The sequence below is a fragment of the Zalophus californianus genome, chromosome 5 (assembly GCF_009762305.2).
Source record: "Zalophus californianus isolate mZalCal1 chromosome 5, mZalCal1.pri.v2, whole genome shotgun sequence".
Classification (NCBI taxonomy): domain Eukaryota; kingdom Metazoa; phylum Chordata; class Mammalia; order Carnivora; family Otariidae; genus Zalophus; species Zalophus californianus.
The window spans coordinates 50,306,412-51,459,844 of NC_045599.1; the positions used below are offsets into that span (position 1 = coordinate 50,306,412).

Sequence of the window (1,153,433 nt, forward strand, 5' to 3'; positions counted from 1 at the left end):
GTGCGTGTGTGTATACACACACCCCATCTTCAATATGTATTCATTTATCAATGGACACTTCGGTTGTTTCTATATCTTAGCTATTATAAACAGTGCTGGGGGCATGTATCTTTTCAAATGAGTGTCTTTTATTTTCTTCAGATGAACACCCAGAAGTGGAATTGCTGGATCATATGGTATTTCTATTTTTAATTTTTTGAGGAACCTCCATTCTGTTTTGCATATTTGCTATGCCAATTTACATTTCCACCAGCAGCGTGCGAGGGTTCTCCTATTTTGGCATCCTCCCCAACACTCGTTATGTCTCATCATTTTGATACTAGCCATTCTGACAGGTGTGAGGTGATACCTTTTTGCAGGTTTGAATCGCGTTTTCCTGATATTTAGTGACGGTGAGCATCTTTTCACATGTCTGTTGGCCATCTGTATGTCTTTGGAAAAATGTCTATTCACATCCTTTGCCCATTTGTTAGTCAGATTGTTTTTTGGTGTTGAGTTGTTTAAGTTCTTCATGTATTTTGGATATTAACCCCATATTGGATATATAATTTAGAAATATATTCTCCCATTCAGTAGATTGCCTTTTCATTTTCTTGATGATTTTCTTTGCTATGGAAAAGCTTTTCAGTTGGATTTACCTTTTATTTATTTTGCTTTTGTCGCCCTTGCCTGAGGAGGGAGATCCAAAGAGAGTTCTTTAAACTCTTAAATGTGACCAGTACTTATTACCTCTCTCCAATAACCAAAGACATCTTTTAAGTTCTATTTATTTAAAAATGTTCTTAAGAAAATATATCTAAAGTGGTATATAACACCTAACAACATCACAATTTCTACTCAAGTGGCCGAGAGTCCTATTTACTTATTACTTCATTTTTGCACCGTTTGCTTAGTCTAATGAGATAGGTTTTATTGTCTTTTATATACATAGTAGACCACAGTTATATCTTGGTGTAAGGCTTTTCCCAAGAACCAAGGTGCTTACAATTTAAGTCTTTCTAGAACTGTGTGCATCTCTGTCAGGAAAATCCATTTCCCAGAGTTCTCTGTAGTTGGTTCTTTGGACATCGAATGTACACTCTGTGCAAAGTAAGAATGCACCCGCTTCTCTCTGACCTAAGTAGGCTAACTAAAACTATGTCTTCTTGGCTTCATTTCCCCTGGTATATGGCTTTCTGCCATTGTTAAAGCCAAAGATGAGTGAAGCTGTGAGTCACATGAATAATCATTAATGTTTTCTTGACATATCACAAGGGAATTTGCAGATGCTCATATATTCCCATTCTTTCAGCTGATCCTTCTTACGTAGAACAAGAGATCAGAGAAGGATGTGAATCACTTGGAAATGATGAACAGTGGCCTCTGGCAAAGAAAGGGGTATGTCACGTGTGTGGTTTTCCAACCCCAAAATATTTGCTTCCAATGCACTTAGCAGGATGATAATTATAGGGTGTTAAACTCTGAGGAGTGTCATGCCTACTCAGCACTCCACTTGATGATAATAAGAAAAATAATAACAACTTAATTGAAATATAATTTACGTATTTACAAAGTGTGCTGTCATTATCACTCATTTACCCAGCAGCTATCACTTTCCATTCCTCCCTCCTCCAGCCCCTGGCAACCACTAATCTACTTTTTGTCTGTATGGATTTGCCTATTCTGTACATTGCATATCAATGGAATCATACAGTATGTGGTCTTTTGTAACTGGCTTCTTTCATTTAGCATAATATTTTCATGTTGTAGCATGTATCAGTACCACATTATTTTTTATGACTGAGTAACAGTCTATTGCATGGCTATACCACATTTTGTATGTCCATTCATTAATTGATAGACATCGAGTTGTTTCCACTTTTTAGCTATTATGAATAATGCTTCCAGGAATACTCATGTACAGTCTTTTGTGTGGAAATTCTCTAAGGTCTATACTTAGGAGTGGTGTTGTTGGGTAATATGGTAACTGTATGTTCAGCTATTTGAGAACCTGCTAAACTGTTTCCCAGAGTGGCTATACCATTTTACATTCCTACCAACAGTCTATAAGGGCTCCAGTATCTTTACATGCTCACCAGCCCTTGTTATTACTTGTCTTTTTAATTATGGCTGTTCACTGGTTGTGAAGTAGCACCTCTTCATGGTTATTAATTTTATCATGGTAAAATATACATAACATAAAATATACCAGTCTAACCATTTTTAAGTGTACATTTTTAAGTGTACTGGCATTAAGTACATTCACAATGTTGAGCAACCATCAGCATTTTTCATTTCCAGAACTTTTTCATCATTCCAAACTGAAACTATCCACCAAACAATAACTTATCACTTCCCTTTGTCCCTTATTGTAGTTTTAATTTTTGTCTTCTTTTTTTTTTATTAACATAATGTATTATTTATTTGAGAGGTACAGGTCTGTGACTCATCAGTCTTACACAATTCACAGCGCTCACCATAGCACATACCCTCCCCAGTGTCCATCACCCAGGCACCCCATCTCTCCCACCCCCCTCCACTCCAGCAACCCTCAGTTTGTTTCCTGAGATTAAGAGCTGTTGTTTTCCTAATGGTTGGACATCTTTTCGTATGCTTATTGGCCATTTGTATATCTTCTTTGGAGATATGTCTGTTCAAATCCTTTAATCATTTGTAAATTGGGTTATTCGTCTTTTTATTGTTGAGTTTTAGGAGCTCTTTACATATTCTGGGTACAAGTCTACAAGATATTTGATTTGCACAGATTTTCTCTGGGTTGTCTTTTGCTTTCTTGGTGAAGAAAGCACAAAAGTTTTAAATTTTGATGAAGTCTCATTTACCTATTTTTTCCTTTTGTTGTTTTGCTTTTGGTGTGGTAGGTAGCTCAGAAACCATTGCCTAATACAAGGTCATGAAAATTTACTATTATATTTTTTCTAATAGTTGTATAGTTTTAATTCTTACATATAGGCCTATGATCCCTTTTCAGTTAATTTTTGTATAGAATATGAAATAGAAATCTGACTTCATTGTTATATGTGAATATCCAGTTGTCCCAATATCATTTGTTGGAAAGATTATTCTTTCCCCCATTGAACTGTCTGACACCATTATATAAAATTAATTGACCATAGGGGTGCCTACTGGCTCAGTTGGTTAACTCTTGATTTTGGCTCAGGTCATGATCTCAGGGTCATGGGATCGAGCCCTGCATTGGGCTCAGTGGGGAGTCTGCTTGGGATTCTCTCTCTCCCTGTGCCCCTCTCTCCCTCAAATAAAGAAATATTTTTTAAAAATTTAATTGGCCATAAATGGACTTTCACATAGATTCCACTGATCTACATGTCTGTCCTGTCAAGACCATACTGTTTTGATTATGGCAGCTTTGTTGTAAATGTTGAAATTGGGAAATGTGAGTCTTCCAAACTTGTCTTTTTTTTTTCAAGATTGATTTGGCTTTTCTGGGTTTCTTGCATTTTCATGTGGATTCTATGATCAGTTTATTAATTTCTGCAAAAAAATCAGTTGGGATTTTGATAAGGATTGCATTGAATCTGTAAATCATTGCAGGTAGTATTGCCATCTAATAATATTATGTCTTTAGATTCATGAAGCTGGGATATGTTTTCATTTATTTAGGTCTTAGTTTTTTTCAACATTATTTTATAGTTTTCAGTCTATAAATCTTGCATTTCTTTTGTTAAGTTTATTCCTAAGTATTTTATTCTTTTTGATACTATTAGAATTGTAATTGCGATCTTTTTTTTTTTTTTTTTTTTTTTAAAGATTTTATTTATTTGAGAGAGAGAGAATGAGAGATAGAGAGCACGAGAGGGAAGAGGGTCAGAGGGAGAAGCAGACTCCCTGCTGAGCAGGGAGCCCGATGTGGGACTCGATCCTGGGACTCCAGGATCATGACCTGAGCCGAAGGCAGTCGCTTAACCAACTGAGCCACCCAGGCGCCCCTGTAATTGCGATCTTAATTTCATTTTTGGATTGTTCATTGCTAGTGTATAGAAATATAGTACTCTGCCACCCTTATCTGAAGTTTCATTTTCTGCAGTTAGCTGCAGTCCAGAGGCAGGTGATCCTCCTTCTTATCTATTGTTGGAAGGTCAGTAGTAACATAACACTACATCAAAATGCCTGTGCCATTCACCTCACTTCATGTAATCATGTAGGCATTTTATTATTTCACATCATCAAAAGAAGAAGAGCAAATATAGTAAAATGTTTTTAGAGAAGCCACATTCATATCATTTTTATTATAATATACTGTTATAATTGTTCTATTTTATTGCTAATACCTTGCTGTGCCTAATTTATAAATTAAATTTTATCATAGGTTTGTATGTATAGTGTATATAGGGTTTGGTATTATCTGCAGTTTCAGGCATCCACTGGGAGTCTTGGAATGTATCCCTCTCAGATAAGGGAGGACTACCATACAATTAATTTTTGATGAGACTTCATCAAAATTTAAAACTTTTGTGTTTTCTTCACCAAGAAAGCAAAAGACAACCCAGAGAAAATATTTGCAAATTATCTATCTTGTGAACTTGAACCCAGAATATACAAACATATCTATCTATATATCGCATATATAGATATATAATATATAATTTTTGAATATTGATATTGCATCCTGCAACCTTGCTGAACTTGTTTATTCTAATAATATTTTTGGCAGATTCTTGAGGATTTTTTATATGTAAGATCATGTCATGTGCCAATAGAAATAGTTCTCCTTTTCCAATCAGGATGTCTTTTATTTCTTTTTCTTGACTAATTGCACTGGCTCAATGAATGTTTTAAATCCAATTTAAGAAGAGTCAAAAGAATTTAGAACTTCTTTTGTCAGATAAAGAAAGGATCAGTAAGGGCAAGACCAAGAATATCTAGGAACCCACTGTCTTGCAAATAAATCTATTTGTTGGTGTTCCTATTTCCTCATTTCCCAGTTAAACGATCTCTTCTCTGACTTCCCCAGCAGGTGTATTTGAGGCAGGGTGCTTTTATCTTTTCTTTAAAAATCTGTGTTCTTAGATATTACCCATTGACCTGGTGACCAGCATTCATTCAGTTCTCTTTCATCCCCAATCTCTTGTCTTATCCTAAACCACCATACTATATACAAAGGACAGGAAAATGTAAACTTTAAACAGTAGAAACCAATGAACTTAGGTTGATTATTGTTTATAAGCCTGGACTGGAATCCCCAACTACTGGAATAATGAATATCAGTTTTTCATTTTTGGTCTTCTCATTCTGACTTGGGATACCTCATTTTTTATTTATTATATATTCCCATCTATGTCAAAGTTGGGAAACAAATGTCCCAACTTGGAGGCTATGTTTATGATTGGGCCCCTACTAGCACATATATTACTTAGCCTCCTTATTACCTGGCCAATGTAGAGAATTTAAAGCATCAACATAAATCTGATTTTAATTTTCTCCCAATAAGAACTGAAAAATACATCTAATTATAAGGATGCTATAGACTGCAGTGGGAGAATACTCATTTCCTTCTAATAACCCTGACAAGTCTGAAATACTGTGTGATTTTTTGGAATTGTTATATTGTGCTTTAAGCTGGTAGAGTTATTTTTCAGGGAAGCAGCTAAAAAATAATAGAAAGCATTGCCTGGTATGAGCGCAGGCCTGGGTTCTGTTTCTTCTGCAGCGAGCAAGCTGTGTCACTTGAGATCTCTAGGCATGAAATGAAGAAATAGGACTAAAGAATCCCTGCAAGCTCTGATATCCTGTGATCCTTTGACTGAGGTGTGCTGTACGCAAGCCAAGTACCATGTCATTTCAAGAGGTGCATGATTTTCAGAAAGTACTGTCCATGTGCGGGGCGCACGTGGAGGGCAGCGGAGCCTCTTGAAGGAGGGCGTGCATCGAGTTTGATTTTAAATCCCTACCCACAAGTCTTGTACAGTCTTCACCTTCAAAGATCACAGAGCAGTGAGTGACCACATGATAGGATGTCATATTGAATGAAGCTTATGTCCTGCCTGAGAACTGGTGTTTCCAGGTAATTCTTAAGAACAGAATTCATCTAAGCAGGAGGCAATATAAATTTAAAATCTGCTGAATATTGCTGGTACACAGCTTAGGGATTTTCTCATTGATGTTTGTTATTCCTCAGCCTAATGGCCATCCTGAAGTAGGGGCTGATGGGCCAGGTGAGGGTCCAGAGAAGGTCCCGTAGCTATGGGCTCACAGCCCTGCTTGCTAGGAAGTTACTGCACATTCCTGTTTGCCCGGGACAGTCTGTTTCTACCTGTTACCCCAGATAAATTGTTAATAAGACCCTTTCCTCTCTAAAGTCCCCTGGTTTAGATAATAAATTATCTATTATCTAATATCTATTATAAACCCCATAAGAGCATACGTATTCCTAGGTCCATTTGCTCAAGTGTGTTTTTTAGTAGTAAAATAATTAAAAATGTTATTCAATTAAGTTTCTCACTTGCTTCATTTTCTTGCCTTAATAGCAGTATGAGCTCCTGTTTATTCTGTAACCACAGGCAGCACACACTGGGCTGAGATTTTTATAGAGGAATTCTTATTCATAGAACCTTGGTAGAGTGAGAATTATTAACCTCCTTTACAGATGAAGGAACTGAGGTTCTGAGAGAAAAAGTAGCAGATCCAGAATTGGAACCCTGGCATCAGAAGTCTCTTGTCATCGTGCCTCTGTGTGTTCAAACCAAAGACTTTCAGGAAATGAAAATTGTCTCATTTGCAATTTGAGATTCAGAGGGATGATGATGAAATGAATGAAGCACTTCAAATCCTGGCGATGATAGCCATTGTGTATTCTTTGTGTTCCTCAGTCTTCTCTTCAGGAAAATGGGGCTATTCATAGTTCCTACCCCATAACGGTGTTGTCAGGATTAAGAGCTAATACATCTAAAGTGCTTAGAATAGAGCCCCCGGGCGCCTGGGTGGCTTAGCGAGTTAAGCGTCTGCCTTCAGCTCAGGTCATGATCTCAGGGTCCTGGGATCGAGCTCCGCATCAGGCTCCTTGCTCAGCAGGGAGTCTGCTTCTCCCTCTCCCTCTGCTTCTGCCTAAGACTCATGTTCTCTCTCTCTCTCAAATAAATAAATAAAATCTTTTAAAAAATTAAAGTTAAAAATAACTTTTTTCTTATTACCTCAAAGAATAACATGTTCATTGTTTTATGGATTCTTTCCGTGTGTGTATTTTTCATGTATAGATATACATATACATATAAACAGAAATGAGATTAAACGGAAGTGGTGTTGCAGTCTTTTTCCACTTTATAGGGTATTTTTTTTTACTATTTTCTATTTCAATAATACTCTGTTTATAGTGATTTTTGGCAGCAGAACAAATTTCCAAAAGAAACAGGTAAAATTGAAGCTTTTGAAGTTAAAGCAGGAATGTGAGATCCACAGCTCTCCCCACTCAGGCTCCCATTGGCTTTTTTCCTTCTCTACTCTTCACCCAATTGCCCCTGAGTCACCGCCAAGGGATGCTGTGGCTCCACGGATCATTACAGATGTGCCATAATATACTTAACCAATCTTGGGCGCCTGGGTGGCTCAGTCAGTTAAGCCACTGCCTTCGGCTCAGGTCATGGTCCTGGAGTCCCGGGATCGAGTCCCGCATCGGGCTCCCTGCTCGGCGGGGAGTCTGCTTCTCCCTCTGACCCTCTTCCCTCTCGTGCTCTCTATCTCTCATTCTCTCTCTCTAATAAATAAATAAAATCTTTTAAAAAAATATATACTTAACCAATCTTTCTTCATTTAGATTATTTCCAACTTTTTCCTGTTATAAAAAACACTACAGTGGACATCTTTATAGCTAATCTTGGCACATAATGCTTATTTGTATATTTATTTCCTTTGGACATTTTTTAGAAGTGGGAATTCTGGGTTAAAGATTTTATTTGTCAGAGAGAGAGAGGGAGAGAGAGAGAGCACAAGCAGGGGGAGCTGCAGAGGGAGAAGCAGGCTCCCCGCTAAGCAGGGAGCCCGATGTGGGGCTCAATCCCAGAACCCCAGGACCATGGCCTGAGCCGAAGGCAGGTGCTTAACCTACTGAGCCACCCAGTCGCCCTGGATATATGTATTTTAAATCGATTTTTTAAAGCAATATTGCAGAAATTGTGTTTTAGAAAATCTGTGCAAATTAACCTGGTAACTATGGGTATTTTCATAAAAAGTAACACCATGGCCAATGTATTGGTTAAGGGCAAAATAAGAAAATTTAGAACACACTCAGATATCTTAAAAGGGAAAGGCAGGGAGATAAAATCTCCCACAACCGAGAGGATTTTGTTCTTAAATGCTTGCCGAGAATTTAAAGGCAAAGACCCTACCCTCAAACAGCTTGTATTTTATGGTAAAATTAATAATAATAATAATAAATAAAAACATGGGGAAAATCTTATTCCTATGAACTGGATTTAGGACAGTTTTAACATAACAAACACTCTTATAGTAGGAATCCAAAAGAGCCAACTGGCCTGAACAATGTTGGCCGTTCTGTGGGCATTGCTGGTAAGACCAGGTATAACCTGACCATATAATGTAGCTTTACCTAGCATGGTGATCATACACTAGGCTTCTTGAGCTGTGGGCCCAGTAAATGGTCTCACTTCAGCGTTAAGGGAGAGTCCTTGAAAGAGCCATCTAGGACTCCCTTCATGAAATCACTTTCAGCTACTTGAAGGTGCTATCTTGCTTCTAGTCATCTGCCACATCAGCAGCCCTCTAACCTTGCAATACTCTGGTGTCAGTAAAGTCACTCTGGGTGGGGCCAGCAGACTAGGGTGATGTAGCAGTGAAGCATCATCTCATTCAAGTTGGGTAAAATTTTTCTTCCCTTTTGCCTTTGTAAAGAAGAGATTGACTTATATTCCTCAGGAGATTCTTATGTTTTTTTTGCACCGATTGACTATCCTTAACAGTCAACGAGGTCTCTATAGATCTCTCTGCAGAGAGAAACTATTTACTTGTTAAAAAAGTTGGTGTGGCGTACCTTGGATACATAGTAGTGCTATACTTTTATTTGATTCCTCCTGTTACAGTAGTTACTAAGAATCCCTATACTAGCACTGTACAAAAATTTCAAGGCTTTTTAGTTAAACCAAGTGAAAGTCTTGCCATAGATAATTTCCTAGATATAGATTACCCTTCAGTTTCTTTTATGCCATATGTTACAAGAGACTCCCATCTCTAGGCCCCATACTGCACCTGGGCAGGGGTCCTAAACTAACTGCCTTTTTGAAGACCCAAGGGGCAGCTCATCAAGCTGACTAAGCTCTCCTAGAGTCTCAGTCGTGGCTGCACACTGGAATCTCTTGGAGACCTTCACATACAGATACCTCAATCCAGCCCTGGATCTTCTGACATAATTGGTCTGGGGTCGGGGCTGGGCATGGGACTATTTTAGGAGCTCCCTGGATAATTCCAATGTGCAGCCAGGATTGAGAATCTAGACTTAACCCAGCACTTCTCTGATTTCATATTTTTGTCTAAGAACTGGTTTGAATGTAAGTCACTTGAGGGAAGCTGGGGAAAAGATGAAGAGATTGGAAGATAAATACTTTCTCTATTTTAAGAATGTCTGTTTCACTCTTTCAAAGAAATACTGGGGACAAGTTCTTTGTCATCATCATCTTATCTCCCCTGGAGGGAGGTTGAACATCAGGGCAAAGACATGGGCAGTGTGGGAGAAGATAATTTGAAATTAGTATCAGTTTAACATAAGTAACGCCTTCTTACAACATCATTGCTAAGTGGCCAGAGTGCATAGAACAATTGTTCCAAGCTAAATTCTTGGCAACTTGGAAGAAATTTTTCCTCTGAATCAAGCACTTAATTATTTAATTTGTCTGGGATCTCATTGTGGCGTTCATTACTAAATTCGTCAGGACCCAGAGGGTGTCAGAATGATTTAGCAGTCTTATAAATTTCTCTATATTCGCTAGTGATTCTCATCGTACGTTAAACACTGCAGAATAGCAGGAAGATGTAACTTATCAAAATGACTGGGGATGACTTTGAACACATTTTTTTTTTTAAGAGGAGAAAAGATCTGTGGAAAAAGTCTCTTAAATCCCCAAATTAATATTTAACTAAGTTAGCACTAACCCTGTTCTCATTCAAACCCTTGATTGCTTTATTAGGAGTAATTGCTTACCTAGGTTTCAAAAGCTTGGTTGAAGCAGGTTACTCCCTTTCATGTCTCATTCATGTAAACTCTTTACTAAGTATTTTATATGTGTTTTAACTCTTAAAATTTTGTGAATTAGACATGAACCTACAGAAGGAAGAGGTATGCTTTTTTTTTTTTTTTTACAACGATATATTACTCCTCTTAAAAATAACATTCCCACTAATGTCAAATGGTCTTTTGGTACCTAATGATCTTGACAAGAACAAATACAACCGTGCAGACTTGAAATTGGGAGAGAATATGGTCATTTATCTGTGGTGCTGTGGGAGAGACATTTTCCTTTTCAATTTTCTCCTTCAATTTTCTTATTACAATTACTGTTTGGGTTCATTATGACAACTCCCATCATTATGACTTTTCCAGCTCACAAGCCAGAGAAAGATTAATGGTAGAAGAAAATACAGTGTTTGGCATGAGAGCTACATCTAGCTGTTAATATAGCAGAAGTACATGAAATCCATTTATAAGATTTATGCTTGTGATAGAGAAAGTGGTATAAGGTATAAAATGTTAAGATGTAGAACTTGAAATCTTGGCAGACAGCATGTATATTTCATTCATTCATTCACTCATTCGTTCAACAGAACTTTAGTGTCAATTAATTGTGCATGTCACACACTGAGATAAAAGTAAACCTTAATAAGAGCCAATCTCAAAGGGATGTGGAATGAGGATGCATGGGGTGGGGGACAGGGGATGGGGGAGCTACTTACCTGGTTTTGCCCATTCTGAAGGTTAGAATTTTGATTCTCATTATCTGGCAGGAATCCTTGGGTCTAGGGTGTCTATAATAATGAAAACTAGAGGTTGTTTAACACAAAGCTCTGTTGAGAATAACTGAACCTATAAATGAGAACTGTATATTTACTAATTCATCCTACAGTACACAAACAATAAAGGCTCCACAGTGAGTCTGATATAAGCCTCTAATTTCTCCTCACCAAAGAAATTGGTAATCCTTTTTTTAAAGATTTTATATATTTATTTGAGAGGGAGAGAGATAGCAAGAGAAAGAGCGTGAGCAGGGGGAGGGGCAGAGGGAGAAGCAGGCTCTCTGCTGAGCAGGGAGCCCAGTGTAGGGCTCGATGTGGGGCTCGATCCCAGGACCCTGCGATCATGACCTGAGCAGAAGGCAGATGCCTAATCGACTGAACCACCCAGGTCCCTCTTGGTAATCCTTTTTTAACTTTGTGACAGAAGAGTTCTGGCCCAGACTGGGTTAATTACCTCTGATGTAGTTGTGTATCTATGTGGTGTCTTTTCATGCTGGGTTTGGGGATGCCCCCCTTGCTGCTCTTACTACTGGCCCCAGAGTGTTATTAGACTCTGTTTCTTTACCTTGGGAGGGATGGTTCCAGGTCTTTCTTACAAGGGCTCTCCTCATGTTCTCTCTGTGGCATTTTCTTTCTCAGACCTATGGCTTTGGGTGGGGCATTTTTTAAAAAGCTAGGAAGCCAAAGAGTCATATCCTACCTGCAGGTCTAACTGTAAATGCCTTTGTCATTGCTCAGCAATGGGGAGTCTGGGACAATTGTTGTGCAACACCATTTAACACCTTCCCAAGTGGAAATAGGTTAGGAGTTAGCTTAGGGAGGTTGCCCTTCAATCACTTCTTGCTCATTCTCAGGTAGGTTACAGTCAGCACTGTGCTAGGCACTGGAAATGCCTATCAACAGCAGTGTCCCTGTCCCCAAGGATTTCATAGTCCGCGGGACTCAGACAATGATAAAACTGTGTCTTCAGAGCTATGATAGGGGTATGCAGGTGGTGGTGGCGGCGTACTACGGGATCACAGAGAAAGGTTACTTAATCTGGAAAGGCTAAAAATGCTAAAAGTTATGTTAAATAGCACAATTTTTAGAAAGTTGATCTTCTAAAATAACCTGGAACCTTTCTCCACGATTTTATAGTTCTATTTAAAAATATAAATTGGTAAATCTTGTTCTATATTGGTCAAGGTAGTGTCTTGTTATCATTCAATTTCATTAACTCTTAAAAATGTGAGATGTATTTGGAGGTAGTCAGGGATGATTTCCTGCAAGAATCCTACTGGGGCAGGGCCTTAAGGAACAAATGACAGTAAACCAGAGAAAACCAAGAAGTGGAGAGGGAGTGTTCTTTGCAGAGGAAACAGCACTCACAAAGTGCGGGAGACACAGGGTGAAGGGTCAGGAAAGTTGGGTCAGTGCTTCCGGCGTGGCACTGGGGAGGGGAGCTTAGGGCAGGGAAGGAATGAGGCTGGAGAGGTAAGCAGGGGTGTGACAATGGAGAGCCTTAAGGGCTGAATAAGGAGTTCAACCTTTAATTTGGAGCCAATGGAGGAGTGGGAGATAATAAAAGCCTTTGAACAGGAATGGGACAAGATCAGATTTGTATATTAAATAGAGCATTCTGGCAATACCCTGGAGGATAACTTGAAGGGCCAGGGCTGGAGGCAGGAAGACTGAGGGGAGGCTGATGCTATAAAGCGGGGAAGGGAAGCTGGTGGCCCAAGCTTAGGCAAGCAGAGTGGAGGATAGAAAGAACTGATGGCTAGACAGATCGTTCCCCAAACTGGATTGGGTGACTGGTGAATAAAGGGATGAAGGAGAGGGCAACGTCCTACTCAGGCTTGGGCATTAGCCTGTAGGTCCTGAATGGGACAATTGCACAGTAAGCATTCACTGGAAAGAAAGAAACAGATACGCTCCCTCCCTTTATCATGAACACCACAGTTTTAATATTTCTACATTCTTCTCTTTGACAGTTTTATTATTTGTTTTGAACAAGTACTACCTTCGCTTGGTTCAGAATTCAAAAAACCTCAACAAGGTATACATCGAAAAACCTCCCTCCCTCCCTCCCATCCTCTTGTTTCTTGTGAATCTTTCCAGGGTCTTTATGTAGATGCCAGGAAGGACAAGCATGCACTATTTCTTCCAGAGAAGCCGGCAGCACACTTTACACGTGATCTTTACCTTGATCTTTTGTTTTGCTTTGCTCTATTTTGTTTTGTTTCTTACCTTATAGTATATCCTCTATAACTTTCTGTATCCAAATAAATAGAGAACAAATTTCTTATTTTCTGTTTACAGCTGTATAGTATTCATGGATATACAGTAGTTTATTAAACCAGCTCCCTTCTGTGGACCCTTGGATTGTTTCCAGTCTCTTGCTATTATGAAAAATGCTTCAGTAAGTATGCATTCATCGTTTTGTGTTTGGGTGTACTTATCTGTTGAAATGGGCTTGACGTATCGAAGGGAAAAAGCATTTACACATTTGGTACGTAACACTGTATTTTAAAAGTGGATCACTCCAATACAGTCAGGAAATTTTCTTCAAGATACTTTGTATTTATGTATTAAAATATAAACTGGCAAATCATGCATTATGTTTGGAATGGTAGCATCCTGTTAATGTTCAATTTTATTAACACTTTAAATGGCACATGTGATATATTAAGTTGATACATGTGAAAGTAATTTGGGATATCCACAGTGCTTCACAGCACGTGGTCTTGGAGTCACTGATATCCCATTTTTTGGTACCAATAAATGATAGATTTTTTTCATATTTTATATTTTTTTCCTCATATTCCTAAAAACACTAACATTCCTTATCTGCTCAGTATCTCAAGATATTCAGATAGCATACTGCCTGTGCTAGTATTTTTTAAGCCAGGAGTCGATCAAAACAAACAGAAACAAATATAAAAAAAAAAAAAAAAAAACCGTTCCTTGGATCTGGGATGTTTTATAGGTAAAAATGAGTTTTAGATAAATGTGTCTGATTATATACATTTTTTATAAATTTGCTGTAGAGACAAGACAGCTTTTCCATTCAGATCTCCGAGGCATGAAACCAACCTCTAGCTTAGATCTTAGAATGCAAATCCGATGAGGCTTCAACCTCCAAAAAGCTTATGTGCTCCTTCTACCAGTTGGCGTGGGATCTGGATGCTGGTTTCCTATGAAAGAGCGGCAGTCTCTCTGCCACCGGAGGCCACACAATACTTCCTTTCTGGCAACATCCAAGTCAAGGAGCCCTGCCTACCTTAACTCCAGATCTGGAGTTTGCACCTGTTGAGGCTGTGGTAGTGGTAGTTCTATTTGCTTTTGATATTTAGTCAGCAGGACAACTGAGAGGATACTGAATGTCCCTGGGTGTTACTTAGAAGAAGGAAAATGCCATGGCAAAAACTGGGGCTTGTCCTTTGGTTTTTCTCCATCTCTTGCTCATTGATAACTTAAGCCCACAGCACCCCTGCAGACCTACTCAGCACATGGTGTCTGTTGACCTTCACTGAGCGCCAGCTTGTCTTCTCCCTCCCTCTTCCCTAGAAGTTCATATATGTTGCCTCTCGGTATTGAATTGTACCTACCTCCCTTGCCCTCCCTGCCACTATTCTGCTATTGTGCTCTCTTCACAAGACAGGGACTCTGGGATGAATTATCCCAGCAATTCATAAACTTTATTATGCTTCAGAATCCCCGGGGGTACTTGTTAAATCCTTGGGCCAGGGCCTAGGAATCTGTATTTTCATCAGCAGGCACCACCTCGCACCTCCTGGCCACACTCGGAGCTGCCCTCCGCTCTGGTGCAGGAGAACAGCACTGTTCTCCCGTCAGGAGGCTTGGGTTTAGTTCCATCTCTGCCCCTGCCAGTTCTTTGGCTTTGGGTAAATCACGCCAACCTCCTGTGTTTCTCCTTCCTCCTCCGAAGCGCGGCGACCAAGGAGAGAAATTGCACTGGAAATCTTAAACTCCCTTGCCCTGTTGTCTTTCCTTTTCAGTTGCTCAGGAAACCCCAACTCTGAGAGGCCCTGTGATGTGCCTTCTCTTCCCAGCACCCTGGCTGTTGAATGAAACTAGAGAAAATCACGGACCTAGGCCCACTGGTACTGCTCAGCTGAGCTCTCCCCACAGTGCTCCAGCCACTCTCCCATTCTGCCCAAGCACGGTTCCAAATGTTCCTTTCTCTCCTCAGACTTCAGACCCAGCCACTTCTCCCGCATCTTAGCATGTGAACTCACCTTCCAGCTCACAGGGAAAATAGAATCCATGAGAAGGAAATTAAATTCCTTAACTTCCTGCCCCCAAACCTACAACTGCCCCTGCTTCCACCGCTGTCCTGTCCTGCTTCCTTCCACGACATTGTCTCTCCGCCTAGCTAAGCCAATGTCTTCTTGAATGCTCTGAATCTCATTCCTCAGTGCTTCCCCATCTCTCTTGTATCTTCAGCATTTTCCTGTGTGCAATTATATTCCTGCCATCCAGAGGTTAGCACTGTTAATGTATCAATGTACTTCCTTCCAGTCTTTTTATACATATGTATAAATCATTTGGATTTTTATCAGTTCGAGTTCAAACAGGAGAGTAGAGCCACTGTGCTACAGGATTTATTATAGGAATTGGACCTTACACGACTGTGGGAGAAGTGAAGGTTCACGATGGGGATGTGGGAGGAAGACAGGCATCATTAATCAGTCAACTCAGAAGCCAAGGACATTATTTTGGATTATCCAAGTGGGCCCTGTGTGCAAATAAGTGTCCTTGTTAGAGGGAAATGGAAGGAGATTTGACCATAATAGTAGCAAATGTGATGACAGTTGGAGCAAAGTGAGGAAGGGGTATGTTTATTTGAAGGCAAAGTGAGCCAAGGGATGCCGGAGGCCTGCAGAAGCTAGAAAAGGCCAGGAAACAGATTCTCCCCTAGAGCCCCCAGAAGGAACCAGTCCTGCAAACTTACTGGCTTTAGCTTAGTAGGATTTTGGACGTCTGGCCTCTGTACCTACAAGGGAATAAATCTGTGTTGTTTAAAAGCCCCTAAGTTTGTGGCAATTCATTACAGGAGCAAGAGGAAAGAAATGCCACACAGTGAGATCGCAGGGGAGTCTCCTGAAAGCTGTCGTCTCTGTGGTTCTGTCCTCTGTGGATCTGCAGGCAAGCCTCTAGGGCTGGGTCTGAGACCACTGTCGGGTGGTCAGCAAGACCAGGAGCAAGCAGTGCTGATGCTGAGTGGAGAAGAGCTGGAACCCACTTGACAACTCTCCATCTGCCCTTTGCTACACCTGACCGCAGACGTCTTCAGAAAGCAACGGCAGCTTTGTCACTTCTGCCTTCTAAATCTCACACAAGTTCTTGTTTTGGCCAGCTACATACATAGGGAACAGAAATTCTAGTTCTGGGGCCACAGTTCCCAGCTTAACCAAGCCGACACAACATATTCCGTCCTAAAATCGCATGGCTTTATAGGTTTTCATCTGGCCTTTTCCTCCCACTTAACATTATAGCAAGAGCATTTTCCTATGTCATTGAATATTCTCCCAAACTAATCTGGAGGAAATTCTGACAACCTATAATTTATTTAACTATCCCTCTATTGCTGGTGACTTAGGATGTTTTCTTTTATTCTGTGTTACTGATAGCACTCTAGTAACTCTGTGTGCATCCGCATCTTTGTCAGTATCTCTGATATTTCCTGGGAATGGATTCCTAGAAAGGGGACTACTGCCTTAAAGGAAGTGAATTGCTACAAATTGTGATGATTCCTGCCAAACTGCTTTCAAGAAATGATGTATCAGCTTTCATTCCTATTAGCACTGGGTCCTGGCCAGCATTGAAAACTGTGTTTTAAATCCATTCAAAGAGGCACTTTTTGACTATTTCTGATGCTAGTGATCATTATCACTTGAGAATTGGCAGTGAGATGAGTTGGCTGCCATACTCATCTCCAGCTGCCTGGAGAGACTGGTGATACCTTCCTTCCATTACCTTCACAGGCACCTGCATCTTCAGAAGCAAGACTCTTGGTGAAAGACAACCTGCTCTAATAGGGAGTGCAGCATTTTTCAGTCAACAACTTGGGGAAATATAGGGCTTAAAATTATATATGCCCTCAATAAACACTTGTGTACAAGGAAAACTGCTATTCCTATTTCACAAATAGAGAAACAGAAATTAAATGAGAGCAAGTTATTTCTCCAGCTCTAACTAGCAATCCCTAGCAGATTAATAATTAGCATTAACTTTCCTGAAGTTTTCAATCATTACTTAGGACATTTCAAAGCATCTACATTATACCAAAAACTAGATTCTGGATCAAATGGAGGGCAAGCATATTCTCTGGTTTACTGCTTAAACGCTAAAACACATTACCTGGCTAATTCCCATTGCAAATATTTGAATTAATAAGGATAGTTTTATGGCACACTGCTTTAAATAATCTTTTTGATTCTCAGCTTTATTGCAAAAGAAATGAGAAATAAAACGTGATGGTATAATGCTGAAGTGACCAAAGGAAAAAACCTCTCACATCAGAGAATTTTGTGCAGGGAGTGATTAAGCAGTTTGTCTACATGTTTTCCCAATTTTATATTTCAGCTAAAATGTAATGGTTAGATGGATAAGCAGTAATTGGTACATTGAGAAAAAAAAATTAATACTGACTTATCTTCTCTCCAAATTGCAAAGTTTATTTTTATACACAATCTCAGAATGCTAATAAAATAATCTAGTTTCCATTTTTTCAAAGTTAGAGATGCCTGAATTTCTGATGACAGTTTTGCTTTATGAAAGCCTATTTTAGAGTTATCAGACTTTCTGTGATCTTTAGAGTTTTTGTATTAAGTAAGCCAACCAGCAAATACCCACTTAACACATACAAAATCCTAGGAAGCTGAGCTACAAAGAACATGGCAGAGATGATGAGTCGTTCTCAGAGTGGTCCCTAAACTAACAATATCAGCACACCTTGGAATTGATCAGAAATGCACATTCTTGGGGGCCCAACTCAGACCTTTTGGATCCAAAACCCTGGGGGAAGGACTCAGCAGCTTGTGTTTTAACAAGCCCTCTCTACACGCTGAAGTTTATTTGAAAGCTACTGATCTAGGATGATGCCTTCATTGTGCTTGTAAGGAAGCCAAAGCCAAAGCCCACAGAGGTTGGATATTCATCCCTGAATCACATGAGAAGTTAATGTCATAGCAGGACCAGACTCCCTCATCTCTCACCAATTTCAGTAGTCTTTTATTTTTTTTTTTTTGTATTTGTATTTATTTATTAGAGAGAGAGAGAGTGTGTGCAAGTGAGCTTACGTGTGAGCTGGAGGGAGAGGGAGAGAGAATCTGAAGCAGACTCCGAGCTGAGTGCAGAGTCCGACATGGGAATCGATCTCACAACCCTGAGACTGTGACGAAACTGAGAGTTGGCTGCTTAACTGACTGAGCCACCTGGCACCCCAAGAATTTCAATAGCCTTTTACAACATGTGGTTTCTTTGAGCTACCCAGAGTATGTTAAATACTCTTCCAATGCAGCCAGGCAAGAAATGTGGAAACTTTTTCTAGAAAGGAAAACAATGCTACAAGAAACAACCTACACAAAGCTTTGCCATGAAGAAAATTTACTACTGTGGAATAGCCAATTCTTTAATGAACTAGATGAAGGGACTATTACTATAACTCTTGATGAGATATTTTAATCATAAACATTATTAGGGAAAGCTCTCTGTTGAGAGAAAATTTCCATAGACGTCTGTGTAAAATCTGACTAGTTATCCATCTTGTAAAACATGAAAAACTGTGTAGCTCTACCCCTTGAGGGAATTTCCCTGTTCAAATGACCTTATTCGTTGGAGGCAGATGAAAAAGTGGGGAAAGTTTGCCAAATTACATCTGCATAGTTTATCTCTGATTTCTAACCAAAAGGAAATTTCTATTTCTAAAAGGAAACTCGATATATTATTAATGGGAAGAGGATGTGATGTAACTGATTTTTGTGGTATGTTAAGAACTTCATAGATGATAAAGAAAAGGAAAAAAATCAAGTAATTTTAACTCATATTGTGACCTTATTAAATAATTAACTTTCTCGGGCGCCTGGGTGGCTCAGTTGGTTGAGCGACTGCCTTCGGCTCAGGTCATGATCCTGGAGTCCCGGGATCGAGTCCCACATCGGGCTCCCTGCTCAGCGGGGAGTCTGCTTCTCCCTCTGCCCCTCTTCCCTCTCGTGCTTTCTATCTGTCATTCTCTCTCTCTCAAATAAATAAAATCTTAAAAAAAAAAAAAAAAAATTAACTTTCTCTTTATTTAATCAAGTTGTATATCACCAGATGGAAGAAAGGATTTATTTGATTGAAATTCCTTCAGAGTCACCAAGGACATCTTAAGCCTCACAGATATCAAGGATATGGTACCTCCATTTTAACAGTTTCCCAGTTCAGCGAGGATCAAATGATCCATGTGGCATTGTCTTGGCTAAAATTTAGGTTTATCTGCACAACATAAACACATATCCAAGATATGCACCACATTAGCAGTTTTCTGTATGTTGTGGACATGACCTATGCCTTAAGAAATATTTGGAGTAAGTACCTATGAAATTCTCACATAAATTCAAGTGGAATAGGCCACAGTGATTTTTTTTCTGGAAAACCAGAGTAAGACTATGAGCAGAACATTCTAGACTACTAGCCCAATAGAAATAGAAAGTGAAAGAGAGAGAGAAAGAAAAGTGAAATGTGAGCTACATATGCAATTTTAAATTTTCTAGTAGCCACATAAGTGCGAAGAAACAAGTGAAATTTATTTTAATGACAGTTTTATTTAACCCAATATATCCAAAATATTATCATTTGAACATGTAATCAATGTAAGCATTACTAGTAAAATTTTAGGTTTTTTATATTCTTTGAAGTCCAGTGTGTACTTTATATATATATATACATCTCATTTCAATGAGTCATGTTTTAAGTGCTCGGCTAGCCATATGTGGCTAGTGACAACTGTAGTGGACAGCATGGATATAGAGTCAGTAGTCGACTGAACATATTTCTAGATGCTTCCCTCAGCCTACTTTCACCCCTGTCCTAACTTCCAATGTGTCAGCCTTACCCTCTGATCTCTACAAGTGACTCTTTTGAAATGCCTCTGCGTTTCATTCTTTGTTCCCTTTTTCTCCACAGTCTCTCCTTAGGTCCTAAGGCTTTAAATGCTAGCTATATGCTGATGACTCTCAAATTTATGTCTCCACCGTACACCTCTATCCTGAGCTCCAGCCCTCATATACAACTATACACTCAACATTTTCTTGTGGATATTTAGTAAACACCAAAAATGTAATGTAATTAAGTATTGATCATCAACCCCCAGCATAATCACCCTATTTGCTTCCCCATAATCCTCCTTCTTGATAATAAATGGCACTGCTACCTACACAGTTGTTCAGTTAAATAGCTCTCTTTCCCGCACACCCACACCCCACATCCAATCCACTAGCCAACTCTATTGGCTCTACCTCCGCAATGTATATGTATTCATACTCCTCTCTCCTTTCGCTATTATAACCCGAATCTGAGACACCATCATCTCTCTCTGGATTACTGCAATCATCTCCTAACTAGTTTTATGCCTATAGTCTAGTTACCATTTAGCAAACACATTGAGCATTAACACATACATCATATCATATCTTTCCCTTGCTTACAACTTCTCCATTGGCAATAAGGGCATGAACAGATGCTCAACATTGTTAGTCATTAAGGAAATGCAGGAGACTCCTACAATGAAAGACCATTTCACATCCAGTAGACTGTCTTTCATAAATGAGACACACAAAAACAAATGTTGTTGAGTTTGTGGAGAAATGGGAACCCTCATGCACTACTCTCGGGAATACAAAATGGTGCAGCCACTCTGGAAGAACAGGTTGGCAGTTTCTCAAAATGCTAAATGTGAAACTGACACATCACCCAGCAATTCCACTTCTAGGTATCTACCTGAAGGAATGAAAACAGATGTCCATGCAAAAACTTGCAGGCAACTGTTCATAGCACCATCATTCATAGTAGGTAAAAACTAGAACAACCTACCTATTCATCAATAGGTAAATACAATAAACAAATGGTGATACTTCCATACACTGGAAGTATCAATAAAAAGGAACAAACAATAAAAAGGAACAAACTACTGACATGGAGCCTCAAAAACGTTATGCCAAATGAAAGAAGCCAGACACAAGAGCCTAGATATTCTATGGTTCCATTTATATGAAATGTCCAGAAAAGACAAATTTAAATAGACTGGGAGTTGTCTGGGGCTAAAGGTGGGACTAGGGAATAACTGTAAGTGAGCATGAAGGATCCTATTGGGAAGATGAGAACGTTCTAAAATTGCTTTCTGGTGACGGTTGTGTTCTTCAGTTGAAGTTATTAGAAGTCATTGAACTGCACATTTGAAACTGGTGAGTTTTGTGATATGTAATATATACCTTAATAAAGGTGTTTAAGAAAAAACCAAAAACTTCCCATTACACGTAGAATAAAACCCAAACTCCTTACTGTGGTCTATAGAGTCCTACGTGATTGACCACTACCTACCTCTCAGATCTCATTTCCTCCAAGCCTCCATTTTGCTCACCATACCCCATGTACCTTGGTCCTTTATTTTACTCTCTAACATGCCAAGTTCACTGTGGTCTTTGGGTGTTTGTTCCTTGGCTAGGGTTGCTATTCCTCCAGTTCACATGCCTGCTTCCTCTCAACCCTCAGGACTCAATTCACAGAACTTCCTCAATCCCACCAGAGCTAAAGCAGCTGCCCCCCCCCTCCACAGCCCAAGTTCTGGGCGATGTAGCTTCTTGCTTGTCTCCATGGCAATTACCAGTACCTGATGCTATCTTATGTATGCTTGCCGCTGTGATATGAATGTTTGTGCCCCACCTCCAAATTCATATGTTGAAATTCTAACCCACAAAGATGATGGTGCTAGGGGGTGGGAATTTTGGGAGGTGCTTGAATCATGAGGGTGGAGACCCGATGGGTGGGATTAGTGCCTTTCCTAAAGAGGCTCCAGAGAGATCCCTTGCCCCTTCCACCATGTGAGGGCACACAGAGAAGTCTATGATCTGGAAGAGGACCCTCCCCTGAACACAATGGCACCCTGACTTTTTTACTTCCAGTCTCCAGAACTGTGAGAAGTAAATTTTAGTTGTTTATGAGCCACCCAGTCTATGGTATTTTGTTGTAGCAGCACCAACAGACTGACACATGCTTAGGACACGTGTTTACCATCTGTCTCCCTTTGCTAGCTCCCATATTCCCTACTGAAGGACCTAATCTGCCTTTCGGACCCTGTTCAAAACATTATGTGCTGATACATAGGAGGCACTCACTTAGTCAGACAGATTGACTGATTTGCTGAATATTCTTAGATGTTTCATTAAATGCTCTGAGCTTCAAATCATTCTTCTGTAAAATAAATAATAGTATGTGTCTCCCCCGCCTCCCACCACAGGGCTGTTTGGGAGGGTTAAATCAGAATTATGTGACATACTCTGGTCACAGAGCTAGCCGTTATCATTTTTACAAGACGATTATCTCCTGATTCCTTTGGACTGTCCTCCTGTTTAGATATTTTGGAGACAGGAAACTACTAGAAGTGAAAGATGGAGTTTAAACACTCTGTGTACTCAAGGATACGAGTGACACAGCACAGAAGCCACCATTCTATGTGGTTATCCAAGGAAACTGATGCTCTACTGCTGTGTAGGACAAACAATCCCTTTCCTGTCCCCTGATTCCATAAGTGAAATGGGACCTCATGCAGCCTCATAGGAAACCAGCTATTCTTCTGGTGACAATGAGGAATCTGTGGGGAAGTAGATCTGTTTGTTTGCCCTTTGCCCTCACCACGTAAAGGGGGACAAGATAGAGCACTTGCCATATTAGCGGAGAGTATAAAACCCAAAATTCCATATATAGGAAAGTGGACTTCAAAACTGGCTCTTTTCACATAAGTCACTAAAATGATATCAGAGGGTAATCATTTTTTGCTGCCTTTTAAGTAAGCTACTGAATACACAATTATCCTCAACTCACTTTCTCCCTTTTTTCTCTTTCATTCTTTTTCTTTCTTTTTTCTTTCCTTTTGTAATAAATATATATAATGTAGTCTATATACATTATGTATAATGTATATAATGTTATATATAGCATTATATATTATAAAATTGTATATATATGTTATGTATAGATTATATAAAGACTTCACTTAGAGCAATTTTATCTTCACAACAAAATTACAGGGACAGCTGGGTGGCTCAGTCAGGTAAGTGTCCGGCTCTTGATCTCAGCTCAGGTCTTGATCTCAGGGTCATGAGTTCAAGCCCTGCATTGAGCTCCACGCTGGACATGGACCCTACTAGATAGATATCTAGATAGATAGGTAGAGCATAGATTTCCCATATACCCCTGCCCCCACACATACATAGCTTCCCCCATTGTCAACATGTCCACCAGAGTGGTACATCTGTTAGAATTGGTGGGCCTACACTGACACATCATAATCACCCAAGTACACAGTTTGCATTAGGTTTTGCTCTTGGTGTTGTATATTCTGTGAGTTCAGACAAATGTGTAATGACCTGTATCCATCCTTGTATCATGCACAGTATTTTCACTGCCCTAAAAATCCTCTGTGCACTCCCTCTTCATCCCTCTGATATTTTTACTATCTCAAAAGTTTTGCTTTTTTCAGAATGTCATATTGTTTGAGTCATGTAGTATGTAACCTTTTCAGATTGGCTTCTTTTACTTAATAACATGCATTTAAGTTTCCTCCATATCTTTTCATGGCTTGATAGCTCCCTTCTTTTTAGCACTGAATAATATTCCATTGTCTGGATTACCAAAGTTTGCTTATACATTTACCTGGGTACTGAAGGACATCTTGGTAGCTTCCAAGATTTGGCAGTTATGAATAAAACTACAGCAAACATTCACACATAGGTCTTTGTGTGGATGTAAGTTTTCAACTCTTTTGTGTAAATATCAAGGGGGTGCAATTGCATAAGGAAGAATATGTTTAGTTTTGTAAGAAACCATCAAACTGTCTTCCAAAGTGTTCACCATTTTGCATTTTCACCAGCAGTGAATGAGAGTTCCTGTTGCTCCACAATCTCACCAGCATTTGATGTTGTTACTACTCTGGATTTTGGCCATCTAATAGGTATGTAATGGTATCTTGTTGTTTTTATTTGTATTTCCCTGATGGCATATGATGTGGAGCATCTTTTTTTTATTATTATATTATATTATATTAATCACCATACATTGCATCATTAGTTTTTGATGTAGTGTTCCATGATTCATTGTTTGCATATAACACTCAGTGCTCCCTGCAGAATATGCCCTCTTTAATACCCATCACTGGGCTAACCCATCCCCCCACCCCCCTCCCCTCTAGAACCCTCAATTTGTTTCTCAGAGTTCATAGTCTCTCATGGTTCGTCTCCCCCTTCAATTTCCCCCCTTCATTTTTCCCTTCCTGTTTTCTTCTTCTTCTTCTTTTTTAACATATAATGTATTATTTGTTTCAGGGGTACAGGTCTGTGATTCAGTAGTCTTACACAATTCACAGTGCTCACCATAGCACATACCCTCCCCAGTGTCTATCACCCAGCCACCCCATCCCTCCTACCCCCCACCACTCCAGCAACCCTCAGTTTGTTTCCTGAGATTAAAAATTCCTCATATCAGTGAGATCATATGATACATGTCTTTCTCTGATTGACTTATTTCGCTCAGCATAATACCCTCCAGTTCCATCCACATCATTGCAAATGGCAAGATTTCATTCCTTTTGATGGCTGCCTAATATTCCATTGTGTATATATATATATATATATATATATATATATATATATATATATATATATACCACATCTTTTTTATCCATTCATCTGTCAATGGATCTTGGCTCTTTCCACAGTTTGGCTATTGTGGACATTGCTGCTATAAACATTGGGGTGCACGTACCCCTTCGGATCCCTACATTTGTATCTTTGGGGTAAATACCCAGTACTGTAATTGCTGGGTTGTATGGTAGCTCAATCCTCAACTTTTTGAGGAACCTCCATACTGTTTTCCAGAGTGGCTGCACCAGCTTGCATTCCCACCAACAGTGTAGGAGGGTTCCCCTTTCTAATGTGGAGCATCTTTTAATATGCTTATTTTCCATCTGTATATCTTCTTTTTTAAAAATATTTTATTTATTTAAGAGAGAATGAGGTAGAGAGAGCATGAGAGGGGGGAGGGTCAGAGGGAGAAGCAGACTCCCTGCTCAGCAGGGAGCCCAATGTGGGACTTGATCCCGGGACTCCAGGATTATGACCTGAGCCGAAGGCAGTCGCCTAACCAACTGAGCCACCCAGGCACCCCCATCTGTATATCTTCTTTGGTGAGGTGTCTGTTCAGGTCTTTGGCTCATTTTTTAATCTGGTTGGGTTTTTTTGTTGTTGAGTTTGAAGTGTTTCTTGTACATTTTGGGTAACAGTCCTTTATCAGATGTGTCTTTTATAAATATTTTCTCCCAGTCTGTGGTTGTTTTCTCATCCTCCTGACATTGTCTTTTGCAGGGCAGAAGTTTTACATTTTAATGAAGTCCACCTTATCATTTGTTTCTTTCATGGATCATGCCGTTGGTGTTGTATCTAAAAAGTCATTGCCATAACCAAGTTCATCTAGGTTTTCTCCTTGTTCTAGGAGTTTTATACTTTTGCATTTTACATTTAGGTCTATGATCCATTTTGAGTTAATTTTCGTGTAAGGTATAAGGTCTGTATCAAGATCCATTTTTTTACATGTGAATGTCTAGTTCTAGCACCATTTGTTGAAAAGTCTATCTTTGCACCATTCTTTTCTTTTTTAAAATGTACATCTTTAGCAGTTTCGTTGAATGTTCTCTTGAGAAGTATTTCAAAAGCAATCAAATTCCTTCTTTCTCTCAGATTAAAATACAGTTTCCCAACTGCCTCAGCATTTTAAAACTTTAATCCCCTTATAAATTCTTTAATGCAACAAGAGCTACTTACACTACAAATTGTCATTTTCTTGTTGCCCTATAACTTGAATTTTCGTTTTTTAGGAACAAAATACTCCATTCAAAATACTTCCCCTTAAAATTGAGATTTCCTAGTGTCTTTTAGCATTCAGTTTTTTTCGTTTGTTTGGTTTTGTTTTGTTTTAGCATTCAGTGTTTCTAATGGCAGTATGATACACAATTGATTCTCATTCTAAGTTCTTTTTTTTTAAGATTTTATTTATTTATTTGTCAGAGAGAGAGAGCGAGAGAGCAAGAGAGAGCACAAGCAGGGGGAGCAGCAGGCAGAGGGAGAAGCAGGCTTCCTGCCAAGCAAGGAACCCAATGCAGGACTTGATCCCAGGACCCTGGGATCACGACCTGAGCCAAAGGCAGACACTTAAGTGACTGAGTCAGCCAGGAGTCCCCTCATTCTAAGTTCTAAGTCATCTCTCTCTCTCTGGAAAATTTCTCTTGATCCTCGGCATTCTATAATTTTATCAAGATATATCTATTTAATTCTACTTAGGTTCTGTCGGCTCTTTCAATCTGAAAACATGTGCCTTTATTCAGCTTTGGGAACTTTTCTTACATTATTTCTTTGATGTTTTGCCTCTGCCTCTTTATTATTTTTTCCATTTTGGAGTTCTTCTTAAACCATTCCCATTCCCTTAAGTTATATTTTGTCTACATGATTTGGGCTGTGATTTCCTCTACCAACACGGACACATCATCTTTGTTTTTTCAGGATTTCTTCAAAATTTCTGGAGTACTAATAACATGCTATTTCTACTTTTCCAGGGCCGGTTGTGTGTGTGTGTGTGTGTGTGTGTGTGTGTGTGTGTGTGTTAGTTTGTTTCTTGTGATTTGAGGCTGGGAGTTAGAAATATGTGACTAATCGGCCATATTGATCTAGGTTCCCAAGTGATTATTTCTATAAGGCTGGGACTTGTCTGTTTCACACGTGGAAGTTCCCTATTTAAGATTTCACAATGCCTTCCTCAGATAAAATTTTTGGAAGAAGTATGCTTTTTATGGATATAGAATACAAAAATTATTCCTTTATTCTGTGATTTCATGTAAGTCAACTGTTTCCTTTCTAGTCTGCCCCACTCCTTTCCAGGTTCTATTTTCTTTTAATAGTTGTGAGTTTTTTCCATATTCTATTATTTTACATGGAATGTAAATACAGTCACCAAGAGGAGGCAAGTTTTCTAATTTTTGTCCTATAATTCTTGAAGATCTTGAAAAGAGATGGTTCTTTTATGTGGTTTGGGGATGGAGGCTTTCTAAAACATGCTGCTTAGAGAATTAACTTTATGTGAGTGACACCTTTATAAGTTCTAAGCATTTTAAGGGGAAGAGAGATCATTAAATAAAGAAAGTGGTCATGCCTCTCAACTCCATAGTTCTGGGAACCGGTCAAAGGAATAATAATGCTCCAGCCAGAGTAATCAAAGCAGATATGGCCAATAGGTTTCAACTTGAATTGAAATAAATGATTCATAGGGGCTGCCTGGAGCACAGCTGTGTTGGAAAATATTTTGAGGCCACATCTGGGTTCACAGGACAGAGTGTGATTAATGATGTCTGCCATGGTTATGAGAGGAGGTAGTGGTGGTAGCCATGTCATGTATATTTAATCCTGAATAAGAGTCTTCTAATGAATAGAACTATTCATCCATGAGGTTGCCAGATTGCAGTTAGAAGATTATGGGCACGTTCTGACAGCATGGAGGTAAGATGCTAATGCTATTTGGACTGATTTTATTCAACTCTTAGAATGATTTCCTGTGTTGCCAGTGCCAGTAAGTTGTAAAGTAAACTGTGTCATATTTGTACATCTGCTTAGTTCAAACTTAAGCACTGGACCATAATGCATCTTGGTGCAGACACAAACAGTTTGTTACACAGAAAATTGGGATATTAGGCTCTTAGAGAGACTTTTATTAGAATGATAATCCAGTGTCCTAAAAGGCAGGGGTGGATTCTTTTTTTACTTGCTTTATTTTATACTTCATTCAATCTATATAGAAATACAAAGAAGAGAGTAGTATTTATCCATAATACTTCCAGACATAATATTGCTATTATTTTAGTGTAGAACCTTCGAGACTCTTTCCTATGTATATGTTTAAAATTAATGGGATCATACTATACATCCTGTTTTCAGCCTAAATTTCAGCCTCTAAGTTAATAATAAATATAACTGCATTATAGTATTTAATGGATCAATACTATTTTGTCTTATCTATATCCCATATTTATTTAATCAAGCTTCATAGGTTGTTTCTCATACTTTGGTATTACAAATAACACTTCGGTGAATATCCTTGTACATAAGTATTTGTGCGCTGATTATTTCCTTAGAGTAATTTTCTAGAAGAGCATTTCCTGGGTCAAATTAATAAATTCTTATTTACATTTTAAGAGTTTTGATACTGTTCTCCAAAAAGGTGCTAACAATATACTTAATCTTGAAGAGAGTGATATAGAAAGCACAATAAAGTTGTTAAGATCACTAGTGTGAGTGAAGAGCCTGAACTATTCCCCACCCACACAGTCTCTTTTCCTACTTCATGATGTTATATCTCTTGATCATACAGACTGTTATAGTTCGAACTACAGCACCCAGTTCTGAAGCAGGCATAAGCACTTGGGGCCTATAGAGTGGAGCCAGATATGATCACGGGGCTTATTTCATTCCACAGACCAAACAGCTGCACGGTTCCAGCTGTCCCAGGACTGCTGAGCTCCCAGGAAGGACTGAGCATTCTTCCCTGTACTTCCTAGAATATGCTGGGCTCATGCTGACACATTATGTAGGTCCCAGTTCCATTCTATTGGTTAATCTCTGAGGCTACCTGCAGACATGCAGAGTTTGGAAGGCTGGCAGATGGAGGGCTGGTGGATTCTGGAGGCAGACTCGGCTGTGGTTCCTTGGGTGTTGGGGGGTGGGGGCTGGAGTGCTGCCTCACACAGTGAATATGATAGGGAAGTTGGAGTTAGTGACTTCCTTCTGGAAAGACTCAAATTGTTAATGGGTCAGGATAGTGTTCTTTTACCTGCATGCCTTTTCTCTCTTCACCTTCAGACACAACTCTTTATCCCATTCCATCCTTTTATTTCTCTTGAAGTACTTTTTGACCTTCAAAAGTCCCCTTTGTCATTTGTGGCAGTTGAACAAGTGTTTGGTATTGTGTAGAAATACTGGAATAAAAAAATCATAGTTAAGGGCATCATAAATTAAAGTTCATACTATCTATAAAAAGTAGGAAATTAAACTTCATATCATCTTTATCTACATGTTTTGGGGGAAAGTTGTCTTTGTTCCATTTTCAAATAATAGCATGAATATTTAATTATCCCAGCTTCAAAGGTTTCATTCTCCCCATAAATTGTTGTGTTGGTGCCTTTTAAAACATGGAAACCAGAGCAACTGGGACAACTCTCACACACTGGAAAATACAGTGAGCTAGAATGTGCAGTGGATGACTGCTTGCTCACAGGATTTGTAGGTTGGGCTTCCAAACGCACCCAATTCTGAGGAGGTGGCATGTACAGTCATCATCAGTGATAACAGAGTTTAGTTTCAGACCTAGGAAATTCTAGTGGTGCACACATGCATACACACACACACATCTCCCAGGAGACTAGAAAAAAATCCAATGACTCACATTCCACTTGTTTTTTAAAAACATGGTAATAGGGGCGCCTGGGTGGCTCAGTTGGTTAAGCGACTGCCTTCGGCTCAGGTCATGATCCTGGAGTCCCTGGATCGAGTCCCGCATCGGGCTCTCTGCTCAGCAGGGAGTCTGCTTCTCCCTCTGACCCTTCCCCCCCTCATGTGCTTTCTCTCTCTCTCATTCTCTCTCTCTCAAATAAATAAATAAAATCTTTAAAAAAAATAAAAAAATAAAAACATGGTAATAGTAGAGACTTATTCTTTCTTTCAAAAAGAAAAAGTCAAGTATTTAAGGTAGGAAAAAACTAAAAACAACTGGGGAATTAGAAATATATTGAAATTTATTTCTGGAAATCTTTTGCTCTTTATTTTATATTGAGAATTATAAAAATTTTTGTTCATTTACAAAAGTAGCACATATGTGTGCATTGCAGAAAATTTGGAAAATATGGAAGTTTAAAATACAGAATTACTTATATTCTGCTACCCAGATATCACCCAAAGATAAGCAGTTGTGTTTTTCTTCTTTGTATCTATATATGGAAATAAAATTTCTCCTCCTTCTTTATCTTCTTCTAAGTTAGGATCAGATTTTTTATATAGTTTTGTATCCTATATTTTTCATTTAAAATTTTATCATGAGAATTTCCTTGAATTTTTTGGTATTTATTTAGCAGCTATTTATCAAGTACTTACAATGTGTCAGGTATTTTTCCAGGCACTGGTTACATAACGAAGAAGAAAATAAACATGGCCCTTGCCTTCTTGGCCTTTGTAGTCTAATGGGTAGACAGGCAATTAAAAAGCAACTGTAATGGAATAAGTTAAGTGTACAATGTGGGAATAGAAAATATGAGAATAGCACCTAACTGGGAAGACTTTCTTGAAGAACAGAGCAGATAACTAAAGGATGAGTAGAGGTTAGCCAGCAAATATGATTCCTTTTATGGCTACATAATATTCCATAATATAAACACGCCACAATTTAACTAATCTCTTATTATTGGACAACTAGACTGCATCTGATTCTTTGCCATTATGAATACTACTATGGTGAGAAAGCTTGCATTTAAATCTTTGTCAATATTGCTGATATTTTGTGGTATCAGATTCCTAGGATTTAGATTACTGGGTGAAAGAAAGCAAACCTTGCACAGTTTCTTGATACATACTACTGAATTGCTTTCTAGAAAGACTTTTCTATGCCCACACCCAGCACATGATATTACCCATGGTACTCCTCTCTTGCTGCAGTTGAATATTATCATTATTTTAAAATACCAAATTGAGGGCCCCTGGGTGGCTCAGTTGGTTAGGCACCAGCCTCTGGCTCAGGTCATGATCCCAGGGTCCTGGAATAGAGCCCCAAGTTGGGCTCCCTGCTCAGCAGGGAGTCTGCTTCTCCCTCTGCCTCTCCCCCGTCATTCTCTCTCTCTCTCTCTCTCTCAAAAATAAATAAATAAAATCTTTAAAAAAATAAAAATAAAATACCAAATTGATAGGCAAACAGTATATTTTACTGTGTTTTAATTTATCTTTCTTTAATTACCAGAAAGATAAAATATTCTTTTTTATACGTGTTAGCCTTTTGGGTTCTCATTTATTATCTCTTTATGCCTTGTAGTCAGTTTTCTATTGAAGGTTCATTTTTGTGTGAGTTGGTTTTTTAGGAACTATTTTTATATTACAAATTATTGTGTTGAGTGAGTGAGTGTGTGTGTGGAGGGTAATTTTAGGAATGGTTTACTTTCCAGATGTATCATATTACTCCAGATCATTTGTTTCCTGTCGCCAAACCTTGCTATGATCAAGAATGGAAGGTTATTTAGTGAGCACGTATGCAGAACAATGTTGGTAAAAGAGTAAGCAGTTGGGCTATAATCTTGCTTTAGATTCTCCTGTTCCAAGTGAAAGAGCATGGGAAGCTATCTAAACAAAATGTCAAAATTCCCATGCTGGACAAATATGAAGACAGGAAGGGATTTAAGATAAAAGTACCCTTTACTTACTGACCCACCCAGGTCCGTTGCCTAGATTACACACAGACAGAAAAAGGAAATGCCTACCTAAAAGTATCTCCCATTTTTTTTTCTTAGAGCAATATATTTTTATTGTTATGTTAATCACCGTACATTACATCATTAGTTTTTGATGTAGTGTTCCATGATTCATTGTTTGTGTATAACACCCAGTGCTCCACGCAGAACGTGCCCTCTTTAATACCCATCACCAAGCTAACCCATCCCCCCACCCGCCTCCCCTCTAGAACCCTCAGTTTGTTTTTCAGAGTCCATCGTCTCTCATGGTTCATCTCCCCCTCCGATTTACTCCCCTTCATTCTTCCCCTCCTGCTATCTTCTTCTTTTTTTTTCTGAACATATATTGCATTATTTGTTTCAGAGGTACCGATCTGTGATTCAACAGTTTTGCACAATTCACAGAGCTCACCATAGCATATACCCTCCCCCCAATGTCTATCACCCAGCCATCCCCCTCCACTCCAGCAACCCTCAGTTTGTTTCCTGAGATTAAGAATTCCTCACATCAGAGAGGTCATATGATACATGTCTTTCTCTGATTGACTTATTTCACTCAGCATAACACCCTCCAGTTCCAACCATGTCGTTGCAAATGGCAAGTTCTCATTCCTTTTGATGGCTGCATAATATTCCATTGTGTATATATACCACATCTTCTTTATCCATTCATCTGTCAATGGACATCTTGGCTCTTTCCACAGTTTGGCTATTGTGGACATTGCTGCTATAAACACTGGGGTGCACGTACCCCTTCGGATCCCTACATTTGTATCTTTGTGGTAAATACCCAGTAGTGCAATTGCTGGATCGTATGGTAGCTCTATTTTCAACTGTTTGAGGAACCTCCATACTGTTTTCCAGAGTGGTTGCACCAACTTGTATTCCCACCAACAGTGTAGGAGGGTTCCCCTTTCTCCACATCCCCGCCAACATCTGTCGTTTCCTGACCTGTTCATTTTAGCCATTCTGACTGGTGTGAGGTGGTATCTCATTGAGGTGTTGATTTGGATTTCCCTGATGCCGAGCGATGTTGAGCACTAAAAGTGTCTCCCATTTCTAAATAGAAGACAGGTCATGGGTGTTAAGCCCCAGGGCTAGGTCTCTGGTTCTGTTTTGACAATCCTGGAGACAAAGATTGGGAAGGTGCCTCACCTGGAAGTAGCAGCAGCTGTGAGGCTCAAGAAGGAATTGGACATTTAGAGTAGGTCATCAAAACATCATACATCATGAAGCTTCAGCCTGGGGCTGAGGACTAGGGACAGGGACCAAGAGAATAATACCGGGAATTCTTGATTCATCGCAGGAGAGATTCTGCTTTAAAAGCATGGATCGGAAAGCCTAATTTGATTGGCCTAGCATGATTTAGAAAAGAACTTAGAAGTCAGTAGGAGTGCTATAAATTTTTAATCTGTGACTTAATCCTAACCTAAGAATACCTGGCCCAGATAATTTCCTTCTGCTTCAACTGTTGGCCCTACACCTGAAATTTTTAAAACTTCTTATTACCAAGCCATGCATAGATTTGATTCGTTTTTCAATAAACATGGACACTATATAGAGTTTGGTAATGTGCTATTTAACTTGACATCAGTAAAAAACATTTTCCAATTCATTAAATATTCTCCAAACAATGTGAGTTTATAGTTTTTCACTAAATAGACATATCACTTTAAATTGATCAATTTTTATTTTATTTATTTTTTGTTTCTATTTATTTTTTTAAAGATTTATTTTATTTATTTTATTTTAGTGAGAGAGTGAGAGAGAGAAAGTGTGCATGAGTGGGGAGAGGAGCAGAGGGAGAGAATCTTCAAGCAGACTCTCCACTGAGCGGGGTGGCTGACTCGGGAGCTCGACCCCATGACCCATGAGATTGTGATCTGAGCTGAAACCAAGAGTCAGACACTCAACCGACTGAGCCACCCAGGTGTCCCTCAAGTTTCTATTTAAATTCTAGTTAGTTAACATTATAGGAAATTGACCAAATTTTAAACTATCTCCTGTTTTTTTAAATTATAATAAACTCTATAATGAATGTGTGCATAATTTTGTATGTGTTTCTGATTATTTTGTTAGGATAAATATTAGAATTGGGTCAGCCTGGTGAGTTTTACCCCAAGCATTTATATTAAAAAAATTGATATTATACTGTACGTATTCATTGTCACTCAGATTTTTCACTTAGCAAATTGTGAGCATTATTCCATGTCACTAAATATTCATTATAGACATTTTTCTTTAGTTGCCATATGATAGTTTACTTTGTGAATATGCTTTCATTTATCATTTTTTAGCCATTCTCTGTGATTAAATAATCCAGTTATTTCTACCTTCACCGGTGTTATAAATACTGTCACTGTGAACATATTTGTATGCACATTTTATCTAATTAAGAAAACAGAAGAGAATAATGAACTTTGTCATCCCATCACCCAGCTTCAAAAATTATCAATACATGGCCAATCCTGTTTTGCCAATAACCTTCAAATCCCCATTCCCCAGTGGAATATTTTAAAGCATGTAGCCCAGGACATTTTTGTTGCAGAAGGCACAATAGGAAAATAATTATTTGTAGCAGATAAGAACTTTCCACAGGTTTCTTTTTGGACATTTCTCAAATTTTTAACTCGGTAATTAATTAGAAAAAGCATCAAAAGATTGACAAGCAATCTGTAGAATACAACATCATTGAAAAATGCGGTTCTCAAGTAAACACGTTCTTAATTTGAGTTTAGTAAGTTTGAGATTATGCCTGAGGGCACAGGAGTCATCATTTGGATTCTCTGGCCAGAGATGATCTGAAGTAGAGGAAGTAAGTGTTGCTCTTCCCAGATAAACAAGTGTCACCTCTGACTCTCCATTAATGGGAATAAGAGGAAATGCTGAATCGAACTGGAAGATGTTTTTACTTTATAACGTGTAGAAAATTTTCTGTGACTTCCTGTTATGCTTTTAGTTCTGAAACTAGAAAGAGAAAAGAGTGAAAGGGTGGTTCGTATGAGGAGAAAAACTGTTCACAGTCGTCCTCCAGTCAGTGAGAGGCTCTTTAGAGTGCAGTACGCCACATACCCACCCACTTGGAGCCCCGTGAGGGAGACTAAAGCTGTAAACACATCCCTAAAATGTTTCAGCGCGTCATAGGTCAGCTGTCAGTAACAGCGCCCCCCTTTCTTGTCATCCAGCAGAATTATCTCTGCAAAGAAAATCATCCCCTCCTTCCTCATCCCCACACTCTGGCTTCCTCCAAGAACCTCCTTCCCCACCTTTGGTTATGCAACAAATATGTATTAATTACTCACAAGAGACCCAACAAAATACGAGGCACTGGCTGTTAAGTCATTTCACTCACTGTAAATATTACAACAAAATTATTTTTTCCAACCAGAGGACCGATATTTCCCTAGTTCTGTTTTTTAAATCATCCATATGCTTCCTTCTTTCTGTCCTCATTGACTTTTAAGTTTCTCTTGGAAGCAAACAAATGCAGCCTTCTTGTCTTCTCTTTTTTTCTTTAGTAGCTTTCTGTTTTCTTATTTCTTTCTCCCACCATTCATTCCTTTCTCAACTTTGCGGTATTTTCAGGCCCCCAACTAAGATTTGATTGGATCTTACTTTCTAATTAACCTTTTTACCTTCTCTTCCTTGTAAAAATAAAAACAAAAGTGCTGTCAAGGGCACGTATACACCCCTGAAATTATTGCTTTGCTTTTCTGGCAGTGGAAAGTTAGCCCAACTTAGGTGACATCATTTTATCTCTTTTTTAACAATCGTAAGCTCAAACTAGAAAAGGAAATTTTTGATGAGCTTTGCTTTGTAACCCTAGCCTGTTTTGGAAGGAGCTTTACAGATGAAATCATGATTCAGGATTGACTGGCTAGATGGGAGAGAGTCAGGCTTCCTCATAAGAGAGGGGGTTGGAAAGGTGGTAAGATGGAGAACTCTCTTCTGGTTTGGGGAAGAGATTGTCCCACAGCACCCATGGTGCAATTGCAGAGGTAGTACATGTCTCTCTCTATATTCTCTCTCTCTCTCTCTTTCTTTCAATTTCCACTAAGATTTCTAAAAAAGAACAGAACAGAAAAAGAACAAGGATATGCTTTAAAAAGAAGACAGTTAGAACTTGAGGAAAAATGCTTTAGCAGTAGCCTGGAAAAACAGGCAGTTACAGGAATATTCCTTAATCTGAAATAGCCAAAGGTGTGCCAGCTGGGGAAAGTTGTCCAGAAGTTTGAGGTTTGATTCTTGGGAAGGCAAAGAGTTAGTAAATTCTGTCTAAACTCAGGATAAACCCAGAATTAAATTGAGCAATGATTAACCACAAAGATTATGAGAAAGGAGGACATAATTGTATCAAGAATCTTACATTTCTTTAAATTGCATCTTAATTATATGTCCTATTTAAATAGAGTGACTAGTAATATTAGTAAATATTTGTGCTTGTATGTTTTAATAGGTTTACTTTCATGTAAAGATGCATAGTTACAGGGGAAAGGATACTAATCTTTATTTATCATTTCCTAATGCCTATGGGACATCATTTTGGGGGGCAGCAAAGTCATAACCACCGATAGGACTCTGACAGCTGACACTATTTATAGTTTCAGTATTTATAATTTAAGTCCTAGTAATGGAATAAAAAATCCTTTAAGGACTGACCTTGGAAACCCAAATTTACAAATGCTAGCAAATGTCAGGCCAACGAGGTTGTCTTTCTCATAACAAAAAGTCATCAGCAGTATTTTAAATTATACGACTTGATCACTTACTATGCATAACCAATATAACAGGATAATACTTTTGAAATATTATCTGATGTATTTTTTGTTCCCGGAAAATCTTAGTCTTGTTTTCTTCCCATGGTATCAATGGCATTTATTAGTAGAAAATGGCAAATGCAGTGTAGATTAAAGTAATTCTCACTTTCAAGAAAGTTATTAAAGTCCAGAGCAAAGAAAGTATCTGAAAGCCAAAACATTTTTGATTTTCAAGAGCTCTTAAAACTCTTAAGAGAGACTAGGTTTGGAAGAGATGCTGAAAATTTGGCTTTGTGTATGACATTCTATGCCCTGAATTATATTGTGACATAATAAGAAATATATAATGGTGTTTTTTCCTTTGGGTACAAATTTAGAGAATTTGTACCATGAACTCTAAAGAAGCTCCTTATCTACTATGGCCCCTGGGTGGTAGAGGAGGAATGACTGAAGGAGATGTCCAGTGTTCTTAGGATTCTGTCCACCAGAGTGGAGGATAAGTAAGCAGCTAGGTAGAGGGTAAAGAAGGAGCTGCTCGCACACTTGAGAAGGAACAAAGATGTCCAGGTTGCAGGGGTTAACAATCTAGACCATGATGGGCTTCAGATGTTAGCGATGGATACAATGAAGACAGAGCTTCACATGCAAGGTCAGAGGGATGGGCTACACTTGAGCAGAATCCACTGTGAGCAGCGGACCCAAGGGGAAGCACTTCCCCTGCTGGGACCATACATCAGCACCCCTGGAACCTGAACCATTTCCAAGGGAAGACAAAGGGGAATGAGTAGAATCCTGGATCTAAGCATGTACATACACACATGCAAAAAGGTGTTTTAAAATAGAAAAAAACTACATGTATGTGAAAGACAGCAGATAAAATCTGCCATCAGCAGAAATGGGGACTGATAGTTCATTTCAGTTAGCAAAAAGGATTTTTCGCTTTACACATCTGAGTCTTGTAACAATGTGAAATTGAAGTTTGTAACACAAATAATTCCCGTCCACAAAGAGCTTATAACTTTAGAGAGACTGATTCTCTATATGAATGTTATGTTTTTTCTTATTTGGCCCCTGCAGTATTTGGCTCACCTGACTCCTCCCTGCTCTTTGAAATAGTTGTTTACCTTGATTTGGGGGATCCATAGGCTTTGGTTTCCTTGCTTTTTCTCTGATCCTTCTCTTCCTTTGAAGGACACTCTTCCTTTGCGTTCCTGCGTGGGCTGACTTTTCTACCCCTGTCCCTGGGGAATCTCATCCATGCTCTTGGTTTTCACTGTCACTGACGTGCTCTTGACCCTCAAATCTAAATCTCCAGTCCACTTCTCTTTTCAGAACCCCAGACTTACATACTCAATTATCTCTAGAATAATTTTGTATCGATGTGCCTCAGCCTATAAAAATCAGCATTTCCAAACTTACCTCTCTGTGACACAGTGGCTGGCACAAAACAGATTCTCTCATATTTACTGTTGACATCATGTATTATAATTGCCTGTGTTCTTGTCCATCTCTACCAGACTATAAGTATCTTGAGAGCACAGATACTATCTTTCTCAAAACCTGTTGCTTCCCCAGCATCCAGCACAGTGTCTATCACTTAGTAGATGCCTCAATGCTTCCTGAATGAATGAGGTTAGAGAATAAATCCTTGGAATTTAAAGGAGTGAGACGTGATCCCAGGATAGAGGTCCAAGAAAGAATTTATGCGAGCATTCTAGTTACTATTGTTGTGTGACAATCCCAAAACATAGTGGCTTAAAACACCCATTTATTTTGCTTCTGACTTGGGGATCAGGAATTTAAGCAGGGCTTGGTGGGGCAATTCATTCCTAGGTTGTTGACTGGGGCAGTCATCTGAAGGTTGTGGGTGTGAATATCCAACATGTCTCTCTTGACCAGTAATTACACTAGAGCTCAGGTGGGCTGTCCAGAGTGTCTAGATGTCGTCTCTCCAGCATGGTAGGCTCAGGGTTTTTGGACTTCTGACTTGGTCCCTGGCTGCCCCTAGGGCAAGTATTCCAAGACAAGCAGGAGGTACGTGGCCATTTCTCATTAAGCCTTGGAAGATATGTGGCATTCCATTCCCTTTGTTATATTCCGTTAAAATTGCCATGAGGGAGACTGGATTTTAGTCACATTGGGCAGATATATAGAATTTGAGTAGTTGTCAGATTTGAATGCATGGAAAGAAGGCTCTAGGTGCATAGAAACATATGGGGGACAAGAATGGAGAAGAGTTTGAGTCTCACATGGTAAATAATCCAGTTTGGCATGAGCGTAAGGTCTGTGGAGGAAGATGAACCTGGGAAGAGACTGGGGCCTTGCATGCTAGGCTGAGAATTTTGGCTTTTATCTTATTGACATGCAGGAGAGTGGTATGATCATAGCAGTATTTCTGGAAGATGAATCTGGCATGGGGATATAAGATAAATTGGAAGGGCTGGACTATAAGCTAGGAAGTCATTTAGAGGGCTACTGAAGTAATCTTAGGGGTCATGAGGACCTGGGTTAGGGAAGCAGAATTTAACATGGGAAAGAAGGGATGAATGGGAGAGTTATGGGAAGGAAGAATCAACAAGACTTGATGAGCACCTGGCTATGGAAGGGTCATGAGAGCTGGAGCGTTGTGTTCTTCCAGTAGAGGCAACACAATGTTGCTTGGGTTTCCTGTGCCTATGGAAATCTGAAGAATTCTTTAACTCCTAGGAAGGTAGCTCCTGCTCCTACATTAGGCATCTAATTGAATAAGTACAATTAATTGTCATCCAAGCAATTTCATATGCAAGATTATATTTTGAAATTACAAGTTACAATAGTTGGAAGAAAACATCAAACAAACTTCTTTGTCTCTTCTCCCTACTACGTGCTTAATAAATATCCTATGTAGAACCTTGTGTTAGATACCACCATAATTGTGAATTCTTCATGTTTTTCTATATGAAGACGACTCAAACAAATAAACAAGCCAACAAAACACACAATACAACAATAACAGCAAGAACAACAACCAACAGTCGAACCTCATAGTATCTGGCCTTTTACCCTATTTGAAAAGATCTCTTGACTTCCCTTGTTGATAATCTATATTTCCATTAGTATGAACAAGCTGAGCTGTGGAAGTCACTCAATGTTTTTATTTATGGCCTATTCCCCAGCTTTCAAATTAAGGTTATATTTGGTACTAGTAGATATTCATTACCTTTCTAAGATGCCATTTAAAAAACTGATTGCTTGGGGACTAGATGGCAAACAAGGGAACATTTCACACTCAGATGCTTGACCCTATTCATAAAATGTTACATTTAGACCTTCTATATTTTGTATCCTGCTACTTCTACTAGGGGACCAGGCTAACTCTCTTCTTTGCATTTTTCTGTTTTAAAACAATTGTTACCTTGTTTCTAGAGTAAAGCTTTTGTATTCTGTAAAATAAAATGCATGTTGACAGCAAGACATTAATAATAAACCATCTAAAGCAACAGTCTAGCTAGCTAACACAATTTAAGAGACTTATTTCTATTGGATTTTTTTAATTAAAAAAAAAACCCGCAATAAATGGAAAGGGGGAAGAAGAAACACACTAGAAATGTAAAACTAAGAAGTGAACAAGTTGTTCCCCACAAAGAACATCTTGTATATGGATGCCTGTGAGTCTCAGAAATCACTCAGTCCTGGAAGCTGTAAGCCAAGTCTTCTCTGAGGTGATTTTCTTCCCCTCAAAGAAGTCATAACAGGTATATATATACAGATCTATAATGCTTTTCTGTTGGGGAAATGAAAGTACTTCCAAAACAATCTCATAACATTGTGATGGAGGAAATGATGGCAGGTTTTATATTACCCCCATCACACAGGTGATGGAGGCTCTGATAAATGGAGTCAGGGACAAAGTCACAAATAGATGCTAGGCCTTCTGATGTACAGCGAGGACTTCAGTAGTTAAGTGAAAAATATGTTCCTATTTTGCTCAGCCCTTTCTCATCTTGGAGAGAGAACCTATCTCATTGGTTTTAATCCCTGCTCCTTTCTACACAAACATGTATCCCCCCAAGGGATAGGGCTCCTGACTCAAATTTTAAACTTGATTCTTATATTGCAAAATGATATCACAATCAATAAATGCAAAGATAAAAAATCAACAAATAGTTGGAATGTTCCCTCTGCTCCTGTAACAACAGCTTTATGATCATAAACTGATCTACTACAACTTTGGGTAGTACTGCTTGGGGATCATATACCCCTTTGGAACTCTGATAAAAGCTCTAGGTGATCTCCCCAGAGCAATGCACATTCACAATTACAAGAGCTCCTGAAGCCAGTACTACCTTTGAAAGGCCCATGAATGCCCTGGTTAGGAACCCAGTATTAGTAGAAAGAGTGTAACTTGAGAAAGACCTTGGATTAAATCCTAGCCCCACCTTACTGTGTGACTTTGAGAAATACTATTTTATTTCTCAGCACTAATTTATCTGTAAAAATGGGAATTGGACCCTTAAATTGGGCTTATGGCGGAGATTTTAAAAATAATGCATCTGGAGCATTTGGTACAGTGTCTGGCATATTGAATGTGCTCGGTGCATGATAATTCTTTTCCTTCATGAGATAATTAGCAGGGAAATGACTGATGTGTGGAGCAGACATCCTGAAATGGATACTCACGCCCACTTTACCTGACAGCTGCAAACATGATGCCGGGGGCAGATCAGTACAATCAATCAAGAGCTGGAGACTTTTCAAGTCTAAATCATTCTAGTTTACCCTGTTAGCCAAATCTTTTGACACTCTTCCTACATCATGATGGTTCCTCATGGTGTGAATCCCATCTTCCTAAGATAGAAAGCACAGCTCCCACATTTCTCAGTTTCTCTTGCCTCCAGGGTACAGTCATGTGACTTAGGCTCTGCTAATCAAATGCACAGACCAAGACCTAGATACAGAAGTGATTTATGTGAGGAAGCAGGTTGGGGCCAGGGCATCCATTTCGCAGGCACAGATAGTGGGAAGGCCAGGTGGTTCGGAAATCATCAGGAGCAGCAACTCCCTTTCCAGCCAGTTGTGCAGTGAGGTCCTGGGGATTGTTCCTGCAAGCTCACCCCAGAGCCTGCTTCTTCAGTTCTCCCAAAGACTCTTTGGGCATTCTAAGATCTTTTAATAAGTCACTTCCTACCTTAACCAGATAGAATGGATTCTCTGGCTGGGTTCTAAAAACTCTTTCACATGCTGACATGTCCCATGATTTCTTGCCATCTTCCTTCCTGCCACAACAGTTCCTTTGCATGAATTTTGCAACATGGCTAAGTGTTATAAAGGGTTCTAATATTCTTAGACAGGAATGGGGTTTCCATTAGAATAGAGCTTTCTATAAACAAGGGCACCTGTTTATAGATTCTTCCTACCCTGACTAGTATCACGAGTGGTACCCTTGGGTTCTTGCGGCTCACAGTAGCCTTTCCTGTGTTGCCAACAGGCTGGACCTGTAAGAAATCACAAGGGCTTGTCAAATGTCCCTTCCGCCCTATTCATACCACATGCAGGTAGTTCTAATTAGTTTGGCTCTTTTCGGAAGACAGGTAGTTGGGAAGAAACTTCAGTGAGCATGACAGTAATAGTGGTTTGAGCTGAAGATTTTAATGCAATTATTATTTTATTAAAATGAGGCACTAGTCAGGAATGAAGTCACCTTATTACATACACAGATTTCCCCACCATCCTAAAATGTTGTGGGTTCTTTTAATCAAACTATGCACATCTTAGACTGAGCAAACTCTAAACATAGAATTTTAGTAAAAGTGGTTTAAACTCATGTGATAGCAGTAGTCCCATGCACTCCCTCAGTAAATATTTATCATGAACTCTTCTATTTCAGACAGGGTCCTAGGTGTTGGCAAATAACTTGCTAGATAAATAACATTCTTTAGCCCTCAAGACCCTCATAAACTATTAGGAAGACAGGTAGACAGACAATTCCAACATAGTGTGGTGTTAGGATCTATTTCTGCCATAGCTGGTAATATTTTTTTTCTGCCGGGTCACTATTTTTCTCAAGCATTTTAACCTCCAGTGAGAGAGATCCCTACTTATACCTGAAACATGAATGGTTTCCTAAGATCTGATGGAAGCAGCACCCTTATTGAGATCAGGAATACGTCTTTAAGTTTAATATCACTCCTAGCTTTCAGATGGCATTCAGATGCTTTCTTCCCACCTGGACTGGGTGACCAGTGGATTCAGGTCAGCACACCTGTAATTTTTACAGTTTCTTGGTGGCAAGCAATAGCTTATTTTAGTTAATTCACTCAGAAGGAAGTTTTATTGGTAGTTCAGACCTTTCCTTTTCAAAGGAAAAGCCAGAGAATAAAACTTGGAAAAGTGCTGGAACCACAGCAGCTCTGGATCTAGTTAATGGGAGACAACTGAGAGCTTTGTCTAGACACCACTGTCCTTACATTATTCTCAAGATTCAAAGTCCAAGGATATCCCACTCCAGCATTAAGACCATCAGAGCTGTTCAGAAGGAAATAAATAATTTCTTAAAAATAAATTGGGATGCTCTTCCCAATAGGAGTCAGAATGGATATAGGGCAGCCAGATACCAAGTATGTCTATCATTATTTTTATGCTCCAAGTGTATGGTCCGCATGGCACCAACCATGGACATTTTCCTGGGCATATATTGATGTCATTACTTACAGTGTTACCCCTTACCTCAACTACCTTAAACTAGTCCACTTGACGAGGTCAAGATAGGAAAAAATATTTTCTTTGACTAAGGAGAAAGGAAGGAGGAAGGAGTTTGGCCATTGAGGGCTGGCATAGTAGTTCTCAATTTTGACTGCCATTAGATTCACCTAGGGACTCTTGCTTTTTAACATTTTATTTTCAACTAATTTTAGATTTAAAGAAAAGTTGCAAAAATAGTACAAAGACTTCCTTAATATCCCTTACCCTGCTTACCCTAAAGATAAGCTTATATAACCATAGTAGAATCACTAAGAACAGGCATTAACATTGGTACAATATTATTAACTAAACTACAGGCATGATTCAGATTTCACCATTTTTTCCATGAATGTTCTTTTTTTTTAATTCTAGGATTTCTTCCAGGATCCCACATTGTACTCAGTTATTACTTCTTCATTTCTGCAACAGTTGCTCACACTTTCTTTATCTTTCATTACCTTATGTCTGTTGAAGAGTACTGATCAGTCATTCTGTACAATGTACTTCAATTTGGGTTTGTCATATTTTCTTATGATTTGAGTGAGGTTATGCATTTTTATCAAGAATACCACAAAAATGATGTGTATCATAGGGAGGAGTTCAAGATATTGATATGTTGTATTACGGTGGTATTTATATGGGTAAGTTGATGTCTGAGGGGTTTCTCCACTGCATGGTTATTATCTTTAACTTTGTATTGGTAAGTATTGGGGGGGGAGTACTTCAAACCTATGCAAATAATTTTTCTCCTCAAACTTCAGCTTGTTAATTTGAGCACACATCCTTTTTTTTTTTTTTTGATTATTTTAGAGAGAGAGCATGAGTGGGAGGGAGGGGCAGGAGGGAGAGAATCTCAAGCAGACTCCCCACTGAGCACAGAGCCCCATGTGGGGCTTGATCCCAGCACCTGTGAGATCATGAACTGAGCTGAAACACTTAACCAACTGGCGCCCCTTGAGCACACATCTTTAAGTCTTACCTGCAAAAGTTATTCCTTTGGTGTCTGCCTTTTGGTGATTCTCTATTTCCGTCTTCCTTTCCACATTTGTTAATTGGAGCTCTATTGTGAGGAAGCACTATCTCTGTTCCTCCATTTAAGTTTTTATTTCATTATTTATATGAATGTGGCTATTTATTTTATTCTATGGTTTAAAGTCCAAAACTATCATGATTTATTTTGTTGCTCAGATTGGCTTAGCTTTGGCCATTGGGAGCTCCATCATGGTGGCACCTATGTTCTTCTGACAAGGTCTTGTCTTTTTTTGAGCATTTCCTTAATTTGTGGTACCATGAGTTGTTGCAGGCTCATCTTGTATTTCCCTGCCCTGGCCCTAAAATGAGCCATTTCCTACCTAGGGAACTTGCTAAATCATAGTGTCTAAGCTCCAACCCAAACCACTTATCAGAAAATCTTGGGGATGGGACACCAGTATATTTTAAAGTTCCATGAGTAATTCCAATACACAGCCAAGTTTGAGAACCAAACTAGAAGAGAACTTTACTAACCTTAATGTGGCTACGAAGTCCTCACAAATCTGTTAAGATTCTGATAGTAGGCTTGGGGTTGGGGACTGAGATTCTGCATTTGTAATAAGCTCCTAGGTTGGCTTATTGACAAGCCACACTTTGAGGGGAAAAGACCTAGAAGACCCTATTTCCTCAAGTACAAAAAGCCTTAAAAATTACTCTTAGCATTGAAAACTGGCTCATGGCTGTGGAAGGAGTTGCTACTTCCTAGGTTACTATTCAGCATCATTTTATTTTCTAATTAGTTGGGGTTAGTGGTGGAAGGAACTACTTGCCATGCAGTGTAGACACAGTCAAGGAAATTGCTCTATGAATTGAAAATGGGAAACAGAACCGTTTGACTCTGAAAGCAAACCACTATAATGAATAAAAATGAATAAATGTGTTTGCTTGTTTTCTGTTTCCTAAACCGGCAAAGAGTACTGAATAAATTTCTTTGAAAATTGAAGAGTGATAATAAAAGAACATTTCATGCTGAAAGCATAACCAAAAAATCCCAGATGTGAATATCCATCTTGTCCATCTTAGAAAGACAAATGCAAAAGATTGGAGTCTTCTGTGGGAAATAGGTCCCCACTTTGAATTTTGTTGAAACAGAATCCTCGAGGGAACATTATCCTCAATTCTTTTTGTGTATTAGCTCAGTTTTTCCACCTGTTTTCAGCACATGCATATTCCTATCCATCTGCTAAGCTGTCTTGGTCTCTCAAAGGTAGATGTACTCCAAGAGAATAGGAGCAAAGTCATCCAAAGAGGCATCCTTGTGGTCAGTCAGGCTCATTCTAGTCACCTTCTACAGAGCCATGTACATTTGCCCCATAAAATGGCTCTTTGATTTCCAAATTAGGAACACTTTCAGTAATCCTTAAGCTTTAGTATACTTGACACTCCCTTGGAATGGTGCTTAAAAATGCTGATTCCCAGACCTTCGGTGGGGCCAGGGAATCGGCCTCATTTGTTCTTGTGTTTGCGTCCTGATCTGATGGGAGTGTTCCACGGACAAATCACTGAGGAACCTTGATCTGAGAGATCAGATCAGCAGCATCCTCCCCTTTGGTCTGTTGCAGGCTTATTTTAATTTGCTAACATAGCTTAGTTTCCCATCCTTCTCAACCTCTAGGTCAGAGACTCCAACAGCTGCAAGTCACGTGACCACCCTTCCTCCCTTGTCCTTTTCAACCATCATTTAAAAATTCTTCTACTTATCTTCTGGAACCTTGTCCTGTAACCCTTCCTTTCCTAGAGCCTTAGATACACACAAAAGCCTGAGAAACCGTGGGAGCTTTTCCTCCCAGCTGGGTGGTCAGAAACAGCCATGGGCTGTATTATGCTACACCTTCTGGTTTAAATCAGAAACCTCAGTCTAGGCCACTTCAATGACCACCTCTTCATTGACGTTTACTTTGTCCTGAAATTGCACTTCATTGGTCAAGGGGGTACAGGCAAATCTATCATTAATAATGATAATAAAAAAACCTGCCATAAATATAATATCATTATCTTCATAATCTAAAGATAATATGACAGTGTATTAAATAGGAACATACTTACTTGTAATTTTGCATAAAATGTGTGTTTGGAGTTGATGATGCCCTAATTTCATGTAGGTAAGATGGAAGGACAATTGATTTCAATTTTATTAAATCATAAACCTAATCTTTAAGAGGAAGGTCAAAACCATGGGAATGGACTAAGGATGTGATGTCTTTTCCTCCAGCATCCTCCATCTTGGAGAGACAAGAGCTTAACATTCACACTTGGCCTCACCCACAGAACAGAGAGTGGCAGAGACAACAGAGACTCCCAGCGGCAATATCTCCAGTTACTTAGGAGAACAACATAGAAAACTAAGGCAAGTGTTTAATCACTGAACACAATAAACACTTACTCAAGTGCCCAGGGGTTCTTGTCTTTGAACCAAGCCCTTGGGAGCATGTCTCGTACAATGTATGGACACCTTTTAACCTTGTCCTTCCTTGTCTGTAGGCTGGTCTGGTTCTGTCATACGAAGCTACACCAGTGGCTTCCTAAGAGCTCTAAATCATTTTTATTTTTCTGGCTCTTGCCTACAGTGACAATACAGGGAAAAAGCCATACTTTTATACCTAACATTAGGGACATTTATGAGAAGTCCTTTTGGTGGGGTACTTTCCTTGACACTGAGGAAGATGATTATAATTTATCAGATAAGAAAGGTGAACCACAGTGTTTTCATAAATCAAAACTTATTTTGTTCCAGTGGTTTGGCCATACCTCAGCATTTGTCCATAGGTCCAACTGTGATATTTTTAGGGAAGTAGGCTGACCTTCTGATCACCTTCTATTTATAGAGTCATCCTTTGAGTTTGCCTAGTTCTGTTCTGGAAACTCTCAGCCTGAACCATAGTCATAGTTCCCTCATGGGTCAGCTCTGGGGATGATTAGGTACACTGCTTTCGACTGCATGTGTCAGAGTGGAGTGTGAAATATATGTAGCTGATCACAAACTAGCATTTTTATTTTCAATAAAATACAATAAAATATCAGACTGCATTGCTTATAGAACTTAGGATAGGTATTATTTCATGGAATTTTATTTGTAGTTGTATTTATATATGTCATGAGTTGTAAAATATATTTCTTGTGCAGGGTTAAGGTTTAAAAAGTTAAGTATTGATCTAGTACTTGATTTTGATCAGTAGAGGCTAAGAGCATGAACACTGAGGCTAAACTGTTCAAATTTGCATCCTGACTCCATCACATGATAGCTGTGTGACTTTGGGCAAATTATGCAACTTTTCTGTGTCATAGTTTTCACACATTTCATGTATGTAATATAAGAGTAATAATAGTGGCTAACTCATAGGGTTGACATGAGGATTACAAAATTAACATTTGTAAAGTGTTTAAGAACATTCTAAGTGTCTGATAAATGTTTGTGAGAAAAACAATCTGTTCTCCAAGTATCCTTTCATATTCTTTTACATGCGGAATCAAGAAAACAGTGTTCCTGCTCTGTGGATGTTTGTAATGTAGCATGTAAATATGTGCTTGAAAAAGTGGTGTGTTCTGAATAGCATTATACTGGAATGTTTACCAGTGCCTTGAAGGCAGACCGGTGGGTTCAAACCACAGTTCTGTACCTCGCTTGCTGTGTGACATTTGGCAAGTTACTTGACTCTGCAGATCCTCAGTTTCTTTATAATAGTGGGGCTAATAGAGTCTGTCTTATAAGATTGTTGCCAGAGTTACATGAGACTACCTATAGACAATGCTTAGGGCTCAAGCGAGAATCGCTATCATCGTTTCTCCTGTTAGTAATTCAGATCATGTCATTGCCTCTTCTTTCCCCATGCACTGAAAAGCAACCTCTCCTTTTCTTTCATGTGAATGGTTTGCTTAAGTCCTGATTTCACTTTGGCTCTGGCGAATCAACCACATAGGGGTTCAGATAAAGACCTGTACTCCTGACTAGAAAAGCGATTGTGAGGCCGAGGGCTGGATTCTGACCGCCCCACTGTGCTCTCTCTTCAGCCTTGCTGTCACAACTGAGCCAAGTCACTAGAATTGTCCTTTGCCTCAGCAGGTATTCACATCCCCGCACTTCACATCCTGAAGTGTCACAATGCAAGCCTGACAGCCAGAGCCCGCTTTGCAGTATGGCTGCCTATGGCAATAGGTTCACGCCATATTTCCTTCCTCTCCATCCTGGGGGGAGGAAACTGATCAGGACCAAGCTTGCTGTCCAATATAATGAAGTACTTTGTGTGATGTATCACTTATAAATACCATGATAGCATAAAAGGGCTCATTAGCTGAAGGGGCTTTCAACTCTGGTCCTTCATTTCTTAAGGACCTTTGGCAAAACTGTTCTGATAAAGAGAAATCTAAGATTCTTGAGGACCTGTTAGCTGTTTTTCTGTAACTCTCCCCCCTTCTCCCATGACACATTGTTCTTGTAGCACTACCACAGCTTTAAAAAATTAATAGTGGAGCTATATTATGTAGCATCAATCTCCTGTATGACCATAAGCTCCTCGAGGGCGGGGGACCTGCCTTATTCATCTTTGTATCCCCTGCAAGCACCTGGCACACATCTCAATCAGTGTCTGTGGAATTTAATCAGGTTGAATTTATATCTCAGGTCACAGTGCCAGATCTCAGAATAGGGCTGGAGGTGAAGGCAAGTAAGGAGTCATTTATTTCCCACTCCTAAACCAAGTGCTGGCTTCCAAGAAATATGTCACCCAATGACCCTGAAGGATGCATTTTCCAGCCCAAGGGAGGGCCGGAAGGTGATTCTTTTGCCTTTGGTGAAAGTTTTTTCTCCTAGTTCTTGGGGGTTAGGAAAATGAAGCACCTGGTCTTGCTTCCTGCTGGTTTACAATCCGGAGCCAGGAGAAAGTAAACTGGAAATGCCAACTCTTTTCATGCTTTGCTTAGCTGATGTGGAGAGACAGGCAATTGTTAGGGACACAGAGCCCTTTCTAATTCAACTTTGTTTAGGGCTGGGCACAGTACTGGGCACATTGTTGTTCCCAATTAAATATAGGGGCATTATTTGTTATTTACTTCCCTTTCAGAGGTACAAGTAGTTGACTTAAACTCTTAGTTTACACACAGAAATAAAGAAAATAGTCTTTGGAAAACTATCCATGTTTCCAAGCCAGGCGCGCTGCTGAGGCACACACATATATATGTGTGTGTGTGTACATAATAACTATCTATCAGTTGATAGATATGTTCAGCTTATAGCCTGACAAGACAGGTATTGTCTCCATTTCCAGTTGAGGAAACTGAGGCCTAAGGAGTTTAAATGAAGAATTCCGGATTGGTTATCAGTCCCGTTTAGATCTACTCAGTCAGTATAGCACGAAGTTTCCTCCTTTCTCCTCCAGCAAGCGTGTGTGTATTCCTCCTAAAGTATTTACTCCTAAAGTCCTACTACTTTTCTTCTGGTCCGTTTTCTCGATTTTACTTTTTTGAAACAAAGTCCAGTTCTTCTTCAAGGTCTCACCGCCCCCTCAGCCGTCTCTTCACTGCGTTCCAAGGACGGCCAGCCGCTCCCCCGCCAAGTTCGGAATTCCAGCCTTTGGCTCCGACTCCGGGTTCCACTCCCACCCTCCAGGGTTCCCCCCCCCCCCCCCCGCCTCCCCCGAGTCCCTGGGGCCCCAAGCGCTCGGGCGCGATCCAGTAGTCCGAGCCTCGGCCCCGCCTTCCCTACCTGACGCCCGTGCGGCCGGGGGCGCCGCAGCCTCCGCCCACCGGCGCGCCTGCCCTGCCATTGGCTCTCTGGGCTGCCCGTCTCCTCCGCCGGCCCCGCTCCTGCCCGGAGGCAGGTTTTGCTGGCGAAGCCGCAGTCCCGGCCGCGCGGGCGCAGCGCACAAGGGTTGTGGAACGTAGAGCGCGGACTCGAGCTGGCCTGTATTCGCGCGCAGGAGCCCCCGTCGGCCGCCAAGTCTGGGCGGCTGATAACTTGGCGGCGGTCTCAGGCGGCCGTGCTGCGGCCATGTAGTCGCCGGCGGGGCTCCCCGCAGCCCGGGAGCGTCAGCAAGAGCGACCTGGAGCCGCGCAGCCCGCAGCTTTCCCTGGAGACGCTGAGTGCGCGCCGCGTCCCCGCCGCCCCTCGGGCCGCACTTTGGGCGCGAGAGGGAAATGGGGGAGAAAGTTTCGGAGGCGGCGGAGCCGGTACCTCGCGGCTGCAGCGGCCACGGCCCGGGAGCTCCCGCCCCTGCGGTGGCCGCCGCGTCCTCGCCCGGCGCTTCCTCGGCCGAGTCCTCCTCGGGCTCAGAAACTCTGTCGGAGGAAGGGGAGCCCGGCGGCTTCTCCGGCGAGCAGCAGCCGCGGTTGCCGCCGCCGCGGGGCGGCGCCCGGCAGCCCGTCGCTTGGGCTCCCGCGCGCGTGGTACTTGAGCTTGGAGTCTGTGCGCCGCCGCCGCAGCTCTCCGGAGGAACCGCGCCACCCGCGCCCCGGGGCAGCAGCGCGTCCCAGGAGGAGCAGGATGAGGAGGTGGGCCCCGCCTTCCCCCGCTCCCCCTCCGGGTCCCGGCTATCGGGAGACCTCAGCTCTCCGCCCCGCGCGCGGCTGGTGGCAGGGCACACCGGGGCATGAGGAGTGGGAGGGACCCAGGTGCCCTTCGAGGCCGGGGTGATGGCAGTTAGGAGCCTCCCGGTGGGTTATTGACTTCCCGTGGCTCTTACCTCTGTTGTGTGTGTGTCTTCAGGTGCTGGCTGATAGTGTGCTTTTCAAGGTGTCAAAGCAGCAAACTCCTTAATGTCTGTATCTGCTACGGTGGATCTGGGAATGCATGTGATCGAGACGCCTAGTTTGTCCCCACAACTAAGAGCTCGTTTTCCGAAGTGGGCGTTGCTTCCCGCCGAAGCTGTCGGGCCGAGGGGGAATGTGGTGAGGGGATGGGTGTGAGGGGAAGAGATGGTGTGTGGGTCCTGGCGGACTAGTGGGAGCAGTACCCGCGGAGTTGCGCGGAGGCGTGTCAGTGACGCGCCCCCCCCCCCCCCCCGGGATCCCCTGCGGGAGGTTTTGGCTGCTCCGCGCAGCGTCGGTCTTCTGAGAGAGGGGGACTCTCAGCTCTCCGTCCGCGGCGTTGACATGCCCGCCTGCAGCGCCCATTCGGATTGTTCCCGGGTGTCTAGATGCACACTGATCCTCAAACTGGATAGAGAACCTCTCATTTTCTTTGGGGGCGGGGGAGGGGGGCTGTGTCCATCCTAGTTTCTTGGAAGTACGTTCTTCCAAAACTTGTGGGTCGCGTCCCGACACGTTGAGCATATGACTTCGGTGTCCTCTCCACTGCTTTCCTTTTTTTTTTTTTTTTTTTTTTTTTTTTCGGCCTTTGGAGCACAGGAAGCGTAGGGTTCTTCATTATCTTTAAGATTGTTTGCTTTGGAGGGTGGTTGCGCGGAAGTCATCTTGGTCAGGCAGGGTTATAAATAAAACATCATTCTAACATAGACTCCTTGTGAAGTTAATTCTTCAGTGTCAGAATCCTATTTTTCTCCTCTCCGATGGGGTTAGCTTTAATAAGTAATTGTCTTTGTCTCGCAGAATAAGCAAGTTGAGGTCGGTGTCCTGACGTTGGCCCCCAGGGACCTCAGTCTGGACGCAAAGAATGGATCTGGCACGAGGTGGAGGAGTGAAGTTCTTGCTGTCAGGTCAATGGCCAGCCTTCTGACAGTAACCCCGACTGATTTCCCAATGCCCAGGAGGATTGTAAGGATCCTGGACAGGTGTCTGGAGACCTTTCTAGAACTGTCCCTGCTCCTGAGTTGTGAGGCCTTGGGTGAATTGTTGCATTCCTCGGACGTTCAGTTTTATCTGTAGAATGAGGGGTTTGAACCAGTTAACTTCAAGGTCAAGTTTATTTCCACATGAATACTTTTTTTTTTTTTTTTTTTTTTTTGCTGATCAGGAATTTAGGAGGGATGGATCATTCAGATTGATCCTAGGGACAGGGACAGGATGCCAGGAGTTAAGCTGAGTGCCACACCTACCACAGAGCTGTCAGGGTCTCTCAATGGTTGCCTCTCATTTTGAAGATGCCAGACATGTGCCAGGTGTTACCCTGTGATACCTGCCTCAACTTTCAGGAGGAGCACACTTGTCATTGGGCAGCTGGGGGTATGCCCTAACTCAGTGATTTACCACTGGATTCTCATTTAGTGTTGTCATTAGTAGAAAAGATGCCCACTGTTTTCTCTGTAGCTAGGAGAGGGTGGTTTGGTGTAAATGACATGGTCTTGCATATCTTGGGGAGGGGGGGAGTAGGGAACTTCTCACTTTGGATCCTGATTCTGTAGCTGATTTTTTGCCTGGCCTTAGAGTGACTGTGTTTGACTTTCTTGGAAGTGCATATAATGATAACTTATTTCACAGGCAATGCAGTGAGGACTGGTTGATGGAAACACATTTTGGAAAGTGGAATGACTCAATAACATTGGTCAGTATTGTGAAATCTCAGAATTGGATGTAAACTGATACAGTATTGCAATTTATTGTGTAAGTTACTCTGTGGCAGGGGTTACTGGAAATTATCCAGGAGTGGAAATCTTGACTTGCTCTGAGGATTTTAAAGTGCAACTGTAACTGTGGAGTTTTTACCTCTCCGGGAGTACAGAAGTTAAGAGTCTTGGTGAAAGGCCTTGAAGTCCAGTGCGCTTTTTCTGTTTTGTTTGTTTTTTTCCCCACACAGGTGATCATATGGTGCAGTGATATTTTTAACTTTTGTGGGGATTGTGGGCTTCTTTGAGAATCTAATGTAAGCTCTCCACCTGCTCTTGAGAAAATGCACGTAGCTATAAACACCGTTCGAGAGGGTTGAGTCAGGTTACAAACACTAAGTTTAGTGCGAAGACCTAGGTTTGTGTCCCAGCGCTGCCACATTAGCTAGATGTGGGATTGTGGACCATTCAGCTCATGTAAGCCCTGGTTTTTGCACCTTTAAATGGGAATAATAATGATAAGAGTTGGGCATTTTATACATGCCATTTAATTTAATCCTAGCATGGTATCTAACATATAACATTAAGTGCTAAGTAAATACTAATTTTTCAAGTTAATTTGTGATGGAAATTTTGTGAAATGGAAGTATGAGCTTGGGCTGGCTTATTTTTATTTATACGTAAATAACCTGCTGCTTTGAGAGAACCTGAGGCTGTGTCTGTTCAGGTTATTCTCATTTTATTAGCATAAGCTGGGAAACATTTTATTTGTATCAGGTTGTATTATGGCAGGGCAAAGTTAGTGTAATGTTAGTTATACTACAGCAAGGCCCTGAGTATAAAGCATTAAAAGGCTTAAGTGCAACCCATAAAATGGGAAGAGGTTCATTTAGATTTTGAAATTGTTATGTCTAGCTTGGGAGAGTCCTCGCTTTCCAAAGTGTGTTTTTTCTTTTTACAGTAACTTACTGCGTCACTTGTTAAAAATTAGCACCGTGTAATTGCGGTGCTAATTTTTTTGGCAACCTTGTTAAAGCTGATTTGAATATATCTAGTAGTGTCTTGTAGTATTTTATATTTTATCTTACTATCAGTATGTGTGTGAACTTACTAAGGATTATAGACTTAAATCAGCCCTTTACGCTTTTGGTGCTTAAAAGCAATGGTTTAAGAAGGTACGGACTGTAGTTCTTTTGTACTTAAAGTGAAACAGTGGAGAGTTAGAGATGGGGCATATCATTTGGTTTAATAAACTGCATCTGACTCCCTCTGCTGCTTTCTTAAGCATGTGCATTTGGAGTCTGTGGGTTTTGAGGGGTAGTGGGCTCTGTCAATCTACAGTGATCTAGATTGGAGGACTGTTCCTCTGATCACATTTCTCAGATAGACTTTTAGGCACTTTGCCCTGTCCTCTCCCTAAGCAACTGGTGACAGCACTAGTGAAGTACTCAGGTGCTATTTGCTGTTTTGCTGAACTCGAGGACAGGGATTTTGTTCTGTATGCCTAGCACAGTACCTCTAATACTGTAGGGACGCAGTGAATATGTGTTGAATGAATAAGGAAAAAAATGACATCTTTGAAAATAGTTGTGCATTTGATTGAAGGGTGACTGTATGTGTATTCATTTGTTTTTGTCTGTTGTGTGTTATGCTCAGACCTCTAGATCTCTTAATAAAAATACCTCATGGATCCAGGTTTTTTGTTTTTGGTTTTGTTTTTTGAGAAGGGGAGAATGGGGAGGACAGGGCAGAGGGACAAGGAGAGACTCTCAAGCAGGCCCCATGTCCAGCATGGAGTCTGATGCAGGGCTGGATCTCACAACCCTGAGATCATGACCTGAGCCGAAATCAAGAGTCCAATACTCAACCAACTGAGCCACCCAGATGCCCAAGATCCAGGTAAATTTTGAACAAAGCCAAATCACTGAGGTTCTATTCAAAATATCTTTGAAGGGACTTGTGTATTAAGTCTCCTTTTCACAGTGTGTATTAGAACTTGAAACTTTGAAGGATTCTTAGAATGGCCGAAAACAAGTCTTAGTGGTTGAAAGGATTTTCAACTTGATATAAAGTGGCTCATTTATACTCTGTGACACTAAAGGGTTTGTTTTGTTGACATATGTTGGGAAATAGTTTCCTGTGTTACAATAGGCATGGTTATGGGACGTCTTTGTGTTTGTGTAGTGTTTGAATTTGAGTACTGCTTTTAGCAAAGTTTGGGTGTGTGTGGGATTCCTGCACATGATAGTGGTGTAGCAGATGAATTTCTGGTGTTGATTGGTTGAGAAAAGAAATAGCAAAAAGCAACCATGGATTCAGTAAAACTTCTCTCTCTCTCTCTTTTTTTAAAAGATTTTGTTTATTTGAGAGAGCGTGCACGCACGCGGGAATGACCATGGGGAGGGGTAGAGTGGGGACAGAGGGAGAGGGAGGAGCAGACTCCCTGCTGAGCGCAGAGCCTGACTCAGGGCTTGATCCCAGGACCCCGAGCTCACGATCTGAGCCGAAGGTAGCCACTTAACCGACTGAGGCACCTAGGCGCCCCTCAGTAAAACTTTTCTTGAGTTTGTATTTTATTAATCACAGCAGCTACATAATTTGAACAAAAGTAGTGCATAAATCTTGGTGCATTTATTATTTAGTCTCCTTTTTTGGCTCACTATTTAAGAGAGCCATGAGTTCAGAGAATCAGTCAAGCAATATATATTGCATGAGACTCTTATGAGGCACCAGCCTCAGCGTTAAGGGGCTGAGAGTGGATGAGACAGAGATAGCTTGGATCTCACAAAGCTTCTAGTGTAGTTGGAGGAGATAGTCCCTAAACATACAATTATTAGTTGGTTTCAAAGGTGATAAATGGATACAGAGGAGCAGACTGTGAGGGAGTGTGTCCGTATCATGTAACTCATTTAATCTGGGAGGTGAGAAGTGCCTCACAGAAGAGGTGATATTTGAGCTGAGACCTAACAGATGAGTGGGAAATAGCTCGGAGGAGGGAAGGGTTCAGAGCGATGCAGAGAGCAGGAGGCTGTGAAGCAGGAGAGAGTATGGTGGGTCTGTAGGTTGTTTTGCATGGAGGAGGGAGCATAGCATCAGATGATGCTTGAGAGAGTTGCTGTAGGTCATCCAGAACCTTTTGGACTTCATTCCAAGGGTACTGGGAGCCATTGAAGGATTGAATCAAGGAAGTGGTATGATAAGATTTGTGTTTTGGGAAGGTGGGAAGCATGAAGCCCAGCTGTTGGGAACTGCTTGTGTAGCCCTAAAACGTTTCAGGGTTGGAGTTGCTGACCTAGAAGAGGGCATCTTAATAAATGGTGTGTACATGGGACAGGGGCTCATTCCTGGTAGTTTAGGTTCTCCAGATCAGCCCATCGGACATGTCGTAGAAGAAGAATTTAGCTCTTCAAGAGATTATGGTAGTGTGAGTATTAATGTTCCTTTTCACTGTCATGTTGCCTTGAGCCTATTATTTTCTTGGAGGAAAAACTTTATTAACGGGAATGGTGACTGAGAAGAGGGCCTTTCAGTCGTTCATTTCCACAGTAAATTGCAGGAAAACATTTACCCAAGGTGAATACAAGGTGAAATTGCCCTTAGATTGTATGAGCTTCCCTGTTGATGGGAAGTGTGGTGTTTGTGAGCTAATACACATTATGAGAGTCTAGCTTGTTTGCTTGTATTTTTCTAGAGGAGGAAGGGTCAGCATCAGAGAACTAAGGACTTTTGCCCTTTCCACCTCTGGTCTGAAGTGTTCTAGGGAAAAGTCAAGTATTTATATTTTGCCACTGTTTTACAGTCAGTGATAAAGCTGTGTATTCCCTCAGACTTAGTGGATACTACGTATGAGTGAATCCAGTTGTTTCTCAGTTTGTCCCTTTAAGGAGGGATATGGAAGAACTGTAATACGGAGTGCAAACATGATAAACTGTAGAAAGAACTTGTTAGAAAATTTCTCACAGGGACGCCTGGGTGGCTTGTCAGTTAAGCGTCTGCCTTCGGCTCGGGTTATGATCCCAGGGTCCTGCCTGCCACTCCCCCTGCTTGTACTTTCTCTCTCTGGCAAATAAATAAATAACATCTTAAAAAAAAAGAAAAGAAAATTTCTCACAGTGAGGAGGATCCATAACAAGGTGGCGTGGCATTGGAAAAAACCGAGTGCAGTGTATGCGTATGCATGCGTGCACATTTATATCTTAGAAAAGATGATTATGCTTTTTAAATGGAAGAAACCCCATGCCATTTATAATCCCATTATCACAATCTGTAGTGTTGTCTGGAAAGGGCTTGTCCTCCTCTCCTTTATCTCATCAGGGCTAGCAGCCAGTTTTTCTCTGCTCTAGGGGTCAGGGTCAGTAGTGCCTGAAGGTACAGACTAATGACATCAGTTCAGCCACTTACAGGTTGTGTGACTTTGGAAAGATTATTAATGCTGAGACTGCTTCCTCATCTGTAAAATGGGCATGACGGTGTTCATTGCAGAGGGTTGTCATGAGAATTAATGAGACGTTTTATAGAGTCCCCAGGATGATGGCTGTCACATAGTATGCATTCCGTAATAGCATTTGTTATTACTACTGAGTATGGAAGAGCTGGTTTATGCACGATGTCCACACCAAAGCCAAGAATAGTTAAAAGCCTAGAGGTCCTTTCCCTGATGGAGTATGCTACCAGCATGTTTTGTTGTTAGACCTCACAGGCCCTTTCATTCATGAGTAGGTAGATATGTGACATAGTTATCACTTTTAATTTCATAGAGCATTTCTTATAATGTACTAACAGGAAAGCTCTATGGTGTATGGTTCATTAACCCTTCTATTAAGATACTATCTCTCTTTTACTCATGGAACCTGCTCTTAGTGATCATTTATTAAATAATATCCTAAAAGACTCTGTGCACATGTAAATTACTAGCTGTGCCCAGGGATTTAGTCAGAAGGCAGCATGTCAACCATGTAGAGAGGCTGGTGAGATGACCATGAGCTTAAGCGTCGTAGGTAATGATTTGGAGGCTGAGAAGGCAGTAACAAGACACGTCAAATGATTTTTCTGGAAGCCAGCTTTGGTTCATATAAGCATTAGGGTCAGGTGGGACAAGGCAGGTGTTCGAGGGGCCACCCCAGTTTCGCAGAGAGGAGATCTGTTGGAAGTGTGATCATATTTTTAAAAAGTGCAAGAATTCATGTATGTAAATTGTGGCCTCCCCCTCCCCCCCCCCATTTGTTTTCTTCCTTTGGGGGCAGTGTAAACATGTCAACCTTTAAGGCAAAAATAAAAATAATCTCGGAGCACTTCATATAACTCAAGAGCTGGTGCAGGGACTGCAGTTTGTTTCCCTCTCACCAACTTGGTGCGCTGCCCTACGCACCTGTTCAGGTCGCTATTTATATAACTTTGCATTGTTCAGTTCAGAGATTCTTGTTCTCTTACGTTTCCAATATTTTGTCTGATTTTTTTTTTTTTTTTTAAATCTGGTACTGTTGTTTTGGGTTAAAGCATAAGATTCAGCAGAAGTCGTATCCTCAGCAGCTTCTGTGTACTTGTCTCTTTCCCTCTCTATGCCTGTCTCAGCACACTCTCTCACACACTCAGCACACTTGTTCATAATCCCTGGGAAGGATAGATAGGAGAGCAAATCCCTCCTCTGAAGGTAAAATGTTGGTTCAGGACCGTGGCCAGCGGCACACATGCAGTTAAGTCACACTTCAATGTATAGAACTTGTGTGCAGTTTCTGGTGGACCCCCCCACTTCTCTTAATGAAGAGCATTCATTGCTTATTTAATGATTTGAATTCATAACTGTCTCCCATGTGTCTGTGAGAGCCTATGAATTTGTACCCTAAGCTTGTACTCTTTTGCCAGCCCATCAATTCCTTTCTTGGACACAGTCGATATAATTTTGATTATGGTACTTACTTCCACTGAACCTTTCAGCCCAAGTGGTTTGTACTGATATTGGGGGCTGGGGAGAGGTAGAGATGTGGGAGAGAGAGATGTGGGAGGGAGAGTGGAAATACTGACAAATTGGCTTTCTTAACTAATTTCATAGGCTATCATGTGGAAAATGAAAATTTAATTTTATTATTCTTTGTAATTTGGTGGTATTTTCAGTGGCTGGCAAGCTCACAGGTGCACCTTATTTAGTTTGGGTAGTGGAATGTACATTAATAAACTCACATCAGATGTGGGTCTTTTGGCCTCTGTCTTAGAACTTAGTTCCTTTTTTTTAAATTTTTTTTAAAAGATTTTATTTATTTATTTGACAGAGACACAGCGAGAGAGGGAACACAAATGGGGGAGTGGGAGAGGGAGAAGCAGGCTTCCCGCCCAGCAGGGAGCCAGATGTGGGGCTTGATCCCAGGACTCTGGGATCATGACCTGAGCTGAAGGCAGATGCTTAATGACTGAGCCACCCAGCACCCCTGGTCAGTTTTGTTTTGTTTTTTTTTTTTTTTGATAAGCTGAGAAGGTAGGTATGTAGTTCACTCCTGGCTGATGATTTTGTGCCTTTCTATGCTTCTTTGGAAATAATACCATCATATCTCTGGCTTCTGGTGTTAACATTTGTTTTTTAGGCATTTCTTTAGGCAGAGATGAATATACCTTTTCACTGTAGGAAGAGCTCCAGTGCATCATCAGTGGAAGGAAAATAAAATTGGGTTAGAATTGGTTAAAATCTTATGTCACTGTACATGTCATTGGGACTTTGATTATAAGTTACAAATTTAAAATTGCTTCTTAGGGTAATCATTGCTACCTAAGCTGCATTAAAGTGTTGAAATGGGATGCAGTGGTGATGAAATCTATTTTGTGTATAAAGGTTAAGGGATTATTTTCACAAACAGCTTTTTTATGAATAAATCATATCTGTTAGGAGGGTGTCTAGCTCCTATACACGTAACATAAACTCAGAAAATCTGCTTTGTTACTCCCTTAGTTTTAGTTGGAGTGCTTAGTTGAAATCATCTGAAGCTTACTTGATATGGTTTGAGGCTTATTTGAAGTCATCATCACCTCAGGCTTGTTTTAAAAGGGCAGCTGTGGGGATTCTCCCTCAGGTGCAGCCAAGAGGAGGAGGGGAGAATTGCTCCAGACAGAAGGGCTGCCGGAGATGCTTGTTTGGAGAGAGGTCACTGTTGAAAAGTTTGATCAAAAGAGAACTTCACACTCTTACATGAGTAGAGTACCTATCAGGAAGACTCAAGAAAAGGCTGTCCTTTCATTTTTGTGGCTCTCTTGTGACTAGTGAGTAGAAGCATAGGGTTAAGTTGGTATGGCTTTCGTTTAAAGATTGATTATTGTGTGCATCAGAAAGCTACAGAGGAGGAGCTGCAAATGGCTTGTCAAATAAGGAAAGACTGCCTTCTCTTTGCTCTGTGTATTGGTCCTTTAATTTATGTATCTATTGTTTGAGATACTACTTTTGTGGATTTTATTTAATGAACCACTTAATGTCTTTGGAATTTCTTGGTGTTTTGTTCTACAGACATTGACTAAGTTACCCTCATTAGCTGTTGACTGCTGGCTAGTAAGAGAAATAGGGTCTGAGTGGTTCTAAGACCTTTTAGAACTAGTTTTAATCTGTGGTGATGGATGGCTTTTAGACAACGGTGCAAAATTGCTATTTGAAGAAGAGATAAAATGGAAATTACAAGTTGGAACTCTCTTAATTTTATTAAAGAGTCAACATTACTTTTAATTTTAGGAGTTGGACTGTTGAAATTAGAACATTTCCACCTGGGGCAAGCTGAGGGTAACAGTTTTAAAATTAGGGAGTAAGATCAGCTGGGAGGAGTTACACCTGTAGAGAAGCAACTTGATGTTTTGGCATTTTTTCTTTCTTCCCCTTCTGAAGCGTGGCTGTTGGAATTTTAAAAAGAACATGACAAACCATGTTAGTTGGAAGATTGTAGTAAACCTTCAGTTGAATAGAATGTTTGGGGGGAAAGCCTTTTTTGGTTGTGAAATTGTAGGCTTCACCAAAAACTTAAAAGCTCTTTTTGTTCTCACTTTGTTTTCCCTATAATGTCCTGGTGTGGTTTTCCTGCCTTACTATTCTGTGAACAAGGTCCTTTTTTTTTTTTTTTTTTTTATGATTTGACATCTTGTCATGCTTTAGGGCTCTCCCTTTGGGCATCAATCATCTTCGAAAACTATTGAAGGTGTGAAAGTGCGTCAGAGGAGGTAGAGGGTGAGGGTAAAAGTGCGTGCACTGTTAAAGGTTGAAGATAGCTCATTATGTTGTACACGTGAGACTAATGTAACATGTGCCTCAACTATACTTAAATTAAAAAAGTTGAAGATAGGAGAAGTTCTTTTTCTGAGGGTTGTGCTGCATCTCTTTGTTCCTGGGTTATTCCAGATCTTGTCTGTGCTGTTAATATTTGTACAGGACTTCAGAGTTTGCATAGCCTTTTCTGATACTTCATTTGTTTTCTCCTGCCCATTTAGTACAGTTGTTTTGTGGTATCGTTGATAATTAATCTCTCTCCCCCACTAGACTGTGAGTTCCTCTGAGGGGGAACAGTGTCCAATCAAGTCAAATCCCTGCACCAGGAACAGTGCATGGTGTATGGTGGACAGTAATATATGGCACAAAATTGCATTTGAGGCATATTGTGTGTCAAGACATCATTCTGAGGGTTTTACATGCATTTCTTCATTGAACTTTTACCACAGTCTTTTAAAGCTTAGTAATTCAGTTGGTCCACACTACCATGCTGTAGCTGTAGCTGAGTGACCTTCTCGGTGTTACACTCTGCAGTCCTTAAGGTCCCAGCCTCTTGATCTATCTACGAACGTAGCACAGAACCTTAGACGATGTGACAAGAATAAACGAATAATCATTAATGAAAAGACTACTTAGCAGATAGATCTCTATGCCTTTGGCATGAAGAGTTTGGCTGAAGAGTCTGTCTGTAGAACTTAAGGTCAGAGCTAAGATTTAAAGCTCTGATCCTGAGTTTTAGGTCATCAGTTAATGGGCTGAGTGAGTTTCTACAAATGAAGGTTTTAAACTATAAACTGATTTTTATTTTCTGGTTGGCTTTGGGAAAATGAATTCTAGGATAATTTTCAGTTATTACAATCGCACTTGTAGCAGTAAGCCATTGGCCACATGTTTAAAGGAATTATTTTAATTTCAGAGGAAATATTGATACTGAGCCTTAAAACATTAACAGTGATATTGGGCTGTACTCACTGGTGCTTAGGAAAATGCTGCTGTCAGTGGAAATGGGTTGCAGGAATTCTGGTAATTTTATGAATAGTGGCTGAGTATTGGTGGAGGGGTTGGGAGGCCTGAACTCTGTCTTGGCTTCTTACTAGGTGGATTATAGCCTCTGTGATTTTCACGTGTGTTGAAATAAGAGGTCCTTTTCAGCTCCAGTCTTGTCTTTCCCTCTTACTACAGAAACACTGGAATTTTAAAGTTGTCATCAGTATATAATTTGTTCTAGAACTCTTTATTCACATTTTTCTTTTGACAGACTTGGTCACTGTGTTTCTGATTTGTGGATAGGCACATATTCTTGAAACGAATTCTCACAAAGACACTCATAGATTCTTCCTTTCAGATTATGCTGATTTAAACACCGGAAAAAAATGTTTCATGTTCCATTTTTATTCATCTTTTAAAATTACTTGGTCTGTTTCTCTCTGTCATCAGAAGAAATGGAGGGTACTATTTCTTAACTCCCAATCCCTACAGAGGAGTTTAACTCTGGATAACAAGGTCAGTTTTGTATTTCGTTTGATGGTATAGCATACTCTTGTGTGCATCAGAAGTGATTGTTCTATGGGCATCTCAGTGGCTCAGTCAGTTAAGCGTCCAACTCTTGATTTTAGCTTGGTCATGGATCTCAGGATTGTGGGATTAAGCCCCATTTAGGGTCTGTGTTCAGCAGGGAGTCTGCCTGGGATTCTCTCTGTCTCCCTCTGTCCCTCCCTGTGCTAGGGTCCTCTCTTTCTCTCTCTCTTTTTCTGTCTCTCTCAAATATTAAAAAAAGAGAGAGAGAGAGAGAGAGAAATGATTGTTCTAGGTGAAATTATAAAAGGTGGTTTTTTGGTGTTAGCTCCTAGAGACTCTGACTGCAAAATTGGGTCTTTTCCTTTAGAGCCGTCTGCAAATCCTTCCATCAGTGGCAGAATCTGCTTTTTATTTTACCCTGGGCTCCAGACAGAAAAGACTTGGTTTTGAAATTTTCTTGCTGCCCAGAATTAATCTTTTTGGGCCACATGGCACGTCACAAGTCTATCATTCCATGTCCTAGACCAAAAATTTGTGATTAAAAAAATTCTTCAATTTGGAAGGTGTGTATGGTGTCCGCTCTACCAGGCGGCCAGGGCTCTCCTGCACTGTTCTAGCTCCTAACTGCCCAGCCTCTGGAGTAGACTAAAGTTTGTTTATGAAGTTCAATCAGAATAAAGAGAAATTTTTTTTAACCAACGTGCTAACTTGTATTTAATTTTTTTTTAAAGATTTTATTTATTTGACGGAGAGAGACAGCGGGAGAGGGAACACAAGCAGGGGAGTGGGAGAGGGAGAAGCAGACTTCCCACTGAGCAGGGAGCCCTATGCGGGACTCGATCCTAGGACTCTGGGATCATGACCTGAGCCAAAGGCAGCCGCTTGACGACTGAGCCACCCAGGTGCCCCGTATTTAATTTTTTTAAGAACAGAAGCTAGTATCTCTAGCCTAAATTGTTAGTCTTAGTGATCAGGGTTGTTTTATAAGTTTGTTTGAAAGTCCGTTGTTTGGAACTTGGCGTGTGAAGTCCCATACAGATGTAGTTTTAAAGGGTGATTGGGTTTCTAGATTAGCCTACAAAGCATAATTAACCTACAAACCATAATTAACCCCATAATGAATGGGCTACTGGGTGCGAGCCTCTTTTCTGTATAGTGTTGGGGGTAATATAGCAGCTTCTGGAGGTGGATGCTGGTGGCACAAGGAATTATTGGTGTTATTTCTCAACATCTGCATATGGGATGACCCGGGCCCTGCCCTGCCGGGCTTTCTCAGGGCCCAGGTGAGCCAGGGTAGAGGGAACTCTCACAGCTCAGCCTGTACTCTGGCCATGTGGCAGCTCTGGGGCTCCTCCTGGAGGTGTGACAGTCACCCTCCTTTGTCCTAAGGACACCTTCAGGGATGCCCAAGACTCCTTCACATGTGGGGGCAAATCATTTGAACCCCAAGCAAAATGTCCACTGGTAGCTTTCAGTTCATTTCTAATGGGGGACGCCTGTGAAGGCCAAGAATTTAAGGTGGAAGGTGGTTACCTCAGAAAACCCATCAGAATACCTTTTAAATAAACCAAATACTACTAATGGAAAAAATTAAAACTGGAAGGCATTTGTCCAAAACATGTTTTCTTTGTAAATAAAATTTCGGTGTAGAGCAAATGATGGTCAGTCTCTCCCTCAGCAGCGGACACTCTTGAATTTCCCCTTGCTTTTTCTTTTATGTTAATTCCCATAACCAGATTTATCATTCATATATACATGAGGGTTTAAATAATTGCCACACACCTCCCTTCTATTGGGGAACTTGCATGTAAAGAAGTGTTTTTAGGGGCCTCTTTGTTTTCTGAACTCTACTGTGCGGAGACTGAGGAAGGGTCTCTGGCTGCATCATTCCAAGGAGAGGATGTTTTTGTTCAGAATGTTTAGAGCTGTCTGCTTTCTCTCTCCCTCTGTCTACCCTCCTCTCGGGAGGGAGTTAAAGCTAAGTGGTGGAATTAGTGCAATTGGTTCTTGTAAAGAGATGGTGAAGGCCCCATCAGCGTCGCTCACAGCTAAGTTCCACCAGTGGAGACGGCTCCATCAGAGACTCTCCGTGTCCCTTGAGAGACTCTCAGTGGTAATTAAAGGGAAACGGAAACACAGATTTTTAAAAAACGATAAATACAGGTTTACCAAGTGATTTCATAATGATAGGTGTAAGCCCTGCTGAGAAATGTCAGGGGTTGCTCACTTTATACTCAGGAAAATCCTGTGATCACTTGGGCACTGTGTTGAATTGTTCAGATACTATTACCTGCAGTTCTTAGGAATTTATTTTGACACTTAAGGACATCTAAGGATGTAAATTTAATTATTGCTGCTGCTCTCTCTGTGGGCTTAGATGAAAAGTGGCAGATTATATAACAGAATTACCATTACATTTTTTTCAGTCTTCTGCAGTAAGACTGATCTGACTTTGGGGGGATAGCTTTCCGTTTGTGGGTAAAACAGTTGCTCATTTAGGATGTATTAGAAAACTAGGGCTGTTACAGTGGTGTTTTCTGGGGTGGCGGGTTCCTTTTAATGTAAACTTGTAGGCTGGAGCTAAGAATCTGGTATTATCCAAGTAAAGGGCTGGTGCCTCTTTCCATTGCCTTTTAGCCTGTACTTTCAGAGGACAGAAGGGGAGGAAATCCTAGAGGGTTGGATGGGTGGACACAGGATCCGGGGATGTCTCAGTGTTACCTTAGCATGTTGTTTCGATAATAAGTGCTGGCAAAGGTAGCCTTGCAGGTGAGGTGTAGGACTCCTGCCTGGTACCCAAGCTGCTGCTAACCCTTCTTCTGGTGGGTTGGAGCTGGTGTGCAGGTGCATGTTGTTTCTCTTTGTCAGGTCAATAGGTATTTATTGAATTCACTTCTTGGAAAGCTCTGTAGGAGTTGGCAGGTGAGAGGGAAGGGAAGGATATGCAAAAGAAATTTTTAAAAAATCTGGTCCTGCTTAAAGCAACACACAGTCGGTTTAGGAGATGGAGCATACGTGGAGTGAGTTGACTTGAATGTGCACAGTGCACTATGAACAAGTGAGGATGTGATTCAAACTGAAGGTGGGTCAGGGGAGGGAAGGAAGTACAGGATCTACCTGATGGGATTTTCCTGAAAGAGGGTTTTCCTGGTGCCTTGAAGGTGACAGTCTTGGAGAGGAGAGGAGCAAGTTGTACCAGATAAAGGGATTTGCTGTAACAGGTAAGTTCACTAAGTATAGTTGTGGTCTTAGAAAGTCTTTTATTTTTCTCTTCCAAAGTAATAATATTGAGAACGAAGAGGAATTGGTAGGTTGGTTTTTCCATATATTTATGGTTAATTCTTTGTGCTTGTGTAATTTAAAAATGCTAGTACAAAATACTACCAGGATTGTAGTAGTTTCCTTAATACCAGTTTATTTATAGCTTCATAACTTTCTGATCAAGATTACTTTTTTAAAGATAAATCTTTCCCTAAATAATTAAGCAATGTTTACGACAGATACTGTTTTAGTCACTATGGTAAGGAACTTTGTGTTTTTGTTGGTGAGGGCAGAGTTCAGGGAGAAAGTATGTTTGGTAAGAATTTACCAGGTAAGCCATTTTGGGTACTATCTCTTGAGGATGGCGCTTTCCTTGCTTTGGGATATCTTTTGATTACTCATTATCTGAAATCTGCCAAGTTTAGAGCAATGATGTTTTTGGCCCAGCTAGAATTTCAGACACACCCTTAATCTTTTTCTTTTTTTCCTTCTCAACATGCGCTTGGAAAACTTGAAGAAGTTCTTAACCTCTGGGTCTCTGGTAGGAATCATGCATGGCCTGTGTCAGAGTGGGGCTGCTGACATAACTGAGGATTTGACCTTTGGCCACGGTAACCCTGGATCTAGGAGCTTTTTGAGACCTCCGAGCCACGTGGGCTTGTTTTAAGGCCTCAGCAGCCCTAGGCTAGCTGGTTTTATGAAGCAGATCCTGTGATTTCATAAGGTAATTTCTCCCGTCCTGTCAGGTAGCTAGTTCCCAGTGTTGGAGGTAGGGAGGAAAGTGAACCTCCTGAGGTTAAAACCCACTTTCTGTAAAACTCCTGGGGCTTATTGTCTCTTTCAGGATTTTGCAAGCACAGGAGAAAATTCCTTCCCCAAAGAGTTAGGGATTCGGGTCTACTGGTGTGGGGATCATGTGTGATGTGGTGGTTGCTTGCAAAAGCCACACTAAATTAGAAAGTAAGGCAGCAGGGGTACTGGAGAAAGTGTGTATAGCGTGAGTGAGGAAGACTTCCTGGAGGTGGCGCTATAAAATGGGCAAACCAAGGTGGGATGATAAGGGCCGTTGTGCTTTAGTACGTAACATCGTGCTTCCACATGAACCTCCTTTTAGCTCTGTTCTCTCTTTGGCCCAGCGTGTCTTACCCTTCACTCTTCCCTCAGGAAAAATACCTAGGAAAGCAGTCTCCCCAGTGAGTGGCCAGTTGCGTGAGGCCTTCAAAGATTCTCTGTCCCAGTTATTTTTAGTTGAACCACAAGGTGTTTTCTGAATTTGTGAAATTTGCAATCACAGCAATGCTATTAATTTTAACTCCTAAAACTATTCCCTCTTTTTACATACTGCTTGCAGATACCTGGTTAATGCATGACATGATAGTGTAGAAGCTGTCCCTGTAAGACGGAGTTGCCTGGCCTGGTAAGTCAGGGAGCTTATTGGTCCATATTAAAATGATATTTGGGATCTCTGGAAGTCTTTGGCTTTTGAGGAGAGTGGTGATAGATCCCAGTCTTTGTTTCCAAGGTTAGTCTGTCTTACCGGAGGTTTTCCCTACTGGAGAACAGAAGCCCATTCAAAGAACCCTCAGTCTTTATTCTTCAGGGAGCAAGTTCCTCCTGTTCTTTGAGCTGGCAAATTTCTTTTGGGCCATAAAGGGGCGGGACTTTGTATAACTCCCATCATGAAGGTGCTGCTCAGACAGTGGTTTGGGAAGAGTAGGAACCTTGTTGTCCACACTGAGGGAGAGGTCTACAGATCCCTCCTGCTGGGACATGGTGGGGTGCTTCTACTGGGGATCTGTTAATCTGCAGCATCCTATGCTTTGTTTGGGGTGGGGGCACATGTTGATTAAACCTGTGTCTTGCTCTGCTTTTCTCTTCTTTGGCATTTGAAGCTGGAACTCAGGTAGTAGTAATTTCTTGCCTTGCAGATAGCTGCCTGGTGGAAAACCGAGGTAGTTTGAAGTAGATATTCTGCTCAGTCTCTTTATAAAATGTCTAACCCTATAGAATTGAGAATGTTGACAAGCCTCTTGTGGTAGAGGTGGTTTCCCTTAGGGAGCAGGGAGAGCAAAAGCAGATTTCCTTGGATGGGAAGGGAGCAAGCTTGGGATCCTTGGTGATCTTGTTGGCAGCATGAGGGCACGGAGGAGGTCACTGGCCACTGGGTGGGCCTGGGGAGGCTGGATTTTAGACATTGGGTTTCCTGCCTTGACAAGGATTCTGGTAACCCCTGACAGGCATGGAATCATAAATGTGCTGGATTTCAGGGCTCTCAGGGTCTGGTTGGCGACAAGGATTCAGTAGTGAGCATAATAGGCTTACCTTTGTGTGACTTCCCAGGAATGACTTTGAGAGATCAGTTTTTCACCATGGGCCTTGGACTCAGATAATTTGATTTCAAGAAGAGACTATTTTTTGTACATCTGACTTAGTGAGTTAAGGTTTTATACCTGCTGTACCCACAAGCAAAACTTGGGTTCCTGAAAGTGCTGTAGCCTCATAAACTTAAAATTGTGGCCCTGCCATTTGTATAATTTGACTAAACATTAAAGTAGGACCATCCAGACAAATCACCTAGAGGTTCGTTTCTTTCCCCTCAAAGGTCTTGTGTATCCTTCCTTCCTTCCTCTTTGCCCACCCCCAGTGAGTCGGCTTCTTATATTGCTCATCACCCATAGGTCTCTTAATGCGCTGAGCTTGCTGAGTTGTGGTGTCTTCACCTATCACCAGACAACTAGCTTCGTGGGAGTGGAGACTCTGTCTTGTTCATCTTTATACTCACAGCAGCTGCATCCCAGCATGCATGAAATCTTTGAGTAAATAAATGCATGGAGGGAAGTTGTGTAGCTGAAGAGAAGCTGAAGCTCTGTAATGAGGGACAGTGCTGAAAGACATGTACTTGGGGAACTCCAAGCTGGAGTCTCCTCACCTTGCCTTGAGGATCATGGGTGGTATGGGGTGTGAATTTCTCATTTATTCTGTGTCCCCATAGCAAGGTGAACACAATGGAATTCACAGAAGGGATGATTAAAAAAACAATTTTTTAAAAAAGTTTTAAGTGTTGTATGTTCAAGTTTTATGTCAGAATTAGTTTCTAGAAGTCTGGCACTGCTGGTTGGCCAGTTGTCACTAATTAGGCAGAACTGCCTGGAATAAGACCAGTTCAGCCTGGCTGAACATCTAAGTCCATTGATTTGGGGCCCCTGGTTTTCTCCCTGTGGAACTCCCAAGAGGGCTGGTCCAGGAGAGGGTGAAGCCCAAGGCCTCTTTGGAGGTGAAGCACTTCATTTCTGGATTGACAAGTTTTGTGAGGCCCTGGGGAAGCCAGGGTCTTGCTTTCTTAAGCTCCCAAGATTAGCAACTGGCAGGGACTTCTGTGTCTTTGGATATGGGCTTCCATCCTCTGAAAGGGCAAATGTTTAAAAATGTATGTAAAAAAAAAAAAAAAAAAAAAAAAAAGATAGTAGGAAGGGAAAAATGAAGAGGGGGAAATTGGAGGGGGAGATGAATCACGAGAGACTACGGACTCTGAGAAACAAACTGAGGGTTCTGGAGGGGAGGGGGTGGGGGGATGGGTTAGCCTGGTGATGGGTATTAAAGAGGGCACGTACTGCATGGAGCACTGGGTGTTATACGCAAACAATGAATCATGGAACACTACATCAAAAATAAATAAATATACCTTATATGTTAATTAACTGAATTTAAGTAAATAAATAAAATAAAAGTATGTAAAAGCAGATTCAGGAAAGAAGACCGAGACTTCCTTGTGTAAATAGATGGTAAGTACTGCTCCTTTCTTTCCTTTTACTAATTAATTTCCCTGACAGCTTTGCTGGCGGCTCTTATCCACAATTGGTTGCTGAATTGCAGTGCTCAATTATCTGTGTAATAACACGCTATAAAAACATACAAAGCCAGGAAAAAATGGCTTCCACCAGAGAGGCTGAGCCTTGAAAATAGACACCTTGCACATTCACATCTGGACTACCAAATCTGTCATTAATGATTTAATGGACTGAATTTCTTCCTAAAGGTAAAAGGAAACATTAAATTTGAGTATGAGGTATTTAAATTACCTTGAGACATAACCAGAAGCAGGAGCTCATTAAAATATCTGGGCTTTCTGATGCTGTTCATTTGAAGCGGTGTTCCATGGCGATCTTGATGTTGATAATGCAATTCAGCCTAGGCTTTATTGAAGACCTGCTGTGTGCTGGGCACTGCACTGGTGATTCACATACATTGCTTCTTAAAATTCTACCTCTAGCCTTACAAGGAAGGTAGGGATATCTCTGTCTCATGGCTATGGAAAGTTGAGCTCACAGAAATAACTTGTTCACGGTTTGTCTCATACCGAAACCTGTGTTCCTCCCCACCGGGAGTCAGTAAAAGCAGAGAGGAGATATTTTTTTTTTTTTAAGGTTGCGCATAAACAGATTGACCAATTTATTTTGACAGTTACTTAAGAAAATGTAAAAAATATGTAGAATGGAATTGTTGAGTCCTCCTTGAATTCTTGGCTCCTAATATTGTGAAGTAAAAGGATCCTTTGGTTCTTTTAAGCCACTAAAGTTTGTGGATAAAATGGAAAACACCATAGATCACCAGCTCAAATGCCATGGTTCTTTCTTTTCTCCTTGCTCAGGATGTTCATACTCTCACATAATATGCCCTCTCCCCACACAGTACCTGCAACCTTCAGGGGAGTGTACTATGTAAGCACAGATGTGGAAAGTCCATTTACCAATAACAAAAAATAAAACGCCAAACCTACAGAGGGAGAAAGGCAATGTTTGGGAAATCCAGGAGCACAATGAGCAAAATAGGGAGCCTGTCTTGCAGGCAGTTGTGGTTGAGTGGGTAAGTTGGTGCAATGGTGGTATTTTTGGTCTCTGCTTTGAGCCCATTTGATTCCCCTGTGGAGCTTTGACATGTTGGGTTCAACTAGGAGATCCTGATTCCGTGTGCCTGGGACTCTTAAAGGCTGCCGGGTGGTTCTGTGGGTGGCCAGTGGTGGGTGTAGAAGCATGGGCTTTGCTCCTGTTGGCTTGCGGAGAAAGGTGATGTTGACTGTCCAGTGGCATTTACTGAGGGCCCTTTATGAGCAGGAGCTGTGCTAGATGCTTTGCATGCATCATCCTTTTCATCCTCCCTGGAAGTCCACGAGGTCCAGGGCCGTAGCCTCCTCCTACAGCTGAGGAAACAGGGGTGACAGAGAACTCAAGTGGTTGCTACCTGGTCTTCTAGTTAGTGACTGGTATGATTTTAACTCCTGTGTTGCCATCCAACTGTCTAACTTGTGGTACTTGGATTTTTACCGACCTTCCCCTTTGACCCAAGAGTTTTGCATAAAGGGTACTGACTTGTGTCTTCAGAGTAAGAAAGGATTTTGATAGTTGCTCTCCTTTTTGCATTGTTCATGAATATTTCATAATTTGAAGGTTCCATGGTGTGTGTGTTTGAATGCATAATTCCTTGCAAATTCGTGTCTTCACTACAACTTAACTTTTGAATCAACGTGAATGTCTCTGTTTACAGAAATAAACACTTTTTCTCCGTTTTGAGAAACAACAGGAACACTGGTTTAAAAGACCTCCAGTTAACTGGACATGACTTGGGATGTTTACCCTGATGATTGTTGAGTGGATCCTCAGATAGCAAGGCAGCTATGAACATACGTAGTGCCCATTAGAATGATAGTGCTTTTCATTTCCTTTAGAAGTGTGTGAATTGCTGGTGAACATTTAACGAAAAGAGAAGGATTTTTATTTATTTTTTTTTTACTTTGCCGAACTGATGATGATTTTGGGAGTGTGAGGAGAAAGGAAATAGAGAAGGGGGGCTGCCTGTCTGCCTTTCTAGGACATCACTGCCCTTCTGTGGTCTCCTCAGCAAAAGGATGTTGTCCAATCGCAGTACCTTTTATGAATGCCACATTGCCTTCTTGTCAGCTCTCTGAATGCCGTCCTGTCCCCCGAGGCAGGCCTGTGACCCATGTGAGGGGTGGTGGAGGCAATGAAAAGAGTGGCAAGAAATTCACCGAGGAAGAGAGTTACACTTCATATTTTTGTTGTCATTTGTTAGTGATTTGATCTTTAAACATAGTGTGACTGTTAGGTGAGAGTATCTTCTATAGGAATAACTGTAGTAGAATAGAAGGTTTTACATGTGGACTTGATGGGGTTCCTACTTTGGAGCCTTGAGTCTCTCATGGTGACAGGGGCTCACTGCATTCTGAATTAATGCCGTGCTGCCTGCACAGCGGGGACTTGGTGAGCAGAGCCCCAGGGTGTATGTATGTCTCTTCCTTGAAACTGTCATGTCTTATCAACCTTTCATTAGCAATATTTTTCCTCCCCGAAAACTCATAAAAATTCATGTTATAATATCAATGCCTGCAGGATCCTGTAGAATTTTGTTGAGCTGCTTCTATGCTTTTCTCCTAATAGATATATTGTTCTGTTCATATACAGGGATACACATGTGTGCTTGTGAATCTATATAGGAGGCTCATATATATGCCCAAGTAGGTTTGCTGAGGGAAAAAAACTTATTTTCCCCCCACTGGTTCAATGTGAGTAAGATAAGTCTATGCATATTCTCAGAAGATTCCATTCTGGTGAATATTTTAAATTTCATTAACCTTTGTATATATTTTACCGGGTAACTTTCAGCATATCTGTTTATTACACAAGCAAGCAAAGCATCATTATGGTATCTGGAGAGAAATAAAATGAACGTATTTACTTTTTTAATGATAAATATCATCATTGAGGTCACTTTTTGTGTTAGAAAAGATTTGTAAATTCTTAACAATACAATATATGTGCCCTTAAGGAAAAAAAAAAAGGTGCCCTTGTGCCTTAAATTAAGAAAAAAAAAGGGGTGATGTTAGCCTAATGCTTAATACCAGAATTTCAATATTTTAAATATAGGTCTTAAATTGCAGGAAAGATTTAGGTTCTTACTGTTTTCTCCTTTTGGTAGAATGAGGAGAGGGGCAATATTTAAGAGTTCCCCTGTAATTTAGCATGCCATTACTAAATAGGGAAAATCTTATCCCATTATGCTTAACTATGTAAGATGAAATCTTGGTAGAGAATCAGGTGGATAGCTTGTCCTCCTCTCTAGTACTTTTATTATGAAGTGATTCTATTGGGTATATACATCTGTGAATGGGGGAAATAGGTGGAACTCTACAGTACTGATTGTCTTCCACCTTAAAGCCATATGGTATTATGCCTGTAACTACATCCTAAAAGCTCAGTACACTTTGTATAAAGTTTCATAGGACTTACCTCTTATTATGGATAATGAAGTTATGCTATGAAATTAGAAATAGATCAGTCTGTACTACTTGGTATTACAGCAGACAGCCTTAACTGATGACCCTTGGAAAAAACAAAACCGTATTATAGCATTTCTGGTAACACAGAAGAACTTAGCTCTGTGGGCAATAATTTCTTTTAGGAAATGTTAATTATCTGTAAAGTGTGACTTAACATTTCTATGGATTCGATGAGAAAATATTGTTGGTACTTTTTTCTCGAGTCCTTTCTTCCTGCCTCTTTGTCCATTCTTTTCTCCTACCCCCTAGGAGGACAATTCCATTGTTACGGTTTTTTTTTTTTTTTCTTATGTCTCAACAGAAGTGATAACTCATTTTGTTAGAATGGTAGTGATCTCAAAAGTAGAGGATTATGACTCAGCTTGGGGTTTAATCAGCCTGAGCAGGTGCATTCTAAGTAAGAGAGATACTGTTTTTAATGCAAATGTCCCCCCTTATTCAGAGGAAGGGAGACAAGGATAGGAATTGACACAGCAGTTAAGTTGGAATTGTTTCTAAATAGATTGGTTTTTTTTTTTTCTTTTTCTGTATTCTCTGGGCACCAGCAGCAGTCTTGTTGGTAAATGGAAGTGAAATATAAAGGAGGAGAAGTTGAAGGTGACTGTCTTAATTTTTTGCTCTGAGGGATCACAAATGCTTAAGAAAAATGAAGTCAGAGGCTTACATAAATAAAAGGATCCTAAGTGGTCTAGTATTCATTTTAGAATGGAATTGGATTTGGGACCCCAGATAAGAGGGGATGGTTATATTAAAGTGCCCAAAGACTTCCTGGAAGGCAGCTTAACTGAAAGGGCCTGAGCCTTCACAGTGAGGATCTGGAATTATTCCTTTTCTTCCTTTGTCCTGAAGTGTGCTACTGTATGAGAAGGGAGATAGTTTATTTGAATAGTGTTGAAGAACTGGAGCATGCAAATTAATCTGTGGCTCTCTGTTGGGTGAATATAATCTGTTATGTGTAATTCTACATTGCATTTTAGTTAACTTTGGATTTTAGATAGTATTTTTGACTGAAATGATATTAGCCGTATTCTACTTTTTAAGGTGGTGGTTACCTGAGTGTCTATAATTATTACACTGTACTTTTATGTTACAGATACATTTTTTTCTGTGCATTTCAAAAACGGTTTAAAGAGAAGTCACCAATGTGTCCTTCTAAAATGAACTATATCAATTCATTATTAATTCCTTCCTCCGTTTACTCAAAAAATATTTATTGAGGACCTGCTATGTACCAGGCACTGGTAGTGGCCCTGGAAATACAGAAATAAACAGATAAAAGTCCATGATTTCTTGTGTGGAGGGGAGACCAACAATATATTAAACTAGTGTTAGAGGGGGCATCTGCACACTTAGTAAGGGGCCAGATAGTAAATCATCTAGGCCTTGCAGACCAGGCGATTTCTGTCACAACTGCTTGACTTCCACTGTAGTGTGAAAGCTGCCATAGGTTATACATAGGTGAATGGATAGGCTGTGTTCCAACAAACTGTAATTTACAGAATCAGACAGTGGGCTAGATTAGGCCCACAGTCCATAGCTTGCAGACCCCTGTTAGAATGTAGGATGCCTTAAGGAGAAAGGAGAATGAAAGGGAATCTGGGGTATTGGGATATGGGGGCAAGCAGTGTTGGAGTTTCTGAGGGGTGGTCGAGGAAGACCTGGTTGAGAAGGTTATTTAAGTAAAACATAAGATGATGTATTCAGCCACGTGTGTATCTGGGGGTGACTATGTTGGGAAAAGGATAATCCATTCAGAGGAAACAACCGGGATGCAGGTTGGAGCATTCAAGGAATGGTAAGGGGCTCAGGGTGTTTGTAGTAGAGTGAGTACGTGAAAGAGACAATCAGAGATGAGATCAGAGGCAGAGGCTGGGGATGAGGGACAAGGCCCCATCATGATACCTGGTAAGGCCTTTACAGTTTAAAAAAATTGTGTTTGTCACTTGGGTAGTCACTGGGGGGTTTTGAGTAGAAGAATGAGTGATGCAATTTAATTTTTAAAGAATCTCTGGCTTCAGGGTGGGTGGTAGACTATTGGGGAACTGGAGTGGAAACCCACTGGACCAGTTAAGAGGTTATCGAGGTAATCCAGGTGAGAGAAGGTGGTGCTTGGACGAAGCTCCTTGTGGTGGAGGTGGTGAGAAGCAAGCAGGTCTTGGATGTGCATTGACCCATAGACTCGATGGGATTTCCTTACAGACCGGAAGTGCCATAGGAGAGCTGGAGGAGTTGAAGACGAGCCAGCCCACTGTTTTTGGCCAGGTAAAGTGGAAGGATGGGGTGCCATGTACTGAGTAGGAAAGGTGGTAGAAGGACAGCCAGCCTGACTGCCTGTATTCTCCCTGCACAGAGTCCCCGGCCTGATAGAACACAGAGCTTGAGATGGAAGGCTAAGCACAGTTCTGTCATCTCCTAGTTTGTGTGTGCCCCAGTGGCCAACGGTGTGTATTGGACAAGGGTGCATTCCATGCTGCTGTTTGTTCAGAGCTTCCAGTCTGGTGCTGAGGTGCGTGCTTTATGCTACTGTGGGTCCCTAAGAGCCCTCAACTCCTAAGGCGCAGGTCCCTAAGAGCCCACAACTCCTAAGGCGCAGAAATTCCTAGAGTGAATTTTTTTTTTTTTTTGATCCATAAAGTAATTAGAAGAAATCCTGCTATCCAGTGGATCATCATGCAAGCCCTCATATACAGGGAGATGTGTGGGCCGGCATCTGGTGTCTGGTATCTTGGTGGATTTTTGTAAGAGTCACGGATTCCACATAATATTGATGGTTCTCACTGTGCTGCTTGGATAAAGTGCAGTACTCGCCCGTTCCACTGTTAGTGTGCATATAAATAACGTAAAATTCAGTGCCAATAAGCAATTGAGGACAGTCATGCCTGCTTAGAATGTTCTGTAAATTGTCTGCTGAAACATCTGCAGATTGTTTCATGAGTGCATTGCTAAATTTGTAACAGTTAAAGGGCAATAATGATTTGAACACTGTAAGTGGTGGTTCTTGTTTCTAATAGGACAGATGCTTTGGTCTTTATCTTATTAGGGAAATAGATGTCATCAGTGCTTAAAATGCTCTGCTGTATAGGACTGAGGGTATTATGTCCTTTCTAGGGGTGGGGTTGAGGATTCTATTAACATGCAAGTGGCAATGTGAAGAGGTAGTTAGAGGATCTGGAGGTGAAGAAAGACAGCAGGCTAGGGAAGTACATTTGGGGAATCATTCATGATACATAAGGCTCTAGAACGAATAGGATTCCTTAGGGAGTTAGCATAGATGGAGGAGAACTAAATCCTGGGTGCTTCAGAACTATGAGGTCAAGGAGATGAGGAGCAAGTAGTAAAGGAGCCAAGAATGCTTTGCCAAAGAGGAGATTGAAGAAAAAAACCACTGGTGTCCTGAAGCCAAGTAAAGATGGTGTTTTGAGGGGACGGGGAACGGGGGAGGGGGAGGAGGCCTCAGCCACATCCTAGTGATGCTGAAAGGCTGAGGAAGGTTAAGACTGGGAGCCTTCACCAAGACGGAAGTCACTGATGACCTGCATTCAGAGCAGTATGGATAGAGTGGTATGTTCATCAGTTTTGAGATTGATGGCTGCAAATAATTAAACTCAGCATAAACAGTTTGGGCAGCTTGTGACCTATATTAATGATTGCCATTTTTCTTCTACTAACCATATATCATTATAATTTTAGTATTAGTTACGTAAAATAATTTTATAGAGTAAAACGCAATGTTGATTGACAAAAAAAAAGCTGAAGTAGGAAGATTTAAAGCTTCTTTTACAAAACTTTGGGTCTTTGCCCATTGAGCCATGTGACTTTGGGGTCCTATAGTCATTACAGTATCAGTGATGAATGCCATGCTCTTTGAGATTTGCTGGAAATTTGGACAGATTTATTAAATATTCTTCAGTTTCCCTTGGACACAATGCTATCTGTGTCTTTTTTTTTTAGTATAGAACACAGAGCTATGAAACAATTCTTGACAGTAGATCCAAGGTGGGGCAGTTGTTGTGTATCTGTTGAGTTAAAATCATATGTTAGTTATGTACAGTTACAATCAAAACATGGTCAGGTTGGATTTCTTCCTACAGCTCTTAGGGGGAATTTTTATATGTGCTTAGCTGCTTAAGTTAATAGATCAGGAAATTGGAGCAAAGGGGCAAATTAAAGGTAGAAGGGGGAAAATACTTAAAAGTGATGGAATGGGTTAGCATACAAGTATGTATGACAGCAGGTCTACATCGTTGCTGGAAGAGGGCTGAAATTGATTCTGGATTTCATAGTGTTCAGAAGCCTAGGCTAAGAAAGAAACATGATTGATCTACCATTCAGCATTGTAAAGGCAAAATCAAACCAGTTACTCAGGTAAAGTGGAGTTTTTCACGGTATTGAGGTCTGAAAAATGTTCTCATAACATGGGGAAACCTTGAATGATGAATGTATGATGTCCTCAACAATGTCCCTACAATATATTTTAACTATTACCTAGAATTGTATCTAACATAGAGGGAAATTGTGGAAAAGCAGGATCACATTAGGGCCCCAGGCAATGCTGCTGTAGATAGAGAAACCTGCATAGTGGTATTCAGTGTTGTTACTCTAAGTCATCTCTGTGTGTTTTGACAGTTGAGTGAGTGGAGTACAAGCTGAGGATTTCTTCTAGAGATTAAAAAGCCTACTGGGCTGTGTGCTTGCATGGCTAACCACCAACACGGGGTGGGGGGAGTGATGCTTTCTGGTCTGTGAGAGGTCTGTGCTTCTTACTGGAATCCCTTCAGATAAAAACATACTGGGGCATATAAACATAGGCTCTCCTTTCCCCAGATTCCTTCAGAAGGCTGGTCGAAATTCTGGTTTTGACAATGATGGTTTCAGTACAAAACTCAAAGGTGAAAGTGGGAAGAAAACACCTCTACAGCCGGGTTCTGCATTTGATAGCTGTGTGTTCAGCTCTGTGATAAGCCCGGCAGAGCTCAGATGCACACGCTTACTGTGGATCGGCCTTTCCCTCTGTAAGCCTTTTTCTTTCCAGTCCCAGCTGTCTTAATCCCTTCAAGTTTTAGCAAATTACTTAGAACATTTCATATTTAACATTATGAACCATTTCCACCTGGGCCCATTCATTTACCCGTTTATCTCAGGGAAAGAATTTCAAAGAAAGCGTCAGGGGCGTTTTACAGCAGTTGCGGCAGCTGCTCTCTGCCTGATTCGGTGCTCTGGGCGGAACTCGATCTCCGCGCAACACTAGGAGATGTTGCCAGGCCAATGAGAATTGTCTGTTCACTTTTGGGGGCGGGTGCGGGAATGACTGAGAATGTGTGGATTAACGTTAAAAACAATTTATTAAAAAGCTGGTGCTCACTTAGTTTCAATCAACCACAAGAATGCGTTTGAATCTTTAATACTTATATTTGAATAGGAGTACACTGGAATTAATTATGACTTACAAGTAACGTGGGTGAATGGTGAGCTTTATCAGAACAGGGTAGAGGATTGAACATCCATTTTTTTAACTCTTCAGGTATAATCTGTATTGATGAGAAAGGACAATTTTAAGATAGTAGTTCTCATCCTGGCTGTCATTTGAGGTTTTTTTTAAAATTAATTAATTAATTTATTGTGACAGAGACACAGTAAGAGAGGGAACATGAGCAGGGGGAGTGGGAGAGGGAGGAAGCAGTGTTTCCCGCCGAGTCAGGGAGCCCGATGCGGGGCTCTATCCCAGGGACCCTGGATCATGACCTGAGCTGAAGGCAGACGCTTAACCAACTGAGCCACCCTGGTGCCCCTGTCATTTGAGTTTTGAGGGGAAAAAAAAATTCCTCAGCCACACCCCAGACCAGTTAAATCCTTTCCTCTGGGATGGATCCTGGGTATGGCGAAGTCCCCTGCTGATTCTCAAGTGCAGCCAGTTTGAGGAAATGGCTCGAGGTTGTTGGAAACTTTGCTTCAGAATATAGTGATACTGAACTACAGCTGGTTGTAAAGAGTTGATGGACCCTCAGAATGGTCTTTTTGCCCCCCTCTCATTATCCTGCTAAATTTGCATTCCTGTTTTCCATGAATGCACTGAGGAACAAGAAACACTCTACATATTCAGTGAGTAACAGTAATTGGGATTTTGTTATTTTGGCAGTTTGGGGAGGACCTGGACTGATGTTTGTCCCTTTCCGCTTGAAAAAGAGACTTTGATACAACATACGCAGCATGAACAAGTTGTGAGGGGAGTTTAATATAGGTGATAAAACAAATTGTAAGCACTTAAGAGCATATATTGAAATTTAGACTACTGAGTTATGTGTCTGTTAAGTCATTTCCTCTAAAGACTCTTTGAAAATTGTACTTGGCAGACCTCATAAACTATTTATCTGTGTGTGTGTGGTGCGGTGTGTATATGTATGTATATATATATATATAAATTTGGGCTGTTGGGCTGTAGGATCTGTTTTCTCATATAGCTCAGTTGACCTCTGTAGAGAGAATCAGAACTTAAAGGAAAAAAACAAACAAACAAACAAAAACCAGTGGTTCCAGAGAGTAATCTCTAAATTTCTGCTTCTTTTTAGATTGCTGAGGCTGGTTAAATTATTGAGTCCCAACTCAGAGGTAGTGTTACAGATGTAGTAACATCCTGGGCTTTGAAGGTGCTGCATTCAAGAGCAAGTGAGGAAGTGTGCAGGGCCTTTGTCTTCTTAGTATGCAGACTGCTCTGCTTTGTTTTTCTATATTTCTATAGCATTTTACAATAGCCTCCTTCCCCCTCCCTTTTAATTTGTAGCTTTTAATCTACCACAGACCTGCAAACCAAGTGATCAAATTAGATTTGTGGGTCAGATCTAATAGGCTGTCAGTAAGGACCTATGGTCCTTTCCAAAGAATAAACTCTGGGAATCTGGGAGGGGGTAAGGAGTTACTATATGTAAAGCATTGAAGTGGGGCCTTAAATGAAAAACATTATGGAATTTGGAGTTTCCCTGTTTTATATACACTTGTATCTATAAATCTGAATCCCATGTCTCAGTATGCAGTCTTGCTGAGAAGATAATACACACATACACACATGGAGGAGAGAAGCCATAAGAGGACCAAGTATCACAGTGAGTGTGGGAGACTAGTAGGAGAATGAACATGAAGATTCATTTAATGACTTTTTCATGATAGGTAGTTCTCCGGCTTTCCATGTGTAGTAAACCTCCTCGCCCACCCCCCCAATCATGTGCTCTAAAATGTAACTCCAGATAGGAAGCTATTCGGTGATGGTTGGACGTTATGGAGCCAGACTAATGACAGAAGCTAGGAGAGAGGCCTGGAGCAGATCCTTCCCTGGAGCTTTGGGAGAGAGTGTGGCAGCTCTGCTGCCATCTTGGTCTCCGACTAACAGTCACCAGAACTGAGAGAGAATACATTTCTGTTGTTTAAGCCATTATTTTTGTAGTGCTCTGTTACACTGGCCCTAACATTTTCCTGTTTGTATGAGGAAACTAAGTGTAAAGTAGCTCTACCGGAGTGATAGAGATCTTGGAGTATTTTTACAAATACCAATCCAGTGATGCCACTGATATCATTAGTACAAATGATGTTAGTATTACTGGGGGGACAACATAGTGGTTGTCTCCTTACCAAAATGGTGGTAAGTGTACAATGAAGGGTATTTTACATATAGGTGTGTTTTACGTATATTTTTTAATTTATATAAATTTTAATGTGTATTTTATATGCTACATATAAAAACATTTTTATGAATAAATACTTGGGTTACAAATGAATTTGAATTCTTTTTATTAACCAATAATTAATACTAGTTTTCTTTGCATTCTCTTCAGATTTCCTGTATTAGTGATCATGAATGTTAATTCCTGGGGTTTGGCAGTAAACTTGAAAGCAGCAGAATTCTCTTTGACGAGGTCTTCTATTTTTACTTCCAGAACAAAATATATTTTGTATCCTGTCATATATATAATACTTGAAAAAATTGTTAAATGACTACTAACTAGTATAAAATGGATGTCTTTGATTTCCCATGTTCACGCTGAGGCTTACCTATGCACATCATCTGTCATGCACCGTTTGGGGTTCAAGTACCTTCTTTTCAGAAACCTGATTCTGGAATGTTGGATGTCTATTTCTCCTTGTGAGGGAAGAGATCCTCAAGTTACTTTTTGAGGGAAATCTGGCTCTGCCATTTCCACAGTTGCACTTTCTATAGTAGCTGCTTTTGTTGCTGACTATTCCACAAAGGTGAGAATCCCTTCTGTTCAGGGCTAGACCCCCCCCCCCCCGAACCAGCACCGCCCTAACACATCATATATTTGTGTTTGAAGGCAACTGAAGTGTTGGTTTTCTGTCAGGTACTGAGTGGGGAATATAAGTAGGAATTAATAGCTATTTGATGATGTAATGTTAGACTGGGAGCATGATAGTTACAGAGAATTACTTGAATATGTAGTCAATCCAATTTTTGTGGTTAAAAATATTTTATCCCTGTGCCTTATTTGCACACCATTTGCTTTACTTTATTGTATATCCAATTGTATATTGGGCCGAGTTAGAAGTTTCCAAAGATCTCTCTTACATCCAATTGGATTCTGATCATGAAAATGTTAGAATTTTAATAATTGTCATATACAATTTCATGGAATTTAAGTACTTAAGTGTTAATTGGAGGCTAGGTTGTTATGTTTGTTTTTCCAACCAAGGTATCTGCCTTATTAAAATTTGTTAATACATGCATCTCTAATTCTTTTTAAGATTTTATTTATTTGTTTGAGATAGAGAGTGAGAGAAAGAGAACACGAGTAGGGGGCAGAGGGAGGGCAAGGAGCCCAATGCGGGACTCGGTCCCAGGACCCTGGGATCATGACCATCCAGGCGCCCCTCTAATTCTTTCAGATAAACTAAAATTTGTTGCTGAATCACTTCAGCTTACCAGACTGTTCAGTTTCTGAAAACCAACTTTAGACCCTTGGAATTGTTGTTCTTAATGGTCCTTTGGTTGGAGGCTGTCAGCTTTCACCGAGGCACACTCCTGAGAAAAGTTCCTTGAAACGCTTATTGACAGTAGGGATCATGTTACACAGTGGCCTCATTATGAGGACACCAGGGGGAAATTTCTCCCTGGTCTGGGTGCTGAGAGTTGGTTTGCTTTAGAGTAACCAGTTTGTTTTTCTGAAGGTTGCTCTTCATGTAACTGATCCCATTGCTTCTTGTGTTGCCTAGGAACATTCTAAAAAAGCCTAATTTGTGGCCTTGCTATCTATAGTGCACAGAACCTCAAATCCTAGGGTGGTGTGTTTTGATTTTTTTTTTTTTTAAATTATACTCAGTCTTGGCCTCATTTTTTTAAAATGGAAAAAAAAATCCTTACTGCTTTTCTCTTTAGCTCTGATTTCTTGGGGGAAAAAATGTACACGTGTTGTGAATTGACATTGAAGTGCTCCCCACCCCCCACCCCCCCCCGCCAAAGTGCTTTTTAGGAATACACCAGGCACAAAATAATCCTAAGAAGTGCTCAGTGATGAGAAGCACGTTCCTTGTAGTTTTCTCAGCAGTGATGAACAGATGAACTGTGTTTAATGGAAGCTGTTTGTCCCTCTCTGGCAGCCACCTTGCCCTAGGTGAGAGCACACTGGGCTGGGCCCAGGGGAGGGCCTGAGTGATGGACCTTGTCTCCCACCAGGTGCCCAGTCAGCACAACCCAGCCCATGCTTCTGAAACCCACCCTGAGCCTGTCTGCTTCCCTATCCTAGCCCGTGCTCTTGAGTGTTCCCTGCCAGTAGGGCCTTGAGGGTCCTGCCCCAGCAGTGCTCCAGATAGCACCAGACCTGCTGAAGATCCCAGCCTGCCACCAGGATGCAATCTCTGCCATCCTAATGTTGTCTTTGAAAATCTTGGGGTCCAGGTTCACCAGTCAGAGGTCTATAGATTCTCTTGAACCTCAGTCCCTTTAGGCTGGCTTATGCTGTAGATAGAAACAGCACCCAGTCTCTCTAGCTTAGGCTTGTCCCTAACGGTGCCAAGAGGAAAAGAGATCAGGGGTTTCCCCAAGCAGTTAAGTCGGCTGATTTGTAAATGACACATGTCACTTCTGCTCCTGTCTCCTTTTCTAGAGCTTGTTTGGTGGCCTGTAACCAGAACGTGCAGTGCTGTTGAGTACCTGGAAAAGGGAGAAAACTAGAAATACATGGTCAATCACATTAGTGACTACCACACTAAGTTGTGTGATTAGCTTGATGTTTTGTTGTTTGTACTCTTACTACCTTTGTCTTCTGCTCCCACTGGAAAAAAAAACCCCACTTTTCTAGCATATGTGAACTTCAGCAAAACAATCAAGTGTGGGGTAGAAATGAGTATAGGGATGTGAACTACAGCGGGTATGCAGTATTGCCAATGTATACCAAGATGAACTGTGTACTGGGTGAAGGTGGGTATTGGAAATCAAACTTGTTAGCCCATGTGAACACAGAACTTGGGAGAAGGAAGCTTGGTCCATGACATGGGGGTTCTTAACCTGGAGTCTGGGGAGAGGTCTCTCAACTCCATGAAATTGTAACCAACGTGTAGTGTGTGCATATGGAGAAGGAGTCATGGCTTCCATCAGGTTTTTGGGGGTACATGTGACCTTACCTCCCACGGAAGGATAAAAACTACTGCTGGAAGGTATGTACAGCCCCTATGTCAGACGAAGCCCCGTGGACTTGGGATGCTAAGCCCGGGCAGGAACTGTTCCCAGGTCACGTATTCTTTCAGTTAGAGGAGACACGGGGGTGAATTGCATAGGCATGTTTATTATAACACTGCCCAATGTAGGCTGATGGAATTTGACAAGAGTGAATTCAGGGAAAGCAGGTGTCTAAGGGACTGGAGTGTAGGTTTGATACAGCCAGTGGTGGCACTTGGAACACTAAGTGATGAGGCCAAAACTGCTTCTCTGTGGATCTGGTCTAATCTAGATGCACAATAGAAAAGAAAAGGTGGATTCATATCCTTCAGGCTGTGATCCCTAAACCTCGTTTCTTCTCACCCAGCTTTTAAGTAAAATAAATAATTATATAAGTTGCATAAAATTATGTAAAATTATATAAAAATAAAATATTTTATATAATAATATAAAAATTTGGTAACAGTATTGAGATTGTAATTACTAATATTAAAATTGTCATATGTGTGTGGGCAATTTATTAGTTTTTTTTTCTTCTAACTTGCTTATTTGTTTATTTTAATAAGGTCTTTTTTTACTGATTTGTAGGAGTTCCATATAGGTTTACAGTACTGATCCTTTTCTGTCAGTTTTAGTAAGTGATACATTAATGGGGTATATTAACAATCTTATTGTATCTTGAAAATATTTATTTTAAAACTTTATTACATGTCTACACATTTTCTTTTGTTTCCTTAATTTTTTTAGTGATTTTTGTTTCCATATCAAAGACTTTAAAATTAGGTACCTAATGAGTTTTATTTATTTTTTAATTGGTTTTAGCTCCTACTCAGGAATTCTTGAACCTTCTGTGTTTCATGAACTCCATTGGCAGTCTGGTGAGATCAGTGGGGTTCCAAGGAAGTGGGTGGTGGAGTGATTGACCTAGGCAAATGGGGATATATGATCTGGAGAGAATTTAAAAAAAAATACTAGAACTGACAAAAAGTCTGTCTCTGTTTTATTGTCACCATATGCTGTCACTTTGAAGCAAGTCAGTGAATGAATGCTTTTCCCTCCCAGGGTGGATCTCTTCTACCTCTTACTCTTTCCTTTCATCCCTAGGATGTGGACCCATGCAAAACTTGAAGTGCATAAAGCAAAATAAGGATTACAAAGTAAACCAATTATATTGAAATACCGGTATCAAAACTGTTAACATGTGTAATATAGAGAAAAATTAGCTTTATTAAAGCATTGACAAGCTCTACGTGCGTTTAATAATTGTAATTGCAAGGTAGTAATGAGAGTAAGTGATATTTCAAGATACCAAAATTAGGAGATCTGAAGATTTCTACTGGTGAAAAAGGCACAGGTCTTGCAACTAGTACTGTAGTTTGTGCTGTGCCTTGATGATGAGTAGAAATGGTAAATTGCAGAGGATCTTCAGGATTCACTCAAATTATGGAAGAAGGCACTGGTGCATTTCACACTTCAGGGTGATGTGTTCAGATTGGTCTTGAAAAGGATCACTGTGGATGCTGGCTGGCGAATCGTGTGTGGGGGGGTCATGAAGCTAGGAGGTCCATGAGGAAGCCATTGAGGTGCCTGGGGGAAGGTGGGTGATACAGGAGATGGAGAAAGGGACTCAGTGGAAAAACAGGTCTTACATGATTGGGTTGAATGTGAGGCAGAGGCAAAAATCAGGGACGATACTTGAGTTTTCAGTTGGAGCTGTTGGGTGCCATTTATCAAGATGGTGAAGAGGAACAACACTTTTGGGGGAGCAGTGATGCTTTAAGGTTCTGCTTTTGTATGTATTTAGGGTGCTTCCTAAAAATCCAGGCACCAAAGTTGTTTTTTTTTTTTAAATTTTAATTGTTATGTTAATCACCATACATCATTAGTTTTTGATGTAGTGTTCCATGATTCATTGTTTGTGCATAACACCCAGTGTTCCACGCAGAACGTGCCCTCTTTAATACCCATCACCAGGCTAACCCATCCCCCCAACCCCCTCCCCTCTAGAAACCTCAGTTTGTTTTTCATAGTCCATCATCACTCATGGTTCGTCTCCCCCTCCGACTTACTCCCCTTCATTCTTCCCCTCCTGCTATCATCTTCTTTTTTTTTTCTTAACATATATTGCATTATTTGTTTCAGAAGTACTGATCTGTGATTCAACAGTCTTGCACAATTCACAGCACTCACCATAGCACATACCCTCCCCAATGTCTGTCACCCAGCCACCCCATCCCTCCCACGCCCCACCACTCCAGCAACCCTCAGTTTGTTTCCTGAGGCTAAAAATTCCTAATATCAGTGAGGTCATATGATACATGTCTTTCTCTGATTGACTTATTTCACTCAGCATAACACCCTCCAGTTCCATCCACGTCGTTGCAAATGGCAAGATCTCATTCCTTTTGATGGCTGCATAATATTCCATTGTGTATATATACCACTTCTTTTTTATCCATTCATCTGTCGATGGACATCTTGGCTCTTTCCACAGTTTGGCTATTGGGGACATTGCTCCTATAAACATTGGGGCGAACATACCCCTTTGGATCCCTATATTTGTATCTTTGTGGTAAATACCCAGTAGTGCAATTGCTGGATTGTATGGTAGCTCTATTTTCAACTGTTTGAGGAACCTCCCTACTGTTTTCCAGAGTGGTTGCACCAGCTTGCATTCCCACCAACAGTGTAGGAGGGTTCCCCTTTCTCCGCATCCTTGCCAACATCTGTCGTTTCCTGACTTGTTCATTTTAGGCATTCTGACTGGTGTGAAGTGGTATCTCATGGCGGTTTTGATTTGGATTTCCCTGATGCCGAGCGATGTTGAGCACTTTTTCATGTGTCTGTTTGCCATTTGGATGTCTTTTATGGAAAAATGTCTGTTCATGTCTTCTGCCCATTTCTTGATTGGATTATTTGTTCTTTGGGTGTTGAGTTTGATAAGTTCTTTATAGATTTTGGATACTAGCCCTTTATCTGATATGTTATTTCCAAATATTTTCTCCCATTCTGTCAGTTGTCTTCTGGTATTGTGGACTGTTTCTTTTGCTGTGCAAAAGCTTTTTATCTTGATGAAGTCCCAATAGTTCATTTTTGCTCTGGCTTCCCTTGCCTTTGGTGATGTTTCTAGGAAGAAGTTGCTGCGGCTGAGGTCGAAGAGGTTGCTACCTGTGTTCTCCTTTAAGATTTGGATGGACTCCTGTCTCACGTTTAGGTCTTTCAACCATTTGGAGTCTATTTTTGTGTGTGGTGTAAGGAAATGGTCCAGTTTCCTTCTTCTGCATGTGGCTGTCCAATTTCCCCAACACCATTTGTTGAAGAGACTGTCTTTTTTCCATTGGACATTCTTTCCTGTTTTGTCAAAGATAAGTTGACCCTAGAGTTGAGGGTCCATTTCTGGGCTCTCTATTCTGTTCCATGGATCTATGTGTCTGCTTTTGTGCCAGTACCATACTGTCTTGATGATGACAGCTTTGTAATAGAGCTGGAAGTCTGGAATTGTGATGCCGCCAGCTTTGCTTTGCTTTTTCAAGATTCCTCTGTCTATTCGGGGTCTCTTCTGGTTCCATACAGATTTTAGGATTCTTTGTTCCATTTCTTTGAAAAAAGTGGGTGGTATTTTGATGGGGATTGCATTGAATGTGTAGATTGCTCTAGGTAGCATTGACATCTTCACAATGTTTGTTCTTCCAATCCATGAGCATGGGACGTTTTTCCATTTCTTTGTGTCTTCTTCAATTTCTTTCATGAGTCTTTTATAGTTTTCTGAGTACAGATCCTTTGCCTCTTTGGTTAAATTTATTCCTAGGTATCTTATGGTTTTGGGTGCAGTTATAAATGGGATCGACTCCTTGATTTGTCTCTCTTCTGTCTTGTTGTTGGTCTATAGGAATGCCACTGATTTCTGTGCATTGATTTTATATCCTGCCACTTGGCTGAATTCCTGTATGAGTTCTAGCAGTTTTGGGGTGGAGTCTTTTGGGTTTTCCACATACAGTATCCTATCATCTGCAAAGAGTGAGAGTTTGACTTCTTCTTTTCTGATTTGGATGCCTTTGATTTCTTTTTGTTGTCTGATTGCTGTGGCTAGGACTTCTAATACTATGTTGAATAGCAGTGGTGAGAGTGGACATCCCTGCCACGTTCCCGACCTTAGGGGAAAAGCTCTCCGCTTTTCCCCATTGAGAATGATATTCGCTGTAGGTTTTTCATAGATGGCATTTATGATCTTAAGGTATGTACCCTCTATCCCTATACTCTGACAGAGTTTTGATCAAGAAAGGATGCTGTACTTTGTCAAATGCTTTTTTGCATCTATTGAGAGGATCATATGACTCTTGTTCTTCTTTTTTTAATGTATTGTATCACGTTGATTGATTTGCAGATGTTGAACCAACCTAGCAGCCCAGGGAGAAATCCCACTTGATCATGGTGAATCATCCTTTTAATGTACTGTTGGATCCTATTGGCTAGGATTTTGGTGAGAAGTTTTGCATCCATGTTCATCAAGGATATTGGTCTGTAATTCTCCTTTTTGATGGGGTCTTTGTCTGGTTTTGGGATCAAGGTAATGGTGGCCTCATAAAATGAGTTTGCAAGTTTTCCTTCCATTTCTATTTTTTGGAACGGTTTCAGGAGAATAGGTATTAATTCTTCTTTAAATGTCTGATAGAATTCCCCTGGGAAGCCGTCTGGCCCTGGGCTTTTGTTTGTCGGGAGATATTTGATGACTGCTTCAATTTCCTTAGTGGTTATAGGTCTGTTCAGGTTTTCTATTTCTTCCTTGTTCAATTTTGGTAGTTGATACATCTCTAGGAATGCACCCATTTCTTCCAGGTTATCTAATTTGCTGGCATAGAGTTGCTCATAATATGTTCTTATAATTGTTTGTATTTCTTTGGTGTTTGTTGTGATCTCTTCTCTTTCATTCATGATTTTGTTGATTTGGGTCCTTTCTCTTTTCTTTTGGATAAGTCTGGCCAGCGGTTTATCAATCTTGTTAATTCTTTCAAAGAACCAGCTCCTAGTTTCGTTGATCTGTTCTACTGTTCTTTTGGTTTCTATTTCATTGATTTCTGCTCTGATCTTTATGATTTCTCTTCTCCTGCTGGGTTTAGGCTTTATTTGCTGTTTTTTTCTCTAGCTCCTTTAGGTGTAGGGTTAGGTTGTGTATTCGAGACCTTCTTGTTTCTTGAGAAAGGGCTTGTATTGCTATATGCTTTCCTCTTAGGACTGCCTTGGCTGTATCCCAAAGATTTTGAACAGTTGTGTTTTCGTTTTCATTGGTTTCCATGAATTTTTTTAATTCTTCTTTAATTTCCTGGTTGACCCATTCATTCTCTAGTAGGATGCTCTTTAGCCTCCATGTATTTGAGTTCTTTCCGACTTTCCTCTTGTGATTGAGTTCTAGTTTCAAAGCATTGTGGTCTGAAAATATGCAGGGAATGATCCCAATCTTTTGGTACCGGTTGAGACCTGATTTGTGACCTAGGATGTGATCAATTCTGGAGAATGTTCCATGGGCACTAGAGAAGAGTGTGTATTCCATTGCTTTGGGATGGAATGTTCTGAATATATCTGTGAAGTCCATTTGGTCCAATGTGTCATTTAAAGTCTTTATTTCCTTGTTGATGTTTTGCTTAGATGATCTGTCCATTTCAGTGAGGGGGGGTGTTAAAGTCCCTCACTCTTATTCTATTGTTGTCAATGTGTTTCTTTGCTTTTGTTATTAATTGCCTTATAAAAGTGGCTGCTCCCACGTTAGGGGGCATAGATATTTACAATTGTTAGATCTTCTTGTTGGATAGACCCTTTAAGTAAGATATAGTGTCCTTTCTCATCTCTTATTACAGTCTTGTTTTAAAATCTAATTTGTCTGACATAAGAATTGCCACCCCAGCTTTCTTTTGGTGTCCATTAGCATGGTAAATGGTTTTCCACCCCCTCACTTTCAATCTGGGGGTGTCTTTGGGTCTAAAATGAGTCTCTTGCAGACAGCATATTGATGGGTCTTGCTTTTTAATCCAATCTGATAGCCTGTGTCTTTTGATTGGGGCATGTAGTCCATTTACATTCAGGGTAACTATTGAAAGATAGGAATTTAGTGCCACTGTATTGCCTGTAAGGTGACTGTGACTGTATATTGTCTGTGTTCCTTTCTGATCTATGCTGCTTTTAGGCTCTCTCTTTGCTTAGGGGACCCCTTTCAATATTTCTTTTAGGGCTGGTTTTGTCTTTGCAAATTCCTTTAGTTTTTGTTTGTCCTGGAAACTTTTTACCTCTCCTTCTATTTTCAATGACAGCCTTGCTGGATATAGTTCTTGGCTGCATATTTTTCTCGTTTAGTGCTCTGAAGATATCACGCCCGTCCTTTCTGGCCTGCCAGGTCTCTGTGGATAGGTCTGTTGCCAATCTAATGTTTCTACCATTGTAGGTTACATCTCTCTTCTCCTGAGCTGCTTTCAGGATTTTCTCTTTGTCTCTGAGACTCGTAAGTTTTACTATTAGATGTCGGGGTGTTCACCTAATTTTTATTGATTTTGAGACGGGTTCTCTGTGCCTCCTGGATTTTGATGCCTGTTTCCTTCCCCACATTAGGGAAGTTCTCTGCTATAATTTGCTCCAGTATACCTTCTGCCCCTCTCTCTCTTCTTCTTCTTCTGGGATTCCAATTATTCTAATGTTGTTTCGTCTTACTGTATTGCTTATCTCTCGAATTCTGCCCTCGTGATCCTGTAGTTGTTATCTCTCTTTTTCTCAGCCTCTTTATTTTCCATCATTTGGTCTTCTATATCGCTGATTCTCTCTTCTGCCTCTTTTATCCTAGCAGTTAGTGCCCCCATTTTTGATTGCACCTCATTAATAGCCTTTTTGATTTTGACTTGGTTAGATTTTAGTTCTTTTATTTCTCCAGAAAGGATTTCTCTGATAACTTCCATACTTTTTTCAAGCCCAGCTCGTATCTTTAAAGTCATGATTCTGAACTCTAGGTCCGACATTGTACTAATGTCCGTATTGATTAGGTCCCTGGCAGTTGGTACTACCTCTTGTTCTTTTTGCTGAGGTGATTTTTTTCGTCTTGTCATTTTGTCCAGAGGAGAACAGATAAATGAGAGAACAGAATGCTAACAGGTTAACAACGTCCCCAGCAAATATACTCTATACAAATCAGAAAAGACCTGAAACCAGGGGAAAAGAAAGGGAAAGAAAGAAAAAAGAAAGAGAAAAAAAAGAAAAAGATAAAGCAAACAAAAACAGAACAAAACAAAAAAAAACAGAATATGATCAAATATGATCAGGCTAGTGCGTAGATCAGTGCCACACACTAGATTTTGGGTGTATTTTGGTCTGTTAGAAGAAAGTGCCTCCTAAAATTTTAAAGGAAGAAAGACGTATATATGTACAAAATAAGGGTTGATACAATGAAGCGATGGAAGATGACTGTAAAGATGAAACTTATAAAAGGTTTTATAAACGGAATTGATAAGAAGTTGTTCGAAAGAAGAAAAGATTTAAAAAAAAGGAAAAAGAAAAAAAATGGGAGAGACTGTGATCAGGCAGGAGACTAGAACAAAGCCATACACTAGTGATTTGGGGTATATTTTGATCTGTTAGAAGAAACTGTATATCAAAATTTTAAAGAGAGAACAACTTACATATATATATATATGCCAAAAATAAGGGTAACTACTATGAAGGGATAAAATATGATTCTAAAAATGAAAAAAAAATTTTTTTTAAAAAAGGGCTTGATAAGATGTTGGTTGAAAAAGGGAAAAAGAAAAATTCAAAAAAAAACTAGTTAAAAAATTAACTTTGAAAAACTAATGAATTATGGTAAAAAAGCCATGAATTCTATGTGCAGTATTACCCTAGCGCTGGAGTTCTCCCGTTCTCCTTGATCGGTAAACTTGGTCTTGGCTTGCTGGCTGTTCCTGCTGATCTTCTGGGGGAGGGGCCTGTTGCCTTGGTTCCCAGATGTCTTTGCCGGAGGCGGAATTGCCCCGCCCTTGTGAGTCCGGGCTAAGCAAGCTGCTCGGGTTTGCTCTCAGGAGCTTTTGTTCTCTGCAAGCTCTCGGCACAGCTTTGGAGGACCAGGGTGAAAATGGTGGCCTCCCAATCTCCGCCTGGAGGAGCTGAGAACTCAGGGCCCCACTCCTCAGTGTGCCCCCAGAGAAAAGCAGTCAGTCTCGTCTCCCCGGTCTCCGGCCGCACTCCGTGCTCACCCGGCCTGTGACCGAGCGTTTCTATCTCTGGCACCCGACCCCGTGTGGAGTCTCCAAACCCAGCAGATTCCCGCGGTGCGCTCCCGCGCCGCTCCTCCTGGGGGAGGGAGGGAGTCTCCCCGGCTCTGCTGCTTGTTGGGTCCCTGCTGGAGGCGCAGTGGCCCAAGTGGGCCGCGGATCACAGTTTATGGCCACCCCGAGCTGCGAGCCTGCGCCTCGGCTCTGTCTCTGCAGCTGGCTTCCCCTCTCCGATTCCTGGGAGCTCTGCTGCACTCAGGCATCCCCGGTCTTTCTGTGACCCTGAGGGTCCTGAGTCCACACTGTCCCGCGAGGTTTCCACCTCCCGCTTAGCCACTGGAGCGATGTCCCTCAGAGGAGCCGACTTCTCAAAGTTCCGATTTTGTGCTCCGAGGCTCTATCACTTGCCAGAAGCGGCCGAGGGAGGCCCCCTCCCCCGCTGTCTGTCCTCCCAAATATCACCTCGGTTTCACTTCTCTGCACGTCCTACCTTCTAGTAATTGGTCCCTTCTCTGTTCAGAGAGTTGTTGCTACTCTCTTCTTTGATCTCCTATTGAGTTCGTAGGTTTTCAGAATGGTTTGATCCAGGCACCAAAATTTTGTAGGTAATTGGGTTTGTGAGCCTAGAGCTCAGAGGGGAGCCTCTGGTTTGAGATAGAAATTTGGAGTTCCTAGCATATAAATGTTGCTGAATGGCATAAGAATAGATATGTTGCTAAAGAGAAGGTATAGAGATGACAAGGGGTTCTGGCTTGAACCCCAAGGAGATCCATGAGGAAGAGGTTTGGGAGAAGGGAGGAGAGAGAAAAGGAAAAACTAGAGAGACAAGGAAAACCTGGCTGGAGAGGATGATGTCTTAGGAGCCAGGAGAGAGAGTGTTTCAAGGAGGGAGTGGTCCAAGGAGGGACTGCTAATGAGAGGCAGTTCCATGTTAAAAAAAAAAGAAAAATGGAAGTGAGGGGCTCTGGGGTGGCTCACTCAGTTAAGTGTCTGACTCCTGATTTTAGGTCAGGTTATGATATGAGGGCTGTGACCTCAAGCCCTGTGATGACTATAGGCCTGGGGTTAGCAGGAAGTCTGCTTGAGGATTCCCTCCCCCTGCTTCTCTCCCAATTGGTGCATGTATGTGTGATTTCGGTCTCAGTCTCTCTCTCCCTCTGAAATCTTCAAAAAATAAAAATAAATAGAAAATTCCAGACCTAGGCAAAAGTAGAGAGACCGTGATCCAGCTGCCATTATCTGTTGGTCATTCTTGTTTCCTCTGTCCCTGCCCACTTCCCACCTTCCCAAGCATCATTTCATTACACCCATGAAAACCTCTGTAACTCTCTAAAAGGTAACGGTTTTTCAACATAAGCACAGTATCATCACATCTAAAAAACTTAACAGTAACTGATTCATCACTACCTAGTGGTTGCTCAGTTTCCCCAGTTGTCACAAAATATTTACTTCACAGGAACAGAGCTTCGGATAACATCCATACATTGCAAATGATTGATACATTTTTAAAGTATTTTTTAAAATTTTTAATTTCCTACTTCATGTCTTTTTTAAAAAATTTAAATTCAATTAGCTGACTTATAGTACATTATTAGTTTCAGATGTAGAGATCAGGAATTCATCAGTTGTATATAACACCCAGTGCTCATCACATCACGTGCCCTCCTTAATAACCATCACTCAATTACCCCCCCCCCCCCACTTTCCCTCCAGCAACCCTCGGTTCGATTCCTAGAGTTCAACATCTCTCATGGGTTGTCTCCCTCTCTGATTTCTTCCCATTCAGTTTTTTCTCCCTCACCTATGATCCTCTTCACTGTTTCTTATATTCCACATATGAGTGAAACCATATGATAATTGTCTTTGACTTATTTCACTCAGCATAATATCCTCCAGTTCCATCCAGGTTGATGTAAATGGTAAGTATTCATCCTTTCTGATGGCTGAGTAATATTCCATTGTGTGTGTGTGTGTGTGTGTGTGTGTGTGTGTGTGTGTGTGTGTGTACCAAATCTTCTATATATATCAGATCTTCTTTATCCATTCATTTGTTGTTGGATATCTGGGCTTGTTCCATATTTTGGCTATTGTGGACATTGCTGCTATAAACATTGGGGTGCAGGTGTCCCTTCGGATCACTACATTTGTATCTTTGGGGTAAATACCGAGTAGTGCAATTGCTGCATCATAGGGTAGCTCTATTTTCAACTTTTTGAGGAACCTCCATACTGTTTTCCAGAGTGCCTCTACCAGCTTGCATTCCCACCAACAGTGTGAGAGGGTTCCCCTTTCTCCACATCCCTGCCAACATCTGTCGTTTCCTGACTTGTTAATTTTAGCCATTCTGACTCGTGTGAGGTATGTCATTGTGGTTTTGATTTGTATTTCCCTGATGCCAAGTGATGTGGAGCATTTTTTCATGTGTCTGTTGGCCATTTGGATGTCTTTGGAGAACTGTCTGTTCATGTCTTCTGCCTATTTCTTGACTGGATTATGTGTTTTTTGTCTGTTGAGTTTGATAAATTCTTTATGGATCTTGGATACTAGCCTTTTATCTGATGGGTTATTTGCAAATATCTTCTCCCATTCCGTAGGTTGCCTTTTAGTTTTGTTGACTGTTTCCTTTGCTGTGCAGATTTTTATCTTGATGAAGTCATACTAGTTCATTTTTGCTTTTGTTTCCCTTGCCTTTGGAGACGTGTCTAGCAAGAAGTTGCTGCAGATAAGGTACAAGAGATTGCCATCTGTGTTCTCTAGGATTTTGATGGATTCCGGGTGTCACATTTAGGTCTTTCATCCATTTTGAATTTGTCTTTGTATATGGTGTAGGAAAATGGTCCAGTTTCATTCTGCATATGACTGTCCAATTTCCCCAACACCATTTGTTGAAGAGACTGTCTTTTTGCCATTGGATCTTCTTTCCTGCTTTGTCAGAGATCAGTTGACCATAGCGTTGAGGGTCCATTTCTGGGCTCTCTGTTCCATTGACCTATGTGTCTGTTTTTGTGCCAGTACCATACTGTCTTGATGAGTATAGCTTTGTAATAGAGCTTCAATCTGGAATTGTGATGCCACCAGCTTCAGTTTTCTTTTGCAACATTCCTTTGGCTATTTGGGGTCTTTCTGGTTTCATACAAGTATTAGGATTATTTGTTCCAGCTCTATGAAAAATGTCGATGGTATTTTGATAGGGCTTCCATTGAATATGTAGATGGCTCTGAGTAGCATAGTTTAACAATATTTATTCTTCTAATCCATGAGCATGGACTGTTTTTGCATTTCTTCATGTCTTCCTCAATTTCTTGCATAAGTGTTCTGTAGTTTTTAGAGTATAGATCCTTTACCTCTTTGGTTAGGTTTATTCCTAGGTATCTTATGGTTTTGGGTGCAATTGTAAATGGGATCAACTCCTTAATTTCTCTTTCTTCTGTCTCGTTAGTGTACAGAAATGCAACTGATTTCTGTGCATTTATTGTCTATCCTGCCACATTGCTGAATTCCTGTATGAGTTCTAGCAATTTTGAGGTGGAGTCTTTTGGGTTTTCCACATAAAATAATGTGTCATCTGCGAAGAGTGAGAGTTTGACTTCTTCTTTGCCAGTTTGCATGCCTTTTATTTCTTTTTGTTGTCTGATTGCTGAGGCTAGGAATTCTAGTACTGTGTTGAACAACAGTGGTGAGAGTGGGCAGCCCTGTTGTGTTTCTGACCTTAGGGGAAAAGCTCTGTTTTTCCCCACGGAGAATGGTATTCCCAATGGGCTTTTCGTAGATGGCTTTTTTGATATTGAGGTATGTTCCCTCTATCCATACACTGTGGAGAGTTTTAACCAAGAAAGAATGCTGTATTTTGTCAAAAGCTTTTTCTGCATCAATTGAGAGGATCATATGGTTCTTATCCTTTCTTTTGTTAATATGATGTATCACGTTGATTGATTTGTGGATGTTGAACCACCCCTGCAGCCCAGGAATAAAGCCCACCTGGTTGTGGTGAATAATCCTCTTACTGTACTGTTGGATCCTGTTGGCTAGTGTCTTGGTGAGAATTTTTGCATCCATGTTCATCAGGGATATTGGTTTGTAATTCTCCTTTTTGGTGGGGTCTTTGTCTGGTTTTGTGATCAAGGTAATGCTGGCCTCATATGAGTTTGGAAGTTTTCCTTCCCTTTTTATTTTTTGAAACAGCTTCAGAAGAATAGGTATTAGTTCTTTTTAAAATGATTGGTAGAATTCCCCTGGGAATCCATCAGGCCCTGGATTCTTGTTCGGAGATTTTTTATTACTGCTTCAATTTCCTTGCTGGTGATGGGTCTCTTCAGGTTTTCTATTTCTTCCTGGTTCAGTTTTGGTAGTTTATAAGTTTCTATGAATGTATCCATTTCTTCCAGATTGCTTAATTTGTTGGCATGTAGTTGCTCATAATATGTTCTTAAAATTGTTTGTATTTCCTTGGTGTCGGTCATACTCTCTCCTCTTTGATTCATGATTTTATTAATTTGGGTCCTTTCTCTTTTCTTTTTGATAAGTCTGGCTAGGGGTTTATCGATCTTATTAATTCTGTCAAAGAACCAGCTCCTAGGTTTGTTGATCTGTTCTATTCCTTTGGTTTCTGTTTCATTGATTTCTGCTCTGATCTTAATTATTTCTCGTCTCCTGCTTGGTTTAGGCTCTATTTTCTGTTCTTTCTCCAGCTCCTTTAGGTGTAAGGTTAGCTTGTATTTTTGAACCTTTTCTAGTTTTTTGAGAAAGTCTTGTATTGCTATATATTTTTCTCTTGTGACTGCCTTTGCTCCATCCCAAAGGTTTTGAACAGTTGTGTTTTCATTTTCATTAGTTTCCATGAATTTTTTAAATTATTCTTTAACTTCCTGGTTGACCCATTTATTCTTTAGTAGAATGCTCTTTAGCCTCCAAGTATGTGAGTTCCTCCAAAATTTCCTCTTGTGATTGGGTTCCAGTTTCAAAGCATTGTGGTCTGAAAATATGCAGGGAATGATCCCAGTCTTTCGGTACTGATTGAGACCTGATTTGTGACCCAGTATGTGATCTGTTCTGGAGAATGTTCCATGTGCACTCAACAAGAATGTGTATTCTGTTGGCTTAGGATGGAATGTTCTGTGTATATCTGTGAAACTCATCTTGTCCAGTGTGTCATTCAAAGCCCTCATTTCCTTGTTTATCTTCAGCTTAGATGATCTGTCCATCGTTGTGAGTGGGGTGTTAACGTCCCTTAATACTATTGTCTTATTATCAATGTGTTTCTTTAATTTTGTTAATAATTGGTTTATATAATTGGCTGCTCCCACGTTAGGAGCATTTACAATTGTTAGATCTTCTTGTTGGATAGACCCTTTAAGTATCATATAGTGTCCCTTTTCTTCTCTTTACTACAGTCTTTGGTTTAAAATCTCATTTGTCTGATAGAAGGATTACTACCCCAGCTTCCTTTTGAAATCCATTAGCATGATCCATAGTTCTCCACCCACTCACTTTCAGTCTGGAGTTGACTTTGGGTCTAAAATGAGTCTCTTGTAGACAACATATGAATGAATCTTGCTTTTTTATCCAATCTGATACCCTGTGTCTTTTGACTGGAACATTTAGTCCATTTACATTCAGAGTAACTATTGAAAGATGGGAATTTAATGCCATTGTATTACCTGTACAGTCTCTTGTATTTGTACGCCTCTGTTTCGAGTCTGTTATTTTTGGGGTTTCTCTTTGCTTACAGGATCCCCTTTAATACTTCTTGCAGGGCTGGTTTAGTGATCTCAGGTTCTTTTGGTTTCTTTGTCCTGGAAGCTCTTTATCTCTCCTTCCAGTCTGAATGACAGCCTTGCTGGATAAAGTATTCTTGGCTGCATGTTTTGCTCATTTAGTACCCTGAATATTATCATGCCAGCCCTTTCTGACCTGCCAGGTCTCTCTGGATAGGTCTGCTGCCAGCTTAATGTTCCTACTGCTGTATGTTAAGGAGCTGCTCGAGCTGCTTTCAGGATTTTCTCCATCTGAAATTTGTGAGCTTCACTATTAGATGTTGGGGTGTTAATCTATTTTTACTGATTTTTTTTGAGGGGGATTCTCCCTACCTCCTTGACTTGAATGTCTGTTTCCTTCCCCAGATGAGGGAAGTTCTCAGCTGTGATTGGTTGAAACACACCTTCTGTTCCTTTCTATTTCTTCTTCCTCTGGGACCTCAGTAATTCTAATATTTTTTTCACTTTATGGTATTGCTGATTTCTCGAAGCCTCCCTTCCTGATCCATTAGTTGTTTTTTTCTCTTTTCCTCAGCTTCCTTCCTTTCCATCATCTTGTCTTCTTTGTCACTGACTCACTCTTCTGCCTCATTTACCCTAGCTGTTAGAACTTCCATTTTAGACTGCATCTCATTTAAAGTATTTTTAATTTCAGCCTGATTAGATTGTATTTCTGCACTAAGAGATTCTCTAGTGTCTTTTATACTTTTTTTCAAGCCCAGTTGGCAACTTTATAATTGTTATCCTGAATTCCAGTAATGACATTTTAGTTATATCTGTATAGATTAGGTCTGTGGCAGAGAGCATTACCTCTGGTTCTTTCTTTTGTTGTGAATTCCTCCTTCTGGTCCTTTTGCCCAGAGAAGAATGGATGAATGAGAGAAAAAAAAAATATCAACCACAACTCAAGTGAAATACACACTAGACAAATCTGAAGAGGTCAGAAACCATAAAAGAAAAGAAAGAAAAAAGGAAAAAAGAGAATCTCACAGGTGGACAAAACAGTGTGATCCACTTGGTCCTGGGTGTATTTTGGTCTGTTAGAATACACTAAATCCCCAAAATTTTAAAGAAAACAAGACTTATATATATACAAAAATAAAATTGAATACAGTGTAAGGAAGCCAAAAATGAAGAATATATCTGTAGAATATAAATGTAAAAATTAAAGTTAAAAACAAAAAGTTGTTTTTTGTTATTAAATGTAAATAAGATGTATTTGTTATTAAATGTAAATAAGAACTTAGTTAAAAGGGAAAAAAGAAAAAGGAAAATTTGAAACTGAAAGCTAAAAGAATTCTGAGAAAAAACCTGTTGTTCTATATACTCTTTTCCCCTGGCTCTGGAGTTGTGCAGTTCTGTGTGCTTGGTAAACTTGGTAGTCCCCTGATGATACAGCTGGTCTTCTGGGGCAGGGGTTTGCTGTGGTGATTCTCAGGTGTCTTTGCCCCAGTAGAGTTGCACCACCCCTTGCCAGGGCTCCTGGCTCAGTGTAAGCTGCTTTGAGTCACTCTGTGTGGCTTTTGTTCCCTGAAGGCTTTCTGTGCTGCTTTAGAGGATAAAAATAAAAATGGCCACACCCTGATCTCCAGCCCTGGAGCTGAAAGATCATGGCCCCTCTCTTCAGTAAGCCCTCAGGGAAAAGCAGTTTTCACTTTTGTGTGTGCTGAACTCTGCAGACTCCTGCGGTGTGCACCCCTGCTGATCCTCCCCGGGGAGGAAGGAGGGGGTTGTCAGTGGGCCTGCCACATGCAGGGCCTCTGCACCTGTACCACCCCTCCCAGGTGAAGGTGGAGGGTCACTGAGTTTCTGCCCTTTGCAGGGCCCCCACATGGAGAACAGTCACTCGATCGTGCTGCAGTTTGCGGTTTATTGCACGCCGAGCTAAGCGCCCTCTCACGGGCTCACTGACCACAGCTGGTTTCCCTACTCCAGTGTGGAGAACTCTGCTGGCTCGGGCACCCATGTTCCTTCTGTGACCCCAGGGATACTGAGGCCACACTGTTCCACCTAGGATTCTGCCCCACTTCGCCACCAGAGCACCTTTCAGGCAGGGACATCTCTCACTGGAGCAGATCTCTAAAGGTTCCGATTTTGCACTCTGGGGCTATATCACTTTCTGGTAGCCGGCTTACAGAGCCTCCCTACCCCCACTGTTTATATTCTCCTTACCTCCTACCTTGCATAAAGTGGTTTCTTTTCTATTTGTAGAATCCCAGGAATTCTTACATCTCCGGTTGAATTCACAGGTGTTCAGAATGATTTAGCTAAATTCAAGAGACCAGATGAAGTGAGGTTCCCTACTCTTTTGCCATCTTGCCTCCCTCCCCCCACTCCATGTCTTAATTTATTAGTTTGTTGAAGAAACAGTATCATTCATTTTTTAGGCAGTTTCCCATGGTTCATAATTTGCCAATTGTATCCCTATGGTGTCATTTAACAGCTTCCTCTTTCCCCTGTATTTGTTACAAATTGGCAGATCCAAAGACTTGAGCAGAATCAGGGTTTTATTTTTTTATTTTTCTTTGCAGTAGAATACGTTCTAGGTAGTGTCATCAGCTGCCATCAGGAGATACATAGTATTTGTCTCAGTGTGATGTTAGTAGCTATTAATGATGACTGAATCCATTATTAGAGTTTGCAAAATGGTCAAATTCTAAATCTGCAATTTTTCATTAGCTAAAATATTTCTGTTAAGTAAAATATCAATCATTTGGGTATCTTGTCCAATTCCAATTGGAAAGGCAGGATACATGATCATTTTTTTTCCTCTTTATTTTTAAGGATTTTTGTTATTGTGGTAAGAACACATGAGTTTTTACATACATACATTTATTTACTTTATTTATTTATTTATTTACAGAAGGGGAGAGAGAGTTGGGAGAGTGGCAGACAGAGAGAGAGAGAGAGAATCTTAAGCAAGCTCCATGTCCAGTGCTGAGCCTGATGTGGTGCTCGATCCCATAACCCTGAGATCATGACCCTGAGCTGAAATCATGAGTTGGTTGCTTAACCGACTAAGACACTCAGGTGCCCCTACTCTTATAATTTTTTAAAGGAACAATACATTATTAACTACAGGCACAGTAATTTTTAAATTTTAACTTAGGTTTGCATTTATGTAAAACATTTACTTTGTTCCCAAGTGACAGCTACAAAACAAGATGTATGTTTATTCTACCTTCCCTTCCCTCACGCCCCAAGCATTCTTTTATTTTTTCCTTGTAGTTTTCCATTTTTTTTTTCCCCCAAGAGAGGGAGGAGCTGAAGGAGAGAGAGAATCTTAAGCTCCATGCCCACCACCCAGGCGTCCCTCCATTTCTTTAAAAGAATAAAAAATCACCAGATAGAATTTTGGTGTTATTACCTGGAGTTACACATTCTGAGAATAGTCAATTCTTTTTTTTCTTAAATTTTTTATTGTTATGTTAATCACCATACATTACATCATTAGTTTTGGATGTAGTGTTCCATGATTCATTGTTTGTGCATAACACCCAGTGCTCCATGCGGAACGTGCCCTCTTTAATACCCATCACCAGGCTAACCCATCCCCCCACCCCCCTCCCCTCCAGAACCCTCAGTTTGTTTTTCAGTGTCCATCATCTCTCATGGTTCGTCTCCCCCTCCGATTTACCCCCCTCCATTCTTCCCCTCCAGCTATCTTCTTCTTCTTTTTTTTTTTCTTAACGTATATTGCCTTATTTGTTTCAGAGGTACAGATCTGTGATTCAACAGTCTTGCACAATTCACAGCACTCACCATAGCACATACCCTCCCCAATGTCTATCACCCAGTCACCCCATCCCTCCCACCCCACCCCCACTCTAGCAACCCTCAGTTTGTTTCCTGAGATTAAGAATTCCTCATATCAGTGAGGTCATATGATACATGTCTTTCTCCGATTGACTTATTTCACTCAGCATAATACCCTCCAGTTCTATCCATGTCGTTGCAAATGGCAAGATCTCATTCCTTTGATGGCTGCATAATATTCCATTGTGTATATATATCACATCTTCTTTATGCATTCATCTGTAGATGGACATCTTGGCTCTTTCCACAGTTTGGCTATTGTGGACATTGCTGCTATAAACATTGGGGTGCACGTACCCCTTCGGATCCCTACATTTGTATCTTTGTGGTAAATACCCAGTAGTGCAATTGCTGAATCGTATGGTAGCTCTATTTTCAACTTTTTGAGGAACCTCCATACTGTTTTCCAGAGTGGTTGCACCAGCTTGCATTCCCACCAACAGTGTAGGAGGGTTCCCCTTTCTCCACATCCCCGCCAACATCTGTCGTTTCCTGACTTGTTAATTTTAGCCATTCTGACGGGTGTGAGGTGGTATCTCATGGAGGTTTTGATTTGGATTTCCCTGATGCCTAGCGATGTTGAGCATGAGAATAGTCAATTCTGAGAATACCCAGACAAAATCAGTGGCAGAGCACTTAGTCAAATAGTTGTTGTGAACTGCATTGCAGTGTCTCTCAGAGTGTCTACTCCCCTCCCCCCTACTCCCTGGGAGTTTAGGATGGACATGGCATTAACAATACTTGGAGTATTCTGTTCTTTCTACATTGTTACTGCTTATGTAGCTAGAAACCTGGAAAGAAGTACCATATCCTTAGTTAAAAATTTGAACTATAGTTTTATATATAAACCATCATGTAAATATAGATTTCTGAGCAAGTACCATTTTCTCTTTCAGTGGACTGAATGATTATTTAAAAATACATATTTTATATATACACACACATGCATATGGCTGATATAGGCTTCTGTAGATATTTGTGTTCTAGGAGAAAAATGGTTTTTGCTTTGGCCACGTATCTGGTACTATAGAATTAAATATGAGAAGTACTTGCAGGGTAGACTCAGAAAAAAATCTACTTGATAGGATTTAGTCCTAATATGTCAGGGGAAGCACATGTCCTTGGCCGCCATACTATTTGGACTTCTAGGAGTGCTGACTTAGGAAGTCTTTGCAGAACTTCTTATTGAGGTACTATCTGTCAGAGCTATTGATGTGGCCTTTGTGCCATGGTGTGTTATGGTAGCCACATCTCCTATTAACAGAGTTTGTTTCTGAGCATTAGAGTCACATGTAAGGTTCAGGGTAGTAAAAGGAATCAAAAGGAGTGAGAATCTAAAAATTGAAATGAAACCAAATAGATATCTGTGGACTTTGAAGAATGTTCTTCAGTATTTAATTTGCTCTTGTGCAGAGGATGGGTACCCCATAGTCCATCGTCCTTGGGTCAGGCATCGGGCTGCTGTGTTTTGAGATTTCTCTTTGACTTTAGCTGGTTTTGTTTGTTTTAATCAGTTTTTCCCTTTTGACGTTTTTTGTTTTGTGAGTCAAAATAAGTTTTCCTTTCTTTTTTTTTTTTTTTTAAACCTATTCCTCTGGGCTCAATCTACCTCCAAAAAAAATTAAGCTGTATTCCTTCTGTTTAAGTCATCATTAAGTATAAATGCAAATGGAAAATCCATTTACATTCCTAAATTGTTGTTGATGTTTCTAAGGGATTTAATGGGAAAGCAAGAAGAACATGGCTTGATTTTTATCATATTCAAGAGACTTGAATAACTTTCAGAAGTATAAAATGAATTTCTACCAAGATTTGTAATACTCAATATTTTCCATGAGTTACTCTGTTCGGTATTCTAGAGGCCTTTATATAAATAAAAGTGTTCATTTACAAGCCTTTTTTTTTTTTTTAAGCTACGCACTTTGATTTTTAGTACTTACATTGTTTTGGTAGTTAATAAACTGTTGGAGAAAACTTCAGCTTGACTGTCTTTTCAGATTTGAAAGGAAATACTAAGATTCCATTAGATACATGTATGAACAACACCAATAGCTCTTATATTGTTGGTATAGTAGCAAACAGTGTTATATAAGAGGGATCTACTGATCAGACCTTCATTTCTCTAGGGAATATATTTGAGGGATATTTAGGAGATTATTGGCTTTTTGCCAGTTTGCATATAGGTAGAGGAAAGGATGGAAATGGTTATTTGTAAACACTGTGTCAATCAAAGTGTTTTCTGTGGGTGGTCTCTGTTCACACATACCCCTCCTCTTACTCTAGTTGACTCATTTCTTCACATTATTGAGTGAGAAATCTCATTAGTTCTCTTCAATTTATGGATTGAACTTCTCTGACAGAGGTAACTTTGTGGAATTATTACTGTTCCAGAATGGGGACATTTCATTGGGTAGGGTTGACTGTCAAGGGCTACAGGTGGGGTTAGTCAAGCCTATAGATGGTAGAATCCTAAGTGGCTGTACCTCACAGTGTAGGTCAGGAGTTGGGTAGGAACTCGCAGTTCTAATGAGTTAGTGTTTTTTGTTTTGGAAAGCTACAATTGAAGTAGTTGATTTCTTTTTAATTGAAATTGAGTAAGAGATCATGTATAGGACAATTCCTAGCTCTCTCAAATGTACTTGACCATGTTACAGCCAGGCTCTGACCTCTAGCAGTAGGTGGGGGTGGCCCAGTCTTTTCATTTTGGGAGGTGATTTGTCAGGGGGTAGTACACTGATGACTGTTTATGGGAACCTGGTGGAACCTTAGAAAACCTCCAGAATGGGAATTGGATGTGGGGTTGATGGGTGGTTTTCTGGGAGACAGGTGGTGACCCCCCTCCCCATGCTTAATTATTGAGTACTGAGCATGTGTCTGTTTTTTTTTTTTTTTTTTTTTTTATCGATATGGGGATATCCTGGGGATTTAATTAAAAATGTGACCAGGAAACATGAGAACCACTCTCCACTCAGTTCTTTCATGTTATAGCTGATGAAACTCAGGCCCAGAGAGATGAGAAGCCATACTTCAGATCATTTTTCTGAGTTATCAGAAAAATCTGGATTAGGGTTTCTCTTACTCCTTGTCCATCATATCTATAGGCACACTGACTTTATGGACCGTTACCTAAAATGTGGCTTCCTAAATTTAGTTCTTTTAGACTGTCAAGTGGAAGGGAGGACAGTTAGGCCAGTTAGATTCTCATGATGAGGAGGAGAGAGTGTGACTAGGCCAATGCTGCTTTAATATGATGAACACTGAGCTGGGAGTGGTGTTGGGCAGTTGAGAGTTGCAAATTTATTTATTTCAGTTTGATGATTTTCAACTCCATGTGTTCACTGTCCTAGCCAGTGGAACTTGGTTAGAGAAGCTGTTGTCTGCTTTAACTCACTCAGTAAATGTCTGCGTGTGAGAAGAGACTTGGATACAGTTTTTTCTTCCCCCAAATAGTTAAATGTCTTGAAAGCACTCTCATTGTACTTGCTTAGCTACCCCTTCATTGGTAAAAAAGTAAGGGCAATTTAGGACTAAAGTTATGGGATTTTGTAATAATAAACAATTTGGAACTGCTTGGAATTCTCTGGCAGCGTTTGTAATTCTCCTTTGAATTTTTCACTTTTCAAATGTTGGTAGTCTTTGTTTTGTTCTTCAGATTCTAGTCTGTTCCACCCTTCTTCCCCTTTCCTCCTCCTCTGGTAGGACATTGGTCACAGATTTGATATTTTCTCCAACTTGGGTTTTAAGATATTTTACAGAGAAATTTTTTTTTATTATTGTAAGGCTTAAGATAGTTGTATTTTTGTTCTATATGGTTAATGCTTTGATTTTACTCTAACAGATTAAAATGTTCTGGAAATGCGATTGATGGCATAGAGATTATAAGGCCTGTGCTAACAGTCGAAACAATGTATCTTTTTTTGTACCTCCTCCTGCTCCCCATTGTTTGGCATTCATTCCCTCCAGAACATGTGGTGGATATATCTTAAAAACCCTTCTTTCTGCCATTCAGTCAGATATCAGGATGTGCGATCTTTTTGGTCATTAATCATTGATAAAGGATATACTTTTAAAATGTTCTGTGATAAATCATTTTGACAGGTTTTAGAGCCGAACATTTATAGGGATGCCATTGGTTATAGGCAGACATCAGAAATTGAATTGTGACAGCAAGGTATTTTTAAAATCTCAATTATAGACTCTGATTATAATCCTTCTCTTCTTTCAAGGCAGAGGCCATGAACATCTCTTAAGTGCCAGAAATTCTCATTTGTCACCTTTAAACAGGTGACGTTCTATACCACTTGTCATTTTTACTTATGTAGAAATAGCAAAAACATAGTGATAAAGTGTAAATCCGGTAGAATTTTCCAGAAAGCTAGTATTACTACTTTAGAGAATATCGTGTTCATTATCTATGTTCATAGAGATAATATTAATTTCTTTGTTAATCTGTTTGAACACCGAGTATTAGAAAATCATTCTACCCTTTATTTTCCATTTAACTCCGTTTCATGTTTTGCTTATTCCTCAGCTTCATTGGATGATGTCAGCAGTGCCACGAAACCACAGATATGTGATAATGTGATGAAACCATTTATCACAACTATAAGAAGAGGCCAAATAACTCGATAATGCTCTAGCCCCAAGCAGCTGCCCTAGCTGGCAGAAGCAAATGTCAGACGTGAGATGGACGTCATATTTCTTCATGATGTCTCGGCTTAAAGCCTATAACATTTAAAAGCTTGTCATTATTAATGTGATTGAAAATTTAAATGACTTTTAATAGAACCTTTAAATAAGGTGTCCAATTTAGCTGTTTCTCTAAGTCATTCTTACTAATTTCAACCTTGGCTATTTGCCCTCTTGCAAATGTAATATTACATCAGTTCTTTTTTTTTTTTTTTCAGTATACTTAACTGCCATTGTAGGACTAAGGTTTGGGATTATGAATGTAAGCACTTCCTAAACACATTTCTAAATGATCTTCATGTACTCAATCCCTGGCCAAGTAAGCTGCCCCTTATAACCTGTGTCCCCATTCTCTTCTAAAAAGAAACTTGGATGTTTTTCAAAAGTTTGGTTCCAGGATCACTTACTGGGACGTTGTTTAAATATTTTGTACTTTTGTAACAAATCATAAAATCTTTAAAGAATTGGTGAGTTGGAAGAGCCTTCTCCAAAATGAGTTATTCAGACCTCTGATTGACCCTCTCCTCCCATTCCCAAGTGTCTTCCCTGTCCTTGAGTTCAGTATCTAATTTCCAAAATATCTAATAAAGCATTTTTACTGAATGACTTAGCCTTTGTTCCTATGGATTTTTTAAAAAATTGTTACCTAATTTTTTTTTTTACTTTTATATATATTGAAGTTCGAAAGTTTTTCATAAGCTAACCAATTTGTGAAAGAAACATTATCTAGAGCTATCTGCAGGGTTTTAAATAAGGAAAAAAAAAAAGTTAAAATGCCCAAATAATCTAACTGGCCTAAGTGGTTTATAGTTTGAATACTTAGTGTCGGTATAACCAAGCAAAATTCAAATGGCACAGGGGTGACAGATTTCAGGCTCCCTTGATGTAACACAGGAAGCGAAGGTCCAATATACTCACATGTGGCTAACTCCTGGGTCTAAGCCACTGGTGGGCTCTACTTGCTTCTTGAGAATTTACTGGACCATTCATTTTTCATGCCTCTGCCTTTGAAGCCTTAAACATGGAGGGAAAAGGCTAAATTTTTTAGTTGAACTTGAGAAATACACAGGTCAAGGTAGGAATTTGAGCTAAGCCTTATAACTTCATCTTAGTTACATTTGATAAGACATTTGCATATTGATCTGCACTTTGAGGGAAATGTCTGCCATTTAGTGGTTAATGTAGCTCGTGTGTGTGTGTGTGTGTGTGTGTGTGTGTGTGTGTGTGTGTGTGTGTGTGTGAGAGAGAGAGAGAGCATGAGAGGGAGAGAAGTACTTGTGCTTAGTGTATACATGCTGTTTCAGACTTGGTGGCAGTGTGTGACTTTGGCTATAATATTTCTGAAAATTTTAATTCTGAAGCTACTTTTTGTTATAGGTCCATAGCATTTTAAGGCATCTTTACTTAGTTATTTTTACTAGAGTTTGCTGTGCTATGATTAGAACGAGAAGATCTGGGAAAGTTGAACTTGGCGTGGCAGAGATTCAGCTGAGCAGAGAAAATATTTGGTGAAAAAAGAATCAAATATACAAGATGCTCAAGAGTAAAGTCCAGCAAAAGCAAGAAAATAAAGCAGTGGGCCTGTGTTAGATCTCTTCCACAGTTTATATTTTGGTTTTTATACCAGAAATGCCTTAGGTATATATTTAATGGGAGCAAAGGAAGGTAGTAATGATTTGGTGATGGAACTTCCTTTTCTTTTAAGCAATTAAATGATTATATCCTGTCTGTGGCATTCCTACTGAGTTTTTATACAAATCTCGGAAGAAAACGGTCTTATTAATTTTAATATTTCATTGCAGGCTAACAGTCTTCAGAAGAAGAAATTGGTGCTTGATTGAACTGTATCTTGAGATACTTTTAAATGAGAGCCTTGTCAAATATTTTCCTTCTGTGTTTCAGTATTTGAATTGTCATCTAGTGGGATGAATTTAGTGTGCTTGATTTATCAATGTGGCTAAAATGAAGTTGCTTTTTACATTATTTGCAGGGTAGTCATACTTGTAGAATTCTTAATGCAAAAATCTAGAGCAAGAGCCATATGAATTGGGACAGTCGAAATTAAAAGACTACGTTTTAGAATACCTTTTATTTCATTTTTTCCACTTATAATTGCTTTTCTTAGCTGGGTAATTTGGCCCTACTTTCCTAATTTTAAGTAATAGGTTTATACTTTTGATTTCAAAAAGAATATAAAGAATGTGGTGTTCTACATGTGTGCGCATTCTCACAGGGTGTTATTTGCTTTTGGGATGCAATGTTTCCTGGAGGCCCTGGCTCAAATACTGAATTAATCCACTTGGATGCCATACCAGTTATAGACAGTATTTGGGCATGAATGCTCTTAGGAAATGCTGACTGTACTTCAGCTGTTGAGTTTTGTTTCTGGGACACGTTCAGGGTTGTCTGGCAGGTAAATGGATAAAACATCAAAGAAGAGGTGGGAACAATGGCAGTCATCAGTGAGCGCAAATGTTGGACCAGATGCTGTGCTTATCCATAGGCTTGCATAGATGAATAGGACCTCTTCATCTGAGCAAGCCCTGCCTGATACAGGAGGAGCCGAAATGGGCTGTACTGTCATCCAGTTGATGTTTCAAGGCCAGCTGTGATGCATTTGGATCTACATACCTGGCAAATCCTCATTTTTTCCTGCATTACCTTTCTTTTTTCATTCTAGCAGCCTTCTTCATTATTTAGCAGAGAATTAGTTACCTCTAATTGAACTGTTGGAGTAAGCTCAGACCTCTGAGCTGAAAAGCCTTCTCTGATATCATGGACTGGCTTGGATGCCTTTTTGCTGTGCCCTTGTCCCTTCCCCAGCCCCTCAGCACCCTAGATTGTGCTCCCCTGTTTCTCCCTGTCCCTCCCACCTGTTCTCTCTTCTTCCCGCCAGTCACGAGCATGTTCAGTGCTGCTCTCATTTTCACTGCTGAATCCACAGTGCATAGTAGGGCCAAATAAATTCTTGCTGAACATGCCTTTCAGGTCATCCCCCTTACACGTCACAAGGTCAGTGCTACTGTGCACTATGCTGTTGGAACATGTCCTTTTTATCAGTCTCTCAGTGGTTGCCCATCAACATCTCACTTTCAGGGCCAATACCAATTTAATGGTTTGGTTTTGTTTTTAAATGCGAGTCTTTCCTTTTCTGAGAGACTAATTGAACTCCAGTTTACCACATGTTTCAGTCATTCATTGCCATAATGGCGTGGGATCACTAACTCTCATAAATAAGCTTATTGAGTCAGGGTTTGTGCTCAGACTCTGGTTTCTCCTGGGTGACTGTGGATTGGCTGGTCTAGGTGGGGCTCTACTGGTGGCCCTGCCTCCATCTGAGGTCTGGCTGGACTTGTCTCCTTGCTGTGAGTTGACCTCAGGTCTGCTGCGGAAGTGCTCGTTTTGGGGCCCCAGGCTGAAATGGTGCAGACCATGAGGAAGCATTTCTAAAGGCGAGAGAACACTGACCAGCTCTCAGGAAGAAAAGATAAGCCCGGATTTGTAGCATTTGCCCATTTCTATGGTGTACATTCTATCATGGCTGATTTTGAGCTACAAGTATGACATCACCAGGAAGCACACCACTAGATGGTATTTTTCATCACACAGAATAGAAAACCTCAAAAACACATGGAATAGTAATAAAATAACTAGGAAGTTAGGAAATTGAGCACCTTTGTTTTTTTTGAATTTTATTATGTAAATCACCATACATTACATCATTAGTTTTTGATGTAGTGTTCCATGATTCATTGTCTGTGCATAACACCCAGTGCTCCATGCAGTACGTGCCCTCCTTAATACCCATCACCAGGCTAATCCATCCCCCCACCCCCCTCCCCTCTAGAACCCTCAGTTTGTTTCTCAGAGTCCATAGTCTCTCATGGTTCGTCTCCCCCTCCAATTCCCCCCCTTCATTTTTCCCTTCCTACTATCTTCTTCTTTTTTTTTTTTTTTTTAACATATAATGTATTATTTGTTTCAGAGGTACAGGTCTGTGATTCAACAGTCTTACACAATTCACAGCACTCAGCATAGCACATACCGTCCCCAATGTCTATCACCCAGCCACCCCATTCCTCCCACCCCCCCACCACTCCAGCAACCCTCAGTTAGTTTTCCGAGATTAAGAATTCCTCATATCAGTGAGATCATATGATACATGTCTTTCTCTGATTGACTTATTTCACTCAGCATAATACCCTCTAGTTCCATCCACATCGTTGCAAATGGCAAGATCTCGTTCCTTTTGATGGCTGCATAATATTCCATTGTGTATATATGTGTGTGTATTTATATATGTATACACACACACACACACACACACACACACACACACACACACACACCACATTTTCTTTATCCATTCATCTGTCAATGGACGTCTGGGGTCTTTCCATAGTTTGGCTATTGTAGACATTGTTGCTATAAACATTGGGGTACACATACCCTTTCGGATCACTACATTTTTATCTTTGGGGTAAATACCCAGTAGTGCAATTGCTGGGTCATATGGTAGCTCTATGTTCAACTTTTTGAGGAAACTCTATACTGTTTTCCAGAGTGGCTGCATCAGCTGGCATTCCCACCAACAGTGTAGGAGTGTTCCCCTTTCTCTGCATCCTTGCCAACATTTGTCGTTTCCTGACTTGTTAATTTTAGCCATTCTGACAGGTGTGAGGTGGTATCTCATTGAGGTTTTGATTTGGATTTCCCTGATGCCGAGCGATGTTGAGCACTTTTTCATGTGTCTGTTGGCCATTTGGTTGTCTTCTTTGGAAAAATGTCTGTTCATGTCTTCTGCCCATTTCTTGATTGGATCATTTGTTCTTTGGGTGTTGAGTTTGGTAAGTTCTTTATAAATTTTGGATACTAGTCCTTTATCTGATATGTAATTTGCAAATATCTTCTCCCATTCTGTCGGTTGTCTTTTGGTTTTGTCGACTGTTTCCTTTGCTGTACAAAAGCTTTTTATCTTGATGAAGTCCCAATAGTTCATTTTTGCCCTTGCTTCCCTTGCCTTTGGCGATGTTTCTAGGAAGAAGTTGCTACAGCTGAGGTCGGAGAGGTTGCTGCCTGCATTCTCCTCTAGGATTTTGATGGACTCCTGTCTCACATTTAGGTCTTTCAACCATTTGGAGTCTATTTTTGTGTGTGGTGTAAGGAAGTGGTCCAGTTTCATTCTTCTGCATGTGACTGTCCAATTTTCCCAACACCATTTGTTGAAGAGACTGTCTTTTTTCCATTGGACGTTCTTTCCTGCTTTGTCAAAGATTAGTTGACCATAGAGTTGAGGGTCCATTTCTGGGCTCTCTATTCTGTTCCATTGATCTATGTGTCTGTTTTTAGCACCTTTGTTCTTCATATAATTTATTTTTAAGTTTATGTAACTTAATTTTTTTTTAAGATTTTATTCATTCTTTCATGAGAGACAGAGACAGAGAGAGAGAGCCAGAGGGAGAAGCAGGCTCCCAAGTAGCAGGGAGCCCAATGCGGTACTTGATCCCAGGACCCGGGATGACGACCTGAGCCGAAGGCAGACGCCCAACCATCTGAGCCACCCAGGTGCCCCTATGTAACTTAATTTTTATTAATAGATATGTTTATGTAACTTAATTTTTATTAATAGATATGTTTAACAACTGACCTGTACATTTCTGAACCCTTAACAATCCATTTTCCTGAGGTTAACACAAATACATGGGGTGCAAGAAAGATCAGAACTGCCACATTGTCACTTCTGTATACATTCCATTGGTGAAAGGGAGTCTTAGGACAGAGCTCAGAGTCTGTGGATGGGAAAACCTGCTGCCTCTGGAGCAGGTAACAGGGACGAGAAGAATCTGTTCCTGTGAGTCAGTCTATCTAACGTGTTGCCTACGGGCCATGTCACATATTGGAACGTTATCTGTATTATGTGTGAACTGCATTTAACCTTATCTCTGGAAAGCTTAACCCAACTTCCTTTGGGAGAACCTTGGATATAAATTCCATTAGCAGATTTACTTAAGATAATTTTAAGTGCCATACAGTGTAAAAGCTGTTATTCAGGAAAAATTTGGGGTTATAAAACGAAATCTGAGGGTACCTGGGTGGTTCAGTCGCTTAAGCGTCTTCCTTCGGCTCAGGTCATGATCTCAGGGTCCTGGGATCGAGCCCCACATCGGGCTCCCTGCTCAACGGGGAGTCTGCTTCTGCCACTGTTCCTCCCTGCTGCTAGTGCTCGTACATGCTCTTGCTCTCACTCTCTTAAGTAAATAAGTAAAATCTTAAAAAAATAAAATGAAATCTGATTTTCTTCTCTGTGTGTTATGAGGCCATGTCTGGCAGTTATAGATACAGAATTGATGTTTCCTAGTAGACTGGCTGCTCCTTTATCATTAAGTGTATTCTTCTATGTTTAATTTTTTCTAAAGACTTTGTCTGATATTACTGTTCAGTCTTCATCTCCCTTTATGTTCTGGCCCTGTGTGTCCTAAGTACCACTGATATCTTCATAATATTTGTTAAAAGTTTTTTTTTTTTTGATGGTTGATAGACTACTAGTTTGGGATACTAATATTGTTACTACTGATGAGCTAATTAGATAAATCAGATATATTAGATGATAGTGGATAAAAATAGATTACTTTTATTTAAAACAAGGATGGTCTTAAAGGGGTTTTTAAAAAACCCACTTTACTATGGGCCCAGATAGACTTTTTTTAAAACATTAAATAATATATTATTTTATCAATTGCATTTACATTATTGTCTTATCTGTTGTTCTGCAACCCATGATCCCCAAATCAGCAGCTTAAAATTTAAACATTTATTATCTTTCAGTTTCTGGTGATCAGGAATCTGAGTGTGGCTTAGCTGGGTGCCAGATTTTTTGTAAGTGTAGTACAATTGAGGTGTCAGCCATGTCTGCAGTCTCACCAGAATCCTCAGCTGGGAGGGCAGCCACTTCCCAGCTTGTCATGGACTTGCTGGCAGGCTTCAGTTCCTGGTGGTTGTTGGACTGAGAGCCTCGCTTCCGCATTGGCAGTTAGCCAGAGAACTCCCTCAGTTCCTTGGTACATGGAACTTCTCCAGTGGGGTTGAAAGTCACAGTCTTTTTCTGACATGATCTTGGAAGTGATGCCCATAGTGTTTGCCATATTCTGTTCATGAGCCAGTCACTAGGTCCAGCCCCCTTTCAAGGGGATGAATTACAGAAGGGCATGCATAAGAGGGGTCGGTGATTGTTGGTGGCTATTTTAGTGGTTTGCTTACCACAATTATATTGTTGTGTCTGGCACCCTATTTTTAAGATAATGAAGTAATGGATTGGAGAGGTTAAATTCTTTGTTTCAAGGCCAGGATGGCAGCATATACTGTAAATGTTCTTCAGCTTGGATTCTTTTCTATCCTGGAAGACAAAATGAAACAATGAGGTCTAAGTAGTGCTAGGATGTACACCGCAAGAAGGAGGTGTTCACTGTTCCATATCACCCTGTAAGGTGTCAGAAATAAAATCAGGATTGGGTAACTGTGTGTACTGATGATTGATGAAACAACAAACATTGTATCACTTTTGTAGCTCTCCTTGTTCTTCTAGTTTCCTTTGTGTGTATTTCCTCAGCTACAGAGATTTAGTACAATATAACAAACACATTTAGTTTTCAAGCTTGAAAATAAGCCATCAGCTTAGATTATTTCTCTTGATGCAAACTTTTAAAAAATGGTTGCTCTCTATTAGCTGAATCAAGGAGAGTAAAGTAATATAATCGATTTGTGACAAAGCAGTTACAGTTAATTTTGTCTTTATTTCTGACCAAGGTATACAGAAAAATAGGGTAAGTATCCACAGATATCCATTTATCTACCTAAATAGCCATGGTGCCTAAGAAATAGAATTCAATCTTGAATGCAAGCTGAGAGATAAGGACATAGGTCTCCTATTTTTTTGACAGATAGTTCTTTGGTCATACTAGGTCCTAAGATTCTAGTTCCCTGAGTGGTTTTTCTTTTTTTTTTTCTTTTAATACTATGTTTGGTTTTGGAGATTTGTGCATAAACTAGTATTACCTTTCACTTTATTTAGGTTCTTTTAAAAATTTGTTCAAGGAAAACTTTTATTTTAGGCAAGTGCTACTATTGCTTGCTTCTCTCTTCTGAGTACCAGTTTTGTCTTGTTAGGGGGCATCCTGATCCCTTTGAGAGGCCATGTGGCTCTGTTCTTTAGCACATCTTTAGGGAGCAGTTCGTGTAGAAATCTGTGGTTGTTCAAAGGGGCAGGCTGTGCTAGGTTCATCATAGATTTTCAGTAGTTCATGCTTAAGATCAACCTCACCGAACTAGTGTTACGCGTTAGCAGTTGGTATAAGGACTTAGTATGTGTCATTAACACCTCCTAGGCGTGTAGAATACATTGATCTGGGGCCAAGAATACATGTAATTGCAAATCCCACTAAAAACCAGTAATTTCTTCCTTTTTGCTTTTCTTCTCCTTTTCTAACATTGAGGTGGCCTTTGTGGGAACTTGAAGATTTCAGTGTGTTACTTCTCTGTTCTCAGTATTGTTACCCTTGGGACCAACAAATCTTTGTTGGTTTCTTGTCTCTCCTCCTTTGTTTGGTACCTAGTTAAGTGTCACTGATAGGCTTGTGTCCCAGGGCCAACAAAGCTGTGAAGGCTTTCTTGACCAAGGCATCAAATATAACAACTTCTTTATTGCAGTCAAGGCTCCTCCTAATCTGGCCCTTTGTCATCTGTTCCCCGGCTCCCCACCCACTCTCCTCAGCGGTGTAAGTCTGCATGTCCTTGCTGCACAGTCCAGGCTTATTCACGTCTCCTTCCTTGGCATGTGCTCTGCCAGCTTCGTCTCACTGTGGAATGCCGTCTGCTAGCTTTTCCAGCCCTGATTTAATCCTTCCACCAAACACCAGCATGAGTCCCACTTCATCCATGTGACTTTCTCTGATGGCTGTGGTGGTTCATTCATCTCTTCCCATCGTGGTTCCTGTCTTATTGGGTAGCTTATAGTCTATACCATGCCTTTTGTGTATTTTTCTCTGGTTAGTGTGTCTCGTTTCTCAAAAAAATTGTAAGTTTATGAAATTCTAACCTTCCCAAATAAAATTGGTCCTAAATTGTAAGTTCTGTTGTGGAGGGCCATATCTGTTGTGTTTTTTTTCCCCATAGGGCCTGACCCAAAGCACACAAGCATCTCAGATGCCGCTGACTGATTCAATACATACATAAGGAATACTGTGCGTTCTATGAGACGTTGTACTAGATCGTTGGCCTACATTGATGAATGAATGAATAAAGTCCCTGTCCTCATGGGGCTTGCAGGCTGGTCAAGGAGGCAAGCGTTACATAAATAATGTGGTAAATGCTAGGAAGGAAACGGTGTACTATGTACGGAAGAATAGGGGGATCTCTCTGGGAGATAAGGTTTAATAAAGTACTAATGTTAAAAAAACAAAACAAGTATAGGATACTTCTCTGTTAGGCATCCAGAAGGGAGAGTAGTATCCATTAAACATCTAATACCCTTACTCTTGTTAAAAAGGCAGCCAGAGGTGGTTTGATTCTAAGGGATTGCTTGCTGTGGGGTAATCTCTCAGGGAGCTTCATGAAGGGACGGAGGACCCAGGACACAGGAATGCTGATGGGGTGGTCAGAGGAGAGACGGGAAAAGGGGCCTTGAGGACATAAGCAGTGCTGTAGGAGGTGCTGCCTTGCGACTTTTGATCCAGAGAAGAGATGAAGGGGAGAGGGACAGGACAGATGGACAGACAGATAAGATAGGAAGAAAAATGAAAAGTTTAATTGTAGATTTTTTTTTCTTTTTAGTACAACTTAAGTAGAAAAGGTAGAAATGAGGTTAGAGGAAAGAATAACTTAATCATTGTATCAACATACCATTTTATTAGAACAAATAAACTTTCACTTTGCTGGTAGGTGGCTTTATTTGGAATTGTATTTTTTTTTTTTTTTTAAAGCAGGAAACAAGATTCTGCAGGGACATGAGCGAATCCTACAAAATTAGATATGTAAATTCTGGATTGCTAAGATGTACTTTCTCTTGATCATAAGATGTTTAGTGACTGAGTCAATACTTGACAATTTTCTTTCATTTATTTCCTTTTTGAAGGAATTTCTAAACATATTCAGGTCTGTCAACTTAATTACATTGATATTATAGGTTTTGATGAAAATCTATAGAGTTCTGATTCTATTTCTTTCAATAGCAATAATAATGGCTAGTACTTATTGAGTGCTTTAGTAAATGCTAGGCATTGAGCTAAATGCTTTATATTCGTTACTTGATTTAACCTTCACTACACATGGTAACATTGTGAGGTAGACATGCTTTCAGTCCTTTGAATTAGCTCAGACATATTGCACTGAAATTGAAGTCTTAGAACTTTGTTGTTAAATGCTTCAAAACTGTCTTCAGCGTTAGGGTATTAATGCTTTCGTCAGAAGATGGCTACACTTGAAAAACAGGTCTTAAATTTAGAAGTCCTGGAACTTTGATAGAAGAATAGGCTTCAGCGTTTCATAGCTGAGGGAGCTGAGGGACAGGGAAGTAAAGTGATTTATTCAAGTAGTGCAGCTGGGTGGTGGCCTAGCTGAACCTAGAACCCAGGAACTTTGTTCCCAGTCAGTAGCAAGGGAGAGAGACCATTTTAGGAACTGGAAGTTACTGCAAGGAGCAGTGAGCAGTAACCTGGATGTTAAGAGACTCCATTTCTAAGATAATTTGCCAAAACCCAATAATCTTCATGCCGGGGCCACTTTTGGTCCCAAGTTTATTTTTCAGGAAAGCAGTCTTGGATTGGGTCCAGCCTGCCCTGCAGGCTCAAATCAGGGTGCTCTGAGAGAACACAAAGAAAGCACTCTGAGTAGTTTCTCTCTCAAGGAGCTTATGCCCCAGTTTGAGAAACAGGATGATCGCTTTGTGACTATTCTACACTTCTGTGTCATAATGCATGCAGTATAAAGCCCCTGTGTGTTAACGTTCATGCTTTGGAATTGGCTTATTAACAAACAGGCCAGCGCACCTGAGTGTGCTAGTCCTTATGCTGAGTGCAAAGAGTGGCATGATTCAGAACTAACATTGTGTTTAAAAATATACACACACAAAAACCATTAGCAGTAAGTCCTTTTTTTTTTTTAATTTGGAAAATATTTGTTGATAATTTAAGCCCTTAGAAATGTAATGGCTAGGGAGCCCGATGTGGGGCTCCATCCCAGGACCCCGGGATCATGACCTGAGCTGAAGGCAGATGCCACCCAGATTATGAAGGAAAAGCAGGAATGGCTTCTATTATTTTAAAACCAAATAAGTCTTTGGACTTGGAGAAAGTTTACGAACAGGTGGTAACATTTCTACCAGCTTATGCCTGCCCCCAACTTTTAAGAATTCAGGAGAAGATGGAAACAACAGGGACATTCAAACTACAGAAGTTTCAGTTGGTGGAAGAAGGATTTAACCCATTGAAAATTTCTGACCCACTTTATTTCATGGATAACTTGAAAAAAATCTTACGTTCCACTGACCAAAGAACTTTATAATCAAATAATGTTAGGGGAGGTCAAACTTTTAAGATTTTGTACACGTGGGATTTTCATGTTTTCTCAGGAGAGGTGAGAGGAGAGTGTGTGATTCTTTAACATGATATGGGGGGAGGGAATGGACATGAACTAAAATATGCTGTGTTTTCTTAATATGCAACAGCTTTTCTCTAAGTAGGAGCTTTCATTTGTTTTAGTCCATAACAAACTCTAGTTGATTATTTGTTTTACCTATCTGGGGGTTCAGTGCATAACTAAATATTTGCTTCAATCGTAAAGATTTAAATAGTAAGTGGTTAACAATTTAGAAACTTACTACAAATGTACTTTTTCCTATTTAAAGTCTCTAGTTTTGAATAAATGGTTAAATTTTGAAAAAAAATGTAATGGCTTTAGTAATTCATTAGTGGCGTTTGAAAGTTGGGAACGGCATTTTTTAAAAAAAGATTTATTTATTTATATTAGAGAGAGGGACTGGCAGGGCTGGTGGGGCAGGGCAGAGGGAAAGAGTCCTAAGCAGACTCCCCGCTCAGCGGGGCAGGCTCAATCCCATGACTTTGAGATCATGACTTGAGCCAATACCAAGAGTCAGATGCTCAGCCTGGAAATGGCATTTTGTAGGATTTGAACCAAGAATGTGGTAAGGATGAAAGTGGTACCCGTGCCTTATCAGAGGCAAGAAGGGCAGGCTTGCTGGAGGTAGCCACTAATGGGCCAGTGCATGGGGGTGAGACCTCTGGAGAAGGGGCCATTTGAGGGTAGAGACCTTTCTGCTTTGTACTTAATAATGGGCTGCTGCATATCAAATATTGCTCAGGGGTTTTCCTTCATATTTTTGTTAACCCTGCAATATGAATGCTGTATGTATGTTACCTTTTGTAAGATTTGTCTTCTCTAGCATATTTTCCTCAGAAATTGCCTGTTTGCTTGCTGATGAGGTTGGGAATGTTGTTAAATCCTGTTTCATTATTTTCCGCATTTAACCCTTTTCCATTTATTTATTCAGTAATTGAAATAGCTTCCTGGGTATGTTAACTCTGTTTAACAGTGGAAAATCAGCTTGTGCATATCACCCATCAGTCACAGGGTTATCTGGTCTTTTATAATTGGGGAAGAGGAAGCCCTGAGGAATATTGATGAGAAGACAATGTGGGTGGGATTCTAGATTGAACTGAAGAAACTCTGATAACCTCCCTTGATTAGGTTCACTGGTTTTATCCAGTGTAATGGAGAGGTCGTTCTCAGATAGTCTGTTTTATTGGCTAAAAGAATTGCTTTTTGCATTGCAAGTGCATCTTCTTGCTTATGTGACTGGACTTTATGAAAAAAGAATTACCTCTCACTTTTAAAGTACTCTGAAGTCTTAGGCTCACATACATTTTATAAATTACCAAATGAAATGTTTTCCTTTTCCAGTGTTTTGGAAAGGAAAAATGCTTTTGTTTATACTTGTGAGACCTAATTCTTGGTCATATAATGCATGTAAGTTCAAATATTGGGTATATTGGTTTCATTTTTCCTAAGCAAAATTGTATTTTGAAAGCCCGCATACCTTATTTTGTAGAGTAGTGTCCAGTATCTCTTGATTTCATGTATTTTTGCAGTTGTAAATATTATCCACCATATTTCTAAGAAGATTCATTAAGGGAAGAAACTTAAAAGAGAAATGTTCCAAAAAAAATGTTTGTTCCAGAGGTTTTATAAATAATTTCTGCCTCACAGACCGATTGCTGATCACCCGCATGAAACTGATCTGTCTTTGCCTTTTATTAAGGACTGAATTTATTCACTCTTCATTATTGTTTTGGTATTTGGATGTCCAACCTAAATCAGTAGCCTATCTAGTTTACTGGGTGACAAGCATGGATAAAAATTATCATTGTCTTAACAGAGGACAGTGTCTTATCACCAAGGAGAATATCTTCAGCATCTCTAATAGGTTAGCAGTCTGCAGACTGATTGCAATTGGACAATGCCCAGATACTCCTTAATATTCTAATTGTATCCTCATAAAATAAATAATGCTACCCTAATATTGCCTGGAGAAGAAATTGCATATTCTGTGTTAATATGCTGATAATCTATTTCTCCCCGATTCAGTAGCAATATTTTTCTTCAGCATTTTATAACAAAGTTAAATCGGTATTTGTAGTGTAATTCCCCGTATACATTTCTAGTTAATCGAATTTTGCTTTTGTAAATGTATGGTCCTAAATGAAAGATGCATGTGTAAGTACTATCAGCAAGGGAAGTTTAATTTCCATTCAGCTGGAGTTCTGCTTATTTCTATATGCTCTTTCTTCCTTCTTTGCTGCCTGTCATTTTCCTTGTTAACCATGAAGATGATGGGAAAATGTGCCTTGCTTACTGATGGGTGTGTAGATTCTTTAGTTCTATCCCAAATGTGATAAAACATAGAAACAGTTAAACAATGGAAACCACCCCCACAGGAGAAAGCAAAACAGAAAATAAAAGAGGAAGGTTAAAAAGTTGAAGGATACTTTGTTAAAATTCTCTATTGTGCTCTTGTATGGGGGAATGAGTTTGTGTTAAACTATACAAAGAGTGATTGCATACCTATTTAGAACCTGCATATAAGCATTTATTTGATGGGCACTAGTAAGTTTTGGATTATCTATTTGCATTTTTCAGTGCAAGGTGCTGCTGCTGGGGCTGCCACTTCCAAACCAGTTCATCACATCTGAAGATCAGTATTAATTGGAATATGTACAGTGTATAGATAGAGCTGAGGGATAGGCATAGATGAATACCGGCTACATTATTCCACTTTTTAAATTTGCATTATGAAAATACATAGGTGAAATCTTTGGTTTTTAGTCATAACTGTGAATATACCCTTGATTTTGCGGCTAAACCTTTTACGTGGGCCTGTCTAGATTAAAAAGGAATGTAGTTTCATTCTGGAGAAAACAAAGGCTTACAAAGACTGGCCTATTTCCAACCAGATTTTATGTAAGTTTAACTGTTAATTGTAGAATGGTTATGGGTCCCCCCCCCCTTTTAAATCAATATCAAATTAAATCTAAGGTGGAATTATCAAGGCAACAACTAGCATACAGTCCCTTCAAGAAAACACTGTAGTGAAAGAAAACTAGTAACTGATATTTTTAAACTGAACTTGGAGAAAAGTGGTCTTTTGTGAAAAAGCATTATGAGCCTGCAGGGTGTGGTGGAAGAAAGCCTGGTCTTTGAGTCCAGACACTGTCTTCTCTGGGTCATTCATTCTCTGACAGTTGTGTACCCCTTTAACTTAAATTTTGATTGATTTTCCTATGACATTGGTAATAGTGAATGCAATCATGTAATCATTGAGTCATTTAGTCATTCAGCAAACTGTGATCAATTATATTTCCATGTTTTTCCTAGACCCGAAACATGCAAAGATAAAACATGGTCTTCATGAGCAGTATATAGCCCATAAGTAATAACACATGGTTATGCTGTATAGGGCATGCTCTAGTAAAGGTATAAATAAAACACCTTGGGACACTCTTCACAGAGAGGACGAGGCATTGGTTCTGGGTCTTATAGGGGCAACAGGAGTTGTCTGGGAACTGATGGAAGGATGGCCTTGGCATATGGCACTGTGCTTGTGAAGACGGAGATATGGTTCTTCATTGTGCATTGCCCAGGGCTTGGGAGTCACTGTGGTGTGTGATGTCCATGCACAGTACTCTCTTGATTCTCCCAAACCAGAGGGCTGTGGGATGGTAAAAGCCAAGCCTCAAATCCTCTCCTGCCTCACAGTGACCAGGATTTACTTTAAGAACATCTTTGAGTGTTTAGTGAAACATCATTACATTGTCTGCAGTAACTGGAAATTTGTGATAAATACAGTAACGCTGGCCAGACTTGCTGATGGTGGTGTAGGAAACATCGTTTTCGTGTTGCAAGTCAATGGTTTTTGCAAGCTTTGGGAAGAATTTTAATTTTTGAAACTCAGTGTTTTTGATGGCAGCAAATAGTTTGGGAACATTTTTTGTAAATAACTATTTGTGTTAATTACCAAGGTAAAAAAAGGATACCATTAAATTTTATATTTCAGACTTTTGATTAGTGGTACTTAGAGTTCCCAACCTCAGCATGAGTTTTTTTTAGTTAATTCAGTAAAAGACTATCTTTTTAACAGTTTAATTTCTCTTAGCATCACATGAGTCATGTCTCAGGACTGTTGCCTAGCTAAAATGTGAAAAATCAGATATTAGTATCTGGTTTGTTTTTATTTTTCTAAGTATACCAACTTTTTTTTTTTTAAAGATTTTATTTATTTATTTGAGAGAGAGAATGAGATAGAGAGCATGAGAGGGGAGAGGGTCAGAGGGAGAAGCAGACTCCCCGCCGAGCAGGGAGCCCGATGCGGGACCCGATCCCGGGACTCCAGGATCATGACCTGAGCCGAAGGCAGTCGCTTAACCAACTGAGCCACCCAGGCGCCCCTAAGTATACCAACTTAATAAGGTTAAGAAAAGCCCTACCAGAAGCTATTTCGTATGGTCTTTTAGTCCCCACTAATAACTGTATCAGTGAGGACTCAACTGAGCGTCAGGAGATAACAACCTGGAAACAGTGGCGTGAACTTAGAGGTTTTATTTTTCTCGCTGAATGATGAAGCAAGGTAGGCAGTATGCACCAGATACGGTGATTTCTGTGTTCCTTCAGAGATCCAGACCTTTCTCAACTTACAGTCAGCCATCCTGGATGTGGGCATGTCCCCTTAGGGACATAGGATGGCTGCTCTTCTCTCACTATTAACATTTACATTGCAGACAGGATGAAGGGGACAGGGGTAACACACACTCCTGCCATCTGCCTGACTAGAACCCTGCCTAACCACTTGTTTATTCATGTCACTGGGCAGAAAGGTTACATGGCCCTTCCTTGTCGCAAAGGAGTCCAGAGAGTATAGATTTCTTTTTTTCATTAGGTGGGCCTATTGCTATTCGGAAATAAATCTGGACTCAGCTTAGTGAAAAAGAAAGGAAAAAGGATACTTGGTGGGCAGCTCCAAAGTGTGTCACTCCTGTATCCAATCTAAGGATCTTCAAGTATGCCTATCCAGAGCCCTGATCTTATATGCACTTGCTCCTTCACACTGGAGATGGAATTAACATTCCCTCCAGCAAGAGGCTGGACTGAAAAAGAAAATTCACATAAAGCCAAAGTAGACCCCAGTATTTGTCCTTAATAAATTGGGAAATCAAATAGGCTACCCAAAGAATCTCTTAATATTTGTAACTGAAGGGTGTGTTCTCAAATATTCAGCCAAATGGAATGCCAAGAGCCTGTGTCAATTTTAGGTCTACCTAGTTTTTATTTGGAAACCAACAGCAGCAAGTAATAATACTCTTTTATAAGTTTCCTTCTCCTGCCCTTTCCCCCCACCGGCCAAAAATACACTTTTTGAGTGCTAACCGAATGGAAAGGGAGCCGTGCACTGTAGGTGATATTTTTTAAGTGCTGGTGGTAAGCAGAACAGGTAGGTTTGCCCTATACTGTGCGTGCTATTCAGGGTACTCTTTGACCTTCAAATTTTTTTTTTCTTTTTATGAGCACTTAAAATATATCAGGCACTATTCTAGGCCCCAGGGATCCAGCAGTGAAGAAAATCTTTGCCCTCATAGAAATCTGCTGCCCTCTGCCCAGCAAAAATCTCTACCATCGTAGAACTTGGAATTTAGAGTGTTAGGTGAGTTCTTCATAATCTAATCATAGTGTTTTTTTTTTTTTTTTAAATTCTTGAGACTATTATTGCCCTTGCATTTTGTTTTTCTGTCTTTGAAACTTTTGTTGGCTGTGTGTGAGACATAATGGTTAATAAATTAAGCTATAGTCTTCAATTTCAGAAAGGGAAAACACAGGCAATTAAAAGTTGTGAGCAAAAGACCTCTTTAGAGTCTGTCAAATCATTTCATTTTAAGCTCTTTATTTCACAGTGCTATCATGTAAGGTACCTTAATTACAGAATCCTTTTCTTTTCCTAATTAAATATTGTAATACAGTCAAGGATTTTAGTTCTTTAGGCATTTTTAATGTGTTCAAGAGCACTTAATATTTTGAACTTTGGGCATATAAAAAGTTTATTTTAAAATTAAAGGGGCAGTGGCTTTTGAAAAGAGCTGTAGTCAAGTAATTAGAGTGCTGAGCTTGCTGGATGCCTTTTATTGCTTCCACGTGTTTAAAGATAATGAAAAGAAATTGGGAAAAAATCTAGGAGATTGTAGATCATTAGCTGTAGAATGTGCGTTTTAAAAATATTTGATCTCTCAAAGATATTTAGTGATGGATTCTTTAATAATTTTGATCTTTCATTGATGAGCTCTCAGTATTATGTGCTTGTACTTGGGTTGTATGCTACTTTGGGTGTCGGTGGATTTTTTACGATTTAAGTCAAAAATCCTAACAGAGATGCACCCTTTTAGGAATGGTCTTCATCATTTATGTAAGTCAGGCAGGTACAAATCAGTCATTTAACTTGGTTCTTCATTATTCCTTCCTTCAAACAGTTATCTGAGTACCTACCCCCTGCCGGCTCTGATTTCTCAACAGTGAACAAAATAAATGTAATTCCTGCTTTCATGAAGCTTGAAATCTAGAAAAGGGAGACAGTTGAGTAATATAAACACATGATAATGCCAAATGGTGGTAACAGCTATGGAGAAAAATGAATCAGGGTAAGAGGGAGAAGTGATAGGAGGAGCTGCTCTTCTTATTCTTTGGTCACTGCTGTGAAGTCTCTGTTAGAAGGTGACATTGGAATAAATACCTAACAGAAGTGAGGGAGTGAGTCACATGGCTGTCAGGGGATAGGATATTTAAGATGGAGGGAACAGAAAATGCAAAATCCTGAAATGAGAGCATGTCTGACTTCTGGCTTGTTCAAGGAACGGCAAGGAGGCCCCTACAGCTACAGTGGTAGTGAGCACGAGACAGGGAGGTAGTAGATGAGCTCAGAGCGATAACCGGGAAGATCATATGGGGACTTAGGCACCATTTTAAGAACTTTGCTTTTTATATTGGTTGAGGAGAAAGCCTGATGGGAGTGATTGATATTTCTTAAGTCTTATGGCCAAGATCACGCTACTATGGTAATAGATTGTGGGAAGCCAAGGTAGAAGCAGGAAGAAACCAGCTGGGAAGGTACGTCAGTACTACAGGTGAGAGAGGATGGTGCTTGGACCAGGCTGGTGGCAGAAGCAAGGGTGGTGAGAGGTGGTGGCATCCTTGGTATCTTTTGCAGATAGATCCAAGGATTTGCTGAGGGATTTGGATATAGGGTGTAAGGAAGAAAGGAGGTAAGGATGCCTCCAAAGTTAATGATTTGAGTGATGAAAGTAGAATTGCCATTTACCCTGATGTGGAACATTGCTAGAAGAGAAGGTAATAAAATCGAATTTGATTTTGAACATAGTAACTTTGATGATAGGCTTATGAGACAGTCAAGTGTACATATATCTAGTAGGAAGTGAGAGACAGGAATTTGAAGTTAAGGTGAGAGGTTACAGCTGGGAATATTAATTTGGGGGTCATCCGCATATAGGAGGCATTTAAAGACATGGGACTGAATGATGTCATGAAGGAAGTGAGCATAGAAAGGGAAGAGAAGAAGAGAAAAACTAGTAAGACTTTTCTAAAAACCAAGGGGATGGGGGAAAGAGATAGGTAATGCAGAAAATGATTACAAACTTAAAAATAACTATCAGTATGTTCAAGGAACTAAAAGAGGAGATTGAGAATTATGTTAGAAAACTAGAAATTATAAGAACAAATGAAAGTGTTAGAGCCAGAAAATGAAATCTTCAAAATAAAGAATGTAATGGGTTTAATGGAAGATTAGACTTACTTGAAAAGTTAACCAGACATATTCTTAACATACGATCCAGCAATTGCATTCCTTTTTTTTTCAAAAAAAATTTTTTTTTAAGATTTTATTTATTTGTCAGCACACAAGCAGGGGGAGTGACAGGCAGAGGGAGAAGCAGGCTCCCCATTGAGGAAGGAGCCCAAAGTGGGACTCAGTGCCAGGAGTCTGGGATCGTGACCTAAGCTGAAGGCAGATGCTTAACCGACAGCCACCCAGGCATCCCTTTGCATTCCTTGGTATTTTTATACAAAGGAGTTAAACTTATGCCCACAGAAAACTCTGCACTTGGATGTTTATTGCAGTTTAATTCATAATTGCCAAAACTTGGAAACAACCAAGATACACTTAAGTAGATGATGGATAAAAAAAACCAAAACTGTGGTATGTCCAGGCAATGCAATATTACTCAGCACTGAAAAGAATCTGCTTACCAAATCACAAAAAGACATGGAGGAACCTTAAATGCATATTAGTAAGAAGCCAATCTGAAAATGTTACATGTTGTATGATTCTAAGTACATGACATCTGGGAAAGACAAAAAGATGGAAACAGTAAAAAAAAAAAAAAAGAAAAAAGAAAAATCAGTGATTGCCCGAGGTATTAGGGAGGGAGGGATGCATAGGTGGAGTGGAGCCCAGAGGACCTTTAGGGTGATGAGACTGCTCTCTGTGATACTGTAATAAATGTGTAATGACATGTTTCTATTGTCCAGACCCATAGAATGTATAATACTAAGAGTCAACCCTAATGTCCCTTGGAACACTCATAGAATTTGGATGACCTTGATGTGTCAGTGGAGGTTCATCGTTTGGGACAGTTGGACTACTCTGGTGGAGGATGTTGATAATGGGAAGGCTGTGCGTGTGTGGGATGGGTATATGGGATATCTCTCAATTTTGCTATCAACCTAAACTCTTAAAATGTCTTAAAAAAATAAAGGTAGGGCACAGTCAGGTTTAAAAAGATGACTGAAAGATGAATCATATGGATGTCTTTAGACTGGAGCAGAGAAAGAAGCTGAAGAGCTATATGGAATATGGCGGAAAGGTCTTAACGTGCAGGTAACTGGGGTTTAAAAATAGGGAAAAGGGAAAATAGAACAGAACAGCATTTGAAGAGCTACTGGCTGAGCATTTTTGAAAACTGATACAATAGGAATGGGAGAAGAATTGGATGCAATATCTATAGAACATTGTTTTTGCGGAGTTTCTTGTGAAAGGAGGCAGAGAACGAGGTGAGGACAAATGGGACAAGCAAGCAAGCAGTTTTCTTTTCTTGGTAGATATTAGAGCGTGCTTATACGCCGATAGGAATGTTCCAGGAGCGAGGCTGTTGGTACAGGAGAGGGGGAGGCAGTTGCCTGGGCTGTATCCTTTAGTAGGTGACATTGGCTGGGATCCAGTGGCAAGAATCATACCAACTTTGCTGCACAATTGCCCCCAAATTTCTATTTGGCTTTAAATTACATAATGAACAAGGAAAGTAATTGCTGTGGATTGTGTGGTTCTGACTATCCTTGATTTGCTCCAGTATTAATAGCATGTAGAAGCAAAATTCTTCTCGTGCCTCACTCTGGTGATCTACCCAACTCCCATGCCCCAAATCCTGTTAGATATTGAGACAAGTGCCTAAGACCCCTGGGCCTGTTCTTTGGTGCCGCTCTTTGAACAGTAGAGTCGTTAGCAGAGCTGATGTGGCAGACAGACTGCTGAGATTGGAATTACATTTTCTTGACATGTTACATGTAGAAAAGGGGACAAATTATTTACCCTCCTGGATCCTCTGTTTCCTCATTGGTAAATTGTGCTGAATAGCGTATTAGTATCTACTCTGTAGGGTTATTATGAGTATTGAATGAGTTAGTGCATATGTGTTCCTAGAATTGTGTCTCGCACACAGGAAATACCCAAAAATGTTTCTTACTACTGTCTCCGGTTCTGGGAAAACCTGTGGGAAGTGGAGGAATCCTTCTCACAGAGGCTGTGCATAACAGCCCCTTGGGGGCTCTTAAAAAATACCGATGTCTGGGTTTTACCATTCGAAGTTTTTTTTTTTTTTTTTAAAGATTTTATTTATTTGACAGAGAGAGAGACAACGAGAGAGGGAACACAAGCAGGGGGAGTGGGAGAGGGAGAAGCAGGCTTCCCGTGGAGCAGGGAGCCCGATGTGGGGCTCGATCCCAGAACCCTGGGATCATGACCCGAGCTGAAGGCAGACGCCTAACGACTGAGCCACCCAGGTGCCCCGAAGTTTTTTTTTTTAAATAAGTTTTATTTAAGTAATTCCTACATCCAACATGGGGCTTGAACTCAGAACCCTGAGATCAAGAGCTGCACGCTCTTCCAACTGAACCAGCCAGGAGCCCCTACCCTTTGAAGTTCTAATTTTTTATTGGTCCAGGGTCAGATCCCTAGGCCAATGGTAGGTTATTAAAAAGGAAAACACTTCAGTTATTCTAATTTGTAGCCAGGGCTGCACTAGCCCTGGAAGTCATTCAGCAGATTCCTGCCCTCAAGAAGCTTCTATTAAGCTTTAGTTTGCCAAGGCATTTACATAGGTTCTTTTGGCTGAGCTTTTAAAACTTGGCTCATATTTTTATTCTGGATGACTTTGAAATGTCTATAATAGTAATCACGTTTATCTCCACAGACCCCCAACCAGCTAGAAAAAGTATGTATCATTCTTGTTCCCCATGTCATATCTGGTAGTCTGTATTCTGCTGTATGATTGTTTCATATGGGACTTCGTAGCCTGGGAGAAATTGCAGAAATCACACCAAATGAATTGTGCAGCGTGTCAGAAATAAAATGGAATATTCATGCCTGCACATTTGCTTTTTATGTGACTTAAAATGTACAGCCTTTGGGACAATGTTATCACGTTGACTCCATTATGGCAAGGAAAGCTAATTTAGGAGAGAAATTGGCTGGAGTGTCTCCTCTAATAGAAATAAACACAAAACCACTTTAGTATCTCCTCTTTTCAAGGACTGCTGTTTTTTTCATAATATTTTTAAACCCACAGATTGATACAGAAGCCCCTGTAACTCATGTACCTGTGACTTGAAAATTTTTAAGACGATTTCTCCATGAATTAATAGTACCAATAAATATGGGGCCATTTTAAAATCATAACTTGCAAATGAAATCTAGTACTACATTTTTGGCATACCTAGTAAAGGGGCCAGTTGAGTAAACAGATGTTGATAATGCAGTGTGGCAAATGCTGGGGTAAGAATAAAAGCTGGTTTGCTTGGGGTAGTAGGTTAGTTCACCAGGGTCCTGCATGATGGCAAGGGGTAGCATAGGGGAAGAGGCACTGTGTAGATGGACAGCTGCAGGATGAGTGGGGGCAGCCAGATGCACAGGGAGGGGTGGGGGAAAGGGAGAGCACCATCTTTTGTGTTAAGGGGAGGAGTGTATGCTAGGGGTCATAAGGTGGTGTGGTACGTGTGAAGTTTGACCATACCTGCACATGCCTATTCTTTGTAATTATGAATGGCTTCACTTTTTACTAACAAAAAAAACTGATACGGATATTAAGTTGGGTGTCCAGTCCCCCTACCCATGGTGAAGACTTAAGATACAGGAGTGGTAGCAGGAAACGTTTAGGAGTTTCCATTCATTAGTTGCTTTTCGTTCAGGTGGTTTATCTTTCGTACCTGGCTAATTAGTCCATTTGGAAATAATGACTTATTCTGCATAGACAGCTGTAGTCCTACTGCCAATGTCTTTTTCTTCTGTGGGAGACATTCTTAGTTACATTTTTCTTTTTCTTTCCTTTTTTTTTTTTGTGGGGTTAAGGTTTTAGGATACATGATGGTCTTTGCTTCTTAGCACTTTGATGTTGGTCCTTGTGCTCTCTTCTTTTGTGACATCACGTGGCCTGCACCGGACCCCCCAGTGCAACTGGCAGCATCATGCAAAGCAGTGACCCTCTCTGTTCGTAGCCCCACATGAATGGTTATCTCAAATTCTCATCTAGTTATTCTCTGTCCTTGTTGATGTCGAGTTCCCACATCACCACCAGTCACTGTAGGTGGATTTTATTCTGTTCCTCATTTTACTGCCCAGCCTGAAATCTTGGGAACATTACCTGTTTGCCTCGGACTTTGGTCTGTGAAATGGGGTGGCTGCTACTAACAGCATTTCTAAAAAGTGGTGGTTGAGTTTCCTGCCCACATTCTCAAAATGCAATTCATTTTCACCTGTGCATTGTAGATTGAAAATGTTAAGGGTCAGTGCCACTGTTTATCAACAGAGGCTAGCATTTCAAAGAATTGAATTTTGAAGTTGGCTTTAACAGTCAGTGACTTAATTTTTTCCTCCTATATTGAACTTGAGATTGCTTAATTTACTGAATCACTTCCTATTCACTATGTATTAAGGAAAATCTTGCACTTGAATTCAGATGAGGAGGATGGGATTCAGTGAGATCATTGAGTTGGCCCATGCCTTTGCCCCAAATGCCAGACCATTCAGAGCAACATCAAAGTTGTGCTAGTTTGAAGCAATTTTATTTTGTAATCAACATAATTCAGGATTCAAGGAAAGAACTACAGTTACACTTTTTATTTTCAGCTTTATATTCTGTAATTAGACGTCAGGACCCATCGTCAGGAAGCTTATTGTCAATAACTTTAATGTTTGAATGGATTTTGTGTATCGTTTTTATCCTGAGAAAGTCTCCTTTACTGCTCTTCTGAGTATTAGTATTGCCTGCATTTAATTACTTGCTTTGTTATTTTAGTTCTCTTGACTGTGGCAAGTACACGAGATGTTGGAAATCCAAGGTCCAGGTGTTCCTCACCCTTGTTAACAAAGGTTTGAAGGATGGCTTTTCTGCTGAGGTTGGTAATTTGTACCTAGTTAAGAAAGGAGTCGAGTGGGTTGTGGGAGATCCTGAGGCTAGGAATCTTAGGGGGAACTTAGCAACTTGACCACTTGCCCTAGTTGGGTCCCCCAGTAGAGAGCTGTCTTCTGTAAAATGGGGTCAGTCCCACAGGATGGTGGTGAAAGTCTAAACGTTAATTCATGTAAAATGCTTGGCACAGTGCCTGAAACATAGGAAGCATGGAAATGTTAATGGTTATTGGTTTGGTATAATTTTGCTTGAGAGAATTGCCAGGACATCATACTTAATGTCTCAAGAAAACTGTCCATGCTTGTAAAATAGGGTTTGCTTAACATTCAAAAGTAGTAGAAATAAGAAGCCAAGGGTAGGAGGAAATCTAGTCTCGGCGCAGTAGATCTCCAGCTGCTGGTTGCTGAGCCAAGTAGGAACAGTGGTCCTTATCAGAGCTCTTGTGGCAGAGAGTGGAGGAATCCAGTGGGGGAGAAATCTGAAAGCTACCGTAGACTTGCTGAGGGAAAAAAAGAACAGGGCAAGTGTGCAAAGCTCTAAGAATCCAGGGTTTAGTGGATATACCAAGAACGCAGCATCCATAGTGTGAGATCCTGTGCCTGACTCTCAGTCTGGTTGCCTTCACAGTAATTCAGCTAGAGGAAAACTGTAGAAGCAGCATGAAAGAGCTTTCTTCTCATCCAGCATCATTCTCAGAGAAGCTAGTCTCAGAGACACATGGGTAGTGTTCTCAAATAATTTCTAGCGAAGTGTGCCCTGTCACTGGGATGCTACCAGCGTACTAGCAATTGAGAAATGTGTTCCGGCTTACTGGTACGGAGATGGGGCACAAATTCCTCGTGATTTAAAATGAGAGGCGATGAATAGGGATGGTGAAGGTTACCGGGTTTCAGGCGGTTCTTCGTGTCCTTTGAGACTGGGTGGCTAAAGCATGCCGGGGGCTGTTTGCGGTGAGGTCATGGTTGGGAAAGGGGCCAAGGGAGGGAGTTAGTGCAGATGGAACACGAAGGATGGCAGGCTGGTGCAGGGACTTGGAGATTCTCCCCCCTGGATTCAGTGGTGAGGGTGGGCGTGGGAACAAAGACCAGAAAAGCAGGAGAGAGCTGGCTGGTCACTGGGCTGGGAAACCCCACAGGTGAGGAGAGTATGGACTTGGGGCCCGTGGCTCAAGTGGGTGTTGGAAATGATTGTCCACAGGTCTCAGACTGGAGACAAGGAAATTGTTGAGGGTCTGGAGGACCCTGGGAGTGCCAAGGGGAACTGTTTCTGCAGTAAGTGAGCTAGGACAGTGGGGAGCCAGGAGGAAAGAATTACACTTCTGACCTGGGTCAGGGGGTGCAGGCATCTGAAAGAATGTGACATTTGAGTTGCCCCTTGAATGAAGAATAGAAGTTCGCCAGGAGGAAAGGAGGTAAAGGCAGAATTGGAGGACAAAGCTTATCTCTCAACTTGAACTTGAATGTTTGCCCAGCTTTTTGACGGTAGCCAAAAGTAATTAAGAGATGAGCTTGAGAAGCCAGGTTACTGCTGGGACGTGCAGGACTTGCTAATGCCTTGCTCAAGATGTGGTAGTTTACACTGCAGAATTGGGGTGATTCTCAGTGAAGGTGTGGCAATTAACCTTCTGCAGTACAGGGTTAAAATTTTTGTGAGGCTATTACAGAAGTTGACAGTTCTGTGTGTTCTGATCTTATTCAAAAAGGAAGCATAAGAACAAACACTCCAATGTCAAATACAAATGGCTCTTGGAGTTACTGTTACTTTGAATTAGTCATAGCCCTGTCGATTTTTCTCAATTGGTACAGATCACCACTGCTTGGTAATGTATACATCTTAGGTATAAGAAACCTAGAATGAAAATATTCTAATGTTCAGTACAGTGGTTGTAGTTTGTTAAAAACCTACCAACCCTTGATCTTTGTCTTAATTGTCTCTTGAGTGGATCAGTTCTTTCAGAGCTTGTGGTAAGTCAGGATTGTGGAAGCCACTTAGTGATGTTACCTTATGAATATGACCTGTATGATCCTATTTGAGATAGACTATGCTAGTTTAAAAGGAAGTTTTAGCTGAAGAAATTCTCATAAAAACTACTTTTTATTGAAGGTGTACAGAAAAAGGCTAAGCAAGGGATTTTCTTTTCACTGAAGATTCCAGGCAGTGTCTTACCAAAGCTGCCAACCTTTGTTGGCAATCCTGAAATGAGGATTGCCAACAAGCTATTGTTGACTTCCTTATAAGAACAAGCACAGAATCTGTTACAAAGATGATGAAGGGATACGGTTAGAGAAGGAAGAGCATGGTTAGAGAAGGAAGGGCTTGGTTAGGGAAGGAAGGGTTTGGTTAGAGAAGGAAGGGCATGGTTAGAGAAGGAAGGGCGTGGTTAGAGAAGAGCGTGGTTAGAGAAGGAAGAGCGTGGTTAGAGAAGGAAGAGCGTGGTTAGAGAAGGAAGGGCTTGGTTAGAGAAGGAAGGGCTTGGTTAGAGAAGGAAGGGCTTGGTTAGAGAAGGAAGGGCGTGGTTAGAGTAGGAAGGGCGTGGTTAGAGTAGGAAGGGCGTGGTTAGAGAAGGAAGCATGATTTTTTTGCTCTTTTGTAATAAAGAAGGCAAGATAAAGCTGTTACTTGAGAATTTTTGAACAAACCAGAAATCTGACTCAAGTCTTATAGCTTGCCAGGGCCAGTGTCCATTCACACTGGTATCAGCATAATTATTAATAGTGCCCCCTCTCGTTCTAAAGTGTCCCACTTTGGAAAGGGAAATTTAAAAAAAAATTTTTGTTAACATATAATGTATTATTTGTTTCAGGGGTACAGGTCTGTGATTCAACAGTCTTACACAATTCACAGCGCTCACCATAGTACCTACCCTCCCCAATGTCCGTCATCCAGCCACCCCATCCCTCCCACCCTCCTCTACTCCAGCAACCCTCAGTTTGTTTCCTGAGTTTGAGTCTCTTATGGTTTGTCTCCCTCTCTGGTTTCATCTTGTTTCATTTTCCCTCCCTTCCCCTATGATCCTCTGTCTTGTTTCTCAAATTCCTCATATCAGTGAGGATCATATGATACTTGTCTTTCTCTGATTGACCTATTTCGCTTAGCATAATACCCTCTAGTTCCATCCATGTTGTTGCAAATGGCAAGATTTCATTTTTTGATGGCTGCATAATATTCCATTGTGTGTGTGTGTGTGTGTGTGTGTGTGTGTGTGTGTGTGTGTATGTGTGTATCATCTTTATCCATTCATCTGTTGATGGACATCTAGGCTCTTTCCATAGTTTAGCTATTGTGGATATTGCTGCTATAAACATCGGGGTGCACATACCCCTTCGGATCACTACATTTGTATCTTTGGGGTAGATACCCAGTAGTGCAATTGCTGTGTCATAGGGTAGCTCAAACTTCAACTTTTTGAGGAACCTCTGTACTGTTTTCCAGAGTGGCTACACCAGCTTGCATTCCCACCAACAGTGTAGGAGGCTTCCCCTTGCTCTGCATCCTCACCGATGTCTGTTGTTTCCTGGCTTGTTAATTGTAGCCATTCTGACGGGTGTGAGCTGGTATCTCATTGAGGTTTTGATTTGGATTTCGGAGAGGGAAATTTTTGTCACTTGTCCCATATGTAGGCCTCCTTCCCTGACACAACTGTTAGAACACTGTATGTTACTGTTTAATCTTTCACCAAGCGCATTAGTTTTTTTTTTTTTTATATCATTGCTTTTATGGTGAGCATGCCATCTCATAGTCTTTTCCACTTAATATTCTCTTACATTTTTGTACATTCCTGCACAGTTTTGTTTTGTTTTGTTTTTCATTGCTGCTGTATCAGGAGTGCATTGAGCTAAAACTCAACTAGTAGTGGCTTACATGGTAAATAGTTTGTTGATTTCACTTAAGAAGAAACCTGGAAATAGATGGTCTGGGGCAGGTGTGACTGTTCAAGGATGCTCTCAAGGGTGGAGACCCAGTCTTCCAATGCCACCTTCCTTGGGGTATGGTTTTTATCGTCCTCTCGCACTTCAGGCATTGCCCCTGTACTCCGCTGGGAAGATGGGGGGAAGGCTAAGAGCAGAAGAGGTTCTGCCTGCTAAATTTGTCCCTTTGTAGGATTTTTTCTCTAAGACCTATCCAGTAAATTGTGTGATTGTCTTACTGGTTGGAAGTGGGTCCCATGCTTACTTCTAGCTGCAAGACTTTCTAGGAAATTTTCAAATGCTATATTGGAGGATGACAAGGAAGATGGGTCTCTGAATGACTTTTTGATACCCAGTCTACCAAACTTTGTCACAGCTGTGAAGAAGTACTTTGATGTAGGAGTGTGGTTGTTGGAATAATACTTTTCTTTCAGGAGTTAACCCCTGCCATACCACTACAAAACCATGTAGCACTCACGACTGAGCAAGGATTAGGAAAGGTTAAATTGAACTCTTTTAAAGAGTGAGGTACAGGGCATCTTACACAGTGTCCAACTTAATTTCTTAATTCAATTCTGAAAATAAAGCTGATTCACCAACTCTTTCCAGAGTGTGTATTTCATTAGCTTAGATTGTGTTAAGCATGACTGACTCTACAAGGTACTTAATGTCATTAAAAATTTGGAGAAAATGCTGTTCAATTTTTAGAAGCATCTTGTAATGTCAAATGTCTTACGTTGGCAAACCAATTTTAATTTCTCCCATTTTTAGCGGAGCTAGAGCCTCACCAGATATGTACGTGAACATTCTGATTCTTGCAGATCTTTGTTCAGTGTCTTGATTTTGTTTAATGTAAACATAGAGTATATTTTATGTAATATCTGGTGCTGCTATGGTTCCAAACCATATTTAGTTGATGTTGGATGCAAGCAATGAAATGTAATTGACTTCCCAGCTCCCTTTCCCATTCTCAAAGAAAAACTGTCCCTAAGCATTGTCCTTGGGATCCATGATATTTTGTAAGTTGAAAAATTTGTTGGGTGATTATCCTTCCTTTTGCCCTCCTTATCCTTTTCTCTGATATTCAGTTTTTACGTTTACCCGTCTCCTGTAGGCAGTCACTTTAATGTGCATTTTTTATTTGAATGAGCTATTGTAAGTATTTTATGTGAGTGTTTTTCTATATTCTATTTTGTATTGCTTGTATTTATATTATTTGCATTTTTATATATTACCTATTCCCAAAGATGATGGAAGAAAGTAAGAAAGATAAAGAATACATAATATCTTAAAATATATATAAAATAAATATTTCCTACTTTTTTCTCCACTCCACACAGTGTTTCTAAGACCATTTCCATGTGAAGTTATAAGTACATGGCGTCTTGGTCTCTTCAGTGTTCCATGGGCTGCACTTTACTTAAGCCCTGTCTCTTGATGGGTACTTGGGTTGCCTCTTGACCATGTCCAGCATTTCCCTCTTGCTGCTTGTTACCCCTAGATGGCATGGTGGTCTTTTCCTAGGGCTTTTTTCATGTGGAACACATCTTCATACCTTCTAAGGTCCTTGCTCATGCCACCTTGGGAGAAGTGCATTCATTAGCAAGGTAAGCAGTGGCACGGGCCAGTTTTATCAGAGTGTGGCCTCTCCTGGGCCCTGGGGTGGGGTATAGTCTTGCTCCCTTTCTCTGCTGCTGTAATCAAGGCTCCAGTGACCATTCCCATTCATGGTGCCTCAGAAACCTATGTGAGAATTTCCATGGGACTTGAACACAGGAGCAGAACTGTTGGGTCATGGGATAATTATATACATCATTGTACTTAAATAGTGCCCTAGTGCTCTTGTAGTGGTCACACTACGTGCACTTCTCTCACCAGTTGTGTGAGGTCTTCCCCTGTCCACATACCTGGCTGCACTTGGTATCTTTCAGCTTCCTGATATTTGCCAGTTCTGTTTGATGTGAAGTAGTAACTCCTGGTTTTAATGAGCTTTTCTCTGATTTCCTGTCTGAGCATGCCATCAAATGTGTGTTTCTCTTCGGTAAACTGCTGGTTCACATCTTCTCATTTTTCTGCTGTACTTATCTATTGTTGATTTGTGAAGCTTTCTTATATATTGTAGAAAAAAAATCCTTTGTCAGTTTTATGCATTTGAAATACCTGCTAACGTTTTCTCAGCTGTTAAATAACTTATTTTTGCTTGTTTTTGTAGATTGGTAAGCCAACAACCTGGCGCTCTCTCTCTCTCTCTCTTTTTTTTTTGGTGTTAGATTTTCAAAAGGCATTTATTGTACCTTAATTTTGAATAAACATTTCTACTTAACTTGCTAAGAAATCACTGAGCCTTGCTGAGACATAAATTGCTATATTTTTATCTGTTGCAACTATAATACTTGTGATTTTTTAAGATCTTAGAGTAGTTTAGAGCAAATTGAAATAGAAGTTGAAAGTTTAAGCTGCTTTTATAGCTTTCCAGCCTTTCTCGTCATTAGCATAGCAAAGTGATCATCTACATGAAACTATACCTTGCCTTTTTCTATTTAGTTAAAAAATTTAAAACCGCATTATATAGTATAAGGCACTCTAGGTTACGTGAAGTCTGACAAAGACACGAGATGCAAGTGTATTCAGCTTTGTTTCCCCAATAGAGAACTTGGATGTATAATGTGAAAGTTAAAACTTGACAAGAATGTGCTGATCATCAAGTCATAGAATCTGTGTTGCCTTAAACGCATGAATGAATATATTGTGTGGGAATTTTGAGAGTCTAAACTTGGAAATAAAATTTATTAACCTGTGCTGGAACAAAGTGGAATGAGTGATGTTTTTTGAGGAGGGGAGAGGTAATAGGTCTTAAGAGAGTAACTGACTTCCATTCAAATATAACCAGAAGCCAACTACCTGCTTAGTTTGTTGCAAGAGAGTTTTTGGACTCTTGGAGCAAAGGTAGAGATAGAAGACCATTTCTTGGCATGTCTGCATGGATTACAGTGAAGGCAAAATACTAAATTTCTCATTAGCTTTTGCTTCCTTATTAGAATGATACGATGATCTGGAAGGGTAGCAACAAACCTTAGTAAGAGCGATTAGAGACATAAGATGAGTGAAAAGATCAGACACAAGTGCCTTTTGATCATAATGAGTTCAGATTTTCTGTTGTGGATGAACTGCATACCAGCATCCTGGGGAAATCTTTAGATGGAATTGCTGAAAATAGAGTTCTCCTGTCTTTCAAAACTCCTGGTGAGTGAGAACCTTGCCAGAAGTGGATAGTGGTGTCTAGTTTCTGAAAGTCATAAGAAAGAGGTGGATTCTGCCATGTTGGTATGGTTTCCAGGCAGAATTCCAGACTGATGATGAATGGGTAGATGATGAAGCTTTGAACTGTCATGAGTCCTGGGTTGTGATCAACAGGATCCAATTCTGATTAACTGCAATACAAATGCGTCTTACTAAAGGATATTGGGTGTCTTGAAGGGAAGACTTAGAGGGCTGGTCTCAGAAAATGGCAGACCCCAGGGGAAGCCAGACGTGAAACTACAGCCAGCCTGTGGTGAGGGAAAGGAGCCATGAGAAAGCTGCCAACGGGGCTCCTGCTGTTAGAGGGTTACCCCTGCCTGCTGGACCCAAGACATGACCACCAGGATGCATTCTGAATTGCCTTTGCTTTCTGTGCTGTTTCCTGCAACTCAAGTCCACATTAGGTATAGCTACTGGCTGAGCTTTGGGATGTTGCCCGTGCTCTAGCTGCCTGGGTTTTGTGAGACTTTGCCTATATATATATATTTTTAATTTTATTATGTTATGTTAATCACCATACATTACATCATTAGTTTTTGATGTAGTGTTCCATGATTCATTGTTTGCGTATAACACCCAGTGCTCCATGCAGTACGTGCCCTCCTTAATACCCATCACCAGGCTAACCCATCCCCCCAACCCCCTCCCCTCTAGAACCCTCAGTTTGTTTCTCAGAGTCCATAGTCTCTCATGGTTCGTCTCCCCCTCCGATTTCCTCCCCTTCAGTTTTCCCTTCCTACAATCTTCTTCTTTTTTGTTTTTTAACATATAATGTATTATTTGTTTCAGAGGTACAGGTCTGTGATTCAACAGTCTTACACAATTCACAGTGCTCACCATAGCATGTACCCTCCCCAAGGTCTATCACCCACCACCCCATCCCTCCCACCCCCCACCACTCCAACAACCCTCAGTTTGTTTCTTGAGATTAAGAATTCCTCATATCAGTGAGATCATATATGTGTCTTTCTCTGATTGACTTACTTCGCTCAGTGAATAATACCCTCCAGTTCCATCCACATTGTTGCATATGGCAAGATTTCATTCCTTTTGATGGCTGCATAATATTTCATTGTATATATATGTACCAAATCTTCTTTATCCATTCATCTGTCGATGGACATCTTGGCTCTTACCATAGTTTGGTTATTATGAACATTGCTGCTATAAACATTGGGGTGCGTGTACCCCTTTGGGGCCCTACATTTGATCCTTGGGGTAAATACCCAGTAGTATAATTGCTGGGTCGTATGGTAGCTCTGTTTTCAACTTCTTGAGGAACCTCCATACTGTTTTCCAGAGTGGCTGCACCAGCTGGCATTCCCACCAACAGTGTAGGAGGGTTCCCCTTTCTCCACATCCCCACCAACATCTTTCGTTTCCTGACTTGTTAAATTTAGCCATTCTGATTAGTGTGAGGTGGTATCTCGTTGAGGTTTTGATTTGGATTTCCTTGATGCCGAGCGATGTTGAGCACTTTTTCGTGTGTCTGTTGGCCATTTGGTTGTCTTCTTTGGAAAAATGTCTGTTCATGTCTTCTGCCCATTTCTTGATTGGATCATTTGTTCTTTGGGTGTTGAGTTTGATAATATGTTCTTTATAGATTTTGGATACTAGCCCTTTATCTGATATGTTATTTGCAAATATCTTCTCCCATTCTGTCGGTTCTCTTTTGGTTTTGTTGACTGTTTCTTTTGCTGTGCAGAAGCTTTTTATCTTGATGAAGTCTCAATAGCTAATTTTTGCCCTTGCTTCCCTTGCCTTTGACGATGTTTCTAGGAAGAGGTTGCTGTGGCTGAGGTCGAAGAGGTTGCTACCTGTGTTCTCCTTTAGGATGTTGATGGACTCCTGTCTCACATTTATGTCTTTCAACCATTTGGAGTCTATTTTTGTGTGTGGTGTAAGGAAATGGTCCAGTTTCCTTCTTCTGCATGTGGCTGTCCAATTTCCCCAACACCATTTGTTGAAGAGACTGTCTTTTTTCCATTGGACATTCTTTCCTGTTTTGTCGAAGATTAGTTGACCGTAGAATTGAGTGTCCATTTCTGGGCTCTCTATTCTGTTCCATATCTATGTGTTTGTTTTTGTGCCAGTCCCATACTGTCTTGATGAGTACAGCTTGTAATAGAGCTTGAAGTCCGGAATTGTGATGCCACCGGCTTTGCTTTTCTTTCTCAACATTCCTTGGCTATTCGGGGTCTTTTCTGGTTCCATACAAATTTTAGGGTTATTTGTTCCATTTCTTTGAAAAAAGTGGATGGTATTTTGATAGGGATTGCATTAAATGTGTAGATTGCTCTAGGTGACATCTTCACAATATTTGTTCTTCCAATCCATGAGCATGGAACGTTTTTCCATTTCTTTGTGTCTTCCTCAATTTCTTTCATGAGTATTTTATAGTTTTCTGAGTACAGATCCTTTGCCTCTTTGGTTAAATTTATTCCTAGGTATCTTATGGTTTTGGTATAATTGTAAATGGAATCAACTCCTTAATTTCTCTTTCTTCTGTGTTGGTGGTGGTGTATAGGAATGCCACTGATTTCTGTGCATTGATTTTATATCCTACCACTTTACTGAATTCCTGTATGAGTTCTAGCAGTTTTGGGGTGGAGTCTTTTGGGTTTTCCATATAAAGTATCGTATCATCTGCAAAGAGTGAGAGTTTGACTTCTTCTTTGCCGATTCGGATGCCTTTGATTTCTTTTTGTGGTCTGATTGCTGTGGCTAGGACTTCTAATACTATGTTGAATAGCAGTGGTGATAGTGGACATCCCTGCCGTGTTCCTGACCTTAGGGAGAAAGCTCTCAGTTTCTCCCCATTGAGAATGATATGTGCTGTGGGTTTTTCATAGATGGCTTTTATGATATTGAGGTATGTACCCTCTATCCCTATACTCTGAAGAGTTTTGATCAGGAAAGGATGCTGTACTTTTTCAAATGCTTTTTCTGCATCTATTGAGAGGATCATATGGTTCTTGTTCTTTCTTTTATTAATGTATTGTATCACACTGATTGATTTGGGGATGTTGAACCAACCTTGCAGCCCAGGGATAAATCCCACTTGGTCATGGTGAATAATCCTTTTAATGTACTGTTGGATCCTATTGGCTAGTATTTTGGTGAGAATTTTTGCATCTGTGTTCATCAGGGATATTGGTCTGTAATTCTCCATTTTGATGGGGTCTCTGTCTGGTTTTGGGATCAAGGTAATGGTGGCCTCATAAAATGAGTTTGGAAGTTTTCCTTCCATTTCTATATTCCAGTTTCAGAAGAATAGCTATTAATTCTTCTTTAAATGTTAGGTAGAATTCCCCTGGCAAGCCATCTGGCCCTGGGCTTTTGTTTGTTGGGAGATTTTTGATGACTGCTTCAATTTCCTTAGTGGTGATAAGTCTGTTCAGGTTTTCTGTTTCTTCCTGGTTCAGTTTGGTGGTTGATACATCTCTAGGAATGCATCCATTTCTTCCAGATTATCTAATTTGCTGGCATAGAGTTGCTCATAATATGTTCTTATAATTGTTTGTATTTCTTTGGTATTGGTTGTGATCTCTCCTCTTTCATTCATGATTTTATTTATTTGGGTCCTTTCTCTTTTGATAAGTCTGGCCGGGGGTTTATCAATATTAATTCTTTTGAAGAACCAGGTCCTAGTTTCGTTGATCTGTTCTACTGTTCTTTTGGTTTCTATTTCATTGATTTCTGCTCTGATCTTTATTATTTCTCTTCTCCTGCTGGGTGTAGGCTTTATTTGCTGTCCTTTCTCCAGTTCCTTTAGGTGTAGGGTTAGGTTGTGTATTCGAGACCTTTCTTGTTTCTTGAGAAAGGCTTGTATTGCTATATACTTTCCTCTCAGGACTGCCTTGGCTGCATCCCAAAGATTTTGAACAGTTGTGTTTTCCTTTTCATTGGTTTCCATGAATTTTTTTAATTCTTCTTTAATTTCCTGGTTGGCCCATTCATTGTTTAGTAGGATGCTCTTTAGCCTCCATGTATTTGAGTTCTTTCCGACTTTCCTCTTGTGATTGAGTTCTAGTTTCAAAGCATTGTGGTCTGAAAATATGCAGGGAATGATCCCAATCTTTTGGTACCGGTTGAGACCTGATTTGTGACCTAGGATGTGATCTATTCTGGAGAATGTTCCATGGGCGCTAGAGAAGAGTGTGTATTCCATTGCTTTGGGATGGAATGTTCTGAATATATCTGTGAAGTCCATTTGGTCCAATGTGTCATTTAAAGTCTTTATTTCCTTGTTGATGATCTGTCCATTTCAGTGAGGGGGGTGTTAAAGTCCCCCACTATTATTGTATTGTTGTCGATGTGTTTCTTCGCTCTTGTTATTAGTTGGCTTATATAATTGGCTGCTCCCATGTTAGGGGCATAGATATTTACAGTTGTTAGATCTTCTTGTTGGATAGATCCTTTAAGTAGGATATAGTGTCCTTCCTCATCTCTTATTACAGTCTTTGTTTTAAAGTCTAATTTGTCTGATATAAGGATTGCCACCCCAGCTTTCTTTTGGTGTCCATTAGCATGGTAAATGGTTTTCCACCCCCTCGCTTTCAATCTGGAGGTGTCTTTGGGTCTGAAATGAGTCTCTTGCAGACAGCATATCAATGGGTCTTGTTTTTTTTTTTATCCAATCTGATACCCTGTGTGTTTTGATTGGGGCATTTAGCCCATTTACATTCAGGGTAACTATTGAAAGATATGAATTTAGTGCCATTGTATTGCCCGTAAGGTGACTGTTACCGTATATTGTCTGTGTTCCTTTCTGGTCTATGTTACTTTTAGGCTCTCTCTTTGTTTAGAGGACCCCTTTCATTATTTCTTGTAGGGCTGGTTTCATGTTTGCAGATTCCTTTACTTTTTGTTTGTCCTGGAAGCTTTTTATCTCTGCTTCTATTTTCAGTGACAGCCTTGCTGGATATAGTATCCTTGGCTGCATATTTTTCTCATTAAGTGCTCTGAATATGTCATGCCAGGCCTTTCTGGCCTGCCAGGTCTCTGTGGATAGGTCTGTTGCCAGTCTAATGTTTCTACCATTGTAGGTTACAGACCTCTTATCCCCAAGCTGCTCAGGATTTTCTCTTTGTCTCCAAGACTCGTAAGTTTTACTAGTAGATGTCGGGTGTTTACCTACTCTTAGTGATTTTGAGGGTGGTTCTCTGTGCCTCCTGGATTTTGATGCCCGTTTCTTTTCTCAAATTAGGGAAGTTCTCTGCTATAATTTGCTCCAATATACCTTCTGCCCCTCTCTCTCCTTCTGGGATCCCAAGTTTTCTACTATTGTTTCGTTTTTTTGGTATCACTTATTTCTCGAATTCTTCCTTGGGGATCCCGTAGTTGTTTATCTCTTTTTCTCCGCTTCTTTATTTTCCATCATTTGGTCTCCTATATCACTATTTCTCTCTTCTGCCTCATTTATCCTAGCATTTAGAGCCTCCATTTTTGTTTGCACCTCATTAATAGCCTTTTTGATTTCGACTTGGTTAGATATTAGTTCTTTTATTTCTCCAGAAAGGGTTTCTCTCATATCTTCCATGCTTTTTTCACACCCAGCTAGTAATCTTTAAAACCGTCATTCTGAACTCTAGTTCTGACATCTTACTAATGTCCATATTGATTAGGTCCCTGGCAGTCGATACTGCCTCTTGTTCTTTTTTTTGAGGTAATTTTTTTCCATCTTGTCATTTTGTTCTTCCAGAATGTGGTCGCTTTTCTATTCAGAGCGTTGCTGCTATTCTTTTCTTCGATCTGTTTAGTTCGTAAATGTTCAGAATGGTTTGATCCCTGTCTAGGTGATTTCCTTGGCCCAGACGAAATTTAGGTCTCCTACTCCTCTGCCATGTTGCTCCTTCCCTGAGACTTTGCCCATATTTAGCATTCTTTTTGCCTTTCTTAGAAGAAGGTGAGGTTTGCACATCTCCGCAAAGTTTCTCTCTCTTCTGAATCCTCCATTGTAGGAAAACTGCTCAGAAATGGGAGAGCCAACAGCAGGACAAATGTTTTCTACAGTAGTCATAGGGAAGGAAGAAGCTTGCCCCTGGCGACCAGCGTGTTAGCTTTGAGCCGGCCGTAGCAGATGATACCTACTTTTTGGAAGAAATTCCTCAGTTACGGTGTTACAAAAATTGTTGTTCTGAGCTTTAGACAGGCCTTTGCTGAATGCTCTCCAGAAAAGGCTCAGATACAAGTCCTAAGTGATTGCGTTTTTCCTCTCTGAGAGTGTTGGGTATTGGGAGTGATGCTTTGAGGCATCTCAAGAGGGGAGACTCTGGGCTGCTTCTTCATGACTTGGTCCAGAACGTCATGGGATGTTCAACACATCTGCTGTTGGAGGCAAGCAGGAAGGGATGGTGAGTGCTTTGGAACACAGAGCTGAATCTAACAGGGTGAAATTTAATAGGGAATAAATGTTACATCTTGTTCTGATGTTCAGAAAACCAGCTGCATAGGTATGTGACGAATAAAGTAGTCAGCACTTTACAACATCATATGTAAAAATGTCTTTAACATTTTAGCTGAATGGCGGCACTATATGACTCAATAGGTTGGATGTTTTTATTTATTTTTTATTTTTATTTTTTATTTTTTTTAAGAAAACTCCTAAGGCCATCTTAAAGTGTTTTTATGGAAATAAAGGTCTTTCACAAGGGAGAGATTTTTCCCTGTTCTTTGTGGATCCGATGCCATAGAAGTATTCATTGATTCTTGACACACACAAGAATGCTTTTATGGGTACAAAGTTATCAGAATAGAGGCAAGGGTTAAAGCGTGGCATGTGGGGGGCACTTAAAGGAATGAGTGGTTACCCTCCAAACCTGGGAGACGATGTTGCTCTTTCCAAATAGAGGCAGGTGTGTGGAAGGAGGAGTACCACACAGGACAGAGCTGAAACCAGTGCATGTCAGTTGCAAAGAGGGAGGTTTCTAACACCGAGAGCTGGCTACAGCTTGGATGTCACTTGTGACCACTAATTGTGACCAACTAGCCTCTTGGGGAAATGAAAGCGTTTCACCCATATATTTGCCCACCTTCTTCCCACAGGTCTTAGGGTTCTCTGACTGTTGAAGTTCCCTGAAGCTCTTTATTCCCAAGGCTGTGAAACAATTTTAATATCTAAATGAGGTTAGTGAAAGACTCAGAATTGCTTCAGACCTGGGAATAGTAATTTCATAAAGCTGGGAAGGGAAAGTCTTCATAAAGAGCAACATGAGACAATAAATATTTGATTTGAAAAGCTGGGATCATAAACCAATCACAGCACTTACTGAGAGGGACGTTTTTTTCTTAATTGGCACCAGGCTGCCATAAACCACGTGGCAGCTCCTCAAGAAGCTTGTGTTTTTCACATGTAAGGTGTTTTCCTTTCAACTTATCCTCACGGTGTTAGTATTTTAGAATTGCCTGGCTGATGAAGTAAATTCTAAAGGTAATTGCTAAGGGAATTTAACTTGCCAGACACCTAGAGAAGTCTCTTTCATACTTTAAAAAATATAAACAAGGAGCAAAATAATAGTTCTGTCAAGAAAATTACATACCAGTTCATCATCCAGTATTGGGAATTCAGCTAAAGAGTTTGTTCATAAAACATCTCCTTTTTGAAGGTCATTTAGTGGAGGAGCGGCTTTTTAGGGGTTTGTATACTTTGTAGGCAGCATTGATTGCCGTGTTCCTCAATGGGCGTGTGTTGAGTGCCTCCTCCAACCATTTTTGCAACTGAGGAGAGTTCTGGTACAGAATCTCAGAATGGAAATTAAAAGTTGAAGAAGCAGTATTTTCCAGGTTTTCGGCCTTTACAATGCCAACAAGTGCCTATGTCATCTTCCACAGTCATAGTTATTGAGAGAGATTAGCATAAAAGTAGTTAGCTTGCAGCATGATTTGAAAATTACAGCCTTGTAAAGGATCCCACCAGTTACAGTGGCTGGAAACATGCAATCACCAGAGGTTGCATTGTAAAGTCTGTACTGATCCCCGGGTGAATTTCCCTCCTTTGGCGCTCCTCCTCTCCATCTCTAACCTCTCTTTTCATGTATTGTTCTGGGATAATGAAAGAGCATCTGAGGGTAAACCCAGCCAGCTCCCCAGTTTGGATTTACTCAAAGCTTCTGCATTTGTTTGTTTATTCAAAATACGGTCAGCAACATTTATTAAGAGCCTACTATGTGTCAGAGCAGCAGTGGTGATTGAAAAAGAAGTGTTAGCTGCAGCCTTGAGGCCAGTAGAAGAGATGGGAAGGAAATGTGGTCTGTTACTTTAGCAAAGGGAGCTTGGGGTGCCCGGAGGAGCGGTGTGTGTGTCTAGGGAGATGTTCCTCCGGAAGGGATGCTTGATGCCATCTGGAAAGGTGAGTGGAAGTTAGGCGGGCACATTTGGGGGAAGTGGAGAGTTGAGAATACATCTGCACAGGTTTGAAGGGGGAGGGAGGGGCATGGTCCAGGGGATGTGAATGGAAAGGCTACAGTTTGAACTTCAGGTCAGGGTTCCTGTGGTGTCTTTCTGTCAGAGTCACCTGATGACCTAGTTGAAAATGGAGCTTCCTGGACTCATTTCCTCTGCCTTCCCCTCAAGTCAGCTTCTTTGGGGGGTAGGACCAGGCACATCTGATGATGAAGCCTGTCAGGGTTTGAGAACCATCTTCTGTGGGAATGGGGAGCGCTGAAAAATGTGAAGCTGCTAATTGGCAGGGTCAGATTAGGTTTTAGAAAGATGACGGTGGCAGTGGCGACAGAGGAAAAGGATGTGACATGAGGCAGACTGGAATCAATGATTGTTCAGGAGATTGAAGAGATTGAAGCTGCAGTGAGGGGGGTGCATGAGGAGGGGTCAGATGTAAATCCTATTTAGGAGATAGATGTGCCCAGACGTAGTGATGAACTGGATGTGTCCCAAGTTGGCACAGCTGCTTGGTTTCTGGTAGAAATTGAGAGCAACTTGCGTTTAGCAAGATACTTGAGGAACACTGTTCTGGAAGAGTTCATGGTGGCAGGTGTGGGCTCGGGGCAGCTTCTGTGTGAGCACTGGCCATCTCTGGGTTCCTACCTGAGCTTCTGACCAGCTTCTCTTCTTCATATGTAGACCACATCGAAGAGGAGGCTTGGGGAGACTTTCTCTTTCTGTCGCCATGACCTCTTACCTGTCTTTCTTCATCACTGCTTAAATTCGATGAACTTGATTGTCCTAAAGCAAACCTGCTGTTTGAAAACATCCATAGTTACACCATCCCAGCTGTTCCAAAGAGGTGGAAACTCTAGGCTTTTTGGTAACGTTCTAGGCTTTCCAAGGTTGGGGAGACAAATAATTCTGCACTGCCGAGCATATACGCCTTCCAGATAATCATGCAGCAGCTACTTGGGCCAGCTCTGTGCAGAACCATCACTTGCCTCTCCCGTTGACTAACATTATTGGGCTGATGGTGGAATTCATCATCCTCCAAAGTCTGGATTTGGAATCACGAAGCTCAATGCAGACTTTTTCCTTTATGTTACACGTGATATTAGTAATTATTTTTCTATGATGCTTAAGCTTATGAGCTGCATGGGTAAAAATTGGGTCCTCACTCCGCCTTTGGTGAAGACTGGTGATGTACACCTTGAGGAAGAAAGGATAACCTTACATCCTGAACAGGGAACCAGTTTTAATTGTTTGCATTGGGCCTCTGGTATATCTTGAAAATGGTACTGCTTGGAAGGGTGAGCTGGGGAAAGGCTGGGGTACACTTGTGAGCCTGGGTCACATTCCACTTACTGTTTCCTGACTTTTCTCATCCTGGAAAGCTACACGAAATTGAGGCAGAGTTCTGTTGACTTTATTTTTTTATTTATAGGATTCACGGGTTTGTAATTTAATTTATTTGGTTGTCTTGGAAGGAAATAAGGGAAGAGCCAGGCAGCGGTTGCTAAACCTGTCTTCCTTGCTGTCATTCATTGTCCTCCAGGGTACCTCCGAACCTCATTGACAGTCCCTCTGTGTCTGCTGCCAGCTCCCCCTCCCTTAGTAATTAAAGAGAGAAGGAGAATGTCATTTCAGCTTCTCACTGAGAGTTGGCGCTAACCATGGATTTGATTTTAGGGCAAGGCCTTTCCCCTCTAGCTTCTTTAAATCCCCTATTAATTCAGACGCTTTATTTACTGAACGAACAAGCTGTGATTTCACAGAGAGTAGTGAACAAGTGCTTTACTTCAAGGGGGGAAAAGCTCTTTGTGTTATTATGCTCATGCTGAAGCATAAGACATTTTCCTTCATTTTCTGTGATGTAATTCTACCCCTGCTCCCCGTCCCAAACCGATATCTGAAGTAGAAACAAATTAAGACTGCAGTCATGTCCTGGTGGTTTGGATGAAAGTTCTTTTCACTGGAAAGAACTTTCAGGAGCCTTTCCCGCAGAAGGGAGTCCCCTTGAGTTGGAGCAAGTGTGCATGAGAGCAAGCTGCTCGGAGGAGCCCAAGGACATGGACCTCCCTGCCATGTGAGGCACTTGCTGATACCCTTCTGTGTGGCAGCCAGGACCTCTGACCTACCACGCAAGGGGTGCTTGCTTCTGCCCACAAGGGGGGCCATGGCAGAGTATATATTTGGTTCCCGTGAAGTACTACCAACATGATACTTCCAATCCAGTTCTACCTTACTTCCCATACTCAGACCCATAAATAAGTATACCAAAGGTGCTAACTTTGAGAGTTCATGAAGCATGCATGTACTATACTACATCCTTTACTATCTAAAGCACTTCCCACAGTCAAAGTATTCCAGGATTAGAAGGGACCCTGAGAGATCATTTCCCATCTCCTCATTTATCGGAAAATGCAAAAGATCCAGAGAGGTGAAAGGACTTGCCCAAGGACTGATGGTTTTTGAGCAACACAGTAAGGACTTGAATCCTTTTCCAGCTCTTTGTCTAGAAGTGCTTCCCCAGCTGCTGGGCAGGGATGACTAAAGTTGGTGTGTGGCCAAGTGTGGCCAGAGTCACCTGCTCAGATCACCTGGGGCCCACTGAGGTGCAGACTCCTGGGTCCCAACTCAGAATGACTGGATCAGCATCCAGGAGGGGTGGGAGTCTGTGACCTGCCTTTAAAGCCAACTTGGCCCGTGACTGTCAGCGCACTGATGTTGGAGAAGTGCTTGAAGGAAGTCCTCAGGATTTCCTGAGGGCTCGGCCCTTCCCTTGTTCAACCACAGACTTAATCCTCAACGTGTTTCTTTGGCCCTAACTGCTTTATATTTGTGCTTCTCATGCTGAAGGGCACAGCTTGGTTGACAAGCGGGAATTGCAGGGAGGGTCTGGGTGTTCAAGGAATGGACTGTGGTGGTGCAGTTATTTAATGCTGACTGACCTGGACCTCTGTCATCTTTTCTCTTCTCCTAGACTGCTTCTTCATTAAGGGAAAACAACAGTTGTAACTGCTTTCCTGCATATCTCTCCTCTTATTGGCATTCTCCCTCTACCCCCCACCCTATAGCTTTACCGTCGTAAACTTTTCAACCAGCATCATTTGGGGGATGGGTGATGACAGCTGGACTATCAGTTAAGGTGACTGGTAACTCAGAATTAAGCAAGAGGATGGGACAACTGGACGTTCTAGTATGTGGGTGTGTGTTAACTGCTTTAATGTGTACACAGATGTTTAGGCCTTATTTGAGATCATAAATATACTTGTTCCATGACTATATGAAAATATCCAGGTTGGACGGGTCTCTTGCCAGTCCCTGTGGTGAAACTTCCACATGGACAGAATTATAAGACTGTCCCTTGGATCAGGGCCGAGAGGAGTCATGGATGGACCCACACCCCAGAAATGGGTTAGAATGTGTTGGGGCATGCCTGGCCTAATGTGCTTGGTGCCTAAACCATGGGAACACTGAGGTTAATTTCATCAACAGTTTCGTTAATCTAAAAAAATTTAAGTGCTTTCATATGCTTGTGAGTCCCCAAAAGACAGTGTGAGGAATCGCCGACAGTAAATGTCACACGTGAAAGATGTTATGTCAGTGCTGATGCTGATAGCAGTGAATTGCATCAAGAGATAAGCTAAAAATAAAGGTGGGCTCGGTTTACTTAGGGCTCTGGAGTCAGACCTTGTTCAAGTTCTAGACCTGTTTGGCTAGCCTTAGAACCGGAAAAAGAGGAAATGGTAAGACCTATCTCTTAGAATTGTTAAATCAGATAATACATTCACACATACCTAGGTGTATGTTCAGTAGACTGGCTGGCGTGGAGTAATGAGGGAATGGATGTTACGAATGACTGTTATTGCCTGAGACACAGAGTGCCATGTAGTAATAACCTACTTGATAATAATGATTGTGTGAAGAGGTGAAGGGGGGGGGACAAATACTGACATAAGTAGGCTGAAAGAAATCTGGATTTTACTTCCTCAAAGGCGGACCTTTGAAGAGGTTGTTTGTTGAATTTTGGATTATTCTTTGGCTGGTCTGTTCGCTGGTAGTCACAGGAAGCCCTGAAGGGAATGGAAGTTGATGGAGGAGGTGGTGGGTCGTTGGAGGAAAGGGGTGCTTGATACAGGAGACCCAGCACTTACTTCAGTCAGAAAACAAGATTCTGTGTGTTAGAAATGGATGTTCACTTCCTTCTAATGGACGAGCAGCTACCTCACTGTCCTAAAACACAAGCTCCTTTTTCTCTAGGGTTTTATCAGCATCATTTTTTGGGTGCTATTTAAAAAATTAAATTCCTTGACTTTCCCCATCTGTAGCTATGGAAGCTAGCCCTTTGGTATCATGTAGGTTGAAGCAAAACTACCATCAAGATAAGAACCAATATTTGAGTGCCTCTTAACCTTTCCTTTCCTTTAGCAGTTATTAGGGTATTTTGGATCCTTTGCTCCCTCTTAACCACTTGTATTGTGAAGGTACCTGTGACCATATTTCCCAGGTTAAGCTAGCATCTAGTCTCTTGACCTGATAGAGTAAACATCTGTCTTCAGACTGTTGTTCTCACATGGACTACCCACTTCTGTGTTACTTGACCATAGTTCAAGCCTTTCAGTAAGCATCCAGGCTGATGGGTCACCAATACGAAGGGAAGAAGAGTGTCCCAAAGATGACTAAGTTGATACACCAGCATTTCTGGAGCAGATTTCCATGGTCAGCTGTGCACCCCTAAAGGTTAGGTTCTAGATAAATGCAGATGGCCTGCCTTGGTATCATTAAGGTTGTGTATCCCCAGAGACTCACGTGAGATGGCCTTGCCTTGCCTCATGGTAAGCCAGACCCCTGTGACACATCTTCCAGCTCTTTTTCTAGCTCTGAGGTAACCAGTGGGTACAGGTTAAACCTCAGTTTTTCACTTGGTACTCTGGAGTGGGCCTGAGATAATGCAGAAACTGGTATTCACGTTGACCTGACACCCAAATGTGCTATTCACAATGAAAGAAAAATTGGAGTGGAGGGCACAGGTTTGATGCTGGGGAGGTAAGGGTTTTGCCTTGGGAATCGGGGCATTTGAGTCTTTGGTGTGGTTGACTCTCATCTTTTAGATTTTGGAGAAGAAGTTTCACTGCTTTAGGTAGTTACATGGCAGCCTGTTTTAAAAGGGCATAGTAGGGTGTGGATATTTAAGGAAGGTCAGCATGTTTTGTCCCATACTTCTGAGGGAAGCCCGGACAGTGCTTGCTCTGCAGAACCTGTTGGAGTATCTTTCCATCAAATTAGGGTCCTCCTCATGAATGGCCATCCAGGCCAGCCTGCCCATGGCACGTGAACGTGGACAATGAAACTGGAGGAAAGGAAAAAAAAATGGAGGAAAGGAGTCTATTGTACAGTTGTCACAGGAAAACTGTGATGGCTGCATAATATTCCATTGTATGTATGTACCATATTTTCTTTATCCGTTCATCTGTCGATGGACATGTTGGCTCTTTCCATAGCTTGGCTATTGTGGGCATTGCGGCTATAAACATTAGGGTGCACATTCCCCTTTGGATCCCTACATTTGTATCTTTGGGGTAAATAGTAGTGCAATTGCAGGTTGCTGCCTGTGTTCTCCTTTAGGATGTTGATGGACTCCTGTCTCACATTTATGTCTTTCAACCATTTGGAGTCTATTTTTGTGTGTGGGGTGAGGAAATGGTCCAGTTTCATTCTTCTGCATGTGGCTGTCCAATTTTCCCAACACCATTTGTTGAAGAGACTGTCTTTTTCCCACTGGATATTCTTTCCTGCTGTGTCGAAGATTGGTTGACCATAGAATTGAGGGTCCATTTCTGGGCTCTCTGTTCTGTTCCATTGATCTATGTGTTTGTTTTTGTGCCAGTACCATACTGTCTTGATGAGTATGGCTTTGTAATAGAGCTTGAAGTCCGGAATTGTGATGCCACCAGCTTTGCTTTTCTTTTTCAACATTCCTCTGGCTATTTGGGGTCTTTTCTGGTTCCATACAAATTTTAGGGTTATTCCATTTTTTTGAAAAAAGTGGATGGTATTTTGATAGGAATTGCATTAAATGTGTAGATTGCTCTAGGTAACATTGACATCTTCACAGTATTTGTTCTTCCAATCCATGAGCATGGAACGTTTTTCCATTTCTTTGTGTCTTCCTCAATTTCTTTCATGAGTATTTCATAGTTTTCTGAGTACAGATCCTTTGCCTCTTTGGTTAGATTTATTTCTAGGTATCTTACGGTTTTCGGTGCGATTGTAAATGGGATCAACTCCTTAATTTCTCTTTCTTCTGTCTTGTTGTTGATGTATAGGAATGCCACTGATTTCTGTGCATTGATTTTATATCCTACCACTTTACTGAATTCCTGTATGAGTTCTAGCAGTTTTGGGGTAGAGTCTTTGGGTTTTCCATATAAAGTATCGTATCATCTACAAAGAGTGAGAGTTTGACTTCTTCTTTGCCGATTTGGATGTCTTTTCTTTCTTTTTGTTGTCTGATTGCTGTGGCTAGGACTTCTAATACTATGTTGAATAGCAGTGGTGATAGTGGACATCCCTGCCGTGTTCCTGACCTTAGGGAGAAAGCTCTCAGTTTTTCCCCATTGAGAATGATATTCGCTGTGGGTTTTTCATAGATGGCTTTTATGATATTGAGGTATGTACCCTCTATCCCTATACTCTGAAGAGTTTTGATCAGGAAAGGATGCTGTACTTTTTCAAATGCTTTTTCTGCATCTATTGAGAGGATCATATGGTTCTTGTTCTTTCTTTTATTAATGTATTGTATCACACTGATTGATTTGGGGATGTTGAACCAACCTTGCATCCCAGGGATAAATCCCACTTGGTCATGGTGAATAATCCTTTTAATGTACTGTTGGATCCTATTGGCTAGTATTTTGGTGAGAATTTTTGCATCCATGTTCATCAAGGATATTGGTCTGTAATTCTCCTTTTTGTTGGGGTCTCTGTCTGGTTTTGGGATCAAGGTAATGGTGGCCTCATAAAATGAGTTTGGAAGTTTTCCTTCCATTTCTATATTCCAGTTTCAGAAGAATAGCTATTAATTCTTCTTTAAATGTTAGGTAGAATTCCCCTGGCAAGCCATCTGGCCCTGGGCTTTTGTTTGTTGGGAGATTTTTGATGACTGCTTCAATTTCCTTAGTGGTGATAAGTCTGTTCAGGTTTTCTGTTTCTTCCTGGTTCAGTGTTGGTAGTTGATACATCTCTAGGAATGCATCCATTTCTTCCAGATTATCTAATTTGCTGGCATAGAGTTGCTCATAATATGTTTTTATAATTGTTTGTATTTCTTTGGTGTTGGTTGTGATCTCTCCTCTTTCATTCATGATTTTATTTATTTGGGTCCTTTCTCTTTTCTTTTTGATAAGTCTGGCCGGGGGTTTATCAATATTAATTCTTTCGAAGAACCAGCTCCTAGTTTCGTTGATCTGTTCTACTGTTCTTTTGGTTTCTATTTCACTGATTTCTGCTCTGATCTTTATTATTTCTCTTCTCCTGCTGGGTTTAGGCTTTATTTGCCGTCCTTTCTCCAGCTCCTTTAGGTGTAGGGTTAGGTTGTGTATTCGAGACCTTTCTTGTTTCTTGAGAAAGGCTTGTATTGCTATATACTTTCCTCTTAGGACTGTCTTGGCTGCATCCCAAAGATTTTGAACAGTTGTGTTTTCCTTTTCATTGGTTTCCATGAATTTTTTTAATTCTTCTTTAATTTCCTGGTTGGCCCATTCATTGTTTAGTAGGATGCCCTTTAGCCTCCATGTATTTGAGTTCTTTCCGACTTTCCTCTTGTGATTGAGTTCTAGGTTCAAAGCACTGTGGTCTGAAAATATGCAGGGAATGATCCCAATCTTTTGGTACCGGTTGAGACCTGATTTGTGACCTAGGATGTGATCTATTCTGGAGAATGTTCCATGGGCACTAGAGAAGAATGTGTATTCCATTCCTTTGGGATGGAATGTTCTGAATATATCTGTGAAGTCCATTTGGTCCAATGTGTCATTTAAAGTCTTTATTTCCTTGTTGATGTTTTGCTTAGATGATCTGTCCATTTCAGTGAGGGGGGGGTGTTAAAGTCCCCCACTATTATTGTATTGTTGTCAATGTGTTTCTTTGCGTTTGTTATTAGTTGGCTATATAATTGGCTGCTCCCACGTTAGGGGCATAGATATTTACAATTGTTAGATCTTCTTTTTGGATAGACCCTTTAAGTAGGATATAGTGTCCTTCTTCATCTCTTATTACAGTCTTTGTTTTAAAATCTAATTTGTCTGATATAAGGATTGCCACCCCAGCTTTCTTTTGGTGTCCATTAGCATGGTAAATGGTTTTCCACCCCCTCACTTTCAATCTGGGGGTGTCTTTGGGTCTGAAATGAGTCTCTTGCAGACAGCATATGGGTCTTGTTTTTTAATCCAATCTGATACCCTGTGTGTTTTGATTGGGGCATTTAGCCCATTTACATTCAGGGTAACTATTGAAAGGTATGAATTTAGTGCCATTGTATTGCCCGTAAGGTGACTGTTACCGTATATTGTCTGTGTTCCTTTCTGGTCTATGTTACTTTTAGGCTCTCTCTTTGTTTAGAGGACCCCTTTCATTATTTCTTGTAGGGCTGGTTTCATGTTTGCAGATTCCTTTACTTTTTGTTTGTCCTGGAAGCTTTTTATCTCTGCTTCTATTTTCAGTGACAGCCTTGCTGGATATAGTATCCTTGGCTGCATATTTTTCTCATTTAGTACTCTGAATATCTCATGCCAGGCCTTTCTGGCCTGCCAGGTCTCTGTGGATAGGTCTGTTGCCAGTCTAATGTTTCTACCATTGTAGGTTACAGACCTCTTATCCCGAGCTGCTTTCAGGATTTTCTCTTTGTCTCCGAGACTCGTAAGTTTTACTAGTAGATGTCGGGTGTTTACCTACTCTTATTGATTTTGAGGGTGGTTCTCTGTGCCTCCTGGAATTTGATGCCTGTTTCCTTCTTCAAATTAGGGAAGTTCTCTGCTATAATTTGCTGCAGTATACCTTCTGCCACTCTGTCTCTTTCTTCTTCTTCTCGGATCCCAATTATTCTAATATTGTTTCGTCTTATGGTATCACTCCTCTCTTGAATTCTGCACTCGTGATCCAGTAGTTTATCTCTCTTTTTCTCCGCTTCTTTATTTTCCATCATTTGGTCTTCTATATCACTAATTCTCTCTTCTGCCTCATTTATCCTAGCATTTAGAGCCTCCATTTTTGATTGTACCTCATTAATAGCCTTTTCACTTTGAGTTGGTTAGGTTTTAGTCTTTTATTTCTCTAGAAAGGGTTTCTCTAATATCCTCCATGGTTTTTTTCAAGCCCAGCTGGTATCTTTAACATTGTCATTCTGAACTCTAGTTCCAACATCTTACTAATAATGTCTGTATTGATTAGGTCCCTGGCAGTCGGTACTGCCTCTTGTTCTTTTTTTTTTTGAGGTGATTTTTTTCCATCTTGTCATTTTGTCCAGAGAGAATAGATGAATCAGAGAACAAAATTCTAACAGTGTAATAATGACCCCAGAGAAATATACACTAAACACATCAGAAGAGACCTGAAACCGGGGGAAAAGACAGGGAAAGAAAAGAAGAAAAAGAAAAAGATAAAAAAAAACCAAACACCCAGAATGTGATCAAATATGATAAGGCTGGTGCATAGATCAGTGCCACACAGTAGATTTTGGGCGTATTTAGAAGAACGTGCCTCTCAAAATTTTAAAGAAAGAAAAACTTACATATGTGCAAAAATAAGGGTAAATACTATGAAGGGATGGAATATGACTGTAGAGATGAAAATTAGAAAAGATTTTAAAAAGGAATTGGTAAGAATTTGGTTGAAAAAGGAAGGAAGAGGTTTTTTTTTGTTTTTGTTTTTTTTTTAAAGGAGAGAATATGATCAGGCAGGAGACTAGAACAAAGCCATACACTAGAGATTTAGGGTATATTTTGGTCTGTTAGAAGAAACTGTATGCCATAATTTTAGAGAGAGAACAACTTATATATATATATATATATATACACACACCAAAAATAAAGTTAACTACTATGAGGGGATAGAATATGACTCTTAAAATGAAAAATAAAAAAGATTTTTTTAAAAAAGGGATAAGATGTTTGTTGAAAAAGGGAAAAGGAAAAATTCAAAAATAAAAAAAAAAGGAAAATTAAAAAAATTAACTTTTAAAGAGTAAAGAATCATTGGAAAAAAGCCATGAATTCTCTGTGCAGTATTCCCCTAGTGCTGGCATTCTGCCGTTCTTGTTGACTGGTAAACTTGATCTTGGCTGGCTGTTCTTGCTCATCTTCTGGGGGAGGGGCCTGTTGCGGTGGTTCCCAAATGTCTTTGCTGGAGGTGGAATTGCCCCGCCCTTGCCGGTCAGGGCTAAGGAATCGGCTCAGGTTTGCTCTCGGGAGCTTTTGTTCCCTGCAAGCTCTCAGTACAGCTTTGGAAGACAAGAAGTGAAAATGGCGGCCTTCCAGTCTCCGCCCTGGAGGAGCCGAGAACTCAGGGCCCCGATCCTCAGTGCGCCCCCGAGAAGCAGTTAGTCACTCCCGTCTCCCAGTCTCCGGCCACACTCCGTGCTCACCCGGCCTGTGACCGAGCATTTCTATCTCTGGAACCCGACTTGGTGTGGAGTCTCCAAACCCAGCAGATCCCTGCGGTGTGCTCCCGCGCCGCTCCTCCCAGGGGAGGAAGGGGAGTCTCCCCGGATCTGCCGCTTGTTGGGTCCCTGCTGGAGGAGCAGTGGCCCAACTGTGCCGCTGATCACGGTTTATGGCAACCCCGAGCTGAAAGCCCACTCCTCGGCTCTGTCTCTGCAGCCGGCTTCCCCGCTCCGATACCTGGGAGTTCTGCTGCACTCAGGCACCCCCGGTCTTTCTGTGACCCCGAGGGTCCTGAGACCACACTATCCCACCACCCTCCACTTAGCCACTGGAGCGACTTCCCTCAGTGGAGCTGACTTCTAAAAGTTCGATTTTGTGCTCCGCAGCTCTGTCACTTGCCAGAAGCGGCCGATGGAGGCCCCTCTCCTCTGCCGTCTATCCTCCCGAATATCGCCTTGGATTCACTTCTCTGCACGTCCTACCTTCCAGTAAATGGTCGCTTTTCTGTTCAGAGAGTTGTTGCTATTCTTTTCTTTGATCTCCTGTTGAGTTCGTAGGTGTTCAGAATGGTTTGATCCCTATCCAGCTGAATTCCTGGGACCAGACGAAATTTAGGTCTCCTACTCCTCCACCATCTTGCTCCGCCCCTCACGTTGATATATATTTTTTAAAGATTTTAGTTATTTGTGTGTGTGTGAGAGAGAGAGAGAGAGAGAGACAGAGAGCACAAGCAGGGGGAGCAGCAGGCAGAGGGAGAAGCAGGCTCCCCGCTGAGCAGGGAGCCCGATTCGGGACTTGATCCCAGGCCCCTGGGATCATGATCTGAGCTGAAGGCAGCCACTTAACCGACTGAGCCACCCAGGCGTCCCTCATATTAATATTTCTCAGCTGCCCCTTGCGATGACAAGATTTTCCTCCCTTAGCTTTAATGCCAGAGTAGAACTTAAGAACAGCGTAGTTCACAGTATCAGAATTCCAGCTGTATGCCCCAAGTTGGATTGATTCCTCATCAGCCTGCAGTCAGTTCTGTGCCTGTATTTCTTCCTCACTCCTATCCCTACAATATTCTGCTCTTTTTAAAAAATTACTTAGTAAGTTCTAATTTCTCCCTACTCCATTTCAAACCTCCTCTCCACCCTCCCCACAGCCTTGTAGGAGCTTGTGAGCCCTGTGGGCAGATATGATAACACGTATGTTTCTGGTAGTGCCAAATATGTAACTGTGCACCTTATATGGAAAGCATTTATACAAAATTTAAAATGTAGAATATAGCCATCATATTTTATGCTTATTTAGCTAATCTTTTTAGTGGTTTTAAATTGGTTGCTGTTTATAAGGCTTAAAGTCAAGGGTGCAAAGAAGGTCCTATTAAAAAAAAAGTGCTTTTAGGGGATTGGTAGAAATCCTGATTTCAGTTACCTATCTGAAGTTGTTTGGTTTCATAACTTCCTTGTTTTCTGGTAGCTGTTTTTTTTTTTTTGAGAATGAACTTGACTTTAAAAAAGACATTCATCATAAATTCAGTTGATATTTTCTGTCCTAATTGAAGGGGATGTAGCAGTTTTCCAGGTGCGTACGTATAGCACAGAACATTACGTTGTGAGTCTGTTGCATAAGTTGTCTAACTCTCTTTATAGCCAAGTCTTATATTCATGAGAATTGTCAAATTTTTCCACTGTTGGGTAAACCTTTGGCTTGCTTTGGACATTAATGCAATGTGACTCAGAATCCTCCTACAGTCGTGCTTGCTCCATGTTTGTTTTTAAGCAAAGTTCCCAGAGAAGGTTCAGGTGACTTTGCCTTGAAGCACATCTCTGCCAAGTAAACCAAAGATGTTGACTTATTTTTCCAGACTCCTCTATATTAGCAATGACACTGGGCTCATTGGTAAGGGTGCCTGCAACTTTGACACACTTACTCAAATAGGTATGATGTAACCTTAGGAATGTTCTGGCCATCGTACTTCCTGAAGCACTCTCTGGAACCAGTTCTGTTCATGGTTTCAGAGCAAGTTTGGGTCAGCTGAGCCTTAATGGTCAGGCTAATCTCTAACCATTTTGTAGACTTGAATTCTTCAGTGGTTGAACCTGCAGGGATGGCCAGGACCCTGTGCCCTGGGAGAGGGTAAGGATGAAAAAGGGTTGCTGAATCTTGATATCTTTATTCTTTTCCTTCAGACAAGAAAAGTACCAGTCTTTCCACATTCTCTCTTAAATGGTTGGTAAATACTGCAGAATCATTCCTGGTGCTTCTGGAGTGAGACAGAGAGAAAAGCAGATTGCTTTATTATAATAGACTACCTGATGGAAAAATGATTCCCATTCAGGGCAGTGATTTCCCGGTCTGAGAACTAGGGTGACATTCTGGGCTCTTACTAGGGGATGGGAGAGGTGGGCAACAGTCTGTTTTGGACCAAGACTGACCACCACAGCTAGTACTACAGATCCAGTAAAGACCTGCCCATGGCAGTCATTCTGGTGTGTGGGAACCGGGGATGGAGTTAACTGAAGAGGAACATTTTGTAAAGTTTGGCTTAAAAGGTCTACATTTAAATTTATGTCCCTAACCTTTCCTCATCAGAGTAAAATCACAAAAGAACTTCCAGGCTTTTCAGGCATTTCAACATTTATCCTATCACCAGAAAAAAAATTTGAGAGGAGGATCTGAGAGTCTCTTAGTAACAGTGTCTTAAGAGCCAGTAACTGCTCTGCTTAAACAGTTTCATTTTTTGCAATTTAAGCTTTAGTGAAAATGAAGACAGTTGGTTACTTTGATCTTCATAAAAATGCTTCATATTTGTGAAGACCATTAATTGTTACTTAGTATTCTTTTCTTCAGGCTATCTGATCTCATGTTGCTTCATCATTTTATCTTAGGTCTCTGCTGAAATAATCTTGTGAGCTGTTAGAGGAGAGACCAGGGCCAGATTCAGTCTGTATCCTAGTCTGGATTGCTTCATTTCCAGAGAGAGAGAGGAAGTTGGTCTCCTTGAAATTCTCGAGTTTCCTGAGCTCCATGGTGATGGCTCTGCCTCAGTCTATTCTTGCCTTCCTTCCAAAACCTACCACTGTTTCATCTTGCCTGCAAAACTTCAGTTCAGCACCTGTTAGTTTGACCCGCCTTGATCTTAAAAATGCAGTGGCTTCAAACTTGTTGGGAATTTTAGGCCTGCCCTTGTCCACCCATGGTAGTGACCTTCAAGGTGCTTGTCCCTGAAGTTGATGAATAACATCTCCAGTGACTATGTAACCTTAGCTCTGTGTTTCTAATTAAACAGTTTACTTTTTATCCTAACAGTCATTAAAAGGTACAGTGTCTGGTAGTGTAGCATATTGAACAGTACTATCCACGTGGGAAGCTTAACTATTACAAGGGGGTAAGAGGATCTCAAATTACATTCTCTTAGATCTTACTGAGTAGGAACATAGATCTTTTGGGTTGTTTTTTCACATGATTTGGGTACACCTAGAATTGGCCTTCTCTCTTGGAAAGCTTTACATATATTGTCGGCATGTGATGTGGAAACTTTCTGGGGCAGTCAGAATCCTTGCAGTTGCATTAATCATTATAAGTAATAATTAATCTGCGTGGGTTGATGGAAAAGCTCTGTTCCCCCACTAACTGGGCATGTGACCTTAGACGAGTCATTTAGCTTGTAATGCCTCAGTTTCTTCATTTGTAAATTGAGACCCATGATACCCACCTTGTCTACTTCACAGGATCACTCATTTGAGGATTAGATAGGAATAAAGAAGTATTTGAATAACTTTGAAATATTTTGTCAGTATAAGGTGTTTAGTGCTATTAACAAGGATGAATATCTGGGAATGAGATTAATTTTCGTGTTTCTCAGATTTCAGAAACCATGTAACCTTTGTTGAGAAGCTGTAGAAGTTTGTTTTCATTGTCCAAGATTAGAAAGTATTTGCTGTGGTTTTCTTCTGATTATTGCTTCCCACCCTTGAGCTAAAATGTCACATGCCATTAGCTATTAATTTTCAGAAGATTTTCAAACTCCCTTTTCTTCTATTACTAGAATGTTCTGAAAGATACCTCAATGCTCCCTTCTCTTGCCTTGATTATGATTACTTCATCCAAGCTGTGGACCCTTTATGGGCTTTCTTCATATACTTGTTTGAGTTGTGAAAGAAGAAAATACGGTTAAAGAATTTCTTATCCAGCCCTGTTTTGAGATGGTCACTTTGAAGACAGGGCAGGCCATAGAACTTTTGATGGAGTTGTTTTTACTTTAATAACCCTATCTCAATAGTTCTGTAAGTGTGAATGGGTCTACTGGTGATTATGCTGATGGTACCTTTTATGTAGAATGGCTACTCTGCATCCAGCAGTGTGAGGCCTTTGGGACATCTTGAATTGAAATTGGTTTCAATTTAGGGTGGTAAATAAGAATTGGGCATTTTCACTTCACCATACTCATTGCATGATTGTTATTGAGGTCACTTTGCTAAGTGACTGAGACCAAAGTGTTTAAGAACTGCTATCCTAGGCCTGGTCCACACCAATAACTGCCCACACCTCCAGAATTTCAGTTTCAAATATTTCTTTATTTGACCACCACTTCCTACCCTCCCACTTATGTACTCTGCCATTTCTGCTTGGAAACCTCTAATCCTCAGGCTTTGCCTGTGTTTCATAGTCTTTCATCCCTCTCATGGTCTGGCTTCCCTCCCAATCCAGCTTCGAGTAGGTGCACTGTACTCCAGCAAATCCCTTGTCTCTCTCTCTCTGCCAGTGGACAGTCATTCACACAGACCTGACGATGTAAAATGCAGTCGTGGAGCCTACAGTTGAATATTCTGCAGACCGTCAACAAAACCGGGCTCACTGGCTCACTGCAGCTCTGCTGGACCATTTTGTTCCCATTCCCTGAGATGGTGGTGTCATGATACCTCTCCTACCCTGTTCTCTCACCTTCTCTACTGGGTTGCCCACCCTTACACACTCACCCTTCATCTTGTGTCTACTGCAACCCTACACACACCTGGTTTTCTTCTCCCTCACTGGCTGCTCTTCTCCTGATGGTTTTAGAGGAAGCTCCTCCTCTGCTTGATCTACAAGGGTTGGCATGGTTCTGCACTTTGTCCCTGGCTCTTTTCTCCCTCTAGACCTTTTTTAAAAAGTGAGCTCCTAGTCGCTTGACTATAAACACACCTATAAGGTGGTGTGTCCTGCCCTCATCTCTCTCATGAGCACCAGATTCTTGGTCCAGCTGTCTGCCTGGCATCTCCACTTGGATATCTGAAGGGCATCTTCATAAGCACAAGGCGGGGTTCTAGGTTCCCCATCTCATAAATGGAACCACCGTGTGCGCTCAAGAGGCCCCTAAGCTGTGAATCATTCTTCGTTCCCCTGTGTTCTTCACACCCCCACCTCGTTCTGTACATTAGATGATCACTTCTAAACCACTCCTTCTCACCACCTCCACTGTCACAGCACCACATTTTGCCCTGGGACTCTCCCCCAGTGCTGTTCCTCCTTCTCCTTCCTAACATCCTTCCTCTGTTTATCAGCTTGTATCTTGTCTAAAGCATAAACTAAGTCATGGTACTCTTCTGCTTAAAATCTAGTGGCATCTCAATGCAATTAGGATAAAACCAAACTTCTTTTTGCTCCCCACCGCAGGCCATGTGTGACCCAGCCCCCTTCGCTGGTTCAGACCCCCTCCAGCAAGGCCTCCCCAGCCACACTTGCCCTTCTGCTTCCAGCATTAATACCTAGCTCTCGTCTCGGAGTCTTGGAGTTCGCTGTTACCTCTTCCTTGAATGCTGTCTGCCTTAGATCTTGTGGTGGTTTCTCCTCATTGTTTAATTCTCCCTCAGAGGTGGTGTCCCTCGGAAAAATGCCCTCACCGCCCTAGCTGAGGTGCAGCCTCGCCCCCCAGCGCCGGTGGTCTCCGGCTCCCGCCATACTTGCTTGTCTGCAGAGAGCCTCATGTCCTCGCACATGTGCCTGTTGGGGTGGATGCCCGTCCGTCTTCTGCATTTGAGCGCACCTTCTGGAGGCTTTGGTCTCGCTCACCCCTCCATGGGCAGTGCTTGTGTCATGGTACGGCGCTGTGGCTGAAACCGGCCGCGTACGGTCCCTGCTTAGTTGTGGCTGTCGTCCGTAGCCTGGGGTCTTTCTGCCTCTACAGCTGTGGCCCTACAGGGCCACTTCCCCCCACCCCTTCCCTCGTAGCGTAAGGTGTTAGGGCTAAAATGGAAGCGGGTATTTGTGTTTGCTCTAGCGGCAGCACAGAGAATAACGAATTACACTTTAAGAAGCAGAATTTTATTACCTTTGCGTCTGTTAGCACCAAGATGGTTTATAGAAATTTGCTGTTTCATGATGGAAAATTCCGGTAGTTCCTGTCTCACCGTTGTAACCTCATACAAATTGGTCTTCTCTTTTTTCTAGTTGGTACTTTCTTTAATCTTGGTGAAGTCCCTTAAGCCTTAGATTTTGGTCTGATATGCGCAAGTGCTTTGACTTTTGTGTTAATGTTGTTACAACTTGTCAAATTTGGGCAGCCTATTAGAATTTTATCAGCCAAAAAGTCACATTGAAGTAGAAAGAAATTGCTTATTGAAAGGCTTTATTAAGAGTTAAAATATTTAGGGCGCCTGGGTGGCTCAGTTGGTTAAGCAACTGCCTTCGGCTCAGGTCATGATCCTGGAGTCCCGGGATCGAGTCCCACATCGGGCTCTCTGCTCAGTGGGGAGTCTGCTTCTCCCTCTGACCCTCTTCCCTCTCGTGCTTTCTATCTCATTCTCTCTCTCTCTGAAATAAATAAATAAAATCTTAAAAAAAAAAGAGTTAAAATATTTATTACTTTATTTTTCTTTTTAAACTTCTTAGTGCAATTCTTGTGTAGACCATGTAGCAATTTAGACCATTGAGAAGTGTGCCTTTCTAGCTGATTTTTCCTAAAGATCGTCCTGCCTAGAAGTGCCTTCTGCTTGTAGCCTTCTCCGTCTGAATGTTCATCTGTTGTGATGGGAAGCAAGACTGTGAGCAGGTGCTTTCTCTGAATGAAATGGGGCTGTAAGGGGCGCCTGGGTGGCTCAGTCGTTAAGCGTCTGCCTTCGGCTCAGGTCATGATCCCAGGGTCCTGGGGTCGAGCCCCACATCGGGCTCCCTGCTCCGTGCTCCCTGCTCCGTGCTCTGTAGGAAGACTGCTTCTCCCTCTCCCACTCCCCCTGCTTGTGTTCCCTCTCTCGCTGTTTCTCTCTGTTAAATAAATAAATAAAATCTTAAAAAAAAAAAAAAAAGAAATGGGGCTGTAACATAGATATATGTCATCATTGCATTTGGATTTCTGGATAACATACTGAGATACTTTTTTTTTTTCTTCCCCTAAAGCAAATTGCTTAATGTGTGGGCTTTTTTTTTTTTGTCTTTGTAAACACACTGAGAAATAGACCTTTGGAATGATTTAAGACTGCAATTTGGAAATAGGTTTTTAATTTTTTGTGATAGATTGTAAATACTGCTTACCTTTTACTATTTATAATAGAATGAGGTATATTTATTCCTTAATCATGAATGTAATCATTAATATAATTACTGAAGTATTGACTATCATTGCTAATGATGAGTATTACTGAAGTCACTACTACTGAGTATTTCAACATTTGAGCAGATGGTGATGAAGTTTGAATGGTAGTAGCTGACTCAGACTTGGCTATTACTGCATAGGTTGGATGCTGATGACATTGGAGATACATTGCACAACTTGCTTTCCTATGAATGTATCTTGAGTGCATTCTGAGTTGGTGGCACTCATGTTGCATGTCTTGTAGCACCTGGCTGTATTTTCTTTTGTGTTGTTTTGCTTCTCTTCCATTTTTTAATTATCGAGGTGCATCCCTGTGTCTCTGTTCACAGAACCTCTTAGAACTAGTTTTCTGTTTCCTTCACTGATTTTTGTGCTGGTCTGGATCTCACATCAGGCAAGGCAACGCACCTTTGCTTGTCTAGTTTCCTGTGGTCCATTAGACGTTGATTTTCTCGTCTTGAGTTTCTTAAGGGCTTAAGGCTACCACTGTTTGAATTTAGATGTTTCTTTTTAGTTAGGGCTTCATTTTAAAGAAAATTTTTACTTTTTTTTTTTTTTTTTTTAGAACTTGATCTTCAGTAAACCCAACATAAATGATGGGAAAAGAAGTAGATTTGAAATGGAGGGAATAGGTCAATTCCTAATGCTGGGATTTCACAGCCTTGAGTTAGTTGCTTAACTTACTTTTTTCATTTGCTTAATTTTTCTTGGACGTGATGGGCATACCTACCTTATAGGCTGTCGTTAAAAAAAATTATGTGAAGATGCCTTGGAAAATACTGGTTTTCACCTCTCAGAGGACTCAGCTTTACCAAAAACATGGACTTTTCAAGTTAAAAACTTTTTTTTAAAGATTTATTTATTGGTTAGGGGGTGGGGAGAGAGAATCTCAAGGAGACTCCCTCCTGAGCACAGAGCCTGACCTGGGGCTCAATCCCAGGACCCTGAGCCGAAATCAAGAGCTGGCTGTTTGACTGAGTTGCCCAGATGCCCCTCAAGTTAAAAACTTTTTAAAAATTAAATTCACATATGGTTCTTTTATACTTTTATAATTTTGTTCTTGGGCTAGTGTGATCCAGAGTTGATAAGTAAGATACAGATTTACATACCTGATTTTTTTTCTTGTAAGCATCTATATGTCTTTATTATGCCATGTCTGTTGTATTTTTTTTTAAAGATTTTATTTATTTGAGAGAGAGAGAGTGAGAGCATGAGAGGGGGGTAGAGTCAGAGGGAGAAGCAGGCTCCCCACTGAGCAGGGAGCCCAATGTGGGGCTTTACCTGGGGTCTCTGGGATCATGACCTGAGCCAAAGGCAGACACTTAAACCAGCTGAGCCACCCAGGTGCCCTTGCCATGTCTGTTTGGAATGTCAAAGTCGTTCTTCTAAAAGTACATTCAATTGAGCTGAGTCATTTGTTGATCAGAAAAATGGCTGTAGTATAGAGTACTTACTAAGTGCCAAATGTTCAACCTTAGTTCAGCCTTAATTAGGAGGTGGGAATCGTAACAACTACAAAGATTACATGAGGTAAGTTATACAGGGACTTAGCACATTTAAGAAATAACTGTTAAGTAATAGGTTCTGAGCTATAGGCTAGACTTTGTTTTCCCTACAGCTGCTGTTCCAGCCTTCCCCCTCCTCCCTGATGCTCCGTATTCTACTTACCCTCTTATGAAATGCCTGCCACAGATCACCATTGTTCCTGCTCCTGTGCTTTATTACATATCTTTTGTGTCTTCCTGTGCATAAGAATCTGGAGCTTATTGTCCTTTAAGTAGACAGTCAGAAATTTCATATATTTTAGGGTACCAGGTACTCTGGAAGAGGGATCACTCAATTAGCATGAGGGTTCTTATGGGCTTCCTAATCTGGGATCAAGCTGTGAATATTTTGTGTCTCCCAAGCCACAGAAACTGCACTGAGTAGTCATCATGGTTCTTCTGGGGACCTAGTTCCTGGATGGGGCTCCCTTCCAAAATGATCCAGAAGCTGTTTCTGGAGAGTGGATATTGGAGGGGCAGATTTCACGTTTTTTATTTACATGCAGTAATTTAGAATTCTGCTTGCACAGATTCATTTGAGATCATCTAAAGATTAAACTTACCATGTGCTGTCTGCATTTCCCCACAGCTTCCTTTTTTTCTGTTTTTAATGGGTATAGCATGAGCATGTTTAGAATGATAATGACAGAAACCTCACCATAATTAAATACATGTGCTGCTTTAGTTGTACGAAAGTCCCAGGTGTGTTTCTAATCTCTGCTCTACTGGTACATAGGAATTTCTTTTTTTAAGATGAAAACAAAAGATATAAATGATAAAAACAAAATCTGAGCCAAATACGTAATTATACAGGCGAATGCTGTGGTGTGATTTTGGATGGCACAAATTATGTTTCATAGGAATGGTTTTAGGTCCCCCCAAGTCTGTTCTGACACCTCCATTTAAGATGTTGTGAAATGCAAACCTTGTTGACTACAGAATTCCGTTTTCAGCCTGTGTTCTTAGAGCCATATGCCTGGCATTTACCATTAAACATTATTTAAAATCTGAGCCCTCAGAACCTTGTGACTTACCATCAGAAGACATGTTTCCATGGTTCCCTTAGAATACTCACTTTGTTTTAATGTGTTAATCAGTGACTCAACCAAAATTAATCAATAAATTCAAAGTCCTTTTGTATATTGTAATTATAACAGCCCACATGTTTCAGTATGTGCTGTGTGTTAGGCAGCATGTTGAAGGCTTGGTGTAGATTATTTTGCGTTCTCTTCCAGCACCTCTCGGGGTAGGTACTGTTGTCCCTAGAATACTGGTGGGGAAGTGAGGTGAAGTAACTTCCCCATGGTCACACAAGCTCTAAATGGTAGTATCAGAGGCCAAGGCCCCGTGCTAGTAGCATGTACTGTATGTTGCTTTGGGTCTTAAACTGTCCTCAGTATAAGAATCAGTTGGGAAGTTGATTAATATGAAGATATCTGGGCACTGTCCTGAGATTAGTAAACTCTAGCTGCAGCCTAGGAATCTGCATCTTTAATAGCCAACCCCCTGTGATACCAGTTGAATTGATCCAGGGACTACTCTGAGAAATAGTGCTCTACTGTCCCCAGAATTTTTATTCATCTTCAACAGTACAAGGGACTTGAGGGTAGCAGAGACACCTTCACCATCTGATTTACGCCTGTGATCATGACCGTAATCCATGCCTGAGGCGGAGAGGGTTCAGTAAATATGCCAAGGTGAGTTGGAGGACAGAGCCAAGCCCAAACACACCCCTTATTCATAATACCATGTGAAATGGAAGGGGGGGCAATTTGTAATTTGAAATTTAAATTTATTGTAAAAGGAAGTAGCATTTGAGGTTAATAAGACATGTCATTCTGTATATTCTTTTAGGGAATGTTAATTGTCATGATTGTTGTCCATAACTTCTTACCAAAAGCTACTCTGCCAAAATGTAGAATTTTCTAGGAAAATGTGTGTTCTGATGGTGGAACAGAGAAATAGTAACTTTATGTTGTTTAAAGTGATGAGATGAAGCCCTCAAACCAGTGTTTCATAAACATTCTTCCTCTTCGGTTAGTCCCTATCTTTCTTCAGACCAGGCATTTTGAATAATTGCCATTATGTAAAATGGGGATTTAGCTCTCTGGGGACAATCCAGCAGAGTTTAACTTAGATTGATAAATAGCCATAGCTGAATTACTCTGTGTTGAGTAAATGTTTTGAGCACAGGAAACTTTGCTCTTAGGCTTTATCTGAACATCTAAAAATAACAGTGGTAATATATAGTTTCTTTATAATCTGGTGTAAGTCAGGGAACTATAAATGCAGTGCTAGTCTTTGAAAACTATTGTAATTTTTTTGTTTTGCCTTAATTTTTTATTGAAGAATTGACAAAGTATTGTATTCGTTTCAGGTGTACAACATAGTGATTTGGTATTTATATACATTTTGAGGTAGTTACCACAATAAGTCTGGTAGCCATCTGTCACCATACAAGGCTGTTACATTATTATTGACTTTATTCCCTATGCTGTACATTACATCCCCATGTCTTATTTTATAACTGGGATATCGTATCTCTTCATTTTCTTCATCTCTGCTCTCTCCCTCCCCTCACCCCCCACCCCTTTGGCAACCGCCAGCTTGTTCTCTCTGTATCTAGGGGTCTGTTTCTGTTTTGCTTGTTCTTTTCTTTGTTTTCTTTTGTTTTGTTTTTTTTTTAGATTCCGCATGTAAGTGAAATCATATGGTTTTGGTCTCAGTCTGACTTATTTCGCTTTGTGTAATACTCTGTAGGTCCATTCATGATGTTGCAAATGACAAGATAGCACTTTCAAAGCTGTTGTAATTTTTACTTGAAAGTATACCTGCCCTGGGTGGCTCAGTTGGTTAAGCATCTGCCTTCGGCTCGGGTCATGATCTCAGGGTCCTGGGATCGACCCCCCCCATTGGGCTCCCTGCTCAGTGGGGAACCTACTTCTCCCTCTGCGCCCCCCTCCCCTGCTCGTGCATGTTCTTTCTCTGTCAAATAAATAAATAAAATATTAAAAAAAAAAGTGCCCTAACTCTGAAAGCTCTGTGGTGCCCCTGGACTTGGAGCAGTAAGGCTCCATCTGGGCCTTAACCTGTTTCCCTATAGGGAGGCTTCCACCTGAAGAGAGTCCAGTCTGACTTAAGAAGAACCAGTAGAGGGCCAGAGCTCTTCTGCTCCTGAATTCCAGTTCCTCCTCATGGAGGCCTATGAGCTAGCCACTACTGTTGAAAGTGATAGAAAAGGTTAATTCTTTTGTGGACTGGAAATACCGGATCGACTAGCATACAACAGGTTCTACTTTAGCACTCATTTGTGGCAATTTTCAAGCACCTTGTGTGGTAGTGGTGGTCACAGCTGTGTGTCCTTTGTACCTGGGTTGGGCTGCAGGTGGGGGAGGATGGCACTGGATGGGTGCATCCCTCTTCTGGGGCCGTCGCAACAAAATATCAGGGTCTTGGCTCTAACAAGAGACATTTATTTCCTCACAGTTCTGTTGGCTGGAAGTCCAAGATCAAGGTGTTGGCAGGGTTGATTTTATTCTGAGGGCCTTTCTCTTTGGCTTGTAGGTAACCATCTTCTTCCTGTGTCTTCACATGGTGGTTTTTTCTCTGTGCTTGTGTCTTAATTTCCTTGGATTGGGTTAGACACTACTCTAGTGACTTCGTTTAATTTTAATTGCCTCTTTGAAGACTGCATCTCCAAATATAGTCACAGTCTGAGGTACTGGGTCTTAGAACTTCAACATATGAATTTGATGGAGGAGATGTAATTCAGCCCATAATTGGGAAAATGTTTAGACCCTGGAGTGATAAACCCAAAGGACATATACTGTGGTAAAGAGCAGTGCCTTTCAAACTCTTTATTGTGAAGTATTTGAACTCTTTGTGTTGACTTCAAAGGGTTGATTTCTTGGGCTAGCATGCATTCAGTACTGCGTAATGAAATAGTTACTACGAGGCAAGAGCCTGTGTTGTCATGGATAATACTAACAGTTACCATTTGAGTGTCCGTAAGTACCAGATCTGTCACACATCTATTCTGGTCTTTCCAGGGAAGGGGATGGGTGCTGATAGATGCATTTAAAATGAGGAGACTAGAAATCAAAGAAATAACTTTTCTAAGTTCACAAAACTACCAAGTGAGAGTCAAACCCAGCTGTGCAAAGCTTGTCCTGGTTTTATTATACCCTGCGGCCCCTGTAGCTAGCATGTTTGCTTTTATGATTTGTGGAAGAAAGTGTAAGACTTGGGAGTTGGAAAAATGAGATTAGTGTCTTGGCTTAACCGCCAGCTTGGGTTACACTTAACTCTGAACTGCATTTTCTTTTTTTTTCTTAAAAATAAAATCTTAAAAAAAGAAATCTCTACACCCAAGGTAGGGCTCAAACTCACAACCCTTAGATCAGGAGTTGCATGCTCTCCTGACTGAGCCTGCCAGGCCCCCCAGCACTGCATTTCCTTTCCTTTTCCTGTTCCTCTTCTTTCCTTTTTTAAAAATATTTATTTGAGAGAGAGAGCACGCACGCACACGAGTGGGGGGAGGGGCAGAGGGAGAGGAAGAAGCAAACTCCCTGCCGAGCAGGGAGCCCAGACATGGGGTTCCATCCCAGGACCTTGGGATCATGACCTGAGCCGAAGGCAGACAACCAACTGAACCACCCAGACGTCCTGCACTGCATTTTCTTAATCGTGAAGCAGTATGGGTATGACTGTCTGGCCAGTGGCTGAAAGATGGCATGGCACTGTGAATGGGACTCTCAGAGTCTCAGTGAGCTCTTGGTGATGTTGAATTTTATTGGTAGAGGCAGGATTGCATGACACAAAGAATGTTTTGTTGGAGCTCATCATATGAAACTGACTTCAGTGAGCTGCTTGAACTCTGAGCTTTGGTTGCCTTTTCCATAAGAAGGACAGTAGCGGCTTCCGTGCGGTAACCATTGCACGCTGTTCTGACCTCCTTATTGGGATTGAGTTTGTGGTTGGCTTTCTGCATTCCCTCAACTTGGCCTTCGGTTTATAGGGGATAAACAGTCATTTCCCTCTAGTTATAGTGAGCTGCAGATTTGCCTGCTGTTCAGGTCTTAGATGGGTTTTCTGTTGTAAACCCATTTGTTAGCCATTAATCGTTTAAAACGGTAATGATAACATGCAAAAGAATTGAATTTCAGTTTTCATGCATTTTCTTCAACAGAAAGTGAATTTATTTCCTGGGGTGGTAGCATGTGTTTGAGAACATAGAAATTTTCTGGGGAAAAAACACATTTAAAAATGCTGAAATTTTGAGCGGCTTGGCCGCTCGGTGGCTCGGTCTGTCCGTCCGCGGGTGCCATCATGGTGGACGTGGCCAGTCAGGTGCTCCTGGGCTCCGGCCTCACCATCCTGTCCCAGCTGCTCATGTACCTGAAGGTGCTCATCCAGGTGGGATATGAGCCTCTTCCTCCAACAATAGGACGAAATATTTTTGGGCTGCAAGTATGTCAGCTTCCTGGTCTCTTGTTATGCTCAGCACATTGCGAGCATCGATGGGAAGCGTGGGTTGTTCACAGGCTTAACTCCAAGACTGTGTTCAGGTGTCCTTGGAACTGTGGTCCATGGTAAAGTTTTACAGCATTACCAGGAATGTGACAAGGTTGAGGATTTAGGCCCCGGAAATGTACAGAAAGAAGTCACGCTTTCCTTTGACCAAGTTATCAAGGAGACAACTCGAGAGACGATGGCCCGTTCTGCTGCTACCCTCATCACACATCCCTTCCACGTGATCACTCTGAGATCTATGGTACAATTCATTGGCAGAGAATCCAAGTACTGTGGACTTTATGACTCCATAGTAACCATCTATCGTGAAGAGGGCATCCTAGGATTTTTTGCGGGTCTTATTCCTCGCCTCCTAGGTGACATCATTTCTTTGTGGCTCTGTAACTCACTGGCCTACCTCGTCAATACCTATGCACTGGACAGTGGGGTTTCCACCATGAGTGAAATGAAGAGTTATTCCCAAGCTGTCACAGGATTTTTTGCCAGTATGTAGACCTATCCCTTTGTGCTTGTCTCTAATCTCATGGCTGTCAACAACTGTGGGCTTGCTGGTGGATGCCCTCCTTACTCCCCAGTATATACTTCTTGGATAGATTGCTGGTGCATGCTACAAAAAGAGGGAAATATGAGCCGAGGAAATAGCTTGTTTTTCTGGAAGGTCCCCTTTGGGAAGACTTATTGTTGTGACCTGAGAATGTTAATTTGAAGATGTGGGGCAGGGACAGTGACATTTCTATAGTCCCAGATGCACAGAATTATGGGAGAGAATGTTGATTTCTATACAGTGTGGCGCGCTTTTTTAATAATCATTTAATCTTGGGAAAATGGAAAAAAAATGCTGAAATTTTAAAATTATGTGAAAATGGGATAGGTATTAATAAGAATTTACACTGAGAGATAGTTATGGGGCTGTGCCAGTAGAAAGCATATAATTTTCTCTGTTAAGACTTTGTTTTTCAAAGCTAGACTTTTCTTTCATGCCTGTTACTGTTTTTTTCCTAAAAGTACCCAAAACATTTTTTACAGGTGGCTGTTTCATAGAAATTTTCTGTGAAATTCTTTAATTTTTCCTTCCGTTAAAATTGACACTTTCCACATTTCCAGAAAGGCATGAAGAATATCACAGACACAACCCAGATTTAGCTGTTGTTGACAGTTTGCTTTCTTTCAGGTTTTTTTCTAGATTCTCAATTTCCCGAAGCTTCAAAATCCTTCATTGTTCTGCCTTTCAGATAACTGAGAATGTATGTTTTGAGCTTGACCATATTACCTTCAGGGACATTGAGGTGTCAAAATGCATTTTCAAAGCCATATTGACATTCTGACTATTGATCTCTCCATTTCCTATTGAGTTTACTATAAAATTATTTTATATGCAGTTATATGATTTCAGTGAAAATCTAGTGAAATTAAGAATTCAGTGGGATTGAGGTGTACAGTGCTCATTCTACATGTGAATTTTGGGTGGGAGTGCAGTATTAAGCCTATTCCCATATCACTGTGTTAATGGTGAAACTGATTCACAAGAGACCAAATGTGGGATAAAGAGAGTCACCAGGGTGTTGGAATCTCCACTTGGTGACATACTGGCTTTGTGATTCTCAGTGTCTCCGAGCCTCTTCTGGTACATGTAGGTGTTGCAGTAAGGTGATCTTAAGCTTTAGAAAATGAAGCGTTCCACCCAGGTTTGGTGCCATACAGGCATGTAGACTGCAAACTGTTTGAACTGTAGGACGGACTCTTAGCTTTTCCAGCCGGCAAATACCTTCATACCCTTGGCCCCAATAATATAAGGGAAGAAAAAGTACTAGTCTCTGCTGCCTCCCTCCTTACATTGTTAAAGTCAGGACTTGCCCTTTCTGGAACTGGCATGACCCATCTCTGCTTCGGTCCTCCTTGTAATGCTTTAAGTTTAACTTCTTCCCTGTCTCTACTGGATTTATTCATTTAGAATTATAGAAACTGTGTGACTTTGCATTCAGATTCATTCTGATCTGATATGCCAGAGGAAGCAGTGGTTGGGGTGTGTGTGTATTACTATTTCCTAATAATATGTATTAGGAAAATACTATATGTTTCTTTTAAACTCTATCATGCTATAGTGGTGTTGGTTATGTTTTCTAATATGTAACATGTCAAGGTCAAAGTATTATTACTTTTATTGTTCTTGCACTTGATAAGAGTACAAGAGAGAAGGACCCTGTGGTTGCCTCATGACCTTGTGAGCTGGGCAGGCCTTTTCTCACTGATTGTTGTCTTTCTTCATCTTTTTTCCCTAAATGTGAGACTACAGACACATGCCCACCTTCCCTAGCCCAGTGGATTCACTGGAGCTTCTCTACTAAATTCTTAATCTAACTTTGTTAGTATAACATAATGGGTGGAATTGTTGGAAAGCTGGAATTGTCACTCTAGACTCTTTATTTGCAAAAACCTCATGTTCTATTAGAATCATTGATTTATTTTTGTTTGTTCAGAATCTAATTCTTCTGGTTTCCTTATCGACTTCCTGGGTATAGTCAGTGGCCTCCTTATCTTTGTTTCTCTCCCTCACAGTGTGAGAGTGGCCACGCAGTGGATTGCTCCCAACCAGGGCCTCCCCTAGAGGGATTTATTTTATGAGTCATTTGGATCTAATGGTTAAAAAGAAAAAAAAAATACAGTTAAAATAACCACACAAAACCTCTGTTGATGTATACTACATGGATAGAAAAGTATACACATTACTTGTGTGTAATTTGATGAATTTTCTCAGCGTACATTAGACCCGTGTAACCACAACCTTTATTAAGAAATAGATTCCTCTTCCAGATGCTCTTGTGCATCCCTTCAAGTCCCTGCCACTTCCCAGAGATCATGGCTGTTCTGACCTTTTCCCCTATGCATTCATTTGACCTGTTATTGAACTTGATAGGAAGGCCATCCTACACTGTGCCCCATTGTGTCTGGTTTCGTTTTCCAACTGGGATGCCTGTGAAAATCCTGCCTGTTGTCATGGGTAACAGTTGTGTATTCTTTCCCATTTCTGTATAGTACCCCATTGCGTCAATTTCCTGTTACTGTTGTAACTGAGTATCACAAAGCAGTTTAAAGCCCTGCAACTTTATTGTGGTACAGTTCTGCAGGTCAGAAGTCTGCAGTTGGGGCTGAAGTCACCGTGTTGGCGGGACTCCATTTTGTAGACTCTGAGGGGAGACTCTGTTTCCTTGTCTTCTTCTGCTTCTCATGGCCACCTGGATTCCTTGGCCTGAGGCTGCTCTCTCCATTGTCAAAACATGTCACTCCAGTATTGGCTTCCTCTTCACTTTACCTCTTCTGTCCTCAAATTTCCCTCTGCCTCCCTCTTAGAAGAACACGTGTGATTACAATCAGGGCCCACTTGGATCTTCTCCCCATCTCAGTCTCCTTAACTTAATCACCCCTGCAACATCCTTTTGCCGTGGAAGGTAGTAGTCACAGGTTCCAGGGATTTGGATGTGGAATTTTGGGAAGGGAGCATTTTTCTGACCATCACACCCATTGTGTGAAGATACTACTATGGTTTTATCCCTTATGCCATTAACAACGTGTGTTGTTTTCAGTGGGGAGTCACTCTGAGTCCTGCTGCCATGGGCACTCTTACATGTGGTATTTCATGACAATTGCATGTATCTATCTAGGAGTTTGGTTTTATGGTAATGTGTAAGTTTTGACCTTAGGAATCAGTGCCCATCAGTTTTTTCAAAGTGTTTCCACCAACTTAAACCCCTCCTAGCAGTGTTTGAAAGTTCCAGATACCTGTTATAACGAACAGAGCATAGTTTTGACCTGGCAGCTTTGTTTCAGAATTTAACTCATCGGTAGCTCCCATTTTAGACCCTTTGTATATAATCCAGGATTTTTCAAAGTACGTTTATGTGAACAGTCCTGAAGAGTAATGTAGGAGAAAAGTCTTCTTCACAAACTGAGGGTTGCTGGAGTGGAGGGGGGTGGGAGGGATGGGGTGACTGGGTGATGGACATTGGGGAGGGTATGTGTTGTGATGAGCCTTGGGTATTATATGAGACTGATGAGTCACAGACCTGTACCCCTGAAATAAATAATACATTATATGTTAATTAACTGAATTTAAATAAAAAAACAAATTTGGGAAATACTGGATCCTGCTAGGAGATTCACTTTGCAAATGAATGTAGTAAAGATTTTAAGCCTGGGTGGCTCAGTCATTTAAGCATCTGCCTTCGGCTCAGGTCATGATCTCAGGGTCCTGGGATTGAGCCCCTCATCGGGCTCCCTGCTCAGCGGGAAGCCTGCTTCTCCTCCTCCCACTCCGCCTGCTTGTTTTCTCTCTCTCGCTGTCTCTCTGTCAAAATAAATAAATAAAATCTTTAAAAAAAGATTAAAAATAAAGATTTTAAGCCTGTATTATTTCTGTTTGACTTGTTTCCAAAGTGGATTTAATTTTGACTCAGTTTACCTCCATTGAAGTCTAAAAGAAAAAGACTTCCAAGGAATACTCTTTAAAGATTCTAGAAGAAAACCATTACTCAGGATGATTTTTTTATTAAATCTTTTTAGAGAGAAGTTTATAGTTCACAGAAGAATGGAGAGGCAGGTAAAGAGATTTCCTATATATTCCCAGCCCCTGTGCATGCACATTCTCTTCCACTATCCATGTCCCCTACCGGAATGGTTTATTTGTTACCATTGATGAATCTACATTGACACATCACATCATGATTACCCCAAATCCGTGGTTTACCTTAGGTTTCACTATTGATTTTGTACATTCTGTAGCTTTGAACAAATGCGTACTGACATCCATCATTATCATATCATGCAGAGTAGTTTAACTGCCCTAAAAATCCTGTGTTCCACCTATTTATCCCGCTCCCACCGGCTCAACTTGTGGCAACCACTGATCTTTTTACAGTCCCTATAGTTTAGCCTTTTCCAGAATGTCATGTGGCTGGAATCATATAATATAGGTTTTTCAGATTGGCTTTTTTCACTTAGCAATGCACATTTGAGGTTCTTTTATGTCTTTTCATGGCTTGATAGCTCTTTTCTTTTTAGTGCCAAATAATACTCCATACTCTGGTGTATCCATTTACCCTACTGAAGGACATCTTGGTAGCTTCCAAGTTTTGGCAGTTACAAACAAAGCTGCTATAAATATCCACGTACAGGTCCTTGTGGGGACATAAGTTTTCAACTCCTTTGTTTAAACACCAGGGAACATGATTGTTGGATCATATGGTAAAAGTATGTTAGTTTTCTAAGAAACTGCCAAGCTGTCTTCCAAAATGGCTCGGCCAGTTTGCATTCCTACCAGCAATGAATGATAGTTACCGTTGCTTCACATCCTTGCCAGAATTCAATATTATCAGTCATTTGGATTTTGGGTATTCTCATGGGTGTATATGGCAACTCATTTAGTTTTAATTTATGTTTTCTGGATGGCATATGATATGGAGTATCCTTTCATATGCTTATTTGCTATATGTATATCTTATTTGGTGAGATGTCTATCCAGGTTTTTGGCTAAATTTTTAATTGGGTAGTTTGTTTTTTTAGGGTTGAGTTTTACGAGTTCTTTATGTATTTTGGTTAACAGTCCTTAATCAGATTTGTCTTTTGCAAATACTTTGTCACCGTCTGTGGCTTATCTTCTCATGCTCTTGACACTGTCGTCCACAGAGCAGAAGTTTTTAATTGTAGTCCAGTCCAGCTCTCATTTCTTTCATGAATCACACTTTTGGTATTAAATTTCAAAAGCCATTTCCATACCTGAGGTCATCTAGGTTTTCTCTTATGTTCCAGGAGTTTTATAGTTTTCTATTTAACATTTAAGGCTAAGATACATCTTGAGTTAATTTTTGTGAAGGGTGTAAGGTCTGCATCTAGAGTCATTTTCTTGCATGTACATGTTGCAACACCATTTTTTTGAAAATACTGTCTGTACTCTATTATGTTGGTTTGTTCTTTTGTCAAAAATTAATCGACAATTTATGTGGGTCTGTCGGGTCTTCTCTGTTCTGTTCCATGAATCTATCTGTCCGTTCTTTCACCGGAGCCATATGGTCTTGATTACTGTAGCTTCATAGTAAGTCTTAAAATCAGGTGGTGTCAGTCTTCCAAGTTTCTGTTTCTCTTAAAATTGTATTGACTATTCTGGATGTTTTGTCTCTTCTTAAAAAGTTTAAAATCACTTTGTCAGGGGGCGCCTGGGTGGCTCAGCCCGTTAAGCGTCTCCATTCGGCTCAGGTCATGATCTCAAGGTCCTGGATCAAGCCCCATATCAGGCTCCCTGCTTAGCAGGGAGTCTGCTTCTCCCTCTACCCCTCCCCCTTCACGTGCACGCTCTCTCTCTCTCTCTCAAATAAATTAAATCTTTAAAAAAAAATCACTTTGTCAGTATCCACAAAGTAATTTGCTGGGATTTTAATTGGGGTTGCACTGAATCTTCTAGATCAAACTGGGGAGAACTGATGTCTTGGTAATAGTAACTCAGGATGATTTTTGCTAAAAAAGTATTGGAAGTTGTTACACTTGTAGAAGGTAAAAACACTAATTATATGTGAGTATTCTTTCTATAATGTGAAACTATATAAACCATCAGAAAATGGGTTGAATTTGCTTCGATTGAGTTTTCCTTTAGTGAGGCCTATGTTTTTGGGGAAAATTTATTTGTGTTAGTGTCGTCTTAAGTTCTGTACCAAGAAGCCTAGAATAAAAAATAATTTCTACCAGGAACATTGTTGGTGGGATTCATCCAAAAAGGTTTGTTCCTCGTGTACTTATCCTCTCCACACACTCCCCTGCCTCTTAAACCAGCCTGCGGTAGAGGGAACATCTTGCTTCTTGTTTATTGTTTCTCTTGGTCTGTTCTGTTTTGTTTTTCTTATTTGCGTCTCTGGCCTGTAGGGGGGTGCTTGGCCGTCTGATCCTAGGTGATGCACACTCAGCTAGAGGGAAGTAAAGATTTCCATGGGGCCTTGGATCTTAGGAGGGAGGATTTCCTAGTGGAGCTTGGACTGAATCCTGAGCTGAGTCCTGAAGGAGGAAGACCCAGGATTTGACTAGGACTTTCTAGCCAAGTAGAGGAGTATGGAGAGAAGGATTCACTTTTGGTTAAATTGCTATTAAAGAAAGAAAGATGGCCAACGTGGCTGCCCCCAAGTACCCCCCCCCAAATAAAGGAAATGCCTATTTCTTTGGTCTTTTAAACATAGCCTGTTTAAATAATTGTCTTTCTACGTAAAGGACAAAGTATTTTTAATGTTATAAAGTCACACCTTATGCTCCTATCCATAAAGAAAAAAGTCCTTTGGCACTTTTAGTTTTGACTATTTTCTGACAAACTGTGGGTGAGTAGCATATCCCATGTATTAGTTTTGACATATGGTTACACCCAGTGCAGCCTCAGCCAAGCTGTCTCTGGGGATTACAAAGGCATAGAGTTAAATTTCCCAAGTTGGAAAAGAGGCTTTCAGAAATGAATTTCTCGCTCTGCTCTCAGTGACTTCTCTGCTATTTCCCTGGGGAGGGTGCTAGGCATTTAACAGATCTCCACGTTAGAAAAGTCTTCTAAGCATTTCAGTCTGAGGTATTTTTTTGGTGTCCTTGGCCTCAGTTTGGTGTTGTGGAGGCTGTACCAAATCTCCTTTATGTTCATATTTATAAAAGGTTTCTAGAAGATTATCTCTACCCATTATCACTGGGATGGTTCTCAGGTACTAGTTGTCTTAGTCATTTCCATTTAGGCTTAGTCCTGCTAAGGTCGAAGGAAGCCGTGTGACAACGGAGTCCAGGCCTGGTTCCCACCGCCTCCGCACAGCTGTTAGCCTTCCTGCATCCTCGAGCTCTTGCTGGGACACGAGGGACTTCATTTCAGCTGTGACAATGTTTTGTTGCTCTTGGCCATTGCACAGAGGCTCACATCCTGTATGCTTTAAAAAATATCTTCTTTGAAAGACTCTTCTTGGTATCTGTGGGGTTTATATGGTATGATACGTATGTTTAAAACCAGTTTTTGGTTTGCTTTGCCGGGGTAATAAAGCATAAGCAAAATGAAAGAGGACATATTGGAAAGTATTTTTAGGAGTACCTTAAAGTTTACCGTTAAGTATGGGTTATCAGATCACAAAATCTTCTTGCTCATTGAGTCAGACACATGGCCTCTCACCTGCTGGTATTAGCATGGGCTTTTCTTAGTAAAGGCTCTTCAGAAGTCTACCGAACTCCAGGGCCTAGAGCCAGTTCAAGGGCCCGGCAGAGGCAGACTGTCAAGAGCAGGACTGACTCAGCATGTGGAGGGGCGACTTCAGGGCTGGGGCTCGGGCAAAGTCACGCGGCGTGGACATGGCTGCGGTGTCTCCCAGGTGGCCGTTTGCAGAGAAATGGGCTGTGAGTCTGGTGAACAAACTTAGAGGTAGCTATTACAGGTCATTGTGTTTGATAACACAATTTCATGGTTTCAAGAAAAACCCTTGTTTGAACTTCACATGCATTCCTAATCTCCCCAAATTGACCTTGATTGTGCCCTGTTACCATAATGCTTTGTTACCCTCATTTTTTCTTCCTCCGCATATGTAGCCTGTATATGAGGTCTTATTCCTTCTTGGTTACTCTCTCTGCTATTCAGTTTTTCTTCCATGCCTCTTGTTTGACTTCCAGTCGAGTTCTTCAACAAAACTTAGCTTTTTCAAAGAGTAACCTTGTTTTGTACTTAATACCTTCGTCTCTCATGTGCTTAACTCACGAGCTCTGTATTGCCTCCTCTTCTGGTCTTTCACAGCAAGTACAGTTACATCCTGGCATTTTCTAAGAAACAAGGAATTTCCTGACTTCTCTGGAGGAAAAGCAATGGATCTTTCAAATACAGAAAGGTTGTAGTGAGTTATGGAACTGAACTGCCTGTGTTTGGGAATTCTTTTTTTGGGGGGGGGAAATCTAGGAATCCACGTATAGTGGATGTCATGAGGTTGCCTTGCGCTAGAGTTGACTACAACCAAGAAGGTACCACCTCAGTTACTTCCTTTTGCTTGGCGATTTAAAAGGCTTTCTCAAACCTCCAGAGTTTCAAGGGAAGATGTTAAGTAATTCTTTTTGGAGGAAATATAAAGCAACTACTTCAGTACCTAATGAGCTTTCTTCCCAGTGGGAAATCAGTGTAAAATAAAGTTGGCAGGTTTTTAAAGTTTTCTTTTCCTCCTTAAGCTGAAGAATTTCTTATTTATAAACTATCAGCTGAGTAAATATTAAGACCGAATGTTCAGTAGGTTATACATAATCCTATACCTTTTACAAGGTGAGCTGACATAAACTATTCTTGCCTTACCATTCAGTGTTTTATAAATTTGTTTTTCCTAAATCATTGAAATTAGGGCACATATCAAGATCTACTACATTGTTAAAATGCAATTAACACAGACTTTTTTTCCTTAGAGAATTTGTGTTTCATTTTAGAAAAGTTTGTGGTCAACCTGCTTGAATTTATGCTTAAGTTTTTTAAGCATTGGCCATAGTTAACTCTCCTGAGGACAGGGAATAGTTACCGTTATAAGGAGATATTAAATATTAGTGGTAGGAGCAGACATTAGTGTTTTAACACAGTAATAATAGTAATAACTAGCTAATATTTGTTGAGTACTGATATGTGCTTCTGAGGCTAATGGGAGGATTTTGGAAGTTAATTGTGAAACAGGGTCTCATACTGGCTAGTGAAAGATGTTTAATGTGAGTTTACTAAAACATCTTATTAGGAATGATTTTTTTGATTTATTTTTCCAAATGCAGTTTCAGCATCTAACAATATCACATTATAACTGTATGTGATTTGATAATTATATTAGGATTTTTGATTTATATTTATCAGTAAGATGGGTTTATATTTCTTAAACTTGTTTTTGGAGTTTCTATGTTCAGGTTATGCTGGGTTTTATAAAATGAAATGGGAAACTTTCTTTGATTTTTTTTTTTCTATACCATATAACATGCTTAAAAAGCATAAAAATTCTGTCTCATAAAGGTTTGATAGTGCTCCCCTGTAAAATCATTGTCAGCATTGTCTATTTCCATACAGTTATTGAATTGTTCGGAGTCTGCTTCTCAAGTCAATTTTGACAATTTGTATTTTCTTAGGAATCCTTTCTTTTCATCTAGCCTTTCAAATTTTTAGCATAAAGTCATGTGTATTCCCTTATACTTGTATTAAATTTCCTTTGTCTCTTTGGCTTATATTCATTTTATTTCCAATGTTGTATAATTGTATTTTCCCTCTTGATAAGCTTTGTGAGAGGTTTGTATATTTTATTGATCTTTTCAAAGAACCAGCTGTTCTACTGCTTATATTCTAATCCCTTAATTTCTGTTTTATCTTTTTAATGATTCTTTCTTTTGCTTCCCTTAGGTTTATTTGATTTTCTTTCAGTTTGTTGAGTTGAATAATTGAATATTTTATTTTCTTACTTAATAATGAAGATGGCTTTTTTTAGGGTGCCTTTTTCTGATCCCCTCTTTCCTCAGATTTTAAATATCTTTCCTTCCATCTTCACTCTTAGCTGATGAACTTGGTCCCTACATTGGTGAGAAAATTGAAACAGAAGAGAGACTTCCCCTCATCCAGTGTCTACACTCATATCCTCTCTCTCCCTGCTTGTTGCTTAGGTAACCGTTCACGCTGGTCAGAGGATAGTTTTAAGTAACTAATCACGCTCATGTCTAAGGCCAGTCCCTTTCTTAGTGTCCCCATCCTGTCTCCTTTCACCTAGTCAGAAGAAACCCGCCATGGCCATTGGGGGTATTGAGGAGTAGTTGGTTAAAGCTGCCAACTTACAACTAATAGATAAATAAGTTTTTGAGAATCTAATCCACTTCTCAGTGATGACAGTTAATAATACTATATTATAAACTTCAAACTTGCCAGGAGATTAGATCTTCATTATACATTGCAACCAGAGTGTTGGTCTCTGCTCAACAGAGCAGCCAGAGTGATCCTTTCAAAATGTAAGTCGGATCCACCCACTTTGCTGCTCAAAATTCCGCAGTTGCTCCACATTGCATTCAGAGTGAAAGTGTTATGATAGTGGTGTTAGGTAACACAGTGGTTGTAATCGTATTGCAATGTATAAATGTATCAAATCAACATAATGTACACCTTACACTTACACAATGTTATGTGTCAATTACATCTCAATTTAAAAAAGAAACTGCCTTACCAATTCTCCCCTCTCTTTACCACAGATTTTCCCTCTCCTGGATCATGCTTGCCTGCACACAAGCATGCTACACTAGTTGGATCTCCATAAACCTTCTCTTGCCCTGCTTTCCTACCAGATGTTCACAATGTCATTGCTGAAATGGGCATCCGCCTCCAAAAAGTTATTTTTATTCATGGCCTCAAATTCATTCTTCTTCTCGTCTCTCGAACCCCTAGACTAGTAGGCTTTCATCCTCTTACTTCATAGAGACTATCTTGTTGAGGTTATCCCTTACCTCCATGGCTCCTTGAGCTACAGTGGTCATTTCTTAGACCTCATATGGCACAGCAAAGTCCTTTTTTTGTGTCACATGTGGTCCTCACTTGGCCTCCAGGACATTTCAGACTCTTGGTGGTCTTCCTGCCTCACTGGTTGTTCCTTGTTACTCTCCTTTGCTGGTTCTTGTTTCTCTGGCCTCTTAACGTTGGAGTGCCTCAGAGTATACTCTCATTCCTCTTCTCTTGTCTATTTTTAATCTATCCTGTGTGGTCCTATGTGCTCTGATGGCTACCACCCATATACTCATGGTCCCTGAATTTACATCTCTAGCGCTGACCTCTCCCACACCCCTTGTGTGCATTTCCAACTGCTTCTCTGTACGTCTGTTTGAATGTGGCATCTCCAAGTTAATGTGTCCCAAACCAAACTTTTCATCTGCTTCTCAGTCCTGTTCTACAACTCTTCTCTGTCTCAGTCCTTGGCTGCTTCCCCTTGCCAGTTGCTCTGGCTACGTTGAAATCATCCTTCACTGTTTATCCTCTTTTATGGCATGTCGGGGCCATTGGATGATTCTGTTGGGTTTCCCTTCAGGTAGATCCAGGATCTGGTGTCTCCTCACTTTCTTCACTACCATACCTGGGTCCGAGTTGCTGTTGTCTCTCGCTGTATGTACTACTGTGATCTCTAAATGGTCTCTCTGCTGCCATCACTGCTCACTATGGTCTCTGCTCAGCAGAGCAGCCAGAGAGATCCTTTCCAAAATGTAAGTCGGAACCACCCACTTTGCTGCTCAAAATTCCGCAGTTGCTCCACATTGCATTCAGAGTGAAAGCTGAAGTCCTTACACATGACGTGGCCCCCGTTACTTCTCAGACCTAACTAACTCCTGTTTTCCCCTCCCTCCACTCCATTCCACTCCAGCCATGTGGCTTCCTTGTTACTCTCAGTTGTGCCAGACATGGCGTTGTCTCTGGCTCTTCTATGACTGTTGCCAGCCTCTGTTAGAAATTCTTCCTCTGGATATCCAGGAGGCTAATTCCCTTCCAGTCTTCACCAAATGTCACTTTCTTTTTGAGGCTTACACTGACCACCCTATTTAAAACTGCTGTCCCTCCGCTCCCTTCTCAACCCCATGTACCCCTCTCTGCTTTTTTTCTTCTTGTTGACATGGTGCTTTTCATTATCTACCAAATTATATTACTATATTCGTTTATTATCTGCCTCCCTTATTGGAATATAAATTCTGGGAGAGCGGAGATCTTTGTCTCTGTTTTCCACTAGTGTCTCTCAAGCACGTAGAACAGTCGTTGGCGTGTGGTGGGAACCCAATGAGTATTTGTCAAATGACTGGTGAGTGCAGGCTGTGATTTGGCTGTGAGAATTTCTGGCCTCAGCTCATCAATTTTGATGTTCAACATACCCATTGTCCTTAGTTCCTAAGTAGTTGTCTGGGATTTGTAGTGTCATTCTGAATGGAGAGGGCTTAGTGTTTAGGGAGGTGGTCACACTCGGAGTAGCAAGAGGAGGTATTCAGGGAGTAGTGCCTTCCTTATATCCCAGATCAGGGTCTCAGGCACAGGATGGAACAGCTGCCATCTATTTTAGCTGAAAAGGGAGGTTCATGGGTCAGAGAAGCGGTAGAAAAATTAGGAAACGGGGCGTCTGGTAGCTCAGTCGGTTAGGCATCTGATTTTGGCTCAGGTCATGATCCCAGGGTCCTGGGATTGAGCTCCATGAACAGGGAGCCTGCTTCTCTCTCTGCCTCTGCTGCTCCCCCTGCTTGTGCTCTTTCTCTCTGACAAATAAATAAATAAAATCTTTAAAAAAGAGAGAAAAATTAGGAAGCAACGTTCCAGCTTTGTAAAGAAAATCTATTAATGAATTCAAGTGAGGATGTGCTATGAGCAGAGGTGTGAGTATATCTCCATCTTATCATACAGTGGATACTTCCCAGATTCTGACAGTACTTTGTGTTTTCGGCAGGCTTGGTTTTTGGAGATACTGCGAATAGTCACTTCTTTCTGAACTTCGGTGACATTGAATGAAAAGTTGGAAAAGGGGGTGCCAGGGAATTAGCCGGACACCATTTTTAGTCAGATATATCTTCCTCTAAGATGTGAGTCTGTGGAAGCCTCTGTCTCAAATGTTGGTTGATCATTTCTAAGGTTTACAAGATGGTTTGTTCTGTTGGTTATTCAGAGGATTCTTGTTAAACACGATGAGATCTATTTTAGAAGTCTTTACTCTAGAGCTTGATTTATCGAGTGGATGAGGACTAGCCCAGAGCGGAGCTAGTTTCATGGCTGAGGCGAGGGCATTGCTGTACACCGTCATTGCTAAAAGGAGGTTTAGCTGTGGTACTACTGACTTGGCCTTTTGAGTACTTCCTTCTAGAATTCTTTAAAATGTGGGAGAAATATTCTTCATTTTTGATGAGGCATAGAAATATAAAGAATTTGATAAGGTGAAGCGCTTAATCCCTTATGAAAAAAATTGAGCTTTCTTTGTGGCTGGGCGACTCTGAGAAAATGGGAATCTTCAAAGGTGATACCTGGGTGCTTTTCCCAGGAATGACTTCATATTGATTTTCATTTTTCTTTTTTTAATGAGATGACCACATAATACTTTTCTCACTTTAACCATAAGAGGAAAGACCAAATTACTTAAAATCAAATCAGAGTTTGATTTCATTATGCTTTATGAAGCTGACTTCTCTTAGTCTCCTATTTAAAAAACAACAACAACAACAACAAACAACTTTGGGAAGAACATTTGGTGATGGTCAAATTTACACAAGGCATACTATTCTGGAAGCTATTACCGGTATACCTCCCCACCTTCTGCCTTTGCCAAATACATGACTAGGATATTTCTGGTGATGTGGCTGAAGGTAAGCAGGGAGATTTTCAAAGTTTGACTCAAGGATATAAAATACATATTTATGTAATATATATTATATATATTATTATATAAATGAATATATATAGAAATTGTCAGTTTTAATGGAATTTTAATTTCCAAGCAGAGGTGGTTGGCAATGAGAAACATTGCCTCACCTTAACAAGTAAGGTATTATTTTTCTTCCTGTCAGAGGAAAGAGTTCTCGTTCATCCCTTTCTCTTTGCTTTTACAGTAGTTATATCAATGTTTTAATTCTTGATATTTGGTTGTAAGATGTTTTAAAAATACACTTGTAAAGTGTGGAGCACAGAAACCTGGGGCAGGGGTTTGTGTATTGGACTGTCTCCCTGGTTAATGAGGATGTCATAATCAAAGCAAGTTTTAAACTCAAATACAGTCATCTATCCAGGTGGAGTTCTGACTGCTAATGATGAGTTAGGGATTTGGGTTTAGGTCATTCTTGCCCTCACTTAGTTACCGGAGAGTATACCTATGTCTTAGGAAATGTAGAAACCTTTCACATTGTGTTACCTTCAGTGGTTCTTCTGTAGGCTTATAACCATGCGTTTGTTTCTCTTTAAATGTTCCATTTTCTTCTTAGAATGCTGAAAAGTGGTTGTTTCCTTATTTTTCATCCATGTCAGCCTTATTCTTAATGAAATATTATGTTATATTTAAGAGATAATGCTACTTTTCTGTTACAGGATTTTACTATTTTTCTTTTTAAGTTTCTGCCAGTTTTAATTTATGTTGTAAGGATGAAGTGATACACTTTTCTTATTAGAACATCTATATTAATCTTTCATTTGATCAGAAGGAATATTTTTTAAGTGGCTTCATATTTCTTTTCTAGTTTCAAGTATTGGTCACAGATTTGTATTGTAACAGAAACTGCTATAGTACATGTATGAGCTATAGTTATTGGCTTCAAGAACATATGCATATTTTATCATTCTCCTTAGATTCTTAACCTGATTTTTTAAATGATTATAAATATTAGATGTGCCCATGACTTAGTAGCATGGGAAAGACTTCTTCCCCCCAAAGAATAAGATGACTTTAGAGTTTTAATTGTTCTAATGTCAACAAACAGGAGTGCTGAAAATAAGCATATTAGAACATTTTAAGTTTTATGTATTTGTGCCACTTTAGGGAAGTATTTTTTTTTAATAGTATTCACTCTGAAAAGACAACAGATCCCTAAACATGTCTTAGATGCCTTGCCCATATCCAGGGTATGGTGATACTCTCAAATTTCTGCTTTCCTTTCAGTCAGCTAACTGGTCTGTCGAGCCTTATATTTCTTTGTGTCCTCGTTTCTGCTAAAAGGAAAAGAGTATGCAGCAAAAGAGAGAATACAACTTATAAGAGTTTCTCTTTTTACTTTTTTAATTATTACTGTTATTTTAGATTTTATTTATTTATTTGTCAGAGAGAGAGAGCGAGCAAGCAAGCATGCGAGTGCATGGGGGGGGGGTGGGGCACAGCAGAGGCAGAGGGAGAAGCAGGCTCCCCACTGAGCAGGGAGCCCGATGCGGGGCTGGATGCCAGGACCCCGGGATCATGACCTGAGCCGAGGCAGATGCTTAACCAATGAACCACCCACACGTCCCTCTTCTTACTTTTTAAACGGGACCATTTATTGTGTACCAACTCCATAGTGGGCAAAACTTTAGACTCAAAGTTGAGTTTAGTTGCAACCTCTGATCTTGATGGTATTTCCTTATTTATTCATTAAACAAGTATTTATCAAGTGCCTCTTTATGTGTCATGCATTAGAATATAGCAGTAATAGAAGACATAAGATGGAGCTGGCGTTCCTATATGTGGAGACAGATATTAAGGTATTAGGTTAAGAATATGTTATTTATACTAACATTGTCCATGCATGTGCCTATGTGTAATATGTATACACACAACTAACTCATTACGTATATTTATGTACTTAGACATGAGTTAGATAGTGGTGAGTGATAAGGAAAAAAAGCCAGTGGAGGGTGCTGGGAAGGGGGTGGGGAAGGAATGACGGGGTATAAATTTAGATAAGGTGGTCAGGGAAGGCAGGGAAGCTGTCACTGTGAGAAGGTGACATTTGAATAAAGACCCGAAGAGGTAGATAAAATCCTTCGTGCCTAGTGGAAGAGACAGGCACACAGGAAATCTAATTTTCATGGCTAAGAGATCATATAGACATCGATCTTACAGGGTGTGTTTAATTCCATTCCAAGATTCCAGAAAGACCCTGGAAGAGAAGGCCTCTGAGTGGGGTCTCAGACAGAGAGCCTGAGCAGAGAGCAGCTAGGTTATGCAGGGTGTGATAACTGCTTGGGGGTTCCTACTGAGTGGCGACAGAGGCTGGAGTTATAGGAGATGAATTTATAAAGATGTTTGGGGTTGGTTTGCAGAGCACCTTGTATGCCATGCTGAGAGGCTTTGATTTGATTGTGTAGGCACTGAAAGGTTTTAAGTTGTAGAGTGTGATGGGGTCAGATCTGCATTTGGGGGAGGGGCATGACAATAGAGGTCAGTTTGGAGGCTTTTGTAATGGTTCTGGTGAGAAATGCTTGCCTGGGAATTTGTATGGTGAGGGGTGGTTGAGGCATGGGGGTTATAGAGGTCAGAATATATTTATTTGCCAGGTAATCTCAGCAGAGTTTGTTAGTTGTATGTGAGAGGTAAAGGGGAGAGGAGTCAAGGAACTCTGCTAACCTACACTAAGATATATATTTTATATTGCAGCCTGGTACACATGCTACACATACACACCTATTTGATTATAGAACACGTTGCTGAAACAGAGTTTCATAAAACAGTTTTTTACCTTAGTGTATGTAGTGTATTTTGATCTTTTCTATTTTATTCTATTTTGGTGTCTTTTAAAATGCTGGCCTTGACTTGATAAATTGATTCCACTGGTGGGTCATGACCCACAGTGTAGAAAACACCTGCACAGGCTTCTTTAGGTTATTTCCTAATAGATAGGATGTTCCCTCCCACTTTGAGTTCTTTATAGTGTCATGTCTGCTGACACCTTCCACTTGGTGGAGGAGGGAGAGGGTGAAGGTGGTACAAAGAATTATTTCCAATTTCAGTACACTGTAAAAACATTTATTTGGGAAATAGTGTGCTGAGCCAACTGATGACCTCTCAGTAAGACAGGAACAGAGGAACACGCACAATATGTCATCACCAATTGCCTAGATAATGTATCTCTGCTGAGAGGGTGGCTAGTTGTGCTGGAAATTATTATGTGGGTGTTTTTGTAGTGGGGTGAGTGTGGAAGGAGAGGGAAGTCATCTTTCTTTTTCAACTTTCTTTGCTGCTAAAATGGGTGTCCTCATTTGGTACAGAATGGCAGAATTTGGAATGCTTCATGTGTGGTGTTTGCCTGTGGCATCCTGAATTAAGCTCATGTTTGAAACCATTGTTGGTTTTCTGACCAAAGAATTCACAATTTTAAGCTGTAAAATGGAGGATAATACTACCTACTTGGTTTGTTTCATGAGGATTACATGAGATAACATGTAGAAAGTACAGTGAAACACAAGAAACATTTTAAGTGAATGGCTACTGTGATTTTCTTCATGTAACAAAAGTATTATTGACACAGAACTACTTTGATCATGTTCATGAGCACTAGGAAAGTTGGGGAACCTTGCTGAGTTTTCTAAATACGACAAGCTAAAATTAAAGTTCTTCTGTTGGTGTGTGCTGAAGTTTTAGGAATATGTAAATTTTCATGAAAAATAAAGATGCATTTGAATTCTAGAAGGAAAGATAAAGTACATCCAAGTTGAGACTCTTCTAGTGGTGGCTTCTGAAAGAACTTTGTTCTTTGGAATAGCATTTCCTGACTTTGCTTAGAGTGAACAGAGCTTTCAAATAGTACTAGCATATGACATATGCACATATGTGTATATGTACATGTGCATATACACACATGTAGGTCACATGTGTGTCTCTGTCTGTATTTGTTTGTATATGTATATGTATATATATCCACTTGAATATTTTAATATCTTTGCTATAGTCCTTTGGTAGGTTTCCATTGCATTTTGGATGATGAAGCTTAAATTTTTGAAAATACGATTTCTCTGAACGATGGGAAAGTCACGGCTCTTAGAGATTCCTTTTGAATAGTGAAAGAGTTTAGTTCAATGAGCTCAATGGAATAAGTCTGTGGAAATAGGTAACAGAGGATGCCTCCATCAGATGAATTTTACTGGGACCAATTTTTTTTTTTTTTTTCCCAGAGAACGGAAAAACTTAAGTCAGTACATTCTTTTTTTTTAAATTTTTTATTTTTTTAAATAATTTTTTATTGTTATGTTAATCATCACACACAACATCATTAGTTTTTGATGTAGTGTTCCATGATTCATTGTTTGCGCATAACACCCAGTGCTCCACGCAGAATGTGCCCTCTTTAATACCCATCACCAGGCTAACCCATCCCCCCACCCCCCTCCCCTCTAGAACCCTCAGTTTGTTTTTCAGAGTCCATCGTCTCTAATGGTTCGTCTCCCCCTCCGACTTACTCCCCCTTCATTCTTCCCCTCCTGCTATCTTCTTCTTCTTAATATATATTGCATTATTTGTTTCATAAGTACAGATCTGTGATTCATCAGCCTTGTACAATTCACAGTGCTCACCATAGCACATACCCCCCCCCATGTCTATCACCCAGCCACCCCATGCCTCCCACCCCCCACCACTTCAGCAACCCTCAGTTTGTTTCCTGAGATTAAGAATTCCTCATATCAGTGAGGTCATATGATACACGTCTTTCTCTGATGGACTTATTTCACTCAGCATAACACCCTCCAGTTCCATCCACGTCCTTGCAAATGGCAAGATCTCATTCCTTTTGATGGCTGCATAATATTCCATTGTGTATATATATCACATCTTCTTTATCCATTCATCTGTCGATGGACATCTTGGCTCTTTCCACAGTTTGGCTATTGGGAACATTGCTCCTATAAACATTGGGGTGCATGTACGTACCCCTTCGGATCCCTACATTTGTATCTTTGTGGTAAATACCCAGTAGTGCAATTGCTGGATCGTATGGTAGCTCTATTTTCAACTTTTTGAGGAACCTCCATACTGTTTTCCAGAGTGGTTGCACCAGCTTGCATTCCCACCAACAGTGTAGGAGGGTTCCCCTTTCTCCGCATCCTCGCCAACATCTGTCCTTTCCTGACTTGTTCATTTTAGCCATTCTGATGGGTGTGAGGTGGTATCTCATGGAGGTTTTGATTTGGATTTCCTTGATGCCGAGCGATGTTGAGCACTTTTTCATGTGCCTGTTGGCCATTTGGATGTCTTCTTTGGAAAAATGTCTGTTCATGTCTTCTGCCCATTACTTGATTGGATCATTTGTTCTTTGGGTGTTGAGTTTGATAAGTTCTTTATAGATTTTGGATACTAGCCCTTTATCTGATATGTCATTTGCAAATATTTTCTCCCATTCTGTCGGTTGTCTTTTGGTTTTGTGGACTGTTTCTTTTGCTGTGCAAAAGCTTTTTATCTTGATGAAATCCCAATAGTTCATTTTTGCCCTGGCTTCCCTTGCCTTTGGCAATGTTTCTAGGAAGAAGTTGCTGCGGCTGAGGTCGAAGAGGTTGCTACCTGTGTTCTCCTTTAAGATTTGGATGGACTCCTGTCTCACGTTTAGGTCTTTCAACCATTTGGAGTCTATTTTTGTGTGTGGTGTAAGGAAATGGTCCAGTTTCATTCTTCTGCATGTGGCTGTCCAATTTTCCCAACACCATTTGTTGAAGAGACTGTCTTTTTGCCATTGGACATTCTTTCCTGTTTTGTCAAAGAATAGTTGACCCTAGAGTTGAGGATCCATTTCTGGGCTCTCGATTCTGTTCCATGGATCCATGTGTCTCTTTTTGTGCCAGTACCATACTGTCTTGATGATGACAGCTTTGTAATAGAGCTGGAAGTCCGGAATTGTGATGCTGCCAGCTTTGGTTTTCTTTTTCAAGATTCCTCTGTCTATTCGGGGTCTCTTCTGGTTCCATACAAATTTTAGGATTATTTGTTCCATTTCTTTGAAAAAGGTGGATGGTATTTTGATGGGGATTGCATTGAATGTGTAGATTGCTCTAGGTAGCACTGACATCTTCACTATGTTTGTTCTTCCAATCCATGAGCATGGAACGTTTTTCCATTTCTTTGTGTCTTCCTCAATTTCTTTCATGAGTGTTTTATAGTTTTCTGAGTACAGATCCTTTGCCTCTTTGGTTAAATTTATTCCTAGGTATCTTATGGTTTTGGGTGCAATTGTAAATGGGATCGACTCCTTGATTTGTTTCTCTTCTGTCTTGTTGTTGGTCTATAGGAATGCCACCGATTTCTGTGCATTGATTTTATATCCTGCTACTTTACTGAATTCCTGTATGAGTTCTAGCAGTTTTAGGGTGGAGTCTTTTGGGTTTTCCACATACAGTATCCTATCATCTGCCAAGAGTGAGAGTTTGACTTCCTCTTTGCTGATTTGGATGCCTTTGATTTCTTTTTGTTGTCTGATTGCTGTGGCTAGGACTTCTAATACTATGTTGAATAGCAGTGGTGAGAGTGGACATCCCTGCCGCGTTCCTGACCTTAGGGGAAAAGCTCTCCGCTTTTCCCCATTGAGAATGATATTCGCTGTAGGTTTTTCACAGATGGCTTTTATGATATTGAGGTATGTACCCTCTATCCCTATGCTCTGAAAAGTTTTGATCAAGAAAGGATGCTGTACTTTGTCAAATGCTTTTTCTGCATCTATTGAGAGGATCATATGATTCTTGTTCTTTCTTTTGTTAATGTATTGTATCACGTTGATTGATTTGTGGATGTTGAACCAGCTTTGCAGCCCAGGGATAAATCCCACTTGATCATGGTGAATAATCCTTTTGATGTACTGTTGGATCCTATTGGCAAGTATTTTGGTGAGAATTTTTGCATCCATGTTCATCAAGGATATTGGTCTGTAATTCTCCTTTCTGGTGGGGTCTTTGTCTGGTTTTGGGATCAAGGTAATGGTGGCCTCATAAAATGCGTTTGGAAGTTTTCCTTCCATTTCTATTTTTTGGAACAGTTTCAGGAGAATAGGTATTAATTCTTCTTTAAATGTCTGATAGAATTCCCCTGGGAAGCCATCTGGCCCCGGGCTTTTGTTTGTTGGGAGATTTTTGATGACTGCTTCAATTTCCTTAGTGGTTATAGGTCTGTTCAGGTTTTCTATTTCTTCCTGGTTCAATTTTGGTAGTTGATACATCTCTAGGAATGAATCCATTTCTTCCAGGTTATCTAATTTGCTGGCATAGAGTTGCTCATAATATGTTCTTATAATTGTTTGTATTTCTTTGGTGTTGGTTGTGATCTCTCCTCTTTCATTCATGATTTTGTTGATTTGGGTCCTTTCTCTTTTCTTTTTGATAAGTCTGGCCAGGGGTTTATCAATCTTGTTAATTCTTTCAAAGAACTAGCTCCTAGTTTCGTTGATCTGTTCTACTGTTCTTTTGGTTTCTAGTTCATTGATTTCTGCTCTGGTCTTTATCATTTCTCTTCTCCTGCTGGGTTTAGGCTTTATTTGCTGTTTTTTTCTCTAGCTCCTTTAGGTGTAGGGTTAGGTTGTGTATTTGAGACCTTTCTTGTTTCTTGAGAAAGGCTTGTATTGCTATATACTTTCCTCTCAGGACTGCCTTTGCTGTACCCCAAAGATTTTGAACAGTTGTGTTTTCATTTTCATTGGTTTCCTTGAATTTTTTTAATTCTTCTTTTTAATTTCCCGGTTGACCCATTCATTCTTTAGTAGGATGCTCTTTAGCCTCCATGTATTTGAGTTCTTTCCGACTTTCCTCTTGCGATTGAGTTCTAGGTTCAAAGCACTGTGGTCTGAAAATATGCAGGGAATAATCCCAATCTTTTGGTACCGGTTGAGACCTGATTTGTGACCTAGGATGTGATCAATTCTGGAGAATGTTCCATGGGCACTAGAGAAGAATGTGTATTCCGTTGCTTTGGGATGGAATGTTCTGAATATATCTGTGAAGTCCATTTGGTCCAATGTGTCATTTAAAGTCTTTATTTCCTTGTTGATGTTTTGCTTAGATGATCTGTCCATTTCAGTGAGGGGGGTGTTAAAGTCCCCCACTATTATTGTATTGTTGTCAATGTGTTTCTTTGCTTTTGTTATTTATTGCCTTATATAATTGGCTGCTCCCACGTTAGGGGCATAGATATTTACAATTGTTAGATCTTCTTGTTGGATAGACCCTTTAAGTAGGATATAGTGTCCTTCTTCATCTCTTATTACAGTCTTTGTTTTAAAATCTAATTTGTCTGATATAAGGATTGCCACCCCAGCTTTCTTTTGGTGTCCATTAGCATGGTAAATGGTTTTCCACCCCCTCACTTTCAATCTGGAGGTGTCTTTGGGTCTAAAATGAGTCTCTTGCAGACAGCATATCGATGGGTCTTGTTTTTTAATCCAATCTGATAGCCTGTGTCTTTTGATTGGGGCATTGTGTCCATTTACATTCAGGGTAACTATTGAAAGTTATGAATTTAGTGCCACTGTATTGCCTGTAAGGTGACTGTGACTGTATATTGTCTGTGTTCCTTTCTGATCTATGCTGCTTTTAGGCTCTCTTTTTGCTTAGAGGACCTCTTTCAATATTTGTTGTAGGGCTGGTCTTGTGTTTGCAAATTCCTTTAGTTTTTGTTTGTCCTGGAAGCTTTTTACCTCTCCTTCTAATTTCAGTGATAGCCTAGCTGGATATAGTATTCTTGGCTGCATATTTTTCTCGTTTAGTGCTCTGAAGATATCACGCCCGTCCTTTCTGGCCTGCCAGGTCTCTGTGGATAGGTCTGTTGCCAATCTAATGTTTCTACCATTGTAGTTACATATCTCTTCTGCCGAGCTGCTTTCAGGATATTCTCTTTGTCTCTGAGAGTCGTAAGTTTTACTATTAGATGTCGGGGTGTTGACCTATTTTTATTGATTTTGAGAGGGGTTCTCTGTGCCTCCTGGATTTTGATGCCTGTTTCCTTCCCCACATTAGGGAAGTTCTCTGTTATTATTTGCTCCAATATACCTTCTGCCCCTCTCTCTCTTTCTTCTTTTTCTGGGTTCCCGATTATTCTAATGTTGTTTCGTCTTATCATATCGCTTATCTCTCGAATTCTGCCCTCGTGATCCTGTAGTTGTTTATCTCTCTTTTTCTCAGCCTCTTTATTTTCTATCATTTGGTCTTCTATATCGCTGATTCTTTCTTCTGCCTCATTTATCCTAGCAGTTAATGCCCCCATTTTTGATTGCACCTTATTAATAGCCTTTTTGATTTCGACTTGGTTAGATTTTAGTTCTTTTATTTCTCCGGAAAGGGTTTCTCTAATAACTTCCACGCTTTTTTCAAGCCCAGCTACTATCTTTAAAGTCATGATTCTGAACTCTAGGTCTGCCATCGTACTAATGTCAGTATTGAGTAGGTCCGTGGCTGACGGTTCTACCTCTTGTTCTTTTTGCTGAAGTGATTTTTCTCGTCTTGTCATTTTGTGCAGAGGAGAACAGATGAATGAGAGAACAGAATGCTAACAGGTTAACAATGTCTCCAGCAAATATACTCTATACAAATCAGAAAAGACCTGAAACCAGGGAACAAGAAAGGGAAAGGAAGAAGAGAAAAAAAAAAGGAAAAAGAAAAAGATGAAAACAAACAAAAACAGAACAGAACAAAAAAAAACCAGAATATGAACAAATATCATCAGGCTAGTGCATAGATCAGTGCCACACACTAGTTTTTGGGTGTATTTTGGTCTGTTAGAAGAAAGTGCCTGCTAAAATTTTAAAGGAAGAAAGACATATATGTACAAAATAAGGGTTGATACAATGAGGGATGGCAGATGACTGTAAAGATGAAAATTATAAAAGATTTTATAAAAGGAATTGATAAAGTTGTTTTTATTTTTTTATTTTTTGAAGATTTTATTTATTTATTTGACAGAGAGAGAAACAGCGAGAGCAGGAACACAAGCAAGGGGAGTGAGGGAGGGAGAAGCAGGCTTCCCGCCGAACAGGGAGCCCAATGTGGGACTCCTTCCCAGGACCCTGGGATCACGACCTGAGCTGAAGGCAGATGCTTCACGACTGAGTCACCCAGGTGCCCAAGAAGTTGTTTTTAAAAAGAAAGAAGATTTAAAATGAAAAAGAAAAAAGAAAAAAAAGGGAGAGAATGTGATCAGGCAGGAGATTAGAACAAAGCCATACACTAGTGATTTAGGGTATATTTTGATCTGTTAGAAGAAATTGTAGCTCAAAATTTTAAAGAGAGAACAACATATATATATATGCCAAAAATAAGGTTAACTACTATGAAGGGATAAAAATATGACTCTAAAAACGAAAAATAAAAAATGTTTTTTTAAAAAAGGGATTGATAAGATGTTGGTTGAAAAAGGGAAAAAGGAAATTCAAAAAAAAAAGTTAAAAAATTAACTTTGAAAAACGAATGAATTATGGTAAAAAAGCCATGAATTCTATGTGCAGTATTCCCCTAGCCCTGGAGTTCTCCCGTTCTCCTTGATCGGTAAACTTGGTCTTGGCTTGCTGGCTGTTCCTGCTGATCTTCTGGGGGAGGGGCCTGTTGCCTTGGTTCCCAAATGTCTTTGCCGGAGGCGGAATTGCCCCGCCCTTGTGAGTCCGGGCTAAGAAAGCTGCTCTGGTTTGCTCTCAGGAGCTTTTGTTCCCTGCAAGCTCTCGGTACAGCTTTGGAGGACCAAGGTGAAAATGGTGGCCTCCCAATCTCCGCCCGAAGGAGCTGAGAACTCGGGGCCCCGCTCCTCAGTGTGCCCCCAGAGAAAAGCAGTCACTCCCATCTCCCCGGTCTCCGGTCGCACTCCGTGCTCACCCGGCCTGTGACCGAGCGTTTCTATCTCTGGCACCCGACTTGGTGTGGAGTCTCCAAACTCAGCAGATCCCTGCGGTGCGCTCCCGCGCCGCTCCTCCCGGGGGGCGGAAGGGGAGTCTCCCCGGCTCTGCCGCTTGTTGGTTCCCTGCTGGAGGAGCAGTGGCCCGACTGGGCCGCGGATCACAGTTTATGGCCACCCCGAGCTGAGAGCCCGTGCCTCGGCTCCGTCTCTGCAGCCGGTTTCCCCGCTCCGATACCTGGGAGCTCTGCCACACTCAGGCACCCCCGGTCTTTCTGTGACCCCGAGGGTCCTGAGACCACACTGTCCCGCGAGGGTTCCACCCTCCGCTTAGCCACTGGAACGATGTCCCTCAGCGGAGCCGACTTCTAAAAGTTCCGATTTTGTGCTCCGCGGCTCTATCACTTGCCAGAAGCGGCCGACGGAGGCCCCCTTCCCTGCCATCTATCCTCCCGAATATCGCCTCAGATTCACTTCTCGTCATGTCCTACCTTCCAGTAAGTGGTCGTTTTTCTGTTCAGAGAGTTGTTACTCTTCTTATCTTCGATCTCCTGTTGCGTTTGTAGGTGTTCAGAATGGTTTGATCCCTATTCAGCTGAATTCCTGAGACCAGACGGAATCCAGGTGTCCTACTCCTCCGCCATCTTGTTCCAACCCCTGGGACCAATTTTTTACTTTACTTTCAAGTGAAATACAGAAAAGAGGCTGAAGAAAGCTCATTTTCTTTTGGAAGGAATTGGCAAAATACTCCTTAACAAAAGCATGGTGGGTTTCTTTATAGCAGTAGGTGATACATAGAGCTGTGTAGAATGGAAGTCAGGCCCCAGTATTTGGGTCCAGAGGAGGGGTGGAAAGGGTGAGCCACGAGAGGAGGATGGAGAGGGGGTTGTTGAGTGCTCCATGCTTCCTGGGTTTCCTTGTGTACCGTTTGCCTTTTTGCCATTTTTCTTCTGTTTCATAAACACAGTACCATTTTCTGAGTAAAGGTAACTGAAGCAAAAAACATAATATTTAGCTTTTAAATATGCTTTTTGGAAAAGAGAAAGGGAGCAGCACTTAATCGACCCATTGAAAAAGAAGGAGAAGATGAGTGTGTGTTTTATTCCATTGAGTCTGAGGACCATGCAGTTGAGGATATTTAGTTATGGAATTCGTGCTGCAGTCTGAGTAGGAATGGTAGGATCTTTACCGGTGCTGGGTTTGGGTTGGGGGAGGGGGTGTGTCTATTAAATGAAGGAGTACATTAGAAATCGGGTGTGAGGGGATGTATGTATGTGAACATGGACATTTAAATTACCAAGGAAATAAGCAATTTCACTCAAAGCAAGGAGCTTTGAGTGAAATTCAAGAAATTATGGTGTTGATGAGCTCTATTCCTAGGAATTCTCTCTATAAACAATTTGGTACATGTTATAGTGCATGGCCAGGCACTCAGTCTGCCTACAACATCTTTTTTTTTTTCATAATGAAACCTATATGAACTTTGCAGGCCCTCCTTGGAGTGGTGTTTTAATCATTGTCTATTGATTTATCCATCACTTCCATGCTGCCTATTGAGGGTCTCTTCTTCTAAGTCTGCTTTACTCAGATTCTCATTCTCTCTACCTGACTTGCATAATGCTTTGAGATGTTCTTCAAATTTTTTTTTCCCCTGTGGGAAGCAGTCATGATTAGGAAGCCACAAAAGGTCAGCCATATTCTTGCTCTCTCTCAGCTTTCTGAGGTGCAGAGAACAAATAATGGCATTAGAGAAATATTGTCATTGTCCATAACTGATAATGAGTATCAGAACTGACTTAAAATTAATCAATGCTGAGTTTCCACTTTGGCATAAGTCTGAATGATTTATTGCAAACTGCGGATGCGAAGAGAATGTTTTGCATTTACCAAAGGAGAGGGGCAGTGATGAGAGGGCTGTGGTGGTGCCTGAATTTCCTGCATGGGGGGACATTCTAGGCAGGGCCATGAGCACCGTCTTGAGCGGTGGTGGTTCTTTGAACCTAGGGTTGTTGCTACAAACTGGCCAATACAAATGAGATTATTTTATTTTATTTTCCTTTTGTCTTAATGTTAATTGGAGAGGGAAATGTAGATCTGGTTGAGGTGGATGAGGATGCTTACATGGACTTGCATAAATAACTCGAATCTCTTGCCCTCCACCTGCAACTTTTAGAATCTCATTTGGATTGAAAGACTGGAGCTCGATTTTACATATGAAGAAAACTCAGCTCACTTCATTATTATTCATGGTCAAATCCCCAAATCTCTTCCCTGAAGAGATGTATTCTTCCCAGTAAATTAAAACATCTTTTTTTTTAGAGGCCAAAAGATGATGGTGTCAAGTATTGATGAAGATGAATAAGTCATTCTTTTCTCAATTTATACATTCTCCCCCCCATTGTTCAGGATGGGGTTTGCTCATTTAAACCAAGATCCAGTAATTCATTCACTCCCCTCTCTGTAAATTGTACACATTGTGTTAATCTCCAGGTAAGGTAATGGAGGAAAATATTTGAAAATGTGATGGCTCATTATAAGGGCATTTGACATAAGCATATTTGCTGATGATGGATTGCTGATCATTGGTAATTTAAAGACATTCTGAGCAGTAGTTAGGGTAGAACATTTGCCTTGCATTAATCAGTTAAGATCAAGGTAGCATAACTTACAGGTACCTTCTAAAGTCTCTGAGTAAAATGCAAATTTGGAAGCTGGCTAGTATGTGAATGCGCATACATCCTATGCTTACTGGTTGTGTTTTGTCCCTCTGCTAATCAAGTTATCATGAAGTAAGACATGGGTTAACAACATGCCATTTTACTTTATGTACCCATATACACCCTCAAAAAAAGAAGTATTTTTTTTTAAAGATTGATTTATTTGAGGGAGGCAGGGGGAGGGGCAGAGGGAGAGAGAGAATCTGAAGTATATTCCCCGCTGTGTGCAGAGCCCAGTGCAGGGCTCAATCTCATGACTCTGAGATCCTGACCTGAGCTGCAATGAAGAGTCCTATGCCTAACCGACTGAGCCACCCAGATGCCCCAAAAGGAAAAGTATTTTTAAACACATTTTAGAAAATGAAGTCTGGGACTAAAATAGCATGTTGACTTTGAAGATTTTCACGATATTGGCAACAGAAATAGGTATTGGAACTTCAATCTAGTGTGTCTTTAGCAGTATGATGTAGTTACACATATTCCTTAAAATATGCATTAACACATCTCTGAAAATTATTGGGGTGGTTATGTTTTCCTTTGTGGAAAAACACCGTGGTTGTGCCCCAGGTGAGTAATTGTTGTTCAGAGGCATTTTGGAGCTCCTAAAGAGATGCACAATTGCATAATAACACTTCGGATTCATCCTGACATGCTTTATGATAAAGCAGCACTGGGTGCAGCTTTTCGGTATCCAAAGATCAGAGCAGCTGTTATCTGCAGAGCCACTGGGGTGTATCTGTCAAGTGTTTGCATATAGAACAAGGTGTTTCAGTTAATGTGTCATGATAGTTTAATTACATCACCTTTCTTGGGAGTTTGTTTGATTCCTGGTTTAGGAGCATCCAGTGAGATGGCAACCTACCAATTTTTCTTTCTTTAACAGCCTTCACTTGTTATTGTTTGGTTAGGTTAGATCTGCTCATTTCTAAAGCATACATAGGGGAAAAAATGTGCCCTGCATTTTACTCAGCTTCCCTGTGGCATTTAACCTTGTTCTTTAAAACCATCTTGTCCTGTTTTTGTTTTTTTTCTCCAACTCTTCTTAATAAGAAAAGTTAGCTTTTCCTCTGGTTCCCAGTCTTCTAGTCATCCCCCCTCCTAACTATTGGTGGCCTTTTTGTGTTCTAATTTCACTTATTTCTGTATTGCCAGCTCCCAAATGGATTGCTTCTGCCCGACGTCTCTGCTGTTCCTCACAGCTGGAGAGGTACCTGCTTTCTTGACATAGTCCATTAGAGTGTCCCAGAGGCAACCGCAATTCAACGTGTTTAAGGCCAGTTTTCTTATCTTTCCTCCCCATCCCAAGCTGCCCCTGCTCCCCCCAAGTAAGGACTCCGAAGGGATCTGTGACTTCCTATTGTCCTTCGCCTTCTGTGCGGTCAGGCACACACACGTGCCATTTTGCTTTCACAACCTCTGCCCGCCTGCCCTTTCTCACTTGTGCTGATGGTGCTCTCCCCCAGGCCCTGCTTTGTCAACAGCCTTCCTTGCTGACCCCCCTTGTGGCTTCTTGGACCATCCAGTTCACCTCTTAGATAGTTGCTTGGGTTGGCTTTTTAAAGTATGGACTTGATTTGTTCTCTTTTCTGGCTGAAAAATGTTTGGTTTCCAGGCGCCTTCACAATACAGCTTGCCATTGTTACCAGTGCACGCAAGATCGTTGGCATACAGGTAGCCTCTCCTTTTCCAGCAGCAGCTTCCTGTCTCCATCCTCTGTAGCCCTCATTCCTCCTATACACCAGGCACTTTCCTGCTTCCCTGCTTTGTCTACGCTGTGGCCCCTGATAGAAAAGCTTGGTTGTTATACTCCCTCTTCTTCTTGGAAGCCTTTGCTGACCCAAACAGAACTGTTCACTGAGTGCTGTTTGTTCCTGTAGCGCTTTGTGCGCACACCGAGTTCTTGCCACTTTGTGTTGTCGTTATTTAGGAAGCTAATTTTTTACTGTGGTGTCTTAAAGGTGGGGACTATGCTTGGTGAGCTCTGTACCTCTGGTGCCTGGTACATGGGAGGTAGGCATCGTTTGACTCATTCAATGAACAGCTGAATGGATACAGACTGTATAGATGGGCTTAGTGTTGGGTTGTGGGGACAGAACTTGTCCCTTTTCCAATTTGCGTTGTTAGCCACGGCCCGTTCTAGCTCATTAGGAAAAGAAGCAGATCAAATGGGACCAGTGTGGTTTGTGGAGAGAGTTGGTGAACTTTTTTCTATCTCCTCCCCACCTACATCTTTCCTTTGGTATTTCTTTCATTTGGTTTCAAAAGCTCGTCTTGTGTTAAAAATGGGAGAATCCTTTTTTCTCTTCCCATTGGGAAGTCCTGCTGTTCCCCAGTGGTCCCTTCCTCTGCTTTTTCTATCATATCCAGGTCTTCATTTTATTAGGTGTATGTTTTTATGCTTCGTGAACAGCCATGGCTGGCCTGCCAGGTCCGTGTGTGCTGTATCGTCCGTTTGGTACTCCACTTTCTACAGAGCTGCCAGGCACATCTACCCCACTTTTTGTTTTTTAACAACAACAACCAAAGTGGTTTCCTCTTGTCTGGCAAACGTATAAATTCAAAACATTGTATTAAACATGTTTTTCCACCTGTTCTTGCTCTCTTTCTCTGTATCACACGCACAGTTTCTGACCCTATTTGTACAAGTATGGCTCCCTTTCTTCCGTCCAACCATTTACAAATTCCTGCAATAGAAATTCTTATCCCTTAAAGAAGTATTTTTTATCCTATAGGTTGGAACTCATAAATAGGCCATAAAGTTAGCCTAATAGGTCATAATTGCATTTTTGAAGAACATTACAATGGGGAATATCAGAACAGGTACATTGAAATGAGGCTCAGTTATTACTCTGTGAAATGTTTTTGTTGTTGCCTACTGGATAACAATTTACATTGTCTTACATATGTGGCCAAAATTTTGAAAGTTACTATCATATAGTAATATAAAACAAATAGTTTCTTCAGTATTTAATGAATTGACTACTTCCTATATGAATCCTTTAAAAAAAAAATAATCTCTGTATCCAGCATGGGGCTCAAACTCACGACCTTGAGATCAAGAGTCACATGCTCTACCAACTGAGCCAGCTAGGTGTCCCTCTTGAACCCTTTTGTGACATAATAGTAACTCCATCAGAAGAGCATTGCTCTTGGCTTTCTTTTTAACAAATGTTTTAAAAAATGGCTCAAACTGAGTTTCTTATTTTTCCATTATGTCACCTTTTCTAAATGAAAAGCTGTCACTGTGTTAACTTCTGTTTAGTCACACATGTTGTGTAACTCCTCTGTAGTTCCTATGTGTGTCTTTCATAATTCTCCAATTCCCCAACTTAAAAACTTTCTCCATTTTTTAGAGCTTTCTGAGCAACCAGTAGAATCATAGACCTTAGAGAACCAAAAGGAGAAACAAACTTCGATGATTTTTGTCCAATCTTTGATTTTTCAGGTGCAGAACGTTGGGCTTTCCAGAAGGGTCCTATTTTCAGGTTGACCTAATCTCCATCCATGAGCCGAAAGAAATTAGGAGGCATGTAATGAAAATGAATCTCTGGAAAAGACAGTATTTGAATGAAAAGCAAAATGATACCTCACAGCAATAATGTTATGCCTTTCCCTAAATGCTTAAGATTAAATGCAGCATGACTTCGATATGTGGCTATGGAAAATATGTGGGCTATAAATACATGAATCATAGATATATTTCAAACTTTTTTTCCCTGTCCCTCTCCACTGAATTCCTGAAGCCTAAAACATGTCTTACTATTTTAGCACTCTCTTTCTCCGCAGGGCATATATAGATATTAGGAACTCAGTAAATGTTGTTATTGGCTTGTAAGGAAGAATAATCCACAGACCTTCCACTGGCTTGGCAGCTCCTGAGCCACTTGAATCTCAGATGGAGTCCAGAATGTTAGGGATTTTATTGTGTAATGTGGGACCAGTTCTCTGTTGCATTAAAAATTCTTAATATTAACTGTTCTGTCTGCTTTGTATCAATTCACATTTCTGTTTAATTGAAAGAACTTAGCTGAAAATAGTTCGTTTGTGAATCTGTGTATGTTCTGGTTAACACTAAGGTTCTCAAGTGTTTTCTGAGTTGGCACTTTATGGAATAGTGCTGTCCATTAGAACTTGCCGAGAGGGTAGAAATGTTCTCTCCTCTGCAGTATCCCCTATGGTAGTGATTAGCCACAGATTCCTTTTAAGCTCTTGAAATGAGGCTAGTGCAACTGAGGAACTGAATTTTTTGTTTAAATTTAAATTGTGGCTAGTGGCTTCTATATTGGACAGCACAGTTCTAGAAGCTGGAAAACACATCAGTTCATGTCTATTTCTGTCCCATTATCTGTGTCCTCCACTCTCTCCCCACCCCTTGCAATAACATTGTTTCTTTCTTTGTTCTAGTGAGTTCTCAGTTCTTTCATCAGACACACCCTGTTGGCATGGCATGGCATGCTCCACCCTAAAGAACATCCTCTGGGTTGGATCTAAGAACTTGGCTCTTGGAAGATCCTGGAGACCATGAGAGAGAAATTTTAAAAACACCCATGGTGTCTAATTCAGTTTTCATTCATGTTTCCCTTTTGACAGCATAAATAGTTTATATAGAGAAACTGAGCTTATTAAAAAAAAAAAAAGAAAAATTCAAGTGAATCTTTTTTCCTACCAATATCATAGGCAAAAATTATTTAAACCATTGAAACTAATGACAAGTGCTCAGCTTGTTATCTTGCAACTACAGAAAATGTTTTATATTCAGAATTAATCATACAAAATAACTAGATTTAGTAGAAGGATGAGGTTAAAAATTCAGGTTTTAGAAATTTAGGTTTCATACAAATTTTATTTCAGTTCAGTTACTATTACCTATAAAAAAGTGATGCCAGAAATATTAGTAAAGGTTACTTTTCCATAAATGTTACTTAATACATACATAAGTAAATGTTACTTACACATGTATATATGCATTTTGTCTTCTGCGATATCTGATACTTGAGAAGACAGAAGACAAAAAGGTCAGTTTTCAGCTGCTGGGAAGAAAAGGTTAATATCTAATGGGACATATCATGTAGTCAATTTATAAAATAAAATTCTGCATCTTTTTCTCTTCTAGTAGATCAAACAATGCTTGCTCTGGGAGTCATAGGCCTTGAAGATATATGAATAGCCTGAAATTACTACTAAATTCTTATGTTTGTCCATGTATTTGGGAAGAGTAGGTGCAATTTTTGTAGGATTCACAAATATGTTAAGCTCATCGAAGGTTGAGTCACTTATTACAGTGCGATATTCCTGATAGTACTCAGGCCCCCCATTCCAGAGTACCTTCACAGAGAGTAAGCACTTGATAAATACTGTTGGAATGGAATTGGAAACCATTTCTTCCATAGGTGAGACACTGCCTTTCTTCTTACCAAGGCAGAAGAAATCAATGATGACCTTTATTTTTTTTCAGTGCTTCTGATCTTAGCTTTCCATTATCCACCTGATAGGGTGATATGGAACTTTTAATCCTGGAGGAGACAGCAGTGAGATTTGGGGGATCTGGAGAAGTTAATTTTCCCATTTCTGCTGCTTGCTTTCTGTTGAAGTGGACTCAAGTGCAAGCCTCAGCACCTTTGTATTTTTGTTGTTGTTGTTGTTGTTAAAGATTTTATTAGAGCACAGGGGGAGGGGCAGAGGTATAGGGAGAATCTCAAGCAGACTCTGCATGGAGCCGGATGAGGCTCGATCCCACAACCTTGAGATCATGACCTGAGCTGAAATCAAGAGTCAGATGCCCAACTGACTGAGCCACCCAGGTGCCCCAGCACCTTTGTATTTTAATCTTACCTGGCTTTCGAACCGTCCTCCCTTCCATTCCAGTCCTCATCCAGGGTGTGTGGCTTACTTAACCTTTTCTCAGAAGTTAAACCTTGGAATGTTTAATGATATCTCTCTGCTGTGAGTTATACCCCCCGATTAGGAAAGAGGCAGGAGATGTAAAATGCTAGGAGATGGAGAAATCTTTTGTAACCGTATGTTCTGCCTTTTGCTGTCCATGGGTGTGTGTGGTGTGTGCGGTGTGTGTGCGTGCACGCGCATGCGTTGGCTTACTTGTGCCTCCCAGCCTGCTGATGAACTCACACACTCACACAACTGAAGCTGTAGTTTTACTCTGGGCCCATTACTGAATTATTGTTGAATAAAAGATTAAATGACCCAGAGAATCAAATATAAGTTCTGAACAGAAGTAGAAAGGCAAGAGTAACTATTTAGCTGTTGAAATTGGCCATGGGTTGTAAGTGTCAGGGAAGAATCCCTACCAGAGTTACTTTACTAGAGTAACCTTAACTCTTTCTTGGACCAAGTTAGAATATGAATAAAGAAAGATTTAGTCATTCCACCGTCCTTTCTATGTTCAGGTACTGTGAACAGGGGTCCATTCTTTGCTGTTCTTCGAGTTTTCTGAGTCGTGCTAGAGTGAAAGGCCTATCATAGGTGGTGTGATAAAGAAATGAAACTGGTTTGCACATGTGATAACAGAAGACTGTTGGCAAAAGATCAAGATAGCGACCAAGCTTATATTCTCTACTTGAATATCATGAACAAGAAAACCTACGAGTAGGAACCAGGAAATGCTGTACTTGGTCAAACATGCTGGAGTCCTCTGTCTTCTGTCTGGCCGTCTGAGTCAGTGTGTAGTTCATCACATGAGGTCACTGAACAGATCACTCATACAGCCTACACCCCCACACACATGCAGGCCAGAGGACGCTTGACATTGAGTTATCTTCTGTGTAAGAAATTGTCCCCCAAATTTAGCAGCTTAAAGAACAAACGAACACAAAGCCAGAGCCAACAATGTTAGGATGTTAGCTAACATTTGGAAGCTCTCTTCGTAATTCAGGAGCAGCCTAGCTGGGCATTTGTGGCTCAGGGTCATTAGTGAGGTTGCAGCCAGGGCTGCGGCCGGTCAAGGAGGGCCTTCCAGGGAGCAGGAGGATCAAGGTCAACTTGATGATGCTGTGACTCAGGTATGCCTCTGACTTCATGATGGTGGTGAGTGTTTAGCTACCTGCAGGTATTGGGAGCTGCATTGGGAGCTGCATCATCCACATGGGCTGTTCATAGGTTCCTTTCATCTCACTTCCTTGACCTTTTATTTCTCACTTAATTATATACCATTGTTGATGATTAAATTTTGGTAGTGAGGTATTGTGACTACACAAAATTCTGAAATGTAAGAATCCTGAAAAAGTTTTACTTCGATTGCTTCCCTCTCAGCGAAGTCCTGAATCATTGATACCTCCATTGTCATTTTCCTTCTCTTTTTTTTCCTGGTGGCTTTAATTACTACAGTGATGAAGTAAAATATGCCATCACTTAATTAATTACATAGGGTGATTTGTATGAAGTCATTTTTGTGTTTTCCAAAAATGATTCTGAGAGTTGACTTTCCTGTTTTTTTCCTATATTCTGAATTGTTTGGGAAATGGGGAGATGGTGCATGGCTTCCCATTTTGAGTGAAATATCATTTATAAATAACAAAAATGTAAAATTATTTTTCCCTTCCAGTTAGTTTTGACATTGCTGCCTCCCTCCCACCTGTTTAGCCACATCTTTCTCCAGTTGTTGGAGTTGAGGCCATTCTTGTTTACTTATTTTAACCTCTAGACTCCTTGGGGCAGGAATTCTTGGGTAAAACAGAGGAGAAGGGTCTATCAGAAAGGAATAGCAATAGGGTGTATGAGATGACAGGGCCCTTCCTAACCCTGGTCCAGGGCATTTTTCACACACTCTGTCCTCCTGTCATTTTCCATGTATGGACGCATTTTAACCTTATTTCACTTTTCCTTTCATTCCTTCTCAGTGACATATCTCTTAACTCCTTGGGTTACTTGTCAGCTAATAATAGCATCACCTGTAAGTAGACGTTTATTTCTGTGATGGGTTGACCACGTCAAGCCTTTTGCTCAGTTTTGGGGGAGCAGATAAGAGATTAGGATTCATAGGGTACAGGCATGTTAACTGAGGATGGGATTGTTTTCTTGTGTAAATGCTAAAATAGAGGAATTAGTAAAGCATTTTTGTGATTGTTTTTTCCTTTGAGCAGGGGAAATTAATTTCACTTACTCTTGGCTTTTTTCCAGTTGTGTTTTTTGCTGCTAGCATTTCTTGAGGTATGCTCCGCACTTTCTGGTACATGTTGCTTTGGAACTTCGTTGCGAATGATTAGTAGTGGTAGATATTGAGGGCTACACTGGGGATTAATCCACATGCCTGTTTTGGGAATGTTTGGGAAATCCTGGTGGGTAAGCCACCAAAAGTCTTAATTGCTTCGGGTTCCCAGGCCTCTGGGAATCGAAGTACGCACGTGGGTAGACAGTGGTTTTAGGACTAATCACTTGTGGGCAAAGCATTAAAGTCTGATGTAAACTCTTAAAAGAGACAGTGGAAACAGGGTAGAAGTGTCATTATTGGTCCCTAGCTCTGATACCTTGGCTAAGTCACTTAACCTACCTAAGCCTCAGTGTCCTTACGTGTAAAATGGAGATGAAAACAATACCGTGTCGGAAGGTGGTTTTAAAGATTAAATGAGATATGTGCTTAAAGCAGTTAGGATGGTGCCTGACATGTATCAGGTGCTGTGCCTAGCTGGAGGGACTGGTGGATTGAGACGGTGGAGAAAGGGGACATGGTCTAGCCACCTCGCTTGCTTCTACGCAAACGTGCTGAGCTCATTCTCACTTCTGGCCCTGATGTGGCTCCCTCCTCTCCATCCTTCAGGTCTCTGTGCCTGTGGGCCTCTTTCAGTGAGAACCTCCTCTAATCACCCACAGAATAGAGTGGCCGTTCTTCTCTGTCCCCTGTCCTGCTGCTGCTGCTTCACAGCCCAGTTACCCCCCTGAAGAAGGGAACTTGGCTTTGCTCCCTGTTCTCTTCTCAGGGCACAGACCGTGCTTGGCATGTAGTAGATGCTTGGTAAATGTATTGAAGAAATCAGGCACTGGCAAACTTGTTTGGTAGAGGGCCAGAGAGCAAATGTTGTAGGTTTTGTGGGCCATATGGTTTCTGTGGTGACTGCTCATCTCTGCTGTGGAAGGGGGAGTGTGGACAGTCTGTCAGTGAAGCATGGCTGTGGTCCAGTACAATTTTTTTTTTAAAGATTTTATTTATTTATTCGAGAGAGAGAGAGAGAGACAGCGAGAGAGGGAACACAAGCAGGGGGAGTGGGAGAGGGAGAAGCGGGCTTCCCGCCAAGCAGGGAGCCTGATGCGGGACTCAATCCCATGACCCTGGGACCATGACCTGAGCCGAAGGGAGATGCTTAACGACTGAGCCACCCAGGCGCCCCTTGTCCAGTACAATTTTATTTGGCGTGTGTGGGCTCTAGTTTGCTGATCCCTGAGACAACAGTGAGTGGTGAATGTCAGGAATGGACGTTGAGGGCTGTGCAGGTTTGAGCTTGGTGAGAATGGGTCCTCTAAGCAGTAGAGGGTGACTGGAAGCATGAGAGGAATGTATGAAATTGGAAGACAAAACTCACAGGCTGCGTGGGGAGGCAGCCTGGTCCTGGTAGCGGGGAAAGTAACAAATGCGTGGGGGGATATGTGCTTCACAGACCAGACGAGTCCAGTGGGTATGGCCTTGTGCATGACCACTGTGCTTTCATAGGTTGTGAGCTGGCTTTTGTTAAGCTTTAGATAAACACTTACATGGAGGAATTCATTGGTTAAAATCCCCACGTAAGGAGAAGAAATCTAATTTATCTACCTATAAGAGCCATAGATTTTTTTCCCCCCAAAGTTTACACAGAGTGTATTTAACTTGTGTTCAGCATGCGGTTATTCCCGTAGGCTTCCATACATAACTTTACAAATACTTACATCTTAGTGCAAGAAGAGGTTACTTGAAAGAAGGTTTGCCTACAGTTTCAGTGAGTTACACATGCGGGTATTCCCACATGCTTCTAACACAGATTTGCAAAAACTTACATTTTAAAGAAGGTGTTACCTGAAACACACATACACTGTCTCGTTTCATTGAGGTAAGAATAGTTCTATTCCCACATGCTTTGTCACATCCATTTACAGATACCTGTCAGTGAAAGGAGAGGTTACTTGAATGGCAGTTTATACATAACAGTGTTGTTTCAGGGAGGTAGGCATACAGCTGTTCCCATATGCTTCTACACATATGTGTAGGAATTTTAATGAAAGAAGGTGATACAAGAGCCATAGATATTTTGGAAGGGACAGTCTCTCCCTGCACAGTGGATTGCTCTCTTCTCAGGTAGATTGCAAGCTCAAACTTGAAAGTTGCCCTAACATAGCATGTCCTTTATTCCAGCCTTTAGATCCACATCTATTCAATGCAGAGCCCTTCTCCCTTCCACCTGTGAGTCTCCGGCAAGAAGGGGAAAATAAAGACTTGAGATGTGAGAGCCAGGCTGGGTCAGATGCTGACCATGAAGTTGCTTCCCGGGTTCATCTGCCCATTCGGACAGTTCAGACGTCACTGTGTGCATGCTTTCCTAGGTAGGGACTGGATGGCATTCTAGCTTGTCAGGTGCTTCTTTGGATTTCTTGAGTTTTGGCTGGTTTTGTTTTTGCTCTTTGGTGGGAAGGGAAGCAGAATTGCTTCCTTTTATTGGCTAACATTGGCTGTATTTTAAATAATAGTCTTAGAATTATTGTGTACAGGCACCATTACAGAAGAAAGAACATGATGAAACTTACATCTTTTTAGCTCTTGGTTGTTGCCCGTATCTTATTTATGGAACTCTGCCCAATCCTTGGGGGGCCGTTTTGAGAACTGGAGAGATTCTAAACAGTGAATTGTCTTCTGTTTGTTGTTACTGCCCTGTGCTTTGGATGAATACCTCCTTTAGTAGAGTTCTCAGTCCAGAGAAACATGGTAGGCAGCAGGGTGGGAACCTAGTCAGACAGTAATCCAGGATTAAGAAGGAGCTACCGACTGAAGGCCTTAGCATGTATTAGTTTATAGTTATGGAATATGTTTATTGATGCTTATTTAATAAATAAATAAATTTATTGTGGTTATTTGTTGTTTGCTCCTTAGAAGACTGATCTTAGGCTCTGTGGCAGTACACAGCCCAGAGCAGAGGGGGAATGATGGGAGGATGGGGGCCTACAGGGGAGTAACTTCCCCAAAGCTCTTGCAACATCACTTATGCTTGTTTCCAGCTTCCTTTCCCTTCCTTTCTCCCTCAGTCTTTTCTTTCTCTCTCTTTCCCCTCATGTTCCTGGGTTATTTTTTTTTTCCCTCTTGAAGAAGAAATAAAGGGGGTAAAAAGAGTTAGCATGACCTTTACCACCCCACCATCCCCATAGCCCTTGAGTTCCCCACTATTTGCCAATTTCTCAGTGACAGTTGTCCCTGTCCTTCTAAATGATTTCCACTTAACCAGGTGAGACCTCATGACTTCTGAGGACTCATGCTTCAGGATTCTTAGGAATACTTTTCTTAAGAATGTTTATTTTGCCTCTTGGGTCAGAGCTGGGTTTGCTACTGCTATCCATGCAGACTTGCTCAAACATCCGATTTCCCTCTTAATGTAAAAACATGAAATGAGTATTCATTCATATGTTTGTTTAGTTAAAGAGCTTAAACATTATTTTACAAGGAAAGCATATTTTGAAGTTTTTTTTCCCAGAAACTTGTATCAAGTTTATTTTTAGCTTTAATAGATGTTATTTGAAAAGAAGTTCTAGTTCTTGATTTTTTTTTTTTTTTTTTTTTTGTGGTTCTGACAAAATGAACTAGGCTAAGATAAAGAAGGGGTAAGGGAAGAAAGTCACCTCTTGCTAGGAGCTTTATATACTAATCAGTTCATTTAATCCACAGAAATCCTGTGAGGGAAGTAAAATTACCCTTATTTTATAGATGAAGTGATAATTGAGCCCCTTTTCTATGGCCAAGTGGCTGAATGCCCTCCTGGCTGTGGGCTTGCCTCAAACCACTGTCGTCTTCCTCTCCTCTGTTTTCTGGTTCTCTCTGGAAATGGGAAGTGATGCCCCGCATGACTCCTAGAGCACCTGGCCTGTGGTGGGTAGTTGGTGCCTCAAGAAGGATAGGTGATGAAGATCGGAAAAGCTCCAGTCATGGTGTGGTGTGGGTGGTGGGAAGAACTCTGCTCTGTCTCTCCTATACCTTAGGACATGGTGGTTGAGTTTGAAAAGTGCCAATCCAGAAACAAAATGAGCCCCCCAGTGTTTACATACTGCTCTGTGCTTCTCCTGGACTGGCTTCTGAGTATCTGAGAAGACCATAGTCTGTGTAAGTACATACAAGTCACCCCGACCCCTCCCCTGCATTTCAGGCAAAGTAATACCAGCATTTTCAACCAACACAGACAAGAAATTAATTAGATACCAGACCATAGTTCTGCTCAAAGCCACTATAGTCCCTTATGCCTCATTCCATTCTTGCATCTGACATGTTTTGTGGTTGGGTTTTTGTGTCTGGCTCCTGCACTTGGGTAGAGGTCTCCTGAGGAAGGTGACTGTGTCCATTCTGTTCTCAGTTTTTCAGCCCTTAGCACAGTGCCCCGTCCGTAGTAGACATTTGGCTAAAAAAATATTTAAAACAACCCTGGGTAATAGAGCATGTATGAATAAAAGCCCCTAGGAAATCCTACAAGTCACCTATAACAGAGTGGGGAATATCTGTCAGGTGGCAGGAAGCCAAGTCGGTAAGAGAGCAGGGTGTGAGAGGCAATAGATAGTAGGTCTGGAAGTTTGGGTGCTGGCCTACATTCATGCACTAGCTGTCTCTTTCAACCTGGGCAGCTGGCTTGACTTGTCTGGGTCTCATTCTTCCAAAAAGCAGGAAATTAGATTAGAGGTGATTTTTACCTTCCTGCTGCTCATATTTTGTGATTCTGTGACTCTGGCTTAAGGATTTCAGCTGTAGAAGCCCTAGAAACCTCTTGTGTAGATTGCTAGTTAGGATTGAACTGGAGCATTCAGACTTGTTGACATCAAACTCTAAGACCTTTTGTCCCTAGGGAGTTGTCTTGTACCAGAGACGGAAGAGAAAGACTAAAGTGAACTTTCTGGGGTTTGCTGTGCTTCACCACTGTGACCCCCTCTCTAGGGACTCTCTAGGAGACCACTGGGAACAGTGGAACAAACAGGGGCTTTGGCAGAAGCATTCTTGGGCGTGTTGCCTTTGGGACTGCCCAAGAAGCTGATCCGTTTGGAGGGGCTAATCTTGCTGATTATGGTCCTCATTGGTAAAATGGGAATAATAATATTGCCTACTTGGGGGTCTCCTCCCTCTGCCCGAGGGGAAAGTGGGCACATGACATAAAGTTGTGTGGAGGATGGGCATTTCCCCGTCTGACTTGAAATGGAGGATAGATGTGTCCAGAGGAGTGTATTCTCTTCCTGCTTGGTTAGCTATGGTCTGAGTCTTGAGTTAGGTCGCTGATGGAGACCTGATGGTTCCAGGGGAATTTAATGACTTCAGATAAGTAAACAGTTGCAGGGCATGGATCAGATCCCTAAATAAAAGTCAGAAAAAGATCGAGAATATTCAAGTGACAGGAAAACAGGTGACATACGTGAAGTCAAATCAGCATATTCCCTGTGCTTTCCCCACTGTCATGGTTCCTCAACTAAACTTTGAAAAGTGCTATGTTTTAAAAAAAACTAACATAATATTAGCTTTTTTTCCTTTTCCTTTTCTTTTTTTTTTTTTTTTTACATCTGTAGACTATTGAATTCATTGCTTAATGTAAACATCACAGTTAAATGCCTGCTGCATGGTGCTCTCTCCTTGGGATTGTGATAATACTGCTTGCTGGTGGGGCGTGTGTGTGCGCGCGCCTATGTGTTTAGAGATGTTCATAAGCAAAGGAATTGACTTTCTTGAAGTTGAGTTGACAGACGAAAGTGAGATAGTGGTATCAAAGTGCTAATTTACATATTTTTCTCAGAAGGGAAGAAAGAAAATCAATTCTCATAAGAGATGAAACCAGTGGTGCAGCTCTGTTTAGGTGAATGCCATTGTAGTTTGATCTAATAATGTATTTTAGGATGTTTCTGAAACACTTTTTATTTTGCTAATTGAAGTTTGTGATTCAAAGAATTAATTAAAAACTGAAGATGGAATATGATCTTGGTATCTGATACATCTCCCAGTTTAAATATATTTGATTGATGTTTTATTTTTCAAAACATGGTATTCATTGGAGAAACTGAATTGCAATAACCAGCTAAGTAGGTTGGGTAAATTAATGTGGCTTAGGAAATTATTTGCTTAACAGACTCATTGACATGATCAGTTTTTGCTAAGATTCCATCTGTGCTCTCCCTCTGTCCCTTTTCTTGTTCTCAGAAGGTCTTAAGATGACCTGAAATAACACACAACTCAGCAAGATGAATAGCTTAAAAATAAGTGAGGATACACAAATGAAAAGCAAGTACAGAACAGCATTTCTTACGAGTGACATGGATATTTTACTCTGGGTAATTCTTTCTGGTTGGGGGCTCTTCTGTGCCTTGTCCTGTGTTTAGTAGCATCTCTGGTCTCTAGCCCGTAGATACCAGCAGCATCCCTGCTCCCTTTAAACTGTGAAAACAAAAAATGATTCCAGACATTGCCAAATGTCCCCTCAGTGGCAGAATTACCATGACCTGAGAACCACGCTTAGAGAGTGTTTTAGGCAGTCTAGCCTCCTGTAACAACGTACCATAGACTGGGTGACTTGGAAACAACCATTCATTTCTCTGAGTTCTGGAGGCCAGTAAGTTCAAAAGCATGCCACTGGCAGATTTGGTGTCTGATGAGGGCTTGCTTCTTGGTTCATAGAGGTTATAGCTGTGTCCTCACATGATGGAAGGAGCAAGAGAATTCTTGGATGTTTTGTATAAGGTGCTAATCCCATTCAGGCGGATTTCACTTTCATGACCTGATCACTTCCCAAAGGCCCTACCTGCAAATATCATCACACTGGGGGTTAGTGTTCAACATTAGAATTTGGGGGGAACACAAACATTCAATCTCCAGCATGGGGGGAAAGTGAAATCCAGTGTGAGGTTGGTGCCGCAAGCAGACCCAGGATGTCTTGACGGAGATTGGACTGGCCACACGTGGTGGTGGTGGGTTGCATAGACCTTGCCCTGTAATTTCCAGTGGTTGAATGAGAGAAATGTGTTGAATTCTATGCTTTGTGGTTTCCCAGGGTGAAATCAGACCATACATAACCCAGCAGAAGCATGCTTGATTGTACTACAGAGAACTGACAGCATTTTCTCCAGGTTTCTCTTTCCCCAACTAGAATGATGCTTCTGGCGGGCAGGGATTTTTGTCCCCTATTGTGCCCAGAAGCATACCTTGACAAGGTGGATACTATCTAACAGAGGCTCCTCTTCATTTGTTTGTACAACATCGTGGCCAGATTTAATGGCTATTTCTCAGAGTATCCTTAAATGGAAGCATGCATTCTGGGTGGCATAATCCACAGTGAATGTCAGCAAAGTCAATTAAATGAGCCCCATTACAATGTGGGCCATGATTATAGCCCTGTCAGTGTCTGACTCAGTCTGTATAGTTAGAATTTAGGATGCTGGGGAAAGGGAGGTACATATTCTTCATGCAGTGGTGAGCATGTTAAATGTTTTTTTCTCTATTGGAGTAGTGTAGAGTTAGAGGTAGGAATGCCTGAGAGATGCCACTCGGAAGGGTCAGGTGAATAGCCATGTGCTTTATCAGTCAACAGGCTAAAAGAACATGGAACTTGAGCTCAGCTCGGGTGACAGTTATTAACAACGTTATTAGTTAATGAGTGCTTAAATGTGCCAAGCACTGTGTCTAACCCTTTTCATCCATTGTCTACCTGCCTCCTTCCTACCTCTGAGGCCCATACTTCAGAGAGGAGTCAAGTAGCTTGGCCAAGGTATGACCCTGCGATACTGCACCTAACAGCTCAAATTTGGGCTAGGCTCCTTACTTCTGTACGGCTCTGCCTCGTGCCGCTGAACACCCTACAGCATGAGAATAACAGCCGGAAATAATTGTAAAACAGTTCAAGCCAAGTTCTCCTTTGAGCCGTAAAGGAAAATAAGACAACTCAGTAAAATTGTAATCCATTTAATTTCCTTGCAAGCCATTTGTGATGAAGTACACATGTGGAGGTATTTGTGAATGGGGTGACTTCCTATATGGCAATTTTAATAACCACCCCGGCTGTCATTTATTGTACACTTACTATGTTCTGTGCATTGTTCTAAGTGGATATATGAATTCTTTTAATATCCACAATAACCTCAGGACATAGTAGTATTATTACTAATACTTTGTGGATGGGGAAATGGGCATAGAAATAGTTAATTGTCTTAATTAGGTAGTAAGTGTTGGCGTTTCTTTTTTTTTTATAATTTTTATTGTTATGTTAATCACCATACATTACATCATTAGTTTTTGATGTAGTGTTCCATGATTCATTGTTTGTGCATAACACCCAGTGCTCCGCGCAGAATGTGCCCTCTTTAATACCCATCACCAGGCTAACCCATCCCCCCACCCCCCTCCCCTCTAAAACCCTCAGTTTGTTTTTCAGAGTCCATCGTCTCTCATGGTTCGTCTTCCCCTCTGACTTACTCCCCTTCATTCTTCCCCTCCTGCTATCTTCTTTTTTTTCCTTAACATATATTGCATTATTTGTTTGATCAGCCTTGTACAATTCACAGTGCTCACCATAGCACATACCCCCCCCAATGTCTATCACCCAGCCACCCCATGCCTCCCAACACTCCAGCAACCCTCAGTTTGTTTCCTGAGATTAAGAATTCCTCATATCAGTGAGGTCATATGATACACGTCTTTCTCTGATTGACTTATTTCACTCAGCATAACACCCTCCAGTTCCATCCACGTCGTTGCAAATGGCAAGATCTCATTCCTTTTGATGGCTGCATAATATTCCATTGTGTATATATACCACACCTTTATCCATTCATCTGTCGATGGACATCTTGGCTCTTTCCACAGTTTGGCTATTGTGGACATTGCTGCTATAAACATCGGGGTGCACATACCCCTTCGGATCCCTACATTTGTATCTTTGTGGTAAATACCCAGTAGTGCAATTGCTGGATTGTATGGTAGCTCTATTTTCAACTGTTTGAGGAACCTCCATACTGTTTTCCAGAGTGGTTGCACCAGCTTGCATTCCCACCAACAGTGTAGGAGGGTTCCCCTTTCTCCGCATCCCCGCCAACATCTGTCGTTTCCTGACTTGTTCATTTTAGCCATTCTGACTGGTGTGAGGTGGCGTCTCATGGAGGTTTTGATTTGGATTTCCCTGATGCCGAGCGATGTTGAGCACTTTTTCATGTGTCTGTTGGCCATTTGGATGTCTTCTTTGGAAAAATGTCTGTTCATGTCTTCTGCCCATTTCTTGATTGGATCATTTGTTCTTTGGGTGTTGAGTTTGATAAGTTCTTGATAGATTTTGGATACTAGCCCTTTATCTGATATGTCATTTGCAGATATTTTCTCCCATTCTGTTGGTTGTCTTTTGGTTTTGAGGACTGTTTCTTTTGCTGTGCAAAAGCTTTTTATCTTGATGAAATCCCAATAGTTCATTTTTGCCCTGGCTTCCCTTGCCTTTGGCGATGTTTCTAGGAAGAAGTTGCTGCAGCTGAGGTCGAAGAGGTTGCTGCCTGTGTTCTCCTTTAGGATTTGGATGGACTCCTGTCTCATGTTTAGGTCTTTTAACTATTTGGAGTCTATTTTTGTGTGTGGTATAAGGAAATGGTCCAGTTTCATTCTTCTGCATGTGGCTGTCCAATTTCCCCAACACCATTTGTTGAAGAGACTGTCTTTTTTCCATTGGACATTCTTTCCTGTTTTGTCAAAGAATAGTTGACCCTAGAGTTGAGGGTCCATTTCTGGGCTCTCTATTCTGTTCCATGGATCTATGTGTCTGTTTTTGTGCCAGTACCATACTGTCTTGATGATGACAGCTTTGTAATAGAGCTGGAAGTCCGGAATTGTGATGCCGCCAGCTTTGCTTTGCTTTTTCAAGATTCCTCTGTCTATTCGGGGTCTCTTCTGGTTCCATACAAATTTTAGGATTATTTGTTCCATTTCTTTGAAAAAGGTGGATGGTATTTTGATGGGGATTGCATTGAATGTGTAGATTGCTCTAGGTAGCATTGACATCTTCACAGTGTTTGTTCTTCCAGTCCATGAACATGGAACGTTTTTCCATTTCTTTGTGTCTTCTTCAATTTCTTTCATGAGTCTTTTATAGTTTTCTGAGTACAGACCCTTTGCCTCTTTGGTTAAATTTATTCCTAGGTATCTTATGGTTTTGGGTGCAATTGTAAATGGGATCGACTCCTTGATTTGTTTCTCTTCTGTCTTGTTGTTGGTCTATAGGAATGCCACCGATTTCTGTGCATTGATTTTATATCCTGCCACTTTACTGAATTCCTGTATGAGTTCTAGTAGTTTTGGGGTGGAGTCTTTTGGGTTTTCCACATACAGTATCCTATCATCTGCCAAGAGTGAGAGTTTGACTTCCTCTTTGCCAATTTGGATGCCTTTGATTTCTTTTTGTTGTCTGATTGCTGTGGCTAGGACTTCTAATACTATGTTGAATAGCAGTGGTGAGAGTGGACATCCCTGCCGCGTTCCTGACCTTCGGGGAAAAGCTCTCAGCTTTTCCCCATTGAGAATGGTATTCGCTGTAGGTTTTTCACAGATGGCTTTTATGATATTGAGGTATGTACCCTCTATCCCTATGCTCTGAAGAGTTTTGATCAAGAAAGGATGCTGTACTTTGTCAAATGCTTTTTCTGCATCTATTGAGAGGATCATATGATTCTCGTTCTTTTGTTAATGTATTGTATCATGTTGATTGATTTGCGGATGTTGAACCAGCCTTGCAGCCTAGGGATAAATCCCACTTGGTCATGGTGAATCATCCTTTTAATGTACTGTTGGATCCTATTGGCTAGGATTTTGGTGAGAATTTTTGCATCCATGTTCATCAAGGATATTGGTCTGTAATTCTCCTTTTTGATGGGGTCTGTGTCTGGTTTTGGGATCAAGGTAATGGTGGCCTCATAAAATGAGTTTGGAAGTTTTCCTTCCATTTCTATTTTTTGGAACAGTTTCAGGAGAATAGGTATTAATTCTTCTTTAAATGTCTGATAGAATTCCCCTGGGAAGCCGTCTGGCCCTGGGCTTTTGTTTGTTGGGAGATTTTTGATGACTGCTTCAATTTCCTTAGTGGTTATAGGTCTGTTCAGATTTTCTGTTTCTTCTTGGTTCAATTTTGGTAGTTGATACATCTCTAGGAATGCCCCCATTTCTTCCAGGTTATCTAATTTGCTGGCATAGAGTTGCTCATAATATGTTCTTATAATTGTTTGTATTTCTTTGGTGTTGGTTGTGATCTCTCCTCTTTCATTCATGATTTTCTTGATTTGGGTCATTTCTTTTTTCTTTTTGATAAGTCTGGCCAGGGGTTTATCAATCTTGTTAATTCTTTCAAAGAACCAGCTCCTAGTTTCGTTGATCTGTTCTACTGTTCTTTTGGTTTCTATTTCATTGATTTCTGCTCTGATCTTTATTATTTCTCTTCTCCTGCTGGGTTTAGGCTTTATTTGCTGTTTTTTCTCTAGCTCCTTTAGGTGTAGGGTTAGGTTGTGTATTTGAGACCTTTCTTGTTTCTTGAGAAAGGCTTGCACTGCTATATACTTTCCTCTCAGGACTGCCTTTGCTGTACCCCAAAGATTTTGAACAGTTGTGTTTTCATTTTCATTGGTTTCCATGAATTTTTTTAATTCTTCTTTTTAATTTCCCGGTTGACCCATTCATTCTTTAGTAGGATGCTCTTTAGCCTCCATGTATTTGAGTTCTTTCCGACTTTCCTCTTGCGATTGAGTTCTAGGTTCAAAGCACTGTGGTCTGAAAATATGCAGGGAATAATCCCAATCTTTTGGTACCGGTTGAGACCTGATTTGTGACCTAGGATGTGATCAATTCTGGAGAATGTTCCATGGGCACTAGAGAAGAATGTGTATTCCGTTGCTTTGGGATGGAATGTTCTGAATATATCTGTGAAGTCCATTTGGTCCAATGTGTCATTTAAGGTCTTTATTTCCTTGTTGATGTTTTGCTTAGATGATCTGTCCATTTCAGTGAGGGGGGTGTTAAAGTCCCCCACTATTATTGTATTGTTGTCAATGTGTTTCTTTGCTTTTGTTATTTATTGCCTTATATAATTGGCTGCTCCCACGTTAGGGGCATAGATATTTACAATTGTTAGATCTTCTTGTTGGATAGACCCTTTAAGTAGGATATAGTGTCCTTCTTCATCTCTTATTACAGTCTTTGTTTTAAAATCTAATTTGTCTGATATAAGGATTGCCACCCCAGCTTTCTTTTGGTGTCCATTAGCATGGTAAATGGTTTTCCACCCCCTCACTTTCAATCTGGGGGTGTCTTTGGGTCTGAAATGAGTCTCTTGCAGACAGCATATCGATGGGTCTTGTTTTTTAATCCAATCTGATAGCCTGTGTCTTTTGATTGGGGCATTGTGTCCATTTACATTCAGGGTAACTATTGAAAGGTATGAATTTAGTGCCACTGTATTGCCTGTAAGGTGACTGTGACTGTATATTGTCTGTGTTCCTTTCTGATCTATGCTGCTTTTAGGCTCTCTTTTTGCTTAGAGGACCTCTTTCAATATTTGTTGTAGGGCTGGTCTTGTGTTTGCAAGTTCCTTTAGTTTTTGTTTGTCCTGGAAGCTTTTTATCTCCCCTTCTAATTTCAGTGATAGCCTAGCTGGATATAGTATTCTTGGCTGCATATTTTTCTCGTTTAGTGCTCTGAAGATATCACGCCCGTCCTTTCTGGCCTGCCAGGTCTCTGTGGATAGGTCTGTTGCCAATCTAATGTTTCTACCATTGTAGTTACATATCTCTTCTGCCGAGCTGCTTTCAGGATATTCTCTTTGTCTCTGAGAGTCGTAAGTTTTACTATTAGATGTCGGGGTGTTGACCTATTTTTATTGATTTTGAGAGGGGTTCTGTGCCTCCTGGATTTTGATGCCTGTTTCCTTCCCCACATTAGGGAAGTTCTCTGCTATAATTTGCTCCAATATACCTTCTGCCCCTCTCTCTCTTCTTCTTCTTCTGGGATTCCAATTATTCGAATGTTGTTTCGTCTTACCGTATTGCTTATCTCTCGAATTCTGCCCTTGTGATCCTGTAGTTGTTATCTCTCTTTTTCTCAGCCTCTATTTTCTATCATTTGGTCTTCTATATCGCTGATTCTTTCTTCTGCCTCATTTATTTCTGTTTTTTAATATTTTATTGTTATGTTAATCACCATATATTACATCATTAGTTTTTGATGTAGTGTTCCATGATTCATTGTTTGTTCATAACACCCAGTGCTCCATGCAGAATGTGCCCTCTTTAATACCCATCACCAGGCTAACTCATCCCCCTACCCTCCTCTCCTCTAGAACCCTCAGTTTGTTTTTCAGAGTCCATCATCTCTCATGGTTCCTCTCCTCCTCTCACTCCCCTTCATTCTTCCTCTCCTGTTATCTTCTTCTTTTTCTTTTTTCTTAAAATATGTTGCGTTATTTGTTTCAGAAGTACAGATCTGTGATTCAACAGTCTTGCACAATTCACAGTGCTCACCGTAGCACATACCCTCCCCAATGTCTGTCACCCAGCCACCCCATCCCTCCCACCCCCAACCACTCCAGTAACACTCAGTTTGTTTCCTGAGATTAAGAATTCCTCATATCAGTGAGGTCATATGATACATGTCTTTCTCTGATTGACTTCTTTCACTAAGCATAACACCCTCCAGTTCCATCCACGTCGTTGCAAATGGCAAGATCTCATTCCTTTTGATGGCTGCATAATATTCCATTTTGTATATATACCACATCTTCTTTATCCATTCATCTCTCGATGGACATCTTGGCTCTTTCCACAGTTTGGCTATTGGGGACATTGCTGCTATAAACATTGGGGTGCACGTACCCCTTCGGATCCCTACATTTGTATCTTTGTGGTAAATACCCAGTAGTGCAATTGCTGGATCGAATGGTAGCTCTAATTTCAACTGTTTGAGGAACCTCCATGCTGTTTTCCAGAGTGGTTGCACCAGCTTGCATTCCCACCTACAGTGTAGGAGGGTTCCCCTTTCTCCGCATCCCTGCCAACATCTGTCGTTTCCTGACTTGTTAATTGTAGCCATTCTGACGGGTATGAGGTGGTATCTCATGGAGGTTTTGATTTGGATTTCCCTGATGCCGAGCGATGTTGAGTACTTTTTCATGTGCCTGTTGGCCATTTGGATGTCTTCTTTGGAAAAATGTCTGTTCATGTCTTCTGCCCATTTCTTAATTGGATCATTTGTTCTTTGGGTGTTGAGTTTGATAAGTTCTTTATAGATTTTGGATACTAGCCCTTTATCTGATAAGTCATTTGCAAATATTTTCTCCCATTCTGTCAGTTGTCTTTTGGTTTTGTGGACTGTTTCTGATGAAATCCCAATAGTTCATTTTTGCCCTGGCTTCCCGTGCCTTTGGTGATCTGTCTAGGAAGAAGTTGCTGTGGCTGAGGTCGAAGAGGTTGCTACCTGTGTTCTCCTTTAGGATTTTGATGGACTCCTGTCTCACGTTTAGGTCTTTCAACCATTTGCAGTCTATTTTTGTGTGTGGTCTAAGGAAATGGTCCAGTTTCATTCTTCTGCATGTGGCTGTCCAATTTTCCCAACACCATTTGTTGAAGAGACTGTCTTTTTTCCATTGGACTTTCTTTCCTGCTGTGTCAAAGATAAGTTGACCCTAGAGTTGAGGGTCCATTTCTGGGCTCTCGATTCTGTTCCATGGATCTATGTGTCTGTTTTTGTGCCAGTACCATACTGTCTTGATGATGACAGCTTTGTAATAGAGCTGGAAGTCCGGAATTGTGATGCCGCCAGCTTTGCTTTTCTTTTTCAAGATTCCTCTGTCTATTCGGGGTCTCTTCTGGTTCCATACAAATTTTAGGATTATTTGTTCCATTTCTTTGAAAAAGGTGGATGGTATTTTGATGGGGATTGCATTGAATGTGTAGATTATTGTAGGTAGCATTGATATCTTCACTATGTTGGTTCTCCCAATCCATGAGCATGGAACGTTTTTCCATTTCTTTGTGTCTTCTTCAATTTCTTTCCTGAGTGTTTTATAGTTTTCTGAGTAGAGATCCTTTGCCTCTTTGGTTAAATTTATTCCTAGGTATCTAATGGTTTTGGGTGCAATTGTAAATGGGATCGACTCCTTGATTTGTCTCTCTTCTGTCTTGTTGTTGGTGTATAGGAATGCTTCTTCTGCCTCATTTATCCTAGGAGTTAATGCCCCCATTTTTGATTGCACCTTATTAATAGCCTTTTTGATTTCGACTTGGTTAGATTTTAGTTCTTTTATTTCTCCGGAAAGGGTTTCTCCAATAACTTCCACACTTTTTTCAAGCCCAGCTACTATCTTTAAAGTCATGATTCTGAACTCTAGGTCCGACATCATATTAATGTCAGTATTGAGTAGGTCCCTGGCAGACGGTACTACCTCTTGTTCTTTTTGCTGAGGTGATTTTTTTCGTCTTGTCATTTTGTCCAGAGGCGAACAGATGAATGAGAGAACAGAATGCTAACAGGTTAACAGCGTCTCCAGCAAATATACTCTATACAAATCAGAAAGGACCTGAAACCAGGGGACAGGAAAGGGAAAGGAAGAAGAGAAAAAAAAAAAAGGAAAAGGAGAAGGAAAAAGATAAAAAGAAACAAAAACAGAACAAAACTAAACAAAAAAACAGAATATGATCAAATATGATCAGGCTAGTGCATAGATCCGTGCCATACACTCGATTTTGGGTGTATTTTGGTCTGTTAGAAGAAAGTGCCTGCTAAAATTTTAAAGGAAGAAAGACTTAAATATTTACAAAATAAGGGTTGATACAATGAAGGGATGGAAGGTGAGTGTAAAGATGGAAATTATAAAAGATTTTATAAAAGGAATTGATAAGATAAGAAGTTGTTTTTAAAAAGAAGGAAGAAGATTTAAAAAAAAAAAGAAAAAAGAAGAAAAAAAGAGGGAGAGAATGTGATCAGGTAGGAGACTAAAACAAAGCCATACACTAGTGATTTAGGTTATATTTTGATCTGTTAGAAGAAATTGTATATCAAAATTTTAAAGAGAGAACTACTTATATATATATATATATATATATATATATATATATGCGAAAAATAAGTGAAACTACTATGAAGGGATAAAAATATGACTCTAAAAATGAAAAATAAAAAAATTTTTTTTAAAGGGATTGATAAGATGTTAGTTGAAAAAGGGAAAAAGAAAAATTCAAAAAAAAAGTTAAAAAATTAACTTTGAAAAACTAATGAATTATGGTAAAAAAGCCATGAATTCTATGTGCAGTATTCCCCTAGCGCTGGAGTTCTCCTGTTTTCCTTGATTGGTAAACTTGGTCTTGGCTTGCTAGCTGTTCCTGCTGATCTTCTGGGGGAGGGGCCTGTTGCGGTGGTTCCCAAATGTCTTTGCCGGAGGCAGAATTGCCCCGCCCTTGTGAGTCCGGGCTACATAAGCTGCTCCGGTTCGCTCTCAGGAGCTTTTGTTCCCTGCAAGCTCTCGGTACAGCTTTGGAGGACCAGGGTGAAAATGGTGGCGTCCCAATCTCCGCCTGGAGGAGCTGAGAACTCGGGGCCCCGCTCCTCAGTGCGCCCCCAGAGAAAAGCAGTCACTCCCATCTCCCCGGTCTCCGGCCGCACTCCGTGCTCACCCGGCCTGTGATCGAGCGTTTCTATCTCTGGCGCCCGACTTGGTGTGGAGTCTCCAAACCCAGCAGATCCCTGCGGTGCGCTCCTGCACCGCTCCTCCCAGGAGGCGGAAGGGGAGTCTCCCCGGCTCTGCCGCTTGTTGGTTCCCTGCTGGAGGAGCAGTGGCCCGACTGGGCCGCGGATCACAGTTTATGGCAACCTGGAGCTGAGAGCCCGTGCCTCGGCTCCGTCTCTGCAGCCGGCTTCCCCTCTCCGATACCTGGGAGCTCTGCTACACTCAGGCACCCCCGGTCTTTCTTGACCCCGAGGGTCCTGAGACCACACTGTCCTGCGAGGGTTCCAACCCCCGCTTAGCCACTGGAGTGAAGTCCCTCCGTGGAGCCAACTTCTAAAAGTTCCGATTTTGTGCTCCGTGGCTCTATCACTTGCCAGAAGTGGCCCACGGAGGCCCCCTCCCACGCCGTCTATCCTCCCGAATATCGCCTTGAATTCACTTCTCCGCACGTCCTACCTTCCAGAAAGTGGTCGCTTCTCTGTTCAGAGTGTTGTTACTCTTCTTATCTTGGATCTCCTGTTGAGTTTGTAGGTGTTCAGAATGGTTTGATCCCTATTCAGCTGAATTCCTGAGACCAGACGGAATCCAGGTCTCCTACTCCTCCGCCATCTTGGTCTGTCCCCCAGTGTTGGCGTTTCTAACCACCGCGAAATTAGTAGGAATCCAGTAATGACTGTCTTAACGATGGAACTCTATTCTAACAAATTTTAAAATGTTTATAGGTTTTGGTTTAAAAGTAAATAAAATCCTATTTTGAAATAAAGTCGTTTCAGGTTGCTCATTGGATTCCTTTCTGGATGGAAGCAGTAGAGCAGTTAATTAAGATTACGGGCATAGTCTATGCAATTTTTTAATTATTCATTTTCATACCTATGATTTTGTTAGAATATTTAATACCAAGAAACGGAACACCTGAACATTGTCTTCATAACCCCATGTTACTAGTCAGTCTCTTTCTCTTTTTTTAACATAAGAAAGGCTTTGCTGGTGAGCCTCATTGTGTATGCATGTGACATTGATGGTCCTGGTGAACTAATGAACTTTGGCCTTAGGGCACATGCATTCTGGATGGGTCTTTAAAATGCATGTGCCACACCTTGGGAATGAGCGAGTAATTACAGAAAAGAGAAAAGAGTGCAGGGAAAGGCATGGATTGATAGACACAATTGAATATGCTAGTTAGGATCTAGTTAGGAGGCCGAATAATTCCTTATTTAGGAATCACCTTCAGAGATAGCATTGTTAAAAAATTAGCATATTAGTTTGTATGTAGAAAAGATTATTTAAAAAGATGGCATTTGCTATAACCTCGGGTCTTTTTCATACATGAAAAGTTCAAATTTGTCAAAATGCTCGATACTCAGTTGAGCATTTTCACCTTGAGTAACATTTAATATTATTTTATTCAGCTTTTTCCAGCAATAAAAACCCTTAATTGCATGTGTTCTTTATTTTGCTGTTATATTTTAAACTAAATACCAGAGATTGCCATTCATTTGTTCTTTTAACCAAAATTTACATGGTGCCTTTTTATGTAGAGCAGTGGACAAATGGAACAGACTAGTGTGTAATTTCATGCAACTTAGGATCTAGTAAAGAAGGACACTAAACCGATATAAAAGATCTAACATGGGGTGATAGATGCTAGGAAGAAAAATAAAGGAATGAAGTGGTGGGCATGCCGTTTATACCAGGCAGTTGGAGGGGGGCCCCTGGAAGAGTAACATTTGAATAGGGACCTGGAGGATGGGGGTGGAGGGTGATGGGGAAGGGGAGCGTGGTAGCCAATACCCAGAGGGAGTCCTAGACAGAGGTTGCGGTCAAAGTAAACATGGTGGGTGTCAGGATGCCTGGGGCACCAGAGGGCTAGCAACACACCAAGGTGGATTGAGTGGAGTAGTTGTAGCCGGGATCAGAGACTTGTGGGTAGAGGTGGTAGGACCTGTAGGGCATTGCCATGATTTTGGGTTTTGTTCCGGGTGAAGGGAAGCCATGGGGAACTCCAGCAGGGGTTGTGGAACATCTGGCTTGTGTTTTAGAAGGGTCACTGGCTGCTGGGCTGAGGCAAGGATGCCAAGAGAGAGACCCAGATGGCAGGGGTAAGAGCAGTAACAGTAGAAGTGGGGAAGTGACTGGATTCTGGATATATGTATTTTGGAGGTTGAGTTAGAGCATGTGTGGACTGAATATGGGTGAAAACAAGTTCAGAATAACTGTAAGGTTTGCGACTTGAGTAGCTTGAGAAAGGAGTCGCAATTTGCTGAACATGGAAAAATACCTCTGTGCTCATATGATCATTGGGATTATTTAAAAACTATAGACTAGAGAACTTGTGGGCTCAAGCATGAAAGTCTAGAAGGGGAATTTGGGGAAAATGGCTAGTTCAAAAGGTGCAAGTTGAATGTTCCTTGAAAATTAGGATGTGCCCTTTTAGAAAGAGGTGATACTATTCCTGGGGGCTATAGCCATGGAAGAAGAAACCCATGGTCCATGTTTGGAAATAGTGGGGGTGGGGATGGCAGAGACACTCAAAGTAAGATGGAGACTTCTCAGTGATTTGCCTTTACCTATACTTTTTGCTGATGGAAGAAGCCACAGTGTGATTATGGTGGGTTCTTCTGTTTTTCTCAGCATGATCATTGGAAAACATCCAGCAGAGGATGGATATGCTAAATAAAGAAAACACAGGCATGGAATTCTGGTGATTAGCTTTTCTGTAGGACTGAGAATTTTGGAAACGCTGCCCCAAATACACCTTAGACTTTAAGGAGTTGTATTAGAGTGTCTGTACGCCTTTTGTTCTTGAAGATGCTTCTGTGTTTGCTGTGATAAACTGCTCCAGCAACAGCAATTGTTTGCATGTAAGTGGAATGCTTGCTCCCTATTGGTCTGATTTCAAAATTCTGTGGCACTTGGAACTACAAGGAGGTTAAGAAAACCGACCTAGGAAATTTGGAGCAAACGGAGTGTACCACGAATCGGTATTTGCTATTGGTGAATGAAGTGAGGATGCATCTCTGGAGAATGTGTGTCGATCAGGGCTACTTTGTGGCTAGCAGCGGGTGAGGTAAATATGTGACAGGGCAGTAGGGCTGGCTTTCCAGCAGTTCATGGTCTGTTTAGTGAGGAAAATTTGAAGTGTGTGAAGCAAGGGTGCCAAGTTCAGGCTTAGATGCCCTTAAACATCACTGGAAGTTTCGAGACAAGCTCTGTCATTAATTGAGCTTCTTGTAGTATGAAGACTTGGGGAGTTTGGAAAAGTTGGCAAACATTAAACTGGAATCATTTAAAGGGCATTCTCCAAAGTGATAGGTTTGATGTCTACCATAAGCTCTAGGGTGTGCTGAAATGTTTGTAAATGGAGCGTGAGTGTTTGAATCAGGACAAAAAATGAAGAATAAATTGCAGGGCTGCAGTGGACCATTTTGAGAAGATTTGACTAATTGTAGAAAGAAAAGTAGAGCCACTGACAACCCAGCAAATTTGGAAAAATGATCTGTTTAGAGAGAGCCTGTTGGGACTGTGATTTGATGTGAAGAAGGAAATGGGATCCTGGAACATGGCCCTATGCTTACAGGTTTTTCTGGTTCTATTGAGTTTGAAACATTTACAGCCCTCACAGTTCACTGACTCCATTTTCCCAGATTTAAAATAATACTCTCCCCTCTTGGAGTTATGATTCTGATTAAAAATGCTGGCTTATGGACTAAGAGCTTGTGGCTCTGTATGTGATGAAATGTATTTTCTTTTTTTGTTTTCTTACACTTTCTCCTTGATTTCCTTCTCCTTCCTGTGCATTTGTTCTGTCTTGGAGGGCTTTGTTGGAAATAGGTAAGGAAATCACATAATTCTTATCTAGGAATTATCTTTCCTCTGCTTATTTTTTGTACCCTCTGTTAATTTGTGATATAACAATCCTCCCCAGAGAGAGTAATTGTAATTCTGCAAGCTGAAAAATTTAACTTCAGGTGAAAAATAAGTAGCAGAAATTGATGAACCTTAAACAATAAATATTTGTGTTTGATGCAGCTGCCACTAGTAATTAGGAGAAGATAACTGAGTGGAATGGAGTTGAAATCGCTCAGATACTCTGAGGGGTTCTTGGTGCATTTAGAGGACCCAGTAGCGAGCTATGAGGGTTGTTGAATGTCTGTGGTACATTGCCACCTTGTGGCTGAAAGTTTTCCTTTTAATGCAAAAGAACATATTTCTAAATATTAAGTCTACATGATACAATCTTATTTGATCTTTTTTGCTACTATTTATAATTTAAGTTGGTAACAAAAGATTTGAGAGATCTTAAAAGGTTACATATAATATATGGTAGGAGAATTGAAGAGAATGTCCTTGTTCTTAGCAAAGTCCTGCTGAAATTTTGAGAGGGGGGAAGACCCATAATGTCTGCAAGGAACTCTCCACTGTGTGGGGGTGGGAGGAAAAGAGAGAGAAAAAGAGAGAGAAAAAGCAGTATGGCAAAAGGTTAACTATTCACCAGGGGTAATGAGAATAAGGGAGCTCATTGTACTGTCCTTAAAACTTTTTTTGTCATTGCAAATTTTATTCTGAAATTTTTCAATTAAAAAAAAAATTGGCAGGAGGGGCGCCTGGCTGGCTCAGTCGATAGAGCATGCAACTCTTGATCTCAGGATTGTGAGTTTGAGCCCCACGTTGGTGTGCAGCCTACTTTAAAAATGAAAAATATTTAAAAAATTGTCAGGGGAAAAAGAAAAAAAAACTGGGGTAAAGGCCTAAAATGGAGCCAAGAAGGAAGCAAAATATCCTCTACATTGTGTAATGATCAGACTACATTTGGACGACCGATTGCATTTTCCAGAAGCTGATGTGTCACTGACCAGTGTTCCCTGGCTCCAGTTTGGTGTCCATAAGGTTTAAGGCCAAAGGGTCTAGATACAGTTCCTTCTTGGAGGTCCTCCTAAATAGGACACTGTTGTAATGAACCATGGACTCAACAAATAGCTTCCAAGAGTGCAGTCTGGAATCCCTTTTCCCTACTGATCTGGCTTGATCCCAGAGGGGATGCCCTACCAGTTTTTGGGGGACCTCTCACAAGAATACTAAGTGGCAGTGAATACTGATGGGCAATGAAATGGAGGTGGTACTTACTGACAAGTGCTTGAAATCCAGCTATTCAGTGTTACTAATGAATACAGTGAGCTTGGGGGAGAGTTGACATCTTGGGATACGTGAGCCAATGAGGTCTGTTCCATCTCCGTGCACTTGGGAGGAGTTGTTCACAGGCAAGGTTAAGTTTCTTTTTGTGCCGTGATTTTGAATATGCTTCAGTACAAAAACAAACAAATGGATGATTTTGCCCCTAAATTTCATTTTCCTATAAAATATATCCTTGATCGTCTTAATCTGAAAAAATGCTGACAGGTATAACCAGATATCCTTCTCTCTGCCCAGCAAAACAAAACAAGTCTCAGTGAAGCATCCTTCAAAATGCCCAGATTTGAGCAGAGCTACTGAAGTCTTGTCTGAATTTAAATTTCTACAAAGTATGTGTGTGTGTGTGTGTGTGTGTGTGTGTGTGTAGCATTTGGGATTTCCATGAATACCTTTTGTACTTCTTTTTTTTTCTTAATAACTGTCTGGATATAGATATGTGCATATGAATATTTTTGTCCTCAATAACCATGTAGACACATATATATGCATCTATACTTTGAAGGTGAACATTTTAGAAGATGTGGCCCTATTCAAGTATGAAAGGTTTTCTTAGGCAAGGAGGACAGATATTGAAATAAGTGTTGCGACACAAGGGATTCCTTTGTAGAAAGCTGTTGCTTGAAGTGGTTTTAGTTTCTCTGATTCTTGTGACAGGTTTTCTTTTCTTTTTTTTTCCTTTAAAATTTTTATTGTTATGTTAATCACCATACATTACATCATTAGTTTTTGATGTAGTGTTCTATGATTCATTGTTTGTGCATAACATCCAGTGCTCCACGCAGAATGTGCCCTCTTTAATACCCATCACCAGGCTAATCCATCCCCCCACCCCCTTCCCCTCTAGAACCCTCAGTTTGTTTTTCAGGGTCCATTGTCTCTCATGGTTCGTCTCCCCCTCCAATTTCCCCCCCCTTCATCTTCCCCTCCTGTTATTTTCTTCTTTTTTTTTTTTTTTTCTTAACATATATTGCATTATTTGTTTCAGAGGTACGGATCTGTGATTCAACAGTCTTGCACAATTCACAGCGCTCACCATAGCACATACCCTCCCCAATGTCCATCACCCAGCCACCCCATCCCTCCCACCCCACCCCCACTCCAGCAACCCTCAGTTTGTTTCCTGAGATTAAGAATTCCTCATATCAGTGAGGTCATATGATACATGTCTTTCTCTGATTGACTTATTTCACTCAGCATAACACCCTCCAGTTCCATCCACGTCGTTGCAAATGGCAAGATCTCATTCCTTTTGATGGCTGCATAATATTCCATTGTATATATGTGTATATATATATATGTATGTATATATATACCACATCTTCTTTATCCATTCATCTGTCGATGGACATCTTGGCTCTTTCCACAGTTTGGCTATTGTGGACATTGCTGCTATAAACATCGGGGTGCACGTACCCCTTCGGATCCCTACATTTGTATCTTTGTGGTAAATACCCAGTAGTGCAATTGCTGGATCACACAGTAGCTCTATTTTCAACTTTTTGAGGAACCTCCATACTGTTTTCCAGAGTGGTTGCACCAGCTTGCATTCCCACCAACAGTGTAGGAGGGTTCCCCTTTCTCCGCATCCCCACCAACATCTGTCGTTTCCTGACTTGTTCATTTTAGCCATTCTGATGGGTGTGAGGTGGTATCTCATGGAGGTTTTGATTTGGATTTCCTTGATGCCAAGCGATGTTGAGCACTTTTTCATGTGTCTGTTGGCCATTTGGATGTCTTCTTTGGAAAAATGTCTGTTCATGTCTTCTGCCCATTTCTTGATTGGATCATTTGTTCTTTGGGTGTTGAGTTTGGTAAGTTCTTTATAGATTTTGGATACTAGCCCTTTATCTGAAAGGTCATTTGCAAATATCTTCTCCCATTCTGTCGGTTGTCTTTTGGTTTTGTTGACTGTTCCTTTTGCTGTGCAAAAGCTTTTTATCTTGATGAAATCCCAATAGTTCATTTTTGCCCTGGCTTCCCTTGCCTTTGGCGATGTTTCTAGGAAGAAGTTGCTGCGGCTGAGGTCGAAGAGGTTGCTGCCTGTGTTCTCCTTTAAGATTTTGATGGACTCCTGTCTCACGTTTGGGTCTTTCAACCATTTGGAGTCTATTTTTGTGTGTGGTGTAAGGAAATGGTCCAGTTTCATTCTTCTGCATGTGGCTGTCCAATTTCCCCAACACCATTTGTTGAAGAGACTGTCTTTTTTCCATTGGACATTCTTTCCTGTTTTGTCAAAGATTAGTTGACCCTAGAGTTGAGGGTCCATTTCTGGGCTCTCGATTCTGTTCCATGGATCTATGTGTCTGTTTTTGTGCCAGTACCATACTGTCTTGATGATGACAGCTTTGTAATAGAGCTGGAAGTCCGGAATTGTGATGCCGCCAGCTTTGCTTTGCTTTTTCAAGATTCCTCTGTCTATTCGGGGTCTCTTCTGGTTCCATACAAATTTTAGGATTATTTGTTCCATTTCTTTGAAAAAGGTGGATGGTATTTTGATGGGGATTGCATTGAATGTGTAGATTGCTCTAGGTAGCATTGACATCTTCACAATATTTGTTCTTCCAATCCATGAGCATGGAACGTTTTTCCATTTCTTTGTGTCTTCCTCAATTTCTTTCATGAGTATTTTATAGTTTTCTGAGTACAGATCCTTTGCCTTTTTGGTTAGATTTATTCCTAGGTATCTAATGGTTTTGGGTGCAATTGTAAATGGGATTGACTCCTTGATTTGTCTCTCTTCTGTCTTGCTGTTGGTGTATAGGAATGCCACTGATTTCTGTGCATTAATTTTATATCTTGCCACTTTACTGAATTCCTGTATGAGTTCTAGTAGTTTTGGGGTGGAGTCTTTTGGGTTTTCCACATAAAGTATCATATCATCTGCAAACAGTGAGGGTTTGAATTCTTCTTTTCCGATTTGGATGCCTTTGATTTCTTTTTGTTGTCTGATTGCTGTGGCTAGGACTTCTAATACTATGTTGAATAGCAGTGGTGAGAGTGGACATCCCTGCTGCGTTCCTGACCTCAGGGGGAAAGCTCTCAGTTTTTCCCCATTGAGAATGATATTTGCTGTAGGTTTTTCATAGATGGCTTTTATGATATTGAGGTATGTAGCCTCTATCCCTATGCTCTGAAGAGTTTTGATCAAGAAAGGATGCTGTACTTGTGACAGGTTTTCTTTTAAAAAGCAATAAAGTGATACAGGGATGTATTGATTTGCATTAAGGGTTGCAGTGCTTAGAAATTGCCCTTCCCTGTGCATATTTGTGAGCACCAGCAGCTTGTGGATTTTCTTTTGTGGACAGCTAAAGCAGTGATCTATTGATTCTTTGTAGAACAATATTATTCATTTTTTAGAGGGATCATGACCCATGGAAAGACATATATTTGACACAGTGACTAAGGACACATGTACAAGCATAGCTTTATCAGACATTTCATGAAATGGTACTTTTCCTTCCTTCATTGGACTCTAACAACTTATAATGTATTAAAAAAAATACTGCTTAGGTCTACTAAACTTGATTTCATGACCCACTAGTTTATTGTGACCCACAGCTTAAAAATCATTGCTATTGAGATTTTGCAGTAAGCCAGAATGTTTTTCAGATGCAGAACATGACAGTAAAACCCTGAATTGTCTAAAGTAACCAAATGAGCAGCAGGCTTCAGCGGGAGGGATTTAGAGAAGGATAAGAGAAGAGGAGCCCAGGAGTTGGCGTTGCATGCTGGCTGTGTTGACAGTGTCCTCAGTGAGTGACATCCCTTCTTTCTCTCTGCAGCTTGACCACATACTCTCCCCGCCACCCATGCCGTTTCGGAAGTGCAGCAACCCAGATGTGACTTCTGGCCCTGCAAAGTCGCTGAGGTTTAAAAGACAGCTGAGTGAGGATGGTCGAGAGCTGCGGCGGGGCAGCCTGGGAGGGGCTCTGACAGGTGAGTCCTGAGTGACAGACCTAGCAGAGGAGGAACCTCATGGACCCACCAGCGGGTCCTGACAGGTGCCCGAGTCCCACGTGTGAAAACCTGCCTGCTTCCGAATGGGCCTGCCCCTCTGCAGACTGCTTGGTGAAAGTGGATCTAATCCAGAGGGCAGTAAAATTGAGGATTTTACAAATGAAGTTTCTTACTGAAATAAAATTTATGTACAGTAAAATGGACCCATGCTAAGTGTCCATGTGTATGGATTTTGGCAAATGTATACTGCCGCATAGCCACCACCACAGTCGAGATACCGAATGGTTCTTCGGCCCGATCTCATCATTCTCACCCCTCTCCTCCTTTCTTGGCCCCAGGCAACCAGAGATCTGCTTTTGTCACACAGCTTAGGTTTATCTTAAAAATTTAACATGAATGGAATCAGTACATGTTCTTTTGTGGCTGGCGTCTTTCGCTCAGTATGTTTTTAAGATTCATCTATGTTGGTGCATGTATCAGTAGCGTATATTGAACTTGATAAGAAACTGCCAAACTGTTTCCAAAATTGTACCGTCTTTACATTCCCACCAGCAACAGATGAGTGATCTGATTGCTCTGCATCGTTGCCAACTTGTGGTATTGCCAGCCTTTTTAATTTTAGCCATTTTAATGGATGGATAGTCCTATCACATTGTGGATTTAATTTGTATTTTCTTGACGACTAAATGATGTTGAACATCTTTGCGTGTGCTTTTTGGGCATTTATCTTCTGTGAAGTATCTCTTCAAATCTTTCATCCTTTTTTTCCTTTCACGCTCTTTCATCATTTTGTAAAAATTAATTTAAAAACTTTTCAAATACAGAGAACCCACAAATCACTTGTGGTGACTTGAAAGATAGCCAACTTAAGATAATTTTAAGCATTTTTTAATAACTCACTGTATAAATTTTCATGTTATGTGACTTTAAGTCACTGGAGGTTCAATTTCTATTTCATTCTGAGTGCTTTTTCCCTCTAAATATAAATGTCTTTGGAGAAACTCTTTTTTAAACCCCAAAGCAGAGTTTTCTCTGTACGTGACGCTCTACTGTGCCAGTTCTTAAGTGGTCTGAAAAATAAGTTGAGTTACTCACATTTTTTGGAGAATTATGGATTTTGACTTCCTGGAGATGAAATTTCTGGGAACAGAAATGATTCTGACAGTAGGCTCAGTAGAGTCTAGAACATTTGCCCCATTGTGGCATACTGCTGGAATGCAGGGTGAAACTGACCTCAGGCCAAAGGGAAGAAATTCATCAAAAACTAAACAAAACAAAACAAAAAAACACAAAGAAACCTGCTGTACTTCACTAAGTTTAAGTAAATGTTCATGCCTGAGTTTTACTGGTATTCTTTTAATGCTTGTTAGGGAATTTTTCTTTGCTTTCCTTGTATAGATTCAGACTATTTGCTTTTTTCAGGGAGATCCTAAAAATTAGATAGTCCAACCTTTATTTTGTAGGTGGGGGGAATTAAATATTAATGGTTAGAATACTCATCCCTTTGCTTACTAATTTCACTTAGGAAATTTACTTACTTTGGTTAAACTATTTTAACCAAAAGGAGGGGCCGTGGGCAATAATGGGACTCTCCAATTTTTGCTGGAGGAGTTGACTTAAAGCTTTAAAACAATGTAGGGGTATAGGTGTTGATGCAGATATCATGACATTTGGCTTACAGCTTTAAAAAAAGAAAATCTGCAGTTGATTCCCATTTCATAATCTCAATAGCTCTGGCATTTCTACTCTTACAAAATTTGGTGTGCTATACAGTTAATTTAGATAGTTAAATGTTAGGTCAGATAATTTAAAAAAATGTTTATTAGCCCTTAGGAGAGAGAGAGAGCTTAAAAGAATCTCACGAACATCAGTCTGGTTTTAAAAACAGTTGCTTGTAAGTTTTGTTGGAATATGAAGAAAATGCTCTAATTAGTCCTCTAAATAGCTTAGCTGAGGATTTAATGGAAGAATTTATGCAAAGCACTTAGCCACTGATGGATGGCTATTAGTATTATGTGCAGCATGAATTGAATTGCAGGTGATGGAAAACTTGGGCTTCTGAACATCAGTTTGGGTACCTTATCCACTGAGTTTCTACTTTGTGTCAGGCAGTGTGCTAGCGGCCACTTGGAGCAGAAAGAAAATCTCATTTCTGATCTTTAAGAAACATAGTTTATAGGCAGCTATGAATAATCACATGTGATCTTACCTTGGAACATAACTTGTTGCTGAACTTAATTAAGTCAAAGTGGTTTTGCCATCAGAAGTCTGTGCCTGATAGATTTTGTATGGTAAAGACCAGCCATCTTCCTCTTGCTTAGTCCTGTTTTAATCTAAAAGTCTTTACTTTGGCAATTTTCTACTGCTTTCTTTTTTTTTTTTTTTAAAGATTTTATTTATTTATTCATGAGAGAGAGAGAGAGAGAGAGAGGCAGAGGGAGAAGCAGGCTCCCAAGGAGCAGGGAGCCCGATGTGGGACTTGATCCCAGCACTCTGGGATCATGACCTGAGCCGAAGGCAGACGCTTAACCATCTGAGCCACCCAGGCGCCCTCTACTGCTTTCTTTAAAACAATTTTCTTTTTTTTTTTTTTTTTTTTTTTTTGTGAAGGCTTGTAGCTTGAAACTTTTGCCACCCAATTATCTTTGATAAGTTTAATTAAACTCAGCTTTTTGAGAGGAAGATCTGTGATGTTTTCATCTTCTTATCACTAATAATAATGATAGCTAACTTTTAAGAGCTTACTGTGTGGCATGCACTGTTTGCAGGGAATTACATTTATTGACTTACTTAGTTCTTAAACATATTTATCCACTTGTGAGGGAGGCAGTCTTATGCCCATTTTACAGATGAAAACTCTGAGGAACAGATAGTTTGAATAAATGGCACAAGATCATGGTGTTCACAAATAACAGAGCCAAGACTTAACCCTGAGTGTTGTGGCTCCAGAAAACTGCACTGTTCCTAACACAGAAGGTACTTAGTAAACTCTGACAGGCTTAATTGGAGTGACTCCTAGGTGGGAAAGTTTATGCTCCTTTGGAATCCAGGGCTGACTCTCTCTGTTGGTGATCCTTGTCCCTTAATTACAAAAGTGAATTAAAACCATGCAATTAATCCATGGCATGAGAGTGCATGTCCATCAGCTCAGGCACGTTTCAAGCTTCTGTGGGCATTATGTCTGCGAATTTTCTATTGGCCAGAGCAAGTCATATTATAAAGCCCAGAGTCAAGGTCCGGAAGCATGTTCTACCCACGTGATACCTTGGCAAAGGTGCAGATGTACAATGCTGCAGGGGAGCAAAGAATTGGGACCAATAACTCCATTTGTCATAATTGGCCTCTGTAGTATAAACAGTTCTTTACAATAAGAATATTTGCGTGTGCCTATTTTTTAATTATAACAGTGATGTCTGTTTAATGTAGACAAATTAGAAAATGAAGGGGAAAAAAAAGTGAGGAGCCCTTACCTCCATCATGCACTGATAGCCATAGTTGAACTTTTGACATTTTCTTCCCTAACTAAAATTTGGGATTACTTAAAGGTATTAGATTAAAGGAAAAAACCATCAGTACCTTTTTTACAGGGCTAGCGTTTAAACAACAAAACCAGAGCTTACTATGTCCAACTTTGCCTGAAAAAAGAAAAACAACTTTTTTTTTTCTTTTTGGAGGCGAATGGTATTTTCTCTCTTCATGGCCTGCAACTTGCTAAATAGGCACCCAGAAACATCCAGTAAACACTGAGCTGTGGAGCCCCCTAATGAGTAAGAGGAGCATTATTCTAATCGTTTTACAGACCCCTAATTCAAGGCATAAATATTTGATAAGGTGCCTGACAGTTCACAGCAAGGAAGCTGCACAGTGCAGGAGAGAACCTCAGGATCTTGAGTGCTGGCTTCTTGATAGGCAAAGGAATGCCCTGAATCCTGGTCCTGAATTTCACAACTGGGATGTATGTTGCAGCCCTAAGAGTCATGATCCTTTTCCTTATGAAGAAAGTTGTGTTTTTCAAAACATCGTGGCTTGTTTGGAATGTAAAACAAAGAGGATTCTATATATGTTTGCAAGTTGCTTCTAATAATAATAAACCAACTTTGTAGATAGTATAAACCAGAATTTCTAACACAGTTAGGATCTGGTGTTCTATTTTGGGGGAAATATTGAGACATTTTTCTTTCTTGAACTATGGAAATCAGTTTGGAATGATACCTGAAAAAATTTTAAAAGCATTTCAGAGGGATTTTACTTCAAGAGGGAAAGGGAAAAACAGCACAATCCTAGACAACATTTTTTTCCTTTAAAATTAACCTAGAGGCCTTTGTGTTTCAGTGCTGTGTAGAGCTTAACGGGTTTCTCATCCTAGATGCCTCCTTAGCTTAGTGGGTGAGACAAAGAATTGAGATTAAAGTGAATTTACATGAAATAAGACTTTTTTCTGGAAAGCCTTGATATTTAGTAAATACTCCTAAATCTTCTCCTTGATGCCCTAGATTTCTTTATTTTCATAATTCCATCAAAAGAATGTCTAGACAAAGTGGTGTTTGTTAGGATGCTATAACAAGCAAACCAGAACGTATCAATGGCTTAGCACAATACTCATTTATTTCTTGTTCATGTACGTGTTGCTGGTTAGCAGGCAGCTGTCTTCCTCATGGTGAGTCAGGGACCCACGCTCCTTCCATTTCCTGGTATTATTCTTCCGTACGGCCATAAGACGCTGAGCTTCCAGCTGAGAGAAGTGGAAAAACAGAGGCGAAAGCTTTCCAACTTCTTAAAAGTCCCAGCCTGGAAGAGACACATTCTTGTTTATTCACATTCTTTCTGTCAAGATTCTGTCACATGGTCACAGCCAAATGTCAGTCTGGTGCCGCTGTGGGGGGGGCACGAGAATGGTCCTTGCCTCTGTATACAACTACACAAGAGGCAGTGACAACATGGTGCTTGGCCTGAGAGAGAAGTAGGTTTTAATAAAGAAAATGGGATAAATTCAGTTTTCAGTATGTTAAGTTTGAATACCTGTGAGACTTGCTAACTGGGTATGTTAGATAGGACTGTGGAATCACAGAAAGGGAGAGAATTGTATTTTGGGAAGGAAAGGATTAGCTCCATCTCAGAGAGGAAAATGATGATAAGAAATTGTCTTTGGATTCAACAATAGGTCACTGGTTGCCTTGGGGAGAGTAGGGAGGAGTGGAAAGAAGCTAGAATGGAGTAGGTTAAGAGCAAACGGTAGTTAAGAGATGAGAGGTAGCTAATTGGTTGATAGCTGAGTGTAGGTGGCTCTTTTGAGAAGTCGTGCTGGGAGGGGGACTAGAGACATGGGTAGGAACTGGAAGGGTATGGGGTCAGAAGGAGACATCTTAGTATGGGTCCATGTGAGCGTGTTTGTCAGGTGCTGGTGTGCTGAAGAAAGATGATAGTCAAAGGGAAGTGCTTTGGGAGGAACCCAGCAATGTATCTGCAGCACATGTAAGAAGGGTGGCTTTTTTATAGGAGAAGGGACACTTCCTCCCTTGAAATAGGAGGAAGGAGGAGCAAAAGGATGCAAAAACTGGTAGTCTAGATACATCTGTATCATGGAATACTATTCAGCAATAAAAAGGAACGAACTGTTGATGGGGCTGACAGCCTGGGAATTAGACTGTATAAAAAAGCATGCTGTTTAATTCCATTTGTATATGCCATTCTTGAAATGACACAGTTGTAGAAGTCCAGAACTGGGGAGTGGTTGCCAGGGCTTAAGGTGGGAGGGAAGTAAATGTGACTATAAATGGGTGACATGAGGGAGGCTCTGGTGATGGGCATGTTCTAGATCTTGACTGTGTTGGTGTCATTCTACTGATGGTTATGGTATACTATAGTCTCGCAAGGTGTTACCATTGAGGAAGACTGGGTAGAACGTAACTGGGATCTCTGTGTATTGTTTCTTGTTACTACATGTGAATCTACATGTATCTTGAGAGTAAGAAGTTTCATGTTTAAATGTCTCCTTTCCATATTGCTGTTTTCAATAAATTTGCTTAATAAAAAGTAGGTAGTTTAATAGATTTGGTCACTTCACTTGTGTCAGTGCATTATGAGACCCCTGGGTAGTGTCAGGAGGGTTATATGGATGTGGAGTAGAGAAGGAAGTCATAGAGTCGTGGAGAACAGGAAGGGAGCTATAAATGTAATTGGATTGCTTGGAAGCATCGACGACCGATTTAAGGTCTGAGGTCCTGAATCAAAAGTGAAGGCTGTCTGCATGTTTGAGGAAAACGTTAAGACACCAGGGAAATGGGTGTACTGGGAACAGTATTTCCACAGAACATAGCAGAGAGGCCTGGTTGAGGGTCATTTAAGACGGTGGTGGGGGAGAGGGGGGCCGAGCTGTGTAAGAATGAGTGGAGTTCTGGTGCCTTTAGTGGAATTGCTCAGTGGTGGAGTCAAAGCCCACGGGAGCTTGAAAGGAGGACTGGAAGTGGGGACCTGGGCGTGTGGTTGTGTTGGGGACTGAGCATTGAGTGGGCTGAGTTGGACTTAACCAGGTCCTGAAGGATGATTGAAATGTTAATATTTTGAAATCTGGCAAAATTTGAAACTCTTAAAGGGCAAAGACATTTACAGTTGTTGTAAATGGTGCTCTCTTGTGATGCTCTCAGTTTGGCTTCTTGGCTCTTGGCCAACAAAGAGAAAACCCCAGATCCACAGATAATTCTCACTTAGGGTTGTACTGGTTTAAAATCCTCCTATTTCTATTTGTTTTGCTGTTTGTCAATGTTTAAAAAATTTCCAGGCTGAAAGCGTATAAGAGGGAGCAGGCATTGTTTTAAGTTGGTTTACTGTTTTGTTTTAGAACTTGTAAAATTGTGTAGTTCATCAACAATAGTTGATTAAACTGGAGGATGTCTACCCATTCTTCTGGGTTGCTAGGCAGAGGCAACTCCTTTAGCATCTTCTTCCTGGTGAGAGTGCTGGCTTTTAAGTAGCCTTTAAACCTACTGCTGTCTTCACCGCTCCTATGTCCATTTATGTCTGGATATTTTGTTGGTATCTAGATGGTCTAATTAGAAGATGACTCTCGTGGTGTATTTTTGTTGTACGATTTCTCCTTGTCAGAGTAGGAAAGCCTCCAGAGATTTCTACTTAATGGGGCCTGCAGCTGTTAGCCGGTTCCTTTGGCAGATGCTGCCTCCCAGTGGCTCTCTGTCGCGGAGCCTTCTGCTGCGGCTCGTCTTCCATGCAGATGGCCTACCAAGCAGTCATGACTCCCCCTAACAGGGTGATTGTAAGGTGGTTCCCAGGCCCCTGGTCACCTGCTGCTTAGGAATTGCCATGTGGCCTCCTTGTTCAGAACTAGGCTGCAGAGACCTACTTGAAACTCCAATAGCTCTTTCAGGTCTTTGGTACCACGGAAGTCTTCCCAAGAGGTGATGATGTCAGGCATGCGGGGAGAATTAATTAAGGCGTGAGTCTACATGAGGACTTGAACAATCAAATGTGGTCATCGTCGCTCAGATGAGAAGACGAGGCTGTTAGCCTTGAAGTCATGTGAGCTCCAGAGAGTGCTGGGAGCCAGCCTTCGTCAGCAGAGCTGGCTCATCAGAGAGCCGTTGGACAGGTTTGTACCAGATCGAGTTTGAAGGACTTAAAAATTAGTTCTGAGTATTAAGATGTTGATAGAAGACTCAGTTTCTCTTAAGCTTTTTGAGGTGCCTTCTGCAGAGCAAAAAGTAACTTGGGCCTGACATCATTGTTGACCTAGAATTTCAAGGTTGCTAGGGTAGGAAAAGCAGCTGAATACTAGAACTGAACCATTCTCACTTGCAAAATAAGGTCCCCTGCTTGATATTCTCCTGTATGGTGGATGTGGCAAATCAAATGTTGTACCTGAGCGTCTTTAAAATACACCAAGGAAGAGTGTCTTTCAAAGTTTTTACTGGTATTACTTTAAAAGCTGTGTGTGTCTAAATAGATAAGGAGGCTCTCTGTATCAGTTAGGTTAATGAAGAAACTTTACAGAAACAAATGAAAGATAGATGGACATCACTAGACTTCCTCCCCGTTTCAGTCTCTCTCTTGCTCTCTTAATGTCTCCCCCATATTTTTTGTGTTCTTGTGTGGTTCTATAAATAATGGACTTTGGTTCTTCCTGGGAGAAAAATGAATTTATTGAATCCTTATGTCAAAGATTCAAGTTGTTTGTTATTCAAATTCTCTTTGGACTAGAAAGTTGATTCTGGGGGGGGCGGGGGTGTGTGTGGCTTGGGGGCATTTTTATCAAGGGGTTGATTTTTTTTGAACGGGCCCAGTCATGTTCTGTTTTATTTTCTCTCTGCTGATTTTATATTTGTGTACATCCCTGACATTTTGTTTTGTTCCAATAGGGTAGACTGAGGCCTGCATGGCTGGACGAGTTTTTCTTATCCTTTATGAATTGTCTACTTTTAGGTTCTGAAAAGTGTGCCGATTCCAAGCTTATCCTCTCTGTTCCTTATGTGTATCATCTATAAAAGACGAAATGGTTTTAAGTCTCTGTGACACTTCACTATATATGTGAAGAAGCCACAAAAGTTGATTATATTATAGTTAACATGAAATACAAATTGAAGTAATAGAAAATCAGTGTTGCCTGTTAAATCCCACATAGAGCCCTCCTGGAATGATGAGGGAGGGGAGATAAGGTTGGGGAAGGCCAGGGAGATTTCCGGCCATGCTGGAGCACCTATATGCAGCTGGACATGGGTAAGTGACGTTTTCTTAACATGTACAGTGAAACCACAGTGCAGCTGCACAGCGGTGCATGCAAGGTGCTAACTGTGCATGTGCTGGAATCTTCTGGAAACTACAGGCGTGGTAGTTGGGTGTGACGCAGTAGCAATTAGGGGAGACGTGTGTCAGGAAGAGAATGGGATACATGGATTACACTGAATAGGGTTTAAAGACCGAGAGCTAGTGACTTGGCTGGGTGGAGTTAGCATCTTGATATGCTACACACTGATGTTGCAGGATGTGATAGGAATCATGGAGTTGGGATCAGAGGCCCAGATTCTAGTGAGAAATACAGCTCTAAGTAAGGCGTGTCTTAGTCTCTGGTTCTTAGTTTAATCATCTGTAAAATGAGTGGATTGGATCAGACTGTCTCAAAGACCCTTTGAGGTTGAGTAGTAAATAATTTTTGCTACCAAGATGAGAGAGGGGGGACATCTTTGCAGAGACTAGCTGCCCTTCTTTTTCTCCCTTCCCACATAAAACTTGCTCCATTGTTGAGCACGGAAGCCCACTCTCTCCTCTGGGGGAACATTCCAGTGATGTCCTGTCATCGACCTCTGAAACCGAGTACCCCAGGCCCTCCGTCTCTTGTTTAACACTCATTTCCAGTGGCTAATCAGAGATCAAGAATGTAGACCTGTTTCTTAACTTCCTGGGTGGAAACGGAAAACAAAGCTGACTTGATGTCAACTCTGCCGTGGAAAGAGTAGGCAAAGAAATGGAAATGCCACCAACCGGGAAGTTTAAAGATTTATAAAAATTAGTGTTTCTGCTATATTAATGACTCCAGTGGTGGTAGCCTGCATTTGTCATTGTCATGTTCCATTGTCATTCAAGTACTTAATCAACGCATATTGTCAGGGCTACATTTATTTTCCTGCATCCTGCCTGGCCAGATCATTTCTCCGTTCTCTGACTCAGTGTCACGTGCCCTGTGTCACACCAGGGCCAGAAGGGAGAGCTGGAGGGTCAGTCGCTGCTTTGCTTTTAACCCATTGCTAACTTGTTCACGGCTGGGGGTGAAACTTTTAAAAAGAAAGTACAGCATAATGGAAATGTCTGGTTCCCTTTTTCTGAACAAGAACACAGGTGGAATCATTTCCACCTTAAATGATGAATGCTGAACCAAATTAGGCTTGAAGGATCTTGCATAAGGTGGCAGAGTTCCCAGCATCAAGTCCCTGTAAAAGAGAGTCCTGTATGTATGTAAAGTAACGTAACTGGACATGCAGTCTGCATTGACATGCACACATGCGTGAGTGGCTCTGTGCCCTCGATTGTTACTTAATGTCCCATAATGTAGGATGTGCCTGTAGTTTTGCCTAAGATCACTCTAGAGGACAGGAACAATCATGTATGTCAATGTCCTTTTTTTTTTTTTTTTTAATTCTGAAGCAAATTTCTTTGGGCTCAGTACAAGGAAAACAGGGCTTAAATTAGTCTGCTCAACTTAAATTCTTTCTTTGGTTAAGTAGTGAGAGTTGGGTCACCCACTGTGCTTGCCTTGGTTACCAGGAAAGTCAGTGCAAAAGCATTTCGTTTTTCTGCTGTGCTCCATTCACTAGGTTTTGGCTGCAGCGGCATATATAAATAATAAAAAAAAAGGGAAAATGATACACGTACAGACTCACAGCAGTAAGGGGCGCCTGGATGGCTCAGTTGATTAAGTGTCTGCCTTCGGCTCATGCCCTGATCTCAGGGTTCTGGGATCGAGCTCCGCGTTGGGCTCCCTGCTCAGCAGCAAGTCAGCTTCTCCCTCTGTACCTCCCCCTGCTTGTGCTCGCTCTCTCTCTCTCTCTCTCTCTCTCAAATAAATGAATGAAATCTTTAAAAACACAAAACCTCACAGCAATGAGATGCCTACTTAAGTGTACAAAACAGGGAAGTGAAACTCATGATCCTTTACTCCATTCAAATTCCATTCCAAACACCTCTTCATATCACTTGCTAATTCTTCAACAGCCCTACTTGAACTGTTTCCTTCCCCCTCTGTTGCTTACATTACTCTCTTCTTAGGGGGTGGGTCACTTTACATTTTCTATTTTTGGTATACCTATCATCCCTTTTACTAGTTGATAAATTCCTCCAGGAACTTTTCCTTGTATCTTCAAAGCAAAATTTCCTGCAGTGCACATATTAAGTGCTCAGTAAATAGGGTTGCTGGACAAAATGCATGACACCCAATTAATCATACCAGATAAACAGCTAATAATATTTTTAGTATACTTACGTCCAATATAAAATTTGGGGCATATGTATTCAGATTTATTTGAATTCAGAAGTATTTAGGCATCTTTTATTTTTATTTGCAAAGTCTTTCAGTAGACTGGAATGCTTTTGTACCTAGGCCTTCTCAGACATGCTGTCTCATAGGGACATTCGTGGTAAGAAACGCAAGAGGTTAGAGGCCTTAGATTTTAGTACAATATTCTTTTCTTATGTTTTTTTTTTGATCCTCTGGTTGGTTAGTCAACTCAGAGACAGGACCATCTTTGTGGACAACCCCAAGCAGACCTGGTACATGATATCCTCTTTGATGTAGGCAAGGCTGTATACAACGCTGTTGCCATGCTTTCAACAGTCAAAGTCTTCTCTGTGGATTCATGTAATGAGAGATTAAGTGCATTTAATGGAACTCTTAGAAGAAAATGATCAGACTGTCCGTCTTGAGAGGTGGCTATTTGGAAGGTGACTTGAACAACCAAAGGGCTACCTTCCCCCACCTCAGCACCAAGCACACTGATTTCCCCATAATCATGGCTGAATTCTTTAAAAAGGAATGCTGACGAGTCTAATGATATTGTTACTTCAAAGCATGAAGAACTGACCCTGGAGTTCAAGGCTGCTTAATGCCCTCCAAGCTTTCAGAAGAATTCGGTGACTAAGGAGTAGACCAGAAATGGGGGGTGAATTCCACCCCTCTACCTCTCATTAATTTCTAAGCAGTGCTGAGGCAGTCAGGAGGATAATAATCATGGCTTTAATTTTTCTCTTGTTAAAAACAAGGGCAGTGTTGTGTTAGGTTTTGGAAAGCACTTAGTGATTTGTTGGAGCTAAATTTGGGGTATCAATGGCAGTTTGGATAACATCAGTTCTTAGATTTTGTTGCTTTTAAACCAGGTAGGAGGGACATTAACTTTCCTACTAAGAGAGGCCAGAGAGCAGGCTATACACTCCCTGGTGGAGGTCTGTCTCCCCGAAAATGGAGTTTTTAACACACTACCATTTGGAATCCCTGGGGGAGATCTACTATATGGTACTTTTTGAAGGATCATTTCATAGTTGTGTTCTAGATTTTTTTTTTTGCTTACTCATTAACCAGTATCAATAAACATCTCTGAGGACAAAAATACTAGTTTCTTCAGTAAGTATAGACACTGTTATTAAGGAGGAAGAATTTCAAATCTACTTGGAAGAAATGTCGGCTTGGGACTAGAAACTGTTCCAAGTAAATATATGTGGAAGTACATTGTTAGGTGAATTAGATTGTGTATATAAAAGTTTCCTTGGATAAACAGAACTTGTTGGGAAATTAGGACTTGTCTGGAAATTTCTGCTTGGATTGTGACATAGAGTTTGTTTTATCACCTTGTGGCTGCCTTTGTTCTTTTTGTTTCTCTTGTAAAGCTCCTGATGGCTAGCTCCTCCTTGGCCTCTGTCATAAGTGTTTAGATGTAGGGCAGTTGTAAGAAATGTTTAGCATCTCAGGGCTGCCAGTGACATTTGGGTGTGTCAATCAAAGCATCTCAGTGTGCAAAAGAATGGAATTGTGTTAGGATTCATAATTTCTCCCAAAGCAAGATGGTAAGTACAAATTGTCATCTAGTGTTTTGAGGCCAACCAGCTTGTTTTGAAAAGATAGAGTATTTTGTGGAGGTGTTGGACTTCTTTGGAGATGAGTTTCAGAAGTGAAAATCAGAGCCAAGAAAAGTGACAAGTAAGGCTGCTGAGTCTTTGCCATTATTGTTACAGACCTAACGAACCAAATTTGAGTATTTTTCTAGGCAATGTGGAACCACACAGTAATGGAAAAATACGAACCCTGGTAGAAATATAAATGAGAGATAAAATGGAGAGTTACTATGCACAGACATTAAGCATGTGATCATGTCAGAGTTTGGTAGCTTCAGTGTCTGGGATGTGACATAGGGCTGCAAATGCATATGAGGTACAGTCCCGGGTGACAGAGTTTGCAGTGGAGAGAGCAGGTTGTGTATTACAATGAATGGGACTCTCCATGCATGGAGCCACATAGGAACAGGGAAGGCCAGCGGTGCCTTGGGGGTATGGGTTCAATGCCCATGATGCCAAGATGGGTAAAGCATCCTGGATGGGGACCTAACCCACCACTGAACACAAATTGTGTGTTCCACACTGTGCTGGGCACTTGACCTGTGTTACTTACTGTCATCATCACTAGAGATCTGAAAAGAGAGCTCAGAGAGGACAAGAAATGTATCCAGGGTTCTCTAGCTAATAAATAGGGAAACCAGGATGCAAACCTGTGTCTGCCTGGTTTCTCACTCTACGCTCCTGAGTTCACTTGATGAAGGAATGAGAGCCAGTTATTCCTGAAGTGTCCTAAGCTGGAGAGAATTTGATCCTGTCTGAGGCTGATGCCAAGAAGTAGGATGCAAGGGCAGGAAGAGGTGTTCTGTCCTGGAAAGAAGAGGGGATAAGTCATTGTGTATCCCAGGACTTTCCTTTGCCGGATGGTCTGAGAGGCTCTCTGTTCACATTCTCAGTTAGTCCTCACAGCCACAGTATGGGCTTGCTCGGTCATCTCCATTCTACAGAACATGTGCTGGAAACTGGGATGTAGGAGAATAAGAAGCCTGACTACAGCCGCGAGGCTACTGCGTGGCCATAGGCTGGATTTCAGCCTCCTGACTGGATGGACTTAGATTCAACAGTTTCATGAGTTTAAACATGGTACCTATTTCCAGGATCCAGCGGGGGCAGTGAACATGTTTAGATGGAAAGATGTTTTGGAAAGAATTGGACAAACTGGGTGGGGAAGTCAGAGTGTGACGGGGGAGGAGAGGATGACTCCTACTCATTTGGTTGGTGTTTTGAAGCGTGCAAGATTCTGGTCCTCCTGGGGGTTTTAGAAAGGTTTGGAGGCAGATGGGGAAGAGGAAGGAGAAAAAGGAAGGGAGAACGGGGAGCTTGACAAGTAGTTTAACAGCTGCTCCACATATCCGCAAACTGACTCCGAGAAAAAAATGGTTCTATTTATTTGCCGCTTCCTTCCATATATCTTCCCAACAGCATTCATCAATATCTGTCATTTCCCAGGGGGTTTAGGCATGTCTAGCAATTCATTCTGCTGAATTATATTTCAATACGCGGATGGAGGGAGGCCAGATTGCAGATGTTAACTCTGACCTATGCCCAGCGTTGCCTAGACACGGCCACCACCCAATTCCTAGGTGCCCTCACGCAGACAGCTGTTCCGAGGCATACCGCTTGCTCTCGGATTCTTGAGATGACGTTCTCATTAGAGTAGGCTCTGTTTAATACTTAAGTTGTCCCATTAGCCTTTGGTCTCTACAGCTAGTGCTTAGGGCAAAACCATCATGTATTTTTTTATAAGAATTTTAAATTCAGATGGTTATCATCTGAATGGAGACATTTTGGTGGTGGAGGTGCAGCAGGGATTTGCTGGCTAGGGCTGGGTCTCATTGCAGAATGGGAGAATTTGCTGGGTGTTGTGAGTACTTATAATAATAGGAACATTGCAGTTTACTAAGCTCTATTTCATGTATTAGTTCATTTGATCCTAGTATCTTCCTGTATTAGAGTTTGAGAGTGGTAATCTTTGTGGATGAGAAGAAATACTTCCTTTTAAAGAGCAATTTAAGGGAAAACAAAAGAAAGGAAAAAGAACAAACGTATTTCTAAGTACAGATTCAGGTTGTTCCATTTAAAAATGTACGGTGTGTTGGCATTTTCCCCCTCTTATCATAAAATGCCAAGGGCAACATGGTGGCTGTCTCTGAGGGTGAAGGGAGTACCTTTGAATCATGTTACTGTATTGCCCACAACTAAAGTTACTTTTGATATAAAACTTCAGCTGTAGTTGATAGTGGTGGTGGCAGCCAGAGATGGTTTGTTCAAAGGCTTTGACTTCTGTATTGTAGACATGAATATGCTGTTATTTTTCCACAGTCCCTAGTGTTCTCATGGTGTGAAACTGGCCTTTCGCAACTCCCTGAAAGCTGTGTCATGTACCCAGTCTGGGCTCGGTACACTCTTACTTTCTGCTACCTGCTCTGCTTGTGGCAAGTTTCCTTCTGAAGTGTCCCGTTCACTTCCTCACCAGGCCCTTGTGATTAATATTGTTGCCTAGCCATCCTTTGTTAAATATAGAATGCTGGTGATAGTATTCTACACAGTGAGATTGGGCATCAGCATTGGATTTGAGTCTTGCAGCAGAACCGAGGTTTAGAATTGGCTGCATCGTGCTGTTGGTTGGGCTCAGACCTTGGTGTTTGGATTGCATCCCATGCTTTGACTACCAGCCTCTCAGAAGGCATGCGTACTCTCTCCATTCAGTGTTCAGTTTCCTTGTCAATTAGAGATCCCTGTATAGGAAGCAGTGATGTCTTTAAGGACTTAGGGTCAAGGCTATGCTTTGGACTTCCCTTGTGTGAGTAAACACAGTTTTTTTTTTTTCCTTTTAAGGCAAGAATAGCAGCTTGGTATAGGAGTCAGTGAACTTCACTCTCTGGTCACAGGTCTGTTGGTTTCTCAAATTGTATTTATTTGTGCCATTAAGAAGAATGATGTAGCAGCATTGCCGATGCTGTCTAGGTATAGTTATTCTTTTGCAGTGGGACAAGAAATTGGAAGTCAGTCACCCATGTGAGAGGGAAGATGGAAGGAACCATGTCTCTGTGTTGTAGTAGCAGCTGAAGATGAATAAAGGGAGGCTCTAATTGCTGGGAGTGTGACAGTCGCTATGATGAGGAAACCAATGTTTAGGAGTGAGCAGTGAAGCAGAGAAGAACATCTTGAGGATGATGGAGTATACTTGAGGACAGTGGCTGCTGACTCAGGCATTCTCCACGGCTTCAGCCAGTGACTTCTCCTGGCCTTTAACCTTTTTCCATTTCTAAATTTGGGAGTGCCCTGGGAAAAACTCAGTTCTTCTGACTTGTAAATGATTCAAACGGCTCCAGTTATTTAAGTGTAATTTGGAAGAGCAGGTGCTCACTTGGTTTAATGTGGATGCCTCCCAGACAGTAAAACAGACTTATTTTACTTTTTCTCAGGAAGGTGCATAGTTTTAGCTAAGCAAGTGAAGGTGGTTGTGTGTGTGTGTGTGTGTGTGTGTGTGTGTGTGTGTGCACGCTTTAAGATATACATAAGAAAATTCACCATTTTAACCATTTTTAAGTGTCCAATTCAGCAGAATTAAGTACATTTACAGTGTTGTACAACTGTCACCGCCATCCATCTCTAGAACTTGGTCATCTTCCCAAACTGAAACTCTGTATCCAATAAACGGTAGTTTTCATCCTCTCTTTCGCTAGCCCCTAGTATCCGTGGTTATACTTTCTGTCTCAGTGAAATTGACCATTCCGGGAACCTCAAAGAGGGGAATCATGCAATATTTGTCCTTCTGTGTCTGGCTTATTTTATTTATTTATTTATTATTATTTTTTAAAAAGATTTATTTATTTATTTATTTGACAGAGACACAGCGAGAGAGGGAACACAAGCCGGGGGAGTGGGAGAGGGAGAGGCAGGCTTCCCGCCGAGCAGGGAGCCGGATGCAGGCCTCGATCCCAGGACCCTGGGATCATGACCTGAGCCAAAGGCAGACGCTTAAGGACTGAGCCACCCAGGTGCCCCTGGCTTGGCTTATTTTATTTAGCATGTCTTGGAGGTTCATCCATGTTGTGGCATGTGTCAGAATTTCATTCCTTTTTAAGGCTGAACCATACTCCCTTGTATGTACGTACAACATTCTGGTTATCTGCTCATCCCCCAGTGGATGTTTGGTTTGTTTCCATCTTTTGGCTCTTGTGAATAATACTACTATGAACTTGGTGTACACATATCTGTTCAGGTCCCTGCTTTTAGTTCTTTTCTTTATATACCCAGAAGTGGGATTGAGCAAGGGAGCTTTTAGTAGGAAGCAGGGAGGATGAAATAGTGGGATGTCCCTCCTCCCACTTTTAGAGGTGGACGTGAACTTTCAGGGAGCTACTTTGAGAGCCTCATCAGATGCTCAGGTCAGCAGCAGGCTGGTAGCCAAAATGTAAAGATGAAAGATGAGGGGATGAGCGTGTGGCCCTGTCTGCCTGCTCCTGGCACCAGCATGGTGGTAGCTTCCTATTGTTCTTTTTGTCCCCAGGCCCTTGAGTCCCGTATTGCCACACCCATTCGCCTTCCCTTCCTCCTGTGGCTCCCCCACACCCCTTCGCCAAAACCCTTGAGAGCAACATAGCTTCTCCCTCAACGTCTTTGTGTTCCTGGTTGGTGCCTTAGAGGGATAAACAAACTTTTTCAGAGTTTTATGTATACCTGAGCCCCAGAAGCCATATCCAAAGACTGCTTTGTTAGTAGTTACTAGGTCTTATTTTTCCTTTGATGGCTTGTTTGTAGTCTAAGAGAAATTACCCAAAGTGTAAGACTGTGGACTGACTGCTAAATCTATGTTGCACTTCAGGTGATAAGGAACTTTTTACTGGAAGCTTTTAAATCTAGCCAGGTACCATTATTCCCAGATGATAAAGTAGTTCTCCAGAGGCTATATTTAATTCTTTATATAGCCATTCTGCTAAAATTATTGCTGACCCGGTATTTTCCTACTTCAGAGGGATACTTCATGCTTTGGGGGGCTTTGAAAACATGTATTTCATTTTTGAAAGCATGCATTTATGGAGGTCTTCTTGTTTCTTGGGATCAGGATGGAAACAAAGGAAAACACACCCCATTAAACAGACCATATGTAGCCTTCATAGAACCAGTGTGCAGTGTAGGTCTAGGCTCAGCAATCTACTTCTTTTAATATATAATCTTAAAAGGCTGCATATCTTCCATTCTGTTAAGTAGAGGTCCTGTGACCAAAACAGGAACAATAACCAATATAAAAGCCCATTCAAGTAACTCATACCTCCATGATTGAAGCCTGACAAGTTCTTACATCAATCTGGCCAACTGATTTCAGTTTTAATCTGGACCTCTATTTATTGCTTCTAAATTTCTAGTTATGTCAGTAGAATATATGTAATAAATGCTATAATAAACATATCAGAATTTTATAAATGTGTTTCCAAAGGGCATAGAGCTGATCACAGTTCCAGTTGTAACAGCAAGCTCAGTTTGGTATTAAAATAAAGCAGCCAGATTGGTAGGCAAGCTCACCTCTCCTACAAGAAATTAGGAATGGTATTATCCATTAATTTCCACCCTGTGCAGCTGAATAATGCAGTTGACAGATGCTAATTTTCTTAAATTGTAGGCAGCAAATGATGCATGAATACAACAGCAACACACTTTTTAGAGGCTCTTGGTAGTCATCAGAAAGCGAGTTTATATGAAGTTCGATGTAGTCACTAGCAAGTATGGCGCGATGTTAGTGCCATCTAATGACTGCCTTAAATCCATCTGTTGTCCTCTTTTCCCTACTAACACTAATGGGGGTCTAGGCAGGAATAAAAACCTCCCATGTGTTGTGCTAACAGACCATTCAATTTATAACATTCATGTGATTCCTAAGGATAAAACTCATGCAAGAATAATGACATCCAAAATCTAACCAGTGACAGGATTACAAATACTTCATTGTGTATGTGTGTGTTTCCTAATTTAATTATTTTTCCTGTGGCTTAACAAAAGTTTATTTCTTGCTCCCCTTATCATATATAGCGTCATGGATAGCTTTTTGTGTTTCTTACTTTTGTAAGTTGATGTTATTGAATGTCCACTGTATGATGATTTTTTCTTTTTGGATTTTAGGAACACCCTGTAAGTTTACCCCTATTTCACAGCTGAGGAAACTGAGACTTGGGGGAGTTCATGAATAAGTGATGGAATCGTTTTTGGGGGCCAGAGTTGGTACTCAGCAATTAGGCTGTAGAGTCAACCATAACATAACTGGAAACTTTTATTGTTTTATGTCCTGTTGGGTTTGAAGACTGTATGAGGTAAATATATGGACTAAGTTGAAAAACTTAGTTCAAACTGAATTCCCAAAACTGATCAATTATTGAACATCAAAATGTCTCCTTTGGGTTAGGGTCTGGTGACATAATAAAAGAATGGAAGCCTGACGGGAGAGTCTCTCCTTGACCAAACTCTAGCCAGGTTCCTCTGAGCCCTCCTTCTCAACCAGGCCTCAAACTTGGTCAAGAAAGACACGAACAAACACTAGCATAGGTTCTCACAGCTCAGGGCAACTTTCTTAGCATGACCCCTAGTCCTCCTGAAGCGCCTGCCTGAAAAAACTCAAGGCTGTCACAATTTTTTCTGTTTGGCCAACGGATAGGGTCTCTTTCTCCCAGGCTCTGTGGGAGGGTAGAATCTGAATTTGGTAAATGCCAGCTGGCAGACAGAGCTGGCCTGGTCAGTTACATGGAAGGAGCCTGTGTCATTTTTCACTTTCCTCACTCCTCACTCTCGACTGAACCCCCACTGGCTCCCTGCCCTACTCCCTCATTCTCTTATTAAAACACTCAGTGATTGTGTACAAATTGAAGGTGAGTTCAGTTCACACTGGACTCTCTTTTCCTGATGCAGTAGTTACTACTGATTAAAATCTGTCCTTATCACTTTAGTGTTGCACTTGGTTTTCCTTTGATAAGGCACATGTCTGGCCTTGCTGCCAAGATGAGCCTTACATATGGTACAGTAGTACATAAAATGTACGGGGTGGTGGTAGACAGAGTGACTTTGGAGGAGAGGACGCATGGGCCCCTGTTAGTAGTGGTCTCTGCTTGCTTTCGAGTGCCCTGTGAGAGCTAATGAAACTGAAGTGTTCAAAGTGCTTCAGAGTTGAATGGAGGGAAGAGAGGTGGTTCTGTTGCTTGTGCCCCTCCCCCAGTGCTTGTTCTGAGTCTGACCTCGCATGTGAGGCGGGACTGGATTCCCTGAGCTAGGATCCTAGCATATGAATTTCCTACACCGAGGATTTATTCGAGAACTGTCCCTGTTTCCATTCTGCTCTCCCACTGGCACAGAGGGAGTCTTTCCCAGTGTCCCCTGCCATGACTTTCATTCCAGGACCGTGGGAAGTGTCTTCATGGTTCCCTTTGGCTCCAATGCTTCATGGGACCTCTCCTCCCGCTCCTTGCTTCCCTACCCAGACCCACTGGAAAGTTCCCACCATCAGCAAATCCCTCCCTGACGTGGCCTTAGGGTGGAAGGAATGTGCTCCTGGCTGGGTGGAGCAGATTAGATTATGGAGATTATTAGATTATGGAGCACATGTTTTGATAGGAATTGTTAAAACCAACATTATATAATAGCATATACAGAAATTCTCTACAACCCATATATCCACCAGCCAGCTTTAGCTAAGCTTAATATTTGCCACATTCTTCAGATGTATTAATATTAAATTTATTAAAGCCACAGGTGAAAACTTAAATTCTTTAAACGTTTAAGTTCGACTCATAGACCCCATTATTGCCTGCATACGATTTTAAAACAATAAAATATTACAGCATTTTCTTCCCTAGGCCCATTCCCCATTTTCTCTGCCAGAGATAACGATAATTCTGAATTTGTTGTTTATCCTTTCCACAAAGAAATATTAGCCTTTATTTTAATATTATTAAATATTTTTCTCTATTTCCTTTGTGTTCTAAGAACACATTGCCCTGTTTTGTTCCTAGGGTGGACATGGGGATGATGTTGACAGAATTAAAAAGTTATCATGATAATGTGAGTGGAGATAGTGTATTGACTGTTTCCCATGTCCCAGGTTGAGTGTATTAAGTGCATTATCTCATTTAATCCATTCTGCTACCATTTCCCATCTTCTCAGCGATTCTCTCTCTCTCTCTATATATATATATATAATCTATTTCCACTTAATAACTTAACCACTTAATAGTTGTATGCCCTATAATGGAGATAATATTACCTAGTACACCGTAGGGTTGTTAAGATATTGGAAGTGCCCGGCATACAGTAAGGTCTCAACAGATTTTTAGCTATTATGCTATGCTACAAATGAAATTTAAGAAAATCATCTGTTTAGTTTTATTCTTTCTGTTTATATTTGATCAAGTATGGATCAAATAGTGTAGTTTAACTGCATTACAGGCAACAAACATTTATTGAGCACTTACTAAGGGCCAGGTACTGCATCTGGTACTAGGGATAAAGAAATAAATACCTATTTATTCGCCTCAGGAGGGGTTATAGGGAGATAGTCTAACAATTATTTTCTACTAAAAGAAAAAACAAGGACTGATATATAAAATTATTCAGTTAACTGAAATGTTTGCCCTCTAAATTTTTCCATTGCTACATTAAATTCTTCAACTGTTTTTGTATCTACCCTTGGTTTTCTTTAAAATGAAGCATCTGGGGCAGAATAGTGGTGAGGCCAAAGTAGATTTTCTCCATGATGTAAGCCTTGACATCACACAGCCTCTGTACCTTCTGTGAGGCTTCTTTCTGAAATATGAACAAAGAAAATATAAAACACAAAATACAGGAAATAGAAGGGATCAGAAGAAAAAAAAAATCTATGGATTCTGATCACTGGAGGTTGGTATATTTTTAACAAATGATGTCCGTGAAAGACAGTTATTTCTATGTTGAATCATTTATTCATGTAATACTGATTTTAGTTTTCTTAAATGCAGTCTATAGTTCTCCTGTCCTTCTTTATTAATGTCCTGCTTTTGGATCTAAGGGGGGCAGATTGCCCAAAGCCCCTCTTAGTCCAGCTTTTAGTTGATGTTTTAAAATAAGGCAAGGAAAAAAAAAAAGTTCTGGACTTCCAATTCTGTGACCTTTCCTGCATAAAAATAGGGCTGAATGTTTTTGAGGTGGTGACCAGAATCACAGAGAGTAATTATATTTGAATTTTCAGTAATAGAGTTTATGCTTCAATTAATTGGCATTTGCTATATGTATTTGTTTGGAAAAGGTCGTAATCTATTCTGTGGGGTTGGAGGGAGCAGGTAACAAAAATCAGTATGATTCCATTTTTGCAAGAAAATAGAGGTTACAGAAAGAAAGCCTGGTAGAAAATCACTGAAATGTTGATAGTGGTTTTCCTTGGTGTGATTGTAGGTGACTTTTTTCCTTTATATATATATTTACACTTCCTGCTTGTGAGTTAAAAGTAACTAAACCTAAGTGAAAAAGATACTTACCATTTTTACTACTGTTATGGCTAAGTAGCTAACATTTACTGAGCGCTTTACTTGGAAAATTCTTTTAATCCCCTCAACAATTTACACAGTCCCATTCTCCCCATTTTAGAGATGGAAAAACCAAGGCCAGGAAAGGTTAGCTAACTTCCTTCCCCATTTGTCACCAAGGCAAGATGAAGATCTCAAAAGCAAATCTCGTTTTCTCTGGAGTCTGTGCTTTCACTATATAATACAACGAAAGAGCAGTTTTGGCAAAATAAGTAATTGTTTGCTTTGCAATTAAAATATAAATTTCTGAAAGCACTGGGCTGAAAGCATTAGACCTTTTCACATGGACAGTGATGGGAGCTGTAGCTCGCTCCTGTACTTTGATAGTGCCAGTGGTTACCATGCACACTGCTAGTAAATCAGTTAATATGTGGCAACAGTTATTAACCAGTGGGATATGCTTGTTGACTGAAGTAAGAGCGTGAGGCTCTTTTACAAGGACCAGACCTGCTGGGGAAAATCCAGATGTTGCTTCTGCTACAGGGCACCCAGCCACACGTGCTGCAATCCCTCATGTTTCTGAGAGGAATGTGGCTGGATCCCTGTCCACCCCCTCAACCTTGAATGAGGTTCTGTGGGTTGCCTGCCATCTTTTCTCTTTGCCAATGTGTTTTTTTTGGGGGGGGGAAGAAGCGCCCGCTTGTTCTTTAATCATTCATGGGATACTTAAAGAGCACCTGCTATGGCCAGTCATTATGCTAGTATTAGTGTGAAACACATACAAATCAAACATGTTTTCTGTTTTTGCTGAGCTCCATTACTGCATGAATATTCATGTCCATCCTAACTCCCTGAAGTCAAGGAACCTTATTTCCTGTGTGTTGGTAACTAGTTTAGTCCTTGTGGTGAGGAAGTAATGTAATGCAAATTGGTTCGCCTGTTTGACTGTTAGAGGCATACACATATATTAGAGTTCAAGGTTGATGTAAATAGCTCTGTGAACCTAGTCTGACATTGATATTCTGATGTATGCGAATGGATACCACGTGTGTCCTGTGTACATGGTTGGGTGACCACCAGTTCTTCAGAGAGCGAAGCTTTGAGAATGAAGCAGCAGCCCCATTTCACCGTGACAGAATTCTAGTTCTTCCTTTTGTTGGTCATGATCTCTACTTTTTTCTAGTTGATCTTGAGATCGTTTTTCATACTAGATATTTAAAAGTCCATTTGTAAGTGCAGGTTTACTTCAATGATGCTGAGGATGCTTTGTGTATTTGTATGTATCCTCAATAAGTTCCTGTGGAATAGGCAGAAGTAACAAGATACTTGATCCTGCCCTTGCTGAAAGCTGCCCATGCCGGAGCTGAAGAAGTTTCCTTGGGTGTACGTGGGAAATCAGGGTCAGAACTTGGGACTGGATCCCCTGACTTAATTAAAACAATATTCCTCTGGTTGCGACGAGTAAATGTAAGGAGTATGATAGAAGCGGTAGAGAAGGAATGGTCAAGAAGAGACTTGCCATTCTCACAGAAGTGCTGATGTTTTGCCTGCCACTTACACTGTCTTCTCTTTCACCCCAACAGGGAGGTACCTCCTTCCAAACCCTGTGGCAGGGCAGGCCTGGCCAACCTCCACGGAGACATCCAACCTCGTGCGCATGCGCAGCCAGGCCCTGGGCCAGTCGGCACCCTCGCTCACCGCCAGCCTGGTGAGTGTCCTCTGCCAGTGTCCGCGGTGCCTCGATGTGGTTTCATCTCCCCACCACCCTAGGGACTATTTTAAGTGTATTGAGTTTAACTAGGTTTGAACTTATCCATATTTAACATAAAGCACTGTGAACTTTTTTGCATTGCGCGTGCTAATTTTTTCCAAGTCTCCTCTCCATGCCCCCAACCTAATCTGTAGTGTTTCTGTTACCTTGACTGTCTCCTCTCTTCCCTCCAAAGAAATGAAAATATCTGAGCTTTTTTTCTTAAATATTTTCTTTATTTGAAAATAATTTCAGACTACCAAAAAGTTGGAAGAATATGAAAAATATGTAGAACATATTGATCCAGCTGTTAATTTCTTGCCAGATTTGCTTTTTCTCTCTCCTTGGATATATGCTGAGGTAGATATATACATGTGTGTGTATATATGTATCTATGTACACACACTCAGATAATTGCTTGAACTATTTGAGAGTAAGCTGTGTCGCATGGTCTTTTGTTATCACAGTCAGAAACGTTGGTGAATATATGGTGACTACAAGCCTTTTATCTGCTCTCCATTCTGTATTTCATTTTTATCAATTGGCTCAATTGTGTCCTGTGTGGCATTTCTCCTCCAGTGTAGGATTCAGTCTAGGGTCATATATTGCATTTAATTGTCCTATCTATTTTGTCTCTATTAATCTGGAGTTTTTCCACAGCCTTCCTTTGTCTTTTATGGCATAGACATTTTTGAAGACTATCCTTCCCCTCCCATTTTTAAAGAATGGAATGTTTCTCATATTACACGTGCCTGATGTGTCTGATGTTTCCTCTTTGTGAGGTTCACATTTTGCATTCCAGACCAGAATAGGGCATGGGTGGTGACATATACTTTCAGGGCTAGCCTTCTGCAGGCCCATCATGTCCATCTGCCCCTCATTGTGGTGTTAATTCCACCCCACCCCGCCACAGTCATGGTGTTGATGTCTCCACTGGAGTTAGACTTTTAATCTCACCATCAATAAACGTTCTGTGGGAAGATAAATTTTGGGCTGTGCGAACATATTTCTTCCCATCAGAAATTTCCCCTAGATTGCCTATCCATTGATGATTCTGGCCTGGACCCTTCTTTTTTGTGGTAATTGAAACTGTTCACATTATCCACACCTCAGGACTCTCTCCACATTTACTGGTTGACCCATGGCATCTGTGTTTATGTATTTGTTTGCAGCTTGGCCTCCTGCATTCCTTGTTCACTTCTTCCAGTGTTGATCTTGATTTTCAACCCCGATGCTTCCTAGAATGTTGTTTTCTCCTGGGCCTGTTCCTTCTCTCCTTCATCCTTTGGCACAGCCTAGAAGTCTCTATAAGTTATTTTTGGTGGTAGGGTTGTATGTTTTGGGAGTAGATTTTAAATATCTTTTACTGGTGGAGATGCAAATAATACATTATGGTGCCTTATAATTTTATGCATTAGTAATAAATTAAGTTGGATATTTGAGAATCATTCAATAATGCAGAGAGATTTGATTTAGGTCAGGACTCTAGTGTTACTTTTGCCACTAGATAGCTGTATAAACTTGGCCAAATCACTTAGTTTCTCCTATTTTATCAACTCAGCTGCACCTGCAAGATGAAAAAAGGTATTTAAGCAATCTCTGGAAATCAACTTTGGAATCCCCCGATTCTACTTCTAGGATAATAAAGATTGTGAAAACAGTGAATAATTATCCCGAAAAAAGTTTCAGAATATTTTATGACTTCAAAATTGACTATGGTCTCTGAACCAAAGTTCATCTTTTTCCTCTCATGAAAATTTTAGGACTTATATTTAAAGGTACAGTTAAACTGATGATAGTTACAGTCAAAATGAAAAAAATCATAAAAAGTTAGGAAACTTGGGGTGCCTGGGTGGCTCAGTAGGTTGAGTGTCTGCCTTCGGCTCGGGTCTTGATCCCAGGGTCCTAGGATCGGGCCTGAGTTGGTCTCCCTGCTCTGCGGGGAGCTTGCTTCTCCCTCTGCTTCTGCCTGCCACTCCCTCTGCTTGTACTCTCTCTCTCTCTCTCTGTGTCAAATAAATAAATAAAATCTTTAAAAATAAAGTTAGGGAACTGAAATCAGGGAAACCTACCAACTAGAAAGTTAAATCAAAAGTGAAAGAGAACAAAAGTAGGAAAGAAACTTAAGGGGTCAGTTTAGAAAGTCTACCCAACTAAAACTAGAAACTACCAGAAAAAGAAATAATTGAAAACCATTTGCCATCATCCCACCCCCAAGTTCAATGTTACTTTTTCTTCTTGGGGAATTTTATTAAGAGCTTGTTTTACTGAAAGCATTTACTTTTTAAGGAAAGAGGGAAATGCCTCACAATTAGTGACTTTTTTTTTTAACAAGTGCTTTTGGGGTCACTGCAAAATTACTCTTAACACTCAGGTAGTAATCCTGTATGTTGATTGCCAAGTAAATGATTCTGACTAAAACAACACTATTAAAAGGAACATATCTAATAACTGGTAGTCCCATGCTTGGAAATGGATTCATTCATTGGTAAAACACATGTCAGGTGACCTAAGATACTTGAGAATAAGATAAAAAGATAAAGAGAACTATTAATAGAAAACATGAAGGAGTACTCCTCAAAATATATCCGATGAAATTCTTACCAAAGAGTCGTTTTTTTTTTTTTTAAAGATTTTATTTATTTATTTGAGAGAGAGAGAGAGAAGGAGAGAGAGAGAGCACATGAGAGGGGGGAGGGTCAGAGGGCGAAGCAGACTCCCCGCTGAGCGGGGAGCCCGATGCGGGACTCGATCCCGGGACTCCAGGATCATGACCTGAGCCGAAGGCAGTCACTTAACCAACTGAGCCACCCAGGCGCCCCCAAAGAGTCGTTTAATTATTAGCTTATCAGTTCTGTGAGTTTTTATACTATTTGCTTGTGAGCAAAACTAGAGAAAGTGCTGAAATCCCATAGGCAGCAACTTAAAATAGTACCTGGCACATAACAAGTCTCAAATGTTAGCAGTATTACTACTTCTGTTAGTAACATATTATGGGTAAGCTTGAGTATGGAAGCCAGACTGCAATTAACCATTCAATCGACAGTGAAGGCTCATCATGTCTTTCCTTCAGAGACTTCATTACTTCCTGATGGTAGTCGAAGGAGAACTGTTTGACCAAGTCTTCCCCCCTAGCCCCCCCCCCCCCCCCCGTTCTCTCCTAGTAAGAGCCATAGCCGCTGGAAGAGAGCTGCCAGGCAGAGCACCATCTTGATTTCCTCGTGGTTCTGCTATCTGCCCAGCTTTCTGGCCCATATCGCTTATTTCAATATGTTGCCCAGCGCAGGCTAATGACTTTTTCTGCTTTTGGTACCCTTTGCAGACCATTTATCTGTTTCATGGTTCTTGGATTGGATTACATCTAAATTATCTTACTGATTACAATTAACTGTCTCTATAGTGATAGAGAATGATGGTTGAGAGATGGAAATGCCCTCTTAGAACTTTTCCTTTTTTTTTTTTCTCTTTTCCTTCTAAACAAGTGATGTGTCACGTAGTGCACTGAACCATAGAAAGTGCTTCACTCTGATCCTCTCTCCAGGCCACTATTCTCAACTCCATTGCCCCTGTCTTAGAACTGTAAGTCACCCTTCCTCCCGACAGTGTTTATCCTGGTGCGCATTTGTTGTAGTTCTTTGTGTTGGTGCTTTATATCCTCTGCTAGACTGCAAGCTCCTTGAGGGAAGAATTCCTGTCTGCTCTGACTTTGTTCTCCTCACTGCTCCTGGCACAACTCCTTGCACATAGGAGGTATTCAATAAATATTGTTGATGGAACGAATAATTATTCCTACAAAGTGACAGATGACTCGCAAGGCAAAAGTGATGATGTGATTCTCTGTGCTGTAATGGGTGGCCTATTAAGACTATCCATCTAAAAACTCTGTTTTTGTTCTGTGTGTATCTTAAATTCGTGATTAGCCGTGAAGTCCATGTAATGAGCCAATCTCGTGTAGTTCCATATTGGCCGCTCAAAAAATGTGACAAAATAGTGAAGAGAGGATCACTGTCCACATTCAAGGAAATTTAATTAATATGCTTGTAAGCAGTCATGATGTGGTCACGTTGATTTAAATGTTCTGTTGGCTCATTGAAGAACTAATCTGAAGCAGTATGTGTCTTCACGTGTGAAAAAATTGGAAAAACAGGAATCAAAATGTCCACATGACAGCGTTACACTTGACACAACAGAATTTCCTGTTCAACACACCAACAAACATTTCAGAAAAGTACAGACTCTCAACCTGAGAGGTATTCATATGTTAATAAGATATAAATGAAGGCCTCATGGTTTGGTAGGTATGAATTTTAGTAAATGCGTGACCTATAGTGATTTGAATGCCATAGGCAAGCTTGAGGGTAATGCTAACTACCTTCTCAAGGAGGAGATTAATTCCTAGCCTGAAGTATCTAGTTTTCCTTGGCAATGCTAAATGTCATTGTGCTCCCTCTCCCAGACACATTGGGCATTTCAGATAAATGGCATGTTGCCAATTCATCCTAAGTAGCCTGGTAGCTGGCAGAATCCATGCTCAGCCAGTATCTGCCTGCTGGGACACCAGCCGGGAGTGCTGATGAAGTGTCAGATGTATACTTCATATACATTAATCTGAAGAGGGGAAAACTCATTTCTTCATTTGCTTCTTCCATCTTTCTGTCCCTCCCCACACACATGGGTAGTTTATCAAAGAAGTCAGAGTTGTCAGAAGCAGGGGGATTTATACAGATGCCGCTTTCTGGCAAAAAAAGATGGAAATTCCAAGAGACAAAAGCAGGACCCGTGGTAACTTATTTTTCTGTAGGAAAATAAGGTTGTAAGCCTTGATGATTAAAGTTTAAAAATAGTATATGTGGCCATCATATGAAATTCTCACTTCTTTTGTACTTTGGAGGAATGGATAGATGGCAGGAACACAGTGAAAACTAGTTGACAGTGTTTTTTTCCAATTTTCTCTTTGATTAGAAACGTGAGCTTCATCTGCTTGGTGTGTGGGAACCTCCCCATATCACATGTTTTCTTGTTGAGGTCTTCCTTGACCATTTGTTTGAAACTGCTCCCCACACTGTAGGCCATACATCCCGCTTTTCTCCATAGCTTTATCCCCTTTCAGTATACTACACAATTTAGTTTATTACTTTATTACGTATCTATTAATCACTCTAATGAAAAACTCATGACAGTGGAGAGATTCTTCTTGTTTTCCCTGCTGTCTTCCCAGGGCCTAGAATAGTGCTGACAGAGAGGAGGTGCCCACTGAAGACTTGATGAGTGCATAAACAAATGTTATTTCCTTTCTATACATTTCTAGGGCCCTAGAATGGAGTCTTGTTTCTTTTTGTTTGCTTATTTTTAATCTGTGGTTAACGTTTTAGGTTTAGCCTAATCAAGAAGCTAATCTTCAAGCCAGAGACCAATTCAGTATGGAAACTATATTCAAGAGTTAAACTATAGTGGTTAAGTTGGAAAAAGGGAATCTGTGGGGTAGGGAGCAAACTGGTTAAGAGATCAGCTCCACTCTCAAGCACTTACTCGCTGTGTAAGCCTTGGTTTATTCATCTGTGAAGAAGGGTCATGGTTGTAGTAACCTCATAAGGTTGTTGTGAGGTTCACCATGAACCAACTCATGGGCAGTCCTTTGCCCAGTGCTTGTTACCTAGGAAATGCTGGTGTTGATGTACCTGGTGTTTATTGGAACAGTGTTTCCTCGGGGTTGTCAGGCTTAGCGGAGGTGGTATTATTAGGAGGGAGGGAAATGAGCCCTTTTTTCCAGATCACCAGCTAGGAGCAGTAGTGTAACCTTTTCTGTCCTTCCTCTGTGATGGTCAACCAGCTTATTGCTTGCTTCCTCATTTTGACTCAATACTCACCAACCTGACACACTGGAAGATACTTTCTAGAATAGCTAACATTTTTGAAGGGGAGGGAAGTGCTTTCAAATAATGTTTTTCAACTTTTAACATTAGGTTCAGTGGTGTAATTTCATGTTTCTTCAGTGGCCCTCTTTTGACATAGTATCCATTTCTTTTAATTAAAAAATTATGTTTCATGATGTACTATAAATATTAAGACCCAAATTATTTCAACTGTAATATATTCAAAGAGCCTTGATGAATTTTCATCTTTTCCATTTGCAGAAATGCATTATGAAGAGTCAGGGAGAATTCACCAAACGTATGCAAAAGTGCATTTTTCCTTTTTAATTCATTCAGAATGCACTGGCATCATGTCAGCATTTATTTAGGGTACAGACTTTATTTGCAGTCACTTAATATTATATCAATACTTCATTAGCCTTATAGCTCAAAAACAAAAACATGAGCCGAAGTCCATTTAGTTAACTCTGAGAGAGTATCTGTTAAATATTGATGTAGGAACAATTTGAATGCCCTTGGATAAATGGCTTAACAAAAGTTGTGCAATGCAACTATGAGTTCGCATTCTACTTAGGCTTTGTGACTCAATTTAAAGAATGCAGCATTTTCCAGTGTGTGGATTTCTCAAAAGTTCTTCCTTTAGGTCATTTCCAACTTTTTCCTATTGCAGGTAATGGTGATGAGCAAGCTTTTAATAACTCCTTGTTCACCTCTAATTATGTTTTTAGGGTAACTTCTTAGAGTGGAATCACTGTGGCAAAGGATATGAACATTATGGAAGTTCTCTGTACTTCTGCTAAATACTGTTTCTGTAGACGTTGTTCAGATTTATACATTCATATATTGAAAAAGTGCATCTCACTACCCCATGGCCAGCAGTCAATATTGTCTTCTTAAAAACAAACAAACAAAAAACAACTTTGCTAGTTTATTATGTGAAATAATTACTCTTTTAAATTTGTTAGATTTTTAGTGAAGTTGATAAGGTTATTGGACGTGTTGATTACACTTAAGCCTCTGGACAAAGCAAATAGGAAGTTAGGGTTATCTAAGTTTCTTCCTGCAACTTCTTCCTTCCATTCCCTGAATCAGCTTCCCATACCAACTGTTGGTAACCTGTGTTGCTCTTGGGGTATAAGAACTCCTGAGCGTGATTACAGTGTATGTAGCTGAAGGCATTATTCCGTAGTTCAGAATTTTTTTTCATCTGGAAAGTAGTAATCTCAATTGTGAAATAGTGCCTTCAGCTGTGGACATTATAATCAGAGTCTCCAGAGTGCTTGTACTCCAGGAGTAATACATCTCCTAGTTATTACCCTCTGAGCTAGGTTCTGTTTATAGTGAAGGGGGGAATTTTCATAACTCAGTGCTGAAATAGCCATAGGGAGCCCTGAGCAGATTATTATAGGTCAGGCCTAATCCATGAAGATAAATCTCATTATAGGCTCACCTGGGCCCATCCACAGAGTAGCTGGTTTAACATGAGTCTGTAAATCAAAGATCAGATTAAAATCAAACTATAAAATCCTTGTCATAATCCCAACTACTGCCTCTGTGAAGAGATATTCTAAATGTGCCTCCTTACTCTAACATGCTTGGGTGCTGTGCGAATAATTAGCAGAAAAACATATATGGAGTTCATTGTGATTCAGTCTATTAATGAATGAAAAACTACTTTATATTTGGCAGATGAAGGGGGGGATTTTTTTCTAAGATGAAATTGTAGCCAGAAGTAGTCACTGAACACTTCCCCTTTCTCTTCCTGACATTTGCAAAGATGAAAAAATAGTCCTTACCTTATGTGTTGTCCTTCCGGGGAAGAACGGGGTACCTGCCAAGGTGGCTCTCTGTGTGGGGATGCCCAGACAGACTGGTCAAATATGGACTGGCTGTTATCAAAGGCATTTGAGTGTAAGTGGAATGAATGGTGACCATAAATATCTTGGGGGATTTAAAGAGTAGAAATGCGTGCCCTGTTTTAATTATTTATCATCATAGAGGGGATTTAAATGAATTTACAGCAGTGACTCCGTGTGTGTGTTTGTGTGTGTGTGTGTGTGTGTGTGTGTGTGTATTAGTGCATGTGTATGTTAAAAACTTCGGTTTCATTTATTACCCTCTTACCCAACTGGGATACCTGTTTAGGAGCTGGTCAGCCTGTTCACCAAGCATTATGAGATGGTCCAGGGAATGCCAAGTCCTGCCACCTCAGCTGTCTGATTCCCCACTGGATTTTTAAGACCAAGGATACTCCCTGATATGTACTTAGTACTTAGATAATGGTTGTTCGGTAATAAATGTTTAGGAGGTCTTCATTAAAAGAACCTTGAGTTTTCTGAGGCTCCAGTCATTCTGCTTCCTGGAGCCTAGGCTAGTTGAATTGCTAGGCTCTCAACGATTTGATTGACCTCTATGTCTGAGGAGGTGATCCACATAAAGGCGGTAAAGCAGTTTGAGCTGCCATCATGGCTGTGTCCCTTGATGCACTGGTGGATGGGTGCCACTGTCGTGGACTCCTGGTATGCTGCAGCTTGTCCTTTTGCTCCTCTGGTAAAACGTGAGCACTTGGTTATTTGCTGTCTCATTGTCAAAAGGATTCTGCCACCCTGGAAAAGCCAGCAAGCCCATAGTAATTAGACAGTGGTTTGGGGCGGGGGGAGGGTGTGAGAATGGAACATTTCCTTTCTGGGAAAAAAATGAAAAATTATCATTTAATAGGCTTCTTAGGAAACTTTTGGATTTTGTGGTTCTGGAAAAGCCTGCATGTTTTGATACTTTTCCTACCGTATTTTCATGGTTAGTGGAATGAGTAGTATTGGTGAGAGTACGTTTATTTCATTGGCACCTGAAGTATCAATCTAGCATTGGATTCTGAATCTGTGTATATTTCATTACATTTATTTATTAGTTAATTGACTATTAATGGAGTTCCAATTGTACAATTAGTAATAAAACCTATATAAAAAAAATAGAAGAAGGAAAACTTCCAAACATCCTATGAGGCCAACATTTCCCTGATACCAGAACGAGGCAAAGACACCACAGAAAAAGAAAACTATAGGCCAGTATCCCTGATGAACATAGATCTAAAAACCCTCAAAAAAAAAAAAAAGAGGAGGGGCACCTGGGTGGCTCAGTTGTTGGGAGTCTGCCTTCGGCTCAGGTTGTGATCCCACGGTCCTGGGATCGATTCCCGCATCGGGCTCCCTGCTCTGCGGGAAGCCTGCTTCTCCCTCTCCTGCTCCCCCTGCTTGTGTTCCCTCTCTCTCTGTGTCTCTCTCTCTGTCAAATCAATCAATCAATAAATAAATCTTAAAAAAAAAAAGCGAACCACATTCAGCAATACATTAAAAGGATTAATTACTGGGATGCAAGGGTGGTTGAATATTCCCAAATCAATCACCATGATACAACACATCAACAAATCAAAGGATAAAAATTATATGATTATCTCAACAGTTGCAGAAAAAGCATTTGACACAATTCAGCATCTGTTGATGATAAAAAAAAAAAAACTTCCAGCAAAGTGGGTTTAGAGGGAACACACTTCAACATAATAAAGGCCATATATGAAAAACCCACAGTTAACGTCATACTTAATGGTGAAAAACTTGAGAGCTTTTCCTAAAAGCTAAAAGCTTTCCTAAAGCCTAAGGGCAAGAACAAGATAAAGGTGTCCACTCTCACCACTTTTATTCAACATGATACTGGAAGTCCTAGCTATAACAATCAGACAGGAAAAAAAAAGAGTCATCCATATTGCTAAGGAAGAAGTTAAACTGTCACTGTCTGCAGATGACATGATATTATGCATAGAAAACTCTATAAAGACTCCACCAAGAAACTGTTAGAAGAAATAAATGAATTCAGTAAAGTTACAGGATATAAAATTAATACCCAGATGTTGGTAGCATTTTTATATCCTATTAACAAAGTAGCAGAAAAGGGAATTAAGAAAACAATATCATTCACAATTGCACCAAGAAGAACAAAATACTTAGGAATAAACGTAACCAAAGAGGTAAAAACTATAAAACATTGATGAAAGAAATTGAAGACAACATAAACAAATGGAAAGATATTTAATGGTGGAAGAATTAATATTGTTAAAATGTTTGTACTCCCCAAAGCAATCTACAGATTCAGTACAATCCCTATCAGGATACCAACAGCTTTTTTTTTTACAGAACTAGAACAAATTATACTAACATCCATGTGGAATCATAAAACACCCCAAATAACCAAAGCAATCTTGAGAAAGAAGAACAAAGCTGGAGGTGTCACATTTCCAGATTTCAAGATACACTACAAAACTGTAGTGATCAAAACAGTATGGTACTGGCACACAGGTGGAAGGCATAGATGGATGGAACAGAATAGAGAGCCCAGAAGTAAACCCATGCTTCTTTGATCAGTTAATGTAAGACAAAAGAGGCAAGAATATACAACAGGGAAAAGACAGTCTCTTCAACAAATGGTGCTGGGAAACCGGACAGCTACATGCCAAAGAATGAAACTGGATCAAAACTTTCTTACACCATATACAAAAATAAACTCAAGGGCGCCTGGGTGGCTCAGATGGTTAAGCGTCTGCCTTCGGCTCAGGTCATGATCCCAGGGTCCTGGGATCGAGTCCCGCATCGGGCTCCCTGCCCCTTGGGAGCCTGCTTCTCCCTCTGCCTCTTCCTCTCTCTCTCTCTCTCTCTCTCTCTCTCTCTGTCTCTCATGAATAAATAAGTAAAATCTTTAAAAAAAAATAAACTCAAAATGGGCTGAAGACCTAAATGTGGGTTAAAGACCTAAATGTGAGACCCCAAACCATAAAAATTCCAGAAGAGAACACAGGTGGTAATGTCTTTGACATCAGCTCTAGTAACAATTTTCTAGATATGGCTCCTGAGGCGAGGGAAACAAAAGCACAAATAAACCATTGGGACTACATCAAAATAAAATGCTTTTATACAGTGAAGGAAACCATCAACAAAAGAAATTTGAATTTGGTTCTTAGTTCTTTTCTTGGAAAAGATATTGGCAAATTATCCATTAAAGAGTTAATATCCAGAATACTTAAGAACTTAACACCAAACAAAACAACAACAACAACAAAACAAAACCAATACAAATACTGTGGTTAGAAACGGGCAGAAGACCTGAATAGACATTTTTCCAAAGAAGATGAACAGATGGCCAACAGACACATGAAAACATGCTCAAGATCATCACTCATCATCAGGGAAATGCAAATCAAAACTACAGTGAGATCATCTCACACCTGACAGAATGGCTAAAATCAAAACCACAGGAAGGTAATAATGTATTGGTGATGATGTGGAGAAAAAGGAGCCCTTGTGCACTGTTGGTGGGAATTGGTATAACCACTGTGGAAAACAGTATGGAAGTTCCTCAAAAATTAAAAATAGAATTGCCATATGATCCAGTAATTCTACTACTGTGTATTTATCCAAAGAAAATGAAAACACTAATTCAGAAAGATACCATGCCACCCCTATGTTTATAGCAGCATTATCGACAATAGCCAAGATCCAGAAACACCCCCCACCACACACACACTCAGCCATAAAAAAGGTGAGATCTTCCCATTTTTGACATGTGGATGGACCTCGAGGGTATTATACAAGTGAAGTAGTCATTTGTGTAGTCTAAAAACCAGAACAAATGAATAAACAAAAAACAGAATCAGACTTATAAATACAGAGAACAAAGTGATGGTTACCAGAGTTCCAGGAGTTGGGGGGAGGGGCAACATGGGTGAAGGGGAGTGGCAGATAAAGGCTTCTAGTTATGGAATGAGTAAGTCATGGAATAAAAGGCAGAGCATAGGGAATATAGTTGATAATAGGGTATTCGTGTTTTGTGGTGACTGATGGGCACTACACTTGTGGTGAGCTGTAGTATAATGTATTGATAAGTTAAATCACTATGTCATATACCCAAAACTAATGTAACATTGTGTATCAACTCTACTCAGAAAAATATTAAAAGAAAACCTTACATGAAAAAGATGTGACACATAGTCTTTTTTTTAAAAGGAGCTTCAAAGCCAGCTGAAATGAGACTTGTGAAAAATTAGCAAAATAGAAGGAAACAATGTGTTGGATAGTGTGCAGCTGTGAGAATTTATAGATCTAGAAGAATGAGATGGACTACAGATCTCTAGCAAGTATCTTTAGGCAAACTTCAAGGAGTAGTGGAATTACGTACATAGTGGAATGGGGTGGGGGTGGTAGATAAAAGTGGACAGTGTGGTGTGAATAGCGATGTTTTTTCTTAGTATAATGTTTCTAGAATAGTCATGGAGGGCAAAGGACCACACGAAAACCCAGAGGCTCATGGCTATCAGTGACAGAATGGTTTCTGGTTTAATGCGAACCCTGCAAGACCACCACCATCTGTCTGTTTGTAAGAAGAATGTGCTTTTTACTTAGGAGATCTCCCAGATGCAAAGTCTGTTATCTGCAGGGATTTTAGCCAAAAGGAAATAAGTCTTCATTTTTGTTGGATTCATGGCTAGATGGTAATAATGGCTTACTGAGTTATAGCTTTTCTTTGTGAACTGATACTGTGACTTTATTTTTAAGGGAAGAATAGGGCATGTGCAATTTTAACTTGGCTATTTGTGATCTCTTAAATACTTGATTGTTCAGGGCAATTGTTTGTGTAAGTTTATGTCAGGGTTGTTTTTTTGTTTTTGTTTTTTTTATTCCTAGATACAAGTAGTGATAGATTTTAGCCTCATAAATAATATGAATTGATGATATCATTTTATCCACTTTTTATATAGCTCTGATTAAAAACTCATTAATTAAACTTTAAGGAACTAAGCTGTTTCCTCTATTTTCTGGAAAACATCGATTCCATTGACAGATTTGTGTGATGGAAGGTCATGGAGTTTTCATCTTTAAGTGCTTCCATGCATATTTCTTCTTTTTGTCTGCCTACTGCCGGTCTGTCCTTAAGCACATGGACTCTCTTCCAGGAAGCTCTCCTTGACATCTCTCCCCACCCCAGTCTTCTTTCAGTTATGCATATCTGCACCAAAACATTTGTCACAGAGGACTGTAAGGGTGTCTTTGCTTGCCTTCCCCTCCTTACCTCTTCATCCCCAAATGGTGTGATTACCTAAAAGGCCCAGGATAATAATCTGTGGCTGATAAAGATGTGAGCCTAGAATATTTCACAGAATGGGCTTTCCACTGAATGAAATATGAGCTTATGTTGGGTATGCCCATGGCACCTCTCTGAGCCTTGTTTCTGAAAATGAATTCTGGAATTGGAGAAGTTTATGGATGGAACAGACCCTGGGTCACCCCTCTCCCCCTTGCCTAGAGAGATTGTGCACTACAGTGTCCTTTATCTAAATTGTGTTCATTTTTTACAAGCCTTTGATTTAGAATTTAATTACCTTAGGCAGTTGAATGTTTAAGAGCATGAGCTCCAGAGCTAGGCTGCCTAGGTTGGAATCTAGAGTTTACTACTTAATAGTTGTGTCCCCTTGACCAAGGAGCATAACCTTCCTGTGATTCTGAAAAATGGGAATATTAACGGCACCCATCTTATGTGGCTGTTGCTGGAATCAAGGAGCACATCGGAAGAGCACAATAGTATTAACTGGTACCATCTTGTTCAAAATCAGTAAGTTCACATATTTATTAAACCAGGGAACATAAGTTTTATTGAATGCTTATCTGAAATTTATGATTTAAAGAAGTGATGAAACTGGCCTGGTAAAGATAAGTTTGTCTCTGGTTATTTTCAGTTAATTCCAGGTCTACTCTATTTTCTCTAGGATAATTTGTAATACATGAAGTTTGTTTGAAATTTAAAGTTAAGAGAAAAGTATAAATTGTCATTTTTTAAGATTTATTTATTTTAGAGAGAGAATATGCACACAAGCAGGGGAAGGGTCAGAGGGACAGGGAGAAGCAGACTCCCCACTGAGCAGGGAGCCTGATGTGGGGCTTAATCCCAGGACCCCAAGACCATGACCTGAGCCGAAGGCACACACTTAACTGACTGAGCCACTCAGGCGCCCCTGTCAATTGGCATTTTCAACATGAAATAAACTTCTAGGGATGATACCATCAAATAAACAAAAGTAAAGGGCAGCCAGAAAAAGGAAACCCCAACTACTTTTTTTTTTTTTTTTTGTCATTTCCCTCATTAGATTATACAGAAGACTTACCAGGATCTTGGTCTTCATGCATAGTCTTTTTTTTTTTTTTTTTAAATACATGACTTACTTTCTTTTGAGTTGACTTTTTTTTTTTACTTTTTAAAAAAAATTTTTATGCATTTATTTGAGAGAGAGAGAACATGCGTGCAAGCACAATGCAGGGAGGGGCAGAAGGAGAGGAAGAAGCAGACTCCCTGTTGAGCAGGGAGCCTGACTCTGGGCTTGATCCCAGGACTCTGGGATCATGATCTGAGACAAAGGCAGCCACTTAACCAAATGAGCCACCCAGACACCCCTGAGTTAACATTTTGTATACTTACTACAGTGCCTTTGTATCTGGATCTTTGGTATACCAACATCTATTTTAAGATAACTGTTGATTTTGCCATCACTTTTTGCCATGGCCAAATTTCTCTGTCATTTATGCAGATGTAACAAAGAGAATGCCTGTTGGGCTTCAGGTATTTTTGCCGGCTCACTCCATCAGTGAAGCATTTTTGAATGTGCATCCCTACTATGTGAATATATTTTAAAATGATTTACATGTACTTAAAGGTGGTATTAAAAAAGCAATTTAACATACCTGTGAATCTTTACTAGGAAACTGTTAGAACATTTATTGTAGGGTTTTAGCGGGCGGGGGTCTAGAGGCAGCTCCGTTTGCCACCTTTAACCATTTAGCTGCCATGCCATGGAGAAGTCCCCGGTGTCCCGGGGTTGGTGATGGGTGAGATAGAGTGTACATGGAGTGCTTGAGGCAGTATTTTAGCCATCAGAACTAGTGTGTATTGGCTGAGCATCAGCCTGAATATCAACTTAGGAAATGTACTAAAGCCAACAAAAAAGAAGAAACACAGAAAATGGCAACCGATACTCTAATAGTTTTTCCCTAAATTCCATTTGATTATATGTAACCCTGGACTGTCCATATTCCACTTTGTAGAATCTTGGAGTAAACTATAAAGTCTTCCTTCTTAAACCTGCTACTGTAGAATTTTATTGATTAAATGATGTTTTGAATGTTCAGTGAGGCTGCCTTTTCTCTTTGGGAAGGGTTTATTTTATTTTACTTGTAAGTGAAAGGAATAGCAGATCTTTGCTACACATGTCATTAACTGCCACTGAATTGACACAAATGTTGACAGTTACTGTGAGAACCATTTCAAAGCTAATTATGCTAATTAGAATGTAACATACCAGTAATGGCATGTATTCAGACATCATACCATCACTTTTTGTGTTTTCTTCTCCAGATGTAAGACATTCATTCATTTGTTGCTTGAAAAGCTGCAGAATTATAGCTAAGATAACAAATAATTGCCAGCAAATAAAATTGGTTCTTTAGAAATGTGCTCTAATTGGTTAGCTATGTAAAAGACAGAAACAAATGTTAGCATGTTAAGCATATAAATTAGGAACATTGCGTATGAAATCCTTAGGTTTGGGCTTTTCATTTAAATAAGTCTTCTTACTGCAATTAATATTATCCTTTGGTTTATGACCCTTAAAAATACATTCCCTTTCAGCATTTCTTGGAGTTCTAATTTAGCTTTCTTATACATGTTAGATGATTTGCAATTTAGATTTTAATTTGATTTCCATTCTTTAAAATACCATTTTTCTTGTATTTCATTTTTATTTAAAGCATGTTTCTCTGTATTCGTAGAAGCTAGGCATAAACAACTAGAAAAATCAAGCCCTTTAGTGAGCCCAGAACATAAAACATTTAATATGAATTTCACATAACTAAACTAAGTATTTGAGAGTCCAACCAAGGATTTATTTCCTAATTTACCCTCTCTTACAGTTCTTTTAAAAATAACATTTCTTTTGTTGATTTAAAATCATCAGCACTTCTTACATATGTAGAGCGTTCTATATGTGTTTCCCTGATGATTTTAGGACCATACCTACCTGAAGAGACAGTTTTGGTCTCTGTAGCTTTTTAGAGTTTTGAGTATATTTTTTTTTCTCAAAAAGTTTTGATATGAGTGTTTCTCTTGTAATTGGTGTGTGGGTCCCCCCCGCCCCAACCGCGACACACATAAATCAGCCCAGCACTTGCAGAACCGTGACCTTAATTCCATAGGACTTGAAGCATTTATACCCTTGGTAAACTCACAATCTGGCTTTGGTATGTTGTGCTCAGAAGGGAAGAACATTTCTTTTAAACCCCTCTTATAACGATGACTGCGTAATTCTGCTGGCAGTTGCTGTGTTTTACCTATTTTTTGCTAAGATTTTTTGTTCAGCATTTGGAAGCTCCTGTCATCCTTAGTATACAGGCCCTTTGTCTTGGTTTATTTACCAACTTTAAAAGATAGCAGATGATGAAAAAGACTGATGTGTTTGGGGTTGGGAAACTTAGGACTGAATTCTAGTATCCAGCTCTGTAATTTGGGGCAATTATCACTTAACTTCATTGAGCCCTGGTGTCTTCATTAGTAAAATGAGAATAGTTAATCCTGACAGCATTTGTTGTAACAATTCAGGGATAAAACATAATGTACATCAGAACTACTAAGTATTAGGCTTTCTTTGTGTATTTCTCTATTTCTGGGCTTCTTTTTCTTGTAATTGGTCTATTTGTCTATTTCTGTGCCTATATCACATTTTCTTTATTCCTTTAACTTGATAACAAGTCTTATTATTAACTGGTCAAGAAAGGTTCTTTATGTCATTGTTGTTCTTTAAGAGTGTTGGCTGTTTTGGCATGTTTATCTTCTGTATAAATTTACTTGTGAAGTTCTGCAAGCTAATTAGATTTTGATTAGAATTATGTTAAATCCAGAGATCAATTTGGGAAATTGATAGTTTTATGACATTGAGTTTTACTATTCTAGAGCACAGTATATTGCTCTGTTTACTTAGGGCTTTTTAAATGTTCTTATCTACAGAATGAATTTGTTTATCCTTTATTAGATTTACTCTTAGGAATTTTAAATAACATCCTTTAAAAATAAACATGTATACCTGTTTGCTAATGTCTGGAAATTGAATTGGCTTTTGCATATTTTTAAATTAGTCAACCTTGCTAATTCTTACTGATTTTTACTTATCTGTAGATTTGGGGGATGGCAGTGTTTTGTAGACAATATAGGCAATGATGATCTTCAGATAATAACAGCTTTTTTTCTTCCTTTTCCAGTCTGTATAGATTTTTATTTCTCTTTTAAAAGTCTTAAATCACTAACCAGGACATCCAGGATTATGTGGAAAAGAAGTGATCACATGCATTCTTGTCTTGTTCTTAAACACAAAGAGAGCATGTTGGACATTTCATATTAAGTATAATGAATGCTTTGATGTTTTTTTTTTTCTTTTTTAGAAGCTCTTTATCAGCTGAAGAAATTTTTTTGTTCTTTTTTTAAAGTATCTCGCTTTTTTTTTTGCCTTTGTTGATTGTTATTGATCTGACATTTTTGAAAAAATGCAACATTGTCATGACAAATAACTTTAAAAAATACATTTATACAGTCAGTTTTCTAGTATTTTGTTTAGGATTTTGCCATTTGGGTTTATTAGTGGTATTAGCTTATAGTTTTCCTTTCTTGTATTGCCTTTTTTAGGTTATGTTAGCTCAACAAAGCGAATTAGGAATGTATCAGTCATTCCTTTAACCCTACCATAATGCTAGTTAATAAGCCACAGTTTCTCAATGGCATTTGTCAGTGGTATTTATTTCTCACTGTGGGTCTGTAGGTGGGCTGGGGTAGCTGCTTTAGATGGTGAGCGTTGGGTTGGCTTGGCTTAAGTCTAATCTGTAGGTAAGGGTCCTGTCTGCTCTGCATGGATTACTGTGGGACCCAGGAATAAGGGGAACACTTATCTATAGAATGATTTTCTCCTGCTGGAGGTTGGAAGCTTCTAGAGAGATGAGCAGGAACAGTGCTTAAGGATTAGGCTTAAAACAGCCACAGTGTCCCTTCTATCTATTGGTGAAAGCAAGCCACATGATTAAATCCAGCCTCAGTAGGAGAGCAGAAATATTTGCTAAACAACAATTTTATCTAGCACAAGAAAAGTTCCTTCTTTTTCTAATCTCTGGAAGAGTTTGTGTAACAGTGGATTGATTTCTTTCTTGACTGTTCTGAAGGTTACCTAGAAAGCAGTATGGACCTGACTAATAATTTATTTTCTGGGGCACCTTTGACTGAACAAATTTTTTTAATGGTAATTAGGCTGTTAAGATTTTTAATTTCTTCTTGAGTCATTTTGGTGTTTTGTAGTATTGTGTGAATCTGTTTGTTGTGTTCGAAAATCATGTTTATTGCATGGCAGCTGTAGTTTTGACTCCTTTCTCATTCTTATTGTTTAGACTGAGGTGCCTGAGTGGCTCAATCTCTTAAATGTCCGACTCTTGACTTTGGGTCAGGTCATGATCTCAGGGTCGTGAGATCGAGCCCTGCGTCAGGCTGCACACTCAGTGCAGAGTCAGCTTGTCCCTCCTTCTGCTCCTCCCCCCACTCGTGAGCGCACACGCACTCTCTCTCTCTCTCTCAAAATAAGTAAATAAATAAATAAATACTCAATCTTAAAAATATTATTTGTGTATTCTCTCTCATGCTTTCCCCCCCTTTGTTAGTTTTGCCAGAGGTTTGCCCATATTAACTCATTTTGAATGGCTCTGGATCTCATGTCATGCATGGAAAGGTATTTCTTCTTTGCAGATTCTAACAATTTATCTCCTATTTTCTTTTATGGGTTAATTTTTAATGTTTAAATCTGTAATCTGTTTGGAACTTATTTTTGTTGAGGAGTAAAAGAGCAATTCAGCCTACTACTCTTTTTCCCAGTGGCTACCTAGTTTTTCCAGCACTATTACCAAACAGCTTCTTTCCCCCCTAATTTGTAATACCACTTTTAGCATACACTAAATTCCCAAGTATATTATGGGTCTATTTCTTGGCTCTGTTCTGTTCCTTTGCTTTGTCTTCTTGTATTTATATCATATAATCAAATTCCTCTAGTTTCATGCTATTTTTAACATCTAATAGGGCTGGTAGGGGAGCCTCCTAACTCTTGTAGTTAACATTTATTTGCAATTGCATTTAAAAGACTGTCCCTCATTTTAACATTTTTTTTCTATCTCTGGAAATAACTTCCTCATTTTCTTTGAAAACCAGTGAGAGGGGAAAAAAATCATCCCTTGTGAAAATATTACACATCTGTTCCTTTTATAAATCATAGTTGCAGTGGGGAGAGAAATCGTTTAATCTCTTGTCAGGTGTCCGTGTCAGCCTCCTGGCCTGTGCACTGTGCTGCGTTGGGGCACCATTGACTGAGACTTGAATGTGCAAAGTTCTAGTGGAGTGGTGTGACACATAACCCTGGACCTTGCTGCTCTCTGGTGTGGGGCTCCTTCATGATGGCTGCCACCAGCCTAAAAAACTGGAGCCTGCCAGTAGCAGGTCTCCAAAGGCTGGGGGTCTTTCCAGAAACAGCAGATGGGAATGTGAGGTCTGGCATTCCCTCTACGTGTGGAGAAACTCCTTCTTGGCCAATCTCAGGAGCTCCTCCTTTGATTTCATGAAGGGAGTGACCACGTTAGCTTATAACTCGCAGTTGTGAAATTGTAATGCCACCCACACTACCACACTAGCTATAGAGATGTCCTCTGCTATAGAAACTTTTCCTTGGGGGCGCCTGGGTGGCTCAGTTGGTTGAGCGACTGCCTTCAGCTCAGGTCATGATCTCGGGGTCCTGGGATCGAGCCCTGCATCGGGCTCCCTTCTTGGCAGGAAGCCTGCTTCTCCCTCTCCCACTCCCCCTGCTGGTGTTCCCTCTCTCACTGTCTCCCTCTCTGTCAAATAAATAAATAAAATTTTTTTTAAAAATTAAAAAAAGAAAAAAGAAACTTTTCCTTTGTGGCAGCATCAGAAGAGACAACAGAAGTAGTGAAAAGTTAATGACTGCACCACTTTGCTGGCTCGAGCTGTTTTCCCAAACTGTCGTTTCTCTGAATCATTCAAAACATCCTCTGCCCCTTGTGCTAAAGGCAAGGGATGTGCTCAAAGTGGGATGGGCGCTGACAGCACATGAGGAATAATTCCCCTCATCCATCAAGCCTGACAACCCTTGGATTCCTCGCCCTGTCAGAGCCAGCAGAGGCTGGAGCAGGACTGAATGGTCCCCATTTGTCTGGCATTTTAAACAAATCTGAATTTGTTATGAAATTAACTGGATGCAGCTAAAGTTGCTGGTGGCAACAATTCTCACTAAAGTCCTAAGCTTAGAGCCTGTCCCACAAGGCAGAAGGATGTGACAGACGTGCGTCTGATTTATGACCCATCGCCTAAGCCTGTCAGTGCCAAAAGCTCTTCTTTAAGAGAGAAAGGTTAGGAATCCAGTATCAGGGCAGATGAAGCCGCATGTCTGGTCAGCTAGAACTTTATTTACCTTTCCATCCCTGGAGTCTTAGATTGGGTTGATCAGTTAGGAAATTCAGGCTTAGATGACTTCTGTGCTCTTGATTTTTTATTCTAAAGAGTTTATTTTTGTGTCATAAGATGATAAATTCCCACAGAACATTTAAAAAAATTCTTAAAGGTAGGGATAAAAATTGTGCATAATATACAGCCATTCTTAACCTGTTTTCTCTAAATATAGATTTTCTTTTCATGTCTCCTAGTAACTTGTGATAGCTTATAGGCATTCTTTAAATTGCTTGCATCCCTTGTTTCCCCCACGATGCCAGTCTTGGGCTGGTTACCTGTCTGATTTTTAATTTCTCCCTGCCTGTTTTCCTTTTCTGGAGTTTGTAACTCTGAGAGTGGAAGTCTGAAGGTGTTTATGTCTCAGCGGGTGCTAGCCCTTTGTCCTGGGGGCCACCTCTGACCGTTGGTACCCATCTTTTATTCATGTGATCTCTTCCCTCTCATTCTCCTAGTTCCTCGTGCCCCACTCTGCCATCGCAGAGGAGTGTACATCCTTATGCTCCTGGGAACTGTGGCACTGAAGGCTCTCTGTCTGTCTGGCATTTCCTCCTTGCCTGCCCTCTCTTCAGACAAGGGAGCACCTGGTTCCTGGAAGAACGTGTCCCTCAGGCAGCTGCCTCCCTAAGCCTGTGAAGTCCTCTGCTTCCCCTGCCATCAGCCCTTTTGTGTTGGCTGCGCTGCTATGAAAGCCGATATCCCTAGATATCTCTAGATGGCAGCATCCACCTCCCTGTGCCTTGAGGCTAGACTAGAAAGGAACACTTGACTGTAGCCTCAAGGATGGTGTTAGTGTGGCTGCCAGGTCTTCATAATGAGTGTCTCTCCTTACCCTTTTTTCTACTTCCAAGTGTGTTTTAAACTCCACAGGCAACCATGAAGTTGGAATAGCCAATATACCCTTTTGCTGGGGCCTTCCCCAGTCTCTAACTCGCAAAGCCAGAGACTTAAATTATTCATTCTTGTTGTAGGTATCCAGTGAAATTTTGTTGTGTGGAGCATTGCTTTAAAGCGTAGCTTGACATTTCCTGTGAGTTATTTTTTAAGAAGTTGCTCACGAGGGCTTTTGGGTGCCCTGCCAGAGGGACCCAGGAGCTGATGTGTTAGACGCTGGGCTGGTTCTCCTGCTTCTTGGCAGGTACCCTGGTTGGCGCAGCTCTGAGGTCATTTTGTGCAACTCCCTTTAACGATGATATCAAATATATGGCCCCAAATTCAATTACGTTGGTTCCTCGTTCAGAGCACTTTAAAGGTAATTACAAGGTAGACATAAAATCAAGTACAGGGGAGTGTTCTGCTTTTTTAAATGTGTATTATTATGTTGAAGGGTTTGACTAGTTGTGATTTTTTTTTTTTTAACCCATCTGTTTCCCAGTGAAACTTTGGCTGCTGGGGAGCCCAGCAGAGCTGTGTCTTTGTGTCCTCTGTTGTCCTAGATCCAGGCCAGCATACACAGGTTTCTACAGAAACCTCTCCTTTACTAACAGCATCCTCTTTGCCCTACGTTTGGTCGTGGTTCCTGATACCGTAGCACAAACCATTTATCTCAGAATATTTAAACACACATTCTCTCTGCCTTAACTTCTATGTTCCCGTGGAATTGTGTTCATTGGATTTAAACAAAATATCCAGCAGCTCAGTGAGCACCTGCATTATATTGGCTGTGGAGCCTGTGTCCCAGATCAGCCTTTTCTCTGCTGCAGTGGGAATTAAACTCAAGCAAAAGAGGTGAGCTAGACTCTGCATCATAAGCTGCCTTTATGTACTTCATTGAGAAATGTGCACATTGAAGATATACTCCCCTTTCTGAAGGATATTTTTTAAAATGAGACCCAGAATTTCTCCTGGGGTTAGGAGAGCTTGCTTTCTTTTCTTTTCTTTTCTTTTCTTTTTTAAAGATTTTATTTATTTATTTGACAGAGAAAGTCACAGCGAGAGAGGGAACACAAGCAGGGGGAGTGGGAGAGAGGGAGAACCAGGCTTCCCGCCAAGCAGGGAGCCCGATGCGGGGCTCGATCCCAAGATCCTCTGGGATCATGACCTGAGCCGAAGGCAGACGCTTAACGACTGAGCCTCCCAGGCGCCCCAGGAGAGATCCTTTCTAAGAACAGCCCCACCGGAGCTTACTTGTATGCCAGGGTATGTCCCCTTCATTTTGCATTTTTCTTCCTTGGTGCCTCTCTCCACGGTTTCAAACTGAGGTGCTTTTCTGTCCCCCCCCCCATAAAATGTGGCATTTAGATGAAGAACTTTGAAATCAGAGAAAGGCACATGAATTCATCTGGGAGTGAACTTACATGGAACAGGCTCTTCAAGCATTTCTTTAGTGATCGCTAATCAGAAATGCTCTTGCCACACGTTATTTTTCTAATAAACAGGAGAGTCGTAAGTTCCATATAAGTAGGGGAACCTTATGGTCACTCATGACACCAATACAAATTCAGAATTGTATAGTTATAATTGGCAATCACTCAGCAACAATCTCCTAGTGTCCTCACTTGGGAGTTGATCTGTCCGGGAGGAGGGGAACACCCATTCATTTCACTGATGTGACCCTTCTTTCATGTTGCTGATTTACATTTTAACCATAATATATATATATTTTAATATAGGGATCTTTGGGGAAATAAAAAAAGATAATAGCCCACAGTGTTGCCACCCCTGTTGACATTTTTATAAAAAGTCATATATATCTGATATTAGAAAATTCCAAGAATACAAAAAGGTAAAATGTAAAAAATGATTTACCTCTCTTTGTCCCTCTCCTCAAAGGTAATCATTACTAATTGTTTCTTGTTAGTTGTGGAAAAGAATTACGTCGTATGCCTCCATAAACGTAAAATTGTTTTGAATTTTTGGAAACTGCTTTGACTTCGCTTTTTAATTTAATGTGCAAACATCTCACATTAGCACAGAAAAGTCTACTGTGCCCTTTTTAATGGTGACACGTGATTTCATTGCATGGATATACCATTATATAAATTGCCTGAGCGGTCCCCAGGGTGTGGACTCTCAAACAACTTTGAAAGCCCTGCGGCTCTGACCCATGTGACATCCACTGTGAGAATGCTTGCACACCATTATTTTTAGTGGTAGGCTGATTTGTAGTTGTTGGTGAGGTAGGTTTTCTCCCAGTGTTTCATCAGGATGATTTAAGAGTGCATTGTGTTATATTAAATAAATGTTGTAACAGATACACTCAGTTTTTGCTGATTTAGAAGTTTCCTCAATATTGTTATTATTTACTTGTATAAACAACAGAAATTTATTTCTCCCTCACTTCTAGGCCATTTTGGCAGAGATAGGCTCTCTTCCACGTAGTCTGTCAGGAACTCAGGCTGACAGAGGTGTTGCTATGTTTCTGTTCTTTCCAAGCTCCTCTGAGTGTTAACACCCAGATAAGAGATGGGGAAGAATCACATCTACCTCCTAGTCCATTGTCTGGAACTCCGTCTTGTAACCATACCCACGTCCAAGAGAGGCTAGGAAACTATTCTAGCTGCATACCCAGAAACAAGAAGAAGTGGTTTGATGAGCAAGTAAATAGCTAGTTAATATGACCAAAAACATGAATGGGAGCACTACCCAAGCCTCACTTGTCCCTGGAAATGGTGCTTCCGGCTGCCTGTTCTGTGTGTAGATGTTCCAAGTTCAAGTTACCATACTTCACTGTTTCAAAGAACCTGCATTAGGGCCAAAAGAAATCTGAAGAGGGTTTTCATGTTGGGAAAAATGCTGAGTAGCAAGAAGAGTGTTGATGGTTTGTTTTGCCCCAAGCTGTTACAGAGGCAGTGTGCACCCCAGCCTTGAGAGTGGTGCTGCCAGGCTCCGCCCCCCACCCCGGGAATTACACTCAGCCTCTCAGCATCAGGCTGCTGTCTGTCCAGAGCTTTGAACTGTGTCTGTGAACATCTGTGCTTTATCTTGGGCATCTTTGAGCAAGATGTATCCTAAGTTATCAGAAAAGCCTGGGAGGTTGTTTTCTTGGGTCTGGGCTTGCTCAAAAGGTTTTCCATGTAAATTAATGGTAATTGCTTCTTTGCTTTACACTTTCTTGGCTTATGAAAGGTTTCATAGGATAGCTGGTGAACTCTGTATCCAGCGTACGGGCTAGTTAATCCAGAGAGGATACTCTCTGCTCTGCTCTCCAATTTCCTTTGCCTCCCCTCTCTGCCCTCCGTCTTCCCTCACAGTTCTTTATGGACTGTGATAGCATAGTGGCTACGCAGAGGAGTTAATCCAGTGTGTGGTTGAATTTGAGAAGACAAGAGAGGGAGAAGGGATGGAATGGGAAGGTTTTTTGCCAAGTTCCCCTTTTAAAAGGCTTTCCTCTGAAATCAGAAGTCAGAGGATGCTGCTCTCGTTGTGTAGAACCGCTGTGTTTCTGCTCTCTCTGTCCTTCTGAGAGTAATCGCAGGAAAAACCTCACTGGGGGCTTTCCAGGTGATGACTTTCTGCATTGAGGAGGGCCATGCATGCACAGGATCTGGGCAGAGGCCCAGAGAATCTGCCGGGCAGAATGGTTCATGTTGGCTTGTCTCCCCTCTCACCAGGACCCTCTGACAGTTGGTCCCTGAGTGCTGGAGAGAGACGTCAGCAATGCTCTGCTGCCTTTCGCCTCTGCTTGGGGAGAGTGGTGGGGAGGAAGGCCGGTTCCCAGCCTGGCTGTGGCAAAAAGCCTGCCTATTTGAGAATTAGTAAAGATAGCATATTACACTGGATCAGCACTTTTTTTTTTTTTTAATGATAACATTTTTTTAAATGATAACATTTTAGGGTGGGAGTGAAAGAGCAGCTATATTCTTGGTCTCTGGGTATGTTTTCAATGTGAGAAATAAGACAGACTTGTCCAAACACATTGGAAGTTTAACTGAGAAAATGATCCAGGAAATCTTAAAAAAAGAAAGAAAGGAAAAAAAAAAGGTGTTTGTCCTTCCAGCTCCGTCCACCCCCTCCCGCCACCTTTCTTTGTGTTTATTCAAATAATTTGGATGCCTCTCAGATCTTGGGCAAGCCTCAGAGTATTTCTGATGCCTTGATAGAACACACAGTGTTTTCTGGGTAGGTTAACATCTGTTAACGTATGCATTTTAGAATTCAGGCATGTCAGGAAAGTATTCAGTCTGGTCAGGGTGTTGATTTAGTCGTGTGATGGGTGCTAGTGTCATAGTTTGTCAGGGAGGTAAATGGACACATTAAAAGGCATAAAAAGACCTATTTCATTACTCTCAATTGATGAAGGCATTGCACGTCCTTAAATAATGCTACCTGTCAGGTTTTTGGACACTTTTCTAAGAGAGGAGGAAAGATATTAAAAAGATAGCTGTGAATGCAACAGGGACTGACAGAGAGCCTGGTGGCTCTAGGAATCAATACCATAATTGTGTTCCCGTGCTATGATTTATCAAAGCACCTCAAAGTATTTTACAAGGGAGTTCAGGAGTGCTCTAATTTTACAAATGAAGCCATTGATGGCTGGCTGTAAACTGCTCCTTAGCCACAGTCTCGGTCTGCCTTTGTGTTAGGAGACAGAGAACAACAAACAACAAAATAAAAGACCTGTGAGGGCCAGGTGAATGGTGGTGTCATCTTCTGCATTAGAACGCGGTCCGTACGTATCATGATGATACAGCCGGTGGGTGCTGAGCTGAGCGCGGACCCACACCAGACCAGGAAGTATGCCAAGAGACGGTCAATAGAAGATGTATTATTGAAAATTAATATTCTGCTGCTGAATTATTCTTACTGATTTAGGGGTTCTAAAAGTGGCCATGGATAATTCTATGAACAAAAGGATTTGTATTTCTGGAGCAGAACACCAAAACAACAGAGGAAATCCCATCTCTAGCACAAAACCTTGAAGCATGGCTCAGGAAACATAAAACTCGACTTGTGTATCCTCAGGAGGGCCTCTGTCTATTCTTGCTTAGAGAGGTGGTTATCTTGCAAAGCCACATGTGGTAAAGCTTCATTTGCTATGGTCACATCTTTGCCCTGATAGAACCTGGGTTTAATAATTACTCAGAAGACACATTAACAGCCTAATCTATAAAGAGGAAAACCAGAAATGCTTGAGAGGCCTGAAGCAGGGTCAGACGTTTGAACTAGGGGAGTGTAAGGCTGAGGCTGGAAAGGGGAATTCTTGGAGTTTGGGAATAGCCGGTTCTGGTTTGCTCCAGACGGCAGCTGTCCTGCATTGCCCTTGGGGCGTGGTAATGCTGCGCTGTGGCAGGTGAATGTCAGTGGGTTTAGGGAGCTGCTGCCCTTGACCATGCCTGGCTACCTCCCATACTCCCTTCAGTCCCCTTCCTCCTGGTGTTCTCATTGTCTTCCTAAGTCCCCACCTCTCTTGCAGTGAAGTCTATTTAATTTATAGCAGCTACAAGGTGAAGCAGCCTCACGGGATCTCAGTTTTCACATCTTTGAAGTGAAGGGTTTGAGAGGATTTCCAGCTCTGAAACAGAGTGATCCTAGGGGTCATCTGAGACTGACCATCCTCACTGAAGCATCTCCTGGAAAATGTTAATGACAACTCTCTGTCACTCTAAGAGTTTTTAAAGAAATCTAATTCCTGATAAAAATACTCCTGGGAAATCTTAATGTATAGTTATTGACTATTTACCACCTTTTTGTGGGGAGCTTTACGTAAAGCATTTTCTATTAAGTAAAAAAAAAACATTTTTGTCTGCATTGTATTTTCACAAATTTTCACAAATACTTATAGCAAAAGAAAGCACAGAAAAATGTTTGTAATTGGTGAATTGAGGTGCAGAGTATAAGTGTATTTATTGAATTCTTTTAAATTTTCATGGAATAAATGAAAAATCAGGGTAAAAATGGAGGGTAAAAATGGGCAGGTGTCTTTTTCTTTAAGGAAATTGAAACAAATTGCAGGAAGCGATTTATTAAATGACTTTCCCAAGGGCAATCAAGAACTAAGTGTCAACCTGGAATGGATTCTAGTTGCTCAGTCTCCATTCTTGTACTTTTTATTTTTCAGCCATATTTCCTCCCTAAAAGAAAAACAGAGGAAGGAGTTTCCTCCACATACTGCTTCTGAACTTCGCAGTATATTTCTGCTTACAAAGGATCCAAATGAGCAAAGCAGGAGATAGGTACCTGCTTTATAAAACTGCTGGTTGCCTGGCATCATGTAGATCTTTCACCCATTGAGAAGAAGTGAGTGGTTCTAGTTCTGAAACTAGAATATTCATTTCTGACAGCTTGAATCAGAAAGAGGAGTCCATGGCAAACAGTAGTTAGTAGTGAAGGGAGGAGTGGTAGATACAAATCTCATAGGCACAGTGCACTCTTCCATTGCTGCCAAAATGGAATGTTCCCTTGGAAGGGCATTGGGAACAGGAGAGTCTAGAAGGTCCTTAATTCTCTAGGAAATTTAGGAGAGCAACATTGTGAACACTTTGTGGACTCTGCCTGATCCCAGGCCTCTGTGGGTTAAAGAGGAGAGATGGGTTTCCAGGGGCAGCTCTACATGAACAGACAGTGGTACTTGCCTGTACCTTTCCCCATCTCCTGTCTCTCTCTCCTTCTGGAACCTCAGAGAAGGAGGGTCTCCATATATTTTTTAGAGTTTTAGGACGTTACCTAGCCTAGTAACAAACTATTGAAATCAAAGTAACGGTTTATGATGCATGCACACCTCACTGATGTTACAACATACTTAAATAGCTGAGAATCTGTTACTCTTTGTAGTCAGTATGGAGTGAGCTCCTTATAGGTCATCAGCTTGTTGGAGGGGCGATCACTTTCACCCAGGTCTCAAGCAGGCATCATCCTTACTTGTTTGGATGATGACCTTGAATGCTTTCATGACCCTTGGCTGCCTCCCTTGTACTTCATCAAGCATGATGAGCAGCCATAGGTATGTAGAAAAGGCCAGCCCTCCCCTAAGTATCATTTACAACATTACCACCTAGAGTACCGTTGATGGGGCAAACTCTGTTTCTCGTTAGATTACCCTCTTCTCAAAATAGTTTCTCTGATCTTCATCTCCATTAACAGAGAGAATCTAGGGTTTTAAAAGCTCAAAGAAACAGGGTGAAATGCACTGATATAAATGGTATTTTGTCCAGTAGGTGGCGCATCAGCAAATCTCATTTGCAACTGTTGGAAGTAAATAGGTTGAGGACTTTTAAAAGATACATCCATAAGGCATGTAAGGGAAAGGTATGCCGTACCATGCAAGGTGGTTCACTAAATCAAGTGGAAAAAAACAATTGGATGATTTAAAACTTATCTTCTAATTGTTAGGAAACTGTCAAGAACTTTTTAAAAGCTAATATCTGGTTGAAATTAAAATGCTTTATCATGTCACGTCGAGATTTTTTTCCACAACACTTGGGCTGCAGATCATTGCTGCAAGTTAGAGAATATGTCATCTTGACAATACTTTGAGTTTTAGAGAATAATATATGGTAGATGTTTTGGTATCTTCGATGTGTATATATATATATATAGAGAGAGAGAGAGAGTGTGTGTGTTCTGAAAATGTTGAAAACTTCAGTAGCTAGGGCAATGCCTTCGAGTAACTTTAAAAAAAAACATTTTAGTGGAACATGGTGCATGTAACTTTTTGAAGAAATAGACGTCATGCTACTGGAATATGTTATTAGAAACTCCACTGCATGTGCAATTAAACACCACAGCTAAATGAGTAACTCCGTGCTAAAAGTCTATTAGTTACGGTTTTTATACTCAGAGATGGTTAAAGATGCTTCTTCAGAAGCATGTAAAGGAAGTGACATTCTCACTTCTTAAATGCAAGTATCCCCTCTAAAAACTGAGTAGCGAAATTGGTGACGTGTTTCTAAAACCTGTATTTCAGAAGACAAGTAAGGATTAAGAGAAAATCCTGCTTTCCTGTACAGTATTTGAATTTTATTATATATTTTCCCTAAAGAAATCTGTATTTTTACTGATGGCTTAGAGTAAGGAATCTGTGTGTACTGTTTTTACAAAATGGAATCAAATTTGGTCTGATATTTTCAGTAGGTAAAACATTCAGGATATATACTGGCTATTATATCTAGTTTTCTTTAGTGGACAGTTAAAGAATACAATGAATGAGCTTTTCACAGATGTCCTTTCTCCTGTCTCAGAGGAGAGCGGTGACAGGCATTCAGAGTTGTCAGGTGAGCTATGAAATCTTCACCAGAGAAACCTCAAAAGGAAAAGCTGAAGGATCCTGTTTGCTTTTAAGAATTGAGTCATGTAATGTGTTTAGTAAGGCCAAGACCAATAGGACTTATCCAATTCACTGAACTTCAATTTTAGAGGAAGATTGTGCAAAATGTGCCTTGTCTTTCTGTGAACATGCTAGTCTTTGGTGAAAAGAGATTAAAGTCCTATTCTTTTATAGCCTCAGGAATTAATCCTTCTTTCCCTTACTGTTTTCCATCACTGTCTCCCCTGGTCCCTTTCTCAAGTTGGATAATCATGCATGGGGAGAATGACAGGAATTCTGTAGTAAGAATGTCCCAACTACTGCGGGGCTTAGTACTCCTGTGCCCTTTCGACCAGGGGTTGTCAAACTTTTGCACAGTTGAATCATCTGGGGAGCTTCAGAAAGTACTGATGCCTGGGGCCCACCCTGGGGGGTTGTGATTTAGTAGATTGGGTGGGGCCTTCAATTTTGCAATTTGTAAAATATCATGCAGGGGCACCTGTTTGGCTCAGTCAGTTCAACTTTCGGCTCAGGTCATGATCTCAGAGTTGTGAGATTGAGCCCTGTGTGGGGCTCCCTGCTCAGCGCAGAGTCCTCTTGAGGTTCTTTCCCTCTCCTTCTGCCCCACCCCTGTTCTCTCATTCTCTCAAATAAATAAATAAATAAATAAAGTCCTTAAAAAAAATCTTCCAGTGATTCTATTAAGAGGATAAATTTGGAAATCTCCCTTATTCTCCACCTACCCTTTGAGTTCATCCTTCCTTGGTACTTGTTTCTTGGGATCCCTGACTGCATTCTGGTGGGACTGAGTCTTTCTTTCCTCCCTGTGTTCTCAGTATTCATCATAATGCCTGGCTCATAGTAGATGTTTAGCAATTGGCTTTTGAATCAAGGGGATAAAAAAATGTGTATAGTAATACAAGACGTAAACAAATTGATTCACACACTTCTGACTCAGGGCACTTTTATTGCCCAGGTAGATATTTCTCCTTTACTGGAAGAACACAGATTTCCTAATCTCCTTTCTTTGCTTAAAGCAATGATAAGTGTATAAAATTAAAGAGGAATATGTTCTGTTGTGTGGTATTAGCTAGAGTCACAAAGGCCAGCTTTAGATAAGGACAAAGAAGGGCTAAGCCTGTATTCAATAAAGCTCAAGGAAATGAGTGTCAAGAGTTGTCAATTTCTAACGGAATAATTCCCGATGGTCTTACTTACAGAATATTAATTTATCTAATTGATGGTAATCTGGTCAATTTATTGTAGCATTAAAAATGCAAATTATTTACCACACCAAAATATTCACTCATGTTCCTGAGACTTTTTAAATTTTATTTTATTAGGTGATAATGGGAGGCATAATTGTTAATGTTTGATTCTGGCAAAATACAATTAGTTTCTGTGAAACACATTGTGCATTAATGATATCATTAAGATTAATGAATATAAATGAATGAGCAGGGGATTTCAAACAGAACATAGTGACTTTTTAACAGTCTGTAAAACTTGAGATAGGTTTCCTTGATTTTTAAGGATAATATGCTAGAACTGCATTCTTATATAGACTATAGAGAAACTAAGTCTAAGAAATCAGCTATCAGCAAGATCAAAGTTTTTAAACATTTATTGTTTTTTTTGAGAATATTAATCTTTGTTAAAGCCATTCCTTGGTCTTACTTGAAGAACTACTTTAAAGACAGTTTTAATAGCAATTTCAGGGTCCTTTATGTATAAAAGTGATGAATATTTTGGTGTTTAAAAAACAATAAGGGTAATGTACACTGTTCATTAAAATTAGATTGGACTTTGGATGCCTGGGTGGCTCAGTTGTTAAGCGTCTGCCTTCGGCTCAGGTCATGATCCCAGACTCCTGGGATCGAGCCCCGTGTCGGGCTCGCTGCTCAGCGGGGAGCCTGTTTCTCCCTCTCCCTCTGTCTGCCGCTCTGCCTACTTGTGCTCTCTCTCTCTCTGTCAAATAAATAAAATCTTTAAAAAAATTAGGGCTTCGTGGTGGTCTTGTATACTACAGATGTTCTATAATAGAAATCTGTTATATTTGTAATTTTGAAATATTAAGAAAGCTAGACAGGTGTTTATTTTCTTGAGCTAAGAGGAGAAAGGAGAACAGGCTGCTCTTCAAGGTTTTTGGATAGAGTCATGGACTCAATGTGTGACATAATCCCAAGAATCACATGGTATTTTGAATATTAATGCATGACTATATGTTCTTGGAGTGTAGAGGAACCCTTAACCACTAAAAAACAAAAACAAAAAACAGAGTTTATCTATGACTTGTGCAGTTGAAATTTAAACACTGTTTTCAACTTTGTTTTGCTGAACTAGATAGACATTACTGTTGGATCAGCGGGCAGTGCTTAATGTGACATCTCCCTAAAGTATGTATCCTTGGCCTGACCTTCATTTAGTGCTTCTGTTTTTCCCTCTGTATGCACGTCACTGTGTGGGTACGCCCACATGAGTTTGTTTGTTGGTGCATCTATTTGAAGGTTTGGTGGGGGAGCCCTTGCCCTTGAATTCCTGTTAAAACACTGGTGGGATGGACAGGGAAGGCAGATGAGGAAAGGGGGAGGTATTTTGGAATGTGGCTGCTGTGTGGGCCCTGGTACCTGACCCAGAAGCCTGAATTCTTTTGTTTGTTGTGTTTTGTTTTGTTTTAACTGTTTTCATGACCTTGGGCTCTTCTTTTAACCTCATTGCCTTACTTTACTTGTTGGTAAATTGGGCCAGTCTCTTGCTTTGCTACTTTACAAGAAACCGTTGAGGATTAATGAGCTAGACTCTGGAGCACCTTTTGTGTTTCTCTGAAGAGCACATTTAGGGGAAGCTAGAAGACAGAGTTTGCACCGTAGAGAAGCAATGTTCTATCACATTACCATGTTACATGGTTGAGTCCCAAGGAGTACTGCTTGCCATTATCCTAAAAGGAGTGCTAGCAGCAGCCTCATTTCTATTCACTTCTGAATTGAATGACAAGTGAGTGCAGGGTGATGGAAAGAAAGGCCAACTATATGTGGGGATCAGTGGAGCCACAAACAGGTTTCAAGGGCAGTGTCTGACTTAGGTATGCTTGCCTGAAACAGAGGCCGAGTTGTTTTTTTAAAACCCCTTTTGTATGTACCTCTTAGACTTATTTAGCTCCTCAGTATTTGTGGAAGAGTCACCAAAAGTGCTTGGCTCTGTGTGCATAATGCCAATAAGATCTAAAAGGTTCCGAGTCAAAACCTCGGAATTAATGTACACTGGTGTCTCAAGGTAGGGTGAGGTTCTAGACATGATTGTAGGGCTTAAAACAATTAGCTTGCACGCGGCTCTTCACATCTGTATTGTAAGCATGTCAGTATAAACATACGTAGAAAGAGTGCTTGACTACCTCATGTATGCAATCCCACCCTAATTTTATTTAGCATGCTGTCTTTGGACAATCAGATTTTCAATTCCAAGGTGACTGGCTTGGTTTCTCTCCTTAGAAGATTTTTCAGATTTTTTCCCCCTGCGTGTGCTTACCGTTTTTTAGGAAGTTTAGCTAGGTAGCAATACATTTAACCTAGAACTTAACTTCCTGTCAGTGTGAGATTTTTAAAAAGTTTAGTGCATGTGTATTCTGAAAGTGCTGTTGTAATCTCTGATTCAGCAGGTATAGTTGGAATATAGACAATACAGTTCAAAATTCTGAAAAAATTGTCTTCATCTTTTATCTCTGGGCATATCGCATCAGTTTAGGAATAATTTTAGGACTGTCTCTCTTTTTCAGATGTTCATAAAATACTTAGTTGATACCAGGAGTGTTACTACTTCAGTATATACATATTGACGTACTCGTTTCTAAAGCTCATGCTGTTGATAGGCATCCTATAGTGGCAGGACTACCAATGTCACTTCACTCATCTACTCTGATCTTGATAGATCTATTAATGTGAAATACAGGAGTTTGCTAACTACTAGTTCACGATCCCGGTGTTAGCTGTGTATCCTTTAGAGATGAAGGGACATAATTGAAAAAAATATATTGGAACTATTTCCAATTGTCAGATCTTCATAAATGCTCTCGTATGAAAAAAATGAAGTTGTATTACCCAGTTTTATTAGAAATGCTATATTTTGTTGGATCCGTGTGTTTGCAAACTAGAGAATATTTTCCCTGCCGTGATTGATGTTGGGGCATAAATGGGGATAGTCTGCTATATTTCATATGTATATGAGGATGTCATTGTTAAAATGTTCAAAAGAAAATTATGTATGTGATTTATATTTTATTATTTCCTCCTAGGATGTAAGTTTTTCAATACCATGATTCCTGTCATATTGTCAGTAGTGATTTGATGGGTAATATGCCAGAAATAAGATAAAAAAAGGTGATGCAAACGTCAAGACAATATAGCGTTCTTGTGAAAAGCCTGAAGAGAAATCATGCATGTTACATTGTAGAAATCACCAGTCGCATACATTTAAAGAGTCTTCAGGATTACAGACGGGATGGAAAATGGAGCTAAATGCAGGAAGCGTGGGATGCAGCATATTTCATAGGCATATGCTTGCTACTGACCCCCACCTGCAATCTCTGCTAAATGAAACATGTGTTTTAGAAAATGCTACTCCATGGACAAATTCAGACTGTGGTGTATTGTCAGTGGGAAGGTGTTAGATCCCGCCCTTTTCCTTTGAGTAGGAAAAATTCCATCTTTCTCTGGAAAGCAGGCAGCCTGTCCTTTGTTTTAGTTCTCTTCCTGTTAGGTTTGAACATTTTTCTTTGGGGAGAAAAAGACATACAGTATGAACTATTTCTTTACCTTTGTTGACCTTAGAGATTAGAACGTTACTTTAAAATTTCAAGTGACTATTTTAAAATACAGGACAAGGTAATTGATGGTTTCAGTGTTGCCTCCTGAGCATAAGATCTCCTGGGACTTTAAATAGAATGGAACCTGTCTCCAAGTGTCTTTTTACTTTTGAGCATTGATGACACGGGTGATAAACATCTGGTTCACTTGTATGTTACTTTAATGAATAACAGATACTTCTAAAGATTAGACAGGAATAACTTTGACAGTAATATTGTCATATTACAGGATTAACATTAGGCAGGAATGAAGATGAATGTCAACTAGAACCAAGCACGTAACCTGTCTTCAGAGTCAGCATGCAGACCGTGGTGTGTGTTTCGGCCCCACGCTTCAGCCCACCCCTGGTGTTAGCATGCTCACTACTTTGTGACTTGGGAGGATGGGAATGAGAAACAACTACTGGGAAGCTGAGCCCTGTCTTCTGCCTCTCCCGTGTTCCTGGGCAGGCGAAGGAGCCTTGCAGTCAGAAAGTGGTCGAGTGGTATGTGATGCAGATAGTCTGCAGGCTGACGACCTGCAAGATCAAGAGTGTGGAGACATGGCTCTGGGGCCAGGAGGGAGGGACCAGGTGCCCAGAGTGGACTGCTCTCCCCTGAAGGGCAGTGCGATCAGTTTCCCAGTTTCCCAGCAAATGGCGTCCTCCTCTTCCCCAGCTTCCTGGTGAAGTCCGTAGTCAAAGCTCCATTTTCTGTCGTAGAAACTGAAGCTCAGGGAAGTTGAGGGACTTGCCCCAAGTTACTGGGTTCCCCTTTGGCATAGCGTGGATGCCACAGGGATGGCTCTCTGTGCCAGGGGCTTTCTCCAAGGGATGCTGGAGAGTCATGATTCCTGAAAATGAAGGGAGAAGTCTCAGCACTGTTGAGAACAGGGTGAGCAGCCTTCCTTGCCCTGAGTCATTTCACCTGAAAGGCAAGAGCCATTTAAGGAGTGCCTTCAGTGGTAAATTCCAGAGAAGATGAGACCAGGAAACAAGGAACTGCCAAAAAGCCCCACAGGTGAATGGGGATATGTAGCATGTCTGGTACCACCACTGAAAAGGGTACCTTTTGGTTTTGTGGAATTTACATGTTGATAAAAAAATTCCTTTCTTTGGAATCAGATCGTTTTGGAGCAGCCAGAAAGGTGAAGTTGACACTCAGAGGGAGTCCCTGGAGGCCCGGAGACAGCTAAGAAGAAAGTAGAGGCCATACTCCATCACTTGTCTCTGGCTGCCTTCTGCCTCCTCCTGTTCCCCCCGGAGTGGGTGGAGGAAGGGGTCCCTAGCTTCTGTCCTGAAGCCATGTCTTTTGGAGACACGTGGCCTGTGGAATCTGGAATTCCTTATGCTCTCTCTGGTGTGTTTTGACCACTGACAACTTAGAATGTGGTAATTTTTTCTTGGGGGCTAAAAATACCTGACACCTTTCATGTGTTCCTTTCATCTGGAAAGCACTTTTTCCTCCTTGGTTTAAGCCCTAACAGGCAATAGGGTGGTTAGCAACCAAAATTGGAGTGTCAGCCGGAAAGAGTTGGTTCTCAGTCTGCCTTTCCTTGACTGTGTGACCTTAGGAAGTTGCTTGACTTCTCTGAGGGTCAGTTTCCTCCTCTGTAAAATGGGGATTAAATCTAACTTATAGAGTTAGTGTGACGATTAAATGAGATAAACTTTATAAAGTACTTAGAACAGGGATTGGCACATTGTGTGTGGGTAATAAATGTTGGCTATTATTATTTAGAAGTAAAACGTGGAGGAAAATAAAGTGCAAAAATTGAGGAGTTTAAATGTAAATACGGAAATGTATTTTTGAACAAATCTCATGGCTACCTTGGTCATTGGCATCCAAGGTTCTCTTTACCACTTACATTGCAGTATGATTATATTCCCAATAGTGGATACTTACATGCATTCTCCGGAATGGTCTGTTTCTCCTTTGTAAGTTTTTATGATCTTTATATTACGTTTTCTTAAATACAACACATTCATTGGCCATTGCCATTGAGCTTATGAGTGGAAAAAGTAATTAAATGGTGAATGGAAGATTTATCCACTTGGCTACATAGACTTACCTGGTCAATGAACATAAATAAAAGACATGTGAATCCTTGGTCTGTTGTTTGAGAGTAACAGACAGGATCTAGTAGTGAATGCATTTTGTGGCTGTTTGTCTATGTTGCTCGAGCTGAAGTAGTGATCGCTGCCACACATTTATAAGAATACACTATGGGGCGGTCCCCCCACGGATTGTGGTAATGGTCTAGAGATCACATTCAGAGCATACTGACAACTCTTACTGAGGGGATGAGGGCCGGGTAACAGTGGCGTTCTTCTGACTCTCCTCCCTATGGTAGGAAGAAACCTCCTCTCTGCCAGGAAACCATTCTCACAATCCCCTCTGATCTGGGCTCCCTTGGCTTGTGGGTGGGTGGTCCAGCAGCCAAGGCTGTGAGAGCTGCTGGTAGGGAGTGGATTAGTTCGGTGGGGTGCGGTGGGCAAGGTTAAGTCTGGAAACTTACCCCATCTTTGGTTTAAAAAAAAAAAAAAAAAATCACTGTGTTCCCCACGGCAGTTCCTCAGTGAGCATTCAGTTGATGAAGAGTGGGTATATAATCAGAATGAGTGTTTACTTTAGGGTAACCAGTGTGGAACTAGTGAAGAGAAGTAACTTCTTTTTAATTTTGTGAAAAGTACCTGACCAGGTAAATCAGATGGGAAACCTCTATCCTTATACCAAACATTACTGCGGACAGTAATTACAAAATGTCAGTCTACCCCTTTGTTGAAAATGTGTGTAACCACGTTTCCTCCACCCTGCCCCCAACCCCATTTTTCTCAGGATTTAGAATTGTTTTTGTTTCTGTGAGTCATTTATTGTAATAATGGTTAAAATTTAAATTTTACCCCTATTGTCCATAGATTGTGAGTGTTCTTTGAAGTAAATTACACCTGTGATAGAGTATGCATGGGGTGTATCCATATAGATACTTTTTTTTTTAAAGATTTTTATTTGAGCGTGCGCGCGCGAGAGAGAGCAACAGAGAGAGCACAAGTGGGGGGGGGGCAGAGGGAGAGGGAGAAGCAGACTCCCTGCTGAGCAGGGAGCCCGATGTGGGACTCGATCCCAGGACCCTGGGATCATGACCTGAGCTGAAGGCAGATGCTTAACCAACTGAACCATCCAGGCGCCCTTCCATACAGATATTTCTTAAAAAAATCAAGTACCATGAAGCCCCTGCCTTTAGATAACAATTGATGAGAAAGCCTAAGAAATTTTATTTGAATACACATATAACAGCATTAAACATTGAGGTTGGTATTTTTTGAATTGACTCGCGATATTGTGAACATATTCCATGAAGGTATAAAATCGCAGGAAAAATGAGTTTATTAATGGAAATTAAGGTAGATCCTAATTATTACCTGTGAATAAGTGTCATCATTTGAAGTTTTTATTGCATTTTAACACATGGCTTGTCTTGATGAGAAAATATGTAGCAAAGGGTAAATGTAGCAATTTTCCTTTTACTATTCCCTCTGCTAAGTCATTATTGCTTGATGTTATTTTTCAGCAGCCTTTCATTTTTGTCCCAAATGTTTTTGCCTCTGGCTGGTTTTATTTCTTTAAAACGTATGTATCACTTCTTAAAGTGATACATTTTGACAGGTAATCGATATTTTTTCATACTAGATTTGATGCTGCAATGCTCATAATCTTCATCTTAGACTTAGTTAATGGTTGAATACTAAACTAGATTTTTATCTCAAAATAGTCTTTTGTTAAGAAACATATTTTGCCCCCCCACACACCAAATTCCTTTTTATCACTCCCATCCACCAGACATCTCTAGCTGCCACAGTGCTTGGGATGCACAGAGTCCACTTAATCTGGAATACACATCTTTTTCACTTTTTGACTTTTTGACAGTGTGTCCTCAAAATACCTTGAGATAGCATTTCCTTTACCCAATTGGTCACAGAAAAGGTACTTCTGGACTCTACCTTTTTTTTTTACTCTCTCTTCCTGGCAACCTGTGATCTTTATTTCTTTTTTTTTTTTTAAAGATTTTATTTATTTATTTGAGAGAGAGAGAATGAGAGATAGCACGAGAGGGAAGAGGGTCAGAGGGAGAAGCAGACTCCCCGCTGAACAGGGAGCCCGATGCGGGACTCGATCCCGGGACCCCAGGATCATGACCTGAGCCGAAGGCAGTCGCTTAACCAACTGAGCCACCCAGGCGCCCAGTGATCTTTATTTCAAGGGGAAAAATCTTTTCCCTTCCTTCTCTATATTGACAACTTGGTACCCTCCACTAGACCCCACTTTTTCTAGACTGACCAGCACAATGAGGATCCCAGTATTCAGAGCACAAGCATGTGTCATGACACTGAGCTTGGCTTTTGCTTTTAAAAGTTCAGCTTCTTAGGTCATGATTTTTTTTTTCTTTGCCTAAAACCAGCTAGGGCTTCCTTAAGCCTCTGTGTACAGATGACAGTGATAGTCTAAGCTGGTAAATATATTCTCACCTGCTGCCAAGGCACTTTGTCTAAGATGGCACTTCAAATTTCAGGCAACTGTTCATGCTCCTCTCTCAGGAGGGTGACTTGAGGGAGAAAGGGCAACAACTGTCATACCTTTCGTTTTCATTGAAGGAGAAGTTCTCCCTTTGGCGGGAAAAGATGAAATTACAGGTGGGCCTCTTAAGAATGGGTATCTCTTTCCACCAGCTTTGCAGATCCCTCACAGACAGCAAGCTGACCTCACTCTCCCGGCTCTGAGGCTTTTTTTTGAGGTTGTTTTGTTTTTGCTTTTGTTCTGTCCTTCCATGTAAACAAACACGTACAGTTTTTTTTTTTTTTTTTTAACACGTACAGTTTTTAAAAATCTGTCTAAAAACAGTTGTTTGTGTTAGAATTCGTTGGTCCCTTTTGGCTTGCACAATGATCATTTAGGTGCTGTTTCTTTGCTTCTAGAGATTGTACTACTTCTGCACATGTGAGAGAGAACTAGCTTCCTTCCTTAAGTGATATCAACTGAGCACACCTAAATGGAAGAACACCCCGATACCTGTCTCTGCTGATACATCTACTAGTGCTACTATTTCTTGACAAGGTCTCTCTTTGTATGCGTGGAGATGTGTGCAAAGACTGTTTGGGAACATAAAAGGCAATCAATTTTCCTCAGTGGTTAGATTCATAAATCCCCAAGCTATTTTTAATGACATAATCTAATCAATTGATAGCACTCCTAATAGTGTGTTGACAACCAGAAAGAGAAAAAAAGCTAGTGTATAGCAGGTGGATGGGTAAGGAACCTCTAGACACTTTCTTCCCCATCCCCCGCATTAAGAAATCAGATACCTGGATTAGGTAAAACCCAGGAAATGTAGATTTTTAAGAAAATATTATGCCTGTCTTACCTCCTTTCTTGCAAGAAAGAGACTGTCTAATGGATAGAGTGAAGGAGAATGTGGTTTTCAGACAAGTTGCAGAGAGTCCTAGATTCTGCCTCCTCAGAACCAAACTGTAATCTCAATTTAAATATCTCTAGAATAGAAAGGGGGAATAATTTATTATAAATTGGTAGTATTGTATGTTGTTACTCCTATGCCAGGCCAGTAATGAAAACTTAATATTCATCTCCTGGTTGCTTCGAATTGAAATAAGATGGGGATGAGCAGCGTAAACAAGCTGAAACAGACTGTGAAATTGCACGTGATGGGAATCTTTTTTTTTTTTTTTTAGCTGCTTATAGACTGTAAATAGGTTAATCTTCCAACCAATGATGGCTCTTACAATTTCTTCTGCCTTTTTACATTTTGATCAGGTCTCAACAAAACGAAGTTACGATCAGGAGGGATGTTAATATCTAAAATGTTTCTGTCTTAGGGCCAGAAAACTACTGGCCAGGTATTTATGTGAATGAGTTGGCTTTCACACTGGGAGGTGGAAAGCGTTCTGGCAAGGCTGGAAGAACAGCCACCCAGAGCCCTCTGTTTGCAGGGTTTTGGGCAGCGTGTGTGTTCTGCTACATTTTTTTCTTTGATGCCATCAGGAAAGATGAGCGGCAGGCCTGGTGGTGCTGCTCGGCTGACCAGCTGTGCCCTAGTTTTTCCCCGTCCCAATCATTGGCTGCCTTCTACAGAGGTGTCTGTCACCACTGATTTACTTAGCCACTTCGACCTTATAGTTGCTTCGGAAGGGGCTTGACCCAGAGCTCCTGCCGAAAGCCATTTACTGGTCATTTGGAATGCCAGAGCCAGCGTTTTGTAGGAGAAGGAAAAACAGGGACCCCACGACTTTCTGCCTAATCACAAGAGCCTCCTCCGCCTGGCTAAATGCATTAGGTACCTGAGCCCACTTGCTGCGCTCTCGCACCGAACTGCAAGCCTCCCTGCTCTCCGAAGTTGCTGGAGTGCATAACTAAGCGGCACCAGCTGACTCCGGGCTCCAATCAGCTAGAGCGTGATGTAAGTGTTCAGCAGCTGCCGGGCTCTGAATTAGCGTGCTGAAGTCGAGGTAGTAGAGCATGGCTAGACTGTTGTGAGGCTCAGAGAAAGCGGAGGGGGAGATGGATGAGTCCAGCATTCTAAGACGAAGAGGGCTCCAGGTAGGAGATCCTTCCGTTCTTGAAATGTAGCATCCTCAGTGGTCTGCCTTTGAGGCTTTCAAAGTTCCCTTTTCCTTCCTTTACTGGGCACAAATAACGTGCAGGGTTCTTCGTATCCACTTGGCAAAGGGATACGCTAAGTGTCTAGTTACAGGGTTCAGTGACACATCACAGGGTTCAATGAGAAAGGCTCTTTTGTCAGAGACAATAGATAGGACTTGTAGTTTGATACTTTGTGGGTTGTTTTTCTGCTGGTTGCTCAAGAATAGTTAAATTGTGGCTGGTGGTGACAGCTGATGAGCCAATCTGGCATTCTGTCAAGTGTCTGGGAAGTCTGTCGAGGGTGGCAACTCCGTTCAGTTCTGGGAACACAGGACTCAGTTTTGTGTCAGAATCAACCTCCGAGTGGCAGGAGCCTCTGTCTGATGGCCTTGCAGATGTGTGCAGCTGCTGAGAGTTTTCTTCTGTCAGGGAGATGAAAGTTTCTGCTGGCAGCTCCGTCATAGTCGACTGTAATTTGTTTATGTTGAGATGAGGAAAGATCCCCATCTTACTGCCTCGATTTTGGTGCCCAAGGTTCTCTAATTAAATTACCCCAACTTTAGTGTACAAATGTATTCCAAGTTAGAACTTGGCAAATCAGACAGCTTGAAAAAAAACATCTGCTTAGCGATTTGTAAGTTTAAGGAAGCCAAAACATAAGTATGTTCAAAATTAGTATGCTTAACTCTTTGATAACTCTTTTTCCTGTGTATAAGTGATATTTTTTTCTGAAAGAATCTAATGAGTAGCCATTGTTAAACTCTCATTCATTATTTTTGGAAAAAAAATGTCACACGCATGCTTGACAGTACAGAATATATAGCACATTTAGAAATGCTTCCAGACAGCCCTTAATAGGCTTTGACTTACAGCTGGTCTAGTTGTCTGCTTTTTTTTGTTCTAAGTGTCCGTTACTAATACTGTTATTATTCATATTATCATATTGTGGGTAAATTAAAGGATTATTTGCAGGTAAACCGAAGAGGAATTTAAGAAATTGGGGTTAAATGTCATGTATTGTTCCCAACCTAAGTAAACAGACTGCCTCTTTAATGATTTTCACTGTGGTCATTGTTTTGAATGTACAGTGCAGTTAGTCACTGCTGTGGATTTCCTTTTCTTTGTTTTCATCACATCTATAAAGTTCTGGTAATGCACAGCTGTCTGTGTGGCTCCATGTCCTCTTCGGGGTCAGTGGTTAAATATGGAAAGCCTCTTTGTTAAAAAAGATGATAAACTATTAAGCTCCCTCATGGTTCAGCTTATTAATAAATGGCAGTTCAGCTAAGTTTTCTCTTTCCTTTAATGCATTTTAGATAATTGTGTGATGTATGTTGGATAAGAAACTCCTTTTTGTGGTTTATTTCTGTAGTATATATTCTCAGCACTTCAGAGGATATAGTTGAAACACACGGTGCTTTTGAGGGGTATAGATCTCATAGAACTTTTAATTTTAGAAATAAATAATGATTGTGGTTATTTAAAATACTGGAGTTACTTTCTATGTAAAAGATTTGCAACAAAACAAAGGAAACAATTCATTGATATAATACTTAGAGTGCTAGATCTTTGTCATACTTAAAATACTTTTACTACACCTGCCATAATCGACTACACCATGGATAAAGAATGCCTGATTTCTTTTATGAATGAGACAGAAGTCTTCATTCTGTGAGAAGTAACAATATAAAAGTGTTTCAAAGTTCTGCCACCTCATGGCTACAACTTAACTTTGGCTCAAACAAAGCTTATTTTTCTTTTACTCCCATTATATCTAATTTTTTTTTAAAAGACACCTGTTACATAGAGTAGTTTATCTTTTTTAAAGAAACTGCTGTATAAGGAATCTATTTATAAAATATAAAATTTAAGTGTTTGTATCACAAAAGATGTCACTGTGGAGTTCATGAGAATAACGCCACCTAGTGAATTTAAGAATTAAGTTAATTTTCAAATATACACTATTTGAAACATTTCAACATGTCAATGAGATATATCTGTAGTAGTGAAGTGAGGCTGAAAGCTACACATTATGTATTCATGATTCTGACCCTGTGTTTGTGAGGTAATCTTGAGCAAGTCCTATACCCTCAGTGTCTGTTTATTTTTCCGTAAAATATTTCAGCACGAGATCTTTGAGTGTACTAAGTAGGAGATAGGTATAAATGAGGTTTAAAAAGTTAATGGCTATATAATAAATACAGTAGCATATAGTAGAAACTCAATAGATATTATGTTGAAAAGCAAGGGATTTTTATTTTTATAACATTATATGTCATAACTAGTAAGATGAAATAGTTACATCTTTACTTCATGTATGCTATTTGAGTTTGTTTTTAAGTTAGAAGAATCAGCAGTAAAGACAGTAAACATTATTTATTTACAGGGATCGTTTTGACAGGGCTGCAAGATTTTATATAATAATAAGAGTTGATTGGTGTGCCACACTGAATAGAGGCATACTGTGTGGAACAGACCAGTTTTTTAGATAACAAAAAGCCTAGTCAAAAATCTGGAGCACACAAATATTCTAATTCCATAAAATGTATTTTTGTAATAATGTAGTATGTGTTTAGTGTAAAATAATGCAGTATGTGTTTAGAACCTACTTTTAGAATTTCAGTACCTCTAGCTCTTAAAACACGGGAATACTAGTGGTATTTTTAATATTTGGTCTTTGAGAAATTTTTTAGTGAGAACATACAATTTCTCAAGGAAGGACTACCTCATAAAAGGGCAACACAACTGAGTTGTTCATCTTAAGTGACTCACTTTTCCATCTTTTCTGTGGACTCTATTAGTATTTCCAGGACTACTGATAGCACTTCAATCACTGCCTTTGAAATGAGAATGAGAGAAAGAGGCCCCAGTGGCTTCCACTGTTAGAATCTGGGGAAAGTTTTCAGATTGCGTCTCAAAACATGGGAAATTCTGACGGATGGATGGGCTTGGGCAGACCTTGAACTTGGGGCAATTTGAATTTCTAGACAGGTCTAATTCATCAAAGGATAACTGGGTCCTTTCAGGGCTAATATTCCTCATACACAGATCATATTTTTTAAATGTCAGGGAAATTAATTGTTTCAGTGGTTTTTATTATATGTTTCCTTTTTATTTGTTTTAATGAACGTGTCCCTATCCCTAATAATGATAGCTCCCAAGGCTGGAGAAAGATGGACAGGCGTCATTAAAGCAGCAACAAATCAGTAAAAGAGGGAGTGTTCTCCCAGAGAGATGTCAGAGGATTCCTTTCCTTTCCTCCTCTAGTATTTTGCTCTACCTGCTCTGTTGATTTCCCTCCTCCCTAGTTACGTATTAGTATTTCAGTCCACTTGCAGATTATCACATGTAGCTAGAATGTAAATTTTTTTTCTTATATGATGCAGTTAATGACTAAATCTTTCGAATTTAGACTTCCATATTTGTGTTAGGATTTCTGTTTTCTTTGCTTTCCCTTATACCTGGACTCCGTCTCCCAGCCTTAATTGAAACAACAACAAAAAGCTAACGTTATTACTTTGGTCTAGGTTCTGATTTTCCACTGGCCATTATCTCAAGTTCAATTTTAGTAAGCAAAGAAGCAGGCAGACTCTTTTGTTCTGACTGGTATCCAGCTACCTCTGTTTTCCTCAGTGCTTGAATGTGGGTCATTCAAGTCATAATGTCTCAGTGTGTCTGAGAAGTCTGTCAACTTTAAAGTGATTTGGATGTGTTTACACTTGACCCAAAATTCCATCACAGTATTGTGTGGGACTATTTCTCTGTCCTTACTCATTTGAAGATTCTGTGCAGTTAAAGGTAAGAACTTTAGTTAGAGGATTAATTTAATAAAAAGTTATGATAATAATAGTTTGGCATAAAGTACTTTTGTTCTTTGAAGGTTCCAGAAAGGCAAAGAGGCTTTTTTGGGACAGGAAGAATCAAGATGGTAAATGAACATTTTTTTTTTTTTTTAAGAAAGAGAGCACGAGCAGGGGGAGGGGGAGAGGGAGAGAGAGAGAGAGAGAGAGAGAGAGAGAGAGAGAGAGACAGAGACTCCTAAGCAGGCTCCCCTAGCATTGGAGCCTGGCGCAGGGCTTGATCCTGCAGCCCTGAGATCATAACCTGAGTGAAATCAAGAGTAGGGCTCTCTTTTTTTCTTTTTTATTAACATATAATGTATTGTTTGTTTCAGAGGTACAGGTCTGTGATTCATCAGTCTTACACACTTCACAGCACTCACCATAGCACACACCCTCCCCAATGTCCATCACCCAGCCACCCCATCCCTCCCACCCCCCCCACCCCCCTCCCGTCCAGCAACCCTCAGTTTGTTTCCTCAGATTAAGAGTAGGACTCTTAACTGATTGAGCTACCCAGGTGCCTTGATGGTAAATGAACTTTTGGTAGTTACAAGTACCTAATTAATTAGACCAGGTGTGGCCATATCTGAAGTGGTATTTCTTAGCTGTTGAAGGACTTCACTTTCTGTGTCTGAGATGGATATAAAAAGTTGTAGTTTCCTGATTCACAGAGGATCAGGTTATTCCCTCAAATTTCTATTTTGTGCTTAAATGATTGTTTTTTCTTAACACCTTTTTGTAACAGTGTAAAATAGATAAATTTGAATACTGGCTCCTCTTTTGCACCTTCTTTTTCTGTGATACAGTTGATAAACCAGAAAATTGTCATCTCTGTATTTTTGTCAATGAAATACTAATTCAAGTCATCTCGTTCCCACCTTTGATTTCTCCATCTGTTGCCTGCTGTCCCCAAGCCCTAATAACTCTACCATTAAAATATGTCCAGTGTCTAGGGCTACCCTCTTTTACCTCTGAATTTCTGAAGTGTCTAGTAACCCTTTGTGTCCAGGCCCTTCTCCAATCCATGCTGGTTGTCAGCCTGGATACCTACACCAACCCCATGGTTTAAAATTCCTCGGTGACTTATTATCTACCTCTGGATAGAATTAAAACATACCTGACTCTTTTTGATTTAGCCTCTGTCTACTTTTTGGGTTTCATTGCCAACTGTTTGCCTTCCACAACCCTATCCCATAACCCCCTCTCCAGATGTCATAGATCCCCTTTACCTAAAATGTTCTTTCCTTACTTTGCCCAAATTCTTGCAGCTCGTTAGGGACCATAGTAAATTCTCATTCTCTGATGAAATTTTCCATAATTACTGCAGTCCATTCTGGACTTTGTAATAGTCATCATCTATCTTATTTGTACACCTAATCCTGTTGCATGATGCATTGCTGTAAAATTATTTGGATGTCTTACACTGAGATTATAGACCCATTGAAGATTCATGGTTTTAGAGTAGGATATGTGTTCAGTGACAGTGAATAGCTCTGTAGCTTAGAACAAATTGCTTAACCACATCTGTAAAATAGAAATAAGGTATTTGAAGACTGGAGGAGGTTGTAAATCGTGTAAGTCCTGTATCTGGCACATAGTACTTAATAAGTTAACCTCAGTACACTTACCTCTGTATTGCCACAGAGCCTTGCGTAGTGTGATTATAAATAGTTAAATGTGGGTATCAGGCAGGATCCAGGCAATAAAAAGATGGCATGTGAAAATTGGATAATTTGAGGAGAGTTTAATGAAAGGGAAGGTGTAAAAGGTATAGGCAAGTTATAGGTAAAGTTTAAGGGATGGTGCAGTACCGGAGGGTAGGAGTATTGGGGAGCCTCATCTTCACTAGGCCTGAAGGAGTGAGGGGGAGGGAGCAGATGCAGAACATCAAGACAGAGAAGGCAGGTGACAGGTGCCTTAGGGGGGAAGCTACATAGCCAGCCCCTGGTGTTTCTGCAGGGAGTTGCCAAGGGGACATTGCAACTTTATTTACTTCCTTCTTTCTGAGCTCTTGCTGGTGCTCCCCTGGGCAAAACCCAGTCAGAAGCCAGAGGGGCAGGACTGAGGCAGGCGGACCGCAAGGCCGAGTACAGGGTGGGGAGTAGGTCTGCATGGGCGATGGAAGTACACACAGTATGGCGTATAACGAACACATGTTGAACGGCGCCTTGCTCTTTTTGACAGCATTTGGCAGCCATGGTCAATGTTCAGTTTTCCTAGTACGCATCTCCGGAGCCTGAACTGAGTTCAAGCATTTGAACAGATTCAAAGGTGCTCTTTTGTGAAAAGCCCTGGCCCTCAACTGTTTCCCACTTACATGTAATGATGTCTTTCTACTCAGGCTCTGGATTCCCTTGGGAAAATGTTTCTCCCCTTCCACTTTAGTGTCTGAAGCACCTGGGTCTCCTTTGAATCAGTAATGCAGGACACCTGCACTGGAGATCCTGCACGCAGTCTCAATTTTGAATTGCTCTGCTCCTCAGATCCTGGCTCAGAGAGGTGAGGTGTGAGAGGAATATCCCAAGAGATCTCTTCCCATTCATCCCCTGGCTTCCCTGAGGTCTGCCCTATCACCCTCTGACTGTCCATCTCTGCTCCCCTGGAAATCCTTTTAAAGACTTACCACCTCACATCATGTCCTTGGCTCTTAGTAAGAGTTGCTGGAAGAAATGGCTGTGATTGCTCAGCTCTGCACTTTCTGGAAAACTCCCCTTGAAGCCCTCCCTGTCCCTTATGATGTGCATCGTCTCTTGCATTAGGCCCACATGATAAATTAGCTTTCACTCCTCACAAAGGTCCTTCCTTTCCAGGTGAACCGGTTTGCTTCTTTGAATCAGATAATGAGAGCTGGCTCTGTCTTGCCAGTTTAGTCTCAGCTGATCAGAACCGTTGCATACTCAGCTGCAATAACTTTTGAGATAAATGTAGCCACCGCTTCTCCCCTGTTGGGTTCTTAGTTCCCTCTTTGAGGAGTTGTGTGGTTTTATGTATTACATCTTTTAAAAATCTTAAGTTGCCTGAAAAGGTTTTTCAAAGTAGAGAAGACCTGAAAATTTAATAATATTGTGTTTAAAGCAATGAAATTATCTAAAGAATAATTTTAGGAGAAGACAAAAGGAGACTAAAAGACCAGCTAATCAATGAACTAGGTAAACTATAAAAACGGAACTACATGAACTTATAAGGATCAATATTCATGCAGCCACCAATCATTTTATTGTTGACACCAGAGTGTAATGAGATTGGGGTGTTTGATTTTACCTGAAATTTGAATTGCAAATAAATTATGAGCAACAGTAGAGCTTTTTAAAAAGTCTTAGAAACCATGTATCTGTCTTGGAAGCAACCTAAAACATGAAGGTTGGCAAATGACTTTAGAGCCATACATGTCAGAAGACAACATTGCCATTAAAATCATGCATTTGACAAATGTTTCGTGATAGAGGAAAAAACTGATAATGAGAAGTGAAAAAGTAGAGTGTATACAAAAGGTGTGTATAAGTCTATAAAAATGTGTAGCATATACCCACACATTAGTCTGTATGAGGCAGAGATGGGAAGTTGGGGGTGGTGGAAAGAAACAGAAAAAAATAACTCCTATCTAACATATGTTAGGACCCTGTTTTTTCTTCATGTAAAATAACAGGAAGAAAAGCACTAAAAGGTTAATTATGTCTTGATGGTGGGGTCTAAGAATTTTTCTTTAACTATTCTATAGTAAGCACGTATTACTTGTATAATCAGTCAAAAGTGGGATTTGGGAGCCTCTTTATAATTTTTTTGCTTTGTCGTCTGGGAAGAAGTTTTATACCACTCACTAAGATCAATGAAAATCTCTTAAAGATTGTTTTTTATTTCATGTCTTTATGAAATTGAGAAAGATAAATCAGTTCTAATATGATACATAGTTCCAAACCTTAGGACAGTGGTTCAACGGAGGCTGTCCTTTTGAACCACCTGAGGAGCCTCTAAAGTGTGAGGCCTAGATGCAGTCCACATGGATTAAATTAGCATCTCTCTCAGTGGTACAGCCAGGCTTGAGACCCACTGCTCCTGGGGGATTACACATCCAAGGAACCCAGAGTCATGAAACCTCCTACTTCTGTATCTCCAAATGCAAAGTTTGACAGCCTCTAAAAGGTGTGTGGCACGTTTGGCCTCCCTTCTTCCAGTGGGACGTGGGTTTGTTTTTATGGAGAGGTAGGTGGAGATGGATGTCCTACTTGCATCTGTTTCTTGACAGAATGTCAAGTTTGTCAAATAACAAACCCACCTTCAGGGGGCAGTTATTAGACTGGGGTGGCTAGAGGCAGCCCTAGACCATTAACCTGAAAGGACCCAGGGCACTGCTGGTGTCCAGTTCCATTTTTACATTTTTTTATATTGCTGGCACATGCCCTCAGGCATGGAAGACAGTAGCTTTGTCCCTTGAAGCGTTCTCCTCACGCTGGCCATAACAAACACCTGCGGTTTGGAACTCTCGTTGTGGATACTCTTCCGTAGTGCCCGTGCTTGAGTTCTCAGAACACTTGCTACTCTTAGATTGTGAATGCAGATGCTTTTGATTCAGGCAGTCAAGGATAGAACTCCATTCTTTGCCTTTCTTTCAATAAACGTCTAATAATAATAATAACAATAATAGCAGCAGCAGCAGATTTTGACCATATGGGGGTCAGATGACTGAGTGTTGTGTCTTAAGTATGCACTACTGGACTTTTCATCCCCGGCTCCAGCAGCATCAAGTGAGTGGAATTGTACCCACCTTGAGGGGCTGAGCGTGTGGTGGGGGAGACACACAGCAGTTCCAGCAACAGCCAGGTCCTGCAACAGCCAGGTCCCGCATCTGTCACGGTGTGGGGGCCACGGCGACAGTGCTAGGCTGTGCCGCAGGAGGCGGAAGGCTTTGTGCAGGTGGGGGTGTTGCCAAGTGGTGACAGATGAGGCGAGAAGTATGTTCCAGGCCAGGGAAGTAGCCACGCATGCCAAGATGGGGTGACCACATGGGGTGCGCCCTCCCTTTGGAAGGAGCCACATGTGATGCCTTTGAGAGTGAGGAAGGGACCAGCCGGAGACCCAAGAGCCATACCTTGTTGAGGGATCTGGATGGGACTGTCCAACAATAGGAAGCTGTTGAAAGATCCTAAGCAGGGCACAGCAATCTTGTGCCAACTGTCAGCTGTTGTGTCACATGTGAGTGGGGAGTGCCTCGGGAGAGGCCAGGGATGGCTAGGAGGTTAGGAGAGAGGAGGTGAGCCATGCCACTGCTGCCCCAGAGACTGTGGCTGCAGGAGTAGTATGATTACAGCATGGTGACCTCTTGGGATGGGTGGGGAAGGAGCTGCAAGAAGCTGCAGGTGACCTCCAGGCTTCAGACCATAGGACCAGCAACAGCTAGGGGCCGGAAGTAAAAGTGACCTGGATGATGAGAAGATGACTAATTCTGTGCATATGGTGGTGGAAGCACCTTGTAAGTAGAAATGTTCAGTAAGCAGCTGGATGTATGGGTTTAGGCTGGCTTCCACGCAGAGGTCAAGGCCAGTTATAGATTGTGAAGTTGCTGCTTTAAATAATTAATCGAAGTACATTATGAATAATAAGAGAGTGCAATTTCTCACAGACTGTTAGATTAGCTTCCAAGAATTACTATTATGTGTATTTTTGGCACTTATTTTGTGGGACTGGTTACAGTTATACTGAGAGCAAAGTAGTTTTATGCTTTAGTGTCAGGTCTTGAGAATAATGTATCCAATTTTGAAGATGTAGGGTTTTTTTGTGTGTTTTTGTGGTTTTGTGTGTGTGTGTACGTGTTTTCTCAAATTGCTTCCAACTTTGACAACTTGCCTACAAGTCTCATTTCAATACAATTTTGAAAAGGCAAAATGAAACATCTCAAACTAGAGGCTGTAATGGAAAACGCAATTCATTCTTAAATGAAGATGATGAGTTTGGTACCATCTCACTGTTGTTTGAAACAGTGAGTAAATTTAAAACCTGAGTGAGATTACATCAAATTCAGCCAAGATTTTTGTTCCCTTGGAATGGAATATCTATAATTGAAGATAGGGGGTTCAACCAAGAAAGACAGATGGCATGTGTACAATTTTATCAGTTTTCTGACACACTTGCCAATTTGTGTATTGTATACACAAAGACATTAAATCGCATTGATAAAAAACTGAACCCTCTTGGGAGTTAGAGGTAGAATGTATTACAATGAGCAGGAAATGATTGTAGAAAACATTGTGTTGTTTTTTTTTAAAGATTTTATTTATTTATTTGAGAGAGAGAGAATGAGAGACAGCATGAGAGGGAGGAGAGTCAGAGGGAGAAGCAGACTCCCTGCTGAGCAGGGAGCCCGATGTGGGACTCGATCCCGGGACTCCAGGATCATGACCTGAGCCGAAGGCAGTCGCTTAACCAACTGAGCCACCCAGGCGCCCAAAAAACATTGTGTTTTTTAATGGATTGTTTTTAGCTTAGTGCTTATTGTTAGATATCAGGTACATCGAGAAATTCATTTTATAGGATTTTCATCATAATGATATTTTTCCTGATGAGAGGTGGTACTTTTGTATATTCCAGTATTTTCTATTCTTTCAATTTTAGTATTGTTGTGAAGGTGAAGGTGGGATAATACCATTGATTTGACTGTTTACACTTTTCCATTAACACTTTAAATACAAATTACTGAGCTCACAGATTCTTTTCCCATTAACTGTTGAGCAATCCAACTAAAAGATATGGTAAATATAAATTGGATTTGGTTAGTGTGGTGGATACAACTACTCTCTTAATTTTTCACTCTTCTGTATACATTCACTCCTCTGCCCTGGCCTCATGGCTTTATGGTGGACAGAGCTACTGCCCCTCAGTTGACTTTGGACTCAGCTATGTGACTTGCTGTGGCCAATGAGCTGTCAGTGAATGTGTCACAAGCAGAGGCTTGAAATAAGCTTGTGGAGTTGGATTTGCCATCTTGCGCTTTGGTGATTTACTGTGAGAAGAACGTGCCCTGAGTAGCCACTGGGTCCCAGAGCAAACACTCATGGAACTGACCTACAGAAATCTGGAGCCAGGAGCCAAGACCAGAAGGCTCAGAGTCAACCTGTAGACCTCCAAACACGAGAATAAATGTTGATTGTTGTAAGCCACTAGTTTTGTTTGGGTTTGTGACCCAGCGTTATGGTGGCAGTGGGGACAGTACAGGGGATGAGCTCGTGTGGTGGTTAAGAGCGTAGGAGCAGTTGCATTGAAGTCTACTAGACTTCAGTGGGGGTGTTGATCCAGCACCTGTTGCCTTGATTATTCTGGGCATACTGCTCTCTTCTAAACTTCAGTTTTGCCATCCCTAAAATGGGAATACTACTTACCTCCCAGGAATGCTGTAGAATAATTAAGATGTGTGCATGTAAGTTACTTTGAAAAGTGTCAGGCAGGTAACAAGAACACAGTGCATGATCATGGCCATTGTTACTGTATTTCTAGGTAGCTGAACCTCTGTCTTTCTCTGCTTTCGTTGGACTGTGTCACTTGCCACATCCCAGTTGTGTGACTCTGGAACAGGTTAAAAATTTTATGTGCCTTAGGGGGGGGGGGGGGGGGGGGGTGTGTGTGTGTGTGTGTGTGTGTGTGTGTGTGTGTGTGTGTGTGTGTGTGTGTGTGTGTGTGTGTGTGTGTGTGTGTGTGTGTGTGTGTGTGTGTGTGTGTGTGTGTGTGTGTGTGTGTTTTCCTGTAATGTAAGGATACTAACATTTACCTAGCAGGATTCTTAGTGGACTACAGCAAAGGTAGGTAAGTATCTAGTTGTCTTAGTTCAGGCTGTTGTAACAAAATAATACAGACAAGGGGTCTTAGACAACAAACATGGATTTTTCACACTTCTGGAGCCTGGGAACGTCAAGGTCAAAGTGCTACAGATTGCATATCTTGTGAGAGCCCTCTTTCTGGCTTTCAGATAGCTACCTCCTGGCTCTGTCCTCACATGGTGGAGACAAATCTCATGTCTCTTCCTGTTTTTTTTTTTTTTTTAAGGGTATTAATCCCATTACAAGGACCCCACCTTCATGACTCAGTTTCACCCTAATAATTTTCCAAAGGCCATACCTCCAAATCAGTCATTAGGGCTTCACCATATGAATTTGCATTGGCGGTGGGGGGAGGGGAGACCACACATATTCAGCCTGTAGTACTAACCATGGCTGGGTGAGTGGGCAGTTAGTAAAAGTAGCTCCATTATTATGTTTACTATCCACACATTGTCACCATTTCTTTAAATTCAAGTATCCATTCCTAGTTCTTGAATGCCTCCTATGAGTCAAGCGTAACACCCTGCACTTGGGCTCACCTCTGGATTTCTAAAATCTCTGTTTTTATTGAAAGGAAAGACCAGAAGTGCTGCAATTGAAAAGGCATATTGATAACGTCATTCAAATATGTAATATGTGTGTATTATACTTCTACTCCAGTGAGCATTAAAAAGTAACTCCTTTGGAATAGGGGAATTTATAAAAGGCAAAGAGTAGCTCATAGGGTGCCAGTAAAGGCTTTTAACGGGAAGAATGAAAAATTGCTAATAAGGAGAGATTGAGCATTAGGGTTCATGGTTTGGGTGCAGTGTGAAATCTTAAGGGGGCTCATATTTATAGCTTGTCTATATTAACCAGAGTAGCAGAGCTGACATCTGAAATGCCTTTGTTTTAAATGGACAGAAATTGCTACAGTTACCTCTTTGCCTACTGGAAAACTGTTTGGCTGTGTTGGCTCTCAGTCTACAGGCTTTTGCCTGTTTTCCCTTCTGTACAAATCTTGTGTAGTGCCTTGTCTGTTCCATTTCTGTGTGTGTGTCCCCTGGCCACATCAGCCATTAGCTCCTGGTTTTGCATGCTTCCCAACCAGAATTTGCTCCATGGAAAGCCTGTGTCCTCAACATCCTTGCTTCAAAATTACTTTGATCTGTATCAGCTGAAATAGATTTTGAGATGCTGGATTTTAACATCTGTATGCCACTTTCTCTAGAAGCTAATTGACTGATTGGGGCTGGAGGAGAGATGAGTCTTTACATTTGACCAGTTTCACAGAGCTTACCTTGCAAGCCATTGAAATGCAAATACAGACTACACTTAGAGACTCAGAGAACTCACACATTCAGTTCTTTGTTTTCTTCTGAAAAATCAGCATTCAAAATTCATGCACATTCTATTATTCATGTGGTTTATATTTAGGTTCCGCTTGTATGTCTAGATAAATCTTATCACCATTATTTAAAATTTCATGAATGAAACTTTGCATCTCTAATGCCACACTAGCCTCGACACCTTTAACCAATCACAGTAATTTGAAATGCAGCCCTTAAATGAGTTCTCGTGTGTGTGTGTGTGTGTGTGTGTGTGTGTATCTCCATTTACATATGTCATTGCCTTATCTATAGCTGTTTTTATTTAAATCTCTGTAAAGTGGGTGTGAATTCAAAACCACCTTATTTTGTTTTGTCCCAGAAAAACCTGAATTTTTAGTGTGTGGTGTTTCTAAGGCTTCCATGAGATAGAGCGTTGGTATCGTGGCACTTGTCTTTGTTGGACGGCTGTCACATTTGTGGTCCTGAAACAGGACACCTTTTCCTGTCCATTCACCTGCATTTTCCCGGCTGTCACTGGCCACCTTTCACCTGTCAGGTGCTTTAAAAGAACACGGCATGTCCGCAAGGCAGTTCTTCTGTCATTCAGTCTACTCTCCAACTTAGCTTTCCTGGAACACTTAATGCCTTCAAGAATCCCTTTTCTCCTGAGCTGTGGTCATTTCACCCGTATCAGAGGGGAGAAGAATTTTCCTAGCCGGGTCCAGAGTCCTCCTACCCATTTTCCTGCCTGACACCTATTGGTGCTGGCACTAACTTTTTCTACTGAGGCCTTCAGTACATGAAAGGCTGATAGCCAGTGTTAGGTGTGGAAGAAGAAACACAGGCTTCAGTAAAATCCTTTGTTAAGTCTTGGGTCCTCATAGAGTGGTACTGGTGATGGTTTGAATGAAGCTTTCTGTAACCTTCTGGGAGCCATGTGGAAATGTATCCATTCTCTTTGCGCTCTTGTGGGTTCTGTAATATCCGAGTAGGATGCGCTGTTCTGGGAAGATGTGTTCACGGGGATTTTGATATAAAATAGAGCCAGGGTGTATCTGTGCTCATGCTTAGAGCAGAAAGGAGTTGCACGAATTATTTGACTGGACACTCCTTGGTTTGGGAGGCATCTCAGTTTTGAGCCTTTTCTCTTTTGCTTTCTGGGCCCTCAAATGTGTTTCGGTGGATACGCTAGGGGTAGGGAGTGGTGGTGGTGGTGGTGACCAGTGGCTGCATCATTTCCTGCCCCCTCATGCTAGGAGGGTGTCTCTCATTATTATAGTCCTTCCTGTCATTGTCAGATGCTTTCCTTAAGTTGTTCTCAGCTGAAAAGTGGTGTGAAGTCTGGCATTCATCATTAACAGCTGGTCCCAGCCAAGGGTGTGCGTGTGTGTGCGCATGCGCGAGCACTTGGGGGTGAATGTTGGTTATGAGCTGTTGGTTTCTACTTTCCACAATTTACTCCCCTCACGTTTCTCAGTTATAGACTATGTCCTTTTAAACCTTCAGGCACACATTTAATATTCTTTCCATCTTTATGAAAAACAGTTTTGCTTTGGACATAGTATAAGAATGTCGATTTGATTTGAAAAAGTCTCTTGGATTTTATACATCTCTTCACTGAAAACAGTGATCAGCTACATTCTTCTAGTACCTTCTTTCTTCTGTTCCTGCTATTAACATACCATTTATGGGATGTGTTTTTAGCCCTTCATCATCGGACCAGTCTCATGGGAACATTTATTCCCTCATCCACCAGGTTTTTTATCATGTGTTTTTACTTTATGCAAAGCTGGTGATACAAGGACCAACAAGATCCAATTCCTGTCATCTTCTGGGAGCTTACGACCCCGAAGTAGAGAAGGCAGACTAGTAAGTAGACAATTGAATGCCAAGTTATGCATGTTATGATGGTTAGCCAATCACAGAGTAGTTGCTCTGTGGATGGAAAGATGGATGGTTGAATAAGGGGAATATATGATAGGATGCCATAGGGACACATAAGAGGACGTTGACCCAGAAGCATGACATCAGTGATGGAGGTTGGTAATTGATTTCTGTTCATTTCTCTTCTGATGTTTTGTTCTGTTTATGTTAAGTTTCCTCATATTCAAGGGGAGATGTCGAATAGACAAGATGGTATGTATGAGCTTAGAGAGATAAGGACAAAAATGTCCTGGAGATAGAGATTGAGGTGGAACTATCCCATGGGTGATGGCTGAAACCATGGCAGTGGATGGAGTCACCCAGTGAGAGTATGAGGCATGAGAAAAAAGAAAGACCTAGAAAATAACTCAGATCCATTAGCAACACTAAACTTTAGGAACATTTTATGAAGGACCAAATTAATACATAAAAAAAGAATGATATCGACCAAATTAATGTATAAAAAAGAGTGATATCAACAGTATTAACTGGGTCCTGTTCTGTGCTCTTAGACCAGCTGTGGTAATCGGCATAAACATAACATTTATTGAGCTTCTGAGTGCCAGGCATTTTTCTGAGTGCTTTACGTGTATCCACTCATTTTACCTCTGCAGTGGCCCCTTGAGAAAGGTGGACGTGGACATCAGTTTTCAGAGGTGAAAACTGGGGAGTGAACTGACCTTTCCAGGTCTCAGAATTCATTTAGTTGGCAAGTGACAGCCTGGCTTCAAAACCTAGATGCCTAGATTCAAATCCAGGTGGTTTTAACACATTCCTAATGGCCTTATGATTCTTTTGCTTCCCTGAAGTGGGTAAGACTAATAGCCCAACTGATAATTATCATCTATTATGACAGGTTCAGTAGAAGTTGTATCTAGGATAATACGGAAGCTCAGAAATGGGGGTGGTAGTATGTCCATGTAAAGGTTTTAAGTTGGGTATGAGATAGTAATGAGTTCCCTCATCCATACTCCTCCAGTGGTCTTGAGGAGCTAAAGCTATGTTGTATTTTTGTAACAGTAGGCCTCAGTATTAGTTCTGAATAGTTTTTCCATGGAAGGCAGGGTGAAATAATGTTCACTGCCCTAAGAGGCAGGAAGGCTTGGTCTGTGGAAGGGCAGCTAGTTTATTGATGACTTGGGTCCTAGAGAAAATAGATCTAATCCATAATTGTAACTTGTAAATTGTGTAATTGTATCAGAAGTGGTATATTATGGTTTAAAATCCCTGAGCCATTCTCTCGAAGCATGGAATGATTTTGAAAACTAGTTGGCATATGGAGAGCCATGCTAATAAACAGAGAGAAGTGAATAAGGCAAAAAAAAAAAAAAAAAAAAGAAAGAAAGATTTTAAATTGTACTTGCTATTTAGGGTAATTTTAGTTCTTGGAAAATGGGAGTAAAGACAACCAAGGACCTTTGGAGATCAAATGGTTTCTAAGAATAGGTAGTACTTTTATTATGAAAAATAACTTTTAAGTTGGAGTTTACGACTTGCCTGACTTAACCAAATTGAGATCCGAGTTAGAAGATGTGGTCCCCTGAGGCTGAATAGTTCCTTGGTATCCATTCCCCCTTTGCTCCTTCCCAGTACCCCCTGATTGCCATTTGGGGGAATCCAGGTGGTTTGGGACATGCTGACTTGGGTCCAGATCAAGATGGTCAGGTGGTGTGGATTGGGCTGATGAGCATCTTCGCTCCTTTAGACTGCAGTGATTGGCAGGGACGGCACTGGACCACACTGAGTCTGGCAGAGTGAATTTTTGTCCCTTTACTGGGAAGGCTGATGCCAAGATGCTCTTTTTCTTGCTGGACATTAATTAGGAAATACATAGCCTCAAGAGTAACTGAAAGATACTTTGGGTGTATGAAGAAAGCCTGCTGTAGGAAGATGGCAATGCCATGAAAAAGCAGGGCCAAAGGATTCAAAGTAAACCAGGTCCTTAACAATGGAAGCTGCTGAGTCAAAGCTGGTCTGAAGGAAAGCCTCTCACTGGACTTGGCAGTTACACCACTGGGTGAATCCTTTTTTTGTTGGAGCCACTTTGAATTGGGTATTTTGTTACATGGAATAGAAATCACCCTATTTTGTAGTTGTCATTTACTTATTTGCTTAAGATAGCATTTTTCCTTTAAAATAGATTGACTAGTGTTTTCCCCTAAAATATTTCACATTTTTCTTCTACAAAGATGTCTTAATTTCATTTTACAACATAAATAGGTTTTAACGTTGAGGGTTTTGTTTATGAAGAGGTTAGAGGAAGCGCAAAAATGTGATTACTAAGGAATGAAAATTTATTTCAGTGACATTTGCAATAAAAATGATAAAATATTTTCCTCTTTGAAGGGTTAGTAGTGTGTGCTCTTCCTCTGCTAACCTCTTAAAAGCAGGCCATTATTTGTTTGTTCAGCAAGTAAAGAATTACTAGGCTTGACTTCACCGATGATGTTTGCCTAAGTTATTATAATTTTATCCTAAATTATTTGACAGTGATAAATGGAAGCTTCATATTGGTACTGCCTTTGATCATTTCTGCTCTAAATAATTGTTCACATCTGTCGGCTTTTTGATGGAGCTACGTGAGGATTTGGATGTGTGGAACCAGAAATCCTGGCTAGTGATTTTTTTTTCATCCTCTGTTTCTTTTCTGTCTTTTCTTAGGTTTTTTTTCTCTTTTCCAGGGCATTGACTTTATGCCGTGTTCTCTTTATGAAGTGCTGTGCCCACAATGGGAAGGTTCAATTCCACAGATGCTCTGGCCAACCACACCTAGGTCCGTAGTGGTGTTTGTTCACCTGGATGAAGGGAAGGCAGCTTGGATGGCTGGCATGCTCACGGCTGAAAGCTGCCTCAGACACGTGGAGGCAGTTGACGTTCATGCTGCCCTCCCCAGCTTCCTGTTCTCTTCCTGTTCCTATCTGTAGATAGGGTGGAGTTTGGGTGAGGGTCACTGCCTCTGCAAAATGAGAAACCTGTTGGACTCAGTGACCATAATTGGGATGATTGGGAGTGTCCTCGTTCTGGGTTTCCTTGGTTCTTTGGGGGCATCTGTGAATTGTGATGCAGCCACACTGGCGTTCTAGGGCCCAGAGGTGGACCATTAAGCATTCTTGTGGAGTTGATGACGATGGTGGGGGTCTGTGGAAGTTTGCTGGATTTGCTCCATTCTGCTTCATGCCCCAGTGGGAGGCGGAGGAAGCAGGAGAAACCCGGATCTCTGCCCTCTGCCTGGAGCAGGCTATCACTTTCCCCTTCCTCTGCTGCATGGATCTCCCTCCTCTTCTTCCTCCTCCTCCTTCCCTCCCCATCTCTGCTCTCCCCTCACCTGCCCTTCCCTCTCTCTTGCCCTCCCCCCTCCTCCTCTGCCCCACCTCTGTCCCTTCTTCCCCTGTCCTTTCTCATTTACTCATGCCCTCCTCTTTCTTGAGTTTACTGGACATACTTTTGCCCAGAGAGCAGGTTTCCACTCTGAACCCCCAAGCCTGGGTAAGGTCCCCATCAGACCACATCTCAGTTGTCTGTTCTCTTGTCTCTCTCTCTACCCCAAGAGTCTGTAAGCTTCATGAAATTAAGAAAATTATCTTACTGCCTGTTAAATCTCAAAATGCATGATCAGACGTGGTAAATGATCAGTAAAGCTGGTTATCGTCAAGGGCTAGGTTCCAGGTGACCTTAACTATGTGTTTTTGAGCCATTATGTTACGAATGTATTTTATGTGTTTTATCTTAATTTTATGTGTTTTTATAATCAGAATAGGAAACTTAAAAAGGAAAGAGAGGAAAAGCTATGTGTGAAATAGAGGAGACTCTCTCAAGGTCCATTCAGTTGTTAATGGGGTCCTTGGCAAAAAGCATATTACCTCACAGGCATGAGGCAATTATTTGTAGTGGTTACATCAGCCAGAATAAAGATGATAAATTTAAGATTGTTGTCCCTGCACATCCTCTGACTCACTGCGGAATTCCAGGTAAAGAATTTGCCTGATTTGCTTTTCCTTGTTGCTTGGAGTCCTCCAGGGTCCAGGTTTCGAGCTTTTCTGTAAGAAAGTGTCCCTTTTTCTAAACAGCTAATGTCTGAGATACTGAGAATGAGAGAAGCATAGAATTTTAAGTCCAAGAGAGAAACCTTAGATCTAATCTAGCTTAATTCCTTCATCTTTCAGCTAAGAACACTGAGTTTCAGGGAAATAAAGTGACTGAACTCAAGTTATCAAAATAGTGACTATCAGAATCAAAGCGTTTGCATTCATAATCTGTTCACTCTGCCCTCCTATGCATAACAAATGCTTGAGTTCTTTTGTGTGGTTATATTGAACTTTTAAATATTAACTTTTTAAATAAGAAAGTAGTCTTTGCTTAGCAAAGGATCCCATTTCAGAAAGTTCGTTGAGATTCTTGAGTGGATCTTCTGATTTAACTTAATTGCAAAAGCCTGTCCCATGTTGTTGCACCCCCCCATCATTTTCTAGACTTTGAATAAATACTTATTCACTATTTCATTTCATATTTTAAGGCTGTGAAGGCAAACAAAAATATCCTCAGGGGCTAGAGGCATAAGATACATCTGTAAAGCCAGCTAGGGGCACAATAGGGACTGTGGCCAAACTGGAGAACGTATGTCATGCTTTAAGGGTATTCAAATTCCATTTTTATTTGGAAACTCTAAACAGAACATAACTGTAACCTTTGAACCTTGTGTTTGTGACTCCTTTCAAATCTAGGCTCATATATATGTATATCATATATATATGATATATGATATATATATATCATATATATAATGCAGTTTAAGCCTCTTTTATTTATTAATTTTTTGGGGGGAAAAACTTGTAAAATTGCTTCCCAGGGGGGAAGAATCTTGTCTTCAAATGCGGAGGGTTTCTCTTGCCCATAGAGGCAGTGTCTCTCCTCAGTGCATGCTGTACCTTTCCCGATAGATGGTAACCTCCATCTTCTATAATTTAAAATGGTTTAAAATCATTGTAAAAACAAATGAGAGACTTCAGCAGAGTATTCCATCTTGGCCCTATTTTTTCGTGTATAAGAACCATAATCTTACCTACTTATCTTGCTATCTACCTACGTAAAGACTCAGCAGAAAGGCTGGTAGTAGAGAAAAGGAATCTAATACAGCATCGTCCTAAGTAGGGCTTAATAGAAGAGCGGGCAGGGGCAGCAGTGTAATTGATTAGGCTGCCAGGCAATTTGAACCAACCCGTTCGTTACAAATTTTTGTTACGCAAAATTTAACACCCATGGCATGAGCCAGGAGGATGCTGCAAGTAGCCTCAGATGCATTCTTTTTGTGCTGGCCATTGCTCTTAGAGGACAGTTTAATTTGTGTGAGATACTGTTCCAGCTTGCTGTCTCTTTCATTCCTCAGGAAATGACTCTTTAGAGTCACTATTTTCTTAATGTGTTAAAAACCTGTGCTACGTATCTAAAACCCTTTTTGTTTTTATTTATTAGCACCACATATCACTGGATTATTGCAGTGTGTGCTCCCCTTCTCTCTGTTGGGTCTCTCTGTGTTCGCAGTATCTTCGTGTAGATTTCCTTCAGAAGGTGAACAGTAATTAATGGTGGAAAAATTCTTTGTAAGAACAGTTTCTATACCATTCCTTTTGACTGTTGACAGAGTTGCCAAGTGGTACCTAATTTTATTGCATTGTTGATTTAGAGCTAGAGAGGTTCTGGAGGATTGATTACCTGCTCTGATCTCCTTGTTGTGGAGCCTATTAAAGTTATCTGACAGTAGCTAAGCTTCTTTTATTTTAATGAATAATAGGTTCCATTAATCGTTCTAGTATTGGGCTCGATGTGGTGAAATATTTTGAAAATACATAATAATAACCTTCCATAGTGTAATGGATGCCTACTAAATATTAGATGCTCTGCTCGACATCGTATGTATATTAGCCCTAATTCTCAGGATGACCTGGCTGGGCATTATTAATGCCATTTTATAGAAGAGGAAAATGAAGCTCAGACGCATTCGGTAATGCTGGGACATCATCGGGCTGGTCTATGTGGATATAAACCTGTATTTCCTTGGCACTACAGTCTGTACTTAACCCCTTTACCATGGTCTAGTCCTTCCTTACTACTCTGGAGTGATTTGGTGAGAGGGATTGGGCTGAGAGACATTTTGCATAGCTGATAGCAATTAATTCGCACTACATTTTCTTCCCCCAAATTAGAAACACAGCTAAATCTTCTATATGAAAGTATGATTGCAGCATAGATGTGCAAAGCTCAGTTGTGTGCAGTAAGTTTACGGGAGTTGCATGGATGTGTCTTGGTTTTCTACAGAGGACACCCTAATAAAGTATAAATGACGTTCCCTCCCTAAACAGAATTGCCATTATATTCCCATTGGTGAGTGAGGGTATGTGGAAAATATGTTGAGATGAACAGTACAATACCGTCACATTTGAAATTGAAAAACAAACCTGGGTGATGTACTCTTCTTAACAATGTCATAGTGGGTGGTGTCTTGTGGTTGAAGCCCACAGCAGCTTTAACGGAGGATGGTTAATAAATCTTAAGTTCTTCTGTGATCTCCCCTCCCCCTGCCCGCCCCATTCTGGTTCCTTTGTTCCATGGCCTTACTCCAAGACTGGTGGAGCGTCAAGTTATCCCTTCTAGTGCAAGTTAACATCTGTTAAAGCCATGGCCGGTTAAAGACAACTGTAGGGATGAAAAGGTAGTAATAAGCATGTCTGATAAGGCTAAGGCTGCAGAACCAGTGTGATAATTTCAGTCACATTCTAAAAAATAAACCTAGGATAAGTTTAATTTTTCTAGTCATATGGATTTGAGAGATCCAGGTGTGCCTGTGTACGTGGAAATTTTTCACTGAAAAATCATTTCCCCTTATCTTTCTTTTTCTCTTTTGTCCAAATGGTCCTATTCCTTTTAAGTATTCCCTGAGCTGTTTGTGATGCTGTGGGAAAGCTCATGGGATTTTTAAAAATAAACAAATAGGACTAAAGAAATATTTTATGGATAAGCAAGAGAATGCTCCTGCTTTTATCGGTTTGTTCTTTCTAGTTGGTGTCACGTGAAGGGGAAAAGTTTCTGTCACAAAAGATGAAAGTCTCACCTATGTAATATTGTTAAGAAATATTTAAATGCTTGTCCTCAGTTTGCACAGTGGGTCCTGAGTCTCATCAGAGACTAAGAGGAGAATGTAGACTTCCAAGTAGTCAATTTGGAAAATGTTACAGAATGTTTGGACATAAAGTTTTCCAGCTCACTGCTTCACGGGCTTTTCTGCCTGTGGGAATAGTTTTTTGAATGAATGGAAGGAAGAGGCCTGATTCCTGTAAGAATTTTTTGTGGAGAAGAAAATCAGAACTCTTTTCTAAATATATAACTTATGTTTTGAGCAGACGGAACAGACCCTTAGGTATATTGCACTAAGCACAAAGTGCATTAATATAGCAAAGACATTTAATTATATATTTAACAAACTGCCTACAGAGTCAGCAGAAATTAAACATTTATAACAAGTCATAGTTTAAAATAAGCTAGTGAAGTTGCATAAATAGGTTTACCAGGAATTTTGCAAGCTTGCCTTTTCCAAGAAGGCAGGGGGACGGTATCTTTTTTAAAGTTAACATTGTGTCCACACGGTCTAGCACATAGTAAATGCTTATTTAATGAATATGGGTAGGAACTAGAATTAGACTTCAGACATGCTCTGTCTAGACTATATCCATATCACTGGTGACTTTTAATTGTGGTTGGTGTGTGTACTGTTCAGCGGTAGCTGCATAACACATCTTCCCAAAATGTAGCTGCTTCGAACAGACATTACATCATAGTTTTTGTGGGCCAGGCATCCAGATGCAGCTTAGCTGGGCGATCTGTCTCATGATCTCTCACAAGACTAAAATCAAGATACTGGCTAGAGCCACAGTTACTTCAAGGCTCGACTAGAGGAGGACCTGCTTCTGGTCAGTAAGTGGTACGACTGTTGTTGGTAAGATTGAGCTCCTTGCAGGTTGCTGGAGCAAGGGTCTCCATTCGTAACTGGGTGTTATTGGGAAACCATCTCCCACTCCTTGTGACATGGCCTTCCCCATAGGGCAGCTCATAACATGACAACTCCACACACAGGGGGAAGAGATTTCAAAATGGTATGCACACCAGGCACTGAGACCACTAGGAGCCATTTTAGAGGCTGCCTACCAGCGTTGGAAAAGGGAACGTGTGTGGACTCGGAGCACTTCCACAGACAGAGGCAACCACTCCTACTTCAGGACGTGATTATCTTTTATGTGCCTTGACATTGGCTCCTGTCACATTTACTCTGTGTGTCCGTGTGTGTGTGTGTGTGTGTGTGTGTGTGTGTGTGTGTGTGTGTTCTTCCTCACAAGATTGTAAGTTCCTTGATGACTGGAGTCTTACCTTGTTTATTTCTGCATCTGCAGTACATACGTTCTTTGGCACTTAAATTAAAAAGAGTAGAACCCATGAATTAGAAAAAAGGCATTCAGAGCTGGACTAGATGGTTCTCTTTATTTGCCTCCTCTGGGAATCAGAGCTGGATACAAGGTTGCGAGGGCATGTAGGAGGCATATGGAAGGAAAGCCAATCTGAGATTGCAGCAGTGGGCGCTGGAAATGTCATTCCACGGGGACCTCCGGGACACACACTGAATATTGGAATATTTACCCACCACCAGCCCCTCTGCCCCGTTGATTGAAGGTTGTCCCTGAGGGATTAGCTCCTCTTCTCTCTGGGGCCTACAGGCTACCATGGTCTTGGAGAGTGGCTGGGCAGAATTAGAAAAATACACAGTGTGTGTGCGTGAGTGTGTGTGTGTTTGAGATGAACGCTGTTAGAATCAGGTGAGTCTGAGCTTGCTCTAATCCACACTGAAGTAGAGACTAAAATCGGAAGGGATGTAGGACGACCCTCAGGGACACGATGCAAGCCAGCTATGGTGTCTACGGCATGTGCAGTGGGGGTGAGGCCTGGTAGCAAGTAGGATCAGAGGTAGCCCTTGATGGTCAGGGTGGGAAAGTGCAGGAGATCACCGTTTGACCCTTACCTAGAATTTGAAGGGAGTGGTACGGTAGTTTCTCGAAGTTCTGTGCTATTTTATTTTGCTGTTTCCACTTGAACATAAGGAAAAGTAAGATACCGATCTCAGTTTTGAAGGGTTATTAATTGCCCTCACATGTGCCCGTCAATGTCAGTGCTGTCTGGAGGAAAAGATTAGAAATTCCGGTGTGTTGTCTTTATCAGGAAGACACATACTGACTGATTGCCTTTCTGATTTTAAATCTTTCTTTTTATCTGATTATGAATCAAATGCTGTGCATCACACAAAGACAGTCCTTATGCCCATATTATCGTAGGAAAATCTTTTGATTGTGTTTGTATGAAATTGGAATGTCCTTGTTTTGAATATTGACCTAGACAAGAGTCACGGTTACATGACCAGCAACCATCCGTGCTCTTTTAAAAAAAATCGAAAAGTTTCTAAAATACTGCAAAGAATAAAGAATAATACAACACTTCTATACTGGACATCTAGAATTAAGAAATGTGTACATTTTGTCCTTTTTTTCAGATAGTAGTTATAATAAAAGTAATTGAACATTATAACAAAAAAATAAACATTAAAACATCCATAATGTGACTGAAAACTCCTTCCCAGGCTTTTGTTTCTTTATCTGCCCTCCTTCCCAGAAGTAAACCCCCTTCGTAAATTTGGTGTATTTCCAATTGTTTTTTTTTTTTCCTCATCTCTATTTTGCAACTTTTTTTCACTCAGAATTTTTTTGGATAGATTTATGTTGATTCACATAGATTTAGTTCATTTATTTTAAATACTGGCATTTCATCTTAAGAATAGGCCACAGTTTCTTCTATCCTTTACCTTAATAATAGACATGTCAGTTGTTTCTAAATTTCCCGTTACAGGAATGCTTCAGTGGACATCTGTGTATGGATTTCTTGCTTCCTATATGTAAGGATGATCCAAGGGCGTGTGCCAAGAACCAAAATTATTGGTTCCTATTAGATACATATTTTCACCTTTAATAGAGACTGCTAAAACTTTTGTCTGTGTGCTTGAACCAATGCACAAGTCTACAACAGATTGTGGTTTTCTTTTGTATTCACCACACCTGCTGTTTTTAGACTTTTTTTTTTTTACTTTTGCTTTTCTCATGGGTGTTAAGTGATTATTTTGCTCTTTTTAAAAGAATTACACTAAAAGAGGTTATGTATCTTTTCATATGTCTAGTCGCCTTTTTGGGTTTCACCGTCTCTAATTTGTTAGGTCCTATCTTTTGCCCATTATTTTTTTAATTAACTCCTATATTTTATGCATTAGGAATATCTTATTCAGTCTGCCCCTTTCTGTAAAGCTTATGATGTCATTTTTGTCATATAGAGGATTTCAGTTATGATGAAGTCCAATTTATTGATATTTTTTCGTGAATTTTACTTTTCATACCTGTTTAGGAATGTATATTCCTATTCATAGATTAAAAAATAGCTCCCACTTTACTTTTTCTTGCAAAATATTTAAAGTTGTGTTTTGACATTAACTTTCTCATTCATCTGTTTTGTTTTGTTTTTTTTTAAGTGGTTTGTGGCATGGATTAAATTCATATATTTTTCCAGGTGGAAAGTGAGTTTTTACTGTATCATTTACTGAATTAGTGTATCTTTTCTTCATTTGGTACTCTGTCTCTATTTTTACCACATTCCCATCTGTGCAAGGGTCTGTTTTTGGGTTCTCTAGTTGCCCCAATCTGTTTGTTTATTCTTTAGTGAACACCACATGATTCAATTAGTATGGTTTTAAAATAAAGCTTGACTTCTGTAGGGTAAGTCCTTTATTTTTGTGCTGCTTTTATTCAGAAGGGATTTGGATATTTTTGACTATTTAGGCTTTGAAGTGAATTTTAGAAACGATTTGCCTAATTCCACCAAAACAAATCTACTTGGAATTTTGATTAGAATTCCAGGGGCTCTTCAGTTAATTTGGGTATATACAAGTCTTCCCATCCATATGTGACTTATGTCTCCATTAGTTCTGGTACTCATTTGTACCCATTAAACTGTTTTTACAATTTTTACTGTATAGATCTTGTTTATCTTTTTGTTTTACGATGTTTTCTGGACATTTATTCTACTGATAAGTAACATGGTATTAATTTTAAGGGGTACCACATAATGATTTGATATATGTTTATGTTGTGAAATGATCACCGCAAGAAGTTTACTTAACATCCATCACCTCACGTAGTTTCTTGTTCTTGTGATGAGAACTTGTAGGATATAACCTCTTAGGAACTTTCAAATATACAATATGGTGTTGTTAACTGTAGTCTCTTTACTGTACCTTACATCCCCAGAACTTATTTATCTTCTAACTGGAAATTTGTACCTTCTGACCACCTTCACCCATTTGATCACTTGCTCACCCCCTACCTTTGGCAACCACCAAACTGTTCCCTGTATCTATGAGTTTGGTTGTTTGTTTTGGATTGCATATATAAGTATAGTACATAATATTTGTCTTTATGTCTGACTTATTTCACTTAGCCTATTGCCCTCAAGGTCCATCCATTTTGTAGCAGATGGCAGGATTTCCCTTTTTTATGGCTTAGTAATATTCCTTTCCACATTTTCTTTGCCCATTCATCTGTCACTAGACACTTAGTTTCCATGTTTTGGCTATTGTAAATAATACTCAGTGACATGGGAGTGCAGATCCTCTGAAAATTCCTTGTTTTCTGTGAATATGTCCCCAGAAGTGGAATTGCTGGGTCATATAGCAGTTCTATTTTAAATTTCTGGAGGAACTTCCATACTGTTTTCCATAGTGGCTGCACCACTTGACATTCTCACCAACAGGGGTCCCTTTTGTCCACATCCATGCCAACACTTCTCCCTTATATTTTTGATAATAGCCTTTCTAACAAGTATGAGATAATATCTCACTGTGGCTTTAGGTTGCATTCCTCTGGTGATTAGTGATGATGAGCATCTTTTCATTTACCTTTCGGCCACTTGTATGTTATTACATCTTTTAATAGATGTGTTTCTAGATACGCTACGGCTTTTATTGCTATCATGAATTCTTTTTTGTCCCTTTTATGTTTTCTAGTTGGTTATTGCTGGTATATACACATACTGTTTATTTTGTATGTGATCTTGTATCTAAAAATCTCTTGAGCTCCTTGAATCATTCAAAAAATAATGTCTGTAGGATCTCATATTTTAGTAGAAACATTGTCAGCTGCAGTTAGAATAGCTTCCCAATCATTTGCTTCATCGTTTTCTAACTGCATTGGTGGGGACTTCTAGTATGTTGTTAAGTCATAGCAATGCTGTAACAACTTCTTATAATCCTTAATCTTACCTTTTGTAATCACTGTTAGACATACATTAAAATTTCTTTTTTTTTCAAGATTTTATTTATTTATTTGACAGAGGGGGGGAACACAAGCAGGGGGAGTGGGAGAGGGAGAAGCAGTCTTCCTGCAGAGCAGGGAGCCCGATGTGGGGCTCGATCCCAGGACCCTGGGATCAGGACCTGAGACGAAGGCAAGACGCTTCACCAACTGAGCCACCCAGGTGCCCAAAATTTCTTTTTCTGCTCTCCATATTGGAGCTTGTTGTCTTTTTGGTATTCCTTAAAACTGTGCTACATTTGGGTAGCAGAATAGTGGAGTTGATGTTGGCTTCATACCTTTATTTAAGATACAGGTCAGTGGCTTCCCTGATTCTTGCTTCTCTCTCCCAGCCCCTTTTTCCTTCTTTCTCTCCCCTCTTCCCCAAACCTGGTACCTTCCCCATAAACCCTCCTCCTCCAACAACAATAGGACCAAATTAGAGAACTTTGTCTTGGCTAACTTTTAATTCATTGACATCTTTAGACTATGTTACAGTTTTCTAAGGGGCATTTTTGTCTTACCATCGATTTTTATCAAATTCAGAGATAATTAGAAAACAGTGATACTAAGGAATGAATTAAATGTAGCCACTGGGAGCCCCGTATAGGCTAGTTACTGAGTATGATGTCATGAATTGAATGACTTAAATACAAGGAGGAGAATATCTCATGGGGACAGAATGGTCTGTGAGCATCTCATACCCTTCAGAGTGTGAGTGGCCTCAGTGGTTGCAGGGAGAGCATTGTGCTGCCCTGCATACAGGCTCTTTCCCTTAGAAACCGGGACATCGCTGAGATTGCTGGGCACACTGTTTTAAGACTGTCCTAGAATTGGACTTACTGTAGAGTGGTAAGGTTTTGGTTTTAGGAGGTGTTTGTGTGTCGTTTATAAAACATCTCTGACTACGTGAGGTCACTGAACTTAAAAAGCCAAACCGATTAATCCATACTGCTTTGAATAACTCATCAGATACATCTAGTTACTGATGGATTGTGACCTGTGAGAGGTTCCTTGGGGGTAGTGATCGAAAGCAAGGCTCTGTGGCCCATCTGTCTGGCTTTGAATCCCAGCACCGCTTCTTAGCAGCTCTGTGACTTCAGGCACATTTTTTAAACCTCTTTATACCTTATGTCATCATCTGTAAAATGGGCATACTCACACTGCCCAATTTATAAAGCTGTTATGAGGAATAAAGTAATTAATACACGTAATGTCCTGCAGAGCCTTGCACACAGTAGGTGTTACGTGTAACTGTTAGGTATTTAAAAACTCAGGTTCACAAGAATATTCTCTTCTATGGACCTTGCAGTTTGATTGAGACAATAAAATATGCGATGCTGGTTTTTTGTTGTCGTGACTGCACAAGAAGAGAGGTTCACGTCTGGAGAGGCGTAGCTCATGTAAGGATTCCTACGGGATTAAGTGTTAAGGAGTTAAAGACAAAAGTCTTACAATGTTTCTTTAAAAATCTGTTTCAGCTGCATAAGATTAGCACATTTTTCTTGGCAGAGAATACCTTTTCCTTTTTTTGCTGGAGTATTTTTTTTTTTTCCGTCCGTGGCCTTTCTTGTTTTTCTCCTCCAAACACTTCCTCCGAGGCTTCTGCCTTTCTGTCATCTGCCTGCGTTCTCTGCCCCATGCTTCAGCCCTTCCCTCCCACCACTTCCCATCGTCTGACTGTAAAAAAAAAAAAAGAAAGAAAAACAAAACAAAATTGTTTAGCATGTTTCCTTCCTCTTTTGCATTCCCGTGGGTGTCTGGGACAATCAGAGTGGAAGTGCCCTCAAAGCATGGGAAAGTCACTGTGTCACTGGGGATGGACGTCGCTTTTAGAGTGCAGGCAGGATACATGATGGATGGGGTCCCCAGACGCAGTGCCAGGGCCTGGTGCTCAGAAAGCAGGCCAGGAAGCCATCTGCTTCTCGACTCTTCGTCACTGTTCAGTTATTTCCAAAGAGCTTGTTGAGCTCAGGATTGGCCTTATCTGAGATCACTGGAGGTATCGCTCTCTGGGATTTCTTCATGTGAGGACAGGGAATAGGAGTAATCCGTGGTCTCCCCAAAGCCTGGAATTTCTGGGTCTAAGCTCTGTTGCTTTGCTTACTCACAAATGGAGAAAATACTCAAAGTCCTCACAAAGTCAGTTACATGCAGTTTATAACTAGAAGTGAGCTGGGTGTTTCTTAGAGACACTACAAAGCAGCAGTTAAGAGTGCCATCACAGTACCTTGAATGGCCAGCATTTATCGCTGACTCATGCCAGGCATGTGCTGCAGAGGTCACATCCCTTATTTCTTCTCACACCCTCTGGAGGCAGCGTTGTCTGTCCCATTTGACGGAACCAAACGTGTGGGTGTTTTGGACCTTTTTCACCACGGTAGAGTGCCTTTCACATCTGCTCTATGCACCTCACAGGCCAGAGCGTAGCAAGGAACTACGAGTAAAGAAGCCAAAATGCGATTTTTTTTTTTTTTATATTCTCCAGATCAAAGACGGTTTTGGTTACAGAGTAGAAGATGGAATTACAGCACGGTGACTTGAACTTGAGGATCCTTCTGTTTGTACCTGTTTGAAAGTTCATGTCTTCTAAGCATCCAGAGCCTTCTTAATGAGAGGGAGTGACGAGATGACCTTTTATTCGTATCCCCACTCAAGGATTTGTAACGAGTACACTTGGGGTAAAGGACGCAGTTGTCATTGTGTTATGGGTTAGCAGTGTTATATCAGGTTTCAGTGCTATAATTATGATTGGGGTGGGTATATAGGCCCTTAATCTGTTTCACCTATGAATCTTTGAGGTCAGTAACTGCCAGAGAGGTCAGTTGAACACCATCCTACCTCAGTCTGCAAAGCTGGGCTGCTTTTCCCTGCCTGGGCTGCTGGCCATTCTCCCCATGCCTGCTAGAACAGATGAAACAAATCAAAATAGCTTTGAGGAGTCTGGTGCATCCCCCTGCTTAATTTAAACCCCAGTCAAGTCTAATTATCAGAGCCATATTACTTGCTGGCAATAATTTGCTTTGGGTACAACTCAGAGCTATGTTGAAAATTTTATTTTGCCTTCAGAAAATTGGTTTACCTTTAAAATTTTTCCCCCAGATTTCCCTGTGGAAAATTGGTTCTCTTAATTTAGGTATCTTGTAATTTTTCTCATTAAAAAATGTGTGGCATGTGATAGCATTAGATTTTTTTTCTAAATTGAAGTGACTTAAGTGGGTTGACATATGTGCTGCAGTATAATTGTGCTGTGTTTTTGGAGCTCAAGACAGTAATTACATCCATAAACTTATTGTCTATGGTAAAATATGTTAACTGGTCGTTGACATAAAATTCATTAATTTGAATCAATATATAATGTTCTGAAATGCTCTAACAAAGGATCATTGACTGATGGGTAGAATACAGAGACCCAGACATTTCTCTGTGAACAGCAGTAAACGTAAACATTTCCAAATAGCAAGTCAATACTGTGATTCCCAAAACACACATAGCACGAAGGCTACAAGAAATTTGAACTATGACAGGAGCCCAGTAATTGAATTTAGTTCTTTTTAAAACAGGATCTCCTGTATATTTTTGATCTGTGCTGTACTGAGCTCACATTCCTAGAGATCTTGGAATTTCAGACCTTTGGATGATGCATCACGCCTTCTCACAGGGGTGGGTGCTGAGGTCCAGCAGGGCTAAGTGACCGGAACTGGCTATCATCACCCATCCGGGGTGGGAGGAGACGCCCTCGGGTCTGCGTTTCCCACTGGCCCTCAGAGTGCCAGAGCCCCCTTCTGCAAGGAATTTTAAGGGGATTCAGTGCAGACTGGCTTTTCTCCTTTCCTAAGGTTGAATAACTTTAAAAGGCAAACTCAAGTGTACTTGGGCTGGGAAGTAATTTTGAATTCACAATAAGAATTTCCTCAGGAATCCAATCCCAGGATTTTCTTTTGACTTGAGACTGCAGCCCTCAGAATATTGCATTCATGTAAGACCTTGACAAAGGCAAAAGCCCCGCCATTAGATAACGTGGTGCTTTACAGGTAATACCTAGTTCACCCCTTCAGTATTTCTGGGAAGCAAGGGCCCGAGAAGAAAAGTACCACTTGGCTTCTCTGCTTGAATTGTTTGCCTCTGCTCCCTTCAAACACACAGGCATGTCCATCGAGCTTCGGTGCTCATGTGTGTACCGTATGCCATTTGGCAACGGCAGTTTTTTTTTTTTTATGGGTAGTGGTCTTTTTTTCTGATTCCAGTATAGTTAACATACAGTGTTATATTAGCTTCAGGTGTTCAGTTTAGTGATTCAACAATTGTATACATGACTCAGTGCTCATCAGGATAAGTGTGCTCTTAATCCCCTTCACCTATTCCCCCCGTCCCTGATGATGAGTGATGTTGAGCATCTTTCCTTGTGTCTGTTGGCATCTGGATGTCTTCCTTGGAGAAATGTCTGTTCATGTCTTCTGTCCAGTTTTTAATTGGGTTATTTGTTTCTGGGATGTTGAGTTGCATAAGTTCTTTATATACTTTGGATACTAACCTTTTGTCAGATGTTATTTAGCAAGGGAAAATTTTTAAAATTTTTTTAAAGATTTTATTTTTATTTATGAGAGAGAGAGAGAGAACACAAGCAGGAGGAGGGGCAGAGGGAGAAGCAGACTCCCCGCTGATCAGGGAGCCCGATGCGGGACTCGATCCCAGGACCCCGGGATCATGACCTGAGCTGAAGGCAGACGCTTAACGACTGAGCCACTCAGGCGCCCCTATGCAAGGGCAATTTTACAGGTAGAACAGCACGTGCTGTTTCAGAGTCAGAACTGGGCGGGGAAGAGAGAGGGGAAGCAGTCCCTGTGCTTGCTGGTGTTAACTGTGGCTCAGTTGCCCTGTGGGTACTTTGTAGCCTCTCTTTGACTTCCAAATCAGTTTTACCTCTCTGCCTTCCTTTCTTCTCTTCCTCTCCACCCTCCCTTTCTCTCCCACTCTCTCTCTTTCCCCGCTTCTCTTCCTTTTACCTCCTCTGTCTTCTCCCTACCTCTCCACTTTTTCTTTTTTTCTTTCTCTCTTCTTCCTTTCCTTTCCTTTCCTTTCTCCTTTCCTTTCCTTTTTCCTTTCCTTTCCTTTTTCCTTTCCTTTTTCCTTTCCTTTTTCCTTTCCTTTTTCCTTTCCTTTCCTTTCCTTTCCTTTCCCTTTCCCTTTCCCTTTCCCTTTCCCTTTCCCTTTCCCTTTCCCTTTCCCTTTCCCCTTTCCCCTTCCCCTTTCCCCTTCCCCTTCCCCTTCCCTTTCCCTTTCCCTTCCCCTTTCCCTTTCCCTTTCCCTTTCCTTTCTCCCTCCCACCTCCCTTTCTCACTCTTTCTTTCTTTCTTCTGCTCTTCCCACTACCCATCTCCTCTGCAGACTTGCATCAAAGAGCTCCATGCTCTTTGGTGTCAGGTTGGGTTAGGTCCAGTGGGCAGGAGCTTTGGAAGCAAGGAGGGGGAATGGAGAATACGACAGAAGCCATTCTCTGGCTTCCTTCCTGTGGCATTAGCCCAGCCTGGCTTGAATGCTCTTCTGAAAGTAAGGGCACTTGTCAGGTGACCCTCTATACCTGGCTCTGTCCTACACTTTCTGGAAGCAGCTTCCTCCCTTTGCCTCTTTTGGCCTAGGGGTGAGGAAGGAGCCCTACTCCTTTTACTTCTTTGTAAGTAATTTCACTGTCAATTTTTGTCTCAAATCACCCAGTCTGAGTTACTCACTCTTTTTGCCGCAGGAACCCCGGCTGAAACATTGGGTATGAATGAGCTGGTATGATTGTGCATCATGTATATAAATTTGCTTCATTTGTTGGTTTGATAATTATTTATCCAGCATCCATCAGGTGCCAGGCAGAGAATAAATGAGACCAAACTCCCAGCCTTGTGGAACTTAGAGGAAAAAAAAAAAGATGAACACTTACATGTACAATATAATGTTACGGAGTAGTAACTGTTAAGAAGTAAAGGAGGAGAAGGGAAAAGGGAGGGATGGGGATGGTCTTTTAGGGGAAGGGACATTTAGCATTCCTGGATACAGTGAATGGGCATGCTTTGCAACAATACTTGTAGGAGTGTTTTCTAGTAAAGGGAATCACAGGGAACATGAGTTGGGAATGTCCTTGAAGAGCTCTAGAAACAGCACAGAGACCAATGTGGCCAGAGTGGAGTGGGGGTTGGGGTGGGCGGGGAGCATAGGATCCAGACCAGTACCCAGGGCTGGGTTTTGCAGGCCCTAGAAGAACTTGGTGTGAGTAGAAGGGAAATGCACTGGAGGGTTTGGAGAAAAGGAACATTGCATATGTTGTACAGGGTGGCTTTGTCTGCCACTGGGAGCATAGACCCTGCCCATGGCAAAAAGAGCAGAAGGGATGTGAGGTATCACTGGATTCTGGATGACTGGGATGGTGGTATGTGTTGAATTGTCTGCCCCCAAATACACTGAAGGCTTAGCCCTTGTATTTCAGAATGTGACGTTGTTTGGAGACAGGGTCTTTACAGAGGTAATCAAGTTAAGAGGAAGTTGTTAGGGTGGTCCCTGATCCAGTGTAACTGGTGTCCTTATAATAAGGGGAAATTTGGGAACAGAGGCCGACCTGCATGGAGAAAAGATAGCATTTAGAGACATAGGAAGAGGAGGGTCATCTGGATGTCAAGGAGTGAGGCTGGGACAGATCCTTCCCTAACAGCCCTCAGAAGGTTTTGAGCCCTGACCTCAGACTTGGGGCCTCCAGAACTGTGAGAAAGTAAGTGTCTTCTGTTGAAGCCGCTCAGTTTGTGGTTACTTCTTATGGCAGTCCTGCAAATGATACAGATAAGTGGCTTGGATGAGGTGGATAATGCTAAAAGTAAGAATGGTTGAATTTGAAATATGTTATGAAATGAAAACCGATAGGATTTGCTGATGGATGAAATATCGGTGAGTGGGGGTTGGTGTCTGGCCCATGGGAACTGAGATTATGAAAGATATAGCAGGGTTGATGCCAGCTCATTGGTTAGAGCAGTTGGGTGAATGTTAGAGGTACAGGAGGATGGGGATGAGGTCTGCTGAGGAGAGCAGGTTTGGGGGACAGAGGTCAAGAATTGGGTCATGGGCTTGTAAAATTTGCAATTTTGCAATTTGCTTAACATCTCAGAGTAGTTAGTTGGGGTTGGGGCGGGGGGAGAGGTTGTTAGGGCAGAGTCATAAATGCTGGTTTGTGGTCACCACGCAGCCTGCCCTCCAGATACCCACCGCGGAGCCTGGGCTTCTCCCTGCCACCCGAGCTAGGGTGGGCTCCACTGGTTGTACACAGATGAGTATAGTCAGCACACAGATATTTTTATGTAGTGTTCAATATAGTCATCTTAATATATATTAGAAAAAATGTAATTGGGGCGCCTGGGTGACTTAGTCAGTTAAGCGTCTGCCTTCGGCTCGGGTCATGATCCCGGGGTCCTGGGATCGAGTCCCCTTGGTGGGCTCTCTGCTCATCAGGGAGCCTGTTTATCTCCCCACAGAGAGAGCCTGTGCTCTCTCTCACTATCTCTCTCTCTCTCAAATAAAATCTTAAAAAAAAAATGTAACTGGAACAACAAAGCCAAGATTTCAAGATATTGTTACTTAGGCCATCATAAAAAATTGAAGTATTTCATTTTTTTTTTAAAAGGAGCTGTCTTTCAAAGTAATTAAAAGAATAACATACATAGTAGATGTAACAGCAGACAAGGTACTTGGATATGGGAAAAATTGCTAAGTGAATGATTGAAGTTTGCGACACAACCTAAAGCATCAGGGTCTAAAGACCGCAGTCTTATCACAGTGTAAGAACCGCTAAAAACTGCTGTGGTTTTGAACTGTAGGTCAAATCCGTGTGATGTGGTAGCTAGAGCCCGGCATTTGTTTAAAAAGAAACTAGACTAGATGAGCAAATAGAGTGCTTTGTTGATGGTGTTGTCACGTGTCGTTGAATGATGTGAAATCTATTTCTTGCCAAGCATCCCAGTGACAAAAGTTAGCCATTGTGTTAGGGTTTGCTTTCACAGGTGAGAGTATGCCTTCCACTACCCTATTTTGGTGACTCTTGAGCCAAAAGTTTGAGAGAAAAAGAAATGATGTACTTTGATCTTTACAAGGTTATGAATTATAGAGGTTTTCATAAATGGTAGTGGGATTAGTGCCATGGGTTTTAGAATCGTACGATGTCCCCATTGAAAATGTGTTCTCACTTCTAAGGGGCATATTTCTTGCATGTTCATTTGGGTTTTTGATCCTTATTTTGATATGCTTGGTAATTGTTAAATCTCCCTAGCTTGTGAATTCTTTGAATCAATTTATTTTCACGGAGTTTCTTGACTTTGTGTGGCCCTGGATTGCTTGATAGACTTGAAGGGTCTCCTTTACTAGAGACTCTTTGCAGGAGTGTTGTTGTATTTTAGTCAGCTGTGTAGTAAGAGCTTCAGTTGGGGGTGAAATATATTCATCTCAGACAAAAGGATGTCTCAGAGTTTGGTGAAAAATTTTATTACCTGAGAATGCATGTGATTCTTGCCAGAATTAAAATTGTTTTGAATGGACTTTTAGGAAGTTGTCTGGGAGCCCTTGAAACCATTATGTTTATTTTGTTTGTTTTCTTATATTAAAATACTTAGGCTGGAAATGTCCAGTGATAGTTGTTTTTTCTTTTTTACAATAATGGGATTAATGCCAACGTTACAGATACACTGCGTTTAAGACTTCTGGCTCTACAACAGACACATGAAAAAGTGTTCAACGTCGCTCAGCATCAGGGAAATCCAAATCAAAACCTCAATGAGATACCACCTCACACCAGTCAGAATGGCTACAATTAACAAGTCTGGAAACGACAGATGTTGGCGGGGATGTGGAGAAAGGGGAACCCTCCTACACTGTTGGTGGGAATGCAAGCTGGTGCAACCACTCTGGAAAATAGCAGGGAGGTTCCTCAAAAAGTTGAAAATAGAGCTACCATACGATCCAGCAATTGCACTACTGGGTATTTACCCCAAAGATACAAATGTAGGGATCCGAAGGGGTACGTGCACCCCGATGTTTATAGCAGCAGTGTCCACAATAGCCAAACTATGGAAAGAGCCAAGATGTCCATCAGCAGATGAATGGATAAAGAAGATGTGGTATATATATACAATGGAATATTATGCAGCCATCAAAAGGAATGAGATCTTGCCATTTGCAATGATGTGGATGGAACTGGAGGGTGTTATGCTGAGTGAAATAAGTCAATCAGAGAAACATGTATCATATGACCTCACTGATATGAGGAATTCTTAATCTCAGGAAACAAACTGAGTGTTGCTGGAGTGGGGGTGGGGTGGGAGGGATGGGGTGGCTGGGTGATAGACATTGGGGAGGGTATGTGCTATGGTGAGTGCTGTGAATTGTGCAAGACTGTTGAATCACAGATCTGTACCTCTGAAACAAATAATGCAATATATGTTAAGAAAAAAAAAAGATAGCAGGAGGGGAAGAATGAAGGGGGGGAAATCGGAGGGGGAGAGGAACCATGAGAGACAGTGGACTCTGAAAAACAAACTGAGGGTTCTAGAGGCGAGGTGGGTAGGGGGATGGGTTAGCCTGGTGATGGGTATTAAGGAGGGCACGTTCTGCATGGAGCACTGGGTGTTATGCACAAACAATGAATCATGGAACACTACATCAAAAACTAATGATGTAATGTATGGTGTTTAACATAACAATAAAAAAATTTAAAGGAAAAAAATAAAACTTGTGGCTCTAATTTTGAGATAGAGTACTTTATACATGACGTAAAGTACTAATTACTTTAATAATCCAATGCCAGCCACTAAATTCACCGGACACCCATTAGTTCATGCCTGATAAATTGTTTTCCAGAGTATTCTTTTAAGAGTGTTTGTATGATGCAGATTAGGCTAAAGTACTATGCTATCAGGTCTGTAATGTTTAGGGAACAATAATTTCTTTAAAAAGTATGGTCTGCAGTGCTAAGGGATGTTTATAATTTCTAAAATGACTTTCTTAACAGGAGAAGGCTTGATGAAAGCATTTAGCACGGAGATGAAATATGTCTTGTTAAGTTTCCAGATTATGCACATGTCAACACTTCCTTTGTCATTTTTTAAGAGTTTATTTACATAACCGAGGGCTGCTACTTTTATTAGTGGTGGTTATCACAGCAAAAGGATTTTGGTTAAGTTAACCTAAGCAATATAATGTACTTCTATTTCCACGAAACTGGTGGTTTAGGCTTCCACCCCTCCTTCTCCTGCCCCCTTCCATTGTGGGTAAAGAGCCCCTATTTACATATGTAAATAAGCTGCTCCATGGAGAGCCCCCTGGGCCACCCAGGTCCAATCTGTTATTTTGCTGATGTTGATGGAATTTGCCAGGAGGTAAATGCTACCAGGAGACTGATGTCTCAGTCAAGAATGACAGATACCAGAGTCTGAAGGCTGTCATTTTGGAGGAAAAGTGGCTTCTTGGGACTCAAAGTTTGGGAAAAGAAAATGAAGTCACATATTTTGCTTTTAACATTAGCCTGAATAATAGAATTCACTGTTTTTCTTGAGCATGGAAAACTATATGTACAATTTTTTTTTATATAAGATGTTGGTTTCCTGCATTACCATTAATAAGAGGCTGTTTGCTTTTTTAAAAATGTCAAGCATTTCATAATTGACTTTATATAACTGCTTGTGCTCCAGGATGAATTGTTTGTATTTCCCCTGGTTCTGTCAGGGAATCTGCTCTATAACAAGACTGGAAAAAGGAAAGAACAAGCTTTTAAATGAAGGTCTCCCTAAAGTGAAGTAACAGGCGTGTCTAGTTTCTAATGCATTAAATTCTTCTCAAAAATTTTTATCCAGTACCTAGCTATGTACATCTTTCCACAAAGCCTCAGTATCAAACTGATTCCAGAATATGTGAGTAACTGACCATGACTAACTTTTTTTTTCCAGTGGTAGAATACAATGCGACTATTCTATTGAAAATTAAGATTAGTTTAAGATATGAGTCATAGGAAGGAAAAACTTGGTGTGAGCTGTTCACAATTCCTTTATCTTCACTCCATATACAGTTCATTAAAATGACATCAATCCTCCAGGCTGTTCTTTGGTTTCTATAAAGATGTATTACTAGAATCTGTATAAATGTATTGATTATTTCATACACATATTTGTTCACTGCAAGCAGACCATTGCCACAGATTCATTGTCCTTGATGGTAAATGAGATAAAATGGAAACCAGGTTTCAAAAACCCAACTCCCCTTCCCTCAACCCCCTCCTTGAAGGATGTGCTTACTCTCTTTAAACTGGCCTTCCACAGGGGAGGGAGTTTAAGATTCAGATTCTAGTTTTAATATCAACATCTGCCCCCTGCTGAGTTCATGGTGCAATTAGCTAATTAAAAAAAAAAAAAACATTTTCACCTTGCAGTCAGAAGAAGAGCAATAAACCACAAGCCTAGGATTTAATTTGCACATTGACTGTAATTGTATATTTAACGCCAAGATTAATTTTTTTCCTCATAAGTGGAAGCCTGGCACTGTGCATTGGAACTCTTAAATCAGTTGTAACCGTTTCATAGGGAGGTTAATAAGGGCAGATAGATCTCCAGATACATTAATGAGGCTATTTATTTATTTATATCAAATAACTTTTTTTTTTAGGGAGAAAATATTAAACCCACTTTCTGATAAGCCATTAAATTTAAAGGAGAATTTTCAAATCCAGCTAAATAATCTCGTGATTTAAAAAACAAAGAGTAAGGGTGCCCAGGTGGCTCAGTCCATTAAGCGTCTGCCTTCCGCTCAGGTCATGATCCTAGGGTCCTGGGATTGAGTCCTGCATGGTAGGGCTCCCTGCTCAGTGGGGAGCCTGCTTCCCCCTCTCCCTATGTCCCTGCCCCCCCATGCGCTCTCTCTCTCTCAAATAATAAGTAAAATCTTTTTTAAAAAAGTATAAAGCTACTTCTCCTGCAAAACTATTGATTCTTTTGAGTGGGAAGTCATACACTTTTTGTTTTTGTTTTGCCAAATAGTGAATTAATGAGCATCATTTTTGCTGTTAAAAACTTCGGTACATTCTCTAGGTCAGCTGAGATTTAAAACTTATTTCCTTGGATTCTTTCAGAACAGAGTAGGGAAAGAATGCATGTTGGCAGGGCAGTTACTAGGAAAATTATAATTCTGACTGGCAGTCTGCTACTTACGACATTTCCTTTTTGAAAGGTAAGCATTATACTCTGGACACTGAAGCAGTGATTTCAAGTGGATGTGATTGATCCACGTGTTAAAAGTAATAGAGCTGTTATTCCTAGAAGAAAAAGAATTCTTAAGTATTGTAATAAAGATACTGCATTCTCACCTAAGTAGAAGGCCCTGTACTCTGCTCTGTCAACAGAGCTGAGCTAAGGCTAACAGTCATGGGAGGGGCGTTCTGCTCCCTGTGTAGTCTCTCACTTGGACCAGGGGCTTTAAACCCAGGGATTTTTTGAGACCTTCTCTCTGTTACTTTCATTTCCTTATCACTCAAGTTGATTCTCACAGTGGATCAATCATGTTTGCTTCTTAAGTTCTTGAAAGAATGGAGAAGCGAAACTCTGTACGATTTATGTGGACCCCTATTCTAATTTGCCCTTTAAAATATAATTTCTTGGAATTTTTTGGGGGGGGCCTGTATGTGTTTGGCATGGAATAAACAATGGGTAAGTGTTAAGTCTTTCTGTGGGATCCATGTGTCCTCTATATGTACAAGAGCATTAATGGGACTGGTCTAAGGAAAGACCACCCTTCTACATAGATTAAATTATTAACTTAATGCTCAGGCTCTGTTGGTGCCAATAAAATGTAATTGCATTCAGGGACAAAATTTTGGTGGCTGCCAGACACCAGGAATTCTGCCCGGATGCTGCAGAGAGGCGGGAGAGTTTTCATGTTTTTGAGGAAGACTGTGATTCCCATGTCATTTTGGTGACATCCACATGGGTGCCAAGTCTAACTCTTGTGAGAGTTGCCCCTTTAATGCCTTTTGTTATTCCAGGGAGATTGACTTCATGTTCAGGGAAATCGGGCTCCAAGTCTCCTTAGTATCCTTAAAATAGAATTAGAGACAGTGTCAGATAAGGGAAGAATGAAGATTTGATGGGAAATGTCTGGGTACTGGGCTGTGTTCATAAAGTTATTACTCACACGTGTATATATAAGGCTGTTTTTAACAAAAGGACTTGTTTTTAACAAAAGCATGCACTTCTATGGGGGAAACGTGTTTTTATTATTGGATATCGGCTAAAAGAAACAAGTACAGTGCCGTTAAACACTGTCCCTCTCCCTTTTCTGACCATTTCCCATCATCCCATGCCCCACCTTCTCCCCTTCCCATCTCTTGTTCATGCCCCATCTTCCATTCGCTGTCAGGAAGGGCAGTCTCCGAAGAGCCATTTCAACTCAGCCCGACATCGGCAGAGACTAGTGGACCCAGCTGCTTCAAAAGTGAGTGTGTCCCGTCGCCCCAGGCGGCACATGTGCATGGTGGTGGTGTGCCCCCTCTGTGCAAAAGGAGGTTTTGGGTTTTTATATATGCTGGTATATTTGAAGGTCTTGGAGGAAGCAAAGTCTGCTCTATTAATTCAAGACCATCCATACCCATGGAGTTGTGGGTTTAACAACCAGCTCTGAGAATGAACGGATCCCTGATCGGTAGCATTTGCTGGTTTCTGCAGATACTCTCACCACAGCCCAATTTCAAGAACCCCCGTGACACGACTGACCTCACAGTGGGGATGAGAGATGCCTCCTAGAGCACTAGTACCTAGTTTGTCTACAGTCTGGATGAAATGGGCATAAACCCTAGTAAAACAGAGCAACATAATTAGGAAGCAAATCAGTTTCGAGTGTCTTTTACCTTTGTTTTCAATAAAATGTATTTAACTGTATGTTTAGATATTTTTAAATCATCATAACGGCTGCACTTAACAACAGACTTGGACAACTCCTGAAAATGTACAGCTTGGTGAGGGTGGGCTCCAGAGCCCCGGTTATGTGTTATATATCTGTTGAGAATAGTCTTAAGCCGATGCAGTCATGCTCAACTCTTCACTTGATCTTAGTCAAAAGGCCAAGAAGTGATGGGTCATGTTCAACTCTTAGGTTCTGTGTGATAAATAGCAGTAGCCACAGAAAAGTGGGTGAGGTTTTGGGTAAAGGCTTGCTAATCCCACACACCTCAAGTAAGTCATGGGTCAGTTCTGCTGTACACGGACTTTCATTGAACACACACCTACAAGCCAATAGGCACAAAACATTCCTATAGCCACCTGTCATTAAACCCAGTGAGATCCCTGCTCTCTGGCCTTTTAACTGCTCCAGTGGAATCTTTTTGGAAAGTTCCACTCAAGGTCGATGACCTGACAACTTCCCGCGGGCAGGATGCTCTCACCTTTGTAGCGGACATCAAGCAACAGGGCTCCTCTAACCCAGCTTCTGGACAGGAGGCCATGGAGCATTTGGTCATCAGGTGCCAGTCCTGAGGGTACATACAAGTTACAGGCTTCCTGAGAGTCGTAAGCCCTGTTCATGCAAGGGTAAAGAGTGTGTCTAGGTTGATTTTGCCCACTTACCTTAAATGCCACTGGTTCCAACAATGACAGCCTGTTTGTACCATCCGTTATGCCAATCAGGAAGCCACTGATTTTGATTTCAGCAATGAAAACCTATTTCATTATGCCATTTGTCAGACTCTCTAGTGTTGACTGAAATGTAGATAGCGCATCTAAGACTAGTTGACCACTCGGGGGGAGTAAATTGTGATCAGGGCCACTGACTATGTATGTATAGGGGAAGATTTTAACCAGTACCTAAAATTACACTGCCTATGGTGAATATTTGAAAGTGGACTCCAGATGTCATAACCCTTTATTAAGTGCCTAGGGTGCCGCCTCCCCAAGCTCTTCCAGACAATTCATTTTGGCTCATAATCCTTATGATGGAGTCATGGAAGTTCTCTTGGTATGTGAGGGGAAGAAATAAACCAGCTTTGAATAAGTTGAATGGTTTCATCATGTTAAGAGATGAATTTTGCTGGAGTAGAGCACACCTTGGAGTATACTGGGTCTTTCTTGGGCCACACCAAAGAGTTTGAACTAATGAGGTACTGAAGCATCATGCTATACACAGTATGGACTTCTTGGTCTGTGGTGTTCTAAGGACTCCACTCAGCATGTGCTTTTGTTCCTCTTTTTTCTTGTGTTCACTTCATTCTCCCTTGGCATTTTCAGAAATACTGTGCCTCACCATGCAGTGCATTATAAATTACACTCTAAGTTAGCTGATTTTCTTTTAACGGTAGTGAGAGTCTTTTTGTTGTTTTGTTTTGAGCAAGAATCATGGGTGTTTTTTTTTTTTCAGATAGACTTTAAGAGGAAGTTATTAAACTCCTGTAAAGAAGTTATCTGGTGCTTTAATGTGTATGTGAATAGGTTCAGCCATGTTACCAGGTAGGTTTTAAAGGTCAACTCCTTTTCTCCCCAAAACACTGCAGTACTAGAAATTTTAGAAGGGCCTAAAAATCTTTTCTAACATTAGGAAGTGATAGGGGAAGCCACTGTTAGCTGTGTGGATATGTTACTTGGACAATAAATAGCAAATGGAAATGTGCATCTGTGTAGCCAGTGACCTTTCATTATAAGCACATTGCTTTAGAATCTGCACTGTATCATTTTCAATTCAATAACCTGGGCTGTAGTAAAGAACTCTTGCAAATTATAGGTGCCCATGTTGTGGGGGTCGGAAACAATTTATGGTAAACCAGCTGCCAGATCTTCTGAGGGCATTGATTTTGTTCTGAGTGGGTGTTGTGTAATCTCGAAAGAAGCGTGATCAGGTAGAAATGTTTAGTTTTCCTGTAGCAATATGGAATGGTGGGAAAAATGAAGTAGACTGGGATGTGCAGTGGCTTTGCCATCAACCAGCTCTTGGGTAGCCACTTAACACCAGCCTCTACTGCTATAGATTTTCTCATCTAGTTAAATGAGAGTATATGAAATGTTCCCTTAATGAAATTAAGCAATTATTTTTCTTTTCCCTCAAGGCTATTTATAACGTCACTTTACCATTTAGTCTGAGATTTTTGAATACCATTGCTCTATCCTAAAATCCCTCCACCAATGACATCATTCCTCATTACTTGCAAAGCATTATTATTACGGGGTCTTCTATCCGTGTCTTCAGTGGAAGTTCATTTTTAGAACAGAATTACATTAAAGCTATGGGGAAAATATGGACCAGACATAAGGGGATCATTGTCTGCTCAAGGAGTTGGCTCCCCCCGCCCCCCCACCGCCCCATAGCCTGGATTTTTTTTTTCTCTCAGTCTTAGAAAGCCTTTTGTGCTTTAAGTATAGGAAAACAAGCTTTTAAATCTGTTTTATTTGAATAAGAGTAAAGGGTTAAGAAGAAATCAAAGGTAAGTAATGTGCCTCTGATTGGCTAAGCTTGTCCACTGGGAATTTCTAAATAGGCTTTCACTTTGAGAATATGCTCACCTGTCTGTCCCCCAGTATGAATGCTGTAACACAGTAAATGAACAAAGAATGAAGCAAAATGGGCGATAGGAATAATAGTTCAAAGACCACAGAGCAGTTATTTGTGGAGCTGGTAAAGGCCTCTGTTAAATAAAAATCAATTTGATATGGAAGCACCAGGGACACGATGTGGGGAGACGGGAGGTACACAAGGAAAGAACACAGGAGAGTACAGAGGATTACTTTTCAAACCCTCTGGCATTTCCTCACAAAAGGATGATGAAGATTTATTCTAGATGAGCTGTCATTTTCTATCAGAAGCTTTGCTGATCCAGAATAAATAGCTTCATAAAGATTGTACTTAAAATTTGAGCGTGTGAGGGTAAATAGTGGTAGGCATAGCATCTAATAAATTTCAAAACCAGAAGGTATTGTAACATTCTATCTTCCTTTAAAAAACAAACCGAATGACCTGCATGCACTGATTATCCAACTACCAAAAACCCACATATAATTCTAAACTACATTGTTTTAGTCTGCTTTAGGGCCTGAAAATCCTTTCTACTAATTCCCAGCAATTTTTCTACCTTTTTCTAATGAGAATAAGGTTTATAAAACCTGGGCGCCCCTGCTGGGAATATCAGCCCAGAGCTATCTCAGAGCAGATAGTTTTCTTTTCTCATGACCATAAACATTTTAGGATTGACCCTTTTTTTTTCATTTTTTACCTATCTGAAGAGTAAATATCTTTGAGACCTTAGAAATCCACTGTTCAGTGAGGACAAGAAGCTACACTGACCAGAGTTCACGGTTGCAGAGATGAAGTGGAATGATGGCAGTGGAAATCAGGGCATTGTGTGTCTGTCTGTAATAGCAGAAGAAAATAGGTTGATTTTTGAGCACTAAGGGGTTTGGTTTTAAAATATCTACATTTTGAGCTTTATTATGCATTTGAGTTTCTGGATGGTAATTAACACCTTCCTAGTCCCAGGAATTTCAAGTGTTAAAGAATAATTTCTTTTTTGGAGGATGTAGTACTTCTTACTCTATTTAAGGATGTTGGAAGAGGGGAAAAGGGTTGGGAAGACCAGTTGCCATAATTATTCTCAGTATTTTAGTCACATAAAGTGTACTATGTAATTTTTTTTTAACCAAGGCTTTTAGAGGTGGTAGATTTCTATCAGAAATTTTTGAGGCTGTTTATAGTTTTTGTTTGTTTGTTTTCACATCAGCCATCTATTAATTACCTTTCGTCCCAGTTAAAAGGGGCATGAATCCATATCTGAAACTAATTAGCTGTGACTTTGGGCCAGTTACTTACTCATCCAAAGAAAGCCTCCGTTTCCTCATCTGAAAATGGGAGAACAAAATAATATCCATCATACCAGATTCTTTTGAGGAGTAAATGAGATAATGGATGTAAAGTTTTTCCCACACAGCCAGTTAAGGAACTTCAGACAAATTGGAGCTATCCTTTAAATTATGATTACTGTTATCATGGTTACTACTTAATAATTATTCAACTAGAATTTTTCTCTTACTTTGTAAAATAAGGGGTTAGGACCAGATGATTTTTTGAGGTAAAATGTCTGCATAGTTTTGTTTTTTAAGATTTTATTTATTTATTTGACAGAGAGAGAGAGAGTGAGCACACGCAGGGGGAGTGGCAGGCAGAGGGAGAAGCGGGCTCCCCACAGAGCAGTGGGAGCCTGATGTGGGGCTGGATCACAGGACCCCAGGATCATGACCTGAGCTGAAGGCAGTTGCTTAACCAAGTGAGCCACCCAGGAGCCCAAAATGTCTGCATTGTTAAAACTCTGTTCTACTTACTTATGAAGGTGTACCATGCACTCAACAATATGTTAGGCATGAAGGAATAGAACTTGCAGGATTGGGTGCTTACCTTTAAGAATGTAATAAAATTAGCAAATAAATAAAGTCAAGACAATAATAAATTGTATGGTAAAGAGTATCCACGCGGTATTGGGTATTGATTTTGAATTGAGGGAAAGCTGTGAGCGGCAGTCAGAAAAGATTTCCTAGAGCTCATGAGTTTTCTTCTAGTTCTTGAAGGAGGAACAGGACATTGTAAACAGCATGAATGTAGAGGTAAGCACTCCATAATGCACACAGGAAAGGTGTCTGCTGGACCGGAATGGAGGGAGTGTGACATAAGGGTGGTGTGGATGGTGCACCCTTGACGTGACCCTCCATGATGGGATGCGCAGAGGCTTTGAGATCAGACAGATGTGGACTAGCTATGGGACTGGGCAGAAGCCTCTTCTTTCTTCATCAGTGCACTGGGGCAATAATACTATCTCCCTCATTAAGAAGGTTGTTATACTAAAATGTCTGGTACGGCCAGTCCCCAGAGTGATAAGGCTGTTCGGGGGAGTAAACTGGCAGCTCATAGTTAAACTGGGCATGGTCTGCCCTGTGACCCTGACATCTCCAATTGGAAAAAGGGGCCTGTGTCCGAGGACGTGTGCCCAGATGCCTCTTGCAGCACTGTTGTTGCTCCAGAAAGTTCGGGAGTATTTTGGGTGTAGACAGTTTGAGAGGGTGACTGGGAAAATAGGATGGATGCCTTCCTGTAACGTCCAGCAGGTCGAAGAAGCAGCCTGGAGGCACGCAGCAATGAGGACAGAATCGAAAACATGTCACTGTGTGAAAACAAGTTTAGAAATTCAATTCTGTAGTACCACACTTTTATCATCAATCAAAAATACATGCACACCAGGGGCACCTGGGTGGCTCTGTCGGTTAAGTGTCTGACTCTTGATCTCAGCCCCGGTCTTAATCTCAGGGTCGTGAGTTCAAGTCTCGTGTTGGGTTCCATGCTTGGCATGGAGCCTACTTAAAAAAAAAAAAAAAATAGATGCACACCATATAATTGACATTTTCCAGGAGTTCATACAAATAGCTGAATATCCATCTGGGGCATTAGGAGTGTTGCTTGGAGTCAGGGAAAGAGTGGAGGGCACAGAAGTGGAAAGTATTGTAAAGTAAGTAAGCCGATGAGTGACAGGCATATGCTCTGGGCTGAGCAGTATGATTAATTCTGCCCCGTCCTCTACCCTTGAATCTCCCCAAGCAAAAATAGGCCAGGAGACAGGCTCTAAGGGAGACTTCCTGCTGCACAAGTGGGAGCACCTTTGCGTGAGGGAAGTATCGCGACTACAGATCATGGAATAGCTAACACGCAGCCCGGGCATGTGCCCCACGTGGTTCCCCGTGCTTTGCACACTGGACCAACTCCTTCATATCCTCACAGCAACCCGAGGAGGGTGGTACTGTGAGCAGCATTTTGTACAAGGTGAGGAAACTGAAGCGCGGTGGAGTGAAGTCGCCTGCGCAAGATCGCATAGCTAGTGACACAGAAGCCAGCGTTCAGACCTGGTCAGCCTGGCTTGGAGTCCCTGTTCTTCGGCCTGAAGTCTTGCCACCTCGTCCATAGCTGAAGTGGTGAGGGAGATGCTTTCCCATACATGATGCCCTTGGCACATGCCTGGCACTTGCAACTTTGTGGACAAATTTTTTTTTTTTAATTGTGTGTGCTTGGGGTGTCCATGTATATAATACTTTTTATTGAAATATATATTCAGAAGCCTACAGCTTGGTGGATTTCCGCAGACTGAACAATCCTGTGCGGCAAGCACCCCCATCAAGAAACAGAATGGGAAGGGCAACTCTGCTACGTAAAAACTTCTGTCATTTTTACTGGGCACTAAGTTATGATGCTGGAAAGCAACACCGTGAAAACTATAAGCCTTTAAAAGCAAAAACAATAGAAATATAAAACATTCCAAAAAAAAAAAAATGCTACAGCTATTGGGTGTTTCTAAAGAATGGGGAGGGGGACCCTCCCTTTCCATTGATTTTACCACAGTTAGTTGGCTTGTGTTAAGACTGGCTGAAGGGCATAGACAACTCATGAAGGAAAGCAGGGAAGTCTCTCTTGAATTTAAGGCAACCTCCTGTTATTACAGCATATAACAGATTGGGCAGCAGATGTCAGTTAGACATAAATAGATAGGTAGAGGCTATTATGGTTTGGATATGGAAGACCCTGCAATGGGCGGATCAATGGTATTTTCATCTCTCCCCTCCTAGTTTTTTTTAACTCTACTGGGCGACTGCCTTTGTTGGTTGTTCTCAACTCCTGTGGGCACCATTTGCCAGTAGCCAGGGGGCAGCTATGACAGTAAACATCACACTCAAAGCATAATGTCTTCCCACATGACAAATGATTAATTCCCTTTCTTCGTGGCCAGGAAGAATCTCATGTTGCATTTTGGGACCATGCGTATACGGTGATCTTCTGCAGGGCAACCTGTGCAGAGTGGTTCACTGCCTTTGCAAGAGTGAGCAGTTACCTAACTTGTCCAAGGCCACAGAGGTAGAACAAGGTGAAGCCAGGACTCACACCTGGTTACTCCCTGTACATAGGCTCCATGTTATGTGCTTTGCCACCACCATCTTTATAAAGAGGGACCATGCCTCTTTCCTAGGGGATGCCCTGTACCAGCCAGTATTTCTCAGGGTTCACAAGGAAGGCAGTCACTATCCTTAAGGTGATGTTCTCTTTGCCTCTAGTGTCAGATACATCCTTTGGCCTCCATACCACTCTCTTCCACCTGATAGTACACTACTCTGAGTCTTCGTATTGCTGCAAAGTTGTCTGAAAAGTGTTTATTCTCCTTATGGTTCCTAAGTGTGTTTATCCTAATTTATAAGGATTTTGGCTTTAACAGAATCCCACATTCCTCTAACAGTTCAATAAAAAAAATCGGCAAAAGGCACCCCATTGTTTTCAGCCAACATCTCTCTACTTAGACACATACAAGTAATTCTAAAGAAGGTGGATTCCCATTACTTCTTCTCTGTGATGCTGTCGATAAGGTGTGATATAAATCCAGTACTAAAACATTCAAAATCACAGTGCTAAAACATGTCTGTTGGAATTTAGTTCCAGTAGAATATGCTTACCTATCCGTTTTGTAGTCAGGCACTGGGATTTAGTGTCCTGATTTGAAAGTGAGTACAGCCTACTGCCTTTTGAAGAATTCCTACCTAGTCTTTTAAAAACAGACTTTTACTGAGATATAACACATATTTTAAGCTTGATAATTCTTCTTTTGTAAGAGTAACACATAGCCAAAATGTGCAGATGTCAGTGAACTTTTACACACTGACTGTACCTATGTAACAGCCCCCCAAAAACAACCACAGAAAAACCCAGCATTACCGACACCCCAGAGGACTCCCTTGTTGCAGTTTGCAGAATGTTTTAAATTTCTGTTTTTTGTTGTCAAAGTACTGGTACTGCTTTCCAACATCTGATTTACTATCCAGTAAATGGTATTTGGTTTTCTTTGCCTCCGATTTTAAAAGGATGGGATTGGGCTTCAAAACACAGGTAAAAAGAAGAACAAACTTGTAAAGACCACAATCACTGTGGCTTTCAGAATTTCAGTTGCTAGAATTTCTATTTGACGTCTCCTTGAATGTTGTGACTGAAAACATGAAGGAGGAAAAAGTAGTTTGGCCCTTCCCTCTTCTCAAACACAGGTTCTTACATCACGATCTTTCTCCTTTTTTTTCTTCCAGCTGGCAGAGGTTAAGTATGCATAGGTGCCTTGATTGGTTGTAGCTCAGCATCTTTTGTCCTAATGTGGACTTCCCTCCCCACCAAGGGCTTTAGAAAAGTTGTGACTTACATTTGTTGACTTTTCTCAGAGTCATCAGAATTATGCTTGCCAAAGATGTGTGTAACAGGTAATTGGCCAAAATGAGATTAGCAATTTATTTGGAGGAAGGATGTAGGAAATCTTTTTAATCTAGGGGTGAAAAGATCACAGAATGGGTTAAGTACAGGTTACCCAATTTGGCTCTAGGTTTATGAGGAATTACGGAAATCATCCCTTTGCCTTCAAGGATTTCTGTATCCTCTGTGCCTCTCTCTTCCCCTAGCTCTCAGGCAAAAAGAAAAACCAATCAAAATATAAACAGCAACTCTGAAAAAGTAATTTAGACATTTAGCCAGGCTACTCTTCTCTTGCCTGGGGCTTCTATGGACCCTGGTAGGGTTTTGGAAGGAGTTCGTTTCTTAGCAATACTCGGGAAGAGCATCCTCAACAGCTCAGACACACTTGCTGGCTAATTCTCACAGACCATGATATCTTTTGGCAGCTGGATTGCTTATCTAGACAACTCCGTTGCCTGTGTTAACATTTTTACGTTAATTTTTGAGGGGGCGGCATTTGCTTGCCATTGCCCCCCCCGCCCCCCCCCCACTTACCTTCTTCCTGCCTGAAAAAGATTAAACTGTGATGTGCCAAGTATGGCTTTCTTTGTTTTTATTCTGCCCAGCATTCATTGCTCCTCTTGGATATGTGGATGGATGCCTTCCATCATTTTTTTTTTTTCTTGAAAGTCCTAGTCCAGTGTCTTTTCAAATAAATATATCTTCTACCTCATTTTCTCTCATCTCCTTCTAAGACTCTGTGTATACCTGTGTAAGCTGTTTTATACTGTCCTGTGGGTCTTAGATACTCTTTTTAGCTTTTGGCTTTGTTTTGTTTTACTTCTTCTGGTGATTGATTTTGGAAAATATCTGTCGTTCTGACTTAAACTTTGCTTTGCTTTTGCCCAGTCAGCTGGTAAGTCCATTTCCTTTTGGTGTCCTGTCTTTCAGCCTCAGTTTCCCCTTTTGTTCTTTATTATTACTGCAGTTTTTACCTCTGTACAGAAATTTCCTATGCCATCTTGTTGTCACGTATGTTTACCACTCTATCCTTTAGCATAGTTGTTTTTGAGTCTTGGTCTGATAACACCCAGATCTTGGTTATCTGTGCATCTGTTTGCACTGCCTGTTTCTCTTCTTATCTGTGGGTCACAGCCGTACCCAGACCCAGCTCTAGTGGAGAGTGGAATGACTCAGCACCCTTGCTCAAGTGGTGTGACAAAAAAGAGACACAATTTTTCTGGACCTAAATATTATTTACCTCAGTTTCTACTGATTTATTAAAAATGTTTGACCTCCTCAAAATTAGGGACTCACAAAGAACCAAAATCTCTTATTTCTCAGACTTCCTTTTCCACTTGGGATATAGACAATGACAAGAAACTGCTGCTGTTACCTTAACAATCAAAACCAGCTAGGTCAACTACAGTATCATAGTTTTAAAAAAAATAAAAAGCTAAGGGCACTGGGTGTTATATGCAAATAATGAGTCATGGAACACTACATCAAAAACTGTTGACTAATGATGTACTATATGGTGACTAACATAATGTAATGATAATTAAGAAAAAAAAAGCTAAGGGCATCAGTAAACCTAAAAAGAAAAGCAAATTCCAGAAAGTTATAAACTCTTGAAGCAAGAGGCCCATGACTAGCTCTCAACCATGGTGGAATGGCGGGACACAGGGAGGAAACAGCCAAACTTCCACTTTTCATTTCTCGTTTTCCTTCATATCTTCATTAATGTTGTTGAGAGTAATGGTCTCTTGTGATGGTCTACATCTTAAGTGGAAAGTCCAAGTCTCAAAAATAGGAAATTTGTTCAGGGAGATCAGAAAATCTGCCAATAGTGAAAAGAAAAACAAGATAAGTCTTGGCCATTGATAAATAGGGGCCCAGCTCTGTTATTCCACTGCTGTTATAAACACATGGACGTAGTGATAGTTTTTATTTGCTGGGCTTGTCTGTTGCACGAACTCTAGGTCTATAGAATACTAGTGTTTTTATGCTTTGTGTTGAGCTCTTTAGATCACTGGATGTACCAGGGATTTGTTTGTATAGCTCTTGTTTGCAGTCTCCTCTTGGATTAGTTGTGCAGTCTTGCAAGGTATAGTAGGGGACGCTTGATTGAATTACAGCGTAGGTCACCTCACTGTTTCATCATAGAGAAATTCAAAGTTACAGAGTGCAGTAACTGGCATATTACATGGCAGTAATTTGGTCTCTGCTTTTCTTTTTTTTTTTTTAAGATTTTATTTATTTATTTGAGAGAGAGAGAGAATGAGAGATAGCGCGAGAGGGAAGAGGGTCAGAGGGAGAAGCAGACTCCCCGCTGAGCAGGGAGCCCGATGCGGGACTCGATCCCGGGACTCCAGGATCATGACCTGAGCCAAAGGCAGTCGCTTAACCAACTGAGCCACCCAGGCACCCCTGGTCTCTGCTTTTCTTATGGTCGTCCTACTGTTGTGCTAAAACAAAGGCTCAGTTAAACCTGCATTTCTTAAAGCATGTTCTGTGCACATGCCTTAAGTGGGGTTTCCCCCCAAAGTGTTCCGTGAACCCATTATTTTCCAGAGCACTGCTGACTGTGCCCCTTGCTCTTGTTAGATAAAATGCTAATAGGAAAAATCTTGCATCAAGTAAATGCTCTGCATTGTATTTAATTATGTGCTTCTCCAGCTTAAATGAATACAGGACCTTTTGTCCAGAAACTTTAAGTTTTTCTTGTCAAGCGATACCCATAAACCACGTTCTTTGGGAAATGTGAAATTACGTGGACCCTGTTGCTCTTTATTTCAAGGACTGTGAATTAATTCATATTGACTGCCATTCGGTATACCTGGAAAACCTCCTCTCCACTTCTTTCTGATATGGAAGCTTTCATTTTTGGAGGAAGGAAGAGCTCTAACTCAGAAGGCTCTCTGATGACAGTGTTATTGTTTAGGGTTTCCCACTTATAACAGTGTGAGTGTTGTAGTGCTATGTCGTTGTAGGGTATACTGGTTTCGGCTGCTTAACTTGTCCAAGGACTGTCCTAGTTTGCTAGTCCAAGAAAATAAGCTAGGTCAGCTGTCATATCCCTCCAAATGAAAAAAGACAGCTAGCTGCCTGGACTGCAATTGGAAGGAAAGGTCAATCAATATATTACCTTTCCTCCAGTGTGTTCCTTGCCTGCCGGCTGAGTTGTGCCTTCTCAGTAGTGGTGGTAATCTCTTCTGCTAAATTTTATTTTAACCTTGCAAATAGGTTAAAGGAAGGGCACAGTTAATAACGTCTTCTCTTAGACACCTCTGAGCATATTATTTGGGCTGAACCTTGGCCCCCACTCCTTCCCCCTCGCCCCAAGCCCGGCACCGTCTTGTTTAGATGGAGAGTTATGCTGGTAGCTGGTTTTATTTATTGTGGGAATTTCTCCCAGAGCTCGGTCATGCTCTTGCACAGACAAAATGCAAACATTTTTGTGATTTTTGACAGTAGCTGGGATCTATGTGGAATAGGGGTTTTTCAAAACATTTCTCAGTCAATATGTTTACTCTCCTTCACCAGCCATGCAGTGTGACACTGTGCATCACCAACACTTGAAATAGACTGCAACAGGAGGTCAGAATGGAGCATAGATTTTCCAGCACAGCATGTTAGATGAAATGATTTGGTGTACTTTGAAGTGGAAAATTCAATCAGAATTTTCCACACTTTTTAGTTAAAGCAACACTGTTATTTATTGATGAAAAGTAGACTGAGAAAAATAAAGAATGCAGAGTAGACAACAAATCTAGCATTATTCCGGCGTCAGAGCAAGAAATACCTTTTTACTTGTAATTTAATGAAACCTACACATGGTAAAAAGGGTCTGCTTAAAATATGCACAATAGAATCCTTAGAACATATGCCAACTTGTTTAGCATGTGTGGGGATAAAAATGGAATCTGGCTTTTTGAGGAAGTTTGGTTTCCATTGAGATGGACTTCATGCTTGATAAATGGCATTTACAACTGCCTAGGTAATCTGTTTTGGTTTAGTTTTAAAGGAGCAGAGCTCATTTGGAAAGCACCTGAGAGTATCAATAAGAAATGCAAAGATAGATTCTTTAAGCTTTCATTTAAGCAGGCTTAGAGAATATTTAAATTTATTACTGGTTTTCATCTGTCCTTTGGTGCACAGAAGATACATCAGCATAACTACCTATTATGTAGATGAACACTTTATACTTTTAAATTGCAAAACCTTAAGGTTGCAATGTCAGATTTGTGCATGAATATTTAAAATAGAATAATAACCTAATTTTAGCATGCTCGATGTATGCCAATCACTTTTCTAGGTACTTTGTGTGTATTATTTCATTGAATCTTCACAATAACACTCTGGGCTATTATTACCTCTAATTTCCAGTGAGAGAAAAGAGCCACAGAGAAGTTAAGTGCTTTGCCCAAGGCCATACTCCTAAACCAGTATTCTTTTTTTTTTTTTTTTAAGATTTATTTGTTTGAGACAGAGAGAGAGCAGGGGGTGGGGCAGAGGGAGAGGGAGACAAGCAGACTCCCCGCTGAGCGTAGAGCCCGATACAATAAGGGGCTTGATGCGGGGCTTGATCCCAGGACCCTGAGATCATGACCTGAGCTGAAATCAAGAGTCAGACACTTAACCGACTGAGTCACCTAGGCACCACTCCTAAGCCAAGTATTCTGAGCCACTTTGCCTGGCTGCCTCTCAGAGACTTTGCCACCTAAGCACTTTCCTCCTGGTGAGCCTAGGCATGTGTGGGTTATCAACTTGATTCAACTAGTGTATCACATTTAGCACAGAGGTTTGTATTTACATTCTTTCTTTAAAAGAGACCTATAATCTTTTCTGTGTGAAATCTAGGAAAACCCAAACTCGAAAAAACAGAAGTATGGTGGTTACCAGGAGCTGGGGGTGTGAAGAAATGTGGTTTAAGAGTCCATACTTGAAGTTAGTAGATAAGTCCTGGACATCTAATATACAGTACAGTGCTTATAGACCATAAAACTATTGTAAACACGGAGCTTGCTAAGAGACCAGATCTTAATTGTTCTTACCATAGAAGAAATAGTAATTATGCGACACTGTAGAATGTGGCAACCATATTGCAACATAATGTATCAAGTCAATATGTTGCACCCCTTAAACTTACTCAATGTTCTATGTTAATTATATCTCAATTAAAAAAATGATCTAATTAATAGTCTGTTTTACTTAGGTACTATTTTTTTGTTCAATAAATAATTCAATTTAGTGTAATTAAGTTTACTTTTCTTTTTTTAACTAGCATTTAAAAGTGATAGAACCCTTTAAAAACATTAGTGTAAATTCATCAGCTTTTCTATTTTTTTTTAAAAGATTTTTTATTTATTTATTGGGCAGAGAGACACAGCGAGAGAGGGAACACAAGCAGGGGGAGTGGGAGAAAGAGAAGCAGGCTTCCTTGCTGGGAGCAAGGAGCCTGATGCGGGGCTTGATCCCAGGACCCTGGGATCATGACCTGAGCTGAAGGCAGACACCTAACCAACTGAGCTACCCAGGCGCCCCCATCAGCTTTTCTAAATAGTGTGGCTTTCAAAGATAGTTCAACTGCCTGTGACTGTATTCTTTAATGATCTACAGTTGATTCCCTTTGTTCATGATATTGTATAGTATTGTGAGTTGTGTTTTTTTTTTAAATTTATTCACTATAGTTTCAATGAGATAAGCATAGGACTATTTCAGTATCCTACACATATGTCTTCTCAGCTTTTACTGTTATTGTTTGCTTTCATTCAGTAGACAGTGAGTCCAAAATCAACTGTCAGTTTCAGGTTTCCAAAGTAATCCGGTGTAATCCATCATGAGAACACAGAGCTTCTGTGTGATACAGTAATCATATCAGTACAGTAAGGTCTATTCTTTTGATTTTTTAAAGGAAGAACCTAATTAGTATAATAGAAACTAAAGTGGAAACCACTTCAGTTCACCCCTGAATTACAAATGGCTACATTCACATATTACAAAGGGAAAATCTTCCTGCTTGGAAATTGCTTTTTCAGTCAACAAAAATGAGAGGCCACTTTATGAAAACTTTCTTAGGCCCCAAATTTAAACATCTACCCGTTTTGTAATCCTTGTGATCCAAAAACATCACAAGGGATCATTTTGACTTTAAGAGAGGGATTCTGTCTTTGCAATGAGAACAGAATTCAGTCTTTGGGAAGAAGCAACTGAAAACCCAAAGCCTGTTATTGCTTTTGATGTTTTTTTTTTTTTTTTTAAAGGCGAAAACTTCACTGCACTGTAATATTTTCTGCTAATTAACTGTCACAAATGTGATGCTATTAAGTTTGGAGTCTCTTTAGTTAACTTCAGTCATTAACACACACTGTGCAGCCCTCCCAAATCTGTTTTGAAAAAAAAGAACCACATCAGCAGATCTGTAATCAGTGTTGTCAAAGTTTTTGTTTCTCATAGAATCTAATCTTAATTTCGAGAACATTTGGTCATTTTCTTTGGGTAACAAACACCAGCCCTTCTAATGCTCATAATTTGTGGTGCCAGCGTTGTCTTGATGCCTAGCGTGCCTTTGGATACACTGCTTCAAAGGTGACTTGAAAAGTTCAGTATGAACTGTTTTTGGAGAGTATCAGGAATATATTTAGCTGCAAACAACAGAAAACTAATAGCAGTTTAAATAAATAAGGATTTATTATTTCTCCCATAAAGGTGTTCACCAGTTGAATGACCACGACTGGTGCAGTATGGAAACAGGGTCCATCAGCCCACTTGTGTCTTTGCTCTGCTGTCCTTCATGAGGCCTCTGACCTGAGCAAATCACAGTGTAACTTTTCCAAAATGGTTTTCCCAACAGAAGTGGTGGTAACGCTCTCTGTAATTGCGGGGCTGGAATGAGTCTCCGGTGAAATCCTCTATGAGAAAACATGGAGCACAACGCCTGGCACTTACCAGGGCGGAGCTGATGGGTGGAATTGTGGCGGCAGGCAGAGCAGTGCCGGTTTTCATGGTGGTTATGCAGGGGGAGGTGCAAAGTAGGAAATAGGAGATACCTTAACTTGTGTTCATCAGTCTTGGGGCTCCCAATTCCAGCATCTTCCAGGTGCTGTTACTTGAAATACCACATTGGGGAAAATAATTTTAAAAGTCAGATACCGTGCCCTTTAACAAATAGGACCTATTACTAAGTAAAATATATCCCCCATAAGCCAATTGTTTATTTTATTCTGTGACCTCCTTACAATAAATTTCAGTACCATTAAAGGCTTAAGTCACATTATTGATTATTTGAATATGTGTGTTATTAATCTTCCATCACCCTCATACATTTTATATGTACATTTTAAGTGTCGTCTTTTGCATTTAGATGGAGAAGAGTGTCAGAAGAAAGCAGACTTGTGGGTATTAGCTTCATACAGCACTTCAAGAGCTCCCTGGAGCTGATTTGCCAGTAAATTTCTACACTAAAATGGGCTTTCAGAAGAGTGACTGCTAGATAAACTCTAAGGTGTCCTTAGTAAATAAAAATGATTAATCTCAGCTGAATAAATTCTCACTGGTCAGATAGTCTCATCCAATTCTCTCTGGTTCCTGGTTCTATAAAAAGCCCTTTTCTTTTTGTATTAAGGTTGTCCATAATTTTAATGGAACCTGTGAATTATTGTCTGAGTTTTAAAAATTGGTTCATAAAAGGATATTGATTCTTTGAATTAGGGGCAGTTGAAATATTGTTTATGGGCAAACTGGCCTCCTTTGATCGAACCTGGAAGCTACTGTCAAGGAAACTTATCTTAAATCGGTGTTAAGATATACTTTTTAAAGATTGATCACAACTCTTAATAATTGCCTCTGGATTGGACAGTGACGTCAGTGTGGGAATACAAGGGAACCAAAAGGTAAAAGTGAAGATCCATTAAGTGGGGTTCTCTCTAATTGCTTAATTTTTATTCCCAGTCACAGATGTGTTTTCCTGGGTAATGAGAAGATTTTAAAATCAAATAAAGCTTTTGAACCTTGAAGATGTTTGCCAGCCACTGTTCTATTGAAGAATCCTATAGATTTATACTGATCCTAAGAGGTGTCTCATATCCACTATATTAACTAGCTTTTTAGAAGCTTATGAACATTGCAGCTTTTATTGATTCCAGGGAATTGTACCCAACAATAAGCAATAAAAGTCAATGGTAACTTTCTTCCCATATAGGGGTGTGTAGATCAATATTTTGAATTTAGTATAATTTGAGGGTAATGAATGGAAGAACTAAAAAAATTGCCAAGCCTTGTGGGGCACAGCTGTGCGGTGTTGGCTTTTTATCTAAGCTCACTGTAGGTCACAGGCTTTCCCAAGTAACAAGAAACATAGTTAAGTGGCAGGGCCGATACGCGTATTTATCAAGATCTTCATAAGACTCTTCTAAGGGAAAAAAGAAAATCACAAAACTTGTCCACAGTGACCTTAATTTTATAGTCCTGAAGGGTCTCTAAACTTGCACTCTCTTAAAGGCAATTAAAATTCTAAATATCTAGACTTTGCATTTGATCTCCTGTTACAGGCATTTTCCTGATGATGAGTAACAGTGTATTTTTCCACTGAAGCCTGATGGGCTTCGAATCTTCCAGGTGGTTCCCAGAACAGTGGCCGGGTTCCACATTGAGAGAGAGAGGAGGAGGGGTCTTTTGTGCTCCTTCTTTGATTTTCCCCATTTCTGTTTCTCAGAGCTCTTCCCTTGTGCCCTGCGTGCCTTGTCTAATGTGAGTGGTGTGCTAACATAGCAATAGCTGACATTTAGGGTGCTCTTGTGTTTGAGACCTGGGCTTAATGCAAGACCTGTATTCTCATTCATCTTCTCAACACCTTAGGACATCAATTGTTATATCCTTATTTTATAATTCAAGAGACTGAGTCCTAGACAAGCAAAGGAAGATTTTTAAGGTCATTTTCTAGCGTTGACTTAATAATAGAATATACGTATATGTGAATCTATATCTTGTCCATTTAATCATTATGAAGTATACAATTAGCTTAAATATTTTTTTTTTTAGCCTAAAGTTTGGCTAATCTAGTATATTTTCTTATTTAGTTCCTTTTGTTGTGAAGGACTGTGACTCCTCCAATTGGATCTAAAGGAGTTTCTTTCATTTCAAAAGGACACGCTTTCTCTTGAAAGAAATAGTCCTTTGTTCTTAGAGAACAGAATAAGCACATAAAATAAGATTTGACTGTGCCGGAAGCTACCAACCCGCAGGAAATAAGATGCCTTTCACTTCAGTATGTAGTAAACACTCAGCAAACTGGAGATGTTACTAATATAAGTATTAGCTATTATTCAGCAACCCATGTAGGAAGTGTAAAGTCTGACTTAGAAATAGAGTTCCCGTGCATAATATGGAATTGGAAGGCAGTGTGGATACAAATGTCTGATTCCCATGCTTGATATTTTGAAGTCAAAGGTGTAACCTGTTAGGAAATGTCAGGAACCATCGTAATTGGCTGGTAAAGGAAGCTTGTTCAATTTGCTTATTTACTTAGGGTTAGCTGGATATTTGACTTGTTACGCTTTTTTCTACTTTAAGAGGTCTGTGTTAAAAGTAATGTGTTTTCAAGGCTTTGCTTCCAATACAGTCAGTCTGTAAGAAATAATTTGTGTGAAATTTGCTTAGAAAGAGCTGCAATAATCTGTAGCATACCTTTCTGAGAGTAACTGCCAGTGTGTTATCAACTACGAATATACCTTGATAGCCTACAGGAGGCAGGGTCCCATGTGAAGATCGACCAAGTCTTCCTTGGGGATGAAAAATAATTAAACTGCTCTGGACTCTGACTGATGTGTATTCAAAGACAGGCTAAGCCATTTACCAGCTCTGTGACCTTGTGTAGGCTCCTTAACCTATCTCTGTCTCAGTTCTGTAAAATGGAAATGCTGGTGAAGATGAAATGAGATCATGTACATCAGCACACAGTAGATGTGAGGTGCTGTTCTTAAGTGGAGGGAGGCAGATGAGCTTAGTAAAGAAAAACCACTTCTGCCTTGTGTGTACAAATCATAAAGTAGAAAAGGGGTTTTTGATGATTGCTGTGTAACTTTCATGTAAGAAAGACCCAGGATGTTGACCCTTGCTCTTACGTTACTCTGGAACTTTATCTCATGTTCCTGCCCATCAGGGACCCAGTGGTCTAACTTAAGTGGATTTTCTATCCCCTCATCCATTCAGATTTCTTTTATTTAACCTCTGAAAGGTTCTCTGTGCTTTTGGATGGCCCTTTTTCCTCATCTCTGCATGGCACCCTGCCCTTAGCTCCTAAGGTTCTAAACCTTCCCATTAGATAAGCATTTATTCTCAACACCTTATAGATCCTGTACACATTTCTGTCTTGAATCTTCTCCTCTCTGACCTCCCCATTGCCTCTTCCTTGGTCCCTACTCCACCATGCTTCCCAGACAACTTTATAAGCCACCTAATTCCTTTCCTGTTTGTCCTTAATAGGCCATTTGACACCCTGATGGCAAAGTGATCTTTTTTAATATGCAGACTTGACCATTATTTTCTCCTACTTAAAATGTTATAGGGGTGCCTGAGTGGCTCAGTTGGTTAAGTGTCTGCCTAAGGCTCGGGTCATGATCCCTGGGTCCTACGATCAAGCCCAGTGTCTGGCTCCTTGCTCAGTGGGGAGTCTGCTTCTCCCTCTGCCCCCTTCCCCCAACTTGTGCTCACTGTCTCTCTCTCTCTCAAATAAATAAATAAAATCTTTAAAAAAAAAGTTACAGGAACTCCTCATTGCCAATAGCATAAAGGCGGGCTCTTCGAAAAACTTTGTGATTTGACCCTGTCTCTGCCTCCATATTCTTGTCCTGTTGACTTTTTGACTTTTTCTTTCTACCTTCAGTTCCAGCCATTCCGAATTTACTAAGAGCTGTGTACTCTTTCGCTCCACCTGGCCTTGCTACATCTCTTCCCTTTTCTGGAATACCCCTTTTCTCGCCCACTCCTGAGGATGCCTAGCCAACTCCCAGTTGCTGCTGAAGAAAAACCAGACGCAAGTGGTGTGTCGCTTGAGAATATTTGAACTCCAAGGAACAGAACACACAAGTTAAACTGGTTAAAACCGTAAAGGGAATCAACTGGTTCATGTGTCATGTATGAAAGATATCACCCAAGACCCAGTTTCTAGCCGTCTGTCTTATCTGCCACCTTCCATGTCTGTCTGCCCTATGGCTGCCATTAACTTCTTGGGCTTAGTGCTCCTTCCTTCCTGCTAGCTCTCTTAGAAAAGGGAGGCAGTTCTTTCCCAGGATCCTGGAACACATTGTTTTGCATCTTGTTTTCCCAGATTGAATCACATGCCATCTCTGAATCCACTTACTTTGGCCAAAGCGAATGAACTTTGTCATTAGCTTCCCTGAACCTGAGCTAAGCCTTGGGGTTAAGAGTAGTGTGAGTTCCACCAGGTTTTGTTATCACAAATAACAGGTAGCATCACTGGGCAATAAGCAGTACTGACCCTCCTTACAGAAAACTGATCACCTCCTCCCTTGGTCCTGTTGCATACTTGAAAAAGGCCTCTATTCCAGGTTTTTCAGCATTAAAGTTTATAGCAAATGGAGTCCTTTATCCCCAGGGCCTGGCACAACACGCTCTGCCCCCTGTCTGACATTTTCACAGTGCACTGTAGAGGGGGGAATTGGAACTGGATGACACTGGTTCAGATTTTGCTCCCAGCATCTCCTGGCTTTGTGGCCATAGGGCAATTGCTAGTCTCCCCTGGGCTTTCAGTGGGAAGACTTGAGGGTCCTGTCAGACAGCTGGGAGATTATGTTGTAGAATTCTTAGACCGAGGTTTTGATAAGAGCTTCTAAAACCAAAAGACACAGATCGCCATATTGTGACTTAGAAACTTTGTCTATAGAAAGAGCCTGTGAGCCTAATGCCAAGTCAAGAGGACAATAGCTGATTACTTGGGTTCACAGCAGAAAAAAGCCAACCTGGCAAGAAAGCAAGATGGTAGCCACTTTCTTCTTTTATTAAAAGAAAGTGAGGATATGGTTTTGATCAAGGAAAATGGATATGAAAACCCAGCAAGCATTTTGTGTATACCTTTTACAGTTGATTGTGTTGAGCTTTACTACCACAAATAAATACATTTAAGTGTTTACAGATACAAAAATAGAATGAAATAGAACCTGCAAGAAAGAGATCCTTTGGCATTCTCCACCCATCTTACATTCCCACTGAGGGATTTTAGTGACGTTTTACAGGTTAAATGGTGTGAATGTCCAAGCAGATCTTTAGAGGTCGACCTCCTGCTTTTCTACAAGCTTTTAAGGCAGAAAACCAATTACTTTATGGGCTGTCCACTGTTCACTGGAGTTTTCAAGTGTTGTTTGCCCATAAGCGTTAACACTGCTCTGATTCTAAACCAAGTGTCATGTAAGGTCTGGTTCTGTAGTGTGAACTGACCTGATTCACAAGTGACCCTCAGAAATGGAGGCCAGAAAAGTGGGGCCCAAATCCCTTCTTTAGGATGGGATTCCCAGATGAATCTGTACTCCTCGCTAATTTTACACCCTACCAGGTAGAGGGAGTTCTACTGGGGGGGGGGGTACCTTTCCGTGCCCTCCAGTGCTTCCCACTTGCAAAGGAAATAACTGAAAACCTAAAAGTTCACTATCGTAATGATGGCAAGAAAACTAATATTCCATCAAGAAAAAAATCCTAAAGCAAATGATTTATGTAAATTCATTTTCCTTCAGGGGACTTAAAAGTATTGGGGCACCTGGGTGGCTCAGTTGGTTAAGCATCCGACTCTTGGTTTCCACTCAGGTCATGATCTCAGAGTAGTGAGATGGAGCCTGTGAACCTAATGCCAAATCAAGCCAGTGCAGAACCGGCTTAAGATTCTCTCTCCCTTTGCCCCTCCCCCTCCAGCTTGCTCTCTCTCAAAATACATACATAAATAAGCACTAAACTCCACTAAACAGCTTAAACAAACTGCTCTCCCTCTAGATCTCCTGGGGTGGGGTTCAGGCATTGGTATTTTTAAAAACTCCCTGGATGATATTAATGTGTCACCCGGCCGTGTTCAGACCCATTGCATGAGCTGAAGTTATCTCATCCCCTTTTATTTTCTGTCCACTGTTAGCGTTTACATGTTCAGGTAAAACTGCATAGTCTCATACCTGGTGGTATCTCTTTTCTTGTGTGTGTATGCGTTTCCCCAGGTAGCTTTTAAATCTGTCATATTTTGTTTCCTCCTTAGGTGCCCCTAATAGTGATACATTGCCCTGCACATCTTGGCTCTTGGGACTCTCTCCCTAAATCAGTGGTTTGTCCATACGTGCAGAGTAGTTGTAACTCTCAATGATATGGTGAGCTTAACAATGACTAATTCTCCCACTATGCTGGTGAAGGGATCTAGCATTCTTCTCTGCTCCATCACAGCCGAGGCAGAGACCCAGGTGTGATCATCCTAACGCTCACGGAGGGGGGGTGGGGGGACCCACTAGGAGTGATGAGGGAAAGGTGTACAGGCAGTTATGTTACATTCCCCGGAGGCTGGGCTTGAGTTGAGTATTCAGTTGTGGGCATGCCCTGAGTGTGGCCGTGTTCGGTGGGGTTTAATTTCCTGGTTCCTGTCCATTTTCTGATCTTTTCTGTGCTACCATCCTGTCACCTGTGTGAGAGCTGGTATCTACCCAAAAGATTTTTTTTTATTTGTAGCCTTTCTCAATTTCTTTGTTATTAAGAACCCTAGTTGCCGCATTGTGCAACGCACTATTTGACATGTAGCAAGATTCTCCCCACTTGAAGATTTTAAATGTTGAGGTGCCCATGACGGTGCATGAAGGTGTGCCTCTTTCTTTCTGCTTTTTCCTGTCTCAGCCAGCCCATGGCTTTATATGCCAACTTATAGGGTAATAACTCCAAAGTCTGTTTCCAGCCCCGACCTCTTTCCTGAATCCAGGTTCATAGAAGTCCAGCCACTTATTTGGAAATTTCTCTTTGGAATTCTTAGAGTCATCTTGGATGAAACCTGTCCAAGCTAAACTATTCTGCCCTCAAACTGGATTTGCTCAGGCGGGAAACTTTAGAGTCTTCCTTGATTCCTCTCCTATTCCACATACAGTTCTTTTATAGATTCTATAAAAATGTTTCTCAAATCTGACTGCTTCTCGCCATCTTCATGGATGGTCCTAACCAAGTCTTCTCTCACATAGATGACTTGAATAACCTCCTAAAAATTGGTATTCAATGTTTCCTTAAAATAAGCTTAGAATATTTAGATATTTATTTGTTCATCCCTTCCATCCTCCCCACCAGTTTAACTTTCTCCCTCCCTCTCTCTCTTCTCCTGTGTGAGAAAGAACTTTTTAAATTTTTTGAAATAATTTTAAATTTATAGAAGTTTTAAGACACTTGAGAGAATTTCTCTATACTTTTCCACTATGTTAATATCTTTTCTTTTTTAAGATTTTATTTATTTATTTGAGAGAGAGAGAGCCTAAGCAGGGAGAGCAGAAGGCAGAGGGAGAAGGAGAAGCAGACTCCCGCTGAGCAGGGAGCCCCACGTGAGGCTCGATCCCAGGACCCTGAGATCATGACCTGAGCCGAAGGCAGATGCTTAACCGACTGTGCCACCCAGGCACCCCATTCACTATGTTAATATCTTATATAGTCTTAATACATTTGTCAAAACTATGAAATTAATATTGGTACATTACTATTATCCAAATAAAGTCTGAGTTTAGTTATCAGCACGTTTTCCACTAATGGTCTTTTTTATGATCCAGAAACCAGCTCAGGATCCTACGTGATTGCATTTAGTCATTATCTCTCCCTTCTTTAATCTCTCACGGTTTCTCAAATGTTCCCTGTTTTTCACAATCCTGACAGTTTTAAAAAGTACTGGTCAGGGACACCTGGGTGACTTGGTTGGTTAAGCGACTGCCTTCAGCTCAGGTCATGATCCTGGGGTCCTGGGATCAAATCCCACATCGGGCTTCCCTTGCTCTGCAGGGAGCCTACTTCTCCCTCTCCTTCTGCCTGCCATTCTCCCTGCTTGTGTTCTCTCTGTGGCACATACATAAATAAAATCTTAAAAAAAAAAAAAGAGTACTGGTCAGGTGTTCTGTAGAATGACCCTCAACTAGGGTTTGCCCCATGTTTTTTCATGATTAGACTGGACTTAAGGATTTTTAGCGAGAAAACCACAGAGGTGAAGCCCCTTCTCATCACATCATATCAGGGACACATGATAGCAACATGACTTACCAGGTGGTGTTAACCTTAATCACTTGGTTAAGACCTCGTCTGTCAGGTTTCTCCACTGGAAAGTTGTTATTTTCCCTTTCTCTATTTTTGGAAGTGAGTCACTAAATCCAGCCCAGTCTCAGGAGGAAGAGAATTAAGCTCCATCTCTTAGAGAGGGGGTTATCTACGTATATTATTTGTAATCAAATCTCCTTTCTCTTTTAAATCACAGAATGACCGATCAGTTAAAAAGAATAGCTCAAAGATTCCCTAAACATATGTGGCCATACTGTTCTATTTGTGTATCTATAACTATTAAAAACTTATTAAATAGTATATTTTTAAAAAATTACCATTGTGGAAATTGCTTGTACATATGAAACATTGCAGTTTTTTCTCTTGGGTTCATGAATAAAACAAGTTATTTTCTCCTTTTGAGGCCAAGGTTGGTGGGGGGGGAGGGGTCGGGGGGAGAAGAAGAATCATTTCGTAGGGCTGTTTTGTTCCTGGATTCTCCAGGAATTCTTTGCTGGATTTGAGGGACCCTTGTTTGTCTTCACTGTTATCCAGGAATTACAAGAAGGTAACAGTATTCTCAAACAAGATTAACTTTGCTTCACCCTTATTTTCAATATACATAGAAGCTAGTTAGCACTTTTAGAAAGGGGGGCAAAGGAAATTGTACTGTTGAGCAAGTAATGAAAAACAGCAATTCTAAAAAAATGTTAGAAGTCCCTGAGAAATCAGTATCAATGAAAACCATTTAAAAATTTTTAATGTTCTTGGGGCGCCTGGGTGGCTTAGTCGGTTAAGCATCTGCCTTCGGCTCAGGTCATGATCCCAGGGTTCTGGGATTGAGCCCCGCATCGGGTTCCCTGCTCAGTGAGGAGCCTGCTTCTCCCTCTCCCTCTGCCTGCCGCTCTGCCTACTTGTGCTCTCTCTCTCTCTCTCTCTCTCTCAAATAAATAAATAAATAAAATCTTAAAAAAAAATTTTAATGCTGTTAAATGTATTCTTAGAGTGTCTTTAACCATGTGATGGTTAATAATTCCATATTGTTTAGTTCAGGTTGATACTTCCTGACCTTTATTCTCTTTGCCCCATGCTTCTTCCCTCCCCTAATTCTTACCTGATGCTAAATTATTAATGTGTGTTCCAGATATACTAAGCAGAAGCTTTGGTTTATGACTCGGACCAATACCATATGTCTGATCTAATTATCTAAGTATGTGTTAGTGACCTTCACCTGACATTAAGAAAATAAAACGAAGACACATACACAATGTACCACAGAGGCTTCGGCAGTAAATGCCTTGATGCTGCTCGTTGACTTCTGAGGGGTGCGCATTGATCAGCGTGTGGTCCCCACGCTTGAGCCAGCCCTTGCTTGGTCTGCAATTGTTTAGTCCTCCTGGTATCTGCCGCCTTTTGCAGCCACTGTTCAGAAGGTCTTGGCCACAGCACATTCATTCCTCTCGCTTTATTACCATCACATCTGATTCCAATTTGCTACCAAATTGAGTTTCCAGTCCCAGGTCTGACATTCAAACCATCAGGTGGATTAGCTCCTTCAGCTTGGTTAGCGTGGAAGCTTCAGGTCAGTTGACAGTGGCCGATTAAATGTCCGCTGCTCCTCATCCTGGAGCCTCGGCTGCCGTCCTGTGGAGCAAGCAGCGCCAGGTCACGCACTGTAACCTTTCTTCTTGTTTAGAACTCATCATGCTAGACCTATCGCAAAGACTTCTGATTAAAAAGAGTTGGTTTTTCTCCCTTATCTTGCTGTTTCAGCAGTTTTTTTCTCCGAGCGGAGCCGCCAGCTTATGGTTGGGTCATTTGGGGAATATGATTGATTGAACTATTTGGACATCACTCATTTGGCTCTTTGCCTCTCATATCATCTGAGTGATCTATTTGCATATGGAGTTGAAACAGCATCTGATTTACTCTGTTGTTAATGATAACCCATCAGCCGTGCCTCCTTTTCTTGCTACGCTGCTGTCAGATCAACTCACAGGACCACAGTGTTTCCTTACTCGAGCTCTAGGCCATTGCTGGGCAGCGGGCTTCCGTAATTCCTTTCTAATAGACACAGTCTGGTGAACGATTACTTCCAGGGAGTTCTCTTTCTTTTCTCTTTTTAACGTGAATCTAAAAACACATTTCTCAGTGCTTGTCATTACCAAAGATAGACATACAGAGAATTGCTCATTGGTTTTCTATTTACATTTCAGTTCCAAAGGAAAACAGTCTTGGTCAGAGACTTTTCTCTTGTCCTTAGGGGTTTTAGTAAATGAAGGTGTACTTATGTTTCACAGTCAGGCATCCACGTTGAGCAAGCACTGTAATTTCTTGGAGATAATCAAGGATTAGAGAAAAAGGCGGAACAAAACAAAAATACAGCATTCCATCCCTGAACCCTGAGGCCCTGGAGAGAAGGAAGATCTCCTGCTTCTAAAATGGTTCATTGTTTCTTCTTGTAATTAAACAATGATGTGATTATTATAACTGTATCAGAATATATTTGCCGGTTAATAAGTAAGGTGTGTTATATTTAAAGCAGCATCCTCCCCTTGGTCTGCTCCTTTCAAGGCCAAGTCCTGCAAGCTGTGCTGGAATTAATTGTGCTGTTTAGAAGTAAGATCTGCAGCCACTGTCTGTGACACACATTTAAGTATCCAATAAAAACGGGACAGGAAAGGTGAATTTGAAGCTGAGGGGGAAACACCTTTCAAAAAATAACGCTCAAGCTCCTGGAAGGCAAAAAAAGAAAAAAAGAAAAAAAGGTAATTATGGGAATGAAAAACTAAATTTAGTCAAGTCTTTCAAATTTATACTGTGTTCTTTTTGAGTTTAAATAGCCTGATGACTCATGCCTTCCTATTCTTTAATTATTGTTGTCAAGTAATCATTTCTGAGTACCCAGGCTTCTGAAATCCCCATTCATGGGTGGAGATATTTCTGTATCCCTTTTTGTTTATTTGTTTGGTTGGCTTTTTTGTTTGTTTGTTTTCACAGTCTCCCCTATAGTTAGGTGGATAGTGATCTTAATTTGTGATAAGTGTGAGAGCGCCCTTTTAAAGACTTTAAAGCACTCTATTAATTGTTGCTGTCTGGTTACCTTTTGAGAGATTCATTAACCTACTTTTAAGTAACCAAAGTCATAAATTGCATTTACGTTAAGAAATAAAACCAGAAGGAAACCTTTTGCTTTATTGAAGAAAATCCATAATAAAGTGTAATCTTTGGTATGCACAGTGTCTTACATTAGTTTATTTCTGTTGGGGGTAAATAGTCTGATTTAACTGCTTTTTTTCATTTCACCTTTCATTTAATTATAATCCTATAAAATTTCTGCTCCTCCTATCTCTTTCCTTTTTGGATAAGCCCTTTGGTTCCTCCAGTTTTCCCAATGCTCAATTTTAAGGCCGTGTAGGTCAACTTTGTATTGTATTGTCCTTGCTTTGAGAGGATTAATGTCTTTTCTGTTTTGGAGTTTAGATGAACTATGTTTTTACTTTGAACACAGCAAACACAGCGTGGAAAGAGAACAATGTATGAAGGGATCCAGCATAAAATCATGACATTAAAATCTTTTCATTGTGGAAAATGCTAAATCAAGCATAATGAAGAATGGTACATTATAGGCTATCTGCTCATTCAGTGCCTTACTAGTCCAAGGTTAATGTGGCCTCTCATATATATGTTTTGTTTTTCTTTTGCAGAAGGAGCTGAGTCTCCCCAGAAGAGGAAGTTTGTAAGTAGCCTAATTTTGTTTCCTTATTATTACTATATTGTACAGTTTGTAATGTGATTATTCTCTGACTTGTTAGGATTTTCAGACAAATGGAGGACTAATGATAATCAACTGAATTGAGAAAACAGACACTATGCATTTATTTATAAATGTCACATATTCATGATTTCAGGATAACTTGAAGAAAGTTTCCAGATTTTGTCCTTATGGGCATTATAAGCCAAAATGCTTACTTATTCCTGGGACAACCTTAATTAAAAAAAAAAAATTTCTTAGGTAATCAAGCAAAAACATTATTTGGTCTGCAGATAGTGTAAATGGATCTGAGTCAAGAATTGGTGTTCTATATGTTCAGGAAATCTGTGATTGTTTTTTATGCTATGGATTTTATGCAAAGTAAATGATAAACTTTTGCCGTGATGATGAAGAGTTTAAGTCAGCTAAACTTTCTGTTAGATCTAGATCTTACTGCATTGACTCATGTCATGGTCTTGTTTTAAAATAGCCGATTTATGAACCTTAACTTGATTTCTTTTTTTTTTAAATTTTTTATTGTTATGTTAATCACCATATATTACATCATTTGTTTTGGTGTAGTGTTCCATGATTCATTGTTTGTTCATAACACCCAGTGCTCCATGCAGAATGTGCCCTCTTTTAACTTGATTTCTTTATAGTTTGTTTCAACCTTTTGTTTTGAAGGCTAATAATATATTTGCATAAATTATAGCTTTTTTTTTTTACCATTAGCAAGTTGCAGAAGGAAATTAATTGCCTTTAACATTCCACTAAGTTTAGGGTTGATTTGTTACCAACTAGTGCTATGTAAGGGCTTGTCTAGAAATACTGGGATTTGGTATCAACGTTGAATAATTGAGTGGATGGGGCAATGTCCTTTTTAAAGAATAAGTATAATATTTAAGGTAGGTTGATGCAGATCTCAACTTGGAGTATTAGAAATGTATATGGTAACTGTTAGAAGATAGTATTCATTTTGTTGACCAATTTTTGGATGATGTCAGCCTTTGCATCTGAGAACCAAAACTTCATCTGCTATGAACATTTCAATACTATCTATTTTGGTTCTTAATGTTTTATAGCTTTAGGCTGCCTGGAGGATATGGGATCATTGTTCTGGAAGAAGGTATCTGGATAAATTTTCACTGGCTTCCAGCTTACATCCCTGTGTGCTAGATGTTAATGGCCTAAAATTGGCCATAGGAAATGCCTTTAGAATTAAAAACGTGCCACCTTCTGAATCATGATTAAGACTCTCACCTAGACTTGGGAAAGTCCAAATGTTTTGGTGTTTCTAATCATGATGAAAAATAAGAAATAAGAAAACCTGAAGTAAAACTACATGAAATATCATAATAGAAAAAAAAATCTCTTTCCCCTTGTATTTTACCTTTATTTAATGCTTAAAGTATCCTAGGTCTGTCTTCAGTACTTTATTTGAAAACTTCATAATTTCAGTCAAATCTTCCTTTTAGCCTTTATAATAGATTGCATTTTCTTCAGTTTTTGAGTTAGTATATTTCCTGTAAATTTTTATTAAGATAATGTTAATTACAAATTAGAGTCCCCATGTCTATTTAAGGGCCACATCTCCTTTTGTAGTATCTCCTTATCTCCTATCTCCTTGTATAAGTCTGTTAATGTTAGCTGATAACTGTGGGCTAGTGGGAGAAATAGACGATATATTTAAATTTCTTGACTTGGGAGTTTAGAATCTTTCATGAATAAAAAGGATGATGGCATAAGTTTCTTTGGCACCCATACTTTGAAAACTTACTAAGGGAAACATAGAATTACATTTAAGCCCTTTAAAATCTCGTCCCTAATAAAAGTCAATTGATCTATCAACCAGATGATGGAAGTAAGACAAAGCATGTATGTCAACATAAATCTACCTTTTCCTTTTTTAGTGACTTCTGCGGAAATTAATATTTCAAGTGAAAACAAAGGATAAAGATGTATTTTTTATATTTATATTATTTATATTTTTTATTAAACACAAATATTCTCAAAAGAATTAATGGTGTATGATAGAGATGTTCTGGGACTTAACACCACTCAGCATTTTCAGTGACCCGCATACAGAATGTTGGTAATTACTTTCCTCATGCAGGGTTGTTTTATGGCTTGGAGAAAAAGAAAATACTTGAAAAAATAATTGCTAGAGTGATTTTAATACAAATCTAACGAAGAGGGCACAAGTCGTGCTAGCCAACATAACTGTACCTGATTATTAAAACCTGTTAATACTTCGTCATTATATTTTGCTGGTGAAATGCCTCCGGCATAAGTGTTTTCAGATCTTTCTGTATCTTCTCCCAGAAAGATCGAGGATTTGATCCCGCTGTTCTGTTGAATCTTCTTTCCATGTTAACAGTGAGCAGCTATACAGGGTGATGGATTCCTCGTTGTGTGTAGTTACAAAGTGATGTGATTGAATGTGTCAGGGCGGGGGGGGGGTGTGTCTTCAGAAAGGCTGTGCTCTTAGAAGAAGGTGCCCGATTTTTGTTGCATCTGCTGCTTCTACTTTGATGTCTTGAAGGATGATATTTTTAAGATGCATTGTCATCATTCAAGCACTTAGGGATTTATCAGATTTTTATTTTTTTAAATTTTATTTTATTATGTTATGTTAGTTGCCATACAATACATCATTAGTTTTTGATGTAGTGATCCACGATTCATTGTTTTCGTATAGCACCCAGTGCTCCATGCAGTAAAAAAAATCTCCATGAGATTTTTTTTAGAAATTCAGTATTGTCTTAACAGATAATTTTTATGTCTGGAATCACGATAACATGTTTTATGCATGTAAAAGTTAAAGCTCTCACAAAAGATTGTAGAAAATAGGTTTTTCTTTTTATTACTATCTTAAAGTATAAAAAAAGCAGACTCTCTTCTGTCCAGAAAATAATTCAGTTCTTCAGTAATTTGTAAAATATGATCATTTTCTCAAGAAATCACTTAAAATGTGTGTTGTTTCATATATGTTTTAAAAGGTTGCAAAGGCAATGATTGAGACCTTTTTTTTTGTGGTGCAAAGGGCAACAGAGAAATCAAGGGAACTGCTTTCCAGGCAAGATGTTACTAAATAACCAAGTGACTCCAGATCAGTTTTCCAGAGGCTTTTGTAGTCCTTTATCAACTCAAGAGTCCCAGATGTCGTCTCCATTCTAACTCCTTGGATAGCTGGACTTCAGCTTCGTTGTCTTCCTCCTCGCAAGAGCAGCCACATGCCGAGACTTGATCCTAGATTTTGCCAGCACCTTTCATCTCTTTCTCTTTGGAACTAAAGTTGTGATACTCTCTGCTCTTTCTCTTCTCTGCTACCTGTCAAAAACTATAGAGCCTTTGAATAAATCATGATATAATCATACAGTGAAATACTACATAGGTAGAATGAATGAACTGGAGCATATGTAGCAACACATAAAATTATCAAAAATACCCAGAACAAAAGCTAAAAGCAAATTGCATATACAGGAAAGCGTTTACATGATAAAATTTAAATATGCAAAATAAGACATTTTATTGTTGGTGAATACAAACATGTGCAGTAGAAATATAAAAACATGCGTGGGCAACACATTTACAGTAAAGCTTATTAGTGGAGGAAATGAAAGAAATGGGATTCGAGAGGACTCTCCAGGGGGCTCTGTGTATATGATTAATGTGTAGGTACATGGATGCTTACAGTATACCCTCTCCATTTTGATATTCTTGAGCTATTTTATTTAAAATACTCAGTAATTACATGAAGGTAAGATTCCAGACTGTTTTATCCAGATATGTATGGAGATTTAACAATAATTTGAAGGAAAAAAATATACTATCTCTTTCGAATGAAAGACTATACCAAACCTGTATTTATTTTTGTTTTACTCTTTTATTGTTTTTGTGACTTGAAGATTGGCTTAAATGAGTACAGTTTTGTAGTTGTTGGAATATCTGCTGTGGCAGGTACCTTACTAGTTAAGGCCAAAGCATCATAATACATTCTGATACTTGTGGAGGAACGGAGGCACATGAGAGAATATCTAAAATGGGACATTATGACGTTTAGCTGCAGAACCACATTTGTTGTCTTGAATTTTCAGCCTTTTAAGAAAAGTGACTATTCTTTATCTACCACAAGGTGCTCAGCACGGACATGTACAGAGTGTGGGCATTGGGAGCTGACCCACACGTCTGTCTCCCCCAGCCAGACTGTGAGCCTCCCAGCAGAGTGAACCATCCTGCTTTTGCTCTGAGTTCCTGTCACAGTGTGTTGAGGACTAACAGTGATGCTGTGGCTGGTCGGCTCATGCCAGATCTTTCTTGGTTTAAATTTGGTGTGGAATACATGGGCTCCTTTGACATTATTTTTATTTTCCTAATAACAACGATTTTATATAAGTGCTCATAGTGTTTTTGGTCCCTTATCTAGTCTTTAGCCATCGTTAGGTCTCGGGTTCTGAAATGACATTTCCAGGTGGAAAAACTTTCTGGGAGGTGTTTGTTTTCAGACAGTGAAAGTGGTAAAAGGGTAAAAACCCAAGATTGAGCTGATACATGGTGAGGAGCAAGCCCAGGGTGGCCCTGGCAGCTACACTTTATTTTTAAAAGACCCCTTTGTGTTTCGTTAATTGTCCAAATAAACATTTCTCTGGGACAGAGAGAGAGAGAGCCTCTTTTTTCATAGGACTCCCTGAGGAGAGGTGCCAGAAATGGGCTGGAGGCCTTTCCCTCTCCTCCTCCAGTGTTGTTTTTTAGTTATCTTTCAGATTTCTTTACACAGAGAAGGAAACTGCACTATCTATTCTTAGCAAGGAAATTCTCCTTGCTACTTAAATAGCGTTTCTTCTGTGTCTTTTATCATGAGCATTGAGTGTGCTGTTTTATGGAGCCGGGTTGGTGTAGAATTCATAAAACGATATGCAGTTGTCGCTTTGTTATAGTAGAAACAGTGACTTGACACTTGGCCAGTTCTTTGGCTATCCACGTTTTAAAGTGGCACCCAGCAGCTGAAACCCAAGCAGGAGCAGCTCCTGGTGTGCACAGAGGTCCTGAAAAAGTGTGCTTCTGCATGCCCAGCGATCATTGGGAGTATTGAAATGCCTAAAAGACACCTTAGGAGTCTTGGCTCATTTTAATTTCTTGATCTAGCAACAGTACTGGTATTCAGTAATTGTTCCTCTCTAGAGTTTTGTCCCCTCTCCATTCATGCTTTCCTTTTGTTTTCTCCGTGTTCTGGAGGTGGCTGGGGGCTAGCGCGGCTGGACGCGACACACGTAGCTAGCTTTCTGTTGGCGTCCAGCCGTCTCAGATCTGCTGGGAAGCCTGCCTCCCTATCTACAAAGAAGACAGGCATCTTAACTCTATCTGCCACAGTGCCAGACAGCCTCGTACTAGAAATCCATTCAGCTGGATCTCAGAGATGTTTCCTCTTCGGTGTCTCATTGACTTGTGCATAGCTCTGGGCAGCTTATCACCGTGGTGCGTTTAGCACAGCAGTAGACGGTTGGTTATTGGGATGCGTCTGCTGGGGTGGGCGGGAACGCGAGGCTTCCAGTTAGAGGAGCAGCTGTCAAGAACTGTTTTGCCCCACGTGTAAGTTAATAAGTGTATGAATGGGTGGCCGACTGACTTCACTTCTTTCTAAGTTTGTCCCTCGGGGCAGGAAACAGTTAGAAGATGAGTAAGCAGTAGAGGGAGAGTGTTGGCAGAGGGTGGTCAGGACTACGGAGGCAGAGGCCCCTGATGTTGTTGGAAGCTTCTAGGCCTGCTGGATGTAGAACGTGGCTTGTCTCACTGTGGATATACTGAACTGAAGGTACTGGGTTAGGTTGGAATTTCTCGTTTTTAAACCAGCTAGGAAGTGACCCTTTGTGTAATTGAATAGGCTTGGGCTGATGTACTTGGCATGTATAGAAATGTCTGTTTTTTTAAAAGAAGACCTATTCCCGCTGGTTGTATTTCAGTCTAGAGCATACTGCCTTGGCAAACTGTTTAGAAAAGTAGTTTGAGTAAAATGAGTAGTTTCAGTCTAGAATGAAAAGAGGGAATCACCTTCATTTTACAACCGAGTTGAATTAGATTTTGTGAGTTTTTCAGCAAGGTGAAGGCAACATTTCCTGAAACGGAGGAAAAGGGCTTAATTCAAGCCAAACAAAGGCCATGTAAACCATACTTGTTAGTTGGGTGAGTTTTAAAATAAATTTAGCTTCCTTTTTAGTACTTTCTTCCCTCCCACACCCATAAATATTGAAGCAAGAATTCAAAATATCTCTTGTCAAAGCTGAATGGAAGTCCAGTGTCATTTTGAATGTTAGAAACCCAGAAACAAAACGAAGGAAAAATTGAGTGTTGCATCTGAATTAGCATTTAAAGTGGCATGTTTATATCAAAAGAGAATGGTGTAATATATCCTGAGAGTAAAGAGAGGCTTGCAGCCTGTGAAAGAATGTCACTTGCATTTATATATTCATCGAAGAGCTAGTTTGGTATTTGGCATGTATTTGCAGCGTCCCTTATCATGCCTACTCTCATCTTCTGTGAAGTGGGTAGGGAGGAGACCTGCCAGAGAGAAGCGAGGTAGGATTGATCTTCTTACCTTTGAAAATTGTAGGAAGACCTTAATTTTGCTCCAAGGCAAGAAGGGTTAGGTCCCCTAGGGAGGTTTATCAAAATGCATGCACATTTCTAAACACACTTGGGAGTGCAGATTAGAATCTGGGTGTATTGGGAGGTAGGGGGTATGTTGGGGGTGGACCTTCCATCAGTTCTCAAGGTGAGCCTAAAATGCCACCCACAGTTGAGAAGTGTTGTTAGAGCTTCAGGCTATGTGTGGTGGCAGAGCGGGTTTCTGGATTCCCCTAAGGCCCGAGGGGAAGTTCTCCACTTCACATTTACTAGAATAACTTTGTAACAAAACAGTCAAACAGGAATTTGGGGAGTTTCTGAGTGAGCACTCCTTTTCAGCAAGGCTTGTACAGGCTTGTACAGCGACCCCCTGAGGCCCACGGATGGTTGCCTCTGCTTTCTCACTAAAAGCCACCTTTTCGGGTCTGTTACTCAATAGGCATTTCAGAGTGTGGACTGAGGAGCCACAGTGCCTGGGTTTCAATCGTATCTCTGCCTTTTAACCAGTGCTGCAACCTTCAGAAAGTCACTGAATCTCTAGGTGTCTTTGTTTCCTCATTTGTAAAATGGGAAATGTCTTGAGAATTAAATCAGCTAATATTTGTAAAGTGTTTATAACAGTGTGTGGCCTACTCTAAGTACTATGTACGTGTTCTGTGAAATAAAAAGTACCAGGAGTTAAGCCCTCCCTGTGCCATCCCCTCCCCCATCTCTTATTTTTGTTCTCTAGAGTTAGACCAAAGACTGCAAAGTAGGCTGGGAAAATTCCTTTAAAGCCAGATCATTTGCAGAGCATTTTCTGAGGAGCTGGGGTATTTCCCAGCTTTTTCAGTGGATTTAAAGAGGGCATTTGGCCCCATAACCTTGGGTAGATCTTTCCCTTGCATCCCATGAAGGTCAAGCCTGGTAACAGGAGGTTTCTAGGTGTGCTGTAGGGATGGACCCTATACATGTTCTGGCTCTTTGTCATCAGGCTGTGAGGGAACTCTGTGTGCTCAGCAGCCCCTCTTCCAGAATAAGCTCCCACTTTAGACCTGTCCAACCTTTTTCTCAGCATAGTATACAGATCACTTCTTGAAATTGTGTTTTGGGATAGACAGGTGTTGAGGAAAATGAAGTGGGCTATTATTTGTGTCCATACAGAAAATTTTAGTCAGAGTGTCATACCTGGAAGAAACCTGGACGGAAATCTGACTGGACATACCTTTATTTGAGAAGTGTGGAACTAGTAACACAAAGGATTTGAGATTTGCTTGTGCTTAGGCTAGTTCCTTGACTGTGAACTCTGACGAGAATTTAGGGTTCCTACCCTCCAGGGATTGGAAAGCACCCTTTCCTTTTTAAGCGTGTACTTGAGTTGGAAAGACATAATCAGCAAGGATGTGGGTGTACTTTGTTCTGAAAGACAGGACTTTTAGCATCAACGTCCATGGTGTGGATCAGTTAAACAGTAGACACCACACCATATGCTTGACTTGATCATGCTTGTTCTGGTTTCTTGGAACATTTTGGAAAGCTCAGCCCCAACTCTTCTTGAGTGTTTGCACTTAGAACTGCAACCAAAGGGAGAACCTCGAGGTACACCCCAGGACTACCAGGGAACGCCATTTACTCAGACTGATCAGGAGACTAGGGAGAGCCAAGCTGGTGTGGTGTGGCAGTCCCAGCTGCAGTAAGTGCTGTCCATCATCCAGTGTGACCTGAGCGAAGTGGCTGAGTTCTGCCTTGTCCTCGGTACCCTGTGGTGTGGTAGTGAGTCAGGCCCTCTGAGGGGGACCTTGGAGAGGTGGGTGGCAGCTGCAAAATCACACGTGTGTCTTGGTGTTTCTCCTTAGAATCTCTCCTGTTTCCTCAGCTGTTCTGACTCCCGAGAATTCAGCTCCCTGCCCTTTTACTCTTTGTGGCATCTGACTGTCCAACCTCAACAGCTGGGGAGAGATTATTTGAGGGTTCCCTCTTTGTTTTTCTGCAGTAGGGGTCTCACCCTCTGACAATCCTGGTGGGCCGTTTTCTTTCATCTGAATACACGTGCATGGACTTCTCACATGTTGTTCTATAGAGTCCCCTCTCCTTAGAGGAGTTGGAGGGCTTCTGCATGCTCAGGTTGTGGAACATAAGATGAGACCGTAGAATGTGCCAGCAACTGTACATGTCTCTTCCCATGGCCTTCTGGGCTCTGCTTCACCTCATACGCCACCCAGGTAACTTGTGAGTAGTACCATAAGGAAATTCTATGCAGAGAGTTCTCTAATGAGGGGGGAGAGTTTCATTAAGTACATTCTGTGAATTTTATTTGCATGTGGAAATAGGTGACATCCATTTGACCTAGCAAAAAAAAAAAAAAAAATTTTTATTTGTAATCATAATAAATTCAAATATGCATATGGTATTGAGGGAAATATTTTGAAATGCCTTTATTCTAGAAGTATAAGATCTTTCAAGAAATATTTGCATATTTTGTAGAAGTTTATGTGGAAAGTGTTCTTGTTCTTCTAGAAAATATTAGTTTGGCATATGCTTTGTGCTCTTTATTGTATAGGAAAAGTGATTTCTAACTTGGGTTGTGTCCTCCAGATCAATGGGATTAACATGGGAATGGCATTAGCACTGGGTGCCGGTCTCTTATTAAACCCCGATTTTCCAGTGCTCTCTTTTCATGTTACTGTTGGGGGTGGTCTGTGCTTTTCCTTGGGCCAGCTTTGAGGCACAGCTTATCTTTGGGGTTTATTTTCGTGTTCCAAGAACTGAAGACGGTATTTGCTTTGAGAAGTTGGCACCATATGACATCCTCCTGTAGCTGCTGTGGAGGAAAGGATAATGTTTAATGTAGGGACAGTGGGGACGTCCCTCTGAGCTGTCAGCAGACAAAGCGAGGGTGTGTTCTCCTTTTCTTAGCTCCCCTTGGCCTCTCTGCCAAGGCACTAAATGGTATTTGCTCTGCATGGGGCACATGAGTGAGTTCACCAGGGGTTTAACATTTCAGGGTATAAAGCATAGTGTTTAGTATCTTAACAAATCAAGAATCAATTATCTGGGAGAATAAGCAGAAGGTTTTTTATGTCTAGGATAAATTAGTTTAAATGCTAAACCCAGTCCTTGTGGATTAAAGAAGCACTTGGAGGCAATGGAGTATATTTTAAAAATGTACTTGACATCATATACGGAAATGAAATTAATAGATCAGTACATGGTTTCATGTCTTAGAGGAACAGTGTTGGCTTTTTTTTTTTTTTAGGTGGGGTTCCAAGGTATTATCAATTTGTATATAAATGCAGTTGATTCTGATAGAATTGCAGGGAAAAAAATACTGTCATCAAACATCTGGTTAAAGCATGTTACTTAATTATTATCTTTGAGAATTCAGGCCACTTGGCTTTATTCTTGTTTTTCTTTCCTTTTTTCTGAGAAATGTTGGTCAGACTTATCTTGAAAACCACAGGAGGAACGGTCATGGTGGTGGTGGTCTGGGGAGATACTTAAAAGGGAAATTACAGTAAAGGTAGTGGAAACTGGTACTTCTTGAGGCTCTGTCAAATCTCTCCCTGTCCAGCACACACCTTTAGGCTCACCTAGGTTGTATTATGTTAAGTACCCAGAAATTTTGAATTTCATCTGTATTACTCCACAGCAGAATTTAAAACATTATGAAACAAGCATGCAACACACTCCAAAAGAGCTCCTTCTCATGAAATTCCATGTAGCATGAACCAGTTTCAGCTGTGCTGAGAGCAGTATACCCCTACATGGTCTAGCAATTTGCTTTCCCCAACAGCTAACAGTGCCCCCCACAACACCTTTATTTTTCTTTTTTAAAGATTTTATTTATTTATTTGACAGAGAGACACAACAAGAGCAGGAACACAAGCAGGGGGAATGGGAGAGGGAGAAACAGTTTCCACGCTGGGATCATGACCTGAGCCGAAGGCAGACGCTTAATGACTGAGCCACCCAGGTGCGCCCACCCCCCCAACACCTTTAAAAAGAAAAAAGAAACAAACAGCTTTATGGAAGAACAGTTGGCATATAATAAACTGCACTTAATTTAAAGCTCACAATTTCATAAACTTTGTCATATATATGTACCTGCAAACCCACCACCACATCAAGGGAATGAAAGAGCAGTCTTGCCCAGAAGTTTCCACTTACTGATCTGTTAGGACTCCCTCCACTACTCCCCACCCCATGCCAAATCAGGCAATTCCTAGTATTTTCCATCCCTAAAGATTAGTTTGCATTTTCTAAAATTTTAAATAAATGGAATAATACTGTTTGTACTTTTTTAATTTTTTGGTTTGATTTCTTTCACTCAGCTTAATTATTAGGGGATTCATCTATGTTGTAGCATATGTTAATAGTTCATTACTTTTTATTGCTAATTAACGTTCTATTGAATGGGTACAGTTTGAATATCCATAGTTTGATTATCCATCCATTTGTTGATGGACATTAGGGTTGCTTATAGTTTTTGGCCATTATAGATAACACTGCGATATATGATTGGTAAATTTTCTCCCAGCTTGTGGCTTGTGTTTTCAGTCTCTTTACAGCATCGATGGAAGAGCGAATGTCTTTAACTTTGATGAGGTCTGTGTTATCAATTTGTCCTTTAAATGAACATGCTTAGCCGTCTTTGCTTAATCCAGATCACAAAGCTTTTCTCCTGTTGTTTTTCCAGAATGTTTATAGTTCTGAATTTTACAGTTCTGAATTCTAAGTTTATGATCCATTTTGTGTTCATTTTATGTATGGGTGAAGTATGGATTGACCTTCATGTTCTTGCATGTAGGTATCTAATTGTTCTAGCACCATTTGTTGAACAAACGATCCTTTCTCCACTGAATTCTGTTTTACCTTTGTTGGAAATCAGTTGTCTTTATTTGTGTTTGTCTATTTACAGACTACATTCTTTCTCCTTGACCTCTTTGTCTTTATAGCAATACCACATTGTTTTGATTATTGTGGCTTTATAGTAAGTTTAGATATTAGGTGTGTTGGTTCTCCATCTTGATTTTTTTTTTTTTTCCAAAATTGTCTTGGCTATTCTAGGTTCTTTAATTTTGGAATCAGTTGGTAAATTTCTACAAAAACAAAAACCTTTTGAGATTTTTAGTGGAATTGAATTAACTTTATAGGAGAGCCTGTGAAGTTTTCCAGTGGTTATTACAATGAAACTCTAGTCTTAGAGATGGATTAGGGAGGATAAAGTATGAGTTGTTACAGTGTGGAGAGACAAGGATGGAGTTGTCCCCCAAGATGGACTGATGGAGGAGCTGGGTGGCGCAGCTGGGGGAGCCTGAGTTGAGGAATGAGTGACCATAAATGAGCAAATATTTTGTCAGAAAAATCCCCTCAGAGAAGCCCAAGGGAAATGGTTGGGTGGTTTGTTCTGGGAGCAGCTCAGGTAATGATTTCAACCTGAAGTTAGAGGGAAGTAGGCACATATCTTCTGGAAAGAAGAATGTAATAGAAAACTCAGGGTCAGCATAGGAAGGGAAGAGGAAGACGTGAACATATGAGATTCTAGAACCTCGTGTTCATGGAAAGCTTGTGATGCGGGGAACAGAGGGCTAGCATCATACTTTAATGTTTTCTGCAATAACTCCGTCCAACAGAACAGTGAAGGTTACTTGTACACTTGAACTGGTGGTTGGTCTAGAACCATGGTTTTCAACCGTGATTTTGTCCACAAAGAGGACATTTGGGCGTGACATTTTTGACTGTCACAACTACTGGGAGAATGGGATTTCTTACCATCTAGCAGGATGCTGTGAAACATTCTACAGTGTTCAGGGAAACAACCTCCCGCCCCCCCCCCCGCCCTCAGCAAAGTCTTATCTCCCCAAAATGTCAGTAGTGCTCAAGTTGGGGAACACTGATCTAGAGAGGAAGGACTAGAAAAGAGGGTAGAATGAGAGTGAAACTGATAGGTTTCTCTGGCACCTCCTGTCTGTATTGTCTTGAGGAGAACTACTCTCTTGGGTAGTTACCGTAGACAGTTACTGTGGATGATCAGGAATTAGACCGTGGAAGTCTTCAGGCATGTTTCCAGAAGATGTCTAAAAATGTTACCAAATCTAGTTTAACAAAAGCATGGCTTGACTACAAATAAATGGAAGAAGTGTTGAACATCTGAGTTAATTTGCTTAAGAAGAAATTATTTGTTTAGACATGGCCTTGGCCATAGATGGTATCATTTGGGATACTTTTGATTGCAGGTCATAGAAAACCTCATTCAAAGTGGCTGAAAAAATAAAGGAACTTCAGCAACTCATGGAACTAAATGGTCCAGGCTTCTGGCACCATTGATCCTGAGGTTCAGTGTTGACACAGGAGCCAGTTTCTTCTTCATCCCACTTGAGCTTTCTTTCATAGTCCACACATGGCTGTCAGCAGTTTTCAGGGTTGTTTTTTTCTTATTCATTCTCCTCATGAGAAGATATTTCTCCTGTGATTGAGTTTTTCTTTAAGTGGGCCATCTTAAATTATGTGTCCCCGTTGAATATGGTAACAATTCTTTCATTAGCTTGGACTCATGCCATCCAGTATGGTAGCCACTAGTCACATGTGGCTATTGAGTTCTTGAAATACAGCTTGTCTAAACTGAGATTTGAAATAAGAATGTGGAATAGCTAGTTAATAATTTGTATGTTAAGTATATGTTGAAACAGTAGTATTTTGGGATTTATTGAGTTAGAATGCAAGTACATGATTAGAAATACTTCCACTTTTTTTTTTTTTTTTTAATGTGACTGCTAGAAAATGGAAATTCTAGAAGTGGCTCCAAATTGTGTTTCTTGTCTACAGAATTGGCTTAGACCATTCAGGGCCCCCTGGGAGTCCAACCCATCCAAACCGCATGGCTAGTAGACATACAGGAGAGAGATGGAATGGTTACTGGGCAAGCAATTAAACATGAATACTGTGGTGACTGGCATAAGCGAAGAAAGGAATATTTGTTTATTTGCTACTGTTTCACTGCGGATGAATGTCTGGAAATACTGCCCTACTCCACAAATAAGAGCTAATAATTGTTTCTTAAGTGTATTTTTGAAAATTATAAGAGTAATATGGTGCCCCTAGCCACTAGTGAAACAGCACAGAAAAGCACTAACAGAAAGTAAGTAATCCTTCTCCCTTCTAATCCCTGTTTCCACTTTGAGCCGTAGGTAGGTGTTGTCAGTCTGGTCTGTATTCCTCCATGCCTTCCTTCATGGACATGTGAGTGCTGTGCTGTGGCTGCCATTTTAAGAACGGGATTATGGCACTTACTCTTTAATTTGCTTTTCTTACCTTACCAATTTGCTTTTGTTACCTCCAAGTTAGCATCTACCAACTTATCCTGTTCTTCTAAATAATTACATATTATAGATATGCCACATTTCATTTAACTATTTCTCCCATCACTGGGCATTCATGCTATTTCTATGCGCCCCCCCCCCTTCCTCTGCCACACAACGAACAATGCTGCAATAAACATCTTTGTACCTGTGTCCTTACGTACCGGTCCTTTTTTTTTTTTTCTTCTATAGGATAGATTCCCAGAAGTGGAATTGCTTGGTCAAACGGTATGTGTATTTTTCATTTTAACAGATAAAGCTAAATTGTTTTCCTCAAAGGAATAGCAAATGATATTTGCTCATTTAAGAGTGCCCATTTCCCACATTCTCACCAGCATTAAATGTCATTGCTCCTTTCAATTCTTAACAGTCTAATTATCACTGATCATTAATTTACATTTTCTTCACTATTGTTGAGGTTGAGAGTATTTTCGTATGTTTATTATCCATGTGAATTTCTCTTTTCTTCATATTCATTTCCACTGCCCATTTTTCTGCTTGGTAGTTATTTTTCTTTTATATTTTCTGAGAGTTACTGTGTTTTAGAAATGTTAATCCTTGGTTATATGTGTGCAAATATATCTTTACCGTTCTTCTCTCTGTGTGTGATGTCTTTTGCCACATGAAAATTGTTAATTATTGTTGAATCAAATATGTCTGTCTTTTTCTTTATTGCTTCTGAGATAATCTGTTTTGTTCAGGGTGGTGTGTCCATCTCAAGGTCATATAAATATTTTCCTATATTTTCTCCCCAGTTTTTAAAACCTTCAAATCTGAATGCAATTTTTAAGATTTGTGCATGATACGAAGTAGGATTCTGTCTTTATTAGTTTCTAGTTATTACAAGAACCTTTATCATGGGATTGAAATGTTATCTTGCCACATATAAGGATGCCATATGTATTTGGATCTATTTCCGGACCCTGTATTCTGATCCCTATCCATTTCTGTGCCAACACCATTCCGTTTTGAATGCAGTGGCTTTCTAGTGAGTTGTAATGTCTGGTAAGTTGTCCTTCACTGGTCTTCTCATACTTTTCATTGTTGTTTTTAGCCATTTATTTTTTTCATACTTAAATTTAAAAATTAAAGTTGGGGAATTTTATCTTAAATGTTTTGAATATAAAAGGTAATATAACAATATATGATAAGTAGAATTAAATTAATAATTCTCAGCTTGGAGAATCTCTTCACTTGGTATTTCTAATTGGAAAATATTTATTGATAAGCTGAGGCCTCATTTCTTCTGTGACTTTTGATTCTTTAAATGTGATTTTACTTTGTCTCTGTGATAATTGTACAATTACCTCAAAATGGAGAAATGGGGGTTACAGGCATGACATGTTGAAATTTATCCAAAAATTGGATTATTGCATTAAAGCTACAGTGGTTAATGCTCTCAGTGACTGTGACCTTATAATACTTTGTATTTCTGTTTATGTGCCAAACTATAAAGTATACTCAGACTTGGATTTGTTGATGGCTCTATAAATAATGTAAACAAAGAACTGTAGGCGGGCATAACAAACCATGTATTTTGTGATCTTTTATGACTTCATCCATCTAAAACTTAAATAATGCCCTAAGAAATTGTCACACCTGAAATTTTGGGTAAAGTTATCTAGTATTTTACATGTTTTTGATAATTCTTAACTTTATGTTAATGTGATAATAACTTAATTGTGTTCACTAATATTCTCAGTTGCTTTTTGGAAACTTTACTTAAAACACTAAGTTTGTGTTTTTCTAAGGGGATTTGAAATGCTGTAGCTAAACACTAAAACTGCATGTGATTAAAAATAATAGTAACTTCTTACAGATAAATATATATACAAACACACATAAGGTCTGTATTTTGCTTATGAAAGCAAAGGGACATCCCCATGTAGGTTCCACCCATGTTTACTTGATTAATTAGAAAAAACCATTAGTTCTGTGGCCAAAAATGAAATGGTAAAATAATGTATTATGATTATTACTGAATGAAATACTTGGACAAAATACAATTATGTTTTTAAAAAATGAGATTCCTCGTACCTTTAATGGTATTATAATTCAAATAAATGAATTTGTGTGGCAATTTTTAGCATGTGTATGAATATTAAAGACGGTAATTTAGAAAAGAGAGAGGGAATTCATTTAAATTATTCACACTGAGACCAAAAAAAGGACTTAGTTTAGTTAGAGTTAAATTTAAACTGTCTTTGTGAACTTTGAATCTTTATTAAATCATAGCCAAGTAGAATTTTTCTATTCTAAGAAGGTAAAGAACAGTTAGCTCCCGACTTCCATCCAGCTCATAGGTCCAGTACCATCCTGTAGACACTCCATGTACCTGGATTCTGGCCTCTAATATTACTTTCCACTAAAGGGCAGCCAGACTCTTTCAGGAACATAGCTAGATGCCATGATTGGGGTAGGGAACATTTTGTTGGTTTCGGAATGGATTTGTTTTTGTTTGTGCTAAAGCTCAAGGATGCTTTCAACAGTGTGTGGAGGTTGAGCTGTTGATGTCAGATAAACCAAATTGAAGGAATTTCTACTGCAGGCCCATAGTGGAAGTTTTAGTGACAGAGGAAATGGTACTTATAAGTCATTGAATAAGTTGAGCCTACCAAAAGCCCAGAGCCACAGATCATGTTCTGTCATAGGTAACAAATGATATAAACCGTGCCAAATAAAAGGCTTATCATGTTTCTGGTGTTGTCAAAGAAGCTGTATTTTGATCTACTCAGAGTGTTTCCTATACTCAAGTTTTAATGAGGATCAACATTGACAGTTGATAAACATAAATTTAAGAAGATATAATTGGAGTGTATTTGAAACACAATCATGGATATAAATTCTACATTGTTAATTTTAAGACAAAATTGTTTTTAAATATATGCAGGCTATTGCAGGAACTGAAAAATCATAGTAAAAAAACAGTAAGTAAGGGTATGATAAGATTAATAATGAAGGAATTTTTTTTTTAAAACTAATGTCCAATAGCTAAGACTTCAGTTAGCTCTAGGGCTGCCTGATCCCAGAGACTCTGGAAAATTTGTTTAAAATAGAATAGAGAACCCCGCTCTGTGTTTGTCAAACAAACATAAACATCCATCATAAATAAACCACATAAACAACCAACATAAACCACTACCACTGTCTGTGGTCAGGGGTTGGAGTGACTGTTTATCACAGTTTTTTCCTTGAAGCCAGAAAGACTGCAGTTCCTACAGTATACCAACAGCATGTTCACAAAACCACTCTGACTTAGAGGCCTTGAAGTCCTACACGGGGGCGCGGATACAAGCACTAGAATAATCAGTAATGCTCATAGGACTGGAAGAATGAGGAGGAAAACCCCCCACATCTGCAACATTGGATAGAATACATCATCTGTGTTGATTTAGATGAATTGACGAGGGTTTCGTTGAATCCCTGCACTTTACATAAAGATATTAAGCAAGTGATGATACTCCTGTGCTGACTGAAAAACAGTGATGTAGCTCCCAGAACATCGCAGGTATTGGGTTCAAAGCAATATTCCTGAAGCCTACGGATATCATTCCTGGACCTAATGAGGTGAGGTAACTGGAACCCACCTTAACTAACAGACATTCATAATCTGGATCACACTGAAATCAACCAACCTTATGTAATACTGTACTTTTAAACAATGAAAAAAATCTTAAACTAGAAATTAAAACTGAATTAAGGTGAATATTTTGTGCAGATTTTCACTTTAAGATTTGCAAAGGTTGCCTCCAAATGACCAGGGCAAAATGTAACTTCACGTAACACTGTAGTAATTTAATACTATTCTCTTGTTCTTGTTAAAATGTTACCCTCACTGAATATCACTTTCCTGTGTTTGGCACTGTCTTAAATTGTCTCGAAATGGAGTATCACCAGTTTCTCATCTTTATTTTGTTTTAACCTACTGCTAGAATAATGTTAAACCTTCCACACATGGGAGGTGGAAGAAAATATTGACGCAACAGATCCAGTGTAAGTGTGAGGCTTCCATATTGCTTTGATTTTAAACAGGTCTGTTGGTAGTAGAGTGTAGTGTCATCAGAGAAGATTTATGTCTTTAGAAGTGAGATCCCAGCCTGTCCCTGGGCTGATGGCAGAAATTATCAATTAGCTGTGAGTGTGACGTAAGCGCTTGTCCTTTCTGTTGTCAGGGTGTTTCACCCTTGAGAACTGTGTTGCCCATTTATTCAGGTCAAGCCGCTGGGTCAGTAGTCAATGATCCTTCCTCTCTGTGCCTTAAAGAGAACTAGCGGCTGCTTTGGGGAACCTATTATGAGCCGGGGACCTGTACTGCCAGAGGCCTCTTACTTCCAGGTTAAGTTATGTCAAAGGACGACTTTTTAAAAGGACACATTAAATTTGACCCCGAGTTATTAGTCCCCACAGTATTTTTGTACATCTAAATGTTGAAATGTCAGTCTCCTCGAGTTTTCTGTTGTCATTTCTGCTACCATTCAAATTCTAATGAATGAAATAGCTATTTGGAGGGGAAAAAAACCCACCTCCATCGGTACCTTCTCCTACTATTGGATTTTTCAAAGGCCAGCTTACAATCTCTTAGAAAGGGGTAGGGCTATTGAAATGTATGAAGAGAAAACTTCAAAAGTGAGCCTCTCAAAGCAGTAGAATATAAAGATATTTTAAATATAATTGCAGTCAAAAAATATATATATAATTGCAGTTGTATAGATTAATAAGAAAAAAAAATCAAAGCATTTCTCCTTAATGCCGTCCTGAGGTATGGAACGTGTTGGAAGAATGAGTAGAATATTCACAGGAAGGAGGGCACCTCAGCGTTCTCCAATTTAGGATAGCACATGTCCCCAACCTTTAATTTATCCAACCAGGTCTCCACCAGATCTGTTAAGGCCCCTTCATTTTCATCTTCTTAGACACCCAGCCATGGAGCATAAGATCACATTTGTAGGGACACTGTGACTGAACAAATATTTTCCTTTACACGGTGCTTTCAGAAGAATCCTTTTATCTTCTAGAGGGCTAGGCTCCTTGGATGTCTGAACAATGAAGAATCTTAGCTAGCTATTTCACACCAGAACCCTTGGAGCTTAACATACTTTGAAGTAGATTGCTCCCCATTGCAGGGCCACAATAAAAAGTGGGTTTTTTTCATAGTCTTTGCATTGATGTTTGCAAAGCCAGATGGCTTTGTGAAATGAGCCCCAAAGCAGTATAACTGATTAAAAGAAATGCCAGGTAGTTGAAGGCTTTCGTACCCAATGTGAGCCTGGCAGAAAGAATTGTTCTCTTCGGGTCCATTAATACTGGGGAATCTCACACCCATCTTTAGGGGTCAGCCAATGACAATTGAGACAGGTGTTGGCAGCAGGAGCCTTAAAAATGAAGGCTGAAAAACAATCTCTCTAGCCAGCCATTGGGAGACCTGCCTGAAAAAGAAAAGAAACGGGCCAGTGACGAAGTGCTTTGAGGGCTGTAGGTACTTTGCGAGGTTGTGGCTGACATGCTTCAGGTTATCCTCTCATTTTTGGCTTGCTAGTACCGTATCCTAAATCTGCATCCGCCGGACACCCTGAAGGTTCCTTTGCCTCACGCCTTGGGGCCACTGCCGTCCTGCTTCTCTGTAAATGACTCTGTTGAGGATGCCGGAACTCTGGCTCTTTTTTGTTGCCCCTATAGAACTCATTCTGCTCATGTTTGTATCCCTGAGCGCTGACCTTCACCTAAGAGCACAGTCATCTATTTCAGGCTGTTGGTTGGAAGACTGATGGAATCCGGCCTTGTAGGTAGAGGCATTCAGAGATGTAACACATTGTTCTCTGGCTTCATAACCCACCATCCAATGATTGGGAAACGGGGTTCAGAGCAGAAGCAAGCTCAAATATGAGCTTAAAAAAACCTGTCATAAAAGAGGTAGCTGGCCCTGAGATCAGTTGTTTTTCCATCATCAGGAAACACTTTAATCCTGCAATGTACGTTATAGGGTAGAGGCTTGAAAAGCAGACCTTCCCATTCCATTTTCTCCCTGTTGCTGTCTCCTGTCATTGATTCATCAGACGTGGTGCTGATATGTGGACAGAGCAGTGATGGTGGAAGACCGGGGACCAGTGTTCCATGGAAATGGCTAATTTATGAAGAGGTGGTGTATTTTAATCTCTCTGAGCTTCTCTAGGTCCTTGTAAGAAGGGAAATAATTCAAAACTGGAGGCATTTCCAAGAACTGTTCTTATGGCAGAAACTAGTATGTTTGTATTCCTATTGTCCATTTCTTGAGTAATAATGTATAACTTATAATATCTTAATAAATTACAGCCAACCGGTCTTTATAGAAAATAATACTTATATCGGTCACGCAGGTGACCATTGTAAAACTAGAAAATACAGCCTGGAGAAGATGAATTCAAAATTACCCCTTATCACTTAAAGAAAAGATAGTTTAAAAAGGAGAGAATGTAGCTTTCACATGTGTCTTTTGATGCATTAAATAATTTTTCCTTTAGGTATCTACAGTGTTAGAGGCTCCTAGCATTTAAGAAATGGAGTAGCATTTTATTTTACTGTGAAAATTCTCAGATCATAAAGCATTTATCATTTTTTCCTCATCATTTCCATTGTAGAAAAATAGAGAAGTATAAAGAATAAAAGTTTTCAGCCATAATCTCACCATGTAAACATAGTCCCCGAAAGCCATTTTAGTATATTTCTCTTCAGGCTCTTTTTAAACTCCTCATTACTTGATGATGATTGATTCTTGGTGCACATTTTCTTTCCAGTGGGGAAGTACTTTCTGGAGCTGACCAGTCATATATGAGCTGAGTACTCTGCTTGCCCACATTTGCTGTGCTTTGAACAGAAAGAGCCAGGAGAGTGAAGTGGTGGACTGTTACTAATGGTCATGTATACTTGTTTCGGGTACTGAGGCATTTCCTTATTTTCAGTAATTCATTTTAGAAAACTCAAAATGCTAACATTTTTTCTGTAGCTGTTGCCACTATTTGTTTAGGTTCAAGGAAGCTTTTTGTTTTTATGTGCAGAAAATCACTTCTCACAACACATTTTAATAGGTTCCCGTAGTCAACAAAAAGATGATATATTCATTTAGGGAATAGAGCAGATTTTCTTTGTGTTGCTGTAACACTTGGGGCTTTTTAAGATTTCCTCCGAAACCAGCACTGCAGCTATTCTTAGCCAAGTTGTGGTTTGTGGAGTGATTTATTGATCAGGGAGGGTTTCCCAGAGTTGCTCAGGATATATCATTAGTGAACCTTTGTACACACTGTCGCGCTGGAATGCAGGCTCCCTAGGGCCAGGAGGGTTGGTTCCCTGCTATATCCTCTGTGTCTAGAACCATGCCTGGCTTGTCAGAGTTGTTCCACAAACATTTGTAGAATGTTTTTAAATCCCGTATTTCCCCTACTGCTTAACACTCTCATTGAATAACCCCTTAGTCAGCTGACGGAGCAATTACTGAATTCCTACATTAAGTAGTTCCCAACTTCTAACAAGAATGTGATGAGCTCCTCAGGGCGCCTGGATGGCTCAGTCAGTTAGGAATCTGACTTTGGCCGAGGTCGTGATCATGGGGTCGTGGGATCGAGCCCCATGTCGGGCTCCATGCTCATCAGGGAGTCCGCTTGTCCCTCTATCTCTGCCCCTCCCTCCACTTGTGCTCTCTTTCTCTCAAATAAATATTAATAAAATCTTATTAAAAAAAAATGTGATGTGCTCCAAATATGATGGCAGGTGTTGGCTTGTCAGCTTAATGTATTTGTGTCTGGTGCACTGTTACTTCATTGTTTGCATTTAAGTCTTTTATGAAAATAGGTAGAAGTGATGAAATAGTTGCTGATTTATGTTTTAATGTTTTTCTAGTCTTCTGTATAAAGAAGTGCAAGGAGCGCCTCGGTGGCTCATTCAGTTAAGCGACCAATTCTTGATTTCAGCTCGAGTCATGACCCCAGAGTCCTGGGATCCAGCCCCAGGTCAGGCTCTGGATTCAGCGCAGAGTCTGCTTGGAATTCTGTCTCCCCCCCTCCCCTGCTCGTGCTCTCTCTCTCTCTCTCTCTCTCTCTCTAAAATAAATAAATAAAAAATTTTTAAGAAGTCCAATATAAATTTAATATTATCCTAAATTCGAATTCATCCATTTGGTTTTTTCTCAAAGAGAATTTTAAGCGTGGGTGATGTACATTTCCATTTACCAATCTGAATTGAGTGCCAGAAGGAGATGCCTATTCATAGGGTATTTCCCATTGTTCTGGCTTGATTTCCCTCTCTCACAGATTTGTGGGGGAAGGGAACATGGGTGAATAAAATAGATAGTAGTTGATAGGAATAAAATGAGCTATTTGTAGTTATTACTGCCATGCTTTTGAATACATTTATCTGATAATTCTTCTGATAGATGAGAGAAAGAAAAGAGAAAAAAAAAGTAACCAGTGGGTATGTGGCCAAAGAGCACCATCATTTTTGGTGGGTTGTTTTTGTAGTAAGAGTGTAAGGGCATGTGTGAGAATAACAAAGACCAAATTCATGGTGGTGGTTACCTCTTGGGGGAAAGATCATGGAGTGGGGGCGGGGGCTTCAACAGTGTTTATTTTTGGCATGTCAAGTGGAGTAGTTGGTGATAACCAGGTGGGTATTCATTATACTCTTCCCTTCCTAGATTTTTTATTAAAAACAGTAAAAGATGGAGAGTGGATGCACATAGAAGTGAGACTTCCTCTAGTTCACTTCTATTTTTTAAAAAAGTTTAGCTTTCTTTACCAGCTTTTTCAGCCTCTTCCATTTCCAGTGTCTTCCAGCCACATCCTATGGCAGAAAGGCCAGGAGAGAGAGAGAAAGGAGAGGTGTTATGGAAGCAGAGAAACATGTTTAAGAGAAATCGACAGAATACATTTCCATATTTGAACCTGTTGAGTCACGAGAATTGAGTGGTTACAATGCCTCCAGTGCATAATCATTTGCTCGCATTTTTTCTTTGACTCAGATACTTCTGTTTCTGCAGAAGCCTTTGGCAGTTACCTCTTGTCCCATGCAGACTTTGAAAACACAGGTATCCAACCGAGCCGTGTCTGACTTCTCATTGTCTTGGTTACAGTGGTAGATGATCCTCGTTATGGTGGAGGGTCCTGTGGCTTCCCCTCATTCTCACCCTGGCTTGGTGAATATTCCTGAACCACCCCCTAGAACATGCATGCCTGGAGCCTCAGTTACATAAATGATGGTTGTGGAAAATGCCAGCCCTCGAGAGTAGCTTGAGGTGTGGACACTTGAGAGAAAGGGAGCTTTGCCCCAGACACACGGAGGTGAGTGGATGTGACCCAGTCACCCCCTGTATTAGTGTGCTAGGGCAGCCATAACAAAGTGCCACAGACAAACTTGGTGGCTTAAACAATGGAAACTTCTTGTCTCACAGTTCCGGAGGCTAGAAGTCTGGGATGAAGGGGTCTGCAGGGTTGGTTCTTCATGAGGTCTATGAGAGAGGATCTGTTCCAGGTCTTTCTCCCAGATCCTAGTTGTTTGCTGGCATTCTGGTGGTCCCTGGCTTGTAGATGCATCAACTTGATCTCTGCCTTCATGATTACCTGGCATTTCCCCTGTGTGCATGACTCTTTCTGTGTCCAAGTCTTCCCCTTTCATAGGGACAGTCATTGGATTAGGGCCCACCCTAGTGATCACCTGCAAAGACACTATTTCCAAATAAGGTCACATTCACAGGTACTAAGGGTTGGGACTAAGTATCTTCTGAGGTGCATAGTTCAATTTGCAAAACCTCTCTGTTCTCATTCCCCTGCTCAAATGTGGAAGGCAGATGCAGCGGTCCCTAGGTATTGTCCAAGTTGAGTTTATTGTAGTCTGCACAACGTCCCCTTCCTTTTTCCTGAACTCCTCTGAATGGAAAAACAGAGGCGTAAGACAAGTTACTTGTTCAGGAGAGAGCAATGGAGAAGTGCACTTGCCAGAGAACAAAGCCAGCAAGAAGTAGGAGTTGGTCCCTGGTCTTTCTTTTTCTTTCTATCCAGGCTCTCCTATACATCTCGTTAGAGTAATCTATCGAAATCCCATCAATTCCACTTTATTTTTTTTTAAAGATTTTATTTATTTATTTGAGAGAGAGAGAATGAGAGATAGCATGAGAGGGAAGAGGGTCAGAGGAAGAAGCAGACTCCCTGCTGAGCAGGGAGCCCGATGTGGGACTCGATCCCAGGACTCCAGGATCATGACCTGAGCCGAAGGCAGTCGCTTAACCAACTGAGCCACCCAGGCGCCCTCAATTCCACTTTAGATGATGGCAAATGAATACTATTTCTGCTACATTACCTGTGAAGTGGTCCTCTGTGAATAAACCTGGAAACCTCTTGCTATTTATAACATTGTTTCCCTGAGAACTGTGATCTGGTGTCTTAACTTGAAAGATGCACCTTTAGAGTATTGCCTTGTATGTTGTTGAGCTGAGCTGGGGCTATGGATCTGGCCAGGCCTAGAGGCCCTGATGGCTTTCTCCCTGCCATGTCAGGGTGCTTGGGGGAAGATGCAAAGGGATACTCAGAACAAGTGTGCTCTTCCCTACTAGGAGACTGCCGTCCTTGGCAGTGGTGTCTAGTGAACAAGGCTGGACCTTCAGGTGCTTCAAGGATTCCCTTGAGACAAGGCTTATGCCCAGAATGAAAACTGGCGGAGACATTGACAGAGACATCCAGCTATGTACGAAGTATCCATGATTCCATCTGGGTTCACTGATAAAAGTGTGATTTTTGTTACAGTGGTAATGTGCTCAATTAAATGACTATGCCTAACCAGCCTTCTTTCCTCACAGCTAGATAGAGTTATGGTATTACATTTTGACCAGTGAGATCTAAGTAAAAGTTGCTCAAGAGATAGATAGTTTGTGGGAAACCTTTTCTTTTACTTCCTCCTTCCAGGACTGGAATGCATCTGTGTTGGCTAGAGCTCCTGCACCTGTCTTGGTCCCATGAGGATAAAGTTACTTACTCAGGATGGTTGAAGTGAAAGGTAGAAGCTTGAGTCTGACAGTCTGGTGGTCACCACTCTGACACTGGATTTCCTGCTTCTGAACCTCTTTTACACGAGAAAGCAGTAAGCTGTCTTGTTTGAGCCACATTTTTGGGTTACGAGTCATAGCTACACCTAATCCCAACTGATCCAGAGATCTTCTCCATAGGAATCCCAATCACTGCTCTTTAGAGTACACAGTATATCGGAACGAAAAGACTAGTCCAAGGAAAATGAAGAAAGGAGAATTTCTTCCCAAGACCTAAAGAAGGACTAGTCTGTTGTGCCCCATATAATTTTTTCCCTAAAGCACCTTTTATGTGAGGTAGAAGAGAAGATTTTGAAACTGTATCCTGTTTAACTGCTCCCTTACTTATTCAGAGCTCTGTTTCCTAATAGTGTAGACAGTGTTGGTCATTCCCGTTTTCTGCCAGCCAACATTGACTTTCAGCAGCATCCCTATCTTGGCAGTACAACACTGTTGTGAGTATTTCATTGCTTTTTACTGTTAGAGAGTTGAATCAAAAACAGAAAAGAACGTTCTGTATCAGTGATGAGAAGTATAGCTCTCATACATTTAAAACAGGTGACACCAGAGGGGAATTATTTGGCTTTCCAAAACAGACTAATATTTAGCTTCCATCAGACCCTGACTCTCCTTGGGTCGGTGGTGTGTGTAGTTGATAGCGAATGAAAAGAACAAAATGAAAAGATGTGGACAGATTGGGGTGTATCAATGAGGGATGTGTGAGCAATAATTAGAAAGTTTGACTCCCGATCTTTTCAGCGTCTGGTTGTCCGGTACAAGGCAGTGAACTGGAAGGAAGCCAGGATGGGTGAGGCGGCTTTGGGATCGCACGGAGGCGGCCTGAGGGGAGGGATGATGGGCATTTACCCAGCTGCTGGGGCAGAGCTAAGGTTCAGTACCTGGTGGTGGGGGTGAGACCCTCTCTGTGCAGCTGCGTGGGATAAATCAAGATTTTTGCCATAGCTGTCCTCCTCCTTCTTGACTTCTTCATGTTTTCTGCAGCTCTGGATTCACAGCTAGCCCCTAGAGATGAAGATTTTCATGGAGTTCCAGATTTAGGGGAAACAGAGCTGCTCAGAACTTACTTTATCTCTAACAAGGCCAAGTCATTTTCTGAATGTCTCCAAGTCACAGTGTTGTGAGACCCTAAAAAGTATCCACTGCTCGGGGTACTTATAAGACAATTAATGGTCTCCTTTTGTACTTAAAGTATATAAAATAACACCGTTTTCTCGCTGAGCATGTTCTCGCTTATTTTTATAAGGTTTCGTGCATTTACCAGAGTGTTTAAAAGTTCACTCCTAACCTCACTTCCTTATTACCCTATTTTCCCCTCAAGCTGTTGATTTCATCAGTTGTGTTTACTTTTCTGGCACTTACCAGGATCCTAATTCTTTGTGGTAGGAGAGGAATTTCTGCCCCGGTTTTGGATAAATGTATTCTTTCCTTGATAGGTTGATTAATTGATTGACTGAATGAAAGAGTGGGGAGTGCTGAGGTTGGTAAAAGGAGCCTAGCTAACTCTGATTCACAGTTTTCTTAACGCATTCCTAATGAAGTTACTGTAGTTAGCAGTTGAACATAAAAACAGATTGGGCATGACATTATGTTGGTTTTCATTTATTAATTTCTAGTTGTTACTTTGCAGCAATCTAGAAACTTTAAAAATTATTTGTATTTCATTTATCCATACTATTTATCCCTGGCCTCCGTCACCGAAAATATTCAGATTCTATTGAAGGCAGTGTTGCTGCAAGGAAGGGATGTATATATTAAGATACTATTTAAAAAAAGGGGGCACCATTCAATTTCTCAAATGCGGGACTCAGTTTCCCGCTGAAATTCCAACCGGTATGGGAATACTGACACCTGATGATATAGTGCCACTTTTTTAAAAGATTTATTTATTTGAGAGAGAGAGAGAACAAGCATGCTCATGCTTGCAAGCTAAGGGGAGGGGCAGAAGGAGAGGGAGAGAGAGAATCTTAAACAGACTCCCCGCTGAACATGGAGCCCCATGTGGGGCTCAGTCACAGGACCGTGAGATCATGACCTGAGCCAGGATCAAGAGTTGGATGTCTTAACCGACTGAGCCACCCAGGCGCCCCTCTCCACTTTTTAAAGTACAGTTGACCCTTAAACAATGCAGGGTATTTAAGGGTGCTGACTCCCTATGCAGTCACAAATCTGAGTGTAAATTTTGACTTCCTCCCAAATTGAACTACTAAACAGCCTACTGTTGATGAGAAGCCTTACCCATAATATATACAGTGGATTAACACATATTTGGTATATTTATTATATACTATATTCTTACAATAAAGTAAGCTAGGGAAAAGAAGTTGTTAATAAGAAAATCATAGGGTAGAGAAAATACATTTTATAGTACGGTACTATATTTATATAAAAAAAAAAATCCACATATAAGCAGAACCATACGGTTCAAACCTGTGTTATTCAAGGGTGAACTGTGCATGGAAGGAAACGTGAAGTCATGTTATCTTCAGGAAAGTATGGAAATGTTATAAAAACAGGTGAGTATCCAGCATTCTTTTTTCAGGGGTGGTGGTGATATGGATGCTATCTTCAAAAGATAACCTAGCGGGTAAGAAATATAAAATATGGACTCCTTCCATTACCTGTCTCTTCTGAATTGCTGTACATAAAATCTTAACCAAGAGGGCTTTTTAATAGTTAAGTCTGTCAGACTTCAGTTGGAATTATTTGAGAGGGTTCTAGAGATGAGTAGCTGAGCAATGTTGATCAGGAAAAGCTCTTCCACCTTTCCTAGGAAAGATGACAAAACCTCATCGGCTTTAGATGAGGTTGGCTTTTTCTTTGGAATTCCTGGGCTTGGAGAGAGGAGGCCAAGCCTAGAAATGAATGTCTGATGTTAACCTCTAGTTTGCTTATTCAAACAACAATTTCATAAGATGCCCTTTCCATGGAAGACTTTGGTTTTATTATTTTATTATAGCTGGAGAGTTTGCTTTCAGAAGTGGAGGTGATAGAGAACTCTAGGCCACCCTTGTAGGTTGTGTATTTCAGGAATTAACACAGTTTGCTTTCTTCTGAAAATAAAAAGGAAAAAGTGGAGGGAAAAAAGGAGATGAAATAAACCTGTGTTAAGATCGTGCTTGCGCTTTGATTTAAATTCGCTGCATGACTGGTTCTTATTAAGACCAGGAATGACAAAACCTTGATGTGAGGGCCACATTATAAACTGAATAGGTGATGAAGGTTTTCTCCATATTAGCTGTGCATGGGTTGTGGGTCAATGATTAGTTGTGTTCCTCAGAGCATGTCTGCAATTTTTGATATCTACTTAAGCTATGTAAATAATTTGGAGTTTTTATTATGATTTTTCTATTAATCTTTGGTAGAGTGAAATTTGGTGTTTTTCTTTATGAGATACTATGAAATTTAGCAGTTAAGTCCTTTCATTTATTCAAAGTCTACACTTGGCTAAAATAAATTTCAACAAAATGCTGTGTTGGGGTTTTCAAAATATTACCTAGTGGTTCTTTTGCAACTTGTAAACATAACCCTTCATTAATATTTCTAATTGGATAGATGTATCCTTTAATTCTCATCTATACAGGAGTCATATTTTCTAACCCATAGACACCGGTAAGCCAGAGATTCTTTGGCTTTGCAAAGCTTAATGTAGCTTTTGCTTATCTCAAGTTTATTATCATTTATTACCACATTTAACCTTCCATAGATTGTGCCCATGTCTCTAAATGGAGTAGACTCATATTTCTGATAATTCTCTCCGCCTGCATTGTACTTATGTGTTCCTCTAATGTAGAAAAATTTCTGGTAAAAATATTTCAGGGATGATGAAGTAGTTTTTAATTTGACTCTTTGAAAATGAGATCATGAGATTTTGAATTGTGTATACCTTTATTTGGAGCAAAATTTTCCCAGCCAAACCTACTAGTTGTTCCTAATTCCTTTATTGATCCAGCTAGTTTCAGTTTTTTGGTCCCCACTCTTTCTTTCCTGGTTGCATGTTGCTTATTAATTAAAAGGAATAATGCACCTCCTCTAAACTATACTTATTTTCTAACTAAGTGTTTTCATCCTGGAAACCCGACAGCTTTCTGGAATCCCTGACATTGTGTAGGAACCTGTGTGTGTTTCCTATAGTTTTCGTAGGATTCTCCCATGCCTCCTTGGCTGTCAGAAGTTAAAGACTATGTTTTTCCCTCCTCTGGACAGTTTCTGTCTAACTGAATTATAAGCTTCTTGTGGTGAGGTGCTTTGCGTCACACTTGCTCTTTGTGAACTATGCAACAGCAGAGTGGCAGCACGTGGGAGACTGCTCATTGATTTCAGTGCTTCCTAAACTAATGTACAGTTGACCTTTGAACAGCGCAGAAGTTAGGGGCACCAAAGCCCGGGCAGTCACAAATCCACATAGAACCTCTGACACCCCGAGAACTAACTGCTCATAGTGTACCATAGACCAGAAGCCTTACCCATAACATAAATAATAGATTAACATATATTTTGTATGTTATATTTATTCTGTACTCTATTCTTAAAGTGAACTAGAGAAAAAAATGTTAAGAAAATCATAAGGAAAATACATTTACAGTACCATACTGTATTTATCCAGAAAAATCTGTGTATAAGTGACCCCATGAAGTTCCAACCTGTGATGTTCAAGGGTCAACTATAGTTTGAGACATGGCATTTAGATGTATAAACTTCCTTAAAACTTAAATGATGTATAAACTTCCTTAAAAAAGAAATGTTTTCACAGCTACAATGTTATGTAAAATATTTATTTTAATGATGCTTTATTATATGTGAAGAAAAAAGCCAAATATAAATTCATGTTCACTTTTACCACTGCAACTACAACAAACTAAAACTAATACAACAAAACTGCCAAGAGTAACATTTATAATAATAATATTGATTTAATATCATGTATTTTTTATTTATTTTTTAATTTATTTTTTAAGATTTTATTTATTTGCGAGAGAGAGAATGAGAGACAGAGAGCATGAGAGGGAGGAGGGTCAGAGGGAGAAGCAGACTCCCCGCTGAGCAGGGAGCCCGATGTGGGACTCCAGGATCATGACCTGAGCCAAAGGCAGTCGCTTAACTAACTGAGCCACCCAGGTGCCCTTAATATTACGTATTTTTTAAAAGACTTTATTTGAGAGAGAGAGAGCACGAGCAGTGGGGAGGCGCAGAGCGAGAGGGAGAAGCAGACTCCCCGCTAAGCAGGGAGCCCGACCCAGGACTCGATCCCAGGACCCTGAGATCATGACCTGAGCCAAAGGCAGACGCTTAACTGACTGAGCCACCCAGGTGACCCTAATATTACTTACTAATGATGATATTTGGCTAAAACAAAATCATTCTTAGGATAAATATGCCGTTGGCTGGTATGCCACCTGCTTACTTCATGTGTTTGTTTTTTGAGTTGGCATATTTATCAAATGCAATGTAGAGCTAGTTCTGCTATGACTTTGCTGACAGAAAGCCTTTAACGATGGCTCCTTAGTGCTCCATGATATCATCTGGGCCTCACCTTATCTGTGTATTTAATCCTCTGTTTTTTTCTCATTAGCTCGGGAAAATTGAAATAGTAATAGAGGACCAACTTGATCATTACCACAAATGGAAACATGACACTGAAATCATGGAGCAGTCTGAATTTAAAGGATAGTCATTACAGAGTTCATATTTTTGTTTAAAGATTTTGATTTACTTATTTGACAGAAAGGGAGAGGGGGCAGAAGTAGGCAGAGCGGCAGGCAGAGGGAGAGGGAGAAGCAAGCTTCCCGCTGAGCAGGGAGCCCGATGTGGGGCTCTGTCCCAGGACCCTGGGATCATGACCTGAGCCGAAGGCAGACGCTTAACGGCTGAGCCACCCAGGAGCCCCCAGCGTTCATATTTTTTAAGACTCTCAATGAAATGTCAACAAAAATTTTTATAATGTATTCAGCACTCATCTCCCTAAGAATCATTTTTAGACTCCAATTTGAGAAGGAGCATATACGAAGGGCCAAAATTGGTGAATTACTTTTAGTGTGTTCATGGGTGTCACTTGGTTTATAAATAGGTTGACTTAATACTTGAAATAGGTGAGCCTGGGCTCAATTAATTCTTGCCTTCGTGTTTTTTAGTGAAATAAGTATTTGCACCTAAGCTTTGTGGTTTTGTTTTTTGTTTGTTTTTGTATTTAGCTTTGGTTGTCTCTTATATAAAACCCAGCCTTGCTTTTAGCCGTATTACCTACTGCAAGTAAATGAACCTGGCAACAAAGGAATGATCCAAGGGCAGGGGTGGGGATGAATATTGGCCAACCACGTGTTAATGAGTTGAAAGGTGGTGGACCTCGGCACTGGGTGGAGACGTAGTGCCCTTTAGTTAGTGATTCCATATTTTCTCTGAAGAGGTTTTCCCTAAACCTCTGTATTTGAAAGTAGTAGCTACTATAGTTAAAATCATAGGCTTTTTTTTTTTTTTCCAGTTGGTGATGTTATCTTCCAGCCCAATTCTCCTACTTTGTAGCTATGTTACTTTGCCTCTGTTACAATGAGGATGATGGAATCGAGACCATTATGAGGACTCAGTGAGATAATGCATCAAAAATGCTCTGCACAGAGCTTGGAACATGCTAGGCACCAATAAATTTTTGCCAACTCCTAGTGGTGCTGGTAGTACTGTAAGAAAGGGATTCAGAGTATCTGATTTTTTATTCATTTTACATGCAGAGGAGACAAAGGCCTGAGAAGAGGCTTCCTCATTTCTCAATTTAGTCGTTAGATTTTGGTACAATGCAGTGCGATGTTTTCCCATAGAAGGTGATGTACTTGTATTATTATTAGCTCTTTTGTAAGAGGAAGTAGCATCTTCGAAGGTGCCTACGGAGGCCAGTTATATTGTAACCTTGCAAACCTCTTTGCTACCCACTGAATCTACCCCTTGTGCCCTTTTCCTACCTACTTAACCCTCAATCCTTTAAATTCTCGAAGCCATCTTTCCGGTTCTGTGCTTTCTTCCCTCTCTGTCTTGGGGGACCCCATGGTGAGCTTGGCCAACTCAAGATGTGGTGTGATGCTCAATGCTCATGTGGCTGTTGCCACGTTTGCTGCAAGTTGTTCAGAGCTTTGTGGTCCCTCATTGCCAGGTGCTCCTCTATAGACATTTTTCTCTCAGTCCTTACTTCTGAGGCTCGGTTGTCTTGTCTTCCTTTAACTGATGTGAAAACCAAAGCCCTGCAAGGTTATTTGACTTGTCCAGGGTCTCACAGCTTTTTTTTTTTAAGATTTTATTTATTTATTTGAGAGAGAGAGAATGAGAGATAGAGAGCACGAGAGGGAAGAGGGTCAGAGGGAGAAGCAGACTCCCTGCTGAGCAGGGAGCCTGATGCGGGACTCGATCCCGGGACTCCAGGATCATGACCTGAGCTGAAGGCAGTCGCTTAACCAACTGAGCCACCAAGGCGCCCGGGGTCTCACAGCTTTTAATTGATAGAGAATTCACACTCAGGTCTTCATTACTGCCTAGCCTCCTCCCTTTATTTCTGAATGTTCTGTTATTCCCATCTCAAAAGAAGAACGTGTTAATTTGGTGGCCGTGAATTCTATCAATGAGATGAATTCTATGATGAATTCTATCAATGAGAACTTATTTTTAACAGCCTGAATTTAAATCCTACTATTTTGTAACATCCTTTGTATCCTTTTATGCCATAAAAATCTGAGCACCTACTATGTGTCAGGCACTGTGCATTTGGGTGTGAAGGCATTTGGTGGGGGGAGAGGGGGAGGGAGGAGGAGGGGAAGGGAATAGGGCTCACATGGCACTTTCCAAGTTTCCTAATGCTCATTCAATTTAGGATAACAAATAGTTCCCACTAGACGGGATTGGGGGCCTCTGTGCACTTCCATATCTGCTCCTTCCTTTCTTAGACTGCTCGACTGTCTTTTCATCTCGGAATCTCCAGTACCTAGCAGTATCTGGCATCTAGTAGGCACAAAGTAAATGTATAAACGGGTTTGTAATTGATTTTAGTACATTGTAGGTTACAATTTTCTTCCCATTTTGCTAACCAGTTACTCCCTCCTACCATTACTAAATAATTCTCCCCCCACTGAATTGTTTTGTCTCATATTTAATATATGTCTTATTGTCTCTTCTCTTTCTATTATCCATGTTTTCTTTAACTCGGACTATGCTGTATTTAATAACTGTAGACGTATATCTCCATATTTGCTCTTCTTTTTGAGACTTCTAAGTGATAAGTTCATCAATTCATTTTTTTTTCTAGATAAATGTTAGAATCATATTTGGGGTTCACCTACCATGCCACAGTTTCCTAAGTGGAATATTAAAAGTGTACATTTCATTTAGAAGAAAGTGTCATCTTAAGCTATGTTTTATCCTTTTAGGAACATTTATTAATTTAATGACCCTGGTATTTCTCTTTTTAAAGTGGTTTTTTGTTTTTGTTTTTGTTTTGTTTTTTTTACAGATCACACATTTCTTTTTTTTATGTTATGTTAATCATCATACATTACATCATTAGTTTTTCATGTAGTGTTCCACGATTCATTGTTTGCGCATAACACCCAGTGCTCCACGCAGAATGTGCCCTCTTTAATACCCATCACCAGGCTAACCCATCCCCCACCCTCCTCCCCTCTAGAACCCTCAGTTTGTTTTTCAGAGTCCATCGTCTCTCGTGGTTCGTCTCCCCCTCCGATTTCCCCCCTTCATTCTTCCCCTCCTGCTACCTTCTTCTTCTTCCTTTTTTTTTTTTAACATATAATGTATTATTTGTTTCAGAGGTACAGATCTATGATTCAACAGTCTTGCACACTTCACAGTGCTCACCATAGCGCATACCCTCCCCAATGTCTATCACCCAGCCACCCATCCCTCCCACCCCCCACCACTCCAGCAACCCTCAGTTTGTTTCCTGAGATTAAGAATTCCTCATATCAGTGAGGTCATATGATACATGTCTTTCTCTGATTGACTTATTTCACTCAGCATAATACCTTCCAGTTCCATCCACGTCATTGCAAATGGCAAGCTTTCATTCTTTTTGATGGCTGCATAATATTCCAGTGTGTGTGTGTGTGTGTGTGTATACACACACCACATCTTCTTTATCCATTCATCTATTGATGGACATCTTGGCTCTTTCCACAGTTTGGCTATTGTGGACACTGAAATGGTCATTCTTGATGAGAGCTAAGCATGCTGTTTCACTTGGATCACTATATTTTTTAAATAATGGTAGAGAACAGTAGAGGCCTGTTACACCCAAGCCATGATGGCTCTTGAAATGACTTCAAAAACATGAAAAGACATATAACTGTGGCTATAGGCAAAGTTGAAATTTTTGAGAGAAATCAGAGTTTGAGCATGGTAATTCCAGACAGAGGACAAAACTCGTCTAATACTTTGGGAATTCAACTGGATAAAATACATTTTTGTCATTTAATTTTTTAAAAAGTAAGAATTTGAAAATTAGTTTTGCTCCAATATTCTTAGACACATAGTTTCTTAAGAAACTGGAATAAAAAGTGTCAAAATGAACCCAAATCTATTCTGTCACTCCAATCACTCACCTTGCTTAGACCGAATTCCCTGAGGTAGTGGCCACAGACTTGGGGCTTATATTTAAGCCAGGCTTTTTTTTTTTTTATGTTACGTTAGTCACCATACAATACATCATTAGTTTTTGACGTGGTGATCCACGATCCATTGTTTTTGTATAACACCCAGTGCTCCATGCAATATGTGCCCTCCTTAATACCCATCACTGGGCTAACCAATCCCCCCACGCCCCACACATGTTTCTTCCTAAGATATCTTGGAGGATTTATTTATTTATCTAAAAGTTTATTTTAAATCCAGTATAGTTAACATACAGTGTTATATTATTTCAGGTGTACATTATAGTGATTCAGCAATTCCATACACCACCCAGCACTCATCAACATAAATGCACTCTTAATCCCCTTCACCTGTTTTGCCCATCATCCTACCCACTTCCCCTCTGGTAACGATTCATTTTGGAGTATTTTTATTTTTATGTGAGTAGCGTTTGTTAATAAGTCATATTTTCTATTTTTTCACTGGTAGCAGAACTATTGGACTTTATATATGTGGGATCTATCCAAGCTACTTAACTCTTTTATTTACTGCAGTAGTTTTTCCATTGATTCTGTTTGGCTTTCTAGATACAAAATTATATCGTGTACAGGTAACAATTGTTTTTAATCCAATATTGTTCTTCTCCAATATTGCCTGCTCTCAAATAAGCATTACATAATAGTCATGGTAGGTGGTTTGTTCCTGGAACGTTGCTAGTGTCTTAAGATAAATGTAGACTGTTAATGTGAAATATACTCTGTGATGTAAGAAATATTACACTTAGAAGAGCATATAGCTGAATTTTTAAGTTACATGGTAATTTTGTCACATAATGCCTTCCCTTCTTCATGTTCAAGAGCTGCTTGCCATCCAGAAAGAGACAGTTCCAGAGATGAACAAACTGCCTGAATTTAATGGGCTGTTCCCTTTTAGTATGAAGAACACTGTCTTGGTTGGTTCTACAATGAGAATGCTAATTTCTTTGTTCCAGTCATGAGTTTAGAGAGGAGTTGGGGCAAAGACCCACCATTCTATCAGTTGAATGCCCATGAGGGCTGTCCCAAAGATTGAAGTTAGAATTTAGGGACTTAAAAATAATGTGACTAGTATGTTCAAGAAAAAAATGAAAAATTGGAAAATTTCACCAGAGAATTGAAATTTGTGGGGGAGAAAAAGCAGCAAATAGAAAAATTGATAACTGAAAAGTACAATATCTGAAATTAAGGACTCCATGGATAGTTTTAAAAGAAGATCAGACACAGCAGAAGACACTATTAGTAATGTGGAGGACAGGTTAATAGAAAATACACAAATTGAATCCAACAAGAGAAATAATGTATGCATGTATTTCCACTAGCTAACAATTTGAGAAGCCGCATTTTTCCATATCCCTGCCAACAATAGGTATTTTGACACTGTTTATATTCTGCCACTTGACATGTAAAGTGATACTTTATTGTTAGTTTAATTTCCTTTTCACTAACAAAACATTTTATTATCTTTTCATTTAGTTTGCTATTTAGATGTTGTTTTCTGAGAAATATCTATTCATATGTTTGCTGTTATGTCTCTGGGGTTGTTAGTATTTTAATCAGTTTGTACATTTTTTGTATATGAGTTATAACCTTTTGTTATCTCCATTACAAATGTATTTTCTAGATGTGTGTATGAAACATTTTATTACTATGCTGTTTTTCTTTAGCAGAAGAGAATGTGGATTTGTATAATGAAAATTTTACTGGAAGACCAAATAAGATGATAAAAAAATAAGCTTTCACAACATGATTCTAAGCTAGTTTCATGAGACTATAGTTATTATTTTCTGTGTTCCAGACTGTCTTCTATACAAGTTTGTGTGTGCATGTATCTTATAATTACACTGGTAATTGAGCTTGTTTGAGAAGAGTGTTAGAAAGTACTATGATTAGCTCTGTGAATTGTGTGAGACTGATGAGTCACAGACCTGTACCCCTGAAACAAATAATACATTGTTAATAAAAATAAATAAAATAAAAAGAGATAACTTTGTTATCAGTTAAATTTCTTCATGACTTTGTTTTTGGTCATGGATTAATTATGTCAGGTTACTTTAGACCTAGAGATTAATTAATATAACCATCATCTGATTAGCAAATTAAGGGTTTATTTAGGTATAATTAAGTAGCTAGTATCTCTCATGCAGTTTGAGGTATCACTATTGATACTCACATGACGGTGTGTCTATGTATGATAGAAAGCAAGTATGTTGTTACCTTGTAGATCTAAAATTGTTAGATTATGAACATATATATGTACAAAAAGTTTCCATTGATTCCTCCCTGTCATGGTAAAGTACCCATGATAGATGCCATGCCTCTGTTTCATTAATGTTAATTATGAAAGATAGTTGAGGATTATTTACTTATTTTGGCTTTGGAGACTGACCATCCCGGTTCTGTCATGTACCACCCAACCTAACCTTGGATAAGTTAAATAATTTTTGTAGTTCTTCGTTTCGTTATCAATGAAATTAATTTGATAAATGTGTCCCTCTTAGAATTGAGTGTGGTAATGCATGTCCCGTGCTAGCCAGGAGCAAGCACTTATAAATGGAAGCTGTGGTTAGCATTTCTAGTGAAACATGCCTGTTCACACGGTGGATAACATGCAGAGTTTTGAAGAAATAGTTACCAAACGTGAAAATACAGAGGTCAGGTTCTGAGAGGAAGGGCTATTTAAAGATTCTTTCCTGTTTCCTAAAGTTGTTACTGCTTTTAAAAAAGTAAGGAGTGACTGCGGGGATCTTTCAGCTACCTAGAGTAGCTCTTGTTGTCATCGTTTTGTGGAATCTTTAGCCTAACAGTTGAAATATATTTATGTAAAATTAAGATACTAACAAATTCTAAAAAGCTCATTTGTTTAATGGAATGGCATGATGAATTCACTTCCTGAAGTGTTTTTGTTTTGTTTTTTGTCTTTAAGCAAATATCATTAGTAATAGTACTTAAAACATTTTTTATTATTTATTTGAATATTTCCATTCTATCTCCTGAAATACTGGGCTATACCAATTACAGTACTGGGAAATATGTGCTTGCAGAAAAATTGCTGTCTTTTCCCTTTGGAAGCATTCCAGAATGTTTTACAGCTATGCTTGATGCTTGTGCTTTTCTTCTTTTTCCTTTTTTTTAGAATCAGAGTTAGAACATGATAAATGATGGAAATTTCAAACTAATTCTGAAGTAGCGCAGGCGTGTTTTGCATTCACCGGTCTTCTCTGGAAAGTCATGTTCAGTTTTCAGGAACCTAAAGTGTTCTGGGGATGTTAATTTTATATGTCTTGCATATGGGTCAAAACCTTTTAAAATACAGGTAACCCTCTCCCCACTTTTTCCTCTATAGGTTTGTTAGAGTTTATGTGTATGATTTCTATGGTTAAAACATGGTGCGGTATTTTCTGATTTTTGCCACTTAAAAATAGTTCACAATTCATAGATTATTCTGAATGTTTTTGGTGCATCAGATCGCTTTCTGCGTTGCCATATGGATTATGTCTTCTAGAAAAGGTGTTTCTTTTATTATTCCACAAGTAGAAAAAATTGGTTCTGAATGGCCTATGTGATAAGTGCTGTTTGCTTTTGTATAGTGCTTCAAAGGTCACAGTCATCTACTATTGGGTCATTCTCAGTGTCTTTAAAATTCTTCAGGGCACCTGGGTGGCTCAGTCAGTTAAGCATCTGCCTTCAGCTCAGGTCATGATCCCAGGGTCCTGGGGTCAAGTTCCGCATCTGGCTCCCTGCTCAGTGGGGAGCCTGCTTCTCCCTCTCACTCTACCCCTCCCCCCTGCTCATGCGCTCTCTCGCACACTCTCTGTCTCTCTCTCACTCTCAAATAAATAATAAAATCTAAAATAAAATAATAAATAAAATAAAATTCTTCAAAACCATGTTTGGATTACATCCTTTTGCTGGTTAAAAGATTTCTATCATGGTAATGAAGTAAAAACTTTTATTAAGTTGGTGGTAATTTGGCTTGAAATAGAAACTTTATATTAGAGTAATAGAAGACACTAGAACTTCTTTCTAAATAAAACTCTTTCTTTATAAGAGATAACATTTGTTCAGTATCTGCCAGAGTGTCTAGCACCATACATCTCAAATCTCTCTCCTCCCTCTTCCTTTCTTCTTCTAATATGTGTGTACTTTGTTATTTCTGATGCCTCTTTTCCCCAGAGTTATAGAAACACATAAATTTATAGCTGTGTTCTGTTTCAGTTTTCTATTGCTGTGTAATAAATTACCATAAATTTAATGGCTTAAAACAACACCCATTTATTATCGCACAGCTCTGTAGATCAGAAGTCAGGACAGGGCTCAGGTGGGTTCTCTTCCCAGCTCACATGTTTGGCAGAATTCATTTCCTTATGGTTGTAAGCTTACAGTGGCATTCACTGTCTTCAAGGCAGGTAGGAGAAGCATTTCTCTGATATTTCACCATCTCTTAAGGGATTCACCTGATTAGGTCAGGTCCACCCATTCACTGTCTTCTGAATAACTCAGAGTCAGCTGATGAGTAACCATTTCATGTGGATAATATTCCATCATCTTCACAGGTCTGCCTGTCATAGTGGACAGGGAGGGGGATTATATAATAGTATAAGTTGGTTAGGGGTCGTTTTAGAGTTCTGCCTACCGTATCACGGGCAAAAATTTTACACAACTTTTCTGTGGGGAAAGAAATATGTAAACATCTGTTGACTACCATCTGGTTGCTAGGCATGGTGTTATGACCTCCATGTCAAAGATGAGCAAAAACCTAGTTTCACAGAGACTACATCACTGGTTCAAGTTCCCACTGAATTCAAGAGCCAAACACAAAACCTTGGAGACAAAGCATCTGAGTGACCGAGAACCTCTTTTTCAGTTGGTTTTTTCCCTAAACAGCTATGGGTTCTCAAATGAGCTCTTTTTCATTGGTTCAGATCTAGAGGGTTTTTGAAAACCTGTGAACACATTTCCTCAGGGAAGCTATGCTGTAAATGATGGTGAGTTCCTGGGCTGCGCCACAGAATCCAACTTAACGCATGCTCTCAGGAAGATTGTCTTCTGAGTAATCCAGAACCCCTCATGTCCTAATCCCTGAGCCCCGTGGAGGCAGTCAGAGTTCCTGGCACCTTGCAACTGCTGGGGCTGTGTTGTGTGGGACAGCTCCTCACAGACGGAAGTCCCCCAGATCCCGGGCCACACAGGGAGGGCAGGGGTAGGTACAGCCCCTCAGCTATAGGAACAGTTTCCAGCTCTGAGAAATTGAGATCTCATTTAGTTTATCGATTAGGTAATTATGTCATAGGCTGTATACAGAACCTTACTAGCTGAATTATCTGTTCTATCGAGTCAGTTCCCTAGTGCTATCAGGTTTTTAAATGGTACCACTAAACTTGCCCAGTAGGTTGTACGTGAAAGTATTTGACAGTTTTTTTTTTTTTAATCCTGCAGTTCATTTTCTTTAACGTCTGTTTAAAAAGCTACTTATAAGGCTCATACCCAGCTAGTATCAACATGTTAGGTGGACTAGTTGAAAAATAAGGCAGCCTCTCTTCTTCCACCTGCCCATCTTGAGTTCCGTCACATTCCTCCTGTCTTGACAACGAGCTTGAGGAAAGAGGGGAGACATGAACAGTGTACCCAGGGAATCCCCACAGGAAGAAGGAGCCATGCTCAGGCTGATGTGTTAGAGTTGCGGTGATGCTCATGACTGGAATATAGGAGGAGCTGTGTCTGCAGAAGGTCAGAGTGAAGGAGGCTGCAGAGGGAAAGAGTCAAAGGAAGGAATGCCAGGCTTTATTTTCCTTTAGCTCCTTCCGGTGCTGTGGCTTCGTGTACTTCTACAGTGTCATTCATGCTTTGTGACTTAAAGGAGATTATTGAACTTTATGAATCTTTAGAACAGGGTATTGATGTTTGCCTAAATGTGAACTTTTTTTATCCTAAATTTTATCTTCTCTTCATTCATTGCCTCTGGTTAAATAAATAAATAAATAAATAAATCCTGTTCCCTTTTGATCTTCATTTCAGGTTATTCAAAATGTATGGCTGACAGCCTTCAAAGGAAGGATGCGGGCACTGGATGTTTTATTCAGTGTATGGCTGCTGTGTCCTTTGGTGCAGCTATTCAGATTGCTTTGGAAGTTCCTGAAAGGTTGTCATGCATTTTGCCAACAGTAAATGACAAGTCTTAATATATATGGTGAATATTCCAGCTGTATAGGAAATTACTGTTGCAGCCTCTATTTCATGGAAGTTTGTTTGTTTCTCACGTCGTGCTCAAAGTTCAGTCTGAATTCTTCAAGTCAGATAGATTCAGGTCTTACCTCTCATGTTAACGTGGGGGGTAAAAATAATTGAGAATGCGATGATGAGTGGGAGATGCATAAAGCACACGGTCACTTTTTAAAAACTTCTAATAATTCTGTGCCTTTGGGACAAATGACATCCCCTTCTTAGGCACCCCCCCTCCTCTAGGACGTCCACTTCCTCTTTCCTTGGCTGCAAGTGAAATCTTTTGAAGATCATTACCTTAGTGTCCCCTAATGAAATGTAAATAAAATGAATGATTACAGTTTGATTATGGATCCAGTATTTATGAGGCTCCTGGTAACTTGCTGCATAAATTTAAGTATGTGAGTAAATTCTCTTGGGGACAGTCAATGTGAGAGTATTTTATTTTTCTTTCCTATTTTTTATGATGTACTAATTCTTTTCACCTCTGAATTCTTTATTGTTGTTTCTGCCCTAGAAGAAGTAGGACCCTGGAAAATAGATAATTTTTTTTTCTGGGTGACTTTTATGGTCCTTGTAGGGTTTGGACCAGACCTGAGTTTCTGCCTGATCCCGACATTGAAATAAAGGAACACAAACTTGCTTTTAATTCCCATACTGTATCCATCTCCACACAAAGAAAAATGTATGAACATTTCTCTCCTCTGCCTTTTCTCATAAAGCACATCGAATTTCAAGTCTGTACTTACATAGAAATCACAAGGGAATTGGGGTAACACTGTTCTCCGATTACTTAGGGATATCAAGTATTTTAAGCTTTCTACTTCACTGTCTAGATATTGGAAGCTAGCCTCCCACTCACTTTACTGCTCAATACCACCTTGTCCTGCAGTCTTTTCTTCCTGGAAGAATTATTATAAGTGAAACTTCCACAGGACAGACTCTTTCCTGCATAACCCTTGCCCATCCTGCAGAGTATTTTCTGTGGCAAGTGACCGAATAACTCTCAAAGCTTGGGCATTTTACCCAGCCTGGTTGGGTCCCCCAGGAAAAGAAAGTTGAATTTTAATTTAGATTTGAGTTCATGGGAGCATTTCATATCATAATGTTGGGTCTCAAGAATCCCCCCCCCCCGCCCATTTTCAAGGTAGTGGCACCTGATGGTGGAGGAAGCTTGGCACTGAAATTGCTAAAAATACATTAATACTTAGTTATCTACACAGGGTGGTTTTTTCTTTCTCTCTCTCTCTCTTTCTTTCTTTCTTTCTTTCTTTCTTTCTTTCTTTCTTTCTTTCTTTCTTTCTCTTTCTTTCTCGTTTTCTTTTCTTTTCTTTCCTTTCCTTTTCTTTTCTCTTTTCTTTTCTTTTTTAATTTCTTTCCCCTGCAAGCTACACAGGAAAATAGACTATCTGGATGACAAGCTTCTCTTATAAAGTGACTGTCCCTCCTACCCACAAGGCAAGTGTCACACATCCAATCCCGTTCTGATTCCCACATTTGTAAAGAAGAGGGTGAGCTCACGAAGGAGACTGCCAGCTTACAGCACTTAAATGCTCAAAGACTGATTTCCCAAGTTGGCTGAGCAGACAGAAAAGGAAAGGCAAAGATGAGAACCCTTGTCATGTTTTGAATTGGATTATTTGCCAAGGAACCAAAGACTAAGTTCTGTTGGAATGTGGGGATGTTAAAAGATCCTTTCAGTGTGATTCCAGGTTTTAGGTTTTCTGGGAAAAGGGTAAGACCTTACTAGTATTCTCATATAAACTGTCTGCACAGTGTCACCAGAGGTTTTTCTTGAGTAGTTGTCAGCTGTTTGGCATGATGACAGAATTATCAAAACTTGTAGTCTTAGACTTTTCCTTTCCTACCCCGAGACCCAAAGTCTTTTTGTTGCCTCCACCAACCTCCACCCCGCCCCCATCCCGGGTCCAGGGCAGAACAAAGCACTTGACTCTCTCTCTCTCTCTTCTAGAGTAGCTCTCTGCTTTCCTCTGAAGCATTTTCCTAGCTACAGGGCTCTGATTGCTCTCTCTAGCTGACGCCGTGTGTATCACTGGCTGGCATGGAGTTGCGTAGGATGTGGTATGTTGGACTTTTCAAGATGGCCCAGAGTAATCCTGATACTCCAGTCAACAATGGTAACTAAGCTGTAAGAAATATAAGTAATCCCCCAGTTGAATTTGATGCTTAACTTCACCCCCTGTTATTATACTTGTAATGATTTTATTATCTATTAATTAACTCTTTGCTCTGTCATGTATTTACTGAATGCCTCCTATGTGTGAGCAGTATGCTAATTAAGCATTTAGTATAAAATGGTAAACAGAAAAGGCATGACTCCTGCTCTCTTGGGATTTGTATTAATATATTTTATTTAAAATGTATCCTGATAATTAAAGATGTTCTGAAGGAAAGGAGCAGAATGTTCTAGGTGAGGGTAATTGTGGGTCGAATTTAGACTGGGAGGTCAGGAGCACAGGTGATATTTGAGTTGAGGTAAATATTTTACTTTAGTAAAGTAGAAGAAAGGCATTTTTTTCTAGGATGAAATTTGCTGTTGTGTTTCATCATAGGGTATTTCAAGCAGTTGACATCATAGATCCTTTATGTATATTTAAAATCTTAGAGTGCTAATCAAGGAACAAACTTTAGATGTTACCCCCCCCCAAAAAAAGTGAAATGGAGTAATTCAAAATGTATAATGTGTTTACAGATAATCCTATTAAGGGGAATAATATTGGGGATGAAAATTAAGTATTGTGGTAAATGGTTGAATATGGAAAAGATGGGGGTTAGAAACAAATGTACCACTAGAGAATGAAGATAATTATTTTGGAAATAGGAAAAGTCTGATTTAAGATCAGCAAACTTGGAGTAACTGCCATGGGACAGAGTGTGTGCTGGGAGATGAATAAAACGTGATAGCACCCCTCCACAAGTATACCATTTGGTTCAGAAACAAATGACGTCCTAAACAATCCTAAAAACCAGAAATGTTGAGTATACTGTTCTAAGAGATACTTATTTTTTGGAAGGGAGCAGGCATTTTAACACCATATTACCAGTATTAGGTGAGGTAAATAAAAATAAGTTTATTAGGGTTTGAATGGATCTGTATTGAATGTTACATGCTATAAACAGACTATATCTTCCCACCCCACCTTCCAATACTTAAGGAACATTCATCAACTGGATCCTTCATTAGACTACAGAAAGCAATCTCAGTAAATTATCCAAAGCATACGATTAAAGGTTCTCTTCTCTTTCTAGATGGGTGACCTTGGACAATTTAATTACTACTTCTCCACCTCCCTTTCCAGACTTGTAAAATGGGGATAAGAATGCCAGTAAGTGGAAGTATTTGAAATTTACACAGGTGTTAAACTTTTTAGTACAATACTAGGAATTAATAATGTTTTCAGAAGTTTTTAAAATAATATTCTCCTAAATAAATATTGGCTAAAAGAAGAAAAAATTAAGTTCTTGAGAAGATAATGATGATCAACCCAAATGTTACAGTTTTTAAAATTCAAGTTCTGCTCAGGATAAAATCAGTAGTTTGTAACATATTTTTCAGCATATTTTTATAGAATTTATTTTATGTTTTCAGGTGACCTATCTCCACATCAACCTCAGTGATCACTTGATATTCTTGGAAAGCTTACAGCTTATCGCGGCTATGGAACATAGCACCACCCTCAGTATTTTCCATTTTGTCAATGGCTTAAATACATGTGGCCTGATTAGCAGAGTTCTTCATTAGAGAAAAGCCCTTTAGGCCTGTTAAAGGCCATCCTAATGATACCTGATTTTTAATATTTTTTTTAATTTTCAAGTTGTGAAAATACCAGCTTACGTTTCGGGTAATATATCTAACATGCATCTGACTTTATGCACTATGTTTTCCAAAATGCTCTTGAAAATCAGTGTCTGGTGTGAATCAAATGTGTTGAATATATTATCTAGAAAAGTGTTCCTGGAATCATTTGGTCAAAAAAGCCAGTGTCTGTACTTTATGATCTAGAAAAGTGTGGTAAACTGTAATAAAATAAAGTAGTTGGGGTCAGATAATCTGATTTACAACCCTGCCTCAGTCACTTAGTAAATATATAATGTGAGGGAAGTAGTTAATTATTTTGGTCTCAGGTAGCTCTGTAAAATTTACCCCTGTACTTGAGGATGCTGTATTTTCTGCATATCTTCCCCTGGATTTGTCATCTTGTTCCATTTTCTATTTTTTTTTTCTGGTTCTGATTTAATTTCCTTTTTTTACTTTGCTTCATTTGTTAATTTAACAAATAACTATTTAGTAGGCTATGTGTGCATTCTTAGTAGGCTATGTGTGCATTCTTGTATGTATTGCCTCAAATCCTGTCTGGAATGATGGTGGGTATAAATAACTTTCTAAAAATAGGGAGTGTATTTGAAAAGTGTGTGAGAAAGCTGTTAAACCTCTGAAGTAGATTTTTTGCTTTTATGAAAGATGCAGCTTGAGACTTGAAGGAATCCCCATATTCACAAGTTTGAGGAATTTTCGCAAACTGCACACGTCCCCGTAACCAGCACCAGCTCAAGAAACGGAACATGATTTTTCTACCTCACAAGTCCGGTCACTGCCTCCCCGATGCTGCCGCACCTATCCCCGGAGCCACTCTTCCTTCCCAAGGAATAGATTGGTTTTGCCTGAGTTTGAACTTCATATAATTAGAATCATAGGATAGGTACACTTTTTCTTTTTTTGTTAAATTGTGGTTAAATATACATAGTAAAAAATGTGCCATTTTTTAAAAGATTTATTTATTAGAGGGGTGGGGGAAGGGCAGAGGGAAAGGCAGTGAGAATCCCTAGCAAATTCTGTGCTGAGTGGGGAGCCCGCACAGGGTTCGATTCCACGACCCGAAGATCAGCACCTGAGCTGAAACCAAGAGTCAGATGCTCAACCAACTGTACCATCCAGGCACCCCTAAAAGGTACCATTTTTAAGTAAACAGTTCTATAGCATGAAGTGCCTTCACCTTGTCGTATAGCCATCATCACCGTACAGCCGCGGAACTTACGCATCTTTCCAAACAGAGACTCCGTACCCATTGACAGTAACTCCCCATTTCCCCTTCTCCCCAGTCCCTAGCAGCCACCATACTGCTTTCTGTCCCTGTGAATTTGGCTCTTCTAGGACCTCACATAAGTGAAATTGTACAGTATTCTTTCATGGCTAGTTTGTTTCTCTTAGCATCATGTCTAAAAGGTGCATCCATGTTTCAGCATATGTCAAGGTTTCCTTCCCTTTTAAGGATGAATAACATTCCATTTTATGTACAGATCGCATCTTGCTTATCTGTTGATTTTTTTGATGGACACCTGGGTTGCTTCTAACTTTTGGCTTCTGTGAATACTGGTGCTACGAATGTGGGTGTACAAATACCTGCCCAAGTCTCTTCTTTCACTTCTTTTGTATATATACACAGGAGTGGAATTGCTGAATCATAGGATAATTCTATGCTTCATTTTTTTGAGGCATCACCATGCTGTTCTCCACACTGGTGGCCCCGTTTTACATTCCCACAGGATAGTTAAACTTTGTTTTCCTCCGCACTATGCGTGTAAGGTTCATTTACATTGTTACGTAGCTAGAGGTCATCTATCCTCACTGCTGCGTAGCGTTCTGTTAGCTAACATGCTGTAGTATTTGCAGCTGTTCTCTTGTCGACGGGCCTTTGGGTGGTTGCTAGGTTCTGGCCGTTGGAAGAAGTAGTACTATTACAGTGCCTTTTATAGTTAGGTCTTAAGGATCTGTCGCTTTGTTGAGCTCTTTAATTTTCTCACATTACAGGAATAAAAATGGTTAAATTTATGAAATTATTTGTATACCTAACAAAATTTTCTGATGGTACTGCTTGGTAATCTTTAGTATCTCAAGTGGCAGAATATCTGACCCACGTTGGCCTAAGAAAAGGGACTTGTTGGAGCACATCACTGGAAAGTTTCAGTGTCCAGCTTCAAGCATGGTTTGGTCCAGGGCTCAGACAATTTCATTCACTCTCAACTCTACTCTTGGCCCATAATAGATGACAAGCACAGGAAATGAGGCAGTGTTTCAGTAAAAGTGAATCAAATGAAATCCAGAGATAAAGCAAGGGATTACTGCTATCTATCCATGTGGTAGCTCATCTTTTCTTCCAATTTTATTCTTATCAGAATAATGTACATACATAGTTTTAAAAATTAAATAGTACTCTCAGGCTTGTGAAAAACTGTAGATATCTGCCTCACTCTTCCCACCATCCAGTCCTGCTTCCCTGGGAGAATGACTTCAACTCTCAGAGCACTTTCTTCCAGTGATGTTCTCCATATTCCAGAATTACGTGGTTTTGCTGCCCTCTTCTCTTTATCAATTTGGACATTATATATTGATTTCCTGATTTGGAGCATGGGAACTTAACTCTTATTCAACCTCTTCTCCCTCATTTTTCTATCCCCCAACTTGCCAAAATAGCTATACCACCGTTACGGTACAGTTTTTTGGTTAAATCAATATTCAGTATTCATCTTAGGCGGATTAGGTACGTACTGATTTCCTGTTGCTCCTGTGACCTTTTTTTTTTTTTAAGATTCTATTTATTTGACAGAGAGAGAGAGACACAGTGAGAGAGGGAACACAAGCAGTGGGAGTGGGAGAGGGAGAAGCAGGCCTCCCGCAGAGCAGGGAACCCGATGCGGGGCTCGATCCCAGGACCCCGGGACCATGACCTGAGCCGAAGGCAGACGCCTCATGACTGAGCCACCCAGGCGCCCCTACACTGGACCTTTTGCAGATAATCCAGAGCCATCTCATCACCACAAGACCCTAATTTAATCACATCAGTGAAGTCCCTTTTGCCATGTACAGTAACATATTCACAGATTCTAGGGATTATGCCGTCTTCAGAGGGGTCATTATTTTGCTACCACTGTGTGTGTGTGTGTGTGTGTGTGTGTGTGTGTGTGTGTGTGTGTGTGTATTTATTTATTTTTATTCCCTTCTTCTTCTCTCTCATCTCCTCTTTCTCCTTCTCTTCCTCACCAATGATTCTCTTCCCCTTTCTTTATAACTGTGTTTCTCCTGAAGTAAATAATTTCCTTGTTGTTCCTCTCCTTGGATTCTATGTAGCCAGCATGAGTCCTTTCCATACTCTTTGTACAACTGGAAAACCTCTGTTTGCACTTTGCACATGATCCACCGTACGAGATCACCTGTAAGTGCCCCGCCGTGGAGCCTCTTCCTCAGTGAGGCTCCATCTTTGTCTTCCCAACCAGACCATGTGCTGACTAGGTCCACCACACGGCTGTTTTCTTGGGGTCTCCTTTAGCCATCATTACTGTCATCCTGCTTGTTCCCCTCACTCCCCTCCGTGCATTAACCTTCCCTCCATCTCCTGCATTTCTCTGAAATGGTTTGCTTCCTTGTTGAGGTGCAGTGTATCCTCCATTCGTTTCTTGAGAAAATGTGTATAGATAGTAAATTTGATACCTTTTATGTCTTAAGAGGTCTCCAGCAAATTATGTAGATGACAGTGATAAGTTGTCTCTGTTGAAAAAGGGTATTACTTTTGGGGGGAAGGAACAAGAACAGGAGAAGACGGGAGAGAGGTGGGGGTCAAGGAGGGGAAGATACTTCTGCCCTGATCATCACTCATCATGGTCCTCTAGGACAGGGTCCTCTCTTACTCACCTTGCTTCGCTAGTATGCTCATGGGAGGCACTTACCCTCTGTTCTTCAGTGAATGAGCACATACAGACACCTCCAAGTTGCTCTCTGCAGTTGTTCTATGAAGTGATGGAGAATCTTTAGAAGCCATTAGCTGCATCTCACAAAGGCCTGCTTGAAAAGTTAATTCCACTTATTAAAGATACTGTTAAAATTGAAACCTGATTCTTTTTTTCCCCCCTTGGCATGTAGGACATAAAACTGATTCCTCCTTGAACTTTTATTCTTTTCTTCCTCCTGCTTCGCTGAATGATATCATTCCCTAAGAACCAAACTTGGGTGTGTGATTCATCTCTGAATATCCTATAATGCCATAGTTTATATAAATGCTCAATGAAAATGTGTTGCATTTCTGCGTATCAGCCGTAGGACCTTCTTCATGACCACTAAATGACCTAACCTCTCAGCTTCAGAGGCTTTGCAATTGCTCTTCTCTCTGCCTGTGGTACTCTGTCCCCGACTCCTCATCCTTTGCATCCTGCCATTGAAACTCATGTATCATTAAGTTTTCCCCACCCTGATCTAAGGGCACTGTGTACTCCCCAAGTCACTGACCCTCATACCACTTGTGATGGCGCCCATGCATACCTGTCCTTATCTGAAATGATTCTAATTGTGTCCTTACTTTGTTTCCCCAACTTAAATGGACTCCACAGATGGGTTTCTGTCGTACCCACTCCTGTATTCTGGCATATCTAGAACCAGGAACTGCTGAATGAAATGAATAATATTAGCTATTGAGAGAGTGAAAATGTTCATAATTTCTAATTTTTACTGGATTGTGTGAGTGAAAGAAGAAGATAACATACTTCTGAAAGTTTTCCTCAACCATGCACAGCTTTTAAGAATCTATAAATAATGGAACATGCAGGGAGAATGGTGCTCTTGCCTTAGGATTGCGTATACCTTGCTTTGCAAAATTCCCTATCTAGGTTGCTGGCCAAGTGTGGCCAGGAGACTGTTAATCAGGTTTCTGTGACTTACAGATACTTCTGGGGCTCTGGCTACGAAAAGTCTTTCCCCCCTGAAAACAGGCCAGAAGCATATATGTATGCTTAGGTTGGTACTATTACTGAGAGAGGAAACAGGGAATGCGAAATGAAACAATAAGACTGCCCTTTTTTTTTTTTTTCCTAAGCTAAGTACAGTGAAATCAGAACCAAAATGTTTAAAACTGGTTAATGACACCGAGAGTCCTGTAGAAATTGATCCTTAGCTTTATAGCAGAGTTTCTAGAACCACACTATTCATTTGTGCTTGGATAATTCTGGGTTGTAGGGGTTGTCTTGTGCATTGTAGGATGTTTTGCAACAACCCTGGCCTCTGCACCCCCTTCCTCTTCAATTGTGACAACCAAATATGTCTGCAGACATTTCCATCCCGGTTGAGAACTAGCATTCTAGAGTATACGTAGAACAACCCAGCCTTAAGCCATGCCACTGGGTTTCTGTAGAAGCCATATTTCCACCATCAAGGGCACAGTGGTGTTCCCTCCCTGTAACAGTAGAAAGTTGCTTAACTTCAAGCTTGTTGTGTACATGTCTTCTCAGTCATTCCAGTGCAGTTTCGAACAGAGTCCTCTCCATGTTCCACCAAAACATAGCACACTACTCCAGTGTCACCTTAGGTTCCTCTTCTGCACATGTGTGTGCAGCTAGTACTTGGTGTGTGCTTTCCAGCCAGTAGGGCTCTTTCTGGGTCTTTCTGTGGTATCTGAACAAATCCTGACTCTCCACTTTCTTGGGCGCCACTCTCTGAGCTGTTGGTACTGTTTGGTTAGTTATCTAACACTGTGGAAAGCTGTAATTATAAGAAAAAGGAGGGTGAGTGTCCTCAGTTGGTAGTCGCACCAATATAGGGAGAGTCATTCATTCATCATTCAGCAGATTTTTTTTTCTTTTTTTTTATTGAGGTATAGTTAACATACAGTGTTATATTAGTTTCTGTTGTATAATATGGCAGTTCAACAGATTCTATACATCATGCACAGCTCATCAAGGTAAGTGTGCTCTTAATCCCCTTTATTGTTTTTACGCATCCTGACACCAGCCTCCTCTTTGGCAACTACCAGTTCTCTGTATTTAAGATTTTATTTTTTTGTTTTTCTCTTGTTTGTTCATCTATTCCTTAAGTTTCACCTATGAATGAAATCATATGGCATTTGTCTTATTTCACCTAGCCTTGTATTTTCTAGGCCAATCCATGTTTTTGAAAATGGCAAGATCTCATTCTTTTTCATGACTGAGTAATATTCATGTGTGTGTGTGTGTGTGTGTGTGTGTGTGTGTGTGTGTGTGTGTGTGTGTGAACCTGGACATACACACTGCATCTTCTTTTTTTAAGATTTTATTTATTTGTTAGAGAAAGAAAGAGAGAGCACAATCGGGGGAGCGGCTGGCAGAGGGAGAAGCAGGTTCCCCGCTGAGCAAGGAGCCCCATGTGGGACTTGATCCCAGGACCCTGGGATCATGAGCTGAAGGCAGGCGCTTAATGACTGAGCCACCCAGGCACCCCTTGAATTAGTATTTTCATTTTCTTTGGACAAATACCCACTAGCAAAATTATTGGATCCTATGGTAATTCTGTTTTTAATATTTTGAAGGAAACCTCCATCCTATTTTCTGCAGTGGCTGCACCAGTTGCATTCCCACCAACAGTGCATGAGGGTTTTTTTCCTCCACATCCTTGCCAATTGCTTATTTCTTGTTTTTTGTTTGTTTGTTTTATTTTAGCCATTCTGACTGGTGTAAGGTGATATCGCAGTGTGGTTTTGATACACATTTACCTGATGATTAATAATGTATAGTATCTTCTCATGTGTCTGTTGGCCATCTGCGTGTCTTCTTTGGAAGAATGTCTATTCAGGTCCTCTGCCCGTTTTTTTTTTTTTTAAAGATGTTATTTATTTTTTTGAGAGAGAGAAAGAGAGGGAGAGAGCATGAGCAGGGGAGGGGCAGAGGGAGAGGGAGAAGCAGGCTCCCCGCAGAACAGGGAGCCCAACGCGGGGCTCAATCCCAGGACTCTGGGATCATGACTTGAGGTGAAGGCAGACGCTTAACCGTCTGAGCCACCCAGGTGCCCCTCCTCTGCCCATATTTTTTTTTTTAATTTTTTATTGTTATGTTAATCACCATATATTACATCATTAGTTTTTGGTGCAGTGTTCCATGATTCATTGTTTGTTCATAACACCCAGTGCTCCATGCAGAACGTGCCCTCCTCAATACCCATCACCAGGCTAACCCATCCCCCTACCCCCCTCCCCTCTAGAACATATTTTTAATCAGATTATTTGTTGTTTGAGTTCTTCCCCTTATCAGATATATCATTTACAAATGTTTTCTCCCATTCAGTACGTTGCCTTTTTGTTTTGTTAATGGTTTCCTTCACCGTCCAAAAGCTTTTTGATTTTGGTGTAATCCCAATAGCTTAATTTTGCTTTTGTTGCCCTTGCCTGGGGAGATATATCTAGAAAAATGTTGCCAAGGCCAGTGTCAAAGAAATTGCTGTCAACGTTTTCTTCTAGGAATTTTATGGTTTCTGGTCTCACATTTAGGTCTTTGATTCATTTTGAATTTATGTTTGTATATGGAGATAGAAAGTGATCCAGTTTCATTCTTCTGCATGTAGCTGTCCAGTTTTCCCAGCACCATTTGTTTTTTTGTTTGTTTGTTTGTTTTTTAAAGATTTTACTTATTTGACAGAGAGAGACAGCGAGAGCAGGAACACAAGCAGGGGGAGTGGGAGAGGGAGAAGCAGGCTTCCCGCTGAGCAGGGAGCCTGATGTGGGACTCGATCCCAGGACCCTGGGATCATGACCTGAGCCTAAGGCAGACGCTTAACGACTGAGCCACCCAGGCGCCCCCCCAGCACCATTTGTTGAAGAGACGGTCTTTTCCCCACTGCATATTTTTGCCTCTTTGGTCTTAGAATAATTGACCATATAAACCTGGGTTTATTTCTGGGCTCTCTATTCTGTTCTCTTCATCTAAGTGTCTGTTTTTGAGCCAGTACCATGCTGTTTCAATTACTACAGCTTCGTAGTGTATTTTGAAATGTCAGTGGACATTTATTGAATATTTGAATGGACCATTCTTGGCACTGGAGTTAGAACACACTTACTTCTTGGAGCCCACACTCCTGTAGAGGAGAGACAATAACTGAATATAAAATATGTCTCAAGTGATAGGTGCTGAGGAGAGAAATACATTAGAAAGAGAAGGAAACAGTAGGTGGAAGGGAGGCTTGCGACTTCAAGTAACCTGGGATGAAGTGGGGTGTTTCGATGTCTTGGGGAATGAGTTGGTGGCAGACGGGGCAGTCAACGCAGAGGCCGTGAGATAGACGTGGGTTTGGGGTACAAGAGGGACAGTGAGGAGTGGAGTTGCAGGGACGGAGGCCAGGGCGGGTGGGTGTATCCATGTCGCGTGGAGCTTTGGGGGCATGGTGAGAATTCTTCAGTTTTTTTATTGCACAAAATTTCAGACAGGTACTACAGAAAACAGTGTAGTGAACCCTTCATGTACCCATTACCCAGATTTAATTGTAATACTCTTATTAATTAATATTATATCTTACTCTCCCTCCCTAGATTATTTTGAAGCAAAGCATACTTTACTTAACCTGTAAGTATTTTTATATGTATCTCTGAAAGATAAGAAATTAAAAGTGATCCTGATCCCAATATTTTTTTAAAATAGTTAAGATTACCACATACCCAAGTCAGTGTGTGTCTGTTACACTGATTATTTCTAAGTATTCCATTATGTGTTTGTTTGGTGTCACGACCCACACAGGTTCATAGGTTGCAATTAATAGATTTATCTCTTCATTCTTACTTAACCCCTCCATCTCCTTCCCATCCCTACTTGATCATTTTGGTTTAAGATACCAGGTCATTTGTCGTGGTTTTCACTTTTCCCAGTCTAACTTTTGCTGACAACATCTCTTTGTCCCTACATATACTGTAATCGACACTTTGATGTAGAAGCTTGATTATATCCTGGGGTGGTGTGGCTTTTTCAGTAGGATTACCTCATAGCTGTTGCACTGAGAGGCACAGAACACCCAGTCATCATGATCGTGGCCTAGGTCCATTCATTTATCAGGGTTTGAGAAATGGTGGCACTCTAATTGTAGCACTCTTTCTTTACCCATTGGAATACTTATATAAAGAGAATCATTTTCTTATCCATGAGGTGCAGTCCATAGGGAAATCAGCATTAGTGGTTAATATTATTCCTTTTCCAGTTTTCACAATGAATGGGGTAGTTCCCCAGCCTCTTCCAAAGGGGGTCCTTGCTGGCTGGTTCCTTCCTTTCCTTCTTTCCATCTGTCTTTCATTCCTTCCTTCCCTCCCTCCCTCTCTCCTTCTTCACTCTTTCCTTACCTCCTCCTGCCTTCTCTCCTTGAACTCAGGGCCTTAAACATTAGGTATGCTCTAATACATTACCATTGTCATTCCTATGGATGCTCGGTTTTCTGATTTTTTTTGGGGGGGGGCAATTTGTTAGATTTTTAGCCTTTACTCAGAGTGAGAGAGAAACTGTTGGTGTGTTTTGAACACAGGAGTGATACTCTGGAAAAAATCACTCTGGAATTTGTGTATCCAACAAAGTGTAGAGGGTGCCAGGGAGGAAGTGGAGAGATCAGTCAGAAGGAAATTATAATCATCCAGCCAGGGTAGGACATTCCTTGAATCAGGGGGAAAGAATGGTGAGAGTCTGGATATTTTACATTGCATGGAAATTTATTTGGCAGGGAGAGGAGGATGGGGAGTTTGGGTTGGATATTTTAAATTAAGGGTATTGAAAGCAAATTCAAGGGAAACGGTTTTGTTGTCCATTGGCAATGTGGAACTGAAATTCACTTAAGATCTGTGTAGAGAAGTCTATTAAATAAAATTCTAATGTGATTCTTAAAATGAGGTTATTTTAAGAAAATAAAAAATTTAGAAAATTTAGCTTTTGGGGAGGCAGAATGGAATTTTTTCTTTCTTTCCTTTTTTTTTTTTTTAATCATAACCTGGCTTTTGCCATGTTTCCTTTCATGCTTTCCCTAACTTTACTGAGCAAAGTTGATCCCCCTGCTTTGTGTTCTATTATATCTTTATCATTTCTTATTGTTATGCTTTTCATATTAGTTAAAATGATTTGTTTACATTTCTGTCTGCCTCCCTATGGTCACTACGCAACGACTATATTCACAGTATGGATTTGCTACCACTAAAAGGTAGAGTGAGCCCAAACAGTAGGAGAAGTTGTAACAAATACCCCAGAGCATGTTGGCCAGTTAGGGGTTAAAGAAGACTTCTGGGAGTATCTTATGAACCTTCTCTAGCCCACATGAACCTTTGTACAATTAGAAACAGGTGACCCTCTAGATGGATGTAAAGCTGAGGGTAACTTTGTTTAAAATGGAAAAAAAAAAAAAAAGGAGGGTTGGGGTTGGTGGAAGCAGCTCAGAGCCACGCAGCAGGCTTGGCAAGGTGGGAAGCAGGCTGGACTTCACCCCTCACTTCCTTTTTTGCCCAGCACCTTTGTGCAGTGCACAACCTGAACAACTGCACATGGCATCCCTGCAAGTGAAGGCTTGGGATAGGGAATAAATACACCAGCATCTAACCCTAGCACTGTCACCAGTTGTATGCTCTCAGTTTCTTCATCTGAAAGATGATGGAATTTGACTTGATAGCTTTTTAAATGTAACTACTCGAACACAGTTGTTTGATCACAGATTGGCTGTGTGCATGTGGACCAGCAGCTGTGCTTGAGGATTAGAATTCTTGCTAAAATAAAATTTAATTTGATCAAGTACTTCTCAGCAGACCAGTGGTTACTGAATTTTAAAACATTTTAAAATGCATCAGAAGAAGTGAGTCAGATATGTTCTTCAGACACACTGGAAGTACACTTAGTCCCAAGTTAGGAATACTGTGCAAAATTGTGTTATTTGAATAAATACAGGATGAAACTTTCAGGCTTCCAAAATGGATGTTCTCCCTTTGCTTCCTTATTCATCTTTGATTGCTTTTGTAAAGTATGTAGCACCATGGCATTCTTAAAAATCACTTTTCAAAAATAAAAATACAAGCTCCTGTCTCTTGCATTTCCAGTTGGTATTTCCCATCGTAGGGTTTTGCCTGTTCACACGAGGGTTTGCCTCACATCAGAGTTCAACATCCCCCAAATTAATGCAGTTAGTTTATTCCTCTTTCTGATGATTGCCTTATATAGAAAAGAATCTAATTGTTTTCATTCGGCACCATTCCCTGTGTCTTTCTTGTGGCACATGAGTGATTTGGCTAACTCCACCAAGGGAAGAGTCAATGGAACTTCCTCAGGGTGGCCGGATCCTATTTGAGAGCATCCCTGGGAGGTGGGAAATAGTTGAGGTTTGCTGAGATAAACTCTTTCCCAAGTATGATACTGTTGATTTTTTTTTTTTTCCAGTCTGCATGGTGAAAGGACTTTTCATTTCACTGAGGTGAAAACTGGGTCTGTGAGTGGAGCGACTTTGTTTAAAAAAAAAAAAATCAGAAACCAATTACTTGATATGCAGAGCTGAAAGCCTCGTTCCCTTAACGAAATCAGTGCAGTGTGCTCTGCCTTTAACCTGGGGAAGGCGGCTGACATCTCTTGATTACGGCTAGAGGTGGAAGGACCCAAACTTGCAGGATCCCCCTCCCCCTAGAGAGATTGTTAGTCCAGTCCTTTCTAGAGGTTCGTTTTGGCTCTCTGTCATCACCAGGATGCTGGCAGGGAATGTGTGTCCCGGTTACAATACAGTGTGGTAACACAGAACAACCATGAAAGCCCAGCGGGAAAGGCTGCAGATTCCGGGGCTGACCTTGGAGTAAGTATTGTCTGTCTTTAATATTTTAATGCTTTCTGCATGGCACTCGCTTTCCTGCGACCAATAGCTCTTTAGCATTTGTTTGTACTGACAGCCTCAGAGCACTGCAGTGTGAGGTGGAAGAACATGTCTTAAATGCCTAGCATTTGGTTTTCAGAGGATGGGGAAAGCCAGACCCTGCATTTTGCACTGCAGTCAGAGGAGAAGCGTGGCTGCATATTTGAAGTTACTAAACCCCAGTGCTGGAAACATCTTAACAGCTCATTGTGAAAGAATGTATCAGCAGGCCATGGTGTAGCTGTCTTCTTCTCCTCTCTTACTGTTTGTTTATCCCCAAGCTGCCTTTTTCTAAAGAAAGGCCTCTGTCTGCATTGAATAATAGAAGACGTTACAATGGATTAGAGTACAAGAGAAGGGTTATTTGTAACGTTCATTAGATGTGATCCATGTTTTATTTGTGCAACAGAATATTAATGAACTGGAGTGCATTCTGAGTCCTCTCTGCAGTCTCCAGCCACTGCATGCAGTGTTTACCTAGTTGAGATCTGTGTTTGCTTAGCTTTTTTTTTTTTTTTTTTAACCCCGTTAACTCATCTGACTGCCTTCTGATTTGATGTAGCCACGTGAAAATGCCCACACTCCTTTGTGGCGCAGAAGTTAAACATCTGTGATGCAGGAAGTGTCAGCAAATTTTTATTTTAAATCTGCTAGTCAAAGATGCAGAAACTGTGAGTTAGCTGTGCTTGAAAATAATAAACAGTCAAATGTAAACCTGGTCGAAAAAGAGAAATGCCCCCTTTTCTAACTTCCAATAAAGATAGAAAATTATATTTCAGTTGAAATTCATACAATCCCAGTCATTTTATACTGGATTACTTCCAGGAAGAGCATGCAGGAAGAGAGTGCTGTGCCCAGTTCCGAGTATTAATTATTCCTCTTGAATCCTGGAGATGCATCATACACAGGAAATTACTTTGTGATTAAAACATTAATAAAAACACCACATTTCTGAAGTGGTGTGAATACTTTTCTGATCAGTCCTTGCTCTCAAATTTTACACTGATTGTATACCAACAAGTACTCACTTAGAAAAAGTTCGAGGGCTCTTAGACCCTCCTTGCTAGTTGTGGCATTTTTCAGAATGGACACACAAGCAGTATTTACCCATTGCCCTGATATTTTGTCCCCATCTCCCAACTCCACCCTAGCATTCAGCCATCACCATTCTTGTGGTATACCTCAGTGGCATGCACTCATTCTTCTACCTAACCCACCTCTCTCTAGCATTCTGGAAATACACAGCTCAGATGCCAGTGCTTTTGTGTTTGAGACCCAGGAGCACTAACCCCAGCATTGTTTCACGTTGTCCCACTTCCTTGCTGTTGTTTTTTCGGACTTAGTCGTATATATCATTCCACATGACGCCTTTTTCTTTTGTTTTTAGCATCTTGTCCACTTTAGGAGGAGACACTTGAGAGTAACTTCTTAACACACAAGCTCAGTTGTATCAACTGTTGTTGATACAACAGTTCCACCCATAATTTGAGAGTCTGAGGTGGGCCACAAATTTTATGACTTTGTCAACGATGACGCAGCACATACGGGTCAGCTAAACACAGGGGGTTCCCTGGATTTTGTGTTGGCTCAGGCCACACCCCCTGGGTCTAGCCTCTTAATGTTACTGTGCAAATGACTCCTCCACCGGAGGAGCTTGACATGGTAGAGTAGGGATCACTCTTAAATGTCATTGTAGTGTTAGCATAAAATTTATTGTGAACATTTTGCTTACCTTGAAATGTAAAATCACTCTTAGGTTGACATAGTCAATTTTACATTTATTCATGGAGAAAGCAAATTCTGCAGTCTTTGAGTAAATTCATTTTCTAACCACTGCAGAGAAATGTTATAATGGGAAGTCTTAAAAATCACTGATTTTATTAAAACCAGATTTAACATGTATATTAATTATGTGGGGACCTTATAACACACCAAATACATGGAGTCATTTTTGAATGTTCTTCCACGAGACAATACTGTTTCCCTTGGAGGAGAGCGTATTCCGTAGGCACTGCAGCCATGGGCTGTGACACCAGCATGCTTTATACTCTGGAGATACAATTCAGAGTTTTCCAACTGATTCCTATTTCAAAAACTGAAATTTCTGGATGTGAGATACCAGATGATACATGAGTATTTCAGAAATTAATGAATCATTAATTTATTCAGAAATTTCTGATATGTAGATAGCATATGTGTGGCTTTACAGTTCTGAGAAAGTAAGTTGCTTTTTTTCTTTTTTCAATTTAAGGATAGAAATTGGTTTAAGGATAGAAAGAGACGCTTGGGAACGCATATGATCCCTGGCTCAGCTTGGAGACATGGCATGGCTTTGGTGCCTATGTATGCCTATTTTCGGACCGAAAGGGACAGATAAGATTGTACTGAGCTTAAATAATGTCTGTATCAGTAGACATTCCTGAGAGTTTTCCAATGAGCTGCTAAGTTAAAGTACAGCATGTTTAAGAGCAGTGACTTACTCTGAATGTATAAGGAAATCTGTTCCTTCGTTTACTAAGTACTGGCACCAAACTGGAGAATGGTTTTAAAAGATTAAAAAAAAAAAAGTTGTGGAAACATAATAAGTGGGAGCATTTTGAGCAGTAATTTTATATTTCAGTTTAAGACAAATATAGCCAAGTCTCAATTATCCATATAATGGGAAACAAGGATGGAACTGAGAATTTGATAACCCCAACTCTGATTTTACCACTGTTGCCATTTCTCTGTTCAGCAAAGGGCACAACCAGCTTGAATCATCCAACATACACAGCTCCATTCCCGGACCCCTTCTCTAAGATAGGGAAACATTTGGGTATGGTGTAGGGTCATGGCCAGTGGAGAGGAATGTTCTTAAAGAATCTCATTGCACTGTAGTGGGAATTTCTCCTGCTCACTTCAACCAAAGAGTTGGTACCAGAGTACCTGGCTAATTCTATTTTGATTTTGCCATTGTAAAAATAATTGGGAATTGTCTAGTATTGGCTTCATACTTTGACGTATCTACATTGGCAAAATTTTTATGAGTAAGATACCTGACAAATTTAAGTTTTATCTCTTCCCTAAAAAAGGAGAGATAGGAGGCCAAAAGGAAAAAAAGATAAAGGCAATGTAGGCTCACCACTCTGTGATGAATATTTGAGAGCTGGCTGATGAATGTGCTGGGTGGTTTGGATCGGTTGGTGGGGGCAGGGATTATAATGGTCCTTTGACAGATGAAATTCAAAAAACCTCTCTAGAAAGTAAAATAATTTATAGTAATATGTGTAAGAAATTTTCAAGTTATCTATTATAAATGTAAGTGTAAGAAACACTTTTTACTTTTGCCCCTGAGGATTACAGAAAATGATGCTGGATGGTTTTCACTGCAAAGTGCTTAAGAGCCTATCTTCCTATTTGGAAATGTTTGCTGCTTTGCCTTTTAAAAACTACAGTATTTAGCTTGAATTCTATTGTCTGATAACTACTTCCCTCTAGTTCTACTGATTTGCCATTGATTGTTGATGAGAAATAGAATACACTGACTGAATAAAACAGGACTAGATTTTCTTTGCAGATATCACAGAAGGTACCTGCCAGGTTGCTCTGGTGACAAAGAAAAGGCATAAATGCAAATGGCAGCGGTAGTTGTGAGGATGTCAATTTCAGCAGGACGCATTGCCCTTGTTCTCTATTTTAGAGCTGCAAAGAGGCAAGTGGTGAGATGATGACCTCGGGGTATTGATAGGCATGCCACAGTGATTCTGGCCTAAAGGGAACACAGTCCCTTAAATGAGCGTTGCTATTTTTACTGCCATCATTTCCCCAATTGGAATGACATTATTTTAACTTTCAGTCTCACTCCAAGGAGCCTGAGTCCAACCCCATCCAGCCCAGGCAGCCCCTGTAGTCCTCTCTTCGCTTTTCACTTCTGGAGGTAAGCGCGCTCCAGTGCCGGCCAGGCCCGTGGCTGCTTTGTCTCTGCCTTCCCTCCCCCAGACCCCACAACAAGTATTGGAACACCTGCAAGTCTGCAATACACACTACACAGTCCTTTCCTAACTGTCATCTTAGTGTTAACAGAGCAAGGAAACGGGCTGAGTTGTTTGCTTGGTGATTTACGGGAGCACCCGGAAAATGTGCAGTGCTTCTCCCATTTAGCTCATCTTATTATATTTCACTTCATGCCTGGTGACTAGTTGTTTAACTCCTGTGTGTATATTAGTTTTTCCTCTCGCTTTCTTAGGAAACGATCTGCTAAATTCTACAAATTTTGACCTGTCTCTTAGAGTACAACTTAGTACAGTTTCTAGAAAATATTTCCTGATACAGATTAAAGTATTGTGATATGTGTTGCCAGAAATTATTTTGTACCCTGTTATTTACAGGACAGAATATTTAAATTGTCTAAAAGGATTAGAATTTTTCATCTCTTTTAGAACCCCCAGCTACATCTCCACCCTCTCATTCATAGGCTGATGTAAATTAATTCTTCTCTGTTCTTTAGAGAAAGATCTCCAAGGAGCTCTACATGCATTTTAGCCCAGTTTGTTAAAAGAATGCGTGATAGAAAGTCCTCTTCACACTGTATGTGTAATACCTATGGTCTATTAAGATTTTCATGAATTCAATGTCTCGTTAGAGTGGGTCTCCCCATACTTAATTAGAAGATACACATACAATATCCAGCACCCCCCAACCTTTTTTTTTTTTAATCCTAAGAGAGAAAGTAGAATGAAATTCTCAGTTAATGGAAAGAGTGACTTAAATTATTTTTTGTTAGTGAATACATTTTTCTGCACATATGCAAATGAATGAAAAAATTCACAGCCATTTCCTTAAAAGCTTACAAGCTTTATGCTTAGATGATATCATTGGGTCAATTTAACATATTTGTTTCTCTCATTTTCTAAAGACTGAACTAGAATCTGTGAAGAAGAATTGACTGGGGAAATGAATTAATGACTTTGAACTTTGGTTCTACTCTTCTGCTGATAGGATTATATTTATTGTAAAAGTGACTTTCAACATGAAAGTTCCATGTAATAGCTTTCATAAAGCATATAATATATGCTCTCTGAATATAATAGATCCTAAAGCATAGGAATAGTTTTCTGACAATCGAGAGAATTCTTCTGCTCTTGTAATTTGTCTCCTTTTGGTGATCCAACCAAAAGTAATTGGACTCTCTTCTGAATTTTTCTTCAGTGTAACATGTCTTCATTAAATGCTCACATACCCTTTTCTTTTTCCTTCCTAAAGACAATAAGCTATTCAAAATGCAGGTGCTATTGGTTGTAGAGGAGAAGAGAGTCTGAGACAAATGCTGTGGCAGCACAGAGGAGGAGGAGGTTGGGAGAGTGTTTTTGGAGAAAGATGTATTGTACCTGGTGGTACTTGAACCGGACCTTGAAAAATCTTGGTGTTTCAAAGGGGGAGAGATGATGGTAAAGGACAGAAGCAGGCAGAATGTAAAACAGAGGGAAGGAGGTCTACAACCATAGCACTCTGTAGAAGTGCTGTGTGTAGCTGGAACTTAAGACAGATAAAGGAGAAGAGGAGCAGAAGTTGTGAACAGTTTGATATGGACTTAAAAATTAATTTGGGATCGTGAAAACTGAGCTAAAAAGTTTGACGTACATCTTGTAAGTGTTCCAGAGTTCTGAATCAGGAAAGGACCAATCTGGGCTCAGACTGAGAAAGGTTACCTTTACCCTTAATACCATTTATGGGTATTAAGAACACACTGGATTTCAGGTAGAAACTCCAGTGAGGATGCTGGTACAATATTTCATGAGTAACAAGTCCTGGATTAGGACAGGTGCCATGAATTGAATTCACATGGGCACAGCACTTTATAGTTGACCAGATGCTTTCATGTACATGATCTCATTCAATTTAATCCACCACTGTAAGACCGAAAGGGATATTGCTTCTGTTTGCAGGAGAAGATGCTAACACACATAGAGATAAATCAGCTTTACTAGCCAAGGATTCAAAAAGAAGTCTCGTATTTTTCCACTGTGACTAACTTAAGATACACATTACTCTGAGATCATTTATATTGAATTTTAATTATCTGGTTTAGGTAGACCTGTGACCTCCTTTAGTCATTTTTATTTCCCTGGTGCTTCTCTCAATGACTGGAATGTAGTAAGTATTTTAGAAATGTTTATTAAAGAATAAATAAATGAGCAAATTGGAAGGAGAAGTTGTATTAGTTAGATCACAGCTCACACATGAACCACGGAATAAATAGAGAATGACTCACATACAATGGGTTGTCTTCCTCACTCACAGACCAAGAGCCTGAGAGATCTGCTCCACACAGTCATTTAGGGATCTAGGGGGGCCCTTCAGCACGTGCCTTCAAGTTTGCCCTGGGCATCAGCTTCCAGCTGGTGAAACGGGAAGGACCACGGGAGTTGGTGGACTGCCAGACTTTGAGGATGGCGCACATCAGTTCTGTTCATGTGCCATTGTGCAGGGTTTACTGTTCTGACTGCACCTATGGACAAGAAAGACTGGAAAGTTCAGCTTACTTGTTTTCAGGAAACAGAGGAAACGAGTTTGCTAAAAAGCTAACAATCTTGGTCAGAAAAGTTGATGAAAGAAAGGCGCCCCATGGTCAGTCTTCAATAGATAATTTTGACTAAATGATGGGCACTGAGATTTCTAGCATTAAGTGAATGGACCCCAAGAGAGCAGAGTTGGGGAGGGAGGAAAATCATCACGATGAGTCTGACCTTGAACCCACGGAGACATCTCTAGGTAGCGATATCTGGTTGGCAGCTTGGGATTGGGCATCTTTAATGGTGTGCCCCCAAATAATGGTCTGGTATGAGTGGAGAGATTCCAAATACGTTCATGCTATTACCACCAAAAAGGATTTATTGTAACCCTGCACGGATTTTTCTTTTCTTGATTGTGATGGATCAGATTTCTTCTCTGTTCTTTTTTTATGAGTGGGGTGTGCATGTCTGGGGAGAGAGTGGTGGTGGTGAGCATTCACAGTGTATGTGCCCTATTGAGGTGCTGACACCCAGTTTCTAAATATGGCAATGGAAGATTCTGTTCCTTTCATAGTAAAGCCCTGGAGGCAGGTGATGCTGAGACAGGAGTTAGCTTTCCAGCTCAGGCTTCCTGAAGGTTGCCCAGAAACGAGACATCTGCAGATTCTAGGCCAACTCTGGTGCTAAATGAAGTTTCAGTTTAGTTTGGTCCGTCTTGGGAGTGGAAACTTGCACTGCTGTGTGGAGACCACAAGGCAGTTTGGGGGGAAGAATTTTATAAGGAAGTTTCCTGAATATATGGTGGGCTGCCTCATTCAACCTTCAGCTTCATGCCACTGGAAGTCTCCCAGGAAGGCCAACTTCCCACTTAGCTGGAAGGATGCAGAGGTTATTCATTCCTACAGCCAGCTGAGTAGTAGACCACGTGATTCCCAAAGGCCCTTCTAGCCTGAAATTCTGACACCTTTGTTGTCCAGCAGGGCTGGAGAGATACAAAATATATAATTTGTCCACAAGCTAAAAAAAATATGACCCAAATATTGGTTTATTGGTACAAATGTGACAGAGAACATGTTAAAAACCTTGACTGGAATTTATATATGCTTTCCCCTTCCCCCTTCCGAGGCAACCAGAGCTACTCAGAATTTCCACAATCCTCAGTACTTAATAAATTGATGACAGTTTAGTGGCTGTTCATATAATGATGACGTCAGTGGCTCATGAGTCATTTGGATATGACCCGTGTCCGCTCATAATCTCGACTCTGATCACGTAGCAAGATTCCAAGGGAAGCTGCCTCATTTTACATTCTCAGTGTCTTTCCTGGCACCTAGCCTGCCTTGCCCTCAATAGGGGCTCAGTAAGTAGCTGGAGGCTGGCTGCGTTTACTCAGTAGCTGCCTTTCTGTTATGAGGGAGCATGTTCTTCCGTATCTCCATTTCCTGCCCCAGCTTCTTGGTGGATGGCATCCATTGGAGCATCTGTGGCACTTTGTACACTCCTTCTATTTGACTTCTTCCATCCTTAGTTCACCTCTCCATTTGGTTCCTGGAGTCTCAGGCCATAGACACACAGTCAGCTATACCAGAGTTGGCAACAGAACGTGTATTCTGTTTCTTCTTAGATCCCCACGAATCCCCCTCGCCCTGTGTCAGCTGTGACTACAGTCACCCATGCCACATTGCTAGTAGGATTCAGTACTAGTTTTCGAGAAGAATACTGCCACCGTGCTACACACTCCACAAAGACAAAGACAATGTTTTTTGTCTATTTTTCTTCACAGATGTATCTGCAAAGTCTAAAATAGTGCCTGACACACATCGTAGAGGCTCCTTAAATATTGTACTGCTGGAGAAATGACCGTTATCCTTGGGGCTCAAGGCTGTTCTGAAGTTGTTAACCTGAGCTCAAAACATGGCCTATGCTTACGTAGTATGTACGGTTTGAGAGGTAGGGCATGCATTTTGAGTCTTTCATAAATATTAAATGATAGCCATCAGCCTGTAAAAACCGACCAGTTATCAGTTATAAGTAAGGTAAGGTTCAAGGCCGACATAGACCAGCATTTAATTAAAGAAAGGTGAACCCCAGAGTATATTAGAGACCGTGCCTCGCTCTAGTGAGGGACAGTGGAAACAATCTAGAAGTCATGGCAGACCCCATGCCAAAGAGGATACATCACTCGAAGGAAAGGTAGTTGGAACGTAAGCTCCGTAGAGTGGAGGCCTTTTTCTCTGGCCATCTCCGCGGCACCTAATGGCGCTTGGTATTTAATAGATACTTAATAAAATCAGTTGTTGTCGCTGAACGTGCTTTGAGGCAGCAAAAGATTTTTGAACTGGGGACTTCGGGGGGACTACTCTGAGAAACTCCGGAGCCCTTCGGGGAGTCTGGATTCCTTCCTGGTGTGATTCTAATCTAGTGTAGAGCTGGGTCCCTGCTACCCTCTTTTTTTTTTTTTTTTTTTTTTTAATAGGCTTCCTGTTCTCCGGTGCCCTACAGACCCCACCTGGCTAGCTTCCTTTATTGGTGTTACCTGTCAGGTCCTGGAGGAACTGAGTTTGGGACCCCAACAGACTAGGAATCATAGTCACCTCATAGGGTGAGTCTAATAAACTTACTGCAGAAAGATACTTTGGTAGTTTTCCTTTGAGTTTCTTTTTCTAGAACACGTTATTATTATTTTTATTATTTTTGAACTGATACCATAAACCTACCTGATACAAAGTCACTGAGCCTAGGGCATGAAGTCCTGTGAGGTCAGTGCCCCTAACACATGCAAGCTCTGTGACCTTGGGCAAGTCATGAACTTTATGGACCTTCATTGTCTTCATCTGCAAATCCCCTGCCTCACTGACAAGAATAAGAATAGTAGCTTATAGATATTTAATGCAATAAATGTGTATTAGCAAGAATGGGACCTATAGTGGTCCAAAGGGTAGTGAGAAGGACAGGTAGACAATACTGTAATAAAAGAGGGCATCAGGGACAAATGTCACCTAATCTAGTTTTGCGAAGAGCTTGTCCGTTTGTCCTGTTGCTGCTAGAAGGGTTCCTGGGTACCCACAGCTGCCTGAATGCCCTTCACTTGTTGCCATGGTGATGGGCAGACATAATAAGTATTTACCAAATACATGGCAATATGTTATGATTTTGTGTCTCCTTTTCCTGGGGAACCTGGAAGCGAAAGGAAGTCATGTGATTACTAAACCCTTTTTGTTTCATTGACTTGATAGAATGAGCAGGACCATTTCTTTTTAATCCTGGTTTCTCCCCTTTCACTTGATGAAGAACATTGAGAAAATCGGAAGAAGCTGGTACCAGATGGCATTTTTTTTTGTACTGTACGGATTCCAGTTCCTGTGCTTTTGTGAATGTGATGGTTTAATGAATTGCCTTATGCGTCCTTGAGTTTTGTTTTGGAATTGCTACATAGAACTGAATCTGTTTAGTGCACACAGTCCGAGGAACGGCTCCACTGAGCAGAGCTGAGCTTGATCGTGAACGCTTTGCTGGTCCTGTGGGTGTGGGTCCAGGTAGAGATGGGGATGGCTGGCATCAGAATGGGGCAGGGGAAGTATGGACAGGCAGGTTAGCGCTTCCCTGGGCCCCACCCCAGTTTCTGCCTCTGCTACCACCTGGAGGTTTCTGTTGCTTCTAAGAATCCAAAGAAGTGAGAATGAGGTGACGTGTCTGAGGTACGCCAAGAGGGGGTGGGTCCGGAGTAGACTCCCGTGCGGGAACGGGGAAGGGTGACTCTAATAAACTTACTGCAGAAAGATGCTTTGGTAGTTTTCCTTTGAGTTTCTTTTTCTAGAACATGTTGTTATTATTATTTTGAACTGATACCATAAGTGTACCTGTTACAAAGTTACTGAGCCTAGGGCATGAAGTCCTGTGAGGTCAGATGGTAGGCAGAAGTTTCAAGTTCACTGGGGTCCCGGGAACGCATGAGTCCTTTCCCAGCCTGTGCTCATGCGTTCACAGGTGTCTGCACGGGCCAGGCCCGGGGCAGCCTTCCAGGGCATTCGTTTTTATCATGATGATTCTCAGGTTTTTGTTAAGTGTTTACTTTTCATGTGCTCTGCTCTCTGGTTTAAGGACTTGGTTGAGAGGCCAACATGACTAACTTAGATATTTGCGTAAGTATTGGCTTAGTTTTCATTTGTCAATCGCTTGCTACATACCCAGTGCTGTCCTTAGTCCCTCACAGAGATGAATTCATGTAGTTGTCCCAATGTGCCTGTGAGGCAAGGCTACTATCGTCATTCTACAAACACGAAAATGGAGGCACAAAGAAACACGGTTACATGCCGCCAACACACATCTTGGTTTGCCCAGGTTCTGTTCAATTCATGCCTGTTGTCCCAGTGTGGTTATTAAAAGTGCCTTCCCTTACTTTCAAACTCTCCAAGTTTGGGCAACAAATTATACCCACCTACTTATGTCAAGAAAGAGGCCTGATGTGGTTCAAACTCGAGCATCTGGTAGGAGAGCCTACATTCTCACTCTGTGGCTTAGAGCTGCACAGTCTACATTTTCCTTCAACACACATGGAGTTTACAATCATGTTAAATTTGCATTCTGAGTAGAATATTCTATTTACAAGGGAAGTGATTTTGTCACTCCGTTTGGAGTTCTTCTGCTTGGTTCACTACGCAAGTAAATTTTTCAGTCCTCTGTTGAGAGTGTGCTTGTGGGGCTGGGGAGTATGTTTTGAGTTGGGGTGCCCTATTTTTCTCTGTCTAAAAATTTTTATTTTAGACGGAGCCTAGATCGTGCAATGAGCGTTAAATTGGTTTCCCTTGGAAATCAGGCCGTGGGCCACAGGGGCTCTGCTGCCTGCTGCTCTAACCTGAGCAGCCTGTGCAGGGTTCCCTCAGCCAGGGCTGGCCTGTTTCGCCTGGGGGCTGACAGCGTCTCCCCATTGCTCTGAGCGTCCCAGGCCCTTGAAACTCTACTGGAAGCCACACCTCCTCAGGCTTGAAGAAGGAGCCCTCCGCAGGGAGCCAGGACACTTCCTCTCTAGCATTCCCCATTAAACACATGTATAGGGGCACCTGGGTGGCTCAGTCGTTGAGTGTCTGCCTTCGGCTCAGGTCATGGTCCCAGGGTCCTGGGATCGAGCCCCGCATCGGGCTCCCTGCTCTGCCGTGAGCCTGCTTCTCCCTCTCCCACTCCCCCTGCTTGTGTTCCCTCTCTTGCTGTGTCTCTGTCTGTCAAATAAATAAGATCTTAAAAAAACAAAAACACCTATATGGCCCTACCACTCAGGAGTAGTCATTATTACAGTCTTTCTGGACCAAATACTGTGACCAACTTTTTGAATTTTGATTTTAGAATATATTGAAATTACTCTTGGGAGCTTTAGCAGCTCTCTCTTATTTACTAGGTCATCATGGGGCAGATGAAGAAATTTCTGTGTGTGTGTGTGTGTGTGTTTGTGTTGCAGGGTCCGGGGGCAGTTCTGTCCTATATTTTCATTAGTTTCTGCATTGCTTTTAGACTGGAAAAAAGAGATTTCACATCGTTTTTTGAAACCTGTTTCCTGTACTTAAAATGTTGCTGTAGCCATTAACACCCACCCTGTTGATAAGAGAATTAAGTTGTGATATTCCTTGAAAGCATAAGATGGTGATGATAATATGAAGTACGAAGGTGTCTCAGTAAATGAATACAAATGTAGAATTAAAAAATTCTCAAGTTTCTCCAGCAGTTAACATGAGGATAATAATACTCCTTGGAGGTGTTGTGAGAATTAATTAGGCAGCGTTGGTGAAAAGTTCCAAGATGAGTGTTCTATTTTATTATTATTATTAGCTTCAGATTGTTCTTGGAAACACAGTATTGAAAATGAGCTACAGAACCCAACCCTTGTATGAAGGTTATTGCATATTCTAACATGACAGTGAATGATGAGATATTATGAAACTGGGATAAATGTACTAATGATCTCCAGTGAATAAGAGATGAGCTAAATTTCATGGCTTCTTGGGCTTTTTACAACTGTTCCCATGACAGTATGCTCTGTTGAATTATTATCTGATCCAGTTAAAACTTTGGTGGAGTTACACCAAAGTGAGCTAACATTTCTTTTCCAGCAGGGGTGTTAGAATTTTTTCTTTTCTCTTTATAGATATTTGCGTAAATATCTATAAAATAAATATGCGTAAATATGTATTTGGCTCAATCTTAACCAAGTTCAGAGTCAAAAATCATCTTTAATTCTCCACCCCTCCACGCCTCTTTTTAGTGTTGTATATGGCGGCATGTGGATGTATCACCCATCAGGAAGTCCTGTTGATTCTTTGCAGTCTGCTTTGCTTACTCCCTCTTTAATACTGCCTTCGTCTGAGCCACTATCACTTATCCCTGGATGTTGGTAGTAGCTTCCTAGTTTAATGCTTCATTTCAGCCTGTGCCCTGCCAAGGTCTGTGCACCAGCCAGCTCTCTGAGTGATCTTTGCAGGGTAAGTCACTCCTCTGCTCAGAAACTTCCAGTGGCCACCCTCCCATCTTCCATGAGCTGCCTTCCTGCTGCCTCTCACTCACTTCCTTCTGGCCACATTGAGCTCTGCTTTTTTCTGGACCATTCCAACTGTGTTTGTGTCGGCACATATTGCCCCCGGTCCTGAAATATTCTGCCCTATCCTTTCACCTTAAAAAATGCAAACCTACCCAAAAAAAGTTGGAAAAATATTCAGTCTGATTCACCAACTCACACTAGCCACATTTGCTTTATCTTTCTACCTCCTTCCCTCTTAGCCCTGGGGTAGATTTAATATTTTTTTCTTTTGCTGAACCATTTGATAGTATTTTGCAGACATTTGCTCTACCCATAAATCCTTCAACCTTTATCTCTGAAGAACAAGTACATTCTCCTTCATAGGCGTAATATCATGACATCATTATTATACTCTCAAGTTGAACATGATTACCTTATTATCTGATATGCAGCCCATATCACATTTCTCTAGTTGTCCCCAAAAAGTTCTTTATAGTTGTTTTTTTAAATCCAGGATCGTATTAAAGATTATATATTCCATTTTCGTTGCCATATTCCTTTAGTCTCCTTTAATTTATAACAGTTTTACCATTTGGTGGGGGGTGGGGGGGTGGGGGTGTTCTCTTTATAATGTTGACATTTTTCAAGTGTATAGTAAAGCTGTTGTGTTGACTGTCTCGCAATTTCACTTTGTCTGGCGGTATCTTCTTCATTAGATTCAGGTTAAACATATTTGGCAGGAACAGACAATGTTGTCTTCCCAAAAGCATCACATTGGGAAGCCCAGAATCCCATGTCTGCCAGATTTTTCCCTTGTGGTACCATGTTCTATGCTTTATTAAATAATCTCTGGAGTGACATTTGGAGTCCGCATGAATAATATCTTCTCAAGCTTTCATTCAATGGTTTTTACATTCACTGATGACCTTGAATCAGTTAATATCTTGCCATTTGTCAGATGACAGTTTTCTATTTGTTATTAGCTGATGTTTTGCAGTTAAAGAACTTTTCTCCTTCTCCTCCCACTGTTGGGAGTATTACTATTGATTCATGCATTTTTAAAGAATAAAACAAAACAAATACATATTTGGTGTGTAATGACCCATGACCATCATTGCCCATTTTGTTGGTTAGGTTGTCTCAGATCCATCAGTGGAAATCCTTTCAAGCTGACTCCTGGGTCATATTAATTTGACCATCTTAGTTTTTTGTGGGTTTGTGTGTGGGTTTGTGTGTGTGTGTGTGTGAGCATTTCTTCATTTTCCAACACAACAAATTCTAGCTGTGCAGAAAAAGTAGAGGATCCTGATCACCAATCACCTCATCTCTCCTTCACTTCCTCAGTGTCTGAACTAAACATCCCTGCAACAGAGAGGCCCTCCCTAGCCCCACCATCTCCCTTTAAACCTGCTTCATGATGTTTCCTGCATCGTGGTGCACATCCCCATTCAATATATAACATTTATTTGTTGTTCATCTTAGCCAAGTAGAATGAAACCCCCAGATTGGCAGGGATGTGCCAATGTTTTGTTCACCACTGGGTCCCTAGTGTCTGAAACATAGAACATCCCCAACAAATAGTGGGTGAAAAACCTGAGTGAGTTTACCCCCATCTTGAGCCTCTACCAAGCTCTTCCAGATTAGCTGTTGCTTTTCTGTTCTTGACACTGAGATGAATCGGGCTGCAGGGGGTCCTCACTCATTTGTGTGGATTTCATTGCAATTTTCATGTCTAGCAGTCCTCCTGCCTTTGGATTCTGGTGATATTTGAAACTCTTATAAACAGTGCAGCACGGGTGACACTCTAGGCCAGACACTTGGCAGTTCTCTCTTCTCCAGGTACTCTGAACAGACAGGCTGGCTATTTTAGAAATAACAAATGAAGCACTTGACATTATGTTAGAATTTTTACCTGCGTACTCATGTTGGGAACTAAAAATTAAGTAGAACAACGGTTTTATTTTCTAAATAAATAGTCATCCATTCTGTACATAGTATGTTAAAAGCTTTCATGGGACTTACAGAGTAGAAGAGGTCTTTTTTTTTTTTTTTTAAAGATTTTATTTATTTATTTGACAGAGAGAGCAAGAGAGCGAGAGCAGAAACAAGCAGGGGGAGGGGGAGAGGGAGAAGCAGGCTTCCCGCGGAGCAGGGAGCCCGATGTGGGGCTCGATCCCAGGACCCTGGGATCATGACCTGAGTCGAAGGCAGATGCTTAACTGACTGAGCCACCCAGGTGCCCCTAGAAGAGGTCTTATTCTTGACGAATTTCTCTTCTAGCTGAGATGATAAGGAATAAGAAAAGAATGTGGGGCAGGAATTGTACATGAACACTCAATGTAATTGGTGGATGTAGTGGGCTTGAATGGTGGCCCCAAAGATGTCAGAACCTAATCCCCGAACCCTGTCAATGTTATCTTAATGGAAAAAGGGCCTTTGCAGATGTGATTAATTTAAGGATTTTGAGATGAAGAGATTATGCTGGATTATCCCCATCGGTCCTAAATCCAATCACGAGAATCCTTGTAAAAGAGAGGCAGAGGGATGGGCCACACGGAGAAGCGGGAAGAGGCAAGGAACAGATTTTCCCCCAGTGCCTCTGGAAGGAGCAGAGCCTGCTGATATGTTGATTTGGGCCTAGTGATACCGATTTCAGACTTCTGGCCCCCAGAACTGTGAGAGAAGACATTTTTGTGGCTTTAAACCACCGACTTTGTGTTCATTGGCTACAGCAGCCATAACAACAAAGTAGGATGTTCAACTGTACATTCTTTCACTTCTCTCATGACTCTCACGTGACCCTGTCAGAGCTGTGTGGTGAGGACTTTGACCTCGGTTTCATTGAAGAAGGAGCACAAGGACTGAGGGAGTCCTGCCACACAAACCAGCTTTCCTGATTCCTAGCGCAGTGCTGCTTTGACCCTGGCACCCTCCTCCTCCACAGAGTTAGGGCCGGTGAACCGCGCACACTGCTTATAGAGTTCATGAGAGACAGACCTATGAGAGTTGGGGCCCCAAAGGCATCCTCACAGGAAGATGACCAGCCTGTTTCCCACAGTCCAGGGGAACTCACTTCTTCTTTAAGTGGCTGTTTTAAGTGGTTTCCAGATTTTGGATGCCCTTGATTGGTGTGTGTGTCCGTGTGTCTGTATTTGTACGGTGGAGAGAATCCCTTGCTCTCTCATTCACAGTACCTGCTAGCCCCATCTCATGGAGCCATGGTCTCCACGGTTTCCTTGTGCTGGTGGCCTCCTGGCCTGTTACAGGCCATGGGGTCTGGGTAAGCCTATATGAGGCTGCAGAGGAAAGCCACATAATGAACCACAATTCCAGTCCTCTGGGGCCCTTAGCCCCCTCCTGGAAAACACCTGCTAGGGCTCACTCTTTCTCCCCAGGAGCCATTAAAGGTCTCCTGCTGCAGATGCACACTCTAGGCCTCATGGCCCGTACTGCCACTCCCCCCTAGTTTGCCCCAATGATGAGAATTCGTGTCCCCTAATCTGTTCAGTCATTTTGCTTCTGAGAGCCAGATGTGGTGCTTGGGGAGATGAAAGTCAGTGGAATTCAGACAAGGAAACAGCTGGACTGAAGGGTGATAGCAATAATAGGGCAGTGATACTCCCATGCCGCTCCCTCCTCAGTTAGGAGAACACAGCAGTGTATTTAACACAGGGGACTCTGCAGGCTCACCCAGGATCCAGGATGTGGGAGAGAGTCCCTGGACCCATGGCATCTTATAGGAGGATCTGAACAGTTAGCATCCCCATGGTGTAGATCTCGATATTTTGTGTGCAGTGATTATAATGGGCTTTGGTTTATCCTGTCTGTACCTATTAACTTTGCAGAACTTACAGCATTATCTAGTTTACATGGGCTTCCTAGTTAGCTCACTGTGAAGTACAGTATGGATAACTGAACACCCCTTTGATTCTTTGAATGGCCACTGACCACCATCCTCCACTCCTTTGCCATCTATTATCCTTGTATCAATGATGGAAGTTGTAAAAGGAGCTAAATTTTGTAAACATAGCACAGAGACCAGCAGCCTGAGAGTTTGAGCAAGCCCCAGAATTATGTGGCATTGGATGTTACATGAGGTTAGCATCAGGGATCTGATATAGACAGTCTCATCTTTATGATTCTGGGGTTCCTTTTTAGTGTGAGGCATTTTGTAGATCACCCGCATGATCCCTTGACTGAATGTATCTCTTGAAAGAGAAAAGACAGAAAGCAGAGAGTGACTCCAGATTCCAGAACATTTAAAATTGTCTAATTTATTGATCACAACAATAGCTGCAGGCATCTGGGGGGGAAATGTGCCTCTTTGTGTGGTTTTGTTTATTCAGGCTCTCGGCAGTGTTTGGATTCAGATACCTCATAATAGCTTCATGAGCAGGGTCGCTGTGCTTCACCTTAATGACCCATCAGGTTATACTCTGAGCTTATACTGGACTTGTTTCTTTCCAGAGGGGGAAAAAAGATGATAAATCACCAGACTTACAGAAATAAGTGAGATTCCATTTGATGCTGTATTCCTTTGGGGAAACAGCACTGAAGAAATCTGACAGAAAATGTAATTTATTGTTTTGCCAGTGTTTGCCTAATTGTGTACTAGATCCAGTGGCATTTTGATACAATGGCAATGACTATTGAGGATTTGAACTTGGCGCTTGGAACTCTGTTTATCCTATCTCCTAAAGCATTTTCATTTCTGTTCTCTGCTTCTCTAGAGCTTCAAAGTGGATTTTATTTTTCATCTTGAATCTGTTGTGTAACATTGCTGTAAAATCACACATCAGTTTTTATACTGCTTGCTTATTTTGAGACACTGTTTTATTCTGTGTTTAAGTTTGTAAGTTTGGTTATGAATGAATATGAGAGAAGATAAACTTTGAAATTATTGTGATCATTTTAGCACAGTGTTAAAATAAAAAATAATCATTTCAGTAAAGTAAAATAAACTCCTCTGTTCTCTCCTTCCCTCCAAAAATGATAGTTTCTTAAGAGCTTCCACAGTTGGGTGGCAGTAGGCAAGTTAGAATCATGAGAATAAGATTTACTCAATGAAGGCAAAACCTAAAATGCACCCACTCTGGTTTATTCTGTGTTTTAAAAATCAGTCCTTAGGAATCATCTCGAAACTATTTGTAAGTTGTAGCATATCAACCAGTCAGCAAATAGAACCACCTATGTTTGGTTTGCTCTACTAATATCATGGAAGAAGATGTCAAGAAGAGATGTTCTGTTTTTCTTGGAACTTATTTTGGTTTTTAATAACAAGCCAAAACACCTGAAAAAATAAGATGTTAAGGTTTATGCTACAAAAGCCACCTAAGTGGTACAGCTGGAGGATTTAGGAATACAGGAGGAGGATCTGAACTAGATGGACTATGAAAGTTGGTGAGGGGCTAAGGGAGAGGAGAGGAAGGTAGGTCTTGAGGGGTAAGCATGGGAGTAGGAATGGAAGGAATGGTGCAGACACACATGGTCAGGGATGGGGAATTAACCAGCTTGCCCAAGAGCTTGAGTAAGACTAGACTCTGCATAGAGGGGATTTCATAGGAAAGAAAGGTTGGGAACAAATTGTAGACTGTCTCTTGTGCCAATTTACAAGCCTGGCATTTTATTTTTTCAGTGTGGGGTGTGTCAGGTTTTTAACCAGGATATTGGTCTGATAAACTTGGTAGTTTGGTGAAATTTCTGCCCATGGCATGAATAGAGTAGAAGAAGCACAGTGCAGGAAAGGGCAAACAAAGAGTAGAATAGAAGGACAGCCTTGAGAAGGGGTAGGAAGAAGGCGGAAGATATTAGGAAAGATGAGTCAGTAGACCTTGCAGAAGGATGGAAACATCATATAGATCAGAGGAATTGTGTTGTCTCAGAAAAAGGGAAATTAGAAAAAAAATCCATTTTCAAGATAATAATTTCATTTTAGCCATGTTTATAATGTGTCTGAATATGATATGGAAACGGCCAAGTGGAAACACCCAGCATGCTGCTGGAGATGGATCCCAGAGCTGGGAAGCGTTGCCAGGACTTCATGCGTGATGTGGGTGAAGGTGTGTGAGATATCCTCAGATACTGAGAACGCTTTCCAGTTGTGGGTGGGGAGGCAGATGCTCTGCAAAATTCACCTTGCTCTTTGTTACCGTGGTTTGGGTCTAGACTCGAGGATAAAAACAGTTCCCCCAGTTCAGGGAACAGGGACTAGCCCTGGGAGGCATGTTGAGTTGTAACCTAGAACTGAGATTTCTTGAGTCCAGTTAACTGTGGAATAAGCCTACATTTGGAGATTTGGAGAGATACTGGAATCGTCTGAAGTTCCACTTTGGGCCCATAGCCTCTCACTCTCCTAGAAATGCCCCAGAAGCTAGGCAGAATAGCCCCTCCTGCTTTTGATGCCAGTAAGGAGCCTGAGGAATTCTAACAGTAACAAAGGCCTTTGTTTTACTTGTGGAGGTGAACTGCAGCCCATTGTTTTTTTCTCTCAAGAACAAACAGAACTATGCTAAAGAAAAAGTAGCACTGGACTGAGATCCCAAAGCTCCATGCAGTGGACTGTGGGATAGATCATTTGGCCATTAAAAACTTGAAAGGCAAAATTTTTACAAATGGCTGCCTTTTCCATGTACCTCATAATATAGTACAACGTGTAACTTTGAATAGCATTGCTTATTTTTAAGCCTCCTAGCATGAGGTACTTGGAAAATGTTACCTCGAATGGCTGAATATATTGAGCTCAGGAATGAATTTAATGAATGAATTTAATCTCGATGCTTTTATTTGTTGGAAATTATCAGCTCAAAGTAGAAATATCCGTTTTGGAAAACATTTGACGATAAGTCAGTTACTCATTTCTGTGTTCTAGGGATGGCTAGTGAGAGACGCCTCATTCTGACTACTCTTTTGTAAGACGCATTCAGACCTCCATGCGAAGAAGGATTCTGAGGCTTAGTGAGTAAAAACTAGAGTCGATCAGCAATACTTAACTGTGGACAGCGCCTGCATCATAGACTTGCCACTGGAAACTGTGTCCCCGAACTGATATAGCTGCATTGAATTTATTTTGACAGAAATTGGCCAGAAGCTTTAGATATTTCTAAAAAAAAAAAAAAAAAAAAAAAAGCCATTCCTAGTTTGTTATACCCAGAGAGCACGCATTCTATCACCCTGTACTATAAACTGATAAATTGATTTGGGTGTTGAAGGATAAAGAAGGCTAGGGCCAGGCTTATTTTTGCCCCCATTTAATTTTGGGATTTCATTTTTTCAAGAGACTCTCTGACCCACTTTAATTCTGAGGGCTGTGTAGTGGTATTGCTTCTAGAGGAACATTAAACACTCTGTCTCTGCCAAGATCGATTTGGCTCAGTAATTGTAAAGTGCCATCCAGTTTAGGGGCACTTCTCACATACAAACTCTAATTGGTTCCTCATAAAAACCCAGTGAGGTCATTTTTACTGTTTGTTTATTTGAACTTTATCCTGTTATTTATTCCTGGGTAATGGTTTGAGGCTGTCCCAAATGATTTGAGGCCTCCGCTTTGTGGGAAGAGGTAGGATAGGTGGAGTTACTCAGTGGTGTTATTCCCATTGTATAGGTGAGAAAATGAGAATTTAGAGAGATTAAGTTACTTGTCCAGAGTCTCACCAACGAGAAAGCAGCAAGGTCAGGACCCCCTTTGTCCTTGTAGAGAAAAGGCCTTGCACTTCTCAGCATGGTGCAGATGAGATGTTCTTTTTCCTTTACCGTCGTTGGCCTTACCCCATTTTGAACTGTTGCATCTGTGTGTGTGTGTGTGTGTGTGTGTGTGTGTCCATGTGCGTGTTCACCTTTAACTTCTCCATGTTTCTTTACTTCAACGAGGCTGAATTTGATCTCAATAAGGGTTTGGTAAACTGTCTTACTTGGAGGGTCACTCAGAGATGTACTCAAGGGATAGGAATGTGTCTGGACACTGTTACCTGCATAGGTAGGGAAGTTATGTCATAAAAGAGTGTTTAAGGATGACAGAAAATTTCTTACTTATCTCAGTGTGTATAGCTGAGGTCATCATGACAGTTTATTGAAATCTCCTGTTGGTCGTCAGGAAGAACTAGCAAGTCCTAAAAATATGACATCAATGAAAAATCACTTAGAGAGCTGACATTGGAAACAAAACTCATGTTCCTCTTGAGAATGTCATATTGCAGCTTAAGTCCAAACCCTGGGCTGTCTTGGCTTAGTTACAGCGTCTTGCTTTGACAGCCTTTTGTTCTCCCTAGCTGATATTTTGGCGGCAGATATCAGCACATCAGTTAATGTGTTTCCCGCCTGTAGGATCTGATTTGACTAGTTATGTTTGCTTATGTTTCCTCCCTCATTAAAGTGCCTATCTGCAGTTTGTTCAAAGGAGCCTGCAACCGCTGCTGGAGTGTGGTGCCCTTCGGCTGATGATTCATTGGCCCAACTACATAGGCCTCGTTGTCTAGCTAGAGTTTTAAAAAATTGATCTAAAGTACACTAAACTATGTAGCAAGTAATGCTACCCCATTCATCAGAGAATTCTAGCTTTTATTTGGCACATAGCATTTATATAGCATTGTTACTTAAGGAGCTTCATAGGGGTAGATACAGAGCTTAAAGTTCTATCCCTTTGCTGCCAATGAGCTTTTCTTGTGGTCTCAAGGTCTATGTGTAGCTTCTTGGTTGTAAGGCTATGAAATGTCACTAGTGGATAGTTTGTGCTTGGTGGCAACATTTGTGGCTGAGTCCCTGAGTAAATTCACCATGGAAGTTTAGTTCTGGAGGGCTTAGTTGCTGTCACTTACCTTTGTGGTGCTTCCTTTCCATGATAACAGATGAGCACCGGTTAGCCTTGTTCCAAAAACCTGAGTGTATGACTCTGGATCTGATCATTCTCATGATTTTGACAGAAGCTAGCAATTGGGATGCCGATTTGAAAGTGAAGAGACCATTATTCACTTCAGTATATCTAGCCCTCGCTGTGAGATGTTGTACCCTGCCATTTGTGAGGGACATATGGCCTTGCCACTCACTTTAAGGGTCTTGGGACTAGTTACATAGTATCTCTGAATCCCAGTTTCCTCATCTATGTAACGGGGAAGTTAACACATATTTTTGAGTGTTGACGATGATAGAGTTCAGGGCACAGTGAAGGTGATGAGTCAACAGCTGTCAAGCTGAGGAGCAGGTGGGCTCGGACTTACTGTGTTACATTGTAACAGCAGGGGTTCTGGCAGAAGGTGAAGTCTTTTTTATTATTATTACTATGTTACATTAGTACATCATTAGTTTTTGATGTAGTGTTCCATGATTCATTGTTTGCGTATAACACCCAGTGCTCCATGCAGTATGCACCCTCCTTAATACCCATCACCGGGCTAACCCATCCCCCCACCCCCCTCCCCTCTAAAACCCTGTTTGTTTCTCAGAGTCCATAGTCTCTCATGATTCGTCTCCCCCTCCGATTCCCGCCCCCCCCTCATTTTTCCCTTCCTTCTCCTAATGTCCTCCTTATGTTCCACAAATTTGTGGAACATTTCCTTCTCCTTATGTCCTCCTAATGTTCCTTATGTTCCACAAGTAAGTGAAACCATATGATAATTGACTTTCTCTGTTTGACTTATTTCACTTAACGTAATCTCCTCCAGTCCCATCCATGCTGATGCAAAAGTTGGGGATTCGTCCTTTCTGATGGCTGAGTAATATTCCATTGTATATATGGACCACATCTTCTTTATCCATTCGTCTGTTGAAGGGCATCTCGGCTCTTCCCACAGTTTGGCTATTGTGGACATTGCTGCTATGAACACTGGGGTGCATATGGCCCTTCTTTTCACTACATCTGTGTCTTTGGGGTAAATACCCAGGAGTGCAACTGCTGGGTCATAGGGTAGCTCTATTTTTAATTTTTTGAGGAACCTCCACACTGTTTTCAAAAGTGGCTGCACCAGCTTGCATTTCCCACCAACAGTTTTAGAGGGTTCCCCCAGAAGGTGAAGTCTTACTAAAGATAGGAATCCTGGAGAAGTAGAATGATATAACCTATGACCTTAACTTATAGGCATAGAGTGTAGGATATTATTAACTCTAAAAAGAGAGCAGAGAAATCCTGAGCAATGCTTTTCAAAGTGTTTTGGCAAAAAAGTGCTGAGGGTGACACAGGGAGACACAGGCATTGGGTCTGACCTCCATTCACACAACACTCGCTCATTTTGAGCATCAGCTACTGGTGAGACTGTGTTCTAGAGTCTGAGGATACAGCTGTGAGCATCACGGAGAAGGTCTCTGCTCTCATGAAGCTTACATCTTAGTGGGGTAGGGGATGGGAGGAGAGGAACTACCATAAAACAAGCCAGGAAAACACTGGAGGGTAACAAGTGTTTTGCAGAGAAATTAAGCAGGATGGTCTGATGGTTTCTTTTTCTCTGAGAGTGTGATATGCAAGCTGGATCTGAATGATCAGAAGATGACAACCATGAAAATACCAAAGCAAAGGCATTTCAAAGGGGAAGACTGAGTAGGGCAAGAGCAACCTAAAGAAGAGCTTTGTGGGCAAGGGGAGGGCATGCGGACAAGGTGGTATGGATGAGGTGGGAGATGGGCAGGACCAGGTGTGAAAGGCTTCAGTGGTCAGAGTGAGGGATTGGCTTTTCCCTAAGCCTGAGGGGGAGGCACTTGAGACTTTGAGATAAGAGAATAATGTGGTATGATTTGCTTTTTTTTTTTTAAAGATTTATTTATTTATTAGAGTGAGAGAGAGAATGAGTGGGAGGGGTAGGGGAAAAGGAAGAGAGAATCTCAAGCAGACTCTGTGCTGAGCTTGGAGCCCAACACAGGGCTTGATCCCACAATCCTGAGATCACGACCTAAGTGGAAAACAAGAGACGGACCCTTAACCGACTGCGCCACCCAGGCGCCCCTGATTTGTGGTTTTTAAAGTTTCCTCTGGCTGCTATGTAGTGGGTGGATTGCCCTCAGTTTTGTGATTTAGGGAGTAGACTAGAATGAGAGATAGTGGTGGCCTCCATTTACTAGGCAGTAAATGGAGATTTAGAGAGAAGTGGTTAGATTCTGGCCATTCTGTAGGGAGAGTGCATAGGACTTGCCAGGGGATGCATTGGAAAGAAGGGGTTTGAGGGAAAGAACAAAATCAGGATGAGTTTCTAGATTGTTGGCTGGAGTAACAGACTAGATGGTAAGTCTGCTTCTCATGGTTACGAAGACCTGGGGAGGAGTAGTTTGTGCCAGAAAATCATGAGTTCAGTTTTGTTCATGTCAAGTTGCAGAGGCCTCTGTGATACCCAGGTAGAGTCTGGAATTCCCAAGAAAGTTTAGGTCCAGAGAAGCAGATTCGGGGCTTGACATAAAGTCATGGGACTGGATGAAGTTAACTTGTGAGAAGTGGCTCTGGGGTAGATTTCTGAGATACTGCAGATCCAGATGCTGAGCTGGGGCGCTGCAGGTCACATGGCCAGGGATCTGGAGGAAGAAGAGATGGGTGGCTTCACAGAAGTGAAATCACGGAGTTTGCAGCAGGGGAATATTCCCCTTGAGAGTGATGCTGAATGGTCAGTCCTGCCTAGTGCACAGTGTGTGGAATTCAGGGGTCTGTGGTAAGGAGAGCGATGGGCGCAGGGTAGGAAGCACATACCAGAAGAAACACGGGACAAAGGACAAAGACCCTTGTGATAGCAGCCACACGGGGGCTCTTGATGGTCTTTTGGGAAAATTGGGGCTCTTGCTCATTGTGTGACATTTGAGTACTATCCATTTTGAAACCTTTTCCTTCCCTGTTACCAGATCAGGTTTATCTTTAGTGCAGCCTCATGTGAGCAGTACACCTTGAGTGACTTCCCAACCTAGCTTTTCCTTTTCTTCAATCCGTAGCTTGTCTGCACATGTCTAAGTAGATGGTAAAGGCCTTGAGGGTAGGTACGATAGGAGACCAGGCTTGGAGGAAGGATAAGATTTGGGAGGCAGAATAAAGGTGTGGAAGATGGGAAGGGAAAGAGAGACAATTGAGTTACAAAGAAAATGAGCAGTGTATTTAACATGCGGGTGAAAACTCTAGTAAGTAGTACAGTTTTACTTATGACGTGTCCCACCTACTTTTTTTTTTTTTTAAGATTTTATTTATTTGTCAGAGAGAGAGAGAGAGCACAAGCAGGGGGAGCGGCAGGTAGAGGAAGAAGCAGGCTCCCTACTGAGCAGGGAGCCCAATGCGGAACTCGATCCCAGGACCCTGGGATCATGACCTGAGCTGAAGGCAGACACTTAACCGACTGAGCCACCCAGGCATCCTTTTTTTTTTTTTTTTTTAAGATTTATGTCCCACCTACTTCTAAAAGAGATTTGAAACCACTGACATGTAGATACACATCGTAGAACCACTCATTCATCCTACAAACATGTATTGATTGCCAGTAATTACCCCACAGAAGAGGCTGGGCCACCACGATGGATGACCCATGGCCTTCCCTCAGGGAAGAGAGACATGAAAACAGTTAACTGTACTATAATAACAGACAAGGGGAGAAAGGATTAATTCTGTCTGATTCAATTTCAACAGGGAGCTCCCAGAGGAAATGCTATTTGGCTGTAGAAGGATGAAAAGATGTCAGTGAGGAAGAGGAGAGGAGCTAGCAGGGAAGCCAGTCCTGGGCAAAGAGCATGGCAGGAACAGATCAGGAGGCTCAGGAGCGAGTGTTGTGGTTACGAGGGAGGCAGGGTTCCAGCGGTAGGTAACGGAAGGCAAGTGTTCAGTGCAGAGGCTCCAGAAGGTGGCTGAGCCCAAGCTGACCTTTATTTTTGTAGGCAGGAGGGATCAGGGGTTTGGCTTGGTTTCATTAAAGAATAATTTATCAGTAATCTTAGATGCCTTTTGGCTTAAAATGCATAGTTTTAAAATTTTTATTTTATGTTATGTTCAGTAATCTCTACAGCCAGCATGGGGCTCGAACTCATGACCTCAAGATCAAGCAAGAGTCGAATGCTCCACCAAGTGAGTTGGCCGGGTACCCCAAAATACAAAGTTTTTTTTTTTTTTTTTCCATTTTCAGTTGACTTTATTTTTTCACAGAGCACATTTAGTTTCAGAGCAAAGTTGAGGGGAAGGTATGGAGATTTCCCACATACCCCGCCCCTGACCGCACACATACATACCCTGCTCCTCATCAGTGTTCGCCACCTGAGTGATACATTGGTTGCAGTGGGTAAACCTACGCTGACATAGGATAGTCGCTTGAAATCCATGGTCTGTGTGAGGATTCACTCTTGGAGTTCTGTGAGTTTGGACGAAAGTATAATGACATATCCATCGTGATGGTATCATACAGAGTATTTTCACTGACCCGTAATGCCCCTGTTGGCTGCCTGTTCATCCCTCTTCTGCATTCCCTGGCACCAATTGATCTGTGTACTGACTCCATAGTTTGGCCTTCTCCACCACGTCATTTGGTTTGAATCATACCATATAGAGCCTTTTCAGATTGGCTTCTTTCACTTAGTCATATGCATTTAAGGTTCGTCCATGTCTTTTCATGGCTTAATAGCTCATTTCTTTTTAACCCTGAGTAATATTCCATTGTTTGGATGTACCACAGTTTGTTTATCCATTCACCTCCTGACGGACATCTTGATTACTCCCAAGTTTTGCCGTTATGAACAAAGCTGCTATAAACATCTGCATGCAGGCGTTTGTGTGGACATAAATTTTCAGTTCCTTTGGGTAAATTCCAAGGACTGCACCTGCTGGATCACACGACAAGAGTATGTTTCGTTTTGTAAGGATCATAGGCTTTTAAACAGAGAAGTAATTGATCTTTATTATAGAAAGCAAGTTTGTAAATGGGCATATCAGTTTTTCACCCCGCTCATTTCTAGTCCTGTGTGTCCCAATGCTGAGAGAATATCACTCCTTAGATGAGTTGCCACCACATCAAATAAAAATGTTGAAAACTCATATTCTTCCTTCTCCAACACTGTCTATATTTTGTTTCACACAAATATGCATGTGTGTACTATTATGCACCTCTTAGTACCTTAAGTGAGTATGAAACTATGTCGATTTATTAGATTCGTCATGGTACTTTATGTGCTAGAGAAACTATTTCTTGATGTTTGTGTATTTAATAGCATGAAAGAAGAAAGTACGCCTTCTAATGGGTGTATCTTAGATCAGAGGTTTTTAAAAGTCAAATGTGTGTATATGGTTTATGTGAAAGAAAAAAACAGGAGAGCTTTGTTTTAGGAACATCTGTGTCTTGTGGATGACATTTCTTAGCTTTCTTATGTGAATTTATAAATGAAAAATGAGCCACTTTTACAGTTTATTTGGTGTAACCTTCCTTCCTCAGTATATAGCACAGAGTGTATGCTGATGAATCATATGCAATGGGATTTTAAAATCAGAACGTTTCAGAATTGCTGGATGTCTGAGTGTCTGCAACGGCTTAAAACATAAACGGCTAAGAAAGAATTTCAGGACTTTTAAAGAAAATCCAGGTGTCTTTGTTATGTATTCCTCATGCAACACAACTGTAATGAAAGATGTCTTTTTCTTTTTCTTTTTTTTCCTGTCTCCCCATACCCATGCAAAGTTAATGGTTTAAGGAAAATACTCCAAGCCCAACAGGTCATGTCAAATATTTGGTTTGGTAGGATTAATATTTCACTGCAAAGCAACAGTGGGAGCGGTGTCCTAGTTTTAGGGATGATTATGTAGACTAATGAGGCCCATCCGTTAAAAAACTTAGAGAAAGAGAAAGCTATTTATCATGTGGACTACACTGACTATACTTAGAGGACACTGAAGTAGGTATTAAATACAGTGGGTTTACATTTAATTAAAATTGTTCTTTTTGCGATGTTAAGGTTAAAAATTATGACACTGTGCAAATGTTTAATTTTTTTTTTTAAAGCCTCAATGGTTTGTTATTCTGTATCTCACTCCCCACTGGCTAAAAATTGGCTTTTCACTTAACCATCCTCTGAATTATTTCCATTACAACACATCTCAAGAATTACACTCGGCTGGGGCAGTTGTAATTTTGTATCTCAGCCACTAGAGGGAAGTGACTCTTATTTGTTCTGGGGAGAGGTCTTTAATCTCTGTGATTCTGTTCCTCGTCATTGACCCTTAACCCGGAAGGGTTATCCTTACCATTGGGACCACCCCTGCCCCTGTTTCAGAGAAGAATCTGTGGGAAGGAGAAGACAGAATTAAGGACATTGGTTTGTAGTTATGTCTGCCCAAAATGGGGGGTCTATCCATTTCTTCAAGACAGCTCCCAGTGGATGAGCAGCTTTCCTGGGGAAAATGAGTGGTTCTTTCAGACACACTTCATCCGTTAGTTTTGAAGTAACGGTAGCTTGATTAATACTTTTAAAACACCAGCCCCTTTTTTCAGCATTAAAAAATACTAACATAATCCTAGCAACAGTCGTATGAGGTAAGTATAATTTTTCTAATTTTGCAGAATAGGACACTAAGGCACTGAGAGGTCAAATAACTTACCCAACATCCCATAACTAGTAAATACTGATGGTGTGATCACAACCTGGGTGGTGACTCCCGTCCATGTTGTCAGGTGCTCTGTGATACTGCCACCCCATATACACCCCACGTTCCGTGCACGAAGAGACAGTCATAGAACTATGACCAGTTTGAGTCTGCAAAGGGGGAAGATATTTTGGTTCAAAAAACAAAAGGAAAACCACAGAATCAAAATTTATACCATATTTTATCCGTGAAAACATACATTTTTTACATCTTAACCTATCTGGAATCAGGTTGTTGGCTTACAGCTTTATTAGAGGAAACAAGATATTTGTCTGAAGACATAACATATCAATTCTGTTAATCATTAAATTTAACAATCACAAAAACGAAACTTTTGGAAACAGTTTCTATTTTATTTATTTATTTATTTTTAAAAGATTTTATTTATTTGACAGAGAGAGACACAGTGAGAGAGGGAACATAAGTAGGGGGAGTGGGAGAGGGAGAAACAGGCTTCCTGCTGAGCAGGGAGCCCAATGCTGGGCTCCATCCCAGGACCCTGGGATCATGACCTGAGCCGAAGGCAGGCGCTTAACGACTGAGCCACCCAGGCGCCCCAAAACAGTTTCTATTTTAGATCTTAGCACTTCATAAGAATTCCCAAGTGTGTGTGATGATTGCTTAGATATGCAGCAAACAGACAAATACTCACAACATGTTTCACAGGAAAAAAGGCTTAATGTGGGATGTGGGAATGTTTGACAGTATGTCAGATGGGACTTGCAAAGGGAAGATCCCTAGAACCTTGACATTTAAAAAATGTCCCTGAAATTTGCCTCTTCTCGATTCTTGGAAGCACCTTTAAGCCATCTCTGTCTCTCCTCGCCCCTTCTTGTGCATCATCTGCTTGAGGCTGTTTATTTTTCTGTAAGGAAGCCAGTTACTTTCATCAAAAAAAAAAAAAAAAAAAATGTAACAGTAAGAACATTTGGGGAGAACGATTTGTCTTCAGAGTGATTTTGCCCAGTCCTTGATCAGTTAAAGTTCTCATTGTCCTATGGAAGTATGTGACAGCTCAGAATTATTCAAGCAAATTGGGCAGAGTCTGTGGTACTTGGGAATGGAAGCACAGCAGCAATGCCCATGTATGGGTCTAGCCAAAAGCTATATTGACACACAAGTTGGAGCAGTGTGAAAATGTTATTTTATTTGTTAAATTGTTACTTTTTCCCCCACACTGACATTTTGAAACCAACTCTTCTGAGGAAAGAAATATAGTTGCAGATAAACAACAATCTGCAATTAAATAAGTATTCACACTAGGCAAAAGCTGTTTCAACCAAGGAAGAAGGAAACATTTTTCTAGAATAAGTAAAACATGATCAATATTTTCACTTGAAACATGAAAGAATTTTTAGACTGTCTTAAATCTCTGTTTTAGATACTTGTATTCCATGTCCCATTTCCATTAATATTTTTTTATCTATAATCAATCACAGAATAGGCAAAGACTGTATATATATATATATATATATATATATATATATATATACACACACACACTGAGAATTTTGCTTTTTTAGCTTTATTCTAGATCTCTCTCTTAGGGCTTTTTTTTTTTTTTCTCTCCAGCAAGTCTTTTCATAGGGAGATGTAGAAGAAGTGAAATACAGACTTCAAGTTTGCCAGGTGTTGACAGCTCTGTGGAAGCTTCACTGTGACAAGAAGTTAAAATAATTTCATAAGGTGAAATTTATGGATTATCAGGGGATTTCTCTTACTCATGTTTCGCTCATTCTTTCTTAACAAAGAAATTGATACAAATTTTTATATGGCCTTGGAAACTCAATTAATTGTTTTGAAATCAGTAATAAACTTTCATTAGAAGTATATTCTATTTATGAAGTCAGCTTTCATACCCAAATTTAAAGAGCCATATCACCACAACTATTCTATATTACTTCATCTCTCACTTCATGATAAATTTATCTGGTCATATTTCTCTGAGATTTTTTTTTAATTACTTAATCAGTTTTGGAAACTGCTAGATAGGAATCTATTCTAGAGTTTCGTACAATCTGACATGTAGATTAGTTGTGGTTTCATAGGGGAAACATGTTATTTATTTTTTATTTACTGGGCTTTTTCTAGGAGTATAGCATGTTATGATTTAGTTATTCCCTCCTGAAATGCTGGTTCTTTGGATGAAAAATAAAAGTAGGAATGATTTGGAATTGTGTCAGTGAAAGCTTCTCAAGATGTGACTCTGAAATACAGAACCTTAAATTCCTACTCCGCTTGAAGAAGCATTTATGCCCTAATCTACTCCTCGGTGGTGAGTAGGGTGGGAGAGGTGTGTTACAGATTCTAGGCATGACATTCTTCCCACACTTAGTGTGCATCTATGAAAGATGCCCGCCTGGGCTCCATGCTCTGCTCTGTTCATCTGTTTATTGTTTTCCACCTGTTCTCTTATTTGCTTCCCTTAGAAGCAGCTCATTGAAAACAAATTCAGTAATTTATATCATGACTTATATTTATGAAACACTACAAAGACTCCTTTCCTCCCTCCCCTCCAAAGTTGTCCTTGTCTGGATACTTACATTAACGGATGGGCTTAACTTATAGACCACATGTTGACTGGTGGATATTAGACCCACCCAGAACTTCCATTGCCTGTTTTATGTTCGATAAGCACCTCCTAAAATGCCCTTTGTAATTTGGGAGACTAGGCCAGAGCTCTCCGGTTATGTTAAGTTACATGTGGTAGGATTTGCTCCCCATTAAAGCTGAAAGTAACAAGTAATGTGTTGTTTTTGGGTACCCTACAGATACCTGGCAGCTCACAGAAGTATAACTGTTCCCATTTGTGGCACAGAATGACTGAATGAATCTTTCTGAGCCATGAATTCCACGGTAATGTTTTTAAAGCTGTGGTACTAGGCATTAACAAAGGATAAATAAAAGAAGTGATTATTTTGAATGGGGAGAGAAAGGGCTTTGATGATGTCACGTGCCACCCAAAATGCTCAGTGATGATTATGTTTATCTTTCAGCCCCCAGCAGTTTATTGTCCACTGTTTTGAACAATTGAAGTTGTCCCTCCCCGAGCTTCAACCAGAGACAGCCTGGGCCCTACTACCTACCTTTTCTGTGTGCTTTTGTATCAAGCAGTGTTGTTTGCAGGGAGTTAGAAGAGGAGTTGGCATCAAGGCAATTTGAGGTGATAATGGAGCAAGTTAACTAAAGACCAGGAAATACTGTTAAAATATATCATGTGCTTTAGTATATATTAAAACAACAATAACAGAAATGAAAGAGTAAAATAAATCACTTAGGACGGACTGTTTCCAGTTTTCCATGATACGTACAAATCCTTTCCAGTGTTCCTGTGTGTTCTGTGTGATGGTAATCATGCCATAGTTAGGCTACTTCTGGGGGAGATTTTCCATGTATGTATTACTATGCTGTTATATAATTTGTAATGATCATTTTGGGTGGCTGCATAATTAGTAAATAAGCCATCTACCCTTGATGCGTGTGTGACAAATAAGAGAGACAGTAGTATCGGCCTCAGGGCCTTACAGCCCTCTCACTGAAAGGTTTTACGGCTTCACTTCTATTTTTCTCTAGTGAGGAGGGGTGGGGAGGGGACTTAGTGGCCATTACTCTTGAGGAGCCCGTCTCCAGATTTGGATTGGCATCATTCACTCAACACGCTCCTGTGGCCATGAGTGGACTCCGCCCTCCTCCTTGTACGTTTCTCTAAGACTTTTAATTTCCTTCCATATATAAACCCCGCTGGAGAGTAAGACCTTCAACATTATCAATAAAAACGTTGATTCGTCGGGGCGCCTGGGTGGCTCTGTCGGTTGGGCATCCAACTCTTGATTTTTGGTTCAGGTCATGATCTCAGGGTCGTGGGATCGAGCCCAGGGTCAGGCTCCTCCCTGAGTGTGGTCTTGCTTGGGATTCTCTGTCCCTCTCCCTCTGTTTCCCAGCCCCCCTTGCTGTCTCTAAAAAAAAAAAAAAAAAAAGTTAATTCCTAGACCCCTAGATGGGATTGGTTGACTGTGGAATACAAGGAAGATCAAGATGTAGAAACGGGCATTTGCCAAAGAGGGAGAGAGGTGCTAGGAGAGGAGACAGATCAACTATGTCTGTTCCTCCTCAATGGGATGGAGAATTTTGCTGAGCAGGTTGACATACCGGAGCCAGGAGCCTGGCACTGTGAGGTGGGTGGCCAGGAGGTTGCAGACCTTGAGCACTCTTGCCATGGTACTCAAAATTCTCATCTGTTCACTGCAGTGGGCAGGGAGGGTGTGTGTGTGGGGGGGTGCGCACATGTTGATTATGTCCCCAGGAGGATTGAGTTTCCAGCCTTGGAAAAAGGTCACACTGCCCAAGTTCATTTTTAGTCATCTTTTCAGAGGGGACAAAGTAACACTTGACTTCAGCCATACTTGTTGTGATGGACTATAAAAAGCTAATAGTTGTTTTTTTTTTTTTTTTGGTTCATTTCTTAATGAACCCTTAAAATCTGCCTAAAAATCACAGTCTTAAATTTTCATTGTTCTTTTATTAATAATCATGAAGATTGTCTGTAATGACAGTGCTTTAAATGAAAAGCCATCCAACCAGTTGACAAAAGGCAACATGGTTTTGGAAGCATCCCCCTAGGGCTTGTATGTAGAAGTTAGAGAAATAGAAAAATAACAGGTTTGTGTGTATATATATGTTTTAAGCCTTAAAAAATAATGTGTGTGCATCCATGAAGTCTGCTGAGTATCTGTGATGTACTCAGAGGCCTGCAAGATGCATAGAAACTATCCTTGTACTCAGAGTGCTTAAAACCTTGTGGAGAATTGGCCCTGTAGACAATTGTGCTCTAGTAAAATGACTGCTCTAAAAGAGGCGTGTGTATGTATAAAGTTCATTCGAGATCCAGGAGGAAAACCTCTCAGGTCTGCAAGAGAAAGTCAGGCTGACTTAGCTGGAGAGGTGACCTTACATTTCTCACTTGAAAGATGAGCAGAAGTTTTCCAGTCAGAGGAGGTGGAAATTCTAGGAACAGGGAACAGGATGTGCAAAGGCAATGAGGCAGTGAGGTATGGCACAGCTCCTGCGTCTGGGGAGCTGAAAGTAATTCACTCTTTCTGACAAGTACATACTTTTTTTATTATTGGAGCATAAACCACAAAGGGACATGTGTCCAAGGATGAGGCAGGAGCAATAAGGGACTGTATTTATAAAGTATTCCATTTAAAGAGGTTTTGATTTTCCAACAACTAACCTCTCAAACTCTAATGTGCAGAAGCCCCCCTGCCCCTTCTGGCACTTGGGTGGAATGCAGATTCCTGGGCTTCATGCCCAGAAATCCTCAGTCTGTGGGTGTGGAGAAGCCTCCTTAAATCTGCACTCCAGGTAATTCAGTGAGGGTGGGACAGAAACTGTACTTAAAGGAATATTGCTAGAACAGTGGGCAACCACTGAATTTTCTTTCACAGGAGGGAGAGTCAAACAATTGTGTGCACACGTCAGGGCTGGCAGCTCTAGAGGAATAGTTTGCAGTGGGGAGGAGGAAGACATTTTATGAGTCCAGGCAAGAGGTAATGGAGGCCTTTGACCAGGGGGCCCCGTACAATGTGAAAATCTGCTCTGTTTTTACTTTATGTACAGTGAGAACTTAATTTATTTTTCTCTCAATTTCTAATTTTCCCAACTAGTGTATTTTTGTTGCATTTAAATGAGATTTTTTTCTACTCTCTTGAGTTTTCTATTTCTGCTGCGTACATGTCATCTGGCCCTGTTTTTCTTTTATCATTGATGTATTAGCATTCTTTATAATTCTGTATGTGCTTCATTTGGTAAAAGCCACCTGTAGAGATCATTCTTACTTCACACCGACAGATACTCATCTATCACCCATCTGCCACTATATTGGATGACATGATTGACTGTTGCTACGGCTCTTAAACCTGGAATAACTTCTTTTTGAAAGTTTTTTTTTTGATAACTATTAACTTTAATATACTTGTCTTCTATGATATGTCTTACAATACATTGGTTCAAAGAATGTTTCTTTGGTTGGTACCAGAAACTTGGTCTGTGCCTTTCGGTCCTCATAATCCAGCTAAGTAAAGACAGTAAAATCTAAATTATCTAGCATCATGGGAAATAACAAGTTTGTGTTCGCTGGGAAGAGGGCAGAGGTAATCCCAAATTACAGCCAATATAATATCTTAAAGTTAGGAACATCTTTTTTTTCTGCATACATGTTGGCTAATATTAAAATAGAGCTTGCTTTGTCAAAAGTAAATGATTTTGGGGGCACCTGGGTGGCTTAGTAGATTAAGCGTCTGCCTTTGGCTCAGGTCATCATCCTGGGGTCCTGTGATCAAGCCCTGCATCAGGCTCCCCTCTGCCCCCCCACTCGTGCTCGCTCTCTTTCTCAAAATCTTAAAAACAAGTAAATGTTCTGAGCAATAAAAGAAGAAAGTCTTCATGTACAGCACAATGAAATAATTCTGGAATTCAGAATTGGTCACATAAAATGCACAGCCTGACCAGTCTGCAAATAACATATATATTCAACCCAAAACACAGCCCTGTATGGATTTATAACCCAGTCAGCTTTGAAAATACCCATTTGCCCAGTTGCCATAGACAGGTAAGGATTTATGTGTAGAAACAGTTATTTTTCATTTTTATATTCTGAAATTCCCGGGAGTAGGAAAGACTTCATTGTTAAAGCAGTGTTAGTATTTCTAAGGTTTTTAGAGCTTTTACATTTGCATTTTATTTTGCCAAAAGATGCCAATCCAATTTTAATGAAAATGTCCATGTAAAAGTGTATCGTTTTAAGTTTGTAAACTCTTCACAGTATTCTAAAATTCACAGGAACATAAACTTTCAGGTCATGGTAAAAGGACTGTCAAATATATGGCTTCTGGGAATGGAGTTTTTTTCCTAATTAAAAATAATAGGACTCATTATAAAAAAGAATAGACACACACACATATGTATAAAGAAAGAAAATCAACCATGATTCTACACTTATAGATGGCCACTAAAAGTATTTTGTTCTCTTTTGTATTCATAAACATTCATATATATATATTATAAGCAAGTTATATCCTAACTGCTCCAGTTATTTTTTCTGTGTTGTTTTTTTTTTAAACACATTTCTGGAGCATTTCCCATTATGTATACTTTACATATGTGGTCTTAGTTTCCTATGGCTACTGTAACAAATTACGACAAGCTAAATGGTTTAAAACAACATATATTTATTCTCCTAGAGTCCTAGGGGCCAGAAGTCTGAAATCAGTTTCACTGGGCTAAAATCAAGGTGTCTGCAGGGCTGAGCTCCCTCCAGAAACAGTAAGGTGGAATATGTCTTCTTGACTTTTCCAGCTTCTTTCTAGAGCTGCATTCTGTGCATTCCTTTCATTCCTTCCTCCATCTTCAAAGTCAGCAGGGTTGCATCTTGCTTGTGTCACAATGCCTTCTTTATAGCAAATGTCCCTCTGCTTCCCTCTTACGAAGACACTTACTACATTTAGGGCCCACCCTCATAATATAGGAAAATCTCTCCCTCTCAAGACCCTTAATTTAATCACATCTTCAAAATTCCTCTTGACCTACTAGGTAATGTATTAACAGGCTCCAGGGATTAGAACTTGGATATCATTGGAATCTATTATTCTTGTCTTTATTGGTTTTAGAGTGTTTTATTTTATGGCTATTTCAGTCTTTATTAGCATTTGCCCTAATAAAGTTAAATTTATTAACATTATTAACATGTTGTACCTTTGGTTTTTGTCACCCATATTGTGCAATTATAAGGAATTCTGAGATTAATTTCCACATGCATAAATGTTTGTGTATATAGTTGGTTATATTTGTGTAAGTTTCAGAATGTCAGTTCATAGTTAAAATATATATTTGTATGTGTATATTATATGTATACGTATGTAGCAGACATGTACATTTATGTGTGTGTGTGTGTGTGTATTGGTGATGTATGTGTTGGGGTGTGTGTGTGTGTGTGTGAAAGCTATCTCCAGATAGCTTCCCAGATAGTTAGTAGAGAGAACTTAGGTCCTTCTGCTCTCACCAGCATTGATGGTATTTTTGTTTTCATCTTTGCCACTTAAATGGGTAAAAATATTTAATTGACGCTTTGATTGCCTATCCATGAAAACAGACTGAATACTTTTCATTCTAAACATTGTATTTGTTCTATGAATTAATATTTCTTTTAAACTCTTGGTTGGTTGGTTTGTTGGTAATGAAAATGACATAACTTACTAGATATAGATACTAAGGCTAGCTTGAGAACTCCTTGGCTAAAATATTTCGTGTCTTCCCTAAAATAATAGCCTCTGATTTGTGGAATACTGTGAATCAACTTGAACAGTGGAATAAAATTCTGACTGTTAGCAGAAGCACATGGTTTCTACCTCAGTCTGTATATGCTCCCTATGTGGTACGTTGATGGAAACTCTTATCTCTTATTTTAGTGGGATAATTTTCCCTGACTTTAGATGTCTGACCTGAAAAAATATTCAAGAAAAGAAGAACTGATAAATTAACTTGAATCTTACATTACAGAAAGGTCTTAGTGTCAGCTACTAAAGGGCTAAATATAACTACCCTGACCCACTTAAACCAAATTGACACTTGTGATAATTGCACTGTAATTCATGCTCAGGAACCGGATAAGAAATGATGAACCTTAGACCCAAGCTTCTGGATCAAGAAACTCCATGTCCTTGAAGTTAATTCCAGATTGAGAGACTAATGCAATGATTACTAACTGGGGGTCACTGTTACAGTCAAAGAGCATTTAGTACTTCATATAAACTAATTATATATATATGTATGTATATGTATACATACATAAAACTATATATGCATGGTCTCTCTTTTCTGAGATTTTGAAATCTGAGACAACAGACCTGCCTAATAGGTACAGCAGTGGAGTCATGAAATTCAGGAGGAATAGATCCAAAAAAGCTTTTTAAAACATGTACAAACTGAGTCTTCAAAATATCAGGATGTTATACCCGACTTTGCTATCAAGTATCGTTTTAACCCTGAGCAAACCTTTTTTCCTTTTCTCCCTTCTCTCAACATTCATCCAAATGGTTGTATTGAGGATTTAAAGATGAAGGCGATAGAGCCCTTCCCTCAAGGAGCTCTTATTCCCATGAGGATTGATCTGCAAACAAACAGATTTTGATTTTGATACAGTGGTAGAACCTTTTCTCTGCAGAAGCTCTCAGGAGGAGAGGCCAGCAGAGGGATACCCAACCTGGTGGGGATAGGGAACCTCAAAGGAAGGCTGCCTAGAACAAGTGGCCAGAAGTCCAGTCTTAAAGTAAGATAGGAGTTAGCCTTCCTCTTTGTGAGATGAGGGGTCTGATCTCCAAGCCTTGTTCTCTGCTCCCAAATTGGATTGCTTAGCTCTGTTACAGGCCACTACTCTGTGTCACTTATTGGTGGACCTTCCAGACAGCTGGTTTAGAATGGAGTGACGCACTCATCTCTGGTTCCCTCTCTGTCATCTCCTGTAGGGTGACCCTTGCAGCAGCCCCATTAGGATGATAGACCTTTTCTGTCCACTTCCTCTTGCAGAGGGTAGAGGGGTAGAGCTCTGTCAGCCTAACTGTGCGGCTTCTCTTGCTGGTGAGCCAGAGGATAGAGTGCTAGGGTGATGTGCTTGCAAGCAGTGATCATGAAACCCAACCCGGTCCTGTATGGTGGGCTGTACCCACACATGTTCGACTCTACTTCTCTATCCCACCCATCAAGGAGTCACCAGTGTGGGAGATAAGTATTTCGTTGTCTGTATTCATCTGTTCTCTCCTCTTGGATTTTTGCAAGTTATTGGTTATTTGCTACATTTCCTGAGCCGATGATTCTCCTAGAATCCAAGGAGTACCTGAGGAAAATGTTATGTTCTCTTCCCATTCTAACCAGTCTTTAGCCTGGTCTTTGCTCTCTCGGACCTTAGCCTTCAGCCAGCCCTTGGGGATTATGCAGTTTTCTGCTCAGCCTGTCAAATATAAATCAGTTTTATTGTGTTAGCTTTATCTCCTCACTCTATCAATGTGAATCTACCTTGTGATAGTGTTTAAATTTTTTTTCATATTCCAAGGATGATATAACCTTACTTATTATCCATCTTTTGGTGTCAGGCATTCACATCTATCCTTACATGATAATTTTCACTTATCTCTTTTATCTTCTTTCATAGTTTGGTAATGTGAGCAAAAAAAAATTGTTTAATAACACTAGTAGAGTTTTCTATCAACCTACACCACTTTGATGCAACTTTCTTCACATCTCTAGCTCCACCTTTAAGCTTTATTTCTTAATATGTGCAGTGATTACAAGGATGGCTTATTCAGGATGGGCAATTTGCTGCTCACACTTCTACCTTTCAGTTCGCAAGGCAGCATTTAGAAGGTGACCAAAGTAGACCTGTAGGTATGGACAATATTAGGGAAGTAGTCACTTCTAGGTGCTCTAAAAACGGGGTTGGATAGAGATCCAAGTTAGTTTATAGCACAATCCCTGGGGGAGGCCAAGATCAGGTAGAATACATTTGGAAACTCGGTATCAACACCACTGTTCATAGTGTCTTCCCATTGGAATTGGCCTTGTGGCCAGAGTGTCGGTGCAGGGAGCTGACAGATTCCCGGGCTATACACCTGCGTTAGAGAGCTTAGTCTCCCACAGTGTTTAAGTTCAAGGAAGTCTCCAGGGATATTATCTGCAACACTGTTCTGTGTAGGGTGGGAGAAAACCCTAATGAGTGGGCATGGGGCCGAGGGTGGGAAGTGGATGGGAGAATTCAAGTCAGTGAAAAGAACACGGAATTCTTTGTATATAAAAGGGGGGTAAACAATGAAGAATTTGACCTGTTCTTAAGTACTCATTTCATTCTAAGCCAGCATTTCAGTAGTGTGACAAGCTCATTTTTCATTGCCATTTACCTTTCTTATAAAAACAATGGCTCATAATATCATCTGATTAAACCAGTGAGAATTCTGGATCACAAAGCTTGTCCATTACTGTGTAGGCTGTTATTGTGCAATAAGTAGAAAATCTTGCTGAATATCTGTATATTGACTTAGACCAGCTATAGTCTTAAGAATTTCCAATAATCTCAATTTCCTCTTAATTTTGTAGCCAGTTTCACTGTACTTGCAACTAAACTATAGTCTTAGCCCTTATAATTATTTTGTCTGTAGGAAAATGTCAGTAGTTCTGACAATTTTAATTCTTGTGTTTGCTGACTGCATTATCTTCTGAATCATAGGTTCCCAAATCAAGTCAAACAGGTTAGAAGACAAGTTACACTTGAGTGTCACACCTACTCTTATCTTAAACGAATGTGGGAATGTATCAGCCACTTTCACTGTGTTAAGTAGTTCATTTCTAGCTTCTCATGTACTTTACCTATTTTTATTTTTTCATTTTGGATATGACCCAAATTTTCCCAAGCCTTCTAAGTGCAAAAAACATGTTTAAGTATATGTAGTTTTAAAAAAATATATTTTACCCATCCCTTTGAAAATCTGCAGGATGGATTACCCAGAATGTACAGAGTGGAGATTGTAATGACAACTGCTCACAGGCCAGGATATTTATCATTCAATCAAGAGAAGAAAAAAATGTTTTATGTATTCATTTACTCATTTTAGTTATCATTGTTATGGGTGTTGCCCCAATACTAGGACTTTTCTAGAAGAAATAGAATACAGGAGTTGGGGGGTACAGTGTCATTAGTTCTTGGAACCATCCAGAACTTGAATTCTGTGCACTGCATCTCCTTTAAGTTCCCTCTACTCAGACACTCTTATAGGACATCCTCTTTTGGCTTTCAGTCCTTTTCATCTTTGGATCCGAAGACTCTCCCACATAGTAGTTATTTCAGTATTCAAGGACCACTATCAAGCTCCCGAAATTTTTCTGCACTTTGAACACAGAGTTTCTTCACCATGTAATGTAGATAACACACTTTCATGTCTCCTTTCCCCATCTTGATGGTTCTTCTCTGGGCAGCCTCTAATATGTAATTTTCCCTCTTAAACTCAAATACCTGTAACTGAACACAAAAATTACTCCCTGGGCTTACCTTTGGGGATGGAGGTGGTGGGTGGGATCCAAAGAGAGTTTCTCTTAGTTTTGGTTGTGATGTTTCTTAGAGCCATGTTAAGACATGTTTTCTGTTTTCAGTTCTGTTTTCAGTTACAGTGTGTAGATAAAAAGTAGTCAATTCTTTAGAACTTAAAAGTATTTTCATGGGATTTGTAAGAAGTTAAGATTCTCTGAAAAAATCAGTTGACCTGCTAACTGATAATTTTAGGGCATTTTAAGAAAAACCCAAGTATCTCAAGTATCTCCATTCAAAAAGTACTTACTAACTGCTTATGTAAATCAGGAACCATCAGATTTTGGAATTAGAGAAATCAATAAAACATGACTACAGCCTTGAGGAACTCACAGAGTAATAGGGAAGACAGCAGTAAACAGTTTGTTTACACCTCAGTGTGAGTGGTGTGTTCAACACCTCAGTGGACGCACATTCTTGCCACCATGAAAGTAGAGGGCATGGTGTGGAGTGTGCTCTGCTCTATTCCTACACCTCTCAGCACTGTATTCTTTTAACTTCTGTATATTGCTGACATTTATGCTTAGTGTGTTCTGAACACTTCTTATAGGGGCTTATATATGTCATCTTATTTATATATGTTGATCTCTTAAAGGTTGGTCCTATCATGTGCCGCCAAAATGGGGGAAATGGGCAGAGATTAAGTGACTTGTCTTAATTCATAGTAATTGTTGGATCCAGAATTCAGACCCAAGTTTTTTGTTCTTAACCAATGCTCTGCGCTACCTTTCTCAGAGGGAGGTTTTATTTAAAGCAGTAGTTCTCAGCCAGGGGTGATTTTGCCCCCCCAGAAACATTTGGCAATGTCTGTAGACATTTTTGATTGTCACAACTGGCATCTGGTGGGTAGAGGTCAGGGATGCTGCTAAACATCCTCCAATGTACAAAAAAAAAAAAAGAAAAAAAAAGAAAACCCAGAACAAAGAATTATCCAGCCTAACGTCCAAGGAATGAGGTTGACAAACGGCTTTGGAGCATGGGTAGTACTGTCTTTGTGTCAGCCTTTAAAAAAATACCCTTTTAAGTCCTTAAAAACAGTAAAAAAAAAAAAAAAAAGGAGAAGAAATGGCTTAGTATGGAGCCAAACATACTGAACCAAGTTCCTAAGTGTCTGGTGAAGTGTATTTTGTCACTTGTTAAATTGAGAGAATATTGCCACCTTTGTCTATCTTAGTAGATACCAAGGATCTGAGGAGGCTCAGTGAGAATTTCAGGAGATAATACGTAAGAAAGCCCTGTAAAATAATTATTATCAGAAATTCCCAGAGTGCTTGGGGTCTAAAATATTTCGGGAATCATGAGAATTAGATAAAGAGGATCCCAAAGTGCACTTCTGTTGTTCATCCCCCCCCTTTGTCAGCTGCCCCCCTTCCCCTTGTCTCTCTCATATTTCTGTAAGCAAGTTTGTTTCCAGTACATAGTAGGTGAACTAAACCATTTTTATGAGTTTTTTTATTAAAATCTTGTAAAATTTACTATCTCTCACCCTGTTACGCCAGAGTTAAGGCAGTTAATTTAAATCCTAATTTTTTTTTCCTTCATAGACTTTCACACAAGCATTTGTCGGTTTGGGCAGTTACTTGAATACCATGCCTTTCTTCAAGATGAACAACAGTAACATGGATTCAACCTTCCCTTACATTCCTTCAAGTCTGAACACACGTGGAAGGGAAATAATGGAGCATTTATGAAATAAACGCCAGGTAGTGTCTTTACAGGCAGCTGACCATTCCCTGGCTGTGTTTGCTGTCCATGAAGCCAAACAGGTGCACCTGCCCTAATTCAACAAATGGATGTAAACTCATAAATATAGTTGACTGACATTTTCCGTGAGTGTGGCATCCCCTAGGCGTGCTTTTCCTGCAAACAGCGTCTGGGTAAAGAGTAATTACTCACTTCCTAGGAGTGTTTTCCTGGTGATCCATTCTGCAGTGAATCACAGACCAGCCTTCAGGTGTGCGCCTCGCTCACTTCACTGAGTGTTGGCCGCTGCTGGATTTATTTATTTATTTGAGGGGAATGATCCATCTGGGGCCGTGAGCTGGGGGCGCGGGCGGGGGATGCTGGGGTCCGGGCTGCTCCTGGGCTCGCGCACGGGCCCCGCCGGCCCCCTTTCCCATGAGGCCTCGCTCCCGGGGGAGGATCTGCGGGTGGGGAGGGGGCCTCCCCCGGCCCAGCCCCTGGCCGCGGAGCCTCACAAAGGTGTCCTGTTCAAGTCAGCCTGTAGGCCGGCTTTCTGAAAGTGCTTGTAAGTTTCCTACACCGCCCGCCCCCCCCCCCCCCCCCCCGCCCCTCGAAGGGGGAGAAGAGGCGCTTTTTGTATTTCAGTTCTTTTCCTTGTATGTAGATACCAAAAGGAAACTCGGCACTGGGCATGTTCGGATGTTGAATGGTTTGCTGATAAGCAACAGCCTCCCGGAACCAAAGACTTAAAATAGTCGTCTCCCCCCCCCCCCCCCCCCCCCCGCAGGAGCTGCAAATGGTATCTGCCAAACAGATGACAAAGTACCTTGGACTGAATCACACACAGACAGCATTTTGTGCAGAACGCACGGCCCAACTCTTGTAATTACTGTTTATAGCTGCCCAAGGCTGACCAGGAGAGGGCAAATCCAAGAGGAAATAAGTTTCCTGAACCTTGGAGAAATGGCTGTGTGTTAATTAAAGGCTAGGACGGGTACTTTTCAGACGGGCTCCAAGTTGTTCTTGAGATCACAGTTCACAGCACGTTTCCTCTGGAGGGAGCGAGTAGATAATTGGGATTTTTTTTTTTTCTTCTCCCCCCACTTTTTTTTTTCTTTTTCCGTTTTACCGCCCCCTCCCTGGTTTGGCCTTATGGCCTTGAACCCACAGTGAATTCAAGAGAGAAAGAAATGGATATGTCTGACCCCAATTTTTGGACTGTACTCTCAAACTTTACTTTGCCTCATTTGAGGAGTGGGAACAGGCTTCGGAGAACACAAAGGTAAAAAAAAAACCGCGGGGATACTTTGCCTGGAGAGGGAATGTGTTGGCTTTGGAGGCAGCCAGACTGCCCAAGCCCCTTAGCAGCTGGGGTTTTGTTTACTGGGCGACAGTTTGGAAAGTTTCTCCCCTGCCAGGGGGGCACTGTTTCAGGTATTCTGTCATCCTTGCGGATTTCCTGCGTAATCCTGCTGGCCTGTGCTTCTCGAGTTCTTTTGAAATGTGGGTGAGAGGGGGATGAGTTGTGAGTGGAGGGGGGAGGAAAAAGGGAGGAGGAGAGATACTTTTGTCTGTCTCTGATCTGATCAGATTCATCCGCTTCCTTCACTCAGGCACTGGAGGCTTCTGCTTCCCTTTGTAGAGCCTTTCAGATGTTCCCTTCTATTAAATATTTGACCTTTATAAGATGCAGATGTGCAATGCAGGGATCGCTCCAGTTAGCCTGTTTCGTATTGTCTGCTTGAAAGAGACAGGTCTGCATAACTTTGCCATTTTGTTTTTTTACGGGTTTGCTGACATTTATTCCTAATACAGGCTGGCCTTTTCATTTTGTAACACATTTGACAGAATAGGTGGAGGACAAGAGAGTTTTAAAATCAGGATGAAGCTGGTGGCAGAAGTGAAAGGCAGTTCAGAGTTAGTTGCTGACACTCAGATTGAGAGAATATGATTTTGGAGGGGAGTGTTTCTCTTCTCTCCCCATTGTGTCCAGCACAGAAAGGTGGCATTATTGTGGTTTCAGAAGGGCGTGCCTTCCGAGTTGCCTAACTCTAGGTTCTTCGTTTTTCTTCGCAACTTGACTTGCAGGGTCCCCATGAATGTGTCTAAGAGCAGTGGTGCCCTCACATAAACAGGATGCTGCCTATCAGATTGGGAGCTTCATAATCTCTGTGCTCCAGTGCGTAAAGAAGACAAGAAATGGTGTATTCTCATTGTTATATCCATAACTTTGTGTAGCGTGAATGCAGATACCTCATACTTTGGAAAACTTAGTAAATTTTCCTTCCGAAATTTACCATGGTATTTTGTAGATTTCAGAAGCATCCTGCAATACTCTGAGGTGCCGTATTTCTCGGCGCACGTGCAAATGTACACCTATAAAACGCACACACCTCTGTCTGATCCTGAGTAGACTTTAAAGTCATACTTACCTTTAATACAACCTGAACAGTGTTGGTCCCACGAAACCGTGTTAGAGTCTAGATTTACATTAAGGTTAACTAGGCTTTTCAGAGGCTGTTCAGAGTTAACTAGGCTGTTCAGAGACCTAACCTTTCGGTGTTGGTCATTTTTATTCAAGATGTGTCATCCTTGCCCCACCCCCCCACACCTCCCCCCCCAGCAAAATAAATGCCACTAATTAGTTGAAGAGATAATGCTGTCTATGAACAAGACCACAACTTTCGTGTCAGTACATTCTGTAACTTCTTACCTTTCAAGTTTGTCAGGGGCCCTTAAATATTTGAGTGGTGTGGTCCTGGGGATGAGGCGGTCTCTACTCTCACCTGAAGCCACTTCTCAAAGAGATTGGACTGTTGTGACATTGCACCTGTGTGTCTGCACCTGAAGAGCGGTTGGAGCCTTTCTTTGCCCCGTCTACCTGTTGATAATATTATTGAGAATTCTCAGGCTAGTTTGACCCTGACTTTCCAGCCCAGGGCATTCCAATCCAGAACACTGCAATTCAGACAGCTCACACTGGGAGAGAGCCCGAGTTCTAAGTTCCTTCTTAAAGAACTGAAGTAACTTAGGCTCTTCCCAGCAAAGTGGGAGAGTGTGGGAGGCCTTTCCCCACTCCCCAAGTCATGGACCCGTTTTTTCAGTTCAGTGAAACAGAAAAGGGGGTGGATTTTCTTTCCTCCCTTCTATTAGTGGAAGTCGTCCCAGCCTGTTTGTGACTGGGGATTTCCAGGATTCTCGGAGTTTGGAGATAGGTTTCCTGAAGATCATCTCTGCGTACATCTACTTATTATCGGTCTCAAAGGACCAGCTGCTTTATATTTATTATGTAGATTTGGAAACTTGAAGGGCAGGTGTCTTCCTGTCCAGGGTAGTATATGTAGCTGTTGAATTCTCTTATTATACAGTGATCAATTCCAGCTCTGTGTGCTTCCCGAAGGGCGTGTAGCACATGCTTCCAATGGGGCTCTTCCCATTCTGTGACCTCCCTTCACTGCTCTAAATGCTGTGTCCTCCTCCAACTGCCACATTAACCCCATTCCGCACCTGGCTGATCAGGTTCCCTAAGTCTGTCCTTTCAAAAGGACCTTGCCATCCTCAAGTTCTTTTGCCAGTCTCACTGTGAGTGTACCCAGTGTTCAGGTGAGGACACCTGCCCCTCGCCCTCAGGTGCGTGAGCCCTAGCCCTGGGAATATCTCTCCTGCCCAGACTTAGCTTTTTTTCTGCATGCTTGCTGACTTTGTCCACCTGATCATTCATTTTACATGGTTGTTTTTTTTTTTTTTTCCCCTAGCCACTTGTTCTCAAGTAAATCCAGCTTTGAGCATGTGAATGAACATCTCAGAGGGGTGGGGTGTGTGTACCATTTAGACAAAAGAAGGAGAGTTGAAGGGTTTCACACTCTTCCCTCAGGTCTATATTATGGTAGACATTTTCATCATGGAAGCCTTTTTGGTTGGTTCCATCGCATTTGCCTTGTCGATTCAGCATGGTACTGGTTTGTTGCTTTGCTCTGTCACAGGAAAACTTTGAAAGTTTCTTTTCTAGCTGGGCCTGCCTGGGCCTGTAACTTTTAAACTCTCTGGGTTCTTAGAGAGAGGATCGTACAGACCTAATCTCAGGCCTAGATTTTTACACAGTATTGAATTGATATTCTTTGTCCTGCGTCCCAAAGACAGTTTATTGTTCCCTTTATGCTTTTTTGTCTTGACTGTGGCAGACAACAGTTTGTCTGGATGCATATGGACTTTGTCTGCTGTCTTGCTGGAAAGCTTACATATTCCATTGGAAACACTTTACTTTTTTATCATATATCCTTTATTTCACAGGAAATTATCTGTTTTTAATTTTATGAAAATTTTTTTAAATACTCTATATAAAGTCTTAAACCTTTCAAAATATCCTTACTTTCTCTTATGTTGCTGTCATTTAAAATTGAGTTTAAGTGATACAGTCTTAAAGCTTATACTTCTAGGGAATATTTGCCTGGAAGAAAACCTCATACGTTCTGTCAACAAATTATTAACAAATGAAATCCAACAATGTATGAAAACAGACATCATGACCGGTTTATCCCAGGTATGCAAAGATGGTTCAGCACTAGAAAATCAATCAATGTAATCTGTCACAGAAATCAGCTAACTAACGATTATCACATGATCACATTAGTATATGTGGAAAAAGCACTTGAGAGGATTCCCAGTACTCACTCATGACAAAAACTCTCAGAAAACCAGGTGCAGAGGGGAACTTCAGCTACTCAGTGGAAAATATCTACGGAAAACCTACAGCTAGCACATACTTAATACAGTAGTCCTCCCCCCAGTCTCTGATTTCCCTTTCTGCAGTCCCCGTTATCTGTGGTCAGCCACAGTCCAGAAGCCAATGATAGTGGCCTAAGACTAGGTGCCAATGCCTACGTCACTCGCCACACTGCATCTCATCCCACACACATTTTGTCATCTTACATCACAAGAGACAGAGGCCATGTTCACCTGACTTTTATTATAGTATGTTGTTATAATCTATTTTATTATTAGTTATGGTTGTTAATCTCTTATTGTGCCAAATTTATGAATTACATTGTATCATCGGTATCTATGTATAGGAAAAAACATAGTGTATGTAAAGGGCTCAGTACTATTTGCAGTTTTAGGCATCTACTGGGGGTTTTGAAACATATTCTCTGTAAATAAGGGGAACTACCATAGTGAGAAACTTGGAGTGTTCCTTGCTTAGATCAGGTTGAAGGTAAAAATGTCCCATTTCATCACTTCTCTTTAACAGGAAAGTTTCTTTTTTTATGTTTGGCTTTGTCTCCCCTGCCCCTACATTATTTCTGCAAGGCTGACTCAGTACAGCCATTCACCTGCTGCTTTGAGGGACAGAAATCCAGGGCTGCTGTATGTTACTCCTTAGGTTTATAACATTTTTCCCCGTTTGGGTTAAAAACTTTGTCAGGGGAGGGAAGAAGATCAAGCTTCTCTCTCTCTCTCTCTCTTTAAGCTTCTTTTTTACGTACATCACATGTAAGGAGAGGACTAACATTGGTCTATAAATATTGCTGCTCAGTTTTGAGGTGCAACTTTAGTGTTGCTAAAGCACAATTTAGAGATTCTAGAAGATGTTTAGTTTTTAACCTTCATGGTCAGAAATCTCATACTTTCATTGAGCTTACGTGACAATATCCAAATCTCAGTGACAACTGAATCAAGTGTCATTATCCATGCCAGTGGGCAGCTTGCGACTCAGTTAATCACTTGGAGCGAGTTTTCTGATGTACTTTGCCGAGAACCCATGGGATAAAAGTTGGTTTTGGGGTTTCGTGTGTGTGTGTGTGTGTGTGTGTGTGTGTGTGTGTGTGTGTGTGTGTGTGTGTGTGTGTGTGTGTGTGTGTGTGGTGTGTGTGTGTGTGTGTGTGTGTTTCTGAATTCACATTACTCAGCGGTTGCCCTGAACAGCATTTACATTTGGGGATCCTAAACTCACTGCTGCAATTGTCAGAATGTATTGAATTTTTATATATGCTACGTCTTCTTTTCAGAAACATCTGTAGTGTTGGGTGAGTTTTTGTTTTTGCTCGTGAATATGTGTCTTTAAAAAGTATGGAGAACACACTTGTCTCTTGTCCTGACACGTTGAATATTACTGAGTTTGTACTCACCCCTTCTACGGAAAGTCCAGTTAAATCCACATTTATTGAGCATCTGTTGTGTGCCTGAGCACTGTGGCTCGAAGATGAGTCATAGGGTTGCCTTCAGTGAAGACATGGGAATGAATCATTGCAAACCAGGGTAATAGAGAAGTATTTGTAAGGTACATATAAGCCTTAGGAGTGGTCATTGGGGAAGGGAGACTTTAGTCTCAAGGAGCCAAAAGAGAGACCACAAAGCAGAGGCAACACCTCAGGGAGGTTTTAAAGGATAGTTTGGTATTTATCAGATGGAAGGACAGGGCCTTCCCAAAGGGCAAAAGAGATGGTGTGTGCAAAGGCATAGTGGCCTTAACAGCAGAGCTCAAGGGCCTATACATAGCTCAGTATTGCTGGGGCAGAAAGCTTGCAGAGGCAGTGTAATATCCCACAATGGTGAAGAGGATTGATCTAAAGCCAGTTCACCTGGGTTTGAATGAGATTGGGGAAGTTCGTTGGACTTCGGTTGCTCCATCTATAAAACAGGGACAAGTAAATTACTTACAGGATTGTTATAGTGAGTAAAATATGTTCATATGTGTAAAATGGCTAATGCAATGACTGGCGCGTAAAAACTCTGTAAATACTAAGTATGCGCATTGTTTCTATCATTACAACAAGAGGATGAGTATTGGGTGGTGAGGCCAAGGACGAGAGTTGAGGCACTTGATATTTGTGGGCGCTTGCTTGGCCTTTCCCCAAAGGGAGAAGGCACGTCTGGCAGCGCTGGGGAGTTTAGGTCTGGAAGGGAAGGGTGAGACCTGGAAACCAATTAATAAGTTATTGCAGTAGCCTGTCTAAAGGGTTTTGCAGATCTGACCAAGGAATATGGTGAGATTGTGGCTTTGAGAGACACTGAGGATATAAAGGTGATCAAAGTTAATGAGCCACTGGCTCTGAGAGACAAGGAAACATTCCACAGCGGCCCTGGGGATTTTGACCTGGGGGACCAGGGAGAGGAACGAACTACCTATATACATGCAAGAGTGGGGGAAGGGAAGACAAAAGAACTTGTACTCATTCATTTGATCCCCAGAAGCCTAGTTAATCTACGTTTATTGAGCATCTAATGTATACTGAATACCACTGAGCATTCATTCCTTCACTCAGCCAAGATTCACAGCACCGATATCCCGTGCTGAGCAAGGGCTCTAATGGTGAACATCTAGACAGAGTGTTTGGGCCTTGCAAATAAACAAGCATCTAAATAAGTCAGTTGCCCAATGGTGGTTAGTGTTCCAAAGGCTATAAGCAGGTGTTGAGAAGAGAGTCACAGTGTGAGGGGCTACTTCACATAATGTGGTGAGGGAGTGGCATTGAACAGGAGACCTAAAAGATGGGAAAGAGCCATCTGTGGGGAGTACTTGGGGTAGGCATCTGGGAAGGGCAAAGGCTCTGAGGCAGGAAGGAAAGAGCCCCCAGGCAGGCAGTTTTGGATGTGAGGGTTCAGGACACCAGGGAGGCTGGACCAGAAATAATAAGCTTGAGAGTTATCATTAGGACCATCTGAGAAATATGTTAGATAAATCTATGGGAGAACTAAGGATGCCCCATTTAAGGAGTGGGCTGAGATGCAGGCAGGCACAGGGAGGCCTGGAGGAGAGTCTGGTGAAAAGGAGGCCATACGGTGTACTCAGAGAGATCCCAAGAGGAGGCCGGGCAGCGCTGTCACCCCACAGGGACACAGAAGGGCAACAGGGAAGGCAGGGATGCCCTCAGCATGAACACCAGCAGTGGTGATGGGGTAGTGGGGGTGGCGGCGAGGCCGAGGAGCCGGGCAACAGCCGAGAGGTGAGGAATGGCAGAGCATGGGTGGTAACCACTCTCTGTGGGTAGCTGACTACAGCGGTGACACATCATTGTGTCCTAGCTCCTGCACACTCACAGCTGGCCCATCAGCTCTCCTCCCTGAATCACATCCCCTTACTCACTGTTGCTCCCTTTATTGTCTGCTTCATCGCCCAAACAGGCAATGACAGTTTCCTTTTCACCGCCTCACTGGAAGCTCAGGCTCTGTCCACTGCCTTCTGAGTATCTCCTTTCTAAGTGCTCTGGCTTCAGATCCCTGGCTGTTGAGTGCCTCTGGCTACCCCTACCCCCGCCCCCCACCCACCAGCACTTTGGCCCCGGAGCTTGAGCTCTGCCTCTCCCCGCAGCCCGTTCCACAGGAGGCTGAACCCTAACTCACTGGCTGGCCTCCTCGCAGGCTCTCCACGCCTGACCTCCAGGCTCGGCCCCTCCCCGAGTCTCTGTACCCATTTCCTCCCACTCTATGCTTTGCCCAGGCCTGTTTCCTAACTGCTTCCTTTCATCCCTCTCCTTTCTTCAAGCTCCAGACTGTGTTTTCTGCAGGCGGGACCGGCCTGCCTGTCACTGCAGGACTCACCCTTCAGTCCGCCTCTCATGGTCAACTCCAGCATTGGTGCTTTTCCATGAAACCCTCACTCACGGGTCCTCCTCCCCCAGCCTAGTAAGAGGTGCTCTGAGGGAAGAGGAGAGAGCTGAGACCCCAGCCGGCAGGTCCTACCAGCTCTCTGAGTGCTGTCTGGGCAGAGCCTGGATGCCCCAGACCAAAGCAGCATGTTTTTACAGACTCCTTGTGTATCCTGTACCCTGTTAAAGCTTACCAGGTACAAAGCACGTGAGCAGGAATACACATACGGTGGTAATGTCGTTTTTATTCTCTAGTGTGAAGCTTTCCGTAGATTACCTATCGTTTTGCCCCTTTGAAATAGGTAGGTCTCCTGAGGGTTAAGAGGGAGGGAGAAAGGAGAGAGAAGGAAAGAAATGAGAAGGGAGTGTGTGTGAGAGAGCGTGCAAAAGGTGGGTTTTAGAAGAAGTTCTTTAAAAATAAACCGTTGGACTGTGGAGCCTGCTCCGTGGGCAGGCATGGGCTATCCATTACTAGAACTTGTCAACACCGGGAGGAGTGTGTTGATGTGTGTCACCAGGTTCACAGAGGCAGGGTAGGACACTATACGCTTTATGGCTTTTTTTGCTTCTCTTTACACATAGGTCCTGTTGTCGGAAGCCCAGGACGTATCTTTAAACAAGAGGATCCTAAGCCTCAAGATGGAGACCATCTGTCTTTCGGGCTGAAAACTGACAGATGTTGGGGTTAAGTAATCCCTCGAGTCCCTGTGTGGAAATGGGTCATAGGGGAGAAAACTGGGAATAAGACTCCTTCTGAATAATTTGGGAGACTCCTCCTTGTACTGGCTGGAGTGGAAATAGGCTGGTTTCTCAGAGAGATTGAGACTGGAAGCCCCTCACCCCCCTCACCCCCATACACACCCATTTCTTGTGTGAGTGAGCATGCATAAGCTATTTTAATCTGGGCTGTCTTTACTACATGTAACCTAGTCATTTGGGAGTGACATCATGGTAACTGAGTAATCCCTTTGAAAGTTAAGTGGTAGAGCCAAGATCTTAAAATGGTCCTGGGGCTACCCGGATGAAAGTGGGAGCAGGGTGTGTATAAATCCATTTATTAGAGGCACAGTCTCTATCAGTGGAAGTCTTGACTCTAAAGCGGCAAATTTGGTTTTTTTGATACGTGGGACATTGTGTAACGAGAAAGATCTCTAAATAGAAATTCCCATGGTTGTTAACACTTGTAGTTCTGGTTCTTTATTTTCTTTTCCTCTATCTTGGTAATTAGGAAAGTTCCCTTGTGAACTTGGTTGTAAATTCCGAAAGTGTTGACCTTAAACCTTATTAATAGAAGGAGAGGATCTGCAGGAGGTTTAGCTACACTGATCGCCATTGGACATGCTTGTTAGGGAAGGTAATTATACCAGTGTCAGCCTGAAACATCATGCTATTGTGTTGTTTCATTTTGTTATTTTTTAAAGGCCTGAGCAGAGAGAACTTAGGCTTTGACCAGCATTTGATGGTGAAACAGACTGGTAAAGAGAATGGGCAGTCATTGCTTGGGTTGTTACAGAACCCTGGGACTTTGTACATTCCACCAACTTTGTGATCTGAGATTTATCCATGGCTCAGATTGTGTTCCAGTCTGGGATCTCTTAGGAGACTGTAATTGCAGGCGAACATACAGGCAAAATCCAGATCTTGGCCTGTGGTCACCCAGCGGCCATTTATGTTCTGAAGTTCTCAAGTAAGCTTTTGCTCTTCCAAGGTAAGAAACACAGCTCCATGTCCCTGGAAACTTTCTAACGTGACATGGCAGTTCAAATTCCAGATCGCTTTGGGAGATAATGTATTAGGTCACGAGTGAATCACCTGGGCGGGAAGAATGAGGAGCTGATGACACTTGCTGAGGGCTCTTAGGGTCATAGAGTCAGAGAGGGGAGAAAACGAATGGATTCACCAGGCTCATTTTGCCTGATGAGTATTTGCTGAAGCTGTTTTTGCTATGCTTTATTCTAATTTTAAACATTACAGTGAATGTTGATGTCTCAGGACCCTGCCTTTGACCTTACTGCGTTTCTCTCTTGAGTCACTTAGAATATTGTCTAGCCACTGCCAGAATTCTTGGCTACTAAATTAGAAGAAAATCACTGAACCCATAGCTTGCATAAAAAATCCCCTGTATCCCTTTAACATTTGTACCTTTTTTAAAATACTATATGATGGGGATCTTTAAATTGGAAATCGTAATTGTTAAATGTTTTACTTTTACAGATATATGGAGGGGTTAAGAGGAAACAGTGTATTTGTCATGGGAAAATCTGCCTGCTGAATAAAGCACTCTAGGAAATATGGTAAATGAAACCTTTGTTACTGTAAAACAATAGCCATTAAGTGACTATTATGTAATGTTATTTCTTACGTCTGATTTGGAATGGCTTGTTGATCTTGAAACTTGAGATAAAATTCCTGTAAAAATACCAGTTTCATTTGGCTAATCTCAAGACTTTGGATACAAAATCAAAGACTTTTCCAAGTGGATTACCTTGGTCAGACAGTGAGCCCTAGAGATATTGAAGCCATGTCGGATAGAATTTTTTTCCATGTAAGGATTAATTTTATCTACTTGGTATTCTCCATTTGAGTACCCATCCAAATAAACACAAATTATTTGCTAATCTGAAAAATGGTTCGTTGTACAATTAGCCTACGCTCGCCCAACCACTCCAAAGGGTACACAGGTGGCAAAACAGCTGATAGGCATACTCACCTAACTTGGCAGGTTGAATGGTTGATGATGCATTTGCATTTTCCATAAACGGTGGATTTTTAAGCAAAGGAAGTTTTTAATCTTAGATCTCAAATGGCCATAGTGGTTAATAGTGGAACAGGGGAGAGTATGGGATAGTTCAGGGGTATGTTAGGTCATAGTTCTTCTTATGGATTCTGCAAAATGAGCTTCTGTGCTTACAAATCATAATTTCCTGTGTGTTTTAGGGTTTGATATTTGGGGTTAGATGTTCGGACCCAGAGAGTTAGTAAGGGATAAAACTTGCCATATTTTCACTATGTGACCCATAAAACTTATATGTAGTATTCTTTGTCCGTAGTTGTTTTCTCTGTAGTCAATTTCAGATGCGTTAGCCTTCCAAATCTAGGATTTTTAAGGTGAGAAATTAATAGTGGTTTGTATAAGCCTTCTTAACATAAGAATCCAGGCTCAGGAGTTCTCTCTTCAGACCAGTTCTTAGAGCTTAGTGGTTTTCATGCCATTTTACCAGCATCATCATTGCCCAGATGCCTTCTAGGTAGGTAGACCAGTTTTTTTTTGTTTTTTTTGTTTTTTTTTAAATTGTGATTGATGACATATCATTTGTTGGCTTCTTAAAAGAAATTCTTTACATAATAGAAGTTGTGGTTTGTCTTACCTCATGAGAATGAACCTTAAAATTAGTCTACCTTCTCACACCAGACCTAGGGTGATTTGGGAGTCAAAAGGTACAGATAACTGAGCTGTTTAGCTATTAATATGATGCAACCTTTTGATGCCATTCCTAGGAAACACATTCTGTGGAATGGGTCCCGGGTTTAAAAATCCATGAGGAAAAGGGTTCTGACTCCTGGCACTAATAGACATATTCAGAAATGTTGTATTCAAGCCAGAGTAAATATATATGCCCTTTACACTTTCTTTCAGTTAGCAGAAGTCACCTCTAAACACTTATTTTGGCATTAAGGAAGCTCGTCATGACCTATTGTTCCAGAAAGATTATAGTTCTCATTTTAAGCCAGTTTTCTAGTTCCCGTGTGAGTGGCGTGCCCAGCCCAGAGCCGAAGAAACAAGCTTGGCTTTTCAGACCTTCCATTCTTTTAGGTGTGTCCTGCAGGCAGTGGCTTGTAGCTGTTTCTTCAGCCACTTAACAGGTTTGATTTCAAATCTCTTTAATAAGAAACTAACATGTGTGGAGGGGATTCATGGCCCAACATTTATGGACTTTGTTGGGAAGTTCCAGGTGTGTATATATCTTGAACTCTATGTTAAGGCATATTAGACTAAAATGATGTCGGTTTTATTTTGCTTGTTTTGTTTTTGCCTTCTAGTCATAGACTGAGTTCCTTAGGATGTCTTAGGGATTGAGTTGGGATGGGACAGCCCCTTGTACTCGAGGCCATGCCGCTCCTCTGTCAATTTCTTTTCTTTGGTTACCTTGGCAGCACTAAAGAGGAGTCAAATGATTATAAACTGGACCTAAAGATAGAGCAACCAGAGGCTCAGAACTGTGGCATTAACCTCTGAAGCGTGGGACGTTGTTTTTATTTAAAAATACTTGGAGGGGTTATTTATGAGTTACACATTTCTGTGTGATCCTTTTCCTGCTTTGTGGCTTGCGGATAGCCTGAATCACCTTCTGAATCCTGATAACCTAATAACCTAGTCTGACGACATTTGACTTCTGTGCACAGGGTCTAGGGGTTCATCGCATTGCCTCATTTACTTATTTATGTACCAAATATTTATTGAGTAGCTTTTATGTGATCAGGGCTGTGGTTATCACCTGGGAAACAAAGATGTGTACGGCATGATCCTTTTCTTCTAGTGGGGTTAGAAAGCAGTACAGCCAGGTTAATTACAGTAACGTGTAAGAACCGGTAGGAGATAGACCAACGTCATTCAGCAAAGGAAGAGAGAGAGGCAGAATATCTGTTGAGGCAGTTCGGTATATGTTGTCTCACTTAATCCAGTCTATAAGATCTATTATACAGATGAAACAATTGAGGCTTAAAGAGATTAATTAACTGTACCCAAATCTCAATGGTACTAAGAGGTAAATCTGGAAACTTAACTGTACTATCCTGTCTCCAAGAGACATAGAGCTCTCACGATATTCTAATTATTGAAAAAGATACTTGTGAAGTAGGATTTTAGGTTTTATAGTGCAGAAGCCTCCTGGCAATTTGAGGATATGTGTGGAATACAGAGCCCTGATAATTTTGATCTTTGCTATTGAAATGCCACCTGCTGTCTGTGCGAAGAGAGTGAAAAACAGAAGTAGGTTTTACTTTGTTTTAAAATGCCACCTGCTGATTCTCTCTCTCCCATTAATGGAAATTGGATATGTATTCTCCTGTAATTTCCCCATCTTAAAGTATCAGAGTTTATACTGGTATTTGAGTGGGCGTATACTTCTAAAATTGGGGTTTTACTTATGATATAGCTCTGAACAGCTTCTGTCTTACAGGCCTTTTGAACGAGTAACATTTCTCTGCACCCGTGCTTACTGTTCTGAGATTTCACTCTATATATTATAAAATCCTGTCCATTCACATGAATGTATATATTATGGGGACACATCTCAGAATCACTGATCTTGTAATAGTGCGTATAGTTCATTTCATAGAAAGACAAAAGTTCTTGCATCTTATATGCGAGTATAGTATGAATGCAAAAAAAAAAAAAGGAGAACTGTTGGGGTTTTAGAGATGAATTGCCTACAGGCTTCTTCATTTTTTAAAAACATAATTCTTTTTGAATATGCTAATGCTAACTACCTTTTTTAAAAAAGGAGATGAGTTGGTAGCATTCACTTAAATACATCTTTTCCTTGGGAGAGCCATTGTGTTTGAAGAACTAAGAAATATCCGCTTTGTTATGCATACCACAATTGTAAAAGAATAAAGTGTAAGTAAACTATAACATGCAAAAGGCACAAATACTGTATCCAGAATTCTCTAAACCACAGAATCCTCCACTGGCCATCTCGTGGCTCTCAGTGGTAGGGTATGTTGAGCTGTTTTTGAGGAATGGCTGCCCTTCCCTGAGGATAGAATGGAAGAAGTCTTCCCTTCAGGTGCTTTTTCAAATGTTCCAGATGCTCTTCTTTATATGGCCACTAACCCAGGCCCAAGCCTTTTTCATATTCCTCCTGACACAAGGTTTACCGGTTGTATTTACTTGCTCTAGAAAAATCAACTCCAGGGAGATGGGTGTGTTTTGTTTTGTTTTAATAAGGTTTACTGAGATAGAATTTACAGAGAGTAAAATTGTTCCTGTTAGGTTTGCAGCTCCACAAATTCTGACAAACACAGTCATGTAACTGCCACCATGATTTCCACCCCCTAGAAAGTTTGAGGTGTTTTCTAATTGTTTGGCAATGCTAATATAGGATTAGAGTAAGATGTTTTGTCTTCCTGTCCCTGTCCTCCCTCTGCCCCTTCTAAAAAATTAGTTTCCATGTGTTATTAAGACTGCACGTGTTTTTCCCCCTCATGTCCTTCTTCTGTACCAGAATCCCAGCCAGGATACCACGTGACATTGTGTAATCCTTTTTAGAAATCATTTTCATGGGGAAGATGATTAACACATAGTTCGATTACTTGGTAATATCCAGGAGGTACCAGGAAGATGCACCACGAGATACTTGAAAGAAAAGCATAAACTACCTCAATCATGTGGTGCATTATTAATATACAAAAGCCCCTTTGAGCCAACATAGGTGAACAAGTTGTAAGAAACCAGATTAACTATTTCCTGCTAGTCAGACTTGTTTAAAATAACCCAGTGTTGTTTCGTGAGGGCCATGAGGTGGAGGATTTGGAAGGTATGTAGTTAATGACATAGATTATGGTCATGGGAAAATAAACCCAGAGATCCAGAAGGAATCCTGGAGTTTTTCAATGCAAGTGAAGACAGAACAAAACATACATTTTATAAAAGGTAAATTAAAGATCCTTGAATTACTTTGTAAAATAATTTATCATATCTTACCAGTATTTTTATTATATTTTAATTTCAGTGGGATGTATATAGCTTTTAAAGAAAAATTTAAACACAATGGATGCTGAAGACAGAATGGAGAAAATACAAACAACTATAAAGTAAAAAAAAAAAAAAATCTCCCCAAATTTTGTTACTCACACATGACCACTGTTAAAATTGTGGGGTTATCCTTCTGAGATATTTTTTCTGAGTGCGTGTTTATGCACATGTGTATATACATACCACAAAACTCACAGTTCATATCTCCTGTCTTATGAGCTGATTTTTTTCCCTTAAAGAGATTGTTTTAGGGCTTCTGGGTGGCTCAGTCGGTTAAGCATCCGCCTTCAGCTCAGGTCATGATCCCAGGGTCCTGGGATCGAGTCCCACATTGGGCTCCCTACTCAGTGGAGAGCCTGTTTCTCCCTCTGCCTGCCGCTCCCCCTGCTTGTGAACACTCACTCGCTCGCTCTCTCTAACAAAAAAATTAAAAAAAAAAATTAGAGATTCTTTTAAATACCCAGCTTTACAATAGTATAATTTCCAGAAAATTTGAAAAATACTTCTAACCTACAAGAAGATGTGTGGGCGTTATCTATGAAGTTGTGTGGAAGCATTTAAAACCACGTTCTGAAAGCCTCTGAGCTAATGCACAACCTTCCCTTACGTGGGCGTGGCCGTGCCCGGCTCCCTGGTTTGCAGTGTGAGGGCCCGGCCCCTGACACAGTGATATCACCTTGGATGGTCTCACTTTTTAGGTGTTGTTTTTCTCTACTCGTATTCAGATCTCTCTTGAAATGTTCCCTTTAAAAATACTAATGCTAACTCAGAAAGATTCCAATTACCATCTCCCCACAGGCTTAAATGTTAAACCTCAAGTTCTAAACTTTATCCCTTATGTATGTGAGCAGGCTTGCCAGATGGCAGGCCAATTAATATATTTTTGCAAGGTGTAGAAATGTTTTTTCTCCATAGGGGAACAATGAATCCATCTGCTCCCACATCTTCCTTTCCCCTCTGTCCTTTGGGGAAAATCATCATTTAATTTTCAGAAATAATTGTGCAACTCTCTAAGTGATACTTTCTGCTTTTTAACGGAGATAAGTTTTAATAATTGAAACTTTTTCTTACTATAAGGATTTAAAGAACCCTATGTCATGGATTAAAATATGTGGACATCTAAGTTGCATCCAGGTTATTATTTTCTTTTTGATTGTTGGACATACTGAATTGTGTTTGAAAAATTCATTCAGCGAAGGCTTAACTTGGAAAAGACTTTCAGAAACATGTAGTCAAACCCCTTTACTGTAAGATGAGGAAATTATTTTTTAGGTGTCAGACTTTCAAGCTGGTCAGCAACTTGGAACCTGAATGGTCTGGAATCCTGGTCTTCAGGTTCCAAATGAGGACAACCGTGGTGACAATAGAATCTTGGATTTCTCAGGAGGAATAAAAGGTTCACATAGAAGCAACCACACCCTCATTTTCATTGCCTCACCTCCCCCGAGTTCCAGGCACTGAACTGGACATATCACCCTTAGAGTTTCTTTACATGCTCAAGTGGCTTTTTAGATCAGCAGGTGATGACGATTAACTGTTCAGTGTACTGCGTTGCCTCCAACTCTGTAGAAGTTCCGAAAGGACAAATGCTGCATCCTTTTTTTAAGCACTTTTGTGGTGTGCTGTCTGGACCTGAAATGGATGAATTAGGGAATATAGGAATATCAATGGGATTGTTTTAGAGAGTCCTCCCTGTCTGTAAGTGTTACAGTTCTAGCAGAGTGACCTCATTGTAGCTTTGCAATAATCTGACACATTGTAATACAGAATTTGGTTCGTTTTTCCTTCTCGTAGGAAGGATTTCAGTACTGAATATTCCAGAAGCTTCTTTTGGGAGGAGTGTTTCAATTATATCCCTATTTACCGGCATTTTTGCTGTCCTCCATATTTTGTCATAGGTGGGCATAGATTGGTTAATGTTAAGTGAGAGGAAGGATTTTGACTTGTCATTTTTTTTTTCTTTCATTCAACATGAACTTCTTTATCTGTTTTCAACCTAAGGGAACCTTTGCAAATAGAAAGAGTTCAGACTTAGGCTTTAGACGTACCTTGGTCGGAATCCAGACTCTTGAACAAACTAGACATGTGACCTGGCAGGTCACCTTACTTCTGATACTTGATTTCCTCATCCTTAACTAGGAAAAATAACCAGCACACATTTTGTGCCTTATATAAGGTATGAGCTTGTAGGTTATGGGTAGGCAAACTACAGCCTCTGGGCCCAGTCTGGCCCACTGCCTGTCTTTGTACATAAAGCTGTATTAGAACTCAGCCACATCAATTCATTTAGGTATTAACTGTGGCTACTTGTGCTGCAGTAGCAGAATCCAGTAGTTGTAACATGCAACTCTGACCTGCAAAGCCAAAAATGTGTACTGTCTGGTCCTTTTCGGGGGATTTCCCCAGCCCTGCGCCTACGGCAGTGCCTAGCAAATGTAGGCACTCAGTAAACAGTGATCTTACCTTGCCTTTAGTCTTCCCATTGATGATTTCAAGTTCCGTCTTTCTCTTTAGGCCCTCTTGAAAAATAGTTCTGGTGTGGCCTTCTCTAATGTTCCTTCCAAAGCCCCTATCCACCTCTGGGATACGGCCAAAGCCTTGAGCCATGACACAGGACAGAACATGTTGAAAAAGTTCTCTCCACAACTCCCACACCCTGATATATAGCATGTCTGGACTTGAATTGGGTGGTGTGCTGGTTGCAGGGATAGAATTTACTCTAATCCAAGTGTAAACACGGGCGTTCTGTGGAGCTGGCAACATGTCCCAGTTTAGTTTAGATTATTTCCCACCCTCTTGTGAGGTATGTCCGATTTGTACTTCTTCAAAACCTTCCCGATACAACCGCTAACACTGGAATTTTTTTCACTTCTAAAGACATAAACAATTGCTACAAATTATAAATACCGTGTTTAGCAAAGGACCTCCTTAGCCAAGCAGGAGTTTTCTGACTGAAATGATTGGGCCGTTTGAAAGAGGAAGTTCTCAAAGGAGCGATCACGGGTTTTTTTTTGTTTGTTTGTTTTGTTTTGTATTTTAAGCAAAATGAACTCAAAGTATCTCTCAACAGTTTTGATTAGGGACGCCCTGGTGTCTAATAGAAAACTAAGACGGGGAACAGACTGGTGGAATGTGTCCAGTGAGGACTTGGTGATGGATGGGTACACGCCAACTCCCACACATGGTAGAGAGAAAGATGGTGGGGCTTTCAGAGGGCTGTTAAGGGCAATGATGAATGCTTGTTACTTTTTATTTTAAAAAAGTCCCGAGGAATGTTTTTTCAGGATAATAAAAATTTTTCAATATTTTAACATGATCTATGTCTCTAAAAAAAAAAAAAATACCGTGAAGAGATGATAACAGCATTACCCCAAATTTTGTAAGTTCCTTCTTGACTCTCTTTGCTCTTCTTTCCAGTGCACTTCAGTGTTTCTAGTGCTTCTATCCAGGCCTGTTAGCATTTATCCCAACATGTTATAATTCTGTGTATACTTATCTGAATTCCCAGCTGACGTTGAATGTCTTGAGGCAGAGATTTTTCTGCCAGCATGGTACCTGGCACGTAATAGACAGTTGATCTAGGTTTATTGAATGAAAGCACTCCACAGTGAGCATATTCATGCATATAGCCTTTTCTGTCTTTTGGAACTATTTCCTTAGGATAAATTCCCAGAATAGAGATTTCTAGGCCAAAGTGACGTGCATGTATTTATGAATCTTGATATATAATGCCAAGTAGCTTTTATGTCTGCTTGCGATTCCTTCCAAGTTTGTGACTCTCCTATTGCATGGTGTGTTATTGCTAGATTGGCAGTCTTGGTGTTCCACATTTTCCCTAGCGAAAGAAATGGAAGGAGGGTACAACATCGCCACATTTAAGTCTGGAATGAACATTTCATATGCTTAAGGATGAAAAGCTTCTAAAAGAATAAATGTCCCTGCTGTGGGACTTGGAAAATGGAGGGAGGTGGGCAGTAGGGGCAAGGTATAGGATAAAAGATAGATTAGAGGGACAAAGAATTCCTGGGTTCTTTTTTAATTGCTTTGAACTTGGACTATATTGTTATCATTATTCCAAGAAAGCATTTGGATATTTTTTATTTGCTTTATCCCCGTCAACACATTTAATGTTCAGATATGAAATATTACTAAATGCAAATTGCTGTTAATGCACATTCCAAGGTGTGCTTTTATCAAGGTTTGGAACTTTTTGTCTAATAGGCATTTCCGTCTTCATTTCATCTGATTTGTGTGTGAATTAAGATTGAGTCTCTGTGCTGTCACATTGGGTACCCAGAGCTTTTTTTGAGTTTGATAATTTGCTCTCCCTCATCTAGTGTTTGACTGCCTCGTAAATTACCAATGATAAATAGCAGTATCTGCCTTTTGGTACAGGTATACTATTAATGAACACATAGAATCACCTAAAAGCCACCTTGTAGATGGTATAAAGTTTGTGGGGGCTAAGCTGAATAGAGCAAAGACAGTGTTCAGTTAAAAATACCCTGTGTGGAAAATGAGGATTCTAATGAGCTGGGTAGTTCAACAGATGTTCTAAAGAATTTATGCATGTTCTGTGTTATATATTCCATTATACACACACACACACACACACACACACAGATGTGTGTGTGTGTGTGTGTGTGTGTAAATATGATTCACCTGGCTGGGAAGTAAACAGTGAAAAATGTGCTGGATTTTCATCACTTATTTTACTGCGCTTGTTGCTAGTAAAGCCCAGGAGTATATTAAAACGAACAATAGGAACGTGAGAGTAGTCGAGGCACTTGTCACCCTGACCATTGCCTTTGGAAAGACCCAAAGGCCAGGACTTATGGGAATGTGGCTGTGTTCCCTGCTCCTTGTGTAGTAGGCTGTGACCTTACAGCATTGGAGCCTGTGTCCCTCAGCATCTTGCCATCAGAGCATCATCACCTCTTTGTCATAACCACATGTGCTCCCCTAATTAACTACGGCCATGAACGTGCGGAAATCATGTGCTGCACCTGCCTGCTTATCAGGCTTGAATTACATTGCCCAACTAGAAAATAAGATCTTTGAAATAAAAAGAAATTGAGGAATAAAATTGATAAAGCCCTTCTCATTTGCTAGTCTTAAAGTCATTTTCTTTCCTAGAGTTTGTGTTTTAATGATGAAGGTCTGAGTATGTTCTAAATAAGAGGGGTGGCAAGCAAAATTTACCCTAATCCTTTCGGAGCATGGAAGCCATTGCTTCTCATTGCCTGCCTACCTACTTCAACTTGGCATTTTGGTGAGAAAAATTTTTGGGGGGAGAGAGAGAACTATGAATGCTCTTAAATGTCATACCACTTGTCTATTAAGACATCATCTCATGATATTAGCTTCTGATGGGGAGAGAGATTATTTTTGGCTTTGCGCTTGCCTTATAAATTCCTCCGTGTTAATCTGGATACAAACTTTTAGCCTAAAAGTCCTGTGAATAGAACCAAGTGTTGAGATTTGATTTGTCCATCTGCTTGTGAAAGGTAATTCATGCATCCGTAAGAAGGCTTTGCAAACACAGAATCATTTTCAGGTTACAAGATCCTTTACCAAATTAGATAGGAAGCTTGAAGCATAGGCCGTAAGCGGTTTTTCCTCCCTTAGTTGCTGCTGTGGATCAATATCTTTTATTGACTCTTCTAGGGTTTGCATGCAATTTTCTATCATGGTCGTTTATGCTAATCAGCATGAAACAGAATCATTGTAAATCATAGCCCCTTAGGCACATTTTTCCCCTCCTGTAATACTTGAGACCACAGAATTCTGTTCAAAAAAGATGAAAAAAACAATCCATCATTTTTTAGTGACGCAGGGAACTTTCCTAGATGTGGATGGCAAAGACCCTTCCCTCCTTATCTTTGGGCTTCACCTTATATTTTAATTCAGAATGCAAATGAAAATGAAGCCCACCATGCTAAAAAACAAAGCAGGTTTAAATTCGCCAGTTACCTTTATTTGTGAAAGCCCAAATATATCACATTAAATATGGAAGGTAGAATAACTATAATATGTTCTATTTTAATGTTTTACATACGATTATTAAAAGTTATCTTCATCAGGAAGGAATGTTTATGTAGTTATTGTAAATTATCAGAGTTATTACTTGAAGATGTATAAGGATATTTCTTATCTACATATTTAATGATACAATTCAGATAATTAGCGTAGAAGACAGCAGTTTTTTACTTTAATGTTGTACTAAGATAGATGGTTTGACTACTGTTCACATTTATTTGTAGCACAGAACTCATCAGAATATATAGTTATTACAAAAACAAAGGAAAATCTCTCTGTCTTGGCCAACAGCTCATGAATAAATGTTTTATTCTCTTCAGAGTCCTAACTGTGCCATGGAAGCAAAGTCGACTCTGGCTGTATCCCATATCCCTGTACACATCCACAGGTGAATGTAAATGTGTTAGGCTTGTCTGTTTTAAGCACTTCAGAGAAAAAAATGTCCTTACTTCCTGGAAGCCACCCCTTAGGGGAAGCTCTGTTGTTATGGCCACCTCTGAGTTTAAGAAGATCTGCCTAAAGCAGGGGAGATGTCATTTGGGAGATGAAGCTTGGGATGTGGAATTGCGTGCAGTCTGCCCTCCATCCTCTGCATCTGTTTGTTCGTGAATTAAGTAAACATTAGCCGAACACCTTCCTTATGTAGGGCATTGTGCTGGGGAGGGAGTGGTAAAGGAGACAGATGGTTCCTGCCCTTTTGAAAGCTTGCAGTTTCATGGGAATTGTGATAGTGGTGGGTCCAGTGCCGGGGGGCGGGGGGGTTGTGGGACAGGGAAGACGCAAAGATTCACAGGAGCTTGCAACATTGTGTGCGATTGTGTATCTGTGCTTGCCTCTCTTAGCCATGGTGTGGAGGGTCACGAAGGTATAGAAATGTTTTTGAGAGCCTCCCAGGGCCACGTAACAGAAAGCGAGTTATCAGGGAATTAAACCAGGTTGGTAGCTGAGAGAGGAGCCAGTATATGGTGGAGGAGAATATTCCAGGCACAGAGCCCTCGGAGTGAAACTTAAAGAGATTGTATTAGAGTGCTAGAGGCCTGGAATTGACTCGCCTGGCAGGAGGGGCCAGTGAAGGGTTTACCTAAGGCAATGAGCGGTAAGATCCCATTTGCCCATTGGAAAGATTCCTGGCATGGAGGAGGAACTGGAATGGGGCAAGGAGGAGGCCAGGCTTCCAGGCCAGAGATGGTGATAAGACGGGCACGGATTTGGTGGCCGTAAGCATGAGAGGAGCTGGAATCCACCGGACTGGTAGACCAGTTGGATGATTCAAGTGAGGCAGGATGGGACTAGGAGCACAGGAAGCAGGACAGGTTGAACAAAGGTGGTGATTTTGGTTAGCTCCTGTACATACCCAGGTCGAGACATACAGCTGACTCTTGGATGCAAGGGTCTGAAACCTGGAAAGAGCTCCAGGACGGGGATAGAGACTCATCCGCATAAAGATGAATGAAGAACGTCAGAGTTGATGACTGTGGAATATTTCCCTTCCAGAAGTCTTCAGTGGTTGGGGCTGCCTAGACCCAGGGACAGAATCTAATCTTTCGTGCCCTCTGTGTTCCCAAGTGAAATGGAGGTGAGGGTGGGAGATGATTTGCACATGATCTAAGTAGTGAACCATATACTTCACCTTTTCCATTGGTATGTGTGTTTTCTTTTACTTGGGGGTAATGTTGAGGATTTAACCATCGTTGGTCATAGAATCCCACAGCTACTGAAGTTTCTTGGTCCTGCTGGTGTTTTTCTTATAGTTGAAAATATATGGGGGAACCCTACTGTCATGTACATTCCATCGCTAAGGAAAAAGAAATCAGGAGAGAAAGAGACGATAGGAGTGGAGTAAGGAACCGGAGTTGCAAAAGTCTGTGGTATAGTCGTAGTGGGTTTTGATTGTTGGGTTTTGTTTGTTTTGCTTTTTTTTACCCTCTTTGTCTTGAACAGAAAGCATTTTCTATTTAGAAGTCCTCTCTTGGCAGCATGATTTCTGGGTCCACAAAGAGGAAAAATATGGTGGACAGAATGGTAGTTTTAGAAGGAAAGCAAGTTTGCTTATATGGGGAAAAAGGTAGGAGGAAGCTAAACAGAGGTTCATTCTTGCTCACTTTATAATCTGATGTTAATCACGTCATTGAAATGGCTGTTTGTGCTAGGTGTACGGGTCCATACAATGTTGATCCTAATTTGAATTGAAGACTTACACATTTTTATACATTTTTAACTTCTCTGATTTACATACTGCAGAATTTCACATAATGAAATTTGTTTAAATTAAAAAATGTAGACCTGTTACAAAGTTGAAATTCCCTATGATTTCACAATTAAATGTGAAATGGTACAAATATTTAGGAACATGTAGAGAATTACAAATCCAAATTCCAAATTAAGTACATATTTTTTATTACCTAAATGTTTCATATACATGTGAATAAATATCAGTCTTCCACTTTTTTTTGAAGATTTTATTTATTTATTTGAGAGAGAGAGAGCACGAGAGCAGAGAAAGGGGCAGAGGGAGAAGCAGACTCCCCGCTGAGGAGGGAGCCCGATGCGGGGCTTGATCCCAGGACCCCGGGATCATGACCTGAGCTGAAGGCAGACACTTAACCAACTGAGCCACCCAGGCACCCCACACTTTCACATTTTTATAGGTCTTCCTTAAACAAATAATTTTTCAGGGCAATATGATATAAAAGCTCCATAATTAATTTAGTAATTCCATGATATGATACCTCTATTCCATATCTCATTTATTTTATGGTCTCAGGCATTATTTGATGGTTTAAGGTTGTTGTCCTTATAAACTTTGGCTTGAACCAGGTTAGTACTGAGTGAAAGCTCTGAGTTGACCATCGGATGGTTATTGGATAGCTGTTGTAAAATGACATATTCATCAGTTTGGTTCTTGGCAAGGTACCCGTAACCCTGGTGCAGAAATAGATCATCTGAGTGACATTTTAAGTCAGGAAAAAAAAAAAATAGCTCTTCATTTCTGTCAACCATCATTCCGTAGCACTCCTGAGGCAAATCATTAAAAGTCCTAGAGGTGGTATTTGGAAGAAGACCGGTTTTGTGTACAGTAATGAGATTGTGGTTTTAACCTCTCCATTCTGTTTTGTAGTTTCAAATGGCTTTAGTTTGAAACATTAAAACCACATAAGCTTTATATATTTGGAGAGCCTAATGTTTTGTAAATGTTCTTTGCCTCAGCACTTTCCTGTCTTTAGTGCTCCTGTCACTTTCTTAACAGTGTTTCATTTTATAGAGCCTTGGGTATCTCAGTCGCTGTATTTTTATTTGGTATCTTGGTTCAGTAGAGCATTGTGCTAAAGAGGCCAAGGTTATGAGTGTTGATCCCATGCCAGTCAACTTTTAAATGAAAATTATTTTTCCTATAGTTGCAACTGGTGCTTCAGAGCGGGCTGAAAATATTTGACTACTTTTGTTCAAATATGGATGAGGCTGCCATACTCATTAACTATCTTGGAAAAAATAAAACGGATGTCCATTGGGTGGAATCTTTCCCAATGGGGACAGTATTTTTTCCTGTGTGAGGGAAAGCATTTACTTTTATCTGTAGGTAATCCCCCACTAGAGTAAAACACATGCATTTCAACAGACTTATTTTAATGTAAGTTCCAGGAGAATGGAGACCATCAGTCTTCATAGTACAACCCCATCCTGGTGTGCTCTGCACAGACAGAAATGATCAGCTCTCACCGTCTGCCGCAGCAGAAAGCACTGGGCATTTCCCAGAGTAGATGGCAGAGGGGGGTCATCTCTTGCCACCTTTTTAACCTGATTTATTGCCTTTGAATTTTTTAATAAGGACATATTTTAAGTTCTGTCTAGGGACTGAGAGCTCTGATCATTCATGCAGTGAACTTTGAATAAGTTCGTAAGATTGTCCGGACCCTATTACCATAATGGATGATGACTATTTGACATTTACAGTGGTATGCTCCATTTGCACTAAAATAAATGAATTTGTATTTAAAAATAATTTACCAGGGGTTTTTTTCCTGCCAGATCTAAAATAGAGGTTATTTGCATTCAAAGCTGAAAACTGAAAAACTGCATGCAGACTTAGTGAAATTTGTTGAATATATGTTAATTAGTGCGGCCCATTTAAACCAGATTGCATTGATCTGTTAGCTGGAGAAAGAGCAGGAATCACCTTTCTCTCATGTCCCTAAACTCGTCAGTTACCAGATTTTCTGAATACATAAGGATTTTTGTTAAGTGCCTATCATTTGTCAAGGCCTCTTGACCCTACTGCCTACTGAACTGTTTATAGGTTAGGATGGTGGTTCTCCGTACCACGTCAATTTTAATTGCAGTTTCTTTCATTTGTGAACGAATTTGTATAGCTCTTCCTGGTGGAGCGTTGGATCACTGGTATCCTTTGCTGCCCATGATACATGTGGAAATGAGTCAGTGGAAAATTCACTTACTCATCGTGACCTACTTCTGTCACTTGCGTTGAAAGGTGTGCTTATTTGTCAAAAGCCATCTGTCCCCCTTCCAGAAACTCTTGCTCAATTGCTACTTTAACCCCTTAGCCTAAGGTTCTTTTAGAATTTTCGTGGTTACCTGAATCTCTCCATCAGTACTTGTGTGGTACATGTAATCCATTTTAAATCGACCCTTGGACACCAGGCATAGTCTGACCTTGTATGGTTCTCAGCAGATCCTGCTGCCCCCCCCCACCCCCACCACCAATCACTGCTTTCTATTGAAGATTGGAGGAGAAACTGTAAAATGGTAACTTGGACTAATTTAAAAAAAGGAAGATTTGTTAGGCCACAGTTTATTATGAGCACACTCTCCCCTGCCCCATTTTCAGTAGAACTTTGCTTTTCTCACTTTTATTAGCTTATTCTTAGGTTCATGTATCCAGCGAGGTTCAGTCCAGGATGACTTTGTGCCAAGTCAATAGGGGCACAGGAAGAATAAGATCTATGCTTGCCCACATGGAGTTGACAGTTTCCCATAGGAGAACTGCGAAGGGGCATTTTAGAGTGAGACCACTTTTAAATTCCATTTTAAATAAAGGTTCACCTGTTTAACACAGTCATATATGTCATGGTCTGAAATGGTGTACCATAAACGTTTATGCAAATATGAGAGAATTTATGGAGAATGACAGAATTCTGAACTCTAGAAAAGGAAAGTGGTGTGTATTATTTTAATATATTTTACTAATTACAAATAAATATACATATATGTGGCAACTATAAACCTATAAACGTAGGGTAGCTCAGATTTATTGCTCTTTCTTTCATGTCCAATATTGTACCTCAAAGTATTAGAAGTTATATGCCATATTTATACATTAAACAAGATAAACCTCAATTCAGCATTATTTAAGATAACTGTTTCATCTTAGAATAATATAAAAACCCTTTTTGCCCTAGTCTAACCATATTTACAGACTCACAGGTTAGGAATGAATGATCATACTTAATGTATAGAGAAAGTAAATGGAAGCCAGCATTTGATGATAGAATAGTATTCTTTTTGAAATCCATCTCATTCTTGGCTGTTAATTACTTCTTCCTGTGAACAACTCACCCTTAAAAAAAAAAACAAAAAAAAAAACTCTTGCTGACTTCATAGCACTTTTTAAAAAGTGGCACCTATTTACATTAAAATACCCAAGCAGAATTTTGTTCCCTGCTAACTGATGAAGTTGTGAGCATTTATTTATTTGGATCTTAATCTCTTTATGCTTTTTTTCAAGTTGTTATTGATAACTTCAATACTTGGAGGAGACCTTGTAGAGAAAAAGTTTAGGATCTGACTGAGCTCATTTGTTGAGATTCATTACAACATAGGCATGGTTTATATTGCTGAAAACGTTCTGTGCTTTCAGAGTAAGAACCAGAAGCTTCTGCTCAAAGTCATACGTGGAACAGCCAATTCTAAAGTAACCGAGAGCTAGTTAAGCAGAATTACAGTGTGGAAGCAATGATGTGTGGTGCCCTGTGAATCCTTTCACATTAGGATGGTCTAGGTTTTGCGATATATAACTGATTAACTTTGATTCTACTGTGGGAGACAGTCGGCTTGTGTTCATTTGCTCATTACAGTTGTAACCTTTATCTTTGCTTTTGTAACCGTTGTCTGTGATGAGCAAAATAAGTTCGTTTCAGCAGAAGGAATCAGTTTGTCAAATACTGTGGCATTGTGTATCTACATCTCCATACACCATCCATCTGGAGATCCATATAAACAATGAAGTCTATGAACAGGTTTTTTTTGGGGGGGGGCTTCTTTTTTTAATTATTAATTTTATTTTATTATGCTATGTTAGTCACCATACATTACATCATTAGTTTTTGATGTAGTTATGAACAGGCTTTTACACTGTATTGCATTTCATTATAGGTATGACCCTGTTTATCTGTTTGGTTCTCAATGAAAAAGGCCATTCATGGCAGCTTACTCTTCATACCAGACCACATTTTCAAACAAGAGATTAGAGCGTAAGCCAGCTGGCCAGTGACTTCAGTATAAAATGTCTTACCTGGCTTTGTACAGTCTCTTCCTTTAAAAACTACCTGCCTAAAAGGCTTATTTCTTTTGTTGTGGTGTCATCACAGGGCACACCTAGAGAATTTGGAATTGTTCCTTAGTCCCTATTCAGATGGTTTCTGCTAAGCTGTCTTTAAGTAAGGTATTGAGAAGCAACAGATCCTTTCTGAGCTCTGACTTCCTATGTGATTGAAATGCTCTCTGTCACCACAAAAGCATGGCATTTCTGCAACCTTTGGAAAAGGCTATGAAGGAAAATGGATGAGGTCCCTGCCAAGCGATACTTGTGGGCATTTGAGTGGGGTGTGGGGCATAGTTGCAACAGGGAGCTACGGAACAGTGATTCCAAAACCACAGGGTCTCCCTGTTCTCCCTGTGGTGCTGGATTCCTAATTTAGGCTTTTTCCCCTATCTGTTCCATAGCCACACGTTCCGTAGAGAGGACCAGGGGCTATGTGATAACAGATGATTCCTTCCATATAACTAACCCCAACACTGGGAGCTTTTTTAACGTGTGACACTATGCTTTTCCTTAGCTTCTGCATGGTAGCTTCAACTCTGTGAGTGTTCTGCACATTGAATGTGAGACCCTTGATATTCCAATGCAATATGGTAATTACCACCTGAATATACATTTAGTTAATTAAAGCTCCAAAAGGAGTGACAATATTTAACACTAAATGCTGGGGAAAGTTGATGTATGTAGAGCTGTTTATTGTTCTAGAATAGCTGGTTTTGTCTACCACTCTGCAAAAGTGTGTTCTATGTGGATATTCTAAAAGGGTAGACTTCACTTACAGAGCGTATTTGTGTAATTGAGGGGGTTAATTGATAAGCAAAAAGGTTCCCTTGAAGGCCTAAGGGACTGCTAGTTGAGAGGCAACCAGTGAGATTACCTGCTTTTGCTTTCAAATCTCTGCAACTCCAGGGTCGTATGTGGTGTTTTCATTGACGTTTTAAGTCGAGGAGAACTTTTTCCTTTTGGCTTTGTTATTTGTCGAGTTGGCCAAGCCTGCCAAGGTCTGGCTGCATCTCCCTCACATCATTAATAACTATTAGAATTGTCCTGCCCTGGCTTTGATTAGCACCACTGTGTTTTCACAACCAGAAGCAACTCAATGGTAATTAAAGGGGTGCCAACGATTCCTTCCATTAGCAAACTCTGTGGTCACCATTCTGTGCTCGGTTTCTGTTTTCATGTTTCAAATCAGATTCTGAGGAAAGATGAGCTTTTGCTAAAATACTAAAATGACATTTCTTGATGATTTCCTGAAAAAGACACTTCCCTGGTATGCTGGGTTCCTGTGAGTGAGTTAATGTTGGCTGGTACTTCGCAACCGAGGTGATCTGGGGTGTCATTTTTTTTTTCTACTATGGATGCTTTCTTTTTTAAGAACCGCTTTATTGAGGTATGGTTGATCTAGAAAAAGTTGTATATATTTAATGTATACAACTTGGTGAGGTCAGAGGTAAGTGTATATTCATGCAGCCAGCAGCACAGTGTTTGCCATACTATAGCTGCTTGGTGTAGCCTTTCCAATCTGGGCAAGTGATGTGGAAACCCATAGTTGCTTCCTGCTCATCTGAGTTGTTTATAGTCAAAGCCTACGTGGGATGATGAGGCGTGTTCTCAGCTGGGGTGTGGTATTCCTGGATGCCTGCAGTGGGCATAAACATCCGTAGCTGGCACTTGCTGAGCAAGCACGGCTCCTGTTCTTAATTCTGTCCTGTCCGCCTTTACCCTTCCCGCCCCCCGGCCACAGGCATGCCCCTCACAGGCCTGTCATCTTGTACCTCTTGGAGTCCTGGATTAGAAAGGAGGAGACACAGGTCCCACTCACAAGTCAGATGCACAAGCAGGCACCTCTGCCTTCTCCCCATCTCAGGAACTCTTCTAGGCTTGGGCAGTTCCTCCCTTCCATTCTCTGTAGCAGCCGGGCTCACAGGCTCTTTGGTCCTAAGGGAAGGACCTGGGTAGAGATTCGCCTCCTTGGCTGCCTCCGGACTTCCGCTTCCACTCCTGAAACCCAAACTCCCCACAACAGGCCCTCTAAGTCCCAGGAGCCAGACTCTGCCCACCAGGATTTCTTCTTCTTTATACTTTGCATTCTCCTTCAGGGGAGGGCATACCACAGATAAATACCTCAGTAAACTATCCTCTCACAGGACACATACATGGTCACTTTCTACCTCCCTCCATTCCTCTCGAGAATCATGGCTAGCCATATTAAAAAAGGCATCTGCTCTAATTTTCACATCACACGCATATTTTTATAGATTAAGAGGTTACAGGATCCAGGATTCCAGTGTTGCAAAAACTAAATACAAGGACACATACTTACACTCCCCCATTCCTGCCGCTGAGGAGTAATCACCGTTATTGTTGACAGACATTTCCTTCCAGTCCATTTTCTTTGCCTTTTTGTGTATTTTAAACATGTTTGATCTCAGGTTTGTTTTTCACCTGTGTTTTTGTAAGCATTTTTGGAATAACATCCCATCTTGTAGTCATAGCCTAGCTCACCACACCTTTTCATTCAGGGTTTTCAGGAGAGGACACTGATCATCATCATTAGTTCTCCGCCATCTCAGAAAAAGGGCCCAAAGGGATGTGCGTACAGAGGGAGAGTGGATGGTAAAACAGCTAGATTGGAAAGAGAAAACCTTCCCCAGAGAGGAGGCCGTTAATTCTAGGTGATTGTCAGGTGATCTTCTTAAAAGGGCAGACAGTGAGTAGAGGAACACATAGGTCTTGGTGCAAGTTTCGGCTCCTCTGTTGCCACGGGAGGGACAGTCCACTGCCCGCCTCAGTCTAGGAGCTACCTCAGACCACCCTTGCTTCGCTCAGTTCTGGACTTTTTCATCACTGCATCTCAGGCTGCCGTGACTCAGACAGAACTAGGTCTTTATTGTGGGGGAGGTTTTTAAAAATAGATTTTTCATTTAGTACATAAAAAGCGTTTGGAGGACAGAATGACCAAAAAAGGAGCTCTCCTAAGAAAAGTTGCCAGCTCTATTTCTATTCCTGAATCTTATCAATTTTTAAAAAACATTTTAAAAAGATGGGGAAGTATCTTTCTTCATTTCTATACAAATTGATTAACTTTTTCATAGAGGAGTTAGAGATTAATCTTGTTGCGGTAAAATCGTATCTTGCAAGAGGAGGTAGAAAACTAATCAAAGTTCTTTCTCTAAGAGGAAGTTTTCACAGTTGAAAAATGACTCCTCTCTGAAGCAAGGCTGTGACAGTGAGGGCCAGGAGGATTTTGGGGGATAGAGTTATCATTCATAATTAATGTGCCATTAATTCTTCCCAACTATGGTGCCAGACCTGTTGCCGATCTTTTGCTGTTGGTTTTGTTTTTTTTAAACTAGAACACACACATTAATTATTGGTACTACTGGTGTTTGCTGAAATAGAATAATTTTTAAAATTGTTTTATGAATGGAGTTGTATGTTTTAGTTTAATGATGTGTTATTAAATAGTCTTCCTGTGACCTCTGCTACCTCCTCATTCCCTACTTCATGTCTATCAATGATAAAATTATTCCCTTCCTAGATATCTTTACTTTCTCTTCTACTCACTTGAGAAAATGCCCTAACCTGAGTACGATTGGAACAATTTGCCTGCCTGGATACTGAAATCTTTAACAGTTGCGTTTCTAATTTAGATGATTATATGTTAATTTGTTTCATTTTATTTTACTTTGTTTTTTTTTTTTTTTTTTTTTTTAGCTTTAGATAAAAACTGCCTAGTTTTTATCAAACCTTGGGTAGGCAGGGTTTTGGGGTTTTGTTTTGTTTTGTTTTTGTTTTTGTTTTTTTTGGTCCTCAGATACATAGTGTGGCCTAATTAAACAATGGAGCTATTTTAAAACTCTGGGAAATGTCTCCCTCCCCGGATTTCCTGATTGCAAACTCATAGGCACATCTCTTGGGTCCTGGTACCAGTCCTCCCTTTGCCTGAAACAGAGACATTCTTTAAAAAATGCTGGGGGATTTTTGGTGGAGCAGTAAAGCTGCCCATGAGAAAAAAGGAGTTAAAACAAGGAAACCATGTTCATGGTTATATCCTTGGAGGGGTTAGAAGACAACTCTATCTTAATGAGAATTTATCACCAGGTGCTGAGTCTCCAGTTTGTGGAAAGGTGACATGACCTGTTGCTAACCACTCATCTGCTTTCTTTTACATTATTTTAAAAAATATTGAAACTTTCAGATGCAAAAATACGTAACTAAGGTGTTGGTGTAATTTTTTTGAAGTAAAATGAGAAACGATTTTTTGTCATTTGAAGACCATAGCATCAAATTTTTGGTGTACTGTCCATGAGGCAGATTAGCTAATGGTTCAAGGTGTTTTTGCTCCTTACTATATAATTGTGTGAGTTCAGAAACTTTGGTGCCTTCTGTTAATGGTGTAGCTAATATCTGAAGACCCAGGCAGAAAACGCTGTGTTATATAAGTGAGCCCTGTAATTTTATGATTATACTGTGAATGAAAATCTGATGTGACCACAAAGCCAAAGGAATGACTCACGTGGTAGCTATTGACAAATTTTATTTTGAAGATGGCTTAGCTGTATTGTTGTTTTCATATGTATTATGTTCTTTCAATACGACTTAGGGTCTCTTTAGAAAAATAAGAAGCAAAAGTAGCCAGTGAAAGATTTCACATTCATTCTTTCATCAGGTCACTGATTTGTTTTCAGTAAATGGATGTATCCTAATTCTTGTCTTGATGTGCAATTTAATGTCATGTGGGCAAGTCCCTAAGGATCCTTTTCAGTATGGAAATTTTACACAGTAGGATGCTCTCTATAGCATTGAATTTCTACTTAGAAATGTTGTCATGTGAAGGTCAGATTCCCTAACTTTAATAAACAGGAATCCAGGCACACAATGAACAGGAACTCTGTGAGTCACTGTGGGGAATGCAGAATGAGTTTGGGTTGGTTGCCTGGTGAATATGGTGAAGAGGCGGAGTTGGTGTGTTACTCTTGGAGCTCAGGGTACTTACTTATAAGGGCCAAACCCCAGGCTAGGGACGAATGAGGTCACCTCTTTGAACACAAGGCTGGCCTTATGAGAAACAGGTGGCTGTGCCTGTAAGAGGCATGCCAGCGACTTCAAGGTAGATGAAGCCAGCCTTCAACTTTTCCTTGGCAACTGATGCTTTCGCAGTGCTCCAGCTTGTCTGAACTCCGCCATAGTTGTAACAATTCACAGTTCACTGAAAGCTCTGTCTACACAGACGCATTCTTAAAGTCCTGGAAGTCTTCCGGGAGCAAGAATGGGGGAAGTTGCCGGACTAAAGGAATGACATCTTGAATAAATGCAACAGAAAAATCCAAGAATTGGGGCCACAAGTTTATAGAAGTTGTAAATATATGTACATTTTATAATGAGTTTGTTTTATTTTGAGATGTCTCATTTGTAAATATTTCAACTTACAAAAGAAGTTTGTCTCAGTAATACAGTCAGCATAGCTTATCATACACTTTGCATCTTCTGGCCAAATTCACCTCCTGATGCGTATAACAGTGCATGCCGTCAATCCTTTTCTCCAAAGCCAGTGCCCATAAACTTACTTCACATCAGAAATCTGGTTTCTGTATTCTCGAATACTGAGTCAGACATCTAGAAATAGGGAAAGAAGAAAAAGCCATATTAAAGGGGGCATGATCCAGAAGTTTAATTTTAAAATTTAATTTTAAAATCTGTTAAGAAACAGTGGAACAAAAAAAAAAAAATCTGATTCATACATGCTTACAATTCTTTTCTCTAGTAGCGTGTGTCTAGACCAGCTGGTTTGGAGGGGGCTAAGGTGGAGGTGCCTATTTGCCATGGGAAATCTGTGTGTTGGGTCAGCTGCCTTTGGATCCTCGACACTACCCCGTGGAGATGGAAATGTCCACGGCATGACATCTGACCTATCTACGTGAGCCTGAACACATACAGGTATATCCCAGGATATGCCCTGCTTGGTGACATCGGGATGTCTGTCCACCTAGGTCAGGCTTGCTACCTTCAGAAAACTCTCATCATCTGGTGTGAAGCTTGATGGCTTGATCTACCTTCTCTATCTGAACATTAGGTTATAGGTACAAAGATCTGGTACCCCCAAGATCCCCTCCATCTCTTGGGCATGGATCTGTATTTCCAAGCTCACTGATTGGTGCACAGGACCAGACTGCTGAGATACGGATTTATAAGGATAAATATAGTCATTATTGAGCTTAGGCCCCTCAAAGTTCTTTTTCTCTGTTTTATAGACACTTGCACAGAATGACTGAAAGCTCAGGTTCTGAAAGCAAACTGCCTGGACTTGGATTCCATTTCGACTTCCTACTACTTATGTGATCCTGTCAGACAAGCCTCTAGGCTTCTCAGTTCTTCAGTTTTCACATCTGCTAGATAGGGATAAAAATAAGTCCTACCTTATAGGATTTTCATGAAAATTAAACTGTTTCTTGGCGTGTGTTAAACAGTTGTCAGAGTTAGCAGTTATTATTATTGCTGTTTTTGTTGTTCATGCTTGGGCATACCTCTCCATGAAGCTAACCAGAAGGTTGCTTGGGGAGTATGGTAGCTAGGTGGTTGAAATGATGGATGGCATTGGGCAAAGGTGGACCCATGCACGTGGTTTTGACAGTCAGTCTGAAACAGTGAAGTCCGTTGGGTGGAGCCCCTTAATATGTCCCTCTACCTTGGCATTGCCAGTTTGAAGTCCTTGGTCAGTGCTTGGATTGACACTTGAACTTGTGGTTCTGCAGCTTTTGTTTTTCTGTGTTTCTAAAAGCCAACCCATAAACCTTCACATGGCTACTTTTTTTTCTGTAACTGTTAATATTTTCATTTACTGTCAAGTCTTGTTGCCTTAGATCTAGCCTCTTTACCTCTTACATAATTCATTGTAGTGCCCTTAGAAGTTAATTCTGTGGTTAATCTTAGTGCTTCTTGTTCTGAGATCCTTGAGAGAAAGCCTCAGTGTCACACTGTAATTATTAAAACATATATGCATGAAAGAACATATGCAAGAGAGAAAGACCAAAATGTTTTATTTTGATGGCTCATGTTTATGAAGCACTTGCTGTGTACCACGTACTGTGATGATAATTCCTTTACATGCATTATCTCATTTAATTTCTACATAGCCCTCTGAGGTAGTTCGTATTCTTACCCCTATTCTACAGAATGCTGAATTGAGGCTTAAGAGGGTTGGAATTGGAAAACTGATCTACCAAGGGCAAGTCCTTACATTTCGTAGCATTCCATGAAATCTAAAAAAGATCTCTCTCTCTCTCTATGGAATAGAATTATTATGCACTCATATAAGTGGTAGTTAAATGTTATCTCTCTGTCTAATGCAGATTTCTGACTTTGACAGTACCCTGCTTGTAAGAGCCACGTGACCTCCCTTCCTAGACCCTGTTTACCACTACTTGGCAGTGCTCCCTTGGCAGACACCGCATCATCTTCCAGAGCTACATTTCTATTGCTCAGCCTACAAATGACAAGAGCAAGGTGAATTTGCTACCCAGACTGAATACTGGGCAACCAATTTACCAGTCAGCATCTCTGGTATCTCTCCAGCCCTCCCGTCTTTAGCAACAGAATTGATTCCTTGCGGCCAATTTCATCCTTGCAAAATGAGAGACCCACTAAGAAAACATCAGTGGATACAAATGAGGGGGGGAAAAAGACATTTGTCCAGTTAATTAAAGGAAAGCATGCTTTGACTTCTCCCTCCCCCTCTCCCCCTCCATGCTTTTCATCAAGGTAGGCTTTTCTTTCCTCCTTAGAGGGCTCCAGCCTTCTCCTATGGGGAACAAATAGTAAGGGTTGGGTGTAAGTGCTTTAAGTATGGGATGAGCACACAACTAATGTTCATATCCATTTGGCAGTTTTCCTGTTGTTTCTCCATCTAGGAAACATTTTCTTCTACTCCTGTCCATTATCACAGTTTTGACATTCATGTCATTAACACAATGTCCTTTTGCAAGATACTGAATTAGGCACAGCAAGCAACAAAACATACTGAACAGAAAGACGATTGCTTTTTGCCACATGACTTTTCCTACAGAAAAGAACAAAGTGGAGCTCTGCTGTTGGCCTTACACGTGTGTGTTTGTGTTCTGACTGGAGGCACGTGGAATCAGGGACAGTTTACTCGTGGGCAGAGCGTTCTGCCAAACTGTGGTAAATGCAGAATGCTTTAGAGCTGGAGTGGTGTTAAATAGTCGTGCTGCCCATTCCGTGTTTGACATACATTTCTGTTGAGTGTCATGAAAGGAGATCGGGTGTTTACAGAAGCAAACTCGCCTCCCTTTTGTGGGTCAGAACCGATGGGCCTCAGGGTCCTCTGAACCAGAAAGAAGGACCAGAGCTTTTGATTTTTATGGGTAATGTTTAGCTCTGTAGCTAAATTACCCTACCAGACTAAAATATATCCACCAAATTAAAAGTTTCTGGGTGTAGCAAGTTAAGCTGAGATTTAATTTCTGGATGGAGAAGTCTGGGATGGGTAAAATAGTATTACATACAACAGTTCAGCTGTTTTGTATTTGTCCAAGTAAAATTTGGATGTAAGAAAATCTTACCATTGAGCTTTATAAAGGTGTGGAGCATTTCTTAAAAGCGATAAAAGTAGGAGACAGCTACCAGAGAAAGAAGTTAATAGTAAAACTTTATTATGGTATTACCAGAAAGGCAGGTCAGAACATTAGATTTAATGTGATGAGTTTACTCTGGTTTGGAGCTGCTGCCACTTTCAAAAGCTGCTTTTTGTTTGTTTGTTTGTTTGTTTGTTTCCTCATGACTGGCCAACTGAGAATAGTTCAATGTTATTAAATTAAATTGATTAACAGTAATTTTTATAGTTGGACTTTGAACTTGGTTTTCTGCTCCTTAGGGAAAAATGTATCAAGTTATAACTCTCATCCATATTGAGTATGAAACATGGGAACTAAAAAAAAAATCCTTAAGTCACAAATTAGCCCACATCCCCCTTCTGCGGCAACACACACACACCCACACACTCACACACTCACACACACACACACACAAAGCGGAAGTTTAGGAAAACATTAGTTTGTATTTGTATTTTTTATTCTTTCTTAACTCTCCAGCAGATCTGTAGACTTACCTTTGATCCCTGTCTGCAGCTGCCCTGAGAACAACCAAAGGCTTGTGAGTCTCAAAAGTATTTGACCCTGACCCTTCATCCAGTTACAGAACCAGGGCCACCACCCCCAACTGTCTCTTATTGCCACTCTGATAGCCTAGCCGTAGGTGGGCACAGCCAGGAGATAGCAGCTCTTCAGCTTTGCAGGATAGATAAGACCTTAGTTTTGAATGACTCCATACAGTGTTTTGGCCAGATCAGCCCTTGGAGCAGTTTCCCAAGATACAGCACATGCCTTTCAACTCTTAGATCAAAATTAATTACCTTGCCCTCCCGGCATTCTCTTCACACCCTCCTCCCAGGTAGGAACAGTCTTGACTTTGTGTCTTCATGTGAGGTTTGAGCCTTTGTGTCCTCCCTGAGGAATCATAAGTTCACAAGTCATCTGTGTCTCATGTTGATTTTCCTAGCCCTCAGCTGTCCTCATTCAGATAGACGGAAGTCTGAGGATTCCTGAGGGGCATATGGGCAAATCTGCACCTCCTAGATTTTGTTGCAGATAAACTGCACTAAAAAATTTTTTCACGGGTTTTGAGATGCTTCCCACTTGAATTACTTTTTACTTCTAACATTTTTGGCAGTTCAGCTTACCCTGCTACTATAAATACCCCTATCATTACCAACTCCTGTTTGACTTTGAGCATCATGTCAAGCCTCTTTTAATTCCACTGATTATCCCATTGTAATTTTATTCAAAACAACATGTAGGTAGGTTTTCCCAGTAAGATGTGTCATGCCGTACATTCAGGCCCACAATCCTGTTAGTTTTTTGTGTTTTCTCAGTTATACATGGCCTTGATCAATGAGGTAGTATTAGACTATATTATATCATCTTGGATCAATTGAATCTTGTAAGTGACACTATGTCCTCCAAGTTAAATTATAAACTTCTTAAAGACTGGAACCATCTTCAGTAGAGATTCAGTAAATATTTTATCATTCAAAAATATTTACTGAATCTCTACTGAAAACATTTTTATTTTCTGTATTTTTCTGGGTGCCCAAAGAGATTCACTAGTATATAAAATATAATGTTTGGTGTCAAGGAACTCATCCCCCCTCCTAGATTATAACCTCCATGTAGAATCCCCAGTTATGTTTACTGAATAAATGAGTGATTTCAGAGTGGGTGCTGTGCTTGCCCGGATCACTCTGAACAGTGTGGTGAATGTCAGCCACCCATCAGCCAACATACGACGTTAGAGTTCACCACGTCAGCCACATAGAAATAGCTGCGTTGATATGTCTTGTTTTCAGATAGCCACAAAATGGACTTTTAAAAAGAAAGAGGATTTAAAAATGTTTTATGTCAGGCAGATCTCTGAGATGAAGGGATTATTTTAGAGAAAACCTATGAAATGGAAGGACAGTTTGCCATGCATGGTATATGCTATCAAATTCTGACGCTTATTATTTATGAAAATAGGTTTCAAAGCTGATTGGGATTCTGTGTCACACTTTAAACAGCAACAAATTTTGTTTTGTACCTGTCTTCCAGATTCTACCTTAGAAGGCAGTTATCTGTGGATTATTCTTATCTCATTTATACTTTAAGCACTTGGAGAATGTTTTCTTCATGTTCTTATCTCTCGTCGTACTTTGTACATAAGAAAAGACATTCCACTGCTCTCTGTTACACTGAAAAGGGTCTTGCTAATATCCGTGTGGTTCAGCCATCCCTCTCTTCCTCTATGAAGACAGAAAATTGGGCCAGACCTCAGTATGGGTTATCTTAATGGATTAGATATATTTCCAAGAACTACTGTGGACAGTAATATGTATTTTTTCCTGTTGATTTTCCTCAGAATTTTTGGAAGTTTGGGAGACCTATGCCTTCCTCTAATATGTAATTAGCCTAAATTTTTTGCTCATAGGTGAAAACAGTGTGAACAGCTATTCATTTCCATTATAATTAATGCCTTTAAAAAGGAATTTTTCCACTAATGGAAAAGTTAAGTTTGAGTATCAAGCTGATAATATCAATAGTAAGTATTCATAATTATATACCCTGAATAACTGTGCACTAGATCATTACGTTGGTGCCGAGGCTGGTAGCGCTCAGGCTTGGTCATTATTACCACATGACGAGCGCTTGTGATTTCTCCATTTGTTTGGTGCTATACAAGAGAGCATGGGCGGAGACGATGGACTCTGAGAAAAACAAACAGGGTTCTAGAGGGGAGGGGGGTGGGGGGATGGGTCAGCCTGGTGATGGGTATTAAAGAGGGCACGTACTGCATGGAGCACTGGGTGTATTGCACAAACAATGAATCATGGAACACTACATCAAAAACTAAAAAAAAAAAAGAGAGAGAGCATGGGCTGACATAATGCTTGCATTGAGTTTTAGAGCCATTTTTGATAAAAGTTAGTTTTTTAAATAAAATATCATAAACTATAATCACAGGAGTTGATGAGCACATCAGCTTCACTTCCTAACTGGCCTCGCGACTTCCTCCTTTGGTTATTTCATTGTGGTAGCCTGAATCTTCCTCTTTAGACAAAAGTCAGATTATGTTCAAAACCTTCCAGCGGCTTTCCTTTTCCCCCCGGGCTAGAAACTGATCTCAAAGCTCCCGCCTCACAAGCTGCTACAGATCTGCCCCTGCTCTCTCTCCACTGCTTCTTGGCTGCTTGCAGCTGGCGCACTCTGCTCCTGTCTCAGGGCCTTCGCTTCTCTTTGTGAATGCTGGTTGCCTCCTCCTTCCGGTCTCATTCACCCCTCACCTCTCCAGCGAGGACTTTCCTGACCACTTCCATACAACTGCAGTGTGCCACATTGGCACTCCCCACTCCCCGTCCTCCTTCCTCCATCACCAGCCCTCCCACCACACATGTCCTCACCATCTCCCATAGTATAGGATAAATTGTACGTATTTATTGTGTTTACTGTCTGCTTCTTTCTCTAGAAAGTAAGCCCCTGGAGGGCAGCAGGGGCTTTTACTGGTGAGAGTATACCTAGCACATGTTAGGGACTCAAAAAGCAATTTGTTGAATGAATTACTGAAAGCCTAGGTGGAACCGCGACTTCATGGACCGGAAATTGGATGCCGGCCGTGCCTGGCTTCCCCTAAGTAATAAAGGATGTCACAGAGGTAGAAATGCTAATGCTTGGTTCTCTGCTGCTTTCGGAACTGTTCAGAAAAAGGAGGAGAGCTGTAGGCTTGAAGAAGCCCAGATAAAGGGAGATTGATTTACATCAGAAAGGCAAAAACTTACTTCTGGGAGAAAACAGTAGTATGAAGGCAGAAGTGGAGATGGGGACAGAGTAGCCTCTGAAGGAATAAGCAGGATTTGGGGGAGGCTGTCTACAGATTTTAAGGAAGATTTGATTTATGTTGCTTAATATCATTTTTCTTTCGAAATACAGCCTCAAAGATACTTCCCAAGGCTTTTGCAGTCTGAATTTGCAAACATACAGAAGTGATCTTTCGTGTTGCAGAAAAGGAAAAAGAAATGTCCATGATATATATAATTTTAGTGCATTTTAAGAATTCTAAAATTTGCTTCAAGGGAATAACCTAAAAAAGGAATGCATTAGACCCATATATTTATGTTGCCATGGTTAAATCTCAAAAATACATGTTGAGTGAAAAAAGTAAGTTGCAGAATACCTATAATTTAGTGTGTGCTAAAGTGTAATTTATACAAAAGTCAAAAAGCACAACTGTCCTAGAAAAAGAAAATGACCATAGGTTAAAGATTTTATTTGTTATTAATTAATGAGGGTAGCAGTAACATATTAAAGATTAAAAGATTGTGAAAACCACATGTGAATATATACATATATGTATGTGCTTGTACATGTGTGTGTATATATATATATGTTTTTTAAATGAGGAATGATGACATGAATTTGCTAGTATGTGTGAAACTGGTTAATGTTTTGTAGGATAATACTGTTTTAAGTGTTTGGGATCATCTCTCCATGGAGATTATGAGTTGTGTCTGTACCATACAAAATTCGTTTGCATTTTGATGACAAGAATCCCTGCCTTACTACCAGTTTTCTACAGTTTAACTTCTATCCCTACAGAGTTTTAAAATAGTCTAGTCTGTAGAAAGACCATGGACGTTGTCCACCCTCATAGAATCAGGTAATCCCCTGGGGGAGTCCACTGTGTAAAGCCTAACGAGCCACTGAAAGGCAAGCCATTCATCTCTTTTGCACAATCCCACATCTTTGTCATTTCTTCCTGGTATCTGAAACCGCTAGTGAAACCGTAAACACTTACCTATGTGGTGTTCATTAGATGCACACATGTGCGCTCAAGTTCCAAACAAGAATGAGAAAGCTCCAAGCCACAATTTTTAGTAGTTGTCTGGTTGGGGAGTGGAAAATGTTGGTTGGTTTGTATGTGCAAGGGTATACTTCCCCCTATCTCTACGATATGATTGGGAAAAAAACAGGACAAAATGATACAGTTGTTCATTCCAAGAAGTGGGAAGTATTATTTTTCTGTATTTTCTCTATTTTTAAAACGTCTTAGACAAAAAAATAAATAAATGTACTAGTCTTTTTCTCCCTTGGTGTAGCCCATTCGTTGTACAGAGAGGGAAACTGAAGCCTGTCCGGTTTATAACATGTAGTCAGCGAATCCACATGAGCTGGACTGTTTGTCTCCCAGTCATGCCCACTTTCCTTCCCTGGAGCTTTCCTTTTCACTGAAGGAATGTTCAAATGTTCTGATTCTGTTAAGGTATTCAAAATAACAGATGTTCACATCCAGTAAAGCTTTGGTCTTTAATTGGTCTACTGTGCACATTTATACGATTTTTCATCAGGATGAACTAATAAATGACAGCCTAGCGTCTGAATTCCTGGGGCCCTCCCCATGCAGTCCACCGTGTGATCACTGCCCCTCAGTCATGGCCGTTCATACGTCATACTGAGCTTTGGCCTTTCAAATCAGCTGTGAATGTTAGAAATTACTGCCTGTTGGGGTTTCCCCTTTGCCATGCGTCTTGCTATGGTCAGATATGGTGAGTATTCATGCCTCAAAATGAATGTAATTTAAAATGAAGCTGGATCTCAGCTCCCCAGAACAGTAAGTCTGGTGGGCCTTCCAGCTTTTACAGACCTAGTCAGGGATCATGAACAGGTTCTTTGGCCAAGAGAGATGTGACAGATTCAGATGTGAAAGGTTTACAGGTCCTGCCAAGCCCTTCATTGGAACCCTCAGCATAAGGACAACCTGCGCAAATAAAGAATATTGTTGTGTTGGACCCAAAATACGTATACCATTGTTCCCCTCCTCTCCTTCAGTGTGGCAGCCTGAGCATACTGCTCTTGCCTCACACTTTTGAGTCAGGCCTGACTTAGATGGTAAAATGCAGGATCTGTCTTCGGCACCTGGGTGGCTCAGTCGGTTGGGCGTCTGCCTTCGGCTCAGGTCATGATCACAGGGTACTGGGATCGAGCCCCGCATTGGGCTCCCTGTTCAGCAGGAAGTCTGCTTCTCTCTCTCTCTCTCTCTCTCACTCTCTCTCTCTGTGTGCTCTCTCTCTCACTCTCTCAAATAAATAAATAAAATACTTGAAAAAAAATAAAAATAAAATGCATGATCTGTCTCTTTATCTTCCTGACAAGTGGAAGGCACTGTTGGTGTTGATTAGGAAATGGACCAGCTCCTTGTAGAATGCTTTGGTGATGGGAACAGTGAACACGGAGTAGGAGGGGTGCCCTGTGCAATCTTCACTTCACCTGCCAGAGCCAAAAACCAGGCAGACAAAACACTTTCTTGTGCTGGCCTTGTGTCACTCTACAGCATGTCTGCGCCCCCCCCCCCCACAAGTGCCCATCCAGCTGTGATGTTCCTCTCGGGCATCGGTCTCTCCCTGCCTTGCCTCCCAGCCCCCAGGGGCTAGCCAGCCCACTCACTTCAAAGTACCGTCAATGCCTTCCCACCTTCCATTCTTCTCAGGTCCCAGGTCCACGGTCGGCAATATCTGTGGTACCGTGTGCTCGTTGTATGGATGTGTGTAGTTCATCTGTGGGTGGAGGAACCAAAGGAATGAGGTAAAGAGAAATACTTACTTGGCATCATCATTCTCTGTCCTGGTCCACTGTTTGCCTTTGCCTTTGTCTCAAGTTGTCTGTGGCTGCGTCTTGGGCTCAAGTCAGGTTTTGCAAGTAAAGAATCTGACATTGCGTCACCTTCCAAACTGATAGAACAGTTTGGAGTGCCTGATTCATAGAACAGCGGAGTGCCTCCCTGTGTTGCTTCAAGTGCACAACTAAAGGGTGGAGGTGCCCCTTGGGGAGTGGATATTCCTGTGTTGGGCTTCCAGATCCAAGCAGAGGCAGGGAGAATGGCTTCCATTCCTTTTTAAAGAGTGGAGCGGAGAGAATGCATAGCTGAAACTTGAGTTTATAACTGTTCTTCAGTTTGACTTCTGCAGTCACCTTTGTTCTGAAGGCTGAAAACTGGAGACAATTCTACAAGCTCATATGTTTAGGCGAGGATAAGTTTTAAGCAAGTTGAGATTTCTGCTGTAGTAGAAGTGATATTTCTGTTCTACCTGGTAGGACATCCCCTGTTTTTTCCTGGGATGACCCTGCTTGAGAAAAAGCAAGCAAGGCTTGAATTGACTTGGTCATGCTGGGGTTAGGGAATGAACCTTGATTTTGTCCAAGTGGCAGTGTATCTCCTCTTTCTTCACTTTATGGATTAAATGAGTATGGTGCAGTCACGGCCACTTGGGAAGCTTGTTTTGTACTTGGATGCCATGAGCTTCTCCTTACATCTGCAGGAAAGAGCATGATAACCTGGATGAATAAATGATGACCCCAGAGGTCAGCTCAGCATTTTGTACCAGTGTCATCAATGTGGGCACTTCCAGGTGTTGTGGCAGTGTAGGTAGTAAACCCTCATAGGTCCTGCCAACTAGGAATTGTTTTACTATGGGTTAAAATCAGATCTTATTTTATTTTTTATTCATTTGTTTAAGTAGGCTCCACGCCTAGCGTGGAGCTCAGTGTGTGGCTTGAACTCACAACCCTGAGATCAAGACCTGAGTTGAGATCAAGAGTCAGACACAACTGACTGAGCCACCCAGGCTCCCCTAAAATGAGAATTTAATTCATTCATTGGGAGCCAGGTACCTAGAGCAATAAAATGAAGTGACTGTCTGAGATATTGGAAGCAAGCTGTAGTGAGATTGGATGACTGCCAGTCTCCCCCACCCGTGGAAAGTTGTCTACAGAATATCTCAGTAGGACCCTAGGATTTTAAGAGCACTAATATTTATATCTATCTATCTATCTATCTATCAAGAATTAGGTATTTTGGGGTTAAATACAGTATAAAATTCCTCTTTACCCTTAAAGAATGTTAGCAATAAATAAATTTGTTCGCGAGGCCAAGCAAGACACTACTTCATGAGTAGAGAGATTTATTTTGTGTATACATAGGAATCTGTATTTTATAAAGTCTAGTTTTGTAGTTCATGTTTAAAAGCTTCCTGTTTGATTGCTGGGAGATTCAGGAAAGTTCAAGTCTATTGTAATTTTAATACTGTCTCTACCTTCATGCTCGAGGTCCATAGAGAGGTTACGGAAGACCCTTTCAGCATTGATTGTTCATAGTGTTTGTAAATAAGATAGGCCTCTGGTTACTTAAGGTTTTGTATGAAATAGTCCCTGTACCTTGTTTTTAACTTTTTTTCTTGCTCCCATATTCATAGATGAAGAATCCTTTTTTCTTTTGCTTTAAATTGCATTCATAATCATTTGTTTGTAAAGATGACAGTCTTTATAGAGAGTAGGCAAACAGGATGAATGTAATATAAACTTTTATCCTATTTTTCTACTAAGTATTTTTATTTTTTACAGTAAGCAAACAAGTATATTCCATTTCCAGGTTTTATTTAGAGATTTCTTTGTGAGTTTTTTTTCTTTTTTGAGTCACATTGTTAAAATCAGAACTTTCCTGCCTTTTCTTCGTAGGCTTTAAATTACTGACATAATTTTGAAAATTTCTTTTGTTTTTCTTTGTTTTAAATTTAAATCATTGTCTATTTATTTTGCCCGTAGTAGTGTACTAGTCATTCTATATGTTTGTTAGGAAGATTCAGTTTTTGGGGGCGCCTGGGTGGCTCAGTCGTTAAGCATCTGCCTTTGGCTCAGGTCATGGTCCTGGAGACCCGGGATGGAGCCCCGCATCGGGCTCCCTGCTCAGCGGGAAGCCTGCTTCTCCCTCTCCCACTCCCCCTGCTTGTGTTCCCTCTCTCGCTGTGTCTCTCTGTCAAATAAATAAATAAAATCTTAAAAAAAAAAAAAAGATTCAGTTTTTTAAGGTCTTCGTCAAGAAATACCATTTTTTAGATTTTAAGTTCTCATATTTCACCAGTATTCCTATTGGAGATAATCATTAGGTTACTATTTCTGTTGATTTACATTTCTTACTGAAGATTTTATTTACATATATAAACACTAATAATTGAATGTGAAGGGAAAAATCTTTGTAAGTGATTTAGATCAAATACTAAATGTAAAAAATAATATAGCCATTTTTCTAGCAGTTAACTCGTATTTCAGTTAATTTGCTTAAATAAACAAATAACTTTGCTGAGATTTCCAGGGTATAAATCTGTCATTTGTAATTTCTTTTATTAACATTAGCAGGTTGATATGTTAAATATTCCTGTATTGGAATGAAAGAAGACATTGATTTGAATTAACACGAAATAAATTATAAAGTATCTTTTTAAAACAATCATACTATCTGATTTAATGATTATGAATTTTGAATTTAATAGGTCAAATATGGTTCTTAACAGATGAGTTGATAATATCACAATCCACCTTTATAATTAAGTATCAAGGGCCTATTCTTAATCAGCAACTTCTTTAAGGCTGAATAAACATGATCTTAATTACACTCATAGATAATGCTAAGGGATGTTGATTGTTCCAGTAAGGAAAATAAAATGATGCAGACTGACCTTAAGAAATTATAAATATGGGAATGTTGACAAATGATAATAAGCAGCAAACCTTTAAGGGAGAGGATTGGTTCCCAAGTTAATATTGCTGAAAGGAATTGTTTGGTTTTGAAATGTATTATTTGAATATTGAGAAATGTTCCTTTCAGATATTCTGTGCAAACCCTCAAATAACGTCCACAATACCTAATTTAGAAGTCAGGTGAAAACTTCTCTTTGAAGCGCCTGTTATAACAGGTATATTCTGAATTAAAGAAGACATTACGATAAACCTTAAATGGTGGTTGAGAGCGGCCTAAATGTGGGAGGACATAATCACAGTGCCTTGAACCTTATTATAGGTGAATTTGGTGAGGTGACCTGCTGGTTTTTATTCCCCTTTTTCTCACTGCTATACTGTTAATAAAGAATGCAGTGCCGGTCTGCACTGAAGGGAAAGTAAATGAAAAGGAGATAATATTCACCTCATCATCAACCAGTTTCACGTTTATCTTATTCTTTGCTGCTTGTGAGTTACTTTCGAATCCAAGGAGGCATTTTATAACTTGGTCCTGGCAGAATCAGGAAAAAGTAGTTGCCCTTTGCCCAAATGTAGCAGTTTGTTTCTATTGAGTGGGTACCCAGGACAAAAACAGTAGGTAGTGTGCCTTTGGCAAAAGGCTTTCGCTATTATTTTAATACCAACTGGAATCTGTTTTTATGATTCCAAGATATTTACCTTAATGAGGAATTTGAATGGAGTATACAAGATGAAAAATGAATCAGTAGTGAAATACATCTTGGGCATCGGCTGTTCGATTGACAAAAGGCACAAATGGGAAATTTGTCTAAATAATTAGATTTTTAATTAGTGCATCATTGTAAGATGAATGTCATTGCGCTTCATTGCATGTAATTTCGTATTAGAAATTTCATGTCAACAGAGATGCTACCTGCGGTTTGCTGATTTGAATCCTTAATTTATCACTTGGGTGTATGGCGTGTCACCTATTTGCAGTCAGGAGCAGAGAGAAGGCATTTGATTATAACTTCACTGGTGGTGAGGAATATTGATGGTGTTATGCTATATGAATACATTGTATTTTCTAATATTCAGGAGGCAGCCACCCCTCAAATATTAGTGAGTGCCTATGAACTTGCAAAAATTTAAGCCACAACATGAGCAGATAGGTTGCTGAACCTCTAGTATGTGTGTAGGTTGAATATACCTGGACATTTACTGGCATTATATTTGCTTTTTAAAACTCTGATTTTGTTTTTCCTTTTGGCAGTTGCCGAACAAGCAACCGGAAAAGCTTGATAGGCAATGGACAGTCACCAGCATTGCCTCGACCACACTCACCTCTCTCTGCTCATGCAGGTAATGACTTACCCTTTCTTGAGTTGTGTTTTACTTCTTTTTGCTGGTTGTTAAAATAATCCAAGCATTTTGAAATTCAGGTATGTCTTTCTAGCTTCTCTTGGTTTTCCTTTTGTTTTATCAGTACATTGTTCTTTCTGATAAGTTAGCCCAACCCTCATCCTCTCTTTCAGAGTGTTTGGACACTGAAATTGAGAATTTCTTTTTATATGGAATCCTTTTTCAATTACTTATTTCTCCATTTCTAAATCCGTGAATGATGCAAGACTTGTTTCCATGTTGGATTATCTTTGGGGAATGCAGATGTGTTAGTTCACATGAAGAGGGTCAGTGTTAAGAACTCTAGGGGAGGCGAAATATATTTTTCCTTATGCTTCTACGTTCTCGACTGGGAACCTCCTAACCAAAGACAGATTAACAAGAGAAGAGCAAACACATTTATTTAATAGAAGATTTCTGTGACACAGGAGCCTTTGTAAGGAAATGAAGACCCAAAGACGTGGTTAACCTGCATATATTAATGCTAGGTTTGATGAAGAGTGAAAAGTTGTGCAAGGACAGGACAGAAATGAGCTAACTCTAGTAAACTGGGGCAAATTGAGCAAGGGCTGTACGTTCACAGTCCTCTGTGTTCCTTGATTTCAGAAATCAGGACGCTCCTTTCCCCAGGTAGCAGAGAGGACCCCTCTCACACGAGGACTTGATAATGTGCTTTAGGTGCAGATCTGAAGAACCTTCCTGCACATGGCATTTCTCCTATTTCTTCAGTTTAAAATACTGTTGGTCGGGATGCCATGTTTTGAGGCCATGTGTCTTAACCTCCATCAGAACGATTCAGCATTTATTCTCCCTAAACTTGAACTTGCCCATTACTTACATTCCCTATTACAAATAATGCTGCTATGAGCAGTCTAGAATGTGTCTTCTCTAGTATGTGTGCAAGAGTTTATCTCAAGTTTTGCCTGGCAGTGGCAGATATAACTTATTTATTACATCTATAATCATTATAGGGACAGTGAATATGAAGATATGAGACCTTAGCCTCAAGTACTAATTATAAGGAAGGTCTAGCCATATTAGAAAAACTGTGTAGTGAAGATTGCTTTGAATATTGGGGTTTGGTTTGGTTTGGTTTTTGTTTCCTTTTTTTTTTTTTTTTAAGTCATATCCATGGTGGTGCAAGGAAGAGAAGGGTTAATTCCAACCAGGAAAGTATGGGAGAGTTGAAGGAGCCACTTAGTCAGGATGCTGAAAGCCAGGCAAGACTTGGGCTGGTAGAAATGGGGGGGAAAGGGGAATTACCAGTGTGGCTGGAGTGGGGCATGTGTGTTGGGTGTAAGAGAATATGAAGGTGGAAAGTCAGAGAGTATAAGGAATTTTGATTTTGATTACCTTTCAAGGATTTTGAGGAGGATCTGTGTTTTGAGAAGCTGTCTTGAGGATTCTGGAGGATGATGGGTGGGAAGGATGAACGAGTAAGCCCTAAGTCATTGTACTCTGGTAGAAATTCTAACCCTGATGGGCTTTCAGTTGATACTCATTTCCTACCTAAAAGTAGGGCTGTGACTCTTTCCTCAAGGGTTGCTTTCAAGTTGAGATTGGGAGTTACCTGTAACATGTTTGGGAAGAAGAAAGAGAGAGAGATAGTTGCCCCTTTGGAATGAAACTTTATTTTCCCTTTAGTAATAAATAAAAGACGGCAAAGCAAAATTGGAATTGATAAAATTGATAAAATTCCGATACTAAAGCAACACCCCTGAAGTTCAGAAATGCCATTCCCAGGTAGAACTTGAGAGAAACTCTTGCATATATACATAAGAAGGCATGTTCTAGACTGTTCATAGCGGCATTGTTTGTAATAGCTAAACATCTGAAGCCACCTAAGAAGCTTTCGATTGGAAAATGGGTGAATGAATTGTGGCACAGTCATCACAGAGCACTGTGCACAAAATGTATTAGCGCCGTGCGTGTCCGCACGGATGCAACTCTGAGAGTGTTAGACGGCAAAAGCCAAGTTGCAAAAGAAGATGGCTGAAACCATTCATGTAAGGTTAGCATGAGGCTATAAAGAGAATTTTGTTGAGGGATACACACATATACTCATAAATGTGTATATACATTTCTTTTAAGAGTCTAAAGGAAAACATCATTTTAAAGACCAACTTCATGGTAGTAGTTACCTCTGAAAAGGTGTGAGGGGGATGTCACTGGGGGGTGGGCTGAGCAGTTGGTAATACTGGATTTCCCCAGTTGCTTGATGAGTGCCCAGCTATTTCTATTATTACCATTTATACCATGGGGATCTGTATTACACTATCATCAGAACAGTAGAAGGTGACTTGAGGGGCAAGCAAGGCCAAATACCTACTTGGGGGCTGAAATTCTATCTTTTTTTTTTAAGAGTTACAGTCTTTTTTTTTTTTTTTAGAGGGAGAGAGAGCACGTGCACATGTGGGGGGGGGGTACAGAGGGAGAGAGAGAATCTCAGACTACACGTCCAGCATGGAGCCCGACGTGGCGTGCGATCTCACCACCCTAGATCATGACTTGAGCTGAAATCAAGAGTTGGATGCTTAACTGACTGAGCCACCCAGACGCCCCTGGAATTTTATCTTTATATTAACCTTGCACAGTGCCCAGCAGTATATACAAGTGCTAAGTGTATCATGAATTTTATTTCTTCCGTTTAATTCAGTAGTGATTAAAAACTTCAATCCTGGGGCGCCTGGGTGGCTCAGTCGTTAGGCGTCTGCCTTCGGTTCAGGTCATGATCCCGGGGTCCTGGGATCGAGCCCCGCATCGGGCTCCCTGCTCCGCGGGAAGCCTGCTTCTCCCTCTCCCACTCCCCCTGCTTGTGTTCCTGCTCTCGCTGTCTCTCTCTCTGTGTCAAATAAATAAATAAAATATTTTAAAAATAAAAACTTCAATCCTACTCCTTTCTGTAGTGTTCTGTAGTAATTGTGCCCTAGTTTATGTCCCTATTGCTGAGTCTTATTGCTGTGATTTTCTTCAGTGCTAATACTGAGAGTAGAGAAAATGTGGTGAAGACTTCAATGAACCTTTTAATTATTTTTCTTTTTCTCCATGTAGACTTAGCTTGAATTATTTTCTCTTCAAACATAATTTTAGTATTTAGTCAGAGGAGTGGGCAGAGAGAAGCCCGTCTGTTGGGTTCTGACAGCATTTTCCCTTCAGTTGAAGAGCCCACAGGTTTTTATTCACTCAGAACCTGTAGAACTCTGTCAGACTTTCTTTGTGAGAAATGGTATTTATCGCAATCTGGTTGTTTCCTATTTACGTATAAGAAGAGAAGGAAAACGTAAATTAAATAAAGACCAGTCCTCCTGTCTTGAGGATGGTGAATGCCTGCGCACTCACCTTGCCGCATCACCTCTGCCTTCCCGTCGCTGTCTTCTGTGTCATGTGTTTGAAGCACAGAATGTCGGTGAGAATTCCTACATGTCTTTACGAAACACAAGAGAAAGAAAAACTACCATCTTTCAGTGCTTTCTGACCCAAAGATAAAGTTAAACTTTCTTTTCTTTTCTTTTCTTTTTTTTTAGGTCAGGATTATGTGAATCAGGCCACTCCTCACTGACACATGAATTGATCCCCTGTCAAATGAATTAGTAGGGATGAGAACATGAGTTGATTTGTGTGGATGTGTCAGTAGTGCTCTAAGGAAAAAGAGAGCCTGGCATCGTGTTCTGGAGCTTATCTCTACAAATAAAATCATGTTTGTTGAGAGCCAGGGATTCCCAAAAGAGCAGTGAATAGGAGTCCCTTTAAAAAAAGAAAGGTAGAAAATCACAGGCTTCTAGTTCCAGGAAGAGTCTAAGTATGAAATTTAATCCAGAAGCCCCAAAGGAAAAGACTGGTATATCTCCCGTAACATGGAAATTTCTCTGTAGTAAATAAAATCAAAAGAAAACCAAAGTGTGAGAAATATTTTTATGCCCATACTTGATAAATATCTGATTGCATTAATACATACACAAAGAGCTTGTATAAATTGGAGAAAAATGGGCAAAAGATGTAAGTGGCACATCATAGAAAAAAAATTGAAATGTCCCCCCCAAAATAAGAAATGATTCATTGGAATCATGAGAGAAACGTAAGCCATAATAGTTAGAGTATCATTCACCTAGCATACTGTCAAAAATTTTATAAAAGTGACAGAATCCAATGACAGCAAGATTGTAGAGAAGGAGGCCCTGCCACATGATAACAGTGTCGATGTGATTGGTGCAACCATTTTGGTTAGCAGTTTGCACTGTTGGTTAAAACTGCAACTTCATTTACCCCTCAGCCCAGCCAATTCATCTCTAGGAAATTATCTGGTGAGATTCTCACAAAATAACAGAAAATAACAAGTCCAGCTACTTGTAAATAGCAAATAGAAAGTGAAGTTGTTACCCCTTCATCATTTAACGTCATTTTAACTGTCCTTCAGTAGGGGACTGGTTTCATAGAAAATGGTTCAGACGTACAATCCAGCATTGCATGGTTGTTACAAAGAGTGAGATAGACTTTCATGTTCTGATATTAGATCGATGCCCAAGATAGATAGTTAAGTGAAAAAATACGTTGTGAAATTTTATATATGTGTGTGTGTGTGTTTTAGACTGCATATAGGCATATAGGCACACTTGTATATCATGCATAGTCATAGGAAATTTTTGGAAGGAGAATTCTGTTAACCTTTGGGGAATAGGAAGGAAGGGAAATTAGCATATAGTCATTTTATAATAAAATAAAGCTCTAAAACTAAACCCAATAAAGAAAAAACAATACCCACCTTAGTTTTCTCTTGTTGTGTAATAAATTACCAAAGATTTAGTAGCTTAGAACAGTATCCATGTATTAATTTTATGCTTCTGTGGGGCAGAAGTTCTGTTACACTTGACTTGCTTGAGCTCAGGGGGTTCTCACGTATTGTAAGGCCAAAATCAAAGAAAGGTGGAAAATCGTAAGTTCCTAGTTCCCAAGGAACCCTCACCTAGTGTTTCTGCTTAGAATATCGTTAAGTCCAAAATCAGAGTGTCCTTTGGGCTGGGCTCTTATCTGGAGATGAGGAAAGAATCTCCTTCCAAGCTCATGCAGGTTGTGAACAGATTCAGATCCCTGTGGGTGTAGGAATGAGATCCCTGTCTCATCTTGACCATCGGCCGGAGGCTGCTTTCATCCTCTGGAGGCTGCGATCCTCTACCTGCAAGCCTCCAGTGGCACACCCAGTCATTCTCATGCTTCAGATCTCTAACTTCGCCTGCCATCAGCTAGAGCACATTTTTTCTTTGAAAAGGCTTATCTGATTGGGTAGTGACTCCGGGCTTTTTAAGTTCTAAGAGCACATGTTTCCCCCTTCCAAAATACCTAACCGTTTGTGTCTTCAGAAGTTGTTTTTATTGGGAATTTGCAGGTGACTGCTGAGATTCATTTATTAGAATGTTTCTGGAAGGAAAGATGAAAAGAAGTCTCACGTTCCTATTGGACAGTGCTAGGAATTACTCCAGACAGGATATATCCCTAATGTTAGGTTAGTATGTTGTTGGAAAAAGTTTCATAAATTATTTTATAATAATAAAGTACCTCATGTCTGAAGGGTGAGTCACCACCTTATTTGCTGCTGCCCTGTTCACCAAGCCCTTCTTCAAAGCTACAACTGAACTAAAGGGGGCCCAGAGAGGCAGAAATAATCTGAGAACTGGAGAGCTTCTATTCCGCGTAGAAACCTAGGACACGGAACAGCCCTGGGATAGGCGCAGGGGGGCTAGGCAATACAACGGAACATCTCACATCCTGCTCGTGTGACGGAGTCCCTGTAGACATTGTGGTGCACGTTTCATCATCTTCCTTCCTCCCTGCCTCCCGGGGGCCAGGAAGTGTGGGCTTAACAACCCAGGGCACAGATTAAGGGAGAAACTATGAGATACCATGGATATTTTTTCAGTAAGGTTTTTCTTATTTCAGAAAGTGGTGAGGACCTTCCTCTTTGGGACTTGTTTTGGAGTTTCTTTTTGAGCCCCACGTGAGAAGTGGTGTCACCACTTTACAACGTGCATTTGCACTGTATCCGTGTTCTCATTCATCGGATGGGACACTGAATTGGATGGGAGCACACGCAGTGGTTTTTGCAGACAGGCATTGCTGATGCAAAGAATTGGAAGTTAATAGGCTGGCAATGAGATAGAGACAGGGAAAAAAGTAAACACTGGGGAGTAGAGTTCAAGAAGATAGTCTGGGGTAGAACAGGGGAGCAAGCATTCCAGGGTGCCAGAGATGTCCCCGAGAGCATCCCTGATGTTGGTGGGGAACTTCGTCTCTATACACTGTGTGGAGAATGGGAACCCTAAGCTTGGAAGATGGGCAATAAGGGGTTTAGTAAAACCTGAAATTTGAGCCCTGGGTGCTAACCAAGTCCTTAATCGGCTTACCAACATCCACATGACTCTGTGCCATTTTAAAGAAGTGGTAAAATCTCATAAGAAATTTGACAGGCCATGTGTCCATGACTCTGATCTTTCAGGCTGGTATGGTTAAAAAATAAAATGTGATATTCTGATTATAACAGTGAAAACTGATAGTTTGTAGAAAATAGGAGAAATGATATGGAAAATAGGAATCTCCTGTAAAGTTACACAACCCCCTGCTAACATTTTATTGTATTTCTTGTCCTTTTTTCCTGTATATGTGTGCACTTGTATATCCATACATGTATACATGTGATGGCAACGCATCTGTTGGAGTTTCTGTTTTAGTGCACACTTGCCCAATGCTCATGGTATGAAGTTTTAGGTTCCATCAATATAAGCCAAAGAGAATATCATAGTATTTTTTCAATTTTATTGAGATATAATCGATATAGAACATTGTATTATTTTCAGTTGTACAACATAATGATTTGGTATTTGTATACACTAGGAAATAAGTTTAGTAAACATCCATCACCTCATGTAGGTGACGCGCTTTTTTGAAGATCTTATTTATTTATTTGAGGGAGAGAAAGAGAGCACGAGCAGAGTGAGGGGCAGAGGGAGGAGCAGACTCACCGCTGAGCACAGAGCCCAATGTGGGGCTTGATGCCAGGACCCTGGGCTCATGACCTGAGCCGAAGGCAGACACTTAACCGACTGAACCCCCCAGGTGCCCCTAGGTGATACATTTTTTTCTTATGATGAGAACTTTTAGGATTTACTCTTTAGCAACTTTAAATACTCAGTACAGTATTGTACAGCAAGGTGACTTTAGTTAACATTGTATTCCGGAACTTATCTTATAGTTGGCAGATGGACCTTTTGTATTTTTCTGATTTATTTCACTTAGCATGATCTTCTCATGATCCATCCATGTTGTTGCACACACCCAGAATTTCCTTCTTTTTTTTATGGCTGATTAGTACTCCTGTATTTATATATACACACCACATTTTCTTTATATATTTGTCTCTTGATGGACACCTAGGTTGTTTCGGTGTCTTAGCTATTGTAAATAATGCTGCAGTGAACATGGACTGCACATATCTTCTTGGTGACTTTGCTTCCTGCAGATAGACACCCAGAAGTGGAATTGCTAGATCATATACTATTTCTAGTTTTAATTTTGGGAGGACCTTCCATCCTCTTCTCCATAATGGCTGCACCAGTTTGCATTCCCACCCACATTGCACGTGGGTTCCCTTTTCTCCACATCCTCACCCATACTGACTCTCTTCTTTTGATAATGGCCATTCTAACATGTGTGAGGTGAATATCTTCGTATTTTTAATGAGTATGTTTTATTAATTTTTTTATCATATCACTGATAGTCATTCCTGATTTGCTATTTGACTTTTTTTTTAATTGGTACTTTGGTAACGTAAAGGGTTTTTTTTTCTTATTTTTAATTTTTCTGTGGTCCAGTCTTTTTCCTTCTGATTTCTTCCACTTTTGTTGTCCTTGTGCCTAGTTGCTGTAGAGTGTCATTTTTTTATTTAAAAGATTTTATTTATTTGAGAGAGAACATGAGAGGTGGGAGGGTCAGAGGGAGAAACAGACTCCCCGCTGAGCAGGGAGACCAATGCGGGACTCGATCCTGGGACTCCATCCCGAGACTCCAGGATCAAGACCTGGGTCAAAGGCTTAACCAAATGAGCCACCCAGGTGCCTCGCATTTTTTTTTAAACAAGGTTGATCTTGCTCTAAAAATTGTCTGCTCTGGTCTCACTGTTTCTCCTGCTTGACAAATTTAGTATCAGTCACATGTTTCTTTACCTTCTCATACTCTTTGTCTGTTGTATAGGGTGGTGGTTTTCCCAAGCAGTGAGTGAGTGTTTGAGCAACAGGAGCTTTTCTGAATTCACTTATGTATTTCTTCTCTGATATTTGTGGTACCAGGTTTGTATATTGCACACAGACAGAGGGAAAGCTATTACTTGTGAATTTTAGCTTACTGGTGGGAACGACTTAGAGATTAGTGATCTTTAGGTATCGGTGAAAAATTTCTCCTTAGATGAGGTGAGACTAGGGACATAGCCCTGAGTGTGATAGTAGGTCTGTTCCATTTATTTTGTTAACTGTCATTCAAAAGCCTTCAGCAGGTTTCCCATACTTGAAATGATATTTGCTGAATTGTTTAAGTTGGTTTTGTCGATCTTTAGTAAAAATTTTCATTCAGCAAGGCATTCGCCTCCTTTGGCCATATAGACATGATTGTACAAGACAAATGGTTCCCTTGCTTCTTTGTATTTAGGGAATAGGACAGAGCAAGATTATGTGCGCAGAGAGTCATAACAAATTGATTGTGAACTCTAATGAAAATTGTTTCATGATGCCCCACATAACCACTCTTTCTTTAAAATGGTAGAAACTGTTTTGTTTTTTTTTTTACTCAAGAGGAATCTCTGATAGGTCACTCATTGTCTTTTTTCCTAATTATAAGCAGATCTTAATCATACCAACTTAAACTTGTAAAACCTTGTGTTCAGTCTGGAGCATCTGATGTCCTCAGAATTTCATTTTATGGAGCTTAAAATCAGGAAATCTTATGGATAAACTTAGTCAAGAGAAACACCACCTTGGAATCGTCTGGTTTGATTAAAATCTTCAAAGGGCCCAAGACCAGATTTCCTAATGTAGTGTGTTTGTCCAAGCTATATAATTTCACAATGCATCTATTCTGTGACTTCAAGTATTTCACAAATCAGTTTCTCTGAATTATAGAGAATACTACCTTTCTTATTCCATGCTGCATTCAGAGTTTTATAATTCTTAGCCTTTGTTTAATTGTCAATTGTTGACTTGAGTAATGACACATACTGCCCTTCCTGCTTAAGGAAAAGTATGATAAAATCAGGTGGACTGACGTCAGTCACTGTATTTTCCTAGTTTTGTCTTTTGCTTGGTGTTGAATCACTAATTGGGAGTATATACCAGCATCATTAGTATTTCTTGATTCCTTCATGCAGATCATCTGCCCTGTGACCAGAGTTTGTCATTTTGGTCCTTTGAGAAGACTAGACTATAATATGTATATGTCATCTTTTCCTAGTATTTAACAATTGACATTTCCTTGTATCCCTAAACTCTAAATGTAGAATTAATCTAAATGGCCTTTGATTTAGCTTTTTATTTTCTCCTTCAATTATAAATTGAAGCTTTGGGGAAGCTGCCTTTTAAATTTATTTTAAACCTCCCCTGTGTTAACAAAAGTGATATTAGTTTTTTGTGGGGTTTTGTTTTGTTTTGTTTTGTTTTGTTTTAATAGAACATGGCAGCCACTCAGGAAGGTTTGACTCCTTCATCCATTGGGGATGGCTCTTCATTTTTTAAATAAAAATTTTGCAACTTTTTTGTGTTGATGCATTAACTGGATTATCTTTGGCTTGGTTTAGTTGCTAAAGTACTAGTTGGATCTTAATTACCTGTTTTTCAAGTTAGAATTGACAGTATTTAGTGGTATGTTCACTGTGGGGTAGAGAGAATTGATCAAAGATGGAGTGCATGTGTCTTGCTGAGCATATAGATGAACAGAAGGGGCACTTCCCAAGATGGAGGGGGCAGAAAGAACAGATCTGAGGTAATGCTGAAGAGTTCACTTTGCTGCATACTGGGTTTAAGATGCCTATGATACATTTAAGTGACCTAAAGAAACAATTTTTTTATGGGTCTGAAACTCAGAGGTTGAGTCTGTACCGGTGATACCAGTTTGGAAGCCATTCATTCATTAGTGGTATTTAAAACCTTGGGAGAGACTGAAATCAGTGAGGGCGAGAGTTTTGGAGTGAAAAGAAGACTAAACCCGATGAGGTGGGGGTGCTGAGTCTACAATGCCAACATTTAAGGGTTCTGAGAGGACAAGTCACCTTGGAAACTGAGAGGCAGCAACCGGAGAGGCAAGAGGGAAAGAGGAGAATGTACTATCTCAGAATTTAAGAGAAGACAGAGCTCCCAGAAAGAGGGAGTGGTAAGTTTTACCAGCAAGTCCTCAGTCTCTACCAGGCACTTAACAAATATTTGTTCAAAGAATAAATAACTGTTCATAAGGAAATGCACAGAGCTTCATTTAATCTGATGACCAAAAATTCAGCATACTCTCCAGATCGAAGATTTGTTTCCCCCACAAAGAGAAAGTCCTCTGAAATATCTACTTACGTAAAAAGCCCCACAGATTTGAGTGCATTATCTTAGTAACTTTATTTTGAAAGTAGTTTCAGCAAATCTTTCATTTACCTTGTCCATGATATAATCTGTTTCAGCCATTGCTAATAGCTGAGAGGGAGCTCTTGCCTTTCATAACTGTTGGGTAGTTTGGATGCTAAGGTGCTCTACCACCTCCCAAATCCACAGAGCAAACAAGGCAGTGTTTCACTGAAATGAAGGAAATCTGAACCATAGAAAATAGACATTGTAAATTCTTGAAGTTATTTTTGCTGTGAGAAAAGAGTTTTGCAAGTTTTAGAAGAGAGCGGATTCTTGAGAAGCAAAAGTCTCAAAACAGCCTATTTTCTTGGAAGTTATTGAAGTAGAAAAAATCTTTTAATTTCACATTTTATAAATATTACAATTAGAAATTAAAGTAATTGAGTTATCAACAGTGTTTACCTTTGCATTAGATGTTTTAGATTTAAATCTCACACTGTGATAATTACATATTTCACTATTTGAAAATAGATAAATGACATGTGTTATTAGGTCTTCTAAATGTCTGGAAGTTTCTATATTCACATTGGCTAAAAAGATTATTTTTATCTACCTGTTGAAAAAGAAGAGATTGCCTTATGTTTAGGGTTGCTTTAATGTTCATACAGGTAGTAAATAAATGATCACCTAGAACATAAAAAGGTTAAAAGGTGCCTTTAAAATCCTTGCTTGAATCCCTGCTCTCCTCTTCCTCAAGGTTTTCAGAACTTGATGGTCTCAGATTGGACAGCTTTGGAGATTGTCACAGTGACTTGGGTTTTTCTGGCACACTTTACACCAGTGTACCCCCAAATGATCTCTGAGCTTCAGTTAGAAATCCCTAGTTACGTGTATGTACAGACTGTCTTCTTCAGCCCATTAGCTGCCGAGAGTGTCTGGATTTGCATCACAGAAAAATAGCCTGTTCTGTAGAGACAAAAGGAGTTGAGACCGGGGTCCCATTAGTTTGGGATCAGCCAGCTGTCTGCATTCATTGCCAGCACCCTTGGTAGAAGGCAAGATGATCAACATAAGCTTAGTGGCTTGTACCTGTCGGGCAACCTTAAATAAGGGAGGTTTATAAATCTGTATTTTAAATTCAAGTACCTCTGCTAAAGAGCATTTTCTTAAACATGCTCAGTAATGCCATCTCTGTCTTTGAACTGACTGACTCTGGCATAATTACAATTTCAGCTTTAATGATGCTTTAATGCACATTTTTTGTATTTGTTACAGCAGTGTGTGAGTACTTCTCCAGAAAGCCAGGCAAATTGCAGGCTTTTCAAGTTCTAAGCCTTTATGGTAGGGGTAACAGTGGGTAATTACAGAGCTTGTCACTAAATGTTAAGGTATGTGTATACTGTGGCAACCATCACAAGTTTAGAGGGTTCAGCTGTGGGGAAGGAGAGCCCATCAACACTCTTGCTTTGGAGTTGATAGCAGATTTGGCATCCCTACACTCGGGAAGAGAGAGGTAGAAAAAATTTGGAAGAGCATACATACGAGCAAAGTCATACAGTTTTAGGGAAAAGAGATGATCTTTGCTTTAAAAAAAGAAATATTTTACGTTTTTTAAGAATGTCTTTAAAAACCTTTTTTTTTCCTATTTACAAAAGCTGTGCATGTTTATTGTAGAAAATTTGGAAAATACAAGAAAGTATAAAGAAGAATACAAAAATCATCTGTGTTCTTATCCACCACTCAGAATTAACTACTTAACATTTGGGTATTTGTCTAAATATGTTTAGTTTATATATGCACATCCATTATAATATTTATGACACTGTGTATACATAAATTTGTGCATAAAATATAAATTTTTATATATACACATAATTTGTCTATACTGTATGTGACCTATGGGATCATAGATACAATTTTGTATCTAGATCATTTTTCTTTCTTTGAGATTTTTACATATCATTAAATGTCTTTTTTTTTTTTTCAAATACTTGGTTTCAAAAAGTCCAGAATACTCCATTCTGTGAATATGCCATAGTTGCCTTCCCCTAATGAATATTTTGGCTGTTTTCCTGTTTTTTTGTTCTTATAAGTAATGTCGTGGTGAATAACATTACACATCAATCTTTGTGATCAGCTCTGATTAGTTTCTCAGCCTAATCTGGGAGGGTACTCTTTAAAGTGCTGGCCTTCCATTGTCTTGTATTTGTGTTGTCCGGCCATTCGTTATTGTCTGCTGTGGCTTTTTGAGGCCCTAGAGTCAGAGATTGTGTCCACGGGAAATGCTCTTTAATGCTTGCTGCAAACGACATTTAATAAGCATCAGGAATGTGTTGTGTAGGCACCAAAATAACTTTACACGTATCTAAGTACATCTCTGGAGTGTGTTCTCTCTAGGTGAAACAATAGCTAGTTCTGCTGAACTTCCAGGAACTCCGTCCCCAGTGACATCATGGTGACCTGGTAAAGTTAGTGAAGTCAATGAAGGAGGAACTGTAGCACAAAGCTGCCGAGCTAGTCACACTTCACGCTGTGTCCCCGCTTTCCCAGACACTGAAGACTTAGACTCTAGTGTAGAAACCTCCAGCTAGTATGTCACCCTGATCCTGCCACCGAATCCTTTTAATTTTGAGATCTTTAACAAAATCGTTGAAGGATTAACTGGTGTATGTTATAAACACCGGACCTTGGGGTTAAGATCAGGACTTTAGCTCATCTCTACCATGTATCGGGCTGCTCCCTTGGGCGAATCACTCTCCCTATCTCAACTTCCTTATATATAAAAATGTAAATAATAGAGCCTGCCCTTGCCATGTCATATGAATGCTTAAAAGTGACTATATTTGCAGTATTATAAAGTGCCACAGTAGTGCAAGGTTTTCAGAAACTATTAAGGTATTTTTATGACCAATCTGAATTCATAAGGTTGTTAAAATGATAGGATACCATGGTGTGTAAATACAGAGCAAATTCGAACACAGGCTTGTTGCAGTCTTCAGGTGGGCTGCTGACAGTGGAATGTGGCATCCTTGTAACAGTCCCCATTGCAATACATGTGTCATAGTCTGTGATGTTTCCCTTTCGGCATTCCAGCCTTTGAAGTCCCTCAACTGTGTACTTAGTCTGGTTTAGAGCTGACTTGGGAAATGAACGGCACTTCTTTTAAAAGTGAATTCCAGGGGCACCTGGGTGGTGCAGTCAGTTAGGTGTCTGACTCTTGCTTTCAACTCAGGTCGTGATCTCAGGGTCCTGAGCTTGAGTTCCAGGTCAGCTCAGTGTGGAGTCTGCTTGGGAATCTCTCTCTTTCTCTCTCCCCCACCCCACGCTCACACACACACTCCCTCTCTCTCTCTCATCCATCAATCTTTAAAAAATTAACAATAAAAAATAAAAAGTCAATTCCAGTGGACCAGAACCACGGCAATTCCAGAGGGCCTGCCTCAGGGATAGGGAGTGGGAAGGGTTATTTAGTTATTTAGGAGTGGGGTTCACAGCCCCTACCTCACCTTTGCTTCAACTGGAAAAGATTAACCTTTGTCACATTTTGGGCTGGAGAGTCGTCTTTTGCCTGAGCAGAAGATTTAGTGTGTATACATGTATGTACACACAAATGCATGTTTAAAAACCGTTCTAGGAAACTGAGACCCAGTGCAGCCAAGTGTCCGAGATCACATGGCTTGTTGGTATCAGAGCTAGGTCTGGCACCCGGTTTCCCAGTTACTGCCTCTGGCACCCTTCCCAGCAGGACCTTTAGTAGGACCCTGAAGATGTCTTTTGGAGGGATCGGGGAAGACCGGGAACACCCCCAGAGTTAGCTTGGATTCATTTTTCTCTCCTTGCCCTGATGCAGGGTTTAGATCAGTGGTTTTCTTCATTTATGTTTCTTCTGTACTATTCTCTGAAAGAGCTTGGGTCTCCCACCTGAAGTGGGGTGGGGGAGGGTGGGGAGCTCACTTTTCATAGGTAAACACATAGATTTATAGGCATCTTGTTAATATAGTTACCGTGTATGGTGTGTTTTGAGGATAGAGAACAATTTCAGATTCTATTAGGAATGAATTAAGTTGCCTTAATACATTAAAAGAGTAACTGTTGGTCAGGAGACAAGCGTGTCAGCAATATACTAACAAGACCCCGCATGACTAAACCCAGTGAAGGAAGGTCAGCAGGAAATCACACCTACCTAGTAAACAAGTGGACTGAGAGAGGGAAAGTTTCATTTTTATAAAAACTGTGCATCCCCTAATTATATACTGCTGCTGACTCTCCTGTCAACATCCCCCTTTTCGGTGCAGAATCTCCAATACAGGTACACCTGAAAATTTTCCCCCAAAGCATAAACATCCCAGACTGGTCCATCTATTATGGTCTCAGTTGTCAGTGAATGAAAAAGCAGCATTTAATTACATGCACCTTTTTTCAGTAGATATAAAGAAGTTATATTTCAGATTAATTTTCTTTTAGTTCTGTGGTGGTTTGCTATTAATCATGGATGACTTTGAACAGTTCTCTTATCTTCACTTGGCTTTAATTTCCTTTTCTGTTAAAGGTGGAGATTGGATTATATATATTTAGTCTAATATTCTTTTTAAATATTTATTCTGAGGCTCTAACTCCATATTTCCAGTTCTTCTGTTTTAAAGGAGTTTGGAACCTATACTGTGTTATCAAGATTAATTCATACTGGCCTTATGTTTTTCACTGGGTGCATGCTTCTAGTATTCTAGGGGCTGATAGAAAATGGTTTCTCAGCATCTAAAATAATAAGGAAAAGATTTAGGGTAAGAGAGTAGATTGGACCCTACAAACCTAAGATGGAGGGGGGCATGCCTGAGTGACCCACAAGCATGTCCTGGACATGGTCATGGATATTGTCTGAGGATGGATATTCTATCTGGAAGGACTTTGGGTGGGAAAACTGGTTGTCCTATGGCCTGGGCCTCCCAGGCACAGTTTGAAAGCCATCCCTGTGTTTACTGGAGTAGCAGTACGTCTCAGTTTGTGGTTTGTCTATAAACTGGAGCAGTCAGGCTTAAAAGCCTTGTTTTGTATATGTGGACATGTTCTGGAACTCTATGGTAGTTACCAGAGTGACCCCCTGATCATTAAAGGAATGCATTTAGTTTTGAAGGTTTGAGAGTGAGGGACCAATCGTGTGCATGTGCGCACATGTGCCTGTGTGTGTGCGTGTGTGAGAGAGAAAGCGAGCAAGAGAGAGAGATCCTCAGGCAGAGAACAAGCCCCACTTCAATGTTGGCAGATGCAAAATATTTTATATTGGCCAAATGTAGGAAATGAAGCAAGTTCCTCGATTGGTAAAAAGCCCTCTTCCCTTGTAGGATCAGTAATTTGGCATGGAAATGGACACATTCTAGCATCCTTGAAATTGAAAGAAAAAAATATTGTGAGTAGATTCACATTTGGTGCTTTTGTGTCATTATTTCAGTAGGAAATGTGGGTTTGAAGCTTATCACAAGTCATTTCATTTGACACTTTGATTTTCAAAAGAGAAAGGCCAAATATAAATTCTTCTCCCTTCTCTGGAGACCCAGGCAGACTTTTAACACCAAGAGATGTACATACTTCCCCTGCAACAAGTTTCCCATAAGCAGTAGCAGTCTGCTTTGTCGGGAGCTCTGTGAAGCCGTCGTATTTCACTTCTCCCGTACTTACTGTTGATGCAAATGATGGATGTTCATTTCTTGTGGTGATGTGAGACTTTATTTCTCACTATTTCTGTCATGATTATGTGTGTCTTACCTGACTCCTGCTTAACATTTCACTTCCGGAAATTGTCTTTAACTAGCGAGGTAGAAGTTACGAGACCTAAATTTTAGTCGCTGACAGGAATATACCTCACGGTGAGTGGCTGACTTAAAAGTTGTGTGTTCGTTAGCTAACCGTGATTTTCACTGAAATACCTGTAACCTACCATCTCCAGTTTGTAAAACTGCAGTAACACAGGAGTAAGTATATGCCAATGACTGGCCGCATATTTAGGCAGAATTAACCTTACGTGTAACATAGAATCTCGTGATTCAAACGCATTCAACACATGCCTAGAGCTCAGAAATGGCCTAAGAGCCTGACGGGCGGAGACAGAACATTTCCACAAGACAGTGGCTTTCAGTTTCCTCTGCTGCATCCATCCTCTGACGTCAAGAGATGTTGTACCTCAGCCAAGAAGCAAAATATTTAGCAGTCTCCTCCTACCACAAGAAAGCTGTTTTACATCCATTGTTCTCCCAGCAGCCTTATCTTTCTCTATTATATTTGAGAAACTATACTTAATAGTATTAAACATCTACCTCAGATAAACTGAGGATTCGTTAATTTATAACTATATTTTTCTGGTGGGGAACCAGAAAAATGAAAAGCAATAATCAAAGATACTGTTAATGAAGACTTGTCATGTTGGAAGAGAGATCAAGTAACAAAAATAAGAAACAAAAATTCATCTCTGCCCTGGATATAGTCCTGTGACTTTTCGATTTTTAAGCAATGAAGGAAAAACACCAGTATACTTCTGAACAGAAAAGAAGAAACCGATTGCTTACAAAGGAATAAAATTTATGCTGGCCTCAGACTTCCTTCCACAAATTGCCAGATAATGATGTGGCCACAGAACTCTATTTGATAAGATATTATATGTATGTATGTATGTATGTATGTATGTGTGAATGCATTATCATTCATTTGAGGTCACATAAAATATACTCTTCATGTCTTTCCTGAGGAACTGACTTAAAGATAGATCTCTAAGAGTTAAAGAACTAAAGAATTGGAAAGATGGGGTCTAAAAGTAGTATGTTGAGCCATACTAAAAGTTTGAAAAGATAGTTTAGAAATATAACAGTGTAAATAATGATTCACTAACAACAGGATAGATCTAGAACTCCTATCAGCCAAGATGAAAGGTGGAGATATGGCAGAAGTACACATATGCCAGGTTTCTTGGCTAACTTTGGGGAGTGAGGCAGGGAACGAGTGTTATACTTACTCCTTTTGAATCTCTTCATTAGCAAGATAGGCATTCAGGTGTGTTTTTTTTAAACATTTAGAGTAAACGTACTAGCACGAAAAGCAGTCATTTCCTTGTATGTCACAGAGGGAAAGAAGAAAATACTCCCAATACAGAGTAAGAAAATACCATCACACCTCACTTTGAAATATAAATGTGAGAGTTCTAATAGAACACTGTTAAGAGTTATTTACTATAAACTACTGAGGTTTATCCCAAGAATGCTGATTGGTTTTATGTTATGAATGGTACTAATACGTCAAAGCAGTGGGTCAGATACTCATCTGAATAGATGTTGAAAGAGCGCTTCATAAAATTAAACATCCATTTTTGCTGAAAATGCTTTAGAAAATGAGAACACACAGAGTTGTGTAATATAGTAAGACATATCTAATTCAGGTGAATAGCCAGTGTCTTACTTTATTGAAATACTAGCAGCCTTTTATTAAAATATCTCCCCATTAATATTTAACTTTATTCTAGAGATTCTTTGTAGTCAAGCAACACATAAAACTAAAATAGGATCTATAGCTAAGAGCTGGTGAAGTTTGTTATATTTGGATGACATAAATAACCTAGAATATGCAAGAGAATTTAATTGTGTGTAAGTACTAAAGTTAATGAAAGTATTCATTAAGTAGATTGTATACAAGATGAATATATGGAAATGAATGTTGAATATTATCAGCTATAACCAGTTACAAATGATAATGAAAGAAAGGGATCAATTCATGATAGCATTTCATTCTTTTCTCAAACCCCCTTTTCCACCAAAGAAATGGGGCATAAATACCATGCCTTTGAAGTAACCAAAAGGGACTTGAAAGAGATAGCTATGTAGAAGCAACAAAACTTTATTGGAAAGCAAAACTGTTTTGGAATAATGGGAAGACATGTCCTGTTCATTGGAGAAAAAGCTAAATATTATAATTTCCCCATTTTAAATCACAAGTTCTAAAACAACTCTAATCCAAATCCTCTTGATAGTGTGACTGTGTGTGTGTGCCCGCGTGTGTAACTGTTTCATTGCAAGCAACATGTTCACTCTGTAGCTGAAGCAGAGGAGGAATTTATTGAGGTATATTAGGAAGCTCAGAGAAGTTTCAGTAGGGCCAGAGAGCAAGCAAGGAAGTCCACATAGCCTGGAAAAATGCATAGACCACGTGGTACTGTGCAGAGCAACTCTTGGCTACTGATTCTGATCCCTGAATTCCAGAAACTCGGACACTGCTGCCCCCACCCCCAAGAGGGGTGCCCCTGCCACCACTTTTGCCGTGAAAATTAATTACTTCGTCACCTACTTCCTCATATTGCCTTCTTTCAAGCCGACGTTGAGTTGAGACTTAATTGGCAAAGCCTCGGCTGTGCCCTCATTGCAAAGCAAGCTGGGAACCTGGGTGGTGGCATCAGTCTTGGGGAGGCAGTGCTCCTGATGTGGGAAATTCCTCTTCTCTAGGAAGACCACTCAAAAGACACTGGGTGAGCATAAAGATGCAAATACTCACTCTGGTAACCGGACATAATGACTATAAAGTACATCTGGGAGACTGTGTAGATGCCATTGGCCACATAAATTCAGGGAGCTGGACCTGACTACCTGAGTTTAGCGGACATCCATCTAGGGTGATGACAGTGCAAGCAGTCGATCACACATGAAATAAAAATTTCCAGGGGTTGATAATGGTAAGGTGAGGGAATCATCACACGGCCCTGAGAAAGAGAGCTTAATCAGCAAATGGGTAGTGGGAAGATCGGCTGTCTATATGAAAATATATGAGGTGGACTTCCTTCATACTTTGTACTAAAATGATTCTCATACAGCTCCTAAATGACATGTAAAAATTAAACCCTAAAAAGTAAAATTAGGATGTAGTTATTTTATTTAGGATGAGGAAATAATTTCTTAGCATGAATAAGTGGAAGAAATAGTGAAGGAAAAGATGGATAATACAAGCATATTAAAAGCTTGATATTCTATAAGTCAAAAACACCATAAAAAATTAAAACACTAGTAACTGAGAAAATATCTTCAACAAATATAATGGGCAGAAGTGTCACAAAAAACTGTTGAGTGAAAGAAAAAATTCTAATGTCCCACTAAATAGGCAAAGGACGTGGACAGCTCACAAAAGTAGAAATGACAAATGAAAACTTCGATCTAACACTAATCAAAAAATGCAAATCAAAATAATGAAATACCGGTTTCACCTGATTTGCAAGTATTAAAAAGCACGCACGGTAATAATCATTTCTGGTGATGGTGTAGTGAGATAGTAATGCTCAGTACATTAATGTAAATTTATAATCTTTTTAGAAAGCAGAGTGGTATTTTGTGAAGAACACTAAAAATAGTTTCCATCGCTTGAACTATTATTTGCACTTCATGAAATATAATTTAAGGAGTTAATCAGAAAAGTACTCAGAAATACATATTTAAGGATATTAATCGCAGCATTATTTATAATAGCACAAAAGTGGGCAACAACCTAAATATTGTATAGGAAGAGGAGTGATGCTTAAATTGTGGTCCATCTGTATAACGAATAATGTGTTGCCATTAAAAAATTATCACAGTGAAAAAAATTTAATGGCATAGGAAAATTATGATTACAACCTAATTATAAGGAACAGGATACAAAACCTGAATATGGTTTGTGATCCTATTTAAAAGTACATTTGTGGGGTGCCCGGCTGGCTCAGTTGGTGGAACGTGTGCCTCGATCTCAGGGTTGTGAGTTCATACCCCATATGCGCGGCGCAGAGATGACTTAAAAAAAAAAAAATAAAAGTACGTTTGTGTGTATGTGCACACGCTATCAAAAAACAGGCTAAAGAAAAATAACCACACTACGTTAATAGGATTACCGATTTCATTTTTATAGTTTATTTTCCAGATCCTCCACCATGAGCATGTGTTACCTTTAGAATCAGGTTTTTAAAAGTTATTTTAAAACTGAACAGTTCCTCTACTATGGATTTTCAACATTTCACCAGCAAAATCCCATGTGCATATTGCTTCTACCCTCACCATCTGCCTTCAGTTTGAAGCAGTTAAACAGTTTTATGTTTAGCATTTTCCAGTATTAGTAGCAGTACTAAAGTTATCCCCTCAGTCTGATTTACCTTACTCAGGCCTCAGTGGTGATGGGCATATGCTGCTGCATGCTACCTAACGTCACCTGGAGAAGCCCGTGCCTGCCGCAGAGCAGCATAGAATCTGGCGGAAGATCAGAGTGTGTTTTTTATGACACGTATTATTAAAAAGGGGTTTTTTTTTTGGGGGGGGGGAGGAGTGAGCTGAGTTCATTGCTGTTGGAAAACATTACAAAACTATTTAGCAGAACTACTTCATTTTCTAGTTAAAAAGATGTTAATTAGAAATATCGTAAGTAAAATGGGCCTGTGCTGAGATTCAAAAATTATAAATCCTCTGGCCTATAACAGAGGAGGTTTTGTCCTTCTGTAGCTTCGTATCATAAAATGCAAAAGCTACCCCTCACTTGGGCATTATCTCATCCATTTTCCACCTGAGAGGACATTTTTAATAGGGGGTTTTAAAATCATTCTATGAAATGATAAGCTATTACAACATTTAAAATTTCTTTTAAAAATTGTAAGTTGATTAAATTAATAACCAAGCGTGGGTGTTGTTACTGTGTTTATGTTATGTCTCTGTGAAGCAGAGCCAGCAAGTCCGACTCCAGTTCCCTTGGGAAACTAGTTCAGGTCCAGCGTTGGCCAGTGTTCATCGATGACGTACCGAGAGGCGTGACACTACTCCCATCCTCCTGCTCTGCTAAAACCATCATGTCCCAGGGGTCAGATCCAGTGATTTCTTTGTAACGTTGTAGTATTCAGCCTCAGCGCCCTGGAGGATTTAATATCGGGAACCATTTCCTACCTCTTGATGACTTCCCTTCCCTTGCATCCTCTAAGTCTCTGCAGTCGTCCCATCCTTCCCGTTGGCTCCTTTTTGTGTCCTCATCCATTTTAACTGTTGGAATCCCCTGTGTTACACCCTTTGTCACCCTTTTAACCTCTGACAAGCACGCCTTCACCAAGACCTGCTGCTTCTCCCATGTGCTGATTTTTCCTACAGTTCTATCTCGGGCCTGGACATTTCTTCCAAACACAGATGCATGTTTCTATTTGCTGGAGCTTTCTCCATCTGAACATGTCCTGGCAGCACCTCAGATAAGCAACTGGATTATCACCAGTTCTGTTCATTCTCACTTTTAGTAATGTCATTGTACCTGGCTACCCAGCATCTTTTGGTCCCCCCTCCCTGCTAAGTCTTAGTTTCCCTCTGAAATTTGTTTGACCTCTGGTGCTTCGCCCTGGCCCCAGCCCCTGGTTCAGGGCATCTGCAGCAGAGTGAGGACTGGGCTCCCTCTTTCGACCTCCTTGCACTGCCTGTGTCCACCTCGATTTTGTTGAAGTCTTTTTTTTTTTTAATACATAAATGTAATTATGTCTTTAAAGCAACATTCATGGTTTGTCATGACATACACGAGTGTAGTGGTACCCAAGTGTGATTCCCAGATCAGCAGCAGCAGCTCCAGGAACTAGTTATAAATACAGAGTCTAAGGCGCCAACCCATACTTACTAATTAAGTAACTATGGGGGTGGTGCCCAGTAATCTGTGGTCTAACTAATTCTCAAGGTGATTCTGATACACTCTACAGTTGAGAATTACAGCTCTGTAAGTTCTAAAGCCTGACTGCACATTCGAATCACCTGCAGAGCTTAAAAAAAAATACCAGGTCCCAGACCAATTAAATCAGAAACTCCATGTGTCTGACCTGGCATCAGTATATATCTTTTTAAAAGCTCCCCAGGGGGATTGTGATACTTAGTAAGGTTAGAGAACAACTTAATCTGTAAAATCCACTTGCTTTAGCAGAATCTAAAGCAGTGTTTTTCAAACTTGAATGCACATTGGAATCCCCTGGAAAGCTTTAAAAATGATCTTGCCCCAGCCACGGTCCCCATTCTGATTTAATTGGATTGAGGTATGACTTGATCATTGGAGTTTTTTGTTTGTTTTAATATTCCCTGGGCTATTTTAATGTGAATCCAAGGTTAAGAATCACTCTTCTAAAGTTAGGATTCTGGAACTTTGGTGTGCCCGAGAATCTTGGAGTACTCAATAAAAATAGGGACCCTAGGGTTCCAGCCAGGTGCAGAATCACCTGGAATATTGCCTTAAAGGAGAGTTCCACCTGGCCATCAGGTTTTTTCTGGTTTAATCTTCATTCATTCTTTGTGCTTCCCACCATTCACTGCCCTGCCCTGCCTTAATTCCCTCCAACTTTCCTTCTATGACATCAAATGACTTGTCATTCCTTAAATGTGCCTTTGCTTAAATCATTGGGGAAAATGTAGATTGTTAGGGCCAATAAATGGCCTTGAGTCCACTGATTAGTCATTTAGAAAAGAAATAAACTGGATTGCTATTTCAATCCGTACGCCAAATAAATCCCATATAGATACAGAAAAAAACTTAAAAAGAAACCATAAAAGTACTAGAAGGAAGCATGGCTGCATTGAGGAAAGAATTTGGAAGTGGGGAAGGCCTTTCCAAACAAGGTGCAAAACCTAGAAGTCATAAAGGACAATGGCTGATATAAATATGATTAAACAAAAATTTCTCCTTAGAAAAGTAACATAACCAACATTAAAAGATAAGAACAAATGGGAGACACATCTTCAGTGTAGTGACAGAATTGCCTCAAAGTGTAATAGACAAAAACAAAAATCAATTAAAAAAGACTAAAAATTTAGAAGAAGAAAGTACAAGCCAGGTAGTTTGTAGAGAATGAAACACAGATGGTTAATATATTTAAAAAATCCTCAGGATCCCTCACAACCTAAGGAAGTGCATATAAAGATGCCACCAAAATCCTTAAAAAGTCGACATGGGCAAGATTGAGAGGCTAAGGTATCCCATGTGCTACCCGTGAGAGTATCCATTAGTGCAGTGATTCTGGAGAGCAATTTAGCGATAGGCAACAAAGAGGAAAATGAACCCAGGTTTGGACCCAGCAGTTCTGTTTCTAGGAATTCAGCTCTTGGATGCAGTCACTTTATTGTTGCTTCACAAACTGGCCCACCTACACAGAGGGGAAGGAGAAACTGAAGAAAGAGGCAGGCCACTCCAGATTGCTAAGTGGCAGCTTTAAAAGCAGGGGAACTTGTGTACAAGGCAGTCTCGAGGAGCCTCCTAGAGGAGGAGAAATGTGTATCATGACCAGAATCTTACAAGTTTATATAGAAGACTTCACTGGGTTCAGTCACGTATTGGGAGTCCAGCTCTCTCTCAAGGCTATGTCCTTGGAACAGCTTCCTCTATGGGAACGGTGAGCCAAGGGTACATTCCACGGACGGGGAGGGGGTCGGGAGCCTCCCATTACCTGGGTCCAGCTTCCAGGTCAAATGGAGGTCACATCCTCTGAGTGACCTCCTCCAGAAAGTATTTACAGGATACTCACTGAATCATCAAAACACTGCCATCAGTCTCAAATATCCACTAATAGGAAACGAAGAAATTATGGTATAGGGCACACTGGAATTTTATTTGATGATAAAGATGATGACAGAGATTTAGGTGTGGTGATACAGGAAGATGTAGTTAGATTATGAAGAAAAAAGCAGCAAATTTAAAACTATATGTACATAACTATATGGCATGGTATTATTTTGGGATTTTTCTATATTCATAATATATGCTTGCACATCTGTATGTATTTCTGGAGAGAGCCATACCCTATCAAAAGAGGTTGCACCTGAAGAGTAGAATTGGGGGTCGGGAGGTGGGCATGGGGGGCCCAGAGCTTGCTGCAGTACGTCATGTGTGAGATTATAATAAATGTTTGAAGGAATCAGTGATGGAACTCAGACTTTAGGAGAGATTTTTAGTCTTTATTGTGTCCCTTCTAGAACTATTTCTTTTTTTTTTTTAAACCAGGTGTGTATAAATGCCTTTGTAGTAAAACTAAAGTATGTAAAAATATGCTGTTCTCTTTTGCTGCTCTCTCCCTTTGCTTAAGTTTCCTCTGCTTCAAAAGTCTCCTTTCCTTTCAGTCTTTCATCTACCATTTTCCCTGGAGGTTCAGATCAGAGGTTGCCTCTGTGTGACCATCCATTCCTCTTCTGAATTCATGGCTTCCATGCTTTATTTATTTCACATGAGTGCAAGATCTTATTATGTTCTGTCCCATCTTTCTTCCTTGTGTGATGGGTGAGAGCATTGTGGCCAGGGATGATCTGACTCATCTGACTTTCTTCAGAGGCTACCAAGAGTCTGTCATGGTTAACATCTCAGTTATTTTCCTGTTGAGATCCTAAGTGCTGGTCTGCCTTACAGTCACGCTTGGCCTCACACAGGGAGTGATTGGCCATTTCCGACCCCTCAGGTATTCTAGAACACAGAGCTCTAGTCTCAGACACAGTCTCCAGAATTGCTAATACCCATTTCATCCATTATCACTGCCAGCATCACTTGAAGGAAGCCGCCAGTATCAATTATCTTAGGCTTGATGGATCTACTGAAGTACCCAGCATATATTGATTGGCTTCCCCCCCACCAAGCTTTATGGAGATATTGATCGATAACACATGTAAGGTGTACAACATGTTGGTTTTTTTTTAAATATTCTTTTTTTTTTAAAGATTTTATTTATTTATTTGAGACAGAAAGAGAGCACGTGAGAGGGGGGAGGGTCAGAGGGAGAAGCAGACTCCCTGCCGAGCAGGGAGCCCGATGTGGGACTCGATCCAGGGACTCCAGGATCATGACCTGAGCCAAAGGCAGTTGCTTGACCAACTGAGCCACCCAGGTGCCCCAACATGTTGGTTTGATACACGTATGACTACCACAATAAGATTAGTTCATCCCCTCACCCCCTCACATAATTATCATTTTTGTGTGTGTGGTGGTAACATTTAAGATCTATTCTTTAAACTTTCAAGTATATAATGCAGTATGTTAATTACAGTCAGTACACTTTACATTAATTGTCAGAACTTATCTTCTACCTATAATGTGTACCCTTCGAACAACATCTCACCATTTCCCCCAGCCCCTGGCAGCCACCGTTCTACTCTCTGCTCTTATGAATTGAGGACTTTTAGACTCCACGTTTAAGTGAGAAAATACAGTATCTGTCTTATTTCCCTTAACATAATACCCTCAAGTTCCATCTGTGTTGTTGCAGTAGATGGGGTATCCTTTATTTATGATTCAATAATATTCCTTTATGTATACGCCACAGTTTGCTCATTCATCAGTGGACACTTAGATTGTTACCGTATGTTGGCTGTTGTAAGTAATGCTATAGTGAACGTGGGTTGCAGGTATCTTTTTGAGATAGTGATTTCATTACCTTTGGGTAAATACTAGAAGTAGTGATTTCATTATCTTTGGATGAGTACCCAAAGGTAGAATTTTTGGTGCATATGATACTTCTATTTTTAATTTTCTGAGGAATCTTCGTTTTTTGCACAGGGGCTGCATCAATTTACATTCCCACTGCTTATGCATGAGGGTTTCTTTTTCTCCACATCCTTGCCAACACTTGTTGTCTCTTGTCATTTTGATAGTAGTTATTCCAATAGATGTGAAGTGATAACATTATGATTTCGGTTTGTATTTCCCTGATGATTATTGATGCTGAACATTTTTTCATGTGTCTGTTGGCCAGCTATGTGCCTTTTCTGGAAAAATATCCAAGGTATTTGCACATTTTTTAATTGGGTTTTTGTGTTTTTTGTTACCGAGTTGTATGAGCTCTTTATATATTTTGGATATTAATCTCTTATCAGATAGATAGTTTGCAGATATTTTCTTCCATTTGGTAGGTTGCCTTTTCATTGTGCTGTTTCTTTTGCTTTGTAGAATCTGCTTTTTAAAAAGTTTGATGTAATCTAACTTATTTCTTTTTGATTTTGTTGTTTGCTCTGTCGGTGTCATATTCCAAAAATTGCTGCCAAATTGATGTCAAGGAGCTTTTCCCTGTTTTCTTCTAACAGTTTTACAATTTCTGGTATTGAATTTAGTTAGGTAAGCATTTGTTATATGATTTAATATGTGATTTAAAATTTGTACCTGTTATGTACCTAATTTTTCCTTCAGAGGGCCATAGAGACCAAGTCGTGCTGCTTAAGAAGGGTAATCACAACTTTGTTCCCTACCTCAGTGCCCCTCAACATACTTGAAGGGTTCAGCACATTGTAATTAATAACTGTGGCTCCTGAAGTTAGTGATTTTCTAAAAGTTAGTATTTGGGCAGAGAATCTCAGGGTTGTGTGTGGTTTGAAATAAGCTCCCTTGCCCCACCTATCAATAATTCAGGATTGTATGCTAAAAGTACCATGGACACATGTATAGAACATAAATAGAATAAGGACCTGAATGGACACATCTCTGTCATGGAAAAGACTGAATCATGTTTGTTTGGTTTTTAATTTTTTTTTAAGCTTATTTATCTTGAGAGAGAGAGCACACACATATTCCCGTGAGAGGGGTGAGAGGCAGAAGGAGAGGAAGAGACAGAATCTCAAGCAGACTGCGCTGAGCGTGGAGCCCCACACGGGGCTTGATCTCATGACCCTGAGATCATGACTTGAGCCGAAACGAAGAGTCAGACGCTTAACCGACTGAGCTGCCCAGATGCCCCCAAATCATTTTTTTTTAAGATTTTATTTATTTATTTGACAGAGAGAGAAAGAGAGCACACAAGCAGGGGGAGAGGCAGAGGGAGAGGGAGAAGCAGACTCCCCACTGAGCAGGGAGCCCGGCGTGGGAATCTATCCCAGGACCCTGAGATCACGACCTGAGCTGAAGGCAGATGCTTAACGAACTGAGCCACCCAGGTGCCCCCAAATGCTGGTTTTTGTAAGGAGGAATGAGTAGAACAATTAGAGTGGTCTTATTTTTTCTTCTGATAATCACATGTTGCACTGAGGCCCTGTGCATTGATTTTAACTGTCCTAATAATTTTAAAAGTTTCAATATTACATGAACCAAATACTAGGCATTCTGCCTATGAGAAAATGAAAGCGGGAAATGCACAGTCTTAAGGCAAATATTTCACTCATATACTGTTAGGTGGTGACTGAAATGAAAACTGGTGTTTAACTTTGAATAATCAAAAGATTAAACTTGATAGTAAAAGTGTAAACAAGATTTGGTCAATGAATGGGTTTTTTTTTTTTTGGCCTATGTTTTCCTTTTACAGAGACTTTTAGTCTTAATCTAGGAACATAAGAATGATACACAGCTAAGCTTCGGGGGGGTGGGGTGTTACACCCTCTTTGAAAAGAAGGGAGAAAAAGTGGAAATAATGAAGGGATTATAGAGGAAATAATAGAGTGAGAATAATGAAGTGAAGGGTAGCAGTAGGATTGAGTAGAAGTATATAATTTATTTGATTAACCTCAGATAATACCTGCGGGCAGGTGGGATTTCCAGAGTGTTCACATGGTAGGATGCTTTTTGTCTGGATTGATAGGGGAGGAATTTCAAGCATTAGTCCTGTTTTGACAATACTTGGAGGTCACATGAAGTGAATTTGTAAAAGGGACATTGAACTATTATTGTACCTGAGACAAAGAGGGAAGTTGCATTATAGAATGAAATGGGGAAGCGAAAAAAAATCCAAACTTCCTGGTTAAGATGTCTAAAGGATGAGTAGAAGTTTTGGATTTGATTTATAGTATACAAACAAATTCTAAGGTCATGGTTCTCAGCCCTGGCAGCATTTTACAATCACTTCATTTAAAAAGGGGCATGTTAGGGCCTGGATATAAGCATTTTTAATGCTTCCCAAGTGATTCTCTTATGCACTCCAGATGAGAACTGTTTATTGATATAAGGACATGAAAGAGGAGAGTGAAAGAAAAAATATTAGAGCAAAGTCTCGGAGCCAGGGAATTTCCGACATCAGTATGGTTTATGGGAACTCAGAGTCACAATTCTGAATTGTTAAATCCTTGGCACGTTGCATATTATTTTATAATGAGGCAATAGAATTGAATGTCTTTGAGTCTTTTAAGTCTGAACCTGTTTCTGGAGTTAGTAACTGAAAATGATTAGGTAACTATTAAAAGAAAAAATACACATATTTTGCTTCTTTCAGATAGAATTCCGGTATACCAGCAGCCAAAGGAACATTAATATTTGTTAAATGGGACCACCTTAAGTCAAATATGTATTTTTTTTAACTGTGAAGTACTGAAAGGAAAAAGTTTATAACAGAGAATACGTTCAGATTACATTTAGCAAGGTATATGAATGTGCACCATGTCATTTATTTATTTACTTATTTATTTATTTTGCACCATGTCATTTAAATACTTCCTCTTTGACTAGAAATTTCTAAGCAGTCGAAGCAAACAATCTGAGAAGAACCAATTTCCTGATAGCGCCCTCCCTACTCTTCAAAGTAAAAAGGGAAGTTCTTTGTATCTAATTACGTTAAAGAATTAAAATCCCTTCATGTATGACAGAAAAAAAATGTGCGCACCTCAGGTTACATTCTTTAATTCAGTCTTTTATCCTGATTCAGATACTAATTAATTATCTAAGATGAAGGAGTGCATCAAGTTTCATAAAATTGCATGAAACTTAGGAATATCTGTTACAGTGGCTGTTATTAACTCCCCTTCCTTGATCTTACCAATGCTACTCAGCAACTTTTAAACAAAAACTAAAAATAATCTCTTCTCTATTGTGGGGAGATGAATTACTATAGATGGGAGGAAAATACACAACTAAAAATCAACTTTCTTCATCACTCTTGACGTTCACCAGTCTTTACTCCAGATCACCTTGAGATGTGACATCAATTCAGAGTAATAAGAAGGGTCAATGAAAAGCTAAAACATTCTCAAGAACCCATTATAACACATCTCCCAGGGATTCGTGTCAATGCCACAGCATTTCAAATAGAGTACACAAATTCCAGAGGAACACCTTCTTGAAATGGAGACAATAGGCATTGGTGAGAGTCTTAGGACGTAGAAATTGACTTGTTATTGGATCTCTCTTTTACTCCCTACATGTTTTCCACCCTCCAACCTCATCACTCATTCCTTAGAAAGCATTACGTCAGGAGTCTATTGTGACACAGTACATTCTCCATATGGTATTGTCACTGAGAGTTCATTTTTAGTAAGTAATTTTGATACATTTAAGGGCTTTGGTTTAAGAAAATGTCTTTTTCACATGAATTTGGATCCAGCATTGGTTTTGCAAGATGAGTCTAGAGCTGGATGATATCTACAGTTAGCTGCCTCTATCAGATTTTTAGCTCTTTGAGTCTTGTTCACCACATAATCTGTTGTAGTAGGTAGCTCAAAGCTGTGAACATAAAGAACTTAATACATAATTTTTCGGTTTAAAAAAACAGTATGTTTCCAGTTTTCTATATTTTAGAGACTAAGTTAGGCACTGAGAATTCAAAATACACTTTGTATCTACATGTATAACTGAAGTTTATTCCCCACCAACATTTAGAAATAGCAGTTAGAGGAAGAGAGAAAGGGAACAGAGTACACGTCGTTAAATTCCATCTAGTTTTACCTGTGGTGACAGGAGACAGAATGATTGAAGTTATCATTACTCAATCTTCAGTATTTAGCCTATAGAATTTTCCTTCTCTACAAACCCTTCACTAGCACTCTCGAGTGGTTTGAGTGTCTGAAGCAGATCAGGATTATTCAGTCTGTTAGGCACTAAGTAATGTGAGCTGGAAAAATGTTACTTGCTCTCAAGTACAATAACAACTATAACAGAATTTTTACGTAATTAATATGAATGTTACATGAGAACCGCAAGTGTAACACTGTTATATATAACTGCATATAAAGTGGAGTATGAGTACATTTTGATATATTTGAAATAATTTGAGGTGGTGTCTCTGTAAGTAAAAGAGCCTAACGCCCACCCAGATATTGGCATTACGTTCTTAGTTCTGTCTTACACTCCCAAAACCTGTCCTCCCTTGGTCTTCCCCGTCTCAGTTAATGCCACCATCTTACTCATTTGCTTAGTCTTAAAATCTAGGAGTCCTCTTTGTTTCTTCTCCTTCCCTCATCATTTCCCTCAGTCCAGGTTTTCAGCAAACCCTGTTCGTTCTAGTGCCAGAAAGTACCTGAGATCTGCAGGCACCCCACCCAGAGCATCATGTCTTAGCTTGTCTGTGCTCGTAGCCTCCTAACCGAGAACTCCCTGCTTCCACTCACACCTGCTTACAGCCCCTCGGTCACAGAACACCAGAGGGATCTTTCTAAAATGTAAATCAAATCTTATTATTGTCCTCTGCATGGTAGGGGATGGATAAGTATTTGTTGAATGGATCAGATGATAGTAGTGGTCCTGGCTGCTGAAGGATCAGTAAGCAATGAGGGACAGGGAAAACAAAACAGGTTCAGAGAGCCTACATTTTATGAAAAATTTGGTTCATTGTCTGTAATCTTCTATTTACTTGAAAACCCAGGCAGGTGAGTCTACTTCTATTCTTTATAGGATGCATAGACATAGACAGTTCCACAGAAGGCCAATCAAGGTTTCTCCTTGTCCACTTAAGAGTCTAAACAGCTGCCCAGCTTTAATTAATATTCCACAATTGTATCTGGAGAGGAGCCAGTTGCTGAGACAGTTGTCTTAAGTGAAAGGAAGATTTTTAACTTTGCTTGTATTAGCTGGGTCTGGTAGGATAGAGTCAAAGGTCTCAGGCGTTGGGGACTAGGGTCTTTGCAAGTTCACTCAGCCTGAGGTTCCTGCATAACTGTTCTCACGTCTGTCTTATCTGCTAGAATTCATCTTGGAAGGAGATGCTGGGTTTGATTCTTGCAGGTTTGGTCTTAAAGTCTAAAGCAATGGCAATATGTTGCTCACAATCTCTTATAAAGCAATAGGAAGCACGGTACTGATTGTTAACAGCATAAAACGCCACAAGTCATTTAAGCTGATCGTCAAGTAATGACAACAAGGATTCAAGTGGGGGCTTACTCTTTGATCCACCAGGAGTTTCAAATGGCAATTATCATTATTTCTTGGATTCCCTCAGTCCTGACAGAAAATCAAGGCAACCAGAAACTATCATTTTGTGAACAGACAGCTATTAAAAGCACATTAATAATCTGTAGTGGCTATAACATATGCCTTTTAAAAAGATTTGCCACTTGTTTCTCTGTGGTAAAGACACAGGACTTCTCTAACCTAATTACAAAGCAATCAAACAATTTAATTAATCTGGAAATCACTTTCTTAACCGTAACTGCCTCGAAAATGAGGCACCCTGTACAGAGCCGTGAGGTAAAGCCCCATTTTGTTATATTGCTTGTATATTGGCTGTGCTAGTGCCCCCCACCCGGACCCCACCCCCCGGGACCCTAGAGTTAATTACCTACCAAATGCCTGACCACTACTAAGGTTTACTTTACCAGGTCAAAAACATCAGCGGCAATAACGGCGTTCTAGGAAGTGTCCTAGCTCTCCAACATCCAAGAGCCAGCAAATCCCTGGGAGCGGCAGGATTTGAGTTATAAGCAAGTGCTGCACATATGGGCAGAGAATTAACTGGCACCAGTTTTCATTTGAGAGTCTCTCAGGTATTGCTTTACAGATGGGTAGATGAATTCAGAGAGCAGTGCTGTGAGGAGTGAAGGTCATGTATAGGACTCTGGTTTCAATCCGTCTTGCTTCCTCATCCTGGAGACTCACTGGGCATGTCCACAGCAGCCTGGTCGTCATTTCTTAAGAATACGTATATAAGATGAGCTTTTTGATTTAGTCTGTTCTAAATGAGTGGTATTTTCATCACTGTATAACCGAAGAGTGTCCCTAAGGCTTCAGAGACGGAGTAGGTAACATAGCAATCGATTTTTATTTCAAATAAGAACACAGACTTCAAAGATTGACTCCCAGGGGCGCCTGGGTGTCTCAGGCTGTTAAGCGTACGACTCCTGATTTCAGCTCAGGTCATGATCTCAAGGGTCCTGGGATCAAGCCCTGAGTCAGGCTGGCGCTGGGCGTGGAGCCTGCTTAAGATTCTCTCTCTCCCTCTGCCCCACTTCTCTAAAAACAAAACACAACAAAAACAGAAACAAAGGTTAACTCCCCCCTATCTAATCTCCTAATCTTGTTACTTCTCCCTAAGGAAAATGGAGGAATATTCTGTGATAGCACAAAAATCTGCAGAATACTCATCCACCCTTTTCATCTATCACAACCATTCCACTTCTCTCCCAGAATTCCCTATCAACAGGCAATCATTCTCCCACAATGGGTAGTCAGTCACCCACAATTGACCCACATTAGAAATATTGGTCACTTGTAATCTGTCATATTTTCATCACCTTATTTCTAGTGCATCACTAATTATGCTTGGTTTGTTCACCAAAATATTCTTTCTATTGGCCTCTCAAGTCCTAATCGAAGCTCCTAAACCTCCCTTCTTTGGCCACTCATCTGTCCACCCAACACATTCAAGCCAGGTTAAAATCTCTTATCGTTGCTCTCTTGCCTGCTGATGTCTCTTAAGGCCCTCCTCTGGTTAGTACCAATAAACATAGTTCACAGCTCATTGAGTATACCATTCTGAATCCCCTACTGCCAGAATATCTGTCTCTACTGTATCACCCTACTGTGTTTGGGTTGTGTCTGTCCCCTTCCTGAGGTTCTTCCATTTCTTCTCTTGAGCTTGCTGAACTGTCCTCAAATTAAACTGTAATCTCTTGTCTTTAATGAATTATCGGGTATTCTAGTTCAGGCCACCATCATTTTCTCTAATATCCCACTACATTTAAGAGCCTTTGTGATAGTGGGGGCGGGGGAGGCAGGGTGTGTGCATGTGTACACACATTGGCATTTAAACCTAGCTCTAGATCTGCCATGAAACAGGAAGAAAGAGCTGTTAGTAGCAAGATTATGCAGGTGGCTCTGTAGTCTTGAAGTTAAAAATGTGGAAATTTGTGTTTGATTTAATAGCAATGTAGGAGTAGATGAGAAGAAAATGAGGAACATTTTCAGTTGATGGGCTTAGAAAGCCAGCATAAAATGGAGAGGCAAAACCCAAAGATTAGAAATGGTTAATGGTAGCCTTGATTTTTTTTTTTTTCATTAAGAGCAGTGTTAAATTAACCTACCTCTATATATCTTTGTCTCGGCCCGTTCATCCTCAAAGTGATCGCTTGCCATGTATTATAAGATGTTACATGAGTTCCTGGGGACCAATCATTACGATCTCTAAAAGTGAAAAGGGTTTAAGTTAACTCCTTGTTTCTCCCTTCTTTAGTCTTAAGAATACTTAGTAAGCTCTCTCTAGTTCTAGTTGATCTCATTATAATCTCCAGGTATAGTGTTCATCTTACAAAGAACATGGAGCTAAGAATTTGGTGCCAAGTTTCGTGGATCTTATTATTTATTCTCGATGAATTGGGTAGCAGGGATTGTTAAACTGATCATACCTTGGCTTCCAGCAATCAGTTGTTCTGTTTTTCCGAATAACTTACTGGTAGCTTGCTCTATATGGAATGTGGGCAAAGTGAACGTTTTTTTCCAAATAAACAAAATCTACACTAAAATTTCCGGCATTGGATTCATTTCCCTTTCAGAAACAAAAATCTTTAGCTATCTTGAATTTTTCAAGATCTTTTAAGGCTATGAACAGTGATATATAAGCTAAGTTGGGAAGAGGCAGGGCGGGGGGAGTGAAGGCTGTTGGGAAAAGTTGAGGGACTTAGTTTAGCTCTGTAGATAAATGGACAGAAAGAGTCCTGGATTACTAGATGGCAAAAGCAGAATCCATTTCTCCAGGGGCCCAAGGAACAACAGATGCAGAGACATGATAAATTTCATTGCAGCAGAGGGAAAAATGCTTCTAGATTCTCTGTCCATAAAGAAATAGGCTTTTCAGTGCTTTCTAGTCAAATGACTTTAATTGCGCCGTCTGTCATAAATTTAATGGCATCTGTTGAAGACATCACTATAAAATTTGCAACCTTACGTTAATTGAAACTTTCAGTAGAGATGTAACCAGTCCAGAAGTCCTCAAGTTTAACACTAACCTTATCCCCTTTAACGGGTTAGTCTCTTCTTTTTGCACACAGGTAATACATTGTTGGCAGCTAGGTACTGACTTGCATGTGCAATCTTATATTCCTCACACCTACCCACAGTTGTCACTGCCGTTCTGAAATCAGTAATGTGGGAACTGGCTGGCTGGGAGGGATTAAACGTATCTTCCTGATTTATTTTCCATGTTTCAAGAACGTACAAGACGAGCTTGCAGCCTTTCCTCACCTCTTTCTTTAAACCAGCTACAGTTCCCTCCAGTCCTCAGATAATTCTGCCAATCTAATTAAGCATGCGGAGGGAAGCCGGGTGGTCTGGGGTGTCCTGAGCTGCCCCTCACCAGCTGCCTGCCACGCGCTCTCAGTGATCAGCGGCAGGTTGGGTGTTCTGATGGAGGAAGTAACAAGCCCCCAAGGAGCTGCTCTCCTTACAGCCAGCGGTCTCAGCTCGCCGGCGTCGGCGGGATGTGAGGGAAACACCCTCTGAGGAAAAAGCCTTTGTGGGGCGGTGGCTTTGAAAGCCTGCCTGGCCAGGCATAGCCCAGAGGCTCAGAAGCAGGGGGGCTGTTGAAGAAACCAGTGATAGGGGCTAATCCTGCTGGGCCACCCAGGCCGTAGATCTGGGTCATTGGAGAAATAGGTCCAAACGGCTGGGTTCTTCCCAGTATTTTATGACTAGTACTGACATTTCCACTTTTAAAACACGGACCCCCGGAATATGAGGATTTATTTTTGAGAACTCTGACATGTACTCGGTTTCCGTAAACAAAGAATACTAAGGCTGCTTCCTGAAAGTAGAAAGCCCCACCCCCACCACCAGGTGAAGCATAGACTTCCACGCCCATCCTGTTGCTCAAGATGTTAACATCTGGAAGACTGAGAAGCCAGGCATTTGTATATACATTATTCTATAGGACTGAAATATTTAGGTTATTAATCCCTGGGAGACTGCCGCTTGGTGATAGGTGGATGTGCTTATTCATATAGCTTGCACCCTCAGAACGCTGTGCTGAGTGGGACTCAAGCCCATTCCCTTGCTCCCCATACCGCACCCCTGCCCCTGCTCCAAGGAACACTGAAACGTCTTTGAAGAGATGGACGTTGTGTGAGAATGTACAGAAACGCGTTACTAAACCGCTACCCTTTGTTGAAAAAACAAAACAAAACGCATTACTAGAAAGAAGATGATCCTGGATGTGGATAATGTTACAAAAACAAAATCATGTTATGATTTTTTTTTCCCCTCTTTCTCTTTACAGGAAACAGCCCTCAAGATAGTCCAAGAAATTTCTCCCCCAGTGCCTCAGCCCATTTCTCATTTGCACGGAGGTAAGGACTTCCTGTGGGTCAAATAGTAAAGTGTTAGGTCGAGATCGCATCTCCTGAACCCCCTCTTCGTCCTTACCCTCCGTTCCCCTGCCTTCTGCCTGTGAGATCCTGTGCATTATCATATATGGCCTTCTCTAAAGCTCCCTGCCCAAAGATAGCTTTAGACCAATGCACAACTGTTGTAAACACTTCCGCTTTAACAGTTTTATTTATTTATTTTTTAAATATTTTATTTATTTATTTGAGAGGGAGAAGGAGATAGAGAGAGCACATGAGAGGGGGGAGGGTCAGAGGGAGAAGCAGACTCCCTGCTCAGCAGGGAGCCCGATGCGGGACTCGATCCAGGGACTCCAGGATCATGACCTGAGCCGAAGGCAGTCGCTTAACCAACTGAGCCACCCAGGCACCCCCGCTTTAACAGTTTAATAATGACTTCTGACTCATGTTAGAGTTCAGTGTACCTCTCTTGGTCCTTCCCTAGATGGTGGGTTCCCAGTGAGGGCGAGAAAGATTGTTTCCTTTATTTCTCTTAACTCTAGTGCAGTGCCTTGTACATGCTTGATGTTCAACAGATTTTTATGGAACTGTCTGAGCTTACATTATAAGGACTTGACTCATCTCTGTGTCCTGGTGCATCTGCTTTTGTTGTTGAAATATATATTTTTTTAATAACCTTTCTTGGGATGACAGGGTATAAATACTCTAGGATGCCTCTTTACTTGAGAGCATGAAGCCACCAATTTAGTGATCCCCTTGAGATAAAGCCATGCATGGACTATAGGATATTTTATGTTTTCTCTTCATATCTTAGTTAGAATTTGGTACCAAGTGTCAAAGATACATGTGTTCTATCTGGGTCATGGAGCAACAAGGAAGTCTTGTTGTGAATTCGGAGGATCATAGGCATGTGATGTAACATCAAATCTTGTCAGTTCTGGATGTTCTTCTGTGACTTCTCCAAGTCAAAGGAGTCAGTCTACACAGCCACATTTTCTGTGTTCCATATGTGGAATTAGTGTACTTCACCCCGTCCGATTCCAAGCTTCCTGGGCTCCATCACCCCTCTTACACACATACCCTGTCCTCTCCTGCCCGGGAAGAACACACAGAAAACAAAATGCCCCTTCAGCCATGTCTCTGAATATTCAGGATACATTCAGTTTGTGGTCTACATGTCCAGCCTACTTATTTTCCTCAGAGACCTAACAATACCATGAAGTGGATTAACATAGCACTTAATAAAGATTCATGTGTAGATTAAAAAAAAATAGATTTGTTTTAACACGTTTCAAAGCAGCAAAACCCACAGTATCCCCACTGCTATTTGTCAGCATGCAGTGCATTTACATTACTACATCCAAAGAAAGGGACCTGTTGGCAGTATTTTCAAAATTCTCTGTAATTAAGAGTCCCTTCTAAATGTTACACATCCCCCACCATATGGAGATGCCTGTGTGTGCAAGGTCCCTGTTCTCTATCATGCCAGGACACCAGAGCCATAAGACAGGCTCTCATGGGAACTTGAGACCCCCACCCTAACTCTTTACCCAGTTCCAGCTTCTTTTCTTTTAGCAACTTGTTCTAAGCACTATCAAGAAAATGTGAAAATTAACTGGTCCCACAAAGCCTATGTTGGTCCAATTAATATTAATTCATGATAGTGCTACTCTGAGTGGAAACAAAAATCTTATAAAAATGGATAAGCAAGAACCCACCGTAGTCTTTAAAACACATCTCTTAAAAGAATGTGTTTAATTACTTGAAGTAATAAGAAAAATGCAAATCTCATTCTAGCGTGCATTTAAACATGACAGAAATCGTAGTCTCTTAATCCTGCCGGATTTATAAAAATGAAGAGAATCTGATAATTAAGTGGGTGACTGGAGGATAGAGGAATCTGATTTCTCTGCAATTTAAAAAAAATACACAACCCCCAGGCATGTTAATTTTTGACAAATAAACCATAAACCATGACATAAGATTATCACAGGAGACCTGTAGTTCATTTTGCATGCATTTCCAGATGGAACTCCCTCCACACTCTTCAAAAAATATTAATTTAGATTGGGGCATGAGTGATCATCTTTTTAAACTTTTATTCAAGTAAACAGAACCCTGCTTTTGCTATAAAAACTCAAATTGGTGTATTTTTATTTAACATCTGGTGTCTCTCTCCTCCATTTTAAAGTTGATTTTTATTCAGGAAAACATGGAAACACCACTCATGGGTCTCCATTCCCTTCCATTCAGTATGCATTTTTGAGCTTTTAAGAAGTGATATCATTTTGAGACTCTCACGTGTTATTTTGTATATTTAGTCCAACAGGGAAGAGATTGCCCTGTTTTTAAAATTATTCTTGAGTGAAAGGATAAAGATCAGGCTTATTAATGTTTACTCATCTTACTTATACCAGTATGTGATAATACTCCCCCCTTCCCCCACTAGACATCCCCTGTAATGGAATAGTTTAATTTCAGACTGGAAAATACGATGGCACTCACTTCCTATCTAATACATACGTAAGAGTAAAATTATCAAGCTAATTTTTTTACTACTAAGTAAAAAGGAGGAAAATAAGCATTGTAGCAGAGTAAATTTTGTCAGGAGCAAGGAAACATATTTTTACTTTCCTAAGAACTGTGATACAGATTTACAATCTATCTGATTACAGAATTAACATTTTTTTCTTTGACTTAAGATGGAGGTAATAACATTGTTCTGCCTTTCCTGAAAGTTGTTGGAGTTGAGGCATTACATAGTGCTTTCACTTATGTTGGAAATACGGAGCCCTGACTACATGCCATGGGTGTTTCCTAGTGGCCTCATTGTCCCTTACCAGGGTAAATCTCAGAATATATTTCCACAAGCAAATTACTAGAACAGACTCACTTGCTGAGTTCAGGTTGTTGGACACTTGTTGAGCACCTGGCATAGTTCAACTTCTTCTAGTATCAAACAGAATGTAAAACTTGTTAGTCCACGTGACTGTTACAACTAAACAAATAAATAAATCGTCTTCATACAATTATAATAGCCAGGTTGATATTGTTGTATACTGTATTAATCTAAATTTTTGTGAGTAGTGTTGAAATGTTTTTTTGCAAAACTTTTTGTATTGTGTTCCCATCAGATGTTTTTCCCCTCTTACTTTTTCACTTAGTTTAACACTAAGAGATTTCCACCCACCAAAAAAAAAAAAAAAAAAAAAAATCACTCTTCAAAAAAGCCTGTTGTTTTGACTAGAATTTAGTCTGTCTTCCGATAACATCTTATTGGTAGCTTCTGCCAAGAAAAGACAACATCGTTAGCAGGATCCAAATGGCACTTGTGTGATAGCTTTCTTGAAAAAAAAGGAAAGGGCGTGCTCCCTCTTAAGTACCCTATGTAGCATGTATAGTAACTTCTGATGTGCGGTCATAATGAAAATGCAGTAGTCCTTTGTGCCCCATTTGAGTAAATAGACACAGAGAACTTGGGGAACTTCATGAGACATAAATTATTTCTGGTCCATGGCTGCACATCTTGTTTAAACATCTTTTAGTTGTGTGTTTTCCAGAATAAGCAAATGTAATTTATGTTTCAAAGCTAATAAGAACATGTCTTGGAATTGTTCATTCATGTGAAGTATATTTACTGATACCAGAGGGAAAGGAGAGTTAATGAATCACACAACAAAATCATGGTGGGAGAAATCGTGCCCGCATTCTTTCCTGAGACTAGTTTCTGATAATTGCTATTAAATGGACTGTAGAATCCATTTAAAAATCATAACCCCCCACCTTTTTTTTTTTACTTCTAAAAATTGGAGGTGTTTAAAATATAAAGTACAGCATGGGTTTTTAAATCTTCAATAAGTAATCAAATAAAATACGACTAACCTGTGTCCATTTAATTGCTAGATATCTTTAGAAGCATGTTCTTATAATGATTTTCTTCTTAAATCTTTACCATTTTTAGTTGTTTAAAAATATTTTTAAAGAACCTATGACTTAATTGTTCCCATTCCTTGTATCTGGTATATTTACAAATATTTTATCTTGCTTCTTTTTTAAAAAACAAACTTGATTCAATTGTACTCCAATCATGGTCACAGAAATGACAGGTAAATTTTACTCAGATTTTAACATTGTAGTATTTCTGTGATTTGTCCACTTGAATTTCTCCATTTTGTCTTTGTGGACCATTTGCATTTATTGGAGGCAACATCCATGGTAGCCTGTGATTATATTTTCCCTTGACTGTAATTTAGTCTCAAATGTCAGTTTTTTTACATCTAATTGTGACATTTCTCAAATTCAAGTCTAGTGCTGTCGAATCCCCTGGCTTCAACTTCCTGTGAACGTGTCTGTGGTAAATTTGGCCCCCCTTACCTCTCACTTCGTAAATTAGTACAGTCATAAATTACAAGAAGTGTACATAGGACACTCCATCTAAAGAATGCAGTATAGGCCTTTATAATGTGTGTTTTTCCTGTTTTTCCCCATGGCAGATGCGCATCTATTTGTTTTCACAGGGGTATATGATTTTGAAGTCACAGTCTTACTTAAAATAGAGTAAATAATAAAGTAATGACTCTGGGATGCCAGAGATTTCAGAAAGTTTGCTTTCTTGTGTTCCCCTGCAACAGTATTGTCTGTACTACATCATTCGGTCATCTGAGACCCTTGTAAAGACCCTAACTTCATGACCAGAATCCACCTCGGAAGTTACCCTTGGACCATGTGGAGAGAAAAATCACTCTCTTTAAGGACTCCTGACAGTTTTGCCTCTATGACTGGGGCAGACACTTGTACTCCGCATTAGGTTCTGTCACTAGTGGAGAATTTTCTTTCTGCACATGCTGCCCCAGGCCAGAGCTGGGCTGCATATACTCACAACCTTCGCTCTTGTTGCAACACTTGACGAAGCCAGGTCATGTCAGAAGACAGTAACGCTTAGAGATTCTGAATATAGTGTCAGTCACTTATTTTAGCGTGGAAGTTTTTTGCTACTTAAGACTTGAACCAGCCCTGAGCCCCACTAATCCCCTCCCTAGGTGTGATGAGGAGGACAGTTCCCTTGAAAACAAGTGGAGAGTCTTTAGGATATAATCGAAGTCCCCACTGGCTCTTGTACCTTGCTGCCATTCAGGCCCTTCCAAAGACCCATGGCCTCAGTTATCAGCTCCCAGACACGAGTGTTTGCCCTCCTCCCTCTCTGTTTTTATTCATTTGAATCTGCTGAGTCTGACCATTGTAATTATCCCTGGTATTCATTTTGTCAAAGTGTGTTAGTGAGAGATCAATAATATGGATCAGCCCATTCACTTTCTCCTTGTTTGGGTGTATCGATTCAGTTTAAATAAAAGTCAACCTGCTGTATAATGTTTGTTTACTCTGGCCCTTGCTGAACATTTCCACATCTTCACTGACTGTATTTGTTGTCATTTGTTTGGCTAAAAATACTCAGTTTCCCTGGGGTTCCTGTGTAACCGTGCTCCAGCTTTGGCCAAAACTAATCTCCCTCTCTCAGTAGGACTGATGGACGCCGCTGGTCCTTGGCTTCTCTCCCCTCCTCTGGCTATGGGACAAATACGCCCAGCTCCACAGTCTCTGTAAGTACCTCACCGTTGTCTTCTTCCTCACAACCACACGGCTCTCTGGGACAGCAGGTGTTTTCTCTGGGTGTTTCCTGGTAGGAAGAAGGAGATAATTTCTGCACGTCTGTCACTCTGCATAGGTTCCTCATCACATGATGAGCTTACAAATGTAAAAAGGACATACTCTTTGCTGCAAGCTTTTAAACCATGGTGCATAAATTGAGTTAAGTCCCAGGATCACAAGTTTGGAGGAGATTGGGAGCTTTTGTTTCAATACCATTTGGTGAAGTTTGGGGGGGTGGGGGGGAAATGCAATCTGGTTTTATTGCTTTGGTTCCACACCAGTGATATCAGTACTGAAAACGCCATTAAACTTTTGATGGCCTGGGTCTTTTTTTTTTTCTTTTTTTTCTTGTGTGGCTTAGATGCAGGGGTTTTTTTGTTTGTTTTTGGTGTTTTGTTTCTTTGTTTTTCTCCTTCAAAGAAAAAAAAATGGCAAGCCTTAAATCTGTACCTCCTAGGTAAGAAATTTTTTTAAGAAGAGATTAAAAGAATTTAGTAGTAAGTTAAGACAAAGAGACAAAATGAAGCCATGGAAATAGAATAGAGAAAGAAGGATGCTCTTGCCCCAAACTGTAACATTTCATCAAGAGCCCTAGCAACTAATGGAAACGATTCAGTAAGTTAGATAGATGCTTTCTCAGTTTAAATTAGTGGTGTTGTGGGATATCTGTCTCTGCAGAGCTTCGGAAGCTGGAGGTCATTTAGAAAGACCAGGTCTGTTGTAGGTGTTCAATACATACTTAATGGAATGGTCCGAATGCCCTTGGACAAACCAGGAATGTGGACCTGATGATTTTAGATTTCCTTCTGGTACATTTCCATTTTCATTTTGTGAAAGTCTGTGGTTTATTGTGTAGGGTTATTCATCCATTGTTTTGTGGTGGTGGTGGTGGTGGTTTTTCACAGGCCCCAGCACTGTGCTAAGCACATACATCCAGTCACTTAATAGTTCATGCATTGAAAAGACACTACAATTGGGGCACTTGGGTGGCCCAGTAGGTTAAGCATCCAACATTTGATTTCGGCTCACGTCATGATCTCAGGATTGTGGGATCAAGCCCCACATCAAGCTCCTCACTCAGCAGGGAGTCTGCTGGAGATTCTCTCTCTCCTTCCCCTGCTACCTCTCTCCCTACTTTCTCTCTTTCTCTTTATCTCTCTCTCTCAAATAAATTTTTTAAAAAAGAAGGGACACTACAATTAAGTTTATAAACTGACTGGTATCACCACTGCCTAATATTATGTGTTTCCAGAATTTCAGATGCAATATAATGTGTTTTCTGGAGCACCTCTAATACTGCCTTGTTAAAATTTGTTGGATTATTTTTACCATCTCCCTGGTATTTTATTGAGGAGAGGTAATTTATTTGCCTATCCTCTATTCCATTTGGTTGTGGTATGTGAGTTTATTTTGATAATTTTGGTGAGACGTCCTGACAGTCTTGAGTCATTTCAGTAACGTAGAAGCCTCACATTGGAGAGGATGCTTCAAACTCCTGAATGGCTTCAGTGGACAAAACTGTCACTAAAAAACAGTTACGCTACCCTGGGCTGCTGTGTCCAGAACCATCACTGGTCATTGATCGATTTTAGATGCTGAGAACATGGGTAACTCCAGTGTGAAAATGAATGCTGAAACCGATTGACCAAAAAGAAGAACAAGGGTAACTTTCTGAAATTTAAGTATTATTCTTCTACAGACTTTCGGGGAAGTCTCTTGTCTCCAGATTCTTGTTCATTTCATCTCTATGACCTTGCTTTGCCCTTCAGTCAAGTTTTATTACAGTTTGGATACAGTAATTTGACTCTTGCAAGAAAAATAGGGGAGAATACAAGATCCTTGCATCTCTAACTAGTAAATCATACACCATTTTAAAAAGCCAATCTCTTCAAAAAGAGTGAGTTACCTAGAATCAGACCTCATTTGGTACAAATAAATTTTAAAAACCAGTTGTGGTAGAAATATTTATTATGTGCTAGACATTAGCCTGACTACTTCCGGTGCATTGTAGTCTTTGTTTAATCCTGGCAATACACCATGTCGTGCAATTGCTACTGTTCTCTACATTTTTATTTATCAGAAATGTAAGACACAGAATGCACTGAGGGGCTTTGACCAACACCCTCCTTTCTCTAAGAATACAGTAAGGTCTAGACTCCAGCCTCTTGGCTCTTTTTAAGGAATTTACATGGTATTTCTAAAAATAAATATTTTCATTAATAAACATGACCTGGCCATCTGTCACAATGGAATTATCACCATCCTTGACTTCCATATGTGTCTAAGGAAGAAGCCACCTGAGACCATTTTTAGTCACACACACATACATATTTGCTGTGCTTCTAACCAACAGCTGCTAACTGGAGGTAAGATCGCTTTTAGCTTTTCTCTTAAGTGTTTTTTAAAGAAGGTGGTACGTATAATTGTTGACCTCATCTTCCTACTTTTTCCTTCACAATAAAATCTTCTTTAAAGATTTTATTTATTTATTTGACAGGGGGAGAGAGGGAGGGAGAGAGAGAGAGAGACACAGTGAGAGAGGGAACACAAGCAGGGGGAGTGGGAGAGGAAGAAGCAGGCTTCCCGCAGAGCGGGGAGGCCGATGCGGGGCTCGATCCCAGGACCCTGGGATCATGACCTGAGCCGAAGGCAGACGCTTAACTGACTGAGCCACCCAGGTGCCCCTAAAATTTTTGCTTTCAAAATTACTTTGTGCCAAAAGACACAAGGAACTGTTATGGGTGTGAAGTGTAGGTCCTCCACACATAAAAAGTTCAGTTATCTATTCTCCCTATTGGTTATTGATAAAAATAATGAGTGAAAATTTGAAAAGCTACTTTCCATTTCCCTCAGTGTTTTGGGGTTCTTGTCCTTTACATAGTGGGGCAAAATTTGCATAAAACTGCTTAGTAGTTACATTTTCTTCTTTTCTTTCTTTTTTTAAAATATGTATTATATTTTATTTTATTTTTAAGTAATCACTATGCCCAATGTGGAGCTCGAACTCATGACCCTGAAATCAAGAGTCACCATGTCCCACTGACTAAGCCAGCCAGGCGCCCCTCATTTTCTTCTTTTCTAACTCTGAGGCACTCTCAGATTTTTATTTTGTGGGTTAAATGTTAGTCATTTAGCCAATCAGAAATGCATTTTAGTTATTTTTTAAAAGCAAACATACAGAACATAAAATTACAAACACTTTGAAAATATAGCTTAGGTTTGACAGGTAATTGTGTTGTTAGCTGAATTGCAGAACTACTTCTGCTGAAATGTAAACATCATGTCTTTATCCTTTGGGTATATGGCACCTGTAAAATTGGCAAGTGTTAAAAATGCTGTATTTCAAAATTGAAAAAATTTGGTCATAGGAAGTTAATCAGTCCTTCCAGAAAATATTTAGTTTTGCAGCTTCTTTCAACCCCAAATTTTGCCATTAAAATTAATCTATGGGGAACTTTTTCAAGATAATATTGAGGTCATAATTTTTCATTTTAAAATAAGTAATAGAAACTGCAGCAGTAGGAGGACATTCCCCCATATTTCTTAACAGATTATTTTCTGCTGAGGGAATGGAAATAAGAATATAAATACCTATAAATACGTGAGGTATGACTATAAAATGATACTACATTTAATAACGAGTAGAAAATTATGCATTCATGTGAGTATTGTCTGTTGCAAAATGGTTATCTGGAGAGACTAAATGACATCATTATTCAGAACAGTGTTGGGGAAGTCTTGTACAGCTTTATTATGTAACTCTACTCTTTGATTTATTACGCTATCAAAAGTCATGTGCAGACCAGTTGGGTGATGAGACCTGACACCGCACTTAGAGAATGTGCTAGAAATATAAAGTAATCAGACACAGTTTATTGGGAAACTCCCAAACAAATTACTGAAGCTCTCCTCAAAGTGGTACTCCCAGGATGCTTTGGCCACTGGAGGTGTCTTTGCAATATGGTGTGTGGTCTTGGGGCGAGCCTGCACCTCTGCTGCCTTGCAGCTCTCACTGGCTTCAAAAGTTCTCCACGGAGTGAGTCCCTAATCTCTACTAAAACCTAACCTTGGTTTTCTTGATTGTCCAATATCATCTCCTTTTGGGGGCCCTGTTTGATACCTTTTGAGTCCCTGAGGCCATTTTGCTGGCCTACAGTTGTCCCCAGTGCCAGAAACCCATTCTTTGTCACTTGGACAGGGTATCACCCTCCTCCCATTTGTACCTTGCTTGTTCAACTGAGAGGAGGCGCTCCTTGCCTCCTCGCTTCTTTAGTAGTGTCAAGGTTAGAACTCTTAACACCGCTGCATCGTTCCTTTTGCCGTATTCCCCATCAGTAAACCTGGGGCACATTCCTTTTGCAGTTTCCTTCTGTGGCTGCATATATGGTATAACCACAAAATTTTGTTACATTTGCTACAACTGTTTTTTAAAATAAATTGTTATTTTGTTTAATAAATGTTAAAAATACAAGTAAAGCCCTGCCCACCCAGTCCCTTTCTGCTTCTTCCCTCCACAGAGGGAACCCACCCTCCTGAAGTCGCTTGGTATCATTGTGTCATTTCCATGCCAGTACAGGTCCATGATACTTTATGTGAAACTCTAGAGACCGATGTGTTTTGGAATAAATTTTCATATTTTAGAAAGGTAACAGGATCCCTGTACTATACACAACAGCCCAGCAGCACCTGGGCCAGCAGTTCATAGTCAAATATATTAATATTTCCACCACAGCCTGAATCAACATTCACACTAAGTGGATTGAATACATATTTTGTATTCAAACATATTGAATACATACATAAATAGCTTTCCATCAGTTCAGTTGATGCTGTGCCATCAAAAGGGATTACTCTAAACTTACAAATAAACTTCGGGGTTTTAGGGTTTTGAAGTCTTGGATACAGAACCGTGGACATTGATTTTCCTCGGAGACCTCTGTACAGATTCTTAATTCTGTTTTTTTTATTAGCTGATTTCCTTATCTTCACTTTTATCATCACTCCTTCTCTCCTGCTTACAGTGATTTTACTGTTCTTTTCCGGATTGCTTGAGTTGACTTAGTTTGTATTTTATTTGTTTTTGTTTTTGTTTTTCGCAGTGAAAAGTGTTTAAGACTGTGCTTGTACTTTCTGAATAGAGATTTGGTTTATCTTGTTAAGTCTTTCTAGTAGCGTTCTCATTTTTATGGCTTATAAAACAATCTCATTACGTTATAAAAATTCCTCTTTGTCTCAGTATGGACTTATAAGGTGTTTTATAATTTCAAGGTATGGGAGTATTTTTAAGGTTTAGTCATTAATTTCTAGTGTTACTACATTGTGATGCTGCAGTGTTTATGAAGTGCATTTATTGTTAAACTAATGACAGCTTTAAAAAAAACACCTGTTAAAACTGAGATTTTCAGATGAGTGTTACCTTTACAAATATGCTTAGTCTAATCATGATTCTCTTGCTCAAAAATTTCTGTCTCTTCTGTTAGAATTGCTTATAGAGTTTACCTCCCAGTAAAAACTAAAAGTCTGTTTGCTTTATTGTTCTATTTCTCAGATTGATTAAAAACAGTGTTATTTCGCTGTTCACTTTTTCTGCATTACCTTGCTCTAAGTATTAAGTGCCAGTTTTCAAAAAGCAAATCTATATGCAAGGAATTAAAAAACTCACCACCACTGAAGCGGCTTTAAAAAAAAGAGTCTTAGCCAAAGGAAAAAAGGGAAAAAAAAAATCCAATTTTTAAAACAATGACATTAGTGAGAAAAGTATCTTCTTCTCCTCCCCTTTTTACCTAAGGCACATATCGAAGTATCACAGGACGATAAGCTTTGTAAAGGAAGACCTCATTACCTTATTTATGATCACACATCATAAAATTCATTTTATGTTACTCACCTGAAAGTCACGGTGTTTGATTGTGAGCAGTGGTCCAAGCTAGGGTACCATACTCAGTTGAGAACTAATCTGTCATTTCATGCCCCCAGATTGTCCAGGTGTCGCTTTTTTGCCTTGGCTTTGAGCGAGTCCTCCCTATTTTCAGAGCCTGGGTTTTCTACAAGAGGGGAAGCATCTTTTGGGGAATGGTCTTATAGACAAATGAGATGCAATATGGAAGGCATTTTGACCTCACAGAGAAAGCAGCAAGGATATATATTTAGACACTAATTATTGTAACTATAACATGAAAGGGAAACAACATAAAATGGTGATGTCACCCAGGTTCACCGCTTTGACTGCGAATTCACTTGAAGTCTTTCTTTCTCAGATGGTCCCCTAACCTCCCTGTGGTTTGTTGTAGTCCTCCTCTTCCTCCCAGGAGAAGCTGCATCAGTTACCGTACCAACCGACACCAGATGAATTGCACTTCCTGTCGAAACATTTTTGTACTACCGAAAGCATCGCCACGGAAAACAGATGCAGGAACACACCCATGCGCCCCCGCTCCCGAAGTCTGAGGTTGGTGGACCTGATTGAAAAATGTTACTTAATTGGATCATCTGTTTTTAACCATTTCAAGGGAAGCCTTTTGGTCCTCTAATTCATCTCTGTGTTAATTGATTTGTGAACTACCCCAAACATAGTGTGGTTTTTCCCATCTCTACATGATATTGTTAATTACCACTGAAAGGCATCTTACTGTTTTTCTTTTAATTTCTCTCAGTTTGTTAATTGGGGTAGTAGCAGTAATCACGATGGACTAACAGGACCTCCTGTAAAACCTTCTTGCCATTGGAAATTTCAAGACAGTCCAGTTGTGGTGCGGGAGCACTTAGTGTTCTTTTTTTAAGAGGGGTAAGCCTTGCTAAAAAGGAAGGTCAGCAAAAATAAAAGGATTTTCATTCAGATTCCACATTATAAAAGTTAACCCATATTTTTCATTCTTTCTTCCCTTCATGAGTTTTACTTTTTCCAAGCTTATGAATAAATTGTTAGGAGTTTGTGTCCCTTAAATTTTGACATTGAGTAGGGCCAGATATATATATAGAGAGAGAGAGATTTGTCTTACAGGTTTTTTGTTTGTTTTTGTTTTTTTGGGTTTTTTTGTTTTGTTTTTAGGATTAGACTCAAACAGAGATTTGTGTTCAGGATGTTTATTAGGGAGTGCTCAGGATTTATACCTATTTAAGGAAGGCAAGCAAGCTGACTTGGGCAGAAAGAAATCTAGCTGCCACACAGCCGCCTCCACAGGGAGCTCTGGGGATGGCGTGACCCATCAGAGTTATCCCTCTGTGCCAAATGGCCCTTACTTTTTATCCCTACCTCAGTCATTGAGTATGGTGCCCAAGGAAGGATGTGGCCTGGGTGAAGTGACTGCAGCTGAGGCCGTCTTTGAAGGAACTGATGGCTGACGGCTTCTGCGGTCCCATCCCCTGGGGGTAGCAGGTCGTTCTCTGCAGGATGATCAAGGCAGTCCATCTCCGCAGTATGAAATCTTGATGCTGTAGAATTGGTGTACTTTCCTGTTTAAGATTTTACTAAAAAAATAGTTTGTCAGGTGTTCAGTTGAATATCAAAGTTTACTGAGGAGGGTTTTCCCCTTTGTATCTTTTTTTTTTTTAAAGTAAACTCTGCGCCCAACGTGGGGCTCAAACTCATGACCCCAAGATCAAGAGTGTCATGCTCTACTGATGGAGCCAGCCAGGTGCCCCCCTCTTTGTACCTTTTTTATTTAGTATAATAAACTGGTAGTAAATGTAGCCACATTGAATAATTCGGGAATGTGTTATCATTTTGAGTTAGGGAATAAAAGGTCAATTTTATGAATTCATTTAGGGGCATTGTATTTTACCACATGGGTGCCCATTTTATGGTTTTATGAAAGGAGTTCCTTGGATATCTAGTACAGGTTGTATTCTCCCAGAAATGTAAACACACACTGAAGTTGCACAACTCCGTAATACTGAGAAGAAATAACCTACTATTGAAAGAAAGAAAAGCACACAACACTTACATGCCTCTGTTTCATATTGTACGTAATGCTTACCTCAGCACCCCGGATAGATCTCTGTGAGGCTAGAAAATGGATTTCATTGGTGACTCCTGTGCCATGGAAGACTCTCAACCCTCTTCAGTGGTACGTGGCAGAGCGCAGGTGTAGGATAAAAGTGTGAAATTATACTGTTCAGTGTGTCCTAGATGTGGGTGTTTGTAACGATCCTATTTTGTTTTATATTGCAATTCATTAATTGGTTTCCAGAACTACAGAAATGCATTCTACCTACAGAATATAATCTCAATTTAAGAACGTTTCTGAATTCGTTTTATATTGTAGTTCTAATTATTTCATGGCGTTCCATTTCTAGAGCTTCCTTTTTGAATGCTATTCAGGGTGTCACTGTTTGTGGGTATTTATGTATGTACTAATGACTGATTTTGTAGTTTATTACCTAATATACTTTTCTTGCAAAGGTTGTATAGTACTTTTGATCCAACCAATTGTTTATAAATAAAAAGCTTATTTTCATTTCATGCTGAGGCAAGTTTAAAAGGGTAATTTGCTTTGCTTGCAGTCCTGGACGTTCTCCCGCCTGCTGTGACCATGAAATAATTATGATGAACCATGTCTACAAAGAAAGGTTCCCAAAGGTAATGAATTGAATTGAAGATGCCTAGCATCTAAACGAACAGGTAACGTGGGTGTAGTGTCTGTGAGGTGGTTTGTTAGGGGAAGGAATGGGCCAATCCAGTAGTAATGAGTTAGACTCGTATAAAACAGCACCACAGCTTCTAAGAAAGGTGAAATCACTAAACATTTTTTTAAAACGGCTGACAACTAGCCACACTGTCTGTGATAAAAGTGCCTCCTCCAAAGCGAGTCCTGCTGGTTGCCCAGCCCACAGGGTGGGCGTGATGAGGTGCCGCAGGGCGAGGGGGCTTCTACACCTACATGCTGCTCTGCCCATGGTCCGGGCCTGCTGCTGTATGGTCAGGCAGCAACGTTTTTCTTCCTTAGAAGCCTGTAGAGTGGGATGTGATGAACGTCTTTTTTTCTTAAAAAACAAAACAAAACAAAAAAAAACCTCATTTTTTCTTTTCTGTGACTTCCTATGTCTTCAGCAATTATATGTCTAACCCTATTAATTTAGAAGGGAAGGGAGAGTTGCAGTGTTCCCCAATAGACTGGCAAAGGGAATTCACACTGAGCCCGAGAGGACTTGCTGAAGAGTTATTGACAGACACCCTGGCTGCAAAAACCTGCTCTTTGACGCTTCCCATCCCCTGGTTTCCGAGGCCTTTCCCCTAGTGTTCCTACACAGTCAGGAGAAGACAACCTTTCCATTGTGTTCCTGTTCCTCCCCAGCTACTTGTGTAGCCCTAGGCAAGAAAACGAAAGGAAATCTCTCTGGGTTCATAAATCACGAGCAGAGTACTTATTATTTGTAATGAACCCAACATTGATGTCATTGATTAAAGCCATCTTAGCTATTAATTACATGTCCCTTGTTCACCAGGGAAATAGGTCCTGAGTCTACATAGTCAGTGCTGGTTAGGATTTTAGAGAGAAGCAGGGGCAGAGGGTACCCCCCTGCAAAGACAGTTAATATATGCAGGGGGTACTGAGTAGGCACTAGGGCATCACAGAGAATGAAATCAAAGTTGGGAAGGGAGCTTTTGATACATGTACCCAAAGACTCTCCTTGGCCTTTTGCTCAAGATGTAGCTTTGTGAGAGAAGGATAAGGATGTTCATGGTACATTAAAACCTCCTGAACAAAACAACTCTTGGCCCACCCTGTGGAATTCCAGCAACAGTTCTGAGTTTTGAGTAGGTAAAAATGTAACTTGATATTTTTGAGCATCCATCTGAAAGTGAGAGCCCAAGATCTAAAACGAAAGCATAACAATGCACAGTATCGTTCGGCTTATTTGAAGAAGCTTCCATAGAACATTTTATTATTTGAGAGGATAGAAAAAAATAAATATCATCCTCAGATAGTCAGTTTCCCTTATATACATCAGATCTTTCTTTCATGTGATAAGACGACTGCTATTGGTGCTTTAAAAAAAAATAGACTTTAAATGAGCCCCGGGTGTTGTATGCAACTGATGAATCACTGAATTCTACCTCGGAAACTAACAATACAGTATATGTTAATTAAATTGAATTTAAATAAAACATTTTTTAAAAAAGCAGACTTTGGGGCTCCTGGGTGGCTCAGTTGGTTAAGCGACTGCCTTCGGCTCAGGTCATGATCCTGGAGTCCCAGGATCGAGTCCCGCATCAGGCTCCCTGCTCAGCGAGGAGCCTGCTTCTCCCTCTAACTCTCCCCCCGCTCATGTACTCTCTCTCTCTCTCATTCTCGCTCTCTCAAATAAATAAATAAATCTTTAAAAAAAAAAAAGCAGACTTTATTTTTTAGAGCAGTTTTAGGTTCAACAAAATTGAACTGGAAGTACCGAGAATTCCCATATACCCCCTGACCATGCCCCCCCCCCCCCAGCTTACCTCCCCACATACCAGCACACCCACCCACACACCCTCCCCGCATGAACATCCCCCACCAGAGTGGTCCATTTGTTAATGATCAATGAGCCTGCCTTTGACACATCATAATCACCCAAAGTCCATAGTTAACATTTAAGGTTCATGCCTGGTGGTGTACATTCTTTGGGTTTTCACAACTATATAATGACATTGTGTATACATTAGTTTTGAGAATTCTATTTCATAATTTGTGGAGGTCTCTGAAAATGCCAGATAAATGTGATAATTGTCCACATGTGTGTTTTGTCGTATTTCATCTGTGTGTGCATGTCTTCTCTAAATAGGCTACGGCTCAGATGGAAGAACGTCTGAAGGAAATTATCACCAGCTACTCCCCTGACCACGTTCTTCCTCTAGCAGATGGAGTGCTTAGTTTCACTCACCATCAGATTATTGAACTGGCTCGAGATTGCTTGGATAAATCCCACCAAGGTCTCATCACCTCACGATACTTCCTTGAATTACAGCACAAATTAGATAAATTGCTACAAGAGGTATGAACCACATACTATATAAAGTTTTCTGATTTGTTTTCCTTTTCCCTCGAAAAAAGCAAACGAGTGTGTTTGCTTACACGTTTTTAACCATGAGATAGAGTTCATATTCCAGGGAAGCAAAGAAGAAGAAAAAACTGATTGCTACTTGCTATAAATTGATTGTTGTCATCATTTATAGTAATAGGAAGTTAATGTAATAACCTTTACAGGAACCTCGGGACCCGACAATCTATGGCTCTGGGATAAGTGGATTGTGAAGGATTTTGAGGCAGTTATTTTTCCCCCTACCCCCAATGATAAAGTTATAAATTGCCTGAGTGCATGTGTGTTATTTGATGACGCTATCTAGTCCTAATATCTGGAAAAGCTAAATGGAAAATGGCTGGCTTCTTCCAGGCCTGTGTCGTATTAATTAACCTGTACATGGCAGTGGGTAGTAAATGGTAACTTATATTTTCATTAGTGTCAGTTCCTCTTCTAACAAAATATCCAATTTCCAAAAGACAGATAAACACAGGACCTGCCTGAGCCTAACACTTGAATGCTTAGCCCCTGATAACACCCACGACAGGAAGGAATGTGTATGGTAGAATGCAATTAGTGCATATATTGCTCTTGTGACTGAAATTGATCAGCCACAGCCTATAATAAAACCTATTTAGCCTGTATATTTGGATATATTGTATTTCTCCACCTCGAAGGGCAGAAGTTATGCCTTCTGCCCGTGTCAGCATGATTGTATGTGGTTTTCTCTCAGCATGAATATGTAAATAATTGCGTGGACCTGAAGGAAAATATTAGCATCCTAGTTTTCTGGAAATTCATATGTCTCTGCCCCTACTAAACTTAGTTCTGGCGAGATGAGATGATTTCTGTCTGACCAGCAGCCACTATTTTTCTTTTCTTTCCCATCCAAACAGTTTTCTGTACTCTGTTCCCATTACTCGTATCTCCACTTATCGTAGTCCATTAAGGCAGTGTTTCTCACCATATTTTAGGGGTGATAAATACATTGTTTTTGTTTTTTGTTGTTCATTTCCAATTTGTCTTGCACCAATTCTCCTGTAAATTAAAAATGAAAATAAATTTATAGGAAAATGATCATGCATTTGAGTGTATAAGAAATGTAAAAAATATAAGAGCTACTAAATGCTTACTCAGTTTTACTCAGGTCATCACAGACTGCTGATAGCTCAGGGACTGGCTGCAGCATAGGATATAGTGGCTGTGTGAGCAGGGATTTTGTCTCTTTTGTTCATCTAGAATAGTGTCTAACACATAGAAGAACTCTTGTCAAATAGCTTCTGACGTCCTCTCACTAAACTCACTGAAGTCTTACTGTCTTCCTTATTGTCATATCCACTGGACATTTCCCCAGAGCAGCCTATTTGACTGGAATATTGTTACATTTAGCAATAGTAACATTTTCCTTTTCTTTCTTGCTAACCCCCCTCCTTTCAGGATATTCTTAGTACCTCTATTTCTTCTCTGCTTCTTCCAAGGGCTCTTCTTCTAACTTGTGTTTTCTAAAAGTTAGCTTTCCCATGATCTGATTGGCGGTCCACTGCTCCTCCCCTCTGGGGATCTTGATGGCTATCTTAAAGACCCATGAACTCTTAACGGCTTCCCTTCTGTATCTCAGACCAGCAACTCTCTCCTAGATTTCAAATTCATGTGTTTGCCTGGCTACGAAGTATCTTTCCACCAAGGCAGATTCTTGCTTCTGTGAGGCTGTAAGAACATCTGTCTAACAGTCTTCAGTGGCTCCATTCTGCCTACATTTTGTCTACAAAAACCCTAACATGGCCTGTTGAGTACAATGCCTTGTAATGATCTGTTTTGGGGTTTCACTTCAATAGCATGAGAGGGCTCTTTGATAAGACAAGAATCACATTCAAATCACCTTGAACTCTGTGGTGCCTAGCACTGTGGCTGGTACTTGCTTTCTCAGTAACTATGGAAGGAAGGGAAGGAGGGAGGGAGAAAGAAGGTATGTATGTATATAAGCATAACAGAATATTTGATTTATCATCAAATAATTCACTTCTGCTGTTCGTTTTAATCAAATCAGCTCCCGAAAAATGCTAGAGCACTATGCATATTACTTGCTATGAGAATATCTTGAAAATGATATTTGTTAAATGGTGCATTTTTTAAAGATTTTTATTTATTCATTTGAGAGAGAGAAAGAGAGCATGAGGTGGGGGGGGCACAGAGGGAGAAGCAGACTCCCCGCTGAGCAGGGAGCCCGACGTGGGGCTCGGTCCCAGGACCCTCAGATCATGACCTGAGCTGAAGGCAGATGCTTAACCAACTGAACTACTCAGGCACCTCAAATGGTGCATTTTTAAACAGAAGAAGCAGATAAGAGAGTAACTCTGTGGTCAGCCTCTGTGAGATACTCCTATAATTCCATAGTTCTGTCCCAGGGTATTACCATAATTACTAATTTAGTCCTGTGTTTTTCATTCCTTCAGACGCTTTCTCTGAAAAGGATAGAATCAATATCCAAAGCTATTTACATTGAAATCCACCCCCAGTGGGGCGCCTGGATGGCTCAGTCAGTTGGGCATCCTACTACTGATTTTGGCTCATGTCATGATCTTGGGGTTGTGGGATCAGCCCCACATTGGGCTCTGCACTCAGCATGGAGTCTGCTTGTCCGTCTCCCTCTGCTCCTCCCTCCTGCTCATTCTCTCTCTCTCTATCTCTAACATAAATAAATAAAATCTTCTAAAAAAAAATCCCCTCCTTTCCACACACACGCTGAATTTTATTTCTAACAGGACTGGCAAATTATTTCATGGCAGTTATTAAAAAAACAAAACAAAACTTAGGTTTCAAAAATCATGTGAATGTACCATATAATAGATAAAAATTGGTGATTTTGAGGTTGCCTGGCTGGCTCAGTTGGTTAAGTGTCCAACTCTTGGTTTCAGCTCAGGTCATGATCTCAGGGTCGTGAGATGGAGCACTGTGTTGGGCTCCATGCTGGGCTCCAAGCAGGCGGGGAGCCTGCTTAAGATTCTTTCTCCCTCTCCCTACCCCTTGCATGCTCTCTCTCTCTCTCTCTCTCTGTCTCAAAAAAATTAAATAATAAAGTTGGTTTTTAAGAAAGTTTATCTTTTCGGCAGAGAAGCATGTATACTTGCGGTATGAAGAGCATTTTGGGGTATGAATAGGAATGTTTTCTTACTTATCTTCACAGATAAACATTTCCTTCAGTCAGTCCTTGTGGGAAAATTAAAACAATCTTCAGAATCACATTAACAGTGTCCTTCCAGAGTTTGGAGCTGAATGGTCACAGGGGGACTTGTACCTTTTAGATGGAGCCGTTGTTGTGGGAATTGCCTTTGCCTTCCCCAGGACGCAATTGTTGTCACTTCCCAGCTGTGACATTGTGTGCCTGCCCGATATCTCCTGGCCATGTCCCCCGTTGTCGATTTTTTTGCGGACCCAGGCAGGGTCCCCCTGTGGCTTTGATAGGCTTGATTTAACTGATGCCTTTTTAAAGTCCTGAGGTCTAGGTTAATTCCAGATGAATGCGTTTCTGTCTCCATTTGTTTTCTCACTTAGGTGTATTTGCCAAAGAAAATACTATACATAGGAAGCTATAACCTACTCAAATATGGGTCTCAGCATTTTTTACAGCAGCCAACACTTAAAATACAAACACAGGGTATCCATTAGTGTTGGCGCTTGCTGTTGGCAGCCTGGAAACAATCTCTTCTCATGCTAACTGTGTGATTTTGTTTGGTGTTGTCTTAACAAAACTCCCTCCCCAATAGTGTTAGTAGATAAAATGTTATTTGAGTTAACATTACCCATTGTATGTTTTGGCCTTAGTTACAGCTGATTATTCTTAGAAGTAAGAAGTAGGAATGAACTGATTATTTTTACAATTTTTCAAATGGAATTTGTATAATCTAAACTGACCAAAGATTTTTTAAGATACAGAGCTCTTGTTTCTCTTTGAAGAGTTCAGTAAAACACATTCAGGCTTTTTAGATTTTCTTTATATTCTTGAATTTATAAAGTAAGTATTACAGTAAGAGGACATTCTGTATGTAACCCAAATTGTCAATCAGGAAGTTAGGTGGCTTTTTTTGCTTTATCTTTAAGATTTTCCGTTTAGTTTTGATTAAGAATAAGCTACAAAGAAGATATATAACCATACCTCTTGGCATTCATTATATCTTCCAAAGTCTCTCCTTGGTGTAAAACAAAAATTGGAACGAAAACTTAAAGAATATTATGTGTATCTCCTTATACATGTTCTAGCATCCCAGCTGCTTGCTAGGACCTATAGTTGTTATTACAAGTTGGTTTTCTTTGAGCACATTCGGTTCCACAATTACTCACTAGTGGACTTTTCCCCTGTGTTTCTTTCTTTGAAATGTTAGCTGCTTTGCTTTTGCCTGTATATGTTCCTGTACCTACCTTGTGGAAAGTTGCCTTTGGTTTGATGGCTTAAAATCAGTAGACCTGTTACTACTAACTAAGTTTAATCATTTTTCACAGATGTGGTCTGCCACTTTTTCATGAGAGGGCTGGTTCTTAGAATAAAGCACCTTCAGGACTGATTTTAAATGTTTATTAGTATGTCTGTGAAATTATATTCTTTTGTACCAGCATCTTCTTGATATGCTTTTTAATCCTTAGAGGAAGGTAAATTTAAATTGTTACGACAATTTAAAAATTATGACAGCCTTAAAGTGAACATGCATAGAAGTTTACATGTTTAAACTTTTACAACTTTGGTTTTATGTCTGCCTTGTTACAGATTTACCTCATTTCTTCAAGAAAATATCATTGAAAATTAAAATGACTCAAACTGAGTTTTATTCTCAGGATATTTTTTGTGCTTTATTAGGCAACATATAACAAAATTTAAAAAGAGGGAAGTCAGTTAAATTTTACTGAGTTGAGTGCATAGGTATTATTTATTCAGTATATGAAACCAAATTTTTATGTATATGTCCGAGTATAAACATTATCGCCTAACATTTGAAATAAGCAATGCACACTTCTTACATGTTATAAAATAGCGAATTGATAGGGCTAATTGTGGTGCACATGCAAAATCTATTTCATAAATGTGTTAAATGCCCAGGATAACAAAAGCAGCCCTTCACTATGTTAGCCATTTCATACTTCATTCTGCGACATCCGGCAAATGAAGATTCCTTATCAGCCACCCACTCCACTTGTACCATGTGCTTAATGTGTCATAATCTGTTAATCTCTCCATCATTCATCGTTCACATTGAGAGTTTTAACGTTTGATTTTTAACACAGAATAAATCAAAGTTTTACAATTGAAATTTAGCTAATGGAGCCATTTTGTAGATAAAGAAGTCTAATGGTGTCCATATGTGAAGTGATAATGTTTGCTTATCAATCTTTGAAAAGTATTTTCTAAATCACTTAATTTTCAAATACTTGCAGTTATCTAGTTAGCGTACTTGGCTGACTTTCTCTTCCATTTAATAGATCAGTCCTAGTCACCTTTCTTTTCATTGCTTTCTCATAGGCTCATGATCGTTCAGAAAGTGGAGAATTGGCATTTATTAAACAACTAGTTCGAAAGATCCTAATTGTTATTGCCCGCCCAGCTCGGTTATTGGAGTGCCTGGTAAGTTGTCCCTAGAGGGGACTCCATTATTTATTGTTAACTGTGGGAAAGCAGTGACCATCAGAAACCTCCAGTTTCCATTTGGCTTCAAAGACCAGAGTTAAATGGAAAGAGTCAACAGGAACTACAGCTTATGAATGTTTATGAGCACATCCCCATGTGATTTTGTTGTCTGGTTTAAGTAAAAACTCTAGGACTTGTGCTGTATTGAGTGATAATCATATCACATTCTGGTCAAACTGGAAAGATCATCATGAACTAATGGGCTTAACCTTATCTCAACACCATTACTGTGTGACAGCTAATTTAAAACACTTGCTGGGCCTCACTTTTTTGGAGTTGGCAAGATGCAGAGAGAGGGAAATCAGAGATAGGTTTTCTCATAACCTACAGTTACTAGTGTTTGTTCTTAAAATATGGCATGTTAGAAAGAGATGCTCAGGGCGCCTGGGTGGCTCAGATGGTTAAGCGTCTGCCTTCGGCTCAGGTCATGATCCCAGGGTCCTGGGATTGAGTCCCGCATCGGGCTCCCTGCTCTTTGGGAGCCTGCTTCTCCCTCTGCCTCTCTCTCTGTCTCTCATGAATAAATAAATAAAATCTTTTAAAAAAAAAAGAAAGAAAGATGCTCAGTGGCAACCCACTTGGGAGAATATAGTAGGGTCCCATATAGACTGGAAGAAGTGAGACTTCCAGAGATGAGTTCATTTTGTCAATTATATTGTCCTTGGTCATTTTCCTATTTTAAAATTTTTGTTTATGTAATTTTGGTTGACATTTCAGTCCATACTGTGAACAGATACGAAGCTTTGAATGTAAGAATAGTTTTAAGGGGCTTAACATAGTATCAACACTCACTTTCAAGTTCTGCCAGCCATTAAAGTATTGGTCACACTACGTGCGGTACAGCTTTTCAGAATTATACATTCACACGTATACATATAGGGCGGTATTGCTAGGGTTTTGCCCTTATTTCAATTAACATTCATAGCTTTTTATAATAGTGAAATGTTCACAGCCTCATAAATATATACCAATGCATAGTGAGTCACGGGAGAGGGGAAATCTTGAGGAGACAAGGAGGGGCGTGGTGGAGTCGGTGTTTCCATCGGTGGCCAGGGCCCTTAGAAGCACAGAATCAAAAGCACCATTTGGCATTGTCTCTGGAAGGATAAGGGGGAAAAATACTCTGGATGCCTCTGGGAGAACCTGGCAAATGCAGGCAGAAGGAAGTCTGATTTTTGTCCTGCGTCTCCCATTGTATTTTTTGAATTAATGCACCACATGCTTGTACTTCCTGCATTTGTTTAATTTGGGGAAAAAATAGCATTTAGCATTAAAACTTATTTCTCTGGACAGCAGCAGATATGCTAATAGAAGATCTTGCCTTAAAAGAGGAAATTAATTTTTTCAGTAATCCCTCCTCACCAGAAGAGAAAAAGTAAAAGTATAGCCTCTCAAGGATACAAACAGACGAACTTAAGAACAGAATTGAAAGTGTTGCTGTTTTCAGCACTATTTAAAGCTCAGATGAAATTGGAGCTTCAGGGTTTTAGGAGTTGTTTTCCAACTAGTGGTGTCAGGCCTGCTGTTTCAGGCCTGCGCTCTGTGTCATTGTAGGTTTCTAGAAAGGGCGCTCAGTGTATACGTTGGTTTTGGCTTTCCTCCATTTGAAGCGAGCATTTTTTACATGGCCTTTAGAAACCCTTAGGAAGGGAAAAATGAAGGGGGGGAAATCGGAGGGGGAGATGAACCATGAGAGACTGTGGACTCTGAGGAACAAACTGAGGGTTCTAGAGGGGAGGGGGGAGGGGGATGGGGTAGCCTGGTGATGGGTATTAAAGAGGGCACGTTCTGCATGGAGCACTGGGTGTTATATGCAAACAATGAATCATGGAACACTGCATCAAAAACTAATGATGTAATATATGGTGATTAACATAACAATAAAAAATTAAAAAAAAACTAATGATGTAATGTATGGTGATTAACAGAACATAATAAAATAAAATTAAAAAAAAAAAAGCCCTTGAATAATTCTCAGGTGAAATGCTGATATCCTAAAGTTGCCTAGTTGGGGTATTAATCAAAATGGGGAACATCCTGAGGGGATAAAAATCTAGGAAATGTAACTGAAAATAGCCTCTGTGGTTTAAATCTGCAAACGTAATTGTATACAACAAATAAACCCATGGCATCCATTTAGAGTGATGGGCTCCTAAAGATTTTTATTACATCCTAGAAGTAGCAACCGAAGACAGTAACATGCATAGGCAAAATGTGCTACCAAATTTTAAAAATAGACACACGTAATAGAAAGAATTAATTTTGTAATTTTGTCTTTCTTCATCTTCACATTACATGAATCTTAATTTTAGAATGTACTGATAAAAAGTGGTAATTTTGATATTTTTAAAAAATACTTTTGCACCCCTACTAATGGAGTTTCCTACAAAACCACTGAGAATATATATTCTAACATTACTCCTTTTGTGGCTGTTTATGCAGAGAGAAACTGAATCTTCTGGTTGAGATTTCATATTTAAAAATTTTACTAAAAAGGCATAATTGAATTTTAGACATACTCATTTTCAATAAGATAGCAATAGGATATCTTCAAAGTTGCATTACAAGGAAATTGGAAGTGGTCACTATATGAGTTACCAAGGACATACATGTATTGTCTTAGAATATGAAAGGCTTCAAATATGAACTAAGAATTACATACTTTTTAAAAGTCGTTTGCTTCCTTTCTGCATAAATAACCCACAACCATGTATATCCAGCAAATTTTATTGTGAGAGGAATTTATGTAATAAAACCTCAGAGAATTTTGGCTCAAATAAGTATACATCTGTGTTTGTCTTCTGCTAGGAATTTGATCCTGAAGAATTTTACTACCTATTGGAAGCAGCAGAAGGCCATGCAAAAGAAGGACAGGGTATTAAAACTGACATTCCCAGGTACATCATTAGCCAGCTGGGGCTCAATAAGGATCCTTTGGAAGGTACGTACCTTAGTTGGGCTGACCTTTCATTTGATTCTGCACTGTGACTTCAGACAGGAACTTAGCAGGTCTTTACTTTTTCCACATGATTTGGCTCTGTCTGTTGAAAAGTACAAATTTGGGGGCCAATTTGCTTTGAAGAGAAAAGCAACCCTTAACTATGGGGTTCACAACTCACTAAGTTGAGTCCCAAAGAGCAGGTGAACCTGACCCATTTTGTGTTGTACCTAGAGTGTGGGGATAGGCCTTGAAATCCCAGAGGCCTGTCCGCCTGACAATGCCACAGTGTCCTGAAAGGGTTTAGATTTCTGCCTTCTCTGAGTATTTTTTCTCTCGCGAAGCTCAGTAGGGTTCTTCTCAAGTGTCCTTTTAATTTTGAAGATGTTGCCAAAGAAATTAATTATAATTAATTTAAAAGTGACATTTAAAGTAATTGGGGAGGAATGCACCTGAGAATAGATTTAGATCAGGCACAGTGTTGGTGGGCATATTTTTGCATGTAACCAAAAAATTATGAAAAATGATAATATACAGGAAGGCCAGTGGGGGGGGGAAATGTTTTTGAAAGCTTATAGGTCTAATGTTATTAAGTACACCAAAGACTAAGCACCTTGTTAGTGTTTTTTGTTTTTTTTTTTTAAATCTAATATCGGTAAACTACTCCCCTGCTCATTATTGTTTGGATTGTCCTTTAAAACACTGAAGTTACATACTGCCTAAAAAGAGTCAAAAACAATCAGAGACTCCTTCATTCAAAATCCTCTTCGTGGTTCATTAAATTGAATTTGCAAATAGCGTTTATCTTGCTAAATTGTTTGTAATGATGGTAACTGTTGGCACAGATATTTTCCCATCTAAAGCCAGGGAACCTGCTGCTCTCTGCCCTGCTCTCCTGTTTCCCCCACTTTGTTTGCTCTTACAGCCATCAGATCTTTGCTTCCAGTGAAATGATGCATGCATTCCGGGGAGATAATGCCAGATAAATTTATACTGTCCTGAAAGCAATACCACATCAGATTCATCACTTATCAGAGACTGGTGGCTGCTTTTCTGAAAAGTTCCCTGGGGAGAGATTTTTCCCCATGGCTTTTAAATTACCATCTTTACCTTTTTGAATCATGAGTCTTCAGAAATGGTTTAAATCAATGAAATAAAAAGGGCAGATGTTTAATGGTATTTAGATGAGTTTTAAAAATCTCTTCAGGCATTGCAAAACGATGCCTTAGCTTCCTGCTTCAAAAGCTGACTCCTGGTTCCATTCCATTACTACTCACTGCTTGCAAATAATATGTATTTCCCAGATAATAGTTATTTAGCAGAAATCCCATTTAAACAGAACCATCTTTTAATTTGTTTTTTTATGAAAATAATTGGAGTGGGGAGGCTGTCAAAGTATATTAGAATGACTGTTCACGCTGGTGGAGTTGAGGTTGTTTCAGCCCTTGAACTGTAGAGTGAGTGAGCTCTTCACAGTGTTCTTAACCTGGCAGTAAAGACCACTGTGGGCTGAACTTTGGTAGATGAATCATCTGAGGCCCATCTATGTACCGTTATAGAGACTCTAAAAAAATCTTAATAGTGACCTTGGACAAGTGTTGAGTTTAGTAACACAAATTCATCCCTGGGAGTTGTGTTTTTTAACTCTTGACACTTCATTTTCTTGATTCAGATCTGAGGATGATTTTTAATCTATTTGTTACCACTTAACATGCCATTATTAAGGACTCTGATCTACATTTGTTACCCCTTCTTATCAACATCTACACTATAACAGACCTACGGTCTGACCTTTGAAGGTTGGGAGTGCGGGTGTAGAGTGGAAAAGCTCAGGTCTGCACCCTGGCACCAGTCCTGTGCTATTTTGATGAGCCTCTTTGTGCCTCAGTGTTCTTTCCATAAAACCAAGGAAATGGTACCTATTCGTAGAGTTGTTTTTAGGATTATATGAGTTCATCTCTCCCCCCAAGATGCAGGAATGCGTGATAAATGTTAGCTACTGTTGCTGTTTTATTGAAACAATATTAAAATCAGTCCTATCCTTGAGAGTCCCTGAGACTGAATACATTTTCGCTCACCTCCCAGTCCCCCAATCTAAAGTGCTCGTCCTATAGGATGTTGACATCACTTGAACGACACTAAGAAAGCACCTGGTTTGTACTGAGCTCATTTTTATTCTTGAATTTCCCCTACTGGTAAACTAGGGAAGTTAGTATCATCAGTTATTCTAGATTCTGGAGTTTGTTAGTTTTTATCTAAAGACAACACTCCAGTGTTGTTTGGCTTCATAGCTTTTATGTGTAATCTCTCCCGAAAAGGATGATGATATTTATAGGAATGTGAATACATGAAATGAGAGTCTAAGGACTACTTTTAGATGCATACAAAAATAGGTAACTAAAAACTATAACTTATGCATAAGTTATTATATATATATATATAACTGAGCATACATGTTCAATTTTGGAAAAATTAGAAAATGTAAAGTACCTATGATCTTAACACTCAGAGGTAGCTACCTATCAGAGTTTTAGAGAGAATTCCTTCATGTTCTTTTTTTTAATTAAACATCTTTTTTTCTTTAAATATAAAAATTAAAATGAACAATAAAATGAATTAGGTTTCTTCATTTACTTATATAGACTCAGAGATGCATTCCATTGTAGACTGAGCAATTAAATGCCTTTTTCTTTTTCTTCTTTTTTTTTTTTTTTAATTTTGCTTTTGTCTCTTTTAACTAGACCACCAGGTTAGTACTTAAGCTGGTGTCAGGCATGTGGCATCCAGCCCAGGATTGACTTCTTTACAGGATGTAACTAAGAACCATAAATAACCATCAGTATTCAGTGAACACTTCATTTTTGTTAGTCAACACACTAAGAGCCTTACATGAATTTCCTATGTCATACTTATAAGAAACTCTCAAAGATGAATACATTCTTCCCACCTTACGATGGAGAGCCTGAGGGTGAAAGGTCCCTAGTAAGTGCTGATCATAGTGGTGTGCCAAGTCTTTTCATTGTCCAGCCCCGTAACAACTACTACTTCCTTTGTGACAAATTGCAAATTCTTTGTGTACTAGGCAGGGGATATCACTCAGTGGCTGTGAAAGAATGGAATGAGGAATACTCAACCTCAAGTTGAGAATCATCTCTGAGCTGGAGTCAGTGCATTTTCGATGCCTGTCAGAGCCTGGGAAGACTTGATTCTCTTGAGAACTCAATTATAAGCAGGGCCACTGATACACACACACCCCCGCCCCCCAACCCTTAGATTGTGCTGGCCAGTCAGTCCTGCTAGATGAAGCAGAGGCCCAACTCTGAAGTACCTGTGTCTAAGTGTTCATGAGAAATGGGGTTCCAGGGAAGGGCATGTCCTGAACAATTTCAAGAACGTCAATTATTGGGTCTTGCCATTTTTGATTTAAGATTTTCCCATGGGTACATTGAAGTGTAAACTTTTTTTTTAAATATTGAAGAAGTTACCTCTTGTCTAGTTGAAATTGTTCAATTTTTTTCTTTCTTTTTTTTTTTTTAATTTAGAAATGGCTCAGTTGGGAAACTATGATAGTGGGACAGCAGAAACACCAGAAACAGATGAATCAGTGAGTGTAAGTATCTTTCTTGATGAAATATGGTGTTGGTTTTTCCATTTATCAGCGTCTGGAGATTTGGAGTGTGTCAGTTATTTTATTTCTTCCATAAACATGTATCATGCAAGGCAGCATACAATTTTGGCCCCTCTTTTCAAAGAGAAAGTAATTAATAAAAAGAAACCATGCACAAGAAATAAAAATGATAAACTTGAATAAGATGTACGAAGGAAAAGGGCCATGTGCTACTAAAACATAACATTAATAGGGAGTGACCTTAGTCTTTTTTTTTTTTTAAGATTTTATTTATTTATTTGACAGAGAGAGAGAGCAAGAGCAGGAACACAAGCAGAGGGAGTGGGAGAGGGAGAAGCAGGCTTCCCGCTGAGCAGGGAGCCCGATGCGGGGCTCAATCCCAGGACCCTGGGATCATGACCTGAGCCGAAGGCAGACACCTCATGACTGAGCCACCCAGGCACCCCGAGAGTGACCTTAGTCTTGCCAGTCCAAAAAGATCTCCTGAAGAAATGGCCCAGGAGCTGTGGTATGAGAAGTTACTAGGATGAGAAAGGGGCAGAGGGAACATTCCAGGCCCAGGGAACATCCTGGACAAAGACTGTGCCACAAGGGAGCAGAGTGCATCTGAGGGTAAGGGCAAGGAGACCATAGAGACTGGAGAGCTGGGGCAAAAACCAGACATAGAGGTCCTTATTGTTCTTCTTTGTTAAATCTTCTCTTTCAAAGAATGGTGGGAAGCTATTAAACTTGGGAAGAAATGTATGTGTTTGTGGGGTGGATACAGGTGGACAGGAAGATGACCCGGTCAGAGTTATGGCTTAAAAACAATCTTAGGATGGCGGTATAGAACACAGATGGGGTGAGGGGGGCAGGCAGGAGCGACCATGGGAAAGCCTCTCAGGAGGCTCTGCAGTGGCACAAGTGAGAGTTCTGGGATGCTGGTGCCATTGTCCCTAGCTGTGAAAGCCAAAAGGGGAACAAGACTGGAGCGAGTTGCGAGTGGTCAGGAAATAGAGGCAGCTGTGTAGCCTGGGGGCTAAGAACTCATGCTCTGGAGTGAGATGGCCTGGATTTGAAAGCTGGCTGCATCTCTTGGTAGCTGTGGGAATCTTCTCTGTGCCTCAGTTTCCTCTTCTGTAAAGTAAATATAAAAGATGACAAAATATTAAATGAGATAATTTACGTGAAATGGTTAGATCAGCAATACTACTACATGCTAAGTAAATGATAGCTGTTTTGTTAATTTTATCGTAATTATTAATTTTGAATGAGTGTAGACTTAAGTTTTTGGGGGACATTCAAGAAAAGCCATCACACTAGCATCCGTATACATGGCATGGAATCTCCTGGTATTCGGAGGGTTTTCGGTGGAGTTCTAAATGATGTAGCAGTCATCCGTGGGCATGAATGAGGTCACCTGGGTGGGGAAGCATTGAGACAGGTGGGCCTTGAACAGGATCTTTGAGCCCAAAGCTGTGGGGACCCATCAGAGTGGAATGGTGGAACAGGTGAGTGGTCCCAGTCTTCAATTATGTCTTCTGAGATGGGGCATCAGCAGTGATGACTAGACCCAGGGCCTGTGGCCAGAGGGCAAGAGGAAATAGAGGAGAGGAAGAGTTGTTTGGTTGAGCAACTCAAGTAGCCCAGAGGCCAGAGTGTAGCATGAGTTACCTGCACGGACACTGAAGTCACCCAGGGTGGTGAGAGAACACGAGCAGAGAGGAAGGTGGGAAACTGGGTACCCAGGTCTTCCTAAGATAAATGAAACAGCACATCAGTAGATGACAGCATCCAGTAGGGGAGGGTGGCACATACCTCAGACTTGTGGGGTTTCTTCCACAATTATAGGAAGGCTCTGCAGTGGAAACAAAGAGGCTGTCAGTGCTCACCCTCTCGGTGCTAAGATATGTGGACTATGAGAGAATATTTAAAAAAAAAAAATTTACTTACTATTATACTCTGAGCTCAGCTTTTTTTTTTTTTTTTAAGATCTTATTTATTTATTTGAGAGAGAGCATGAGCAGGGAGAGTGGGAGAAGCAGACTCCCCGCTGAGCAGGGAGCCCGATGCGGGGCTCCATCCCGGGACTCTGGGATCATGACCTGAGCCGAAGGTAGACATTTAACCAACTGAGCCACCCAGGCACCCCTGAGCTCAACTTTTTAAAGAGCTATCTTTTTGAAATAGATATCTAAACCATGGTAAGACTAATGGTATGGAAGTCAAGAGAGGCACACATTGTCTCATCGTTGCCGACTACCTTTTCCAAACAAGAAGGGTTGTCATAGGAAGGACAGACATCCTCTGGTCAGGGACAGAGAAGCTGCACTGTCCATCAGTCCATGTAGAGCCACAATGGCCCGTCCTTTCTGTTCTGACTGAATGAAACTAGAGTTAAGGTTTGACATTTTGGACTTAAATCTCAAAACTTGAAAAGACTAGGATGAGGCTAACCTGAATAGTTTACAGAGGTAAATTAATATTGGAAATTTTTTTTAAGATTTTATTTATTTATGTGAGTGAGAGAGAGAGAGAGCATGAGCAGGGGGAGGGGCAGAGGGAGAAGCAGACTTCCCGCTGAGCAGGGAGCCCGACATGGGGCTTGATCCCAGGACCCTGAGATCATGACCAGAGCAGATGCCCAACCGACTGAGCCACCCAGGTGCCCCCAAATTGGAAATTTTCAAAAGCTTGGTACCTTCATCTCCCAGAAATGGGGATTCACTTAAACGAGACTGAGGCGCTGTCCTGAGAGGCAGTCTACCAGCGCTGCTCTGCAGAATTGATCTTTAAAGCTGGGTGCCGGCTTCCTTTGGCTCGAATACTGCCCTTTAGCAGATCCAACGCCAGAGCATAGAATGCAAGTGTCATTTGTGTTGCTATTAAAATCATTTTCTTGAATTCCCAACTATTTTCTAACTTCCATGTTTTGTTTCCAAGAGCTCTAATGCTTCCCTGAAACTTCAAAGGAAACCTCGGGAAAGTGATTTTGAAACGATTAAATTGATTAGCAATGGAGCCTATGGGTGAGTAATTCAAGAAAACTCTCTTGTTGTATTTTTACACACCTGAGTAATATATTCTTCGCATTTATCTTAGGCCAAATAGGTGTCATTAGGGACTTGAGTTTTCAGTTCACTGCTCCTTTAGTGGTGGGTATAGTGTGCAGCCAAAATTGTTTTTCATTTAGATAGTCCATCAAGAAAACCTATCAAGTGACCTGGAGTTATTTTAGAGGTGTAGAGAAGAAGACTTTATCAAGTAAAGGAAAATGTTTATAAAGACCTTCTGCCTCCCTTTTGGGTGCAGAAACACCTGACTTTTGGTCGTATATATGCATACACACAGCCATATCTGGATATATAAAATCTGTATCTCTGAAAACATGTAAACTCATACATAGGATCACTACTTAAGAATTAGCCGGTACTTTCTGTCTGACCCCCCCAGTCAGTCTGGTGAGAGAAGTACTTAAATAAGAAGACTGCTTGAAAACTGAAAGCAGTGCATTTCTTTCAGTCTTTATATTATACCAGGGTTTTTTGTTTGTTTTCTTTTCAGTTAAGTCTGTATTCTGATCTGGTCACATTAGTGGTGCCCCTTTCTTGCTTCATTGTTAGAGACACAAGGTTTTCTTCTTATGGTAGGGTCAGTGGTGACAAGATCCTGCTGAGTTACTAAGAGGCAGTTAGGGTAATTAATACACATACTGTGTCCTGATCCATTTTTAGACAGCCCAAGAGCTCTAGTTTAATTAAGTATTAATCTCAATTCCATCTGTATATGGAGAGCAATAAACAATCCCATAGACATTTATTGCCATTTATCACACATATGAGCAGATTATCAAAGAGATTTTTGTTATGCCACGAGGGATGTTTCTCCTTACGATTTTTGTTTTTTGTCTCTAATATTTTCCACACCATGAACTTAGTGAAGAACTTAAATATTTGTGAGTCCTTTCTGTGCTTCACTGATTTATTTTCAGGATTATGTCAAATGGTATATTTCTTGATGTGGCTTATAAATGTTTTCTGATGTTCTATTTTCATAATATTTCATTTAGTTCAAGGACCTCATTGAAACTTTTCCCCCTAAGAAAATTGTTTTAGCATACGGTTTTTGTGAGTTTTATTTGTTTCTTACTTGGTTTTAGTTAGTTTTAGTTTTCGAGATCCTCTGAGGATTTCTTCCTTCATTAGGGAAAAAACTGAACTTTGATTTAATGGGTCTCTGGGCTTGAGCACTGATTGATTTTATTGGCAGTGGAATTCTAGAATAAGATTATCTGTGAAACACCGCTTTTATAAAATTTGGGCATATATCTTTTTTTTTTTTTTTTTTTTTTCAAAACAAATAAAAATGTCATTTTAATTTTACATTGGTAAACATACATGCAATAAATTCTATGTAAAATATAGACCATTTGTTATGTAAAATGAATATATTTTAATAAAATGTTGTTTTTCCATTCTGTTAGATTTTGCTTTCCCCAATGGGCTGAGAGATAATTTATTTATAGCTTATAACTTTCCTTAAGTTTCTTTTTTTTTTTTTTTAATTTTTTTATTGTTATGTTAATCACCATATATTACATCATTAGTTTTTGGTGTAGTGTTCCATGATTCATTGTTTGTTCATAACACCCAGTGCTCCATGCAGAACGTGCCCTCCTCAATGCCCATCACCAGGCTAACCCATCGCCCTACCCCCCTCCCCTCTAGAACCCTCAGTTTGTTTTTCAGAGTCCATCATCTCTCATGGTTCATCTCCCCCTCTGACATACTCCCCTTTTCTTCCTCTCCTGTTATCTTCTTCTTTTTCTTTTTTCTTAAAATATGTTGCATTATTTGTTTCAGATCTGTGATTCAACAGTCTTGCACAATTCACAGCACTCACCACAGCACATACCCTCCCCAATATCTATCACCCAGCCACCCCATCCCTCCCACCAATTTGGGCATATATCTTAGCAGTATTTGGAGTTCTAATTGGTTGAGTAAACTCATTTGTAGTGCAATTAAACCCCTGTCTAGTAGATGAGGTATATCACACTTCGGGGAATGGTTGGGAATATACAAGAAGTTAAACAAGCTGTGAATCAGTAAACAGCCAGGATGCAGGCCAAGTCCTGAATGGGCTGACAGGCTGCCTGCCGCAGCTTCTGCCCGTCAGCCAAAACTTTTTTCCCTCTTTTGCTCTTCTTAGATTTAATCTCTCATTACATTTCTGACAGACTTCCTCTTCATTTTAATTATTTTTAATTTAAAATTTGAATGGAGCTATATACCTATTGGTCCACCCAGTCAAGATGCTGATTGCAGGCTTATGCGAACTGGCTGAACACGTGGATGCCTCTCTGGAGATGAACTGAGGCTGTTGGGGGTTTCCCTGGCGCTTGTGTTACAGTCCACCACTCACATCAGTGGCTTAGAGTGATCCTGATTCTGCGACTTGGTGAAAATCACCTGTGCTGGAAACTAACCCTCTCATTAGAAGGAGCTATAACACGTCGGGGTTTTCTCAACATCATACTTAGTGACAGTTCATGTTATAAAGCCAGTCTGCTAATTTGGTATCATCCAGTTTCCTTCTCCGTTGAACGCATTTCGGATCCCTGGCTGAACGTCAGACGTCCTTTCATGCCAGCTTAGCACTTTGGAGAAAGCTCATCCTTGCCACGTGCCAGGCACGGTGCTGGTTTATGTATGCTGTCTTCTCGCAAGAGCCCCGTTGATATTATTTCCACCCAGGTGTGGGGAAAGAGAGGCTCAGCGGCATGGCTGGTCACAGATGTGCTGATTCCAAGCAGCGCTCCTTCCTTCTCAAAGTATTCCTGTTACAACTTGGAGCCATCTTCTCTTGATTCCATCTGGACTTTCAAATGACAGCTTCAGATGTTTTCAGAGTGAAAGAATAAAATTGACTCAAAATTTTTAAAAAACTAAATTTGAAAGGCGCAGCATTTCTGTCCCACTTTGCTTTAGTTTCTAGCTTCGCTGCACATCATTCTCTTTTATGCCTCAAAAGATGGGGTCATTTACGTGACAGACCCATGTGTGCAGGTTGGTGGCTTACGCCTCTCCCCCTACAGCCTTTCCTCTAACACATGCACTCTTGTTCCCACGTGCAGATTTGCTCACACGAATTCATGTCCTGGGCTCTCAGATGTATGCGTAATTTTATACGCATTAGACATTCACACTCCTGATAGGACTGATTCATTCTGTTCTAGATCCCATCAGCTTTTGATTCCGTTTCTCCCCACCCTCCCACCCCTCACTTCTGCCTGGGATGAAAAAAAGCTTGACTGAGAGAGGACAGTTGCCCCACTCTGCGCATCACCCCCCACCCTTGAGTTCTACTATTTACCTGGCAGGTCAGTGTAGGAAGAGAGAGACAGAAGCAGCCCTTTCAAAGAAAGCAGCCTTTGAGGCCAAACTGCAGAGAAATGAGGGGCTGAATCCGTTCGGTCCAGTTTTGTAACCTTGGACGGTGTATAGCTATGCGTAGCAGGGATAGATGTCCTGTCTGTCAGCTGGTTGCTGTCTGTCTGTCTGTTTCAATCTCTCCCTCTCTCTGCTGACTTAAGTAGATTTGGAACATCACTTTACAGGGGAGGAAGAAAGGTGTACGTGAGAGAGGACAGTTACTGCTCAACAAGCAGATTTCAGCGTTAAGAAGAATATTCCTAAAGCAGTAAAGAACTGTAAAAACAAGAACATGAAACAAGCAGATAACTAGCTACAGCAGATTCTAATTGAGAAGTCTAGTTGACTTTTGCAACTTGATCAAGATATGCACGTCCTGCCGCAGTGATGTCTCAAGCTACCTATAGGATTAATTTCCATTGGTGTAGGTAAATTTCCCTAGGGATTAACTGATGCTTTTTAAGCACATCCCAGCAAGGCCGCGCAAAAAGTCAGATGAGGTTTTACAAATTGCAAATCTGAAAGTAAAGATATGAGTCCTTCTTCATTCACAGAGTGCCCCTGGGAAACCTGGTCTGGATGCTGGTCAAACTGGGCCTGAGGCCTCTTTCCCCTTTGTTGTTTCATTAAATGGTGGATGGCCCTATTCTTCCTTCCCCACTTCCTGTTGTTCTCAGACATATTGCTGAGCAGTTTATGTAAGAAACGCTGAGAGTTGATGAAAATCCAGTGGCAGCCGCCTGACAGTGGAGTTCCTACTATCATGTCTGAGGGTCCTCAGCGCTACATCTACTCAGTGTGAAATATTCAAAGAAGAGATAGAACGTAAGCTATATTCTAGTTGACTCTCAGTAAGAGGCAGGCGCTCATATAAAGATACTCTTTTTTTCAACATTTCAAATTCTAAATCTTATTTTAAAAGGGAAATTCCCTTTTAAAAAGTTCTTCATAACAATATTTGTTCACCAGTGTTTGTCTTCTGTGTCTGCGGAAGCCAGGTTATTTTCTGCCCTCCCTTTGTATCTGTCTGTCTGCCTTCCAGCATCTGCTTAGGAGAAGCACAAGGTTTTCGGGGGGAACTTGATTTTATCCAATCAGTGTTTGGGAAAAGAAAAATACTGTAAAAGCCTTTAACCTGATCCAGAAAAAAGGAGTAGTTGGTTGGTTAATTAAGAAGTCAAAGTCAGAAATCATTAAAAAAAAAAAAGTATACTTTAAATATACTTTTAATTTCAGATGCATATTGAAATTAAACATGTCAGTTCAATCTAAATATATGTAAATTCAGGGGCGCCTGGGTGGCTCAGTCAGTTAAGCGTCTGACTCTTGATTTCAGCTCAGGTCACAGTCTCCTAGGTTGTGAGATCCAGCCCCATGTCAGGCTCTGTGCTGGGCGTGGGGCCTGCTTGGGATTCTCTCTCTCCTCTCCCCTCCACCCCTCCCACTCCGCCACTCGCACGATCTCGCTCTTAAAAAAAGAAACGATAAATGAATAAATAAATGTGTGTGTGTGTGTACACACACACACAGATATATACATATATATAAATTTACTAGTCCTCTGATATAAGGTCTTTTTAAGACAGCCTGTATAAACCATCCTCCTAATACATTGTTTTTGTTTTCATTTTTCGCTGCTTTAAAGGTGAAGCGGGAGCTTGAAGCAATCTGCACATAGGACTCTAGATCTGTATTATTTTTTCCACTTTTGAAAACCTTCTCACCCATACTAAGTCAATTGGAATTTTATTTAGTATTTTTTTAATTTTTTATTGTTATGTTAATCACCATACATTACATCATTAGTTTTTGATGTAGTGTTCCATGATTCATTGTTTGTGCATAACACCCAGTAACTCACATTTAACATATCTATCAGTACTTTCCAAAGCATTCCATTTGGTTTTTTTTTTTTTTATAAACAACAAAGTTTTTCCTTTTCACACTTCTGTTTCATCAGTTTAAATATTTGTTTAAATTAGTTAATCCTGATATCAAGCCTTGCCAAGAAAACAGGTGTAGAGAGAAACCCAGCTGGTGAGAGCCCCAGCGTTTGGCATCCTGAAGAAGACCGCTAGCCTGTGTGGAAAGTGCTGGCCGCCCAGCCGGCCAGTTCCCTTGTCAGTTTGTGGTACAGTGGGAATAACAGCACTAGATTCTTCCTTGAGTTGGTTATAGAAAGTGTGGATAAAAGAGATTTTTTCTGTACGGTGAAGGAAGAAAGAGAAGACCAAAGAAATATTGAGAGAGGAAAAAAGAAGTAAAGTAAAGTAAAATAAATAAATAAATAAATAAATAAATAAATAAATAAATAAGGTTTAAACGGAGACCAAAAAAATGTAATTTTGCAAGTGAAGGAAAAAGATGGATACAATGGAAAGGCAAACCCACACAGACTTGAAAGAAAAATGAATTCCTAGTTGAACACTTGGGCGGAACATGTGAATACCAATTAAACTGAGACAGAATATACTTAAGGTTTATGTAAGTGGATTGCTCTGCGTGTATTGGTTCGGCGGGGACTTAGGGTGACCTAGTCCACCTTGCATTTATTTTTCATGAGCAGTGGAATATGCATCTCGGATCAGATAACCCTTTGTTTTAGGAGACAGACATTGGATATCCTTTACTGTGGATGATTGCTGTTTCTGTAAATTATTATTTATTTGAGTATTTGCTGACCTGAGAGCTCAAATCTGTTCTTCTACAATAATGACAAGTGAAGAGTAGCTTAGGAGAAACTGAGCCAATTGAAGACATTTTCCTCGTTACTCCTCATTTCCAGTTGAGGTTTTAAGCCTCCTCCTTCTCTTGACTTGTTTCTTCCACATCAAGCTTCATGGAGTCCATTGTCTTTACCCAGCCAGAATTGCTTCTCTAGAGTATGTGAGTGAGTCTTGCAGCAGAAATTCATTTTACAGCAAAGTTGGCTGTCACGTTGGCCATGGGTCAGATGGAACAGTGTATTATTGGTGCCCTTTTATGTTGGGAAATGCATTTTCTGTTGAAACAGCCACAGGTGTAAATCATGCTGAGGTGTGTAGTGGGGAAATATGCTACATTGCAGGACAGCCTCCTATGACCTATTACATACTTCTCATTTATCTGGAATTTCATGGGGAATAAATTACCCTCAAGTTGGAAGCCACCTACCCTAAGAAGCTTTGGTCCTTTTTGCAGATCCCAAGGGTATCATATAGAAAATTATCACTTTAGTCAGTCTAGAAAAAATGCCTAACATATATCTAATGCTTGAAAGGGTATAGCTCATGGTATGTATGTACTTTTGTTAGTTCTTTTCCTGCTCTGATTTATATATTGAATTTTGTTTTGTTTGTGGAAAAACTGAAAACATCGGCTAGCTTTTGGAAAATAGCTCACACTGGAGACTCCATTTCTGTCCTTGTGGTGAAGATGAATTTGATGCCTTATGTATGATCAGTGACCTTTATTGAAAGATTTAGAAATAAATGTAGCCATAAGATTTTGGCCTGGAATGGGATGTTTGTAGCTGCTAGGATAGCGTGTGTGAGCTGAATTCCAGGTGCCATGTGAATGTAAAAAAAAAAAAAAAAAGTTGACAGTCACCCATTGTTTACCGTACCCAGAAGCATCCTCACTTCCTGTGAACCCCAACTCTTGTGCTCCTTTTCAGGGCAGTCTACTTTGTTCGGCATAAGGAATCCCGGCAGAGGTTTGCTATGAAAAAGATTAATAAACAGAACCTCATCCTCCGCAATCAGATCCAGCAGGCCTTCGTGGAACGGGATATCCTGACTTTTGCAGAGAATCCCTTTGTTGTCAGCATGTATTGCTCCTTTGAAACAAGGCGCCACTTATGCATGGTCATGGAATACGTGGAAGGTAAATCAGAGAACATGACACCGGTACCCAGAAACTGCCTCCTCCTTTGTGCGGTGGAGGCTTTCCCTGTTGGGCTACATAATGGTTGTATCCACCTAGGAAGCGAAGCCAGGCAATGAGATGGCTGTATTCCCAGTCATTATCTTCTGATAATTGCTTGTAAAGTGCCTGCTCTACTATAACAAAGGGAAAATTAGTGCTATTTGGAAGAAGGTTGTTTTTCTTTTTTAATAGCTTTTAATCCTATTGGTCATTAAAGTTAGAATATAGGTGATGGGATTTTTTTCCTACTCACTTTTATCACATAGCATAAAATCGTTCATTACAATTGATCTTCTTAAAGAATGAATTAAAAATATATCCTTTTTTCGTCTATGGTATGAAATTAAAAATGAATTAGGAGACGAGGAGATACAAGTCAAGAAAATGTAGCTTTTTTTTTTGACGTCTACGACTTACCTTTTAAATGTTCTTATTTCCTTCAGTTTTACATTCAATTTCTGTGTTTTTGGCCATGACTTATTGATATAAACAAAGTTAATAAAAGGAATATATTAGAAAGGGCCAAAACAATCTTCAAAGCATCTAATTTAAGCTCTTAAAATCGTAGGAGCAGAATTCCAAAACTGTAAACCTCAAAGAAACATTAAATATCATTTAGTTCAACCTTTTCATTTTGCAGATGAGTGAACTGAAATCCTCAAAAGGGAGAGACTTACTAGATACTTTCCTCGTGGATACAAGACAAAAGCATATCTTGCCTGATTTCCACCCATTTTTTTTTCCCCACAACAGCACTTGGCTTTATTAACCTCGGTTGTGTTTACAGTAACTAACATTTATCACATGTTTAATAAATATTGGCAGTATCCTAAATTCTTTACATAGATTACCTCATTTAATCCTCACAATAATCTGAAAAAGGATGACAGTCTTACCATCCTGATATTAGAGGAAAGAGCTGGGACTAGCTTGTCTAAGATCTCCCTGCCCGTGAGAGTCACAGGTAGTATTTGAACTCTGGTAGCCTGATTCTAGAACCCATGCTTTATGCTGGTGTGTTTTGTTCTTCAAATTTCAGTTCCACCTTGGAGCAAATTTCCTCCCTTAGGAGGACTCCTACTTGAAAAAAAAAAGAAAAAAAATATATATGTGTGTGTGTGTGTGTGTGTATATATATATATATATATATATGTATATATATATTTTTTCCCATACCACATCTTAATTAGAAACATGATTACTCAGTGCATGGCCTCCACTTTGGAATTTGAGATCCTGTGTCTGTGGGTAGAGGCCATTCTGCTTTGAAGGTCTGTAATCTGAACTGATGGTCTTCTTGATACTCCACCTGCTAAATCCTGTGCTTGGGTTTTACAGGGGGTGACTGTGCTACATTAATGAAGAACATGGGGCCTCTCCCTGTTGATATGGCCAGGATGTACTTTGCCGAGACGGTGCTGGCCTTGGAATATCTACATAATTATGGAATTGTACACAGGGATTTGAAACCAGACAAGTATGTACACTGAGGAAACATCTTTTTTTACACACAGTACAAAAAGTTGTCTTATGTCTCTAAAAATGTTTTCTTTTAATGTTGCTTTGCATGTTTTGAAATTCTCCCATAATGTTCCTAAATGAGTTATTTTGGCAGTATATATGATAATATTTATATGATACTTTAAAGGCTCTGCTGCTTATAATAATAGCTTATAAGGAACAAAAGAAAAAGATTATAAAGCCAGGGTTAGTTAAAATTTTTTAAGTTGTTTTTATTATGTTCATTTTTGAATAGCTTCATAGAAAGCTTCTAATTGTTTTCTGGATAGTTTCTGCATTTGGTATTATACATAGATAACCCTGTCCTACACCAAGATGATATACTTGATATTATATTCTCTCTCACCATTTAATATTGAATTTAATTTTTAATCTTCATGAAGCTCATTTTAGTGTCTGATTTGAGATACAGATACACTTTTTTTCCTCTCAAATGACTAAGTTATTCATCTTGACACCATTTATTAAATGTTTTATGCTTTCTCCACTAATTTCAGACACCTCTAAAAGCATTACATGTTAATATGTAAAGATTCTAAGCGTGCTGAAAATTTTATGATAAAATTAACTCATGCTCATTCCAGAAAATTTTGAAGTACAGAAAAGCATATGAAAAAATTCATTCACAACATTACCCAACAAAGACAGCTGTTAGAATATGGAATATTTCCTTCCAGTAGCTATTTTTTCCTCTTTTCACATCCTCTATTCCTTTAATGTTTTAATTAATTAAAATTTTTATTTTTCCTCTGAAAATGAAAATGTTTAAAAATTAAATTCATAAAACTGTCACATGTGATTTCTTTGCATTGTATAAGAAATCTACATTTTGTGCTTAATGAACAGAAATTTAAATTTGAGCCATAAGTTAAAATCTCAAATCATTTTTCTGTCCAAGTTCTTTAGCTTATGTGTCACTTAAATCACAGACAGGTTGCTAATCTCAGTTCTTATGTATGACATGGGATTATTGGTAACACTTTTCTATTTTATTGTTCCGAAAATAGAAAGATGTCAGAGTCCCATGCTTGGATTTTTCTAAGTTTAAACCTGTAAATGATACTGTATGTGGCTGCCCCAACAAAGATTAGGTGGGCCGGGTGTCTGGCCCTCCCTTGTAAATTACACTCATGAGCCAGATACACATATGTAATATGTTCATATGACCTTACCTCTTCCCAGGCTGGGTTTAATATTAAAATTGATACCTTGGGGCGCCTGGGTGGCTCAGTCGGTTAAGTATCCAACTCTTGATTTCTGCTCAGGTCATGATCTCAGGGTCATGAGGTCGAGCCCCATGTTGGGCTCCACGCTTAAGATCCTCTCTCCCTGTCCCCTGCCCCTCCCCTCTCTCTGAAATAAATAAATAAATAAATAAATAAATAAATAAATGAATGAAAAAGATTGATACCACTATAGTGAATAGTCTTACCAATTGACAGGAGGAGAAAGCCTAAAAAAAAAAAAAAAAAAAGAAAAGAAAGAACTTCAAACAAGTGTTATAATATGTGTCCTTCTGCTTCATAGTTTGTTGGTCACCTCCATGGGGCACATAAAGCTGACAGATTTTGGATTATCCAAGGTGGGACTAATGAGCATGACTACCAATCTCTATGAGGGTCATATCGAGAAGGATGCTCGAGAGTTCCTGGACAAACAGGTAAGCTTGGCTCCTGCTCAGTTGGAGAGAAGGATACAAAGTACGATATTGCCAGTGACATTCAGAATCAACTTGTGTAAGCCAGGTCCACGTTAGGACTGGGAGCTTAGATGTCAGTATGAGCCTTACGTTTAATAAAGTGCAGATTGCTTCCATTTTTCTCCCTAGGCCTCTTTGAACTGTCCATTCCTCCACATTCCTCCCCCAGCATTATGGTCTATTAGCAAGACGAACGATGTAATTGCACACAAGTGAGAATGTGAGAGAGACAAATGGAAAACGGTTTTTGTAAGGAATTCAGGAATCTCAGCAGAGTACTCATGAAACTCATGATGCATTGTACAGTCACGGGTGCTAAAATCCGAGCCATGGCCCATTTCCCTTTAAGCATGCCTCATTACCATGTGCCTACAATCTGTTCATTGTAAGTTACTTAAGGTAAAACACATCTCAACTGTCATGCTTTTATGAAGTAGCCAGGATATGAATATATTTTGGTCATATAAATACTAAAACTATCTGTGGTAGTGACAGATTAAAAATGCATCATTATATTAACTTTGAGGATTAAAAATGTTTTTAATCCTATGAAATAAGTAAAACCACCAAATAGGGTCAAACCCTCAATTTGAAATTGCTCACTACACAGTTTAACATTACAGCAGCATTTTAAATTTCCCTTTTTTGCTATTTAAATATTTCATTGCCTTTGGTGTTATGGATACTGACTTATAATTGCTATTCCTAAGTTCTTTGTCCGTGTGGTTCCATGTGGTTGAGCAGGTGCACTCTGGGCAAAATAAATGGTGTGTAGCCATCTTGCTCATTTTAATTCATGTCTAATATTCCAATTATTCTAATATTGCAATCATCTTTTAGGTCTGTGGCACACCTGAATACATTGCACCAGAAGTGATTCTGAGGCAGGGCTATGGGAAGCCGGTGGACTGGTGGGCCATGGGGATTATCCTCTATGAATTTCTTGTTGGATGCGTGCCATTCTTTGGGGATACTCCAGAAGAGCTATTTGGACAAGTCATCAGTGGTAAATATCATCAGGAGTTATCTTCAAGCGACTGTTGGGAAACAGCTATTTCATGCAATTCTGTGGAGTACTGCTGTTTTAACTACTAAAATGTTAACCTTTATCAAACAGTTTAGCCAACAGATTAAAAGAACTCACTCATCATAGCACATAACTGACTTTCACAAATCTCAGGAGATCAATTTGTGTTGAAAATTGATCTGAGGAAGTTTCGTTAACATGGAATTTGGAAATGGACTAGCAGTGTAACCAATTTTTATGGTGTGTTCTTCTGCAAAAGAAATTCACGTGGGATTTGCAAATTATTTCATTGCCGTCCAGTCTTCCTTTCCATAATAGGAAAGTTGCACCAGGGAAGAAAAGGTTAATGTGGGTAACATTTACATAAATGGGGGAAAATGGCTAATGGCACAATGAAGAAATTAACAAAAATGTAATAAACCCTAAAACAAATGTCTACCAAATAATAAATCATGAGAACGGGACGGAAGCAAATTTAATTCACAGATTGTTAATGATTTCATTGGTGGTTGTTATGGTGTAATGTTATTTCTGTAATAGCTGTTCATCTTTCATTTAAAATTCAGTAACCTCTAGATCTTAACCTGCACACTGACCCTCACTATTGTTATGTGGCTTGTGGCAAAACTAAATGATAATTAAATAGGCTCTATTACTACCCTACCTGCTGTTTTTATAAATTTCCCCGAAGCCTAGATCAAAAAGGCCTCTCCTCCTCAAAGTTTGTCAGTCATCGCTGATACCCCCATCACCCACCCCGCCACCTTCTGGACTGTGCTTACAGGGTCTATCAGTGGAAAGGGAGGGAAAATTCATGTTGGGATGAGGAGTCCCTTAATCACGGCATTATTCTCTATCATTGACTGTTCAAGCCAGGCATATCTGTAAACTTTAACAAAGTAGATTTGTGAGTTGCCTGCAGTGTATAACCCTTTTCTACAATATCTGAGCTGTTTATGGATTTATAACTAGGCTGTTTTCTGATATACTAAGGCCTGAATGGCAGGAGGAATCAACTGTTTAATTAACACAGCAGCAAATGCTGGCTTTGTTCTCCATGCCTTACGGCTCAGATGCATATTCATGTTTTATTTTCCAAATCAGATTTAAACTGCAGCAGAGGAAGTTGGAGGCAGGCACACACAGAAATAACTCATGTTTTTATTGCATCTCCATACACACAAGCATGCACACCTTATCTTTGGGCAAACTCCTGTGGAATGTAGAACGTATTCTAGTATTTATGACAGACTTTAAATACTTCCATTATTACTATGATTACTTTGGATTTTTTGTCTTCAAACTTAACACTGGCCTTTTGTTTGTCTCTAGAAATAGTTATTTTTGCAAAATTAATTTGTGCTTCTGGACGCTGAAGAACTTTAGGGCTGGGGCCAAATTCACATTTGAGGATAGTAGGAAAGAAAAATCTTACTCTCTTGATTCCCTGGAAGGGGGACGTCTAAAACACAGGTGTTAAGAGTTTTCACCATATTAAGTCCTCTTAATAACTAGAAGGAATAATCTGTTTTGAGCCAAGTCTGCCAAAAAGAAAAAAAAAATACAAAGAATCAAAAAAGCAAATGGAAGGTACTGCTTATCGAAATGTTTTCTCCCTGCCTTGTTGTAAGCTGTGCTGGTTCATGTCTGGTGAAACAATGCTTCTCAAACTTGACTGGGCCCAGGAATCAACTGACAATCCTACTAAAATGCAGATTCTCATTCAGTCTGGGATGGAGCCTGAAGTTCTGTTTCTGTAACAAACTCCCAGGCAACCTCTAGGCTGTTGGGACCTGGACTGCCATTTGAGCAATAAAGTTGTAAATGACATGTCTCCCTTCTAGATGAGATCAACTGGCCAGAAAAGGATGAGGCACCACCCCCTGACGCCCAGGATCTGATTACCTTGCTTCTTAGGCAGAATCCCCTGGAGAGACTGGGAACAGGTTAGAGCACATATGTTTTAATTTTGCTAATACACAAAAAATAATGCCTTTGTGGAGCACTCAGAGGTTTTTGTTTGTGTTTTGTGTTTTTGGCATAAGAAACATCTGTTGGTTGATGTAGGACATGACTACAATACATCATAACAATAATATTTTAGACTTTTTTTCTGATTCAGAGCAGTATGTACACTAGGAGGGTTGGTGGTTGGTTGTCTTTGATTTTTTTTTTCTTGTTTTTTTGCAAAGCAAAAGTCATTCTCAATTTGTTTGAGCACAGTATAATTCTTCTATCCTGAAAAACATGCATCTTAAATAAATTAAAAACAGAGGATTTAAGATGTGAAGCTTTTTTGTTTGGGTATAGACTCTCTCTCTCTCTCTCTCTCTCTCTCTCTCTCTCTCTCTCTCTCTCTCTCTCTCTCTCTCCCTCCCTCCCTCCCTCCCTCCCTCCCAGCAAGATTTGACCCAGCCCATTACTATCTAGAGGCTTTGAAATGGGTTATCAGTACTTGAACTAATTAATTACTAGAAATGAGTGTCTGGGGTTGAACTATGCTGTCTCATCATGGTGATCAGCACCATAGCCCAAGAAAGAGGATTAAAACCGTTGGCTTTCAAGATTAAGGAAATAATTTCAAGATAATTTCTTGCTGATTATTTTCCCCTTCAACTGTTCTACTTACAGTTTTTTTTTTTTTTTTTTCTGCTCCTCCTCTTGCTTCTCTTGTATTCTGAATAGACACAGAGATCCCAGTATCGAGTCCCAGTCTACCTCAGTATATGAATTTATCTAGATGGGACTAAATATTAAATATAAACACAACACACACACACACGTATACATTGTAGATAGTATCCATAATTTTACGCAGTGAAAATTGTTGACTTGATGGAGTATTTAATCTTAGCTGTTTCATTCTACTTCATTGTAATAGAAATATCTGAAAATACTGAACAAATCATTCTCTCCCTCAGTTTTTCCTAGACGAAGATAATTTGCAACAGCTTCAAATACACATGTTACTCTCCATGTTTGCCCACAGCTCCCCCCAGTGGGAGGGCTCCATTCTTGCTTAAGTATGCTGTGCTCCTAGAGTTGACGATGATGCATTGAAACCCATAGGCCATATTCTTACCTTGTAAATAAAGTTTTATTGAAATACAGCCGTGCCATTCATACACATTGTCTGTAGCTGCCTTTCATGGTTCGGTGGCAGAGTTGAGTCCCCAAACTGGCCCACAAAGCCTAAAGTATTTACTCTTTGGCTTTGTACAGAAAAATCTCATTGACTGCATTAGCATATCAAAGAAGATTGAAACTTCAGGCTCACTCGGGAAAACTTTTTTGAGTTGAGCCTCTTCCTGGAGTGCCATGTGCCTGTATGCCTTTTGCAGTGGATGAGTGGGCCTTCGGCTAGGAGAGGCAATATAAGTGGAAATTAAGGGCACAAACTCCACAGTCAGATCGCCTGAGTTTAAAATCTCTGCTGTGTGATTGTGGGCAGGATGCTTCCCTTTCTGTGCCTCATTTCCTCATCTGTAAAATGGAGCTTAGAGAAGTACTGCCTCACAGGGTTTCCATGAGGACAAAAGATCACCCAGTCTGGCTCTTAGAACCAGGTGGGACACTGCTTCCACTGGTACTGTCATTTTTATTTCCTGCCTGCATAATCTTGTGCTTTCCCCTATAGACGTCTGAGTTCCAGAAATGGTGGTGGTGCCCCTACCTTTGAGCTGACTGAACTCTTTGAACAGAATATATTCCTTCCCCTCCTATTTGGTGTTCCTTTCGTCTGAAGCGACTAGCAAAGTTGTTACTCCCTGCCGGCTGTGACCTGCAGTCACATTTGCTTTCTGGCCCCAGAGATAGGAGTAGCGGTCAAAGAATCTGTGTCACACTCTGAATGGGGTAGAGTTTTGAAGACTGATTTTCAGCTTGTCCTGCAACAACACAAATATCAATGTATATGTCCTACTCAGCTGCCCTGGGGAAGCGTTGTCCTGAGATGTGACCGAAGATAACAATAGAATTGTAACATGCCTTCCCAAGAGCCTGCTTCTCTTCAGTGTTCTTGGGTCAGTTTGGAGAGTTTTCCCACTGAGTCTTCTGCCTGTTTCCCTCCTCTGAGAATGCTTGGAATCTTGACTGGGCTTGACTTCAACAAAACGGGGCTCTGATGCTGGTCAGCACACCCATGTTTCTATGTTATAGGCTGTGAGTTATCTGTCTGTACATTTTCTCCCTGACTGCTACTTGTGTTCTTTTCAGGGCTTGACAATTAGAGACGCGAATCTCCTAGCAGGAGCTCAAAAAAGACATTTAAAAGGCCCTGCCCAAGCTTTTAGCATTTTCAGAAAGTACTTGCCAAACAGGCAGGTCCAACGTGACAGATCCCAGTAGGGCCCGGAGAATGAGACTGAGAATCCCGCAGGCCTGTCATGCTGCTCCCAATGACAGCATTTTGGATTTAATGCATATTGAGCGGGCAAAATAATGCACCGTGAAAATGTGTGAATTCACATTTGCCCGAGAGACTAGAGAGGCTGAGAAGAGGGGTGTGAAGAACATAATGGATGTTTAAGAAACTTCAATGAAAGGAGAGAAAAACTCAAGAGGGAGAACATTAGTGTGAAGCATAACTTAAAATTTGGAAACTTGTCCTACTTGAATTAGACTTCTGAACTTGTGAAGTATTGAGTGGCAGCCTGGTGTATTGGACTTTATAGCTGCTCAGAGGTGACTGACTCCCACCTGGGTACCAGCTGGGAGATACAGAGTAGTTTCTTCGTGACCTGGGTCACAGTTTCCTGATCTAGGAAAATGGGCATGTTATTATACCGCTCTCAGGATGATTGCAAGGACTGAATGCAAACATGGTCATGAAGCTACAGAGTACATTAACATAGTGCATCACAAGAGCTCCAGACATAATCCGTTCCCTTTCCTTCCCTGCATGGTGAATTCTTGCACTGAGCACTGTCACCTGCCTGAGTTCCTGTGCCCGATCATTTGTATAGGGCTCGTAATGCCATCATCCGCGTTGCCCTAGTGGTTTAGCCCAGAGGTCATTTCTCCCCAGTGTGTCCTTTTAATTTTTTTGTTCCCCATCTCGGCCAAAGTGCGTGAGAAACAGGATTCCGTGGTCAGGGAGCCTCTTCTCGGTGTGGGGGGGGGGGGGGCGGGGGGCAGAGCACGAAGGCCAAAGGGTGAGAAGTGTGAGCTGGGTCACCCATGGGCTGTGACTCTGTGGGGAGGACCCACTTATCATCATCCACAGAGATGAAGTGAATGTTCTCCATGACTTGGGTTCCAAAGAGTGGCGGGTGGGGGAATGAAAACCCAAACCCTCCCGCTGCTACGGTCTGGAAGTGCCCTGTGAGCCCTTGGATCTAGAGAACTGCACTTCTCTGAGTAAAGCTGAGCGACCTCAGAGTCTCAGCTGTCATTGGTGTGTCCCCATGAACAGCAGCAGAAGCGAGGGTCCTGCAGCGTGGTGTGTGGTGTGCCACTCGGTAGGGCTTGACCCTGTGGACCTCAGTGTCATCGGCACAGTGAGGGAGCTGGATAGATGCTTAAGATCTTTCAGCTTCTCTGAGCTAAGAACGCTGGAAGAGAGTGTGTCTGGCAGCTTTGTGTGGGCGTGTTGGCACTGTGACACCAAGGATGGGCCTGGCCCTTTTTAAACAGACTTCAGCTCAACCTCTCCAAATTGTACTTAACAGGTGCTCGCGGTTCAGTATGCTTGATTGCTTATGCTTCGTTTCCCCATCCACACATGGAGTTGACAGAATGCCTACTTTGCGGGGTTGCTCTCAGTGATTTCATGAAAGGAAACTAGATGCCTCTAGCATGTAGTGCAATCCTTGTCCAAGTCAGCCTTCCTCTCGGAGCTGGCTAGCACTGCTGCCGCTGTGACCACTGTCAGACTTTGCTGTTGTGCTGGAAACACAGAGAATGCCCGTGCACGATCCTGGACAAAGATTCTCATCAAATGCTTAGTAACGAAGAATCTCTTCTCCTTTTCTTGGGGTGATTTTCCCACTTTGCTCTTTTCTCTCCATTGTTCTCCATACACTCATTCGTCCTGGTAGGGTTTGGGGCTCCGACCTGCCCCCTGCACTAGAGCAGTCTGATGGGGACACAGCCACGTCTCTGGACCACGCAGACAGCTCCCCCACCCCAACACCCAGACCCATTTCTCCTTCACTTTGCATTTCTCATCCCCTTTCTTCGTACTACACTGAGGACAGGGTGGGAAGCATGACAACAAGTACATGAAAGAGGCATTTACGTCACCCCTACGGGGCGTCTCCTGGCAGGGAAGCGATTAGAGCCTCTATTAGTCTTGTGTGAAATTTCTCTTCCTGGTGTTTTTTCAGGATAGATTCTTCCTTCTCTCCCTCCTTAGCAGTTTTTTTTGGAGGGGGAGCAGGCAGGGGACTGATGTTCATGCTACGACCGTATAACATGTGGGCCCTCTTCTCTTTCCTGGGGTAGGGTGTGATATTTTGATGGGATTTGCCCTTCCAAATCCTTCTTTAAAATTATGAACTGAGGGGCGCCTGGGTGGCTCATTCGATTAAGTGTCTGCTTTCAGCTCAGGTCATGACCCCAGAGTCCCGGGATCGAGTCCCACATGGGGATCCCTGCTCAGTGGGGAGTCTGCTTCTCCCTCTCCCTCTCTGCCTGGTTTATGGTCTCTCTCTCTCTCAAATAATATTTTTTTTTAAAAAGAAATACTTTTTAAAAATAATAAAACTATGAATTAAAAAAAATTTTTGCCGAATTGCATAGTCATGCTGACTTGGCAAAAAAAACGCCGAAAACTTAAGAACTGTGACTGATTTTCATCCTATGCTTTATAAATCTATCAAATAGGTTTGCCAGTTTCTTACATAAGAATCTGTAATCCACAGAATCAAAGTCCTACCTATGTTAACGAGCAATCCAGTAAAATTGAATGGAAACCATTATATACTATTCAGGAAATATTCATCTTTATTAACCTTGCCTCCAGAGGAAATATTGCTGTGAACACATTTTGCGCCTTGTTAGAATTTCTTTGGTTTTGTAATGAACGAGTCTGCTTTGGGCCAATGTGCGTCCACGTCCCCAGGTTCGGCCTAATGTGATTTTAAGTGGCTGCATCATTAACCTTTGAAAAATGGAGGAAGTCATGGAAAAATTAACAAAGAAAAAGTGTGCCGTAGCAACTGCTGTTAGCATAATCAAATCCTCTGCTGATAAATTATGGGGAAGAAATTTTTTTGGGGGGGCGTTGGTTGTTGAATAAAAAAGTAAGATTTCCATGATTTCTTTATTTCTCTACTGATAGATTGGGGGCATGGGGGTTGTTCTTAAAAGTTTGCTTGGAGGGCAGTTTAACATCTTCCCCTCTGTCCTTTCCCTCCCTCCCCGCCCCAAGGTGGTGCCTACGAAGTCAAACAGCATCGATTCTTCCGTTCTTTAGACTGGAACAGTTTGCTGAGACAGAAGGCAGAATTTATTCCCCAACTGGAATCCGAGGATGACACAAGTTATTTTGATAGTACGTGAATTCTCTGACATAAAACATTGTTTGACCTTTACTTTGTAGAAAATTATCTCCACTTAGGATAGAACCTTCCAGTCTTGAACCTGTGAGTTCTTACACATAAGGCTGCTTTGATATAGAAGCTCCTAATTAATATATCTAAATTAAAAGCTGAAATTCAGAGTAATTGGAACTGTTCCCAAACTTTCTCTGCAGCTCGATCAGAGAAGTATCATCACATGGAGACGGAGGAAGAAGATGACACGAACGATGAAGACTTTAATGTGGAAATAAGGCAGTTTTCCTCCTGTTCACACAGGTTTTCCAAAGTAAGTGAAATGGGGCATAAACATGCAGGGTCTCTCCAGAGAATCTCCCTCCGGCCAGATAGTAGGCATGCCTAAGTAGCTGGACAAGATCCTAAAAACCACCCACAGTGTTTTGGGGCTTGGGGTCTCCTGTACATAAAATTCCTTTGAGTTTCGGAAGTGACCCCACCATCTTGATAATCCAGAGTCCCTACCTGCTTGTTTCACTCTCCACCAATGAGTGGCCCAGACTTGGACTCGTAGTGCTGTCTTCGTAGAACACGATAGCCATATATATACTGACCTCACCCTGCAGGACGGAGTCTAGTTCAGTGCCAGGCTGTGGAGGAGTCCCCCATTTCTCTGATCTTCTAATAAAGAACATTGAGCTTGAGTCCTTGTGTGCACAGCCTCCACCTAGTATCACACAGAATACAATACAAGGGAGCAGTCGGGAGTCCTTGACATCAGCTAGGACCCTTGGGGATAGTTGCTATGGAATGAGAAAGTCTTGTAGCCAGTAATAGAAAATGTAAGTTACATGACAGAGGCCGGAGGAAGCCAAGCTAGAAATTTGGAAATGGGAGAAGAAAATAAAATCGATGTCTGAGAATGATGCTTTTTACTGATAGCGGTAAGATGAAAAAATTCACAAAGAAACCGGACAGTCCTGAAACTGGGCAGGGCCCTAGGAAAATGGAAAGGAACATGGAGGGCCCCCTTCCTCCCTTTTTTCTATTTTCAGTAGCTATGCATTACCTGTTGCCATGGCATTTTGCTTGATGATTGTTCAGCTCTTCTGTAGTGTTCCGTACCTTTTTGTACGTGACCACTAGATAGAGCACGTCTGCAGATGGGCCGGCGCTGCCCTCACTGTTTAAGGGAAGGCCATGGAGAGGTGGGGTATGCCTAGAGGGGCTGCTGGCCGGCCCGCCCAGAGCCAGGACTGAAGCTGAGGACAGGCTTTCCCCCGTGCGTGTGCTCTGGCCCATCCAAGAGGGGCCCTGAACTCTGTTTCCTTCCCACTGTCTCCTGTTCGTTAGCCACCGTGGGCCTCACCGCAGTAGATGACAGGCCATTTAAGGGCCACTCCCACAAGAGCAGCAAGGGGCTGTGTTAGACGGTGGGGAGTGCTTCCTGCCCTGGGCTCTCCGCTCCCAATTTTTCTTTCCATCTTTCCTGTGGGACAGCAGAGATCTAAGGGAGATCTAAGATCTCTGCCCAAGCTCTGATCCCCTTCAGAAACACCAGTCCCATCATAGGAAGCTGCCCATCTGTGTATGTGATTTATAAGCCAAACAAACACCTCTGACTCAGAACCAAATATGCACTGCCTCCCCACACACACATGTCTTGAAAGAGGTAATTTATTCTTCTCTTTGCACCCAATTCCAATTCATTTCTCTCCTTTCCACTCCTGACTGATGGCCATTAAATATTTTTCTCTGTGACTTTCTTTTTTCTGATAGACTTCATGGTTAAAGAGTCATCTACGATGTGCATTGATCCTGGGGCTTAGAAACCCCAAAGCATCTGTGGACTGTGTTTGCAGATGCAAAGTCCATAACGAGCTAGGGCAAGCAGGTGATGAATTCGTAGCTTCCCCGCTCCAGGGAGAAAAAAATAGATACACGGACCATTCATCTCAGAACTCAAGTAAACAGTGTCGGAAAGTACCTTCTGAATACAGAGTCCCAGTTGAAACTTTGGTCATGCTCTCAGACTTTTCTCCCAAGGTTTGAGGTTTTTTCTGACAAACTCTTTCGAGAAGCTGATAATAAACGCCAATGCTTCGCCTCGCAGGTTTTCAGCAGCATAGACCGAATAACTCAGAATTCCGGAGAAGAGAAGGAAGACCCCGGAGACAAAACGAAAAGCACAGCATTGCCGTCCACAGAAACATTCAGCTGGAGTTCGGAATATTCCGAAATGTATGTGAAACACCTGTTAAGAGAGGTCGTAAGCGGTCGCTGCTAGCGCAGTGGTTCTTCAGCCTGAGGGAGCATCGGAATCTCCTGGAAACCCTGTGAGAACACAGATGGCTGGGCCTGTCCCATCCTGTCTGCTCCGCTCAATCGGGGATGGAGGCCGAGAATGTGCCTTTGTCCTAAGTTCCAGGGGATGCTGTAAGAACCACTGCACTAGACGTGCGTTGGTTAGGCTTACCTCAGTTCCATTTTTACTTCATTGCTTCCCAGAGTCTCCTTGAATGCAATTTCCTAGTGTGTATGCATACATGACTTTGTTTTGTTTTTAATTAAGGCAACAGTTATCCACATCCAACTCTTCAGATACTGAAAGCAACAGACATAAACTCAGTTCTGGCCCACTTCCCAAACTGGCTATTTCAACAGAGGCAGAGAAAGATGAGGCTGCCCCCTGCCCCAGAGACCTGCCGGAGGAGCCAGAAAAGCCAGCCCTTCCTCCTGCAGAGAGTGCTCAGGAGGAGCCCGAGGTCTCCACGCCCGCTAGCACCATCAGCAGCTCCACGCTGTCGGGTAAGAGCCTGGGCGTGCAGCCTGCTGTCCACCCGTTCTCCATCCGCCACCTTGAGAAGTGATGGCCGGTGTTGGGAATCCCAGGCTGGCCTCACTAGGCAGTGACAGCGGCTGTTTGGTGCGGCTCTGCTCCCTCCACGGCCCCACGTCTAGGACTTGGGGGGTCAGCTCTTACGAACTGAGGTCACGCCTCCTGGCCACGTGGCCATAGAGCAAACCCCCCTCAATTCAATTTGACGCAAGAGCCAGTTCGCTTTCACTGCTGGGCCTCGGTGGGATTCTCGGATGGCAGGCAGAACTCACTAAGGACCGTGTGGTGTTCTCTGTTGTTGATGCAAAAGCAGGTCTCCCACAGTTGTGTCTAAGTCAAAGTTAGGAGTAAGGAACTGTATCAGACAGCGATGTGCTCAAAATTACCCTCAAAAGATGGCTCTCGTCCCCCATAAGGTACAGTATAAAGCTAGCTTTCCTCCCGGTGTTGAAATGGGTGGTGGTTTCTTTGAAGGAGCTGGTTTCTGTTATGGGGCCATGTTGTGCCAGATAACTTCTGTAGATATCCACACCAGCCTCTTAGTGCAGCAAGATGCTTATTCTGGGGGATTCCCCGATGATCTCCGTGCATCTAGGACTAAGAGGGGAGGAGAGAGTGAGAAATACCAACACAATTCAAATTGGTATTCCATGTGCATATGAAGACTCCACTGCAGACACACGTTACTGTCCCAGTCTCTGGGTAACTGGACACAGAAACTTCCCACACGTCCCTCAGTGGTGGTGAGGCAATCAAGGGGATTGGGCTTTTCTTGGAGAGCACGTTTATAGTGTCACTTTTGTGTGACAACCTTCCTGACAGCAGAGACAGTATCTTCAAAGTATTTTAAAAGGCTTAATGTGTCATTAGATGATCCAACTTGCATTTCTCTCAGACCAAACCAAGCGCACTTAAAATATTACTTGGTTTACAACTTTTTTTTTTTTTTTTTTGGCACAGCATATCCTTCTACAGAGCAGTGTGCATTTATGCTTTTTTTTTTTAAAAAAGAAAGAAACATGGATATGGGTTAGGGTTGCTATGATAAATGTTTTCATTAAGCTATATTCAATATGCTATATTGATAACCATGAATAATTCCAAGAATTTTTATGAACATTTTTTTAACTGAATATTCACAGCATAACTCTCTTTAAGATCATTTCAAGAAAACACATTTTACAGGCTAGGTTTATTTCAGCCTTGCTGAAAAGTTTGCTTCTGTGGAGCTTCACATGTGCTTCTAGTTTATCATGGGGAAAAATAATGTGGGTTTGTTTTTTTTTCTTCCTCCCTCTTCCCCTCAGTTCTGTTGCCATGTAGGATAATTCCCCTTATCCTTACCTTTTTATAAAGCCAAGAGAGTAGCAACGTAGAAGTAGTGTAGACACAACCTAGTGGTCCAAGATTCTTAATTATTTTTAGTTCATCTTGGTAGTCAAGTCAAATGGAATTATCTCAATATTTTATATTTCTGGTTACTAAGGTCTCTGTCTCCTAGTTTATGATCATGCTCTGAATAGAGTATACTTAGCTCCATTTAAAATTTTTTCTTAATACGATGGATCACTTAGTCTCCATGCCCTGGTCCCCATCAGCAGTGTCGTAGGGAAAGGGAGGGAAATGGTATCTAAGCAGTTGATTGATTACTTTCATAATTTAAAAAAAAAAAAAAAAACTGCTTAGGTCCTGCCATGCATTTTGATTAATTGATTCAAACCACCTTTGTGTCTCCCCCATACACAGACTAAAAATAATCAAAGACCTTGGGGGCTGTACAGAATAGAGAGATGAGCTGATCTGCTCATGGCCAAGGGTAATTAGGAAATCTGAAAACCGTGACTGTAGTAAAATTAAATTTGTTGATTTTTATATTGCTCCACCATCAAAAAGAAAACCCTTGACATTTACAGAACATTAAGGTGACATTATCCACCATTGGCAGAACAGAAATGCACGCTTATATCCCGGGCTATGAAATGAGGTGGTGGAGGCAAGAGAGAGGGATGCTAGAGAAGAATACCATATAGTCACATTCGGGTATTTAGGGAAGTACAGCTTTATACCTCTTTCTCTTTCTTCGTGACTACATTGCTTTTGAATCGGTGAAAAGTAAAAGTCCTGAAGTCTTAGGTGTAGTGCTTGAGTAAACCCATTATTCGTTGTGAAGAGAATCAGCTCTTCATTTTGCACTTGTCAAGGGTCCCACCCACCTGGATTAGCAAGAAGAGCATGTAACTTACCCAAAAGGAAGCTCAAGGTTTTCGAGATGAGGTGTTTGATTTGTGACGCAGTTTTTATCAAGTCCTTGAGCTGTTGATTTCTTTGTTTAGAGAGCACAGAGTAGATGGACTTGAGTGAGGTTGAGTTGGGTGGATGGGAGCCGGAAGGCTGCTGATACTTCCCTTAGGATTGTCTTCCTCTGTAGGTCACGTGGGTGTCACATGGAAGTCTGAATCTTTTCCCGCACCCACAGCACTCTCCCAAATCCCAGCTGCCCTCAGCAAGGACCCCATCTCTAGGGCAGGTGCCCACTCTGTGCACAAAGGCCAGACTTGAGTGGTACATTCAATTGAGTGGTACATTCAGCAGCAGAACAGAAATGTGAGTTAAGTCTTATCCAGCCTAACTCTTCCCTAGGCCAAGAGTGTCAATGTGCTTTAAAATGTGCCTGCTGGTCTTTCAAAGGATCATTTGTAATGGTATCGGATTCTCTGCCTGGATTGCAAAGCTTAAGGTGATGATCGTGTTGGTGGTTTTTAAAGCACGGGGGGCTTGTAACACAGCATTTAGAAGTCAAAATGAGATAAGCATTGCTTTTTCTGGAGGGACAAAGATAAACTATCAGTGATTTAAAAAAAAAAAGATAGAAGGAAAACTGAAAGTCTACAAAAGCAAGAGTAGGAAGAACCAAGAGGGGATGCTGTTCACCTTTTCTCTGGGGGCACTCCACATGTTACTTCTGCTCAGAAACTTTTACTCTTTGTCTGTGCCATTGCCCAGACAGACATCAGTGATTTTCCATTTTTTTGTCACTTCCTGCATGGTTACATTCTCTTCGGATCCTCTCCTGAGGGGAGTCCTAATTTTCTAACTAAAAACAAGAAACAAAAAAAACACCTCCAGTGTTTCTTAAGGGTTACTAAGGTTAAGAATAAAGAAGGCACGGCTGGCTTAGAGGGGAAAGGATCTTACCACTGGTCCGGCAACTTCAGGACAGAGCGAATGACACACTGCCAAGAGGAAAAGCCTGGAAGATGTAGTGAGCCACTGAGTAACACAGTGGGTAATAGGCTTTGTCATCCTGTGAGTTTGCAAGGAGCAGAGAGTGTAAGGGGGCAGATGGCATGAGAAGTCAAAGGTGACACCTCGGGCACTCCTCTCTCAATTAACGCGTGAGCTTAGTGTAGGTGTGTCCTAGGAAGATGGTAGGAGGTGACACAGGCATAAGTCTACACGAAGAAATGAGGTGATGTCCGCTTACCACAAACAGCCTTGTCCACATCATTAACAGCATTGCTAAGGATGATCACTGATAGCACAGGATGGTCATAGTATACAGTGGGCGGTCATGGCATTGATAAGGTGGTGCTGGTTCATAGCGTGGCCTTCCATGGGTTGGAAGCGAGGGGGAGGAGTTGTCACTACAAGGGTTGTAAGATAGAGATTCTAGAAAGAATGAGTCTCTAGGTAAGGGGAGTCATGGGCTGAGAATGAGCAGACTCATGGACAGGTAGAGTGACACCTGAACGGATGCCCCTTTCCTCTCCTTCTCCACGGCACCTTTCTCCGACCAGCCATGTGTTTGTAACATTTGCCTGACACCATAAGGGCTGGCGAGCCGCAGGGGAGGACGTTTCCCAGTGTGTTCTTCCTTCTCTCTCTCTTCCCCTCTCCCCGCCTCTCCTGTCCCAGATTTCCCTGAACGTGTTTATCCCTTCTTCTTTGTGCAGTTGGCAGTTTTTCAGAGCACTTGGATCAGATAAATGGACGAAGCGAGTGTGTGGACAGTACAGATAATTCCTCAAAGCCCTCCAGTGAACCCGCTTCTCACATGGCCCGGCAGCGATTAGAAAGCACAGAAAAAAAGAAAATCTCGGGGAAGGTCACAAAGTCCCTTTCTGCCAGTGCTCTGTCCCTCATGATCCCAGGAGGTAGAGAGACATCTACTCGCATGAAATTGTGTGATTTGTGCATGTGTTCCCCCCCTTCCCCAGTTTGGAATGCTGATGGGGATGCAGGATGGCTAGAAGCAGTAACGGTGGTACCGCCCAGCACAGCTCTCCCGGGGGCTTCTCCCTGCAGGAGCCCGGGAGCTCCCAGACAGCATGTGTCGCTGGTGTCTTCTGGCTTCTTTCTGCATCAGGAGATGAGGCAGGCTTCCTTCCCACAAAGCCTTCTTGTATTTGTTTTCTTTCCTTTTCTGCTCCCCCCTTCCCAAGTGAAGTGGTAAATTTACCTCCTCTGAATAATTTTTCTTCCCTAGATTGGGCATCATTTATATACTTTACCGAGCTGTTTGTAGCATCTGTGTAGGAAAGCTAAGTATAGTTTTTCCTCATCTAATTAATGAGGAAATAGACACGGAGGACGTAAGTTTTTCATTTCTGGGGATGCAGAGAGTCACAGACAGCACTGAAATTACACTTTTTCCCAACGCTGTCTGTTGAGCTATGCTTCCTCCTACTGGTAGTCAAACCATTTTCTTCCCTGTATTGGAAGACGGAGCTTAATTACGGTTTTGTGGAATTGGCAGTATTTTTCCACAACTGGGTTTTGCCTCCACAAATCACTACGTGCACAGAAATTCCACTGGAAAAGATGAAATATGCACGCTAGTGTTGGTGACTGAACACTCAAATGGCAGCCAGGGACCCAAGTGGCAACTGAATTCTGTTGCAGATGGCTTGCATTTGGAAGAATACAGACCATGTCTAAAAGGAAGTGTTGATATTTTCAAAATTTCCTGTTTGTGCAGAAAGAAATTTGACAGAAACAAATGCTCACGTTGGGGGTACTGCTCACTCTAGCATACTCTTTGCTGGGAGACATCCTCTTTAGTACTATAAAACAAATACCTGTCTCCCTAGTTTGAATGACGGTTCATGACCCAAAGGCAGTGGCCCCAGGGCAGCTGCAGTTGGGAGGTAAGTCCGCTTTTTAAAGCTGGTAAGAAAGCCCACCTCTTGGTCAAGTAGGGCAGTTGTTCAATTTGGGGCAATAAGGGAAACTGTCATGAGGGAAGGGATCGGGGACTTGGCTTTCCAGCAGTTTCGATGTATGTGTGTGTGCATGTGTCCACCCTGTCCCGTTCCTGCTTGCATGGTTAGAAGTTTGCTGCCCACCAGTGTGTGTCTCCTCACTTGGTCTTTTGACATTTAGATAAGAGATAGCCAGCAAAGGAGTGCCAAGATGCCACGTGCAGTCACAAAGTGAAGGAGCGTGACTAGTGAGACACTTAGCTTTGCTCTACTTTGGCCAGACCTAAGACTGGGAAGAAGTGATAGTGTAGATACTTTCAGCTCACTGTGGCCAGAGTGTACTCTGTGCACCTGCTGAGTCTTCAGTAGCCCTGCGGCTTAGTGGCGTGGCTCCAACGGGGCTCACCCTTCAACCTCAGCATCCTCTGTAGATTGTTCTTCTTGTCAAACACACACACAGTTTCACATGACCAGTTAAGCTCTGTTTAGATTCACACAGACGCAACAGGGACAGCAACAGTAAATTAGAAGTGTGTCTGCTTATGAAACAAGAAAAACAGAGTAGAATTGGTGTTGTGGAAGGTGAACTAAGTTTTTCTTAAGATTTCTCTATTTCACCTGTATTATCCTCTCAGAATCGTTAGAATTATAGGGAACATATGAAGACAGTCAGTTATATATACAGTCACTCCTCAGAGAAATGAGGAGTGATTCATAGAGAAATTGACCTTTCACTGTTGCTTGATCAAAATCACTTACTGAGTATTAGTTCAGTAATGCTGTAAAAAGCAACTGGGGCATTGACAAATTGCTTTCCTGACCACGGATGTTTGAGAATGACCATGTTCAAGTTGTTGAGGGCAAGATTTGGAGCCTGAGGATCTCTTACTATAGGCCAAACAGTTGTCTCTGTGTAAAGGCTTACTTGAAATTTGTGCATCTTTGATTTGTTTCTTTAATTAAAACAAAACGTACTAACTAGAACTATCACAGCCAGGTAGGAGCTAGGTTTTGTGTGTATTTTAATTAGTGTAGGGAATTAAGAAATTATAACTTCAGAGAATTAATTGAAAAACGAGTTAAAATACTCTTTTGAAGTTTTCTTAATAGGCTCTGTTTGGAAAGCCATGCTAATTAGCAATATAAATATTTTTATATTATTTCTTTATTAGACATGAATGGATTTGTTTGGGTAGCCAAGCTCCCACTCATGGCAGGGCTAATGCGGTGTGGGCTGGCGGCTTGGATGTTTGTGTGGTCAGGATCAGCTTTGATGACTGGCTTCTGTGTTGCAGATATGTTTGCTGTTTCTCCACTGGGAAGTCCAATGTCCCCCCATTCCCTGTCCTCGGACCCTTCTTCTTCACGAGATTCCTCTCCCAGCCGAGATTCTTCAGCAGCTTCCGCCAGTCCACATCAGCCCATCGTGATCCACAGTTCCGGGAAGAACTATGGTTTCACCATCCGAGCCATCCGGGTGTATGTGGGAGACAGTGACATCTATACGGTGCACCATATTGTTTGGGTAAGGGCAGCAGCTTCTCATCCTTGTTAGTTTTCACTCCCGCGCATCCTGGAGAATGAATAAGCTGGCTGAGGCCTATTTACAAGCAGTTTTTCTGTTAAGCTGGTATGTGGGACCTGTTTCATGCCCTTTCCCTTTAGGGGGTGGCATTGAATTTAGCGAAAACTGGTAATTTCTCATAATTCTGCCCAGTTTTCATGTTCGATTGTCCAGTCTGCATAGCAAGCTGGTGGAAATAGTCAAAGAAAGTCCTCTTGCCACCCTTCTTTTTTGTTTTTTTCTTTTTCTTTTTATGTAATTTTTTCCTGGTCCTCTTTTAAAAACAAAACAAAACAAAACTACCTTCTTCACCCACTTGAAATTTTATAAGGAATGGTCCTATTTTAGGATGATGACAGAAAAGGAATAATAACCATTCCTTCTTGATTTCCTCTTAGGAGCTTAGGATCATTTGCTGATTAACTCAGAATAGTCTCCCAGAAGAAACAGCAGTTGTTAGGGTTGCCATTTGTTGGCTTACGAATATATACTCTCTTCTTGGACTTTAGAATGTAGAAGAAGGAAGTCCAGCATGCCAGGCAGGACTGAAGGCTGGGGATCTGATCACACACATCAATGGAGAACCGGTGCATGGACTTGTCCACACGGAAGTTATAGAGCTCTTGCTAAAGGTATTATCTTTTTATGTCCATGCCGTACAGATAAAGCAGGTCATCAGAAACAACTGGTACCAAGAATTCTCTCCTTAAGTTCTACAGTTCTTCTCTATGGTACACCCACACACACTCAGTCTTATCACTGAGAAAGGTATTCAGTAGTCTAAGGTTTAATATAAAGGAGAAGAGAATGTAAATTCTCTGGTTATTTATATTGTGAAAACCAAGTTCTTATATCTGCCCAATCACTTCCTAATTTAACTTTTTATTCTAAGTCACAGGTAACGAGAGTTTTTCATTTTGTGAACCCCACACAGCAAAATCTGTTTGGAAATCACCAATCCTAAGGGTGATTTTCTTCAGGGACATTACGTAAATTTTATTCTAGTGCAATGGAAGATGAAGTGGTATTACTCTGTGAGGTCAGATATGAAGGTTCAGTCTGACAGTTGGATTTCCTTTGAAAGATGGAATTGTGAATACAGGGGTGCCTGGGTGGCTCAGTCAGTTGAGCTTCCCCCACTTGGTTTCAGCTCAGGTCGTGATCTCAGGGTCATGACCTCGAGCCCCACATCTGGCTTTGCTCTCAGCGATGAGTCTGCTTGAGATTCTCTCTCTCCCTCTCTGTCTCCCCCCACCCCCCTAACGCTTGCTTACTCTCTCTCAAATAAATCTTTTGCAAAAAGAATTGTGAAAATATACACATATACCGTAAATGAAAGAAATAGGTAGTAATGGGGGAAGGGGTGCTAGCAATCATTAGGCCTTTCCCCTCTCACACAAATGAATTTGAACGTAAATCATTTTCTATTTTGAATGTAAGCTGAATAAAACCTATAGAGTTAAGACCACAAGAAGCATGAACGTGAGTGGAGAGAGAAAATCTACACTGATCCTCTCATTTCTGTTGAGTTACTTGCTGTGTCACCTGCTGACTGTAGAATATAAAGTTAGAGCTCCAAATATGGATCTTGTAAAACAAAGATGAAGTTGTGTTTGATTTTAAATCTGTTCAGAAAAAGAAGTCTGTAATCAGAAATACAGTCTTTAATTGGAGGATTATTTTACAAAGCAACAGATTTATGGATGGATGACCTCTTGCTTTTTGAGCACCAGAGGGGCTGTAAGGGACTTCTCTACGAGAGGTGTGAGCCATAGCTTTAAATAATGTGCATTTAGACTGTTTTCAGAACACTTGCTCTGAGTCCGGTGCCGTAGTAGATGTTGATAACACAGGAATTAAGGTATAGTCCTTGCCCTTGAGAAGTATGGGAGATGTAGGAGATGTATGGAAGCAGATAAAGTTCAACTTAGGGCTGTAGCAGAGGGAGGAATGTCATACTCTCAGAGAGAATATTCTATGGAGTGGGGAGAGACATCATAGAGAAATTTCATTGAATTGAAACATGAAAGAAAATTAGAAATCTAGAAGGCACTACAAAGATGTGGGTGTGCTAAGCCTTCCAAAAATAAGTGCAATTTAATGACTTTTCTCATTTTCTGTCATTCCAACAGCTAATAGGAGTATATTCTTCAAAAAATTAAGGGTCTGGCCTAGGTTTTGAGAGTAGTTAATAGCATGCATATTCAAAGGTCCATTGTGAAGTAGCAGACTGTAGGAAAGTTACTGCCATCGATTAATTCACATTATTAATGAAATTTTGGTCTTGGGCTCAAAACTGAAGTCTGAGGGGTTGGGGCCTGACGTTGCTGTCATTCATACCCACCAGGTTGTTCCCCTAACACTAGCCACCTTTCTCACAAATGCATGTATCGATCGCTGGAGGGATGGGACTCAATTGAGAGAACACCACAGTGCCATAGGCAGCATTGGAAATCAGCCTAAGGTCGTGCTGAACACATAGCAAATCGGACAGAGCCCTGCAGGGCAGATATTAACTATTAAAGCTTTCTGCATAATCCCAGCATTTACCCAACACCTGGGATATAGATGGGTACCCAATAACTGTTTGTGGTATTGAGGTGAACAGTGGGGTTCTCTTTTGCCTGCTATCCAAGAGTTACCATGGGAGGAGCCAAATACCACACTACTACTTTTGTTATGTTTTGACTCACGTCTTGCTATATATGCCATTCACTTCACTGTTCAACATTAAATGGCTGCCGTTAGGCTACGCTTTGCAGTGTGGCTACCGAACAGAAACAGAGGACATGGTGAATAAGACCTGAGTTTTTTAGTTTCGTTCCCCATCTATCCCTGATAATATTCTTTGCCCACCTGGTACGCAACAACTCACTCGTAGTAAGTGTCCAAGAAATGGGAGGAGGCACAACAGGGTTGCTGATTCGGAGATCCTTTGGCTCTGTGAAAGTCACCTGAAATGACTTTGGGCTCTCCAGGGCAAAATTCTAGAAGGGATGTAAAGACTCCTGAGTCTGACAGGCAGTTTCTCTCACAGTACCTGCTCCTGTGGTCCAGGCCTGCCCCATTGCTAACTCACAGATCGACCCTCTGTGAAGAAGAGTCCAGGGAAGTTGTTTTGGGTTTCCCTCCTCCCCACCCCCTGTCCAAATATCCGGTATCTAAACCTTTTCACCGCAGAGGTAGGCAGACAGAGGTGTTATTATCTCTAAAATGCTCCTTGCTCTTTTCTAGGAGCTCACCCTTTGTTTTAGATAATAAGTCTGTGTTTTACAGGTGAGGTTCTCTTAGTTGTTATTCATCCTGCTAGAGCTTTTGCAAATCTTGGCATTAGCATTTAAGAGGGTCAAAGGGATTTTTTTTTTATTTTTTTAAAAGATTTTATTTATTTATTTGTCAGAGAGAGCGAGCACAAGCAGGGGGAGTGGCAGGCAGAGGGAGAAGCAGACACCCCACTGAGCAAGGAGCCCCATGCGGGACTCGATCCCAGGACCCCAGGATCATGACCCGAGCTGAAGGCAGATGCTTAACCAACTGAGCCACTCAGGCATCCTGGTCAAAGAGATTTTCAATGGTAACACAGTTCGGCTTTCTGCCTTCTTTGTAACAGTGTTCTGTTACGTGTGGTATAGCTCCTGCCACAGCCTATCTTCGTATCATTTCGTGTGTCTGCACATAAAATCACAAGAAATAATAAACTGAAATATATATATATATATATATATATATATATATATATATTAAAATACCCATTTGTTTCCTTGGCTGAGACATTTGATGATTTTCATAATTTGTTTTATATTTGATATGATTCAAGATTTTAAAACCTGCTTCTGTGAAATTTGAATATATATTTCTCCTGAAGGTCTCTGGCAAGGCCTCTTGGCAGAATCCAATCCCATTTATAACATTTTGTCCTCGTCTGGTTACGGAGCACCTTCGTTCCTGGATCTAGCCAGCATGTCTCTGAAATTGTGTAAACGCACACTTAGGGTACTGGAGAGCCGTGTCATCTCTGTCACAGAGCCAACAGAGGATCCTGCCTCTGGTTCATAAAGGAAGCACTGGAGAGGAGCAACCAATGTAATGAAACAAAAAGGATACAAGGGATTTAATTATCTTCCCAGTGAACTGTGTAATCATGTAGCTTTCTTCCAAATTTAAACAGCGATTCTGGGACGAAGTGTAAAGTGAGGAGCATCTGCACTGAGCTCCCTCATGCCATAGCTCGTGGAACACCAGGGTGGTAGCTCTATTTTGGTGTTCTTGGATACTGTTTCCTTGATGTTTTATACTTGCAAACTACTTCATGAAATGTCATGGCACCCTTAGGAAAAGGTGGAGGCTGCTAGGTGTCTGTTTAGAAATGTTTGTACAGTATTCACTTATCTTTTGGAATGTGAACGTAGGAAGCATTTTCCACATTTAATACCTCAACCTTTGGTCTCATTTACTCTTACAACTTTCAAGCAAACCTGCTGGGGAGGTTACGTCTGCAGTCACTTCACATCCTAGATCCATGGAATTGTAGAATCTTTGCTTCTCCAGTTCAATTCCCCATTGGCTCTGGGACTCCCTTAAAGTGTGCTCCTTCACCTTTGCCTCCCCCTCCCCTGCCACAAGGAGTTAATCACCTCCATTGGGCTTTCAGGTAGCTTTCTTAGAGAACTTCGCAAAAGCAATAATATCTTTCTCCACCCACTGCCGTGGTGGGTGAAGTCCATACTGATGCACGTAATAACCTGCCCAGCTTTACCTCTCTAATCTGGGAAACTCTCAGTTCAGTCAGGTTGCTTTTTCAGGATAGCATTAGTTTAAGTGCCCAGTACATAAGAGAGATATGTTCCTCATCAGCCCGTGCTTCAGAAATTTCCTTTCTATGAACTCTGGGGAACTTTTAGATACTAGAATGAAGGCCATCAAATAGGATCATTATTACCATCCTTACATAATTCTTTGAGCCCTGAAAACGTGCACAGCATTGTGTTAGGTCCTGAAAGGTCATACAACGGAGGACACGCAAGAATAATAGGTAATAGGGAGTGCTTTATGTAGACGAGCTCCTATAATCCTTACACCCTAGGAGGTAGATGCTATAAATAACAGTGTGTCCCCAGTGTGTCCCCACTTTACAGATGAAGAAATTAAAGCAGAGCAGCCCGAGGTTATCTGCTAAGAAGGAGCAGAAAAGGATTTGCACCCTGCTGTGTAGTATCAGATCCCGTGCCTTGCATTAATCCAACCATAGTGCCCTATACCTGAAGTTCTCTGATTGCCACATGGAAAAACGGTGGCAATACCAGTCTGTAGTCAAAGGAACAGACTGTAAATATGGCCCAAATTTCAAAGGAGAGGGAGCTTAAACTAGGGTAGACAGGGAGGAAGAGCTGGGGGTTATGGGTGGAGAGTTAGCGTATGTGAAGGGAGTGTGGGATGGTCTCAGCAGAACAGAGAGGGTGTGTGCACACAGAAGGGCAAAAAAGCTCAAAGTGCTTGAGGTACATGAGTAAACTAGTGTGGCAGGAGCCTGGGTTTGTATATGGGATGGAGTGTGCAAGATGGTTGAGGCTGGATTGCGGAGGATGTGAACAAAAGCAAAGACATAGGCCTACAGAACGTGCAGCATTCCCCATGTGCGTGATACAGAGAAAGGAATGTACAAATAGTCTACCCCAATAAGGTGTCCAAGGCCACCCATAAGCTAACACGGAGCCAGATTGAGAGGAAGAGATTGGTTAGCCTCCTATTGTATTGAGTTCAGCCAGCTTAAAGTAATTTCCCTCCCACCATGCACACTGATACAAATGGTTTATCGTAAAAGTGAACAAACTGAACATTTAACAATCTGCTGGCCCCATTTCTTGTTGTTTCTTAAACGAGTACCATAGAATTTCTCTTAGAAGAGTTCACTCGTTCTTCAGAAGAATGTATTGAGGATGAACTGACCAAGTAAGACAAATTGCACTGAGCTCAGATAGCCCTCCATGTAGCCAATGAATCCACCAGGTGGCAGGCTTTATGATTCCTACCCTATTGTCGAAAAAGTTATTTTTCCATTCATTTACCACTTTCGTTGTCATTAATGATCCCGGTGAAATATTTGCACTCTATATCTTCTGTGTCTGTAGTTCCTCCTTAGGGAAGTTATCTCTGTGCATTTACAGTAAGTCAAGCAAACTGTCTTCTGGAATAGCCATACATAGAAACAAGAAAGATAAAACCGGGTTTGGTTTTTATAGGGGAAGGGAATATTTGTACAGAGCTCAGTGGTGTGCTCTGATTTAAAAACCCTGGTCATAACTGTTTTCTGATGAGATTGTTCATCGTTTATTTTTATTTCTTAAAATGTTTATGCTATTTTTATATCTCTTCGTTTTCTTCTTGACAGTCTGATACGTTGATCATTCCCTATATTAACCCAATGCCTGGTTCCCTCGCCACCACCTGTTAAGTACAAGCCATGTACTCTGCTGGGAGCAAGAGAGGTGGAGGACCAGAGCGTGCTGTGCCCATGACGAGTGGGCACAGGAGATGAGGGGCAGAGGGTCAGGAGTGGGCTCTTCCACTGGGCTCTGGGACCTTGGGAAGAAGAAAACCCAGTGTCCCTGAATCTGTTTTCCGCATCTTTCATGCAAGGATAACAATTCTTTCCCACTTCACCAGGTGGTAAAAAAATAAAATAGCCCTCCTGACATGGTGGTGAAAATAAAATAAGGGAATATATGTGAAAAACACTTTAATGCTCAAAATACGCTTTTAAAAAGCCTATGTGACATTGTTAACCACTTATAAATATAGGAAGGCCAGTGGTGAATTATGATAGAAAGGGTAGAATTGGACTCAGGTTCAGTGACTCACAATACTAGGACAGCCTCAGTGGTCACAAAGGCTCTCTGTGTCCCATCTATGTATGAATATGGAAAAAGGTTGAAAGAACCACAATGAAAGATGAACTCCATCCATCTTGGTTGCTCTTTTCATTCACCTAAGGCATGCAGGACAAACTCACATTTTAGCATGACCTCCCTCAATTTGTGAAGAGAAGATCCCATTCCAAACAACCTCCAGTGGTAGGCCTTTCATACTTAGAAGCTGAATGTTCTGTTCAAACAAGAAATAGAGTGTCAGTCTTTACCATCAGATGAAGGTTTATTCTTAAAGTTTTGGCATTTGCATGTAGAACATACAGTTTATTCTTTCAGAATGATTTTTTTTCCTTTTGTTTCAGCTCGAATCCTGTTTCCCTAGAATATTTTTTTACAATTAGGACATTAGGTGTGGGAATTCATGTCTTAAATATACAAAAAACTCTAAAAATCAGTCAAAATACTAAGACTTGCTGTTTCTAAAGTGGATATAAGACATGGACAGACCATCTTCTGAAGAGATAGAAATGACCAAAATAAACGAGACTCCGTCAAAGAACGGAGATTAAAACTTGATAGAGCTTATTTGTATAAAATTGATCATTTGTTTAATGTTAATATTCAGTTCTGACAAACCTGTGGTAAGAAAGGTATGTATGGGGGCACCTGGGTGGCTCAGTCAGTTAAGCATCTGACTCTTGCTTTTGGCTCAGGTCATGGAGTCCTGAGATCAACCCTTTTGTTGACTTCCAAGCTCAGCATGGAGTCTGCTTAAGATTCTCAGTCCCTCTCCCTCTGCCCCTCCCCTTGCTCTCTCTCTCTCTCTCTCTCTCTCTCTCAATCTATTTCTCAAATAAATCTTAAAAAAAATTTATGTGCTGCCCACAAAAATACATATTGACATAAACTTTCTGGAAAATAGTGTATTAGTATGGACCAAGAGTCTATAAAAAGTTTGGAAAGAACCTTTGATTGACTGCATTGACTCTAATTATGTAATCTAGGGACAATGACAGAGATTAGGACAGTGATTTATAGATAAGCATACTTATGACTCGTAAAAGAACTGAAAAGTAGAAAACAGTAGCAGTATGGAAATAGTTAAGTTTTGATTCACCCATCTCCTGGAATATTATTTATACAGCCAATAAAAATTATGTTCTTAATGAACATTCAATGATGCAGGGAAGGTTTTTCAAGTTATATAATGTGAAATGGAAAAACAACATAAAGCTAAATATTAGATTAAGATTAAAATTATTTATGAAGTATGTCCATATATGTGCATAATTTATACATGCCTGAAAAAAGATCAAGAAATATACTGAAATATTATTAGTGTTAGCTGAGTGATAGGTTTCTCAGTGATTTTTATTTTTACTTACACTTTACAATTACTTCTTATGATGTCATGTATTATTTCCCAAACTGGAACAGGGGAGTAGATGTTAACATGAAAGCAGTCAATCCTCATTGGTTTGGTCCCCTGCCCTCACCATACTTAACTCCCCCATCACTTAGTACCACTTAGAGCTGACTTGCTAGGTGTTTTCCAGGCTTAGGCCTTTTAAAAGACCCTTCTCCTTATACTTCTTGTCTTTTCGAAGTAATCAGGGCCATCTGTGATTTTGAAAGGACATGTTTCTCCCCCCGTTATTAAGAAATTCAAGAAGAGGTCATTGATGCAGGAGTGAAGGGGATCAGTCCTACCATTTGCCCTGGGCACCCCTCGGCCCAGCTTCTGACTCCACTCTCCTCTCTACCCTCAGGGCCTGCCCAGCAAGCCCTGTCCCCGCACTGAGTGAAAGGCTCAGAAAGCCACCAGGAGTTACCTCACCATGCGTGACCTGGTTAAAGAGAGGCTGTTTTGTACTCACTGACATCAACTTTCCAGTTCTGCAAGCTGACAAGTTTTATGGTGACAGAAAAGGAGTCTTTTAAAATAATTAAAAATAAAAGTCTCATTCAGTTTTGCTAGTCTATGATTTCTAGGTCAAAGGAAAAACACAAAAAGAAAAAAGAAAAAGAAATCAACCAAGAACAGACAGCCCCTGGGCACATTTATACTTAATACATATGGACGAAAATAACTCTTATTTATAGAGTGCTTTCCACGTGTCACACTCGGTGCTGGAGCCTTTACTAACTCCATCCCATGAAATCCTCACATGAGCCCCCGTGAGATTCTGCTGTTGGATAGTGCAGGTGTTGGAGGTAGAGAGGAGAAGCAACCTCCTGCAGTCACTGGACTTGGATTTGAACTCACCTCTGTGGAGTCCAGAGCCTGCCCTCTTAAAGCAACCTGTCATTTTGCCCTCCACCCTTTGTATTCTGTCAGAATGTCACTGCTTAAAAGGTTACTTAGGAATGGAAGGCTTTTGTACATATGTCTTTAGGTAGCTTTGTCTTTGAATCTCCTAGCCCAGTTCTGATCTTATTTCCTCCCAGAATTTCTCTTTAATACCACCCCACTTTTTTTGTAGAGTGGAAATAAGGTGTCAATCACTACTACCCCATTTGAAAACACATCAATCAAAACGGGACCAGCGAGGAGAAACAGCTATAAGAGCCGGATGGTGAGGCGGAGCAAGAAATCTAAGAAGAAGGAAAGTCTAGAAAGGTTAGTTACAGCAGTATTTTTGCAAGTTTGGTATATACCCATGTCAGAGGAAAGTTACCCTTACTTAATTTAAACACTTATATGTGAGAAAGATCCATTGCTCTGTGAGACATTTCATGCTGTGATTCAAATATTTATACATTGAAGTTCACATTCATAATAGCATTATTTTTCACAATGAAAAGATTTACATAGTTACGTCATAGAAAAATTCAGATTGCTTTTTTTTTCCTGTGCGAGTACCATGAAAAGCCCTTTGCTGTTTCTTAAGCGTCTAGACTTCATTTCAAGTGAGTTGGATTTAAGGCACTGGATCTTCAGGCAGTTTTTAGCATTAAATCTACATTTAATAATGTCCTTTACATTATCTAAAAACATACAATTGATATTTTTTAAATGGCAGATATTTGAAAATAACTATATCTTTAAAGCATCCAAATAAGCCTAAAAATAAAGGAGTTTTGTTTTACTGACTGAAGATCTAACTGGGTTACACATTTGCAATCGGGGAGGCACTGTGAGTCTTTTTGTGCTCTCTGCACACGCTGGCAGAATGCGTGTATGTGTTTGCGGTGGGGACATTTCTTGCCAGACAACTGTCTGGATGGGCTCCCCACATGACGCCACAGAAGCATCTCTCCTTTGCCCACTTGGATCTAATGTGTCTGATTGTATTAAGAGGATTTTTAGCAACAGAAATGTGGGAACATAAGTAAATAAAAAAAGAATGCGTATTAACTCCAGGAAAGACAAAAGCATACAAGAAAGGAAATGGAATCATGCTTTGCATAGCCCAGCTGTGAACAATATTTATAATATAAAATAGAGGGGAAAAAGGCCACCCTTTTCTTTAACCGAAAGTTTTGGTTTAGCTCTAGAGGGAGGAATAGAAAAAGGGAAGTGTATTTGGTCAGAAGGTGGAAGGGGGCTTGTGTAAGACCTTCATCCTCATCTTCTATGCTAGGAAATCAACAGATAGTATCTAAAACTGAAAAACGAAAACATAGCATAAAGAGATTACTTAGCAATATGCAGACAAATAGGAGAAGAAACAGTTAAAGGAGTAGAAAGTGGTTTCTCAGGCGACTGGGCCAAGGGCAGAGTAGCGGAGTTGCTATTTTTCATTATGAACTGTATAAAATGATGTAATTGTTTAACCCAAGTACATGTATTGCTTTGATTAAAATTAAACATGAGTTCTGAGATGTGTGCTTTATTAGATAAATAAGTGATTTATATATTTTTTAATGTGTGCTTTATATTTGGATTGTGCTCTAAGTCGTACAGAGCACTATTTCCAAGGGGCAGCGGTGTTTAAACTTTTGCTTAAGCTCACTGGGGGTGAGTGAGGCTTGCATGATGGCAGAGGTAAAAGAACTTTCTTACAGCCACTTGCACTTCTAAGCTGTGTGAGGCTTTTTTTTTTTTTTTTTTTGCTTTAAGATATACTTGTTGAGCACTAAATACACATTTGCTTCTGCTGCAGCTAGTAGTGTCTGGTGCCCTGCTGATACGATAAGCTTCAGTTCACCTTTCTCGCTTTTTCTATGTTAATGTATAGCCTACATTGTCATTAGGAATTTTCAAGAGCCCACAGTGGAATAAGCACAGCAAACAGCCCCTCCTAGATAAAGCCTCTGCCCAGCGTATCACCATTAAAGAATTCTATATCCAAGATAATGGTTTTTCTTCCAGAGATTTAGTTTGTATTATCTCTTAATTGTATCATTTTGTCTGAGGGTACATGCTTAGAAGCTTTCAGGTAAAGAATGCCCCCTCATAAGCCTGACAAATAAATAAATGAATATTTATTTCATGTATTTTATATTTTTTCTTTCTCAGCCCTTCCTAAAGTATTTGGAATTGAGAGAGCTTCCACTGTATTACTATCAAAGACTCTTCCTTTCTAAGTCATAAGAAGATTTTTAATTTGAAAGTGTGTACCTGCGCCTTAGTGTAGGATCTGCCACCAGACCGCTATCCCTCGCCCAGAAGTGTGAACTGACTACACGGGTATTGTGGGGAGACGGGGTGGCCCCAGATGTAGAATCTAATCAGTTTTCTCTTGTTTTCACTCCAGGAGAAGATCCCTTTTCAAAAAACTAGCCAAGCAGCCTTCTCCTTTGCTCCACACCAGCCGAAGTTTCTCCTGCTTGAACCGGTCCCTATCATCAGGGGAGAGCCTCCCGGGTTCCCCCACTCACAGCTTGTCTCCCCGGTCCCCCACGCCCAGCTATCGCTCCACCCCCGACTTCCCATCCGGTGAGTGAGTCTTCTGGCCCACACAGCAAGGGAGAGTTGAGAGGAGGTCAGAATCACCATCTGAGCTCCTGAGTGACAGGAGGCTTCTTCCACTTAACGAAAGATGGTTGAGGTTGTAGATGGCAACAAACAGGATTTATAGGGCAGTCATGAGATGTGGCTATTTAGACCTAATTAAGGCAGGAAGTAGTGGGTTGAACCCTGATGTGGGGAAGATTTACCTGAAAAGCGTGTATTCATTAGAGTTAAATACTAAGACAATTTGCTGACCTTTATCGGACCTGATCTAAAAGAGTTTGGGTTGGAAGCACGGAAAGAAAAGGGAAGGAGTCCACTGCTCACGGCTGTTTTCTACCCACAGGTACTAATTCCTCTCAGAGCAGCTCCCCAAGCTCAAGCGCCCCCAATTCCCCAGCGGGGTCAGGACACATCCGGCCCAGCACCCTCCATGGTCTGGCCCCCAAACTCAGCGGACAGCGCTACCGGTCCGGAAGGCGGAAGTCGGCTGGCAGCATCCCCCTCTCCCCACTGGCCCGGACCCCCTCTCCAACGCCACAGCCCACCTCCCCCCAGCGGTCACCATCCCCTCTGTTGGGACATTCACTTGGCAATTCCAAGATCACTCAGGCCTTTCCCAGCAAAATGCACTCCCCTCCCACCATCGTCAGACATATTGTGAGGCCCAAGAGCGCAGAGCCCCCGAGGTCCCCGCTGCTCAAGCGCGTGCAGTCAGAGGAGAAGCTCTCCCCCTCCTATGGCAGCGACAAAAAGCACCTGTGTTCCCGCAAGCACAGCCTGGAGGTGACCCAGGAGGAAGCGCAGCAGGAGCAGCCTCAGCGGGAAGTGACCTTGCAGAGCCTGGAGGAGAGCGTGTGTGAGGCGCCTTCGCTCAGCCGCGCCAGGCCTGTGGAGCAAGGCTGCCTGAAGCGCCCTGTCTCCCGGAAGCTGGGGAGACAGGAGTCTGTGGACGAGCTGGACCGAGAGAAGCTGAAGGCCAAGGTGGTAGTGAAGAAACCAGAGGGCTTCCCAGAGAAACAGGAACCCCACCAGAAATCCCATGGACTTGGTAGTGATTTGGAGAACCTCTCAACTTTTAGGCTAGAAGAGAGAGAGAAGAAGATATACCCAAAGGCTTTAGAAAGGTCAAATCATTTTGAAAACAAAGTGGCCTTGCAGGAGACCCAGTCCCTGGGCAGTCTGCTGAAAGGGGCTCTTCACAAGCAGGTGAGCGTTCGGGCCAGCGAGGGGGTGACCTCGGAAGGGGCAGCGACGGGCCAAGTCCTGGCACCCGGGGAGCACAGCCAGGGCATCTGTGACTTCAAGCGCACCTCTGCTCCCGGCACCCTCCAGGACACTCTCTGTCACTCCACGGACAGGTGCAGCTCCGCAAAGGGGGACAGCCTGGAGAAGGCCCCCCAGGCCAAGGAGTGTCTCCGATGTGAGAAATTAGACAGCAAGCTGGCCAACATCGATTACCTCCGAAAGAAAATGTCACTTGAAGACAAAGATGACAGCCTGTGCCCTGTGCTCAAGCCCAAGATGACCTCTAGTGCCCACGAGAGCCTGCCCGGGAACCCAGGCCGGGCAGTGGGTGCACAGCAGGAGGCCCTGCCGGCCTCTGAGAGCCGGGCGTTCAGCAGCAGTGCCCACGCGGCGCAGATCAGTGCTGTCTCCTTTGTCCCTCTCAAGGCCCTAGCCGGCCGGGTGGATGGTGGAGTGGACAAGCCGGGCTTGGTTGCTCCCGAGTCACCTGTCCGCAAAAGCCCCTCAGAGTATAAGCTGGAAGGTAGGTCTGTGTCCTGCCTGAAGCCAATTGAGGGCACTTTGGATATTGCTCTCCTGTCTGGACCTCAGGCCTCCAAGACCGAGCTGCCTTCCCCGGAGCCCGCACAGAGCCCCAGCCCCGCCAGGGAGGTGGGGCCCTCTATGCCACTGGCTCTCCCCAGCAGCGGGGGCATGAAGGGTGACACGGCCGGTCAGAGGGAGCCTTCCAATGCCGGCTTCAGGATGAGTAAGTCCTACCTGCTGGAGTCACGGTTCCCGCCCTCCAGCCGGGGTCTCCAGAATTCACCAGCAGCTCCCTTGCCTGAGCCTGAGCTAAAGCGGGACAGAAAAGCTTCTCATGCTGCCCGGAGCCCCATGACAGGCATGGAAAGCGATCCCCAGCAGAGAGAGGGGGGCCCCAGCAAACACCAAGACCACAGCCCCGACACTAAACTCCCCTACCTGGGGCCAAACCCCCACAGTGCCGACCCGTCCAGGTCCCGCAGCCTGCTGCCACCTGAAGGCGCCCCCTCGAGGGAGAAGCTGAGCGGAAGGGACTCGTCTGAAAGGGGCCCTTCCGCAGCCAGAGGCCAGCGGTCGGGTACGGCGCCTGACTCCCGCAGAGACCCCTCCGTGGAGGTGTGTCCTCCAGCAGCTGCTAAAACCAGTGACGGTTCCAGAAACGCCCCCTCTGGGGGAAGGCCCCGCCCCGACGGCTACACACAGCCCCACGCCACCCCCACGGAGAAAGCATGGGGCCCCTGTGGGAAAACAAGCCACAGAGACGGCCGGGTTGAGGTGAGGCCGCTGGCGAGGGAGGACTCTTCTTCTTTGCCGTCCGCAGGGACTCCTTCCGAGAGGGAGCCGGGCAGAGGAAGAGGTGGTACGGAACCCCCGCCCGAAGCCCCTCCTGCCCGGCGGTCCCTGCAGCCACCCGGCACCGAGAAGGGGAAAGGATACCAGCTCTCTGGTTGCCCGGTGTGGCAGAAAGACAGTTCCCAGGAGCCGGAGAGGAAGGAAGAGCTTCTACAGAAGCACGTGGGCAGTAGCTCCCAGCCCGCCCCAGTCACCAAAGAACTGCCGGGCCTGGCCGCTCGGCCGAGCCACTCCTCCGGCAGGGAGCCGGGGGGCAGGCCCAGTGCTGCAGAGCCCGGCCCCGGCCTCCACGGCGCCCCCAAGCCGACCGCAGCGCACAGTGAAAGCGGCGGCCCCAAGCCCAGGCCTGGCCCTGACCCGAGCCCTCCGCAGTCTAAGCACCCGGACAGGGCCCCCTCCCCCCAGAAGCCGGGCGGTGGGCCTGCAGCGGGCAAAGAGCCTGGGGCTCAGCCCCCTGGGGGCCCCGGCCGAGAGGGGAAGGGCGGCCGCCAGGGTGTGTTGGATGCGCTCCCCGCCCTGCCAGGCTCCCAGAACACAGCCACTGATGCGATGAGCCAGGGGGGAGGTGGACCCTCAGCTCCGCTGCACACCGAAGGGGGTCTTGCCGACACCAAGCTGAAACCCGCCACTGGCGGGCGTCCCTCGGAGGTGCTGGAGAAGCCCGCGCGGCTGCCATGGCAAGGACACCCCGGAGCTGAGGCGTCGGTAGACCGGCAACCCGCCACTGCCAGTGAAAAGCAAAACCTGTCTCCAAAGCACCCCAAACCATCCACTGTGAAAGATTGCCCACCTCTGTGCAGACCGACAGACAAGAGTGGAAGTTCGCAGGCCGCGGCCGCCGCCGATAGGCGGTCTGAGGGCAGGAAATGCACCGAAGCACTTTGTGTCTCAGCAGACAGCGGGAAGCCCGAGGCCAGCCTTCCCCTGGCGCCCGGCGAGGCCAGGCCCAAGGGCACGGAGAGGCCGGCCGCTGCCGTGGGGAAGGGCTTGCCGGAGGCCAAGGGGAGAGGGCTGAGTCCCCAGAAGCCTCCGACTGAGGCAGGCAAGCCCGGTGGTGGCATGAGCCGGTCGCCCTCGGCCACCGGGCAGAGCTCTCTGCGACCCGCTGCCCTCCCGGAGAAGCCTCTGAGCCACTCCTCCAGCTTTCCCGAAGCCAGACCCGGGGCGCGAGAGGCCGCTGCGAGTGGCAGTGACGCGTCTAGCGCCAAGGCCCTGCCTGGCGGGGATGGCCGAACCCCCATAACCAAGAGTGACTCCTTGCCATCCTTTCGGAGCCCCACCGTCACTCTGGAGTTGCACCACCCCGGCCCCAGTGTGGTGGGGGGCGCCGGCCACCGGGAAAGGGCCCTGTCAGGAACTGCCACCGTGGGAGAAACCAAAGGGAGAGAGCCCGCCCCGGCCCAGCCCCCTCAGACTCGGAAGCAGATCACGGGCAGAGAAGTCACCAAGGCGTCCCCAGCTCCAAACCCTGAGCGGCCCATCGCCCTTTCTTCTGAGAAGGACTTTGTGGTCCGGCAGAGGCGGGGGAAAGAGAGTGTGCGTAGCAGCCCTCACAAAAAGGCCCCATAATGGGGCAGGCCCCCGGCCGGACTGGGGAGACCCGACCTGAATGTGTACCTGAGTCTTCACTACCTTTCGAAACCAGCACTGTGGGGGGGCGCCCTGGAGCCTCACTGCGGGGGGGGGGGGGGGGGGGGGGGGGGGGGGGGGGGAGAGGGCCAGAAAGTCGTCGGAAAGACAGAGGGGACCTTCTTCCAATTGCCTTCCCAATTGTTACCGGTAAAACTGTTACCAGATAGTGTTTGTACAAACAACAACAAAAACCTTTACAGTTGAGGGTTGTTGAGGAAAAAGATTTTCTCTGTAAATATCTAGCAATGTGTTTGGTTTGGGATGTAGAGTCGGTACCTTGCTGCTGATTGCATTGTTTACCACAGCTTTTTTTTTTTTCCCAGTTAAGATTTTTGCTTTACCACTTATCATAATGTAGTAATGAAGCAAACGGTTAAAATTGGGTGTATGGAAAAGTATAGCTACTCTCCTGTTCGTCTATACACATCCACCCACATGTTTTTTGGTCTGTGGTTTTAAGAGAGTGTTTCAATGAAGCTACATTTTTCTAAGTTGAAACATTCTAAGTAGATTTAAAGGTAAAAGTCCTAGATACAGTAGATCGTGAGTTTTTGTGTGTATTTTTCAAGAGAGACTTTGGTAGTACTGTATCTGGCTACCTGTGTTTCCAGATCTGAAAGTAAGAACTACTCTAATCACTGCATTTGGAATCTTCCTCCATTAGGAATGGCCGGAGCCAAGGGAGGGAACCATTTTCACTTCACAGCCATCCCAGTGGACATTCTGATCCTGGGTCCAACTGTCTGAAAGGCCAGTTGTCCTTGTCTGTGGGCGTGTATGTGGGGTCTTCACCCTTGCTGTAGCGGGGGCTGTAAACACACGTCAACTTTATTTCTCTTACTTTCCCTTCTTTTCATGCTCTTAAAATCAGGCCTTTATGCTATGAGTCACTAGTCCAAGAAGCACACATTTTGTAGTCGTTTTGCACCAGCCCTGCTCTTGAACAAAAAGGAAGATTACTGGCCACACACAAATCGGATCGTACTTAAATCGAGTAAGAAGGATCAGGCATTGGAAGAGGTTTTAAATTGCTTTTTTTGAGGGAAAAGGGTAGATTTTGGCATCATAGCATATATATTAATGAATAATCAGGACATCAGATACATCTTAATACATAGCTGGGGCCTTATGTTGTAGACGAAGCTTGCTGTTTTTAGCAAGTTCCTGGGTTTCACATTCATTTCTGACGCATCGAGTAGCTCCATACATTGCATAACACGATCTCTTTATTTGTATGCAAAAAAAAAAAAATACTGTATTAATAAAGAGCAGCATTTTTTTAACAAAAAGACTTGGTGGAGCTATTTGGTGCTTGAATGTGTCCTTTTTACTTTTGCTAAGCCTTATTTAAATTTTGTATACCATGGGATATGTAGAATTCGTCAAATCATTTTAGTGCTGAGGGGGTTTTTTTGTTTGTTTTTGTTGCAGTTGTCCTGGTGGCTTGTTTTGTATTGTAAGACAACACTTGCTGACATAAGTTCTAAAGGCACTAAGAGAAAATACACACAGATAAGTCTTTATAAGATGTTTGGGATCCATAGCAGGATATTTTATTTTGTTTTTTAAGAGAAAAAAAATTTACCAATAAATACGAATTCAACACCCAAACCCCCTCGGATATCTTAGTATCTTCAAGCTATAAAATTGTTCCTCTAAGCACAGCCTGTGGATTATAAATTATTTAAGCAAGGCTGTAAACCCTGCTCCAAAAAACAAAGGCATAACTTAACTGACTACTTGGTTGTCCTTCATTGTACAATGAGTTGGCAATGGGGAAAAAAAAAAAAAAAGTCTCCTCCTTGCCCCTGACTTTTTTTTTCCCCATGTAGTTTTAGCTCTTCCCCATCACTACATTGTGAAATTGTAGAAGAAACAAATACTGTAAAAGAACTCACGTGGGTTTCCCAAGTGGTCTCAACATTTATAATTCATATCTGTGTTTGGCAGTTGTCATAACCCAGTCCTCTGTACTCAGACACCACGGCAGGTCTGTCGGGGACGTAGTTCAAGGTTTATGGCCTTTGCTTTTTAACTGTCCAGTTTCCTTTAAAGCACAACTAGCTGCTTGTTTACAAATGATATTTTTATGTATATTTTGTATAGTGTATTATCATTTTTGCCAAATACGTTTTTGCATTTTGGACGAGTAAAGAGTACTTAAGGTTGCATTCATGTAATACCTGTTTGTTGTTGTAAACCTCTCCAGTCAGCTGGTAGAAATTCTCCTGTGTTCTATTTGGTCAGTCTCCTGTGATTGTAAGATGTGCTCCTCGGTAGTACTCCCAGCTGTAGATTTACCAGCTTCAAAGTTTGTTAGGATCTGTGCAATAAAGTGTTTGCAGTCTTATTTTCTCTAAGAAATTCCCTATGGATGTCATAATTGTTGTATATGGAACAAATATTTATACTTATGCAGTTGCATAACATTGAAATAAAAATTTAGCATGAAAAGATAATGACTAAGATGTTCTTTTCTTAAATATACGCATAACAGCTCTACAGTGTTACTGAATATAACTGTATATTATGGGAAGTATGGGGCTTTGCAGATTGCTTTTTATGGAGGGGAATGGTTTTCTAATGGTTTTGTTGTGTTTTTTTTTAAGATTTTATTTATTTGAGGGAGAGAGAGAGTGAGAGAACACAAGCAGGGGGAGCGGCAGGCAGAGGGAGAAGCAGACTCCCCGCTGAGTGGAGAGCCCGACGTGGGGTTCAATCCCAGGACCCTGAAATCATGACTTGAGCCGAGGGTAGATGTTTAACCCACTGAGCCACCCAGGTGCCCCTGATGTAACTTACACAACTGTTCTCTTCTTGGAGATTAAGTCTTCCTATAATGCCTTCCTACATTTTCTCCCAACCTTATTCCTTGCCTGCAGAACTTACCAGCTTCCACACCACGGTCACTGTCTTTGTGCAGTCTCTTCCTCAGGGACACCATCTCCTTCACTTCTCCTAAAACCTTCCTCCATCAATTAGCATTGTGCCCTGTCTTCGTTCACTTCCTCCCTTCCTGTCTCCTTCCTCGTAATCAAAGCCGTTGAAACCACCAGGAATGAAAGATGCAGCCTAACATTTGTTGTCTACCTAGTATATACATATATTACCTAGTATGTGCATGCATAGTGCTGGGCAAGATGCTTTTCATCTCCCATGTCATTTGAGCCCCAACCCAGATGGTAGCAGCATCCCTATTTTACAGATGAGGAAACAGGCCCAGACAGACTTATGTTGTTTGTTTAATACAACCCTATAAAGAGAGCTTGTATTAGCATCCAGATTTTTTTTTTTTTTTTTCTGGCTCTAAAGCTCTTGACCTTTCTAAATATGTTCAGATGTCATGTGATTGCATTCAGGTCTGGGCCCCTCTGTGAATGCTTGAAGCCATCTCGTTGTCTCTTTACATGCAGAAAAATCATATGGTGCAAAATTATATGTTTGATGATTGGTGGCAAACCACGAGCCAAGGCAGCTAATCATTCTCTGTATTAGGGCTCCTTTATTAATTCTAATTAATCAGTAGGCAATTTCCCATCTAGCATTTTTGGGTCACAACACAAATGTAACATGAAGAAGTGTAGCTTTATTAACTAAAAGCAATGATTTGTGTTAGTCCTCTCTTTTTCTAGCTTTACCCCCATGAATATTCTCCATGTCTTATGTATCTACAAAAGCTAGACATGACCAGAGCTTTGTTGAACCTTGGCTTCATTACGTTTTGCATATTGAAAGTCAGTCTGTCTGGCCCAGATTCAAGTATTCTGGCAGTTCAGACTCCTTGCACCGTGGACCGGAATCTCAGCACCAGTCCTCACAGAAAAACACACAACAACACCCCCACTGACTTCTGGGACCGTGTGTTCCAAAAACCAAGGTGGCCCTCTCTTGTCGCAGGCTGACATGGGGACTGTCAGTCGCAACACATGGGTGCAGGCAAGTGCTTCTAAAAGGGAATCTGCTCCCCAAACTTGAGTTCCCTGTGTCCTCCGTCACGTGCCAGTCAAGCCTGTTCGGATGTCGAGAAAAGAAAGATCTGGTGTATATGGTTAGTAGGTCTTGTCGTACACCGCTTTGCAGAAAGTCTGTTGATACTATGCAGCGGAAAGCCTCTAACAAATACTCATCTCCCGTGTCATTAAGCACGGCCTGGAGATGGCTGTCAGTAGCCAGGAGGTGAAAGATGAAGCTGTTTGCGAGGCCTGAAGCAAGCATGTTGCATTTACCAGGACTTCATATGTCAGCCTGGCATCGCCATAACCTCCAGCCCTAAGCTGTCTAAATAAAAATCCTTTGCCTGAAGATTCTGTCCCTCTGGAATACACACACTGTGTTACACAGCACTGTGAAGTGACGTTCCCAGGCTGGAGACAGATTGACTCTTTGGGGGACTAGGGCGATTCCTGCAGATGCCCACCCACATCCATCACTGGGGTGCCAGCCTGTAGTGCAAGCCCCAGCTCCTCGGCCTCCTGCTTCATTCACGTGGGCACCCTTAGAAGAACTATTTGCTCCCTGACCTCAAAAAGCAACTGGTAAACCTTGGGCTTGACCATTGGTATTTAAAAACACAGAGCCTTAGGCAAAGGCCTGCCTCCTTTTTCAGTACCTGTAAATTCTCACAACCAGTAATCTTTTTATTCTTCTTGTCCCTCTGTAGAAACAAAAGAAGTCTTTCTTAAACAATGAAACTCCTTTTCGTTGCCTAACATGGTCATAGGAGGCAAATTCAAAATACAGAGATGAAGAAAAATGAATTGCTGCAATCCACCAGCCACTCTGTCATTCTTCAGTGTATATAGGTTTTTAATTTTTTCCAAAAACTGAAATAACAGTGGACATGATGTTTGCTGACCTCTTTGGTTGAGTATTAAATCACAAATATATTTCAATATCTATAAATATGCTCCTGCAATGTTGTTCATGATGGCTGCATGGCATTTCATTTTATGCACGTGCCATATTGCTTTCACTCACGGCAGGGAGCCCCAGATGTAGACAATTGAGGTCGTCTTGCTCTCCAGTTCTCAGCCAGTTTATGCCAGAGTTCATTGAATCGATGCCCACACTTCCGTTGATCCCCCCTTCCACCCACTAGGCAGCCATGTTAATTAAATGGCTTATCTTTTTGTGTTCTTACAAAACGCTGGTATTGTTTTGTATGCGTGTATTATTTTTTAACGATTTTATTTATTTGAGAGAGAGAGAATGAGAGATAAAGAGCTCGAGAGGGAAAGAGGGTCAGAGGGAGAAGCAGACTCCCTGCTGAGCAGGGAGCCCGATGTGGGACTCAATCCCGGGACTCCAGGATCATGACCTGAGCCAAAGGCAGTCGCTTAACCGACTGAGCCACCCAGGCGCCCTGAAGTATGCATGTATTTTTAATGTATAAAAATAATTGTGTTGATATGTCATTTGGGGTTTGTTTGCTTGTTTCCCATCAAGCTCTCTACGTTGGTTCACAAACTGGCCCCTGTACCTGAAGAGGGAGGAGAGACAGAAGGAAGAGGCAGACCAGTCCAGATTGGTAGGTGGCAGATTTAATAAGCAAGGAAACTTGCGTATGAGGCTTGTTTTGGGTGGCCACAGACAAGTAGATCTCTGCACCCATGTGCCTGAATCTTAAAAGTTTGTATAGAGGTCTTAACAGGGTTCAGTTACGTGTACCATCCAGATCAACAGAACGTGGCTCTCTCCAGACTGCTCCTTCAAACCAGCTCCCATTGTGGGAATGGTGGGTAGAGTGTACATTCCAGGAACAGGGGAGGGTGTGAGGAGCCTCTGATGGCGCAGGTCCAGCTCATGGGTCAACCAGTAGTCGTGTCCTATCGATGACCTCCTCCAACACTGTATGTTTAAGATTCAAATACATTGCTAGAGCTATATCTAACCCACTGCTTCTGACGACTGTACAATACCCATGGTGGGTGTCTTCCACATGTACCTACCCATTTTCCTAGTGATGAACACTCAAACTGCTTTGAACGTCCCCCTCCATAAATAATGCCGCACTAAATATTGTTGTGGAAATGTGAGATTTTCTTTGGAAATATACCCTCGCAGAATTTGTGGGTCACATATTTAACTTGACTAATTGTTGTCACAGGGTTCTTGAATGGCTTCACCCATCTACAGCCATAAGCCATGCACACAGTTCCTATAACCCCACATCCCACCGATGCTATTATTCAGCTCATTCTTTTTTGCCAGACTAATAGATATAAACCTTTATCTCATTTTAAGTTGTATTTCTCTAATTCCTGGTCATACCAACAGGTTTCCAATGTTCCTTTCCCACCCAAGAATACAGAACATGATGATGTTCACATCATCTAATTTATTAAGTCATTCTTCTATTATTGAATATTTAGGTTGTTTCCAAAGATAAGAGAAAGCAAAAAAGGGAGACCCAAGCTGTTGAGGAAACCCATGAATGAACATGCAGGGAGAAGGAGGAGATGGATGGATACTCTGGTGGCCACCTGTCCTCTGCTTATCTTTGTGGGATCTAATACCTTGTCTTGAACAGTCACATGCTTAGAGAATATCTCAATTTGGGGGGGATGAGAGTTCAATGAAGTTCACTGTTTAATTTTTCATGAACAATAATGACTTTTTAAAAATAATCTGTAGATTAGTTCTTTCCTTCCTCAAGACCAGCATTATTCAACAACTGATTTCATACTGTAAGTAGACGGGATGGAATGGGAGTGCAAGTGGAGGGTGGGTCGGGGAGCGAGGGAGCTACGCAGCAGAGTCTTGTGACCCAGCAGTTGTAGCAAGAGACCAATAGGCTTCACGCCCCAGGATGTCTCACCCTTGGATTTGAAGGCTCCTTAGCCCCTTATTCCCATTTTGTTACAAAAATTTCTTTTTAGAGAATATGGAGCAGTTCTTCAACTCATTTGACTCATGGAGCTTAACATACAACTCCACTATTGGTTGATAAAATTAAAATTAGGGAAGGATATTTCACATGAAATCATTTGGCTTAGAGTCTGGAGCCAAACCCAGTCTAAACACAATTCCAACCTCTAGGGGTAGGGCAGAGAAATCTGTTTGGTAATGAATCCCCCAGATGATTCTGGTGATAAATCAGTCTCTGGGAGCCATACCTGGCTGGCCCATTCTTTTGCAGCCTTCAAGCTAACCCCACCTTCCCCTATTAAACGTTCTAACTCTTCACATTCCACGCGATTGATTCTAGTTAAACACCCAGGATCCCCAGTTGTGACTTGCTTAGAACTAATCACACTCTTTCTTGCTCTAACCCAAGTTAACTTTTTCTTTAGCAGTCAAGGGAGAAAACCATGTCAGCTGCCCCTCTTGCATCTTATACAAAACCATTTAAAAGCCGTTCATCTCATACTTTCATAGACTTCAAAATTGCAAATGATACTTATTGGGGAATTGGAAGAGTAGGACTAAGATGGCAGTTTCCTGTCTGGAAATTTTCCAGATAATGCCTCTGTTTGGGTCTGTGCTGTGTTCGTTTAGCAATGATGGCTGTGGCTCCGGGGAAAGGGATAATTAGCCACCAGATTGTGGGAGTTGCAGCTCATGCATAGAGAGTCCTCTGTGATGGAGGCCAGTCAGCTTTTATGGACTTCACTGCTGTTTGCTTCAGTACGCTTTGAAATGCAGGGTCAGCTCACTGAGCTACAACATGCAATAATAACACATTTTTATAGGAGTAGCTTGTCAGAGCGGTAACAACATGCGATACATAAAACCAATAAACACACCATGTCTCCAGATTCTATCCTAGTAACCAGGATAAAGCAATAAAATTGACAGCAGCTATCAAAAAAGCTCCCTTTCTGACTTTGCAGGGTGAATTTACTGTTGCTTAAAACAGAGGAGCTGTTACAAAGCCTTGGATCAGTGTGCCCTTACGGAATAGCAAGTTGCATGCCACAGAAGGGGCGCGCGCCTGAGAAGTGAAAGCAAGACAGGCAAATACATTTGGCTGGGCCTTAGGACCCCACCGACTCGCACGTGATGCAATCCACATCCTGGACATCCTGAACAGAATACTTGCATTTTTGTTCTCACACGTGAACTGCTGTGGGGCACAGTGTGGCTCTGGAGCGGTAAGTCAGCAGTTAGCATTTCCTATCCGCAGCTTAAGTCCTGAAGTCAGGGAAGAGCCTGAATTTGCTGGAACGCACAGGGAATTCAGTGGCTTGGCTCTGTCTTGGACGGGATTCATAGAGTGTGAACTTCCATAAGCTGAGGTGTAGAAGACGGGAGGAAGGAAAGCCTGAAACCAGCAAAGAAGGAGGGAAGCACAGAGAGGGAAGGAGAAAAGGAAAGAAGGGAGGAGACCACAAAGGAAGAAAAAGGAAAGAGAAAGAAGGGAGGGAGGGGGGAAACAGTGAGCATGGTTTTTTGCATCTTCAGGTCACTACCAGGAACATCTCTCAAGAGTTTCCGAAGCTGATCATCTAATTTGGTACAAGCAAATGAACACAATCAATGAAACAAATTAACCGTGTGTCCTGCTCCCCTGCCCCCCTGACTTCTCAGAGGTGAGTGGCTCTGGCACAAGAGTGGGGTGCATGGGGTGCTGTAGTCGGCTGGGGTGCTCGCTCTTGACTTGGGAGGGTTGGCTGCCTGAACTTTTAAACTAGCATTGCCTCCAGGTCCCCAGAACGAGGGGACTTTCCCATGGCAGCAGGTAGGGAGCTGCCTGGAAGACCGTCCCCCGACACACACACTCTGCACACCGACGGAGCCTGGCCAAGGCAGCCGTGCCCACTTGTGTGCCAGGTCCCTCCTGAGCCCAGGACTCAGTGAGAAAAGGCCTCGGTCGCTGCCAGACTCAAGGCCAATACCAACCCAGCAGTGGCTTGAACTGGCCTTCTCAGAATGGTGCCCCACCATTGTAGGCCCTGGGAAGGAAGAAAGGGAGATGATGGGTGAAGCCCAATCTCCTCATATTTGTAGCCCTTACTTTCTCCTTCCACACACATGTTTAAATGATTGCATCTCCAATGCTCCCTCAGGAAAGCTGAGGAAAACTTCCTTTTCAGGCACCTGTTTTCCCAAGCACTGATATCCAAGGTAATTAAAGCAGCTAATTGTGTGATGTGTCATTTCATTAGCAGAGTGGTGCTCAGCTTGCCCTCGCTCATCAGGTCCGGGCCACCTAGAGCTCAGGGGGATATGGTATCCACTCATCTCTGCCACCTCTCTTGGCTTTGAAGGAAGGATGCCTTTGAGCCCAGGAGCTGGAAGTTACCAACACCTTGGACAACAAGGTGTAAGTTCTTGGACACTTTGACCTGCTGCCAGACAGTGAGGGGAAAGAGATAGATGCTTCTGAGTAAAACTGAGACCACATGCCTGCTAATAGGCCCTGGGTGAACAGTGGCCTGGGAGTTAGCTGAGAATCCCTACTTCTTAGCATTCCTCAAGGTGGGAACAGGGTGAGGCCAGTGAGACACCCACCCTGGGTGCTAAATTTAAGGGGGCACCAAAGAACTCAGTAATGAAGGTAATATTTTAATGCAACATTAAATAAAAAAAAAAAACTGATGCAAATTATCAACCATGAACAAAATATCAAAATTTTAAGTAAAGGCAGCATCAGTATTACTGATTTTTCCTTTTGCCTCAGGCTCTTTAATATGGTTCAGCATGGGACTGTTATTATGGATCCTGTTTTTAAGAATGTCGATATTTTATTTACCATGTATTTCTTTCGTGAAAGTTTTTACAATACTGCATTAAAAAAGTTTTTTAAAATACTGCATTAAAAATGAGTTTTTTGTTTCCCCCTTAAATTTTGCACCCAAGGCAAGTGCCTCTCTCACTTTACCTTAGCCCCCACCTTGTGCTCTTAACCAAGAACTTCTGAGAAAACTTGGCTTCCCATCTAGGACCACACAAAAAAAAATCCCCCTAAGGCTAGCGGAGCGTTTGCAGTAGAGGTTTGTGGCATTTCTTCACTATTTCCTGTCTTTCTTGCTGTGCTTGGGGATACAGAGGTAAAGGGAGGCTGCTCCCCACGTTTCCACTCTGTTAATATGTCCCATTCTTATGCCCTCATCTGAAGGGCTAACCAATTCTGATTGGATATGAAAGTTAATTTGATTTTGATAGCCTATCAGATTTTCATAACTCTAAGTTACCACCTCTAGCCTAAAATTCATTATGGAACTTAAGGCCATATATATGCAACACCTGAGGACAAGAGGTTCCAATCTTATCTGCCGTCGAGACTGCAGAAGATCAAGCCCCACATGAGTGTGACCCTTTGTGCCTTGTAAGGCCTAAGTCATAACACTTTCCCCCTTCCCTGGCCTTTCCATCTCTCTACATTCAATGGTCTCGTCCTCTCTTTTCCACTGGTATAACCATTGCTGACACCCCCAGCCTCACCGGAAACTCAGTAAGCCAGCTTATTGTGTTCTGGACAGCTAACGTACAAGCAATGTTTTCTTCCACTGGCTTTCAACAGAAATGTGCTGTCTCAATTGTTGTCCCAGGTGAACAGACTTTTGAGAGCTGGCCTGGGAACCAAACCACCATTTATTTCATAGTTTCTGCGGGAGAGAAGCTTCTAAGGACCAGGCATCCAAATGAGAAGAGCATTTGGACCACGGCCCGTGCATAAGGTAGGATTTGTAATGTAAGAGCAAACACCCCAGATAGGTAGAAGGTGCTTCCATGATTCTGAAGAGAGGGGGGCCAATGTAGCTAAACTCCTAGACCTTGGGGGATGGGGGCTGGTGGGTGCCTTTTTTTTTTTTTTTTTTGGTAGCTATTTGCGCCCTAGCGGCTTTGTAGAGGCCTTAGGAACCTAAGGATTAAGGAGATTAGTGAAGTCAATTTGATGTCAAGATTCATTTCTCGGCCTCTTCTTTTAAATTCACCGTGTATCCCCTTTTTCATTTAAAATAAGCTTTGAGACTTTATCCTCAACACGTTTTTCAAATGACTGCCTTACTGAGGACTCAGAGCCAAGCACGATGTCCAAGCTGTGGGAGACAGAGTTTGGGCTGGGGCTGTCAGCACTGCTTAGTGGGAAGAGTTGATCATCTTTTAGGGTCAGGGTAGGAGCTGCTTCGAGGGGTGCCCACAAGTGGAAGGGAGATGGCCTCCTAGTGCATTCTTCTCCTGGCCTTTCCCTGCCATGGGTCCTCCAACCACCTTCCATGTGAAGGAATGGCTCTGGGTCTCTCACAGCTGTGGTTGGGCGCCCCCAGCCCTAGTCAGTTTAAGTTCCAGGAAGGTTCATTAGCTCTTGGACTCAGAAAAGCACAACGAATCCCTGCCCAGCTGCAGGAACCAGTCCGAAAAGTCTGACAGACCGAAAAGGAACAGACAACAGTTTACTTGGGGCATTCTCACTGAACACATTGACTTGCCATCTCTAGAAACCTTCAGCATTAAATGTGTTGGTATTTCCATCTCAGAAGGAATTTAACTGAAAAAATGAGCAGAATGGCAACCAAGAATAAAAATACTACAAGAAAGAAAATGCCCGTGGCCGTAATCCCACAAGACAGTTTGACATCAGACAGCTTAACTCCTCTTAAAGATGGGGGGTTTGCACACTTGGTGTCCTCTGAGCCCTCAAATTTCTGCAGGTTTTCTTTGTACCATGTTACAAAATGAATATTTGAACAAGTGCAGTCCAGGGGATTGTGACTTAAATTAATGGTGCTCTGCTGGGACAAGGTGGGGAGGAGATGAGATGGGATGATGTGGATGTTATTGGCGGCCATATTGAGGTAGATTCCCTGAAGATGACTAAGAGCATCAATGCTATTGCCCGTCAGGCTGTTGTAGCTTAAGTCAACATGACTCAATTTCCTAAGGCTCTGGAATGCTTGCTTGTCTATGAAGAGGAGGTCACAGGAGGATAAAATAAGAATCTCCAAGCTGCTCAAGGTCTGAAGTAGGTTGGTCTTTGAGATACTCCTATCCTGAAAGTGATTCCCCTGTAAATTTAGATGGCGGAGATCCACCAGGCCTGTTAGAAAGTGCTGATTGCTGGTATCCAGGAGACAGTGAGAAAGATTCAGAACCTGTAGGAGATGGAGGTTTTGGAAAGGACTTTGTGGACCCTTAATGTACAAGTGGGTAAATGCCAAATCTAGACCTTCTAGCCGAGGACATTCTTTGAACGCCTGACTCCGGAGACCGAGAGGCTCATTGTAGCTCAGGTTTAGGTACTGTAAGAGGGCCAGGTTTTTGAGCTGAAGATTGCAGCAGTCAGAAGCCTCTATATCACTGTGGCTTAAATCAAGTTTCTGAAGATTTTCTAGTTTTTCCAAACACCCAGCACCGAGGTCAAGTTTCCTTATGTTGCCTTTGACAGAGAGGTCTGTAAGGGATGGAAAACTGGCAGCATTGATTTGACACAATTGGTCAAAACTATTTACATTGAGAACTAATTTCTTGAGAGCCTTCATCCCCTCAATCCCAGAGGGTAACTCATTTAAGTGATTTGCCGTCAGATCCAATTCCTGGAGTTGAGTGAAGCACCGAAATGTGGCAGATGAGATATCAGAGATATAGTGCTTCTGTAGATTGATGCTTTCAACAGATATGTCACAAAGTCCATCAAACATGGCTGACGTAAGGTCTTGGTCATCAGTGTCTTCATATGACCCCAGCCAGAGAGACTGAGTAGTAGAGTTCTGTAGACCTTTTAATACAACAGACAAGTTAAGAGTCCCTCCAAATTTCAAACTTTGGAAGATGTTTGAATGGAAAGCTCCAGGCTCGATGCCTTTAATGTCATTGCCATTGAAATTAAGGCTTAGGTTGGTGGCCTGTTCCAGAACATGCATGTCTTCACTAGAGAGGTAGTGAATAGCATTATTCTGAAAATCCAGAACTTTCAGATTCCGGGTTGGGAAGTTTTCTGGGAACTTAATGGAGGAAATATGGTTGCTTCCTAGATGCAAGCTTTCCAAGTTTTCCAGATTGTGCATTGGGATAAACTCAAGATTGGATATTCCTGTTTGGATTAAGAAAAGATGCTTCAGCGACTTGGGCCCATTAAGAGATGTTTCTGCCATGAATATCAGGGGATTTCCAGTCAACACAATTGTGTTCAACTGATGATGGTTTTGAAAAGTGTCTTCATGTACCCAGTTGATCTGGCACCTTGAAAAGGTAATAACATTTAACAGTAATTAATTGGAAAAAAGAAAAACTATCACAGTGACCTACATTAACAAAGCCATCTTTTGTGTTTAGTAAAAACAGTATACATTGTTACTTGAAATAAAACACAAAAAACTTTCTTCAGTACCAACAGATGATCTGTTGAATTAATTGGCTAACCTCAATTCTGAAAACTCTAATTTAGAATTTTTTCCAGGTATCTTACCCCTTTGGATTGAACTCTCTGAGGTTTGTGTTTAGAATCTAAGGAACAGTTAGCGGTTTGAGTGTAGGCAAAATCCAACTATTTACTATTTTAAGTAATTTACAGCATGTTATATATAATGTATAATATATAACATATGATATATGATATATGTATCTCTGTCATTCTGGGCAAATCACAACTTATCTCAACCTCTTTTGTTGTAGCTATAAAGTATAGAAATGATGAGTACTTTGTGGAACAGCTGTTAGTCAAATGATACATATGAAAATGCTCCATGGAAATATGGAACACTAGAGTTTTCATCCTGGTATTGAATCATCTGAAAATACTGGATTATGCATGCACACACAGGTGCGAGCATGTACGCGCGCACGCGCGCACACACACACACACACACACACGCACACACAGAACTCCCCTGGAGATCAATAAGGGAATTCCTTAGAATTCTAATTCCCTTAGAAAAAGAAGTTGGAATCCCTAGGAGCAAGTGAGCCCTAGAGCTAGCTTTGTCATATCTGCCAATGTCTGCCAGTCCTTGGTGGCCTAGAGCCCGAGTTGTAATAAGCCACATGCACGATGGCAGGAGACAAAGGTTGGGGTCCAAGCAGAGTAAGAGGTCCTATCAAAAACCTGCCAACCGCCAAGACCCTCAAAAGGGATCCTTTCAGTGGATGACCTTAAAAAAAAAAAGTCATAGAGGATGACCTTGAGGATACGTGTTTTTCTTGGCCATAGCTCTGGATGGAACAACAACAATAATGAGAGAGGTCTCCTCTGAGAGTCTCTACCCATAAGCTTCTATTCATGAGGACCGTGGCCCGAGCTGACGTTCCCTCTGTGGACCACCCAAAAGAAGCCTCTGGAGAAAATTGAGTTTCAAGTGGCTCTGGAATGATAGTGACTTCAGGTAATTGGCAGAAGTAAACAGAAATTTCTTCGGGAGTAATGTACCTACTTAATTAACTTTTAATATGAAAAACCTTCAAATTTACATAAAAGTAAAGATCATAGTACAATAGACTTTCATTTATCACACAGTTGCAATAGTTCTCGAGATTTTGCCATATATACTTCTTTGCTTCTTCTGTTCCTACCTCTCCCTCCTGAATTATTTTAAATTGGATCCTAGATATCCTATACATATTTCATTATGCATCTCCAAAAAAATGTAGGCTTATTTTCTGTAGCCATTATACCATTGTCTAATTCCAGGAAAGTATTTTAAACAAAGATCTACATCAAGTTTCAAATGATAAATGAGCTCAAAGTAACATTTCACTGAACACATAAGGGAATTAATTAGTCAAAGTCAGTTAAAAAAGTGTTCTACGGGGGGCCTGGGTGGTGCAGGCACTTAAGCATCAAACTCTTGGTTTCGGCTCAGGTTGCGATCTCAGGTTCATGGCATGGAGTCCTGTGTCGGGCTCTGCGCTCAGCGTGAGTCTGCTTGAGGTTCTCTCTCCCTCTCCCTCTGCCCCTCCTGCTCATGCTTTCTCTCTTAAGCAAATATATAAATCCTTTTAAAAAATGTTCTACAGAATCAGGTTAAAACAAACAGCAGATACTAGAATTATGAGGTATATCTGATAATATATATATGATTTATAAAGAATATGTGAGATACCTGATATATGTTATCAGAATATATAATAAATATATTTCTATCAAACATGTGTTTGATATGTTTAAAGGAAACAGTGTGAACCAATAATATGATGAAGGAAAAATTTATTAAAACTGCTGTGATATATTTGTAAAATGAAGTCACTGAAATTTACTGAAATAGGAAGTTAATGAAATTGAAAGACCAAGGACAGTTTATACAAGAGATTAGACACAGCTGAAGAGGATACTAATGGACTAAAAGTAGATGTGAAAATATTACTTAGAATATAGTCCAAACCACCAAAGAGGCAGAAAACAAAAAGGGCATATTGACATATACGGAGGATGGATGAGAAGCTGCAATATGAATCAGAGAATCAGAGGAGATGAAAGAGTGAATGGGAGCAAACCAAGTTGCAAACAAATAATGGCCGGAATATTTTAGAATTGATGAAAGTCACCGTTTGCAGATTCAAGGAGCCCAACGATGTACACAGTGCAGCACAGTGATATTACAGAGTGCCCAAGACAAAGAGAAACTACTGGAAACACCCAGAGAGGAAAGATTACATGTGTGTGTGCAGTGATTACATAGACAGGTGACTGTCTTAACAGTGACAAGGGGAGAATGGAACGGCAGCATCAATGGGCCGAGAAAAACACCTACCAACTCAGAATCATGCGGGAAATACATTTTTGGAAAAACAAAACAAAAACCAAGGGAGTTTACTGCTAACAGACTTTCACGAAAGAAATTGTCAGATATCTACTTCAGGAAAAAAGGAAAATCGTTCCAAGAGAAAGTCTGAAAAGCAAGATGAAGAATGAGCAAAGAAAACAGAAAACATGTTGGTAAAGCTAAAGAAACAGTAGCTGCTAAAGTAATAAAAATAGTGTCTGACTGGTGGCCAGGTAAGAGGCAGGGGCTCGGGGAGCTAAGGAGAGGGAGTTTAGAAAGTACGAGGTCATAGTTGTATCACCGTTTGAAAATAACAGAAGAGGAAACCTAGGGTCCTCTAGCTGGAAAAGCTCTCCCGGCCCCAGGCAGTCGTTAGAAATGTGGTCAAACTCATTCCATCTAAAAATGAGAAATGGTAAAGTAGAGAGAAAGTAAATGTCTCAAGGGCACAATGGGTAGGTAGTAGACTTACCTCTGTCCCTGTCTGAAAGGGCAAGGCTTTGTCTCAGTGAAGTGTGGGCAGGCAGCCTGTGGAATCTTGGCTGTGGAGGTGGCCTGGGGTACCCTGGGGGCCTCTGGACTGGGACTCAGGAGAGCAGAGTCCCAGTTCCCTTACTCTGTGACCCTAAGCAAACTCACAAAATCTCCTTGAGCCTCCATTTCCTCATTGAACATGAGTTGGACGGTGATATTCAGCATGCCTACCTCCCAGGGGTGGTTATAGAGTTGAAATAGTTGTAGGGATGTGAATGCTCTGCCACTCTGCAGAAGCTCAAGTTGAACCACCAAAGAAATAGAGCTGCTGCAAGGGAGGCAGACCCCATCCACATGCAAAGCCCTTTCCCGTCTTACACACACATGCACACACACGCACGCACACACACATGCACACACACACGCAGGCTGTATTTCCCTTCTGTTTTCTTCCCTTATTTTCTTGTGATACTTCTGCCCATTGGTTCACAAACACTGGTTCAGCCTTTGGAATCCTGATTCAGCTTCTAAAATGAAATAATGGAACTCTGTTCTCAATTTAGAGGAGGAAAAAGTGAGTAGCTTATGTGTTTCTCCTGTAAATTTTTCTTAAAATGTCCTCACCCAAGAATAAACTATGGCATCTGATTTAATACAAGATTTGTTTTCAGTTTTTTTTTTTTTAATCAGTATTCCTTAGAACCTCTTAACACTGCTGATGCAATCTAGTTTGAAAATAATCCACTTTTCTCTCCACTGACTGGGTTTTTTAAATATTACATTTCACCTGCATAAAAACATTTCATGGGAAAGAGTAAACATGCAGGATAGACAGAGTGTCCCTGTGCTCCCAAAAGAAGATCCTGGAAACAATTTGAATGCAAGCTGTGTTATTACATAAGTAAAACATCAACTACAGACAAGGAACTCAGATACATACCTGGTTAAGTCCAAGAAGATAAGACTTACGAGTCTGCTGAAAGTTGTATTTTCAAGTGTAGGCAAGAAATTAAAGCCGAATTCCAAAAATTCTGTTGTATTTGGTAACGTATTGGGAACTTCTGTGAGACCTAAATTTTCACAGTTATATGTGTTGTTGGCTTCTTTCTGATGAGAGAAACAATGTAAATTCATGTCAGAGTTGGTAATTTGATCGACTAGCAAAATTACATATATTTTATCCTTTGAGCAGCAATCCCACTTCCAGCAATCTTTACCAAATATATACCTGCAAAGGCACAAAGTGACGCATGCAGAAGATTATTTACTTTAGCAATTTTTGTAATACCAAAAGATAGGCAATAACCAGATTATTCATCCATATAGGACTTGTTGAATGAAATACAGTACATTCGCAAGATGGAACTGTCTGCAAATGAAAACAGAATGAGTAAGATCTCCACATGCTGATATGGAGTGATATCCAGGTACACTGTAAGGTGTAAAAAGCCAGGTACAGAATGTGCATGTATGGTATGTAGTACATGGTATATGGTATGTAGTATGTTGCATATTCTGTGCTACCTTTTCTGTAAAAAAAGGTTTGTGCCTTTCTTATATTTTCAAAAAGAAACCATGGAAAAAAGCCCAAAACTCATTGCCTTGAAGAGGAAGAAAGGAACCAGATGGAGGAGCAGGGAAGGAAAGAAGACTTCTCTGATCATACTTTGTTTCGTAGTTTTGATTTTGGATGCATGGAAATGTTTTATTTCAGTCTGAAAACAAACAACTCTGCATTTGCATCACTAAAACAAGACAGTCCTACCTTACACACTTTCTAATGTGAGACAATATTAAGTACACAGTACTGCTTATGAGGTATTCGTCCCTCTTCCCATCCCGCTCTCCCCCCAGAGTTAAATTTGCATCCAAGACTTTACTTATAGTCTACAGATGGTATGACGGATTTAAGTGAAACAGCACCACAAGGTAGCAGTGAGCCAAATGCAGAAGGTGGGGCATTCTATAGAATTACCGACTCTGTTTTCTGGACTTGTGAATGGTGTTAGGGAAGTAGAGAGAGAGGGGCGTGGGACAAGAGGAGATTGCTCCTGTCAAAAGTGACCAAGAGATAAAAGTTCTTTAAGAGGTAAAACCAAATAACAATACAGTAGCCCCCTTGTTTTGATTCTAATTCAAATAAAGCATTAGGAAAAGACATTTTATGGACTATCAAGAAACTTTGAGGACAGGATATTAGAAGATGTTAAGGAATTATGAATTTTGTTAATTATAAGAGCAACGTTCTTACTCTCTTGAGAAGCCTCTTGAAGTATTTCTGGATAAAATGACTTGATGTTGAGGATTTCCTTTAAAACAGGGCAAAAAGGAGGGGAGGAGTGGTTAGGTGAAATCAGTAGGCAAAATACTGATGATTGTTGAATATAGATACATATTCACGGAGGTTCCTTGTAACTAACTACTTCTGTATCTGCTTAGAAATTTTCTTAATATTTAAGGAGGGCATGTGATGTGATGAGCACTGGGTGTTATATGCAACTAATGAATCATTGACCACCACATCAAAAAACTTTTTTTTCTTAATACAACGTTTAAACAAACTAGCAGTGTGGCACAGACCATAGGTCGTGAGGCCTTGCAACTTTGAAGCATGACTCAGTTTTGGATCTCTGGAACCATAGGCTGCTGATACCAGACCCTAGCATTTGGGCGCAGCCATGCATGTAAGCTCAGAGGACTGCCTCATCCTGTGCCCCACGGGAGTCAAGTATTTAGAAGTCTGCTAATCACTACTTGTTAGATGCCCTGCCTCACAAATCTTGGACAAGCTAGGTAAAAATGGGAAGGGGTTGGCCATAATTTATCTGGATGATGCCTTAGGATGAAGGGGTGTGGGGTAGGATGAAGGTCTGATGGGGTATATATCGCACAAGGAGGCTCCTAGGAAAGAAAGAAATGATTTGCGGGAAGGTGCACCTGGGGGCCATCTCCCACATCATGTCAGACTGCATGTGATTTCATCCACCCTTTCAGACCTGCCTTTGCCCTCAGCACACAGTGGTCCTACCAGCGGCCCCGCTGAGACTGTCCTGGTCTGGGCAAGACCTGCCCCAGCAGACTCTAGTTCACAGCTGTCCTCAAACTGAGTTGCAGACAGTCCCGCTTAGCAGGAAACAGAAGACTGAGCACATTCTCCTTCACTGTGAAGCCTGGTGTTGTAGAGATGTCACCGTTTTAATTGCTTTCTGCTCGATTCTAACTTCTGCATAGTGGTGCTCATTTTTGTAGGGACATGGAGCATGCTCATCTACAGGAAATCACCAGTTTTCTTCTATATTGTGAAAATGTTATGAATGTCACTAATGAAAATGCTGTTATTTTTATTTCCTTGCAATTCATTCTTCGGACCCATTTTAGAGACCCAAATGCCTCTGGGCACTGCCACAGATCCACCTAATGCCCTTGAAATGCACACTTTGCAATTAAACTTAGATTTAGCCGACTGGTGGGGAAAACACATGTTGCTAGGCCCAGTAGCTGCTAAGGTTTGGAGTAGCTTTGAGAAGACATTTCTCTTTTCTGGTCTCCATTGGCATAACTGATGTCACATACACTTGGAGAAAGGGACCTTCCCTCGAGTCGTCTTGCTCTTTTCTGTTCCTTAGCAAAAGGCACCATGCTGGTGATTCCCTCCTTCTCCTGAATATATAAGTGCCCAAGACACTTAAATTAGTCCTCTTCTGTGCTTTACTAAGCACTTTACTGCATTAATGTAATTCAGAAAGTTGAGGATCCAGCAGGAGCTCTACTGAGCCAGTGGCCTGAGGGAGCTTCTAGGAAATTCAAAGACAGATAAATGAAAACCTCAGTTTCAACCCAGTGAAAAACTGAGAACCAGTGGATAACACTACCACAGAGTATTGAGAAATCCACCATGAGCCTGTGTCATACATTAATCTCTAGTTAGGTATAAACTGCAATGAACTCTCTGCCCTTGATTCCTGGGAGAAAGAGGCAAATGACAAGAATTGCAGTTTATAAGAGAATTTAAAAATCAAGCACATTTAGGAGAATGTCCTAAGCTACACACACACACACACACACACACACACACACACACACACACACACAGCCCCTCCCCTTTGACTTTCATATTTACACTCCTGTACAATCACAGCTACTATTATGGATGGTGATACAAAGCTCCCCGTGCTCTGGAATCACTCAAGCAGTATTAAATTGTTTGCAGTCTATTATGTTTTTTTTTTAAAGACTTTATTTTTAAGTAATCTCTATACCCAGTGTGGGGCTCAAACTCACAACCCCGAGATCAAGAGTCACGTGCTCTACCAACGGAGCCAGCCAGGTGCCCCAGTTATTGTTTTTTTTTTTTTAAGGCAGGAGTACACACACACACACACACACACAGAGGCTATTCTCATTCTCTTTTTTATTGATAGTAAATTGCAGACATCATGTCCCTTTACCCCTAAATTTCCTGAGAACAAGAATGTCTCTTCTGTAATCACAGTGCCGTTACCAAATTCAGAATATTGAACATTGATAGGGTATTATTGTCCAACATACAGTTCATATTCACATTTTGGCAATTGTCCTAATATTGTCCTTTATACTAATTTTGTTTTTCTAATCCAAGTTCACACACTGCATTTAGTTTTCATGGCTCTTTAGGCTCCTTTGGTCTGTGCCAATTCCTTAGCCTTTTGTTGACTCTCATGGCATTGAGATAGATGTATATTTTTTATTTTATTTTATTTATTTATTTTTAAAATTTTATTATGTTAGTCACCATACAATACATCATTAGTTTTTGATGTAGTGTTCCACGATCCATTGTTTGCATATAACACCCAGTGCTCCATGCAGTACGTGCCCTCCTTAATACCCACCACCGGGCTAACCCATCCCCCCGCCCCCCTCCCCTCTAAAACCCTGTTTGTTTCCCGGAGTCCATAGTCTTTCATGGTTCCTCTCTCCCTCCGATTCCCCCCCTTCATTCTTCCCTTCCTTCTCCTAATGTCCTCCATGCTGTTCCTTATGTTCCACAAATAAGTGAAACCATATGATAACTGACTTTCTCTGCGTGACTTATTTCACATAGCATAATCTCCTCCAGTCCCAACCATGTTGATGTAAAAGTTGGGTATTCATCCTTTCTGATGGCTGAGTGATATTCCGTTGTATATATGGACCACATCTTCTTTATCCATTCGTCTGTTGAAGGGCATCTTGGCTCCTTCCACAGTTTGGCTATTGTGGACATCGCTGCTAGGAACATTGGGGTGCATATGGCCCTTGTTTTCACTACATCTGTGTCTTTGGGGTAAATACCTAGGAGTGCAATTGCTGGGTCATAGAGTAGCGCTATTTTTAACTTTTTGAGGAACCTCCACACTGTTTTCTGAAGTGGCTGTACCAACTTGCATTCCCACCAACAGTGTAAGATGGTTCCCCTTTCTCCACAACCTCTCCAACATTTATTGTTTCTTTCCCTGTCCATTTTTTGCCATTCTAACTGGCATAAGGTGGTATCTCAGTGTGGTTTTGATTTGAATTTCCCTGATGGCTAATGATGATGAACATTTTTTCATGTGTCTGTTAGCCATTTGTATGTCTTCTTCAGAGAAGTGCCTTTTCATATCTTCTGCCCATTTTTTGACTTGATTGTTTGTTTGTTTGTTTTTTGGGTGTTGAGTTTGAGAAGTTCTTTTTTTTTTTTTAAGATTTTATTTGTTTATTTGAGAGAGAGAGAATGAGAGAGAGAGAGAGCACGAGAGGGAAGAGGGTCAGAGGGAGAAGCAGAGTCCCTGCCGAGCAGGGAGCCCGATGCGGAACTCGATCCCGGGACTCCAGGATCATGACCTGAGCCGAAGGCAGTCGCTTAACCAACTGAGCCACCCAGGCGCCCGAGAAGTTCTTTATAGATCTTGGATACCAGCCTTTTATCTGTAATGTCATTTGCAAATATCTTCTCCCATTCTGTGGGTTGCCTCTTTGTTTTGTTGACTGTTTCCTTTGTTGTGCAGAAGCTTTTAATCTTGATGAAGTCCCACAAGTTCATTTTTGCTTTTGTTTCACTAGCTTTTGGAGATGTATCTTGAAAGAAGTTGCTGTGGCCAATGTCAAAGAGGTTACTGTCTATGTTCTCCTCTAGGATTTTGATGGATTCCTGTCTCACATTGAGGTCTTTCATCCATTTTGAGTTTATCTTTGTGTATGGTGTTAGAGAATGGTCGAGTTTCATTCTTCTGCATGTGGCTGTCCAATTTTCCCAGCACCATTTATTGAAGAGACTGTCTTTTTTCCATTGCATGTTTTGTCCTGCTTTGTCAAAGATTATTTGAGTTGAGGGTCCATATCTGGGTTCTCTATTCTGTTCCATTGGCCTATATGTCTTATAGGCATATTGTGCCAGTACCATGCTGTCTTGGTGATCACAGCTTTGTAATATTGCTTGAAATCAGGCAACGTGATGCCCCCAGCTTTGTTTTTCTTTTTCAACATTTCCTTGGCAATTCGGCGTCTTTTCTGATTCCATACAAATTTTAGGATTGTTTGTTCCAGCACTTTGAAAAATGTCATTAGAATTTTGATTGGGATGGCATTGAAGATATAGATTGCTCTGGGTAGCATAGACATTTTAACAATGTTTATTCTTCCAATCCATGAGCATGGAATATTTTTCTTTTCTTTCTTTTTTTTTTAAGATTTTATTTATTTATTTGACAGAGAGAGACACAGTGAGAGAGGGAACATAAACAGGGGGAGTGGGAGAGGGAGAAGCAGGCTCCCGGCTGAGCAGGAAGCCCAATGAGGGGCTTGATCCCAGGACCCTGGGACCATGACCCAAGCTGAAGGCAGACGCTTAACGACTGAGCCACCCAGGCGCCCCAGCATGGAATATTTTTCCATCTTTTTGTGTCTTCTTCAATTTCTTTCATGAGTGTTCTGTAGTTCCTAGAGTATAGATCCTTTACCTCTTTGGTTAGGTTTATTCCGAGGTATCTTATGGTTTTTGATGCTATTGTAAATGGAATCGTTTCTCTAATTTCTCTTTCTACAGTTGCATTGTTAGTGTATAAGAAAGCAACTGATTTCTGTGCATTGATTTTGTATCCTGCCACATTACTGAATTGCTGTATGAGTTCTATTAATTTGGGGGTGGAATCTTTTGGGTTTTCCACATAAAGTGTCATGTCGTCTGCGAAAAGAGAGAGTTTGACTTCTTCTTAGCCAATCTGAATACCTTTTATTTCTTTTTGTTGTCTGATTGCTGTTGCCAGGACTTCTAGTACTATGTTGAACAATAGTGGCGAGAGTGGGCATCCTTAACGTGTTCCTGATCTTAAGGGAAAGGCTCTCAGCTTTTCCCCATTGAGGATGATATTCGCTATGGGTTTTTCATAGATGGATTTTATGAACTTGAGGAATGTTCCCTCTATCCCTATACTCTGGAGAGTTTTAATCAGGAAAGGATGTTGTATTTTGTCAAATGCTTTTTCTGCATCAATTGAGAGGACCATATAGTTCTTCTCTCTCCTCTTATTAATGTGTTCTATCACACTGATTGATTTGCGAATGTTGAACCACCCTTGCATCCCGGGGATAAATCCCACACTTGGTCGTGGTGGATGATCCTTTTGATGTATTGTTGGATCCTATTAGCTAGGATTTTGTTGAGGATTTTGGAATCCTTATTCAACAGGGATATTGGTCTGAAATTCTCCTTTTTGATGGGGTCTTTGCCTGGTTTGGGGATTAAGGTAATGCTGGCCTCATAGAATGAGTTTGGAAGTTTTCCTTCTGTTTCTATTTTTTGAAACAGCGTCAGGAGAATAGGTATTATTTCTTCGTTGAATGTGTGGTAGAATTCCCCAGGGAATCCATCAGGCCCTGGACTCTTGTTTTTTGGGAGGTTTTTAATCACTGCTTCAGTCTCGCTACTGGTTATTGGCCTATTCGGGTTGTCAATTTCTTCCTGTTTCAGTCTTGGCAGCTTATAAGGTTTCCAGGAAGGCATCCATTTCATTCAGATTGCTCAGTTTATTGGCGTATAGTTGTTGATAATTTCTAATAATTGTTTCTATTTCCTTGGTGTTAGTCGTGATCTCTCCCCTTTCACTCATAATTTTATTAATTTGCGTCCTTTCTCTTTTCTTTTGGGTAAGTCTGGCCAGTGACTTATCGATCTTATTAATTCTTTCAAAGAACCAACTTCTAGTTTTGTTGATCTGATCTACTGTGTTTCTGGTTTCTAATTCATTGATCTCTGCTCTAATTTTTATTATTTCTCTACTAATGCGTGTCTTAGAGGCATCGTGTGTTGCTTTTTCTCTAGTTCTTTAAGGTGTAGAGTTAGTTGGTGAATTCGGGATTTTTCTATTTTTTTGAGTGAGGCTTGGATGGCTATGTATTTCCCCCTTAGGACCACCTTTGCAGTATCCCATAGGTTTTGGACTGGTGTGTTTTCATTCTCATTGGTTTCCATGAATTGTTTAAGTTCTTCTTTGATTTCCTGGTTGACCCAAACATTCTTGAGCAGAGTGGTCTTTAGCTTCCAAGTGTTTGAATTTCTGCCAAATTTTTTCTTGTGATTGAGTTCCAGTTTTAAAGCATTGTGGTCTGAGAATATGCAGGAAATAATCTCAGTCCTTTGGTATTGGTTGAGACCTGACTTGTGACCCACTATGTGGTCTATTCTGGAGAAAGTTCCATGTGCACTCGAGAAGAATGAGTATTCTGTTGTTTTAGGGTGGAATGTTCTGTATATTATCTATGAGGCCCATCTGGTCTAGTGTATCATTCAAAGCTCCTGTTTCCTTGTTGATTTTCTGCTCAGATGATCTGTGAGGTCTCCTACAAGTAACGTATTGTTATCAGTATGACTCTTTATTTTGGTTAACAGTTGGCTTATGTAGATGGCTGCTCCCATGTTGGGGGCATAGATATTTACAATTGTTAGATCTTCTTGTTGGATAGACCCTTTAAGAATGATATAATGTCCTTCTGTGTCTCTAACTACAGTCTTTAGTTTAAAATCTAATTTGTCTGATATAAGAATTGCTACCCCAGCTTTCTTTTGAGGTCCGCTGGCATGGAAGATGGATCTCCATCCCTTCACTTTCAATCTGGATGTGCCTTTAGGTTCAAAATGAGTCTGTTGTAGACAGCATATGGATGGTCCTGTCTTTTTATCCAATCTGCAACCCTGTGCCGTTTTATGGGAGCATTTAGGCCATTCACGTTGAGAGTGATTATTGAAAGATATGAATTAATTGTCATCATGTTGCCTGTGAAGACGTTGTTTTTATAGACTGTCCCTGTAAATTTCTGTTGTATATCACTCTTGGGGTCTTTCTCCCTTTATAGAACCCTCCTTAATATTTCTTGCAGGGCTGGCTTAGTGGTCACATATTCTTTCAGTTTCTGCCGGTCTTGGAAGCTCTGCATCTCTCCATCCATTCTAAATGACAGCCTTGCCGGATAAAGTATTCTTGGCTGCATGTTCTTCTCGTTTAGTACGCTGAATATGTCTTGCCAGCCCTTTAAGGCTTGCCGGGTCTCTGCAGATAGGTCTGACGTTTTTCTGATGTTCCTCCCTCTGTACGTAAGGAATCTCTTCCCCCTAACTGCCCTTAGGATGGTTTCCTTGGTTTTAAGATTTGCAAGTTTTACTATTACATGCCAGGGTGTTGGCCTATTTTCCTTGATCTTGGGAGGGATCCTCTCTCCCTCTAGGACGCGAATGTTTGTTTCATTCCCCAGATTAGGGAAGTTCTCAGCTACGACTTGTTCAAATACATCTTCTAGTCCTCTCTCTCTCTCTCTCTCCACTCCCTCCGGGATTCCAATTATTCTGACATTGGAATGCTTCATGGATTCTGAGTTGTTTTTCCCTGGCCTCCTCTTTTCCCTTTTTATTCATTATATTGTCTTCCAGGTCACTTATTCGTTCTTCTGCCTCACTTACCCTAGCTGTTAGATTATCTAGATTGGATTGGATCTCATTGATAGCATTTTTAAGTTCTGCCAATTCAGCTTTCATTTCTGCCCTTAGAGACTCTATGTTGCCATTAATTGAATTCTCCATTCTAGCCATTGTCTTCACAGTTGCTAGCCTGAATTCCATCTCCCACATCTTGGTTATATCTGAATCCATTTGTAAATCTGCAGCCTAAGTCATAATCTCTGAGTCTTTTCTATTTTGGGGGTTCCTCCTCCTAGTCATTCTGTTGATGGGTGGTTGAGGGAATGTAGAGAGTCCAAATTATTGACCAGAACCCAAGCAAGATATACCTGTTTTCTTGGGACCTTAGGGTTGCTGGCCTCTTGTTTTCCCAGCCTGTCTTCTGGGGGAGGGGCCTGCTGCACTGTTACTCAGGCAACCCTGTTTGGGTGGAGTAGCCCTGCCCCCCTGTGGTGGGGGATGGGCTCTGTGGGAATCGGTTTTTGGGGCTTTTGTTCTCTGGCGGCTTTCCGCGTCTCCCGCGATTCAGAGTAGAAGAGACCGTTTCCAATCCTCTGCCTCAGAGCAGAAAGACCGCAGTCTGTTCTTCGGTGAGCTCTCCAGGCCACACTGTCTCCGTTTCTGTCCATGCTGCTATAAACTGCAGCGGCCTGGGTTGTGCGCCCCTCCACAGCGCCCCCAGTCCTGCCTCTAGGTTGGAGCATGTCTCTGCCCTTTGAGGTTCTAAAACCACCAGCTGCTCCCAGTTCTACCGAGTGCAATCCCGCTCCGGGTTTCTGCCCCAGAGGCTGCCCTAAAGCTACCCGTCTGCGAGTCTGTGCTGGGTCCCCAGCACGAGTCTGTCGCTCACCGGCCGTGTAGGATCCCCATGGCCAGGCTCCCTCCCGCTGCCGTTTATCCTCCGATATCTGCGGAATCATCCGTACCTTGAAACCAACCACCCACAAAATTCTGTTTGTAGAGATCTAGATCTTCTTACATCTCAGGCTGGTTTCATGGGTGCTCAGAGTGGTCTGGTAGATATCCAGCTCAATTCCGGGGACCAGTTGAAATAGGGTCCCCTACTCCTCCGCCATCTTTTCTTCTCCTATTTTATTTCATTTTTTTACTGAACACAGCCTCATATCTTACAGAATGTCCCTCACTTGGGGGTCATATCTTTCCTCATGATTTGATGCAGGTTATACATTTTTGGCAGAAATCCTGCATGAATGAAGTTGTGTCTTGCTTACTGTGAGGATCCATCTCAAAACTTTGTGGGAGTGCGATTAGCAGAGCACAGGATTCCGGGACCACGGAACAGCAATGCAAGAGAGAAGGAAGGGACAGGCTGCAGAACGGGAACACCGTGTGGCCATTGCCCTTTTGCCCAGGGCAGGGCTGGCTGCCAGGGACACGTGCTCATCGCTTCTCCAGGCAGCCCCTGTGGTTCCTCTGAGTTCCACATGAGCACTTCCTATAAAACCAGCTCTCCTTCTCTAGCCCTCAGTGCCAGGTCACTGTCTGAAATGACCTTCTCTCTCCTAGCCTGGCTGGTTCCATGGCACACGGGTCCCTTTTTGCTGTGAACTCATGCAGCCATACAGGGCTGAGCAAGGCTGCGGGGCATTCACAGCAGCCGTCCCAGGCCTCCCCCTCCACCTTCCCAGTCAGGGAGCATTTACTCACGACCCCGTGTGCACTGGGACCGGCACCAACCACTTTGTCCCTAGCGTCCTGTTGGAGCTGTGCCTTTTCACCACAGCAGGACTTCCAAGTGCAACCTCTGTGTTTGCGATCCCTTTCCCTCCCAGCTATACATTTGCATTTTTTCAATCAAGATCTTATTTTGCTGCCTTCCACTGTATCTCTAACTTCCTGCTATCCCACTGCATTTTCTTTTATCGAAAGTGTTGAAATCATTTTCTAATTTTGAACCCTTTGAGTTTCACCAGGTGCCAATTCCCACCTCTCCAATGAATGTCTCGTCTGCATTTGGCACCCACAGCGGCTAGCTCCTCCCCTTGCATGAGGAGTCTGGGATGACAAACATTGACCCTCCTTCCATTTTTCATTCCTCTATCCAGAGACAGCAGTGTGATTGCGTCAAATCCCAGAGTAATAATTGCTCCCCAACATAAAATATTCCCAGGAGGACCCAGTCTTAAAACTGACACCTCCAGGCAAAGGGCATCCCAATTATATGCCGTTTCGTTTCCTCTTTGTCTTGAGTCAGACTGCTCGGGGGCAAATCCCAGCTCTCAACCACTAAACTGTGTTCTCTGAGCCTTCTTTTTCCTCAACTATAGATGGGGGATAACCTTGTTTGCGGGCCAGCTCTGAGGATCAGTGAGATAATGTATGTTGAGCACTCACGAGACGAGAGTCATCTTTCTCCGAATCATCACAATATCATGTCATTGTTGACAACTCTGCAGAAGTCTTTGTATCTGTGAACTTGTGAACTTGGAGTTCTCTTAACAAGAAGTTCCACTAAGCACTGCCCACCCCTCCGCAGGACTAAAGGACTGCCTCCTACCACAGTTTGGAGGGGACAGGACAGCCAAGATGAGCCCATGTGAAATGAGGTGTTGTGTCTACACCCCAAAGTAATTATTCAAGAGTGCATCTAAAGGGCTACTAGAATTCAAATCACAGAACACTTACTCCAGTTAGACTTTGCACATTTGTCAGCCTCCAAATATGTGGTCATGGCTCTAATTTTGTTACTTATGATACACACACACACACACAGAGAACATGTAGAAAATAACAATGGAGGATTCCACATGGAGTGTTTATGGATGTTCATTACATTTTTAGAACTTGTCTGGGTTTGAAATATTTTTCAAATAAAAAGTTTACTAAAAAATTCATCTTGACTCCCACCTCACATCATATACAAAACAAAAAATTCGAGGTGGGTTGTAGATGTAAATATGAAATCTGGCAGTAGAAATAAATCCAAAGTATATTTTCAGAAAACATAGGATATATCTTTATGGCCTTGGGGTAGGCAAAAATTTCTTAAACAGGACAGAGATGCACTGAAAATAAAGGAACAATAACAAATTAATCTACATGAAAATTAAGAACTTCTGTTCATCAGAAGGTATCATTAGGAGAGTGGAAAGGCAAGCCATGGGGTGGGAGAGGATATTTGCAATCTGACAGAGGACTTGTGTCCACAATACGTAAAGAACTCTTACAAATCAATTTTTAAAAGACTGATAACCCAAGGGAAAATGGGCAAAAGAAGAAGCACTTCCCTCTCTCTCTCTTTCTCCCTCTCTCCCTCGCACACACACATAAGGATAGGCAAATGGCCAGTGAAGTTGAAAATGTACTCACTTTAATCATCAGGAAAATAAAAATTAAATCCCAGTAAATACCACTACTCATCCAGCAGCATGGTTAACATTCTTAAACAATAGTGAGGCTATTAGTGAGGATACAGAGAAATCAGAACTCATATACATTGCCAATGAGTATAAGTGGGTAGCAACCCTTTGGAAAACCATTTGGCAATATCTACTGAAATTAAATACATGTATACCCTATGACCAAATACATCACCACCTAATCAAGGTTTGCACATCTCTTTTCTAGAGACATAGATGTGAATGTCCAAAGCAGCAGCATCTATAATAGCCAAGAGATTGAAAACAAGGGAAATGGCCATTAACAGTAGAATGAATGAATAATTAGTGGTTCACTAATACAAGAGACTACCACAATACACAAAAAATATACAATACGCGATAAAGAAATGATTGCTCTATGCAGGCTCTTTGGTAAATGTCATATATTTAATGCTGAACAAAAGAAACCAGACACAGAAGAGTACATACCATGTGGTCTCCTGTATATAAAATTCACAAAGAGACAAAAATCATTCTTTGGTCATGGGAGTTAGAATACTGGATGCCCCCGGGGGCTAGTGACTGCAAAGAGGCATGAAGGGCCTTCGGAGAATGTGCTGTTTCTGATCTGTGTGCCGGTCACATGCGTGTGTTCCCTTTGGTGAAAACTCACTGAACTGCACACTTAGGGTTGGGGAGCCTTCTGTATGTATGTTTTACTTCAGTAAAAGGTTTATTAAACTCCAGACAAAGCAAAACAAAAGACTTATTTTCAGGATAGGGCTTGGTGAGCTAATGGGGCCCACAGGAGCCCATAGACAGTGTGTGGTTAAATCTGCTTAACCTGGAGGGCAGAACAAAAGAGGAAAGTAAGGTGAGCGAGAGGGCTGGGCAAATTGGGGTGATCTGCACTTGAAAAAAGGCCAAACACTTCAACCCAAAGCTTCCTCTCCTATCCTTCTCACTTTTATTGCACTTCCCAGCAGCACTTCTTACCTTGGGACCAAACTCTCACTCATCTTTGTATCCCCTAGCAACGTCCCAGGAGTCACAGAGAGTGATCGCTCAGGAAACAGTCTGTGAATCCTGTTACCAAAACTCATACACGATAGAGGATGTAAACGAAAGTATAGATCCAATGTTAATTGCATTGGTTCCAAAGCATTGAAAATTGGTCCTTTCGGAGGGAGAGTTGCAAGGAGGTTGTCGTATTGAAAGGTTTCAGCCTCGCCTGACTTTCCCAAAAGAAAGCTCTTGCTGCGGCATAGGGCCAGGCCCAGAGATCCCGGGGCCCTCAGCATCACTTCTGCCACCTGAGCGTCAGGGGGGCTGTGGAATAGGTAGCACAAGGCCTAGGATGCTCGCCCTGCTGCTTTCCCCTCTCCCCTGCCAAAGCCTGGGCCACCTGCAAAAAGGAACTGGCAACTCTGGAACCTAGTGTCCTCAATAGGAAGTGAGATGGTCTAGTATTTCCACGGGCTTTCCAGAGCCTCCCAGGACTCCCTTGTGGGCCTCTGGAGGGCTGCGTGGGCTTTGTAGCAATGCAGGGGTTTAAGAGTTGGACTGGTAGGCTTAAGAGGGGGGCGTATAAAAGAGCTTGCTTCCCAGTGAGCTGGAATTTAATTGTGGTACTATCCTACCTGAGGATGTTGTCAGATAGTGAATGGCATACCTCCCTGATCACTGAGGAGGTGGTGTCCGCACTCCGAGCCTCTTATCATGTCCCCTGCATGTCTGTGTGTAATTGACCTTCCAGCCTGAATGAGGGGGAGGTAGCCTTCTGGGGGTTTTAGATAAAACCTCTTCCTTGAACCCGTTCCTTTGTTTGCTGATTTGTGTTGCCCCCAAATTCATATGTCTTAACCTGAGTACCCCAGAATGTGACTTTATTTGGAAAGAGAGTCTTGAAAGAGGTAATTTAGTTAAAATGAAATCATTAGGATAGGCCCTAATACAGTATGACCGGTGTCCTTAGGAGAAGAATCGGGACACAGACACGTCAAAGGGAAGACAGTGTGAAGACACAGAGAGAACAAACCCATGAGAGCGGTCTCAGAAGAAACTAAGCCTGCCGACACCTTGATCTTAGACTTCTAGACTCCAGAATTGTGAAAAGTTTCTCAGTGGGAGGAACATTGGAACATTTTAGAAGTTTGCAAGAGACTGAGGCCCTTCTCCCTTCTCTCACCATCCTCTCCAAGAACGTCCCACAAGTTGGTAAATATTGTTATGGGCCAAAACAGAAGATGCAATCTGGCCCTATTCTCCAGTGTTACTCCTGTGGGTTAATAAAACAGATAGAGGGCTGTCCAGTGCGAGAAGAAAGCCAGACTCATTCAGAGTGATCTTTATATGCTCTAAAACCTGGCACACGCCATCTTCACTAATCTCCAGGAAACCAGAAAACTATTTGGGGTAGTGGCCTTATGCTAGGTTGTTGGGCAAAAAGCCCCTCCATGCTGGAAGCACATTTGGAGGGCTGTCCTTTGCCCTGAGACCCTGCTGGTGTCTTATGTCCCAATTAGGATCATTCTTTTTTTTAAAGATTTTATTTATTTGACAGAGAGACACAGCGAGAGAGGGAACACAAGCAGGGGGAGTGGGAGAGGGAGAAGCAGGCCTCACATGGAGCAGGGAGCCCGATGCGGGGCTCGATCCCAGGACCCTGGGATCATGACCTGAGCTGAAGGCAGACGCTTAATGACTGAGCCACCCAGGAGCCCCCAGTCAGGATTGTTTTTTAGGGAATTGTTTGCCGAGGAGGAAAACACTCACTTCTTCCAGTGAAGAATCTCCCAGATCATCCCCTGGCTGAGCCCATCCCCTGGGCTCCTTATTCACTCTAAAGAAAAACTTACACACTGTGTCACCCTTTTAAAGACAGTGGATATTGGGAGGCCAAGGCTCAGATAGGACTGCATGCTGAATCTCAAAATCTCCAGGCAGTTTAACCTGGTTAAGGACAAACAGTTCAGACTCACCTCAGTGCACATCCCATCCGAGGAGGTGATGGCTTTACAACTTGCAGAAAACATCACCACCAACAGGAAGCAGCTGGTACGGAGAGCCATCACCGGAATGAGGCCACCCCAGCTTGCTGGGCTTATTCCGTGCCTGAAGTGGAGAAATGGAATCCAACTGTAATGGCCTCAGTAATTCGGCAGGCAGAGAGGTGCTCAGGAGGGTGACAGGGGAACAAGAAATGTTGATTGCTCAGTTTTTGCTAGGTCTGTGCCAAAAAAAAAAAAAAAAAGGGGGAAGTTGCTTTTGCATACCACCAATCCTTGCCAAAAATAGCTGAGAACCCAGCCCCAGAATGGCCCAGTGCATTTCCTGGCAAGCATGTATCAGTTGACCACCCCTCTGGGGTGGGTCACCCAGACTTACTGACTTAGGCCAGCTTCACGGGTTTGGCTAACTCCAACAGCTTCTGGTCCCTTTCCCCCAGAGAGGCTGTAGAGGCAGGAAGCTGTCCTCACAAAGGAAGCCGCTTCGCTAGTTGTCTAAGTGAGCCATGGGGAGAGGTGCCGCGGCATGCCGTGGGGGCAGACGGAAGGCCCATCAGGTTCTGTGGCGGGGCCTGCTGGAGGTGCGAACTGGAGTAGGAGGGAACAGGCCCCTCCACGGCTGCCCAGGCTGCCTGGCTCCCCCTGCCTCTGCTCTTAGTACGGGAGGACAACACATCCATCCTTTGACCCAGTGATGCAGGCCAAATAAAGCAGTTGAGGTGGAATGGAATCCCCCCTTTATTCTCTTCCAACCCAGGGAAGTAGGGGGCACTACTGTATATGGGGCAGTCCGGCAAGGAGAGCAGGGTGAAGGATGTCAGCCTTGGCTCTGTTTCTTCTCAGAAATAGCTTCAAGCAGGATGGCAATTACCCTCATCATGGTGCAAGATGGGGTAGTGATTAAAGAAAGGCAGAGTTCAGGCATTCCTCCCTGGGCTGAATTTAGCTACCTCAGCCATTGTTTTCCAGCCTCCTGGCATAGAGGGGCTGCTGGGCATTCTGGTTCTCCCATTCCATTTCCCAGAGCCTGGTTCTTCGCAGCAGAGTTCAGAATGACTCGAGATGCTGCTCCCACTACTGTATTATGACTGCTAATCAAGGATTATAGGAGCTACTATTTATTGAGCACCTGTTATATGTCAGACACCAGGCAGGGCGTTTTTTGTTTGTGTTTATATCCTTATCGCATGTCCTACCATAGAGGTGCTGTTAGTTCCTCCTCTTTATAGATGTAAAAACTGATGCTTAGAGAAATTAAATGACCTCTCTAAGGCCACACAACTAGGAAATGGTGGACAACGGCTTCAGATCCACGGTCTCATGGTGGAGACTGTGTTATTACCCTCCGTAATTTAAGAAAGAGTTTTGCTTCCTGAAAGAGTGAAGAACAGGTGGGGTGAAGACAGTTCGTCACCTGGAGATGTCAGAGCACGCTGCAAGGCAGAGGGGGCTGAAGAAACTGTGGCCTAGGCATTGTGCTAGGGCTGCTACAAATATTTAGGCTTTTCTAGTCTCACCGCTCCAATGCCATCCTCATGACAGAAGCAGCTCCAAAGATGCGTTTGGTAAAACACAGTGCAAGCAAACTTGATGACAGCCCACCTTACTTTAAAGGCATGTCTTTAAAGCAAGAGCTCTGGTCTTGAAGGAGTGTAGTTCTCGGCCTCAAGTCCACTGATTACCAACCAAATGAACTTGGGCAAGTCATGTCACTTGTCTGGGTCTATTTCCCATGTGAAAAATAGAACAGGAATTCCAATTCCTGTTCTGCTGACCTCACAGGGTAATTATGAGGATCAAACAGGAGCATACATGTGAAAATGCTTTTTTAACCTTTAAGTCCTATGTAAATATAAAGAACGTGTTACTCCTCTGATTAACCAATTCCGATGTCATATAAATATCACTATCAGGAAATTGTCTCCTGCCCCAGAGACGTTGAAAAGGTGTTATTACTTTTCTTATTAAAGAAAGGTTTGATGGCTCAGTTAAGGCCATAGGATTTTGTCATTTTCAGAGGCCACACTATTTGCATATGTTTTGCATGCATTTGCATAATGGCTTCAAAAGACTCACTGCAAGTGTATAAGAGTAAAAGAAAATAAATGAGTATGAGTGACCTTCTGCCACAGCATTCAAATCAAATATTCAGGGCATAATACCCTGAAATATGAAATAGATTAAAATTTAAACTATTGCAAACAGATGGGAAGATAGGTTTTAGAGTTCAAAGGCAAGAATGAAACCCTTATTTGGTACCAGGTTGTAAAGAATCACATGCTCTTAAAGGTCACCCCATCCAAATGATTTTCATGCCTGAATTCTTTCCTCCACACCCTTTGCCCCACCCCTTTCCATAGACAAAACATATACACTACATTACCTCCCAGTCTATTCTGAAATGCTTCAGGTGACAGAAAATTTTACTGTCCCCCAACAAATTGTTTTGGCAAATTTTGACTGTTTAAAACCTAAACCACCAAAACACTAACATTTTCCCTCCAGTGATCTTCCTTTCCTCCGGCCAACAGAACAAGTTCAAGCCCTTATCTATTGCTGGTCCTTTAGCTTTTGACAGTAGTTAAGATGTCTCTGAAAGATCCCCTTCCCAGGTTAAAAATCTCTGGTTCCTCCAACTGTTACATACCTGCATGCCTCCGAATCCCTTACAGTCTATCTGCATATTTTCCAGGTCTCCCAAGGAAAGCAGTGACTTGGATTCTAGTTCTAGCTTTGCCATTAACTTGTGAGTCACTGGGAAGGTCCTTCTGTGTCTTAATGTCCTCATCTGTCAAATGATGGAGTTAGACTAGCTTATCTGTAAGGTACTTTTCCAGAACAGCGATTTCCATTTTACTAATGTAACTGATTGGCTTGAGCCAATAAAATGGATTTATACTTGCTATTTGTTGACAATGACTCTTTCTTACTCCAGGTGGGTTTGCCCCTTCTTGGCAAATAGAAAACAAAGAGAGGTTTGGCTGGAGCAGTGGACATCACGATTGCTGTGATCCCGACCAATTCACAGAGCCCTTAAGGGATGGAACTGCCGTCCCCTATTTTAAGAGCCAGTTCTTGCGGAGATAAGGAAGGAGAAAGGAGAAGGTGAGAAAGGCACTAGAAACTCATTTATCTCTTTGGACCAGTAACCAGGGCAGTTATTGCCCCATGTTCCCATGACTTCATCCATTGGGTGAGCTGCCACCTCATGGGTGACTTCCCAGAACTGCCCGCTTTCATGTCTGGGAGGCCCATGCCCTCAATTTCTCGTGTTTCCATTTGATTATAGTCTGGAGGAGTGACTTGGGATCTTAGGATACCTTGGATACCCTGTTTGCCTCTTCAAGCCCTTTCTTTGCTACAACCCAAGGGCTAATATGCCTACTTTCAGGGGTTTACAAACCAAAATAGGCTTCTGTCTTCCAACTTTAGTGAAGAACTAGATGCTTAATTTCCATGTACAGCTTATGGGCACCAGGTGGTGTACAACTGTCCTATCTTTTTTTTTTATTTTTCCTCTTGTACATTTAGTTTTTGTTCTGCTTTTGGGTCATGCCTGCCCTTCCTCCTGGTTCCTCCCCCACCCCCAGATGGCTAAATCTACTTGCATCTAAAATTCTACTTAAACTTGAATATTCTAATGCATCTTATGATCAATTTTATGCCTTTTTGTTGTATTTCTCCATATTTGTTTATTTTACTAGACCGTGAAGGTTCAGAGCAATGACGTCCAGAAGTAAAGCCCTCTTTAGGTCCTCCCCCACTCTCTCCCAGGGTTTCCTGGTGTGCTGCCTGTGGGCCCCTTAGAACAGAGACCTCAAGGCTTCTCGTCATGCTCTACGCCTTTGCCTTTCAGTTGGCGGCTCTTGTGACATCCCCAGGCTAGACAGAGCCCCTTCCCCACCTGTAGAGGAGACATGGCTCTTCTTACCTTGTGCTCGAGTTCAAGCTCATTGTGTTGATGGCTTCGCCATGCCACCTTTGATCGTCTTGCTCCAGAACTGCCTGTGTCTCTATGCTGTGGTTGATGGCTCTGTTGTCACCGCCACCGCCACCACCACCACCACCATTAACCAAGCAGGCACCGTAACTTCACATGGTCCGTGAACCTGAGTTCCCGGGACTTCGCTTCTCCTCCACAAAAATGCCCCAGGCCTTTGCACATCTCAGAGCCCAGGCCTCCTTGGCCTTTGTTCTCAGAGAAAGGGGGAGTTCTTCTTGCCCAGTCCAGGGACAGTTTGCATTTCCTGCCCCAGGATTCACGCCTTTCCAAGATGACTGGTATCAGAAATAGCCAGTCCCTGGAATTATAACCACTTAAACTGGATTTAAAAGTTATAGCATTTTAAGTTTATAACCATTCAAAAATGGATGTTTTAAACTCAACATTTCCCCGAATCTAGGTTTCATTATTATCTGTGGTCATCTGGTTACACATATGGTTCTGGAAATATGTGTAATATATAAGAATATTTATCAAGTTTTTTTTTTTTAAAGATTTTATTTATTTATTTGAGAGACAGTGAGAGAGAAAGAGCACATGAGAGGGGGGAGGGTCAGAGGGAGAAGCAGACTCCCCGCCGAGCAGGGAGCCCGATGCGGGACTCGATCCCGGGACTCCAGGATCATGACCCGAGCTGAAGGCAGTCAATTAACCAACTGAGCCACCCAGGCGCCCTATTTATCAAGTTTTAACTTCCAATTAACCATAATGTCAGGGCCATTTAGTAACTTTTCTTTCATCTGGTATATTTTATAAAGGCATAAATGTTAAAGGCATCCTTAGGGTTTTTCTCTCAAGCTTTAAATGAATATATATTAACAGGCACTGGGTTACAGGGACTACAGAATAGGACTGGGGATGGGGATTCCGAGATAAACCCTTAACTCTGAAATAAAGTCGTCCTGATAGTTGTACATTAATATTAGAAATTTTAAAACTAAAAATAAGCTTTAAAATAAGCTAATCCAAGCCTGTCATTTTTTTTTTTAATTTAAGCATGTAAAAGAACAACATGAGCCTGACGTTCCCAAGAGCTGAGATTATTCATATTCACATTATTAGTAAACCATTTACTTTTAGCCCTTCTGGAACATTTTTCACATCCTGTCTCTTGTCAGGTTTTTTACTGTGAGCATCATATTAAGATTAAATTCCCTTGCCCAGTGAAGCATAGGAGGAAAGCACTTGCTGAACCAGCAGAGAGGGAAGAGACAATTTCGGTAAATGGCAGGATGGCATCCTTTCTTCATTCTAGTGAACCCCAGAAAAGTCCCATTGGTGTGAGGGGAGGCATTAGTTGGGGGTGTGATGGTGGTGGTTTGAGGGGAGCTTTTGTTCAACTCCTCTGCACCACACGCAACACTGACTTCCTCTTGGGGGTAGGATTAGTAGCAGGTAGGAGTTCAGCAGCCTTTATGGGTTTCCATCTTCAGACTCAGCTACTTGAGTGTGACCTTGGACAAGTCATTAGCCTCTCAGAGTCTCCCCCTCTTCTATAAAAGGGAAATAGCATCTGTCCTGCTTACCTCTCAAGGGTGCTTGTGATAGAAGGGTAACCCGTAAAGGACTATGGAGAAAAATTTATTATTTTTTTTTAAAGATTTTATTTATTTGAGAGAGAGAGAACAAGAAGGGAGAGGGACAAAGGGAGAGGGAGAAGCAGGCTCCCCGCGGAGCCGGGAGCCCAACGTGGGGCTCCATCCCAGGACCCTGGGATCCTGACCCGAGCCGAAGGTAGACCCTTAACGGACTGAGCCACCCAGGCGCCCATAATTTATTACTTCTAACATAAGGAATGTGTGGGTGCCCAGGCTAGCTTGTCACCCCCATTTCAGGTCTCTGTTTCTAAGAAGCAGGTCCTCCTTCGGAAGCTAGGAGCAAAACTAAAGAAGACTCCTTAGAAAATACATGCAAGGAACCCTTACTAGGAAGGAGCCAGGTACTCCTAGAAGCACTTGACATGCATATTCTCAAAAAAATCTTCACAACAACCTATCAAGGAAGTTCCTGTTGTTATCATAAATTTATAGGTGAGTAAACTGAGGCCAGAGTGGTTTAGGGATATGCTCAAGGTCACAGGTCAAAATGTGGAGAATCCATGACTCCTCATGGGCTCCATCTGATCCCAGAGTCACGCTCTTGCACCTCACCACACTGCCTTTCCAGAAATTCCCTTGCTTGTAACAGAAAGAATTCCAGAACCACAACCACGTGGCAGGAAATTTGCACAGTGTGTATGTCCCAGACACTCAGGTTCCAATCTGAGCCCTCCCAGTTAGCTGTTGTGTGCAGGGATTCTTCTGGCACTTATTTGACAACCACATTTTCAGAGGATGGAGAGTGTATTTGGAAGGGATGTCAGCCCTAGAAATTTAATCAGCTGGGCTGAAAGCAATCAAGAAGCCATCTGGACAGACTCTGACTTCCTGCCCAGAAGATAAAGACATCTGGACCTAGTAAATGCCAAGGACATGCTGACTCGGTCCCCAGGCCTGTGGGCTGTTCCTTGCTTCACACAGATGCATTTTCTTAATTGTGCATAATCTACAGCTCTGAGCCAGTGCTGGGGCTGCTGAAGGCCCAGTGCTATTGACCACCAAGTGCTTCCTCGCTCACAACCAGTGACTACTGTGAGCTGCAGTTGACTTTCCACTGAGAAGGAGATGGATTGACTGCAAAGGCCACTGTAAATAGTCCTCTTTAATGATGGAGCAAGAGGTGGCTGCCCCAGGCCCCATTTATTGTTGTGATTGGGAAACATCATGGCTGCCGATTGGTAAGTAGGGCCAAGGGGAAATATTTATACAAACAAAGAAGCTTATTAAGGGAGCCCACCAGGTTTGCCTGCCCAATCTATGCCTACTGCTGCCGCCTCCTGTGAAGGAGGCTGTCTCCAATCACACGAGTTCTTGAGCAGTCAGCCTGCACGGGGGTGCCCAGGGTGGAGGATGAAGGGCTTTGGGGAAGAGCTGAGGAACTAGAAATAGAAGGTTAAGATGCTGCACAGAGAGCTTTTCTTGTGGCGACATCTGAACACTTGCACGTGTCTTGTAAACACGTTTCTAGAGCTGGCTTGAACCTCACACACCAGCTCAGCTTCTGTCTATGTTAAAGCATAGCTCACATCTCCAAAGGTGCCCGAAGCTACTGAACATGGCCTGGCTGGAACCAACCTCTCTCCCCTTTTACTTCCCCAGAGGGTCACTGTTTGTCCCGAGTAGACACCCTGATTACACTCCAAATCGGTCTCTCTTAGGTCCTGCGTAGTTGGAACATATTGAAGGTTTTTGGTTTGGGGGGAAGATTTGCTAGTCTGGGACAATTTGCCTTTTGGAGTGCTTTACTTCAAAATAATGAAAAATATCGTGTTTGTAAGTGTGTACTGAGTTACTCTGGGCTGTAACCTACAAAACAAGACAAAGCCAACCCCAATCACAGGAATTCATCAGTTCAGAGAGAGTGGATCAGAGCCCTGCAGTTGCCCGGCCTCTGTGCTCAGGGAAATGCCTCTCCGTTCTTCTCCTTTGTGTCCTTTACACGAGCCCTTACTTCCATGCCAACCAGGGGATGCCACTCCTCCTGTACTTCGTTTCTGAAAACGTTTTTCTTGCAAAGTTTGTTTTGTTGGCGTTCAGTTCTTGCTTCAAATACCTTTATCTCTAACTTTTCTTCCTCTTGGATTTTTATATTCCTTTCTATTTTTGAGCCTCATCTTTAGTTACAGCTTTTCATCCTCCTAGCACCCCGTTTAGCCCTTACTCTTCCGCACGTTTTTTCTGTAGGATCATCATGTGTCTTGGTCTCTGGAAGGCCCAGGCAGCACCCATGTGTTTTCTCTCCATAGGTCCTCATTCTTCCAAGACCCTGTGGGGTTGTCCAGATGCCTGATCAGGTCAGTAGCCAGTACAGTTGCAAAGGAAAAGCCTCGAGCTTCCTCCACTTCTGGGGCTGGGACCCCGTGGTCAGCTGAGCCTGGCCAGTGGGTTGTGCCTTGCTGGAGGGAAGTCAGGGAGCAGAGGGCCCTGAACACCTGAGATGCACCATGCCCCCAACCCTGACATTGACCGACATGGTAGGCAGTTCACCTCCAAGATGGTACACATTTAGCTTTTGGCTTTTTCTTTCAAATGAGATGCAAGCATGTGGAACCTGTGGGGAAGAAAATAGGAAGCCAAGAACTGGCCTTGGGATTTTCAACAAGAGAGAGAAAATCCATTTTGTATTCCTGCATAAACATAGACTGTGAAGATCAGCCATAAATAAACATCAAGGTTAGAGAAAAAATGTCTTTACATGGAGATGCAATCAAACTTGCAACCCCAAGGCCAAGAATGGGAAGATTGCGATTATAGCTTCAGTTCTAGCATAGTCTTCCTCTTTGAACACAGTTCCTTCCCATTGCAGGTCTATTAAGAAACAAACCAAAAAAAAAAAAAAAAAAAGGGATGAAGTAGAAGGAGGAAATTCTAAACTTTCCTTTTCACTTTCTAAACATAGTTTAATTCATTTTAAACAAATCTACCATAAAAATTGGAATTTGTTACACTGATGAAATGGAAAGATTTATTTTAACAAAGGACTCAGTTTATCCATGACTGCACCTCACCCTCCTTTAAACTGTAACCACATCTAGTGCATTTTTAGATGACCTGATTTTTCAGAATTTAACTACTCTTGTATCTGCTGTGTAAAGTGAGGCTGACTCGTAGGTTTGAAACATATGCACGGTAAGTATTCAAGAGCCAAAAATAAACCAAGCACATGACAAACAATGTTGGCTTTGTATGAGCCAATAATGTCGGAGCCACTGCAGGAATTGTCTTAGAGCTAGCCCAAGCTGTGGTTTTCTGAGAAAGATGTGAAGCCTGAGCAGGGCAGTGCATCCAGAGAAGTCAGCTGTCATGTCAAAATGTGCTGTTAGGAATGACTGAGCTACCACCGCCATTAAGACCTATGACAGTTTGCTCTGCACATGCCGACCAAGCATCAGGCAGTTTTTTCTGCATGGGATGGAGCGGAAATCTGGATACCTGAGGGTTTGGGTGCTCAAGGCAGTAGGTGGCCCATTCCCAACCCAGAAATCTACCAGGAAAACAGCCTGACCATGGTTCACAGTTGCAGAAGAGATGTACCTTTTGTTGGCTTGTCACTTTTTCTTTATACTTTCAACTGCAAAATTGGGTTGGGAAGTATTTTTACTTTTTAGTTTTTTAAAAATATTATGACTTAGAATGCCAACTCTTTATCGCCATCATAAGGAAGTTGAAAAAAAGGTATGAGAAAATAATAATAATATCTAACACATAGTGCTTATTATGGCCAGGTACTGTTTTATGTACTTCACAGATATTTTTTTCATTTAATCTTTATGACTACACTCTGAGTAGTCTTTTCTGGGTGAAGAAACACAAGGAAGCTAAATAAATTGTTCAGGGTCATTCAGGGATGTGTAGGGCTTGAACCTAAGGAGTCTGGCACCAGAGATAAAACAGGAGAAGGAAGGTGATGGGGAAATCTGAAGAAGAGAAGAAACAGTCAGAACAACCAGCTTTTCCCAATGCTTTGAAGAAATCTTTGAACTCTGTTCTCTGCTCCCCCTACTCCCTTTGACAATCCTCTCTTAGGACAGGATCTGAACTGAGACCAGCGCCCCTGAGAACAGAGAGGGATCCAGCTTTAGAAGTGGGGGATTGTATACAGAAAAGGCTCTGGGTGAAATTTGAAAGACACTGCCCCAGCCACCCTGTCTCCCCAGGACTTGAATCTACTGTCCCTTTGGGCTAGAAATGAAAAATGCCCATTTGGTCAGGGTGTCATGCATAAGAGTGGAGCAAGGTAGGGGAATGCCAGCCCACTGCTCTGTGACAACTGCTCCCTTCGCCCAGGTCAGCCTCATTCCCTAGCCACTTTTTTGTCCTGTGTTTTCTCAGTCCCCCATGTCATCTCATTAAACAAAAACCCCATTGCATAGGCGAACTTGACACATCCTTCTGAACAACAGTGCTCAAGAGAAACAATGGGAACCACCTAAGTAATTTTAGATTTTCTTGTAGCCCACTGTTATGGACTGCACGGTTTATGTCTCTTCAAAATTTATATGTTTTGACTGACTGAATTCCCAGTTTGATAGTATTTGTAGGTGGGGGCTTTTGAAAAGTCATTAGGTCATGAGAGGGGAGCCCTTGTGATGTGATTTGTGCCCTTTTAAAAGACATAAGAGAGATGATCTCTCTCTGCACCAAGTGAAAATAGAGTAAGAAGGTAGCTGTCTCCAAACCAAGAAGAGGACCCTCACCAGATCCTGAATCTGTCGCACCTTGATTTTAGGCTTCCCAGCCTCCAGAGCTGTGAGAAGTAAATGTTTGTTGTTTAAACAAACCAGTTAGTTGATGGTATTCTGTTACAGCAGACTAAGATACCTACATTAAAAAGATTTAAAAACTAGGTGAAGTTAATGCTAGTAATGTATTTTAGTCTAATACATCAAAACATTATATAAAATTCCATGCAATGTAAAAATCACTGTAGTCGGTGTAAAATATTAACGAAATATTTACCTTTTATTTTTCGTATTGTGGATTTTACACTTACACCACATCTCAATATCACAGTACATTTTCATTGGAAATTCTTGGTCTGTATTTATTTTTTTCAAAATTTTATTTATTTATTTGACAGAGAGAGACACAGCGAGAGATGGAACACAAGCGGGGGAGTGGGAGAGGGAGAAGCAGGCTCCTATGGAGCAGGGAGCTACATGTGGGGCTCGATCCCAGGACCCTGGGATCATGACCTGAGCCGAAGGCAGACGCTTAACTGACTGAGCCACCCAGGCACCCCCTTAGTCTGTATTTAGATTTCAGAAAATTTATAGTTGAAAAGGGTTCAACTTGGGATTGACATACCCAAGTGATTTTAAGCATAATTGAAAGTTTTTCAATAATTGAAATAGAATATCAGCTTTTATATTTACATGAATTAAAGAAAATAAAATTAGATATTAGTTTCTCATTTGCACTAGCCACACTTCAAGTGTTCAAGAGGTCCATGTGACTAGTGTCTACTTTATTGGACAACATAGTTTTAGAGGCTAGAGATACGTGAAACTAAATAACCATGGGTCAATCAGTTCACAGTGATCTAAACAGTGACCTAAAACCATCATTATTTATTGTTCTTCTTGCTGGTCACATTGGCACGGGAAACTCCCTGGGCAGGCCAGGAAGTTTGGTTTTGGGCACCAGCTGGTATCTGATTAGTTCCTACATCCTATCCAACAACTGGCAGTCATTTTGCAAATGTAAATCCTGCCACCTAGTGACCACTTTCTGAATGTCACATGGAGATTACCATGTAGAAAATGCCATGTTGACCTCTGCATTGGCGCCCCTTCTGAGAGCTCTTGAGACTTCCTCCTGCCTGGAGACGCCATGTGACACCGTGCTGCTGATAGGTCATTATGTTTTGCAGCTGCTTTAGTCATGCCTGACGAATAAAAGCCGAATTGTCATTTCATGTCAATTTCATGTCCTCCCTTTCCCCGCAGCGGGCAAGTTCTTGGAGTACAATGACCACAGCTTCGGGCACCCTGTGTACCAGGTATTGTGATGCAAGGAGATGCCTCCAGTCCCCATAAGCGTTAGGGCCCCAGCTATCCCTCTGATTGGGTTAAGTTCCTGAATCTTCTCTTTATTATATATGTCTCCTTTCTCATTGAATTGTGAAATCTGTGAGGACAGTGTCTTGCTTATATTTTATCCTTACTGCCTAGTGTGGTGTCTTTCTGACAAATGACAGTTGACTGGTTGGGTGGATGGTATAGCTGTAAGTTCACAGCCCTTTCCAGCGCTCTTGCCACATTTCCCCAGTTGGGCCATCTTCTCTTTTCCACTCTCAGTATGAACTAAGTCATCTCTTTTTTCCCTTTTCTTCAGCTCTCATTCTTCCCCTTATTCCATGATATGCTCAGGACATACTTAGCACATGACCTTGTCTTGAATTTGAAAATACCAAGGTGAAGTTGGCAACTCCCTAACTTAAACCCACCAAACCTCCAGCCCTACCCGCACCTGCACCTGACCCTCCTTGGACTCAAGGCCATGACTTCTGGGTGTGGTCTGAAGCCCCTGGCCCACTTCTTTGGAATCATCTGGGAAGCATTCACAGTGACTGATGTCTGGGTCCTAACTCAGGAAATCTGATGTCGTTTGTCTTGGGTGCAGGCTGAGCATCAGGATTTTAAAATTATCCCCAGGAAATCCTAAATGACGGCGCAGATTGAGACCTGCTCTCTGCATGCTTCCCCCTTTCAGTCCTTCTCAGGCTCCGGCCGGCAACCTCACCCTCACTTGCATTTTCGATTGTTTCTAGTCTCTCAGGGCATTTTCAAGGCACACCCAATGCCCTGATGCCCTAGACCCTCCTATTTAAAGTAAGAACAACAACAACAACAACAAAAAATCCTCCCTGGGGCCAATATTCCCGGCAACTATCTGCTCTCTTTATTTACTTTCCAAGCCAAATATCCTTCAAGAATAAGTTGCCCACACAGGCTCTGTTTCTACCTCATCAGCCATTCACTCTTACATCTCTTCCACGCTGGGTTCTGCTCCAGAGTTGATGACCCTGTAATTCAAAAACACTCACCTCCATTGGCCTCACCCCCATGCTCTCCTGTTTCTTTCTCAGGGTATCCTTCTTCCTGACCTCTCACTGTTGAGACTGCCTTAGAGGATGTGGTGCTCATCCGTCTTTCCTTTTTGCTCTGCTTCTTATGCATTCCAGTCCCTGGGCCTCGGGGTTTATAAACCTGCTCAGACAATTCCAGCAGTTCCATACCTGCATGTCCAAATCCTGATGCCTAGGTGTGTGATAGGCATCCCAGATTCCATGTTCCAAACCAAATCTTGAGACCTCCCCTATCTCCTCTTATAGTGATTCCTATTGTGTCCGTGTCCTATGGCTTTTGTAACAAATTACTGCAGTCAGATTGACTTAAAGCGGTGCCTTATAGTCTCACAGTCCTAGAGGCCAGAAATCTAAAATCAGTTTCACTGGGCTGAAATCAAGGTGTCAGCGGGACTGCAGCTCCTTGGGAGGCTTTCGGGGTGAATCTGTTTCTTGACCCTTGCAGTTTCTGATGGTTTCCAGCATTCCTTGGTGTATTAGCGAGGGTTTTTCAGAGAAATGGAATCAATAGTGTGTGTGTTTGTGTGTGTGTGTGTGTGTGTGTGTACGTGTGGTTTTATTATAAGGAACTGGCGTAGGCAACTATGGAGGGTGAGAAGTTACAAGATCTGCAAGCTAGAGACTCAGGAGGACCAGTGGTGTAAGCTCCAGTCTGAGGGCAGGAGAAGACAAATGTCTTACTTAGTTCTATCAGTCAGGCTGGAGGAATTCCCTCTTACTAAGCCTTTTTGTTCTACTCAGGTCTTCAGTTGATTGGCTGAGGCTCACTCACATTAGGGAAGCAATCTATTTTACTCAGTCTTGCAATAAATGTTAATCTTATCCAGAAACAGCCTCATAGACACACCCACAATGATGTGTGATCAAACATCCGGGCACCCTGTGGCCCAGTTACGTTGACACATAGAATTAACCATCACAGTTGGCTTATGATCCCATCACTCCAATCTTCAAAGCCAGCATCTTCAAATCTCTCTTGCTTCCATCTTCATACTGCCTTCTGTGCCTGTGTGTTTGTGTATTTTTGATCTCCCTCTTTAAGGATACATGTGTGATACGGATTCATGTGATTATATGGGATTGCACTTATGGCCCACCCAAATAATCCAGAACAATCTCCTGTTCTTTTTTTTTTTTTAAAGATTTTATCTATTTGAGAGATAGAATGAGATAGAGAGAGAGCATGGGGGGGGGAGGGTCAGAGTGGGAAGCAGACTCCCCACTGAGCAGGGAGCCCGACGCGAGACTCGATCCCGGGATTCCAGGATCATGATCCGAGCCGAAGGCAGTCGCCCAACCAACTGAACCACCCAGGCGCCCACAATCTCCTGTTCTTAAGATCTTTAAATTAATCATACCTGCAAATGTCCTTTTTCCAGATAAGATAGCATTTACAAATTCTAGGAATTAGAACATGGATATATTTGGTGGACCGTTATTCAGCCTACTACACTACTCTAGCAAAGGGCACTTTCATCCACTCAGTTACTTAAACCAGAGCTTTGGGACTTAACCTTTGTCATATATTCTCCCCAAGCCCATCTAAGACATTGACATCTCCCATTATGTTCTCTTTATTAAATAATCTTTAATCTGCTTAGATTTTTCCATCTCCTCTACCACCAACCCAATAGAAAACATAACGTTTTTCCTGGACTATTTTAATGGTATACTATGTCAGCTGTAATGATCTCATTTGTGCAGTTACTTGTTGAGTATCTGTTTCTAGTCACTAATTTGTAAGTTCCATGAAGGCAGGAACTTGTACATGTTTTGTTCAGCATAGTGCTTGGTATAGATTAGGTGCTCAGTAAATACTTACCACATATGTGAATGGATGGATGCCACATTTCCTTTCATGGAGGAGCTCCTGCTCTGGCAAAGGAGCCATTCAATAGCTTTTGACATAAATGACCATATTTGTTTATTTAGACTACTTGTGTTGAGAGTCCTCTAAATGCCTGACAATCTAGTAGGCTCAAAGAATTCACGAGTAAACAAATTATGTAAAACTTGTGCTCATGGAACTTTGCATGTTTGTGTGGGGAAAGACAGGAAGGGTAATAAATGTATAATAAATGCATTCAATATATGTAAATGTGCTTAAATATAACATTAGAAAGTGATAAATGATATGAAAAGAAATAGAGAAGTTTAAGGGAGATTTGTATGTGCTTGTAATTTTAAATGGGGTAGAGCTTTATGAGAAGTCAATATTTGAAAAGAAGCCTGAAGGAGCTGAGGTGGTGAATCATGAATATACCTGGGGAGGAGATTCCCAGGCAGAGGGAACTGCATTTGAGGAGGTCCCTGAGGCAGGAGTGGTCCTGGTCAGTTCCTGGTGGATGAGGAGGCCAGTGTGCACTGAGTGAGGCTGAGAGGAGTAGGAGGTGAGGGCCTCGCCGCCATGGGGGCCACACTCTAGAGGACCTTGTAAAGCAGTGGAAGGACTTCAGCTTTTCCTCTGAGTGAGAAGGGGAGCTATCACAGGATTTCCAGTTGACTTACATTTTATTTACTTATTTTTGCTGTGCAAATAAATATTTATTTTTCTTCAAGTTTTTATTTATTTATTTATTCATTCATTCATTTATTTATTTATTTTGTTTAAATTCAATTAGCCAACATGTAGTACATCATTTGTTTTTGGTGTAGCGTTCAATGATTCATTAGTTGCCTATAACACCCAGGGCTCATCACATCACATGCCTTCCTTAATTCCAAGTTTTTATTTAAATTCCAGTTAGTCAGCACACTGTGTAATATTAGTTGCAGGTGGAGAATGTAGTGATTCATCACTTACCAAACTATCGTTCTGGCTGCTGTGTGGACTGTAGGTGAGCAAGGATGGAAACAAAAACCCTGGGGAAGTTATGTCAGTAATCAAGGTGAGAGCTAATGATGACTCGGACCAGGGTGATAGATAGCAGCATTTCCCACGTGGTGGGAAATGGGCAGAAATGGATATATCGAGAAAATAAGGCTGATAGAATTTCCTGATAGACTGGACTTTGGCGGGAGGGTGGGGGGTGGAGGAGATGTGTGTCAAGAATGACACCAAGGTTTTTTGGTCTGAGCAACTGGAAACTAGACTAAATTCAGAGTTTTGTCTGGGACTCCTACCCCAAACATCTTAATTCCCTAAAGTCACTGGAACAGCTCAACAGCCCTGAACTTTCCAGACAGCTGCTCGGAGTCATCATCCATCCTTCCCTGGAGAGTGTCTGATCCCGCCCCTACACTTACGTCCCACTCCTCTCTCACGTCTGTGCAGGGGGGACTAGGTCAGTTTGCCTTCAGCACAATCAATGCTCAGCCCACATTCCAGCCGTGACGCACTGTCACGGTGTGTTCCCTTCGTCTTGAGCTTGGTGCGACACTGCCCTGTCCTTTTGCCCCTCAGCTTTGTGTTCACACCTAAGGCTCTAGGAGGTTGGCCTGATTATTATTTTGCTCAGAAAAGCTTCTACTTGTTCTGGTCCAGAACAGTTGAGGGAATTCAGTAGCCCGTGAACCTCTGTTGGCCCAGGTGGCCTGGCCAAGTGCTACTTTAGGTAAGCTATGCCCTGTTGACTCCACTTTTTCCTGGATTTTTAATATTCTCCTTGACAGGGGCTGTGGGCTAGTTTATATGACAGGCTCAGTGGAAAGTCCATTCCGTTAAGAAGCTGCAGCTGTTAAGAAGGAAGGCTCATTTTCTCTGTGTATGTGCAGTTATGTGGGTACGTGTATCCGGTGCTCTAGGCCTTTGGGAAACGTTTGGGAGAGTCGGTGGCAAGAACAGGTGTCTAAGATAGACCCTGTTTTGACCCAGTCCCTCACCCCACATAAGCCTCTCAGCAAGCAACATGAAGGGGTCAAGCCTCTCATGTTTCTTCCCCTGTGAGACGCAGGAGTGCCACTGTTTTTCCTTCTCTTTCTCTTTCTCCTCTTTTCAGTTGCTGAGTGGATCCGGTGTGTGTGTGTGTGCACATGGGTCCAGGCGTCCACAGGGGTACATGTCCTTGCAAAGAAGTCTCTGGGGGCTTATATTTAACTGATCCTCAACTAATTGTTCAGGAGCAGTGTTTAAGTCGCCAGCTTCCCCTTAATTGTAGTCACAGGCTCTCCCAATTCCACCCCGGCCCCTAGGGTCAGAACGCTTGGCGCCCCGCTCCCCTGGCCCCCCCCTCCCCCTCCCCCTCCCCTCTCCCTCTCTCCCTTCCCCCTCTCCCCCCCGCTCCCCCTGGTGTCCAGGCTGACGAGCTGCATTCTGGTAGGCTGCGGAAAGATCCTGGAAAGGGTGGGGGCGGGGGCGAGAAAGGCCCATCAGGTATGCAAATGAGCCGGAAGTGCTGCGGGCCTGCGGGTGTGGGAGCGAAAATGGCGGAAACAGGGTTGTGTTCTTCTGAGCTTTCCAAAGTTCTCTGAGCTGAAAACTGCTCTGGAGGGGTGACAGGGACTTTAGGGTCATCTCCCAAAGCCGCTGGAACGCGTGGCCTTGCGCTCGCCTGAGTCAACATCTGAATTCACACCTCCTGTGAGTTCTGCTCTTTTTAGAGGACTCAGGAAGGGTTGGGACCTGAGACAAATGCAAGGGACTCCACCTGACTTTCTAGAAACACCCCGTGACCTAGTGCAGAGCTGAGCCAGCTCGGGCAGAATTTTCGGGGTGCTGATTCCACACAGCTAATCGTACCTGGCTGAATATATCCTTCCTTACCGTGTAATCAAGTTTAAGTGCAAGAAAGTGTTTTTCTCTGTGTTTTGGAAGTGGTTGCAGCAAAAACCCTTTAGGAAGCCTTTACTCCTCTGTGTATTGTTTAGACTTGGTGGGATCAGTGGGAGGTAGGTGTGATTTTATTTAGGAAGTGTGAGCTCTGGGGCCACCATTTCCTCCAAATGCCACACCAGGGGGAGAGGTAATAGCCAAGTCTGCAGGGAGCCTGTCTCTCGGAATGTGCGTGGGAAGAAGCACCTCTGAGCTCTTGTCCAGCGGAATCCCAGCGTTTATTTGTGTGCTTTTGGGGTCTAATTGGTATAAACTCTTGAGTGCTGCGATGTCCTCTGATACACTCCACCTGAAAATTACTTAGCGCTTACTGTGGGCCAGGAACCATTCTAAGGGCTTTGCATGTATTAACTTAGATTTATAAGTTACTGAGTATGGTAAGAACAAAAATCAAGTTGCACAAGAGTATGCATTGTGTTCTCATGTTCCTGTGAAAAAGTTAGTTTATTTTCTATATATTTTCAGGGGAGGGAAAACTTCTGGAAGGGTATCCCAAAAATGGTATAGTGGCTGCCCTTTAGGAGACTGAGAGATTCCTCAGCTGAGGAAGTATGGTTTTGGGAAGGAGACTTTTCATTCAGTACTTCATTCAGAACTTTTGTTTGCTTGAATTATTTTTTAACCATGTGTGATGTATTCCTGTTTCCATTAAAAACATACCACATTTATTTTGAAGGAGAATGAAATGAAACTTTGTAGTCCAGACAGCATGGTGGATCAGACGTGGATGGAGTATCAGGGGCGGGATTTTTGAGGAGGGTGGTTTTGATGCAAAGGAGCGTGCTGTCCTGGTGACTAAGCAGTAGCTGTAATATCAGATTGGAAGGAGAATTAGAAATAGCAGTGAAAGTTCACTTGACATGAATCATTGTCAAGCTTAAATGTGCAATGTTGCACCTGTAACTCCCTTGCAATGTATGCATCACTCTAATTCCAAGATTGTCTCAGCCTGCAAGAGAAGTCCGCCTCACTTTCTCCTACGACTAGACTCAACCCCAGGTGGTGAAAACCTATGATGTGATTGTTATCACCAGTACAGACAGAAGATTGGCTCGGTCACCTGGTCCTCAAATACATCGGCGGACATTACTGTGCTAGTGTGGTGAGGGGTCCAGGGCAAATGAGACCCAAGCCTGCCACACCGAGGAACCCACTGTCTTGGAGACAACACATAAGCAACCGTGAACTCTAATGTAGGCTCTAGTGTGCTAAGTCCTGCCAGAGGAATAGATACAGGCTTATAAGGTTTCAGAGAAGAGGAGGGTTGCATTAGTCAGGAGGCATTTGGGACCTTTAAAAAAGTGCTTTGCTTGCCGTTTAGGATTTTGATAGAGGAAAGGGCGGACAATGAGTGGCTTAAGCAAAGAGAGTGACGTGTGTTTGGGAAACAGATGAGGCAGTTTGGTTGAAATGCTTGGCATTTGAAATGGATGGGAGGCAGATAGGCTGACAAGAGTGGGGGCGGTCAGCTGGCAGAGAGTCTTGAGTTCCAGTTTGGTCAGTAGCGGGGAGCCATTTAGTTGTTGTGAGCCGAGGAGTGGCAGGACTTGACGCCTTCCGGAACCTGAATCTGGCACCACAGTGGAAGTAAGCAGTGAAGGAGCTGGGCCTGGGAGACGGGGTTTCAGGCTCTGGGATTAGTCATCCAGCTGAGAGCTAATGAGAGTCCAGGAGAAAGAAAGGAGAAGAAGAAATATTCACGATACATTTTGCAAAGGGCACAGAGGAGAAGAGATGGCTGATTGGCTGTCAGCAGAGAGGAAGAAGTTGGTGAAGTTGTGAGGCTGGTCGGCTGGTGGATTTGGTGGCAGTGGCGCTGAGGAAGAGGTGGAGTCAGCACAGGGTGTTTTGGGGGGTTCTTGAATCCAATACATAGGAGTTTGAGAATGGGGTTAATGAGAGAAATTGAAGATTTTTAGTGGGGGGAGCTCTGTAGTGGGAATAGTTGAAGCCCAGAGGCTAGATGATCTCTGCAATTAGAGGTTTTTGAAAAAGCAAAAAAGAAAATGATCAAGCAAGATAAACCTCAGAGGAGACAAGACAAGAACACCGAGGAGAGGGTGGAGGCACAGAGTCTTAGCTATGGCAGTTTACCACAGGGGTTTGTGATAGAACGTGCCCACCCTCCCAGAGAGAGAGTTCAGGAAAGGGAGTGAGAAAGGCCTTCTTTTATGGCAGCTGAGGGGTCGCTGATGACTTCTAAGAAAACTGGTTTTGGAAAATTGGGTGAAGGAAGCCAAAGGTTTCAGAGAATAGTTTGCAAATTTCAGGGCCATAGGCGGGATGCAACCCAAAGAGGTATTTTACTTGTTCCTCATTATTTAAAAAGTCAAATAAATTGCTACTATTTCACCATTATTAGCGTTCATATGAAAATTCAAAATTCCAAACCTAAGCGATGTGGCGACCCAGGGCCCTCCTTCCTCTCAGGCTGGATATTTGCTGGAGCCCCTGTATCAGGGCTATGGTGGGAGGTGGGGGGCTGCCCGTATCAGGTTGCTTCAGATGCACTCAGCCTCATGCTCCCATACTTGCTGCTTGGTTGCATTTTTGCTTAAAGCATGTGAAAGTGGTAAGGAAATCTAGACTGTTCCTTTGAAAGTTTGTCGATGCCGTGCAGAACAGAAAGAGGCTGCTAAGGCACAGTGCTCTGGAGGAAAAAAATGGGTATGTTAGGGTTATGGAGACTCAAGCCCTGGTGGGTGATGCTCAGAAGGGAGTACTTAAGTACAGAATGGTAGACCAAAGAGGCAAGGGATTGATAAAACCAAAATTATGTGTGGGAGCTGAGGAAGAAGCAGTTTGGAAAGGAAAGAGACTTTTCTGCTTTCGAAATAGGAGAAGCAAGACACAGAAATAGCAAGCAATGAGCGGGGCAATTTGCGAGGAGAGGAGGGAGAAGCAGAATTGATGTTTGGTGTGGTTGTGCTCATAAAATGGGGCTGAGTTCAGGGCAGGACCCAGGACACGTGGGGAGGATTCTGGGAGCAGGGCCATAATTTGACAACCTTCAAGTGGCTATTTTTTTTAAAGATTTTTTTTTTTTAATTTTTGGTGGCGCCCTGGTGGCTCAGTTCGTTAAGCTTCTGCCTTTGGCTCAGGTCATGATCTCGGGGTCCTGGGATTGAGACCCACATTGGGCTCTCTGCTCGGCGGGGAGCCTGCTTCTCCCTCTCCCTCTGCCCCTTCTCCCCCTGCTCATGCTCTCTCAAATAAATAAAATCTTTAAAAAAAAAAGTTTTTTATTTTTAATTTTTAGGTAATTTCTACATCCAGCCTGGGACTTGCACTCACAACCCTGAGATCAAGAGTCCCATGCTGTACCAACTGAGCCAGCCAGGTGCCCCTCAAGTGGATATTTTTCAAGTATTTGTTTAATAGTCATTTTGTCATAGCAGGGAGAAGCTGGTTTTCTCTTTTAAAAAATTGCAGAACTATGTTTATATTTAAAAATTAGTTTATTGCATACCCTGATATAGTATAACATTTAGACTTAGTTGAAATTGCCTTTCACTTCACATATATTTTTGTAGTGGTAGTAGTAGTCTAGGTACTCTCATTTACTAAGTGTAGGAAAAACGACCTCAAATTACTACATGAGTAGTAGTAAATTTTTTTCAAAATATATTTAAAAGTTTTTTCCTGACTTCTATGATAACAAAACATTTCTCATTTTCCTATAGTTCCTACTCTCTCTCACTTTTTTTTTGAGATTTTTTTTTTTTCCCTGAACCAGACAACTTTGTAGAATTCTCAGGTGAGCCTTCAAATTGAGATAATAATGTGACTCACTTGTTACTGATAATACTATACCCTGAATCCTATAGTTTCTGCATTTCGTTGGCCCCTTATTGCCCACCGTTGCTATTCTGTCAGCCCATCTCAAGATCGTCCAACTCACTGAGGTGCATTGTATGGAAAAAGTGGTACTATGTGGGATGATCTTAAATATACACGTTGGTGGGAGCCAGGAGTGGGCTTACATTTGGCCAGTGTGTGAAGAATTTTATATGGAAAACCAGCACACTGGCCTATTTATTCCTATGTTGCATTTATGCGTCCATTTAATAAGTTGATGCTTGTAGGTGCTTGGATGGCCCACTCACTCCTTTGTACACATTTGAGTAGGGTTTAGGTTGCAACATGGAATCCATTTGCTGTTGGCATAGAGAGGATGAGAAAGTAGGTCTTTTCAAGGCAAACAGAAGGACCAGTAAGCTTCAGAGAGGGACTTGCTTGTTTGTGGCAGAAGGACATAAGGACAAACCAGAATGATTTGTCCAGAGGCCAACAGGGTGAGCATCACAATGGTGGATTTTGCAGGGTCATGCTGGAGCCAGAGTGGAGTGTGGACTGATGGTGGTGGCTTGGCGTGGGAGGGGGAGGAGAAGAAACAGAGGAAGCTCTACTTAGATTTCAGACTTCTAGACATTTTGTGAAATAATCATTTTGGTGAAATATTTTTAAAGCTATTTTAAAAATACAGCCCTATAAAAATGATAATTTAAAAATGCTTCTCTATGAATTACTTGGAGGGCTATCTCTATAAGCTTCATGTAACTGGGCACACTTCCCGTTTCTAAATTTTCCCTGGTCTGATATGAACGTTCACATTGTTTGTGGCAGCCTTCCACAGAATAGATTTGTCACGTGAGAGGGCATGACACATCACTTAACTTTCATTTCACTTTTTCTATCATAACTGAGTAGCATTGGTCACTCATACGTGCTGGGAGGAGTGATCTATGTGGATATTGTTAAGTCTCATTAAAATCATTTGGTCTGCATTCACAGAAGGAAGGATCAACATTAGCATCATTATGATCTTGGACATCCCTCAGCCTTCCTGAGTCTTGGTTCCCTTATTTTAAGTGGTCACAGGGTGAGAGTGGGGTGGGGTGGGCCAGATGATCTCTAAAATATTTCCCTTTTTAAATGTCAGAGGACATGACCTTAAGCTAGAATGGTATTCAGGACTGAGTTTGAATGTGTTAAAAGATAAAATGAGGCATATTAAAATGTTTACTTGAGTAAACAGGGGTTCTAATTGGGCAGAGACACGCTAGAGAAGTTGGGAGCCAGAGGAGAGACGTTCAAAGAGAAGACGGGGAAGCAAGCAAAGGAATGACTCAGTTTGGCTGAAGCATAAGTGGTGGCCTTGCTTGGGAAGCCCAGTTGGCTGTTTGTGATTGCTTGTCCTTAGGTTTCAGTTTCTTAACCTGGAGGCATTTACAGGCTTAGGTTTTGGTTTGTTCACTAGGCTACCAAGGCATTAAAGCCACCTCAGTCTAATGGCTTCCTTGTTTAATTTAACATATGTGACCAGAATCAGAAGGCAGCTGTATAAAGTTCTTGGGTCAGAGTTCGTGTTTGTTTGGTTTGTGTTAGGAGAGCTAGGCCATTTGTAGCACTGCCTCAAAAAACTCCCCTGAATTCCAAGAAGATAATTATTGTCAGTTACGTGTTTAAAACTCCTTATAGCTAGAATATATATTTGTAGGCTGAATACAGTAGAACTGTTCAGAGAACACAGGGAGGCCTTGTATTATCAGGCATACGATATATTTATTCTTATTTTGCAGGATTTAGGACATGGTGTTAGTACTTTAAATGATTCCGGAGCTGATGGTTTACACTCTGCTGTTTTCCTGTGTGTTGTAGGATGCTGCTGCTGTCCAGGATCTGGCATCCAGGACCCAGGAATGGGGTATCTTTCCTGAAATGATCCCGTTCTTCAGCCCCTGCAGGAAGTGAAACTTTTGCCCAGAAATTCTTAAGGAATGTTGTGGGTCCCAGCTGTTGCAGTTTTACCTCTTTTCCTGGTCTTTAAGTCAGTCTCTGAGCACCGTCCTTCTGCTGTTGACCGTGTTGTGCCATGGGCCATCACGGAGGAGCTCTGGGAGAAGGAGAACCTCGCTGGCTCCACCTGGATGCCCCTTTCCAGTGGCCAGAATCCCACCTCTCAAGACAGCATGTTAATCTTCTCCACAGAAAGGGTGTCATCTGTTGCTATTATATCAGGTACATAAGTTATGAATTTCTTCATTGGATGTCTATAATTTTAACTTGGTAGCCCAGCTTTCTTTCTCTCTGGTTCCTCTGGGGACTTCTGCTTTGGGACATGGCTGCACTTACCAAGGGTCATAAGATGAAGCTAGTGAACTCTGGTTTCCTGATACTTAGCTACCAAGTCCCCCAAAACTTATTCCTTGTGGGTATATCAAAACGTTTTCCCATAATATTCCAATATTATCCTTTTTTTTCTTGGTTGATCTTGCTATGGCTACAAAAAGATTTTTTTTTTTCTTCTCGAATGGTCTGTTTTCTAGCTCAGTGTCTGCTCCTGTATTGGCTGGACAGTTGGCTAGTTTTAGTTTCTTAGGGATCTGCTTCACACTGGTGCCAGGGGATTCCAATAGCAAATGATAACTAAGAGGTAATAATAGGGCATTTATTACACATCCCTGTGGACAAGGTATTGTGTCATGCACTTTACACAGATCATAATCTTTCATGCTAGGTAGGTATTTTTCAGGGATTTTGCTGTGAAGACGTAGAAGTTCAGAAAGGTTACGTGCCTTGCCTAGGGCCACACAAGTACCAGTGGCTGACCAGGAATTTGGAGGCAGCTGATTGCCAAGCCTGTGAGCTTTCCACACTACCATGCGGTCTCTTCACAGGGACTCGAGGGTTTCTGTTTGAGTTGATTGATTTGATTCCCCTTGTCTCCAGCTTTTTTCTGTCCTTCCAGTCTCACGCATTTGCTCCTCATGTCCTCTTCATTTTCTGTCAGAACATAATCCTCCTAATTTAAACCTCCATCAAACACAAATTCCTCTTCAAAGCTATTACTCAGTAAACCATACCCAACTTTGATGAACCTGTTTCATTGCAGGTGTTCTGGTTATCGCAAGTCTCTGGGGGAGGCCTGAGAGCACAATTTCATCCTTAAAGGTAGTACAGTTATTAATAAACACTTTTAAAAAATGTTAATTCCAATACAGTTAACATACAGTGTTATATTAGTTTCAGATGTACAACCTAGTGGTTCAGCAGTTTTGTATGTTACTCAGTGCTCACCAGGGTAAGTGTAGTCTTAATCTTCTTCCCCTGTTTCCCCCATCCCCCTGCCGGTTTGTTCTCTATAGTTAAGAGTCTGGTTTTTGGTTTGTCTCTCTCTTTTTTTATTTTGTTCCTCAAATTCCACATTTGAGTGAAATCATACGGTATTTGTCTTTTCTGACTGACTTATTTCACTTAGTGTTATACCCTCTAGATCTCTTTGTGTTGTTGCCAATCATAAGATTTCATTTTTTTTTTTTTATGGCTGAGTACTATTCCATTGTGTATATATACCACATCTTCTTTATCCATTCATCTCTCAATGAATTAGTGTTTTTTAATTCTTTGGATGAATATCTAGTAGTGGAATTACTGGGTCATATGATAATTCAATTTTTCACTTTTTGGGGAATCTCCATACTGTTTTCCATAGTGGCTGCTCCATTTTGCATTTCCACCAACGGTGCAATAGGTTTTGTTTTTTTCTCTTCATCTTCGCCAACAGTTGTTTCTTGTGTTTTTGAAAACACTAACTTTTAAAAACAGGAGTTATATGGGTTTTTAATGATTTCTATCTAATTCTCAAAATGTACAAGGCAGCTTAAAATAACATATGTAACACTGTGCTAGAACTTTTATGTACATTAATATTTTTCCTATTAAAAAACTTATGAGATAAAATCCTTCAACTAATAAGGATTATTATTCTTTTCCAAGTTCACCTAATGAGAAAGGGGCACGTTCAAATTAAAGCCTCCTTTCTCTGATACCCAGGCTCTTTCTACCACACCTACCTGCCTCTTTACTGCGTTGTTTATAATATTAATTACCACATGCCCCTGTTATATTAGTGTTTGGAGATTAGCCTTAGAATTTGCTCTGCATTTCCTGGTAGAAGAAGAAACACAGGTAAATAGATAGATAGATGGGCAGACTTAGGGAGGTTGGCACAGATTGAGAGGAGAAAAGCTTTTGTTAATAAAATATACATATTCTTAAACATTTAAACAAAATTTTTAAATGGTAAATTTGACGAGGGGTTTTTCACTAAAAAATTGTAATTCAATGAAAAATATTTGACGTCACTATAATTGAATTCCAAAATGTTAACTGTTAAATGTTTTGAAAGTGGATTATTTCAAGCGCTGAATCCAATCCCCCCTGCCTCTGCCCCCTTGATGGATAGGTCTTACGTGCCATTCTGAGGGTGATCTCACTCACTGCAGTAAAACCTAGTGAGCAAAAGGCCCCTTCTTTGTGTACACAATACAATAATCCCAGATCTCTATTCCATTTTTCATGTCGGTGTATTTTTTGTCTCCACCTCTGTATTATAAACTCCTTGGGAGTGAAGACTCCCCTCTTCTTGTGCTCTCCTGTCTTTTCAGCACACTGATCAGGGGTAGGCCCACTGTAGGCTCACTCGGTAGTGGCAGACAATCAGACGTGCTTTGAGGCCACGAAAGGAGACATTCATGAGTAAACAGGGGAAGGAGAAGACAGCATGGGTGCCTGGCGGCAGAGACTGGTTGTGTAAGAGCGTAACGGGCTCTGTAGCCTCACTGTCTGCTCGCAGGACCTCTTGTTCATACTTTGGTAACCTCAGCTGTGGAGATCCCAGCACTTAATGTCCTTACCCCTCCCTCCACCACAAATGGGGACACAGGTGCGGTCACAAGGCATCAGTGATCTGCCATATCAGGTTGGGGTGGATGTGCAAGTAGATATTTGTTTTTAAACAACCAGACAGGCTGTCTCCCGAGATCTGACCAAAACTGGAACTTGGAGGAGATTCAGCTGGCTTTGGTTCAAACCAGACAAAGTAAAACAATGCTAGCAGCCAGGGGAAGGAGTCTCAAGACCCTGCCGGAAATGCTTACTCACCATTAGCCTGAAGTCTGTAAAGTCTAAGTATGAGTATGCGAGCAGCCTTTGAGTCCTTGTGGACTCCCACTGCATGGAACCATGGATACCCATTCTTCTATGGGGTAGGCTAATGGTTGCAAATTTATAAATGATAACATCAAGTGATACTGTAGCCATGTGAATATGTTGTAGATAGAAATGACAGAAAGTGTATTTGCCATATAGAAGATTCTTAGGTTGTGGAAAATTAGTCTCAACTCCTTAGAGAAATCCTAACACTGCCATTCATTGAGTATTAACCATGACCAGAATGTTAGGCACATATAATTGTGTGGACTCAGGCGGGTGAAGAAGGTAGTGACTCTAAGAGGGAAATAAAATGGAGTGGAGAACTGGTGAGGATGTGGTCCATATTTGTTAATACTTTGGAAGTAGGTGGTCTGCTAAGTCTAGTGACCGCCCACCATGGGACCTTTGGACTTGATGCCTCATCCCATGTGCTTTATACCGTCCTTTTGGGTCAGGGCATAAGAGCTTGAAGCCTAGCTGCCATGCTGATTTCACAGCTCTGTCTCCGTCTCTCGCTCTCTTTCACACACACACACACACACACACTCACATTTTTATGAGGGAGGGCAAGATGGAACATAGAATGTGGTTTAACTTTCAGAACTTTAAATGAGAGCCTCTTTGTTAGTGAAAAGCAAACAAAACAAACTGGCCACAGGGTCAGCATGCTCTGGAATGCAGAATTGTTTGTCGCCAGTCAAACAGCCGCCTGATGCTGGGTTTACATAATGTTTCAGTAAACCGAAACAATGAGGACATTTACCATTAACTCTAGGCCTGAGCCATAAAATCAGAATAGGGAAGATCAGGGTCACTGACTCTGATCCTTAAGACCCTAAACACAGCTCTGCCCAGGGCAAAATAGCTCCTTAGACCAAGTCGTACAAATTTATTAAATGCCTAGTATTTTGCCAGAGACTCTCTGGACAGGAAGATGCAAAGGCCCAAGCCCCTTCATAGGGCATGTGTTGCAGGCCTGCAGTGAGACCTGGCTGGCAGGCAGAGACACTAGAAATTGGAGGGTGCCACTGTTAAAGTGATTTTCTTTTTAGGCAGAATGCCCCGTGTGAGTATAAATAGAAGAGAGTGTTCAAGTTCACCTACAGAGTCAGAAAAGGTTCTCAGAGGAGGTAGCATTTGAGTTGAGACTTCAAGGAAGAGTAGTTTGCCAGGACAAAGACGGGAGGTGATGGGTGGGCATGCTGGGCACAAAGATAAATAAGTACATGGTGGGAGGAGCATGGATGTTCCAGAAACTACTAAAAAGTAACTTAATGGTGTCAAATGTGAGGTGGGGCGTGGCAGGAGATGGGGGTGGGGGAGGTGGTAGTGGGAAGGACTAAGAAGGGTCTTGTGTGCATATCAGGCTAGGTGCTTACATTTAATCCTGGACAAGGAAGACTGCCAGTGAAGTATTTTGAGCTGAAGTAATGATTTGGCCATGTGTGTGTCTTAGATCATTGCAGTGGCCTCAAGGAAAACAAGCGGGACGGTGGGTGACTGGAACCAGTGAAGTGGTCCTTTGGGGGTGGGTACGGGCACGTTTGCTCTGGGTGCTCTGACTGGAGCACGCTGAGGAGTTGTTAGGCCCAGGTACATTTTCAGAGACCTGCAGAGGCAGCCATGGGGTTCACGTGGGGAACGGTGGGACAACAGGGGTGAGATGTAGGGTCAGTCCTACCTCCAAGCAAACGCCGGGGCTCAAGAATTGATGTGCGCTGCCCCAGGGCCTCACCTGACTTCTGAGAGCCATTCTGAATGCTGGGCAGCGGGTTCGCCACTGCGCTGGGGCATCGGGGGCTGGAGAGCCAGCCTGGGCCAGCTTTGAGCAGGTCCTCCTGCTCTGCCAGTGCCTGGAGCACAGCAGGGGGTCTTAATAAATACTTGTTGACTGAGTAGAGTCCAGTCCTCATATAGGAGCAGGGATGCAGCAATGATCATATCACACAAAGACCCTGTCTTGGAGGAGGGTATGTTCCAGGCGCTGAGGTAAACGATCAGCAAAAGAAACACAATGCCTAGAAAGTTAGATGGTGAAATACGCTGCGAAGAAACAATAAGGTGGGGAAGGCCGTTTATAGTTGTGATTAAGATGTTCAGGATAGGTTTTATTGAGCAGAGACCTGCAGGAGGTTGGAAGGCACCTGTCGGGATATGGGGGAGAAAAGCATTCCAAGAAGGGAAGAATCAGGAGCAGGTGTTGAGCTGGGCGTGTTGTTAGCGTGTTGGGAGCAGCACAGAGGCCAGCGCCGCCAAGTGACTTAAGGGTGAAGCGCGGTGGGGGGATGGAGCTAGGACTTTTGTCCTCCCGTCTGAGTGTGATGGCAAGTTCAGTTTGCTGTCCCTGCTAGACAGAGGCTAGACACATGCAAAAGCCATTGTCATTGAAATAAGAGGGAGGATTGCTCTGTATTAAAAGAGCCTAAAGAGCTATAGCAATCAAACACAGTGCTTTAATTCTTAGGATGAGAATGGAGATTGGAATGTGGGCTAATATTAAATATTATGGAATTACTCTTAATTTGCCTAGGTGTTATTATTCTGTCAATAATAGGAGAATATATAGGAGAACGTCAATCTGAGAAGAGGCATGCTGAAATATTTAGGGGTGAATTATGATATCAGGAACTCACTTTCAAATGATTCAAAACACACACAAATGCACACAGCCACACACACAGATCGAGTGGATACATACATACATAGAAATGCCAAAATAGACACAGGTGTTGTATCTGTGTGGTGGATATATAGATACTGGTTGTACTAGTCTGTCAACTTTCATTTTAGAGAATTTTCATATTGAAAAGTTGGGGAAAACCCTTTCTGCTGTTGTCCATTTTTCTTGGCTCTGCTTTTGGTTACAGTTACTTATTCTCATGAGATTCTGCCTAGCCCAAAGGCAATTTATTTACTTTGGATCAGAAATGTTTACCTCTGGAGACTTACGGGACACACAGAGCATAGGGGTTTGGATGGGATGTCATGTGGGTGGTGTTCCAAACACCACCTGGTGTTTGGCTGGCGAGCCCAAAAAGAACAGGACTGTGAGTGGAAGGATGCTGCATGCCTCACAATTTTAAAAAGATGCTTCTAGGCAAGGGGAGGGCAAAGAAGAAATGCAGAGACTAATTCCTCTCTGGAGTGCATGCTTTTCTCTGATGTCTGAGGTTCTGAATTATTCCACCGTTTACCAGCTCTGTGGCTTGACGAAAGGGTGAAGTGATTTAGAAACTCAGCGGTCATCTAGAAAGTCCGTTTCCAGGCAGGCACTTACCAGACTCTGTCAGGGGATTGGTCTCTGGCATATTAAATCCCAAATTTAATCCAGGGGCCAATATGTCTGTGAATATTAGAGAAGCTCAACTGCCCTTTGCACGGGTCACATGAATTCCATATGGTATTTTCCACGTGAAAGCAAGAAGTAGTGCATCCAGAAAACTGGGAATAGCACCTTGGATCTTCTGATAAAATTTCAACATATGCTTAGGAGTGTGAACATTTATACACACACCCCCTCTGTCAGCCACACAAGACAAAAATAAAAAATAGCTCTGGAAAAATAACTTAGATCTCAGAGAAAAGAAGAACGTAGGTGGTAATATATAAAGGACTTCCTAAAAATGAAGTTGTTCGCAGCCTTGTATTTGGTTTAAACAAGTCTTTTGTTTGCTGGAGGAATAACAATAAAAGATAAAAGTCATTTCAAGCTGGGGGGGGAGTAGAAAAATGGTTGCAAATTGTAGTTTTGTCTGTTCTCAGTACTGTAATAATAATACTGGCAACTGTAATGACAGCTGACGTTTATTGTTACTGTTTATGTAACATTTATATTTACTGTTTACTGTTTACGTTTAACTCAAGACAACCCTATGAGATAACTACACTGTTATCCTAATTTTTAGAAAGCTGAGGTCCAGAGAAATTAAATAACTTGTGTGAGGTCACATGATTAGTTATTACTCAAGTGATCTTTCGAAGTAAGCTAAATAAAACTCTATCCTGTTTTTCTAGAGTCCCATTTTTATGTTCTCTTCTTGGCAAGGCTTGTCTGATCCCTCTGAAGACCAACCAATTGTTGGTCTCACACATTCCTAGCAAGCCAGGTCTTAAAGCAGCCTCTTGAGAGGAGTGGCTCCCAATTTGTGACTGGACCTCGGGCACGAGTGATTTACTGTTATTGCTAGCAGTAGTTTGCTGAGTGCCATGCCTTCCACTATATGCTTTATGTGTTACATTTCAATATTTAAAAAAATAATTTTACGATTCATTGTTAAAAAAGTGATGTTGTACAGCAGGACTAGGTTAGACCTATATATTTGGAATAAAAGTTTCATAAAACACTTACTTTTACCGTATGTGATCTGCTTTGCTGTTTCCCATTTTATTCTACTTCATTTTTAAACATGCTGATTGTGACATGCTAATGGATTTTATCTCTTAATGATTTACAACCCACTGTGTAGAAAAAAACTTCTTTAGCTCATTTCACTTTTCACAGTAATCTTATGAAGTCATTATAACTCTTAACACCCATCTTACAGATGAGAAAACTGAGTTCATTTGTTCACGGTTGTAGAAAGAAGCCAAAGTCTATACCTTATCCTTGAGATTATATGTTTTTTCCAAAAACAGTTGTCAGTTGTGTTAAGGGGCGCCTGGGTGGCTCAGTCGGTTAAGCATCTGCCTTCAGCTCAGGTCATGATCCCAGGGTCCTGGGATGGAGCCCTGCATTGGGCTCCCTGCTCCGCGGGGAGCCTGCTTCTCCCTAGGCTTCTGCCCCTCCCCCCTGCTTGTGCTCTCTCTCTTTCTCTTTCTCAAATAAATAAATAAAATCTTTAAAAATATATTTTTAAAAAACAGATGTCAGTTGTGTTAAAACATAGCTCTCTAAATTCTTGTGTGCTTAATGCATTGTCTGTGGCCTGAAAACACGGTCTTGTACATACGGGTAAATGGGTGCTGTTCTAGATCTAATACGTGAAGATGGGGTTGCGATTTATCAAATGCAAATATTTCTAAGTAACTAAAGTTGTGGTAGCTTTTAGTTGGTTATTATACCTGTTTTCAATCATTTGTTTAAAAAATTACAACTTCTATCATATGGAGGTCTGAGGACTTCTTTGAAATTGAAGTTGCTTTTTTCCAGGAAAAGGATTGAAACACAGAGGCCACACCTTCAGAAGTGTGGCTAGCAGACTTCACTGGGGATTCGTGAATTACATCTTCAATTTTATCAGCCTCCAATGTAGCTTTAGCGTATGCATCAATTATTACTAGGCAATTGACCAAAACAATATTAACAGCACATAAGAGTTTGTCACCGGTAGAAATTACTGATACTTCATATCGCCTCACAGTGTTGCAGATATTTCAAAATGTAATTCATGCTCCTCACTACATTGAAATTATGCTAGTTATCAGGGTCACCATTAGATCTTGATATTTAATGCACTGATAGAGAAGCACATGTATTAGTCTGTCACACAATTTGTTCTTAATATTTTGGTAATTGCATTTCAATATAATTTTATGCTTTCAAATACATTAGGGAAACTAGAAATAGGAAAAGGTCTATAAGTCTTACCAGACTGCTGGCTTGGGCCATGGCTCCGAAATGAATGAAGGTCTTGACTAAAGGAGGGGGAGGGGCTTCAACATAAGCTGATGGTCTCTGGGTACCTCTTTAGAATTGTCGTATTTCTAGCCACTCAACATCAACGCCACTTATTGTCACAGTTTGGTGAAGGGAAAAACGGGGTACTTGCTCATTCTAGGCAATGTGGAAACTGAGGTACAGCAAGTTCTTTGGTCCTTTTAAGTTTTTTTCTCTTGTCTCTGAGTTTATCCCTTCATGTTCAATTTTCTATCTCTGTCTTCTTCTTTGATATGACTCTGCCTCTTGTATTTGGCACACAGATTCATAGAAGGGAACATTAGAACTACTCTGCTGTTTTGCTGAATTTAAGTTGAGGAAGTCAACTTTGCTTATCAGATGCCCCTTGTTTATGGCAACTGATTTTCTTGTCAACAGGGTGGGAAAAACATATATTTCTGGGACTGAGTCCTGGCATTAGTCTTCCTGAATATTCATGTTGCTTTGCAGAAGCTAAGGGCCAGGGAAATGACCAGTGGTTTAAATTATTTCTAGGCCTGTGTTACCGTGTTGTGAGCATTAAATAATAAATAACAGACATACACTCTCACAAATGTCTCTGCTTTGATGAAGGCTTGCAGTGGTTTTCATTCAGTCTTGTGTTAAATTTAGCCGTAATGTCCTGTACATTTACAGAAAAGTAAGTTGTGTGTTCTATGACTTGACATGTTTGACGGACCTGAATTATTTTAATCTTGGGATCATCAAGATACACAGAGTTCAACTCCTTTGAGATGATATAAACTCCCTTCCATGATGTTATTGGCGTTACCTTTCTCCTTAAAAACAAACTGAATAACTCCATTCCTTTTTCACAATCTTAACATGTTCCCTCTCTTGTCAGGAGAATGGAGTTCAAGGTGCCTAAGATGGGGCCCGGGGTTTCATGGTCTGGGCCCTGCTGCCTCTTTATGGCTGACCCTTTCCCCACATGTTACCTAGATGTCATCCTTTCTAAAGTCCTTGTATTTTCCTGCACTCATTCTCACTTTAACTACCATGATTCTGTGTAGATGATTCATTCTCTCATTGTGTTCTACTTCCTGAAAAACTACTACTGGTCCTTTGAAATCTCTTAGGCATTACTCTCTTTCTGAAGACTTCCCTTTTAAAAAAAATTTCATTTTAATTCCACTATAGTGTTATATTAGTTTCAGTGTACTAATATATTAGCACTAAACATATTAGTTTAGTGTACAGTATAGTGATTCAACAATTCCATACTTCACCCAGTGCTCATCATAAACGCACTCCTTAATCCCCAAGAAGACTTCCCTTGTATTGACATCCATTCATTGCTCCCCATCCAGTAGAGGTTGGAAGAGCTATCTGTATTTGCATATTAACTGGTGGTATTGATCTGAATGCATTAAAATAACTTATTTTCAGAGTTGTATCCTCCTTTAAAATGGACTTCCCCTTGAACACAAGGTCACTGTCTTCATCTCTTATTTCAGGTGTCTAGTGTGAGGCAGATGCTCTTCTGATTTTGCATAAAGGAATACTGTGATCATGCTAACTTAACTGATGGTGTGTTAAGAGGATAGGGTAGTAAAATTCAAGCATTACATACTATATGGTGACTTCCTGTGCTCTTATGTCCTCTTAGCCTACCTTTTACAATTTTTATTTTTTAATTTTCATTCTCTTATTTAAATTCAGTTAGCCGATATATAGTATACTCATCATTAGTTTCAGATGTCTATAGAGTTCAGTAATTCATCAGTTGCTTATAATACCCAGTGCTCATCACATCCTGTGCCCTCCTTAATGCCTATCAACCAGTTACTCCATCCCCCCCATGTCCCCTCCAGCAACCCTCAGTTTATTTCCTATAGTTTAGAGTCTCTCGTGGTTTGTCTCCCTTCCTAATTTCCTCCCATTCAGTTTTCCCTCCCTTTCCCTATGATCTTCACTGTTTTTTATATTCCACATATGAGTGAAACCATATAATTGTCTTTCTCTGACTGACTTATTTCGCTTAGCATAATACCCTCCAGTTCCATCCACGTCGATGTAAATGGTAAGTATTCATCCTTTCTGATGGCTGAGTAATATCCCATTTTATATATATACCACATCTTCTTTTTCCATTCATCTATTCAGAGGACATCTAGGCTCTTTCCATAGTTTGGCTTTTGTGGACATTGCTGCTATACACATTGGGGTGCAGGTCCCCTTCGAATCACTACATTTGTATCTTTGGGGTAAATACCAAGTAGTGCAATTGCTGGGTCATAGGGTAGCTCTATTTTTAACTTCTTGAATTAAAAATACTGTATTCCAGAGTGGCCGCACCAGCTTGCATTCCCACCAGCAGTGTAAGAGGGTACCCCTTTCTCCACATCCTCGCCAGCATCTGTTGTTTCCTGACTTATTAATTTTATCCATTCTGACTGGTGTGAGGTGGTTTCTCATTGTGGTTTTGATTTGTATTTCCCTGATGCTGAGTGACGTTTAGCAGTTTTTCATGTGTCTGTTGGCCATTTGTGTGTCTTCTTTGGAGAGATGTCTGTTCATGTCTTCCACCCATTTCTTGACTGGATTATTTGTTGTTTGGGTGGGTGTTGAGTTTGATAGGTACTTTATAGATTTTGGTTACTAACTCTTTATCTGGTAAGACATTTGCAAATATCTTCTGTTGGTTGTCCTTTTGTTTTATTGACTGTTTCCTTTGCTGTGCAAAAGCTTTTTGTCCTGATGAAGTCCCAATAGTTCATTTTTGCCTTTGTTTCCCTTCCCTTTGAAGATGTGTCTAGCAAGAAGTTGCTGCAGCCGAGGTCACAGAGGTTGCTGCCTGTGTTCTCCTCTAGGATTTTGATGGATTCCTATCTCACGTTTAGGTCTTTCAACCATTTTGAGTCTGTTTTTGTGTGTGGTGTAAGGAAATGGTCCAGTTTCATTCTTTTGTATGTGGCTGTCCAATTTTCCCAACACCATTTGTGGAAGAGACTGTCTTTTTGCCATTGGACATTCTTTCCTGCTTTGTCGAAGATTAGTTGACCATAAAGTTGAGGGTCCATTTCTGGGCTCTCTATTCTGTTCCATTGATCTGTGTGTCTGTTTTTGTGCCAGTACCATACTGTCTTGATGTTTATAGCTTTGTAATAGAGCTTGAAGTCTGGAATTGTGATGCCACCAGCTTTGGTTTTCTTTTTCAACATTCCTTTGGCTATTCGGGGTCTTTTCTGGTTCCATACACATTTTAGGATTATTTGTTCCAGCTCTGAAAAAAGTTGATGGTATTTTGATAGGGATTGCATTGAATGTATAGATTGTTCTAGGTAGCATAGACATTTTAACAATATTTGTTCTTCCAATCCATGAGCATGGAATATTTTCCATTTGTTTGTGTCTTCCTCATTTTCTTTCATGAGCATTTTATGGTTTTCTGAATACAGATCCTTTGCCTCTTTGATTAGATTTATTCCTAGGTATCTTATGGTTTGGGGTGCAATTGTAAATGGGATCAACTCCTTAATTTCTCTTTCTTAGGAATGCAGCTGATTTCTGTGCATTGATTTTATATCCTGCCACTATGCTGAATTCCTGTATGAGTTCTAGCAATTTTGGGGTGGAGTCTTTTGGGTTTTCCACATAGAGTATCATGTCATCTGCAAAGAGAGAGAGTTTGACTTCTTCTTTGCCAATTTGAATGCCTTTTATTTCTTTTTGTTGTCTGATTGATAAAGCTAGGACTTCTAGTACTGTATTGAACAATTATGGTGAGCGTGGGCATCCCTGTCCTGTTCCTGATCTTGGGGGAAAAGCTCTCAGTTTTTCCCCATTGAGAATGATACTCGCTTTGGGCTTTTCATATATAGCTTTTATGATATCGAGGTATGTTCCCTCTATCCCTACGCTGTGGAGAGTTTGAATCAAGAAAGGATGCTATACTTTGTCAAATGCTTTTTCTGCATCAATTGAGAGGATCATATGGTTCTTGTCCTTTCTTCTGTTAATGTGATGTACCATGTTGATTGATTTGTGGATGTTGAGTCACCCTTGCAGCCTAGGAATAAATCCCACCTGGTTGTGGTGAATAATCCTTTTAATGTACTGTTGGATCTTACTGGCTAGTATCTTGGTGAGAATTTTGGCACCCATGTTTGTCAGGGTTATTGGTCTGTAATTCTCCTTTTTGGTGGGATCTTTGTCTGGGTTGGGGATCAAGGTAATGCTGGCCTCATAGAATGAGTTTGGAGTTTTCCTTCCATTTCTGTTTTTTGGAACAGCTTCAGAAGAATAGGTATTAGCACTTCTTTAAATGTTTGGTGGAATTCCCCTGGGAAGCTATCCAGCCCTGACTCTTGTTTGTTGGGAGATTTTTGATTGTTGCTTCAATTTCCTTGGTGGTTATGGGTCTGTTCAGGTTTTCTATTTATTCCTGTTTCAATTTTGGTAGTTTATACATCTCTAGGAATGCATCCATTTCTTCCAGATTGCTTAATTTGTTGGCATGTAGTTGCTCCCTCCTGGGGGAGAGAGGAGGGTCTCCATGTTTTTGTCCTTTGAAGGGCCCCCACAGGGAGAGCGGTCACCTGATTATGTCGTGGTTTGAGGTTTCTGGCAACACCAAGCTGAAAGCCCACTCCTGGACTTGCTGTTTGCAGCGGCTTCCCTGCTCGGAGGCTTGGGAACTCTCTTGGCTCCGGCATCCCCCGTTCACTCTGTGTCCCCAGGGATCCTGAGACCACAATGTCCCACCTAGGATTCTGCCCTACTTTATCTCCTGAGCCCCTTTGAGGCAGGGATGTCTTTCACTGGAGCAGACTTCTAAAAGTTCCAGGGCTCTATCACTTTCTGGTAGCTGGCTTCCAGAGGCTCCCTCCCCTGCTGTTTATCTTCTGATACACCCATCAGATTCACTTCTCCACACCTCCTACCTTGCAAAAAGTGGTTGCTTCTCTATTTGTAGAATTCCAGCGATTCTTTTCTTACGTCTCGGGTTGAATTCACAGGTGTTCAGAATGATTTGATAGATATCTAGCTGAATTCAAGGGATGAAATGAGGTCCCCTACTCTTCCACCATCTTGCCTTTCTCCCCTTAGCCTACCTTTTCTTTTTTTTTGAGAGCAGGGTGGGGAGGGGCAGAGGGAGAAGGAGAGAGTCTTAAGCAGACTCCATGCTGAGTGTGAAGCCCAATGTGGGGCTTGATTTCATGACCCTGAGATCATGATCTGAGCTGAAACCAAGAGTCTGATGCTTAACCAGCTGCACCACCCAGGCATCCCAGCCTACCTTTTGATTCTGGCTGTTGCTATGACAACTATGTGCACTTGTGACTCATCAGCTCCTTGCCTCACCTGCACCACATAAGTCTTGCTTCTTGACCTGGGGCTTCTCCAGTGCTTCCGCTTGCAGAGGCCAGGCCACTCATTCTGCTCTGTGCTCACTCTGGAAGTGGGAGTAAACTAAATCCTATGTGGCAATGGTGGTAATTGCTGGATGAACACTACCAAGTCCCCGTATTCCTCAGGAAGACATTGGGGGCTCATTCCACAAGGCAAATCAAAGCATCCCAGAGGGGTGGAGCCACAATTGCCCATAGCAGTGACTATTTCAATAAGGGATCCTTGGATTGGCTTTCCCTCCCCTCCCTGTTTCATTCTGCCTAGTCCTTTACTCCTGTACCTTGGAATTACTTCCCAAATAAATAATCTTGTCTTAGGCTCTGCTTTTGAAGAAAGCCCAGACTAAGCCAGAGCCCTGATTTAAAACCAGATTACTATGTTATGTTTTTCTTAGCTTGAGAGATGTTTGGAGACTATTTGCAAGTCGCATAAAGTAGCCAGATGGTACAGAATACAAATAAATAGGATGGCATCAACTGAATTTTATATAAATGTGGTATAAAGTATGAAATGTTCTGTGAATTAGGGATTCTTATTCCTTTAGTCAGGGGACAGACTCAGACAGTTGTTCAGTTTTGTAAAAACACTTCTCCGTAATTCTACAGCTGTGCCTTAGGTGGTAACTGATAGTGATGTTTTGATCACAGCCTTACAGATGGTGAGGCCCTAGACACAGCAGCTTTCTCTGAGCAAGTGGTGAGGCCCCGAAAGACACATGCCTTTCCCATAGACGGTCAGTTTAAGGAGCTTGGATGTGAAACCCTGTTCGTATATCCCTGGACTGCATGGCTGGCCCTGGTGTGTGTGTATATGTGTGCCTGTGTGGGTCTATTTCCCTTTTAAGCCCAAGGTATGGATTCCAACGTAACGATTTTAAGTATCACAATCCTTGGATTACAAATAGAAAAATGACATTTTTGGGGAAATGTACAGTAAAATTGGCATCTGAAATCCTGTGCATTACCAAATGCATAAATTACAGAGTTGTTGTATCTTTTGCAGCTTAGCAGAGGCATTCAGGGTTACTCAGAGCTGGAGACCCCTTTGGAGTCCCCTTCTCCTGGTCTCTGTGGTACACCACACTGCCTTCTTTTGAGGATCTTTCTTTTAAAGCGGTGGTTGGCAGACTTTCCCTGTCAAGGCCTAGTAGTGTGTAGTGTAGGCTTTGCTGGCCGGTGGTTGGTGTTGCAGCTGTTCAACTCTGCCATTTTTGTGTGGAAGCAGCCATAGAGAATACTAAAATGAATGAGCATGGCTGTGTTCCAATAAGGCTTTATTTATAAACAGCAGCAGACCTGATTTGGCCTGGGGGCTATGATTTGCTGACCCCTGTTTTATACCTTTGGAGTTACAGTGACTTCTACATGTTGGTCACTAAAAGGCTACTGGGTTCTGGAGAGTTAAAACCACCACCCAGCCTGGCGGTGAGCTGGGCTGTTGCATCACAACCCACACATGATTGGGCTTCCTTCCAGGTCTGTGTATGGTCAGACTCTGAGCCAGCAGCCAAGACAGTGAGCCTGGCACCCACAGTGCTCCGGTTTCCAGAAGGAATCACAAATACCTTTCCTGTGCAGATAAAGGAACAATAGTATTGTGGGAGAACTTACTGGAAAGTAATGTGGGGTCACCAGGAAGGAAAAGGAATTCATTTCTCAGTCACAGTCTTCAGTCTGGTTGGGAGTCACTGAGACCTGGAAAGGTCAGCTAGGATGCATGTCTGATTTTGGCAGGCCTCCAGGGCTCTGCACTCACGGAATAATACGTTGAGTTTGGTGATTACAGTGGCCCACTCAGAACTTCCTTTGGCTACTCTAGTCATCTCTCCCTCCTCACAGTGAGGTCCATGACTCCTCCCAGTATCTCACCCCGGCCTGGCATCTGCCGATGCTAAGATTTCTTTCTGTTAACCAAAATCTCCGGAAGACACAATTTGTCTTCTCTCAGTTTTATCTTCCACAAATTTGACAACTTGACTTTTGAGTCCCCTACCCTATGCTTCCATCCCTGGGATCTGGTCCCAGGTCTGAGGCCCTAGAAGACAAATGTCTTTCCATAGAAGGTCAGTGCAAGGAGCTGGGGTTGAACCCTATTCTGCCACTGGACTGGATGATTGTCCCTGTGTGTGAGTGTTCATATGTGTGTATGTGTGCACATGTGTGCATATGTCTGACTTTGACCTTTAAATCAGAAGGTCACCTTCCCCTTGGGCTTCTCTGCTCAGGGAAGCTCCTTCTGCAGCCTGGGTGTCCTTAGTTAGACTCATGAGTGGGTATTCTCTGGCCATCATTCTCAAGTCTTCTCTCTACTCCTTTTCCTCAGGTAGATCCACATCACGATCTGTTTCAAAGTTGAAAGAGTCAAGGGCTTTCAGAGGCTGGATGAAGTTTGCAATGGACTTGATGATTTAATACTAAAAGTACATGGAGCCCCGCGTCGGGCTCCCTGCTCAGCGGGAGCCTGCTTCTCCCTCTCCTCCCCACTCATGCTCTCTTCTCGCGAACTCTGTCTCTCTCTCAAATAAATAAATAAAATCTTAAAAAAAAAATACATGTATTACCTGTTTTGATGACCATCTGGCCAACTGGGCCACACCTGCTACTGGACATAAAAGCTCTTTAATGAAGGTCTAAATTTTTAGTGCTGAAGTGTTTGAGGGGGGAAAAAAAATCATACATTATTATTATTTTCCCCAAGTAGCACTCTGGCCCTTGGGAAAAGGGATGCTGGTAGTTATGTGAGAGGAAGCAGCAATGAGGAGGAAGGAAGGCAGGCAGGAATATTTGATTATTTCTTCATAAACAACTGATTCCTTTAGCACCTGGCTTTGGCTCCAGCTGCTGTGAGGAGAATATCAATGGCTTTAATATTCCATTGTTTGTGGCTGGGAAGCATTTGCTTGCTGTTCTAAGCTGCTTGGCTCTCAGACTGGCAACAGGCAGAAAATGTGGTGGATGTAAGAAGAAAACTAGCCAAAATGCTTTAAATCAGGTTTAAAACCCATTTGGGACTCCTCTCTCTCTCTCTCTCTCTCTTTCCCTCCTTCTTCATAAATCTCTGATTTGTAGCTACATTTCTTGCCCCGAAGAGTGGCATTTTCTTAAGTGTACAGGTTTTGCTGTTCGGCTCACATTATTGCTTTTTTGTTAGTATTTTTAATGGCCAACTTTGTTTTGATGAAATCCTATCTTCTTCAGTAACATCAATGCTGACGAATGATTAATGAATACAAATGAAGAAAACCACTTGCAAAACAGAAATGTGGGGGAAGAGACAGTGGGTAGATGAATTTGAAACGGCTTATTGCCACAAGGTGGCGCTGTTAAAACACCTCATTTTAAAGTCCTTAAACCAGATTGCAAATAAAGAAGGAAAACACAAAATTAAAGAGGCTTTCACAAGAAAATACTTTGTATCGCAGGAGTGGAGTGCGCATGTGTGATGGTTATTTGTGTGTGAATGTGTATTAAAGATGTAATCATTCCAGGAAAAGTAAACGTTATGGGGAGCAGTGATAGAATTGTGTTGTGTTTGTTTTTTGAGGGAGGTGTTCAATGATTGATACTCTTGTAATTTAAATATTAAATATTTTTATTGGATTTTAAATAGGTTTAGTTCCAACCAGGTCCTTCCTGGAATCTTCTGAAGCATGACATTGTAGACATCAGAATGATGGGTTCAGTTTACCATTACTTACTCTACTTGTGTTCTACATAGACAGCTTGCACACTAGGGGCATTTATTTGAAAACAGTTAGTGCCCCATTAGGGGAAACTTGAGGCTAGCAGGATCTCAGATGTTCTTGACTGCTGTGGGAACTTGGTGTGTGGAAAGCTGGTAAGTTAATACTCGGAAAGTAACTCCTTACTTGAAAACATACTGTCTTTTATGTGACTCCCTTGATACCACCACCACTGTTATTAAAAGTGTTTGTGCATTCTGTGTGTGTCTAGAGTAGCATTTACTGATGGACAGAGAGATGAAAAGCTGAGTGTTTTCAAGCTTGTGCTTTGAAGGGAGGGTGTTCATGTAATGGCCCAAATGATCTTACTCCTGAAGAAAGGCAGGAGTGGAAAGTTATTAAACAAAAGTGAGTAGAGTCACCCAGAACTTAACATGGACGTTCCCTTATCTCGTCCCCATAGCAACTCTCCGAATCAGATGATGTTAATATTTCCCACTCTCAAGAGGGGTTCTGAGAAGTTAAGTAACCTGTCCACTGTCACGAAGCCGCTGTGTGGCAGATCAGGGGTTGAGCTCAGAAATTATTCAAGGGAGGAAATGCAAGGAAATGAAAAGGAAAAGGTCTAGGTTGTCTTGAAATGTGTACTTAGATAAAGCCTGGTAACATAATGTGGATCTCTTTGAAAGAAAAAGAAACCTGCTTCCCTTACAACCAGACAAGGGCTATAGATACAGTAATAAACACACGTGTGTATATACATACGTACATTTTTCTGCTTCTCATACAATTTTCATCAACTTCTGTCTAAGCATAACTGTAACATTTCCCACTATCCACAAAGCAGGAGGCCTGGAAAAACTGGACTTTTACCCTGGCTGGGGAAAGCAGTGCAAGTTGATAGGAAAACTGTAGCTGTGATAGCTCCCAGCTCATTAATGCCACAGAGGCATTGACTCAGCTGGAAATACAATTCATGACAGAGAAATCAACTGGTTCCTGCTTAGGGAAAAATTATGTTAAGGAGAGTATGTAACTCTAAGGACAGTGATACTCAACATGCTGGCGGAATCTGAGCCTACAGCAATATAAACAATCGTTTTTATTGTTTTGAAGTATCTGAAAGAATATAAATCTATAATTAGACTTTATAATTGAGTTATATTTAGGGTGGAAGGTTTTAGCTTCTATTTTGCGGAGATACCTGTGTGTCCATCTGGGAAGTTGCGTGGAGGGAAATATTTTGCATGGGGTGGGAGTGATGGTGTGTGTGAAGGGAGAGTGTTGGGGGAGGCGGGCTGTGGTCATCTACCTGAGCTTATTCTGGAGCAGGTGGGCTAGGGTACTTCTGTACATCGGGATATTCGATTTTGGTGTCAGGTCCCATAGCACATCGGGAATCTAAGTGGTTTATTCGGGACATTTCATCACACAGTCATACTTAAAATATTCAGGTATTTTGATGATTTTTTTGATGAGTTTTTTTAAAATGAGAAAAGATCCCCTGTATCCTATAGCTATCAGAATTGAATGTGACATAGTATTTGAGAAGAAAAAAATCATTTCAGAGAGGTACATCACAAAGGATTTGAATTCTTAATTTGATATTAAAAACAAAAAACAAAAAACAAAGGAAAGAATCTCATTCTGTGATGACAAATCTTGAACCAGCCAGAGGCTGATTAATACAGAAGTAAAAGCAACTGAGAAGCGTTTTGACAGGCAGAAGACCTGGGGTTCATGCTGCAGTTTCTACTTTTGTCCTCTAGTGGTTCTGAAACAGTGACAGGAGTGTCATTTATTTGGCCGTTTCTTTGCTCATTTATGCATTCATCTATGTTACGAAGGGGTCTCACATGCCCACTGTAGAGAAGAGAATCGGAAGACCTGGATGAACTGACAGCTTCAAGGCTTCTTTGCCTGTGAGAAAGGTGTGTTACCTATCTTCTAGCCAATGAAGTGTGTTTCCGGGATAACCTCTTTGATGTCAAAGAAGTGCCACCTGCTTGTTGTTGGAACTGTACCGTTGCCGTTTATTTCTTTTGCTGCAGCTGAAACATGGTGTGACTTAGTCTAGTTCCCAGCTCCTGGAGACCATGGGAAACCCAGACAGGCACCTGCTTGGTTCTCCAAGGCTGCAGACATTCCTTGGTGCGCGCCAGGTAGTACACACAGCACTTCCTGTGTCCTGCCCATGTCTAGCTGTCAGGCCCTCACCCGGAGGGCTTGGGGAATCCTGGGGAGAAATTTGTTGATTTGGGCTCAAGTTTAAGCAATCTGTTTTAAACCTTAGGAAACTTACTGTAAGGACTATGAAAAGGTCTCCTAAAAGAGGTTTGAAGGGTTGGCTGGAAGTTGGTTTGTTAATGAGACTTGAGTCATACTTATCTTGGTACTTAATCAGTTAATAAATTATTTCAGTATGATATTTCCTTTTTTCTTAACAAAACCCTTTTCCCTGACTGTGAAAGATTGCCAAGAATATACAGAGTCTTTGGTGATTTCCTGTGGTGTGCACCCTTTGCATTTCTTTTTCTTATGACACCCCACTCCTCCCCGGTATGGAGAAACAGAAGAGGAAAGAGGAGACTTAGGGAAAAAAACCAAATGCAGGATCAGGAATCAAACTGGGATTTTTGGGTTCCAGGTTTGGTACACTGCTCTGGCATTGTACATAGCAAACCGAGTATTTAACAGCTAATCCACAAGAACTTGAGACTGGAGCTCCATTTTTGAGATTCATGTACACCAAAAACTATTAGGAAGCAACACCCAAAGTGTGTATTACTAATCGATGTACACAGCACCTCATTCTGTAAAGGAAACTAGTGGTCTGCAGCAGTAACATGTCCAATAGATAAGGACAAAAGAGAAGACAGAGGAGCCGGAATGTAGAGATCAGGACAAAAAGCTGGTGCGAACTTCACCAAAGGACTTCAGCAATGTTACGTGAGGGCTGTTACAGTCCAGGCTCTTGGCTGGCCACACGCCAACCTGAAGTCAAGTGTAAAAAGGACCCCAGGCTAGAAAGTAAGGAACACGAAAGCCTTCCCTGACAAACATATCCTCTCTGAGTGGCCAGAATTTTCATCACTCCTTATTCACTCATTGCACTGCACACTAAATCATGGAAAAGTTTAAGAGGGTTGATTTATCTGCATATCGAATCACCATTTATTGTTACAGGTTGGGGCAGGAAGCAGGTACATTTTGTTGGCAAAAGGGGGTCAGGTCAGGAGCTTAGCACTCTGAGGCTGAGTCCCAGGTGGGCAACCCAAGGATCTGGTGCCTGGTGAGGGAGAGGCAGTGTGCAGGTCAGGAGCTCTGATGACAAACGTGATCTATACCTTAGTTTTATTTTTTCCTTTCATTGGTCCTAGTATAATAGGATTACAAAATAACAGGAAGCCAAGGATTTAGAATTGCTTTGTAGGGAAATATTTCTAAGGAAAGAAAGGAACCTGGGTAGGGATGCCCTCTTCTTACAAGGAAGATACAGAATGCTTATTTGGCATTAGCTATAACAGGATCATTCTAATACGGGCAAGTCAAGACACAGGGAAGCAAAAGATTCAGGCTTTGCAGACTTTATGAGTCATAGTGTGATGCGAGCAATGGGTATCTGCAAACGACCACAGATGCCTTCTCTGGGTTGCCTCGACAGTGATTCAGCTCGTCCTGTTGGCTTCCCTCTGCCGGGCGGAGATGTGCCCCAGTTCAGCTTCTCACATGATGGGTGGCTTTTGTCCCAGCAGGGAGACCTGTAATCCCACATGGGCTTCAAGATCTCTGGATGCTGGGTGGCTGGATTTCCTGGACAACTATAGTAACAGCACTAAACACAGCCCACCTAGCAACAGGAATCTGTCTGCATTTCCTATAACAAGGCCACTTTCTCCTGCATGTCCTTAACAGAGGTACAGAGGAAAGGGCCTTGGGTTCCTTTACTGGACCATAAGCCACCCTGCTTGTCTAGCAGGGTGCCCTGGCCACTCTTCAGAGGGCAAGGGGTGATCCCACCTCCTTTCCTCTCCTCTTGCTGAGCCTAGCTGCACAAGCCTCCACTTTCCTCGATAAAGCCCTTTCCTTAACCCATATTCTGCGACATTGCAGTCCCTCTAAGATCCTTGCACGACAGATTGCAATCTGTGAGACTCACCTTTAGAGCATTTGTTGTAAAGGCAACAGGAGTGATAGTCTTTTGTAACCCGCGTTTTAAGTGACCCAGAGGTCACTAGAATAACATAGAAAGATGGCAGTTTCTTCATGATTAAAAATCCTCTTGTGTTCAAGGTTGGCTCTGAACCTGAAGCTAATTGACTCTTCTTAGGCACCATTATAGCCTCACAGGGTAGAATGCTCCCACTACTTAAATTCTAACTTCATTCCTGTTAATTGTTTTGCTCTCTGAAGGCAAGTGTTAAGCTGGCCATAAAATAAAGTGTTTATGGTCAGATATCATACAGAGTCCTGAGCGAATGATGCACAGCACTGTAGATGGCCTCTTCGGCTCGATCACTGTCACTAATGAATATTTATCCGCCTCACACTGGGTGCTCTGCTGTACCGACCGCATGCTGAAGGATCCTAGCATTGGTAACAAATACAGGTTCTAATGTCATGGAAACAGTAAAGCCTTATGCAAGTGTGAAGTCATTACTCAGTTTTTATTCTTTTTATTGTTGTTACTGTTGTTGGAACATTGGTTAATTCAATTCTGTCCTCTGAATTGAACTTTAACTAGGATTAGTTTTTATGACAGCTCAGGGCATTGCTCATGAATGCAGGAAAATAAGGATTGAATTGATTTTCACAAGTCCATTTAAGCTTTGTGTCTGAATATCATAGAACCCTGCTGTTTTTATTTATTAATTCATTTTTAACATAGTTTATTGTGTAGATACAAATAGGTTATGAGTCTGTAGTGTCCCCTAAAACAGAACATCTACTTATAATTAAAGTCTTACATGTTCAGCTCACTTAGGGATATTGAGAGCTATCTGTCTCTTTCCATATTAACAAAGGACTTCATTAAACTTTAGACAAAAATCTAAATCATTACATGAAATAGAACTGAGTGCTATTTAAGTTGAAGTGCTATCCAAAGATAGAAAATTATAATAGGTTGAGAATTACACATTGTAGGATGTTTGCTTTCTTTATTTTTTGTTCTATTTTAGTGCAAGATTTTATTGATCTTTGATCATAATCTTTGGTTCAAGACATGTGTAGTTCAGACTTTTTAATAGAATAGTGAACACCTGTGAACCTACTGCCCAGCCCCAGCACAAGGCCATCACCAAAAATAAAACCTACTCTTACTGCTACTCTTTATGATAAATTAACCTGTATTGCCCCTTACTGATTGTTTCATTATCATCATCAACAGCATCATTATTTTTTCCTTGAACTGATACAGTGGCTACTAAATTTTACCCCCACAGGCTATGTAAAATGCATGCCATAAACAATGAAGTTAATGCGACCAATACTGGATACTTTGGTTAATGAAAAATTACCGTGTTCTCTTGGGAGTCCTATTTTTGTGATTGTAGCGTCAACTGCATACCTAACGAGAGATTGTACTCCTAGCCGGTGTCAACATCTCATGTTCCTGAGGCTTCCTGACCATTTTTTTTTTTTAAAGATTTATTTATTTATTTTGAGAGAGTGAGAATGAGAGAGAGAGAGAGAGTACATGAGAGGGGGGAGGGTTAGAGGGAGAAGCAGGCTCCTCGCTGAGCAGGGAGCCCGATGCGGGACTCGATCCCGGGACTCCAGGATCCTGACCTGAGCCGAAGGCAGTCGCTTAACCGACTGAGCCACCGAGGCGCCCCTACTTCCTGACCATTTAATTGTAATCCTTGGTTGATTAATTCATTCATCCATTCATTTATTCAGAGAACATTCCCTGAGAGCCAGGCGCGGGGCTTGGTGCGGTTTTCAAAAACCAAACTGGGGAGGCAGAGTTGCAGAGAGGTCATTATAAGTGGAAGTGATGAGTGTGAAAAAGCTTTGTGCAAAGGGAGTTGCTTGGGCAGGAGAAGGTGAGGGCCCTTCTCTCTGTTTTGAGACAGCTAGTGAAGGCCACCAGAGGGGGTGACGTTTGTCCTGGGGATTTTCCTGATGAACAAAAGATGGAGGTTTAAGGCAACACTGAATAAAGTTACTCTAACAGAGAACAGAGGGAGTTTTGAGATTACATCTTAGCTGCCTCTTCCTCCTCTGAAAGCCCGTTGGCTTTGTCAAATTGTTCATACCTGCCACTAGCTAGAAAATGGAAAAGTATAAAACTACCTGGAGACCCAGTTCTCGGCTGGGGTTTGTTCTGTGCAGATACTGTTAGAGCTACACATTGTGAGCAAATGGAACAATACAGTTGCCCTGTCTCTGAATGTGCAATGGGCAAATATAACAAGCATGCAAGCACATAATTGTGAAAAGCTATGTGGTTGCAACATCTTTCCTAGCCCCAAAGATAAAAAGGTGTATTGGAATATCAGTAATGTTACAGTGATAGCCCAAAAGTAATTGCCCTCTCGTCTGTTATACAGGCACTCAGTTCTCTGTGTTTTCTACAGTGGAAATACAAAATGCATTTGGAAAAAACCCAGAACCAAACAGAATACAGTGTCCCCTGAGGTATCTCCGTCATCTCTTTGCTGGAGGTAAGAGGGAAAGACTAGTAAACAACGATTAGAAAAGCATCATTTGGATGTACAGTCTTTATAATGGTGCTTAGGCAATAATTCTTTGTTTCTTACAGTAATCAAGTCCAAGGCTTATAATAATATGATTCTGAAGCCAGAGCAGACGGCAGATTTCTGTGGACCTGAGTCTCTCAATTAGATTTCTGTGGCTTAGCTACAGGAAGCCATCAGAGGTTAAAGACTTAATTTTTCTCAGTGGTGTTTCCTGAAGAAAAATGATCAGTATGCAGTTTTCCTAACCACCTCTCCATCTTGAAACATTTTATTTTCTCTGCTTTCTCCTTCCATTGTCATTATGGCTATTCATTATTACAGTGGTGATGAATGGGCTCTTGCTGTCTTTGTTCTCACTTTCCTGAATTATCCTCTAGTTAAGGAAAGTCTGCGCTGCTTCTTGGGGAGACCCATAGCTTATCTGGCTGCCCAATACCTGCGAACAGCCCTCTTTGGTTAGCATCCAGATTCGGTTCTTCTTCCCCCTACAAACCTTAGTTTTAAAATCACTCCCATCTCATGGTTAAAAAAAAAAAAAACAAACCCAAGCCAAAAACATTTCATTTAAATTTTTCTCAGAAGATGGGCTGCTCTCATGGCATGTACTGCAAGTTATTTTCAGATTTCAAAGAGATCATCTAGTACTCAGGGGGTAAAGGTGAGACAGCATGGTAGTGAGTAGTGAGGTATGGGGCACAATCAGATTGACCCTCTGAAGAGTTTGAAGGGTTCTTTTTCATGCCACAGCTTTATATGTTTGGGAGCATTAAAATGGTGTTGTCTTATTTTATTTCTTTTGACTCTGTGGGAGCCCTCTGAAGGAGGAAATTTTGATATTCTATACTTGCCCAGGCAGTGGATACTTACCTGCAGCATCTTTGCCCTGAGAATAGGCCACAGTTTGTTATGACACCTGTAGGAAGTGATAGGAAGGCCTGGAAAGCTGAGGACCAGGGTTTAATTACTGTATCCTCTTTTGATTTTTAAGATGAGTGGGATTGGATTTTTTATTCATTTCACTGCTGTCCTTTTCTCACGGATAAAAGTGAGTGGACGACTCCTGTTTACCTCTTCCACCTTGTGGGACAAAGGAGGAACAAGGTGGGGCAAGGTGAAGAGAGTCCCTGTTCATCACTCCACTAAGGCTGCGGGAGGGCTCACTTTCTCATCTAACTGAGAACACAAAGTCACAGAACAGAAACATGAAAATTCTCCCTTGAGTTGTAACTGGGTTATAGAAAGCCTTTAATAAGCTTTACTGAGTTCCCTGCAAATCTGAACTCATTAAAACTATATCACGTAGGCACTATTATCTTTCTCATTTTACAGACAAGAAGACTGAGGCACAGAAGGGAAAAGTAACTTGCCCAGGTTCGCACAGCTAGTAAGTTGTAGAACAGGGAGGGATTCAAACTCAGCAGTATGGGGGTGCCTGGGTGGCTCAGTTGGTTAAGCAACTGCCTTCGGCTCAGGTCATGATCCCAGAGTCCCGGGATCGAGTCCCACATCGGGCTCCCCAGCTCATCAGGGAGCCTGCTTCTCCCTCTCACCCTTTCCCCTCTCATGCTGTTTCTCTCTCTCTCTCTCTCTCTCTCTGGCTCTCTAATAAATAAATAAATAAATAAATAAAAATCTTTAAAAAAACAAACTCAGCAGTATGTTCTGAAATCTGCACTCTCAATTGCCATGCTTGGCTGGTACTCCTTCTTGGTGCTGGCTGGTTCTCTTCTAGTACTTCGTGGGAAAGCATATGCTGCATGTTTGTTAAGAAAAAAATGCTCACATAACCGCTTCAGTATAGGGTATGACCTATAATTTGTGCCCACTACTTTCCAGGTAGTATTTCAAATGGAGTGAGTCCTTATTTTAAGAAAGGCTGCTCATGATTGGAAGGGTATCACGAACAGGGATTGTTGGCCTTCTTGATGACAAGCCTACCCTTCCTAAGATTTAGGAAACTTGTATCCATGGGCTTAAACCCCAAAAGTATAAACAAAAGAGAAAACAAAATGAACTGGCTTCTCAAGTGTAAACTCCAGAGGAAAGTGTAAAAAAAGAAAAAAATCATTGGTGGTGTTTTGATAGTCAAGGTCAAAGAATTCATTTCCTTTTTCAGAACGAACCACTTTTACTGTGTCAGACTTTATAGCCTTATATAATTTATGTACTCTGCTGATGTTGGTGGCTCATGGAAACTCAGTGAAATTGCTTTAGGAAACCATAATCATCGATTTATTTGAATTTTGGATCCTCCTCTGGGGAGTATGTTTAATGCCCCCTTTTATAGTTCCAATGTGCTATATGACATCTGAGCAATGAGTATTTTCCCCTAATGTGGCATTAAGATTAAAGACCCTAATTGTGTTGATTTGTAGCAAAATGAAGTTTATTGTTGACTTGTTTGTCCTTGTCTTTGACTCTATGTTGCAGTTTAAAGGTAGGGAATAATTTGCTGAAATGTTTTGTCTATTCCTTCTGAATTTCAGAAAGCAAACTGCACCAAAGACCTATCTCAGATGTCAGCACTTCCTGTTTTGTACCTACTTTGAAAGTCTGATTTAACCTAATATTGAGACTGTCTGGGCACTAAATTTCTTAGTTTCCCAGGTGTAACATAGGTTAACATGCTAGTTGGTGAGTGAAAGCAGTTCAGGAATGGGCAAAGAACAAACATATCTTGAGTACCGATTATGTGCTAGGAATTATACTAGTGTTTATACTGTTTTCTTATTAAATTGTCAAATTCTGTGATGCAGTTACTAATCACCCCATTTTATGACTGAAAAAAGCAGTATTCCAAGACTTTGAGTATTTTCCCCAGAAACTCAAACAAGGACTAGGGCTGAGATGCAAACACAGATCTGCTTTGTTGTAAAATGCATGCTGCTTCCGCCAAATTGTGCTCACCATGACTCAGAAAAATATGAGTTTGTTCATTTAGTCATTCATTCCACAGATTTTTATTGAGCATCTGTTATGTGCCAGGTACTTATCTAGTCCCTGGCAATCCTGTAGTGTTCAAGACAGAAATTACAACTATTTTAAGACTTTGTCTTCAAGATGGAGATGAGGGAGACAGGCTGAGAGGAGATGATACATAGTACACAAATCAAAATTTCACGATCAATGTTTTTATAAACAAAGCAGGAAGATATGATCAGAGTCATGGTGTCTATTTTAAACTGGATGATCAGGGAGGATCTTGTTGAGCAGGTGACACTTAAGGTTGAGTTTTGAATGGTCAGAAGGAGCAGCCCTTTGGAAGAAGAGCTCTGAGGCAGAGGGATGGTGGGGGGAGCTGAATGAAAGCAAGGGTGGTGGAGCACCCCGAGAAGGGAGGGCAGGTCAGAGGTGTGTTTGGAAAGGCACATGGGGTCAAGATCTTGTAGAGCCTTGTTGGCCAGAGTAGGATTTTTGGATTTAAGAGCCCCCTGGAGAGTAATAAGCAGCGGAGTGGTATGATTTGTTCATTTTTGAAATTCAAAGAATAGATTAAAGGGCAAAGCGTGAAATCAGGAGTGTCAGTTAAGAAGTTATACAAATAACAGCCTGGGCAAAGTCAGCAAAGTCACTGGTGCCGTGAGCAGGGTGGTGGTGGTGGTAGCGATGGGAAATCGGACAAATCTTTAGGAATATGTCCTGGAGACAGTGTCACTGGGGCTAACTGTGGCCTCTAATAAACCCTGCTGTGTTGCAAATGAAGAGGGTGACTCTGCGCATCAGCTTTACCCTTGTCAAAATGAGGACCGCTTGGATTCCGGTTTACGTTTCTTTGTAGTTGTAAAATGTAACAAAGATAATTTTACTCATAAAATGGCACACATTATATATGAAGAAAGTGAATGCATTATTGAGAAAAATAAAAGAAAACTTGAATAAATGGACATGCCTTGCTTGTACCTAGTAGGAACAATTTACTCAAATTGTAAGGCTATCAATTCTTTCCAAATTATTCTAATGATTTAACACACTTCTAACAATAATGTCATTTTTGTTTGGAGGGGGAACTTACAATAGTAATTTTTATTAAATGCATTTGGAAGAATAAATGGTTAGTAATAATGATGGGAAAACTGCACCCTGAGACATTAATATGGCTTATAAATCTTTAAGAACCGAAATAGATAATAGTAGCAAGGGAATCAGAAGAAAAGTCTATGAACTAGACCAATAATGCTAGAAATGAACATAAGTATATATAAAGTTCTGGTATAAAATCAATAAGTAATTACAAATGAGTTATGAATTTTTAGATTGTTTTGTAAATGGTGTTTGGACTTTTTGATTTAATAAATTGTAAGAAATAAAGTACATCTTACACCAAGAAATTCTAGATGAACTAAATATTGAAATGTTAAAAAAATACTTTGAGGTATAAGAAGAAAACTTAGATATTTTTATAACCTTAGGATAGAGATTCTTTTTATGGATGATGATGATGATGACAGAAACCAAAGAAGAAAAGAAAAATTTTAAGTTCTCTGCAATTGAAAAAAATTTAAAAATTGGGAGAAATATATTTAATGCATTATTTTGGTAAATGATTACTATGTAATGAGCCTGAAAGAAAATCATGTATGGACAGGAGTAGATATTTCACAAAAGCACTAATACAAATACCAAAGACATGAAAAATGCCCTGCCCTAGTGCTAATTAAGGAAGAGCAAATAAAAGATCAATGAGATTTTATTATTTCCCCTTTAAAATTGGCAGAGATGATAAAATGCTAACACCCAGTGCTGGTGTGGGAAAGAGGATGCTCTTTAATACATTGCTGATAAGAATGAAAATTCACACTTCTCAAGGCAGTTTGGCAATATGTGATAAACCTATACTTTGTTTCTAGGAATTTATCTTAAGGATGTAAAAATGTGTGTAAGAAGTCAATTATGAGGATATTTATATCATCACTCTGTATAAGAATCAAAATGTCCCAGGGGAGGATTTATTATATACATTATGGTGTAGGGATAACAATGGAAAACAGTCATTAAATACAATGTGATAGAAGTGTATTGACATGAAAGACCTCCATGCAGTAATTCAAATGAAAATACGAAGCTTATACAAGAATATGTTAGGAATGATCTCTGCTTCCTTTTTTGTTAAATTGTGGGGATATGTATGATATATGTAGAAGAGATTTTGTCACGTTGTCTCTGAGTGAATGTGATTGTAATTGGTTTTGCTATCCTTTTTACATATCTAATTAGAAAAATTTCTATTGTATTTTAAAGCATTGTACCTAAGTGCATGGACTCAAGGTTCAGATGAACCTGTGCACATCTACCTAGTGTCCTTTGACATTGGTTAGCTAACTAAACCTCAGGTTTCCATCTATAAAATGTACATCATAATAATACCTGTCTGATAGATGGTTGTGTTAAAATAATGCATAAAAAGTGCATAGCATATTTTTGTCACAGCTATTCCTGTTATTTATTTTAATTTATTTTTTACTATTGATATTTTATCAGTAATTTAAAAATATTCCTTTAGGGGCACCTGGGTAGCTTAGTTGGTTAAGTGTCCAGCTCTTGATTTCAGCTCAGGTCATGATCTCAGGGTTGTGAGATCAAGCCCAGCATCAGGCTCTGCTCTCAGAGGGGAGTCTGCTTGAGATTCTCTTCCTCTTCCCCTCCTCCCCCACCCTCTCTTTCTCTCTCTCTCTCTAAAAAGTCAAATAAATTTAAAAAAATATTACATTTAAAAAAAATAAAAATATTCTTTTAAAATAGAATGGATTGACTCTATCATTCAGTGAGGATTGGATAAGCATCAGGTCGTCTTCTTGGAGGGTCAAAACCAATCAATTCGCTTATTTCTCACTTGTCCCAGATGTTATCTCTGGATTGCACAGTGCAAGTTCCACCAGTCAGGACAAGGCAGTTATCACTCCTTACCAGGGTTATAAAACCACCTTAACATGGGAGTATTTCTGGGTGCAATCCCTGAGAACCCCACTGCTCTCCAGTTTCAGTTCATCAGCTGTGAGACTATTTGATCTTGGAGACGAAAAACGGACTAAGAATGGTACCTGAAAACACCCCTAAGTAGTCCTAATGTCTCCCTAAATGATGGATAAGCAAGATAGAACATATTAAAGCAATAGTGAGAGCCTTTAAAAGTTTGGTTTGGTGCAAAGGTTTTGTGGTATGGACACAGTACATGTGATTCCTTGTGAAATACACCCAGAAAGGGGCGGCGGACCAGTCTGTGGGTTATCACTAAACGTGTCTTTGTCACTCATACCTATGGTCATGCCATGTATGTTTCAAGAAATAATGTTTTCCACAGCATGCTTCTTAGGCTTTTGCCTAGTCACACATACAGTTATCTGGGGCTTAAGATAAGGAGGGAGGATTAATTATGCCTTTTACGTGAGTGTCTAATTATTGTTGTTAAACTCTTCATTCCTCATTCTTCTTTTCTTCTCTTGTTCAGTTACTCCTTCCCCCTTATCCGTGGAACACATTCATCAACTCTTAGCACTTTTTCATTCAGTAATGGCTAGATTTAACAGTTGTAAGGAGGGCTTTATGCACACATGTTTCATATTTTCTATATATTTAAACACATTGGTCTGTCTGAAGACAGCCGAGAGTTGGTGGGTAATGAGTTATAGCACTGCTTTGCCTTGTTAGGGAACATCACCAGCATTTTTAAAAGGGGTTTCCATCTAGTCCTTTATTCTGTAAGTTAAGAAAGTGGATAAATCTCTACTACTGGCTGGTAGAATTTTTTTTTTTTTTTTTTTCCAATCAGGCATTCATTTGAGTCACAAAAGAAGAACTGGATCCAATAAGATATATGCAGGTTGACAAGTGGCTTATTTAACTTAATATGGAAAAATATAAAATAATGGAAACTAGGTCAGAAATGGCAAAAAGGATTAGGGCTTAAATGGAGACAGGCTTCCAGACAATGAAAGGAAGAGGGATCTGGCAGGAAGAGTGTCTGTAAAGGCCGACCCATCACCTTCACGTCTGGCAGTAATTAGGAGGCCGAAGGAATCCTGCAATGAATCAACTGAGGACGAGAATGGAAAAGAGAAAGGGTTGATAGGCTCCATGAGGCTGGATGGCCTTACAGAGGAAGGGGAGGACTTGCAGGAGGAAGTCCCCGGTGTTAGAAGGAGACAGCAGGGGAGCCTCCTCTCTGGCCTCTTTGTGGGTGGCCATATGACTGACATGGGAGAGAGAGGAGACAGAGTAGTCAAGCGGGGAATGGTGAGAAGGGTGACAGGTTTCCTATCACCATGACCTGTTGGGAGTTCAGGTGCTACCACCCGTGACTTCCTCGGGTTCTCTAGTTTGCCCCCTCTGGGCCTTGTGGCTCACCTGTCCCTGCTAATTTCCATCCATCTCCTTGGCACTGGACTCCAAGGAAGAGTCAGCTCTTGAGTAGGGTCTCAGTTAGGACGCTTCCATCTTTCCTGACATCCTGCTACTGAATCCTCCCCTCCCCCTGCCCCCAGCCTCCTGCTTCCCAGGGAGGGCAAGCACACACAGACATGACAGCTTTTTGGACTTTAGCACTGGGTTCTCCAAGACTTACCAGTCTGTTCCATTATTTAAGCAGGACACATACCAGCTGGGTTGAAGAGTGCAGCTGGATGTCTTTCAAGGCTCATCTGAGCTTCAGCTGGTGTATTTTTTGTGTTTGTCTACATCAGGGTTGCCAGTTCACACTGGGAAGCTGAGCAGGAATCCTTTCTCTCCCATTTGCTCTGTAGAATAGCATGTGCAAGGCGGTGTCCAGTCAACACTCTGAGGCAGTTAGGATTGCTCCAGAGACAGGGGAATGAACTGTGCAAAAAGAACCATAGGCTCAAGTAGACATGCTGGTTTCTGGAATCTGAATTCAAACATGGCTCTTTTCTCGCATTGGACTCAAACACAATATCCCAGGACGATGAGAAAAGCATGGTCCACATGGTGTCTTTGTTGAGTCAATGCTCAGCGGGGCTGGGGTGAGGCTCTGAGGCCTCTTGGGGTATGAGAGGAAATACCAAAGAGCCCAGCTTAGCAAGGAGAGAAATTAACTCTCACGGGGCACCCAGCATGCCCATACTACCCTCTACCAGGAAGGACTTAGGCACTGGCCTACAGTTGTCTTATTGTGAGGACAATCAAGTTGTTCACATGGACAGTGTCTCCTAATACGCCTGCATGACAGTTGGATGCCCAGCTATAGGACAGTGGCTGTTGTGATTTGGAGATTTTTTTCATATTTGTCTTTTCAGGACACTTTTGAGCTACCAAGATATATCTATGCGACGCACCCATCCCTTTGAAAAGTAAAGATAGCAATTTTTGCCCTCCAGACTTGTATGGTTTTGTGGGTAGTCAGAGAAAACACAAAATAAGGTGTTGCTTATAGAATATGATGGATGGTGGTAACTGGTATTTATGAGAAAGATGAGGGGGGCATAGGGAGTGTCAGGGAAAGGGTTGAATCGGACTGTCTTGAGATATCCAGATGTTTGGCAGTACACAAACGTAATTTTAAATGTCGGGGCATTTATTTTCAGTTATCTGGGAGATATTCAGTTGGTATGCATAGTAATATTCTTGTGTAGTGCATTATAATTTTCAAAGCGCTTTCCTATCTGTTATTTCTACAGACTGTGCCTCTGCGAGTTTCATGTACATAAGCACTTTGCTCTGTTCAGGATTGGATTTGAACTCTATTACATTTGGGATTAACAGCACAGTTAGGTGACTTAGTGGAAAAATGCTCTTTTCCATCTTGGGGATGTCTTATGGTGAACGACATCAATCATTCCGTCAGGAAGCCAGAGAGCAAGATGTCCCCTTGGTGGCCTGGAGGACTCTTGAGAAGCTCTGGAATGTGGAGTCTTGAACACAGCAGCATGTTAGGGTTAGGTTTCTGTGTCATGTAAGCAACAGAGAGCCCTTGCAAACCATCCCGGTCACATATACAGGGTCACTCCACCGTCATTGTCACACCCTAGCACCCCATCTCCAGCTCAGCTGTGCATTTTACTGTCACATTGAAGTCAGTTTGTCTAAATGAAGCTCATCCTCCTTGCTTGCCCTTTCCAGTCTGGCTTCTTCTCTTGAGTCTTCAGCCTTCAAGGATTCCTTAGCTCCTCCCTTTTATCCCGCCTCCCCCCCATTTAGTAATCTGCCCATTCTTCCTGTCCTTTTTTCCAGTCACTTCTGGGCCAGGTCAGGACTTATAAACTCTGAACAAACGTCTGAATAATTATATTTCTCTCCTCTCCAGTCACTTCCAGTGTCCATTTTCGTGTTCAGTTTCTCATCCTTCCTGAGCACAGACAGCATCCTCTTGCCAGACCAATCTGAAGATTCCTTGCAGCTTTCCATTCTCTGAGCTCTTTGCTCCGGGCCCCTCCCGCCAGTCTCAAATGAGAAGAACCAGCCCCCTCTCTCTTTGTCCTCTCTAAATCTGACTCATTTATCAAGTTCTTGCTCAGATGCAGCCTCCTCAAAAGAAAGGCTTGCCAGATAAAATACAGGACACCCAGTTAAATGCGCTCTTCAGATAAACAAATATTTTGTTACTGTAAGTATTTATCAGATATCTCATGGGATATACTTATACTGAAAAAATTACTCATTGTTTATGTAAAAATCAAATTTAACTGGACATCCTGTATTTTAGTTTGCTAAGTCTGGCAACTCTACTCCAAGAAGTCTTCTCTGGCTACTCTGTGTAGTCCCCAGAGCCGTGGAAGGCCTATAGCACTTACAATCTTTGTACAAGAGGGTAGAGTATAAGTAGTAAGTTAAAAACTAGCACTGTTTGCATTCTCTGATTCAGCGATGACTAAGTAGCTACTGTGTGCCAGGAACTGTGTAAGGCAATATGGGTGCAGAGATAAAGATAGTGCCTGTTCTCACTGGTGCCTGGCTGGAGCAGCAGGCCCCACGGCACACGATCACAGTGCAGCATTTCCATGGCCACGGTGCTTGCTGTGGGGTGACTTCTTGGAGGAGATAGGTTTTGAAGGATGAGTAGGGAGGAAGGAGGAAGGTCTTTCTGGGCAGAGAGAGAGAGAAATATATGCAGAGGCCTGGTGAAGGAGAGATTGGGGTGTGACCAGGAAGTTGGTAGAAGTTCCTGTTTGTTCTAGGGGAAGTGTGTCTATAAGATAACACATGGTATGTCTGGAGGTCTGGATATTCAACATTTAGCAGCGCACCCTGAAGATGAAGTTTGGAAGGTTGGACAAAAACCAGATCATGAAGATTTTATATCTCATGCTTAGGAGGCTGAACGTTGTCCTGAAAGCTATGGAGAATCACTGAACTGTTTAGAGAAAGGACACACTCAAATTTGTATTTCAGGAAGGAAATCAGAGAATAGATTCAGGGGTCAAGACTGGCAGAAGGGAGACTGATTTGGTGGCAGCTACAGTGGTTCAGGCCAGAGATGCCAAGGGTGCTGGGATTCAGGGGTGGACGTGTTCAAGAGATGTGAAGAGCATAACATCAACAGGACCTGGGGCCAAATTGGACACATAGGGTGATGGAGGGGGAGAAGTGAACATTTCTGGCTTGGGCAACTATGGGGATGACAGAGATATCCATCAAATTAGTGGGTACAGGAAGTTAAGCAGGTTTGAGGGGGTGAGAATTATGAGGAGATCCGTCTGAACGTGTTTTATCTCACACTTGGCATTTATTATATTTGGTTGTATTTTGTTACTCATCTCTTCAAGTGCTCTGTTGTCTCCCCAGGTGGACTCTGATCCTCCTGAGGTCTTGGACTGCATTAACCAACCTGGGGATGCCCCGGAGCCTTTAACTCATTACCGCCCCCTTGCCAGTTCACCTCACCACACCGGGCTGTGTGAAGTCCCAAGCTAAGGCTGCCAGCAGCAGCAAGCAATATGGTCTGCAGAGTTGAACATGGTGGCAACTTTGAGCTGGGACACAATTTCACCCCAAAGATGTGCTTCTCCCCTGAGGGAAGCGAAACACCAGAGCTGACCTTGCCCCCTTCTGAGAGGGAGGACCATATCTCAGGGTGGCAGCAGGAGGCTGCAGGTTGGTGGGGTGATGACCGGGCCCTCAGAGACCCTGCTTTCTCTCTTTACAAAGCCCCATAAATCCTTCCAAAGGGAGTAATTCCCTCAGGATCAAGAGAGTCCTCTACATTCCTAAAATCGGTGAAGGCAAAAATGTACAGGGATTTCTGAGAAAAATAAATGTGGTGTGAGCATGATCCCTGGGTGTTACTATGCTGCAGAGAAGGCCCCCCCCTTTCCCCCCGAATGGTGTTCTTTGCTCTCAAGTTAACTCATGCACTGGATTTGGTCCAAGTACATTTTGTTTCTTGATTTCCAGCCACGCTTCTCTCAGTTGTGGTGCGTTCTCCTCTTTTGCTCCCCTCCCTCCCTGGTCCCCTTCTCCCTTTTTATAATTATTTCAGCTTTTCCATGTGACTGAACTGATACAGAAGAAAACCCACCAGCTTAGGTAGGGCTTCCACCGGAGTGAGGCCAGAGGGACTCTGTGAACGGCTGGCCCCTCACTCAGCAATGGTCTGCATGGCAAGGTATGTCTAAGAGCAGCTGAAGCAGAAAGCGTTTGAACTCTGCCCCTGCAATGACTTCCAGATGTGTAAACCCCAGCCTCCCTCTGCTCTCTGACTGGAGCCCTGCCAACGTGCATCTGCAGATTTCTGGTGCACAGGAAACATGAAAGAGTATCTTCTACAACATCTGTTCTCTCTCCCCAGCTCCCCCCACCCCATCTTCTCGGACTTTGCCCTATATTTCATCTCCCGCTAAACAAAGTCATTAAGGAATCACTGCACAACTCTCCTTGGTCCATAGATGCCAGGTCCCCACTCTCCCCCCAGAGCCTGTTCTTGGCTCTCTGGACAATAGACCAAAGCACCGCTGGAATCATTAAGGACATGTCTTGACCTGCTGCAGGAGAAAAGAATCGAGTTTTCTCCATTGGGCTGGTGCCAGTCCACAAGTTGCATAGGGAAATTTTGGCCACAAGGAGGATAGAGCAGAGCCCTGAAGATGACAACATGGGTCTCCATGAAGAGTTTGCCTGTGCACACCCCTGGGAGAAGGTGAGATCTTCTTTTAGGAAGAACCTTTTTCTATGGACGTTCAGCTTCTTGGAACAAACCAAGCAGGCTTTTGGAAAGTTGGAAGCATTTATGTGTAGAATGAATTCTTTGCCTCTCCCCCATCCCCTGGGGGATGGCACCCATCAGCCAAAGAGGACAGAAGAGGACCTGTTCTTAATGTAACTCAAAAGGGGAGAAGAAAGAGATCCTTTGAGCAAAACGGAGCAGGAGATTTTTACGGAGTCACTCACTCTCATTAGGAAAACGATTTTACTGCTGTGTAAATATACGCTTGACCTTCATTCTGCCCTTCATCCATATGGACCCAGAATTCTCTCCAGCTCCATGCCAGAGGACATGGAATGGAGCCAAGGGACAAAATCTGGGAGAGGGAAAGAGAATGCACTACAAAAGGGAGCAGAGAGTTGAAGGGGCCTTTGGGCTCAGGGGCCCGACAGAAGAACAGTTACAGGTGAGAGGTCCTTGCTGCCCCAGGACCTGTGTCATTGGGAGCTAGGCGAGATCCCAGAGGTTAAGGAGAACTGCTCCTGATTACCCACCCAGGGTGAGCCTACCAGGTGGCTTGATAGGTGACCTTCTGGACCCTGGATGAGACTGTCCTGCCTGTGATCTGAAGAGCATAGTAGAGAGTGGGTAACATGGACATCCTGCTTTAATAGTCCCAAGCACCTCAGTCTCTGGCTTGCACATGAAGCCCTAAGATTTGGCTGGAATTTGCTACAGTAGCCTCCCTATTTGAAACAAATAATCAATCAATACAAAAAAAAACAAACCACATTGATCTCATACTTCAAGTAGCACATGTTGCAGAAAAACAAGTGGAGGAGATAAAGTTGGTGTTGGAGTTCCTCTCCCTCCATCTGTGTCTTTCTGTGCAGTTCCCGCGAAGACATTGGAGTACCCCTGTAGCTACAGTAGCTCCTTCCTGAAGAGCACAATCTGTAGACTCTTTCATGTAAGGATGGGTGGGTAAAGGGTAAACAAACCTTTTTCTTCTGCGTAAGAACGTGCCCTTTGGTTAACTGTATAGCTCCGTTACTTTGGCAACCTCTTCAGGGTAGAAGGCAAACTCTACTATATTGCTGATGATAAAAATGATTAAAAAAAATTCTCCTGATTGGGAAATTGTATCTGGAGTGGGAGGAACTATAAAGAACCATAAATTCCTGCTAAGGAGACCATCCTTTGGGCTTTCCTAAGTGAGGTGACTTGTGTAATGGGTGTCCTGTAGGTTTGATGAGAGCTATGTCTAGGGACTTGTTACAAGGAGTATTGGCTCCTTTGGGGAGTGAGGATTTGAAGCCAGGTTAGCTCCCATACTTGGCTCCTGTGGATCTCATCCCTTGAACTTGAGCTGTCCCTGGTGAGAAGTCAGCACTGAATGGCTGTGTAGGCTGATACATGGGCTTTCCCTGAAGGAAATTGCTGGTGCTGCCCTGCTAGTGCCCTGGGGTCCTGCTCTACATCCTTCTGGGTACACCACTTGTGGCCTGTGATCATCTTGTGAGTGAGAGTATCTAGCTCAGGCTAAAAAATTCCTCTGATGGGTGGTTTAGAGAGTATAACTGACTGCCTGTTAAATCGGCTCCCCTCTCCTTTGCAAAGATAGACTAGGGGGTGCAAGACTTACTTAGGGGGATGGAAACCTGCCCTGTGGGCCTCAAATTACACCCAGAGGACACACTCTGTCTTTAGTACTTTCAGCCTCATCTCAAATGATGCCCAGGAAGAAAATGGGTGTTACCTGATTTTGCTTTGCTGTTAGAACTATAAATGTCACAACGATCTCCCACTTGGCCCTTATTATAAAGGCTCTAACTTCAGAATTCAGGGAACTAGTTTGAGGGTTTCCATCTTCTAAGTTTATCCCAATTGTAAACTCAGTTACTGGAGAAATAACTAATGAGTCTACTGTGAGATGGATTTGGACCAGAATTTCATGTATCACCTGTTCTCCATACTTTATTTTCTAACCAGAGAATAGTAGTAAGTGACATTTATGATCTCTTGGTAGCAGTGTAAGGTCAAAACATCTCTGTGTTTCCCTTTCTTGCATACAGTTATTCTGAGAAGAGGCCACAGGTCACTTTGGGGAAGGATGGAGGGAATGTTTACTGTATATAGTTGTAATAGACTTGTGGGGCTGTTTTTCAAGGAAGACTGCCTCTCCTTCAGTCAGTGGGCTCTGGGCCTATGATCTGATTTAACTGGAACCCAGGTAGAGGGCCATGATTTTTCTGTTATGGCCTCTGATTTCAACTTTCTGCCCTCCAGCTCTTACTTTTTTTTTTTCTAATAAAAGTTAAGAAGCATTCTACTGCTGTCCATCTGTTACCCTCAAAATACCATGATCTATATCATGCACCATCACAGGCTTGAAGCAGAGCACACAGCCAGGTTGCACCTGTGTCAGCTTGATCACCACCTGGGGCTTCTACGGCAGCATTAGCTAGACTAGGGGGTGGGAGTTGGAAGATTTGAAATAGAACACGGATGTGTTGGATCCACGTAGGTGAGGGGTGGGCTCCAGGTGATTTCTACTTCCTGGTATTATGTAAGTCCCTCCCCTTGAGTAACTTGCTTCTAACCACTGGAAGATGGCAGTGTTGAAGGGCTGTCACTTCTGTGACTGGGTCACAAAAAATTTCTGACATCTGTCTTGCTAGAAAACTGTCTTTTGCTGGCTTTGATGAAGCAAGTTGCCATGCTGGAGAGGTCCTTATGGAAAGGAACTGGGGGTGGTCTTCAGCCCACAGCCAGCAAGTAGCTGAAGCCTTTATTCCAACAGCCCTGGGGAAGTGAATTCTGCCTAGAACCATGCAAGTGAGCTTTGAAGCAGGTCCTCCTGTAATTAAACCTTCAGAGACCTCTCCCCTCTCTGACATTTAGATTGCTGCCTTGTGAGAGACTGTGAAGCAGAGGTCCAGCGAAATCGGACCTGGTTTCCTGATGCACAGAACCTGTAAGATCAAAAAAGAAAAAAATGTATATTGTTTGAGGGCATTTTGTTACCAGGATGACCAACAGCCTGGGTTGCCTGGGGCTGTTCTAGTTTTAGCCCTGGTAGTTCCTTTGTTCTTTCTTTATTGAGGTCAAACTGACATCTAACATTATATTAGTTTCAGATGTATGGCATAATGATTTGATATCTGTATAGGTTGCCAAATGATCACCATGATAATTTCAATTAATGTCCATCACCCTACATAGTTAACACATTTTTTTCCTGTGATAAGAACTTTTATAATGCACTTAGCAACTTTCAAATATGTAGTACAATATTATTAACATTTCAAATCTGCTTTTCAGTCGCCATGCTGTGCATTACATCCCCATGACTTCTTTATTTTATAACTGGAAGTTTTATCTTTTGACTCCCTTCACCCATTCCTCCCACCCCCCACACCCCTGCCTCTGGCAACCACCAATCTGTTCTCTGTATCTTTGAGCTTATTTTTTGTTGTTGTTTGTTCATTTGTTTTTTGTTTTAGATTACACAACAGTATTTGTCTCTCTCTGAACTTATTTCACTCAGTATAATACCCTCGAGGTCTATTCATGTTGTTGCAAATGGCAAGATTTCATTCTCTTTTATGGCTGAGTAATCTTCCATTGTATATATACACCACATTTTCTTTATTTATCCCTGTCTTGGTGATTGTAAATAATGCTGCATTGCTCATGAGGGGGGTGGTGCAGATATCATTTTGATTTTTTCCCCCCTTTGGACACATACCCAGAAGTGGAATTGCTGATCATACGGTAGTTCTATTTTTTAACCTTTTTTTTTTTAAGATTTTATTTGAGAGAGAGAGAGAGAGAGAGAGCGCATGAGCATGGGGGAAGGGTAGAGGAAGAGGGAGAACCAGACTCCCCACTGAACAGGGAGCCTGATGTGGGACTCGATCCCAGGAACCTGAGATCATGACCTGAGCCAAAGGCAGATGCTTAACCATCTGAGCCACTCAGGTGCCCCATAGTTCTATTTTTAATTTTTTGAGGAACCTCCATACTGTTTTCCATAGTGGCTGTGCCAATTTCCATTCCCATCAATATTGTACAAGTGTTCCCCTTTCTCCAAGTCTCACCAGTGCTTGTTATTTCTTGTCTTTTTGAGGATGGCCATGGTGTGAGGTGGTATCTCATTGTGGTTTTGGTTTGCATTTCCCTCATGGTTAGTAATGTTGAGCATATTTTCATGCTGTGTTGGCCATTTCTGTGTCTTCTTTGGAAAAATGTCTATTCAGATCTCATGTTTTAATTAGATTTTTTGTGGGTTTTTTTTTGCTATAGAATTATAGGATTTTATATGTTTTGGATACTAATCCCTTATCAGATATATGATTTGCAAATATTTTCTCCCATTTGATAGGTTGCCTTTTCATTTTGTTGGTTTCCTTTGCTGTGCAGAAGCTCTTTAGTTTGATGTAGATCTACTCGTTTATTTTTGCTTTTGTTACTTTTGCTTTTGGTGTCAGATTAAAAAAATTATTGCCAAGACCTTTGTCAAGGAGCTTATTTCTTATGTTTTCTAAATTTTAGAGCAATCTGTTTCTAGGATTACCAGCAGTCCCAGTTTTTGTGGGTCTGTTTTAGTTTTAGCACTGAAAGTTGTGAGTTTCAGTAAACCCCACAGTCCTGTACAAACCAGGATGGTTGATTGCCATATTTATAATGCAGCAACAGATACTTAATATACTTATGCATATGTTATTTCCCACTCACACAGGGGTATTTTCAAAATAGATTCCTAGAAGTGGGTTCTTTGGGGTCTAAATGGTAAATTCATCTGGAATTTTAGTAGGTATTCCCAAATTCCCCTTTGTAGGTGTTGTACCATTTTGTACTCTGATCTGCAATATGAGAGTGCCTGATTCTCCATGCTCTTCTAACAGTTTGTTCCCATTAGCTATTTATTTGATAATTAAGTTAATTTAATATTTGACTTTATATGTAAGAGCTGACTCAAATTATCTTAGAATAAAGAAATACATTTAAACATTAATTAACACTTGTAAAATTAAAGTGCATAATTTATACTTTTGTTTATTCCCACAAATTCATTTCATTGAATTTATAAAGGGGAACAAATGAACTTAACTGAATCTGGTCAGTTTATCATAGGTTGGGAGAGAGAGAGAGAGAGAGAGAGAGAGAGAGAGTGTGTGTGTGTGTGTGTGTGTGTCTTTCTGTCTGTCTGTCTCCTTGGCCTCCCTCCCCCATACCTGGTTTCATGTGATTGATTGACTAAACTTTCCATTTCCCATGCAATCTATTGATCCATCAATGAGTAGAATAAGCCCAAATGGCATGTTTAACTTCGCTGCTGTACTAGGGTACCAAAGGAACATGTGATATGGTAGAGGGCAGAAAGGATGGTGGTTTGAGTGGACACCCTTGTGATTGCTACCACTTCTGGCAGATGCAGATGTCTGTATTGTCTGGTAGTTAACTCATGAGAATGAACATGGTTGGGTTAGGAAGTCAAGGAGTAGTAGAGGCCCTGTGTAAACAATCCACTCCAGCAGTCATGTGGCCATGGAGGAATGCAGGCCCAGTGTTACCATTAGAGTTTTTCAAGATAAAGTGAAATAGTAGTTTTAGAAAAATATTTAGTTGTGCCTTCATTTCTGGGTTTTCTGTTCTGTTCTTTGGATCTCTGTCTGTTTTTGTGCCAGTACCATACTGTCTTGATCACCACAGCCAGTCTAGAAGATGGTGTGGAGCTTCCTCAAAAAGTTAGAAATAGAACTACCCTATGATCCAGCAATTGTACTACTGGGTATTTACCCCAAAGGATAAAAAAATACTAATTCAAAGGGTTATATGCACCCCAGTGTTTATATAGCAGCATTATCAACAAAAACCAAATTATGGAAAGAGCCCAAATGTCCATCGATTGATAAATGAATAAAGAAGAAGCGTGCACACACACACACACACACACACACACACACACACACACACACACGCACTGGAATATTACTCAGCCATAAAAAGAGGGAAATCTTATTATTTGCAATGATGTGGATGGAGCCATGGAGTATTACGCTAAGTAAAATAAGTCAGTCAGAGAAAGACAAATGCCATGTGATTTCAGTCGTATGTGGAATTTAAGAAACAAAACAAATGATCATGGGGGAGAAAAAGAGGGAGGTAAACCGAGGAACAGAGTCTTAACTACAGAGAACAAACTGATGGTTACCAGAAAGGAAGTGGGGGGATGGGTGAAATAGGTGATGGGGATTAAGGAGCGCACCTGTGATGAGCACCGGGTGTTGTGTGGAAGGATTGAATTACTTACACTGTACACCTGAAACACTGTGTGTTAACTAACTGGAATTTAATTAATTTATTTATAAAGATTTTATTTATTTTTTGACAGAGAGAGAGACAGCGAGAGAGGGAACACAAGCAGGGGGAGTGGGAGAGGGAGAAGCAGGCTTCCCGCCGAGCAGGGAGCCCAATGCAGGGCTCGATCCCAGGACCCCGGGATCATGACCTGAGCTGAAGGCAGATGCTCAACGACGGAGCCATGCAGGCACCCCTGGAATTTAAATAAAACCTGAAAAAGAATTTAATCGTGGCTCCTTAAAAACACACAGTTTGCAGCAAAAACATGTTTTTAGGCCAGTTTTGCCCTACAGGCTGCCATTTTTGGGGTTATGGGAATATAGAGAAGGGGCAAAAGAATCAGGGTTTACTGAGCTCCTATAGGCGACTGCTTTTCACCTCATCCTGGAATAAATGCATTATCAATATAATTTTCCTGATGAAGAAACTGAAACTCAGGGAGGTTAAGTAACTAACCAAAGGTTGAAGAAGAAAATTGTGGGAGATTCATGTCCAAGTCTTCAGATGCCTTAATCTTGATTCTTTCCACCCTACCAAGCCAAAGTCCCTGCTCTCCATGGTGTGGATGAGCTTTCAGTTTTCCTCAGAGAAAGTTTCTGAGCTGAAATTCAAGTGTGATTGAAGTGACTCCTTTTCCTCTCAACTTCATTACCTAGTGGCAATGGCAGAACAGACACACTGATGTTTACAGGTGTTGGGGGAGCATCCTTGATGTGGCTCTGGGAGGAGTGCTCCTCTCTCATCCTTCCTGTGTGTGTAGTGGCTTCCTTTCAACTGGAAGTGTACCCCACAAAAACTTATCACTTTTATCCCCCCCCCACTGGTTTGAACCCCCCTGTTACGAAACATTGCAGGGGTGAAGGAAACTCAAATGAGGGCAACATTAGATGAGGAGCCCAGTGTAGACGAACTGTTCTGCCTTAGTCCTATGCTTGGCAGGGCCTGTGACCTTGTTTATTACGCCCTCTGTTTATAGTCCTTGCATTCCTCAGTTGGCTCCCCCAGGACAGAGTGTGAAATGGTGTGAATGGGGCTGTTATAAACAGAAATGAGGCCACAAGGGTTTAGACCCGTGGGCAACCGGTCACACCAGCTGCTGGTCCTCTTCTGTTTTATAACCTGCAAAGGGTTTATTACTATTATTATTCCTATATTTTATCATTTATTCTAGCTATTTTTATAGATCTGCTTTTAAACATATTTTAAATTTATTTGAGAGCGAGAGTGACAGAGGTGACACGAGCTGGAGGAAGGAGCAGAGGCAGAGGGAGAAGCAGACGCCCCACTGAGCAGGGAGCCTGACACAGAGCTCCATCCCAGGACCCTGAGATCATGATCTGAGCCGAAGGCAGATGCTTAACCGACTTAACCAGGAGCCCCTATAAACCTGCTTTTAACCACTTCAGTCAGCAATTCTCCCTATTCTTTTCTCTCATCTGGGGCTTTACCTTTTTTTTTTTAATTAAGGTTTTAGAACTTACATCTCTTATACCTGTTTTGTACACTTAATGATGTTTGCATCTCTTTATTAGGGTTTTAGAACTTGCATCTCTTATACCTGTTTTATACATTTAATCATGTTTTCGATTATCAGAAGAGAATTGTCTGAATTCTTTAGAGTCCAAATAAATCTGCCTCTACAAAATGCAAAATTACATAGTTAAGGGTTTTGATGCTCTTTGAATTCACTGGGTATTAATATAAGAGGATGGGGGAATTAGTAATTTGGTGGCTAAGATAGTCCTGATTTGGAATAAGTAACAGGGCTGGATACTCTTTTCTTACAGTTCTGGGCACACAGAGTGGTATGACTTATAACTTGTAAATTTCTATCCATTTTCAGTTTAACTGAAAAAAAAAAGCAAACATTAGTGGATTAAAATAATAGAAATCATCTATGAGATCTGCAAATTGTTTTCAGAAAGCTAAACCAGGGGAAAAATCAAGCTATCAACAATTTTTTATTTTTAACTTTCTAGTTTTCAGTATCATTTTATAAAGTTAATTAGATCATTGAGTCATTTAGGAATTGCTTTTGACTGCTACTAATAGAGACTCAAAATAACAATAGCTTAAACAAAATAAGACCCTTTTTGTCCCTTTTATGTAAAACAGAAGCAAGCAGTCCAGGACTAGTACAGTGGCTCCCTCATCATTAGAAACCCAGGCTTCTTCTGTCTTTTTTTTTTTTTTTTCCTCCATCCTTATTGTGTGCCTTCTACATTCAGGGTCACCTCTCTGTCAGGAGATGGCTGTTGGAGCTCCGTCCATCACTTCTGCCTTGCAGACATGAGGAAGAAGGAAAGGAGGTAGGTAAAGGCACCTGTCATCAACTTCTTTTCAGGGTCTTTCCCTGAAACATTCCCCAATAACTTCTCCTGAAATCTCACGGCCTGCCTGTATCTGTAAGGGAGGTTTGTAAATGTGGTTTTTCAGCTGGGCACATTGCAATGTCTAACAGCATAGATGTCTGTTACTAAGGAGGAAGGGAGAATGGCTCTTGGGTGGTCAAGTGGCAGGCTGTGATGCAGTTGATGTGGTTCTGCTTTCCTCTCTGGGCAGGCTTACCACTGGGTGTGATGGTGAGAGTTCAGAGAGAGCTCACTTGTTCAGCTCTCACAGGGAGATGGTCAAGTGAGAAGGGGTCTCACCCTAGGTCTGGCTGGCTTCAAAGAGTCTTAAGTTGGAACTTGGATATTACATTGCTATAGACCAGGTTGGTAAAGAAGGGGCAAAAACAGGGAGATGTAGAGAAAAAAGGTGATGGAATTTCTTATAGGTTAGGTTGGCACAATGTCATAAAAATAGGAGCCTTTTGTTTCTTGCTTCTTTCACACAAAGTAATGTTTATGAGATTCATCCATGTTGTTTTATGTGTCGTAGTTTGTTCCTTTTTTATGACCAAGTAGGGTTCCAATATATACATGTACCACAATTGATCTTCCTTCCAGTTGATATTCACTTGGGTTGTTTCAGATTTTGACAATTATTAATAGCAAATTATTGAACCCAAGGAAGAAATTGTGGGAACTCTACTTTATGGCTGGTCAGTTATATGTATAGGTGACAATGTGGGACTTGTCATTGGCATCTGAAGTGGGAGGCAGAGGGAGGGGTCGTCTTGTGGGACTGAGCTCTTAACCTGTGGCATCTGGTGCTTTCTCCAAGTAGATGGTGTAGGAATTGAATTAAATTGTAGGATACCCAGCTAGTGTTGCCAGGAATTGCTTGGTATGGAGAAAACCCACATACCTCATGTCAGAAGTGTTGTGAGTATGGTAACCATGTGAGAGTAAAGGAGACACAAAGGAGGACTAGTTAGATTGGCTAAAACATCCACCTTTTTTCTTATTTTTTTCAAAAGTGTTTTGGCTTTTTCAGGTCTTTTGCTTTCTCATATAACTTTTAGAATCACCTTGTCAATTTCTTCAAAAAAGGCCTTCTGGGATTTTCAGTGGGTTTGCCATGAAGTTATATCTTAATTTGGAGAGAATTGGCATCTTAGCAATACTGAGTCTTCAGTTTTCTGAACATGTTTTAGCTCTCCATTTACTTAGGTCTTCTTACAATCCACTTAAAAAATTTCTCAGTGTATAATTGAAATCAATTTATAATTCATTTTTTGTGTAGGCAAATTATAATTTTTAGAAAATATTCGTCTTGTCTCCTGAGACATGGCTAAATAAATTCACTTATTAGTTCTAGTAGCCTGTTTCTGTGTGTGGGAGTTCTGTAAGATTTAGCTGTGTAGAGAATCATATTTTCTGGATATACAGGCAGTTTTCTTTCTTCCACTCCAATATGGATACCTTTTATTTCTTTTGTTTTATTGTTCTTTTTTTATTGTGCTGGCTAGGACCTATAGTAAAATGTTGAATAGGGATGGTAAGAGTGAACCTTCTTGCTTTGTTCCCGACCTGAGTCAAAAAACATTCATTCTTTCAACATTAAGTATGCTGTTAGCTGTAGGTTTCCCATAGGTATCTTTTGTGAATATGAGGAAGTTCCTTCCAATTCTTAGTTTGCTGAGGTTTCTAATCATGAATAGATGTAAAATTTTATCAGTTCTATTTCTGCATCTCTTGAGATGATGATACAGTTTTTCTTAGTTTGCTGACAGTGAACTACACTGATTGATTTTCAAATGTTGAACCAACTTTTCGTTCCTGGGATTAATCCCACGTGGTGATGATATATTACTCTATTATATATTGCTAGTGCGGTTTGTTCGTGTTTTGTTAAGGGTTTTTGCATCTCTGTTCATGAAGGCCATCGATCTGTAGTTTTCTTACAATATCTGTCTTTGGTTCTCATAGTAGTTAATGTGGTTTCACCCCCACCCAGATACCCATTATTAACTCTACTTATTTCTGAAGTGTTCTCAAGCTTCATGTATTATATTTTATGTATCCTATGTATTATATTTTATTCCTTATCCCCTTTAATCTTATGTATTTCACTTTATTCGTTATCCCCTTTAATCTTCAAATATGTCACTAAGTTGACCTCTGTGTGTATAAGCCTTCTTCTCTAATATGAATATCAAACCAAACCACAAACATGGTGAAAATATGAACTAGCATCTAGCCTACCAATCCTCCCTAATTTCCCTAAAAAAGTCAATAACAAGTGGAGAGAATGGTATAGTGGGAAGAGGCGTGTTTGTGTAAAAGTTTTGGATTTCAGTCCTTGTTTTGCATCTACCTTCCTATGTGCCACCATTAATTGGATAAATTATGTGTTCTAGAAACTGTATTTAAATATACTTTATACATTTTGTCTCATAGTCTTTCTTACACTGTCTATATAAGGAGTTTGTATTTTTTCATGAAAAGGTAAGGAAATCAAGGTTTAGATAAATTAACTAGCTTGTCCAAGATAATACTCTCAGCAGGGATTTGAAGCAAGTTTGCCCCATGTATTATGTTGAGCTGCCTCCATGCCAGCTTCGGCATTCTAGACATAGGAGACAGCTTCACCTGACCTCACTGGCTTCTGACCACATGATTCTCTTGATGTGGCAAGTCTGAGGAGGCCTGGTCTAATTTTGCCTTGTTTATTAGCAAACAAATATCTTTTTGCTGGCACTCAGTGCCATGGAAAAAGGTCCTGGTATGGGCACAGTAGTAAAGTAGATGGCTGAATCCTTTCCATTTTGTACCTGTCTTGTCTTGTAGACCTGGAAGGTGAAACTCCCTTCCATTGATGGGGAAGTATCTATGGGCTGGAAGAGCTTATAGCTAAGAATCTATGAAGTACTTAGTAGAGGACCCCCACCCCCACCCCCATACATAGTTTAGGTCACACAAGTAATGGAGACCCAGGGCTAGCACGTGGTGGAGAGGGAAGAATGAAGTAGCTAAAAGGTATGCAGAAGGGCATAGAAGTGGGTAGAGAAGGGAGTAGTGAGGGGATGTGTCTGAGAGAGCTTTGAGTATGTCTCCTTCTCTCAGGTCCCTCGGATGCAGAATGTGTAGGCTGGAGGCCTAGGAGCCTGCTTGTCAGGATTTAGTAAACAGTGGCTGTGAAGCAGGGCATCTGTAGGGTTTGGAAAAGCTGAGGAGGGTGGAACTGCTCAAGGAGGCTCCCCCCCCATTTCTGTACTACCCAATTCCTATACTTTCTTTCTGAGAAGCTGACTTGATAATGTCTATAGGGTATGTTGTCTTAGACTCAGGAAAGCCTGGAGATAATATCGTTTCCCCTTCCTGGCTCACCCCATCATGGCCTCCAGTTGCATTTCCATAGCCCCTGGTACTCTGCTAGCCGGGAGGCAAACAGAGCACTGAGTCCCTGCTTCTGCTCTCCCTGCCCTGGCAGTGCCCATCGTGCAGTCCCTCCTTACTACCCACTGCTCTGGAGCTCTCGAGGCCCCAGTGTCCCCTGTATGGCCTCTCAGCCTGACGTCATCAGAGAACATCCTTATTGCTACGATTTCACTTGCTGAAAATTGTTGGTACTCAAGATCCTAGAGTGGTCAGGCACCTTCCTTATTTCAGTGGGGAGAAAAGGGACTATTTTCTGATCATAGGAAAATCTGAAAATAAAGAAAAGCATAAAGGGAAATAAAAGTCACCCATAGCATGCCAACCAGAGATCACTGCTGCTAACATTTTGTTGTATTGCCTTGTTTCTTATTTTTGAAAATGCATTCTTCAGGCAAGGTTCATATCCTGTTTTATCACTTAATATTTTATCAAGAGCTTTTTCTCTGTCTTTAGGTATCATTTGAAGATAACTTATTAATGACCACAGAGTATTCTGTTGTATGGATGCAAAATAATTTAGTCCACCATTGTTGGACATGGGATTACATTTAGGGAAGCCTCCTAGATTTGGGGTTTTGGGGAAAATTGGAATGTTTTATTTATTTTTATTTTTTATTTTTTTTAAAGATTTTATTTATTTATTTGACAGAGAGAGAGAGACACACACAGCAAGAGAGGGAACACAAACAGGGGGAGGGTCAGAGGGAGAAGCAGGCTTCCCGCTGAGCAGGGAGCCCGATGCAGGGCTCGATCCCAGGACCCTGAGATCATGATCTGAGCTGAAGGCAGTCGCTTAACCAACTGAGCCACCCAGGTGCCCCGAAAATTGGAATGTTTTAAAGACTTGTGTAGATCCGCCTGTGTGACTCAGTCGGTCAAGTGTCTGTCTTCAGCTTAGGTCATGATTGTGGAGTCCCAGGATTGAGCCCCGCATTGGGTTCCCTGCCCAGCTGGGAGTCTGCTTCTCCCTTTGTCCCTTACCCTGCTCGTGTTCTCTCTCTCTCTCTCTCACTCTTTCTGTTTCTCTCTCAAATAAATTAAAAAAAAAAAAGAGACTTGTTGTGTATACTGCCAAATTCTTTCACAGAGCGCTTGTCCCTGTGTGTGCTCAGAGCCTAAGTACCGGGGATTGCACATCCGACCACGTCAGCAAAGTGTTTCAGTTTTTATCTCTGCCAGTAACATAGGTAACAGAGAGCAATTCCTCGACTCAATCAATTTGTTAATCAGTGAGTGTTGGAGTTTTAGCTCTGCCACTTGGTCTTTATGCGACCTTTCACATCCAGTCCCTATTCCTGTGACAACAAAATGGGGAATGTAATAGTACTTCCAAAAGAACGGGTATAGTCATAACAGCTTCTTTGCATTCATTTCAAAGTACTTTTCTAAAAAAAAGATTTATTTATTTATTTAATTTTTTAAAAAGATTTTATTTATTTACTTGAGATAGGGAGAGAGAGAGAGAGAGAGAGAGCGCACAGGCAGTGGGGAGGGGCAGAGGGAGAAGGAGAAGCAGACTCCCTGATGAGCAGGGAGCCTGACACAGGGCTCTCTCCCAGGACCCTGGGATCATGAGCCAAGGCAAAGGCAGATGCTTAACCAACTGAACCACCCAGGTGCCCCTTTTTTAAATTTATTTTAAAGGGAGAGAGAGAGAGAGCACGAGCAAGCACGAGTGGGGGGCGGGCAGAAGGAGAGGGAGAGAGAGAATGTCGAACAGATTCTGTGCTGAGCGGGGAGCTAGACATGGGGCTCGATCTCGCGACCCTGAGATCATGACCTGAGCCAAAATCAAGAGTCAGATTGAGCCACCGACTGAGCCACCCAGGTGCCCCCTCAAGGTACTTTTGATGATTAAATGAAACAAGAAATGTAAAAATGTTTTGTAAACCGTAAAGTACCTTCCACGCATATTGAGCCCGCTGCATGGCTAGTAATATTTTAGGCTCTTGAGGGCGGCGTGATGTAAGGACTAAGTGGAACACAATTTTTACAAGTGAAGAACTTCAAAAATTGGTGCTGTTTTACATGTGGCATCATTACAGCAAGAGGACCACGTTTCCAGGATTTCCTACAACTGTCATTCTTTTCCCTGCAAATTCCATGACACTGTGTCTCAATTTTTGGTTCACAAATGTATTAATCAGACATAATACCTGTTTTATGGGAACATTCATAATGAAAACTTGACTGAGGTTAATAGGCTTAGGAATTATTTTTGTAATCATGTTAATTTTTTTTTAGATTTGAAAGATGAGAAAGGCTAGTTGTCTGAACATAGTACTTTTGTCACTTTTGGTGAGCCTGACACACATAGGGGTGTGTGTGTGTGTGTGTGTGTGTGTGTGTGTGTGTGTGTGAATATCTGTTTACAAATATATGTTTAATTAATAAAAATGCTCTCTTTCATTTCAGGAGTTGTATTAACATGATCAGTTTCATTTCTCCCTCCTTTGATATAAAGTTGATTTTGAATCAGCTAAACACAAAGGAGTGCCTTGTCTCAGATGTTTTCTTTCTTTCTTTTTTAAAAAACTTTCCAGAAACTTGATCCTGCCAAGCAAAAATCTTCAATCTTAGCCAAAAGTTTGTTCTCAATTATAAATTGATATTATCCTATAGTCTTGTCCCAAAAGAAACAGTTTTTGCTAAAGATAAAGGTTCTATAAAAGAAAGCATTTTCATAAAGAAAATATAAAAATATTGTTTCTGCAGTATTACTGACTGGGGCAGCAAGTTTAGCCCACTGGTGTCTGTAGAAGCAGGGCTCCGGAAAGAGGAACAAATGTTATTTTCAGTGATTACTCTGTCACTTGCAATCCTGTGCTTTGTCTGATGCAGAACAACAGGGTTAATGGATTTTGATAGGAACTGTGTGCCCTGGGTCTTACCCCACATAAGATTTTAAATGAGTACATCATTAAAAACACAGTGCTTGTGTGTCAAATTATTCTTGGTCTTTTCTGACATAAACAATAAGCAGAAAACTCCTAAATTGTGTTTCCAAGGGCCTGCTGCTCTGACTGTACCTGACATGAACATAACACCAAACCTGAGAGTATCCAGCTTCAGAGGCCCACACCTGGATTCTGAGGCCCCCCCTGGATGGGCCTCCTGAAAATTGGATGGGGAAGCTGAAAGGAATGGGGCTCTTCTCCATCCCTGGCTGTCCCTCTCCCTTCTTTTATCTCACTCCTCTTCTACCACTGAGAGGCCCTCTGCATCCTTCCCTAGGGAACCTGAGCCTCCTGGGACGGGCTGGTGTTGAGGGCCAGACACTCCCCTAGCTTACCATGCAAACCCTTACCCTCCTCCGTTTCTGCCCCAAGGCCAAGTGGGAGTGCTGGGATGCAGCTTATCTAAATCTGCAGAAAAAACTTTTCAACAGATAATTTCCTGAATAGATAACTCAAGGACTTACCAACAAACAAATAATGCCCTGGTGAGGCCTAATCATTCCTCTTCACATGCTGGAAGTGGGAAAAATAGAGAAAAGCTTGTGCTGAATCAAGATTTGTTGTTCTTTGATGACTCAGTCATTGGCAGGTTCTGGCATTCTCCTACCTGGATACACCTTTGAGTGAACATAATATCAAGGAAAGAAATGAGAGCCAAGTGCCTGTGCTTGCCCCACAGAGGCACTTTGTTGCAGAGATTCTCAGCTGAGGTGTGAAAGAAAGATAGCAGAACCTCTGAGAATATCTGGAGTTTCTGCTGCAGTTCCCTACTGACTACTGCCTTACTGAGAAGAGTAGCCTGAGCGAGCCGTGATTTTGACAGAAATGTGTTATATGCCTTAGATCAGATGGAGGTGGAAGAAAGCTAGGAACAACTTTGCTGGTGATGTTTATAATGCCATGGGCCAGTGATCTTGTGCTGATGTGCATGGCCAGACTAGCTTGCCCTATTGTATGAGTCAGGTCCGACTGGAAAAGCAGAACTGGTAGGAGATAGATATTACCAGAAGGGATGGGTTTAAATGATTGTGCAAGCTGAAATCCCTGGGCAGGCAGTCTGGGGAGGGGGGGAGATGGAGAGCAGGTTGGAATCCCCCAGGCTCAGTTGGAAGCTGTTACAGGTAGGCAGGGAGCGAAGCTCCTGCGCAGGCACAGCAATGGTAGATCAGATGCAACTTGGAAGATGGCTCAGGGAGTGCCTGAGGCTTCCTCATAGGGCTTCCACTGATTAAACCAGGCCTACCAAGATAATCTGAAAGTCAGTGAGTTAGGGATTTTAATTCAGTCTGCAAATCCCTTCATAGTAGTGCCTAGATTAATGTTTGATTGAATAACTAGGAGAAGGTGTGTATGTGCTACAAAATGGCTGCCACCCCCCTCTCCTGTGCTTATATTTAGCCTAGCCAGTTTGGCATTCCAAGAAAACATCACTCACTCATTTCCTCCCTCCCACTGTCCCTCCGTCCCTCCCTTCCTTCCTTCCTTCCCGAAAAGATTCAGAACTTTTTAATCGAGGCTTATAATTCAAGCATTTTCAAAGTGCAGATTGGATTTTTTGGAATGCTTTTTCTTGGAAAAATTCATGCTGTAAGCTGGAACTGTGTTGGCCTGTGCCCTCCATGTCCAAGTGCTCCTTTGGCCTTTTCCCTTCATTTCAAGATGACTGGTCATCCTCACACTCCAGGCATTGGCCACTCTCTGAGCTACCCCATCCCCAAATCACTCCAAGCTGGGCTGTCAAGTCCAGCAGCATGGTAGGCAAAGATTTATGTAACTGGAGACTCAACCACCAAACACTCAGAAGAATGACTGTAATACGGAAAGCTCTCCCCCCGCCAAATCTGTGCACACAGAGCAGCGGCAACAAACGGGGCTGTCAACAATGGTAATTGTGCTGACTTCCCAGCACACACAGAGGCAACAGCTTTTCAGATTCATTTTAACAAAGGGATGAATCAATCAGTTGCTGTTGGCCAACAGTCCCCCATTGTCTTCCCACTGTCCGCTCAAACGGGGCAACATTTTCTGAGCTCCGAGAAGCACTGACTGCTTGGGTGTGAAGCTCTTTGGGATGGTCAGTAGGTAAATGCCAACTCTCAGGAGATCCAGAACTGGCTGGACACTTGATCTGAACGTCATACAAAGAGGGCTATGTTAAATTCAGTCCAAATAATTCACATCTTGGGAAGGTTCTTTAATCAATAAGGCAAGTCCAGAGGTCTGATCTGGGGGATGTGTGGAGTGTCTGACAGATTACTCATCCCAGTGCCTCAGACTGGGAGACCATTTGCCTCTTTTCTCCCCCCTCAGTGTTTAGCTGATGTAATGACACGTTGGTGTGATTACCATCTGTTATTTACCATGAGATAATAGGGCAGGCCTGAGTGCAGGAGCTGAAAATGTGCAGATCATTTACGGTAATGACTGCACAACCTTGGAAATGAACAGTGGGGTCAGAATCCCATGACAGAGACCTTTGTTTTAGGCCTTAGTATCTAAGAGCGACACGGTGTCCAGCTTCTTGCCTTGGTGAGGGAATCTTTAATAGGGAAAACAGGTCTCTTTCCTCATGGTCCTGGGAAGAGGTACCCAGAATGTTCCCTGTTCTTCACTCTTTTCCTCCTGTGATCTTAGAGAGAGATGGGGAACTTTTTTTTTGTATACAGCCAGATAGTGACTATCTTAGGCTTTGTGGGCCGTGAGATATCTGTTACAGCTACTCAGCTGTGCCATTGTAACTAAAACTCAGTCACAAGCAACATGTAAATGAACAAGTGGGACCATGTTCCACCAAAACTTTATCAACACTGAAACATTTTAATTTAATGTTATTTTTACTTTTGATAAAATACTCCTTTGATTTTAAAAACCATTCTTAGCTTGTAGGCCATGTTAAAACAGGCAGTAGGCTGGATTTGGCCCACGGGCTGTAGATCTTAAACATTGTCTTAAAGCATTTCTGGATGCCACTTAGAATTTGGAAGGGGAGGTACCTGAGGGTTCCTTCCAGATCTAACGGCCTGACATTTGGTCAGAAGCCCTAGACCTCGTCTTACTTTCCTCATGTGCTCTCTGAGGCCACCCTTCTTTCCCTTGCACCCCGATGTAAAATGATGTAGAATGGTTGCAAAGTCTGTAGAGAACCATGTATTCAAGTTCAAACATCTTTTTTTAAAATTTATTTTGACTTCCATTTTTCTCACGTTCATTGTGGTTTTTAAAACATTTTGTTCCTTCTTAGCCACTGTACTGAGAGTTTTGTTGGTTTTGAGGCTTGTAGTAGTTTGAATGAGATAAGCTTGTCATAGATTTTGAAGTGTGAAAAGTCACTGAATGTCAACATGCTGATGGGGCCATTTGAGGTTTTGCTGGTGCTACTTCAGCCAGGCTGGGCACCCAGCGGAGCCCACTTAAAAGCGTTTTCTTGTCCATTTCTCTGCTCGTGTCTCTGCCTAGAAGAAAACCTTTCTCTGATGTCTTTTCATTTCTGCTGTGATATATTGCTTTTGTGAAGCTTTAAATGAAAGAAATACTTTTGAACATCTATGTGTCAGACCTGATTCTGTACTTGAAAATATAATAAGGTCTTTGGATAACATTCCTTGTGAGAATTTAACCACAAGTTGTAATTTTTGTTTTCCTTAGGTCTGAGCCACCTTTAACATGCTTTTAATTTTGCTACCTCTGCTCAGAGGACTTCAAGGCCCCATGACCTCAAATAAAAGACCAATATAGAAGGATAAGAAAATGTGAGAGTGGGTCACAAAGGGCCCCCTCTTGCCTTTGTCTGCATTGATTCTGTCTTTACAAAAGAGCTGGGAGATAAGCTTACAACACTTTGTCATCCCTTTGACAGAGAATAGGACTGCACCAACAGTGGCCTCTCCCCAATATTCTTGGGCAAAGGAAGACAGAAGGGAACACCTTTGTCCATTTTAATGCCCTGAGATTTGGAACAGATCTTGAAGTACAGTTTATGGTAAATTAGATTGAAAATCATAGTATCATTCTTCAGTCAGATGGCACATGGTCTCTGAAAATGCTCAAAATCTTTATTATTCATGTGCCAAACTTCAGCAAGTGAGCAAGGCCTGAGCCTCCTCTCAGCAGAGCTCTGGGCCCAGTTGGGCCTCCAGTAGGCCAGGGAGCAGTCCGTGGCCCCAAAAGAGTCCAGCCCTGTGCTGTTCTTGCTGTTAATGGTTATTGCCTGTTCAGGGTCATTTTCAACACCAGGTAAGCAGCTTTTGTGTGTTCCACTTACTCACAGGTAGGTGGAGATGGCCTTGAGTGTGGCTCAGGTTTTCCTAGTCTAGAGGGCAAGGTAATTGATGGGGTTCAGGATTTCGTAACCGTGGCAAAGAATTTGCTCTGCTTCGCTTTCACTGTCACCTGCAAGTGTGGCATGATGGCTTATGTCACACTGCTTGCCACAGAGGGACATGGTGGCATAGGAACCGCAGTTCTGGGCACACACCCCTGTTCTTTCTCACTACCTGCCCTACCCACCTGCTCAAGTTAGTCATTGCGCTTTTGCCTCTGCCCTCTCTCTCTCCAGCACATACATGCTCGCGTGCACACACACACACACACACACACACACACGTGTGCATGCACATATAATTTCATAATTTCCCTACACAGGATCAAAGGCCAGGCATGATGCTCATCCACAAACTATACAGAGCATGATCGCACCTAGACATTCGGGTGACAGGAAAGGCAACTGTCGTACTAAGATCGAGTGCACCCTCAGAACCTTTAGCCCCAGGCCTTTGTTCCTCTCATTTGCTGGTCAAGTGAATACTAATAAAAATAATTTGCATTTCTGTTCCCTCTCTTACCTTGCATTAAGAAGCAGAATGATTGGCTCCATGTAAAATATGACAAGCATTCATTTATTATATGACATAGTGATTGAGTGACTAACATTCAGGCACTGAGAGAGAGATAAGGGATAGAGTGATAAGAAAAATGATAGGCTGCTAACTATGTGTCAATAATTAAGCTGTGTGACCTTGGGCAAGTTACTGAACTTCTCTGGAACTGGACCTAATCTCTAGTATTGGCTCTTTCTCCGATAGTGTAAGAATTCAATAGACATGGGGGTAGGGGAGGGAAGGATAGCCTTGGTGTCAGTGGCAGAAATGACTCCTGAAAGGATTTTCTGTTAAGTGGCAGGACTATCCAGAGGGAAGAGTAAGAAAACAGTAAATAAGACAGTGTCCACGTGGACGCAAGGAGAAAGCAGCCCATTGTCAGGGGAACTAATTAGAAGTGGAAGTTCTCTTTGAAAAGCGATCATTTGTTTCTTTCATAATAAGATGCTCTTCTGTCATACAGGTCATTTACAGGGGAAGGAGGAGGGGGGGAAGGTGTTCTCTTTTTGGCTGGTTGTTGCCTTGGTCTTGTGTCCCTTCATTGAATAGGCCAAGGGATCTAAACTAAGTACTGCTTGAGTTTTGAGGATTTAGAATACCAAGTGGAGTGGGGGAAGCAAAGCAAGTCTTGAAGCCCCTAGAAGCAGCCTTGTATCACATTCTTTAATGTCTTGGTGTGTCTCTGTTTCCTTGTTTTGGCAAAGGGGGCTGATCGGATTTTGCATGGGAAGGTGCTTAGACTCTTCACAGTGGCCTCACATGCATGCTGATTTCACTCCTCCAGGAAGGCAGGTAGAAAGAAGCAGATGCTGATTTGTGCCTTTGGTAATGGGCTGTCCTGTGAACAGCCTGTCTGTGAGAAGCTTTTGGACTATGGCCCTGGTCCATCTAGGGTGACTTCTAATTCGTCTTTTAGACTTTCAGCCTTGAGGTCCTTCAAACTCACAGCAGATATAAAGGTTGTCATTACAAATATCACTGGTCATACTCAGTGCCACATTCTGCACGTGTGAGCTGGACCTCTCTCTAAGGAATGTGTCACTCTGATGGGTGCCCTGACAAGCTCTTACAAGCATGAAACGTTACTGAAGCAGGCATGGGGGGGATTCTAGATGAGCAGAATTAGTGCTTCTCAGATGATTGACTTTGTAGATAAAGTACTTAATATATATGAGTGGTTGATTCTTCCATCTAGTTATCTCTAACCTTTCAGGATGAACTTAAGAATGAAACAGCAGTTTCTTTATTCTTCGTGCCAATAGAATGTTGAAGGAGTCTTGCTGTATTGTGCACTGAAAGCCCTCATTAACAATGCAAGCACTTCAGAAGGCAGCGAGTGACTCATATAAGGTCCAGAAATAGTACTGAGGAAAATTGCTTTTATGTAATTTTTTCTCAGAATATCACGCTGTGAATACTTATCATTTCAGCAGGAACACGTAGGAAAGATGACATCTTCCGGGGCCCGCAGTGATGCTCTGTCTCCCAGAGCCATGTCACTGCCTGCAAGGCCTCCAGGAGCCACCCGCACCTTGAGGGCAGCTGGTGAGGCACAACAGGTGAGTGAACAGTGAAGGAAAGCCCAAGAAGTGGCTTCTGTCTGCAATTTTGGTAGTGTTGCATTCAGCACACCTGCTCCAAAAAGGTGACACTTACGTTTATTTTTTATTAGTTTTGTTTTGCTTCCACAAATAGACTCTTGAAAAACTTTTTAATTGGGGTAAAATACATAGAAAATGTACCATTTTAACCGTTTGGCACTATATGGTTCAATGACATGAAATACATTCACAATATTCTGCAGCCATTACCACCATCCATCTCCAGAGCTTTGTAATCTTTCTAAACTGATGCTCTGTACCCATTAAATAATAACTCCCCACTTCCCTCCCCCCACCAGCTCCTGGCATCTACTGTCCTACTTTCTGTCTCCATAAATTGGAGTACTTAAAGTAACTCACCTGAGTGGAATCATGCAGTACTTGTACCTGTGTGTCTGGCTTATTTCACTTACCATAATGTCCTCAAAGTTCATCCATGTTGTAGCATGTGTCAGAAGGCCCTTCCTTTTCAAGGTTGAATAATATTCCATTGTATATATATATCACATTTTACTTATCCCTTCATCCATCGACGGACGCTTGGGTTGCTTCTTCCTTAGGGCTATTGTGAGTAATACTGCTTTGAACATGGGTGTATAAATATCTGTTTGAGTCCCTGCTTCTAATTCTTCTGGGCTTATAGGTAGAAGTGGACTTGCCAAAAATGGACTCTTAGGAATGAAAAGGGAAGGTCCTGAAGGGAGTGGGTCATACAGTTTATACTATATCAACACACAGGGAGAGCACCTACAGAGGTAGATGGTCCAGGATTCTGAACCTAGTGGGACCCATAGAGATGGTCACCCAGACAGAGTGGGGAAGGCGACAGGGGGTGGGCTTGGTGTTCATGGAGGTCAAACCCTCTGTGAACTGAGGATTAGATCTTTAAATACTCTTTTGTGAGGTTGTGGCCAGCTTAGTGAGAGCTCCAGAAAGATGAGCCAGGGCCCAGCCCCTCCAGGAGCCATTCAAATGCACACCACCAAGTGGCCGTGCAGAGGAACCAAACCGGCTCTTCTCGCCTATGCTGCTGATGAAGGCCTGCCACAGACACCTCTGCCCCTTGCCAGAGATGGGCCGGCACCAGCATGTCTGCTGGTTCTTCCAGGTCAGAAGTGAGGATGATGTCAGAGTGTTTCAGTCTTCAAGCTGTTCTGGGGTGGTAAGGATGGGCCCATCTCTTGCAGCTTCCTAATTCACCTGGTGCTTTGGAGCCAAATCAGACTCTGGAGTTTAACACATGTCTTCTAACGGGTCCGCAAAAGGGGGCTCTGCTGTGTGCAACCTCCCGGCTGTGAAAAGGCCTCTGGGTGAGAGGACACATGAATTGGGTGAAAGCTTGCAAGTTATGGCAAAGGCTTAGGATAGTCACCCTTGGTGGCCTGGAATGATCTGAACCTGGCACCAGGACATTCCCTCCTTGGGATAGGCCCAGCCAGTGCCTCAAGGACCCGTATTCTTGTTCTGTGCTGACTCTCCCATTAGGCAATGAGTACAGCACCCCAGATAATGAACAGTCTTGGAAAGATTAGCATTCTGCATACTTGGTTAAAAAATTTTTTTATGCAACTGGTGTTCTACTTTTTCCTAGAATCTTTGCCTCTCTAAGGACTAGTCCTTCCTCTTACTAAGTAAAGAAAGAAAGGGATCCAAAAAAATATTGGTCTACAATAACTTTCAATTAGCACCCCCAGCCAAGTGATAAAGATATATTACATGCTTCGAAGTTCTATGAGAGCCCTCCCAAATCCTTCATTTCCTAAAGGGGCCCTTTGTGTTAAAATAGCTTATACTTCAGGCCTGGATTTCCAGAGGATTCATTAGTCAGTGGCAAGTGGGGGGTTTGGCCCCATGACAACTTGGAAGGTTTGCCATTGATTTGGAAAGAAGGGCATCCCATGTTCTGAATAAAGAGAGGGAAAGGGGACAGAGTGCTCAGCTGAACACTAATGAGAATAAGATGAAACTGCTTCCAAAAGATGTCCATCCAGCAGTTGATGAGAGGAGTACGCTTGTGTGTGTGGTGGACGGTTCAAGCAAGGTCTGACATGGATAAATGGAATGCTCTCTTTAAGAGTATCCAGGGAACTCTCATTAGAATGTTTTATACCCTAGAATTAAAAACAAACAAACAAAAAACACAGAAACAATCCGTTTATAAAGGCAAGGATGCTCTTATTGAGTTGTCTAGATCTTTTTACATTTTGCTCTGTGGCCTCTTTAGACTTGAATAGTAGCAAAAGATACCAATTTTTATGTAAGTTATCTTGGGGGTGAGAGAATTAAAAAAAAGGATAGAAAAGTTTTTTTAATGATTCACAAAGCAGTAGGAAGAATTCTGCTGTAGGAATTGAGGGAAATAGGACTAGTTTTGGCCCTGTGACAATTTTGGCTACTCAGAATTAGAGGTATTATTTTCCCCAATGGGCTCTCTGCTTTCTCATTTTATAATCGGGTGGCAGTGGGTGGGAGGCAGCCAGGTCAGATGTCTTTTGCTCACGATCCAGAGGGCTTCGGAGATCCTCTGAACCATCTGAAGTAGTTGGCAGTGTTTTATGTCTTTGTGCATATGGGCACATTGAAGAAGGTTCAATGCTTTTGTCATATTCCGCAAATGTTAAGAGCTCCTGAACTGGGTCTCTAAGTATCTTAACAGTTTATGAACATGCTGTGGCACATCTGTGATTTTAAGATTATTCTGGTTTATTCTGAGAGGGGTCTATGATGGTGTTTTCCCTAAATCTCTTTTCATTGTAACTTGAGAACAGTTGTAGGTCCATGCTGTGGTCCACTCTTGTTTCCCCAGTCTCTGCTGGGCTCTCTTGGGGAAACAATTAAGAAGTAGGAAGTAGGGATCTTCAGCCCCTGTAATCATCCTGACTGTGCCTGTTCATCCCAGCCCGGCAGGGGCTCAGACAGCTCCACTGTGAAGCTCTGCGATTTTTGCTCTGTATCCTTTGCTGCTGCGTCCCTTTCACTCTCTCTCCTGCCCTCCACGCATATCTGCCCATTTGATGTCCCCTTCTTTAAATAATTGACTGTAATTAGAAAGGTAAAAAGGCGTAATCTTTGGGTAGGCGAACATTTTGATACCTCCAGGATAGTCTCTGCTTCAAGGAACATGTGCTGAATTATTAACTTCCGTACACTCAGAAAAAGGTAGTGATGGTGTGTGTGTGTGTGTGTGTGTGTGTGTGTGTGTGTGTGTGTGTTCTTTTTGAAGAGAGTTCCTGGGGTGGATTTTCATACGAGGTGAACTTGTTGGGAACATCCACGTGAAAATCAGCCCATTCTGCCCACGAGCATTTTAAGAAACAAAATGCAATCAAATGATCCTCTGTTCGACATACACAAAATTCAACTGTTTCAAAACACTTTCAACGTGACTTTTGTTCCTTTAGATTTCTTGTTCCAAGGATTTTGCCCTGCCCAGCAGGGGATTACTGAAGATTCTGAGAACCGTGTCTTCTGCCCTGAGTCTGAACTTCTCAGTGCCATACCACAATCCAGGGATGTTCATGGACAAAGCGTGGGCTTCTTAATGGGAATAGGAGTGGGGTGGGGCACGGTTTAGGGGTGGGGAGATGGTTTGCCTATATTACCACGTGGTGTTTATTAAGCGACATTAACTTTGCTTTCCTTCAATTGTGGGAAAACCGTTTCCCTGAAATGGCACCTGGGATGGTCCAGTTCTGAGGCACAGGGTGGAATGCGCTCACAAAGGAGCTGCTAGGTCACCGCTGTTCCAGGTTAGCTCCTCTCTGCTCTGCACACATTGCTGAAGCACAAGAGAGGTTGTGATAGTGAGACCTTCCTGTGTCCCTTACAAGCCACTGACATTTTGTTTTTAGAGGATAAAAAGTTGAACTAAAGCCATTTGGAATTCTGAGAACCATGGAATTTCTTTTCTCTTCTTCCTTCCGTCCTTCCCTCCTTGAGGCTCTTCTCCATCTGAGACAAGTCCAATGTACAGTTTTGTTTAAAGGAATTATTTTGTGGCTACAAATTCATGGACTCCATTTAACACTTCTAATCCTGTTTCAGGTGTGTGTCAACATGAATGCGTGAGACCCCACAGTTTGGTTTGCTATTTATGAAGGCTGCATTTCAGTGATTTTTCAAAGCTGGGACTGATCAGTATTTCCCTTCCACTTCATGATTCTCTTTTCCCAGCTTTAACATTTTCTGTAGAGTATTTCAGGAAAGAAAACGTATAGAAACATTTCTATCCACACCACACGTTATCAAAGCGCTCTTGTGGGATGAGGCTCTTTGATAGCTAAAAATTTGGTGTTCAGCGATTACTGCTTTTTGAGAACTTCAAGTACACCCAGCATTGCAGTTTTTGAAACAATCATCTCTTTTCTCTGGTTTCTCGTCTCACTTGGCTCCCATAGAGAGCTGAGACAGGCCTTCTGTTTCTGTTTAAGTAGAACAACTGACATTTATGGCCTAGCCGGAAGTATAGAGGTGCGTTGACTGATTCAGGCTTCCTTTTTTTTTCCCCCCTCCAGCTGAAAATGTGATATGGGTTTATTATATGTTTGTTTAATCTTACTCAGGCTCATCTATAAAAATCCTGCTGGGAGAAAGAAAGCAAAGCTTCAACATATGTGTTGAACTTGGAATAAGAAACTTTAATTGCTGGAAAAACAGTACTGTGTAAATTTCAGATTGTAACTAATCACAATATATTCAGACAGTGGCAGGAACATTTTAGTTTCCATTTTAATATTCAGTTCACACAATCATGCTTTAAAGTGATCTTTTGAATGCATATTTTTTTTAAATTTTTTTAAGCTTATGTTTATTTTGTTTGACTGAAACCCTAGTGGCTTCTGTGAAGTAAAGCAGATGTTTTCCGTTTACAGAAGGTACACCTGACAGTCAGCCCGCACAGGTTTGCCGCTGCCCAGCTGTTTGCTCGCAGTATCAGTGTAGATTTGGACTGTAGAGAACAAGTCAAAGGCTCCATTTATTGTGCTCTTATGCACCGGGTCCTGATTCACTGATCTATTAGTTACATGATAGTAGGAGGCAGATCTCTTATTAGACCACTACTTTATCAGAGAGAAAACTGAGGATCAGAGAAGGTAACTTTTCCAAGGTCACAGGAATCAAAGTTAGAAAGCAAAACTGGGGTTTCTGATTACACATTACTACTGTGTTCCATCGCCTTACCATTAATGTCAGCTGGGCCCTTCCTGCCACTTCAGGTATGAATACACAAGATTGCCTCAAAACTCACCCTGACCCAAAAATGTGAGCAAAAGTCCAGCAGCATTTTCTAAGTTCCTGGGGATGTATCTTGTTTTCAGGAGAGGTAGCTCAGATTGATGATTCAGAGCATGGACTGTGGAGCAGGTGCTCAACCTCTCTGTGCCTCCTCTTCATCTATAATGTGGAGGGAAGAGTGGTTCCTCCTTCAGAGGGTTGTTATGAGGATTCACATGTTTCATCCACGCCAGCTTAGGGCAACCTTGCAGGTCAGCCATTGGGATTACGATGGATGTTACTTCTCAACCCAGCGTCCTGCTTCTGCTCAGTAACTTCAGTTTATGGAGGGGTCTGGGTCTCACCCTTGCGGACCTGGGTGCCACCCCCATGCCAACTTCAACCTAGAGCCCAGTCTTTTTGAATTCCATAAAACTACCACTATTTCTCCAGGCCTCTGTGTGTGTGTGTGTGTGTGTGTGTGTGTGTGTGTGTTTAATAGGATTTACTAAGGGTTTGGGGGATTCAGGGGAATTTACATCTTTACTTCTCAGAAAAGTACATAATCTCATTTGGAAATTGGATGCACTTTTTCTTAAAAGTCCATGTTGTTCATGTCATAGCTGTTTTTGCCTTGTCTCCTGCTAATCCTTGTGCTCACAGCCTTAATAACCCACCTTGTTAAGTTGTTTTCATAAACAAACAGTTTCCTAAAGAGAATCCTGGAGCTGGCTGTTAAGGTAATTTCTTTCTTTCTTTTTTTTTTTTTTAACTCTGATATTGATTTCAAGCAAGAGGATCCTTTGTTGTGTTGACACCCCCCCTTCCCCTTCTCTCTACCTTCTTTCCTTCCATATTCCAAAACATGAGAAAGTGCTGAATCAATTGGTTGGGTATTTTCTAATATCAAGGTCGACAGGTATCTTGAAATGTTATATTGTCCTGTTTCGGTGCTGCTGAATGTTCTGAGAATCCTTCCTTTTTCTCGCACTTACTTCTTGGAATAATTCCCTGATGGCATTCACCTGCTAGCTTTCACCCAGACTGAGCGTGGAGCCTCTGGGGAGCTGTCATCTGATAGCAAGCTGCTCCCCTTGCAGATGCTTATAGTGCCCCCCACGCAGGGTTCCAGCTCCTTTCCTGGCTCTGTGGTCCTTGGAGCATACAGTAGGTGGAGTCAGGATGCATTTCTAGACTGCTTCCCTCCGTTCAAGGTAAGAGCTCACCCCCTCAGGGAAGAGAAGCAGGGAATGAGCAAAAAGGTGGCAAGTGGCTAGAGAAGAGGAGAAGCCAGGCAAAGAAAAGAGGAACTGATTAGAGCTGGACTGACCTGGCAGACAGAGTTTGGTTAATATAAACTGTATGTGTGCATGCCTGTGTGTGTGTGTATGTGCACATGAACACACAAAATTGCTTAGATAATTACTTTTATAAGTGTATAATTAATGCATTTAAAATAACTTTGGTTGGGAAATTTGGAAAATATGGACAAATCCAAAGGAGATAAATAAAATATTGATAATATTACCATACAGAGAAATCTGCTAAAATATCACTATGTTTCTTTCCACTTGTCTTTGCATCACTACACACATATCTATATAAATGCTTTAGACCCGAAATGACCATATGCCTGCCCATTATTGACACCTCTGTCTAGGCTCAAGTAAAATACATGGTTTGTTTTTTTTTTCCTGGACAGAGGGAGCTCACTTGCTGCCCTTTTCTGATCTTTACAATGTTCTCAGAACCTATGCTCCTTTGCAGTGATGTCACCACTTAACTGAGCTCAGTCATGTACATCTTGGCATTTGCATTACTGCTCACCCTCTTTTAGGATGCTTTCTTGACCTGTTAGTTAAGTCGAAATAGCCTCAATCCTCTGTCCCTTAGCTGGCCCCATCTGGAGCTTCACAGACAGGGGTGCCCATTTGTAAAAGTTTTTATGTGTGGTTGAGCAGCAGGAAACACCTCCAGTTCTTTCACAGGTGCCTGTGAAATGGATCACTTCAACATTGAATAACAAAGCAGAGTAGTAGTAGGCTGGCAGATATAAGCCTAGGTTTTGGTCCATTTCTTTAGCCGCAGTTTTGTCATCTACTAAATGGATTATTGAAAGCAAGCACCTGATTCAGGATTATTGGAAAGATTCAGTGAGATAACTCGGGAAATGTGCTCAGCATAGTGCACGTGATATGGGGAGTACTCAGTTTACCAATGTTCACCAACTGTAAGACTAGAGAACAAAGCAATAGACAGTATTCAAATGATGTTCTCCCAAGATGAACCATAAGGATGGAGTTCCCTGCAAAGAATAACTGACCTGGGGGTAAATTGAAATGGAATTCATAGACCACTACAATAGTAGCAGTTTCTGAGTACTTCCTGTGCTCTGAGCACCTCACAGGGTTCCGTTTAGTTTTCCCTGCAAACCTATGAAGTGGATACCACCACTTTGTCAGTTTGAATATTTGAAATCCCCAAAGCAAGCCGGCTTAAATGATAAGAAAACTCATTCTCTCTCATGACAGGAAGTTCAGAATTAGAGCAGTCTCCAAGTTGGTTGATACATTGATCCAAAATGTCAAGTGCCACCCTGACTCTTTGTTGCTCAGCTGCCATCCCCTATGTTGGCTTCAGTCTCAAGCTAGAAACAAGATGGTGGCAGTAGTCCCAGACATCATGGCCAAACACAGCAAAGTCGAGTGAGGTCATTTCTTTGTGTGACTCTCTCATTGAAGTGAGAATAATTTCCTCAAATGTCTGCAGTGGCTTTTTCTTTACATTTCATTGTTCAGAATTTTGCCCCTTTCTGAACCAATCAATGAAAAAGCAAATATAATTACTCTTAGATCAATCAGATTCACTCCTGGAGTTAAGAGTGGGATTAGCTGCCTTGAGGCTCAGGCTTGCATGGGATGGGGTGGATACCTGGCCAAACTGGGGTCTTGTTAGGAAGGAAGAATGGATGCAGCGTTGGCACCTGATAGCATCCAATTAAAAGATCATGCCTATTTTTCAGACAAGAAAACTGGCAATCACAGAGCTCAAGTAAAGTATCTATTGTCCTGTGGCTAGCAAGGGGCAGAGGCAAAATTGTAATCTGTGGTTGATGTGACTCCAGTGATTACACGTTTCTGAAACAGGTAAATACATGGTTGTCCTGGTCTTTTGCACATACATCTTGAGAGGATGATTGAAGCACGATACTTTCAGGGGATTGTAAAAGTTTAGGGATTTCTGAAACCCAACACTTAGCAGCATGGAATGTTGAGAATACTGCATGTAGCCAGTGTGATCTGGCACAGAGCCAGAGGTCGGGTGGTGCCTCTGGCGAAACAGTGGAGGTGAAGAGGCTAATGCTTCAGCAGTGACACATTGTACAAAGGGTATGTGTCGTCTTGTGCCAGAGTCTGGCCTGTCAAAAAGGGAGACAGAAAGTAGTGTCCCCATCATACATCAGTGCCACCTTCCAGGCTCTATATTCTTCACAAATGACTACTTAGCTGTTCATGATGAGATCAAATAGAGGTAGACACTCTTCTCATTGATATACATGCTGGAAAGGGGAATCTTGAACAGTCAGAGGTTAGCCTAGGGCCTCAAAGCCAGAGCCTGAGTTCTTCCACAGCCAGGAGCTCTAGCCACATTCCTGGCTCTCAGGTAGTGCCATGAGCTGCCTTCCCTTCATGTGCCCATGAACTCCATCCTTGACCTTCCCCTCGCTTTACATGTCCTTCTTGACTGTATCTTCAAAGATAGCCCGAACGCCAGTGAAGTTTAGGTCTAGGTTTCAGACTCCCGCCTCCTTTTGCCTAAACTCCAGAACTTGGTTTCACTTATCCGTGGACACCTTGATGTAATGACCTCAAAGGCTTCTCAAATTCAGTATGTCAAACTGAATTTATATCTGCTCCCATCCCCACAAAAGCCAAAGTAGGAACCTTTGTTTCTATTCCATAGTCTTTTAAGAGTCAGGCACCACCATCCTGCTGGTAGTTACAAGATGGAGTTCTTGGGATCATTTTGACACCTGACATCTAATGGACATCTAAGTGGTCATCATGTCTTGGTATTTGCACTTCTCCTGTCTAGCAATCTTCTACTCTTCATCCCTGTTGACTTTGTTCTCCTTCAGGCTTTTATGCTCGGGCTTTTTTTTTTTTTTTAACAGTTTTGCCTGTTTTCTCTCACCCCCACCCCCCATCAAACCCATCCTCCACACTATCCTTGAAGGTATCTTTCTGAAACACAGACACAGTCACACCACTTCACTGAGTAAACTCTCGACAGGTCCCCCAAGTTCATCCCCTTCAGAACCTCATACAAAGCCTTTCACAGCCTTGCCCCAGTTTGCCCTGGAGGACTCTTGTCCCCTCAAGAACTAACGCATGTCTTTCAAGACCTGGCACATGTGCTCCTCCTGGATCCCCATGCTGGCACATTACATTGTAATGCCTCTTTTCTATTTTAGGCTGTGCGCTTCTAAACTGTGCATCATGGTTTTCTTTATATTTGTGTCTTCCATTTAGCTGGTAGGGACTGGAAGATCAGTGTTGTTGGAAATGAAATAACTTCTCTCAGCTATGTATCTATGTATGGCTAACATTCATGGTTCAATACTAAACTGACCAATGTCTGTGTTTCAGTTGTTCCTGTTTTTGTTTTTTTTTTTTAAACCTTCACACCATTCACATAGGCGCCCATGTCCCTTGTAGCAACTCTTGTTTTGGGTAATGATGCTCACCCTTAAACAACAGCGTGGATGGTGGTGCCCTTTGTGCTCCCTGTTGCTTGAAAAATCACTGTTCTATCCCAACATAAATATTTTCGAAATTGTGAGAGTTATCAGTTTCAAGTTTGTAGTATGTGCCAGACCTTGTTCGTCATTGCTGCACGTGTATTAAGTCATTTATTTTAATTATTTCAACAACTGGGTGACTTTTGTCTGGTTTCTCCCATTTATAAGTGAAGAAACTAAAGCATAGAGAGGTTAAGTGACTTGCCCAAGGTCATACCACTCAGTAAGTGATGCAGCAGGGTGGGAGGCAGCTTGGTCAGATGTCTTCTGCTCATGATTAAGAGAGCCCAGGCTGTCCTGTTCCAGACCCCATGATCATGACCACTAACAGGCTCTGGAACCATAACAGTCCTCATTTTCATCATATAGTCAGTTAATCATTGGTTTTTATGAAATATGTTACACCTCAATTAAAATCATGAGCAGTCGGGAGCAAATATGAATATGTTTGGATTTCCTCCTTATGGTATCTCCTTGCTGGGACTCAGCTAAATCAACACATTCTTCTTGGAATGTTTGGAATCAGTACCTTTTATGTCACACTCACCTAAGTTAACAAATAACTACTCACCAAGATGGGTAACAAGAGATCTGAGTCATTAATTTGCTAAAATGTTTTCCCTGTTGGGCACTTGAGAACTTTTTCTCTTTTACCCTTATACTAACACACACACATCTTTATCCTCCCTGCCCTGATAAGTAACAGAGAGTCTTGCTATAGATTGTTACTTTGTTGCCTTGGACCTTGAAGAAGGGAAACTGAATATACCCCCAACAGCCTTTTAGGAGGAGGGCTCCAGTCCTCTTGCTAGGATTTGTACCTGGGATTCAGGGAGTCTGAGCATTTCAAACCCTCAGGCAGAAAAGCACTAAATTTTTGCTATATGTGTAGGGGTTGGGGTGGTGTGGGGTGGGGGGTGGTGGTAGGTAAGTAGTGTAGAAGAAAAGAAATAAAATCAAATCTGCTCTCAACATCAGGGGTGACCAACATCAGGGTATAACCATCATTCTGCTTATACCTTAGAGAGAAGAAAAAGGATCCGGTCGTTTGAAATATATCAGAAGCTGATTTATAGCTATAGGTCTTTCTTTCTCTTGGTCTCTTTCCTCTCTTCCTCTCTGTTCTCTTCCCTCTCTCTCTCCCTCCTTCCCCCTTCTAATATGTAATTAACCGAAGTCAGTGGTATTGTCCAGTGGGATCATTTTTCTCCAATTGTGGATCCTCTCCTCACTGAGAAGGCATTCCCCTTAACTACCACGTCTTCTTGTTTTCTCTCCACACTACCACTTAGGATACAATGTTTGATACGAAATATGTGCTAAACAGTGGCTTGGGGACAGGCTTCCTCTGTGGATGGGACTCTGTTTTCCCCAGCCAGCCTTCCATGGCTCCCTGTTTGTACAGGGGTGACCAAGCCCTTCTTTGTTCTGTGGGTCTGCATTTTTGCTTCCAATCCAGTCCCTGCTTAAAATCTGTGGTACTATGTGAAAACTGCTCCTGAGAAGTAGGAGAAAAAACACTGGGATGGAAGAAGTCATTGATTTGTAGGACTGGATGAGTCCTAGGGCTGATTTGTTTAGATTACAGGAGATAAATCGCAAGCAGTCTTTAGGGGAGAGGGCTGGCCTCTTTAGGAGCTAGCCAATGATCTTCCCTTCTTCTGTTCCCTAACTTATTTTTCTCCACAAACACTGAAGACCTGCTCATACTTCCCTGGTGGAAGGAGTACTGTAAGGTGGTATAGGGAGGGAGCTGGATTACGAAATGTGTGGACTCAGTCTCATTAGAATCCACTTAGTGATGTAATAGTGTTTGGTGGATTCTGTGCTGCAGGTTCTCCTTTTACTATGCATCGTGATTGATCCTGAGTTATGTAACTCTCATTTCTGTCTGTGGGAGGCAGAGAGGGGCAGGGAACAAACAGAACACACGCACACACACAAATTTCTGGTGATGTATTGTTCCACAGAGTGTGAAGGGCAGCACGTTTTTGAATTCCCAGCCTGGTGGATGTGTGTTCCTCATGTGCTCACCTGCACCAACCTTCCATATCTGGTCCAGGCCTTTTGTGAAATTCTGAATATTGGGAGACCTTTCTAGTGCCGCCCTCAGGAGAGAGAAATCCTGCTGCAGGCTAACTCCCTGAGAATGGAAAAATGGAACTTCCAATGCTGGCCAACCGAAGCACGGAATGATTCATTTCCTGTCATTAACGGAGTGAAAAAGATGTCGTTCACAGAGTTCTTGAAGCTGGAAAAGCACATTATGCTAAATACTCAATTTCCTGATGGATGGCATCAGCTCTCCTAATTTCCTTTCAGCAGCAGCCCTGCTTGGGGATATTTCGGATTTTGGAGGCTGTTGGAGCACATGCTAAGTGGTCCAGGTGCTCCCCGCGCAGTCAGGGCAGGGAGAGGATATTACGCTAACTCAGCCCTGGATTAAAAGAGTGACGTCAGTTTTTTCCTCAGAGATGTAGTGATGTTTAATCCTCAAGTTGCTATAGAACCTTTCTAAATATTTAGGGATTGGATCTCAGGTTAAAACTTGAAGGTTCAGGCCCACGTGGGTGTAAATCAACTAAAACAAAACAAAACCCCAAAACCAAACTCCCATTTGAAATTGCAGTGGATATTATTTGTAGATAAACCCTTCTTAGGAGACAAATCTTTCCACTAGGAAAACAAGTTTGTATCAAATGATCTTTTTAGTTTCCAAAAATCTCGAAGAATTTCATCTTCTTTCCTCTCTAAGTTGCAGAATACCCTCAGAAGAAACAAGATGGTGTCACAGGCCCTAGTGTCACAGAGACGTTAAGTGATTTGTCTGGGGTCCCACAGCTAGAGTTGAGATCTGGTGTACAAACATGTATGCCCATGCACGGTGTAATGCTCCCAGTGCTTGACCTTGATAATGCATCTCGAGTGACTCCTAACCTCTGTGTATGGTATACCCAAAGAATACACCCCAGGCTGCAGATTGGGGTTCAGCCTTGTTTATGCTTGGGGCTTCCCTATAATTCATTTGGCCACCACAAGAGCTCTGTGAGGTTGGCGTTGCTATCCCCATTTCACCAATGAGAAAACTGGGACCCAAGGTCATAGAGCTGCCAGAGATAGCGATCTGGTTTAGGCTCAAATCTGACTCCCCTCTATTGGCTCCTTGTGGAACACAGACAAGCAAAGAAGTCTGGACATGAAACAGATAGAGCGGGCAGTGTGTTCACCATTCACTGACTTCTGCAGGGAGTCAGTATTCTCAGGGAAACAAAAGAGTAAATATTTCAGATAAAATGTGATTTGCTAGTTCCCGGTTACAATAAAATCGTATGTGTTTCCTTTTGGCCAGAGTTAACATTATGAAAGAAAACGAGAGTTCAACAACCCCACAGGGTTTTGCTAATAGTGAAGAGAGGACAGGAACCCCAAAAGAAAGGCTGGTTGGAGAGGACCTCCCCAGAGTGTGGCCTTGGTGGCCCAGTTTGTCTTAGGAGGGATCTGATTTTGGGCAAGAACCCTGGGCAGAGTGAGAAAAGGGGCCCTTAAAGACAGCTGTTCAGTGAGATGCAATTAGCCTTGACAGGCCTGGGAACCGCCTGACCTGGGGAAGAGGGCAACATCATCCAAATGCCAGAATCTCAGTGGGGGACCCGAACATCTGAGAGGCATGAGAGAAGCCCTTCAGAAGTGCTGGGCGGGGGAAAGGAGAGAGTTCCTCTGGGTTCAGGCCCCCTTTGCTGATCTGGCAAGAAAAACTCTGGCTTGGGAATCAAAGTGCTGTCCTGGTACCGCTTGGGAACTGCTCAGGCCTTCCACCAGACCTCCTGAACCAGAAGTGCTGGCGTGGGGGCCAGCTGGGCCGGTTTTAGCAAGCTGTCCGGGTTTCAGATGCACCGCATCTTTGAGAAGCACAGCTCTAAAACATACTGGGCCTTCCAGGTGATGTCTGCTAATGGAGTGAGAGAGAAGCTTGTCACAGGTACCATTTTACATTTATTAGTGTGCTGGTTTGATGAATAGTCATGTGCAGTACTAGGCTCTAAGTTCAGACTGTGTGCCAGAGATGGCTAGATGTTAACGAATCTTGTTTCCTGGGTGCAGAGGAAGACTACGTTTCCCAGCCTCTCTTGCAGTTCAGTTGGCCATGTGATAGGGTTCTGGCCAATGGAATGTCATGGAAGTGAGGTAATCCATGTTAAAGCATGGGTCCTGACAGATACACTTGCAGCCTGTCTGGGGCTGTGAGAACAAACTTTTATTGTATTAAGTAACTAAGATTTGGGGATTGTTTCTCACAGCAGCAGCTTCTATTAACCACCCTGAATAATACAGACTAAGTGAAAAGAGAGCGAGAACTGGTCCAGTTTTTGCTCATTATTACATCCAGTGGTGATATTCAAAATGTTAACAGTTGCTGTGACCCAGTCAGTCCACACAGACACTGACTTGTGCACTGGGTACATCCCAGGGGCCCTCTGCATTTCCATATATTAACTTGGTAGTTGAAGGATTTGGGGGAAATCCAGGGGTTCCAGAAGGAGGGGATGTTGGGTGGGAGGGTATGGAAGAATTTCAATATTTTAGTAGCTCACACGGCTGTAGTGGTGCATGCCAGTTTTATCTTTGATGCTTTGCACAATCCTAGCACAAGGAGGTGTCCAATTAATACTTTTTTTTTTTTTTTTTTAGTTTAAACCGGATCATTTGAATATAATGCAGTTAAGGTCCTAATTGAGCTCTGAAGGTACAAATTGCAGACACCTGTTTGGAGTCTCTCCTGGTGTAAATAATTCATGGGATATAGGGACATCTATATGGGCTCCATCTACTTCTTTGCCCTAAAGGATAGATGAAGACCTCCTTTTAGAATTGTGAGTCCTCAACCTTTGTTGGGTTTCAGAATCCTTTTGGCATTTAATGAAATTTACAAGTTCCCTTCCTAAAGGAATGTAAATATACATGTAAATGCAAGGAAATGGATTCCTTTTTAGGGGTTTCATGTGTCATTTGAGCTCCATTTCCAGGAATGAGCACGAAGACAGAGAGGAATGCAGTTTCTGGAAGTCGCTAAGTATGGGCCAGGACTTACTTGCCTTTGAGCTAAGAATATGTATAACTCATAAAAATAGGACTTGGGAGGTTCCTGTGGCATCTGTAAATTCAATGATGTTTGATTTTTCCTCAGTTCCTGTCTTCTAGCCTATAGTGAATAGTGGCATAAACTTAAAAATATTTCTTTAAAAGGGTTTGTGGCTTTGTATAGAGATGCGTATTAGCATTCATGTCATAATTTGTAAATTGCGTTTGACATATATTAGGGCAGTGTATAAAAACCCGCGTGTCATGTCCATGCACTTCCTTCTCTGTCTCAGATTCTTCTTAGAGAAATAAGAGGTTCTTCACGCTGCCAAAGCCTGTTTATTTTAACACCCACCATAGGGGGACCCGCCTTCCTGTTCCCCTACTGGATATAAAAACTGTTGGAGGGTGAACCCTGCAGATCTAAAGGGAGGAATTTCTGGCAGGTGGGAGGTTGAATGATTCACTTCCTGACGTTGGTGCAGTGAGAAAAATCTCATTCATAAATGTTCTCTCTTGTAGCAACTTTAGCTTTAGGAGGTTTTTATTATTGGATCGTTCTAGACCTTAATGAGTCTTTGGCATGGGCTGGAGGGATGTGAGAACACTTGTTATTCTGTAGTGTAGGGCCACCCCAGGGACCAAAGATGGACAGTCATCCTGAAGCAGAGGTCAAGGTAACGCCAGACAAAACGAAGTGGCAGTTTTTTTAATGTAGTCCGAACTGAAAAATAACTCTCGCTAAGGTTAAAAAAAAAAAACTGTTGTGGCCGCCTAGCCCTGTAACCCTGTCGCTGTGAAATGTGCCCCTACTCTTTGGTGTCTGAGACTTGAGTACTTTAGGGGAAGGGATTTAGAGAGCCTCTGCAGTTTGCTGGTGACCTGCAAGCAGACGGGGTTGTGGTAACGGAGGCGCTTCTCCTTGGCCGCCGCAGGTCTCCGCAGACAGATGTAGTGGAAGCCAAGCCAGAGGAGGGCCAGGGGAAAGGAGGGCTAGTTTGGGGTGCCTCAGCAAGAGTTTGGGCTTCATTCTGTGAGCCATAAAATACTATTCAGAATCTCAGAGTGTTGGAGTGAAGGAAGCAGTGCCATGATTTGTCCAGGAGATAAGCCAGGAACGGGCCAGACTGGACACATTTTGTAGGTGTGCCAAAACAGATCAGCTACTCGGGTAACTCTGCCTTGGACCTTCTGTGAGTTTGCTCCTCGGACATTTGGTGGTCATCACCTTCGTGCCCTGGAGGAGACCCCTATGCATACATGCGTGGTGGGCTAGCAAGGCTGAGCCAAGGGCAGAGCTTGATCGGGGAAGGAGAATGTGGTACTGGGAACGAGAGACGTCATGTAGAGGTCAGGGATGAGGTTACAAACTGGAACCAGAGAGAATGTCAGAGGTCCCAGAGTCAGGACCAGTCAGGAGCCATGGAGCTAACGCGTTCTAGAAAGCCTTATGGTGGGGCTTACCAGAGCCAGGTCCAGGTGAGCAGTGCAGCCGTGTCCAGAGAAAGAAGCATCATGTGTTGGCTTGTGCTGGGACCTGTGCTCTACCCCATCGGCTCTGTGCAGGCCCCTAGCAGCTCAATCCCCACATAACCAAGTCTCAGGGAGGTTTGGTCACTTGCCCTGAACCACACAGCCTGACTCCGCCAAGCTTGGAGCTCAGAGTCAGTCCTGGATGTGTTTAGTAGCCGTGTGGGAACTTAGAGCTGGCTTGGAGGAGGGTGTGACATTCATCCTGGTCTAACAGGAAGTGGGGCTGGTCTTGCCTTCAGGGTGCAAGCCTACCTACGTGCTAAGTGAAGACCCCCAACGGGTCCCAGAGAAACCCAACCTTGTGAAAGCTGGGGGTTGCCTGCCTTCTTTTCACACAGATGATGGATGGAAATCTGATAGCCAGACCTGGTATGGCAGTCAGGGCCATGCTGGCGTCGAGGCTGTGCCACGTTCTCCCTCACTGAGATCCCTGCCATTCTGTGCGGTGGAGGAGTGCTTTTGTTCCTCAGAAGGAAAGAAGGAGAAGGCAGAAGATGGGGGGAGCACAGGTCATGAGAGCATCCTTTTCTGGGAACATGTCTTCTGTGTCTTTCTGTGGGTCAGCTTTGAAAGACTGTTGCTAAGAGAATGAGCTCTGGAGTCAGAATGCTTGAGTTTTATCTTGGCTCTATCATTACCTGCATGCATGAGCTTGGGTAAGTTATCCACTTTCCTTGGGCCTCAGTGTTCTCATCTGCTAAGTGGGCTAATAATAATAGTTTCCCCCTCACGCATTTATTTTTAGGATTGAATGAGATAATACAGGAAGAGGATTAGATTAGTGCCTGACAGAGAGTATGCCCTCAAAATTGTTAGCTACAATCAGGGTGGTGATAATGACCTCATAGTCTACCAGTAACCCATGACCACCCATTTTCACATTAGCAAAGAGGCATTTTTCATATCCAACTGGGAAGGTGACACTGAGTAGGGATATTTTGCTGGGAGTTGAGCGTCTAGAGAGAATTTGGGGGGCTGCCTGGAGGAGTACACCTGTCCTGAACAATTACTTCTTAGCTGGTAAACCCACTGCTCTTGGATGACTTGCTGGAGGAAGCGAGCTATGTGGTCAATGACGAGGGGAAGTTTCCTCTCCTGCTCTGGAATGGGTGAAGCTTTAGACCAAGTGTCAGTGGGGATGGAGGTAAAAGGGTGATGGGGAGGGGGAAAGGAGAGGGGGGCTAGGGGGGAGAACCAGTGGCTAGAAACCAAACCAGAATCATACCTCAAACAGAAGACAGCTCGTGAATCAGCATTAAATGTCCCCCATAAAGGCCATATGTGTGACCCCATGAAAAAGTTTATCCTCCAGATGTGACATTTTAATGCGATTCAAACGAGCCTTGACAAAGTTGAGCCAGATGGGGGCAGGGAGTAGGGGTGGTCTGTGAACTCCTGCAGATTCTTTGTGAGGTAAAGAAAATGGATAGGAATTCTCTCAAAAGCCTCGGCAGACCAGTAATTGCAGATTTTGTGTAGTTCTAATGAGAAAGCGTTTTAGTTTGGCATACACATCTGTGCTGCGTGTCCCCAAAGTCTAGCGGTATTCGCCTGCTTGCCTTTTGAACTCTGAGAAGTGGCACAGCAATCTCCGATAATCACAGGAGATTTCAGATTGCCAGCGGGCTTATACCAGAACCATCCTAGCACAGGGCTTAAGAAAACCTCACACTCCAATTATGTGCTGAAAAAGGTCATTGGGGGGACTTTCCTTAAGAACAATTCCAGTGTTTCATACAGAGAGTCCAGCAGGCGGAGGCCATTTTGACATCCTGCTGGAAGGCCAGCTTTTTTGCACAATTTCCATGGAAAAGTAGTGAAGAATTCGGTAGCCATTAAGTCTCCATGATTTTGGGCTGTTTTCCTTCTAGCCAGGGGGGCTGTCCAGTCTCTTAGAGGATTCTGAGAGTGATTATGCGGAGAAAGCAGGCAGAATTTGAAGATCTGAAAATAACCAGTGCATTCTTGGGGTTTATGTGACTAGAACTCTCTTGTGTGGTTTGAAGTGCTGGGTTCTTGGACTGAATTTTCAGCCTCATCTCCCTGTAGCCTTTGTTCACGACATCTTTGTCATGGTTCCTGCTGAGGCACAAGAGAACAGAAGATACTTCTGTTCCTCCATGTTCACACTCCGTTGGAGTTAGAGAGGGTGAGCACTCACTGGAGAAGTTGTGTGCGTGCGTGTGTCTGTGACGTTTTTCTGTGGCATCACGAGGCTGTGCGAGATCCCGAAGGCCAGGAGAGGCAGGAGGTGTAAGCTTGAGGTGGGCTGAGGGTGCCGGGCATGTGCACTGGCCACACATCTGTGTATGCCAGCTTCTAAGGCGGGGGTCGAATTGGTATGAGCATGTGGCTAGGTATTACTTGGGTATTTATTGTTCTAGGCAATGCCTACGACTGAGTTTACCTGTTGAGATAGACTCACCTGCAAGGGAAAAGCTCGAGAAGTTGTGAGGTGAGCAGATTCTCTGTTACAGCCAAGACTCTTTTCTGGAACCTCTTCACCGCAGAAGCTGTCTTCGAAAACAAAACAACATGAAGAATTTCTACTACTAACTATGTATTAAGATACATTTTTGGCTTCTTTTACTAATATGATACGACTTCTTAGGTCAAGAGTCCAAAGCCCTTAGAGCCCTGGGAACTGACTTCCAGCTTTTAGCCTGGCATTCTTCCCCCTCAGCCAACCGTTATTTTTTCCCTCCCTCCTACTGTTGACAGTAACAATTAGTGATCACCCTTTGGGTATGTCTCTCCTTATCCTGTTTTCTGGTTATTTTAATTCTGGGTGGTGCCTCAGCTTTTCAGTTGGAATAAAAAAAAAGGCCTGACATTTGGTCCTGTGGGGTTTTCTATTTGCTGGTGCAGCCTGTAGAACATAGAACACCGTGTTCGGTCATAAGCACAATTTGCCAAATACTTCTCATTCTTTCTCCTGGGTGTGTGTGTGTGTGTGTGTGTGTGTGTGTGTGTGTGTGTGTGTGTGTGTGTAGGATACATGTCCCAGCCCCCTGATGGTCAGGAGAAGCCATTTGAGTGGATCTGGCAAATGAGTTGAGAGCAAGGGAAATGCATCACCTCTGAATTGGAATATCTCGTTGCCGATGTAAGACGTTCCAGTGCTCTCCCTTTTGAGGGAACACTCACGATGGTAACTTGACTCTGATTAAAGGGACCCTTTCTGCTCACCTGTGATCAGCAACCTGCATTGCTTTAAGTGGCTATGATTTTGGAGTTATTGTTACAGGAACATAACCTGGCCTGGTCTGGCCAGTGTAGGCAGTTACCTTTTATGAGAATTCAGGGTCTTCTTTCCCTGTTGTGTGTGAGTAGTGTGCTATGTTTTTAGAGATTCCAGAAAGGCTCTTCTACTTTAGAATATCACTACCTCCTTATAGCCCCCACTCTGCTCCTGAGCTTGCCCCATCTTGCTGAGGCCATGTGACTCAGGGCAAATCACTCTTTGTCTTTCTCGGCCTTTGCTCTCTGATTTTAAAACAAGGGGTTGGGTGAGATGGCCTCCAGGGCCACAGTTGGCTCTCTGCTATGCATCTCAGTGGAGAGTTGGTCTCCTAGGTACCTACTCTGGTAAGGTTAACAGCCTGAGATGATTGTGGTAGAGTTCATGGATCTTTCTCTAAGGCCACCAGCACTTCTGCCCTCCACCCATTCTATCTCCATTGTCTTTGAATATTTTATTCTTTATGCCTTCATCACTGGGCCGTGGAGAAGTCCATTGTCATCGCCCCAGAGAGGACTCCCTTGAAATCCAGTGTAACACAGGTCACTCACTCTCGTTTCATGTGATTTAACTTTCACCAGGATCCTGACAGTGCTTGCAATGGTCACATCTATTTATTGTTTTATTGTCTATTACCTGTTTCTCCTTTTAGAAAATAATCTGCACTGGAGCACTGACTTTGTCTTTATTGTTCATTATTGTATCCCCCACACTTTATTTTTTTAATTTTATTATGTTAATCACCATATATTACATTAGTTTTTTTTAAATTTTTTATTGTTATGTTAATCACCATACATTACATCATTAGTTCTTGATGTAGTGTTCCATGATTCATTGTTTCTGCATAACACCCAGTGCTCCACGCAGAACGTGCCCTCCTTAATACCCATCACCAGGCTAACCCATCCCCCACCCCCTCCCCTCTAGAACCTCAGTTTCTTAGAGTCCATACCCCGACACTTTAGACCAAGCCTGGCACACAGGCTCTCAATAAATGCTGGTCGAATTATTGCCTCCTGTGCTAGGGTCCATGGAAGCTAAAGAGAACAGCAACCCAAGCCTTATGTGAGCTGGCCAGTGCCACAGTAAGCAGTCTGCCTCCCATGCACCTGCTCTTCTGGCCACAGTATGCGTATAAGAGCTGGTTTGTTGGGAGCCTAATCAAAATAGAGGCATTTCCACTGTTGGCTACTACATCTGGAGGATGACCCTCTTAGAATTCAGGAATACATTCAAGGTTAAGTCTGGGGATTTTCCAGCAACAAATGCTGTGAGGAGCAGGGCAGCAAATGGGAGACAGGAAGAGCTGGCCTAGGACCCCAGTAACACACGGGCAGCCCTTGTGGCTCTCTGCCTCTAGCTGCAGATGAGGCCCAGAGTAAATGCTGCTTCATTTATTTGCTTAGAATGATTACAACACTTAAAAGGAAGGGCTTTTAAAGAGATGCCTCCATTCCCAAGACACCCACTGTATACACTTGCCAATAAATTTCCAAGGGAGTGTGTGAACATTGGTTTCATAAAATCTTGGTCTTCTTTTCATGATCCATTATCCCTTTAAAAAATATGTCTATTCAGTAATAGCCAGAAAGTGAAATAAAACCCTGACAATAAAGTCTCATTTGGTTTTGAATGGGAGAATAAACTAGCTCTTTTAAGTAGCATCCAAATTGCCTTGAAATGAGTTGGAAAGGGTCAGTTTCAGAGCAGACAGGTCTGCCTTCTTTTCTCGCTTTCAGGTGATATGAAATATAAAAGAACATTGAAGAACTGGTTCTTAGAGTCCCCAGATTTTTTAAGAAAATCCTCATTTATCGACAAACATCTGGCCTGTTGGGTACCAGTAATGTCATTGTACAACCTATGTGGATGTTGGGCAAAAAGCTGGCTAAGCCAATTTGGGGTTTCTATTAAACTGACTAGGTGTTTTGATGCTTTCTTTAAGTTTCTGGAGAGTCAATGAATCCAAATGTCTGATTCAGAAATTAGAATTAATTTACCTTTAAAAAATTTGGATTTTATGCATTATTCATTTTTCCTTTTCTTCTTTCAGAACGTGAAGGGAATGGCCAAGCTACTGGCTCTCCCTTTCACACCAAGCCATTTCTTGTTGCATGAGAGGACTTCCTACCACCCAGGGGATTCAACCTGCATGTGATCTGGCTGGCGGGCGTGCTGGGCAGCTCTCAGCTTGATGCAGAGAATTGGGCTCAGCATACTCTGAGCACAAGGGCCAATTTATTCAGTTCCCACTGTTGGCAAAGCAGCAAATTGCTCTTTTGTGGAAGTTGGGGAGGTCACAATTGGCTGTCTGTTTCTTGATGGACACAATAAGGAGTCAGGGTGGCCTCTTTTCCCCAAGCCCAGGACAAGCATTTAGGAGCTTTGCCTCCTGCTTTCAGCTCTCCCACTAATGGGCCTTGGTCCATAGAATCATTCAGCCAAACCCTCTGTGACTCAGCTCCTTTCTTTGCAAATCGACGGTGGTCAGATTAATTTGGGAGCTGTCAGGCATGTTTGAAAAGGCCTTTGCAAGTGCCGGCTCATGTAGAATGATTGGCTATCTGGTCTATGGTTTAGGAACTGACACAAAAGTTGGGGAATTTCCTTTTCTTGGATGGAGGTCTCTGGTTTTCTGTGCAGAACGTAGGGCTGGCCTGGTGTAGAATTCCCCTGATCTAGTCCCCTTCCTCTTGAGATCTGAGCCCTGTGGTTAGGACTCTACCCTTGACATTCAGAACCTGCAAGCCCTACCACGTCCTGAGTCTCTTCTTACTCCTGTTTCATGTAAAAACTCACTTTTTCTAAGTGTGAAAGCATTTGAACACATGGCTTACATAGAAAGAAATACAGAAAGTCAAATATCATGTGGAACAAATGCATAGCTTTGAAAATAATTGAGGAAACGAAAATGCAAGCAGCTTGAGTTAGCAGAAGCAACTGCTAACCCCTAATGGATTAGGGGACACACACGTACACATTAATTGCTTTGTTAGTGGCTCTCTCTTGTTCTAGTCTCTCTAGGCAGTGATCTGGCATGGTCTGATAGTTACACACTTACTCTGAGTAGTATACCTCCCCAAAACAAAGAATGATTTATTTAAAAAAATGTCCATAGCAGTGAAGTATATCAATAAATATATGCGAAAGGGAACAGTTACCCAAGTGATCATCAGTAGAGTAATGTAACCCTGGTTCCTCATCACTGTGAAATGTTATACATTGGTGAGGCTCAGAATAGGGGACAAGAGTGAGAGGGCTATTCAGCTACTATTTTGACAAACCATTGACCCTGGGAGCAGGTTGTCATCTTAATAAGGTATATCGGAACAGAAAGGAAGATAAAAATTCCTATTAAATACACTTATTGAAATGTTAATATTTAGGTTCTTGCAAACACATGATATATGTGACAATATTTATTGAAAACTACTTCATAAACAAGGATTATAACTGTGTAGAAAGATGTTTATATGTCTGTATGACTCTCCAAAATGCCCTGAGTGAGGAACAATAATGTGGATTTGTTTCAATATTTATTATAAAACAGGAAGTTTTATGATGACATTGGTGATGACAAAGCAAACAAAACAAGATCCTACCACTTTCCAGTGTGTCTCTGCAGGATAGAGAGAGGGATTTTTGCTTCTCTCCTAGCACCTGACACATAGTAGGTGCTCAGTGCGCACCAGATGGAAGTTGTTGGATATAATCCAGTTATGTCAGGAGTCAGCTTTCTGCCAGGCAGCCTGTGCCAAGTATCTTGACCAGCTGATGCGTAGCCACTCCCCTCCCTGCCTTCCCCACGTAACAGTTTTATCCAGATTAGATTCAGATGCATCCAGAGTGTGCTTCAGAAAGGGATTCAATGCCAGGAATTAAAAACACCATGTCAGGAAAGGAAAAAGGGACTGGATGGTTTTGGTGAGAAAGTCTTTCATTTGCCATTCAAGTTATATGGTGAAGAGAGCTGAATACATGTCTTCTAGTAGGGCCTTGTCCTCGCTGAGCAGTAATGAGGAGGAATGTGTCTCCGTGTCATGATTTGCCTTGTGATGTTCTGTTGTGACTCAGAGGGAAGCGGGGAGCCATGCAGTCATCCAACTCAGACAGACTTCTGAATGAGCCTGATTTTCTCATAACCTCATGTAATAAGCTGAGATTTTTCTCTGAGAAGAAAAGAAGCAGTCCTTGTATGGCAGAAAGTATGGTGGCTCTTGAGACCAAAAGAAGGAGGGAGATTTTTGTCTCTTGTGGTCTCAAAGGTAACAGCAGTCTTGGGGGTAGAGGGGAGTGCGTTTCTGAACACAGTGTGGTTAAGGATTGAAGCTCCTCCTAATTCCAGCTACTCTGGCACTGCGGTGGAGGTGCAGTATTTTCTTAGAGATGGTGTGAGTGTGTGCGTGTGTGCTCGTCTGTGTACTGAAAGTACATTGTAACCCACTGCGGTAGCACTGGGGGCCCTGGCTACAATGATGCAGAGTAAATAGAGCTGCATGTAACATACATGGAGAGAGATTTTCTCTATTTACTGGGAACCCCAGGTGTTTCACTTTCATCAGCAGAGGTGGAATCTTAGCCCAGATTTACTGGAAAGAGCCAGAGGGAAAATCTTCTGTGCTTCCCTGTGCTTTATGGGGTGGGTACCATTCCAGGGAAGCAAGAGTAAATGGGCGCCTGGGTGGCTCAGTTGGTTAAGCGACTGCCTTCGGCCCAGGTCATGATCCTGGAGTCCCGGGATCGAGTCCCACATCGGGCTCCCTGTTCGGCAGGGAGTCTGCTTCTCCCTCTGACCCTCTTCCCTCTCGTGCTCTCTATCTCTCATTCTCTCTCTCTCAAATAAATAAATAAAATCTTTAAAAAAAAAAAAAGTAAAGAGATAAAAAGATGTGAGGCAGGGAGGGAGAGAAAGAAAAATACAAGGGGATGTGTTACAGAGCAGACCACTGCTTCGATCACCCAGCACAGGTGACTTCTCTGTCACGTGGGATGTCTCCAAAGCGGCCTTATGAAGAGGCATCTCAGAACTGCTCATCCCCCTTGCACTCCTGGGTTGTGTGCCTGGTCACGCCGGGAAACGGCTGGAGCAGCCAGTGCGAGGGTCCTGGCCACTTTGGGCATGGAGGCCCGTTGGTCATGGTGGTGACAGTAGCACCAGTAGCCGCAAATGTTCCCCTTACGGGAACATCTTGAGCCATCACTGAGCCTCTGCAGCAAGGAACCGATGGACAAGACATGTGTCGAAGACGCAAGGCCTGAGCAGCACAAACAGTCCAGTACTGGTGGGCACATGTTTAGATCACTGCAGCTCCTCGAGACCTTTATTCTGCCTTACACTGTCGGGATGCCCAGTGTCAGGGGGGTGAAGGGCATGCTGACTGCCCTGCAGTATTCCAGCAGTTACAGTGACTGTGCCGGGCTGCTCTTTCAACAACACCGAGGAATGGCTCCAGCAATGGCAACAGCAGACAAGTTGGCAATTCCATGGGGGATGCTCGGATTGATTTTGCGTTTTTCTTTCCGCGAGGTGATCACCAAACTGATTCCTAGCTGGGTAAGCATTCTTAGAATCTTGGACTTTTCACAGGTAGAGAGGATGGTCACTCATTCTTGATAAGGAAACTTGAAGTCATTTAATTAGAATATTTAAAGATAAGGGACCTATATACCAACACAGTGAAAAGGGACCTATCCAAGATTAGTAATCATCCACCAAACCTGATCACATTTCTATTCATGAAGAATTCCCTTGTCACAATATAAAGATGGAATGCAGAAGGTGGAAGAATAAAGGAAAGGGGACTTATCGTTGTTACTTGGTAGTGATTTTGTTTATGTCAGTCCAAATGTGATGGCACAAATGAGTTATAAGTTGCAAGGGCTCGACACATGTATCAAGACATACGTATTCCAAGTATTCATGTTTTAGCTGCATGTGGAATATACCTAAGTCAAGAGCATTGAGATCCACACCCTTCCCATCTATAATGTCTTAGTTCACATGTGCCATACTATTTTCGGGGGTAAGTAATAATTGGCTGTGGAAAACTTGAATGACAAAATATCCTATGATGTGAATGACAATTTTCGGTAATAAATATTTACTAAGTACTAAATTGAGTTTTAAATCGTCTTTGGTTTAGGCCCAACTAAGGGTTTTGTCTTGATGTTACATATTTTTAAATTTGAGGTTAGATTCAATCAATGAACTTTACATTTAGAGAGTCTGGCATCTCTCCCAAGAGCACGATCGGTTAAATATAAGATAGAAAAATTAAATTCTTATGGGTCAGACACTTTCCATCTTGAAGACTAGGTTTGCTTCCTAAGTTTACAAGGCCACCAGATCATCTCATTTGTTTAAGTGGCCTAGTCATCTCGGTGATTGTATAGCTGTGGCTTCTTGAGAAAGTAATATAGCATTAGGCCACAAAATGAATAATTGATTTGAAATGCATATCGATTAGGACCCAATCAATGAAGAATAAGGAAATTTATGTTTTTGTGTGTGTAGAAGGAGTATCATATTTTTTGGAAATGGAATAATAGATCTCTGGGTTTTGTTTGCTTTCCTGTTTTTCTATGCCTTCCCAGGATCGGCACTTATTTGCTATAGTATCCTATGGCGTTTATCACGTCCTCCTTCATATTCAGGCTGTTCAGTTTATATTCACTCACTTTTTCACCTAGGTTTTAAGCTCCAAGAGGTCCGTGATTCTATCCTGATTGCTGTTGTAGCCCTCATATGCTTTTGGATTTAATAATTTGTGTGTTTTGATTGTGTAGGAACTGAAATTTCTAATTATCCAGAATTAGCTAAGGGTATGTTTAAATCACCACAGAATACTCAGCTTTTTAAGAGTATGCTGACACCTTGCCTTGAATCACATCATGATGAAGATTCTTACAAATTATCTCTAAGCAGGTGAATGCTTTTGAATGTCATGTGTGGGCAATGACCTGTGGGACAGGCATTGACTTGGGACTTCTTAGTGTTTTTTTTTTTTTTTATTTTAAAGATTTTATTTATTTATTTGACAGAGGCAGAGACAGCGAGAGCAGGAACACAAGCAGGGGGAGTGGGAGAGGGAGAAGCAGGCTTCCCACTGAGCAGGGAACCCTATGCGGAACTCGATCCCAGGACTCTGGGATCATGACCTGAGCCGAAGGCAGCTGCTTAATGACTGAGCCACCCAGGTGCCCAGGACTTCTTAGTGTTACTGAAGATACATCCCAAGGTTGCCTCATTACAGAGACCATTGATGATGTCTGCTAATGTCCTAGATCTTTGAGGAAACCATAACCACTTGCACACCTGCTTCCTCTGAGCAGACTTCTTTATTTGCTTGGCAAACACTGGTTCTTGTGCTACCTTGAAAACCAGGCTAAGCCCAGGTAACTGACAGAGTGGATTCAGAAGTGCTTCTCGAAGGAAAAACCGAGTATCCAGATTTCCATGGAGCCGAGTTTTAGGTTGAGAAGTACTACTGTTCCTCTGGTCCTGCATCTTGGACAGCAGCCTTTCTGTAGCAGCCTCCAGTAAAGGGCCTAGGAATGCCTCTGACCTTCTAAAGCTGAGACAGGCTTAGCAGAGAGACAGTACTCTGGAAATCAGACTGAAGACTTTTGAAGCAGTTTTTACATATTCTGAGCAGTCATCTTTGGTTCTATTTTTTACTTGTTGTTTTGAACCATGAGCCCCCAGATACTCTGCTGGGCCTTAAAGGTAGTAATGGACAGGGTCGGACTGGACACCCACCTCTCAGCCCACTGGAGTCTTGAATGTACAGGAAGTTGGGAAGCTGTATTATCACCAACAAACCCAACCTCTAGGGGCTGGTGGTGTAGGGATATGTGTGACCACGTGATACTCCTTTTCTTCTTTGAAGTTTGAACCCCCCATGCCCTTTGGAAAAATAGCCCAGTGAGTTCAAACTGCCTAATACCACTTCCCTGACCCTCTCCAGGGTTTTGAGAAAAGTGTCCCAGGGGAAATTGTGTACTTCTGCCATGCCCAATCGAAGAAAAGAGAGATGTACCTTCCAGGGGAGCCTGGGTGGCTCAATCAGTTAAGGGTCCAATTCTTGATTTTGGCTCAGTTCATGATTTCAAAGTCATGAGGTTGCCCCGAGTCAGGCTCCATGCTGGGCATGAAGCTTGCTTAAGATTCTCTCTTTCCCTCTTCCTCCGCCCCACCCCCCTCCTGACTTGAGCCCCCTCCCCCAAAAAAGCACCTTCCCACCATGTCAGCAGGGTGAGCGCTCACAATAGCAGCCTTGGCAGGGGCTTATTTGGCTCTCTCCTTTAGGGGACTCTGCTCCTGTAGGTAGGCTCCTGATGTGTGCATGCTCCATTCCTCCCTCCCTGTCATGAATATGCATGAATTTGCCTATGATTAGGTCACAGAACAGATGCTATTGATCATATCATTACCAGGGGGAATGATATATGGTACTATCTAACCACAGGTACTAAGGTTTTATCCACACTTAGAACTTCTTGCTTTCGTTTATGAAGAGGTTGTAAAGAAAGGCCTAATATAAAGCTGAAATAGCTGCTTTCTGTTTAAAACAGGGCACTCTCAGGAGCAGATTTTATCTGGCACGGGAGGACTTGCTTTCTTGTGCCAATGATGATTAAACAACAGCAACTAAAAAACAGCCCTGGTACCCAGTGCCCGCTGCCATTTCTCATTATTGTCAGAATGTCTTCAGTTGCCCAGGGGTGTATTTTTTCCTTGTTGCTATTGGTTTAATTATGGCATTGCCATCCTATGGGAGAGAACTAATTAACCTGCTGTCAAGAAATCAACTCTCCTATATTGTATGTGACATTAATGGCTCTGTGTGTTTCAGGGCAATTTTTTAAAGGTACTTTTCTGTTTTGTCGTTACTGTTGACACCTTGAGAGGAAACCGTTTTCTAGCAAATACAGATGTATGCAACTCTCCGAGGCTGACATGGGTATTGCATTGCTGTTAATAAGTATAAATAAGATGATGGTAAACAGAGGATAATTTAGTGAACTAGAAATACTTTCTTACAGGAGCATTTACTACCTGAAGTAAGCAGAAAGGTGATACAGAAGTGAGGAGGGAGAGAGAGGATGAGAAGGAGCAGGAAGCTCACATTCCCTGAGTGCCTACCACAGATGAGGCACTTGGGAGCTCCACCACCCTGCAAAGTGGGATTTCTTCTCATTGCAGACATGGGAAAAGTCAAGGTGCTGAGAGGTTGTGAACAAGTAGAACACAGAGCCAGTGGTCACACTGCGATTGGCATGATTTCAAAGCCTGGGCTTTTTGCAGAGAAACAAGTAACAGCCATGCAGTGCTTGATGCCTTCCCAGGCACTCTTCATCTGCGATATCCTTCATCGTCCCCGGCCGTCCACTATGCGGTTTACCTTCTCGTAGCAGATATTTAGGTCTTTATGCGATGAACTGTTTTAAATTTATTCCTGAATCCGTTTTAAATTACAAGTCTTGTTTTTTTCTGTCTTCCCTCAGTCCCATTTTGACTGCCATCTTATATCTTACATATTCACGGTACTTGTCGTAACTCCCTTCCGAAAGAGCATAAGGCATAAATAAATAAAAATGATTTTCACAGTAACCCAGTATGGTAAACATAATCATTCCCTTTATATTAGAGAAGTGACTTGCCTAGTCCCACACCTTTTTTTAAAAAAATTTTTATTTTATTTTGTTTAAGTTCAATTAATTAACATATAGTGTATTATTTGTTTCGGGGGTATGGGTCTGTGATTCATCAGTCTTATATAATACTCAATGCTCATTACAACACATACCCTCCCCCATGTCCATCACCCAGTTACTCCATCCCTCCGTCCCTTGTTTCCTATGATTAAGAATCTCTTACCATTTGTCACACCTTTTAAGTAGAGGAATTGGGCCCTGAACCTAGTTCTTTTGATTCTGTGCTTGTTTTACCACCCTACATGACTGATTTTTTAAGTTACTAATAATGGGGATGCCTGGATGGCTCAGTTGGTTAAGCGACTGCCTTCAGCTCAGGTCATGATCCTGGAGTCCCGGGATCAAATCCTGCATCGGGCTCCCTGCCCCTTGGGAGCCTGCTTCTCCCTCTGACCCTCCCCACTCTCATGTGCTCTCTCTCTCTCTCTCTCTCTCTGTCTCTCAAATGAATAAATAAATAAAATCTTTAAAAAAATAAAAATAAATTACTAATAATGGAGGACAAAGCACAGGAATCAAGGACATACTGAATACATAATTTATGCTGAGGGGTGGAAGAATAATACACTCTTTGAGGAAAGAGAAAGTGAACCAGAAGGAACACTTTCACCCATGTGGTAAACCAAAAGCTAAGTTGGACTTAGAATATTATTAGAATGTTTCTGTAGAGCCAAATACATTAATTTTTGTAACCTGATTTTGTTGTTTGAGTCTATTAATTCACACAAGTAGAAGAATAGTTTACAGACCCGAGTTGGTGACCAAGATCTTATTTCTTTACTGGACTCTTGAGCGAGAGTGACTCCATCTCCATTAGAACTGTTACTAAATATTTTCCTAGGATCTTCTGAATAGAAGACACTATATATAATTTGAAGACACAGTGTCTTCTCTGTTGAGGTTAAAAAGTAATAGTAACCTTAAATCCATTGTTCAGCAAGGTAATGCACAAATAAGTGTTACTTCTTAACAGGTAACATTTGAATCCATATTTACATATAAATACCCTTCCATTTCAATGTTTGAGACCTCTGGAAAACACCTTAGAGTTAAGCCGGTCCCACCTCCTTGCACCGTGTACATGACAAAACTAAAGCACAGAGAAGGTAGGTGGTTTGCGTAGAGTTACCTAACGGGTGATGGCCTCTCAGCTCTGAGTAACCTTCGTGTGAAGACTGGACTTATCTTGTAGATATTTTACAATAAACCTCTGTACTACAAATCCGTATGGATTTTGTCAGTGGCTTCATTGTGGGAAAATCACGTAATGTTGATCTCCTGCTTCAGGTCCCATTTCTCCAGCACAGTGATGCGGAGCAATGTCCCCAGCTAGTCCTTGGTTGACTTTTCCTGTCCTAGTTCTATCATAAGAAACATCATTCATTCCACTTCACCTAAGAAGCTAGAAAGCTGCTAGGAAGAAGTTGCTGCTGAGCCTAAGAGGCGATGTCTGGTAAGAATGTATCTCCCTCTCTAAGAGGGAGTCATGCTGAAAGGCCGGGGTCAGATTTCAGGACGTTGAAGGAGCCACATTTTCTAGTGGGAGAAACGCCACCCATGGGCATGGTGGTCTGCTGCTTCCTCCATCTAAATTATGTTTAGAACAGCAGGTTGGCCCTAGATTTGTTTCTCTTTCCCTTCTATTACCATGTTGCCAGGTAAGTGGGATCTTTCTTCTCTTCTCACAGAAACATTTAAGTATTGGAAAGTTCTCATTACATTTAACTTGGGGGCTGGAAGGGAAAGACCATCTTGAAGTCTTAAGCCTCCATCAAGGACTCTTGTCATATTTACCAGGGAATTCTGCTTTGTGGGTAATGTGCACCTGGCAAGTGGTAAGGTGGAGTTTTATTTCCTCATTTCCATTGTCCTATGTACATATTTTCCCTAAAACCATAGAGCTGGAGGTGAGAGATGGGGGCTGGTGGTATGAGGATGAGGAGCAAGGCTTACTGGGCCAACACAGATTGAGCACCTTTCTGTGTTCTTCTGGCTCTATCGCCATGCCACTGCCTCATCTTGCTCTCTAACATCTCTCCTTGGATGCACAGTAGGAAGCATTTCTCCTTGGGATCTGCACTGGGAAAGGACAGTCTCCGAATGGAGACAACCCTGAGAATGTGCGAGATGAGAGACCAAACAGGTCCTGCCTCTGTTGTTTGAGCCCCGGCTAGAGACTGGTTTGAAATCTGCTCTATTTCTGGATCTTCTCGTAATTGATTTAAACAATTTCCTCCATTATCTAAGCCATTTTCAGCTGGGCTTTCTGTTAATTGCAAGTGAAAGGACGGTAAACCTGCAGAGGTGATTTCCAAGGCAGGGAAGTTTGGAGGAGGGGAGGACAGGGGGAGGCAAAGCAAGCGCCCAGAGCACGGCCAGATAAATAGAAACTCTTCCGGATTTTGTCTGCCGATGGTCTTCATTCGAACTGGCTCTCCCCTCCCTCCCTCTCTCCCTCCTTCATGTTCTCTCTCTCTTTCTCAGTCTCTCAATCTCTTCCTGTCTTCCAGAGTATTTCCAGGGGCAGTATGGGTTTAATGGCAGTATCTTTCACTTTAATAGAAAACAGTGCTGCATTCAAATCCCTTTTCCAGCAGTCCCAAGATGTGGCCTTATCTCTGACACTTAACCTCTCACGGTCTTGGTTGCCTTGTGTGTAAAAGAAAGATCATACCTGCCTTATAGAGATGGCGGGGGTGATGAATACAGCAAGCCCATGAAATTCATAGCGCAAAGACTGTGCTCAATACACGCATATGTTCTCTTTCTCTGGCTTTGATGATCTGAGAAAGGATGGCCTAACAATTAGGTCCTAGATGGATGTTGAAACATTTATTCAAAAGTAGCTAGTCCTATGTAAGTGGGGTTTCTAAATCGCTGCCACATTTTGTAAGGCCTGGAGTTTTCTGTAATTAATGTAACACTTTCCCAAACAACTTGTCAGTAGTAAGAATCCCAGTGAAAGTGAAATTTGGCTTTCGAAAGAGGTACTGATGAATTTCCTGATAGTCTCTTTTCAAGCGGAGCAGCTGTGATGCAGTTATGAGGTGTTGCTTCCCTAAACCATAGTGGCGCTAACTGAGGGGTACCTAAATTAGTTTGGAAAGATACCATTATTTGTGCCTCGAGCAAGTTTACAACTATGGTAAATACTTGAAGTCATATGTTTTCTTTACTATCAAATGCTATATGTTTGTGTTCATGAGACTCAACAGGCTCTCTCTGGACCTTTGAGTGAATGGAACCAGATACATGGCAAGATCTATGCCTTTGTGCTGCTTACCCATGATAAACCAAATGCTTTTTTCTTAGAAATAGTTGACCTTTCGAGTTTTATGCACACTCTTGGTGTCCCCTCCTTAACAGTAGAGGCAGGTGAGAGCCTATGTCTACAGTTAATTACATTTTGAGTCAGTTTTGTGGAGTGCCTACTGTGTGCATGCCAGGGGGAGGCTCTACAGCTGAATATTCTATTGCAGTGTGTTAAGGTCTCTGTGGTCTGTTTTAGGATTCCTTCTCAGGTTTATTACCAGAGTTTTATATATGTCATTTGTTTCCTGTTTTATGCCGTTCCAAATTGTAAACATGCCGCAAGTAATTTCCCTTTCTCTTCTTCTTTTAAACCTTACTTGTTTTCTTTGGAATGTCCACAGACATATCTTGACGTTCTGAGGCGCTGTCAGTTACGTGCCCCTCTGGGATCAGACCGATTTTGATCAGGAGAATTGGCGTCTTTGAGATTTCATGAAAAAGGGCTCCAAATCAGCATGACCTGGGAAATGCTATCGCATTGTTCCATTGAGTGAGTGTGGGCCACAGGGAGACAGAATGATGGATGTACTGTGATTCTTTGATGCTGTGGATGAACATTTTTTAAAAATAACTTTGTATTTTGGAATGATGTTAGATTTATAGAAAAGCGGCCAAGAGAATACAGAGTTTCCAAACATTGCTCACTCATTTTTTCCCCATTGTTAACATTTTACATTAGCACAGTACGTTTGTCAGAACTAACAAGTCAACATTGTTACAGTACTTTTAAGTAAAATCCAGATTTTATTTGTATTTCACAAGTTTCCACATTAATGTCCCTTTTCTGTGCCAGGGTCCAATCCAGGGTGCCACACTGGAATTAGTTTTCATGTCTCCAGAATCTGTGATCTGTGACAGTTTCTCAGTCTCTCTTGGGTTTTTAGGACCTTCATGGTCTTGAGGGGTTCTGGCCAGGCATTTTGTCGATGCTCTTCATTTTGAATGTGTCTGATGTTTTTCTCATGGTTACACTGGGGTTATGGGTTTGGGGAAGCAAACCACAGAGAACATCCCTCCTCATCAACTTGACCTGTTATTAGGAGCACATGAGATCAACATGACTTTTCACTGATGAGATTAACCTTGATCATTTGGTTAGTACCGGTAGGGTTTGCCAGGTTTCTCCACTGTGAAGGTAAGATTTTTACTTTTCTATACTCTATTTTTTGATGCAAATCTCTGAGTCCAGCCCATGCTAAGGGTGGGGCGGGGGTGGGGTTTAAGCTCCACTTCTTGGATCCGGGTTATCTATTTACAGTTTTTTGAATTCTTCTATAAGAAAGATGTATGCCCTCTCTCCTGAATGATATTTTGAGGTGTGGATATAATGGAATTCCTCTGGATCAGTAAGAGGTCTATTGCCGTTTGTTTGGGAGAAGTATACACTTTGATTTTCCTATGTAGTTCCTTGGGATCATTAAGAGACACGAGGAAATTTCTGGGGCAGTCATTTCTGCATCACCAGGACAAAAGGAGCATATTCTTTAGATCCACTCTGGTCTTTGTCCAAGCATGTTTTCCTCATGTACCCACCTAAAGCCTGTGCACGCCTTCAAGATCATGCTTCTGGTACCCAGGACCTTGGAATTCTCAGCCTAGATAGCCCTCTGTCCACTTCTAGGACCTCTGTGGTCCTCATCTCCAGGCTTATCTCTAGAAGGCAGACTGGGCCACTGATGTGCAAATTTCTAGGCCTGGGGATAGTCAATAGCTGCTGTGGACAGAGTCTGGATATGCAAACTGGGTGTCCACATATATGTGGATAGAGGTGCAGGATTGAGCTGGGTTTGGGAAGGCAAGGGGACAGTCCACAGCTTAGAGGCTATGATTGCTTCTCCCTTCAATGCCATTCTTTGATGTCATGTTCTGATACAGTCCTGAGAATTGTCATTTTGAATCTGGCTATCCAGGTTGTCGGGAAGGTGTGTCTGTTAAGATAGGAGAATAGAACAAATTTTATTTAATAGTTTGTTTGCTGGGCTTATAATTGAGATATATGGCATGTGGACCCTCCATTTATACTCTTGCCCTAGACTCTGAAAATATTTGAGGCAGGCCTGTCTATGCACAAAACTTAGTGGAGAAAATGTTGGGACTCTTGGCCATAATCTGCTCTCCAACTCCAGCACTCTGGAGTGCCATGCTCTCCAGATGACAGCTATGGCCATGCCTGTGGGGGGGCTTCCCTTTGGAACATGGAGTGTCCTTTAAATTCCTTTAGAGGTATGAGTGGAAGGGCCTCTCTGCTGTCACAATGGAGGCCTTGTCTTTGCTTTCATCTGCCTAGAATCCTCTTTGATTCACTCAACTCTGTTCTCACTGCTCTTACCTATCCAACCCTCCATTATCTGAAATTCTACTTTTCCCATGACATTTTCCTTGGTTATACAAATCCCTTCTTCAGAAATGTGATATTGTTACTCATTTGTATCTGTGGCTCTCCCCAGATCACTGCCTTTTTCCTGTGCACACTTGGAATGCAGTGATCCCAAACTCTATGTTATCCCAACTCACAGTGAACTAAGAACTTAGCGTGACTTTGTATTCAATGTGGCTAAGTATAACTATTCTATTTTAAAACCTATTTAAACAAAATATTTTATTTTATTTTTTATTATATTTTAGAGGGGGAGAGGGGTAGTGTGAGAGGGAGAGAAAGAATTTTAAGCAGGGCCCACACTGAGTGTGGATCCCAACGCAGGGCTTGATCCCGTGACCCTGAGATCATGACCGGAGCCAAAATCAAGAGTCAGATGCTTAACCCACCCAGGTGCCCCTAAATAAGAACAATTTTAGACCAAGGCTGAGAGAAATGCTTGAGAATAGGTACGAACAGATGGTTATTCACTAATCATTATTGATTCTTAAGTCATGATTTTTCTCCTAGGATTATTAGAATGTTTTCCGAAATTCCTCCACAGTCACTTCTCTGATTCAAAAGTTACTTTGGGGAAAGATGAGGAACTCTAGGATTTCATGTAACCCTAGGAGGTGCCAAAACCCTGTGGTCATATCTTAATCAAAGAGACTTATTGATTCTTAATGGTCGCTTTTCTTTACCAGCCTTGTGTGGGGCGTCAGTTCTTCTCTTTCTCATAGTCTCTTACTTTTTTTTTTTTTTTAAGAGTACTTATAAAAGAATTGCCTTTCCATTTTGGGGGCTAAGCCAAAATTTACAGAAGGTAATTAAACCAGGGAATGATGTCTAGATTAGAAGGAGCTCTTCCCCCTTTCTTGCCCTTCCTGACACTCTTTTTTTCCACTAAATTATTAAAGGTATATTATTCTTACTATTTTTTTTTAGCAGTTTTGCTTCTCTCAAGACCATATATTCCTCTTCTGTGTTTACTAATTATTAGTTTTGAAAATAGGGCCACTATGGCTCTGATAGAACATAGGTAAAAGCGGGTAAAAGGTATCAAGGTTTTAAAACAGACATTTGAAGTGATTTTACCATGAAACTTCTATAGTGTATATTTTCTTTTTTTTAATTTAAATTCAATTACTTAACATAATGTGTTATTAGTTTCAGAAGTAGAGTTCAGTGATTCATCAGTTGCATATAACACCCAGTGCTCATTACATCACGTGCCCTCCTTCATGCCTGCCATCCAGGTACCCCATCCCCCCACCCACCTCCCTCCAGCAACCCTCAGTTTGTTTCCTACAGTTAAGAGTCTCTTATGGTTTGTCTCCATCTCTGATTATGTCTTATTTTATTTTCCCCTCCCTTCCTCTATGCTCCTCTGTTTTGTTTCTTAAATTCCACATATGAGTGAAATCATATAATTGTCTTTTTCTTATTAACTTATTTCACTTAGTATAATACCCTCTAGTTCCATCCATGTTGTTGCAAATGACAAGATTTCATTTTCTGATGGCTGAGTAGTAGTCTATTTTCTATCTATCTATCTATCTATCTACACCACATTTTCTTTATCCATTCATCTGTCCATGGACATCTGGGCTCTTTCCATAGTTTGGCTATTATGGACATTGCTGTGCACGTGCCCCTTTGGATCACTACCTTTGTATCTTAGGGGTATATACCTAGTAGTGCAATTGCTGGGTAATAGGGTATAGCATATATTTTCAATTTTATATAATTTAACATTTAGTTATTTCTTGCGCTGACTTGTTTCATTCATTCAACAAATCTGTATCAGGCATCTACCCTTAGGCTGTGTTCTAGATATAGTAGTGAACACCCAGGTAAAAATTATTGCTCTCACAAAGCTTCCGTTTTAGGGAACTGAGGCAGTAAAAAGAAGTAACTAAATCACACACACTTTTAGATGGTGGTTAAGTGTTAAAGAGAAAAATAAAACAGGAAAGAGGGCTAGGAGGTGCTGTTGGGGAGCTGCAGTTTAAATAGGATGATCAGGAAAGCCTTAGAGCAAAGGTGGTGTTCCAGCAAAGACCGATGGAGGTGGTGGAGCAGGGCACTTGGATCTGGGAGAAAGGCATAGGAAATAGCAAGTTCAGAGTCCTTGATGGAGCAGGGCCTGGTGTGTTCACCAAGCAGGGAGCAAGTGGGTGGTTATAGCATTGAGTGATAAGGGTTAGAGAAGATGACACTGGAGTACCAAGTCGGGGACAGTTTGTGTGAGGGGCCACTTTGGCTTTCGCTCCAGTGTGATGGGAGCCATCAGAAGGGTTTGAGAAGAGCAGTAATATTATCTGACTTAGGTTTTCAAAGGGTCACTCTGAGCTGCTTGCAGAAAAGGGTCTAGGTAGAGCAGCAAGAGAAACCAGAGACTGCTGCTGTAATGTATGGGTGGGGTGATGGCTTGGGCCCATGTTAGTCATTGAACAGATCCTGAGAAGAGGTCAGATGGTAGAGATTCTATATATATATATGTATGCTTTTTTTAAAATAACATGTTTATTGAGATATACCATCTACTATATCCATTTACAGTGTACCACTCAGTGGCTTTTAGTATATTCACAGATTTGTGCAACCATTACCACAATCAATCTGAGAACATTTTCATCACCTTAAAAAGAAACCCAGTACCCCTTAGCCATAACCCCTCAATCCCCCTTCCCTCAGCCCTCACAGTCCCTAGTCTGTGTTCCGTCTCTGTACCTGTTCTGGACATTTCATGTAAGTGGAAACATACAACATGCGGTCCTTTGTCACTGGCTTCTTTCAGTTAACAAAGTGTTTTCAGTCTGGATTCATTTCGAAGATAACACTGAGAGGATTTGTTGTCTGATTGGATGTTCAGTGTCAGAAGAAGAGAATAAAAATGATTCCAGTGTTTCTAGTTGGGCAACTGCGGTAGGGAAAACTGTAGGAAGTACAGGTGTGGGGGATTGTCAAGAGTTTTATTTTTAGAAAGTCTAAAGTTGAGAAGGTAAATTGGCATTTGATACGTGATTTAGAAGTTCAGGGGAGGAGATCTGGCTAAAGATGAAAATTTGGGAGTGATCAGCATATGTATGTGAACTTTAATGAAATTGTTAGTTCCTGGAGGTCATTGTTAGTTCCTGGATGTCCGCCAGATTACACGGACCCTTCCTACAGACATCCCATGTTCACATTAATGAATTGCTGCCTAGAAGTTGGCTTGGTCCCCACTTCTACCGACGTTGAAACTCAACCTAGATGGCAGGCTCCACATGAGGGAGCTTTTGACCAGCCTGATGCAGCTCTTTTAAGCTATCTTGTGACCTTCCACAACATCAGAGGTGTTCAGTCGGCAACTCTGCTCCTTGGCACACTCTCTGCACTGTTTTTCTCCCTACCCACCACTCTCCCAACAAGTGGATCTTTTTCTGTCTTTGTCTCCTTTTTAGTATGTGACATGCAGTATCATCTTCTCACCTACGCCAAACCTTGGGTTGTTAGATGAGCCGTTCCAATTCTCCTCCCCCCAGTCTTGCTGTAGGAGAATCTTAGTTATGCCTACCCCTTTTCAGCTAGCTCGTGACCACCTTACCTGTTGCTCTTTACCTCCAGGGCAGTTTCTCAGTCTCAGCACTACTGACAGTTTGGGCTGCGTGAGTCTTTGTTTGGAGGCTTCCCTGTGCACTGTAGGATGCTCAGCACCATCCGTGGCCCCACATGTTACCAGATGTCCATAGTACTCCTCCACCAGTTGTGACAACCAAAAATGTCTCCAGATACTCTCTGCTGTCACCCAGGGGACATAGACCCTTCTTCCCTCCATTTAAAGAACAGGGCCCTGGGGGCGCCTGGGTGGCTCAGTTAGTTAAGCGTCTGCCTTTGGCTCAGGTCACGATGCCAGGGTCCTGGGATCGAGCCCCACGTCAGGCTCCCTGCTCAGTGGGAGCCTGCTTCTCCCTCTCCTCCCCGCTTGTGATCTCTCTCACTATCTCTGTCACTATCTCTCTCAAATAAATAAAATGAATAAATAAGATCTTAAAAAACAAAACAAACAAACCAAGTAAAGAACAGGGCCCTAAAGGAAAATGTGTTCATTGTGACCATGGTCCCTTCCATGTCTAAAATTTGTTTATTTTATATCTACTTCAAGCAGTCCTTCACTCATTCATATACCTCAACTTTTAATTCCTTCTATTATACTAGGCTCACTAGACTGTGATCATGCTCACTTTTCTCTTTCAATTTCTCTTTCCTTTTTTTCTCCCTCTTGTGAGTTCATCTAGGAGCCATCTGTGAGCCACAGAACAGAGATACTCATGGAAAATAAGTGTAAAAATTAAGGTGCATCCACATGTTGTGCAAGAAAAAGGAAAATCAGAAGTTTTAATTAAGAAATTTACCCTGAAAAATTAACACTATTCATCTTTAAAGCTCTTAGAACTATACATGCATCAGAGTCTGTAAAATCATCTCTTCCTACCCCCTATAGTCTTTCTTAAGCACCAACATCAAGTTGAAAGAAAGCCCATGTGGATTTAATTTAACGTTGTTGCTATTGATTAGTAGTATTGTAAGAGTATGGCTTTCCACTGGCAGGGTCCACCCTGGCTACAGAGGGAACTGAAAGGATGGTTTTGGGATAATACACTTGAAATTCTAATAAATGACTTTGAAATGAACTCTTGGGAATCGCTTCTAAGCTGGCGAAAGCATCTGCTTTTCATGAGTGGATTACAGCATAGAGTCAGGGCGTGGAGGCAGGTGGTGAGCTTTGTGGGACAGAGGGGGTTCCAGTGCCGCTTTCAAACAGTTCAGGAGATGGAGCACTAGATGAACAGTGTTACAAATGCTTCCTGGCATCACCAAGCAGCATCAGTTACATCTCTCACCAAGTGCTGCTTTGCTAGGTGTTGTGAGGAGTTAAAAAAGCAATCGTGGTCATCAAGTACCGTCCTGTCTACGGAGGCAGGCAAGAAAAATAGAAAAATGTAGAGAAAATGCAAATCTGCATAACTGCGTGTACGTTTCTATCATCCTGAGCGCTAGATAATTGTTGCTGTTGGGAAGAGAATGAATAATGAGAGCCAAGTGGGGTCAGTCAATAACCCCCCAGAATAAATTGCTCATCAGAAGAAGAGCTAGCACAGGCTGATGAATAACAAGGTTACTTGACCTGAAGAAAGAACCTGCTTCCCCTCATGTCAGTAATTGTATCAATATAGGGAAAGAGACAACTTGGCTTTCATTGGGTTACAGCCAGATGATGTTGTAAATCAATTACCCGTTCACAGGCACCCTCTCCTATAGTTGCCTGCCAGGGATATAAGAAGCAGCTGACTCCAGTGTGAATTGCCTGGGCAGCTTAATGATTGCCTTTGTACCTAGTGTATGTCTGCTCGGAAAAGCTTGGGCTCAAATCCACGTAGAGCCGTGCTTTCGGACCTTACCGTGCACACTAATTACCTGGGGATCTTGTTAAAATGCAGATTCTGGTTCAGTAGGTCTGCGGAGGGGCTTGGGATTCCATTTCTAATAAGCTCCCAGGTGATGCTGGTGCTGCTGATCCACAGAACACACTGTGATTGGAAGAATACTGGGAGGGAGAGTCCTGCAAGGGGAGAAGCAAGTTCAATTTGAAAGGAGTGGGAACTGAAATAAGAAATGAGGGTAACTCATCCTTTTCTCCAGTCCCTCTTGTTTTGGATTTTTCTCTTCCCTCCCTTCAGGGCTGTCCGCCTCTCCCCTGGCCTCCCTCTGCCTCCCTTTATACGCACTGAAGTCCAGGAGATCTGAATTCGGTTGCCATGGCCAGGAGCCTGGGCCTTGGTCTTTGTAACTGCTCCCTAGATGACTGTCCCCTGCAGATCAACTGCAGATACCTGGTTTATCATCTTCTAAAAACTACTTATGTTGAGATTTGAATGTGCCTTAATTCAACACATAGAATTGTCATGCTTTTGAATTAGGAATAAATTATTTTTGTTGGTCAGAAACTGTATCTAATATGTAAGAGTTTATCATTGCCCACAAGAAGCAGAGTGGCACTGCTTTTTACCTGGATGCCCAGGCATTGGCAAAGGCCTCAAAAGTGGACCCCTGCCCCCAGTCCGTTTGCACACATGGCAGCCGGTTCCCTAGGTCCTCGACAGCCTGTGGGTATCCCCGGGAACTTGTTCCAGACGCAGAATTCTAGGCCCCTGGCCCAGACCTACTGAATCAGAATCTGCATTTTCATCAGGTCCTCCCTTTCACGCTTGAGCACATCACCCTCGGAGTACCGGCTCTTTCGTGCCCTCACTGCGTGTGGAGGGGCCCAGAGCTTGGGACTCCGGCGTCCCTGTTGAGGAGAACAGAGGCGCCTGCTGCACTTTTACCTGCCCTTCCTCTCTGTGCCCATGCTGCAAGTTTCAGTCAATCAGGCGGTGGGGTAGCATGATTCATCCTGTGAAACCACACACTTGTTGGGTGGAAATTTTTCTCTTAGGAAGCCAAGTTCTGCTTTTGGGTCTGCACTGATTCACGAAGCCCAGGGCTAGGGGCAGAGCAGGGCAGCACTGAAGTCATGCTCAGGTTGGTGTGCGGGGTCTGGCTGATTACGGTTTTGGGGCAGCATCTTGCATTCTTGTCCTAGGACTTCTGCGCAGAGATGGCCACATAATTGCAACACTTTGGGTCTCTGTTGCTCCTTTCTGGAATATCATCTTGACAGCCCATGTTTCATGAATGTCCCCATTGATGAATGGAAGTGTCTGTACTCAAAAGTGAACAAGCCAAAGGCAGCTCAGACTATTTTTCCCCCTGCAGCTTCCTGTCATTTGTGGTGTTCCCTTCATAAACCACAGGGCTCAGCAGTAACTAGCGGCTGTTTGCAGAGCTCCGGTAGTAATTAAGTCAAATTGGATCTGCTCTCTTAGTATGGTGAGGGCATATACTGACATCCATTATGTACAAGCTGGTTGAGGGGGAGAAAAGCAGTTCTTGTCAGTTTTGATACATGTTCAAGCTGGGGAGCATGTGAAGGAAGAAAACCTTCTGTGGGTGAAAACAGAGTGCTGTGTGAGAGGCAGAACTGCCTTTGGAACTCCGAGGCACTGAGCTTCTGAAGAGAGAGGAGAGGCCAGACCTCTGGCTGGCATGAGAGCAACACGGTGGAGTGGGAGGGGGCACACTCCCTGGAAAGTGCTGGCTGGATTGGAGAGAGACTTCGTGGGTAGTGTCAACACTGTCCATGTGAATGTTCCAGAAACATCCCATTGCGAAAGGCGCTATTGCGCCACCTCTCCCCTGGTCATCTCCATCACTTCATTGTTATTGTTCTTTCATAAAATTGTCACCTTGTGAAGTGGCCCTATTTATTTTGTTAATTGCTTATTGTTTGTCTTCTCTGCTAGAATTTTAGTTACATGAGAACAGGGCCCTTACTTGTCTTGCTCATTGCTATTCTATTTTGTGCTTTGTACTGTGACTACAAAATACCAGGAGCTGTATTAGTTTCTTGGGGCTGCCGTAACAAATCACCACAAACTGAGTGGCTTCCAACAGCAGACATTTATTCTTTCCCAGTTCAGAAGGCCAGAAGTCGAAAATCAAGGTGTTGGCAACGTTGGGTCTTTGGGGAGGCTCCGTGGCACAGTCCCGTCCGTGCCCCTCGCCGTTGGTGGTTGCTGGCAGTACCTGGAGTTAGTTCCTTGGCTTGTGGCTGTATCACTCCAGTCTCTCACGGGGCCTTATTCCCCATGTATATATCTATGTGTTCTCTTCTCTTATGGATTTAGGGTTCACTCTATTCCAACATGACCTCATCTTAACCTAATTACGTTTGCAGAGACCCTATTTCTACAGAAAGTTACATTCTGTGGTTCTGGGTGGATGTGGATTCTGGGGAAAGCACTATTCAACCCACTACACACGCTCAACAAACATCGTTGAATAAATGAGTCATATGAGGTTTCCTCTGTCCTTCAGGTTTAAGTCCCAGAGTAAATAGTGGAGAAAAAGAAAGGGAGGGGGCACTTTTGGTTCTAAATAATCTTGGGGCAGTTCATGCTGTCTGCTGAGTACAAAAGCCCATTATTCTCAGGAATACTCCAGTGGGAAGACATTGGAGAAGGAGCATTGTATTTTACTGTGGGTGCATTTTTAAGTAGAGGCAAAGGTGATGTTAGCAGGGCTCTGGAATTAGCTCCTCATGTGCAGCTGGGGGGCTCTGACAGTGGATGTAGTCGTGGGCTTCCCAAAGAAGCTGAGTGGGCTGGGGCCACCAGTAAGGAAGGATTCCAAAGAAAATGAGAGCGTCTTTGCACTAAAAAATTATTTGCAAAAGCACCAAAATCATCATCATGAGAAAAATGAGAATTGAGTTGGATTTCTTTATAGTTAAGCTATGGTTTTGGATCGTTTTAATTTTGAATTTTGTATGGGTTGGAGGTACTATAATGTTATCAGTACTCTCCAGTGGTTTAGTCTAAGCCTTATCGAATCCCTGTATTTCCGAACCCTCAATCATAATAAAGTTTGGGGCTGGAGAGATGGCTGCTCTTTCTAGGCTGTTCGTAGTTTCTGTTTAGTGAGAGGTTTAAGTAAACTTAAGTTTGAAAACTGGTTGATGTAAGACAAATCTCAAATTAAGTTAGGAAAATAAAGAGTCAGGAGGCTCTGCCTGATGATATGGAAGTCACCTTTCTTGAGGTCAGAGTTGTATTTCTGAGGGATGTTGCCCAGAAGGGCCAACCAGGAACCAAGGATACAGAGGAAGCTGTGTTCTAGTGGAGATGCCCAGCAGGCTTGTATTACTTGAAGTCCAGTCACAGTAAAGTACAATCTCCTTCCCTTCTCCCACAAGAGTTTGGCAAGCTTGGGAGGAATCAAGGTGCAAGCAGGTCATAGCACCTAAGGACTGGCCTGGCCTGGCCTGTGCATGCTTGGATGGGTGATGTCCAGTAGCTAGTTGAAGATTTTCTGTCTGCATTGTTACTCCCTTGAGTATCCCTTAGCCTCTCTATTATTAGACATTACATTCTGGTCCCAGCCTTTCTTCAGGGCGTTAATGTTCAGGGAAAAAGACAACAGACCAGACAGTTGTGAGCCAGCAAGTAATGACCCACAAAAGGGACAAGTTGCTGGGAACAAGATAGCGGATAGAGGTGGCAGGTGACATCACGACAGACTCCTGTGGAAGTATCTTTAGAAGGATTCAGAAATAGATGAGGGAGAAAAATTCCCCAAAGAGTGGGCTTCTTGAAGTTCTGTAAAATGGGTTCTCGGAGCAGGTCTTAAATGAAGGAACGACTCATGACAACTCAGGAGATGGGGAACCTGGATTGCCCACTAATTCATACTCTTCCAGAGTTGCTGGGTTTTCCCTTTCAGTATATTTTGATTCATATTGTCTGCTGTTGCATTTCCCCGCCCTCGCTTAGCGTTCTTCACTGACCACGGCTCATTTGTTCTCCAGTTGATCTGTGTGTTGCCTATAAAGTGCCCCATCAACATGCAGCGTACTGGCGGCATACAGCTGAGCTGCTGAGGTCTAGCAGCCAGCTTCAGTGGCGCTGTGTGTGGGACTCATGTGGGCCTGGGCCTTTGCCAAGTCCTGAAATGCAGTCAGTGATGTTCACTAGCAAAAGTGCTGGCTGTGGTGAGGCATTGCATGGATGAATAATTAGCAGGCGATTTTTTTAAAAAAGTGTTCCTTAATTCAGAGTAGCTGTATTTGTTTTTATGTAAATAACGGACAGTGTCCCATTGTGTGGACTCTGGAAGTGAATGTTTTAAAGCATGTGTCCTCTTAGAAAATAACTAGCAATTTGCACACATTTGCATTATGTGGTTATCCTTCTTGTGAGTAAAGTGGAAACAGGTTCAACTGTAGTGAGTGACCTGTAGTGAGTTCAACTGTAGTAAGGTGAGGAGGTTTGCTCTGTTCCAGAGTGAGGGAGGCCCAGGGTGGCTTGAGCTACTTGCACGTGCAAAGGCCTCCATGGGCACCTACTTGATCCTGAGGACCTCCTCTGCTTTGGAGTCAGTGACATCTTCTGCTCTGCAGTACAAGATTGAGTTTGAACTTTTTATGGGTTCTGATAACAGCTGGGAATTCCTTTCCCCTTCTGTTTTCCTGCCACCCACAGCCTCCCAAGAGGCAGGATAAAAGAGAAGGTCTTTGCTTTTCCTTTCTTCTCTGGCTTTGATTTCCTCCTCTTCCTTTGTGTTTCTGAAAACTTTAAAACAAGCAAACAAATAAAATACTATATAGCTCATTCCCTTCTGAGCCTTGCTCTCCTCTGGCGTTTCCCCCTTTTTTCTTGCTGACTTTCTTCTCAGTTCCTTGTTCTCTTTTCTCTCTTTCTATGAGCTAGGATTTGGGTTTGGCTGCTTCAAAGTAGAAGAAAGACAAGGGGCTCAAAGTAGATAAATGTTTCTCTCCCGGAGGACAGTATGTGCTGGTGGGTGATCAGGAGGACTGGGCAAGTTGGCTCTGTGTGGAGGTCTAGGGACGCAGGCTTCTTCTAGTTTGTTCTGCCACCCTGTGCTCCTGGTCAGTGTTAACATTCTACCCCCACATCTGATTTCCCTCCCGAAGGAAGGGACAAGGACGATGTGGAGATAAAGTACAAGCAGGTAGGTCCTGGGAATTGTCCTTAGCACTTCCACTCACATCCTTGTGGCCACTTCTAGCTGCAAGTCTCGTTGGGAGAGAGGGTGTCTAGCTAGTAGCCAACTGTTCAGTTAAAACTAAGGGGCTCTGTTATCGAAGAAATTTGAGAACGATGTGGGGAGACAAAATGATTGAGGATTGGGGTAAAGGACACTAGATTGCAAGCTGCTACTGGGGAAGAATAAGGAAAGTCATAAACTGTTTCAGTAAGTCCAAATACATCCATTGCCCAAGGCATGCTCTACAAATTTACTGACCCCAGAACTACCACTCAGCAGATTCTATGGGTAGCTTAAGGAATTAAATGTCATGGGCATTGATGCCACCATGGGTGCCAACCCATCTCTCCCTTTCACTTGCTGTCAGATTTTGACAAGTGACTTAACTTCCCTGAACGTGGATTTCCACAAGTCTTAAGTGGGAATAATAATGATGCCTAATTTATTGTAATGGTTAGAGATAGATAGTACAGGAGCATTGATTTTTATGAGGCATGTTACAAGGTGAGCTCTCAAGAAACATTGACTGGGGCCATTTCCCACAGAAGTTGTTTTGAAAGCTATACATAATCTCCCTAAATCAGAAATCCCCAGGTGGAAATGGCAGTTGCTAAAGCGCCCATGATGGAATGGGGTGGTAATGAGGAGCTGCAGGAGCTCCTTGTGGAGCCTGAAGGAAGGGTCTTTTTGGGGGTTAGATTGAATGTTTCCAGAAGGAAACTCTGAGGACAAGTAGCCTGTTTGGGAGGTGGTCCCAGCAAACACTGGTAAGGAAGTGGGGAAGTGAGAGAAGGAAGAGAAGGAAGCCAGTGAGGGCATTACTGAGCATGTTCCTGCTGTGTGCAGCCAGGCCTCAGTCTTCCTGGGGAATTCTGGGAAACAGTGTAGAAATGTCTCCGGTTGTCCCATTCAAGGAGATAGCAATCTACCAACTTCTACTGGGTATTTATAGAGGTCTGCTCCAGGGAATATTTACTCCCTGGCACTTCTGCTTGCCCTACCTTCTAGCTGAGTGGGCCAGAGAAAGCCGTCAGGCAAAGAGCCATGGTGCATTCAGCTAGGAGTATTGGGTTGGTTATTGCTGAGGGGGCATAGATGAGGCACCCACAGGGTAGCCTTGGCTATACTGGCTGGCCTAATACAGGGCATAGACCTTCTACTCCATGGTCTGGGGTTGGTGCCTATGAAGGTGGTAGAGGATGCCCACACTCTTGCATTTTACAGCTATACTTTGTGCATTTGAGGGTAATGCAATTATTTGCATTGTTTAATAACAACCAGATTCCATTGGTAACTGCCATAAATCAATGGCCAGGACCTTTTATTTTTCCCCAAATGGAGGTTGATGTGGTGAGTGATCTTGTACCTCATGGATCCAGGTAATCTAGTGGTTTATCTTACATTGTAAAGGCAAGATTCCTACTGTGCTTCATCATAATTATGGTCATAATGGATTGAGTGCTTTCATGGTACTAGAAACTGTGCTACACACATTGCCTTGTGATCTTATTTAATCCTCATGACTTCCCGTGATCTATACATAATTCCCGTTTTTCAGATAAAGTTGAGGCTTAAAATTTGGGACAAAATATCAAATCAGTGCTTCTTTGCTTTTACAAGGCAATGAATGCCTATTCCATGAATATACTTGGGAGTGTAGGGGAGTTTGTGCAATATTGCCTTGAGCTCCTCAGAACAAAAATGTCACACCACCCACAGGGAGACCTCTGTCCTCTCCTGCTCACCCTCTAACTTTGTCTCATCACTCACACTTTTCTTTTTGTCTTTTTCTTTTTTTGCTTCTCAAATCTCTTAAGCCTGGCAGAAGAAAGAACCTTGCTAGAGGTTAGCTTGTCAAAGTGCTGGTGTATGCGATGAAAAGGAGAGCAAAAAGAAACACGAGGTGTTTCAGAAGGGATGTCTCAACCAAACAGTGCCAGTCTTAGCGTGTGGCGGTCAGAAGCAATCTCTATAATTTAGACTGGGAGTGCTCTGTGTAGAAGGCCAGCCTTTCAATTTACTTGAAAAAATAAATCTTGGACTTCCAAAAGGTCTTCTTCCTGTTGTATAAAATCAGAGTTTAGATCAGTAATGGCTTTCTGGTCAGTCTGCCTTCAACCTGTCAGAGCTGGCCCACCTGGGATGCAGCTCAGTAGCTGTGATGTGTTTTGCATTCTTGGCCCTTTTGCTAGGCTGCCATTATGCATGCCAGTGGGGAGAGCAAATCGTGTTACGTGGACATATTTCCAATCTGTTAGCCCAACATTTAACTCCTTTTATACAGACTGGTAAATAGCCCTCAGATGGTAATGAATTCTGATTGTAGCCAGGGAGGAGGAAAAAAAATGGAGCCACTCATTTCGACGTACGAGATCCCATCCCCGCAATCCCTTGGAGCAATCGGGTCCTTCAGGGCAGTCTGTCGTCAGGATGCATAAATGAAAGGCCTCATTGAATTTGCACTGGGCAGCTCTGGTGAGTGAATATATTGGTAAAAATCCTTGGATGTTCTAGGGGATGCTTGTTAGCAACTGGTTACTCCCTGTGGTTTCTCTCCTATAATTGTGCACAGCAGGCTGGCGTGAGGAGCATAACCCTTTTTTGAGGTGTGAAAAAGCGTTAAGTTGTCCTATTATTTTGAAGTCATGACTCATGTCAAAGTGAGCAACATGGAGTATATATACACAGGTGAGTCTGCACCAAGAGCTCTTGCAAACTCTTCTTTTTTTCCCATTTCCCAAAGCACCCTTGCAATTGCTTCTTTGTAAGCTTTCAAGAATAAAATCTGTGTGGCAGTTTATGTGTGTGCGTAGATACATTTAAAAATTTTTCATGGTGGTACAGGTCAGAATAAAGCACCAACTGTTTTTTTTTTCAGAATCACATTCATTTGTTGATTAAACAGTAATTGAGCAGTGACTCTTTGCTGGGCCTTGTGCTGAATGCAAGTACATACAGACAAAGAAGACCTAGAGAGACTCACAGCATTACTCGTAAAATAAATTAATATTGCCATATTGCATGACTTCTTGGGTGTAAATAAAGAATGGAGAGACAATTACAAATTCATACAGCTTATCCGGATACAAATGACAACCCCTTCAAAGGCACTGTTCGTACATATTTTTTTTTTTTTTTAAAGATTTTATTTATTTATTTGACAGAGGGAGACGTAGCGAGAGAGGGAACACAAGCAGGGGGAGTGGGAGAGGGAGAAGCAGGCTTCCCCGCGGAACAGGGAGCCCGATGCGGGGCTCGATCCCAGGACCCTGGGATCATGACCCGAGCCGAAGGCAGACGCTTAACGACTGAGCCACCCCGGCACCCCCATACATAAGATCTTTTACGATCACAAAGAGAGGATATGTTGATATGTTTTTATTGTAGATAGTAATATTCAAACTCCAAATTCCTCTGCCAACAGGCCTGCAGCATAGAATTTTATTATATCTTTTCTTGCACCCAGGGAAATTTCTGGAGCCCGAGACTCTGGTGTGTATAAGTGCTGCTAGCTGGATAGACTTACCTATGTACCTTTACTCTTTCCTCTTCACGTACTTGGCAGCGATGGAGGTGTCTCTCCTCCTGCCCAGGCTCACCTCCTGTGCCTCTTCTCTGAGTCCCATTCCTTCCGACCCGTCTGAGATGTGTGTCTTCAGTCCCTGCACTCCTTCCTTCTTCTGCATGAGCTCCCTTCAGGTTGAAGTGAGTCCTGTCAAGATGTCAAGGTATTTTTAACTTTCCATAGTAAAAAGTCTCCTTGTTGACCCCCAGCTCCCTCCTGTAACTGCTGTACCTCTTCCTTTCTCTTTATAACCAGTCTTCCTGATGGAGTTATCTACACAGATTTTCTCCTCCTCTTTTCCCACTTTAAGACAACTATCTGCGGATGCAGCCCCATCAGTCCACTGAAAAGATTTCCATGAACCCACTCATGATTTCCTTGTTGCCAAGCTAATGAATAGTTTTCATTTTACTTTTACTTTATTTCTCTGCAAGGTTAATACTGCCAGCCACTCTCACCCTTGCCCACAGACTTAAACTTGTGTACAAATATAAGATGCACTCAAGATGCAAACTGTTCCATCAGTACTGGAGGTCCACGAAGTGGTGATTTAGTCACCTCCTCCTGTCTGGGACTCTCCAGTCTCACTTTCTTAAGGATCTTTTTTGGACAGTCTCTTGAAGAAATATTCAAATCAGTTTCAATATGAGAAAAGAAACAAACAAACAAACAAACAATGAGATGATACCTCACATACTATTCTTCAACCTGCTCTTTTCACGTGATTTATTTTGAACCTCCTCACCTATCAGCACGTAGGGATTCCATTTTTTGATAAGTGCAGTGTCTTGTTATAAATTTTTGATCCCTTTCCTACTGAAAGGTCCTGCTCTCCAGACCACAGCAGCTCCCGTCCTTCTTCTGAGAGCATCTCTCGGCAAGGACCACTCATGGCCCTGTTTGCGAGCCTTGGAGTCTCTGTTCCCCGTTCTCCATGGTAGGTGTCCTCACCTCCCATGCCCTGCCACGTGCTGTTGATGCACTCGTCTCCTCCGCCCTTCTGCCTCTCTTTCCTGACACCCATGCTTACCTGCTTACTGCGGACTTCAGCTTGAATGGACTGCCTGATGGAGAAGTGAGCACGTCAGGAACTCGGCTTTCTAGCCTTCTTCATCACCTTCCCTCAACTTGCTTTTCTCTCTAGTTTCCTATCCTAGCCTAAGTGATTCCTACCCCACAGCTAGCTCATGCCAGAGCCCTGGAGTCCTCCTTCCTTTCTTTTCAACTTTCACATGTAACCATCAATTCTTAGATTTCAGCTCCTAAACATTCTTTGAACACAGTGACTTATTTATATCCCCGTCATTATTCCCCTAATACAAGCCACCATGATTTCTCGTCTGAATTACTGCTGTGAGCCTCCTAATAAATAACCCTTCCCCACTGTAATCCATTCTCCCCAACGAAGAGGGATATTTCTAAATACAAAATATGACAAAGTCAAAATTTCTTCATATGGCTAATAAGAGACTTCAAAACCCGAAGGTTGTCTGGTCTCCTGTCTCATTTGAATTTTACACAAGCCAGTTTGAACTTCGTTTGGAGGCCTACACAAACCAGGCTGTTACTCATCTCTGAACCTTTGCTTATACTGTTCCCTTCTTCCAGAGCCCTTCTCCCCTATTCACATTCCCTTTGCTGCACTGTGATTAATTCTTATTCACTTTCCGGTCTCAACTTAGATATCATTTCCTTTAGCAAGATTTTCTTCCTTCTCTCCTAAATCTTGTTCTCTACCCATGTCACACGTCCACATATAACCTCCTTCCCACTCCCCTCGTCCCACTCATTACAGTTCTGGTGACAGTGCCCGTTTCCTTATTTTCAGCTACCTCTGTGCTGTATACCTATTGACCGCAGCAATCGTCAAACAGCTCTATCAGTCTGTCCTCCTACCTAGCCCGAGTAGATTCTCATTAAACTTCTAGAGAATAATTCATGAAATCATGTCTTAGCTTCATGAGAGTTGACAGTGCTTTCCCAATCTTCTTTCTTTTGATTGGGATGGAGAACTTAAGCTGTGTCTTTCCATTCTCCCAACCCCTGCTGATCCCCAAATTCTACCTCTTTTTTCTTTCTTCAGAGAACTCAAATAGAAACTGGACTCTTAGGCCCTTCCTTAATAGAATTATGCATTGTCCAGGGCATATTTCTTCTGTGGCGGTGTCCTCCCAGCCGACAGAGGGCGCGACGCCATTTTGGTGTTGGAAACCTCTGCGTGTATGACTTGTCCCAGTCATGGGGCTGCAGTATCATTTTGATCCCCAGGGGACCCCTTCACTATGGCTAACAGATGGTGATGGCATTGACATAGCAAAGACCTGAATCCTAGAATTCTCAAGAGATGATTACGTGCCAAAAGAGAAATTGGGAGGGTAAGAGGAATGCCAGATGTCAGGGAAAATTAAAACTGCCCAGCAATTTACTACAGGGGTAAAAACTAATTGCTGACAGGGAAAAAAAAATGTGTGCAGCCACAAGAGTGGTGTGTCTCTTGAGCTGTCCTTGAAGGACACCCTCAGGTGCTGTGTTTCCTAGATTTAATCACTAGGGCTAGCCTGGGGCCAGATCGGGGCAGCTTACAGAGCTTCAGGCTTCTTTGACTTAGTGATGGAGAGATGTGATGGAGCCACAGAATATTTGGGTTGCAGAATTTGTAAGATTTCTGATTGGATTTGGGGAATGGGAGTCAGGGAGAAGGGGAAAAAGTTTTTAGCTTGGATAACTAGACAAATGGCGGTCCCCCAAAAATTGTGAAAAAAAAAAACCAAGAAGTAGGTTTGAAATTAGAAGATGAATAATGTGATTTTTTGACTTTTTTTTTTAGTTTGAGTTCCATGGGGGATATTCAGGTAGAGATACAAGGTTGTAAAGCTTGTGAGAAATGCTGTGCTGGAGATAGAGATCTGAGGATTCCTCAACATATAAATGGTAACTGAAGTCAGAGCAACAGGAAAATTAGCTCTTAATTTTCTTTATGACTGGTAGTTCAGACAAAGGTCCCCTATTCAACCCTGCTACCCTTTCCTCAAATTTTCAAACCAGATCTTTCCCCTCCCTGGGTCCAGCACCCATCTCCTGCGACCCCAGCACAGATGGGATACCAAGGTGCCTTTTTGTGCCTAGAAAGGGAATCTGAGAGCGAGCATGTATAGCATAAGAAAAGCAGAGGAGCCCTCACATTTTAGAGGTAGGTAGAGGCAGAGGAAGGCATTGGGGAAACAGAGAAGGACCTTTCAGTAAAGCAGGAGGGACTCCAGGAGAAGCTAAGGTGGGAGAGCGTCAGGAAAGAAGAGTGTTCAAGAAACAACTCTGAATTTCCTTCAGAGCTGGGGAAGTATGGGTTGCCTCACATATGTTGTCGCAGAAAACATTGACCATAATTATTCTCTTGCTTGTTGTTTGCTAGGTTATTTATTCATTTTTAATGAAGTCTCTAGAAGGAGCCAGTATAAAGTAAGATGGAAGGTTTCCCATGGGGAAGCCTAACATATGGGGGAGTTAGCTACTTGGAGAAACTGCATTAAACGTGATTCATATACCAAGTCTTATCTGGGGAGGGGAGGCTCAGTCAGCTCCTCCTCCGACCCTCATGCCTGGGGTGGCTATTCCATTGGTTTTCTACCCTGAGCAAGACTGTTGGCCTTAAGTCTGACTTTTTATTTGAGAACTCTTTCCTTGTATCACTGAGCCTCCTATTGACCACAAAGAGGGTACATGTTACTTCAAGAAGATTTTTTGAAAAATTGTTGTTTTTAAAGTATAATATGTTTTGCTTATAGAGTTTTAAGTGGATTTTATTTTTTTAGCTCAGTTTTAGGTTCACAGCAAAACTAAGAGGAAGGTACAGAGATTTCTCATATGTACCCTGCCTCACACATATACAGCCTCCCTCACTATCAGCATCCCCCACCAGTGTGGTCCAGTTGTTATAATTGATGAACACTGACACCTCATTATTACCCAAAGTCCATCTTTTACTTAGAGTTCATGCTTGGTGTTGTGCATTCATATGGGTTTGGACAAATGTACTGCCTTTTGACCTATATGTTTGGACTAGGTTACAAACGTAAGCACTAAATTTTCCATTTAGAAAAACTTAAGTAATGTGGGAAATAGTTATCCTTAATCCATCTCTTAAGGAAGAGCTTCAGAGTCATAGTAAGGTCATGGATGGAATAAAAGGTCAATGATACCTGCTTTGCACATTACTTTGTAATTTTTTTACTAAGTCATTTTATATTTTTTCACAGCTGTTTTGATGAGGTTGTGTCCCTAATATTCTCTACAAATAAACAACGGAGTCAGAATATTCTGCTTGGATGAAAATGCTTCCAAGTACATGTTCTCTTGCTTTATACTGTTAACCACTACTCTTTCAAGTGTGAAGTGGTCATTTCAACTACTTGGGGCCATGTTTGTTTCCAGGGCAATAGAAAGGGAGTTTTGAGTATCTAGCATTGTGTTGGGTGCCTCCCACATACACATTATTGTGTAGGTATTATTATCCTCATTTTACCCAGGAAGGAATGAATGATCAGAGAGAAGAGCCAGTTCAAGGCCACATTATGCAGGTTGCAAGCTTTTACGACTCATGAAGTCCCCAGTGCAAGAAGATTTCTTAAGCAAAAGATGAGGCATACACTTGATTTGGGGAACACAGTGCCTTTATTTTAGTGTTATTTTTGTTTCAGTGCCAATAACCACAATATTTTTCAAGCAAGATACTGATGTTTTGTCTTTTTTCTCGACTTGCTCAAATGAGTCAGAGACTTTTAAAAGCTTAAAAAGGTAATTGATTAAACTGTCCTTGTAAAAGCACTGTGGGCTTAAGAAGGTTTGACTGTTCCTGCTTATTTTAAAGATGGAGAATTATATTTTTAAGATAATTACATGTTCCTTTTGATAAAGCAAAAACATTCACGAACACAGGCATAGTTTCAGACTGGTCTGCTGAGCTGGCTACTGGCTGTGGTTAGCTTGTGGTAACAAGTCTTCTACTCCCTAGGGAGAACCAAGTCCTGCAGGATCTTAGAGGGTGAAGGAAGAGTGGGCCCCATTTCATATGTAACTCAACACTGCCTCTACTTAGAAGGTTGTGAGTGAAGACTCTGTTACTCACTGATGGTTAAGAAAGGACATAGGAAGTCCTGGGACACATGAACTGAAGTTTTACAGCTACTTGCAGTGTGTTATTTCAACCTTCTGAAGGCTTCCGTAATTTGTATTGAACTAATAATATTCATTGATTGTCCTTTCTCTGTGTCCTTTGCTGGTTCCTTCACATCATCCAGACTCTACACTTTCTAGAGTTAGGACCCACTTCTTCCATCTGCATTCATTATGTTGTATCAACTCAGCAAGTACCATCTGGAAGCTAACGACTTCCAAAGCTGTGTCTTCAGCCCAGCTCCTCCCCCAAACTCCAGACTCCAGTTCTAATGGCCTCCTGGACAATTCCTCTTGATGCCTCATAGACTTCCAAACTCATTGTGTCCAAAATGGACTGATCTCCTAATCTCCAACCTGCTGCCTTTTATCAGCCCATTCTTTCTGTATCTCAGTGAAAATCTGTTTTTCCAGTGGCTCAGGCTAAGGAACTTTTTAGTCATTCTTGACTCTTCTCTTTCTCTCTCTACCTTTAAACTATCAACAGCTAATTCTACTGGCTGTATCTTCACAATATACCTGGAAGCCAACCGCTTTTTAACATATGTATTTCTGTCTTCCTGGTGCAAGCTGCTGTCTTCTCTTACTTCCCTGGTGCCTACTATCTGTTCTCAACATAGGAATCACAGCAGTCCTTTAAAATGGGATTTAAAAGATACGTTCTTCTGCTCAGAACTCTCTGGTCATTTCCTTGTCACTTGGAACACAAGTCAAACTCTTTAAAGTGTTTTTGCAGCCCTCACCACCACTGCCCTCTCTCCTTTTACCCCTCCCCCTCTGGCTTACTTCACTCCAGCCACACTACCCGCCCTGCTGGCCATTTAACATGCCACATACACCTGTCACTGGAAGGGCTTGTTAAAGTACATTTCTGGGCCCCACCTCCAGAATTTGTGATTTATTAGGGCTGGGCTGTGACTGGTTAATTTGCATATCTAAAAGATTCCAGGCAATGTGGTTGCCGGTGTTGCTGGATCATACCTTGAGGACCACTGGTGATATGCCAATAAACCAGAACTCTGGCTGGGTGGATGGAAGGCCTGATTTACAGTGTTTGCTGATTTCTGCAAAGTGAATTACTCCCACTGTGGCCATTGTTAAGCTCCCAACATGACATTAACTCACAAAATTCCTGGAATTGGCTCTCATGAGCACACCACCAGAATGGAACCATTAGTCTAGAACAGCTCTCCGGGTCCTGCTTGGGGAAGAGGTTGGGGAAGAGAGTGAACATTTATTCTGCACTTATTATATGCTAGTCGTATGGTAGGCTGTTTTGGTCCTTGACATAAAATGTTTCACTGGTCTTTAGAACAAATCTATGTGATTAGGTCTTTTTTTGTGTGTGATTATATGTCTATTATTCCCCCCCCTTTTTTTTAGATGAGAAAATTGAGAAATGAAGTGACTTCTCTGAGTCACACAGCTGAAATTTTGAATCCAGGACTGCCTGAACCCAAAGTCTTTTCCCCTCTGGAAAAACAAAAAAAATCGTACCTTGAGTCTCTTTGGGTGGCATCTTATCACGGGGGGTAGGAGATGAAATACGTGTGCAGCTAAAAGTAACCCACAGCATAGGTATAGATGTAGTCTGACCTTAGGGGTGACTAAAATCTGTTCAGTTGAATCTCTGGAAGGGAGCCCCAATGAGTAAGCCTATATATGAAGTAGACTAACTACGTGGTGGCTACAGCCCTCATAGCTGATCACAGCCCACGGGCCAAGTGCAGCTAGAGAACGTGTTCTTTCCCTTAGTTACTGCCTGATAATCCAGGAACTGGTAAGTGCAGATCAAAGGCGACTGCAGAGCTCATATATTGAGAATTCTGGTGCCAGGTGCTGAAATAACCTTCCTTTGAGGGCAAGTAAATTCTCTCAATTGATGGGACAGAAGTTGCTCCAGGCAAAGGCCCCACTTGTTCCCCTGCTTAATTGCCTCACTACCCTTATTCTGGATTGAGCTTCAATCATTTTACTTTCTAAGCTTGGAAACCCCTGGGACAGGTTTCCACTGGCATGCTTTGCAAGCAACGGGGGCGATTATCCGGGCATCAAAATTGCTTTTCTCAGGTCTTTTCTAGCCAAGCTCAGTCTCTGTTCCTCCAAATTGCCTGGAATGCTGCCCTCTCCCTTACCATCCTGTGCTGGTGGAGACCTGGTCTCAGTCTGGGCGGTCCAGCTATCTGGCCCCAGTGAAGATATTTGAAGCCTAAGCCTAAATATTACAGACCTTATGCTAACCCCATTGCAGAGCAGAGTCCAGTGTGATGAAAATGAAGCTGCATGTTCTTCACACTTTTTATTAGGTTATCAAATGAGGAGCTTCTGGGCTCCAGCTGCCCCTGAGACATTTCAGTGGGGCAGAATAGTAACCCCGAAGAACATCAGAGAAATTCCCCATCTCTCTTTTATAGATGTGCAAGCAAGAGATGTTCCATTTCTTTTATCATTACTCATTTATTCATTCAAATGCCTTTAGACAAAATACAGTGGAAAAGTAGAGAGTAATATCAGTCTGGCTGTCAGAGACCAGAGCACACTTCCTGGAAAGCTTTTAGGAAGGATTTTTGGAGATGTATTCATGGGAATATGGTAGGTGGAAGGAAGGAGGAGACCCAGACCGTTATAAGCCCAGAATGTCTGAATGTCAGAATGCTTTTTACCTAGCCCAAAAAATAAGAATCAAGTTAAAGCCATCAAAAAGTAGAGTTTTCCTAACTTGTTCTGCCTCATCTCAGGGCTTTCTTGTCACCCTCAGGATGGACTGAGAAATCTGCTCTTTCCCTTTCTCCTAGTAAGGCCTCCTACACCTCAAGGGCAAAGAACAGAAAGTGACACAATGCTTTCTGTCCAATAAAAATCTTCTCAGAAAGAGTGAAGGCTATTTTTTGGAGTTCATATTACTACTTCTCATCTGCCAGGGTTCTTTGAAGGGACCTAATAGCGGATAGAGTATGAAGATGTCACCTTTACTATCCAAACCTTAGTTTGGATGATGGTTGTATGATTCTAGGCAAGATGGCTAGCTGATGCCTAACCCAGACTAAGCACACCTGCCCAGGCGCCGGCATGGAGGAACAGAGGTCACTTAGCTCTGAATGTGAAAGAAGCAAGATGCTGGGAGAAGCAGGCTTGGTTTATTTTTCTTATTACCACTTCACTTTCCTGAGGCAGAGTAAGAGAAGAAGGGAAGACAGACCAGCATTGCTGTCCCACTGGAGCACCCTCCACCTAGGATGTTAGGAGTGAGGAAGAAGCAATTACTCCTAATATTATACATTAGTCAGAGAAAGAAAAGGTGACAGGGGGTGTGGTTGTAGGGAAGGCCCTTCGCAGAGACTAGGTGAACTTCCTCTACAAAGCAGAACCATTATAAAACATTTCTAGCAGGGCTTTTTTTTTTTTTTTTTTCCTCCTCCCATTCCATGAAATGTTGAGATGGGAAAAACTTACCTCACAGAAACTTGAGTTGCCGGCAGGCCGCTCCTGAGTGGGTTCCTTGACAGTCGTTTCTGGCAGTCATGAGTAACAGGAGGTAAAAGAGAAAAGGCCTGACTCAGTGAGAGACAGGACTCTGGGACCTCTGAGGCTTTGGGATAAAGCGGATTTAACTTGACTCCATCTCTCCAGGACCTTATTAAAGGAAGAAAGGACAATGGGGATTTTGTGTGACAGGAGTAGAATAAGGCTGAGTTTGTACTCTCTTATGCATTCAAAAGAGAAAGAAGGAAAGAAGGACCAAATATGGAATTGGACTTCATTTCCAAGCGTGAACCTTCATCACTTTCATCAGTAGCCATCTGGCATGCAGCGGTCTATGGCATTTCTCTAAAATGACTGGCAACCTCCAACAGTTTCCTTGGCACTGCCGCTGAGAAGCCTCAGTTCTTAGCAATGTGCTAGAAATAGTTGAAGCTCAATACAGGCAGGTAATGACACTTACATAATCAGCACCTTATTCAGTCCCAATACAATGAAGCCCTCGTCCCTGTGTGATGCCTTCAGATGCATATTCGGAACTTCTTTGTTTTGCCTGTGTCTCAGGAGGCTTCTGGAAAGAGATGCCAGCTAAAGGGAAAAATGACACAAACACAAACAAAAATCTTCCCTGCCTTTGGGTTCCCCATCACTGTATTCACATACCCTTGTAGCACATATTATATAGTACTCTAATTACCTATTTATATAGCTGTCTCTTCCAGTAGATTTTAGCACTTGGAGGGGAGAAAATACAGCCATTTCCTCTGTTTATCCTCATCACCAGAGCACAGATGCTCAAGGATTTGGATGGACAAATGTTTTGGTTTTATGCTTTGTACCCTTTGTACATTTGGTTCACAATAGTTAAACCAATCACCCTTTCTCAGAATATAAATGAAACTCTTCACTTTTTAAAGAATGGGGCCTCCCAAAAAGGATTTTTTCCCTCTAACAAGTAGAGACCTTTCCCAAGTTGCTGTGCAAGGAACAAAGCCAACACCCAAAGCGAGTCTGACCAATAACCCCAGGACACTTTCCACAAGCACAAATGTGTTCTGGAGCTCTAGGCAATATTTGGAACTAGCAATTTGATCTGACTTAATCCAAGAATTGATTCAGGCTTTCAGGAGACCAAATGGAATCTCTTAGCATTTTGGAAGAGAAAAAAATATACACACAAACAAAATCACACACAAATTTGAGAGGCCCGTAAAAGTTTTTTTTTATTTTTAATTTTTTTTATTAACATATAATATATTATTTGTTTCAGGGGTACAGGTCTGTGATTCATCAGTCTTACACAATTCACAGCACACACCATAGTACATACCCTCCCCAGTGTCCATCACCCAGCCACCCCATCCCTCCCACCCCCCACCACTCCAGCAACCCTCAGTTTGTTTCCTGAGATTAGAGTCACTATGGTTTGTCTCCCTCTTGGGTTTCATCTTGTTTCATTTTTCCCTCCCTTCCCCTATGATCCTCTGTCTTGTTTCTCAAATTCCTCATATCAGTGAGATCATATGATACTTGTCTTTCTCTGACTGACTTAGTTCGCTTAGCATAATACCCTCTAGTTCCATCCATGTCATTGCAAATGGCAAGATTTCTTTTATGGTGGCTGCATAATATTCCATTGTGTATATATATACCACATCTTCTTTATCCATTCATCTGTTGTTGGACATCTTGACTCTTTCCATAGTTTGGCTATTGTGGACATTGCTGCTATAAACATTGGGGTGCATGTGCCCCTTTGGATCACTACATTTGTATTTTTGGGGTAAATACCCAGTAGTGCAATTGCTGGATCGTAGGGTAGCTCTATTTTCAACTTTTTGAGGAACCTCCATACTGTTTTCCAGAGTGGCTCACCAGCTTGTATTCCTACCAACAGTGTAGGAGGGTTCCCCTTTCTCCACATCCTGGCCAACATCTGTCATTTCTTGACTTGTTAATTTTAGCCATTCTGACTGGTGTGAGGTGGTGTCTCATTGAGGTTTTGATTTGTATTCCCCTGATGCTGAGTGATGTTGAGCACTTTTTCATGTGTCTGTTGGCCATTTGGATGTCATCTTTGCAGAAATGTCTGTTTATGTCTTCTGCCCATTTCTTGATTGGATTATTTGTTCTTTGGGTGTTGACCTTGATAAATTCTTTATAGATTTTGGATTCTAGTTCTTTATCTGATATGTCATTTGCAAATATCTTCTCCCATTCTGGCGGTTGTCTTTTGGTTTTTTCGACTGTTTCCTTTGCTGTGCAAAAGCGTTTTATCTTGATGAAGTCCCAATAGTTCATTTTTGCCTTTGCTTCCCTTGCCTTTGGCGATGTTTCTAGGAAGAAGTTGCTGCGGCTGAGGTCGAAGAGGTTGCTGCCTGTGTTCTCCTCTAGGATTTTGATGGACTCCTTTAGGTCTTTCATCCATTTTGAGTCTATTTTTGTGTGTGGTGTAAGGAAATGGTCCAGTTTCATTCTTCTGCATGTGGCTGTCCAATTTTCCCAACACCATTTGTTGAAGAGACAAATGTCTTTTTTCCATTGGACATTCTTTCCTGCTTTGTCAAAGATTAGTTGACCATATAGTTGAGAGTCCATTTCTGGGCTCTTTATCCTGTTCCATTGATCTATATGCCTGTTTTTGTGCCAGTACCATACTGTCTTGATGATGAAAGCTTTGTAATAGAACTTGAAGTCCAGAATTGTGATGCCACCAGCTTTGCTTTTCTTTTTCAACATTCCTCTGGCTATTTGGGGTCTTTTCTGGTTCCATACAAATTTTAGTATTATTTGTTCCATTTCTGTGAAAAAAGTTGATGGTATTTTGCTAGGGATTGCATTGAATGTGTAGATTGCTCTAGGTAGCATTGACATCTTCACAGTGTTTGTTCTTCCAATCCATGAGCATGGAACGTTTTTCCATTTCTTTGTGTCTTCCTCAATTTCTTTCATGAGTATTTTATAGTTTTCTGAGTACAGACTCTTTGCCTCTTTGGTTAGATTTATTCCTAGGTATCTTATGGTTTTGGGTGCAATGGTAAATGGGATCGTCTCCTTAATTTCTCTTTCTTCTGTCTTGTCGTTGGTATATAGGAATGCCACTGATTTCTGTGCATTGATTTTATATCCTGCCACTTTACTGAATTCCTGTATGAGTTCTAGCAGTTTTGGGGTGGAGTCTTTTGGGTTTTCCACATAAAGTATCATATCATCTGCAGAGAGTGGGAGTTTGACTTCCTCTTTGCCGATTTGGATGCCTTTGATTTCTTTTTGTTGTCTGATTGCTGTGGCTAGGACTTCTAATACTATGTTGAATAGCAGTGGTGAGAGTGGACATCCCTGCTGCGTTCCTGACCTTCGGGGAAAAGCTCTCCGCTTTTCCCCATTGAGAATGATATTCGCTGTTGGTTTTTCATAGATGGCTTTTATGATATTGAGGTATGTACCCTCTATCCCTATACTCTGAAGAATTTTGATCAAGAAAGGATGCTGTACTTTATCAAATGCTTTTTCTGCATCTATTGAGAGAATCATATGGTTCTTGTTCTTTTATTAATGTATTGTATCATATTGATTTGCAGATGCTGAACCACCCTTGCAGCCCAGGGATAAATCCCACTTGGTCATGGTGAATAATCCTTTTAATGTACTGTTGGATCCTATTGGCTAGTATTTTGGTGAGAATTTTTGCATCCATGTTCATCAAGGATATTGGTCTGTAATTCTCCTTTTTGATGGGGTCTTTGTCTGGTTTGGGGATCAAGGTAATGGTGGCCTCATAAAACGAGTTTGGAAGTTTTCCTTCCGTTTCTATTTTTTGGAACAGTTTCAGAAGGATAGGTATTAATTCTTCTTTAAATGTTTGGTAGGATTTCCCTGGGAAGCCATCTGGCCCTGGGCTTTTGTTTGTTGGGAGATTTTGGATGACTGCTTCAATTTCCTTAGTGGTTATAGGTCTGCTCAGGTTTTCTATTTCTTCCTGGTTCAGTGTTGGTAGTTGATATATCTCTAGGAATGCATCCATTTCTTCCAGGTTATCTAATTTGCTGGCATAGAGTTGCTCATAATATGTTCTTATAATTGTTTGTATTTCTTTGGTGTTGGTTGTGATCTCTCCTCTTCCATTCATGATTTTATTTATTTGGGTCATTTCTCTTTTCTTTTTGATAAGTCTGGCCAGGGGTTTATCAATCTTGTTAATTCTTTCAAAGAACCAGCTCCTAGTTTCGTTGATCTGTTCTACTGTTCTTTTGGTTTCTAGTTCATTGATTTCTGCTCTGATCTTTATGATTTCTCTTCTCCTGCTGGGTTTAGGCTTTATTTGCTGTTCTTTCTCCAGCTCCTTTAGGTGTAGGGTTAGGTTGTGTATTTGAGACCTTTCTTGTTTCTTGAGAAAGGCTTGTATTGCTATATACTTTTCTCTTAGGACTGCCTTTGCTGCATCCCAAAGATTTTGAACAGTTGTGTTTTCATTTTCATTTGTTTCCATGAGTTTTTTAAAATTCTTCTTTAATTTCCTGGTTGACCCATTCATTCTTTAGTAGGATGCTCTTTAGCCTCCACGTATTTGAGTTCTTTCCGACTTTCCTCTTATGATTGAGTTCTAGTTTCAAAGCATTGTGGTCTGAAAATATGCAGGGAATAATCCCAGTCTTTTGGTACCGGTTGAGACCTGATTTGTGACCTAGGATGTGATCAATTCTGGAGAATGTTCCATGGGCACTAGAGAAGAATGTGTATTCCATTGCTTTGGGTTGGAATATTCTGGATATATCTGTGAAGTCCATCTGGTCCAGTGTGTCATTTAAAGTCTTTATTTCCTTGTTGATCTTTTGCTTAGATGATCTGTCCATTTCAGTGAGGGGGGGTGTTTAAGTCCCCTACTATTATTGTATTATGGTCGATGTGCTTCTTTGATTCTGTTATTAATTGGCTTATATAATTGGCTGCTCCCAGGTTAGAGGCACAGATATTTACAATTGTTAGATCTTCTTGTTGGATAGACCCTTTAAGTAGGATATAGTGTCCTTCTGCATCTCTTATTATAGTCTTTGGTTTAAAATCTAATTTGTCTGATATAAGGATTGCCACCCCAGCTTTCTTTTGATGCCCATGAGCATGGTAAATGGTTTTTCACCCCCTCACATTAAATCTGGGGGTGTCTTTGGGTCTAAAATGAGTCTCTTGCAGACAGCATATCAATGGGTCTTGTTTTTTTTATCCAGTCTGATACCCTGTATCTTTTGATTGGGGCATTTAGTGCATTTACATTCCGGGTAACTATTGAAAGATATGAATTTAGTGCCATTGTATTGCTTGTAAGGTGACCGTTATTTTATATTGTCTCTGTTCCTTTCTGCTCTGTGTTACTTTTAGGCTCTTTCTTTGCTTAGAGGACCCCTTTCAATATTTCTTGGAGGGCTGGCTTGGTGTTTGCAAATTCTTTTCATTTTTGTTTGTCCTGGAAGCTTTTTATCTCTCCTTCTATTTTCAATGACAGCCTGGCTGGATATAGTATTCTTGGATGCTTATTTTTCTCGTTTAGTGCCCTGAATATATCATGCCAGTCCTTTCTTGCCTGCCAGGTCTCTCTGGATAGGTCTGCTGCCAATCTAATGTTTCTACCGTTGTAGGTTACCGACCTCTTGTCCTGAGCTGCTTTCAGGATTTTCTCTTAGTCTCTGAGACTTGTGAATTTTACTATTAGATGTCAGGGTGTTGACCCATTTTTATTGATTTTGAGGGGGGTTCTCTGTGCCTCCTGGATTTTGATGCCTGTTTCCTTCCCCAAATTAGGGAAGTTCTCTGCTATAATTTGCTCCACTAAACCTTCTGCCCCTCTCTCTCTTTCTTCTTCTGGGCTCCCAGTTATTCTAATGTTGTTTTGCTTTATGGTATCACTTATTTCTCAAATTCTCTCCTCATGATCCAGTAGTTGTTTATCTCTCTTTTTCTCAGCCTCTTTATTCTCCATCGTTTGGTCTTCTATATCACTAATTCTCTCTTCTGTGAGAGACTTACAAAAGTTTATGTTGATTATGTAATAAGAAGCTTACTCTATGCCAGAGGGAATGGGAAACACATAGAATGAAGAATGAATGTTTGGGCAGAACAAAGATCTTGGAGGAAAGGAGCCCTTAGCATGGCAAGCTTCTGTAACATTTTATGAATACAAAATCTGATTGAGCAAATAACTTTCATTGATTTGATTTTTATATTCAAATAGAATCTAGATATTTACTTTATATTACACCTGGTTTTGAAACCTGCTATTCCATTTGTATGTGTGTGGGTGCACATGCTTACCATTTACTCGCTAACGCCCAGTGATGTCGAGTGCTTGGCTGAACAAAAAGAAGTGGATCTCTAAATCCCAGGTGATGGCTAAGTTATGCAGCAGAATTTGGGGGGAAGTGAAGAACTTGGACTTTATCTTAGAGACTGTCATCATGGTTTTTGACTCGTTACAGAATTTTCTTGTATAATTTCTCCAGCCAAATGCTCTGGTATGGAGTTACTTCTTCAGGAGTCAGGGCTTCTTGAAATTATGTAGGCTCTGATCATATTTGTTTGTGTCGGCTTTTGGATATCCTCCTCCAGACTCTACCTTGCAGAAATTTCATTCCTAAAATGTACATGTAAATACCAAGAAAATTTGGAATATTTGCACAAAACATGCATTTCCCACTTTATTGCCTCCGAAATAACAAGGATGTTGTGTTTGTTAAACTAGCCAGATAACACCTTTGGAAAACAGTATTTGTCAAACTTGGGAAACACTGAGTCTCCTTTTAAAAGCAAAAGAAAATTCCTCAGTATTCCCTTGGAGGTCCTTGGAACCCAGGTTGATGGACATTGACTTAAGAAATTAAAGTTTTAACTTATGAAAGTATCTTTTAAAAGGGAATATCAAAGACCCATGCTTCCTCTGATGATCAGTTAAGGAAACATATAGCAATCGTTTAGTAGATTTTTACAGTCGGAAGGAAGTTGAGAACAATGTGTGTACCTATAAATGAGTTCTGTTGAGCTCTGCCCTCCAAAATTGAATATTTTGAATCTTGATTAAATAAATGGCAGGAAAGAACCAATGGTTTCTCACCTTAAAGATTTAAAGATTAAAGAGAAGTAACTGAGCTTTTGAATTATATACAGATAGTTATTTTAAGCCTCGTTTTAAAAGTACTTTAGAGTGTTCTGTAAGAGTGTGCTCTTAAAGTAGGAGCTTCCATAATGCATGTTATTAAAATGCAAATCAAAGTTAATGTCAATTCATTAAAAGACGTACATTGAATGGTGTGGACCCATTGTTTGGAATATGTGTGGAATTTCTAACTAGGATCCCCAAATAAATCAAAGCTCTGCAGAAAAATTTGAAGTACTTTGTTTTAATTGGTTGTCTTTGTTTTTCTATTTCTCATTGGTGTTTGTGATGGAATTGCTAGCAATATTGTTGAGAGCAGAGATGACAGAGATGATGGGGAGTCCTCTGAGTGGGAGGAAGGAAGGGCTGACAAGAAAGTATTTAACTTTGTTCAACTTATTTGTAGCTTACAGTAACAAAATATACACAAAAAAACTTTATTAGAAATATAAAAAATATTTTATTATGTAAATATGAGCTTCTCTTGCTTTTAACAGATTTTCTCTCCTTTAAAACAAGTATTTTAAACATTTTATGATAACCTGATACTTTTAAAATTGGAACTATCATATTACTCATGAACAGGTTGATTTTAATATTGTCCTAATTTTAAAAATAGGAGCTTTCTATTCCCTTGTAACTGCTGATTGAATGGAAAAAGTGTTAATAATTCAGTTGAATAATAACTGTAGTTGAATCCTGGCTGTTCAGACTATGGTATGCCATCCACATTGTGATGGCAGACTCTTAATTTAAAACACCCCATACCTACAGGAAAAAGTCCCTATTCAAGGCTTTATACATCTTAAGCACCATCTCTGAATTCTTCTTTATGTCCCTATCTTCTGCTATAGCAGTCTTCCCCTGGATACTGAAAAACAGGCACTTTGATTTTACCATACCAGTTTTCATGCTGTTAGGTATATTTAGAATCCTCTTTCTTATTTCATTGTGGCGAATTTTTGCCCATTTGGGCCAGTTTAAATGTCAGGTTCTCCAAATCAGTCATCCTTGTGTTTCTTTCTTCATGTCATGTGGACTATGGCACAATTACTGGGCTGCTTTTGCTCGATAGTTGTGTAGTAGAATGAGAATGTAGATTTTAGAGTCAGAAATCCGTAGTAGAGATTTACGGCTCCCTCTTAGAAACTGGTTCTGAGATCTTAGGCAAGTTACTGAACCACTCTTAGGCTCAGTGTTCTCAAAGTAGAATGGGATTAATTACCCTTCAGGAAGTTTGTGAGGCCTAGAAGAAAAGAATATGCAGCCTGGTCACTATCATATAGTAGACAGTAAATGGTTAGGATGATTTTTGCTGTATGTACGTTTCTCATTATATTTGACCCACGTGAGGCCAGAGGCTGTCTTACCCATGTTAATATACCCAGCCTATCAAAACCTGGAGCAGGGTCGTAGCTTAACAAAAGTTAAGTAATGATTAAATGAATGAATGGCAGAGAAAGTAAAACCACTTCCTGAATCCTTGGCTTAAAACCTATACATTTCATTATTTGCCAGCAAAGGGATTTTCTTGACCAACATGCCAAGTAAAACATCATCTAGTTTTATCTAAAAAAAAATAAAAATTGATGAGAAAACCTCATACCCATTTCTAAAGCCTATTATACTCTTTTTTCTTTGTAATTAGCTTATCCAATTAATTACAGTCTGATGCTAAAGAATTTGAAGGCTTTGATTCCTAAATGAAGAAGTTAACTGAGGGTATTCTTAGCTACAGTGAGTTATTTAGAAATGTTTGCCACTATTCTCCTGGTAATTTGGGGTGGGGGCAGGACGAGAGTATGATCAGCCCAATAACGCTTTAAAAATTGCCGATCACTGTATTTGCCTATTAAAGGTGGGAATTTTACTTTAGAAGTTATATCATAAAGATGGCACTAAGGCTGGAAAACTGATGAAGCAGATAATTAGGGAGGTATGGAATTATGACCCATGACTCCCAAATCTTAACACCTTGTATTGGATATCCTGACTGTGATGGTTAATTGTATGTATTGACTCGACTGGACCTCAGTGCCCAGATACTTGGTCGAACATGATTCTGGATGTTTCTGTGAGGATGTTTTTGGATGGGATTTACATTTAAATTGGTGGACTTGGAATAAACCTTATTGTATTCTCTAATGTGGGTGAGCCTTATCCAGTCAGTTGAAGACTTGAATAGAACAAAAGATGACTTTCCCTGACCAAGAGAGAATTCTTCATCAGACTACCTTCAGACTTTATATGCCACATTGCCTCTTCCTGGTGCTACAGCAGGCTGTCTCTGGACTCAGACTGCAACTCCTTCTTGAGCCTCCAGCTGCCAAACTCCCCCATCTGACTGTGGACTTGCCCACCTCCACAATTCCATGAGCCAATTTCTTGAAATAAATCTCTTTCTCTCTAGATGTACATCCTATTGGTTCTTTTTCTCTGGAGAACCCTGACTAATACACTGACATATAAGACCTATAATTTTACAAATTGATGATTATTATGTTACTCTCATCTTGTGGTATCATTAAACAAACTCAGCCCAACTTTGACCCAGATTTTTAGAGTTTTCTGCAAAGGGTCCTAAACTGTTAGATTGTGTACCTGTCCAGTGGATTCCTTGCATCAGACTCACCTGGGGAGCTTGCTGAAATTCACATTTCCAGGCTTTACCTCAGACATTTTAAATCAGATCTGGGGCTTGGTGGTTTGTATCTTTGACCAGTTCTTCTCCTGATTCTTGTGCACATAAAACTCTGAGAACCACTGGTTTCTATGATATGTGTTTTTTTATTTGTCTAGACAGTGAAATTATTGGAGAAGAGCCTCTTATAACTAAGACCAAAACTAGTGACTGAAGAAGGATTTAGCAGTAGGAATAACAAATACTTAGATGACAATTTCTTTTATTATTATTATTATTATTTATGTGTGCGAGAGAGAGTGAATGAGAGAGAGAGAGCACAATTGGGGGGTGGGGAGGGAGAGGGAGAAGCAGACTCCCCGCAGGGAGCCTGACATGGGGCTCAATCCCAGGACCCTGGGATCACGACCCGAGCTGAAGGCAGATGCTTAACAGACTGAGCCACTCAGGTGCCCCTTAAATATGGAATCTGGTTGTTGTCATTGGATGGGAGTATATGACAGATTCAAATTTAAAACATCATAGAAATAGCCCAAGGTGTAATTTTTTTCTTTTATTTAGAAAATTTTATTAAGGTATAATTGACATATAACATCACATTAGTTTCAGGTATACAACATAATGATTCGGTATTTGTATCTATGGCAAAATGGTCACCCCAGTAAGTCTAGTTTACATTCGTCCCCATGCAAGGTTACAGTTTTTTTCTTGTGATGAGGACTTTTAAGATGTTCTCTTAGCAACTTTGAAATATGGAGTGCCGTAGTACTGACTATGGTCACCAAGCTGTACATTATAGCTATATATATATATACTATATATACATATAGTACAATATATATACAACATATTTTTATGTTGTAACTGGAAGTTTGTACTGTAATTCTTTTATTTAAGGGGATGTGGGGGAGATACAAAGGAAATGTACAAAGATGCAAAGGAGATGGGAGGGTGACCCTGTAGCCCGTGAAGGAGAAACAGGTGGCTGTGCAGAACAGCAAGCAAGCCCATACTATAACCTGGGGTCTGGCTTTTAGAAAAGCTCCTTTGGGAACTGGTGGAGCACATATAGTATCCAGCTTCTGGCTGATGCAAATCCTTAATTTTCTAAAGGAAGGTAGGGGGAAAGGAGGAGAGGGATGGATCCTGACTCTTGTGTCAATGCCAGTTGTGTAATGTATAACATATGGGATATGCTTCTCATCAATGCTGTGCCAAAAAACAATCTGACCCACCTGGTTGAGAAACGAGTGGGTTTGTGAAACAATTAGCATATGGAATAGATTATGAAGAAAGTCATCTTAGCATCTGGTTTACTGAAACCCCACATTTCCTATAACTCTAGGACATAAGAAGAACAATTCCCACAACAGATTAAGGCCAATAACATTTGAAGAACGACTTATTTTGACCCAGGATGACCCTTGTATTTATTAACATGGTATTGATTTCCTGTTTGCTTTTTCTGAGTCAACGTGGAAAGTGATCTTTAACCCCTAAAAACGTTATGAGAACTAAATAGTCAGACAAGTGGATGTTGCTGAAAGAACCTGATTCTTTATATTCATTTAGACTTCTCTGTGTGCTATTTATACGGGTTGATGAATTTTTCAGAGAAAGACTCACTGGTTAAGTTCAGAGTGCTGACAAGTAGTAAAGTTTAGCTTATGAAGCTCAGAAACCCCATTCTCTCTCCCTTTTATAACCAGAAATTTTTGGAAATAACACTATGTAAAATCTTCCGAAGTTTAGACTGCCTAAGATGTTTTTAAATCAAAGGGGTTAGACCGACATGTTTTACTCTTCAGAGAAATATAGTCAAATTATTTAGCTATTTTAGGCAGAAGGATCTGTTAGTTTAGAGACCTATAAATTCTAAATTTATTTTTAGAACCTTTGGGAAGAGAATTAACTATGAAAAAAGAATCCAAAGTCCTATAATTGCTATTGGACAAACAAAAAAACCACTTTCCCCGAACAAAAACAAAAACTAGTTGTAAAATCTGAAGGCATTTTTAATTTTATCTGGTTCATGGGACAGGGTAAAAAATAAAATGCAAATAATACATCAATAAAGTGTTCTAGTCCAGAGGTTGACAGACTGTGGCCTGCAGGCCAAATCCAGGCCACCACCTGTTTTAATATGGTGTGTGAGCTAAGATTTTTATATTCTCAGAGTGTTGTGAAAAATATGATAAAGACAAATATGCAACAGAAGCCATGTGTGGTTGCAAAGGCTAAAATATTTACTATCTCTCTCCTTCCAGAAGAATTTGCTGACTCTAATCCAGTCTAAATAAGAAAGCATGTAGAGTTACTCAGTCATCTCTGATCCCAGGCGAACTGCATGTCCGCTCTGAGTCTGCTTTCATATCTGTGACTTTGGGATGATTAAACCTGTCAGTCTCACACATGAAAGTAAATGGGGGGGGGGTTTGAAAACCATCACCTGCAACTAGAGATTAGTTGGTGGTATCATCAAAAACTTGTAGCCTCCTTCCATTGATAAATAAGAGTTTTGATGGACTGCTTTTAAATTTGGTGGGGAAAAGACACGGAATTTTATTTTCTAGTGAAATTATTTTAGGGACAGCACTTTTCATCCCATTATTTGCTTTGAGCTCATATTGGATGTCATCCCCAAATTAGACTTTGGTACTTTGGACCAAGTCTGAGCTCTGGCTTCTCTTTGTTTGGCACACAAAGTCTTCCTTCACAGATTGTGCCAGTTATGCCCAGAAGAGTGACTGTGCTTCTGAGTGAAGGAAGGAGGGACTGTTTAAGATACTTGAAATCAAACTGCTTCTACCCTCACTTTGGAGATAGGAAGGTGACATGAGGTCCTGGGTGCTGGGAATCACCAAGGTTTAGACACAAGTGGAGTGCCAATGTCTGGAACAAGAGAACAGTGGAGATTAAGATTTATTTCCTCCCGAGAGCTGAGAAAGTTGGGAGCACACCGAGAGCCGAGGCAAAGAGAGCTGAGGGAGGGTATCTAGTGGCACGAGGCGAACAGAATGAGGCAATTCAATCACCAAAAAATCAAACTAATGGAAAGGACCATGATTTAACACTCACACACTCCAGATCTGGGTTAACCATTTTTTTTTTTTTTAAGATTTTATTTATTTGACAGAGAGAGACAGACAGCAAAAGAGGGAACACAAGCAAGGGGGAGTGGGAGAGGGAGAAGCAGGCTTCCCTGCAGAGCAGGGAGCCGATGAGGGGCTCGATCCCAGGACCCTGAGCCGAAGGCAGACGCTTAACGACTAAGCCATCCAGGTACCCCTGGGTTAACCACTTTATGTGCATTATCTCATTTAATCCTCACAACTATGTTGTGAGCTAGACATTATTATGTCCATTTTATAGGTGAAGACATGGAGCAAGGTTTCAGAGAAGTTAAGTAATTTGTATAAGGTCACGCTTTACAAGAGAAACCGGGAAGTTCTCAGAAAGAGAAGCAGGCACAGAACAGGCAGGAAAACAGATAACTGGCGGAGGCTCTGAAACCTCAATCTTGATCAGTAAACATCTGGATTTTATTATGTTGGTTACATCTGTCACCCTGGTGATACCGTATTTGAAATGAGTTCAACTAAGAACCCTGCTGGTGGTGATTACAAACCTGGCTGAGTAGTGAATTTGAGGCAGAGGTTTAGAGAGCTGTGGTTTGGTTTTGTTTTTAACTACTCACGTGCAAGTTAGTGAAATGAAAAATAACCACATTTTTCTCTCTTGATTAAAGTAGGTGCTTTACTAGGCATTAGCTTAGTTTACTTGGAAGTAACAAATATTTTTTTTTTCAAATATTTTATTTTTCAGATTGGTGTGAATTTCTCCACAGTCCATAGTAATTCAGGTAATTCAAGAGAGGGCTTGCTGTGCATGGACTCACGGTTAGAGGACCACCCCCATCCCTATTCAGTGATATGTCAGATCTTCATGTCTTAGCAGTTCATAGTGTTGGACATGGAAGAAGATTCAGGGAACATTTAGTCTGATCTCCCTTATTATTCATAAAAGGAAATGGAGATGCAGAGAGGCCATGTGATTTGCCCAAGGTCATGCAATGCGTTTGGCAGTGTGGACGGAGCAGGAGCAGTGGCCATGAACTGTGCACCATCATCTGTAGCCCTTGCTGCCTCTAAATGCCCTCCCTGTCTGCAGGAGAAACAGATCTGAGCCCCTGTAACAGCATATTCCTTGAGGAGTCCAGCTGGCCCCTTGGTAGCAAAGTGGCTACATGGGCCTGGCCTGGAAAGGCCGGTGGCTCATCCTCACAGGGATAGATATCTACTCTAGGCATGTGTTTGTTTTCCTGACTGCAGAATCTCAGCCAGCACCACTGTCCTGGGGCTCACAGAAAGCTTGACCATCAGATATGGATCTGATTAGAGATCTGACTTTATAGCAAAGGAAGAGAGGGTGTGGGATCAGGACCATAGCTTCTGCTGATCTTATCACATTCTGCACCATCCATCATTCAGAAGGAGCTAACCTCAGAAAATCCTGGAATCATTTGAAGGGATGGCTGATGCACTAGCTTGGAGGCAACCTTGTGAAAGGATGGAGTGCTTTCCTTTAAGATGCAGTACATACATTAAATCAGAGCCCTCTCGAGGACACTGTGTCCCCAATAGGAAAAATACACAAGTCTGGGAAGTATGATTAGGTCACTGGGAAATCACTTCCTGGTGCTTTTTCCCTGTGGAGATTTTGTGCTTTCTGTCCCTCCCACTCTGGCCTGGAAGACTTGAAGCTGATAACCTTCTGCCAGAGGCCACAGTCACATCCTCTTGAAGTCCGAGCTACGTCCATCACCAAAGCACTTTAGACAGTTTGTGTCCAGGAGTCAGCAGGCAAGGAGGAGCCACTGCCCTGGCAGCAGGGGTAGTAGAACTGTTTGCACGATGGGACCAGGGGGAAGTGTGTGTGCCACCTTCTGATCCTCTTTGGCATCTGTTGGCAACGCCTTACCCCACTGGAGCTGTGAGCGGGTATGTGTAGCCATCTCCCACCCAGAAGGGTGTGATTTCCCAGAAGAAATGAAAGTTTGCATCACACTGCCAGATAAACCACCAAGCTCTGCCACAATGATGGTGGAGGGTGAGGGAATTTCTAACAGATGGTGGTGGAGGGAGAGGGTGAGAACTAGCTATGGCCCTGAGACCACTAACCTTGAGTAAGAGATGGTACCCAAGAGCCATGGAAGAGCTTCTCCCAAGCCCATGTACAGAATAAACCTCTGCAGCACAAGTGGAGTGTGGTGGCCATGAAAATGAACTCTCAGGTTTTCTGCTTCAGGAGCATGATTGACTAACAACCACTGCTGCTGTCCGTCTGGACCCACCACCCTATTCCTGCTGGAGCCTCACTTCTACAGGCTTTTCTCAGCCAGTGACCAGCACCGTGGGGGAACTAATGCAGGCCCTTTTCCCTGTAGGATATGGGCAACTTTGGCTTGGGTACTTCCCATTGGCGTGACCAAGACTTTCTTGGACTTTCTGGGACTCTCCCTGCCCAAACTCCTCTGACCCCTACTTCACAGGACTCCGACCTGCAACCAGTCTCACGGTTCTCCCCTGCCTACTCTGGCTCCCTCCCCTGCTTCCTTTCCAGGTGCTTCCTCCAACACATCTCCGGTGTATCTAATTCTGTTTTGGTTTCTACCTCTCAGAGGTCCTGAACTAACACAAAGGTGCTCTTGGTGTTTTTACTGAGTCTCCTGTCACTGATGCTGGGTATGGGCTGCCTCCTGACCTGTGTCTTCCTTTCCTCCCTGCCTCCCTACAACATTTCTCAGTTGTCCTGACCCAAAGATTCTCCATTATGGAGTGGACATCTCCCAAAGGCCCACTTGTTGCTCCTTTTTTTCTACCCCCTGCTCAGATTTTTATGTCTAAAACCTTGAGTGAAAGTCTCTAAACCATCCTCAGTAGACTACCTGCTACCCTCAGTCTCTTTACTTGAAGTGCCTACTCTGTGTCATCCTACATCACTGAGGGTCATCCTGAGGCCACTGTAGTGGCCGGTCCTATTCTGCAGACATGTGCAGATCGGGACTTACCGTGACCTTGTGATGTCCCTCATGAGTCTAGCACTCATTTCAGGGACTCATTTAATCCCTACAACAGTTCCATGAGGTATGGGCTCTTGGTATCCTCTTTTTACAGACGAGAAGATAAGGGAAGATCATTTAAATAACTTGCCTAGGAACCTACAATTAGTAAATCCTATGAAAGTAGGATTTGAATCAAGGCAGTAAGTGGAAGAGAGAAAGGAACTGATCATTAGAGGAGGAGATTAGGTCAAAAGAAGGCCTCCTTTTGCAGCCACAATTCTGGATGTACTTTTAAAATCTGGAACATGCATATGTTAGACCAAATGATTTTCTGCTTGCTCGTTCATTTATTTTTTTGCTTGCTTGTTTGTATGCATAATGATAGCAAAACAAAACAAACAAAAACAACAGAAAAACCACCCACAGAGCTGCAGAATTCTCTGTGACTCTTAGTTTTTCTTGCTTTGTCCCCTCTTGGCTCTTCTGGGGTTAGAACCTAGAGTGCCACAGCTCCTGGACCTTCAGATACACCAGCCACTCTTGTAAGCCCTGATACTGCAGTAATCCGATCGCTTTCTCTCTCTCGTTCTTTGTTCTGAAAGATAAAGAGGATATACAAACTCTTGTACCACCCTGCACACCACAGAGCTGGGACAGATGGATGCTTTTCTCATCTGAGTGTGTGGACATCATGTGTGAACTTGTGTGTAGTGTAGGGATGGGCCTGGGAGAGTCTCAATGAAGCCCCTTCATGTCACCAGCCTGGGGCCCTCCTGACACCCAGCATGTTGGAGCAGAGTTAGATGGAGCCCGGAGGATTTGTGCAGGTGGGACAGAACTAAAGGACTGAACGAGCTGATCAGCTTTGAATGTCTAGGCAGCTAAGTCAGGATTAACCTTTTTTGGCTTTTGTGCTGATGAGATTCAGAGAGCCCTGCACATCCGTCCAGCTTATAAGCAGACTTTCTGCTAAATAAGGTCTGTGTCATAAATAGTAGCCTAGATATGCACTGCTAGTTAAGAAGTAATAATGCCCCTGAATTGAAATTTATAAGTTAATTTCACATTCTATTTGAATTAATTGGACTGATATTAGGGGAATAAAGATCTTTGTCAATTTGTTTCAAGCTTTGCCTTAACGGAAAAGGCAAAACACTGCAGACATTTTTCCCACCCTCACTTTTCCGTGTATCTGTGGAGGGTGTCCTCTCTCTTCCCACAGAATAGTTAAGTACTTGATGCCACTCGATTGTGCATTGTGGACTATGCTGCAAGGGCCTAAAAACATGTACCCAGATCAAGTTTCTGTAATTCTACTAAATGGCTAAGGCTGAATCCACTTTGGGGGATGTAATAGACTTTGTCAAGTTTTACTATATGCCAGGCACTTTCTTTGTAAACCTTTTCACTTCTTCCAACATCCCATGTTCGAATGAGGACTGCCATCCAGAGATGTTAGGTAACTTGCCTGGGGCATGTGTCAGAGCCAGCATTTAGATTCACACACTGTGACTTGAAACCTAGTGCTCTCTTCCCCCCATATGTTAGTGGATTTACTGTGGAGTCTCTGCAGGAAAGGGTGAGAGACGCCGAGGGCTCTGGAAGCAGAAAAATCCAGGATCAATAGGCACCTCTGTGGCTGTGCTGGCTGTGTGACCCTTGGAAGCCTCTCAGTCTCTCTCTCTGTCTCTTTTTCCTTATCTTGAACATGGTGAGAATTTTTAACACACTGAGCTGTTTTAGTGATTACTGACGTAGTACTGAGCTAGCGTGGGTAAAACCTTTAGCCCATTGCCTGGTTCACATTTAGCTCTCCTTCCCTGGCCCTGGTTCTCGCTGTTTTGTTTAAAATGGTCGTTCCCCGTTTTTAAATTCAGGCCATTGGATGTTGTTGGCAGAGCAAGTTACGGGGAATAGATGTTTAAAATATCACCCATTCTGGGCACCTGGGTGGCTCAGATGGTTAAGCATCTGCCTTCAACTCGGGTCATGATCCCAGGGTGCTGGGATCGAGTCCCGCATCAGGCTCCCTGCTCCCCCTGCTTGTGCTCTTTCACTCTCTCTGTCAAATAAATAAATAAAATCTTTAAAAAATATATATATCACCCTTTTTGAAGTATGTTTCAAACCTCCTCGTGTTTTACCTTATCTCCTCTTGTGGAGGAGGAGTGTAGTATACACAAGTGAGGTTACATAAGAGAAATAAAGTTGATTCTGGGCTGGTGGAACCCTGATCAGTACCCACTAACAGTAGGGCCCTGGGACTTAGTGGCCTTGTATCGTATCACCATCTGAACCCCCCCTAAGCTTGCTCAGTTATTTATGGGTTCTTTTTGTTCCAGTTCGTCCGCACATCTCACTAGATCAGACCAGAAGTTTTGGGTCAAAGTTAAGAACACTGTAGTGCTAGGATTTGGATATTTGGTGAGCTAAGATGTGGGAGGAGATCTCAAGGATAACTTAAAAGGCTTGCCTCCACTTCTCATGACCCCATGCCCTGTGCTGCGGGTTGTGCCATCAGAGAAAACCACTCTGTCATGAAGGGCTTGGAGTCTGTCACCCCTTGGAGGGGCCTAGATGGACCCATCAAATTCCTATCTGTAGAAAAAAAAGGAATAGCCAGTTTTCAAGCCATGTATAAATACCATATGAGCTAATCTGAGTATCTAACAACTGTGCATATTAGTCGCTCCAGCATTAGACTCATCTCATACTAAGGCATCCATCTATCAGCAGAGTTGGCGAGTGCATCATCTGATGTGTACCTTTACCTCTCATTCCTGTTAACATTATTCTTAACTTTTCTCCAGCTTTGACTTCTATTGAGTATTCCAACTACCTATTGTCCTAGGATAGGTTGCAGCTTTCATTTCCTGCATAGTTGTTCCTTTTTACTTATACAGTCCCTTGTAAAGTTGCATAGGCAATACATGTTGTTTGTATAGAGAAAATTTGCGAATATATAACCGAACCATTTCCTGGCTTTGTAACATTGCATTTGGCCTTAGGGGCAAATCATGATTATAGCGTCTTTGGCCCTCTGAATCAAACCATAGAATTTTCATCACTGTCAATGCTGCCCAGTTGTAACTGGAGAAAGAAAATACTAGAATGTGCTCATTTGATTATATAAACATTTGATTCTAGCCATATCACACGAATACCATTGTGTGAAATACATCACACACAAAGGCTCAGGCCTTTGTAACCTGAAGATTTATTCTGTCTGTCCACTTTATTCATCTTGATTTTATTGCTTGGAGGTTGGTGATTGTGCAGATTACTGTGAAAATGCCCATTAGCACCTAGGGAATCCGAGAAATGGCTTGGGCAGGTGTAGGCAGCTGATGCTGATTTGGGTTAACAGCCTCTTTGTGTCAGTGCCCACATTCTAGAGCTGATTGAAAATAAGATTGTTCCATCACTCAGATATTTTGTGTAAGGATAGATGAACCTGGATAGAGAAGTCACACAGTCAGCTTTCTTTTTACAGATTTATTTATTTATTTGAGAGAGACAGAGAGAGCGTGCACACATTGGGGTTGGGTTGGGGCAGAAGAAGAAGGAGAGAGGAAACCTAAGCAGAGTCTGTGCTGAGAACAGAGCCCCACAGGGGGCTTGATCTCATGACCCTGAGATCACACCTTGAGCCAAAACCAGGAGTAGCTGCTTAACTGACTGTACCACCCAGGCGCCCCCACAGTCAGCTTTTTAATATGGATTTTCACAGGTGGCCAGGATGGGAATGATTGTTAACCTTTTTACACCTACAATTTTATATAGTTTGATTTGTTACATTAGACTTAGTACTTTTTAAAAAATCCAATAAAATGAAACCAAAGGCAAAATATGATGTTAAAAGGAAAAAGTTATGAACTAAATCAGTGCTTAAAATTTAACGTGCATATAATTTGCCTGTGGATCTTGTGAAAGTGCATTCTGATTCACTGGGTTTTGGGTGGGGTCTGCGTTGCTGCAGTTCTAATAAGATCCAGGTGATACCAATGCCATGGACCGGTCCATGGATCGCACTTAGGAGAGCAAGGACTTATGATGGGAAATAGCTAACAGGACTTGGTCCTTGTCGTGAAAAACAAGAAGGAAATAGTGTTGTTTTTTTTTTTAGTTCTACATCAGTTCCTCCTACAAAAAGAGGGAAGTTTCCAGTGATTTCTCAAGTCCAAATTAACTTTAAAATACTTCTTCAGACTAGAGAAACAGCTTATTGGGCAGTTGATTCCTGGAGTGCAGTGCTTGCACTGAGTAGGTATCCCATAAAAGCAGTTATATTGAAATCAGTCAAGGATGCATTTCCTCTAAAAGTATTTGCTTTAGAAGAATTCACTGGGGCCTGTGTCGTTCAAGAATTTACGTTTGTATTGTAGAAATAAGACTTAAAAGTCATTTGTGCCTAATAGAAAGTAGTGTTGTTTGTAAGAAAGTGGGAGGCAGGGCGGCTTGAAGGCAAGTATAAGGTAAATAAAAGGAGCCCACAAAGAGGGCTGGCATTCCAGTGGGAGCCTGAACTTGGACTAGACTTATAGACCCAGAAGGGTTGGGTGGTGCAAAGAGCAAATGTTGCATCTTTAGGTGCAGTCTTTTCTAGAAGCTGACTCTTGGGTGCTTGAGAAGAAGCTGAGAGTTAAATAACTTCAGGTTTCATGCAGCCCAAGTGAGATTAGCCACTGATTAGGTAGGAATTGCTGACCAGGATCAGTTCTGTTCAGCAAAATCTCGTTCTCCTCATCACATCCTCATAGTCAATTACTCTGACTAAAATAAGTATTTGAGTTGTGTCTTCCAGATCGTCACCTTCTTTGCTCTAGAAGAGCTGTTCATTAAAGTGGATTAGGGGGAAAATACTTGGTAGGAAACATATAAATAAATGAATTACTTATTATATCTTTGTGCTCTTATTTGAAGATTCCATATGGGAAATGGAAAAAGACAGAAATACTGTTCAGGTCAAATACCTGGTTTTCTCCAAGCAGGTTAGGGAGACAGTGGGCCAGACTGTCTGCATCTTCAGATTTCACACAGCAAGCATGACTTATGGCATGTTAAGTTTGTGTCTTACTCGGAGTATAGACTTGCTAGTAGTATTTTATCCATTGTCATTATTCACATGGGTAGCTTTTTATAAATAGTATCATTCTCGTACATTTTTGTTTGCAAATGACTTTTCATTTAGAAACCTGTTGTTTTTCCAGCGGGAGACAAAATGTAATTTGTATGAAATCCTATCATGGAAAGTGGATTTAAAGCAGTTTTGCAGAATTGTGTTCATGGTATTAGGTTGAGGCTACTCATGTTACCATATGTAATTCAAATGTAGCTAGTTGTCCAACATAGAAGAAATGGATTTTCCACATTTCCAATGAGCTGAGATGAATTGGTGACAGTTTCATTCAACAACCCCGTCAGGTCTGTGACCTGTGACAGTACGAACAGAAAAGTGTCAATATATGAGCATTATTGAATTAATGCTAACCTTACTAAATCAGTGAATTCAGAGTTACCTGAATTTTCCTCAAGAATTTTGATTAACCAGAGTTGAGAACACTGATCTACACTGAAAGGGAAAAGATGGCAGAGGAGTATGGGGCCCTATTCCAACTGGTCCCTGGAATTGAGGTGGATATCTACCAGCCTACTCTGAACACCCACAAAATCAGCCTGAGATGTAAGAAGATAGATCTGGATCTCTACAAATAGAATATCGTGGGTGGTTGGTTTTGAGGTACAAAGCAGGGAGCTGTGATTCCGTGGGCAGATATTGGAGGATAAACAGCAGCGGGAGGGAGCCTGGCCATGGGGATCCTACACTGCCAGTGAGCAATAGCCTCCCCTGCTGGGGACAGGGCACAGACTCGCAGACCAGTAGTGACGGGGAAAGGACTTTAGGGCAGCTCCCTGGATTGAAACCCAGAGCGGCGGGGCCACGAGTGCGAACTGGGGGCAGCTGATTGTTTTAGAAGCACAAAGGGCAGAGACGTCCCGACCTGGAGGTGAGGACTGGCAGCACTACTGAGGGGCACACAACCCAGGATGCTGCAGTTTATAGCAGCCCAGACAGAAACGGAGATATTGTGGCCTGGAGAGCTCACTGAAGAACAGACTGCGATCTCTTTGCTCTGAGGCAGAGAGTTGGAAACGGTCTCTTCTGCTCTGACTCTCAGAAGAGATGCGGAAAGCCACCAGGAAAAGCCGCCAGAGAACAAAGGCCCCAGAAAACTGGTTTTCACTGAGCCCATCCCCCACCACAGGGGGCAGGGCAACTCTCCCCAGTGTTGCCTGAGTGACGGCGCAGCAGGCCCCTACCTCAGAGGACAGGCTGGGAAAACAAGAGGCCAACAACTCTAAGGTCCCTAGAAAACAGGTGCATCTTGCTTGGGTTGTGATCAATAATTTGGACCCTATACATTCCCTCAACCACCCATCAACAGAATGACTAGGAGGAGGAACCCCCAAAATAGGAAAAACTCAGAGATTAGGACTTATGCAGCAGATTTACAAATGGATTCAGATATAACCAAGATGTGGGAGATGGAATTCAGGCTAGCAATTGTGTAGACAATAGCTAGAATGGAGAAATCGATTAATGGCAACATAGAGACTCTAAGGGTAGAAATGAAAGCTGAATTGGCAGAACTTAAAAATGCTATCAGTGAGGGGCACCTGGGTGGCTCAGTTGGTTAAGCGACTGCTTTCGGCTCAGGTCATGATCCCAGAGTTCCCAGGATCGAGTCCTGCATCGGGCTCCCTGCTCAGCGGGAAGCCTGCTTCTCCCTCTGACCCTCCCCTTCTCAGGTACACCCTCCTTCCCTCTCTCTCTCTCTCATTCTCACTCTCTCAAATAAATAAATAAATCTTTTAAAAAATGCTATCAGTGAGATCCAATCTAATCTAGATAATCTAACAGCTAGGGTAAGCAAGGCAGAAGAACGAATTAATGACCTAGAAGACCATATAATAGAGAAAAAGAGAAAAGAGGAGACCAGGGAAAAACAACTCAGAATCCATGAAAATAGAATCAGAGAAATAAGTGACACCATGAAAAGTTCCAAGGTCAGAATTATTGGAATCCCCTAGGGGGTGGAGAGAGAGAGAGGACTAGAAGATATATTTGAACAAATCATAGCTGAGAACTTCCCTAATCTGGGGAATGAAACAAACATTTGTATCCTAGAGGCAGAGAGGATCCCTCCCAAGATCAAGGAAAACAGGCCAACACCCTGGCATGTAATAGTAAAACTTGCAAATCTTAGAACAAAGGAAACCATCCTAAGGGCAGTTAGGGGGAAGAGATTCCTTACGTACAGAGGGAGGAACATCAGAAAAACGTCAGACCTATCCGCAGAGACCCAGCAAGCCTTAAAGGGCTGGCAAGACATATTCAGGGTACTAAACTAGAAGAACATGCAGCCAAGAATACTTTATCCGGCAAGGCTGTCATTTAGAATGGATGGAGAGATGCAGAGCTTCCAAGACCGGCAGAAACTGAAAGAATATGTGACCACTAAGCCGGTCCTGCAAGAAATATTAAGGGGGCCTCTATAAAAGGAGAAAGACCCCAAGAGTGATATAGAAAATAAATTTATAGGGACAGTCTATAAAAACAACATCTTCACAGGCAACATGATGACAATTAATTCATATCTTTCAATAATCACTCTCAACGTGAATGGCCGAAATGCTCCCATAAAACGGCACAGGTTGCAGATTGGATAAAAAGACAGGATCCATCCATATGCCGTCTATAAGAGACTCATTTTGAACCTAAAGGTACATCCAGACTGAAAGTGAAGGGATGGAGATCCATCTTCCATGCCAGCAGACCTCAAAAGAAAGCTGGGGTAGCAATTCTTATATCAGACAAATTAGATTTTAAACTAAAGACTGTAGTTAGAGACATAGAAGGATGCTATATCATTTTTAAAGGGTCTATCCAACAAGAAGATCTAACAATTGTAAATACCTATGCCCCCAACATGGGAGCAGCCATCTGCATAAGCCAACTGTTAACCAAAATAAAGAGTCATACTGATAACAATACGTTAATTGTAGGAGACCTCAATACTCCACTCTCAGCAATAGACAGATCATCTAAGCAGAAAATCAACAAAGAAATAAGAGCTTTGAATGACACACTGGACCAGATGGACCTCATAGATATATACAGAATATTCCACCCTAAAACAACAGAATACTCATTCTTCTCGAGTGCACATGGAACTTTCTCCAGAATAGACCACATAGTGAGTCACAAATCAGGTCTCAACCGATACCAAAAGATTGAGATTATTCCCTGCATATTCTCAGACCATAATGCTTTAAAACTGGAACTCAATCACAAGAAAAAATTTGGCAGAAATTCAAACACTTGGAAGCTAAAGACCACTCTGCTCAAGAATGTTTGGGTCAACCAGGAAATCAAAGAAGAACTTAAACAATTCATGGAAACCAATGAGAATGAAAACACATCAGTCCAAAACCTATGGGATACTGCAAAGGCAGTCCTAAGGGGGAAATACATAGCCATCCAAGCCTCACTCAAAAAAATAGAAAAATCCCGAATTCACCAACTAACTCTGCACCTTAAAGAACTAGAGAAAAAGCAACAAATGATGCCTAAGCCACACATTAGAAGAGAAATAATTAAGATTAGAGCAGAGATCAATGAATTAGAAACCAGAAACACAGTTGATCAGATCAATGAAACTAGAAGCTGATTCTTTGAAAGAATTAATAAGATCGATAAACCACTAGCCATACTTATCCAAAAGAAAAGAGAAAGGATGCAAATTAATAAAATTATGAGTGAAAGGGGAGAGATCACGACTAATACCAAGGAAATAGAAACAATTATTAGAAATTATTATCAACAACTGTATGCCAATAAGCTGAGCAACCTGGATGAAATGGATGCCTTCCTGGAAACCTATAAACTCCCAAGACTGAAACAGGGAGAAATTGACAACCTGAATATGAGATTGAAGCAGTGATCAAAAACATCCCAAAAAACAGGAGTCCAGGGCCTGATGGATTCCCTGGGGAATTCTACCACACATTCAACGAAGAAATAATACCTATTCTCCTGATGCTGTTTCAAAAAATAGAAACAGAAGGAAAACTTCCAAACTCATTTTATGAGGCCAGCATTACCTTAATCCCCAAACCAGGCAAAGACCCCATCAAAAAGGAGAATTTCAGACCAATATCCCTGTTGAATAAGGATTCCAAAATCCTCAACAAAATCCTAGCTAATAGGATCCAACAATACATTAAAAGGATCATCCACCACGACCAAGTGGGATTTATTCCTGGGATGCAAGGGTGATTCAATATTCACAAATCAATCAGTGTGATAGAGCACATTAATAAGAGGAGAGAGAAGAACCATATGGTCCTCTCAATTGATGCAGAAAAAACATTTGACAAAATATAGCATCCTTTCCTGATTAAAACTCTTCAGAGTGTAGGGATAGAGGGAACATTCTTCAAGTTCATAAAATCCATCTATGAAAAATGCACAGTGAATATCATCTTCAATGGGGAGAAGCTGAGAACCTTTCCCTTAAAATCAGGAACATGTCAAGGATGCCCACTCTCGCCACTATTGTTCAACATAGTACTAGAAGTCCTAGCAACAGCAGTCAGACAACAAAAAGAAATAAAAGGTATTCAGATTGGCTAAGAAGAAGTCAAACTCTCTCTTTCACAGATGACATGATACTTTATGTGGAAAACACAAAAGACTCCACCTCCAAATTACTAGAACTCATACAGCAATTCAGTAATGTGGCAGGATACAAAATCAATGCACAGAAATCAGTTGCTTTCTTACACACTAACTGTGCAACTGTAGAAAGAGAAATTAGAGAAATGATTCCATTTACAATAGCACCAAAACCCATAAGATACCTCGAAATAAACCTAACCAAAGAGGCAAAGGATCTATACTCTAAGAACTATAGAACACTCATGAAAGAAATTGAAGAAGACACAAAAAGATGGAAAAACATTCCATGCTCATGGATCGGAAGAATAAACATTGTTAAAATGTCTATGCTACCCAGAGCGATCTATACCGTCAGTGCTATCCTGATCAAAATTCCAATGACATTCTTCAAAGTGCTGGAACAAACAATCCTAAAATTTGTATGGAATCAGAATAAGACCCCAAATTGCCAAGGAAATGTTGAAAAAGAAAAACAAAGCTGGGGGCATTATGTTGCCCGATTTCGAACTATATTACAAAGCAGTGATCACCAAGACAGCATGCTACTGGCACAAAAACAGACATATAGACCAATGGAACAGACTAGAGAGCCCAGATATGGACCCTCAACTTTATGGTCAAATAATCTTTGACAAAGCAGGAAAAAATATGCAATGGAAAAAAGACAGTCTCTTCAATAAATGGTGCTTGGGAAAATTGGACAGCCACATGCAGAAGAATGAAACTCGACCATTCTCTAACACCATACACAAAGATAAACTCAAAATGGATGAAAGACCTCAATGTGAGACAGGAATCCATCAAAATCCTAGAAGAGAACATAGGCAGTAACCTCTTTGACATTGGCCACAGCAACTTTTAAGATACATCTCCAAAGGCTAGTGAAACAAAAGCAAAAATGAACTTGTGGGACTTCATCAAGATAAAAAGCTTCTGCACAGCAAAGGAAACAGTCAACAAAACAAAGAGGCAACCCCACAGATTGGGAGAAGATATTTGCAAATGACATTACAGATAAAGGGCTGGTATCCAAGATCCATAAAGAACTTCTCAAACTCAACACCCAAAAAACAAATAAGTCAAAGAACGGGCCAAAGACATGAACAGATACTTCTCCAAAGAAGACATAGAAATGGCTAAGAGATACATGAAAAAATGTTCATAATCATTAGCCATCAGGGAAATTCAAATCAAAACCACACTGAAATACCATCTTACACCAGTTAGAATGGCAAAAATTGACAAGGCAAGAAATAACATGTTGGAGAGGTTGTGGAGGAAGGGGAACCCTCTTACACTGTTGGTGGGAATGCAAGTTGGTACAGCCACTTTGGAAAACAGTGTGGAGGTTCCTCAAAAAATTAAAAATAGAGCTACCCTATGACCCAGCAATTGCACTCCTGGGTATTTACCCCAAAGACACAGATGTAGTGAAAAGAAGGGCCATATGCACCCCAATGTTCATAGCAGCAAAGTCCGCAATAGCCAAACTGTGGAAAGAGCAGAGCTGCCCTTCAACAGATGAATGGCTAAAGAAGATGTGGTCCATATATACAACGGAATATCACTCAGCCATCAGAAAGGATGAATACCCAACTTTTACATCAACATGGATGGGACTGGAGGAGATTATGCTACGTGAAATAAGTCAAGCAGAGAAAGTCAATTATCATATGGCTTCACTTATTTGTGGAACATAAGGAACAGCATGGAGGACATTAGGAGAAGGAAGGGATAAATGAAGGGGGGGGAAATCAGAGGGAGCGATGAACCATGAGAGACTATGGACTCTGAGAAACAAACTGAAGGTTTTAGAGGTGATGGGTTAGCCTGGTGATGGGAATTAAGGAGGGCATGTACAGCATGGAGCACTGGGTGTTATACAAAACAATGAATCGTGGATCACTACATCATAAACTGGTGATGTATTATATGGTGACTAACATAACAAAATTAAAAAAAGAATTTTGATTAACCATATTTAATGATTCTATTATTCCAGCTTAGCCTCTTACATTAAATATAGCCGTGGAGTTTTAGAACGTGGAGGGATGACATTGAGGATAGAGGAATAGACCCCAGGAGAAGCAGAACTATCCAGAGGCTGAGGGTTCAGATCTGGAGAAAGAATTCAGTTCCAGGTCAGATCCCAGTAATTCGATTACCCTCTCTGTGATATTGGTGAGTTGCCTCACTGAATTTCTTCATCATTAAAATGATAATCTAACATCTGACAATTTTAGAACAATTACTAGGTGTGAGATGCGCTTCACAAGGATTGCTTCATTTAATTATTACCAGTAGGAGCAACTTCACAGAGGTGTGGGGGCAGAGGGTAAATGAAACAGTGCGTCTAAAGCCTCCAGAAATGGCAATGGCTGCCGATGGTGGTTGTGATTTCTGTCGCTTTCTCATCATCATCTTCACCACTATCTAGAATGAACTGAAGTCTACATATAAAGGAGGGGTCCCACTTTGCTTCTCATCAAACAGAGTCCATCGCTGGCTCTGTTTATCAAAGCTAGCAGTTTGTAAAATGACAATTGAGAGGCTCTTGGGTCTGTACCGGATGTTTTTGGAATATGTAAATTCAGTTATCTCAGATAACTTAGAACTAAGAAAACTTGGAACTAAATGCCTCACAAACTTATTATAATCACTTTGTCCAGAACCTTCTCCAAATATCCACAGGTTTGTTATACATTTTGAGTCCTGAGGTAATGATGTGTTCAACAGTTACTTAGCAGGAATAACACATATCTAGGGACGCCTGGGTGACTCAGTCAGTTAAGCGGCTGCCTTTGGCCCAGGTCATGATCCCAGAGTCCTGGGATCGAGTCCCACATCGGGCTCCTTGCTCAGCAGGGAGCCTGCTTCTCCCTCTCTCTCCCTCTGCTTGTGCTCTCTCTGTCAAATAAATAAAATCTTAAAAAAAAAAAGAATAACATGTATCTTCAAATGAATAAGCATTCATTGGTAAGACTAAAGCTCCCTGGAGCTCAGAGAGCATTAGTTTGCGACCATTAACCCCCTTACAGCCTAATTACCTAAAATAAGCAAACTGTTTTGATGGTACTAAATAAAAATTAGCATAATCCTTACATTCATTTCATGAATATTTACTAGTGCTTCTGTATGGCAGGCACTGTTGTAGGTTTTGGAGATATAGCAGGGAACACCAGAGACAAAAATATCTGTACTCCAGAACTCACATTCTAGTACAGGAGACACACATGTAGGCTTGTAGCAAACACATGTATATGTACATAGATATGTACAGACATGTGTAGTGTGTGTGTGTGTGTGTGTGTGTGTGTGTGTGTATGAGTGTGAGAGAAGGGGAGAGCAGAGCTAGAATAGAAGGTCTAGGATTAAAGTTTGGGAGAACCACTCTGAGCGGGTGCATTTGCACATTGATAAGCTCAATAATGTAGATTGTTAGAGATACAGCTTTTGCTCTTTGTCAGGATAAATGACACCCATGGTGTATTTTGGGTGCCCTGAAATATTTACTGCTAGTTCTGCTTCCTGCTGTATTAATACGGTGTGAATGGGAGTTAGCCAAGATGAATGACCCACAAGGGGTAGATGACAGAATCCCTCGTGGGACTGCATATCTCTAACTCAGCAGCAATGGCAGGCAGCCAGAACGGGCCAGTGCTGAAGAAGGGGACTGAGGGTGCTTTGGCTCAGCCAGCACATGCTAAAAATTTCAACCATCTAGGAAGAATTCTTTTTCATTTTTATATCTGCCCTGCTTCCTTCCAAACTGTGTTGGGTTTTCTCCAGGGCTCCTTTCTCCCAGCTTCTTAGACTTGCCTGCTCCAGAAGGCCCTGACTCATCTGCCAGTTGGGGCCCTTGACCTTTCTTGAACTGAGAAAGGTGGTGGGAAAGAAATGGCCAATGAACTCTGTCTGGCATTGTGAGCATATACTCTACCTCCTCAGGAATTAACCCGCGGTTGTCAGCTGTACTTAAATTATATATGCATTCTACTTTTTAATGTCCCATCTTCGTAAGCATTTTACCTTTGTTTTGCCATATCACATTTTGGGGTTTTTGAAATCAGAAGAGCAGTTAACAACTGCTAGGTGTTTTGTTTTCATTTTAGAAAAAAAACTCATAATTCCTGACAAATATATTTATATATATTTCAAGTTTAGTTCTTTTAATTGTAGGTAAAGTAAACCTAATTTAGGATAGGGAAATGGGTAGGAAGAAGGGCTATGGCTTCTTTGAGGGATCTTTGAGCACAGTGGTCAAGAAAGAATTCTGTTTCATGGTGCAAAAAGGTGTTTTTATTATAGTGCAGGGACAGGACCCATGGACAGAATGAGCTGCATTGTGACTGGAGGGAGTGACTGATTACATAGGGTTTTCTATCCTTTGGAGGTGAAGGTGATGTTAGGGCTCTAGGAAATTGAGTCTGTAGGTTCCTGGAGGTCTGATGATTAAGACTGTGTTTTTCTTGTAAATCATTAAGACAGTTACAAACTGTAGAGGAGTTTCATGTCCTGCATGACTGTGATCTTTATCAGTCGACCATTTGTTTCTCTGGTGCCTTTGTTCTTAGGCAGTCACAAGGGCCTAAGGAATGTTGTATATACCCCACCTTAAGGGGGGGTGTGGGAGAGGGTGCAGGTCATCTCTGGCTCACCCTTGGCTTGCCTTTTGTTCTGTCTTCAGCTTCCATTCTTCCCTCTTTTCCCACTGTGAGCTACATGGAAGACTCTGGGTCTTTCCTGTTGCTGACCAAACAGTCTCAAGGGGTTAAAGCATTTTATACACATACACACATACCCCAAACCACACCATTTAGTAAACCTTTTAAATATGGAATTAATTTTAGAATCTCTTCAATGTTTTCTTAAATGGAAAAACTAATATTTCTAGGACAGGAAAATGATCGGCATGGAGAGTCTCATATTTGGGCTCAGCCACCTGTCTTATGAATAATAGAAAACCTATAAAAGATGGTAAAAATGTAAAAAAAATCCCTTTTTATTCACTTGTTTCAAAAATACTTTAGTTTTTTTTTTGAAATTTACACTTACCCTGATATTACTTTCAAATTTCATTTTGCAGTTGGTTCCTCTTGTGTCTCTTTTATTTTCATTTTGTCTTCTTCATTTTAATTTAATTTAATTTATTTTTAAGATTTTATTTATTTGAGAGTGAGAGAGAGAGCATGAGAGCAGGGTGAGGGGCAGAGGGAGAAGCAGAACCCCCCAATGAGCAGGGAGTCTGACGTGGGACTCGATCCTGGGATTCCGGGATCATGACCCGAGCCTAAGGCAGGCGCTTAACTGAGTGAGCCACCCAGGTGCCCTTGTCTCCTTCATTTTTAAAGTTCTACTTGTAGAGTCAGTTTGCAGCTGCTTTTTAATATAGAATGATGGCCTTTAAGCATTTTTATCTGTACTGAGAAGAGTAAATGAGCCTATACTTCTTTGATGAGGGAACTTTTATGTCCAGTTGACTTTTATTTGCTGCCCATTAAAGTCATGGGTTTCTTCAGGTGCATCAGAAGGAAAATTTGTTCTCTTTCCTCTCGATTCCTGCCCTCACACTGCTTATCCATCCTCGATGTAAGTATCATATTTAAGTAGAGGACTTAAATATCTCTTTCTCTGGGCTTGACTTTTCTCCTAAGCTCCAGTTTCATTTCCCTCTTACTGATGACTTGGTGGTCCGAGCCATATTCCACCTGAGTGCATCTAAAACCAGGCTTATTATTTTTCTTTGAAGCCCCACTCTAGGTTTCCCTGTTTCCTTCATGTGCCCCCAGTCTCACTGCAGCTGAAAACTTCCATCTGCCTTTGTTTTCCTTCCCCTCCCATCCCTGGCATACATGGCAGTCATTCGGGGCCCCATGCCCTTGACGCTTCCATTCTACATCCTTCCCCTCATCTCATTTTTGTGTCCCACCACCAGCACCCCAGATGTTGACCCCATTCTCCTCATGCCCAAATTAGAGCAAAGACTGTTTGACTCTCATCTCCCCTTTTGCCCCCACTCACCTCCCTTGTCTCATTTCCCATCTGGTTAATATGTACATTAAAGATGGGACTCTACCTTAGAGCTCTTATATCCCCCAGAAGAGACATTTTCACAATGCAGCATTCAAATTCTGTTATTTTCAAAGAGCAAAAGGTCATTTCTGGTATTTGCCAAATGTCTCTGGTTAGAAATTTGAAACTCAACATTGTGCAGACTTCTGGAAGTAATGTTATGCAGATATGTTTATTTTCTGTGATTATTAGTTGACTAGGAGGATCGCTAAGATTTCTTTCAACTTATAAATTTCTCAGCTCTAAATATCCATGATAACGGTACTATAAGAAGATTCATGACATGTGCAGCACGGTGTGGGAAAATGTGTAATTTAGGGTTCCAATACACATTATTATTTGAAAAATATTTAAATTGAGTAAGAACATCTTTTTCTTAGTTTTTCAAGTTAGTTAAAATTAAAGATTTTAAATTTACAACTGTACATTCTCCTGGAAAGAGAAAAAATAGATTCATGAGATAATTATTTTAGGCAAATATTTAAACTCAGGAAGAAATAATCCAGTCTGCCAAATGGTCTTTTAAAGAAACCAGAGCAGGAATGCCTGAAGTTAATCAATAGTAGTTCTTAGTCATAGTAGGATGCAAATCATTTACTCTGAGGAAAGAATCATAATTTATTTAACCTTTCTCTTTTTGATGTGAAGAACTTGGGAACATAGCACATGTATCTTTTAAAATGTTTGCCTAGAAATATGACACCAGTGCTTTGGATTGAAAACAGTACATTTTTCCCATGCCACGGTTATAGATGGACTTAGTTTTAAAACATAATTTTATCTAATAGCAAATAATGACAATCATAACAAAACAACAAAATCCATCATCATTATCACAAAACCAACAAACAAGAATGCCTGTACCTTTCTTCCACTCTCTTAGATCCAATGTTTTCTAGGGCTGCTTGACTGGGAAAGGGAAGGCAATGCAGTCATATTTCTTAACTGACTTCTTTTCTCTATCCAACTCATGTAGGCACGTATCACCCATTGTGAAAGGAGCCCTGGGAATGCTACTGGACCTACGTCTCCAAAGATGAATCATTATTTATTTTTGCACTCTTTGGAAATTTTAATTGCCTCTTCTCTGCTGGATGTCTGAATCCTCATTGAACTGTAGCTTGCTCCAAGAAGGTGAATTCCTTTGTCTTTATGGTGGGTATCACACATGGCCCTTTGAATCATGTAATTGAGCAAATCTTCAAGAAATCCAGACCATCTTAGTGACCTGATTTTACGTTCAAAAACAGAGGAATCATGTGGTAGAATGATTCTCTGTCCAAGCCACTGACGCCTGGATTGTACCCCAATCCCTTCCCAGGAACAATTTTCAGTAAAGTTACCAATGACTTCCCAAATTGCTAAATCCAATGGACATGTTACCCATCTTATGTGACCTCTCAGTGGTTAACGCTTCCCTCTCTTTGAAAAATTTTATCTCTTGATTTTCATGAGACCATGTTCTTTGGAATCCGTCTCCTCTGATAGCTCTTTCTCTTTCTCTGATCTAAAGATACCTAAAACAAGGTATCTCCTTGTTTTACCACCCAGTACTTGTTGGAACTACAGGGCTTAGTCTTGGACCATTTTCTGGCCTTACCTGATGCTTTCCCTCTAAGCATTTTCATCTATGTCATGGTTTAAATCCTAGCTGTACAGAGACAAACCCAAAATTTCAGCCCCAAGCTCATATGAAGACCAGAACCACATATATGAAAGGGTGTTCTAAAATTCACTTAGGTGTACCATTGACATCTCACTCTTTTCTCTACAGGTGTTCTTCCCAGTTTTCCCCTATCAGTACATGGTACTTCTGTCCAAAGTGCTCGTTAAAATCTCTTAGAATCTCATGCAGGTGACGTCCTTCCTGTTAGGTTTATACTATCATTTAAAAACCATTTGTGGGATCTTGACACATTTTTGGACATCAGGGTGTCTGTTCCACTGTGGCCGGGCCTCCCTGGAGACTCCTGTCCCCTGCATGGGGTGGGGCTGGGCCGGGCTTGGTGGGTCCCTCTCACCTCATGCCGGTGTCGCCGTGACAGAGCATGGGTCTCACGTTGTTGGCTTAAATGGAGACTCTGGGTCTCTGTCACGGGGGGCCTTGTACAACTGGAGGGGGCGGTGGGTGTTGGCTGAGCCCAGGACACACCCGGGCAGCTCCCCTTCCTCCCTGAGCCAGGCTCCCCAGTGCTCTGTGACTTCCCAGCGCCACCTGAGGCCTATGGCAGGCAGAACCAGAACCCTCCGTCTCCAGGCTGGGAAACGGCCAAGGGTGCTTGAGCTGAAAAACGTGCAGGCCATTTTTCAGCCATTTCTACCACAATATTGGAATTGAACACATTGGCCAAATAAAATTGAAATTAAAAAAAAAAGCCTACGTGTGTGAGCCAATAATTGAAAGTCATTTGTGGCTTCTGCCTCTGTTTCACTCCCCACGTCCTGGTGACTCTTTCTCATAGTGTATTTTAAGTCTCTGTCTGTCTCTCCCTCTTTGCCTTCCCCACCCTGGATCAATTCAAAATCCTGTTTGTCCTGAAAGTGCTTTCACGGCTTCCTGCCTTGAGCTTCCTAGTTGTTCCTCATCTTCACACCAGCTCTTCAACTCTCATACCTTTGTCCTCTGTATCCAGAATGGCTCTTAACACTTCAAATAGCCTTTTACTCCCTTATTTGAATCTTCCAATGGCTTCTTATTGCACTTAGCATAAAATACAAGGTCTTCGACATGGCTGGTGTGCAAGGCACTGTGAGATCTAGCTCCTGCCTGCTTCCCTGGTGGTATGTTGTGCTTCTTTCTTACTGGTTCAGGATAGGTTCTTAGTTACTCTCTTTTGTTGTTGCTAAATCCGCCCCCCACCTCCCTCCCCTCACTTTACTGAGATAAAATTGACGTATACATTGTATAAGTTCAAGGTGAACAGTGTGATGATTTGATAAACTTATATGTTGTGAAATAATTATGACAATAAAGTTAGTTAACACATCCTTCACATCACATAATTACCACTTTTTGTTGTTGTTAAGGTCTGTTCTCACAGCAGCTTTCAGGTATAAATACAGCCTTGTTAACTATAGTCATCATGCTATATAACTGCAAGTTTGTATTCTATGACCAAAATCTCCTATATTCCCCAGCCCCTTGTAACTATCAATCTATTGTTTCTATGAGTTTGATATTTTAAGATTTTACATATAAATGCGATCATACAGTATTTGTTTCTCAGATTTATTTTACTTAGCATAATGTCCTCCATTCATTTTGATGCAAATAGTAAGATTTCCTTCCGATGAATAATATTCCTCTATGTCTGTGTGCACGTGTGTGTGTGTGTGTATGTATATCACATTTTCTTTATTCATTCTTCTGTCTATAGACACTTAGGTTATTTCCATGTGTTGGCTATTGCAAATAATGCTGCACGAACGTGGGGGTGTGGATATCTCTTTGAGGCAGCAATTTCATTTCCTTCAGATATATAGCCCAAAGTAGGATTGCCGATCAGATGGTAGTCCTGTTTTTAATTTTTTGAGGAAGTTCTGTACTGTTTTCCGTAGTGGCTGTGCCAGTTCCCATTCCCACCAGCAGAGTGCTAGGTTTCCCTCTTCTCCACAGCTTCATCAGCATTTGTTAATATTAAAAAAAATCATTTTATTTAATAGCAAATAACAACAACAGCCATTTGTCTTGTGGTTTTGATAATAGACATTCTAACAGGTGTGTGGTAATACATCATTGTGGTTTTGATTTGCATTTCCCTGTTGTTTAGTAAGTTTGAGCACCTTTTCATGTACTTGTTGGCCATTTGTAATATGTCTTTTTTTGGAAAAGTGTCTATTCAAGTTCTTTGCCCATTCTTAAAAACAAGATTTTTATTTTTATTTATATATTTTTTGCCATTCCAGTTGTATGAGTTCCTTACAGATTTTGGATATTAACCCCTTATCAGATATTTGGTTTGCATGTATCTTCTCCTTCTCCCAAGTTGCCTTTTCATTTCATTGATTATTCTGTTTGCTGTGCAGAAGCTTTCTAGTTTTATGTAGTCCTACTTGTTGATGTTTGCCTTTATTGCTTGTGTTTCCATGTCATATCCAAAAAATCATTGTCTAGATGGAGCTTCTTTCTTATGTTCTCTTCTAGGAGTTTTATGGTTTCAGGTCTTGTTTAAGTCTTAATTTATTTTTAGTTAGTTTTGGTGAGTAGTATAAAATAGGGGTTATTTTCATTCTTTTGCATGTGAATATCAAGTTTTCCCATCACCATTTATTGAACGGTTTATCCCATTTATCCCAATCTTAATACCCATTGAGTATTCTTGGCTCCCTTGTCATGTACTAGTTGACCATATATGTGTGGGTGTATTTCTGGGCTCTCAATTCTGTTCCATTGGTCTATGTGTCTGTTTTTATGCCAGTACCATGTTGAAGTTTTGTAGTAGAGTTTAAAATCAAATGTGATGCCTCCTTAAGACTCTGGCTACTTGGGGTCTTTCATGGTTCCATATGAATTTTAGGATTGTTTTTCCTATTTCTTTGAAAAATGAGATTGGGAACTTGATAGGGATTACATTGCATCTGTAGAGGGCCTCGGGTACTGTGGAAAATTGAACCATATTAACTCTGATTCGTTCACACAGAGTATCTTTCCATATTTTTGTCTTCAGTTTCCTTCAGTGTCTTACAGTTTTCATTGTATAGGTCATTCATTTCCTTTGTTAAATGTAAATAAGTATTTTATTGTTTCTGATGCTATCCAAATGGTGTTCATTTTTAAATTTCTTTTTTAGATAGATCATTGTTAGACTATAGCCAGAAAACAGATTTTTTTGATTATTTTGTATCCTGAAACTTCCCTGAATTCATTTATTCTAACAATTATTTTTGTGGAGTTTAGAATTTTCTGTACACAAGGTCATGTCATCAGCAAACAGACTCTATTTTACATCTTCTTCTCCCATTTGGATTCCTTTTATTTCTTTTTCTTGTCTAACTGCTTTGGCTAGGACTTTTAGTACTATGTTGAAAAGGAGTAGTGAGAGGGCACCTTTCTCTTGTTCTTTATCCCAGAGGGAAAGCAGGTGCCTGTGCAGTGGCAGAGGCTAGTTGCAGACATATAGTTAGTGGTAAGGGCCACGGCCAGCAGCAAGGGCTAGAGCCAATTGCAGGTGCACTGGCAGCTGCAGGGGCCCCACCGGTTGGAGTGTAGTCCTATGGCTGCAAAGTCTCACCGTGGGTGTTTCACAGTAGTGAAGCCTGGTGCTGAGAATTGGGCCAGTAGGGTGCAGGTGCACAGCTGGAGGAGCTAGGTGCAGGTAAGCCAAGCAGTGCAGGCCAGTGACAGGAGTCAGGGCCACATTCTGGCCTATGAGCAGCTGTGAAGGCCCTGGCTGTCGCATGTACCCCTGTGGCTCCAGGCTCTTGATCAGATTCCCACATAAATACCAGAGAAAAATCCCTTTCTTAGTTCTTAAAACATGCTTTCCCCATCTCACGGGCCTTGGATTCCAATTCCTGAAATACATTCCCTCAAGTCTTCCTGGCAATATGCACTCATTCTTTAATAATCAGCCTAAAATTCACATCATCAAAAACTTCTTCTAACCATGTCTCCCTGTTATAATCTCTTATTAATACTTTTCTTTTTCACTACTAGGACTTATCCTGTATGTGTTTGAGACATCAGCTGTTTCATATCATGTTCCCTTGGAAACTTAAAGCCCTGAAGGTTCTCTCTCATTCTAGCTTTGGTTTTCTCTTCTTAATGTGCAGGTAAGCACAATGGGGCTCTGATTGTGCCCATCTCTTACAAGTTCCCCAGTTAGTGAAAATATGTTGGTAGCTTGCAGTTGGCCATGGTCAGAGTATTTACCCTATGAAAATTAGTAAATATCACAATGAGGCATGCTTCTCCTGAAATAGTTATTAAACATTTACCACCAAACCATTGTACACATATGTACATAATCTATTGACCAGTTGAGTTCATTGGTTTGTGCTTAACTAGTTTATGCTTTATCTCATTTACTTTAATTATGTCATAGATATTATTATACAGGTAAGAAAATAACTTTGGAATTGCCAGATTCTCATCACCTGTAGCACCTCCGTAGCATAGTTGGCCCTAAACAAGTATTTTTATACAATTGAAAGCATAACTTGGTGAAGGTAGGTCTGCAAAAGAAACGCTTATCCTTCTATTCTCTTTAATAAATAAAATCCTGTAGCTGACCTCTTGGAACAATCAGAATTTTTAATCTTCTGTATTAAATGTATTTAAATTGTAGGAGATATTCATGGTCATGTTTTCTTGGTATCTTAACCCCTACTACCTTTCCCACAGCAACAATAAATAATATAAGACAGCTGAATATTGTCTAGAAAGCTTAAGGGTAATAAATATGAGGAAAAAGCTGTGTACCATCCCAAATTGTCTCTCAAGTGTAAAGGCAACAGACTGACATTCTCAACATGAAATACTTCAAGGAAATAGAGTTCTTCTTGAATAATCTATGCTATGAAATCTGGCCAACCCAGAGGTGAATCAAAATAAAGAACACATGGAAAAGATGTTGTAAAAGAAGTGATATTCATCTTGGAGTCCTTTTAAGTTTAAAACTTGAAACCACTATGAGGACTTTGATGGTAGAACTGAATCTAAATACTATAGGTATTGTGCATACAAAACGATATAACTAACAAAAGGAATGTGCAGGAAGGTTAAATGGGAGGATATGTTAAGTTAATACATTATCGTTATAGGGCATCAATGGATGTTGCCTCAAGTTAAAGAAAATTATTCTTATTTCTTAAAGGTTTTATATATTATATTTTTAAGATTGGAAGGATCTGTCTAAAATCTAGTTATTTCTTTAATTTCACTTTATTTTGTTCTGCTAAATTCAAGTAAAATTAAATTCAAGCTTTTTGTGCAAAAATAGAATATATACTATGGATCTATTTTAATAAAATGATCCCAATCTATCCATAAATATATCTACTCATCTTTTATTTAACCATATTCATAAAGAGATGTCTAGAAAGTTGTCTACCAATCATCTATGATAATTTGGAAGATTGCAATGGTTTTTTAAAATTTTGTGTTATTACTTGATTCTTTGGGAGCAGGCATCAGTTTTACAAAGCAATCTATCCTTTATGCTTCAAGTAATCACCACTTTGTTTATTGCCCCAAATCTGGTGATTATGAAGAATGTGAGCTTAGACAAAATGTCACCGAGGTAGTAATTTTGTTAATTTTGGATATTGGAAATTAACTCTGCTTTGAGTTCAGTTGAGGAACAAGGTTTACACAATCTCTCCTCTCTTCATTAGTGAAAAACACTGGCGAGGCATCCCAGGGCATGTTCCTGGGAAGCAAATGATATGATTTCCCCATTTAGCCACCTTTGACTAATTATGCTAATTATAGAACAAGCTGCAGGGAGCAGGCAAGCATGATGATTTGAATTTTACTCTAAGGATTGGTTATGAGTTGCTAAACAGAGGGACAGTTTGGACTGTTAAAACCATTTCTGTATCTGTTATAGGTATCTGAGCAAAGAGAAGAGAAAAACTGGTTGGTTAGTGACTTGATGCTAAGTTGAGGAGGGATTCCTCTTAACAGAAAACTTTAGGAAAAAGGCCTAAAACCACTGTAAACTCAGGTACCTGTACTTGACAAATTTAAGGGGTATACCAGTATCTTGAGAAACATTGTCCTCATCAATTGGTAAATCATACAGTGCTGCTCATGTTGCTTCATGCTTCCCACCCCATGCTGTCTTTCCCTTTCTCCAGTGCAACTGGCATATAAAGTTTTTCTTTGCAAATGAGTCAAAGAAAATGAAAAAATTTATTTGAACTGGTATCACTATTCTTTAGGTGAAGACTGCTTGTGGGCTGGTTGGATTTTTCAGCACGTGTTGACACTCAAAAAGCCAGATAAGGAATTTTTTGGATGCTGTTGATTTTGCAGTAGGGTGGCATTTAGGGTTAGAATCTGTGTTCTCTAGTTGCAGTGCTTTTCACTTTTGGAGGAACTCCTTGCCATGACTACTGAATGCTTTTACTTTCCAATTATGATCTGAAATCACAAACGTCTTTTTTTTTTAAGATTATTTATTTATTTATTAGAGAGTGCATGCCCAAACAGGGGGAGCAACAGGCAGAGGGAAAGGGAGAAGCAAACTCCCTGCTGAGCAGGGAGCCCGATGAGGGGCTCGATCCCAGGACGCTGGGATCACGACCTGAGCCGAAGGCAGACGCTTAACCGACTGAGCTACCCAGGTGTCCCTGAAATCACAAACTTCTAGAGTGATCATTGCAGCCTTCTATTAGTATGGTTTTCTACTGCCTTTCATTGTAAAGATAAACTATGTTTGCTGTATATTTGTTCAAGAATCTCTCATGGACTACTCGAAAGACCTAACTACTATCTTTAACATTTCTTTTAATGGGGAAAAATTGACTCGACTTTCAAGTTCAAGTTTACAAATGAAGTTTTGGAATGTGAATCATTTTAAAACTGGATTGCTAAAAATGTAGAGTTCTTTATTGAGTTTATGGTGAGCATTTATTATGGGCAGGGGTTATCAAGAGGAAACAATACCTACCTTACGGGGGTGGGGACATACAATATGCAAGGAACTTATAGTGAAACTATAAATATGATACAACAGTGTGTGTTTGGTGCTGAGTGGGTGGTTTCAAATATACATGTCATTAAGGGTTGGAACCCATAAAATTACCAAACTGAAAGACTATATTTTATTCTGTCCAGAATTGCCTTAGTTAAATCATGTACTCTAAGTTATGTACTCTCATGTATCAGAGAGGAGATATACATAGGAAATATATAAAAACTATTTTCTCATATTGAGATTTTGAAGAGTCTTCCTGTGAAGGGAGACACATGAGCTGTACATCTTAATTATTTATGCTATTACAATTTTATATTTTAACACATTGCATACAAGTACTTATTGATTAGTGATGGTTGAAAAGGATACTGTATAAACCCTTTTGTAACCATGGTTTTTAGAAGTCATTTGGGTCTGCATTGAAGGCTTGCATCATATGTAAGTGACTTGTAGTTGTTAAGCACAAATGGTCAGAGAACTACTTCAGAGAGTATTCCGTAGGAGAACTGCATTGTTGGTTCTTCTCTTCTTGCCTTCTTCAAGGGAGTAGATAACTCACATTTTTTTTTATAGTAGAACCATGTGAATGATAAGCACTTATTGTTTTGTATCATGGCAGGGCTAGTTGTAGAAAACCTCAGTATGGATGGCATGTCTTCCCTCACTAGTTCCTCTCTGGAATCTTCTTCATATCCTCCTGTATCATTATTGTTAGTATTCTCCCCTGTGGTTATCCAGGTCAAACTCACTTCCTCTACCTTTCCTCTAACTCATCCCTTTAGTAGTAGCCAACTGTCATTCTTCTTGTCATCCTCTGTGCCCAGCCAGAGTCCTGATTTGGTTTAGACACCTACCCTCTTCCACATGGCCATGCACTTCAGGAGGGGCTAACCCATCCTCCCTCCCAGAGAGTGGATTCTGATTGGTGGTTTCAGTTTGCTTGCCAGTGTTTGGTTCTAGCACTGGCTTGTGATATGATTTAGGGCAATGCTACGTGAATAAAAGTATTCTGTGGTCTTCTAGGTAAAAGCTAGAAAAAAAAGCTTCCTTTGTTCTTCCAAAAGATACAAGAAAAATACATTTTTTTTTCTGCCTGAGGACATTGCCATACTTGAATATACTTGGAATATCTACCTTTTGACCTGGATTAGGCAGTTTGAGCATAGAGTCAATGCATGGAAGAGGGCAGAGCTTAGAGAGTTATAAGAAGGTAGAGGTAGAGTAGAGGTCAGTGACCTTTTTATGTAAAGGGCCAGATAACAAATATTTTAGGCTTCGTGGCCTATGGTCTGTGTTATAAGTACTTATCTCTCCTGTTGCTGCACAAAAGTGGCCATAGACAATACATACATGAATGGCCAAGGCTATGTTCCAATAAAACTTTATTTATAAAAAACAAACAAACAAAACAACAGCAGACCAGATTTGGTTTATAGGTTGTATTTGCCAAGCCCCGAACTGGAACCTACCTTGGTATGTATTATAATCTTTCTACTCACAGTACTTGTGACACCAAATATGTGGGGGATTTTCCTCACACAATCAATTCTCCAACTCTGTAGATATCAACTGGGTGTTCTACAATTCAGTTTAATTCAGATGTTAACCCCTGGGAATTAACACTGACTCCACAGACTGGGGACTCTGTCCCATAAAATTGCTTCCACTTTAGATGCCAATTGCAAGTCTCAGACCACCAGTACTTCTGCCCACGTGGTTATAAGTCAAGGAATTCTCACAGTCCCCTTGTCAGGTTCAGTAATTTGCTGAATTGGGTAACAGAACTGATGGGTCACAACCCTCTCAGGAACTTCTCTGATGTAATCTGAAACCGACCCCTGTATACAGGGGGCAGGAGAGACCTAAGAAAGAGGCAGGCTACTCCAGGTTTGTAGGTATCAATGTTAATAAGCAAAAGGAACTGGCATATGACTCCTGTCTTGGGTGGCAGCAAGATGAATGGATCCCCGCACCCGCCTACCAAATCTTAGAAGTTTATAAAGAGGTCTTAACTGGGTCTAGTCATGTATAGGTGACTTCAATACCACATTACCATCTCAAGGCCCTGTCCTTGGAGCAGCCTCTAGAAGCAGGAAGGCAAGTGGAACCCACATTCCAAAGATGGTGGAGGGGATGCTGAGCCTCCAAGTGCCTGAGTCCAACTCATGGGTCCATCAGTGGTCACATTTTTTTTGATGACCTTTTGCACTAAGAACTCAGGAGCGCACTTTACTTACTATTACAGGTTTATTATAAAGGGTCGGTTTTAGAACGCACAAGTGGAAGAGATGCGGAGGTGAAGGTAAAGGAAGAGGGGTTGTTCAAGAGTTTTCATTGTTCAGGAGTTTTTTAAGAGCTTGATCTCTAGCCCCTTATCCTGTTCTGGAGGTTTGTGGGTAGGACTGAAAGTTCTAATACTCTAATTCTTTCTGGTGACCAGCCCCATCATGAAGCTGTTTGGGGACCTTACCCTAAGTCACCTCATTAGCATAAACCCAAGTGTGATAGAACAAGGCTGATAATGAGTAACAAAAGATGCCCCTATCACTCAGGAAATACCAAATGTTTTAGAAGCTTTGTGCCAGGAATCAGGGACAGAGACCAAATATATTTCTTATTCTACCACAGTGTGTGTTTAGAGCTTCCCTATATGTGAGATCATAAATTCCTATATGTGAGATCGTAAATTTTCTAATTGATTGAAAACTCTGTTTTCTAGTTTCTAAGTGAAACTGTTTTTTTGTTTTGTTTTTTTTTTTTTTACTTGTAGCCATAAGCATCCTCAGAATCATGATCTGAAATAGTAGGATAAGACCTATCTTATCTGCTCCTAATTAGTGCCTATATTGCAAAAGAAGCTTTCTGGAAATAATATCAGTCTTTGTTGTTTAATCTACTCTAGTTTCTAATGACTCAATCTTAAGCAACTCTAAGGTGGTAGGAGGTTAGTTATTCTAGGGCAAATGAGGTCTGATGGACAATCCTAAATGCCATTGTGTTAGAAGTTGCCCACCTTACTCGTAGCACCAGAGTGTGCTTTTTGGTTGTATACTCTGGTGTTGTGATGACTGCTGACTATTCTAAATAATGGATGTTCCTATTAACTATTCTCACTGAAGATCCGGTTATGACATCTTTGCTCTTCCCCCTCAGTGTCACTTGTGAGCTTCACAGGGTATTTGAAAAAGTTGGTGTGACTGCTCTTCAGAAACAGTGACCAATGCTTCTGTGAGAGAAGAGGTCAGTGGTTCCCTGAGAGAGATGTAATGATGATGTTCTGTGCTTAAGTCTTTCCAGGCTTGGGCACTTCTTGCTTCTAGCCTTGATGTAAGTCCTCATAATGTAACCATGAAGTTTGTAATTAAATTCTTCTGGTTACTTTGGAGTATACCAGGAATGTTTTAATTACTTTTTATGGGTTATTGTCATGTATTTCCTCAGGGGGCTGCCTCATTTGAGTAATTCCATTCTTTTGGATTACATGTTGCTATTTTTAAAACACCAGTTATTCTAGACATATTCTCTCCCTCTCATATTGTATTTTTAAGTAAACTAGGTGCACAGTCTTTTGAGGATCCCTGTGTAGGAGGTCCAAGTACTGTTAATTCTTCTGAAATAGATGAAAGCTAGAAGTGAGGGAAGAGGGCACATGAGAAAGAAAACTCGAGGCAGAGGCAATGAAAGAAAGCCGTTAAAACTTTCAAAACTCGAAAAAGCCTGCTTGAATAATAGATTTGGTGAACATGTTAAGACCTTGACCAACAAATCTGCAAGAGACTAGAGATTAACTTAGCCTTCTGCCTTCAGGTTTGGGCTCTCTGCTCTAATTGCCCTTATTTTGCTCTTTAGTTCTACCTTTGCTCCCCAGATAATCAGTTAAATTGTTTTTCTTGGATGCAGTATATCTCAGATGATTAAAAACAAAGTAAATGATGTTAGTATCTGCTTGTGTTAGCAAGTAACACATCCTTTTATGAGGATGATGGTTTTACCATGCCATGTGTTCTGTCTGTGACTTGCAAAATTAGAGTCAACAGCCACTATAAGACCAGTAGGCACAATCACAGAAGGAATTCCTTGAGAACCACTCATTTATCTTCCTGTGGAAGGAAGTCCTCAGGGGGGCCCTATCTACATATCTGTGTAGTGAAATTTAGAATTCTTTGCCTATTCCATTGAACTGAAGCTTTACTGTTATCATCTCTGCTTATATTCATACTGGAAACGCTTGAATTTCTGAGTTGACCAGAAAAAAGGTATAGTTTGCAGTCCTTCATGTGACTTAAGAATACAGAAACAAAAACAAAACTTCAAATGTTATGTAGTACCTGGTCCATCTTTAAATCTGCAGGGAAGTTAGTTTGATTAGTTAGAATTTCATCAGTGAATCTGGTCTACCTATGGAAGGTGGGAAAAAAAATAAAAGATCAAATTAAATGTCAGAGAGCAAGAGGTAGCCTTGTCTGACTGCGGTCTTTTTCTCTGCCAAGTCAAAATACTGTCTAGATACTCATTGGCTTGTAAGGATATCCAGGAAAGAATCTTCTTTCCATAGCTCCTTATTTTATATTCCACTAGTTTTTGAAGTTTCTGGGGCTGAGAGGTTTGAATTATTTAAACTGAACAAATAATAAAGATACTTTGACTCTTTGGATTTTTTTTTTTTTAAGAAATCAAAAAAGATTTTTGTCATTAGAGACAGTGCTTATGTGAACAGTTTTATTTTCTCTAAGCACATAGAGCGACAGGGGCTGGGATGGACAGGGAAGGAAGTAGTGGTAGCCTTGGGTGTAGTATTTCACTTAAAGGCAGAGCATCTCTGTCTGCTTGGTCATTAAAGGACAGTTTTCAGTTGCCCCCCCCCCCCCATGTTTTTTCTTGGTAAGCACAGAGGAATTTAAAGTAGAAAGTTCTTTTTCTGTTAAATTTTTTTTTAAAGATTTTATTTACTTATCTGAGAGAGAACATAAGCGGGGGAGGGTCAGAGGGAGAAGCAGACTCCTCATTGAGCGGGGAGCCCAACATGGGACTTGATCCTGGGACTCCAGGATCATGACCTGAGCCAAAGGCAGTCGCTCAGTCGACTGAGCCACCCAGGCGCCCTTTTTCTGTTATCTTAAGGAGAATTAAGCGTAATGATTTTTTTATATTGATTGAAAACTCATTGCAGTACACTGTCATGGGAAAAAGAGAGACATTTACCAGGATGAAGAAGTTTGATCTTCCCAGACTTGTTCCAGTCTTCCTTGCGTTCCTGCCTGTCCCTGTTCTCTACTGTCTCTTACCAAGCACAGCAAAATGTAGGGATGATGTGTACCCTGAAAAGAGTTAGGTATGTATTTTGTATAAATACAAAGTGTGTAAGTATATTTGAGAACCTGATGAAATAGTTCTTGATTTGATCCAAGATGGAGTTGAAATTGTAAGTGTCCGTTCTTGGAGAGAAGTGACTCTCTGGTTGCTGATGGTACTGGTTTATTTTTGTCTGCCCTGAATGGAAAATTGAGAGTAGAGTATGAGATGATAAAAAGAGGATGGAGACTCTCAGAGAACAAAGCCTACCGCCCATTCCTTAGTATTGATATTTCTCATGGCTCCACTTCCTCTTTTTCTTTCTTAATCTAAGGATGTCCCCTAGGCATTTGCACCCACTCCCCTTGCCTCAGTTTTCTACCATATTGCTTAGGATTCCAAAATCTGGATCTGCAACCAAGATCTCTGTCCTGAAATTAAACGCTATATATGCAACTATTTCTTCACTTTGTAATTAGATGTCCCATAGGACATGTTTAGAACTCAAATCATTCTCTTTCCCCTTCAGTCAGACACTTCTCCTCCATTCCTTAATGCTGTTGATAGTCACACCATATACCCCATTGCACATTTGTTTTTTCAGCCTCAGAAGGAAACCTTATATTTATTTATTTTCTTCATTCCTAAAGTCACTTTTCTTTCTTCCTTTTTTTTTTATGATTTATTTATTTAATTGAGAGAGAGAGAGTGGCAGGGAGGGTCAGAGGGAGAGGGAGAGAGAGGATCTCCAGCAGACTCCTGAATGAGCATGGAGCCCGACTCAGGGCTCCATCTCATGACCCTGAGATCATGACCTGCGCCGAAACCGAGTTGGATGCTTGACTGACTGAGCCACCCAGGCACCCCTGACGTTACCTTTCTAACTCTGGTCTCAGTTATTTCTCCTCTTTTCTCTTGCTCCTATCTCCTAGACAAATCTCTGCCTTTGCACCTCAATCCTAATCATCATCATTTTTTTCAGACTTAATGAGCTATATAACTCACTGACAATAAACCACATATATTTGAAGTATACAGTTTGAGGAGTTTTCAAACCATCACCACAATAAAAGTAATGAACATAACCTTCAATCTCAGAAGGTTCCATGTGCTCCTTTGTAATATGCCCCTCACTGTCTTCCCCCACATAACTCTGTTCTCAGGTAGTCATTCATCTGTTTCCTATTGCTATAGATCAGTTTGCATTCCCTAGAATTTGATATAAGTAGAATATTCTTTTTCTGACTTAATTTCACTCACCATAACTCTTTTTTTTGTTTCCAATTAAGATTCCTTTTGCATCTTTATCTTGCTTTATTACCTTTACTAGAAGCTCTGGTACAATGTTGAATACAAGGAGTAAGAGAGGACGTTTTTGCCTTTTTTGTGATGCCAGTCTTTGAATATTAAATATAATGTTAGCTGTAGGTTTTGCATAGCTGTCTTTTATCAGGTTGGGGAATTCTCCTTCTATGTCTAATTTGTTCTTGATTTCATACATTTTACTTTTATATATGTTAATAAGCCCTCGTTGCCTTAGTCAGTTATATTTTAAATAAATTTTAAAAATTAAAAAAAATAATTTCCAGTGCTCTTCATTTTTTTGGTAATCCAGATTTCCATAAGGCATTACTTTCCTTCTACCCGAAGGACCTACTTTTAATATACTTTTTAGTACAGGTCTGCTGGCTCTGAATTCTTTTGCTTTCGTATGTTATGAATAAGTCTGTATTTAATCTTTGTTTTGGAAAGATACTTTACCTGGGTATAAAATTCTATATTGACAGTTGTCGTTTCTTTCAGTCTTTCAAAGATGTTACTCAATGCCTTCTACCTCACATTATCTCCAAGGAAAACCCTGCTGTCATGTCCTTGTTTCTCTGTATGTAATGTCTCCCCCTAATCCCACTTTTATGACTTTCTATTTGTCACTAGTTTTTAGCCAATTGGATTACGATGAACCTTGGTGTCACTACATCCATGTTTCTTGTGCTTGTGTTTTATTTATGTCCTTGAATCTGTGGGTTTATTGTGTATAAGCATTTTTGAAATATTGTTCCATATTTCTTCAAAATTGTTTTCTGGGGCACCTGGGTGGCTCAGTCATTAAGCGTCTGCCTTCGGCTCAGGTCGTGATCCCAGGGTTCTGGGATCAAGCCCCACATCATGCTCCCTGCTCAGCAGGAAGCCTGCTTCTTCCTCTCCCATTCCCCCTGCTTGTGTTCCTTCTCTTGCTGTGTCTCTCTCTGTCAAATAAATAAATAAAATCTTTAAAAAATTGTTTTAAATAATTGTTTTCTGTCCAACCTCTTTTTTCTTTCTTCAGAGACTCAATGCATCCCACAGACCACTAATACTCATTTCTTTTTGGGGGGCAGGAGGGGTTTCCTCTGTGTGTGTCATTATAGATAGTTTCTATTACTATGTTTTTGGGTTTGTTGATACTTTTTTCAGTACTGTCTAATACTCTGTTATCCAGTTTATTTTTCATTTTAGGCATTGTGTATATATATTTGTCTCTAAGAGTCTTAGGTCTTCTAAAAATATCTTTTATATCTCTAGTTAACGTGCTCAAATTTCCTCTACTTTGACATTTGGGCATTTGGATTATACTTATAACCTTTAGGATACTTGTTTAACAATTATGTAATCTTTGTTATTTCTCAGTCTGTTTCTGTTGATTGATTTTTTATCCTCGTTATGTGCTATGTTTCCCCCCCTCCTATGCTGAGGCTTAGAACCTCTCTCCATGAAGGAATCTGGGCAATCAAGTCTTAGTTCATTTCTACCCCCTCTTTCAGGAGTCAGTGTCTGGCACTGCTTCTTGCCAATGTCTGAGGACCTTGTTCTGTGTATTTTGTCTAGTTCTTTTTAGCTATTTTAAGCAGAAGGTTAAATCTGGTTTCTCTTATTGCATCTTGGCCCAAAGCCAGAGTTTCTTTTATAGTTTAGGTTTTGTACTATTGCTTGAATTATTGTTCTGAATCTCTACTCTGATTTTGTCATTCTCCTGCTTAAAAACCTTTGGTGATAAACTTTTACTTTTACGTAAAAGTTTTTAACCTGTAGTAGAACATCTAAGGCCCTTCATATTATGGCTCTTTCTACATTCATTGTAGGCCATTAAATTTCCCCTTCCTCACCCTACGTTCTACACAGATACACACCCTATAAGCAAACACATTCAATTAACCACAGTTCCTGGAACACCATCCTAGTGTTTTGATCTTGTTTTTTCTTTGTGCTTACTCCTTTCCCCTCTGAGGCTGATCAGACCTTACCTACTCTACGATACACATGTCCTAGCTCAAATATATCTTCTACTGTAAGACCTTCTGTGACTTTCTCTCCATTGTCCTCAGCAAGATTATTAGTCTGGTGTTCCCTCACCAGAACATTTCTGTTCCTTATGAAGCACTTACCGTAGTACTCACTAGTTGATCTCACTAGACAGAACTCTTCCAGAGCAGCCCTTGGAAAATTTATTCTGTAAAGAGCCAGATAATAAATATTTTAAAGTTGGAGGGCCCTATAGGTCTTTGATGCCTATTATTCTTTGTTTTTCTTTACAACCCTTTGAAAATATAAAATTCATTCTTAGATTAGGGGCCAAGCAAAACCATGCTGCCATAGACTGTAGTCTGCTTAGAGACTACATTTCATTCTTTTACCCAGAAGAGTGCCTGACACCAAGAAGAAGTGCAATAAAAACATACAGTTCTTTAATAATGAACATAAAATATTCTATAATATTTAAATGCTTCATATGTGAAAGTAACTCTTCTAAGAGCTTAACATAGGTTGTACCATTTGGTTTGCACAACATCCAGTCATATTGTCAGCATCATTTTATAGATTAGGCAGTGTTGGCATGAAGAAGTTTAGGGATTTGCCTAAGTCATGCAGCTACATGTCTTTAAGAAGTTAGCAGGGGGACAGAGGCAGTGAAGTTAGAAAAGGAATAGTTTGGGGACAGAGGCAATTGTATATGTTCTTTCTCTTTTGGTTTAGGCTTCTAAAGAGGACAAAATGTCCCTGCATTTGATGAATTCAACATCTCTCTTTCTCTCTCTCTCTCTCCGATGGAAAACAAATGTATATTGACATATATCTACATAGTCATTGACCTAAAGATTCATCAGTTTCAAGGGTAAGTAATCACATCTGCTGACTTTTATGTTTATCATATAGTTTGGAAAAAATATCAAAATTGAGTTTCTAGTAAGATAGATATTACTTTTTAAAAATATGAACAGTCTCAGATGTATTACTATCATATTTCCCCCCTTAAATTCTAGGAAACTCCTATTCTTTAAGTATAATAATATCCTTCAAACAAAACACTTTGTCTAAATTGGTTTTCTTCAAAGCATATATGGTTGAGTTGGACGCTGAAGAAATATATTATTTGAAACCGCACACACAAATGTTTTGCTTATTTTTTAAATTTCTTGACCCAAAGGAAAAGATAGTTGTCTTTGTCCTTTATATAAAACATTACCTCATGGCTGACAGTTTGTGACAGAGTGAACTAATGTGTGCTGATACTGAAAATCTTGATAACACTTTTTGGAAATCCCAGTAGACTGGACTCATTAACATAGTGGAATTGGAACTCCAATAATCAATCAAATCATCATTGTGAACCAAAATACCCTAAATGCAGCTGCCATTTATAATTAAGTGATAATGATCTTTCTAGGAAAGATTACAGTGGCATAAAAAGCACCTGCTGTCAAAATTAGCTTTTCAAAAAGCAGAGGCTGTTTTACTGCTATAACTTTAAGCAATAATTATTATTAGGCCAATTTAAAGCAAATTAGTAGGTGGTTTAGAGTTAAATATACAACATATTTACATCAAGAGCTGTTTTGTGAAGACAGTTAATTTTCCTCACTGGAAATTAAATGTGTTTTATCAAATGACAGCTATACTCTTTCCTGAGTTGAATTCTGCTAGCCAGAAGACAGGCAGAAGAAGGTTGTTGGGGGACAGAGACACTGAGCCTGAGGTGGGCTGCTGCCCAGGCAAAGGCCTCTTCTTTGGAATTATGTAACTGGCATTTATTTCATTTTTCTAAATATGAATCTCTTTGGCTTTTAATCACTGACATTTCTCCTTCCTTCCAGCATTTTATGTTGCTTATGTCATTGTGTTCATAAGAATCATTACTGATACCCCAAACAAACAAACAAAAAACCAATGAAATAAAAAAATGATGCAGTAGCAGCATAAACATGGAATATAGATGGGTTGTTACAGGGTGGTCCCTGCCAATTCTTGCAAATGTCAGGGTTATCTCTGAAAATTAGGGAAAATTGGAGTGTCAGTGCAGTTCAACATTCCTTTAAAATAGAGTCCTGTACTCTGTCCTTCTGTGAGAACACATCATTTCTAATCACTGGTTTAGTTTAAGTCAGGTCTTGAGGCGGAGAACTGAGAGGACAGACTGTGTCAGCTTGGCTTGTTAGGGAAAACTTGGGAGGGGACAGTTATTGACAGTTACCCTTGGTTTACTTGGCATAAAGCCATACATCTTCCCATAGCATAAGTAGCCATCAGGCAATGGGGTTGGGGTTGGGAGCTCCTGTCCCTGACTGAATTCAAAAATGAGTTTCTCACATATCTTATGTGAGGTCCAATAGCACATGCAGTGGTGGGTGGGGCTGAGAGGTCCACAACTTTCTTTATCTAGCCAATAAGGTCATGGGATTACCATTTGGTTGATGAAATTGATCATTTAGAATGCATTGCCAAAGAGTGGCGCAAATGCCACAGATAAATTGGGAATGCTTATTTTACTTATCACATATTTTATTTATCTAATTATTTTATTTTTCACATATACAAACAGTGGCTCCCTAAAAAAAAGAGTATCTTGGTAATGATTTGCTCATTTTTGCCTCTTTAGCCTGAGTTGCATTCAATGACAAAATAGATTTTCTCTGTGTCCTTGATCATGGGTTAAGTTTCTGTGAAAATAACATTGCTTCTTTGGGATCCTATTAAATATCGAACTCACTGGAAGGGGTCTTCCTAGATGCTCCCTAATTCCATTGACATCTTTTTGTGTTCCCAGTTGGAGCCACTTTTTCTTTAGTTCCCATAGCATGTGCTCTTCAGTCTTACTCCCTTTCTCTGTGGGCATAGTTGGATTTGAACCCTTTCTGTTCATTTCCTCTTCTTTTCTAATTAAATGCTCCCTTAGCACCTGCCCAAAGGTTTCCCTCACCACACTCTCTGCTTGGAGAGTGTCATGGCATCAACTTTCACCCTCATGAGTCTATATCCTTGGCCCCAACAATCACTCACATTCCTGGCCTCCATTTGTTATTGTTGGTACTTACCTTCATTCATGGCAGCCAGTACAAAGCAACATGCCCTAAACTCCCTATCTTTCTTTCAAACCTGCCTGCCTCTTTGCTCCTCCATCCTTTGACAACTGCTCCTCTACCTTCCCAGCAGCCAGCCTTGGAGTCTCAGCATCAACTCTGATCTTTTCTCCTCCTGTCATCATGCCTCAGTGACCCTGCCATGTCACCCTCACTTCTGCGGTGTGCCAGAACAGTTGGGAAACAGGGTTATGGAACCAGAGGTTAGGTTCCTTAATGGGTGTCCTTAGGCAGTTTTTAACCGTCTGTGCCTCAATGTCTGCATCTCTTAACCTGAAACAATAGAACTTAGCCCAAAGCACCGTTGTGAGGATTAGATGAGTTTACTTACTTAGAACGGTGCAAGGTGCACAGTAAACACCCAAAAGATGTGAGTTGTTATGATTATTATTAGTTTTTGTGGGTGCCCTCTCCCATTCTCCCTGTAATGATATTAATCCAGGCACTTGTTAGTTCTTGGTTGGACCCTGAAGTAATCCTGACTGACCTCCTCATCCCCCGGAACTTCTCAGTCCAGTTCACCTTATATTCTGCTGCCACAAAGATCTAGCAGATGACAGAGATTTTTACTCTCCTACTCAAAAAGATTTGACTTAGAAAATAAAGTTTTTAACTCCTTTATTTGTCACTGCAAATGCTGTACTGTTTTCCACTATCATTGACCACTGTTTGCCAGCAGGGACCTTTCAGCCCAGCCGCGGTGAATATTCTACTTTTCTCCATTCTTGTTCTGCACTTGCCCTCCTTCTTGCCCTTGCTCACAGTGGATCATCTGCCTGGATGGCCTTCTTCTTCTCACTCTTCCCTATGTAGCCAAGTGTTCTTTATTTCTAAAGGCCTGCTCACAGGCTCTATCCATAGAAACTTTTCTTACTGTTTCCATAGCCCCACAAAAGGCATTTACCCTTCCTTTTATTCCCCCATAGCAATTTATCTGTATAGCTCCTGTGATTCTTTTTTACTTTCTGATCCATGTTTTAGTTACTTAGGTGCCTTATTATTCCTAAGTTTAGAGCACATTTATACTTGATTTACAACTTTAGATTCCTCTCATACCTACATATTGCCTTACTCAAAGCCACTGGTCTGTACATTAACATGGAGTGAATGAGTGATTCTCCCTGAGTCTGTGTGTACAGCAAGGGCATTCACCTGGAAGATGCCCAATATGTCTTAAAAAAAAGGAACAGATAAAATACATGTTCTTTATTCCCAGGCAATATTGTTTATTATTTACAGTAAAGCCTCTCTGACTCTTTCCAGTAAGAGTTGCATTTGAACTTGTAGAAACCACAGCACTTGGGAGTTCATATAGACCTTAGAAGGTATGGTCCAACCCCTTGTGGGAAAACTGAGGCCTAAAGGGGGGAGAGTAGCTAATCCAAGATGCAGATCCAGTTATCAGTAGCAGAGTATCTCAGTGGCTGAGACTACTGATGAATTCTGTGCTCTGGGCACATATGCTTTCCTTTCCATTGTTCTAAAATAATCTCTGTGGTCTAGGAGTAGTAATCAGAGAGTTTGAATCAGGTTTCTTTCCAACTGTAAAGTAATTTCCAAAGGGAAAAATTATTCATTGATAAAGAAGTTATAATTAGCATAATGGCACATCTTGAAGAATGAGGCAATTTAGACTGTTGAATATCTGTGATACTTACATATAAGAAGCATTGGAAACACTGGAAGCAATGGGGTATGAAGACATTAGTGTACATAGGTTCTTCCTGAATGACAGCAGTTAGTTCACAAACTGTTCATCTGCAGGACTGGTCATTTGCACACACTTTCCCTTCCCTTTATCATAAAATCCTTGTTTCTCTCCCACTTTTACGAAGTGTCACTCAATGAATGATATTCTTCATCTATAAAATGTAGATTATAGTGTTAACATCGTTGGATCTATGAGAATTTAGTAAGAGAATGTGTATAAAGTACCTGATGCAAAGCAAGTGCTTAGTTACTACTAGTCTCCGTTTCTTCTTTGTTTCCATAGGATATATGTTGCCATTCCCTATTTTATGCTCAAATTAGACATGTCAAAATCTTCCTAATAGTTTGTGGCTGCCCGCAAGGAGGGCCTTAGAATCCCTTTCAGGCACTACCCTCCAGGCAGCTACTATCAATCAGCTGGGGTTCACACATGAGATAAGACTCATTTGTCATCTTGTCCTGGTAAATGAGAGATGATTTTTTCCCTCATTTCTAAATATGGTTCAGCTACATCTTTCTGCTTGTTCCCACTCCATGTCAGTCTAGCACTTTGTCTTCTGACTTTGTTTTGGTTCACATTCTAGTCCTGTTCTCTCTTCATTTCTGTTTCTTTTCCCATATTCTAAAAATGTTTCAAAGAACCAAAGATATGACTTAATAGGGCTTAGATATATAAAGTTATGCTATGCTGAATTGATTGTAGTAACTTTGTTAGTTTGGTTATTCTTCCATTCTCTGAAAAGAGAAAGTATTTGTCTTTTGTTTTAGGGGAAAAAAAAGAAAGATTTTAGTCCAAAACACATTTTTTGAAAGTTTGCAGACCAGAGTGAAGAAACAAAAATAAAAGAATCTGAAGGTAACATTATGTAGACACTTCCTATAAGTCAGAGAAACGTTAGTTTGAACATAGTCTCTTTTTGAATTTTGGAATTCCTTGAGTACTTTCTAGTCCTTAACTATAATCTGAAAAACCGGAATAAACCTTTATCCTGGTTATGAGGACTTACAAGAGGTAATTCATGCAGAGTGATTTCTTAACATAGAGCCTGTCACTGACAAAGGATTCAAACAATCACAGAAATTACCATTAATTTATCCAAGTGTATTTTCAGTGTAAAAAAACAAGGAAAGTAATTCTGTAAAATTTCCACTGGGAGAATAGCATCTCATTTTCTTCTTCTGAAAGAATGCATGACCTTTGACAAAAATCTCAAACTTTCAAGCAAAAAAATTGCTTAATGAACTAGTTTGCTAGACATGGAGAGATGTAATGGAAGATCTTTTACATGTGGATCCTCTTCTTTCTCTTTTATAAATTATCTTCAAATGGTATCTATAGATAGCTGAGATGATTTTTTGAAAAATAACTGAAGAAAATATTATATTGGAGCTGAATGTCAAAGTTGAGCTCAGTTAGCATTAGGGGCATACTTTAAATTTAAATGTATCTCAGTGGAATGATATATACTAAACTATTAAATGATGTGTCTTGATGGGGATGGAGTAAGAGCTGGAGGTGAAGATTCATTTTTTTATCTATATCTTTGTATTACTTGAATTGTTGCAATGAGCATGTACTATTATTTTTTGATAGTGAATTTTTTAAATGCCATTACATATTTAATACAAGTGGTTTTTAGTTTTGGCCTTTGGTAGAATTACAATGCAGCAGAAATTTGTGATCTGGGTTTTCTGCCTCTTTGTACTGTGAAGTTTGATTCTATTTCCTTCTCTCCACAGTAAAGCATCCATATTACTTTTCTTTCATAATTTACTGTCACAAAAGGGCATGAGAAACATACACACTCTAAAATATAAGTAATTTATCCTTATAATTTTTGTCCTTCTGAAATGTATTTGTTATTCAATGAAGATCAAAATCATAGGTCAAACATATAAATCCCCCTACTTGAATTTCCATGATCTATCAGCAAGAGAGGGGTTTTTAAGTGAGGGCTTTCCAGATCCACAAAATCATATAATTAGTATGTTGGAAGTGGTCTATTCTACCTTCTAGGATTCTTGACTGACTAATGCTCGTGATACTACACCAGTATGTGTAGATCAAAAACACAATGATGAGAACTCTAAGGTTGTTTGTTGTTGTTTCATTGAAGGGAAGAGCTTGTTAAGAGTTCAGAGAAAATGTGTGACAATATCCACCTTAGTCTTTTTTTTAAAAAAAGATTTTATTTATTTATTTGAGAGAGAGAGAGAGCACGTGTGACCTGAGGGAGGAGCAGAGGGGAGGGAGATGTAGGGGAAAGAATTTCAAATGGACTCCATGCTGAGTGTGGAACCTGACATGGGGCTTGATCCCAGCACCCTGAGATCACAACCTGAGCCTACACCAAGAGTCCGGGCTTAACAGACCCAACAACCCAGGTGTCCCTCTACCTTAGTTTTAAAATGATTGCTCCAAAAATAAAATAAGATAATAAAATAAGATAATTGCTCCAGCTATTTGGTTGAAGGTAGACTATGGGGAGGTAAGAACTCGAAACAGAAAGATCATTTAGGAGGCTACTGCAATAATTTAGTTGAGAGATGTTGGTAGCGTGGGTAGGGTAGGAGCTGTGGTGCTAGTAAGAATTTGTCTGATGCTGGGTATATTTGAAGGTAGAGCCAACAGGATTTCCTGGTGGACTGGCTAGAAGATGCAAGAGTCCTTGGTGACTCTCAAGGATTTTCGTGCACACAATTAGAAGGATGAAGTTGCTGTCAACTGCCATGGTGAATGGTGTTCCACACTGATTCTTAACAAGTTACAGGTGAGAAGTTTTTCTAGGAGGAACTAAGGGAAGTATTGGTCCTCCTCTTGATGGTCTGTCTTCTCTCATCTCCTGCTTCTGAGAAGTTCTCCAGCTGTTTCCAATTTGTATCTGATTTAGGTCAAATGAATAACCTTTTGCATCAGGATTAATAGACTAACTGAAGGGAATTTTTTTTTATCACTTTCTTCAATTGCTGAAAGATCACATTTTAAGTTCAGAATCTTCGTAAACTGTCTTAATAAAGCTATGATGATTTATGTTCTGATCAGTACTCATACATCTGTATGGTACTAGAATTTAAGGAGATGCAGCTCTCTGATAACTGCACTGGGAATAAATGTCTGCTGCAGAACTTTGGAAATTTTCGAGGAACGCCTGTTCAAATCACTGCAATGCAACACGGTAGTGTTGCCGAATTAAATGCTACCCCCAGCCCGGACTGCGTTAGAAATTTTCTTTCCATTTAAGTATCTCCTCCCCAATTACACATGGATGACATCAGACCAATAAAATCACTGAGAAATCTGCCAATTATACATTATTATTTACTTATTTTACCCATACCGAGAATGTTACCTGTTTCTTATCCATCTAACTAAGAAGAAACAATAGAGAAGACATTTGTTCATTTCTCCTTTAAAAATGTTTCATATCTGGCCTGGACTATAGGGCAAATAAGGTTTTTATTTGTGCAAGAACATTATTTTACTTTCTCCTTGAACCCCAAATGGCATGAGAACATTTTGTGATTATATTTTCCGAGCACAGTTAAAGAAATCAATGGGAACTATGCTGAATGGCTATAAAATGTTCTGGAACAACTATTAAATAGAATCAAGGGACTAAAAAGGAGAACTGGGGATGCTTTATGCCGCAGCCCTTTAAAAAAGGATATGGATAGAATAATTTTCAAGGAGTAGAATAAAGCTGTTCCCTTTACCAAACTATTTATTTTCGTCCTTGCATGATCTTTCCTTTTTTTCTTTGGCTGATTAGTATTCCCACTAATCGCAATGAGGTAAACAAATCTTTAACAAAGAAAGATTTTTACTTTGATGCATCACACAAGAGCTCTTAATGAAGACAATACAACAAACTATGTAATTGGTGAATAGGACCTGAACATCATTTCCCCAACTTTTGACAGAAAAGATAAATGCAACTTAAAACACCTATCAAGAAAAATAGCAAAACTTATTTTCTCTTTCTCACTTTTGTCTCTCTCCCTCTTCTTATCCACTCACATGCATGAGCAGTATATGCACAGGGGTCATTCCTGCAGTTAGTGGGAAGTGGTCTTTCAAAGCATGACAGGAAATGTAAAAAAGGAAAGAAAGGTGAAGACTGGCCACTTAAACTAGTGGATCTGTAAGCCTCCTTAGACCTTTGTTTCTTCAAAAAGAAGAGTAACAGAATTTCCCATAACTTGCTGAGTTTAAGTCATTAAAAGAAGTCCTAGAACCACCTTCCTTTCTCATCTCCACTGCTCCAGGCAAGAGACCATTTGAACACAATAAGCAGATTGACCATATGTTCCAGTCATGGTGTATGACTCTTGTCCTCGCATATTTATTAAAACTGTCAAACCTTCCCAGTTTGAATAATTAATTATATGATCTTCTGAGCCATAAGAGATTCTGACCTACAGAGAAGTTTCACTTTGGTTTCACTTTGACTAAATGAATGAGCTAAATGTCACTCTCAAGGTTATGAGAGATTCACATGTGTAGAGCTTATAATCAAGCATAAGAACAAATTTAGACTGGTTCAGCAATTCAGGAAGTAAACTTCTATAGTCCCGTGTCATATGAATAACTTTTCAGGTATGCTTTGGCTTTTTGCCTTTATTTTATTTTATTTTTTTTGTCTTCCTAAAACAAGTAAGAAGTGTTGCCACCAGTAAATACCTGTTTGTTTGTTTTTTGGGGGTATAATTTAATCATGAGTGGAAGTATACAGGTCCCAGATTTCAGACATTGGAAAGTTTTAGGTATGTAAGAGTTTCTGTTGAGCCATGGCTATTGAAGATTATGTTTGTGTGTGTTTCCTCTACTTGGGATAACCTCTAGTAATGGTCTTATAGTTCCATCCATTACAGAGAAATTATTATCAGATTTAACTTTCCTCTATTAACAAATATGAAACTGGATGAAATATTCAACGCAGCTTTTTTCCAGGCATTGGAAAACAGCACAGATCTGTGATCCTTGAAAGAAGGGAAATAGACAAGATGAGCTCCATATTCACTCTGGCTTTTTTGTGTGGGAGTACTTTCCAAGTGATAACACATAGAAGAAGAGCCCACACAGAAAACAGCTATCTTGCTGGACAAAGGAAGTAAACCTCAAGGTTTGTAGGGTGTTGAAACTTGCAAGGTAGGGTATTAGAGTGTGGGGTGCTATATAGGGAAGAAATATCAGAAATAAGAATTTGTGTTTCTCTGATTCTATAGCTGACTATGCATATATAGATGAAACTGCAAGTTCTGACAGAAAATAGTTACTGATGGCTTTTAGCTGAATGGGTATTCTGAAAGTAGCATAGAGTTGGGAAATGTTGGAATTCTCAACATTCAGAGGGAAGAGACCTCAATGAACATATTAGATGTTTAGTTGAGACCAGAAAGGCCATGCATTAGGAGTAAGCTACTTTAGCCCTATAGTAAGGGTTATTGTATACCTGCCCTAACAAAGCCTTTAGCAAAACCTTTGATAGGATAGAACTATCTACTAATCAATTTAGTGCCTTCCAGGAAAAGAAAAATTAACAAGCCTTAAGAGAAAAGAATAAGATCCAGACTCTCAGTGATGTAGCATTCACAATGTCTAAGTAATAATAAAACATTATGAGACAAGTGAAAAAACAGGAAAATGTAAGCCATAATAAGGAGAAAAACAGTGAATAAAATAGACCCAGAGATGATGATATGTGAATTATTAGACAAAATTTTGAAAAACTGTTATAAAGTGTAGATGATTTAAAAGAGAAGAGCTTAATGATTTAACCCATGGAAAAGCTCAGCAGAGAAATAGAAATTATAAAAATAACCAATGGAAGCTCTAGTGCTAAAAAAAACATTATCTAAAAGGAAAAATTAACTGTGTGAGTTTATTAGCAGATTGGAGATAGTAGGAGAAAAATCACTGAATTTTAAGACTAGGCACTAGAAATTATCTAAATGGAAGCATAACAAAGAAAAAACATAAAGAATAGACTTAGCCTCAGGCACTTATGGGGCAGTATGAAATAATATAACAATGTATAGTTGGACTTTCAGAAAAAGAGTATGGAGATCTTAAGAGAGGAAGGTATTTGAAGACATAGTATCAAAACTCTTCCAAATTTGATGAAAAATACCAACCACCAGAACTGTGAATATCTGCAAATCCCAAGTAGAATAAACATAAAAAAAATAACATGTGGGTACACCATAGTCAAATTTCTGAAAGTCAAAGAAAAAGAGAATATCTATAGGAGAAAAGACATATAAATGAGAACAGTGTTTGGAATTACTGTTCATGGAAAACGGTACATGCCAGAAGACAGTTAGTGACATCTTTAAAGCACTGAAAGAAAAAAGTCAACCTAGAATTCTCACCTAAATGAAAATATCCAGAACTTAAGGTGAAGTACCAACTTTAAGAACCAGCAAAAGCAGGGGCACCTGGGTGGCACAGTCAGTTAAGCATCTGGCTCGGGTTGTGATCTCAGGGTCATGATCTCAGTGTCATGAAATGGAGCCCCACATCAGACTCCATGCTCAGTACAGAGTCTGCATAAGACTCTCTCTCTGACTCTCCCCGCCCCCTCAAATAAATAAATCTTTATAAAAATAAATAAAACAGCAGAAGCAGAATTAACCAGAAATGTTAAAGGTAGTTCTTCAGACCCAAGGGAAATGATATCAGGTAGAGACACAAGTCCACATGAAGATATATAGGATGCCAAAAAAGTAAATATTTGGGTAACTGTGATTACTTCTACTAATTTCTTAACTTCTTTACAAGATAACTAAAGTTTATGATAATAGCACAAAGAATACAAATCACATATGTGTGTTTGCATGTTTTGAACAAAACTACCAACCAACTTTGCCAGTCGGTATTTATAGAACATCTAGAACATTTAGACTTCATCCAAAAAGTCAAAACAAAAACCCTTTCTCATGGTACGCAGAACACTCATCAAGACAGATCATAGGGTGAGCCCTAAAATTATTACCAATAAGTTCTAAAAGATTGAAATATTGACTACAGTAGAATCACACTAGAAATCAACAACTAGAAGACATTTAGAACATAGTCATCTATTTGGAAATTAAACATCATATTTCTAAATTGGAGAGAGAACTCATGGGGGAAATTTTAAAATATTTTCAAACTGAATAATAATGAAAACCAAATCAAAAAGTTTTGTGATATGCCGGTAAACCAGTGATTAAAGTGACATTTATTGATATAAATTCTTATTTTAGAAAACCAAAAATAGATTAAATATATAAGTATTTAAAAGGTATATGTATATATATATACATTCAAATCTATTATATGTGATATTTGTACACACATATATATGTAAAATATAAAATCATTTATTACAACCAAATAGAGTTTATAGCAAGAGTGCAAGATTGGTTTATTATTGGAAAGTCAGTTGATGTAATTCCTCATTCTAATGGAATAAAGGGAAAAATAATATAACCATCTCAATAGATTGAGTAAAGCATTGGACAAATTCAGTACTTATTCACCATTAAAGCTCACTACTTATATTCATCATTTTACTGGGGGTTGTAACCAGTGCAATCAGGGAAGAAAAAAACATATGGATGGGAAAGAAAGAAATTTTAAAAAATATTTATTAACTGATTTTGAACATTAAAAATCCTGTGGAAACTTTAAAACAACTACTAAAACTAATAAGTGAATTTAGCAAAAATGCTAGCTATAGACACCCATATTGTTAAAATTGATGTATAGATTCAATACAATCCCAGTAAAAAATCCCAGCAGGGTTTTTGCTGTTGTTGTTGAAATTGACAAGCTAATTCTAATGTTTATGGGGAAAGTAAAGTGCCTAGAATAAAACAAAGAACAAAGTTGGATCAGTTCTATTACCTGATTTCAATATAGACCATAAAGCTACAGTAAATAAGTCAGTGTGATGCTGAAGTAAGGTTAGACAGATAGATGAATGGACTAAAACAGAATCCAGAAATAGAATCACACAAATGATTTTTGCCAAGTGTTCCAAAGCAACTCAGTAAAGAAAAGTTTTCAACAAAAGGTGCTAAAACAATTAAATATCTATATGGGGGGGAAAAAACTATCTCTTATACACAGAAAGATACCAATAAAAACTAGTCTGGCAGAAAATATTCATAAAACATAAATCTGACAAGTTTTTATATCAAGAATATATAAAGAATTCCTGTGATTCAGTAATAAAAAGACAAATAGTTGGAGTGGTGGGGGGTGGGAGGGATGGGGTGGCTGGGTGATAGACATTGGGGAGGGTATGTGCTATGGCAAGCGCTGTGAATTGTGTGAGACTGTTGAATCACAGACCTGTTTATCTGAAACAAATAATACATTATATGTGAAAAAAAAAAAAGAAGATAGCAGGAAGGGAAAAATGAAGGGGGGGAAATCGGAGGGGGAGACGAACCATGAGAGACTATGGACTCTGAGAAACAAACTGAGGGTTCTAGAGAGGAGGGGGGTGGGAGGATGGGTTAGCCCGGTGATGGGTATTAAGGAGGGCACGTACTGAATGGAGTACTGGGTGTTATTCACGAACAATGAATCATGGAACACTACATCAAAAACTAATGATGTAATGTATGGCGATTAACATAACATAATAAAAAAAAAAGTGACCCTGAAAAAAATTGGGCAAAAGATTTGAGCAGACATTTCACAAAGGAAAATGTACGAATGGCCTGTATAAATATGAAAAAGTAATCAATGCAATTAGTCATCAGGGAGATGCAAATAAAACCATAAGATATTACTACCTACCTACTAAGTTAGCTAAAATTAAAAAGACTGATCACAGCGCTACTTCTGCTGAGGATGTGGAATAATAATACATTGCTAGTGAGAGGATAGAATGTTGTACTATCCAAAGAAAAAGGTTTTGCCAATTAAAATTTTTTTTTTACAAAGTTAAACATGTACCTGATCTATGATACTTTTTAGTATTTACCCGAGAAGAATGAAAGCAATCATCCCCCAAAAGATTTCTTAAGGTATATTTATGGCAGGTTTGTTCTTAACAGCTTATAATTGAAAACAGCCTAAATGTCTATCAAGAGGATAATGGATGAACAATTATGGCACAGTCATATAATGTAATACTACTCAGCAATAAAAAGGAACAAAGTACCAATACACTCAGTGACATGGTTGAATCTCACATACCTGCTGAGCAAAAGAACCCAGACCCACACCAAAAGAACATATGGGATGACTCCGTTTTTATGAAATACTAGTACAGCCAAAACTAATCTATGGAGGTAGAGATCAGTGCTGTTGTTGCCTCTTTGGGGGAGGGGCAGGAACTGACTGGGAAGGGGCATTCAGGGAAAGTTCTCAGGCAATGGAAATGTTCTATATGGTGACAGAGGTAATGGTTATACAGAATTACACATTTGTCAGAATTCATCAAACTGTACAATTAAAAAAGGACTTAATTTGAACTAATAATAGAAAAAAATTAATGGTCACAAAAGAAGAGTCTACTCCTCCCTAGACAATGTAGCAGAAGGAAAGGGCACTATACATCTTGAGGGCTAGGAAGAGAGGGGAGGGGAAATTCTCAGCAGTTTCAAGCAGAAATGCACTGTTTTCAGCAGGAAAGATACAAGATCTATGAGATTTCTTGGCCCTCCGTCACTCTGAGTTGGAGGGTGTGGTGGCACTGAGTTGAGGTGTTTTGGATCAGTTACGAGGTGACTCGGAGTTCATTTCCTTTCTGATTTATAGCTCATTCTTTAAAAGTGTTGTCCAAAGCTAGTTTGGAAGTAGAATGGTAGATTGAGCACTCAGCCTTAAATCCAGCACCATCTCTGCTCTCCTGAATTAATGTATTTGTGTCAAATTCTTAACCCCTGTAGACTTCAGCTGTGGAATAATTTAAATTTTATCAGATGATACTTTTCAAGGATATTGGGATGTAGGAATGAAAAAGTGATGAGGAAAATATTGGTCATTATTTTTTTACTATAAAAGTGTCTTCTGTCTCTCTCTCCCTCTCTCTATTTCTCTCTCTCCTCCCTCTCTTTTTTTTCTCCCAGTGAAACTGGGCTGTTACAGTAACTGATTCATGTTGTTAGCTTTTATGTAAATGTCTGTTTTGTTGCTGATTCTGGGTGTGTTTGCTCAAGTAATTGTGTTAACTATTAAAGCACTTACTATACTCTGATCCTTCCTTCACATTTGTTCTTAAGATTTAGAGTGCCTCCCTTTCTGAAGAAGGCATGCTTTTAATAAATAGCACTTTTATAAAGCTTGCTGCTCAGATTGAAGATGGGACTTTTAGTAGGGTTTTATTTAGAGAGAAATTGTCAATGTGTTTTTATTTTTAGATTCTTCCAAGACTTACTCAGGATAAAAAATCTCATTAAATTAATATTTGATTAAACCATGCTCTAAACAGGAAAGTTCCTTCATTGCTCTCCCATTAGCCCCTGGGCTTTTTTTCCCATCAGCTGTTACCTTGGCCTGATGTGCTCATGGTGACCTTTTGGGCCCAGTAATGGCTCACCCCCATTGAGGCCATGGTTAAGCTTTAGGTGTTGATCACTCTGTCTTCTGTGCTCCCATAGCTGGGCTGTGGGCATCCTGACGACAGAGGCTCTGCTTTATCCCTCTTTAACTCCAACACTAGTGTCTAATACATCTTGCTAAATTTGTGCTGAATACACGGACGAATGAGAAATAAATGATAGTGAACATATGAAGTAACCTTGTTAATTTCTTAAAATTCATTTAGGCTTTCAGAAAAAGATAAGACTTTTATTTTTTTTTAAAAGAAAATGTACCAAAAACATCCTATAAAGGAACCTCCATTTTAGAGTTGTAATACGTTTAAAACTGTAAGTGAACTTGTTTTTATATCTGGAATAAATGAATTGCCAAGGATGAATATGAATACGTTTTCTTATGTGGCATGAAAGAAGTCACCTTTTATTACCTGCAATCTTGGGGCTGTGTCCTAGCTGAGTTGTCTCAGTGACTCATTACAAGGCCATTTTTACCAACAACCTATGGGGCTTGGTATAAACACAAAATATGCTTCTCAGGCTTTTGTGAAGAGGATTATTAGCTCTAATTGAGGGACATTACCTAGTATTTCAGCTTCATTTATTCATGGTCAGCTGAATGGTCAACATATGTTTGTCCTAATTATTTGCCCCAACAGTGACTACCCTAATTGTTTTTCTGAGTAGAGATGGGGTTCTTGGGAGATAGAACACCAATATTATCTGTGATTCATAAATGGATTTTTGGTAGGTAGATATTTTCAACCCCGAATCCATCTTCCAGGGCTTCCTGGCTGGGAGAGGGGAGCACAGTGATCTTGTATGGAGCATGGGTTGGAGGAGACAAGATTGCCTGGATAATGTCAAGCTAAAAGACCCAGCACATTGTTTTGGTGATTCTTAGTATTCTTACAATTACTGTGCTTTCCTGATGAGACTCTGAGCTACACATTGGCAGGGTCCCTATGTTTTGTCCCTCTGTATCCCCTATCCCTTTTGCTGAGGATGTGGAACAATAGTACATTGTTGCTGAGAGAGTAAAATGTTGTACCCTCCAAATAAAAAGGATTTTCAGGTAAAACATTTTTTTTTCCAGTTTGTACTTGGTGAGCAAGTAATAAGTCATTGTCAAATGAATGGATGAATTGGGATATGCTACTTAAGTAGATCAAATACTACTTAAAAGCACTCTCTCCATCCTGATATTTAGAAAGCTAGACAAGTAGTATTTTAGCTGGACAGTTCTTGCATCACTTACTTTCCACTTACATTGTAGTTATTTAAGTGCATATTTAATCTTACTATTAGATTGCCACTTTCTTGTCCAGAGGAAATATTTCTAATTTACCTCTACATTTCCTTCAGTGCCTACCCTTGTTCACTGTCAATTAGGTTATTTGTTGAATGAATGAATCATAAGGAGCCCTGTAAAAGTTCAAGTGATATTTTTTGCTACCTACTTATTAATACTCTATAAATATTTTATTGGAAAGCAAGGAATTTTATCTCCATTTGTATGGAGTCAATTAAGCATTTAGTTAGTGACCACTGCTCTTCTTCCTGGGCATGTGACATGTGAAGACCCTTGAGGATGCCTTGTTTAAGTAGTACATACTGTGGGCAACATATCCCTCTGGGAGTTCCTAATTCCAGTATTCAGAATTTCTTTAATTATATTGCCCTTCTATTAGACAAATGTGCTGATTCTCAGAGAGTGCTGACAGGCATAAAAATGCTTTTAATTATATATCAATTTAGCTTATGACTGGTTAGCCACAAGATTCTAGTTATTAGAGAATCAAATTAAGTGTGTAGCCCTTGTGCTATGGACCTTGAGTCCTTGGTATCTGGCCTGTAACAATGAAGGTAAAAAGATTCACTGTCTGTTCCCACCTTGGGGAACACTTTGGCAGAGAGGTCTGTGAGCTTTCACTGACTCCTTGGACAACCTCATTCAGCCTGAGATTATGTTATGTCTCAACCTAAGGAAAATTCGGTGGTGTCTCATGTCTTGCTCCAGTCTCTTTTCTGAGCTAAACTCTGAAAACACCTTATATTTGCAAGTAGGAACAAGTGACTTATCTCTCTGATGGACTGGGGTTAACACATAGGTTTTGAATCCTTTTTGTTGTGGGAATGGGAATGGGGAAAATAGCAAAACAGAATGAGGGACAGGGATTAGTAAAGTGTTCTCTAAGCAGAATCAGAGAATAAAGGAGGAAAGTAGCAAGTAGAGAAGTGGGGAAGAGCCAGAACCTTGATATGTTCCAAAACCTGAAGGCATGGCAAGTTTGAAGAAGGGGAAGTCAACATGGTTAACCACCTAGAAAATTCGGAAAACAAGAAATGAGAAAAGAAGCAATTTCACTCCTCAGGAAGGCTATTGGAGACTCTGAATTGCACTGGTTTAGGAGAGCTCATGTGGAAATAAGTGAAGAAGTGGAAGCAACGGCTATAATCCGCTTATTCTAGAAATGTAGCTGGGTTCTCTGGAAATCATTTTTCATGTCTGTTACCTTTAGTTTTCCTTTCTGTTGGTCCAGCTTGAGTTATAAAAACTTTTCATATGAGTCAGGGCAGGAAAAGAATTTTCTGTTGGCAAGGTCATCTCTTTGGCCATCTTCATGTCCAGTTTCTTTCTCTATTTTAGTAACATTGGATGATGATGAGTGGTTCTGTTTTGACATTAGAACTACTTTCATGGTTTCCACATGTAGTGAAATAAGATCTGAGTTACCAAAGGGCAGATTTGTTGGAATACAGAAGTGACAGTGGGGAGGGGTGGAAAAGAAGAAGCTGTGGAAGACAGTTGGGAACCCTAAGATTTGGGGGAGGAGCTAATGGAGGCTGAGGGCAGCACATTTATCATCAAGGCAGAGATTCAGGGACTCAGTGCTTGGTGTTGGCCTTGAGATGGATGGGTTCTGTCAGTGCTCTAGTAACGAAAGTCAAGAGAAAAGATTGCTAGTGGTTTTGCTCTTTCTGAGTTCCTGTGGCTGGGTGTGGCATCTGGCTTAGCCTGGGATGGGCCCAGGGACATTTTTATAGACACTGGTGGTATGTTGTCGAAGTAAAGTCTTTTTACCACTTGCTACTTACTGCTTTAAGGGATGGAGGAGGGGGACAGTCACTGGGTGACCTAGAGGGTTAGAAAGTCTGGGTTCTGGTGACCATTCTCTCTGATATTTGTGTAACACACAAACACCTTTGCCTTTCACCGAACATCTCTAAATCTTAGCTTTCTTGGCTATAAAATGGCTTTAATAGTACCAGCCTATCTTCCAGGGTGGTTGTAGGGCTTAAAAAGGACTTTAAAACCAAAAATGCAATATTATCAAGCAAGGAAAGAAGGGAAGTGGAAGACAGTGAAGAATCGAGTCAGGGCTCAACATCCCGTCTTGTTCCTATTACCCTCAACCCTGTGGGGGTAGCTGAGACCCAGCCTCCTTGTGGGCCCCATAATTCAGCACAGCCAAGAAGTGAGGGGATGAGCTCCAAAGCAAGAAATCAAAGCTCTGAAATTCTGTGGAAGCTCTAGTTTGTACAAAATGCCTTTCTTTGTACCTAGCATATATTTAGCACTCAGTAAATATTTCTATCATTCCCTCTTTTCAGCTCCTCTCCTTCCAGCCAAACAATGGCCTTATTAATGCTACTCAGCAATAGATCCAAGTTTGTGGGGTGAAAGGCATACACAACACTGGGCCATTTTTTTTTAAAGTAGAAAATCACAATATCTATAAATCTTATCAAAACATGTGCTTAATTTAGCAGATTATTAGAGACATCTCAAAAACTCCTTCTTTGAATCTCTGTAGTCTGCTTCTGCATTTTGTTTGGATGTTTGTCTCCAGTAAAACTGACAGAACCTTCCAACTTGTGTCAGACTATTGGCAGTTTCTAGTTAGTGGAATCATTTTGTATCATCCACCATGCACAAGCTTTAAGATGAAGATCCATAATAGAATGGCTATTTTCCAGGGACTTGATGGCAGTGTACTCTGCAGTTGGTGAGAGAACTCAGTGTGTGGTTTGACTTTAAACCATTTTTACCTTTATTACAAAAAACTCCAGAAAACTTAGAAAGTGAATAAATATAGAAAGAAAACAGAAGTCAATATTTTACAACCCAGATGTAACAGCTATTAATATTTTGATATATTTTCTTCTATTTTCCTCTTTATGGATGTGCATAGATATTTACAGCAGGTAGAGCATTTTGTCTACCCTTTTTCTCTACTTAGTAATATATAATGACCATTTTCCCATAGTGCTAAAATGTATTAAAAAACAATAGGTGTATGATACTTCATCATATGGATATAGTTTTGTTCACTGCTATTTTTCTTTGATCTGGTTTTTTGTTTATGCCAGATTTGTAGAAAAATAATAATAGTTTTGTGTATTTTTGAAATTAAACCAAGTAATACACCAATGTATTTTCATTTTAAAAAGTCTCAATTAAGGGGGGCCTGAGTGGCTCAGTCAGTAAAGCATCTACCTTTGGCTCAGGTCATGGTCTCAGGGTCCTGAGATTGAGCCCAGAGTCGGGCTCCCTGATCAGTGGGGAGCCTGCTTCTCCCTGTTTCCCTCCCACCCCCCCTTTCATGCTCTCTCTCTCTCAAATTAAAAAAAAGTCTCAATAAAGTTCTCCAATATATCTCCTACTCAGACATAACTGTTATTAATTTTGTATGTATCTTTCCAGACATCTTCTATGCATTTGCGTTTGTGTATGTGAACATTTAGAAAACAGGTCTTTGTGGCATAGGTTTCTTTATAAATTATTTAACAAATCTTTTACTATTACTTAAATTGTTTCTAATTTTTATTATCATAAAACCACATAGCTTTGCACATAAAAGTTGAATATGTCTCTGATCATTTCTTTGAAATAAATTTACAGAATTACTGGGTTTGAGCATATGGTTCCATGGAGATTATCTTGAGAAGATAGTATACACTAATATATACCTTTCATTATTACAAACCTGGAAGTTTTTTAGTGGTGAGTGAATGTACTTGTCTAATAAGAAAAAAAAAAACAATTGGAAATCTGGGGGAAAAGTTATAGAAGAAAACCATGGGGCAAGCTAAAATGTAGTAGTACTCAAGAGTAATTGATTGTATGTAAGACAGTGCTTGATTAAACTACAAAGCCAAATCTTCACTGGACAGGTAATTCAGGAAGAAGGAGACAGATTGATAATCTGAATACATGAATAAATTCTTTGTATTTAAAATTGCTGTCATCACTACTACCTTCAACGCAAATAGCTTTTTTTTTCCATCTTGTATATTAGTTTGTTTGTAGCTTACAATTCCATTATTACTTGTTTCTTGAAAACTCATCCTACCAGTAAACTTATAATTTTTAAAATTTTTTATTGTTATGTTAATCACCATACATTACAGCATTAGTTCTTGATGTAGTGTTCCATGATTCATTGTTTGTGCATAACACCCAGTGCTCCACGCAGAACGTGCCCTCCTTAATACCCATCACCAGGCTAACCCATCCCCCCACCCTCCTCCCCTCTAAAACCCTCAGTTTCTTTTCAGAGTCCATCCTCTCTCATGGTTTGTCTCCCCCTCGGACTTACTCCCCTTCATTCTTCCCCTCCTGCTATCTTCTTCTTTTTCTTTGTTCTTAACATATGTTGCATTATTTGTTTCAGAAGTACAGATCTGTGATTCAACAGTCTTGCACAATTCACAGCACTCACCATAGCACATACCCTCCCCAATGTCTATCTCCCAGCCACCCCATCCTTTCCACCCCACACCACTCCAGCAAAACTCAGTTTGTTTCCTGAGATTAAGAATTCCTCATATCAGTGAGGTCATATGATACATGTCTTTCTCTGATTGACTTATTTCACTCAGCATAACACCCTCCAGTTCCATCCACGTCGTTGCAAATGGCAAGATCTCATTCCTTTTGATGGCTGCATAATATTCCATTGGGTATATATACCACTTCTTCTTTATCCATTCCTCTGTCGATGGACATCTTCGCTCTTTCCACAGTTTGGCTATTGTGGACATTGTTGCTATAAACATTGGGGTGCATGTACGTACCCCTTCGGATCCCTACATTTGTATCTTTGTGGTAAATACCCAGTAGTGCAATTGCTGGATCGTATGGTAGCTCTATTTTCAACTGTTTAAGGAACCTCCACACTGTTTTCCAGAGTGGTTGCACCAGCTTGCATTCCCACCAACAGTGTAGGAGGGTTCCCCTTTCTCCACATCCCCGCCAACATCTGTCGTTTCCTGACTTGTTAATTTTAGCCATTCTGACTGGTGTGAGGTGGTATCTCATTGAGGTTTTGATTTGGATTTCCCTGATGCCGAGTGATATTGAACACTTTTTCATGTGTCTGTTGGCCATTTGGATGTCTTCTTTGGAAAAATGTCTGTTCATGTCTTCTGCCCATTTCTTGATTGGATGATTTGTTCTTTGGGTGTTGAGTTTGATAAGTTCTTGATAGATTTTGGATACTGGCCCTTTATCTGATATGTCATTTGCAAATATTTTCTCCCATTCTGTCGGTTGTCTTTTGGTTTTCTGGACTGTTTCTTTTGCTGTGCAAAAGCTTTTTATCTTGATGAGGTCCCAATAGTTCATTTTTGCCCTTGCTCCCCTTGCCTTTGGCGATGTTTCTAGGAAGAAGTTGCTGCGGCTGAGGTCGAAGAGGTTGCTGCCTGTGTTCTCCTTTAGGATTTTGATGGACTCCTGTCTCACGTTTAGGTCTTTCAACCATTTGGAGTCTATTTTTGTGTGTGGTGTAAGGAAATGGTCCAGTTTTATTCTTCTGCATGTGGCTGTCCAATTTTCCCAACACCATTTGTGGAAGAGACCGTCTTTTTGCCATTGGACATTCTTTCCTGCTTTGTCAAAGATAAGTTGACCACAGAGTTGAGGGTCCATTTCTGGGCTCTCGATTCTGTTCCATTGATCTATGTGTCTGTTTTTGTGCCTGTACCATACTGTCTGGATGATGACAGCTTTGTAATAGAGCTGGAAGTCCGGAATTGTGATGCCACCAGCTTTGCTTTTCTTTTTCAATATTCCTCTGGCTATTCGGGGTCTCTTCTGGTTCCATACAAATTTTAGGATTATTTGTTCCATTTCTTTGAAAAAAGTGGGTGGTATTCAATGCAATGGGGATTGCATTGAATGTGTAGATTGCTCTAGGTAGCATTGACATCTTCACAATGTTGGTTCTCCCAATCCATGAGCATGGAACGTTTTTCCATTTCTTTGTGTCTTCTTCAATTTCTTTCATGAGTATTTTATAGTTTTCTGAGTACAGATCCTTTGCCTCTTTGGTTAAATTTATTCCTAGGTATCTTATGGTTTTGGGTGCAATTGTAAATGGGATCGACTCCTTGATTTGTCTCTCTTCTGTCTTATTGTTGGTGTATAGGAATGCCACTGATTTCTGTGCATTCATTTTATATCCTGCCACTTTACTGAATTCCTGTTTGAGTTCTAGCAGTTTTGGGGTGGAGTCTTTTGGGTTTTCCACATACAGTATCATATCATCTGCAAAGAGTGAGAGTTGGACTTCCTCTTTGCCGATTTGGATGCCTTTGATTTCTTTTTGTTGTCTGATTGCTGTGGCTAGGACTTCTAATACTATGTTGAATAGCAGTGGTGAGAGTGGACATCCCTGCCGCGTTCCTGACCTTCGGGGAAAAGCTCTCCGCTTTTCCCCATTGAGAATGATATTCGCTGTAGGTTTTTTATAAATGGCTTTTATGATATTGAGGTATGTACCCTCTATCCCTATACTCTGAAGAGTTTTGATCAAGAAAGGATGCTGTACTTTGTCAGAGGCTTTTTCTGCATCTATTGAGAGGATCCTATGATTCTTGTTCTTTCTTTTGTTAATGTATTGTATCACGTTGATTGATTTGCGAATGTTGAACCACCCTTGCAGCCCAGGGATAAATCCCACTTGGTCGTGGTGAATAATCCTTTTAATGTACTGTTGGACCCTATTGGCTAGTATTTTGGTGAGAATTTTTGCATCCATGTTCATCAAGGATATTGGTGTGTAATTCTCCTTTTTGATGGGGTCTTTGTCTGGTTTTGGGATCCAGGTAATGCTGGCCTCATAAAATGCGTTTGGAAGTTTTCCTTCCATTCCTATTTTTTGGAACAGTTTCAGGAGAATAGGTATTAATTCTTCTTTAAATGTCTGATAGAATTCCCCTGGGAAGCCATCTGGCCCTGGGCTTTTGTTTGTTGGGAGATTTTGGATGACTGCTTCAATGTCCTTAGTGGTTATAGGTCTGCTCAGGTTTTCTATTTCTTCCTGGTTCAATTTTGGTAGTTGATACATCTCTAGGAATGCACCCATTTCTTCCAGGTTATCTAATTTGCTGGCATAGAGTTGCTCATAATATGTTCTTATAATTGTTTGTATTTCTTTGGTGTTGGTTGTGATCTCTCCTCTTTCATTCATGATTTTGTTGATTTGGGTCCTTTCTCTTTTCTTTTGGATAAGTCTGGCCAGGGGTTTATCAATCTTGTTAATTCTTTCAAAGAACCAGCTCCTAGTTTCGTTGATCTGTTCTACTGTTCTTTTGGTTTCTAGTTCATTGATTTCTGCTCTGATCTTTATGATTTCTCTTCTCCTGCTGGGTTTAGGCTTTATTTGCTGTTCTTTCTCCAGCTCCTTTAGGTGTAGGGTTAGGTTGTGTATTCGAGAACTTTCTTGTTTCTTGAGAAAGGCTTGTATTGCTATATACTTTCCTCTTAGGACTGCCTTGGCTGTATCCCAAAGATTTTGAACAGTTGTGTTTTCGTTTTCATTGGTTTCCATGAATTTTTTGAATTCTTCTTTAATTTCCTGGTTGACCCATTCATTGTTTAGTAGGATGCTCTTTAGCCTCCATGTATTTGAGTTCTTTCCGACTTTCCTCTTGTGATTGAGTTCTAGTTTCAAAGCATTGTGGTCTGAAAATATGCAGGGAATGATCCCAATCTTTTGGTACCGGTTGAGACCTGATTTGTGACCTAGGACGTGATCTATTCTGGAGAATGTTCCATGGGCACTAGAGAAGAATGTGTATTCCGTTGCTTTGGGATGGAATGTTCTGAATATGTCTGTGAAGTCCATTTGGTCCAATGTTTCATTTAAAGTCTTTATTTCCTTGTTGATGTTTTGCTTAGATGATCTGTCCATTTCAGTCAGGGGGTGCTAAAGTTCCCCACTATTATTGTATTGTTGCAATGTGTTTCTTTGCTTTTGTTATTAATTTGCTTATATAATTGGCTGCTCCCATGTCGGGGTATAGATATTTACAATTGTTAGATCTTCTTGTTGGATGGACCCTTTAAGTAGGATATAGTGTCCTTCCTCATCTCTTATTACAGTCTTTGATTTAAAATCTAATTTGTCTGATATAAGGATTGCCACCCCAGCTTTCGTTTGGTGTCCATTAGCATGGTAAATGGTTTTCCACCCCCTCACTTTCAATCTGGGGGTGTCTTTGGGTCTAAAATGAGTCTCCTGCAGACAGCATATTGATGGGTCTTGTTTTTTAATCCAGTCTGATAGCCTGTGTCTTTTGATTAGGGCATTGAGCCCATTTACATTCAGGGTAAGTATTGAAAGGTATGAATTTAGTGCCATTGTATTGCCTGTAAGGTGACTGTTACTGTATATTGTCTCTGTTCCTTTCTGATCTATGCTGCTTTTAGGCTCTCTCTTTGCTTAGAGGAACCCTTTCAATATTTCTTGGAGGACTGGTTTCGTGTTTGCAAATTCCTTTAGTTTTTGTTTGTCCTGGAAGCTCTTTATCTCTCCTTCAATTTTCAATGAGAGCCTAGCTGGATATAGTATTCTTGGCTGCATATTTTTCTCGTTTAGTGCTCTGAAGATATCTTACCAGTCCTTTCTGGCCTGCCAGGTCTCTGTGGATAGGTCTGTTGCCAATCTAATATTTCTACCATTGTAGGTTACACATCTCTTCTCCCGAGCTGCTTTCAGGATTTTCTCTTTGTCTCTGAGACTCTTAAGTTTTACTATTAGATATCGGGGTGTTGACCTATTATTATTGATTTTGAGAGGGGTTCTCTGTGCCTCCTACATTTTGATGCCTGTTTCCTTCCCCACATTAGGGAAGTTCTCTGCTATTATTTGCTCCAATATACCTTCTGCCCCTCTCTCTCCTTCTTCTTCTTCTGGGATCCCAAGTATTCTAATGTTGTTTCATCTTATCGTATCATTTATCTCTTGAATTCTGCCCTCATGATCCTGTGGTTGTTTCTCTCTCTTTTTCTCAGCCACTTTATTTTCCATCATTTGATCTTCTATATCGCTAATTCTCTCTTCTGTCTCGTTTAACCTAGCAGTTAGTGCCCCCATTTTTGATTGTACCTCATCAATAGCCTTTTTGATTTCGACTTGGTTAGATTTTAGTTCTTTTATTTCTCCAGAAAGGGTTTCTCTAATAACTTCCACGCTTTTTTCAAGCCCAGCTAGTATCTATAAAGTCATGATTCTGAACTCTAGGTCCGACATCGTACTAATGTCTGTATTGAGTAGGTCCCTGGCTGACGGTACTACCTCTTGTTCTTTTTGCTGAGGTGATTTTTTTCGTCTTGTCATTTTGTCCAGAGGAGAATAGATGAATGAGAGAACAAAATGCTAACAGGTTAACAACGTCCCCAGTAAATATAGTGTATACAAATCAGATAAGACCTGAAACCAGGGGAAAAGAAAAAGAAAGAAAGAAAAAAGAAAGAGAAAAGAAATAAAGAAAAAAAAAGAAAAAGATTAAAAACAGAAACAGAACAATACAAAAGAAACCGAATATGATCAAATACGATCAGGCTAGTGCATAGATCAGTGCCACACACTAGATTTTGGGCGTATTTTGGTCTGTTAGAAAAAAGTGCCTCCTAAAATTTTAAAGGAAGAAAGACTTATATATGTACAAAATAAGGGTTGATACAATGAAGGGATAGAAGATGAATGTAAAGATGAAAATTATAAAAGAATTTATAAAAGGAATTGATATGATAAGAAGTTGTTTGAAAAAAGAAAGAAGAAGATTTAAAAAAAAAAAGGGAGAGAATGTGATCAGGCAGGAGACTAGAACAAAGCCATACACTAGTGATTTAGGGTATATTTTGATCTGTTAGAAGAAACTGTATCTCAAAATTTTAAAGAGAGAACAACTTATATATATATATGCCAAAAATAAGGGTAACTACTATGAAGGGATAAAATATGACTCTAAAGATGAAAAATAAAAAATGTTTTTTTAAAAAAAGGGATTGATAAGATGTTGGTTGAAAAAGGGAAAAAGAGAAATTAAAAAAACAGTTAAAAAATTAACTTTGAAAAACTAATGAATCATGGTAAAAAAAAAAAAAAGCCATGAATTCTATGTGCAGTATTCCCCTAGCGCTGGAGTTCTCCCATTCTCCTTGACCAGTAAACTTGGTCTTGGCTGGCTGTTTCTGCTGATCTTCTGGGGGAGGGGCCTGTTGCCGTGGTTCCCAAATGTCTTTCCAGGAGGCGGAATTGCCCTGCCCTTGTCGGTCCCGCCTATGCAAGCTGCTCGGGTTTGCTCTCGGGAGCTTTTGTTCCCTGCAAGCTCTCGTCACAGCTTTGGAGGACCACAGTGAAAATGGCGGCCTCCCAATCTCCGCCCTGGAGGAGTAAATTTATGTTTTAAAGTGTTTTATGTGTGTAAAAGATAGGATGGGACATTTGTGCTTGGTAATGAGTTTGTTTAGACTCCTGTTTTTTTATTATAGAGTTGACTGAATTTTATTACCTGAAAATTGAACTAGATGCTTATTAATAAACACATACTAAAAATACACATTGAGACACATAACAATCCTATTTCATAGTATTTTACGTACTCTTTTGAATTTGGAAAAATCTCTTGAGAAATAATATTGCTTGCTGTAAACAAACTTACTGGACATTCAGCAATTCCTTTAGTTTCAAGACAATTATATTCTTTTGCTAATTTCAGGGAAAACTGGATTAAATACTTTTAAAGCCCAAAGCCCTTTAAAAATCATGTATAATGCAGCTTTTGTTATTTTTATCTGTTTGACTATATGCATAAAGAATAGTTTGAAATATTTGCCAAATGTAAATAATTTTTGCATTCTTCTTTTACTGTTCTTTATTTCTTAAATTTCAAATACCAAGCATGTATCATTTGTAGAAAACTATTAAGTGACTTTTTAAAAATATTGCACCAATTTACATTCCTGGTATCCTTGTGTGAGATTATAAGCTTTATTATATTTTCACATCTTTTTATTTTAATGTTAACTCTTGATAGGTGAAAATGATGTTTTACTCTGTTAATTTATGTCTAAGTATTAGCTAAGTTGGATATTTTTTATTTTTTATTAATCATTCCTTGCTGGTAAATATGCTCTTTGTCAATTTTTGTGCATTTGTCTTGTTGGTATCTGTATCAGGCAAGCAATTTTAAAGACTGTCTTCCCATTTAGCCCTTTTTCTTTAATTGAAGTTTTTATTGAGACAATTGTAGATTCACACACAGTTTTGAGAAATCATATGAACAATCCCTTGTACACTTGGCCTGTTTCCCCCAGTCAGGACGTTGGTATTGATAGAATACAGAAATCCTAATGATTTCCTCAGTTTTACTTGCATTGTGTGTGTGTGTGTGTGTGTATTGAATTCGACACAATTTTGTCACCTGTGTAAGTTGGCATGTTCCCTACTTCAGTTGAGATTCCAAACCATTCCCACCAGCACAACAAGGATCCCTCATGGCGCCCTTTTATAATCACAGCCACCTCCTTCGAGCACTCCCCACAAACCTCTGCAGCCCCACATCTGCCCTTCATTTCTAAACACTATCCTTTCAAAGATGTTATAAAAATAGAATCGTACAGTGTGTAACCTGAACACTTTGTAAAGTTGAAGAAAACTTGGATGGCCCGTGCCCGTGCTCATGTTGTTTTCTTTTTTCTCCTCTCATAGCCGAGAGCAATTACCCAGCCTCCCTTGGCTTCAGTTTTCTCTTCTAAAGCTTTTGGCTTCTAGAAACCCTCTGCTTTTCAAAGACTCTCATTCTCATCTCAAGTGATTTCTGGCTGTTAGAAATAGGTTTTGAAGTATAGTAAGAGCATGGAATGGCTGAGGCCAGTGTTGAGAAGGAAATGAAATGAAACCCTGTCTTAAGTTTTGAGAGCGAGAAACCCCCAGAGCAGTGAGGGTACAATAAGTATTTCAAGACTGTCTTAGTTTCTCTCCATAATATGTGCCCAGAGAGAAACTACAGCAGAAATCCAGAATTCTGTCTGAGACTCATTATCAACACAACAGGGCAAAATTGTCAGAAACTTGAAGGAAAAGAAGAGACTCCTTTTTCTTTGCTATCTTGTATCAAGGAAAGAAACACCAGGGCCATAAAGATTGCCCAATTTTGCTAGTCTGCCACCACGTCCAGATGTCTGGTCTCCCTTGGGCTGCACAAGTCCTACCGTGGAACAGGCCCAGGAAGAGAACTCCCTGCCTAGTATGCCCACCTTTTTCAAGGCTCTAGATCGTTCATTTCAGTATGATTGTCCTATGTTGATAAATTAAGCTATTTTACCCTGCTGGAGTTGGAGCTTTGAAATATAGTCAAGCTGAAATAAATTCATAAGAAATACCTGCAAAATACAATTTAAATATATTTTATAGGAGAAAAATAGATGAATATTAAACTACTAGAGTAGATTTCACATTAGGGTATTGTTATTATAGTGGGTCTCATCTCATTCCACTACATTGTTAAGCAATGATGAGACTTGATTAAGACTATAAAACCTGATCAACATTTAAAATATGTGTTCCCTCCGCACACAGGTTTATCAAGACTGACATTAATTCAGAGGTCTCTTAGAAGCCAGGGGGGGGCGGAGCAAGATGGCGGAGGATTAGGAGACCTAGATTTCGTCTAGTCTCAGGAATTCAGCTGAATAGGGATCAAACCATTCTGAACACCTACGAACTCAACAGGAGATCGAAGAGGAGAGTAGCAACAACTCTCTGAACAGAGAAGCGACCACTTACTGGAAGGTAGGGCGTGCGGAGAAGTGAATCCGAGGCGATATTCGGGAGGATAGACAGCGGGGGAGGGGGCCTCCATCGGCCACTTCTGGCAAGTGATAGAGCCGCGGAGCACAGAATCAGACCTTTTAGAAGCTGGCTCTGCTGAGGGACGTCGCTGCAGTGGCTAAGCGGGGGGTGGAACCCTCATGGGACAGTGTGGTCTCAGGACCCTTGGGGTCACAGAAAGACTGGGGGTGACTGAGAGCAGCAGAGCTCCCAGGTATCAGAGGGGGGAAGCCGGCTGCAGAGACGGAGCCGAGGCACGGGCTCTCAGCTCGGGGTTGCCATAAACTGTGATCCGCGGCACAGTCGGGGGCCACTGCTCCTCCAGGAGGGACCCAACAAGCAGCAGAGCCAGGGAGACTCCCCTTCCTCTCCCGGGAGGAACGGCGCGGGAGCGCACCTCAGGGATCTGCTGGGTTTGGAGACTCCACACGGGGTCGGGTGCCAGAGATACAAACACTTGGTCACAGGCCGGGTGAGCACAGAGTGCGGCCAGAGACCGGGTTTCTCTGGGGGCGCACTGAGGAGTGGGGCCCCGAGTTCTCGGCTCTTCCAGGTGGAGATTGGGAGGCCACCATTTTCGCCCTGGTCCTCCAAAGCTGCACCGAGAGCTTGCAGGGAACAAAAGCTCCTGAGAGCAAACCCGAGCAGCTTGCTTAGTCCAGACTGACAAGGGCAGGGCAATTCCGCCTCCAGCAAAGACATTTGGAAACCACGGCAACAGGCGCCTCCCCCAGAAGATCAGCATGAACAGCCAGGAGCCAAAACAAAGTTTACCGATCAAGGAGAACAGGAGAACTCCAGCGCTAGAATTCATGGCTTTTTTTTACCATGATTCATTAGTTCATCAAAGTTAATTTTTTTAACTGTTTTTGTAATTTTTCTTTTTCCCTTTCTCAACCAACATCTTATCAATCCCTTTTAAAAAAGAAAAAAACATTTTTTATTTTTCATCTTTAGAGTCATATTTTATCCCTTCATACTAGTTACCCTTATTTTTGGCATGTATATATAAGTTGTTCTCTCTTTAAAATTTTGAGATACAGTTTCTTCTAACAGATCAAAATATACTCTAAATCACTAGTGTATGGCTTTGTTCTAGTCTCCTGCCTGATCACATTCTCTCCCTTTTTTCTTTTTTTTTTTAAATCTTCTTCTTTCTTTTTTCAAACAACTTATCTTATCAATTCCTTTTATAAAATCTTTTATAATTTTCATCTTTACAGTCATCTTCCATCCCTTCATTGTATCAACCCTTATTTTGTACATATATGTCGTTCTTCCTTTAAAATTTTAGGAGGCACTTTTTTCTAACAGACCAAAATACGCCCAAAATCTAGTGTGTGGCACTGATCTATGCACTAGCCTGATCATATTTGATCATATTCTGGTTTTTTTTTGTATTGCTCTGTTTTTGTTTTTGGGTTTTTTTTCTCTTTCTTTTTTCTTTCTTTCCCTTTCTTTTCCCCTGGTTTCAGGTCTTTTCTGATTTGTATACAGTATATTTGCTGGGGACGTTGTTAACCTATTAGCATTTTGTTGTCTCATTCATCTATTCTCCTCTGGACAAAATGACAAGACGAAAAAAATCACCTCAGCAAAAAGAACAAGAGGTAGTACCATCAGCCAGAGACCTACTCAATACGGACATTAGTACGATGTTGGACCTAGAGTTCAGAATCATGACTTTAAAGATACTAGCTGGGCTTGAAAAAAGCGTGGAAGTTATTAGAGAAACCCTTTCTGCAGAAATAAAAGAACTAAAATCTAACCAAGTCGAAATCAAAAAGGCTATTGATGAGGTACAATCAAAAATGGGGGCACTAACTGCTAGGTTAAATGAGGCAGAAGAGAGAATCAGTGATATAGAAGACCAAATGATGGAGAATAAAGAGGCTGAGAAAAAGAGAGAAACAACTACAGGATCACGAGGGCAGAATTCGAGAGATAAGTGATACGATAAGATGAAACAACATTAGAATACTTGGGATCCCAGAAGAAGAAGAAGGAGAGAGAGGGGCAGAAGGTATATTGGAGCAAATAATAGCAGAGAACTTCCCTAATGTGGGGAAGGAAACAGGCATCAAAATCCAGGAGGCACAGAGAACCCCTCTCAAAATCAGTAATAATAGGTCAAGACCCCGACATCTAATAGTAAAACTTACGAGTCTCAGAGACAAAGAGAAAATCCTGAAAGCAGCTCGGGAGAAGAGATATGTAACCTACAATGGTAGAAATATTGGCAACAGACCTATCCACAGAGACCTGGCAGGCCAGAAAGGACTGGTAAGATATCTTCAGAGCACTAAATGAGAAAAATATGCAGCCAAGAATACTATATCCAGCTAGGCTCTCATTGAAAATAGAAGGAGAGATAAAAAGCTTCCAGGACAAACAAAAACTAAAGGAATTTGCAAACACGAAACCAGTCCTCCAAGAAATACTGAAAGGGTTCCTCTAAGCAAAGAGAGAGCCTAAAAGCAGCATAGATCAGAAAGGAACAGAGACAATATACAGTAACAGTCACCTTACAGGCAATACAATGGCACTAAATTCATACCTTTCAATACTTACCCTGAATGTAAATGGGCTCAATGCCCTAATCAAAAGACACAGGCTATCAGACTGGATTAAAAAACAAGACCCATCAATATGCTGTCTGCAGGAGACTCATTTTAGACCCAAAGACACCCCCAGATTGAAAGTGAGGGGGTGGAAAACCATTTACCATGCTAATGGACACCAAACGAAAGCTGGGGTGGCAATCCTTATATCAGACAAATTAGATTTTAAATCAAAGACTGTAATAAGAGATGAGGAAGGACACTATATCCTACTTAAAGGGTCCATCCAACAAGAAGATCTAACAATTGTAAATATCTATACCCCGACATGGGAGCAGCCAATTATATAAGCAAATTAATAACAAAAGCAAAGAAACACATTGCAGCAATACAATAATAGTGGGGAACTTTAGCACCCCCTGACTGAAATGGACAGATCATCTAAGCAAAACATCAACAAGGAAATAAAGACTTTAAATGAAACATTGGACCAAATGGACTTCACAGACATATTCAGAACATTCCATCCCAAAGCAACGGAATACACATTCTTCTCTAGTGCCCATGGAACATTCTCCAGAATAGATCACGTCCTAGGTCACAAATCAGGTCTCAACCGGTACCAAAAGATTGGGATCATTCCCTGCATATTTTCAGACCACAATGCTTTGAAACTAGAACTCAATCACAAGAGGAAAGTCGGAAAGAACTCAAATACATGGAGGCTAAAGAGCATCCTACTAAACAATGAATGGGTCAACCAGGAAATTAAAGAAGAATTCAAAAAATTCATGGAAACCAATGAAAACGAAAACACAACTGTTCAAAATCTTTGGGATACAGCCAAGGCAGTCCTAAGAGGAAAGTATATAGCAATACAAGCCTTTCTCAAGAAACAAGAAAGTTCTCGAATACACAACCTAACCCTACACCTAAAGGAGCTGGAGAAAGAACAGCAAATAAAGCCTAAACCCAGCAGGAGAAGAGAAATCATAAAGATCAGAGCAGAAATCAATGAACTAGAAACCAAAAGAACAGTAGAACAGATCAACGAAACTAGGAGCTGGTTCTTTGAAAGAATTAACAAGATTGATAAACCCCTGGCCAGACTTATCCAAAAGAAAAGAGAAAGGACCCAAATCAACAAAATCATGAATGAAAGAGGAGAGATCACAACCAACACCAAAGAAATACAAACAATTATAAGAACATATTATGAGCAACTCTATGCCAGCAAATTAGATAACCTGGAAGAAATGGGTGCATTCCTAGAGATGTATCAACTACCAAAATTGAACCAGGAAGAAATAGAAAACCTGAGCAGACCTATAACCACTAAGGACATTGAAGCAGTCATCCAAAATCTCCCAACAAACAAAAGCCCAGGGCCAGATGGCTTCCCAGGGGAATTCTATCAGACATTTAAAGAAGAATTAATACCTATTCTCCTGAAACTGTTCCAAAAAATAGGAATGGAAGGAAAACTTCCAAACGCATTTTATGAGGCCAGCATTACCTGGATCCCAAAACCAGACAAAGACCCCATCAAAAAGGAGAATTACACACCAATATCCTTGATGAACATGGATGCAAAAATTCTCACCAAAATACTAGCCAATAGGGTCCAACAGTACATTAAAAGGATTATTCACCACGACCAAGTGGGATTTATCCCTGGGCTGCAAGGGTGGTTCAACATTCGCAAATCAATCAACGTGATACAATACATTAACAAAAGAAAGAACAAGAATCATAGGATCCTCTCAATAGATGCAGAAAAAGCCTCTGACAAAGTACAGCATCCTTTCTTGATCAAAACTCTTCAGAGTATAGGGATAGAGGGTACATACCTCAATATCATAAAAGCCATTTATAAAAAACCTACAGCGAATATCATTCTCAATGGGGAAAAGCGGAGAGCTTTTCCCCGAAGGTCAGGAACGCGGCAGGGATGTCCACTCTCACCACTGCTATTCAACATAGTATTAGAAGTCCTAGCCACAGCAAGCAGACAACAAAAAGAAATCAAAGGCATCCAAATCGGCAAAGAGGAAGTCCAACTCTCACTCTTTGCAGATGATATGATACTTTATGTGGAAAACCCAAAAGACTCCACCCCAAAACTGCTAGAACTCATACAGGAATTCAGTAAAGTGGCAGGATATAAAATGAATGCACAGAAATCAGTGGCATTCCTATACACCAACAACAAGACAGAAGAGAGACAAGTCAAGGAGTCGATCCCATTTACAATTGCACCCAAAACCATAAGATACCTAGGAATAAATTTAACCAAAGAGGCAAAGGATCTGTACTCAGAAAACTATAAAATACTCAAGAAAGAAATTGAAGAAGACACAAAGAAATGGAAAAACGTTCCATGCTCATGGATTGGGAGAACCAACATTGTGAAGATGTCAATGCTACCTAGAGCAATCTACACATTCAATGCAATCCCCATCAAAATACCATCCACTTTTTTCAAAGAAATGGAACAAATAATCCTAAAATTTGTATGGAACCAGAAGAGACCCCGAATAGCCAGAGGAATATTGACAAAGAATAGCAAAGCTGGTGGCATCACAATTCTGGACTTCCAGCTCTATTACAAAGCTGTCATCATCAAGACAGTATGGTACAGGCACAAAAACAGACACATAGATCAATGGAACAGAATCGAGAGCCCAGAAATGGACCCTCAACTCTGTGGTCAACTTATCTTTGAGAAAGCAGGAAAGAATGTCCAATGGAAAAAAGACAGTCTCTTCCACAAATGGTGTTGGGAAAATTGGACAGCCACATGCAGAAGAATGAAACTGGATCATTTCCTTTACACCACACACAAAAATAGACTCCAAATGGTTGAAAGACCTAAATGTGAGACAGGAGTCCATCAAAATCCTAAAGGAGAATACAGGTAGCAACCTCTTCGACCTCAGCCGCAGCAACTTCTTCCTAGAAACATCGCCAAAGGCAAGGGAAGCAGGGGCAAAAATGAACTATTGGGACCTCATCAAGATAAAACGCTTTTGCACAGCAAAAGAAACAGTCCACAAAACGAAAAGATAACCGACAGAATGGGAGAAAATATTTGCAAATGACATATCAGATAAAGGGCCAGTATCCAAAATCTATTAAGAACTTATCAAACTCAACACCCAAAGAACAAATAATCCAAACAAGAAATGGGCAGAAGACATGAACAGACATTTTTCCAAAGAAGACATCCAAATGGCCAACAGACACATGAAAAAGTGCGGAACATGGCTTGGCATCAGGGAAATCCAAATCAAAACCTCCATGAGATACCACCTCACACCAGTCAGAATGGCTAAAATTAACAAGTCAGGAAACGACAGATGTTGGCGGGGATGAGGAGGAAGGGGAACCCTCCTACACTGTTGGTGGGAATGCAAGCTGGTGCAGCCACTCTGGAAAACAGTGTGGAGGTTCCTCAAACAGTTGAAAATAGAGCTACCATACGATCCAGCAATTGCACTACTGGGTATTTACCACAAAGATACAAATGTAGGGATCCGAAGGGGTACATGCGCCCCAATGTTTATAGCAGCAATGTCCACAATAGCCAAACTGTGGAAAGAGCCAAGATGTCCATCGACAGGTGAATGGATAAAGAAGAAGTGGTATATATACACAATGGAATATTATGCAGCCATCAAAAGGAATGTGATCTTGCCTTTTGCAACAACTTTGATGGAACTGGAGGGTGTTATGCTGAGTGAAATAAGTCAATCAGAGAAAGACATGTATCATATGACCTCACTGATATGAGGAATTCTTAATCTCAGGAAACAAACTGAGTGTTGCTGGAGTGGTGTGGGGGGGTGGGAGGGATGGGGTGGCTGGGTGATGGACATTGGGGAGGGTATGTGCTATGGTGAGCGCTGTGAGTTGTGCAAGACTGTTGAATCACAGATCTGTACTTCTGAAACAAATAATGCAACATATGGTAAGAAAAAAGAAAAAGAAGAATATAGCAGGAGGGGAAGAATGAAGGGGAGTGTAAGTCAGAAGGGGAGATGAACCATGAGAGAGGATGGACTCTGAGAAACAAACTGAGGGTTCTAGAGGGGAGGGGGGTGGGGGGGATGTGTTAGCCTGGTGATGGGTATTAAAGAGAGCACATTCTGCATGGAGCACTGGGTGTTATGCACAAACAATGAATCATGGAACACTACATCAAAAACTAATGATGTAATGTGTGGTGATTAACATAACAATAAAAAATTTTAAAAAAAAGAAGCCATATACACTTCTAGCAGGACTGGCTTCTGCTCCATTTCCTTGCTTCAGGGTGATGGTGTTAGGAGTGAGGTGTGGGAAGGAAAGGATCCTTCTAGCTGGCTTTCAAAGACCTCATTCTACTTAGAGGAGACAACCAACCAGGCAGGTCTTTGTACCCAAGCCCATGCTCTGACCTCTCCCTATCAGTCCTCCTTCCTCCCATCCCTCCAAATTCCTCCTTTCAGCAGCATGTCATCTCAAGTATGTGTTAGGATGGAAGGAATGGAAGGAAGCTAACATGTATAGAATATGAGCTAATGTTATACTTTGTTCTCCTTCGTTTATGTCTTCCAACACATCAGTAGCTCCTGCCCTCTCAACCTTGACAACATCTCCAGAATCCCTGCAACCCTCCCTGGCCAAGTCACCACCACCTCCCTCCTGGGTTGCCCACTTCGTCTCCTAAGTGGGCTCCCTGTTTCTGTCCTTGCCTTTGTGGTTTAATCACAGTCTGAGAGCTAGAGTGATTCTTTTACAACAGAAGTCAGCCATGTCCTGCCTTTGCTTAGAATGTGCAGAAGCTCCATGTCATGCAGAGTAAAGCCCAAAGCGCTTATACGGGCTTACAAGGCCCTGCATGATTCTCAGCCCGCCTGACTCTCTGACCTTATCCCCCACCACTCACTCCCTCACCCACTCTGCTCCAGCCACTTTGGTGTCTTCACTGTTGTGTGAAAATGCAAACACACTCCTGCATTAGAGCCTTTCCACCTGTTGTTCTCTCTGCCAGAAAGGCTGTTCCATCAAATATCTGCACGACAGCTAGAGGCCATTGCTAATCACCCAGTGTAGAAATGGAAGTCTCTGTGGCACTTATCAGCAGGCAGCTATTTATTTATTTGTTTGTCTGTCTCCTTGATTCTTGATCCATCCCCCAGTGTTGTCTGCTCCAAGAAGGCATGGCTGTTACCTGTTGTGTGCACTGTTGTGTCCCCAACTCCTGGAAGACTGTCTAGCACAAAGTTCTTAATAAATGTTTTGGAATGAATCAGTGAATGAATCTATACAGTAATCTGAAAAGGGAGATGTTTTCTCTTATTTTTATAAATGAAATCAATGGTGCTCAGAAGGATAAACTGTGGACACTCACATAGCTACTAGGAGGTAGAAACAAATACCCCAGGGAACTTTTCTAGTCAGAACAGAAAAGAGGCAGGACAATATTTACAAAATGGTCTTGCAGATCAATAATATATTATTATATGATCTTTCCTAACATTTGGATTAATTTAGAAAGAAGTTATTTAGGAACAGGCAATGTCTTAACCTGAGGGAATGTGTTTTTGATGGAATCCCAGACACCCTGGCAGGTTCTGCTGGGCGGTGTCTTGGCACCAGGGAGTAGCTATGCTGCTGGTCCTGTGATGAGGCTGTGTGCTGGCATCTGCCTAGGAACTCTGAAAGAATAGATTCTTGGCCAAGCTCACTTTAATATAAAATATGCTTTTGTGGCATTCTGGCCCTGGCTCAGTGGACCTTCTTAAGGTTTCTTTCATTCAACTTTGGAAAGAAGATTTGATGGGAGCATTTAGTAGCCACCCTCTTTGCTGTGTCTGATCTCTTAGTTGAGCTGTTTCTGTACAGGAAAATGGGGTATATGGCAGGTTATTTAATATTTCTTTTAGAAATGTGAGAATTGAGGGCAAAGGTCAATAAGGGATAAGTTCTTAGAAATGAGGAATCACTATTCATCTATAATTTTATAAGTGATATAATTATAAAAGTTTTCATAAGTCTATTAAATTCACCCTAGAAATGTAACCAAGGAACATACAGTTTGTTATTTTAATAGTTGTAAATTAATAACCCCTTTCCCTCTTTTCTTGCCTAAAGAGATATTTATATACAGAATTTTAAACTCAGTATGTATGAGTTTATTCCATTAAAAAACTAAACAGATTGTTTATTCCACTGTAGAAAAGATGTCAAGGACAACAATGCAAGTTTCAACTGAGTAGATTCTATTATAGCCAATCAGTTGAAATGATGGTTAATCTTTCCTGAAGTCAAAATCTGTTTTATGGAAGAAGGTAAAAGTGTCATTGTAAAAACTGAGGCATATGAAACCTTAGAACCTTCTTTCAAATATATCTATAAACATTATAAACCTGTCCTGCCATTGTTTCAGCCATTGGCTCTCTCAAGTTTTTGTTCTAGCCAGCAGGAGAAGTGGGTAGGACAAGCTAAGTTATCAGTCACAGCATGCCACCATTTTGGGATGGAGTGGGCTATGGGCAGAGGTGAAGTCCTAAGTGAAAATGAAAACAGCATGGAGGAGCCAAGCCAAACATCAGTTGTAGGGAGAAAATTTATCACAAAATTCACCATTACTCTGGGCAGTAATATTTTAAAGTCAGAGAGGAAGAGGTAGAGACACATACCCCAGGAAACTTGTTTAAACTTTGTTTATCTTTCTGAGCACTATTGCCAATCTCTCTTTTTTTTTCTTTTTCTTAATTTTTCTTAGTTTTTCTCTCTTTTTCCCATTATTCTTTCTTCCATTCTTCCACCTTGGATTTCACCCAGGGTCACTTGGCCCTGGCTTCCTAGGTAGGCCCTCTCTTTGAGATTTAATATCCACCTGTGGTCAGAACCTCACCATTAACTGTTTGACCTTCTCTGGATCATTCCCTTCCTTTTCTGTACGCTTGGAATCTCTTCCTCCAGCTGAACTTGCTGGGCCTGGGTGGGACTTGAGCAGGAGGTGAGGGAGAGGTCAGGAGTTGAACGGCCTTGCTAATTGCTCTTCTGTCCTCTGTTCCCTTGATGTATCCTGAGGCTCCAAAGTCAGTCAAGCCCTGGAATTTATAGAGTAGGGTAGGTGTCTATGCTGGGAAATGGAGGGGATAGGACACCGCATTGAACAACGATAGGAAAGATCGTGTACCAGTGGTGCGATCTTAACAGTGATTTAAATTTTATTTAAAAATTTTAACTAATTTTAGTTAAGTTGAATTTCATTAAAGTTAACTTTATTTTTGTTTCCCAGTTTTCCTTAGGAGTGTTATTTAAAATAGAAGAAAAATCCTTATGTTACCCTGTTATGTGAAAATGAAAATTCTTCATTATGTATATAATCTAGCTACAAATACATTAAAAATGATGGCAGAGATAAAACTAGAAAGAAATATACCAATCTATTAAGAGTAGCTATGACTGGATGGTGGGTCTAATGCTTATTTTGATATTGTTATTCTTGTTTCTAGTCTCGTATCATCGAATTTTGCTCAAATGCATGTTTTACTTTTAGAATAGAAACTATAAAGGATATTTCACTAAAATATCCCTTCTTTTCCTTTTAATTAATGACAAGAGTTACAAAAATATTAGGCTACTGTGTATAAATTATAATTGTACTCCTCTTTTCCTTGTATGAAACAGTTGCTGTGGAGTAATGTGGAAACAGTATTAGCCTAGAACCAGGCAATTCAGACCTCAGTTCCACACGTGCCCCCTTTCATCTTGGTGACCTTGGGAGATAGATTCCTCTCCCTGTTGTAGTTTGCCTACATTTGATACTGAGAAGGTTGGGCCAGCTGATGCCTTCTGGTCCTTTCTGCCTCTAGATTATTCTTGCAGTGTCTTCCCTGGCTTTGTAATTTCCCTGGTGTCTCTCCTGCTTCTCTTCTCTCTGAGATCTAGTGACAATGGTCCAAGATGTTGTAGCCTCAGAGATTTGGCAGAATGTGAGAATTTTCTTTTTTTAACATAAGCAACATTACATATGAGACAGTGCTTTTGTGACATTTATGCATCTGTGGTATGACTATATTTTTGCTCATGTATACAGCACCATTCTAGTTCTGTTTTTCCAACTCGAGAACCAAAGATATTTTAAAGTTTAGCAATATGTTTTTAAAGAAGTTCTTTTTTTTAGCCCAACTCTAAAATGATTAAGCATGAGTGAAAGCGGTAGTATTATACATTTACTGCTGCTTCCAGGGAGACATTTGATGGGATTACACAGTCTTGGTGTTGGACATGTTTTCTTAGCTCCTAATCCAAGCAAATAGTCAACATGGTTGAAAGAATATCCTGGTACAAACTTGATGAGGTCCTTTTGGATTTTTGAGGCTTACTTGGTTTTATGTTTTTAGTCAGTTTAGCCACTGCCACCAATTGGTGCGTATACACCTATTAAAAGTACAGAAGGTACAAATCACGCAACAGAAGGGTGACTGGAATTGTAGAATGAGTTGGCTTTGCATAACTGCAAGAAAAAGAGTTTCCTACAAGGACGATTCCGTCAGACCAAGGAGTAGACTAGCAGGACAAATAAATAATAATGTTTTTCATGGCTGACACTTAGCTCTTACTACGTTCCAGGCATTTAGAAATTGTTTTTTTAAGGTTTTAACTTACTTAATCCCTGTAACAACTTATGAAGCAGGTGCCACTTTTATCTCCATCTGAGGAAGAAACAGAATGAGTGGCTTGCCCAAGGTCATATGACTGATAAATGGCAAAATTGGGATTTTGAGCTCAGTCAAGTCTGACTCTAGAACCTGTGCTCGTAACAACCTGACTCTTTCCTCTCTGCTAGTCAGTATTTGGAAATCGGTGCAGAATCCAGACGTAAGTCAGGAGCCAGCCTCCATGGACTCTGTATGCTCCTTACTTTCTGTCTCTGTTTCTGTGGCCATGCCCTGCTGTCTCTCTGCTCACTGGCCACATGGAGTTGTCTCCCTCCTAATCATTTATTTCCTGAGTCTGTAGGTAGGGATTTAGAAACAAATTTAACTTCAGGCAGGTGTATGGGATCCAAACTTTGGGGATAAACAATAAAGCCATAGGACATAAAAGAATGCCTATCTAGAAGTCAGGGAACCCAGGTTCAATTTTCAGATTACACCCCCCCCTCCCCTTAAGGGAGGAGACTCTGATCCAGTATTTGAGGGATGGAACCTTATAACTGTATATTTGAAAAGTTTTCCCCAGATAATTCTGGCATTCATTTTAGGTTTGAGAATCCCTAAACTAGAGCTTGGAGAAAGTAAAATATTCTAAGACAAAAAAGAATGTGAATCATCACTGCATACTTATGTTCATTAGGTAAGATGATAGAGTGCATTAACAGCCTAATCCTGGAGGGCAGCAGGAAAGAATCGGGATCTAGAGGAGATTTATCCTTAAGCCCCTATACTTCAGCAAGATAGGCTGAGTAGCTCCCCAATATCATGTGATTGAAGCCTCCCCAAAACCCTCCCATGTGGTGGTCCTTGTCCTTGTAGCCTGATAGTCTGGAGAGGAGGCCTGGGGAAGTCCAAGGTGATTTAGATCGAAGGCATTTACACATTGGGTCCTTATTTGCACCCAAATCTTAGAGCATTTTAGAGCCTGAACATGAAGAGGTTTATTTGGGAAGAAATTAAAACCGTTCATTGAGCAACTCATTTTATTCTACCTGATTGAGATTCCACCCACAGAGAGTGAAACCATTTCCCTCCTCTCACACTGCCCTACCCTAACCTGGCCTCCTCATGTCTCCCTCTTTCTGATGAGATCTAAGCCCTTCAATTGAGAGCATATGACTAGAAACCAAAATAGAAATTTTAACAGACATGTCAGTGTATTTTTATTCATCTTGACTACACGTTAGCTTCTGCCCATTCTGGATTGTGCTTCAATTTTTTTTTTTTTTAGTTAAATATCAAATATTTGAAACATACAGACCATTCAGAAAATAAAATGATACCCATATTCTCATCTTCCCGTCTTTACCAAATGTTGCTATTTTACCCTATTTGCTCCAAATTGTTCTCATTTGTGAAGAAATAAAATGTGACAGAGGCTGTCAGTGCCCACCTCTGTCTTGCCTCTGGCATCTTGATATTTTTTAAGGAGAATACTTCAGTAACATTGATGTTTACTCTGCAAAAATGACATTACTTAAGAACTACAAAGGACCTTAGGGATCATATATTCTAACTTCCTTTGACAACTGAGTCCTGAAGATTCTAGAAAGCAGAGAGAGTTCTGGGAAGATGGCAGAGTTGGTCACCTAACAATGTTTGTTTTGCTATTACTGATGGGCCTCTGTGCTATATTAGGACTGTTTGCATTAATGTCAGGAGGAAGGTAACATTATTACCATTTGGACTTTCAGAGTTTTTCAAGTCTCCTGAGCATGTCTACCCATCTTTATTCCCACAGCAGCTGGGTTAATTCAGGCCCTGATAACTCTGGATGATAGCAGTAGTCACTTTGCAGGCTTTCCTGCTTCCCAACGCACTCACTTCTTACCACACATACCATATTTCCAGGTGTCATCCAGTCTTTTTTTTTTTTTTTACTGAAATATAATTGACATACAAGATTAATCAGATCCTTTTTTAGCTCATTGGTGTACCCATTTCCATGCAAGCTTTGGTAAGGGGAGACAAAAGAGGAGGAGACTCTAGGGTATCATCATCATCATCATCATCTCAAACATTTATTAAAGGTTTGCTGTTTGCCAAGAATTATTCTATAAACTTTATATGAATTAATTCTTTAAGTTCTCATAGCATCTTTCTGATACCAGTTCTATGATTATCCCTGTTTTAGGAGTGAAGAGACTTAGGCACTAATAGAGTAAGTAACCTGCTCAAGTTTTTCTAGCCAGGATGTGGCAGAGCTAAAATTTGGATGTGAGCCATTGACTCCAAAGCCTGCATTATTTACCACCTTGCCCTGTTGCCTTTCAGCACAACTCTTGATGACAGTGAATGGAAGAGCAAGTCCATTTGGCTTTATCTTTTTGTTAGTCCTTAATGCATAGTGCACTTTGCCAGATTTTTCAAAAGTCAGTGTTTTCCTTCTTTTGAGTAAGTTCTTTCTGGCAGTTATTTTGAAGTCGAAATATCTGGAACACAAATAATTTTTTCCCCTGGCAACAATGTCATGAAGAAAAGTTCAATTTTCAGACAAATCCATAGTCTACTTAAGCCATGAGATAGCTAAATACGCTCATTTGCAGTAAAATTAAAGAAAAAGAGCAATGCTGTCACAATATTAGTAAAAAGAGAAAGCCAAGGGGGCACCTGGATGGCTCAGTCGTTAAGCGTCTGCCTTCGGCGCAGGTCATGATCCCAGGGTCCTGGGAGAGCCCCGCATCGGGCTCCCTGCTCAGCAAGGACTCTGCTTCTTCCTCTGCCCCTCACCCTGCTTGTGTTCCCTCTCTTGCTGTCTCTCTCTCCCTGTCATATAAATAATAATAAAAAAAGAGAGAAAGTCAAATGTTAGATTTTATGTGTAGATACTTGTGTTTAAGAGAAAGGAGGCAAGAGAAGTAGGTAGAAACTTTGGAGAAGACTTTAGATTTGTGAGGATTTTTTAAAAATTAATTAATTAATTATTTTTTATGTGGTGTTCCATGATTCATTGTTTGCGTATAACACCCAGTGCTCCATGCAGTACGTGCTCTCCTTAATACCCATTGATTTGTGAGTTCTTTTAAGGGCTTTGAAGATAGACGTTTATTGTATCTCACTGCACTTGAAACTTAAAGCTTTTCCTGTTGTTTGATACAGTTGTGCTGGTAATGTTTTTATATACATAGAACTCTGAAACAAGAACTTTTTATTGTTGTTTGCAGCTAATGAGAAGATGAGAGGTTTTGCTGTAGTAATTATGCAAGAGTTAGAAAGAAAAGGAGAAGACTTTTCTCCGTAAGAAGGGCTTACAGAGAATATATACTTGTTTGGTAAAGAGAGATCATCTGAGCTATAATTAGTTTAAAAAATAGGATTAGGTAGTGTATGTACATGCCTTCCAGGTGAGAAGATAATTGTGAGGAAAAGATTTTGAGTAACGCAGGCCTTTTTGCCAGTCAACAGAGGCACCATTAACTCACACAGATATGGTAGAGGGAAGGAGGAGGAAACTGTGTAACTTACTAAAGGCTGATGTTCTCAAAGGGCATTTGTAATTTAACATGTTTTTTGTATTTCTCTGGTGTAAAGTATATTATTTCATGCTAAAAATGGATGAGGCACGATTTTGAGGCAATGACCCTAGAGTTCTTTCATAGAACGTGGAACGAATGCACTGTGTAATTCTTGTTGTTGCTGTCCCCCAGTGCTGATTTCTCTGTCTTCTGTGGCACTGCTGGTGTGCCTCCGCAGACCCTCTTCTTTTAAGTCTTGTTATCTCCGAGTTCTCATGAAGGATGTAAGCAGTGTTGCAAGAGTGGTTTCAAATAATCTGCTGTTCCTCTTCTACTTTTCCTGTATTTTGTTTCTTTGTTTCATGACACAGTCAGTCACTGGGGTGGACACACTGTGTTTTAGCTCCCACAAGGGAAAACTCATTACCTTATTCTCCACGGAGCTGGAGTTTACACTCAACCTTGGCTGTGGTGAGAACGAAGTCCTGGATTTGACATGGCTAAGGGACTTAGAAACACTGCTGTTTTCAAAACATGTCACCACTTCATTAATTAAACACTAAAGCAAGTGACTTAAACTCAATCTGTTCAAGAGAACCCTCCCCGCCCCCTACCCCGACTGCTCCCATTTTGGCCCACATAAAATAAAAATGATTTAAATCTTATGGAAAATTTCTAAGGGTGCCAGTCTTAATAGTTAGAATCACAGATAATAATATAATTTTGTCCACTTTGTGAAAGGAGAAATAATAAACTTGAAAAACTAGATTATTTTCTCTTTCATCACCTAGCTAATGATATCAGCAGACTTGATTTAAGATACTTAACTGTTGTGAAGTGTTTGTGGTATAAAGCTTTAGAAGCCCTGCTTATGTGATTCCCTTTGAAGTTAGTCCTGGAAACAATTTTTTCTTAGAAGATGTTGGAATGAGCTCTAAAGGGGACATCATTCCCCAGAGGGTATCAAATAGGACTTGTCTAAAGTTCTAGGAGAAGTTATAAATACCATGAAATCCTATCTATTTTTCACTTTCTACTTAGAACTGCAGCTCTGAAATCTTCCAATGAAATTGTTCAGTTGCATCACCCAACTCAAACTGGTGGATGCAAAGCTTTTCCTCCTGATTTCTGAGTTTATAGGTCCCACATGAACTGAAACTGGCAATTTCTTTCTGCTGAGTAACAGTTTACAAAGGGTACTTTTGAAATTTTTCAGAATAAAATTTAGAGATGTGCCTTTGGTTCTTTTTCCTGGGATACAGCAAGCAGGAGGGGAAAAAGTGACTAGATTCACCATCGTTTTGTGGAGAAGTTGTTGAAACACCCTAACTCTACACTGATGTTCAGGAAAGTTTTTAAGGCAAGAATCTTGAAAAATACTCTATAGGCACACATTTTTTACCTTCTTTTATGGTTTGAGACAGGACTAAAGAGGATCACATTTTTAATTCTCAGAAGTGAAGTGTACTTTACTAGTGGAAGTAAAAATAATGAAGGCCGTTTCTCTATTTCCTTTGCTACTTTCAACCATCCCTAGTGAGTAGATATAGAAATAAAATTTTTAGTCACCCATAAAAGAAAGTTTCTTTTTAAAAATCCTCTGAATAATAATTATTTAATCATACTTCACTGTTTTCCATTAAATGTTCCATTAGTACTCACTGGAGAAACTATTTGAAGAATAAACTGTGCTATGTGGGGGACTGTCATCGTAGAGTTAAAGAGGCTCTGGTGGGTTAGGTGTATGTCTTACTCCCATAGGGTACATCATATTGCAGGTACAATGAGTTGTATTTTGGTTAGTAGGATCACATTACTGTTTTCAAAGAAAAGTAGAGGGGTGCCTGGGTGGCTCAGTTAAACATCTATCTTTGGCTCAGGTCAGAATCTCAGGTAGAGCCCCAAGTCGGGCTCCCTGTTCAGTGGGGAGCCTGCTTCTCCATCTCCTCCCTGCTTGTGTGCTCTCTTTCACTATCTCTGTCTCTCTCACTCAAATAAATAAATCAAAATCTTCAAATAAAAACAAAAATAACAACAAAGCAAAGAAAAGTAGAAACAATACATTAGTCAGGTATAAATTAGCAGAGATGGAAGTGTGCGGAGCTAAGAGCTGTATACGCAGATTCAGTATGGTTCCTACAATACATGGCCTAAAAATACTGGAATGATCCAACATCTCTGAAGCTGTTGTTCCAACTATAAAATGCAGATGACTATTTACTGTAAAAATTAAATGAGATTTTCCATGAAAATATTTGAAACTATAAGATCTTGTACAATTGCAGCATGCCTTGTAACTTTGTGACTTCTTTTTTTCTTTTTATTGAAATATAGTTGACCTTTAACATACTAGTTTCAAGTGTACATCACAATGATTTGATATTTGTATGTATTATCAACTGATTACTATAGCAGATTTGTTTAACATCCATCACCACACGTAGTTACAAATTTTATGACTTTTTTAAACTTTGGTCATTACCAGTTTCTTTAAGGAACTTCATTTGTTAAAAACAAAATGACTTTTAAATGAATAATTCTAGGTTTGTGGAATTGAAGCCGGAAGTATGGGTCTGTATTCAGAAGGATAACACACAGCAGCCATGTTGACTCCACCACTCTTTCTCTAAATGGAAATACCCAGGCCACTTAGATCTGAGAGGCAAGGCTGCAGCTTGACTGTGCCATTTATTAGCTGTGTGACCTGGGTCTAGTTACTCTACTTCTCTGAGGTTTTATTCCCTTCTACTTGGTGTAATGATACCTATCTCTCAAGGTTGTTTTGTGAAGTGGAAAGGACCCCAATGCATCTAGTGTGTAGTGATTGGCAGATGGACATAGTGGTAACTTATACATGTATGTCTTACTATATATGAAGATGGTGCTGAACATATTAAAGATGTTAACTCGTCGAATCCTCACAATATCCCAATGGCTCAATAATTATCTCCATTTTACCCATGAGAAAACAGAGGCGAAGATTAAATAAGTTGCTTAGCAGCCGATATCTAGAAAGTGTCAGAATCAAACTTTAAACTCAGGGAAGACTGGCTGTGTGCTTAATCATCACACTGACCTCTCTCTCATCAGGGAAGGTCTTTTCTTTTAAGGAATACAAGTCTTTGACTTGGATTTGTAGAATACTTAACGTCTTTCTCAATTACAGGATACCTTGAATTCTACAGAAACTTCTTGGAGAAACTTTGTTCCTAAAATAGTCTCTTATGAATAGCATGGTTTTGGGGGTAGTAATAAGATTCAGTAGATTTGGTGTATAGAGATTTTCAAATACTTATACTTCGTTTCTTATATACACAAACCCAGAGAAGCAAAATGTATTTGATTGCATTACTGATGAATACTATGCTTATATTAGTATACTCATCATTATCTAATTTCTTCGAAATTTCTTAAGTCCTATTTAATTTAATGATTTGAAATAAAAGTTACTTTAGTGTTTTTGTACATTGGCAAAAGTAGACCGGTATTAGAGGAACTTAATTGTGTGACTTTAGGCAAGTCCCATCAATTCTCTGAGTCTTGCTCCTATTCTAACCTGAAAAGTAGGAAATACAATCCCTCTTGTGTTCGCTGTGAGAATCAGATAAGAACATTGATGTAAATGGCTTTGGCCAGCTCACAAGTGTGATCTAAATGCAAGGATCGTTATTGGTGTCAGGAGAGTTCCAGGATTTCATGTGATTGCTCATTCAAGTGCCTGGAGAGCTGGGATGTGAAATCTGCACTTCTCAGTCCTAGACCTTGGCCAGTCATCTGAGATACCACCTCGTTGGCAATACGTGGGGCTTAGACCACATTGCTTAACTGAGTCCCGCGGGAGGGGTTGGTTCATCAAGCAAGATTGGTCTCTCTGAATCAGATAAGACCTGGCCTGGTTGCCATCCACAGTTCACAACTCCAAGAATTTAGAACCCTAAAATTAAAGTAGGGAAGCTCTTCTGCAGCTTAATTGAGCTTGAAAATGAGAACTTCAAGGTGATTTAGTAATAGCATTTCATAATGGGGCCTTTGCAAAGGAAACCAAACATGATCAATCCCAGTGTTTTGAGCGGTCTCCAGTTTTTCCATGGGAAATCTTTTTCATTTTAGCCACTGGAATTGGTGCTCTTTATTTCCTCATTCATATGTTTTGCGTCTGGAAATGTCTTGAGCTCCCCAAGCCCAGCACATCCTCCTGACCCCTCCTCCTTATACCCTTGAAGTACACTTTTGCCTCCTTCTCTTTACAGTACCTACACACTCTCAACCTTTCTCCTCCTCTTATTCAGTGTTCTTCCTCACATCCTCCCTGTCTTCTTCTCCCAGTCTTCCCTCCTCTGTGTCATTTGCTGTGCACATCCAAAAACATTGAAAATTAAGGTCAGTAAGTTGACCATTTTTTTCTTCCAGGGCTAAACAAGCTGTACCCGGGGTCATGGCAGAGAAGGGGAAGGGAGGGACGAGCCTGATATCAGAGAGCAGCCATTCTGGATAGAATAAACAACTTTCTCTTTTAAACAAGGACAGCTTCCTTCTCTTGGCCCCTTTGGAAGAGCCCTTTCCCATCATGCCTTGCGTTCTTCTCCCAGGGCAATTGTGGCTTTCCTTCCCCCACTCTTTGCCGCCGGCCTCTGGCAGTCCTGAGTCCTTTCTGCCCCCTTCTCCTTGAGCCATCATTGCTGGCTGTGCTGCTCTCCTTGTGCCTTTCCAAATTCTTCATACTTCCCCTGCCAGTTTTGGAACGATTCGTGATCTCTGCATCCAAAATACTAGTTCTAGAAGAATATCTCCCTGATTTCCTGGTATCATTTGGCTGAGGTGTTCACCACCCTAAGCCAGAGAATGGGGCAAAAGCAAAGTTGAGATTCTTGCTGGCCCTTAGCTTGGGTGACTCTTTTTTTTTTTTTTTTTAAGTTTTTAAAGAATGAGTTTTATTTTGTTTTATTTATTTTCTTATTTTTTTTTATTATGTTGATGTTAGTCACCATACAGTACATCATTAGTTTTTGATTGCCTGGTTCACTCTTCAGTTGTCATGTTTGCTGAGACTTTTAAGCCTGATGTGAAAGTGATGGTCTGAAATATAAATGTTCCCTCTTGGTTATTCTGATCATTTCACATTTCACAATAAAGCAAACGTGTGCTGCTATTTATTTTACAGTGCTCTTGCTTTCAGCTATAATTTGCATTAATGATGTTTGAGAAATTCATATTTTTCATTTGGCCTCATCAAATTATTTTGTGTCATTGGTCTTTGTCACTTTCCTTTGGATACGTAATATCATTTTGGCTCTTGGTGTAGTTAGGAAAGTTGTTTTCTCAGATTAAAGTCGGCCTTTCTTCCCTTTGCTGTGTTATTCCTAATCATGTCCCCTTTCCCCTTACCAAGACCACCCAGAAAAAATTTCTCCCTCTCAAGTGTTTACAACCTTTAAAATCTTGAACATCATAAATGAAAACTGGCCGGGTATTTGAACTCTGCAAGTACACACCATTAACGGAGAGTGAACACTGTATATGACTACGATGCATGAAACTGTGTTTCCGACATGACTGTTTGCTCTAATAAATGACTCTTGATCCGCTAGTGCTATAGCCTGAACTATCAGAAATCCCCTAAGTGTTTTGATACTGCCACATGTTTATTTCTATCACCTTCACTATAGGACTTTAGTAGCATCCCTGACGGTGATGATGAATGGAATCGTCTATTCAAGTTCATGAATTTCTTCTCTGTTCACTTTTTAACAAATGAAAAAGGTGCTTTTACTAATAATATTTAGGTTAAATGGCAGCATTGTAAATTTCTCATTTAAGTGAAGACCTTGAGAACTAGAGAAAATGTGACAGGTAGAGAATAATAAAACCCTGTGTTTACATAAAATGTTAAATACATTTGTTTGAGTACCTTGGTACAGCCTTACTATTAGTTGCCAATAACCATTCCAAACTTACTAGGTTTTCCAAACATTTTTTAACATTAGGGCTTCATGTGGAAAATAATAACAAATTGATCATGCTTTTAAAATGCTTACTATATGTCAAGCACTGTATTAAACACCTATATGTGTTACCTCATTTCATCCTCAGAAAAACTCACTGCAGTATGCATTAGTATCCTCCTTATTTTATATATTTGTAGCTCTGGTTAGACAGATTAAGTAACTTGCTTAAGTTACATAGGGAATGAACCCAGAGTTTGAGTACATTTCTCTCAGGCCACGGACCCTGCACTCAAAAGCATATTGCCAACCTGGAGGAAAACTCACCTTCGGGGTAGTTGAGAGCCTCTTGGGGGTGGGTGCCATGTTAACCTGTGAGAGGTGGATTTCTCTTCCTTTTATTTATTTATTTTTTGTCAAAGGTATTAACCTGGCTCTTTCAGGGAAGGATGAAATATCCTTTACAAACCTATCTTAAATACGTCTTTTTTTCTTGAACAAACTGGAATTTACCACTCCCTCTTTTATTATATAGTCTTATATGATTAAACTGTTTTCCTTTTATATCCCAGTGAGGCCCAATCAAATTTCCCCTCTAGCTGTGGATAAAAGAAAAAGATACGCAGAAGTCTCCAGTTTGGGGCAGCAGTTAGTCTGAGATAGATAAGAATAATAAAAGAGGAAATCAGTGTAGCGTTGTGAAACAACAGCCCTCTTCCACATTCTGATTTTTTCAATACTTGGGGCTTAAGGAAAACCAAGTTTTTGCTCCAGCACCTTACTTTTGTTGTTAGTGGGGTAGCTGCAGTCTGTAATGTAATAATTCTAAAACACCAAATTTTTGTTTCATAAAACTTTGAAAATTATGTTTGATTCTCATACGGAGTTTTACAGGACTATAAGAATAGAGGAGAGGAGTAGGATCTTTAAGTGGGAAAGAAACAGAATTGTTGATGCAAAATCACATAATGATTTCAGACTGATTGAGTTTAGGGGAAGTAGTCATCCATCTGATTAATTTTAGCAAAAAAAGAGCCGCATTAGGAAAGTTTTTCTGGTTAATTACCTAATGTTCCAGTCTATCCTAAGGAAATGCAGTCAGATTACTTACACACTGACCGAGGAAAGAACTTTAATTTGAAAAAATTCCGCTAATTCACTTATTTTCTGAACAGGTCCAATAAATGATTTGCGAAACAGTAGAATAAACTGGTGCTTTTTTACATTATCTACCATATGTAAAAATTAAAGAACGTCGTATTACTTTACCTTCTTTCAGTATACCATATGATCTATTTCTAATGTAGAAACAGTTGAAACCTATCTTGTTTCTTTGAAAAATACTCCTAGGATGGAGAGCATTCCCACACCCACAACCCATAAGCTCAAAGTGTTGAAGAAAATGTCTTCCTAGTAAATGTCATGCCAAAACCTTCAGGTCCATAAAATTAACTGCGTGTTGATAGACCATCTTTGGAAAAGTAGAAAATAAGGTGGAAAGAAGTATATTTCTAGCCTCAGTATTACTAATCTATTTGGCTCGTGGTATAAGAAAAGATTTTGTACTGATTCCTTTTGGAAACTTCATTAATAAATGAAAAAGTTTAAGGTTTTGAAGTCAAAAGGGCCTGGTTTAAATTGTAGCTTTGTCACTAACTAGTCATGTAACGGAACTCAAGAGGTTCACTGCGTGGAATACATCTAATTGAACACAACCCAAGAAGGGTTGAAAGCAAAGAACTTTGTGTTACTTGTTACCGGTAAGGAGATGGGGAGAAAGCTCTCAGAGAACTCTGTCCTTATGGGGTTAGTACAGGAAGATTTTATTCAGTGTGTCAGTGGGCAGGGAGCTCCCACAGGCACTTCAGTTCAACTGCGTGTGCCTAGAATGTCAACATGCTAGTGCATACCTCCTGTGTCCAAAAAAAATGGCAGAAAACTCTGCCTGTAGGGGGAGACCTTTGTACTATATTGAGCTAAAGGGCACATTTCAGGGAGGCTTCTGCATAGGTCCTCAGCACCAACCCAGCTCAAACTGGCTCATGTAAGGGGCTGTCGGGTGAGACAGCCCCTAGCTGTCTCCTTTGCAGCAAGGGGCTTTCAGGTGCAGCACCTAGTTGGTGTCTCCTTAGCTGGAACTGTTTGTTCTGCCAAACAAAATACATCCCTTCCCTGCTTTTGTCCCTTACCCTCCTCTTTTTTGCTGATAGCTTTCAGCCCTCTTATTTGAGTAAGTTTCTGTTGCATTCTAGGTAGCAGTCCTATCTCTTTAAGGGAATTGCTTAGCTTACTTATCTTTTCACTTACCTGTTTTCAGTTTTTCTCATCTGTATAATGGACTTAATAGCAGAATATCCCTTGCAGGGGGATTGTGGAAGCTCACGTTAACAAGCTAATGCATACAGGTTTTTAACAAATTGGTCATATGTAGTGTTCAGAAACAGAAATCAATTGAGTAAATGTGAACATCTAATTAGTTTTATTCATTGATTCATGAATCAGACAACATCTCATCTAGCCAGTAAAAGGAGGAGCTGTACAAAATGGGAGGCTTTTATAGGCAGAAGGGGAAAAAGATTGGCTTATTTCAGGCAAGGTCACTATCCTTTAGGGGTTTGGGAGAGGTATATCAGGTAGATTGCCTCACCAGTGCTGACCAGGACATTCCAGATTGATCAGTTAAGATTTTATTCCTGGAAGGGGCTGAAACTTCAGTTAGATGAGGTCTCAGGTATTGGTGTACTGACATGGGGTTTAGCATAAGTGACTCCACTGAGAGTTTGTTGGTTCTCTTAAATAGTAGGGACTGTTACTTAAAAAAAAAAAGTATATCTTCTTTCATCATCATCATCATCATCATCATCATTATCATTAATAAATTCTGTTGGAGGTTTACTTTTTATTATATAAATATTGACCTAAGATGTGTTATCAGAGAATTAGACCACTCAAGATGTAGAAGGGAGTGAACCCCACACTGATGAGGTCTGGACCACATGGGGTATGACATAGTGTCTTGTCCAAACAGTTCTTGGTTTTGACTGGATACCAAAGTGAACTGATGTCCAGAGAGGAGAAGGGCTGCAAGCAGACCAAAGGCATCTGTCAGCCTCTCAGGAATTGCTCCAGGCTGGCTCTCCTGTGCTTTGCTTTGCTGTGGTACTTCTCAATGCCCCTCTTTCTAGTTTAGCTGCAAAGGTTAGCTGGGATTTTTATTTTACCCTTAGAGGCCTAAGAGTGAGTCACTCTTAGAACCTCTCTTGAACCAAATGCTCTTCAGTTTTACAAACTTATAGCTGCAGTAAGAAGTCTCCTAACCTTCTGCCACTGTGACCCTGAGGTACCTGCCTTGGCAGGAAAAGACAGATCAGAATTTTGATCAGAAGCAGTCAGAGCATTCACACAGACCCTGGAACCATCTTCTTCTGAAGAGTGCATGGCTTAATAATGATCTGGAAAGGAGATCTTACAGAATAGAAAATTCAAATAACTTGGCCCGCACATGCTATTCTTAGATACTTAGTATATAATCTGATTCAGGGTGGGCCCTTTTTTCAGAGTTGGAAAGCCCTGCCATGTAGGTGGGCTTGGGGCTTCCACTTGAGGATGAGAAACTTGTCAGTCTGTATTTCTATCAGAATTTATTTTGTTCCTCACTCTCATTTGGTTGGAACTGCACCCTGCATTTTCCTTTCTGACATTTTGGTGGGTAGCCAGGCATGGGATTAAAGGGTGATCACAGGTGTGAATGTGGGTTTACAACTGTCTAGTGTTAAAAACAAAAATAAAAAGGACAAAGCTCCTTTTAATAACTTTTTTTAAAAACCCGTCTACCGAAATGGCCATGAATATCATTTTCCGACAGCTCATGTGGAGCCATAATTCAACATAAATGATTTCAATCCTATTTGGTCCACAGGGTACATGTGATATTTTACACTGCATTTCAAATACACAAGACTTACTTTCGTATTGAATAGGTATAATCAAGTGAAACCAATTTCACTGGTACAGTAAAGGTAACAGAACAGCTGTCTACATTCATTCACTTTCCTTCATTTCCGTCCTTCTGGGTGGTTTCACCATGAGCATAATGAGCTAACCAGTTGCTTGATGGACTGGCAGGAGAGCTCCTAGGCATCACAACTAGTAGCTTTATAATCTCTTGTCGAAAGTCAGAAGAGCCCTGTGGACATTCCAAATGATGCTGGAACTGAACAGATTCTTACATGAAGCTGTTTTCGTATAGAAAATGGCAAGAGTAGTCTCACAGAGCTGAGGATTTTCCTTAAAGAACAAGGGCAATTTGGAACTTAAGCCTGCATTTAAAAATTGGTATGTGTGGAGGGTGATCATATGTCTCAGTATATACTTATCTTCCTGGTATAATTATTAGTGGTGCTTCTTATTACTCTCAAAAGTTCCAGGGTTTGGACACTTAAAGTAATGGTCACTGGAATGGTGAAGCACGTGGGAGTTTGGAGCCTGAACACTGCCTATGCAATCTGAATATCAAAATTAGAGTACGTACAAGATGTCACTTTGCAACAAATATGACTTGCAGAATAACTGATATTCTTAAAAGTTCTATGGTAATAAATGCTTTCTCTTAGGTGTGTATTATCTCAATATTTAATTATGTCCCTTGTCCAAGGTTTGAAATAATCACAGACCATTATGTTTGTTATTTATACCTACTCTCCCTTTTAGACAAAGTGGCGACATCTTATAAAAACAAGCCTAAAAGAAATAAAATTAAGTGACAAAAATTGGTGAAAGGAAGAAATAAGGTTAGTAAGAGTAATATGAAACCTGGGACATCGTTATTACCCCAAACATATGCTTTAAAGTCTTGTAGTGACAAGCTAAACTTTTGTTTTTGTGCGTCCTGGCAGCCAATGAAAAGAAAAATGATTGGTCACATAAGTCACATTATCAATAGACAAGAAAACAGAATGGTAGGGGTATGAGAAACATTCATGCTGTTCAATACCAATACTGATTATAATGGAAACCTTAAGGTACTTAGAAAACTCCATCCCCCACCTTTACCCTAACCCCCTTTTTGTCCTGCACTTTCCTTCAGCATCCCTCCCATGGCAATTCCCTTCAACTTCTTCCCCCCAAAACTCAACTTTCACAATATTTCCTTGTACATTTTACCCACCTGGCCACCAACTGAACCAGAGCGCAGTAGACAGCTAGCTTCCCTACCTAAGCCTTAGCAGTCACTATAACCACTTACCAATCACAATTCCATTTACATTTAAATGAATCTTGGCCACTCCTGTGAAATGATTATACTGTACACCTGAAACTAATATTACAATGTATGTTAACCAACTGGAATTTAAATAAAAACTTAAAAAAAATAAATGATTCACAAAATGTCTCAAAAAAATTAATCTTGGCCACTTTCCAAAATACCAGCTTCTCTAGGAATCCATTTTCTTACTTGTATTTCATGTAGCCTTGTGTTTCCTTCTTCTCATCCTTTTTTCTGCTGCATTGCCTGCCTGTCCTTCCTGCCAACCTTTCCTTCACCGGTCTCCCCAATATTGTCTTCCCTGAAATTTCTTCCAGTGTATTGCCATGATGGAAACCTGACTGGTTTTTCAAAATACCACCATTCATTTCATCCTCTTTTAACCCGTGAAGTTGCCCTATCTTTTACATGCCACATGCCGTTGAATCAGGATTGGACTGTGTTTCTCTCAATTCCTATTTCTAGTCACAGATCAATTCATAGTCTTGTGTAAAACTGCTTCTCTTTGGAGGTCTTTGCCCTTGTGATCATCCACTTCTTGACTCAGCTCCTGCATGTGAGTTACACTTTTGCTCATCACTCTGAATTCATGTGGACCACACTCCTAGTACCTTAGCCTCCACATTTCTTAATCCCCTAATCACATCTGCATCTGCTTTGGCAGTTTACTCCCATTTTATCTTTTGAATTCATAGCTGCAATCTCATGCTTTAAAGAAAAAAAAAAACCTCTCCTATTTGCCTTATCAATCTTACCTCTTTGCCTCCCTCAACCTTCCCTTGAAGCTTACTGAGACCTGAATGTTTGGAATCCTCTGTTGTGTTCTAGAGACTGTGTTTCTTACTCCATTTAAAAACCTCCCTGCTTCACGTTGGCTTACTCTAATTCTGTCACCAACGTTCTCTTTCCCTCTTGACTTTCTGTGGCACTATCCTCACAGTATCCAACTCTTGACCCATGTAAGCATCTGTATTTTACTTCTACACTAGCTTCCAGGCCCAGCCAGAGAAAATCTCATTCCATTCAAGTGTTCACATTGATGGTATTAACAGTGCCCGATCTCCAGCCTGGTTGGGTGATGCTTCAGTCTGTAACCAGTCAGCTCTTGCTCAAGGCCTTCTGGTGACTGTTTGAGATCTTTTTTCTGCCATACACCCTTGAGTAACTTGAATTCAGTTTCTGGCCCTGACCGGCACACTGTAGGTATTGAGTAAATGTTGGTCAAATACATGAAATCTTCATACTAGTCTCATTTTTCTTATCAGACTTCCTCCCCATTCACTGGCAACCAATAATCTTGCATCTTTTTCATGGAGAAAAGAGAATCCATTTTGGGGAGATCTCTCTCAACTTCCTGTATCTCCCTTCTCCTTTATTTCTGACTCAGTGACACCAATGTTCATTCACGTGTCCAGGACTCATCCTTCAATTGTGCTCTGAATCCTTTTTTTTTTTAAGATTTATTTATTTATTTTACTTTTTTTTCTTTTTTTAATTAACATATAATGTATTATTTTTGTCAGGGGTACAGGTCTGTAATTCATCAGTCTTACACAATTCACAGTGCTCACCATAGCACATACCCTCCCCAATGTCCATCACCCAGCCACCCCATCCCTCCTACTCCAGCAACCCTCAATTTGTTTCCTGAGATAAGAGTCTCTTATGGTTTGCTTCCCTTTCTGGTTTCATCTTGTTTCATTTTTCCCTCCCTTCCCCTATGATCCTCTGTCTTGTTTCTCAAATTCCTCATATCAGTGAGCTCATATGATAACTGTCTTTCTCTGATTGATTTATTTTGCTTGGCATAAAACCCTCTGGTTCTATCCATGTCGTTGCAAATGGCAAGATTTCAATTTTTTGATGGCTGCATAATATTCCATTATGTATATATATATATATCACATCTTCTTTATCCATTCATCTGTTGATGGACATCTAGGCTCTTTCCATAGTTTGGTTATTGTAGACATTGCTGCTATAAACATTGGGGTGCAGCTGCCCCTTTGGGTCACTACATTTGTATCTTTGGGGTAAATATCCAATAGTGCAATTGCTGGGTCATAGGGTAGCTCTATTTTCAACTTTTTGAGGAACCTCCATACTGTTTTCCAGAGTGGCTGCACCAGCTTGCATTCCCACCAACAGGGTAGGAGGGTTCCCCTTTCTCCGCATCCCCGCCAACATCTGTCGTTTCCTGACTTGTTCATTTTAACAGTCTCTAACACACACTCACTCTGGGAACTCTTTTGAAACTACTCTTGCCAATGTACCATAGTTGTCAAATGGTGGAAAATCTTCCCTATTCTTACCTCAGTCTTCTTTGTTGTTTCTTCTTTTCCTCCTTGCCACTGTCCTGCTTTTGTTTGTATGACACTTTCTTTGCTTCTGTGTCTTGTTGTTGCTTCTCAGAAGCCTTTATGGATACCATCCCATTTATGCACACTTCTAATGTATGTGTCTTCCAGAGTTAAATTCTCCTTCCTCTCTTTCCACACTTGATGCTCTCTGCTTTGGTGATGTCCACCATGTTCGGCTTTGGTTATGGACACTGTGATGATCCCAAGGCTGCATCTCCAATCAGGATCTCTCTCTTGGAGTTCCTGATTACTATGGATTATTCACTTTTGGTTGATTCATGGACACTTCACCATCAAACGTAGCTAAAACCAAACTCCTCACCCATCACATCCTCACATTCATTGTTTGTGATTGATGCTACTATACATCTGCTCATTAAACCTGGAGACAAGGTCCCAAGTCCTTTTTTCTCTCTCCCTGCTGCATCTGGTCCATCTTCAAGTCCTTTCAATTCTACCTTCTCATTATCTTCTGCTTTCGTGCTCTTCCTTCCATTTCTGTTTTCATTATTTTAGTTTGGACCCTCATCATTTCTTATCTGAATCCTGCACCAGATTCTTTTTTTTAAATTAAGTTTTTAATTTTAATTCCAGTGTAGTTAACATACAGTGTTATATTAGTTTCAGGTGTACAGTTGACACCTGATTCAACAGTTCTATACATTGCTCATCATGATAAGTGTATTCTTAATTCCCTTCACCTATTTTACCCATCCCCCCACCCATCTCCCCTTCGAAAGCCATCTCTTTATTCTCTATAGTCAAGAGTCTTTTTTTTTTTATTTGTCTCTCTCTCTCTCTCTCTCTTTTTTTCCCCTTTGGTCATTTGTTTTGTTTCTTAAATTCCACATATGAGTGAAATCTTACGGTATTTGTTTTTCTCTGACTACCATATTTCATTTAGCATTATATTCTCCAGCTCCATCCATGTCAAGGCAAATAGCAAGATTTCATTTTTTCATGAATAATATTCCATTGTGTGTATATATATATATATATATATATATATATATATATATATATATATATATATACCACATCTTCTTTATCCATTCATCTATAGATGGGCCCTTGGGCTACTTCTATAATTTAGCTATGTAAATAATGCTGCAGTAATCATAGGGGTGCACTTATCCCCTTGAATTAGTGTTTTTGTATTATTTGGTGTGATTTCCAGTGTGATTGCTTTAACTTTTTGAGGAACATCCATACTGTCTTCCCCTTATAGCTGCATCAGTTTGCTTTCCCACCAACAGGGCATGAAGGTTCCTTTTTCTCCACATCCTCACCAACACTTGTTTCTTGTGTTGTTGATTTTACCCATTCTGACAGATGTGAGATGATATGTCATTGTAGTTTTGATTTACATTTCGCTGATCATGAGTTATGTTGAACAACTTTTCATGTGTCTTTTGGCCATCTGGATGTCTTCTTTGGAGAAATGTCTGTTCATGTCTTCTGCCCATTCTTAAATTGGATTATTTGTGGTTTTAGTGTTGCATTGTATAAGCTCTTTATATATCCTGCAACAGATTCTTAACTGGTCTCATTGTAACTTAAATTCATCTGTCATATAATTGGCAGTATGATTTTTCTAAAAGGGAAATCTGAACACATTACACCCATGCTCAAAATCCTTCCATGTCTCCTCTACCTTTTAGGATTAAGTTCACAATTCCTAACGGGGTACATGAGCTCTATGTTAATGTGATTACCACCTATTTTATAGCAGCTTCACTCAACCATAACAGTATCATGTACATACCATTTCCCTTAGTGTGCCTCATGCTCTTTACTTTGTAATTTGGTACAAGCTGCTCCTCTGCCCAACCTACTGTGTTCCTATTTCTTCCCCTGGCTCAGGTCACTCTTTCTGGAAAGCCTTTCCTAAACTTCCAGAGCATGCACCTTAAGCATGTATCTTCAGATTTTGCTATTTCTCTATACACTACAAAACTGTGGGCACCTCAGATAGGAATTGTTTCTCTCTTATATTTAATCTTTATACCACCCCTACTTCTTACCCTCACTTTTCAGTTTTCACAAATGGCATTTGTGAAAATTTAAGTAGATTCTAGAGACCAGTTTAAATTTTATCTAATAAAAGCACAATCTTAAGGCAATAGTTTGTCATTGCTACTATGTGTAAATGTATACAGGAAAGCCCGGAGGATGAAAAGGCCACATTTGTGTAGCTTTTGCACCAAAATATTGTTAGAAAACCTGTGTGATCTTGATGTATCCTGTTTGTAGCAGCAGGTAAGATAATTAAGGTTTGGGAATACTGAAAGTGTGTAAATTCAATTTTTCAATTTTGCATTATATATAGGAAGATAAAATGTAATGTTATATATAGAGAGATGGAATGTCATATTTAACCAAAGTCTTCATGATTTTAGATATTTTTCTCTGTGGAAGCCTCAGCTTAACTTTCCACACTACTGTACAACCTCTAGCAATATCACAGTTTACAGCATCATTAAATTCTCTTGAATCTCTCACTTCCTGAAAGTATTTGGCTTGTGTCAGATGATACTCCAGTTCCCTAGCCCTTCAGTATTTGCAGGGTGTACCTATCATGAGAGGATGTGATCCAGGGAGACAGAAATCTTGTTTCTAGTGTCTTTAACAGGGCATCCCCACCCCGTTTAACTTTGGATTTATGAACTTCCCATCTGGGACTTTGAAGCACCTGATTTGCATCAACTATATACAATCTCAAGCTCTTTGGCAGTCCAGAATCACATTATCCTGAGGGAAATTTAGCAATATGCTAATTTTTCATTGTACAATGTACCTATAGTGCTTGGTGTGCTCCAGCTTTCTCTTTCCTTTTCTTCTTTACTTGGAATTGTGTTTCCTGTTTATATGAACTGGGGTGATACGGAGGCCTCAACAGGCAATAAATCCTGCAGGGCAAAAGCAGCCTGAGATAGGAAAACATTCTTTCCCTCAGCACAAAGTAGTTTTGGAGCCCGCGGTGTGGTTTTTAGGTTTTTTTTTTTTCAATTCCCAGTGTGGGTTGTGCACAAGGAAGGACCAAGGGCAGCAGACTGTCTCTCTCTATTCCAATTCTCACTCAGAAGCTCTAGGAAACAGATTGTAGATTGTGGACAGGAATAGAACTTGATCCGATGACTATAGTTTAATTATGAATAGAATCAGGGAGAAAGTTATTTTTGAAATCTTTCCTTACTTCCTGTATTTAAATTCTCCGAGATAAAATACAAGAAAATGTTTATGTTTAATCTATAGCATTTGGAGAAGTGATTCTCTCTGCTTCTGGGATATTTGCTTAATTCATTAGAGTGGTTCAAATAATAGAATATTATTGTATTGGGCTTTCCAGTCAAAGCTGCCATTTTATAGATGAAGAAACTGAGATCAGGAGGGATAATGGATCTTCTTTTCTTAATATACAGGATTCCTCCCTTTTCCTACCCGTCTCTATTCCTTTTCAGTACATATTCACCTCCTTTGCCTTCCCCCACCCCCACAAACATACTTCCATGTTACCAATCCTGGTTTTATTCAGGGTTCATTGGCAGAGTGTAAAGTTGTGGTTCTGGAAGTGACCCCAAATTGCAACTGAGCAATTACAACTCAATCACTTCCTCTGTGCTCATTTCAGAAGAAAACAAAGAGAGCAGGCATGTGTCCCTCAAGCTCTTTGGAGCATAGAAGGAGAAATTTATAAGAAATCACATCTCAAATCCTTGAGACCATCCATGATCCTCAATGAAGGCTGTCCAATATCAAATCTCTGGACAAAAACATAGGAACTTCCAAGAAGAGTTGGATTGTTTTTATCAAGTGAAGAGGTGAGAGGAGCTATTAAGATGTGGAGGAGAAAAGGCAAGTCTGAACAGAGAAGAGTTAAAAAGACAAGCAATTCCTTCAAGTGACCAATTGGCCCAGATCTGTACAATAAATCTCTGGACAGTTTTTCAAAGTGTGAGAAATCTGTGTTTATAAGTCAGTTAAAACACCTGTTCAGATTTCACTTTTAGGTTGCTTACATTCTGCAGAATTTAGCTTCAGTTTTAGAGGGTGATGAGTGATTAGTGAAGCTGACCCTGATCCCTATTGAATTTCTCAAATTAAATAAATTATATATTTGCCCAGATAACATGTGTGTGGGTACAGCCTCAGCTGTAAATGTATTTGAAGAGGAATAAACAATGGGATGAACTCTTAACCATTTCATTAACTTTTTATTTTAAACTAGTTATAGACCCTCAAGAAGTTGCAAAATGTAATTCAGAGAGGTTCCGCACGCTATTCACTCAGCTACCCCGCCCTAAGTAACATCTTAACATAACTAGTTTATTATCAAAGCCAGGAAATTGATGTTGACATAATCCAATTGCTTAGACTATGAATCTTACTGATATTTCACCAGTTTCTGTAAGTACTCATTTTGTGTGTGTGTGTGAGTGTGCGTAGTTCTAAGAAATTTTACCCTATGTCTAGACTCATGTACCCACCACCACAACCAAGATACAGAACTGTCCCATCACTACAAAGGAACCCCTTAATACTGCTCTTCTGGAGTTACCTTCCATTGACTTTTTATCTGACTGAATGTGCCATGTAGTCCTTCTTCTTTTCTGTTCTTCATGAGATGGGAAACATTTTTTCTTCTTGGGAAAATGATAAGAATTCTTTTGTCTTTAAAGAATATTATTAAAAAATTGATATGAAACTTTCTATAATGTAATTATATAGCTTAGGTGATATATATCATATTGTCCATGATAGGATTAAGCTCATATTCCTAATATAATTCTTGAATAGTGGCAAAGAAACTCTTTGACAGGTATAAAGCCCCATTGTTTACAGGTGTGAGTGATAGGTTTATAAGGGGTAAGAAGATGCTGTGTCAAATATAATGAAAGCTTTTCTGTCCCGTCCTATTGGATGAGGCTTTTGATGAAACCATGTAATATTTTTCTTGTTTATAGAGTTGCAATTGATATTCCAACATTTCATCCTTATTATATATTACGGATAGACCAAAGAGTGTTTTAAAGGCTCATTCTTCTTTGATGAGAAAAAGAAAAGACGTTTTTGGAAATTCTTTACCTAAAGGTAAAAAGTTAAAAAGCAGATGGTTTTTACAGCAGGACTTTAATAAAAACTTTTGTGTCGACTTGGCATCAGAAATGCTTCTGTAAACTTCCACAAAGTAAAAGAACATGCCAGTCTGTCCTGATAATTAACTAAATTCTAGTTGGTGGGGTCTCAGTTCCTCTGAGACCATGCATTCTCATCATATTTATTGTAGTTAGCACCTGGGAAAAGCTGTTCCAGGTTATACAGGAAAATGCCCAGGCCTTTCTTTCTTCAAGATCAAAGTTTGGTAGATGGGATGATGCTTACCACTGTAAATGCCTCTTTACCCTGTGCCACCCTGGACTGCAGAGGGAAGCTCGCCATGGCTCTGCCCCACATGTACTGAGGCAAAGTGTTATGTAAGGCTGAGTTGGCCCCACTAAGGGTGTCTTCTGCAGAGCCGTTAGTTAAGAAGAAGGACAAAACTTGAAGCTCTTCTTTAAAACTGTGGAAACCAGGGGATCATCAATTGCTGATCTTAGAGCCCTGGCTCTCAAACTTTATCATGGATAGTTATGACTGGGGTGCTTATTAAAAATGGCTCTAAGTAAATATTTCTGCTTTGCGAGGCCTGTTGAGTCCCCTCAGTATTTCTGATGCAGATGTTCTTGCGCATAGGCTACATTTGGAGAAATGTGCCCAAAGATTACGTGGTCTGTCATCCTCATTTTGATCGTAATGGAAACTGAACCCAGAGCGGTGATAAATGCCATCTAAAAAAATCACAGTGTCTGGAACTTATCTTCTGACTTCCAAATTAACAGCAAGTATTGAAACAACAAGAACCTTGCTTTTTCAAAGAAAAGGAAAAATGCATGATTATGGGCATAGGAAAATTTTCTTTTAAACCAAAAAAAAAAAAAAAAGTTTGGCTGGAAATTGTGAAACCTTGGCCTGGCATGTCCAAATATCAAACAGAAAAAGCTGCCGCCCATGTGGAAAGAATGCACAGGCGACATGGCGCTAGGAACCACATGATTCCAACAAGGACACGGGCTCAGAATACAAATGATAAACTGTGTTTACACAGTTTCCCAGGAGAGCAAAGCACCTGATAGACTATTTTTTTTCTTTATTGTGAATAATTCTAACACTGAACTCATTATTATTGATTCTATCTTGCCGCCATGGAGACTAACACAAAGAGAAGTGGCTGGTTTGTGGTAATGAAGATGACAAGTGCATACAGCTGAGTGGCTAGGTAGCTGCCCCAACCTCTCCTCAGATGGATGCCAACCCATAATTAGCTGAGCCCAGTGTTTCCTTATGGCTCCATCTGGCATCAGAAAATGCCTTTTTAATATGATCTGAGAATGCACCTTGCCAGTATAGGCTTGATATTATTTAGGCATAATGTTTTAAGGCATTGTTTAAGGTACTGTTTTAAGGACAGCTGTGAAACTGAATACCCAAGCAGAATAGCTATGCCTTAGAGTAAGAGTGCTTAAGGCTGGGAGTCGTGTAAGTGGGATGGGGAAGGTTAACATACATTTTGACTCTGCCCAGCACTGACGGTATTTGAAGTTCAGGGTGGTGTTTAAAGTAACTACCTGTAGGACCACAGAAAAATAATCTTGGGACCCTTGGTCATACAGATTGTTTCCTTATTTTGTGAGTTAATTCTTAGGCTTAAATTGGGCATTAGAGTATGAGTCTTACTTCTCTCTTTTAGTTTTTGGTAGCTGAGAACAAAGAAAATTACTATCTAGGGCTGAAATAGTCAATATATTGGAGTACCTGAAAATAACTTTTTAAATAAGTTGCATATTTTGCCAATGTGAGTTATAAATTTCTTGGATTTACTTGCTTTTCTATAACTAATCTTACAAGAAATTCCCACCACTGTGCAGTTATTTATTCAACCATTCTTTATTGAGAACCTGTTATATGCCACCCAAACAACAGTAATATTACTCAGAGTGAATAACCTGTTTCCATTTATTAGCACAAAGTATTAAATAATATGTTAACTTTTTCTATTTATATGCAATTAATTATTGCTTTACCTTATAACTATTAGGGAAATAGTCTCATTGGAAGGATTGGCTTAACCACTTTGAAAAATTAAGGCAATTGTTGATTGGTAAACTAAGAATGTGAACAAAATTTGTCCAAATATTTCCTTGGTCTAAGGAATGGATCTTTTATATTTTGCAATAAATACCTTTCTTTAACCATGTGTTTATACAGTCCTGATCTTCAGTGTTGTACTAAATTATCTTGTTAAGTACAGCTTCTCTGCATAATTTTATTGCTTTCTCATAAGGATTTTTCTTTTGCTAGAGGAAAGGATAAAAGGGAGAATGATTGATGACTCCTATTTATCTTAAAAATTAAAAGAATTAATGCCAGAATTGCTTCTGGTTTCAGCTTTAATTTTTCGTTCTAGTGTCCAAGGGGGAAATTTGTGCAGCAGTAATTTCATAGTATAAAAATTATTTTTCTTTAAATGTATGTAGAATATTTGCTTTGTCAGAACAACTTTCTGTTCTTTCTTCATTCCACCAAGTTGTTTGGTAGTTTAGATAATAATTCAATTTAGAAATGGAGAAACTCAGGCCTAGAGAGGTATTAAATGACATCCCCAAGCTAGTACATTCAATTTGTGACCCAGCTGTGACCAGAATAGATGGTGATTTTTTTCACCAAGTCACATAACCATCTGATAGGTGAAATACAAAATATTTACACTGCCTAAATGTTCTTTTAATTATATACTAATTCACAATATGTGTAAGGTCTTCGCAAGTCATACCACATGGAGACACTTCTTCCAATAGATCATGGGTATTTGTATGCATCTGTAATTAGTCATAAAATATTGCCTGTTGTGATCATTGGAGAATGGAGCACATTTTTTTAGTGCTATCCTAAATGTCTATGTGCAGATTTATTGCCTGGAACATATTTACTTGTTCATTGCAACATCTGCTAAACCTGTTGATGTCTTATTAAAATAGCAGATCTGAGTAAAAAGTGGTATCATTGGATATCATCCTTGAGTTGGTCAGGCATGTTTAATTTGGGGAAAGGTTATGTTTGAAACATGTGATACTTACTGCCTTTATGGGTTGGATTCTGCTCATTTGAGTAACAGAGTTGTTCTAATAATAGTTAGTGAGTATTTAGAGAGGAATGCTACTTGACCTCCACCCCATATAGACACAATAATAACAATATTGATAAGTATTGGCATTATTGTTTTCAAAGGACTTTAACGGGTCTCTCATAAAGTGGGTGGATATGTAATGCTAATTAGGGAAGCAGTGGGTACCAAGCATCCATAAGGAACTTAACTACTCAACCTGAGCAGATTCAAGCAGGTTTTTGAGTTGGACCTTGATACTTTTTCCTTTTGGAAGCAGCTCGAAGACTTGCAAGTTACCTTCCTGTCCACCCTTTTTGAGCTTCTATCAGTCCCATCACTTTTTCAGGGTTCAGTTCAAGGCTAACCTCAAAATAAATACTCCTGGTTTTTTCCCAGTCCATTTTTCTTTCTCATTTCTGGTCTCCTAAATAGTCAGTATCTCACTATTTTTATACTTGAATGTATATTGCCATTATTACATAATGCTTATAAAATCATCATGCACATGGTTGATTCCAGATGATGTCACAGGCAAATGTACACAGTCTAGAAAAGTCTTTTATTTGAAGGGAGCATGCAGTTACCAGCTCATCTTCCCATTCTCTGTTTTCTTGCACCCTCATACACAATTGCTCGATGTCTGTCTTCTCAGAGGCCCTTCCATTACATAGCCACACGCAGAAATAATCATCTAGGATAGATGTGCTTCTGGGCATGGCAGAGTAACTAGTAGTAGACTTTTCTTCTGCTATAAGTAAGTAGGAATCTGGGGGAAAAATACAAAGCAGCTGGTTTCAGACATCAGACAATAGGCAGACAGGATTTTGTCTCATCAGAGAAGAGAACCAGACAAGGTGAACCTATGACTTTCCCAGCTTTTGGCTTGTAGGTCTTCAATGAGCCCTCTCCCAGAGAGAGAAAACTCAAGTAGAGCATCCAGTGGTTTCACTGAATTGATGTGGCAGAGATCAGAGTTCATAGAAATGGAGGCAGCCGGAAGTGGTGGGGCAGAGCATCAGAATAGAGGAAACTTCTCAGAGGAATGCTCCAAAACCTTGCTTGGGGCTGGAGGGTGAGGAGGGTGGGAAGGGGCTGCCTCTTGAGTTTTAAAATGAAAACTAAACTGTATATGTACAGGGTGAAACTGCAGGAGGACACGGGATGACCAAGAATCTATAAACCAAACAATTCTAAGAGGTCATGTTGGGGTGGGCAATATTTTAGTTTTAACCAGGCAGAGTGGAGAGACTCAGTGGACACACATCATTCAGTAGAGACTCCTAAAAGGTCAAACTTCATAAGGGTGGCCAAATTAGATCTGCTCTTACAAAGCCTAGGAACAAACCTTTAAAAGACCAAGTTGATCCTCTCAATGTAACTGCCTGACAAGTTAAAAGGCAGCATTCTTTAAAGGAAGACAGCATAATTTAGATACTCAGCAACATAGAATTCATAATGCAGCATCCAATTCAAAATTGTTAGAGATCAGAAGAGGTACAAACATGTTACCTGAACCAAGAGAAAATTAAGGCATAATAAATAGACCCAGAAATAAGAGAGATGATGGAATTAGCAGACAAAAACTTTAAGAGACTTTTAAAGTCTCTTGTAAATATTTCATAATTTAAAGTAAACATGAAACATGAAAAATGGAAGATATATAAAAAAGAACTATGTGGAACTTCCAGAGCTGAAAAATTAAAAAAATTAAATACATGAATTGAAAAATTCACAAGATAGGCTTACTATGTCAGACACTTATAATTCCATAGTAAGTTAAATCTATTAAAAATGGGCAAAAGTTTGAATATTTTACAAAATAAGATCTACAAATGGCCAATTAGATGTGAAAAGATACTGTTATTAGTCATCAGAAAAATGTAAATTAAAACCACTGTGAGATAACTGCTGTTTCACATCAGAATGGCTAAAAACCAAACTGGCAGTACCAAGGGTGTCCCTCATTCATTGCTGCTGGGACTATAACATGAAACCACCACTTGGGAAAATAGTCTGGCAGTTTATGAAAAAGTTAAATCAACTTACAAGTTGACAGAGGGAATTGGATTTTAAATCTTTGGAAAAAGCCATTGGAACATTAAGAAGAGAACATTCCTCCAGCCTTGGCCACTGTGTGTCCCTTGCCTTATTGAACTACTATTCTTTCCTTTATTTTTCATCCTCTGTTGCAAAAGTCTGGTAAAAAAACAAACTGAAGCATATTAAAAATTTTAAGAGTTTATTTGAGTTAATTTCTTCAAATTAGGTAGCGCCAAACTAAAATGGGTTGAAGGGCTAAGGGCAGGGGCTGAGAGGGACTTTCATAAGGATGGGGTAGAAATAAATAAGGAAGCTGGTGATTGGCTGTAGCTTAAAGCCTCGATGGCAGCCTGTGATTGGTTGTCCTTAGGTTTTGATTTCCTAATGTTCAGGCACTACCCGCTTAGATTTTGTATTGCTCCTATAGGCCGCCTGGGCATTAAAACCACCTTAGTCTACTAGCCTCCTTGTTTAATTAATTTAACAAGTCTGTGCACTTACGTGGTTAAGCAGGAGCTTCTTGAATTCGAGAGGTGGACAAGACACAGGATAGGCCAACCTGGAATCATCTCTAGCTGTGAGACGTAAACAGAATGCCAGGAAAGCCCACATTCATTGTTATCATTGTGTCGTAGTTGCAATGTTCTTATTGATGACTCAGTTTATGAATTAGAAACAGCTTTTCTTTTAAGCATTATTCAGTTTTAATGGAAGGAAAGGAAGGAAAAAGAAGGAAAAAATCCTATGGAAAGTGGCATTATTACAAGTACAGAGTGTTATGTGAGTTCATATGCACTTCTGACATAAATTTTGAAACTTCATCTTGCTCAATGTCGATTGGTCCCTAAGTTTTAAATGAGGAGGCCAGTATAACATCCTCAGTGTCTGCTATATAAATGTAAGCACCCCACCCAATGTTAGATCACAGATAGTGCTCCATAAACTTAGCTGATTGCTTGATGAGTTTGTTAGTTTTAGGCTTGGCAGAATCCTGGAACAGGAAATCTAAATAACCAACATTAAAAAGACCTAGGTTTCCTTTTCTTCTTTCTCCTATGAGCCGTAGGATGCCCAGGGCTGGCAAATCAGGGCCATTGTTATCAGGGACCCAGGATCCTCTTCTTTCTGCCTTGTCATCTTTCACACCTCTCCTTCACCTTCACAATGGTCCAGAATGACAGCCAGAGGGCTCTGTCCATCATGTTCATATTCCAGTCAGAAAGAGGGGTGTGTAGTGGTAGTGAGAGCTGTATGTGAGCCCCTCCTGGAGAATCAGCTCCCTTTAAAGAGCTTTCTTAGAAACCCCACCCAATTATTTCCACTTAAGTCTCACTAGTTATTACTAGTTTCAGGAAGAGTAAGAAATACACTGTTAGCTGGGCGTACTGCCTCCCTGAAAGCAGTCAGATTCCGTAAGTAAGGAAGTGGGAGAAATGTAAGCTGTGTGGTTCAACAGACATCTTTGCCGTGATCCATTTCTCGGTGATCTCAGGCTTGTGAAGGCGGATATGACTGTTGTCAACTAGGTGATTATGTTTCCCCCCCCTTTTTTTTTCTTCTAATTCATGGGGGGCAAACTGTCAATTCACCCATTAGGCACAGAAAACCCTTGACCCCCCAAATTGTCCATATCAAAGAAAGACCCTATTCAATAAGGCTGCCAAATAAATAACTACGTTTCCCAAGAATTTGTCTTCCTATGAAGTTCTTAGGAATTTGATAATCCCCATGATCAATTTTTTGCTTATAGCAATTGATCCCCTTTCCACCACAGGATACTCAGAGCCGCCAATGCCGGAGTTCTTCAGGTACCATGTGTGCTTCTCTTCTGTAGTGTTGAGATCTTTTCTGGCACGCAGGAGAAATAGCTTTTGTGAGGTGCAAAGAAACATATGGAGGCAGAGAAGCCTCCCTAATAGAGAGATGGTGTGTGGGAGATTGTGGGTGAGGCAAAGGTAAACTGATTACAAATCAGCCTGCAGGATCTTTATGCCAATTGGTTAGTGTTGAGGGAGAAAGTTCAGGGGCTTTAAAGTACCTGAGACAAGTGTCTGTGAGTCCCATGAGCTACATGGGGCCAGAAGTCAGAATGGGCTCATTCTCCTACAAACAAAAATAGACAAAGGCTGTTTATTTTAATTTAGAAGTCATAGTTTCACTAGTGCCCAATGGCTAGAGATAATAATTAATATTAGCTGCCAAGGTTGCAGCAAAACTGAGGAAATTGAATTATTACTTTATTCATCCCTCAAATAGGATGATGGGATATTTTTCTAAATCCTTTTGATCTGCAGCAGGAGGAATGTTCCATTTGAACACTGCTATTATCAACAATAATGGAAAGGACAGTAAATGGCATGCAGACATCAGCTCTGTAGCAGGTGGTCTGTGCTGGATGAAGTTTAAGTATGGTTTCTGCCCTGTGGTGCAGATCAATTTTGTAGTCATTATTCTGTTTCATTTAGTTTCAGGACTAAATGGCCAATTTTGTAGGTAGGTTCTTGCCAGTGCGTTTGTCTACAGCAGCAGCATCCATTCTGTGAGGAGTCATAAGTACAAAATTGAACAGGAAGAGGAAAAATAAATGAATCATAAAACCTATGAGAGGCCCTTGAAAAGCTGGCCCAAGTGCTAGTAAATGCTAAAGGGGAACATATTTACTGTAGTTGAGATAGCTTAAATGGATTAAATTGGTAGATAATTGGGCAAGGTATGTGGGAAAATTGAATGAGTGTAATGGGTAAATAGCATAGTACAAATGGACAAGTTTTGAGGTCTAAATTGGGTACGGCCAAGGCCAGTGCTTACGTCACCCAGATGAGGAGGCTGCAGTTTGCTTGGGCCAGAATGCTTCTGCATGCCACACACATCTGATCTGAACCATCTTTGACTTAGTGTTGGTTTTCAGAAAGAATGCTTTAATTACGTGGAGAAATAAGGTACAGTCCACAATAATGGTGGTGATAATAATAATAATTATTACTCGTGATGAGAGGGCTCCGAGACCATAGCTTCATCTTTTTATCCCAGAGGAAAGGTACTGAAGAAGGTGGGGTGTGTGTACATACCCTTAGCACTGTGGAATGGTGTTTGTGATTAGCATCTTCCATGGCATAACTGGGTAGAATTGTTACATTGCTTTTGTTCACAGGAGTTTGTCCTTGCATTTTCTTTCATTAGTTCATTCAACAATTACTTAATAATCACTTTCTCCCTACAAAATACTGGAAAATAAATCATATTTTTAAAAAAATCACAGTTATTGTCTAAAGAGTCAAGACTTTTTTTTATTTTCAGAAGATAAAATATAAAGAGCATTCATTATGTAGGCCCTTCACAGAAATTGGGGTGATAAATAGCAGGTGGTGGGGAGTACTAGCCATTTGAGTCTTTTTCCTAGAAGGTTATAAAATGTCCTTTGAGGAATGAAACAAAATATAGGACCTTAAAATAAAGAATTGCAACCCATCAGCCTTCCTTCTTTTTGGTTCATAAATACCCATTAAAATTTTCTTCAGTTATGTGGCTGACCAAGTAATGACATCATTATATATTCTTTGTGGTTTAGCACCACTGGACTTTTCTCATTTTGTGAAGCGTTTTTTTTTTTTTTTTGTATTGAGTGAGATTGACTATAGTTGAATGAATATTCTGACTAATTGAGCATTTTGATATATAAATTTGAATTTAATAAAATATACTTAGCAGTAACACCATCCTGGAAGTTATTTAACCTGATTTGAATTTGTAGATACTTCAGGAACTTCCAAACTAAAACATAAAAACAAAAACCATCTAGAAATTATTATGCAGGACCACATATGTGGAGGGTATGGGAAGGGAAATTGAACCTGTAGGAAACCCAGGACATACCCCTGGGCATTATTTTGAAATAAATCTCTGATATTGACTTATCACTTGTCTCTTTTCCATAAAGTAGACAAAGTATATACAAAGGAAAGGGTTATAAGAGACAATAATCAGGTGAAAGTTAAGGGTGATGTTGAGGTGTTAGAAACATCTAGAAAAACTGAGCTGGGATTGTGTGTACAGAAGGTTCTATGAAGCCTTCAGAGCAAGGGAACATGCTGTTTCTTTCTTTTCTTTTAACATCTTTACAACCATGACAACCCTTCCCCTCTTGCCTTAAGCAATATTACCATGGTCTATAAAATGGCTGCTTCTCTCTTCTTCCGGTCTTCTTGATAATGGTTGTAGTAACTAACAGTCCTCTCCTCTATTATTTCTGGTGTAGCCATTATGGCAGTTGGCCCAAGTACTGCCCAAGAAGAGAATGAAGCAATACCCGAAAACAGTCTTTTACATAGTAGTTGCAGCTCTGGTGGCTGCTACCTACAAGGGACATGGTGCTTGGAGAATTCACCCCATTCAGTACACCCTGTGGAGTGGAGCTGTTGCCTTCATCTTGAATTATAGATTTAAAACTTAGATTTTGAATAATAGGGGCAGCATGATAAGTTCCAGGGATGGCTGAAACAGTTTCTGAATTTCCAATGCCAAATGTAGGGTTTCATATTTATTTTTAAATACACCATGCAGTAAAACTGACCTTTTTGGTGTGCAGTATTGTTGATTTTAACACCTGTATAGGTTTATATAGCACCACTGTAATGAGAATACAGAACAGTTCCATTAACCCAACAAAAACGCCCCCAATACCATCCCTGTCTTATCACACCCTCCCCCCACTCCAACCAAGACTCCTAGCAACCCCTGGCCTATTTTATCCATTTTATTATTATCCATTTTATTGTGTGTGTCAGTAATTCATTCTTTTTTATTGTGAATAGTATTCCATTTTATAGATGTATTACATTTTATATCCATTCTCTTGTTGAAGGACATCTGAGTTTCCAGTTTTTGCTATCACATATAAAGCTGCTATGAACAATCATGTACATGTTTTTGTGTGAGCATAGTTTTCTTTTTCTTTCTTTCCTTCTTTCCTTCTTTCCTTCTTTCTTTCTTTCTTTCTTTCTTTCTTTCTTTCTTTCTTTCTTTCTTTCTTTCTTTCTTTCTTTCTTTCTTTCTTCTTTCTTTCTTTCTTTCTTTCTTTCAGTTAAATACACGGATGTAGCATTGCTATGTTATATATATACCAAGTATATATTTAACCGCCAAATTCTTTCCCAGAGTGGGTATACCAATACATATGAGCAGTGTATGAGAGTTGCAGTTGTCATGAATCTTGCTAGCACTTGGTCTTATTGGTATCTTTTATTTTAGTCTTTCTAACAAATGTGTAGTGGTATCTCATTGTGATTTTAATTGCATTTCCCGATGGCCAATGATGTAGCACCTCTTCCCATGTGCTTTATTGCCAACTTTATATCTTCTCTGGTCCTTGGCTCATTTTAAATTGGGTTGTTTACTTTCTTATTGTTGGATTTTGAAAATTCCTTATATTCTAGATACAAGTCCTTTGTCAGATATGTGATTTGCATATATTTTATACCAGTCTCCAGCTTATCTCTTTATTCTCTTAACAGTGTCCTTGGCAGAGCAACAGTTTTTAATTTTGGTAAAGTCTTATTTATCAATTACCATTCTTATGGCCTGTGCTTTTGTTATTATTTCTAAGAATTCTGTGTCTAACCACAGGTCAGGATGATTTTTCCTGTGTTTTTCTAGAAGTATTACAGTTAGATCTATGTGCATTTTAAGTTAATCTGTGTATAAGGTGTGAGGTTTAGGTCTAGGTTCAGTTTTTCCTAATGGATAACCAATTATTCTAATATTTGTTGAGAAAACTATTCTTTTTTTTAATAATTTTTTATTGTTAATCACCATATATTACTTCATTAGTTTTTGATGTAGTGTTCCATGGTTCCTTGTTTGTGCATAACACCCAGTGCTCCACGCAGAATGTGCCCTCTTTAATATCCATCACCAGGCTAACCCATCCCCCCACCTCCTCCCCTCTAGAACCCTCAGTTTGTTTTTCAGAGTCCATCATCTCTAATGCTTCGTCTCCCCCTCCGACTTACTCCCCTTCATTCTTCCCCTCCTGCTATCTTCTTCTTTTTTTTTCCTTAACATATATTGCATTCTTTGTTTCAGAAATACAGATCTGTGATTCATCAGTCTTGTACAATTCACAGCGCTCACCATAGCACATACCCTCCCCAATGTCTATCACCCAGCCACCCCATCCCTCCCACCCCCCACCACTCCAGCAACCCTCAGTTTGTTTCCTGAGATTAAGAATTCCTCATATCAGTGAGGTCATATGATACATGTCTTTCTCTGATTGACTTATTTCACTCAGCATAACACCCTCCAGTTCCATCCACGTCATTGCAAATGGCAAGATCTCATTCCTTTTGATGGCTGCATAATATTCCATTGGGTATATATACCACTTCTTCTTTATCCATTCCTCTGTCGATGGACATCTTCGCTCTTTCCACAGTTTGGCTATTGTGGACATTGCTGCTATAAACATTGGGGTGCACGTACCCCTTCGGATCCCTACATTTGTATCTTTGTGGTAAATACCCAGTACTGCAATTGCTGGATCGTATGGTAGCTCTATTTTCAACTGTTTGAGGAACCTCCATACTGTTTTCCAGAGTGGTTGCACCAGCTTGCATTCCCACCAACAGTGTAGGAGGGTTCCCCTTCCTCCGCATCCCCGCCAACATCTGTCATTTCCTGACTTGTTAATTTTAGCCATTCTGACTGGTGTGAGGTGGTATCTCATTGAGGTTTTGATTTGGATTTCCCTGATGCCGAGTGATGTTGAACACTTTTTCATGTGTCTGTTGGCCATTTGGATGTCTTCTTTGGAAAAATGTCTGTTCATGTCTTCTGCCCATTTCTTGATTGGATGATTTGTTCTTTGGGTGTTGAGTTTGATAAGTTCTTGATAGATTTTGGATACTAGCCCTTTATCTGATATGTCATTTGCAAATATTTTCTCCCATTCTGTCGGTTGTCTTTTGGTTTGGTGGACTGTTTCTTTTGCTGTGCAAAAGCTTTTTATCTTGATGAAATCCCAATAGTTCATTATTGCCCTGGCTTCCCTTGCCTTTGGCGATGTTTCTAGGAAGAAGTTGCTGTGGCTGAGGTCGAAGAGGTTGCTACCTGTGTTCTCCTTTAGGATTTTGATGGACTCCTGTCTCAAGTTTAGGTCTTTAAACCATTTGGAGTCTATTTTTGTGTGTGGTGTAAGGAAATGGTTCAGTTTCATTCTTCTGCATGTGGCTGTCCAATTTTCCCAACACCATTTGTTGAAGAGACTGTCTTTTTGCCATTGGACATTCTTTCCTGCTTTGCCAAAGATGAGTTGACCATAGAGTTGAGGGTCCATTTCTGGGCTCTCGATTCTGTTCCATTGATCTATGTGTCTGTTTTTGTGCCTGTACCATACTGTCTTGATGATGACAGCTTTGTAATAGAGCTGGAAGTCCGGAATTGTGATGCCACCAGCTTTGCTTTTTTTATTCAATATTCCTCTGGCTATTTGGGGTCTCTTCCGGTTCCGTACAAATTTTAGGATTATTTGTTCCATTTCTTTGAAAAAAGTGGGTGGTATTCAATGCAATGGGGATTGCATTGAATGTGTAGATTGCTTTAGGTAGCATTGACATCTTCACAATGTTTGTTCTTCCAATCCATGAGCATGGAACGTTTTTCCATTTCTTTGTGTCTTCTTCAATTTCTTTCATGAGTATTTTATAATTTTCTGAGTACAGATCCTTTGCCTCTTTGGTTAAATTTATTCCTAGGTATCTTATAGTTTTGGGTGCAATTGTAAATGAGATCAACTCTTGATTTGTCTCTCTTCTGTCTTGTTGTTGGTGTATAGGAATTCCACTGATTTCTGTGCATCGATTTTATAGCCTGCCACTTTACTGAATTCCTGTATGAGTTCTAGCAGTTTTGGGGTGGAGTCTTTTGGGTTTTCCACATACAGTATCATATCATCTGCAGAGAGTGAGAGTTTGACTTCCTCTTTGCCGATTTGGATGCCTTTGATTTCTTTTTGTTGTCTGATTGCTGTGGCTAGGACTTCTAATACTATGTTGAATAGCAGTGGTGATAGTGGACATCCCTACTGCGTTCCTGACCTTCGGGGAAAACCTCTCAGCTTTTCCCCATTGAGAATGATTTTCGCTGTTGGTTTTTCATAGATGGTTTTTATGATATTGAGGTATGTATCCTCTATCCCTATACTCTGAAGAGTTTTGATCAAGAAAGGATGCTGTACTTTGTCAGATGCTTTTTCTGCATCTATTGAGAGGATCATATGATTCTTGTTCTTTCTTTTGTTAATGTATTGTATCACATTGATTGATTTGTGGATGTTGAACCAACCTTGCAGCCCAGGGAGAAATCCCACTTGGTTATGGTGAATAATCCTTTTAATGTACTGTTGGATCCTGTTGGCTAGTATTTTGGTGAGAATTTTTGCATCCATGTTCATCAAGGATATTGGTGTGTAATTCTCCTTTTTGATGGGGTCTTTGTCTGGTTTTGGGATCAAGGTAATGCTGGCCTCATAAAATGCGTTTGGAAGTTTTCCTTCCATTCCTATTTTTTGGAACAGTTTCAGGAGAATAGGTATTAATTCTTTAAATGTCTGATAGAATTCCCCTGGGAAGCCATCTGGCCCTGGGCTTTTGTTTCTTGGGAGATTTTGGATGACTGCTTCAATTTCCTTAGTGGTTATAGGTCTGCTCAGGTTTTCTATTTCTTCCTGGTTCAATTTTGGTAGTTGATACATCTCTAGGAATGCACCCATTTCTTCCAGGTTATCTAATTTGCTGGCATAGAGTTGCTCATAATATGTTCTTATAATTGTTTGTATTTCTTTGGTGTTGGTTGTGATCTCTCCTCTTTCATTCATGATTTTGTTGATTTGGGTCCTTTCTCTTTTCTTTTGGAGAAGTCTGGCCAGGGGTTTATCAATCTTGTTAATTCTTTCAAAGAACCAGCTCCTAGTTTCGTTGATCTGTTCTACTGTTCTTTTGGTTTCTAGTTCATTGATTTCTGCTCTGATCTTTATGATTTCTCTTCTCCTGCTGGGTTTAGGCTTTATTTGCTGTTCTTTCTCCAGCTCCTTTAGGTGTAGGGTTAGTTGTGTATTTGAGACCTTTCTTGTTTCTTGAGAAAGGCTTGTATTGTTATATACTTTCCTCTCAGGACTGCCTTTGCTGTATCCCAAAGATTTTGAATAGTTGTGTTTTCATTTTCATTGGTTTCCATGGATTTTTTTAATTCTTCTTTCATTTTCTGGTTGACCCATTCATTCTTTAGTAGGATGCTCTTTAGCCTCCATGTATTTGAGTTCTTTCCGACTTTCCTCTTGTGATTGAGTTCTAGTTTCAAAGCATTGTGGTCTGAAAATATGCAGGGAATAATCCCAATCTTTTGGTACTGGTTGAGACCTGATTTGTGACCTAGGATGTGATCTATTCTGGAGAATGTTCCATGGGCACTAGAGAAGAATCTGTATTCTGTTGCTTTGGGATGGAATGTTCTGAATATGTCTGTGAAGTCCATTTGGTCCAGTGTTTCATTTAAAGTCTTTATTTCCTTGTTGACCTTTTGCTTAGATGATCTGTCCATTTCAGTCAGGGGGGTGCTAAAGTCCCCCACTATTATTGTATTGTTGTCAATGTGTTCCTTTGCTTTTGTTATTAATTGCCTTATATAATTGGCTGCTCCCATGTTCGGGGCATAGATATTTACAATTGTTAGATCTTCTTGTTGGCTAGACCCTTTAAGTAGGATATAGTGTCCTTCTTCATCTCTTATTACAGTCTTTCTTTTAAAATCTAATTTGTCTGATATAAAGATTGCCACCCCAGCTTTCTTTTGGTGTCCATTAGCATGGTAAATGGTTTTCCACCCCCTCACTTTCAATCTGGGGGTGTCTCTGGGTCTAAAATGAGTCTCTTGCAGACAGCATATTGATGGGTCTTGTTTTTTAATCCAGTTTGATAGCCTGTGTCTTTTGATTGGGGCATTGAGCCGATTTACATTCAGGGTAACTATTAAAAGTTATGAATTTAGTGCCACTGTATTGCCTGTAAGGTGACTGTTACTGTATATTGTCTCTGTTCCTTTCTGATCTATGCTGCTTTTAGGCTCTCTTTTTGCTTAGAGGACCGTTTCAATATTTCTTGGAGGGCTGGTTTCGTGTTTGCAAATTCCTTTAGTTTTTGTTTGTCCTGGAAGCTTTTTATCTCTCCTATTTTCAATGAGAGCCTAGCTGGATATAGTATTCTTGGCTGCATATTTTTCTCGTTTAGTGCTCTGAAGATATCATGCCAGTCCTTTCTGGCCTGCCAGGTCTCTGTGGATAGGTCTGTTGCCAATCTAATATTTCTACCATTGTAGGTTACACATCTCTTCTCCCGAGCTGCTTTCAGGATTTTCTCTTTGTCTCTGAGACTCGTAAGTTTTACTATTAGATGTCGGGGTGTTGACCTATTATTATTGATTTTGAGAGGGGTTCTCTGTGCCTCCTACATTTTGATGCCTCTTTCCTTCCCCACATTAGGGAAGTTCTCTGCTATTATTTGCTCCAATACACCTTCTGCCCCCCTCTCTCTTTCTTCTTCTCCTGGGATCCCAATTATTCTAATGTTGTTTCATCTTATCGTATTGCTTATCTCTCGAATTCTGCCCTCATGATCCTGTAGTTGTTTCTCTCTCTTTTTCTCAGCCTCTTTATTTTCCACCATTTGGTCTTCTATATCGCTGATTCTCTCTTCTGCCTCATTTATCCTAGCAGTTAGTGCCCCCATTTTTGATTGCACCTCATTAATAGCCTTTTTGATTTCGACTTGGTTAGATTTTAGTTCTTTTATTTCTCCAGAAAGTGTTTCTATAATAACTTCCACACTTTTTTCAAGCCCAGCTAGTATCTTTAAAGTCATGATTCTGAACTCTAGGTCCGACGTCGTACTAATGTCAGTATTGAGTAGGTCCCTGGCAGAAGGTACTACCTCTTGTTCTTTTTGCTGAGGTGATTTTTTTCGTCTTGTCATTTTGTCCATAGGAGAATAGGTGAGTGAGGGAACAGAATGCTAACAGGTTAACAACGTCTCCAGCATATATACTCTATACAAATCAGAAAAGACCTGAAACCAGGGGACAAGAAAGGGAAAGAAAGAAGAAAGGGAAAAATAAAAAAAGGTAAAAGAAAAAGATAAAAACAAACAAAAACAGAACAAAACAAACAAAAAGGAATATGATCAAATATGATCAGGCTAGTGCATAGATCAGTGCCACACACTGGATTTTGGGTGTATTTTGATCTCTTAGAAGAAAGTGCCTCCTAAAATTTTAAAGTAAGAAAGACTTATATATGTACAAAATAAGGGTTGATACAATGAAGGGATGGAAGATAATTTAAAGATGGGAATTATAAAAGATTTCATAAAAGGAATTGATAAGATAAGAAGTTGTTTTTAAAAAGAAAGAAGATTTAAAAAAAAAAGAAAAAAAAAGGGAGAGAATGTGATCAGGCAGGAGACTAGAACAAAGCCATACACTAGTGATTTAGAGTATATTTTGATCTGTTAGAAGAAACTGTATCTCAAAATTTTAAAGAGAGAAAAACTTATATATATATATGGCAAAAATAAGGGTAACTAGTATGAAGGGATAAAAATATGACTCTAAAAATGAAAAATAAAAAATGTTTTTTTTTTTAAAAGGGATTGATAAGATGTTGGTTGAAAAAGGGAAAAAGAAAAATTAAAAAAAAAGTTAAAAAAATTAACTTTGAAAAACTAATGAATTATGGTAAAAAAGCCATGAATTCTATGTGCAGTATTCTCCTAGCGCTGGAGTTCTCCCGTTCTCCTTGGTCGGTAAACTTGGTCTTGGCTTGCTGGCTGTTTGTGCTGATCTTCTGGGGGAGGGGCCTGTTGCCGTGGTCCCCAAATGTCTTTGCGGGAGGCTGAATTGCCCCGCCCTTGTGAGTCCGGGCTAAGCAAGCTGCTCGGGTTTGCTCTCAGGAGCTTTTGTTCCCTGCAAGCTCTCGGTACAGCTTTGGAGGATGAGAGTGAAAATGGTGGCCTCCCAATCTCTGCCTGGAGGAGCCGAGAACTTGGGTCCCTGCTCCTCAGTGTGCCCCCAGAGAAAAGCAATCCCTCCCGTCTCTCTGGTCTCTGGCCGCACTCTGTGCTCACCCGGCCTGTGACCAAGTGTTTCTATCTCTGGCACCCGACCCCGTGTGGAATCTCCAAACCCAGCAGATCCCTGCAGTGCGCTCCTGCACCGCTCTTTCCGGGGGAGGAAGGGGAGTCTCCCCAGCTCTGCCGTTTGTTGGGTCCCTGCTGGAGGAGCAGTGGCCCGACTGGGCCGCAGATCACAGTTTATGGCAACCCCGAGCTGAGAGCCCGCGCCTCGGCTCCGTCTCTGCAGCCAGCTTCCCCGCTCCAATACCTGGGAGCTCTGCCACACTTAGGCATCCCCGGTCTTTCTGTGACCCCAAGCGTCCTGAGACCACACTGTCCCGCGAGGGTTCCACCCCCCGCTTAGCCACTGGACCGACGTCCCTCAGCAGAGCCGACTTCTAAAAGTTCTGTTTTTGTGCTCTGTGGCTCTATCACTTGCCAGAAGCGGCCGATGGAGGCCCCCTCCCCCGCTGTCTATCCTCCCGAATATTGCCTCTTATCCACTTCTCCGCACGTCCTACCTTCCAGAAAGTAGTCGCTTTTCTTTCAGAGTGTTGTTACTATTCTTATCTTCGATCTCCTGTTGAGTTTGTAGGTGTTCAGAATGGTTTGATCCCTATTCAGCTGAATTCCTGAGACCAAACGAAATCCAGGTCTCCTACTCCTCCGCCATCTTGCCTGCACCGAGAAAAACTATTCTTTATCCATTGAATTGCTTTATATCTTTGTCAAAATCATTTGGCCATTTTTTTGTGTGAATCTATTCCTGGACTCTGTTATTCTCTTCCATTGATCTATGTGTTTATCCCTTCCCCAATACCATATTTCCTTTATTAATATAGCTTTCTAACAAGCCTTAATATTGGATAGTGGGATTTCCTCAACTTTGTTCTTATTTTTCAGAATTGTTTTAGCTATTCTAGTTTCTTTGCTGTTTATATAAATTTTAGAATCAACTTATCTAAATCTACATAAAATCTTGCTGGGATTTTGATGGAATTGCATTAAATCCAAAGATCACTTTGGGGAAAACTTACATCTTTATTATGTTAAGATTTCTAGTTCATGAACATGGTATGCCTTTCCATTTACTTTGGTCTTCCTTGATGATTTCTTTACTCAGTATTTGTGGTTTTGAATATACAGACCCTGTACATGTTTTTTAAGTTTCATATTTAAGTATTTTTTTATTTTGGTTCTATTGCAAATGGCAATGTAACTAGATTTTGGTTTCTGACTTTTCACTGCTTGTATATAGAAATACGATGGATTTTTGTGTCTTTACCTCATATCTTACAACCTTACTAAACTTAGTTTTTGGTGTACATTGAGGACTTTTAAAGGGATCATGGATTAGCATAGAAAGATGTCCCCAGAAAAGAACCAACAGAGGTGTTTTTTCAGAGGAATTCAAGTTCTCAATAGCAGAATCTCAATGAGTGTTCTTTAGAAACAAAAGATTGGAAATCTCCAGAGGGACAGGGTTCTCTAAGCAGTGAATGCCTTTTTTCCTATTTCCATGAATTCTCTCCATTTCTTTTCTCTTAAATGGCATTTAGCTATAGAAATGTTAATTTCTATAAGCAAACATTGGAATTATGTAAAATTGTTTTTCCTTTTTCTTTGTCCAAGAATGTGGGTTTAGACTTGATTCTTAGAGTAGATTCACCATTCCATTAACAAATGGAGTGTCTGTCAGGGAGAGTTCAAGTAGCCCTATGTCTACCTCCAGATCTCCACAGCTTCTTTTCCCAGGTTTTTATTATATATTAATGGTCCTATTCTCCCTTTGGTCCGTAAGGGATTTAGTTTAATAATATCACATCTACTTTAGTATCTTACAGTACAGCATTTAGTTTATATGAAATGGAGTTTATAAAGAACCAAAAAAATGATCTTCGGAGGGCAATAGATGGATAATTAAGGCAGGCTGGGTCACCTAGGGGCACAGAGTGATTGAAACTCGATGTGTGTAGCAGGTGCAGATGTTTTTCATTTGGGAGACAGAAAGCTTTGCTAAAGATAGGGTGAATAGAGGCATCTGGATGCAGTGGTATTTCAGAAAAGAGGCATTTATGTCTTTGGAAAATTTTCCTGAGAAGAGGTACATTTCAATCTCTCCCTTGTACACATGCACACACTATGAAAATCTTGAGGCAATTCTGTAATGAAAGAAATGTATTTCTGAGAGGTGTGATATTGTTAAGGACAGTTAAAAATGCAATCATCATGCATAGCCCCTAAGCTAAGATATATCCTACCTTTCCCTCCTCTCCAAAATATTCACTAGTTAATTCACTTCTTTCAAAGATGTTTCTATAGAACATTGGGTAGATTCTGTGCTCCAACAAGAAATATTGAGTTAATTTGCTCTCATGTAGTAGAAAGCAAAAGCAATAAAGAAGAAAAGTGGGTTATCTATCTGTAAGGGAGAAAATGGATCCATAAAAGGCAGTCGTCTTTAGAATTGACACTGACATCATGGCATTTAAAAATTTAGGATTTAAGTAGATAGAAAAAAGATTTGGTAGGGTTGAAGCTGATGCATATGAAATTCCTGGATACATTTGTATTCCATGGTGAGCTAAAATGAATCTCCATTCTTGGGATGTGCTGTCATGGAAACCAATGCTATATTTAAAGTTTTTCATTTCAGGTCCTCTTTGTGTTTGTGTGTATGTGTATATGTGTGTTTGCATGATTTTTATTTTCAATTAAAGCCTCAACAATTTGAAAAGTTAAATCCAAGGATTAAAAAGACCATCACCATGCCAATTAGTTTCTTGTCCCAACTGCCAATAGGTCAGAATAATTTTACCATTACACTGAAATAGCCTTTATCTCTTTTCCTTCCCTCCCTCCTCTTTCTTTTCTTAACAGTCTCCAGGAAAACTTTCATTCCTGAGTGATCTGTTCCAGTGGCGGAAGACCCACACAGTAAGAGAAGGAAAGATGCTGATTCTGCCTCAGCATTAGCTTTATGAGAAGATGCTGGAGGTGTTTGCACCAGCATGAAAGTAAATTAACTCTCAGGTATCTATTGTGGCCTTTTATTGGACTCAGCCAAGCACACCCCATGTTAAGATACCGTAGGGTTTAATAAAAGTTAAACTATACAGGTATTACTGGGGGAAAAAAAAAAACCTGCCAAACTTTACTAGATATAATTAATGGGTTCAAAGAAAATAAATGTGTTGCGATCAAGATGAAATTCGTATTTTAATTTAATCAAATTTTATAGAAACACTTGATTCTGGAAACTATAGAATTTTAATTTTGTGTGTGTGCGGAGACAAAGGATCCTGTCCTAGCTTTACATAAATGTCTTGTTCCCATCCAGCAACATGTTCTGTGTGTCTGTGCTCTTTGCAGTTATTCCCTTGTCTTTGTGTGTCTCATTTGTGAGGGGGATGGTTTCCATCACCATCACATGTCTAGATTAGAAAACCAAACCAGGCTCCAAACCCAGCCTCGCCCAATAATAATATCTTATTATTGACCGGTTTTAATTCTTAATGAATATTTGAAAATGTCAGATTTGATGCAACAAAATTGACTTGACTCTACTTCAGGTGTCAAGTGATGATTAAATAGTCAGACTTAAATATTATTACAAATCACTAACACTATCCTCATATTTATTGCTTTATTTTGCTGGTTAGATAATTTTGGTATTGAGCACCAGAGTAGCTTGGACAAATTTAAATAAATTTCATTCATTAATACAACAAATTTATTTAGCACCAACTCTGTACTTGGCACTGGTATATGTCCTTCAGTGGTCAAAGATAAACAGTGTTCTTTCTTTCTTCAAGAAGGCATACAATCATGTGCAAGTGATGGAACAAATAGCCAAATGACTACTGGGTATATGTAAAAATACTAGTTCACAGTTCCTGAACTATTACTATGAACTATGTTTCATGTGTTTCAAATCATTTAACCTCGTGAGGAGTTTACATGGTAGAGATTATTAGTGTGTGCATTTTTTTAGGTGAACAATCTGAGGCTTAAGAAGCTAAATAACTTACCTGTTGTCATACAACTAGAAGTGCAGGAATTCAGACCTGTGCCATCGAACTTCTGTGTTCCTGATCTGACTCTTGAAGGATAAACCTTTTAACTTATAAACCTTTTTTAGTTTGCAAAAATATAACATGACAAAGTGGATGCAAATGTCTGATAGGACATCAGACATGTAGTTCAAATGTTATTATTAGTCTTTAAGAATGTATGGATTTTTATAATTTTTAATTGCCTCACTAAACTCTACTCATGAGAGCTTTGTCCTTAGAAAGAAGTTAGTAATTTCTTTCTATGTACCCCTCCATCCACAATTTTGAGTGGAATGTTTACTGTCATTTTCTTCCATTTTAATTTTTTCTTTAATCAGGGAGTTATTTAGGAGTGCATTTTGGGTTTTCAAAGATATTTATAAATTTTCTTTTAATTGTTGATTTTTATCTAAATTACATTGTCAGTTATAGTCTATTATAATAGGTTATTTGACATTTGTTTTGTGGCCTAGTATGGGATCAATTTTTGTAAGGTTTCCATAAGAACTGGAAAAAGAATATTGTGTTTATTGGGTATATTGTCCTAAAGATAAATAAATATATATATATATATATATATATATATCTTGTTATTTTATTTAAATCTTGCATAATCCTAGATATTTCTTGGTTTGATAGGGGACTATTAAAATATCCTACTCTGATAGTGTGGATTGGAGGGGGCGGAGCAAGATGGCAGAGGTGTAGGAGACCTGGATTTTGTCTGGTCCCAGGAATTCAGCTGGATAGGGATCAAACCATTCTGAATACCTAAAAACTCAACAGGAGATCGAAGAAAAGAATAGCAACAACTCTCTGAACAGATAAGCGACCACTTTCTGGAAGGTAGGATGTGTGGAGAAGTGAATCCGAGGCGATATTCGGGAGGATAGATGGCGGGGGAGGGGGCCTCCGTCAGCCGCTTCTGGCAAGTGATAGAACCACAAAGCACAAGATCGGAACTTTTAGAAGTCGGCTCTGCTGAGGGACGTCGGTCCAGTGGCTAAGCGGGGGGTGGAACCCTCGCGGGACAGTGTGGTTTCAGGACCCTTGGAGTCACAGGAAGACCGGGGGTGCCTGAGTGCAGCAGAGCTCCCAGGTATCGGAGCGGGGAAGCCGGCTGCAGAGATGGAGCCCAGGAGCGGGCTATCAGCTCGGGGTGGCCATAAACCATGATCCACAGCTCAGTCGGGCCACTGCTCCTCCAGCAGGGACCCAACAAGCGGCAGAGCTGGGGAGACTCCCCTTCCTCCCCCAGGAGGAGTGGCGCAGGAGAGCACTGCAGGGATCTGCTGGGTTTGGAGACTCCACACGGGGTCGGGTGCCAGAGATAGAAACGCTCGGTCACAGGCCGGGTGAGCACAGAGTGTGGCCGGAGACTGGGGGGATGGGAGTGATTGACTGCTTTTCTGTGGGGGTGCACTGAGGAGCGGGGCCCCGAGTTCTCGGCTCCTCCGAGCGGAGATTGGGAGGCCGCCATTTTCACTCTCGTCCTCCAAAGCTGTGCAGAAAGCTTGCAGGGAACAAAAGCTCCTGTGAGCAAACCCGAGCAGATTACTTAGCCTGGACCCGGCAAGGGTGGAGCAATTCCACCTCCGCAAAGACATTTGGGAACCACAGCAACAGGCCCCTCCCCCAGAAGATCAGCAAGAACAGCCAGTCAAGACCAAGTTTACCAATCAATGAGAACGGCAGAACTCCAGCGCTAGGGGAATACTGCACATAGAATACATAACATTTTTCCCCCTGATACTTTAGCCTTTCAAGTTAATTTTTTTTAACTATCTTTTTTTCTGAATTTTTCTTTTTCCCATTTTCAACCAACATCTTTTCAATCCCTTTTTTAAAAAATATTTTTTATTTTTCATTTTTAGAGTCATAGTCTATCCCTTCATAGTAGTTACCCTTATTTTTGGTGTGTATATATATATATATATATATATATATATATGTTGTTCTGTCTTTAAAATTTTGAGATACAGTTTCTCCTAACAGATCAAAATATACCCTAAATCTCTAGTGTATGGCTTTGTTCTAGTCTCCTGCCTGATCACATTCTCTCCCCCCCCTTTTCTTTCTTTCTTTCTTTTTTTTAAAATCCTCTTCTTGCTTTTTTCAACCAACTTCTTATCAATTCCTTTTATAAAATCTTTTATAATTTTCATCTTTACAGTCATATTCCATCCCTTCATCGTATTAACCCTTATTTTTGTACATATATAAGTTTTTCTTTCTTTAAAATTTTTGGAGCCACTTTCTTCTAACAGACCAAAATATGCCCAAAATCTAGTCTGTGGCACTGATCTATGCACCAGCCTGATCATATTTGAACATATTCTGTTTTGTTTTGTTTTTATCTTTTCCTTTTTCTTTTTTCTTCCTTTCCCTTTCTTTCCCCCCAGTTTCAGGTCTTTTCTAATTTGTTTAGTGTATATTTTCTGGGGACATTGTTACCCTGTTAACATTTTGTTCTCTCATTCATCTATTCTCTTCTGGACAGAATGACAAGACGGAAAAAGTCACCTCAAGGAAAAGAACAAGGCAGTGCTGACTGCCAGGGACCTAATCAATACAGACATTAGTACGACGTCAGAACTAGAGTTCAGAATAATGATTTTAAAGATACTAGCTGGGCTTGAAAAAAGCATGGAAGTTATTAGAGAAACCCTTTCTGGAGAAATAAAAGAACTAAAATCTAGCCAAGTCGAAATCAAAAAGACTATTAATGAGGTGCAATAAAAAATGGAGGCTCTACCTGCTAAGATAAATGAGGCAGAAGAGAGAATTAGTGATATAGAAGACCAAATGATGGAAAATAAAGAAGCTGAGGAAAAAAAACTACTGGATCACGAGGGCAGAATTCGAGAGATAAGCGATACCATAAGATGAAACAACATTAGAATAATTGGGATCCCAGAAGAAGAAGAAAGAGAGAGAGGGGCAGAAGGTATATTGGAGAAAATATCTGTGCCCCTAACATGGGAGCAGCCAATTATATAAGCAAATTAATAACAAAAGCAAAGAAACACATGGACAACAATACAATAATAGTGGGGGACTTTAACACCCCCCTCACTGAAATGGACAGATCACCTAAGCAAAAGATCAACAAGGAAATAAAGACTTTAAATGACACACTGGACCAGATGGACTTCACAGATATATTCAGAACATTCCATCCCAAAGCAACAGAATATATTCTTCTCTAGTGCCCATGGAACACTGTCCAGAATAGATCACATCGTAGGTCACAAATCAGGTCTCAACCGGTACCAAAAGATTGGGATCATTCCCTGCATATTTTCAGACCACACTGCTTTGAAACTAGAACTCAATCACAAGAGGAAAGTCGGAAAGAACTCAAATACATGGAGGCTAAAGAGCATCCTACTAAAGAATGAATGGGTCAACCAGGAAATTAAAAGAAGAATTAAAAAAACTCATGGAAACCAATGAAAATGAAAACACAATTGTTCAAAATCTTTGGGATGCAGGAAAGGCAGTCCTATGAGAAAAGTATATAGCAATACCAGTCTTTCTCAAGAAACAAGAAAGGTCTCAAATACACCACCTAACCCTACACCTAAAGGAGCTGGAGAAAGAACAGCAAATAAAGCCTAACCCCAGCAGGAGAAGAGAAATCATAAAGATCAGAGCAGAAATCAATGAACTAGAAACCAAAAGAACAGTAGAACAGATCAACGAAACTAAGAGCTGGTTCTTTGAAAGAATTGGTAAGATTGATAAACCCCTGGCCAGACTTATCAAAAAGAAAAGAGAAATGACCCAAATAAATAAAATCATGAATGAAAGAGGAGAGATCACAACCAACACCAAAGAAATACACACAAGTATAAGAACATATGAGCAACTCTATGCCAGCAAATTAGATAATCTGGAAGAAATGGAGGCATTCCTAGAGATGTATCAACTACCAAAACTGAACCAGGAAGAAACAGAAAACCTGAACAGACTTATAACCACTAAGGAAATTGAACCAGTCATCAAAAATCACCATTGCTATTCAACATAGTATTAGAAGTCCTAACCACAGCAATCAGACAACAAAAGGAAATAAAAGGCATCAAAATCGGCAGAGAAGAAATCAAACTCTCATTCTTTGCAGCTGGTATGATACTTTATGTGGAAAACCCAAAAGATTCCACCCCAAAACTGCTAGAACTCATACAGGAATTCAGTAAAGTGGCAGGATATAAAATCAATGCACAGAAATCAGTGGCATTCCTATACACCAACAACAAGACAGAAGAAAAAGAAATTAAGGAGTCAATCCCATTTACAATTGCACCCAAAACCATAAGATACCTAGGAATAAATCTAACCAAAGAGGCAAAGTATCTGTACTCAGAAAAACTATAAAATACTCATGAAAGACATTGAGGAAGATAAAAAGAAATGGAAAAACGTTCCATGCCCATGGATTGGAAGAACAAACATTGTGAAGATGTCAATGCTACCTAGAGCAATCTACACATTCAAAGCAATCCCCATCAAAATACCATCCACCTTTTTCAAAGAAATGGTACAAATAATCCTAAAATATGTATGGAACCAGAAAAGACCCCAAATAGCCAGAGGAATGTTGAAAAAGAAAAGCAAAGCTGGCGGCATCACAATTCCCGACTTAAACCTCTATTACAGATCTATAATCATCAAGACAGTATGGTACTGGCATAAAAACAGACACATAGATCAATGGAACAGAATAGAGAGCCCAGAAATGGACCCTCAACTCTATGGTCAACTAATCTTTGACAAAGCAGGAAAGAATGTCCAATGGAAAAAAGACAGTCTCTTCAACAAATGGTGTTAGGAAAATTGGACAGCCACATGCAGAAGAATGAAACTGGACCATTTCCTTACACCACACACAGATATAGACTCCAAATGGTTGAAAGACCTAAATGTGAGACAGGAGTCCATCAACATCCTAAAGGAGAACACGGGCGGCCACCTCTTCTACCTCAGCCATAGCAACTTCTTCCTAGAAACATCGCCAACGGCAAGGGATGCAAGGGCAAAAATGAACTATTGGGACCTCATCAAGATAAAACGCTTTTGCACAGCAAGAGAAACAGTCCACAAAACCAAAAGACGACCGACAGAATGGGAGAAGATATTTGCAAATGACATATCAGATAAAGGGCTAGTATCCAAAATCTATAAAGAACTTCTTAAACTGAACACCCAAAGAACAAATGATCCAATCAAGAAATGGGCAGAAGACATGAACAGACATTTTTCCAAAGAAGACATCCAAATGGCCAAGAGACACGTGAAAAAGTGCTCAACATCGCTCGGCATCAGGGAAATCTGAATCAAAACCTCCATGAGATATCACCTCACAGCAGTCAGAATGGCTAAAATTAACAAGTCAGGAAATGACAGATATTGGTGCCGATGTGGAGAAAGGGAAACCCTCCTACACTTTTGGTGGGAATGCCAGCTGGGGCAGCCACGCTGGAAAACAGCATGGAGGTTCTTCAAAAAGTTAAAAATAGAGCTACCATACGAACCAGCAATTGCACTACTGGGCATTTACCCCAAAAATACAAAGGTAGGGATCTGAAGGGGTATGTGCACCCCGATATTTATAGCAGCAATGTCCACAATAGCCAAACTACGGCAAGAGCCAAGATGTCTGTTGACAGATGAATGGATAAAGAAGTGGTATATATATACAATGGAATATTATGCACCCATCAAAAGGAATGAAATCTTGTCATTTGCAACGATCTGGATGCAACTAGAGAGTGTTATGCTGAGTGAAATAAGTCAATCAGAGAAAGACATGTATCATATGACCTCACTGATATGAGGAATTCTTAATCTCAGGAAACAAACTGAGGGTTGCTGGAGTGGTGGGGGGTGGGAGTGATCTGGCGGCTAGGTGATAGACATTGGGGAGGGTATGGGCTGTGGTGAGTGCTGTGAATTGTGTAAGACTGTTGAATCACAGATCTGTGCCTCTGAAACTAATAATACATTATATGTTAAAAAAAAAAGAAGGAGAAGATAGCAGGACAGGAAGAATGAAGGGGGACAAATCGGAGGGGGAGACGAACCATGAGAGACAATGGACTCTGAAAAACAAACCGAGGGTTCCAGAGGGGAGGGTGGTGGGAGGATGGGTTAGCCTGGTGATGGGTATTAAAGAGGGCGCATTCTGCATGGAGCACTGGGTGTTATATGCAAATAATGAATCATGGAACACTACATCAAAAACTAATGATGTCATGTGTGATGATTAACATAACATAATAAGAAAAAAATGATAGTGTGGATTAGTTAATTCTTCTTTATTATCCTGTCAGATTTTATTCTATTTATGTTGAGATTCTATTTTTTCCTTGTAGCAAGTAAGTTCATACTTTTTAGAATTCATTGGTGGAATAAGTCATTTTTATTAGAAAGTATTCCTCCTTATCTCTATTAATAATTTTCCCAAAATACTACTCTGTCTCCCATTATTTTGCCATAGCAGCTGTTTGCCTGAAAGAACTTTGGTATAGCTTTGCTTTCAGCATTTCTTTTTATAAGCAGAACTTAGCTACATTTTTAGTCTGCCTATGTGTTTGGGGGCGTTTCTTTGTCTGTTTTCCCTATTGTAGCTATGTGTTGGAGGCAGGAGGTTTGTATCAGAGGGCTAACTTTCTGCCCATCTTGGCTAGAAGTTCTCTCCTGGGCTTTGGATTGGAGCTGGCAGTAAAGATCAGAGTGCTGGTATTCTGTTACTGATCCCTGTGAGTGTTGGCAACCCTATGATTTCATGGTATGGTTGAGCAGAAGGTTACCATACTTCTTCATGGCACTGGGTTGGTAGGTGGATACAGGACTTTCTTGAAGTTTCAGGGGGCTTGAATTTGTAAAGTGTGGCTGATGGCATGTAGCTAGTGAATTTTCTAATCTAATAAAGATGAGGAAAACCATTGAGCTAAAATGAAGGGAAAACTCTAGCTGAACATCTCACAAAAATTAATTCTTTTTTCCCCCAAATCAAGAATAATACAATCTGGAAACAAACATAGAATTAGTTTACTTGAAGTAAGCATAAGCACCAGAAGAGGAAAGAAATTGGCTATAACCAGGAATAACTTTCCTCAGAAGATAATTTGAGGTCATTTTAGGTACCCGTGTTTTTTGTACTTTTCTCAGGAAGTATAGAAAGTAAATGTTAGTTGTCTCTGAAAATTCTGCCTCATGTTTTGGCATCCTGGGAATTTGCACTGATGCCTGCTTGATAGAAGCTGTCCAACCCTGCTAATCACTTCCCCTCTACCTGGTTTGCAATGGTAACACTTTTTATACTTAAGAATATCTTCCTTCTAATTATACCCTCTGGCTTTATGGTTGCAGGAGTTGCAGAAGTAAATCAAGTCAGCATGATAACTCAATTCCAGTGGGTGCCTAACATTTTGAAATGATCTTGTGAAGAATACAATGTTCTCTTCTGTCGCATGTGCAACCGGGAATGTGAAATGGGGCAACTGTGAATGAGTTGAAAATTTTATTTCTTAAATATGAGTCTCATTTTAAATATAGAAACAGCCCTGGGAAGGGTTTAGGTTTTCAGTATCGATATCTTGTGTGAGAGTATTTCTGGGTTGAATTAGTACGTGCTTGGTAATATGGATGTTTTGTTTGTGTTGTTTTAAAGACCACTGTAAATGCCTTAAGCAAAACAACAGAAAATAAAAGGCACATCTCTGTGTTGGTTCTCAGTTGTCCAGACAGTTCTTAGATGTCTGATGTTTGTTTCTCATTCTCATCTCTTATCCATCAGAATCCTCAGGAAAATTCAATAGTCTGTCCACACCAATGTCTTCCTAGCTTCGTGCTTTTGTACTTGACCTGTGAGGGAACTCGCTCACTTCAGTTTAGCCGATGAGTCTCAAAGTGGCTTAAATTGACTTAAATGACAAATGGAGTTAAGTTAAGGAAATACAGTAGGTCTTTCTAATCCTAAATTATTTTCTTGTTTGTATGTTCAGATTATATCTTTCTTTTAGTTAAAAAAATCATTTTGAAAAATAATAAAATGAGGAGAGAATAATAAAACTGGGAAATTTTAAATGTGCTGCCTTAGCAAAATAATCGATAATTTATGTAGTTCCCCTGACTATTTTTTTCTATGTAATGTTACAGTATTATGAAATTTAAAGCCCTGGAAAGCAAGTCATTCACTGGGAGTTCTTTCAGAAAATAAGAAGATTAGGTGGTATTTTTCAGTCTAGAAAGACTATACCCAACACTCTTCTGGAATGGATAGAAGTATCTGATTAAATAAAACAATTGATTTGAAAGCACTGAGTGTTTTTAGCCATGCCCTGATCTACATTCTAGTTGTGCTCATACCCAGTAGAAGTGGGTAAATGGGCCTGAGAGGCACTGAGGCCAAAGCAAGGCCCCTGAGTCTTGAAAAAAGATTCTGTGCTTGGCATTTTCCAAGGCAGTCAACATGGAAAACCTGTGAAACTGTTGTGTCCTTGGGCATTTCTTGAGCTTGTGCAGACCATGAGTGGTCTCTCTGAGGTGATGTGATTTGCTAGATGAGAGGAGTATATATGTAAAGTTGGAGACACTTGTCCTAGTTGACAAACTCACTCTTTTCAGAGAAATCCAGAAGAGCCCTTAAGCTAGTATTTAGGAGCTATACACTCTCTCTGTCTGTCTCTCTCTCTCTCTCTCACACACACACACACACACACACACACACACACACACACACACACACACGCCAGTATTTAGGAGCTATCTATACACACACATATGCAGATCCAGTTTATTTTGTGTTTTTTTTCTAATAAAAATGACCATAAATGAATGGACACATGCATAAGCACATTATGCATATGTGTTCTCTTTCAGTTTGGATTTCTCTCCATGGATTGGCAAAATCCTCAACCCATAGTTCTTGAGAAGCAGCATGCCAGCTTCAGTGCTGATTGTGCTCCGGGGCACCCTTCGCCTCGCTGGTCCTCACTAGGATGGCTCCCTTATAGTGATGTCTCTTCCATGAAGATGATGATGATTGGAGCTTTTCAGGTCAGTGCCTTTAGTCTTGGCTACTGTGGCTGTTTGAGTCCGAGTACTGTTCACATCGTTCCTCTTCCTGTTTCCATCTCATCCATTTGGATATTGGATATACAATAGACAACATCTTGGATGGTTTGAAAAAGACATGATAATCCTTTGTCAGACAGAATTTACGTCAGTGATCAGTGACGGGCTCAGCTTCCTGTGTTTTGCTAACCGGGACTCTCTTCTCGAGCTGTCCTAGGAACCGTTTCCCTAGGTCATGCTTTCTCTCTAGCTTCTTGGGTCCTGGGCCCAAAAGGTCTCAGTTCTCCTCTAAGAAGTGGTGTACTACATTCTTTTTAAAGGGATCTTCTTGACCAGTTTTGTGATTCCTCTGTCTCCTGCAGCTGCGTTTGTTGGGAGCTGCATAGACAATATTTCATGTCACTTCACTGATTGTTTTGTGGACTCTAATGTCTTTATCACACCTGTGGGAACTGGTATTTATTTATCACTGAGATTTGAGAAAGGAAGCACTGTGATAAAAATGCTTCTGAAAAGACTATCTTTGGGAACAGCAGATCTCCCTAGTATTGTGTTTGTGCTGTTTCTTCTTCAACAGCAGCTTTCTTTCATCCCCACAGCTGCTGGGCAAGAACTGTAACTTATATTTTAATTCTGCTCTCCCAGGAGAAAAGCCTTTTTCTGTGCTTCTAGCTCTTTGCTGTTGTACTAAGAATGACAAGACAAGAAGAAGGGATCATTTAGAGGTGGAGGGGAGTCCTAGGACCCTGAGATGGTTTCCCTACAGATGATAATAAAAATATTGGTTAAATAGTTAGCACTTGAGAGCACATTAGGGAATCCTATACATAAATTTAAGGGACAGGGTGCAGGGCTATGAGAATACAAGGCAGGCCGTACCAGCCATAACAGGCTTTCTGGATACCTGTGGCCCGGCCTTGAAAGCTTTTTACCCAGTTTACTTTATAAACTTCCATTCTGGTCACTCAGACAAATGTTCCAAACTTATATCTCTTCATTTTGTGCCAGGTAATGAGGAAGAGGCCATTTATAATAAATGATCCTTAGGGCTACAGTCTTCTGAGGCAAATAGATGATAAAGCTTGTAGAACATCCCATTAATGCTCAAACTCAACTCTCTCAGTTGGAAGTGTGCTTAAAAGGACAAATGTACTAGGTGATTCGCAGGGGTCTACTTCCTGGGACTGTTGTACCTTTTATTTGAAAAGTCCTATTTTTGTGAGAAAGAGAGGAGCTCCATTATGAATGCAAATGATGGCTTGCTTTTGTTTCACAAAATATTGAGAGATGGTGTTAGGTATTATCAAATATCTGTGCATACATATTTGCACATACAAGTATGCTTTATATATTTGTGAGCAAGTCAGAGATATGTAGCTTATAAACTTTGATATTCAGTGCTTCCAGGTTTGTGGAGATTGATGAAAAAAAAAGTTATCCTAAAGTGACAGACTTTTCATAATTGATGATTTTGGACCTCAGAGACCAGAACTGACCTTCTGATCTTTTGGGTGTTCCAGGTGGATAGGGACACCAGGCTCTGCTTATATTTATGTAATACAGCCTTTATTTATGGCCCTAGACCAGAGCACTGGGGATCCTGTGCCTTCTCATGTGTGCAAAGTATGTATACCTTGCAGGTTAAAACCAGGACCCTGGCTTTGTTTTGAGAACTGTGTGTACTGTTTTCCTTATTTTAATGTTTCAGATTTTCCATTTTATAGTGATTGTAACCTGTTTGGGGCTTTGTTTTTTGACCAAGAAAAATTTTATGAATGGTATGAGACCTTCAAGTGTGATGACTTAATGATCAGAACCTATGTTCCTGATAGAAAACTCAAAAATGTTTTGATTATGGAGATGACTTAATAGGCAGTCGGGTAAGGTGTTTTAATGGAAGTGGCATAGTTAGGGCTCTTTTGCAAGGTGGCTGGGCTAGGTGGAAGGCAGAGTTCCTCAATCAGCAGAAACTTGGGCATAGACTTTCTTGCTACAGCTTCCCTGCATACTGGGATAAAGGAAGTATGAAATCCTGAGCAAGCACATTAATTTTACAAAGAACTTAGAAACTGAATTTAAAGTGCCATTGGAGACCATTGGAAAACTATGCTGAGTGCTTTTAGTGAAAATTCTACTCACTGCCCAGCTGTAACCAACAGATGTAGTGTTATAACTGGCAGGGAATCAGATTGTTAAGAGGACAGCTAACAGGGTGTAACATGATGAATCCAGGGCAAACATGATTCCCATGTCTTGATTCCAGATTGAGACTATCTTTTTAGGACATAAAATACGTCATCCAGATCCATTCTCTTAGAAATTGTTCCAGAGATTTGTCCAGAGACATCGGAAAACATCCCACAAACCCACAAGTTATTTTCGGAGCACATTACTTATGAATATAATGACCATGTCAGTTATCATTCAAAATTCTGTTGTGGGAAGAATGTGAAATCAGATGGAATGGTGAGGTTCTGTTGAGCACAGTGAGAAGTGTGGTCACTGTATTATGAAGAACTTGCCCACTGGGCCAGGTGTCTAATGACAGAGAGAGTGACTGATAATTTCTTCACATCCTCTCAGCATGAAGAGCAAAAGTTGCTTATTGATAATGCTTCCATTTCCCATTCCTTTTATATGAACGTGATCAGCCAGTAGCGAGTTAAGGTAGGTTAACCATTTTTGAAAGATAGAAATAACAAAAGTCAGGTTTTCTGTTTATTTGTTAATTTTGTAGCCATTTGTTAAACTTTTTTGAAGCAACTTTCACCCCTAAGAATGTGTATAGGACAGTGGCTTCCAGTTTACTTCTTGTTGTAGAGTGTGATCAATCATGAGGTATGTCCCAAATGATAGGGAAGGTGACAAAATTTGTAGCATTATTTTTGTATAAATTTAGATGAACTCAGGGTTACCACAATAATGATATAACTCTCACTTGCCTTTATTGTAAAATGCTTTCTGGAAAAAACCCAAATGAATTAGATAGAGCTGGAGAACCAGTCTGTCTTACTTTAAACATCTGGTTGAGTTGAACAGTGTCTTTTGTGTCATTGGGTTTCTCACCTGCGTTTAGCCAGGGAAAACGTTGAGAATCTGTGTCATCTCCACTTGTCCACTGCTACATAAGAAACCAGTCCAAACTGTATGGCTTAAAACAAAAACAACATTTACTTTGGTAATAAATGTGCAGCTTGGGCAGGACTCACCAGGGATAGCTTTCTTTTGTCCCACTCAGAATCAGCTGGGTCAGCTCTAAGACTAGAGACTGGAATCATCTGAGGACTTGGGGCACCTGGGTGCCTTAGTTGGTTAAGCGTCCAACTCTTGATTTTGGCTCAATTCATGATCTCAGGGTCATGAGAGGGAGCCCCATGTTGGGCTCTGTGCTCAGCACAGAATCTGCTTGTCTCCTCCTTCTGCTCCTCCCCCGATCACTCTCTCTCTCTCTTTCTTTTTCTCTCTGAAATAAATAAATACAATCTTAAAAAAAAAAAAAAAAAGAATCGTCTGAGGACTTGCTCAGTCTAACATCTCAGGAAGGAATGTGAGTTATTGTGGCCAGAGGACTGTGACACACTGGATTTTGCAAAAGTGGTCACAGCTAGCTATGTATCTCGTCTTCCATTCTCTCCAGAACCTTGGCACTCACCAACAAGAAGTAGAGACTGTTTTCTCTTCCCTTGATCCTAGGGAGGATGGTGATTAATAGGATATAGCAGAAGTCTTGCCAGCCTTTGACTTCAGAGGCTGGGCTTCAAAAGATAGTAGGCTCTTTCTCACATTGCTCGCCCAAGCCACTTAAAGAAGACATGGGTAAGTATTTGACCAACAATCGCAGTTAAATCCTCAACCAACAGTGAGGATCAGTCTTAATTAGATTAGATGAGTAAATGAGCTCTGCACTCACTCCAGCTCTCAGGATTCCAGCCATTCTAGCTGATCCCATGTAGAACAGAGATGGGCTGGCCCCACAGAGTCTTGTCCAAATTACTGATTTCTAAGGAAAATAGATAGTTGCAACAGATAACTGAAGCACTCTGCTTTAAAGATTAAAGAGTGGATGTATTCATATTTTGTTTAAAGAGCCCAGAGATTACTCTGGAACAGAAATGGCTCTGTTCATCGTTCCTGCTGATATATTTTTCCTGTGTGATTAAATTAATATAAATCTCTTGTCAAATTTTACTCCTTTCCAGAAAGCATCCTTGCTGTAGAATGTAGACTCAGTACAGCTAAATTGATAATTTGAAGATTTCTATTATCTTTGGCAATGAGTGCCTCCATATTCCTCACCTCTATCCTCTATTTCTGAGTTGTTTAATGTGATAATCTTAAACTGTAATTTTTGAGCTGTATGGTAATGATAGGAGAACATTCTTATTATGTTAGTGTTGGTGAATGCCAAGGTTTCAGGGCTTAGGTATTAGGGTGAGTCCAAATTAATGAATGTACATAGGGATATTATGTGACAGTGTGTAATAGAAGATAGACAAGACCAAGTTTCTTTTAATAGGATTTTGCTGTCTTCAACATGCTCCGTGCTAAATAGGAACACATTGACGTATGGTTTTGCTTCTGAAATGTCAATATGTTGTTTATTTATCCTAAGAATTCTGATTAATATCAGAATTTTCACCTTTCAGAGATAATAAATAGTAAACAGTGCTTTAAGATTTATACAAATTCATCATGCAAGAAAATTCTTCCTTTAGATATTAGCCATGCTGTCATTCTGTTCTTTGAGAATCTGCATCAAAGCCCATGTAGAGCAGTCATACTCAAACTTTGTATGCATTGGAATCATCCAGGTGGCTTGTTATCTAACTAACTGCTATGCCCTGATCCTGAAATTTCTGATTCAGTAGTAGAGTAGAGCCCAAGAATTTGCATTTCTAACAGTGCTGCTGCTCCAGGGATCACACTTTGAAAACTAATTTTGATCTAGAGAAACAAGATAAAGGCCTATTGTGTGTGTAGAGCTTTTGCTAACTGCCACTCTCTGAAATAAACTCTAAATGTAAAACAGCTCTCAAGTCGCCACATGACAAAATAGTTTTCATTCATCCAGAGGTTAGATAAGCCATTTCTCTTGGCCACATTTCATCACATTTTGGGGTAAAGTTAAGAGAGAAAAGAAATTGGTTCTTTCAGTCTGAATGTCATCACGTTCTAAATGGATTCTAAAATCGAAGATGTGTCATGAGAAAGTTATTGCAGGCTTTTCTCACAAACACCAACTGGAGAATTTGGTTAGTTTTGCCGATTTGGTTATAAAATAGCCAGAATTCTGCCTCAAATCTTTCACTAATAAAAGATGCAGAAGATAAATTATTGCTGAGAGCTCAAAGACTGAACTAGTTCTGGTCTACATGCCTTGGCTAGCTGAGTCTCAAGAAAACAGCAGTCTCCTCAAGGAAAGGATGATAGGGTTTCTTTCCTTCACTTCTGAGAGAGAAACAGCTGCAACCCTGAAGATTTTTTTTTCAGCTTTCTACATATTGTCAACTAACTGGACATAGTTGGATTAGTCAAAGAAATGGCCTGGTTAGCAGTGCTCTAGGTTGGCACTGGAATCATGGAATCATTCGTTATTGCAATAGTTACTGCAAAAATTTTCTTCATACTCATTATATATGCTCGTTTAAGTATATTTATAACTTTCAAAAATATAACCTAAGGGCCATATTATAGAATTTTAAAGAAGTCAGGTTATTTTTAAAAATTAAAACAAGTAAATAGAAAAAAAATGAAGAACATTATAACTTACGCATATCCTCCCCACCCCAGGTATTGTCTTTATTTACATTTTAGTTTGATCTCTTCAGATATTTTCATATGTATATAACTTCATTTTTGGGGGGGCCCTGGGTGGCTCAGTCAATTAGGCTCTGCCTTCGTCTCAGGGCATGGTCCCAGGGTTCTGGGATTAAGCCCCACATCGGGCTCCTTGCTCGGCGGGAAACCTGCTTCTCCCTCTGACTCTGCCTCTCTCTCTCTCTCTGTCTTTCATGAATAAATAAATAAAAATATTAAAAAAATGCATTTTTCTGAAAATGGGATTTTCTGCATATGTTGCTTTGCTCCCCTTTTCACTTCTAAGATCACTATAGTAAATATTGATGAGTGTATTTATTTTTTTTAGATAAGTTCCTATAAAAAGGATTCATATATTAAAATGAGTAGATCTTTTTTAAGGCTTTTGTAAATTGATTTCCAGAAAGTTGTACCAGTTTATTCTCTGATCAACAGTAAGAGTACTTTATTCCCTCACTCTTTTTTTTTTCCCTAAAGATATATTTATTTATTTATTGGGGACGCCCAGGCGTGCAGGGACTCAGTGGGAGGGGCAGAGGGAGAGAATCTTTCAAGCCGACTCCCCTAGCGTGGAGCCACGTCAAAGCTCCATCCCACCACCCGCGAGATCATGACCTGAACCGAAACTAAGAGTTGGATGCTTAACCAACTGAGCCACCCAGGTCCCCCTATTCCCTCACTCTTAAAGATATTGTTATCTTTAAAATATCTTCAGCATTTTTGATGAGCTACAAATGGTGCCCATTATGTTTTCTAATGCATTCCTTTTTCTATAAACACAATTTTCATAGGTTGGTCGACCATTCATATTTTTTATATTCTGAATTGTCTGGCCATAGCTAATGTCTGTTTTTCTATTATCACGTTCATTTTTTTCTTTATTTGTAGGAAAGTCATTATATCTTAAGGATATGTTGTAATTTTTAAAACCAGTGCATCACTTGCCTTTCCGGGTTTTCAGAATATTTTTTTAAATGTGGAAGTTAACATTTTTATGGCAGCCAATACAAAAGTTTGTTGTTGTTGTTTTAAACTTTATGGTGCCTGAAAAAGGCCAGATATTTTTGTTACTGTTTTTCACCTGTGAAAAATACCCATTTATTTTTTATTTTTGATAGTTTTAATGCAGCCATTCTCTTTGTTCGTTTTGTTCATGCATTTCTGTAATCGTCGTCAGCTAGAGCTCTTAGAATCATCTCTTGTGCTTTCATTCAGGTATCTCCTAATGCCTAAAGGTAACCAGATTCTGATTTTCCATCACAGTAAACTAGTTTTCTTGATATTAGATTCAAACCAATGGAGTAAAACTACATCTGCTCTTTTGTGTCTAGAATATTTCACTCAACATGAAGTTCATAAAAGACATCCTTATTGTAACTAATAACAGTAGTTTATTCTTTTACTTTTCATTGCAATGAAATATATAATTGCCTCGAATATTCCAAAATTTGTTATTCTTTCTACTGTTAATGAACATTTGGTATTTCACAGTTCAGGGCCATTGCAATTAATAACATTCTTGTACTTGTTTTTTGATGCACATATGTATGTATTTTTATTGAGCTGAAGATCTCCAAAGGGTATGTGAGTAAATATTTAGGAATTTTTGTTATTACTTAAATATCTTTACAAGATAATTGACAGTTCAGACAGTAATAATGATGATGTATGGGACTTATAATGTATTAGTAATGTGTGTGGGGGGAAAAATGGCACAAAGATTGGAAGAGGAGAAATTAAAGTACATGGTGATAAAGTTCTTGGACTGTACATAAAGTGATATAATATCACATGAAAGCAGACTATGATAAGTTAAAGATGCATATCATAAACTTAAGTTAAAAAAAGTTCTTACTAATAATACAACAGAGAAAAATGAAGTCTTTTAAAAACATCCAAAATTAAACAGAAAAGAAGGGTAAAGGAGCAAAGAGATGAGATAAATATAAAACAAATATCATGGTGGTAGATTTAAATAAAAATATAATATAATAAAAATATAAATAACCTTACTAAATCTATATGATCTAGACACTGCATTTAGTAGGCAGAGATTGTCAGATTAAATGAAAAAAATAAAAGACCCAACTATATGCTGTCTCTTTTAAAGAAACCCACTTTTTAAAAGAAAGATTTTATTTATTTAATTGAGAGAGTGTGTGTGCACACACATGAGCATGAGTTGGGGGGAGGGGTAGAAGGAAAGGGTAGGGGCAGACTCCCTGCTGAGCAGGAAGCTGGATGTGGGGCTTCATCCCAGGACCTGGAGATCAGATGCTTAACCAACTGAGCCACCCACGTGCCCAAAGAAACCCACTTTAAATGTAAAACAAATGTAAAAACTAAATTGATTTAAAGCAAGAAGCTTGGGCAAAGATATACCACGCTAACACTAATCAAAAGGAAGTTGGAGTGGCTGTTAATATTAGACAAAGTATATTTCAGAGCAGGACTATTACTGGGAATAAAGTCATTTTACTAGAATTAAAAGGTTGATTCATTAAGAGGACATAAAAAAGCAGAAACATGTATTTACTTGTGAATATAGTTTCAAAATACACAAAACAAAACCTGATAGAATTGCAAGGATAAAGAGACAAGTCCACAGTGAGAATTAGCTATTTTGATACTCCCATCTTAGTAAATGAGAAAATCAGATAGAGAAGACTTAAACACTATCAATCTAATAAATTCTTTAGAACATTACTTTCACCATTAGCAAAATACAGTCTCTTTAAGTGTACACAATACATTTAATAAGATACTTATTATTTTGTGCCACAAAACAACTCTAAATACATTTAAAAGGATTCATGGTGTACATTATATGTACAAAGGAATTAAATTAGAAATCAATAACAGAGAGCTATCCAAAATATCCTGATATGTAATGACAAAATACCACATTTCTCAGTAACCCATGGATCAAATAAAAAATCAGAAAGGAAACTAGGAATTATTTTCAACTGAAAAAAGGGAGTATATTAAACGCAAAGTAAGCAGTGGAAGGAAATAAAATAGATCAAAACAAAAATCAGTGAAATAGAAGAGAAATATAATATAGAAAATCAAAAAACCCAAAAGGTGATTTTCTTAAGGAAATCAATAAATTTACTAAAACTCTGGACAGCTAAGCAAGAAGAAAAGAAAAGATTCAAGAAGTCAAGAAAAGATTCAAACTGCCAGTATCAGGAATGAAAAAAGGAACATCATTACAGATTCTACTTAGTAAAAAAAAAATAATAATAATAAGGGACTATTATAAAAAATCTTTATGCCTGGGTGCCTGGGTGGCACAATCGGTTAAGTGTCAGATTCTTGGTTTTGGCTCAGGTTGTGATCTTGTGGTCAGGAGATAAAGCCCTGCTTTGGACTCCACACTTAGTGGGGAGTCTGCTTGAGATTTTCTCTCCCTCTTTCTCTGCCCCTCTTGCTCGTTCCCTCTCTCTCTCAAATAAATAAATCTTTAAAAAAAAAAACAAAACTTTATGCCAGTAAACTTGAAAACAGCATGAAATGGTCAAATTCCCTGAAAGGCACTAAATACCCAGGCACACTCCAAAAGAAACAGAGCATCAAGAGCTATTTATCAACTAAAGAAACCGAATTTTTAGTTAGGAACTTTCTCACAAAGAAAATTCCAGGCTATATGGCTTCACTGGCGAATTCTACCAAACACCTAAGGAATAAATAACATTGATTCTTCACAAACTCTCCCGAACAATTGAAGAGGAGGAAATCATCGCACACTCCTGCTGTGAAGCCAGCATCACCGTGAGAACAAAACAAGACAGACATTGCAAGCAAACTACAGACCACTATGCTTAGTGAACATAGCTGCCAAAGTTCTTAACGCACTTTTAGCTAATTGAATCTAACCATAAATAAAAAGGATGACACACAGTGACCAGGAAGGGTTGATGACTGTGAAGTTAGTTAACATTGAAAACTCAAAAAACAAAAACAAAGAGAGAAACAAGCTCATAGATACAGAGAACGCCACTGATTCGTGGTTGCCAGAAGCAAGTTGGGGTTGGGAGAATTGGGTGAAGGGGGTCGAAAGCTAAAACAGAAAACATAAATAAATAAATATGGAAAAAATCCATCATTGCGATACACTATATTAATAAACTAAAAACCAAAAACATGATTGAAGAAAAGTATTTGGCAAAATTCAATGTATATCCACAATTTCCAATGCTGCTGCATTCTCCGCAGAAGTTTCGTGAGGTCAAATTAGTGGATAGGGGAGAACTAATCTGTTTTCGGGGCCCCTATAGATTCTAATCTATCATGGAAACCCAGGAGGTCAATAAAAGTTCCCCTCATTTCTTCACTTAATATAGAGTCCCTGTGCCTATACCAGGTCTGATCCTTCCCACACACATTCATTTCTAGGAAGGGAAAGTAGTTACCTGTTTTTGTTCATGTAGAAATGTCTTGTATCTCTCCAGAACTTAGTTTCTTTACCTGACTTTGTGCCCATGGTCCTGTTTCTTTAAAAAAGTATATATTAATTTTAATGCATTCTTTTTTTCCAAGGTATTCTGGCTGAAACAGCAGTCTTTCACTACCTTCTACATCCTAACAGTGAGAGGAGCTCTGTTGTAAAGGAATTAAAAGTAACCAGACAAGCATGAAGGAGGTTACCAAGGGATATCTAAAGAACTGTCAAAAAGCAACATAAGAAAGCAAACAGCTCAATTAAAAAAATAAGCAAAAGATATTCACAGAAACTTTACCAAAGAAGATACAGAGATGGCAAATAAACACATGAAAAGATGTTAACCATCGTTAGTCATTAGGAAAATGCCACAACGAGATACCTCTACGTGTTTATTACAATGGCTAAAATTAAAAAGTCGGATCATAGCAAATGTTGACAAGGATGAAGAAGAGCTGGGATTCTCATATACTCCCAGTGAGAATGTAAAATGCTCTAGCCAATCAGGTTTACGGATTGACAGTTTCTTAAAAAGCTAAATATATACCTACCATACGGTATATATGATCCATCCATTTCACAAGTAGGTATTTACCCAAGAGAAGAGAACACATATGTCCATGCAAAGACTCGTACACAAATGTTCATGGCAGCTTTATTTGTAGTAGCCAAAAGTAGAAACAATCCCACAGGTTCAACAACAGGGGAATGGGTAAACACATGTAGCATATCCATACTCTGGAAAGCTCCACAGCAGGAAAACAAAGGGACTGTTGATCATGTAACCACATGGATGAATCTCAAAATAATAATGCTGAGTAAAAGAATCCAGACACAAAAAGACTCTATGCTATATGTTTTTTTATAAATAAAATTCTAGAAAACAGACTGCCTTTAGCGACAAGCAAGCAAATCAGTTGTTTCCTCAAAACTTGGAAAGCAGGGAGAAGTAGCAGGGATTGATTATAAAGGAGCGCGGCAACACTTTGGGGCATGTATATATTCATTGTCTTGACTGGTGTGTGATAATGTCAAAACTTACCAAGCTGTACACTTTAAATATTTGCAATGTATTGTGCATCAATTATACTGTAAGGAAGCTGAGAATTTTTTTTTTTCAAAAAGGAAACTTGGGCATCTTTTTGGCCCCACTTTGGGATATGGGTCCACACTACATGTGTGACTCTGTAAGAGACTTGATATTTCAGAAGCATAACTATTGGGGAATGGCAGTGTGAGTATATAAGGATGAAATAATGTTATGTCACCTCATAATAGAGGGTCGGTGGAGAAGAGAGAGTGGGATTCAGGTAGCAGAACTAACTTTTATCAAAGGAGGGTAGTAGCTCTTTAATGCTTTGGTATTCTTGGAGAAGTGAAGAGATTTCATTCTCCGCTCCCGCCCCCATTCCCCACCCCCCACTGCAAGGGTGCATTTAACAACCTAACATCCAGTGTTTATTAATAAACTGTGATTTCCTCTCTCTCATTCTATTTCCCCACATAGGTGGCAGGACATAATAACTGACTGAAGCTGGGAAACCCACTGAAGACTGATAAAGAGCTTTTGGGGGATCCTCCAAACGTTGCTTCACATTACCTGCTACCTGTCAAGTATACTTGCTATCTTTCATGTACCTGTAACGTACATAAGACAGAGACACATAAAAGACAAGTTTCTGCCTCTCTGATTAGCTCAGAGATAGATGTAGAAGTAATCTTAATTGAGATGAGACTCAAGAGCTCTTGGGGCTCAATCCTGTTACAAATAGAGTTGAGGAGAGGTCTTTATAATCAATAAACTATGCCAGATTAGCAAATTTGTGGGCAGATTTAAGTTACGTTAGGGTAGGAAATCTGTGCTTTATTTCTTAACCATTTCCATTTCTAATGGACTCTGTTTCCCCCTGATTTTCTTATGAAATTTCCTTTGGTAAATACCAAACTTATTTAAGTAGAAATAGTAAAAATAAGGTTTTATTTTCACATTTAGTAGAAATATTTTGGGAGATCATCAAAGCCTCAGGTTTAAAGGGTATATGTCATGGTAGCTGTTCATTCAGCCACTCAGTTAACAAATACGGTCTATACTTCTATTAAATAACATTTTTATATAACCAGTCTTTTATTGATGGATACTTAAGTTGTTTCCAATTTTTTATTATTACAAACAAATTGCAAGAGGCATTTGTATGTGTCTGTGAGTGTATCATCTTTGCTTGTCTGTGCAACTTTTTCCATCAAACATATTCCTAAAAGTGGAATCACTGGGTCAGTGATATAAATATTTTAAATTTGTACAGATACCGTCAAGTGTATTTTCTGCCCTGAGTAGATTTAGCTGTGGATTTTGTCTTTGACCTTGGCTAGAGTATTTCCGCAGAAACGTAGTCTGAAGCCAGATTATAGGAATGCAGGGAAGGGAAGAGGAGGAGACAGCCAGTGGAAAGAGCTCTTTTCAGAAATCTGGTGATGATACTGGGATATAAGGGCCCATCCCTCTCTCCTGATGGAAAACAGCTTTGCTGGACAGTCTCAGCTTCTGAATCCCCATAGGGATCATGTGAGGCCTTTGTCATGATATTATGACTGAATTACAACTCAGGTTCTCCTTCTGCCCAACCTGTATCCCTTCATCCTCCCAGAGGTGTTGGTCTGGGGAGTTCAAGTACCTACACACTAATCTCCATCTCAGTCTTTTTCTCAGGCTCCACACAACTGCCAGTGTAGTATTCTATACCAAGTAAATTATGCCTTTGAAAAATAAAGTAGAAATCAACTCTTTTTTAGACAATCAAAAACCAGGAGAATTCTTTGTGATAAGCCTACCCTATAAGAACTCAAAAAGAATTTCTTCAAATGGTGAGAAATGATCACATATGGAAGCACAGATTTTTCAAGGAGAAAGGGAGAGCACCAGAAAGGATATACAGGTGGGTGGACATAAAAGTAAGCTAAAAAAAAAAAAAAAAAGACAGCAAAGTAACAGTGCATCGTGGGGTTTATAACATATGTAGAAGTAAAATATATGACAACAATAACAAAAGGCAGAGTGAGTGGTAAAAGTAATATTTCTGAGATCATAAAATATTCAAGGTAAACTATAATTGTGGGTGCACGTAACCAATATAACCATTAAAAATAGTACAAGAAGATATAGCTAAAAATCTCGTTGAAGAAATACAGTGACTAATAATAAATATTTGCTTGATTCAAAAGAAGTAAGGAAGAGAAGGGCAAAAGATTGAAGAACAGATTAGACGATTAGAAAACAAATAGCAAATGGTACAGCTGATCTCAACTATGTCAGTGATTACATTTGATGTAAATGGGCTAAACATCCCAGTTAAAAGAGATTATCAGAATTGACTAAGACACATGCACACATGCTCTCTCTGGATTGGCCTCAAAACAGTGAGACACTTTTAGGGTTTTAAAACTGTCCTTACAATGGAATTAGCTGCATGAATCTTGCCTATGGAGTGTTGACGCACACATGTGCGTGTGTGCACACATGCATATATATGCTGTCTATGAGAGCTATACTTCACAACTAAAGGGTAAGAGTACTTGAAAGTAAAGGAATGGGGATTGATATGTCATGCATGGCACTTGAGAGGTCCTGTGACCATTCTAGAGTTCCAAAGGTGGGGTTTCCTCACTGGGCTTCAGGAAGGGGACGGAGAAACAGAAATTAAAGGAGAAAACAAAATAAAAGGTGGGAGAACGACTAGAAAATAGTCTGAAGAGAAAAGGGGGAAAAATGGAGAGGAGGAAGAAAGAAGAGAGGGAGGATCTGGAAATCTAAAAGGGGAGAAGAGTAGAGCGAGGAGAAGGGAAGGAATAGGGAGGTAGGACAAATCAGATGGAAAAACCTGCTACCATAAATTTTGCAAGTAATTTCTCTTTGGGCCCCAAATTTCTGGCAAATGCTGCTCCCAGTTCTTGACAGTCCCTTCTAGTATGAACCACTCTGTAACCTGTTCCTTTTCATTTTTCTGTACATTGCATTTTTAAATACCTAACTTTTTTTTTTTTTTTTTTTAATATCAGGAAACGGGCCTCTGCTGGGTTAGGAAATAGAGCAAAATGCTTTCCGTGTTCAGGTGTCACTAATTACTTCAATTACCCGCATCCTCCTTAGCCACTCCCTGGGAATGTTAAGTACTCCGTTCCAGACCACATAGCCAACACTCTGTCCTCTGAGGGAGTGATTTCATAGGTGACTTCTCCACTAGAGGGATTTTGAAACAAATTTTATGAGAGAAGATTTTGTATTTGAAATGACTATGAGACTACGAATACTGGCAGCACAAAGCTGCAGAAATATTTGGCAAGATTGGAAGCAGCTCATCTAAAGACAAGGGAGTCTCAATAAGGCCTTAGGTGAGATTTTTTTTTTTAATAATTAACATTTCTATGGAAGGAGAGAAACCGTTTGTTTCAAATTGTTATTCCTAGATTGGCCTCCAAACAGAGAAGGCACTTTGTAGGATTTTACAACTATCCTTACGATGGAATTATCTGCATGAGTTTTGCCTCTAGAGTATTCAGCACTAGTGGACTCCAAAGGCATCAGGTTTTCTTACAATGACTGGACCATGCTTCAGCTTACTGTTTCCCTACCCCCAAATATGTAAATATCACCCGTAGGTGCTGGAGTTGGGAATAGCAAATACACACACGGTGCACGTTCCTGTAGTGCTCCCCACACAGCCAACCTTGATAACTAAGCCTGACGTTCTTTTCTCTGGTTTCTTTGAATCCTTCCCTATGTATCATCTGGGTGGCACCACCAGTCATAGAGAGTTGGTATGCGATTTCTTAGCTTGTGTGTGTGTGTGTGTGTGTGTGCGCGCGCGCGCGCGCACGCCTGCGCGCGCGCGCACCACAGTCTCCTTCAGCAATGTGGAATGCCTGTGGATTCTTTCTTATGATAAAACTAATGTGTTTCATTTGTCAGAAAAAAAATTAAATGCATTAAGTAAAATACATAGGAATATTGTGACATGCAGTTACCCAAATATTTTTTTAATTTATAATATAGTAGTAAATTTGCTTCTTTATAGGTACACTAAAAAAAAATCTACCAGTGGATTTTTATAAAAATTACCTGATTCAAACACAGCGATGAGTAATAAATAATTCATCTCTATGTCTGGTTATAATATGATATATGATAATTTATACTGTTGACAGAGTCACAGATACCACTGCTAATTTTTTTTCCCATCCAAGTGAACCCTAAGTTAAGAATCCTAGGAGTGGGGGGTCATGAAATTTGGAACCTCCTGATTTTTAGGAAAAGCAATTAATAGACCAGATAGAAGAGAAGAGAGTCAACTGATTGTTTTCTTTATGGCATAAGATTTTCCCATAATAAGAAATAGTTAAAAAAATCTGAAGCTCTTTATTAAAGGTTAGTATAAACTCTTAATAAGATTAGCATCCATAATATATTTTAGGCCGCTGTTGCTTTTTATCATTCTTTATCTTGTTTCTTGAGAGAAGGCAGGCCTTTCCCTTTCAAAGTTGTGGTCTTAATAGCAGCCAGAATCTTGATATGGAACACACTTTATGATTTGTGGGTATCCGGAATATAACAATAAAAATGACATATATCCTAGTAAAGGTTGGCTATGCAGTTCTATATTTAAAAAAAAAAAAAGGAAAAGAAATACCAAAAAAACTCTCTCTTCCTTGTCCTGGAAGATAGCTTCCCTATTTGGATTCCTATCTAGATCAATAGGGATTGGATGCAACAATCCCTGGAATGTGAGGTCCTCTCTGCTGAGCATAAACAATCAAGTCTCAGGAGATGGATCTGTGGCCCTGGGGTTTGTAGCTGACCTGGGCCTTTTTAAGAGAAATCAAGGGATTGGAAACCGACAAAATGCAGAGCCTAGGTGAGACCTGCTCTGACATCCTGTTCCCTTTCCTCCTTGGGTAAATCGTTACTAAGGAAACCCTTCGGATTGTGAAATTGGCCTTTTCTATCCACCATTCAGATGTAACAATTAACAAGTGGAAAAGGAGGGAGCTGTGAAGTACTTTGAGAACGTCTGACTAGTAAGATAGAGTTGTACAAAGCAGGGATCATAGCCCTTTAAGGGGGGGGAACTTTCAGAGGAAGGAATTCAGAAGAGGATATAATAAAGTAACCAAACAAGTCTTGTCAAGTTTTAAAAAGTACAATTTAGAAAATGAATGGTTAGAAATTCAGTGGGTCACGTTCATCAGCAAAATGCTATAATGTTTGAAGCCATATCCTCTGTTGGAGCCAGGTAGGGGCCTACCATTACTGGGCTAGTAGGGCATACTTCCTTAGCTATATTAATTCTCTTAAAAATAATGTGATGTCCACTTTTGCTTTTCTTTCCCTGTTGAAACTGAACAGATAGTAAATGGAAAATGAGCAGATTAAATTAATTTTCTTTATCTGGGAGAAAAGTTATTAGATGTTAGGCAGTTCTAGCCATAATAAATAGCATATGTGATATGGGGAATTTTATATGATTACTGGTATACTTCCTAATCTTCCAAGAGGAAGCTGGCTTTTGAAATACAAAATATGTACTTTTAATAAGCCATTTGAGAAAATCTGCTGGAAGTATTTGTTGAGTTGACTGGGGTGACACTTACGTAGTTGATTTGTATACAGGGTAGCCTGGCCGGGGAAACCGCATTTTACCACCCCACGGGAGTGTTCGTGAGCCTGTGTGCTCTTTGCCAGCCCAGCTGATCCTGAGGGAGGCCCCTGTGTAGACTAGAGCAGCCCCCCTGAGCTCCCAGATTGCAGGCTCACCCCAGGCACACAGAGTTCTGGAAGCAGGGCAGCATGATTATCTATAAGACGGCACCAGCGGGTCCCTGTGCATGCCGACATGGGCAGCTCTCTCTGGCCATTGACCCCAGAAAGGCAGCAGGAACGAGGCTCCTCACTAGGAAGTGGCTTTTCCAACACAGCAGCCCCTCTCTCCACCTGCACATGTCCAAACCACCCACTCTTGCTTGAGCGAGTACCTGGACACTGTGTTCCTACCCTTAATGCTGGTCTCCCACGGGGCTTTTACTCAGATGTCTTAGTTTCTATACGGAAGTTGAAGAGTTCTTTGTGATAGAAAAAAAGAGAAGCAGCTTTGCCAGTCCTGGCTCGTCCTTTGCCTCCCGTGACGCCCACCACGTAGATCTGGAAATCCCACCCCAGAAGCTCTTCCCAGCTAGGATCGTGTTTGTTCCCTATTGGAGGCTGCATGGCAGCTCTGAGTTATTCACATCTGGGTCAGACACCTGGGCCTTGAACAGGGTAACCTCGGACTGGCCTTCAGTGTCTCGATCTGCAGGTCCTGTGTGTGATTTGTGAGTGGAGAAGACATGCCCAGCATGTGTGTACAGAGTCCTTTTCTATTGTGCTGGTTGGGCCTTGTCTTGCTAAGCACCCCTCAGAGCTTTTGTTGGTGGGTCGTGTTGCCTTCAGTGGGAGCACGTGACTTGCTTAAGGATCCCCTATCCAAGCAACATGCCTCTTTTCACCAAGGCAGCCCAACCTCTTACGTTTCACTAACTCTCCCAGTGGTGAAAAGCAAGCCCTTCCACAGGGCCTGTGTCCTCAGAGCCGGGAGCTCCCCGGCCCTGCAGGCTCTGCTGAGACCATGGAGGGAATGAATAGAATACGGGTGGCATTGTTACTGGCCTTGGCACAGGCCATTTGTGTAATGTGATAATCCCAGCCCCCCAGCCCCGGGGAGGAGGCCACCGGCATACCTTACCCAGGAGTCAACTTCTGACCTCCTGGCTTTTCTACCCCTGTCCCCAAAACAATTTTGCTTAAAATGCTAGTGGCGCTGTCAGAAACTATCCTTTAGTTAAGGGGTTTGGCTTGCATGTGAGTTACTGTGGTTTGAAAAGAAGAAGCAAAGAAAAAAATCGGAACATCTTGGTTTAGCCAAGACCCAGTGCCTAACCTGGGAGAAGGGAGAGCAGGCTAGAGAAGGCAATGTGTGAGGGCAGGGAGAAGACTTTTCCTCCCGTGCTGTCCAAAGCTGTAGGCTCATAACTGGCCCATAGGAGAATTTTTTAGAACTGTCCTTTTCTGTACCTGAATTTCTCTGGGGGAGTGGGCTGGGAAGAATATGCCTATTGACGATAATTACTTAGCCCCGTGTTTTCACATTTTTGAATGTGTCAGAGGGATTCTGGGGAGTGCTGGAGCTGCTTCTCGACATGTCCTTGACAGTTGTAAGGGGGGAAGGGAGCAGAGCCTCCCAGGCAGAGGTGTGGAGGCCCCCAGGGATCCTGTGTCCACAGGCAGCACAGGGGAACAGGATTGCCTCCAAGGGCGCACGCCAGCGGAGAGCGCTTTTAACTTGCACCATTGCTTGGTTTGGCAGAGAAAATGGAGTGCTTTTGTTTGTGATTGAGGGACATTTCTATGTGCTGTCACTGGCTGTTTAGTAGGAAAACAAAAGTTAACCTAAATGCCCAATATAGTTTAATGTTTTACTTTAATCCCCATCCCTCTTTTCAGGAGAATAAATGTCTTTTAAATAAAAATACGTCTGGGGCGTCTGGGTGGCTCAGGTGGTTGAGTGTCTGAGTCTTGATCTCAGCTCAGGCCTTGATCTCAGGGTCGTGAGTTCGAGCCCTGAGTTGGGCCCTGTGCTGGGCATGGAACCTACTTAAAAAAATAAATGAATTAATTAAAAAGAATAAAAATGCTCAGTCTTTCAAAAGTTTTTCCTCCCCGTTTCTCTCCTTTCAGTGGCCTCTGGTTGTGCCGCCATAGGGAGGACATGGACCTGTGGCCTCTGGCTTGCCCTGGAGTGTAGTGGCTGCTAGCAGCCATCTCCTAGGCACTGTCCCTTTGCCCCCTGGATGGTGGTGGTCTTTTTTTTTTTTTTTTTTTTGATATTTTATTTATTAATTAGAGAGACAGAGCGAGTGCACAAGCAGGGGGAGCGGCTGGCAGACTCCCTGCTGAGCAGGGAGCCCGATGTTAAGCTCAATGCAGAGCTCGATCCCAGGACCCCGAGATCATGACCTGAGCTGAAGGCAGACGCTTAACCGACTGAGCCACCCGGGTGTCCTGGATGGTGGTGTTCTTACTGGCTCCATATCTGCAGCTGGTGAGTGTGTGGCTTCTTTTGGCTTAGGATGTACCCACGAGGCCTCAGCTGCCTTCTCCTTGTGGATTTGGCCTCCCCGTAGCTCTCCCTGCCTGCAGAGCATCACTGTCCTGGGTCAGCCTTCTCTGCCTTTTCAGGGTCAGCTAGCCTTGCTCTAGTGACATGCCTGGCCCACTCCCTTCCACTTTAGCCTGTGTGTCCCCTGGGGGTTGAGATTAGCTTGAGAACAAGGCTCAAGGATTCTTCGTGATGCCCTACGTTGTTGAGGTCCAGCCAAGGTGGCTGTCTGGCAGCCTGAGAGACACTTTGACTTCTAGGGTCCCTCTCAGTTCTCCCACCCTTGGGAATAAAGCCCAGGGAGGAACAGTCAAGAAACACATGTCCACTTGCAGCTCTTTCCCACCTTGGTTTCTGTTTTCCTCAGGAAAGAGATGAAGAAATAGGATTTTCTTTTACCTCCTTCTTCCTCTTTACTTTTGTTGAGCCTTAAACTAGGGCCCTTGGGATATCATCTCCATAATACCACAGAAGTCGATTAGCTGGACCCTCCAGGATTGCTTTTGATATGCTAACGAGTAGACAGAGGAATTTAGCAATGCCTCTCTTTCCACAAGGCCTGGTTTTAAAGCCTAAAATCTCCCTAAGGAATGAGATTCCAGCTGTCTCTTGTCATGGAGTGATAGTTCTCAAAAGCTTGACCTCCATGATGAGAAAGTGCCATGAAATGCACATTAAAAGAGAAAGTAAAAATCATCAGTTTAATATTTGCAGAAATATTTTCAATATTTAAACCTCACGTGGCCAGGAATGCCACACTGCACATCTCCTGGGGGTTGAGGTCGCTGTTTCCTGGAACCGTGCTACGTGTCACTGTCATCTGTTCTTACTTTAAATGCGTGTGTCCATCTGTGGTGGAGCTGGAAGTGAAAGAAGGGGATGCTGGGAGGTAGAAAATCTTTCTAGAATGAGGTGACAGTCAAATTCTTCACCGTGGTTTTTTAATAGTGTTTGCTCTTATAATGGGATAATAATCAGGAAAGAGTTTCATTCAAGTTGATAAGCCCCAAGAAACTCTAGGTGAAATATATTTTGACTCTGTTCTTTGGCTTTCTTCACTAAGAATGCTTCTACTTGGCACCAGAAACCACGGATGTTTTGTGTTTAATCTTTCAACTCTGCCTGTGTTTCGAGGAGAAGCTCCTGTTGCTTCTATGTTTCTGTACGCTGCCTGGGTAGACAGTCTGTGCTCTAGGCTTCCTTTGATCCTTTTCCATGACAGTTTAAAATGAACATAAAAATAAATGACATGCGGAATTGTACCCTATGAGACAGTGAATTATGTCAGTTAAAGGTGTTATTTTTAAAAAGAAAAAAAAACGTACCCACACACAGTACTATTTTTTCTGATTAAAAATGAAAATGTCGGGGCGCCTGGGTGGCTCAGTGGGTTAAGTGACTGCCTTCGCTGTGATCCCGGGGTCCTGGGATCGAGCCCCGCATCGAGCTCCCTGCTCGGCGGGAAGCCTGCTTCTCCCTCTCCCACTCCCCCTGCTTGTGTTCCCTCTCTCACTGTCTCTCTCTGTCAAATAAATAAATAAAGTCTTAAAAAAAATGAAAAGGTCATATCACATAAGCTTCTCTGAATCTTGATTTCCTTACTGAACCATTCACTGGAGAAATACCTTCAAATTACCTGGCATATATCCAATGTATTTCTTTTAATGCTGTCAAATGCATTTTATGAACGTAAGGACATTTTCAAGTATTCCTCTTTTGATAAACATTCACTTTATTTCTATTTTTTCTCACTAAAATGATTCTTTATTTAAATACTTCATAAGTAGATTCTTTTATATCTTAGTGCTATTATTTCTATAGAATAAATTCATAGCAGTGGGATTATGTGGATTATAGTATATATATTTTCAACTTAATGAATATTGCAAATTGCTTTCCAAAAAAACCCTCCATTAATTCGCATTTTCACAAGCAATATAGTAGAACTTTTCCTGAACCGTTACCAAAAATAGGCATCCTGTCTTTATTTTTGACAATCTGATGGCTGTAAATTATCTCACTGTTGCCTTAACAGGGTTGAATGCTTTTTGGTATTTTGCTTTCAAATGACTCTTTTATATCTATTACCCCAACATCTATTGGGTTGTTTGCCTTTCTTTTGTTAATTTATAAGGCCTATTTGTATACTAAAGGTATTAAGCATTTACCTATCACATATGTTGTGAATATTTTTTCCAGTGTGGTCCCTTTTTCAAACAAAATTTTAAATTTTGAGTATTTAAATGCATTTGTCCTTTTTTTTTTTTTTTTTTTTTTTAGCGTGTCTGGGTCCCCAGAATTGGTGAAACAGTCTCTCCTGCCTCTAAGATTGTACATTAAGAATTTTGAACGGTTTTCATTGTTTTAATTTTTATATATGTCTTTAATCCATCTGGAATTTATTTTTGCATTTGACATGACTTAAGGGTCCAACTTAATTTTTTTTCCAGATGGATAACCAGTTGTTCAAGCTCCATTTATGAAATAAATGACCTCTTCCGACTGAAGGAAATATCACTTTCGTCCTGAATTAAACTCCAGTTTATATTAGGTTTTCTTTCTCTTCACTCTCTTTTATTCCACTAACTTACTTGTCTAATCCTGTGCTGCTATTATTTTTGATAGACAAATCCTCCCTTCAGTCTCAGTGACCAAGGAGAAGTGTAAGGAAGAACATCCACCAGGCTGCTTAATTAGTTCGTGAGACGTGAGGTGAAAAGGTAATGGAGAGGTTATACAGGGTAAAGAGGCAAAGGGCAGAGACAAGGGAAAGGAAAAAAAAAATAAAAGACTGCAGGATAAAAGCTGTCTATGAAAAAAATAACACGTAAGATAAAATCCCACCCACCTCTTTTTCTTCCTCCCACTCCATAGAGAATGATGTGAATATTAGCAGTGAGATACGTTACCACCGTCACGATCATGTCCAAATGAGCATCATTGTGTTACTGCCAACTGCTGTGCTTGGTAAGGCCCATGAAAAAGTGACTGAGATCTCTTGCCTACGACGAGCTTTGAAGTGAGTTTGAACTGTTAATTCAAAGATGAACATGGTTGACAAAAATGGCCCTCTGGAAGGAGACTTCTTTTCTACAAGATGATGAGCCATACTAAATTATTAACAGCAGAACTGGGCATTGTTTTGGAAGGTTGAATGTCACGATGGATGCAACTCATTATTGCACATTTGTATTGCCTGCCCTCTTTATTTAAATAGCTAAGTGCACAAAGAGAAAATTGTTTCAGTTTGAAAACGCTTAGATTTTTCCCTTGAGTGAAAGGATTCTTTCTGCCTCAGGAGTTTTTATTTACACCAGCTCTCCCAAGGGTCTCTCCATCTGCTCATTCGTTCTCCTGGCCTCAGTTAGTGTTCTGTGTTAAGAGTACAGATTTACATAATTGGCTATTCCTTATCGGAAAGGATGTATTTTAACCCATTTTGGGAAGCATACAGTAAAATAAAAACACCCCACACTGTAGATTTTTGGGGGTCTCATTGTTTATTTCTTTACTTTTACATCCTTTCTTGTTTTCTATTTCAGGTGCTTTTTTAGTTTGTATGTTTTTTTCCTCATTTAGTTAATTTTGATTATATTCCTTATGAAACTGTTATAGACAGACACTTTATGCTCTTATGAATGAGAATGTATCATTAGAATCCTTCACCTGATGTATAGATCTTGTGTTAAAGGAATGGCATGGGAAAATTTAACAAAGTCGTTTTAGTAAAGCAATTAGCAGTCATTCTGTTTGTGAACCTTGATTGGGGAAACTGGGAGTTATTTGTAGAAATAAGATGATACAGAAAAAGCCAAATGCCCACTTCTCTTTTGCATTACCTATCAATATAGGTCTCAATATTCCTCCTAGTAGGGTGGTTTATGTATAATTCTTCTTGAACAAAAGTAGATAGTATACATTATATTTCTTTATAAGGATACTTTTGAATGTTTAAATTAGAATCATCAGAAGGATTTGCATGAACTCAAGCTCTGAATTGTTAATGTGAAAAAAATATGTTAAGAATGGTGTATGGGGGGTTTTCTAAACTCTGCTGGGAAAAAAGACATCCAAGTGTACAGTGGAGGGGAGAGCAGAGGGAATACAGCAGCAAACTCAAATACCCTGAGAGAGAATACATACTCGGGGGAGCGGAGCAAGATGGCGGAGGAGTAGGAGACCTGGATTTCATCTGGTCTCAGGAGTTCAGCTGAATAGGGATCAAACCATTCTGAACACCTACGAACTCAACAGGAGATCAAAGAGGAGAGTAGCAACAACTCTCTGAACAGAGAAGCGACCACTTTCTGGAAGGTAGGACGTGAGGAGAAGTGAATCCGAGGCGATATTCGGGAGGATAGACGGCGGGGGAGGGGGCCTCCGTCGGCCACTTCTGGCAAGTGATGGAGCTGCGGAGCACAAAAATCAGAACTTTAGAAGTCGGCTCGGCGGAGGGACGTCGCTCCAGTGGCTAAGCGGGGGTGGAACCCTCACGGGACAGTGTGGTCTCAGGACCCTCGGGGTCACAGAAAGACTGGGGGTGCTTGAGTACGGCAGAACTCCCGGGTATCAGAGAGGGGAAGCCGGCTGCAGAGACGGAGCCGAGCCGCGGGCTCTCAGCTTGGGGTTGCCATAAACCGTGACGCGGCCCAGTCGGGCCACTGCTCCTCCAGCAGGGACCCAACAAGCGGCAGATCCGGGGAGACTCCCCTTCCTCCCCCGGGAGGAGTGGCGCGGGAGCGCACCGCAGGGATCTGCTGGGTTTGGAGACTCCACACGGGGTCGGGTGCCAGAGATACAAACGCTCGGTCACAGGCCGGGTGAGCACGGAGTGCGGCCGGAGACTGGGGACACGGGAGTGACTGACTGCTTTCCTCTGGGGCGCACTGAGGAGCGGAGCCCTGAGGAGTGGGTCCCCGAGTTCTTGCCTCCTCTGGGGCGGAGATTGGGAGGCCGCCATTTTCACTGTCGTCCTCCAAAGCCGTACGGAAAGCTTGCAGGGAACAAAAGCTCCTGAGAGCAAACCTGAGCAGCTTGCTTAGCCCGGACCGACAAGGGCGGGGCAATTCCGCCTCCGGCAAAGACATTTGGGAACCACGGCAACAGGCCCCTCCCCCAGAAGATCAGCACGAACAGCCAGCAAGCCAAGACCAAGTTTACCGATCAAGGAGAACGGGAGAACTCCAGCGCTAGGGAAATAATGCACATAGAATTCATGGCTTTTTTTTTACCATGATTCATTAGTTTTTCAAAGTTAATTTTTCTAACTGTTTTTTTAATTTCTCTTTTTCCCTTTTTCAACCAACATCTTATCAATCCCTTTTTAAAAAAAAAAAAATTTTTATTTTTCAGTTTTAGAGTCATATTTTATCCCTTCAGAGTAGTTACCCTTATTTTTGGCATATATATATATAAGTTCTCTCCTTAAAATTTTGAGATACAGTTTCTTCTAACAGATCAAAATATATCCTAAATCACTAGTGTATGGCTTTGTTCTAGTCTCCTGCCTGATCACATTCTCTCCCTTTTTTTTTTTTAAATCTTATTCTTTCTTTTTTCAAACAACTTCTTATCGTAGAAATTCCTTTTATAAAATCTTTTATAATTTTCATCTTTACACTCATCTTCCATCCCTTCATTGTATCAACCCTTATTTTGTACATATATAAGTCTTTCTTCCTTTAAAATTTTAGGAGGCACTTTTTTCTAACAGACCAAAATACACCCAAAATCTAGTGCGCAGAACTGATCGATGCACTAGCCTGATCATATTTGATCATATTCAGGTTTTTTGTATTGTTCTGTTTTGGTTTTTAATCTTTTTCTCTTTTTTTTTCTTTCTTTTCTCTTTCTTTTTTCTTTCTTTCCCTTTCTTTTCCCCTGGTTTCGGGTCTTTTCTGATTTGTACAGAGTATATTTGCTGGGGACGTTGTTAACTTGTTAGCATTTTGTTCTCTCATTCATCTGTTCTCCTCTGGACAAAATGACAAGACGAAGAAAATCACCTCAGCAAAAAGAAGAAGAGATAGAACCGTCAGCCAGGGACCTACTCAATACGGACATTAGTGCGATGTCGGACCTAGAGTTCAGAATCATGACTTTAAAGATACTAGCTGGGCTTGAAAAAAGCGTGGAAGTTATTAGAGACACCCTTTCTGGAGAAATAAAAGAACTAAAATCTAACCAAGTTGAAATCAAAAAGGCTATTAATGAGGTGCAATCAAAAATGGGGGCACTAACTGCTAGGATACATGAGGCAGAAGAGAGAATCAGCGATATAGAAGACCAAATGATGGAAAATAAAGAGGCTGAGAAAAAGAGAGAGAAACAACTACAGGATCACGAGGGCAGAATTCGAGAGATAAGCGATACGATAAGACAAAACAACATTAGAATTATTAGGATCTCAGAAAAGAAGAAAGAGAGAGAGGGGGAGAAGGTATATTGGAGCAAATAATAGCAGAGAAATTCCCTAGTGTGGGGAAGGAAACAGGCATCAAAATCCAGGAGGCACAGAGAACCCCTCTCAAAATCAATAAAAATAGGTCAACACCCCGACATCTAATAGTAAAACTTACGAGTCTCAGAGACAAAGAGAAAATCCTGAAAGCAGCTCGGGAGAAGAGATATGTAACCTACAATGGTAGAAATATTAGATTGGCAACAGACCTATCCACAGAGACCTGGCAGGCCAGAAAGGACTGGCAAGATATCTTCAGAGCACTAAACGAGAAAAATATGCAGCCAAGAATACTATATCCAGCTAGGCTGTCATTGAAAATAGAAGGAGAGATAAAGAGCTTCCAGGACAAACAAAAACTAAAGGAATTTGCAAACACGAAACCAGCCCTCCAAGAAATATTGAAAGGGGTCCTCTAAGCAAAGAGAGAGACAAAAAGCAGCACAGAGCAGAAAGGAACAGAGACAATATACAGTAACAGTCACCTTACAGGCAATACAATGGCACTAAACTCATATCTTTCAATAGTTACCCTGAATGTAAATGGGCTCAATGCCCCAATCAAAAGACACAGGCTATCAGATTGGATTAAAAAACAAGACCCATCGATATGCTGTCTGCAAGAGACTCATTTTAAACCCAAAGACACCCCCAGATTGAAAGTGAGGGGGTGGAAAACCATTTACCATGCTAATGGACACCAAAAGAAAGCTGGGGTGGCAATCCTTATATCAGACAAATTAGACTTTAAACCAAAAACTGTAATAAGAGATGAGGAAGGACACTATATCCTACTTAAAGGGTCTATCCAACAAGAAGATCTAACAATTGTAAATATCTATGCCCCGAACATGGGAGCAGCCAATTATATAAGGCAATTAATAACAAAAGCAAAGAAACACGTTGACAGCAATACAATAATAGTGGGGAACTTTAGCAACCCCCTGACTGAAATGGACAGATCATCTAAGCAAAAGATCAACAAGGAAATAAAGACTTTAAATGACACACTGGACCAAATGGAATTCACAGACATATTCAGAACATTCCATCCCAAAGCAATGGAATACACATTCTTCTCTAGTGCCCATGGAACATTCTCCAGAATTGATCACATCCTAGGTCACAAATCAGGTCTCAACCAGTACCAAAAGATTGGGATTATTCCCTGCATATTTTCAGACCACAATGCTTTGAAACTAGAACTCAATCACAAGAGGAAAGTCGGAAAGAACTCAAATACATGGAGGCTAAAGAGCATCCTACTAAAGAATGAATGGGTCAACCAGAAAATGAAAGAAGAATTAAAAAAATTCATGGAAACCAATGAAAATGAAAACACAACTATTCAAAATCTTTGGGATACAGCAAAGGCAGTCCTGAGAGGAAAGTATGTAACAATACAAGCCTTTCTCAAGAAACAAGAAAGGTCTCGAATACACAACCTAACCCTACACCTAAAGGAGCTGGAGAAAGAACAGCAAATAAAGCCTAAACCCAGCAGGAGAAGAGAAATCATAAAGATCAGAGCAGAAATCAATGAACTAGAAACCAAAAGAACAGTAAAACAGATCAACGAAACTAGGAGCTGGTTCTTTGAAAGAATTAACAAGATTGATAAACCCCTGGCCAGACTTATCCAAAAGAAAAGAGAAAGGACCCAAATCAACAAAATCATGAATGAAAGAGGAGAGATCACAACCAACACCAAAGAAATACAAACAATTATAAGAACATATTATGAGCAACTCTATGCCAGCAAATTAGATAACCTGGAAGAAATGGGTGCATTCCTAGAGATGTATCAACTACCAAAATTGAACCAGGAAGAAATAGAAAACCTGAGCAGACCTATAACCACTAAGGACATTGAAGCAGTCATCCAAAATCTCCCAACAAACAAAAGCCCAGGGCCAGATGGCTTCCCAGGGGAATTCTATCAGACATTTAAAGAAGAATTAATACCTATTCTCCTGAAACTGTTCCAAAAAATAGAAATGGAAGGAAAATTCCAAACTCATTTTATGAGGCCACCATTACCTGGATCCCAAAACCAGACAAAGACCCCATCAAAAAGGAGAACTACAGACCAATATCCTTGATGAACATGGATGCAAAAATTCTCACCAAAATACTAGCCAATAGGTTCTAACAGTACATTAAAAGGATTATTCACCATGACCAAGTGGGATTTATCCCTGGGCTGCAAGGATGGTTCAACATCTGCAAATCAATCAACGTGATACAATACATTAACAAAAGAAAGAACAAGAATCATAGGATCCTCTCATTAGATGCAGAAAAAGCATCTGACAAAGTACAGCATCCTTTCTTGATCAAAACTCTTCAGAGTATAGGGATAGAGGGTACATACCTCAATATCATAAAAGCCATCTATGAAAAACCTACAGCCGATATCATTCTCAATGGGGAAAAGCTGAGAGCTTTTCCCCTAAGGTCAAGAACACGGCAGGGATGTCCATTATCACCACTGCTATTCAACATAGTATTAGAAATCCTAGCCACAGCAATCAGACAGCAAAAAGAAATCAAAGGCATCCAGATCGGCAAAGAGGAAGTCAAACTCTCACTCTTTGCAGATGATATGATATTGTATGTGGAAAACCCAAAAGACTTCACCCCAAGACTGCTAGAACTCATACAGGAATTCAGTAAAGTAGCAGGATATAAAATCGATGCACAGAAATCAGTGGCATTCCTATACACCAACAACAAGACAGAAGAGAGACAAATCAAGGAGTCGATCCCATTTACAATTACACCCAAAACTATAAGATACCAAGGAATAAATTTAACCAAAGCGGCAAAGGATCTGTACTCAGAAAACTATAAAATACTCAAGAAAGAAATTGAAGAAGACACAAAGAAATGGAAAAACATTCCATGCTCTTGGATTGGAAGAACAAACGTTGTGAAGATGTCAATGCTACCTAGAGCAATCTACACATTCAAGGCAATCCCCATCAAAATACCATCCACTTTTTTCAAAGAAATGGAACAAATAATCCTAAAATTTGTATGGAACCAGAAGAGACCCCGAATAGCCAGAGGAATATTGACAAAGAAAAGCAAAGCTGGCAGCATCACATTTCCGGACTTCCAGCTCTATTACAAAGCTGTCATCATCAAGACAGTATGGTACTGGCACAAAAACAGACACATAGTTCAGTGGAACAGAATCGAGAGCCCAGAAATGGACCCTCAACTCTCTGGTCAACTCATCTTTGGTAAAGCAGGAAAGAATGTCCAATGGCAAAAAGACAATCTCTTCAACAAATGGTGTTGGGAAAATTGGACAGCCACATGCAGAAGAATGAAACTGGACCATTTCCTTACACCACACACAAAAATAGACTCCAAATGGTTGAAAGACCTAAATATGAGACAGGAATTCATCACAATCCTAAAGGAGAACACAGGCAGCAACCTCTTCGACCTCAGCCGCAGCAACTTCTTCCTAGAAACATCGCCAAAGTCAAGGGAAGCCAGGGCAAAAATGAACTATTGGGATTTCATCAAGATAAAAAGCTTTTGCACAGCAAAAGAAACAGTCCACAAAACCAAAAGACAACCGACAGAATGGGAGAAAATATTTGCAAATGACATATCAGATAAAGGGCCAGTATCCAAAATCTATAAAGAATTTATCAAACTCAACACCCAAAGAACAAATGATCCAATCAAGAAATGGGCAGAAGACATGAACAGACATTTTTCCAAAGAAGACATCCAAATGGCCAACAGAGACATGAAAAAGTGCTCAACATCGCTCGGCATCAGGGAAATCCAAATCAAAACCTCAATGAGATACCACCTCACACCAGTCAGAATGGCTAAAATTAACAAGTCAGGAAACGACAGATGTTGGCGGGGATGCGGAGGAAGGGGAACCCTCCTACACTGTTGGTGGGAATGCAAGCTGGTGCAACCACTCTGGAAAACAGTATGGAGGTTCCTCAAACAGTTGAAAATAGAGCTATCACACAATCCAGCAATTGCACTACTGGGTATTTACCACAAAGATACAAAGGTAGGGATCCGAAGGGGTACGTGCACCCCAATGTTTATAGCAGCAATGTCCACAATAGCCAAACTGTGGAAAGACCCAAGATGTCCATCGACAGATGAATGGATAAAGAAGAAGTGGTATATATACACAATGGAATATTATGCAGCCATCGAAAGAAATGAGATCTTGCCATTTGCAACGACGTGGATGGAAGTGGAGGGTGTTATGCTGAGTGAAATAAGTCCATCAGAGAAAGACATGTATCATATGACCTCACTGATATGAGGAATTCTTAATCTCAGGAAACAAACTGAGGGTTGCGGAGTGGTGGGGGGTGGGAGGGATGGGGTGGCTGGGTGATAGACATTGGGGAGGGTATGTGCTATGGTGAGCACTGTGAATTGTGCAAGACTGTTGAATCACAGATCTGTACTTCTGAAACAAATAATGCAAGATATGTTAAGAAAAAGAAGAAGATAGCAGGAGAGGAAGAATGAAGGGGAGTAAGTCGGAGGGGGAGACGAACCATGAGAGACGATGGACTCTGAAGAACAAACTGAGGGTTCTAGAGGGGAGGGGGGTGGGAGGATGGGTTAGCCTGGTGATGGGTATTAAGGAGGGCACGTTCTGCATGGAGCACTGGGTGTTATGCATGAACAATGAATCATGGAATACTACATCAAGAACTAATGATGTAATGTATGATGATTAACATAACAATAAAAAATTAAAAAATGGTGTATGGGATGAAGATTTCAAATTATATAATTTTTTTAAAGGTTTTATTTATTTATTTGACAGAGAGAGAGAGAGAGAGAGAAAACAGAAGCAGGGGGACTGGGAGAGAGAGAAGCAGGCTTCCCGCTGAGCAGGGATCCTGATGCATGGCTCGATCCTATCATGACCTGAGCCAAAGGCAGACGCTTAATGAGTGAACCACCCAGGTGCCCCTCAAATTATATACATTTTTTTTTAAGTAAGGTTGCCACTCCCTCTGAAACTACTTCAAAAGATATATTTCAAGCCCCCTTGTCCAGCTCTTCTGTGGGATTTTTAGACAAAGGCCTCTTAATTGGCTGTCAGTGAGTAATACCTCATTCTTTTCCATCCATGGGATGTGGGAGAAATAAGAGAGACCTAAACAACACAATATAATATCGTTGGAAATTGTCTTATAGACACAAGCTTTGATTCCACATCTGTAGACCTGGTAGTAATTGAAAAGATTCCCCTCCCCGTCCTCTCATCATTTTTCTAAAGCTGGTCTCAATTCAAGATAAAAAGAAAGTTCTAAAATTTAAGATTATTTTAATATCAAAGGGAGGCAATGAAAACTGCATTTTCACCAAAATTGTAGGCTCATGTCTTCTTTTTAAATTAAGCTTAAAAAGTCACCTTTTAGTACAGAAGCTCACAACGGGTAGGGCCAATGTTTAGTTAGCCAGAAGCATTAATAATGCAGTGTTAATCTGACCTTGTTAGTATTTTAATAGAAAAATAGTATTATAAATTAAAAGAAGAAAATGTATTTCTAAAAATCTTAAAAATAAAAAATCAAAATTAAAAGCAACCTTTTGAATTTGGTTCAAAAATTTTTGAAATGAATAAGACATAATGAGAAAAAGGACTACATAGTAGGAACATATTTCTGAAATTAGTATCCAATATTTTTTCTCCAAATATTTCTCTTTTTTTCAGTTTGGTAGTTGGCCAGGACTCATTGTTTTGTAGACACTTTTTCGATTGAAAATTCCAAAGGCCCAAGATTTAAGGTAAACAGGTGGTGTGGATTTGAGGAGAATGGAGCTTTCTTTGGAAAACAGAAACGATTTCCTTGGGCTAAGGAAGAGAGAGACTCTGCATCCTAGACAGAGTAGGTCCTGGATCCTGCTTCCTGGATAGACCCATGAAGGTATTGAAATATCAGATGGACTAGGAGACATGAGAGAAGAGTTTGAATTCCATTATGGTGACATTCCATTAAGATTCCAAATGGCTACTTCTGCACAGAAGCGCCAGAATGATCCCCATGTCTTAGACTAAAGATTCTTTGGAGTGGAGAAGACCCAGTCTTAAAAAAAGCCAAACAGACAGAAAAGAGGGTTGCCTAAAGTACTTCAAGGATCAAAGTGAGTATCCAAGAAGATAATAGATCAGTACATACTTGTGTAGACAGAAGTCTCCAAGAATCAGAAGAGTGTTGCATACTCTACCACACCTTCATACTTGTCAGCCCCCTAGAACTTAGACCCATTGCCGAAGATGAGAGGGAGAGAGGGCACAGCTTACTGATGGAAATTAGCTTCTGTCATCTGATATGTGGTTCAAAATAGAAATTCAGTTGATTTATAGATTCTCTCTCTTTCCCTCTTCCTCTGCCCCTCCCCCCACTCACGCATGCAGTCTCTCTCTCAAAAAAAAAAAAAAGAAGAAGAAAAAGAAACAGCCACCAAAGAAAATTACGTTCTTCTCAGATAAAGAGGAATTTTCCTTCCCTGGTTGCAGCTAAAGGTAAAAAGTGGAAGAAGTCCACTGATAAGATACTCATCCTTCCCCTCTATTGCTTTCAATATAGTGACTATGAATCTCAGTCCACACTCTTAATATGATATAGGCTGTGTAGTACTTTAAAATGTTGGTTTTAGTTTACTTCTCCAGTTAAATTTCTTTGTATCCTTTAATTATTGTTTTTTTTCTCATTACCTTAAAGCTCTACTGTCATTAACATTTTTCTTTTTTCTTTTAGATTTCTTTTACTTTACCTGATGTTATTAATTTCAATGGCAGTCCTTTTCTTCTTTCTGGTTTTGTGTTTTGAATATATTGTTAGTTTTTATCCTTTATCTTAAATTTTGTTTTGCTTCCTTATATTATTTTTCCTCCCAAAATGTTTTATTGTGTGTATGCTTTTTCTTGGTTTTAAGACTTAATCCTCTTACTCCTCTACCTTTTCTCTATTCTGTTGCTTTATTTTTACTTCCTTTATCTTGAGGGAAGTATGACTTATTTTCTAAATAGCAAACAAGAAGTAGCATTCAAAGCATGGTAGCAGTGGAGCAGACCCACACACCAAACAGGGAAGACTGGAAGGTTAAAGTTGAAAGGAGGGTGAAATCATCTGGCCAAGGGCACGCTTGCTGATATTCATATGACATTTTATCAAGTTAAAATTATTGTACCCTTGGCTTGTGATTTAGGATTATTTTAAATAACCAGTTGTCTGTCTGTCCATGAACTGGAGAAGCCCTCAAACTGATTTTTGGAGAAAATCTTGGACCTGTTCATGGGTTAATCTTTGACTCACTTCCATTCTACAACAGGGAGTACTCTATGTTTGTTGGACTTTTCCAGTTCTCAGAAAAGACTTGCAGTGCTAGCCTGAGAATGAAAATATACATCTTTCTTATAGCTTCTTTCAAGAGCAATTTGAAAATTTATACCAAAATTTGAAATATGCACAGAGCAATTCCACACTGAAGAATAAAGAGTACATTCTATGAAAATACTCAGAGAAGTACTTAAGGATGTTAGTAAACACTGTAAGTCATAGATATAATTTGAAAGCAATCTAAATGCTCACTTAATAGGACATTATATTTAACTATATACTACATATATGTTAAAAAAAGAATAAGTTGGTCCTCTGGGTCCAGCAGCATTAAAGTTTGAATTTCTGAGGGTCCCTGCTGTTACAAATAGAAAACATTCAGGGAATACCTGGGTGGCTCAGTCAGTTTAGCATGTGACTCTTGATTTCAGCTCAGGTCATGATCTCAGGGTCCGAGGATTAAGCCCCACATTGGGCTCCATGCTGGGTGTGGAGCCTGCTTGGGATTCTCTCTCTTTCTCTCTGCCTCCCCACCACCCATCTTTAAGAAAAAAAAAAAAAAGAAATGATTCAAAATATATCCAGGAAAAAATATGTAGGAATCAAAATTATAGGGGGGAAAAAAAAAAGAAAGGCAAATTGGTAAGTAGATGTGGTGACATGGTTGCCCTGGGAAGATTTCAGTATAAGATCTACGACCAAATAATTGGTAATAACAATTTAAAAACACTTAGAAATAGGAGTTTTACCTGCGAAACCTATTGTTATAGAAGTTACCTAACAGATTAATTTTTTTAACGAGAAGAAAACATAATGCAGATTTAGTAATAATCTGGGGAATAATGAGTGTAAAAGGTCAGAATTACAAGTGTTGGTTATCATTATATGTAAGCCTTTTAAATATCATTTTAAAAAGTTAGATAAGGATTTTGGGAAAATGATGAAAGTAGTATATTTTTAATCCTTTTGAATCTCTCTACAAATGTAGGCAAACAATTAGGATGTCACTTTGGAATAAAAGCACTACTTACAATAAAACTAGCGGACAAGGTATTCCTAAAACCACACTTTAGAGAAGGTAAGGACAAATCATGACATTATGTAATCTAGGGGTAGGCAAACAGAAAGAAGCAAAAACCCAGGAGTATTTAAAAATAATTAACAGGTACTTCTAGAAAACACTGTAGGCCAATTTGAAAACAGCAGCTAAAAATGGAAAAAGGTTTTATATATACCAACTTGAGGATGAGTGCAAGGGATATGATAAGGTCTAAAATGTCCAGAGCAGTGCTATTCACTCTCAAAACAAAACACATATCTATGGGAAACTGACAGGAATACAGTGTAAATTAGGCAGAACAGTGTCAGTAGGAGCAGAAAGACGTTTACATAGAAGTGGAGGAGAGGCACAGAGCCAAGAGATTGTCAGAAAATAAGAAGCTATAGTTTTTAACATTTCATTAAAGCCACAAAGCAGAGGGGGCGCCTGGGTGGCTCAGACAGTTGAGTGTCTGCCTTCTGCTCAGGTCATGATCCCAGGGTCCTGGGATCAAGCCCTGGCATCGGCGTCGGGTTCCCTGCTCAGCGGGGAGCCTGCTTCTCCCTCTCCCTGCTTGTGCTCTCTCTTGCTATCTCTGTTTCTCTTTCTCAAATAAGTAAATAAAAGATTAAAGAAAAAAACTACAAAGCAGTGTTGTAGATAAGTGGTGCTAGAAAAGCTCTTACAACCCGTCCATCTCTCCTGTAAGTTAAGGAAAACTAAACTGGATTCCATGGTAAGTAATTATTAGGGAAAAAAAGAAAGCAAGAATAAGGAACATAATAATGTTCCCACAGAAAACGGAAGCCAGGAAGACATGCCCATAAAACAAAAAGTATAACCTGATTATGTAACATTTCAAAAGGAGCTAAAAATTAAGAAAGTTATAGGTGATATGAAAGAACCTCGTAAATGAGACTAAAACAAGAACTGATAATCAAAGAAAAAAATCATTTCAGAAATACAGTCTAGAATAAACATGAGAGTAAATAGATACCACCAAGGACACCTGAAAGTAAATAGTAAGCAAAAAGAAAAAATGAAGGATGAGAAAATAGTTCAAAAAAAGTACAAGTTGAAGATAGGCAAAGAAGGTCTAATATGCATATAATTAGGGATCCTTGAATAAGAAAACTAAGCCATTGGAAAGGAACAAATATAAAAACTGTAACTCAAGAAAATGTTTTTGAAATTAAAAAGGAGACAACACTGTACATTGAAAGAACTCACCATTTATCTGTTGAAATTTGTCATAAAATTATGTCACTTAAAATATGCACAGAACTGCAAAGTCATATTACAGTAAAATTACTGGACTTTAAAAAAACAGAAAAATAAATTGAGCACTGAGAAAAAAGACCAAGACATTTATCAAAAAAAGAAAATTTGATGTCATTAAACTTCTTGATAGTCATGGTTAATGCTAAAAATTAATAGTCTTTACTCAAAAAAACAAAAAGTGAGCCATTTACTTCATAACCAGCTAAAATGACTTTCTGATAGAACAGTTGCACACAGTCATCAACATACAATAATTCAAGGAATATTTTTTTCTGAGGAATTTACCAAAGAATGAGCTTTAGGCAATGATAAAAAACAAAAGAAAAATTAAGTTAAGTACTGGTAATGAATATTAAACATACATTCCCACGTAAAACTAAAACCGAATAGTAGTTATAGAAGAAAATGTATAGTATGCAATAGCTATAAACTCCAAAAATGATAATATACTATAACTATCAAAATATTAGGGGAGAATAAGAAAAACATGAAAAGTTTAAAAAGCTTACTGATTATTTCATAGTTATTATTGAGAGTACACTAATACTGTTTTAAGCTAGATGCTCAAGGAGACGTTATTATCTTAAAATGTTCTATTTTCAAATAGAAAATAACCAAAAAATGGAAAGGTACTAAGTGTTTTAGATAACATAAAATAGTATGGCAGAGTTAGAGCCAAAATACAGATCATATAAAAAATTAAAGGGGTTAATTGACCTATTAAAATTTTTTCTGACTGGTGAACAAAGCAACATCCAGACTACATTATATATAAGACATGCCCAAAGGAAAGAGGTTCAGAATGGTTGAAAATAAAATTATTGTCAAGGACATATCAAGTAAATAAGTCAATGGTCAGAATATTGATATCTGACAAGGTAAATTTTAAACTGAAAACTAATGATAAGACAGAGTTCTTTCTTATACCATACACAAAAATAAATTCAAAATGGATGAAAGACCTAAATGTGAGACAGGAATCCATCACAATCCTAGAAAAGAACACAGGCAGCAACCTCTTTGACATTGGCTGTAGTACCTTCTTACTAGACACTTTGAAAGAGGCAAGGGAAACAAAAGCAAAAATAAACATTGGGCCTTTATCAAGATTAAAAAAAACTTCTGCACAGGGAAGGAAACAATCAACAAAACTAACAGACAACCTTTGGAGTGGGAGAAGATATTCTAAAATGACATATCTGATAAAGGGTTAATATCCAAAATATATAAAGAATTTATCAAACTCAACTCCCAAAAAAAGAAACAATCCAGTTAAAAACCATGCAGAAGACATGAATAGACATTTTTCCAAAGAAGACACACAGATGGCCAACAGCCACGTGCAAAGATGCTCAACATCACTCATCATCAGGGAAATACAAATCAAAACTACAATGAGATATCACCTCCCATCTGTCAGAATGGCCAAAATTAACAACAGGAAACAACAGGTATGGGCAAGGATGTGGAGAAAAGGGAACCCTCCTACACTGTTGGTGGGAATGCAAACCGGTGCAGCCACTCTGAAAAAAAAAAAAAAAAAAAACTACACTATCACCCAGCAAAGGGATGCATGTACCCTGATAGTTTTCCTTTTTTTTTTTTCTTAAGATTTATTTATTTGACAGAGAGAGAGAGCGAGCACAAGTAGGTAGAGTGGCAGACAGAGGGAGAGGGAGAAGCAGGCTCCCCACTGGGCAGGGAGCCCTATGTGAGGCTCCATCCCAGGACCCTGGGATCATGACCTGAGCCAAAGGCAGGCGCCTTAACCAACTGAGCACCCCGAAAAAAGAAAATTTTTAAATATTTTAAGAGACTGCACAACTTTGTGGAAATACTCTGAATATCTAAACTAAGTGGATTAATTTTTAGAATAAATGAGAAGTACCAAAATTGACTCAAGAAGAGTCTACACAGACAAATTAACTAGAGAAAGTGGCTAAGTCCACCCCCACAAAAGACACCATCTTCCAGTGGTTTCATTGGAGAATTCAACTAAGACTTTTATGATGACATGACTATAATGCTACTTAATTATTTGAGTTTTTACTCTAAAAAGGAAGAACAAATTCAAGTTTATTTTTATGAAATAGATACCATGTTTTTAAAACTAATACAGGATTATACCAAAGAAACAACAGACTAATCTTATGAATGTTGATGCAGAGGTCTCAATTAAATTGATATTAGTATATTAATACTTGTCATTATGTTACCAGATCCTTTTTATTATATTGCCTTAGTGGAGTCCACATGTCTTACTGCTTGAATTACTACAGTAACCTTCTGTCTGATCTTCCTGACTCTTGCTGGTTTCTTCTTATCAAGGGTTTTTAGACTCCATTGCTACATTAAAATGGACCTACGAACAAGTAGGGTTATGCAAAGATGGTTTAATGTTAGAAAAAACCTTAAAACTATCATACAAATAGAACTGCATTGCAAGATCATATGATCATCTCCATAGATGCAGAAGAGACCTAGGGAAAAAATCCAACTATTGATGTTCATTATACTCAATAAAAAGGAATTGATGGATACTTCCTAATAAGAATATAATATATCTATAACATAATCCTACCTTATGATCCGGGAATTCTACTGTACAGGAACATAGACCCCAAACTGTCTACGATACTGTTGTTTACAATAGCAAAAAGCTGGAAATAAGCTAAATAGTCATCAAGAGGTACTGAAATATTTTCATTCATCAGACTGTTGTAGTTAGTATGAATTAACTAGCACTAAAAGATTGGCTGTATACTAATCTGCTAATGTCTATCGATGTGACTTTGGCAGAGCTATTTAATTTCCCTGGGCTTTTGGTGTTCCTCTCTATAAAATGGGGAGAACAGTATCTACGCTCCAGTGTGGCAATCAGAATTAGAGTTAATATATGTGTGAAGCCCTTGGCGCAGCATGAAACATGGTAGAGACTCAGATGATGACTATCCCAGAGGTGCACTAATGCTGCCAAGTTTACTTGACTAGGTTACAGCAAGGGAATTCAGTAGAGCTTTATTAATAAGACAGAAGTTTCCAGCTCCTTTTCATGGTGTTGCCTTAGTCGAGTTCGCCGCTCTTACTACTTGAATTACTACAGTAAGCTCCTGTCTGATCTTCCTGACTGTATGTAGTCTGTTTCTTCTTATCAATGGTTCTTCAGACCGTGAGCCACATCCCATTAGAGCATTGTGAAATCAGTTTAGTAGGCCAAGGCCAGAATTTTAAACCTTGAACCAGAATAGAAGATACGAGTGCATCACAGGCTGTCCAACTCTGTTTTGTGAAGCTATTCTTAAGTTCTTTTTCTGTGTTTAAGTGTGCTAGTTCGTCACATAAGAGCATTTACCATGGGTGACAGAGTTTGATAGATCTCTGCATATGGTCCATTCTCTACAAGTCAACTGGAGTGATCTACTGCGATGCAGATCTGCTTATGTCACTTTCTTATTTATTCATAAATGGCTATCAGTAGCTTTCATGAAAATGTTTAAGTTCCTTACATGCAAGGCCCTTTGAGATCTTAAGCTCTTTTCCAAGCCCTATCTTCTCTTCAGGGTCTCTAGATTACCCCAGTTGGCGCCCTAGTGATCTATTTGTAGCTCACTGGACAAGTTATACTATTGTCATTCACACCTTTGCACAAACAGTCCCTCCCCCAGTTGCCCCTTTTCCTCCTTTTGTGACTAATGTTTCCTGTTCTCGGTTTACAATTCAGCTTATGCCACTTCTTTCAGGAAGCCTTTCCCGATTCTCTGTCCCTCCTGGGCTCTGTGCCATATCATTACCTTTATAATGTTACTTGTTACAAAGTATGAAATTTTTAGTTTATTAGTCTTTCTTGTCCACTAGAACATAAATTTCTTGAAAGCAGGGACTGTGTTTTGTTTACCTAAGAATCCTCAAATAACTGCAGAGAAACTGGTGTCTTCCAGATCCTCAGTATGTTTGTTGATTGACTGATTGTGTTTCCTTGGGTGGCAAATGAGAGAGAGATCCTGATATACATGATGAAAATATTAGGAATAACTTTGTTTTGTTTTTGAAGTTCAAAATTTGGCCTTTGATATCTAGTGTATTATTTTTTATTATAAGGCAAAGGAAAAAAAAAGAGGACCATTTGGAGTCACTGATAGAAAAGCAGATCTAAATGTGGTTACCCTTTGATATATTGTGGTCTTTTGTCTATTAATTTTAACTATAGTACTATAGTTAAGAAACCAGGACTTTAGTGCCTTTGATATATATATATATATATATATATATATATAATATGTTATGTGTGTCTTTTATATATATATATATAAGACAGTGTCCTCATGTCTGAAAGCAGCTAGTTAAACGAAGTTTATCTGCAGAGCTGCTTTTGCGGCAGCTGTCCTAGTAAAAACATCCCTTGCATTATAGGGTGATAAGTCTTTTGAGCCAAAAGATATGTCAAACCATTAGTTATCAAAGAAGAAGTGACACGTGGGTAGTGAAAATTCATTTAGATAGATTGCATGTGGATCTGATATAAATAAAATATATTGTTACTCTTCAAAGATGGATTTTCTGGGTTTTAGGCCATTTTTATTTTACATTTTCCCTCTCATTTCCTGTCTTTTGATCATTTCTTTATGGCTAACAGCTTTGTAAGAACAGGAATATAGGGAGTATAGAGGAAAATCAAGATGCAATGCTAAGTTCCTGATATTCACAAAAATGCCAGTTAAGAATCTCTTTGCCCCTCACTATGTGTCAGGTGCTATAGTAGGAGCTCTGATGTGCATTATGTGTCACCACCATTAAATCCTCACACCTACCCTACAAACCTTAGTTGAGGAAATTAAAGTTTGGCAAGGTAAAGTAAGCTGTCAGAGTTATGTAATTATAGTTGGTTTCTTATTTATATTTTAAAGTGGCAAAAATAAGATCAGAGAGAAGATAGAAATGAGGGGTTAACCTAAGAATTTGAGTTTGTCCTTTTATTTGCTTTCTTCAAAACAAACCTGCTTCCTATCCGTGGACTATAGAGAGTACACTGGACAATGGATAGGTATTCTGTACTTCATAGAGTTTTTGCTTGTTGGGTGCTTTTTGCTGTACTATTGAGAAATTATAAAAATCAAGAAATTCATTCATTCATTCTTTCATTCATTCATGTTTTAGACTCTAGAGACATAAAAGCAGGAAACATCAGTGAATTAAGGATCTAGACAAATAAATAAAAGTTATAGCATTGTAACCAGGGGTATAATTGATACAAACATGCAACAATAAGAGAAAAATAGAATGGCCATTTAAGTACTTTACTCGTCCTGTAGAAATCAGGGAACTTTCTGAAGAGGTGATTTGAACTGAGAACTGAAGGATGAGTAGGGGCATAACCGAGGGATCAGAGAACATCAAGACTTCCTGGACATTTCCTATCCTCCAGGCTTTAAAGTCTGCTGAGATGGCAAGTGACAAGTGAAGATTTGATAGGAATCTGATGCTGGGGAATGAAGGAAGGACTGGGAATAAAGAAGGTGACAACTGTTCTGAAGTACTAGGTGCCTCATCACTTTTATTTTTTCAGATTCTATTTCTGTGTTGAATGAGACACAGTCATATCAATGGCATTTCCCTGAACATTGGCAGTTGATTACCAGGCAATGGGATAAGGATTTTCCTTCTGTCCTTCATCCCTCCTCAACTGCTTCTCTACTGTTGACAATAGGTTACTCAGAAAAGCCAAAAGGAATGTCACTAATTACCATTGAATTTCTTAGAAGTGCCAAGTTTAGGGAAAGCCCCAAAGAATCTTTCAGTTTTTTTTTTTTGTTTTTTTTTTTTTGCACATGTGAAATAATGGAAAAGAGTAAAATCAAGACTAGAACATGTTTTGCTTTTCCAGATCTGCCTGGTGCGAGTGCTAAAGAGACCACAGATGGAAGCTTACAGATGGAAGCCTGCTGATCATACAGCTGTTTCTTTGTTGGTATGCAAAACCAATTGTGGGTGGGAGCAACGGAGGAAGAGACAATATTAGAATGCAATGGCATTTTAATTATACCTACCATAATTCTAATGTTCTGTTCTGTGGTGAATTGTTTGGGGAGTTGTCTTGAAATTAGAATCCAGTCCTGCAAACTTGAATCAATTAAAGTAGTACTGTTTGGAAATATACAGAGAAGCAAGTTTGCAAAAGATTTTCCAGTAATCTTGCTTTGTAATGTTTAGACTTCTTCTGATGACTCTTGGGTTGAGAGGAGAGGGAAGGGAGAAGGCCAAGATTTAAAGTACCCTATTTCTGCTCCCTAGGGACTTCCACTGGAGAACATTCTTAACTCCTTGAACTATTTAAACTGTCTCTGGATACTCTTACCAGAAGTCACCTTGCTAGCCGTGAACCCAGCTTGCCTGAAAGAGGTAATGTGACTCTAAGCTTGTGCCGCCATCCCAATTTTCCAGGAACGGACACTTGAGAGCCAGTTAAGGAGGCTACTCACTGAGGGTTGTACCAAATTTCATTTCATGAGTTGCTGTGAGCCTTCTGTGTTCCAAGCCCAGGGTGAGTGAGAGAGACACTGTTCTTAACCCTCCTGGAGCTCATTGTCTAGTAGGGAAAACATGTATAAACTAGTGGATTAATTATTTAGTGATGGAAGCAATAGATGCAAAGTAACAAATGGTAAGAGAACATAGAAAAGTGGAAGAAGAAATAGATAAAGGGGCAGCAGAGGCTCTTTTAGGCAACTGGAGGCTTGCATACTGAACAGAATACTGTGGGTTAAGAAGGAGGGGAAAAGAGCTCCCAGTAGAGCGAAGAGCATGCGTGAAGGCTCTGTGGCTTAAAGGGGAGTGACTTGTTTGAGGAACTAAGAGAACACCAGTGTGCCTGGAATATAGAGACCGAGGGTAGGATGCAGGGATATGGGCAGGGGTTGGACCGAAGAGAGCCTTGGGAGCCATACTAATGATATGTCACTCGGTTCTAAGAACAATGGGAAAACCAAAGACTTTAAAGAGGTGAGGGACGTGCTCCACTGTGAGCATTCTACAAAGGTCCGTTTGGTGATTGTGTGTAGGTTTATGTGGAAGGTAGCAAGTCTAGATGCAGAGGTAGTGATACGGAGAATCTCACAGATCCAAGAGAGATTTAGGAACCACATGAGCAAGTTTGGGTGAACAATCAGATGTGAATTAGGAAGCAGGGAGGGATATAAGGGTAACCCCAAGTTTCTCAGTGAACACATGGGTATTTGGTTGTGTCATTTACTGACTTTAAGAACCAAGAGAAGGACCAGGCTTGGTGAGAGGGTATGAGGCAGGAAAACTGAGTTCAAGTTTGGACAGTTGAACTTGGGATGCCCTCCGAGGGACACACAGGTGAAGCAGCAAAGTAAAAATTAAAAAGGGGAGGTGCTGAATGACACAAACCTGAATTTGTAATCCCTCTTCTATCACTTTCTCCAAGAGACCTTGGGCATGTTTTTAAGTCTTCTTATGCATCACTTTCTTCATCCGTAAAATGAAGATAACAGTAACACTACCTCCACTGAGTTGTTGTGAAGATTAAGTGAGAATACGCATCACAGTAACAGTAGATACTGGGGGTTGTGGGTGTGAGGTGAGGTGGTGTAGGAAGGGAAGCTGTAGGTGGGCTGAGACGACTCATCTTTTTTTATCACTTAAAGTTTTATAAGAATACATATGTTATATGTATGCTTAGAAACAAAGCAAATAGTAAAATATGAAAATGTATCAAAGACTAAATCAAAAATATGCATGTACAGCACTTGGCATCACATTTGGTGAACAGTCCATGAATGTTAGGTATCTGTAGACATAGGGACCTAGAGGTCAGAGAGAAGTCTGGTCTAGAGGTATACCTTTAGTAGTCCTGGCTGTTCTGACAGTAATGAGAGCCATGGGGAGTTGAGGAAATCATCTAGAGAGAGAATGTTGAGTAAAGGAGGGCCAAGGTTTGAACTTTGAGGAATGCCAACTGCTGAAGATCAAGTAGAGGAGAATGAGTCAGCAAAGGAACTTTAGAATGGGGCAGCCAATAAAGCAGGAAGAAAACTCTGCCCATGTGGGCAAGGTGTGGTTACATTTAGAAAAACACACAAGTGATATGGAGTGTTGTTGCAAGCTATAATGTGTGGAGAACTACAAAGTGTGCTTTGGGTAAACTAAACTGGAGACTTGAGCAGGCTCTTTGGATAATCAGGCATAATCTTTGTAGAGAAACTATCTGGCTCTTTATTTTAAATCAAATCTTGGCTTCTGTCCTGGAAACAGAGCCAGTCAATTGGTCACTTGGAAGTTGAATCTATTACTTCTTATGAGATTCGCCATTTTCAGGGAGGTGCTACTTCTTAGTCAATTTATATAAAATTAAAAAATATCACGGATGTCAGAGAAGAAAACAAAAAAGTACAAGGAAAGGAAATTTTGTTCTCTTCACTCAGAGTTCTGGCCAATGTATAACCTTTAATTTTTTTTCAAGAAAAATTATTTTAAGGAGGCATGTACTGCATGGAACACTGGGTGTTATACGAAAACAATGAATTGTGGATCACTACATCAAAAACTAATGATGTATTGTGTGGTGACTAGCATAACGTAAGAAAATAAAAAAGAATTTCTTGAATTATAATTCCATAGACACCCATCCCTCATCCCAATTTTATTTTATTTTTTTTATAAAAACTGGCACTTTTTATTTTATATTTGAAGAAAGCGATGATTGTCTGACCTCATAAAAAAGAGCTGAGTCTTGGGGAAAATTGGTGGCTCAGTTGGTTGAGCATCCGACTCTTGATTTCAGCTCAGGTCATGATCTCAGCGTCATGAGATCGAGCCCCATGTCAGGCTCTGCACTCAGTGCAGAGTCTGCTTGAGAGTCTTTCTTTCTCCCTCTGCCTATCTCCCCACTCATGTGCTCTCTCTCTAAAATAAATAAATAAAATCTTTTAAAAAGAGAGAGAGATGAGTCTTTTTTATATTATATATTTATGAAAACTGCTTCATTTCAGGTAAGTGGAAAATTTCCAAAGGGAGAGACGGGTTTAATTATATGCCCTGTTTTTCACTTGCATAGCATTTTAGTTTAAGGCCCTGAAAGATGGCAGTTTTATTGGGAAATAAAGTAATTAGCTGTAAGCATACCATGGAGAGAGTAGGAAATGGGTCACGATGAACTTGTAGTTTCAGACGGCATCCTGAAGGGCTAGGGTCCTAGCTCTTAATTGTGCTTGGATTCTGTGCCAAGGCAGGTGAGGAAGTAAGAGGAGGGTGCTTTAATCACCCCTTCTACTTTGTATCAGTTCTGCACATTCCGGGTGAGAGCACCGAGGTTGACGGACGGTGTTTGGCACCTCGAACTTCCTCCGAGCCCAGTTCTGAATCCAAAGCAGGTCATTTACTTCTATAAACATTACTTTTCTAATCTGTGAATTGGAGATAATAGTCCTGCCACCCTCATAAGGCTTTAGGGGGAGTGGATAGGTTAATGAAGGGAAAGCTCGTGGCATACAGGCAACTGTCCTATACAGCATGGCCAGTACCCTTAAACGTGAGAATTCCCTCTGTAGAATTGTTAATCTGTTCATCTTCATGTGTCCCAAGTTCATTTAGGAAACGTCGTTCTGTTTTCCTTCCTCACCTACTCCCAAACTTCAAGATTGTCTTTATAAAAGTTACAGGCATGACCCTCAATCAGCAAACTCACTTATGCAAAATGAACTTTTAATTTCTTTCAAACTCAATCTGATTTTTATTTTGAGACCTTATTCTGCCAGGGAGGGTAGAAATAACCTCCATCAATTTGAAGATCTCTCTTTCCCCTCTACCCACTCCTTTCCCCGGGGTTTTATGTAAATGTAGGAATCATACAAGATGCCAAAGTTTGTTCTGAAGGGGCATTTGGTCTTCAGTGTGCAGGAAGTGGCTGCATTGTCTGTGCTCTGGCTTGGTCCTGATCCTCCATCATCATTAGTCCCACTGGGAGGTCATGGTTCTGTACTTGGTGTCATCTTGTACAATGTCTACCCCGATTGCATGCGTGCCAGGCTGTGGGACTTCTTCCCCAGAGTGGGGAAGCTATGCTTTCTTCCCAGCTTCTACCAGCTATTTGGTGTATACCCTGAGCCACTAAGTTCTCTTGCAGATGATTTCTGCTTTTCCACCTGGCATATCCACCGTTTATAGCCCTGGATGCATAGCCAGTTACCTACTTGGTGAAGGAAATAGGAAGGGGACCACAGGAGAGGGAAGGACCAAAATCCAATATCTCAAATGTACTGCCCTGCCCCTTAAGTTAGAGACATATTATGGAAGTTAATGCTTTCAGCCATGGAGCACACTGAGGTGAAATACAGTATTTGAAATGTCATGCAGAATTTATTGTGTATACCCAACTCAGGAGAAAGACATTTTAAAAGTTCAAGTTTTGTTTTTCTTAGAATGGACTGTGACTGTATATACTGACCTAATTAATTTAAAAATCTCCCCTAAGTAATACAAGAGGGCTCATTACACAGCCTAGTGAGGGGAATCTTGATGTCAAAATCATTATACCTGTATCAGTAAGGTAGACAAGGTCTGAAACATTATGCATGCTTTGAAAAAACAAACTTGTTTTCTCTAGTGTTTGTGCTTTGACTGAAGAAGGCCTGATTCTATGATTTGGGGCATTATAAGCATTTTTCTTAACTTCTTCTAGACCCAATAATTCTGCCTAATTTAGCAAAAGGAAAAAGAAAAAAATGTTTACCTTCACCCCCCCACCCTACGGTCCACTCATAAATGTGGCTTTCTTTTGCCCTTGGTTACTTCCTGCATTAACAGTAATAGAAAGGAAAGTAATTGAAAAATTTGGTTTTCAGAGAGACAAAGGGATTGGGAAGCATTATTTACCTACTAGACTGGAGCAGACCTTGGTGGCCATCTGGTGCACCATGTTTTTGGGTAATTAACATGCATCCACACTTCTATTTCGTTTCTTTTCTGAAGTAAATCTGAAAATGTGTGCTAACAGACTGCCTGTAACACAAAGGAGCCAATGTTAAAAAATGATTATACTCATCTCCTTTCAAAAAACAATGAAAAAAAAAAAAAAAAAAGCCCAAACTTTGTTTTGCCACCAAAGGCAGAAGCTACCCTGAGAAGCTGCCAGAGGCTCTGGGTCGCAGACGGAGTTGCTTGTTCTCTTTAGTCAGCACATTTGGTGAGCAGTGTTGTAGGCCCAGCATCCCCCTCTCCTTGCCATCAGGCTTGTCACCCAGAGCCCTGAGGGGAACATTTACATGATCAAATGGTCACGGCCACAGTGGCGCAGCCCCATTCAGGGACTGGAATTTGAATTCAGGATTAGTTCTCACTGGTTCACAGCTTGAGTTTGTTTTTCCAAATGACTTTATCATAACTATAAATTCAAGTGAGTCAACCTACTGGATGGTGGCTCAGTGTGTCTGTGTGTTGGCAATATATATTTGGTTTAATCTGTAGGGAGAAAAAAATTGTTCTTGCTGGCATAAAGCCTTCCAGGAGAATTCAATGAATAGGTCACATATACAAGTCTAAACAGTCTCTTTCTGGAAGATTTTATGTTATAATGTCAGTGCAATTACTTCATCCACAAAAGATCTAGATGTATTTCAAGTCAACCTGAATGAATAGCTGAAAAAAGCTCAGACTGTCATGGTGAACATAAATGCAAACATTTATTATATAAATAAAAATCTTCAGCTGAAAACAAGTGCTTTAAGGTATAAGGGTGAGAATTAAATGAAATTTCATGGTAGAACATGATTCTCACAGCAGGAGCCTTTAAAACAGAACTGATTGCTTTTAACACAAATTGATATTTAATATCTTTTATATACTTATAAATATACTTATAATATACTTTTAAAAAATGTAGAAAGCTTAGCCTGTTTGGGCTGAAAACAAATTGTTTTCTGATTTAAGAACAATTCTAATTATAGATTTTATCTGGAGTTATATACACTAGAAAATAAATATTCTAAAGGCATTATTATATTCCCCTTTTACAGATGAGAAAACTGAGGTTTAGAAACATCAAATTACTTGTGCACATGTACTTGTTTAGTTAAATCTTAACCTTAAATGTTCCCTAGATGCATTTAGTTCTCTGTCTCTTCCTTTCCCCTAGAATTATCCTACCATGATTCTGCTGTTGAGATAGGTGCCTGTGGTACAAAAATGCATAAGACAAAAGGCCATAATAATCACTCTAAAAGTGGTTAGAGTTCACCTAGGTAGAGCAACAAGACAATAGAGGAGTCAAACAGGTGTGGGGAGCTTTGGGAATAGAGAAGGGGGACCAAGATATGTGTGTGTGTGCGTGGATGCGTGTGTATGTTTGTACATGTGTGGTGTGTTAGGGGAAGGGGGCATGGGGAGTTCCGAAACCCAGAGGATTGAAGAATCCTGTAAGTATTTTTTCCAGGCAAAATGAGATATTGTTGCATTGTTTTTCTCTGTGGGCTCCCTTTTATCAATTCCAGTGACAGCAGAAAAAAAGCCACAGTTGAGGCTAAGCCTGACTTCAAGATGTCTACAAGTAGATATAAGAGTAGCTATGGGTGAGTAGGCCATGGACGTTCAGAATCAAACTCACAGCTCCTAGGGTCATAAACCTTAACTCTCAGGGGTTTTTTTCATGCGAAGAAGTGAAAAATAAAAGTCAGAAAGTAGAGAGAGGCAAATGAGTAAGGCAGGACATAACCTGTCCAAGTGTAAGACAGCGTAATTTCAATGGAGCCGGAGTTGGAAGAGATGGAGTTTGATTTGAACCTTGTCAGTGGAGATAACTTAGCAGTGCTCATCCAAACCTGATGATGACCTCGGTAAGCACACAGCCACTTATCAAATTGTAAAGGCAGAAGCTGTCTGTCACCCCGCATCCCAGACAGTGAGGTGTGACCCCTATTAAAGCTACCGAAACAGTAGACCAGAGGGATAAGCACATGGGACAGGGATAGCAGGGAGGTAAAGAAAACAGACACATGCACTGAAAGACCAGGAACCGGAATTGTGCTTGTTGAGAGGAAGCCTTGCACAAGGGAACTCAACTCATAGGTAACCACTATCAATGACAGTGTTTAAGATGAGAGAGAGTATGGTCCCATTTCTCAGAAGAGTAAGCATCCATGAGTCTTGATTATCCCAGCAGGTACGGTCAGTGTACCTCCTTGGCTGCCACACAGGGCTGGGAGCAGGGTGAGGCTGGCCCTGAGGCCCCACCCCCGTGGCAACCTCACTCTTCTATTGTTATGCATAAAATGCCACAGAAGGAAGTATTTGGTCCTTCCAGTTGCTATGAAAGTCCCAAAGAAGTCTATCCTGTTTTACAGACCATTACAGAAAAGAATTTCAGAATCTTTTCCTTAAAAGAGGTGATACATTTTACTTCTACATTTAAAACACTCATAATAGGAGGAAATTCTTCAGATAGATAATGTTTTCAATCTTTCATCTTGCTCTGTTCAACTTATTTCATCTCAGTTTGACTTAGTAAAGAAGAAACAGCTCATTTTTCACGCACCCTGTAATAAATGCTTCCCCTTGCTTGCTTTACTCATTGAGGTTAAAGTGGCCAACTCATTTTAATTTTATACAGTGACCTTATTTTTTTCATACATATATACATAAATATGCATTATAATATATATTTGTATATGTGTGGTATATAGTATATGTGCATATTAATACACACATACACATGTATATATATATATATATATATAAATATATGCATAAAATTCGTTTATTGCTAAAGCATTGCTAATAGAATTAGTTGCCTTAAGAAAAATTCTGGAAGACGTTAGAAAGTGCAGAGATGAGTGAATCTCAATGCTACTTCACTGAAAAACTAAGCTGTGAAAATAAATGCTCCACTAAAAATCAAATCTGGCTCTTAAACCAGCTTTACTGTTAATTGGCTGATGACCTTGGGTATATCATAAAGCTGTCTATAAAAATGAAGAGCTGAAGTTAGATGAAATCTGGGTTTTTTTGGCTTTCAAATTGTTCATGCCCTGGGGTTGTAGAATTCCATGAAAGTGTTACTGGTTTGGGTAATGGGATGTGTAAGGAGGATATTTGAGTAAACTGTGATCCAGGCCTCTCGTCCTCCATCTCGAACAGCACAGCTAGGTTTGACCTGTTTTCCAAGTGAGATTTCAGTGTCAAAATCCCATTTGAAGACTTCAAATTTTGTGAACATCTCTCTCTGATAAGAGGAAAGATTAGCTAAGTCAAATGTAGTCAAAGGTAATCAGGGGAGAGCAGTGTGTTTGTTTATTGGCTTAAACCTTTTTATTATCAAATGTGACATCCAGAAAATTGTGTAAGGTGGTAGGTGCATTGAAACATTTGTCTGTAAAGCAGACACCCATACAACTCCATCAAGTCATGAAATAGAGCATTACTGGAACTGCACTCTGTACCTCTCTGTCTTCACTGTGTCACCATGAAATAACTTAATGGCCTCTTAAGGTAACTATGGCCCTTCCTTTTCTAGTACTTTTTTCTCTTTATATATATATATTTTTTACCGCCTATATATGCATTCTTAAAAATTAGATCAGTACTGCTTCCTCTTGAACTATATGGAAATAGAATCATGTAATTACTGTTTTATGACTTGCTTTTCCTGTACCCACATTTGTAAGTTTACATATCTGTAATTAATTCATCTCTTTTCAATGTAGCATGCCATTGTAAGAGCATAAAACATCTTCTATATCCATTCTACTAAGGGTGGACATGTAGGTTCTTTCAAAAAGTTGGCAATTATAAGCAGTATTGCCATGAGCATTTTTAAATGTGAATCTTCGCATACATAAGCTAACATATCTTTTAGGTGTAAGAGTGGAATGACTGCATCATAGTGTTTGCATACTTCAGTTTTACCAGGTAATGACAAACATTTTTCTCAAGTTGCCATAACAGTTTACACTCCTCCCAGTAAAATAGCTCCTGATGCTTCTGTCTTTGCCTGCATTAAGCACTGTCAGACTTATTCTTTTCCAATCTGATGGGTGAGTGATGGTATCTTCTCATGACTTTAATTTTTATTTTTCTAATGTTTAGCATCTTTTCATTGGTTACTGGCTATTTGGGTTTTCTTTTGAGAAGTGCCTGGCCAAGTCATTTGTTTATTTTTCTATTGAATTGTCTATGCTTTGCTAATTGAATTATAGGAATTCCTTAAATATTATGGAAAATAGCTATATTTTGGTTAATATATGTTTCAAATATTTTAAACTCCATATTTCTTATTTTTATTCTTTCTATATGATGTCTTGCAATGAACGGAAGTTTTACTTTTAATGTGGTCAAATCGATTAATCTCCTACTCTACTAAAATTAATGTCTATGTTAAGAATCCTTCTGTAGATCTTCAACCAACTAGGGATGCAGGGCATCCACAAAACCCATACCTAACATCATCTTGAATGGGGAAAGACTGAATCCTTTCTCCCGAAGACCAGGAACAAGACAAGGATATCTGTTTTTGCCACTTCTATTCAACATTGTATTGGAGGTTCTAGTCAGGAAAACTAGGCAAGAAAAAGAAATGAAACATTTTTTTTTCCTACCACTACCAAAGAACATGAAATTAAGAAAACATTTCCACTCACAAGAGCACCAAAATAAATAAATAAATAAAATTCTTAGGAATAGATTTAACAAAAGAAAAATAAAATGTGTTACTTTAAAACTATATTAAAAAAAAGTTAAATAGGACATACATAAATGGAAAGACATTCCATGTGCATGGATCTAAAGACTTAATATTGTTAAGATGGCAATACTTTGTAAAATGATCTACATATTCAGTATAATCCCTGTCAAAATCCAAGTTGCATTTTTAGCAATAATTGACAAACTTGTCTTAAAATTGATATGGAATTTCAAGGAACCCAGAACAGTCAAACAATCTTGAAACAGAAGAACAGGGTTGGAGGCCTCACACTTCATATTTTCAAACCCTATTACAAAGTTGTAGTAGTCGAGACAGTACTACAGTGCCAGAAGAATAGACATATAGATCACTGGAATAGAATTGAGAGTACAGGAATAAATCCTTACATTTATAGTCGGTTGGTTTTCAGCAGGGTTGCCAAGACCAATTAATAAGGAAAGGACTTTTCAACAAGTGGTGCTGAGAAACTGGATATTCACATTCAAAAGAATGTATTTGAATTCCTACCTCACACTATTCAGAAAAATGAGCTCAAAGTAGAGCACAGTTCTGAGTGTAAGCACTAAAACTATAAAACTCTCAGAAGAAAGCATGAGGGTAAATCTTTGTTACCTTGGGTTACACAATGGTTCCTTAGATATGACACCAAAAGCACAAGTGATAAAAAAAGATGGATATTATATTTCATCAAATTTTTTAAAAACTTGTTTTTTAGAGGACACCACCATGAAAATGGAAAGATAACCCACAGAATGGGAGAAAAAATTTGCAAATTATACATTTGATAAGAAACTTATATCCAGAATACATAAAGGACTCTTACAACTCAACAGTACAAAAAAAAAAAAAGACCAATTTAAATATGAGCAAAGGGTTTGAATAAGACATTTGTCCAAAGACGATATACACATAGCCAGTAAGCACATGAAAATGCTTCACATTATTAGTCAATAGAAAAAATGCAAATCAAAACCACAGTGAGGGCGTCTGGGTGGTTCAGTCTGTTAAGTGTCTGACACTTGACCTCAATTCAGGTCTTGATCTCAGGGTTGTGAATTCAAGCCCCAGTTTGGGCCCCCATGCTGGGTATGGAGCCTAGTTCAAACAAACAAACAAACAAACAAACAAACAAACAAACAAACAAAACACCACAATGACCTACCACTTCACAATCACTAAGATGGTTAAAAAAAAGATGGACAATAACAAGTGTTGAGGAGCTTATGGAAAAAGTGAAACTCTCAGATATTGTTGGTGGGATTGTAAAATGGTTTAGCCACTATGGAAAACAATTTGGTAGTTCTTCCCAGGGTTTAATGGTGATACCAAGTAATACTTCCATTCCACTCATAGGTAATGAAGACGTAAGAGAAATGAAAACATGTACACACAAAAAGTTCTACATGAATGTTCACTAAAGTATTATTCCTAACAGCCAAAGTGGAAACAACCCAAATCTCCATCAGCTGTTGTATGAATAAACAAAAGTCGTATATCCATACAGTGAAATATTTTTCAGTTATAACAAAGAATGAATTACTGACACATGATATTTACAGTGTGGATGAACCTTGAAAACATGCTGTGTTAAAACAGTCACAAAAGGCCAAATATTTTATGAATCCTTTTAAATGAGATGTCCAGAATAGTCAAATCACAGAGACAGAAAGTAAATTAGTGGCTGCCAGGGGCTGGCAGGAGGAGAGAGTGGGGTGATGGCTAGTGGGTAAAAGGGACTTTTGGGGTGAGGTTTGAAAATATTTTAAAATCAGATCATGGTGTTGGTTGCACAACTCTGTGAATATACTAAAAGTCACTGACTTGTACACTTTAGAAGAATGGGTTTTGTGGTATGTTATGTATATCTTAATAAGGATGTTATATAAAAAGAGAATATTTCTGTACCCCAAAGTTGAAAGATAATTCCCTTATAATTTCTTCTAAAAGTTTTATAGATTTGCTTTTCATGTTTAGTGAATATAATATAAAGACATAGCCTTAGTTAAGGGTGGCTTAAAGATGGCTCAAGCATTGCTGAGCCCATCAGAGCTATAATCTACCCACTGACTTGTAATCATTGTTGTAAGCCACCAAACTCTGCAGTTGGTTATTATACAGCATTACTATAGTAAAAAAAAAAAAAAGAAGAAAGAAAAAGAAAAAGAAACAAACAAAAAACTCCCTGGTGTTTCTTCTGTTCCTAGTGTACTGGAAGTTTTTATTATAAATGGACTTTGAACTTCATCAAATATTTTATCTTCATTTAGTGAGATGATAATATAATTTCCCCTCTTTATTTATGTGGAATTTATGTTGTTTGATTTTTTTGCAGGTTCAACAGATTTTGCATTCCTGGATTTAAAAAAAGAACCATATTAGTATTGAGGTATTACTATTCCTTTTAGATTTTGCTGGATTTCATTTGCTTTATCTATCTGTCTTTGTATCTATTTAATTTGTGCATTTATTTTCATGAAATAGATTGACTTGCCAACTTTCTGTATCACATTGTACTTATCTGGTTTTGTTATCAGTATTATGTCACTCTTTGGAAGAGTTTGGGTAAAACTGGAATTGATCCCCCTTGAATAGCACTGATAGCATTCTTTAATGAAATTATGTAGGCATAGGATTTTCTTTGAGGAAATATTTATGACTGATTATTCATTTTTTAAGTTTCCTTTTTTTTTTTTTTTGAGTGAATTTAGTTAGAATTTGCCTTTGTATTTGTGCTCCTGAGGTTCTATTATTTGGGTGGCCTCAAACCAATTTCAGAGTTTCTGAGTATCTTTGTTCACATGCCCTAGGTCCAGAGTCATGCTAGGGTTGTTCTGAAGCCACACCCCTTCAGAGACAGCTCCTTTCCCTCTTCCTCTCCTTTTCCTCTTCAGTTGCACCTGCTGCCAGGACAGCCTTCTCCATAGTCCACCAGGGTTGAGAAGAGGTAGGTTAAGTCTAGGTCTTTCCTCTAACCTTGAAGCAGTAGGTCTTGCAGTCTCCATATCAGGGGAGAGACGTTGTCTTACAAGTCTAGCCACTCGGGACAGAGCCCGGGCCTCTGAACTCTTCTATCTCTGTGGCATACCTGGAAGCAGAGTTAAATGCTTGATTTTCAGACAAAAGCAGCTTTTGAAACTTCAACATTCTTATCTTTCTGATTATAGACTTTTAAACAAAAATTGATCAAGAAGTTCCCCTATGTCTTTTTAGATTTGTGTTGAGAAAGAGAGTGAAGACAAAATGACACAGGGAAGATGACAAAACTTACAAATATTTTAATGAGAGTTAGGCCCATGGTTCCTGATATTCTCAGATAATGATAAATGGAAGACACTTTGTGTTCTACTTTGTGTTTTTATTCCTGTGAATGATATGTTCCATAGTCCATTTTCTGACCCACCTATCAGCTAAAATATTGAGAATCCCTCCTTTCTATGACACATTCTCCTTTCAAACTTAGAATGTGGTACATGCAGTGAAGAACCATCCCACCAGCTACAATTCCCTGTGAGATCCATTAGAAATTTCTAGGATAACTCTACACACATTGTAAAGGAATAGGGAGGTCTGCTTTTTCTTTCTTTTTTAAAAAATTAAGTTTGCTGGCAGTGACAGAAGTCAAATCCTTCCAGAAAAAAAATTGCTTAAGGCCACTGTGTAAGACAAAATACTGAGCTGGATAAATCTTCGGGCTATCTGAGAATGGTATTTCTTATTAGACTCTAGCCAGGTAATCACCTCCAAGGCTGTCATATTTTTCTTCAAATAGATACATCTCTTTTTGAGGACTGCTTGTCCTCCTGGCTGCATTTTTTTTTTTTTTTTTTGGCTTCTTAGTCTTAACTGTCTATTCATATTTTGCCTTTTCACAAAGGGCTTCTATGTGTTTATTCCCTATACTTGATCAAGACTTTTCTCCTGCCTTTACAGAAACAGCTGTGATATTTGGGGTGCATGGTTTGATATTATGAATGAAGAAAGTAAATAGTTTAATAAAGAGTTCCTAATAGTTTTCCAGTGACTTGGGAGTTTCTCCTTCTGTCTAACCCCCTAGCCATGCCAGGAGGCACCTCTAAGTAACAGTGATAATGACCGATATTGCAGTGCCCTAGGGGGCCCATCCATCACATGCGAAGTCAGTTAAGTGCTGTTTCACTTGTGCTAGATGTGGCCTCTGAGATTGGAGTTGGGCTGTACTCCAGGGCCTCTTTCTGGCTTCTGTCCTGGTGTTTTTATATATGATATGCAGGTGTTACTGATATCATTTGTCCAGGAGTTGTATATGATGTCATGCATGCTAACCTAGATTTTCCTGCGGTCAGTATAGTACAAGACAAACACTAAAAATGGAATCACTGATAATTACATAATAAAATAACATCTAGAAATAGCTTTATGTGCCTGTTACTCAGATGAGAGCATATGGTTATCTCTGATTTAGATTTGCTTTTGAAAGTTAATTTAATTTGGAATGAGAGATCAAGGCCAATATTTAGAAGCAAACATATGACTCTAATTTTAGAATTATGAAGAGAGATGATTCTGTTTTGTGGATTTTAGAGATAAGGTGTTTGAAAGGACCTAGAAGAGTGGCTTGACTTGAGATGGTTTGATAGGAGCAGATGCTATGGATTGAAATTAAGGGTGGGTTTTAAGCGCACTGAATGAAAGTGCATTTTCCACAGCTGTTGTATTGACTTGTGCAATTCACTCCAAGTATTTTGAACATCTACTCTTTATACTTTTCTCTCCTGAAACCAATTTAGGTGGTTGGAACATACCAAATGATCTATCCGTAAAGAAGAATGATTTCTGGGAATGTAATATGACTGTAAAGTAACTTCATTTGGGGATTTTATTTTATCTAGGTTTATAATAAGAAAAATGCCAAAGCAAAATAACAACTGACCTAAATATAAATTTTAAGTCCATATCTCCTGTGATTTGCATATAGCCAAAACAAAAACAAGAGGAGAAAGGGCCTTCAGGATCCTTGGAATTAATAAGATTGTGACAGTTCCCATCCTGGTTACATAATAACCTTGCTCTTTCCAAAGAACTATGAGGAGTCTGGTGAAAAATTCAGGAAGGCTGAATTAAATGAAATGTTCTAGAAAATGAGCCAGGACATTAGACTGGATGTGGATGCTTCTGTCCCTAAAATATCTCATCTTTGTTTTTACTTCTCTCATTTTTCATCTAGCTTGTAGACAAAAATATTTCTTTATACAAATGCTTTTCTCACTTAAAAAATTTTGGATATTCTCAATTGTAGCAATAATAATGAAGTTAATAATATATAATATTTATTGAGCATCTTCTCTATACTAGGTATTATTAAATGTTTTACATACATGATTACAGATCCTCATAACAAATACTAGTATTTTCTCTGTCTTACACATTTGAGAGAACTGAGGTTCATGGACATTGACTGTTTTGTTCAGGTTCAAATAGTTCTTCAGTGGTAAGGTGGGGATTTGAATACCAATCTGATTGATTCTGATTCTCTGATGCTGTATTCCTCTCCTAATGATATATGATATTTTTTATGTATTTATAGTGAACAGGTGTGTCACACTATCTCAGTTAACTGAATATCTATTCTGTAGATGCTGTTTCTGTTTTATAATTGAGGAGTTAAGAAACCAAAGTTCAGAGAATGGAGTGATGTGCTGAAGTCTACTCAACTAGAAAGAGGCACAGTTCGGACTGAACTTTAATCTCTGGCTCCTCATCCATGTTGCTTCCACCATACAAACTTAGGTTGGCACAGAACTGCAGATCAGCAGGCAGCATTAGACATTAATGCAATTTCCAAGTTGTAAAAGTCACTATTCCTTCAAAACTGGTCAAAACAATTAAAAAGAAGGAACCACTTAGTAAATAAGTACTACTACCTGTTTCTTCACTTTGTAGTCAGTGGAATCTAATTTAGTTTTTGGCTCTGGTCAATGTCTGTTTAAGAAAAGTCTTTTCCCCAGAGGCTATGTTTCTGTAGCCGTGAATTAGCCAAAAGCAAACAAGAACAAAGAGGAGTCCATGGCTCTAAAAAATTAGAAAGTCCTGGGGTGCAGTATATAAAACCTGGAATTATCACATCTGAGTTTGGAAAATTAGATCCTAAGAGTCCATGGAACAACTACATGGGTGTGTTAAGTGTGGAGATGGGTTTTTCTGTTTCAATGAGTGGTGTGGCAATGAATTCTCTTCTAGAGGATCAGCTCAGATGTCAGTATAGCCGTAGATGTTTAGTGAGAATCAATGTCTGTTGTATGCCCAGGTTCCACTTAATGCCACTGTTGGTAATTGTGTGCGTGTGCATGTGCGTGTGCATGTGCGTGTGTGTGTGTGTGTGTGTGTGTGTGTGTATAGGCAGAAGGCCAGGTAGAGGGAAAAAGAGAGGAAATAAACAGAGTAGAACTATGAAGTGAAAGAGAAGAGAGCAAGATCTCTTAAAGGAGATCACATGCATTATTTGCAGTTGATTCTACCTCCTACTTGTAATCTCAACTTGCTGAAAATATAAGGCCATTGTTGACCTTGCAACTGTCAAAGTCAGTCATCACTTTACTTGATTTTTCCGTAGCTTTTTGAGTTTATCATCTTCCATCTCTTGATCAAATGCTTTTTGCTTGGTTCTTCTATATCATATTTCTTCATTTGTAATCTCTTTTCCAGGCTACTTTAATCTGTGTGTTCCTTAAATGCCCTAGTTTTATAAATCAGTAATATATATAAAAAAACTCTGTACACTTATGACTTAATTAAGTTAAAATATCATTTGTAATAACTGTGAATGGAATTAACTCTGCTGTTAAATGACACAGACACTCATAATATAATGTAACAAAAACATTTGGAAAAAAGGAAGGGCAGGGTTGTATTAGGCACATGCTAACAATTAGAATTAGGAATTGACATGCTAGCATAAACAAAGAATTTAAGTAGAAATTACTACAAAAAACTCAGAGGGGTATTATATTTACATTGATTGAGGATAAAACATATGCTGAAAATACAACACTTACCCCTAACAAATATATTTTTGTGTATTTGTTTGCTTATCACATTGACAGACTGCTTGATTAGAATGCAAACTTCACAAGGGTAGGGACATTGGGAGCAATTCATGAGAACTTGCCACACGCGATGGAACACCACTCTACCGAAAGATTTTAACTCAGTCTTTGATTATGGAGCCAAAAACCAAACAAAATAAAAAGAGAGAGACTGAATAACAAGATAGGTTTATCACATGTATCACATGTATACATCACAAGGGTGACTCTTGCAGCACAGAATTAACTGACTTCTTTAACAAATACTAAGTACCTGCTGGCACCCATGGTTCTTGTATCAGAATCTGTGGTTTGTCTAATATAATTCTATACAGTAGAATTTTCCTTTTCTCATAACTGGCTCCTCCTGCACAGGCTTGTGAGGAGGAGATTGAGTGCTTGAGAGAAAGCATCCCCTGCATCTAGTCATAATCAATCACTGCCGGAAGTGAGTTCTGACCATAATATTAACTGATTATTTGCTTCATGTCTGAGAAAAGGTAAAAACGAATAAGCTTTAAAGCTTAGTGTCTGCATGCCGAAAGCATGTAAGTAAAACTGGTCTGAGACTTTACAAAAATTTAAAAATAAGGGAGAGAAGAGGAACACTTTATTTTTTATTTTTTATAAAGATTTTATTTGAGAGCAAGAGAGAGCATGAGAGAGCATGAGCTGGGGGAGGGGCAGATGGAGAGGGAGAAGCCGACTCCTCACTGAGCATGGAGCCTGATGCAGGGCTCGATCCCAGGACCCTGAGATCATGACCTGAGCCCAAGGCAGATGCTTCACTGAATGAGCCACCCACGTGCCCCAAAGAGGAACATTTTAAAATCAAACATTTAAAGGTTGTGGAAAAATGAGAAACCAGAATAAAAATGATAAAGTATTCATGAGGGAGTGGTTTCAGTAATCATCTCAGCACTTGCCTGATTTTGTAACAACCCATTTTTTTATAGAAATTTTAAAAGTTGACATAATTTACATTCATATACTTAAAACTCTGCCCAGGAGGAAATGTTTCGCATGCTTGACTTGCATGTTCTTTTTAAATGGGTGTAAGATGATTAAGAATCAATTTGGTTACATGGAGCTTTGTTGCATAGATGAAACAAAAAAGAATGAATTTCATCTCACATTGGGAATCAGCCATCAAATCATATAATTATTAGCTCACTTTCTATTAGATGATAAATCACCTGGACCCTGCCCTTGCTCTGACCAGTTCTTGGATGCCTAAGAGGATATGTGTACCAGACCACAAAAACCAATGAAAACCCCAGGCCCCAAGCAAAGATGAGACTCATGCTCTTTTCCTTTCAGTATCTCTCTCTTTCTCTCTCTCTATATCTTCAATAAACTCTGCTTTCACTTCAAAAAAATTAATTTGATTAATCTGATTCAGTTTCATAATAAAAAAATACATAAAGAGATAAGACAAACATAAAGTTAACAGTAAACATTTAGTATAGATCCTGCGATTCAAGGTAAACAGTACTATGAGAATAACCAAAGATTTTTAAACCACAGAGAATCATATTCATTGGCAATGTTAAGCACCAACACTTTTGTTGGATGATAAATACAATAAACTTTGTTCACAAAAGGAGTTTTGAAATTATGTAGAGAAAAGATTCATGACTCTAAAGAATAACTTTACACAGAAGGGAAGAGGATTTTACAAGGCCCTTTTTTTTAATTACCAAAAAAATTGATTTCTTATCTGATGGACAGTGAGTTCATAATTTTATGATCTGATACTTTGATCTGAGATGAAACTCATTCTTTATTTTTCAGTTATGCAACAAAGCTCTGTGTATGGCAGTGCTTGGGCTAAGTTTCAATACTATATGAAGTTTTGATGACTCCTTTCCTGCATTGTGTATCTAAGGGTCTTTAAAAAATCTGCCCTGCCTTTGGTCAAAATTATTGTAGGAAATTATAAAATTATTGGTGAGACACAAAAGTAAAATATTACTTTAAAAAAAAGCAAATATCAGGAAAACAACCTATTCTGGAAAAAATCAAAATTTTTATTGAGGAAATAATTTTTTAATATGAGACCTCAAGGAGATGAGTTGGAGTTCAAGTGAATAGTGAGAGAAGTCCCTTTCAGAAACAGGGAATAGTGTATGCAAATGACCCAGTACCGAAAGGAATTGAGAGGTATTTTTATAATTGTAAGGGAAAGATCAAGAATGCTTTATACCAAATTGTTAGTACTAATTCCCTTGGGGAAAGGGTACTTTCATTTGTTCTTCTATATAATTAAGTGGTAGGATTGTGGTGAATTCAAGCATTATTCAAAGCAAAGAAATTCAAACTCTACTCAATGCATACTCAAATTTAGGAGTGAAGACTGATGAAAATGCTACTTGAAGGTCCGTTAATGAAACGTATCCATTTTAGAAGGCCTGACCTAGGGTGCTTCTCAAACATGGTTTTCTAAATTTAACAGGGATGCAAATTATCCTAAAATCTGATTAAAATGCAGATTCAAATTCAATAGGTCCATGCTTTGGTTTGAAGATCTGCATTATGAACAAACTCCCAACTGATAGCAGTGCTTGCCATCCTTGAGGAGCAGAGTCCCAAGTGATTATAATGGACTGTCAGAATTGAGAAACATTGGTCTAGAATGATTGGATGTTAGGGTCATTCTGACCTTCTCTTGTCTCTCTTTTCCACCTGACAAATCCCTTTTTCTCTCTCAATTTAGGGAGGCCATACTTATCAGTCAAGTGTAGAGGTTCCTCCAGTGGGTCTCAATAACAGAGTTTCTTAAACAAGTGTGTGAAAGAATCCCTTGAGGGGATTACCAGATATACGGCTTCTTGACCCCCACTCCAGAGGATAAGCATCAGCTTGGTCTACAGTGGTGTCTAGAATTTCATGATTTCCAGATACAATCTTTCCAGAAGACTCTGATGTAGGTGGTTCTGGGATTTAATTGAAAAGTACTCTGAATTTCTATTGTCAAGCATAGTGCTCCCCAAATGTTTGGTGTATAAATGAGTAAATTAGTATAGGCTCCCTTCGTCTTTTTCTTTTGTGATTGTAAATGTTATAAATGCTCAATCTTTATTTTGTAAAATAAAGAGTTACTAAAAATATAGAAATGTAGAAAAATTTCACTGGTCGTCCTTCCACTGAAAGGCACACATTTTTTGACTTTTAACATATTTTTTCTGGTGATTTTTACTATATATTTTGTCTCACTTGACTCAGAACATATTATATATATTCTACCCTAAGTACTTTTGGGACACAAGCATGTCAGGGTGTTTTCCATTGTGTTGTTCAAATGAATGCATTATTTCAAAGGTTGAATTGGATAGCCCTTCAAATTTTTACATATATATTACTGACTCACTGACAGCAGATTCATTTACCAAAAAAATCATTTCTAAATTTTATATTCTCAGTTCATATTTCATCTTTTGAAGACCATTCCAAATTTTAAAAGTTCTGATTTCCCCAGAAATTTGCAACTGGAGTATTTCTACATGTAGCCATTTTCATTCCGATAGTTAAATCACAATGATTCTTATGTGTTACATATGTGTCACCTTTTTGATTTCTAGCCAAAAAACTGGGACTTAATTATTAGCTTTTTAGTGACCTGCCACTTATTTGAAGATGTTGACATTTGCACAGCAGTATTTGTGAGAAAGTTGCCTGCATATTTAACAACCTAGTATTACCTCTTTTGTCCTTGAAAAACCAGCCAAAGGCATCATCTTTTCACTGTTCAAATCATGTGGTCTTCTGTCACTTAGTATAGCAGAGAAGACATGTGAGATTCAATTCTTTGTATCAAGAGTGCTCTGCTTTACTCTTGATTCTTTTCTCAATAGTATATTGGATAACTTATCTCTTTATTCCTTTTTTTTCCTCCAAGTAAACATAATTCATTTATTATTCTCCCCGTTATATTCAGAGACAGATTTAAAACTCAATTTGTATTTTGAGTCAATGAGCAAATGCTGTTAATTGATAGAAGAGTACAAATTGATTTCCTAAAAGAGACTTAAAATTGAACCATAATCTAGCCCTAAGTAGCCCAGAAGATTTAGAACAGTTTTTTCATTGATCTGAATTACCTTCCAAGAAGTAGATTAGCCATCAGGAAAAAAAATGAGTCAATTATTTATAAGTATAACAATACATGAAATGTGTCTCCCCATTCTCAGGTAGATTTCCTGAACTTTGTGATCAGAGGTATTTATTGTTTTTCAGCTTTGATAGCAGTGACGATGCATTTTTCTCCACAAGGAAACTGTGTACAGAATAGAAAACTGTAACATATATTTGGGTTTGGAATGCTCAGTTAGAACTTTTAGTGCTTTGGAATGCTGGAATCCAATTCTGTCTAGTCACAATAGCATGGGGTAATTGTTAAATAAAAACAGGACTTGGTGGTTGTTCATTCTGGGTGATTCATTCAGGCCTGGAGTGACAGGGAGTGAGCATAATCAATGTTTACTGAGCTTTCTTCATCTTCAGGTATCACTGTGCCAGATTAACTGAAATGACTTTTAACACTACCCTGAACTCATGTCTCTACATATCTTAGGTGTATTCAAAACTTCAGTTTTCTTAACTTTAATGTCCAAACAGAGGGGGATGATACATGATGATTTGAATCAATTGAGGGCTAAGAAACATAACATTATAAATTGTTTGCTATGGATCTACTCATGCAGATGACTATGTTTGGATCACCAATTTACAATCTAGTGGCCAGATTGACCACCCCAGTAACTGAAAAGAAAATTGCGGAGATAGGGAGATAGATAGATAAATAGATACATGCTTAAATACTTCTAGTAACTCTCAAGACAAAAAAGATAAGAAAATTGGTCTTTGACAGTAAAACTTTACGTTTTGGAAGTTTGCATTTCATAGACTTAGGACTGACTTTTTCTGTAAGAGTTCAAGACTCATAAATATATTCAGTTCTAGAGCAGGAATGATGTATTTCTCTAGGTTGTACATTGCATAGGAAAAATTTTCCAAAGCCTAAATGTACTCATTAGCCTTATGTTTGTAAAATACTGGTAAAAGAAATGTGTTTTTAATTTTTTTGGATGTTCCCAGGAGGCAGAGACCCTTCAACTTCTCATTTCAAATTCATTGGAAAGAGAAATTGGAGTCAATCATTTCCAGGAACCAGGGATCTCTATTTTTAGCCTCTGCTGATTAAGACCATGTTATCTAATAGGAAGAATGTGAACTGAATGTACCTTTTTACTCCTGAACAATACTTATAGGATTTTTATTATACTGACAGGGTATGTTCTTGAATAGATGCATGAACAATAAATCACTCTTACTTGAGTTCACTGAGGAACATTGTTGGGTCAAGTTGGGTCGGCTTTGAATTGTGCTTCTATTTTGTGCTTTTCAAGGGAAATTCAGTTAAAATAAAGTCTTGTGTATTAAAAAAATTTCATTTTGCTAATGTGGATCTTTGAAATTTGTTCAAGTAGTAAGATTGGGACAGGGAAGCAAGTTGGTTAAGGCTAAAGAGAGAAAAACAGGAAATCATAACCTGAGTTCGTCATGAAGAAGTTGGCACCATGACCAAAGCAGGTGAGATGCAGAGCGTGAGAAAGAATAAATGTGGTTGGTGGGTGCAGAAGAGTGTGACAGAAGGAAAGTAATGGTTAGATTCCTGTTAAGAGCTTTGGAAAAGTGGGAAGTGGAGGGCGTAGAAGCAGAGGGAGATCTTCTTTTAGGGAAGGGATCAAAAGTATCAGAAATGAGAAGCAGAGATGGGGTGCCTGGGTGGCTCAGTCATTAAGCGTCTGCCTTCGGCTCAGGTCATGATCCCAAGGTCCTGGGATTGAGCCCTGCATCGGGCTTCCTGCTCTGCGGGAAGCCTGCTTCTCCCTCTCTCACTCCCCCTGCTTGTGTTCCCTCTCTTGCTGTGTCTCTCTCTGTCAAATAAATAAATAAAATCATTAAAAAAAAATGAGAAGCAGAGAAGTTACCATTAGTAAAATATGGATATGCCAGAATTTGGTAACAGAGACTTGGATGAATAAAAATTACCTGGTTGCAAATTCAGAACAAGGTTTGGCAATGGATACCCATGACAGTAGGAGAAAAATAAAAACAGCTGTTGTGTGGATTTAAATGACAAGATAGAATTATGGGGAATGTGAAGACCCCAGGTCTTTGAAAGAAAAGGCAAAAGCAGACCACTTCTCTCTACATCAAGGCTGATGGTATTCACGAAGGATGAAATACCTGGGAGAGGGCAGCTGAGTCAGTAGGAGAAAGGCAGGTAATGGCCAGAGCACTTGGAGGAGACAGTACCTGGATTTTTCCACATCTGTTGACTACCTTAAATCTTATTTCTTCTTTTTCTCCTGAGACCCAAATTGCTTTCTTCCCTCTCTGCAGGTTCTTTAAACAATGACAACTTTAAAAGACTCCAGATGGTTTTGAAAAAACTTGCAAGTCATCCAAGGTGCACTGTAGGCCTTTGTAGACGCTCCATGTGGAGCCAGTCTGAAAACTCTATAGTTTTTCTGTTTGGATTATCTTTTTGGGGCTGAGCTGAAGTTGCCAGAACACACACACAAAATTTAAAAATTAAAAGTAAGCCAGCTCCAGCCCATGTATACTCAGCAACAAAAAGACAGCATGAGTTCTTGTAGTCCCAATGGCTTTGATATAGTGTGGTACCAATGGTACCAATGGCTTTGTGTATCATTCTGTACCCTGTCTGGCCTTGTTGTGAGCAGAAGGCAGAGGACACAGAGATTAGTGGAGTAACCCATTCTCTGCTTCTCAGATTTCAATGTATCACCCACTCCTTCAGTGGTTTTACTGTGCTTGCGTAGGAAGTTTAACCCACCGTGGCTTCATTGGGAATATATTAGATTCATACGCTCAACCAGTTTTGCCTAGTTTTTTTGAGGACTATTATATAGAAAGCCAATCTCAGGAGTGAGCTATGTTGAAATGACCTCAATAACAACCAAAAAGTATAAGCAGTTACTTTTAGAGGATGGGAAGAGTACAGAAAGATGAATTTTAAATTCTGTTTTTCAAGGAATTAAGTAAGTAAGAATTGAAAAATAGTATAAGGATTGTTTAGATTTACTGGTTTCTTGGAAAGAAATAATCCAAAGTTTTAAGATACTATCAAAACATGAGAACTTTGAAGGATAAAATCCACATGGGGATTCACATTCTGGATAAGTGGAGTGTGTGTGTGTGTGTGTGTGTGTGTGTGTTTGAAAGAGAGAGGAGGAGGAGAGACAGAGAGAGAGAGAGAGAGGTAGGGGTAAGAGAGGTGGAATAAAATGTTTGTTTTCTTGATGTGTTAACTGATTTTTAATGGTGATGTGTGCTGAAAATATTTTTTTCCAGGCTGTCCAGCCCCTCTATCTGCAGACAGGTTGGCAGGGGAGAACATGCGGGGTGGCTGTGGAAGCAGAAGGGGTGCATAGAAAGGTCTAGGTGTTACATGAGTGTTACTCTTGAGTATGCTTAAACTTAGGGGGAGATATTTTATTTTTAACGCCATTGCAACACCAGTACTTCTTTTTATCCCATGTGTGGACAGGAGGCATGAAGGATGGATGGTTACTTAAAGAAACTGGTCAGTTGGCACAGTTGACCCAGTTGAAATATCCTTGCTTTGGGTTGAATTTTCAACTCTTTCCAGGGTACTTAATGACAGATACCAGTATTTTTAAAAATAATTCTAGTCATTTAGTTAAACAAAAAATTTCAGTCACATCCTCGTGTCACCAAGGAGGCTGTTTGCACTCCAGTAATAGATGTCATAAGAAATCCTTGAAACAGTGGTTAGTTCATCAGGGAGAGATGGTGTGTTCATGATTGCTGCTTGTTTTTCTCCAAACCCACATCAAGAAGCTTTTCAAGGGATTAAGGGCAGCTTGCAGATTCAAAAAGAACTGAAATCACGTACTGGTTATTGATAGAATACTCAAATCGTCAAGAAAGAATGTAGACACAGGCAGAGATTTCTGTACATTATACAGTGGTAAAAATCACCAGTAACTGTGGCTTTTGGAGCAATGCACTTTCTAATGCTATGTGAATCTGAGAGGAAGAGGGAATTCCACAAATTTGCTTTCAGCTCTTGTGAGGCAAGAGCAGTGATCTCCTAACTTCAGTCACTCATGCTCCAACTTCACAGTTTTTACAGCATCTAAACTCACGTGTACTGCCATTTACTAAATATTTGCTTTAAATTGACTCACTTTTGCTTGAATCAATGTATTTGAAGCAAAATTAAATACAATGGAAATAATTAATGTCGTTGAATTCTGGTTACATACCGCTATTGTCTAAGGTCTGACCTCGGTTCTGTTCTCTTCCTGTTAAAAAAAGAAAACTAGCAGTGTTAGGGGGCGTGTGCCGCTGTCGCGGAACTGAGACTTCCTCCTGGAGGGAGTCACGATTAGGGAAAAATAAAAGGCAATAACAATGTTACTTAAAGCGAAAATCCTGAATCTCCTGTAAACATCTGCAGGACACTCAGAGCTTGTCCTGTCCTGTCCCCTTAGAGCAGGCCTCCCATTTCTGTGTGACTCTGGAGGAAAGGAAGTGGGCTCATAACTGTGATGCCAACTTACATGTTCACCTGAGTCCCTCCTAACTCGAGATAAGCTCTGCCCCAGGGACCTGCACTGTGGAATGGGCAAGGGGGCGGCTGATGCAAGGCTGCCATCTCTCTTACTTTCCCAGCATTCCTCTCCCGTAGGAGCTTAGGGAAGCACGCTTAGAATGAGATGGTCTAGAGGTAAAGAAAACTTCTGGTTCTTTTACAACTTGTCTGACACCTTCCCTGACGGCTTTATTTAAAATACTGTTGCCCCCCCATCTTATTCCCTATCACCTGGTCCTACTCTATGTATCTATGTATGTATGTATTTATACTATGGCACTTACCACCGCTTAGCATCATTATATTTTAGTATATATGTGAACATGGTAATGATTAGTTTACATTTGTTCCTGTTTGCTTTTTTATTGATTAATTGATCAGTTGTGTCCACTACTAAAGCATAAGCCTAGAGTGGAGGTATCTTGGCCTCTTTTGCTCACAGCCATATCCACAGCCCCTGGGACAGTATCTGGCATATATTAGGTACTAAATAAATATTTGTTTAATGAATAGGAATGAATGAAAGAACTGGTCTTCAGAAAGGAGTTAGTGAAAAGGGATTTCACTTCACCTATAAACATGGATATTTGTGAAGATCCATTTAAGTATGGGTGATACAATGTATGATGCAAAGCAAAAAAAATGTGCATTTGTTGCCTGGAAAAAGCACAATCATTGGCATAGAGTTTGAGGCGATATTTTTTGGAGGGAGGGCAATAAGACTGATGTTTTTATCCTGCTACAGCCGGTGGGAGAGGCTTAGCAGCAGGTCTTCTCACAAGTATCATTGACCTGTCTTGTGTCACAGCGATTGATATTCTGAATCCTCTGCAATGAAGTGATGAAATGAATCCACTCATCAGCAGTGAAGTCTGCTTACCTGTGTGCCTAAGCAGAGCACCGCCCTTCTGGGAAAGCTCACCTGAGGCAATGAGGTGGGCAGCGGACGTTCCTCAGTGCTGGATGCACTAGGTGCGTTGCTCAGAATGTGACTCTGTGGGATAAATAGTGGGTATATAAAAAGAACAATAAAGGAGAGAGAAAAGGGTGGTCCAGCTGGTTGGAGAGACCCAGGTCCAACAAGGCCAGGCAACCTATGGTAAGGCATTGACGGGCCAGTGTGCAGGTTTTTTCCCAAATGTATTTCATGGCCCCGTCACCCCAGGACCCCACAGGACTGGTGATCCGAAAGGCTCACTGTGGAAGTCTTGGGGTATCTCTGTGGGCTGTCAGGGAACCCTTCTAGATGGCTTTCCTGGGACGAAACACAGATTGCTGGCTCTTTCTGAGCAAAGACATAACGTCAGAAAAGTCAAGGGCTTTGTTCCATTCACTGACAGATTCATGCAGGAGCAGATATTTTGTGTAAGAAGTGCAGTCTTTACAGTTGCCTGATGGAATGACTGATGCAGTAAAAAGAATAATGAACCATGTTCCAAGTCCCACCTTTCCATGACCTTCAAGAGATATTGATACTTTTCTGGGTCTCCGTGTCCTTTTTCTAAACAGAAGGAATTAGTTAAGAGGTCTTTGAAGTCCCTTCCCACTCTAGCACTCAATAATTAAATGGCCTTTGGATGTCTGTTCCAGCCCTAACAGTTGTTTTATTCTAAAGGACAAACAGATAAGACCCAGATGAGGGAAGAAGAGCTAATGATTTGAAGCCTGGAAGTTAGTGGCTGAATAATGATTTTCATACCTAGGATGTAAAACCTTTAAAAAGCCACCTTCCCTAATGAGTCTGTAAATAGACATCTGCAGACAAAATGCAAACACCTCCGAGTTAGTGCCCAGTATGCCAGACCAGCGCCCCATGGTACTTGTTCATTATGTTTTAATTTTTTAGTAATTTTTTGGTTCTTTAGTGAGGACAAAAGATGAGTTTTAATTTTTCTCATTTTAGAGTTACTTGAAGTGGCATCCTTGGTCTAGAGCCAACAGGATTCTCGAATTTTAAATCGATGCTCCTAGTGACTCAGACTTAATTGGGCACACCTCTTGGCTCAGACTGTAGATAATTATTAGTCCATTAAACATTAGGGCCGTATATACCCTCAAGCCCCCCAAATAAATATGACAGCAGTGATAGAGAATATGTAATTTATTTTAATAGCTCTCCTAAAGTTACCCAAATACAGGGAGAGCAATTTGCAGTGCTTTTCTCTGTATCATTTCCTCCCTGCTCTCTAACCCGAGGCTCCCGACGCAAAATTCTAAGGATTGAGGGTGTCATCAAGGAAGACTGCTTCATCCCCATCATGGGACAGTGACAAAACTAGAGATGAATTCAGGATTGGTTTTCTGACTCAACCTGGAGCTGGAATTTGACGCTCTGTGTGCTAGTTCTGAATTTACCACTAATTAACAAGAGGTTGTTTCCTCTTGTGCCTCAGGTTTCTGGTGTAAAATAAAGGTGTTAGGATAGAAAATCTGGGACATGTCTTCCTGTTAAAAACAAAACAACAACAGAAAACCTTTCTTTTTATGCCCAGGGAATGAGATTAGGATGGGAAGGAAAGAGTCAGTGAGATATCCACAGGGAAGCAGGGAGTAGAAAGAAACGCGGGTTTACTGTGGGCTCAGCTGTTGAACGGTTCTTTCTGAGCAAGAAGGCAAGGGTTTGGCCCCGGGAGGGGCTCTACGGATAATAATAACATTTCTTTCCTAAAACCAGGTGAATGAGTGTTATTTGCATTGTTATTTATACATGACTCCTTTTTACAGGCTCTTTTTATCTAGCCACTCCTTAGAACACATTAAAACTAAATTTAAAATATATAAATATGAATAATAAAATAGCCTCTTTAAAAAGAAAAAAAATGAAGCATGCCTTACCTTTATGACCACACTGAGTATTTTTTAGTTTGTTTTTTTGTTTTTTTTGGTCTGTTTTCTCCATAGCGTGTTCTGCCATTATGACTTTTTCTTCTTGGTCCCTCGTGAAGTGACCACTGCTTACCTATCAGGCTTCATCTCCCAACCTCTCTTCCCTCAGCCCTCCCCTCAGCAATTTCAGATCCTCACAGATCCTCATCATTGTCTTTCTACATGTAGTTTCTCTGTCTGGAATGCCTCCTCCCAGCCTGCTCCAAAAATTCCTACCTCGTCTCTCAGTTTTATCTCATAGCTTCTGGGAAGCCTTCCCCATCTTCACCTGGCAGACCTGGGTGCTACTTCACCCCTGTGTCAGTAGACATTGTGACTCACTGTATTGAAGCAGTTGTGTATTGTACTGATTTGCACATCTGGTTCCTGCTGGATGGGAAACTCCTTAAGGGGAGTAATTGAATTTTTGTTTGTTGGCAGTCAGCCTGCCTTCCACCTATTCATATTCCTCTGTCTCATCTCTCATCTGTCTATCCGTTCTTCCTCTTCATCTTTTCATGCGTACCTCAGGTGGTTTCAAAATATGGCTGGTAACTGAAATGTGGTAATAAATACATACGGAAGAGATCTTCATTAGTGCCAAGGAAACGGGCGGCAGGGAGGATTGGAGCGGTGGATAGGAAGGGTATTGCATAAGCAGAGGTGAAAAAACTTTTGTCAGCGGGACCCAGGCTTGGCATTAGGAATGCCGAGGCTGGTGGGGGATGTGGGCAGCCAGCTTGGTCACCATGATTATTTGGGGATGACTTAGGAGGATTCACAGAGTTTCTCAAAGTTGTTCCTTGGGCACACTTGTTGCTGTTGTTGTTACTTTTTATTATATCGAGTCAAGTATAAGATTATTCCCAAAGAACATCTTTAAGTTTAGATTTGTCAAGACAGTTAGTTAACATTTAAAGTAGTTTACCTTCCCATTTTCAGGAAGAATATACACACACACATGCATACACACAAAAACCAAAGTACGCCTAATTTGTTGTTAAGGTGTTGTTTCTGTTTTTTCCTAAGTACTCTCCCAACTTCATTTTTCATTGCTCCCCTCTATTTTAAGTCCATTAAACTAAAACAGTCTGTTCCTGGTAGCCTTCTTTCATTCATATTTGCTGTACTCCTAGAATTCCCTACAATTTTCTCATACAAATCCTATGTATCTTTCAAAGGCTAGTTGAAACTCCTTATTCTATCGGGTTATCCCTGGTCATTGTGGTCCTTACTGAGTTTATATCAGTGTTAATGACATCTAGACTCTACATGATAACTGAGCTCTCTTTCCATTCATCCTGCACCATTTGTTCCTGTCTTACTGATGTGGGTGTCAGCTGGAGAGCGAGCACAGTGAAGCCAAGGCCTTTCTCTTACGCCCGCAGCTTCTGTATCCTTGAGCCCCAGTATTTTACTAAACATGTAATCTTCACTTAATAAAATACTTACTTGATGATGTGGTTGATAACAGGGAAATCACCCACTAAGATTAACTGCCACTATGATAATCAAGTCCTGGTTCAAAGTCTGAATTTACAGACTACATTTTGTATCTCATCCTTAGTGGCAGGAAGGGAGAAAAAAATACGAGAATGGCTCAACTTCTGAAATTCTCAACTTCAAAAAGTGTTTACTCTTAAAATAAAGAAAAAGGTAAGAAGTGAACTGTAAAATATTCCAGGCTTGCTCCCTGAGGGCCAGGATTAGGATTGTTTCAACACCTTGAGTTCTGTGAGCAACTAGCCAGTGGTTAGAGATTGTTTTTGGCATTTGGGCTGAGTTGATAATAGTTTTGCATTTCTTAATGTGGAATCACTACTCAGATTTTATATGTTTTTTCTTCCCAATTTGGAAAAAAATTAATTTAGTTGCATTTCTTATTAGTACTTAGAAGCTTTTAAAAATTTATTATCACCTCAATATTATTAATTCTGTAATGAGTACATTTCCGTGGACATCTTCAATCATTTCCTAAGGTTAGACTCATAGAGGCAGAATTTCTGGGTCAGAGCACATAGACCTGCTTAAAGTGCATGTTTTGGAAAAAGGAAAGAGATTTATGATTTGGCATGTGATGCTGTGGAAGGGGAATGTTATGGTTTGATTTTTAATAGATTTTTACCCGTCCCCCCAACCATCCTTTCTTTTCCCTTTTTAAACTTAATCTCCTAATTGTGTTGGTTTTCCTTCATCATCCACCATAAAAGGATGCCAGTGTAGTATTTTGGAACAGACCTGCCAGGATGCCATTTTGTATGGCGTAGCTCGGAACTCATTTTGACCACTCTGGATAATATTCATGTCAGTTCAACCCAAACTGCCTTTATCATATCCTAGAATGGATTTTATGAAGACAGAATTAGGATTAGTTGATAGTGAATAAACCCACAATCTCATGAGAACTGTAGATGTGACTGTAAATTTAAGCATAGCTTTTCAGAATAATTCACAATTTAAATGTATAGACACAGTCACACGGCTATTAATTACTAGCATATGCTGCTATTAATATACATTCCATCCCCACTAAAGAATTACTGAAAGCTACAGTTTGAAGTAGTCTTGATTATATTCCCAGCCTGAGTGCCTCCTGCTTTGCACAGATCACTGTTTGCTGATTGTCCTTTGTGAACCCAACACAGTTTTCTCCCTTGAGGTCCCTGAAGTGAAGGAGAATCTGTCTCTGCCTCCACAGTTGCTGAAATTTCCATTTAAGTTAGGTTCAGGCATCATCAGTTTCATTGCTAGGGAGCTCTTACTGCTTTCCATGAGCTCTGTGAAATTCCTGTCTCTAATTACTTCCTAGTGAGATGTGACTTCTTGTCTTTGCTGCGGGGCTCTGTACTTCTCTGGTCCTTTAATCTGAGTACACTGTGTTCTCTGGCTTGCTTCTCCTGGGTTCTGCCTGTATGTGTTCTGGATTAAATTTTGCTCTGGTTAATCAAGAGCATAACTTTCTGATGAGAGTTTGAGCTGAAAATGTTTTTTTCGCCATGATGTATAAACTTGGATACCATGACATTTACCCCTCCTTTGTGGTCCCGCAGAACCCAGAGCACATTTCTCCTGTCATAATCTCTTGAATATCTGCCTCATCCACAGATTAAAGTGCAAAGGGCTGTGTTTTACTTTTATCCATCCAGCATCTTGCTCGATGGGTATAAAATTTTGTTAAACTACTTGTTGTTAAGCTGCTGTCAGACAGTTGAAATACTACTTTGTTATTTCTGGTCAGCATTTTGTTCCATTCCACTTCACTCCTGGAGATTACATTTATTCAGAAAATATCAAGTATTGACTCAGTGCCCAGAATGAGTTTTGGTGTGCTTGTATCTTAGCCCACGGAATGCTGTCACTGATCTGCATGTAGAAACTGTGTTTTCAGAACTAATTTAGGAACATGATATGACCCTAATTTTTTTTCAATTGGTAAATTTTTTTTCTATAAATAGACTTACAAAGATATAACGATCAATTCAAATTGGGATTTCCCTTTATTGTATTGTTACAACTAAGTAAATGCATACAGTGCCATTGGGATTATATCGATAAGGATGGATGGAGGTATGTAATGGTAAAAAGAAACGAACAAACAAATTTAGTGGTTTAAAACAACCGTGTTTATTTTTCACTCGTGCTACATGTCCATTTGGGTTGCCAGGACTCTGTTTTATATTGTTTTCGCTTCAATTTGTAGGCTGATGAAGGCTCTACCATCTGGAGCATCACTAATTTATACAGGGAGGCAATGGCGAAGCACTAGAGTTCTTAAAGACTTCAACCAGGAAATGGAACACATTATTTCAGCTTATATATTATTAGCCAAGGCAAGTCACATGGTTTTATAAACTCCAGAGGGGTGGGGTAGCAAAATTCATTGGCCCAAAAAGAGAAGGAATATTTATATTCAGAACTAATGACTCCTCTGTATTCTACTATCGAATATTCAGCTCACTTCCCCTCCCTCTGCCAAGTGACCTAATAATACCCTTTCCAGGGAAAGGAAGACCAATGATGGAAGTACTCATAATTTCACAGAAGGGCATGAATGAAGCAAATGTGGAGTGGCCAGGGGTGGCTGGGAATCTAGGTTAGGAGAGTCTGCTAGTACAACAGTCAAGGGACTGAATTCCAAAGATGCGCTTAGAATTGGCAGGTCTTAAATCATTGGGCTGGTTCCTTGGGTTCATGTAGGCTGGGGGTTTAACCTACGGATACAAGTCAAATAAGCATCAGTCCCTCACAAACATGACCATGAATCAGAGTAGAATAAGACTGTCCTCTATAAACAACACCGAAGAAAACTTTAAATCTTAGAATGCTCATTTGCTCTTTTATATCTTTAGCTAAGGAAGGAAGAAGAGAGCTTATGTACATTGTTTGAAGGCAGAACATGAAAGAGACCCACAGCATGCTCGCTTTGCCTAAGTAAGATCTAGGAATCTTCATGAAGGCTTTTTTTATGTAAAACAATTATTCTTAGCCTTTTTGACTTACGTGTCCTGTTTTAGACTCTGATAATGCAATTCAATAAAGGAAGAATAGCCTTTTCAATAATTGAATCTTGACCTAAACTTCATACTTTATACAAAAATTAACTCAAAATGGCTCGTGTAGTTAAAAGTAAAATAAAACTATAAAAGTAAAATAAAACTATAAAACTTATAGAAAAGTCTTTAGGGTCTAAGATTAAGAGGAGTCCTTAAACTGACACTAAAAGCAAGATCTATAAAAGGAAAAAATGATAAATTGGAGCTCATTAAAATTAAACAATTTTACTCTGCAAAAGACCCTGTTAAGAGAATGAAAAGATAAGCTACAGACAAGGGGAAAATATTTGCGAACCACATATCCAATAAAGGATCAATATCTAGACTGTATAGCGAACTTTCAAAATGTAACAGTAAAAGCAAGCAAAAAATCTAATTAGCAAATGGGCAGAAGACATTAAGATGTATTTTATGAAAAGGATGGAAAATAAGCTCATGAAATGATGTTCGGTATAATTAGTCATTTGGGAAATGCAAATTAAAACAACAGTGAGATATCATGTATCGGTCAGAATGGCTAAAATAAAGAATAATGGCAACATCAGATGCTGGAGTGGGTTCAGAGAAACTGATCACCACATATTGCTGATGGCAGTGGTGCAGCAGCTCTGGAATACAATCTGTCAGTTTCCTATAAAAACCAGTCATGTATCTTAGTTTGCTTGGGCTGCCATAACAAAGTAGCACAGACTAAGTGGCTTAAACAACAAAAATTTATTTTCTCATAGCTCTGGAGGCTGGAACTCCAAGATAAAGGTATCGCCTTTTGAGGCCCCTGTCCTTGGCTTGCAGATGGCTACATTGTCGATATGTCCTCCCATTGTTGCCCCCTGGCTTTTGTGTTGTCTGTAGCTTAATCTCCTCTTCCGAGCACATGGTCTTGTTGGATTAAGGGCCACCTGTATGACCTCATAATTACCTCTTTAAAGCCCTATTTCCAACTACCGTTACCTCACATTCTGAGGTACTGGGGATTAGGGCTCCAAATATGAATTTTAAGGAGACATAGTCCAGCGCATAGTACCATGCAAGTACCATATAATCTAGCCATTGTACTCGAGCATTTATCTCAGAAAAATAAGATATATGTTTTTAAAAATCGGTACGTAAATGTCCATAGGGGCTATCTTCCTAACAGCTAAAAACTGTAAATGAGCCACATGGCCTTCAATGGATAAATGGTTAAGTATGGTACATCCATACCATAGAATACTACTCAGCAATAAAAAGGAATGAATTGTTGATACACACAACTTGGATGAATCTCTAGAGGACTGTGTTGAATGAAAGAATCCAGTAACAAAAACCATACTGTCTCATTTCATTTATACATATCCTTGAAAAGATAAAATTCTAGGGTGGAGAATAGTGATTTCCATGGATTAGGGTTGGGGGGATGAGGAGAGAGAGGTGGTTGGGGCTACAAAAGAACAACATGAGGGAGTCTCGTGGTGATAGAAGTGTTCTGTATCTTGACTGTATCAGTATCAAACAAGCAATTTTTGTTGAGTACTTTTGTTTGCCCTTTTTGTCTTAATGAGTATTGCTGGGTGTTTATTAATGTAAATGATCTTTTAGAGAAACAAATTTTAGTTTAGTTTTGTTGATTTTCTGTATTTTGGGTCCATCTTCTTTTCCATTGATTTCTGCAAATCTGTCCCTCAAAGCAGACCCTGTGAAAGACTTTGTCATGCAGGGAATTTATTAGAGATTAATTCCTATGGGAAGGAGGGGGCTGAAAGTTCACTGGTCAGAAGGAGAAGTCTGTGATCTAGCCTGAAAAAGTTCAGATGACCCTACAGGGAGCGTGATGGGTGTATAGGCTGTCAGATTGGGCTCAGATGTCTGGAGCTTCATATCTTCACCTCAATCAATCACTGGATATATGGGCTGTCCAAGAAGGGCATTGCCCTTGGGTGAGGAGGTTCTCTATAATTGAGACAAACCCTGAAGGCGCTGGACCACCAGAGGCTCTCTGCTGATAGCTGGGGCAGTCTATCATTGTAATTGATACTGATGGGTGATTGGAGGGCCACACCTCTGAGTTCACCACAGTTTCCTTTCTTCTTCCTTTGAGGATACTTTTTTTCTTTTACTAGACACTTGAGCAGGTCACTTAGATTATTGCTTTTGAGCCCTAACTGTTTTCTAATATAAGCATCTAAAGTCAGTCCATTTTCCTCTAGGCACTACTTTAGCATCATCTTATAGCTTTTGATATGTTGTGTTTTCATTATTTCTTCTTCAAAAGATTTTCTGATGCCCGTTTTGATTTCTTGTGTGACCCATGGGCTATTTAGAATTATGTCTTTAATCTCGAAACATTGGGGACTTCCTAGTTAACTTTTTGTTATTGAGTTCTAGATAATTGTCTTTTTTTAAGTTTACTTCTTTTTTTAAGATTTTATTTATTTGAGAGGAAGGCGGGGAGAGGGAACACGAGCAGGGGGAGAAGCAGTCTCCTCAATGAGCAGGGAGCCTGATGTGAGGCTCAATCCCAGGCCCTTGGGAGCATGACCTGAACCGAAGGCAGACAACCGACTGAGCCACCCAGACACCCTGAGTTCTAGCTTTTTCACTGTGATTAGAGAACGTATTCTAAATGAGTCAATCCTTTGCAACCTACCAAGAATTAGTTAAAGTTTGGGTGCCTGGCTAGCTCAGTCAGTAAAGCGTCCAACTCTTCATTTAGGCTCAGTTCACGATCTCATGGGTCGTGGGGTCAAAACCCATGTTGGGGCTCCATGATCAGCAGGGCATCTGCTTGAGATTCTCACCCTTTGCCCCTTCCCCCACTCGGGCACACACTCTCTCTCAAATAAATAAATTAATCTTAAAAAAAAAAAAAAGAATTAGCTAGAGAACACGCATATGGTTTGCATTGTTGTTATCTCGTGTATTTGAAAAATATGTGTATTCTTCACTGGTTAGTTGTGTTATATAAATAGTAATTGGGTCAAGTTTGTTAATAGAGTTTTCGATTCTCTACATTAGCTATTTCATTTTTTTAAAAAGATTTTATTTATTTATTTGTCAGAAAGAGACACAGCAAGAGAGGGAACACAAGCAGGGGGAATGGGAGAGGGAGAAGCAGGCCTCCTGCCGAGCAGGGAGCCCGATGTGGGGCTCGATCCCAGGACCCTGACTGAGATCATGACCCAAGCCAAAGGCAGTCGCTTAATGACTGAGCCAGGCAGGTGCCCCTACATTAGCTATTTTAAATAACTTGTTTTATCTCTGGCTGAGATACGTATGTGCAACTCTCTAATTATGATTGTGGATCAGTTTCTTTTAGTTGTCAGTCTTGCATCATATATTTTAAGCTAGTATATGAGTTTCGTATACATTTAGACTTGTCACATTTTCCTGAAAAATTGATCCTTTAATCATTGTGATATATATCACTTTAATGTCAGGGCCTGTGTGACATTAACTTTTTCCATCCTCTACTTTTCTTCTATCTATGTCCTTATGTTGAAGGTGTCTTTTGAAGATAGCTCATACTGAGTCATGGTTTAAAAAAAAAAAAATCTCTTTTATAACCTCCATCTTTTAATTGGAGTATTTAGGTTTCTTTATTAGTTTTCCTTTTAATGTAATTGCCAGTATGGTTAAGCCCGCTGTTTTGTTTTCTGTTTTTCCCATCAATTTTGGTTGCTTCCTCACTTCTGTCTTGCCTTCTTTTGGGTGATTCAGGTATATTTATTTTATATTTTGTCATCTTTTTATTAGCACAGTTTTGTATTCCCTGTTATTGTTTATGCTCTATATGAAAGTATGCGTCCTTAACTTAATAAAACCTTGAATTAAAATTTTGCCATTTCACAAATACTAGAAGATGCTTTCAGCTTTGCCTGCCCTTTTTGTTATTGTTCTCATATAGCTTATTTTTACATATACTATAAATCCCTTCAAACATTATTCTTTTTGCTTTAAATAGTCTTTTTGCAAAGTAAAAAAATTCCTGTTTACCTCTGCAATTACTCTGTTCTGTTTGTCTTTTTCTGCAATTCCATGCTACCATGTGGAATAATTTTCTTTCAACCTGAAGAAAGTCATTTAGTATTTCTTGTAGTATGGTTCTGTTGGCAACAAATATTCTCATCTTGTCTGAAAGTATCTTTACTTAGCTCTTATTTTTAAAGAATTTTTTGTTAGATACATAATACCTGTCTGATGGGTTATTTTTTCTCTTTCACCCTGAAACTGCTATTCCATTGCCCTATGTCTTCCACTGTTTATGTTAAAACCTCAGCTCTAATTTTTCTTGTTCCCCTAAAGATAATATTTATCTTCAGCTATCTGGTGGGGGTGGTGGCCATGGTGATGGGAGGGAAAAGAAAAATGTATTGACTGTTTCCTCTTGGTAAAAGAAAAAAGAAAAACAAAACAAGCAAACAAGCCACTAACTAGGTCCAACAGCCTGTATTATCTCATTGGCAATAGGGAAACCCCTGGGAAGGAAATAAGAGCTATGGACTATTGGGCTTGGGGTAAGGGTGTGTTGGGGAATTCCCATGCATAGTAAGAAAAACCTGCAGCAGCAGCTGCATTGACCCCTTTGGTGTGCAGAGATGGTGAAGGTAGTAGTGATCTACCTACATGATCTTAGGAATAATGTGAGCTTTTCTAAGGCCTGTTCTAGAAAGGAAGCAGGTAAATATATAGATCTCAGTAAATATAACCTTAATCTGGAACAATATATTAGGAAATTACTCCCTTTTTTCTGTGATAGGAGTTTCAAATGTGTCCCCTTTCCCTTGGTTTTACATGGTCCTAGTATAAATGACACTACTTAGACCCACAGGTAGGCCCTCATTTTAGGAGACATCCACTGAAAGGCAACTAAATATCAATAGTGTGTGAGAAGACATGAGACTGAGTATGAAACAAAGGTTGTATTCAAGTGGTTATCACATGGGTGAGGAATTATACTATTCTATATAGGATCATAGGTCAGAACCAGGATATATGGTTAATCATCCAGTGAGAAAGATTTTTATTTAAGAGAAGGAAGACATTTCCATATTTCAAGACAGTGCTTTCCCAAAAAATGGAAGTAAACAAGAACCGGCTAGATGACCATGTTGGGGATATTAGTGCGGGATGTGAGCTTTTTTTAGCTATAATTTGATGGTTTCTGTTGCCTCTTCCTGGTGACAAGTTTTGTGATGGGTAGCTGTTGGAAGTAGACACGCAAGACTACCTCTGAGTAATAAGGATACAAAAAAGGTAATGGGGGGGCGCCTGGGTGGCTCAGTCGGGTAAGCGTCTGCCTTCGGCTTGGGTCATGATCTCAGGGTCCTAGGATGGAGCCCCACTTTGGGCTCCCAGCTCCACAGGGAGTCTGCTTCTCTGTCTCCCTCTGCCACCCTCCCCTCCCCCCAGCTTGTGTGCTTTCTCTCTCTCAAATAAATAAATAAAATCTTAAAATAATAATAATAAAAAGGTAATGGTAGGTATAGCAATAGAAAAATATCCCTTTAGGCAGTACACTAATGAAAGAAAAGATTTTGAGTGACTTGAGTGCCATCGATGTTGACTGATCAAGACTTTATTCCTAGAAATAGGAAACACTTTAATTGAGTCATAAAACATTAAGAGCTGACAATATTCCCAGCTCTTATCTAATCCAGCTCCCTCATTTTACAGATGTGGAAACTGAATCCCAGAGGAGTTGGCTTGCCTAAGGCAGAGATTCTCAAAGTGTAGTTTAAAGAACAGATCCTGGGGCATTTGCTTAATATGCAGATTTCTGGTCCCTAGTCTAGAGCTACTAACAATGAATCTCTAGAAGTGGAATCGCATAATCTACATTTTAACAAACATCACAAATGATTCTGTGCACTTTGAAAAACCATTGGCCTCCATTGCAATGTTGGCTACCTACAGAGCCCTGAGGAAGACCCAGCTACTTTGAACTCCTAATCCATCATTTCCATCATTCTAAATTGCCTATCCTTGAAATAAAGTCTGTTTCCATCTCCTCTAAACTAATTCCCAAGTTTAGAAAGCCCTCGAAAGGAAATTGTGTTACTACTGTGAAATTGTTACTATTTTATAAAATGCAAAAGAATGGTTTGGGAAATATGAGTTAAGTCAGTAAAATCAGGATGAACCCCAGGATCAGAAGCCTTGAACATTTTCTTGGTTAGAAATTTAGAAAATCTTGGAGCAATCCCCTCCATCCTTGACAGTGGAACATAGGGAGCCTGTCTTCTTGATTTGGTCTAGTGAAAGGCTGGAACCTCAGTCCAAAGAAAGAACATGCTTGGGGAAAAAAAAAACATGGAAAAAAAATGCTTTGCATATGTATTTATGTTCAATACACTGGCATATTTCTCATCATTTCAGAGTGCAACTGACATAATTGAACTAAAGGGCTTAGGTTAATATTTTGTTAATTAAGCCCAAATCTTTCTATAGATGCACAATGAAAAGTATTCTTTACTAATTTTTAACAATTTACATGGTCAATGGAGAAAATACCATGGTAACTGAAAATAAGAAAAAGTTTGATTTTACACTTAATGCATTAGGAAGAAGTAAGGGATCAAAACACAGAACTGAAGGTGGTAAGAGATGAGCTGTGTCTGAATGTGAGCTTTGAAATATCAGTGTGGTTCCAGTGTGTAGAGCTTGATGTAGCAGGTCAAGATCTATAAAGCAAGGAACGTTACTTGGAGGTTGTTACTAGTGTCAAGTCTGTTAATAATGTACTTTCCAGGAATCAAGAAACCGTGTTTCTTGAAGACAGACTTGAGAAAATCAGGTTTCACTTTTATTACTCATGGCCAACAGTCCAGTCAAACCCGTAATTAATTGTAACCAAATTTTGGGTATCTGCAGGTGTTGTACAGAAAATACTTAATAATTTTAGACAACTGCCATAGTAGGGTTCTGAAGACTTCCTCCTGTGTCAGGTTTTAACACCGTAAAAGCTGCTTTTGGAGTTGGAAGTCCAGCAGGTAATGGGAGGCCATTTTAATTGTGATCTGGTGAAAAGAATGCTTTAGCAATATGCTTGTGGTGGAGTAGAGATGTGGATTCTTTGGAGGGAGAGGAATTTGGAGGTAGGAGAACTGAAGCTATCCCGCTTTTACAAGTGGAAGATGATAAAGATCTGACGTAGGATGTCATTTTCCACAACCACAGGTGTTTATAAATGTAACCAATGTTTTTAAATAAAGAATAGAGAAAGGATAGTTGAAGAGGGATGTAAACTTTCAAATGTGCTGACTGGCACAAGGGTATGTGCCACAGGTGTAGCAAAATAATGGAGGGACAAACTGGGTTGGAGATAAGGTTGGGTTGCTTTTAGCTATATTGATTCAACTAATGATTGTCTAGAATGCAACTGGAGACAGGACGCTGAGAATTTGTGAGAGATTAGGGGGCTAAAGGTACAGATTTGGAAATGACCTGAATTCCTATGATGATTACAACCTTGAGGGGTGAGCTTTTTAGTGGAAAGGGGACAGGGCAGAATGCCAGGAACTGAAAGTTGGAGAGTAGCTCTAGCTAGGGAATAGGCCCAGGTGTTTGTTCTTGACGATAGTGAAAAGTAATTAGGGACTTCAAAATAATGTAATGTCATGAAAACTAATGTTGAAGAGTTTTGGGATGAGAAGTTACGTTTTGTAAAAGTCAAAGAGAATGCACATACAGGAAGAAAATGGGAAGCCAGTTTTGAGAGGCTTTTATGAGGAATTAGAATAAAGGGAAGAAATAGAATACTGCAGGGAGAGGAATGAGTTGATGGGTGGGGGATACGGAACAACAAGCATCGACCAGTTTGAGGTGTTGAAGAGAAAAAGATAAATTCTACCCAGTGAGAAGCCAACTGAGTTAAGCAAAGAGGAAACAGTCATAAGAGCAATGGGAAGAGAGTAGTTGAAAATGCTAGAAGATACAAGTTCCTGGAGGAAACAGGGAAGGAAAGAGACGCAGAGCCCAAATGGTGATCTTTGTATCGGTGTGAGAGTGGTATTTTCCTCTAAGGGCAGAGGTACAGCTGTCTACTAGGGAGTGGTGACAGAGACAGAGAGGAGGGGTGGGTGAGGGAATTTATGCTAAATGACCTTTATCCTTCTAGCAAAGAAGATGCACAAAGCTCATAGTCCTTTATCTGGACACATGTAACAGAAACTTGATGAACTGTGGCTTAAAATATGAGTATGTTTCTTACTTACTTAATACATAATCCAGAGTGAAGGAGTTTCAAGACTGATTTGGCAACTCAAAAATGGGTCAGACCAGGCTCTATTTATCTTTCTCCTCTGCCATCCTTAGAGTGATTTTTCCCCCCTTGGTCCCCAAGCTATTGCCTCATGGTGATATTTGTGTTGCAGACATTACATCCCCCTGCTGCGTTAAAGACAAAAAGGAAAACTCAAGGCAAAAGGCGTTTTCTTTGTAAGACTTCTTTTTAAAAATGTTGCTCTGCTGTCTTCTGGTCTGTCCTGTTTCTGACTAGAAGTCCGCCTTTATTTTTGTTATTCTCTAACGGATCTTATTTTCCTCTGGCTGCTTTTAAGATTTCCTCTGTAGCAGTTTTTCAGCAACTGATTATAAAGTGCATAGGTGTGCTTTTCTTAATATTCCTTCAGTTGGGAATTTGCTGCTCTTCTTGGATCTGTGGTCTACAGATTACATCAAATTTGGAAAATTAGCAGCTGTTGTTTTTTCAAATACTTTTTCTGCCCGTCCCTTCTTCTGGGGAAGCCATTTGATGTCCTCACAGCTCACTGACATGCTGTTAACTGTTTCCCCCTCTTTGTATTATATTTTGGGTAGTTTCTATTGTTATATCTTCTTTAGTAATCTTTCTTCTGGAAAAATCTTGTCTCTCGTTAATCCCATCCACTGAGTTTTTCATCTCAGATGATGTATTTTTCCTCTCTAGGAGTTTGATTTGGCTTTTTTTTATAACTAACATTTCTCTTCCCATCAGGCTTATACTCTCCTCTACCTTCCTGAGTGTGAAGTATTTAAATAGTTGTAATTTTAACATTGTTAGGCACTATATTTTAATTTTCTCTTTTTAAAATTTTTGTATTTTGTTAAAAATTTGGGGATTTGTTCTGATATAAAGTTAAGTTACCTGGAATCACTTTAATCCCTGGTATTGGGCTTCATCGGCGTGGTCCAGATCAGCCTTCCTTTAACTCTCACTACTGAGGCAATACCTTTATGAGGATACTGCTTGTTGTCCTGTATGTTAGGAGGCTTTTAGTCTCTGGATGTTGGAGAAACACACTACTCTGATTTTTGTGTAAATTGCAGGGATTGTTTCATCTACCTTTTGCTGGTGATTTTCCCTTAGCCTCTAGTTTCCCTACACACATGTTCCCCGCAGTTCAAATAAAGACTTGAATTTTGCCCTCTAAAGATCCCTGCAGCTCTTTCTCTCTATGCAACTCTTTACTCTCTGGTACTTTGCCTTGCAAATTCTAAGCACCTACTAAATTTTAAACGCTGTTTCCTCAACACAGGGGACCACTAGGCTCTGTTCTGCAGTCTGTAAATATTCTCAAGGCTGTGATGGGGGACACTCACAGAGCTCACTCTCTGTTTCCTTCTTCCTTGGCATCAGAGTCCTTTATGGTCTATTGTCCACTGTTTGAAAACTGGCCCAGTTTTCTAGGTATTTCAGGCAGAAAGGTAAGCCTGTTAGTCTACCATTGCTATAATCAGAAATATTTCATACCTTGACTTGCATGGGATGCATAAACTCACGGGAGGTGATCATGCATTTAATGCGTCCAACTTGAAGTTCACCATCTGTGGGTGGTATACAGTTCTCTGTATCCTATCTGGGTATAGCTTCTCATAGTCTAACAACTAATAAGCTAAAATAAAAAATTTTACTTCCCTCTGGCTTGCTGGGAATAGAGGCCCAGTAACAGAATTGGGCATTAAGAAAACTAAAGAAGATTTATACTAGCTGCCATGGGGAGTGTCCTAGGGAAATAATTAGAAATCAGTAATGACCTAGTAGTTATTATATAGCTGTCCTCGTCAACCTTAGAAAAACCTTTGATCAGAATATTCTTAACTGTGGGAAAAGAATGTATTTATTCAGAGCATATTTTCTGTTAGCATAGGGGTCTCTCCAGATTAGTGCTATATTTACATATGCTTCAACAGAAAAATAGAACTTCAATTTTCAAATTAGTCTTTCAGTAGAGTTGAATGTTAGCTTGACTCTAAAAGACCATTATTTAATTCAAGCTGTCCCACCATGTAACTTAACTACAAATACCCTTCACGTTTCTAGAGGCACACTACCTTTGCTTTTTGAAGGATGTAAATTGGAAATGACACATGGTGGGGTCATAGTAAAATATTGTTAACTAGTGGCCTTAATCAGCCTGATTCTGTGAAACACCTAAGTGACCCAGAGTTTTATCCAAAGTATATTGAAATGGCTGGTTAAGGAGTAAAGCTAGTCTTCAGTAAACAATTACTGTGGGTTAAGGATGAGTGATGTGGGTGGAAGTATTAAGAAATGCACATTTTTTCTGTCTATTTTATATTTGATCTGGAAAACATAATGATAACTTTAATTGTTCTATAGTTTTCAAGCCAGCACATTTTCAAATCACTCACTCTTGCTCCCAATTTTTGAACTAAATTATTTTGAACTTTCAAGAGAAAAAAAAATCTTCAAGTCCAAACAGGCTTAGCTTTATGGATTGGGGGCAAGTTAAGAGGCTATTTCTACAGAATATACATCCATACTAATCTAGCAAAGTTGGGAAATCTAATGGGAGTCTAAGAAAATCTAAAACCTTGTGAAACTGAACTGGAAGTGAAATTCATTGAATTTGAACCTGAGGTCCACATGTTTCCATAATATAGTCATTGCTCACATTTATTTACTTACTATTAAAATTGAACGAACATTGTTGGATTACAGCTGTTTAGATTTTGATAAATGATGAACAGCATTTTCTCCTTCCAAACAGGGCAAGACATAAATTCATACTTGAGAGGGGGAAAAAAAAGGAGATTGAAAAAGACTAACAGGAAGTGGGTTCATTCACTTTGGAATTCTATTTATAAACAGACAAAATCAGATGGACCCTAAGCCAGAGGGTGGCCACATCTTGATCCCATAAACACACAAATTCTAATCACCTTTTAGACAACATCTTTTTGGCTTTTGTTTGGTGTTATGCATAGTAAAGTGCATCAGCTATTTATATTCCTGCCTGTTGGAAATGATGTGCCTGGTTTGTATGGCTTTTTATTCTTAACAAAAATGTTGAAGTCGATCTACCTCGCCCTGATCCTGCTGTCAAAAGCTGTAACTGCTGCAATTGCTGGGTGTATGAAGAGCCAGTGACTTTCCTGCCTAAAAATATAAAAAAGGAAAGAAAGTATTTTAATTCCTTTATTAAAAGTAGTTTATGAAGACATGAAATTCTGAATAAAGTGAAGTTAGAATAATCCACAATGCAAAAGGTGCTGACTTTTTATGTTCAAACTATTTGATTTTTTTAAAGAGAAAGAAATAAAATTATTTTATTTTTTCCATTTATTACTGGAAATGATGGACACCTACCTGTTTCTTATTAATTCTAGAATTGTCACTTCAGATATACCTTTTCTTTATACTCTACCTGGTGGTTCAGAGGAGCCCCCATGTTTTGACATGAGTCCATCCCTCCTCCCTCAGATCCTGTCTAGGGCACCTGTCTAGAACTGAGAAACCAGAGATTTCATCAGGATTTCGCCAATGTGAGAGTGATCAGAGGTCAGCTCCGGTCAGGTAGTCATGATTATGAACTGTACAACTTGGGTGCTGTTGATGGCCATGTCTCCTGCCCTTTATAGAGAAGTAGGGTCTTGTGAGAAAGATTAAAGTCAGCATGTGGTGACAGACAGGCTGAGCCACTACTTTGTATTTGGGACCAACTGTGGTTTGAATCCACTGGATTGCAGCCAGCCCTTGTACTCCATCATCTTAGAGCATACACAGTGAGGCTATGGAGGAAGTAGCTATGAGAAAGAAATGGAAGCGACACATGTGCCTAAAAGCAAGAACCCCCTTGCACCAAGAGTAATCTAGTTATTGTTGTTGTGTGTCCAAACTGTAGGTGGCTGAGAGAAATTCTGAGCCTATGGTATGCCTCCATACCTCAAGGAGACTAACCAGCTACTTGATAAGTTGATTATATGAGACCCCTTCTACTCTAGTAAAAGCCATGAATTGTCCTAATCAGGATACTTGATATCCAGTTATGAGGTTGTCTTTAATGCCTGTGGTACCTAAGCTAGCACCACTACAGAAAGGCACACAGAATGTCTGATTTATTGACATTGCCTCAAATCAAGAGAGTCATTTTATGGTGAAGGAGATATGCCAAAGGGCACATGACCATATGATCCACTTATCCTACCACATATTACATAGCCCACAAATGGTCAGCCTGAGAGAGCATTATAATTGCCTTCTTGAAGGCACAACTAAAATGCCCAATTAGAGATGACACTCTGTGAGACTGAGGTACTGTCAAGATATATATTTGTATACATAAAATATAGGATACAATATATATCAATAGCCCTTATAGTACTGTGTCTCCAATTAGTTAAATGTATGAGTCTAGAGTTGTACTCTCTGATAGAATTTCCTGCAATGATAAAAACGTTTTGTGTTTTCTGATAGAGTAACCATATGTGACTATAGTATAGATGAAATATAGCTAATGTGACTGAGGTATTCAATTTTAACTTACTTTAAAATTAAATATCCATACGTGCCTAGTGTCTTCCATATTAGAAAGCATAGGTCTAGAGGTCTTGCTTCCAAGAAGGGCCATGTATCACAAAAGAATCCCACTCAACACGAAACTACATATACTGACTGGCAAATTCCCCCTCCCCCATTATAACTTGGGCAGTTTGGAGTTTCTCATTTTTATGGATCATAAACAAAGAAAGGAGCTACTATATTGACAGGGGTAATTGATCCCAATCATTAAGAGAAGATAAAGTTTGAGGTTACTCCATCGGGCAAATCAATTAGGCTGAGAGGTTGACTAGCTGTGAGGGAAGAGTATTGAGACTTTGTTGTAGAGGATGAAGATGATGAATTCCATTACACCATTGTGAGCAAGTGCAGCAATGGGGGTATAGTTAGTCCCAATAGATTCAGAAAAAAAATTTGACAAAGTACAATATCCATTCATGTAAACCCCTCAACAAAGTAGATTTAGAGGGAACATACCTCAACATAATAAAGGCCGTATAGAAAAAACCGACAGCCAACATCCTACTCAGTGGTGAAAAACAGAGCTTTTCCCCTATGGTCAGGAACAAGACAAGGATGTCCCCTCTTGCCACTTTTATTCAACATAGTACTGGAAGTCTTAGCCACAGCAATCTGATAAGAAAAATAAATAAAATCCACATTGGTAAGAAAGAAGTAAACATTTCACTCTTTGCAGATGACATGATACTATATATATATATATATATATATATATATATATATATATATATATATATAGGCAACCTTAAAGACTCCACCCAAAAACTGCTAGAATTCGGAAAATCGCAGGATATGAAATCAATATACAGAAATCCACTGCGTTTATATATACTAATAATGAAGTAGTAGAAAGACAAATTAAGAAACCAGTCCCATTTACATTTGCACCAAAAGCAATAAAAACCTAGGAATTAACTTAACCAAGGAGGTGAAAGACCTGCACCATGAAAAGTACAAAACACCGTTGAAAGAAATTAAAGATGACACAAAGAAATGGAAAGTCATTCCATGCTCATGGGTTGGAAGAACAAATATTGTTGAAATGTCCAGACTGCTCAAAGCCATCCACAGATTTAATGTAACCCCTATCAAAATACCAACAGCATTTTCACAGAACTAGAACAAAGAATCTTAAAATTTGTATAAACCACAAAAGACCTCAAATAGCCAAAGCAATCTTGAAAAAGAAGAACAAAACTGGAGGTTTTGTCCACCCATGTCAATCTCAGATTTCAAGATGTACTACAAAGCTGTAGTAATCAACAGTATGGTACTGGCAAAAAAATGGATTCATAGATCACTAGAACAGAATAGAGAGTCCAGAAATAAACCCATGATTATATGGTCAATTAATCTTCGACAAAGGAGGCAAGAATGTGCAGTGGGAAAAAGTCTCTTCAACAAATGGTATTGGGAAAACTGGACAGCTACATGCAAAAAGAATGAAACTAGATCACTTTCATACACCAAACACAAAATAAACTCAAAATGAATTAAAGATCTAAATGTGAGAACTTAAACCATAAAAATCCTAGAAGAGAGCATCAGCAGTAATTTCTCTGATATTGACTATAGCAACATTTTTCTAGATACGTCTCCTGAGGCAGGGGAAGCAAAAGCAAAAATAAACTATTGGGACTACCTTAAGATAAAAAGCTTCCGAGCAGTAAAGGAAACAATCAACAAAACTAAAAGGCAACCTATGGAATGGGAGAAGATATTTGCAAATGACTTATCTGATAAAGGATTAGTATCCAAAATATATAAAGAACTTATAAAACTCAACACCCAAAAAACAAGTAATCCAGTTAAGAAGTGGGCAGAAGACTTGGACATTTCTCCAAAGACATCCAGATGGCCAATGGACATGTTAAACGATGCTTATTATCACTAATTATCAAGGAAATGCTAATCAAAGCCACAATGAGATATCACCTCACACCTGTCAGAATGGCTAAAATCAACAACACAAGAAACAACAGGTGTTGGTGAGGATGTGGAGAAAAAACATTCGTGTGCTGTTGGTGGGAGTGCAGACTGGTGTAGCTACCGTGGAAAACAATATAGATGTTTCTCAGAAAGTTAAAAATAGAACTACTCTATGACCCAGCAATCACATTACTGGGTATTTACCCAAATAATACAAAAACACAAATTCAAAGGGATACATACACCCCTGTGTTTATAGCAGCATTATTTACAGTAGCCAAGATGTGGAAGCAGCCCCAGTGTCCATCCATTGATGAATGAATAAAGAAGATGTGGTATATGTATACAGTGGGATATTATTCAGCCATAAGAAGATGAAATGTTGCCATTTGCAATGACATGGTTGGAGCTAGAGAGTATAATGCTAAGCGAAATAAGTCAGTCAGAGAAAGACAAATACCATACGATTTCACTCATATGTGGAATTTAAACAAAACAAACGAGGAAAGGGAAAGAAGGAGAGAGAGACAAACCAAGAAACAGACTCTTCACTATAGATAACAAACTGGTGGTTGCCAGAGGGCAGGGTTGTTGGGGGATGGGTGAAATAAGTGCTGGAGATGAAGAAGGGCACTTGTCATGAGGAGCACTGTGTGTTGTATGGAAGTGTTGAATCACTGTGTTGTACACCTGAAACTAATTTAACACTGTATGTTAACCAACTGGAATTAAAATAAAAACTTAAAATGGAAAAAAAGAAGAAAGAAGTGTTGGTGAGGATGTTGAGAAAAAGGAACCCATGTGCATAATTGGTGAGAATGCAAACTGGTACAGCCACTCTGGAAAACAGTATGGAGTTTCCTCAAAAAATTTAAAATAGAATTACCATATGATCCAGTAATTTTACTACGGAGTATTTACCTAAAGAATATGAAAACACTAATTTGAAAAGCTATGGGCACCCCTATGTTTATTGCAGCATTATTTACAATAGCCGAACTATGGAAGGAATCCGAGTGTCCATCAATAGATAAGTGTATAAAGAAGATGTGAGATAGATATCTAAATATACACAATGAAATATTATTCAGCCATAATAGAGGATGAAATCTTGCCATTTGCAGTAAGATGGATAGATATAGAAGGTATAAAGCCAATTGAAATAAGTCACTCAGAGAGACATAAACTATATGATCTCACTCATCTATAGAATTTAAGAAACAAAATAACCAAAGATAAAAAGAGACAAACTAAAAACTAGACTCTTAACTCTAGAGAACAAACTGATGGTTGCCATAGGGGAAGTGGGGGGGGGGATGGGTGAAATAGGTGAAGGGGATTAAGAGCACACTTATTGTGATGATCACGGAGGAATGTATATGAAACTGATAGAACACTGTGTGTTAATTTTAATTATACTGGAAATTTTTTAAATATGAAAAAAACAAGCCACAGACTAAGAGAAAATCTTTGCAAAACATGTATTTGTTTTTTGATAAAGGACTGGTATCCAAAATATACAAAGAAAACTTAAAACTCAATAACACAATCCAATTAAAAATGAGGAAAAGATATGAAGAGATACCTCACTGAAGAAGTTAAACAGATGGCAAGTAAGCATATGAAAAGATGCTTAACATCATATATTAATAGGGAATTTTACATTAAAATAATAGTGAGATACCACTGTGAACATATTAGAGTGGCTAAAATCCAAAACACTGGAAACACCAAATGCTACTGAGGGTGTTGGGCAGTAGGCATGTTCGTTCACGTTTGTTCACCATTCCCACTGCTGGTGGGAATTGAAAATGAGGCAGATATTTTGGAAGATATTATAGTCACTTTCTTATAAAACTAATATATTCTTATCATGCAGTCTACCATTTATGCTCTTTGGTATTCACCCAGATGAATTATAATCTTATGTCCACACAAAAACCTGCATACAAATGTTTATAGCAGTTTTGTTAATAATTCTCAAACTTTGGTAGTAACCAAGAAGACCTTTAAGTTAATGGATAAACTGCGGTACATCTCTACATGGAATAGTGTTGAGCAGTAAAAGGCCGTGAGCTATCAAACCATGAAAACACATGCAAGAAGCTTAAATGAATATAGCTAAATGAAAGAAGCCAATCTTAAAAGTCTACATACTCTATATTTTTGACAATATAACGCTTTGGATAAATCAAAACTATGGAGACAGAAACAAGTCTATGTCAGGGTTTTGGGAAGGAGTTGAAGAGGGATGAATAGGGACAACATGGGGATTTTTAGGACAGGGAAACTATTCTCTGTGATACCGTATGGTGGATATATCATTATACATTTGTCAAAACCCATAGGTTATGCAACACAAAGATTGAACCTTAATGTAAACTATGGACTTTGGTTAATAATAACATATCAGGGGCACCTGGGTGGCTCAGTCGTTAAGCGTCTGCCTTTGGCTCAGGTCGTGATCCCAGGGTCCTGGGATCGAGCCCCGCATCAGGCTCCCTGCTCGGCAGGAAGCTTGCTTCTCCCTCTCCCACTCCCCCTGCTTGTGTTCCCTCTCTCTCTGTGTCTCTCTCTCTGTCAAATAAATAAATAAAAATTTTTAAAAAATGTACTCCTTCTTTAAAAAAAAAATAATGTATCAGTATTGGCACAGTAGAGCAAGATCCCAAGGAAAGGGGAAGTGAGGATGATGGGCACTGTGATGGGGTGTATGGGAGCTCTGTTATATCTACTAAATTTTTCTGTAAACATGAAAGTGCTCTTTTCAAAAAGCCTCTTAATTTAAAACAACAAATAAAAAATCCCCCCACAAATTTCTTTTTAAAAAGAAAAAGGGTCGATATCATTAGACATTGCCAATTACATATGGAATTTAAAACCCCAAGGAGATTCTACTATATATGTACCAGAGTGGCTAAAATTATGAAGACTAAAAATACTGAGTGCTGACAAGGAGCTATTAAGACGTGAATTATTTTATAGTCATACATTGCTGGTGGGAGTGCAAAATGGGACAACTACTTCGAAAACCAACTTGTTTCTTATAAAGATCAACATATACTACCGTATGGTGCAATAATCTGTATAAACAAAGATTTGTACAAGAGTGTTTAAAGTATCTTTATTCACAATTGCCTGGAACTGGAAACAACCCAAATATTCATCACCTAGTGAATTGATAAACAAATGACAGTATGTCCATACAGTGGAACACTATGCAACAGGAAGCAGGGATGCGACAACATGAGGGAATTTCCAGAGCGTTCCACAATGTGAAAGAAGTCAGATAAAAGGCCGTAAAGAAGACAACCCAATTGAACTGTAAGTGAATGATACGGCCACTGTGTCAAATAGTTTGGCAGTCGCTCAGGAAGCTAAACATAGAGTTAACTGAATGAGCCAGCAAGTCCACTTGTGGGTATATACCCAAACTGATTTAAAATATATGTTTATGCAAAAAATTTTACCTGAATGTTCATAGCAGCATTATTTGTAATAGCAAAAAATAGAAACAGTCCAAAAGTTCATCAGCTGATGGGTGAGTAAACAAAATGTGGTGTACCCATACAAAGGAACGTTATTGAAGGAATAAAAGTACTGAAACATGCTACATCCATGAAAACATGCCCAGCGAAAGAAGCAAGACACAGAAGGCCACATATTTTATGGTTCAGTTTATAAGAGATGTCCACATATTTTATGGTTCAATCCATAGTGATATGAAGTAGGTGTGTGGTTTCTGGGGCCTGAGAGGAAGGGAGGAATGGAAGTGAATGCTAATGGGCATGAGGGTTTTTTGTTTGTTTTTTTGTTTTGTTTTGACTGACGGAAATGTTCTGGAGTTAGTTGTGGTACAACCTTGCAAACGTGCTAACCACCTCCCTTTAACTGTATACTTAAAGGGAGTAAATTTTGTGGTATATGAATTATATCTCAAATTTTTAAAAGACTGTATACTATATGATTCCATTTATCTGACATTCTGGAACAGACAAAACCATAGTATTAGAAATCTAGTCCCAAGGCCTACGGGTTGGAGGAGGGCATTAACTAAAAAGGGGTAGGGAGAGACTCTAGAATGATGGCAAATTCTACATTTTGATTGTGGTGTTAAGTTATACAACTGTACAGATTTGTCAAACCCATTAAGACTGTATCCTTAATATGACTCACAGTTAGTGTATGCAACTTACAGTTCAACAAATCTTATCAAAACAAAGAGAGAAACAGAAACAGAGAATGGACAAGAATGAGAGACTACCTGAATCATATATCACAGATACACTTTACTTCAGGTCATATTTTTGGAAGCAGTTTTACCCAGTAGAAACCACAGGAACTTAGGCTTCCCTCAGTCCTAAACTCAGAGGACCGATACTTTTATTATCTGTGATTTTGGCAAGATTCCTAATCTCCATGAGCTGCAGTTTCTTTATCTGTAAATTGCAAGAGAAAGAGATAAGAAGAGAGATTAGTGGTGATTGGGTACCTAGGACATACCAGGACTAAGCTGAACCTTTTAAAATAATATTGTAATTCTAAAACAGTCATAAAATGTGTAAGGTTAGAGAATGCTAGAATAGTTCATAAATGTACTCTACCAGAACATTTGAAAGCATAGTACAAAAATAGCTGACTCAGCAGAGCCTGCCTGATGGTGGAGAACAGTGACGAGAGTGAGGTTGCCAAAGAACCATTTGAATGATGGAAAGATGACCAGCGCTGGTTTGTGCGGGGCGGACACAACAGGGCGTACACAGGCAGGCAGCGCGATAGACGCCTATTTCCTGTTTTGACCGTGAAAGGCAGGTAGAAGTCATGTAAGTGGCTGTGATAGCAATGTTACATCGACTATCTAGTTACCTAACATGAGCTGAGCGCGATTAGCAGCAGCCTGAGGGAGGCTGCAATTCCCCCGAGTCTTTGGGTTTGTGAGCTGCCTGCCTAGACCCTCCTGGGTCAGCTCCTCAGGCTCACAGTGGGGGAGCTCTGTGCTCCCAGGCATCACGTGAAAGCAGCGGAAGGTTTCTCCTCTGCACAGAAAGGGGGAAGGCCAGGATCTGTTTAAGCAGCAACTGGTTGAGATTTGGTCTGAAAACCCTTTTGCTCTCTACACCCTTGGTTGAAATCACAATGGGTTTCACAGGCCTATCTGTCCCGTCTTGCTTCCTGAAATCCAAGACCTGGCTCTGTCCCTCTCTAACACTTTAGTCTGCCACACAGTTTTGCACTTTGTGAATATACTGTCTTGGACCTTTTGTATCCGATTCCCTTTTTCCCAGAGTAATTTTGTCTGGTCGGTGAAATGTATATTCCTGAGGGCAGGAGGATGTTGTCGAGGACCTGCTCTTTATCCCCGCTAGCACCTGGGATGTGGGGGTTTAAACTAACTCCTGATGAACTGACCAGATTTACTTGAACTCTTAACATAAATAATCTAGTCTCACCCCTCAGATATTTGGCCTCAGAACTATTGGCAGGGCACAAGTTATTTTTACCATTGTTGTCGAGACAGAACCACTTAGAGATAGGGGGGTCTTTGGCCAGCTACAATCTTTCTGAGCCTCAGTTGCTGCTAAAAACTGGGCTAAAGTTTCTTTCTAGATTGTTGTAGAAAAGCATTGATAGTGTAGCACAGCAGCACCCCATTGTATGGGCTCCAGGCATAATAGCCGGGCTTGGCCATTTCCTCTCTTAGAGACAGTCATTCGCAAATAGCTGTTAACTAAAATCGCTTGAGGAAAGGACGTAGGAAAAGTAGGATTCCTCTTCTGTGAAAATTTGGGCCAGGAAAACTCTGCAGGATGACTGTGGGGGAATGAATTGGATGAAGCACCCTGTGGAAGCCCTATGAACCCAGCGCTAAGAAAGAAGAGCCTCTGATGGTGTCCGGGCTGGTGTCCATCACAGGATGTGTGAGGAATGTGAATAGAGAGGGATATGGAAAGGAGGAAGATTCTCCTGTCTGTGCACCGGAACCTCTCAGTTTGTTTGGCATTTCTGTGTAGGGAAATGAAGTGCTTCCTCTAAATAAATCATAGCAATGAAGAAACTACTGACTCAAGATTTCTGCTTGTGAAATTACTTTAAAAGTGTAAGTTTTCAGACTTCTCTTTGCTTCATGCATTCCTTAATTCGCTAGTTTCAAGTCGGTATGGCTCCTTAAAGCAAAAACGGGTGCTTCTGAGCAGTGGTGAGAATTCAGAATTAATGGCATGCCAAGATCTAGTTTGTGTCTGAAAACAGGCTGGGTATCTAAAACCTTTCTTTGTGTCTGTGCCACTTAAGTGCTGGAATCGTAAGACACAGGATGAGACGGAACAATTGTGTGATTGTTTTAACATCTTCAGAGAGGATTTCAGAGCACTGTAAGCTGCTAATGATTTTCAGGAGGCAGGTGCAAGACATGCAATTACTTTTCCGCTTCCATCCCTCTTTATCATTTGAGAGCACTTACAGATTATTCACTGATTGCTGTGGCAGAGGCTTTTTGTGAGAAGGAAATATTCTGTCAGAAAACAGCAATTAAACATTGTTCAAGACGTCTGTATTTGAAAGGAAGATAAGAAAGACAATTAAAAAAATGACAGTGTCTCAAATTTAAAGAATTTCAAGTAGTTCGCAGTAAGTTTTAAATGGTCACTTTACTTGAGTTTACGGAGACGCTGGGTTACTCAGACTCCTGATTCAGACTCTACACCAGTTTTCTCCACAGGAAGTCAAGTGCTTTGCTCTTCCACGCTCATCTCATCTCCGTTACCCTTGGCTCATTTTTACCTGCTGCCCATGTATTGCCTTTCCCACTGTCTTCCTGGGTTCTGACTCCCTGTTACAAAAGTGTAGGCCTTGGTGTCCAACAGTAAATGAAGTTTGAAGCACAATCCTGAGAGAACCTTCGGGCATTAGAAACAGAGTCTGATTTCAGGGTTTTGCAGAAGGCACCCTTAGGAAGGTGGGTTGGCAGCTTCCCATGGCATCTCCCTAGCCCTTGACCCTACCGCTTCCCCTCTACCATCAAGTAGCTACTTTAGCCTTTACATTTTGAAGAATTTAAAAGGTATCACTGTTTAATTGTAACAGGCTGTGGGAATGCGTTTTCTCATGTTCCCTGAATTGTGACTAAGGCCAAAAGTAGATACCAAGAAGGCCATTTCCAAAGTCTGGAGGGCTGCCAGGCTTGACAGCTGTCCTCCCAGTTTATTTTTAGTTTTTTAATTTTATTTGTTTACTTGACACAGAGAGAGAGAGAGAGAACAATCAGGGAAAGTGGCGGGCAGAGGGAGAGGGAGAAGCAGGCTTCCCGCTGAGCAGGGAGCCCGATGTGGGGCTCGATCCCAGGACCCTGGGATCATGACCTCAGCTGAAGGCAGACGCTTAACCGAGTGAGCCACCCAGGTGCCCCTGTCCTCCCAGTTTAAAAGGCTTATCACGGGGCCCCAGAATCAGCTCTATTAATCCAGCCACTTTTCCTTTCCCCCACCTGGTCATTATGACAAGAGGCCTGGGTGGTCCCATTTAGGAAGCCTGGTATTCTTGGAGAGAAGCTCTGTTTTCTGTTCACACTGTGACCGTCAGGTGGGAGCTTCAGCTTCCCTGAAGCCAATGCAGGATGGCCACCGGAGACTCACCAGTTCCATCGGCACTGCTGCCATTTCATTACCCTGTTAGGCAGCTTCCTAACAGAAGTGACGACAGCTGGAGAGTGACTGTGGGGCCAGGAGAAGAAGAAAAGACCAAGCAGGCTGTCTTCCAGCCACCCAGTGCGGTGAGAAGGTGTGAATTGTTTTCAGACCGAGTGTACCAACAAAAGACAGTGTGCTGGTGTCCCCCACCCCACCCCCCCCCCACCCCCCCCCCCCCCCCCCCCCCGGCCAAGAGAGCAGCCTGAAAGGCAAGAGTGGATCACCAGGGGCTGGTGGGCCACCAAGGAGGTAGCTAAAGGAGGGGTTGATGAGAAAGGCTAAGTCACAGCTGACTCTTCTGACTGGGAACTATGCACTGAAGAGACCCTAGCTGTTTCCTTGAGGAATGCATGAGCTTCGCTCAGGAGGCAGGCAGCAGCCCATGGACGGAGGCTGTGAGAAGATGCTGGGGTTGGTCAGTGCTGGCAAGAGAGCCTGCAGCAACCCACCTCGAGAAGACTTCAGCCTTCCCAAAGCAGTAAGGAAAACTGCCTCTCCATTTTCTTCTCCTGGCCCCTACACCTAAGGGAAAGAGCCGGGGAGAGGGATGTTCCTCTTTCTCCAGACAGGCCTGGCCAGAGCTAGCAGGAGGAAGAATGTGCTCTGCAATGAGTTTGACACTGAAGTTTTAAGAGAGGACTGAATATTAAATACTGGGAGCCATTCCTTCATTGCATGAATATTTATTAATCACTTACTATCTGCTAATACTGCTCTGGGTGTGGAAGATGATTAGGAAACAAAATAATAGATTCAGAGGAGACTGACACAGGCTAATGCTGGAAAGGATAGGAAAACGATAAAATCTGGAAATGATAGCCTAAAAGGAACCACAAACTAGTGGGCAGAGAGATTCAACAAAGCAAATTTGATGGGCTGCTGTGTGAAAAATATAAAGCCATCTCATGTTTATATCTCAAGGAGTTGAGACTCTTCAAAAAACTGTTGACCTCTTTTTATCAGCACACACAGTTGACATCTGCATTTAATGGGCACAGGGTGGATCCCAGAGGAAATGAGGTTCAGATAGGAACAACAGCCACAGTAGGGACAACGTTAGGGAATGGGGCAGTCAGGGAAACAAGAGTTTTTTTGTTAGGCTATCCTTGGGGTCATTGCTGAGAAACCAGGTTGGCTGTCAGAGCTTGAAAAAGCAAATCCTTGCCATTCAGGCTTCATCCCACAGTAACACAGTGAATACCGCCTGCGTGGAAGATGCTAGCTGTGAGGGAGGCAGACATGAAGGAGGTATGAAACCTGTCCCGAGAGAGTCTAGCAGCAGCAGAAGATGTACACGTAAATTACAATTGTGTTATCTCTCATTTTCATAAAGCTTCACACAATTCACAAGGTGTTTTCATGTATGTTTGATTTTAGAACATTGCTCTCAAGTAGGCCATCCTTTTTTAGATGAGGAAACTCAAATTCAGCAAGGTTAGGTACATTGATGAAGATGTATGGCTAGCAAGTAGAGAGGCTTGAACCACATCTTCGAATTCTAAGTTTTATTTCCATGACATCTCACTGCTCTCCAGTATTCATAAAAAACAGTGTGTGGTAGGTAGTGAATATACAATATTGTCCTTGAGAGTGGGGTTGGGAAGCTTTTTGTAAAGGTCCAGATAGTATTTTAGACTTTGCAAGCCATAGAATCTCAGTTGCAACTACTCCCATTTTGGTGTGAAAGAAGCTGTAGACAACACATCAATGAATGGGTGTGGCTGTGGGCCATTGATACCTTATGTATAAAAACAGGCAGCAGTTCAAATTTATTCCATAGTTTGTCTGTCTTTGCTATAGAGGGTAATAGGAAGACAGGCTCATCTCTTCTTGGCAGTGGTGGACTAGTAAATATTTAATAAGTGGACCTCTGGGTGAGGAAAACCTGATTTGTAATGTTTTCCAGTTTCTGTGTTGTAAATATTCCCCGTCAAGGCTGATTTCAAGCTACCAGCATGGAGTTACTGAATGCTGAGTTGGGAAAGAGGTGGGTGTAAGCCAGTCCCAGCACATCACTGCCAGAGAGTGTCACTGAAGACTTCTGGGCTGTAGGTAGGATATCAACAGGTGAAGTTAGTGTATAGAAGGAGGAGAAGGGACAAAAGGAATATCTTAAGAGCAGGCAAGTGCTAAGCAAGTTCTGGGAATGATGGCCATTTCAGTTGCCTGGAGCACAGGGGATGAGTATGGGTAAAGGCAGGTGGATGAGTGGTCCCACCAGGTGTGGAATGCTGACAGCCTTGAGTACCAACCAAAGAGCTTGGGATTTGTCGAGTGGGGCCCTGTGGCCTCTGACCCTTGCTAACCTGAGGACAGTTATGGTCAGAGCTGTATTTTATTAAGATGTCTCTAGCAGCCATATGAAATTAGCAGAAGAGAAATTGGAGGAAAGGAGGCCTCTTGAAAGAAAGAACCATCATTAAGATGCAAAACAGGTCATATAGAAGTGTTAAATTAAAACAATCAATCCTGGGGCGCCTGGGTGGCTCAGTGGTTAAGCATCTGCCCTCGGCTCAGGTTATGATCCCAGAGTCCTGGGATCGAGCTCTGCATCAGGCTCCCTGCTAGGCGGGAAGCCTGCCTCTCCCTCTCCTCCCCGCTCATGCTCTCTTCTCACTATCTCTGTCTCTCTCTCTCTCTCAAATAAATAAATAAAAATCTAAAAAAAATAAAAATAAAAAGACTTTTAAAATATGCTCTTCGGGGCGTCTGGGTGGCTCAGTCATTAAGCGTCTGCCTTCGGCTCAGGTCGTGATCCCAGGGTCCTGGGATCGAGCCCCGCATCGGGCTCCCTGCTCGGCGGGAAGCCTGCTTCTCCCTCTCCCACTCCCCCTGCTTGTGTTCCCTCTCTTGCTGTGTCTCTCTGTCAAATGAATAAATAAAATCTTTCAAGAAAAATAAAACAATCAATCCAGTTTGGTGAGCAAAGTAGGAGAAAGTAGAATAATTTCCCACTCAGAGTAGTGTAGGCCTGATATATTCTTTGTCCTGCTTTCTTTCTTGCTTCCAACCCTTTCTTATTCCTAGTCTTCATAGATGGCCTCAGAATCACCTGGAAGCCTTGTTACAGGAGGGGCCTTGAGGCTTGAACCCTGATCTTCTGAATTCTAGGTGGTGTTATTTCCATGACATCTCACTGATCCTACTCTGTATGAAAAGCAGTGTGTGATAGTGAGTTTTCAGTAGAAGAACACTGAGCTCTGGAGCAGGGGCCCCACCCCCAGTTTCTGCTTCAGGACATCTGGGGTGGGGCCTGAAAATGTGCATTTATAACAAGTTCCCAGGTGATGGTGAAACTGTTGGCTCTGTAACTACACTTTGAGAACCACTGCTGTGGCAAATCCTAGGACTCTTTCAATATGGAGGTATCTCCGTCACCTCACATCCAAGTACGGACTACTGAGCTCATTATTCACTCCTTACACCTGCCAAACTCCCCAGTTTTTCCCTATTGTAGTAATTGGCAGCACATTTACCTGGTTTTTCTGGCAAGAAGCCTCAAAGTCTCCTTTTTCTCTTCTCTTTTACTCCCCATCCACCAACTGGTCCAATCATGAAGCTCTGTCGCTTCTGTGTACTCAGTGTCTCTTCAGTCCATATACTGTCCTTTAGTCTCACTGCTGCCATCTTAGTTCAGGCACCAGCATCTGATGGTTCATAGAGGCCTTCTGCATAGAGTCCTGTATTCCGACATGTCCTTCTCCAACATTCTCCACACTGTGGACAGCGTGATTTTTAATAAAATACAAGTCTGATCATGTTACTCCTCAATATAAAGTACTTGTTTTCACTTGCCCTTAGGATAAAGCCCCAAGTCTATAACATGGTCTACAAGGCTCTGGGTGATATGGACTGCCTGTTCCTCCACGCTCCATTCAGAGCACATCCCTCACTGTTTACCTTCCCGTCACACTGATACCCTGTCAGCCTTTGGAGCCTGTCATTCTTTCTCTGGGAGCTGGTCCTTTGGCACACAACCTAGAACACTCTTTTTCTTCATACTTTGTACAACCCCCAGCTGTTCTTCACATCTCAGCTTAGGGGTCCCTTCCTCAAGGAAGTGTTGGTTTATTCACTGGGTTAAGTTAAACGGCTCATTATACTTGTCGATGACAACTTTGTTTCTCTTCTCAATGTCCTTGTCAAAATAAAATTACTTCTCTGAATGTATGGATTCCCACCTCAAGTTCAAGGTATCTGGAGAGAGAGACCATTTGTCTTGTACACCACCTTATCCCTGGTACTTAGTGCCGTGCCCATTGTATAATAGGAACGCAGGATTTGTTGAATTGTAGTCCTTCCTTCATGACTTCCTCCCTTTATCTCCATTCCTTCTCTTGAATACTATAAAATACCCTAGTGGTTTCTTACCCAACATTCATTTCCCAGCCATCTTCTTTGCTAACACAAACTTCATTTTGTTCAAGTTATTGTCCATAATTTGGCCAGAGATGATTGAGGAGATTCATTGAGGAGAAAGTTATTTTATTTTCAGTGTTGATGTAGAATTAAAAACAAAGCAAACAGAAACTAAAAGTTAAAAGGAACAAAACTATTGACTCTCCACTATGAAAGAAACTCATCCATTTGTCTGTCTACTCATCCCACAAGGACTGTTAGATGTGCAACAGTGTAGTAGGCATTGGATGCTAATGGTGAGCAAAAGAGATAGGATTGTTTCCCTTGTAACAAGTAGGAATTGCCTGTGTGTGTGTGTGTGTGTGTATGTGTGTGTGTGTGTGTGTGTTGGGCATGGGCAGTTGTGCTCCAGAGGGAGGGAGCATCATGTGTAAAACCCGGAACTGAGAATCTTCATGACTTGTTGGAAGAACTGAAAACAGTTCAGCTTGAATGAAGTGGGAAATGGTGAGCTATGTGAGCTAACATGTACGTAGAGGAGGATCATGAAAGTTTTTTGGCCGTATTAGAGAGAATTCCCACTGAGAATAATGGGAAATTTCAGAAGGATTTGAATCAAGGCAAGGCATTTTCCACAACATCCAGGTGGGTCCTGCTAGAGATTAACCTTAAGGGTGAGAGAGGAAGCAGTGGAAACAGAGGAAGCTATGGAAGATCATTAGTCCACTTGTACCTAAATGTTTTCATCATGGAACACATGAAAAAAATGATATTTTTCTACACATTGTTTAATGTGTAGAAAACACTGGAGGGAATTTGTAGCTCCTGATTAGGCTTCCAGCTGTTGGAAGGGGCAGGCCTGGGCATAGGTGGTCCTAGGCCAGGGGACCCTTCCACTGGCTGAAGAGAATCCAGTATCTAGGCATTTCTGCATACCTATAAGCCATTGTCTGTGCAGATGTTGGAAAGCTCTGCTTTAATCCTATCTCTGACGCTTACCTTCTCTCTTTTAAGACCATCAATGCGAAACACAAATAACTTCAAGGATAAGGAGGTCCTTTGGCTGGATTGCCACCAGTTGCTTTCCAGCTCCCTACTACCTCTCTCTCTCTGGTCCTCTCCTTTTAGCTTCTAGGTGACTGAGCGCTTTCAGATAATTGTAACTTCTAGACACCTTTCAACTCCACACAGCTCAACCACCAGGTACATTCCCTCAGGGCTCTATGCCAAGAAGATGACAGTGGGTACAACAGTGATAAAGTCAATTAGTTCAGTCACACTAATGTTTAAGATGACACAACCTTACCCCACCAGAATAGCAACACACAGGTATCAGAGGTCATTAACGTGAGATTATACCTGTGGGATTTTCTGACAGGAACACCCTGTAACAACTGAGGTGGAAAGTAGAGAGGAATTGGGAGGAGGTAGCAAGGATACCCACAGAGCCCCTGACTAAACCTTGCTGATAGCACAGTAATTTGCCAGGTGGATTAAAGTGGTGCTTAATTTGCCTAAAAAAGGAGCTAGGCTTTGTTGGAGACTGCAGTGCCTCCGGGCTATACCTCCATATTAAACAATACTTTGTAGTCAGAGAATTTGTTTCATCAAAAGGCTTCCTGGAGAGCTCTAACAAGCATTTAGTAATTAAATTTCAAAATAACCCGATGAAGCAGGCGGTGTACTGTTTTTCTGCCTTGTTCAGAAGGAAGCCTGAGATAGGAAGAGGTAGAAAGACCTGTGACAGGGGACATCACAAGAAGGCTGGCCTCTTCATCTCTGGGTTTCACACACATCTGATAGGAGGTGATGATTCAGTAAACATCTCCGTGAAAGTAAATAATGCATCTGAAAAGATGAAGGATATCAATAGGGTGAGCAGACTGATGCTTCACTAATTCTGTAGACCAGTGGAACTATGACTTTGGTGACATCACATGTATCGCTAGGCCACTTTCAAATTTTTTATCTAGCTAGGTCCCTAATACCTGGATAGTCTCATTCAGTTTGGGGGCTTAGGACCAGGCCTGTGTATCTTTAAGTAAGTGTTTCTGAGTGATCTTAATATAGACTGTGTTAGTTTGCTGCGGCTGTCATAACAAAATACCACAGACCTGGTGGCTTAAACAAGAGAAATGTATTTTCCCAGAGTTGTAGAGGCTAGAAGTATGCGAGATCAAGGTAAAGGCAGGATTGGTTCCTTCCGAGGCCCCTCTCCCTGGCTTACGGATGGCTGTCTTCACATGGTCTTCTCTCTGTATTTGTCTTTGTCCCAAACTCTTGCGTTTATAAGGACACCAGTCACGTTGGACTAGGGTCCACCCGAACAACTTCGTTTTAACTTAATCACTTCTGTAAGTACCATTTCCAAATACAGTCACATTCTGATGTACTAAAAATTAGGACTAAAGCACAAATGTTTGGGTGCTGTGATGGGGATGGGGATGGGGCAGGGGGAGGTGGGAGGGTGGGGGGGTGGGGGGGGTGGGGGGGTGGGAGGGCGGGATACAGTTCAGCTCATAGCATAGGCCAAATGTTTGGCACTGCTACAGGCTGACTCACCATTTGTGGGTTTTAAGATAGAATAGGCTTGAAGATGGGAAGTCCTTGCCCTTTGTTTTATAGATAAGAGAAGCCTAGAGACTAACACTTTTTCAAAGTAGAGTGATGGTCAGCACCACACCTCCCCATCACCGTCCAGGACGGTAGGAACATTCATTATTTATCCACAGAGCTGGACACACTGCCAGGTGCTCAGTAGGTATAGGTCAAATGAATGAGTGAATGAGTTCATCCAGTGGTACTTCCCCTGTACCACTCATCCTCCTATCAGCAGAAGAGGTTATTTTCATGTTGTGAGGGGGGTAATGAGATGGGGGTTCTAGAAATACAAATTCTCTTTCTGAGCGGCAGTTCAGATAAGCTTGGTAAAAGGAAGAGGCAGTTTTTTCCCCGGAGCTCTGTTTCATTTCTTGGAGATATTTTCCTCCATAAAAGTAGACAGCAAACTTCCCTTGACCAGAATCACCAAGAGAGGGGTGATTCTGCTCTTGTCGTCCACTTTCTCAGGACCTGTTCCGCATCGTGTGCCCTTGGCTTGATGAGCAATGTGTAAGCGTATTTCTAACTAGACAGCAGCATGGATGGCTGTGTCCGGGGCCAGGGGGAAGAGTCCTAATCCTATTCTATGCGTCACTGAGGCAGGGAGAAGTATCTGTAGCTTTGCTCCTGAAGGCATCTACTATGTGAGGAAAAATTGTGCCCATTACTCACTGCTACCAATCATGTTGTGGCAACGGGGACTAGAGATAAGGAGGGACTTGAGGGAGACAGCTCCTTGCCACAAAGCAGTCTGCTTCTCTGAGCTTACACTTGGAAATGGCAGACTCATTTTTCCTACCAGTGTAATTCAGAAGCCCGAGTTTCTAGAATCTGTAGTTTGTTTAAGTCTTCCCATCTCTATCCCACAGAACCTCCTTGAGAACTTGGAGACTAAGCGCACTTGGCCCCAGGGCCTGGCGACCACACTCCCCATCCCAGGGCATGAGACAGGGCGGCCCTGAGGTTTTAAAGAGGCGGTGTGGACCCACCGTGTGGCAGGGCGTGCCCCCTGTAGCCCTTTCTTGTGCAGTTTTAAAAGTCAGCAGCTGCAGGAATTCACTGCAAACTTCCCACAAGGCTTTTGAACCTAACACATAGACTGTGAGATTTTACAAGAGCAGCTCCCGCCCCCCCGCCCCGCCCACAGCATAGGTAACAGGGCTGGGGATTTTTCGAGATTCACGGCCGCCTCTCCAGAAGGGCAGTGAATTGTTCTAAGCAGGCCATGTGACCTTGCTGCTTTGAGGCAGTTCAAGAGGGAGCGAGGGTTTTCTCATGGGACTTAACCCCTTCTCCATTTCTGTAACCCAGGCCCCCATGTTTATGCCAGTGTCCTGCACACACACATTCCTCTTTCTCCCGCGTGGCCTCACCTCTTGGAGATTTGAGGCCTCTGGGATACACGAGCACCTTCCTCACCTTGGTGCCACCACCCAGTCTCTCTAACCCAGTGGTTGTCCACTGAGGGTGCTTTTGTCCACCTTCCTGAGAAGACATTTGGTAAAGTCTGGGGACCTTTTGATTGTCACACCTGCTATTGGCATCCACCAGGTGGGGTCAGGGATGCTGCTAAACCCCCTGCACAAGCCAGCTGCCCACAACAAAGAATCATCTCGCCCAGCATGCCCATAGTGCTGAGGTTGAGAAACCGTGCTGTGAGCAATGACCGCCTCCTTACCCTGTCCACAGTTTGTGGTCTGGACTTCCTCGTGCTGTCCCCCACTTCTACTCTTTTAGAGGAGGAGACTCCTGCATCCCTCCCCACCCCATGAGCCCTTCCTTCTCTCCCAGGGCTCCGCTGCTCTGTGCATACCCCTCTTTCTCTTGCACCCTTCATCGTTTCTCCTACAATTCCTCCTTTCCTCTATAAATAGGGAGATTTTCCTAACTTAGTAGGAATCCACAAAAAAAGATAGTAAATGATGGATGATTCAAAAACTCTTCTCTAAACCTTTGAAACATACCATCTTTCTTTTTTATTGCAAAATTTCTCCTTGGAGTAGAAACATCTCGTTCCCTCTGTTCTTCCCCACTCTCCATTTTTTATTCTGGATTCTTTTACCTCTGTCGATTACCAGGCCTCAGCTTAGACTTCAGGCTTCACTGGATTCGGCATTGTTGATGACTCACTTTTTCATAAAGCTCTCTTCTTCCTTGTTTGCAGTGTGTGCATTCATGTCCATCTGAAGCCGCTGTGCCGTCTCTCTTTAATAACTGTTAATGGATGATACACTGACAAAATTCAGAATTTTTTTAACGGGATTTTCTTGCCACATGGTGTCGATAACACAACTCTCAGCATCTGATGTGTGAATAGTGAATTGGCAACAGGTTTTGGGTAGCATTAGAAATCCCTTTCAGCAACATCTTTTGTAAATCACAAAATGCTGTCCCTGCCTTCGAGCTGCCCTTTCTAGAGCAAAATGGAGAGGTGAAAACCTGCCTTCGAGCTTCCCTTTCTAGAGCAAAATGGAGAGGTGAAAACTTACCATGGTCACCTCTCCCTCTTGTACAGCCATGGTCCTTCTTCGCATATGATTGGCTCCTCTTATACTACCCCTCTGAGATTTCATTCGTTAGTATATGACTTCAGTTTTTACTTTTATTTGGATGAATCCCATATCCAAACACCCAACTGTATTTTCTCTTAGAATAATAGAAGACTCCTGGATTTTTCTCTGACCTTCTTGAAATTATCTGACCTGACAAAACTTTTGCTGTGACCTTTGGATTTTTCCTGGCCTCTGCAGCAGGAGTGGCCAGACTGGTCTATCCATTGAATGGGTTCCTGCTGAGGTATGACTGGCTCCTTTGGCTTTTTGAAGTGTTCTTTCAACACTCATGGTCTTGGAGCCTTCGTGGATTTCCTGCCCACAGAGGCATCTTCCGTCCTTCCCTGGATCCTTGCCCTTCTCTGGTTTCTCTCAGAACGTCTGCCTCTCCTCATGGAGAATGAAGGATTTCTTGGGCCCCCTCACATCCTACACAGAGTGTGGTGTGCTAAAATGCTCTTGCATCCTTTTTCCTCCTGCTGCCTTCCCCAACACTATCACTTCTGTGTTATCTCTATATTGGTGCCAAATTGTAGGCTGGCGTTCCTCTAGGGGGTTATAGGTGAGTCTTCACTGTGACTGGGAAGGCAAGCCAGTACCTCCCAATATCAGTCATCTACTATTTCTTAAGTTTCTCCCCCTACCTTCCATTCCTAAGTTCACTCTCTCCTTTTTCCCACTATTCCTCAGATCAAAACAAACCAAACCAAACTAAGCTTCAGGGGTTTTCTTTTTGTGTGTCTTTTTGTGTGTCTTACCCCATGTCAGGTTTCCTTTCCTGACATGGGATAAAAACCTGCACATCCACCTTGGAGTTTGGGTTGGTCCGGGCTATCCTTGCCCTTGGTAACTGAACCCTCTCTTTTCTGAATGCCTGTAACACTCTGAGTCGGTAACACTCAAAGATGATGCTTTGTTGTATTGTTGATTATATTATGCCCCATGTCCTACCTCCACAGCTTAGTTGCAAGACTTTCAAGGTCTCTACACCCTTATGATAGCATAGTAAGATGTTTGACCTTTGTTGCCAGTTTCTGGCACAGAACTCCTAAAGCCCTTGAAATTTCCTAAGTGATAAGAGTGATGGGAGCCTCTTTTGTTCTGAGGAGCTGTAGACTGAGTTGGTCACTAGTGGCCAATGATTTAATCAATCATGCCTATGTATGGAAAGCTTTCCAAAAACCCCTAAATGATGAGATTTGGGGAGCTTCAGGGTTGGGGAGCACATTGATGTGCTGGAGGATGGCACACCTGAAGAGGGCGTAGAAACTCTACGCACCCTCCTCCATGCCTTGTTCCATAAATCTCTTCCACTTGGCTCTTCCTGAGTTGTGCCCTTTATAAAAAACTGGTAAATGTGAGCAAAGTATGTTCCTGAGTTCTGTAAACCACAGTAGCCAAATTACTGAACCTGAGGGAAGAGGTTGTGGGAAATCCCAATTTATAGCCATTTGGTCTGAAATATGGAAGTCCTGGGATGTATGGCTGGCATCTAAAGTAGGGGGGACAGTCTTCTGGGACTGAGCCCTTAACATGTGGGGTCTGTGCTAACTCTGGGTAGCTAGTGTCAGGATTTAATTGAATTGAAGGACAGCCAGTTGGTGTCTGGAGAATCAGAGAATCGGGTTGCTGTGAGGGAAAAAGAAAACCCTCTTGTTCAGTGTCAGAAGTATAAAAATGAGTAAAAATAGCTCACTGTCATATATATCTTTGCATTCCCAAGGCTTAGGAGTATGCCATGTGTTTCAATAGTTTTGACAGAGTCTCTACTAGTGCCTGAGAAAATGCTTTGAACCAGTGGGGGCAAGTGGTCATATTATAATTCATTTTGAGTTGAAACTCAAGAAAAAAATCAGAAACTACTAGTCAAATTCTCATGTGGAGTTCTTTCCTCCTTTTTTAATGGAGGTTCTTGCATTTCATTTAGGTCCAGGTGCTTAGCCATCTTCATTCCTCAGTAAATGGAGGTCATGATATTTTCAGGTTCATTTGGCTCATGCGGCAGCCATGAGTGAAATATTGAACCTCCATCTTACAAGTTCACAAGTACCCTGTGAATGTGGATTAGAAGTAATGAAAGTGCGGAGATAGGAGATATCCTGGTAAAGTGTAAGTAATGACCCCAAACCAAGATTTTGAGTGAAATTCTATCTGATTTGGTAAGTTACAAACACATTGTTTGAAGACTATTATTGCTTTAGCTTATGATAAGGCTGTTTTTAAAAGCTGTTGGCTGATGATGCAGTCCCTCCAGAGATAAAATTTAACCCCCAGAGTGCATCGCAGTAAAGACAACCCCCACCCCCATTTGATACGTGTCGAGTGAACTGGCAGTAAGCTGGATGTCACTTGAGACCTCTTCCATGAGAACCACCTGAGCTGTCGATTGTTTATCTCTGCCCCACGTCTAACATTTAGATATTTTTCCCTGATTTCCCAAAGAGGAAAATGTGGAGATACACAGCCACGTCTGTTTACGGAGATCTATAAAACGAATGTTCTCTCTTTCTTATCTTCACGTCTGCTATCCAGCTACATGTTCCTTTGAGGTCTCCCCAGCTAACTCACTGCTAATTCCATGTATGGAAGGAAGGCAGATAAAAGTAACTAGGTTTGGTGTAATTGCATTTCACTTTCTCCTCTGAGTCCCTCTCCATCAGTTGGATCCAAATGGAATATAAACTCTTTGAATTCATTAGAAACTCCATGTGGTGGCCATCTGTTAACAGAGAGAATGATCAGCTCCCTCAGTGGTATCCGTGGCACTGTGATCTCCTGAACAGCAGCTTCGGTATCATCACCCAAGAACTTGGTAGGAATTCAGAATCTCCGGCCCCGTTTCAGACCTGCTGAACCATAAACTCCTGGCCATATGTGTTGTAACAAACTCTCTGGCAATTTCGATGCGCCACCAATGTTTCAGGGCTACTGCAGTACCTCTCTGCTTCTCAACGTGCCATTGGCAGAACACTAGCCTCACCAGACGACTTGTGATAATGCCAAATCTTGGACCCCAACTCAGACCAACTGAAGCAGGTTCTGCAGTTTTACAAAATATCCAGGATATTCATATGTACAGGGAAGTTTGAGAAGCCATGCCTTGTGTCTGGTTCAACACAGGCTGTGTATTGGAATCACCTGTGGTGTTTTTGTAAAAAAAAAAAAAAAAAAAATATATATATATATATATATATATATATATATATATATATATATATATATAAAGCCCCCAGAGATTTAAATTGACTTGATGTGAGACGTAGCCTGGGTGTTTGGATTCTTAAAGCTCCCGCACATAGTTCTCATCTGCAGCAAAGTTGTGAGCACCACGGCATTATGCCGTGCTAGAGACTGAGAAACTAGATATTCTATTTCTCAACTATTTCATGTTTTCAGATGACCTAACTTCTGCCAAGTAATCCATATCTGGGCATGAAGTATTCTGACTCTATGTTACTATGCAGTTATGGTTTTCCTGTGGAAGCAGTTAAGGGACCCCACTGTTCATCACTAGTTTCCCAGACATCAAGAGGTAGGGGATTCATTTTACTGGGGTGGAGCTGAGCAGAGGTGCAGTAGATCTAGAGCCTGCAGTGGGAGCAGAAGCTCCCTGATTTCCTTAGGCATCTGGTGAAGATGGGGAATGGTTGTCGTGCTGAGCAGCTTTTTCAGTTTTACTCCACAAATCATCTATGCAAAAGTCAACTTAGAGCCCCTCTACCCATTTTGTAAGCATTTAATTCCTTTTAAATCCGTTACCCCTTAAAACAGCTTGAGTGGTTTCATTATCTGCTAGTGAATTCTCACTGATTCATCTGCGTAAGGTCTGAATTCATCATTGATTGTGCTTGAATTGAGCTATGTTTTGTTTCCATTTAAAAATTGGATTTTTGTCCATTAGAAACAAAAATTAGTCATAAGAAAACTACTCTGCAATCCAAACTTATGATCCTCGTTAAGAACAGCTCTCTTTCTAAATGTTATCCCCACCCTTCCCCCCAGTATGCATCCCTCCCAAGCTTGAATGTTCAAGTCGTATTTGTGATAAATATAAAATCTTGTATACTAACACTTGCCCCATCCAAGTCTGAAAAGCCCTTCCCATTTGGAAAGGCAAGAGTGAGTCCTTTACTGCCTGGCTAAGAAATAAGAAATGATTTTTTCCACTTATTTCAGGAGTCAAAAGCAAACATGAGTCTTATCCTATAAATGCATAGATCCGCTTTATCTCTACCAAACACAGAGAACCACATTTAGTAAGCAACACAGTTTTGTTTTCAAATGATATTTGTGATGACCACGTTTTTTTATATTAGGCATCTCTGATTTTTCAAGAGTATTTTCTACACACAAAGGATTATAATTTCTTTTGGTGTCAGAAACTGATGGTCCAGCCAGGAGACAGATGGGAAGATAGGAAGCCGGAAAAGAGGTGGGTGTAGAAGAGGAAATGACCAGCATGACCAAAGCGGCCACAGATTCCCTGCACATATAAGATAGAAGTTGCCTATAGGCCCCCACCCTGTATTTTAAATATAATTTAGAATTTTCCAAGTGTTCTTAGTGTCTAGGTTGGTGGTTGGAAGTTATTAAACCATTCCCCAGGAGCTGTTTAGATGGAATCTCCTATTTAGGGATGAATGGCCATTCTTTATGGGATTTTCACATAGTGACTTTTATTCTAAAGAAGCAGAGTAGCTAGGGTCACTGGGCCATCCTTAACAAGACCATCTCAAGTGCTTTTTTGTAGATTATCTCATTGCCTTTCCCAAACTGGACTCTGTTTACCAGAGTAGGTGGGTCATGACAGTTTCCTCCTTGGGCTCTCCAAATAAGGAGGCTTCCTTCCCCATTATCTTTGATCTTTCTTTGAAAATCATCTCAAAGGGTAGCCCCCAGAATACATCAGCTTCACTCCCAGATGGTGCTGAGATATGTGCAGTTAGATTCGCATTTACAAGGGAGATGGGAGGAGAGACCTGGCAGCCTAAAATGGACCGAGACAAATAACGATCTTTGTGAAGCCAGGTTTTGCAGCTATGTAATCATTAAAATTATCCTCATCTACAATGAGTAGAACTTAAATCCCACATGGAGGTTGACATACTTAGAGACACAAGCTTTATTTACACTCACCTTCCTATTTAGTGTGTGTTTATCATGTTTAATTTGTTGTTGGTTTTACGCATTTTGCTTTCACTGGTTGTGGAGGTTTGTGGCTTTCCTTTTAACTTTGCAGAAGTTTGGTACAAAGGAAATTTAGAACACCAAAACATTTTCCAAACAATTTCAAAATGAACTACATCCCCAACTAATTTGATTTGTAGGAAAGAAAGAACAAAGTCTTGTTACCGGAGAGCTCTAAAACATAATTACTCACACGTGCAAACATGTTTAAGCGTGGGTTCTCAGTGAGTGCTTATCGTGCAGCACTTTCTTGCTCTGACTGTTGCCCATTAAAAACCTCCTGCGCCATATGCAGGTGTGATAACACAACCAACTGCCAATTCTCACTGGCTCAAGGATCCTTTTAAAAATGTCCAGATGGATATGAATGTCGGATTTGGCAGTTAAATTATAGAGCCCAATATATCTCTTCTAAGTACTAAGGCACTGAAGCAAAGTATCGATGTTTTCCTGCGCCCCTAACTAGATTTCAAAAGAACAGTTTGGCTTTTCAGTGGGGAATTATATTTCCTCATTCTTCTGAATCTCGGGGTAAACTTTGTTAGGACATTTATCACTTTCTTCAGTCCACGTATCTTATGAACAACATCAAAAACTTTTTTTTTTTTTTTTTAGTAAGCTACAAGTCAGTCAGAAATTGGCTTTTGAGGTGACTTGGTATATTAAACAAGTGCACGGTGGAGGGGAAATGAAGCAGTGGCATTATAGCTCCCCTGGGGAGCTCCCCAGAGCCTTCATCTACCCTTCTGAGAAGTGGTTTATAGGAAAAGGACATGAGAACAGAGGGACAGAAAGGCATCTCATTGATTCTTGATGATAGGAATCACGAACACAAACGTCTGCCGCCTCCAAGAGAACCAGGCTCAGCGGCAGTTTGTTATCAGCTCTGCTGTGGGAAAGTGCCACAAAGATCACCATCACTACTTCCCCTTGCCCAGATTGGAAGTCCTCCATAGTAGTCAGGAAACTCCAGGCGATTGGTCGCCTTTTCCGATAACTTGTGTGGCTGAGAGAATGGGTTGCCTCATCTAATATGCTGTGCAGTGCTTCCTGCTTGACGAGCATCTGCAGGGCATCTCTAGAACATGGTGCATGGTAGGCCTCTCCACAAGACGGGCCTGTCCCATGATAGACCCGGGATAGTACATGTAGGGAGTATGGCAAGACAAGGCATGGAGAGTGTTTAAAGAGCAACAAGGTATGCGGAGAGGGTAGAAGAAAGGGAAATGATGTTTTTATATCGTGCCTGGCTCAGTCCAGGTGTAAGGCAACTAGGGGATGGTATTTGTAGTGATGGCTTGAAGTTGGGGGGGGGCGGTGGGGCTGGTAAGCTGTCAAGTGGTCCAGGTTTCCCATTGTCACCAGCCAGATGACAGCCAAACTTCACTCTTGCATCTTTCATATTTGGAAATAAGGTTGGAATACACAGTTTAGATGAAACGTAACAGGCAAAATAGAAAAGTTGGGAGTCCTGTGCCTTCATATAACATTTAAGTGCTTTTAAGTGTAAACAGGGACAGTAGGCAGAGAGAGCAGGTTAATAGACAACAAGATTAAAGTAGTGACCTCACGTTTTTTGGCCTGAAGGTGAATTCCCTGCAGGCCTATTCTCTCTGAACAACCGACCCCATCTGTTTCTACAGTCTTAGGTAATTTGTCCAAATGACATACTTTATTTCATTTGAGCATCACAAAAATGGATACTCAGGGCTAACAGACGTCTCAAGTGTAACATGCCTCAAGTTGAACTCCTGATCCAGCCCTAAAGCCTGTGTTCTGTCTCCCTGATGGCAGGTCCAGCCTTCCCATTACTCAGGCTGAAAACCTCAATGTCATCCTGATTCTTCACTTTCTCTTTCGCTCTACGTCCAGTTCTTCCAAATATCCTCATGCGTCTATCTTCAAAATACTGTTCATCACTTCTCCTGTTACTACTGTGCATCTGCATGAACATCATCTCCCTGTTTTACTGCACTGGTCTTCCGACTGGCACCCTTGTGATACTAGCCTCGGTTCACAGCCAGGGGAGCCTTTCAAACATAAATTAGATCAAGTTACTCCTCTCTGCCAGACTTTCCAATGGCTTCCTATTTCACTCAGAGTAAAAACCCACGTCCTCATCAGGCCCCCAGAGCGCTAATAACTCGGCTCATAACCTCATCCCTTACAGGCCTCCCCCGCCCCCCGAAATCCTTGTTCTTTAAACACTCCAGACATGCCACCATCTTAGGGCCTTGCCCTGCTGTTCCCTCTGCCTAAAATGCTCTCCCTGCACAGCTGACGCCCCACACTTCTCCCACTCGATCTTTTCTCAAAATGTTACCTTCTCAATGAAGCTTGCCCTGACCATCCCATTTATTATGATAACAGCCTCTCCGGCACTCCCAACCCCCATAACACCTTACTTTATTTTTCTTTTGAATACATTACAGTTTTAATCATACTGTCTCATTTACTTATTTGCTATGTTCACTGTCTATCACCCCCAGTAGACTAGAAGCACCATGAAGGCAGAGGTTTTTTCCCTCTGTTTTGATCACTAATGTATCCTAACTGCCTGGAACGGTGCTGGCACATAGTGGGTACTCAATAAATGTCTGTCAAATGCATGAAGTCATTTCAGTCATAATGTTATCAGACTATACTTTAATATTCCAGGAATATTTATGAAGAGTTTGCCCATTTTCATGGCATCATTTAAGCCACACAAAAACCCTGTGTGTCAGGCACTGCCATAATCCCAATTTAAAGAATGAGAAGCAAATGCAAGAGAACTGAAGAACTAACTGAACCCAACAAGGAAGTGCTAGGGCCAGAATGGAGACCTAGGTCTCTCCTACTATGGAGCCCAGCTTCCTCGGCCCTGCTCCAGCTCTCAGAGCTCACTGTGGTGACTCTTCCAAATAGCTGTGACCCCTTCTTAGAGTCACTGTCTCTCTCCTAACTCGAGAGACTCCCGTGTTCCTTCCCACTGTGCAAGTGTGCCTCTCCGTATTCGTTCCATATATATTTTTTAAAAAGTCTGATGAACTTAGAATACAAAGCTCCTGACTCCTGGTTGAGTGCTCTTTTTGTTATCAGGCTTACTTGAATATATGAATGTAAATGATGATTGAATTCACACATCATAATACAAAGAGATGTATACAGCAAAATCCCAGCAGAGAACATGAGGCTTTGCCTCTATTTTGAGAAGTTATTATTCAGTTCCAAGCAGAATTATTTTAACCCCAACTTGTTTTTCATGGGGTACTATCATACAAAACACTGGGAAAAGCCAATCAATAATCAAGCTTTGTTGTCTAAGAAATAAGTTCATGCTGCTTTGGGGGCTTGGATAAGTTTGCTTTCCTTTGGGTGTGTTTTTACTTAATAATGTCCACAAGTTGGGTCAGATCCTAGCGACCTAGAGATTGTAATGAAGGATATCTCATTTGAGGCATATTTTCAATCTTACTGGCTGATAAATAAATTATTACCGTGAGTATTAAAATGTGGTGTCCACCATTATGGTACACAGTGCACGGGAGGAAAAAATCCCTGATCACTAGGGCTGTCAGGTTGTGGTCATCTGTCTTCCAGCTTGCCTGCACTGATGTCTAGCTATGGAGATTACAAATGCTGTTTACCTAATCAGATTCTCCCAAGACTGAAACACTGCCTGACCTGTCCACAGAATCTGCTTAAACTCAGCCCCCATCTGCTTGTTCTTCCCTTGCCCTAGTCTTTTTTTCCCTCTTAACTCTTTACTTGAATGGTATTAACCTGCCTCTTGCATTTTCCTTCTTTCTACTTTAAAAAGTGCTTTTAAAAATAATCTGTAGGAATAAGATCAGGAAAACATCAAGGATGTCTATTCATCATTCCACTCCACATTTTACTGGAGGTTCTAAACAGTGCAGTAAGACCAGAAATCAGTGAATGAGTGCATGAATGAATGAATGAATGAATGAATGAATAAGTCGTCCAGATTGAAAAGGAAGAAGGAAACTGTCATATTCACAGACAACATGAGAAACTATTTAGAAAAGCAGATAGAACCCAAACAAAAATAAAAGCTGCTAGGACTAACAAGTTTAGAAAGGTTGCGGGATCTGGGGTGCCTGGGTGGCTCAGTTGGTTAGGTGTCTGCCTTTGGCTCAGGTCATGATCTTGGAGTCCCAGGATCTGGGCCCCACCTTGGGCTCCCTGCTCAGTAGGGAGTCTGCTTCTCTCTCTCCCTCTGTTCCTCCCTCTTCTCCTCTCCCTGCTCATGCTCTCTCGCTCACTCTCTCAAATAAAGAAATTAAAATCTTAAAAAAAAAAGGAAGAAAGGTGGCAGGATACAAGATCATTATAAAACATTCTATTCTATTTCCATATACTAGGAAGGAACAATCAGAAATTTAAGTAAAACATTTCAATAAATAGCACCAAAAAATGAAATATTTAGGGATAAATCTGACAAAAGACACAAAAGAGCTGCACACTGAAAACTGTAACACTATGCTGAGAGAAATTAAAGAATACTTAAGTAGATGGAGAGATACATCACATTCATGAGTCAACTACTCAGTATTGTTAAGATATCAGTTGTTCCTAAATTGATCTGTAGATGCAATGCAATCCTAATCAAAATCTCAGTAGTTAGCAAGCTAATTCTAAAACTCACATATACCAAAAAGAGAGCCTAGAAATAAACCCACGCTTTTACGGTCAATTAATTTATGACATAGGAGGCAAGAATATACAATGGGAAAAATACAGTCTCTAATTAATGGTGTTGGAAAAACTGGATAGCCACATGCAAAAGAATGAAACTAGACCACTTCATACACCATACACAAAAATAAATTCAAAATGGATTAAAGACCTAAATGTGAGACCTGAAGCCATAAAACTCCTGGAAGAGAACACAGGCAGTAATTTCTCTGACATTGGCCATAGCAACATTTTTAGAGATGTCTCCTCAGTCAAGGGAAACAAAAGCAAAAATAAGCTACTGGGATTACACCAAAATATAAAGCTTCTGCACTATGAAGGAAACCATCAACAAAGTGAAAAGGCAACCTAATGAATGGGAGAAGATATTTACAAATGATATATCTGATAAGGGGTTAATATCCAGAATGTATGAAGAATTTATATAAGACAACACCAAAAAAAAAAAAAAAAACCCACACAAATAATCTGATTTAAAAATTGTCAGAGGACCTGAACAGACATTTTTCTAAGGAAGACATACAGATGGCCAATAGGCACATGAAAAGAGGCTCAACGTCACCAATCATTAGGGAAATCAAAACCACAGTGAAATACTAGCTTACACCTGTCAGAATGGCTAGAATCAAAAAGACAAGAAATAGCAAGCATTGGTGAGGACGTGGAGAAGTGGGAACCCTGGTGCACTGTCGATGGGAGGGTAAATCGGTGTAGCCACTAGGAAAGCAGCACGGAGGTTCCTCAAAAAGTTAAAAATAGAAATGCCATATGACCCAGTAATTTCACTATTGGGTAATTGACCCAAAAGAAACAAAAACACTAATTTGAAGAAAAGATATATGCATCCCTATGTTTAGGGCAGCATTATTTGCAATAGCCAGGATATGGAACAGCCCAAGTGCCTAACGATAGATAAATGGATAAAGAAGATGTGGGATATATATATATATATACACACACACATACACACACAATGCACTATTACTTGGCCATAAAAAAGGATGAGATCTTGCCGTTTATGACAATGTGGATGAACCTAGAGGGTATTATGCTTAGTGAAGTAAGTCAGTCAAAGAAAAACAAATACCATATGATTTCACTTTTTTGTGGAATCTAAAAAACAAAACAAATGAATAAGCAAACAAATGAAAAGCAGAATCAGACCTATAAATACAGAGAACGATCTGATGATTGCCAGAGGGGAGGGAAATGGGGGGGGATAGGCAAAAATGGGTGAAGGAGAGTGAGAGATACAGGCTTCCAGTTATAGAATAAGTCATGGGGATGAAAGGTACAGCACAGAGAATGTAGTTGATAGTATTGTCATAGTGTTATATGGTGACAGATGGTAGTTATACTTGGGGCGAGCGTAGTGTAACATAAAGTTGTCGAATCACTAGGTTACACGTGAAGCTAATGTAACATTGTGTGTCAGCTATACTAAAAAACCCACATAAAATGCAAAGGGTGTAACATAGACAAAACAACTTTGACAGAAAGCACAAAGTTGGGAGACTAACAGTCACATTTTAAGACTTAATATAAAGCTATGGTAATCAAAGTGCTGAGTTATTGGTATAAAGATTGACAAATGCAGATCAATGGAACAGGACAGAGAGCATGGAAATAGATCCACCATATATATGGACAGCTGATTTTTGATGAAGTTTAATGGCAATTTAATGTAAAGAGTAGCCTTTTTAAAAATTGGATATTCATATACAAGGAGATAAATAAATTCAATCCACAACTCACACCATATACAAACAGAAACTCAAAATGGATCACAGACTTAACCACAAAGCCTAAAATTATAAAACTTCTAGAAGAAAACACAAGTGGAAACCCTTGTGACTTGGAGTTAGTCAGAGATTGCTTAGCTGTGACACCAAAACACAGTGCTTAAAAGAAGAAACTGGTAAGTTGGATTTCATTAAAGTGAAAAACTTATACTCTTGGAAGTCACTGTTAAAATAATGAAAAACAAGGCACACACTGGGAGAAAATATGTGCAAGTCTATCTCTGATAAAGGACATATATGCAGAATACTTAAAGCACTCACCAAACTCAATAATAAGAAAACGAAAGACCTAGCTAAACAGTGGGCAAAAGATCTGAACAGACCCTTCACCAAAGAAGGTATACAGAGGGTGCATAAGTACATGAAAAAGATATTCAGCATCATTTGTCACTAGGGAAGTGTAAGACAATACTGGTACACACCTATTAGAATGACTAAAATTAAAAAGAGTAACCATACAAAGGGTTGGTAAGGATTTGAAGCAACTGGAATCTCATGCACTACTGGTAGGAATGTAAAATGGTACAACTGCTTTGGAAAAGTTTAATGGTTTCTTTGAAATTTAAACAAACAAGTACTGTATGCTCTGTCCTCTCAACTCATGTTTACCCAAGAGAGATGAAAGCACGTCCTACAGAGATTTAAGCATAAGCGATCATAGCCAAAACTGGAAATGACTGAAATGCCCATTAGTAGGTGAACAGATAAGTGAACTGTGGCCTATCTGTGTGCTGGAATATTACTCAGCAATAAAAAGGCCTAAAGCTACATTATAAAATATAATATGGATGAATCTCAAAGTATGCTGGGTGTAAAAAGCCAGATAAAAATGGTATGTTCCGAAGAAGAAGATAGCAGGAGGGGAAGAATGAAGGGGAGTAAATCAGAGGGGGAGACGAACCATGAGAGACTGTGGACTCTGAGAAACAAACTGAGGGTTCTAGAGGGGAGGGGGGTGGGGGGATGGGTTAGCCTGGTGATGGGTATTAAAGAGGGCACGTTCTGTGTGGAGCACTGGGTGTTATGCACAAACAATGGATCATGGAACACTACATCAAAAACTAATGATGTAATGTATGGTGATTAACATAACAATAAAAAATGGTGTGTTCCTTTACGTTAACATTTAGAAAATGCAGACTAACAGTCTGCCAGGTGGATGGTCGCCTGGAGGTGGGAGTGAAGAACTGGGCAGGAGGGTTTACAGACAGGTATGAATCAGCTGCTGCTGGTGATGGATATGTTCACCATCCTGGTTGTGGTGCTGGTTCCATCCGTGTAAACATACATCAGAGCTATCAAACTCTGTTTTAAATATGGAAAGTTTAATGTATGTCAGTTATACTTCGGTATAGCTTTTTAAAAGGACATCGAAGGGAACCTCTTTCCACTTAGTTCTCGTGCTGACTCTTCCTTAATGTATAGTTAGAATGGCAACTGAGGCCATTTTCCTTGTATGATAGTAGCTTCCTCTGCGAACTCTCATTGAAGATTTTATAGGCTTCAGATTATTTCACTCTTCTTACTTCCACCCCCTTGTTTTCATCTTCCTCATTTCTTTTTCTGTGCTAAGGATATCACTTGACACCCTCTATATTCATTCTGCCCCTGCTAGCTGCTTCCAGAAGATGGTTGAATCTCCATGCATTCTTGTAAACATTGGAGGAATTGCCTTTTCTCAGAGTCATGACATATTCCTTGGGGATCCTCAGGAAGAAGCAAGATGAACCAGATCCTTCCCATCACATGTGAGGACATGCCAAGGACAGTCCTCTAGGTTTTTCCTTACTTTCCCTCCACTCAGCTGCTGGACTCTAAGAAAGATGAGGTCTTGGGGAGATGCTCCCTTTCCTACATTTGCTGCTGCCAGAGGGAATGGAGCCAGCATCCTACCCTTCTCTGGTCTCTGTTTTTCATGCCTCGTACCTTTGTGTTACCAGTGGGCGAGGTAGTGTGAGCAAGTAAGAGTTAGTAGTTTCTTCCATCAAGCCCCTACAGAAAGTGTCTGCTATGCCCCAGGTAACTGAGTGGTTAAGAAGTGAGCAAAAGGGGTTTTGAAAGAGAAACTGACATTTAAAACAAAAGCCATGCTAAAAACGAAGACTAGATTAGACTCTTACTTTAGGCACATGTTTCCCTACCCCTTCGTATCTAGGCTGGGAAGAAGCTAGCAAGTTCAGACAGATGGTACCATATCACACTAAAGGAACACATTATGTATTTTTAGGGTTTTTTTTTTTTTTCCTGTGAAAGCTATACAATGAAACCTAATGCCAATTTTGCATGTAAAATTTCACTATTTTTTTTTTAATTTTCTGGCTTATAATTTTTATTGTAGAGTTAAAAGTTGAAAAACAAGAGTAACTTACAGTGAAGTGTTCTTTCACTTAAGGAATCCAACAGTTACTATGTTTCTTAATGTGTCTTAAAAATAATAGCACTGTTTTCCATGTGTCCTCTTTCTCAGCTTGTAAGGTGCCCCTGGTATGGTATGCTTCAGAGGAAGCTAGGGTCTTACTCTTAAAGTTCTGGTTTGGAGAAATGAAAAGCATGTGGGCTTAAAGTAAGATAGATGCATGTTTACATCTTGGTCCTGCCAGTCAGTGGCTCAGGGGCCTTGAGCCTTCTTCACAGGTATCAGTAGATTGGTGTCGACAAATATCTTCTATAAAGGGCCAAATACTAGTTTAGGCATTGTAGGAAAAACGCCTCTGTTGCAACTACTCCTCGGTGCCGCGGTTGTAGCAGGAAAGCAGCCATAGACAGTAAACAAATGGGCGTGGCTGTGTTCCAGTACAACTTTATTCACAGTCACAAGCTGTGGGCCACATTTGGCCCACGTGCTGTAGTTTGCTGACCCCCGATACAGATAATGCTACTTTCCTCCCAGCGTCGCCACGACGGCTGCATGCCATATGTAAAATGATTAGAATAGGGGCTGGCTGACATCAGCTCTAAGGGTCAGCTCCCTTATCCCGAGCCTCTGAGAGTCCCTGTGCTGCCACCTGGGACCCCAGTTACCATGTACTCACTGAGGGGACGCGTCTGTCAGCAGGGCATCAGACTGCTCAGGAAAGAGTTTCTCTTTGCATCCTTCTTACTATGTGTGAAAGTACTTTCAAAGCTCTGAGCACAGTAACAATGCTAATTATTGTTTGTTTGGGTTTTTTTTTCTCTTTTCCTTCCTGGTGTCAGGGTGAGGAGAGAGGAAAGCATTTCCAAAGGAAGTGACCCCTGGGCCCAAGGCAGCCTCTTTATGAAATCTTCCTGTAGAGTTTTGAGAAAAAAGCAGAACTGATTGGACAGTGCCTCCTCCCCCACCCCCATTCTGGATGGGTTTTCTGATTTTGTGATAAAGAGGGTCAGGTATATATAAGATTTTAGTTTGAGAAAAAGGTGGCATGTTTGAGCAATTTCTGTTTGAGCCTCATGCCAACATGACAAGATAAAGATTTACAGGAAAATCGCCGTTGCATTGGAATTGGTAGCGAGAAATAGACTCTGCTCTATCCCTGGTTTAGAGAATAACCCTAAAAGTAAAATTTATTGGGAGTCTTTTTTAATTTTTTTTAGAAAGTGATATATTTCTCCTTTATAATATTTGGAAAATGGAGGAAAATATATAGCCATCAAACAAACTAAGAAACACAACCCAGCAAAGCTTTCCTCTCCCCCTCAAATGTTGATATTGGTCTTTTACTCTTTCTCATCTTTTATAATAGACGGAGACTCTCCGCATCATTTTAGTTTACAAAATTGGAGTCATCCGCTATGTTCAAAGGGTTACATCCGTAAGCCGCTCTTTTCACGATAACAGCATGAAGTGAACACATTCCCATGTGTGCAAAAACTTTTTACAACATCATTTTTAATGGCCTCAGAGGATTCCTAATTTTGAGATATAACACATTTATTTGGAGGCTGATCCTTCGAGACTGCCCTTTAGGAACTTTAACTCCTCCTTAGCACCTTTGTCAGAATTGGAGAAAAGAAAAGAGAGAGATGGGGGGGCAGGGAGGGATCGAGGAAGGGAGAGATGGATTAAGACTCAAATCAGTCTGTTTGTCTCCTTTTTAAAGTGGTGAAAGGTTTGGTGCAGAAGAATCGTAAAGCCTCATGATAGTCAGAGCTGCAGCAAGGCGACTGAGCAGGAGTCTGATGTGGCAACAAGCAAGCAGGATCCCCCTCTCAGCGTCGGCGGCTAGCCTCTGCTAGCAGGGACATTGCCTCAGCCACAGGGCGGCCTGGTGACAATTCGGGAGTTGACAGCGTGGATTCGTATTGCAAAACCACCACATGCATGCCCCATCTTGATTAATTGGGTTGTTTCATCTTAGACATTCTCCTGTCACAGAACATTCTGTGCTTGCACAAGCGATAATGAGTTACCCCAGGGATAACCTCTTCAGAACTAATAAATCTCTAACTCTTAGAGTAGTGAATACATCAGCCCTTGTCTAAAGATACAAAGCGGTACATTAATAATATTTAATATTATAACATTAGTGTCTGGGTGGGTATGACACACTGTATGTTAGCAATTAACCCCTTCGTTTGTGGCATTGATGAATGAGATTAGAGTTGGATTTAAGGATTTGTTAAATGACAAAGTCCAGTGACCTTAATTACTCTAATCTTACCTGACCTAGATGAATGAAATGCATTTCTGGCACATAAAACGATAAGCCTTTTTATCTTAATGCACAAACTGCTGGTTAGATCTCTAATGTTTAAAAACAAAAGTGGAATGAGAAATAATGAAACACAGACTAATTTATACATAAATCTCCAAAAGAAAATTAAAGGTACCTCAGATCTGGGCCACATAACATCTCCCTTCAGTTCTTCTCTAAATTCTAAATAAAAATTGCTTTCTTGCCCCGATTATAGAAGAGTTTTACCTACCTACTGTGAAGACAGGTGATGAAAAAAACTTGCAGAGAGAAAGTAAAAATAATCCACGAACTGATTACACAGATATAACCAATGTTCATATTTTGGTTTATTTCCTTCCAGCATATTTTCTATTAAATTTATATATACTTTCCTAATATCTATATTTCCTATATATATTTTCCTAATATGTAGGAATGGGAGCATGTTATACATATTATTAATAACATTCTCTTTTTAGGATAAACAATATGTCTTGGGCCAGTATTGTTCCTCTTCCTCCCTTCAGAACAGAGAGACTTAATTGCTTTTGTCTGTCTTCAGAGCAGCTGCTACCGCCGCAACTTCTTGAGGTCTGTCCCCCAGACTCACTGGAGAAGACAATAAGCCTCCCAGATCCTACTTTCCTCACTGTGCGTGAAGCCTACCACATAGACCATTGTTAAAGATTTCGCTGCTAATTTAAGTAGGAAAACAGATGATAGAAAAATAGCCACCATGGTAGGTTCTATAGGTCTGACGTCCTTAGACCTTCCCGGTTTCCTGGCTGGGTGGTCCCTGCGTGGCATGAAAGGCTTGTTTGTCATCTTTGATCATGGGTAGAAAGCTCATCTGACTCCCCCTCACTTAGGCCTTTTCCTACTGCCAGCCTCTATAGATCAGTGATTCTCAGGCTACCTGGGAAAAGATCCAGTAGCTGTTTGTTTTGTTTTGCTTTTAAATATTCTTTTTTGGGGATAAAATACACATCATCTGAAATTTACCCTTTTGCCATCTGTAAGTGTACAGTTCAGGGTCATGAAGTACATTCACCGTACGTTCAAGGACATTGTTGTGCAACTATCACTACCATCTCTAGAACATGTTTCATTTGCCCAAACTGAAACTCTGTACCTGTTAAACAATAATTCTCCATTCTCCTCTTCCCCTAACCCCTGGCAACCCCACTCTACTTTTTGACTCCCCCAGTTTGACTATGCTAAGTGCCTCGTGTAAGTGGAATCATACCGTATTTGTCCTTTCATGAGTGGCTTATTTCACTTAGCACGATGTCTTCAAGGTTCATTCAAGCTGTGGCATATGCCAGAATTCCCTCTCTTTGAAAGCTGAATAACATTACATTGTATGGATACCACATCTTTCAATCCATTCATTCATCAGTGGACACTTGTGTGGCTTCTACCTTTTAGCTATTGTGAATAATACTGCTTTGAATATGGGTGTACAAGTATCTGTTTGAGTCATGGCTTTCAGTTCTTTTAATCCAGTGAAATTGTTGGATCATGTGCTAATTCTGTTTTTAATTGTTTGAGGAACCGCCATACTGTTTTCTATAGAGTCTGTACTATTTCACCATCAGGGATGGGGGTTCCGATTTTTCCCTTGCCAAGATGTGTTATTTTCTGGGGGCTTCTGTTTGGTGTTTTTGATAGTAGTCATCCCAGTGAGTATGAGGTGGGTATATTATTGTGGTTTCGATTTGCATTTTTTTCTAATGATCAGTGATTTTGAGCATCTTTTCATGTGGTCATTGGCCATTTGGGGATCTTCTTTTGTGAAATGTGTATTCCAGTCCTTTGCTCATTTTTAAATTGAGTTGTTTGGGTTTCTTGGTTGTTTTGCTTTGTTTCGTTTTTTAACTTCACTTCCATTATAAATTGATACTTTTATAAAATACAGTAAAATTACTATCTGTGAATTACTGGATACCAAAATGAAGGATGTTAAGTCCTAGGACATCTGTTTCTAGCCATAATGAAGTAATAGGAATCGATTTACCCTTCCACCTTAAATGATTAGGAAACCAGCAAAATATATGAAACCGTGGTTTTCAGATATGGGACGAAAGTCCTTTTAGGAGTATGATCCTTTCACAGAAGAGAAACAAACAAGGTGAGACCTGCTTGGAGGCAGCCCAAAAGCACACCTTGAGAAGATCAAACTGATTTGTGGTAACGTACCTGTATTTCAGAACAAAGTTGACTGCTGTGTAAAGGAATATGGCTAATGCCAGCACCCAGCAGTGGAAATTCACACTCTCCACAATCCAATTAAAAAATTACCAGGTATGCAAAGAAGTAGGAAATATGATCTATAAGCAGAAAGAGAAATCAACTACCAGAAGATGAACTATAATAAAAATGAAACAGAAAAACGTGACACATAAAATATAATCCCCATTTTAAAAATATTAAATTTATTGGATAAAACATTACTCCATCGGATTGCTATAACAGTTTCTCAATGTTTACTCCCAACTTCTGTACATATCTCTCCGTGCACTAGTGACGTTTCACAGGCCATCACCCAGTCCATAGAGAGCATTTGCTGTAGCTCTGCTTAGACCATTTTTTTTTTTTTTAAACTCCCAACAGATTGACTTGGATATGTGGTTAGGGCAAAAACCACCTTTGACTACATTGCCATACAAGAACCTTGTGTCTCTAAGTGAATACCGTATCTCAAGGAATTCCAGACAGAGCAGCTCCCGCCTCAGTGGATTTTCAGCACCGTGCCAGACCCTGAGGGAACACCTGAGGTGTGTGATCCTCAGAGTGAAGTGTGGCAGGGAAATTTATGAGAAGCCTAATTAACACTGTCATTTTAGATAAGTAGAGGCACAAGGTTTTAAGTAAAACCCTTCTGAATCTAATTATTTCTTACTTTAGCATGAACTTTAGAGGAAACTGGACTAAATCATTCTGGGAATAGGTCCTCAGTTCACAAGATGCTGAGAACTAATTATTGAATGCATTGAATTGTATGCATATTGTAACTGCACAGTTTAAAGACATGATTGGAAGAGCCATCGTGGAACTCTCACCAGCTAGCTCTGTGAGGTAAATGTCCGTGGACACATTGTTCCAGAAGAGAATGGAGTGTTTTAGGTTCTGTTAATTAGCAGCTTTCCTTTACAGTCTTGAAGATTGCTGCTCAGCCTGTCCAGGTCACTAGTTAACTAATAGACATTAACTATCTATAGCTACATGTATATGCATGTTTACTTATTCTTTCATTCATTCAGATCTGCTCAAGAAATGTAAAGTATCTGAGGGATTAATTTAAAAATTACACAATTGGCCTTTCTAAATTAAAAGCTCTGATATATTTTACAGAATATAGCACTGTTGAATTCAAGTTAGTTTTCGTTATTTTATGTGGCAAAAGCACATCTGCCCAAGGGCAAGGAGCTGAGTCCTTAGGTGTGGACCTTGGAATCATTTGGCAAGAGCTGGTTGCCTAACATTGACTTCATCATCTACAGAGGTTCATCATCCCCTTTGGTTCCCCTGGAATCATTAGTGTCTGTTTCCTGTGATGGGGCCATTTTGGTCTGTTGATGAGGAAACAGGTGGCAGAGTGCTGAGTGATGTCTGCCTTGTCTGGGACATATATAAAGCTCAAGTGGTCACAAGAATGATAGAAGTGATGTCCTAACTGAGCTAGCTTGGAAGTGAAAGAGGGCCTGGGGCACCTGGGTGGCTCAGTCGGTTAAGTGTCTGACTCTTGATTTCGGCTCAGGTCATGATCTCAGGGTCATGAGATCGAGCTCCAAATCAGGCTCCGCACTGGGTGTGGAACCTGCTTAAGAGTCTCTCTCATCCTCTCCCTCTCCTCACCCCACCACCTCTCTCTCTCTCTCTAAAAAAAAAAAAAAAAAGTGAAAGAGGGCAAATAGTCTTTTCATTTTGTAATATTAAGTCCATAATCCTTTATCCTGCTGTGCAAAATAGAATCTCATGGTGATTACAGTCACATCTTAGAGGATGATCTGCCAAGATACATGAAGAGTTGTCCCTGACTTGGGCATTCGTATCTGAAACTCTGGCTGAGTGCCCAGCCTAGCTGCAGACAACTGTAGCACATCTGTGAAACAGCACCTTTCCTGTTTTCAATGGGACACTGATCTGTGGGTTACTAAGTTTCTCTATGAATTTCAGTTGGTGCTCCCTATATACATGCAGAAGCTTCTCATAAGGTGACAAGTGGCCCCTAGGGATGACTATTCTAGGTACTTTCGGTAACAGTAAATAAAATTATTTAGAAATGGATTGGAAGGCTTGTCTATGGAGGAAGGACCCGTGGTTATCCTTAGGCTTGGATAAATTGGCTTTCTGACGTGAGAATGTAATATTTCTGAGAGACTGAGTGTCTTTTTCATTTCGTTTAAATAATCACTTTCATTGAAACATAATCATTGAGGGGGTAGAGGTGAACCCTTGTGTTAAAATAGAGATGGCAAAAAATTGGATAGTAAGGACTTAATTTTTTTTCTGCCTCCTAGCTTTCCTCTTTGACGTTCTCTGAACTTCTGTTATTGGTCACTTTTTTGTTGTTGTTTTGTCTGTGTCCTCTCTTGACACCCTCAGCCAATCCCTCGGTTTCAAATATCACCATTGCTTTGTAAAAGACAATCAAATCTCTCTTTATAGATATGGACTTCCTGTTATATGAGATAATCTCTATCAGTGAAGCCATCTTGATTTGGTTTTCTCTTGCTTGCATCCAAAAGAATCTCTTTTTCCTTTAAACAATAATGGGAGAGTGAATCACTCTGAAGCCGAGTCATGATCATGTCACTCTCACGTGCAGTAGTAATCTTTGGTAGTTCCTCACTCCCTACCAAAACACTGTAGATCTTGTCCCAACTTGCCTCTCCAAGCTCATTTCTTTTTTTTTTTTTTTTTAAGATTTGTTTATTTATTTTGTAGAATGAGAGAGAGCATGCATGTGCCAGAGCTCGTGCAAGTGGGGGGAGGGGCAGAGGGAGAGAATCTCAAGCAGACTCCTGGCTGAGTGGGGAGACCAAGGCAGGGCTCGATCTCATGACACTGAGATCATGACCTGAGCCAAAACCAAGAGTCAGATGCTTAACCGACTGAGTCACCCAGATGCCCCCAACCTCATTTCTTATATGCTTCATTTACATATCCCTTCCAGTGGTTAAAACACTTTAAGAGCTGCAGGGGCTAGGAGAGGAGGGGCCGCCCAGCCTAGCAGCTGGCTAGGCCATGGACCAAAGCCAGCTCCCCTTTCCCTGCCCTCACTCCACCTCCAGAGACTGAACATGGAACTAACTGATGTCGGCCCGATTTTCACTTTTGTTTGGGAGTGGGAGATGATTTTGGAAAGTTCTTCTGTGTCCCATTATAGAAAAAGAACAAATCGAATGTCCGGAAAGGTGTGGATTGCCTTTGAGAATGGTTCCTGGACCCCTGAGCTCCAGGATCAGCAAGCTCTCTGTATTGTCGTGCCCTCGAGATATGAGGTCCTCCTCTGGCAGCAGGAGGCTCACCTAGAGAATGGTGTAGCTGCAAGACCAACTTCAGTGCACAGAAGAACAAAGAGGAACAAGGCATTCAGGTGGCCAGCATGAGGGGACCTACGCAGAAAGCATCAGGTTACTATATCACACAGCTGTTTCCACTGCCATCTGAGAAGAACTCAGAGAGCCTGTTCCTGTTTGTGACAGCAAGCTCAGGGGTTCGGTCCATTCCAGTAACCCTAAAGAGGGAAATTCCCCAACACGAAAGAGAGTCAAACCCCAAGGTAGAGTGGGAGGTAATGGGCATTCCTCCTACAGTGATGTCCCCTTCTGCAAAACCCCACCTGGTTCCTAAATTCTCTATGCAGAGTAAATATGGAAACTAGCCAGTTAATCCCAGTCTCCTTCCCCCTTCTCCCTGTGACTCCAAGAGTGGGAGCCATACCCCTCAAGCACTCCTTGGGTCAGATGAGACCATGGGCCTGAAGAATGGAACTGGAGGGCACCCGGGAGGCTCAGATGGTTAAGCGTCTGCCTTCGGCTCAGGTCATGACCCCAGGGTCCTGGGATCGAGCCGCGCATCGGGCTCCCTGCTCCTTGGGAGCCCGCTTCTCCCTCTGCCTCTCTTTCTCTCTCTTGTCTCTCATGAATAAATAAATAAAAATCTTAAAAAAAAAAAAAAAAAGAATGGAACTGGAAATGGTGCCAAGGGAGCAAGATATTTTCATCCCCTCCTTTGGTCAGAGAGCTCCCAGGATTAAAGAAAGTAATTATGCTGACCACAGGAAGTCCCAGGATTCTTAGCACACTGATGACCCTATCAAATTCCATGACCCACAGGTCTTCCAGACTTTCCCACAGTCAGACTTGTCCAAATCCCACACCTGCTCAGAAGATGTTAGCCCAAATGGTACATATGTTTACAGACTGCAGAAGCTGCACTGAGGGTCAAGTGGAAACTGCCACTCCTTTCCAAATCCAGGACATCCCTAGCAGCAAGACAGAGAGAGAACCAAAGCCCCTCTGAACACACAGATAACTGCCTTTGGAATGATCCAAAACCTCTCCTACAATAGCCCCCACTTCCAGCCAACCAGGGCCATAATTCCTCTCTGAATGCCAACTGCCCATGACTCTGCATTCTGGCATCAGCCCCCAGACCAGCTGCTCCCATGTGTCCCCTGGCCTAGGACAGGCCTGGGGGAGAAAACAAACTGATTCCTTCTGTAGAATGTAGCCTGGCCAGCTCTACTTCACTGTCCTACATCGTATTGGGACAAATAAACTTGACGCCCCCAAACCAAGCAGTTCCCTCTGTCTCCTACCAGGGCAATAGCTCTTTGGAAAATCCCTGTATCTCCTCCCCCTCCTCCTTTCAGCCCTTCCACTAATGTTGGGTGGAGATACCCCTACCCTGGGAGAGAATCCAGATAGACTGTCTCATGAGCAGCTGAAAATTCAGTAGCTTTCCTTTCAAACTCTCAGAAATATCCGGCATATGCTTTTACCTAATGAGAAAGTATTCACAGTAGCACAAACAATGCAGAAGCCTGGGGCGTTACACGGAACTCCCAAGTAACCATAACAGGTCATGATGATTCAGTACCAATGCCTAGGTAAGGGACTTGGGCCCCAGACAGATGTGGGGGCTCTGCTTGTCTTTATAGGATACAGACATGTGTCCTTTTCTCCAGATGAAGTGGTTCTACCTTCAACGAACTCCCTTGTGGGCCCCTAGGATCCAACCACCCAGATCATATAGTTCCTGAGCAAAGAGTTTTGGCTGAAATGACAGGAGGCATTTTTATAAAGAGTAGTAGAGGAATCAGTACCACAGTACTCTCCCCAGGTATGACTATTAACATGGACTTGCAAATTGATCTAGGGGGCTCTCCTCTGATAGCAGATGACTCCTGATGAAAGCTAGGTACCTGAGCAAGAAGAGCCATCTCCTGATAGTATCGGCATGCCACATTCTCTGTCCCTAGGGCCATGACCCTCAACCCCAACATGCCAGGGGGCAGATAGGCCTCCTTGGATTTGCAGGAATGATAAGCTCAACAATGGAAGGGACAGATGTCCCCAGTTGTGCACCTAGACCTGGTCTTTCTGGAGTCATTGGGCCAGACAATGGGTCAAAAATCCTAGATGACTGAAACTTCTCTCCTGGCCAAGCCATCTTCGGTGGTCTAGACTGAAGGGAGCACTTTCAAAATCCCCAGAGTTGTCTGCGGAGAGGTTTCAACAGCATTTGGCAAAAGAATGCCCAGGCCTTCTCCCTGGGATAAGCATGGCAGGCATCAGGCCCAGCATGGAGATAACCAGGATGATCCCAGGCTCTCAGTGAACATTTCCTTTTTCCATTTCTAAGTTTCACCAGCGAAGACTTTCTAAAAGCAATGCCCCACTGATGGGCCCCGGTTGGGATTTGAGTTTGGGATGGTCCTTAATGCCATGAAGAGAGATGTCAATTTAAATGTCAACACAGGATCCAACTCTCAGAAGATACCTTAAAAGATGAGAGGCTTGGTGTGCCCTGGAGAGATGATGAATTAACTCAGGTGGCTCCAAGATGCTGCCTGCTTAGCAGAGGATGGTTTCCCTGCCATATGGTGAGTACCCTGCAGGAGGAAGGCGTGGGCCTCAGGCCATTCCCTCCTGTGTCTCAAGGTCCAGGAGGCAATAATCGTTTTGCAAAATCTCAGAGAGCCAGTCAGACCCACCAAAGGGCTAATGGCCAGCTTTGTCATAGTCATTGCTACTTGTCAGTCCTTCTAGAAACCCCATTAGCTTCCACACACAGCTCCCCCAGTTTGACACAACCAAGGCAGAAGCCCATGAATAAATCTCTGGCAAGCCACCATGTGCATTCTGCTCGTATATTTCTCTGAAACCTCCCACCATGTGCAGTCCAGTTGTCAGTGCCAAACTTGCCATTGGGGAACCTCAAGCTTCTTCAGATTCCACCGTATGTGGTGGGCCTGACGGTGGGCTCAGACATTGGTACTTTGATTAAATAGCCCCATCTTAGGGTCTGCTGCTGCTCTGCTTGTTCTGCTTCTGTGAGTATCCAGATGTCTCCTCTGGTACAGCTTGCCTCCACAGGCTGTCCTTTCCCAAACCTGCTCTCCATTATGATGTGTTGAATATCCAAGTTGGCAATGCCCACTTCTACCTGATTGTACCATCATACCGTCAAGACTGCTGTTGATTCAGATGACAACTCCCCGCTAACTCTTACACCCAACTTGCCATCCGTGAATAACATGCCAGGAATGGGCATCAATACACGAAATCCTCAAATTTCATGTTCTAATGCGAATGCTCAGCCCAGTGGGAATGACCCAGCCACTTCTCACTCCAACCATATGACCTGAATACCATGGGAACCAGCACGTCTTTCAGTGGGGCCTGATTTGATGTCACACAAACCTACAATGGGTCATGGGAGTAGGTGCCATTTCCTTACCATGGCCCCAGTGGAGGCAGAGGAACTTCCCAAAAGACGTTGGTGTCCCAGAAGAAGGCACACTTGGGCATCCCAATAACCTACCTCAAAATTCAGCAGATGCAGCACCTTGCAAGCCTGGAGGCCCTAGGGGTCCTGACTCCTTCATTACACTGAGGAATGGCATGCCTTCTCTGTTTATGGACCCCAATCTCTAGTTCATAGAGTTAGAAGTGAAGTCCCAGGCTATACACAGCACTGGGATCCTCGACCTGGGTTTTTGCGCAGGGAACAATGGCAAGCCAGACTTCAGAATGGCACTAGCATTACCTGGCAGGGTGGGTCTGGGGTCAGCAGAAGTTCTGGCCATCCTTCTGGGTACAGGTGCGTCCATGCCACGCCTCAGCCCAGTGAGAGCACTGACCTCTCTCAAGTAAAGAGCAAAGTATTAATAAAACGCACCCCCCAAAAAAAGGAAGAAGAAGAAGAAGAAGAAGAAGAAAAAGAACTAAGTTATTAACAAGTTGGGTGTAGGGTAGGCGTAGCAAGGACATCTTTCTTTTTTTAAAAATAATGAAGTTTAGGACATTTGCTTTTAAGTTTACGAGCTCCTCAGCCCTGTCCCTCTCTCTAAATATACAAATACAGCTCCTTCACCGTTTGCCATCTGCTCAGCTAAGTGTTTCCTTCCCTTATGCCCGCCCCCAACCCGGCCGCTCCCTCCCTGCTGCCCTCCCCCATCTTCCGCTGGGTGCTGCAGCAGGCAGCCTTATTTTGGGGACATACTCCAGCAGAAGAGCTTCAGCTTCCCAGCGCAGTGTCCTCCTGGTTTGGGGAGGGGGAGTGAGGTCTGTCCTGGCCGGAGGGCGGGGGTGGGGGGGCTCTCTGTGGCTTTTTTCTCCCCCTGTGGCTTTTTATTCACCAGTATGCCCTTCTTTACCCTCCACCCTGTTCTCTGTTGGCCTTTTCCTCAGAATTCCCAGGTGAATTTTATTAATGTAGGAGTGGAACAGATGCTAAAAGTTATCCAAGATTTTGTTTTTGTTTTTGTATTTTTGAATTGTGTGGTTACTTCTCTTTCTTCCTCCTCCCACGCACAAAACATTGTGTGTAACTGCCATTAAATTTGGTATAAAACCACTTGCTGGGGCTGTGACATCAGAAAAAGGAAATATATTGTTTCGTATAAGACTTTTTTAAAAAGAATACTTTAAGGCTCAATCAAAAAATGACTTTCAGGAGTCTCTTCCTGATCTCCCTGGAAAGACCAAATGTCATTTTCCCTTGAACTTGCTATGCTAGTGACATTGAACACTTTCTTCTGTCCTTTTTTTAAAACATCTTTCCTGTAAGCTGAAACTACATGAGAGCTGGGTCTGAGTCTGATTCAACTTTTGGATGCCCCACGTCCAAAGTTTCTTGCATATAGATGTTTTGCATATACATGTTCATTGAATGTTAGGCAGGTGTGTAAAATGTTTTCTTTAACCACTTTACAGTATCCGTCACAGGGGGAATGGTGGAGGGAGCAATTCAAACAAGTTGGGACTTGATATTCAGTTTATGAAATTAGGAAAAAAAAGTAGCCTGGAGGAGGACCTAACCGGAGCTATAAATAGCTTCAGAGAAAGCAAGCAGCAGATGACAGAGGCATTTCCATGAGCTTACGAGGTACTGAGGGGAAAAAGCTAGCGTTCCTTGAAAGGTAAGGGAATTTTATCAGGTTGCTTCTTATCAGCACAGTTAGGCAGGATCAGGGCCTCCTGTGTGACATCATCTGCTTAGCCTGCTGTCACAAGTTACGATGGACTCTGGCTTCCAGAAACATTTGTTTCTCACTGTTCTGGAGACTGGAGGTCGAACATCAAGGCTCCAGCAGATTCGGTGTCTGATGTCATCTGCTTCCTGGGTCACAGATGGCTGTCCCCTCATTCCGTCCTCACCTGGAGGAAGGGGCGGGAGTCTCTCTTATGAAAGCACTAATCCCACCCATGAGGGCTCCACCCTCATGACCAGCTCACCTCTCATAGACCCCACCTCCTAATACCAGCACACGGGGGAGTAGGTTTCCACACATGAATTTGGAGGGGACACATGCACTCAGTCTGTAACAGCGTGGTTCTGCCCTGGCTCAGAAAATAGCAGCCACATCCGATCAAGGGACATGTGAAAGGCCATGCTGATGATACAGCCCTGCGCTGCCGGCAGATCCTCTTGAAGCTATAGATCCTGGGCACTTGGATACGAATGTTTTGCACAGTGTCCCTCAGGAAAAGCTGGAGGTTAAGATTTTTATCAGGTTCATTGGCATTCTAAAATGATTCTTTTGTGGCATCCCCAAATTATTTTCTTAATCAAAGCAGCTTGTTTCGGCCAGACCCTTCGATTACATGCTAATTGACTGTTGACGTTCTCAGTCAGGCTTACTGGTAGTCCTTAAGCTTTTGGAGAGTCAAAAGTTATATGCAGATTTTCAGCTGTGCTGAGGATTGGCGCCCCAACCCCCACGTTGTTCAAGAGTCGGCTGTATTGGGAGTACAGGCCTACACCTGAATTTTTTGTAGCCATCCTTTTTTGTTGTTGTTGTTAGCTGATATTTTCCACACTATATTTTCATTTATATTCAAGAAGGAATCTTGTGAAGACTCATTTTTTAAATGTTTTTTATTAAACTTGCTTAGGTGTTATGATGATAGCACTCCGTAAGTAGTCATAGACAAATGGGTACAATAAGTATGTGTTTTTAAGAAATGTCATGTCCAAGATTCTTAGCTTCTAAATGCACTGATAATGAGGAAGCCCCATGGCATTGATGTGGGGCAGCAAATGCACGCCACTGCCGGCTGACCAGAGATTTTTGTCCCTCTCCTGAGTTTAATGCTCTCTATTTATTCATAGGTGTACTCACTTTAAATAAATACAACTTAGGAAAATTTCAACTTGCCAAATAGAAAAGCTGACCGAAGGCTATCTGCTAAAGGAAGGGATTCTTTGCCATGTCAGTGCTTAAAATAACAAGCTACTTTAGAACATCTTAAAGTTTGAAAAAATTATTTCTCAGGAACTCTGGGTTTTCTGGAAATGTGATATACCTCTAGTCTCTTCATTGTTCTCGCACAGACCTTGACAATTTCTGAAGCTAGTTGGAAGTAGTGTAAACACCTGTCTGTGTCTTGTACTCTGTGGCTCATGAGTCCAGAATAAAAGAAACCCAAGGGAAAAAAATAACTGCTCTAGCACTGATATGCTATGAATCCCTTCCAGGCCTCAAAAAAGCTATTTTATTTTGCTCACAGGGAAATCATATTAAGCAGCCTACTCCATGTAAAGTAGTTTGAGTTTCTGTGAAAATACCTTTGGGTCTGGCAGAGAAGCATATCATGTGGGGGAAAATCAGATCATCAGAGAATGTTGCAGCTTAAATGGTCCTTATCATTCTCTTCATCAGCCCAAATCCTTCCTATTGTGGATGCAGAAAGTGTGGTGGGCATCTTAGTTTTGTTTGCCTTGCGTTTCTTCTCTGTTCTCAAGTCAGCATTAAAAGACGGGCCTACTTCCTGTGAAGAGTTCCAAAGGGTTCTGGCATTCTTTGCATCATTAGTACAAGCCTTTTGAGGTGGCCCCTCTGAAGTTTCTTAACTTAGGTCACCCTAGGGACACACAAGTTTTTCATGTCTAGTGGGCACCAGGGGAAAGCAGCTCATCCTGTGAATTGTAAGAATGTTACACATTTATGACTGTCATCAAATAAACCAAGTTTCTGATTTTTTGTTTGCTGTGATTCACTTTGCTTTGGCCCAGGGCGGGATAGAACTGGAATGGAATTACCAGTTAAGTGGCATAATCATGCATTGACGGACATACAAATTTAAGTGTAGCCTTGAATGTGAATTAGTCTTTGTAATGCCTAAGTCACACAGTCCTTCCTTCTATAGTCCACCCTAAAAAATGAAAGATGAAACAGTCTCTGGGTTGAGATCTAGGTCTTATACTCTGATCTACAAGGATGAAGAATTTGCTGCAGTGGCTTGTTATAGAGACATGTTCTGTTTGGGGAAAATAACAAATATGATACTTCTGTTAAAAATAGATACAGAGATTAGTGGTGGATAAATCTGATTAAGTTTGGAATCTGGGTTAACTTCATATGAGGGTTCCAGGAGTTCTGAGGCTTAATGACAGATTGCAGAACTATTTGGAGGTTAAAGAACGCATCAAAACCAGAAAAAAATACATGAGCTTTAAGGACTTTTCAAACACATGCACACATGCAAGTGCACACACACATGTATATATGTATATAGACATACGTAGATAGCTATATGCATACAGACTTAAGAACAATGAATGACCAAGGATTTAAATTTTCAGAGACTTGTATCTTGTTCACTTCTATGGGAGACGAGAACGCTATACTTAGCCCTGCTCGTTGGAGCAAGCAGACCACACAGAAGAGCACCCTGTGCTTTCTCAACCCTGCCGGTAAAACAGGGAGGCGACCTGTCCTGGGTTCAAATCCTGTCTCCCCATCTTAGCGTTCTGTGGCCTACTGGAATTATTCTACCTCACAGAGTCTGCGTTCCTTCCACTGAAAGCGGGGCGTCGGGGGGGGGGGAGGCGGAGATAGCAGTGTGAGGACAGATTGGCTGTCACAAAACAAACTGAAGAAACCGTATTTAATTTAAAAAAAAAAACAAAAAACTAAAACCCCAAAGTAGAAATATACCTTCCTGTGAGCTGGCTTTTTATGTTCCTGAAGAGTCCTGCATACTCTGGACTCACAGGGGACGGAGCCCTGCTTCAGTATTCTATTTATTCATTCCTGGTTCAGTAGTTATACTGGGAGAGAGAGTTGTCCTTCAAAGAGAGAGTCCTAGACTTACGGACAAAAAATTGGGCTTCATTTCTGATTTATCCATTCTTTCCCACCTTGGCAAAATCATTACATTTTCTTGCGTTATGATTTCTTTCGTGTGGATTGTGTCATGGACCAAATGTTGATGTCTCCCCTGCCTAAATTCACATGTCGAAGTCCCAACCCCCATGTGATGGTATTGGGAACGGGGGCCTTTGCGTGGTAATTAAGTGTAGATGAGGTCATGAGGGTGGAGCCCTCACGGATAAGGTTAGTATCCTTGTAGGAAGAGAAAGGGACCAGAGTTCTCTCCCTCTCTCTACCATGTGAGGCCCGATGAAAAGATGGCTGTCTGCAAGTCAGGAGAGAAAGCTCTCACCATGGACCAAACTGGCTGGCACCTTGCTCTTGGACTTGCCAGCCCCCAGGACCATGAGAAATAAATGTCTCTTGTTTAAGGTACCTAATCTGTGGTATTTTGTTATAGCAGCCCAAGCTGACTGAGACAGCTGGGAATAAGAATACCAACCTATTTTAAAGAGTTGTTAGTTCACAAATGAGACATTGTATATAAAATCTCTGCAAAATTTCAATCAATAAGCAAATGGCAAGTATTATGTTAAGAACTAGAGAGATGTAAAGGTGAACCTAGGCATAGATCTTGTCCTCAAAATGTCACAGTTTCCTAGGTGAGGTCAGATTCCCATATAACCAACCATGATATAAAAGAAAAAGGGCCAGGGGCATCTAGGTGGCTCAGTCGGTTAGGCGGCTGACTCTTGGGTTCAGCTCAGGTCATGATCTCAGGGTCCTGGGATCGAGCCCCATGTCGGGCTCCGTGCTCAGTGGGGAGACTGCTTCTCCCTCCACCCCTCCCCCCTGCTCATGCGCACACTTTTTATCTCTCAAATAAATAAATCTTAAAAAAAAGAAAAGAAAAAAGAAAAAGAGCCACATTTGTTCCTTCTTCATTTATTCATTAAGTTAGCAATATATTAAGCATCTACTGTGTGCCAAGTGCCATTCTAGTTTTGAGGCAGCAAATCTAACTGACGCTGTTAGTTGTCATGTTCTGGGAGAGTCAGAAATTTTACACAGATTTTCAACTGCACAGGGTGTTGCCATCCCTAATCCCTGTGTTGTTCAAGGGTCAACTGTATTTTATTCTTTTTATTTGTTGCTTATTTAGATCGTATCTCATAACTTCCTATCCATAGGTACATATTTATAGCAATTATCCAACCCTCAAAGCTGTATCTCATTTCACGCTCTTATAAACATAGTAAATGGACATTGTTATTAGTCTTCCCTTGCCCATTTCAGATTATTATAATTATTATCATCCTCAGACATAGAATCAATTGTAGTTAAAAACCTGTACTTTGGAGTCAGACAGACAGAAGTTCACATCCCAGTTAAACTGCTTACTAGATTTCTGACCTTGAGAATATTGCCTAGGCTTTCAGAACCCTAGTTTCTCTATTTGTAAAATGGAAGCAATCATATCTAATAAGTTTGTCATGAGAATGAGAATGTTCTGAGATTCTACAAACATACAGTATTTAGGACAATACCCGACATAAAGTAAATAATCACAATAATCATTTAAAAAAGAAATAGGGGCACCTTGGTGGCTCAGTCAGTTAAGTGTCCAACTCTTGGTTTTAGCTCAGGTCAGGATCTCAGGGTTGTGAGATCCAGCCCCGCCTTGGGCTCCATGCTCAGTGGAGAGTCTGCTTGAGATTCTCTCTCTCCATCTCCCTCTGCCCTTCCCCACCACTCACTGTCACTCTCTCTTTCTCTCTAAAAAAATTATAAAACAAGAATAAAAGAGAAAACATTAGAGGTGCCCTCTCTACCCATTGTCCCTCATGGATGTGGTTTTGAAAGATTGTTCCCTGATGCTATTTGTTTCTGCCCTCTCTTTATTAAAATATTCACAAACATCAGAATATAAAGCAAGAAACACAGCCTAAAAGTCACACTATGCAAAATTTATCCAAAATAAATGGAAGTGAAAGTATGAAGGGAAGTAACAAGAAAAAATATTTACAAGTCATTACTGCCTATAAACGCTCTCAAAGACATTAATCTATTTACTCATTGGTAATAAACCTGTAGCCTCAACATTATTCATCTTCCCCATTTTACAGACACAAAAATATGACTCGGATAGTTTGAGTGATTTTGGCTAAAATTGTATAGCTTGTTAAGTGACAAGGGCAGAGCTCGTGTTCTGGTCTTCTGATTCCATGTCCCTAGGGGAGCGGTTCCTGGTGCCCAAGAAATCCTTGCAAGACTGGGGTAAATTCCACGTGATTAACCAAGTTGGTTGCGTGATGGACCTCCCTCCTAATTGTTGATTTTGAGGATTATTAAAGAAAGTTACCTGAGCTTCACAAAGCATCCACAATTCCTGGGTATGTGACAACCGCGAAGTACGCAAGGCTTCCTTTAAAATGAATTCCAGAGGAGTTGGATGTTAACAGCCTCAATGGAAAGGAAGGTCTGTTTGTTGAATGGGCTCATTTGATCACCTGTCTGGAGCTCTGCGGAGACAGTGACCATATCTTACTCCTCTTTGCACCCCAGGTGCCAGTACAGCTCCTGGTACACAGGAAGCACTCAGAGGTGGGGTCGGACGGAGCATCAGGCTGACAGGCACTATGATTGATCCTGGAATCATGAGTTAAATTCCGTTGTTGCTGTGTGAATGGAGCAGACATCAGCTGTCTTGAGAAAACAAGTCACATGTTAATTTTTTGGTTTTTTCAAAATTCTGAATCCAAGGGACGCCTGGGTGGCTCCGTCGGTTAAGCATCTGCCTTTGGCTCAGGTCATGATCCCAGGATCCTGGGATCGAGCCCCACATCGGGCTCCCTGCTCAGCGGGGAGCCTGCTTCTCCCTCTCCCTTTGCCGCTCCCCCTGCTTGTGCTCTCTCTCTCTCTCACACACACAAATAAATAAATAAAATTAAAAAAATAAAATAAAATTCTGAATCCAAGCTACTTGGCCTGGACAATGAGATGAAAGAGCCCTCCAACCTCTATATCTCTCATCCGGTCTCCTCGCTTTCTGGTCTCTTATCAGAAAAAGCTGCTTTTGTAGATGTCTGAGCCAGAGCTACAGGCCTAGTTTGCCTCAGTAGGGAAAATAATTTTAGAATCAGGACATTAAATCTCCTTCTACTTTGAGTCTCTTAAATATCAGTGTTGATTTCAGCCTTCCCCATGGAGGAAAGAAGCGCGGACTGGTAGGGTGGTGAGTGGCTTTAACACCAGCCTCCAGGTACTAGGTTGAAGTATCTGCACTATCACATAACAATGGCTGAATTTACTCACCACTTACGGTACTGATCACTTTGACACATTATTTAATCCTTGATGGAGTATTCTGATGATTATTCCTATATTCCAGATGGGGAAGTTGGAGCAGAAAGGTAAAGGGACTTGAGTAATGTCTTGAAAGTAAATGGCAGATCTGGGATGAGACCAAGCAGTTGGACTTCACAGTTCATGCTCTTGACTACATGACCTCAGGCAAGGGAATGACCCTCTCAGCAGCTCCATTTCCTCCTCGGTAAAGTGAATGGAGGAGCAACCACTTCCTTGGATTGTTAGGAAAAGTCACCGGGATACTAGGTGAAAGCACCTGACACTTCGTAGGTGCTTAGGATATGTCCTGCCCATTCCTTCCCTTCCCTCACATAACCTGATTGCAGAGCATCACCTCTTGAGCAATTCTTTAGAAATATAAAGCTAAAATTAATCCAAACCATGCCAGAGCCAATGACAATAAGGTCGATTTATTCAGACTTGTTATTTTGTTTCAGTAAGAGACCTGTCTCCCGTTTCGTTTCATTAGCAGACCCAGAGAGCCAACCCAAAATGAAAACACACACAGTGCTTGCAAACTCATTACTGAAACACAACAGACACTTCAAGAATCAGGAAATTCCTTTCTAAAATGATTTGCTTCTTAGCCACAGCAGACAGGGTTAAACGACACAGCAGTGCAGCTGTGGCCTTCAGGGCACAGAGTGGGTCTTCATGCTCTGGAGCAAATGGAAATCCAGGGCCGCGCTTGCCAGCCTGACGCCGACGCTCCGGGGACGAGATATGCGCGGCCTTGCCTTCCAAGTTGAGAGCCATTGCAGGCAGTACACCGTGAGCATGTCAAGTTAAGGGAATTTTTTTTTTTTTTTTAAAGGCCCATCACTGTTTTTCTTTCTTTACATGGTAGCCGCCGAAAAGTTATGCAGACACCTCAGCTGTGGACTATTTGATCTGACACTTGGCCTGGCTCCCTTGTTGATCCAAGATGTGAAGCATGTGGTCTATGCCTTGCAGTTGTTTCACTGCTTTTACTCAAAAAAGAGAAACCGGATACAACAATTGAATTTCTCTTCTCTTCAGTTTTAACTGGGTCCCTATCTGGATCCATCTTTGATGCTCAAGTCATAAGATGACAGTTATGGACCACAAGGCCATAGATGAAGTGTTCATGTAACCAGGTGGGCGGATTTAATAGTTCCCCCCCCCCAAACCCCCTTTTCTGGCCCTGCTGAAAGCTTTAGGAGGCCCTATGGTTGTGGTTTTCTCAAGGGTTTGGCAGTTCTACTTGGGTCTGGTGTTTCAGCGCTTTACATGCTCTTGTGGAAACATTGCCACAACTGTCCTCTCAGCTTGCTTGTCATTGGGCTTTAGTAAGAGGAGAAGGGGCGTCTTGCTGGAGTCTTCCACCCATTCACATTGGACGTATGTCCTGGGTATGTGCTCTTCCTCTCCATCCAGGAAGTTTGCTCGCTCTGCTTCTTCAGAGATTAGTTTTCCTAAAAAAGGGGAATTTCCTGTGGGTTCTCTTTGAATACCAGTCTCAACGGTTTCTGATCCCCGGCAGGTGGGGAGTACATTGCCCCTCCCCAGAAAACGCATGGATTGTAAAAACCTGAGTTAGTGGGCAGTTCATATTTCTTCCTGAGTGCAGGGGGAAAGTGCAGGCCTGGCCAACATTCCAAAGGGAAGGAGAATTTCCCAAATGTTCCTAAGCTGAGGAGTTACAACCGTTGCTTAATGGAAACAAACGCAATTCCTAAAGTCCCATCCTTCCTGCAGGTGGGCCAGGAAGGCTGAAAAGCACCAGAAATCATAGTAAAATGCAGACAGTTCTTCATTCTTCTCCACGTCAGTGCTCATTTATCACAACACTGATTTAAACATCCGGTTGCTGTCCCTCAGCCCAGGTGATGGCATCGTTCTGCTTCAGACAAACCCTGAAACAGTGCTCATCCTTCTAAAAAGCAATGGGTGCCGGGTCTCAAGTGCCGCTTCCTGGCAGCATGTATAAATAAGTACTATACTCACAACTCAACAGTATATAGCGAGGAGACTGAACTGTTGACAGTGCAAAAATAGAGATTCCTCTCACAAAAATAATATTAAATGAAGGAAACTGAAAAGAAAAGTAAAAGCTATATGATTCTGTTTATATAAAAGTCTGAATGAAGTCAAAGCCAGTCTGTGCTGCCAGAAGTTAAGTAATGGTTAAGCCACGGTGGGGCTCAGGGGAAGGAGGTGATTCCCGGGTGGGAGAGTTAGTGGGAACTTCTGTGGGGGTGGGTAATATTTCGTTTCTTGACCTGCATGGTGTCATAAGGTGTGCTTAACTTTTCATTTTATGAAAATTGGCCAAACTGTACCCTTATGATACACACACTTAAATAGTTTTTTGAAGGCTGAAGTAAAATTAAGGGTAGCAGTCATGCGGACGATTCAATGCATAGATGCTGCGGAAGGGATGCCTTGTTTAGAAGGGGCTAGAAATACTGACTAATGCTGGACTTTGCTAGAAAAGATCTTAGATAAGTGTTTATATTAAAAATTTAATAATTATAACTAAATATGTAAAACACTCCACAGCTTCAAAGTCAGCAGAAGAAAAAAAACAGAGAACAAAGAAAATTTCCTCAAGTTAATAGAAGGTAGGAAGGATGTGAAGAATGAAATAAAATGCATAGTAAACAGAAACATAAAAATGTGATAGAAATTACCCCAGATGTGTCATTCTCCACAATAAAATATGAATGGATTAAATTTACTTTTTAAAATACACAGATTATAAAATAAGATTAAAACATCCGCAGTCCAGATCTTGGTTCCAAAACACCATTCTCTAATAAAAGTTACCTTGGCTACTTAGAGGCATGCTTGATTTCCGAGTTAGAGGAAGGCAAATAAATACCTATGAGTTCATGATGATATAAATAAATAACTGAATGAGTAAATAAGGATGAAGGAAGGATTAGTCTTCCTTACAGAAGAATTCCGATTAATAAATGTAGAAGGAATGAGGAAGATAGAAAATACTGTAGAACATCATAATAATTACTTCAGGCAAGATCCACGAATAATTGCTAAAATTAGTGGGTAAAAGTTTAAGAGAAACAGTATATTGTATAACTTCAAAGTATTATCCGTTCCCAAAATACAGTGAAGACATCTGGCAGATAATACTTTAATCAAATGATTCTAGGTAACATCATCAATAGTAAGACATATCAATATCCTGTAAACCCTGATAGGATACACTGTGAAGGGCAAATCTCTCTGGTGTTCTTCCCAAGAAGCATAAACTTAATCTGATCCTGAGAAAATACCAGACAAACCCAAATGGAAGGACATTCTACTAGGCACCTGATCAGTACTCTGCGAAAGTATCAAGTTGATAAAAGATAAGGAGAGATCAAGGAATTGTCACAAATTGGAAGAAACATGACAACTAGGTGTCATGATCAGGATCCTGAATTGGATCCTAGAGCAGGTTTAGTGAAAAAACTGGTGAAATCCAAATGAAATCTATAGTTCAGTTAATGGCATTGCAACAATATTAATTTTTTGTTTTTATAATGTTTCTATGGTTATATAAAATGTTAATGTTAGGAGGAGATGAATAAAGGGTCTATGGGTACTCTGTACTATTTCTATTAACTATTGTGTAAGTCTAAAATTATTTCAAAAAGATTTTTTTTTAAAAGTCAGACTTGATTAAGTTGTAGAGACCTCAATAGCTTTTGAATTTCTCTATTATAATTGACTAATCAGGTTTCTTCCATACTTTTGAGTCACTACTTGTAAAATATTCTTCTAGAAAATATGAATTATCAACTGACTTAATAATAAATAGCTTAATGGCTTGATAACTATCAAAGAGTGTGAAATTACACCAAAAATAACTTTCCCACCAAAAAAAAAAAAAAAAAAACCCACCTGCCCAAACAGGTTTTTAGGGAAATTTTACCAAAACTATAAGAAACAGATAATCCATATATTATTAAAAAAAACTTGTTAAGACAATTAAAAAATAGAGGGAAAAATATCTAACACATTTTGTCAGGGGAGTATAACCTTGATACCCAAATCAGATGAGAAAAGTTTAAGAAAAAATATCTAGTCCCATTGCTTTTATGAAGGTAGGTAAAAAAATACTAGAAACTTTGGTTAATGGAAGGCAGTGTGTGCCTGTGAGTGTGCTCATGTGTGTGTTTACTTGCACATGGATCATGCCAACCTGGAATTTATCCCTGGCATGCAAAAGAGGGAATCTATCAGTACCATTTAGCATTTTCTAAGAGGCTAATGAGAAAATAAAAAAGAATGAAGAAAAGCTCTTCAAAGAAGAAATACAAGTAAATCCATCTGACAGATTATTTCATTGTATTTAACCAGAGGAAAACACATTTAAAATGCCACATTTTTTAGCCAGTTGGGAGAAATGGGAAAGACTGAACCATGTGTTGATGTTGCCCACATGGGTTAAGAATGCAGATTGTAAACAGTGTTCTGGGGGATCTCTTTAAAATAGATTACATTTTCGGGAACCTGGGTGGCTCAGTCGTTAAACATCTGCCTTCGGCTCAGGTCATGATCCCAGGGTCCTGGGATCCAACCCCGCATCGGGCTCCCTGCTCAGCAGGAAGCCTTCTTCTCCCTTTCCCACTCCCCCTGCTAGTGTGCCCTCTCTTGCTATCTCTCTCTCTCTGTCAAATAAATAAACAAAATCTTTAAAAAAATAGATTACATTTTTAAATACATGGTTTTTAGTCTCTGAAAATCCACTCCCAAGAGTATGTTTTAAGTAAATAATTGGGCAAGAGTACAAATATCATCTACAAGGTTGTTTCTTGCTTAAATGGCATTGACCCACCAAAGGGATGCTGGCTCTTATTTCCTGTCACTTTCAACTCTGGATGTGATACCTGACTTGGGATACCAAATTGGACATAAGGTGAGGACCTGACACAGCTCCATGGATCAGAAGACAACTTATAATGACTGTATCACCTATTTCTGTATGTTTGGGTTAATATCAGTTGTTTACTCCCAAAATATTAATTATTGACTATTAACGATCAACAGATGGGAGGATCTTAGGAGTAGCCTGAGCCAGTGGAGGACCACTGAGTGGTCCTTGAGTGTACATCAGAATCACTTGGAGGTCTTGTCAAACCACAGATTGCTGAGACAGCCCCCCGCCCAGAGTTTCAGATTGAGTAGACCCAAGAATTTACTTTTCTGACAAATTCCCAGGTGTCACTGATGTTGATAGCCGAAGGACCACATTTTGTGAACTACTGCTGTCAGGGAAGCCTCTTGATTCTTTATTTGCAGAGAAATTGACCGGAGAGAAAATAGAAGAAGACTCTAGGACAAAAGCCATTTCTACTTCCTCCTCTGACATCCTGCCTTTATTTTACTTTCAGAGGGACATTAGAGCATCCGTTCAGCTTTTGTGCTCTGAAAACCTCTCTGTAATAACCTCCTCTTGCTATAGTAAAAGCAAAGAAGAGTAGGGGCCCCTGGGTGGCTCAGTTGGTTAAGCTTCTGATTCTTGATTTTCGCTCAGGTCATGATCTCAGGGTGATGAGATGGAGTCCCATGCTGGCTCTGCGCTCATTGAGGAGTCTGCTTGAGATTCTCTCTCTCCCATCCCCTCTGCTTCTCCCACCCACCCCCACCAGATAAATAAATAAATCTGTAAAAAAAATAAATAAAAAGAAAGAATAAGAAATAAAACAATCAAACCTGAACAGGCCTAAAATAATTTCTTGCAGCTCATCTAATGGGATCTAGTTACCAAAGTACAAGGATCTTTCCAAAAAACACACAAGTACACTTAACTTTCCCTACCATGTTGACACTAAGGTAATCCTTCTAAGCAGGACTCTGCTTTGTATTAGTCTTCAATATCTTGGGTTACATTTTTCCAACAATCTCTCAACTTATGGGCTTCTTATCAAAAGGAAGGGAGAAGTAATGACAAAAGATAACAATAAAAATATAATTTGTCTATTTGACTTGTAACATAACCACTTTGAGAAAAGATACAAAGAAAGAAGCATTTAGCACTTGGACCAAAATGGTGACCAATGGTCTGATCACCTCCAGGAGTAGGGATGGTTGGGAATAGAGTCTTTTCAGTTGACCTGTTGCCAGAGAACACATCAGTGCTTTGAGCTGATGACTGCACTTCATGGTCTAACTTCACATTTCATTAAATTATAAAACGTAATTCAATATAACTGAGGTAATGAGGCTTAATGTGTTGGCTTGGTACACGTTAGACGACACAAATCGCTGGCAACCGTAATTCAGCCAGTTGGTGTCTAACCCACCATCCTAGGCAGAGCCCACCTGACTTAGAAACCTTTTTGTTCTCCTTTAAGTACTGACATTGTGATTTTATTTATTTAAATGCATCATAAATTTCCAGCTCTATATTTGCTAGTCCAATTTTTAATCAGAAAAATTTCCACCAATTCTTCCATATTAGTTTTTTTTTTTCCTTTTATCTTTATCAAATAGCTTGGTAGTTAAGAATATAGTCTCAGAACCTTATCAGCTGGGTTCAGATTCTGGCCTTGCCAGTTTTAGCAGTGTGACCTTGGGTAAGTCACTTATCTTTTGGGTGAGCCTTATTTTCCTCAATTGTAAAATTTTCTCATTGGATAAGTTAATTAATACAGGCAAAGTACTTAGAACAATATCTGGAATTTGGTATGTACTTAATAAATGTTAACTCTTATTAAATATTAATTCCTTTGATGTTTTGGTAGCAGTTTCTAGGGTAATCCTGTTTAGGGACCTGGTCCCCTAAATTAATACAACCTCATTTCCTAAATGAGTGGATACCAGTAGGCCTTAAATAAAAGCTGGTTGACACAAGTTGATTGTAATACAGGATCTTAAATTTAGCTTCCAACATTATTTCTGGTAGCAGGTAAAAATGGAAAATCTTTTAGCATTAAGTATTGAGTAATTCATGGGTGACTTATGTGTCAGGAGCAGTCTCTGGATAGCTGACCTGAAAGGTCCTAGTATGGTTGGGCTTGCTGAGACCTGCCTGTTTGAGAGTTGCTGCTCCTTCCTGGACTGGACACAATAGGGCCTTATTTCCGTGGGGCCCTGTAGGCTGACAAGAGAGTCCCACGCACCTCTTCTTCAGCAACATCTACAGCCTTCTGCGTGGCCCGAGAGGCGAGAGGCTTTGTGGGTGCAGACCTGGACATTCAGAAAATAGAAGTCTGGGGACTGAAAACTCGTGTTTCATGAAACTGATATATCATGATAAATTCATTCAGATATTTGGTTGCTGGCCACTGTGATAGATTTTAAGTTCAATGATGGGCAGTGAGTGATGACTAGCTTTTCAACAATGCATGAGAGGAAGTCCCTAACTAAAAAGAAGGTCTGTTTATCTATTTTCCAACTCTTTTGACATAATAATTGACATATATTGTGTAAGTTAAGGTGTACAGCTTGTTAATGTTATACACTTACATGTTGGAAAATGTTTACCAAAATAGTGTTAGCTAACCCCCCCATCAAGTCACATAATTACCATTGCTTTTTTGAGGTGAGAACATATATCTACTGTCTCAGTAACTTTCAAGTGTATAATATAGTCTTATTAACTATAATCATCACACTGTACATAGTCTTATTAACTATAATCATCACACTGTACATTAGTTCCCCAGAACTTAATCTGAAAAGAACTTTTAATTTAGAAAAGAAGATGAGAACTCTCCGAAATTATTTTCCATTCTTTATTTTCATATGCAAATATGAAATATTCTTTCAGCAAATTCATGGTCTGCCAATATATAAAAGTTTATATTATATAATATGTTCTTACATTATTTATGTAAAACTTCTAATGTCATATCTTCATTCCTTTGCTAAGGAAAAGCAGTATCTCATTTGTGTTTTAATTGCATTTTTTGATTACTAGTGAGAGTGAAAATTTTATTGTCTCTTTGTAATTCTTCTTTTGTGAATTTCTTATTTATGGTGTCTGCTTTTTTATGTATATAGACATCTCTCTCTCTCTCTCTTTCTTTCTCTTTTTGCTTTATTTATTTAAGTAATCTCTACACCCAATGTGGGACTCGAACTTAGGAGACCAAAATCAAGAGTCACATGCTCCTCCAAATGAGTCAGCCAGGTGCCCCTAGGCATCTCTCTTTTTAAGTTAAATGACTCTATTGTATGTTACATGTTATGAGTATATCCCTTTTGTTTTCTTTTTGTGTATCATTGATGGTAACATTGTTATTTCACGTATAAAAATATAATTTTATGTTGACCAATCTATTATTTTTCCTTTTATGACCCTGCCTTTGATTTGAAGCTTTTAAAACTTTCATCATTCAGTATTTACTAATATATAACAAAACAAGTATATGCTATATTCTTGGGTGTTATTTTTTTTTTTACAACACTCTTAATCTATGTTAAATATGTTTTGAAGTACAGTATGATGGAGAGAAAAATGATTATTTTTTGATTAGCCAGGCAACCTGGTGCTCTTTATTGAATAACCTAACATTACATGTTAATATTTTCAAAGGTTTTTTTTTTCTAGAAAATTACATATCTTATTACTTGTTTCCCTTACACAGTTCTGTAATACTTTTTATTCCTTTGTTTCTTGGCTCCATACTTTTGAGCTGTCTCTTCACTTGACAGTAAATTTGTAATACTATCCTAGATAGAAAGAAAAAGATAACTGTGGCATGGTTGATCACACACAAATTTTTTTTTTTTGTAATTCACAAAGCATTATGATAATGCTACATAAATTTTTAGGATTATAGTCAAATTTTAGAACCCATCTATTAAGTTACTATATTACTATAAGATTTTATTACATTTCAAGTTTTCTTATGCTGTAACAAAATCCTAAATATTATGAACTGATGGTACTCATCAACCAATTTATTAAGTCTGTATTAGTTTTGAGGAGATTATATTTTTAAATAGCACTTTTCTTATTTTAACAGTATCGTATGGTCATGTCAGAATGACTTAAAAAATACGGTAAAATGTAAAGAAAAGTGTAATTATTATGAATTACATAAGCTAGAAGAAGGTATTTTAACTTTTTAAATAGGAATAATCTGACAATTACAGAGTGGGAAGAAACAAAGTTGAAATTTATAAAACTATTAAACTTTAGCCAAAATTCTTTAAAACTAGATAGAGCAAGGGCGCCTGGGTGGCTCAGTTGGTTAAGCAACTGCCTTCGGCTCAGGTCATGATCCTGGAGTCCCGGGATCGAGTCCCGCATCGGGCTCCCTGCTCAGCGGGGAGTCTGCTTCTCCCTCTGACCCTCCCCCCTCTCATGTGCTCTCTCTCTCTCTCTCAAATAAAATCTTTAAAAAAAAAAAAAAAAAACTAGATAGAGCAAACCTCGAGCTGTTGGATTCTAAAAATTCACCCTAAGCTAAAAAAGATATAAATCATTAAGATATTAGGGTTATTTTATTTTTTTTCAGCTGCATGTTTCTTATGTGAGAATAAGTTTAAATCTTAAAGAAGGTAAAATGTATCAGTTGTCTTTAAAAAAATTTTGGAAGAAAAAGCCAGAAAACATCTGGAAAGAAAGGAATCCACACAGTGTCACAAAATTTCCCTTGCACTGCTGAGGCTCCTTTACTGACCCCAGGTCAAGATATTCTCCTAATCATGCCCTAATAATAGTTACATGGTACAGAAAAATATAAGATTGGGCTGTCATATGATGTGGCTTTCCTATCTCATTTTTGCCCCTGGTTGTGTATTTTTTTCTTCTGGTTATGTATATTTTTAAAAAAATACCTCAAATGAGAATTTGGGGATTTTTAATATCTCTGTGGCTCATGGGGCACCTGGGTGGCTCAGTCGTTAAACGTCTGCCTTTGGCTCAGGTCATGATCCCGGGGTCCTGGGATCGAGCCCCGCATCGGGCTCCCTGCTCCACGGGAAGCCTGCTTCTCCCTCTCCCACTCCCCCTGCTTGTGTTCCCTCTCTTGCTGTGTCTCTCTCGCTCAAATAAATAAAATCTTTAAAAAAAAAAAATCTCTGTGGCTCACACAGTTAGTTTTGTTCATTGTAGTCTGCTAGGGACAAGGACTATTATCTGTTATTTCCCAATGAATATATCTTCGCTGGGCACTTATTCTCTGCCTAGAACCGTGACAGGCACTGTTCTGGGTGGGTGCTCTCCGGGAAAGTGTTAGCAGGCAAGATAAAGATCTCCACCCATTGTGCCCGTTCCCATAGGCCCGCCCCCATGCTATTTTCCCACAGCTTCTTCTTGATCTTATTATTCCTTCCAGACTCCTGAACAACCAGCGAAACCACTCATCACTGCCCAATAATCCATCTCTATTTTTTCCTCAACTATTTCTCTTTCTACACAGAGTTGACGGCTAGATGCATTGCCCCAAACTCCACCCATTAGCAGGATTTTTCTTCACTGCGCTTTCTCTGGACCATCCTTGAGTAAGACTGGGGTACAGTAAGGGTCCATTTTCAGTGGGTACCTACATCCCAAACTGACTCATCTATGAATAACCTGTCTTTCCCTGCTTCATATGGTCTGAAGGACTCCCACACAGTCATAGATGTGAGCTAAAGGAGAGAAGCTAGTGAAATAGTGTTTGATGACATGGTAATCTGGGCTACTTGATTGTGCAGCTTACTCGGGTCTCTGGCCTTGCTCATTTCTGATCATGGATGCGCCATTTGCAACTTAAGATGGGCACTATTGTGACTTTATGACCTATGGCTCGGTAGACAGAACTCAGCTAGAATGGATGGCTGTGGCTTCATGGTCCCATGGTCCCTCATGGCCCAGGTCTGAAGCTCAGTCTCTTCCAGGGTCTTGTAGCATAGTAAGAGCTGTATTTTGAATGGCGTGTACAGTTCCACACTTCAGATGGCATGACCTTACTCCAGACTCGTAGCAGTCTACATTGTGATTTTCCTGTAAGGGATGACTGTAACTGCCACAGAATGTATCCTTTTGCCACAGATGCCTCTAGTACCATCATGTCTGTGGATTTTATTTTACAGGACTGATTCTACCATGGCTTGTATTTGCTGCTTTGGCTTCCACCTGAGGCTCTCAGCCTTGTGTTGGTCAGTAAATGGATTAGAGCAGTGTTCTCAGGTGTGAGATATGCTGCCTCTAGAACCTGTGCTTCCTTCTTAGTGGCAGGAGGGGTAAGATGCAACAATCTGCCCTTTACTTTAGAGGAATGTCTAAGCATGCCCTGGATCTCTGGACTCTTACAAACTTCTCTGATGTGGAGAAATGCAAATCTTCAGAGAGTTTATCTCCCACACTCAGGAGCAAATGTCTTACAATGGCCCTCAAATCCAATGCCATTGTGATATTCTGTGGAATGTACCTTCACACCACATTATGACGGAGGGTTGCAGAATTGACAGAACCCTGAGGCAAGACCTTAAATATTGTCCTTCCTGCTTGAAAGGGAATTGCTTCTGATCCTCCTTCTTGATAGGGATGAGAAAGAACGTATCTGACCAATTATGTTCCTGAGGCCGTGTTGATCTATTTGAGAAGAAATACCAAATCTAGGGTAGCCTGTACAATTGGGGCTAATGTTTCGTTGAGTTAGGGGAAGTCCATTCTCATCTGCTAGGATCCACCTGCTTTTTCTAGTGGCCAGACTGGTGAATTAAACAGGGATAAGAAGGTGACCTCCACACTAAGTGTTTAAGGGTAACACTAATTGCTGGCATTCTACTCAATGATGCAAAAGTCTTTTTTATTTACTCTCTTGAATAGAGTAAGGGGCATTCATCTTTGCCTTCCCTGCTATAATAGCTATTTCACCATAAGCCAAGGAACCAATGTAGGATTTCTGCTAACTGCTAAACATGATCCTTCAGAATATACATTTACTGAATGGAGACCATGGACCCTTTGTGAACCAGACATGGGACATGACACCATTTATTACCTGGCACTCAGACATCACAACTCTAAACAAGGGCTATGCTGATGCTTTTAGTCCTTGGCTATCAGAGTTTACATAGAACCTTTGTCAAAGTGTCCTCAAAACATTTGATTATGCCACTTTCCCCAGTACATGGTTACCCAAGAAGAGGATAGTGTTCCCTCCTGATTGGAAGACTCATTCCTATACATTCTTGCTATGGTGCAGCAGGTCCTTTCTTATTAGAACATGGCTTCTCTTTCTGTCACTGAGTTTGAATCTAAGTTACAGGCTCAAGTTTAGAAATTGATCTGTATGAAGCCGACTGATGGGGGTTGAGAATTCAACCTTCTCTTGAGCTCTTTTGCTCTTATAACTGAATACTGGGCCTGGTTCTCAGATCGTTCTGCCCTTCAGCTGCTAGAGTTGAGTGTCTTTCTGTGCTGCCAATAAGACCTTTTAACATTTATATTTGGTCTTATGTTGGAGATTAATCTCCTCAGGATTTTGCTGTCTCTATCCAATATGCCAATAAGACCAGAACAGCCACTGAGTTTCATATTCTTCCTGGTTACTTCTTTTTCCATACTTCTCAGACTATCCTCAGGTATTCCACCAACAAGTGCATTCTTTTTAGCTTGTGTCCCATTCCATCTCTTTACTGGTGTAATGAACAATCACACCGGTACAACACACCAGGGGCCATTAGTACTCTACCTACCACTAGTGATGGGGTTCTCCATGCCTAGCTTGCTGGCAGATAATCTAGTTCAAAAATTCCAATTTAGAGTCTGCTTCCTAGAACCACTGTTGGTATCAACTCTCTTTTATATATATATTTTTTTATCGATTCCCCAGAAAATAGCCTCTGAGGTAGAGATTTGTATGCAGGAAGTTTGCAGAGGAAATGAGAGAAGCAGGGCTGTGGAAAGGAGAAATGAACCACCATGTGGTTGCAACAGAGGTCTTAGCTGGTCTCACTGGCATCTTTGGTACTGTAATGGTGCTTCAGAGAGTTCCCAGATTGAGGTGAGGAGGCCACTGGAACCAGTCACTGGATGTCAGCTTCCTTTGTCCACAAATACTTACCTGAGACCCAGCTGTGAACCATTAGCGGTCAGCAATCATGACAGCTGAGGAAATGAGTACCTTGGTCCTGAAGGGGGCTTCTGAGTGATGTATGACAGTATCCATCATCTCGTGATCCAAGTATAAAGATCCCAGTGAATGCTACAGCCATTTTAGTCCTCTGTTGAATTTTGAAACTGGCAAATCTATTGAAAAAAATCAGCCAAAGATAAAGAACCTGAAATTTAATGGAACAGGAAAATATCCTGCTGGGACAATATAAGCAAAATCTTTGCTCAGAGATAGATCAGATTTCTTCTGGTTTATCTAAGAATTAACCCAGACTTTTGAAAAAGGAAGTATGTTTTTGAAACATTAAGTAAACTGTCTACAGCCTGTGAGGGTAAAGGCTACCAGGGAGGGCTAGAGCTTTTTTTGGGTAAGTGTACATTCCTCCAGTTGTTCTCCGGGCAGAAGTTCCAGTTGTATTTGCCAAAGGTAACATAAAGTTTCTATAAAGCATGAAGTCTTTTTTTCCCTTCCCTTTTGCTTTCCCTTTCCATTCCCCCCCCTCTATGCGCATTTATTTCAGTGTGAGTCTATTAAGATGCTCTCAGTTTCCCTTGCACACATTATAAACCACTAAAGACTGGGGCTAGTTCATAGCGGCCATGAATTCTTTTTTCCTAGGGGGGACACAAAAAAATTAAGAGCACATCAAGAAACTATAAGGAAGCAAATGATTATGGAAATGGAGAATTTAGATTCTTGTAACATTTAACACTATGGAAGTCAGGGGAACATGGTATGCCAACCATAGGGAGAGATCCCTATCAAGTATTCAGCAACAGACCTGTGCATCTGTCAACTAGAATGTTAGTCAGATATTTCTTTAACCAAAGGTTGGAAGATTTTGAGAGAAGATTCAGAATTCTGTGATCTCCATGGATTTAAGAAGAAAAGCCCCTGATATATTAATTGAATGTAGAAATAAAGTCCTACAGATACATATACATTATGCTAATAATAAAATGCCTAGATAAAGAACCGAGGATGATCATTTACACACACACACACACACATACACACACACACACAATCATATACCCCAGGCATGACAGAAAGGTTGACAGATCAACCAGTGACACTCTAAAAACTCTAAACTATATTTGAAGTTATAAAATGAAAATAATTACTATTTTCTGCATAATGAAATGTCCTCAGTCTCTGACAGCATAGATCTCAGTATCAAAGTACCTTGCCCTTCATTATGTAAAGAATATTAGAACACTTATCTAAGACAATAAATCAGGGGTTGTAGACTGTCATTCCATAAAATGAGTCTGGTCCATTAATATTTTTTTTTGGTCTCTAGTGTCTATTTTATTAATTTCTGAAAAATCAGAAGCCCTGGCAACACCAGGCTTACCCCACGTGGCACAAGGACTCACCATTTCTTCTCAGCCCTCTGCTATGTGCTCTTGCCACTCTGTTTAGGGACTTGTAGGTGCAACCCTAGGAAAAAATACCACAGTGGCTAATGAGGCAGTTTATAGTAAATGAAAGTTACAAGAAGTTAAGGATAAATTGTACTGTTGCTTACCTAACCTTAAAGATGTGACCAAGAAAAAGAAATTAAATGAAAACCTCATTATACAAGGACTCTTATATAAAGCAACTAATTTGACCAATCAGCCATACATATGGTTAATAAATTAGGCAATATATTAAGCTAAAGAAAGACAGTGCCTTCTAGACACCCATTTTGTGGGAGCTGTTGCTTCATGACATGAATAAGCTGTACAACAAGCAAAACACACACACACACACACAATTAGTATTTAGTTCTCTGTAAAGTGGTTAAGATAGACCAAACACTCATAAATAATTATAAACAGCCTTCTTCAAGTTGTAAGTTATTAGCTGGGGCTTATTAACCACAAATACTGAGGGGATCATCACTTGGCAGTTGTACTAGGAACACTCTTATTAACTTAGAACCAATTCCAGGAACTAGAAGTCAAAACCAGCATGATGAACACAAGACGAGAGGGCTGTACTTACGAGGATGAACTTGGGAAACCCAAGCTCTTTGAGATTGTGGAGAGTTCAGAGAATCCGTGAGGTTAGCACATTCGCAGTAGCTGCTTTTGAAGGCCTGAGTACAGTTAAGCCATTGGTGTTGTGTGTCAAGAGGTGGCATCAGGTTCCTGGCAAGCTGGCCTGAAATGAAGGAAGCAAGGAACTCATGACATTCGCCACACCATATGGCAGGTGGAGACTGCTCAGGATGTCATCCAGCATCACCTCAGGACAGGAACTGATCTCGTTGTGAGTCACTTGATACGTGAAGCTTGTGGAGGCGTTCACATTCTCGCAGATGATTACATTAGCCAGGGAAAAAGACACGACTACAGCCTGAGAACTTTTCAAGAGCCCCACCAAGAATGGACCAGCAATGAGAGGTCCAGCAAAAGTCACAGAAGCCACAGTCAATGGGTCCAGGTTTATCGAGCTCGGAAAGAAGTGTCTGAGAGTGTGGGACCCAGGTCAGACTGTGTGTAATATCACTTTTGTCTGTATTATCATATTCACCATCATAAGCGTACTTCCTATTTATCACGTATTTCCTCCATGCCAGGGACCGTGCTTTCTTGTTCTCCTACTTGAGGCTGTTTAAGGGACATTTGGTGAATGAAGGGTAAGCTAATTCTTCCAGCCATCCTGCAAGGATTGCAAAGATAAGAAGTTAAGTGTCTTGTTCGAGCTACCATGGCAAATAGGCAAAAAGTCAAATCCAGGTCTGCCTCCTCCCAGATCCTACGAATTTCACATTCTGATGGTCTGTGCATTGGGCTGAAGAATGTGTAAAGTTATAGGGCACCAGGAAGCACTCGAAGAGTAGTACGGCAGCGAAAGGAGCAAGAGTCACTGAAGGAGGTCAACAAGGAGGTTCTAAACGATGGCTAGAGTCCTGGAAGTGACCAGAGAGGGAGTGGCTTGGACAGATGGAAGCCCAGTAAGGTGGACATGCTGGACTTGGCTTAGGGCTCAGTCTCAGACCCTGGATGCTAAACATCTGTTTGTCGCAAGGCATGGTAATATACAGGCTATCTCCAGGTGCTGCTCCCTACAGGATGTTCCACTCCAAGGGCTGAGAAGGTGGGAGGGATGGACGAGAAGCTCGTGCAGTATGGCTGTGGTCCCAGGTGCAGGCTGCCCTTGCTTCTGAATACCTGTGTGGTTGTTGGCTCTGAAGTTGGAGGTTTGCATAAGGTTTTCTCTCACTTTCCTCACAGAATGAGCTCATAAGAAGGAATGATCCAAGCAGCCACACTTTGTCTCATGGCTTCTATCCTCAAAACATCCATCTGTAACCAGCTGTGGGAATTATGAGCTGAGGTGTGGGACCTTATGTGGCATTACGCCTGCAACTCATCATGACCCTCTCCCCCTTGCTTGAAGAATTCTCAAACAGCTCTTCCAACAAAAACCCAGCAAGTGTGTTTATTTTCCAGAGGTGGGGGCCCTGTCTGTCCCAGCCAGACAGCATTTTGCCTTGCCCCAGTCAGTATACTGCAGAACATGCCAGTTATCATGGCAAGCAGCTAAGCCATTAGGCTCTTGGGTACAAGAGTTGATCTGTTACCAAAGCCATCTTGCTAACATCCTCCAGTGTGGGACAAATGCAAGACAAATTTGAAGCCAACAGACTTTACTTCACAAATCTAGCTGGTTCTCAATTTTCCTGACTTAATGAGGCACAGGACCTGCCTGAGAACAATGATAGATAAGTCTCAAGTGGTACCCGGCAAAGCCTATCACCTATAGAAGGATTACAACAAAGCCACAGAAAGGGTATGTGTCTCTGGATATAAGTATGATGCCTAGACTAGGTTTTGAACTTCTATTTCCAAGTCATACTAATGTTAAATACTAAACGGTAGCAAAAACAGATGGACTTAACTCCAAAAAACCAAGGAAGGCTGCCAGAGAACCCAACCTAACAGATTGCTCTAGCCATATAATTAGGTCAAGTAGGACCTCATGCATGTTTTCAGGGAAAGCTCTGCAAGTAATGTGTGTGTGTGTGTGTGTGTGTGTGTGTGTGTGTGTAGACGAACACTAAGCAGAAAGTGATAGAAACGCTTTTTTGTTAGAGGCTATGTTATTGTGGTATGGGTGAGGTGGATACCAAGATCCTTCTGATATTTGCCGTAACTGACCCCTTTGGAAGGTGTCCTAAGTTAGCCTCAACAATCCTGAATTCCATATAAGTGTTCCTAGTATTGTAGAGAAACTCTGTGTTGTGAGTCTAGAATACCAGTAAAGGAAAGGCAACATGTTAAAACAATTCTGGATAAAATTCCAAGCATGGGAGCATTTCACCTACTTCATTATGGAAATCTCTTGCAAGGATTACCAACAAAATCAAGGATCTTCTATTAGTTAAGTCTGTTCCTGAGGAACATACATTGTTTCCAAATTACCCTGGCTTCCTCCACTCTTGTAACCTACTATAATTTTTTCCACAAGGGTTAGTAAGTGTTTCTGTTTGTCTAAAGCTGCCCATAAAGTGTCCCTTCCAGAACTATTCTTTTGAATTTTTATTAGGGGTAGAATATGTTGAATGATGCCTCATTGTTAGACCAGATTTATGAATCCTATTAAATAATGCAGTAACAGGGGGTGGGTAGGAAGTGTGGGGGGTGCGGGGGATGTGAGGAGGCAGATGTATGAAAAAGATTTCCAAATACTCATAGTGGAAGTGGATCATTATGGCCTTTCCCAGAGAGGCAGGATCACGTGCTGATGTTTGCAATGGCATTGCCTGAAGTGACCCTTGAGACATTTGGGCCCCATACCCTGTCACACGCTCTGTGTCTCTGGACTTTAGAACCACCTTACCTGTATCACCATACATGTCCTTTTCTCTTCTCCATCCATGGGGGATGCTTGGGGTGATCCAAGTCCCATTTTAGAGCTTTAATACTTAACCTTTTAGCTGCCATAGAATGAACTCCCAAAGCCCCAACCAAGTCTCTCATTCTGTGATTCTTCCCCTCCTGCCTGGTCTTCCATTTTTCTTATTTTACCTTCTTCTAAACTTGGCCTTGCAATATGAAGGTGGGAATACTGGAAATCCAATCAGAAGAGCCTCTGGAAGGTTATATGCAGTTGAGTAGGGTAATTTGTCTAGTCCTACACTGTGGCTTTCTGAAGGTCCAAGTAATCAGCCATATGGGGAGTCAGCTATAAGAACAAGAATTACAGGAAGTTTGGCCTCAGAGTTTGGGAGTTGGGATGGGAAGAAAGATGTCTCTTTTCTTTGTGATGAGTAATTATTATTTAGTGCATAATGAAAAATTGAGCATTTAGTTTCTTCTTTCCTCTGAGTTCTCCAACTGTTTGTTTTTTTAAAAAAACTATACATTATAGACCATTATTGCCTCATGAGACAAAATGAACTTGTTGGGCTGTATCCAGGATTTTCTTTTTCTTTTTTTCTTTCTTTCTTCTTCTTTCTTTCTTTCTTTCTTTCTTTCTTTCTTTCTTCTTTCTTTCTTTTCTTTCTTTCTTTCTTTCTTTCTTTCTTCTTTCTTTTCTTTCTTTCTTTCTTTCTTTCTTTCTTTCTTTCTTTTCTTCTTTCTTTTTCTTTCTTTTCTTTCTTTCTTCTCTTTCTTCTTTCTTTCTTTCTTCTTTCTTTCTTTCTTTCTTTCTTTCTTTCTTTCTTTCTTTCTTTCTTTCTTTCTTTATTTCTTTCTTTATTACTATCTTCTTTATTTCATTTCTTTCTTTACTTACTTATTTTCTTTTCTTTCTTTCTTTCTTTCAGGCCTAAGAGAACACATTGGCATAGAAGGCCCATATTTCAAGGGTCTGCTTAGATGCCACTTCCTCAGGGAAACCTTTCACAAATTCGATGAGAATGCCCTGTTATGTGATATTCTAACACCATATACTTCCCATTGTATCACATATCACAAGGTCACAGTGACTATTTGTTTGATGTTTGACTCTCTGTAAAATCAGGGCCTGTGTCTGCTCAGGTCACATCTGAGGCCTCAGTTCCTCACATGGTGGCTGGCAAAGAATAGGCACATAATGAGTATTTGTAGGATACATAAATAAACTCTTTTGGATGGATAGTAAGGACTACAAGTTCAGTAGGGGTAGTAAAACCATTCTTCTCAGAAATAATGTCACTGCTTATCAATTTCTCTGGCAGGTCATATGGAACACCTATTGGGTTTTCAGTCATGTACTGGATGTTGATGACAGAAATTACATTGCCCTCCTGGTGACTCACAGCCCAATTATTCAATGATTTTTTTTTTTATTCAATGATATTTATAGTTGATTTTTCATATTTCACTATTGCTGAATAAGATAATCAAAGCACCTTTTTAAAAGAAAGAAAAATGCTTGCCAAAGACTTTGTAAAATGTAGCACCTAGTTTACTCTGACTTTGCTTATCATCTTTACGTACACTAACAATCCTTACGACGGTATTTGTCATTAGTATAACTCTTGCCCAATCTGTTGGATTCATGGAGAAAATAAAAGCAGCACAATCAGAACCATGCTTCTGCAGTACTTGACAAATCAAAAGAAAAGAAAGGACTAATATGAAAATATTAGTGTATTTGCATTAAGTGAAATAGGCTCTGAATCCCTTTTCCCTGTTAGTAAATTCACTCCGAAAGGAGGCAGTAAACATCTTGTCCGATTAGAAGATTCAGTTGGCTTCTGGAAGAGGAGAAAGGTAAAAGCAGAAATGGAAAATGGAAGTTTATGGCTGCCAAGAATAGCCAGAACATGAGTCTGGATGAGTCCTTGGCTCTCATAGAAGTAAGGAAAGGTGAGGAAAAAACATCATTCCAAGTGACTATTTTTCCTTGCCCTTAGGAAAAGAGTACGATGGTAGAAATAATTTGGGGACTTAATCTCAATTCTTCCTCATTTTTAAGTGATTTTGGACAACTTACTTTGATAATCTTAGTTTTCTCCTTTGCAAGATGGAAATGTATAATACCTTTTATGCATTTTATATAGTGCTTTTTATAGTGAAGCACCCTTTTATAGTGAAGATTATAGTTACTGTGTTTTAAATATGTAACACATGCACAGACCATAGTGTTACATAAATCAAAGCCCTAATTATTATTCTGTGATGTCTATAAGAGTACCATAATTTCAGTTTATTTTAATGATAAACCAACTAAATCAGAAAGGGAATTATAAAAGATATTTTATTTTTTACTTCGGTTTTCTGTAAAACCTTCGGATATTTTGAACAATCATATAATGAGAAGTTATGTACTTGTTTGGGAGGGCTGTTTGACAATATCGATGAAAAGTGTTTCTAAAAACCACATATGAAGCCTCAAAAAATTTAAAAGGATTGCAGTCATACAAAGTATGCACCCCCAACTATAATAGAATGAACTTAGAAATGAAAACACAGAGAGGAACTTGGGAAAGTCATAAGGATGTGGAAGTTCAATAGCATACTCCTAAATAACCAATCAATCAATGAAGAATCACAAAGATTAGTAGAAAATGCATTGAGGTGAATGAAAATAAAGACATATAACACAAAAACTTATGGGATGCAGCTAAAGAAGTACTTAGAGAAAATTTTTTAGCTGTAAATACCTATATTGAAAAAGAAGAAACATCTCTAATCAATAACCTAAACATCCACCTTAAGACACTGGAAAAAGAAGAGCAAGCTACATTTAAAACAAGTGGATGGAAGGAAATAATGAGTTAGAATGGAAATCGATGACATAGAGAATATATAAACAATGGAGAAAATCAACAAAACAAAAAGGTGGTTCTTTGAAAAGATTGATGAAGTTGACATAGCTAGACTGACCAAGAAAAACAGAATACTTAGAGGTAGAACTCAAATTACAACCCAAATATCCATCAAGTGATGAATAGATAAATACACTCTAGTATATCCATACAAGGGAATAATATTCAGCCATAAAAAGGAATGAAGTAGTGATGCATGCAGCAATCTGGATGGACCTTGAAAACGTTAGGCCAAGTGAAAGATTCTAGATACAAATGACCACAAATTGAATAATTCCATTTATCTGAAGTAACCAGAATAGGCAATTTCATAGAAACAGAAGTAGATGAATGGGTCCCTACATCTGAAAAGGATGGGAGAATTGAGGAGTGATAGCTAAAGATAGGAGGTTCGTTTTCAGGGTGTTGAAAATGTTTTAAAATTGATGGTGGTAATGACTGCACTATATACTAAAACCACGGAATTGTGTACTTTAAATGGGTGAATTATATAGTATATGAATTAAATCTCAGTAAACATGTTACCAAAAATTTTTGTTTAAACCCTCCTATATTCTTCTCCTCCAAATTCTGGATGTCTGTCCTGGAAAAACACATATGTTCTCCATGATTTGAGTAGGGAATATTAATCAAAATAATTTTTAAAGTCCATCAATGGGAAGTTTAAATAATTTATAATACATTTATACCATGGAACACCACACTGACATTAAAAAATGAGATAGATACTTTTCTGAATTAACTTAGTTGTATCTTCCACACGTTGTTAAGTCCCATTCATGAAAAGAAACTGTTTTCATATGTACATGTATGTATGTAAATACACGGATAAAGGACTTATGAGTGTATGTCAAACAATTAACAGTGTTTTCTTCAGGGGTGAGGAGATTAGTAGGTGGATGGGAAAAAGAACAGGGAAAGTTGGATGGGGGAATTTTCACATTTTACTGGATAGATTTTTGTCTTGTTTGCCTCTTTCCAACAATGAAGGGTTTCTGTATCACCAGTACAACATAAAAACAGAAAGCTACATAAAGTGGTTGGGACACATGAACCAAATCCCAAGGCATTTTATACCATCAAATTGTGGCTGAGCAGAATGAACTGAGGTATCAGTGCTGGACTCATATGTTGCTGGTTACTCTTATTAGAGCAGAGTTTTATCCTATGTGATATTTATTTTGGTAGAACAAGGAAGATGTCATGCTTTGACAAGAATTCTGTCTGGTGCATGTTCAAGCCTGTGTGTTTATTATTCCCTCTGCCTGGAATCCTCTTCCTGCAAATACCCACATCTAGTCCTCCCTACTCCTTTAGACCTTTGCTCAGATATTTCTTCTCAACCATTCTTGCCTACCCATCCCACTTGAACTTTTAATACTCACCCCCTCCATTAGCCCATTCCCCTTCCTGCTTTATTTTTCTCCTTAGCACCTTCAGCCATCAGACAGCCTACAGCATCCATTTACTTGTCTAATGTCCGTCTCGTCTCACTACAAGTTAAGTCTATGAAGGTAGGGACATTTGTCAAATGTCTCCTGGCTGTAACCCAAGATCTAGAATGATATCTGGCATGTAATATGTGTTCAATAAATGTTTACTGATACAGCAAGAAGAATGATTTAATAATGGCGTTTGAATCAAGAGATGGTGGTTATGAGAGCTACTGGCATAGCTGGAACGGAAAAGGGTTTGCCTTTGTGAACACTCATCAAATCTTGCCCATTGAGTGAAATGATTTAAAAACTAGATGTAGTGGCAACAAGACAGTTTCCAGATTGTCTGCAGTTGGCCAAAACTGTTGCTCTCCTTCATGCACTAGTCATCACTGAGACTCATAAAGAGGAGAAACATGAGAGCAGAGATGACATTTCCCTATCTCTCCACGTCATTCGAGCTGAACCAGTCACAGAATCACACACACACAAAATCTGTACTTCAATTGGGACGGAGATTCAGAGATTTATAAGCTTAACTTCCACTCATCAGGCATTGTACCCCCACCTGAATTTGGAGTTGCAATTAACATAGCTCTGTTTCTTTATTAAGCTGATTTTCCATCTATCTGTGAATGTGTCCTTCTTAGTAAGTCCTTATTTAATTACACTATTTTTTTGTTCCCTCACTATTTCTGTGTATGTATAAACATGAAAATGCTTCCTTCCGTTTACAAGTCCAACCAAACCAAGATACAGTATAGGCAATGTGGTGAGTTCTTGGGTCTTTCTTGCAGGTGAACATAGCAAGCTTGAAGGCAGAAAGTATTAAGCTGTTTGTATAGTGCAAAGGCAATTTTGCAAGACCACAGAGAAGAAAGAGGAAATTAAAGAGAATTAGCAGCAAAAACACCTAAAGGGAAGAGCACCCATCCAAAGGAAGAGCGGTGGGATGGGAGATATTCATAGACTGATTTGGAAAAAGTAATTTTTTTTCTCCATGACTCCACAAGGATTTCATAAAAGCAGGAAAGACCTAAAACCATGAGGCATCATATAGTCTTATAGGATTCTTTGAGATCTTTCAAGGTGCACTGAATTTAGATATTCCAAAAAGGGTGAAAGATAAATCTATATTGTCTTCGTTTAAAACTCCCCTAGGGAGACTCTGAATTCTCTTAGAAAGACAAGCCATTCTTATTTTTAAGAGAGCCCTAAGCTCTTCACATTTCATCGATATCTCTCTTGTTTCCGTTTAGCCATAATGCCTCTTCTATAGCGTTTGGAGTAAAGAGAAAAGCTGCCTTTCTTGGGGAAAACTGGAGTATCCCAGCGCCTCCCAGCTCTGGGGTGGATTGGGCATGGCTTCACTCAGGTGTGTTTTATACTGAGGTGCAAAACATGGTGTTCTGTAAGCATTTCTAAGAACTATTATAAAGAACTAAGGCTGTTCTGCCAATCAGATCCCGGACGAGCTGTACGCTCCTCACCTTGTCATAACAGAGGACTTGCTGCTTGCAGGTCTACCTATTAAAATGACAGAGCAGTGCTCCTAAACAGTTGGGTGAAGGAGCAGGGGCCCCATGAGTCAGCCTTCTGTTCATTCTAACAGACAACTTTTGGGAAAATGAGACTGGTCAGGGTCTGGTTGGGTGGACACCTTGTGCAGCTCTGTCCCATCCGAATGGCTCCGAGGGAGTCCGGAGCTGCGTGTGTCCCCCTCTGGAGCCGCGTGCGTCCCCTTGGGGGTGCAGGTGGGCAGATCAAGAATCTGGGATCAGACCAGGAGCCGCAATTTCAAAAAATCCTCGGTCAGCTGTGTGGAATGTAATGTCTCATTCATTGCAAATGGCATGAAGCCAAACTGCCAGACCAAGTTTAGGGAGGTTAACTGTTGTTTGGGCTGTTTTTTGTCCTTTGGGTTTTGTACAAATTTGAAAACCACAAACAAGAAATCGGTATTTTTCTCTTTCATACCCTGTCTCTCTCTGTTCCCGGTTTCGGTAGATTCCACTCTGTCAGTCGAATGGAAGAAGTATGCTGTTCCTATCTCATATTTCCATAAGCACATCTTTTTTACTCGTGGTACAAAGTAGTAATTATTCCAGTAAAACAGTGATGAAATATTAATGAAGATGAAATTAGGAGTTGGCACTGCTGATGGCAATACAAAGATTTTTTTTTTTCTTTTACCAAAGTGGTTTGTATCGTACTCCTTGTCCCGGGGCCTCAGGGATAATTAAAATTCTTTGACTACACAAGTGTCTCATGAAGTGTGTTAATGAGATTGTTTTCTGATATGCAAAAATGTCCTGACATGGTTTTCAAATGCCTGCTGCACATCCCCAACCAATTATCCTACAAAATGCAACTATTTCTCTTTGTCTGTCATTAGATCCTGAATAGACAGCATCCGACTCTACTGCCCAATTCTGGCTTCATTTTCATGTCTGATTTTATAGTAATGTTGTGAGGCATTTACTTAGCAACGGGGGTAAATGTTTGTTTTAAATGCGATTTCCCTTCTTCCGCCTCTTTGGAAACATGCTTCAATTAAGCAGCGCGCCGTCCGTTTCTTCAGAAGAGTGAGCATGTGTTTGCACACACACACCTTGGCTTGCTTTCTCTTCCTCCCTGCGGTGATTCTGATGAGGTGAGGCTGTGTGCTGGCAAAATTCTGAAGTGTGGACTGACTCTGCTGCACTTTTATTAATGCGGGATGGAAAATAACAATTTCTGCCTGCTCAAGCTTTGTATTGGTTTGCTAGGGATGCTGTAAGAAGGTACCACAAACTGGGTGGCTTCAACACAGAAGTTTGTCTCACAGTTCTGGAGGCCTCAAAGTCTGAGTCAGCCTGTTGGCAGGGCTCGTTCTCGCTGAGGGCTGGGAAGGAGAATCTGTTCCATTCCGCTCTCCTAGTTTCTGGTGGTTTGCTGGCACTCTGGCCTTCCTTGGCTTGCAGAAGCGCTGCCTTCATCTTCACATGACATTCTCCCCATGTGTGTGCCTGTGTCCAAACTTCCCCTTTTCATAAGGACATCAGTCATATTGGATTAGGAGCCACCCTCCTCCAGTATGATCTCATCTTAATTTAACTAATTATATCTGTCATGACCCTATTTCCAAATAAGGTGCTATTCTCAGATCCTGGGGATGAGGGTTTCCACATATGCATTTGCGGGAGAGCACCATTCAACCCATAACAAGCTTCAAGTAAATAACAGACCATTTAATTCCATGAATATATATTGAATAAAGCAGAGAAGTTGGTGTTCTAAGGTTGGCATGACATTTGCTTTTCATCTCCTAGTAACTCCCCCCAAAGGACCTTTGGGGGGCTTCCTTCGCCAAGCATTAGGAAGGAGAGTTACAACCAGCAGCAGAGGGGTTGCTGTCCACAGAAGTTTGGTGTAGCCTTTTCCAGTATAAGACACAAAAAAGACTTTATTACCATGTTCTTTTCATTCCAATCTCTGCTTCCTTCATTGCCTCTGTTCATTTTGGGAGACATATGAGGCTCTGTGCTTCGTTAGAGGAGCACAGCCTTCACTGGGGTCTGACCTGGTTCCGTCACAAAGGATCTGTTAAATTGAGCTGAGAGACCTTTCACGGTGTGTGGATTCATGTAGTACAGTAAGTTAAAGGTTTAAAACTCAGTGCTCATAAGCTATCTCCTCGACCCTGAAGAATACCGTCAAGGAGACTGAGTTGGAACAGTTGTAGTAAATGTCATAGTAAATGTCCCATATTTTAATGGAAAAAAGAAAGGTTTTAATACTTGCTGCCTATTTTTTTCTGTTCATTGGACAAAAAAAGATGTATGCTCATAGGCCAGAACGTAATAAAATCAGGTTTCCTCATTTCCTTCAATATTAGATCATGATGAGAGACTCTTCTGGGGCGCCTGGGTGGCTCAGTCGTTAAGCGTCTGCCTTCGGCTCAGGTCATGATCCCAGGGTCCTGGGATCCAGCCCCGCATCGGGCTCCCTGCTCAGCGGGGAGTCTGCTTCTCTCCCTTCCTCTGGCCATCCCCCCTGCTCATGCTCCTTCTCTCTCTCTCTCTCTCTCTCAATTAAAAAAAGAAAAGAAGAGAAAATACTCTGCCACCCATTCACTTCCCAGACAGTGGAGTTCTAGCAATCTCCTTTAGAGTCCACAGCAGCGTGTGTAGGTGGTGCCTTCTGACCCTCATCCCAATACACCTACCTTGTGAATCATTTTTTTTAAGATGTACATGTTTATTTATTTATTTTTATTTTTTATATTGTATTTTATTTTTTTAATTAAGTGTTTAATTCCAGTTAGCTAACATACAGTGTTATATTAGTTTTAGGTATACAATATAGTGATTCAACACTTCCATACATCACCTAGTGCTCATGATGACAAGTGCCATGTTAATTCTCAGCCCTATTTCACTCATTGCCCCCCGCCCACCTCCCCTCTCGTACCCATAAGTTCTCTATAATTAAGAGTCTGTTTCTTGATTTGTTTGTCTCTCTCTCTTTTTTTCTTTGCTCATTGATTTTTTTCTTAAATTCCACATATGAGTGAAATCATATGATATTTGTTTTTCTCTCACTTATTTCTCTTAACATTATACTCTCTAGCTCCATCCACATTGTTGCATATGGCAAGATTTCATTCTTTTTTATTGCCGAATAATATTCCTCTGTATATACATACCACATCTTTCTTACCCATTCATTAGTTGGTGGACATTTGGGCTGTTTCCATAATTTGGCAGTTGTAGATAATGCTGCTGTAAACATCAGGATGCATGTATATCTTTGAATTAATGTTTCTGTAATTTTGGGGTAGATACCCAGTAGTGCAATTGCTGGATCATAGGGTAGTTCTATTTTTAACTCTTTGGAGGAACCTCCATACTGTTTTCCACAGTGGCTGCACCAGTTTGCATTCCCACCAACAGGGCACAAGGGTTGCTTTTTCCCTACAGGCTCGCCAACACCTGTTGTTTCTTGTGTTGTTGATTTTAGCCATTCTGACAAGTGTGAAGTGATGTCTTGTAGTTTTGATTTGCATTTCCCTGATGATCAGTGATGTTGAGCATCTTTTCATGTGTCTCTTGGCCATCTGTATGTCTTCTCTGGGGAAATATCTGTTCATGTCTTCTGCCCATTTTTAAATTGGATTATTCATTTTTTAGGTGTTGAGTTGTATCAGTTCTTTATGTATTTTGGATACTAACCCTTTATCAGATATGTCATAACATGTATCTTCTCCCATCTTGTAGGTTGCCATTTAGTTTTGTTGATTGTTTCCTTCGCTGTGCAGAAGCTTTTTATTTTGTTATGGTCCCAACAGTTTATTTTTTACTTTGTTTCCCTTGCCTCTGGAGACATGTATAGAAAAATGTTGCTATAGCCCCTCATGAATCATTTTTAACTATTTGTTAACTCTTTTAAAATGTCCTCTTCTGATAGCATGCCTTTTCGATATTGGCATAATACTATGTTGATCACTTTTCCTTCATACATTTTACATATATGCTGAGAAATGATTCAATTCTATGCATCAGTGATCTTAGCCAAATGTGAAGCAAAATGTATGCTAGCAACCATAGGAGCTTGTACACATTCTGTGTATGACATTACTAGTATATTATTATCAGTGCTTTAGCTTCTAAACTATGGAACTGGCTCTGTATTCCCTGAATCACTAGAGGTTTATGGATCACACTTCAAGAAATAGTGCTACCTTGATGGGGAGCCAATAAAGCTATTTAAAAATTATGTTAAAAAATTTCAAGGAAAGATGAGTAGGGCAGATGAGGAAATGAAGGAATGGTGGGACGAGGGAAATAGAGAGCATGTTCTTTTATGCAAACTCATTCTTCCAGTCACATACGCCAAGGCAGGAAGTGACATCAAGAGCAACTAAAATCCTAGGACCAGGTGGCCCTACTCTTCCCACCCTCATCCCACAAAGGAATGGAAGTGATTGAGAATCAGGTGCTCTCAGGTTAGTGGCACCAATCTTTCCTTGCTGGGGGTCCTCTCTGAGCACAGAGCATTCTTTGTTCTTTCTACTGTTGCTAGTCGCCCACATTGAAATTTCTGGGGCTGTGGTTTGCATGTTTGGCAGTGTTAGAGCCTGAATGTCTGCCTCCTCCCAAAATGTGTATGTTGAAACCCAATCCTCAGTATGATGGTGTTTGTAGGTGGAGCCTTTGAGAAGTGATTAGGTCATGATAGTGAAGTTCTCATGAAGGGGCATAGTGCCCTTATAAAAGAGGTTCCAGAAAGCTTCCTGCCTCCTTTTGCCATTAGAGGACAGGGCATGAAAATGGTGTGGAACCAGAAAATGGACTCTCACCAATATCAAATCTGCTGGAGCCTTGAGTTTAGACTTCCCAGCCTCCAAAACTGTGAGAAATAAATTTTTGTTGTTGCTAAATCATGCAGCCTATGGTATTTTGTTATCCCAGCCTGGGCTAAGACAAAGAGCGATCAGTTTGAGTGGAGTAGGTTACTACCTTTATATGCTACACAAATTTCTGCCTATGCTTCTCTCCGTGTCTGGCCATCATCATCCCATTTCCTAGGACAGAGTATAATGCTCACCACATTAATACAGTAATGACTCTACAGGCTATTTGTCTCTCAGAGTGCTTTCACACTCATTATTGCATTTGGATGTGGCTAAACTGCCCCGTCCAAGTGAAGAACATTTCCCCCCTTCAGCTGGAAAGATGTGTATTGAATGTAAAATTCAGTCATAAAGCCTCCTCCCCTTTGAAGAGAAACATTTATGCAGTTGATGGTCTCTGCAACAACAGGAAAAACATGAGGGCTTTCTACCATCTTACCTGTTTCTGAAATTTAGTTTTTGCCAAAAGAAAGGACATGGCAGTTTGTAAGAAATTTATCGCGATGAAAAGGAAGTTTAGGTCATTAAGAAAGGGAGACACAGAACTCTCCAAACATGGGTGCAGCTCAGAAATCTTTGACTCATCCACATATTTAGATTTGCTGACGTGGCGACTTGCTCCTCAACACCATGGAAACTTTGAAGCATTGTACTCTACTGAAAACACAAATTCCTCTAGTTCAGACATGTAGCTTCAGAGAGTCTTATGTCATTGCTGCTGTAAGCAGCTAAAATCTTTAATCATTATTGATGGTCTCTGCAAGACTTGCACTTTAAGAATGTGGAGTCATTCTTAAGGACACTGATATTTATGCTCCAAATACCCAGTTTCTGGAAGTGGGTAAGCGTTTCTTTTTCGCTATAGGTGTTACAGTGACGGGTAGGAGCTGCCTCCTCCTTCCCTCCCCCCCTTCCTTCTTTTTCTTTTTTTCCCTTTCTTTCTCCCATCCTCACCCCCTCCTTCCTTTATTCTTTCCACAGTTATTTAGCACCTGCCATGCAGCAAGTTTAATGCTCTATTGCACAGATTATGAGATAAATACGTCACTTTGCCTCCCTTGAAGATGCTCATAAACTAATGAAGAGACAGATATTTCACCCATGTGTTATCAACTCAAGATGAGTCTTTTCTTGCCAGTATCTTCCTTCATGTCTCATTAATACACTTCTGCCGCTTTAAAGGAGGTTTGAACAGCTGTGAAACTCCATCCCATCCCACATTCTCAGGGCAAAAAGCAAGGAGTTCCAATTAGTCTGTGATACAGCTAGTGAACATGAGATATAATTCATGTAGTCCACATCTTAATTTGAGCCCCCAGATTGGGGTGTGGTTTCTCTATATTCATGAAAACTTGAGTTTCAGTGCTTCCTGTTCCATAAATAATGTGACTTCAATTACCTGGATCCCTTCCCCAAGCACATAAAATATAACATTGTTCAACCTACATGGTTGAGATACCAGGAATTGTAAGAAAAATGCCACCATGGCAGGTAATCTGGAAAGCAGGGCATAATCCCAGGAGACCCAAGTGAGGTTCCACTTGGTTGGTTAATCCTGGGTGGGAGTGCGTGTGCGAGATCAGGACTAGCGTGCTTCTGGTTAAGTACCTAAGAGCTTTAATTTTAAGATGCTCAGAGGAACAGAATAAAGCCTGCAAGCCCGTGAGGGCAGAGCTGGAAACCTTGAGGATCTATGCCTCAGTAAAATACAGGACTGAAAAAGCTGTGACCAGTGACACAGGAAGGCAACAGGCAAGTTTATCTATCTCTACCTAAATTCCTGGAGAGTTATACTTTGGGTCTTCCATGCACAATGGTGGGGTTTAAATTTATACTACCTTGAAGTCTTCAAGGTTTAGGAGTCCCCAAACTGAGAAACTGACATCATCATGCTCCTGTGCCGATGATAATTCTAGGGAGCCTATTACACATGAAGACAACACCACCCCATGGCATGTGTGTCCATGCTCCTGTGGATGAAGTGCCTCTCACACTGAGCTTCCACAAGTAAATAATCAAGAATGGGGGAGGAGCTAAAGACAAAACAGGTTACATTAGAAGACCAGTCGTTTCATATGATAGCATATTTTAACAGAGAATATAAAATCATTGTGTTCAAATAATTAAGTTAATAAAAAGAATCAACTATAAAAATACACAATAAACAACAACAAAAAAGATTAAAACAAATGAAATAGAACTTTTAAAGTTAAGCAACAAACAAACAGCTTGTGGACCATATTAGAAACTGCTGAAGTATTAAACCAGACCATAGATCTGAGGAAATTAAGTAAAATGTAAGTGAGAAAGGTAAAGAAATTAAAAACACGAAAGATTCAGTGTCATGAGGGAGTTAATGAGAAGGTCTAATATATGTCTGTGGAAAGTTTAAGAGGAAAAAGAAAAAGAACGATGAAGAGTCAAATAGTAACAAGAGGATGGCTGAGAATTTTATAAATGATGAAAAACATGGATCTTTAGGTCCAACAATAAAATGTTTCACGTAAGATAAATAAAAACTACTACTGACAATAGATTTGTCATGGCAACAGTAGAGGCCGGGGTTCAGTTGAATAATATCTTCATGTTGCCAAGAAAAATATAACTGTCAATCAAAAATTATAAACTAAACAAACTATCAATCAAGGGTGGAAGTATAAGGACAATTTTAGACACACAAGAAGACCCAGAGGCACTACCGCCCACATACTCTCACTAAAGCAGTTATTCAAGGATTTACCTCAGAAAGAAGAAAATCGAACCCAGAAGGAAGAAGAGGGTTTCCAAAAGCAACAGTGGGCAAAAACAACTGGCAAACATAGGGTAAACCTAAACACATGTTAACAATACAAAAAATGAAAATAATTATGAAGAATGTGTTCATAAAAATCAAGTTGGACTAAAATTTTGAGAAAAATGACATTTAAGAAAGGAACTACTAATCGTAGTTAAGTTTCTAGACTTTACCAGTTTCTAAACTGGTTACATTTGGAAATGTAAAATTTTTATTCACTTTGGACTTTGTTCAGACTGGCATGCATTTTTTAAATAAATGGATAAACCATAAAACCATAAAGATTAAATGTATAATTTCCTATCTAATGAAAAGAAAGAAAGAATTATGGAAATAATCATTCCAATGCTTGTTTTGGGAGAAGGAAAAAAAACAAAGAAAAATATGTGAGAGAGAAATCATAAAATAAAGTGATAAAAATGAAAACAGTCAGGAATAGACTAAATGAACTATCTCATCATTGAAAGGCAAGGATTACCAGTTGGGATTAAGAAAACAGAGTCTAGCTATTTGATCTTTACAAAAGTTCCTCACTGTCTTATTCTGTGTACCATAGTCTGTTTGGGCTGCCAAAAGACCAGGCTGGGTGGCTTAAACAACAGAAATTTATTTTCTCATCGTTCTGGAGGCTGGAAGTCCAAGATTAAGAAGCTGTTAGGGTCGGGTTTTGGTGAGACCTCCTATCCCGACATGTAGATGTTTGCCTTCCTACTGTGTCCTCACATGGCTTTTCCTCGGAGCATGCACACGGATGAGAGAGAGAGAAAGAGGAAGAGATAGAAACAGAGAGACAGAGCTCTTTGTTGTCTCTTCTGGTAAGAACACTAATCCTACCAGATCAGAGTCCCACTCCTGTGACTTCACTTAACCTTAGTTAGTTACTTCCTTAGAGGCCTTGTCTCCAAGTATAGCTGTCCTGGGGGTTAGGGCTTCATCATATGAATTTAGGGGCATGGAGCATAAACATTCATTTTTATAACACTGGTCTTTCAGAAAGCAAAACATGAGGCAAAAACTCCTTTTTTTTTAGCACTCCAGTGCTAACCTTTTATTTGGTGAGTACCAACAAGGAGCAGGAGAATGAGAGGGGAAAAAAGGAAGTAAAATATTGATGAAAAACAACAAAGTTAGAGAACTCATGATACCTGATTTCAAAATTTGCTATAAAGTTACGGTAATAAAGGCCACATGGTATTGGCGAAAGAACGGAGAAACAGATGGGTAACACAGACTAAAGGCACACACAAATACAACCAACTGATCTTTGACCCAGGAGAAAAGGCAATCTAGTGGAGAAAGGATGGTCTTCTCATCAATGATGCTGGATGTCAACAACTGGATGTCCACTTGCATGAGAAAGAACCTAGATACAGACTTTACACCTTCCCCAAAAGTTAATTCAAAATGGGTCATGGAGCCCAATGTAACATGAAAAACTATAAAGACTGTAGAAGACAACATGAGAGAATAATCTGTGAACTTGGGTTTGGAGATGAGCTTTTAGGTACAATACTAGAAACATGACCCAGGAAAGAAAACAAAAACTGATTACGTAGAACTTTACTGTAATTTAAAAACTGCTATGTGAAAGACACTGTTGAAAGAACGCAAAGACAAATCATAGACTGGAAGTATTTTCAAGACACATATCTGCCAACGGATTTGTATTAGTCTGGGTTCTCCAGAAAAATAGAACCAATAGGATATACATATGTTTATATTTATAGATGCTATTAATATATATATATAGGATATTTATTTTTATTCTATTAATATAAATTAAATCTTTTAATAATAATATATATATTAGGAACAATGTAAAATAGAACCAATTATAAAATAGAACCAATAGGAGGTATATATGGAGATATAGGATGGTAGGATGATAAAGCCTGAGAAGTTGAGAGAAGTCCCAGGATCTTCAGTCAGCAAGCTGGAGACCCAGGATTGCTGATGGTTTGCTTCCAGTCTGAGTCTGAAGGCCGGAGGAACAGGAAAGCCAGTGATGGAAGTTCTAGTCCAAGTTTGAATCTGAAGGTAGAAGACTGATGTCCTACCTGGAAGACAGGTAGAGAATCTCCCTCTCCTGGTGGGATGGCCTTTTGTTTTAGACCAGCTTTCAGTTGAACGGATGGGGCCCACCCACATTAGGGTGAGCAATCTGCTTTACTAGATCTACCAGTTCAAATGTTAACCTCATCCAAAAACACTCTCACAGATGGGGGCACTCAGATAAATGTTTGGGCAAATATCTTGACCTCCCATAGCCCAATCCAAGTGACATAAAATTAGCTATTATAGACTTGTGTCCAAAACATACAAGGAATTCTTAAAGCTCAACAATAAGAAAATAGTCCAAATTAAAAATCTAAGTCTCCAATTAAAGATCTGAATAGATACCTCATTAAAAGAGATACACAGATATGCATATGTAAAAAGGCTCATTATTACCTGTCAGTAAGGAATTGCAAATTAAAACAATAATAGATCTAAAACACACCTATAAGAATAACTAAAATAATGCTTTTTAAAAAAAACACTGGCAATACTAATTGCTAGACAGGATACAGAACAACAAGAACTCTCATTCATTGCTAGTAGAAATGCAAAATGGACAGCCACTTTGGAAGACAGGCTGGTAGATTCTTACGAAGCTAAAAATAGTTTTACCGTACATTCCAGCTCTTGTGCTCCTCTGTATTTATCCAACTGATTTGAAACTTAAGTCCACACAAAACCTTCACATAAAAGTTTGGAGTAACTTTATTCATAACCCACAAAACTAAAAGTAACAAAGATGCCCTTTAATTGGTGAATAGATAACTGTGGTATATCCATATAATAGGATATTATTCAGCAATAAAAAGAAATGAAGCCATGAAAAGACATGCAAAGAGGAACCTTAAAAGCATATTGCCAAGGGAAAGAAACCAGTGTGAAAAGGCTACTACTGTATAATTCCAATTATATCACGTTCTGAAATAGGCAAAAGCAAAAAGTAAAATGATCAATGATGCTGATCCTGGAACAGAAAATGGTATTAGAAATCGGAATGAAATATGAACTTCAGTCAGTAATAGTGTCTTGGTATCGGTTCATTAATTGTAACAAATTTACCATGGTAATGTAAAGTATTAACAGTAAAGGCAACTGGCATGGGGTATATGGGAACTCTCTGTACTATATCAATTTTCCATAAATCTAAATTGTTCTAACACAAAATGTTTATTTTTTTTTTTAAAAAGAGTGTGGCGAAAAATAATAGAAAGGAAAGCAAAGCAGTGTGTTACTGCACCGGCCACCTCTTTATAGCAGTCAGAGAGATAGCAAATTAAGTTGCCTTGTTCACTTAGAACACGGATTTCCTCTAGAATGGTGTAAGGGACAACTTGTACCTTTGAGTAGTTAATGGGAGAGAAAAAGGGAGAATTTGTCAATTGCTAAGGAATATATAACTATTCCAAATCTATAGGTACATAATAACACAGCCTCCAGATATGTAAAGATAAAACTTATAGAATTATAAGAAAAAACTTGCAAATCTCCATTATATTTGGATTAAAATATATCTCACTGAAGAATTGATCTCACATTCAAATAAAATTCTGTATCTCAACCACAAGATAAATCTTTATCCAATAAAAACTTACAGATATCTGGACCATAATTAAAGAATAAATATTTTATGCTCACATAGAACATTCATAAAATTTTCTTGTGTGCTAGGACATGAAACAATTGTCCACAACTATTGAAAAGTTGGTATTACATAGCATACCTTTTCTAACCACAATACAATGGGTTTAGTTCAAGTTCCCCAGTAGCATACTTTAAGACCAGAATTGATTGGAGATGGTTTATTTTTCTTTAGGCCATGAACACTAGCAAGGGGGTGAGGAAGGACCAGAGTGGAGAGTTGGAGATTAATCCCGTAGAGCAACTCTGGTGAGTGATGTAAGCATGTCTCAGAATTATTCTATCCAAAAGGTGAGGGCACTGGGATGTTTAGGTACAAACTCTATCAGTCATTGGCCAGTGGTTGTTCCTGGTAAGTTCCCAGCACTGCCAACCTGCCTGTATGTGGACAGAACAGCTTTGTGTGGTTTCAGAATAGCTCTCTGGCTCAAAGCAGCTAATGGCAGTCGAAAATTACTTGGGAGCAACAGTGAAATAATAGTGTCTAAGGAAGGGGCACCTGGGTGGCTTTGTTGGTTAAAAACATCTGACTTCGGCTCAGGTCATGATCCCGGAGTCCTGGGATCGAGTCCCGCATCGGGCTCCCGGCTCAGCGGGGAGTCTGCTTCTCCCTCTCCCTCTGCACCCCCCACCCCATTCATGCTCTCTCACTATCTCTCTCTCTCTCTCTCAAATAAATAAAATCTTAAAAAATTTTTTTGTTGTTGTTTAAAAACAATCTGCATCCCCAGCATACCCCTAACTGACGGCAGCTGAAGTGAGTGTCAGCCCTAATTATACTGCCCAACGAGAAAGGTAAGATGGCACAAATTTCAATGATGGTGACAAAAGAAGGGGCAGGAATTCAAATATAAGAGAAACTAGAAAACTCATAGGTAGACACCCTTAATTCTGGATATAATGGAGCAGTGAGCATCACCCTCACCTTCCCACTGTAAATACCTATCAAACAAAGTATATAAAGAAGCTCTTCTCTTGGGCAACAGGGAACACGGGGCTCTGATCCTCAGGTGAAGGGAAGAACATGAGGGGACAAGGTGAGCTTCACATTTGCCCAGTTCTCTGCCTGGGGACCCTTTCCAAACTGTGGTATCCGGGAGCAGAGACCTAACAGAGAGCAGTGGTAGGTAGGCCTGCGAGGAGAATTCAGATGTTGGAATTTGGGCATATAGAGGCAGTTGGGATTTGTGTAAACATGGTCCCAGGAGGAGAGAGTTGTGCAGAGAAAGAACCCCAGAAATCTTCAGAAGTGTTAGCTGGACTGTTTAGCAATCATTCAGCTGTGCATGCACAAAGCAAGACTCGTGGATGACAGTCAACAAAACAGGGACGCCAAGAATGACATGGTACCGGGAAACAATGGAGCTCTGGCAAGGAGAAGTGGAGAGACCTCAGGAACAACTCAGCTGCTCAAATGAAAGAAACCCCAGAAATACCATGTCTGAGGATCAGAGCTACTCTGCCTCTATAGTGAGGGTTATTCTAGACTCATCCAGATATGTCTAAAATCAAGCTTCTACAGGATAAAGCTGATCTACCATAATATTCCACCCTCCTTAAATGAAGACAATATAAGGCAAACTCTCAACAATGTAGTATCCATAAAGTTGGGCATACAATAAAAATCACTAGACATATAAAGAAGCAGGAAAGCATGACCCAAAGTGGGAGAGGAAACAGTCAATAAAAACAGTCAGAGATGAGGCAGATGTTGGAATTAGCAAAAGTGAAAAACAAAAGTATATTCAAGGGCTTAAAGGAAAAGCTGGCCAGAATGAGAACATGGGTGAGCAAACTCAGCAGAAAAACAGAAACTACATAAAAAGAGCCACACGCTAGTTCTAAAACTAAAATAATACAATATCAAAAAATTTTAAAAGTCTCTACATGGGCTTAAAAGTAGATTGCGTTTTTAGAGTACAGATCCTGTACCTCTTTGGTTAGATTTATTCCTAGGTATCTTATGGTTTTGGGTGCAATTGTAAGTGCGATCAATTCCTTAATTTCTCTTTCTTCTATCTCATTGTTAGTGTATAGAAATGCAACTGATTTCTGTGAGTTGATTTTATATCCTGCTACAGTACTGAATTCCTGTATGAGTTCTAGCAATTTTGGGGTGGAGTCTTTTGGGTTTTCCACATAAAGTATTGTGTCATCTGCAAAGAGTAAGAGTTTGACTTCTTTGCCAGTTCAGAGGGCTTTTATTTCTTTTTGTTGTCTGATTGCTGAGGCTATGGGGACTTCCAGTGCTATGTTGTACAACAGTGGTGAGAGTGGACATCCCTGTCACGTTTCTGACCTTAATGGGAGAAACTCTCAGTTTTTCCTCATTGAGAATTGATATTCACTGTGGGTTTTTCATATATGGCTTTTATGGTATTATGGTTTGTTCCCTCTGTCCCTACATTGTGGAGAGTTTTAATCAAGAAAGGATACATATTTTGTCAAATGCTTTTTTGGCATCAATTGAGATCCTATGGTTCTTGTCCTTTCTTTTGTTAATGTGATATATCGCATTGATTGATTTGCAGATGTCGAACCAACCTTGCAGCCCAGGAATAAATCCCACCAGGTCGTGGTGAATAATGCTTTTAACGTACTGTTGGATCCTGTTGGCTAGTATCTTGGTGAGAATTTTTGCATCCGTGTTCATCAGGGATGTTAGTCTGTAATTCTCCTTTTTGGTGGGGTCTTTGTCTGGTTGGGGATCAAGGGAATGCAAGCTGGTGCAGCCACTCTGGAAAACAGTATGGAGGTTCCTCAAGAAGCTAAAAACAGAGCTACCCTATGACCCAACAATTGCACTACTGGGTATTTACCCCAAAGATACAAATGTAGTGATCTGAAGGGGCACCTGCACCCCAATATTTATAGCAGCAATGTCCATAATAGCCAAACTATGGGAAGAGCCCAGATGTCCATTGACAGATGGATAAAGAAGATGTGGATATATCACATCTTCTTTATCCATTCATCTCTATATACATATATATTCATATTCATTCATATATATATATTCATTCATATACACAATGGGATATACTCAGGAGGGCATGTGATGTGATGAGCACTGGGTGTTATATGCAACTGATGAATTACTGAACTCTACATCTGAAACTAATGATGTTCTATATGTTGGCTAATTTAATTTAAATTTTAAAAAGTAGGTTGGGAACTGTAGAAGAAAATATTAGTGAATCTGATAATATGTCAATAGAAACTCCAAATTTAAGTACATAGAGAAAAAAAAGTGAAAGTAACAAACAGAGTCTTAGTGACCTGTGGTACAGGAAGCAAATATATGTATCATTGGAAACCCAGAAGGAAAGGAGAGAGAGACTGGGGCAGAAAAAAAACAGTTGAAGAAATAATGATTAAAAATTTTCCAAATTTGATGGTAATCATAACCTGTATTTTTAGAAGGTTTTAAAAACCCAGGGCATCTGGATGACTCAGTCGATTAAGCATCTTCCATCAGCTCAGGTCATGATCCCAGGGTCCTGGGATCAAGCCCCGCATGGGGCTCCCTGCTCAGTGGGGAGCCTGCTTTTCCCTCTCCTTTTGCCCCTCCCCCCACTCTCTCTGTCTCTCAAAAAACTAAAATTGTAAAAAAAAAAAACCCTTAAAAAAAACGGTTCGGGGCGCCTGGGTGGCTCAGTCATTAAGCGTCTGGCTTCGGCTCAGGTCATGATCCCAGGGTCCTCGGATCGAGCCCCGCGTGTTGCTCTCTGCTCAGCGGGAAGCCTGCTTCTCACTCACCACCCCGCCTGCTTGTGTTCCCTTTCTCGCTGTGTCTCTCTCTGTCAAATAAATAAATAAAATCTTTTAAAAAAAAAAAAAGGTTCAAAAACTGCTAGCAAATAAACACAGAGACAGTCACACACCCAGGCACGTCATAATCAAATGGCTGAAGATAGAAAAATCTGAAAGGCAGCCAGGGAAAAACATTTAAGGGGAAAATGCCCTTTAAAAACCTGCTAGTGTCTTATTAGAAACAATGTAGCCAGAAGGTGGACAGAAGAACATTTTAAAGTGCTAAAAGGGGGGAAAAAAAAAAAAAAAAAAGCAAATCCCCTGTCAACTGAGAATTCTATATCTGGTGGAAATACCTTTCAAAAATAAAAACAAAGACATTTTCTTATAAGCAACAGCTGAGAGAACAACACAGCTTCACCACCTGAAACATTAAAGAAAGTCCTTAAACCTGGTGAGAAATGATGCCAGCTAGAAAGTCGACCTTCATCTAGGAAATGAACAACAGTGTACATTCTAAAAAGACAAATGTGTGTGCTTGAGCTAGGCATGAAGCAGAGATGGCATCTGGGGAAAAGATGAAATCTGCTGTTGTGTGGCGTTATGTATATTGCAGAAATACTTCCTGTCATACACAAACATAACTCCAGAGGAACTGAAGACTCAAATTTGAAGAGCAAAACTTTAAAAAGTTTTGGAAGAAAAAGTAATGTCATTGGAATAAGGAGTTATTTTTTATTTTATTATTTTTTTAAGATTTTATTTGTTTATTCGACAGAGAGAGACACAGCGAGAGAGGGAACACAAGCCGGGGGAGTGGGGAGAGGGAGAAGCGGGCTTCCTCTGAGCAGGGAGCCCGATGCGGGGCTCGATCCCAGGACCCTGGGATCATGACCTGAGCCGAAGGCAGATGCTTAAGACTGAGCCACCCAGGCGCCCCAGGAGTTTTTTTAATTAAGATAGAGAAAAACACAAACAATAATGTAAACGATAACAGATTTGACTACATTGTCCTCAATAATAAATAAAACTTATTTTAATGATAATAAAATCTTTCATGACAAAAACTTCTCACATTGGGGGAAGATACCGACAACTCATGTATCAAAGAGTGAAGTTCTGGAATACATTTTTTAAAAAATATTTATTTATTTATTTTAGAGAGAGACAGACAGCCCTAGAGTGGGGGGAGAGGCAAAAGGAGAGGGAGAGAGAGAAAATCCCCGAGCAGACTCCCCACTGAGCGCGGAGCCAGATGCAGGGCTCAATCTCACGACCCCGAGATCATGACCCAAGCCAAAACCAAGAGTCAGATGCTCAATATTTTTAAATCGCCTAAAGATCAGTAAGAAAATGCAATCAAACCCAAAAAGAAGAAAATGTCAGTTTTATCATGGCAAATTCACAGAGAAAAAAATAATGGCCAGCAAAGATATGGAAAATGTGTTCAACCTCACCAGTAGTCAGGAAAATATAAATTAAAACAACATCAAGGTACCATTTCAAACTCTCCCAAAATATAACATAATCACTACCCTGAGCGTGTCAAGTAACTGGCAAGAAGGTGGGAAAACAGGACTCTTCCATATTGCTTCTGGGAGTCCAATTACGACAAGCATCTGGAGAGTGGTTTGAGTCAGGTCAAAGATGTGTATGTCCCAGGGCCCTGTCTTTCCTTTCTAGATGTCTACTCTAGGAGTGCTCTTAAACATGAGGACAAAGATACATGGACAGTGAGGTTCATTGCAGCACGGTTTTTAAGGAGCAAATGTGTGGAGTCCATCTACCTGCCCTTCAGTAAAGGAATGGATTATAAGTGGCTTATTCACACACTGAAATCACATATAGGAGTCTCAATGAATAAATTTGATCTATACATTTCAACATGGATAAGTCTCAAAAACAATTGGAGTGATAAATGGAAATTGCAAAAGATACCTAGTGGAATTCTATATGAATTTAAAACCCAGAATCTTAGACCAGATTCTTTGTGAAATCTGTGGAAGTACAAATCCATGGGTAAGAATGGTGCACCAACTTCAGTATGGTGTTTTCTCTAAGGACGGGAGGAACACAGATGGGTAGAGCTCTGGCTGTATCGAAAACGTTTTATTTCTTATAAACATGGAAAGAGGAATACATAATAATTTTTAAGTGATAGAATCCTTTTAATCGTGGGTTCATAGGTGTTGGTTATATTATTTTCCACATAATTTCTTTCATTTGTTTTATTTCAAATATATGTAATTTTTTAAAAATTCAAGTATAACACACATTACTGAAACCACAAAAATTCTAACCTCATAGCTTGATGAATTATCACAAAGGAAACACACTTGCGAGTCTGAAGAATGCTCAGCTCAGGTTCTTTTCAGAATATACAGATGCCGGGGCGCCTGGGTGGCTCAGTCGGGTAGCGGCTGCCTTCGGCTCGGTCATGATCCCGGGGTCCTGGGATCGAGCCCCGCATCGGGCTCCCTGCGCAGCCAGGAGCCTGCTTCTCCCTCTCCCTCTGCTGCTGCTCCCGCCCTGCTTGTGCTCTCTCTCTCTCACTATCTCTCTCTCTGTGTCAAATAAATAAAATCTTTAGAAAAAAAAAGAATATACAGATGCCTTCAGAAACCAAAATGCTTTTACCTCTCAGCTTTCTTCATCTCTTAAAACACAGCCCCAGCATTTTCAACTGGTTGTTTTCTCTATGATGTCTTCAAATACTTAAAAAATGTTGTCCAACTTTTCTAGTTCTTCCTTCAAAATACCAAGCATATCCCACCCCTGTCAAGCCCCTTCCCCTATCCCTGAATAAAATAAAACTTCTTTCACACACGTAATGCTCAAATAGCAAATCCAACAACTGAAGACTCTAAAGGGCAGTTTAGACTCCAAATTTAATAGAACTTGAGTATTATTATAATTGTGATAGCAAGGAAAAATGAAGTAAAATTTTAGCTTAATGTCCCAGGTATCCGTCCATCAGGGAGCAACTGACAGGCATGAGCAAATAATACCATAAGTAGAAAGTGCTTTCTAGTGATGACTGATAAATAGATGGGAAGTACCCTCACTCTTATGAAGGTATATAAAGTAATGCCTGGAAGTGCATTTTGTCCTAAAATAATAAGAGTCCTGAAAGCCGGTGAAATGCTGAAGGACCGTAAGTGAATTGGTCATGAAAAATGAGAGACCCATGAAGTTCTACAAGGCACACATCGCTTCCAGTTCAAAAACCTCACTTTTAGCCTGGATTAGCTGGCTGTGCTCACATGACTGAACTCCAGCCACATGACTGTGAACTAAAATGATATGTAAAGATTTTGAAACCTGCCCTTAAACAAAAGAACAGGACCTTTCTTGGACGAAGGCAGGAAGTGGAGTAGCTTTTCTTAGGACACAGTGGAAGCTGGAGATTGAGATTGGCAGAGGCAAAAAGTCAGGAGTACGGTCCCTGACACCATCACCACTGGTAGAGACTATTATATGAAAGGGAAATTCACTCTATCCTGTGTAAGCCGTTGGTATTTTGGATCTTTGTTACAGAAGCTAAGCTGGTTAGCTAACTCATACACCATCCAAACTGCCCACACTTCTCTGCTATGACATCACATCTGCTGGTGAAAGAAATATATGAAGGTGAGTATCAAACAAAAACAGAGATAAGGAACAAGACACCATTCCAAAATATCTTTTAGAGTCAGTACCCATTAGACCTATTTTTTTTTTTTAGAGAAGGTGGGGGAGGGGCAGAGGGAGAGAGAATCTTAAGCAAGATCCACGCCCAGCTGGAGCCAGACACAGGGCTCCTCACAGCCCTAATTAAGATCACGACCTGAGCTGAAATCGAGAGTTGGATGCTTAACCCACTGAGCCACGAAGGTGCCCCTAGACCTATTTCTTATTTATTGTCATTTCACACTGATGCTCTCAGCATCTTGACCCTGTGGCCTGTCCCTGTTCAGTGCTTATTTTCATTGCTAGTATAATTACTTCTGTCTTAATGATTAAGGACATTGGAAACCTTTTAAGTGTTTTTCTTTTTTCCAGTCTACCTTACTTTTTTTTTTTTCTCAGTCTAGGGTAAAATGAAGGAACTAGAATCTCTTTTTTCCCCCAAGAAACTGGATATTATGACATTGTTTTAAATCAGTATAATGGTAATTTTTCTTTTTCCTTTCAGATGTATTTTTTACTATTAATCAGAAAAATCATTACAGTGATTTCTTTCCCTTGGCGGGAGGGTGGGGGTATGGGGGGGAAACAAGGAATCCTTTCTGCAGCATGTTATCTGTAATTTTCTATGTGATCCTGAGTCTGAATAAGGGTTTCTTTAACTACAGTGTGCAAAGCCTATAGTTTGTCATTGGCTCCTGTCTCTCATTTTTCACTTGATCCAGATTGACCAAAAGATAATGATGTTTTGCTTTTGTTTTTGTTTTGTTTTGTTTTGTTTCTAGTGGCCCTGAGTTATTTCTATTAGTTGGCTGATGAGTGGAGGGTATAAAAAATACTCTCCAATTAAAATCTGGCTGAAGTCTCCAAGAGGCAAAAGAATCAAAAAGTCAGCCCCAATGTGAAGAGCATATTGTCAAGAACGATGCTTTCTTTCTAGTCTCATGCACTCTGCTCCAGTGTGTAGTCGTCCAGAAATTGTACAAATCTCAGGAGAATTAAAATACTTGTAAAATTCATCTCGCTTGAGGTAACACATTCACCAAATGTATGAAGTTTTCCAGCCTAGAACATTCTTACAAAATGATCCTTCCCTGTAAACTGTTTTTAAGCCAAGAACTATATTATTCTTGTAAAAACTTTTAAAAGAAACTCTCAGATAATTGTGAAAATACTCATACTTTAAAAGCTCCTGCCCTTAAAATGTCCATGAGTCCTTTTTTAATCTTTGCCGAAGGACATCTAAACACCCTCAATTAGAATACTGCTCCGCGACTCAAATTGCTTTATAATTGTAGAGAAACCACTTACAAACATACATGTGTTTGCTTTTCCAAGGAAGAACATGAACGTTCGAGAATATAAAATGCTGAGGTGAGGGAATTGTGGTGAAGGGAAGCACACTCGGCTTCGTGCCTTACTAATTCTCATCGTTTCATTCCTGGCCAGTATCACTGGATCTCAGAGTAAAGAATCGAGGCTTTGTTCTGTCATGAGTACAGGCTTCACTGTTTAAGGATGCTGTCTTGTATTTTTCTCACATTATCTTTTGCTTCTTTTCATTCAAAGATGCTACAGCTTTACTGGAGTTTAGTATAAGATCCCAACAGTGCTTCCTCTTTCCAGGATGAGAGACTGGTTATGTGAAGAAAAATCACCTCCTCAGGTTGGAGCTGTGCTGCCAATGCCTTTAGGACGTTCATGTTTTTGTTGCTGAAATGGAGACAAATGCTGTGGCAAAAAAATACCCTTTTTCCTTCCCTTGCTGGCAAAAATTTACAAGGGCAGCTCTGAATGGAGACAAAACTTGGAAAAGGAAAAGAACATTAATTCTCTCTTAGTCAAAAGTAACATTTCAGAAGAAATAAACACACCCCCTTAAGGTTTAATTGATCATTTTCATGGACTTCAATGATCATTTCTATCCTGATGGAGGATGGGAGAGCGCATGTGTTTACAGTTCTATACATTTTCTTTTATCGTCCACAGAATATTGAAAACACAGCCTAAGACCAGGAGGGCCCTCCTGTGAATTAGGAAGGACACATTTGCCACAGAGGTGTCCATGGAAAGAACATTAGAGTCTCTAAAATAACCCTGGTGTCTTTAAAATCAATCAAGTAATCAGTGCGAATTTACTACGTGCCTTGAGCCATGCTCATCTCTGTAGAGGAAAACACAAAATCCTTTGTTCATGAAGGAAGTGAGGAGGAAATATGACATACATTAAAAATAAGAGAATAATGACAAGTCAAAGAGTCAAAGAATTGTGTACCCAGAGAGCATTGTTTTGACCCAACTTACTTTTCTTGAATTAGACTCTGGAGTGTTACCATCAGTCTGCTTTGAAGGATTTCTAAGAAACAACTTGAAAGACGTTCACTACAGTATTAGTTGTAAAGTTGTTGAAAACATCATTTGTCTTAAACAAATAAGCTACCAATCATCGAAATAACAAACAAGGAGATGTTGTGAGATACAGATGAAAATGCCACAGGGGTGAAAGCCAAGCAGGGATACTCAGGGAAGTCTTCTTGGAGGAGGGGGAGACTTGAGCTGTCCCTTGAAAAATTAGGGAAGTTCTGAAAATCAAAATGGCACCTGAGAAGTCAGGACTGGAAATGTCGTATTTCATTCAGTAATTCCACAAAGATGTATTAACACATGTCTCCCATACACCAAGCATTGAAATAATCACCACAAGAAAACAAGCAGTTTCTGTTCTCAAGGAGCTTACATTCTGGTGAAGATATAGCAAGATAAGACTGTGAAATTTTTAATTAACCAAATAAATTGTCTATTTCTGCTTTTCCTGCATTTCCTGATGACAACGTCAGATAGAGCCAGGTACATTCATGTTGTCTACAGAAAAGCTGTAATTATTAGTGCAGGAAGAGAAGAAGAAAATAAACAGTAAATATTTATTATTGTTTTCTTTTTCATTCCTTGCAAGCCAGGAAAATCAGAAGAAAGGCCTTGAGGGGAGTGGATATAGGAGCTTATGACACGTACAACACACACACACATGCACACACGCACACACACAGAGTCAGAGAGAGGGAGAAAAACAGAATGTAGATGAGGGGTGTGGTGTATCTGTGCTGAAAAGACAAGGAGAGGTCATGAGGTTGTACCTTGGAAGAGGTTAGTCAGGGAATTGGTGGCGGGGGGCGGGGGGGAGTCAAGTAGACAGGAAACTTAACAAAAAGAATGCCAGTAACTAGCAGTGGTCAGAAGCAGGGACCACGTGGAAGCTGAGCCAGTTGTTTATACACCTCTGGCCTTTGGGTTGGGAACACCTGTTGGCTCTGCAGGGGAGGTGGCTGTTCTCATCATGGTGACCAGAGGGCATTTCACTGGCAGGTTCTAGTGTGTGTCCTGCCATGATCATTCAACTGAAGGATGTCTGCCTCTTACTTGAGCATTTGCAGAGCCTCTGTGAACTGCTCAGGATGCTTTTAATTTCCTGCCATACTCAAAAGAAGGAGTGAGTTCTGGAACCCTGGAGGAGAGATGGTAATACAGAAGGTAAGATCCCATCGCTATTTTTTGGGTTAACTGAGTAGTAGAAAAACCCACACGTGCCCCTGCACCCACGTGGGCAAGTACATATGGCTGTAGAAAGGGCTGGCCAATTCAGATGAAATTTAACTCTGAGAATTTTAAAATTGGATTCACAAATCCTGGAAGTGTAGATGGAGTAGAGAATGGTGATCCCAGTGTTTCCCAAGCATACCTAATCATAAGACTCATCTGGGGCAATTGTTAAAAATGCCATTTCCAAGGTGCCTATCCTGCAGATGCTGCGGTTTTGCCCCGGCCCCGGTAATCTGGGTTTTTAGCGAGTCCTCTATGATTCTTGTATTGGGTAGGATTGGGAAACACTGCTTCCTCCAGTGTGGCCACAATGTTGCACATCCCCCCCCCCCCCCCCCCCCCCCCCGGCCCCGTACCTCCCATCTAGCATCAGCCATCAGCAGGAAATGTACCAGTTAATCTTGGAGCTCCTTCCTGCTGAGCCTGCATACAACCCGGGGTTTCTTTGCAACAGTGTTCCAGGCAGTCACTACCAATCTCTCAGAGTCACCATATGAGAAAGGATAGAACCAATTTATCATCCCAGTGTAATGTATGGGTGATAGGCATTTGATGTTAAATCTCATAAGCCATGCCTTGTCCTATGGGAAAAGACATTCTCTTGCTGGTGGTGACTCTAGTTTCCAAGGTCTGGTGACCGTCTGAAGCCTACTTTTAGGCTTTGATTCTGTACGTTCCCTGATGAAAATGTTGATACTAATCAATTCTAAGTTATGATGTGATTGAGGCTACAGAGAGTTTCACATTATGCTTGACTACAAGGCAACAAGGAGCATGTCACTATAACGGGGGCTCCAGCTAACTGCTGTGTGCACACCACATTGCTTGGGAAAAGGGGCTTATTAGCTGGCTTGGGAGTCTTCTGGTTCAAGTGGATAATTAGCTAGTACCCTGCTGCATTTAAGCTGCCATGGTTTCTACTTCTCTTTCCAGTGTGTTTCCATACAAGCAGGTGCTGCTTTTCCAGCTAGTTAACAAATTGGTTATGGCTCAGCTCTGAAGTCAGACGGACTTACCCTGCAATCCCTCACATTTAACTGCTTTGCATCTGTGTGTCCTGGGCACATATCTTAACCTCTCTCATCTTCGTTTCCTTTCTGCAAAGTGCGGATAAAGATACTGCCTAACTCATGGGGCCATTTGTTAGGACAGAACCAGATAATGAATATAGAGCACCTCACCTGGTGCCTGGCAGGTCATATTGTTTCACCATGTGGAAATTTCTATCATTATTCCTAGTCAGAAAATCGTCCTTGCTGTCAAAAGCGGCCCAGTGATCCAGTGATGGTGTGTGTGTGTGTGTGTGTGTGTGTGTGTGTGTGTGTGTGTGTGTGTGTGTGTGTGTGTGTGTGTGTGTGTGTGACTTTCTTATTCAGGCTCTTTGTGTTATGTTATGATGCATTTATTAACTTGGACTGTAGAATATTCTCTAGATCACTCAACCTAAACCCCCTCACATTATCTTTTTTCCACCGATTCACTATTTAAAGGCTTTTCAGAGGGTTTATCCGGACTTTGAGAATGAATTACTTCAGGGCACCTGAAAGTGTACAAATTGTCTTTGCCTAACAAAACCACTAAAACACTAATAACGACAGTGTCTATAGACATCCTTCATATAGCCAGGAATCCAGATTGCTACATTTTGAGTTGTTTCCTTAAAAAAGCATCTGTTAAACCCAAGACTAAGTCAAGAGCCTCCAATAAATGTTCTAACTTTTCTCAAAGCACTTCACAGTTTATTATGTTATTCATTTGTTTGATTATTGGCTAAAGAATAATCTTTTCTTTTTCAATGACATTTTAAGCTTAGCTGGAATGGGTGACAGGTCCACTTTCCATGTTGTTCCTACCTTGAGGACAGTACCCAGCACAGAGCAGGGGCTGGATCACCTAGGAGCCTTTCAGAGTTTCGTGTGTCCCTCCCCTGGTTTCTGTGTGTTTTTGTTTCTAATACCAGCTTCTTGACTTTTTTTGAGGGACTCCCCTGGGACATCTGGAGTCTCTTTTTTGGGATTTTCAGAGATCTGGAAGTGCCTGGAGTTTTATATCTGCCTAAACCATCTTTAACCAATGGCCCAGCTCCCTGACCCCATAAGAGAAAAACTTGGAGGTTTAAGTCATACTCTCAAGTGCACCTTTACAGGATGAACTTGATGCAACCAGGAGACTGCCTGGAGTCACACCTCTGCTGGGCTCCTTCCCCTTCCCTACTCTGCTTCCTGCATTTCCTTACAAGTTTCTCTTGCATATCTTTAATAAAGCACCTGCACATAAATCCTCCACTCAGGGTCTGCCTCTGGGAAACCCAACCTAAGATATTACCTAAAGTGTTTTTAGGAACAAACTGTCCCTGCAAAGTAGGAAATCTTTATTCATTTAATATGCCCCTCCATGGCTTATAAAGACTAAGGGTATGGGGGGTAAGGTGTACATTGTTTGTGTTCTATGAGACACCAGATAGGAGCCAGAGATACATCAGTAGAATAAGGATATGGGAATAGCTCTTTCTGTGGTTAATAAATGACTGTGTGCAACACAGGCAGAAGAAAATGGGAAGATGATAGGGGCCTTTTTGAGGTAGAAAAATTAATCTCTATCAAAAGCACCTTCAATTTGCTGATACAAACACACTTGAGAGCACTGTTTTCTTGGTAAATGGGGATTAAAAAACCTTGGCCTTTGGCCAGGCAATGAAAAGAAGTGCATATTTTTCTTAGGTGTGCCTAAAGAATTTTTAAAAACCCTTTGAAACGCTGAGCTATCTAAACAGGAGAGGAAAGGCCAAAGAAATTTCAGCGTTGTAATTGTGAAGACTGCATGCAAAGGAGAACAAGGATATTTGCAAGCTGTCAGAAATGACCCGGGTGTGCGTGGGTGTGACTGTCAATCTGAATATTTGCAGGGGATTATGTCCATGTTAAAGGACTTTATTTTTGATAGCAGAAGGAAAACAGGGAATTTCTTCAGTGTGAGGACATTTCTCGTAAGACCGCAGAAGATTTCAGAGGGAAAAGGCATGAACTCAATCAGAATCGTGCTCATTCCCACTATCTCAGTGTGGTTTAAATTTGCGCTTTTCTTACGACTGATGATGCTGAATGTGTTCTTGTGTGCTTTTTTGCCATGTATATATCTTCTCTAATGTGGTATCTGTTCAAATTTTTTGGTTAATTTTTTTTAAAGATTTTATTTATTTATTTGACAGAGAGACACAGCGAGAGAGGGAACACAAGCAGGGGGAGTGGGAGAGGGAGACAGAAGCAGGCTTCCCCCCCAGCAGGGAGCCCGACGCGGGGCTCGATCCCAGGACCCTGGGATCACGACCTGAGCCGAAGGCAGACGCTTAACGACTGAGCCACCCAGGTGCCCCTTTTTGGTCAATTTTTATAAACCTAGATAATTTGTTCTCTTATTATTGAGTTTTGAGAATTCTTTGTATAATCTAGGTATAGATCCCTTATCAAATACATTATTTGAAATATTTTCTTTCAATCTATTCTTATTTTTATTTTCGTGAGAGTATCTATCAAAAGGCTGAAATTTGTGCATTTCCTAAAGTCTAAAATATCAATATGATGGATCACACTTTTTGTGTCACAGCTAAGCAATCTTTGACCAGCTGAAGGTCACAAAGATTTCCTCCTGTGTTTTCTTCTATATGAGGTCTTTTTTATTATTTGGTTTTACATTTATCCTATGATTGATTTTGAGTTAATTTTTTATATGAAACAAGATATGATTCACATTTTATTCATTGCATATGGATATGCAATTTTTCCATCACCGCTTGTTGAAAAAATATCCTTTCTCCATTGAATTGCTTTTGTACCTTTGATGAAAAGTAGTTATCCATGGGGCACCTGGGTGGCTCAGTTGGATAGACTCTTGATTTGGGTTCAGGTCATGATCTCAGAGTTCTGGGATTGAGCCCTGCACCCAGTTTTGTGCTGGGCGTGAGGCCTGCTTGGGATTCTCTCCCTCTCTCTGAGCTCCCCCAACCCTGTGCACTCTCTCTCTCTCTCTAAGTAAAAAGACAATTAGTTATCCATGTATGTGTGGGTCTATTTCTGGATTCTATGCTGTTACATTGATATATTTGTCTCTTTGTGCCACCCTGTCTTGATTAATGAAGTTTGTCTTTTTTTAAAAAAGATTTATTTGAGAGAGAGAGAGAGAGTGTGAGAGGGGAGAAGGTAGAGGGAGTGGGAAAGGGAGAGAGAATCTCCAGCAGACTCCCTGCTGAGCACAGAGCCTGATACGAGTCTCAATCCCATGATCCTGAGGTCATGACCTAAGCCAAAACGGAGAGTCAGTCCCTCAACGGACTAAGCCACCCAGGTGCCACTTGATTAATGAAGTTTTATGATAAATCTGAGAATTGGGTAGTATTACTCTCCAACTCCGTTCTTCTTTTTTAGAATTGTTTTGACTATTTTATTAGATCCTATATACTTCCATATGAATTTTTAAAACCAGCTTGCCAATTTCTAGGAAAAAAGAAAGCCTGAAAATATTTGGGTCTTACTTTTTTGTCCAATGTGACAATTACTGCCTTATAATTAGGATTTTAAGAGCATCTCCATTAAATGTGATTACTGATGTAGTTAGGTATAATTCTGTCACCATGTTATTTGTTTTGTATTTATTCCATGTTATTTGTTTTGTATTTATTCCATTCATTCTTTGTTTTCCTTTTCCTCTTTTCTCATCCCTGCCTTTTTTTTTTTTTTTTTTTTGGCTCAACTGAGTATTTTTTATGATTCCATTTTATCTCCTTTGTTGGTTTATTAGCTCTACCTCTTCGTTTTGTTAATTTAGTGGTGGATTTTGGGTTTATAGCATATATTGTTAACTTATCATGGTCTACCTTTAAATGATGTTATGCCACTTCGTACATATTTTAAGAAGGCTACAATGCTATACTTCAAATTCCCCCTACTTAGCCTGGGTAGTATTGGTGTGTTTGAGTATCCTTTATCTGTTATAAACCCAATACCACATTACTATTTTTTTGTCTCAACAGTCAGTTAACTATTAAAGTTATTTAAATCACAAATAAATAATCTTATATACTTACTCATGTTGCTCCCACTCTGGCACACTTCATTCCTTTGTGTAGATCCATATTTCCAGGTGTTGCCATTTTCCTTCTGCCTAGAGAACTTCCTTTCATATTTCTTGTCGTGTATGTTTGCTGGGGATGAAGTCTTTCAGCTCTTTATAGTTGAAAAAACTTTTTTCTGCCTTTATGTTTGTTTGAAAGATATTTTCCTGGAGCATAAAGTTTTAGCTTAACGCTTTTTTCTTTGACATGTTGGCCACTATCTTTTTGCATTGTTTCTTATTTAAAAAAAAAAAATCTGCTATGGTCCTTGTCTTTATTCCTCTATATGTAGCACACCCGTTTTCTCTGGTTACTTTTAAGATTTTTTTCTTTATCACTGTTTTTAAGCAATTTTATTACGGTGTCCCCTAGTGTAGTTCTTGTGTGTGTGTGTTCTTCCACTGTGTGTGTGTGCGTGTGCTGGGTTTTATGTAGCTTCTTGGATCTATGGGTTTATAGTTTTTTTATCAAATTTGGGGGGAAAATTCTACCATTATATCTTTCAATATTTTTCTATCATCCCCTCTTTTGGAATGTTAGTTATACATGAACTAGGCCATTTGGAGTTGTTCCACAGGTCACTGGTACTCTTTTCACTTTTTTGGATTATTTTATCTTTGTATTTAATTTTGAACAGTATCCATTGCTATGTTTTCAAGTCCACTCTTCTTTTCTTCTGCCATGTCTAATCTGAAGTTTATAGCATCCAGTTTATTTTTTCATTTGGACATTTAGTTTTCATCTTCAAAAATTTGACCTGGGTCTTTTTTATATTTCCATTCCCAACCTAATTTTTTGAACATGTGGAATACAGTTCCAATAAGTGTTTGAAAGTCCTTGTTTGCTAATTCTAACATTTGTGTCAGTTACAGGTCAGTTTTGATTGAGCTTTCTTCTCATATTTTCCTTCCTTTTTTCATACCTGGTAATTTCTTATTGGATGTTAAGGGTTTTGAGTTTTACCTTACCTCTGTGTAGGTGTTGGATATTTTTGTATTTTTATAAATATTCTTGTGTTTTATTCTGGGATACAGTAAGCTATTTGAAAACCTTTTGATCTTTTCAGGTCTGTTAAAATTTGTCATGTAGTACCAAGCCATATTTAGTTTAGAGCTAATTATTCTCTCTACTAAGGCAAGACCCTTGCTATTACTTTCCCAATTCCATGGGGCTTACAAAGATTTCCCCTCTAGCTGTTGAGAATAGGCACTTCCTGACTCTATGTGAGCCATGGGTACCATTCTCTCTAATCCTTGTGGGTGATTCTTCCCCCAGTCTCCATTACTTTTATCACATGTGTGCTCTGCTGAACTTGAAGGTGGACACTGTGCTGTTCTCTGGAGTTCACTTTCTATGTGACTCTTTCTTCTCCCTAGTCTGTCTTATGAACTCCAGCTACGCTGGTGTCCCTAGACATTCAGCTCTGTCTCTTCAACTCAGGGATTCTGCTGGACCATCCCCGGTTTTTCCTCTCTGCTCCATGATCAGGAAACTTTCTCAAGGTAGTAAGCTGGAGCAACCAGACATCCTTGGTTATCTAATATACTCGGTCTTGGAAACCAATGCTTCTTCATATATGTTGTCTGTTTTTTTATTTGTGTGAGGCCAGAGGGAAAACCTTGTTTAAAGGCAATTTTGAAGTGGAAAAATAGAAGTCCTAGCATAGTATTTAATCAAAGTTTAGCACCATTTTACAGATATAAAAATTAAGGCTCAGAGAGAGTAGATAACTTAGTATCACAAATCTGGTAAGAGTTGTAGCCAGGATTTAGAGGCAGCTTGTCTGAATTCAGAGGCTTTGTGTTTCTTCACTGCTTTACATTACCCTAATGCTTGGATATTTAAAATCTAGGCATTATATAGAAATCATAATGAAGACTTAACTGCAACATATTTTTAACCAGAGAATCTCATTCTGTAACCACACCAGCTAACAGAGCATTTACTGTAGGACTTTGGGAGACTTTTCAATACTGAGCCCACTGCAGGGGTTCATGACTTTAATTTTCAAATGTATTAGTCCACAATGCATGACACCGTTTCCTAACAGACCTTTTAAAAATAAATAATCCACTATGCCTGTATAAAGAGCATTGTTCTGTCATATCATTTCACACTTCTTTTTGCCTTCCCAATGTACAAAGAGTGAATGTGACCAGAGGAAGTTGACCATCTGCAACATAACACATGGCTCCTTTTTGTACAGTGACTGGGAGACCACAGCTCTTCCTCCAGATTTCAGAGAAAACAATGCTTCCATGCAGGCATTCAGAATCATGTGCACAAGCATATTTGTTGAAAATAATCTTGGCCCCTTAGCCTCTGCCAGCAAAGGCAAAAGTGAAGTTTCAGCCAAGAAGAAGTCACTTCTTCTTTCTAACCCTAGGATTTTATTGTCTTACTGAAATCTATAGAAATTCATATTTTTCCTAAAAATCCTAACATTGTATTTAACTCATGTTTATTCAAAAGTTTGAACATCGTTGGGAGTCTTTCTCATAGATATGTTATATAAGTTACCTGTTAATTACATAGCTGAATTAAGAAAAGGTATTGAGTGAGCCAGTGGCCTTTCTCCTTTTGATTATTCCACTCGGTAGGCTTTAGTGTCTTTGAGCAATAAGCAAGACTTAGGAGAAGTGCAAGTGGGAACTTAGGGGGGTAGAGATGGTATAGAACTAACAGAGCTATGCGCTGTCAGCATATTTATGAGGTTACTGGAGATGTTGCCTCTTTTTAAAAGGCAGCATTGAAGGTATTCCTTATTTATATGAAAACAATTGAATATGTATTGTGAACTACTTAGAGGAGGGATTGAAACCCAGTTTGGAAAATGACTGAATTAGTCTTCTTTCTTGCTATGTGACTTCTCAAACATCTTAGTTTTTATCTGCAAGAGTTTTGGAGGCTTGCTGTTTGGGGAATCTGCCTGTAAAGCTGTTTCATCTCATTGACAAGCTGAGAAGTTTCTTCTTGGTTTGGCTTCATTGTGTGTTCTTTTATTTGGTACCTTGTCATTGTTTTGAAAGACACTGTGCTGCTCTTGGATGCATTGATCAGAAGGATTCATTTAAATAATTTCCTAGAAAAGAAATGCATGTACCTGTTAGACTTCCAAGTACAGAGATGATAAATAACTCAGTCTGGAATTCACTGGAGTAGACCCAATGGCTCCCATCAACACTAAGATTCATCTCTTAGAGCCGTGGCCTGCTGCATATGACTTGGGATAGTTCTGTGTGCTGAAGTAATTCCAGGGACTTGAATACATAGGTCAATGACCCACAGAAACTCTTCTGGTTCTAATAATAATCATGATATATTTCATTTGCATATGGTATGATAAATTTGGAAACATAAGTCCACATTCCTGAAGGAGTTTAGAATCCAGCCAGGGAAACAAAAGACAAATATATAGAACTTTTAAGTGTTAAACTGTATGGTGTGGATTATACTGGCAATGAGAAATTAGGAGAAACTTCTGTGTTGTCTAGAGTAGTTGAAGAAAGCTTTATGTAGGAGACAAAACCTGCTGGGTAAACAGAGGTGAGTAGAGCAGTTCTTACAAATGATGAAAAACAGCACAGGCAAAGACAAAGAGTTGGAAATACAAAGAGAATACATGAAAGTAAGTGAGCTGTTAAGGAATTCTTTTGGGGAGCCCTGGGAAATAAAGGTGCTGTCAGGCAATGAAGAGTCTGGAAGTCCAAACAGAAGAATTTATAAGTTAATATCAAAGATAACAGGATGCCATTGTACATTTTTGAGCAGATGACAACTATAAGTACATTTTCATGAAGATTAGCCTGGCCTGATATTCAAGGCAGGTGAGGGAGAAGAAGCAAGGAGCAAGAGAGACCAGCTTGAGCCTAGTGGAGGACTCTATCGGGTATCTGACAAAGGACAAAAGAGATGGAAAGGAATAGTTAATATTCTGAAGGAAGAAATAAGGAGGCTTGAATGTCTCACCTTTCAGTGTTTTCTGTCAAGATTTCAGACAGAGAGTAGAGAACAGAGGTGTGGATCTGCCCAGTTCTCACGTCGCCTTACATAGATGTTTGGCTACTCTACCATTTTGGATGTCAGCTCTATGATGAACTGAACTTTCTCTGAGAAGGGATAGAGTATGGTATGGTCTTTAAACACACGAGGCTTGGAACAATGGTACTTTTCTCCCCTTCTGAGATTAGAATGAATATTTTAAAAGGTAAGAATCTAGAAACAATAATGGCAAAAAGAAACAAAAAGAATTTTCCAGGAAGGAAAGGAAGGCAATTGGGAGTCAGGAACTATAAAGGAAAAGAGAAAAGAAGAGAGGACAAGAAGTAGACTGCCCAATTCCTGACGGTTTGAATTGCCTTGGCTAAGATCCCATCCCCAAGTAACATCTCTGGTCTACCAGAAGAATGATAGAATTCTAGAGCTTAGAAACCTCCCCCCTCCTTTTGATTCTTGAGAAAACTGATGCCAAAAGAAGTCAAGTGGCTTGCTCAAAATCAGATGGATAATGAGTATTGGAGACAGGATGAGAACACAGTCTATAACTCCTGCTTCATGTCTGCATTCCAGCCTCACACTTCCTTTCCTGGAAAGGGTTTAGACATTTATTCCACACTGTGTTAGGGCTTGCCCACTTTACACAACTACTTGTGGGTCACTCAATTAGGCTATCTTGTTCCATCTGTCTTCCAGATGTGAAGGATGCAAGACATATAAACTATAAGAAAAAGTGCCATACTAAGAGAAAAAGATTTTTAAGGAATAAAAAAAAAAGAATGAGAAATAGGAAACTAAAAATAAAAGCATTTCCAAAACAATTTTTTAAAAAAAACAAACATTGGAGCTCTCATATTTCCTGGTTCTGAAACTTATTACAAAGCTACAGGAATCAAAACAGTGTGGTACTGGCATAAAGACAGACATAGACACCAATGGACTAGAATAGAGAGTCCAGAAATGAACCCCCATCTACATGGTCACATGATGTTGGTTTGACAAGAGTGTTAAGACCATTGAATGGGGTAAGGATAGTCTCTTCGACAAAGCTTTAGAAATTGGATATCCATATGCAAAAGAGTGAAGTTGAACCCTTATCTTATACATATAGAAAAATTAACTCAAAATGGATCAAAGACCTAAATGTAAGACCTAAGTAAAAAACTCTTAGAAGAAAACATAAGGTAAAAGCTTCATAACATTGGATTTGGCAAGGATTTCTTGGATATGACATCAAAAGCACAAGCAACAAAAGAAAAAAAGGACAAATTGGACTACATTAAAATTAAAACCTTCTGTTCATCAGAGGACACAGTCAACAACAAAAAGGCAACCTAGAGACTGGGAAAATACTTGCAAATCATAAAACTGATAAGGAGTTAATATCCAGATTATAGAAAGAACTCCTCAACTCAACAACAACAACAACAACGATTAGAAAATGATCAAAGGAGTTGAATAGGCATTTCTGTGAAGACTTATGTCCAATAAACACATGCAAAGATATTTATGACTAATTGTTAGAGAAATGCAAGTCAAAACCACCATGAGATACCACCTCATACTTACTGTTTTAGATATAAAAACAAACAAAAACAAATTAAAAAAAAAAAAAACAGAAAATAACATGCATTGGTGAGGATGTGGAGAAATTAGAACCCTGTGCAGCACTAGTAGGATTGTAAAATGGTACAGCTGCTATGGAAAACAGTACAGTGGTTCCTGAATAAATTAAAAATTGAATTACCACGTGATGCAACAATTCTGCTTCTGGTATTATCCAAAAGAATTGAAAGCAGGATCTTGAAGATAAATGTGTCCACCCATGTTCTTAGCAGTACTATTCACTACAGCCAAAAGGTAGAAGCACCTGAAGTGTCCATTGACAGGTAAGTGGATAAACAAAATGGGGCATTCATTTACAATGGATTACTAAAAGGTAAGAAAATTTTGACACCTGCTACAACATGGATAAACCTTGAGGACATATGCTAAGTGAACAATAAGCCAATTACAGAAAGACAAATACTGTATCATTCCACTTGTACAATGTGCCTAGAGTCATCCGAGTCATAGAAAGAGAACATAGAATAGTAGTTTCCAAGGGCTGGAGGGAGGGGAAATTGTGAATTTAATGGGTATATTTCAGTTTTGGAAGCCAAAGAAATTCTGGAAATTTGTTGTACAAAGATGTGAATATACTCACCCCTTCTGAACTGTACAGTTAGAAATGTTAAGGTGGTAAACTCTGTCATGAGTTTTATGGCAATTAAAAGTAAAAATAAGAAAAAAAATATTCAATCCATCATCTATTCATATCTTTTATGCCCTACTCCCAGAGATGTTTATATAATTAATGCACCTGAGAAAATTTAAAATAACACATTTGTTGATATAAACGTAGATTTGACCTATTCATGAGTAGACAAACATATGGCTCATTTGCATACTGATATAAACAACTACCTCATTTTTATATTTTTCTAATTATGTTCTCAATGAAAATATTTAAATTGGCTTTAAGGTAAAAAGCGTGAATACGTATGCAGGAATAATGTGATTTCAATAATCATTACTAACTTACATATATTATTACTTAAATATCATAAAGCATAAGCACAAGAGTTTAAGGAATATGAATATTTTATGAAGTAATGAGCTGAAAAATAGGATTAAGATTATAGACAGGAATAGTTATTAGAGAGTTGAAGTAATTTTCTAGATAATTTAGTTAAAAATAACTGCTATTGAAAATGATTCTTTGGACTGAATAATCCATATTCTACATTGATCAAATCCAGTGGGTAATTATCTGATTTACTCTTCATCTTAACGCTATAGCTAGAGACAGAGTTTAAACTTCTCACATTAAGCAAATGGATTTGAGAATTGCAATTTTTGTTTATTATTCTTGTTGCAATAAGCAACTTCCTCACCGAGGTTAGAAGATTTATCTCTCTCTCTCTCTTTTTTTTAAGAGAATATCTTTTCTCCATTGAATGAGGATTCTTGGCTTCTTTGTCAAATATGAGTTGATGGCATATTCTTTTTTATTTTTATTTTCTTTTAATTCCAGTATAGTTAACATACAGTGTTATATTAGTTTCAGGTGTGCAATATACTGATTCTTCAATTCCATGTATTACTCAGTGTTCATTGAGATAAGTGTGCTCTTAACTCCTCTTCACTTATTTTACCCATCCCTCACCCACCTCCCCTCTGATAACTATCTGTTCTCCATAGTTAAGAGTCTGTTTTTTGGTTTGTCTTTTTATTTTTGTTCATTTTTTTATTTCTTTAATTTCACATACGAGTGAAATCGTATGATATTTTTCTTTCTCTGACTGGCCTAGCATTATACTCTGTAGATCCATCCATGTTATTGCAAATGGCAAGATTTTATTCTTTTTTATGGCCAAATAATATATACATATATATATATATATATATACATACATACACACACACACACACACACAAACACACACACACACACATATATACACATCTCAATCACATCTTCTTTATCCATTCATCTACCACTGGACACTTAGACTGCTTCCATAATTTGGCTATTGTATATAAAGCTGGTAAACATTTCTTTATATTCCTTCCTGGTGAATAAGGATTCCTTCCTGTGCCAAGGATAAAGACACTTTTCCCAAGATGCTGGGATATATAATTCACTTACTCTATTATCTTTGTGTGCATGGAACAGAAGCTGCCCATAACATTTCCCCCCTAATCTTAGCCCTACCTCATCAGCAGAGTCCTTTCAACTCAGGATATAAAGAAGAAAAGAAAATTTACTTTCAGGGGTGGTTATTCTCCAGTGCCTCTTGGAAAGTTATGGAAGGCATTGTCTAACATGGTGCTAGCCTTTTGTCTCTATGTAAAAAGTGAACCTGGATTCAATTGCCCAAAATATAGAAGGCACTTGGCCAGAGTCAAGGCATCACAAAAGGAATAAGGTTTCTATTTTCAAGGAACTTACAGTCTAGAGATGAAGAAAGCAAAAAAAAAAGTTACACACACACTGTCATATATATATATATTCTTTAACATGCATAGTCTTTATATATTTATATATTATTTCCATTAATTAGGATATATATAAACATTACAAATATAAATTAGTATGTGTATTCACACACACATAGACACCCATTTTCCAGATGGATATTGTATTTTGTCAGCCTTCACAAGTTAATAATTTCATTTATAATTTGAAAAGTGTTATTTTTAAAAATCTGGTAAGTTTTGTCTAAATTTATCTGAAAATGAAAAAAACATTCAAGAAAATTTAAAACTTTGTTCAAAAGCATTGAAATTTAAATGGAGACATTCATTATTCTATTAGGTGCTTCAGAATTAAATTTGCATCTTATTTTTTCATTTGAGAATCTTCCCAAATTAGTGTCAGACACCAAACCACAGGTCCAGGAAGCTCACAAAACACCAAACAGGATAAATGCCAAAGAGCTATATTTAGGCAGCTCATATTCAAACTGCAGAAAATCAAAGATAAAGGGAAAATCTTTGAAGAAACATCTTACCTATACAGAGACAAAGTAAGAATCATATCAGATTTCTACTCAGAAACCCTATAAGCAAGAATGGAGTAAAAATATTTAGTGTTGGGAAGGAAAAAATTACCAACTTAGAATTCTATATCCTGAGAAATTACCTTCCAAAGTGAAGGAGAAATACTTTCTCAGACAAATAAAAATTAAGCCATGTGTTGGGAGCTCCTGCTCCCCACAGCGAGGGCTGAAGCTTCCTGTAATGGCTTCTCTTCTTTCTTTTTCAAAAATTTTTTAAAAATTCAATTTAATTAACATATAGTGTGTTATTAGTTTCAGGGGTAGAGTTTAGTGATTCATCAGTTGCCTATAACACCCAGTGCTCATTACTTCAAGTGTCCTCCTTAATGCCCATCACCCTATTACGCCATCCCCCCACCCACTGCCCTCCAGCAGCCCTCAGTTTGTTCCCTAGAGTTAAGAATCTCTTATGGTTTGCCTCTCTCGCTGGTTGTTTTCATCTTATTTCATTTTTCCTTTCCTTCCCCTATCATCCTCTGTTTTTTCCTTAAATTCCACATATGAGTGAGATTGTATGATAATTGTCTTTCTCTGATTGACTTATTTCGCTTAGCATAATACCCTCTAGTTCCATCCACATCATTGCAAATGGCAAGACTTCATTCTTTTTGATGGCTGAGTAATATTCCACTCTAAATGTATACTACATCTCCTTCATCCATTCATCAGTTGATGGACATTTGGGCTCTTTGCATAGATTGGCTATTGTTGATAATGATGCCAAAAACATTGGGGTGCAGGTGTCCCTTTGAATCACTATGTTTGTATCCTTTGGATAAATACCTAGTAGTGCAATTGCTGGGTCCTAGGCTTCTCTTCCACTTAGTGTTCACTAACTCAAGGATAAAACATGTGCACCTCGAATACCTTCCCTGGAAGGAGGAGCAACCTGTTGATACCCATTTGACTAAAGGGCTCAAGGAAGGGAAATGAAATGTTAAGTTAAGGCAATAACAAAGGTGACCCTCTGAATTTGTTTTGTTGTTTAGAGTTGTGTAGTAGAAAGTACACACACAAAATCTCTTTGACATGATGGCTTTTGTAACGTTGTGATGGAGATACAGAACCAGGAAATTGTTTGGGGGATGAAATACAACTGCCCTAAGCAGGGCCATGCTTTCTTGTTATTCCCTGTTTACTGTTCTGTCACTTTTCCATAATCTTAACTGAGCTCCTCTCTCCAACTTCTTTAAGTATACAGTGGGTAGTACTGTTAGTCTTCGTACTTTCAGCCAAAATCTTAAATCAGCCATGCACATTTCAGTGTGAACAGTCAGACAAGGTATTCCTTCACAGCAAAAACTGACTGAGTGCCTCTCCAGTGTTTATATTGAAGCATAGGACACCATGATTTGTTTCCACTTTGCAGGTGGAAATCTTGGGGAAGGGGCAGAAGTCTTTCCATGGGCCCTTGAAATCACAGCTCAGGCTGGCCTGGACTTGACAACCAATGCTTAGGTGGCTGTAAGGCAATGAATGGTCTCTCTATATCAGAACAAATTTCCCTCAAGGAGTTCTGTTTCTGAAAAGAACAAGTGTGTGGTCCTCCAGTGCTGTTTGCTCTTTGTAGAAGTGAATCACTCCCAACAGAGTTTCCACAACAAACAGGTCAAAAATCTGACTTTAGGTTTACACTGGGGGAAAGACAGCATCCCAGAGCACCTTATTTCTGTCTCTAAAGAACTGCAAGGTGAAAGTCAGCAGTCTCAAGGCTGTCTCTCTAATAGTTTCAGGCAAAGGGAAACAATTGCATTCCCCAGTGACCCTCACACCTGTGTTTATAGTCATGGAAGCTGGCCTTGGGCCCCAGAAGAACTTTGTTGGAGTTTGCTGTAGTGGTAGTGTTTTAGTTGTGTTGTTTTGCTTTGCTAATAAATCATCTTCTTTAAAAAAAAAAGTAATTAGTAAGGAAAGGATGGGATACATAATCGTGAGGCTCTAATGAGGATAATGGTAATGAGGATGGTGCTGATGACGGCTGGCTAACCCTGACTTGCATTCACAGTGTAGCAAGTATTCTCTGTGCTTTCCGCATTACAATCAGAATGGTTCTCTTAACACACTTACGAGGTAGATGATGTTAGCATCTTGAATTCACTACTGAGGAAACTGAGGTAGATAAGTTCATAATACTGAACCCACAGTACATAGCTAGATGTTATACATATAAAAATTCGTTTCTCACCCATATCACATACCAAAATCAATCCTAAGTAATTTAAGCAGTTAAAAGCACAACGTGAAGGGCATGCATCCATGTAGAAGAAATCACAAACACATCCAAAGACCTATTTTTAACTTCTAAGTGTCTAAAAGCATATACAATTAGGAAGCAGAATATTTTTTTGAAAGCCAAAAATATTCTTAATGATTGACGCCCTCAATATGTAAAGTGCTTATACTTCAATAAGAAAAACAGCAATACCCTGGAAGATAAATGGTCAAAGAATAGGAACAGACAAAACACAAAAGAAAAAATAGGCAGTACTAGTACTATATGAAAAAGAATAATAAAACTATTACTTATTACTTAGTTATTATTCTGGGTCAAGAACTGTGCTCAATACTTTCATCGTCTTATTAAATCTTTAAAACAACTGTGTATGATGCACGTCTGAGATCTCAAAGCCAGTACGTAGCAAGACTGGGAATCCAAGTCTGACCAACTCCAAACTCATTATTTAACCATAAAGCTATACCCTTCAGTGATGTGCTGACACCAGCTCATGCCCACCGCCGGAGTCCACTCATATGTCTCTTCTAGGTGCCTGTTTACTCATGTCATGTTGGTAGCTTGATGGGAATATTTACACCACAGCTACAAGTATGCTTGTAACCCCCCCATAAAACTACTTATTAAATATTTCCCAGCACATGACTTACTGTCTCCCTAAAACACCGTGAACATAGGAACTTTATGAATCATGTTCCAGGACCTGAACATAGGAACTTTGTCAAAGCACAAGTCATATTGCCGAACTGTTTTCCCAAATGTCCCCAGCCTTATTACTCAAAGAAATGTGAACTAAAATAAGAGTTAGAATGCCACGTTTGTCTACAAATTAGCAAATATTAAAAGAGAACAATAGTAAATCCAACTGAGATGCCAAAGGCATGCACATTAGTTCAACCTGTCTGGAAGGAGGTCAAAGTGACCTGGCGCTATGTATCAAAATTCTTTAAGAAGTTCATCTATTTCAATGTCATAACCCCACTATTAGAAACCTGGAGGAAATGCTCAGGGTCATATACAGTGACCTGTGTGTAAGGATGTTCATTTCACCATTGCTTAGAGTAAAACTTGAAAACTACTTAAATAACCAACCAACTACTTAAATAACCAAAACTACTTAAATAACTAAGTAACAGTTCAGCACTGTATGCAACAATCATGTGATGAAATGTAATACAGCTATTAAAAAATGATTTTTAAGTTCAAAAACGTTGCAAAGCCAACCAAATGATCCATATACTATTCAAAACACATGTTTCTCTCCATATACAATACATACATTCTTCACATACATAGGTCTTTTTTAGGTACCTCAGTAGAGTTTTGCATGTTTCTTCATAGAAGTCCTGCATATATTTAATATATGTCTGTGTCTGCATATATAATGTATGTACATATAGTGCATGTATTACAACTAATGTATGTGACATTGAGATATTTTTGCATATATATACTGAGATATATTTTTAAAACAATAAGCAAATGGAAATATATATCATGCTTACAGAATTGAAGACTGAATACTATAAAAATACTAATTCTTCACAAGTCAATGTATAAGTTGAATGAAGTATAAAAAATCTAAAATAGAATCCCAGTAGAATTTTTAATTTTTGTACTTGATTAGATGATTCTACAGTTCATCTGTAAAATTATGTGAATTGTAAATTTTCATATTTAGGAGTTCTATTTTCCAGATTTTATGTAATGAGAATATATCACATTTACATCTGAAAAATACTTAATAATAACATAATGATAACATAAATGCTTAATGCATATTAATAAGTACATAATGACGGTTTTAGAATAGGTATAGACTTTCATATATGTGGACCTTGAGATGAGGAACATAGAAGAATAAAGCAAGTCCCACAAATCTCAAAGGGAGAGATCTTTTCTATCGGGGACCTGGGAGTTAGGAAAGTCACTATTATCCATATCTGAGGTGACCATTTGAATGACATACTATACTCAGGACTTGAATCTGTTCACTTGAAGTTGAGATCATGAGCCTTATGCCCTCTGGGGGTCCCTTGTCATCATTCATTATTTGAAGTCATTGGAAACACTCCAAATTTATTGAGGCTTAGCAGCTCCCACTTTTCCAGAAATTATTTTTTTAGGTGTCCAGCTTTGCACATTCTTAGAGAAAGTGCTGCTTTTAGCTTTGAGAGGGTTAAAAATAAAACGCCTAATAATAAATCATGAGAGTGCTTCCAAATCATGAGAGCAGTAACAGTAGTCTTAGGATTCCTGTCTAGATTAGTTTATTTTCCCCTAGAATAAACACTGAAACCAAATGCAAGTTTTGCAATAGAGGCAACCTTGTGTACAGGAAATAGCATGGAATCTGAAGTCCAAAGTTTGAAACATCTCCCCCTCTGCCTAATGGAATGATGTGAAGTAAGCCAGTAAACTGTACATTTTTTTTTCACATCATTCACTCATTCAATCAACCAGTCTGTATTGCTGCCCTACCATGTATCAAGCACTGTCTTAGCACTAGAAATCAGTAGAGAGAAAAAGCCCATTCCTATACAGATCCTACATTTTAGTTGCAGACACAGACAACACCATCACAATCACCAAATAAGGATTCATGGAACTATAAGATGGTTAAAACTGCTTGCAGAAAATTTAGGATAGGGTGATAGAACACGTAGAGATGGAAGGGAGTGGATGGGAAGAATTGTTTGATGAGATTGTCAGGGAAAGCCTTTCCAAGGTTGTGATATTCAAGCAACGACTGAACCCAGGGAGTTAGCCCTGCAAAGTGCCTTGAGGTAGAAGTATAATTGCAAAGGCCCAGGGCTGAGGAAAGAACATCAAGAAGGCTGGTGTAGCTAGAGTGGGTCAGCAAAGGGAGAAGGTGGCAGGAAAGGAGGTCGGAGTGACCTGACCCCCAGAGCGGTCATAAAGATGAACTGGTGTGTGAGGATGGCCACAGGGAACCCAATGTGGACCCCAATGTGGACCCCAATGTGGACCCCAATGTGGAACCCAATGTAGAACCAATGTGGAACCCAATGTGGACCCCAATGTAGAACCCAATGTGGAACCCAATGTAGAACCCAATGTAGAACCCAATGTGGACCCCAATGTGGACCCCAATGTGCAACCCAATGTGCAACCCAATGTGGACCCCAATGTGGAACCCAATGTAGAACCCAGTGTGGACCCCAATGTGGACCCCAATGTGGACTCCAATGTGGACCCCAATGTGGACCCCAATGTGGAACCCAATGAGGACCCCAATGTAGAACCCAATGTGGACCCCAATGTGGACCGCAATGTGGACCCCAATGTGGAACCCAATGTAAAACCCAATGTGGACCCCAATGTGGAACCCAATGTGGACCCCAATGTAGAACCCAATGTGGACCCCAATGTAGAACCCAATGTGGAACCCAATGTAGAACCCAATGTGTACCCCAGTGTGGCCCCAATGTGGACCCCAATGTGGTACCAATGTGGACCCCAATGTGGAACCCAATGTGGACCCCAATGTGGACCCCAATGTGGAACCCAATGTAGAACCCAGTGTGGAACCCAGTGTGGGCCCCAATGTGGACCCCAATGTCGACTCCAATGTGGAACCTAATGTAGAACCCAGTGTGGACCCCAGTGTGGACCCCAATGTGGAACCCAATGTCGACCCCAATGTGGAACCCAATGAGGACCACAATGTGGAACCCAATGAGGACCCCAATGTAGAACCCAATGTGGACCCCAATGTGGACCGCAATGTGGACCCCAATGTGGAACCCAATGTAAAACCCAATGTGGACCCCAATGTGGACCGCAATGTGGACCCCAATGTGGAACCCAATGTAAAACCCAATGTGGACCCCAATGTGGAACCCAATGTGGCCCCAATGTGGACCCCAATGTGGTACCAATGTGGACCCCAATGTGGAACCCAATGTGGACCCCAATGTGGACTCCAATGTGGACCCCAATGTGGACCCCAATGTGGAACCCAATGTAGAACCCAGTGTGGACCCAGTGTGGGCCCCAATGTGGACCCCAATGTAGAACCCAATGTGGAACCCAATGTGGAACCCAATGTGTACCCCCGTGTGGCCCCAATGTGGACCCCAATGTGGTACCAATGTGGACCCCAATGTGGAACCCAATGTGGACCCCAATGTGGACTCCAATGTGGACCCCAATGTGGACCCCAATGTGGAACCCAATGTGGAACCCAATGTAGAACCCAGTGTGGACCCCAGTGTGGGCCCCAATGTGGACCCCAATGTCGACCCCAATGTGGAACCTAATGTAGAACCCAGTGTGGACCCCAGTGTGGACCCCAATGTAGAACCCAATGTGGACCCCAATTGTGGACCCCAATGTGGAACCCAATGTAAAACCCAATGTGGACCCCAATTGTGGACCCCATGTGGAACCCAATGTAAACCCAATGTGGAATGTAATGTGGACCCCAATGTGTAACCCAAAGTAGAACCCAGTGTGGACCCCAAAGTAGAACCCAGTGTGGACCCCAATGTGGACCCCAATGTGGACCCCAATGTCGAACCCAGTGTGGACCCCAATGTAGAACCCAATGTGGAACCCAATGTGGACCACAATGTGGACCCCAATGTGGAACCTAATGTGGGCCCCAATGTGGAACCCAATGTAGAACCCAGTGTGGACCCCAGTGTGGACCCCAATGTGGAACCCAATGTGGACCCCAATGTGGACTCCAATTGGACCCCAATTCGGACCCCAATGTGGAACCCAATGTGTACCCCAATGTGGACCCCAATGTGGACTCCAATGTGGACCCCAAGGTGGACCCCAATGTGGACCCCAATGTGGTTCCAATGTGGACCCCAATGTGGAACCCAATGTGGACCCCAATGTGGACTCCAATGTGGACCCCAATGTGGAACCCAATGTGGAACCCAATGTGGACCCCAATGTGGAACCCAATGTAGAACCCAGTGTGGACCCAAGTGTGGGCCCCAATGTGGAACCCAATGTGGAACCCAGTGTGGAACCTAATGTAGAACCCAGTGTGGACCCCAGTGTGGACCCCAATGTGGACCCCAATGTGGACTCCAATGTGGACCCCGATGTGGAACCCAATGTGGAACCCAATGTGGAACCCAATGTGGAACCCAATGTAGAACCCAGTGTGGACCCCAATGTGGAACCCAACGTGGACCCCAAAGTGGAACCTAATGTAAACCCAATGTGGAACCCAATATAGACCACAATGTGGACCCCAATGTGGAACCTAATGTGGACCCCAATGTGGAACCCAATGTAGAACCCAATGTGTACCCCAGTGTGGACCCAATGTGGACCCCAATGTGGTTCCAATATGGACCCCAATGTGGAACCCAATGTGGACCCCAATGTGGACCCCAATGTGGACCCCAATGTGGAACCCAATGTGGAACCAAATGTAAAACCCAATATGGACCCCAATGTGGAACCCAATGTGGACCCCAGTGTAGAACCCAGTGTGGACCCCAGTGTGGACCCAGTGTGGACCCCATTGTTGACCCTAGTGTGGACCCCAATGTGGACCCCAATGTGGAACCCAATGTGGACCCCAATGTGGACCCCAATGTAGAACCCAATGTGGAACCAATGTGGACCCCAATGTGGACCCCAATGTGACCCCAGTGTAGAACCCAATGTGGACCCCAATGTGTACCCCAATGTAGAACCCAATGTGGACCCCAGTGTGGAACCCAGTGTGGACCCCAGTGTGGAACCCAATGTGGACCCCAATGTGGAACCCAATGTAGAACCCAATGTGGACCCCATTGTGGACCCCAACTTGGACCCCAATGTGGACCCCAATGTGGAACCCAATGTGGAACCCAACGTGGAACTCAATGTGGACCCCTATGTGGAACCTAATGTGGACCCCAGTGTGGACCTCAATGTGGAACCCAGTGTGGACCCCAGTGTGGAACCCAATGTGGAACCCTATGTGGACCCCAATGTGGACCCCAATGTGGACCCCAACTACAAACATTAGGGTATAGTGAGGAAATGGAGTCCTGGTGTCTTTGTCATTGTCTGTACTACCTGCTTTGACCAAGGAGTAGAAGTTCTTCGTTTGGACAGAAAGAAATTTGGCAGCTGAGATTTTCCTTTAGAGGTCTTGTCAGCACCAGTCCATTTGGGCATCGGTAGAGGCCATAGTGTGTCTCATACAAGGTGTTCATTTTCTGTGCAGAACCCATCTGGGTCAGCAGCTGGCCAGGACCACCAGCTGGCCCCTTCGTGCAGTAGGCATTTGGCACACAAGGCTGCACTTTAGCCATTCGGACTTGGGCTGCCATGGACAGGAACAAATATCGGAGAGCATTAGACTTTGCTAGGAAAGCTTTCATAATGCATGGACTGGTATAAAGAAAATGTCTGTGAGGACAGTTTCATTTCCGAATGTATGTGGTTGTATATAGGCAACACTTACCATTTAACCTTTATCATGCCCTTTCTATCTGGTCTCAACTGCATGCCTCGTATCTGATGTAATCTCTCATCTGCTTAACATTTGGAGAGGTATGATCACTAGAGAATGATGTGGGAAACCAGTTTCAATCATAATCACCCTTTCCCACAGTCTAAAAGGGAGTAAGAGTCACTTGATTTAGCATTTGACAGCATAATGCCGGGTTGTCAGATTTGCCTCTCTTCCGAGACTGCCACCCCCCTTCTGCTACTCTGCTGTTAGTATTGACCTTGCTGCCCTTTCTCTTGTCACTGCTACTCTGCCTACCTCTTCCTGCTGTCCCAGTTCACACTCTACTTTCCTGGGGCCAATTCTCTGCCCAGAAGTGTGGAAAGAGGAGGGAGAGGCTGCTGCGCTCAGTCTGCAGGGTACAGTTGTCTCAGTGTCTTGAAGTGGAAATACCAGCCTAGCCGTAGGATCTCCAGGCACCGTGGTCCAAGAGCACAGAACCTTTCCTAAGCCTTGGGCTCAGAGAAGCATGTGAAACCTATGCAAGTTCAAGTGGACTTGAAAGCTTCTCAGATATGCTTTCCTGTTGTTAATCTGCACATTCATCTGCACATCTGGCTTGGAAAATCTCAAGCCACAAGATCAGCTCTGTTTACGGTGACTGGTTTGCCACTGCACTAAAGCCAAGTACAAACATGGAAGAGGCTCTGAGACGCAACTCCCCTTTCTACTGGCTCCTCTCTGGACAGTCCTTCCTTATGGTGATATGTTGATTTTCAGTCATGTAGATAACGTTCAAAGTGGTACCTCATTAAAGTGGGAGATGAAACATTAGTCACAATCCCTAGACACTTCAAACATACACCCTGCCTACTAACTGTAACTGAACATAAAAGAAAGCCAGCATCGCCATTAGCCACTCAGCCAGGCAAAGCCTTTGGTTCTGAGCCAGCAATTAAGACTGCCAATTCATCTTCCAGGTCCCAATGATCTTCCCGGAAAGGAAATGGATGGACAGCTATCATACTCTGGGCCACTAGGCATTGGTTGCCAACTGGGAAAGTCGTCAGAAAACTTTCTTAAAATGGTCATTGGGTAAGTCAGTTGGATATTGCTTTCAGCTACATCTGTTCTTCATACTGAGAGTCAATGTGCTGGTTTCCTAAGGGCTGGCCCTTCAATCTTCCCTATCTTGTTTTAACCATGAACATAATCAGATTTGTTTGGACTTTGGAAAATCACACTCCCTGAACCCAACATGTTTTGATGCAGGTAGAATCTGATGTAACAATTTTTAGGGGTAGAATTAAAGGCCCAGAGATGGGCAGTATTATCATAAGGCCATATGCTTCCTGGGGGATAGGAGTGGAAGTGTAAGAGCCCAGCTTACAGGCTGCCGGTGTAGACCATCCCATGTGCTCACTGATTATGTAAGTCCTCCCTCAAGGATCTTTTTTTTTATCAACAGCTTGTGGCTACTTTCTTCTCTCACTCTTATTCTGCCACCTTGCTATTGTTTTCCTGCAATTTCAGTCCCCTGCCCTACAGTGAGGCCACCAAGAGTCTAAGCTCTGACTTTACAGGAGTAGAGGCCTCCAACCCACATCCCTTTAGCTACTTCCCCTTGTTCCATTCATTCCACCAAATATTTACCAAAAGCCAGCTGATACTAGCAGTGGGACCAGCAAAGGTAAGTTAGTTTGCCCCTGCTTTAGCGGGTCTTAGAGTCTAGCAGGAGAGACAGACACTTAGCAGGTAATTTTAATAATTTTAGTAGAGCGTGCGAAGTGCTGCACTAGAAATCTGCCCCTTGTGGTATAGGAGCACAGAGAACAGAGTGCCCATAGCTCGGCCTGGAAGTTCAGGGACTTCCTGTGAGAGATTATGACTAAATCAGATCTTGAGGGATATGCAATATTAAAAGAAGTGGGAAAGGTTCCAGATAGAGCGATGAGTATAAGCCACGGCAGAAAGTCATAAAATAGCATAGGGCCTGCAGGGAATCAGCTGATATTAAGTCAAGAAGCAACAAGTAATGAAGTTGGAGAGGTTGATGGGTAGGTGCCAGGCACTAAGAGCCTTGCAGGGCAGGCAGAAGAACCTGAATTCTATAGGTGATGTACAGTCCTTGAATGTATTTAAGTGGTGAACGGTAGGGTCAGATTTAAATGTTAGATAGATAATTTTTTAAATGCCTTGAGATATGGTTTCCAAGGGGGTAATACTGAGGACTGGGAGATGAGTTATGAGATCTAGTATAGGGATGATGAGTGGGCAGGGAGACAGAGTATGAAATTGAGAAATTGTGGACACCGTGACTGAGTGATTGATTAATTGATTGGGTGTTGGGGAGGTAAGAAGGCAGGATCAGTTAAAAGCAACTCAAGCTTCTACACCCTGGTAGGGTAGATAATGGAGCTATCAATTGGATTAGGTGCTATAAATGAATGAGTGTGTTTGGAGGCACATTTGCCACATAAGAGGCATTGAATTTTTTCCACCCATTTTCCATTGCTTTGCATATATTAGCACTTAATCACACACACACACACACACACACACACACACACACACACACACACACACACACACACGTACTCACATATACACTTAAGGACATGTGTGGCTTCAGAGCAGAGCAGAAAGCTTCCCTAACAAAGGACAGCGCAGTGTTGGAACCACATCTAATGCTGTATCAGACCTTAGCAGTCAGAAGGATTGTTTCTTTGCCATCAGATATTTTTCGTTTCTGGCAGGGGTGGAGGAGTGAGAGGTAGAGAAGCAAGGAGTCTTTCCTTCCTTCTTCTTCTTACTCCATGGGCTCCAGTGGGATGAGCATGGCAAAAGTGTGACCTGGACTCCCCCTCTGCACTGTGAGCCCACTTGGGGTGTCTGCAGTGGGAGGCAAGGAAGAGGGAGATGATGGGCAGGACATTCCAGACTTCTGTGGGCACCTCCTGGCCCATCCCTCTTCCTCCTCCATCATTTCTGCTCAAAGTTCTCCTCCTTTTGGTCATTATCTAGCAGACCTCTTGCCGTAGGAGTCTTCTGACACATTCCAGGAAACACAGGCCTTTTATTTGTTTGACTTTTTGAGATGTTTTGGACTCACTTTGAGTATGCTGTCCCTTGAGTATGCTTATATCCCCTCCTCTAACTCATCATTTTCGATTTTTTTTTTTTTAAGTTTGAGCTCACATTCCGTTTAACGTTAACATTTAGACAGAAAACTCTCACATTTCATCTTTTTGTCTGAGGTTTTCCTGGGTTTGAACACCAGTCAGTTAAACTTAGTAGAATTTATGAAACACCTGCTCTGTGCTAGGGACCTTGCCGGGTGCTTTGGTGTCAAACACACGATAAAACAACAGTCAGGTGGAGGGGAAGCAAACTAGAAAATGCTAGACTTTCTTCCATGCACAAACCAGGGTGGCATGAACACTTAAACACAGATATTCCTAGGAGACAAGTTGGTACAGAGTATATGTAAATTTTTCTTTGCTCTCAAAAGTTGCTCTGGTGATCTGGTTATTTGCATTCTGATCCTATAACATACCAAGTGAATATTTTATGAGACCAAAGCAAAAAATGAACGGAAATCACAAAAATATCTTGCCAGCTTTTTGCCTTGGATCTCTGACCGCTTTATCATATAGAAACAACTTGGGTCAAGGCTTCATTTTTGAGCATTTTATTACATAAATTCACTAATTTACCTTTACCCCATTAGAAACATGAGCCCTGAGGTTTAATATATCTTACTCACAGAGAATTATTTTTCCGTTAAATACCTACAAACAACCTGGGTGGGGGAAAACAAGACCCAGTGACCATGTAATATAAGCAGGATTTCACATTAAATCAGGGGTTGTTTGGGGCGGGTCGGTTGGGGATGGGGAGTGGCGGGACGGAGGCGAAGGAGGGATAGGAGAGAAGAGGAAAGAGGTGAGGCCCTCCTGGCTACAGAACCAAACTGGAGAGAAGGAAAGGAGTCCAGGAGGGGCATCCATCCATTCAACCAACCCTTGCACCATCGTCCCTGCCACTTGTCTCTAACTTCCCCTAAAATATCCCTGTCTTCTTCTGGTGTGAGGCTTCTGTGAGAAGGTTATTTTTATCCTCTGTGAGTGACTCACACAAGAGTTGTCAGTGCTTTGAAAGGGACACACAACTCCATGGCCGTGTAAGTGGCTGCCTCTGGGCACCTAACCCGCAATCCTTTCCTGACAAGAAATTATCACTGGTAGCTAACAAGGCAGTCGGAGGAGGAGTTGAATAAAAGGAGGAGAGAGTTGGAGACAGTTCGGGGGCTGGATTTGACTTGTGAGATGTAAAGGTATGAAAAAGGAGGGAGTCTTTGGTGATGGGGAGCAGACGTAGATGGGATTTCATCAGGGCATGATTTGCTGAGAGAAACATAGAGTCAATGAGGAATAAGTGATATACTAGAGAACTGTGATGGTCTGTGATGCTCTTAAAGGTGGCATCCATTCCAAAATAGGGAGCCCAGGTCCTAGCGAGGCTTTTCCCCAGCCCTGTCATCCTGGGAAACTACGTAGCCCTCTGAGCATATCTCCATCCATAAAATAAGAATTAAAAAAAAAAAAAAGAATATCAGCTGAGATCATCTTTTAGGTTCCTTCAACTCCAAAAATCTTCTCCTCTTTTTACTTTTTATGTTCCTAAAACCTTGAGAGGAATAGTTAGAAAACTGTTCACCAAAATGTAAAGGCTTGGATTTTCACCAGTGATCCTTTCTATGGTGAAAGGGGAGGGCAAAGGGAGGGGAATCTGTATTGCATTTGTTTGCTGATACAATAAACACGATGGGGAATATTGCCCATC

General features: G+C 40.7%; 3 protein-coding genes, 1 long non-coding RNA gene and 1 pseudogene across 7 annotated transcripts; 3 read left to right on the forward strand and 2 right to left on the reverse strand.

Moving 5' to 3' along the window:
* Positions 1 to 50,114: 50,114 nt before the first annotated feature.
* On the forward strand, positions 50,115 to 626,006 carry MAST4 (microtubule associated serine/threonine kinase family member 4). Of its 4 annotated transcripts, XM_027604891.2 has the most exons (29): positions 50,115 to 50,751; positions 233,265 to 233,418; positions 257,111 to 257,235; positions 366,996 to 367,027; positions 513,281 to 513,369; positions 549,346 to 549,415; positions 554,931 to 555,009; positions 561,349 to 561,506; positions 563,561 to 563,636; positions 565,820 to 566,029; positions 571,566 to 571,667; positions 574,539 to 574,671; positions 578,211 to 578,278; positions 581,219 to 581,304; positions 588,365 to 588,573; positions 589,954 to 590,092; positions 591,664 to 591,796; positions 592,676 to 592,841; positions 594,707 to 594,808; positions 600,235 to 600,357; positions 600,559 to 600,671; positions 602,454 to 602,581; positions 602,913 to 603,148; positions 607,133 to 607,333; positions 609,676 to 609,905; positions 610,454 to 610,576; positions 619,294 to 619,430; positions 621,511 to 621,692; positions 622,054 to 626,006. In XM_027604891.2, the coding sequence occupies exons 1-29, from the start codon at positions 50,398 to 50,400 to the stop codon at positions 625,899 to 625,901; spliced, it is 7,806 nt and encodes a 2,601-aa protein (XP_027460692.2). In that variant the 5' UTR covers positions 50,115 to 50,397; the 3' UTR covers positions 625,902 to 626,006. The 4 variants fall into 4 exon arrangements, with proteins under 4 accessions (XP_027460692.2, XP_027460697.2, XP_027460701.2 ...); XM_027604896.2 differs by lacking the exons at positions 50,115 to 50,751; positions 233,265 to 233,418; positions 257,111 to 257,235; positions 366,996 to 367,027 and adding an exon at positions 466,832 to 467,245; XM_027604900.2 differs by lacking the exons at positions 50,115 to 50,751; positions 233,265 to 233,418; positions 257,111 to 257,235; positions 366,996 to 367,027; positions 607,133 to 607,333 and adding an exon at positions 466,832 to 467,245.
* LOC113928802 (mitochondrial carrier homolog 2-like) lies at positions 171,202 to 172,241 on the forward strand. Its single transcript, XM_035727582.1, is given in 2 exon segments — positions 171,202 to 171,365; positions 171,367 to 172,241. Coding segments are annotated over 2 exon segments (909 nt in total). The 3' UTR covers positions 172,112 to 172,241.
* Positions 626,007 to 636,482: 10,476 nt separating the features above from the next.
* CD180 (CD180 molecule) lies at positions 636,483 to 658,563 on the reverse strand. The gene is made up of 3 exons (XM_027607071.2): positions 658,351 to 658,563; positions 643,020 to 643,186; positions 636,483 to 639,089 (listed from the first exon to the last, which is right to left on the reverse strand). Exons 1-3 carry the CDS (start codon positions 658,438 to 658,440, stop codon positions 637,361 to 637,363), a joined length of 1,986 nt encoding a protein of 661 aa, XP_027462872.1. The 5' UTR covers positions 658,441 to 658,563; the 3' UTR covers positions 636,483 to 637,360.
* Positions 658,564 to 787,737: 129,174 nt separating this feature from the next.
* LOC113929749 lies at positions 787,738 to 798,082 on the reverse strand. The gene is made up of 3 exons (XR_003522313.1): positions 797,990 to 798,082; positions 789,329 to 789,514; positions 787,738 to 787,862 (listed from the first exon to the last, which is right to left on the reverse strand). It is a non-coding gene; the product is annotated as an uncharacterized LOC113929749 (long non-coding RNA).
* Positions 798,083 to 1,069,095: 271,013 nt separating this feature from the next.
* Positions 1,069,096 to 1,070,313, forward strand: LOC113928547 (annotated as a pseudogene).
* Positions 1,070,314 to 1,153,433: the final 83,120 nt, after the last annotated feature.

What these genes read in the sequence shown, in the direction of transcription:
- CD180 (XM_027607071.2), bottom strand. Translation starts at nt 658,440, where the DNA reads ATGGCTCTCCGTACCAGCTGCTTCCTGTTGGTGGTGATGTTTTCTGCA. An exon ending in CGGATGGGATGTGCACTGAG is followed by an intron (nt 643,187 to 658,350) that starts GTGAGTCTGAAC and finishes TTCTCTCATCAG; the next exon opens with AAAGAAGCCAACAACACATA. An exon ending in ATCTTCTTGGACTTAACCAG is followed by an intron (nt 639,090 to 643,019) that starts GTATGTATCTGA and finishes TACCTTTTCAAG; the next exon opens with GTGCCAGATCAACTGGGTAC.
- MAST4 (XM_027604891.2), top strand. Translation starts at nt 50,398, where the DNA reads ATGGGGGAGAAAGTTTCGGAGGCGGCGGAGCCGGTACCTCGCGGCTGC. An exon ending in CCCCGCTCCCGAAGTCTGAG is followed by an intron (nt 561,507 to 563,560) that starts GTTGGTGGACCT and finishes CTTTGCTTGCAG; the next exon opens with TCCTGGACGTTCTCCCGCCT. An exon ending in ACAAAGAAAGGTTCCCAAAG is followed by an intron (nt 563,637 to 565,819) that starts GTAATGAATTGA and finishes TTCTCTAAATAG; the next exon opens with GCTACGGCTCAGATGGAAGA.